Consider the following 1,153,433-nt stretch of genomic DNA (forward strand, 5'->3'; position numbering starts at 1 on the left):
ATTAGGGAAAATTCTTCACTGATTTTTTTTTATTTGAATCTAGGATGGTCTACTGGTGACTTGATTCCTATGACTTAGCTGCATGAAGCCAGGTTAAACAATACAACTTTTCTCATATTGCAACTCAAAAGGTATGGAGAACTAACTAAAAAGGTTCCACTTGTACAATGAGTAAAATTAGTCAGATACACAACACTTCATAATAATATATATAGTCCTGCTATATATAACATATATAGCAGGCTCGTTAGAGTTCTTGTTACTCTAACGAGCCTTCCCACTTGCCGACAGGTCAGCTTGCTGGTTTTGGATCTTTTTTCACATTTTCCTGCCTCAAACCGGCCAGACAGGGGTAAACTCGAGCCTGGCTGTCATTCCCGGGGGTCCCTGAGACTCGGTCTTTCTCTTTAATTGTTTATTGCCTGCCTCAAACTGTGAGGCGAGAGGATCAGGTCTGGCTATGCTGTTCCTAGCTCCCACCCCAGTGGCCGGGACTTGGTCTTCACTCTTTTTTTTTGAGTGGCATCAGATACTTCTCCAATCATGGAAGTCTTCCTCTTTCTGTTTTAAGATATGTCACCAAGTTCTCAATGGCTCTCCATTCTTCTGAGCCGTGTAACGTAGGTCCAATCATGTTCTCTGGGACATATAACTAAGTATTTGTATTTACAGTTATTACAAAAAAGAAGATAGTTTCTAAAAAAAAGCTCCACCTCAGAGTAATAAATTCAGTAAAACGATTTACAGAGCTCAAATTTTCTTGATACATCAAATTAGATACGACCTGAAATATGCTTTATTTACTTTCCAAAACTACTGTATGCTAATCATAATTTCCTAAAGGTTGCCATAATTCAGTGTTGATGAGCATGGTTGTACCACTGAAGAAGGAAATTCCTAAATTTGTCAGCATATAACTTTGTTGTTCTTTGTAAGAAAATTGTCATTCAAATTTAATAATATTTTATATTTTTTGCTAAACTCTTTGTGGAACAAAAATTGATATTTGTACCTCATGCTTTCAGTTTAGAGAAATATGTGAAAAATAGTAAGAGATCTACTGTTTGTAATTTTTTTCTTGAAACTCAGTAAAAATTGTAAGTATGGAAAATCAATTGTAGACAATAAAATTTCCTTCAGAAAAGCTGGATGTCATGGCTCTAATATTAATATTGGGCGATAAACATAAAATTTTAAGAATAAAATTAAAAATTAAATTAAATTCTGTATTAACAACAGCTTTACATATTTTCTTAAAAGATGTTTGAAGTGAGTGCACTGAAGAGTAATGGTACCCATTTGTTCTTGGGTGATATATTGACTGGCAGTCACCTCACCTCAAGTAAAAGGTCAATTTCTTGTTGAATGTTCGCCTTCAGTTCATTCTTGAAAATTGTATAGTAAACGTTTGTACAAAAAATATTGGTCTCATTATATGACTATCAGAAAGAGCATACCGTACACAAACTTTCTCATCATAAAATGGATGTTCCAGCCTCTGATTTCAGTCAACCAGTATCTGGTGTTGAGGAATTTAACATGCTCCGATAAATGAATCATGTCTCGTATGATATAAAATACAGCATTGGGTGTATCCATCAATACTGTTTTTGAGAAGCCAGTGTCTATGATTAAGATCTTTAAAAATTAAATCGTTAAGAAAATAATGGAAAAATATATAAAATAAAAATTGTTGTGATAACTTATAGATATTTTTGGGTCGGCAGAAATTCTTCTTTGAATATCAGCTATGACCTCTGGTGTCCTAACAGAAGGTTGCCTATTTCGTGATATGCTTGAAACAGACTCCATTGTACGCCATATTTTAATCAAACAGTGTATGCTACTCTTTCCTGGAATACTTGCATTTGGAAAATTCTATGCAAATATTTGATGTGCTTCTTAAAAGGATTCAGATTGACAACAGTTTACAAATGTTCAAGCAAAAAAAGAGAGTAATAAAATACATAACCCATACTGGCAGACTCAAATAACTGCAGTTCAAGCTTCCCCGGTTTAATGTTAATGTATATACAACTTCCTGAACTAAATCACTGAATGATATACACCATCGTAGAATTTCTTTAAAGAAAATTTTATGTTCAATAACCTTGCTCTAAACCATTTTTATGGAACATTCAGAGGTGTAGATCTTAAATTGTTTTTCCTCATTTAAACCAGAGCATTGTAATAGTAGTAAGTCTTTCAGTATTATCCACAGTTCTCTAAATCTTAAACTCCCAAAAACATATTAAAATATTTATAAAAGCACTCGAGGTCATAGTGACCCTCCTTCCTTTTTCCTGTTTAGCCTCCGTTAACTACCGTTTAGATAATACTTCAGAGGATGATATGTATGAGTGTAAATGAAGTGTAGTTTTGTACATTCTCAGTTCGACTATTTCTGAGATGTGTGGTTAATTGAAATCCAACCACCAAAGAACACTGGTATCCATGATCTAGTATTCAAATCCGTGTAAAAATAAAGTGGCTTTATTAGGACTTGAACGCTGGAACTCTCGACTTCCAAATCAGCTGATTTGGAATGACGCATTCACCACTAGACCAACTCAGTGGGTTAAGGTCATAGTGACCCAAAGGCCCCAAAAGTATCCTTTTTAACTTATTTCCTTTTTATTTCTCTCTTACTCCACTGAGTATTTCCATAGAGATAACTGTTTCAAAATGGATTTTATTTTATTTACAAATTAATTAGTTTTAAAATTATATATAGATGTTTACAACCTTAATTCTGTGAAGTAAAATAAATTATTTTGCTGTATTTAAAATCTATTTATAGGTGATGAAACTACTGTTTTGGTGTCGTAGAAAAATGTATTTAAAATGTAAATTATGAATTATGTATAATTTAAATAAGTTTATTATTTCCTTACACTATTCATTATGTTCAAATTTTAGTTGTTCATTAATTTTATCAGCAAACAGAATTTGTTGAAATAGCAGTTTACTACTTCATTAAATTTCATTGTTTATCAATAATGAAACTTAAATTGTGTGAAAATACTCAATGGAGAATATAAAAAGAAGAATAACATAAAAAAGGTAGAGAAATAATTTTTACAAGTATAATTTTCTTGAGGTCTATTAAGTAGAAGGGAGCAGAATTAGATAAATTTATTTAAAAAAAACTACATTATAAACATAAATCTTTACAGTATTACATTACATAGCAAATAATTAACATACATAAAAATATTGAAAAGTATTTATTTTTCAATAAAATATATATTAAAAATATAAAAATAGAGGATTAAATTAATATCACCGACACATAAAACACAAGATTTTAACTACAAATAATGTGATGGGAAACATTTTTTATTGTAAAATTAATTAAAAATTATTATGGTAACAAAATTTGATGATGTAAAATAAGACTGGAATGGTTTAGAGTATAAAATGATCAGTGTCTTTTCTGACAATACATAATAATATACACAGTAATTCACAAGATGGATTTTAAAAATTTATGAATAACTGGAAAATCAAATAAGTACACTATTACACTAATTTCATGGCAAATCCAATACAGTGATAGTAGATAATTAATTTTATAAATAATTACTTGTATAGATTAATAATCTAATTTATTAGAGTGTATACTTTTATGATAAAAGAATCTTCACACCAAATCATATACATACAATGTGCGCTGTTTATAAAAAATTTCATCTTGAACATGTGTTTATAAAGAAATGCTCATCACCATCATGAATTAAGAAATAATATAAATATATTAATACTACTATATAATTAACTTAGTTTCTGTAAATTGATCAATTTATGAAAATCTATAGAAAAAGATTAAGCGGTCAATGTAGAAATCTCCATGGTACTTTACTTAATTAATGCTTTATAAATAATTTAAACACTTTATTTATTACTTAAATAAATTATTTAAGTAATAAATAAAATTCAATTTCAACATATAAACAAAAATAAAATTATACAGTTCAAATAAATTATGCAATAAGTCATTGGTGGGTGATTTGGGTGTTTTAAAATAGTAGATCACCCACCAAGCAAACTCATTTCAGGAAATTAAATAAGAGAAGTTTCCATAGGAGGAAGTTACTTCCTTGATAATAATATTCAATTTAAAAAAAAAATAAAGTGAATCACCTCAATTAAGTAGAATTAATAGTGCAAGTATACTATTAGTAAGATATAAATTACTATTATTACTATTTAGTAAGATATAAAAAAATATTCTTCTTAAGTTGTTAAAAAAATGTCTACACCTTTCTAAACAACAGAATACTATGTGAAGCATGTATTGAACTTATCTTATTACAAAGTACTATCAGAAACAAACTTTACCTATCATAAAAAATGTGGATTCTTTTATGGATGTTACATGGGAGAATAATAACACGTCGATGAAGATTCGAAAGTGCCAATCTACTTCTGAGAACGCTTACTAAATATATATATATAGTATATATAATACTATATACTATATATATATATATAATATATATGCTATATATATATAAATATATAAATTCTCCAAAAATATATATATTTTAAATTATATCCAAAAAAATTACAATGAAATTGTAAACCGCACGGCTTACAATTTTTGTTTAAAACAAAAATTTCTGTAATAAACCGTTTTAACAAAATGATACTGATATCAAAAAAGGTAAGACACTACATTTCTATTATTAAAATTTGTTATCAATTTAGAATTTTTAAATAAAATCTATGATTTACTAGTTTACAATTTTTTAAACAAATTTCTAAAATAACAGATTTTGATAATGGAAATGTATGGTGTCTTACCTTTTTTGATATCAGTATGATTTTGTTAAAAACAGTTTTATTTATATTACAGAAATTTTTGTTTTTTGAGTAGAAAAAATGATATCTGGGAGACTCTTACCGCACGGTTTACAAATCCATTGTAATTTTTTTGGATATCACTGTGTTTTGTAATTCTTTTATTTTTTTTATGAATTACTGATTCTAATGGATTTATTATTACAATTTATTGCCTTTCTAGAACAAACAAATATTATATATTTTGTGAATTTTACGGCCAATTTTTTTTGTTGATAGTAATATCATTCACTTCATACCATATTTTTCCGTTTTTAATAAAACTAGTAGTATAATAACCTTCATGAATTGAAGATCTGTGATGTAATATTGTGCTTATTACTCTAAGTGTAACCCTCGATTTTTATCATATCTCTGGACACACTTTTTATAATATTACTAAATGAACTTTTTTTTTAAATTTCTCCTTCAATTAGTTCAAGTATTTCTAATTCTAATTCTAATAGTACAGTAATGAAAATTATGGCATTTCGTTAGTTTTTTATTATTGCTTAATGTGCAATTAATACAATGAATTCTTTTTAGAATCATACTCATAACTTATCATGCATTTATTTATTTAATTAAAAATTTTAAAACATTAATCTTTTATTTTAAGAATTTAAACTCTTATTCAGTTAATTAAAAATTAAATTTTTCTATTCTGCAAAACAGACTGCAAAGAAATGCTACAAATTGTAGCTGAGGAAAAACGTACATCACATTTTGACAATGAAAACGGAGAATTCTCTATTTGTTGACATGAATATAAGTAGTATGTGAAGTTGTTCTTATGACAAATAAAATACACATTAACTTTGTAATTAATTTTCAATAAATAAGTTAATTTTGCATCATATTCTGCTTAAAACTGTTAAGATTATAAATTACTTCACAGTCACTACATTTAATACATTAAATAAAATTTTTAATAAACTAAATATAATACATCAAACACTTTTATAACCCAGATAAAATTAGATGACTCTCTTTTGTCCCATTATTTTAAATATCTCATAAAGCTAAATTTTTGTATAGATTCACTTGTTTCTTTAATAAAAAAAGTTTGACAAATCATCATCTTAATGATAAAATTTTTATACAAACACATAACCAGTACAACAGTGATCCTTATAAATTTTCTTCCTTATGACACGTCATTTCAGTGCTGGACAGTGAACATTCTAAAAGATACCTTTTTTCATGTTCTATTAGTTACTAATAATCTGATTTATTTTTCTAAAAATAAAAAAAAAATGCAGTGAGATTGCCCAAAAATGAATATTGATATGACAATTAAAATGTACTGATTCTATAATGATTGAACAGAAGCAGATTGTATAAGTCAATAATAATCATAAAATTATATCAATGTTTGTAGAATTCGTTCAGTAATTTGAATTCTAATCTTCAAATACTTTAGTTAATAATAATTTGGCTAAAATATTGTAACATTAAGGAATAATATAATATAGTAAAAATCAGTTTAAAAATCTAATTTACTGCCACTGATGGGGCAGCTAAAGTAACAAACAAAATAAATTATAGATTATGTTTTTCTCTCAGAAAAGTCATTCATGTAGCATATATCTGAACTATTGTTGAAATACTTACATATATACATCTAGTCATAATATTCATAGATATACTTGTACTTAAAGATGTTGCATTTATATTGAGGGATTACAGTACCCTGTCAAAATAGCCCAAGACTAAATGTACAACCCAGATAAGTACTGGTAGGGGTTGGAACGATAACTAGAAATAAAAAAAAAAAAATTACCTGATACTAACTTATAAGGAAAATAGATATGAGAAACTCTCATAAAAAAAGGAAGTTGAAATTTACACCTAACCTACACTCACTAACCTTAACTAATTAACAATAAAAAAACAAATTTTTCCGGGCTGTTTTTGAATAGGCTATTTTGGTCTTGGGCTATTTTAGTATAGGTTATTTTGTTGGGGCTGTTTTGGCCTTGGGCTATTTTACAATAGGCTACTTTGACAGGTCATAAGGGAATAGGGGTTTCTGACAAGCATATTAGCCATTACATTAAAGTGTTGTTTGGTCATTAGACAGGAAACAGGCCCCAGAAGGCCAACAAGTTGCATTTACCGATTATATCACACAGAGGATTCACTGGCATTCTTAGCAAGGATCTTCATACACAATATCTAACTTGGGGAGATCAAGGATAAGGAAAAGGATGAATGATAAGAAAGGTCAACTTACCTGTAGAGAAATTGCACCATGATAAACTATCCCAACCACATGGATAGGTGAAGGTTGTCATTACACAGAAGATGACCATTTTGACAACAATCCTTAGGAGATTGTGAATATTTAACTCAGAATGAGAGCAACATTACTGGTTATGGATTTTGTAAATGCAAACTTCAATAAAAATAAAGATTGCTTTTCCTCCTAAAATTAAAGAGAGCTAATAGATACAGGTTAAAAAAAATTTCCTCGCTCATCACCATAATTCATTTTTTTCAGTATCCAACTTGACCATAAACCATTCAACAAGGCTTCTTGCTGGAGGTATAATTTTAAGACATCGCAAATTCTTTTCTAAAATATAACGTGGTCTGGGGAGCAATCTGATCTGAACAAATAATTATCATAACAAAAATTCAGCTTTATAAGGAACCCTTTCATAGAAGAGTCTAATTTTATATTTATTAAGGTTGTTAATGAAAAATAAGTTAGAAATAACTTATTTTTATTTAAAAAATAAAAATATTTTTTTTACATTAATAAAATTATAACTTCTTTTTCCTGTTTAGCCTCCGGTAATTACCGTTTAGATAATTCTTCAGAGGATGAATGAGGATGATGTGTATGAGTGTAAATGAAGTGTTAGTCTTGTACATTCTCAGTTCGACCATTCCTGAGATGTGTGGTTAATTGAAACCCAACCACCAAAGAACACCGGTATCCACGATCTAGTATTCAAATCCATGTAAAAATATCTGGCTTTACTAGGACTTGAACGCTGTAACTTTCGACTTCCAAATCAGCTGATTTGGGAAGACGCGTTAACCACTAGACCAACCCGGTGGGTTAATAAAATTATAACTACTAATAAATTAGTTTACAATGTACATTAATCAGTATAAAATAAATTATACAGTACACAGACAGAACTATTTAATTAAAAATGTTTACATAAATTTAAAATACTGTTTATTAATTGATAAGAATAAGAAATTATGGTACTTGTTTGTTATCACACTGTCACATTTTTTACTCTTTTGATGCAACTTCTTTGTCAAAAAACAATGTGTTAAACATATTATTACAATGTATTAAACAAAAAATATGTCTGTTAGCGAGAGTGGGTTATTTGTTTGCTTAGATTATGTTAAAATAATCTAAACTGTTTTGTAATATTTTATTTTTCATTAAAAAACATAGGTTTTCCAACTTAAATAAACATTATTATTCATTTTCTCAAGAAATCTTAAGTAGTTGCATAAAAAAAATGTGGTGGTGTGATAACAAAATAGTATATATTATTATTATTATTATTATGCTTTTACGGCCAACATGGGACCACTTAAGTCAATTTTAGTTGGATCTTTTCTGAGAAAAGCGTGCTATTTTACTCTTCCGAGCTGCCCAGTATTTCTTCATCCGTTCAGATCTTGCTTTCTTTTCTTCATCTGTAAACACCCTCTTCGTTGTATTTTGTCGTTTGTCTGTCTTTTGTTTAAATCTAAATCACCTCTCTGGATCACATCCAGAGTTGTAACTCGGGAATTTATTCCCACCCAAGGCTGACTTGCCTTTGAAAGTCAAAATAATATATATACATATATATATATATATATATAAAGTTCACAGGCGTATTTCTCTCATTAAAATAATGAAAAATGTTAATATAAACATAGATCTAAAAATGCTTTATTAGTGAGTTACAGCTAGTGAAACAATTTGCCCCAATTCTGCTTCTCTGCTGAAATGAAGCCCTACTGAAATTCTAGGAAGTTAAATTAAGGGGTGAATTTTGAGATTTCTTATGGTTTTTGACCTGAAAAAATTAAAAAAAAAAAAACAGGCCCCAGGACTGTATTACCATTATTTTGTACAATATAGTGTAATAAACAAAAAAATTAAGTTGAAATACAGTTTTTTAAGCTTTAGTGTAAAATAACTTTGTTAAATGTCAAAAAAAATTAACAATTTTTGGTTAAATTGATGAAGAATTTAATTCTGTGAAAATTGATGTAAATAAGTCAATTAAAAAAAAAAAAGAATAGTGTAAGGAAATAATGTATTCTTTAACACAGAACAATATGTATGTACTAGTATGGAAAATACTGAATTATAATTTACATTACAATCTACTATTGAGCAAAATTGCAAAAACAAACTAACCAAATAAAATATCATAAGTTATTCTTATATTAAATCAATGATTCAAAATGTTCGTCATTAACCTGAAAACATATTTCAGCATGAGTTATTGATTAGATAGCATTTCCTGGCATTCTTGGGTTGTTTTTGATTTCTTCAATGGATTTCTTCAATTCTTTGTAAAAGTTCATTTGAATTTTCTGATTTTTGTGCATATACTAATGCTTTAATATATCCCCATAAAAAGAACTTGCAGGAGATTCATATCAGGTGATCTAGCTGGCCATAACTGAGATCCACCTCTACCAATCCAGCGGTTAGGAAATTGTTATTCAATTACTGAACAATAGGACTATCAAAATGGGCTGGAATGCCATTGTGTTTGAAATACATATCAGTTCTTGTACTAAGTGGAACATCCTCTTGTACTGATACCTCATTTTAAAGAAAGTTAAGGTAACCGTGTTCTGTGAGTCTACTGTTGAAAACACACTAGACATTTAATGAAAAATTATGCTGGGGAAATTAGTTTCAATGGTTTCATGAGAACTGTCATGTTTCCAAAAATCTTTGTTTCATGTATTGTTTATCCCGTCTCACGTAAATGTCACTTCATCAATAAATAATAATAGCGATGGAAGCAAGTTATTTTGTAATAATCATTGACAATAATTCAGTTGCAGATTGTAATCACCTTCTTCAAGATATTGAACTGGTTGAAGATGATATGGATAGATACCTTCATTATGTAATGTCTGCTATATACATTGCATGACATCACCAAATGTGCAGATAATCTAAGAGTACTAGTTGTTGGACTTTGCTATCATGTGTATTTGTTTCCTGTTCAGATGTTACATTAAATGTTCTACTTTCTCTTAGGTGCCAGTGAATATCTGCAAATACTTGCCAGTTAGGAATGTTTCGTTTGAGAAATCTGCAACAATATTATTCAATGGCTTGTGCAGCATTGGCATTACAAAAACCATAGATTAAATGAATGATTGTAAACTTATATGGGATTTCTCTTTTACAGAACAAATCACTTACTAATTATTATAAGCTTTTAAAAATCAGTGAAAATGGACTACTTAAATACACATACATCACAAATTAAATAAAATTTTATACTGAAAATTAACTTCTCAGTAACAAACACAGCACACTGAAGCACGAATCTGAATCGTAACAAAACAATGTTTCAAAATTCTATTTGTAGAAATTTGCTCTCTGGAAGATCAAAACTGACTATTAATATGAGGTCTGTAAATAAAGTAGAGACTAGATTTTTGGCAGCCAAAGTGGCAACACTGTAAAGTTACTAGTACACATATGGTTATATGAACAGCTGATTAATATTAAGTATTAATATTTTTAGTCTATTATTGACACGTGAGATGTAATAAACCTTTCATGAAATTAGTTTTTATTGTGTGTTACAAAAATGAGTGATACTAATCACGAGCAACTTTGTGCAATCAAGTTTTATATTAAACTCTATGAGAATGCTACTTCAACTTTTTCAAAATTGAAAAGGGGATATGGAGATGACGCTCTGTCATGAGCCCAAGTTTTTAAATGGTTTAAAGCATTTTCAGATGGCTGGGAATTGGTTGCAGACAATTCATGCTCTGGAAGACAGTTAACGTCAAAAAGTGACAACAATATTGAGTGAATCAGAGACTTGATATGGTACGACTGGTGATTAACTGTTAGAATAATTGCAGAACAATAGATTTGGAACCATACCACAGGCTGACTGGAGAAAAGAGGAACATTCCTGTAGTTCCTCAACCATTTTATTTACCTAACTTTGAGTCCCTGTGACTCTCTCCTGCTCAAGACTTTTAAAAAATGCCTCAAAGAACAAAATTTTGGAAAGTATAAAACATTAAAAAAATGTAACAGACCATCTGAAGGATATTCCGGTTTGTGAGTTCCAACACTGCTATGAAGAGTGGGAAAATCATTTGTAGCATTGCATTGCTTCCCAAGGGAACTGTTTTGAAGGTGATGGAATCCATGTATATATGGATTGTAAATAAAAAGTTTTTCTGAACCAGTCTCACTACCTTATTTACAGACCTCGTATTGTACATTACAGCACCAGCAGTGGAAAATTAATTTAGTGGATTAATTAATTAATAAGAAATAACATGATATTGCAGGCAGACAATTACATATTAGAGTAATTTTTCTGTTATTGTTTCACATGAAAGTACAGCTAAATTGCTGTTGTGGGATGTTGGTAGATAATTTACATCAATCAATTTTCTCAGAATTAAATTCTCTATCAATTTAATCAATAAGTTTTATTTGTTTATTTATAACGTAACAAAGTCATTTTAACAAAGCTAAAAATGTATTTTTCAACTAAATTTTTTTGTTTATTACACTCTTTCATAAAAAAATAATGGTGGTACAGCTGTGGGACCAATTTTTAAAACTTTTTCGGATCAAAAACCATAGGAAATCACTAAATTTGCCATCAATTTACCTTTCCAGAATTTAGTAAAGCTTCATTTAAGCAGAGGAGAAAAAAATTGTGGCGAAATCTTTCACTAGCTGTAACTCGCTAATGAGCATTTTCAGACCCATATTTATAAAAACTTTTTTCATTATTTTCATGAGAGAAATATGCTTACGAAGTTTAGCAAAATCCTTCCGGGACACCTGTATGTATATATATATAAAAATATATATATATATATATGTAGTGTTTCTAAAATGGTGGGTTGGCTTATACTTTTTCGGGATTCTATTTTAAACAAAAAATATCCTTAGAAAAATGGCAATTTTGTGTCTATTTTCATGTCCTTCACTTTACGTTCAAATCGATTAAATATTGTTTTTATTTATTATTAATTCTATTATTGTAAATTAGTATCAAATTAAGTAATAATTTTCTAACAATAAAATTTAACATTAAACAATAATAATAATAACAATGCGATGAAATTAATTTTGATACTAATTTACAATACTAGAATTTACATTAATTCGATTAGTTTTTATTTATTGATAATTCTAGGGAGGACATGAAAACAGACACAACATTACATCAATTTTCTGCCATAACTCGGCTATTTGCTAAAAAATAAAATACTATTTTGTTCAAAATAAAAGGCTTAATTTTTGCAAACATACATTTTGATAAAATTAATATTTATAGAGATATAACAGATTGAAAAATAAACATGCTGCCATTTTGTAATTTGGAATTGTATTTGTCCTGATTTTTTGTTAATTTTAAAACTTTATTATCAAGACAGTTACCAAATATTAATGTGATTCCTCCATCCTAACTTGAGATATACATTTTTATAAAAATAACAAAATGGACAGGGGGAAAACGAAGGAGAAATTGCCATTTTTCCTAAGAATATTGTTATTTTAGTTGTACAAGTAGAATGCGAAAAAGAATGGTCAGTCCACCATCTTAGAAACACTTAAGAATTTCATATCTTTAAAAACAAAAAGATTAATTACTTTAATTATAAAGTAAAGTAATTTTAAAATACTAAATAATTGTAAATTTTCATAATTATTATAACAATTTATTATTTAACACAACAATTTAAACCCAATACTTGTTAATTTGTATTAAATAAATATTTCATAACAAAATTAATAATTTACACTAAAACTAAAAAAAAGATTCAAAATCACATTTCAAAATAAATTTATGCCATCCAGAAAGAATAGGGTGTTTATCAAAAATGTTCCCGTATGATCCAGAATAACAAAGTAAAGTGCATACCTTAAAATATGATTTCCTCAATACTTGGAATGTCTCAAGTATTACAATTATGAAAATTAACATTTGTTAACTTGCAGTTGAAACCATATTAAATAAATCACTTCTCTAGAACATTAAAGTTAAGCAATGCTATACTGAGTTTCACTGTATTTAGTTGGGATTTAGTAGTAGCTAGTGATTTAGTAATCACAGCCCCCAAGAAGAAGATTTATTGGTGGACCGCTGAAGTCAAGGAAGTAAGGGCAGACGTGCAACGGGCACGTCGCCATCTACAGGGCGCTGGATAGAAATGACGTAGAAGAGCTGACCCAACAGCTCCGAGAATCTAGGAAAAAGCCGAGGCGAGAGATTTGGAGAGCGAAGAGTGAGTCGTGGAAGCGTCTCCTTGACCAGCTGCAAGAAGATCCTTGGGGACAAGCGTATAAGCTAGTCACCAAAAAGCTGGGAAGGAGACTGCCAGTCATCCCAGGAGAGGAAATCAATGGAATAGTGGAATCACTCTTCCCCAGACTACCGGCCGTCGAGTGGCAGACGACGCTAATAGGAGAGCCAAGGCGAATCTCGCTTCAGGAGCTGCAGGGAGTAGCGGCAGCGCTCAACCCCAAGAAAAGTCTGGGACGGGATAGAATTCCAGGGGAGGTGGCCAAGATGGTGGTGGGGGGATTCCCGTGGACGGTGCTGGACTGTTTTAACCAGGCCTTCATGCGGGGTGCTTTCCCATCATGCTGGAAGAAGGCACGCTTGGTACTTCTACCCAAGCCGGGGAGGAATCCAGACCAGCCAGGATCTTTCCGTCCAGTGTGCTTACTCAGTACACTGGCCACGATGTATGAACGTGTCGTGGAAAGGCGGCTCTTGGCAGAGGTACAGGAGCAAGGGGGGCTCTCCCCTCGTCAATTAGGATTCCGGAAGGGCATGTCAGCGGTCCATGCAATTCGTGAGGTGATGTACTCTGTCGACACAGCAGCAAATGGTACGCGGCAGACAAGAGCGATTCCGACCTTGATACTGTTGGATGTCCGGAACGCCTTCAACAGCCTGCCATGGGAGGTCATCGGGCAGGCATTGAGGGCGAAAGGAGTCTCTGGACAATTTCAAGCGATCATTAGTAACTACTTAAGTGACAGGGAAGTGTGCACGTTCACGGATACTGGCAAATGGGTGTTTCAGATTCGAGCGGGGGTCTGTGCTGGGCCCTCTCTTGTGGAACATAACATTTGATGGAGTTCTTTGCCAGGCTTATCCGGAGGGGGTTGAAGTCTTTGGATTCGCCGACGACGTGGCCTTACTGATCAAAGGAAGGGATGAGAGGCAGGTGGAGGCCAAGGGAAACATTGCCTTGGCAATAGTGCACCATTGAATGGTGACTCACAGTCTGCAAATAGCACCAGAAAAGTCGGAGGCGCTGGTGCTTGCAGGTCGATGCCAGCTAAGGGAGATGCGCTTCACCATCGATGGTGCAGAGATAAGCCAAGTCTCGAGGGCCAAATACCTTAGGGTCTGAATGGACAAGCGCCGTTCATTCGGACCTCATGTAGAGGAAGCAATAAAGAAGGCAGAACAACAGCTGAGGGCTATCTCGAGGCAGACGGCCTCGAACACAGTAGGGCCGAGAAACGTCGACGAGTCGTAGCTGCAATCGTGACATCAGTCCTATTGTATGCGGGCCCTGCATGGAAAAGGGCAGTAGCAGTTCAGAAGTACAGGAGGAAGCTGGAGGCCACTCATAGGAGGCTGCTTCTGCGGGTGAAATGTGCCTACAGGACGGTCCCTATGACGCTATCTGCGTCATTGCTGGAACGCCGTCAGTAGACCTATTGGTTGAGGAACGATGCTTGCGGTATGAAGGTGTAAACAAAGAGAATGCAAGGGCGCAGATCATGGCCATCTGGCAGCAACGGTGGGAGGCGAGCCAGGTAGGACGGTGGACTATGTGTCTGATTCTGGACGTGAGTGCTTGGGTGGGACGTAAGCATGGTGAAGTTGGATACTGCCTCACTCAACTACTTTCAGGCCATGGGAACTTTGATAGCTTCAAGAGGAGGAGAACGGCGGGTTGCAGGTACTGTGCGACAGCTGACACAGCCGAACACACCTGGTTCGACTGTGTCAGGTGGGAGAACGAGAGACGTCAGATTCCGGTGGCCTTAACACCAGATAACATCGTCAGACACATGCTCCAGAGTGAGATGGAGGGAGGCAGAGAGAGTGGCTCGTCCCATACTAACAGCGAAGAGGCAGGAGGAACCCCCTTGACGTGCACACGGCCCTCGATGTCAAAAGAGGCGTCGAAATGTGTTTTATTTTTATAGTTGTTAATGTACTTTGCTAGGTTAGGAATTTATGATTGTATTATGTGTCTTTGCTCATGTTGTTGTTGGATTATGCTGCCGGATATACAGATGGACATGGAGTGGGGGGATATTGTGTGCACGGTGCTCTACTGCTGACGCCGAGGAAGACATGGCGCAACAAGTAATGAGGGGTCATGGGAATGCGTGGGAGATCGAGGACAGATACAAGTCCATCTTGATGCATGTAGAGGCCAGGGAGGCAGCCTCTATGCCTAGGGTGTTCGGGCCTACTCATGTGCAAGAGTGTGTGGGTCGGAGCTCACCGATGATGGCATGGGGGACCCTCAAGGTGTGCATGGGGGGACGTGTAACTGTGAAGGGCAAATGAAATGTGTGTCTTGATCAGGTACAATAGGGACTGGAAGGGTGCTCTCCTGCGGAGAAAAATTCTGATCACTGGAAAAGGTGATTAGTATGTTTTCGAGGAGGCACGGGAAACCCCGATGGGATGTCCGAGTTCGGATGAGCTAGGGAGGGCAGACTGCGCTGCCATGAAACCCTGAGGCGACTAAGTTAAGCTTTTTAGCGTGGGCTGGTCATCTTGAGGGAGTTAAAAAAAAAAAAAAATAAATAATCACAGTAATGAAAGTATTAAAAACAAGAAGAAGAAATGTATCTGTACATAATCTGAACTTCATGAAGTTCGGGTCTAACTGTATTCTCTTATCAGCCCAGTCTATTAGTATACCCACAGTATTGACAACAATCTTCTTTGAGGAGCAATTTATTAATCTGATGTTGCTGAATGAACAGTAGCAGAAAAAACTATATTGGCTTATAACAGTATAGTTTTTAACTGGTATTTCTTTAATGCCTTTATTTTCTGGATGGTAATACTTTTTAATTAAATTAAAAAAAAAACTTTTAAGATTAAAATTATGAGGAAATTGTGCTTCCTAAGAATCTTTTCAGAAATAATATCTGAATAATTTCAGAAATAATAAAAGACTTTATCACACATAAGTGGAGTTACCAGTGGCATTTTAGTAAATGATTACCTATCCTTAAATGATCATCAAACTCATAACATGCATCTCAAAAATTTTCTTTTTATGTGTGATGTGTAACAAAATACCACAAAGAACTCTAATAATGAAGGAGCATGTACTTAGCTCTGAAAAGAGCTACTGGAAAACAATTTCAACATAATAATTATCACTTTTGTTATGCTGATCAAAAACATTACTACATTAACATTTTTGTATAGTTTATCTGATTATATGAAGTTTGAGGGCGAGTAAAAAATTATCTATACACTTTTATAACATATCTTGAAGGTTGCCATACTGTTTTCTATGCATGCATGCTTAGAGTTGGTACAAATACAATCATGTGTGCAAAATTTTATCCCTATCGCATCACTTGCCTTCTGGCTATTAAATTGTAAATATGTCTGCTACGATAGCAGTTTGCACCAACGAGGAACAATGAGCAGTGATTTGATTTCTCTAGTCGGAGGGTGTGAAAGGGGCTGAAATTCATCATAGACTTTTATCACAGTGATGATAAAAGATTTTATTTGGGACAGTGCTTTATCATTTAAGTGTTTTTTCATGGATCAAAAACTTTAAAAATGGCCAGACGAGTATGACTCACAAAGAGGAAGAAGGATGCTTGTAAACCTCCATCATAGATGATAACATTCAGCAAGCTTGAAAGATGGTTCTGGTGAATAGATGAGTTACCATTGATGAGGTAGCATTTTCTTTTAACATCAGTCATGATCCTGCCCATCAAATCATCCATGACGAGCTCGGCTTACGTAAAGTCTGTGCGCCATGGGTACCAAGATAGCTTACTGCAGATCACAAGCCCAAATATGTTGACATCTGCCAATACTTACACAATTCCTTTAACAAGGAAGGCGATATATTTTTTAGCAGAATAATCACTGATAGTGAAACATGGGTTCATCACTATGAGCCAGAACTGAAATACCAGGATATGGAGTTAGAAAACACCTGGGATCTCGGATGAAGAAAAAATTCAAGATTAAGCCACTGGTGGGAAAGGTTATGTTAACTGTTTTTTGGGATGCAAAAGACCCTATATGGAAGACAAATGAAAAAAAGGGTCTATGAAGAACAGTGCGAGTTACAGTGAAGAGTTGTAAAACGAGCTGAAGCCAGCAAGCTGCAATTCACAACAAATGCTGAGGTCTATTGTCGAACAAAGTGTTGTTGTTGCACGATAATGTCCATCTGCTTATGGCTTGCCACACCATTCAAATCATGAATAAGTTGAATTTTGAGATATTTGAACAATCGTCCCTATGGCCCAGATCTTGCTCCCTCAGAGTTTCATCACTTTAGGCTGCTCCAGGATGCTTTGCAAGGTCGTCAATTTTCCACAGACTTAAGTTGTGCAGGAAGAGGTGCAGAAGTGGCTTCGCAACTGACCGAAAACTTTCTACTTGAAAGGAATATGCAAACTTGGACCACTGGACTAAGTGCATTGTTAAGGGAGGTGACTGAAAAAAATGATGAAAATGTTGAACCTCTACCTTTGTGTAAATAAACTGTAGAAAGAAAAGTGTAAATAATTTTATACTTGCCCTTGTAATAATGTGCTACAGAAATTTCATAATTAATAAATTAATTTTACCCTGCGTGTTACATAAAATCTTGAAACAATTTTATAAATACACATTTGTGCTAAAAATAACAGCCATTAAAAAGCTATTTTCTATTAATCTTCTAAAAATACATCTAAAGTATACATATTCTGAATGCTTTAAATTGCTGTGCTTACAAATGCACACTGAACCCTGATTTTTTTCATACAGAACCACTGATAACATAAAAATATAGAATTAGATCTATACTATCTTACTGATAGTAAGATATATAAAATATAAAAAAAACTCTTTAGATTGTTTTTAAAAATTCTAAATGAAGATTCAGTACAATTACACTTCCTTAATTGGAGTATTTATAGTTTTCTATTAAAAATCCAATCCATTAATCACTGTTCTTGTTGTAAGACCTGTAGTGACTGCATCCATACACTGAGAGAGTAAAGATGTTTTATTCCTAAGAGGAACATAGTTTTATCCCCTTAAGGTTTATTTAATTAGGCAATTGCAGTAAAAAAATTATTTGTCTTTTAAGTACAAAGGAGCAGTTTCTAATAAAATGTTAATATTATGATAAGAAATAAAATAGAGACAAACAAATTCTATTAAATACAAGTAACAATAAAAATTTTTTATGATTGTATTAATCATGAAATTATCAATGATAACTGTCTTGACCCCTCCCACACCAAAAATAACTCACTTAGAAGACATTTTATTTACATTTTCTGATCAGAGGAAATAATTCACCACAGAAAGCCTTTTGTGTGGGAATACAAGACATAAAATTTATAGCTTGTAAAAATGCTTAACAACCTGTCCAAGATTTGAATCCAGAACATTCTGGATGAAAGACAGAGGAGATGCTATTACTCTAAAATGTAGGTTGCCAGAAATAAATATAGATACCAAATTCAAAGTACAGTATGCGTGGTATCAGGAATTTTATAATAGGTCAATTTTATTGGACATCTGTGAAAGAAATGCACTTAGTTTTTTTTAACAAATATTAAAAGGAATTGTAAAACAATTAATGATAATATTCATAATTAAAATTGCAATTAAAAATGTTTAGCTAACGTAAAAAAAATACAAAAATAATTATAAATTACTAATAGGTAAGTGATGTAATTGAAGTAATTGTAATTATATAATTATACAATACAGTTACTTCAAAATCATTTATATTTTGAGATATAGAAGTGTAGTATAGGTCTTCAGATAGCCGTGAAATACAGTCTACTAGAGGTTATCATATACTTTAATATGTGATTTTTTTAATACTACTTCTAGAAATAATTCATGATGAATAATCCATGAAAGAGCTCCTTCTTGAATGTTTAGACTGATTTTTAACAAAGTGTTCCAACACCTTTCTTTTCCAATATTCTCATTTTCTTGCTAGTTGAAGGTTAGTCTAATTTGCTAGTTTAATTTAATAGTATTTTTATTTATTGTTTATGGAAGATGCTTAAATAAAATAATCATGTCAATCACAGTTTGATGATCAATAATTTTCTACATAAAATCCAAATCAACTAAATTAGAACTTCAAATCAAATTTAATTTTTATACTTAAAATTTTAAATTAAAGTTTCTGGAATATTTTAAGAAAGACAGAACTTTTAAATCAATAAATAAAAACTTACTTAGAAATCAGTGACAATAATTTAAAAAAATTTCCTAACACACTGATGAAATGAAAAAAAAACGAATGGAATCACACATAGAGTAAAGATATACTAGAAGTACAGTAAAAAATGAATGCTATAAGCTCTCTAAAAAACATAAAAGAATTATTATTAACCTATACTACGTTTGGTTTTAACTATAAATAAATGTAATTTGAGAGAAAATTCAGCAAAAAAAAAAAAAAATCTACACTTAAAACATTCTATATCACACCTTACCTAAGTAGATAATTATTATAAAATCACAGACTATGATTTACAGTTCATCATGCTTATTGTGCAATCTATTATGACTACTATCTGATGCCGTTCTTCGGGATAATACATCATTGATAAATTCAACTATATTATTTAATGTATGACTAGGAAGTTCTTGTCCTTGACGTGTCGAGCCATGTGATGTATAAAACATAAGAGTTGGATATGCTCTAATTCCAGCTTGATGACATAAATTATAATGTACCTGACAATTTACTTTACCACTTCTTATGCTATCTTTCATTTTCTAAAACAAAATAAAAACAAATAAATGCATTCATGAAAAATACAATATATCGATATTTGGTTCCTAATTACTCTATTTAGTAAAATAAGGGAAAGATTGTAAATAAAGCACAACATAGCAATACTATAGAGTTGATGATGTAATCTCAGTGAATGGTTGCAGTTCAGGATTTGAGAAATCAGCATATGCATTTGTTACTCCCTACTGTACCCGATTTTAAATCAACTATTGTTAGAAATTACATCTACTAGTACCTCGAGCATTGTGACTGTTGAAGATTTGAAACTGACAGCTGAAAGAAATTCACAGTGCTTTGTGCAAAGTAAGTTGTGAACAAACAATAGACCACAGTTCTATCTACTATTTTCATGAAGATGCCTGTATTCTTGAAGGATATATTATGACTCAAAACCAAGATGACTGAAAACTTAAACCGAGCAGAGTAAAAAACCTATTTCCACATGAAGTAAGTGCAGCACAGTAATTTATTATTAAAAAATTGTGCAGAAAAATGTAAAAAAGCTGATCTGATAAGCTCATAGATGGAGCATTCACTTTTTATGAACAATGCATGCCTTTACTTTGGGATGGTTAACTGATCTGCCAAGAAAGAATGGGTAAGAATTTAAACGAATCTGCTCAAACATGTATGCTTTTCTTCCCTGGTAGAGCTTACTGAGGTAGTTACCTACCACATGTGAGAACTCTTCTGAAACATTGGCAAGTGGTTATTGAGAAGAAGCAAGTGAACTATATGGAAAAATTAAAAAATAAAATAAACATTTGGTAAAGAAGAAAAAAAAAATTAGTTGGCATAATTTATGAAACATTGCTTATACATGAGAATGTTATAAATTTCTATAAACCAATTTCACAAATTCAGTCACAATAAATTTTTCAATGACTTTTATACAAAGTGAAATATAAAGTATATGCTTAACTGAATACTAAAAATTAAATGTTACAGTTTATCATGATCTCATTTTCTCACTATCACACATAAAACAAAATTATTTAGTTGGGTATCTCATCATAATATACTGTAATCACTGTAATTTCTGGTTCCTAATACTGTAATATACTGTAATGTACAAAGAGCAATAATTCAGAAAAGTTATAGTTTTATGTGGATTAAATATGGCACAAACAGCAGACTAACAAAAAGAAGTTAGTTAGGAAGTGTTTTGAATCAATAAATTTTCTCATAATTTCATTCTGTTCTTTTTTAATACCAGGTGATCATTTGAAAAGTTACCATATTTATTATTCAACAGCTATCAGTCCAATCATATTTTTGTTTACAGGCATGTATACCATTCCTAGGGGGAACCTTCTTAACATTTTTTCAAAGGGATGTAATCCACCCTTTCTGCTACACCTACTGCAACTCAAAAAGCTTAATGGCAATGGTAATATTTAACATTGACAACCTGAAAAAAAAAATGAATTTTGGTGAAAAGAAAATTAAAATCCGCCCACCCCTTCGCTAGGTAGGTGCAAAAAAACATGGGGGTAGTACTTTTTTTAAATTTCAGTCCAACAAAAATAACTATAAAATTACATGATATTACTTTTTAAACCATTTGAAATAATCATAATCTGCGGATTACAATTGTGAAAATTATCTTTTAAATTAGCAACAAATAATTTCGCCCTTAAATGCTTTCTAGATTTTCAAGGGTTGAAAACTATTTTTTTTTTTAAATGAGGTGATGTAGCTTGTGACACCTCATTAGAAGGTCCTTTGAATGACAAGTAATTTGGTACAAATAAAATAATAATTGGTTCACTGATATTGAAGTTAAGATTAAAAATGTGTTTTTTTTAGGTTATGTTGGGCTACAGTATTACTGACCCAAAGCATTGGATCTAAAATAATCTGTTCTTGTTCAAGATACGGGTTCTAGGTTTCTCTAGCATTGAAAAAATGTACCAGTAAACACAGCATTATAACATCAGTGAAACGTATGAAAAACTGACCAGGATTTAATGAACTGCATCCAAATAAAAATGTTTCACACTTACATTGTAAAATCTGTAAAAATATTTCAAGAAATGGGATCTGTCATGAATAAAAAACGTGCAGGGCAAAAGTTTTTAAATGAATTAACTTTGGTTGAAATCTTGGGAAATGTAGTAGCAAATCCTCAGAGCTCAATTCGTAAAATATCCTGTGAAACTGGGGTTTCTTATGCCTCTGTTTTAACTTTGTTAAAATTGAATAAATTTTTCTGTATAAAATTCAACGGAATGAGGATGATACTGACAAAAGGATTGAATTCTGTGAAGAAATGATTCAATTAATAGATGCCAATCCAATGTTTATGAAAAATATTTGTTTTTCTGATGAATTCACCTTCTTTCTAAATGACTGTTAATAAACATAACTGCCGATATTGGGATGATGTAAATACTCATGTTTTCAATGCTGGAATTATACAGTATTTTGAAAAAATAAATGTGTGGGCAGGGATTTACAGTAATAACATATTCGGTTCAATATTTATAGATGGGAATTTGACAGAGGTGAAAAGTATTTACAGTTGCTGGGTAAAGTTATTCACCCACTAATAGTCCATGCCTTAGAAAATCAGTTAGATGACAATGGAAACATGTTATTTAACAAATTCATGCTTCACCTTCAGCAAGATGAAGCACCTGCTCGCTGTTCACTTCCAGTTCGACAATGGTTGGACCGAATGTTTCATGGGCATTGCATAGGTAGAAGAGAAACAGCTGAGTGACCGGCAAGATCTCCTGATCTTACACCACTGGACCTTTTTTAGTGGTTTCATTTAAAATCAATAATTTATAAAGAAATTTCTGCTAACATACAAGAGTAGAAAAATAAAATTGTAAGAGCATGCAAGGAAGTAAAAGATATAAACATGTAAGGATGTAAGAGACTTTAATGAAAGTAAAACGTGAATTTCAGCAAAGACTTTATTATTTTTTTACAGGAAAATGGGAATCATTTTGAACAAATAATTTAAAAATTGATATTTTTATTTCATTGAAGTAAAAATACTGTTTCATCTATTATTTCTTAAGGACTCTTATTGTTAAAAACCTTCACAAAAAAAGACCAAAAGAATGATTTAAGTTATATTTTTTGATTAACAACTATCCATTTATGAATTAGTTTTTATTTAATCATTAAGTTTATCTCGTAATCAATTTTTCAACATATTACCAGCAAAGTAGGTAACTTATTATTGGTTTTTCGTTTGTTTAACTGATGTTATAATGCTGTGTTTACTGGATGTTTTTTCAATGTTGGGGAAACCTAAAACCCATATTTTTAACATGAATGGACAATTTCAGACCTAATGCTTTGGGTCAGTAACACTATGTCCCAATGTAACCTAAAAAAAACACATTTTTAATCCTAACTTCAATACCAGTGAACCAACTTTTATTATATTTGTACCAAATTAATTGTTATTCAAAGGGCTTTCCAAGGAGGTATCACAAGCTACATCATCTCATTTAAAAAAAAAAAAGGTTTTAAACCATTGAAAATTTAGAAAACATTTTAGGCAAATTTTTTGGTTGGTAATTTAAAAAATAATTTTTACTATTTTAATCCACAGATTATGATTATTTCAAATGATTTAAGAAGTAATATCATGTAATTTTATAGTTATTTTTGTTGGACTGAAATTTAAAAAAAGTACTACTCCAAATGGATTTTTGCACCTACAGAGTGAAGAGGCGGGTTGATTTTAATTTTCTTTTCACCAAAATTCATTAGTTTTTTCAGGTTGTCAATTAATGTAATTAAATGTTACCATTGCCATTTAATATTTTTGAGTTGGAGTAGGTGTAGTAGAGAGGGTGGGTTCCACACCTTTGAAATTAATTTTAAAAGGGTTCCCCCTGAGAATGGTATACATCCCTATAAACAGAAATACGATGGGACTGATAGCTATTGAATAATAAATGTGGTAATTTTTTAAATGATACCTGGTACATTAAAATAAAATAAATATAAAATATATTGCCTGAAGATGGAAAAAAATATTCATTATTCAGGAAATTAAGGCAATACTAAGAACAACATGATTTATAATTATTTCTAAAGATCCAGACAATTTGGGCAGTAATACAATAACTTCCAAATTGTAAAAAAATATTATAAATATGAAATTTTATTTAGAAACACATTAAGAAATTTTTATTTCTTACTGCATTATATTCAACAGATCAATTTATTAAATTTGCGGTATGATTTCCTAATAATAGAACAGAAGAAAAAACTAGTCTGTAAAAACTATCATACAAAATTAAAGGACATGTTGATCATTTATAGAAAGTACGATAAATGTAGACGGATCCAATTCTAGCATGCTAATCCCTTCCATCTCCTTTGATGTACTCCTTTAGGGTTTTACAGCACAATTGGTACATTGTTGTTACATATTACATGACAATTTATTTACTAACAGCATTTGGTCACATAGTTTATAAATAAACACTTGTGAACAGCCAAACGAATTTAAATATTGTTAATTAATATAAAATAAAAATTATTCTACTTAAAAAAGCAGTATTTTAATTTAATACAAGAAAGAAAAATATCATAAAATTAGAATATGAAATAAAGCATATATACTTAAAAAACTTACTATGGCTGTTTATATATTGTTGAAAGATGAAACACTTGTTGGTTCAATAATTTTTATTTTTTTTCATAAATTCTTTTTCAAAGATTTAACCTAACTTAATTTCAAAACATTTTTTAAGAACTACAATGAAAAAATTACAACACCATGTTTTACAATTCGTTTTTATTGTAAACATTTTATGATAAAATCTTTTTATCACTTTTTAGAATCATTGACACAATCTTTCAATCTTCTCTTGTAACTCATTTTAAATATTTTCAAATAATTTACTGACATCCTTAAAAGCATTATTGTCTTTGCTACCTCTCCCTTTATTTTGATATGAATTAGCGATACGGTTAGTAGGAGTTAGCCAAACTATTTAACATCCCATTTGTGCTCCAGTTTTGTCCAGTTTGACTGATAATCAATCCTGTTGTAGCTTTTAAATACAGAATATTTCTAAATTAGTTATACAAAAGTAACCTTTAATAAAGAAAAAAGTAAATAACTTGGAAAATTATTTGATACATCACTGAATACATTATACTTATTTTTCATTACTGTTTATCACTGTTATTTCATTACTGCCTAACACTGTTATTTCCTGACGTTCTCACTAGGTAACATGTGCAAATGAGATACTCCATCAATCATCATGGAGATGTATACTGGTGTAGAGCATTCTCAGTGTTGTTTATGGTTTCATGAATCCCAATCGGCTATTACCTTTCATAATTAAACATCACAAAAGATATTCTGTTACTGCATGGTACAGACCTATTTGTAAATGAAACTTGAAGATACTCAGTATTCACTTTATATCAAAAATTTTTGTAAGTTATCTACTTTTTCATTATTAAAGGTTACTTTTATAAAACTAATTTAGAAAATACCCAAAATAGATTTGACTTTTGACAGGTGGACAAAAAATAATTAACAGGAAACTTGAAGATATTTAGAATCCTAGCAGTGTTTCCCATCTAAATGAATCCCCATCATTCATTTCATTATCAAAAAACCAATTTTATATAGTTTCATTCTCTGAGTTTATTCCCCACAGTACTTGCATTAAACCAGCATCAACCTTTCACTATTTGCAACCTAATTTGCAATCATAATTTTCATTGCACCCCTCTTTAACAATAATAATATATATAATAATAATGTAATTTGAGTATTCTGATGCTAAAGCTACTCAAGGACCTTAATTACAAACCTTATAAATTACTAAGAATAAGTAAATTTATTGATAATTGGCAACACCGATCCACTGCATTGACAAAACCAGAATCAATGCCTCTCTATTGCTCTTTGTTTTATGTCCACCATATTGGACATTCTCGTGGCTTCGCGAGAAGTTCTGATTTGTCTTGAACATTCTAGAACAACTGCATGACTATCTGCGCAAACATGTATAAATGCTGCACCTCATTCAATTCCAGCTAGTCTCAGTCGAGTCGATCTTTTTATCGCTATCGAATCTATTGTGAATGTGTATGTTGTAATTTGCATGTTAATTTTTTAAGTGGGAATAAGCAAGCATTACATGATAGTGAAGCATTAACAAGTGCTTAGATGGATGCGGTTGCAAAAATAAAATCAAGAAAATATTCTGAAGAATACTTAAATTTTGGGTTTACCAGTACTGTAGTAAATGAAGAAGAAAGGCATCTGTGTGTCATTTGCTCAAAAATTTTGGCAGCAGACAGCATGAAACCTAATTAAACAACATTTGGAAATGCTTTATAGTGAGTATATTAAAAAACCCTGAGAATTCTTGATATTAAAATTAAAACATATGAAAAGCAAACATTTTGAAAAAAAACTTTGTGAATGAAAAAGCTTTACTTCACTCTTACAAATCTCTTGCATCCTGAGTTCAATATTTCAGGCATTAGGCTAATGGTGTTGAATGATCCAGGAAATTTCTGTGAATAATTGTGGAAAATATTACACAAAGAAATACAAAAATTATTTCCTTTTGAGTCTTACACACTTTTGACATCTGTAACATTAATCAGGGAATGGACAATTCATTTTCTGAAAATGACTGCAGCAGTTGATACCGAATTAATCTGAGTGAGGATAACAAACCTGTTGATTACTGACATCGTCCTCTATTCACATTCTTTTTTATATATCTTACTATTATATCTTTTATATTATTATATACTTTTATATCTTACTGTTGTAAGAATTAATATTTTTTATTAATCCAGACCAAGTGCAGACCTATCAAGTCTGGATTATTGGTTTTCTACTTTAAGTTATAATTTTATTATAAGTTATACTTACAAAAGCAACAGTTGAGAAATCCGGCTGAAACACAACACAGTGCCCACAAGATGGCGAGTAAAAGTTGACTAACCAGTTATGATTAAAGTTTTGCATTACTTCCTTAGAAAATATATCAGGAGTTAATTCCTCAGCATATTCAGGTAGATGTTGAAATAACCATCTTCTTAATAATGAAGCATCGTATTTCACTCCATAATTGTATTCACTGGAATAATATTAACCAAATAAGTTACACAATTTAATAGGTATACTTGCAATTTATAATTCTAATTATAAAATCAACAGTCGACATAGAGACATCATTCCAAATAATAAGTTAATAATCCCTCAAACATTAGTACAATTTTTTAACCAAAAATTAGTTCACTTTAAAAAAATATTTCAATATTTAATTTCTTACAGAAAACTAAACCAATTATTTAAAAGTTATTTAAATAAATAATGTTTTTCTTGAGGAGGTATATACTACTCATAAATTATGTAGAAAGTTTGTAGTTGACACCAAGCACCTACAGTTAACTTCAAAATTACTGAGTACAAGATACACTCTATTTCTATTAACAAAAGACTTAAAGGATAAAATTGTACAGAAAGCTGTGGCAGATGTTGACCTACTGCAACTTTCTTACAACTGACATCCAAGCTTTCTAGAGGAACATACCTCTATAGAAAAAAAATGGGTTAGTCAGAAATTAAAATATCAAATACCCCTGATGTAAATCATAAGCATTATTATTTTTTTTAAAGCAAAAATTTTCCAATTTTGCATTTTTGTGGTTTTTTTCAGTTTAGTTTACATTAATTTTATGTTAAAAGTTTTACACAGATTTATTAATTTCTTTCTATTTTTATTTGTCTTTATATGGGTTGGATGTTCACCTACTATAACTTTATCTTCATCCTTTTCCTATTTGAGGACTGAAATTTCTTACCAAATTTTAACGTGTTTTTCAAGTTCTTTATCTAAATTTTTTCAATATTGTTCAACTTTTTTATATTATTTTCATTTGTAGGAGCATGAAAATTATTAATATCATACTACTGACTTTTATATTTAATTGATAAGATACACAATTTGTTATTTGTATTTTTGAAGTTTACAATGTTATTTTTAAAATTTTTATTGATTAGAAAGGTTGTATTTAATACTTATAGATTAGAAGGAGCTGAGCATTCAATAGTTTCTGTAGATTTTCCTTCTAAGATTTTGTAGTTTTGATGTATAAAATTATCTTCGTCATTAGTTTTTGAATTGTGCCAGTTTTAATTTTAATTTATTTAAAAGTTTAGTAAATTACATCAGTTTATCTACTACGTTGGTTAACTAATTTACATTGAAAGTTTTAATAAAATATGTTCTTTTAAAGTCTATTTTTAAATCAGGATCCAAGTTTCCAGGGTTCTCTGATAAATTCATTATCTTTTCCTTATCGGACCTTGCAGAATCTGAAATGGTCAGTTGCACAACTTCGTGCAATGAACTAGTACTGCCTGTAATTAATTATAATTAATTAAGTACTTAATTTAATATTTAATTAAGTAATTAATTTTTCAAACAAGACTTCTTTATCTTTACTATGATTTTTAATTTTTTTTTGGATTTCTTTCCTGATTTCCAACGAAAAGAGAATTATTTTAAGTTGTAGAATTTTTCTGAATTAGTTCATCAAAAGAATTTTCCAATTATCTGGCAGAACCAAGGGGAGGCAATTCTCATCTTTTAGTCCTTGCAAAATTAAAATTTCTGGCAAAAGACTTTTCAGAATGGAGAATTTGCTGCTAAGTAGTATTATTATTTTTTTAAGATATGTATTAAAAGAAGAAAAATATTTTACAAATGAATGATCTATATGAAACTAATCTCTAATTAACAATTATATTATTTGTAAAGTAAAAATATATTGCATAATATTAACTAGTTAATTAATAATTATATTAAATAATAACAACCAGTTATAGAGTATACACATACATGTAAGAATCAGTGCCTCTACTTCCAGCTGGATAAAGATGTAAAACAGGAAAATGATGTAATCCTTGACAAACTTCAACTTCTTTTACACAGTTTACTTCACCAATGAATACATTTGGAAAATCAGTAACCAACTGTAGGTAACAAACAAAATTATTATTAAATATAAAAGTATTATAGATTTTTAAAAAAACATAGTAACTGTTCAATAAACCTAGTAAGGAAATCTTAACTGCATATTATACTAAAAATATTTTTAAATAATCACGCGCGCACCTGAGATTTAAAAAAAACCTCAAATGGAATTTTTCTGCTTGCAAAAAAATTAACTTTTATTTATAAAAAAGGAAAGAAATAGTTTCTTATAATAAAAAATTAATTAGTGTTTATTGTAGGCATAAATTGGAATATACTATACTCAAACTGCTTCAGATACTGCCTTAAAAAAAAATTTGCAATGCAAAATATTTTGGATGTACAGATTTTAAAACTGAAGGCTTATTACACAACAAACATGTTCCCTGTCAGTTTTGCATCAACTTCTGTAACATATATCTGGATCTTACTCTAAAAAACTATTTATTTAATTTTCATGAAATAAAAATTATAATGTTTTTTCTTTCTTTAATTACTATTACATACAATAAAAGTTTTATTTACAATCAAATGATTTCAATATCTGTACTTTAAGCATTAAACTCATACTGGATGCATACATTTACATATGGGAAGATATTTTAAAGCAATATCTGTTAGTTACAACCGCAACAAACTTATGCAATTTCAATTTTCAAATGCATTTACAATTTAGTAATGATATCTACATCATTAATATTATATAATACTAATATTACTCTAATAAAAACTGAATGAATTCCTGAAATGAAACAATTGTCAGACTGTGAAACGACTGTGATACTGTGTTTACACAAGTAATCTACTAACCTGAGCAACTTTTTTCATTTCAGTATGAAGATGGTGATGGTTAGGTGTAGTAAATGCAATAAACCAATATGTATCGAATTTCTTTTCACGAACTACTTTTTCAAACATTTCAGTATCAAGTATTTGCACTGTTAAAAAAAGGAAACAGGTACCTTTAGAGAAGAAAATTTTACAACAAATTCTTGTAAATAAGCAAGGAATAAAAATAAAACAATATTGTGTGTTATATATGATCATTTAATACATAATCTAAATGATCTTATTTCATTTACAAAAATACATTTCACTACAAAGAATCTCTCTGGTTTACAGAGGAGAATCATAAAGGTAGAATGTGTCTAACAAAAGTAATGTCATACGTAACTAATAATCAATATATTTTTTGCCATCAGTCATTTCATTATTTTGATACAAAAACTCCTTCCTATACCAATCTTTCAGCCAGAATATTTTAATCCTACATTTTCATTCTATTATCTATTACTTTTTTTGCTTCTTTATTGGCCATAAATTACTGTCATATACTACAACTTCTATTAATCATTCCACGTGTTTCTTTGAAATTGCAAAATGTACGTTTTATATCAGATTTCTTTTATGCAAAAAGCTAATATATTCTGTAAAAATAATATATTCTGGCCTGTGTCAGTCTGCTTTTGATGTGTTCTTTATTTTATTCACCTTTTTCAATTTAAATACCTAAATAAACATTTCTAAAACTTCAGGTGTATTATGATCTTCTACCTCAATATTTAACTCCTAATTGCCCTCATTAAATTATAGCGCAGGTACTATGTTCTCTGAAATGGTAAAATAATGCTTCTATTGAAATTTTTCATTCTCCAACCCCAAAAATGTTTATATAGTGTATACATTGTACCTACTTCCTAGTTCTGTATGAATACCAACTATTTTAGCTCTGCTAAATTTAGATCATATTATGTATGTATACCACCTTAGAACCATTATAAATTTTTCTTCTGTGTACAATCCTTCTAGTTATCCCTAGTAACTATTTTCTCTATCTCTCTTTTCCATAAAAACATCAAGCTGCCTGGACTTTGATTCTGGAAATCATGAGAAAATTGATTAGGTAGCTAGGGAGGCAAAGAGAAGCAGATATATAATAAATGCAACTGTAATAATTAGTTGGTCAGTCTAAGCAATAACTCCTAAAAAGTGAAAGCAGATCTTTCAGTAATTGCCAAATTGCAAGTAATTAATAAGGTCAGAACAAAAGCTTAAAGCCAACAATGGTTTGAGTACTACATGGCTGAAAGAAATGGAAAATGATAGTTAAATATTCTAAATATATGTAAACTGCATTTTTATTTTTCCTTCACGTAATCAATATTTACAGCAGAAAATTAATGGGTAGTTTTAATTTAACAAATAAGTACTAAAACAAGCAGACATAACTTAATATTGTTATAACTTTTTAAGTAAAACTTAATTTTTTTTTAAGTATAAGGTAACCATTTAACCATAACAAATAAGTGACAGAACTAACAAATAAACACTTACACTGTGGATTAACAAATTCCATTAAGAAATCAGAGATGCTACTGGCAAGATGTTTACCATGAAATCGTTGTACTGGACGAGTTAAATTATATAAAACTGTTGTTGGATATGCCTGAACATTATGCTGTTGACACAATTCTGCATAAATAGTACAATCAACGGTCCCAAATCTAACAGATTCATCAAACATCCTACTAGCTTTTCTCAACTCTGGAAGCAAACGTAGACATGGTGGGCACCACGGAGCATAGAAATCAATAAACCATGCGCTTCCGCCGCCTGTAAGTGTAAATAAAATTTCAAAATAAATTTTATGAATAGTAGTATTTCTTAGCAAAATATTTTAAAGTAAAAATATTATGTAGTATATGAATAATATCAATTGAGTTTTACATTTTCAGTATGGTAAGAACCATAATCAATGTTAGCTACAATTTTATAAAAAGTACCAGTGCTAGACACTTAACAAAAAGACTACTGTTTTCTGTAGTACAAAAAAAATTCTGATACAATCTTATATTCCTGAATGCTTCTAGATATAATTTTATATTCACTGAATATAAATTGTAGTCGATTAGAATTTAAATTTTACTAAATGAAGCTAAATTTGTGTCAACTGCAAAATTAGATCACAAAAGATTTTAATCAACAATCAGATTTTATAACAAACACTATTTCAAGGTATTTCATTTCAAAACGTTACTTTATTTAACTTAATCTATTTTTGTAATCTATATTACATTTTCTAGTAGTAAATATTTTAAATAAGTAAAATTAGCATTAATGTAAAACTAAAATATATTTTTCCATTACTTTTTCTGAATGTATTCTTTGTTCATTTCCTACTTCCAAATCTACAACTCCAGTTATGAAATATGTGTTATACTAATTTAAAACATACATCTTAAATTTTAATAAAGAGTAAGTATTGTATTTTAAATTAATATTATTAATTTAAAACAAAATCATGAAATATATTAGATAAAACCATCAATCAGAAACACAGTACTTTACCTCTTTATTTGAGGAACAAATAATCAGAGTTAAACAATCCCTTTTGGCACGCTAGAAGGTGGAGAGATAGATTTCACCAGTGGTAAGTAGGGGATAAAAAAGATTTCCACCTTAAAGTTAAGAAAAACTTCAAATTTACTCAATATTACAATGGTTGCATGTGAAAAAAGTTTCACATGTTTAGCATACTACAAGCCCCATCTTCTTACAATTCCAGCAACATTTTGGTCATCCCTTGCCGTAAGGGTTGTTTATATCAAAAATTGTTTCAGACAAAAGCTTTAGGTAATGTTTAGAGGACTAACAACTACTTTAAACCGATTCGATACTGTGCCTATTAAGGGAGGTATGATTCTTTTTTGTATTCAAAACCCCATTTTTTCACCCCTGGGCCAATGGTTGGTGATATAAAGCAATTTACTTCGATAAGTTTTAGGTTCTTATCCGAAGAATAGTAGGAACTTTAAACTAATTCGATATTTTACTTAATAAAAAAGTTATAGCGATTTTTTTTTCCGAAATAGCCCCCATTTCCACTCCGATGGTCTGATTTTGGCTATTAACGAACTCGACCGAGATTTTGGGATGAGTTATTTTTAAAGAACAATTTGGAAGTGATTGGTGCAAAATTACGGCAGTTATCATGACCACAAGAAAGTGAAATATATATATATATATATATATATATATATAAAAGTATATAAACTTAGAGCTGACAGTGGTTTTGGGGTCTGGGGGATGTGAAATGCAAATACTGTCAAAATTTTTCAGGAGTCGACTCATGGTACCCATTACAATAGGTAGCTTTCTTATGAAATCTACCTAAAATCAAATATAATGATCAAAAATTTATTTATGATTAAACTGCATAAATAAACTCACTTTCTATGTTCATGTGCATGAGTGTGTGACTCTTAACATGCATACATGTACAGCAAGAACATGTATTAAGCTGCAACTTAAATAAATGTGAATAGGGATTCATTATTTATTTTGAATTGTTAACATCTAAACAAAATATAATTTTTGTAATTTTATAATAAATTAACCTCACATTACCTCAATTAAAAAAAGAAAAACTAGGAAAAATATTTTTGAAAAAGTCTTTAACCTAAAATAATTGTAAAGTGTTTTATAGAATCTGTTAAAATCATTGCTAATGTTGATAAGAAGTATAAACAATTTTTATCAATAATTTTAAAGAGGTCTACATCTAATAAGTTCTTATCAACAACAATATAAAATGAATCTGTATTTTATGTTAAAAAGGTTTTATTCAAAACATACAGTATTCCACACATTAATCATAGACACAAATTTCATATTATTTAAATAAATTTTATTTCTATGAGTCTAATGTTATCTTAGTTTAGCAACTCAGTGCATTTATTTTAAATATCAATTGTTAATCAGTAAAAAACATTATACTATTCAATAATATTAAAATCAATAAATGTACTTCCAACTCCTAAAAATCCAATAAAATTTTGTAGTAAGTGACAGTAGAATTTACCTACAATAAAAAGTTTGCCTTCTGGCAAACTTCTAACTTATCTCAATATTATCTATAAACTTACTACAATTTTGTCTTTCACCTTCAACCAACACATGAAAGTAAACTACATCAGTGAAAAACGAAAATTTAACTAAAACTTATGCAGTTACTAATTATAAATATAAAAATTTATATAACATTTGTATAACAGAGTGTTTTTATATAATACAGTAATTTAATACCATCTTGTCCAGTGACTAAAGTAGGAAATTCTTTATTTGATAAAGTGCGAAAATTTGTAGCAGCAGCACTCTCTTTGGCAAATTTAGCAATACTCTGCGCTGTACTCTGTCCATGATAAAATTCATGACCTCCTCCTTTCTTGAATACAGAAAATGATGGGTAACGATTAACAGATACCTGTGCGCATATTTCTGTGTAACGACCACAATTAACTCTTCCTGCATAAAATAATTTATTATTAAAAATATTGTTTCATATAACACACACACACACACACACTAATCTATTTATTATATTATACTCATATGTCATAGACAAAAACATGTATATATATTCTTTGTAATGCAGACATTAGCACCAGAAGAGTTACCAGACCAAAATAAGAATTTATGGGAAAATGTAATGGTGTGGATGATGGAAATTATTACGCTTCAACAGTTAAGGGATGAGACAGGTACTGGTTCTGCAGGGGATATAAATATTGCCAGGTCCAATGGGAACTATCAGTAGTTCTGTGAGGCCATGTTTGGTGTAGTCGTGACAAGGAGTGATAGCAGTAAGTAGTTTTGCAAGCCCAAGTTTGACGTGGTTGCAGTGATGGTAATATTGGTAAGTGTGTGGTAGCAATGAGTGAAGAGTACATCACAAGCATTCCATTGTGGACAGTGGGTGAGTGTAGGAAGTTGTTCGGAGAGTCATTGATAAACAGTACTGGAAGTGACAGCATTATATTCATTCATAAAGTGTAAGGTAGTTCTATTGTAAACAATAAAACCTGTAATTTTTGCAGAGAATTGAATTGAATGAACTTTATTGTGATAGTGGTGATGATGAGTCACCACACTAAAAATGTTTGTTTATTCTAAACAAACGTTTGCGAGATAAACAACCTTAAGAACGAGATAAAGGCCATTTTCTTCTGTCAGTAAAGTCGAGAGTAGCTGAAGCTCTGCAGGAGAGCATAAGATGAGTTTATTTAATTTGTAATAATCCATTAGATTAGATATAACAAATAGTGGTAATTAAATTTGGGAATTAACTGTTTCACATTTAAAATGATTTCTAGTGTTATCTTGTTACTGCAATATTATTCTAGACTGTATTCTGGTTTTTATAATCTGTCATTAAACAAATCTTGTCCTTTCCAACTGAATTACTATTTTGCATATCATATATTTATTATTATTATTATTATTCATTTTGATTTTGTCTTCAAGGTAATAAATTGTATTTATAAGACATTTTTAGTTTGTTAGTCTCTCAATATCCTGGTCAAACCATGAACTTGGAACAATATTTTTAAACTAAAATGTAACATTATTATGCAGGCAAATTTGCTGCTAATATTCCTAATATTATTTCATGGCTAGTGTAACAGAAAAAGCCAACCTAGATAAGTAATTAAGAGCAAAACAGTAATTAAGAGTAAATTAAGAGCAACAGATATGAAAATTTTTGTGGAGTATTTATAAAGATATTATGTGTATAAAAATTTAGTTTTTGGTTGACTTCTTCCAGCTGAAACAGGTTAATGGAAATCCTTTTTCACTCTTATGTATTTGATGCATCCAGTTTCTTACAATTTAAATATTTCTGTGAACAATTTTGTGATTAAAAAATTGATAGCTGATTTATAAGAAACTGAATTTGATAAAAAATAAATGCTTAACTTTTTAAATAAATGGTATGCATATTTTGCATTTAAGCTTGTTATTTGTAGTGCAATTATTTTTAGAAAGTAAAAATAAAAGTATATTTTATATGTAGAAATGTAAACTAAATTGTGTTATTGATTATTACATTTTTCAATACACAAACAGTTAAACAAAAGCAATTATGCCATTTTTATCTTTTTCTGGATTATTATTAAATCATAATAAGAGAAATTTATTTAGAGCAACAAGGCATTTGAACTGTCAAAAATATATTATTATTCTTTTAAACATGAATTCATTTAATATAATGGCGATGGCAGCAACAAAATTCCACTACCTGTCTAGGTTAACAAAAATTAAACTTAGCAAATTGATAAACTAAACTAATATTTAAAAAAAAAATTTAAGAAAACTTCAAGAGAAATATACAGAACATTTAAATGCTGTAAAGGGCAACATTAAAAATATAATCTATTTAAAAAAAGTTCAAAGGCAATGTAATAATGTTGTTATAAGTAAAGGACTGCAGCAAGAAGTATCAGCATTTATGTTGGTTTAATAGGGTTAAAGGGATTTTTAGCGCATAAGTAAAAACTTATTCATATAGAAAATTGCAAAGTAAAGTAAATTATACTGAAACACTGAAGACATACCTACACGCATTTCTGGAAGCATGGCTGGTAATTTTTTAACATCTAAATCTAATTCAGTTGCAATTCCAATATAAAAATACACCAACCATGGTACAATATCAGAATTAGTTTCTAATTCTAATAACATATCCTGAAACAAACAAACAATTGATGATACAGATTTGCAAAAGTTATACAATTAAAATTATTTATTAAATATAACATAAATAAGCAATAATACAAAACCACAGAAATGTAACAAAATATACATACAAAATTAATATATATTACAATGAAATAAAATAATTAAATATTTTTACCTTAAATCCATCATTATCAAGCTGTATTAAATCTGGTAAGTAATCAAGAATTTCCTTTAATACATCTTGTGGATTATAATGACTACTCCGAATGCTACGTGCTGACCAAGAATTACCATTTGATGCTTTTTGCCAATAAACTATACTAGATTTAATTCCATCAGTCATCAATGAACAAGATGATAACAGATGACAGTTTACTACAGCAACACCAACTAATCCAGACTAGAAACCAAATAATAAAAAAAAATTATCCAATATTGAAGTTAACAAATAAATATAAAAGATTACACAATGATGCAAATAAAATATATACTTTTACATTTCAGCTAGCCTTAGCTTATGCAGATCTTTACATTGTTTGTCAGCAATCTTTTCCTTTTTTTTATTGACATAGGTTTCTAACTAAGTTTACATTTCTTGTGAAAGGCATTTTTCCCATAGCAATGGCATTTTTAGAATATTTTTGATTTTCTAAAATAAAAACGTTTTAGAAATAACAAACCTGACTAAAAGTTTATTGTTAACACTTTAATAACTATTCCAGAAAAAAATATTTATTGTTTGTAACTATTTTCATGTATAAAATAGTTACAGAATTTAATAACATATATTTGTAGCTAAGAAACCTAATTTCAAGGAGATATTTTTATGTGATATTTAATGAGATAATTCTGCAGAATATAGCATTCTTAAGCAGATAATCACAGTATATAAGTATAACAAGAGATAATTCACAGGTATGAATGTCAGATTCTTGTGACTAATATTCTTTGCATGTCTTGTTCTAATGTCAAATTCTACTTTTTAGTAATATAAATTAATTACAGAGGCACACAAAAACAATTATATTATTCAAACACATTATCCCCAAACAGTTGTAATTCAAGCAAAAAGAATACATTTTACTTTCCTGCCTAGCGCTACAGCACAGCTATAGCTTTAGGAAGGGAAAGTATTGTAATCATTCCAATTCGGGCATATGCAGTTTTCAATAGATCTTGACATTTGACATCTAAGGAACCCAAAAAAAAAAATGGAAATTTTCTGGATATTCATATGTACATGTATGTGTTCGGTCTTGCACTCCTTAAATCCCCAAAACTACTGGACCAATGTTCACCAAACTTGGTCATATTACTTCTACATATGAGGCATTGATGTCATTAAATTTTCAATTTAACCTTCTCCCATCACAATGATCCGCACTTGATTAGCGCTCTGCGAAAATATGTTGGTATCTGATTGCCTCCCTTCATAGTCTTGGGCTACTCTCTTGTGAAAAAATTTCAAAAAATTACAGTATATTAAAGAGATTTAACAGATTCTGACAAAAAAAATGTTACGATTGGATATTTTTTATGCCTGTAACAAAAAAAAAATTGAAACAGTACAAAAATTACGATAATTTAATTGCAGAATTTGTTTTGTGCATTTCTATCGCGTTTTTTATTTTTTTTTTTTTTCTTTGTGTTTATGAAACATAGTTTGCTGATTTTAAAAATAATACTTTCAGGCAAATCGGTTGAAAATTGGGCAAAATATGATGAAAAACCCGTGTCATAAATCACAGATTGATTAGTAACATATGTTAGTATAAGTGAAAGTAGATTCAGAAAAGTATGTTTTATAAAAACCACTGAAAAAGGTATTCAGATTGACAGAAAACAATTTTTACTGTATACTGTTATTCATTACGAATTGTTATGTATTACATGTTTACAGATATCATTTGTCAGAAAAGATATTTATAGACCTCAAGTAAAAGTGATGTATTTATGACCACTAATTCCTTTTTTTTTTGTGTGTACCGCATATTATAATTTATTATGCGTTTCAATACATTGATATGTTGCTAACATAACCTGTAGCTAAATGGGTATACTGCCTGAATAGTTTCCCCTCTCACGGCAAGGAGTGCTAGTGTAACACTGACGTTCAGCTGTTGTAGCCATCTGCTATGTTGTGATGTCACAGATGAGTGGTAGAATTAAATAAATCAATATTTAAAGTGGTCACTAGTACTGCCACACCCATGTGAATGAAATACGGTATATGCATGCTTTAATCAGAATCATTGAATTAAATAAACAAAAATATATTTAAATAAAATGATATTTTTAATTAAGTTTGTGTATGTGTGTATAAGCTGTACAACTGTGTTGTCAGCTTTTTTTTTAAGCAAAAGAACTGTATTCTGGTTTATTGTTTGTGTAATGATCAGGTAAATTGTTCACCATACTGACATAATGGTTTGGATTCTAATCAGAATCGAATTTAAAGGAAAAAAAGATTATGAATTCATAGATAAAATGCTATGAAAAAAATGTAAACTCTTAGTTTAATTTATTTTAATTTTAATAGTTAAAAATCAAATGGTAACTTCTAATAATATTTAACAAAACAGTTCTATTGATCACAAAGTTAAAAAATGCTGGTAATATTCTTCATGTGGTTGATAGTTATAGTAATAATAAATACCAGTTAGCATAAATGGTCAACATTAACATTTTACTAATGACCATAATAATTGATATTGCTTATAATAAAAAAAAATAATAACATAAAAAGAAAGTCAATGAATGCGGTGAAGCATACAGTGCTACCATCTAAAGAGAAAAAATTAATTAATTTTACAAAAAGATTGAAATTTAGCCCAACTCATAAAATACTACCAATTCTGTAAATTCAATTTGCTGCATTTTCAAAATTAGAAGGAAAAGATATGTATTGAAACCGTAAGACAAGTTACACTTAAGAGCATATTATTATATTACAAGATAAGATGTATGTGCTAATCTGATAAACTCCACATGTGAAACAAATAGATTTATTTCAGCACAGTGACTATTGCCAGAAAAAAAGGTATTTTATGTACCTTATATTAAGATATTTATATACCTTATTACGGTATTAGTATACCTTACCTTTAATGATTCAAAGTTTATTATTGAATTTTGATGCAATAATCAATTGATTTTCATAAAGATATAAATTTTTAAGTGATTGATATAATTAATAATAGATAATTAATAGATAATAGATAATAATTATTAATTAATTATTAATAGATAATAGATAATTAATAATAGATTTCCTAGATTAATTATGTTTTTTATGCTTTATGTATATTACGTCTTTCAGATCATAATTATCAAATAGCAATATCAACATTCATTAATGAAAAATATGTATGAAAAAAAATATTACTTTTATTCTTTCACAATAGGGATCAATAAAATTCAAATTTTGAGAAACTTGTTGTCAGAAGCATACTGGGAAAGTAAAAACAAAATTAGCTTTGATAAAAATTTGAAAATTTTATTTTATTTTATGACCTTTAAATGGATTTCTTTCTAGCTTCCCTTTTAGTAAAAATGAAACAGCTTTAACATAAAATTAAAAATGCATGGATTACAAATTTAATTGTAATACCTAGCTCTAAACTAAGAAATCTCTGTGAAATGTTTAAATATAATTTCTCTGATAGATTCCAGAATTATTTGAAAAATTACAAATGAATCTGTGCTTAAATTATCTGTACTGCTAAAAGATTATGTTATAATATAATTAATATCTAATTCAAATAATAAATGTAAAAAAAATGTGGACAGTTATCAAAAGTGAAAATGAATTTGTAAATAAATCCGGTCAGATAACTTTAAAATCAATACGAAAGAACTCTATTTCCATTATCTCATCCCCTATTCAGGTAGAAGAGGAATTTAATCATTTCTTTTCCATTATTTCAAACAACAATAATACTGATCCATTTCAAATAAAGCCATTCACCTTGAATAGTTTTGTTGATGAGTCAGTGTATTTATTTTTTGATGATACTCGGAAAGTTAAAACTTGTATTTTAAACATCTAAGACCTTTGAAAAAGTCATAGATGCTATTGCTATCCCCTTCACAAATTTATTTAATGAATCTTTCAACAACAGAGTATTTCCTAGTTGCCTTAAGACTTCTGTTGTTATTTCATAAGACTGTTGTGTTCTCATAAGACAGGTTCGGCACTTAATTAAAAAAATTATAAGCCAATTTTTTTATTGTCCATATTTTCTAAAGTATTTTTTTAAATACTTAAATTTAATATTAATTTTTTTAAATTATGAAAAATTGACTAAACTTTTCTTGAAAATCATACCTTATTTCAAGGTTTTAAAAAAATTGTATACTGATACTAGTTTTTAGAAAATATTTTTAATTCTGTACATGACAAAAAGATTCTGTTTTTAGTTTTTTGATCTTGGTAAAGTGTTTGATTTAGTTCCACGATTTTTAATGATAAAAAAACTTAGTAGCTACAGTATCAGAGGAGCTGCTTACAATTGGTTAGTCATACCTTATGATGCAAACCTTAGTCATACCTTATGCAAACAAAAAGTTGAAATTTCATTTCCTGATAAGAATTACATGTAAAATTTAGGTCCTCTCTTCAAGATATAGAACATAAAGTGCTGCAAGAAAGTGTTCTTGGTCCCTTGCTTTTTTTATGGTTTATTGCCTGGTTTACCTGCCTCAAAATCTTGAGCCATTCATTGTAACCCTTTTTGCAAATGATATCACTCACTGTATCTATATTTGAAGATAATTATTTAAAAAGAAATTGAAATTATATGATAGCAGCTCGAAGAACTATTCAATAGATAGTTATAACTATCTAATTTTAAATGTGGATAAAACCTATGCATTGGGCTTCTCAGGTAGAAATAACATTGCTGACTGCATAGGTAAAATTCCTATTATTGATAACAATATACTTATGTTGCCTGTGTTTTATTATATAACAAATTCTCACGGGATGAACAAACTGTTTTCATTTGTAATAAAATCAACCTATACTGTTTTGCTCTGAAACATCTAAGCCTGTTATCACTATAAAATATTCCTTTTGCCTATATAAATTCCCATCTAAAGTATAATTTCATTTCTTGCTGCTCTCTCAAAAAGTCAGACCAAATTTTTAAGATGCAAAATTGGGCTGTCAGATCATTATCTGGGTCCATAATTATGATATGTTTAGACATGTGTTTAGAAAATTAAATATCTTAACTTCTCTTTGACTATATTTATGAAGGTGTAATCTCTGCTAAAAAGAATGTTAAGTTATTCTTTAAAAAATAATAATATCCGCTTTTACCATACCAAACAACAGAACTGTTTTTATATAACTCAAGACAATACTTAAGCTTACAAGACAAATTTACCTTATTATGCTACTGTTGGCTTTATAATAAACTGCCAAATAATTTGAAAAACTTCACAGCAATTTACAAGGAAAGTTTGGAAAGTAACATCTGTTGTTGCGTAGCACTAGTGGTAGTGTTAATGGCACCACCACTGACACATATATTCTCTTTGAATATATTATATATTCACTGAATCATTGCGCTTCCAGATGTGTCAATATGAGCCTGTACTCTAGCCCTTTGTTTGTTATAACCTAAAAACATGAGCGCTGCAATAGAAAATCCCAGAAAATGTGAAGTGCCTGTTGTCATAGGATTTCTTTGGGACAAAATGTTTTGGCAGCAAACATCCATGTTCTCACAGTGTTCAGAAATTCCAGTGGAACATTTTTGATTATCCCCCTTATTGGACTTTGTGCCAAGTGATTTTCATCTCGCATGAAGAAATGGCTTACGTTGCAGCAGTTCAATGATGACGACGAACTTCAAAATGCTATGAAAGGTTGGTTAGGTACCCATTACCTAACCTGTATTTTATGAAGAAGGTATTTGTAAATTAGTGAATAGCTATGACAAATGCTTGATTTAAATGGCAACTTGTTGATAAAGAGTTAAAAGCTGTATTTTTAAGTTGTACTTAATAAAATATTATTATCTATGCAGGTTTTTTATTTATATTCAAACAGAGGTTACTTTTTTAACTGCCTTCACACTTAAAATAAAAAATAAAAAATTTTCTTTTATGGAAACAATATTATTCTGCTAATGAATTTTTAAATAATATTAATTAAAAACAAAACAAAAAACTTGTGATTATATCATGTATTTTTATGTTCTGATAGAATAAAGATTTATTTATTATTTATTGCCATCTGTGTACACCTATTAGGAAGGTAGACTGAGTGAATCATTACATAAAATTCCTTGTGTCTAGGAATTCATTCAAAATTGATATTATTGTTGTTTCCAAGTACTAAGAAGATAAATGCAGGCATGTCTGAAATTATTAGAAAAATTTGAATATACTGATACTGCTTGTGGTAATAACTCAGATACAATGACTTGATACAACAGTTAACAATGACTTGTTGATGCAAACACACAAGAAGACGTACAGTCAGGGCAAAAAGAGATTTATAGTGTAATATTTATATATATATATATCAATCAGATTCATTGATGAAAATTTTACATGTAAAATACTACAATTCTAATATTAGGATAAAAATAAAATGGATAATGAAATGTTACATCATGCCATTTTTTTTCTAAATTTTATCTTTAGTTATGTTACACATGTATTTTAGTAAGAAAAATGAAACTGATGAAATGAAAAATAAATAAAATGCAGAGTTAACATGTAAATCCCTAAAAAACACAAAAAAGCAGCAGAATACTTAAATTAAAAAAGTAGTTAAATTTTAGTTTTTTCTATTTTAATAATACAAATTTGTTTTCTTAATGTGAAACATATTGTAGATGTAATATAATGTAAGTATACAATTATACAAAGATTTATGTACACGTAATAATATATTAAACTGACCAAAATAGCAGCCAATTTGGTACGGTCATCTCCAAAAGGACAAGATGGTAAATCATTACTTTGGCATAACATTAGGACCCATGATTTATGCTCTTCACTTTTCATTAAGATATCCCAATCAGATGATGACTCAACATTTGTTATGTTGACTTTGACATTGTCCATAATGTAACGAAATAGTATCTTCTTAATTCTATCGGCTGAAAATCTTTCACCCTGTTAAAATAATTAATTTTATTACTTCAAATTATTACTAATACACTGAATTTAACAGAAACCGTAACAGTTAATTTAATAAACCACTTATACAAATTATACAACTTTTCAAAAAAGTATGATTAAAAAATATAGACGCTACACTAAAGCAGAATTTCTTTAATCTTTATTTATAAAAGATTAGGGATTCAATTTCACTTCTATTTTTAATCTTTTAAAGTATACATCAATTTATTTTCACAATTTTTAGATAAAATACAATTTGTAGAACAGATAGTTTTCATGTACATCATGCAATAATAAAAAACATAAAAGTAAAAAAATATACATTCTTACAACAACAAAAAAATCAGTGGGAATTTTGCAACACACAATAAAGTTGATATAAAATTTCCAGCTAAGATTTTTCCATGCTACTCATTTTTTCAGTAATTCTAAAAGAAGACTCTGATCACACTGCTACCTGGCATATCTATAAACCTGTAGATCTGTAAGAAAGCTATATATAAATCAGTCAATTAGTTTCATAGAATGAGCCACTACTAAGTTACAATGATATTAACACAGGAATAAAATGCTAAACTATTTATTTACTTACCTTAGGATACAGTACAAGTGATGGATAAGCACGGATATTTTGCTGTCTACATAAATTCCACTCATCTTCACAATTTACAGCACCAAACATAATAACTCCTTGCAGTTCTCTAGCAAGTGCACGCCATGTAGGAGCCAACTCATGACAATGTGAACATAGTGGTGAATAAAAATTTACAAACCATTGTCTACTACCAGAATCTAAAATATTAGCTTCTGAAATATCATAAAAAGGAACCATAAACATTAAAAACAGAGAAAAGTATACTAAATTAGATTTTAAAATAAAACTAGCAAAGTATTACATGACTTTTTGACTAGTCCTGTCAAAAAGTAATATTGTAAAATTGTAAAAATTCTACAAATTTGTTAAAAAGTATTATTGTAAAATCATTAAAAAAAAAAGTTAAAATAAAAAATCTTATAAATCTGTAAAAAAAAAAAAATAAATAAATAAAATAAAGAGTAAAACAAAGTTGTAAAAAAATAAAAAAAGTAAACATTTTTACTAAGTTATAAAATAAAATAACCTTAAAAAGTCATTATATGTTCTTGCACAATTCTGCCATATTAAAAGGACTCTTTAATGATGTTGACATTCACCAAAATTAGTAGAAAAACTAAATGAGTTTTCAAAAATTTGGTAGCCCAAGTATCAAGGAGGCTTTTTTTGATAATTAAGATAATTTCCAGAATAATTCTAAGCAAAAAAATTCCCAAATTTTGAATAAATGTCTTGATTTTAGGGGCTTAGTTACTCTGAGTGGAAAATTTAAGAAAAGTTATTTATGTAGTGATCACTAACAAAAGATTTTTTTTTTAAGAGAATTGTTTAAACTAAAATAATTTAAAAAATAGAGTGTAACTTTTAAGAAAGTAATGAAAAAAGTTACTTCTCTCTTTTGCATTTTGGACCTGGAATATAATATAGGTGCCAAAGCCACTTAATTTTAATATCCCTTTAAGGAATGAAGAATAATACAGAATTTTCTTTTAATAATAAAAATTTAAAAAAAGTAGTTTAAGAACCAGATAACAAAACAAAATATATGCAAGGTTATAATTTAGAAGTGGGGAAAAGATTTTAAGAAAGATTTTTTTTTAAATATTCATATATATATATATTTTTATATAACCATAAAAAATATTATTAACAAATTTGCCTAAGTAAAGTTTTTTCTAACTCTAACACACCCCTTCAATAAAGGCTAAAATACGTACAAAAACTTTTCAAAAATGTTTTCTACATTTTAGAACCAAAGGTATACAATTTTTAAAAAAATGTAGATATTTCTTCATAGCTCTCTCTACGTATGAAGTATAAACTTACAAAAGATTTCTGAAATATATTTAAACTGAAGGGAGATATAGCAAAAAACAAAAAAAAAACAAACTTCAATTTTAAAAAGTAGTTTTTAGAAAAACCTTTTTTTGATTTATTTATATATGCATTGTAGGTAACAAAGTTGCTTTAATAAAGTTTTCTCTAAAATACCTCTGAAGAAAATTGAAATTGTTTTTTTTCACAATATCCCTGACTCCCAAAATGAATTTAAAAAAATTAATACTATCAGGCTCCTGGAATAGACAGAATACCTGTAGAATTACAGCGCAGTGCAGGTGAGGAAGCGATTGATAGATTATACAAACTGGTGTGTAATATTTATGAAAACGGGGAATTTCCGTCAGACTTCAAAAAAAGTGTTATAGTCATGATACTAAAGAAAGCAGGGGCAGATAAATGTGAAGAATACAGAACAATTAGTTTAACTAGTCACGCATCAAAAATCTTAACTAGAATTCTATACAGAAGAATTGAGAGGAGAGTGGAAGAAGTGTTAGGAGAAGACCAATTTGGTTTCAGGAAAAGTATAGGGACAAGGGAAGCATTTTTAGGCCTCAGATTAATAGTAGAAGGAAGATTAAAGAAAAACAAACCAACATACTTGGCGTTTATAGACCTAGGAAAGGCATTCGATAACGTAGACTGGAATAAAATGTTCAGCATTTTAAAAAAATTAGGGTTCAAATACAGAGATAGAAGAACAATTGCTAACATGTACAGGAACCAAACAGCAACAGTAATAATTGAAGAACATAAGAAAGAAGCCGTAATAAGAAAGGGAGTCCGACAAGGATGTTCCCTATCTCTGTTACTTTTTAATCTTTACATGGAACTAGGAGTTAATGATGTTAAAGAACAATTTAGTTTCAGAGTAACAGTACAAGGTGAAAAGATAAAGATGCTACGATTTGCTGATGATATAGTAATTCTAGCCGAGAGTAAAAAGGATTTAGAAGACACAATGAACGGCATAGATGAAGTCCTACGCAAGAACTATCGCATGAAAATAAACAAGAACAAAACAAAAGTAATGAAATGTAGTAGAAATAACAAAGATGGACCGCTGAATGTGAAAACAGGAGGAGAAAAGATTTCGGAGGTAGAAGAATTTTGTTATTTGGGAAGTAGAATTACTAAAGATGGACGAAGCAGGAGCGATATAAAATGCCGAATAGCACAAGTGAAACGAGCCTTCAGTAAGAAATATAATTTGCTTACATCTTTGCTTACAAATTAATTTAAATGTCAGGAAATATTTTTGAAAGTATATGTTTGGAGTGTCGCTTTATATGGAAGTGAAACTTGGACAATCGGAGTATCTGGGAAGAAAAGATTAGAAGCTTTTGAAATGTGGTGCTATAGGAGAATGTTAAAAATCAGATGGGTGGATAAAGTGACAAATGAAGAGGTATTGCGGCAAATAGATGAAGAAAGAAGCATTTGGAAAAATATAGTTAAAAGAAGAGACAGACTTATAGGCCACATACTAAGGCATCCTGGAATAGTCGCTTTAATATTGGAAGGACAGGTAGAAGGAAAAAATTGTGTAGGCCGGCCACGTTTGGAATATGTAAAACAAATTGTTAGGGATGTAGGATGTAGAGGGTATACTGAAATGAAACGACTAGCACTAGAAAGGGAATCTTGGAGAGCTGCATCAAACCAGTCAAATGACTGAAGACAAAAAAAAAAAAAAAAAAAAAAATACAATCAATGCCTCATATATAAAAAATTTGAGCAAAATTTGAAGAACATCAATTTGGTCAATTCAAGATACAGGCCAAAAGCAATGTAACACACATACATTGTTGTCAAAATGTTGTCATACATATGTTGTCAAAATCTAGATGATCTTTGGTCTAGATGATTTGCAAAAAAACTTGATACACCATTTTTGACATGATCAACATACTTCCCCTTTAATATAGCTATTACTCTACCAATATTTCTGGGAAGGTAAAAAATCCTCAAATGATGTCAGGATAGACATCTGCTAACAGATCAGGTGGGTCTCCTTGACAGAATAAGTTTAAAATGAAACAATAAGTATTTTCTGATAATTTAATTAATAAAATTACTTAAGTACGTATGGTTTCATAATTACAGTCATAGGGTGGCTATTGGATAGCATTATGTTGTTGGGATTTAATTAATAACAAGACATCCTGACTTGATCTTGGGATATAACAAGTGAAAAAAACTACAACTAGATACAATAACATTTTTAAAAAATTTCGGGTTAAATGTCAATTACTTCTTGGAAAATATTCATCAAACATTGAATGAGAATATACTAGTTTTCAACCAACAATATATAGGGCTGGAATTCTAAATTCAAAATACAGGAAGTCAAAATAGTTTGCCTTTTAAACAGCTTTGACAAGAATTGACAGAAAAAATTACATGCAGCTCCCATATTCAGGAATGTTTATACCAAACATATAGATGTGGTTCTGGATGATTCTGCTTGAACTAAAACTCAAGACCGACAATGGTCCAGAAAATTTATATGTTTGACTAGTACCATTGTTACACTGGAGCAACCTTCCAATGGAATGGTTGTCCCCAGATCAGTCTAATGAGACTGATATTTAGGATGTGAATTTTGATTTCGAAGATTAATTCCCAAGTAGATATGAATAACCAAAAAGTACCTGGAGAGTGGTGAATGATTTAAAGTCAAAATTTATCATGAGTAGAAGTGATTTAGAGTAGAAGAGTAGATTGTGAAGTGGGGATACTGATGATGAGAGGTGTGACTGTGGAGAAATCTGTAAGCTAATACTTAGGTGTTTATCTGAGTATTAGCTCTACTATTAAAAGATAGAAAATGCATGCATGCAGAAACTGAAAACATGAATATTGACAAGAAGAATATTGTGCTGAATTTTGAAAAAGTAGAAAAAAAATTATGTTACTAATTAAAAACTTAAATAATAATTGAAGACAATGATGAAAACATCAACCATTTTTAATTGAAAAAATTAATTTTCTTCAACTGATTTAGTGGATTTTTATTATAATTTTTCAATAGATTCCCATAAAATTAACTCAATAAAATTAATACCTTATTAACTTAATAAAGAACTGTCTCTTGATAATGACAATTCTGAATTAAAATTAAATACAAATTTTAATTGAAAACAAATAAAACTTGCGGATATGTTATCTGTTTTACAAGGGAAGTTTGTGTCACTTTTTTAAACCTAGAACTAGGTGGTAAGTAATTTAACATATCTGGAGTTGGTTAACTAGATACACAGAACAGGAGATACAAACAGTATGGGAACAGCGATAACAGAATGCATAAAGTTGATAATAAGGATAAGAGGAATAATAAACATATTGATAGTATTAAAAAAATAGAAATAAAGGAATCATCAAACCAATCAAAATATCACAATATTACTTAAAAATGAGTATTGAATCTTGTCTTATTTATCAATCTACTTTCAGTTTTATAGAAGCGTAATAATATTATTCCATTATTAATATGTGATAGAATGCAACCATTTTCAAGGAACCTATCAGAATATGAATACCAAAATGCAAATGCATTTAAATCTTGATATCAGTATATGAGAAAGGGCCAACCTGATTTGGAAATTTAACTCCTCACTCTAAACACATACAAAAAAAAAAGGTTTTAAGTATAACTTTGCTTTTTGGTTTACTTATAAAGTTCATAAGAAGTTCTGGAGCCACTTATTTCACTTTCATATAAAATAAAAATTATAATCTATGTATACATAAAAAATTACTTATATTTGGTCTCTAGAAACAATAAGCTGATCTTCAATAGTTACTTAATGATAGATGAATTTTACAGTATATAAGAAATGCCAAGCCTGACTAGATTTCAACTCAGAACCTTCAAGATAAAAGAGAGAGATACTTTAGCTACTTTGCTAAAGAGGCTGGCAATTATATACAAGTATTTCATTTTTATTCTTCTAATTTTACGTGGTATCAATTGCTATGACCTACTAACAAATTCCATCAGTATGCAGATACACGCGTAAGGAAACTTCATCATTTTTAACGTTGGTAATCTCTGGAAATACATTCATCAAATGTGGGTTTGACTGTAGAGATTACATGTATAATACATCCTTTCATCATTGTAAGATGGTAATTCCTGACATATTTCAGATATTTTAGAACCATTAGGATATAAGGGAAAATTGTTTACTATCCGGTTAAAGAATAATTGAATTTAAGCAGTAACAATAATTTCCATTTTTCTTCATAAAACATCTTCTAAAGCTGACATAATGCAATTTTAAAATAAAAAACTAGTTTTAAAAACAAAGGACAATAAGAATGACTAATTAATTACCTTTGTAGGTGATAACTAGTTACTACTACGTATACAGTTTGAAAAAAAAACTTGCAATTCATTATATGAGATTAAAAATTTAAAACAATTAACAGTGTTAATAACCTGTGAATTATGATTTAAAATTACATGTATAATAAAGTAAGAACTTACTGGCAAAATAACATCTATCATTTGATGTTCACATTTTATGACGTATGAAAAAAAATATGCCTGCACAATGTAATATTTTATAGACCATAGAAAAGATATTATCTTTAGAATATTATAGTAAAGATTACCATAATAAAGCAGTAATCATAGGTCAATTTTAAAATAAACAACCTTATAGTTCAATAACAAACTTTTTGAGTGCTAAACCAAAATTCTTGAGCTTAATATTCCGCAGATTTAAGAATTATTCTAGAAGCTGTTAAAATACTTTTTGATTATTACCCCAAAAATCTGGTTCAATTCTATAGATCACGAATGCTTAAATACAACAATACTTATAAATTTGTTTTAAATTCTTGATTACTAAATTACTATAATCCTCAACATGCTGTACCACCATTACAAAAAATTGATAATTTATTTTTCCAATATAAATCCTTTAGAATTGTGCTTAGCTCAGAGATTAATATTTACTACTGGAACATTTGAAATCAACATATTTAATGTGGGTTGTTTCAAAATATTTTATTAACTTTTTATTAATTGTTAATATTAAAAATGTATGATGACATCAAATATTTTTTTTAAGTTGTCAGATACTTTGTGTTTTATCTTTATTAAATTCAGCCTAGACTGCATTGGTTTCACTGCTGCTAGAGTGAGAAGAGAGTTTTATTATAGTCTCATTCACGAAAAACTGTGTAACCTGAGTGTTTTCCCTATTTTACACATTATTTATATTGAGAATAGAGAGCAGTTTATAAGATTTTATACAGAGGTGATAAATAAGTAAGAAATTCATGCTCACTATTATTCTCTTTTTCTTGTTGAAGTGCTTTTGTACTGTAAATAATTTGTCAGCTACAATATCAATTTTTGAAATAAAAGATGTTAAATGTTATTTCATTAAAATATTAGAAAAAAGTTTGAGTACATTATATGTTCATGGTAATAAATCAAACATGAATAAAACAGTTGTACTATTTGTCTATGTTTTTAAGATCATAATTTTTGTTAAAAATCATAAGTTACTTGTATTAAAACTCACTTTGCCCTCCTTTCTATCACAATCTCATATTCTTAACAAGAATTGGTAGTATTAATCATGACCCACCCACTCAGAAGTCAATAGTGTGCCTAACCATACCAGGAATATGCTGATATGGTACTCATTTTGGGTAAGTCTAATGGTAATGCTACAGCAGTAAATGTAAACGTTTTCTGAATCACAGGATTTCAGATCCCAAAACAATTAGCTAGACTTTTCCCAATCTTCGGATAACAGGTTCACTACCTAATATTCCTACCAGCTGTGAATGATCTGTCTAACATGACATTGTTATTGATGAAACTATTATTGATGCAGGTCAGAGCAGTCCAAGACTTTCTAAGCGGATCGGAGTTTTGCATTCAGTGGTTTGGAGAACACTTAAACAAAACAAGTTTTATCCTTATCATAAACAGCCAGTTCAACATTTACAACCACCAAGATGGTCTGCAACTGGTGGAATACAAATCGACAACTCTACGTGCATGTTTTGCTTTCCGATGAAAATGTCACTCAAGATGTTGTAAACGACTTATGCAATGAGCATACATGAGCAGAAATAAATTCTCATGAAATGGTGGAAGACAATTTTCAACATCGATTTAGTATCAATGTATGGTGTGGCCTTCTTCACAATCAGCTGTTTGGACCATTTATATTACCTGGGTGCTCAAATGCTGAGGTCTACTTGCTCTTTCTTCAAGAACTGCTGCAGCTGTTTGAAGATGTTCCTCTACCACTGAGACACAAAGTATACTTCTAGCTCGACGGTGTGCCTCCCTACTTCTCTTGTGCTGTTTCTACTTAATTAAATCATCATTGAAGTTTCACGTTTGACTGTTTGGAGGACCGTTAAACAAAACAAGTTTTATCTTTATCATAATAAGCCAGTTCAACATTTATATCCAGGAGATAGTCTACTTCATTTAGAGTTCTGCAACTGGTGGAATATAAATCGACAACTCTACAAGTATGTTTTGTTTTCCTACTAGGGAAATATCACTGAAGACTTATGCAATGAGAATATGAAGTAAATCCTCATGAAACTGCTGTTTCCACTCAATTAAATCATCATTGTCCTGAGGAATGATCGGTCATGGAAGTCCACATTCCTGGCCACCAAGATCACTTGATCTAACAACTTTAGATTTTCCCGTCTGGTGATTGATGAAAAATATTGTATACAAAACAAAAATACATTTTTGTGAGGAATTAATTGTCTGTATTAGGGATGCGGCTGAGCAACTTAAGGGCAGCGAGAAAGAACTAAAAAGAGCAACAAAAGCAGTACAGGAGCACGCCAAGAAATGTGTTGAAAATGGCAGGCTCATTTTTGAACATTTACTATTAAGTGTGTATAATGCACTTTGATCTAATGTACTGTTTCTAAATAAAATTAGAATTTTTCAAACTTTTCTTTGCTTTATTCAACTTAACTTGCACCATTTTGTTCAGAATTAAATTCTATAAAAGTTTTAAGTGTTTATCCATATAACAAAGTTATTGTATGTCAAATATAAAATAAGGGGTTTTTACCCAATTTATTGGTTTTCAGCCCTGATTTCTTAAAAACGACTGCATATACGGTTCTGGGACGTATTTTATTCAATTTTGCAGGTCAAAAACCATAAGAGATCACTAATTTTGCCCTTCAATTAATGTCCTAAGAATTTCAGTACAACCTCATTTTACCAGGTTAGCTGAAATCCAAGCAAAATCTTTTACTAGCCATAACTTACAAACTAAGCATTTTAGGACATACATTTATACAAAACTTTTCCATTACTTTTACAAGTAGAATAGGTTATTAAAGTTTCGGAAGAACTTTGCGATACACTTGTATATATATTTTTTATGCCATATATTATACACCCGTGTATCAAACAATATTATTAACAAATAAATATTTAAATCCACCAGATACAACTCAATAAAAGTTAAGGACACTCACCTATCTGTCTGTAGCACTTTCAGAGCTTTAACTCTAACATCAACAGACCAATTTTTATGAAATATACATAATTATAAATAAAATATACAATTAAAAATATAGTTAATGTTTTTGTTTTAAAACAGCTTCGGTTAAAATTGTAAAATTGTTAGTAAGTATATACAAATACTACTGTCATATTTAAAACGTCCTGTATCCACCAAAGGTAAAGATTAGTATTTATCAAAGTATTCAATTGTTATGTCAGGTCTACCAATTTAATCAATTTATCAAATGCAATCTTTTTATTGATAACATTTATTTATTTTTATACTTATAATATAATGCTTCTCTAATATATCACTTTCTTTATTATTATTGCTTGTATCTAAAATTTCTAAATAAATATTGGTATCAGTAATTTTATGCTTATTTTTATTACATGTTCCATAAAATATGAAAATTTAATATTACCTTTCAAACATTATAGAATATCTAATAAAAAAATAAACATAAAATTATTGGCATCAATAATAATTTAGAAATTTTAGACAAGTAATAGTAATAAAGAAATTGATATATTAGAAAAATATTATATTAATTAATATAGACTAATTAATAAACAAATTAAATTTGAAAATCAACTAATTAAATTTAATTGGTAATTAAATTGAAAGTTTTAAGTATGACAATAGTAGATACATACAAACAATTTTAAAATTAACTATAGGTTTTTAAAAATGTAACTATATAATTATGTGTATTTTATAAAAATTAGTCTGCTGATATGTAGTTAAAGCTCTGAAAATGTTATAGACAGATAGGTGAGTTTTCTTACCTTTTATTGAACTGTATCTGATGGATTTAACTATTTAATTCTTAATTATATATATATATATATATATATATATATATATATATATATATATATATATATACATATACAAACTCATGATAGCTTATATAGAAATTGGTACTTCATCAGTAACTTCATGAGTAATATATATGTATAAAAAAATTAAATATTAGTTTTAAAAATATGTAGGAGAAATTTATCATCAGTTACTCAGATCTCAGGCTTTTAAAGTAGCAGGTCAGTTTCCTTCCCGTTCAGAAATGGGCATTATCGTTATGACTAATATAATGAAACATAATGTAAATTGCTACTACTGGGCAGATTACAATATATATTCAAAATTAATAAAACTCCAAGATTGATTTTCTATTTTAAGTTCCACCACATAATTAGTTAGTATTTCATTTGTACCAATAATTCTATTAAAAGAAGACATCAAAATTAAAAAAAAAAAACAAACACAATACATTTTACTGCCATAAAAAGTTGACTCACCAAAATCAGCTTTATTTAATGTTACTATTTCTGGATCATCATCATAAATTCCAAAATGATCTTTGTAATATGTGTAACTGTGATATTGCGCATTATTCCTAGCTCCAATCTTTTCTTCACCATACAAGTCATACGTTTTTCTCAATGCTGGGTCTTTCAACACTTCATAAGCTTGAGTCAATTTAATAAACACAGAATGTGCATCTGGATCATCCTACAAATTGATGAGAAAAAGAACTTAATATTTATTGATATTTATATATCTTTATTATCAAATGAAATATTGTAGAGCTAATGAAGATATACTAATCTGATCTATTAATGTGATGAATTGAATAAGGCTTTAATAATATTCTATTCTACTTAATAATAGTGCTCAGAAAATGTAATGAACCACAAAATGTAATATGTAAACTCTGTTATACAACTGTTGTAACATAAACCTACACAATTCTCTCATTAAATAAATTATAATTACATAGCTTTCTGGAAAATTAATTTTTTTCTTGTAAATTAGTTTTTTGATGTCCAGGATGAAATGTAATAACAGGTATGAAAAAAATGTTTATAACTGATTTTGGAAAAACAAAGTTTCATTATCCTTTTGAAAATTAATTTTATAACTAATGCACAGATTGTTCATAATGGGTCCATAGATTGTAACTGTTTGCTTTCTTGTTCAAAGAAGGTATCTTGTGTTCAGAAACCATTAAGGCCCTGAAACCATGGAGAAAACAAATTAAACATTTGAATTCCATTGATTCTATGAACTGATACCACAATTAATATGGAAAAATTATGAGGCCCTGACAATAACTATAGTCATTGCCATAGAGTAGAACAAAAAGGTGAAGTTACAGATCTATGTCGAATCAACTATAGCAGCAACAGGCTGGTAAAATGTGGAAATGAGAGAAACACAATTAGCAGATGCAGATGGAAGACTGTGTGTACTGCAACTTGTTTTCTCCCGAACCGTAAAATAGAGTAGGTTCTGGAATAAACTCACGCAGAATGTTGTGAGGTCATTTAAGCATTGTAAAACTCTTGAAGAGGTGTGACATTACTACTGCCTTTAATTATGTAATGCTGAGAATTGGAATGAGCTGTGTGACAAGTGTGTGACTAATAGTGGAACTAGACCAAGACCTTATGTACCAATGCAAGATGGGAGCACCATCTGAGTGCATCAGCAATAATAATGTAGGACCTTTTCCAGCTATCAGCAAGAGGAAATAAATATCTGCTAATAACCATAGATTATTTCACTAAATGGTCAGAAGTTTCCTCTCTACCGAACCAAGAAGCATCATCAGTAGCGAAGCTTGAAATTCAAATTCTTCTGAGTGGGACAAATTCTTCTGCCGTTTCAGTATTGGGTTACACAGAGAAATACAGTGACCAAGGATGGAATCTTATTTTTTGCAAGAGGTCTACATTAAAACTATAGAGGATAAAACTATACATTAAAATTGTAGATGACCAACGAAAGGTCACCTCAGTTAATCAGACATTAGAACAAGAAACTAATGTTCTTTCTAATGATTTACAGTGTAATGGCATTTGTGCATGAAATCACCTGCAGCATAATATCTGCCAAGATGATATTTGGAAGACAGTTAAGGCTCCCATATGATTTGCTCTTCAGATCACCACAAGGGAAACAGCAACTTATGATATAATAGACAGTGGAACTGGTTAGTCAATCTACAAAAATCCATTACTGTGATCATCAACAGTTGAAGATGGCCAGAGATTCCATGAAAGCAAGATATGACCTACAGGCAAATTTGGCTGGGTTTCAAGGAGATAGAGTGTGGCTCTACCATCCAAGGTAGACAGTCAAAAAATGTCCAAAACTTCAAACCAATTAGTAAAGCTCCTGGACTGCATTAAACAGGAACAGTGATGACCTCCAGTAAAGGCCATCAGGGCTAGGTATGGAGTGGATGTGTGGTGACCAGAATTGCCACATGGCAGGGTTTTCCCCTTCAGGGTCAGGATGTTGTAATCTACAGAATTCAAATCAGTCCAAGAAGAAATAAGATCATAATCCATCTGGATAGTCTCCTGTCTTATCAGGGAATGTTCAGGATGAACAGCCTTATGGAGGGAGCGGTGCAATGGGTAGAGAAGCTTTATTATTACTAAATATACACTATTACTTTTTAACTGTCTCAAAGGCTGTTTAAATGGTACTCCTCCAGTTTTATTAACATGTTTGCATACCTTCTTTATTTGTATATTTAAAATTTTATTTTTGCAATTCCAATTTGATATTTAGGAGAAGGAAAAAATCAGAGTGGACCACTAATGAATAACAGGAGTGAGAAATAACTGCAATTGGGAACAAAAAAAAAACAAGATGGGTGTGAACCAAGTTGGTGTGTTATGTTGGATTCTGTAATTGTTGTATCACTTGCCCTGATATTTCCTTCCACCTTAGATCATCTTAAAGTAAATGAAAGAAATTTTAGAAACTATCATCCCATTACCTTCAAAGGTTGCCTCTTAAAACATTGGTAAAATTTTCAGATATTGATTAAATTCAAAGACAACTCAAATGTTCACAGTTATTAACTTATGATGTAAAATATAACTAATTTCCATTTTAAGTATATAAGCAATGATTGTGATAAAGAAAAGTATAAAATAAAAATAACATGTATTACAGATTAATAAGAAGATGTTTTTATTAATCAACATTTAACAAAAAAATAAGAATAAATTAACTTAAAGACTGTAAAAAAATAATATAATGAAAATGAAGTTTCCACCAATTACATCAGTAGATTAAAAATGTTATCTTTAATATAACTAGTTAACTATCATTAGTGTAACAGAAGGAATATGTATATTTGGTGTAACAAGTAATAATAACAAGTTTTTAAATTAATCTTTATCTCATTTTCATTATGACAGAACTATGAACCATCAACCATATTGATTTCATGAAATCAGTTTAGAAATACATAATGTATATTCAATAGAGAAATTAATGACGACCAATATACAGCTCATTAAAAATCGAATAAAAGTGATAAAATATTAATTACATACTGGATTTTTATCTGGATGAAGATTAACAGCAAGTTTTTTGAATGCTTTTCTTATTTCTTTAGTATCAGCATCACGAGAAACACTAAGTAATTCATAATAATCTTTATCTTTTCCAGCTGTTAAACTTATGCATAACAATACTAATAATTTAGTCAGTATCCTGAAAAAACAAAAATTAAAAGAAAAATGAATAAATTACCATCAGAGATTTAATACATATAAATAAAAAACTATGTAAAACAGTAAATAAATTGGAAAACAAGAATGTACTCAAAAATGGTTTACAAAAATTGACTAATAATCTAAATAGGCTACTCAGAGTTGCCTTTCTCCTAAACAGGAGAATAATACTGTAGACATATCATCTACTTTATTATTCACAATACACTCTGATCTAGAGGTGTAAAGTGAAGTATTTACAAAATTCAAAGATTTGAATAAATACACTGATTGAATTCAGACTACCTAGATTTTAATATTTTCTTTCTTATCTTGGTTTAAATTATTAAAAAAAATATTTTAACATGATTACATTCAATAACCATTTACAAAATTATTACTTAAAATCTAAAACCAGTCGCAAAACCATTGAATTTAATTTAATGAATACCTCATGCATAAAAAAAACTCAGGAAGTTTACAGAGAAATCAGAACATGTGGTAGACAGTATACTAGACAAACACCAGATTGGTTTTAGAAGGGAGTATGCAAAAGTCATTCTGGCCTGAGAACTAATTTTAGAAGGTGGCTTAAGAACAAAACCACCTACAGAATGTTTGTAGTTCTGGAGAAGGCATTTTACAATGTAAAATAGAATGTATGTTCAAAATTTTAAGTAAAATCAAACTGATGTGGGGAAAAGAAGAGTTCTCACGTAAATCAGGTGCATGACATCAGTAATAAGTAATGAATCAGTACTGATACAGGTAATCTGTCCATGAATCAGGTAGCACTAATAAGAATAGAAAATGAAAAAAGACAAGTTCTGATTGATTCAGAAAAGGATAAGTGACTCAGAAAAGCAACAATCTGTACCTACTGCTTTTCAGATTATGTGTAGAAGAAGCAATATAAAATTAAACAACAAATTAAAAAGCTGAATAACCAGCCAAGGACGGAAAATACAGGTGCTAAAATTCATTAATGACATTCTTTTGTAAGAAACAAAAAATGTGATACTAAAGAAATATTGCATGGAAAAAATTTATATAAGAGAAATTACATCTGAAAATAAATACAAATAAAACAAAAATAATGAAATATATCAGAAGTTGCAAAATTGATTATTTATTAGTATATAACAAAACTACAAAGAATGCGAGTAAGGTAGATATTACAAGCAGAAATGTACAAATATGGAGAGGTTAGATGTTTTTAGAGGTTGTAAGGTCTAGAAATTATAAAATTTTTATTTTAATAAAGAACATAACATGAATGGCAGTGAAATGTAAGCAATTGGAACCATTGCAGTAAAATAAATATAAACTTTTTAAAATGCGATTTGCAGGAGGATGTTAAAAATTAAGTGGGTTGATAAACTACAAATTGAAGAAGTATTCAGGCAAACAGAGGAGAACAATTAATGGCAGAATCTTGTAGAGATGAATTAGGTTAGTGTATAATATGTTATTACATCCAGTTTTAATTAAGTTAGTTAATTTGGAATTAGAGGAAGTAAACTACCAAGACACAAGGATCAGAATATATAGATAACTGATGATCCAGTAAACGTAATGATTCATTGAATGATTCATTTTTGATGTCCTGTCAATGATTCATTTTTTACTTTATCCAGATTTTAAAGGAATATCTTTAAGATTGCATGATTACAGGATTTTGCTGCAACCTTTTGTCTGAAAAGTAGTAACATTTTTGCAACAAAAAGGTTAAAATACATTAAATAAAACTTAATAATGGTAAAAATGGTTTCTCTTAATTTCAATACAAAGTCAGATATCAAAAACATAGTACCAAAGTTAATGTTACTTAGTGTAAATGTGGTACCTGTACTGGGCCAACTTAAAAAAAAGATATCAGCTGTACCTATTTAGAATGTATTAGTAATTAACTAAACTATGAGTACAAGGTTAAACCAACTTACTGACTTTATTAAATAAGTATTACTATCTTGTCTATATTAAAAATGATTATATTTGAGAATCACCCTGTTTCAATAACCAAAGTTATTCTTCATTTTCTAACAATTATTTAACAGGCATAGGAATATTGCTTTTCTGTGTTTTTTTAATCATTTTCTTGTTTTAAATGTTACTACAAAACAACAATCAATCTGTAACTGTTACAAAGGATTAGCGTATAAATGATCATTTGGTAAGCAAATATTTTCGTTTTAGAAAATTTTTTCTTTTTTGGCAATTTTTTCCTTTCAGAAAAATGTACTTTCTAAAATGGTATCAAAAAAAAATTAATTACTTCTAGATTGTACAATACCTAAAAAGAAACATTATCATACCTCGTTTTTTTTTAATTTTAAACAGAAAGAAATTAAAATAAATTACATTCAGGACATTGATCAATAATATAAATATTTTTATTAAGATTATAGAATCAAGTTAATTTTTTTTGTAACATTCTACTAGTGTTACAAAAAAAATAAATTTAAAATAATGTATTAATGGCATATATAAAAAAATATATATCATTTTCTATTTCATACAATTTAATTAAAAAATCTAGTACACACATACACAGTAATAAATATTTAAATTAAAAAAAAAATAAACAAATTACTATAAAATAAGCTCAATGAGGACTTTATTAAGGTAAATAATACTTGACAGAAAGAATGGGATTAAAATTATTAAAAGCATGCTTAGTGCGTTTGACAGAGAGGAAGACAACAAATCAATAAATGTAATTTACTAAATAACACTGTCCTGGTATAAATTTGTAATTTACTAAATTACAATGGTTGGTATTGTATAATGTCAGTTCGCTCCGTATTCCATAGTAATCACAATATATATATAATTTTATATTTTCATTAACAAATGAATTATATAGTAGTGTGTCATTGCTTTTTTCAGTGGCATGAAGTGCTGTGATTATTATTAGTTTATCGTAAATGTATATTTTATATGCTGAAATTGCATCCAGCATTATTTAAGTTATCATTCATAATCTATGAATGATTACTGACTTATTAATTGTAGCTAAACCCAATGGCATTCTTCTAAGTTCTACTACTCTTTACCATCATGTAGTAAAGGATAAAATGAAACATTTTGTTCAGAACTGTATGTATCAACATAAGAATTTTCTTATTTTTCATTATTTACAAGTATATATATATATTGCTCTGTCCACGATATTACATTTGTTCTTCAACACAAAGAAAGACAGTAATAAAAATATGATAAATTTGGTGATGCTGTTGTCTTTGCTGAAATTAAAAAAATGATTTAAAAGTAATCTTAATGGTATGCATTCATTAATAAGAGAGAAAATTGATTTGAAAATAAAAAAGGGTAAAACAAATTTAATGAAATGTGAAAAGACAGAAGGTAATAATACGAAGTTACACATTAGAACTGTGTAAGAGAACATTATTTATTTATAAATAAATAATGTTTAAGTGCTTAATCTAATTAAGTTAAACTATATCCAAATTGGTACTTGTCGGTTTGTGACCCACCTAATTTATTAGGTTGGTTATCTGGACACCAACTATTTTTCATTATCTTTTTCACTGGCTTTTTTTGTTAAAAACTGCCATTTCAAACTTATACAACCCTAAAACCCTTGATTTTTAAAATTATTTAACACTAAGTAGATGAAGTTAGTGAGAGAAGCAAGTGTTAGGTTATTTTGATATGGTATGAAGTTCAGTACATGGAATCATTAGTTACAACATAACCTAGCGCTCACTTCACTTGGTAACTTTGTCCAATTAATATTAAATATAAAAAATAATATACAGTACTTCGGAGAAATAATAATAAGCTTTCAAACTTTTTGGTCTTTCATTTTTTTAACAGTGCCCAGATTAAAAAATAATTCAGTTAGGATGCAAACTGACAAATACCTTCAAATTACTACCTTGTGTAAAAATAAATAATAATAATTAGTAAAAAATAATAACTTAAAATATTTTAATATAGCAAAATATAGAAAAAGGTATTATTTAAAAACATACATGTATATATAAATATATATATGTCAACATATACTTCTACTGTCACTTCTTTATATTTCTGATGAAAAGAGAGAGAAGGAGAGGTGTGGGTGTGTTTTGTTTTTCTTTGTGATATATTCGGCAAATATCTCAATACAATACAATAAAACAAATAACAGAGTAATATAATTTTGAGAAAACTAAATACTTCTTGTTTATTAAAGTAGATCAATTTCACTGCTATATGGTAGTCATGGACCATTCACTTGATAGTAGAATTTATGGGAATAATTAATAGTGGCACTACATATACAACAAAGTAATGTGTTATTTAGACATTAAAATTACAGAACAGAATTTTAAAAAATGTTACATTTTAATATCCGAGTCTACTCTTTACAGAATAAAAAACAGACACAAAGACAGAAGAGTAAAGAATTTACTCTTTTAGTATCTGAACCACAACAGCATTCTGTCATACATGTTATACTATTTACAGTTTGTATTGGTATAATTTAGTAAATTTTTATAGTGACATGGTCTTCAATGGTTAGGGGTTTGTAATAAATATCCTAGTAGTTTTTACCAGAAGAGAGAGGGCTAAATAAAGCTAGAGAAATTAAAACCACATAAAATAATTATACTATTTATATAAGTATAAATAATTTACATTTCATATAAATAATAATTTATAAATCTAAACCTTTTCTTCAAGTGATGACAACACTTTGAACTTGACAAACGTTCATCTTATTCCTTCACTTTTCTGAAAATGCTGTAGTAGTTTCTCTTTGATATCAATGTTATGACACATATACCATTTTCAACATATTGGTATAATATATAATTATGCTCTGATCTAATCAGTTACAACTGCCAGCCCATACAACATTTGTTACAACTGCCAGCCCATGCTAGTTAAACATATCTATTAAATGACAATATAAAAAAAGTTTATGATAATATTTAAATACATTAAATAAGTTTTAATGTTCTTCTGTATAAGATAAAATTTAAAAAGAGAAATTTATCTTAAATACAGTAGTACATGTAAATAAGTTGTATAAGTTCTTGTAACGTAAAACAATAGTATCCGCAAAAATAATTAAATGAACAAATTAATTTTCACGTTGAATAACATCCGGCATATTATTAACTTGGCTTAAAAAATTAAAAATATTTAATTTTAATTTTACAAATATTTTAAATCATTAACACATAAACAAAAATATATTATAATTTCCGCAACAAATTAAATAAACTTATCAGTGCTAAATATGAAAACAAAAATTCTTATTTTGTGTTCATTCATAATAAAAGATTACTTACATCTTAAAATAATAAACCTCATGAAGATTGCAAAACAATAACAATTTGGAACACCAAAAAGCTTGGCCACGTCAGTTATAACATTATTAAACACCCACACATAAATTCGGCTCTCTAAATAAATATTTTATCTATTAGAAGAAAAAAGGACGAAGGACAGTATATCCTAACATAACCTCAACGCCCCACACGGAAGATAAATGCGGACTCCTACACCCCGACAGACGTTGCTAGCCTATAGCATTTGTTCTGTCATGAAACGGTATCGAGCTATCGATACTCTGTCAGTTGTATTCGATAAACTTAAGTAGCTGAATTACTATTATACGTGGTGCAAAAAACACTATTAAAATTTTTTGAGCAGAGAATCTGTTGTTTGCTATTTGTTATGCTGTAACAAGTTTTAAAACAGTTTTATTTAAAATTTAGAATATACCACAGTTTAATAGTTTGAGACATTAAAGCTACTGCAGTTTTAGTTTGCAACATTCTTGCTATGAATTAACTGATTATGTAACATACATTTTGAATGTCTTCCTCCGCTGAGTTGAAGTAACGTGTATATTTCACTATTTCTCTCTAGATTATTAATCTATTGCTTTACTTTATATATCATAGTCTTTCTTTTGACTGTGATATTCATACATGAGGTAACTGAGGTAAATAAGCACAGGTAATGGTGCCTCTTGAATACCAATCAGATTTACTTTCTCTGAGAGTAACGATGTTTACTAAACTGCTTGTCCCTGCATAGAACAAAGTGCAATGACACTTATAGAACTAAATATCACTTAAATTTCAGTGGACTTGTCATGTTGATATGTAACCATAATCAACACAGTGAAATGGTAATGGAAACCATTTCAGACCTTATTTTTCTATAATGGAAATGCTTGTTATTTTTTAAAATGGCGAATACATAATTTATTGAACTGGGGTAAAAAAGAAAAAAAAAATCAACTTCCAAAAAATACAAGGTTAATTTCATATACTGTATTTGAAAATAAGACACCCTCAATTGTAAGACCCTCCAAGTTTGGCGTGCAAATTTTAGAAAAAAAATTTCAAAATGTTAGATCCGTTAGTTTGACAGACTGCAATTCCTAGAAAAACAGTTCTTTAGGAATTTCTTTGTTACTGTACATACAGTTATTTGTTGGCCAAGGACAAATTTTACCCTTTCAGGTTTTTGTGAAACAATGCTATGGTATTTGATGGAGTGGGAAGGGGTGGTGAGACGTCGACTTTCACACAGTAGCAACTTCAATCCTACTACCTGCTTTCTTTTTACTAGTAAAAGAAGACCTTTGGTTAGAACACTAGCAACTTTATAAAAATGAGTTTCTCTTGTATTTTGTTTGTGTTACTGAAAAATGAATTCACAGAAAAGTTTCATTGTGGGGTTTAGGTTAGATGTTTTGGAATTCACTGTAAAAAAATGGTGTAGGAGCAGCAGGTCGAGAGTATTTGGTATAACCAAACATAATTCATTACTGGAGAAATTGGAGAGATAAACTTAAAGCCATGAAAAAAGGAACTCAATCTTTTCGTGGTCCCGCAGTGGATGATACAGTGACTGAGTGGGTGGAAAAGAAGAGAAGAGAGTGCTGTGTAGTGACCTGTGAAATGAAAGGGTGCTAAGTAGCAAAACACCATGTACATGCAAGTGACTTTAAAGCCAGTCATGGGTGGGGGGCGGTTAATTAATGAGAAGAAAGGGATTCACTTTGAGGCGCAGACAACTTTTTTGTGCCAACAACTACCAGCAGAATATACTGAGAAAGTTTTGGAGTTTCAATGATATGTTCTACATGAAAGAGGAAAAATCATTACCTCATATCTCAGATTGGAAACGCTGATGAAATACCTGTCTTTTTTTAAATGCTGCGGAACACAACTGTAAAGAAAGTGGGCAAATCCAGTGTACTGGTGAAAACAGCTGAAGCAGAAAAAATGAGATGCACGGTTACGTTAGTCATTTGTGCAGATGGAAAAAAATTACCTCCTTATGTCATTTTAAACAAAAACTCTGCAGAAGGGAAAACTACCAAGAGGTTTATATGTTTGGGTGTAAGATAAGGGGTGGATGGATGCGAAACTAATGTGTAACTGGCTAGAAGTCCTTTGGAATCGCTGCCATGGAGCAATGTTAAAAAAACGAGAACTTCTCGTTTTAGATAGCTTCTGCGGCCATCTTGAAGATTCTGTGAAGAATCAAATCAATGAAATACACACAGATGCTGCAGTTATTCCAGGAGGCCTCACTTCTGTGCTGTAATCCTTGAAGTGAGCATTAATAAGCTGTTCAAGGACAATATTAAGAAGTTTTACACTAAATGGATGGCAGTTGGAGATCACACATTCACAAAGAGTGGACAAATGTTGAAATCTTCAATAGAGCTTCATGGCAAGTGGATTGTCAAAGCCTGGGAGGAAATTACTCTGAAAATGATAATCAAGAATTTCAAAAAGACTGGCATCTCCTGCGCATTGGATGGAAAGAAGATCACCTCATATATGAGGATTCTGACACACAACTAAGAGAGAGACTGACATCGGCGATGGTGACAATGAGGATGATGATGAAAGTGGAAATGACTCTGAGTAAACAACTGTGTTCGAGGTAATTAAAACACAATATCACACTTTTTGCATTGTTGTTAAAATAACGGCAGTTGGTTTGAAATATAAATTTGTAAATCATTCATTTCTGTTTTCAAACAAACCAGTACCTGTGAACCTGAACAAAGTCACAACCCTAATGTCAAATAGCACACATCCTCAAATAACAAGACTTTTTTATCTATATATCTTACAATAGTTAGTATTTCAAAAAACTAACTAAATTCATAGTTCGGTAATACAGTTATCTTTGTTTTCATTTTCCAAAATACCTGTTTATAACACCCTCCTGAATAAAAGACCTCCCCAAATTTTGAAGTATAATTGTGTTAAAAAAGGGAGGTCTTATTTTCGAGTAAATATGGTAATATTGGATTTATATCATAAAATGTACCAGGAAATTATACAGGTAATAACATTATTACAGGTAATAGTATTTTTTCCAGTACTTACATGAATATGAAACATAGAAATTGAATCAAAATCAAAACTGAACTATTGATAATAAATATAACATTTAATTTTAAAGAATTTTGAAATCCTCTCTTGTGAATAATTTTAGAATCACTGGTGATTTCCTTTTTACTTCCTTGTATAAAGTAAAGGAAGTATTGTGATCACAAAAAATTTTGATTTTCAAATTTCAACGGACATATCCATTTTGACCAACCCTGAATCCATTTTGTCTAGTTTCAGCATGACGTCTGTACATATATACAGAAAAATCAAAAAAATAAAAAGTCCAAAATCCAACTTTTTTTGGATTTTGGACTTTTTCTTAATTGTAGTAATAATCCCCCTCATTGAGAACTTTTCAACGATATATCATAAGTGGTACTTATTTTCATTGGTTCCAGAGTTGTAGCTAAATAAAATTTTAATTAAAATATTTGGATCTTACAAGGGGAAGGCACATCATTTCGAATCTGACATCATATCCTTTTTTTTTAAATTAAATAAGAAATTTTTTAATAAATTATTAACTTTTGATTGTAAAAAACTATTACAATAAATAATAACTCGATAACAATAAAAAAAAAAAAAAAAAATGAAAAATATCAGAAATTAATGAAATAAAATTTTATGTACTTTTCATTTAAAAAAAATGTGTATATGTAATTTAATAGGCGTACAAGGAAGTCATGTGGTGTTCACATCAGACTTTTTCTGTGAAAAATATTGTGTTCTATTGTAAGAGGACTGTAACAGAAGAGATGATTGGTTCCTTCCAGTATTAAGTTCCAAACTGAATTATTCAAATATGGATTGTAACTTACAATGTTTTTCACTAAAGTAGCACTACAGTTAGGAAATGATGTGAACAAAATGAAAATATTTATTTTACAAAAATAAAAGCCATACAAAAGAAAAATGCTTGTTAGACATCTTTTGCAAATGTCGTTTCTTTTATTTTTATGGCAGTAAAACAATATAATGTGATATAATTTGCAATAATAAATAAAAACCTGAATTCACAATCAATAAAACAAATTGATGTTTAGTGCTTTTAATTTATGGAACCAATCACATACCATATAAAAAATGATCTCGTAAGATTGCATAACTTTCCTGGCTTTGTCCTTGACAGATTTTTATTTCAAAAACACCAGAGGGTTTTTCAGTAGTAATGACTTTATTATGATATATTTAGAGTAGAATTGAGAAAAAGAACAAAGTAAGAACAAAATTCAGTTTGATTTGACCTCTTTGATCAAATGATATTAATTATATGTGTACACACACACAAAAATATATACAGAAAAATTCATGAAGTTCTTCTAGGACTTTCATAATCTATTCTACTTGTGAAAATAATGGAAAAAGTCCATAGAAACATATGTCCTAATATGCCTCATTTGCTTGTTTTGGCAAGTGAAAGATTTCGCTAGGATTTCAGCTACTCCGGGGAAATGAGGTCGTACTGAAATTTTAAGATATTAATTAAGAGGCAGAATTAGTGATTACTTATGATTTTTATGACCTGAAAATCGAATAAAATAGGTCCCAGAACCGTATCTGCAGTATTTTTTTTTAGAAATCTGGGGTGAAAACCAATAAATTAGGGTAAAAACCCTGTTTTTAATGTTTGAAGTTCAATAATATTGTTAAATGGGTAATAAACATATAAAACGTTTAAACAAAACTTAAATTGAATAAAACAAAGAAACATGTTCATTCTGTAAGGTACATTATGTATATCGGGTACTGTGAACTGTGCTGTCGTTAGCTAAGGTTTTGAGTCAATTTTAGTCTGAACGTGATCGGTTTGCCATTGAAGTAATGGCATACTTACATTAAAGGGATACGCTGATATGGTATTCATTTTGGTTGTTTCTAATGGTAATGATACAGTAGAATATGAAATACGTTTTCCGAATTGCGGGATTCCAGATCCCAAAACAATTTTCGCGACTTTTAGCAGTCTTAGGGAAACAGATTCACTATCCAGTATTTGTACCAGCTACGAACGATCTGTTCAACACGACGCTGTTATTGATGAAATTATTATCGATGCAGACCAGGTCAGCAAATGACGTCTTTCAAAGCGGATCGGAGTTTCGCATTCGATTGTTTTGACACTTAAACTAAACAGGTGTTATCCTTTTCCTTACCATAATATGCTAGTTCAATGTTTACATCCAGGAGACGGTCCGTTTCGCTTGGAGTTCTGAAACAGGTGGAATATAAATATTCTACAAGTATGTTTTGTTTTCCAACTTGGAAAATATCACTCGAGATGTCAACGATTTACGATAATACATGGGCAGTAGTAAATCCTCATCAAACGGTGGAAGGCAATTTTCAACACCGATTTAGCGTCAATGTATGATTTAGGCTTTCTTCATGATCAGCTGTTTGAACCGATCATATTATTTTTTTTTAACCTCCGGGTCTACCGTTAGGTATTGCTTCAGAGGATGAGATGAACGATTTGTAGCGTGTGTGAAAATATCATGTCTGACCGGGATTCGAACCCGGGACCTCCGGATGAAAGGCCGAGACGCTACCACTCGCGCCGCGGAGGCCGGAAAAATCATGGAAAAATCACTTAAATGCCTACTTGTACTGTCTTCAAGAAGAATTGCCGAAGCAGCTTGAAGATATTACTCTAGTACCGAGACACAAAGTATACTTCCAGCACGATGGCGCGCCTCCCCACTTTCATTGTGCCGTTTCAACTCAGTTAAATAATTATTTCCTTGAGAAATGAATCGGTCGCGGAGGTCTACATTCCTGGCCACCAAGATCGCGTGATCTAACACCTTTAGATTTTTGCGTCTGAGGATGGATAAAAAATATTGGATACAAAAGGAAAGTACATTCTAGTGAGGAATTAATTGTCCGCATTATGAATGCAGTTGAGCAACTTAAGGACAGCCCTGAACTAAAAGAGCAACAAAAGTAGTACAGAGCGTGCTAAGAAACGTGTTGAAGTTGGCGGGCTCACTTTTGAACATTTATTATAAACTGATACGTATCATGCACTTTGGTCTAATGTACTGTTCATAAATAAAATTCAAACTTTTCTAAGTTCTCTTTGTTTTATTCAACTTATCTTAAACGATTTTGCTCAAAATGAAATTCTTTACAAGTTTTGTTTAAAAATTTTATCTGTTTATTATCCATTTAACAAAGTTATTGTACGTCAAACATAAAAAAAAGAGTTTTCTACCTCAATTTATTGGTTTTCACCCTAGATTTTTCAAAAAACTATTGTATATTCGGTTCTGGGATCTATTTTATTCGATTTTTAAGGTTAAAAACCATAAGAAATCACTAATTATGTCTCTTAATTAACGTCCTAAAAGTTTCAGTGAGACCTCATTTCACCGGGGTAGCTGAAAGTCGAGCGAAATCTTTTACAAGCCGTAACTTGCAAATGAAGCATTTTAGTACATATATTTATAAAACTGAAAAGTTCATTTACCATTTATATATATGTATATATGAAGTAAATTTTTTCCGTTATTTACACGAATGGAATAGGTTATGAAATTGTCAGAAAAACTTCGCGTGTGTGTGTGTGTGTGTGTTGTGTATATATATATATATATATATATATATATATATATATATACATATATAAATATATATATATATATATATATATATATATATATATATACATATATAAATGTTAAGTTCGTTTATGTACGGCTTCAAAAACTCAAAATGTTCTGCACCGATTGAGCTCAAATTTTAGCACGATATATAACCCGCATCAAAGATTGTTTTCATCTAGTTTTAATAAATCTATCTATCTATTTTTAATTTGGAAATGTAAACAAAGGAAAACCAATCAGATCAATGCAAGATGGCCGCTGTCAAACACAACGACCAAATTTCTTTGAATTATATTTAACAGCTAAAAAATCTGTATTTTATTAAAAAAAAAAAACACGATAAAAAAAATTTTAGCACGATATATAACCCGCATCAAAGATTGTTTTCATCTATTTTTAATAAATCTATCTATCTATTTTTAATTTGTACAGTTTTTTATTAAATAAGAGGCTAATAAATCAGATGGAAATGTAAACAAAGGAAAACCAATCAGATCAATGCAAGATAGCCGGTGTCAAACACAACGACCAATCACAAAGAGCCCGTATGGCCGTTGCCAATGTAAACAAAATCACAACTGATTAAGTAACAAATTTCTTTGAATTATATTTAACAGCTAAAACATCTGTATATTATTAAAAAAAACAAAAAAAAAACACCAAAACAAAAAGAAAAGCCACCAAGAAGGACAACCGCAGTTGGTGATGATATGAATGATTTATAGCGTATGAAAATGCCATGCCTGACCGGGATTCGAACTCGGAACCACCGGATTAAAGTCCGAGACGTTACCACTCGCGCCACGGAGGCCGGCAAACATATTCGTTAGGAGCCGAATAAAAACACCACTTACCAATATGGCGTTGTGTCAAACCAATTTTATACGGACTATAATTACTTTTAATACGCGAAACTCTTTGCAATGATTGAACATTAACTTAAACCTCTTCAAAAATTATTCCTTTTGAACTAAGTCACATTTTGATATCATAGTTTTTCTATAACACGGCTGGAATTCTTTTCGTTTAATGATAAGAAGCGTTGTCGAAGACAATAACCGAATTCTCTTCCAAAGGACATAATACACCGCTAAACTATTTCTAAATAATTCAAATTCGTGTAATTTTTTTACGAATCTCGCGTTTTAATCAAAATCTCACCTTTTTCTCAATTGACCTGCGGGGTTTTGTTTTCTTTGGAGACCGTAATTCATTAGTAGATTCATTCTCGAGAATAACGTTGTACACTGAAGCAGCACAACTTCTACTTACGTTAGCAGTTTATTAACATCTGAAATCAACGCCGTTTGATTATTCTGTAATTTGTAAGCATTTAAAATGTGTTTTTTCGCACGACTTAAGGGCTTTTTTTCGCAGCCCACAAATCTTTATATATAAAAATGTTAAGTTCGTTTGTGTACGCTTCAAAAGCTCAAAATGTTCTGCACCGATTGAGCTCAAATTTTAGCACGATATATAACCCGCATCAAAGATTTGTTTTTATCTATTTTTCGCATCAGTCACATACCCGCGACCGCGAGAAAACAGTTTTTTTTTAACGGTCAGTTGTGTACCAGTGACCGCGCCATCTGCCGGAAGCAAGGGTAACACTCGCCATACTAGCTAACGACAACCACAGTCATATGTGAAACAATACCTGTTCCCCCAATTACATTGTTTATTAACAAAAAAAAAAAAATGTATCCACTTGCATCTGATTCAGATTATTATACAATCTGAATTAAATATTCACTTTAATCGAGGTACTTTTGTGTGATCGTGTCGTGATTAAGCTGCGCCTTTCACCAAGCTCTGAATTTATTAGAAAACGACCAACAGTGGGATTTATGTATTAATGACGTGCAACACTGCACATCCAAACCAGATTCGCGCATTATTCGCAATTATATTGACCGCTTGCTTCCCTTCATCTCCCACAGAGTTATGGGAAAGATATCGATCGCATATGGCTGAGGATATTTTGCATAGAGTACGCCTAGAAAATACCAATATGACCATGGAATTTACAGAAGGCATTTACAACGAAGCATTGATAAATATTGAAGACAAGTCTTAGCTATTGCAAATAAAGTTCTTAGTCAATTGGGAATGCCAGCACCCACCCGAGCTGCGATTGCTTCATTTGATGTACATTTACGCCGTGAACAGAGTTACAAAATTGGTGATCTTCAGTCATATGTCCAATCAAACATTACCAAATTAACGCGTGAACAGAAAGGCATTTATGATCGCATAATGCAAATGATAAATGAAGGAGTTGGGGGGACCTTCTTCTTGGATGCGCCAGGAGGAACTGGAAAAACATTCCTCATTAGATTGATTCTAGCAACGGTTCGATCAAAAAATGACAATTATCCTGTTGCGGAATATTAATCAGCCAAAACTCTGCAACGGCACGCGACTTGCAGTTAAGAAATTGATGAATAACGTAGTGGAAGCAACGATTTTAACGGGGCCTTTCAAAGGTGAAGTTGTCCTCATTCCTCGAATACCCATAATCCCAACCGATACACCATTTTAATTTAAAAGATTGCAATTCCCAATTAGATTGGCATTTGCAAACAAAATCAATAAAGCTGAAGGTCAATCTTTAGAATTGTGTGGTTTAGATTTAGATGCGGATTGCTTCTCACATGGGCAACTGTAGGTTGCGTGTTCCCGAGTCGGCAAACCAGATAGCCTTTATATCTACGCAGAGAGTGGATAAACAAAAAATATTGTATATCCACAAGTATTGGAAAATTAAACTTCTATGAAACGTATGTTTTGTTTTGTTTCTCATTTCTCATCCATGCAACCAGAATGTGTCACAGCGAAGCGTGGCGGGTAGAGCTAGTATATATATATAAGTTTCGGACTGATTTTTGTCTCCATCAGACAAATTACCATCATGATATACGAGGTGTAATAAAGCAATGAGACTGATTTTTCTTTGCAAGATGTGGCAACCCAGCAGCTTGCGTAGGCACACCATCTTTGACCTTGGTCTATAAGCTACTTCTAGTCCAAGCGGCACATTGATGCAACTGCTCAGTCGTGAGTTGTGCTGTAATAAGTGAACACGTGTTTGTGTCTCTCGTCACAGAAATAAAACCGCAAAATATTGCGCAAAGGTATGCCATTTCTTTTTGCGTTAAATCGGGTGAAAACGCGACGAAAACTTATGGTAAGCTTCAGAAGGCTTTTGGAGAGGAGGTTATGTCAAGAGCTCAAGTTTTTCGATGGCATAAAATTTTTAGTGAAGGCAGAACGAATGTTGAAGATGAAGACCGCAGTGGACGACCATCAACCTCACGGACAGATGTCAACTTGACCAGGGTGCGTGAAATCGTACGATCTGATTGAAGATTATCCGTGAAAATGATGCAGAAGAACTCAACATCAATCGAGAAACGGTTCGTCTAATATTAACTGAAGATCTTGGTATGAGAAAGGTTTGTGCAAAAATGGTCCCCAAAAATCTCACAAAACAGCGAGAAACACGGAAAAATGTGGCAGCCGATCTGTTAGAGCAAACGGAAATCAATCCAGATTTGTTGAGCCGTGTTATCACTGGTGATGAAGGTTGGTTTTTTCAATACGATCCAGAGACAAAACGCCAAAGTTCGCAATGGTGCTCAAAGAGATCACCCAGACCAAAAAAAGCTGGCATGTCAAAGTCAAAAGTGAAATGCATGCTTGTGTGCTTTTTCGACTCCAAGGGAATTGTTCATAAAGAGTGGGTGCCTCCTGGACAAACAGTTAACCAATATTTCTACAAACAAATTTTAGAAAGACTTTGTAAACGAGTTCTTCGTGTCCGTGCCAACATTGCTGATAATTGGATTCTGCATCACGATAATGCGCCATTCCATACTGCTCTGTCAGTACAGCAATTTTTAACCTCAAAACAAATTTCAGTACTACCACAGCCACCTTATTCACCAGATATCGCTCCGTGCGACTTTTTTCTATTTCCAAGTCAAAATGGCGGTCAAGGGACATCATTTTTAAACAACACAAGATGTCCAAAAAGCTGTGACGAGGGTCTTGGAGGATATTACAGAAGATGAGTTCCAGAAATGTTACCATCAATGGCAGAAGCGCTGAAATAAGTGTGTGCAATCAGAGGAGAACTACTTTGAAGTTGACAACACTAAACATGACTAAAACGGTAAACAACATTTTTTTTTCACATCAGTCTCATTACTTTATTGCCGCACCTCGTACATACTTTTTTTTAATGAATTTGAATTTTTATAAGCCTTCGTGAAAAAAATTGCAAAAAATTTGGTCAACTCTTTGTAAATAATTATGCAGATCTATGCACTATGAATATTGAAACTGGTAGTTGAATATTTTTAAATGCTATTTAAAAATAAATTTCTAATCAATATTATTTACTTTTCAGAATTCTCAGAAAAAATTATATTTTTAAAGTTGTGTGTGTTACAAAACTGAGTGGCCAGATAATTCTACTCTACCTTCTTCAAGTGATTTTATGTGACTGATTCAATTGTGTGCTACTCTTACTTAGTGATATTTTTCTTCCCCTGTAACAGAATAACATAGATTTTCATTAAGTAGACACAAAATTATTTATTTCAATTATATATATGACAATGGGTAAATGAAGATTGAAAAAATAAAATTAAGTTGTGCTCCTTTTTTTTCAAACTAATAACTTAAAATTATTTAAAACTCAAGTAACTAACAAAAAAATAGTGCCTGAAGAGAGAAATTCAAAAATGTATTATAGGATAGGGTGAAGAATATTATGATAAAAATTAGAATTATCAAAATATTAGGGAAAATAATTCAAATTATTTTGGAATCATTTAATAAATTAATAAAAAAAAATTCTACGAAGAGGAATTTAAACTAAATCAATGGAAATTTTTCAAAGAAGTAGTCTGAAATTGGTCTAATAAAAAGCAGAAGAAAAATGAACAAAGATTACTAATTAATCGGTTAATATTTAAAATTTAAAAAATAAAAAAAATAATGAATTTTCATAAATAAAGTTTGGATCTTGTTATAAATGGTATTGGTTTATACAAATTTGGAAAAAAAATCATCAGAAATGATGTGGATGAATTTGTGTTATAAAAAGATAAATTGATAAAACTTTTGTAAAAGAATTTTTGTAAATTCAATATGAATTTTTTGTAATTGAATTTTTTAATCTTAATGGCATTCATTCTTCTTTTTCTTCTTCATATATTTTGGTGAAAACATTTGTTTTCAAAAGTGCCATAGTTCCAATGAGAGTTTTGGTGGTAAAAAAAGTGAAATGTAAATTTAAATTGCAGTACGTAGTATAAAAAATTATTGAACTTATAAAAACACTAACAAATGTAATAGTAAAGGTTTTGTTGCTTGGCAACAAACAATTGTAAAAAAAATATGTGATTTTTTTTAATGCTTATAAGGATTTTAAGATTTACTTCATTTTAATGTTTGTTCTTTGTTTGCAGAAGTTTTATTTAAAAGTTCACGTAAACAAAAACATTTTGAAGGGTTTTTAAGGTATTATTTATTATTGTTATAAATTTTATTTTTAGTTAATGATTACTGCTATTTTATTCTTATTTTTATAATAATAAATAAAATAATTCAGATACATGTGAATAAGCAATAAAGTGAAAATGTGTAATCTATATGTGTGAATTTTTATTAAGATTATTATGATCTTAGATTAATGTAAATTTTAATTTTCTTTGCATAATTCTTTGAAGGTAAGCAAATTCAGAAGTAAAAAAATTATTATTGTACACACACACACACACACACACACACACACACACACACACACACACACACACACACACACACACACACACACACACATGTTGTTTTCTATTTCTAATTTTATTGTAGTTTGTTACTGGTTGTTGATTTCAAATATTAAACTAGTCTTTGCATTTCAGTAAGGTTTGATATTTTATATTGAGCTTACTGCTACTAAAATTATTTTTTTATATGTATAATACATATTGTAACAAGACCCATATAACAGACCTTTCAATTAAGAAGAAAGTAGTAGAAAATATAATAATTTGAGAATCCAGAAAGGGGATAAAAAGGAGCCTTTTTAGTATAGGTAACAGCTCCGTTTAACAAACGACTTTTATAATATTGTCCACTGACACACCTAAATAGATGTTCGTTCCGTGAGTTACCGGACCAAGGTTAGGCATGCATGGGAACGAAAGGAGTCGTTCGATCCTTCTCACCCTCCGAGTTGGGTCCGGACCGGACCCATTACCGGATCATTAAGATGAGGTTACTAGTAATTCCGGTACACGAAAACAAGAAATTTTTCGGTGAGTTAATATAATACTATAAGTGAAAGAGACAATGCACTAAATTTAATGAATAAACTGTTGGGGTAGTTTAATTTGTGTATAGCAAAGATATTTGCGTTAAAGAATTTTATACTTGTCTTATTTATTGTTGTTAATACAAGATTAGTGATTAACAGTGTTAAGACTAGCGGTTATACTAATGTCTTGTCAGTGCGACTGGATTCTGGTTTTCATTATTTATCTATCTGTGAATAAATTTGACGATTACTTTAAATTCTGTTTTGTATGTAATCTGTTTTTTATTATTATTACTATTGTTGTTGTTGTGATTACTACGATCATTATTTGTTTATTATTGTCATTATTTTAATTATTGAGTTGTTCCTAATGATCTGGCGTTACTTCCGATTAAATGGTGATTTATTGTGGTTATTTTGTAGTTTAGTGATGAATTTATGCGTTGTTGAGTACGGTAAGGGTTTGTTATTGTTTTTTTTTTATTATTTGAATCTTATTTGGGTTTAATTTTAAAATTAATGTTATTGTTTTGCTGGTTTGGATCAGCTGTTATTTGTTTACATTTTGTTTTTTACAATTTTTTTGTTTACGTTTGTACATTACGATATTTGACGGTGGCCATCATGCCTGTCAATACCGACAAATGTGTTGAATGCGGCCAAATTTTTTACGGACGGAAGAAGTGTCTTACTTGTGCGTGCGATAGATATTGCCATCTTAGTTGTTTCGGGTGAATTATTTATTCTGAAAAAAAGGGCTTTCAATGTCCGGAATATCTAAAAATGGAAGAGACGAGGAATGATGATGATAATCCTGTTAAGGCTGTTTTGAGTATTGACAAGACAAGTGTTTTGTCGTTCTCACGAAGTACAGTCTCTTCATATTTCCGAGATATACCATTAATGGAGATCCAGTTGCGAGAGTTGAGGAAATTGGGAATCTTTGCATACTATTTGACCAAAAAGCTTCTATAGTCAGGCATGTTGAGGAGATAGTCAGCAAGGCAAACGGAATCTTGGTCTCGTTCGATGGTTGGCGAGGAATTTTAGAGATGTATTATTCACCTGTCTCGCTCTGTATAAGTCGCCGGTATGTTGTCATCTGGAGTACCTTAGGGTAGTATGGAACCGGGACAGGGATTTTACATCTGCAATGATCAAGGATATCCAAGGGAAATTTATCTCATAGGTCCTGCGCAAATCCCATTTTCTTGTCGATTTTACATCTGATGAATTTCGTAAATGACTTTGCCTTCCTTTCTTAAGTACAAATGGAAATTTTCTGATTTGTTGCACTTTAATTGCTTGTTGCGTGGTCAATTTGATAACTGATCTGGCATGGCGCTACGCGTGCGTTGTATGAGAATAAGAAATTTCAAACCTTTTAAGACTGAGTGAAAATCTGATTTGTCTCCAAATGCAAGGTGTACGGATGTTGCTAATGACTATAATAGGAGGATTGACTTATTTGTGTCAAATGGAAAATTATTCGTTAGAAGCCTCAGGGAACTATTTGCATGAATTGACAGTTTTGTATTGATTTGTTTTGTTTTGTGCTGAAAGTTGCATGTGGGTGAAGGAGGTGCAACATAAAAATAAAAATTCTTAGGTTATTACTTAATAATCATTCTAATCATAACTAGTTGATTTAATTTTTATGGGTTTACAATTATTCAAACATAATTTTTGTGATATTTCATTGTAATTTGTAATTATTGTTATTTTTAACGTGTATTATTATTGAAATTGTATTCTGGGTTTTGTATATTTTGAATTGTAAAAATGTAAATTGTTAACTGTATAATTGTTGTAAAATTGAGCTATATATACATATTTTTCTGAACTTTTGTGTGATATACGAAAGCTTTATGTAGTTCTATTGTACAAACAAAATAAATAAAATAAAATGAAAAAAATTGTTATTATTGTTGTTGCTACTGTCATTATCATTATAATTATTGATTTGTCTGTTTTACTTATGTTTTTTGGGAAACATTATTTTAAAAACTCAAAACATTAAATTTTTTTAAGAACTAATTCTGAAATTAACAAAAACTCTAAAATAATTTTTAACAATATTTTCTAATATATTTTTTAAGTTTTTCTTTAAGTCGCCTTTAACAAATAATTTTACAGACTGTCAGTGTTTTATTTCTGAAAAACCTTAAACCTTGATTGAATTAAAACATTAAATAGTAAAGATAATAAACAGTACACTCAGACTACCTGAATGTATTTAAGGATTATCACCTTGTATTCATGAACATAAGAGATTAATGTTTTTAATGAAAAATTCCATACTCATTGTAATTATTATTCACAAATTATGGATGAACATATGCATTATACTAGATTTTAATATTTCTTTGTATATATATATATATACAAAGAATTTACACACTATGTATTGGAAAATTTTCTGTTGCTTATAAAGGAAAGGGTGATAAAAGACCACGTGAAAACAGCTAAATGTAGGAGTGCTATTAATCCTACTCCTTAAGCAAACATAAACATTTTTTTAAAGTCAAAGATGGGAATAACAATAACAGTGATCTGGAGTGTGCTGCTAAAGAAGCTACATTTTCATACTACACTGCTAGACATGGAACTCATTTTCAAAACCTAAACTGGTTAAAAATTTATATCACCTAAAATTTTCATCTGCTAGAACCAAAACCGAGGCAGTTATTAACGTTATTTCACCATTTATATTTGATGTGTTGCATTCTTTGGAAAACATTAATTATGTAACAGATAGCTTAAACAGAAGTGAAGTAAAACTTGTTCCGATTGTTATAAGATATTTCAGTTTGGAGAGGGAATTCAAGTTAAACTTTTAAATTTCTATGAAGTGTCAGGTGAAACTGAAACTTGAAGAGAAGTTGGTTTGTTATACTGCTAATAACACTAACAGTAATTTTGGTCGTCTGTAGAGAAGGGAATGAAAATGTGTTGAGAAAAGTTCAAAGTGATTTAGATAGATCTATTCTAGGAATTGGTAGTTCAGCCCACATTGTGTACAATTCAGTACACAGCATGTGATTCTCCACCCCTGGTCATAGAAGTTATTGTTATAAAAATTTATAAATATTTTCACATATATACAGTAAGAACAACAAAACCTAATAGTTTTGTTACAGATTACAAAAAAGTATTATCTCATAGCAGCACAAGGTTCCTTAGTTTGTTACCTGCAGTAAAAAGAATTCTTTTTTTGATTTTGGGCCATCAAAAATGGCCCAAAATCTACTTCTTATCTTGTGACAAATACCCTAAATAATTATTTGATTTTTTTTGAAAATCTAGAAGTGAACTATTTTCAGAAATTTGTATGGTACTCTACAGTTATTTAATAATGTAGTCCTGAAATTGGAAGTTAATTTTATCACAGCAACAGAAGCATTTCAGACATATTCTGAATTAATTTGTCAGCTTCAGGAAAGAAAAACCCATAAATTTATACCAACTTCTGCCAAAGAATTGCAATTCACTCTAAAAGAAAATAATGGTGTACATGAACAAAACCTTTTCTCAAACATAGACAATTTTTATAATTCTAGTATCCAAGAGTTGTGAAGAACCAGTTTTAATAAAGTTAGTAAGTTTTAGTGGATAAATTTACGAATTGAAATTGCCTGGTCTAATTTAGAAGAGGTGAACAGTAGTAGAACAAATTAATAAAATTTTAATAGATTCCATAGATATTGATAACCTATTTGATGAATGTACATTGTTGAACCAGGTAATTAAAAACCAAAGGGTAAGTTGTGGTTCAAGTTCTGAAAAAGTACCAGATACTACTGAAGAGAAGTGGAAAGCAATTTTTAAGCTGTTTTAAAAGACATTTTCAGTTATGGGGAACAAAGGTCTGCAGAAAGGGATACTTTCAGTATCTACTGTTAAACATCTGCTAAATGTTAAAATTAATTCAGAACTTTCTTATTGTGAATTTTAAGATGTAATTAAAACAAACAAACAAACAAACCATTTCTGAAAAAAGTAATGTCTAGTGAAAATACAACTGAATAAATAAAGTTTAATGGTTCAGTAAACTGTTAAGACTTTTAAATAATTTAAAAAATATGTCCTGGATTGAACCCAAAAAATATGGTAAGCATATATATATATATATATATACATGTATGCAAGTATATCAGAGGCCTAGTTATGAAGGAACCTCAGGCAAGTATCTACATACAGAATGTGATTTTAATTGGATTTTGTAATACCGATTGTAATTAGTGAGGCAACATTTGGTTTGCTTGGCATTTCTCCTGCCACCACACCCCATTCGGTTGCCCTAAAGCATAAGACCGAATGAATATCTGTGGCACAAATTTTACCTACTGAGCCTCGAAACACTTTAGCGACCAGTGTCGTAACTAGCTCCTAGAGCTAACCTAAAAGTTGAGTGGAATAAGCATGGCACCATACACCACTCACTTGCGTATCCCACCGCCCACTTGTCATATATCACTAAAATGGGTAGGCGCAGCCTGTCTACTACTAAAACATATATGACTATCAATAATTAAATTTATCCCGTGAAAGACAGCAATTTGCTGCCACGCCTAGGCCGCTGAATGCCAGCAAGTACCTGTCCACCATTAAAGCACTAGGAGTCTTAATCTAGATGGTAGCCAGTCATATCTCTTGATTAGCTTTCTACAGCAGCGCGGTAGGAGTCTTTTCCCTGAGGTAAATTACTGATGTTGTTTGAACAAAGCAACCGCATCAAGGAACTCCACACGGTCCGACAATGCAGCTCTCATCACATTGACTCGCTACTTGTGAGTGGCCAATTTTCCCCAAGAACTATAAGTTACAGGGTGGCCTGAGTTATGGCCCCCCCAAGAGCTGGGCAGTCGAAGATCATGTGTTCGTTCGACTGGACCTCCCTGCAGATGCACAGTTCATCAGCTGCCAGGGGGAATTGTAACAAATATTGGTTTAAATTTACATGGTTGGAGAGCACTCGGGTTCCCCTTGACCTAAAACTAAGGAGAGACATACCATCCCTCAGATCCTGTATAAACCTATACAAGGACCTTCCCTTAGTCGTCGCGTGCCATTCTTGCTACTATGCTTCCATCACGAGGCTATGAAGCCTCCTTTGCAGGCGGGGGAGATGGGCAGCAGTTCGAAATCTAGAACCAGTGCATTGAGATCACTGTTCCGCTTCGGTACAGGCCCGCCTCGAAACCGCACCCCAAATATATTGGCCTCCCTGCCTCTTCGAAATTTCACATGGCCACCTGAACTTTTACTACTAAATTTTTTGGGAGAGCCTTTCCCAATACAGTGATAGCCTTGTAAGAGATTGTTTAAAAACACCAGTGCGTAAAATGTTTTGGTGTTTTTAAAACACCAGTGTTCTGCGCTGGGCACTCCTTAAATTTTGAATAAGTAATCGATTTTTTCCAACCTACGTGCCCAAACGGATGCCGCGTAAGAGGTCATACTTTCGAAGACACCTCGGTACACCATGTACAAATGAGGGCCTGACAGCCCGTAATTCCTTCGAGCAATCCTTCTAAGCTTGTGCATCACAGAGAAGGCGTCCGCCGCTACTTGCCTAATGTGTTTGCTAAACAGCAACTTCTCATCAAACAAAACAGCTAGGTACTTATGAACTCTAATTCGGCTGATTATACAGCCTTTATACTTAATACGGGGGGTTACGACCATATGATAATTTGTCTGTACCCTTGAGAAGCAAACTTCGTCTTGGGCACAGAAATCTTTAAATTTTGAATGTCCATCCAGCCCACTGCGGTTGACAAAGCCGCCTGTGGTCGGTCTTCTAGTTGCGGTCGTGAATTACCATGAACTAACAGGAGACAGTCATCAGCGAAAGACTGGGCCGTGACCCCTTCCGGGAATGTCAGTCCCAAAAATCCGTCGAATACAAAGTTCCACAGCTGTTTTGCCTAAACCTGACAGCCACGCAGATTGACTGACAGCCACTGATCATTGTCAGTCCCAACGACGTGAACGTAGGCATGCTGTACTTGTTGAAGCAATATTTGCTATTGGTAGCAGTAAACACAAGTTTTACAGCACGGGTCCAGAGGCCGAGAAATGATCTGAGGGGAAATTTATTTATCTGAGGCAACATTTATCGTTATTTTCAATAATAAGCCATAAATATGTCTATTTGTATTAAAAATACAATTAATTGTATCCAAGGAATTGTCCGAGCGAGCATTCATGGTTGGTATAAAACAGGTTAACATATGAATTTCACATGTGATCTGGTGATGCTCCAATCGTGCCTCCAATAGAACTTCTACATATGGTATTCATCATATTTTTTTTTAATCATTTGGACATGCAGTTCAAATTTAAACTAACTCCAGAATTCCTGGTAATTGCCATCAAAGTCTCTGATGAGTAGTTCTGATGGTAGAATTTTACACTTCCACGTAGAAAGATTTTTAAGATTTTTAAAGATTTTTTTTTTAGAAAAAATTTTTAAACCAAAAATATTTTCTGTTTTAAATTTTATATATTTTTTATTATCGTGAGAAAATTAAATTTCTCAATTAAAATAATGGAATAATAATTTTTTATACCACTTTCATTATGGTTAGAATTGTTTTAATGAACCCTAATAATAGTTTTTTTATGTATTTAATTACTACTTTTTGCAACATGTATTTTATATTTCTTTGTAATAAACTTTTGAAACCATTTTTATTATGTTTTACACTGTCAAACATATATTAAAAAGAATTTATAAATTTATTGAAATAAATCAATTGTTGATTTTATTTCAATATCAATATGCGAATCATATGGTATTTAATAAGTGCTAATAAGAACTTTGTAATCTAATAAACATAACTTCTGTTTAAATAGTAATGTCTGTTTGATGCCCCATGGGTGTTTTGTGGAGAACTAACTTCATTCTGAGGGTACATTACAACTGATCCCAGGTTGTCTTAGGATCCTTAGGGATTATAAGGCATATCATAATGAATAAGTATCATATTTCATGAATGCCCATTGAATGATCTATGCATATTTTATTCTGTTGGTATATCTGTTGGATGTCACATAGATTGGAAATTCTTGTATTCTACAGATGTACTCATATAATATTATGGGACTTTAAAGAGAACATCCCAGGCTAACCTACTTGCTCTGGTAGAACGTCCAATGGCTATACCAATGATTCACTCATACTGTATACTTGTTTCTGGCTAATTTGTTTGTTCAGGTCATTGGTATGTTTTACACTGAGGATAGTAGAGAACTACTGTAAAAAAAAACTGTTTTAAACCTGCTTCCTAAGAACTAGATTACTCTTCTTAAAAAACAGCTGAAGCACTGGATTCTATCCATCCCTAGAAAAAGAAAGCCAGCTCTGCCAATGCTTAGCTTAAATTATGCTAAGATGAAATTTAAGAAACAGGCTCTACTGCTTACAAAAAAAGTAGTTTGAAACTCATCAGTAAATATCATCAGGTACTGAAATTATGTTATTTTTTCAGACTTGTAACAGTAAAATGTGGCCTCTCAATTACCTTACAAATCGACCACCAGTACATGATCCTTGTGCTACAAACATATGTGAAGATATAAAACGCAATCAGGGTAAGAATAATTAGAAATATATATATATTTTACGTTATTAATTTTTTTTTTTTTGCCTATTTTATATATAGATCATTTATTTTTCTATTAATAAACTAAAAATATGTGTAGAAAACAGGATGAAACAATTTGACAATTGGCAAGACTTAATTTTTCAAAATTTATCAGTTTAAGCAGTAACAAATGAAAAACAAATAATTAATTGTTTCTTAATGTCTAAGGATCACCTTTTAAGTTATAAGATGGTCACTGATTGAAAAGTCCAGTGTGTTTGATTTTCAGCATTTGAGCAACCTTTGATTCTTACAATACTTATCGAGCTACTAGACTGTTTTATTTTTTCATGATTGTTTTTTAGAAGAATGATTTTTTAAAATAATATTTTACCAATAATTGTTTTTTAAATAAAGAATAAAGGATAAAGCACTTTGTTGGAGTACTTAGGGTATTAAAGAATTATAAGCAAGAATAAAAGATAGGAAACAGAATAAATAAAATTACATAAGAAATAAGATAGAATGCTTAATATGTTTTTTTTTAAACTAGTTACCACTTTTTATTTATTAGTAATCACCATAAAAGAGAATAGTATTGCAGCAAAACATACTTCTTCCACAAAACACTATTACTTCTGATTCAGTAGCTTGTATATTTTCTGTGGCTTCTGGAGATTTCACAATGCTTTACTGGTATATTACAGATGATGTTTTATATCAATCTAAAATAAAATAACATATTTTTCAGGCCTTCTCAATTTGTTAAGGCATGGAATTTTTAAATTTATTAAACAGAAATTTCTAAATAAAATCCTTTGAATGATAAAAAAAAGAAGGCTACAATTATTATTTATTACCTTACCTGCATTTTGTCTTCAATGGTTCATAGGCCTATAGTTTTTAAATTTACATATATACCTTTTCTGTGCTTTCACATTTCACTTCTAAGTAAATTAGTTTATTATGAAGTTATTTTATTAAATGTATATAACAATATGAAAAAATATTTTATGATTTTGAAAAAATATTTTATGATTTTTAAAAAAATCATGAAGTTTCTGATATTTGCTAAATTTCTAGAAATATACTCTTAATAAAATTTTTTATGATCTGGTTTCTCAGTAGTGTTGCAGATGAAAAGTAGTTAGAAATCCAGTCAGTGTTTGCACATATAGTATATTTAGTGTATTATATATGTTGCGTTTATTCATTTAATATATTCTGTCAAATATAGAGTTTATATGCTATATGCTATAATATCAATTAGGACTGGAGAAAAAACAAATTATATTATAAATCTTCGCAGTACTAAAATATTATCAATTCAGTTTTATCACTTTTATTTTGAAGGATTAACATAGTTATGACTATTAACATATTTATAAGTTAGGGAATGAAGTGGGTTGAAGGATTCTGAACTTACATCAACACTTGTTGATGCTGTGATATGTTAAAAAAGCTGGATAAATAGGTGTCAGATTAAAGACTTCAATAGATCAGCTTATTTGTCAAACTTATAGTCAGCTTATTTGTCAGTCTTATATTCAAGCCATACACTAAGTAACAAGGGATTGTGTGAGAGAAAATCTTTTCTAGAAATGCTAGCAAACTAATGAATCTGAATTATAAGAATTTACCCCCAAGTCTTTAGTGCCTTTCTTCTGTTTGATCTAATTTCTGCAATGAAGAATCTTTCATCTCTTTTTTTGTATTTGTTAATTTCTTAAACAATTAATAAGCATTTTAAATTTAATGTATTTTGTCAATAAAATCTTGATGTTAAAACTTTGAATATGAAATAAAATACTAATAAAACTTACTAATTGTAGTTTATTATATTAATTTTAATGTCAAATTGCAAGTCATAATAATTAAAATTTAAATATTTTTTTACAGCAAATCGTGCTCTGTGTAAAGCATGCGCTGGATCAAATGTTCAAGGTCATAAACAGATAGGAAATAGAGGTAAATTATGATAAATTTATAAAAATTTACAAATATAAAAAACTTAAAAGTAAATAGTTAAGAAATTTTTTTGTGTCAAAAATTAACTGAAATAAAAAATAATCCTGATTTATATTTTCATAGTTAATTATTTTAATTATTGTTATAGTAATAATAATTAACTGAATATGTTTTTTTTATCTGAAATTTATTCTCTTTATACTAACCACCATTTAGTGTGAGGTTAAAGCAAACTTACTACTATTTTTACACAATGAGCAAAACCATTATTTAGTGAATTGTAAAGATGAGTTTCTCAATAATGGTAACAGTTTATATGATTCTGTTTATTCTAATTTAAATCTTAATATGTTTTATTGTATGAGTGAATGAATGGTGTCTCATGTTCAGCAACTATAATCAATTTAATTTATTGACTTGAGAAAGTTACATTTTTCAATTACAAACATTTTGGATAACTATGCTTAAATTGAGAAATATTGCTCGAGACTTCTTATTGATGTAATACCTGATTTTCTACAAAAGCCACTAAAAAATAAATTATCATAGTCTGTCTAAAGATATTTTGTATCTTGCTTTACAAAATACATAAAATTAAGACAAAAATATTAATACTTATGAGTACTTTAAAGAAAATTTAACTTTTAATGATATTAAAGGCAATCATTTTAACATGTAGATAAAAATTTTACAATTTTTTTTTAAATTTTTTTGTTTGAGGTTACTTTTCATATTAAAGAAAAAAAAATGATTCAACTTTGTTCAAAAACTGCAAAAATATTTACAAACATTCTAAAATTTTTTGCAGCTTATCAAATAAAGTCTGTCTTTTGTTACAGTTGGATGCGGTCCAGGTACTAATCATTCGACTAATTACAGGTAGTATAAAGATTAATTAAAATAAGATGAATGGTATAGTATTGAATCATATAATCTTAGTATTATTTTTTGAAGTAGTATTCTTTGAATTTTAGTGCTCAAGAAAGTATAATTTTTGATATTAAATACAATCATCTAAACCTATATAGATAGAAATTCTATTTGAAGATTTTTTTTTAAATTTTGTGTTTGAGATTGCTTCTTGATATTAAAGAAAAACAGTTGTTCAACTTTATTCAAAAACTACAAAAATATTTAAAAATTATTCTACAAAATTTTTAAGATAATTAACTTTTTTCCTCATAGAAAACAGGATGAAGACCAAAAGTAAATGTAACAGTAAAGTATAGTACAAATGACAATATATGTACGTAATTGAATTCAGTTAACAAAAATTTAGCTTATTTAGATTGCAATTAACCAGTTTTTCAGTTTAATTTAACATCAGTTCATGTTTAATTAAAATGTGATGAAAAACTTTACACACCTACAACAATTTATAACCACACCCATACACCTACACCAATTGATAACCATACCCACACACCTACACCAATCGATATAACACCTTCGTGTTCATTAATTTTAGATGATTTTTAAAACCCATGTTGCTTCTTGAACTTTAGCTAATGGCGACATGCTGCTCCAAAACACAATAACCCGTTTAGAATTGTGGTGTAAAATGACTGAATTCATGTTTTCCTCGGAGGAAATAAAATGTACTTGCTTTTCCTTGATGGAACATGTAGACAAATTTTTTACATGATGAACCATTTGAACCATGCATGCGGGTTAGATTTTTAGAATTGGTTTGACCAACGATTAACGTTGTAGTCAGCAAATGTGCTGAAGGTAAAATACCTTCAGCATATTTAAAGGAACTGAATGTAAATAGTGTCAAACTACTAGATGTGATGAGAGCTTATCTAATATTCATTGGGGAGCTAGTAAAGTATGCATATAGGCCTTCTACTGAATTTTGGTCAGGAACGACCCCAAGATCTACTGGTCTGCTGCATCTGAGCTCATTGCCTTTTCTTACCTCTCAATATACAATTACCTCCAGTTCCAATTGTTACTCAATGTTATTATACCCCCCTTGGCATCTTCTTTGGTAAATTATTGCTGTAGTCATTGTCGGTATCATAAAAAGTACACGAATCCGGTTATGTTACAAGAAAAATGTTATAAAATTGTAAATATCGTGAATCTGATGCTATTGCTTATACAGACTGCTCTAAACAAATTCTTCTGTTGGTAGTATTTTTGCGGTTGGCAATAATACAATGTTATTCTTTTCAGCATCGCCATTGTTTTTGTGTCAGAGTTGTATGCTGTTAATGAGGCCTTAAATATACTTAGCCCAAGGTCTTGATGGCCCGGCCGAATTGTTGATGGCTGAAAAATTCAGCCGGGCCATCAAGACTGGCTGCGATAGGCCTACGGCACCGTCGGCCAATAGACAAACCCTTAGGTAGTGGCCAGTCCGCTGATCGGGTAGTGTCTGGAGCCGTCATGACCGCTGCTTCTGGGGAGCCGTCCGTTAAACACAGGCGGAAACCCGGGAAAAAGTGGTGGTACTCTGACCTTAGGGTGCTGCGCCACTAGGGTTAGGTCCACTAGGAGAAGATACCAGTGTCGCCCCCTAACGGAGATTATCGTTGATGACGTGCGCGCTGAGCGTCTGCTATCTACCGGCGCGCCCGTAATGAGTATGGTCATGCCATCAAGGAAGCCAGACTCAAGTTATGGCAAGACTCCATGCGCGAGTTGTAGCGCAGCCCCTGGCAGCGCGCTAAATCATGTTACCGGCCAAAGTCATTGCACGTGCTGTCCAGTGTTCAATGCGGGTTTAGTGTAGTGACCATACTTTTAAATCTGTGGCAACTTACCAAGCGTTCCTAGAAACTCTGTTTCCAGATGCTCCGGAAGGTGAAGCAGAGGTCGGCGTTAGGGCGGGGGTTACGCCCTTCCCTGACGCATAGGCTGTGGATCCCGTAGATATAGACCGAGTGGTTTCTTGAATGGCACTGAAAAAGGCACCGGGGATTGACAACATTACCCGGATATATTCTACCATCTGCTGCCTGTCATAAGAGAGCCGCTTGGCAGGCTGTTTACGGGGTTCCATAGCTGGAGCTGCTTCCCGACTTGTTGGAAAGTGGCTTTGGTCAGGGTGCTCTTAAAAACAGGAAAGGATCCTAGTGAGGTCGGCAGTTATGTGCTTATCAGTCTCTTGCCGGTAATCGGCAAGTTGCTTGAAAGACTGGTTGTGGAACTGCTCTGGGAAAGCATTGAGGTGAACTGTTTTCTAAATCGAGGCCAGTATGGCTTCACGAAAGGGGTTGGTACCTAGGATTGCATCTTAAATGCGCCTACTGTAAATATGTTTTGGCAATTTTTATAGACACAGAGGCCCCATTTCCTTCCTTGTATTGGAGTTCTGTCCTCTATGAGTTGGAGTTGGAAAGCCGCAATGTTTCCGTAGCCCTGCAGGCCGTAGTACGTTACTATTTGTTTAATCGTACGGCTCTGTTTAAAGATGCGCACCTAGTTGTGGAAAAATCCATCACTAGGGAAAGCCCGCAGGGGACCGGTTTCGGTCCCTTGCTGTGGAACCTGGTATTTGACGGATTTCTGGAATTGACGTTACCAGAAGGGGTTACGGTGCAGGCTTTCGCCGATGACTGTCTCCTTTTAGTTCGTGGTAATTCACGACCGCAGCTGGAAGATCGAGCACAATCGGCCTTGTCAACCGCCAAGGGCTGGATGGCCATTCAAAATTTAAAGATTTCTGTGCGCAAGACGAAGTTTATGCTTCTCAAGGGTGCAGACAAATTATCGTACAGTCGGAATCCCCACGTTAAGTATAAAGGCTGTGTAAATAGCCGAGTGAGAGTTCATAAGTACCTAGGTGTCTTTTTTGATGAGAAGTTGCTGTTTCGCAACCACATTAGGCAAATAGCGGCGGACGCCGCCTCAGTGATGCAGAAACTTAGGAGGATTGATGAGCTATGCGTCTGCGGGGAGGTCCAGTCAAATGAACACCTGTTTGACTGCCCAGCTCTTGAGGGGGCCTGAGACCGAGCCACCCTGGAACGTATGGGTAAAGGTGGGTGGTGCGAAGTGCGACGCGATTGTAAGACTGCGTTTAGTAAAACGTGTAAAGTGATGTCACAAGCATTCCAGATGGACAGGGGTGAATACAAGAAGTTGTTAGGTGAGTTACTGGTAGGCAATTAGTGAAAGTGATAAAGTATTAAATACATTCTTAAATTGTTAGGGTAGTTATACGGTAAACAGGAAAGTTATTTACAGTTAATGGAGTTGTATAAACCTTTTAACTGGTCTAATCTTATCTTGTTATTAATGGAATACTCGTTATAAAAGTAGTTAATTTTAGCGGCCATTATAATATTTCAGTCAACTAGACGAAATTATGGTTTTTATGATTTAACTTCCTTTAAATAAATTCTGTCCTTACTTGAAATTCTATTTTGTATGTTATTTACTATTATTATTATTATTTTTGTCGTTGTTCTATTACTGATTATTATTGCTACTGATTTATCGTATTTATATAAACACTTTTAATTGTTCATTTCAATAAACTGATCGAGCCGCGAACACGCGACAATACTTATAAAACTTACTGAGTAATTGTAGTTACTATATTAATTTTAATATCAAATACAACTCATAATAATTAAAAATTGAAATATTTTATTACAGCAAACCGAAAAGGTTTTGCAGGGTGTAAATCATGCGCTGGATCAAATGTTCGCAGTAAACCAGTTGTTCAAGGTCATAAACAGATGGGAAATCGAGGTAAATTCCCATTTCCAGGGAATATCGAGGAAACTCGAGGTAAATGTATAAAAATGTGCAAATATAATAAACTCAAAAATAAATATTTACGAATTTTTTTTTGAACAAGAAAGAGCCTGTCATAAAATTAACCAAATAAAAAAAATCCCAATTGTTAAACAAAAACAGAACAATAACTATTATTATATTATTTTTTATTATTGTTGTTATTATTTTATTATTGTCATTATTATTACTTATTTGTCTTATTTTTTTATATTTTTAAACTAATACATCGTATTTATATAGACATTTTTAAATGTCTAAATAAATCTTAAAATCCTGATGAAGCCGACAATAATAACAATAATTAATTATGAATTTAATTAACTTATAACTATAATTACAACTATTTAGTGAATTGTAAAGATGAGTTTCTCAACAATGGTAACAGTGTAACAGTTTATATGATTCTGTTTATTCTAATTTAAATTTTAATATGTTTATTGTCATGAGTGTATTAATGGGTCTCATGTTCAGCATAATGGTGAGAAAGTCACATTTTTCGTTTTTTAAAAACATTTTGGATACCAACTGTGCTCAAGTTAAAAAATATTGCTCGAGACTTATTGATGTAATACCTGGTTTTTACTACAAAAGCCACTAAAAAACAATTATATCTTCTACACTAATATTACAAAGAGGAAAGATTTGTTTGTTGGTTTGTATTAAATAGGCTCCGAAACTACTGGACCGATTTGAAAAATTCTTTTTCCATTAGAAGCCGACATTATCCCTTATGAACATAGGCTACTTTTTACCGCGTTATTTAAGCAACATATTTTAATTTTTCTATCTTTGGAATTCAGTAACTAGCAACTGTCCGTCGTCGTCGTGTCTCTCTTGACGCTCGCGTCCCCATCACCGCCTGCCGCTGCTCCATCGCCCCGCCCACACCCCGCTCGCGCACGGCTAGCTAGGCAGCAGCATGTGACCTAAGCGTCACTGCGGGAGGGGAGTCAATGTCACAAAATAAAGTGCCGCGCGGCTCATTCGCGCGGTCGGCTTCCTACGCAGCGGTTGTGTGCGATATCGAATATTTTTCCTTGGAAATATTTTGCATTTTTTATAATTTTTTAATCACCACTTCATATACAGGCTAATTGCTGTTCAACATGTAAGCAAATAATTTAGTATTAGTTGATGTAGTATTGAGTTTTTTTTATCATTTCAAAATGCCCAAAAGATTAAGATCTCAACTTTCTAGAAATAGTTTACAGGCTAGGGCAATAAAAATAATTTCAAGGGTATTTCATTTAAAGATGAAAAAATTCATAAAATTATTCACAAAAGATGAAATATTCGGCAAAGTGAAATGTTACATGACAAGTGTGGAGTGGCAGAAGCGGGGTTTACCTCACTGTCATTTGCTGTTTTGGCTAGAAAGAAAAATCCAGCCAGACGAAATTAATAGTGTCATAGTTGCGGAACTGCCCAACCAACAAAACGACCCGATATTGTACGATATCGTAACTAAAAATATGGTGCACGGTCCATGCGGAGAGCATAACTTAACAGCACCATGTATGAAAAACTGTATCGCACAAAAAAGTACCCTCGACGTTTCGTCAGCGATACCCAAACCGGAGAGGACGGATATCCAGTTTATTGTCGTCGTGACGCCGAAAATGGAGGCCAGAGCGCTACGCTAAATATCAGAGGAAGTACTTTCTATATAGATAATAGGTGGATTGTCCCTTATTCTCCATTATTGTGAAGGATGTTTAATGCGCACATAAATATCGAGTACTGCCACTCAGTTCAAGCCATCAAATACATTTGTAAATATATCAATGAAGGATCTGACCAAGCTACTTTTAGCGTCAAAAACCCAAACGATGAAGTGGAAAACTATGTAAATGGCCGGTACATAAGTACATCCGAAGCTGTTTGGCGAATTTTAGAATTTCCCATTCACGAGCGACATCCTACAGTCTTGCAGTTAGCCGTCCACTTAGAAAACGGCCAAAGGGTGTATTTTACCGCAGAAACGGCTGAACAAGTAGCCCAAAACCCTGAACGACTGCAACAAATATCTTATTTTTTTAAATGGGTACACCAACCGTGCGAAGCCGGGGCGGGCAGCTATATTCAATAAATTAAGTGATTCCGACGCGGACGAAGTCGCGGGTTTCAGCTATGTATCATACAGTCGTTAATTTTTGCGAATCAATTTTCACAATGAAGTACTATTTGTAATGAGTGAATAAATCCCACGCGGACGAAGTCGCGGGCCACGGCTAGTGTTTCATAAAATACATGAAATTAAGAAACATTTTTTTTTGTCTTCAGTCATTTGACTGGTTTGATGCAGCTCTCCAACATTCCCTATCTAGTGCTAGTCGTTTCATTCGGTATAGCCCCTACATCCTACATCTCTAACAATTTGTTTTACATATTCCAAACGTTGCCTGCCTGCAAAAGTTTTTCCTTCTACCTGTCCCTCCAATATTAAAGCGACTATTCCAGGATACCTTAATATGTGGCCTATAAGTCTTACCTCTTCTTCTAACTATATTTTTCCAAATGCTTCTTTCTTCATATATTTGCTGCAACACCTCTTTATTTGTCACTTTATCCACCCTTACAGCACCACATTTCAAAAGCTTCTAATCTTTTCTTCTCAGGTACTCCATTCGTCCAAATTTCACTTCCATATAAAGCTACGCTCCAAACATATACTTTCTTACTTTTCCTGATGTTTAATTTAATTTTTGATGTAAACAAATTATATTTCTGATTGAAGGCTCGTTTCGCCTGTTCTATTCGGCATTTTATATCGCTCCTGCTTCGTCCATCTTTAGTAATTCTACTTCCCAAATAACAAAATTCTTCTACTCCATAATCTTTTCTCTTCCAATTTTTATATTCAGTGATCCATCTTCGTTATTTCTACTACATTTCATTACTTTCGTTTTATTCTTGTTTATTTTCATGCGGTAGTTCTTGCGTAGGCTTCATTCATGCGATTCATTGTTCCTTCTAAATTCTTTTTACTTTCAGCTAGAATTACTATATCATTAGCAAATCGAAGCATCTTTATCTTTGCACGTTGTGCTGTTACTCCGGATCTAAATTATTCTTTAACATCATTAACTGCTAGTTCTATGTAAAGATTAAAAAGTAACAGAGATAGGGAACATCCTTGTCAGACTCCCTTTCTTATTACGGCTTCTTTCTTATGTTCCTCAATTATTACTGTTGCTGTTTGGTTCCTGTAAATGTTAGCAATTGTTCTTCTATCTCTGTATTTGAACCCTAATTTTTTAAAAATGCTGAACATTTTATTCCAGTCTTAAGTTATCGAATGCCTTTTCTAGGTCTATAAACACCAAGTATGTTGATTTGTTTTTCTTTAATCTTCCTTCTACTATTAATCTGAGCTCTAAATTGCTTCCCTTGTCCCTATACTTTTCCTGAACCAAATTGGTCTTCTCCTGACACCTCTTCCACTCTCCTCCCAATTCTTCTGTACAGAATTCTAGTTAAGATTTTTTACGCATGGTTGTTAAAGCTAATTGTTCTGTATTTTTCACATTTTTCTGCTTCTGCTTTTTTTTGGTATCATGACAATAACACTCTTTTTGAAGTCTGACAGAACTTCCCCATTTTCATAAACATTACACACCAGTTTGTATAATCTATCAGTCACTTCCTCACCTGCACTGCGCAGTAATTCTACAGGTTTCCGTCTATTCCAGCAGCCTTTCTGCCATTCAAATCTTTTAATGCTCTCTTTAATTCAGATCTCAGTTTCATCCTCTTCTTCCTCTATAACACCATTTTCTAATTCATTTCCTCCGTATAACTCTTCAATATATTCTACCAATCTATTGACTTTGCCTTTCGTATTACATATCGGTGTTCCATCTTTGTTTAACACATTATTAGATTTTAATTTATGTACCCCAAAATTTTCCTTAACTTTCCTGTATGGTCCATCTATTTTACCAATGTTCATTTCTCGTTCCACTTCTGAACACTTTAGGTAATCTACTCTTCTTTCGCTAGTTTGCTCTCCTGTTTATAGTATTTCTTAATTGCGATAGTTCCTTTTACTTTCTTCATCACTAGCATTCTTTTATTTTCTACGTTCATCCATCAGCTGCAATATATCGTCTGAAATCCAAGGTTTTCTACCAGTTCTCTTTGTTCCGCCTAAGTTTCCTTTGCTGATAAGAATTTCCTTTTTTACGAGTACATTCTCCCATTCTTCTTCTACATTTTCTACCTTATCTTTTTTACTCAAACCTCTTGCGATGTCCTCCTAAAAAATCTTCTTTACCTCCTCTTCCTCAAGCTTCTCTAAATTCCACCGATTCATCTGACACCTTTTCTTCAGGCTTTTAAATCCCAATCTATATTTCATTATCACCAAATTATGGTCGCTATCAATGTCTGCTCCAGGGTAAGTTTTGCAGTCAATGAGTTGATTTCTAAATCTTTGCTTAACCATGATATATATCTGATACCTTGCAGTATCTCCTGGCTTTTACCAAGTGTATATGCTTCTATTATGATTTTTAAATTGGGTGTTGGCAATTACTAAATTATACTTCGTGCAAAACTCTATAAGTCGGCCACCTCTTTCATTCCTTTTGCCCAGCCTGTATTCACCAATTATATTTCCTTACTTGCCTTCTCCAATGCTTGCATTCCAATCTCAAACTATTATTAAATTTTCATCTCCTTTTATGTGTTTAGTTGCTACACACTCTACCTCATCATCATTATGGGCGCTTGTAGGCATATAGATATGTTAACAATCATTGTCGATTTAGGTTTCGATTTTATCCTTATTACAATGGATTCTACCACTATGTATTTTGACATACTCTACTCTCTTCCCTGTCTTCTTGTTCATTACGAAACCTGCTCCTGCTGGCCCATTATTTGAAGCTGAATTAATTATTAAAAAATCATCTGACCAAAAGTCGTTTTCCTCTTTCCATCGAACCTTGATAATTCCTACTACATCTACGTTTATCCTATCCATTTCCCTCTTTACATTTTTTTTACCTACCAACCTTTTTTAGATTTCTAACATTCCACGCTCCGACTCGTAGAATGTTATTTTTTAATTTTCTGGTGATCCCTTCCTTAGTAGTCCCCACCCAGAGATCTGAACAGGGGACTAATTTACCTCCGGAATATTTTACCAAGGAAGACGCCTTCCTCACTTTTATATAAAAATGCAGAGAACTACATTTTATTTGAAAAAAGCAGCTGTAGTTTTCCATTGCTTTCAGCTGCGCAGTACTCAGAGGATTGAGTGATGTTGATATGGCCTGATTAAGTCGTCCTGACCTATGCCCTTAACAACTACTGAAAGAGCTGCTGCCCTCTTTCAGGAATCATTCCTTAGTCTGGCTCTCAATGATACCTCTCCGATATAGTTGCACCTTCGGTCCAACTATTCTGTACTGAGCACCTAAGCCCCCTCACCAATGGCAAGATCTCATGATTCATACAGGAAGAAGAAAAAAATACTAATATTATGAATTTTCTACAAAGTAAATACCAAATGGAGGTGTCAGAAAACCTAAAAGTATTATTTTATAAATGAGTACTTTCAAAAAAATTTTTCTTTTAATGATATTAAAGGCAATCATCTTAAAGTGTAGATAAAGATCCTATTTGACAATTTTTTTCATTTTGTGTTTGAAATAGATTCACAACATTAAAGAAAAAAATCAACTTTGTTCAAAAACCGAAAAAATATTTACAAAATTTCTATTATTTTTTTGTACCTAATCAATTAAAATCTGTCTTTTATTACAGCTGGATGCAAGGTGTGCAGACCTGGAAATTTACGTACTGATCATTCGACTCCTGGAAGTTCAGGTAATAATCATTCGAAAAAAAATGATTCAACTTTGTTCAAAAACTGAAATATATTTACAAAAATTCTATAATTTTTTTGAAGTTTATCAATTAAAATCTGTCTTTTATTACAGTTGGATGCAAGGGATGCAGACCTGGAAATTTACGTACTGATCATTCGACTCCTGGAAGTTCAGGTAATAATCATTAAAAAAAAAATAATTCAACTTTATTCTAGTTTTTGAAATAAATATATATGAAAAAAGAAAAAAAAAAATTTGTAAATATTTTTGCAGTTTTTCAAAAATATTTATATAACCTCTATAATTGTTTTGAAGCTTATGAATTAAAATCTGTCTTTTATTACAGTTGGATGCAAGGTGTGCAGACCTGGAAGTTCAGGTAGTAATTATTCGGCTACTGAAGCTTTAGGTAATAATCATTTGACTAAATACAGGTAGTATAAAGACTAATTAAAATCCAAAAAAAATTATAATGATATTGTAAACCGTACGGTAAGAGTCTCACAGATATCATTTCTGTACATCAAAAATTTCTGTAATATAAATAAAACTGTTTTTAACAAAATAACTGATATCAAAAAAGTTAAGAGACTGCATTTCTATTATCAAAATTTGTTATTCATTTAGAATTTTGTTTAAAAAAAATATATGTTAAATATATGTAATAGACAATAGATATACAATAACAGATAATAAACAATGTTTAAGCGTTTCCATATAATAAGCAAAAATTATTTGTTAGAAATCTCTTACTGTCCCGATTTCATTTATTAAACAACGTGAATAATCATAAGAATTGTGCTATTTTTGCAAATGTGATATGTATTACATAAAAATGAAATTGGGTTGGTAAGAATTTTGTAATAAATTTTTTTATTTGTTGCTTACTTTATGGAACGCTTAAACATTGTTTATTATCTATTATCTATTATATTTAACATGATTTTTTTTTTAAATTCTAAATTAATAACAGACTTTGATAACAGAAATGTAGTGTTTCACCTTTTTTCATATAGTATCATTTTGTTAAAAACAGTTTTATTTATATTACAAAAATGTTTGTTTTTTGAGCAGAAGAAATATCTATTTGTACGCTACCTAGTACTATCAAGTACTGCTACCTTTTTTTAACTCACCCTACCCTGGAGCCCTTGCAGGCCTCCCCATCGGGGTCTCCCTTGTATCATCAAAACGTTTTGATCTTCCGCTTCTGGAGGGCCCGAAAATTCCTCCGCAAGAGGGCTACCCTTCCCGTCCTACTTCTACACAAAGTCCGAGCCACGGATACACCCCCCTTCCAGCGCGGTCCCTAATGCTTCATTGAACGCCTCGACTTTATCCACTCTTGCGTGTCGTTAAAGCCAAGACGCCCTCAACAATAGGGCTGCACCTGGCTCCCCCCCACACATACACACACACACACACGCACGCACACACACGCACACACACACACACACACACACATACACACAGACATACACACACATACACACACACATACACACACATACACACACACATACACACACATACACACACACATACACACAACACACACACACACACACACACACACACACACACACACACACACACACACACAATAAAATATTTTATAACAATAAAAAGTAAGGTAACACAGTAACAAAAGGTAACATAGAAAAACTTGTGTTTTTCTATACAGTAATCCTATACTGTAGGCCATTCGCCAAATAATGAACCTTGTGAGTAACGTTGCCAATGTCGCCAGTCCTGTCATTCGGGACCCTATTCAGCATACTCCTCCATCTTGGTTTCCAGGATGCCTGTGACAATGCTAGACACCTTTTCCCATTGCAGTCGCCCTGTAGCATGTGTTCTATCGCGTTGTCCGGTGTCAGACACTCTAAGCCTGCCCATCTGTCACACTCAAAAAAAAGTATGTGCCGGGATGTCCAATGAGCTACAGTATACACAGTGTGGTGTGTCCCGTCGCTTATATTTGTAAAGATACGTGCCGAACTCCCCGTAACCCGAGAGGAATTGTGTAACACAGTACGTTACCTCTCCGTGCTTCCTTCGTAGCCACGAGGCGATGGGTGGTATCAGACGGCGGATCCATGCACCCTTATCAGAGTCATCCCAAATGCCACTCCTCTTCCAGTAGTCTGCGTGCATCTCCTCTAGGTGTTCCCTCCTGCATCCTAATGAGTTCTTCAGCACGAAGTTTAACCGGGGAATCCCCGCAATGACCTCGAGCGCTACTAGCCTAAATGTTTTCACAGTTGCGCTTCCACCACGTGATCTTATGCTAATAACACAAAAACACTAATACTAAACTTATACTTAAAATCTCGTCACCCGAACTCGTGTGATTGCCAAATACACTGAAAAGAACTAATCCACACACTTTTACCAATCAAAATCACAAAAAAATACCACTAAAATAGTTAAACATACAGGAGCACCTTACAACCCGACTGAGTAGTGCGGAAGTAGCGACTAAGTAGAAGAAATGATTTCTGCAAGACTCTAACCGTACGGTTTACAATTTCATTGTAATTTTTTTGGATATCACTGCGTTTTGTTAGATTATTCTTTAATTTTTTTTATGAATTACTGATTGTTATCTTATGGATTTATTATTAAAAGTTATTGTCTTTCTAGAGAAAATATACATTTTTTTTCAATTTCTCGGCCAATTTTTTTATGATAGTTAGATCATTTACTTCAAACCATATTTCTTCCTTTTTAATAAAACTGGTATAATGATCTTCTCGAATCGAAGATCCGTGATGTAATATTGCACTTGGTACTACTTGGTAAGTGTAACCCTCGATTTTTATCGTATCCGTGGACAAACTTTTTATATTATTATTGAATAATTTTTTTTTTATTTGTACATCAATTTGTTAAAATAGTTCTAGTTTTAGAATAAAAATTTTATCAATTGAATTTATTTCTGTTTTTTTTTCTGTTGGCGACATTTGCAAATCTTTGTCGCCACATTTGCAACACTTTCCTACTGTTCGTGATAGATTAGCAATTATAATCTCTTGTAAACTAATACTTTTAGTTTTGTTTTAATGAAGTGATGGGAATTAAAAAAACTGATTCATCTTCAGTACTTTCATTTACATACAAAGAGCATTTACTATTAAAACAAACTGTAGTATATATTTTTTTTAATTTTATTTTTTTCAAATACATTATCAAATTTTTGTACGCTACCTAGTACTATCAAGTACTGCTACCTAGCGGCGCGATTCGTAAACCCACCTTTTTGAGGAAAAAATTCGAGTCCCGTGGTTCATCAAACGGAAGAAAAAATGGTGTCTAACAAAATTCAAGGTATTTCTTGAAACTATTCTTTATTATAAATCTAATTGAACTGAAATATAATGTTTTAATGGTTGTTTTTTAATTTTTTCCCCATTTTCATTTTACTTTTAGGTTAGGTCATGTTTAGAACTGTAAACATAGTTTGTTAACTTAGATGTGCTGTCCAGTTTTGCGGACTCTTACGGCGAAGTTCTAACGAACTTCTTGATAAGATGATTAATATAGCATTAAGACAAATACAATTTTAAAAATAAATCGAGGTATCAGATAACCTAAAAATATTATTTTTTGAATTAGTACTCACGAAAATATAACTTTTTATGATATTAATACAGTCATGTTAACCTGTAGTTAAAAATTCTATTTGACATTTTTTATTTTGTGTTTTAGATTGCTTCTCAATATTAAAAAAAAAAAAATCGTTCAACTTTGAGAAGACAGATGTACATAAACGATTAATGAATTGAGTTAACATCAACTTATTTAGATAATAATTAACAGTTCATATTAATGTGAATAGCGATCAATAAGTTTATAACTAATAATTGCAGCCTATCAAATAAAATCTGTTTTTTATTACAGTTGCGTGCAAGGTGTGCTGTCCTGGAAGTTCAGGTATTGATCATTTGACTAAATACAGGTAGTATAAAACTAATTAAATTAAGAAGAATGACAGTAATGAATCAAATACAATTATAAAAATAACAACACTACTTATTTACCTTGTGGAATATGTAACTATTTAATAAAAAATTCATAAACATGTACAATCTCTTCTTAATACACAATTCCAAGCTTGTTTTTGTTGGAATCAGCTACATGAAAACTATCGTCATAAACAAAGTGAAATTATTTGATTTTCACATAAATACCCCCTTTTTTTTCTTCAATCCTTTTTTTAACACCCCCCCTTTTTTTAACACCGGTCCTCGCCGTTAAGCTTTAACACAATCACTTCAGGGTGTCGTGGCGGTCGTCTACCACCCTGTCTTGCCCTCTCCTAGGGCTTCTCATCGGGGTCCCACAAGCCTCAACAAAATGCAGTAGCCATCCTTTCTGGACGACCACTGCATCCTTCAACTAGTGGGCTGCCCTTTCCTTTTCCTACTCTAGGTTGCTGGACTAGCATTTCACGGGTCCAGCAAACCTCCGCGCCCCCCTCACACACCTGAGGGTCCCGAATGCAACATCGGAGCACCCCGACTAACCCTCATTCTTGCATATGAAGGAGCAGAGTGACCACTGCATCCACATAAATACCCCCTGCCCACACCCATGTCCACGCCCAAGCCCACACCCATGTCCACGCCCAAGCCCACACCCATACCAACACGCGCTGCACACATCAAAAGAAAGCGCTTCACACAATACACATAAAGCTTCGAGTCAAAAAGAACCTCTACATCCCTTATCTCCTGAACTCGCTCAATGCGAGAGTTGCTCATAAAATAAACATGACGAGATCAATTCCTCTTCCTCGTGAAAGTACCAAGCTTCGTTTAACGCTCTCTGAAGCAGCAGATGATCTGCAACCGAAGAAATCCTCCGATAAATCTTGATGTTATCAGTAAACATCAGAACAGAACAACCAACTCGCTTCACAATATTGTTAATAAAAGTTAAAAAGGAGTGGACCAAGGTTCGATTCTTGAGGAACACCAAAACGCACTCTGAAACAGCGGTCCGCAAGGTAAGAAGCGGTCCACTTAACCAACGAAGAGGGAAAAGTCATTTTTTTCCATTTTATTCAACAGAAGATTGTGGAACCTTGTCAAAAGCTTTCTGGAAGTCTAAGTATACTACATCTACCTGGCCCCTGGCCTTCTACTGCTGGTTTTCAAAAGGGTAAAAAGGTTCGAGTTAGTTGACCTACCCAATAAAAATCTATGCTGCTCCAACAACCTTAGGTTCGATCTATTATCGGAAGACCTCGCAAAGCAAAATTTCAAAAGCCTTCGGCAACACCTAACACAATACTGGAAATTCTCTTTTTTAGGTATGGGGTGCACCTAGCTTTCTTCCATGTCCTGGGAAAATACCCAATCCTCAAACTTAAGTTTAATAAGTCGTCCAGAACGGGAGACAAATATCAGATAATCCTCTTACAATAAACGGTGGTATGTCATCAATCCCAGCTGTCGACTTTCGTCCATTGAAACGATTAATGGCACTGGAGATATTATCAGCCAAAAAAACAGGAATGGCTGGCTCCATCACACTAACATCTGAGGCGATAAATTGACCAGCAACAGCAGGTTGACAAAGAAACTGGAAGTACTCACCAAAATTTCGATTGATAAACTGAGGATCGGTGCACACACGATCGTCCACCATCGCAGCCACAACATAATTCCCTATTGTTACGAACTTACAGAATATTTTACGTTGATACCTTAAATCACTTTCAACCAAAACGCCGTGCTTTTGCATTTTCCTGTCGCGTCTAACAACCGCTTTGATTTTGCTCTCAATCTTTTAAATTCATCATAATAGATGGAAAGACCACATCCAATATGGGTAACTCTGCAACTTTGGCCGCCTTTGAGGAATATTGTCTTGCATATACCTCTTTAAAATCTCATTCAGTCCATCAAAATCATCGTCAATATTACCGAAATTATTTATGCTAAACCTCTCCAAACTGGTAGCGAAGACACAACTAGTCCCCAGCAGGAAAATAAAAAGAGGACATAACTTCTTGCCTACAAAATAACATACCACCAACAAATAACAACAATTGAGGGCGAAATTTTTCCTTACATAGTTTCTCGATGATCATCGAGGATACGACATTGAAGATTCGTAACGACCAAGCTCAAAGTGTTAGAATCACATTGTCGAATTGACAACAATTATCTTATCGCCTCAAAACAATCCTCCATCTTGGTCCTAAGACCATGAACATTCTGGTTGTACAACTTAAGCCCCATTGGTTATAGATGAAGCACCATCCTCCAATGCCTTATTTGTATCTATTAAGAGGTCTTTTGCCGAACTATAGAACGGAGAGTTGAGCACTCGGTCGGGCCAAGAGCCTGGCGAGTTCACAATGGCAAAGTCAGCTTCATTTACCAACACGTAGAAAGAATTATAAGAAGGGTGCTTCGACCTAAGCTGCCTAACCTCAACCGAACCAAGACAAAGTCCCTCAACAATACTACCCACAACCTGATGTCACCGATTTTCAAAGCGGGAAACAAACAATGCCTTTTTCTTTGGGTCAAGATGGGTTTAGCGCCTCACTTTTACCAAAGATGACAGTTTTGGTTGTCTTCATAGGCGCTGATGTTTTCCGCCTTACTCCAATGGGCATGCCTTTCTGAACCCTCGATCTCTTACCAACAACTTTGCTCCAAGTCTCCTCATTGACAACTTTGGAGGAGGCATTCCAACCACGTAGGGGAAAGACACCACTTTGTGACGTTACTGGTCGCCGCACCACCCGTTTCATTCTAAGCCCCGAGAGGCTTTACCGGAGGTCATCTTTAGACCCTCTAACTGATTACATCTCACAGTCATCAGCCAGGCCTCGGTCGGAATGCCATCGATGTAAATACCTCGGCAGACATTTGCATTATTAAAATACATATCAAATTTCGCCTTCACGTAGGCTTCAAACGGACATCTTCATATCTAACCTAACATGATTCCTTCAAACTAACTGACCGAAACCGCGGAAGCGTGAACCCCCGCACCTAGAGTAAAGATTTGACAACACCGTACGTGACTGTGAATGCGTCAGAGAACGAACGAGTTTAAAGTTAAATCACTGCTACACTCACACCAATCAAAATTATGTCTTACGCAATATAGAAATTCAGACCTACACCCAAAGAAGTCGACCAGTTTAGGTCACCTAACAAGGGAATGCAATCTCATTCCGGTCCGCGCAGGCACCGGGAACAAACCCCGCACCCCCGCCCGGTCGCATCATGGATTAGGCAATCACCTGTGACAGAGGAACACTCTCATCTTCAACCAACTAGAAGACAACTTCCTGAGAAACACTCTCATCTTCAACCAACTAGAAGACAACTTCCTGAGAAACACTAACAACCTCAGGTTTTCCAACACGCCAACCTACTATAATAGAGGACCAAGGACTACTGGAAGCGCACGGACGAGAAGCTCCACTGAGATAAATTCATATACGGAGGCCTTGTGTCTTGCCATACTGCATATCATCTGACGCACCTCTGCCTCTGTGATCTCAGAAGATTGTAAACGGTATCGAAAACCGCGACTTTTCGTCTGACACGGCGGTGGTATGAAACCTCACCCACCACAGTGTCATCCAGGAGCAAATCATTCAGCAAAATATTAAGGACATGATCCTTATCAATTCCACACCCTTGGGGTTCGACAAAGCTGACAAGAGGACATCTTTGCGCTTATGACCAAGGGTCTGTATACAACACCCCAAAAATCTCTATTCCCTTGTTCCTGAACGATGGAATGCCAGGAATTACGCTTGGAGGACTTAATGCTATGAAAGTACCTAGCTCTCCTTCTGCGGTAATCCGCAGTTAGGGCCGCACGCCGATCGGGATCACCCTCTCGTTGCGCAGCTTTTCTGAGTTGATTCACAGACTGCTTCATTGCGGTGATTCCGAGATCACCAACCAGATATACGTTTCCGGTCAGTGCTTCTAGGATTGGCGGCTTCAGCCGCCGCCACCACCGCAGAAGTGAAAGTTTTTTGCCGGGACATCTAATGGCAGGTTGTCAAGGTCTCGAGAAAAAATCTTCAGTCTGGACTCCAACAAAGAGGAGAATTTCGGCCAGTCCGCCTTTCTATGCAGGAAGCGCCCCTGATAAACAAGAAAGTGTCCCTCATGGCCATCGCGCATCTCATCCTCTATTTAAAAAAGTATCAATCGATGATCGTTAGAACAGTCGTCGACCACAGACCAGTCCAGGATCCTGCAAGGGAATCCCCTACCAATGGTAATGTCAATATTTGTACCTGAAAAAGCCCTCTGTCCGTCAACCATACCGACGTAAGTGGCCAACTGTTATGCAACATTATAGACCTCAAAATTATGCTGCGCGATGAATTTTCAATTAAGTCACCGCCATTATCAGTGATCACCGCCATGATCAGTGATACCACTGTGCCAGAAAAGCAACTTCGCATTAACATCGGCACCAATAAGGATTGGACCGTTACCCACAATACGAAGGATCCTACCCCATCTCGCTAAATGTTCTTCAGTGGGATCCCTGTATTGGGAATATGAACTAACAACTGTAAAGTTCTGTCTGCGAATGGCAAGTTTGATCACAAAATGATGCGCGTCAGAAACCTTCCGTATAAAGACACTATCAAGCGACTTCTTGCACAGAATAGCAGATATACAGGTATGCCTTACACAAAACGTTTTCCAGCTGTGAAATCCTGGCACATCACCCCTAATTACTTATGGATGCTGCAAAAGGACAAAATCGAGGCTCCGTCTCTCTACAACCTTACCTAACTCAACTTGGAGTAAATTAAGTAACTTAATGCCTTGGCATTAAGTAACTTGGAGTAACTTAATGCCTTGGGCATTAAGTTGACCGAACCTAACCATCCAAGGAATTAAAGTACAGCTCAACGGCCCTTATGTAACAGCCACAGTCCCTATTAACAACTGAGTACGCATCATTATTATGCAATCTTTTACAGTTTGCTCATGGCGGAGACCAGAACCAACTTCAAGAGACCAGAACCAACTTCAAAAAATCCATGATATTTCTTGGTATCATGCCTACCCGTTTTAAAGACCAGCCTGCAGTCCCGCCGGAGGGTGGCTTTATCCAAATCATTGTTCTGCTTCCTAATGAGGGACAAGACATCTTCATCGGTAAGGCTACGGTCAATATCATAGACTGTAATGCGGGGGCCTATGCATTCTCTTCGGTCTACTTTACATTCAATTGCTTAACCGTAGTGGAATCTCTAATTGCCTGAATGGTCTTTTTATCATCTACTAAAACCTAATCCCTTACTGCTCTCTTTGTTGTTTCTGATTTTAAGACCCTTCGGGTCACCCCGAAAGGTAACCTGCAGGTCTTTCTTCAGCTGACTGCAGGACACAGTCAAACCCTCCGTTCTGTTGACAAACGCAACCTCAGGTTTCTTAGAGGACTAGCTGGTTTCATGTCTGCCCCTAACCACCTCAGCATACCTACACGGCTGCATCAGGGCCGGAGCCGGTTTCTGAACTGCAGTTACTCTCTTAGGCTTTGAGGCAAGATTTTCAAAACCCTCCACGATTTTGAAAAAATTCTAGACTAGGCAATAATTTCCTTTTGGTAGCTGCACTAGTATATTTGGGGTTTGCTAAATAGGAAAACAACCCATCTAATACCGCCAAAACATCATGGGCCAATGGAGCAGAGCTGCCAGGCCTATCCCCGACTTGTGAAAACTCTTCAATGATAGAGTTCATTACCTCTCGGGTGGTCACCCCTACATCCATTTCCGAATCATCGTTGTCTGAACCAATGTTTGAGGAAGTCGCAGGAAAACTTCCGACTACCTCCGCCGGCTAGGGTTTTTTCCTACCTCTCTAAAATTGGTCATGGTCGGAGATTCCCTGACTTAACAGTATACAGAATACTTAACAGTAAATGGAGATGAATCGTCTAAACAATAAAGCGCAAAACTGTTGTAACAGTTCTCAGACAGCAAGATTGTGAAACTGGGGAAGGTGCACACTCGACCACCAGCTCAAAAGTAGCACTGAAAAAGACTTTATATAACGCAAATACTCTGTTCTTGAAAAAAATCCAGTGTATTAGACAAATCATCAACAAAACCCATCCGACGCCCTCCAGATATTCCTCCTGAAGAACGTTATCTTATGACAGGTTCCACAGAATAGGCCCTAAAACGGAGTTTTGTGGCACTCAATACTCCATTATCATCTCCACTAATCGCCCCTCTGCATGCCCCACAACAACTCTACCTACACAGTAATCCTTCAGGACTCTTAACAGATAAAGGTAATATCTATCCTGACCAGCTCATCAATAATGCATCCAAACGGCAGTGCATTGAATGCATATTTTTACATCCAATAGCACCATCGCTGGAATTGCCTTCTTCCTCCACGATCCTCTTACCGCTTCATCAACCAGGCTTGACAAGATTGATGACGTCTATCGTCGTAAGCCCCTTAGGGAAACCAAATTGGTGCTTGCTATAGCCTTCTTTCGCTTCTATCTCCTGAAGTAGCTACTCCGCAAGCATCCTTTCGAACAACTTACTAATACTTAATACAAGGGGCGGTGCCCCTTAGCTTCACTCGCTCCACCACCTTTCTCCAGGAGCACCACCTTCGCCTTCTTCCACTCAACCTTTCTTGCTACAGTACTATATTAAAGGCGGCAAGCATTTGGTCCGCATTTGGTGGTGGCAAGCCACCACCGCCTTATTCATTATTCCACCTAAACCAGGGCTTTTCTTGCATACAAGCCTCCGGGCCGCCCGATAAAGCTCCTCCATTTCAAATAACGGGATATCAGCCGTAGCTGCAGTCTCTTTTAAATTCACCCATTGGTGCCTGGGAAACAATTCATTTTTACACAAAAAATACATCCTCAGCCAGAACTGGTAACGCCTTACCAAATTTTACCGTAACAATTTTTTAAGCGTTACTCCATATATCACCTTCCAACTGGTTACACAACAATAACCATCTTTCCCTTTTACTTACATAAATTACATTCCCTTAGGTCTTCCTCCTCTCTGCTGCAGACGTTTACTCTCAAGAGCTTCCTCCCGCGATCCCCTTCTTCTGACCCGCTGAAGCCTCTTCCTAGCTTGCATACATCTTGCTCTTGCCTCCGCCATCGCCTCATTCTACCAGTACACCACTTTCTTATTTGGCCTTCTTGCTGCAAATGCCTCCTTTGAAGACCTAGCCATTACCTCTGTCAAGTATCTCGGCGAAATCACCGACAAGTGGCCCAGATACTCTTTAATCTTCACCATAAAATTCTCTACCCCTCTCTCTACGCTTACTCTTCTCTCAACTACCACATCCACTACAGCTCTGTCCCCGACCTCAAACATGACCGTTTGATGGTCACTAAGAGATTCCTCTTCTTCTACTATCCAACTTTTAGTCCACCGTGCCAATCCCGGTGAGACGAACGTAACGTCAATAAACGAAATCCCGTTATGCCTCACCAAGGAGAGCACCTTACCATCGTTCAGGAAGACCAGCCTCAGCCCCGCCATAAACTTCTCTCCACAATCCTGCCCATACGATCAGTCACCTGGCTTCTAGAGGCACAAGACTGAGGAGCCAGTCTCATGCCCCTCACTTCCACAATTATAACATAATGACGACCTATCGACCTATATGGTCCATTACATCTCGCCGCCAAGTGCCCTACTTCCTGGTACTTGAAACATTTAGGCCCCTCCGTCCGCAGCACCACCTTGCACTTTACCCAACTGATTCAGATCCTCTTCTGCTCTGCTAACACACCCGCTGCACCACTGGGATTACCACGGTAGCAATTCTGGTACTTCCAAAAGCCGGGCGAAGTGAGTTCACCTTCACTTTCCCCTCAACAACCATATTACCCAGAACTTCATTAATGGCACTTAACAGCTCCGCTTCGGACACCTCCTCCTCCAGATTCTTCATAATGTGAAGCCCCGTTTCCTGGATCCACTAGAAATAGTCACCCCAGTGAGATTCTCTTTCATCCTCTTCTGAACCGCACCAACCTTACTTTTCGAGACACTCACCTTCATTTCAGGGGCCTCCCTACCGCCCCTTCTTTATTTTCTCAATCTCGTCTCTAGTTAGAGGAAGTAAAATAAGAATTGGTTAACTGGCATTTCTGCCGCCACCACCCCATTCGGTCGCCCTAGATCATATGACCAAATGTCCGTGCCAAAAACGGCTACTGTGCCTCAAAAACAGTTTAGCAACCAATAATCTAATAGCTCCTAGTGAGCTTACCTAACAGCGTGAGCGGACTAAGCGTAGTGCCATACACCACCTGCTTACGTGTCCCAAACCGCTCACTTGTCATACAATAAAACTAAACCGGGGAGGTGCATCCCTTGTTATTATATTAAAAAGACAGTAATTTCCTATCACGCCTGGGTCGCTGAATGCCAACTTTATCTGGCTGGGGGCCAGCAATTATCTCTGGATTAGCTTCCCACAGCAGCACGGTAGGATTCATTATACTTTACTTTTAACTAATCTACCGATGTCGGTTGAAGAACGCAACCTCATCAAGGAATTCCCACAGGGTCCGACAATGCGGCTCTCGCCACATTGACTCGTCGTTTATGAGCGGCCAATTTTCCCCTTGACCTCTAAGTTCCAGGGTAGCCCGGTCTCTGGCCCCCAGAGCAGGGTAGTCTAACATCATATGCTCATTTGACTGGACCTCCCGCAGACGCACAACTCATCAGCTGCAAGGTGGAACCGAAAAAAATATTTTGTTTTAAATTTACATGGATGGAGAGCACTCGGGCTCCAGTTGCCCTTGAAAACGAAGGAGAGGCAATACCATCCCCCCCAGATCCTCTATAAATCTATACAAGTCCCTTCCCTTAGTCGTGGCGTGCCATTCTTGCTGCCATGCTTCCATCGCGAGGCTCTAAAGTCTCTTCCGAAGGCGGGAGATGGGCAACTGTTCGAAATTTAGAACCGGTGCATTAAGATCACCGTTCCGCTCTGGTACTGGCCCGGCTCGAAACCGCATCCCAAATACCTCGGCCTCACTGCCTCTTTACAATTAACACATGGCCGCTCGAACTTTCACCACTAAATCGATTGGGAGAGCCTTTCCCAATACAGTAGTAGCCTCGTAGGAGGTTGTTTTAAAAGCACCTGTACATACAATTAAGGCTCTGCACTCGGAACTCCTTAAATTTTGAATAAGTGATCGATTTCTATCCAACCTATGCACCCAATCGGACGCCGCGTAAGAGGTCATACTTTCGAAGACACCAAGTACAAATGACGGCCCGGCAGTCCGTAATTCTTTCGAGCAATCCTCCTAAGCTTGTGCATCACAGAGACGGCGTCCGCCGCTACTTGCCTAATGTGGTTGCCAAACAGCAATTTCTCATCAAACAAAACACCTAGGTACTTATGAACTCGAACTCGACTGATTACACAGACTTTATACTTAATACGGGCGTTACGACTGTATGATAATTTGTTTGTACCCTTGAGAAGCATAAACTTTATCTAGCTGGGGGCCAGCCATTATCTCTGGATTAGCTTCCCACAGCAGCACGGTAGGATTCATTATACTTTACTCTTAACTAATCTACCGATGTCGGTTGAAGAACCCAACGTGTCTTGGGCACAGAAATCTTTAAATTTTGAATGTCCATCCAGCCCTTTGCGGATGACAAAGCCACCTGCGCTCGGTCTTCTAGTTGCAGTCGTGAATTACCACGAACTAACAGGAGACAGTCATCAGCGAAAGGCTGGGCCGTGACCCCTTCGTGGAATGTCAGTCCCAAAAATTCGTCGAATACCAGGTTCCACAGAAAGGGACCGAGAACGGAGCCCTGCGAGCTTCCCCTGTTGACGGATTTTTCCACAAATAGATGCGCATCTCTAAACAGAGCCGTGCGATCTGACAAAAAAGTCATGCATTACGGCCTTCAGGGCTACGGGAACATTGCGGCCTTTCAACTCATAAGAGGACAGTACTCCAACACAAGGAAGGAAATGCTGCCGCTGTCAATAAAAATTGCCAAAACATATTTACAGTCAGCGCTTTCCACCTTGGCAAGAGCATTTAAGATGCTATCCTTGGTGCCAACCCCTTTCATGAAGCCATTCTGGCCTCTAATTAGAAATGAGTTCATATCGATCCTTTCCCAGACCCGTTCCACAAACAGTCTTTCAAGCAACTTGCCGATTACCGACAAGAGACTGATGAGCACATAACTGCCGACCTCACTAGGATTCTTTCCTGATTTTAAGAGCACCCTCACCAAAGCCACCTTCCAACAAGTCGAAAAGCAACCCCAGTTTAGGCACCCCGAGAACAGTCTGCTAAGCGGCTCTCTTATGGCAGGCAGCAGATGATAGAAAATATCCGGGTCAAGTTGGTCAATTCTCGGTGCTTTTCTCAGTGCAATTAGAGAAACCACTCGGTCTATATCTACGGGTTCCAAAGCCCGTACGCCTGGGAATGGTGTCTCACCCGCCCTAACGCCGACTTCTGCTTCACCCTCCGGAGCATCTGGAAACAGATTATCCAGGAATGACTGGTAAGTAGCCACTGATATTAAAGTGTGGTCAAGACCACCAAACCCGCATCGAACACTGGACAGCACGTGCATAGCTTTGGCCGGTAACATGACTTCGCGAGCTACCAGGGATTGCGCTGCAATTCACGCATGGAGTCTTGCCAAAACTTGAGTTTGGCTTCCTTGATGGCATGAACGTACTCATTACGCACGCGTTGGTAGATCTGCAGACCCTCAGCGCGCATGTGTGTGCGTAAGGGGGCGACGCTGGTATCTTTTCCTAGCGGACCTAGCGTACCTAGCGTATGCGCGCAGCACGCTAAGGTCAGAAGACCACCACTTTTTCCCGGGTTTCCGCCTGCGTTTAACAGACGGCTTCCCGGAAGCAGTGCTCATGACGGCTCCAGGGACTCTCCGATCAGCGGACTGGCCACTACCTAAGGGTCCGTCCATTGACCGAGGCCGCCGTATGCCCTATCGCAGCCAGTCTGGATGGCCCGGCCGAATTGTTCAGCCATCAATTCCACCTCCTCCCTGTGCTTCATGCGCCATTCAAACTCGAACTAAGAGTTAACAGAACAAAAATATAAGAGCGAGAGATAGATAGAGAGAGAGAGAGAGAGAGAGAAAATATCAGAGAGGGATTATAAGGAGGGTACTCTCCTTCTACTACTTTAATATACCAACCACACTATTAATATAAAATAATACTAAATAAAACTAATGTTAACTTAATATTAATCAGTGCTATCAGGAGTAGATAAAGTTCGTTCCACAACTACCAGTACGAGTCACTCAATAGTGATCCTTATTGTATCTAGCAAAAAGGCTCATACAGTAAAACACTTGGTAAAAAGTAATCTACACACCAAACTCATGAACTGTAAAACTTCCAACATAAAATAACCACCAACAAGTACCAATCGTCTGTCCGATAAATAAACCCGAAAACCAAACAAATCAAACCATTCCAAAATCCAAATTTATCTTCATGCAATAATCAATCTTAATTTATCTTCTGCAACTAACAATAAAGCTCAATAAATCAAACCTCAATAAAAAATTAATCCATATCCCAAAATCATAAAAAATAAAACACATCCAATAACTAATAGCCACCAACAATTCTCAGTCGTCCGTATCCAATAAAAAGCCAAAAAACCTCCGAAAAATACACAAAATCACAGATCAACGAGACGCAGGTCTAATCCTTACGAATATACCAACACAACTAACAACCTCCTGAGAAACACCCTCTGCAACCACTGGAGGATCCCTGGGCACAACAAGAAAAGTCTCTTTTCAGCCCCGCCGCATCGTAGGCTTCCTTGACGGCATTGACCACATCCAACCTCACTAGCAGAAAGAGACAATGAGACAGATTCAGTCAGGCGCTGAACCTCATATCTAAGGGCAACATTCCCCTCTTGAACAGCGACCCCCTCCAGTCTCAGGGCACCGACCTCAGCAATCAGTGAGTCTGCAAATCTGGATAATCTTAGTTGAAGGAGCTCATCAACGCCACTCAAACTTAGATATCGCCCCTACTAACCTCAATAATGCTATCAGCAACCTTGCCGTCACCATCACCATCAAACACTTCGTAGTCATCAGAACTCTCGTAGTTAATCGTTTGAGAACCACTAATAGAATTATTTTCGTTCACAGCAGTTCTTGACGAGCAATCCTGACGAGCATTTATAGACCCTATATCCTGATAAAACCTAACATCATTGTTACTCAGAATCGTAGATGACAATAAATATTTAAACGTAGTGCTTCTCATTACAATGTCTACACTTAGATTACTTTGCCTGCCAAAAAATGGCTGACAAAAGCGGCAAATATCCTTACTGGATGGCATACTGAAAGGGCCACTCGTCGTGCATTTAATAGAAGATGATAATAAAAAAGAAATAAAATTTAATTAGAAAAATGCCTAATACGTATTAGTCCTAAAAGCAACCAAAGGTAAGATAAGCAAACAAAGTTTACGAGTCTAAGGTTAATAAATGCAATCAGAAAAGTAAAAAAAAAAAAAATTAATAAACTAAAATAAGTTAAACTATGTTAATTAAGGTCAAGTAGATAAAATGTAAAGTAAACTGAACAAAGGAGCCCACAGATCGGCCTACGCCGGGCTCAAGATACAGGGGATCACAAGAAGTGCTTCACGAACTATACTTTGATGGAAAAAAGAGCAATTAGGGAACCTAGAAGGCAGTGTTCCTGTTTAACCGCTAGAAGCCTAAAAAGCAGTGCCCACATAGAAATTTGGTACACGGACCACTAACTCTTCACACGTTAAGTGTGGAGAAGGCCCTCGGTTGCCACGAGGGCCTTATCCTAATATATATTCTAGTACTTTCGGAGTCACTACTTCATCAGGGACTTCATAGAAAATGTAATTCAAAACTCCTACACGCAACTTCTCCATATATAATTATATTTTAAATTAAAATTGTTACGTTCACAATAGTCGAGCGACAAAAAATTAAAAATAATTTATACGTCAGTAAGGATGTAACGTCATGTCCGTAAGAAATGTGATAGTTAATTTGTTGTTTTAATTGTTTTACTCATGAATGTGATGCATGTAAAACAACTGGGGTTTAGGAAATACTACGTGTGCTGCTTTATCTGAGGGTATTGATCTTGATTATATAGCCAGTCTATGAGGTTAATGGAACATAATGTTATTAATTTTATTTATCCTTATCAAGTGATTCCAAATATTATGATATTTGACTGCATTTCATTGTGCTTGGCATGCATAAGCACTGGTATGCAATACTATATTTGACATGAGAAGGTTCATTATAGAGTACAGAATGCTGATAATAGCTTTTTAACATAAGTAATACTAATCCTGTTTATATTTTTAAATATTCTAGTACACATTTTTACTTAATTGTAGATTGCAATGGAGAACTTCTTTCAACATGGACGCATTGCGAGGAGAGGATTGTTCCATGTTTAATAAAAGAATCATCCTCAGGAAATGTTCCTCAGAATTTTCTTCCTCCACGTAAGAATTATAATTTGTATTTTTTTTAAAGTTACAACTGAAACAAAATACTGATATATATATCTAAAGTCTAATATGTTCTACGTACAAAAGTTATAAAAAGTATTTAGCCTAATTATCATATTCTGAGTTAAAAGTGAACCTCTTTTGATTACAATAATGCTTTAATATTAATTTTTTATTGTTTTATTTGAGATACAAAATGAGACTGAAAATATTGAAACGCATATTAATAAAAATAAAACAATGTTTATTAGTTCTTTGCTGTATAATTTTGATTTGGTAGATGTATACAGAATTAAGTTTAGTGTTAATTTTATTAAATTCATTACGATAAATATCATTTGGTTCTGCTGACGTGGATTCCTTGGAAACTTTCAAAATGAAAGAATGAAATATATTTTTTGTTGAAAACAATATTTTACAGTTAGATTGTTTTAAAAAATTTTTATCTGTGCTGGTTTTTATTTATTTTTTAATGTTAGGTAAAACACTATACTTATTGCTCATTTCAAATTTATCAAAATTTTACCGCAAGTTGACTGATTTACTACAACTTGACTATCATATACTGGGTTAGTAGTGTAGAATGTAAATATTTAATTTTATTTTTATCAACTACTGATAAACTTGTAGCTTCATATCATAAGCTACTATATTAGCGTATTGGGATTTAATAAATTCCAATTTATTCCTCAATGGCTTTAATTGTTGGCTATTGATTAGTATAGTATAGTTTGTGGTATTTCTTCGGTGCACAGTCTGGCCCAAAGAAATCCTGACAAAGTTTGGAATGAACAACCCAATTACTCCTGAGAGCTTATCAGATGCTATCAGTGAAGAATGTCGACGTAGTGGGACATCGAATGGTCCTCGTAGACAACTAGTATATTGGTGGTTCAGTGACATTGTGAGAAATCGGACTGCTGCGTTTGCGGCCAGGAGGAAATTTCAGAGCTAATAGACGAACTGGTCCGATAGTTGAGAGACTCCTTCAGGATTACCGGCTATAAAGGAGGCCAAGGCGAAGGCCTAGCTTAAATTGCTGGTTGATCTCGATGTCAATCCCGGGGGCATATAAAATTGTTATGAGCCGGTTTGGGAAACCAGTCGCTCCCCTAAGTAGAGATGATGCGCTCCATACAATCTCGGAGATTTTTCCAGTCGTTGAGTCCCCTTGGAGACTTTCGTGTGGCTCCTTCTCATCGATTTACCATTGATGAGATGCATGGAGCCGCTTTGCGACTTCAGCCAGATAAAGCCCGGGCCCGGACTTGGTCCCGGGGTTCATTATTAAGATGCTTGTCTCAAGGCATCCTTGTGTAGTCCTTGATGCGTTAAATCATGCGCTACAAGCTTGCTGCTTCCCTGTATAGTGGAGAGAGTCGCTACTGGTTATAAATTCCTAAGAAAGTCGTAACGGATGACGACAGTGTTGCCTATCGTCCTATTTCGCTGTTGAATACAATTGGCAAGCTAATGGAACGCCTAATTATTTACAGACTTTGGAAGGAGGTTAAGGAATCGGGTGCCCTCTCCCCTAATCAGTATGGTTTTGTTAGGGGGGGGGGGGGAGTCGACTGCGGATGCTATACGGCGTGTCCTTGACTAGGCGAAAGATCGGGCAGTGGGCACCTGGCGTCGACGGAGGATATCGTTACTGGTCCTCCTAGATGTCAGGAATGCCTTGGAAGCATTCCATGGCCAGTGATCATGGCTTCATTACGTGCACGCGGTGTCAGTGGACATATATTGAATATTGTCACCTGCTATTTGCACGAGAGGAAGGTGACGACTCAGACTGAGGGTGGAGTGATCTCCTTAGACATGCTTGGGGGGGTTCCGCAGGGGGTCGGTTTTGAGCACGCCCTTGTGGAACCTTGCCTTTGACGGGCTGTTGCGTTTCGAATTTGATAAAGATGTTGAACTGATTGGCTATGCCGACAACCTGGCTCTTCTAGTCACCGGCTACACTGCAGCAGAGGTTTGATATATTTCCCGAACCCCTTTTTAAAAGTGGTCATGTGGGATGTCAAAATGTGCAGAATTGATCGCCCATGAAGAATCTGAGTCCAAACAATTTTTTGGATTAACTGGTGAAATGTGGGAGCCAAAAAATCCCCCCAGATCTTTCAGAATCCAATTGGGTGGATCGCCTCACATAAAGTGGTCGTATTGGGTATCAAATTTATTGGAATTTCCTCTCATGAAGAAGCAGAGCATCAAACCTCAACTGGGTTAATTGGAGTGACGTGTATGTTAAAAAACTGCACAGAAAGTGGGGTATTAAATTGGGTTGTTTAAAATATAATATAAAATAAAAATTCTGACTGGTGGCCTGACCAGCCATACTGCTGGTAGGGGGGAAGGGCTGTTAGAGTAGAAAGGATACCCCTTACGCTGTTCTATGCTTAACTGCAGGTCCGGCGTAGGGGTGTAAGGGAAAAATAAACTTATAATAAAAATATGAAAGTAGCTGAATCCATGTTTCTTGTTTTATCATCAGTAAAAATATGATTTTTTGTGTAATCAAAAATTTCAATGTGTATAAGAAATTGATGTATCATTAACATTTGTTTTTAATTTTTACAGCTGGTGTAGAAGATCAATTAAGTGTTATAGGATTATTATGGGCGGTGAGGAATGAATTAGCTAACTTCCAAGCTTCCAGAGGAGTAACAATGGAACAATATGGATTTTTTGATTTATTACTGGATATAATATATAAAATAACATCATCAATAGTTGCTGTTTGTCATCTTAGCCAGATGTGCCTTAAACATATTTTTCATGTATTTTTAGAATTCATCTGCATTTCATTGTATGTTGTTCGATTCATAATAGATAGCATATTAAGTATACACATGGCGGCAGATACAGCAGATACATTGAATACAACAGATACATCAAATATATCAAGAATAAAAAAATTAACACCGGTTAGTATTAATGCATCATTTAAAAAAAAATACAACATAAATCTGACATAAAGGTGTATGTATGTATATATATATATATATATATATATATATATATATATATGTGCACTCTAGATATATTAACATGGTTTGAATATTCTCCGTATGTAATTCTTATATTCTGTAAAATGAGTAATTCTCTACAGAAACTGCATCTTCAAAAATAATATGTAGCAGCCACAGGTTCTTTAGTATTGTCTCTTCACCAGTGTTAATTCTTTTCTTTAGCATTTTGCTTATTCATATTTATTTATTTTTAGATGAGTTAAATTAATTTAGTTAAGTAAATTAAATTCTGTTTGTTCTCTTTTGAAGCCATGAGACAAGAAATTAAGTTACTTTTATAAAAATAAAAACAGGAGGAAGATATTGGCAAAAAGTGAAATGTGTGGTTCGATTACAGTTGCCAAATAGACGAAATTTGTAGTATCAATTTATTTCCATATTTGTGGGTATTACTTTACTTTATTTCCATATTTGTGGGTATTACTTTACTTTATTTCCATATTTATGATATACCATTTCCTTCACTTTTTACTTTCCCGTCTAGTGCTATAGCAGAGCTATAGTTTGAAGAATGGAAAGTATTGTAAACAGTCCAATTTGGGCATATGCAGTTTTCACCAGATCTTGAAGTTTTGACACTTTTTTCATGCACAGAGCAAGAAAAACAAGAATCACACACATACGCCACAAGCACACCAAACAATTGCAACAGATCAACAAACACCCATCATACACATCAAGCACACAACTTCAAGTCACAGCATCAAGTCACTACTTACCGGAGGGCACCATCAAGTACACATGCAGATTGCCCTCAGCCTCATCGCACCCAGGCGAACCCCACATGGATGGGAAAACCCCCAAGTGCTCAGCAGAGGGCCTGTCTGCCCCCGTACCCTCTGACGCCTCGTTCTCTCCCAGGCCCTATGTTCTTCCATGACCTTGTTTATAAATCCAGATATCGCCTTCCAGTTACTCTCCAATTCCAGCAGTAGCATAGCCTGGACCTCCTCAGGCATTAACATACTCTTTATGGGTGTTACTTAGCAATTCCACTCTCACATCCTCAAATCTGGGGCAGGAGAAAAACACATGCAAAGGAGTCTCCTCGTCACAAACTGGGCAAGAATCAGAGTAGTCCAATCTAAATCTAAATAGTAGGATCTGAATCCCCCATGGTCTGCCAGGAACTGAGTCAAACAGTAATCAAATGAGCCATGGGGTTGATCACACCTTCTCCTGATATCTCTCACCAAATGGTGCGTCCACCGTCCCTTATCATCATCATCACCACCACATCGTCGCAGCCATGAATTCATAAGTTCATCTATCAGCATTTCAGTCTGCCTCTTCCTTTCAGCAGGTAGTATCGGCTCTAATTTCCGCAACCTTCTCCGGCGTTCTATTGCAAGATCAATTGGGAGGAGTCCAGCCAGCACCTCTGCCGCAGCTTTGGAGACGGTTTGGTACGCAGACACCACTCGGAGGCAGCAACTCCTGTGCAGCGCCTTTATCACGCCCTATATAAAGCGTACCTAGTGACTCCACCCTTCACCTCTGCGCCATATAAAAGTGTGGAGTAGGTCATTCCTACTAGTTGTTTCCTCTGCAATCTAGGGCCATGGCGATTAGGTAATGGTCCAGCCACCAGCTTCAGTACATTGTCTGCCTTTTCACTAGCCTCACGTGCGTGAACACCGAACCGTAGCTGGGTGTCTATCCAGACGTCCAGGTACTTTATTGCAGGCTTAGAAGCAATTATTTGGTCCTCCAAATTTTTGACATCTAAGAGACCCAAAAAACTGGTTGGAAATTTTCCAGAGGTTCATATGTGTGTGCGCACGCGCATGTGTGTTCGGTGTCGCACTCTAAATCACCTTATATTTCCAGAACTGTGGAACCTATTTTGATAAAACTTGGTCAGATTACTTCTATATACAGGGCATTGATGCCATTGAATTTATAAAGGTTAAGGGGGTGAGGCTGTAGAGCAAAGTCACTCTCTATCTCCAGATTTTGTCTAATTAAGGTCTTATTTTTCTTAAACACATTTGTTAAAAATCAGAAATATTTGCAAAATCGCACCTCCACCCCAAAAGATGCTCTAAACTAGTGGCTAAGTAGGTATACTGCGTTAGTAGTCCCCCCTGTCATTACAAAGAGTGGTAGTGTAACACTGACATGACATGCTAAATTAAGTTGTGTATGTATGCATGTGCAAGCTGCGTGACGGGACAGTCGTTCAACTGTGTTAGCTTTTTTCCATTTCTTTTTTCCCAAATTAAGAATACACTTTTTAAGATAAACAATACAATATCATTTACAATATACAACAGAGTTACAAATTAGACCTAGCTTATGAATTATATAAATACTTTGACCTGCAATAGTCTGCACCCGTAGTGGACCCATAGCTTTTAATTGAACTACAACAGAGCTACAAGAGTAACTATAATTTTCTAATTTAAAACTGTGATGTAATAATTTATGATGAAATAATAATTTTTGTGGTTAAGTAATAGTTTGGAAAATAAGTACTCCTTGAGGACAAGAGTCCTGTTTTAGGAGTTACGATCAATTTATGAGTAAAACATTGAAGATTATTAAAGATATATAAATAAGGACAGAAGTGGCCGAGTAGAATTTTAACAATTACTATACAGTATAGTATAGTATTAAAGAGAGGGGAAAATCATTCATTTTGTCTTTAGAGCGATTCACAAAAGCCATAATCTTTATGCTTCCCCAGAATAACTTGCCAGTTTTTGTTACAACTAAATCAAAAAAGAACTCAACATTCTCATAATGAATGAGACAGTGCTCAAGAGAAACTCTCAACGGATTTAAACCTAGGCTATCTTCACACAATGTGGCAAAAAATTATATAAACCTTTGGTGCCGTATAAGTAAAAAATCTTCAGAAACACTGTTTCCGGGTTCTAGGAAGTACAAAATTACCCTTGCTTCCCATATCTCGGTCAATTAGTCTATAGTTAAGAGCCTTATCTCCACTCCAAAGAAAGAATTGTTTAATTACCTTAAACAAGTATAAATGCCTCAAAGGGCCAAGTTTTAAGATTCTAGCTGGTATTTTACATATTATAAGTTTAAGATATTTCTGGCCTATCACTATGAGTTGGATTTTATTAAAATACGCACTACCCCAATACTCAAGTCTATATCTTAAACGAAATTCAACCAAAGCCAAGTAAAGTATTTTTAGAACAGCAGTCAGGAAAAATCCCGAAGATAATAAAACTTTCTCACATAACATAACATTTAATTCTTTAGACTAAAATATGTTTTTCCCATGAAAGATTACAATCGATAATTACCCACAGATATTTCATACTATCGACTTGATAAATATTATAGCAACTACACTCAGCTATTCTAGAACAAGTGAGACTAACATGTTGAAGAATCTGTATACCGTGGTTTTGAAATCTTTTCATTTTATCTCGACCTCAAAGGATAATGAAGGATGAGGTCATGAGATATTCATAGTTCATTTTGTTGGATCTTTTGTCAAAACCATTCAGCATATCAAGATTTTGGAGTGTCAGCATTAGTTATATCATCCCTCAACTGTTTATTCAGTGATCTGACAGTCTAGCGCTTTGGGTGACCAAGACAGTGCTCCTGAAAGATTTGCTGGTGCATAAATATGTCAAACTAATCAAGAAGCTAGCATCAAATGGCCTTGCCTTTAGTGATGAAGATGAACTTTTTAGTTCTACTAATAATGGAAACTACATGATCTGCCTAATTTAACTCTTTTTGATTGAATTGAAAGGTCTGTTTTAACTTCTCTACAAGATGGTGGTGAGAAAAACTAAAGACCTGTTCTTGAAACTGAGTTTGATGTTGAATAAATAAAAGATAAGGCTAAAAGATCAAGAAAACAAAAGAAGTTCTTTGATGAATCTTGAACCCGGAGAGGACGAGGAAGAAGAAAACATAAACCATATTTTTCAAGAAAGCTTTGGTATGATCCTTAATAAGCTTCTTTCAGACTTGAACAAAAGAATCACAGTCTATATTGAGTTTCTCAGCAGATTCTACTTCTTAACAAATCTATGCAGCTTGAACGCCGAGGAAATTACTAGAACAATGTCTTCTTTGCAGAAAATTTATGCAACTGACGTTGAAGAATCTTCATTCGTTGAGTATCTTCATTTAAAAGGACTTTTAACTCAAGATAAATTAGGCTGTGCCATTGCTTAAGAAATGTCACTAATGCATCTTAACAGATTTTTAATACTGAAAAATCCTCAGGACCTGTAGCCTTACATAAGTACTTGCCTTAGTGTACTTATGTACACCAGCAACAAACTGTGCAGCTGAAAGATTATTTTCCACAATATTAAGAATAAAAAAATTATTTGAGATCTACTCCTCAGAAGAGATTGGTTAGCTTTTTTAGCAATAGAAAAAAATTTGGCTATAGAGACTTGATTTTCATGATGTTAATGATTTTGCTCAAATCAAAGCAAGATGTAAGTGATTTTGATGTAAATTTTTTAAAATTTCACATATGTAAAGTTAGCCTTATAGGTAATAATAACCTGTATATTATACTTGAAAATTGTTATCTGTGAATACCTTTTTCACCATGATCTGAAAGGTCAATTTTCACCTTTGTAATTATGGTAGTAAGTATAAAATGTTAATATAGTAGTATCAATATACACAGTAGGATGCATCTGAGTATAACTTTTCTGTTGTTTTAAAATTTTGAAAGAAAGTGATTAAACTTTTATGATTTATGAAGGCAACTTAGTAGGATAGTTTGGAATAGTGTTAGTAAAACATTGGATCAGCAGCAGAATAGCCGATAGGTAGGGATGGGATAGGTCAGGGGGGCATAGGGGCGGCAATTTAGCCTGGGCCCATGAGTGCAAAACATGTAAATCTAGCTCTGGGTAAAATAATACAGAGACTGGTATCTCATTTAGTTGTTTCTGTTCTTATTTGTCTTTTTTTTGTAATTTTAATTGCTCTATCGTTGGTTTTGTTTGAAATATCAAGGAAATAGCGAGAACAATTTGTTTTACATTATAATCAAAATAGAATTATTTAAATATTTTTTTTAATATTCAGTAATTTGTTTTATTGTTTTAGCTAATAATTTTTGCAATAGAAGTACTTGGAATTTTAATAGTATTGGAATACACAATTGGTAAAATTGTTGTTCCTATGTGGATGATACTGTCAAAAATGATAAGAATAATGCTGTAAATTTTTCAGTAATTAATAAAATTTTCTGACATGATTAATATCATGAGTAAATGGATGCAGTGTTGGAATACAGGAGGTAATGAAATGCAATATGATAAAAATAAATTTTTGCTTGGTTTGTTTTGTAATAACTCAAACAAGTTCAGTTTATATTTTAATATTATCCGCGTATTGTGTTTTCTGCATACACAAGACCCATTTTTCATATACTATACATCTTCTAATTCCTTTTAAATGTTTTTTTAAAATTTTTTTATTGTTTTGTATTCTAATTTTTAACATTCTTTTAAAATCAAACTAGATAATTGTTTCAGCATTACATATAAGAAATTATGCATATCTAGTTGTTTTTTTTTTTACTTGAATTGCATAAAACTGTACTTGCCTTTTTATTGTTATTTATTATGTATCATTAATTTTTTTATCTTTATATGTTCACAAATGCATTCTTTACAATTGTTCAGCCTTATAAATTTGTAAACCCACCAAAAAAAAATATAAATCTTTTGAGCATTTATGGTCAAATCTATACATATTGGAAAAGATCTTTTATAACTACCACAATTAAAAAAATATTATAATTTAGACAATGTAGTCTTTGTTCACAATTCTAATTAGTAAAATTTACATGTAGAATGCCAATTAATATCATGAGTAAATGGATGCAGTGTTGGAATACAGGAGGTAATGAAATGCAATATGATAAAAATAAATTTTTGCTTGGTTTGTTTTGTAATAACTCAAACAAGTTCAGTTTATATTTTAATATTATCCGCGTATTGTGTTTTCTGCATACACAAGACCCATTTTTCATATACTATACATCTTCTAATTCCTTTTAAATGTTTTTTTTAAATTTTTTTATTGTTTTGTATTCTAATTTTTAACATTCTTTTAAAATCAAACTAGATAATTGTTTCAGCATTACATATAAGAAATTATGCATATCTAGTTGTTTTTTTTTTTACTTGAATTGCATAAAACTGTACTTGCCTTTTTATTGTTATTTATTATGTATCATTTATTTTTTTATCTTTATATGTTCACAAATGCATTCTTTACAATTCTTCAGCCTTATAAATTTGTAAACCCACCAAAAAAAAAATATAAATCTTTTGAGCATTTATGGTCAAATCTATACATATTGGAAAAGATCTTTTATAACTACCACAATTAAAAAAATATTATAATTTAGACAATGTAGTCTTTGTTCACAATTCTAATTAGTAAAATTTACATGTAGAATGCCAATTAAATGGAGCATTCCTATTAGTGCAAAAATTTCTGATCTTTTTGTTCTCACTCTCTCTTTCTAACATGATTTCATAATTTCATTTGAGTTATTACAATTTAGTTGAATGTATGAATTCCCGTAGCTATACCTACAGGTTTTTTAATTTTGATTTTCATTAAATTTTTATATATATTTTAATTTTAATATAGATGTACTCAGAAATGTTGATTAGGAGACCTAGCTGGCCCAATTTAAGACCACTCATGGTATAATCAGAGTGTTCTGCAAATTACTTTTACCATTTGAACAAGCACTTCTTGAACAGGCTATAATGATTTACTATTTTTAATATTCATAGTAGCATGAAAATGTATATGATACCATAAACAATGATAGAAAAATATTAAGTAATAAATTTCTGAAAAAACAAATTTCAATTGAATAAAGAGAAAAAAATATTTTATATTATTTGGCAAATTGGGGATATAGAATATCCCAGGTTATGAGACATTTTTTATTTTACTATAAAGTAAAACAAAATACTTACTAATTAGCTTACATTGTACTAATGGGTTAACAAATTGTTGCTAGGAAGAGAGCAAGAGTGAAGAATAGTGCATCCTCATCAAACCTGCTCAAGGTTTGTCAGCATTAAAAATATGGAAATTCAGCACTTGCTTACATTTTACCAAATATTATTTTTAAAAAAGCATTTATTTCAAGAAAATGTCAAACCTGTGAATTTTCCCAGATGCAATCCTTATAACTTATAACAATTTTGAAATCTTTGGCTGGGATCAAACATTTTGGGTTATGAATGCAAAAATCAAATCACTTCTCAATTTTTACGTAAAAGGGGAATAAAGACAAGAAGGCACCTTGAATATCAATGGTGAAAGGGCTGTGAGAAGTTGAATCACTGAGAAAAGTTGAGGCAGAAAGCTGTAATAGGTTGGCTTTGAAAACAGTCCTTTGGTCTGTGAGCTTGTAGAAGTGACAATAGTAATGTCTGGGCCAGTGAAGAAGTCTAATGCTAATGTTTGGGTAATTCTTAGAAGAAGCTTATGATCTGGTGGCTGGAGTTGAAAGCCTGGCCAGGGCATAAAGCTGTTGTGAGTTATCTAGGGTCCTCTATCTTGAGTGTTCTATCTGGTATGTTGTCTAGGTCTCTACATTGATAAAAGATTACATTGCATCTACTAGACTACAATAACGGAAGACTAGTGATTGATTGTGTTGGTGCCATCATTGGTCAAAATAACAAACATCAGACCGATTACATTGAAAAACATAATTTTTGTTTCCTAACATGCGATATAAATGATTAAAACCTGTTTTTTTTTATGTTGAAAATGAATATGAACCCAGAATATTTTTATCACCCACCATTTTTGAAAAATTTTTAAATCAATTTTTTTCATTTTTCAATGTATAGTTAGCATTTTAAGCTCTTATATTATATTTTGTTAGCTCATTTTTTATTGTTTAACTTTGTTAACATAATTTTTAAGCTATAAGTAAATAATTCTAGACAAAGAATTAAATCATTATGACATCATATCTAATACTGAAGATTGAGCCTTCATGGACAAGATTAATTATGTCTGTGCAAGTCAAAACATGTAGCTGAAAACACAGCTGTACTGTTTGTATGAGGATTATTTTTTTTCAAGGTCCGATCGGTCGCGAAAAAATCTGATGAACCTTTGCGCATATGTGTAGCGCAGCGTCTCTAGTCTTCAATCATCCCGCGTCACTTGTTTAGTTCTGAACACGCAGCTAGCACGTAAACATGTCTACAATAATAGCATCTCCCGCTAAGTGTGAAGTGCATGCAGTAATTCGATTTCTTCAGACTGAGGGGGTGTAATGCAGCTGAAATTCATCGACGAATAAGTAATGTGTATGGTGAAACTTCAATGAGTGACAGCAAAGTGTGACAATGGTGCAGGAACTTTAAAGCAAGACGTACAGATGTTCATGATGCAGGCAGTCACGCAAGGAAGTGAATGTCAACCGATGATCTCGTTGAGCGAGTGGATGAGGCAATTTGAGAAAATCGTCTGTTCACAATCTCTGTATTGAGTGATTCGCTTCCTGAATTTTCAAGGTCAGCTCTCTACACCATTGTGAGTGAGAGACTTCAGTACCGCAAACTGAGTGCGAGATGGGTTCCCAAGATACTGTCCGACCATCACAAAACAATGAGAATGGACGCCTCCCTCAGCGCTGCTACAATGAAGGAGAAGATTTTTTGAACAAAATTGTCACAGGGGACGAGACATGGGTCCATTTCGAAACAAAAAAAACAAAAGAACAATCCAAACAGTGGATGCATTCTCATTCTCCCAGTAAACCAAAGAAGTTCAAGCGAACCTTCTCCAGCAGAAAGTGTATGGATACTGTGTTCTGGGACCGGAATGGAGTTCTCTTGAAGGAATTCATAGAACACGGCACGACCATCACTGCAGCCTCATACTGCAAGACTCTTCAACGTCTACGAAGGGCAATTCAGAATAAGCGAAGAGGAATGTTGCTATCAGGCATTGTCTTTCTCCATGACAATGCTTGACCGCACACTGCAGCTGTAACAAAGAAGCTCCTGCAGCGTTTTTGTTGGGAAGTGTTTGATCACCCACCATACAGCCCGGACTTGGCTCCATCCGATTTTCAACTCTTTGCTCACATGAAAAGCTGGCTAGGAGGACAACATTTTGGCACAGATATCGAGCTGCAGTCCAGCATAGAAACATGGCTGAAAACACAGGTGGCTCCGTTCTATGACGAGGGTATTGGAAAGTTGGTACTACGCTATGACAAATGTCTAAATCGGAGTGGCGACTATGTAGAGAAATAGCGTAACTATATAAGTACTTGTTATAAATAAAAAATTTTTTATTTTCACTGTGGTTTTAATTTTGTAACCGATTGGACATTGAAAAAAAATAACCCTTGTATAAAGCACTGGATTTAGGAATGAATTAATTTTGTTCAGTCTTATTGCTGTTTTAAGTCTGTTAACAGTGCAGTGTCATAATGCCTCAAAATTTTGTAAATGATCTGGATGTCTTTTTTTGTGTATGTGGTGAGTTTACTGTAAAATCAAATAGAAAACACATTACATGTTTAATTAGCTTTCAGTGTAAAATTTGTGATCAGGATAAGATGTGGGCTTTTCATATAGAATGCACAATTATTCTGTATATTTAAGAGGATGGTTGAAAGGTACACGAAAGGCTTTCCCATTTGGTGTACCTATGGTTTGGTGTGAACCAAAGGATCATGTAACCGATTGTTACTTTTGTTTAACAAGTGTGTCTAGAATTTCTAAAAAATCTAAACATACTGTAAAATAACCTTCATTGTAATCTGCAATCAGGCCTTTACATCACAGTGAAATTATTCCAGTTCCTGAGCAACCTGTGAATGTATGTTTTGAAAGCAGTGTTGAAGAATCAGGCAGTACTGAAGAAGACAACAATGATTTTGATTTTGAATTATCTTCCAATAAATCACATCTTATATCACAAGGTGATTTAAATGAATTGGTTAGGGATTTCAATTTATCAAAAAATCAAGCTGAACTGTTAGGATCAAGACGCAAGGTTGGAATTTACTTTAAAAAAATACAACAATTTTGGGCTTTCGAAGCCAACAAAAAGAACTTTCTCAGTACTTTATTGATGAAAATAATGTGGTTTATTGCACAAATATTGATGAGCTTATGTTGCACTTAGGACAAGTTCAAACCTGAGGACTGGCGCCTTTTCATAGATTCATTCAAGTATAGTTTAAAAGTGGTTCTAATACACAATGGTATTAAATATCCTTTGATACCTTTAATATGGTAATTAATATCCTTTGGTATTAATTAGGAAGAGACATATGATGTGATGAAAGACAGTCTTGAAAAAATAAATTATAAAAAACATAGCAGGAACATATGTGATGATTTGAAAGTTACAACTATTTTGTTAGGTATGCAGTTAAGCCATAAGTACATGCATTTTTTTGTGAATGGGGCAACCGAGCTAGGGATAAACAGTATGTTACCAAAGAGTGGAAGAAATGAGGCAATTAACTCCAAAAGGGAAAAATATTATTCATGAGCCCTTAGTTGAACCCAAAAAAGTATTTTTACCCCCTCTCTATATCAAGCTAGGACTAATGAATAATTCTGTAAAAGTAGTGAAGAAGTATAGTCCCGGATTTTTGTACATCAGGCAGAAATTTTCGAATGTAAGTGAAGAAAAATTAAAGAAGGAATATTTGTTGGTCCTCAAATAAGAGAGTTGGTCAAAAATTATATATTTAACTCAATGTTAAATAATGTAGAAAGTGCAGCTTGGGCTTCATTTAAAGACATTTGCAAAAATTCTCTTGGCAAATAAAAATCTGGCAATTACCTTGATATTGTTAATTAACTTCTTATTACATCCCATGTCTTTGAAAATACATTTCCTTCACTCATATCAGGATTTTTTCCTGAACAACCTTGTAGACATAAGTGACGAACATGGTGAACATTTCCACCAAGACATTTCAGTGATAAAAAGCCACTATAAAGGGAAACGGAATACTAACATGCTAGTCAATTACTGTTGGACATTAATTTGGGATGCACCTGAGGTTATTTATAAAATAAAAGCATCAGCAAAAGCATTCTAACACAGGTATGGCCATGCAAAATTATAAATTTTATAGATTTTAACTATATTTTCCCTTAATTTTTTTTTAAGCGTAATTTATTTAAAATTAAGGGTGATAGAAAAATTGTATTTACAGATCTGTAATGTATGCAAAAAAGCAATTCAAGAAATGGTATCACACTTTGAGAAACATTAAAAGGGGTTTTTTTTTATCTATCAGTGTTATTATAATATGATGATCCCTAAACACCATTCATCAAAATAACATCTCAATTGGCTGCTTTGTGTACTCGATTGGTAACAGTAAAATAAGAAATAAATTAACAATTAATATAATCCACCTTACTAGCATGTTGATACATTCTAGATCTTTCGGCTTTCTTGGAAGCCATCATCAGGAGTTAAAATTAATCCATTAATTTTAATTCCTGATGATCGCTTCCAAGTAAGCTGAAAGATCTACAGAACATATCAACGTGCTGGTAAGGTGGTTTATATTAATTGTTAATTTATTTATTTAACATATCAGCGGTACCATGTTTGAGAAATTAGTAATTTAATAGTTTGACAACAGTGGCATAACTGACTGATCTCTAAAATCTAGAAATTCTCTAAAATCTTAAGAAATTCTCTCTTTTTCTTTTGTATACTTTGTAAAAGTAAAAAGGATAAAAGGAATTAAAAATTAAACATTGTTTACACATAAAATTATATTGCATCTAAAAAGTCTGCAACAGTAATTTACAATAAAAAATAAAATGTACATAAAAGCATTCATTCACATGTATTTATGTATTATCAATAATTAAATACATTAATTCTATGAAGTAAAAACTTTTTTCTTTTAATTATTGTAATAGTACATGAAAAAATATATAACAACAAAAAATATTAACACACTGCATACCCGCTCATCTCATGTCAACTCTTTCTTATTGTTAGATAATAATATAATACTTACAATTAGTGTTAATATACATGTGTAGTTTATATATATATATATATATAATTTTTATGATTATTACGAATTGTGATATAAAAACTAACAACAATTCAACATGAGATCGTTACATTATTATTATTTATTGCAAATTGTTCATTATAAATTATGTCATTTAATTATCAAAAAACATAATTCACTATTAATCAACAGTAATCAATACTATTAAATTCAAGAAATTAATTTCTTTAAAAAAAAAATAAATACAGATACATTTCATACATACATTTAAAAAAGCATGCAATTATTTTAAAATTCTGTAGTATAAAAAGTTTTGATTTATTTAATTTTAGAAATATTAAGAAAAAAAACATGTTTACTGTAAAACATATATTTACAGGTCTTTACTGAAGTAAAGTTGATTATAAAAATAACTGAAGCCATAACAGATGGAATGGGAAGTAAAAAGAAAGACGTATGGTATGTGTTATATACCTTTATAATAAAACATTACAGTAAAACTCAGATAATTTTAAGTTAATGAGCTAAATGTTGTTTTATCTAAATTAAGTGGCTGTCTGTGTTATCTGGATACAATGAACCTTATGTGGAAGTGTCAAGTTTTTCCTTTTCTACGTGACAAAATTTCAGAATACATTACTGCACTTTCTTTTGTTTCTCATTTTTATAGGTCTTGTGTGTGTAGAAATATGCTAAGTATCCAACTGGCATAAGTAAACAAGTCCAGAAGTTTTTATGTTTAACAGTTCTCAATTGTTGTGTACTTAACTACTGTTTCCTAATTTCACTTAAGGACATTTCATTATGACAGCCTATCAGCCACTGTTCCTCATGCATGATATATGACAATTTTTTTAAAAACCTAGTTAATTCTATATAAATATTTTTAAAATAAACGTGTTGTACTCCAACATAAATAAGTAGGAATCAACAAGTTTGGATTAAAATCCTGTTTATTTTCAATTTCATCTAAATAAATGGCAACTGGCAAACTAATAAAAAATAAAGTTTGTTAATTCTAAAAATCAAGGAAATAATGAAGTCGGCAGTTGAAAAAGTGTTAATCAAAAGCCCTGAATTACATTTTACACTGGCACTTTATGCAAAGTTGCATGATTACACCTTTTTTTTGTAATTTTTTTTTCAGCTCGAAAAGATAATTATGGCAATTTTACAGCTATAAAATAATATAAGATACTTTTTTAAGACCTGCTCAATAAATATTTTATAAAGATTTAACTTTATTGTTATAAATAATCATATTATTTTTCATTAATAATATATATATATGTATATATTTATTAAAATACAAATATATACAAACTGTTAACAGTTTGAGTCTTAAGTGATCTCTACTTTTACAAATGAATTTTTTTAACTTAACTGTTTATTTTGTTCCTGTTTTTTTTGTTCATATATAATTTGTTCTACCTGTTTTGAATTTTAGGTACATTGGTTCCCATTTATTTTAAACATTAAATAAATAAATAAATAAATAGATGATCTTAAATGTAGTAAGAAAAGTCAGTTATAAATATCACCTGATGGTTGCTACGATGAAGGTTTAAAGAAAAAAATATCATGAAATTAATTTGGAACTAATTAATATTAAATTACAATGAAGAGTGCAATTTTTTATTTCATTTTTGCACAATATACTGCAATCATCTTTATTTTTATTCAGTGGTTGAATATTTCAGTTGTAAGTCCTTAGAAAAAATAATAATAAAATATTTTTCTACTAAAGCATTAACACCTACTTGTAATATCTTTTTTTATTTCACTTGTTTAAATTGACTATTAACTATCATTTATGTATTTGCAAAATGTTTATGAAGGACTGCTGTAATTATTACCTTTAAAATAAAACTGCAACTTTGAAAAAATAATTTATTACTACTTAAAAGAAGAGCGCTGCTAAATTACACCAGCTCAAATTTGAAAAATTATCACTAAATAGAAAGAATTGTTTAATTAGATAATTTGAAGAATCATAATTTTAAGTTCATCATCATTTAAGAACCAATGCACTATTTCTATTGCCTATTTACAACTAAATAATCGTTTGATTAATATTGCTGTAAATGTATAGTTTCATATTACTGTTTCTTAATCATATTCATGTATAATTTTTAGATGTGAAAATTTCTCCATTTAATGTGATTATATGATAAGTTACTTAGAAATAATTTATTTTGCTAGCTGTTAAAATAATTGTAATTTTTAACCTAAATAAGTATAAAGTAGTAATTTCTAGTTTACTACAGGACTGTAGTTGGATTGTTTCATGGTACATTTATCATTTAAAGTAATTTATTTTAAAAACAGTGCTAAAGTAATTAGTAAAAGACAAACTATCTTCAATCAGAGTATGATTTTATAACTGAAACAGAAAAAACAAAACTTACGGTAATTGAAAAAAAAACTGAGTTTTGATTACTGAAAACTCATATTCTATAACGATAACATTTTTTAACGTTCAATAACATTTTTATTGAACGTACAATATTTTGAACACAATAATATTTTTTACCTTATAATAAAAATATTAACACTCATTTTCAGTTTTGATAACTATCAAATAGATATTTCTAATATGGGTAGTAATTTGTAAGTAGATATTTTTTTGAAATTTGTTTCATAAAATTTTCTTTTTATTTTCTTATTATTTAATTGTTATGAAAAGTATAATTTATGATGAAATAGATAACTTATATTTCAGAAAAAATGTATATTGAATATTCCACTGAACAGGGTTATTAGTAATTCCTTATAGCTTATACCTTAAATAAAACTGATATTAAAATAAAATATTTATACCGTTAATATGAACACAGAAATGCATGTAAATAAATTATGCTAAATTAATAAATATATATTTTTTCTTTTTAACACAAAAAACGCATCATAAACCAATCAAAATAACTCATTTAGAGGAAAAAAAAGATTGTTACCTGGACTTTTATGTAAATGGTAACGTACTGATTTGGGGGGGGTTGAAAAGGGATGAAAAATGGTATTATTGTGATTTCTAGTGAAAGTTGACATCACAAAAATTTGTGGTTTTTAAGACACAGAAAGGTATACTTTCACCAAGTTTTGTCAAAATTAAATTATTTTTGTGGAAATGAAAAATAAAAAATAAAAAAAAGAAGAGTTCGCATTTATCTCGAAAATTTTGAGGTTTGTTAAAAAGTGACCTCTACAAAAGTTGTAGATTTTTGCATGATCTACAACTTTTGTATTGGAAAATTTTTTTCATCCCCCCAACCCCCCAAATCCTCCCTTCACATACTGCTCATGCGTTTATTTTTTTACGTTTATTATAAGCCCCTTTACCATTTTCATTGATAAAAGTCCAGATAACAATTTTTTTTCTCTAAGTGTAATATGGTTGGACTATCAATCACTACTGCATTTTATTTATAAAACTGAAGTGTTCAGAAAATAATTATATAAAGTATTATGTTTAATTACATAAAATAAAATTATACAATTATTTATTAAAATTTCATTAATAATAGAGTGCATGATCTTTTCCTAATGTTAACCATTCATTTATAACTTATGCTGCCAGCTGACTAGCATATAGATAGCTTTTCTTTAATTTAAAAAAATACAAACAACTAAAAACTAATTTCTATTATAATATAATATTTGAGCATTTTCATTCTCAGCATTCATTCTTATCATTAATATTATTTTAATAATATAAATGAACATAACAATAAAAAAATACTGCAGCTCATTATGTTTTGTTTATATAATTCGATTCATTAAAGAAAACTAGAAGTAATAATAATAATAATAAGAGAAACATAAAAAACAACCAATGGCACTAAAATTTTCTGAAAATTATTATTATTATTATTACATCTTCAAAATGTATAATTATACTTAGGTATTATAATAATTATAAAATGAAGTAAAAAAAATAACATAATATGTACAAATTATAAAAAAATAAATTGATTACATAATATTTAGAGAAGTATTAATATAATACACTTAATGCCAAATATTTAATTATCTAGCATTAAAGTTATATCAAACATTTATAAATATATACATTAACAAAACAATCTTAAATATAAAAACAAAAATAATATATATACATTATTTATTTATCAATGTTTTTTATTTAAATTTTCCTGTTTTTAAATTACTAAATTTATAAATAAATTTTAAAAGATTTAAATTAATATTCATAATTTTACATAATTATTATACTTAGTTGATGTAAAATAAAAATTTTTATTACTATTTAATAGAAACATATCTAAAAATTAAAATAAACAAATTCATGCTAATACATTTATAAGTTATCTTTAATCATACTTAATTACTCCACTTAGTTCATGATTGCAAAATAAATGTGTACATTTTAGTAGGAGGCCTGCTCTAACTTCAACTGTTACTATTTTTCCTCAAATTTTTATCTTATACTTTACAATAATATCCTCAAATTTTTATCTTATACTTTACAATAATATCCTCAAATTTGTATCTTATATTTTACAATAATATCAGGACTACAATATTTACATAAAAAAATTATTGAGATTTTTTTTGTAATATAAAATTGGTTCTTTTGTATTATATCAATCCCTCTTGAATTTCTTTTTTATTCAACACATTTTATTAACTTATTCATTTTTCTCTATATCAAGATACACCTTTTTAAAATAAAAAGTTGTAGCATTGTTTTATTAATCTTTTTTTCATTGAATACTGTGGGCAGTATGGTGCATTTTCAAAGGATATACTAAAGATCTTTTCTGCAATAAAAATACTAACTTTGTAACAAAAGAAAAATTTAAAACAAAAAGTAATTAACCAAAATTGAAGAGGTCCCTATCTAGGAAATTTGTAGGATGCTCTATGTTCTACAAAGCTATGATCATGATTTGATTAAGTAGGTAGTTTGACATTTTGGGAATATGGATATTTGCTCATTGGAAAGCCATTTGCTTTTGTTAGTAGTCATTTTGGTAGTCATTTGTTAGAGCTTACAAAACTGATATGATTGGGAGTGTACAATGAGCCTTTGGATAGAGAAGAATTTCCATAATCAATCTAAGAATTAGAGAACGTGGAGTGTACTTGTGTTTCGTGATTTTTATTTTATCAGAAGATTTTGATTGGCAAAAACCACTTCTTACTGAAGATACTGTTATATTATGATCCCCATAGTATTCAGAATTAATTAGACTTTAGACTGAAGATGTAAATAAAATTTATTGTTTATGTTTATTTAAAAAAAAAAAGTTGGATCATGGTAATGCAAAAGAACTAGTAAACATTGAACGGCAATAAAATGTGTAATTTTTTAGTTAATTCTTTGCTTTTTTTTCAGCAGCTGATTGGTAAAACTAACCCAATTCTATTAATTATTTAAAGATTTCTACTTTTTTTTATGCAATAAGATAAAATTATAACTGATAAAAATATTAAGCCTCGGTCAGGGATTGAAACCGGTCATCAAAATAAAACAATGATTTAATTAAAATGCGCAAGCATAATTATATTTCACTGTAACTAAATGCTTTTCAAGTCAAACAGTATACATAACAGAGATAAGTAGTCAAGGGTAGATCTCTAACCATCATGAACAAGTTTAGAACTTGTGAATAAATCTGATTCTGAAAGTAGCTGATAGGATGGTTTCACATTATGCTTTAATGGGTAGATGCAAAATGATATAAGTTATGGAGCAATACATAAAAAAATAATAGTTACTCTAAATGAGTAGCAAAATAAAAGTAGGAAAGGATAATAAGATAGTCTATCAATTTAAATAAATTTGATTATTTAAATAATTAATTATCTATCCTACTTATTATTTTACAATTAGGTAACCATTAGGTAATTAGTAAGTATATGTGTTCAAAAATATAAATTACTTTGGAATTTACATGTCAAAAGCAGAAAAAAATATGCTACTTTATTTTATAACAACAAAAAGTAAATTAATAATTATATAAACATTTTAGTGATACACAAATAATGAAAGTACAATGCTTAATAAATTAAAAAGCATTAGCTAGATGACTTAAAAACAAACAACAAAACATCAAGAAGAAAACATTAAACATGTTATAAATTTACTTAGATGAAAAAATTTTACATGTAAGAAACATGAAATTATTTGAGCAGAGGCAATTATTATGAGATATGCACTTTAATTACATAAAAAAGCCTTGAAAGGCCAGAAAAAAATTATACACATTAGAATGTAGCTTCATACTCCATTCTAAAAACTACACATAAGAGATAATATTATTGTTAGAGAATAAGATGTAAGATTTATAGGAAAATAATCTAACATAACATTTTTTTTTTTTTAATATAACTTACAGAAGCTTATTAACCATAAGTGCGTACATACTTCAACACAAAAGTACATGCTTTCTAAGGACATCATGTATGTACACAAATAATCATATCTTCATGCTTGCATGTACATCACATTCTTTCATACCTACATACATACATACTTATACACTCATATTTGCACACAAATTGCATACATTCGATAACTGCATATAAAACACATACAATAATATAATATTTACATGGAGAACAGTTTTTTAAAATTTCTTGAAATTTTCCACAGTCTAAATAAATTGGGATATATCTTCATAGATGATAATTCTATCACTAGATTTCATAACCATTTAATAATTCTGTATGAAAACAGATTCGGAATCTTTTTTCTGAAGTCTTTTTCTATAATTTTTTAATAATTTTAGTTACATAAATTTACTCAATAAAAATGAGTAAATATAATAGTGATAAAAAATGCAATGGCATAAATGATTTCGGTGGAATTTTATTTTATTAAATATTTCATTTTGTACCTTAACTTATACAGTGGCACATTGATGCCACTAGAAACCTCTAGTAAAGAGGGTTACAAAATAATAATTGTTTAATAAGTCCTTTTTTTTTATTCACACTATTATTTCACGTATAATTCTACGACTCCGTGAATTAGGAGTTGAATATCCCGATTCAAGACTCTCATCAAATGATATAGATAAATGTTGTTGTGGTTTCAAATTTTCTTCACTCTCAAGCATTAACTGATGTTCTAGGTATGGATCAGGAAGACCACTAACATCACGATATGGTGATTCTGGAAAAAAGAAGTAATGAGATAGTAAATAAAAAACAAGAACTTGAGTATTCAGTATAAGTAACTTAATTATAAATAACAAATATCGGTTACTTTGCTTTATCATGTTCATACAGATAATATCATGCTAAATAATAGCATATGTTTTATTTATATTCTGTCTAAAAATATTCTTTGTGATTTATATATAGTTTAACATTCTATTATTATTTATAACTTATATATTGTTTGAAGGATTAAGAACAGCATACAGTTTATTGTACATTTCTCTTTGATTTGATTTCTCTATACTTTGTAAAATGTCTGATCTGTGAAAGAAAATAGAAATATCATGAAAAATTACTTTAGTATCTTTATTACAACATACAAATTATATTTTAATAAATAATTTTGGCAAATAAGTGAACTTTTGTAATGTATGAAAAATGCCATGACTAACTGGGATTCAAACCTGGGACCTTTGGATGAAAGGCCAATATGCTACCACTCCACCAAGGAGATACAATTTTTTTCTTTAAAAAATTTGTTTTAATTCAAAATAAATGGATATTATATAATAATAAAATATTAGTAAATTTTATATAAACCCTAAACAAGATATCTTGATTCATATAAGAAAAATAAATAAGCAGCTAAGATGCAAGTGAAACATTTTTGAAATCCAATTTCAGATGTTCCTTTATGATTATATAGTTAATAACACCACCAATAGATAATATTATACTACTCTCATAAAATAATAGAAAGTTAATCATTTATTAATTTTTCTTTTTACATAATTAAATGTATTTAGATAATTTTTTTACTAATATAAAAGAATAAAGAATAGAATGATATCCACAAATAAACTAACCTATATGGTGTTCCCTTCTCCTTGATTTATCTGGAGTGTAATCTTGACGTGAAGGATTGTTACTATTGCGACTATAATCAGGTGATGCAGATGGCACTAGATGTGGGTATGGTGCATAATCATCTACTGCACCATAACCTCCATGAGTCAATGGATCATATCCACCTGTAAAGTTAAAAAAATACACAGTTAAGATATATTAATAAACTTATTAGTAATATTGGATGAAATTTTACTTGAAAAATATAACTTAAAAACAGTAAAATATTTTAAAATTCTGACTAATAGTAATTGCAAAAGATGGCTAATTATTATTTTTTTATAAGCACAATCAAATAAATTGTCACCTTACAGAAAATATGACAATTACTGGAAAGTGTAATTTATATAAAAAATATTATAAAAATATCTTGCCAAAAGAAAAAAAAAAATGTTATAGTATAAAGTAAGGGAATAGGGAAAGAAAAAAAAGTTTAATAAAGAAAGTAGGTTTGTAAATCCTGGTATTGTAGGAGAATACTGAGTTTTTTAAATTTTAATGGCCAGCCTGATGGTTAGTTAGTGGTTGGCCATCTTAACATATATTGTTTCATATTTTTGTAGGATGTGTATAGTTAAAATAATAAAAATCTCTTTTCTAAATTATGATTTATTCTTTATTGCCTTCCTTATTTCTATTTAGTGCTCTTTTTAGATCATACTTTTAGTCTGTAATTTTCCATGCTTGTGGATCCGACATTAACTAAAACCTTAAGTTATGACATTTATAGACAATAAATTGTAATCAAGTTGTACCTAATCACAAACCGTAAACTTCATTAAATTTGACTAAATAAAATCATATACTTATAAAAAGCTGTGAATTCAGATGTTACTGTAATCAGGATATGAATATGGAATTTGTCTATTTAGGGTGCTAGATAACTACAAAGTGAGCAAAATGAAGAAAAATGTGATTGACCATAATATGCAATGAAGTACTACCAATCAAATTGTATACTTTAATATGATATAAAATTATTAATTTATTTAAATTTCGCTTCAAAATAAATAAAGTAATTTAAAAAAAATGTAAAATACCATAATGATTATTTCTATCCGTTATGTGATGATGAGCATTTGCTGAATTGGCATTATTGTTAGCAGCAGCCATTTTCATCTGCCATAGTGAGTCTTGCGAATTTACAGAACCTCCATTATTTGAATTTGAGTAACTGTTCTCCATGTAACCCATATTTACCCCTAAAAAAAAATTAAATTTAGGTAAGAAATTGTATCAAATTCTATATTTATTTGATATGATATAAAATTAATATATAAAATAATTGTAATTTTATATTATAAAATAATTATATTTTATAAATATAATTTAAATTTATAAATAAAAATGAAATGTAAAGCTGTGTATCTTAAAATCATAAAATATATTATTTTATAAGCTCAATTTTATATAACAAGCAGAAGGCAAAGTCTGCTACCCTACAAATGATGTGATCGTTTTGCTACTAAAGAGTGCCAATGTAGTGTCACAGTTGGAGACAGTGTGGCAATTAACACAAACTCCATGGTACTTAACTAGGGAAAAGTGGTTAAAGATAAGGAAAGTGAGAGGTTATAAGAAGAGGTTAATAACCCAAAGAAGGATTTCTTTGGAAAATCATAGTAGATTACATCTTGTCCAGGATAAAAAAAATGAGGATGGAATTTATTTATGGGAGCCAGTACTGAAAAACAATCAAATATCTTTTGTTTCTTTAAATTTTTAACTTCATTTTATGTACAGTTTTCTATTTCTATTTAAATTTAAATATGATACATTATTTTTATTGTTTTGAATGATACTTAGTATATAATAGCAAGATCTTAGATGTTGAATGTACAATTGTTATTTGTAATAGAGATAATTAAAAAAAATACATTAAATATAAAATAATTTCCAAAATGTTTAATACACAATAAAAATAAACAATGAAGTCTCAGTAGCTCATAAAAAACATTATTTTACTAGTCTTGTATAAAATTAACTATTGTTGATAAATAGTGACTGCAACATACACTGATATATTCTAATAATTTCTAGATGTTTTAAAACTTTTTAGGGTGATGGTAATAATCAAAGTAACAGTATGATACCTTTCTTGCAATAGTATATAATTATGTAGTCAAAATTAACCAGTCATATATGTTTTAATTTTGATCAAAGAGAAACAGCTATTAATTAATTGTAATGCTACATAAATCATTCTGATTTATTTTACATTACTCTTATTTTACATTAAAAAATTAAAGACAATATGTTTAGAAATTATTATTCTAAGTTAATACAACATGCAAGACGAACACAACATTAACATGCAGTTCTCATATACGTATTTAGTTAATTAAGAAATGAAGATTAAAACTTTAGGAAGAAAATGTGAATAAAAAGAAACAAACTCATAAAATATCTTATCTTTGGAAAAATATATAAAATAACCCATTTTATTATTGTGGATTCCTTTTAATTTGATATACAGTCTCTCATTGTAATGAACTGTAATGGTGGTTACATTAAAAATTGTAAATCTTTATTTTAGAAAAGTATAATGTTAATTGATTTTAAATTTTAATAAGGGATTATAAAAACATATTTTACAAAAATTAAGTGTAAATGAGAATATAAAAGATTGTAATTGTGATTCTAAATAAAGAGAATATTATTTAATTATAAGTCATCTAAATCAATGAAAACTAAACAGTATTTATTTTGCATCATTTATGGATCAAAACTGAGACTGATAAGAGACATCTATTATTTTCTTAACTTCGTTATGGACAAAATTCATAAGGAAATAAAGAAGAAAATGAAAGGCTGAGAAACCACTACTGATGACAGTTACTTTGGGAGAAAAAGAAAAAGTAATTCAAAATCATGTTAAAGAAATAGAAAAATGAGGGAAGAAATTAAGCACAGAAGAAATAAAATTATGAAATGAAATAAGTAAACTTATTATGGAATGAACAATGGTAGAAGTGGTATTTGGAAATACAAGAAGAAATAATTCAGTGTTTTAAAAATAGTGTAGAGTGTAGGAAATCTGAGAATCAGAAGATTATTAATGAATTCATTTGCTATAGCAGATTATATAGTTACAAGTTTAAATATGAGAAAAGGAAGAGCAACTGAAGCTTAAACAGGAAAAATCCTTTTTTAAAATGGTATTCCAATTCATGGATCAAGTTGTTGGGTGACTATAACAAGAGAAGGCGATGTAAAATAAAAGATTATGAGAAATGAAAAATAAAGACAACTGAGATAAAAGTTTCTGAGAAGCACTGTTAGGAATACAGAGAATGGATGTAATAAAATATACAATAAGAGAAGATCTAAGATGTAGGGCAAAAAGGGGAGAGTAGATCAGGAAAAGATATAATGATGTGTTCACTTACAACGTAAAATGAAAACTGCTGAAATAAGGAAATTATTAAAGATGATGTATTCCTAGTGAGCAGCCAAAAATAATATATATATTATGAAGACTTCCAAAACAGAACGGAGAATGGTTTTTAAGATTGATGAGAATATTAGAATATAGTGGAGGTTTGTGATATACAGTTCAACCCTATAACAATTGGATAAAGGGAAAGGATAATGATTCACTGAAGTTTGCTCATTTAAATTTTAAACCATATTTAACAAGAATTAAAATTCATCTTAAAGAAAAAGATAATCAAAGAAAAAACATAAAATAACAATCACACATTGCAAAGCACATGACAACACATATATAGCAAAAACAATGCCATACCTCATAACATCTTACCTTCAGCACGTTGTATGCTGGCTGTGAATTCAAATTTAATTGTTAGACTGCTTATATTAATTTAATTAGCAAGTAAGTAAAATATAATCAGTTGTTTAAAATATCATCAGAAATTTAACTACAAATGTAAAGCCTACTGTATTTTTAAAATTACAAAAATTATTTGCTTTTAACAAGTAATTGCTATATTTTACATCTAATACTTCATAAGAAATCAAAATTAATTTTCATAATTGTAGAAATAAAAATATAAGCTATTTTATGATATGGAAAAGGAGAAAAGTTACTTACATTCTCCACCATTTGGATGCTGACCAGTGTTTTGAGGATTTCCATGATACCCATATCCATTTTGACCTGCATAAACTGGATTTTTAGCTGGATCATCTAATGCAAGATCTAATGAATGTTCAAGAGCTTTGTTTTCCATTCCGGTTGATGGATAATATGGTGGTGGAGCTTGCTGTACAATGCTGGGATGAACACTGTAAAAGAAAACAAAATATGTTCATTAAAAATAGTAAATAAATTCTATATTTGAAAAATAATTCAATTTATATTTTTAAATTGTAACAAATAAATAGTATTTTACAAGAATATTAACATAAATTACACTATAACTACAATGGATCCCTCGGTTTTCTTTAATTTGGTTATTAGTGATTTACTGTGGTCAAAAAATATTATATGGAAAATTACAAAAATAAATAATATATAAGTTTCAATTGTACATAAATCATTCTGAGATACATAATGAAACCTTCCATTCTGAACACACGGAGTACACAACATATTCTTATTAGTGATGAGTGTAATTCTTAACAGTTAGTAATTGCTCAGTCTCTAAGCCAATCTGATCGTATTATTCAACGCAATAGTGCTCACGAATTTGTTTTTATAATGAAAAATGAAATTCAAGTTACACGCAACAGGGACATTATTATTTGTTATTATAATTAATTGGTATAGGTTGCTAAACCTTAATTGTTATGAAACTAAAGGGTTTCCAAAAAGAACACAAGATTGATTATTTTAGTTGAGATAGGATAAAATTTTACAAACTTCTAACAGAAGAAGTCACATGTTGTCAATCACAAGACTTGGCAATAAGTTCTGATCTCCATTGTAAGGGATGAGGTAGCAGGAAATTTTCTTGCTACAAATCGATTATTTTGAATGCAGTGTGACAGATTTCCTGACCTCCTGAAACCACATGTTTTTCAAATATATACAATCCAACTGAGACTAGAAAACCTCTGTTATTATGCTGCAGTAACATTCACTACTCAGTTAGTGAATTTCAGGTTCATTTTCAAAAAAGTCTGGCCTAATCATTAGGCCAACACAAAATTCCCCAAGTATGGCACATATAAATCACTTCTAAGTAAGGCACTTCTCATAAATCATTTAGTGGTTCTCTATACCCTGAATCTGCCCTATGACATACCTGTTCATTTGAAAATGAGCCTTATTAATAAAGATGATTTTGTTTGAAAAATCGTCATCTACTTCTTAATTTTCAAACATCCAATTAACAAATTTTTGGTGCTTCAAATGTTCAGATGGCTGGAGTTCTTATGTAATTGAATTACGTAGTTGTTCAATGCAAATCTTTAAGAAATTTACTGAATTACTGTGATTGATGGTTAATTTTCAAGAAAATGATTTGCATGGATGATTTAATGTGTGTAATAAAATCTTATTTTTCCAGTTTATGAATCAGCATCTGAAATGCTGACTGATTAGATGCATTTTATTAACTAAAAATTCCATTTATGAATGTATTTATGAACTGTCTCCGAGTATCATTCTCCACGCATGTAATAAGCTTTCACTATAATATATTGTTCTTTTGTGTAGGTCTCCGAGTATCATTTTCCACGCATGTAATAAGCTTTCACTATAATATATTGTTCTTTTGTGTAGGGCCCTACAGCAACTGAACATTCCACAAATAGATGACAAATAAGGAAGTTGCAATTCTGCTAACAAACCAACAATTGTGTACATTTGAAATCTAGCATTTTATCAGGGCATCCCATATTATTAGTTTTTATTTGCATACAGCACATTTATAATTTGTACAGCTTTTAAAAATAACAACTTTGTTGATAATGATATAAGTTTTTTTGTTTGCAAATAGCCATAACCGTATTGTAAGCAACGTGTATCATAAGTAGCTCCCAAAAACAACACAGCTATTTAGAAAATAATAGTATCCCATGCTAGCAATAGTAGGGAAATTGATGTGTGAAATGGTTTCCTAATATAATCTTATCTAAGCTGAAAATAATGCTGCACATAAGCATGCCAAGCCACTGAAATGCAGTCAGTATTCAGCCTTTCAAGCAATAACACACTCTGCTCATTATAGGTACATGTTGTGTAGTGAACATTATTACTCTCAGACAAAACAAATCTGATTTGGCCTCTTGTATGTCCTATGGATGCATTACAAAATGGAGATATGTATAGATAACTAATTAATGTACTTCTCTATGTTGTATAACAATGCATTGTGCATTGTGTCTTAATTTAATAGGGGATTAATGTTTACAAGAGATCATAATTAAAAGTTTTGTTTTTTTATGACAACTTTTTATAAAAGAATTTAACATTTTTATTATTTATTTTATTCTTTTAGTGGGCATGAATTTTATGATTAAAATTTATTTTTAACTATAATTATGAAGTTATTGTCATAGTACTATTATAACAATTTGAAAATTAAATATAGAGTCTTTTATTATTATTTTAATATTTGTAACAAAAAAATTGAGGTACTTTTATCCTTCTATTAAAAAAACTATCTTTTACAAAATGTTTTATAAAAAAACACATGTGAGGATCTTCTGTAAACTGATATATAAGATTTACTTATATTATTTAAAATAATGATTAGATATATATACAGAAAAAGTGAAGTTTTCTTATTGTACTGTGTTTGTATTGAGTTGTGTTTTCTTCATTTTTTTCAGAACTCATAATCCTAAGTAAAGTAAATAAAAATAAGATATACTTACGTTGATGTTTCCATTTCATAATCTTTTCCACCAGCCTTTTTCCCTTGCACTCTTCGACAACGACAATAAACAAACAATAATCCAATAAAAAGAACAAATACGACGCAAGAAACAATGATTGCAACAAGTGTAGGTGTAGCTAAAGCAGAAGCTTCTTTGATTTTTGATGGACCTACTGAGAAAAAAATAAGTATTAATAAAACAATAAAAATAGACAGATATACGTAGATAGAAGAAATATATAGATAGCTTAGTTGATTACTTACAAAATAAAACTAGTAAATAGAGTAAGTAAAAACATATTCAGTTTTTTTTAGAATGTTTCTTATAAAAAAATTTCTTTTGTCCAAAATATCTTCCAACTTTCAGTAAAATTAATCTAATTAATATGGTGCAGAACAATATTATATTCAATTCCACCTTGAGAGTACTGAAAGTAAAACTTCAAAAGTTTTATTTTCTGAAATAGTATGCTTCAACTTAATTTTAACTTCTTTATTGTCTAAAATTTGACAGAATACAAGAAAAAAGTAACTTATTTTCTGTTTTTAAAAAGTAATCTTTCACTAACATTTTTATTTAATAATTATTTTCAAGTCTGTTTTCAAGTCTGTCAGTGATAATCATTTATGAAAATATGAATTATAGTACACCCTAAATTCATGAACCAACTGGCATCCTTGATATACATGTACTAAGTAAGCCTAATTAATTACATTTTATTAGAAGTCAAACAAAGTTAAAGTTATTTTCATTATACTTTTACAAAAAAATTTCTATGTTTTAAACTTAAAATAATATAACTTATTTTTACAGAATTTTATTTTTGATAGAAGATAACAATTTTAAATTTCATAGAAACACAATTTTCTTACTTTCAGCCTCAGTGTAATCGCCACATGTTTCATGATTTGTTTGAAGGCAAAGCTTAACTCTTACACGAATATTATCAGCAGTATGGCCAATAACAAGCTGGCTGTCCTCTTCAGGTTCTAATGATCGTCCAGTACTTTTAACAGCATGACGTCTTGGTACAAGTGAGAGTATTGTTGCTTCACGTCTTGTTGAACCACTACCTGAAGGAGCTAAAGGTAATGATTCGACTAGTCTCCAGTTTGGATCAGGTAAATGACTAGTGGCAGCTTCTACAATACCAACCTATGAATAAAAGCAAATTATTATTAGTGAAGTAATTATTATTTAAAAACTTTGTTGTGAAAACTAGTTTTATTTTAGTATATGTGATGTGTATTAAATATATATAACTCATGTCAAGTAGTTCATGGCTGCTTCCTATTTAACTTTTATGATATCCGTACTAGGATAGCAATATGACATAATATTTGAAATTCTCATTATTTTTTGTATTAGTAATATTTAAAGATATGTGTATTTAAAATAACTGTTTTTATTTAATAAAAATCTATACTGCATCTGTAAACATACCAACTGAAGACATGTAGCTCCAATGTTGATGGAAAGAGCATGTGATTCTGGATCAAATGTTACACGTTGTGGTGCTGGTATTCTATCAACCTTAGTAATTGCAGTTATTACTTCAGAGTCATCACTAGGGCCTTTGGTGTTATATGCTTTCAGCTGTAAAAAAAATAAATAAAATATAATTTATTTTATTGATTAAATCAAAATAAATAAAAGAACCTAATATTTATTTCACATTAGTTATATATAAGTTATCAGAAAATTGTAAAAAAACAGGATGTAATTTAATTTAATACACATTTTGAATTGGATGAAGTTAAGTTACTTGCAGGAGTTATAAGAGGTAATATATAAATAATAAAGATTCAACTTAACCAACAATAGTGAATGTTAAATTATTCTAGCACTTTTGATTTTATTCGTCCATAAACGAATTTTAACAGTTGACTGTCAACAATTAAAAGTAGTAGTCATATGTTAAAAATAAAAACATTTTTGTTCATAAGAAATTCTCAATTGATAACAATTGATTGATAACAGTTGAGAATCTCTTATGGAAAAGATGTTTTTATTTAATGTATGACTTTATTTACTTTTAATACTTGTCAATAAACTGTTATGAATATACAAATTTTTATCATGTATTTATTTCATTTTAATTTCTATTCTACTATTTAATTGCACAACTGTAAATTTTATAATTAATCAATTATTTCTGATGGTAGATGAGTAAAATCTGAAAGTACTAGAATAATTTAACATTCACTATTGTTGTTTAGTTGAACCTTTATTATTTATATAGTTTATATAAAATATCAATGATGCCATGCTAAGAAAATTTAACCAGAGGTATTATTTTTTGTTTCAACAAAAAGTAATTAATAATATTTAAATTCATTATATTTATATACTCTACAGTATATTTAAAAAAAGAAATTAAATAAAGATGATAAACAGAATAATCATAAAAGTATTGCTTTTAGCTATTTTTCATGAAGATGAAAAACAAATAAACAAAAAAAAAAAAATATCAAAAAAAATGTCAAAAAGAAAAACATAATAGCTAAAAGAAATAGACAACTCTTTAGTTATTTTTTTTAAATGGAATGAAACATAACATGAAATTTCATCATACATGAACACATTAAAAAAAAATACTCTTTTTTAAGGAAGATAAAGTTCTATATCAATTATTTATTAACTTAAACTTTTTTTTTTATTTGTTAAGGGTTTCTTAGGGTTTTTTGGTGTGCAGTTATACAGTATTTACTATTATACATTACACCTCTATAGCTTTCAATGAGTATAGATAACGTTCATTCTAGTTTATTGAGTGAAGAATAATGAAAGAAACTGATATCAATTTAGGGGGTTAAAATGTTTGATTTACGCTCATTGTTGCAGAAACTAAAGAAACAAAATCATAAACGTAGTTTTGGAAAAACACACATTACACATGTTTGATTTAATGTTTTACCAAAGCTACAATTATATAATGAATGTATATGGTTACTCACAAAAAAAATAACATTTAAGGAACTTTCACAATTACATTACACTGCAATGCCAAAAATGTGTAGGAAATGTAAACATTTAAAAAAACTTAACGACTTAGTTAGATAGTCCTGTAGCTCAGTTAGTAGAAAAACATCTGATACACTGAAGAACATTCAGTTAATTTTATGACTTGGTTTGGCATATTTTTCAGATCTCATACCAACAGAAAAAAATCTGTACAAAACCTCATTCATCAAAAGCTTATGTAGGTCTCTTAAAAAAAAAAAAGTCTTACCAAAATGCCAATATAAAGAATTTTCTTTATTACTACTCTTTTATGAATATAAAAATAATAATTATATAAGAAAATATAATAATGTGTATAAGAAACAACCAAAAATGTCTAATAAACCAAAAATGAAGGATCTCAACTTAACCTTTGGATTACAAAATATGCGAACAAATTTACATTGCTAGCATTTCTGTGAAACAATCGAACAAAGTTTGTTATTCTAGTATGAAATCAGAAAGAAAAACAATCAGTTACCTTAAATTCATAGCTCTGATGCTGTTCAAGAGATGTAATATTGCAAGGATTACTTTTCTGACAATCAACTTCATGCCAAATGTCAGCAGGTCCAGATTTCCTTCTAGCATAGCAATCGCTATCAACATCATCATCATTTGCTCTAAGTACTTTTCTGAAAGATGCAAAATATTTAGTGTCCTGTAAACCACCATCAAATCCAGGAGTCCATTGTAATGTTACATAACTATGACCGACATCTATTGGTGTAAGTGTTTCAGGACGTTCAGGTGCTCCTTTAGGTTGTAATGTAATTGATGTTTTAACACTTCCTAATGTATTAGCTACTTTACAGTTATAATCACCGTAATCTGCTTTATCTATGTTAGCGATCTGTAATACACTTGTATATATATCACCCCCACTTTCATTTATGGTAGTATTGATCTCATAATGGCCATCACTTCCAGATAATAATTGTGCAACATTAGTACTATAACTCCATTGAAATTCTGGCCGAGGATATGCTTGCACTTTACATATAACTTCAGCAGTTTCTCCTTTATCATAAGCCACTTTGTTATACTGATGTAAAATTATTGGTTCATCTGTAAAAATAATAACATTGAATTAATAAATAAGTTAATAGAAATTTAATTTAGTACATGTTGAACAGACATAAGAAATAAAACTAGTGGTAGAAGTAGATAAAATAGAAAATGGAGACCAATAAAAAACAGAAGGATGCAGAATAACTTAAAAAAATAATAATCTAATATCCCATGAAGAGATCAAGCAGCAATTAAATAAGTCTATAAAAATAAAATTTGAACCATTTAATTAGTGTAAATATAGTCACTTTTTATTCAGAAATTAACTTTTGAAAATTAAGACACAGGTTATACAGAGTGATAAGTTTAAAAGTAGGCTGTTATTTAATAAAATTAATTTTATTCATATTTATTACATTTACGCTGACTTTATACCAACTAATCTACAGTAAATGCTGAAAGTGGTTACCATTTTGTTCCAGACACTTATCCACACATTTAACCATTGAAATAGATACATTTCTTAACATCCAGGCGTAATTGTTTTTATTGTAGCAATAATGTTTATCTTAAGTTCTTCTAGGGTCTGAGGATTATTCTGACAAACCTTTTCCTTTGGAAAACTCCATAGATTGAGCAATATGGCTGGTTGTATTATTCTGTTGTAACCAACAGTACCTCTTCTCCTCTTCTAATAGCACGATAAACTGCATAACAATCTCTTTGTAGCATTCAGAATTTATAGTTAAATAAAGAATTATTGATCCATCTACTCGCTTGACACAACACACCACACACCTAATTTTTGCACATGAAGAGGTGACTACAAAAATATGTGGATGGATTATCTGCATAGTATACATGACAGTTTTGGCTGTTTATATATTCATTAAGGTGAAACCAAGCCTCATCAGAAAAAAAAAAACACGTATCTAAAATTGATATGTTACCACGGATAAAGTTTTTGAACCACTGCTAATAATAATTGCTTTTTTGGTAATCAGCTTCATGGAGTTCATGGAAAATTTGAATACAATATGGGTAAAACTTTAAAATTTTGCTGACCACTGTATGAGTCAACTGTACAAAATATTCACTTCTTGTCTTAACTTCCTAAGAAATTTGTGTAGGGATGCAACCATTCTCTGTTTAATTGTATTCATTACCTCTTGTGTTAAAATTGTCCACTTCTTGATTTGTGTTTTGTTACAAACAGAATCTGTCCCGAAAGAATCTTTCATGAAAGTTTTTATCAATTTCTCAATACCTTTTTTTGTTGGTGCTACCTTGTTGGATTTTTCAGTTAATTCATTCACTCATTGAATATAAGAACGCGTGGTGAATACTGTTCGACAATGAACACTCTTTCTTCTATTGATAAATGCATATTGGCCCAACACTGTTCAAATAATTAGATGTAACACCGATAGATGTAATCAGCTACTGAGACAGTTACAATCCAGTCTAATGGTCTTTCCCTTACATACCAACTGTAATACACTAAACTTCCCTCATTCAAATGAATTATTCATGCTATATTAAATTCTGATGTAAACGTTCACAAAGAAAGTAGAAGTGTATTTTTAAATTGATCACTCTGTATTTTAACCTTAAAAAAATAATAAGCATTTAGAATGTAAGTTATTTAAATTTGAAAAAAATGAAGTGATGTATAAAAGCATTGTAAGTTTATAACATATATCTTCATACCTGATTGCTTCCATAGTTTAATTTAATAGATTTATACTAGAGAGTTGGAAAATATGAAACAATATACCCAACTATGGTTATCAGTAGTTGGAGACAAGTTAACATGCTTCTTTATGGTATGTATATTCTAAAATCAATGCTTGAGTTTGGTTGTTTATTCTAATCTCACTGATTTTCAATTTTTTTTTTTAATTTTATTTAATGTTATAAAGTGGGATACCATATTAATCCTAAGTCAGCTACAAACTACGTTGCTTTACAGTGATTTTAACCTATTAAAAAATTGTTTAAATCTATTTAGTGAAATTTATCATAGCTGGACCTACGTAAATTGTCTGTAACATTCATATTTGTTGTTAATGTGATCAGTAAGCTGTAGTTCTGTTTTATCATGAATATCCTAATACAGCATAAATTCATTAGATAATAGAATTTTTCAAACGTACAATAAAAATTTTAAATTATCAGTCGTCAAACTGTACTAAAGTAATGCATTATGTTAATTACACTATTCTGTAAGTCATAACTGTTTGATCAATAACTTTCATCAATAATTTATTTTTAATTATAAGATTCTAATTTGGGTAACTTATGTCTTGTGTTAGGAGGAAATATGGAAACATTATTATTGTATCAACTTAATAAAATTCAAGAACTGGAATGAAAAATGGATAGATATGTGATTTTTATAAGTGAACGTTTCTGAGGGGTCTGATGCAGCTTTATTTGATTCATACCCACATATGTCCAGGCTTATGAAGTGATAAGTGCTCAGCCAACAAATGATTGTAAACATATATTTTGCTCCATTTTCAATTTTTAAATATATCCTAAGAAATTTATTGTATTATTAATCATGATGCTACACAAAATGGCTTAGAAATGTAGCATTTAATCTATGCTCTACTTCAATAAACAAAGAAACAGATAAATTACTAGTTTAACACTGATGATGTATTCAGCTAATAATAAATTAGTCTATTTTATCAATAAAAATAAAGTGCAGTTTTATTTGAAAATATTATACTTACGTTCAATTCTGAGGTGCATAGTAGTCTCTACCTTTTTGACTTCATTTTCAAAAGCACAAGCATAAACACCACGATCACTAGGGTTTAAATGTGTTCCATCTCGTCTATCTCTTCCAGAGAATCTCAATATACTTTGCACTGTATACACTGAATTACGTCCTGAAAATATAGAAGAGAATGAATGAGTGAGGAGAATAAATGAGTAAAGAAACACAACAGTGTTTTTCAAAAAAAAAATTGGCAGATTGTTAACAATAATTGTTATTAAACAAAAAAGTAACTTTTTCAATCAAACAAACTTAATGTAAAAGAAATTTTAAACCATATATAATAAATTAGATTACATAATTCACATTCAAAGAGAGGTTATTATTATGTATAAAAGTATTCTTGGCTATTTATAATTGTAAAACAAACTAGATATTGCGGGTAAAGTAAACTGACTAGAAATCTGAACTGCAGGTTTGGACAAGGAAGCAAATTGTCTCTAATATTGAATAATAGGTTTAATTTACACATGATGGATTTTTCAAATTACATATTATACAATAAAAATTAGGGCATGTATTTTCTGTCTAATCCATTTTCTAATATATTTTGATAATGAGGACATGACAAAAAGTCTCTCCATAAATTTCAAAGAAATGAAAAGAAATATAATTAAACTGCTTCATTCAAGATATCTAAAGTGATAAAATTCTACAGAACTTTTCCAGTAAGAAAAAAAAATTTTTGCTTGATGAAAAGTAATAAAACAAGCATATTTTTTTACTTAGTGGGTTGTGATGAATCTAATGTGGAAAAAGTAGATATTTTTATTAAAATATTTAAACTTTAGTAAGTTTAAATGTTGTAATCAATTACTTTTCATGGAATAAAGTAAGTAGGGAGACAATTAGGATCTCATTTTTTATAAGAGGAAGAGCTTTTTTTAGTTTTATGGAAAAGAATAAGATATACGTTCATTGACAAGAGCATATAAAGGAAAATTTACTAAAAATAACCAACATCATAACAACATCCAACATCCTAACCAACATCAGTAGCTAGATGCAACAAACTGTATAGGAAATGAGTGAAGAATTGTGAAAAACTGAATATGTAATTTTTTAATTACAAGATGTACTGGTGTACAAAATAATGGTTTCATCCCACTGGAAGAATTTGCCCAAAATGAATTCCTAGATTATATAAAGAATGTAAATATGCAGGAAGACAGTGACTGCTATGTCCACTGAAAAGTTATAAGGGGTGCTTTTCAAGATACAGTGTAATAGGTTTGTGTCTTGCACTTATTGTAAAGAAGAAGAAGGGAAGGAATAAATCTCATACATTAAAAAATTGTGATATTACCTTCAGATTCATCTGTTGAAATTTCATATAACTTAGGGGAAACATCTTTTCCATCTTTTAACCAACGGATAGAAGGTTTTGGTTTACCTTGAGCTTTACACATGGCACTGAACTCTGAATCACCAATGCTATAAAAATTAAAAAATAAACAATTATTATAGATTAACACAACAGATTCACTAAAATGCTACGTGTATATTTTACAATTAGGTACTTATTTCTATTGTTAATAGTATCATTATGAAAAATTGTAATCTTTTATTTAGACATACAAGTCAGAGTTACTTTCTCTGATATCAGTGTATACAATGCAGCCAGTCTTTGCGATTAATAGAATGAAGATATTGTTTTTATTATTCATCTCCTGAATTTTTTAGGATTTGACATGCTGATGTGGGACAGTATTTTTGGCTCAGTGAAGAAAACAATGTGACACTACTACATGCCTCATTCTTCATTGTAAAGGCTTACAATGAATGTGTGTTATCTTGAGAGTGGCTATGAGAGTTCTGGAAGAGAAATTATCTCATGTTCAGTTTGCCTACATCATTTTTGGTTAAAATTGTTCAGTTCTATGTTATTTACTACATATTTCTTATGATATATTTTTGTACTGTCTTGTTTTCTTCTTTCTGACAGCTGTATTTCTAGTTAGCCTAAATACAGCTGATGTTAATATATACATTTATTAATATTATTGCACTGTTCACACTCTCCTTCATAACTTGACAGAAACACGTTCATCTTATCTTATTTATTATAAAATACTACACAACAATGTAAAGAATATAATAATATAATATAACTAAATATGAAAAAGTAAACAAAGAAACATTAAATAATCATTTGAACAAGTGAATCAGTGCATTTTATTTAACGTAATGTAATTCTGTGGATTACAGTATTTAGAATAGTGGGAATGATCGTGAGCACTGTTCGACTCACATTTTCTGTGAACAATGATATCTAACATTCGTAGCACATATCTGTGTAAATATAATAAAATATTTTTTTGTTATGTACATAAAGTACAATGTAAGAATATAAGTCTATTTCTAAATAATCAGAAGTATACTGAATAGAAATTAAAAGAATGATCTAAAAATCATTGCTGTATATAAAGGAATGCATTAGCGAAACGAAAAAATCAACTTGTGTTCAATTCAAATATCAACTAAAAAATAATTTATTCTATTTTAACATTTTTAATAATATTTATACAATGAAATTTATGTGGATTAAGGAATTCAGATGCTTGTCTATTTCTTACTTTACACTTACACACATTTAAAACTTATATACAAATTGATTGTAATATTCAAATATACTAAGCGTGTTTTAACTATGCACTGGTTAGATATTAAAGAATTGAAAAGATTGAGGTACATGAGTAATGTAAATGTATTAGCACTATTAAATGAGATATTTAGTTATTTCATATAAATAAATATATATGAAAAGAAATTTCAATTGACGTATTTAGTTACTGGACATTATAAGCTAACTAAGCATTACATTTTGTAACACTGAAGATTTACAGAATATTAACCTTAATCCAAGAAAAATTCCCTCAAAATTTCTTAAGTTCAGTTATATAAAGAATAAGTTTAAACATGGTTTTGGCCTTCAGAATTTTATCATATTTTAACTTTTGAAAATGGTTTCTCAAATTATTTCTGGTGATGTGGTACTGTCATGTTGTAAGTGTTCCTAAACAATTATTTGAATGCAATACATCACTAATTGGATCAGTTTTATAATCATGGTTAAATCTATAATAAAATTTCTGCAAATTTATTAAATACTAATTTTTTATCTATCCTAAATGGCAGAACTATTAAAATCATTAATCACTAATAACTTCTTTCAGCAAATAATTGAAACTGGATCTAGTGATTTTAACTTTGGTAATCTACAGGAAAAAAGTTAAGTTATGTGTTTTTTAAAAATGTGGGTATGATCACTGTCATTTCATTTATAATTCATTTATTTTAATTTCTTCCAGTTGTTGTGGAACAAAGTCATTATAAGAAACTACCTTATCCAAGGTGATAAAAATATGTAATAATAAAACTATGATATTAATATAATCATATAACTTAATTACCGTCTGGTAACATGAGGTTGCAACTTTGAAACAATTCTTGGGGGCTGATGTACTGTTAGTACCACAGTAGCAATATCACCATGTCCCATCTCGTTAATTGCTTGACAATGATATTTTCCTTCACTACCGAGATGAGCTGATGGGATATTATATTTAGGTCCATTAACTTGGGCTGGAACTTGTGAAGATGGATTTATTTCTTCTAAATCTTTCCACCACCTATACTGTGGTACTGGCCAACCAGGAGGTGATGCAGAACATGTTAGAGTAACCCCAGAACCTTCAGTTGCTATAGGTCGATCCGGTGTTATTTGAGCTTGACCTGGTTTATGTCGTACAAGTAATGTAATCGACGCATTACCAACTCTGTTTACTCTTTGTCTTGATACAGAGGACAGATTTAATATGTTTACTGCTCTACAAGTATATGTTCCTGCAGAATCAGCTGAAACTCTATGTAATTTTAATGTATCTCCTTGCTGTCTGAAATCTGGACGACCTTCTCTAGTCCATTCAACTGTTATTGGGGGAGGATTGGCTGATACATTACATTTTATCATCACTGTTTCCCCTTCCTCTGCTTCTCTTTGTTTAGCAACTCCTGGTCCTGTTTCAACTGTCACCTGGTCAAAACCACATTGAAAATTAATCAATCTTATTTTAATCTAATATATTACAAACTAAATAATATCTATATTATTCTATAATTTTTATTAAAATTAAAATACGATTATATGGATGTATTTAAAGATGAGTATATTGCACATATCAGTATATCTAAAGTGATCTTATTTATATTAATTATGGTCTAGACAAAAATTGGCTCATCTCAACTAGTAAATTATATAACAAAAATGACAATTGAATCACGTTAAAAATTTCTAATTTCTTTTAAAGAAACTATCTTATTAAATCCTCTGATCTCTGTAGCGGAGTGGTACCATCTCTGCCTTTCATATGGAGATCCCAGGTTTTAATCCTGATCAGGGATGGTATTTATATGCTACAAAATTTCCATTTCATACTCCAATGGCACAAACTTTGAGCTTATTTGGTGAATTAATCATTAAACAAAAATCACTATAAAAAATTTGAAAATAAAGTAAGCTTATTTATTTAAAAAATTACCTTCTAGCAGCAAAATATATTAATTTACAAAAATTAATAAAAACATTTTTTCATTTTGTGCTAGTTCTTTTTTTGTTATCTCTGTTGGTAAGTTTGTAGATAGTACTTTTTTATTTTATTGATTGAAATAGTAAACATCTACATCTACAATTTAAAAATTTTATTCTTAATTAAATTATTGTAAAAATAAAGTTTTTAAGATTCAAAGATCTCTGTGAAAGTACTCAGCAGAGGTATCACAAAGAAAGAAAAACAAAATGAGAAAAATATTTTAATTAATTTTTCTATTTACATTCTTTCTGTATTATACATAAACCAGCTTCCTTTAAAGTTGAATCGCTGCATGTAACAGAAAGGGTCAGATTAATTAAGAATAAGGGTCAGATTAATTTGGGAAAGTTGTACAAAGGAATCTCTCCCTTTCTGCACAATCTGTCCCAATCTTCCTAACAGTTATAAGCCATCTAAAGCACTTGACATACAAGAGGTTCCAATCAGAGTCTTTGAGAGTAGTGAAGTTCATTAGATAGCTAGCCCCTATGATAAACAGAGTGAAAATATCACTTGTAGGCTAAACAATACCAACAATTTGGTAAGCTTAGCTAACTCATATGCAACTGTATATTTGGCCCAATAAAGAAGTTAAAGGAAACCCACTTTAATCCTCATTTTCTTCACTACTTGTGTTTTTATTTTATGTATTGTAAAAACATGTGTCAACAAGATTACAGTATTTTGGTAGAATTTTTTCAGGTAACTTTAATCCTTGTAAGTTAAAAATATTTGGTATGTATCATAATAAAATAACAAATTTTACTGAGCATCATCTTTGAAGTTAATGATTTTGCTTTCTACTCTAGCACAGGATAGAAGTTAGAAAAGAAATATCCAAAAAATAGTTAGGAAAAAATACAGGAACTTTGAAACAGAAAAGCATAAAAGAAAACAAAAATTAAATATTTAACGTAAATAAATTAAACTTAAATAAATTAAATTATTGAATGATTTTAACTAAAAGCATATTACAGCTTTGTGCTTCGCAACTGTTGGTACATCTTAAATTTCATTTAAGCATGATTAAATTCAGTTTTAAGACCATTATTTATTACGAAATGTTTGAAGTACTAAAATAATAATGTTACTTTCTTTACCATAAGTACAAATATTATTTTAAAGTAACTAACGCTCAAAAATAAAACTTACATGTGGAGGATATTGAACGTCAAGCAATATTTCAGCTTCACCAGTTTGACCAAGACCATTATCAGCAGTGCATGTATATTTTCCTGCATCTTGTAATGTAACTTTGTGCAGTGTGTGAGTAAATGCTAATGCAATAAGTCTTCCATTTCTTGCCCATCTAACATTACTAACTCTTGGCTTTGAATCAACATTACACTGTAAAGTTGCTGTTCCATCTCTTTCAACTCTTAATGGATTTTCAGGTCCGATTTCAACTCTTGGAAAATCTAAAATGAAAAAATAAAAAAGATGCAAAAACAGTTTATATAAATTTTATATGTAATAAATATCGGATAAATTACACTGATAGACAAAAAAAAAAATTAATGTTTCTCTAAGTGTGATACTATTTCTTGAATTGCTGTTTTTGCGTACATTACAGATTTGTAAATACAATTTTTCTTATCGCCCTTAGTTTTAAGTAAATTTCACTTAAAAAAAAAATGAAGGGAAAATATAGTAAAATTTATAATTTTGCATGGCCATACCTGTGTTAGAAGGATTTCGCTGATGCTTTTTTTTATAAATAGCCTCAGGAACATCCCAAATTAATTCCCAACAGTAATCGGCTAGCATTTTAGTATTCCATTTCCCTTTGTAGCGGCTTTCCATCACTGAAATGTCTTGGTGGAAACGTTCACCATGTTCATCACTTACATTTCCGAGGTTGTCCGGGAAAAATTCAGATGTGAGTAGAGGAGATGTATTTTCAAAGACATATTACACCCCATAGCTCTGTATGAAGTAAGAAGTTACTTAACAGTATCATGGTAATTGTCGGATTTTTGTTTGCCAAGAAAAGTTTTGCAAATGTCTTTAAATGAAGCCCAAGCTGCACTTTCTACATTATTTAACATTGGGTTAAATACATCATCTTTGACCAACTCTCTTATTTGAGGATCAACAAATATTCTTTTAATTTTTCCTTCACTTACATTCAGAAATTTCTGCCTGATGTACAAAATTCTGGGACAATCCTTCATTTCTTTTACAAAATTTTTCATTAGTCCTAGCTTGATATGGAGAGGGGTAAAAATATTTTTCCCATTTGGAGTTAGTTGTCTCATTTCTTCTACTATTTGGTAACATAATGTTTATCCCTAGCCTGGCTGTCCCACTCACAAAGAAAACACATGTAGTTAGTATGACCAACTGCATACCTAACGAAATAACAGTAACTTTCAAATCACCACATATGTTCCAGCTATGTTTTTTATAATTTATTTTTTCAAGAACGTATTTCATCACATCATATGTCTCTTTCTAATTAATACCATAAGCGACTGGTATTGAAGGATATTTGTTACCATTGTGTAGTAGAACCGATTTTAAACTATACTTGGATGAATCTTTCAAAAGACACCATTCGTCAGGTTTATGAAGTTGTCCTATGTGCAACATCAGCTCATCAGTATTTGTGCAATAAACCAAATTATTTTCATCAATAAAGTACTGAGAAAGTTCTTTTTGTCAGCTTCGAAAGCCAAAATTTTTGTATTTTTTTAAAGTAAATTCCAACCTTGCGTCTTGATCCTAACAGTTCAGCTTGATTTTTTGATAAATTTAAATCCCTAACCAATTCATTTAAATCACCTTGTGATATAAGATGTGGTTTATTGGAAGATAATTCAAAATCAAAATCATTGTTGTCTTCTTCAGTACTGCCTGATTCTTCAACACTGCTTTCGAAACATACATTCACAGGTGGCTCCTTCCATGTACCTTTCAGCCATCCTCTTAAAAGTAAACAGAACAATTGTGCATACTATATGAGGAGCCTATGTCTTATCCTGATCACCAATTTTACACTGAAAGTACAAAATGATATGCTTTTCTAATTAAAGGTGTAATGTGTTTTCTATTTGATTTTACAGTAAACTCACCACATACATAACAAAAGACATCCAGACCATTTACACAATTTTGAGGCATTATGACACTGCACTGTTAACAAACTTAAGACAACAATAAGACTGAACAAAATTAATTCATTCCTAAATCCAGTGCTTAATACAAACAACACAACTATGTTTTCAGCTACATGTTTTGACCTGCACAGATATGATTAATCTTGTCCATGAAGGCTCACTCTTCAGTATTAGATAACTTGTCATATTATGACAAGTTTCACCAAATATGTCATAATATGACTATGATATGATTTAATTATTTATCTAGTATTGTTTATTTATAGGTTACAAATTATGTTAACAAAGTTAAACAATAAAAATTGAGCTAACAAAATACAATATAAGAGCTTAAAATGCTAACTATATGTTGAAAAATGAAAAAAATTCTTCAATTAAAATTTAAAAGTTTTTCAAAAATTGGGGGGTGAGAAAGATTCTGAGTTCATATTCGTTTTCATGCTATTAATATATACATTACAATTTGATTAACTCTACATGTATTTTCTAAATAAAACTAAATACAGAAATACCCCATTTATAACATTTATAAACTACATATAAATCATGACAGTCAAGTCCTAAATGTTTAGGAGTAAATGAGAATTAAAAAAAAAATTTATAATTTAAAAAACAATAAAATATATGATGACTGATTAGTCAACGTCCAGCAAAAACGACTAAATATAAATTGGTGAAAATTTTTATTCATGTTCTTCTTATGGTGTTAGTGCACAGTAAGAAAGGATTTCTTGAAATTTCAAATTTAAAGGGTTAAAATGGAGTAACCATGAAATTGACTATTTTTTTAATTTCTCAGTAAAAATCTAATGTGGACACCACATGACTTCCTTGTACGCCTATTAAATTACATGTACACATTTTTTTCTGCACTTCATTTAAACTTATTTCATTTGAAAGTGAGATATGATCCTACAATTCTTTAATAAAGAGGACAGTTACACAATTGAATTGTGATGAACACCACATACATCACATTTTTTGTTCTGTCCATATCAGCATTTTAAATTAGTTTATGTATTAATTTTGTTTCACATCGGTCAAAGAAGTTATGTGGTGTAAATGAGAACGTGTTGGATCTGTAACCATGCGTGCATTGGTTCGAATCAGACTTCATATACATATATTTTTTTTAACTTTTTTTCTTAATTTAAATATATTGATTTATTAATAATTATTAACCTCTAATTGTAAAAATTTTTGAATTAAAATGAAAAGTACATAAAATTTTATTTCACTAATAATTTCTGATTTTTTTCATATTTTTTTAATGTTATTATTGAATTATTATTTATTAAATTTTTTTTACAATCAGAGGTTAATAATTATTAATAAATTAATATATTTAAATTTAAAAAAAGGAGGTGAAGCCAGATCTGAACCAATGTGCCTTCCTCTTGTAAGATCTAAATATTTCATTAATTAAAATTTTATTTGGAACCAATTTTAATTTATTTTATATTTTTACCAATTTAAATTTAATTTTAATTTTTACCAATTTTATATTTTTATTTGGAACCAATTAAAATTTTATTTTAGCTCTGGAACCAATGAAAATAAGTACCACTTATGATATATTGCTAGAAAGCTCTCAAGGAGGGCTTAATACTGCAGTCAAAAAAAGTAGAAAATCCAAATTTATTTAGAAGTCTGACTGTAGAAGTCTGTTTGGCCCAGTCGATTGCAATCAAAATGAGAGGTGCACAACTAGATGTTACAACAGTCCTAAATCCAAAATTTCAAAATCCTATGGCTAATCGTTTTTGAGTTATGCAAGATACATATGTAAATACAGACGTCATGATAAAACTAATCAAAATTGATTCAGGAACAGTTAAAATGCATATTTCTGCTGAAATCTGAAATTTTTTGGGATTACAATACTTGTTTTACTTTGTTCAAGGAAATAAAAATGAAGATATCAACTTGATTTTTGGTGTTACCTTCATGTGAATATTTATGTCAATTTTTAGATTTTTGAAATTTGACCTTGAAAGGGGTGAAGAAATATAAAAAAATTTGAACAATGGTTGCAAATTTTCCCCAACTCCCACTATATAAATGAAATATTCCCTAGATCTATTCACTATATGGATAGGCTTGCAAATACTTTTCAGATAAATATCTAAAAACACTTTTAAGGTTTTTTGATTTTTAATATTTTAAGCTGTAAAAAAAAGATTATTTTATATATATATATAAAATAATAATAAATAATATATATATATATTTTAGTAAAAATTTAAAACACTGGATATACTAAAATCAACAAGAAGAGCATTTCAAATAACAACTTTACAAAATACACATGTTCTTTGATAAAGCATTGAATTACTTTCATAACCAGTGTCAACAACAAACAAGAGGGTGATCAATGGCTGACAACTGTCAAGGTTGATGCAGGGTATTTTATTACAAAAAGAATTTGTCAAACAGGTAATACAGAAAGTAAGTTTTAATTAAATGCTATTTTATTTAATACTACATTGTTTTATTATTTTTACGTCATATCTTTTCTATCTTTTGCACCAATTGTAATAAACATGTATCAGATTATTGTTTCATTTATTTGTTAATGTGAAGGACTACATAACAATCTAAATTAAAATCAAGTGGGAGATGATAAAATGTTTGAAAAGTGTATTTCAAATACATTCACATATTATACAAGATTTTCGTAACATTATATACGAAAAGTATTTACAAAAGTTAAAATAATATATGTGTCAATTATTAAAAGTAATTATAAAATAATTAAAATAAATTTGAAGCACATTTAAATTAATAAATATAAAAACTGATATGATTTAACTGAGCTACTGAAAAATTTTTTCAACGTAGGGAAAACATAACAATAGAGAATACATGTTGTAATTAAAATAATATAATCTGATTTTACAACTTTAAACAATTTTTTGTAACTTCATTAGTAAGACATTCTTTGTCATAAAAGGAAATAAGTTTTCTTTTTAGATGACTTCTTATTAAACTTTCTTAATTATCAAACAAATAAAAGTAAATACTTAATTACTTTCCTAAGACACAGAATGAAAATGTTACAAAAACTGTTCAATTCAAAAATAACAAAATAAGATTAAATAAAAGTAAGAAAACTTACAATGAACATTAAGTGTGACAGTTGCTTCCAACTTAGTACCAGCTGGCATAGCTCTATTCCAAACAGTACAACGGTATACAGCACCATCATCATTTTTGGACAGTTTCAGTGTTAAAACAGATGTTGCACCCATCTCTGTTGTAGTCCGTACAGCCGAGTCAATGGGGTCTCTAACACCTTCTCTGTACCATCTGTAATGACAAAATTTTATTATTATACTATACTTATATTTTTTATTTTTTTTAGACTTAGAATATTAAAATATTAAATGTAACAGATAGTAACACATATATTCATAAACACATACACAAGGGATGTACAATTATTATATAATTGTTCTAGTGCAATCCTGAATACATGTACACTAAATATTACATTGTGTTTATTATATGCAAACATCTCATTTGAATAACTAATACTTACTGTCTAAAATAATGTCAGCAAAAGTTTTGTCAGACAAGATATTCCTTTTCAAGTTTTAAACAGCAGTGATGTCAAATGATTTTCATGAACTACATTAACCTAAGCCATTGTAATGAAATTTTGTTTGAATAATGAACTTGGGAATAAGAAAATTTATTTACCAAGTTTATAATTAGCATATTCTAAAAAGGATAAAATTAAATAAATAGAAAACTAACAGTTTTTAAGATGATGATAGAGATTCTGCAGGATGCTGTATTCATAAGGAGCTATGGAAGTAATATTGAAAATAAATTTAGAAAATAAAATCAATAATGATGAAGAAACATGAAGTTGTAATTATAACGATAGATTTTTAAATACATAAACTTCCTTTAAATATTTCGGAAGTATTATGATAAATGAACAGTAATATAAAAGAGGAAATACTGACTTTACTAAATACACACATACAGAAATATTGTGATAAGAATGCTTACTTCAAGGATGTCATTGAAATACAAGATTCACATATATAAGCCAGTCATCAGACTAGCAAAAGTTTTATATATGGAGTCAAAGATCTTAGCAAAACACTAAGCAAGAAAATGTACAAACTCGTACAATTTCAAAACAATTTAAGTAGTTCAATAAATTGTAGTGGGTAGCATAGGAAAAAATATTGAGATTCAAGGGTTTTTTAATGAGGTAGATATACTAACAATAATGAAAAGCTGGACTGAGTGGGTATATGCTGAGAAGGAAAGTAGTTTTATAAAGAACATGTTTGTGTGTGAGGAAAGCGAGGAGAGAGAGAGGTTTTGGGAAGACCTAAACAGATGAGAGGATGTTGTGAGAGAGGATTTGCAGTTTTTCAGAGGAGATGAGCATATTGTAGTGGACAGACAAGAACAGAGTAGACTAAAAAGTAAGGCAATGAACCAAATTTGATTTACATGGCTAGCAATATAAGAAAGTTTGTATATTATTATAGCATAATTCATCTCTTTAGAATAAATATAAAAAAAAATTGATGTGAACACCACATGACTTCATTGTACACCTATTAAATTACATATATACATTTTAAAAAAATGAGAGAACATAAAATTTTATTTCATTAATAATTTCTTAATTTTTTCATATTTTTTTTATTGTTATTATTGAATTATTATTTATTGTAATTTTTTTTTACAATCAGAGGTTAATAATTATTAATAAATTAATGTATTTAAATTTAAAAAAAGGAGGTGAGGTCACATCTGAACCAATGTGCCTTCCCCTTGTAAAATCCAAATATTTCATTAATTAGAATTTTATCTGGCTATAACTCTGGAACCAATGAAAATAAGTATCACTTATTATATATCGTTAAAAAGCTCTCAATGAGGGCTTATTATTGCAAGAAACCGGCCAAAATCCAAATTTTTTGAATTTTGGGCTTTTTTGGACACTTTTGGTCCAATCAAAAGGGGAGGTGCACCACTAGATGTTGCAACAGTCCTAAATCCAAGATTTCAACATCCTATGGCAATTTGTTTTTGAGAATGTGAGATACATACGAAGAGATGTCATGACATGCCCAAGAGATGTCATGACGAGATGTCATTCCGAAACTAGTCAAAATGGATTCAGGGGTGGTCAAAATCGATATTTCCATTGAAACTGAAATCTGAGATTATTTACGATCACAATATTTCCTTTACTTCATACAGGGAGGTAAAAATTGCATTGGAAGGTTTGTATTTATTTCTATTATTCACAAAGAACTTAAAAAAATGTACTCGTATATTTTTTTTTGCTGGAAAACAAATATTTTTTAAAATATCATTTCACATTCTGTAATTAAAAATAAAAGATATACTAGCATCACTGGTTTTTCATTAAATAAAGTAATTCAACTCAAGTAAAGATGAACGCAGAATTTAAATGAATGCACTGATTGTGTAAGAAATTTAAACAAAATACAAATAATTTAAAACTATATTTTAAATGAATGATTAAGAACTTTCTAATTAATTTGTATGAGTGTATATATTAAAAAGAAAGAGAGCGTGAAAGGAAAGGATATACATACAAAAGTTGCATATCTGCACTTTTTTTGTTTCTTAACAACCAGCTTGAAATGAATGAATTTTTAAACCACTTAAAAAGGAAATACTACTTACTAAGAAGTAATAATTCATTTTCTTATTCTTTCATTAAAATAAATTTTTAAGACAAAATTATAATGAAATTAGTTATGCCTTTTTTTCAATAATTAGTTAAAATTTTCAGTAATAAAGTGCACAAATCTTTTGTACTCTCAAGTTCCATTTGAAAGTTTTAATTGCACTGTTGATGAGTTGAATCATTCTAAAGGGAAATCTTTGTCATTATCAAGAAGAAAGAGAGAAAGAAAGTTGGGGAGGAAGGAGAAAACACAAAGGGAAAAGATATATAAATATATAATATACGAGTATCTGTCTTTGAGTTCCTTATCATTCAACAGAAATATCTTGAACTCATTCTTACTTCAGTCATTTTATTTTTGATTTTCAAGATAATGCTGGTTTTAATAACTAAATTAGGAATGGTAATTCAAAGTGAAATTAAATTATTAAGTGAAATATAAGTTACATTAAGTGAAATTAAAAAAGTATACATTCAACTAATCAGTTTATAAGATGATGAATCTATTTTTGAATAATTAAAGTTTGAAAGCTTTTTAACAAATAATAATAAAAAATTACCTTTAGACCTTTTTCCTGGCTGATTAGTTATTATTTTTCAGTGCTTGGTGTATTGAAGTAAGCACTCTGGTTTACATATTGCATAAATCTCCGTACAGAATTATTCAGTTTAAAGTGAGGGAAGAAACTGTTTATCCTACCTCATAACTCAAGAACTAGTTCATTTACATCAGTACAGGCTATGCTTTGTAGTGATGCTACCACTGGTAAAACTGTCAAACCAGCCTCTAAGCATGATTTCTTAAACATAACAGTATATACTTACTTTACTTTATTGAGATTATGAGCCCTGAATATCATTTGCTGTCCTCATAATATACCTCCATCTGTTCCTGTTTTGAACTTCCTTCTTCCAGGAATGGAATCATTTATTCATCTTGTTCTTGGTTTTCTAATTGATTGCCGTCTTGCTGGTAATCCTTGACTTGAAGATTTGCATATCCAAACTGTGTTTACAATATCTGGTTACTTCATCGATTGAAAAATTTATTCTTTTTTTTACATAGTTTTTCTATATCTTGTTTGGCATCCTTCATCTTCATGCTCATATCATAGAATGGAGCATACTACTGCACTGTGCAACTCAATTTTTGTCCTACCTGACAATGCTTTTTATTTAAATGAATTAACTAATACATAAACATATTAAACAGTTTAAGTCAATAAAGACTAAGTTAATGAACAGGTGGCTTTTTTGGATAGTAAAGTAAAGCTTAAGGAGAATAATAATAATAATAATATATATATAATTAAATTGTAATAAATATATATTCTTGATTAAAAAACAAATTTACTTGGATCAACTGCTTTGATCATTATCTTTTAGTAATTGTCAATCATCATTAAGCAAAGACTCATAAAATAAATTTATTAACTATGATTCCTAAGGTTAGGATTTAATCCTTACTTCACATTCAACAATTTTCCAGATAAGTAAATTAGAGATTGTACATTCAAGGTTAAAAATCAGAGGTTTAAACAGTTGCTATATTATTTTGTATAGATTAATAATATTTATAACAACATTTAAATATTATTTTAGATTGTAAAGAAACATATGATCCAAACGAGGGAAATTTTCGTAACATAAACTTGCCCTTAAAAGTATCTATGAATTAAAAAAATTCTTAAAAATATCTAGATGCAATTTTTATGTAATGTCAATCTCTATAACAATGGAATAGGGAAATTAGGAAACCTGAAAAGAAAAGAATAGATCTTAAAACATGGTTTATAAATAGAAGAATATGTAATGAGGTTTAAAAATGAATTACAAAAGGAAAAACTTTTATGGAGCTTTTAAAACGGAAAATTAATTTGATGAGTCATGTAAGACATTCAGGTTCAAATTTATTTTGAAAATAAAAATATAAGGGTAAACAAAGATTAGAAAATATAAAGAAAATAACTCAATTGTTTGATGTGGTAAATATTTTGGGATTGAAAGATGTTCAGAAAAGAAGAAAACTGAGAACAATATCCAACCAGTCAAACAGCAGATGAAAAAAACATTAATAAAAAATTAAATGATGGTAGGGTAAGGATAACTTGTAGTGGAAATCTAGCATTTTAATCTGAGTTGTTGAAGAAGTTAAAAACTGTTAAAGAAAATGGTTAAAATAAAAAAAATAATCAAAGATTCCCTGTGCCATTCACATAGAAAGCCATATCATCTTTACAGATTACAAACATAAAGGAAATTTGATTTAGAGTTTCATCAATGTTGTTGCTCTTTGTCTATTGTCAGATATGAAATGAGGTAGGTGAATCAATCTGTTGTTAGCAGCCATTCTTCAATTCATGAGGCAAATGGAATTTTAGATTGATTATTTAACTGCATTTAATTAAAATGTTGCAGTATGAGTAAATAGGAATCTATTTTTGAAAAAAATGTAAATACATTTTCTACTGTTTGATCTGTTTTAACTAAATAACTTTAATAAATATGAAGTAATAGACTGAAAATAATAGTAATGTTATCTTATGTGTGATAACCATTTAAGATTGTATTGTGTGCAATTACAACTTACAACAGTGGTTTACCCTAGTTCTGAGGTCATAAAATGAAAACGTGGAACAGCCATTTACAATATAATATTATAAAATAAACCTTACACATACATGTGAATATATATACATATATACATACAAGCAAGTGTGTACATGCAAGGGTACTTCTTACCTATCAAAACAATTAGTGAATTTAATGTTAGGCTAAGTTATTCAATTAATATTTTCTTAAATTTTACGTGATATAAGAAAGAAAAATAAAATAAAAATAAAAATTAACATAAGTATTGCAAAATATTATTCATAAAAGTTTGTGGGAATATTAGTAAACATAAGGAGATTTCCCTAGAGATAAATACATAACAAAGTTTTTTCTTTTCTTTTACTTTTTTAAATTTAAAATATCATAATGAAACTTATTCATTAAAAAAATATTTTTTTGTTTTGTCTTGATTGTTACATTTAGACTGCATTCAACTTTTGTAAATTAAAAATCTCATTCAAATTATAACAGTAACTACATCTATACAGCAATCTCTCAAGACTAATTTTAATTTTAATTAAAATGAAAAACAATCTGGATTAAAAAAACAAATTAAAATTAATAGTTTGGAAAAATAAATTATTATTATTATTATTTGAGTTTTAACTTTTCTATTTATAAAGTAACAATTTATAATCACAATTAAACTTTGATTATTTCAATTTTTATTGAATGTAATTTGTATAATTGTTATATAAAGCAGAATATAAAAAAAAGTACTAATTAAACTTTTTATATAAAAGAGGTGGCTTTTTATATAAAAGAGAGTTAGTCGGTGGTTAACTGATATGACAGAGTCACTGCAGGTCTCACTTCATATTCAAGTAGGTTTACATTTATTTTGGTGTTAATCCCAATTTGTTAAGCTCAAAAATAAACAATATTGAAATGAAGGTAATGAAATGGAAAAAGTAAGATAATTAAATAATAAGATATGGTAACACAACACACAACTGAAGCAGGAGAATTTTGTAATTTAGGTTGTAAAATAAATTACAAGGATGGACAATGGAGATATCAAAAGCAGATTGTCAAAAGGTAAAGGAGAATGTTGAAAATTAAATGGGTCAATGAAACTCAAAATGAAGAGATCTTAAAATGAATAGGAGAGGAGAGAACTTTACGCTTGTAAAGAGACAAACTACCTTGTTGATTCACATACAGACATCCAGCCTTAATTAATCTGGTGATAGAGAAACATGTAAAAGATACTTGTCCCTCTATTACCAGAGGGACATTTAGATGATAAAAACTTCATAATAAGACAAAGGTAGGAATAAATAAAATAGATAATCTATAATGTGAGATGTTAAGGTTAAAACATTAACAGAGAAGAGAAAGGAATAAAGAATAGCATCATACCAGTCTACTGACTGATGACTAGAAAAAAAAACAAAATGTTAATAAAATATACTGAACAAGTTCACCTGCTATACTGTTTTTATGGAATATATCTGTTAGAAAAAATATAAAATAACCTTATTTTCCTATTGACTGAGCCAGAAAGAAGGTAATAATAATATATTTTTAGATATACTTCAAAACTGAAGTTTGTTACTTATAGAATTTAATTGTAGATCCAAAAATAACTAATAAAACAAACATACACAAAGAAATAAAATTTTCCTATAGAAACTAGAAAAGATTGTGAAACAATAAATGTTGCATTAAATAAATAAGTAAAATTTTATTCAGATCATTATAAAATTGTTAGATTGTATACATCATATACTCATAGTAATGGTTAGGTATGCTATTAATGGTTAAAATAGGCCTTCTATTTGCCAGAGGTAAAAATCAGAACTTTGTAAAAAAACAATATACAATTAATTATATAAAAAATAGAATAAGAATAGAAAAAAAAGAATTAAATAGAAAATAGAAGTAATTAAAATCCATATCAAAAGGCTGCACACAAATAATAAATATATGAAATAATAGTAAAGCAGATACAAAAGGTACAGAAAGGTAACAATTTTCAAGTTTGTTAAAGAAAATTATTTGACTGTACATTGTCATTACTAGTTAAAAATTTAGGTTATTTTATATAGTATATAAAGAGTTTTATTGGCTCTATAAAAAATATTAATTAATTTTAAATAATGATATGATTTTTTAAAGTATTTTATTGCTATGTAGACATGTTTTTTTAAATTAAAACTAAGATCCATTGTTGTGTAAGAAAGTACTATGGTGAGTAAAAATAGAAAATTGATAAAGGTAAAATTTGAAAAGGTGGATATTTTTATTATTATTTTAGAGTGAGATTTTTTTTATTGAGTAATTCAAAAATAAATATAAATTATTAGTCAGAATTTCTAATTTGTTAAATATCAGTCAGCATAATTAAAATTTTACAGGCGATAAACAATGATAGGAGATGACATCATTGTATCTTAATGCTCATACTGACTTCTGCATAATAAATATTTAATTATGGTAATAAGCTTACCTATAATTTTATTAAGACATTTCAAACTGAAACAATAAGATGTGATTTTGTTGCAGAGAAATTAGTTTAACCACCTGAATAATTATATCATTGAAGTTCAGTTTTTTCATTGAAAATTAGTTTTATCATCTAATAAGGCAGCTAAGAAATTTCACATTATGGACAGTAGAGATACTATTATTATTTATAAAATAGAATGGCATTCACACAATTTGCATTCTTATCTACACCTGAGATGTCTTATGTCTACATATGACCTACATTACTGTAGGTTTTGATTTAACTTACTGCTTGAAAAGAAAGATGAATATATGGGGATAAATTTATCCCTGGAACTTTCCTCAAATTTCAATAAGTAAAGTGATAAAAGAATCATCCAGATTGGTTCACTGGTTCTTCAATTTTAAGCTTACATATACACAAATGAACAAAACATGGATGTCTTATTTATATTGTGTGTATATATATAGACTTTTCTGTAATCTTTGTACATTTTCTAACAAATTATTCAGTTATTAAAAGATACATAGGGTTAATTAATTGAGCAGAATGAAAAAGAAACTATGGTTACAGATTATGTAATTTTACCTGATGACAGGATCTGGGCTACCACCAGCCGAAGAACAAGCAAGTTCAAGTGGTTTACCCTCAGTAGCTGTAGGGTTAGATGAAGGAGATACTTTAGGTTGTCCTGGTGGTGTCAAAACGGTAACAATAAACGCTTGTGAATGAAGATCTCTACCACTACCACCAGCTTTAAGACGGCATTCAAATTGACCATTGTCTCTTTCATAACTAGCATTTGAAATTAAAAGATCATATCGTCCTTGATCCGGTCTGAAATCCAACCTGCAACAAATATCAATATCAATATTAATAAATAAAAAAATAAAGTTATAAGTAATATCATAACGAATCACTATAATATTCAGATAAGTACAAATTTAATAAAATGTTCAAATGTTTAAGTGAAAAAAAATTATGTATACATTTTTTATAAGACAGTATTTCTCTTATATCTATTATTATTAAAAAAAAGCAAAATAAGTGATTCATACTTTTATATTATACTCATAGAATAATAAAAAAAAGGTAGCGACTACAACTAGCGCTCGCGTCGAGAAGAAGTGAAAACAGGAATAACATAGACAGGTAAAAATAATAAGGTAAATGGGCTATCCAATAAATTATTCAGGGTTACTTAACTTAGTAAGAGATGGAGAGAATAAAATCTTTTAGCTAAAGAATTGCATTACAAATTATAAATCGGATAATTTATAATTATTTTTTTTTTTCTGTACATATTGTACAGAAAAAAAGGGATAATAAAAATTAACATAAAACAGAAAGGGATGGAAAAGTATCTTAAACTAATCAAATTATAAAAAAAAAAAATAAAAATAAATTTTATTACAATAGTCGTGGTACATCTTTTCCGACGAATTTGTAGATTAATAAATTGTTTCTCTAAACAATGAAAAATAACTATTATATCCAGTAAATAAAAACGGGGTTAAACATTTTACGCCAATGCAGATATGTTCAGTAATTCTAGCAAGAAAATATTAGTCATCACATTGCCATAAGCAACAGTCTACAATAGCAATTATATGGTTTATGTTATTACGAAATCGATACAATATTCTACTTTTCTCTCCAATAGTAGTTTTAAAAGACTTTTTCTCTCATATCAATCCATACTACCAAAACAATTATTTTAAATTATAGTATTATCACATTTTCTTATTCAGGTTATTAAAACGAACATAAAATTAATATATATATAAAACTCTTAAATAGGGATTAGTTGAAAAGTTGTTAATATGGTGCGGGGAGGAACCGTTGTTAAAAAAAAACTCAAGTCGGGCAAGCGCAATTAGAAAAAAATAGTTTTTTCTATCGGTTTCACATGTTCATTAAGCCGTGTTAGGTTAAAAAGCAGTAAAAAAATAATTTTTCTTTAGGTTTTACTTAGGTTATGTATTTAAAGAAAATTACTGTTATGAAATGAAAACACAGTTTATCATAAAACTGTTTGGGAAAGAAAACCTTTGTATTTAAATAAAAACTTTTTGGATACTTTGCCTTTAATATGAGTAAGTTTAACAGATGAATCGAATTACTACGATTCAAAGTTATCGGAAAAGATATGTAGTACCATAAATATATTTTTTTATAAGTACAGTATTTAAAAGTTAAATTATGAGACGAAAAAATGTCTGTAAATCATAACATGTTATTATAAAAAAACCAAAAAAATGCAGTAAAAAATAATAAATGTTATAAAACGCACAATAAATACAATAAATAACATTAAAAAAATATATGTAGTAATATCAAAAGGAAGTACCAGTTGTTTCAACAGATAAATGTGATTTTCATTGAAATCTTTTTTTGTTTGTTTTCCGACATAAAATTTGAGAAGCACCAATTATAACGGAAATGTAAAGCAGTAAATTCATTATTTTAGTATATATGTTAACAAAAAACATTTGTTTTTGTAGACGGATGCGTTTGTTTCCTACAGATTATATACAGAATAGTGAGAGTAATGATAAAAAATTTTTTTTTAATTTCCGATAGGAAATTATACAAAAGATGTCTTTAGGTAAATATGCAATTTTCTTATAAAATTTTAATCAATAGTAAATTACAAAACAAATATTACTAAATACGTTATTATATTTCATAATATTATTACTGACAAATCATTTCTGACGTATATTACAAAATTTTCATACTAATGTTTAAGCAATCGTAAAAAATTTGTTTTACAAAAATTTTAATTTAAAGAAAACATGCAGTGTACTTGATTTAGTTAATACAAATCTATGAAAAAACTATTAGATTTTATTAAAACAGGTAAATTAAGATAAAAGACTATATTTTGCCCCATTTTCTGTATTACACTGTAATAAAAACAGTGTAAATACTATACCCTAATTTTGTAAAATAATTTTTCATTTTTTATTCTTAAATCGTAATAAAAAAATTACAAAACTACTGCAATTGTACCACATTAATATCTGTCACAATTGAATATGTTTGAGAACAAATTTCTGAAGAATAATTTGTCGGTTATAAATGTACATTGCATAAAGTTTTAGCTTTTAGAAAAAATTAATTTCCATTGAATAGTGCATTTTTATCTACATTTTTAGAATTAAAAAAAAAACAAAATGTCAATTTTTGTATCTCAAAAACAAATGATAACTTTAACGTCATCTTAAATGTAGAATCTGATTTGTATAAAATCTTAGTAAAAAATAGGTAAACTGAACATAATTAGTTTGATATAATGTTTTGTTTTATAAGGTAACTTTTTTAAAAATATTGACTCATTTATCAATTCTTTTTAATAATTTTATATCTGTCTCACTAGAAAAGCTACGTATTTTCTTTACTGCAATTTGCAGCTATAATATAATTAATTACACACACACACACACACACACACACACACACACACACACACACACACACACACACACACACACACACACACACACACACACACACACACACACACACACACACACACACACACACACACACACACACACACACACACACACACACACACACACACACACACACACACACACACACACACACACACACACACACACACACACACACACACACACACACACACACACACACACACACACACACACACACACACACACACAGGATGAACTGATCCAGTTTATTGGATAACTAATGTATTGTGCACATAGTAAATTATTGTATTTTGTACTTTTATGAAATTTAAAATTGTAGCGAAACGTTGTGCATAAACATAAATGTTTATGCTGGCTTTATGTTTTAACTGGTTACTGGGTACCTTATAAAAAAGTAATATTAAAGTAAAAATTGCCTGTGTAGCTCAATTACAGTTAATTATGAAAAATACATTTTATAAACCATTAAAAAATCAAGCCTTCTGATATTCAAACCCAAAACCTGTAGGACGTATTTGTACATACAGAATAGATAGACGGAGAAAGAGAGAGGGAGGGAGGGAGGGAGAGAGAGAGAGAGAGAGAGAGGGAGAGAGAGAGAGAGAGAGAGAGAGAGAGAGAGAGAGAGAGAGAGAGAGAGAGAGAGGGATTGAGAGTGTGTGTGTGAGAGAGAGAGAGTGTGTGTGTGAGAGAGAGAGAGATGTAATGGTGGGAGGAAGAAAAATAATTATTTATCAATTATCAATTAACTGAAAATATTGATTGGTTACTATTTTTTTTTTTTTGTAAACTTCCATGCCACATAACTTCCTAAAGGAATAGAAAGATAAGTAGTCACATAAAAAATTAAAAATGAAAAAGAAATAGTGTGGTTCACTCCTCATTTAATGATTTTGTAAAATCATTAAATGAGGTCCTAGAGTGTCTTATCGCTACTTAAATAAATATTAAAACGAAAAAATGTGGAAAGAGAAATAGGAGGATGACGATGAGGAGGGAGTGTATATAACACTTTAGCTGTAATTATTCAATACAGAATTTAATATTAAATGCTAAAACCGAAATAATACTTCTCCAATGATACAGCTGTTACAAATATGTGATATAAATTATACCGTTGGGTTTTATAATTTATACAATAACAGATAATCAAAATGAAGATAAAAATAAAAAATGGTAGTAACGTGACAAGAATATACCAAGTCTTAGTAGAATAAAAAATATTTTATTATAATTTATAGCTATAATAATTTATATCGAATTACAAGCATTAAAATAACTTTATTTCAAAAGAGTTACGTTTGATAATGATTTAATCTAGCATAATTATGAATTTCAAATTTGTTGCTAAAATATAATCAAATTAAACAAAAAGAATATTTAAAATAAATAAAAGATGAATTTCAAAGCAAGAGCAGCCGCGTCCCTTGTTCGTGACGTGTAATTGAGGTGTAGTCTTGTACACATTCTTCCTTTATTAGCTCGTCATAACTAAATCACATGTTGACGCGTTTCGGATATATTCCATTTTCAAAACTCATGTACAATTGAGTTGATGTATACAAATGAATTGTTGCATATACACTTGTAATATTTTTTAGTAGATGCAGTAAATAATATATAGAGGAAATGAAAAATAATATAATTGAAGAAAATAAAAGAAAATATGCAAGAATGAAGAAAAAATTACATCAAAGAGTCGTTAATATTGCCAATTTAAACTTCGACAAAGAAGAGACAGTTGAACAAAGGATTAAAATAAAATATATAAAAACTGTAACATTGCGGAAATGTAGAACAAAAATATTAAATATGTAGAAAACGCAATAGAAATGATACCTACACATTATTACGATCTTAGCAGAAAAATGTATATTTTAATAATAGCAACTATTTCTGTTACGATGCGAACCCAAAATGCCTCAACTTCGAAATCAGCTGATTTATGACGGCGTGTTTTTTTCACTAGACCAACCCGGCGGGTTAGGGCAAATAATAAAATTATTAGAGGTAATGTTTCAGGACTATTTAGAGGTAAACCGTTTCAGGACTGAAAGGATACTGTTTTAAACTATCTATACCAATATTTATTATAACTATAATGGATTAAAAATACCTGAGTTACTATTCAGAACTGATTTCTCTGAGAATAATGATATTTTTTATACAATCAATTCTTGTAGTCAGTAGTCAATAAATATTAAGGGTCACAAGCAAAAGTGAATCTGAAGATGACCAACGATTCGTTGGGCTTGACATGCTGATGTTGAACAATATATCCGATGCGATATCCAGATGCGAACCCAAAATGCCTCAACTTCGAAATCAGCTGATTTATGACGGCGTGTTTTTTTCACTAGACCAACCCGGCGGGTTAGGGCAAATAATAAAATTATTAGAGGTAATGTTTCAGGACTATTTAGAGGTAAACCGTTTCAGGACTGAAAGGATACTGTTTTAAACTATCTATACCAATATTTATTATAACTATAATGGATTAAAAATACCTGAGTTACTATTCAGAACTGATTTCTCTGAGAATAATGATATTTTTTATACAATCAATTCTTGTAGTCAGTAGTCAATAAATATTAAGGGTCACAAGCAAAAGTGAACCTGAAGATGACCAACGATTCGTTGGGCTTGACATGCTGATGTTGAACAATATATCCAGATGAGCTATAAAAGGGATGGGGAAATCATTTCACTTTTCATCTACCCTAGTATGTATGGTATGGGATGCTTATTATTTCACAGACTGCAATGTCATTTTCGAGCGTAATGAGTCGTGCTAGTCAGCGTGTACGATTACAGCAATTTAAAGATGGGATAAAGGGGGTACAGAAACAAAGAAGGTCCCTTCTGTACTTTAACAAAGAATTTAAAAAACTGTGTTTGAAGAGAAAAAAATACGTAAGTCTACATATATGAATATATCAAACCCAAAAATGTTAGTTTTCGTGTCCAGAGCGCATTAGATTTGATTCTTCCAATCGGTTACGTAAACAGTCGTGTCGTTGCTTGATATCAGGTCGATGTGGTTGCATGATTGAGTAATCATAGGGTATACCAGGTTCGAAGTCCTGCATCAATTCGAAACGGCATCTTGTGTCTCCTTTAATATACCCCTACTTAATTATATTTGTTTTGGATATCACAAAAAAATGTTAAGATATTTAATGAAAACTTTGAAAATATAGTTAAGTAAATGAAAGAAAACTGTTCTGCAGGTGAACAAAACGAAAATATATCGTGCAAGAATATTTGATAATCACACAATGAATTTCAGTTATGTTTTACCCTAATCGTTGTTCTACCTCTGAAAAGTCGATAGAAAATAACATAAAATTCTTTTTCTGAGAATATGTAAAAGGAATGAGGATAAAGATGGGGATAAATGACTGCGCTATTATTTGTTGAGCCATCCCTAGGAAGGTGATGATGGCACGGAAGTATATCCTTTAAGGACATTCTGATCTGTTCACATAATTGATCCATAATGTAGATTATTAAACGGTCACAGAATTTTTACACAAAATTAAATTATAAATATTATAAGGTTTGTACATTAATAATAAAATTCTTAAATAATAAAATATTCTTAAATAATTGCCTTTTAAATTTTAAAATACATTAATTTCGATAAAGTGTTAAGTAGGATATAAGCCTCAACCCACCGGGTTGGTCTGGTGGTGAATGCGTCTTCCCAAATCAGTATGATTTGGAAGTCGAGAGTTCCAGCGTTCAAGTCCTAGTAAAGTCATTTTAATAGTGGATACAGGTGTTCTTTGGTGGCTGGGTTTCAATTAACCACACATCTCAGGAATATTCGAACTGATACTGTTCAAGACTACACTTCATTTACACTCATACATATCATCCTCTGAAGCATTATCTGAACGGTAATTATCGGAGACTAAACAGGAAAAAGAAAGAAAGAAAATGATATAAGCCTAATTTATAATTCAAAACTTGCTTAAATCCTAACATTTAAAATCGAACATTTCTACAAGTACTGTTAAATGGCTTCAAGTTTAAAGATCTAGATTTTTTTCATTATCTCATTTTTCCCATTACTTACAAGTAGAAGCTATAATATGAGTATGAGGTCATAAAAATAGGAAAATGAACTGAAATACAATGGTAAAGCCGATGATTGAGTTAAACATAATTATATATTTAACTGACCACTAAACCTGGGAAAAAATAATTAAAATTTTTTAAATACCATTTTTTCTTAAACGGGGGAGCAATGTGTGAGAAAAATTAATAGTGTGGTTTTTAATTAAAATTTAATGTCAGTAATTAATACGCGTATTTAAATATAAAATTTATAACATTTAATATCAGTCTATAACTAAATTAATAACAGTTCTTTCCCCTAAAAATATATATATATTTGTAATCCCGATCAGAATATAATTTATTGAGGCATAATATTTCAAAAACTGTGACAGAATAAAAGAAATGAGTAAATATTTATAAAAAAATCATAAACGTGGCGGTAAATATATTATTAAAAATGTCTTCGTATATATTGTATACAGTGGAATTTAACGGTAATTACAGTTGGAAAAAAGTAGGTATTTACTTTTCTGTTTTGTCAGAAGATGGATACTATATTACACGCGGTAAATAGGCTTTAGAGGATACCGAGGGGAAGGGGAAAAAACGAAAAAATTGTAGGATGGTCGAGTTCAGAAGAAGAAGACAAAGAAGGGCAAAAAGGGCGAAGTTTGTCGCCGCGATATTGCTATGATTAATGATGGCTACCCTAGAAAGAAAAAGAGTTTTTCTTTACAACCGCTTCTTCATCCTTCTGACTGTATTTTTTTTTTATTCTTATTTTTCTACTTTTAAAATATAGAAACATGAGGGCGAACATCTTACGATGCGGTAAAATAAAATATGTACTATAATGTCACACTACAGTCTCTAATGTTAATATAAGTGTCTTACAAATTGTTACATACACACGTCGAAAAAAAAAATATAACTACGTATATCTCTTTAAATGAAGTCACATTTTATCATCTAATATAATATTAACACAATTGTTACTTCCTACACGTAATTAATGTATATTACGATAAAAGGTAGATTTAATTAGGCTTAAATAGATTTTTTAAATTGTAAAATAATATTTTATTCTAGAATTTTAATTTAAATTAAAAAAAAAATGGTGGTAGAAAAAATAATAGTTGTGAATAATACAACAAGGGTTGAGCTGAAAAATATTTTTTTAAATTTGTTTATACAACCTCCTTTATGAATTTACATTTAAAATCCTTCGGCTAATTTCCTCTGTGATTATTTCTAAATTTTGATCGATAAATTAAAACTTGAATGAAACGGTTTCAACAATAAAAAATGTGTAAGATTTTTATTTCAAGTAGGCAGTACATAACACAAGATGGTGTTAAAATTAAAATACTTCGAAAAATTAAATTTATTTTGAATTATAAAAATAAATCGAAAAGATTATGTTCAGAAACTAATTAAACAATTTTTTACTTAAAAACGTAGTAGCAATTTCTATTGTTAAAAATTGTAATCGGTAGGCACTGACGAAGTAAAAGGAAAAAAACTAAAAAAAACAAAACCATGCTGAACAATTTGGAAAACCATGCTGAAAATATTCCTTTTTGTGATTATGTCAGTAGTATTTTGTTTAACTGAAATTTATCATAATTCCTTTTCATTTATGAATGATCGAAGTACTGTATTGGTTTAGATTTTAAATAAATTAAAAAAAAATTAAGTTTATCTTTATTTTCAATTTAAACTTTATAATCTTTTAGCATAATTATTTATTTAATCTAATTATATACGGATTTCCTTATTACTTCCTTGTACGAAGTAAAGGAAGTAGTATTGTGATCACGAAAAATTTCGTTTTTCAGATGTCCATTTTGACCATCCCTGAATTCATTTTGACTAGTTTCTGCGTGACGTCTACGTACTACGTATGTATTTCGCGTAATTCAAAAACATTTTCTTATTTTAATTTAAATATATTGATTTATTAATAATTATTAACCTCTGATTGTAAAAAAAATCTACAATACATAATAATTCAATAATAATAAAAAAAAAGAAAAAATATCAGAAGTTATTAATGAAATAAAATTTTATCTTCTTCTCATTTAAAAAAATTGTGTATATGTAATTTAACAGTTGGACAAGGAAATCATGTGGTGCCCACATCAGATTTTATTTATATTAAAATTTATATAAAAAATACTTTCTAAAAAAAAAGAAGAGATTAATAACAAAATACAAATTTTGTTTAAATGTAGTTATCAGAACAGAGATTTTTTAGTTAATAAACTAATAATTTAGCTTCATATTAACCAGTTACAATTTGAAAACCTTTTTTTGTTAATTTAACTAAAATTTAAATTTTTTTACTATTACACCAATGATATTCACATTGGTCTGTTTTTTGTGGTATTTAAATATTTTTTGGCCATTAATAATACAGCTGGCAAAATGTTTTTAATTCAGAAAATAAAATTTATTAAAATTTAGTGATAAACCTGCTTAGGGATGAAAATACTCATAAAAGAGAAATAATTTTAAAATAGGTAGGCATAAATTAAAAAAGTAACGCAAAAAATTTCTTATTCAGTCAAAAGAGTCGATATTATTAATAATCAAAGTTTTGTTGTCATACGACAAAAATATAAATTCTTTTTGTGTACAATCAAATACCAAATCAAACTTACCCATCTTTTTTAAAAAGTTACCAGAAGTTTCAAAATATTTGTGGGAAGCAAACACAAGCCTTTTTTGTAGATATGCTATATGGTGAAATTTCCGAATCTTGATCATCGAGAGAAAATAAATACGTCAGTAAACTTTTTACATTTTATTTAATCATATAATTTCGTAGTTTAGTTGTGTCGTCTTAGTAAAAATTAGTAAGAATTGTGGGTTAAAATATAAAGAATAAATCAGCTGATTTCTACTTTAAATTTCGCTTCCAGGAAAAATATAATTTACATATAAATAAATGGTTTTGGCTTGTCGATATGTATTTTTCAGGATTTCCTCTACAAATATAAAGATAATATATATAGTACAAAGGTTTTTTATAAAAAGGGTACATTAAATTTTTTGCTTTATGCTACCTCTACCGTTATTTCTTATAGCTATAATTCATGTAAAGCACCTGACGTACAAGAGACAAAAGTCAAGGTTGCTTATTCTGTAACTAATGATGCTCATTATACAACCAGTCTTAATCAGCAGAGTGAAGGTATTATTACATCAGAGTTGAAATCTTCCTCATTGAAATGGGTTTGGAATGGGTCACTGAAGAAGATAATGGAAAAATATTACCCGTATAAATTTTCTTAGAAAACCTGCTATGGGATGTTTTTTTTTTATTGAGAATCGCTATGCCAGTTTTGGAAGTGATTTGCATCTCGTATGAGATGGTTTTGTAATCTTTTTGATTATGACACTTAATATACACTTAGTGGGGTAAGTGAAGAGTGTTGGGTCACTGAAAGTCGGGAAAGTGTAAGAAACCATTTTATATCTCACTTTTTCTAGTTGGAATGATTATATAACTAAAAAAGTGATCTGTTTATCGTTTAAGTGATTATATCCAAAAAAAATCTACTAATCCAAAAAAAAAGTAATTATATCATATTCAAAAATAAATTGTTTAAGGTAGGTATATTACGTACATTTTATCTTTGTCATTCTAGATCTCGTATTTTTACGTGGATAAGTTTTTATAACATTTTTCAAATAACATATTTTAAGTTTTAAATCTGTATAACAAAAAATAAAAAATAAAAAAAAATAAATTAAAAAAAAAAATGAAGATTTTTATAAAAAAGAATAGAAAAAAACCTGAAATATATTAGTAGTAAGTAATATTTTTAAACAGAAAAGAAGTGAAAATAATATGACTGAACAAACTGAGAAAAAAAATCTAAACTATAATCAGTAACAAAAAGAAATAACTAAATGAAGTGAAACGAAAAAAAAAGATCTGAAAGTTTCCTATTGGTCAATTCTTTTTTATTAGAGTTTTGATGTTACTTAAGAGCATTGATATGAGCATTTTCTTTCATTTTTCTTCATTTTCTTCCATTCTTTATTTTTACTTCCTTGTACAAAGTAAAGAGAGTATTGTGACACCGCAAAAAATCTCGAAAAAATTTAATGGAAATATCTACTTTGACCAACCCTGAATCCATTTTGACAAGTTTCAGCGTGACGTCTGTACGTACGTATGCATCTCGCATACCTCAAAAACGAATAGCCGTAGGATGTTGAAATCTTGGATTTAGGTGGATTTAGGACTGTTGTAACATCTTCTTGTGCATCTTTTTTCGATTGTACCAAAAGTGTCCAAAAAGCCAAAAAAAAAAAAAAATTAGATTTTGGACTTTTTCTTAACTGCAGATATTAGCCCTAATTGAGAGCTTTTCAACGATATATCATAAGTGGCACTTATTTTAATTGGTTCCAGAATTATAGACAAAATTTTAATTAATGAAATATTTGGATTTTAGAAGGGGAAGGCACATCGGTTCGAATCCGACTTCATCTCCTTTTTTTAACTGTTTTTTTTTAATTTAAATATATTGATTTGTTAATAATTATTAACCTCTAATTGTAAAAAAAAATACAATAAATAATAAGTCAATAATAACAATAAAAGAAAAAATAAATATGAAAAAATATCAAAGTTATTAATGAAATAAATTTTATGTACTTTTCATTTTAACAAAATGTGTGCATGCGATTTAATAGGCGAACAAGTAAGTCAATGGAAGTCAAAGAAGGATGTGCTATCCACATAAGATTTTTTATATATAAAGTTTATTTTATTTCAACACGATTATGGTTTACCGATATGAGACGAAAAGGCTTACTTAGATTTTAAGTTTTGCAAAGTACAAGAAGTTGTTATAGGTAAATTTACATTATATTAAAATTCGATTTGTAGTGAATTTACACTATACAAAATCACAAAATCGATAAGTTATCGATACATTGAGATTACAGTGTATGAAACAAATTTTATACATACATACATATATATTGTAGCTATAATTTATTTAAAATAGGTTTCTTATTTATTTATAATTGAAACCATAAGTAAACGAATGAAGAAGCCCAGAGATACTACACCTCGTGAAATATCGACCTCAATACTTCTTTTCATAACAAGTAGTTACCAACATAAGCGTAATAACAGAACACATAGAAACAATCACAATGGAAAAAAAAATAAATAAAAGATTACGATAATCTTTAATTAATAAAATAATTAAAGGAGTTTAAAAAAGTGATGCAAAAAGTAAACTCAACACAAACAATAGACATTAGAACGATTCATCATCTAATAATATCAGTCGAGAGCACGATTGACTCACCACAGTAGTTCTCAGTATATCAATAATCCTCAAATAATTCCAGTCGGCGGCTGAATTCTCACTCGTAGCAGATACATAAAAGTAATGTAAGAAATATGAGAATGTAAATCAGATATAACAAACTAAATTATCTGCAATAATAGATATTTTAGCCGTGAAAGGTGAAATCCGTCGCTAGCAGTATAACCCAAGTCCAACACGAGTCACCTCTTTAGACGTCTAATAACCCTCCTGCTGTTCAACAGAATTACCGTTAGGCGGTTTACATGTTCATTTAATTTATTTGTGTATTTCGCACTTATAGGTTGAATTTTCTCACGAAGTACGAATGTACGAATGTACGGTTAGATATTCTCTAGATCATATTGTTTCTTGCAAATCATAGCGCTTCTGGTTAGGTTCTCAGCATTTTGTTTTGGAACTACTGGTTCATCTCAACGTTGCTGTTACGCGACTATGCCATAGATCCAAATTGGTTTTATGAATTATATTGAATTACAAATTACAATAAAAGTAGATATTAATATTAATGATATAGGAAAAAAGAACAGGAGAGCTGAGAGAATAAATAATCGTAGAAAAATAAAAGTATAACATATAATTTAATCATTTGTTTAATTAAAATTTATAATTTAATTTAAAGTATAATTTAAAGATTCCTTTAAAAATAAAAATGAAAAGAAATTATTATTATTAATTAATAATTAATATTCTACATGTAAATAGAATATTTCTTTATTAGTAATTAGGTAATTCATTTAATAAATGGAAATACTGTTGTAATTTATTCTTTTCACAATGATAAACATAATTTAACAATAAAAACAAATTATAATGACTAACTTATAATTAAAAAATATACCTTTTAAGTTTTCATAATTGGAAATAAGCAATAAAAGTAATAAGCGATAACTAACTTCACAGAATGAAAATAAATCTAAAAAAATGCTTTCAAACAAAAAAAAAGCTTCATTACCGATTAATTTATTCAAATTGCTGTTGAAGAATATACAAATGATAAAATGTAAAAGGAGGTAAAGGCTGTTGACTTTTTGAATTCGGTATGGAAAAATATGAATTATCGATTGCTTAAGTAAAGTAAAGTAAAGTAAAGTAAAGGAGGGTAAAGTAAAAAGGAAAAAAAAAGCTGAATGAATCCTTTATGAATATCATTAATTTTAGTTTCCATATTAATATTTTAAGATCAGTTACTACGTGGTTTAGTAACTATTAACTTAAAATTTTTAAATTTACTTTTTATCCTTTTTTTTTTTTATTTAGACTTACATGAAAATATTTTTTTTTCGTATAAAAAAGTATAACAGTGTCAATCAAATGGAATAAAATATTAATATCCTATTGCATAAATAAGCGTAGAAAATAGCCTAAAAATACATCTATATTCTCCACGCTATCTCGATTCTTTACAAATAGATAAGAGTATATACATAATAAAATATTAATTACATATATTAATAAAAATAAACGAAAAAACCAAATAATGTCTATAGTAAATTAAAAAAAAAAAAAAATTCATTTAAAATGTATGTGAATACCATCATAAAAAACGAAGCAAACGTTTGTAAGAAATATGAAAGCAGAAAAACTTAAGTTTTGAAAATAAAAAAATATTAATGCAGACAAGCTACATAAAAGGACTTCTACTATGCGTGAATTTCTGGAACATCGGGAATATATTTCATACATTTTATGCAAGATATATTCATTAAAACATGTTAAACGAATTTTTCAAATCAATTTTGAAATCTATCTTTTATGTGTAACAAAATTAATATTAAATTTTCTTGAGGTTTTGCTTGAAAATATTTTCTGTATCATAATATAAATTTTAACATAAAAAAAATTGAACAGTAAACAATATTGATTATAAAAAAATTGAAATTTAAAATTGTAAATTATAAATTGCAAGAAATTTACAACGAGCTTATTAGAGAAAGTTTCTCAAGAAGCTAACAATTTAAATTTATAACTTGCTTTTGAGCGATAATAAAAATACTTTTCTACAAATGTTATGTTACTCCACTGAACAAATATTGAGAAATCGAGGTATATTTGAAAAATTATGTAACTTTTTATTAAAATAACAATTAAGGTAATATTTCGATAATATTTTTAATTAATAAATTTTTGAGAATACTTCACTAAATTAAAAAGATGGGGAGTTATTAATATTTTTTATTAAGGTGTTTAAATTTTGATATATATTTTCAAATAATTAAATGGCGTATTTTTTATTTTCACTTCCTAAAGAGGGAGTTTTATCTTACAGTCATATTATATATTTATTAAAAGGAAATTCTCAAAAATGAAGCATGTCGTACAACTGTGACTAAAATGAAAAAAAATTCTCATGACGTAATATATCCATTTCATCTAAAAACGAGTGTACTAGATAGAGAATGCAATATGAACTGCTTCTTTTTTGGTCTGTGTAATTCAAATGAATGCACTTTATAACGAGAAAAAACGGAATGGGAAAAAGTGAAAGAGAAACTGAAATAACAAAGAAGACTGAAATAACAAAAAAAAAAGAGCTTAAAATAACTATGATGAGGTGTGTTTCAAGTATCATTTAACACATAGAATATTCATGAAGTTAAAAAATAAATAAATGAAATAGTTTAATTACTACTACAAGAGGTTACCATTAATAGAGTAATTTATTAAAATAATAATGACAATTTAGATTAATTAATTAAAAAAAAAAATGAATTCAAATACAAAATTAATAAATAAATAATAAACACTTAGTAACAATTATAATATTAATTATAATAAAACAATCTTGCCAATTAAATGTATTATTGAACCAAAGGGTGTGACGATAAGATGGAGAGGTCAACTGCACTTTATAGAAGCAAGTACTAAACAGGATAATAAGAGGAAATCTAGGATAACGCCTGACTGCCCTTAATAAACTACTTAGTAAAGATGAATGTACATTATAATTTTCTAGCTTAATGAAGTTATCTTTAAGATAACAAATTTTAGCCGAATAAGCCGGATTAGAATTTACAATCTGGGGATTAAAAAATAATGATCTGTACCAGTAATACAAAATGTAGAAAGTACAGTATCACAAAAACTAGCTGGATAAAGAGATAAGTTAAATTAACAACATACATGTTAATATTAATTGGTGAACTGAAGGGCTATTTAGATAAATTTTTGAAAAATTAATAATTACGTTTAAAATTAGTACAAAGTTATAATAATACCATGTTAAAAAAAGAAAAATAATTAAAAATGATAAAAACTTTATAAATACAACTATAATATCCAAAACCTCATAAAATTTAAAAGAAAATAAGGGAGATTTTTAATTTAGTAATTTGAAATTTAGTCAGCTCTAAAATTTAAAACTGTCACAATGAAATTATTATTACTGACTTTTGCATATCCAGTAACATAATTTGAGGGTTGCTCCCATAAATTAGATTCGATTTTATTACGAACAGAAGGCCGTTTTTAATCTAATAAACATTTTAGCCACTAGTTTGATTATTTTTGGACTCCGGATATAATACAAGAACTTTGGGCAGTTTCATAGGTACTTCATCAATGCCATTTCAAAAAGAATGGCTACTCTACCGGGTACTAAAAAAATTACAGCATGATTTTATAGAAGGAACCAAAGCAACGGCAGTCCCAATTCATATTTCATTCATTCAGGGAAGAAGTAATAAAAGATAAGGGAAAGAAAAGGAAAACACGATAAACATTTTTATTAGAAACAAACTGCATCTGATTGAGATAGATTTGAGCTGCTGCATTAATATTACTTATTTTAACAGTTATTTTCTGCTTATGAAAGAAAGGACATTTTTCGATATCCTAGAAAATTAAAAATTATCGTAAATATTATGGTTGATGCAAAATCGACAAGAAAACATGAAATTCTCATAGAAATTATTTAGGCGCTGATTAATAATAATTATTGAGCAACAGTGGTTACCCGCGCCTTTGTACACGTATTTGACATGTAACTTGGGGCTTCTCGACGCTCGTTTGAGCTTTAACTTCGGTAGCTGCGGATGCAGATTCTGAACGCTGCATGAAGTTCAGCATGCAATTTTTTATCCTAACACTGATTAAATGAGAACGAAAATGACGTGGAAAACGGGTGAGAAGGAGATAGCAGATGAAATGGTGACTCACAATGGGGTAAAAAACAGAACAGTTATTCACCAGTTTTCAAGTTTGATTGTTAATAACTTCGGAACTAAGAAAGCTATCAGAGCCGGGAAAATTGCATTTTGTAGCAACAAATTTTATATACTTTCAAAAAATTACCTTCACTTTGTTCGATCTCCTCAACGTTTTCGAGATATTCGCAAAAGATCACAAAACTGCGCGTTATAATACTGCTTAAGGGGTGGAAACGAGGGTAGAGGTGGTTTTTCAAAAATTAAATGTAGGTAACAATCTTTTTTTTGTTTCAAACTGTTAATGTGTAAAATTTCATCACGGTCGGAATAAAACTATAGATCTGTGTAAAAGACAAACAAACATTCTTCTTTATATATAAATAGATTATAAAAGCCTTCGGGTTAAAATAATGTTGTCTGTAATTAATCAAAGTTTTAGGTTTAAATTCCGGCCAGATTTGGTATTTACATCGTGCTAAAAAAAACTTTCATTTCTTATTCCCATCAACTAGCTTAAAGCTTATATTGAAATAGTATATTTCATATTATATTTATTTTAATATTTTAGAAATATTATATTATATTTATTATTATATATATTTATTAATTTATTTTATTATTATATTTTTAGAAATATTACTAATTAAATATTTCTTTTCGTTCCAATTGATTTAAATTTCAGTAAAATAATAATTTTATACAATTAACCACTTAAATAGGAAAGGTCTTAATTTATATTTATTCAGAATAAATATAAGAGCTACTTAAATCGGATGCTAAGGTCATTAGCTAATCTTCTTGATTCTATATTGAATCAAAGATTCTATGCTTTCTTTAGCTTCATGCACGCACGACCTCACACAAAAATACAAGCATAGACAGTTAGGCAGATAAATAGATAGACTTCGAGTGAAAGATATATATAAATATATATAGAGACAGAGAGAGAGATTACTGTGTTTTTCAACGAGTTTGTTAAAAATTATACACATTAAAATAATGAAAATAAATGAATGAAGATTCGATTATTTATTTAGTTGAGTAAATCAAAAACTAATTATAATAACACGTTAGATATTCAAAAGTTACATAATAAACAAATAAATATTTAATACTGAAATACGAGTAGTATACAATACTTATCCATAACTTTAACTATTATAATAATAGTAATAATAATTTATAACAGGGTAGAACAGAAATGACAATATAATTAGAAAGAGCAATAACGTTTCACATCTTGCATTTATAATAACATCAAGAGGGGAGCGTAAAATTTTGATGTTTCTGATATAAATAATAGTAATAACAAAATAATAATAACAGAAACAAAAAGATGTTACTGGTGTAATTTTGAGTTGAATTAGTTATAAACTAGTTGGTCGTTTTATATAAAGTTTGTCACAGCAACAGATGTGTAGATGTTAATTTAGTAAAATGTCACCCGGTTTATAGGTTAGTTGTAATGCCAAAGTAATATTCAGCGAATAGTTAGACGTTAGCGACGGACACGTTCATACGTGTGTAAAGACAATTCTTGTTATGAAATTTGTTTAACTATATACGGCTGAAATGTATCGTACCTGTGTACGGTATATATATTTTGCATTAGACATATAAACCGTCACAGTAGATTTCAAAGTGCTCTCATGGGGTAGATAGTTGAGTCTGCAGTTTGAAAATGCACTAATATTAATAGCTGGCAATGACGGGCTTGGAACGGTAGGTGTTACAGTCTAGGATAGTTGAAAGTAAGAGATGGGTAGCTAGGTAAAGCTGATTTAATGTAAAGCTTCCTCGCTAAATACACTGAGTGCAGAAGGACGCAAGATGTCATCACCACAAATTAATCCTTACCTAGCAGGCAACAACGCCCATCCAGGCTTCTAGTACTATAATGCCGAGTCTGTACAATGAATTAGCAATTCTATCCTCTAGCTACAAAACGGAGACTCTACAGTACATAAATTTCTAACTCCAATAATCTTTTACCCATTAGTTAATTATAATTCTCTAAACTTTAATACACACAAGCGCAGAGAGAGAGAGAGAGAGAGAGAGAGAGAGAGAGAGAGAGAGAGAGAGAGAGAGAGAGAGAGAGAGAGAGAGAGAGAGAGAGAGAGAGGTGTGTGTTTTGTTTTTATTTGTAATATATTCAGCTAATATTTCCGATTAAAATACGTTTAATAAAAACAATACAAAATTACTATTAAAAAATCGTTTCGATGTTTAAGCAATCTTTGGTTAGATTAATGATACTTAAAAAAAATTAAAAACAAGCGAAAAAATGTTTTGTATCCTACCCAACTATAAATGTAATTATGCAATATATATATAAAGAGAGAGAGAGAGAGAGAGAGAGAGAGAGAGAGAGAGAGAGAGAGAGAGAGAGAGAGGAGAGAGAGAGAGATAGAGAGAGAGAGTGAGAAATGTATAAAAGCTACTTTATAAACACTCAGGATTATAACTTAAATGAGATCATTACGCTGTACGATTGGAATAAAGTAATTTAACGAAAGATGTATTATTTCACATAAAAAGACATGTTTACAGTCTTCATCAGAAATAGAAGAGCAAATTGCTGTTTACAGGATACTGTTTTTTTTTTAACCAATGATTAATTAAAAAATTGGGTATATTTATTTTGCAATCTTCGTGTTACTTTAGAATAACTGTACCGATTTTTATGAGGTATAGTTACTTAACGATTCGTTGATAAATATATTTATGCAACAAAGAGATTAGGAATATAAAAATGAGTAAATATTTCATACAATAAAAGCCGTTTTATTAATTTCTTTTCCTGCATATTTATTGATCTACTTCAGTAGTATTTTACAAAAAAACTTTACACGAATTTTTGTTTAATTTTATTTTAATGAATTTTTGTCACTAATATAGTTGACAAAAATTAATTATAAATATGAACTCATTTAAGTTAAACTTTTCCGAAGAAAGTAACTTAATTTTATTAGAAAATGATCAAAAACACGTACAAATTTAGCAAAGTCCTTAAATAATGTACAGTTAACAACACATAAAACAAAAATTAGTAGTGACTGACTAACTCCTGAAGTTCAGTAGAATTAGTGGTTGCGTGTTACAAAGACGAAATCAAATGTTAAAGGTGCAAAAGTTAGAGTTTAGCGAGTTAAGTAGGTCGCACATTAGTAAAGGAAAAGTTATTCAAGTGTTTACTGCTAAGAGAGTATAACTCACAAGAAAAGGATAAAGTGAATGGTGGGGGGAAAGAAAGTCAGAGAGGAGGATAGGTCTTGGGAGGGAAAGGTGTAATAGTAGTACAATATTATGACGATTGCTATCAAAATAAGGTACAAGAGCGCAGAGCTATTATACTTATGGTAGGCTACCTTAAATTTAAACAGGAGGACGAAATTAAAATCTCACAATACATATTACAGAAAAATAATTAATATACTGAGTTTTTATAAAACGTTTGTTTTTTTTTTAGCGATGATAAAGATTAGATAATATAAAAGCATTACAACGGAATAGAAATAGAAAGAAATTTAATTTTTTTTTTTAAACTTATGCCGCATTATACACAATGGTATAAGTTGTTTTATACATAAATCCTATTTGAATTAATTTGAAATAAAAAAAATATATGAACATTGAGAAATAAACATTTTTTTTATTAACTAAATTAAAACATAAAATTTATAAAGATTAAATCTTTAAAAAATAATGCGCTTTTTGTAACTGAATAATGTAATTCATATTTATATAGAGTATAATAAATTTCTCAACCCACGTCTAAAAAAAGAAAAAGATTTTCAGTTTGATTGTGTGGTCATTTATTATATATTACTGTAACAAAATGCAGCTTGAAGAAGAATGAAAAAACAAAATTAATAATAATTTTGATTTATACCACCTTACATTAAGAAGTTGTCATAATGTAGTATTAATATGTTGTATGCAAATAGGTTTAGTGTAATACGTAACAAAATGACCTAAATACTTACAATTTTCAAGCAGAACACAAATCTATAAAACTATTCACAGTTGAATAATTTATTATCTAAATCCTTAAATATTTAAATCATCTTTAAAAATTTTTCCAACATCTAAAATGTTAACGGAAGTAAAAATCAATAATTTCATGATAAATAACAAATAAATTTTACGGTTTTATCTTTATTTTCATCTTTCAGTTTCTGTATTTTTGCAGTTCTGGATAATAAAAAAATACTTGCAAGTTATTCTTTTATACCTTTTCTGTATTCTGTATAGGTAACTTAAGCAGTAAGAAAACACTGTATGGATATGGTTAACCAATTAAAAATCAGTGCACCAACTTTCATGAAAATTATATATATATATATATATATATATGTACACTAATATATCCGTCGCGGCTTTACCAGCGCTATATAATTGTATTGTGCTACATACTTGTTTCCCGTCGCAATCACTTTTTTCCAATTAATCGGAGGCAGTTGCAAGCAGTCGAGTCGCACATAAAATATAGTGGCAGTGGTTGTGTTGGTTATGAAGCGTGTACCTCTTAAAAAATCAAAATTAAAAAAAGAACTTGCAAATTGTTTTTAAATATGCATCTGAAGAATATTCGCAAGCTCAAATCTAGTGAATTTTAATACAATCAGGAATTGGACAAATTTGCAATCATTGTTCAAAATGTTTTACCTTTTCACCTTTCTAAGTCAAATTTCAAAATACCTATAAATTACTTTTTAGATATTCCCATGAAGATTACACACACCAAAAATGGAAGTTTATATATTCATTTGTAGCCGAGAAATAAAAGAATAACCGAATTTAAAAAAAAAATTAATTTTAACTCTTTAAACTCGGGATTTCAAAAAATCCTTTCTTAGTGTTCACTTACACTGTAAGAAGAACGTGGACACAAACTTTTATCAATTTATCATCTGTAATTTATGCTGGACGTTTATTATGAATCTCTCAAAACATGTTCTTTGTATGTATATCTCAAAGAATATGCTTAAACGTCTTGAAATTTGTCAGGTTGGATATACAAATGAAACTGTTTGGACAGTAAATTTTATCTGATTACTTAACCATAATAAAATTTGAAAAAATAAAAACTAAAATTTAATCATAAAAAAAATTCTTAAAAACAAAACAAAGGTATGTTAAATCAAGAAAAACAAATCTTACTTTGTTATAAATCAACATAACTAAATATTGTTTGAGAAAGAATTAAAATTTTTATAAAATTAAACAAATTCTGAATTATTAATAAATATATTATTAAAAAATTGTTCTCAATCATGTGTACTCAATTAATAAGTATCTTTCAAAACGGTACATGATAAAGAAATTACTGTAATTTCATCATTTTTTTTTAATAAAGAAATGTAAGATTGTTGATTGGATAGAATCGTGCAATTACGTTCATAAGACTTTATTTTTTGTATATGAAAATTGTCCTTCAATTCTAATAATTTACAAAAACTACCTAAAATGTGAAAATAGCTTCTAGTTATTTTTATATCTCTAATCTTTATCTCTAACTTCATGTATGTATATATGTGACAAATTAAAAAAAAAAAAAAAAAAATATAGAAACATTTATATTAGGCTCCTTATAAAGATATTATGGTGATACATTATGTATTATACAAATTATTTAGGTAGGAAAACATCAATGTCAGATACGAGTATAAATCAATATAGAAATTTACTAGTATATCAATTAATTAGTTACAGGTAATAATCTATGCAAGGCTTTTCAATAATTTATTTTTGTTAAAAAAAAACTATTTTTAGTAGAAAATATGTAATTTATTTTTATTTAGACATAAGTGTGTGTATTATATTGTAGAAATATAAAATCCGATCGACTTGGAAATTTCTACTATTTTAGTTTGGAAAATAAACTGTTTTAACCTAAAATAAAAGTACGTAAATGTAAAAAAATCTCTGTTTCAATCTCTCTCTCTCTCTTTTTCTTAGACATAAATATAAAGCATTTTTAATCGGCTGCTGAATCCACGCAATTTTAAAGTTCAATTAAAAAATGGTGGTAAATAGAATATACCACCCAAAACATCGTCATGTTACTATTTTTTTAAACAACAATTTTATTTATCTATTTTACACTGAAGAAGTGAAACTCTTCTAAATTAATAACTAGTTAAAATTTACTTTAGTATGGGAATACTAAAGTATTGAATAAATGGGTTTTATTTGATAAAACCCATTTATTTGATCGGATAAAAATGGGGTTTCCTTATTTAAAATAGTTGAAAAAAAATTGGTAACTTTGTTATAAGAAATCTACAAAAAATAAGCAGATAATATAAAAAGTTTACTATCGTATTATTTGAATAATTAAAAAATGTAGAGCAATTAGAAAATAGTAATATTACTCTGTAATGTAATCGTTATTTATTAATACAATACACCTTAGGAAGGTTGGGAAGGAACAATATTTTGTAATGTTAAATCTACGCCTTTTCATACCTCTTGAAGGTTTTAAAAACTGTCAAAATTAATTAATTTGTAATGATCAATCCAACCTTTTAGTTTATAAAATAAAAATTTAAAAAGAACAAGAGTAGTAAAAATTTTAATTGGCTACAAACGAATCATTAATTTGTTTCAACAGAAATATAATATAATGTTTGAAAAAAGAATAAAGAAAGTTATGAAAGAAGTTATTCATTATTATACGGTAAATTTCTCATATAAAAAATTAATCGATTTTTATAGGAAGTAAAAGGTATATTAATACTAGCGTAGCTGTTATAAAATTAAAAAACATATTAAAATTTTAGCGATACCATTATATTCTTTCTCAGAATAGAGATGATAATAATGGTGAAATACGGAATATATAAAAAAGTATATTAAAAAAACTGTATCGATAAATTATGAATTAAAATCATTACAACTATATTACGGATGAGTTAAAATAATTAAATAAATGGCAGATTCATAGAGTACGATTGATGTAGCTATTTCATCAGGCAAAGGAATCTTTTTATGTTAATCTCTCTCTTTTTCCTGTTTAGCCTCAGGTAATTAATTATCTTTCAGATAATACTTCAGAGGATGAATGAGGATGATTTGTTTGAGTGTAGTCTTGTACAGTCTCAGTTCGACCATTCCTTAGGTGTGTAGTTAATTGAAACCCAACTACTAAAGAACACCGGTATCCACGATCTAGTATTCAAATCCATGTAAAAATGACTGACTAGAAAGATGAATGATTGGCTCGAACTCTCAAGTTCCAAATCAGCTGATTTGGGAAGAAGAGTTCACCATTAGACCAACCCGGTGGGGTTTTTATGTTATTCTAAGTAAAAAATATCTTATCATGTTTATTTATTTATTGAACAGAAAAATAAAATTAATATATATAAAATTAAACATATAAATAATAAAATTCGGTGACGTCAAAATGAACATAATATAACAAAATTAAAAAAAAAAGATTGTTTTCAATACAAACTGAAATAATAAATTACATTTAATTGAATATACAGACGATATATATATTTTCATTGATTTAGAAAGAAAACGTATGAAATATGTTCAATAATCATTAGGAAATTTAATTCAAAATAAACAAATAAAATACAAATAAAAATGTCGTTGGCACTTTGAAAAGTAAAACTTAATAAGGGTCGGTCTATCGCGACAGAATTATACCTAAAGTAAGTTGGCTGTTAAACAAAACCCGTCCAACATCTCTTCGCATTCTGCAAAGATATTTGGTACGTTTCCAACACAAATTTCCTGGTAAGCTTATCTCTCTCTTTTAGCTAATAGACCGCCTAATAGAACTGCTTTTCTGCTTAACCATATTTCAATGTATTTTTATAAGGCCTCATAAAGAAACTTAATATTCTAATCTTGTTTAAGTCAGATACTACAGGGCACTTTTTAAACTTATTTACATCGATTTTTTCCAGATTAAACGTACTAAATGCAATCAGAAAATAATTATCAAATTTAAAAATATTACAGAACAATTTTCTTAATACAAATTAATAAATACTAAGTCGTTTCTTGGAACAAAAATTTAGGGAATATAGGGGACGCAATCTTTTTATAAATAAATGGTGAGAAGATTAGTGACTTATTGAAAAAATGGAATACATTTTTAACATATTTATGTAATAACTATTATTATCAAAAGTGAAAAAAAAATCAGGACGTCATTTGAATAAAATTCTATATATTGAATATTTTCGACTTTGAATTCACTGAATAGAAAGTTTGTATCAAACACAGAATTAAAAGAAGATTGCTTAGCACCTGAGTGCAGATTAAAATAAATAGTTTATTAAATTTTAAGGTCTGTAAAATTATGTAAAAATATAAATACTCGCAAATCCTATATACCTAACTTGATACTCTTAAAATTGTTTAAATCTTTATTGTTTTGTAGATTCCATAACAGTAAATTGTAGGCAACTTAACGTGAGACACAAATCATACCATTAAATGTTACAAAAATAAACAGCATTTCGTATCAGGCAAAATATGAAAGGAAAGTTGAAGTAATTTCCCGTTATTTTTTTCACTTAATAGAATCAGTATGCCAAGCTCATCGAAAATTATATTTAGATTTACTAATCAGACCTTAACTCAGTTCGTCATAAGTATTAGTTGATCAGAGAACATCATTACTTTAAGAGAAAGCATCTCAATTCCCTCCGAGGGAGAAGAACACCCGTCTTGTGACGTGTTCGTTTGTCACACCACTCCCTCCGTTGTTAGCCATTATTGGCTTAATCAGAGGATATTTTCTAGCCCTCGAACTGATTAAAATTCCACAGTATTCAGCCGGCCTCGGTGAGATGCCACTGATGCGAATGCCTCGAAAGACATTCCCATCAGTAATTCAGCCCCCTCCTAACCTTCTTCGAAGGCATCGGGCACCTGATCGAACATCGGAAGGCATGGAAGGGCTACCACGTAGCCCTCTGTAATTACTCTGCTCTACCAAACTCGCGGAAGCACGAAGACCCCGTGCCTAACTTGGCTAACACCTAAAACGTTCTGCCACCTAAATGTGCTACTACAGAGCCAGTCATTCAGTAAACCTTAATGGGCTTAATATGCAAATGCATATGCATTTGCATATTAAGCCCATTAAGGTTTATGGGCTTAATATGCAAATGCATATGCATTTGCATATTAAGCCCATTCTCACTGGTTATTGCATATTTTCCTTAAAATCTAGTGATGAAGCAAATTTTTTGGCTATATTTACAATAGCTTTCGGTAGGGCAACTTGTTAATAAATGAAATCTTACGTTGTAGTCGGCCAAAGCTATTAGCTGCACAGCTCTTAGAGCGCACTTAGCAGCCGCGGAACAGTACTTCTGACTGTTTATGTTTACAAAAGTAACATAATGTTAAATAATTGTTAATTATCTAATCTATCGATATGTTATTCAACTCAATCGCAGTATAGAAATACTGCGATCGTTAAAGTTTTTTTTAAATTTTAATTACTAGCTTCGCTATTGCTATATTTGAATATATATATATATATATAGATTAAATGAACACAGTTGAATGTTTGATAAAATGAACATTACGGAACTTTACAAAATTTAACTTTTTCCTTTTTCCCTCTTCTTTTTTTCCCATTTTCATTTTTACCATATTCCCTTTCTCCAATTTTCTTCTTTACCTTTTCCGTTTTCCCTTTTCCTCCCCCTTTACATTACCTTCCCCCATTTACCTTTTCTTTATTTCCCTTATCCCCTTCCCCTTTTTCTTTGTTTCCTTTTCCCCGTTTTCCTCTTTTTTAATTTTCTGCTTCTTTCCTTTTTACCTTCTTCCATATTCGTTTTTGAATCGGTCCAGTAGTTTTTTAGTCTATAGCGGACACATATCGGAAACACTGAAATGGAATCTAAAATATTTAGTATAACGTGTGTTGCTTTTACGTCCAATAGATAGCGCTGTTTTAAAAAAAAAAAATGTTTTTATCTGTCACAGGTGTGACATCTTAGGTATATAAATGTAGGTATACAAAAGCACGCGCGTATTCGATTGCAACGTTGTGTCAAACTTTCAAAGTAATCGGTGAAGAACTTTCGGAGATTTAAGATTTCGAACAAACGAACATTTACATTTTTATTTATATTGATTATTTCATATTCAACAATAATTGTTCTGTAAACAAATGTTTACTACTTATTTTTATTACTTATACAAATAAAAATAAAAATTAACTATTAAAAACAAATTACATTACCTTTAACACTTTCAATATGAAGTAGACAAAATGACTGCTACAAAGATAAATACTGGTTTTGTCATATGTGATAAAGGGTTAAGGGATCCAGACATAACAATTAAGTTTTTGTAATATGACAAGAAACACACACTCGAGTGTCGGTTGCTGCATCAACCAATAGAGATTCTGCTTTATATGAGGGCGTCGTACACATTGAATCTTAGATAAATTCTACGTTATAATGGTTTGCAGGCAAGCACTTATAAAGGTTTTTACAACCCACTTATACAGTTTGTCATACGCAAGATTTTACTTCTATTTAATGACCCACTTTAAATGTTAATTGTATTAAAGTATATAAATCAAAACAAAATTTGCATGTATGTAAATAAAGAGATAAAAAAAGTTTAGGATTTTTTTTGTAAAAATCCAAACAAAAAATTAGGTTTCGTTTTCATTTGTCTAACTCGATTGATATACCAAAAACGTTTTAACTAAGAAAAGGTAGTGAAATTATATCAATTTTACGGCAACTTGTTTTTATATTTGTTTGGATTATTTAAAAAAATATCGCTATTAATAAAAATAAGCCTGTTGTATTTAGAATTTTAAATCAATATTTGAATGGAAACAACAGAGTTTATTTTAAACACGAAATAACATTAAATCAAACATCACAAAATTTCCCGAATCTGTAGTTCCTGGAAAATATTGTTTTTTTCCTTACGTAACTTTTAATCTATTTATTTTTTTAAACTGAACATGAATATGATTATTTATTTTTGAACTGAACTGAACATTGGAAAAAAATGGAATTAACTATAAAGAATAATCCTAATTAGATTAACTTTGAGAGGCTGACATAATAATTCTTTAACACTATGCAAGCACAAATTTGTAATTTCGATTTATTTCAACTGTTATTTTATAAACAAATTTTTAAATAATTATTTTAGGGTTAAAAGAACTACAACAACTATAAAATCTATTTAAGCCTAAACCTTTGAGCTTGTATGATTAAAATTTTCGATTAAGCTTTTTTCTGGGACTCTGATTAACAACAGGTAGACAGGTTCTTAGTAAAGCTGGTGTAGACTGAAGTTTATTTTCTAGGATGAGTTATTAGCTCATAACAACCTAGCTATATTGCAGTTGGAAATACGATTGAAATAAATAGTCAAAAAAACTTCCTGAAATCATAGAAATGAAAGATATCCTCTGTTTCTAATTTTTACTTTCATTTGAAATATATATACTTAAAATAAGCATCTAGCAAAAAATTGGTATATGGTAGGCCTTTAATATTATGGTTACAATAACATCATTACTACTATATTATACCCATGGCCTATTATTACCATTATTAATATAAAAAAAAAATAAATAAATGTAATTACTTGTAATTGGTGTCTAATGGAGTCTGTTCTATCGCTACGTTGTCGTGATTCCTTTTGTTCGTTCGTAACCAATAATATGTAGGTTCTTGTGATGCAAGTTGAGGTGAAAATCTACATTCTAATGTTACGTCCTCACCTTCTCTTGTATCCTTCATATCTTGAGCATAACAACCTATTACAAAAAAAAAAAAAAAATAAATATATATAAATAAATAAAAATAAAAATTATTGTAGAGACCAAGTATTGATTTTAAATTAATAAAAACTTAAATTCTCCTATTCCTAATAATATTGTTTACAAATAATTTCTTAAGTTGTTTTTATACACATTTATAAAATTATAAATGAAAAAACTTGTAGCCAATACAGCGAAAACTATCGGATAGCTTATTGGATGAATTTAAGTTATATTAATACGTGGTACAGCAGTCTACCAATCTCTATGTGATAAACATCCCCCACTACATGCTGATCAAACAACCAATTGGAAATTGTAGAATGAAGTTGGAGAGAGAATGCCTTCGTAATTTCACATTCTTTTGTTTTTATAAACTCTAAATTAAGAAGTATTGATAAAAGTGATACCATCCCTATGTTGCTAATAATAATCTTAAGTTTTAAAATAAGTTTTTGATATTTTCGACTTAAGATGTTACCATAGATTATAAAAAGTATGTATTTATAAAAGTGTTTGGTTGGTATATAATAGGAAAAATGTTAAGAATAAAAAAAAAACAAATCAAATTGTTTTAAACAGAAACTTTCAATAATTTACCAAAATAAACATAGGCTCAGTACATAAAAATGTTATCAATTTAAGGAAATATAAAATATTAATCTATAAACTAAAATTAGCGGAGAAATTAATTATTAAATTAAAATTTCAGTAATTTAATCCTTATAAAATAAAGAAAATGAAACAAAGTTTTTGGAGAAATTGACAAAGTAAACTCACTTAAAAAGGGGAAACTTGTTGACGCTAGCGTAACGGACTTTATCTTTCATGTAAGTATGAGGGTATGAAAAAGGAGAAAGGAAGAGAGATTCAAAAAACCGTGACATCAACTTTCTTAGTATAAATGAAAAATGAAATATAATTCTTGATATATATTTATTTTCTAACATTTCCAATTTTATTATGGTAATTATTTGTAATAATAATCAACTATTTTAATTGGTTTATAATATACATTATTTTCATATTTAAATATATGCTTTTTATTAATAATCATACTATTACAATAGAAAAAATGTAAGAGGTGAAACAAATTTTCATTAACTTTTGATAAAAGTTAAACACGCAGAATGATCTCAACAAGCCACTTGCAAAAGTCTTATAAACTAAAATCTCCATGACGAGAAACTGACAAAAGTTTCTCTCAGATTAAATACAACACCTGCGCTGCATAAAGCATTATAAGGTATACGATAAAAATAATTAAGTATTCCACTGTTTTCATCTTTATATCTCGGCTTAGGCTGACAAACGGAGATATTTGAAGGACTATGAAAAACAATATTAATTTCAAAAATTATTCAACAGAGTTCATTATTGAAAAGATTATGATTGTCTTTTATTTTGAAATTTTATTTTAAGGTTTTTCTGTACCAGATTAAAAAAACTGAAATGCTGAAATTACTGTAGTCGTAAGGTTACGATGAATATATATATAAAGAGACAGCAATGTCTTTTCGTTCTGTATTATAAGGTTTAGTAATTTAGTACTGAAGTTTATATAAAATTTCATTATGAAAACGTAACACCTCAAATTATTCTCAAAATTTAACAAAAACTCGTCGAAATTAATATAAGAAAGTTATATAATTAATATTAACAAGACTTAGTATCTAGTAGGTATATATTTATCTCATGAAATTTTCTCACAAATTTATTAAGAAAAAATACTATTTTGTATAAAATGTTCACATATTAGGACATTTTTTCAAACATTCTAAGTAACAAGTCTATACGATGAAAACGATTCAAGGAAATCAGTAGTCAAAATAATCAGGCTACTTCTCCAGTATTATATTTCCTTAAACTATTAATTACAGTTCGATAAAAAGGAAATAAATGTTGTTGCAGAATTAAATGAAATGAAATAAAAAAAATAAAAAAATAAATAAATAACTTTTAAAGACTTCAATAATTTTTTAAATAAATAAAATTTTAAGCGTTATTATCTGTTCATTAATTAATAAGAAAATACATTAATCAGCATTAGAATGAAGTGGAACTACAACACCTTCGGTAGTAATAAATTGCATTTATTAATCATGCCTTTATCCATTGCCAAATCTCAGCTTAAACCTGAAAATCCTTCCTTTCAACTTGATGGCTCCGCAATACCAGTAGATTTTTATTTAGGGAATGACAATATTAATAATGACAAGTATATAGAAAATAATCTATTAAAGATTTTTATAGTCAAAAAAAAGTTAAAATTCAATAATTATTTGATAAAATCGGCGATAAAATACAGATTATATTACAATTAGTCAACTAATAGCAGTAATAATAAAATAATAAAAAAGGACTTTTAAATAGCTTCTTATAAATTATTAAGTAATCATTAGAGTAAGTAATCTTTAGATATTCAATTCCATTTCTATACATTAATTTTTTTTTTCTTTAGCCTCCGGTAACTACCGTTTAGATAATTCTTCAGAGGATGAATGAGGATGATATGTATGAGTGTAAATGAAGTGTAGTCTTGTACATTCTCAGTTCGACTATTCCTGAGATGTGTGGTTAATTGAAACCCTACCACCAAAGAACACCGGTATCCACGATCTAGTATTCAAATCCGTGTAAAAATAACTGGCTTTACTAGGACTTGAACGCTGTAACTCTCGACTTCCAAATCAGCTGATTTGGGAAGACGCGTTAACCACTAGACCAACCCGATGGAATACATTATTAATTACATATAATCATCACTAATAAATTTTACAATGAAAGTAACAGGAAACATAACATAAAATTGTTTCCAGTATGTAGGGGAGAGGTAGAATTTCGGTTATTATTATTTTGCAATGTACGTAGTCGCCTAATAATATACATTACAGCTCGATATACCGCGGATACGGATATAACCTGTCCCCCAAAAAATATCTGAATATCTGAAAAAAATATCGTATCTTCCGCACTAAGCTTGTTTCTATGTAAGTAAAAAACCCACCGGGTTGGTCTAGCGGTGAACGCGTCTTTTCAAATCACTGTTTCTATGTAAGTACACATTATACTGCTATGACTTTTTCTATTACACTATTATTTCTTGATTTTTTGCCTATTTTTTTAATTGATCCCCTTTGTGATTTAAAATTTGCTTCTCGAAATAACGCGAATATCACGTAAGTTCCCCGATAACCGCGTTATAGCGGGGTTACACTGTATTAATAAAAAAAAGAGTTATTTTTAAAGTTTCAAACAGCATTCTTATAGAAGTTCTTTATAAAATCTTATCAGTATTTTGAAATTTATAATCGGACAAACGAATGTTGAAACATTAAATCCGAATAATGGTAAAGTTATTTGAACAGATATAGGGTTGTTTCATAATAAGCAATCTCTGATACCTATTGGTGAATATTTCAGAATAATATTATGTAAAACGAGTTTTACTTGCGACCTTTTCCATTATGATTGCAGTCGATAATATTATAAACCGTTAATTTTCTAAAAGTTACAACAATAGTTCGGTTTGTTCAATCAACATCATTTGAATAAGAGTTTATTCAGTTGGATAGATTTATTGAAATCATTATATATTTTATTAAAAGATAACATACGATATTTGAAGATAATAATTAAAATTTTAAATTCTGATTAAAAAAAGAATAAATACTATAAAGATTAATATTCAGTGACAAAGAGGAACGATTCGGTGACTGAATAGAAAATAATTAATAACGTTTAGTCTTATGAATAACGTAATTGATTTTTGTTTTATAAATATAATCAAAATGATTAATTCAAAAAAATATAGATAACTCATAATGATTCATTTTCTTTTTAGCATATTAACTATAAAGATTATCAAAGAAGCGTTGATTATTTTTCTTAATTATTATTTCTTTTAATATAAATTAATAATATTACACGGAAGCGTACAGTAGATTTTCTTTAAAAACAAAATACAGGAACTAATATTAATAAAAAAAAAAAAAAAACTAATTTGGAAGTCAAGAAACCAACTAAATACTTGATTAAAACACGGCCAGTTTTTTTTGTTTTTTTTAAAGAAAGTCCATCCCTAAAAAAAACATACAAAAAATCATAACTTATTCTAAAAGAGAAGCAGATAGATAGAAACGAAGAGATTTCATTCCTCTTATTTACTCTTTCATTTTCTTCACACCCTTTGAGAAGAAAAAAAAGGAAGCACAAAGAAATTTATTAATAATTCTTTTTTGAGCGGAAGAAAGTAAGAAAACTAAAAAAAAAAACGAATATAAAAAAGCGAGAATTCGTTTATTGAATATTCACGATTTAATAAACCTCAGATTTGTAGCAATATTCTTTTATCTTAACAATATTACATTTAATATTATTAATATGTTAGTACTTTTAAATGTATAATTTCATTAATTAAAATATAAAAAATAGATTATTATTATTATCTTTGTTTAATAAATTTTTTGTTTCAATGAACTTAAATGTAATAAAATTTAGTGTTTTTTCTAAAAATTTATTAATGCAAAAGTCCATGTATATTTGTTGATTTATCGTTTTGTATCTGTAAGAATAAAAATTTACAGTTGATGTCAGAAGTTCATTTCTATGATGAAATGATAAAATATGTTAAAAATTTTAAAAGAAAAACATGATCACATTCTAAACGGATGAAATTTACTATTAAAACTTTTGATGCTAGTGTCGTTATGAAAGATATCTCTGTTTTGAACTGGGCAGGGTTTAGAACTGGGTATATTTGACAATATCCTACCCAAATCTGTATGTTGTGATCTACTTGTTTAAATGATTAGAATATTTGAGATCATTTGTAATATTGATTAATTTACCTTTTTTTGTGCTTTTTTGCTAGTATGAAACTATATATATATATATAGTATGATACTATATATATATATATATATATATATACTTTTCTATCTGTTGCTTTGGTTTCTCCTCTGCAACGTTTTGTCCAATCACTACAGTTTAGCTTATATATGTTTAATTATATTATGTATGTTTAATTTAGTCTATAACTAAGAAAAAATCTTCTGAAAGTATATCTTAATGCATTCAGAAACTTTCTGGCTTTTTAAATTTGTTAAAATAAAATTAAAATTATTTCTAGAATATTGGATTTTAAATATACTTAACTTTTTTAAAACCGATTTTATGTATATCCTAATGGTTAAATGAATTATTTTAAAACAATGCATAAAATATTAGAATATAATCTACAGAGTATAGGTAATGTTTAAATTAAAAAATATAACATTTTTTAAATGTGAACTTCTTTAAAATTTTTTTTATTTTAAATTGTAAGTTAAATGTTTTGTAAAAAAGATTGAAATCTTTAGATCTTCAAAACCGGTTATCAATGAAAAGCCTTGTAAAACTTTCCGAACAAATTCTTACTGTTCTCTAAATTATTAATTCATTTCTAACAAAATTATTATCTCTAACTTCTACATACGCCAAGTTAATATAATTTATATAGCATATATATATATTCCTTTCAATTATTAAAAATTAAATTTTTCCGCCTTTTTCGGGTCTTACATTTAATTTAAAAAAATTGATATTTTTTGCATTTTAGTAAACCTTACATTAGTGGATTTGAACCAACTTATAATCGTTATTTGGGTAATGATTACTACAACCATGTTTAATTTTAGCGCCCATTTTGAGGTTAACCCGACGGCCGATCGCGGCCATTCGTGTATTTTTATACTCCTCTAACGATGTTTGATCCAAATCAGAAATCAAAATCAAAATCCGAGAGAAAAATGTTTACACACATACAAATTGAATTCAATAACGAATTGTTCGTTCGTTGATAAAATTTCTTTAGTTCAGTTTAACTATACTATTTTTTTTTTGTCCAGTAGAGGATGATAATAACTAGTTAAGGATTTTAAGCGAAGGTCGGGTATACAGCTGAGGATAAAAAAAAGTGTAGAAGATAGCGTCTACAACTAGGTTGTCAGAGACTTCAATTAGACAAGGATTGACTGGAAGAAATAAAAAATAAGTGTGAAGACCGCTCACTGAAGATTGAACATATCATTATACCAGCGGCCATTTTGGTTTGCTTGCATAGAATATAATACGGGGTACATAAGTGTACAACCGACATATACACAACCTATACATTCCTACATATAATAACAGCTTTATAACTCCTCTCACGCATTATACTCTTTAACTATAATATTCTTTGTTTTTTATTTTTATTTTTACATCTTTTCTAATTTCGTGTTTTCAAAATTACAAACTAACAACACGTGTCTATCGAAAACATTTACTACTAGAGGCAGAAACGAAAACTAAAACAAATCAAAACTTAACGATTTTTAATGTAACTTGAAAATCGTGAAGGATAAACTAATATTTTTACAGTTTACAAAACAGCAAATATAAACTGGAAAAAAAAACATAACTATTATTGATAAATGGTTTTGATAATCATAAAACGTAATCAAAAATTAAATAATTTCAAAAATATAACAAGAGAAGATATTTACGTTAATCGAATATCGTGAATTAGTTTGAAATAACTAATCCGCAGAAATATAAACTGATAAAAATCATTAAAAAAATGTATAATTTACTATAGGTAAAAGGTTTCAAATCGAGTTTGTATAAAATTATTAGAGATATTCCAAGCGTTATAATAAAACGTAAGAATAAGAAAAACCTTAAAACGGAGTAAAACAAGATAAAACTATTGGATAAATTGGTGATACAGTTGAAACTAAAAATAAATTAAGAAAAATAGTGAACGGTGTGAAATCATTTATAGGAGAGTAAGCAGAGGTAATATAAAATGTAATAGACAGTAAGATAATGTTAAAATAGAAGAACATAATACAGGGTCAATAAAAGAAAAGCGGAGTTGAAACCATGAATTAAATAAAAACAAAAATACTTACAGTTATATTGTTATATTCATAAAATTCTCCATCTCAAGTATTACTGTTACATAATCAATAAATTTCAATATCCGAGCTCCTTGTCGCTCGGTAAATGTCCAATCGATTTTCAGTTTTTGTTATAACGATGTGACGTATCTTATGGTTATGTAGCGATTCTGTTATGGTTGTAAAAGCTTCCATAATTCTTTTTAGTAATACAGGTTGCGAAATTTAAACAATGCCTCCTCAGAAAAAAAAATCAAAAGAAGTAGGTGCGGACTTTTAGAAGCCAGGGTTAGAGGGCTTTCTCGGCCTATATATCTGTCTGAAAATTTTTATTCAAAATCTGGCTAACGATTCGATTAAAGTGTTTGACAGAAATAAATTCGATGTTAAATTTCTGAGTTCATCTAGTAATAGTTATTTAACATATCAAGATAAAAATTCTCATTAATAGTCTTTACAGCAAAAAAAAATAAGCTAAATTACAGGATTTTTCATTAAACCACACCAAAAATTAACTTTAGATACTCCTTTTGCTTTCTTAAATAGTATATGTTGTTTTCATATCCTCAGATTTGTGAATCGCGTCTATTCACATATCAATTAAGATGAAAAATAGCTTCATACGAAAAATTACATAGTTTAAAAATGATTTGTTTTTACTAATTTTGTCAATAATTTCAACAGCAAACTAAAAACGTTTTTATGAATCAGATGGTCTTATTTATTTCTTGCAATAGTTGAATTAAGTTCAACCTTTTATATAAAACTTTATGAACGAAGTGTTTTTTGAATTTGTAACACGAGCCTTCAACGAGAGATGGATTTATTAGAACTTCTAATATTCAGATCGACTAATTCGTTTCGTTCAACACCTTTTTTTTTTGATACTGATGGCCTTCCAGGTGATTTCTATTTGAGAGCAAATAATTTCTTTGAACCGACTAGACTAGCGTCATATATTATTCTTATATGCTGACTTTTTTCATACGTACATTGAAATGCAAATTGGACTAAAATTATTGACTTCGGTTGGGCAGGCCACGAAACAATTTTGCATTTTTTGAACAGAAAATATAGTAAACAAAAAACATATCTCAGCAACAATATAGAGCTAATTCAGAGAGAAATGACTAAACAAACGTTTCCGTTGGAGGCTTTTAGTGTGACTATTAGAAAAGTCTTTAATAAAAGATATGCCCTGGCATAACTGTAATTAAAAACATCAAAATAATATTTAACACTAATGAAATATATAATTAAAACAGGTTAAAACAAAGAAAATATGCCCTGGCATAACTGTAATTAAAAACATCAAAATAATATTTAACACTAATGAAACATATAATTAAAACAGGTTAAAACAAAGAAAAGGGAAGAAGAAATCTTTATACATAGAAGAAATTACTTTTCATAAGAAACGAAAAAAAATTGGTGTAAAGTGTTGTGCTACACTTGCCGGGGAAAATGGATAAGACGACAAAAAAAGTAAAAAATTAGAAACTTTTCAAAGGAATATAATAAAAGAATTTTTAAAATTTGGCGAGTAGATAAAGTTTGAAATTATGAGATTTTAAGAGAACTGGAAGGAAAAAATCTGTAAAAAATACTTGAAGAAACTAATATTAGAAGATTATACTGTATATTAAGATGTTCAGGATTAGTTGTTTATTTATTAACAAAAGTGTAAAATTAAAAACTGTAAATTGAGATAAATGTTAGAGTTAATCCATAAAAAAAGATCAACACAAAACATAAAGTATTAAGAATTATGTCATATGAAAAATAAATGAAGGGAAAAGATGTATTAACAGTTACTTAATAGAAATAAGCAAAATGTTTTAATCAGTATGTAAATATATCTTATATTTTCTAATTTATTAATATAAAAAAATCTGATGTGGACATCACATGACTTCCTTGTACGCCTATTAAATTACTTATACACATCTTTTTAAAATTAGAAGTCCATAAAATTTTATTTCATTAATAACTTCTGATATTTTTTCATATTTTTATTTTTGTTGTTATTATTGAATTATTATTTGTAAAACTTTTTTAAAACCAGAGGTTAATTATTATTAATAAATCAATATATTTAAATTAAAAAAAAAAGCTTGGAAATAGTCGGATTTGAACCGATGTCACTTTCCTTTGTATTATCCAAATATTTCATTAATTAAAATTTAAATTGGCTATAACTCTGGAACCAATGAAAATAAGTACAAATTATGACATATCGTTGAAAAGCTCTTAATAAGGGTTTATTACTGCAGTTAAGAAAAAGTCCAAAATCAATTTTTTTTGGATTTTGGGCTTTTTTGGACACTTTTGGTTCAGTCGATTGCAATCAAAAGGGGAGGTGCATAACTAGATCCAAAATTTTCTAAATTTCAACATCCAAAATTCAACCAAAATTCTAAATCCAAAATTTCAACATCCTACGGTTATATTTTACTTTTCCAATTTTTCTGAAAGTGGTTTTAAAAAAAGGAAGAACGATTATATATTTTTTCTTTTGTTGCAAATTAATCGAAAGCGAAAAATATTACGATGGACACAAAAAAATTACACGGAAATATAGATTTTTTTTTTTAAACCAAACAGATCTGTATAACAGCTTATTTGTTATTTTTTATAACAGTTTATAACCACAACTTAAGAAAACTTTAACCACGTAAGTATTTTTAATGATTATTTAAAAGTAACTGTACTATTTATTTGTCTAAACTTATTGTCCGAGTAAGGGATTTTATTTTATTAGGTCAGCTAATTCTTGTTTTTGTATAAAAGAAACTAACAGTAAGGGGGAAAACTGACTATTTCATCTTATTCAGTGAAATTATAAAATATTTTATAAATTTAAATAACCATGAAAAGTATAAAGAAAAAAATTTAGATAAATTACAAATTAAGTGTTTAAATACGATAAACCACAAAACAGATAGTAAAAAATAAGAAAAACGTGTATAAAACATTAAAATTTTTTTTTAGGAAAAAAAATTACGAACAGGAATAATTAAAATCTTTTCAAAAAGATAAAATTCAATTAATAAATAAATTTTAATTTATTTTTCTCAAAAAGAAATAAAAGAGAAATTCTCTCTGATAGCACTTCATTGTACTTTTTTTACTCTTATAAAATAATTCAAAATAAATATGATTAAAACTTGTATACTATGTTTTTTAAATGAATATGACATTTTTATAATTCCTTTCAAAAGAATCATAAGGACTGTTTTATAAAGAAATCTCAAATTATTTTTGCCAGTGTATTTTTAATACAGTCTAGATTTAATTAAATTTGATTCGTTATTAATGAAACTTAATAAAACTCTAAAATTATCATCTTTATTGATTATTTATTATGTCTATATTCCCATCTAAAGTATGAAATTTTCTCTTAGGATTCCCTCAAACAGTTAGACGAGTTTTAAAGTTACAAAAATGGGATGTCAGATCATTGTTTAGCATCCATAAATATAGAACGTGTAACCATATTTAATAATTAATTTAATTTATTCATTACATTTATGAACGTGCAACCTTTATTAAAAATAATAGTTACTTATTTTTTTAAAGTAATAATATCCACCTCTATAAAACCAGACAACAAAACTGTTTTCTGAACAGTGTTTATAATTCTTTTTACAGAATTGTGTTTAACTCAAATCAAGACTTCGGCTAAGACGAGAATGGGCCTTATTTCCTTTGCCTTTTGTTTAATAAATCAGAGAATCATTGAAAAAGTTTTGTCACAAAATCATTTACTATAAAATATTTTTTTTTACACTAATAATATTACTTTGCCGACGAAGTTTTAAATAATACTGGTTAAAAAAATACTGAATTTTCTTCTTCATTTAACTTCTTTTTTTCAATTTTCCTAATGTGTTCGTTGCAATCTGTTCAACTAGTGAACAATAAGCAACTCCCTTCACGGCAAAATGAGATGATATGTATGACATGTAAATGAGGTGCAGTCTTGTATAGACTAAGACTGATCATTCCTGAGACATGTGGTTAATTGAACCCCAACTATCAAAGTATACTGGTATCTACTATCTAGTATTCAAATCCGAATCCATTTAACGTGTACGTAAAAGTGTGCTAAGTAATTTTCATTAATGCCCTCTTAATTTTATTTATTTTAAATTCATATGTGAGAATATAAAATAAATCACAATTAAGAAGGAATTTATTTTAATATTATTTCACGTATTTATTTATATATTTAATTATTAATATGGACTTTCAAACTATTTTTATTTTTTATCGTATAATTTTTTTATGATTAATTTAGCTTGTATCTTGAGAATATGAAATTGAAAATTTGCAACGTAAAAAATGGAATCCGGGATTTCTGGATGAAACACCAAGATGCTACGCTCTGCCATGGAGATCGATAAATTTAATACTTCTGCGATCAAGGTTTTATCACTTTTCCCTTAATCCATTAGGAAATCCTGGATTTTTCCTTGTTTTTATCCATGGAGTAACAAATTTATACGTATTTAATGTGATCTATATAAAGTATAATTTCGTATAAATCAGAATAAAATATTTATTTATTAATTTTCCGCAAGTATAGGAATATTTCCAGTAGAGAAACTAGTAGTTTATTAGTTTATTATTTTAAGGTTAATATAACACAATTCAGTAAACATTAACATAATGGTAATAACAGTAAATAAAGATTTATATATATATATATATATATATATATATACAGTAATCATATATAACTAGTATACATATACATAGTATTTGCGACTAACGGACAAGACACACAAAATTAAAGAATTAATTAAAAATCACATAAATTAAATTATTCCGTATTTTTTTAATACAATACATGAATAAACTGGGAGTAAGAAAGAAATTAGAGTAATAAATAGATGTGTAAGTTATCATGAATACATTTGAAGTAAAATGAAGTAGAACACTTTTAAATTAGTATCTTTTACCATAAAGGTTAACCAGAGGTCAAAATTAACACTTTACCACAGCGTTATTTCTTCTGAGCGCGAATGTATTAATGCAAATATTTCTACTTAATATTCTATGTTTAAAATGCATAATTTTGATACATTATGCAGATTATAAAAATGCAAATTATATTTAAGCAAAATAACTATTTCGTTTAAGTAATGTAAGTTACATATACCTGTATAGAAGGTATTTAAGATGGACCCTACGTAAAATCTTTTTTAAAAAAGATATAAACAAATAATTTTAATTGAATTTTAATTCTAAAAACTAAAAACATTGTGGTACTGTAAATAAATTAAAATCGAATTTAATAATTTGTGTTGTATAAATATGAATATGTAAAAATCACCAACTCTATTAATTTTTTAAGAATTATTTAAGATAAATGCAGAAAAAAATAACCTATTTAAATGACAAGTCTATTTTTAAACAATTAACGAAGAAAATGTTGAAATTAAGGAAAGTGATTATAATTTTAAATATGAAATGATACCTAAGATAATCCCTATCTAAATCTTTTTTTAAACTAAATTTCTTCATAGCATTTCAACAGATTCATTTTTTAATATTTTAAATATGAAATTTATATTTAACGTAATTTTTTTGAGAAGAAATTCAAGCACATCAGTTGCACGTTAATCTTTAAGAAGATATATTGTAATAAATATATATTCGTCGCAAAACTCATTGCTTTATAAACTTTGACGAAATGGATTTATAATAATATGATATTTTTAACTTACTGACTCTTATTTTTAAAATAAAATAAACAATAAACTGGGAATAAGAAAGAAAATTTCCTTTCAGAAATGTCAGATTTCCTTCCTTACAATCTATTTTTTAGTCGTCATAAAAAAAATTGTTAAAAATAATAATATTATTCTACCTTAAGAACAACAAGCATTCTATGCCTGTTATAGAAAGAAAGAAATGCTATCACTGAACTGAATATACAGCAGCCCATTAGCCGTATTTACACTATAATCACATTATATTCAACAATACAATTCGTGAAAATTTGCTTTGATTTTCATTATGAATATGTAATTTATGTTATTATCTTATAAGAAACTAAATTTGACTGATTCCTTTTATTCTGATATACTTTAAATTCCTCAAGATATAAGAATGAGAAAGATAATGTAAAACAACAAAATTGTACTTCTTTCTGTCTGGAAACGCTATTGTTTTTATTAAGCAGGAAAATATTATTACATCGTTATTTTATAAAAAACTAATTACGGGGTATATAAAATAAAGAACTGAGAAGTATATTGAAATACAAAATAAAAATTAGTAATTTTACACTATAATAAATATTTTAAAATATAAATTTAACAAAATAATAAAATATATTGAAATATATTAAAGTAACAATTTAAAATAAATTGAACCATACAACGTACGAGTAAAGCATAATTTAAAATAGAGACCCGTGATGTTTTAAAAGATAAGAGAAATGATAAAGATGCAAGAAGAACGAGTAGAACGAAAACAGAATGTTTATGACAAGAAATGATCGACAAGTTCCGTACTGAACAACCACGGCTACAAAATTGATTGAATAATAAATTCGATCGATTTTATCCAGCTTTAAAATTGACATGTAATTTTTTAAGTATATAATTCAGATTCAATTTCTTTATTATTTTTTTTTTACTGATGAACTAATTCACCACAGAAGCTTATAAAAAAGCTTTTACGTGAGAATATGATGATGGAAATTTTTAGCGTAAAAATGCCACGACTGACCGGGATTTGAACCCGGAACCTCCAGATAAAAGGCCGAATCGCTACCACTTCGTTACAGAGATCGGCATTTCTTTATCTTAATTAAATTTTTTTCGAAAAAATTCTAATAATGTTAAAAAATATGTCATAATACTCGAGGATAATTTATAACCTCAAAAATGGTATGAATAAAATAGATTTGTAAAATAAAATTTCTTCAATACTAAATAATTAAAGTTAGATAAGTGGCGAGATAGTAATCGAGTTCTTTTCTTTAAAAAAAAAGTAATCCTTATAAATTTTGAAAAAAATTAATTATTATGCATCTTAATTTTATCAACAATTAACAATATTTAACAATATATTTTTTCAAACAATTAACAATAATTCAACAGAATATCTATTAAATATATAGAATATGATCAATGATTTAATAAAATATCTATTCAGTAAAGAAAATCGGATATTTGTTGCATTGATATTTATTGATGTATTACTCAATATTTATCAATTAATAAATCTTTTAAATTTATCCATTTTAAAAATTAACATTTTAATAATTACAAGCAAATCTTTCAATTTAAAAATAAAATCCTATTTATAACAACTATTATGCATGAAGCTTAGTTTTAAAAAAATAATAGATAGTTTCATTTTTATTTAATAAAATAAAATCTAAAAAAGAGGAATAAGTTAATACTCAATTAAGACGACCTAGTTTATTCTAAAAAAAAAAAAAACATATGAATTCATTCATTCATTTTTTTAACTTTTTGTTTGTGTTTAACCTCCAGGTCCACCGTTAAGGATTGCTCCAGAGGATGAGATGAATGATTTGTAGCGAGTGTGAAAATGCCATTTTCATACCGGGACTCGAACCCGGGATCTCCGGATGAAAGGCCGAGATGCTACTACTTGCGCCACGAATTTTTTTAACTTGGGTTAAATTATAAAAACTTGGGTTAACCGTTTTAGAATGATTTATTAAAATTAAACTTTGACTAACTATATATTAAAGATTTAATGAAAATAACAATTAAATTGCTTTAAGGGTAAAATTACAAAATAAATTTTCAATTGATTTCAATCTTATATTCATATACGATTGGTATAACAGGAGGATGATGAGAATTTGTTAGGTTAATAAAGGTCAAAATTATTCAGTTAAAGACAAATAGGAGATGAAAAAAAATTTGGCAGAATTTTGTAAATAGACGAACTAGATTGGTGTGCCAGCATATAGAAGATAAAAGACGAACAGCATGAAAAATTCTAAAATTCATAAATTAAGTACCTATTGGAGATGTAGAATACGGAAGTTAAAAATTAGTACTGAACAGAAAGGAATAGAGAATAGTATCAAAGAAGAAAAAAGATAAATAAAACTTCTTATAGCGTAATTCATCTAGGTAAATATTTGGTATATTTTCAATAATTTAAAATTAAATAGGTATTATTATTTTTTTGACAACATGAAAATTATAAAGAGTATATTAATATAGATTAATTTTTTTATTAATATAATATACATTTTTAGAAATTAATTTTCAAATGCAGGTACATCTCTGTTTATTCCAGAAATAACTACAGAAGGAGAGGAATGTTGAATATATTAATATACTATAATAAATAAAGTTGCAAAACCGAAAAGATATTTTATTAATAAATACAACATTCGATATCGTATAACAAAACCCTCTCCTACAAAATGTAATTTCATCATTTCAGAATTTAATGAAATTAATTCATAAACCAAAAACGAATAAATACAACACATGTGCATTCATATACACAAATGTCACAGATTGTGTCGTATCATTATTTCTACCTTCAAAGGTTTATATCTGAGATTAATTTTCTGCTATACAAATCGAGTATTTAAAGGAAATATATTGAATAATTTCTACCACTAAATTTTAATTATCTGCTAACACTTTTCGGTGGGATTAAATTGGAGGGGATTTGTTAAATTATGATAAACGATATGAGTCTTACGAGACCGTTAATGATATTAAAATTTTAAAGGGGTACGGAAAAAAGGGGGGAAGATTATATATAATATATTAACTCCAAAAGGATGGAATAATCTAGGGGAAGGAGGAAGTAGGATATACGGGGTGTAAATTATTGATAACGTCCGATTTGGGGTTGAATATTATGGTTTTATATATATAGTACATACACAATATAGAATAAGGGCGGTCTGCAGTGTTGTCAAGGGACTAAGGGGGGTTGTTTGGTGAAGGAAACTATATTGTACTAATGGTAAGAATAAAGATTATAAAAGTAAATACTCGATAAGACATTTCAAATCCTTGCCGTATTTTTAAAGGAAATATAACTAAAAAAAAGAAATAAAAAGTATTCAATTTTTTGATTACTCAACCAAAAATAAAAACACCTTGTAGATAAAATACATTTTATAACACCGGTTTAATCTTTGTTTATGTTTAAGTTTAAATATTTTATTATCGTCGCCATTAAAAGAATTTATTGATCTTTACAACAGCAAAGAGAATTAGTAATAAAAAAATTAAAATAATAACGTAGTCTGAATAATTTCCTAGTTTTGTTTATTATTATTTTTTTTTATACGTATAAACACGTTTATAAAGACTTGAAATTACTGTTTATTTATAAACCCAACTTTGTACATTTACTGACAAATTATTTACATTAAATATTGAAAAAATTGATATGGACACCATATGACTTCCTTGTACGATTATTAAATTACATATACACATTTAAAAAAAAATTAAAAGTACGTAAAATTTTATTTCACTAATAATTTCTGATATTTTTTCATATATATATATATATATATATATATATATATATATATATATATATATAAATATATATATATTTTTTTTTTGTTATTGAATTATTATTCATCTTAAAGTTTTTTTTAAAAATCAAAGGTTAATAATTATTAATAAATCAACATATTTGAATTAAAATTAAAAAAAGGAGATGAAGTAGGATTCGAATCGATCTGCTTTCCCCTTATAAGATCCAAATATTTCATTAATTAAAATTTAATTTGGCTATAACTCTGGAACCAATGAAAATAAGTACCACTCATGATATATCGTTGAAAGGTTCTCAATATTGGGCTTAATATTGCAGTTAAGAAAATCCAAAATCTTTTTGATTTTGAGCTTTTTTGAACATTTTTTGTTCAGTCGATTGTAGTCAAAAGGGGAAGTGAACAACTAGATGTTACAACAGTCCTCAATCCAAAATTTCAACATCCTACGGCTAATCGTTTTTGTTTTATGCGAGATACATAGGTACGTACGTCCATACATACATACGTACAGACGTCACGCCGAAACTAGTAAAAATAGATTTAGGGATGATCAAAATGAATATTTCCGTTGAAATCTGAAAATCAAAATTTTTCGCGATCACAATACTTCCTTTACTTCGTTCATACAAGGAAGTAACAATAAGTAATTATGAAATTAACCAACAAAAAATAAATAAATAAATACATAAATCAAACCAAAAAAATTAAGAATTTTATATTATAAAATGTAATTTAGATTTTGTTAAATGAAAAACTTCGAAGAAAGATCTTAACTTTCTGATTTTAATTAATTAGTAGGGAATATTTTTCCATTTTACAAGTAATTATATAGTAAAAATTTTAAAATAAATATAAAATAATATTTTTACATCAATATAAACGAATCGATAGGAAAAAACCTTAATTTGATAATGTATATCTGATAATGTATATACCTAGGCGGTCGTGGCAGTTATAAAATATTCTTCCTCAACCGTTTAAAGATAGAAAAAAATTTTTTTTCATAAGAAAGTAAAACAATTAGTGTAGTGTTGTGCTACAGCCAGAAAGAATGGAAAAGAAAACCAAACAGACGAATAATAAAAGTTCTTTAAAAGGAATCTATTGAAAAAAAATATTTTAATTTTAGTGAATAGATAAAATTTGAAATGAAGAGGTTTTAAGAGGAACTGGAAGGAAAAACCCTATAAAAAGTACTTACTTTAAGAAACTTAAGTTAGAAGATTAAACTGTATATTAAAATGTTTAGGATCTTTGTGATGTTTTAGGAGAATTTATTGATAAGAGAGAAAAAGTCTTAACTGCGGAATAAAATATGAATAAAATATAAACATGAATAAAAACTTCAAATGTTATTGAATTTTGTAAAAGTTTTATTTCATTACTTTGTGTAGTATTTATATATAAACAAAAGGTATCAACAGCTGAATGTATTTACTAAACTAAGTAAACATCCACTGGTCGAAAGAGATGAATCAAATACAGAAATACTAAAAAATCTACATTATAGACAAGAGGTATATTTATAATCGTTATTAATATGTAGCAGTACGAGTATTTGTCAAATAAATGCCTTTTTATTTAAAGAACATTTTTTACACATATTTTGATTTTATTTTATTTTTTAATGAATATATTGGAATCTGTTCAATTAGTGAACAATAAGGAATCCCCCCCCCCCCAGGGCCAGTGAAATGAGAATGATATGTATGAATTGTAAATAAGGTGTAATCTTGTATAGCCTCAGGCCGATATTTTTGAATTTTGTGTCCAAAATACACAGTTATCCACTGTATAGTAATTCAAATCCGTATGAAAGCAAGTGTTACCAGATGTAAACCTCAGAACCTTCGACTTCGAAACTCAGCTGTTACACAACTAGTTTTGTAACGATGAATTTACTACTAGACAACACTAGCCCGGTGGGCTAGTGTTGTATGTTTTTAACGTATAACAAAGAAAATCTCATTTCGGTTAAAAAAAATTAATATACTTTATTTATTTATAAAATTAAATAGAATTAGATTACAATCTGTGTAATTTAAAGGTATACAATCAACTTGAAATAAAATTTATGTTGAATACATTCTAAAAATAAACACCGTAAATTTTTTAAAACAAAGCAGTTTAATACTGAAACGTCAATATTGCTGTCATTATGTACGACGCTTGTTATCAGATCTGATGAAAATTAAATGAAATATGCAAAATAAAGTATTTTTAGTCTTTCATTCTCTTAATTCATATTATAGTAACGTCAAAACAATACATACGGCATATACCAGATATGTTAATATAAAATTTATTTAACGTAAAACAAAATCTACGAAATAGAATTCACATGAACATATCGCGTCCTATAAATAAATCATATAATGTCAATCCGTCCGTTCTGGTAAAAATCTTCGTTCTTCACTACAAATTTTCTGAGTTTATATATATACTCGGCTTATTAAGTATAAATATATTTTTTATTACAACTATAAAAGAAAAACAAAAATTTTATTTAATTTGTAAGTAGATAAAGAATTTAATAGAATAAACAGGGATATGATAATTGCTATCTGATATCTACAGCAATGTTGTTAATTGAAAATTCTCTAGGGATTAAAAAATTTATTGACAGATTAGGTATTATGTAGATTAATAATAGTTTTAAAGTAACATCTGGTGAATATATTAAAAAAAAAAAAATTGTTACACTAAATGATAAAGCCTTATTAATAGTCTAATTTATACGTATCAAACGAAATTGTTTTTATACGTAAAAATTTTAACGCAATTTTGAAAGTGTTTATTATGTTTCAATTTATAATATACCAGTGACTTAAAAAGTACTTCATAACTTTAAAAGCATATAAAAAAATCCCTTTCGGCACGCCGGAAGGCGGAGCCGGAATTTCACCGGTGCTAAGTAGGGGATAAAAAAGATTTCCATCTTAAAGTTAAGAAAAACTTCAAATTTAATCAATACGACAAGGTTGCACGTGAAAAAAGTTTCACATGTTTAGCATATAAGCCCCATCTTCTTACAAATCCAGCATTTTGGTCATTCATTGCCGTAAGGGTTGGTCATATCAAAAATTGTTTCGGATAGTTTTAGGTAATGTTTAGAGGACTAAGGACCACTTTAAACTGATTCGAAACTGTGCCTATTAAGGGAGGTATTCTTTGTCTTCAAAACTCAATTTTTTCCACCTCCTGGGCCAGTGATTGGTGATATCAAAAAACTTTACTTAAATAGTTTTAGGCACTTAACTAAAGAACAGAAGGAACTTTAAACGAATTCGATATTTTACTTAATAACAAAGTTATAGCGATATTTTGTTTTTTTTCGAAAAAGTCCCCATTTCCACCCCCATGGTCCGATTTTTCCTACTAATGAGCTCGACCGAGATTTTGGGTCGTTATACTTAATGTATCAATTTGAAAGAGACTGGCACAAAATTACGGCAGTTATCGTGTCCACAAGAAGGTGAAATATATATATATAAACATATATATAAACTTTTGAGCTGATGGTGGTTTTGGGGTCTAGGAGATGTGAAACGTGAAGATATGTCGAAATTTGCCGGAAGTCAAATCGTGGTACCTATTACAATAGGTAACTTTCTTATGAAATCTATTTAATTTACTCAGAAACTTACAGATTCGGCTGACGTCTCATTTCATAGAAAAACACATCAAATTTTAACTCACGTAGTTCATTAGTACCGAATTCGGCTACCAGCGCTGTTAAAAATGGATACATTTACTGGTGCGGAACGGGCACGCTGAGTTTTTTGGTTTCACGATTTGCAGTCAGCAACTACAGTTTAACGTATTTTTTTTGTAGAGAGTACGGTAGAGAGCCTACAATTTAGAGAGTATAGTAGTAGGCATACTCTTGGCACCAAACCTTCGTTGAGATAAGTTGTTCTTTTTCCAGACAGAACGGACTGTTCTTCTCCAGGAGCCAGTTATTTTTACACGGATTTACACGGAATACCGGTGTTCTTTGGTGGTTGGGTTTCAATTAACCACACATCTCAGGAATGGTCGAACTGAGAATGTACAAGACTACACTCATACACATCATCCTCATTCATCCTCACGTATTATCTGAACGGTAGTTACCGGAGGCTAAACAGGAAAAAAGAAAGAAAGTAGCCTTAAATTGAGTCGACATTATTTAAAGTTACTTCTAATGGTAATCCTTGCCGTATATATTATAAATATATATATAGTGTAAACTAAAAAAATTTAACCTTAAAAATTAGCGTGAAAGAAGACGCAGATAAAATATAATCTTAGATATTCACAATTTATCATTATTATAATCATACTATCTGCACTGAAGCAAATCCAATGCATCATGTTCGTTCCATTTTCTCAACTTCAAATTAAATTTTTAAGATTCTGATAGCTCCCATTTCTTTTAGATCATCTATAATTTTTACTTTTTTCCGGCTTCTTTTTTTTGTTTTCTAATTCTTCTAATGTTGTTTTAATCAATCCTTTTCTTCTTATGATGTGTCCCACGCTTTCCTAACATTCTCCCGGATTACAACGCAATTCATTGGAAATTGAAATCTTTAAATATTTAATGAAATTAAATCAACATCAACAACGAGTAATTAAACTAATCAAATACATATACAAATGTAATAAACCGAAAAATTGATAAGATACTAAAGATAACTATAAAAAATTAAACTACCTTAATTTGTTTAGAGTTAATAATATCGTAATTAAAAAAATATGAATATATTTAATAGATAATGGTAATACGTAAATAAGTAGAATAGAAATAGGTATTTTTTAATTATGTACATCAGCGGTCTTGGGAGTAATATTCACAACCTGAATTTGTACATTAATTTGAGGAAAGAACTGGTCTTGAATCGCACCTCGTTTGTCTGTCGTGATTCCTGCAGCCGCCTACATTCATCTTTCATCAAATTTATCCGTCTAAGTTTTATCGAAGTATATTTAATACATATTACAGATTTTCCAATTACTCAGGTTTTGTATTTGCCAATATGCTATATATAATAATAATTAATACATATCATATTTTAACTACAACAGATTTAAACTGTGTAAATATATAACTCCATGAAAAACATCAAACAGGTCGATGTAATGAATTTTTATCTATCTTACTTTTTGATAAAATCTGCAAAAGTAAGTCTCATTCATTCAACTTGTAGGAATTTCAATGCATATTGTGTACTGCAAACTTCAAAATATTTTATTGTGCTATAGCAGCTAATTTAGCTTCAAATTAATTGAAATTATAATATGAAAAATAATATTCAAATTGAAACCAACAGTTTATAAATAATTAATAAATTAACTGAAGCAGATAATCCCATAGTTTAATATAATTATTATATAAAATAGAGTAGTCATTGTAATTAATATCATGTACTAAGTCTAATTGTGCAACGTTTTGCATTAAGCGTTTATCTCCTCCCTCTTCACCGTCTCATCCTTCTGCTCATAGCGTATAGTACTGTATTTATTGAATTGCGATTAGCTATGCACATTGTATTTGCGTATCCCTTCCCCAAAATAGACTCCATATATTCATTAACTATAGAGCACAATGAGCAGCATTTCGGATGTAAAGCGACTGGATGGGAGGTTGCCGGCTGTTCAGAATACTGTACCACCTGCTTCCATACTCAAAAACCATTTAGCACTCTTGTACTCAGTATATACTAACACTCAGAAACATCTTCATATCCCTTTTCTATTTTATAAACACATACACTCTTCTTTGTTTTTCAACCGGCACTTTTACTAACATTATAAAACAATGTAGTCTATATATGTAATACGTGAATGTTTTTTTTATATTCATTTTAACGTTTGTAATCGTTTTCATTAAAAACTGTCGTATGTTATGTACATTTTTTTATCATGTAGTATTTTCTTCATAGATAAAACTTAACAATTAAAAAAACATTGATCAATATAATTTACTTTATGCTACAAAAAAGTAAAAAATATGCACATTTTTCTTTAAATAAAATTTTTAAAAATATATACATAAATTTAACTTCGTTTACTTTCTTTTTTACTTTCTTGTACAAAGTAAAGGAAGTATTGTGTTTACGAAAAATTTTGGTTTTCAGATTTTAACGGAAATATCCATTTTGACCATCTCTAAATTCATTTTGACTAGTTTCGGCGTACGTACGTGTACATCTCGTCTAATCATAACTCAAAAACGATTAGCCGTAGGATGTTGAAATCTTGGATTAAGGACTGTTGTAACATCTAGTTGTGCACTTCCCCTTTTAATTGCAATTGACTGCACCTTAAGTGCCCCAAAAAGCCCAAAATCCAAAAAAATGGATTTTGAACTTTTTCTTAACTATAGTAATAAGTGTGCCCTCATTGAGAGATTTTCAACAATATACCAAAAGTGGTACTTATTTTCATTGGTTCCATAGGCAAATGAGATTTTAACTAATGAATATTTGGATCTTAGAAGGAGAAGGCACATCGGTTCGAATCAGACTTCATCTCCTTTTTTTAATTTTTTTTTTTTTAAATTTAAATATATTAATTTAATAATTATTAACCTGGTTGTGAAAACTTTTTTACGATAAATATAATTCAATAATAACAATAAAAAAATGTCAGAAGTTATTAATGAAATACAGTTTTATGTAATTTTCATTTTTTTTTGTGTTTTCTTTTAAACCTGTCTAAATAATCCTCTGGTAGCAGAACCGAACCACAAGAAGGTCTCTAGAGGCTTGCTTCGCTGTATTGGATGTCATAACTGGCAAGGGAATTGTGACAGTGAGGTTAAATCCTTTTACCCTTGTGAATGGATTTCACCAAACTGCGATGATACGGAATTTGACGAGTTCTTGTTGGATCTGGAAGCGGTAATCAGAGAAGCGGGGAGGCCGGTGGTCCTCTTTGGTGATTATAATGTAGAATGTGTTGAGTTGGGGGGGAACAGGTCGACCCGTCGATATTTTGAACTGACTGCTCTTCTTGGAGTTCTAAATTTTTCAGTTATAAACACGCCGAGAGTACGGACTTTTATTGGACGCGGAGAAGGATCTACAACAGACATCACTGCGGTAACGGAAGGCCTGCTCTCGAGAGTGATTTCATGGAACATATTGGACGAGGAACTGATGAGTAATCGCTTGGCGATTCGATACTGCATTGAACTGGAGAGTCCAGTAATTCAGGCCAAGGGTGGTAAATGGAAACCGTTACGTAACAGACACAATCTTTTGCCAATGCCGTGATTGAGAGAGTGGAAGGAATGCAGGACTGGACTTCAGAAGTCTTCCTACAAATTCTTTGAGAAGAAAATAAAAAACTAAAACCGAGGAACGGTGGGGATAAAAGTAAAATCCACCGGTAATGAAATTGCGGAACTACGAGTTGTGACTCTTGCGGCGAGTAGAAAAATGCAAAGAGCAAGACGGAACCGACCGACGGAGGTGGCAGAAGCTGAGCTCGCGTACAAGACCGCACGTGGAAATCTTTAGTGCCACGATCAAACAAGCAAAAAGAAGAGCCGGGGAAGAAGCAGTAGGAGACATAAATAATGACCCGTGGGGCCGGGCCTATCGGGTCATACTAAGGAAGTTTGGCTCGCCGCCGCCCACATTACCCGTAGATCAAGCTCAAAAAGCAATTACAGAATTATTTCAAACCACGGAAGTGCCCCGCGACATTGTCACAACACTGGAAGAGAGAAGGTTCAGTAAAGAAGAATACAAAGCAGTTGTTAGAATACATACAAAGAAGAGCCCGGGTCTAGACGGGGTCTCGGGCACCCTATTAAAGGCGTTAGCAAAATCATATCCTACGCTTCTATTGGAGGCAATCAACAAGGCGTTGACTGCTGGGAGTTTTCTTACAACATGCAAAGTGGGTAAATCGCTGTTGATCCCAAAACAGGTGAATGCACGCCACCAACAATCATACATAACAATTGCATACACTGCAATTTGGGTTCACCAAGGAAAAATCCACGGTGTATTCCCTCACCAAGGAAGTGAGGTTAATAGAAACAAGTAGAGCGGGCACCCGGAGGACCATCTATTTACAATTATTATTTAATTTTTTAACCTTTTTTCACCCTTTTCAAAAAATCTAGGAAAAGGTAAAATTCGAAAAGTCTATAAATCGGTTTTTCAATATTTACATGAAAATTACACGTACCGATTGAATCAAGTTGAAGAATCAACGTATCTTGAAGAATCAAGTTGATATCTTTATCTGCTACCGAGAAATTAAAAAAAAAAAAAAAAATAGTAAATTTCATTGTTACTCTAGTTTAACCCTTTTAAACTCGAAATTTCAGAAAATTATTCCTTAATGAGGACTTACTCCTTAAGAAAAATAAGTATACAAATTTTCATCAATTTATCTTCAGTAGGCTTTGGTGGCCGTTGATGAACCAGTTAGTCAGTCAGGCAGGACAAGTCAAGTTCTTTGTTGGTACAGATATATATATATATATATATATATATATATATATATATATACTCTAATCAGTCGATATACACATTTAGATCGACCTTATTTTAAATATAAATTAGAAAAAAAATAATATTTATGTACCTAAACAAGGAAAAAAATTATGTTTACGACTGATTGCTTGTTCAAAAATAAACAAATTAAGGTAGTATTGCATACCTTATTTTCCATACAGATTTTAATTCGACGATTCCAATAGTTCTTTTGTTTGAGAAAAAAGTTTTTTTTTCTGATGAAGAGAAATAAAAATAAAAGAACTAACATAAAGAGAGGTGAAAAGTTTTTGATATATATTATTTTATTTTCCGTTGTTTATTATTTTATTAATGAACTCATACGAAAGTATATATATATATATATATATATAAAAGTTTGTGTGTGTGTGTGTTTGTTTTGTTTTAATTTTTATAACTTAATTAATGATGACTAGTTTAAAATAACTTATATGATAAATACGTTAAAATTTAATAATAAACTTATGTTTTATATTACTATAAAATACAATCTTGTTTTTCTTTTTGCTAATCTTTGTTTTTCTTTTTCTTTTTGTATATATTATAATATAGTTAATATAACACATTTTAAATGAAATAATAAATTATGAAACGAAAGACTTTAATTTTTTTTCTTTTAAAATGTAAATTTAAAGAGAATTAACGGGGGAAAACTCCAGAAAAAAAGAAAGAGTTTGAAATGGGAAAAAGAATTTCATGGTAGCATGATCTTTAACAATAGACCGGATTGAATGTAATATCTTTGTTATTAAAGAATTAAAATAAATAAGGATAATAATATTCTAATTTTTCAAAGGAACTTTTTGAATTAAATAAATTATTATATTCTACATTTAAAAGTATTAATTTTTATTATTACTGTTATAACTTATTTTTAAAAAATAAATTATTTTAACGTAAAACAAAATTATACAAATTACGAATAAATAAAAACCCTAGAATTATTTTACATTATAATTACTGCTGTTTATTCACTAAATGTTATTACACCTTATTATAGAGATGTTTATTGATAATTTCCCCTAATATATAGTCAATTATTTAACTTCGATATTTCAATTTCATTTCGTTATAATTAAAGTTTATGAAGTATGTAAATTATATTTTTTCACTTCATGTATTAAAAAATTCCAGTTACCAATTAAAAGTCTATTAAGACTTTCCCAAACGAACGTGGGAAATTTTTAGTTATTTTCAATTATTAAAAAGTTAGTTTTTCCGCCATTTTGAAATTTTTACTTGATTTCAAAAATTAATATTTATATGTTTTATACATTTTAGTAAACCTTATATTAGTATGTTTGAACCAACTTTATAGCTTACTATCGTTATTGATTAATAATTAATACAAGATTTTAATTTTGGCGCCCATTTTGAGCTGAACCCGACGGCCGATCGAGGTCATACGTACATTTTTTAAATCCTCTAACGATGCATAATCCGAATTCAAAATAAAAATCCAAAATAAAAAGTATTCACACACATACACACATTCACACTGAATTCAATAACGAACTGTTTATTCGTTGAAAATTATCATAATTCTTCATATTTCAATTTATAAAAAGAATGTAATCAAATTATCTTCATCGACCTTAATTAGTAGTTAAAATGAAATCTGTTAAAGAGAAATTGTGTTAAATAAACAAAATAAAATAAAGGAAACATATCGTATGATAAAAATAAGAAACGATTAAGGAAATACTTAAGCTGTTAAAGTGAAAAATTCTTTGTAAAAAAACAAATAATCAAAAATTCAAAAAAGTAATCAAAATTTATATAGAAACAAAATATATGATACCACAATAATATCGTTGCATATAAAATTAAAATTATTTATGAAGTTTAATTAAATATGTAAAACGTAATGAATTATAACAATTTTACTCGTAAGTATAATTACTACAGGAAGTTAAATATATTTAGTATAATTATTATTATTATAAACTTAATACTCTTCCTGTAAAATTCTCTTACGGTAAAATTAAAAGGAAAATTGTTCTGGAAAATTATAGTATGTATTCGTACATGTTTGTGTCAATAATATCCATCTACGATGCGAACAAAAGAGGTAAGGGAGAAATATGCGTAAGTAATCCTGTTTAAAGGATCTAAAAGAGTTGTACAACGAGTACAATACGAATCCTTTTAAGCTTTAAATCGTGTTTTCTTAAGCTTAAGATAATCGATGTTTACAGCGTACTGTAGGCCTATTACCGAACTAAGCTGATTTCCGAAACGTTAAGCTACGGCAGCAGAAGAACATCACCGAAAGATAGGATTATCTAAGCAAGTTTTCCACGCGGTCCTGCTGTGAACAAGCGACCATCCGTAGCGATTTCCTGCTGCTATTGCACCGAAGGGTGGTAACGTGTGATAAATTTTGGATCGGCCAAAAGGGGTGGTTATCAGTGGTGTGGAAACAACGATGCTACCGAAACCCGGAAACTGTATCGTTTTTACATGAAAGATTATCTGCTTTATTGGGCGTGATCTTCTGATAAAGAGCGTAAACGCGCTTTTAGTTGCTAAATCATTACCCCAGGTACGCGTATTTATCGTTCTCCTTCATAAATCACAAATAAGTGGAAGGGATCGTTAAAAAAAACAACGCTAGTACACGTATCTATGTGATAAAGTTTTAAATGACGTATTAAAAGATATAAAACTATATTTATAGATGTGGTATAAACATACGCTGAGAGGCTTACGGAAGAAATGTAACACTGATAATAAGAAAAATATTTACCTTATAAATAGTCCTTTTAATAATATTAGACAATGATACAAAATAAAATTTCCCGTTTATTTCAGTTTATTTCCCTTTTTATATTTCAATATCATTCCTTTTCTTAGGGAAACAGAATGTCTATATAATGAATTTTATTATCTATTTTAATTAAATATTGTCGATTGTGATATACATTACTACTTAAAAAAATGAGACAAGTACATAACTTGCGGTAAATATTTAATTGCGGTGCCTCACCCCGAAATCACAAAAAAAACTTACTAAATTCATTCAAAATTAATATTTATTCATTTAATGATGTATTTTGGGTGTCAGAAAATAAAATATTAGTAAATATATCACATAGTGATACAAATAAAAAAAAGAAGAAAACTCAACAAAAACGCAACAGAATTACTAAAAACATCATTAAAAAACTAAAAACGAACAACAAAACGAAAAAGTAACAGAACTATTAACGAAAACTGCAATAATAACCACGAATACTCGGAGCAAGAAAAACGCAACCGCAATCAAGTGCTGAACCTAACCTAATTAATTATGTATTATTTAAGTAATCTATTATTTCAGTAATGATTACTGTTGTTTAGTCAAGGGTAGCGAGCGAAGTGAGCGTAAGTTAAATTTGGTTAGATTTATTATTTATTTTCATGTTTATCTTTAAATATAATGTTTCACTATGATATAAGTATTTTTTTCGATTTTTACTGTGTTATCACTATGTAAATTTTTACTATTTTCTTTTTTCCGACACTCAAAATACATAATTAAATGAATAAACATTAATTTTTAACGAATTTGATGTTTTTGTGATTTCGGGCTGAGGCACTAAATAATTACCTAACTTTCTTCCTATAAATATTAATAAAACTGTTATTTAATATATATATATATATATATATTTTATTTTTTTTACTTAAGCTACGTCATTTCCTTTAAAACACAATTTTACAAATACATTGTAATATATTTTCACCAACCAGGGTATTTCATTATTTTCTTTTTTTTTTTTACTATTTCTTTAGTAATAAAACTAAAGAAATATTTTATATGAAATAAATTTAATATCTAAATGCATAAAATTATACATCTTTTTATAACTTAATTATTATTTTTTTTATAAAGCATCATTATTTAATTATTACGAAATTTAAAAGTTTGTTGATTTAATAACACTAATCCGGTGATTATATGTAAATTATATTTTATTTAAAAAGTAAGTAATTGTGGGGAAAAATTTAATACGACAGAAACAGAAGTTTATTTAAATTAAAAAACTTATTTAAAAAAAAAAAAATTTATAATAACTTTCTGATTATTTAGCTTAATAACATTTACATGGTAAATGCAATTATATTTTAACAGCTATTTTTTCTTTCATACAAGAAAAAATTGTTAGTAATTATTAAAAATTCAACTTAATGAGATCTGTCATTAACAAATAATACTTTAACATATTATTTTATTTTATATTTAAATTCTATAATTAAAAATTTTAAAAATATTGTAAAAGTTCTATGAAATTTAAATTGAAAGGAATGGTAACATTAAGGGATGTAATATTTTATAATTTATATTATTTTAATGCTAAATATAAAAACATTGGATGTCAGTCAAAATGTCACTATAATAAATAGATTAATAATTAAAAATATTTATACCAAAAACAAAGATTTAATTTTTCTCGTTTATAGATAAATTAAAATCATTGTCTATAGAATTGGTGCATAAAATAATTCAACTCTAGTTATGGGTGAACTGATGATTCTAATGACTGTCCTGCTTAAATTGGGTATATTAGTGGGGAGACAAGAAACAGATTTCTTTAGCTTTTGTTAGACGAGTAAATATAGTAAAGGTTGTAGAGTGTCTTGGGCTACGGATATTTTCTTGGTAACAGAGAAGGTGATATATTTGTTATAGAAAGCAAACGAGTGAAAATCATGCGTTACTGAAAATATTATCTTGTAATTGACTGATTGATAATGACATCAGTTAGAAGCTCCCACATTTGTTAAGGGAAAACAGCTTGTCATATAGTGCATGAATTGATATCACAAAACCCTGTTATCGATGACTTTATTTGTGATCATATCTAGTCGGTAGAAATATACTCGTACGATATCACTACTGGTGATCATGTTATACTGTATTGGATAAAATATTATCAACTCCGAGTGTATCCGTAAGTTATCCAAACAGCATATTACTATTTCTCATCTACTACCGTTCCATCTCTAGCTTTGTGGGATTTGCACTAGGAAAACGTTGATGATCAGGGAAATATTTATGAAACATTCTTATACAATTTTATTTAGTATAATACACGAAAGCAGGGCAAGCGCCCTCACTAAAAACACTCTTTTTTTTTACTCCGTACTACTTTTTCTTGATGTAAGATATTTTACACATTAAACCTTATTCAAGATTGTATATATCACGTAGAACTTAAATACAGATGATATCCCTTGTACCTCGTACACATAAGAGTGAATTTCGTATAAAGTTTTTATCTTTATTTATAAAATTCCACATTTGATTCTTATAGTTTTATTTTAATGTTTAGACACTCAAATTCAGAGACCAAAAACAGATAAAACCTACCTACTATAAATCGCTAATATTATATCAATCTAACAATTTTTTTTTAAAATTAAAAATATACCATTTTATGAGTCTAAATTTAAAATTTAAATTTGGAAATCAATTTAAATTTTGATATTATCAGTTTTCATAAAAGTAACTAAGTAGGGGAAGAAAATGTATATACTCGTATGTATATATATATATTTTTTAAAGAAATAGGGTATTTTTTACAGTTATTTTAAGGCAGTCGTAATCGGTAAGGGGGTCATAAAAATCGTTTTTGAAATTTCTTCCCAGTTTATTTTTTAATATTTTCTGAGTAATTTGATATAAGATTCATAACTATATGTTAAAAAATAATTTTTTATGATTTTTAAAAAAAATTCCTGTTTTTACACAAAAACTTTCTTCCAATGTCTATTCTTCAAACTACAAAGATTGAAAAAAATTATCTGATGAAGACTTAGTGAAAAAAAGTTTCCATAAACATGCAGAACTTCAACAAGTCTTTCAACCCCATAATTTGGAATCGGTTGCCAATTAATATTTTTGTGGGAGAGGAAACACTTGAGTTTGGAGTACAAGATGCAGTGTCAACATTTAATAATGGAAACATTAGCAAGTGTGAAGTTCTGCAGCATCGTGGAATCAATTCGGTTCTTAATACCGTAAAAATTTTAAACAGGATTGACGCGGAACGGGCAACCGAGGCGGAAAAAACTGTTCAAGAAATGGGAATAAAAAGGCAAGACAGACAAGCAGAAATAAAAAGCTAAAGCCAAAAGATGAGGAAGCTAAGTTTGATGACCAAGATTATGAAACTGGGCAATTTTAAAACAGGTAACTTAAAAAAATTCGTTATGTCATTTTTAAATCCCGTTTTCCAAAAATCATATTTTTCTATAATTATGACCCATTATCTTAATAATCACTGAAGATAACAACTTGAATTTTTTTTTCGTTATTCTATATGTATATATCTTTCAATACATCTAGAATTATGAAAATATTTGAACAATTATTCATTAAAAAAATTAAAAATTCCTAAAAAATTGGAAAAAATGCATTATTGTTATTATTATAATTAATTTATATTTCATTGGGAAATGGTTTATAGTTGTAATTCTAGATGCATCTAATCAACTTAGAATACCAAGTACCCAGAAAAAAATTTGAAACCTGTAGCATTAATAGTTTCTGAGATAATGGGTCTTTAATATAGCTAAAATTAACATAGCAAAGGATAGGCGGTTACAACTGCCCTTAAAAAAAATAGAGATGGCCGAATATAATTAAAAACAAATTATAACTATTTTTAGACAAAAAATAATATTATTGTATAAGTTTTATAAATTTAAAAATCAAGGTCGATTCTATTATCTGTTAAAAACGAAAATGAATTTATAAATTGAAATAGATTATACTTCAAGTTAGTAAGTACATTTTCCACGCAACCTCCAACCATGAATTTCTTTATGTGTTTTATTCTGTATTATACAATATTATATTACAATATATATTACCTCAGTGTATTCATAATTATATTTTGAATATCACAAAGTAAAAAATGATTAAAACCAATTTAAAGGAAAAAAAAATTGTTATAGTGAAATAAATTTTCTCTATAATCTGTCAACAACTTGAATGTGTAAAAAACGATTTATCATTAAAATATTTCTACAGCAAAATATACAGCTATATTAATCTTTATATAATCATTACTATTATAATTTTTATTCAAAATAAAATTAAATACATATAAATGTAGTTTAAAGGTTATTCAATAAAACAATTAGCTAATAGTGACTAATTAAAGTAAGATTGAAACCGCAACAATTGTTTTCAGTAGCACGATTACGTATTTACTTTCCTTGGATTGAATCTACAACAACAAATTTAACTAAAACAACAAACTGTTTCCTACTGTTTCAAATTACTTTTAATTAATATAAAATGAGATAAACAAAATAAATTTCCAACTGTACATTAAAATGTAAAATAATCGATTCAAAGTGAAGGTGACGAGTGGTGTTAATTGTGGCAGATAGCTTAATAAAAGAAATCAATATATACAGAGAGAAAAAAACTTTCCCTTCCACCAAGTTCTAACTGTATGCATAAAAATAATATAAATTGAATCAGATTTAGAGCATAATTTAATATAAAAAATCTTTTTTATCCGATCAAGCCAAAGAAATAAAAGAAAAAAGGAAGAAAGATAGTAAAGAACAACGGTTGGATTGAAAAAGGGATAACATTTAATATTAATTTAATACTCCTACCCCCTGACTGGTAGCTTAACCCGTCAAGGGGCTTGGCATGTTTCTTGCTAAGCTGAGAATTAAGAATTCCTTTCTGTAATTAGACTCCATTCCATTTTATTCTGTTTCTGTTACTTTCCTGTTTTATTCCTTCCAAGAAAAGAAAACTTCGCCGTCTATCTACAAATTCTCCCTTCATTTTAACCAAACAACCAAGCAACCAACCAACTACCTTATCGCTATTTTTATATTACTTTCAATAGAATAGTCGAAAACATTCAAATTATCTCTAATTTATTAGCTCTTACAAAAGAATTTTTATTAATTTTTCTTAATCAAAATTCGTAGTAGTTTTGATTAATTAAATATATAAAAACCAATCTTCGTTAATCAAATATTATCCTCAGTAACACCCAAGTTTTTAAAATATTTTAATTAAAATAACAAACCTAAACCAATTTGCAAAAGCAAAGACGTTTTTAACAAAATTTCAAACCAAGATTCTAAAGAATATCTAATACGATTTAAAATGATGCTTAGTGAGTCGAGCGTTCCAAATATATAAGTAAAAAAGCAGGATACTTTTATTGTACTACATAGAATAGGAACAACTACGCTTATAACTGCACGTGCTGTAATTATTTTACAGTTTAACGCCAAGAGTTAATTATTAGATGCATAGCGTAAGGAGTAAGAAATTACTCATTAAAGGCATTAAAATCATCGTCGAAATAACCGAAACACTTATTTAAATCTCTATTTAAAATTCCTTTTGTAAATATGTAATAATGTACTTAAGATTTGAAAGATGCTCTATACATATTCTTAGGAAATAATCCATCTCTACCTTTTATCAAAGAAGTTCTACACATTATTTTCGGAGTTCCTTTCTCAGGAAATCCGTTAGTTTATATAATATAATATATATTATCATGATGTATACATGAATAAAAATTACAACTAGCTGTCAGACTTTACTGGAAGAAATTAAAAAAAAAACCTTTTATAAGTTATTTAGATTAAAATAAAACTGAGTATGAATTTTTTAAAATTATTTATGAAATTTTCCTCAAAAACAGACAATAAACTTCGATTTCTATTATTTTAATAGTCATAAGAAAATATTATGTATTTTTAAAGCAATTAACAACTTCTTTTCTAAGATTTTTAAAAAAAACCTCTTTCAAGAGAATAAAATACATAAAATATATACATTTCAGTGTAAAAGTAAATTACTACAATTTCAAAAATTAAGGAATATTGATAAGAAACTGATTTAAAAAGTTTGAAACTCGCAATTGATTTAACTTAATAACAAATTCATACCATAATAACCCTTATTGAAAAAATGAAATAATATTATTATAAAAAACTTTTGCGAAAGATTACACTGTTACAGATACACTACAGATTTATATAAAAAAAAACGTTACGTACAGTTTATTTAACAAGGTTCTGGATTACCTGTCACGAAAATCTTATTTTTTTAAATTGAACATTTTAGAGAAATTAAAAAAAAAAACACTTTTTTTTTAAATCGCTTAACCTATAACAAAAGAAAGTAAAATTTCAAAATATGTCTAAACTAAAATCTAAAAAAAAAAATTGAAAATAATTATCGTCAACAAGTGATAATTGAATGTAAAAAAAACTAATAAAAACCATACTATAATTTTATACGCCACACAGCGGATAATTAAATAAAGAAAAAATAAAATTTAATAATAAGCTTATAATAACATAAACTATAGAACAATTTTTTTTTTAAATTTATTATTATTGTCACAGTAGAAATTTTATTAATAATTTACTTAATAATATACTACTATTAAAAAAAAATTGTTTTATTATAACAAAGAGACAGCGGTTTTAGCTATTATTTTTATGTCTTATAATCTGGGAATGTGATAAAGGACTATAGAAAGAAGTAAACATCACACCATATGGTCTAATGTTACCAGAAGATTGATGGAAGGAAGAGCCAAGCAATTGAAAAGGATAGGTCATTCCGTTATCCTGCGCGGTTACGCGGTTTCAGAATTCCTTACTTTTCATTTTATAGATTCCCCGCTGGTTTCTGTCCTTTTGCTAGATAAAGATTTTCTTCTTTTTTCTTATAAAATGTCGGTTTTGTTACAAAATTCTTTTCCGATTTGTTATAGCTGTATTTACCGGATTAATAGCCATATAATTTACTTCATTCTCGGATATAAATTCTTCTTCACAGTTTTTATTTATATATTTATTCTTTTTTTTTGTACCAATTGATGACTGCGCTTATAATAATTCTGTGACGAACTGTCAAATTGAATAACTTCTTTAAAACATAGACAGCATATATATATATATATATATATATATATATATATATATATATATACACATTTGTGAAAGCAAGAAATATACCGTATTATATTGAAGACATATTGTAGTTATACGCTATTATCTTTAATACTAGACGTGAAATATTTTTAAAAATATTTTTGGTATGGTTCTTTTCAGTAATCTAGTTTTATTATCTAGTTTTCGAAAAAAAGAATAATACAGTTATCAATATGTATTTTTTAGGATGGGGATAATTTACGATAAAGTTTTATTGTAAAATTATCATTATATATTAAAAAACTTAAAAAATTTGAAAAATCTGTATTTATTAAATTTTTTTCTGGTCCCCCACTCCCAAAATCACCTTACAAGAAATGTTTAAATTTTTTTACGTTTACTACGTTAAATGGAAGAAACTAAAAAAAATTCCACTGAATAATGTACAACCAATAAAAAGTTACCTAATATTTTTCTTTTGGTATTGTGGGGAGGTGAATTATGATGAAATTTTATTTAATATTATTATTAAAAGAATAAATAACAAAAAAAGTTTTAAAAAGTTCACGTTATTTTTAAACTTTTATCGGTTTTCCTATCCCCAATACTGCTCAAAGTATTGGGTCATTAGCAGCAACCTATTAAGCCCAGCAAGAAACGAAAATAAATTCGGGTAAAAATTACGCAATTAATAAAATTTCGATTTTTGGGGAAGGGGAAAATTTTGGGGCAAAATGTATGAAAAAATATCAAGATTTGTATGCACGCATTTACTAAGCTTATTTATAAAGCGGGTTTTGTTTGCAAAATTTTGAAGAACTTGATCCCTAAGAGATTATCTAATCCATCCTCTGGACATATTGATCCTAAAAATTTAATTACAAATTACCCTATATACATGATGAGTCTCTGCCAAATTTCATCGAAATCGGTTTATCTAGTTAAAATTTATTAAGCTTCAAACACTTCAACACACGTACATACGAAAAAAGATTGATTTTTTTCGAATATTACCCCGACATTATTTTTTGATTTTTAGGATCTCTGGGTTATGAAACATCGAGAAATATAAAAAAAAACCATACCCCATTATTTGATTGATTACTATACTTTCCTTCTTATAGCATAGCTCTAGGCTGTGATGCCAGGATAGTAAAAACAAAAAAAAACATTTATGCATTTAAAATAAAACGTGTGAACATGTTACGTAAGTTAATATTAAGTTAATAATAATAATTTGTTAATTTACGTGTAGGTACAACTGAGAACAATTTAAATAATAAATGCAGTAACCTTTTTACAGTATAATATTATTCCCACAATATATTTATTTTATTAAGATAATATTTATTATGGATTACGAACCCCCATCGATTTTATTGATATCGTTTATGAACATCAAAAGAATTCGTATAATGTCGAACTACTTTAAACAATTTATAGTCAAAATCGTTATTATTTAACAAAAAATGGTTTTTCACCGCGCGCGCACACACACACACACACACACACACACACACACACACACACACACACACACACACACACACACACACACACACACACACACACACACACACACACACACACACACAATGGTATACATATTTTAAAATTAAAGATAAATTTGAAATTAAAAAAAACAATGATAGTATGTTAACAACCATAGTAGGACTAATTAAAAAAAAATAAATAAATAAAATTTGTATTAAACTATGGCTATGAAACTTCAAGAATGAATTTATAAAAATTTTAATTTAAAAAAAATTTGCGATAGGAGTTCGTTACCAACTGATAAAAAAAATTCTTGGCAATATTTATTCCAAAAAATATTTAAATCTTGAAAACGGTAACTGTTATTGCTTCCTTTGAAAATCTTTTACCTTATTCCTAGAATTAGATTTTAGCAAGCGATTTCGGTAATTAAAAATTAAGAAAAATAAAGTTTGATATAATGGAATAACTTTCGCGGAATTATTATTTTTTAAATTTTAACTAAGGTTTTCCTTCCGGTTAGTAGATAAGAACTGAACTACATGAAAGAATGCCAGGCAATCGAGCTTGTAAGCGTATAATATATATATATATATATATATATATATATAACGAAAGAAATATTCCGAAGTACTGATATAAAAGGAAGTAAGCTGTAAAATAAGGATGATTTTGAGAAATAAGATAAGAGTTACGAAAAAGAAAAAGCAGAAGAATAAAATCGGTACATAGTAAAACAGAGAGATAATATTATGGAAGATAAATTTGATGATATAAAAGAGAAGATACATTCGTTACAGGACGTATGGGACTTGTTTTTTGACCTCACCTATCATATTATCATTGACGATGCATCTTCCTCAATGTTTCATTACTGCTTAAGGCGGAGAAATCAGTTTTTTTCCCTTTATTTCATTCTATGGATTCACTTGTACGTTGGCCTGACCCAGACCTAGTCAGACAGTCGGAGCCAATCAATACGATGTGTGGAAAGACGGTAGAGATGAAAGAAAAAAAAGAATCTAAGCTATCTCATTTCACTCATATCCGATTTATTTATAAAAAATTACATTGATAAAACGTTTAGTACTCTAATGTAAAATTATGATTAAGTTTTAAAAAACGCTTATGCAAATTGCTTTATAATACTATAATTTAGTTTTTCTTTCCTGGAATCATAGTTCTAGAGTTATGCTGTCAAAAGGAAAATATGGTAATTAGTCAAAAAATGGGATATGGTTTTTTTTTTTTGCATTTCTTGACGTTTCATAACACAGGGACTCCCCGCCCAAAAAAAAAAAAAAAAAAAACGCGAGGGTAATGCTCGTACGTACTGTGGATGTGTATAAAAACACACACACACACACACACATAAATATATATATAAACATTCACGTAATTTTAATAACATTTTCTGTGAGAAGAAAAGTTTACAGAAGGACGGTATACACGGTATATTAAGTAGATTGAAGAAAGAATAAGATTTGATTAAAGAATAATTGCCACATCTTTTATAATAATTATGAATTATGATAAAATATTTCAAAACTTTCAGTTTTAAGGATAGGATTTATAAAAACATTCAAAATTAATCTAAGTTTGCATCACATCTAAAAAAAAAATATATATATATTTTAATTGATAATCAAAATAATGCAGTCAGTTTTGAAACTGGCATTTGGAAACAGTTAAAAAGAAATTCCTTCAAAATTCTTTCTTCTAGGAATTATTTAAAATGAGATATTATTCTATTTCTATTTGAAAATTATGAGAAAAATCTCTCACTTTCTTAGAAATTACAATTTCATACCAATTTTATCCTTGAAGAGTAATAATATAATAAAATAATTTTATTATATCCTTGATATTTAATTAATTATAATGATATACCAAAACTACAATAATCTTTCCTTATTGAGTCATTTACCAGCCTTCTGCGTCAAAAATATCTACTACTAACATCAGAGAAAAAAAAAATTTATTATTTTCATTGTTATTAAAAAGAAAAATTTTCCAAAATCCAAATTGTTTCAATAATAAAAAAAAAATCTTAATATTTTTCACTGGAAAAATGGTTTGGTTTTAAAATTCTAATATATTTTGTAAAATCGATCATATCTCATATTCTAGAAGATCAATATTAGGAATATATTTTTGCCTCTTAAAAGAATGCCTGGAACAAATATTAGGGTTTTACAAAAAAAAAACAAATCAAAAAAAAATCAGCCATTTCAGGTAATTTTTTGTTTTACTTTTTTATATATTGTTATTTATAATCAACTATTTTGAAAAAAAAATACTTCCGGTTTTTAGAATTTTACACTTCTCATGTTTTATTTTAATAAGATAAAACGATAAGCAAATATTTCAATATAAGCGAAACGTTTAATGTTTGTTAAACTTATAGATGAACGAAATGATCCTTATTTGAATTGAATTGATTCTAACAGTCGGTAAAAAATTGCTTACTACATGACGATATGTATCAAAAAAATAATAAAGACACAATAAATTTAAAAGCATTTGCAGAATTTTAAAATATAAAAGCTTTTTTAGTTTTCATTTTTATTTGTTTTTCATCTCTTTTTAATAATTTTTCTCTTTCTTTGTCTCAACTTTCAAAAACCATTTAAATTGTAATAATAACCATTCAATTATGTTAAATTAAAAACAATGAATCTGTCAGTTGAAGCTTTAATACCCATAATTCAAAGATATATGTATGTATAATTTAACGTTTGCTGACGAAAAAAATATATTGTAATAATAGTCATGTTAAGTAGAGTAAAGAATAAAAACTAACAAACAATTGGTAATATAATCCTTGTTTTCAAGGCCGTCTATGTTAGCGTGACTCTACAGGACGCAGGATGCGTTAAGCTATGACCGACCACATTCAGACGAGCGTGGATAAGTGTATATATTACGGTATACACGTACTGTCCATAATACATAAAAATATTCGTGTTCACTTTCTTTTTATTCAAATAAAAATTAATTAAAAGGAAATATTTTTCAATCTGAAGATGAAAGTAACTGCGTAAAAAGAAAACAAAAGAAATAAAAAATTATGGAAAGATCAAATAAAGTGAATCGTATTACTTGTCAGTAAACATGGTACATGTCAAAAGGATTTTAAAATAACAAAATCGTACTTAAAGGTTTACGACGAACCATTTCAAAGAACACTGTAATTTAATGTTGATTAAACTATCTTTACATTCTTCCTTATATATATATATATATATATATATATATATATATATATATATATAATTTTGTTTCTGTACATATGTTTTGTTAGTAGAAAAGAAAAACAACTTTGAAAAAAAAATCCTATTAACATTTAATAGCTTGAGTAGGGGATGTTTAACTATTGCGCAGGAGAAAATTAGATGGAAGGGAAAAAGTATCTAAAAAAATCGAAATTAGATTGCTTATTATAAAAAAAAAAAAAAAATACTCTATTTCACTATAAATGAATTCATACTGAAAGTGACAAAATTTCTACACCGTAATTATATAATTTGATTTTCGAAGTCGACCTTCTTTACACGGTAAACGAATTCCAAACAATCGTTAATTTCATTTTAGAAGGAAAAGCAGAGGTAAAATCTATATGCAAAGATAAAAAGAGATTGTTACTTTTCAATTTTTTTTAATATAAAACCGAATAACAAAGGAAGATTTTTTCTTTTATTGTTTACTGAAAAAGTATAAAATATAGATTGATTAAAGTTTCAACCCATGATTTTGGTTTAAATAAAGATTAGTGATTAAAAATAATTTATCTATCATTTCATCTACGTAAAAGTTCTATGTAAAAGTTTCTATTATATAAAATAAATTAGATGTAATTAGACTTAATTAGTTTTTATATAATTTCACATAAAAAAAAATATTTTATTAACTGGTAATTGTTTTGTCATATCATTCATATCTTCTTCGAGAATAAAAAATATTTCATTCATTTTATGATATTTTAAATTGTTTGTTTTACCGTTACCTTAGCAACATAAGTAATTTTTAAAATAATTTTTGTTTTTATAGTCCATAATCATCTTTATGATTTTTACTGTACGATATTCTTTTTATTTGATTTTTTCCTTTTATATTATTAGTATATTAAACTAAAAATTAAAAAAATTTCCTTCTTTATAAACAGTACAAAATATTATTCGTAAAATTAGTTATATTTAAGAATAAAAATTTAATGTATAAAAACGCTATATTTATTGTTATACTTATTAAGTTAAAATTTTCTCTTGATGAATTAATTTACCAGAGAAACTTGTACGTGAGAATATGAAAATAAAATTTTGTAGCGTATGAAAAATGCCATGCCTGACCGGGATTCAAACCCAGGACCTTCGGATGAAAGGCCGAGATATTACCATTCCGCCACGGAGATAGGCTAAGTTGATTATTTTGTGTAATAAAATTTATGAATATTGGATAACATAACCTAATGGTTTTAGGTGACGTGATGTGAGACACAAGTTACTTCAGAAAATGACCTATCCAGTCTTTTTTCTTTCTTTTTTCCTGTTTAGCCTCCGGTAACTACCGTTTATATAATTCAGTTTACCTATCCAGTCTAAGAATAACAAACATGCCAATCTTATTAGGTAAAGCGGAGGATTGACATAGCTTCTCATTATCTTAATTTATCAAGTAAGCTGAAAGCAATGTTTCATATCAGTACTCTAAGCTCTTTGAAATACAGATAATATTTACTACTTCAAATAATAATTTCAATTTTTTCATAACAGGGATGGAACAATAACCTTCATTACTCTCAGGAAAAGCGACCCGACCTTTAAAAACCGGTTCTTCAAATTTTTTATGCAAGTCACAGCCGTAAGAATGACCATGAGAGTTACAAAAAATAACAAATAATTGTACCCATTTCTGTTGAAAACGTGTTTACACTTCAGTAGGGGAAATAATGAATGAATGTTAAACTCCATAACCATAACGGTTGTAGGCGGCCTGTCCTTAAGTCTAAAGTAAATCCCCAAAAATGACATAGAAATCCTTAAAAATAATTATCATCCCATGTCATGATTACTACGGAAACGTGAAGAGTCAAGTGGTTTCTCACTGCCTTCTTTACTGAGCCGAGTATATTGTTGCACATCGATACGCCAAGCCCATCGATAAAATGCTGGTAATAGTTTTAGCCCTACAAGTGACACCTTCATTCTGTTTACTAAAAAGTCTGGTTTTATAATGTACATTACTCTCAGGATAAGGAACTCTGGCTGGTGGTGCCTCTTGTTCACAGATGCTTTATGTGCGTCACATCCTAATAAAAAATTGGGAAAGATAATGTAAAATAACATATTAATGTATCCTTTTTTGCAATGCATAATAAAAGTACTCTTAATTCAACTCAGCAATGGTAAGGGGAAATAATCATAAAATAAAAAAGATTTTTATAGTTAAAAATACTGATTGAAACAGAAAGACTGATAATCTGTAATATAATCATGACGTAAGTCCTACTTTCTTCATTAATAATTCATTTTTCGTTTGTTCGCTTTCAGCTCTTAACAAATAAGATGTAGTTTTTTGCGTAAATATTACAGAATAATACAGACTGCTTTCATTCTTTCTAATAATCCTTGTTATTACAATATCATACGTGTGCAAGTGAAGTTATAAATTTCTATGATGTATATCATGTATTCGCAATTATCATTAATTCCGCCCAATTTAATTTTATTCAAATAATAAAAAATGATCACTAGAAATGAAATTACTGAGCTAAAATAGATGTGGGTGAATACGTGGGCGTGATGAGTACGTTTTTGCTAACTAGTCCGAATAGAGTATTAGGAATTTTTAAAAAAAATAGTAAAAAGAAATGCTGTAGGCTATTAAAATAAGTAACAAAGATATATTTTAACTGTATACTACTGTATACTGTATACTGTATACTGTATACTACTGTAAAACTACTGTTCTATTATAATTTCTGTGTAGTTTTACTTGTTTATTGTTGTTATTACTATTATTATAAAATATTATTATTACAGCTAATTCGTAATTATAAATTTTTTATTAACAGTGTACTGAATATTGAAATATTACCGCTGAATGTAATGAATTCTACCCTTTAGCAATACTAGAATAAAAAACAACATGAATATGAAAAAAATTTGTTCAGTAAAAAGGAGAAAAACAGTAGTAATTATAATAAAAGCAAAAATCTAATTAGTAAACGTATGATTTATCTTGTTAAAAAAAATCATTTCAATTTTTGAATTCTATTACATTATTACATTTAGATGCAAAATAATTTTCAAATTTAACTAAAAATAACTTCAGAAAGAAGGAAAATAAAAATAATAAAAACATCGATTTTTATTATTTTACTAGCATCCCGTTGCGGCTTCGCCCGCGCTATATGGTTACTTTGGTTTCCCGTCGCGGTCAATTTTTGTTATTTTATTTTTTTTATTCAAATAACCGGAGGCAAGTACAGTCAGTCGCATTGCATATACAGCCCTAACAGTGACAATGGTTGTGATAGTTGAGCCACCACACCCTTTAAAATATCGAAATTAAACAAACATGAAAATGATTTTCAAATATTTATCTGAAGAGTATTTGCAAACCCAAATCTAATGAATATCTCGTTTAATATATTTCAGAAATGGGGAAGATTTGCATTCATTGTTCAATATTTTTATTTAACTTTCTTCATCTTTTTCACGGTCGAACATAGAAAAACCTAGAAATTAGTTTTTAGATATTCACATAAAAATTACACACACCATAAATCAAGTTGATATCTTCATCTGTAACCGAGAGATTAGAAAACAAGTAAATTTCACTGTTACTCCATCTTAACTCTTTAAACTCGGAATTTCAAAAAAAATTGCTTCTTGGTAAATATTCCCAGGACAAATAATAAAAAATTGTGAAACTCTCAGCAAAATCGGTTATGTAGCTTTTCAATTATTAGGGTACACAAAACGAAGATTGTCTTTTATTTATATAGATAAAACATTATCCAAAATTTTGTTTTAATTTTATTTTTTAAAATTTGAATGTTTTGAAGAATCGGATCAAAAATAATTTTTTTTTAAATATTTTATTTTACTTAAGGGTGAAAATCCATTTACCGAAGTTTGGCTTTATATGCATTTATAGGGGCAGAAAACGAAAAAAAATGTTTTAAAGCTCATGACATAGTAGTATATTTATAGTCTGCCATTAACTAAGGATAACAAGGATAACATTTAAGATGGTAACTGTATGAATAACATAAGTTTTTCAAGCTATTTTCAGAAGTCAAACTGAATAAAAAAATAATAAAGTTCAAAGAAAGAGTAGTTTATTCAGTTCAAAAAAAAAAATCACTTGATGTATTTTAAGTCACATGACATCTAAAAACTACATGATAAAATCGATTCCTCTCAAATGGATATATTTTGATATCCAGTTGTGAGCAATATGTATTCTATATAAATTGTTTTTAACTATTACTTCCTTGTACAAAGTAATGGAAGTATTGTGATCGAGAAAAATTTAGGTTTCCAGATTTCAACGAAAATACCAATTTTAACCACCCCTGAATCCATTTTGACTAGGTTCGGCTTGACGTCTGTACGTACGTATCTCGCATAACTCAAAAATGATTAGCCGTAGGATGTTGAAATTTTGGATTTAGAACCGCTACATCTGCAACATCTAGTTTTACACCTCCCCTTCTGATTGCAATCGACTGGACCAAAAGTACCCAAAATCCAAAATTTGGATTTTGGACTTTTTCTGAACTGCAGTAATAAGCCCTAATTGAGAGATTTTCAACGATATATCATAAGTGTTACTTATTTTCATTGGTTCCAGAGTTATAGCCAAATGAAATTTTAATTAATAAAATATCTGGATCTTACAAAAGGGGAGGCACATCGACGATTCGAATTCGTCTTCATCTCCTGTTTTTAACTTTTATTTTTTTTTAATTTAACTATATTGATTTATTAATAATTAACTTCTGATTGTAAAAAAAAATGTACGATAAATAATAATTCAATAATAATAATAAAAAAAATTTATGAAAAAAATATAAGGAGTTATTAACGAAATAAAATTTTATGTACTTTTCATTTTAAAAAAATATGTATATGTAATTTAATAGGCGTACAAGGAAGTCATGTGGTATCCACATCAGATTTTGTATAATTGTTATAGCAATTCAAAAAAACCGTCTCTTTCTTGCTTGTGCCCGCGCGTGTTTTATGTAATTGTTTGAGAATAATTTACGAATGGCTGATAAATGTCTCAATATCGCTTCTTTCAATCTAATAAAAAAGCTATTTTTATAACAAAATTAGTTGAGAAACTAACACACGAAAAATTTTCCACTCAAAAATTTCTAAATAAATGATAAGTTTGTAAAAAGATACTTCAAATCTGTTAGGATATTTTTTCCTTAAAATTTTAAATTCTGTAAATATTTTCCGATCTCTGTGGCGGAGTTTTAGTGTCTCGGCCTTTCATCCGGAGGTCCCGGGTTCGAATCCCGGTCAGGAATGGAATATTAGATATACTACAAAATTTCATTTCCATATCCCACGCACAAGCTTCAAGCTTTTTTGGCAAATATATTTTTTCTATCCTCAAAATGTTTCCAATAAAAATCAAGAAAAAGTAATTATCTAAAATTTAGTCGAGCGTATTATGCTTACATAGTTACAGTGGTTTTTGCAATTAGAGAGCAGTAACAATGCGTATTATAAATTCACTATGAAAATTTTTTTTTTGAATGTTATTATTGAGTGCAGTCAAATATGGTAGGATGCGATATTAACTATTTCCAAATTGATTAAAAGTAGCGTGGTGGAATAAGTAAAATTTTTTGTTAATACAAATTTAAAACAACACATCAAAAAATTTAAGTACTAATCTTTCTTTTCAGAGAGAAAAAATACATATTTTTTTACTTTTGTTTTAGGCTAGTACAATTAACGATTTCTTTATATGACAAAAAAAAACAAATAAATAAATAATTTAGCGTATACGCTATGTTTTCCTATCGCTATAAAACCAAAAATTAAAGCTTACATCATAAAATATCATCAAAAACGGGCCGCCAAAAATAAATAAAGCATTTTGTGATATGGAAGGGACTCTTATTTCATACATAAATGAACTTTTTAGTTCAACAGTATTTCATACGGCGAATATTTGTCGGTCTAAATAACTGTAATAAACTGTGTTTATTTACTCAAAACATACATACAAGAGTAAACGCGTAAACAAGCAAGAACACGCGAGAAGCATGTAGAAACACAGAGAAATAAAAACTACATACACAAACAGAGTAATCTCTTAACATTACATTTACTCGAACAGAATAAATACTGTACAGAAATACCATTACGGCTCTAAACTTTTGGGTTAATTAGTAAAACGACTCTTGTAAAAATAATCTAAATTAATTACAAAAGTTTAGTGTTTATCTTATAATAAGAACGAAAAGAAAAAGAAAAGTGCACTGATGCATTTTCTTTTTCATTAATATCGGTAAAGACCTCTGCATTTAAAGCATAACAAATAATACTAAATAACTTTTCATAATATAGAAAAAAATTGTATTACAGTGATATACATTTATATATTACAACGTATTTTAAGTGAAGTTAGAATAAAAAATTCGAGAGTTCCAACGTTCAAATCTTAGTAAAGGCAGTTACTTTTGTACGGATTTGGATACTACATTGTGGATACTGGTGTTTTTTGGTGGTTGGATGTCAATAATTAACCACACATCTCAGAAATGGTCAACCTGAGACTGTACAAAACTACATTTCACTTACACTCATACATATCATCCTCATTCATCTACTGAAAGATGAACGAGGACTTATCTGACGGTGATTTCCGGAGGCTAAACAGGAAAAAAAGAATAAAAAATTAGAAAAACTATCTTATCTACAGACCAATTCGAAAAAATAAATTCGATCGTTTTACTAGAAAATAATTAAACAGTTTTTTATTTAGTAAAAATCCAAATCCATAATTAAATTTAGATCCGGTTAAAATTAAAGCTTTTTAAGGCTGTGAAACCGGAAAAAAATATCTGAGGAACAATAAAAGGTACCAGCCCATAGATAAAATACGTAACTGTTAGTTACTTTTTCAAAGAAAAATAATTTTCATTATACAATCAATCTTTGTACTGAATTAATAAAGGTAAGGGGCTTGTGGAACTAAATATTAACTAATTTTTTATGAAAATATCATGTTAATATGTAAAATACTTATTCAAGACAAAACAGTAGGAAATCACATCACTTATATTTTCTGTCATAAGAAGTTTGATGCCATGAAAAAAGCTATTTCATTTTTGGGAGTGAATTTTTTCATATTAGATGACTATAGTTTTTAATGTTATTAAACTTAATGTGTTCATTATTTAATTAACTACTTGTTTATATTCTAATAAAGTATTTTTATATCTATTAAAACACATTTTCCAGATAAAAATGTTATATAATTATTGTTACGTTAATACAATTATGCGACCAACCGTGACGCTGAATTAGGTATGATTGCCGCAGTAAGAGCATATCAAATATTTAGGAATATACTTAAATCAACGTCTAACAAAAAATAAACACATAAAATTAATACAACAACTCGAACTGACGGTGAGAAATATGTATTGGTTTATTAAGAAACGGTCTCAGATCTCAAATGAATCTAAAGATAATCTAGAAAGGTTGTATACAAATCAATCTTGAAAACTTTCTACACATATGGAATTCACATTTTTGGTACAACGTTAAACTCAAATGTTGAAATTTTAAAGTCTTTACGAAATAATGTACTTAAGAACAATTTTAATGATCCCATGGTGCATTAAAAATTCATTTGTGTAGTAATATTCGGCGTAATACTCTGGAGCGAAATATTAAACCATTAACTAAAAAAATACGAACAATCATTCGAATCATTTGATTCTAAAACCTTTGGTCAGTAGTGGCCACGTATTAACAAAACTAAAGTGGTACAATGTGCTTGAGTTACCTGATTTTAACAAATTTAGCTTTTAAGTCTATTAATTTGAAGAAATCATTACGTTACTGGTCAGTAAATCAGAGATTATTTCATTTTGGCAAATGTAATTTTTTTATATTTTACCAGTCACTTATTTTATATTAAGAAGAAATTGTAATTTTCGTTTAATTACATAATTAAAAAAAGAAAAGATTATTGGTACATGTTACATAAAAAATATGACTTACATCAAAATTTAAAACCTCGAAAAAATTCCTTTAATTACGTATGCATATAACTTTCACAACATTCCGACTTTTTCACTTTTCAAACATTTAAATATATAAGTACAACACTAAATATTATAATAAAAAGTGTTTAACTAAAATAAAACCTAACCTGTACATGTTAAGTTTTTCTGTACTTTAATATAGAAATTTAAATATTTATCAGGTCATTTTTAATATTAGTAAAATTAAATTAAAATAACTACTGACAAAACAAATTTTAATTTTAATTTTACTTTAAATAATGTAAATACAACCGAATTTAAAATTAACTGAACTTCATAAAAGTACAAACAATAATTTATTTATTAGATTGAATTTGTTCACTAATTAGTAATTATTTAATATCATTAAAATAATAAACATTAATATAATAATATAACAGAATAAAAGACAATTAATAATTTACCTAATTTATTTTAAAATTATAATGTGAAATAATATTTAATATTTCAAAACATTAATTAATATGATTTCTATATTAATATTAAAAATACGTTACATAAACAAATATTAAATTCCTATATCTGACTATTTTTACTAATTAATTTTACATTAGTATATCAAAATAATGGAATGGATTACGAAATATCTGCAAAAACTTTTAATATTATTTATTTTATTTTTTTTGAGGTTTTTAGGGGCATCGACTACTTTGGTCATTAGCCCCATCAAACTTCAAAAAAAAAAGAAAAAAAAAGGTTCGATTATTCACATTCTTATGAATCAAAAATGCTCAAAAATTTACGTTCTTCTAACTTCGAATCCAGAATATTACTTTCTAGGCTTTCCTTTCGGCCATCCTTTCTTGCGTTTCTCCATTCTTCTGACGGCCTCAACCTCTGATGACAGCATATCTGAGACCTCAGACATGGCATCGTCTTCCTCTCTTTCGGATGCCAGTGACGTTCTGCGGCTGACGTCAGATTATTATTATTATTATTCACCATTAATGGAGTGAGTTACAGTAATGAAATCGTTAAAAATATAAGTTTAAAAAATACATTAATTAGAAAAAACAAAAAAAACATCACTTTAGTCTTTACAGGAAATTTCTAGTGTGCCCACAAATGTACCAAGTTGGTAACGATTAGTGGTTCTATTTTAATTTATAGATACTGGTATAAGATATATAGATAAGGTATATATATATATATATATATATATATATATTACAGAAGATTTTTTGCTTGTTTACAAATGATGACAAGTAAAGGAACTTATTTTTATACCAATTTTAATAAGATTTGAAGTGAATTATTATTATTACATCAGAGATTTTAAATTACGACATTAAGAAGTTATTCCAACCCCCAAACAATATTTCTAAACTACCAGTGACTGTTAATTTCTATAACTGAAATATTTTTTTTTTTTTTTTTAATGGTTTTATTAAATTACTTGAAGGTACTTAATGTGCGCGTATGTGGAAAACTTTACTACTAAATTTAACAAAAAATATAGTCATATCAACATTTTATGGAAATTATAAGAAACGTTGTTTTAAAAAATAAATTAAACATTAAAAAAGTAACTATTTTTTAATAATTTTAAGAAAGTTGCTTACTGTTGTTTAAATTATTCGCATATGTATATTATATTTTAAAATAATAAACATAGTAAAAGTTTACAAAAATTATAATAACCCTATTAGAGAGATTAAAATTGTGAAAAATAGAGTCAAGACTGTGGAAAAAATTAGCATTTACATTTGATTTGGAGAAACTTTTTTTTTGACAACCTACAGGTTTCTACAGAATTTCATTTTTGATAAACCTAAGGTGGTTTTATTTTCATTTATAAATGCTAGTTATATAATTAAATATATATTTCAGACTTTTCTTACAAATTCTGTATTACAGACTCTATATTACAGATTCCTTTCTTGTTTATAAATGACTGACAAAAAAATAGAATTAATTATTCATTTGTAAATTTATAAATTAAGTTTTTTTTAATTAAATGTTTTATTTTTTTACTTGATTTTAAAATGAATATATACATATGCAGCTAATATTGATTTTGTCTTTTCAGTATATTTAATCGACCGTATTTCTTTCTAGTACATATTATATTGTATTCAGATATAATCCTAATCTCACGACCGAAGGAAGGGAAAGCGCTAACAGAATCTGTTACCAATCAGCACAAGGAGAATCAGATATGTCTCTGTTATAGTATTAAATAAGCTGACTGACTCAGCAGTTTTAATCCGCACCGTGTCAGACCGCACGCTTTAGTCGCGTGTCCGACGTACTATTTAAACCAAATGTTCGGTACACGTGCACGCCTGAGTATCCTTAAAAAAAGGCTTAACTAAACGCCCCCAAGACTATACTTCTAGCAATGTATACTAGTTTAGAATTTAAACTGTCCGTGAATCACGACTTCAATATCACGACTTGGTGTTTTGATTTACAAATCATTCAATATTAATAAAAGTTTGTTTTGTTAGTTTTATTTCTAAATTAATTTTCTAATTAAAATTAAAAAAAAAAAAATAATACAGTTTAGTAATTACTAAATAAGTTATGTAAAATCTGAAATTTTAATCTTCTTTTAAAATTATTTTTAACTGAAGAGGAAATTAGCCATGATTATAAAAAAATAAAGATGAATGCTATTCTTAAATAACTCCATCTCTTAGAATCTATGCTTTTTAATGGTAAATAAAATATAGAAACTTTTAAAGATTAAAACCTGTTAATTAAATTCGAGAAAAAGTTAGAGATATATGAAACACGTTTTAATGAAACAGATAACCGTAGTAAACCTGAATGAATCGACAGCTTAACTTTTATAAAAAGCTTAAGTTGTTGCACATTACACAGTTATTGTATAAAAAAGATAATTTATTCAGTAATTCAAATAATGAAATTCAATGATTCCGTACGATGTACATTCCTCCTACGCTCAGATTCACAGTAAATTATTACCTTTGTATGCGCAAATTGACATAATGTTTTATTATCTGCACATGACAATTTCTAAATATCACACCTATAAAATACTTCCTACTTTTAACTTTCTCATTAAGACAATTTAACTAAAATGAGATTTTATTAATTATAGGAATTATAAATCCATAAACAGTTGAAAAATTATATTTCAAACGTAAAATTACAATAATGAGGTAAGTAGTGAATGATAAAAAAATATGAATCCCCAACAGATAATAGAAATCGAGACCTTTTTAATACGAATCGGTTTCTTTGACAAGTCTCATACAAACAATCTGATAAAAAAATCCCACAAATACTAAATTTATTGTAGATTTAATCTAAGGATAATTTCTAAGGATTAATAATTCTGATTTATGAACAAGAAATGCAATATTAAGTTATTAATAAAAATGATAAGACGAAACTAAACGAAAAGTTAGTTAATCTACCAAGTTTTAATAATATGATATGGTACTGCTGTTGTATTACTTGGATAATATTTTTTATTATTACCTTAATTAACAATTTTCATTTACCTTAGCCGGTAATACAGTAATTTATAACAGTAATCCATTTATTATTACAGTACAATAATTTATTTAATAAAGACAATAAAAAACAGCCTTTTAATTTAATCCTTACTTATTTCACAGAAAAGAGTAATAAAATGTATATTTCTCTAAATTTTATAGAACAACTAAATAACGTAGTGCATTATATTAGTCAGTACATTTGTAGTAATATGGATATAAAACAATAAACTTTTTACTGCCTGTAAAATATATAGACACGCCAAATCTGCATTACATAAAGGCAAGAAAAGTTATAAAGACATACATATGTGTGTGTGAGCGTGCGCGTGCGTGTTTTTTTAGAGATTAATTTAAAATTAAATTGAAAAAAATCTTTACAATATCTTGTAAATTATTTGATGCAAACGTATGGAATTCTTACATAAAACAATAAATGTTAGCTTTGCATCTTAATTAATTTGCACATAATCATAATTTAAAATAACTAAAACAGGATTATAAGTAAACAGGATTATAGATGAATAGAATGTGAAAAAGAAAGGTAGAAGATGTGTTAGATGAACATCAGAAAGTAATATGGGAAAATATTTAAGGATTTTAAGAAAAAAAATTAAAATATACAAAAAAGTGAATCAGTTGCTATTAAAAAATTAAAGAAACCGTTAAAAAACGTTAAAAAATTGAAATTGCAGTACAAAAATGTGTGAGATAGAATGCAAATCTCTATTTATTGCTTCTTAATATGTAACAGAAGAAGCGGTAGTTACAGTATTAGTAATCTTTATGGAATGCAATTTATGTGGAAGAAATAACAAATTGACTAAAACAAAATTTGAGAATTAAGAAACAATCAAGGGAGAAAAATGTTAAATATTAGGACTCGTTGACAATATTATTAAAATTAGATAAAATAATAAATCTATTCCTCAGATAGAGATTTAATATTAAAGTTAAAAAAAAAAAAACAAAATGAAATGCAACAGAAAGAAGGGTAGTGAAGACTTAAAAGTTAATTTTGAAAGAGATATATATTTACAGAATTTTGTTGTTTAGGTAATAAATTTACAAAAGATAGAAAAAATGAAAAACAATATCGTAAAGCCGACCTTCAAAAGGCAGGAAAGTATATTGTAGAAAAAATCTAATGAATAAAACGCAGATGTAAGAATTAAAAAAAAAAGTAATATTCGTTTGTATCAGCGAAAGATAATGCAGTAGGGAAGTCAGAAAACAAAGAATAATTCTTTGAAATATAATGTTACAAGAGAATTGTGAAAATTATTTATAGGTGGATTAGTAAGATTAGGAATTGAAAAGATTTTTCAATGAATTAAACAAACATGTTTGTTCAAAATTTTCTAAAATGAAGGATAAGACTGATGAGCGTTAATGCATTCAGGGCTGATGAGTTTAGTGTAGAAGAAAGTGTAGATGATATAAGAAGCAAAGGAAGATAAAGAGAAAGCATAGAATATTTTTCGAAATATATATATAAACAAAACAAATAATTGAGGATTTAGGATGTAGAACGTACTTTTGAAGCTAAACATATACCCGGATGTACGAAAAATAACTCTGCTGTTTTAGATCAAACTTACTGTATTATACTTAGAATTACAAATGTATGTGTTTTGTTACATGAAAAGTAAAACTCTAAAACTCTTTACCTCTTACTATAAGTCAACAGGAGCACCGATTATATATACATAAAAATCTATTTGGTTTAGAAAAGGCGTCAAACGATAATCCACTTCATTCTTGACTCTGGCGAGCATGTTTAAAGGAATCGCTTCTACGGTTACTGTTATTCTTTAGTGCAGATGGTCAAGTGAATGGATTTTTTCTTGGTATCTTTTAAAAAGCCCCAAAAGAAGGGAAATCCATGCGGCATCGAATCGGGGTTTCCTGGTGGCCAAGCCATCGGAACGTCTCTCTCTATCCAACTTTCTGGGAACCTGTCGTTGAGAGCAGTCTGCACGTCTTCATGAAGAAGTGGAGAGCTTCAATCTTTTGGAACATTAGATCCTCCATAATTTCAATCTGCGGAAGCAAAAAGTTCTCTAACAAGTCCGGATACACTAACCGTAATACTTTGCTCATGGAAAAAAAATTGCCCTCAGCTTTTATTATGCATGATATCACACCAGACATTTATTTTTGGATAGTTGCGGACGAAATCCTCAGATTAGTATGGATTTTCTGAGCCCCGTACTCGACAATTATGGTGATTTATGACTTTATGTACATCAAAATAAAACGTGCTGCAGGTTGTTTCCATCAGCAGAAATGAAGACTAACATGATCTTTACAAATTGAACTCTTTGTGGCTTATCGTTAGGTTTAATTTCGTGGAGTAGCTGCAGTATATAACCATTGAGTTTCAATCGCTTGCGAAGGCAACATCCGGGACAGTTCTTTTACGGAGAGCCTTTCGACAATGCACTTATGGGAATAGTGCTTTTGGAATGTTCAGTTGATGATTAACAATATGACCTGAACGTTTAAGACTATTGGAAAGAGAATCGATTTCTTTTTGTGATACTATCACTTGTTTTAGGCCCTTTTGGGGTTAGTGCTTTCAAAACGCTTCCGGTTTCCAAAAACTACGCAAACTATGCTTTCGTCACTCGTAGAATTTCTGTGATAGACTTGCGTATAATTTCTTCCTACGAAGTCACTGATTTTGGTTCTACCAGTACACGCACTATGTTTTCTCTTATGACGACGCCATTGTACTGAAGCTCTGTCTCATAGCAGTTTGACCAGTGCAGCAGTCTAACGTTAGACTGTTACACAGGTCAAGGTCAAGCTGTTTGTTATCTGTCAGAAAATGTATACATTACATAGAAATCTATATTAAAAATAGACATTTTAATCTATTAAATATATATATATATATATATATATATACTCAGATGGTGATATACAGATTAAATGAACATAATTGAAAGTTTGATAAAACATTTACAAAATAACATTACGCAATTTCCCAAAATTTAACCTTTCCCTTTTCCCCTTCTACCCTTTCTCCCTTTCTCCCTTTTCTCGTTTTCATTTTTCTATATTCTCTTTTCCTTTCCCCCATTTCCTTTCCACCTTCACCTTTCCACCCTCATTTCCCTTTCCCCTGCCTATTCCCCTTTCCGTTTTTTTTCACCTTTCCCATTCCATTTCCTTTTCCCGTTTTCCCCTTTTTCTTTTTTCTATTTTCCCCGTCTTCCCTTTTACCTTTTTTGATTTTTTCCTATTTTCCTCTTCCGATTTTTCCTTTCTCCCTTTTTCCCCCGGCGTAAATCGCTCCAGTAGTTTTTTAGTATATAGCAGACACACATATCGGAAGCATTGAAATGGAATCGTAAAATATTTAGTATAGTGTGTGTTACTTTTACGTCCAACAGATAGCGCTGTTTTTAAAAAAAAGAATTTTTTTACCTGTTACAAGTGTGACATCTAAGGTATATAAATAGTAGGTACATAAAAACAAGCACGTATTTGAATGCAACGTTGTCTCAAAATTTCAAAGCAATCGGTGAAGAACTTTCGGAGATTTAAGATTTTTAACAAATGAACATTTACATTTTTATTTACGAGTACATATTTGTTTGCCAGAAAGAGAGCAGAAACAATGAAAGTACTAAAGTTTAATTTGTATGGTTGGGTTTCGATTTGCCAACGATCTTAACGAGATGATAAAAACTGCACATTAATGGTTGATTATTTAAAAAAATAATACATAAAATTAAAAAAATTATTAACGAAAAGTAGTTGAAAGTATTAACGGTAGAATTATAAAATTACAGAATTAATATTAAAATTAAAGCAAAAGGTTAGTTAGGTTAATTATTAATTTAAACTAGGTAACGTTTTATTTTTTACTTTCCGCCATATTCTGTATAGGCAATGTTGAATAGTACTGAAAACATGAGTTATATAAAGCAATCGTTAATTTACATTTCATTATTATTTAATTTACATTCCGTCTGTCTCTCTCTGCACGCGTGTACGTGTGTGATTTGTATGTGTGTGTTATACAGAGAGAAAGGAGAAAGTGTATCAAATAAATAAGAAAACTAATTAAGAAAAATAATTTTTAATACTTACAATTTACACTGAAAATGAAAAACAAATTGTATTTTCAATGTTTATTGTTATTACTATTCGTTTCCTTTTGTTTAATGTAACTGTCAAGAAGCTTATGATTTTAATTACAAAAACAAAAAAAACTATATGTATAACATAAAGAATAAGTTAATCTCGTTAAAATGTTTCATTTCTGAAAATTTTATGTAGCTAACAAGTAGTATTAAAAACAAGATGTAAAAAAAAGGTTCACTGAGGACGTTATTAATGGACGACAGGGTGCTTACAGATGATGATTTTAATAACAACCCCTTTTTCTATTCTGTAGTCTACAGAATCCCTAACAAAAGTATGCAATTTTTTTAGTCCAAGCATAACAGTAAGCTAAAGCGAGGAAAGGGTTAAGAGCCCCATACGATTTTATTAGATGTAATTACCGGGCCATAAATATTGATACGTCCGTTTAAAAGGGCGCACTTTAATTAGCGGTATGAATAATGCGAATAGAACAGCGGGCTGGGAACATTACATCTTTAAAACGAACTTTTCCCACCCGCTTTATCATCCCTTATTTTAAACATTCCTCCTCTGTTCTATGTAACCTACCAAAGACTTTTAACTCGACTAACTTTATAGGTACAACGATCTTGATGAATTTCATAACACACACGTAAATATAATTAACATATTTAAATATGCATAAACTTCCCTTTTGGCGATTGAACCTTGTTGGATAATGTTTAAGAAAGCGTGATGGAAGTAAACTAATCATTTTATTTAGTAATTTTTTTTAGGTAAACGGTTAATCACTTGAAGGTAATTTACGGTAATTATAGAGAAAGGAACTGACCAAATATCGTAATTATTGGTCGAGAACACCGCTATGGAATTATTTAAACTTTATTAATGAGTTAATAATGTTATTGAAAAGGTCAAACCAACCTTTTAGGAAATGATTATATGCTTAATAAATACGTACATACATGTGAATCAATGTACAGAAAATAAAATTAAAAGATTAAAAAATGTTTTTTTTTTGATACTACAGTTGGTGCATAATTTAAGAATTATATGAAAATTATATGCTTATTAAATATGATAAATATACTGAGTGATTCACGAAGAATATAACAAATTTTCAAACATGTTCTGCTGGTTAAAGTAAAGAAGAAAATTCGTATAAACATAGATTCGTAAACGCTTCTTTAGCGAGTGTCAGCTGGCAAATGATTTCGCCCTGATTTCACCCTTCGGTAAAATTCATCCAGACTATAATTCTTGGGGCCTAAATTAAGGGATAAATTAAGTGGTTTTTCATGTAATTTAGTGGAAATTTGATCTGAAAATTGAAGAAAAATATATGTTCCAGAACTTTTATTTTTAGTAATTTTCCAGAAATCTGGAATAAAAGACAAAAGATTGGGTCGAAAAACACACTATGTTTGGCGTAGAATAACTTAGTTAAATGGGTAATAAATACGTAAACGTTTTAAACAAAACGTAAGGATTTAATTCTGAGTAAAATGGTATGAATGAAGTCCAAAACAAAATAAGTTTAAAACAAACAACGAAGTCCATAGAATATATAATACAGTGTTATATATATATATATATATATATATATGTGTGTGTGTGTGTGTGTGTGTGTGTGTGTGTGTGTGGGTGTGTGTGTGTGTGTGTGTGTATGTGTGTGTGTGTGTGTGTGTGTGGGTGTGTGTGGGTGTGTGTGTGTGTGTGTGTGGGTGTGTGTGTGATAGTGTACATGTCTGAATCTTCTAGTAACAATTAATTAGTCTGATTTTAACATTTTGTTTCGTTTTTGAGGAAAGTGAGTAAGAATAAAACAACGTCATTAATATGATATCATCGATAAATATTTCAAACATGGAAACATGTTGTGTAAAGCTTAAACTCGAATGAAACAATTTTTTTCAGTGTTTTTTTTATTTTTTAATTACCTGCATGTCATAAAAGTAATTGAGAAAAAAATATAACCAATTAAAAAATACACTTATTAATAGAATTTTATGACCTTATTAATTATGAATTATTAATAATTAACATATAAAAAAATTACTTTCTAAAAATTTAGAGAAATTTGCTTGCAGATGCTATAAAAATATCCGCAAGACGTATCTACGTAATGTAAAACGATTAATTAAAATCACAAGTCCTTTTTTTAAATTATTCAAATTTGAAATTTCTCATAACAGTTACGTCATACATAATAGGAGCTTATTTAGCAGGTTAGTTCGTTCATTATTTTTTATGTAATTCCACAAAAAATAATTCAGTTTATTTAATAGAAGTGAGGAGGTTACATGTGTGTATATCTGGTACAGTACAGTTTTAATATTGTATTATATAATCTTAGGAAAATAACTTTTAAAAAACAGAACTGTCTTCAGAAAAGTCACTTCATTATCCGGTTACCTGCTTCAGGGTATCCCAGAATCGGCTGTTAATAATATAACTTCATCTTTGCCTTTGATGAAACCACTGAAAAGCCCTACTAAAAAGTAAAACAAAAACTCCTTTTCAACTATTTTTTTTAATTTCGACGTTTTAAGTCGATGAAAAAATAAAGACCAATAACTTATAAAGGCTTAATTTGATGTTGAATTCAAAAGGAACCAAATTTCGTTTTGGTTCAAATGAAATAAGTATTATTTTTTAGTGAATTTTACGGAATTATATTGTTTTTAATGTTATTCTATTATAAATTTTTTTAGTTGTAATCTTATCTAGACCGAAGAAGGAAAATGTAAAAAATTGTAGATCTGTCTGTATAAAAAGTCATTTCTAAGAAATAGAAAATATAAGAAATATATGTCTTGATTATTAGAAGTTTAATCTCTCTGAAGCACGGAAATACGAGTTATATTTAATTTTATGCAAGTATATTTGTATTAATTATAATATTAAATCGATCTTTTACGTTTTACGGAATGTAAATTTAAATTTTCATATAAATATTTTTTTTTTTTTAATTTTTCTTAAATATAATAAGCTGAATACCTAAAACACAATCAAAGTGGCGGTCTCAAACCGAAAAATAGACCATTTTGATATATGAACATACAATAAATTTTATTTTTGTTGTTTTCTTATTGCAAAGGGTTTTAAGAGATACTTTAAAAATCTTTCGAAAGTAATATGGAAAGAAATGAACGCCTTTTTGATTAGGCTTGTCATATTCCAAGGAAGTTTTAACAATCTTTTTTTCAATGCCCTTTAAAATAATGTGACACAACCCAACCCTTTTCATTTAACATTTTTGGTCACTTGGGGTATGGATGATTTCATACCGAAAAATGTTCTGTGTAGAAGCATTTTCAAAATTTCATCTTGATTGAAACTTCCTACAAAAATGTATAATGAACTAAAATTATTTTTCAAATCAAAGGATCTACCCCATGGATGGAGCAGTGGAGTGTGAAGTATTAGGATGAAATAGTACAGGGATATTAGTTTTTTTACAAAGGAATATCGGTATATAAAGGATGAAGATATCTAGTATTTCGTGCGACTTCCTTTAATATCCCGATTATAAATACAGACAATTAATAAGATTAACTGAGGAATAAATTGTTAAATTTAAAATATAAAAAGATTACCTCGATAATCCAAATAAAATTATTTACCACAAAAAAAATTTAAATCAAGTTTTTGCATACACATATTTGAAGAGATGAGAATTTCCAATAATATTTGTAGATATAACTTATTCATTCATACTTTAATTTTTTTTTTAAATCCATTATTTTTCTTAAGTCTACGTAAGCTGCTAAAGCCACTGATCTAGGCAGAGTGAGTCTATAATTTTCTACCATCACAGTATTTACGTAGTTTCGTAAAGGAAATGGAAGTATTTCTCCTAGGTAAATGAAAATAAGTCCCTATGCAGGTTTGTTGTCTGAATTAATATTCCTTGGTATAGAACTGTCTATTTACTTTTTATTTTTGCGTACAACGCGGTAACACCATCGGCTACTTTTTAAAATAATACACCATTGAGGGAGCACTTAAGAATAAACGATCCTAGAACAAATATACACGTGTATGAAAATAAACCATTTAATTTGAGTGTCTTAAACACTGGCCTTTCTTTATAAGATAAAGAGGTGAGTATATTTATATAAAAAAGAAAAGGTTATATTAAATTTTATAGCGTACTCGATAAAAATAAAATACAAAACACGTAAATAATACACGTATAAAAGTTACTGATGTATTTCTTAAAGTTACCTGTACAGAATTACTGATTTATGTAAAAATTCACTACTGCTTGCATTATTACGGATAAGTATTGAACATTCAATAATTTTTTTAATGTTCAAAGGAAAAGAATTAAGATAATGTTTATTTATTTAATATTAATGGAACTAATAGATAAATATTCGTAAAATTATACTTTTTTTTTAATTTGATGTTTAATTTTCAAATTAAGCTACATATAAAGAATAGAATTTAAAAAAAAAATAAAAAACTGTAATGTATACAAATAATGTTTGAAAATAATACCATTCTAAAATGAGTTTAAGTATTTGTAGTGAAAATTTCATTCAGATCGGTTCAGCAAATCGTGATAAAGTACAAACAGTTTTCACTACCTTTATTTTTCCCTCGGGAACTTTGCAACTTACCAGGATAAAAAGAGCCTATCTATTAATCCGGGATCTGGAATATATGTATGCGAAATTTTATTCAGAGTCGTTTAGCCGTTCTAGCGTGATTGAGTAACAAACAAACACATTTTCACATTTATTTATTTATAATGATAGGCTATATTTTTTTTTTGAACGTTCTTTTGTATTTTATTTTGCATAGGAAAGGTAATTTATTAAAGGAAAAAAGTTATCCATTACACAAAATGGAACATTGGATATCTAATAGAGATCGATATATTCCGTAAAAAAAAAAAAATAAAAAATAAATTAAAGCACTCTAATGGTCAAGATTCCGTACTTTAACTATATTATTTATTTTATTCTCCTAATGTATGTGTTGCAATCTGTTCAACTAGTGAACAATAAGAAACCACCTCCTACGGCCCAATGAAATGAGGATGATATGTAAATGAGGTGTAGACTTGTACAGACTCAGGCCGATCATTCCGGAGATGTGTGGTTAATTGAACCCCTACCAACAAAGTACTCTGTTTTCCTCTGTCTAGTTTTCAAATTCGTATAAAAACAACTAATTTTTACTAGGATTTAAACCTCAATATCTCTGACTTCGACAATCAACTGTTATATAACTGATTTGCGACGACAAGTTAACCACTGTATCAGCCCGATGAATAATTATTTGAAAATAATTTATTTTTTTGTCTATCTGTTATTATTTACAATCGGTACCTCGTAGGGGTTTTTTAATCAAAGGACTTCACTTCATATTAAATTTATATGTAGCTATTTCCTTAAACCTTCTGAACAATGAGTGATAGAACCTTTCAAATATAGTATTAATTTTTCAATTCGAAAACCCATTAAAATATTTTAAAATATACTTATCCATAAGTTTGTAAATTCTTTCGCAGACAAATCTAAAGCACTAAAAGTAAAATTTCCTCGCTAATAATTAGTAATAAAATCCAGTTCCTTTCGTTTTCAAAGTTTATAATATCTATTGTAATTTGTACGGTCGGACAACATTTTATTATTAAGTGAACGGGGGAAAAAATTTAAATCGATAAAAAAGTTATTTTCAAAAATTTAGGTATTAACTTGATTTGTTGGTTTTATTTTTTAAAGAAATTTAATTTTTAATGTATTTAATGAAATCCTGAAAAAGTTTTATTGAAATATATTAAAACACAGCTATAATTATATATAAGTATTCATTAACACAAAAATAAATTTAGAATCATGAGTTAAATTATTGCATGAGACTTCATTTGCACGGTCAGCAATTATTAATAGTATAATTCATAAATTAAATAATCAATTAATTATTAAAAACAGCTAAACAATAAATATTAATAACATTTATATCGATATTAATTCTGTAAATTGAGTGCCATTTACATATCATTTTGATACACAGACAATAAAACTGACAATTAATGATAATATATTGGTATAATTAACACGGGAAGGATTACTCTTAACTTCTATTCCGATTTCAAAATGGGTGTAACAAAACAATTATTGTTTAATATACGAGACGGCTTAAATAATTCAGAATTATGAGAAAGGGATTAAGGTAATCTTATAGTAGAGAGATAATCTAATAAACCAATAATTAAGAGAAACTAATTTAGAATGAATTCAATATACACATGTATAGGTGCATGTATAAATGTACACGAGGGGGCGCACGAATAAGCGTTTTCTGTTTTATGCACACCATCCATCCGTATGATTTATTCTGAAGCTTGTAAATTCACTGACGGCAGCACACTATGAACAACTTTTCAATCTGATCTACTATAATAGTGTCTACATGTTATGTCTCCATTATTTAAATGACATGAACATATCTTCGCATGCATGCTCATGCGTTTATGTGGAACAATAATTTCTCTCCAGTACAATTCAAAATTCAATTTTAACTTTTTAAATATGTATAAATAAATGCATATTTTATCACGTTTGTATATCTAAAATCTTAATCCGTACGTAGAAACGTACGAAATTATGATTAAAATAAAACATTGAAAAATTAAATTATAATTATATGAAAAGTATGAAAATTTTTACATAAAATTGATAGATATTGTAATAAAAAAATACATATATATTTATAGTATAAGTGATTAAACGTCAGAATTTATTGAATATAAAAATAGAAGTGGAATATTTATGGGATTAATCGATTACGCTGGTAATTAAATTCCATTTCACTATAGTATTTAAATATCATTGAATAATACCAACAAAGATACGATAAAAATGAATAAAAGTGTAATTCTAGGAATCTAATCTGTTTTACAGTTTAATGATTATTAACGACCTGACGGTGAGTTACAAATCATTTCCAAAACGACATAACCATTTTTAAGAATAACAAGAACCATGCAAGGACCATGCAATACGAGACAAAAATAAGAGTGCAATAGTTTTCCGTGGTATTTTTCAATGAGTTTAATATACTACTACGTATTAGCATAATAACCATTCAAATGCTGGTGGTATCCTATCCAACTAGTGAAATTTTCACTCTGTTCACAGAGGGGCAGCTGAATAAAATACATTATTGATTTTTCAGTTGCTTGTATCTTAGAATTTTTCCTGGAATACATAGTATAAAGTACATATTAATACAACCCTTACTGTATTAAAAAATAATAATTAAGAAATTGAATATTTTACGATGGTAACTTAAAATTGAATCAATTATAAATTTAATACATGGTTTGTTTTAATATTAATCTTTACGTTCATTATCACGGAAATGAAAATAATTTAATTCAACACTTCAACATCTTGAAGCAGACAGTTGAACATTTGCTAATATATCAGAAAAATATAGAACAATATAATAAACATAATTTCGCCGACCTCCGTGGCCGAGTAATAACATTTCAGGTTTTCATCCAGGAGGTCTCGGATTCGAATTCCAGTACATGAATGGCTTTTGTCATATGTATCAAAATCTCTATTTCATATTCCATATTTTAAAATTTCAAACTTACTATTGGTCATTAAAGAAAAAAAAATATGCTCTCAAAGATGACATACTTGAAATTTATCATTGGCAGTTCTTCCTTTAAATTTTTCAATAATTTTTTTTTAAATCGTGTATTTTATCATAAATATAAATTTTAAAAATGAATAAATAAACCGATGAATCACGTCGTTTTAAAGCCAGGTTCAATCCTTTTTTGTACGGAATACAGTAATAAATTAATCAAAAATTACTGAAAGATTAGTGATTACTAATGATACATAAAAGTTATGTATGATACATAAAAGTTATGTATCATTAGTAATCATCGTTTGGTATTAAATAAATACAAATTTAACCAAAACGTCTTAAAAATGAACAAAAGGTAAAAGTTTAATTTAATTTTATAACATAATTTCATCTAGAAAGAAAATTCTCACTGAATTAAAAAAAAGAAGAAATTTTTTAATTAGTAAAAAAAAAAACAAAAAAAAACTAGATTTATAAGTCAATATAATATTTCTGAAACAAATCTAAAAGATAAAATAAATGAAATGATTCAATATTTATATAGAAAAAAGGGAAAATACATTAAATATTAAAAAAAAAAAAACTTAAAAATAAAACTATTTAGGTGGAGGTAATGTTTTTATCCCAGTATATTGCTTGATATCTCAGTCACGTACTGATATTTTTTGTCTTTTAAAAGAATTTTTCCCACATTTCCGGACTTACTAGAATGAAATTTTCTAAGATTTTACGACCCAATACTCTTCTTGAATTTAGAATCAACAAAAATATAAAGTGTAAAGAAGAGTGATCCATTAATTTATTAGTCATAATCTTGGTTGCAGTTAAGTAAATTTAGTTCTTATGATAATTAGCTTTGTTACATTGTAATAAATATTCTCCAAAAAAAACCGAATATGGATACAACATGCCTTCCTTATACGCCTATTAAATTACATAAACACATTTTTTGCTGCACTTCATTTAAACTTATTTCATTTGAAAGTGAGATACGATCCTCCAGTTTTAATAAAGTGGACAGTTACACAATTGCATTATGATGGAATTGCAAATTGCATTAGTTATTTGGTGTAAGTGAGAAGGTGTCGGATTCGTAACCACGGGCACATCAGTTCGAATCCGATTTCATATACATACATTTTTTTAACTTTTTTTTAATTTAAATATATTGATTTATTAATAATCCTCTGAAAAAAGTTTTGAATTAAAATGAAAAGTACAAAAAATTTTATTTCATTAATAACTTCAGTTTTAAAATTTTTTTTATTGTATTGAATTATTATTAACCGTAAACTTTTTTTTACAATCAGAGGTTAATAATTATTAATAAATCAATGTACTTAAATTAAAAAAAAAGTTAAAAAAAATATATGTGTATGAATTCGGGACTCGAACCGATGTACCTTCCCCTTGTGAGATCCAAATATTTCATTAATTAAAATTTCATTTGGCTATAACTCTGGAACCAATGAAAACAAGTACCATTTCTGATATATGGTTGAAAAGTCCTCAATGAGAGCTTATTACTGCAATTATGAAAAAGTCCAAAATCCAAATATTGTTTTTTGATTTTGGGCTTTTTTGATCACTTTTGGTTCAGTCGATTGCAATCATAAGGGGAGGTGCACAACTAGGCGTTACAACCAGTTGTAAATCCAAAATCTCAACATCCTACGGCTAATCGTTTTTGAGTTATGCGAGATACGTACGTACAGACGTCACGTCGAAACTAGTAATCAAAATGTATTCAGGAATGGTCAAAATGGATATTTCCGTTGAAATCTGAAAACCGAGTTTTTTCGCAATCACAATATTTCATTTACTTCGTACAAGGAAGTAAGAAAAAGATTAAAAATACGAAAACTCCTGCGGTTGGTTAAGTAATTACTATTATGCGTGTATTTCATCTATAAAAAAAAAAAAAAATACAGAAATATAAGTTAGTCCGAAATGACCAGACAATACGTAGGATTCCGTTACTGTGCCAATTTTAGAAATAACTGAAAAACTTCATTAAAAATAAAATAAAAATATTATATATATATGTTATCTATTTCTAACATTAATATACTGTAAATTTTATTTCATCATTACTAACTAATGATAAAAAAAGAAGAAAGAAATAGTAAAAGATTGAATAATAAAAATAATTTCTACGTGTAGTTCAATAATCAGCCGGTAGATGGAGAATGCATGATGAAGAAAGTTATTCTGACCTGTCTGTAGATGAGGCCATGGGCAATGGCAAGGTACGCGCCTACCTGGACTCCAGGATGTCAAGGTAAGAAGATGAAAATGATTAAAACAACTTCTCTCCCTGTTGTTACCGCCGCCATCTTGAGGTCGTGGAACTCACAACATGTCCACCTCGTCTTCTTCTATAGAGTCAAGACTACCTTAGCTTATTCCACCGCTGTAGCCTGCCTATTAATAGGAAGAATAAAACTTGACCCTTGTGCGTTTCTTGATTCTTTATACTTATATTTTACGAACAACAGAACGCATTTACTCGAAAAAATTATACAAAATGAACAACTATTTCACAAATATGGTATTAACGGTTAAGGAAATAATAATTTACCTAACGTTTATTAATAATAAACGATATAACGTAACTAAAAACTGTAAAATAATAGTTAAGATATAAATTAGGTAATAAATGTACGTAAATTATAATCGTTTATTTTAAAGATATGTTTTATTCACTATTGACCGATTTCTGATAGTAATTATTAATTATTGTACACGAATTCCATAATATTACAACAGTATTATTTAACTGTTTCGTAATTTTACGTCATCTGCATACATGTATTTGTTCATCTTTTAGCAAAAATGAGTAAGAATCAAACATTAAAAATTTTTAAATATGATATAAATGTGTAACAATTCGATTCATATACAGGTATAAAAACGAGAATAAGGTTTTTATAGCCTAAAATAATACGCGAGGTATCGAGAAAAAAGTTACAAAATAATACTAAATCTTGAAAGATTAAAAATTAATAACTAAAAATGTAGAAAAAATGAAATAAAGAAACAATAAAACAGACTTCAGAAAAAAAATTACGATTAAAAATCAAGCTTACACTGGAATACTAAAAATGAAAAAAAATAATCTTATCTTTACAAAATAAATAAAAAAGATATAATAAATATAAAAATGGAGTACCGTATGTTACATTTAAATGGTCAGTATTTAAAAAGTAAATAGGTAAATAAATAAATAAAAAAATTTCCATGTAACCTCTATTTACGTTTCAACATGTGAGAACAGAGAAACGTTGAAGGTTAAATATTAAATATAACCAAGGAAAACGAAATAAAAGAAAATATCGAAGTGAAATGGGGGTAGGAGGTTGAGAGAAAGAGAAAGAGAGATCGAGAAAGAAAGAAAGAGCGAATCAAATAGTTAGAAATAAAAAAGAAACCGATATAGAAAAAAGGAGAAAAGTAAAACGAACTGGGTATGAGAAAACTTCGTCGTTGAGTTTGTTGAGCAATAAAATAAACTCTTTAAAGCGTTTTTGCGGAAAAAAGTCGTCGAATTGCAAAAGTCTTTTGCATTAAAGCTCCTTAAAAATTAAAGGTTTCGTAATAACAATAAGAATACTATAAAAATTGAAAAAAATATATAATGGAAAAAAAGAACGATGGGTAAACTTTATATTTTACAAAAACAAAGATTAAGATATAAAAATAATACTAATTTGTTTCAAAAAGTGTAAAAAATGTTTAAATTCATTTCCAATAGGAAAATAAACAGATGGATAAAAACCATTGATTACTTGTATCAAACTTCTGTTAAAGAAAAAGTAAATATTCGAAATAAAAGATAGACTACCATAATATAATAAACAAAACATTTTAAGCTATAACTACTTTTATTCATAATAGTATGAATTAGATATGAATATGAATTAGGGAATAAGTTTATAATTTTTTTTTACTGGTTTTTCTATTCTAATTCCTGTTATCTATCGTTGCCAAAGCTACATTAAATACTATATTATCTTAAACTTAAGCGTGCATAATTTTTCTGATTGAATCTGTAACTATCATAAAAACATCGCTAGTTATTTTTTTTTTTTAATATCGATCGAAAATCTGTTTGTACACGAAAACTTATTTCGTTACAAACAGATTTTCTTAAAAATTAGTAGTCAGCGTTTCCTTCTTCTTAATATATGATGTGCTAACGTACGTTGAAATACTAAAAATTAAAAATAATCAACTCATCTTTATAAAATAAATAAAGATATAAAATTGGAGTCCGGTATGTCCCATTTAAATGATCAATACGTTGGCGTTCCATATAGTTCGATTAGTTTTGAGATCGGTTAGTGCTGGAAAATATAGGCAGAGAAATATTTATAGTTATGTATTAAATGTATACGCGCATAAATTTTTCAACTATCTGTGTTGATCCTCCAAAAAGATTTTCCTCTTTATTAATCAACATATCTCGATATTTTGTGTCTTTTACTATTAATGATGTAACCAAAATAGCAGGTTTTCCGCTTTTGTACATACGTAGAACAAAGTTTTTGCATTTTATTAAAAAAAAAATTTTAATTTTAACTTTAAGGTTTAAGTTTTTGTTACCCCACATAAACTTTTCGTTCATATTAATAATTAAAAAAAAAAAAAAAATTAAATATTAGTTTTACGCATGAAAAAACTAACATCAATATTGGTTATTTAACAAAAGGACAGTTTAATGTAATAAAATCTAATAACACCAGTTTTTATAATCGATAAATATTACATTCGCAGTTTCTGAAATAGTCTATCATAAAAACGGAATTACGAGTATAATGTGTAATTTAATTTTAGACTTCAATATTTTATAATATTTTTTTTATTTTCTCTACACTATATAAGAAGACTGAATACATACATGAATTTTATTGTAAATATTTTTTTTTGCAATTGGCTTTATTAACATAACTGTTCAAGTGAACGCTTCAGTACTTTTATGCTACTTTTATTTCGGAAATAATGTGATTTAAAAAAAAAATTGATTGTTACTCCTAAAATTACGTCTCGTACGAAAATTGAGATGATCTTTTTATCTTACGATAACAAAATTTCAATGTTAGTATTTATTTCGTTTATTTAAATGCGTCATTTTAAAGCGTTAAAATTATAGTCTTGTAGAAATAACTCTCCAATTTTCCACCGCTGCTGTGGAGCGCGCTAATAGTACACGGCGTGGTGTTATTATACCATTTTGTAGCAGATGTCTTGCCATTTCATTTACAATCATGGCATGATTGTAAATGAAATGGTGATGAGCATCGCGTTTTTGTTCTTGAAATTTATTTTAAAAATGGTGATTCTATTAACACGCAGGGATTATTTAGTTCACACTTTCGGCTAGGTCGACACGTCGTGATACCCAGTAAGAAGACAATTAACTTATGGGTGTCCAATTTTAGAGCTACCGGTTTATATTTGGAGAAGAAACCACCAGGTTGGGCACGAAGCGTTCGTACACCCAAAAATATTAAAGTTACGAGACAAACAGTTACACAGTCTTCACGTCGCTCAGCTCTTAAACACGTTGCTGCGTTAAAAATTTCTGATCGGACTGTAAGGAGAATTTTACACGCCGATTTACAGTTTCATCCTTAAAAAATGATGCTCGTGCAGCATCTAAATGAATGTCACTGGATTACTCGTATTGCTTCTTGCCAGGCTCTTCTGGAAAACATTCCAGTGAACTCGACTGTGTTGTCAAGTGACGAAGCCCAATTTTATTTATCGGATTGTGTAAATAAACAAAACTCTCGATATTGGACAATAATCCCCTATAACTTAATGAGTGCTCTCTGCACTCTGGACGTGTTACAGTTTGATGCGCGGTTGCTGAATTTGGAAAAAGAGGGCCATACTTTTTTTTGTGGAAGAGACGTAATCAGTTACAGTAACTTCCGAACGTTATGTAAAAATATTACGCGACTTTTTGCTACCATGATTTAATGAACTTGAAAATCAAGTAGAAAATTTATGGTTTCAACAAGATGGGCTACTGCTCACGCAGCAAGAAATTAATGAATATCCTCAGAGAAATGCTTCCCGCTGTCTTATTTCACAACAAGGAGACATCCTATGGCCTGCATGGTCACCCGATCTTGCAAAATGTGATTTTTTTTCTTTGAAAAAAGGCTGAAAAAAGGATTTAAAGGCTGAAATCTTTAAACAGAAGCCAAGAACCCTCGATCATTTAAAGGCCGCTAGCCATCAACAAATCACTGCAATATCATTGGGAATGACAAGAAAATTAACGCAAAATTTCAGGAAGAGGTTAAAGACCTGTATAAATAGTAAATATCGGAATATGAACCACATAATTTTAAAAAAATTAATAAAAGGTATGTGAAAATTAATGGCAAAAACTGTTCTTTCAAATTATATTTAATTTTTTTTTTAATAATCTTGCTGAAATGTCTATTTTATTAACATTTCAAATCGGGGAGTTATTTCTGCGGAACCCAGTTGAAATGAGTGTCTAACAAAATATATTTTTTTTAATATAACTGAATTTACATAACGGTATACAATAACACAAGAATTATACAGAATGTAAATTATTTTCATTTTGGTAAAAAATAAAGAAAGCTTTACATATAAAACTCCGATACATAAAAATGTCAAGTATTAACCTGTAGAAATATCTACACTAATACCCACCACTAAAAAATAATACTATCAACTAGATAAACCACACAGTATAGTGAAGTCATACCATGTGGTTACAAATTTTATACGTACCATATCGTGTGGTATTTAAAATTAAAATATTGTATTGAAAATCGTTATATTGAATCATAAAAAATAAATGGAGTAATCCATTTATTTAATATTGCAATATTAATTTTCTTTATAGAAACATTAAATACATTTTTAATATGGAAAAATATATAAAACTAATAATTACATAAAAGAGGCATTAAAAAAAATATATAAGTTTCGAATGATTGAAGACTATAAAACAATAAGAATTTGACAAAATTTATTAGTTAAAATAATAAATTTTAAAAACTGATAGTAGTTCCATTGTTGTTCTATGGAATTACATAAGCTAAAAAGAAGGGAATTAACCGAATTCGCGTAGTAAAATGGGATTGATTAAACGTTGCTCTCCTTTGGATATTATTTCTAAAGAAATAGAAGAATAGATTTAGATATATAATCGATCATTTAACAGGCATAATAATGAACATGGATAAAAATGTGAAAAACTTCTGTAATAAGTACCTGGAAATCTCTGGCTAAAAATCACCACTATAAATCTGAAGAACTTGATTAACCAGAATGGAAAATATTGCCATGTGAGATCAGAACAAATCTTATCGAAAAAGAACAAGAAGAAAAATATAAATTTAATAATGGATCTGGGCTGGATTTCAATGTGTTTTCACTGTCAGGCTAAATTTTTCAATACATCAAATTAAATATTTTACACAAAGTAGAAATAATGAAATTATTTCTATTATGAAAAGACCGAGTCCTCGCCGGGACTCGGTCTTTTTCGCTCGAGGGTGTGAGAGTCCTCGTGTCTCATCACTACCGCCCACTCGTGAAAGCACGTGCATACGGCAGCTCCACAGAGGGCTGTCCCTCATCTCCGACCCCCCCCCCCCCGATCCTTCTCCTGAAGAACCCTCGCCACGAACCCTGCAATGGTACCAAAAACTCTTGGGGCTTCGCAACATGATGGCGACGATGTTCTCCACGCTGAGGGGTCCGGTAATCGCCGAGCAAGCTAGGCGGTAATCATCCCACTGCGGGCACCAGAACATCACGTGTTCTGGGTGTCCGGGTTGCCGCAGTAAGGGCAGTAGGGGTCATTCGCCCTCCTCCTACCACAAAGGTAGGCGCGGAAGACCCCATGACCGGTCAGGAATTGTGTGAGCCAGTAGTTCAACTCACCAAACCTCCGACTAGCACACGGCTTTCTATCCACCTGCGCCCACGGCTTTATATCCACCTGCCCTTGGTGGACGCATCCCACCTAGCTTGCCAATTTTGGAACTGAGGCGCATGTATGTTCCGTTTGGAAAATCCCTGGTGGCTCAACACTCGAGCCTCTGCAAGCTGCTGAAGAGGTGGCTGCCTCGTGATCACCAGCACCGCCTCTGTCGAAACCGAGGCGTATGCTAATGCCACCAAAATGAAGATTTTGGAATAATTTCAATTTCTATAAAAAAATAAAAATAAAATACGATTTCTGTATATGCTTTCTGATATATTGCAATTTACGATTATCTCTTTTTCTTTTTCGTGTTTAGCCTCCGGTAACTACCGTTTAGATAATTCTTCAGAGGATGAATGAGGATGATATATGTATGAGTGTAAATGAAGTGTATAGTCGTCTTGTACATTCTCAGTTCGACCGTTCCTGAGATGTGTGGTTAATTGAAACCCAACCACCAAAGAACACCGGTATCCACGATCTAGTATTCAAATCCGTGTAAAAATAACTGGCTTTACTAGGACTTGAACGCTGTAACTCTCGACTTCCAAATCAGCTGATTTGGGAAGACGCGTTAACCACTAGACCAACCCGGTGGGTTAATTTACGATTATCTAGAATACAATTAAGGATATTCGGAGACTAAAATTTCTGAATCTTCATTTTCTACTCGTTTATCTGTTTGTAAAGATAACAATGAAATGGACGAAAGGATTTCAAAGAAACTTTATGAAACTGCTTTTTTTAAACCCTAAAAGTAATTAAATCTTATAGTATGAGTTGTTGAGAGGTTAGCTAAAATAGTTGAAAATTTCACTCTATAACTACACCGTTTTTTTTTCTATAATACCTGTACCAAACGTTAATTTTACCGGAAAATAAAACTTATTTCAACGAGTTAAATTAACATTTATTAAACTTATTAACAAAGTTAAAAAATGTTAATTTCATAACTTTAAAACTGATTTAAAATGTAAGGGAAAATTATATTAAACATTTTTAATAAAATGGACAATGAAGTATTAAAGACAAAATTCTATTATAAATTCTATAAAAAGTTGGAAATTAGGTCAGTAGATAAAGTTCTAAATGAAGACGTTTTTAAGAGGGATTATAAAATACAGAGAAACCTATTAGTTAATTTTGTAGTAAGAGATGTTATAAGGGTTACAACTTAAAGGAACGTTAATAATAATAAGTAAAGCAAAAAATTAAGGATGCGAGATGTAGAAAATATATCGAGATAAAAAAATTTAGTGTCAGTGTAAAACTACAAACGAACTAAGAAGTATAACTAACTATTCTTAAGGAAGATGACTCAAAGGAGATTAAGAAAAAAGAAAAACTTGTGTAACTGATTGTATTGAACAGAGAGAATATGATCTCTAATGTTCGTCAAAGAACATCTTGAACTGAAAATTTTTTTCTTAATTAAATAAAAATTAATATAAGAAAGGAAACACAGAAATATAAAGAAAGAAAAAAAATTGTTCGACTTTATCCAATCTAAGTCATAATAATAAAAAAAGTTACGTAATAGCTAATTACTTTGTTCTTTGACAAAACCCATAAAAGATTTATTCAATCTCAAAGAAAGTTAACATTTGGCATACACTTGTGTCTAATCCAAAAAGATAAGAAAAAAGACAGAAATTGTTTGATTGTGAACACAATAAGGGATTTTTATAAAATTTTAAATATATTAAAATTGAGATTACTTCAACTGAAAGTTTCAGAAGGTTGAAATTCTACTTTAAAAACAAACGAGTATTTAACCTTTTAAAAATTAAGGGATCAAAAACACTCGAGTAATTTAATCTTTTAAAAATTAAGGGATCAACCCTAAAAAGCAAATAAAAAAGAAATCAGAAAAATTTGTTGAAAAACCTAACCTGTATTTATTTCAGTAAATAATTTAATTTTTTATAATTTTTTTTTTTATAAAAAATATTTCCAGAAACCCTATATTATTGATTTGTAATTAAAAAACCAAATAAATACAATTTTTATTAAGATTTAAAAAATTTACTTACACCTACTTTATACGAGAAATAAAAAACAGTTAGCAGATAAATTAATTTTAAAAAAATCATCTGTTTTTACGTAAAAATCTTAAGATTTTTACTTTCCTGGGATCATAATTGTAGAGCTATGCTGCCAGAAGGAAAGTATGGTAATTATTAAAAAAATGGGGTATGGTTGTTTTTAAATTTCTTGACGTTTCATAATTCAGACCCCTAAAAAAAAGTGGGGGGTAAAGTTTTGGGTATGATGTTGGAGAGTTTGAAACTTAATAATCTTTGACTGGATAAATCGATTTTGTACAGAGACTCGTGTATATGGGACATTTTGTGGTAAAACTTTGGGATAGATAATTTTTGAGGTAAATTTTCTCAAAATTTTGCAAACATAACCAAATTTAACATTAAGCTCAGTACATGTTACAAAACTTTATGAATTGTTGTTTTCGGAATGTTGTTTCTCGAGGCTTAGATGAGAGATAGATTTGTTAGGACTTCTGATTGTAGATTGGCTAATTCGTTCAACAGTTTCGTCTGATACTCGTGGTCTGCCAGTTGATTTTTCTTTGAGGAAAGTGAAACAAATTTGTTGTAATATTTTTTTTATGGTTGAAATTAACTAATATATTTTTTCCTTTTCCCCCCTTTTTTCAATTGTGAAAAACTGATATAAACGAATAAAAAATGGTTGCTTTTTTATATTTGAACATAAACAAGGAGAGAATGGGAAAGTAACGAACAATCTTAAATTAAAGTTGAATTTAAAGAAGCTTTATATATTCATGATATACAACATTGTTTTAATATAACTTAACTCTCTTAGGTATTATAAAGTTACCATTAGATCTAATCTTAAAAACGTAAACTCAGTAGTGAGAAATGGGCGGTAAGCTGGTAATATTTCTTACCGGTTAACATTGCGGTTGAATATACGTAATTACATAGATTAAGACGGTTGTGTACTAGTAATAGTTATATAAGTATAACTAAACGTATGTATCGTGCTAAGTGAAGACATTGATTTGTTAAACGGTCTTACTACAGTTACACAAGCGTTGTGTTGTAGAAATAGCAGGCATATAACAACCAAAACGTTAAACAGCAGTGTAACGTTATCTTTTAGTACTTCTGACCTGGACAAATCTTCTAGTTGCGTGTTATATCGAAAGTTTTATCGCCTGAAAATACGTTCAGTTCGTTGGAGAGCAACAGCTCTTTAAAAATTTATTCCTTAGCGATCACAATCGCTATTATCAAAATTAGGTAAGATAAACCGATAATTTATCAGCTACGTTAGTGTCGATGACTGAAAAATCAAGATGATATTTTAATTGTTGTTAGAAAACTATACGATATTGATATCTAGTAATTTAAAGTAAGAGTGTTACACCGCAGTTTAAGCAAAATTCCAACTTATAAACGTCGTTAACGGTAATGTTACGAACAGTTTACTTAAAGTTAAAAGGAAACTATTACGCTTCATTAACAGAAGTAACCTAGAATTAAAGCAGAGATTACTACGTTTCTACAAAAGTTTACTATTCGATTAAAAAAGCATTACTTCTTACAATTAAACAATCAATTAAACTTTTAGATATTTTCTTTATAAGTAACAATATCATATCAACAAAAGCAAACTCAAATATTCCATACAGAATACAATAAACAAGTAAATTTCTAAATATGTATAAATAAGCTTCTAGATCATTTTAATAAATCTTATGAAAACAGCTGATTAAAAGGTCGGAAGAACATGTTTCTCTGTGCAGTATATTATTGTCTAAAGGAATCAACTTATTAAATTATTATTTCTAATAGTTTATAAAGTTATCAAATATTATAATTAAATAAGTTTATTCAAAAAAGTATAACTGGAAAAATAACTTAATTTAATTTAATTCTTAAACTAACAGCTTGTATACAACAATTAGTGTTTTGTTATTCATTTATTTTCAATACTTTTTTAGCAAAAAGATAAACGAAAAATAGGAAACACAAAAAATTGTAATGACAGATTTTTCATTATATTGCTTTACTAAGTAGGGACAAGTAGCATATAAGCATTGTTTTCTGTAGAAATGGTCACATTAGTTGATTGTTTTACACTGCCTTTTTTTTATCTATGAATTATGTGAAACACTTGAGATTCAAAAGCACCTGAATCTTATTAGGTATGACCAACCCACCGGGTTTGTATAATCACTCGTCATCGCAAATCAGCTGATTTCGAAGTCGAGAGTTCTAAGGTTCAAATCTTAGTAAAGGGAAGTAATTTTTACACGGATTTGAATACTAGATCATGGATACCGATATTCTTTGGTGGTTTTTTTTTGTTTACCTCCGGGTACACAGTTAAGTATTGTTTCAGAGGATGAGGTGAATGATTTGTAGCGTGTGTGAAAATACCATGCCTGACCGGGATTCGAACCCGGGACCTCCGGGTGAAAAGCCGGAGGTCTTTGGTGGTTGGTTTCAATTAACCACACATCCCAGGAATGGTCGACCTGAGACTGTACAAGACTACACTTCATTTACATTCATACATATCATCCTCACTCATCCTCTGAAGTAATACCTTAAGGTGGTTCCGGAGGCTAAACAGAAAAAGAAAAAAGATATGGCATGTTGATATAAGAAAAGGTTTATTAAAGGCAACATGGTGATACTATTTGACTTCAATACTCACTATGACGACTAAAATTGGCATAGGATGAATATTATTCTTGAGAAAATCTATACCATTTTTTTGGGTATGACTGGTATCTGATTTCAGGTCACCTAGAACTGTTATGTTGTGGTATTTAATATATATTTTATGTGTTAAGGATGAATAAAAAAGATATTTGGTAAGAGAATATATTGGAATAGAGATTATTACTACAAGATAAAATGGACAAAGAACTAAACATCCTTCAGATCTTCATCCGAAGGATAAAGAAGAAACAATAATTAATATATATGAAGTTTATTTATTTATTCTTTTTAAATATAATATTTATTTTTCATCATTTTATCATGTTGGTCATAGATAAAAGGTTTGATCTTTCTTATTCCGAAAAATACTCACAACTTTTTTTTCTATTATATCAATATGAAAATAATGATGTAGATTATTATAAACAAAGTTCAAAAGAATTTTTAAGTTGAGGAAATATAATGAAAAATAAAACGCGTGATTAGTATTTATTACCTTAATCATCGTAAGTATTAACAAGTACGCAGTTCAAAGTTAGTAGAAGAAATAAATAATACACTAAATGAAAAACCTAATAAACAAACAGCATATTAAATTGAATATCTTTTGTTTTATCAAATTCAAAGCATGATTTATACAATCTGCAACGTTTTTTTTATTTAAATAAAATATATTTCATTCTCATTTTTAGTTAATAATTTATCTCGTAACTATCGATTTTTATAGTCAGAAATTATGGTCAACCTACTTATGTAATTTCCGGTTATTAAATAGAGAACGTAAGTTTGTTTCCCACTATGGACAGAAAATATGACCTTGTTTTCAGGAATAAAAAGTTATACCAAGTATATAATTTCCATGTATCAGGTATGTTATAAATAAATATATTGCAAACATTAATTAGCCGTGCATTAAACAATTTTATTACACATAAATTGTGATGACAGAAAGTGTTAAAAAAGGAAGAAGAAACTTACAGAGAGAGAGAGAGAGAGAACTACAATAAAATTTGATAAAAATCTGGATTTTTCATTAAACAAAAAGAAAATTATAAATAAATAATACTATCAACATTTCATGCCCCGGTTAAATGAATCACGATTAAAAACAAAAATAAATAAAATTTTCACTTTCAAAAAAAAGGATAACTCTGCAAAAAGTAATAACAACCATTGTTCTAATTGTACTACTTTAATTTCATCACGGAAAATAGTAACAATAAACTCAGTTCATCCCAGTCAACGTTCTATTATTACCCGAGTATAACAAACAGTTAATAAGTTCGGCGTGTTTACTTTAATCCTCATCTCGTGACCACCGACATTTAATAATCCGGTAGCAAAGCAACTTCAGTAAAGTGGGTCGGGGAGGGAGACTGTAGAGCAAAAGAGAAGGGTGGTCTTGTCCCCCCTCATATCCCCCCTCAATCACTGGATAACAACAGACAGTGTTGTACTATACTGATAACATAAGAGAACAAAACGCACGACATACAATCTGTTCATGTTATTTTACCTACTGTAATATATTGTTAAGTAACCAACGATGAAATGAATTTATTTTTAATTCTCTTTTTTGTTTCATGTTTTTTTTTTTGCTCCGGTGTTAAATTATGATTATAATAGACATAACATCAATAATAAATTGTATTCATTAAAATTATGAAGTGGTTGATAAAATATAAAATTTGCAAGTTAAATAACGGCATTTTAATGTTCATACTGACCTAAATAATTAAATGTTTTTAAATTATTAAAACTAAAATTCTATGAAAAATACATAGGAAAAACGAGTAAAATTTAGACCAAAACTAAATTAAAAAAAAAGAAGAAAAAACATCTTTAAACGGGACAATGTATCCTTTTTTCACAAACAAAAAGAGCATTAAAATAATTTATTATTATTTCATAATTATTACTTTTAATCAGACTCTTGATGAAACAAATAATTTTTATTATTTTAATATTTTTTAATAAACTAAAATATATATATATATATATATATGTATGTATGAACATCTATACGCCCCGGGGGTGTTACCCAAACTAAAGGGAATGATTCAGAAGATCAAAATAAACAAAAAAAAATTTATCTGGAACACAAATAACCTACGCTTCAGTTTTCTCTTTGTGGCACTTTGTCTCTTTACAATAAAAATACTGTATCTAAGAACGAATTTTTATTTCAATGAAATTTGTTATACATGTACCCCCAAAACATCTAACATAAAAATATATCTGAAATTCCTAATTAGCGGTCATTTAAATCATTAATATCTTTATAAATATTACTTTTATAGAATTATGTTTTATTTGATAAAGCATTAAATCAATTTTATTATGAACAGAATGACACCTTATTTGTTTAATTTTGTGATTAACAGCTGAGATATAGCTGAAAATTTTATAATGGCTCGCAAAAATTATGCAGTCGATAATTTTGCACCTATTTTCATTTCCTTCACATTTGAATAAAAAGTAATTAATAATAATTTATATTGTTATTAAGTGATATTATTCATTCGTAATAAAAGAAAATGAATCCAATTCAAACTTTAATTTTGATGAATCTTTTAAACAAGAAATATATAACATAATTATGTGATTTAATTTTGACAAGATGTAATAAGTAATAATAAAAAACTGTAATCTAAGATGTAGTTGATATATATATATATATATATATAATAAACGTTAGAAGCTTCATTTTTTGCTATTATGTTCGCTAGCAGATAAGTTGCCATGGATTTTGATTGATAAAAACATATTTGTGATAGCATTTTGTTTACGCTGATTTATCAGTATTTTGACTGATTATAATTACTTATTTATACATATTAACTGTCGATTTGTTAGGAAAACAAAAAAAGTAATTTATTTAAAATAACAGAAAAAACTCACTGGATAAGACATGTGTGGCTGGCATGTTATTAATAATAGCTTTTAAAACTACGAAGTAGTAGTTTTGACAGATTTCGTTTTTGAACAATTTGACGTTGTTAAAAAAGTAAAATGGTATTATTATTTTAAAAACTTCTTATTCTTATTCATATTTTGTAAAAAGATAGAATAAGAAAAATGGAAAAAAACTTTTATGACAAAGAAAAGTTGAAGGACAAATAGTTGTACATAATGAAGGAAAAACGGAGAATTCTTTTCTTTTTATTTAAAACAGAAATTCATAAACTTTTTACGACCCAAAACAGATAAAATGTAATAAAGACTAATAATATCCGAGTAAACATCAGATTTATTTATTTTTTAATGAATCAGCATATATAGAAAACAATGTGAATAAAAATCAGTCATAAGTACTCCGCACGCAAATTTACATCTATAATCCGTTCTAAAAACAATTGTAATATTATAATTTTAACAAGATTTGACATGTACAGAAATTAATAGAGAATAAGCAAACAAAAAAAAAAAAATCCAATTAGAAAATCTGCTATAATTTTACATTTTTTATTAATCTAAAGCCTTTCACTATTACATTGTTTTTAAATATAGTTAAGAAAATTACTATCATAATTTCTACTTTTAAATTAAAAATATTTATCATTAAGAAGAATTTTAAATAATTTGAACTGTTGCGTTATATTACAAAAGATACCGTTAAAAAACAAATGAGTTTTTAACTCGAGTGGATAACAAACAATAATAGTTCACAATTAAATAGATTTAAAGACTTTCCGTTTACAAAAATCATAATCAAAGGTTTAAACAAAAAATTTATGTCAATTCTTGAAAAAAGATGTCCAAGTCAAAATGAATTACCTTTATATTATAAATGGGGGTTTCATAATATCGATATTACTTTGTATTAATTTTTCGTTATGTACCTAAATTTTCTTCAAAGCATGTAGTTAAAAAAATATAACTACGAATGAAAGATATAATAATATACTACTTTTTTTTATAAACTTTGTTACGTTAAGTTTAATCAATAAAAAACAAATTATAATTTTTATCCCTTTACTTAATATAAAATAAAAATACACCACAAAAATAACTGAAATATAATCTATAAAAATCAGGTCGCACGTGTAAGTACATTATAAAGGAATATTCGTTGTCATTATTTCAAAAGACGTAAACACCCTAAATGTAGGATTATTTTTAAATTTATTTTCAGTATTTTTACCTAAGATCTGTAATTAATTGTAAAATTTTCATTATGTGTTTAAATAAACCGAAAAAGTTTTAAAAATTTAAAAAAAAGGTATTTTATATTTTATGTTGCCCCATCACCAACATCATCTTCCAAGAAAGCTTTTTTTGATTTTCCTACGTTTTGGATGAAATTAAAAAAATTCCATTAAAAAATTTACAACCAATAAAACCTTACCTAAGATTTATTTTATAATATATTTTAGTATTTTTCTTTAAATACCCTAAAATGTTTAAATAAACCCAAAAACTTTTGAAAAATTCAAAGAATAGATATTTTTAAACTTTGATCGGCTCCCTCATCCCCAACAGTGCCCCCAAAGTACTTTTTTTATCGTTTGCAATACTTAATACCATGCCCAGGAAGACATTAAAAAAATTAGGTTACAAAATATCTTGTAAATAAAAATATAGCTTTCTTAAATTATTGGAGAGAGGAGAAATTTGGAGCAATTTTTTTAAAATGGTAAGAAAAGCATGCACGCATTTACTGAGTTTAATTGTTTTTATTTATTTGTATTTATAAAATTCTGAGAAAATTGACCCCCAAAAAAGCTCCCTGGAAATATTGATCCTAAAATTTACCATCCGGACCCCGTAAGGGAAGATACCCTTATGTGACGGTTACGGTCATCACGCCATCCCCTCCATACTTAGCCCTTATGGGCTTTACCGAAGGTCATCTTCAATACCTCGTTTATAACATCTTCCAGTCTTAACCTCAGCCAGGATGCTATCGATTTGAATGCCACAGGCAACATTCACATCGGTGTACTACTAACTAAGAACTCTAATGAACAAAACACATCTCAAGTCTTAAACAAGACTGAAAAACTAACAAGTGGAGGAACTGAAACTATCTACTCGGATAGATTAATTGAGTTCGACAAACAACAGACATAATATAGCAATAAATAACATAACATATCACTAATGAAACAAGAACATAAAATAACAATAAAATAAATCAAAAGAGTAAGGTAACTAACACAAAAATAGCAATAACTAACAATCAACAAACTAAACTCAACAGAAACATAACAAAACAAACAAGACAAACTTGGAAAACCCCAGGCGGACCCCTAAATCCTTTCGGCAGTTTTTTCTTTTGCCAACTAAATGATAAAATTTTCTTCTATCATCCATCCCGTCTGTCTCACTTAGTTGATACGGAGATCAAGTGCCGACCCGATAATTCAGCCGACAAACGGTCTCTGTGCGGATCAATTCGTACTTTGAACGCTGATAAAAGACGCATCGTCCAACTGTCCGCTCTGCGGACACATGCTCGGGTCCGCCAGGCCAAACTTCTGAAGTCTGGATCGAAAAGCGCCATGGCCAGAAAGAAACTGCGTCACATATTTATTAGGGTGTACCCAAGAGGCGTCCCGCAGACCTACAACATTTGGGATAAGAATATGCGTGAAACAAATTGCCCCGTATAAACGAGTCTCTATACAAAATTTCATTAAAATCGGTTTATCCAGTCAAAAATTATTAACTTTCAAACACGCCAACGAACGTATATTAAGTACGAAAATTAACTCCACTTTTCTTTGTTTTTTGGGTCCCTGGATCATGTAATGTCGAGAAATGCAAAAACCCGTACCCCATTTATTGACTGATTCCCATATTTTCCTTCTTGCAGCGTAGCTCTAGAGCTATGATGTCAGGAAAGTAAAAACTAGTACTATACTTTTCTTCTTAGTCATGAAAAACTATTTTAAATTCACTTTTTTTAATCTCTTGCTTATGATAAGTAACTTGAAAGCTGGCTTGACATAGATATTTTTATAAAATGGTAAACAAAGCCTACGACTCTTGATACGAATTATTATTAATTAATAGTAAGTTGCTGGTCTCCGTGGTACGAGTGATAGCGTCTCAGCCTTTCATCCGGAGATCCCGGGTTCGAATCCCGGTCAGGCATGGCATTTTCACACACGCTACAAATCATTCATCTCATCCTCTGAAGCAATACCTAACGGTGGTCTCGGAGATTAAAAAAAAAAAGAAAAAAGTAATAGTCAGTTACTTTCCCATTACAAAATTATTATCCGGACAAATATGCAGTTTTAACTAATGTTTAATTAATTTTAAAATAACCAAGATATTCTTAATGTAAAATAATAAAACTAAATTAAAAAAAAAGTATTTCTAAACTTAAATCCTAAAAATAGTTTTTAATTAATTCTATTTTTGATGAAAATGTGCAATTAAATAATATTAATGAAAAGGAATATTTGACGACAAATTTATTAACTTTTTTTTTATGTTAAACAAAAACTTTAAATGAGACGTAAGGTATTGTTTTATTTGGAAATGTCTTTTGTTTACATTATTGACAAAAGTTTTTAGTAATACGTACGTCAATCATATTTTGTTTTTTCTTTTTTTTAAAGGGAAAAAAACAGAGTTAGTGTAGGTGTATGTGTGAAGAAAATACGTCATACTTGTTTACAGAGTACATCTGAAATAATAGACTAAATCATTTTTTTTTATATACTTAGGAATGAAAGAAAAGCAATGAAACGGTTCAGTAAATAATAACTTAATAAAACATACAAAACCTATTTCGCGTGACTTGTTTGAACTCTTTACATAAGTTTCGCTAAAATAAATCTTATTTTATTCGTAATTCAGACAAACTGTTGAAATTTTTTTGTCTTATGAAAAGTGCATAAATTATATTCGACAATTGTTTGGATTTAATGAATTAGAACAAATGAATAATTTTAAAGAAATATGAAAATTAAAAAAAAATAAATAAAAGGTAGGTAGAGCATAAGTAGAAGAAAATATTACGAAAGAATACAAAAAAAAAGTACAAGATAAGTGTAAACTTATATTAAATCGAATTTTAGTGGTGGAATAACATCAAAGACAGTCCATCCACGTTTAAAGAACTTATTCTGTTATTACAAATCGTAGACTGAAATGTTTGTTTTTTTAATTAATTTATTCTTATAATACAAACTGAATTTTTTTTCTCAATAACAATTATAATAACAATCGGCTCTCCTGCGGAGCCATAAGTAAGTTTCCTGACAAAAGCACGTGATAAGAAGGTCCTTAAGGAACCCCCAAAATAAATAATACATAATAAACAATTGCAAGGAAACTTAAAATCAAATATGAAATTTCAAGCTCAGTCATAAATCACAAACCATTAATTTCAGCACTATATTAATCCACAAAACAACATTAAAAACAAATAAAAAAGAAAAAGAAAGAGAAGTAATAAAAAATTAGATACGACACCAATAAACTTGACGGTGTTAGATTCCAAACTCTTACGCAGACCCTAAGTCGAGTACATGGGCTCGTTTCAACCGGCGGACGTCTCTGCTGTTATCGAGTAGATTAATTGCAAAGTGGTTTACATGATTCTCAAGCCTCTGTAGGTATTTGACATTGCACTGTTGTGCAATTTCACGAACCGATGGGAGCTCCAGATAATCCTGAAGCTCATCATTCCGCGTGAACCACGGAGCTTCGGCAATTACCCTCGCTACTTTGTTGTATAATTTTCATATATTTTAATATATTTTTCATATATTTTAATCGTTGTATAATTTTCGCATTACTAGTACTAGCCGTTCCCCACAATTCCACACCGTACGTTCAGATTGGGTGCAGGATAGCCTTGTAAATTAAGATCTTGTTGGATAACGTGAGGCCTGAGTTCCTCCGTAGCAGGCAAAGAAGTTCCCTGTACCTTGCGTTTAGCTGTTTCCTCTTCATCCTCACGTGTCACTTCCAGGTCAAACGCCGATCCAGGTAAAGTCCCAGATACCGCACAGTCTCCCTTAGCGGGATCAAAACACCATCCAAGTACACACCGGGACAGTCACCTCTCCGCATGGCAAATGTGACGTGCCTCGACTTACCTTGATCCTCCACTTTTTCTGCCACACGCACACACGATCCAGCGCCATCTGGAGGGTCTGCGAGGCTAGGCCAGGGTTTTCGTTAACGACCAGGATAGGACAAACTGAATTTAGACTAAAAACTGTAGTCAACAGGATTTGAACGACTGATTGAGTCACCGAAGCAGATTGCGAAGATGAAGAGAACTGTCAAGCTTAATCGGCATTTGAACCCAAAACCTTTCATATGAAGGAGAGAGGCGATAACACCATCACTAAAGTCGGCTAGGTTAACTTTATTATAAATATGAATTTATATTTGTTTTCAAACAAATAAAAAAAATAAATTAGGATAGCAGATTACACCGTACAGAATTTACATTAAGATAATCAATAAAAAATGAAGTTCATAAACAAAAAAGTCATTTAATGAATGAAAATTCACGTAAAATTTGAATAAAAATCATCTAATACTAATAGTAACATTAAAATAACGATAACAAACAATAGTATTAAAAGTGATAAATAACAATGAACTAAAAGCAGAGAAATATTTTAAAGATATTAATAATTAAAGAGTGCAAAAAGTAAGAAAGAAGACAAGAGTACGTATAAGATTTTGAAATAAAATTTTAGATTAAATACCATTTAAAACTATGTTCTCATATATCACAGAAAAAAGTACTTAAGAGAAAAGGATAAAAAGTAGACCTTTCTTACTCGCAACGTGTATGAGAGATTTTAACATTAACGTGAAATATTGTTTAATTTCAACAAAACGTTTTGAGTCAGGACCATTAATAATGAATATAGCATCAGTTTAAAAGAAATAGAAAATTTATGTAATTTTCTTTATTTAAAAAATTAAAAATATATTAAATTAACTTATTAAATAGGATAGATTTAATTATGAGATTAAAAAAGAAAGAAAAAGAATTTATTAATAATTATGATAATACATCAAAAAGTCATAACCAACATTAAATTTAGAAGTAATAAAATGAATAATACTTGACAAATTCACTCTGTTTTATTTAAATACGAAAATTTTTTAAATAATAATAACTTTGAGTATGAATCTATATAACTTTTGATTGTTGGCTACTTTAGTAATGTACATGTATGCTTTATTTGGTAACGGATCGGTCATTTAGTTGTAAATTCATGATCGATGATTTTTAATATTGCATAATAATTATCTGGAAGCAATAAAACATCAAAGGGGAATTGAACTCAAAACATTTCATATAAAAAGAAGAAATACATCCACTCCAAATACTCATATTCTACGACGAAGGTCTCACTGGCCTTTGTGATGGCTGGTATTATTGTAACTATACTTACCATATTGTACATAAGTACATAGCAAAACGATTTACTTTTCATTATATAATCAGATTTTATCATTCTTTCGTTTATCTTAAGTTTCATGTAATTAAAATTTTTTAGAGGAAAAAATTATTTTATTATTAAGAGAAAAAGAAACAGACATTATCCCAACTTTAATTTCGATACATCATTAAGCGTTTTAAATTTATTTCATACTTAAAAGCCCTTTTGAGTACATGAATTTTCAAAATTAAATCAGTCTCGTAAGGTAAATTCCAAGAAACGTGACGAAACATGTATACATAATACATAGGATATATTGTATACGTTCTTGATGAAGAAACATTAATCTTAAAATAAGATATAATTTTTTTTACGTCAAAATAAAAGCCAATATCTTTTTTCTTTGCTTACAATGATAGCGGATTATATCATTGATTTCAGAACCATTTCTACAAGAAAGTATATAGGCCATCCCACAAAGGCAATTTCAGTTAGCACTGTTTTTTTTCTCACAAGTCTGTTTTCGACAGGTCCCCCCAATTCTTGTAAAAGTCGATGGTCGACTATGATTGATTAAAAATTGTGAGCCAGGTGCGTTGGTCTTTTCAATTTGTGGGTTACAATTTATGGATAGGTTTGTGACATTTAGAAAAAAAAAACCAACCTCTTGAATAGAAAGACGGCCCTCCCGTAGCTACGGTACAAACATCTATATGCTTTACTACACCATATATCGTAGAAAAGTTTAAAAATCTTATACAATAGTCACCAAATAGTATTACAAAAAATCATTCTAATCCGATCAATCATAGTTTTTTTTTTCAAAACTTAAATGTTACAAAAATTCTTCTAAATTGATCAAATTTCTTTGTTTATTCAGTTTAGATTTTTAGTGATTGAAGGGCGAAGAAAAAATGAATGGAACTTTGCAGCTTCATTCATTAAAGAAAACAATTATAAATTACATTTGATCACAAATAGACGTAATAAAAAAAAACTTAATTTTTTTCAAAAAAATAAAATTATATAATTTTTAGTAATTTCTGTAATACTGACACGAAAACAAGTATAAATAAGAGATTAAAAAAAAGGACGTTAATTATTTCATTAATTTTTTTATGTCGTTTTTACAATTCAATAAGTTATTTTAAATGGCTAATTTAACAAAACAATGATTACGTAATTTTACTTAAAAAAGTATTAAGTTAAATAAAATTGTAATTAACCTTGAATGTAACTTAATAGTATAATTTATTTACAGGAGATATAAAATAAGTTTTTTATAAATACAATTGAGAATAAATTACTAAAATAAAACTTTATAAAATTAAAAACAATAATAAATGTTTTTTAATGAATATAATATTCTATTACGAAAATTATAGAATAATTGAAGGGAATAGAAATAAAATTGTGTATATATATATATACGCGCGCGCGCACACACACACACACAAAATAAATAAAATATAATTAATGAACTAGCGAGTATTGAATATGATGTTTGAATTAAGGAAAATTTTACATTTAATCTGAATTATTAAAATTTATATTTAGAACAAATATATTCAAATTATGGTACCAAAGAGATTATTTTCAGCAGTCTCTAATAACACCTGAATATTTCATTATAAATCAGTGAAAGAGATAATAAGCATACCTCTCATACCTCAATATCATCATAACAATCAATCAATATCATAATATATATATTTAAAGCGTTTTAAATCTATTTCTAATAACTTACAAGCCTTTTGAGTACATGTACTTACATAATTAAATTAGTTTTTGGTAAGGTAAATTCCAAGAAACGTGACGAAACATGTATACATATGATATATATTGTATACATTCTTAACGAAGAAACATTAATTTTAAATACTCACACAAACACACACACACACACACACACACACACACACACACAAAACATATATGTGTATATATATATAAATACCATAATGCATATCAATCCATAATAACTCTCCATAATTTTAACATTTCAAACTATGTTTGCAATTAACTCATACTGTTTGCTATTGAAAAGGGTGTTAATAACTAAAAGTCAGTATTCTTAACTACTGTTCGGTTGTTTTCCGCTACCTTCATATCGGTAAGAATGAAATGAATAACTCTGAAAATAAGTCAATATAAATTGCTACAGATATAGTGCAAGAGAAGAGAAAAAGATGTATTAAAACAGCGTTCTAAGGATGAGTGAGTAGACAATGCGAAAAACGCTGAAAAGATGTAAAAATAATTTACTATGTAATAGGTAGGAGGTACAAGATGTTCAAAAGTTTAGGTCAGGAATAGAGAATAATACAATGTTAAGGGATCTGTTTGAGGGCAAATAAACATATGATGATGATGATGACGATGACAATTCTAAAAGGAGATCTTAGATGTCCAAGGAAACGAACGATCGTACAGTCGAAGAGGTCCTTTGACTTAACTTGTTTTTGTATTGATGATGCCAACCAAATCATAACTATGTAGTAGGATAAAAAAAATTAATTTTATACGGAATTTGTAAAAATGAATCTTTCGTCTAGATAATTTTTATTTTCGTCATTGACCGTACTAACATAAATATGATAAATCACCAAAAAAATTTGACACACTTAAGTAGGTCTTTATAAGCTTTCAATTTCTTTGCCAACCAACTTAAATTATAAGCATCAGAAATGAAAATTTAGATTATTATTATTCTTACTAAGGATCGGGAATCACTTAAACTGTATTGACTTCTTTAATTATTTATTAATATTAAACGTGTACGACTGATTACAATAAATCATTTGCACAGCATAAAATTGATTCCTGAAAAAATTATGTATAATAATTACGGGAATTTTTATGAACACCTCTAAACGAAGGAAAGTACTTCTTTTTTCCCCTAAAATTCACCTTTTCAGCATCCTGTGATGTCGGAAATATTTTATTTAAAGGTATAAATTTAAATGAATAATATCTTGTCCTAGAGAGAATCCAACTTTTTATTTATTTCTCTAAAATACCCTATTAGTAATGGATTCAATAAAGTATTCTATAAAACTGTATAAAACAAAAATATGACGTTAGAATATAAACATAAAAGATTGTAGAACAGGCATGGCCAACGGTTTTTGCCTCCGGGTCGAATTGGAAAGAAAACTTTTTTCACGGGCCGAAATAAATATTAAAATTAAAAAATATTTAATAAAAAAACCATTCATTTAAGTAAACAAAATTTTATTATGGAATTTTATTATACTTTTAATTAAATTCATTAAATAAAAAGTTTGTTCATAAATATAAGTTGAGCTGAAGATTACAAAATATTTCTTGGCAAGTTTTTTAAATTTCCGTATTTTCCATTATTCAATTGCTTATAAAAAAAGGTACTATTGAAAAGTTTTTCGCGGGCCGGATCCCGCCCGCGGGCTGTATGTTGGCCATACTGTAGTAGTAGATAGAAAATAAAACTGGGATTATTTCCTAATATCATATCTTTACAAATATTAACGTACGAACAAATTTTGTGGTAATCTAGCACAATACAATTTGACGTGACAAATTGACAAATACAAAATGACATTGCGACAATTTAGATATTGGTGTTATTAAAATAATTCTAATTATTTTTAATCTGAGCTAATCCTTTATAATCTACATATTTTTATATATTTTATGCAGAATTAGTTGCACTGGCATGAACTACTTATATAAATGTACTAATTTAGAAAAAGTAGAACATAAGATAAATGAAAATAAACAACAATACTTGCCCGCAACCAAAGAGATTAATATGAAATTGCCAGGAATATATATGTAGTTCATTTTCCTACCTGTAACATAAAAACAAAATACAATGTTACAAGAATTACATTAAAAAAAAGTAAAACTAAATTACTTTTTTTGTGTAAATTTTTGTTGTTAAAAAGTAGAAGAAAATAATTTAAAAAAAAATGGTTTATTAGTTTATTAATTTTTAAAATAAAACAAATAACTTTAATTAATTACAGTTTTCATCATTATTTAAAATTAGTTCATAAATAGAAATGCTAAGTAAAGCAGATGAATATACGTAAAATATATACAAAAGATGTTTTCCTTTTATTTTTAAGTTATATTACATAGTCCATTACAAAGAAAGTCATAAAGTAGAAATGTACAGCTAGAAAAAAAAAACAACTTTCTAAAATTTTAATATTGTTTGTTTCTACAGCACTCTAACAGATGAAGTTTTCTTTATTGTTTTAACAAATGTGCTGAAAATTTTCTATGATTAAAATATTATATAGGCTTTTTATACATTAAAACATAAAAACTGAAACACAAAGATAAAAAATGTAGCATTTCATTTCATTTAGATTTTTAAAAAAAACCAAAAAAAACCGATTATATATAACAATAATTAATTGCACTTTTTAATAACAATGATATGGGCTAAAAATGTTTCTAACTGACTGCCAATATTTCTTAGGCTAATTTTGACAAAATACCTAAATTTCTTTATTATTTTTTAACTAGGTATTTAATATTTAGAAATACTGCAATATATTTACAGTATTTGGTTAAGATTTACCGGTAAAAACTTACCTAGCAGAAGACGGATAAAGAAAAACATATTTACTTTAATAAAAATAGGGGAAAAATTATGCAACAATTTAAATATATCATTAGTATACAAATAAGAATAAAAAGATGAATTTTTATGGATTAATTATGAAATTCTACACAATGAAGTATACACAGTGATTCACCAAGATTGTACCAAACTTTGGAAGAAAGTTCATATAAACGTAGATTTGGAAACGTTTCGGTAGCGACTGTTGTCTGGCGGAAGATTTCTCCCTGATTTCTGCGCCTTGGGAAAAATTAAGCCAGACTATAATTCTTCGGAGCAAACTAAGGGTAAATTTAGTGGTTTTGTATAAAATCTGATCTAAAAAATTGAAAAACAAAAAATTGGTCTAAAATCTGTACATTTAGTAGTTTTCTAAAAGTCTGTGGTAGAAGACAAAAAATTGAGGTAGAAAAACACACTACTTTATGTTTGGCGTAAAATAACTCGTTAAATGGGTAATACACACATAAAGGTTTTTAATAAAATTTGTAGAAAATTTGATTTTGTGTAAAGTTTTATGAATAAAGCTTACAAAAGTATGAATTTCGAAGATTATTAAAATCAAAATATATCAAAATGTGGAGAATTTTAACTAGATATTAATTTTTAATATTACAAAACTAAAGAATTATATATTTTACAAAAATAAAAAATAAAAACAAATAATAGTAGCAACTTACAAATAATTAAATAAACTGCTGAAAATGTCCTCCGCCACAGTGGATAGAGAGAGTACTTTGCCAGAACTTTAGTCGGTACGAATAAGTTTTGTTTAAAACTTTTGTGTGTTTAGTATGTGGAGTATAGTACTAGGACCGGGACAGTTATGACCGTTTTTAAATTTTAACTGATTTTTTAAACTTTTGACTTTAAATGTATTAATATTAAATCCTGATGATGACTTCCAAGTAAGCCGAAAGATCTAGAGTACATATCAACGGGCTAGTATGGTGGATTATATTAATTTATTCATTTAACACATCAGGGATACCATGTTTGAGAAATTAATTTCATGCGATTGTTACCTATTGTGTTGTTTTACTCCAAATATAAAATATGTTTTACGACCCCAATCGTCTCCTCCAATTATGTTGTGTTTTTTACTCCAAATTTCTCAAAGAATATTTTAAAAAACAAACAGATTTTGGACATATTTTTTCGATTTTTCAGGTCAGATTTTATATAAAACCAATGAATTTATCCCGTAATTTGGGTTCCAAGGATTGTAGTGGGGTTAATTTTACCGAAGGCGCAGAAATCAGGAAGTAACCATTCGCTAACTGATACTCGCTAACGAAGCGTTTCCGAACTTACATTTATATGAACTTTCTTCTTTATTTTCACAAGTAGAACATGTCCTGAAAGTTTGTTACATTCTTCGTGAATCACTCTGTATAAATATATATATAAAAGAAAAACTGTAGAAGTAAAAAATTGTGGGAGAAAACACATCAGGTCAATAAGATCTCTCAATTTTAACAGATTACTGTGTAAAAAAAAACAAAACGATACGGTCAGAAAACAGCAAGATATTTTTGATTCAATAAGATCATTTTTTCTTTTTAACTTTGTTACTAACAATTTACTAAAGTTATTATTTTGAAACGCTTCATAATTAAAACGGGTTATGGATGGGACAGACAGAAAGACAGACAACTCGAGACAAGAATGAAATGAACTCAACTACACTGGAATCCTGGAGTGTAGCCACAGCATGATACCAAATCGGGATCACAGTTAAAATAAAATGGTGTAGCGGTGAAACTAATGCAATTATTTCTTTCACAATAGGAATACAATAAGTATTATACAGGAAAACAATCTAGTTATTATAGGTCTAATATATAAAATAAATATATAAATAAGCAAATAAATAAAGTAATCCGATTTAATACTACTAAACCACACCTCATTCTTTACAAAAACCTTTCTCTCAATTTAGATCAAACCAATAAATGTAACACTTAAGAAGCAAAAGTATTAGAAGGTATAATAAAATAATAATAATAAAAAGCGAACTCTCCCTTTAAACCTTTCACTTTTCACAGAAACGTGCAATAGTAATTTACTGCTTATATTCTGAATGAAAAATGGACATTAAGAGTTATATAAAATACAATTTTTATTACATCAAAATAAAAAGAATTATAAAAAATATATATAGAGTACTAATTAAAAAATTACAATTAATTCGAAAAAAACACTAATATTAAAATTTTAACTTAAGAAATCCATTACATAAATATATAAAGATAATATGTACCAGTTGCTCTATAACATTTCTGATGAGTTTAAAGCCAAATAAATCCCTTTATAATATAATAAAAACTAGCCGAAATATTTTTTTATTATACAACATAAAGCAGTTTTCTATTAACTTAGGCAATATTATTTCATTACTGAAATTAATCTTATAAAGATTTATTAATTTTTAACCTTCTTTCTTTTTCTGTTTAGCCTCCGGAACGACCGTAAGGTATTAATTCAGAGGATGAACGAGGATATATATGAGTGGAAGTAAAGTGTAGTCTTGCACGTCTCAGGTCGACCATTTATGAGATGTGTGGTTAACTGAAACCCAACCACCAAAGAACACCGGTATCCACGATCTAGTATCCAAATCCGTATAAAAAATTAATTTTTAACCTAAATCAGATTTACATTTCTAGAAATTTCTAAAAACAAAATTCTTGGTAAATAATAGCGTCACATTAATCCAGCCACATTTGGGAGATTATCAAAATACCATGATGATTTTTCAATAACTGATAATTTTCAAAAAATATCTATTTCAATGAGGAATTGTTATTTTTAAAATTGGGGGAAAATTTACAAATTTTTATTTCCATTAGCGTTATAGGCCTAAATTATTAAGAAATAATAATAAATATACAAAATTAAAAAATATATATTTATTAGAGGAAGGAAAAAACATATTTAACGTATTTATAAATAATGATGTAATTTATTATATATAAGTGCAGGTGATAAACAATAAATTTTACAAGATGACTATTCAGCGCCTTTTTTTACAGTAGTTTAAAAAATGATAATTATAAAGGCTAAATTACAATGTAATTGTTACAGTATTAAATCCTAATTTGGCGGTTGAAATTGACGAACAATTAAATATGTATTTTATCAATAATTTTAAGATGTAAAAATAAGAAGTAAACATATTATCATAAATTAAATATCTAAAAAAAACATCTCATCAGTGATAAAACAAAACAAAAACGCAAAATTTACTAAAAAAGAGAAAAGCAAGCTACAATTTAAAAAAGAATGTAGTAAGAATCTAATTTCGCTCATAAGGGTTTTACTTCCTTGTACGAAATAAAGGAAGTATTGTGATCGCGAAAAATTTCGGTTTTCAGATTTCAACGAAAATATCCATTCGGACTAGTTTCGGCATGACATCTGTACGTACGTATGTACCTCGCGTAACTCAAAAACAAATAACCATAGGATGTTGAAATTTTGGATTTAGGACTGTTGTAACATCTAGTTGTGCACCTCCCCTTTTGATTGCAATTGACTGGACCAAAAGTGCCCAAAAAAGCCCAAACTCCACAAGCCCAAAATTTGGCTTGTGGACTTTTTTTTTAACTGCAGTAATAAGCCCTCGTTGTGAGCTTTTCAAAGATATGTCATAAGTGGTACTTAGTTTTCATTGGTTCCAGAGTTATAGCCAAATAAGATTTTAATTAATGAAATATCTGGATCTTACAAGGGGAAAGCATATCGGTTTGAATCCGACTTCATATAATATACTTTTTTTAACCTTTTTTTTTTTTTTTAATTTAAATATATTGATTTATTAATAATTATTAACTTCTGATGGTAAAAAAAGTTTTATGATAAATAATAATTCAATAATAACAATAAAAAAAGATATGAAAAAATCAGAAGTTATTAATGAAATAAAATTTTATGTACTTTTCATTTCAAAAAAGTACAAGGAAGTCATATGGTGTCCACATCAGTTTTTTAATTAAGTAACGGTAGAAGAGGAAATATCTCAAATAATTTAAGATATATAAGTGGTAAATATGTTAAGGTTAAATATTAGCTTAAAGCAGAATGTATTAAACTTTTGTCAAATGTATAAAACAAACACAGTTCAAGGTTATATGTTTCCATTATTTTATGTTATCAATATTAGAAATAACAAAAAAAAATTATTTAAATATTTTTAGATGGAAAATTCAATGTTAAATTTTAATTCTATTTTATTATTTGAGATATTAAATAAGTTATTTTATTAGCTATTATTTCTTTTTCAATATTCGAGTAAATGTGCTCGCTCACGTACGAGTACAAAAATAAATTCTGGATGGGTATTTTATCCAGAATTTGAAACGGCTATAAATATTTTTTATGATATAAACTATTTTTTCTACTGTGGAAAAAATCAATAATATATCTTGTAGGCTAGAAGGCAATTTTCTAGTACAAGTACATACAGTTTATTATTTATGAATAATGTGACCAAACTGTATTACACTGGAAAATTTCATACTTGAAATTACCATACTTTAAAATTTATATATCTATGTAACTCAGGATATCAAGAATAAATAAACTATATTTTCCGAACAACGTTTACTATTAACTTTCGTTTTTGATGATAGATTACATAAAACCTAATAATAAGTAACATAGTTCTTAATATACTATTGATAACCGAAGAATATTTATAACCTACATAGTCGCACTATATCTTTGCTTATGAGTTTGAAGTTATATTACTTCCTTTATAATGTTAGTAAAAAATGAAGGATCATAGACTTGCTATAATTATATTTTTTTTTACACTACTATGATATTTATTTCATACTAGCAGACCCGGCAGTGCTTTGCTATTGCAAGATTTGAGATTATGAACACAATTGAAAGTTCATTTCAATTTAGGGGAAAGAAAACATTAATAAAATGAACATTACGGAACTTCACAAAATTTAAACTTTCCCTTTTACCCTTTTTCTCCTTCTCCTCGTCCCTTTTCACCATTTCCTTTTCCAATTTTCATTTTTTACTATATTTCCTTTCCTTTTCCACCACTTTCTAATATTCCTCCCCCTTTCCCTTTCCTTCGCATATTTCTCTTTCCTTTGTTTTCCTTTAACCCTTCCTCTTTCTCCTCTTTACCCTTTTCTTTTTTCTCCTTTCTATTTCATTTTCCCGTGTTTCCTTTCCCCATTTTCCCCTTTTTCTTTTTTAAATTTTCCCCTTCTTCCCTTTTAAATTTTTCGATTTTTCTCTCTTTCCCTATTCCGATTTTTTCCTTTTCCCCGCGCGTAAATCGGTCCATTAGTTTTTCATTCTATAGCGGACACACATATCGGAAACATAGAAATGGAATAGTAAAATATTTAGTATAGCATGTGTTGGTTTTACGTTCAACAGATAGCGCTGTTTTTTTAAAAAAAAGATGTTTTTACCTGTCAAAGGTGTGACATCTTAGGTATATAAATAGTATGTATATAAAAACACGCGCGTATTCGAATACAATGTTTTGTCAAAATTTCAAAGGAATCGGTGAAGAACTTTCGGAGATTTAAAATTTTGAACAAACGAACATTTACATATTTATTTATATAGATTTAATCTAATTAGAATTTTGCCCGTAAAAAATACGTATAAAAATTTTTTAAAAATAACTGTCTAATAAGTAATTTTTTTCATATTTTATAGTCAATTTGGGCAATATCAATCAACTATATTTTAATTTTTGACAATTTTCCAAGTTAAAATTGTTTCAGTTAGTAATGGTTATTTTTAAAAATTGAGAAACTTTAGTTGTTTGTTTTAATAAGCTGAAAAGAAAATTAAGGTATTAATGAAAAAAAAAAAAAAAATTTACTTAGCGGGTACATGAAGAGGTATTTGTTAATTTAAATGTAACTAAATATTTTATCTCAGAGCAGGTGAAGTAAAATAACTGTTGCAAAAAAATGAATATCCGATGCAACGTTTTAACGAGCAATGGTCCACAACAGCATCTACGAGTATAAAGTCAAATTTTTATAGAGTACAGTGATAAATAAAAGAATTTTTCCTCTCCAAAGCATATTCAATTTTTTAAAACAACTTTTTACTTTCAAATACGACTTAATTCTTGTTGAATTAATGATTAAATTTAAATAATTAATATATATACATTTTCATCTTATCATAAGTATCGTAATTTATTTAATTTTTAAAAAACAATCATTTCAAGAAATGTTTTTAGAATTTATTTTGTACGTTTCAGACGAGCGTAATATCGTGCTAAACACTAATTAAAAGAATATTTTTGTTTTTTATTTTTTGAATTTCTGGTAAAAAATGTAAATAATAAAATGCATTAAATAGTGATTGGAAATTAAAATAAGAGCACTTACATTTTTGAAAAATTAAACCAAAAATTATCAACTATTAAAAAAAATACGACAGGCTGTTTATTTAATTAAATTTCCTTAATAGTAAAATAAATCATAAAGGAATTTGAATTTCATAACTAAAAATAATTGGTTATTTGGATGTTTTTTGTGAATGATATCGTTTAAATGTATGAATTATACGTTATATGTATTTCTGTATACATTTAAATGACATTGAAATCAATTTAAATAACTAAGATTATTTGGATTGGATATAAAATAATTTTTAAAAAAATCATAAAATGACCACGCACAAAACGCATAGTATTCTACGAAAATCGTTATTTCTACATTAATGTATATATATATATATATATATATATATATTATACTTATTACATATATATATATATTATGTAATAAGTATAAGACAAATATTAGGGTAATACAAAACAAACTTAAACGAAAACTTAAAAATTTATAACAGAAGAAAAAAGGGAAAAATTATAACTACTAAGTTTTATTCAATATTTTTACTTTCCCGTCTAGCACTACAGCAGAGCTATAAATTTAGAAAGGAAAAAAATTGTAATCGGTCCAATTTGGACATATGCGATCATGAAATTTTGACACCTAAGTAACCCAAAAACCGGATGGAATTTTTCCGGATGTTCGTATGTACGTGTGTGTTCGGTCTTGCACTCCTTATATCTTCAGAACTACTGGACCGATTTTGTCCCAAACTTGGTCAGATTTCCATATATGGGGCATTGATGCCATTAAAATTTCAACTTAAAAGGTTAAGGATGGGGTTAAGGATAGGGTGAGGCTGTACAGCAAGATCACCCTCAGCGTCTCGAAATTTCGTCTAATTAAGGTTTTATTTTTCGTAAGTAATTTGTTAATAATTAAAAAATAATATTTTCAAAAAACAATTTTTGCAATCGCACCACCACCCCAAAAAATTATCTAAAGAGACTAGCGGCTAAGTGGTTACAGTGCGACAATAGATCCCCTCTCATCACAAGGAGCGCTAGTGTAGCACTGACATACAGCTGTTGTAGTTTTTTTTTTGATTACTGTTAGATATTGCTTCAGAGGATGAAATGAATGAAATTTTTGTAGCGTGTAAAAATGCCATGCTTGACCAGGATTCGAACCCGGCACCTCCGGATAAAAGGCCGAGACGCTACCAACCGCGCCACGGAGGCCGGCTGTAGTAGTCGTCTTCTTCTTTCTCTTTCCTGTTTAACCTCCGGGAATTACCGTTAAGATATTATTTCAGAGGATGAATGAGAATGATATGTATGAGTGTAAATGAACTGTAGTCTTGTACAGCCTCAGTTCGACCATTCCTTAGATGTGTGGTTAATTGAAACCCAACCACCAAAGAACATCGGTATCCACGATCTAGTATTTAAATCCGTATAAAAGTAACTGCCTTTACTAGTAGCGTCTGCTATGTTTTAACATCACAGGTGAGTGGAAGAATTAAATAAATGAATAATATTTAAAGTGTTACAAAGTATTTAAAGTGGCCGCTAGTACCGCCACACTAGCGTGAATGCAGTATGCGCACGCGCTTTAGTTAGAATCATTGAATTAAATAAACAAAAAAAAAAATTATATTTAAATAAAATAAAAATATTTTAAATTAAGTTGTGTGTGTAAGCCTTGCTTCAGAAAAAAACCGCGTGACGGGAAAGTCCTACAACTGCGTTGTCATCTTTTTATTAAAGAAAAAATAATACAATTAAAATTACATTTTGGACATAATGATTATTTTTTGTATCATGAGAAAATATTAATGTATATTTCATTATGATTTATAAATTTGTAATTTTATATACTTAAATTTATGAATGGTAATAAATTAAAAAAAAAAAACAAAAAAAAACATGTATTTGAAAATAAAAAAAACTTGTTTACAGATTTCTATAAAAAATGTAATTTAAAACACATTTCCATTATCTTATTACAAACTAAATAACTATTATATGAAAAATTTAACCAAAAGTCAATCATAAAATAGAGGCCAGATTTACAGGAATCTGATGACGTCAAAAAGAATCTGACCCGAGACCTCTTGGCCCACTTATAAACTGTATAAGATTGTATGAACACGGGAGAATCTCATCACGTTATCTGACCTCCGGAAACGCTAAACTTCCTACAAGGAAATAACATATACAGGTTTACTTGTTCACACAGTGAAGGAGTCCTAAATTAATAATATAAATATTTATGCAAGTATAATATAAGTAGAGGAGTTTATAATTTAACTCAATTTGTAATTTAATATGTAATTTTGTGTGCCCGTATGGTTTTTCTTTTGAAAATTGTTTTAATTATAATTTTAAAAAAATCATAAAAATATTTGTATATCATAAAGCAGAACTCTAATTAATGAGAGCATCAAGCGTGAATAATACAAATTAGTGGAAAAAAATTATAAAAAGAAGAACGAACTGATAAAAATAAAACTTTTGCGTTACATTTTATTTGCCATCAAACATTCATGGAGATACAATTTTCAAACGAAAATATTTCCGTTCACCATTTTCTTTCTGTAGAATTTCGGAGAATCATAAGAAACTATCAGTTTCTTACTACTTATAAAGTTATTTTAACATATTTATTTTTATATTTTTAAGTTTTTTATGGTTTACAGTTTGTTCCTAGCTTCGTAACTCCAGTTATTATAATATCATTCAAGATATAATAAAATAATTTGCAGAGGATAATTTTTCCTTTAGAAATTCCACTTTATATATCAAAATAAACCTATTTATTTTATTTTCTGTATATATTTACGACATGTTCTATAATAGAACAATTATCCTGAAATTGTGTCTTGAAACGGTATTAGTAAAATTAAATATAGAAATACATAAAATACCACTTATTCATTACTATGTTTCTCGAATCCATACGGAACAGGAAATTGACGTTGAATGGGAAAAGGTTCTATTTAAATCTTAAGCAACTCTTACAAATCTTATTGAAAAATTTGACCAACAAGTCTAAAAATAGAGGCTGTGAATTGATTTAGATGTTATACAGCTAGTATATTTCTGAATTTCGATATTTTTTTTATTAGAACCTAACAATAGAGTGGTGACTATGAAGTAATAACAAAAAAATGCTAATATTGATTTCTAGAGACTACCTAACTAACTAACTCACTGTGTCACTGACGAATAATTGAACTGACAAACTATCTGAATTATCATCCCATTCCATAAAGAGCCAGGAAGTAGAATTTCTGTAATTTGATTTATTTCATTTACTATTCAACTGAAAAAATATTAAAACTGAATCAAAAAACATTGAAAATATTTAACTACTAACAAAATAATATTTATTTATTTTTTTAAATTTTTTGAGCTGATTGAATGCTAAAATTCGGAATAGTTTTTATTTAGATACAACTACATTTATAAAAAAATTACTATGAACCGTAAAAATTAATAAAAAGATTTTAACAAAGTATCTTTACATTTAAAGCAAAATAAAAATGTTTATGGAATAATAAAGTAGCTTCTAGATCTTTACAAAGACCTAAAAAATATAAAATTTTAAAAAAACCCAATTAAAAAAAATAAGTAAAGAATTAAAAATAATAAAATTAAAAAATTTAAGCGTTTTTGACATTTATGGCTAAAAATCTTCGGGGAACATAACAAATAATTCTGTGAAAGAACCAAGTCGATAGCTGTAATAGGTACCAAGAAAATCGTGACCATACATCGCACAGGTGAAACCCATAACTCCCCTTGTTTTGCTTCGCTACGGTCAAGAGTTAAAAAAAAAATTAAATTACTTCAGTCATCCATTCGGTTGAAATACTAACACTTATTCAACACAGTTTATAAGGAAGTTTTAGAATTTTACAGATTTAAAAGTTACAGCTCTCCTGTTTTTTTATACTATATTTTTAACGAAGGAGATTAATTAGATAATATTTTATACATTTAACAGATTTTCCTAATACTCTTCAATAAAAAAAAACCAAAAAAAAAACGCATAATAATTTTATATAACAAAAAGATAAATATAACTTCAACAATAAAACTGATTATATAAATTAGGAGATTAATGTAATAATTACTTTGAATTTCATATTACATTGATTTTGTAATTATATCGGAATGAGAATACAAACGATAATGCACAGTGACATGAGACCAATTATATTTTAGTATAAATCTCACGATTTGATGAAAATTACCTTTCGAAAATTTCCAGTTAAATCGTTGAACATTATTTCCAGCCGTATACTCACTTTAATTACGTTAAACGTCAAGTGACAAATGATTTCAAACACAATTATTATTTTCCATTTTAAAAATATTGTTTTACTTTTTACATTATGCTGGTTATATAACGTTTTACCAATAAATAATAAAAAAATTCAATAATAAAGGTTATTAAATTTTTATTTTAGAACAAAAAGAGAAATCAAAAGTGGAAAGTAGAGAGATTCTATCGGAATATTTTACTATGATTCAACGGTTTTACAATATTACATAATTATAACATCAGTACAAATGAAATATAATTTTAATTAAATTTGGTTCAAACTGGTACACAATAAATTAGCGTAAACTAATCTTACTGTCGTAAAATAAATTCAATACTTGAGTACTATTCTATTCTATTCAGATTAGAACATTCTTTAACAAGGACATTAGCAGTATATGCAAGATGAGATTGAAATTAATGTAGATGCAAACCGTATTTAAGTGTGGGTAACATTAAATAACCTTAATATCGAGATTCTAGAGTGATTTTAAACAAAACTTTTCGAAAACATATTTATAGAATTTCGTAGCGTAATATTAAAAAATACACTCATAAATATTTTAAAGTAAATACATTAAAAAAATAAGATAGTAAAATAAGTATTTGTAGGTATCAAGCCTACGCCCAAATCAGCATCAAATTTCCCCGTGATAATATTTGCATCTTTTATCAAACGAAGAGACATAAAGAAATTAATTTTTTGGAATTATTTTTTAGATTTAGTGATTAAATTCTTGTAATTTTTACAATTATTTTATTAATTTGTTTTAAAAATTATTTTATTTAGTGAATAGCCGGTCAGGATTCGCTTTCTCAACCGTCTAGCCAGGGGACTCTGTCCCTACACTCCCGATGCGTTCGTTATCCTCATGGTTGTGAGAATATTAAATATTTTACAGATATTAATTAAAGAAAAAAGAATCTTTCATTATATTTCTGTTGCCATGGCAACAGAAATATAATGAAGTAAAAAGATTATTTTTTGTTTGTTAATTAATATCTTAAATCCCAAGGGGTCTAGGGACTCGATCTATGACTTGAATGCATCTCTGGGATAACAGGAATGTACCCTGAAAAATTGAAAGCAATCGGTCGAATGGTTCTTGCGTGATACTGTTGCAAAAAAAAATCCACAATGATGCAGACAGATCCACAAACTTTCGCATTTATATTTAAGATTTAAGACGGCTTCAGAGATAGAAATAATTGAAAACCATTTTATATGCAGTAGTACATTAACTGTAATTATTTATTTGATTAATTTGTAAATGAAGTACAGGTTGTGGTGGCCTAATTTATATAAAAAAATTAAAAGATAAATTAAACATTTTTTAATTTATAAATTAAAAATACAATATACTAACAATATTTAAACCATGATATTTAAAATAAAAATCTATTTCATTTAATATTTACCACTCAAATAAATATATCATTAAAAGTTATTGATAAAAGAGATAAATAGATACAACATTCCAGATATAAATAAGAACACTTTTGCTTATAAAAATATAACAAATTGAAAATAATTTTGTATAAGTCGTACTTTCAGTATAAAAAAAAATCGATTGCTTTTTTATTTTATTTATATTAAATTAAATTACCTTGTACAATAATTTTTCCGGAAAAAATTTGCGTTTTTATTGGTTTTTAAAGAAAAAATACATCAAGTTATAAAAATTAAATTATCCATAAATATTTTATCATATTTTCATAGTAAAACGAATAATGTACATATACATTAATCATAAGGATTCAATTAAAAATTCAGTCTCATAATTATTATCTATGACAATAATAATAATAATTATTATTATTATTATTATATATTATTAATGGTTAATTATTATTAACCAATAATAATTGGTTATTATTGGTCTGCGACTTGATTATGTAACTAGGCTTACTGATTGTGGTGAAGCAACGCAATCGCAGGAAATTAATTATGTGATTATAGCAAAATGTATTAACTTTGGTAGTTCATTTTTTTTTATGTGCTAATCTTTCGAAGTTAAATAAAACCTCATTTCAACACTTTTCCAGAATAGTGGATATGGTGAGAGCATTAAAATCACTACGGCTACTCTATTTTCTCATTATTCCACTGATATAGATAACAATAATCTTTACTTTGTTTTCTTCTGCTGTTATTGTAAAAGGAGAGGTGCTCTCTTGCTATTTGGATACAAGTGTATAATACTTTCTTCCTTGATACGGAAAAAGTAGAACGTTTACCAGATAATTAAAAAACACAATAAATTGTAAAAGTAATAAATAAATTTAGAAAAATCTAATAAATAACTGTTACAAATTAAAACTTTCCGGAAATGGTTTGATTTAAACAAAAATTCTTAACAATTTTAAGCCGATACAACAAAAAAAACCTTCGTTTAATTAGTTTAAACGGAACCGTTCAAATGATCTCAATCCCGATGTAATTCCTGAACAGTGTGTAATACTGGAAGCTAGCAATATCCTTCCTTTCACTACAATCTGGTCTCCCTCCCTCATAGCTTTTTCATCCCATCCATAAATCATCAAATTAACTAACTCTTTCTACCCCTAAATCAACTCTTTCTCAACAATTCTCTTTCGACTAAAACGAACCTTTACCCTCTTTCAAAACTTTAAAATGATTAAATCTGCGATTGCTTTTGAATTTTGATGTAACTTTATGAAATAATTTTCAATCAACTTTAACACCATGAAAGGAAAAATGTATTATTTAACTAAAAGTAAAAAATTAAATAAAATTTTAAAAGAAAAAAAATATTACACCCTTTATAAAATTTATTATTTCATATATTTATTCATTTTTTCTTTGATTTTTAACAATTATTAAATAATTTTTTTGATTAAATAATTACTCATTTCGTTTTACAAACGTGATTGTAATATGCTGTATAATATCACAAGCATTACATTAATTACTGAAATTTTCATAAATTTAATAGAATTTTTAATTTTTTTGGAGGAATAAATTAAAAAATATGATCTATGCGGACTATATATATGGATATGCGGTATTTATATGGTCTCAGATCAGAGTTGGAAGAAGGAAAATACATTTTATAAGGTCTGCCTATATATGACGTGGTATTTTTAAGAAATGAAGTACAACAAATTCAACATATTTCAAAAATTGTTGTTTTATGACTAGAATAAAGAATTTTTTTTTGTTATTGCTTTATTTACAATCAGTTTTCTGAACAATGCAACTATAAATAAATTGTATAATGTAATAATGACGTTAAAGGGAGGAGGCATCCAATGATACCTTTTCGGACAATATAAAGGTTTAAACACAGTAAGTACAATAAATACTTATTTTTTTATAATTATAACGACACTGCTACTTTACAATCTATTCAGTAAGATAATCGAACAATAAGTAAATAAGATCTATTTGAACTAACATTAGTCACAGACCCAGCGGCTGGTAACAACGATAACAACGAAATGAAAGAAATGAAAATAGAAGAGCACTCTGTACAGCCAGACCATAAAGTCACGTCACCTGATTGAAACGATAAGGCAAACCAAGAATACTGTTCCTCAGAAATCATGAAAAATCACTGATAGTGTTATCCAATAAACTGACCGCCAAATAATTCGGGTGCCGATCCAAACGATTTTGATAACGTAGGCTGACCATAGAAATTTCCTGCCAAATGGTTCGGAAATTAAGATCACTATACATGAGGCTATTACTTATGTATCAGGATATGTTTAGCATTTTTCACAGTGTTTTTGTCTGGTTCGTTCAAGTATGTCAATACTGGAACTGCATGCCGTACCCCACAATTCAAGTCGGTAAGTGCAAACAGGCTTCAAAACCGATTTATAAATCAATAATTTACTTTCTACTGAAAGCCGAGATCTATGTCCTATCTACCTGTACATGTTTTTAAACTTGAGATCCAACTGTTTCCGTTTAGATTTGATATGTTTCATCCAAGTAAGTCGTCGGTCAAGATGAAAATCCAAATATTTACAGTCCTCAGATCTCAGAATCAGGAATCGGAAGATAGAAACAGGACAGTGTTAACGTGACGTACTTTGATTTTGTTTCGTTTACTTTTATTTTCCATCATGCAAGCCACGATTCGAGGAGAGTGATATAATGTTGAATAAAACGAGACGCAGTAGCCGGATTCTCGTGAACAGCAAGAATTGCAGTATCGTCAGCAAACGTAGCAACTGTGGTATCTGCCGTAATTGACAAGTCAGCCGTAAACAGAACATACAAGATGGGTCCAGAAGTATAACGAATAAAAATATAACCGATCGTAACAAAAACAAACAGTTTGTAAATTAACTGTTAAAAATAAAAAAAAGTTAAATGGTAACATAACTTAACATAGGTACTGAGAAGAATAAAATTAAATGGTTAAAAAACAGAACAAGCAATTAAGTATAAAAAAGTAAACTGTCACAAGTCATACAAGAGAAAAAAGCAGACATATAACAAATTAACACTGGTCATATATAAGAAACAAAGGCAAAACCACGAAAGTTAAACAATTCATAAACAATAAAAACAGAAAAATTTTTATTACTAAATTAAAGTAATTCATAATTAGTATCAACAAAATTTCGGTAATAAAAGGATGATATTCAACGCACGATTTTAACAGAAAATTGAAAATATGAAATTGAAATAAAAATTAGAAAAGCAATTGGCAACGAATCGTATAATAATTTAATAAAACGAAACTGTTATGTAGTTAGCTGTAGTCAGATTTGAAGAAGCGTTTGTAAAACGTTAAAATTGGGAGTGTAATTCTACACTGTATGTGAAATATAGATATTAATAAAATGGAAAACCCAGATGGATAAATGGGTAACGAGAGCATACAATTAGTTAGCAGACAGACATAAGGGAAGAAAAATGTAGAAGTACTTACCAGAATGGACGAAAATAAAAGTTTAATCAAAAAATTTCAGATAGGAAGCTAATTGGTTAATAATTATCATGAGAGGAGAAAGATTATTAAAACAGTGCTCGAAGGCGCAAAAAAAGAGAGAAAATACGGTTAAAAAATTATAGATGATCTAAAGGAAACTGCATGCTATAAATACTCAGACGTTTAACTGAAAACGGAAGAGAACGGAGACGAACATAGTACAAGGTATCTGCCTCAAGGCAGATAACCAAGTGATGAGACTTAAATTTGATTATTCGTTCATTAAAAAAAAAAAAAAAAAAAAAAAAAAAAAAAAATATTACTACTAGTTGTGATTTAATAACAGAATTCCTCATAAAAAAGCAGTAGAACATATCAATGTTATTTATTATTCTTTTTTATAAACACTAGCAGATGCGTTTATACCTAACCAGGTGGTTAATAAAATAGTTTTAATTAATTACATAGACTGAATGTAACTTCGTACAATTTTACGAGAATAGATTATAAACAGTAAAGTAATCGGAAACATTTTTTTAAAATTTTAAAAAGGTAAAAATAATATAGAAATAAACATAAATAAGTAAAAAAAATTGTACAACAACTACTTGTATTTTTAGAAGCGTGCAAAGGAATACATTTTGTCATGAAACGTGCAAACACACACATTCATACGAATTAGGTTAGACGTTTATAAGCATATAGCATGTTTGTAAGCCTATTTTCTACCTTATATCAACCATTCTAAATCTAATACAATTTTTAAAAAAACAAAATAAAACTTTAACTAACTTTTATTATTGTAAATATAGTAAATAATATAAGTATTCAATATTTTTATTAAAAATAATTAAAAAAAATTACAATAATATTTATTACTAAATAAATTTATGTTGAACGTTTTCAACGTTACAACGTGCTGGTAAGGTGGATTATATTAATTGTTAATTTATTTATTTAACATATCAGCAGTACCATGTTTGAGAAATTAACATTTATTACATTATAGAATGTATTACAATATAATAATAATAATAATACTAATTCCATAACAATTCTTACTGTTATTAACTAGCTTCCGGTTGATGTTGAAATCATGATATATTTAAAATAAAGTAAAGACGTTAATAATGAAAGATGAAATTATAAGATAACAAAACATTTCTGATAACTGAATTGTAACAAGGATAGGTGAATATTTAGCAAACTGTCCAACCAGTTATGTTTCTATTACACGACTGCCCAAAAAGGAGTGTAATGAATTTAGGGTGTATTTTTGTATGTAAGTATGTATGCTTGTTCCACTGTAGCAGCTCAACGGCCAAACCGATTAGATGTGTGACCCTGCGAGTGTCCTACCGTTTTCGAGTGTTACCGATTTTAGAGAGTGTTACCGTGAGTGTCACAAACTATAAAAACATGTATATGTACGATTATATACATATAAATATATATGTAATAGTGAAAAATTTCCGGTTGAAGCATAAGCTTTAATGAATTGAATTGATGAACTGTGAACTCTGAGTTAAAACCTCTATCACTGTCAGCTGCGTTTGAACTGAATGATTCGAGTCAATCCAATGAATAATATTACAAAAATAATAGAATTAAATTATGTTAAATAAAATAATATTAAATAAATTAAAAAAATTTCTGTTTAATTATAATTAAATTATAATTAAACCCTTCCCGTGGGGGACTGCGTGTGAAGCTAGAGTGATGGTGGTGATGTGAGCACCTCGTGCGAGATAGAACTATCATCACCATTAACTGGTAAGAAACGGGGTTGCCCCTCGGGCGCTATTTTGGAAAGTGCAATGGGGTGCTCTTAAAATATCTCTGCAAACAATCGTCCGATTTTCAAAATTCAAACGGGGTATGTTAGTAGGTTGAAGGGTAACTTTTGCATCCATCAGGTATACTCTCGATCTAACAAATCGGGGTATTTGGAAATGTTATAACTTCGTAATCAATTTTCCAATTTTAAAATTTCTAACGGGATATTTGTTAGTATAATACACAATCACGAAGGAACTAAGCCAGAACAAAAAGAGCAACATTTGTCAACAATGTTTTTTCGGCAGTCGTGTTTTTAATTTTTAATATTTATTTCTTGTTACACGACTGTCCAAAAAGGAGTGTAATGTATTTAGGGTGTATGTTTGTTCTTCCGTATCAACTCAACGACTGAACCGGTTTATTGAACCGTTTACTGAACCGCGTTGGAATTCTTACGTAACCGGGAGTGTCATAGGTTACATAAATATGTATATATCTTTAAAAAATTTAAACATTAGAAAAAAAATTATACTACATACAGAATTATCACCCGCATGCGGTTTAATTATTCTATATTAGTAATAATCCTATATTAAAGAGAATGTTTGTCATCCGCACGCCTAACGCGCTTAATGTGCCCTCATCTGAAAATCAAATGCGAATTTCAAAAACCGTGCGCAGAAGTTTCCGATTTCGACCACTAGGTGACGAACTATATTTTTTCTTATTAGTTTTTTTTGGCAGTGTTTTTTAAATTTTAATAGATTTAAAACTTTTTAAAAGCTTAAATAAAAAATAATATACGAATAAAAAGTAAATTAGATGAGCTTTTATGTATCTAGAGTTCGTACTAGGATTACATAAATATGAAATAATATAGTTATTGAATATGAAAGATATATGGAATTTCCCGATTAATCTCTTTGGAACAAGTTAATTTTATTTTAATGTATTCAAAACTAAACGCAGAGAATTATAATTCTATATGACAATAAGACATTCATATATTACGGCTGTTTATAACAGACCTTTCTAAACAGTTGGAATTTTTGTACTATTACACAAAAATAGTAGTCTAATTTAATAGAAGTGGCTATTATTATTTATTCGTTTTTTACGTGTAAAAATGGGGAGAAAAAAATGGTAATAATTAATGCTACTAATTATTAGAAAATATTATTTTATTCATAGTAATATATATTTATAAATTAAACAGATATAATCAGGAGCGGAGAGATGTGTTAAAGAATAGATTACATTTACAAAACGTTACGTGTAATCTGGATTGAACTACGAGTACGGATTTGTAGACGAATAAAGTTATAAAAAAGTTATTAATCTTCATTACTCAACACGGAACCTAAATAGCTACATTGCTGTCAAAGGGAAATTTCTTTCCCAATTTCCCATCTTTTTTATTAGGATCATTCTACAGATCAGAATTTAAAAATAAATGAAAATAACAAATGCATAAGAAATCATTTTTGTTCAATAATTTTTCTTCATTAAAACAGAAGCTCAAATTGCTTTGCTGATAAAAAAACAAAACGAAAAGAATTTCCTTTATAAAAACTTAATTTAAAAACTCATACAGCTTTTTTAAGTATTGTTTTATGTTATTCAGGACATCGTAATTAGAAAAACAGAAAAGTCATTAAGACAAAAAAAATTCTTGAAATACGGTGATACAAACTGGAAACAGAACGATGGAATTCATCCACTTAGAAAACATTTTAAATTAAGAAATTATAATTTATGACGAATCTTGAAAGAGAAAAACTTATCAGTAAAATTTCCCAAAACAATACAAATTATTCGTAAGAGCATAGTAAAACTACTAATATTACTTAAGTAATTAAAACTGAAAAAAAGTAAAAAAGAAAGACAAAAAACTTTAGAATATTATAAAGAGGGTAATTGAGGATTTAGGATATTTTAATTACATTTATTAAAAAAAATAATAATAATAATAAAACAGGAAAGAATTTTGAATTATTCCAAACCATTCCGATGAATTACGGGGAAAAAAGAAAATGTCAGTTTAATTTCATCTAATGACCGGGCAATAAAAAAAATGTATTTTACTCATACATAGTAATACGTAATTATAGATTATACAGATCAAATCAGAAGCGGATAGGTGTTTTACATTACACATAAAAAAAGTACTACACCAAGATTTGTTTGAAAGGAATTCGGAGGAAAAACTTAATCATAAAAGCGTCACAAAATAAAAAAAATAAATTATAAAAAAAATAGAATAAAATCATTACTCTAAAATAAATAAAAAAATTATATGAGATAATAGTAAAACAAATATGTAAAGAATAAAATTAAATCAGAATAAAATCAAATAATAATTTTTAACTACTGTATGTTATAGAAATTGAGTTCTAATTACATGCACGCATTAAAAGAGATTGTAGAAAGTTAAAATTTAATTTTTTAATTAACATTATTTATAAACCCGTTGATAAAATAATATATTGGTTTTTGTCAGAGTAAACATTTTAATTTAATTATAGATAAATTACAGGAAAGATCTTTTAAATGGGTTAATTATTTATTAAAAATGGCTATTTATAGTAGACTTTTCTATACAGTCGGAAGTTTTACAACGCGAAAATAGTCGTCTAATTTAACAGAAGTGTCATTATTTATTTGTTTTTTTCCTACTATGATTTTTTTTCCCAGCAATGTAGTAAAAACCTGTAGATACAAATGTATGAAAAAGTTAGAATTATTAATTTACAAAATATCGTTCTACATAAATTCACGAGCGTTAAACAATGATCTGACTGCCCATTTTTATATCCTAAACGGAACATAACGCAAGAATGTCGGAGGGTGCAATACTCTCCTGCATACTGCAGAAGAGTACGGACTTACATCCTTTGCTACTGGATTTTTTCTATTGAAATGGCAGGTAATAAACAGAAAACTGACTGGTATTTTTTGATTATGTGAATTTTGGGACTGTGTTCCGATCCGAACAAGTTTTCAAACCTGACGGAACGATTTGCTTAAAAGCTTTTCTTCCCGTGATGCGCTCCCTCCGTCCAGAGTGGGTACAAATCCTTGTAATTAAGGGCCACCCTCCTTTGGGTGGGTTTTGAAGGCGATTTTAGGCCTGGACCTACGGGTCACTTTACTGCAACTAGCTTACATCGAATGCCGGTTGATTGGGCTGACCTAGGATGGTACATGCTAAGTTTAGTCTAGTTAATGATACTGGGCAAGAAAAGGGTTAGGGATAATGAAAGTGATGTTATAGAAAATTTGTTCCTGCCATTTTTATAATAGAATAAAATTAAGACAAAAACCAGAAACAACAATGAAAATGTTCATAATAAAAAACGAAATTTAACACAAACCACAAAAATTTCAAGACAAAAGGGTACGAAGAACATTTTATTACAAATAAATACTTATATTGTTTAATTTCCTTTTCAAGCAACAAATGTCATTTAATACCATTTAAACATTAAAATGACAGACCATCTGTGACGTATTTAATTGTTTCATTTCTATACATACAATTCAATACGGTGATATGAAAACAATACAAACTTCATACAGTAAAATTAGAAAAAAAAATGTAACCACCATGATAATTCTCTATTTATCCCTTTAAATGGTATTGAAGATAGACGTATCCAAAAAGTTGTTGCATGAGAATGCGGTTAACAATCAACAAACAACATATTGAGCTCGTTTTCAAGAGACAGGTGCGGTCCGTCTAGTTGTCTTTAAGTCTTTTCGTCTTGACCCTGATGGAAGAACTTCTATAAGCAACAGCTGCTGAACCGTTCGTTCACTAACCCCCCTCCAGTTATTCTCCACATCATCAAATCTCCCATCCAACAGACTATCGACTGAGAAAGCCTATTATATATAAAATTATACATACACCTGTCGACCGGAATATTTTTGTTTTTTTTATGAGATTGAAAATAGCGGGTGATAAAAATTTTATTCCTTTATTTAATGTAAAAAATCTGTTCTTTAATGTATAATAATAAATAAATTCCCTTATTAGTTTATAAGACATTTTTTTTTTTGGTATTAAAATATCATGTAAAATAATATTATTTATCAGGTAATTCTGTAAAACAGGTGAACCAATGAAGAATTAGAAAACTTACAAGTTTAAAAAAAATATTCTTAGCTGCTAATTACATCATTAAAAATATATCAATTCTAGAATTATATATTTATCGAATATTTTTTTTTTTGCAGTAATCATATTTTAAAAAGATATATAGTTTTTTATTTAAAAAAAAAAAAATGTTTAATGTAAAAAATAGGATAGTTTTACCAGTCAGATTTATTTAAAGTTAATCCATTAGGCATAAACATCATTACAATTAAAATTACGTATGTATACTCGTAATTACAAAACATTAATTTATCTTCAATAAAATCTGAATATTCATCACACATTCTGAGATTTTTTACATGTAAACTGATAAAAAATTATTTTTTTAAAAAATGAAAAAGTTATCGAACGTCAGTTACTGAAAAATATCAGACCAAAATACGTAATCTAATTAAAAATTATTAAAAATAATGTGTGAAGACGTGTAACGGCGAACAAAACTTTAAACAAAAATAATGTTTTTCTAAATAACTATTTGTTTTTTGTGTTTTTGTTTTTACCTTCCTGGGTTTATAGCTTTACAGCTATGCTGCGAAAAATATTATAATTATTAAAGAAATATAGCACCGGCTTATTTGCATTTCTCGTCATTTCATGACTCAGGGATCCCAAAAAACGAAGGGGGTAATATTCGTACGTACGTGTATGCACTTATGTTCGTGTTGGATTTATTCGAAGCTTAATTAGTTATGATAGGATAATCCATTTTTGATGAAATTTAGTTCAGAGACTCTTGTATACGGGAAAATTTATTGGTAAAATTTTGGGGTCAATATCTCCAGGGGATGGGGTAATTAGCTTTTTGGAGTCAATTTTCTCACAATTTTGCAAACATAAACCGACTTTGTATGAAGCTCAGTACATGTGTGCATGCTTATCTTACTATTTTTTTTAAATTGGCCGAAAATTCCCCCCAAAATCAAAAAATGCTATCTTTTTATTTATTGGATATATTTTAACCAAATTTTTTTAATGACTTCTTAGGCATAGTAGTAGTGCAAGCGACCTAAGAAAAAGTACTTTGGCGGGTAATATTGGGAGTGGGTGAGCATATCAAATTTCAAAAATATCGATTATTGAATTTTTTGTAACTTCTTTTGCCTCATTATCATGTACCATTACTTTATCATTAGATAAGAATAAATTACCAATGCCAGAAGAGTTTACAATTTCTTATTATTTTTTTTTTAAATGATGGGTTTTCTTCATCAGTCAACATGACGCGTAATTTTTTTTATTGTTTAAATTTTTTTGCCGCTTGTTAATCTACAAGCGGATAAAATTTACCGGAACCATGAGTAACTTTAAATACAAAACAAAGACATGCAAAGAGGGGGTTTCATTGAAATCCCTCAAAGAAATGCATATGTATATACATCTCATACAGTACATAAATACATAATAAGCATAAATAAATACATGCAAAGACGGGTCGAAAGAATTTTGATATAGTTTAGAACATAAAAAAAAGAAGACACCAGAAAATAGTCGTATGAATCTCACAAATAACTAATTAAGCAAAGAAACAGTGAAAAAAATCAAAGAACTAAGATAAGTAAATGGTGAAACGAAATGAAGAATTTTGACGATGCACCACATCCTAGGGTAGCTCATCCCAAATCTCGGAGAACTTGCAAATCTAATACATGCAGTCGCTATAGGCGCCTAACGTTCTCGCTGTTATCCAGGGGGTTAATCATGAGCCAGTTCACATGTTTATTCAGTCTTATTTTGTACCTTGCAATCCTGGGTGTGGATGCTGATCCTTCGTAGCTTCTGATCTACAAAATAAATAGGATCTACTTAACGAGTGGCTAGCTAGATAGAAGTTGAAAGTTAATCCGGGTAAGTATACGCATGTTACGTTTACAATGAGGAGAGGTAACTGCTCGCGACTTCAACTTATGCCGTTTTCATCTCGCATTCTAATACCGTGCGGTAGCTAGAACTGCGTCTGGATTGCCGTGTGGCATGGTGGAGTCATGTCAGGAAGAAAAGGACGCAGATTAACATTAACTTCAGTGAAATATACTGGTTGCTTGGCAGGGGGTCGTAACTATCATTATCTAACAAGCAATTGCTGTACTCAGCGGTCCTGAAACCGATTTGAACCTACGGAATCCAACTGTGGGGTACGACAAGCGAGAGTGACATCGAAATTGTACAGAGATTCAAGAACAAACTATTGAAAAATGTAACAGAACATAAAAAATACTGAAATATACGATTAACTGGGAATACCAACCGTTCGAGAGGAGATAAGGGGATTCGGTACAAGATACAAAACATCGTTTAGATAACAAAAATATTTATTTTTATTACTGTTTTTGAATGGGTTCTTTTCTACAAATTTTAAATCATTCAAGCAATTAAGTTTTGATCTCAGTTTGTTTGATCGTCACACGCTGATGTAAATAAAGCAAATATATCTTTTATCTGATTTTTAATCCGAAAGGGTAGTCTGTATTCGTTATGGACATAAGAGTTATGGACAATACAGAGTTGCGGGGGCAATCATGTATTTTTTAATTAAATGCAATGACAGAGATTTAATAAATTTATTTACCTGACCGATCAAGGTAAGCGATAGGTTAAGAAAATTTTCATGTACAAACATAAAAATCTTATAAAATAATCTGAATTATATTTAACATGTCAAGCAATTGATAATTTACTTTACAAAAGTATTACATCTAAAAGGTTGTAAACTATAACTAATTTACTTAGTTTATTTGTGTAACTAAATATATAGTTGCCATGGTGACAGATTACGGAGAAGATTCTGACCAACTAAAAAAAAAAAACAGAATTTTATTATGATCCGTATCACTAACACGAATAAATAAATTGAATTTCTGCGACCGACGAGATTTTATTAAAGCAAAGATTAATTGCAGTTTACATTTTTATGCTAGAATTTACACCAAATATATTTATAATTAAAAGTATTACTTGTGAACGTAATGCAAATAGTGATAAAAAACAAGTGTGTAAAATTATTTCTTAAGTTAGAATTCAGAAAAAAAATTATTTGGATTAAAGTACATGCTTAACTTAATAATCATTTAATAAAGAAAAAACTGTATAAAATATCTACATTAATTTAAATATCCATCGAAAATTCATATTAGAAGCGTATAAAGAAAAGTATTTATTTCTATAAATACAAAAACTAGAACTTTCTAACAAGCTTAGGGATATTTTCTTTTACACAAAATATTGTTACTTTTTCTATGTAATACAAGAAGATTTTATTAAATACAATTCTTATGTAAATTGACATTTTTAATTAATTTATTACCATTATTAGTTTTTTAATACATTTTTATGAAAATCTTAGACAAAAACAAAATAGATACATAATTATAACTTTAAAATAATGCACTACGATTAATTTACCGACCAACAAGTAGATTTTTTAATATATAAACCTACAAAAGTATACGCATAGTGGCGCAATCAAGCGGTCAGGTCGTGAAGTTACGGAAGTAGCAGGTGGACCGGAAGCAGAGTCCAGGTGCCTGTACTTGGATTTCTGATTGCAATTAGCATGTCCATTATTCCAACGGTCTCGTCCCATTCTACCGCACACCTCATCGAAACAGACTTGCATAGAAAAGCTTCCGTTCGACTTAACGGCTATGTAAAACTATTATATATTACAAGAAAAAGTAAAAGAAAAAAGTTGTTTATAATACGTGAATAGACGCTTTGTATATTTACAAGGATAAACAATAATTTAATTGAACTCTTCTCTAGAAATTGACTGAACAAAAAATGTTGTCTTCATCCCGTATACGTATTTTTTCCTACATAAATAAGAAAAATATTTTCATATCAATCAATAACCAAATTATGAACAAAACAAAAATAAACGTGACAGTCAAACAATAGTGTTATAAAATAACAGAAATAAGTATTTTATTTTAAAGATATAAAAAATAAAACAAAATGCAAGCACTTTTATGTACAATAATCATGACACCAAAAACAAAACAAATGATATGTTAAGCACATACTATCTAATTATTTTACAAAATTCTGTAGTCGTGAAGTATGTTTACTAATTTTTTTTTAATTTAAATTAAAAATTTTATACTGTAAGAAAAGTAATATATGTTCATTTTTTTATTTAGATGTAATAAACAAGGAAAACTGAGGAAGTTCCATTAATAAGAAAGAAAAAATAAAAGTTTTCTGCTTTTTTAAAGTAATACATTACAATGACCTAGATTAACATTAAATTCTTCGCCCCTTTAGCTAATAAATAAAAACGTACAGACGGAAAAACGTAATAAAACACACATTATATATATATGTGTGTGTGTTGTGACATCATTCACATGAAGTATTTTGATCATATCGGAACTTGAATAAGAAAGAAAAAAATAATTTAAAAAACGTTTTATTAAACTGGTTTATTTCTAGTGGTATGTTAAGAACTGAATCTTACTTGGTCCACCTTACAAGTGCTTTTCTTATATATGAGGTGTTGAACTTTTATATGGTTTAATGAGGGGTTTTGTCGGAGACCTTTCTTCGCGTGATTATCATGAACATAAATTTACTTATGGTCTCCTGCGAGGTACCGATTTTAAGCGTTAACAGAGAAAAAAAAATTAAACTTAAACCAAAACTAAAAATAGCAGTTTAGTATATATGAAATCAGTGTAAGATAATAATGAGTTGGTATAAAAATAAAGTAAACTGGCCGCCAAGTTTGGAGTGGCGACGATTACTACCCAACCTAAAAACATGTTTCTTACTGTTAATAATCTTCATTACCAAATAACTATTCTATTTTTAACAAATGACTGCAACAATTTTGAAATGAAATACAGTCGACTAATTCTGTGTTGTAAATTGTAAAATGTAATAACGGATGAGAAAATAGTATCTATTATTAATTACAAAGTAAATATTGATATAGATGGTTATTAGTCTAACTTTAAATTACTTACTGGAAAATTAATTATCCCTTTTTATTTCTCAGCTAGAACGCTCTCTTCGCTGTCATCACTATCTACAGCTAATTATTACTGTCACTACATAAAGAGACAATGAAAGATTCTGTCAAAGAATCTATTAATGATTCTTGGCTCCAATAGTCACCTTCGATTTTTTTAACATTTTCACAGTAAAGTTTCCAGTGTTCGTCGCTCATCGAATTCATTTTATCTTCACACAGTTTCTGCATTTCTGACATCTTAAAGGGTTGTGTTGTGGCTAGCAACACGTCATTTGCCTCTGACCATACCGTCTCGATTGAATTTAAATCAGGATGGTAAGGTGGAAATCGCAGTTCTTGATACCCACTTCTTTCCTTCTTTCCAATAATTCGAATTGGTATTGTTTTCTGTAACTTTAGTTCAACTTAATCAGTTGATGATTCTCCTTAACGAAAGGGCAGAATCACGGAACTGAACTTTATATACATGGAAAAAGCAAAAAAGAAACAAAAATAAACTAAAGTAATTGTTTCGTATTTAAAACATGATCACTTTTTTAATACTGTAAACACAGAAAAATACATTGTTTTGTAAACAACAGTTGCATCATATTTATGCTACTAAGAGATGACTAATCATAGTGAGCCAGTTTTCAGAGAACAATAATGTAGCAGTGACGTGCGGGCTGATCATCCAAGCTCGTCGTTCCGTGGCGGCTACTGTATATAAGTATATTAAAAAGTATTTCTTAAGATTATTATGAAAAATACATTAAATTCTTCGTATCGAAGAATAACGTTTCTTTCTTTAGAACAAAGAATAATAATATGAGATAACAAAGATTAAATAAATTCATAAAAATAAAACCAGCATTCAATAATATTGTTTTATCGATAAAATATTGAAAGAAACAGAAGAAAAATTACATAATATTGAAAAACCTTATTACAATATGTTTGAAAACTGCATGACGTCTGGCCAGTAGATTATTGCGTGGTGGTAATATGGCATAAAATGTTTATTAAAAATTTTCTAAGCAATGTACAATAAAAATAATTTTCACAAATAATAAATATAATAACTTAAATATTAAGAAAAAAGAAACAACATTTTTAACGCAATTATACAAAACGATTAATTAAATACTACTCCAACAGAAAAATTATACAACAGCTAAATATATGGATCAACTAAAGCTTATGTGATTGACGTAATCAATATTTTCAATCAAAACCCCTAAAACCTGTTAGAATGGATGTATTCTGACCTTACTTAACGTTTATAAATACGCAATAAGTTATTAAAAGTTTACAGTCACAATTTGACATTGACATTATAATAATCAATTCATTAATAAGATATGTATACAGTTACAGTAACGAAATGTTACTAGTAAATTTCATAAAAATTTAAAAGAAAGCAAATGAGATAACTATTTAAAAAAATATATACAAATTTTTAATTCCTGTCTATAAATTAAAAAAAAAATCGTCCTACATCAAATAACAGATATATACAGTGGAATGAATTCTTTGGTTTGATTAAGTTGGCAACATCTTTGTCTACTTATTACAACTGATATTAAAAAAAGAATATAAAACTCTGAAGTAAGAAGCTACCTAAAATTTTGACTGATATAACTTTTGTTTTTATGTTATGTTTTCTTTTTAACTGATCTCAAGTGGAATGTCTTATCCAAAGTTAAGAATCTCAAAGTTAAAAGAGAAATTCGGTAGTTAAAATCATTTAATGACGTTTAGAAAGTTTAGAGTAAATGATACATCTGTTTGTTGAACACGCTGAAAAAAGTTTTTATTTTTACTTATTACATATATAGTAGCCTTGTAGTAATAACAGAAAAAAGTAAATTCAGTCTCCCGATCAAACGATTAATTTAATTTTTTTTCTATAATAGGTTAAATCTTTATCGTAATATTTATTCGCAAATTATTTAATCGATAATTGTAATATAAAATTTAACTATTCCAGCAGTAGCATAGCGCTGTTATGAAGAGAAATCAAGATATCTGTTTTTGTAAATAATAGAGCTATAGATTATTAATGAGCATAAAAAAGTTTGTTACTGATTTAATGATTTTTTGTGTTTAATTATTAAAATTCTGGTTGACCCAGTTATAAATTATAAAATCATAACTGTCATACAGACTACATCCAAAACTTTTATTTTTCATATAATTAACTTTTTTCTTTTTCTCCATCAAGTTTTAGGTATCATGTCCTCCATATTTTTAAACTGGTCAATCCACATCATTGTTTGGAGGTTTGGAAACCTCCTTCTTCATAAAGGTTTATAATTACATAATCTATTAATGACACTTACTGGATTCATACTTTGGATGTGAAAATATTTTCTTTGATACTCTTTTACATCACTGTTCAGATAGTGTTAAATTCTTCATGATTATCGATATTACACTATCCATCTTAACGATAATATGCTGCTATCGATCTAAGAAACCTTATTTCTGAATTCTACAATCACTCCTGGTGAAGATTTGCTAAGTCCACTTTTCACTTTCAAATAAGCAAGCAGAGACCTACATAATTGATAAACCTTAAAAATAATTTTATTCGTGTTTCTTTCCAGGCTACTTAATTATTTCTCTCGCATGATTAAACCTCTCAAAGTTTATTACTTACATCTATTTTCCCATAAAATGGAATATTTTTGCATAAAACATAAGATAATATATTTACTTAATACATTAGCTGTTCGAAATATCTTTGGGTTTACAAGTCTCATTCTTTTAAAACCCATCATTTCAAATTCTCTTAAGAAATTTTGATATTATAAATTCTAGTTAAGAGAAAATTTAAAAGTTACAATGCATTTTCTTTATTCAAAACCAGAAAACAGGTAAACTCATTAAATTTTTTTAATTTGTTTCTTGTTTTTTTGAGTAAATCAAGAGGACTTGAGTAAATTGAATTCTAGGACAAAATTGTCATTGTTTCGATAAACACTTGTTTTGATGATATAAAAATAGTCGTGTTTTAAAAGCTCAATCAAGTAATGATCTGAGTGCGTATTCCAAGTGAAGTTAGATATGGAAAGAGTTTTCGCGGGGAAACCTTCAGTGTTAGATAAAGGAGCGGAGTTTGCGCTTTTGTAAATCGGTTAATTTGATAGTTCAGGATTATAAGTTATGGTAGGTGGTCGCAGTTGGAAGAAACCATACGAAAGGGATAACAATTTTGCAAATACACTGACGGAAATGTCTGTCAAGTAATTTGCATCGATAGCATCCTGACAGAGGACAAACTGATGACTGTGATGTGTTATCAGGTTTAGAGGGTCTAAAAGGCGACCCCTGGTAAAGCCAATAAGGGCTAGAAACGGAGGGGTTAGTGTGGTGAACGGGATCATCAAAAGGCGAGTGTCTTTCCTTATGGGGGGGGGGGTGTCAGATGCCGAAAAAAGGGTTAAAAAAACTGCTTATTATTCATTCCTTTGGAATTTCATAGATTTTAATTAAGATCTCAAATTATATGTAAACAGTAAAATTTAATTAAAATTATTAATACGTTTAACACTTTTCACAGTTAAAAAATACACTAAGAAAAAAAACAAACATAAAATTCATTTACCACGAATTAACGATTAATCAAATAAATTTTTATTTTTTATTTATTTGAATTTTCAAAAAGTGTACATTATTTATTCATTCTTGAAAATGGATGTGGATAGCGCTTTATAAAAAATACATATCTACGCTGCCAACGTTCGTAAACAAATACGATGATTGTTAAAATACAACACACGATGCATTTATCAACGGAACCCCTGTCAATAATAAATCATGGACAATAAATTACCAACTTTATTATTTGTTTTTATCTTATAAAAATGTTAACGGGACAGTAAATACCATTAATTTTTCAGTAAATAATAATATTAATTATTGAAGTATGATATCTAGTGATGAATCAATTACATCTGAAAAATATTAATTTGTAACGAAATTTTAGCAAATACTTTCTTTCCTTCTCTTTTCTGTAGAAATAAATTCAAATTTTTTTCCATTAATATTCAACATTAAATAACGATACGGTTAAATGATTTTTAGATTAATATCTTTTCTTAATTTATATCAATAGGTAAAATAATTCTTCGGTCTTTCATCTGCAAGTCCCGGGTTCGAATCCTCCGGTCAGAAATGACATTTTTCATTCGCTACAAAATTCAATTTCTATATCTCACGGACAAGCTTCAAGCTTATGTAGCGATATCATAAAAAAAAAAAAAAATTAACTTCATCAATCGTAATAGAAAAAAGAAAAGAAAAATATTCTTACTTGAGATATTTTCTAAATTTTCTCCTTAAAACAAAATGTGTAGTACTAAACGCAGATGAATGATGATGTCCTTCATTTATTTTTTTTGTCGTACGTACCTGTAATAAAAGAAAAATAAATTACATTTTCAGTTATTCAAAGGATTATTATATACATAATAGAAAAAAAAATTAATGATGTTTTTATGGAATGGTTTATAATTTATTGAGCAATTATATACTTCCAGAAAGAGTACTAAAATAAACTCGAATAGTGATTAAATTTTATTAATATATATTTCTTTTAATGAAATTTGTTTAAACAGCATTTTTATTATACTTAACAAAACGATTTACTATTAAACTTTCTAATGAAATATAATTACGTACTTAAAAATTTAAATACTACATTTCCATAAAAAAGTACAATAATTACAACACAAATTATGATGAAAAACATTTAAACTATTACTATTAAAGTAAAATAGTTACAACTTTTTAACTGACTGAAATTACTTTAAAAAAGATTAATAAATTATTTAAATCATTCAAAGAATAACGGAAAACTAACAAAAATTACAGGCAATTTTTACATTTAAAATTAAACCAACATATTCAGGCTAGTTATCAACTTCTTCATACGTAAATAAAAAAGTAAATATTATAATAAATTCCATATAGCGTGACGATTCTTTTGACTATTTTTATTAAAATCGAAGCAAGTTTTCTGAATATATATAATATAATTGGCTCCAGTTGTTTTAAGATATTATTATATAATCTTTATATGACGTTATATTAGACATTTTTTTTTACTATTATAATAATTTAATTCGTACAACGGAATAGTTATTTAAGCCTTGGTAAATCAAACACTGAACACAAAACACTTATGTACACATAACGTTAACATATACAAACAATAAATTATAACAAGTTAACACCTACACACAAATAATAATAAATGTATATTCTAATAATACAATACACTAAAATAATATTTATATAAAGATGTACAATGTAGTACTACATTAAAATAAGAAAGAGCAGATATAAAAAAGATAAAACTTTTTGCTTTTATTAAATACAACTCCTAAAAAGGAATTATCTGGTTTTCAAAAATAGTAAAGTTGTAATAATATTAAAAGACTTGATAAAGTGACTAAGAAAAGTTTTTGAAATAACTTTCTTTCGGCTAGTAAAATTTTCTCTCTTCATTCTACGAAAATGAAATGCATCTGCTGGAATTTTGTTCTATAAATAGTTATTCTGTAATTACACTATATACATATATAAATAACAATTTCAGGGATATTAGCTGAAATATTTATGAAGAGACGTGATTATGGAATAAATAAGAAACTTAATGAAAAATATTAAATAATTTTGGCATTAGATAGTTAACGATATCATAATAACATACAAAGAAACATTTTCCCTTTGATGCAGTCGAAAATTTGCCATCATTGTTCGATTTTTTACGTTCCTTCACCTGTTTCAAGGTCGAATTTCGAAAAAAATATTGAAATTAATTTTTAGATAATCAAATGTACACACATCAAAAATCAAGATGATATCTTTACTTGTTACCAAGAAATTAAAAAAAAAACAAATTTCAAGGTTATTCCATTTTAACTCTTTAAACTTGGAATTCAAGAATCCTTTGTTAGTGTACATTTCTGCCGTAAGTAAAACGTGTTTACAGATTTTCATCAATTTATCTTAACTAGTTTTTGCAGGTCATTGATCATGAATCGCTCACTACATGTTTATATATATATATATATATATATATATATATATATATATATATATATATATATATACGTAGAAAATTACTTTAAAAATAAAGACAATAATATGATGTACATTTTTTGAGCTTGATATAAAAATATTATTATTATTACATATTTACTTTCAAGTAAATGTAATTAGATATAAATACATTTGTATTTATATCTAATTACATTTGTATGGTCTACTGAGAAAACAAATAACATACAACAAAAAAATACATTACCTTTCTCCTGGGATGAAAAATTAAAAAAGAAGTAAAAATTTACTGTGTATATCAACTAAACGGAAAAATAACTTTTTATACAGTTTCTATTTTCATTTTTAATGAAGGATTTAAAAAAAATATAAATTCCCAGCAGAATGTAAACCTCTTCTAGCAGACAAATTTTGCTTATTATTAATTTATATCAATAAAATAACACTTTTGAAAAATATAAATATGTAAATACGAATTATTATCTGGAGAAAAATATCTCATTTATAAAAAGAAAAAACAACACTTTTTTTGTGTAAATTAGACAATGACGAGATGTCAATTAACTAGATCGTGGATACCGGTGTTTTTTGGTGGTTGGGTTTTAATTAACCACACATCTCAGAAACGGTCGATCTGACTCTGTTCAAGACTACTCTTCACTTACACTCATAAAATATCATCCTCATTCATCCTCTGACGCGATACCTGACGGTAATTCCTGGAGGCTAAACAAAAAAAAAAAAGGAAGGAAGGATATCAATTAACAATCCTTTTCGAATAAAAATTTACAATATAGGAATTTTTAAAAAAAACTCTTGCAAATTGAGAACTAACAAACGAAATGTAAAAAGGAAATAATAAATAAATTAAATAAATTAGTATTATCACAATACTATAATGTAATTTATAAATAAACATAATATTTTACTGTATAAAGATCAAAATACTTATGTCGACTAAATTTTACCCACCAAGACACTACTTTTAAATCACATTTAAACATTTTTTATACTATAAATTTCAGAGTGGAAATATTTGTATATAAAATATAATACACACGCTGAATACGTATATAAAAATACAACTTATTTCTGTTTGGAAAGAATCAATCCATCTATTGTTAAAAAAAAATCCATCATAACATCATTTACATATGCCAGTACGATTTAAATCCGTCAACTCCAGCAAGCAAGGAACGGTTTAGAATAACATGACAATAATATATATATATATATATATATATATATATATATATATATATATATATATATTATATATATATATATATACGTACAAACATTTGAATCGAAATCACTTACAATAAATCCAGGTATCGGCATAATATGCTCGTTATAACACAGGGTTGTTTTTTTTTTTTTAGAATACACAATGAGCACCATTCTTTATCATTGTCAACTGGAAATGTAATCAGTTATTTTATCCTTTATCCTAATTATTGTTCCATTTAGTTTTACTTAAAAAATAATAAATTATTCCGAGCTGTTTTAATCAATATTTTATTTATTTAATTTTTAATCAAGATTTGTGTTATGTTGGTTTTGCGTAATATATTCATTTAAAATGAATTTAGAAATATAACAATGGGAATTTTTTTTTTGCTCAATAACAATTATAATTACAATCGGCTCGCCTGTGGAGCCATAAGTAAGTTTCCTGACAAAAGCACGTGATAAGAAGGTCCTTAAGGAACCCCCAAAATAAATAATACAAAATAAACAGTTGCAAACAAACTTAAAGTCAAGTGTGAAATCTCAAGCTCAGTCATAACAATGGGAATAAACAAATTATTATACAATTTTTTTTTAATATTCTCTCTTGTATAATGTGAGCTAAAACCATTTAAATTTTAGGTAAAAATTATAACAGTCGATTGGAAGTCGTTTAATATGAAAAAAACTTAAGTAGGTTATATTCAAATAGAAGACTGTTAAAATAAAGAGGAACTGATAATTGTAAAAGAAAATCTAATTATCAGATATGGTAATTTAAATTATCAAATTATACCATTATAATTATTCTAGTACAAATTGTTCATTAGCGTAAGTTGTAGAATTTACAAGTAGTATAATTTAACGTATTTACAATGACTCGATGCATGTTACAGTAAACAACCTCTACTGATTGAAAAATAAGATGTTAATGTAAAATTAAACTAAACAAATACATAACTGTTCAATAATGTATTTTGTTAGAAAATCATTATTATTATTATTTTACGTTTATAAATTTAATTTGTATTAAACACAGATTGTCTAATTTAGACGCATCACTGTTTTGTAAACCAATAGAATGATCCAATATGTAATAGATTTGTAGTACTAAAAAGTCTTCGTATAGTATTTCAAGTTATATAGCATATTATTTATTTTATAATAAGCTGCAACCATCTTTTTACCATTATTATAATAATGTAATCTACTAAAATAAATATTATAAAATATATAAACATTTAAACAAGAAATTATTTTTTAATTTCCTATTTAAAGGTAATGACTTTTATTTCATCTTAATGACAGATTATAAAAAAAAAAAAAACTAAAAACCTTAAACACAAACTCTAGTTACATAATTATAACAATCAGTATATCAAATTATAAATTACCAAAATGTTAAACTACAACAACAATGGTGTAATTTGTTGAAAGTAATATTTATAATTAATTCATGAGACAGTGTAATCCTAAAAAAAAAAATTAACAGTGTAATATAATTTTCAAGCACGACCACGTGGTAATATATAACTTTGTAATTACAAAATAATTTTTTTTGAAAATAGTTTATTAAAAAGAGAAAAAAGAAACAATTCGTTACGGGTAATTTTATTAAAGTATACTACATCAATATGACATTTGTCTAACCAATCAGTTGATAAAAAATTTATTCAAAAAACAGCGAAAAAAATTCAAGATAGGATAACAAAAATTAAAATCTATAATTACAGATAAATTTCGGGTGCTAATAGTCATGTTTTATATAATAAAAATATTTATTTATAATAAAATAAAATATAAAATAATTAACTTACAAATCACTGTAAAAATAAATTCTTTCGGTAGTTATTAAATATACACAAAAACATTGAAAACTAGAAAATATTTGTATTGAAAAAAAATTAAAAAAAACAACTGTGGGATTCGAAAGAAAAAGACTAGTCAACAAAACAGCCTACACAATTATACTCTCTCTCTGAGCCAATATAGGGAGAGACTGAACAAGGCGTGGGGCGGTCAGTCTACTGGGAGAGATTATTCGATGTAGACCATATAAAATTATAAACATAATACATTTTTTTCTTTTCTTTTTTTTTTTTTGATAAAAAGCGCTATAAAATTTTGTAAATAGTAATAAACGGTTTTGAAACATATATATCCTTTTTTTTGTAAAGTTGGATTGATGGCGTACTGAATTACCCTCTCTCCTTTCCGCACACGTTCATTTGCTGTTGCTTTGGAAGAGGCGGAGCAATCAGTAGGGTGAGTTAAAACTCACCGTATCTTTGATAAGCTGGTAAATATAGTGAATATACGAAACTTAAATTCATTCGCCAACGCCTTATAAAAGGCTGAGCAATCAGTAACGTTTGACGTATAATTTTGTTAACTAAATATTAAAATGAATAATGTAAATTTATTTTTTATATTTCACGTTAGTAAAATATTTATTATGAATGTAAAAATCATGGAGAGAAGGCAATTCAAGTACAATGCCAAGTAGTTAATATTTTATACAGAATAAGTTACAATTAAGCTGACTGATTTGATTGACTGATTCAAATCTAATGAAAAAAAGTCGGATGTGGACACCACATGACTTCCTTGTACGCCTATTGAAGTACATATACACATTTAAAAAAAATGAAAAGTACATAAAATTTTATCTCATTAATAACTTCTGATATTTTTTCATATTTTTTTCTTTATAGGTATTACTGAATTATATTATTTAGCGTAAAAGTTTTTTTTTACAATCAGAGGTTAATAATTATTAATAAATCAATATACGAGTATTTATTTTTTAAAAAAAGTTAAAGAAAAGGAGATGAAGTCTGGTTCAAACCGATGTGCCTTGCCCTTCTAAGTCCAAATATTTCATTAATTAAAATTTTATGTCTATAACTCTGAAACCAATGAAAATAAGTAACACTTATGATACATCATTGAAAAGCTCTAAATTAGAGCTTATTATTGCAGTTAAGAAAAAGACCAAAATTTAAATTTTTCGAATTTTGGACTTCTTTGGACACTTTTGGCAGTCGATTGCAATCAAAAGGGGAAGTGTAAAACGAGATGTTACAATAGTGCTAAATTCAAAATTTCAACAACCTACGGTTAATCGTTTTGAGTTATGCGAGATACATACATTCATACGTACGTACAGATGTGACGCCGAAACTAGTCAAAATGGATTCAGGGATGATCAAAATGCATATTTCCGTTGAAATTTGAAAACCGAAATTTTTCGATATCATAATACTTCCTTTACTTCGTACAAGCAAGTAAAAAAGAACATAATTTTAATCAAGAACATCTTTTACAACAGAATTAGTTTTTACGTTCCATGGAATTATCTACTATTTCAGACATCCTCACTCTATTTTACCGCTTTTGCTATTACACTGTATTTGTCTAAAACCTTTTTATGCAACCATTGATGCCATTTTTAATGATTTATTTACATATTTTAGAGAAAAAGCTAAAAACACTGGTCGAATGAATAACTAAGAGCGGTGATCTGAGCATGCGCATTTATTATTAAACGCCCAAATATTCCTCTACGAATGTAACAGTCACAATGTTCAGTACATTCCTTGTTATATAAAAATAAGACTATAAACACATAAGAAGCATGTTTCTACATACAGATGTTTATTAATAGGTTTGATACAATACAATTTTAGTACACTTTTTAGTGATATAAATTATAGACATTATTCTACCATCAATCGTTTAAATGCATTGGAAATATCATAACAGAATATTTTCAAATAGAAATTTTTGATTTAAATTAAAAAATTTATTATTTATTTATTTAATCTATACCAACAAACTTTTAATTTATTACTAGAGCATAATTTATATTTTAATTCAAAGTCGTTATATTTATTTAATGATTAATAAAATATTTAAAAAAATGTTTACGTATAATTTAATGATCATATTTATGATATATATAATTGATACTACATACAACTGCATTCTTTTAACTATCATGATCCTTTGTGTGTAGACTATATATGCATGAGTAGATTACAGTTATATAACTACAACGTATACACACTTGAAATAATGTAGCTTTAAAATGTACAATTTTCATTATCATTATTACCAAAACAAACAATAAAGTTTGCGGTAGTTTTATCTGGATAATTATTCGATGTACTTTCATATATTTAATGTCAATAGAGAAACCTCTTCAATATAAAATTTGATAAAATACAAAAAAAACTATTTTCTATTTAAAAGCGGTAGTATTCTGATTGCATTACTAATCTGTTTAGCGTTCTCCATTCATTAATCGAGTTGTATTTTACTTTTAATTAGGTAGTTTAAAAAAATTCAAATACTGTAAAGTTATTTTGAAACTACAAACAAGATATCAACGAAAACAAAAATTAAAAAAAAAAGTTATAATCAGTTTTTCCCCAAAAAATCACAACAGTTAAATTTTTAAAAGTATTTTATTGTTATTATTTTTGTTTTGAAGAAACTTCTTCAATAAATTTTCGCATTTTTTTTTTTGTAATTATGAAGAGGCATGGTAAAATGTAGCCGGGTGTTTTGATGTATTTAAAAAAATTCCACTGAACGAATATAATCTCTACGGGCTGTTACTAAAGTGATCCATAAAACCTATAGAAGTGGAAGAAAAATATAAAAGACGTCGGACAGCTGTTACAAAATTCCTATTTTATTATTAATTTCATGATGCTGGGCGGTTGATTTTTATATTGAATATCTCAAGTTACCGAGATGGATGGACAACAGGACCGGGCAAACATATGAGGAACAGATTTTACCTGGTTTTATTTTCCGACAAAAGATCGGCAGGTCGGTTGTTTTTTATTCAAAAGTTCTTCAACAAGACTGTTCAAATGATATTATTGTTATTGGAAATCATTGAAGCGTATTTCGTACATTAGACCTTGGGGGACTTCTGGTGGTCTTTTATACTTTTATTTAGTATATATTTTTTTTAACCAATTTCTAAGCTTGCATTTTCTTTCTCATCTGCTCAGTACAAAGAGTTTCCCCTATATATTTTAACTGTTGTATACCACAAAGGTGTTCCCGAACCCCTAACGTGTCTTCAATGATGTTCTAATACCGTTTAGAATGTGAACGATCATCTACTGCATAATTCAAAGAGTACTTTGACATTCTACTATGACGTACGTATATATATATATATATATATATATATATATATATAGTACGTGATGCTTAGACCTTTTATCGATGGATTTATCTTTTATTCTTTTCTTTCTTTTTCTTCCTTATTTTCCTGTTTACTACTCTCCGACCCTTCCTTACCCATAAAACTTGATGAAATGCAATCTGGTTAAGTATGTACAAATATTAGTTCAACCACTTTTAAGACTGTTTGCACAATCCGTAAAATATTGTCGTAATTTTGTTTTTATTATAAACGTTCTACGTCAATTAAATTAAATGATTTAATAACGGATAAACTATCTACATCGATACATAATAAAAATTTCCTCTTTATAGTATACAAATTCTAATGCGAATAGTTTTTAAAGTTATTATTATTAGGTGTTAAATTCTTATTTTATTGATTTTAACATACCAAGGATAATTCTTTTAAAAATATGCTGGTTTATTTATTTTTAAGTTAACGACTAAAAATATCTGATGTGGACATTTTTTTAAAATAAAAAGTACATAAAATTTAATTTCACTAATAATTCTGGTTTTTTCATATTCTTTTTTTATTGTTATTATTGAATTATTTATTGTAATTTTTTTTTTACAATCTGACGTTAATAATTATTAATAAATCAATATATTTCAATTTTAAAAAAAAAAGTTAAAAAAAAGGAAATGAAGTCGGATTCGAACCGATGTTCTTCTCCTTGTAAGTTCCAAATATTTTATTAATTGAAATTTTATTTGCCTATAACTTTGGAACCAATGATAACAAATATCACTTATGATATATCGGCGAAAAGCTGTCAATTAGGGCTTATTACTGCAGTTATGAAAAAGTCCAAAATCTGAATTTTTTGGATGTTGGGCTATTATGGACATTCACATTCACAAGTAGATGTTACAACAGTCCTAAATCCAAAACGTCAATATTCTACGGCTAATCAGTTCTGAGTTATCCAAGATACGTACGTACGTACAGACGTCACGCCGAAACTAGTCAAAACGGATATTTCCGTTGAAATCTGAAAACCGAAATTTTCAGCGATTACAATACTTCCTTTTACCGTACAAGGAAGTAAAAATGTATAAATTAATTTATTTAGAATATTTTGTGTATTTATATACAACAAAATATAAGAAGACATTTATTTTATTTTTGCTGAATTCATTTATTTACTATCAGCTTCCATACTAAAACTATAATTATGTTGTATGACAGACTATCACTTGAAATCGGATCATCCAAAGATAATCCTCAATGAGTACAAAAAAAAATTAATATGAAGTAATACCGATAAATACTATTAATTATGAAATAACTGATAAAACTTTAAATAGAATATTTTTATTTTAAATATTTTTTAAATAATTGACAATTAAAATATCTTCACACCATTAATCAAGTCGGGTATGTAAATCGAATAGAAATACAGAAAATATTAACTTTAAATAACACAGCAATAAATGGAACATTAACATTAAGATAACCATAGGTAATAATAAACGGATTTTATCAATAATTGAAATTATAAAATGATAAAGTTATTATTTTTGTTATTGAGGTAAAAAATGTGAACAATAGGAAAGCTCTATTAATGAAAAAAGAGAAGCATTTCACGTATTTTATTACAAGAAAATGTTGAAAAATATTTATGTATATAGAGTTCAAAGAGAAACTTAAAATAAAATAAAGGAAAAAAGTGAAAAAAAAGGTTAAATTCAAACTGCATACCAAAAAAAATTATATTTTATTTTATTAAAAAAATTTACTTCTTATTACTTTTATTTGTTAACTTTGTTAGTAATTCCATTTAGATGTAGTATCAAAGCAGTGGTTACAACAGATGGTAATAGCAGTAGAATATTTATTTTATTTAAAAGACAAAAAAACTAAAAAACATATGTTCTAATGGAGAGATCTCTGTAAAAAAAACTTCTACTGTTAAAATTTGTTGAAATTTTCGTTTAAATTAAACGTGTAAAAATATATATAATAGAAATATATACGTTAAATTAATATATCATCACTATGAGTTAATATTTAATAATTATTAAACGAATTAATAATTAATTAAAAACAATTTTAAGGACAATGGAACATTTTACGTAATAGTCTAAATAGAGTATTAATAAATCAAAAACTTTTGCATAAATAAACAGGAAACAATAACCTTTGTTATTTAATATCATGTACAATGAAAATACAAATGAATGACATTCGTTCAAAAATGATATAAAAATAACTACCTGTAAAAATAATTTTTGGCTATATGTTTATAGTTTACGTAAGCACGATGCTTTGTTATGATTGCACGGACATTATTTTGTGAATTAAAACAATAAAATAATTGAAACTACTCATTCATGGTTATTCTGATCTCATTATCCCAGCGCCCATTGTGCTTAAATATCCCAAATTTCGAAAACATGTTTGATGTAACATTTTTACAGCAAAACTTGGATACATTTATTTGAATAAATAATTAATTACTTGATTAAATTACTACAGTCATTTAATATTTTTTAATTAATATGAAAAACGTCAATAAGATTTAAAAATTTGGGTGGTTGAATTTTCATGAGCAATTATAGTGTTGACCCTAAACTTTATAGAAAAACAGAATGTTTTTATCAATTTACAAAAGCAATTATACTGTTTAGCCAGCACGAGAATAGAGTTGCGGAATGAGACATGCGGAGGGAAGTAGCATTCCCTTCGTCAATCTATCTCACACGCGCGTGTGTCACGTCTGTCTCTCTCCCGGACACGATAGTTGCTCGCCGCTACTGCATTTTTTACAGTTCTGTTCTCGTTGTGGGCGAACAGTAGGTCCGAACACGATTACTGTATAATGTATTAGTCATGCAGTCATTGACACTATTACGAAAAGCTTTAGTTGTTTAAATAATCTCTTTTCTTTTTCCTGTTTAGCCTCCGGTAATTAATTTTCAGATAATATGTATGAGTGTACAAGAAGTGTAGGTCTTGTACAGTCTCAGTTCGACCATTCCTGAGATGTGTGGTTAATTGAAATCCAACGACCAAAGAACACCGGTATCCACGATCTAGTATTCAAATCCGTGTAAAAATAACTGACATTAATAGGATTTGAACGCTGGTTGGTACTCTCGACTTCCAAATCAGCTGATTTGGGAAGACGCGTTCACCACTAGACCAACTCGGTGGGTTTGTTCAATTAATTTAGAAATAGTTTCAAACTTTACACGTTCACCAAATTTAAATTTACCAAATGATTTTGTAAGGAAAATAACAAAGAGTATATCGTAATATAATATCCAGCTCAAATAATTGATACCATTGAGAATATTTTTTTTTAAATGTCACAAATTAACTGATTTCTAAAGAAAGAGAAAACTTTACAGACTGTAAAACGTAATAGCAGATTATATTTAATAATTTTAATACAATTCCTTATTATTTAATTCGAATAACAGATAATAATAAATTTAGTTAATCTATAAATGACAAATTAATTTATAAATTATAGTGATTATTAAATCAATAAACTTGTATATTAATTATCTGTAATTATAATTATGAAAATTTCTGTAGTAGAGTGTTAAATCTCTAACTTTCATCCGGAAGTTTTGGGTTCGAATCCCAGTCGTTATTATTATGGTTTACCGAAACTTTAATAAGAGAATGCATTAGGTTTTTCAAAAAAAAATATATATATTTATATATAAACATAGATAAACTCAAAATATAAATCTACATAGTATATGAAAAATTTGATATGAAGTTTTACATAAACCTCAGGTTAATGTAATATTTCTTTAAGTTTGAAAAATTGAAGATCATACTTTTTCTATTTCTTTTTAGGAACAATTACAATTACTTTTATGTGGATTAGAATATATATATATATATATATATATATATATATATTACCAATATAATTCCCTGTCTGGGAACAGTTAAAGGAACTAAATCGGAAATTTAAAATAGATCAGCCTGAATCTGAAATAGTAACTGCTAAATAATAACAATTGGTTAAAATTAATGTAAAACAATATATATATACACCCTATATATGGGTCATATTGTAAATACATTTATAGTTTCATAAAAAGAGATTATAATGTTAAGACATAACATCAAAAAAATCAGCCTGCAAAATGCTGCTGTGGTGTTTATATTAAAATAAGTTCTACGAAAAACACAAAAAGAAGTTAATTACATAGGACTTGTTTCTTATATGGGCAATAAAAGAAATAGCATAAACTTAAAACACGATTTCAATAAAATTTAAAAGTTTTATTTTATGAGTCGGTTAAAAGAAAAAAAAAACATTAAAAATATATCTGAAACATTGCCAGATCATAAAGAAAAGAAAAACATATTATATTCGATGTATAATTACACACACACACACAAAAAAAAAAAAACTATACGAATGCGTTATAGAAAGAGAGAGTGAACCGATGACCTCTTCAACCCACCAATAATAATCAAACGTAAGGTTAAAAGGTGAAGAGAGAAGGGAATTTAAATGTAGGGTAACATAATCTACACTTGGTTGATATAATATTCGTACATAGAGTGTGGGTTTAAGAACTCCACCCTATAATGACAAGAAAGCAAGAAAAACAGTAACAACGAAGGCGCAAACCGTGTTTCTTGTGACTTCACTTAAATGAGCTAACTACAGAACAAAGAACTGTATACAGAGAAAATAAAATAGCGGTAATGTGCTACCGTTTGTTTCTGTTTGACAACGCCCTTACTTCCTCTTCGTATAGTTTGTATATATTATACTAATTTCCTTTCACTCCTACACATGAACAGCAAAATAAACTTCTAATGATATACGTAAGTAAAGAGCTATGTATATATTTTTTTTTAAATTCTAAAAAAAATATTAAAAGTTAAGGATTATATCACTTTATAAAGAGATAAGCCTGTTCGGTTAAATCTTTAATTTAAAATAAACAGAAAATTCATCGACTAAAATTAATAAATAAATTGTAATATGCAGCCAACCATTTTTTTGAAGTTTAATTCTCTATCATTTAACTTTCAATATTCAACTTACAATATAACTTTCATCTAACTTTCAATATTCTCTATTTTTAACTTTCATATATAATAAATAATATATGAAAGTTTGTGGATCTGTCTGTTTGTATACAACAGCATCACGCGAGAACCAATCGACTGATTGCTTTAAAATTTTATGGATATGTTCGTGTTATTCCAGGGAAGGTTTTAAACCATAGACCGAGTTCCTAGCTCCCTTGGGGATAAAGATAATAAAGATATTCATTAAAGAAACAAAAATTAATCCTTTTTCTTGATTATATCTCTGTCACCAGGCAACAAAATATAATGAAGTAAAATGACTAATTATTTTTTCTTTATTGAATATCTATAAAATATTTAATATTCTCATAACCATGATGATGACGAACGCATCGGAAGTCCAGGAAGCGGAGCCTTCTAGTCGGGCAAGCGAAGCGAGCCCTGACTGGCTGTTATATAGATATATTTATATAGTAATATAAAATTTACACATTTTTTTTTAGCATGGAAATCAAGCTGCTTTGTTGATTTTCTTCCCGGTGATATTCTCTAAATGAAAAGTGAAGAACTGAACTCTTGGATATCAACTGGTTTAGAAACCGAAATGCTGTCCACTACATAAAAAAAAAAAACCATAAAAAACAAAAACCAATTCCAATTAAATATATATAAATTAGTACATATTAATATATATATATATACATATATATATAGATATATTTTATTATACTGTATGAGTATAATACATATTTTATTTATTTATTGTTTATTTTATGGTTTTTGTTTTTTTATTTATTTATTTTTATTCTTTTTTGGCTGTTGCTTTTTTATTTTATTACTTTTTTAAATATTTTTTTTTTTACTTTAATTTTTTTTGTTTTTAAGTTTTGAGTTTTTAAAAGAAGTTTGATCTTTGTTTTTAAATTTAGCTTTAAGTTTACAATGCATCTAAATTATTGTTAGTTATTTTGTATTTAATGATTTTTTTTGAGGGGGTTTGCCACCCATCTCATAGCCTAATGAGATGAGAATGACACGTAAGAGATAACACGTAAATGAGGCGTATATACTCAAGCCGACCTTTTTTTAACTTTTTTTTAACTTTGAACACCGACTTTTTTTAACAGATTAATTTCATTGAACCGTTTATAGTCAATCCTTTTGAAAACTACTACTCGGAGAAACACTAATTACTCGGTAACAAATCTAATTTTCTGAGAAGAAAAAATGCTTACAGAAGGTTCATCTCTTTTGTTTATTATTTAGGCTACTTTAGCGAGTTATTGTTACATATTTACATGTATGTATGATATGTAGGTGTTATAAACATAATAATTGCAGGTGACCTGACAAGAGACAAAACCACTACCAAGAATAAAAAGCATCCATTATCAAGCTCAATAACTGAGGAAAGGTATCTCAACTTTTTTTTTTACTTTATCAGCACGCGTAGCCCTCTAAATTTAGGCGATATTGAGGACAAGTGATATCTTTACTTTGTTCACCTTGGAACTGGCTAACACAATTTCTCTCAGCAAAAGAAACTCTGAATAGTGCTACATACCTCTTTATATTCGTTTCGGCATAAAAAAATATTTAAAATACTGGTATAATAAATAATTAAATAAAATATGTGTAAGCTGCAACAAAAATTTTTTTTTTCCTGATGTGGATGTTGCAATCTTTCAACAAGTGTATAACAAGCAACCCTCCTCACGACCCAGTGAAATGAGGATGATATATACGAGATAACATGTAAATGAGGTGTAGTCTTTTACAGACTGAGGCAGACTGAGGCCATTCCTGAGATGTGTGGTAATTGAACCCATACACCAAAGTACACCGTATCCATTGTCTAACATTCAAATCCGTGTAAAAATAACTACTTATTAGGATTTGAACCTCAGAAACTCTTTGCGATTTCGAAAATCAGCTGTTAAACAAGCGATTTACGTCGACGAGTTTACCAGTAGATTAACCAGGTGGGCTTAAAAAATAAATACATGGGGAGGGAAAAATAGAAATAAAATTAAAGAAAAAATAATTTTACTATGAAATCAAAAAGAAAAAAATTTAATGAAGCGAAGTTTTTTTAAAAATTTACTATAAAATAATCTGAGGATTTTCGTGGACTCTGAATTCAATACAATCTCCGAGGTTAGAGATGAGTTATCGGATGTGGGAACATTGGTGGTTTATGCTAAGCAGCTGCCGTTTGCACGTGCTTGCACGAGTGGGCGGTAGCGATGAGGCACCTCTCACGCACCTCCAAGGAAAGGAGGGAACTCTCGCACCTCCAAGCGATAAAGACCGAGTCCCGGCGGGGATGCCCCACTCAGGGTGTCCCCGTTAGAGGCACTGACATAAAGACCGAGTCCCAGCTCCCGGAGTGGGGACCCAGGGACGGCATAGCCAAGCCTGGTGGATCCTACTCTGGGGATTTTAGGCGGGCGCAAAGTGAGATCCGAACGGCGGGCCGTTAGAGTAAAGGATACACTCCTGGGGAGGAGTACACTCCTTAACTGCAGGATCCGGTCCGGGATAGAAGAAAAAAAATGCTAAGCAGGAGGGGAAATTACCATGGTCGCATAAGGAAACGTTGTGCAGATTATTAAAAGCGAGGTATGAAGATATCTAAAGCGTAGTACATTTGTAAAAGGGAGGGGAAGAGAGAAAGATTGAGATATATGAGTTAAGATGGACTGACGTTCACTATGGCATCTTTACTTATAAGAAACCTTTCCTCGTGCGACAACAGGATGGATTTTATGTTTTAATTTTGAGTGCTGTTAGCCATTTTAAAACATTGTTAAAAAAATAGTACCGACAAAAGAGGGAGGATAAAAAGAAGGCAGCTATTCTAATAAAGTAATAGTATAAAAGTCTTAATTACTTATCAAATAAATTCTTGAAAGATTAGCTTACCGTTTTTTTTTTTTTTATAACCAACGCAGGCAGAAGATTAAATTTATTTGTTTTTAAATGCGCCATCAGTCATTTAAAAAAAGAAAAGAAATTATTTATTAACAACAAATTAAATGAAAGGTTGGTGAAGAAAACAGTCGAACAGGTTACAATGTACTCGCACTTCAGCAAGAAAACAGGATGGGTACCCGCATGAAAGACAACACCGTGAGACAAGATCATATTATGCCGATGTCAAACCCAACTCGACTGTCCTAACACTGATGCTCCTATTTTAAACCCCGCAGGTCCCGTATTTATGTGGGAACCGTAAATCCTATAAGCCGCTTTACTCTTAACACCGACCAAGAAATGTTGTCTTTGAATATGGATTTATCCTCGAAGTGAAATATTGCTAAACCGATATAACTTTAGTTCCTGATGATTATAATAATGCTTTGGCCTATACAATTGAGTGAACAGTTTTTGCATTAAATGATATCGGTACCAAAAAAAAAGAGATAAAAGATTACATTTCCTGTATTTCTGCCCTGAAAAAAATTTAATAATAATAATAATAATTAAAAAAAAACAATTTTCTGAAAATAATTTTTTTTTCTGTTTATTATTAGGTATGGGGTTTATGCAAATAATGCATATACAATGTTGTTGCATTACGTTTCTATACGCGATTAAAAATTTACTTTGATTCATTTACTATGCAAAATTAATCGTCTAAAAGAAAATTGAAATATTCATAGATAACGTTTTCATTTTAAATACATTTATTATTCATAAAACCACACTAACTCTTCTTTCATTAAACGTTCAAAAATATTATAAATAAAAAGATGTATAAATTTTTCCAGCATCTTTAATTTAAATGTAAACAGAATTTTTACTTATATTTTACATATTTATTCCAAAGCTTCATAATACAAATTTGAGTGAATTAAATTATTTGTAGGTTAAGTCTCGAGCCGGCCTCCGTGGCGCGAGTGGTAGCGTCTCGGCCTTTCATCCGGAGGTCCCGGGTTCGAATCCTGGTCAGGCATGACTTTTTCATACGCTACAGAAATTGTGATTCACCTTATCCTCTGAAGAAATACGCTGGTCCCAGAGGTTAAAAAAAAAAAAGGTTAAGTCTCGAACAAAAAAAAAAAAAATGCATAGAAAATAAATGTGTATATATATATATACATAGAAGAAAAATTAGAATAGAAGAATTATAAAGAAGAAGAAAAATAATTATAGAAGAGAGAATTAATTATATAGTAGATACGTATCATTTTTATTTTAAATTGCTGTTGTCAAAACTTCATATTGTATTAATATGAAACACTTCTGCTTGATCAAAGTTTTATGATGGAAACCGATATTATTAAGGAACTTTTAAATGTAAGAAAAATAAATATCTTTTAGTAATTTTGTTAAAAATTTGTTCTTAATTTTTTGAAATTATGACAAGTACACTACTGATTTAAAAAAACAAGTATATTTTTGAATTTAATTTATTTAAAGAATCAATTTAGATTTTAAGTTGATTGTTAATAAACTATATTCGGATATGTATTTTAAGAAATTAATGAATTAAACATTTTTTATTAAAGGATAAAATGAAAGGTAACTCTGATTTATGACGGATTTCTTCTAATTTCTACCAGATCAATAGAAAGGAACTGAATGATGGTGTTTCTTTTTTTTGTTTTGTTTTACAATCATAACACCATAAATATTTGATACTTCCTTATATCAAAGAATGAAGAGAAGAAAAAAGTACATTACTTTTTCTTTTACAACTTATTTTTTTATATGTAACATAATTTATTGCACATATACAAAACAGTAAGTAAATTTTCGATAATATATCTTCTTACGATGATTTACTATGTATAAATATAAATATATATACTATAAAACATGTGTAATCTGTTCTTTACATTTAATCGTAAGTGGACCCACACTAAAAACTATAAATTCGAAAAAATATTTGTAATACCTGTTTGTTAAAATAACACAAAGAGGATATCCAAGTGACTGCAGAAGTTATCTATACATTTAAAAGCTTAATATACCTTTAATACAAAATTTCGAAAACAAAACTTTATAATTTTTAATAAAACATATTTTTAACGTTTTCAGGAAAATTTCGTGTTCCTTTTTAAATCATTTACTCAGGAGTAGCTTAGTTCAGTGAAAACGAAAACCTTTGATAAATTTTTAAAAGAACAGAAAACAGGAATGACTTTTTAAAAATATTAAAAAAGTTAAGGAAATAGTCTTTTTAGTTAATTTAGATAGAAAAAAGTTATAAACTAGAAAAATTTATTAACTTAAAAATTTTATTTCCATAAAATATATATGAAGTATAAATACTAATATTTTAACCGTATAATCTATATTTATTTGAAAAAGTGATATAGAATAATATAAAGTTTATTCATTTATCTATCTATTACATAAGGGACGGAGATGGCAGTTTGGAATTATGACAGGATGAATACGAATAGAAATAAAAGAGACAAATGAAGGAAGGACAGACGACGATGATGATATTCATGCTAACACAAAACCAGGTTTTACCATTAATCTTTAATAGGCTAGAAGATTAAACGATGTTACAGTTCAAGAGGCAGTTGACAATGCAATCATGGGGGTCGGTCAACCTTCAAATGAAACAGGGGAAAAGAGAGAATATAAATGATAGAATAACCAGAGAGACAGAGAATGAGAAAGATAGAAAACATACGGTGTACGGGAGTAAAAAGGCATAAGAGATAATAATATAAAAGGGGTTGAATGAAAACAACGTAAAGAGAAAATATCAGTTTATCAGTCGTTATTGGTTGACATATGTCAAACAATACGGCATATATTGCTTGTTATCCCACATAAGCTCATTAAATACACCCCTTGTTACGATATTGGTATGCTAATTAAATTGTTTTTGGTAATACAAAGGTATTTATTTGTAGAAGGAGTTGAAGATTGAAATGTTTACCACATTCCAAACTTTAACAAAAAACAATAATATAAAATTCTGTATATGCAAAGTTATAAAGGGTTATTTCCATACACACATACACACACACACACATATATATATATATATATATATATATATATATATATATATTGATATTCTAGATATACATACACGGGTATATTGAGCTTTTATAAAACGTGTAAAAGTAAATGTGTATAAATTATTGTACGATTGTTTTTATAGATATTTTTAATAAATAAAATATATATTAAAATAGAGACAAATAAAGAATTGAACTCAATCTATTAACTCCTTCTCGATAGGTTGCTCTTCGATTCTTAATAAATATTAAAAATCACTGGGAGAATATTAATAACAGTAGGAATATATTTAGCTAAGTACGCTGAGACGTTACCTTTTACGATAAGGTTACCTTTTTATATGTATTAGCGATATTTCAGACTGAAGTTTAATATTACTGAACAAATCAAACCTTAATTACCCAGACGAAACGGTATCTAAAGAAATACAATTTCATAAAGAGTAGTACAGTCGCTTTCATTCAACGAATACGATTAGATTTCGTCTAATCGTTATTATGTGTCATTAACTATCAAAATTAATATAATAAATAAAATCTTTATTTTCAATGTAAAATCAATTTATTGTTTTACTGAAATATTATTTATTTAATTTAACATTGTTGATACACTTTTTCCCATTATTATAAAATAATAATAATAATAATAATAATAATAATAATAATAATAATAATAACAACAGCTTTATATTATAGATCTTATAATAAATATCAACGAGTACATATAAAAAAAGTAAAATTGTGTTAATACTTAAATTTCATAAAACATTTGGGCAATAAATAATTACAATGGAAATAACGGAATAACAAAAAAGAAATCATGTTTAAAAATTTTCTTACGGTTTACGTACAAGAGGTGTTTTGTAAAGTAAGATCAGATTCAAATAAATAAGTATAGTTCACCAAATTGCCGGTTTACTGATTAATTTCACCATCTAATACTTCGACGTATTGTATATACAATTTATACGTATAGTGAAATAATATGACAAACGTAACCGTAAAAAATCACAATCGTGAGTCACATACTGTCGTAAGTTGTATATTATTTTACGATAAATCAGCGCGCATAAGAAGTTGTAGTTGTATCGTAGGAATTGTTTGTATTTAAAGCAACAAACTACAAGCAGACTGTAGTCATATTTCTTTTAACAGGTCGTAGTGTCTTCCGCAAAATCTTCCGCGTTATAGAACTTGCGGAAGGTCTGAAGGAGAAGAGGGCGAAAAGTGAAAACGCTCTTTATAACAAAATGACCGAGTAGTATCCCGTAAAGCAGTTTATTTTCATGTATATTCACGTTTTAAGGTACTTTTAAAAATAACCTAATAAAAGATTTTTTATTTAAAAAACAAAACGAAAAATTATTTTATAGAATAGACTTAAAAAAAAATTATAGTTGTCAATTAAAAAAAAAAAAAAAATCAATAAATTTTTAAGTTTTTTCAAAGTAAATCTCAATTTTTCAAATATAATTCACGTCAGCGGCAAATGATTCGAACAGAAAATACAATCATTTTAAAAGTTAATGAAAACAAACGTCAGCCAAACGAGATTTCATATGCATATATATTATACGAAGTCAATGTTTTGTTTTTTCCTTAAAATTAAAATAAATAATGGACATGACAAAGTTTTATTAAAATTAGGCTAAATTTGTAGGTGTTAAATTAATAAAATGAACAGAGTACCAAAATGTCAGTAAATTGGGTAGAACAGTATCCTCATTTTGTTCGGTCAATATAACGGCTAAATGCAGAAACAAATATTATTGAACTTGTATAAATAAACCGACACGTTTACAAACAACAATAATAAATTGTATTCTGTTAAAACAAACTACAATTGCAATACGAAATTTGGACGTCATAAATAAATAGTAGAACATTACAAAGGCTACTGTTACACATAATTATTCGTTTGTTAGTGAAATAGGGGAGGTAAATTGCAAAATGAGATTGAGTATATATATTTCTATACACACATATTTCTTTTTGTTTTAACCAATAAACAAGAACAATAATAAACAACGAGTGTAACTTCTAAAAGGTGAAGCCACTACGCACTATATTCTATACATACTGAATTCCAGTACAATAACGAGAGGGGGGTTTGTTTTGGTTAAAACTAGAGTTATATGGAATGGGGTTAGCTCGATTACCTGGGGAAATTAGTTTTCCAGCAGCTCCCGAAAACAAGTTGGATGTACAATTCATAGCATAGCCGACCCCTTTATTTAAGTACAGACAAGGCTACTCTTACAGTTATGCGCGTTATAAAATCTAATGTATAGATAAAATTATTTCGTTTTATCATAGAATACTAAAAACAATATAATATGCTCGTATAAAAGATAATAATCAAAATGAATTTTGTAGCGCAGAAAATTTATTTAATTATTTAATATTATGAGAAATAAACTGGTGCGTTCTTTATCTGAATTCAACTATTAATATATAGTGCGATCATTTTATTGCGCATGAGATTATACAGTATAATTCCACTATGGATAACCGGTAATGTTTTACAGTAAGTGTTGGAAATGTCCACTATTCTTCTGAAAGCAGGTCCGAACCCTTCGCATCATATTTTTTGACACCCTTCTTAGGACAACAGTGCTAATGAAATTCATATGTTACTCTTAGTTACCCAATGTCAGTGTGCTCAAGACGTATGATGCACCCGATAATATGATATCATTGCATATTTAATCACCAAACAAATTTTGTAAAAAAGTGTTCTATAATAACGGAAAACTAATTTAAAAATAACAATTTTAACTTTATACTTGAATTTAAGTGTTATTATCGTACCGTTTGCTTTAGTCATTTAATAGTAATTAAGGCAAATAATAGCAGTAGTAATAATACCAAAAAAACTGGCCGTTATTATCCACTTTTTTCTCAAGAAAATATCTCAAAGCATACTAATTTCATCAGAATATTTAAATGAACTGGTATTTATACCGTAATTAGTTCATTTGTAGAAAGATTCCTGTAAATGTAACTTAAGTTTGTATGTGTGTGCGCGCGAGTGCGCAGGTGTATTGTAGACTTGTCTATACTTTAATCAATTTTTTCCGTACTTTAATTTTTGATGTAGGGCTATATCTTGTTTGTATTGGGCTAATTCAGACATAGATGAAATTATACTACTGAGAAGAGGATGATAAATCCTAAGCATTTAATTGCATTTTTTTTTATAAGCAGGTAAAAACTTTCAAGAATGCAGCATTTGAAGTTTAGCTAAGATTACATGATATTTTTTGTCATCACCTGGATTTCTTTACGGTTATACTGCTCTTAAAGTAAACGTGATACAGACTGCAAACGGTGTCAAAGTGGAGAGAAGGAAACTTTTCTAGCGAACTGTGTGGTGAATTTAAATCAAGGTTGTAAAAAGTTAAAATAATTCTTTTTTTTTCTTTTGGTGAATTTAAAACTGCAAATTATTCAAACATGTATAAGTAGAAAATACTTGGTGGATAGTGTAAAACGGAAGTAAAAACACATACAGGAAGAAAAATAAATAAAAAACAAAAAGAAGAATAAAAGAAAAATAAGATGCTACAAAGATTATTACGAAAAGTATTGGTAATGCAACTTAATTATGAAAAACAAACAAGATATATACATTTAAACATTTTTATATAAATTTTAATACATATATTTCTTTTAACAGGTGATTGTGTAAATATGAATTTGTATAAAAAATATTTCTAAAAAAGGTATCCGATTATATGAAGCACATTATGAAAAAGGAAATCTTTTTCAATAATTATGTGAAAATTATAAATTTGTGAGAATTTTTTTGTAGGAATCCAATTCCAAAATTTTGTGTTAAATGGAATAATATTATTTTCCATTGAGTTTATGAAAATAGCTTGCAGCTGCTAAAATATGTAATGCTACGTATACTAAATAAATCATTTATTAAAATTTTATGAACAGGTTTTTTTTAGGAAGGGGTTGAGAAATTCGGTTTTGAAATCTTCAAAATAATAATTGAAGTTACCGTTTATAAAAATTAGATTTTTCCATCGGCTAAGTATTGTTTTAGTTACACCTCATAAACGCGAGAAGAATTAAAAAATAATTAATAATTTTCTTTATAATCCGACAGAATAAAAACAGATATTTAGATCGATTCTTTAACAGATTTCTGTTTCATTAATAAATCAGTAGTAAATTCATTAAAACGCGTTGTTTCAATCATAAATTAATTTTAATTACTCGTAGACTAGACTACTGTTACAAATGTGTTGATAAATGTATCTCTTTAAAGTTCAATATGCCTTCAGCGTACATAGCGACAATCTGTGAAGGAAATGTGAGGGGGGAAAACCGCCAGAAGCAATAATCGCTAGCTATGCCCACATACCAAACGATGAAATGAAATCAACGTTATACTAGCTGCAGTGTTTACATTAGTTCCAAGGCCTCTGGCGTCAACGTACGCGTTTGAAATTTATTATTAGTTATTACTTGCTCCACATACAGAGAACCTTCTAATTTTCCTGACAAAATAAAAGCTTAAATCGATTATGTTAAAAATAATAATTTTTATTCAAAACAGATCAATAAAGATTTTTTTAAAAAAATTAATGTTAACATAAAAACTAATATAAATAAAATAAAGAATAAAAAAGAAAAGATTTGATTATTTTATGTAGTGTTTGAGAACATTTGCTTATGTAAATATGTGTACCTTGTAAATCCATAGCCAGGTTACAAATTCAGCTAAACAAAAAAATACAGAGGAAAGAACAAACTCCATTATTCTTTTTAGAACTAATAAATAAAGTTTGTTAAACAAAGTTACTTATTTTAAATATAATAAAGATTTAAAAATAGTTCATCAGGCTTAACACTGGTTTTGAATCTTAACAATATTACCATTGATTTTTATTAAAAAAGTTTAAAACAGGACAGGAAAGATGTACTGGCCAAATTTTATTGGTAATAGTAAATTTTGTTTATTTTCACGATTAAAACGAATATAATGAATGATTTTTCATCGAAAAAATATCACAGAAGAGTAATTACGGTATTACAATGGAAAATAATGGAAATTTTATAAGTTTTAGCTTCATTCACAACGCCGCCCATGTTAAAATAAATGACAGAAAAAAAAACAGTTTTTATAAATTTTTAAAGTTGTTTGATGACAAATTAAGTACTTTTCATCCAATTCAAATAATAAACTTCAATCAGGATCTAGCTGAATAGTATATTTTCGGATGAATTGGTCCACTCGGTATATAATTCAAGAAGTAACACTCTTTCTTTAGAATCCTACTTCTCGGATGATTCTTTTAATTTTATAATTTCTGGAAGGAAATAAATCTTATTTCAACATATGCCCTTAAACTGGATAACTGCACAAAATCGTTAATTCGCGATGTATTTTGTAAAACACCCAAGAAGAAAAAAAACAAAAACTCATATCTACCAAAGGTTTATAGATAGGATGTACGGTCACAACTTGTACAGCTTCCTTTGTAGTAGCTTGTTAAAGATATCCTTTTTTTAGGGTTATTTTTCTCATAAGATTCCTATATTGAGAAATCAACTTTTTTATCATCTACCCCTTTTTCATATTATTTGATTCTTTCCTAGTTTGGATTCTGTGAATTTAGGTCAATACTTGGTCCATGTCGAGATATGGAAATCTTGTTATGATTTGTCTGGAGGGATTCTATTTTCTATTTGATGGCTACACAATAAGCATAACAACTGAAATAATCCCTGGTGAAGTAGAATTTTCAATTCTTTGTAAAGTAGAATTTATAATTTATTTTCCTCAGATACACTAAAAATGCTGTGATTTATTTTATCTAAATCAAAACTGTGTTAAATATTTTTAAAAAATGAAATAAAATAAAGTTTTATTTACTTATAAGTTATGCCCCAATTTATTTTTCCTTTACAAATTTCAAATTGATTTCTAGCAGTAATGTTTGTAATGTTATTAACCTTGCCTTTTACGCATTATTGTTGGGTTATAATGTTTCATTAAATTACTTTATACGTTGACAAAATTTGATAGAAACAAAACGTAATACACGATAACAATTATAAATTTACAAGCTTAATGGTGTTTTATAAAACTTAAACTTATTAGAATTATATTAAAAAATTATAAATTTTAATGGAAAAAAATAGGTTATATCTTAATAGTATAGTTGAAATAAAAATGGAAAAAACTATTAAATTCTACAACATCGATTCCATTAGTATTAATACTTTAATGTAACGTTGCTTTAGTATCAGTTCAGTCGGTGGAAAAAAGGAAGAATAACAAAACCTGAAGAAAAAAAAACAATTGATAAAATGAAAGTATCCTTCCATATTACACTTACGTACGCTGAATAAGATCGATTGCCAATTTAAGAATAAACCAAGTATATTCAATACCGGTTCAATATTTGTATATATCCAATACATAATATCAATACCTTTCAATTTCATACCTTTTTCCAACTTTCTTTATACAAGAGTAAAGTAAAGAAAATAAAAGAAAGAAAGAGGGAAAATTGAAATGAATAATGACAGATTTAGAATAAATGGATAAGAGAGAAACAACGAAAAATATAAATTTTTATTCAATACATAAATACATAAATTCACCGTAAATACCTGCGAAACTAAATAAAAAAACGAATAATATTAATAATATTTATTTATTGTAATTTTATACATATAACGATCATTATTAATAACTTATTTATATTACCAATTTATAAAAATAATTGTTCAACTTAATACGGTAAATTAAGTTTCAATCCTGTCGAACATAAGTTTTGAAAAATTGATTTTCTGTTTAAAACAGTAATTCAGTAAATAGAATTAGGCATATAATTCAATAAATTATAATATTTCATAAGAACACAGACAAAAAATTTAATAATAGAACCCTTTAATGAAAACCATCTATCTTAATTCCAATTAAAATTCAATAAGCTTTTTAAAAATTGATTTTTATCGTACAAACTTCCTTAATGCATTGAGGTATGGAATGCAATGCATTGTTTTAAAACAGAAGGGTACAAAACGCTTTTTGTTCTAAACTACCGTTCCATGTTTTCCTTATTGTTGCACTGCATATAAAGCATCTAAGTAATGTGAAGCACTACTCGAATTGTTTTCTCTAAAATAACAGTCATTTGTCGAGTCAAGTCGTACGGTGTCGTTTGTAGGGTTTAATATTATCTTCATTTCGATGAGCGTGGCGTGCTCATCCACTGTATATTTGGTTCAATGAAGAAGGAAATAAAAAAGTCAATTTATTATTTACATAATTTCACCAGATGCTTATTATTCTTGAGAATGGCTACACATTTAGTTATCTAGAGAGAGTGATTGGTGTTTCTTGTTAGGTCAGATATAACTAACGTACAGACGTACGGTAATTAGAAATAATATAACAGAATACAGACTTGTTAATTATTTATATTTCTTTAAAATTAAAATAAAAATATATAAATAAATAAAAAAAAGCTGACAACAAACTTGTAATACTTTCCTGGCATTTGTTACTTATTATTATATAGTGAAAAATAATACGCGAAAATAAACCAAGAAACGTTTGAAAAATTTCCAAAAAAACGATATTTTTAAACTTTGATACGCTTCCCGACCCTCAATATTAATCCGAAAAATACTTTTTTTTTGGATCGTTTGCATTACTGCTATACCTAGGAAGACAAAAAGAAATCGGTTAAAAATGAGCAATAAATAAAAAGATGATTTTTTGGGGGGAAAAGTTTTGATTTTTAAGGAGGGAAAAATTTTGGGGTAAATCTTTTTCAAAAATGGTAAGGTAACCATCACGCATATACTAAACTTAATATAATATGTAGGATTATATTGCAAAATTTTAAGAAAATTTACCCTCAGGAGATATTGTCCACATAACTTTACCAACAAATTTGCTCATATTTATTCACAAGTCTCTATACAAATTTTCTTAAAAATGGGTTTATTCAGTCATTAGTTACTAAGCATCAATTACGCCAACACACGTACGTACGAACATTACTCATCACTTATTTTTGTTTTTGGGGTCCCTGGGTCTTGAAATGTAGAAAAAAACCATATCAAATTTTTTGACTGATTAATATACTTTCCTTCTTTCAGCATAGCTGTAGAACTATAACGCCAGGAAAATAAAATAACCCTAAATCAAGAAATATTTATTTTATTTTTATTTTAATTGTTGACACAAATAATCTATCCCTGGAAACAATGAATAATGTATTGAATGTCTATAAATAACTTGAACAAGTGAAAGACTAACAACAATTAACTCCTCTAAATTACTATTTTCTGAGTGGTACCTTATAATCGTGCCTTATTTATGATAATGATAATGCTTTTTTTTGTAGCGTTGTAAAAAGAACCTCCGAATGAAAGGCAACAATGAACTTCCGGATGAAAGACTACCACTCCATAACGAAGACCGGTAAATATTTAATTTAAAAAAAAAAATCACAATATTTGTGCAACAAAATATACATTCACTCTTTCCATTACTTAATACAGCCAGCCTATAAAAATCTTTTTCGTTTAAAATATTAGGGAAACGTAATAAAAATTAAATCGTAAAAATAATAAAAAAATTAATTCATTTTTTAATCCATATTACAATTTCGCTCATTCACGTTACAATGCTTATCGGGAAGAAGTCTGCCTTATTATTTCATTGTTAAGCAACACGAATCTAACGATTATATTTGATAAGACATGAATCACATATGCCTATTGGAAGACATGTAACCATTGTTAAGAATAACAAGATCTTATGACAGATTTATCAGGAAAAATGTAAGTAAAATATTTTCCCGTTGCCTTTTTCACTGAGCCGTAAACCAACATGCTATAATTACCGAAATGGTGCGGATATACAATCCTAAAAATGATACCACATCTTCAGTATGTTCACCAATCATCACGGGGATTAGTCGTAAACTGAAAATTATTATTCCCAGACAGAGTAAGTTTGGCTGATGTCTCTTGTACTTTAAGAGTTTTAAAGCGACTTTATTACGTAAGAAAGACGATTACAAATGGTGCAAAAGATTAATGAATGTTTACTAAGCATAAACATAATGTATAATAAGTATAATTCAATCTAGTACAAAGGTTTCCATCATCAGGCCGATTCATTGTGATTGTCAAGATATTTAAAACTACGTAAATTAATTAGTTTAATTAATGAAAAAAAGAAGATAATTAACTTTGTCTAATTATAGTAATTCTGTGTGACCTCTACAGTAGTTTAATTCGAATTTAAGCGACCGGAGACTACGCTAACAATAACTGAGCGCTAACTACAACGTACTTATTACCAAATTTTATATGTTAAATAATAATTAGTTTATTCCTAGAATTTACCTTTTACCTAATCATAGATTAAGTCGTGATTCAATCATAAATATATTTTACTTAAAAGATAATTCAAGGATTCGTTGATGTTCAGACTAATTCAAAGAAAATATAATTGTTATTTTCTTTTTACACGACTGCCCAAAAAGGAGTGTAATGTATATATATGTTTGTTTGTTCCACTGTGGCAGCTCAACGGCTGAACTGATTTAGATACATGACACGAGTTGAAATCCTTATATATATGTAGTCGTGAAGATTTGCGGTTGAAGAACAAACTTTAATGAATTGAATTAATGAACTGTAAACTATGAGCCCCTTTCACTGTATCAGCTGGGTTTAAACTGAATGATCGAATCAATCGAATGAATAATATTACAAAAATAATAAAATTAAATTTACATTAAATAAAAAATAAAGTAATATTAAATAAATTTAAAAAAAATTCTGTTTAATTTTAACAGGCTTTCTGTGGGGACTGCATGTGAGGCTAGAATGGTGAGGTAATGCTCGCACGAGATGCTCGTGCGAGGCTAGACCAATCATCACCATCAACTGATAACAAACGGGGTGCCCTTGGGGCACTGTTGGGACATGCAATGGGCTGCTCTAATAATATCTTTGCAACCAATTTTCCGGTTTTCTAAATTCAAACGAGGTATTTACTAGTATAATACAAAGTCACCATGGAACAAACAAGAACAAAGAGAACAGTGTTTCTTAGCAATGCTTTTTTCGTCGTGTTTTTAGGTAGATTTCATAAGAAAGCTACCTATTATAATGGCTACCATGATTCGACTTCCGGAAAATTTCGACATATTTTTGCATTTCACATCCCCCACACATCAAAACCACCGTCAGCTCAAAAGTATATATATATATATATATATATATATATATATATATATATATTCACTTTCTTGTTGACAGCATAACTGTCATAAATTTGCGGTCGTAATAAGATATTACGAACCAAAAATCTCGATTGATTTTGTTAATGGGCAAAATCGGACCATGAGGGTGGAAATGGAGATGGCTTTTCCGAAAAAACAAAATATCACTATAACTTTCTTATTAAGTAAAATATCGAATTCGTTTAAAGTTCTTACTATTCTTTGGATAAGGGCCTAAAACTTATCAAAATAAAGTTTTTTGATATCACTAACCATTGACCCAGGGGGTGGAAAAAATGGGGTTTCGAAGACAATAAAGGTTATACCTCTCTTAATAGACAGTGTATCGAATCTGTTTAAAGTGGTCGTTAGTCCTCTAAACATTATCTAAAACTTTTGTTTGAAACAACTTTTGATATGACCAACCCTTACCGCAAGGGATGACCAAAATATTGCTGGAATTGTAAGAAGATAAACATATGATAAACATGTCATATGATAAACAAGTGTCATATGATAAACAATGTAACAAGTTACATTTTCACATGTAAAATGTGTCGTATTGAGTAAATTTGAAGTTTTTCTTAATTTTAAGGCGGAAATCTTTTTTATCCCCTACTTACACCGGTGAAATCTACCTCCGCCTTCCGCGTGCCGATACGGATTTTTAATTTTTAATATATATCTCTTGTTTTCTTACAAAACAATCATTAAATAATATTTCCATTATTCTCAGTTTGTTGTAAAAGTCAATTATTTAATTTTTCCAGAAAGAATTAATAATTAATAAATATATAACTGGAAACACGAACAGATATAAACAAGAGACTAATTAAGTAATTCCATGAAAATTTTATAAATATTTTTCTTCTTTAAAATAATGAAGTAATTAATTATAGAATATTTAGAATATACTTCTTTTATCGATCGCTATACTTACGTTATAATAATAATAATAATAAAAAAACCTTAATATTTTTCTACGTAGCATGTGTAAGAAGCATACTTAAAATCAGTACTTAACTAGAAGTAATCAACATAATTTAAATTTATTTACCCATTCTTTTCTTGGTATATTCTGTATTTCTCCTTTCTTTAACTAGTTGTTTAATAAAGCCATTCGTTTAATACACCAACTCGTTTAATGATAGTTAATTTATGCTGATCTCACAACATGAATAAAGTATTCGCCATTCCCTTTTTATTATTCTTTATAAGAAGTTTTCTTCCTAATCTTTTTTTCCCTTATTTCCTCATACAACATTCATGTAAACTAGGAAGAAGAAAATTTTCTTTCTAAATTCTCTCACAGGAAGTCAGTTTTAAAAATAAAATTATATTTCAATTATTACCACGTATAAAATACACGAAAGATCTAACTAAAGTTTAAAATAAACATTTAGTAAACTTTTAATAAAAGAAAAGGTTTTTAGTAAATGAAATTGTTAAAAATTCAATACATCCTCAATGTAATATAGAAACAAATAAATGTATTTAATAAAAGTATCTCATGATAATTAAAACTTCTAAAAATAACAAAAATCTATATATATTTTTTTAAGATGACCGTTTATCAAAATAATTAAAAAAGGGTTGTTTATTAGATTATATCAGGAAGTAATTAAAATATACGTTTAGAATGTTCTAGTACGTTCCCCACAGGTTTTAATACGAGTTAAGTTTAAAAGAAATGAAAAAAAATAAAAAAATAGAAAAACATTTTTTTTTGTTTTTTAAACATTTTTAAATGAATGAAACAGGATCAGTTTAAAAAACATATTAGAAAATAAAATAATATCAGCTAGAATTTTTTGTTTTTTTGTTATTATGAAGCGAAAGTTAATAAGTATAAAATTCCATTAGTAAGATTTAATACAACGTATACACCCATGTACCATGCGCACGATTTTGTCCGGATTGATAGTTGGAAATATAATCTGCGCATGGATTTTAAGGTTTCAATTAGGATGATGTAATCATTAACCTTATATATATATAAATATATATATACAATCTTGTATGGATATATATATATATAAAATTAATCCATACAAAATTGTAACACAAATTGTTTTATTATATATATAATATATATAATTAACGTAAATACCTAATATATTCTTTTAAAAAATATTTACAGTAGAGACTTATTTACTGAGATTATGTAAACAAAAAATATTTCAATATTCTATGTTGATTTTATTAAAATATACAAAAAATACCGATATTTCTTTAATGTTTTTCTATTTTCTAATCATCGGTAGTTGTCTTATATGGGTGTGCGTGCTACTTGGGAATACAGAGTAATTGTTGATGAGTAATGACAGTGCCAGCAGCAGTCAATCGTTTTTAACTTGTTTATTAAACTGTGATTAATATTTAGAAATTATAATTATTGCCCCGACTGATGATAGTTAAGTAAAAAAAGTATATAGATTATACTTCTATCAAGAATAGAGTAATGTATGCTCTGTTATTATCATATACCGTAAAACCTGATGTATATAAATACTGTACAAGTCTATAAATAAAAAAGAAAGAAAAAAAAAAGATTAAATGTGAAGAGTAATGTTTAAATCTGATGAAAAGAGAACTTTTTTTTATATATATATTCACCCCAATATTTTTAAAAATATACTTCAATGATAATTTTTGAACTTTAACCATTTTGTAATTCATCTCTTCTACATTATTTTTTATTTATCACAACTTTCAGTTAAGTTAAAGTTAAATAATATTCCTTCACCGTAAATTAAATAGGAATCAAATTTTCTTCAATTTTGGGGATTATTTTTAACTTAATTAACAAAAACTTACAGAAGAATCCGTTAACAAAATTCGAAAATAAATAACTGTTAAAATAATTAAAAGAATAAATTAATAAAAAATTATAAAAGATATTAATATAAGATTTATAAAAGACTACAAATATAAACTGAATAAACGAAAAAAGTAGATACAGAAAAAAACAAATAAAAAAATGTATGATAAATTTATTGAGGCAAATGAATATAGATAACATCTTTATTCCACGTATATATAACCTTTGGAATGCTAAAACGAGATAAAACAGATTTTTCTCTTGAGAGAGCCTAAAGGAAAAGGTCTACCCGTATCTCTATCTCAGTTATACGTAAGTCTCTCTTTTCTTTAAAATACATATATTTTCTTTCTTCGTTACAGTTACATTGGTGCCCTATGCTAGTGTGTTCTAAGTTGTGTATGCATGCGCGCTCGAATACATAGAGCGTTAGAAAAGTGGCCCACTGGGGCAAATTCAGCTATGTTTCGCAGTGTGGAGACATATTACGGTGTTGTACTATCAAAAAATGAAATACATTTACTCTTAAAATAAAATATACTCTACTTTGTTCAAGACTGTTCTATATCTAAAGCTAACTCAATAAATTATACAAGCTTGTTTGCAAAGAAATGAATTTATGAGCGATCACATACACACAATGTATGTACGTTTGAATCTATAAATATATATATATATATATATATATATATATATATATATATATATATTGTACGTAGAGAAGGAGAGGGTAAGAGAGAATGAAAAAGAGGGAAAGTTGTTTATATACGATAAATAGGACGGCCTGCATATTTTTATAACATATTGTATATAACAATAATTCTACTATACTTTACTGCACTACATTGTATTGCATAGAAGAGCCGGACTCATCCGATAAGCAACCGAGTGTTTCGTTATGATTTATTTTTACAGCCAAAATTTAGGAAACAATAATTTCCAGACAGACTATAGGGAATTCAGCTTCCATCTAATTTCACAAATACAGTGATCAAGTAACTGAAAGATATCCTCATATTATAAACGTCGATCCAATGGTCGTCTACCTAGAATCCTCAGAAAACTTCCAGGAAAAAATGGGTAAAGGTAAATAAATTAATAATGATGATAAAGGGACGATCAACTCATTGAACGAGATCTTGTTGAGAGCTCTGAAACGAATGCCTGCTCTTCAGGAGCAGGCATTCATACCGCCTATAATCCCTCAGAAGATCGGTGAATGTTCACTTAATAAGAAATTATTATATTACTGATAAATGATTGCCGGTAGATCAATTTGAATACATGTTCTAAAAAATCAAATATATGAGGTTTTAAAGAGATGTGAGGTACACTTCTTTAAGAAAAACTCTCCTCCAACCAAATTATATGGTTTTTTATTCATCCCAACAGTAGAATAAACTAGTTGTTTTGCACTAATAATTTTGGTAAAGACAGCGTATATAACGGCAATGTTCCATAACAGAAAGGGATACATTCAATTTTTAATTTTGTCCTTTGTCACAGTCTTTCTTATGTGTATGATACACCTAAAATACCAGATATACGTGTAGACAATCCCTGTAATAAATAAAGCGATGTCAATTGTTGAAATAAATTTTAGAGATTTGGTTTGCTAATATAAAACATTATATTTGGCCGAGTGAAGAAAATAAATCACATTATTTTCCACTTTTTCTAATGAGCTCAGTTGTGGAAACTTGACCCTCGTAGAAGACACCCGCTTTGTGACAACCCCCGTTGCCACACTATCCCCTCCGTATTAAGCCCTAATAGGCTTTACCGGAGGTCATCTTTTAGACCCTCTAAATTTGATAACACAACGCATTCATCAGTTTGGCCTCTGTCAGGATGCCACCGTTGCAAATGCCTCGGTAGACATTTTCATCAGTATGTTGTGTAAATACACAACCTATTATCACTTTCGTATGGCCGCTTCCAACCACGACCGCCCATCAAAACTTACAACCCTTAACTATCAAATTAACTGATTCGCGGAAGCGTGACCTCCGCGTCTTCCTTTAACATCGACGAAAGTTTCACAGAAAATCTCTTCCTGTATCTAACTTCAATTAGACTGTGCACTCAGATAATTACTTGATTGAGTCTTTAAACACCGAGAATACTATTCTTATACCAACAAACCGAGTGTTGATCGCGACAATGACAATTTTATCTTATAATTCAATTTACTCAAAGTCCTCTCAATTCACTTAAGAATCAAGAAACTGATTCATAAATCTGTTGTGGAATACTTTCGATTCTTGAGAATGGCTACGACGCATTCGTGAAGACTGGTAACACATATTACTTCGGCTGCAACCGTTACTTTTGTGGCAACCTAACGTATATAGATCTATTACAAAAAAAAATTGCAGAAATATTGTTTAAAGTTTACTTACAAAATTCATGTCTCCACTTTTAAATATACATGAGTATAACTGCAAACATATATTTACAAAATTACACGCTCCCGTTCAATAAAAACAGTTTTTTTTTCTCAGGTAGTCATGAATATTAACAAAAATGCACAATCCTGTAAACGAGGAGGAAAGTGAAAATTTATTTCGCAAGATATTTAATTAAAATTTAATACTATAATAGATAAATTAAACAATTCGTTATAAACGGAAGGATTTTGAGGTTAATTTGATGGCAAAACTGATTTGTAAATTATATAATACATCTAGTGTACAGCTTGTTAAACTCATACAATCTAACGATCAAATATGATGTACACAAATATTAACCGAATGATGTAAGAGGAGAAGAGGGGACAAAAGTTAACAATGGAAATATGTGATGTGTTGTTAATCATTACGGTTATACGACCGTTATTATTTGATCCTAATATTAATATTGAATAAATATCAAAAATTAAATTCTCATTGTATTACAATGTAGTAAATGTAAATTTCCTAATTATTATCCAAAAATCTTTAGTATGATATGTACCACGCTCAATTTATCCAGACATTAATAATTATATTAAATTCCAACAAAATAATAAAAATTGTAATTAAAATTATTATAACTATTATCATTATCATTTAAATTTATAAATTCTATGAAGGAAAAATGAAACCAGGAGAGCTAAATTTTCAATGAAATATTATTTTAACAAGTATCAAATTCAAATCATAAATTAATATGATTAAAAATAATTTAAAATTTACTTAAAAGTAAAGATTTTATAGAACTTTCTCAACATTTTCATAACTTTTAAAACAACTGAAATTCTTCTCCCTCATTGATGAAAGTCATTGTTATTTTTAACGTTGAATTCTAACGTTGATTTTTAATAAAAAAACAAGTTTTTGATTAATTATTTAAACTAATTAGATGTTATAAAAATTCAATCCGAGAGTACTTTTTTTAAATATAAATAGACGGATAAATTTATTTAAAGGTAAATGGAGGTTGGAGCTATCTGAAGAAAGGGATTATCTATTTCTTTTGTCTCAGAATTTGTTTCTTTACAATGAGTTCTGAATAAGGTACCATAAGTAAATCGTATTAGAAAAAACACATGATAACGGGTTTAAAACAACCTCAATAAAACGTACATATACATAAAGATATAAATAAAGTACACACACACACACACACACACACACACACACACACACACACACACACACACACTCGCATTGAATAAGTCCACATTAGTAGAATAGCTTACAAAGGTATAATGAAAAATAAACAAAATTTGTAACATAATTAAACAATAGACAAAGATAAATAGTAACAGAAAAATCTCATGGAGCTAAATGGAAAGAGGGTAGGCACCTCATCAAGGCATAGAAAGATGTTCACCACATAACTGATATCGAACCAGCTTAAGAGAAACTCAAATTCCCCCAAGTCTAGCACACGTAGGCGTTTCAGACGCCGGACAACCTCGCTGTAGTGTACGAGATTAAATGCTAGAAAGTTCACTTGATTAACCTCTATATATACTTTGTACCGAACCGTTTCACTTCGCGAACATAAAGTAATTCTAGATAATCGTGAATTTCTTCGTTCTCTGCAAACCACGGTGCCTCTGCAATGGATCTCGTCAATTTATTTTGGAAACACTGTACAATCTCAACGTTACTATTGATCGCCGTATCTCATAGTTCTATGCCATACGTCTAAATCGGTTTTAGAATCACCTTGTATATTAAAAGTTGTTAGCGGCAAATGTGAATTCCTGCTTAAAAACTAATAAAGCTTCTGTTTATTTTAACTCTCACTATTAACTGTTTCACTATTAACTCACGAGGTATGTCAAACGACGATCAAGGTGGAACCTATTAAGAGATTAACTATTAAAAAAAAAAAAAAACAAACTATTTACGCGGTAAGGGTTTAAACGACACCTCTTCTGATGTTTAGTAAATAATAAATGTGTCTAATCTGAAACTTGGTAATTTTAAATATTAAGTATTTATATAACTGAAATTTTGAGTGGGTATTTTAAAATTTTTATAAAAACACTTAGGGATCGCATAAATATCATTCCTTTTTTGCTTGTTTTCCATATTTCCTTAATTTTCTTAGAGTTCACAGTTTTTCTTATTCTGCTCATTTTCTTCCTTCATTTACATCATTTCCATTGTAAATTATTTATCTAAACTGTTCTCCTTTTTTATTCTTAGATTTTGAAGTTCTCCTTTTCATCCGCTTAATGTATCCTGTTTGGCTTCTTAGTTTTCCAAGTTTTAAAAAGTAAATTTATTTAGTATTTTTGGATTCATTCGGATCATGTGCCCGAAGAATTTTAATCTTCTTTTTTCTAATTGAACCTTCCAAATATTTCGTTCGGTTTTATAAATTTCCTTGTTTTATTTCAATCTGTATCTATCGTCTATTTTGCCGGGACTGCAGATAAATTCTCTTTAGGATTTTATTTTCAATTTTTAGAAGATTTTCTAGGCGAATTAGAATTGATGTTTTCAATTCGGTATAAGATCATCGGTTTGATTACAGTATTGTAAAGGTTAAAAGTTATGTTAATAGTTAGTTATTAAGTACAATTCTAATCAAACAGTGTGTAAGACACAAATGCATATGTACAATCCATAAAAAATAATGGAACTCTGAAATTGAATTTTAGCATTATCCTTTACGAGAAAAATTTCATTAGTAAGGATATATTTCCTTAATAGCAAGTAGAAAACAAATTAAGTTTTAAATGTTGAAACAAAAATAATTCATTGTTAAAATAATATCCATTTTTTATTTTTTATTTTTAATAGAAATTAATATTAAATTTATGTTTTTAATCATAAATCATTTATTAACATTATTTGTTTTTCATCATTCATACATTTTTTGAACCTTTTTTTAAGGTTACCTTCAAATTCACTTATTTACTTTTTAACTTACCTGCAGTAGTATGTTTTACAAATTATAACCTTTCAATTAAATTTCCATAGAAATTTGACCTAATAAATAATAAAAAAAAAAACCAGATTTAACTAAGATATATCTTAGTAATAATTTATTTTATTAGTTAATTTCAAAAAAAAATAAACGTTAACGATTTAATTACAGAGAACTAAGCGTAAACACTCGTATTATATTACATGATTAAAGAACCTATTAGCAAAAATAGTAAAACCTATTAATCAATAAGAAAGCTTCTGCTTCATGACTGATTGCTGAATTTACTTAACACGGTCTCTTTTCTACAGCAAATAAGACAATATGTAGTTGATGAAATTCAAATAACTTACTAATCTTAGTAACATTATTAATACATTTTTTTGTAATTATCAAAATCTTATTAATACAAAACTAAACTTTTAACTTTTAAACCAAACTTAACTTTTAACTAAACTTTTAACTTTTTTAAACTTTTAAAGACTAAACCAATAATAATTTACAAAATTCTAAGTGTTAATATAAAATTTATTAATTAAAAATATTTTGTGTCTTAACGTATCAAATTTTGATGTTTTCAATTTCAATTTTTGTTTATCTTAATTAAAGAAGGAAAAAGTAATTATTACATAAAAAAAAAAAACAATTATTGATTTATTACTGTTTTACTTTAATACTCTAATATAAGCAATATACAAGTAAAAAGGCAATGTACCTTTAAGTTGTCATGCCAACTTCAAAAGATAAAGCTGCTTTTGTTCTGACGATACGTAATTTGCAAGACCAGTTTTATAAAAAAAAAAAAAAAATAAACTAATGAAATAAAAGCTTATGTTATGTAATTAATTAACAGAAACGAATAAACTTATTTAAGTATGAACTTTTCTAAATTAGTATTTTTTTTGTTGTTGAATACTTTAACTTCGTTATTTACGGATAGCGGTATTACAAATATTACTATACGCCGGGGAAAAAAATAAAGTTAAAAATTCGAGTGTAGTAATTCAGAGGTAATCTATATTTGGCGAGAATAATAACCGTTCAGGATTAAAGCTTACCAGCTTCGATTCAGTTATAAAGCAGTCAACATATAACATGCACTAATCCTCTTCTGACATTTTGTCGAATGAATTGCTCAGCCCACTTGATTGCTTTGTAATTCCCGCCCAGGCTTGGTTTAGCTTCTAGAAGCGCAACGTCACGTTTGTCACAAATAAACTGCCTTCTATTGCCCTGAAGTATGAACGAGAAAAGTTTAATTATTTGCGATGAAGTTACTCTATTTAAATTCATAGTGACAAGAGACGTAATTTTACAACAAAACTCTTCTTCTTCGCGCTAGTTTACGAATATTCATCTGTTTTAATCATCAAAATATATCTAGAATAAAACAAAAGTTATCACTTATTCAGAAACAAAGAACAGATATGTAACTTCCTTCATAGTAGGAGAAAAAGTAATAAAAATCTCTAAAATAAAATCTCTGCATTTAATAAGAAGTTTTTTAATTTAGTTATCAAAATAATTTATTTATTAAAGCAAATTTAATTAAATAAAACTTCTAAAACTCCAAGTAAAAATAAAATTAACTCTTAACGCGTAGAATAATATAAAAAAAAATACAACGAAGAGTATTGAGATATATTGTGAAGCATGCTTGCTGAATAGTTTTTCGGGTGAAATTGACTAATAACTTGTGAATTTCTTTTCGAGTGGAGGTGCAGAAATTTTATACTTCCATAATCATCCTGTTTACGTCCAAATTGTGAAGTATTTTTACTCTATAAACTTCTTTTCTTTAAAAAAAAAAAAAAAATATATATATTTCTTATATAATGATAAAATAATTTGAACATTACCATTTATATCACATTTTAAAAATTGGTATCGTATTTTCAAGTTAAAATATTAATTAACAGATTGTTTAATTTATAAGGCATTAATATTTGTAGATAAACGTATTCACTATCTGACCGCATACATTACACAAAAATCCAATGAGCTCAAGAAAGAAATAAGTAAATCAATTTCTAATCAAAAAAATAAAATCAATAAACGAATAAAAGCATAATGAAGAAATACCAGTTAATCACTCTGCGAAAATTTTACTCGGTTTAGATTTCATTATACGTGATTATGTTAAATGTTTTTGCCAATTGTAACTAAATATCGTTCATGAATTTAGCGTACTAACACAACTAAAACTTTTACAACTAAAGCTTCAAAATCCTGAACATTTTTAGCTATTTCTTGAGTTATGATTTTTTTAACACAGATCTAACCCCAATGTTTTTTTTTATCCCCAAAAGACGAACATAATATTAGATAAATCGTTCGTATCAAGAAGTATAAATCGTTCGAACGAATGAATAGCTCGTGTGCTGCGCGCAGTCGCCCGACGCACCACCATTGATCTGCTTTGCGCCAATAGCAGCTAAAATAAAAATGTAAGCATACATAACATACAAAAAAACCCACGCAATATCCTTTTTTTATGGAGAGTGATTTCTATCATAAACTAATATATAACTTTTTTTATAAGTTATAAAAATATTACTAATTATATATATATATTTTTTTTAATGGATATCTAGTTTTATTTTTAAGTAAAATGTTTTTAAATGAGAGTTTTCTTATTTTCCAATGTATTCTTTTTTAAATAAAATCTGGAATTTTCAGCAATTACTTATACTAACGAGAAAAATTTACAATTTCATTTTGTTAAGAAAGACTTTAATATGACTTATGAAAGTATAAAGGTTTAATAACTTAAATTATATTCTTTTTTGCAACAATGAATGCGATGAGCAAGAGTAATACTGAAAATTATTATTATTAAATTACTGTTATTATGGTTAAAAGTTAAATATAATCAAACAGACCAACGAATAAAATGTGAAAATTTCCTTACAACATAAGAAAATATGTAGGTGATAGGTAATATGTTAGTTGTCACATACTGTCATCTCCATACATTCTTTAGTCGTTCTTACTATATTTTACACAATTTTATTTAACATTATAGTATATTTTCCAACAAGCCAAGTTGTGTAATAAGCTATTTAATATATTTTGCTATTAAGATGGTCTTTTATTATAATTTATAACAAAAAGTACAGTTCCGAGCTAAGACGTAGGAAAAACTATCCAGGATAAACAATACATACAAAAACATATACTGTCATTTCGGCGATGAAAATATTACAACTTATTGTTCTTTCTTATTAATTTTTTATGTTAATACAATATACATTATAGAAGGGTGATCCCTTCTATAGTTACATCATCTTAGTTCCCTTCATCTTAGTTACATCAAATATTTGTTCAATTACAAAGATCTGAGTGAGGGTAAATTATAATAAAGCGTAGAAATAAGGTATTTAAAAATTAAATTCTTCATAACTTTACGAAAAAGTATACGGATTTTGGAAGAATCAATGTGTCCTGGATATTAATACACCAATTATTACTGCTATCAAAAAATATACGCACAAAAGGAATTCTTTTGTAAAACATTAGTACAAGGTAGCAAAACGAAACTTCTAACGATAAGATTAGGAAACAAACGAGGTGTAAAACGGTGTTCCAAGAAATATATGGGCGGGAATAATCTGATCTTTAATCGTCAGAAATACGCAATATATAGAAAGATCATGACTAAATACAAAAAAAAGGATTTTATGCTTTCAAAGAAGTCATTTGCTTCGTAGAACTTTTAATGTCATACGGTTACGAAATAAAATGAAATTTCAACCATTAAAATTACAGTAGGTCAGGAATTCATTGAAAATAGAAACTAAATATTACGAAATTATTTTATTAGAAAAATAATAAAAAAATGAAATTTTTTTCTTATATAAAATAAAACAAATAACATGGAAGTATTTAGTAAATGAGTAATATTTACTCGTGTTTAAACGAGTACAAACGTACTCGTAATTTAGTTCATAATACGAAGTTAACATTATATTATATAAAAAAAGAAGAATGTAGATTACCTTGAATAGCGCCGACTACGTATTTATTTTTTAACGTCAACGCCTTCCTGATTTCTTAGAACTTTTCTGCTCGGGAGAAACCATTGTTAAAGGTAGTCAAATAAATGTTTCGTTTAAAAAACAAAACTTCGTGATTTTTGTAACCGTATAATCTTTTTAAACTGATCTTATTCATTAAATTATGGCGTGGGATGTATAGTAATAATTAATTCATTCGCAGTAAGACTGAAAGGAAATGAGATCTATGTAGGTGTAGTAATCATTTTAAAAAGTACCTTGAATTTCATAATTATAATTGCGTTAAATAACAGGAAAGAGGTTTTAATAGTTTACATATTTTATCATGACGAATTTCTTAACGTTCATTTTTGTTAACTAAAATTATAAAAAAAGATGACACAATTAATTACTTCATGTTTTTAGTAGGATTTTATTTTACAACAAAATTAAAATTTATGTCTTTATGTGATTTTATATATGTAATAAAACCAACTACTGATTTGTTTTCAATTGATAAAAAAGAAGAAGTTATGAGTTGTTTTATGAATCACCTATAAAGGCAGTGTACATTTACGTTAATTACACACCAAATTGATAGGGCTTTAGTTATGTTTACAATATTTTCAGTCACCATTATTGTTTATTTAATACTATTATTAAAATATTTAGAATAAATATATAAATTATCAGTGCAAATGTCGTTAAATAATTATAAATATATAAGTATATTTAACCCTCACCCACATACACACACAACTAATTAATGTACAGAATAATTTTGTTTATAAATTTTAATCATATTTTTTTATTAGATGATTTTTTTTCTGTTTCATTTTTCGTGTTTCAATTATTTTTAATCGGCTATAATCGTCAGGAAGTATTATTATTAATTATTTTCACAAAATTTATATACTTTATTAAATAAATAATTAAGTATACATGTGTAGATTAAAAACAAAAATAGTCTCTGCAATAGTAACATCTCAAGTCATCAATGTATACTGAAATAACAATTAATAAAACAAAAACCTTGGGTAAATTGAATAACTCAGTTTTTAGATCGAATTGGCAAAGTACTTAAAAATCTACAAAAATGTAAATTTTATTAATTGTTGTTTTAATATTTTGACGATCTATACGTAACTGTTATATTATATGTACGGCAAAACTGACGCCGTACCCCTATTTATACACTACTCGTGTGTGTGTGTGTGTGTATATATATATATATATATATATATATATATAATAATAATCAAAGATAAACAAGTAATCTTACCTAAATAATTTATCATAATATCCAAACATATTTTGTTATTTATACTCGAATAATAAGCATTAAAAATTATTTCAGTTATTGACGTAAAACAATTAAACAGAAAGTTGAAAATTTATTACAAATTAACTTTAAAAGCAAAAAAAAAACATTCTGTTGATGTTGTAAGCGTCGAATATATATTTTGAATATTAAATTTTAAATCGTGCATTTTGTTAAACACGTATAAAATAGGTAAAATAAATTACTCTTTTAAATAAAAACAGACATTTTAATTAAAAATGTATTATATATGTATCCTTTTCAATTACAATAAAGCAATAGCAAATATTTCATTAAAAATTATTTATTCACAGTAAACAGATTTATTTAATCAAGCGGTCATTTAATAATATACGAAATAATAGAGAATTTAATTAAAGTAGTTCAAAGAATATTTTGAATTTCGTCGAAATAGTAACAAATAAAATTTAATATTTAAAAAACTGTATAAAAGAATTATCTTCGAAAAGAGTAAAAAAAAAAAAAATACACAAAGTAGCCAAAATTAAGTATCTTGGCGAGTTAATAACATCAACTGTACTCGAAAAAGAAGCAATTAAAAGTAGGATTCTTAAAATGGAAACAGCTTACAATGTGACAGCGGATGTTTACAATTAGAAATTCTTAAGCTATAACGATTAACTATGACAATAAAAAACAATAATTTACCCAGAAGCCTTATATGCAGTGGAATGCTTAAGAAAGTTTAGGAAAGTAAGAAATATTTCAAAAGAAGGAAGATTTTTGGACCCAAAAGAATAGATGAAGGTTACAGGCTAATATAACAAAGAAATTTACCAAAAAATAAAAAATTGGAAATAAGAATGAGGTTTTTTTGATCATATTTATAGAAACAGTGACAATAGACTTCAAAAAGATAATTTAACTTTTGCAAAGTAGAAAAATAAAAATTGGGTGGCACCGAGAAATAAACCAAGACCTAGAAAAACGAAATAAAAATTAGAAAAAAATAATAACAGATAAAATATAGTTTCGAAAAACAATTGAGGATTTCAAACTAGATGAAAAGGAAAATCTAAAGAACAGCTTCAAAAAATTTACAGAGGAGCAAACACAAACACTCTCGGAAAGAACTATGAAGTACTGAGAACAACAGAATGAAAATGAAAAGAAGAAAGGAAATGCAACGAGATCTAAAACGGTCTTATCTAAAGAAGAAGAAGAAAAAGTAATATCATTATTTATTTTAAATCAAATCGTATAATTAAAACGTTGGGTCATATTAATTATTAATTAGTCACCTATCACTTATTTATTAACTTTTACGAACAAGTGGGTGTAAATAAACTTTTGATAGATTTTTCGTAAATAAGCTCATTACAGTATTTTTAATGATTTGCTTATTAATTTCTTTATTTGCACAAAAATCTTTGATAAATTATTACGAATTAACTACAAAGTAAAACAAAAAAAAAATCATTCAGTGGCTTTTTGCTTTAAAAGCAAAAAAACTTATTCCCTTTGAGTAAACTGTCCGTCCCAGAAGGAAAGGAACAGAGGAAGTAATACATTAGCAGTATAATGTATAATTAAATGTAAAATTTCAAAATGAATTTGTACTTCACAAAAATGTAACGTAAAAAAAATAAATAATCTATGTCAGTATTTTATTTATTAATTTTTTACATGATTTAAAGTGAGACTTTATCAAGTTATTGAAAAATGATCTCGAGGATAATTATAGATGAACAAACTATATAAAAAATATTTTTTATTAGCAGGATTATTGTATATATATATATTCAAGAAATCTAGAAGGTCGACAGAGAAAGAGGAAAAAAACTTCAATACTATTCAACAGTGGTATGAATTACAAACAAATTATTTAAAAACTAAGTAAATATACTCAAATGATACACCATCTTTATTTATCCCAAGCAACAAGTGTGAGTAAGAAGGTTGCTCAATCTGTATTCATAAATACTGATATATTTATGAAACTTTTCGTAGAAAACAATGATCAGACCACTGAAATGAATTAAAATATCAGCTAAACCTTCCTGGAAACGACAAATGAGCCAGAGATTGTTGTAAGTTGAACAACCCATGATAATTATGTTAACGTCCTATGTAGGAAACAACCTAACTTCTTCTTTAATGAGAGAAAGCCTTTAAAAAAAATGAAATCGGTTAAAAAATATTAAAAAAAGCAGAATTAATGGAATAACAAACTAATCAGTTTTATACGAGAAAAAAAAGAGTAAAAGTTAAATAAATAAAAACTGAACAAACTATCTAAAAATATGCATCGATGTAATTCTACAAAACAAAAAGCAAAACCTAAAAATATCTCTTTTATATAAACAAAATTTACGTACTGTATAATAAAACAAATAAATAAATCCTAAAGTAAATAATATATAATTGATTTTAAACACAAAAGGTAAAAAAACCTTGGAATTTAAAAAAATAAAATATTGTATTAAATCTTTTAAATAAATAAAACAATCAAAAATAAATAGAGTTTTCAGTGGTAATACTTTGATTTAACAGTAGATGAAGTTAAATAAATAAATTCAAAACCTCATTTGTAATGGATATTCCATTTATTATAGAGTTATTAAATAGATGAATAATGGAATTTAATCATTTTTAGAATTCAAAATCAAATAATAATTTAATACAAATACAAAAATAAATATGATACTGTTATAAATAAATAATCAACTATTAACAAACAGGAACAATAAAAACATATCAATCATGATAGGAATTATATATAGTTGTCATACTGGAATATATTTTCATAAATGAAAGCTGTTTTGCATTAAGATTAAATAATGGTATTTTGTCTATTTTACGAAAATATAGACGTGAAAACTGAGATTAATATAAATCGTTAAAAATTAAATATAAAATATCACGTTAATATTTCAAAATTCCTTAAAACTTTTATCTATATTCTACAAACAAAATCTGTTTGTTTATAGATATAGCATAATGTTCTGGTGATATAATACTAACAATTTGTATCAATAATAAAATTTTAATTTTGCATTTTTAATGGATTTTCTGTTTTAATTATTAAAAGGTAATGAGAAAATTTTCGTTTTTTCATCACTCTGATAATCTACCGTTTTCATCAAAACATCATAAACCTATTTACGTATTTTGTTTTCATATATTTTTAATTGCCAGTTTAAACTGTGTATACACGAAGTAAACAATAATAAAACAATAAATACTGTTAATTTTTCAATTTAAAAACGACTGTATGTATCAATTATTTATTGTTCATAATATTTTATCTTGTAGTTTTGTAGAATACAGGAATAAAAATGATTAAAAACGTATAACCACAATCATTCAATCTAAATTGAAATTATGTTTGACAAATGATAGACGGGATTATCTGCATACGTATTTATTAATGGTAGTATAAAATACAAGTATTCCAGATTATTGAAAAATAGGTGTGAACTCCACGGTTGATTTTTCGATTTATCTGTTTGATTATTACAAAATATAGTAGTAATAAGTATAAATGAAAAGTAATTATATATGAAGGTAGCATTCATATAAAAGCTAGGTTCTTTTAAAAAATTAATTAAAAATAACAAAAAAATGTGTTTGAAAATTGACAAACCTAAGAAACTTCGTAAATTGTTGTATAAATAAAGGAGAAATAATATCAGTTATTTAAAAAAAAAAAATCTTGATTGAATTATAAAGACTTGGCTTGTAGCGAAGTGAAATTTATCATGATTTCATTATGAAAAATAATTATATATATATATATATATACAATTTGTTTTGTATAAAAAAAAGTTGGGGTAGTACAAGTTGAGATAAACATTTCATGTGCGTAATATATATTCATAATGACATAAATGGCTTCAATGAGACAACTGCACTCAAGAGAAACTCCAATGGGAAATTAAATTCAGTTTTTCTTTTCTTTTTTTAATATTTTCAGCAGATATCTCTTTATTTTAGTGACGTTTAACTCGTTTTGGTGAGTTACTTAAAATTTAATGGAAAACATACAATTTTTTATAATTTTAATATTATCAACAAATTTTAGAAGAGATAGGAGTAAGAATAAAATTGCTACTGATATTTTTATTAGATTTATTATAACATCATTGAAAAAATAGCATGATTATTCAAGAAAATATTTGCTATGCTATATTGTATTTTTGGCCAGTTTCGCTTTAAAATATATATATATATACACTCGCATATATTTTGAAAACGCAAGATCCAATTCTATAGTCAAATTTCTCGCATGAATGACATTAGACTCACAAGACGTACCTAACGTACTTCAACAATCATATTAATGGATCGATGATATCCATTAATATATGTAAGAAAATATCATAGATGAAGAAACGCAAGATCGGAACACATTTACAGACAAAATAAAAAATCTCAGTGGGTTTCAAGAACTAACAAAACAAGTCAACAGCAACCTAGCGTGATCTGAGGAAAGCAAACATCTCTATTCATAAAAAAAAGAAGAACTACTGAAGTAAAAAGATTAAAAATCATACGTAAAGTTGTTCATGCTATCCACAGATGGCCTAAATCGTGAAAAAAATGTATGTATAAAATATTTAATATACGAGGGTTTCCAGAAAGTAACTTACGTTTTGAAATAAAAAATCAACCAAATAAAAAAAATAATTTTTTTTATATACATTTGAAAGAGACAATCTTAAAATATTTGTCTACATAGTCGCCATTTAAATTGAGGCACTTATCATAACGATGCACAAGCTTTACAATTCCTTCTTTGTACAAAACTGCTACCTTAGATCTTTTGCACCCATCAAGACAAAGCATCTTGTCTTGACTGACTGATTCATCAACGCCCAGCCAAAACTACAGAAGATAAATTGATGAAAAGTTGTATACATATTCATCTTACGGTGTAAGTGCATACTAAGACAGGAATTTTTTGAAATTCCAAGTTTAAATAATTAAAATAAAGTAACAATTTCATTGTTACTTTATACTTCTACTTTATATTTCTGGAATTAAAATAAAGTAACAATGAATTGTTACTTTATTTTAATTCCTTGATAACAAATGAAATGACAAAATGAAGAATCAATAAAATTTTTGGTGTAATTTTCATGTGAATATATAAATATCAATTTATAGATTTTTTAGATTTTTATAGAAAGGGGCGAAGCAAGATAAAAAAATTTGAATAATGATTTCAAATTTTCCCCGTTTCCGACTATAGTAACGAGATATTGACTAGATTTGGGCTTGGAAATACTCATCAGATAAATAAATACCTAAAAACTATTTTCGGGTTTTTGAATTTTGATTTTTTAAGGGGTGCGACGGTGTACGGCGCGGCCGCTCAACCAACACAACCACCGTTAACATATGTACGACGGGACTGGCTACACTTGCCTTCGGTTACTGACTAAAAGAAATAGTATAAAAGTGATGAAAAAATTAAAACAAGAAGAGAAACGAAATACGGTTACCTTCTAGTGGTGTTTGTCGGGTAACGCTAAGAACTGAACAACACTATTACCCGTACTTCTTACGGGTAACGTTATAACTATTTTTAAGATGGTGGGCGACTATTTTGAAACCCATATTCTTAGATCACTTAAAAGTTCCGGTTCCTGTACTGATCAAATTGTTGCTCTGAAAAAATTACAATATACTGCTAGCTTTTATAAATTGAACAACCTTTAATTTTTATTTATCATTATTATTCTTACAAACATAAGTCTATTTAACACAGTCGGGTCCAAAGGGCAAAACCCTCAGGCAAAACAGAAAGATCGAGAGAAGCTAGCTATGATCGGCAAAACATCTCCTGACCGTGACGGGAAACGCAAGTTATCATGTAGCGCGGGCGAAGTCGTGACGGGGATGTTTGTATATTTTAAAACGAAAAAAAAGTGGTTCATATAATCCGAATAAAAAGTTTAGCACCCCAAAATTAATAAAAATAAATTTTATTATTTTTTAACAAAAATATAAAAATTCTGAGATTACTGTTAACTTTCCAAGAAATATAATTTGTTTATATATAGAATATTTGCAATATCAACGACATATCGGAATTTCCATGGTTTATTAGCTGGCATATTTAGTCAAAGCAAAATATAAAATAATTTGTAAAAATTATTTCTTCCACTTACTATTTTTAAAATATTCAATGAATTTTATAAAAAAATTAACATAAAATAAGGAAATCTTGAAATCCATTCATTTTTTTAATGAGATTACGCGCTCAACTGTTATGGTCATTAGCCCTAACGAAAAATTGTAGTGTATGAAAAATTTCATACCGGGATTCGAACCCGGGACCTCCGGATGAAAGGCCGAGATGATACCACTCCGCCACAGAGATCGGTGAAATTCATTACAATTGAGCCATTAAGCAAATGTGAATAATACGTATATGTTGTTAATTTTTATATGAAAAGACTTTAAGTGTTTATGTTTCCCGGTGGGGGGATTCCTTAGGGTTACCGCATTAGAGGCATGGCGTATAATTAAAAGACCGGGTGTCCCGGCTACCTGGGCGGAACTTTAGTTCCCGACGAGGTAGTTTGAGGCGATGGAACATCCTGGAGATGAGTAAATGCTTAATTGCGATTCCAGGTTGGAAGGGGATAAATCAATGATTTACTCAAAAAAAAAGAAAAAAGTATTTATATTTGTAAACATAAAGTTTAAGTGTTTATAAATGCACAGAAACAAATTTATTATTAAACAAGTGGTGGTTTCTTTTTGTGTTCACATAGGAAAGGGAAATTTAATTTATACAGGTTACATGATGTATTACCTTGTATTAAATGTTTAATAATTTTCTATAACAAACTTTAAATAATAACAATATACCGCAAAGTTCTTATAAAGTGGTTTAAAAAGAGAAAAATTCACAGACTTGTAAGCCAAGTCAAAGTTAATGCTGCTTTCACAGCATATACTGAGCCATTTTAGTACTTTGTAAGACATACACACCTTTCTCTTACGGTTTCTCTTTCTCATTTCATCTTATTCTTACCACATAATGTCTATTTCATTCCACGTCAGGTGAACGAATTTAATTTCCGTTTTTGGTCTTCTTTTTCCTCTAACTTGTATGAAAGGAAGTCAAACGTAATAAACATCTCGAGGGCGTCTTCAGAGTCAGTCTATTAACGCGATTGTTTCAAAACAATATAGTTTAATTTACACCTCGTAACACATCAGACTTGTCTTATTCTTTATATTTATTATTTTTCATAAACAATTAAATAAATTGAATTGTCGTTGAAATATTGTCAACAACTATTATTTATTTACTTTTTTCTCTATAGTTCTAATATCAATTTCCTAATTAATAGAAAAGATAAAAATTTAATAACAATTATTGTTTACCAAGTAAGTTTTCAATATTTCTCTTATCCTAGATAATATCATATATTATATTAATTTATAATATTTCATCAAGAGTGCAAAAAAAAATCCAATAATTTTAAGCAGCGTATTTCAGTTTAGCTTGAGCTATAATATAAGTTTATTAAAATTATGTAATAAAACGAACTTAAAATTTTTTTTTTAAATATGAGTAGGCTTACAAAAAAAAGAAAATTATAGGAAGAGTATTTATCAATAAGTCGTCCAAGAAATATAAAAGGCGATATATTATGACTTCATAAAACTGAGAAAAGAAATGGAGAGAAATGTTTACCAGATACCATAATCTAACGTATTCTGAAAAGTATGTTTGTTTTTTACCTTAATATTTAAAAATAATTTTATTCAATTATTAAATGAAAATACTTTAAATATCGGCCTAAAATATCATTATATTAAGAAAATCTAATACTAATAAATAATGAGGAAAAAAAAATTAAAACGTTTTTAAATCATCTATGTAATTCTTCATTTAAAAAATCTTCCACTTAATTCATTCGAATAAAGGTTATAACCAGACAATTAGAAAAAAAAATGCTTTAATAAAATGATCAACTAATCACGGATATCTGTCAATTTGATATGGAGTAAGACTTGAAAATATGTAAAAGAATAACATACAAATCAAATTGAAAAATTCTTCCATTTTTGAAGACGTTTTACAAACACTTCTTCAATTTTCACTTCATTTAAACCTAAAATAATCTTATATTTAAAATATGTATTAATAAAATATTCTTTAATTCTATCAATTATTTTTTTAATCCTGATGGAAAAAGCTCAGATTTAAAATTTATACATAAATATTAGTAAAGGATTTAAATTACAGCAATTAGTAATAAATATTAAATTGTCAAATTTCGATTTACAGTTTACAAAAGTGTATAATACATCAATTAAAAAAGAGATTCTGTAAATTTTTTTTAAAAATATAGAGAAATATATAATAATAATAAACATTTTAAATAATGTGTTACCTTCCTAGAACTTCGTTTCGAAATTGTTAAAAGTCCATTGCTTTAATTGTACGTATTTTTTCTAACACAAGTTTAAAACCAAACAATAAAATTAGAAAATTTAAAATCACACATATATGGAATGTTTAGATAAAAATATTTTAAAACTTTCAGTAAATTTTTTAACGAAAGTCATTTAGTTTCTTAGTATGAAGTATATCATTATATAAATATTTCCATTTTTTTTGGATTCCACAGAAAAAAAACAAGAAGCAAGGATTACTTGTGTTTCTTTCTACTTAACTATATCATCAGCCTTAAAAGTTTTCAAAAAAAAACTTTTAATTATTTCCTTATATTACAAGTAACAATTTTACAACAAAATTTTGCAAGTTAGAGCAGGTAAAACTGAACATTTTATTTGGAAGTTGTTTAAAAGGCTTTTTAAAACCAGTTTACCACTAAAAAAATTAATATAATATAAGTTCATAACTTTTACTTACCTTGCATCATCACTCTAGAGATATGCTGCGAGAAGGAAAGTATGATAATCAGTCAAAAATGGGGCATGGGCTGATTTTACTTCTTTGTACGAAGTAAAGGAAGTATCGTGATCGCGAAAAATTTCGGTTTTCAGATTTCAACGGAAATATTCTTTTTGACCATCCCTGAATCCATTTTGACTAGTTTCAGCGTGACGTCTGTACGTACGTATGTATGTATGAATGTACGTAAGTACGTACCTCGCATAATTAAAAAACGATTAGCCGTAGGATATTGAAATTTTGGATTTAGGATTGTAACATCCAGTTGTACACCTCCCTTTTTGATTGCAATAGACTGAACCAAAAGTGTCCAAAAAAGTCCAAAATCCAAAAGAAATTTAGAATTTGGATTTTTACTTAACTGCAGTAATGAGCCCTCATTGAGAACTTTTCAAAGATATATCATAAGTGGTACTTATTTTCATTGATTCCACAGTTATAGCCAAATTAAATTTTAATTAATGAAATATTTGGATCTTACAAGGGGAGGGCACATAGGAACGAATCAAACTTTATCTCTTTTTTTTAACTTCTCTTTTTAATTTAAATATATTGATTTACTAATAATTATTAACTTCTGATAGTAAAAAATGTTTTACGATAAATAATATTCAATAATAATAATAATAATAAATTAAATTTCAGAAGGTTATTAATAAAATTCAATTTTATGTACTTTTCATTTTAAAAAAATGTTTATATGTAATTTATAGGCGTACAAGGAAGTTATGCAGTGCCCACATCAGATTTTTTCATTTCTTGACATTTCATGACTCAGGACCTCAAAAAACAAAAAAAAAGTGGGTAATATTGCTATAACTATATGTAACGTGTGTCGGCGTTTTTAAAGCTTAATAACTTTTGACTGGATAAACCAATTTTGGTGGAATATTTTTACAGCGAGTCGTGTATATGGGGAAATTTTTTGGTAAACTTTTGGGATCAATAACTCGAAGGGGTGAGATAGAGAAGTTTTGCAAAATGTTTTCAAACTTTTGCAAACACAGTCCTACTTTATATTAAGCTCATTACATGATATGCTAGTCTTACTATTTTTAACAAAAATTTTCCCCAAAATCCCCTTTTCTCAAAAATTTAAAAAAACAATTTTTTTTCATTATACTGCATAATTTTTAACCGAATTTGTTTAACGTTTTCCTAGGCATAGTAGTAGTAGTAGCAGCAGCAGTAGTAGTAGTAGTAGTAGACCAAACACAAATTCTTTGGGGGCATTACTGAGGGTGGAAGAGCTGATCAAACTTTAACAACGTTGATTTTTTGTATTTAAATTTTTTTCTGTTTATTTTCACGTATGTTTATTTTTCCACTAAAAATAAATAATCAGTCAATGCCATGAAAGTACAATAACTTTGTTGTCACCTTATTTTAATAAAAAAAATCTATATCGTACATTTTGTTTTGAATCGTTTCAAAGAAAATAAAGATTTAAAACTGATAATTTATTTTCAAGATTAAACCACTGCTGTCTGATTTACCAAGAACCTCCTTCGTTGTTATATTTCTTAATCATTAAAAAAAAAAAAATTAATTAAATTTTAACACATTTGTATGAAAGAAAATTGATTAGCTAAAATATAAATTCTACCGTAAGACACATTTGTAGTTAATGCAATATCATATTTTTATGTACAAAAAGCAAATTTATAAATAGAAATAATAAAATAAACGGAAACTCATCACGATAATTGGAATTATCTTTTTAATTTAGATTTAAATTAGCGCCGATACAATACGAGCTGGAAAACAATGAAAATGTTATTATAATTTCGAGACTGTAGTTAATTAAATAGGTCATCTCTATAGTTTAGCTGGTGGAGCAACCGATTGGTATATAAAAGATGGTCTCTAATTCCATTCATTGGATTGATGTTTTTTCGTCATTTATATCATAATTAAGCAAGGGAATGTGTTTGTTGGAATCTTTTATCTAACTTAAATTAATTAGTTATAAATACTGTAATCAGATTTTATTATTGTAAAACTACTATATATTAAGGATGTTAATAAGCGTGTAAAGAAAATATAATCTTCTTTACTCAGAAAACAAAAACATACTGACGTAAAACAATTATACAACAATATCTTTATAAGCTGATGTTTTATAATTACTTAATATTATGAACGATTTTTTCATAAAAATAAATAAAACACAAAAACATGTAATTGAATGAACAAGAAAGAATAATATAAATTATTATTAACAATAAACAGGAGTAGAAAGCTAAGAGGTTGATTTCTCAAGGCTGAAAGTGTCATGTAAAACATTTACTTATTCCTGTTACAAGTGGACTAATAATTACATTCTTTTGATAACCATGATCCATTTTATTTATAATCGTTAAACATTTACTTTTGAGTTACTACCGTTTATTTTTTTCTAAACTTACAAAACGTTTTATAACTTAACAATTTTGTTTATATTTAATGTATCAATTTAAAAACAAAAACTACGTTTAATTATGTCGTTCGTACATTAAAACACAAAATGACATGAAAAAAAAACAAACTGCTCCTTTATAAATTATAACAATAGGACTTGCTTGCAAATCCTATTGTTATAATTTATAATGGCCATATTGGACCACATTAGTCATCCATATTTCAATTCTTCATGAATTTATGTACTTTATAAAAGTATGTAGTTTATAAAACAAAAAAAAAAACCAACGAAAATAAAAACCGTATAAGACTTCACTTAGAAACAGAATTTTTAATTTTTAAAAAGAAACTATTTAATATGAATGTAACTTATTAAAGAAATTGAAGATTTATTTATTATTTCAGCTTTTTTTTTAATATAAAAAACGGTTACTGAAATAAAGTAATAGAAAATACTAAAAAAAAAAAATTTACAAAAAATAAAAATAAAAATGTATGCGCTTTTTTAAATCTCATCAATAAGTATAACGGATACATAAAAGTTAATTAAATTAATGTTAATAATAAAAAATGTTAGTATAAATTAATAATAATAAAATAAAACAACAAATATTCACTTTTGACTTGGACTATCTAAAGCAGATTTTTAGTTAATATTTTATTTATTGATTTTTTTCTCGTATGAAAGAAAATTATAAACAATCTTTTTATTTTGTTTCTATTTATTATTTTTATTATTACTACTTTTACTTAGGTCCTATACTTATTTTTACGTTTTTTCTATACATATTTAGTTTTACAAATTCGAAGTGGTGATTTGATTTTAATAATAATTGTTTAACAATCAAAATACTGGTTTTCTTTTAATATTATTAGTCTATAAAAGTTTTTTGAGCGTTTTCTATATCCGATTTTACTTCTTTTTAAACATTATTATTTAAACTTATCCTTTAAATTCTATTTTTCAGGATTAATAAAAGAATGTTATTGGTAGTTCTTTATTATTAGAAAAAGGGAAAAATTAATACATTTTCTTAGATTTAAAGGGACATGAATTGGAATACAATGTAAGGAAAAACAATTTTTAGAATTTTAAATATTTAAAATGACAAGTAAGGAAAATTAAATTTATTACATTCTATCCCAAGTTTAACCTGTGTTTGTTTGTTCGAGAACCGGTTCAAAATTAGTAAATAAAAAAACCCACATGGTATTGTACTGCTTTTCAAACATAAAGACTAAAGTTATAATTTAAGAAAATATTAAGTATACATCTAAAAATAACTATGCTTTCTTTATTATAAAAATACAATTTTTGTTTCATACTAGTAAGGAATAATAAGTTTAGATTGATTTGAAAAAAGGATTGTAAAATTTCAAAAATATTATATATATTTAGGTAATCTCCTAAAGATAATTTTCGCTATATAAAATATACAACGGTTAGAAATCATTTTTGTCTTGTTTCATAACGAATATTTTACTATTCAATAGATATATAATCAAAACAATTAGTTAAAATCGACTGCAGCGTAGGGTTTATCTCTAATGAAATCGTGTTTGTTTTGGTAAATCTACTTCTCACGTTGTTTGTTTTATAAATAAAAATATTTTTTCAGTTTCCATAAAAACCAGACAATATCATTATTTCCATGAATTGAAAATGATTTTTTTTTTAGTTTATTTTTAATTCGTTTTATTAAATCTAATTTGTTAGTTATAATACAGTTAAAAAAAATGTAATAAATATTCTAACGACATTATTTTTTATCCTCTATTGTTTATCAGACTTGTTTGAAATTGTGAAAAGTAGTAATTGAAATATACCTCTGATGCGTTAAACAATATTGAATCCATTATTCTTTTTATTTGCAATATTTGATTTTAACAAAATTACTGAAGAAAAACTACAACTATTTAGGGCAACACCATCCTCAGATGTTACAAATAGAAAACCTTCCTCAGGTTTTATTAAATCAGTAAACCTTCTTCAGGGTTTCTGTTTGTAACACCTGAGGGAGGTACTGAAGCAGCTGTTGCGTTTAGTATTTTTTTTTTGTAATAATTTTGTGTAAATCAATTTAAAACATTCGTTGCAGATAAGGTAGCATCTCGGTATTTTGTGCGGAGTTCCCGGATTCGAATTCAGGGGCAGGTGTACCAAAAAAAAACAACAACAAATTTGTTTATTTTCTTTTATTAATATGGATTTTCATCAAGTAAAAGCTTTATTCATCGATTATTTAAAGACATTTTCTCTGGTGAAAATTTGAATCCATTATTCTCTTCTTCAAAGAATAATGGATACAAGTTTTCACCAGAGAAAATTTGCTGTGTACATTTCTGTAGGAACACAAACTCCTCATCGTAGTCCTATTTTTGGCCATCTATAACCATCCTTCTTAGAGCAAAGATATGTATACTTTTTCGGTGTATTGTTTTAGATAAATCCCTTACTTGGGGACTACATATATAGCATTGTAATAGCAGTGTTAGATGTAATAAAGCCCTAAACATTATTAAAAGTTTATCGAAAAAGTTTGTAATTGGGGCTCAGAAAAATAGACATTACTGTGATTACATAAAACACTGGTTCAACCAAAGCTCGATTATGGATGTATTGCATATTCAGCGGCTGGAAATTCGCATCTAAGATAATTAGACGACATATATAACAACGAAATCAGATATGCCATAGGGGGTTTCTGTACAAGCCCGGTGATTAGCTTAATGTCAGAATCCAGCATACTGCTACCATACTGCAAAAGAAGTACCACAGTAAATAAGAGAATACAACAAATATATAGACCTTTTCTACCCACATAAACTATAAAACGCCTAATAACAATCCTTTGGCTACACTATATAAACACCGTGCTATATATTCCAGACCAGCCGGAAATACGGTATCGTGAGTTAGCAACAAAACACGTAATTGCTTTGCCGAATACATTAAAAATTTCTACGATAGAAATACCTCCATGGTTTTTATTATCTGTAAGTACAAAATTAGATCTCTCTTACGGAAATTAAAAGAGAAACCCATTAGCGGTTATCAAACAGGAATTTTCGCCAATCATCAATAGCTATGAGGGATAAATAAAAATTTGTGCTGATGGTTCTACAACTGAATACGATGTTGGATGCTCTGTATTCATAAATGGTGAAGCTCATTCGTGGAAACTACCAGATATGGCCAATATTTACACGGTAGAATCATTGCTATACAGCAAGTTCTTCGCTACATAGAACATATCTGAGAGAGAATGCTTATATATTCCGACTTTTTAAGTGCATTGACTGATATTCGGTATAAAAAAATTAAAGATATCCTTATCATCATAAACATCCTGTCCATTCTGAATGTATTAAACCGAATGGGACACGAATGTGTAATTATATGAACTCGAGGGCATGTTAGTATCTCAGGAAATAAAAGCGCAGACGAAACTGCCAGAATAGCAACAATCTTTGACAATATGGACATAATCTCTCCTATTCCTGTGGCAGACGTTAAAAAATCATTTAACTAACACTCTCAGAAACACATGAAGAAATGAATAGAGAAGACTAAGCAGGGAACTGAATGCGATTAAAATAACTCCAAATAAATGGAAGAGTGAAGCAAAATTTATTCATCGGAAAAAAATGCGTGACCAGACTCAAAATCGGTCACACAAGAATAACAAATTCATATTTCATAAACAGTTTTGAAAGATCAATGTGAGATGTATGTGATAAACAAATTACTACTGTTAACCATCTACTGGATGAATTTACAATATATGAAAATCTCAGAAAGAGGTACGGACTAAGAAATAAAGCTGCTGATTTAGATAATGGCAAAAAAAAAAAACAGTTGCTCACCTACATGTCAACGGATTTCTAACGCATTTATAGTAAGCCTTCGATGAAGACAATACGTGTTATGCTTGACTAAGAATTTTCTATGTGAAAGCACTTTACGCCCAACATAGAGTTCTAAAATTTACATATTATTGTCCAATATTTTTTATATAGCTTATTTTACTGTGTATTAAACCTGTGTGTTTAATGTTTTATATGCATTTTTAAGTTTATGTAAATATCATGGTCCTTCACACCCTTAGTGCTAAATGTGAAGTTTTATTCAAATGTTTCATGTAAGTTTATTTTTATGTTTTATTAAAGTGTAAGGATACTAGAAACCCTTACTTACATCTGACGATATTTTTGGTGATTTTATTCTTTTTTTTGTAGAATGTGAGCTAATGATCTGGAAGTCAATGCCCACATAACGAAAAAAAAAACACCATGTACAAATAATATTTATCTAAATTTTTAATCCTATTACGAGTAATTAAATCAAGTTTACAAAAAATTAAAAAAAAAATGTTCTGTGATTATAAAACAATTATACATATAATTAATAAATAAAAAATAAATATGTAACGAAATGTTAGGTTGCATTCAATGTTCAATGTGTAGCATAAATATTATTGGTACGGTAAATTATTTTCAAGGCTAAAAAACTAAAAATAAAAATTAATGGTCATTTAGTCACGTGTTATATTTCTGGTTATTCCAGTACTACGGCTTTACTCACGCATTATAAAAACACGTTTAATTAATATTGCAACAAGAATACAGTAATGGAGAAATGCAGTGGAAATCTATTTCAATTTATGTTTCTAGCTACCTGTTTCAAAGTTAAAAATTTTAGTGTCTGTCTGTAATTAGTTTAACATTTATAATACTCATTAAACTTTATGTTTCTAATCTACTACTTTTTTTCGTTGTAAAAACTAAAAATCATTAAAAAAGGTAGTAGTAATTACAGTAATATTTTATTATTCATAACAATTCAGACCGAAAACATAACCTGCTTCAATTTAAATACAAAGAAAAAAAATCTAATTTAACACGTATTAAAACGTATATATTCGTTTAGTTTTATGTGTGTTCGTGTTAGGTTATGTTAGTTGCCAGTTCGGCTGCTGCTATTGGTGCAGAGCGGATCACGTGATTAATGCAGAGCGTACCGCGTGATGCGCCGGGTGGCTGCGCAAAAACGACTCTCTCCCGCAAAATAAAAAAGTAGACTTTTACTGCTAATTATTAAATAAATCCCTTTTTTATTAGTGAAATAGTATACACTTGGCCACCACGAGGCGTGTGCTAAAAAAATCGGGATTTTCCGCTAGTGATCGGTACACAAGCGGAATTCCGAAATTTACCGGAATTACTGCTTACTGATAACTATTATTATGAACTGACTTATTATGGTCCTCAGGAACCCTTTACATGTGCTTATCATGAAACGATTTACTTATGGTTCCACTTAAGGAGGCGAATGGGTTATGAAAAAAAAAATTAAACTTTTTACAAAGGAAAACAAAATTGCAGTCTGGAATACATCTACGCATAAATTAACTCTATAGCTTTATATAAAAAACCTTTAGTCTATAATATATTTAATTTGTCATCTGGTGCAAGTAGTATGCAAAAGGTAAATCGTAGCGTAAAAACATAAAAAAAATTAAACAATTAGAAGAATGACACTTTCTTTACTTCGATAAAAAAAGAAGTAATCGCTTAAAAAAAACTTTTTAGAATACGAGTATACTTAGTCAAAGTTTACTTTGTATACATAATTCGAAGCTAAACATTTTAGGACTAAAAACAAACGATATGTTCAGTATAAAGCACCCTTCATTACTGTATTAACTAAGGTCGTCACTAACTTAGTTCAACAAAACTGGTTAAACTTGGTACTGTGTTGGATAGTATACTAAACACAAAAACTATAACTTAATCGGGGCAAAAACTTATAACTACGAAGTTTTTTTTATTGCCTCTAAGAATATTTTTTTTAACAGCATTGAATGATAAATTGAAGAAGGCCAAAGCAAAAAAAAAAAGAAACAAATCATAAAATCTTTCCAGAAATAAGAAATGAAAAAAAAAATTGTTCTTAGGAAATACTTAACAATTACAAATAAACTAGAAACTAAATGAATAAAGAGAATTTTAGGATCCGGTAAAAATGTTAAAAGAATGTTGAAACTAATCTTGCGAAATATGTATGATTCATTGAATGTTATGAACCTAATATGATTTTCAAAATATGATGAAAGTTTTCACGTAAGAAACAATTGCACAAAGTAAACGTCGTAGTCCTAGAAACATAAGATAATAGAAGATTCCATTCCCCGTCCGTGCTAATCTTTACACGTTTAATTAATTGATTTTATTTGCTTTTGTTGATAAACCATTGATTAGATATGGGATTTAACTGTGGTGTTTGGAGGCGTCGGTTGCACTTAAATCAGAGTTTGGAGATTAAACGCATGAATAGGATATTGTAACTAAAACTCCCGGTCTTCCCCAAATCCGCGGTATATATTGCGGGATGAAATCAGGTACGATGTGTTAATTATGATTACAAGATGTATATTGAAAATAGGGTATCTATATTGAAATCAATTAAATATCTCATATAGATATTGTAATCATAGTTAAGTATTTTAGCTCCCCGTCCAAGACCACGCTGGTCGCACGGTTTTACCTGAATATAGCCGGTTTCTACTGTGTTATCTGAGAAGGATAACAGTTAGATTGTAGGTACTCTAAGAGAATAGAAAAAAAATGAATCCTAAAACGGTAAATTTTACCTCATTTTGCTAATTTTACAAATGTTTAAACAGTTATTATAATTTTAGAGATTTTAAAATAATTTTAAGAGTTGAAATAAGTTAAAATTATGATAAATCTAATTTTACAAGAAAATTTGTAGAAACAAAATGTTTTGTTTTTACTTGTTTCTACAAATTATCATTTTTTTATTAACTTCCCAATGAAATAATGAGTTTTTCATGTAGTGTGGTCATCCTGTTACATCATATTAAATGATGTTAATCTATCATTTTTATTTCTTGTTTGAAATAGAAATCTGCTAATTTATGTACTAAATAGTATATTATTGAAGATTCCAAGTCAGGTAATTACTTAAAAATAATTAAGCATTCATTAAAATACAGTAATTAATAATACGTAAAATTAGTAATAGCTGTAAAACATGTATAAACATACTTGAAAAAGAAAAATGTTATACTTAAAAATGTGTAATTAAGGATCTTTTGTAGAAATTAAATTTACTTAAATATACATGTGTTATGAACAAGAAACCATTCAAAGAGAATTAATGAAATTTCTATTTATTATTCTAGAAAGTTACGCTTAGTATACAGTTAAATGTAAAACTTTTTCCAATAATATTGGTAAAAACAAGTCCGATGAATGTAGGGCATAGTGACTGAGTTGAAACAAGTTATACGTTATATGGTGTTATCAAGTACAGCTATCTCAAAGGAATATTGAAACAACAAACATTATCCTTATAAATCTCAATAATAGTTTACAATTCTAACACATTGAGACCGTTATATCTTATCGATTTAGTAAACCATTTACAAGTTGTCAATCTATCTATTTAATCTTCTCGAAAATTGAGATTATAAACTGCAATGAAATCATTTAATAATAACGGATAAGATACATGTTTGCAAATATAATAAGAGTAGAAAGATAAACAACATCTAAATTTATAACGATTATAATGAGCTAAAACGTTTGACGACAAATCGAGAAAAACAAAATCATTAGAATCTGATCGTTAAGATCTAAAGGATTTGTAATATTTTACGAGTATGTAGTAACACATACATAGCTGTACGTAGTCATAGCCATACGTAGCCGTATGTAGTTACGGCTACTATACCGTAATTTTTAAGACATCGGAATATAATTCAGAAGAAATTATTATGATGACTTAAAAACTTAATACAAAAGGGAAAATAAATTGAAAACAGAGCAATATTCTGTTACTATAGAAAGCTGAAATTTGATAGAAATAATACCCTTGTTCCAAAACGAATGAAATATTCGTAATTCTTCAATATTACGAATTTTTTCCAGTATTCAAATTTTTTATTACTGACACGTACAAATGTATGATTTCTATTAGTATACACATAACTAATTCCTAAAATAAAATATGGAGGCATATACTTGATGAAGTATCTAAGTAAGCAAGTAAATACTGGAAAAACGAGGGTTTAAACGAAAGTAAACTCTATTAACTCAAAATAAATCAGTTGTCTTACTTAAACAAATTTTCCTTTATTTATTTATTTTTTTAAATCGAGAGCAAATATTTGGTTAAATAATAATAAATTCTGGTAAGCTAGTTTTCTTGTTTTTAAAAGATAATTAATGTTTAATTTAAATGGATCAAATATTTTATATATATATGCGATTATATATATATATATATATATATATATATATATATATATATATAATTGTGCGATTAGTAGGAAGGTACATAATTCTCCCGATATCCTTGCGTTCCATTCTAATAATAATAATAACAGAGAGCCTGTATTTATAGTAGTCTACTAATGCCTATATATATATATATATATATAAAATATATTTTATGTAGTAACTTTCTAGAATAATAAATAGAAATTTCATTAATTCTCTTTGAATGATTTCTCGTTCATAATACATTTATATTTAAGTAAATCTAATTTCTAAAAAATTACCCTTACGTTTTTATTTTTCATATATGTTTATACATGTTTTACAATATAATATATATATATATATCTTTTTTATCTGTTATTACTACCCAAGGGAATTGTTTTAACAATATATCACAATAATTAATACATGTATATTAAATAATCAATGTATATGTAAACAGTCAGTGGATACGACTGGTTATTTTCACAATCAAAACAAAAATGATGTGTTGGAATGGAGCAAGTGGTTAACACTAAAGGGGTTTCGATACTGTTCCAGGCTACCACCTTGTTTTTGAATACTATTTAATGATATACGAATTAAATTAATGATATTGTCCTGATTTCAGGAGAGTTTCTGAATATTGTAAGAATAAAGAAATCAATCAATCGAAAAACGAATCATTCAGCACGAATATATATATTTGTAGAAAAATATTATTTGGTTTACTGATAGGAAAAACTATTGATATGTGTGTATGTATGTATGTATATATATATTTTTCTTTTCTTGATAAATTCGATAATAACTTTGTTATTAATTAATATTAAAAAAATAATATATTTAATAACTATTAAATAACTAAATTAATATATGCAATAACTATTAAATATCATACTGATAAGAAGGTAACTTATCTTATTATTCAATAAAACAATGTAGAAAATTTTGAAGAAATTTATAATTTTTTAAAAAATCCTACGGGTAATAAGATATTAATAGAAGTATGAGAAAAAGTAGGGAAGGAAAATGAAAAGAAAAAGGTAAGAAAGAGTACTCGAGAGTTATAGATGAAGTAATAAAAAGAATAGAGAAAAATTACTACTAGTTAAAAGAGGAAATGAAAATATTACAAGAAAAGTAGAGTAATATAGAACGTTAGTAGAAGTAGACAGAAATAAGTAAATAAGTGGTTTTAATAAGACAGGTCAAATGTTATGGCAATTTCGTCTTATTATTATAATTTATCTACTAATAGAGTAAAACCACCGAAGTAACTATCTCTTGTGTGACAGTAGTGCCACCACATTTACAGAAGTTTCTCATCTAATGAACCAACTAACAAACTAGCGGGTGAATATGTATAGATAAGAGTGAAAACCACTACTTTAGTTTCTTACTTAGAAATATTTAGGTTATTAAAACGAACTAAATAATTTCTTTAGATTATATAAAACTTAATAAAACTGCAAGTTAAAACAAAGAAGATTTAGTAAAAATTAAGCTGAATAATAATGATAATCGAAAAAATTAATAAATATTGTTAATTTATAAAAAAAATTAAACATTTAAAAACAAACCTTAAAATTTATCGTATGAAAAAGAATCGATTTATATAAATTTTTATTAAATTCATTTTTATCTATTAAGCTGTTACTCGAAGTTTTACCGGGATCAATCTATTAACTGGAAGCTAACCTTTAGTCGAAAGTCAGAAAATATTTTCCTATGAAAGTCGTCTAAAAATACAAATAATTTTACTTCCTTGTACGAAGTAAAGGAAGTATTGTGATCGCAAAAGATTTCGGTTTTTAGATTTCAACGGAAATATCCATTTTGACCATCCCTGAATCCATTTTTACTAGTTTCGGCGTGACATCTGTACGTACGTATGTATCTCGCATAACTGAAAAGTATAAGTTATAATATAAAGTATGGAACTTTTAAAATTATAAAGTTGAACTACTACATTTTCATCAAGCACTAAAAACAGTTACACAAAATCGTTGTATTTCCTTCAAAAATTAAAAAAAAAAATAATAACAGACCTAGAATTTCGATAGCATCCGAAAAACACATAAAATTAAATAGAGATTATTTTAAGATTAAAAATTTAGAGAAAAACAACGAAAAAATTAATTGAACGAACAACACCACGAAATAACGAAAAAAAAATACCTGTTAGGAGTATGTAACTTGAATTCAATCAAAAATAAAAACCTTTTTATTTGTAATACAAATATTTTGAAATGTTTAAAACTTAGGCTGTTTTATTTGTTAGCTTTTAATTACTCACAGATTAAAAATAAGAACTTCGGCGATTATAAATTTAAAAAAAATTCTAAAAAATACTAAATGAAGGGGAAAAAAATTAAAAACGATTTCACATTCATACATACAATCTATTTTCAAGATTTTAATATTTCGGCTTTAATTTGTGAAATTAAAAATATCATTTTATTCTTAAACCCTTACAGTCTTATAATTGAGATATAGATATTAAGTATAATTATAAATCGAAAAAACTAGTTTGAAATTACTGACAAAGTGACATATGTAATTTTTTTTTTTTAAATCAAATCTTTTATGAAATCTTTTAGAACCTGCTTATTAATTTTAATAATTAACTTATTAATTTGTAATGATTTTATATTTTTCTATTAAAATTTGCCATATGCAGAGTTTACTAATATTACTAGGGTTTAAAAAAAAATAAAATTTGTATGAAAGTGTATGTGTGTTTATAAATAAATGTTCACACTGGTAATTTATATGAATAAGTAAAATAAATAAAAATCCAGTTTTTTTAACCCAATTTAAATAAATAAATAATGTTTAAAAATTCATATATACTCGTATTTGTATACAACAGTAATTGATTAACTTAAAGTTTTTAATAATATTTACATTATATATATCTCTGATAAATTTATTTTAATTTAAAAAAGTTATTTCTCGAACCACTAATAAAATACACTTTAATGAAATCTTTACGAACAACATCAAATATACTTTAAAAAAAGCATTAAAAAAATTACAAACATTTTTATGAAAAAATTCTAGATGCCGCACCAGAATAATTCTGATTTTGTATTTATAAAACTTAGAAATTACTGTTGTATTGTAAGTTAAAATTTATTGGCAGAGTTTTTATTGAGATTGAACTGTGGTTTAATATTACATTAATAAGTTTAATCGTAATAAATGTTAAACGTCTTTTTAACTGAACAATTATACAAAGAGTTACTGTAGAGTTGCACAGAAGGCAAAATGTCAAGTAAGTTATAATATATAGTTATCCAATCAATTTTTTATTTAGATTACCAATAAATAGGTCAGGTGTGTAAGTACCTAAAAGGGTTTTATGATTTTTTTAAAAATTTTCCTTTCATGTATTTATTCTTTTAAAATTAATGACTCACAAATATTTCACAAAATGCTGCGACGATGGATTGATGAATATTACAAGCTCTTACATCTTAATTATGGCACGGACAGTCCTTGTAACAATAAGTGATTTAATTTTATTAATACTTTAATTGTAAAAAAGTAGTAGTAATAAAAATAAATTATTACAAACTAAATTTTTTTTTACCTTTGTCAAAAAAAAAATTTTTAATACTTTTATTTATAGTCGCATCAACAATTAAAGTCATTAGCTACTTATTAGTGTAATGTAACTGTACTGGAAAATTTGTAGTTTTGAACAAACTCAGGTCGACTACTCGTGAGGTTAATTCAAACCCAACCACCAAAGAATACACGATCTAGTATTCAAATTTGAATAAAAGTAATTTACCTTTATTAGGATTTGAATCTGAGAACTTCGATTTCGAAATCAGCTGATTTACGACGACGAGTATACCACTAGGCCAAAATATTTTTTATTTTTACATTAATATTTACTATAATGAAAAAGTAATGTGAAAGATTAATTATTAGACGTTGCAACAACGGATAAATAATAAAAATTTTCAAATTTATGAAGACAAATATAAATTACCATAATAAAAATGGTTTTGGATATCATATAATTCACACAATGGGTATATGTGTGTGGGTGTGTGTGTGTGTGTGTTTGTATTCGTACAAGCGCAGATGCAGCGTATGTGGAATAAGATATCAATATTAAAAAACTTTATTCGTTCTATTTTTCTAAAAATGTATTCATGTCCTAAACAAACATACGATTTAATTTGCATGACTTCATTATTTTTAAATAATAAGTTTGAATTAATAATACGTAAGGTTTTATTTGCTTAGAATAGAACAAATAAAAAGAATGAGGAAAAATGAAAAAAAAAACAAAAAAAAATGAAATGGATGACCAGGGCTGCCAACTTTTTCTGGTGCTACGATTCAAGGTAGTGTAATATTAAACGGCAGTTTTCTATGAATGGAAACTTTTTTTGCGGTTAACTTCAACAATCATCAACTTATTTAAACTTTATTTAATATAAGTTACAATGTGTATAAAGATTTCTGTGCAACAGTATTAAACTTTCTTTTTTTAAATATACGAGATAATGTAATCCAAAGAATGGTGAATAGTGTTGAGAGAGAAATAATATTTTAGAATAAATTGGAATAAACGTTTTTTTAAAATGTAATTATAAATAATGTGTGTTGAGGATAAAGATAATTTTTTTTTTAAGAAATACGAATATTTAGGGTAAATAAAAAATTAAACCTGAAAAACAGAACAATCCCAAAAATTATTAAACAAAGTAAACGAAAGTTGAACACGCACACACGGGCGCGCGCGTTCGCACGCGAACAAACACAAATTTAAACATTTTTACACGCATATTTCGTGGTTTTCGTCATCAGAGCACTACCATGTCACGCGTGAATTATGTGAGAAGAAAGTTTTCTGTGCGAAAATTTTTAGGTATTTCTTGATATTATGTAAGCTTATTTACAAATATAATGATAATTGCTAAATTCAAAGGAATTATAAAAGAAAAAAACGTACAATATTTTTATTAATTACATAATAATTTAATGTAATTAATACAACTGTTATAAACTAAGGAAAAAGTAAAATTTTCATCATTTAAAGGAACCTAAAAACTGGTAATTCTAATTTAGCTTATTAACGTATTTTGTTTTTACAATTTTGGGAAAATTCAGTTTTATTTCATTTGAAATGCCATATGAAAAAATCTCAGTAAAGTTAAAAAATAAATAATCTTAAAGATAAAAATATAATGTAATCTATTAGGTGTTACTGTTTTTCATACAACAGGCAAAATCAAATTTTCAAAAATATAACTTATTATATTTTACAACACAATAATAATTTCAATTGAAATATAACGCCGTGTAAAATATTAAATTATTTCATTTTATAATATTAAAGGAGAAAGACGATTCAAATATTACGTACATATTTACATTTTCAATTGTTTGTTGGAATTTAATTATATTACGCTACATTTAATTTGATTTTACTATAATTCATGGACTTTAATTTAAAATAAAACACTCAACTCATAAAAAAATATTTTAAATAATTATAATAAAAAGAAAATAATGGTTTAAAAATTACAACATAGAAAAAATACACACCAAGAAAATATACTATAAAAGTAATAAATAGCAACAAAAATAAAATGCTATATAGAAAAAACTGCACGAAGATTATTCGATTTTAGATACAAAAAATTTAAAGTAATTTTTTTACAAATTAACTTTAACAAAACCCCTAATTGATGTATAAAATTATAAACCGTAATTTTTCTTGTAAGAAAACAGCACCTAATATATGTAAACAGCACTAAAAATAAAAAACTTAGAAAATAACTTCTAAAATTGTTAATATTAATAAATAAGAAAATAGCTGTTTAAGAAAAAAAAAATGTAATTTATTCTTCAAAAGTTTTTGAATGAAAAATATAATATTAATAAACAATAATATATAAAATAAATGAACGAATAAAATAATAGCAGAATTAATTTGCATGGTTTATAGCAAAAAGAAGATTTATACGAATGTTCAACTGGATAAATTTTTATATAATTTTAGCAACTTATTTCTTTACTGGATAATTATTTAAGGACACTAATGTAAATTATTTGAGATACAAAAATAGAAAAAAAAAAAACTTGGAGATCGACTAAGATAACTGTAATGAACATGGCAGTTAGCAGTTTATTTCTTTCGACTTAAAAAAATAAAAGGAAACCAGACATAAAACAGAGCGTTATTTTGTGTAAATGAGAAAAAGGACTGGATTTCAAAAATAAAACTATGAAGGAAGAAGTATAAAAAGAAGAAGGGAAAAAGGATGAATTGTGAACAAACCTAATGTCTCTTTAATTTGAGCTGACTTACGCACATGCACGTAAATTTACCCGTACCTCACTTACTGAACCATTCTTCAACCGATGTTCTCTCAACGTGTAAGTTAGAGCATGCGTAAAGACATCAACGACAGATCATTACTGTACATGTATGATTAACTAAACTTATACCGTTGCACGTTTAATGACGTATGATATTAATATCCAGTATTAAAAATGAGAACGCACTATACTACGCGTAATGCTAGGCTACTAAAGAAAAACAGTTTTACTCGATAAAAATTCAGTTCTACGTTGAAGAAAATGTACGATAATAAAAAAAAATATTTTTTGTATTTGTATGAATATACTGCGTTTTGTATGAAGCGATACTAATGCGCTTTAAAATTCATTATATTTTTAAATTTTTTCCTAAAAAAATTATTAAAAAAAGCAGCTTAAACTGTTTTTCCTACTTTATAAAAACATATAATTAATATAATTTATATTATTCAATGATTCAAAACGAATATATAAAAATAAAGTGAAAAACACGCACTCGTTTAAAGAAAAATATGTAATTCTTTTCATAACATTTTCTATGTATTCCAAAACGCAGGTATAGTCATTGTACATACAGCAGGTAAATTTTTTTTACCTATCAGTAAAGTCTAAGAAAATTTTAAATAAAAAAAAAATTTTCTCGTAAATTATGTTAACATTTTTCAAAGAAACAATTAAATCGAAATAGGCTATTAAAAATTTACAACCATCACTATAAAAATGAGTAATATAAATAATAATTTAATTGTAACTTTAGAAAAAATCTACAAATTTGGATATTTTTTTAATATTGATAGGAAAATTGTTCAATGTAGAAGATGAAATATAAATATTTTATTCTACAATGAAGCAACGTTATCAAATATATATCTAGAATTATATCATTGTCAATCACAAAAAATTCCTGTTGCCACAACGCAACAGGAAAGCACTTCACTCTATTAAAAGTTCCTAGCAAAACCGGCTTATAATATATCATATTTTCTCGCAAAAATCACAAATATTATTATTAATTAATTTTTAAACAATATTTTAAAAAAAATATTCAAAAATAAAATATCCAGTCAAATAAATATCATTTCTTCACTAATTATCTACATTTTACTTTCATTATAAACCTGTGTAAAATCGTTTCCTCGCATAAATCACGCACCTACATTTAGATAAAAAAATATTACGAGAGTAAATAAGTTAATTATTTTTTTCGAGAGCAGTTAAGGTATTCTTCGAAGTGATTTTATTTAGTATCAGCTAATATTAACATGAGGGCAAGTTATTAGTAATTCAAAGCGAGCTCAAGCAATGTTAGAACCAAGGTAACAGATTAGCACTAATCTTATATCGTATATATAGCCTTATCAATAAAGAATATGTACATTTGTTTTATCTATTCAAGAACAGTGTTGAAAACTACTTATTAATAACTCCCAAAAAATGTGAAAATTTCCTTCATGAATAAGATATATTTTAAATGCTTAATTTTACGCATTATTCAAAACCTAAATATGAAAAAAAAAAATCATTAATAAAAAATAATAATTTTTTTATTAAAAATAAAAACAAAGCCTGATTACTTTTAAGTTTAATATTAAAGAAAGTTATTATTTTATTTTATTATTATTTTTTTATATTAACACATATGTTATCGAACGTCAATAATCTACCCTTACGTTACCTCAAAATCTTTTAAGGTTATGATACCAACATAGGTTGTTGTGTTTTGTCAATGAAAATAATAATAAAAAAACCTTGTAAAAGGAATACCGTTTAAAGGTAAATAAATAAAAAACCAGTAAATTTATTAGAATCAATTTAAGGAAAATCATTTGCCTTTCTTTAATCATTTGAAAAAATCTGAAGGTAAAATAACCCCAAATAAAGGGTGTCTAAGAGTTTTAAATCGGAGAAAAATCTAAGTAAGGTCAATTAAACATGAAAAAACTTTTAAGAAATTGAGTTTTATTAAGGATAAAACAGATCGAAACCTGTCAGAAAAATACTGATTTTAAACCAGAACCAAAATTATTTTAAAACTGTAGAAAATGTGTAGCTGAAATTATGATAGTATGAAAACAAATATTCTTAAACAACAGAAGTTAAAAATAATTAAATCTAACAACAAATCGATTCAATTTTATAATAATGAAGTATATTTTAATCTGTTAATATAAAATTTACATGCATGTATATATTCAAAATATTTATTGTGGATAGGAGAGGAATTCCAGTGTATCTTATTATTAAGATGTAATTTTATTACATTATTATCAATGCAAACAATTAAATAACGGTAAGTTAATAGTTAATAATTAAATAATTTTTATTTTTTTTTTAACTTCATGGTTTATTTTAATTTTAGTATGCATTAATAAAAAGAAATAAAAATACAGAATGGGGTAAATCTATTCCTAAAATATATTCTGATATATACATAGCTCTATTTGGGCTATGTTTATAGAAACGCTTTTCATTTTATCATACGTACTAAGTGAGAGAGTGATTGTAATGCGAATACTGCATAACCTATGCATAGCAGTGGGTTACTCGCACGCAATTTCATTCTCACACAAATACACACACACATACTTACTCACATTCTGTCTCTCTTACACAGTATAAAAGTATAAAGAAGGATATGGATTGTAAAATAGAATGATAGAACCCGTCAGGCGTTTCAAACATTTCTCGTTACATATAAACACAAGAGGCTTATTTCATATTCATGGGATTGAGAAAATAAGATCATATTTGATTTGATTTATTCATAAAAATTTGCTTGCATTTGGGTAGCCGGACAAGGTACGAAACAAACAATTTTCAAAGATAAAGGGAGTAAATTACTACACAAAGGAAGGGGGGAACACGTATAAATTACGTACATCTTCATAAATGTTAATGAAATAATCAACCCTCTATAAAAGAGTGTAGTGACCCTGGAAAACGAGCTGAATTAATTTGGTAGTATCCTCCAGCATCAGATCTAATTGTACTTTCTCTTTTCTACAGATACAGAACCACATTTTTAACGTATTTTTTTATTTTACTTTGTTATAATTTCGTTCAAACGGATGTAATAAAGAAAAATAAACGAAAGTATAGTGGAGATCTTAATGTTTCATTAAACAATTTGCATTTCTATAGACTAACAACAGAAAAAAAATACAATAGGTTCAAAATATCATACTATGTTAGATAACGATTTATACGTTTTTTAGTAAATAATAAATGCAAAATATTGCTACCTCGTGTATTTAATTCCCTAATAAAAATATTATTATCTCAAATAGGTATACGTAAATGTATTTTTTTTAAATATTAAAAAATTAATTAACAATACGACAAATAAACAAAAACTAACAAGTCATTGACCAAAGTTTAATATGAAGTAAACAGTTTCTGAGGTCTAATTAAATGACAAACACCGCCTCATGAATATTTGTAACGAATTCATTATGTAGAAAAAAGGAGTATTTTTTATTCTCAATTATAAAAATCAAATATACATTTTTTGGTCTTTCTAATAATAATTAATTTCACTTACGATGCAAAAAAGAAAGCACTTAAGAATAAACGTTATCAAAACGTTGGAAAAAAGTAGTATTTAAGGTAATAGATTCATTTAAATAAATTTTCCATGTAGGAAACTACTAGTATGTTCACGTAATATATAAGACTACTATTGTGGATTGGTGATTGCAAGAGAATATGTAGATACTTAAGTATCATAACTGTAACGGTTGTAGGTAACCTGACATCAGTCATAAACCACTCTCAAAAATTATATAGTATTATTTAAGAATATCAAGCACTAGGTTTGAAAGTAAAGTGGTTCCACTGTCATCTTCAATGAACCAAAGATACGGTTGGGCATGCAAAGCCTACCGTAATGTATTATGAGATATTGTGCTGGCTAATCGTTTTCTTACAAAGTATAGCGACCGTCGTAATGAAGTACAAGAAATATTTATTTAGACACATTTTTAAAATTGTAAATTAATCTGTTTCATGATAATTATTTTATTCCTGTATAAATTTTATTATTCAGATTATGAGAACGAACATACTAATTTTAGAAGTAGTCTGTGAAATATTTAGTGGCCAAATTATTGCTTGAAAAGTAACCTAAATTTGGGAAATATAACTGATTCAAAAGAGACTTTTTTAGATTTTCTTTGGGTGTTCAAACGAAAGTAAAGTTGAGTTGGATTAAAATATCATAAAAATAAAGTAAATTTTGCTCTTTATTTATTTTTTGCTCTTTAGTTTGCTCATTTTCACAGAAAAATTGAAGTAAAGTAATAAAATAAAATTGGCTAGGTTAATAGCAAAAGGAATAAAAAATAAAATAAGAAGAATTTTTGTATGTTTTATTCATTTTATGAAGCTAATTATTAAATAACCCTCATCGTTTAAGATGTAACTCAATTACTACAATCGTATAACACAATAAAAGCGATTATACCATACTTTATAAGAATATCGCACAACTTAAACAGAACCAATACTATACCATTGTTTGAATAAACAGCTGGATTTTTCACTTTATAGTAGTAATATTATTTGAGCCTTTAATTATTGTCTAATCTGCATTAAAAAACCATAATAAAATATCATCAAAAAATAAAAGATTTTCTTAGGTGTTTGATAATTATTGTAATATTAATCCTGTTTAATGTACGTAATCTTTTAATTAACTTACAGCAGCATTACGTACACGCTTTCGCTCAAATTACTCACTCCGGAAATTAAGGCTAAAGAATCTTAAGAGATCTTAAGAGAATCTTAAGAGAGCTTTAATTTCCTAATATCCAATTAAAACAGTATATATTAATCCAAGGTTGTATAAATAGGAATACGTACGTAATTTCCCAACTTCTCTTTCAGGTAGAATATATTAAAAATAATGTTATACCTTGTTAATACATTATTATATCAAAAATTAAGCAAGAAATTACAAAATCTTATAAAAAAAATCCCTTTCGGGACGCCGGAAGGCGGAGGTAGATTTCACCGGTGCTAAGTAGAGGATAAAAACGATTTCCACCTTAAAGTTAAGAAAAACTACAAATTTACTCAATATGACAATGGTTGCATGTGAAAATAGTTTCACATGTTTAGCATACGACAAGCACCATCTTCTTACAATTCCAGAAACATTTTGGTCATCCCTTGCCGTAAGGGTTGGTCATATCAATAATTGTTTCAGACAAAAGTTTTAGGTAATTTTTGAGGACTAGTGACCACTTTAAACCGATTTGGTATCTATTAAGGGAGGTATGATTTTTGTTGTCTTTGAAACCCCATTTTTTCCACCACCTGGACCAATGGTTGGTGATATCAGAAACTTCCTTTGAAAAGTTTTAGGTCCTTATCCAAAGAATAGCAGGACTCATAAACTAATTCGATATTTTACTTAATAAGAAAGTTATAGCGATATTTTGTTTTTTTAAAAAAGCCTCCCATTTCCACTCCCATGGTCCGACTTTGCCCATTTACGAATTCAACCGAGATTTTTGGTCGTAAAATTTTATCTATAAATTTTAAAGTGATTGGCAGAAAATTACGGCAGTTATTCTGTCCACAACAAAGTGAAATATATATATATATAAACTTTTGGTGACGGTGGTTTTCAGGTCTGGGGGATGTGAAACGCGAAGATATGCCAACATTTTCCGGAAGGCGAATCATGGTATCCATTACAATAGCCATTACCATTTTTTAGGTAGCTTTCTTATGAAAGCTACCTAAAAAATTACTTTCCATTAAATTACTGTTTATCAAAATTAAAATATACTGGAAAGTGAAGTAATATTGATAAGCCAGAAACCTCCGTAATCGCAAAGTAACTCTTTATTTCAAAAATAGGATACTCTTATGACATTTACATCCATATACCTACGTAAACAATTAAAAGTCCTTATTACCGTAAAACAGAAGGAATTATAAGCTTATTAATAACATCGGTGGAATATTCTTTTATACTGATGGACCAAATAAAATAAAAAGCTCTTCGTTTAAACAAAAAATAGTTTAAGAAAATTATTTGTTTAAGAATGAAAACGTTTTTTTTCAAAAAACTTTACAAGGTAATTTTTGGACATTTTACAAAAAATATAGAGAAAGGGTCATCGTTTTGAAAGTCAATTTTATTCTTTTTACGTTCTTGTAAGATGTAAAGGAAGTATTGTGATCGCGAAAAATTTCGATTTTCAGATTTCAACGAAATATCCATTTTTACCATCTCTGAATCCATTTTGACCAGTTTCGGCGAGTCGTCTGTACATACGTATGTAAGTATGTGTATCTCGCATAACTCGAAAACGATTAGCCGTATGATGTTTAAATTTTAGATTAAGGACTGTTGTAACATCTATTTGCGCGCCTCCCATTTTGATTGCTATCAACAAGACCAAAAGTGTCCAAAAAAGGCCCAAAATCCAAACATATTTGAATTTTGGACTTTTTATTAACTGCAGTAATAAGCCCTCATTGAGAGCTTTTCAACGATGCATCATACATAAGTGGTACTTATTTTCACTGATTCCAGAGTTATAGCCAAATAAAATTTTAATTAATGAAATATTTGGATCTTACAAGGGGAGACACATCGGTTCAAATCCGACTTCATCTCTTTTTTTTTTTAATTCAAATATACTGATTCATTAATAATTATTAACCTCTCATTGTAAAAAGAGCTTTACGATAAATAATAATTCAAGAACAAAAAACAAATGAAAAAATATTAAAGTTACTAATGAAATAAAATGTTAAGTATTCTTCATTTAAAAAAAAAATGTGTTAATGAAATTTAATAGGCGTACACGAAAGTCATGTGGTGCCCACGTCATATTTTTTTTGGTTTTTAATTACTACTACGGAAATTGTTCAACAATTTGCTTTTTTTCAATTGTAATGCCAACATTTACATCTCCTTCATTGCTCACTAATATGAAGGCTTTCTTTTTCATTTGTACATAATCATATCAGAGATTCTTTGTACATAATTTTACTTTAATAATTTTTTAACATCTTTTTGAAAAGTGTCATCAAGAGAAAGTGAGGAATAAAGTGGTTTCCTGTTGTATATTTCATTGAGCTGAATGAACCGGAATAAGAAGCCCAAAAAATGGGCTTATTATTCCGTAATAATAAGCCCATTTTATTATTATTTAGTAATAACAAGTTTAATGTTTGATAAGTGACATCTTCACTCTTTTCATCACAGGCTGTATAAAAAGGATAAAGAATATTGACCCTCAATATTCTTAGAAAAAACAAGATTGTGAGTATTGTACCACACACAAATCAAATGATATACCATGTATAATTTATATCTTCTGATTTACCATTTTAAAACTCCTCTAAAAAGGAATTTTACATTTACTTGATTTAGATAAGTAGAAAAGAATACGATTTATTATTCCAAAAAAAATATAATGTTTAACTGAGAAAATAATCAAAGTTTATCACAGCAATAGGATCAGAAACTTATCTCCTTAACGAAATATTTACGCCAAACACGATATAACTATCAATATTTATGGCCCGGAGAATAAATTCAAAAAGTTTATAAATTTGAGTATTCTGTTGCGTGTGATACAGTTACTCTAGATAAATGTAATAATTACTTTAATCGCTTGATATATAAATATATAAATCCGAAGTTAAACAATATTTATTTATATAAGATATTATTTAAAAATTTTTAAACAATACTTACAATATTTCCTCAAGAAAGAAGAATTAGGTGTCATTAGAAAAATATTTAACGTGTAAGTATTATAGGACAAAATTAATACCGTTAAGAGCAACCATTTTTATTACTTGTATTATATAGTTTTTCTGCATGTTTGCAGTTAACATTATTTGATTAATTATTATCGTTAATTTATCTGTTTGAGTTCGTTTATTCATTTATTCATGAAAATAAAGTTATTGTGGAGAATAAATAAGGTTAAACAAAACGTTTTGTGAAGGTAACAATAAAACAAACGATTGCAAGTTATTTTTTTCCGCAATAGTGAAATACAAATTTGTGTTTACAAAATTTATGTTTTGAGATTTTATTAATTTACATTAAAAAACAGTATATTATTATTATTAAATAATTTTTGGTATTATTAATTCAATGAGAAATGTAACGAGTTATAACAAAGTTTTCTTGATAAAAGAATTTATTTTCTATAATTTTTAACTTACTTTTTTATATATATTGTTGAATTACGATTAATGAAACATCTACTTTTTAACTTAACAGTCGAAATTATTACTAAATGATTACTACTAAACTAACAGAATACTTTAAAAATCGTAATTGTATAAATCTTCAGGGTTTTTAGGAGTAGAGCAATAAAAACTACCACAAAACATTTTTATCGAAAAAAGTTGAAAAAATAAACGAAAATTGTACTTTATTCTCATAAAAGAAAAAATAAAACATAAAAAGTACATAAACATACAGCACGTAGTTTCAAAACCGTAAATTTTTAAAATAAAAAAGAAAAAGAAGAAATAACATATACCACTACCTAATCAACCTTAATTGACAACTATTCATGGTTGAGTATGATAAAAAGAAGTAAATAAAATCTTCAGACTAAAACATGATACAACATTTTGTTTCAAATATATATTTCGTCCACGTAGGATAGTCTACTATATTTTCATTTGTATAAAATATATTTTTGTTTGTAGCGAAGTGAAAATAAAATTATTTTTTGTTGTAATAACATATATTTATTTTATAGCTTTATGTCACTATTTGGATTTAAAAAAGCTATTCAAATATTAATAGTATCTCAAAATGTAACGTAAAAACCGCATATGTGGACGACCAGATCTCATCCCCATAGAGCAACTATTTATGTTAAAAAAATAAAATAAAATATGACCACTAGTTGTTTGCAGGATATCATAAAATATAAAAGCAAAATTACTTACCTATTTGAAACAAAAAAAAACTTTCTTTTTTATTTGTTGTAAGAAAAAGTAACAATATTACATGCTATTTTATTACGAAAAAAGAAGAAATTCATGAATATGTATAAATAAATAATCATTGCACTCATGTGACACAACATGAATAGATTAGCGTCTGAGTGTTTTGTTTTGTAATGTGTAAAACTCCTCAAAAAATGCAATACTTTCATATAATAAAAGAGAGTAAAGCTTTCTACTGTACAAAATAAACATTCGATTAAAGTAATTTTACTGAAGACTGGAGGACAATAGTATAAAATTACACTAAACAGTCATTCACTTTTACTAAATCACCGGCCTGCGTATGAATGCATATATACTTTTAAAACGATATTCTCAATGTCATGTCAATTACCTAACCGTGAAAATTATTACAGAAGAAAAACTACTATTCATACAGTTTTCACCAAAATGTATTTAAAAAAAAGTCATATTTAAAAAAATATATACATAAAGAAACCTAAAATAAAAAAAAACTCTTCACAGTTCTGCGCAAGAGGACCAAATTTTCGTTAATTTAATTTGATTTTAATATTTTTTTTTTTTAAATTTAGTTTAATATTTATTGTAAAGAGCAGATAAAGAATCGCCAAGTTCCAACTTGCAGCATCATAATGAACCACGATTCGAACTTGCCTCGCTCAAATTTTTTTGACCTTAAATTAAGCGTAACTGAAGAACGACTCATCAAATTTTTACGTGCATAACTTCACATAGACTACTACAGCATATCTAAATTTCAATGAAATTGATCAATTAGTTTTTGAGATTTTGAACCATAAAATCAGTTATACATAAGCGTAAATAAATAAATTTATACAAGGAAACTACAATTTAAGTGATTGGCATTTTTATAGTCCTCATACTTCAAAACGTAAAGAAAATTCATTTTCACCCCCCCCCCCCTACTACAAACAAGGTACCCAAAGTAATACGTACTTTTCTTTGAAAAGTCTGTATAAACTTAGGTTCATTAACACCGAAACAAAGCCGTTAAAGGGTTATTAGAAATAATATAAAATAAAAAAATAAAGTAAATGATGTTTTTCAAAGTTTAATACAATTTAATATTTTATTTAATACTAAAACTAGTTAAATGGTATGCTACTATTATTTTTATTTTAAATATTTTACCATTTTTTTATAATTATTATTACAAAGTTTTAATTTAATATTTTTAAAAAGAATGATACATTTTTAATTTTTTACATGCTTCTTGTATTATGTAACAAAGATCACACGATTTAATAATAGACCCAGTTTAAGACTATTTATCTAAAAAAGTGGAAAAGAGAATAACCATTTAATAATAGTAATAATAATAAATTTAAAAAAATAAACATAAATGAAAATGTTGTGTCATACTGCTGTTTCGTATTGTAAACGTTTATTTATTTTAAAATAGACAAAAAAAAAACGCTCAAAATATTTACTTACTGTTAAATTAAAAAGAACACACAAAAGTAGTTTAAAAATAAAGTATTAATTTAAAGACTAGATAAGCATTTAGATTACTAAACAACTCATAAATATGGATGACAAATATAAATACGAATGCAAAAATCATTGATAGATAAATAAACGTATTAAAATAAAAAATGAAAGTAATATGAAATACTTTTTTGCTTTTTATATTCTTAATATATATACACGTTGCTATCTCTTTAACTATTGAACAATAATGGAACCCGCCCTCCCCTTCACTAGGGACTAATGAGATGATATGTATGACGTGTAAATGAGGTATAGTTTTGTACAGACTCGCCCGACCATTACTGATATTTGTAGTTAATTGAACTCAAACTATCAAAGTACACCGGTGTCCACTGTTTAGGATTCAAATCCATATAAAAGCAACTACATTTATTACGATTTGAATCTCAGAACCTTCGACTTCAGAATCAGCTAGCTATTAAACAAGTGATTTTGCGACGACGGTTTACCACTAGACTAGCCTCTTGGGTTACAAAAAAAAAAAATTTCTTTTAGTTAATTACGAGTTATAGTTATTATCTTCTTTTATTTTTTTATAAACAGAGATAAAAATACTTTTTTTAATATAATTATTAACTAAAAAAAAAATAATTTTTTGTTTTGATAATTATTTTTGATTGTTTTTTTTCATTGTAGATTTTATTTCAATGTACATTTATCAAAACAATCATTTAATATTTTTTCTTTCTGTACAATAAAAATTAATTTTCATAATGGAAAGAATAAAAAATGACATAAACGATTAAAGTTAAAGTAATCACATTTTATTTTACGGATTAAATTTGATGAAAATTCAAAATGGTAAATTAATTCAAGTTTATATAGATTTTATAATTTATCGTTATGGTAACTGCTAAATCGAATTTAATAAACTTTTTCCAGTTACCATTATCATATTTTGAGTACTATTTAAAATAATTTGAATACATTTACCCACGTGTACGTGGGAACGGAAAATATTGTGAAGTAGAGATGTAAAACCCAAACGTATAACATATTTTTTATTTTTTTAGTGGTGGTTAATGAAAGTTAAACCATATTAAGAAGATTATTAACAAATGTATAAAAGCAGGAGATAATCTCCTGTTAAAAACGGAAACTACACGTAGTATTGATTTACTTATATTTGGTAATGTTAAAAAAACTGGTTCAGTAAATGTTCCTTTCGATCTGTGATTTATCTTTGCTAAATTTATTTTTTTACAGGAGGATACTAATCATATAATATTGTAGTCGTTTTACAGAGAAATAGTTTACTATACTTCATTACTAATTATCCTTTTAATCTTCATTCATTTATGTCTTATTCATTAAATTACATTACGTTAGGATAAAATCATATATTTTTAAACTTCACCATGTAAAGCTACTTTACATTTCACGACTTCAATTTTTATAATTTACCACTTTCTTTTAAATGATTATAATAACTTCTATTCTTTCTGCTACCATATAATAGAGGTATACAAAAAAAAATTGTTGATTTTAAACCTGTTTAATATCTATTAATTTTGACTTACAGTAATGAATCACAAATAAAATGAAATAGTTTTTCAATATGATGAAAGGTGTTCCTTCGTCTCTCCTATCAGTTGGAAGCGTAACGAAAGGTGCACTTCTACGTCAACTGATAGGAGAGATTCATTTCATACATTAACCAGCATGTCTGGAGTAATGAAAGCAACAGCTACGTCAACCCTGTGCCTCAAATCGTGTAATCACTAACAGCGGAGATATATAAAAAAATTCCTTTATAAAACCCCGAAGGAAAAAATCACATGGAATCAGATTGGGTTACCTTGGAAGCCACTGCAAACATGCTCTTTCATCGACTCCATGTCGAACATTCTAGTGGTTGGTGAAAATATTATCAACCAGTCCCGCACAGAGTTATGCCAATGAAAAGGAGCCTCATCTTGTTGACAAATGAAATTCTCTGGTCCATCTTGCAGTTGAGGAAAGAGCCATGTACGCATTATATAAAAATAAGTATCACCCGTTATGTCTCAGAGAAAGAAAACGGTCCGTAAATTTCCCGTCTGGAATCGCAAAGAAAAATTTAATTTTAAGGTGTCCCTTTCATACTGTAAGGTCAGAATCTTCTGACCTTCAGATACGGTCATTAAGTCGTATTAACTTGTGATTTTAAATGTTGAAAAGATACATCTGTAAAAGGTATGGACGCTCATTACGTAAGTGTTTCCTTAAAACATTACATACTGTCATAAACGGCATTACTAATTCGTGGCTGGCCTCCCAAACAGATTTTTTAGGATAATAGGCCGGAAAGATTGTCTAACACGTTCAAAATTTTCTCAGACACTCTCAGGCATCCAGTATTATTCCCCTTACACAGACATGTGATCGTTTCAAACTGATTATGCCTTCGACGAATGTTATTGTAACTCGAAGGATATCAATTTAATTTTTTACGGAACGCACATATTCACATTTAGCAAACTGTAAAACATAGAAGGCTTTCTGTTCAGCAGTCGCTATCTTTGCTAGTGGTGCTGTCAAGAGGAATGATAAGAAATCTATCTACGGCCATGCGCTCAGCTAAAACTGTCCACTTCAATCTGATTCTAGCCTTAAATCAACACTGAACACCTCACCCCAGAGAAATTACAATAAATTAAAACCCCGATATTCTCTTTTGTACAACCGGTATGGCCACATAAATTTTAAAATTTGAGTTTTAAAAAAATTTATAAAGATTTTTTAACTTTTCTACTATTTAACTTACGCGAATTTTTATTTTAACCATGACTTTAAAAAGCCGTTAAATATAATTGAAGAGAGTTGAAAGTTAATGATATATTAACCAAAATTTAAAAAACCATAAATTTCTAATTTTCAATAAGTGTATCGAAAAAACAATAAATGTTTGATATATGGTGTTATTTATACATAAGGGAATTCTGGAAATATCGAAATGTTGACTACCGGATACGGCTATAAATTTTACATGAGGTCATACGGCCTCCCATAACCTGTCGTGTAAGAAGATGTATGATTTAATCTATTAATTTGCTTACGTAATAAATGAATCTCATCTTCCGTTATAGATTACGAAATGATAGCATAATATATATTTATATATATTAATAATAATAATATTAATATATATATATATATATATATATATATATATATATATATATATATATATTTTAAGAAAAACTTTTCAAATGCATCTAAAAAACTATTAACTAACTATATTTGCCAAATAATAAAACCATTTTTGTGCCCTAAGATATTTTCTTATTTAGTTCCGTACATGCACGCGCGCGCACGCACATTGTACAATTTTCTTAGATTACTGAAAAAATAAAAATATGTATATATATTGGTAATTGCAATATTGTAAAAATAATAATAAAATTATGAAATTCAGAAAATAAAATTTTAATAAATTAACGTAATGGGTAGTCATATACATTCTGAAGGTGTAATTTTTAAGAAAAAGGTAGGATTAAAATATAAATTTATACAAAGTTATTATGAATAAATTTAAAATGATTAGTAAAAGTACTTTTGCGTGATGTAGAAGATGTTAAATAAAATAAATAATTATTAATTTGTGTTTCATTAATAATAATAATGTAAAATCTGTTATTAACTAACAAAACATTATTATTATTATTACAATCATAAACATTATATTAAATCAAAATAGAGATTTCCCATGCCCGGAAACTGTTTAAATATCTGCAGTATGTTGATTTAATTTAACGTACACTGATACCTGTAAGTTATAAACGTACTGATTACAGTTCTATCGCATATTATGACATACATTTATATTAAATAATTAACATCATTTCTAAAATTTGTGTAATAATTCCCTTTTAGTACAAAATTCATATAACTCAGGGAAATTATAAATTTTCAAAGGAAACTTAATATGCTGATTAACCAACCGATAAATTAATAAACATACGATATATTGCTCATATTGATAAGCGTACAATAGTTGTTAAATAAGAAGCAACGAGTAGTTGCTATAATAAAAAATAGGTTAATATTAAGTTTAAATAAAAGATTTAAAACATTTATCTATCAATTAATCCAACGTAACCATAATTGGTTAAGTTATCAAAGATTAAAACAGAATAGTCTTTCTTTAAAACGAATTATAAATAAAGCAATTAAAAAAAAAATTAAACTATATATAATGTAGCAAAAATTAGATTGGTTAACCAGACGGACAGAATGGATAACACAGAAAAAAAAATTATTAATACAATTTTATAGGCTACTAAGTACAAACGAAACAAAATAAAATTTTATACAACCACAAAATATTCATTAACTCAGAACTTACAAAGTTCATAATAATTAAAATTTCATATCAGAAATCTTTATTAATTTTTAACACAGTGATGATAAAAAACCATTGGGATCAATAATACATTGTTGAAAGAATTTTTTTAAACAATTTAACATTTATAGCATCTGTTTCCGCTTTTATTATTTTTTTTCTAATAATGATTTTCAATTAAAAATGAATAAATAAATATTTATACAGATTACTTACAAAATAAATCAGCATCAGTGGAACATACCTGAAAAAATAACAATAAGATTATTTAAAATAGGAAAAATTCAAATATGATAAATTATAATAATTATAACAGATTATATTATTACTTCCTTGTAAGAAATAAAGAAAGTATTATGATCGACAAAAATTTTGATTTTCAGATTTAAAAAAAAATATCCATTTTGACCATCCCTGAATCCGTTTTGACTAGTTTCGGCGTGACGTCAGTACGTACGTACGTATATATCTCGCATAACTAAAAAACTATTAGCCACAGGATGTTGAAATTTTGGATTTAGTACTGTTATAACATCTAGTTGTTCACTTCCCCTTTTGATTGTAATAGAGTAGACCAAAAGTGTCAAAAAAAGCCCAAAATTTAAAAATTTGAATTTTGGACTTTTTCTTAACTGCAGTAATAAGCCCTCATTGAGAGCTTTTCAACGATCTATCATAAGTGGTACTTATTTTCATTGGTTCCAGAGTTATAGCCAAATAGAAGTTTAATTAATGAAATATTTGGATATTACTATCCAAATATTTCATTAATTAAACTTCATTAAGGAAGTAAGTCGGATTAGAACCGATGTACCATCCTCTTGTATGGCACATCGGTTCTAATCCGACTTTATCTCTTTTTTTTAACTTGTTTTTAGTTTAAATATATTGATTTATTAATAATTATTAACTTCTGATCATAAAATAATTTTACGATAAATAATAATTCAATATCAATTTAAAAAAAAATCAGCAGTTATTAACGAAATAAAATTTTATGTATTTTTCATTAAAAAAAAATGATTATATGTAATTTAATAGGCGTACAAGGAAGTCATGTGGTGTCCAAAACAGATTTTTTCCTAATTAAATTTCTAACTTGAATAATTTGAGATATATATAAAATATTCACAACGGTTGTTCTTATAAATATTACTGATCGAAAAAAGTTGTCATTTTACGTTTTAACACTATTCCATTAGTGTAATTAGTATTGTTGACTGCATTATCGGGATTCTAGATTTCATTCTTAGTAAGGAAGAATCTAAATAAATATATAACATTCTCTTTTATGTACAATAGTTCTGTTCTTAACAATAAATGAGCTCCCAATTAATTGTACAGTCTGATTTGATAATTGTAATGATCTGATTTCTCAGTACAGATGTGAGGAGGTTTAAAAAAGTATTTACTTAATAACAAATTCAATAATAGTAATTAGAAATAACGCATTTATTATTTATAGTTTGGTTGATTTATAAATGTTTTAATATAAAATTGTAATAATCTTTTTTTATATTAGTTAATCCTCCTATATTATAAAATGGTAAAAAAATACTATTGGTAATGGTAATGTTAAGGAAACACGATAATTGCAATAACAAAAGACTTAATTGATATACTGGAACGAACAATATCTTAAAATATTCGGATAATTAAGTCACACTTAATAAGCCACAACCAAAACTTTTCCTCAACATGGCCAGGGGGCGCAACCCATTAGTTTTAACATAAAATTGTAATAATTTTATTTTAAGTTATTTAATTAAATTATTTATTCACTTAAGTAACTACAGTTATTAAACCAGCCACGATTACCGTTGGTGACAAGTGACTGTTTTGTGGATGAAAACATTAAGTCTGACACTGATTCGAACTCAAAAACTTCCGATAAAAGGTAAAAACGCTACCAGTCCGCCACAGAAGTCGGTAGAGCGCTTAATATTTATATTAAACTTTAATCATAAGTTTAATTTAGTCATACAATTTCATATTAATGGACAATTTCAGTTTTAAAATCGAGATATTATTCAACAAGATACTAACGTAAAATAAGTAATTTTAATGTTGAGTTCCTTGGTATGATTTTACTTTTTTTATATCGACTTTTCGAAGAAAAATACGCTATTACTTTCTGTCGCCAGATGTGATTGGTAAAGTGGGGGCGAATTAATATTTGTTTACGTTTTGAGGTATGAGATGTACAAAAAAGAATAATTCGACTAAACTGTGATTTCCTTATACGTATATTTATTTAAGCCTATGTATAAAATTTTGTGGCTCAAACATCTCCAAAACTACTCAACCAATATTATTGAAATTTAGCTATTCTCTAGTAGTCTATCTTTAGTGTGCTTGTGAAAATTTGATGAAGATTGGATGAGTTATTCAGTTAACCTCAATTTAAGGTCTACAACAGACGTCATAACCTCAATTTGAGGTTATATTGACTGTGAAGTTGTGTATTTTTCATTCGGGGTTATGCAGTATGTCAAAGGGTAAGTAGTAAGTGGTAAGTTATACCTGATGCTTGTGTAGCCTGTGTAGGGTCTACTATTTATCGAATGTACGAGTATGTAGTGCGTTGTACTCTGAAAACCTGTGCATTTCTGACTGCAAAATAGTAAGCCGTCGGAAATGAAAAGTTGAACTTCTTGCGTAAGATTTTTTTTATCGTTTAGTATATCATTAAATCCACGCTGAAGTTTCTTAAAACACTAAAATAAATTTAGCTTGGTAACACTTAAGCTAAATATTTTACGGTTTAAGCGATAGTGTCCTTGTGTTTTTTTTTTAACAAAACCATGATGAGAAATCGAAAGATATATGTTGTAAAAATATCTTTTTATTTTAATGTAACTTTGTAATTAAGTTTCCCTAATTTCAGGCTATGGATTACAACAACGCAGTAAGCGGGAATAATAAAATATGTATGTCACTAGTTACAGAGTTAATAAGAACCCTTCCTTTTTCATTAGGAGACAAATAGCCAGTTTCGTTAACAATGACAATAAATAATAAAAATAAATGCTGAAAAATAAATTAATCCTGAATAAAGAATAAATTATAAATCTGTTTCACAAAATTACCCGATAAATTACTTTGGTAACTAACAATAAAATACACCATAATGAATCCTGATTCAATATTAAAAACGCTATATTAATTTTAAGATTAATATCTAATAAATCTTAAAATAATCTAATAAGTAAAAATAATTAAAATATTTTACACTAAGATCCAAAGAGTAAGAGAACAAGACATACTTTTATTTGAACAGCTTTACAGCAAAATGTAGCGGGGAATCTTTAAATCAGTGTTATCATACTAAGTTTCCAATTATCCCGTTAATAAAAAGACCATAATTTTAAAATCCCACACATCAATAAAATTTTCGCTTCCCATAGAAAAAGATTTGGAGAGATTTCCCGATGTTAATAAACATGTTTTATTGGAGGAGATAAAAAATATCTTAAATATTAATTATTTCTCACTTTATAAAATCCCAAATACACATTCAGTAAACGACCGATATTAGGGATGACCGAGATATATACTAATCGCAATGAATACGAAATATATACTAAAATTTTGGTTTATTTTTATTTCGAATAACCATCAATTCAATGCATGGGACAAGGAAAGAAGGAGATGGGAGATCTGTGTATCTCCTTAAATAAAAATATATAATTTAATTCTTTTTATGTTTTACCAGCTACTGCTGGATTATTTTTATTTTATTGTTTGGCGTTACAACCACAGGCATGGTATACATGAAGTAATTTAACAAGGAGGGTAAGATAGATGATAAATCTTAGTCGAATAAATTCCAAACCCTTGTAGAGAAACAAACTCAAGATTATTATCTTCTAGAATCTTTCTTTTTTAACTTCCGGGACCACCGTTAGGCATTACTTCAGAGGATGAGATAAACGACAATTTTTGTAGAGTGTGAAAACGCCATGCCTGTCCGGGATTCGAACTCGGGATCTCCGGATGAAAGGCCGGGGCGCTACCACTCGCATCAAGGAGGCCGGCATATTCTAGAATCTAGAAGCCAGCTTGTAAACTACTATACCATCTGTCCGAAAAGATTAAGAAAAATTCATTCCGTAATTTCTTAACTATAAAATGCCTAATCGCCTCGCAACTGAAATTGGTCTGAAAAAATCTTCCTCTCTGATATTGTGATAATGCTTTCATGTTTTCTGGATACAAGCGTAGTGAGTAAACATTATAACCAAGTGTTTTAATGAATATATTTTCTATAATTTACAAATATATAAATGAAACAGGAAATAGAATTACATCAAAATAATACGTATTTTATTAATTTCAAAGAGACTGCATAATAAGAATAATGAGAATTAAGAATATATATATATATATATATATATAAAATATTATGTAATAATATGTTATATCAAATTTAGAATAAACCCACTAAATAGAATGTTATATTAAATGACAAAGCAGTTAGTTATATTCATAACGTAAACTTTAAGGTAAATATAATCCGATTTACAAATAATAGAAAAATAATGAAAACATTTATTTGGGTTAAGAAGTAAAGATAGGAATAAAACAGTTTATTTAATCATTTAATACTAAAATAACACACACACACACACACACACACACACACACACACACACACACACACACACACACACACACACACACACACACACACACACACACATATATATATATATATGTATAAAATAAGAAACTATGTTGATATGTATTATCAGTAATTCTCATATTGTAAGTCTTTACAAAACAGTATATATTTTATTCATAATTAATTATTTACACTGAAAGATCTAACATAACATTAGAACGAAAACATCGTATTTTCTTAAATCAACACAGCTTTAAAAGATTTAATTTTGAACTCTCATGACCTTACCTAAACTTTTATTAATTAACAGAAATAATTACTAAAGAATATTTCTGAAAAAATTTACTTGAAAGATAAATTTAATATCCTGCAGTACTGTTATCGATAAACAAGATTGTGATACAGATAAAAATATACATAATTTATAATATAAAATGGATAAAGTATATTGCTAATAGTGTATGAGGAGTGCCTAAGATGATAATTAAAAGTGAATATAGGAATTATTCTCTACATATGAACGAAAAGAATAGCCAGTATATATAAAATACAATGCAAATAATAGCATTTTAATTATGTAATAAATGATAATTTACAGTTATAAATACTAACTTGCTACAAAATATAAGAGTATCTGTGCAGGCATATGTAATATTATTTCGCCTGCAAAGATATTTGATATTCGATATACAATGTTGTAAAGTTTCAACTTGATATTCATTTTTTTAAATAATACAAGCGAAAAAAATTAAAATTAAAAGTCAATACTATTTTTTTAAATACCAAAATTGTTATACCGTTTTCTTTAAACGGAAATTTGAAAGAAAAAAAGATTTGATGTTGCAGGTTGTATTAAACTTATGTACACACGCACACACATATAAATATATATTTAGTTTATACTATTCTGTGTATTTGGCGATCTACCTGATTCAAGCTGACAGTGAAAATAATATAAAATAGGAGGCTGGTTAGACTTCTCTCAGGACTTTATTGTAAAAACCAGTCAGGTACAAAATATCAGGTATTGTATTTTGTACATTACCCTTCTACAGACGTCAGTTGTATGTACGTACAATATTGGAACCTTGAACATATTGAATCAAAGTGAAAGGTAAGTCGGATAGATAGTAATACGAGATGTAATTGTGTACCGCTGTTCAGTATACGTGACCTAAATGAATTGCATTTTTATCTTAATATTAAAAAAATATTTTTATTACTGTTATTATTAAAATCATTCGAAAGAATTACGGCTTGAAAAATTTGTATGTATAATTCTTAAAACTGTTCAATAATAATTGAAGCGAATTATCTGATAGAAACATTTTAATATTATTTTAACTATTAATGACGTAATGACATTGAAATAAACCGCTAGTTTTTTCAATTATATTCTTTAACCGTTATTTTACAGTAATTATTCCCCATTAAAAAAAAAAAAAAACATACACAATAATTAAAATGAGATGGATACCTTTTTCTTTTACAGTTATCTTTTCCAAAAGGAAAAAACACAATTCATATATACAGTAATAAAAAATAAATAAAAAAATAATAAACAGCTTTATGCAGTTATGTAAAAAGATTTTTTTAAATCTCTTTTAATTAATTTCCTATTTTTTTATGTTTTATTAAAGAAACAAGTCAATAAAAAAACTGGTCCAAACAAAAAATGCAGTATATAAATTTATATTTTTTCATAATTAAATAAAAAATAAAATAAAATTTATAATACGTAAAAACTTAAAACATAATAAAAAATTTTAATATAAGTCGTTTAATATAATTTTAGAAGAATTTTTTTTTATGAAAAAGAAATAAGTTCAAAAAATAAAGAAAAAAAATGAAAAGGTTTGTTTATATAAAAATATTTTAATTTACTATTGTAATTATTAAAAACAAAATCTGATGTGGACACCAGATGGACTTCCTTGTACACTTATTAAATTATATATACACATTTTTTTTAAAATGAAAAATATATAAAATTATATTTCATTAATAACTTCTAATAGTTTTTAATTTTTTTTTTATTGTTATTATTGAATTATTATTTATCGTAGAAATGTTTTTACAATCAGAGGTTAATAATTATTAATAAATCAATATATTTAACTTAAAAAAATTCTGATTTGAACCGATGTGCCTCCCTTTGTAAGATCCAAATATATCATTAATTAAAATTTTATTTAGCTATAACTCTGGGACCAGTGAAAATAAGTACCACTTATGATAAATCGTTGAAAAACTCTCAACGAGGGCTTATTACTGCAGTTAAGAAAAAGTCCAAAATCCAAAGTTTTGGATTTTGAACTTTTTTGGACATTTTTGTTCTAGTTAGTTGCAATCAGATGGGAAGTTGCACAACTAGATCTTTAACAGTTCTAAATCTAAAATTTCAACATCATACGGCTAATCGTTTTTGAGTTATGCGAAATACTTACGTACGTACAGACGTCACACCGAAACTAACCAAAATGGATTTAGGGATGGTTACAATGGATATTTTTGTTGAAATCTGAAAACCGAAATTTTTCGCGATCACAATACTTTCTTTACTTCGTACAAGGAAGTAAAAAATCATCAAATATAGTTTAATATCGTTGATTGCCGTTTAATTTGGAGCGGTCATGTAAGGGAGAAAAGGAAATTGCTTGACATTAAGTTTAAAAAGATCAACTAGGTATTTAAGGGATAAGGGATCTCAACTTTCTTTATCCAACAAAAATCTGCTTTACAAGGCTTTTTTTGAAGCTGGTATGGACTTATGGAATTGAACTCTGGGGCAACATCAGGGACAGCAATTTAGAGATTATTCAATGATTCCAGAATAAAATACCTCGAACATAACCCAAGCGAGGTTCGCGAGGAATACTGAGATCCATAATTATACAGGTATTCCATACGTTCGAGAAGAAGTCGAACTCCTAATTTCGAGATATATATCCAGGCTGGAGAAGCATGTCAATCATCTAGCTTTGAATTTACTTGACAATAGTCAAGTAAAGGACAATAGTCAATAGTGACATTACTTAACAACTACTTGACAATAGTCACGTTAGGATGCTGAAAAGCTTACATGTGCTTGATCTGATTGATGGACCGTTATGATGATTCGGTTTGTTGGAGGTAACACTTCTTGTAATTATTTTTGTTTTATTTTCGGTTATTCAAAATTTTGAACGATTAATTTTATTATTTATCTATGGTTATTTTAAAGTTAATGTTTAATTTCTTGCTGTTCTATTTAAAGTTAATGTTTTATTTATTTACGTACTCGACTTGATTAATGGTCTGAAGATATTTAACTATATTCAAAGACACTATCAATATTATCTTATTTTATAGTTGCTAGTATTTATTCATAGTATTTATCTTGCATTTGTTCATGTTAATTGTTTTTTTTATTTGTTGAGGATTATCATTAGATGATCCTATTTCAAGGATTTTGGTTTATCATTGAATTTTTTTAATAACCATCTTGGTCAACAACAATTTGTCAAAAAATTTCTATGAGAAGAAACTAAGTGGTCTGTTTAGTGCAGAAAAAAATTAAATATAAATATAAAATATAAGAGTATTGATAGTTTACGTGATAAAATTTACGTACATATCTACAAAAATACTGTCATTATTTATTTATTATTTTTTTTTTTTTTTACTTCAATGTGAAAAAGAAATATTAAAAAAAACGAACAAGAATACATTGTAATGATCATTACACCAATTTTCGTTGAAATAAGGTTAAATTATTACAATTTTTTCAAGATTACGTCATTAAACAAGTGTTTTAAATCTTATATCTATAGTTCTTAAAGATTTTATAATTTTCAAGGGATAAGATGATTTAATTGAAAAGAAATCTAAGCTTAATATCTTAAGATTGTTACAAATAGAGTAATTCAAAGTTTAATCCGCCAGGAAATAAGATGAATGACTGTAGAGACAATTGTTTCCAAGTTCGGTGAGAAAAAAGTAAACGGAAAGAGCAGAGTAAAGGAGGTAACAATAATTAATAATATTTTTTCTTAAAAAAGTTTAGTATCTAATCGGTGATATAATAAATCCGTAAATATATATATGTATAAAACCATTTTTCTAGTTATTTTTCAGGCTGAGCATCTTTTATATGATAGGCATATTTCTATGCCTTGATGAGGAGCCTAGCCTCTTTCCAATTACCCCCATGAGCTTGTTATGTTACTATCTGATTTTCTTTTATTTATTGTTTAATGATATAATTCTTTTTCGTTTGTTTTTCATTAGACCTTTGTGAAATCTTGTACCTATTTGGTCTTATTCAGTGCAAAATATGAGAACTTTATATATGTAGGTATATACTTTATTTATATCTTTTACGTTTTATTGAGAGTATTCGTTGGAAACCCCTCATCATGTGCTTTTTGTAACACCATTTACTTGTAAACCGATTGTAAAAAAAAACTGTGGGACAAAAAACTTTCAGGCTATACAGTAAAACAGCACATTTCTTACACAAAGTTCTCAGCTCTTTACGATATAATGCCAATTTGTCATTTGTCATTTAAAAGAATTGGTGTTATATCTTCTTATATGATATTTCTGCAAACTGGGTTTTCAATATTTCCTTATTTTATAAGATTAAATAAACAAAAAATGATACGTAATACACATTGTCCAAAATTCTAGAGGATCTTTATTTTAATCAATTAATCCATGTAATGGCAAATATATCATCATTACCGTGATGTACCAGTATTAAATCTGTCAATCACTTTCAGTTCATCAATCATTTTATTTTGGGTTTATAAAGCTTTTTCTTCGATTAGGTCCATATTCTAAAGCGATCTTTGGTTCAACTACTTTTAAAAGAATAAGCTTTTGCTCCAGAACTAAGACAATAGTAACTGTTAATAGTTGATGCTAATATTATCAACATAAATAATACAAAGGGATTTTTTTCCTTTAAAACCCGTTATTTACTTTTTTTCGTAATGTGCAAATTACTTATATACTCTTTGAGTAATTTATTACTATCATCATCGAATTAATACTTACGTTTAATTAAAATAATATTTTTTGGTCAGATAATGTCACAAAACATTAAAGTTATCGAAATAAACTCACAGATATAAAAAGTCAGATAAAAATGTTATAGATCCTTAAGTTTTTAAATATCTTCGACATAAACCACTGTATCATCCCGCGGATCATGCACTCCCAATGATCCTCCACGCCCTTAAAGATCAGCGAGGTGCAGACAATGTAGCCTTCTCGTTCGTCTTTCTTCTTTACCATTGTCAAGTAAATTCAGCGCCTTATCGTTCTAACGAACCATGGAGCCTCCGATACTTTCCTGAACACCTTGTTTTAAACTGTTGGATGATTTCAACGTTGTTGTTACAAGTAGTCCTCCATACTTGTGCACCGTATCTCCATACTGGTTTCGGGAAAACCTAATAAAGCAACAATTTATTCGTCAAGTTCTTATTCGAGTAAGCTCTTTCCAACGTCAGATCAATCTTTTTAATGAAATTCAATTAATCCACTTACTGAACTCTAACAAATAAATTAAATAAAGTGTGATATTAATGAAGGAACCACGGTTGCAAGAAGTCCTTCATTAGTTTAAAATAAATTAATGTGAAGTACAATAAAAATTGTAAAAAAATTGAAGGCTATATATATATTGTATATGTGAATATTGTTATTCTAAACATGTCTATTAATAATATTTAAAAACAATTTTTTTTTTTATTCTAGATGTTATAAAAAAATTATTTATATTCATATATAAAAGTATTCTGGATTAAACTTCGATAAAATTGCAATTTCGCAATAAATTAAAAATATTAACATTTAAGTAAAAAGTCTTCGTCACATTTATTTTAGGAAGTTATTTTTATCTTTAACTTTTAAAATAATGATTTATAAATAATTTAAAGGATAAATAATTTTAAATTTAATTAGTTAGAGATAAATGTTGAATTTTAAATATGTATAAATAAACAATTGAATTAATACATAATAAATTACTTTATAAAATATTCAAATCATGTATAGATTTATTTTTTCTTTTTGGCATAGATCACGTATAACACGTAATTGTAACAAATGACTATTATACAATAATTTCGTGTTCGTGTATGTGATTTTTATTGTTATTATTAATTAAACATGACAGTCACGTCTTTATTGTGTAAATAACAATAGATTTCATTAAACGCCATGAAATTAAGTTGATAATATTAGCTTTATTATAAATTTAATACGATCAAAATTCTAGATAACAAGCAATTATGCATTAATATCGTATTCAATGATTTTGCAAGAGAGGATGAACAACATATGAATATTACATGCTTAATATTATATAATGCATGTCATTAAAACTATAATTATATTATAGAATATGTTTAAACATGTGCGCGCGCTATTAAAACTCAATAGACATACATAATTATCTATGTATTAAACCAGTAAAATCTAGCTAATCTAGAATGTATTGTTATCATATAGAGAAACAGTATAGATTATTTATCTAGCTGGTCTATTTGTCTAAACTGTTGGAGGGTGAAGATTTCATGAGAGAGTGAGAGAGATCGAGAGAGAGTTCACCCGCACTCAGACTATCAATACCTTAAGTAGCTTATGGACCAAAACAGTAATCGTTTACTCATATTAGAATTTTTTTCAAGCAATGTAAATCTGCCTAGACTGTTTATAAATAAATTGATTCCATACACATAACCGGATCCTAGCAACATGTTACATTTGACAAAGTTATCTGGAATTTTGATGAAGTAATTAATGAAATTGTTAATTAAGAACAAACTAATAGAAAACAAAAATGTAATAGTTTTACATAAGAAAACTCTTACAAAATATTTTTATTTATTTAACCAAAATACGGATAAAGTAATATTACATATGATTTTATAACTAATATTATTGCAAACAGATAACAATAATTCTTTAAAGGGTAACTTTTAACAAATTTTTGGTGAAATTTATTTGTTTAAAATTTCAAAATCGTAACGGTTGTAGGCAACCTACCATCAATTAGAAGTCACTTCTGTTAACAGCATAGACACTCTCAAGAATAATCAGCGTTTCATGCCAGTCACCACATAACAGGAGAGTTATTACTCTCCTTACTTATTTTAGTATGACTGGCATATGTAAGGAGAATTATTACTTTCCTTACTTAAAGTATATTTACTTTCCCGTTCGAGTCATTGAAGAGTAATGATCACCAAAGTCTATTTCATAGACTTGATTTTTACAAGTCCACTGAAATGCTCGTGATATTCAGTTATGCATGTAACAATTATCACTGTACGGCGAATGGAAGTGTACTGAAAACCATTACTCTCAGAAAAAGCAACTACTTTGTTGCTTATTATAGTATCTTAGCCTATTTACTGGTATGGTAATGTGTTATATTATTTTGTTATAAGAAGATCGGTTGAAATTGTGTAATGTAACATACCTAATCTCTTACGAAACAGAACTCTGAAGTGGAGCTATAATAATTATCAAATAAATAGTAACACATATTAATTATATTAAAAGTATTAACTGATTTAAAAATTATAAAATGAAGTCATGTAATAATATTGTTTGCTTACTTTTACATAAATTGTAAGTTATTCAATTTCAAAGAAAAAAGTAACGTAAGCTAAAACTGGGGTCTTTTATTTCACTTCTTGTTGAATTTTCAAAATCAGGAAAATGTTACAAAATTTATTTAACTGATTTTACAACAGATTTAAAAAAAATAACAATAGTTTTTTAATAATTTTTTCCGTTCCAATTTTCTTGATCCTTGGATCGCCAAAATCTAAAAGGGCAATCCTCTGGTTTTAATTAAATGAAGGGAAACCTTTCAGATTGAAGGTGTAGGAAAAGTTTCTCGTAAGATAAAAATGGATGTATGTAAAATTACTGATTCGTAATACTAAAATTATGATTTGTAATATTTAAAACTTAATTAATTCATATTTCTAGTCCTATTGATTATACGAAGTTAAGGACATCGGCAGCTTTTTGTCATACAGTGCAATAAAAGTAAAAAAATTGAAACATTGTATTCCATAAGTTTTTGTTATAATAATCTTTTTATAAAAACATTTCTATACAAATTTCTTTAAAATCAAATCAAAAACTTTCCTTTCCAATTTCTGGCTTAAATCATCAGTTCTGATCATACAGTCGGATCTAAACGGTAAATAAGGAATAAAATCAAATTGGTTGTATATTTAACACATGCTAGGTTATTCAGTTGTATAAGGTATGAAAACAAGGAATCAATGTATTTATATACACATAGGAATTAAAACGGATAAAAGCTGAAATATGTGTTGTAATTTTACAGCGATGGCAGCAAGGCAACTCTGTATTTATTCGCTTTTTGGGTGTAATTTCCAAATTATACATTATTAAGAAAACAATAATAAAAAATTGACTCTTCTAACAAAAAATAAATTATTAAAATAAGCTAATAATCAGCTGAATAATTAAAGTAATGCTGATTTATCAGCGATAGGATTATCAGACATAAACCCGTTAATAGAAGTTCTAAAGGATATACAAGAACATCACCGATTTAAATTACACAAGTGTATTATTATTTTCCCGTAATATCACTATTTATTTTTAATAAGGAAGCAATTAAATAATAAAAATTAAGTTTTTTTTGGATTTTAGATAATAAGGAAAAAATGTGTAGAAAAATTCTGCATTTTTTCAAAGGACCATAGTATAAAGTAATTCAAAAAATAAAACTTAAAGTTTATAATAATAAAAAAAAAATTGTGTAATTCGCGAATAATCGGTTAAATAATCATTTTCACTGAAAGAAAAATGTATCACATTTAAATTAAATAATTTTATAACATTTAACGGAAGAACAAATTTCTGCGGTTTAAACAAGAATAAAAAAAAATAAAATAAATTCACCAGTTACAAAGTAAAACCAAACAAATATTTTAAATGGGAATTATTACAGTTATATAAAAAAATAGATTTAATAAAACATGTTGACTTTTAAAATTTTAAATAATATGCAATAATAAATAATATTGTATTAAACATGATTTTTATTATTATTCATAAAGTAATTCATTATGGAACAACCTATTCAACAGTACAATGGATACGTATAGCAGAATATGTAGACAGAATTTTATAATGCATTCATGGTGAGTGTAGACCTTAGAGGATTCATAGACCGGCCGTTTAACGGGAAATAAAAAATGATTGGTACTGGTGATGGTCGTCAAATGTAAGAAACCGCTGGGTTGGATGTTAAGAGGTTATGACCAGATGATACATTCGGTCACGACCAATATCAGAGACTGCGCGCACGCGCAAACACACACTCACACACAAATGTATACGTGCGTAAAGGAAAAATAGAATAAAAATGGTAGTAATAGTAATAGTAGAAGTAGTATTGAGTGTATAATAGTTACCCTATTACATATATATATATATATATATATATGACTACCTAAAGAAAAAACCTATATATATATACACGTATAATGTATATGCAGCAACTCGTCCGTCCCTGCAATGAATGTGAAATATCATCTCATATCTTCGTCGTACTGTTCGACTCAAATTTCATCATCCATGTCTAGTTAAAAAAACCTTGACAAATCTGATCATATTATTAAAATTTCATAAAAAAATCTCATTTTAGTAAATTATTTCTATTTAGGAGAACAAAAATAAAGATAACGTCGCTATATCCTTACATCGATTTTTTTTTTATAGATTGTTAAATTTTTATCATCTATTCATTCAGTCAGTTATAAACTATTAACTAATTATCGGGCAAATAAATATTTAATCTAAGTATTAACTATTTTAAGTTAAAAAATTTCAGTCAAGCTTTAACAAGTTAATGTAAAAATATATATTAAAACTGGATCAGTCGTCTTTTAATAAATCCATACAAAAAATTCATAAAAGAAATTTACAATTTAGTATTGAATACTGAAAAAATGAAAAAGACAAAAATTTAATTTTATTTTAAATATAAATAATTAAAGTTTCATAAATTCAGATGTAATTATTTTAGATTTTAGAATAATTAAGACTGCATACAGAAAAAAAAACTAAATAAAATTATCTAACCTAGGTGGATAGGAAAAACTTTAATAGGTAAAACTTCAGCTTCTATTAAGATTTTTGACGCTAATAAAAAAGGTGACAACGTAGTTCTAGGACTTTTCCGTCACGCGGCTTTTTTCTGATGCACGGTTTACACACATATACACATACAACTTACTTAAAAATATTTATTATTTTATTTAAATATAATATTTTGTGTTTATTTAATTCAACGATTCAACTAAAGCGGGTGCGCATACCGTATTTCATTCGCGCGGTTGTGGCGGTACTAGTGGCCGCTTTAAATACTTTTTTACACTTTAAATATTATTTATTTATCTAATTCTACCACTTCCCTGGGCATATACAGAAGTAATCTGACCAAATTTGGTTAAAATCGGTCCAGTAGTTCTAGAGATGTAAGGTGATTTAGAGAGCAACATTGAACATACACACGTACATACGAACATCTGGAAAATTTCCAACTGGTTTTTGGGTTTTATTGGATTCTTTAGGTGTCAAAACGTCAAAATCCGGTGAAAACTACATATGCCCGGTTACAATACTTTTCCTTTTAAAGATAGCTTCTCTGCTGTAGCGCTAGAAGGAAAAGTAATAAAATACATTTTTAAAATATAATAAATAAAGAGCTCTTAATAATAAATTCACCGAACAGAACATCTGTTTCTATACGCAAATTTCCATGTTTCATCTGAACTCAAATTCCCGTTCTCTAATTCACGAATGTTACTGATTTATATCAATAAACGTGTTGCTATTAGGAGGAAAACTATGTCAGAAATTTTGAAACAGTATAGTAAACAAATTTCACTGAAGATTTAAAAAAAAACTGAAAATACTTTATAATTTATAAAGTACACACACACACACACACAGAAAGAGTTTTTGCTAGGAAGGTACTAACCGGTTTGAATGTTTTATTATGAAAAAGTAAAGAAAATTAAAGATAAATACACCTAAGAAGTAAGGAAACCAACACAACATATAACGGCACAAAGATACAAATAAACCAGTCTCACATTGATGTTCAAGAACCAAACAAGAATCAAGCAACTAGTAAAGCACACACACATATATACTTTCATATATAAATGAAACACATGCAAACATATACACACATTAACAAAGGTGTTACAGGTTATTCACCTCTTTTATAAGTGAACCTTTCACATACGTGTATAAAAGAAAAACATAAACACAAGCTAATTATCCATGAGTGTTCATATATCATTTACTGTAAAGAAGTGTACTTCAAACTTCATAAAAAAAAATTATAAAAATAAAAGACTAAATGTAAAAAAAAATACAAAGGTAAAAATGTTTTTCAGAAAAAAATTAGGATTCTTAAGGTAAATATGGTAGTTCAGTCACGCATTAAATAAACCTCCAAAAGAATTGAGGTTTCTTTTTCAAATTTAATTACAATTTATCAAACCTAGTCATTTAAAAAAAAACAGAACTCCATGGTTTTTTTTATATTTAATGAATTTAATAGACCGTATAATATATTTAACAGATCTTGTTCTGCTACCTAGATTATAATTTTTTATTTTTTATTTTAGAAGAAAAACAGAGATAACTGAATTCATTTGAAATTAATTCATGAATAATAAAAATTACGACATATGTTTCTTGTGAAATAAATATAAAAAACTACTTTTAAAAATAAAAAATTCATTAAAAAATTTCAATGAATAGAAATGACAAATAATTACCTTTCTAACGGTATATGTATAAACCACATAATAAACCTTTTATTCTGAAAAATTACTCGTTTTGCAAAAAGAAAAAAATTATTTGGTTTTTTTTTATTACTAAATTTACACTTCCCTCTAAAAGTACTCCATTTCTCCATAATAATATAGCACATAGAGAATTCTAAAATAAAATAAATATTAATTAGAAATATTCTGAGAATTGAAAATTCATCATATTCATGTCAAACCACAATAGTTGACAGCTTTCTATGTAAAAAATATAAAAAAGTAAATTATTTTTTCTCTGTAGTAAATTCACACACACACACACACACACACACACACACACACACACAAACACACACACACACACACACACACACACACACACACACACACACAGAGAGAGAGAGAGAGAGAGAGAGAGAGAGAGAGAGAGAGAGAGAGAGAGAGAGAGAGAGAGAGAGAGAGAGAGAGAGAGAGAGAGAGAGAGAGTGAGAGGGGGGAGGCAGAGAGCGAGAGAGAAAGATTTCTTTATTTGTAAAATAATTAAATTATTTTATAAATTATACTACATTACGGGTAGATTTCCAACTTTACCGAAGTAATGTAACTAGCAATGTATACTAGTAATGTAACTAGTAATGTATTCTAGCAATGTATACAGTACTTATTGGTACTGTAATACAATATTCATTGGTAGAAGAAATTAAATTCAAAGAGACAAAAGAAACAAATATTCACCTAATGAGGTTAAATTAATTTGACATTTAAATAATAAAAAGTTTATTAAATATGAAACTGTCTATTAAAAATGGAGAGGATATTTAAAAATTGCGTAATGCTTTGAAGGTGCGAAGGGGTTTGACGAAGTACTAAGGTTTATCAGGCAATGAACAAGAGAGATCAGAAAGCATATCACAAGGTGGCTGTGCATACATTTTTACTTCCTTGTACGAAGTAAAAGAATACTTGCTTTACTTCGTACAAGGAAGTATTGTAAGCGCGAAAAATTTCGGTTTTTAGATTTCAACGGAAATATCCATTTTGACCATCCCTGAATCCATTTTATCTAGTTACGATGTGACGTCTGTACGTACGTATCTCGCATAACTTAAAAAACGATTAGCTGTAGAATGTTGAAATTTTGGATTTAGAACTGTTGTAACATCTAGTTGCGCACCTCCCATTTTGATTAAAATAAACTGGACCAAAAGTGCCCAAAAACCAAACAAAATTTGGATTTTGGACATTTTCTTAACTGCAGTAATCAGCCCTCATTGAGAGATTTTCAACAATATATCGTAAGAGGTAAATTTTCATTGGTTCTAGAGTTCTAGCTAAATAAATTTTAATTGAAGATAAATAAATTAGCAATATTTGGATCGTACAAGGGGAAGGAACATCGATTCGAATCCGACTTCATTTCCTTTCTTTTTTTTTAGCTTTTTACTTCCTTGTACGAAGTAAAGGAAGTGTTGTGATAGCGAAACATTTCGGTTTTCAGATTTTAACGGAAATATCCATTTTGACCATTCCTGAATCCATTTTGACTTGTTTCGGCATGACGTCTGTACGTACGTTGTGCGATGTATCTCGCATAACTCAAAAACAATTAGTCGTAGGAAGTTGAAATTTTGGATTTAGCACTACTGTAACTTCTAGTTAGGCACCTTCCTTTTTGATTGCAATGGAAATTAAAATTAATATTTTAATTAATGAAATAATTCATTTTTGAAGGGAAAGGCACATCGGCTCGAATCAGACTTCATCTCCTGTTTTTTTTTTAACTTTTCTTTTTTATTTAAATATATTGATTTAATAATTATTAACAGTTTAATATAATATAATAATAATAATAATATTAATAGCATGTACTTTAAAAGGCATGCACCAGCATGTGCCAAGCTTAATACAAAGTGGGGTTATGTTTTCAAAATTATGAGAAAGTTGACCCTAAAAAAACTCTACTCTCCAGCATACCCTCCTTATTGACCCCCAAACGTTTGCTAACAATTAACCCCATATACACGAGTCTCTGCCCAAACTCCATCAAAATCGGTTTATCCAGTAAAAATTATTAAGCTTCAAGCACGCCAACACAAGTACGTACGTACGAATGTTATCCCCACTTTTTTCGGAGGATCTCTGGGTCATGTAACGTAGAATAATGTAAAAAATCTATACCCCATTTTTTGAAGATTATCATACCTTCCTTCTTGCAGCATATCTAGAGCTATGCTACGATGTTAAGAATGTAAAAGGTTAATGCTGATACAAATATACATTTACTTAACTTTGTAGTCAACGGTAAATAAGGGAAAATATAATTTACATCTCGGTTAATCACTTTTACCTTCTTTTGTTAGTAAAATCGAGATATTTATTAAACTTAAATAATTAGAAAATTACTACTAAGATGGTAAAAAATTGTGATCTTGACAAAATCATTCCGGCAATAAAACTGATTCTTCCTTGGTGTCAAAATTGAAAGTAAAACCTAAATTTGCTAATTTTTCCGTGTTCATAAAACATATACATTATAAATTCGATTTATCACCCGGGTCAGATGTTTAGTAGCATTATTTTCCAGAGACAGAGAATCAAGGTACAATATAAGTAAAAAAAAAAACTTTTAAAAAAATTATTCAGAAAGTTTCAGAATGATTCACAAAGAATGTACTTTCAGGACATGTTCTACTGGCGAAAATATAAAAGTTCATACAAACATAGGTTCGGAAAAGCGAGTGTCGGCTGAAGAAAGATTTCCACTTAATTTCTTCACCTTCGGTAAAATTAAACCAGACTGTATTCTTAGAACTCAAATTAAGGGATAAATTTAATGGTTTTATATGAAATCTGACCTAAAAACATTGAAAAAAGTAGGGCCCAGAATTGTGTTTTTAAGTTTTCGAGTAATCTTGGGTAAAATACAAACGGGGTCGAAAAACACACTATTTTATGTTTGGTGTAAAATAACTTTTTTAAATGAGTAATATACATATAAAGTTTTAAACAAAACTTAAGAGAATTTAAATATACATAGTTATCGCATTTGTATTGAGAACTTTATGAAACATGTAAGTGCTAAGCCATGTGTCATATAACCTTTAACAACATAAATTTTATCGGTATTTAAACTCGTAACTTTTGAATTATCATGATAATATTTCAGTAACGAATTCATTTAATTACAAAACTCTTATTTATTACAAATTAAATAATAAAACTTTTTATATATCAATAAACTTGTTTACTGATATATAAACATATATATATAAGTTCATTTAATATATGAATAAATGAAACAGTATTTGCGCTAGACTAATAAAAATAACTCGCATAAATCAAAAAAATTAAAAGGGCATCTCGGTTTTACTTGAGCAATATATATCGTATTTATTTGTAAATAAATTTATTATAGTATATTATTTTTATATAATAAAAACATAGGTTCGGAAAAGCGAGTGTCGGCTGAAGAAAGATTTCCACTTAATTTCTTCACCTTCGGTAAAATTACAGCAACCAGCACATTATTTGAAAAAAAAAATGCAAGCTGGTATAAAACACTATCACTGACTACCGCTTCCTTAAAAGAAACGCCCACAACATAATAAGCAGATTATGCAAGTAAGGTATGTCTTACTTACTTACCTATACCTATACTAAGGTATAAACTAAAAACCAAATCAGCATGATCTGGTTCAACGTTGTGCGGTGAGTTCACTGGAGTAAACTTCTGTTGCTGCTGCTGCTGTATTGAATTGCTGCGTGGGTGGGTGTGGTTGTTTCACGAGCGCGAAACAAATTTCCAATTTCGCTTTCTAACCTCTGGCTATAGTTAATACACTTACTTATTATTTCTTATACAGCTTATATTAAATTATATACCTAGAAAAAAAAACTGTGCTTTGAACTATAACTGTCCTTGTTATTTTATCTATTGTTTTATTTCATTCGGTCTAATGCAGCTGGCATTTAGAATGTCCTTAATATTATACCATTAATAACAGGAAAATATTACAGTAAATATAATTTTACGGATATTAATCAATTAATTTTATACTGTTACATTAATATTTCGAAATCATAAGACGGTAAAAGATTTTAAATAAAAATAAGAGTGTAATTATATAGTATTTAATTCATTTCAAATTATTTCACTTTCACCATATATGATTTCAGTTATTAACTTTTAAAATAAAATATTACGTTGAATGTAAAATTCTTTAAAAAATAATGCGAAAGAAAATAAATTAGATAATGAGTCGATAACAAAATTTTATTACGTATTAGTTTTTGATTATACTGACATTTATTTGGTGAATTTTATGGATAAAATTAACTTATAAGTTTTACCTTAAAAGTTTTTAAAAGCAAAGCATAAGTGTAGTAAAGAAAAATCTTGTTTTACTTTGTAGGATAACTTTTTAAAGGGACAAAATAAAAATAAATACAAACTCTGACAAGGTAATTTCCACCAATGGGAAAAATAGTTGGAGTACATTCGATTACTCTAATAAACTTTAATTATAACTCAGCTAAAATTATAAAGGTGAAATAGAAAAAGAGAACTCTGATAAACGATTTGTAAAAAGGAAACTCCAAATAACAGTTTAAAAACAAATAAAACTTTAAGATCAAATGCGCATTACGGCATATATACGGTTATCATCGTAGGCTCGGATCGATTAATAAAGGTAATTATAAAAAAAAAAAAAAACTTAAATAAAAGATAAAGTTGACATACAAAAATTCACGCATATGTATATAGTTTTTCCTTATGTGCACGTTGCAATTGTTCAACTAATGAAAAATAAGCAAAATCCCCCCCCCCCCGGCCAATGAGATGAGGATGATATATTTAACAAATAAATGAGGTATAGCCTTGTACAAATTTAGGCCGACCATTCCTGAAACGTGCAGTTAATTAAAACATCAAAGTACACCGTTATCCATTGTCTAGTATTTAAATTTGTATAAAAGAACTAACTTTTACTAGTATTTGGACCTCAAAACCTTTGACTACGAAAATTAGCAGATAAACTGATTTGGGACGACGAGTTAACCAATACACTGTCCGGTGGGCTTAAAGGAAAAAATATATATATATATTTACCTTAAATTCTAATATCCTTAAATCCTTCCTTAAATATTAATATATATTTTTAATTCTTTATTTCTCAATATTTTCTTTCATATATCTTTTATTTATAATGTTATATATGTAGATAAATGTAAATGAAATAATAAAAATAATAAAAAATAAAAAATTATATCAAAATTATAAAATTTGATAATTTTTTATTCATATAAAATGCATTTATGTAACTATAAATTCATATAATTAATATATGTGTTTGGTTATATATGTACTGTGCATACTCATATATGAACTCATATATTTACTTCATGTATGTACTGTGTTATTTCCGGGAATGCAAAAATTTTAGGTTTTATTCATTTATAATTTTTTTTTTAAACGGTTTTTATCATTTGTTATTTATAAATTGAATTAAAGACGAAATAATATTTTCCATAATTTTAATTTCAGCAGGTCACAATAAAAATTTAAAAAGCATTAATTTATAAAATATTGTAATATTTGTATTTAAGGTAATTTTTATCATTAGCGATCAGACTTGTCCAGTTTCAATACAACCATTTCCAACAAAATAGTTTATTCTAATGAGCGAGTTTTATAATAACTCGGTCAGTCAGAAGTAATTATATATTTCATTGGATTTGAACTAAGCTCTTGTTTTCATCATAAAACAGCTATTCATTCAAAGTATAAGCGAGTAACTTTTTTTTTCTAATAGTTTTCTTTTCTTAATTTTTAAAAATAAATATTGTTGTTGATCGTTTAATAATGATCTCTTACTGCTATTTACGTCAGTAAAGTTTGTATTAAAAGAAACAGGAAATACTACAAGAAAATAGATTTAAAAAAATATATATTTGCTTTTTTTGTCAGCAAAAGAGAAGAATAAACAAAGAGGACTGAATGGTAATAAATGTAAAGTGCACCTTGTAAAATACATCAGATAATAACGTAAACAAGAGGCCAGTTACAGATTTTATACAAAAACCAATCTCGATAGTAGTAGGTCAGATTAAGTGTAATGATCCACCGAAAATCAGTCTATCGAGACACAGGATAACGGATTCTGTCAGGTAATCGATTTTACTTCGTAGTTTCTTCAGATGGAAATGTGAACCAATTTTCGTAATATTTATTTAAGTAAAAACCAAAAAAAAATATGTAAAAATACAATTTACTTAGGTTTTGAGTTAAAATGAATTAAGATATCTACTAAGTCAATAAGAAATGAAGAGATTTTAAAACAAATATCGGAAAAGAGAAATTCGTTAAAGATTTTTATGAAAATAATTATATCGGTTGGTAATATAATAATGCATTAATGGTAAACAAAATTATATCTAGTTAGGACATTTTACAAAGTATGTTGCAGTTAACTTATAAATATAAATAATATTAGCTCAAAATTAATAAAACTAATAACTCGGATTTATTAAAAAAAATTAAAACGGAGTTCAAGAAATATTTTCTTTTAATAGTTCGAAATAACTTTTAGTAAAAAAACAATATATATTATTGTAAAATTATTTCAATCATAAAAATATTAATTTGATTTTATCAAAATTTGAAGAACTTAAATGCTCAAAACCATTTTTCCACTGAATTGCAACAAAATAACAAGTTACGGCTGATTTAGGTTAGCGCTATTCGTGGCACATGAGTTCCAGGTCAATTATTTTTGTCTAGAGGTTCTACACCATTAACTGATGAGAAGTTTTAGTTTTATGTAGCAGTAATTAAATTTTTAGTACAGTATAATTATTTTAAAACCATAATTATTTTAAAATTACAAAAAATCAATAATAATTTATTTATAATAATTAAATAAATATATACATAAATAATTTATCAATAATAATAATAATTTATTTATTTATCAATAATAATTTAACTGTATATTTAAAATATATATTTATTAGGGGGATGCGCTCCCGGTCGCTTCGAGACCAGCATTTTAGCATTCTTCTTACCATGTTATAATATATGTAGAACCAATGTTTGTTCGTATGTCAACTCAGAGTTGAGGAAAAATTTTGGGCAAGACCTCGTTAGGTGTAACTTGATTATCTAAGTGTTTTAACTCGTTGGCCGTCCCAGAAGATAAATTAGACCTCGATTTATAGAAATTTTCTTGTTTTCATCATTTTTCGTACCATTTTATAATAGAGGGAGGATATATTTTAAATAATATATAAAAAAAATTAAGTTTTATATTATTAAAGTTAAAAGAGAAACAAGCGCAAGAAGTGTAAATATGTATTATCAAAAGCTGTTCCGTGAATAATACATACATTTCAACAAAAAAAAAAAAAACCAACATCATCATCACTATGCATGAATAGTAGTAAATGTGTACGTGTTTGTATGTACTTGCGCGAACAAGAAATGTTAATAAAAGAATTTTATTTTAAGACGACAGTAAAGTTTCCTACAGTAAAAAAGCGCGAGTGTTAATTCGCACCTCGATAGGTAAAATCTTTTTATAGCCTATTCACAGGAAATGTCTCCTCCTTTCACGCTGATGATAGCAAAGAAAACAAGAGTGCAGTAGAAAGAGTTCTGTCATAGAACTTTCGACCAAGGAAATTTTTCTGTAAAAGCTCTTTTCTTATGTAGGAAAAAAAACAAAAACTTTAAAAGGAAAAATCGCAACAGAGGGTGTACCTTACGACATAGTGCATTTAAAATTTAATTTTTGGATGAATTTTTAAAGCAAGTTATAAATTACCGCTCCTAAATTTCTTATGTAAACTCTTAAAATATAAAATTACTTCATTTTTATTAATAAAGTAATTTAAACGCAAAATAATAATAATAATAATAATAATAATAACGTTACATAAACGTTATAAAATTACTAATTTTATAATTAGAAAATAATCTAGTTTTTTTAACAAAGAGTTCATGAGAATAAATTTGAAAAAAATAAAAATAGCCTTATTACTGTTTTTTTACAGGTTTCTGATTAAGGATATTAAAAAAATGTAAATTTAATTCATAAGTAAGTTACTAGAATCAAGTTTAATTTATTACTCTATATGATATTTAATAAATAAACTTAAAATGTTTATTAAATAAACCTTTCTTTTCTAAAAACATCTTGGGGAACTGAAAGTTAATTTAGAGATACTCCTAAAATCAATGTTAAAACAATTAATATCAGGAATACGTTCTTTATATTCGATAATCTAACGATTAAATAAGCCAATTAGAAAAATAAAATTTTATTTATTAGCAAATGTTTTCCAGTTTAAATCAGGTGATACACCATAAAAGCAGTATAGTATTAGATAGTTTTAAATATCCATTATTAAAACTTCTCCGATAAGAAATTTTATTCTATTTAAATAAATACTTTCAAATTTTCTAGCAGATTTCGTCACGTTTATACTATTATTTCATTATGAAAACCAAAATTAAGTAATATTCTGTATGATAAGGGACTAGATGGGAAACGAGTTCATCAAAATCAGAAACAGGTAGTCTCTTTTCTGCATTAGCTCAGAAAAAGTATCCGGCCGTAAAAATATCACAAAATCCCTCCTGCCTAAGCTTAGGTAAACCAAAAAAGGGTGAAAACGATATATGTTTATATACATTCAAATCTATAGACAGCGTCTCTATTTACAATGCAACTGCTAAATAAATCTAAGAAAAATTAAAATTCCCTTTCATCAAATTTTGCAATTTTGACGAAATATTTTAATTGCTTAAAAATTCTGTAATAATTCTACTACAGGTATCACATTTAAAAAAAAAAAAAAGAAGAAAATATATGAGATTAAAACAAGTTGCTTTAATTCATAATTATAAATAATATAATCTACGAAAAAAATTTCAAAACAAATTGAAATAAATTGTATGATTACGTAAAAAAAAGAGATAAAAATGGTGTACAAAATATTATAAAGAAAGGTAAAGTAATTGGATGATTCATGAAATGAGGTGGAAAATGTAATAAAGTAGGTAGCTAAGGGTAACAAAGAAGGGTATGAGAGAGTAGATAAATAATATAACTTTTAAAGCTTTTAGAGGGAAACAAAAGACAATAAAAATGTTACGTAATTTTTAACTGTTAAATGATACAAATAGATTAAAAATTAAAAAATAAAATTATTTATTTATTTATTATTGTTAATTTCTAATAGAAGACAGAAATAGATGTGTATGTGCATGTAAAAAGTAGTAATAATTTATTTAAAATTTATCTGCCTATTAGCATGCTACAAGCCAATTAGAGTTCGGTAATTGTTCTCAGACTAATTATATCCAAGGCAGTACCGTTAATTAGATTCTAACTAACGAAGTAAATCAGTAACAACAAATTTACGGCGTATGAATATAATGTAAACAATATCTAGATGATTACAAAGCAGATATGCGAATATAAACTTAGAATTCTGTTAAAGAAATAATGAATATACAAATATACAAAAATAAATTAAAAAAAAAAAGAAACTAAACAAAATCGTGAAAAATTTCTATTTTTAAAAGTAGATAAATGGTAATAATAAATAACTTGTAAAAATTACTCTTGATTAATACAATTTTTTAAATATAATAAAATCAACCACTGACCAATTGAAGGGTTAGTTGAGTAAATAAAAAATGAAGTACGTTTATAATTAAAATCATTTAACAGTAGCCTAATGGAAATTTTAATCAAAACCAAATACATTTGTTTTGAAATATTTATACTTTTATGTTTTATTTGTAAATATATGGATCCTGTTTAATAGTTTAAATTAGTTAATAAATAAGAAATGAATGCAATTCATCATAAAAACACTGGATAACGTAATACAAAATTTAAAAGACATGTAAATAAATGAGGTATTGTAAAATGTTCCAGGACGCTTTTTATGAAATTATATTTTTTTATTTTTTTGACAATTATATGTAATATTATAATACGTATTACACACATAGTAATACAAAATACAACAAAAAAATTGTCTCCCTATTGTATGGAGCCTGAGTGAAAATTGCATTGTTTTTCAGAGAAAGAGAACTTTAGATTTTTTACATATTTTATTAAGATTATATATACCAGTAATTATTATGGTTGTATCCCAAGTAAAGAATATAAAGTACAAATAGATTTAATTAGAGTTTATTACTCTGAAAGTAATGATGGTAAATATACAACCAGATCAATTCGTCAGTAATATTGATATGAAAAATGTCACGTAAAATTCATTATTATACGTCGCATAATCATAAAGAAAATATCTATTCAGCTCGGTGAAGAAGGAAAAAGGAAACCATTTTAAGAATGAAATATTTTTATTTTATTGTAACATAGGTATTTAAAAATTTTAATTGGTTTAATGTTTTTTCGAGTTAAATTTATCCGACCATATTAAAGGGCTTTCATTTTTAGTTGGAAGTCTTAGTTTTGGTGGTGTAGATTAACTTGTGAACTAACTCTAGGTTTTAGGTTTGGATTGCCAAAAAAGGTAATTATTTTTTTGTTTGCCAACAGGTTATTTTATGTAGTAAAAATTGGATACTCGTTTTGTAATATACAGAAGTATTGGTTTTTATTTTTATAATTAACTTTTATTATGGTTGCGTAATAATCAGTTAATCATTTATTTCTTTATAATTTTTGAATTTATTGTTATTATTCTATTTCTTTTTACATACTAATTCCTCAACATCTACTGATGAAGTTTTTTTTTCTTCTTCTCCCCGGGTCGGATCCTGCAGTTAAGTATTACACAGCCCAGGGGAGTGTCCTTTACTCTAACGGGCCTCCATGTCTTGGCCCGCCGGTCGGATCTCACTTTGCGCCCGCCTCAAACTCCAGAGTAGGATCCACCAGGCCCGGCTATGCCGTCCCTGGGTCCCCATTCCGGAAGCCGGGACTCGGTCTTTATGCCAATGACTCTAACGGGGACACCCCGAATAGAGCATCCCCGCCGGGACTCGATCTTTTTCGCTCGGGGGTGCGAGAGTCCCCGTGCCTCATCGCTACCGCCCACCTGTGTAAGCACGTGCGAACGGCAGCTCTGCAGAGGGCTGTCCCTCATCCCCGAGCCTCCCGATCCTTCTCCTGAAGAACCCTCTCCACGAACCCTGCAATGGTATCAAAACTCTTGGGGCTCCGCAACATGGTGGCGATGATGTTCTTCACGCTGAGCGGTCCGGTAATCGCCGAGCAAGCTAGGCGGTAATCATTCCACTGCGGGCACCAGAACACCACGTGTTCTGGGGTATCCCGGTTGCCGCAGTAAGGGCAGTGGTGATGAGGATTACTTAACAACTTTATCAAGAATAAAGAGAATAACAAATTTATCACACTACATATAAAAAAGTAATACATAAATCAGTGATTGTATACTTAATAAATTCTAAAGATTTGATTTAATTTTACAGAAAAAAATTATTAATTTTTAGAATTACTACAAGAAAATTATGAATTTAATATTAAGTTCTCTGTCAGTAATGTTTAAATTACAGAACTTAGTTCTTTCGTAAAATGAAATGTACTATCAAAAAAGGTACATAAATGGCTATAACATGTTTAAAATAAGATAAAATGTAGTAAACGAGTTAATAAACTAATAATGGAATAAAAGAATAATTTAAACAAACAAATAAGTACAGTATTTATAATTTAAACGTAAAATAATACGAGTATTTTCAATTCTTTAATAAATAAGACAGAATAAAATCCATTTAAAGTACATGAAATATAAATTTAAGTTAATTCACTAATATAACAAACAACGACCATTTATAAGATAACTTTTCCATTACTTTACGTTGCATTTACATTTATAAGGTTTATTTGTATTTTGTAGTATATTTTATATAGACAACCGTTTACAAAGTGCTCTTTAAAATAAAACTTGAATTGGTAAAAATCCACTTCCATAATCGGTAATTTCAAATTCTCGTTAAAAATATTCTTTGTACGAATATACGTAATATCTTCTCGAATATGAATTATCTATGGTAGATATGAATGTATGGAAGGGAAACCTACCCATATATAAAATATTGTATATATATATATATGTGTGTGTGTGTGTGTGTTTAAAAGCGGAGATCAAAGTTGTTCTACTTCCTGGAAATGGTTAAAAAAATATATATTGGAAAAACACTAATATTTTAAAAACGTTTAAAAAAATCTATATTTTTAAACTTTGATCGGCTTCCCCACCACCAAAATATTGCATCCAACATATTTTTTTTTGGCCAATTGCACTACTACTATGCTTAGGAAGGTATAAAAAAATTCGGTTAAAAATGCAATAAATAAAAAGGTAGATTTTTTAAAGTTTAGGGGAAGAGGAGAATTTTGGGGCAATTTGTTTTTTAAACAAGATAAGTATGTACGAATGTACTAAGCTAAATATAAAGTGGAGTTATGTTTGCAAAATTTTGAAAAAATTGATTAAAAAACTACCCATCACCTGAAGATACCAGACCTTTACCAACAAATTTCCTCATATACACGAGCTCTGTAAAAAATTTTATCAAAATTGGTTAATTCAGCTAAACGATAATAATTGAAATATAATATAACAATAATTAAAAAATTATTGTTACGCCCTCTCATTTGATGTACGAGTTTTGATATGAGTTATATTATTGCTCTTGTTAATTTAATTCTTACATATAAGCGAGTAATAGTTGTAATAAAAGAAAAATAATAACTTGCGACTGGTTGTGATAACAAGAAATATGTGTGTGTTATAGAATATTATTTTAATATCATTAAAACCCAAGTACTACTGATCAATTAAAATAGGAAACAAATATCCGAGGTAAAAACTCTCCCAAATACAAAAAAAATTATTTGTATTGTGAAATAAAAAATAAAAAAAAAGAAGTGAATTCAATGAAAGTAACTTGAATTAACTTGTTTTTATACTCAGGTAGGACTCTTGGGAGAGGGTGAGTAAAATGTTTTTTCCCTCTGGAAAAATGAAATAAAACAAATCGTACACTATTACAAACCATTAAAGCGACAAATTAAATATAAATTACTGTTTTTTAATGTGTGATATTAAAAATTGATGTAAAAAAATTCATATTTCAAAAAATAGAAATTAAAACAATGTTTATAATTTTCCCTGAGTATAATTATTCAGCTGAAAAATCAGCGGGAAAAAGAAATTAAAAACTGAAATTCGTTTCTTCCTAACAATAGATTAAAAAATAAAAAAAGGAGTGTTTTTTCACGGTTAACAGTAAATTTTTAATTTATGATATATTCTTATATATATTATATTGCAGTATGTAAAAAAATTAAAATTTAATAACATTGGTGCCTTTTTTGAGGTGCAACAATTTTAATAAGTTTTTAAATCAATTTGTACGAAATATGGTTATTTGATTTATCCATACAATTACAATAGAACAAAACGAGATTATTATTAAAACTGTAATGAAAAGAAAAAAATATAAACAAAAATAAGAAAAATTTGTTTTTCAAAACCTTTTGGGGAAACGATTTTGTTGATAAAAGTTGTTCAATAAAATTTTATTTAAACTAAATTAAAATTGTGTAGATTTAATTCTTAAACTATATCATGGCGAGGGTACTTCAGGAGAACGATCGGGGACGAAAAACAGTCCTCTGCGAAGCTGTCGGTCACACGTGCTTGCATGAGTGTGTGATAGCGATGAGGCACGGGGACTCTCGCATCCCCGAGCGAAAAAGATCGAGTCCCGGCGGGGATGCCCCACTCGGGGTGTTCCCGTTAGAGGCACTGGCATGAAGACCGAGTCCCGGCTCCCGGAATGGGGACCCAGAGACGGCATAGCCGGGCCGGGCCTGGTGGATCCTCCTCTGGAGGTTTGAGGCAGGCACAAAGTGAGATCCGACCGGCGGGCCGAGACGTGGAGGCCCGTTAGAGTAAAGGACACTTCCCTGGGCTGTGTAATACTTAACTGCATGATCCGGCCCTGGGAAGAAGAAGAAAAAGAGCGAAAATAAAAGCTATTTTGCACAGATCGAAAATTTTAAACGTCTGTTACTACCATCGGTTAATAGCCCTAGTAACTTTATTTTTGAGATGGGTATCTAAATCAAACATATATTTTATTATTTTAATGCCGAATAGCACAAGCGAAACGAGCCTTCAGTAAGAAATATAATTTGTTTACATAAAAAATTAATTTAAATGTCAGGAAAAGATTTTTGAAAGTATATGTTTCGAGTGTCGCTTTATATCGAAGTGAAACTTGGACAATTTGAGTATCTGAGAAGAAAAGATTAGAAGCTTTTGAAATGTGGTGCTATAGGAGAATGTTAAAAATCAGATGGGTGGATAAAGTGACAAATGAAGAGGTATTGCGGCAAATAGATGAAGAAAGAAGCATTTGGAAAAATATAGTTAAAAGAAGAGACAGACTTATAGGCCACCTACTAAGGCATCCTGGAATAGTCGCTTTAATATTGGAAGGACAGTTAGAAGGAAAAAATTATGTAGGCAGGCCACGTTAGGAATATGTAAAACAAATTGTTAGGGATGTAGGATGTAGAGGGTATACTGAAATGAAACGACTAGCACTAGATAGGGAATCTTGGAGAGCTGCATCAAACCAGTCAAATGACTGAAGACAAAAAAAAAATTATAGGTAGTTTAAAAAAGTTTTTTTTTTTAATTTAATAAATGTCCAAGAATTTTCAAAACTCGTATTTAAAAAAGAAATTGTAAGGCTATATCTGATCTGAATTTAAGAAGTAAAATCTATTCATAAGAACCTGGACTATAGAGAGATAAAATAAACTCGAACTAAAGAATTTAGAATTTTAAAAAGATCTTTGGTTTTTACATTCCATTGAACTGGATTACACTAATTTAGGTCAAGGAAATTTTTAATTTAAACTTTTTATATTAATAGTAAATACGCCTTTTGGCTAAAGTTGATGATAAAATAAATTATAATTAAACATAAATATAGCTAAGTTTTTTAATATGGTCTACTGAACAGTAAATTTGTATTAACATAAAATAAATAATTTTTTTTTTACTGTAAATGTATGTAAAGAGTATGCAACTACTCAAATACAAATATAATCATAGAAAGAAAAAAAAAACGGATGGAAATACTGGAAAATTATTACTCGTCAATAAACAGTTTGAAGAGTGCCAAAGGGCCGAGTAATTGAATATCTCTGATGACGCAGTACATTAAATCTACGGTTTTCCTTGGAAATACTTACGTAGTTCATACTAGCTAGAAAGCAACGCTTGCCTTCTCCACACAACATAATACTAATATAGCTACTGCTTCCACTGCTTAATGAATTATTCGATACTTGACGTTCAGCGCTGTTCACCAGTGAGAAACGGGTAACGGAGAAAAACTATCTGAATTATTCATCGACTCATTCTTCCTTAATGACATGGAATGAAAATTTTAAATCTCTCTAATTTTACTTGCGGTACTCCATCAGTATTCTAACATAGAACTTCTTTTAACCTAAGTAAATAACTATCATGCATCTATTCTATCTATCTAAGAATAATCAGGTGAAGACGACCTCAATTCTTCATTACTTAAATTGATCTAAATATGCATGATACAGACTATAATATATACCAATAAATTCTTCAAATAACTTAAAAATAATTCATATCAATCATGCAAGTGACAATCGTTTCAATTTTCCATGTTACAAAGATATAAGAATATCTATCATAAAATGTTAATTTTTTATACTTTAGTCCTAAATTCATCTAATTTTAAATTAATGAAATCACGCAAGCCAAGTATAGTACAATTACTATTAAAGCACAAAGTATATAAATAACGGAAGGGTTTTTGAACCTTCAAATAAATCACATACTAAAACTCGTTATTTAAATAACGAGGTCTATAATCTCTATACTGTAATGAATATTTCAGTATAGAGAGAATATATTAAATTATTTAAGTCACATATAATAATTTATAATTACGAAACTGATTATATTAAAATTCCATAGAATTCTAATATGGATCGACTGTAAAAATATGTAATCATAAACATGAATATGTAATCATTTGCTTAGAAATATGCGTACAAAAGTTTTGAATAAGAGCTTATTCTGCTTATGTATTCAACATATTACCAATAATGTTTTTAAATAAAAATTGGGTACAATTTAATTTAAACAGACCATTTTCTTTCCGTTTAAACAAATTTCTTTTCTTTGCTAGTCTACAATATAATAAATGCACTAATATGCATTTCGAGCAAACCGTTTTATCATTTAATAACTAAAATGCGACAATTATAAGAAATTGAAACTATATCAAAGATATATGAATAAGTTAATGAATACCTCAAACCAATAATCTTATTCAGTATTAAATTTCCTAACGTCCAATAAAAAAAATGTCTACACTTTTTTTACTATATGCTCTTCATGGTACATAGTCTAGATATGGACGATATCATCAACACTTATCATTCACTTATTTGTTTCTGGATGAAACGGGCCGTATTACGAATTCGTATTACTACTTAAAGCCCGAAGATTATTTGGGTAAACGTAAGCTGTATCTTAAGACGAATAATTCGCTGATAAGTATATTATATCATAATGTAGCTGCCCTGAGGCAAGTCCTTTGCACTATGTCTGTTTCCATTCTCTTCTTATCCCTTTCAGTTTCAGAATAAACCTATCGGAATTTGATTGCTTCGATTTCGTTTTAGAACAACGGCCATTTTTTAATTTTCGGTCTGTCCTCTAATTACCCACTACTGAATCCTTGTAGGTTGTTTTAATTAATTCTTCTTCTCTAATGGTATATCCCAATCGATTAGCTTTCCTACAATGATTAAACTTTTGTTCTTAATTGCTATCCTGATTACAGCTTACTTTTATCTCCGTTCATTTACTTTTCTTCAGGCTCATATTTCAAATACCTCTAATCTTTATTTTTCTCCTTTTTCTAATGTCCGTGTATCAAATGGATATGGAAGTACTATCCAAATGTTGATACTTCACATGATACTTCTTCAAGTCTTCAATTTAGTATATAATAATTGTTTCTATTAAATAATTACTCAGCTTCACTTCATTTCTATTTTTATAATTTTTTGTTAATATATATTTAAATACCTACATTGATTTACTTATATATTTCTCTTTTCTTTCGAAAAGAAATTTATTGGCATATCGTTTCTTTCCCTTATACATTTTTTTGACTCTGTATCTTATCAAAATTCCAAGAGACATGTTTCAAGATATATTTCCTCCAGATAGCGTAATATAAAAAAAGAAAAAAGTATTTACACCTAACTGCTAATTACTACAAAATAATTGCATGAATAATATTGTATGAATAATATATATTAGTTTAATACTCTATACATATTTTTTTAATACTCTATCTAGACTAGAAGAAACATATTAAGAGTGAAAAAAATTGTAAGAAAAAGAAACTATAAGCCAATGAAAAAAGAAATATTCATGAAAGAAGGAAGAAATATATAAGTAAACCAATATATAACCAGTAACCAGTGTATATATATATATATATATATATAAATATATATATATATATTCAGGTTGTTATTGATGGACCGTGATTATAAGTATGTTTACTATTAAAAATAATTAATGAACTGAAGAACATTATCTAGATAAATATATTCCAGAATAGAACAATCATAAATCACAAAACAAATGAATTGTGTAGTATGTGCGCGTGCGTGGGCGAGGGCAGGCAAGTGTGATTATTTGGAGATGATGAAGAAGGAGGTAGTATAAATAAAGAGTGAGAGGGTGTGAGATGAAAAAAAACGAGCGAGACATTTGATGACACTATGCAGTATTGTATGTATTGGATTGAGTAGTGGCTGTTTCGATTGATGGGACACTGCCAATATTGTTAACCAAAGCACTGCGATATAAAATAGTGTGCTGTAGTACAGTTCTATGCAACAGATTCCCATCAGCCTTTTTAAAGTATGTACATGACAAAAGAGGTTCTAAATCCAATTTTAACTTTGACAAAACGAATGCAGTTGCTTCTGTTCGCTATGTATATACGAACAAATAGTTATATGTATATGTTCTCTAACCGAAAAAAAAAAACATTTCTATTTTATTGATAAAAGTACAATGTTCATAGAAAAATGATTTTTAAATCAAAACATACTAATACACACGTACGTACACCTTTTTCCTCTCACACTCAAACACATACGTCCAGTTCTTTTATCTTTGTACTTTTTAATGTTTGTGATTTTATACGAATTAAGTGTATACGGCTGTTTGTATTTAGCTTTACATTTCATGAATGATATTACTTAAAATTTTGGTTCAAGAGCATACTACATCTGTAATGGATTGAACTTTTATGAAAAATTTACTCCTTCATATTCAGAACATAAAAAAAAAATAATCCTGCCCAACAGCAAACTCATTACAATTGAGAGGTTATATATTTTTTAACTGGTAACATTTTTAACTTTAGCGTGTTGAAATTCCTTTTTTAAATTATTTTGTTTCTAAACGTGGCTGTATCCAATCGAATGAGAATATTATTCAACTTAAAGTTTTAAATAATACCTTTAAAAAAATGAAAATTGTTTTCATAGTAACTGAAATATTGTATTTTGAAACGTGTATTTTTTTTATTTTTTATTTTAATGAGTCAATCCAAAAATAATATTTCATTATTTATTTTATTTTTAAAATAATAGTACTTTAAATAATTAAGAGTAAAAATAGTCTGTAACTTTATCATAAGGGTTATTAAATTTTGAGCGTATATTAATTTCTGCAAAACTTCATCAGAACCGTTGTCAGTTTTTTCAACTACAAGAATTTTTATTCATGAAAAGTGAATTAATTCATCTTCTTTTTCCACAAAAAAAAATACAAAAAGTATTTTAAATTACCTACTAATGTTCATTTGAATATGTATTTTAAAGTATGAAAAAATCATGAGAGATTAAAGCGTTTCCTGTAGCTTGTTATAGAGATATGGCATCATTAAAATAAACATACATATATATATATATATATAGTTAAAGAAAGGGTGATAGGAGAAAGTGGAGGAGAACAGGAGTCCGCATAGCGATTTAATATTAATTTCTAGAGGTGGTAATTATTCTTTTTATTGCCGTATGCGATACTAAAAATACCCAATAAAATTTATCATTGTCCGAGTTCAATTGTTACTCCCGCTTGTTGTAGCCCACAGTTGGATTCCATAGGTCCAAATTAGTTTTAAGACCGCTGAGTACAGTATCTGCTAATTAGATAATGGTAGTTGCAACCTACCCGCACGTCTAGCAATCAGTTCATCTCTCTGAAGTTAATGTTAAGCTGTGTCCTTTTCTCCCTTGCACGAAAATTCCAGAAGTAACTATTGAAAAATATAACGAAGCGCCGTGGTTTGTTTTTGTTTTTTATTATTGAATTACTATTTATTGTAAAATATTTTTACAATCAGAGGTTAATTAATAAATCAAGATATTTAAATTAAAAAAAAAAAAAATATATATATATATATGTATATGAAGTCGGATTCCAATCGATGTGCTTTCCCCTTGTAAGATCAAATATTACATTAATTAAAATTTTATTTGGCTTTAATTCTGGAACCAATGAAAATAAGTAAGTACCACTTATGATATATTGTTGAAAAGCTCTCAGTGAGGGCTTATTACTGCAGTTAGGAAAAAGTCCAAAATCCAAATTATATTTATTTGGATATTCAACGGCTAATCGTTTTTGAATTATGCGAGATACATACGTACGTACAAACGTCACGCCGAAACTAGTCAAAATGGATTCAAAGATGGTCAGAATGAATATTTGCGTTGAAATCTGAAAACCGACATTTTTCCCGATTACAAGACTTCCTTTACTTTGTACAAGGAAGTAAAAATTATTTGTCGATGATTGAACGAAAAAATCTTTGGAATTCTATTATTATTAATAATAACTGGAGAAAAAATTAATTTATTTATAATGCTATTTTTAAAAATAATTTTAGAAAGACTTGATATGAATATTAATAATAAAAATAAATAATAGATATAGAAATCGCTTATCTCCGTCCAGTTGTTACCGCAAGGTAAAATAACCTAATATTACATAAAAAAGTTCGCGTGCGAATAACGCACACAAACTCACAAGCAATTTCATTTTACTTTCTTTATTTATTCTTTTATAATATGAAGGAATATACAACATTTGTTTCTTTTATAACGAAAAAGTTTCTTGTATCTGTCATAATATTGGTTGGTTTTACATCACGATATACCTATTATTTTTAAAGATAAAACGTTAGAAAAAAAACAACAGAAAGTTCCATTTAATTCACAATATCATATATCGTAACACCCACTTTGTTATAAGTTAGCATATAAATCAAATAAATGTATTTTAGATTCGAGTAAGAATTATTAAAAAATCGTTTAGGACCGAGTAAGATTATTAAGGAATTAAGGGTAAAAATATTAAAATAAGAAAACTTTAGATTAAAATCTAAGAGTTAAACATTTCCGTTCTTAACAAGCCGATCTAACTCAATAAAAATTCTGAATTGGAAGTATATCACAAAATAATACTTTCCTAAAATACTCGATACAGATTCTGAATTGTGGGAATATATCACAAAATAGTAATTTCCTAAAATACTGCCTATAAGTGGAGAAAAAATTATTTTTTTATTTTTTTTAAACAAATTAATTTTGTTTTAGTAAAAAAATTATAATAAAATTTTTGTTTTGTTTTATAATAATGTTTTTATTTGTTATTACTAAAATAAGGAGAAATATTATATTTATGAAATTAAACCAAAAAATAAAAATGTGAACACTTATTTTGGACTTTTTTAAAAAATTGGTTAGTTAATCTTATTTACGGAAGAACACTTCTTCCTTACTGTAAAGAGGAAAAATAAGATGTATGGAGTTATAACTAAAATAGAAACGTGACCTACCATTCGGAAGGTTCTGACTTGAAGTGGTACTTTTTAAGAAAAACCCTGCGGTAACAAAATTTTAGCTTTTAAAACTTTAAAAAATAAAAAAAATATGTTTTATATCACATGATTCAATAGTTTGTTAATCTTTCTAATAAAAATATTTAAATAATTGACCACACAAGAAAGAAATGTACGAACTCGAACAATTCGGCAAAGGATTTCTAATATAATAAATTGTTTTCAAATTTTGGTTATTAATAATAGTTCTCAACGGTTAAAACTTTACATTTCAGTATATATTACACAAAAATTTCCAGATAATTGTTTTCAAAAACGTATAGCAAAACCTAAGGAATTTCGATATAATTAAAAATATAACACATTGAAAATTATTTATAATAGATGTTATTAATTTATAAAAAAATATTCAGATTATCTGCTGTATAAACTGAACTCTATGAAGGTCTATTTTCCTTTAAAACCGTTAAATTTTTTTCTTTTTTGAATAATTTATTTCATATAATTCAGTTTATTTTTCTGGATAAAAAGTAAAACGTATTATTTAAATAATATCATATCAGAATATAATATTTTGAACCGAACCAATGAGTTGAAACATCACGTTTAATTAACCAATAAATAATATTATTATTTTATTATTCATTTTCTCTATATATGAAATAAATAATAATAATATATGATTGAAAGTTGAAATGTATATTTAAATATATTGCTTTATATTAATATATAATACTTTACTAAATGGCAACAGCGATAATAATATTCAATTCATTGTTGTACGGGTGGCTGGATCTCCCCCACCCTACAATAGGGCAGCAACTTTTTGTTCTACATCTGGCACGAATGAACGAACGAACCAACTACTATTATTATATTTCTTGTGTTGAATATAGTACGCCGCCCGCCGCCACCAGACTGCACTGTTCTCGTTTTTATAATAGTAACGGTCGTCTAGTCGAGTTGCAGCTGAAAAGACAACGAATAGAAGGGACCACGCCCTGACAGCTTTCACCTTGGGTCACGACGTCGACAATAAAAACAACAACAACGGGAGGTAAACCTAATGTAATGCAAGTCAAGGCAGCCCTTCTGGGCCACTGGGTAATCTAGAAGTAACCGACTATCGTACTACCTTAGGATTACTTGTAAAGAAAATTCGTATGATGGAAATTGTTGTATATTATTTAAGCTTATTGAAGATAGCACAGAATCATGATTGCAGAGCTGTTTTTTCTTTTCATTACTCGGTAACCGTAAAATAAGTATCGAACAAAGAAAATAAACTAATTTTAGAAAAATAACAAAATTTGAAATATCTCCAGTAAAAAAAAAAAAAAAAAACAAATCTATGGAGAATTAACATTGACTACTGCAATTTTTTTCAAACTACATAAAAAAAAAAACAACTATAATCTCATCGTTTAAATTTAGTAGCAAAATATTTTTCTTTACAGAAACCAGAAAAATCTATACTAAAATGATAGACATTTTCAGTTTATTCTTTTATAATATTCTTTGTTTTATTTTGAACCGAACTTGTAATATACTTTCAATCTGTTTTGTGTTATCGTTTATAAAATTTAATGCAAAAAAATATTTTTTTTTTATAATCACGCGAAAGCAATAATGTTAAATATTTAAAATCCTATTGAGAAAAGTGGTCGGCAAATAAGAGTACAGTACTTGAATTATATGTTTAATTCTACGCGAAAACCGAGTTTGAAAAAGCTGAAAATAATGTTATTGAATTTTCCTGGCATTTTTATAAAAACTAAAATTTTAAATTTCTCCAAAAAGAAATTTATAAATATTAAACAATTAAGAAATCACTCATTTTTTTGCCCAAGTATCTATTTATTTTCTTATAAAATAAGAATTTTACAATTATTTGTTAAACCTGTAAAAAATTAGTATAGATTCAATATAATATAATATTCTTTCTTAAATTATCTTAAAAACTAATTAGAAAACGGCTTAAAATAGAAATAATTGAAAGGCATATTTGAAAATTATTTTAATTTTTTTTAATCTAATTTAGAGGAAAATAAAACAATTTTAAATATAAATATATTAAACATTTATAAAAAATATCAGGATTTTGTGATTTTTTTATGTAACTTAGATTTTTGCATGATAGTTTATTTTATATTATTTCAATAATGTTAATTTTTCCGTTAAAAAAACTTACGCACAAGTAAAACTTTCATAAGCCCAACTAACTTGGGGATTTAGAACTTCTTAATATATCTCCATTCTCTCGTTAATTTGTTAAATTTAATAAAAATCAGCGTTTCATGTACAAAATATTAAATAAAATTTATAATTAAAATTATTTAATTCGTTAAACTATTTTTGAATAATAAAGAATTTATATAAATTTCTATATACAAAGAAAAGTAGTAGAAATACATCAAATCAAACCGTGCGTGCAAATTTTAATAAATAATAAAAACTCATCTCTTGCACTCTCCCAAAAAAAATATACAAAAGCTCTAGCGCTTTCGGCTATTACACCTTCCTCAGGAGCTTCATTTAAACAGAAATTTTAAACTAAATATTGAACGATTTTATAAATTAGGTTAGGTCTAAATAACAATATTTCATCAAAAATTTATAAAGTAGAAAATTACATTTTTCTATTCAAATCAATACTGAGGATGGGAAAACAGCCGAAAGTTTTTGAAAAAATTTATTGTATTCATAATTTATTGGCAAGATATGAAACCAATTTTTAATTTTTTTTTGTGTTAATTTTATTAGTACTTTTATCTTGGCTGTACTCGATAAACTAAAAATTATTTAGTTTATTACGAACTAATTTCATCTTGTTATTGGTATCAATCCTTTGAAAGGTAAATGTACTTTGAAAGCTGTTTTATAGTATTTCCTGGTTATGATTAAAGTTATGAATATAAAATCGGAAAATAGAAAGTGTAAAACAAAGTACATTAACGAAAATAAAGTTGGTTCGGTAAATTTATCTTTTGTGGTTTTACCAAAATTTCAAAAACAATTAAAAATGGAAAATTAATATATCGATTACGTTTTTTATATAATAGTAATAAATTTGTTGGAAATAGTTATCCTGCAACGGTTTGGTAAAAAATATTTTTTTGAAATTGAATACTGATTTAATTGTTACGGTCAAACTTTTTTTTTTATTATATTTTATTCGAAGTAAAATCTAGGTCACATACAATAAATAATTTTTAAAGTAAAGCTATGATTTTAAGTCACATTAGTACAGAATTATCGAAATAGAAAAATTTTTTTTGAAAAAAAAAGTTAAAATACCAAGAAATCAGGTAAGGTATAATTTTTTTTTGTTTAACCTCCGGGTCCACCGTTAGGTATTGCTTCAGAGGATGAGATGAATGATTTGTAGCGTGTATGAAAATGTCACGCCTAAACGGGATTCGAACCAGAAACCTCCGGATGAAAGGCCGAGAATTCACTCGCGCCACGAATTCCGGAAGGTTATATGTTACTTAAATGAAATCATAACTTTATAAAACATTATTCTAAAACCATAATTTCTAAAAATCCTTCTTCTTATATATTTCTAGAAAAAAAATAATTTTTTAACCATTATTTAACATCTAAAAATCTTTAGATAATCAAAATATACTAACTCCGTCAAACTTTGTGAATATATTTGCCTAATAAATATTTAAAAATAGAATTTAGAAATGATTGCCAGGCCGATCTCAACGGACAACGAAAATGATATTATTCGAAACCATTTACTTTACTTTTGTATAGTATTACGTAACAAATTATATTACAATCTATAATAAAATCGTTAAGAAATGTAAAATAAAATTTCTGATGCCTAGAAAACATGAATCGTGACTTGATTTTGTTTATAAACAAAACCTTAACTGAAATTTTATCCTATTTTTATATTAAAACACCATTTTAAATTATTTAAGTTACGTAATGCGATTTTAAGAGATTTAATATTTACCAAAAAAGAATCATTAAAATTGAATGTATTATATAATATTAGTTTTCCGATGGAAATCTGGATAAATGTCATATGCTTCTAAAAATTACAATATGAATTAGCAGCGAGGTTTTTCTGTAGATAAGCATAAATAAACTGTTCTATTATGAACTATTTTATTTTATGAATAAAATAAACATATTGCAGCATATTTAATAGTTAGTGGATTTTTTTTTAATGAATATACGGTACAGCTTGGCATTCCTTGTGTTTCTAAAATAACAATCTCTGTATTTGAGTGGATATGAGATGGATGAATATTTCTGACTTAACGGAACAAGTTCATAACTGTGGAAAAGGATCCCATATTGCATTATGATAAAATTAGAAGATGGTCATTCATTCTCACTATTCCACATACTTCAACTACCATCCTAGCATAAATACCATGGACATTTCACCACTTAAGGATTTGCTAAGGATAATATTTCTATTTGCACAATAAACATAATTATTAGTGCGATGCATGTATAGCAAATAGAACTTAACTTTTGAAAAAAGGAAGAATTGGAGAGCAAAACATATCAAAGTTTTATCCTATTCTACTTCCAGTATTAACTAGAATGTAAGGCATTACATAATACAACATAACAAAGAGTTCTTTCATTAAAGCAAAATATTATTATTATTATAACGGTTTTTAAAGGTAGATTAATTTTAAAAAAATTGTAGAAGATGTTAAGCGATATTTTTTTTTAAGTTATAAACGTAAAGAATTTTTTAAAAATATTTTCAAATAATTGGTAGGAAAATTTAAATTATATAATATAATAAAAATTGATAAAATAATAACATATTATGTACATCAGACAAAAATAAATCTTTTTTTTTAATTCTTAAAGTTCTGAATGTAAGATATGATACGCAAAATATATGTAAAGTGTAAACTCATTAAATACAAATCATATTGAAACACATCATATGTAGTACAGTAGCTATGATGGGGTTACGTGAACGTGAAATGAACGTGATCCGAATATACATTACATAAATGTAGAGCAAATATTAAAGGAATATTCTTGTTGAGACGATACTAACTTGCAATATACGAAAAATTACGACATGGTAATGGTGTAATAATTTTAAATTGTGTTTCACGACAATTACTTTTTTAATAAAAGAAAATTTAAAACTTAATATAAAATGAAAAATAAACTAACTGTAATTTTTAAGTTATTTTTGTAAATAAATAAAAATATCTCTTACCTTACTACGTGGATTCTATTTTTATTTACTATTTTATAACGTAGAATTTTTGAAGTGATCCTTACAAAAACATGAAGGATTTTTTTACACAATACCAAAAGTGTAAAAGATGAATCAACCCACCTCATTACTTCTTACTTTTATAATGATTTTAAATTTCTTCCATTAATAAGGTTTGATATTTCAAATTCATATTTCACTCTTTATTATGTCTATGATGAGTGTAAATTACTTGAGGTTCAAAAAGTACCAATCAAAAATATTTTTTCTTAAACTGCATTTTAACATTCTTCTCATTAAAGAAGGTATTAGAAAATCATTACACTCCTCACATCCCAGAGTAAGTCTGCATAATATAAATTATATTTTTCTCAATTTTTGAAATGTATTCTCTCTGAAAAAGGATCGATAAAGTAGAGGATTCATTGCGTACAAGATCAATTAATGAATTTTATTTTACCAAATTATCTCGTAATACACTATTAAACGACAGGAAATAACAATATAAAGAATATTTTAATTAAACAATCCTGTTTAATAAATTGCATTAACCAGGATTTTTAATTAATTGGGGAGTCAATGGAATATTTTTTTAAAGATATTCAACAATGAATAATTGTTTGAATGAAATCTATTGAACAAATATCCCAACAGAAAAATATTTTTCATTTATAAGATGTGTAAACTAATTTAACGTAAAATTGAAGGAATAAAGAGTAAAAAACTGCTAATTTTTTTAAGCAGCCCACCGGGCTGGTCAGTGGTAAATTTTTCGTCGAAAATCAGTAAACAACTAATTTTCGAAATCGATGGTTCAAAGTTTAGTAAAAGTTAGTTGTTTTTATATGGATTTGAATATTATATAGTGGATACCGGTTCATTTTGGTGGTTGTGGTTCAATTAACCACACGTCTCAGGAATGGTCGGCCTTAGTCTGTACAAGGCCACATCTCATTTTACATAACATAAATATCATTCTCATCACATTGGGCTACGAGGGGAGGTTGCTTATTTTTTACTAGTTTGCAAGAACAGATTATTAGAACTGTTTTTTAGAACAGATTGCAACGTTCACATAGGAATGATAAAAAAATATACACATATATATAAGTACCGAGGGTAATTGCCGAAGCTCCGTGGTTTACGAGGAATGATGAGATTCAGGATTATCTGGAGCTCCCATCGGTTCGTGAGATTGTACGACAGCGCAATGTCAAATACCTGCAGAGGCTTGAGAATCATGTAAACCACTTTACAATTAATCTACTCGATAACAGCAGAGACGTCCGACGGCTGAAACGAGTCGATGTACTCGACTTAGGGCCTACGTAACAGTTTGGAATCTAACACCGCCAAGTTTAGTGGTGTCGTATCTAATTTCTTGTTACTTCTCTTTTTTTTCTTTGTTGTTATTGTTTGTTTTGTGGATTATATGGTGCTGAAATTAATGGTTTGTGATTTATGACTGAGCTTGAAATTTCATATTTGACTTTAAGTTTGCTTGCAACTGTTTATTGTGTATTATTTATTTTGGGGGTTCATTAAGGACCTTCTTATCACGTGCTTTTATCAGGAAACTTACTTATGGCTCCGCAGGAAAGCCGATTGTAATTATAATTGTTATTGAGCACAAAAAAACAAAAAACATATATGTACATTTTGTTCAAATAAAATTACTTTCATTGATTTAAAAAAAAAGCAAAATTGCTAAGAATGAATTAAATCCAAATATAAGTTTAGTAAATGATGAAACGTAGTTTCGTTTCTCCTTACGTAAATATTCAAACCATATAAAAACTGCATAAATGGCAAGTTCCATTTCATGATAAAGGAGTGTGCTATAATATTTTTTTTGCTATTATGTATATATAAATATATATTTTTTTTTACGAAAAAGTGATTATTTAAATGAAAATTATCTCAAAACATTGTATTCATCAACTATTTGTTAATTTTTAAATAAAAAACTGATATATTGAAACAATAAAGATGATTTAATACAATACTACATTTATTTTCATATTTTATACATCAAAGCCGCCCAGTTGATAACTGGAGCGGATCGCTTTTAAACGAATCAGTTGGCAAAATAAAGAATTTAACTGTTTTATATATGCACTTAAAGTTAAGCATCATGATGTAAGTATCTTTTCGAAATTTCTATTATAATAAATACCAAATAATGACGGGAAGACATGCGAAGGTAAATAAGAATTTTATTGTACTTAAAGAAATAACCATATAACGTAGTCAAGAAAAACTAAAATATAATAATAATAATACCCGACAAATATATATAAAGAAATGGGGACAAATCATTTTAGTCGATCATAGTAATCTATTATTTTCAACACACACACACACACACACACACACACACACACACACACACACTCATATATATATATATATATACGCCCACTCAACCCCCTATAAATAAATCTGAGGTCTAAAATCGTACTACGTTCACTTGTTCATAAATTAACTAATAAAAAAAAGGTAATAAATTTTAATACTTCCTGATAAATAAATATTTTAATCTTCTTGAAATTTACAAATTTTTAAGGTATGTTATAATTTTCTCGAAATAGATGGGTTACCACAATGATGATTTAAATTAAAATCTTAATAATATTAGTTAATACTTGTTTCATGTACAGAATATCCGATACAATATTATTTTGTCATTACGTGCAGGTAACTGAATGTGTCATGTTCATGAACTAATAATAAACCTCTAGCCTTCATACATCGCAAATTCTCCAGGTGAATATGTATTATTAATTATGAACAGGCAACAAAGCGTTGTTTAGAAATAGAATAGTACTGGTAAAATTTAATTCGAACAACATTCTTCAAATATTATTGCTTATATTAAAAATTATTTTCAAATAACAACTGATATACAGACAATATTGGCAACATAAGTTTACTCCAGATAAAAAACTTTATTTTAATAATGTTTCTAATTATAATTTTATATTGTTTTTAAAGTGTAGACTAATAAATAATCCACTGAACAAAGATATATCTGGAATCATTAACATATAATACATAGGTTATTGATTTCTATATTGATATATATATATATATATATATATATATATACACATCATACTAGCATCCTCATCGCGGCTTTACCCGCGTTGTATGATTACTTATCTGATGTACTTACTGTATTACTACGCGGTCAGGGGATATTTAACAGTTCAGGGCTCACATTACTCGTCCTTCCCGTCTGCTACCGAGAGGGTTTTGCCAACTTAAACCCCGCTGTGTTCATTAAACGCATGCTTATGACGAACAATAATGATAAATAAAAATTAAAGATTGTTCAATTAATAACAAATATCAGTGTATTGTAATTTCTTCAGAGCAACAGGTCAGTACAGGACCCGAAATTGTGAGTGATCTAAGAATTTTGGTTTCAAAATAGTCGACCTCCATTTTAAAAATATTAGTTGACTGGTTACCCGTACTTGATAGGGTAAAAATATTTTTTTCTTAGCGTTACCCGACAAACACCTTAAGAGTTGGTCGTACTTCGTTTCTCATCTTTTTTTAATTTTTTAATTACTCTTATTTTATGTTTTTACTTCCTTGTATGAAGTAAAGGAAGTATTGTAATCGTAGAAAATTTTGGTTTTCAGATTTCCACGAAAATACCCATTTGGACCATCCCTGAATCCATTTTGATTAGTTTCGGCGTGACGTCTGAACGTATGTATCTCGCATAACTCAAAAACGATTAGCCGCAGAATGTTGAGATTTTGAATCTAGGACTATTGTAACATCTAGTTGAGCGTCTCTTCTTTTGATTGCAATCAACTCGGCCAAAAATGTGTGTACAGTCACACCTCTAAATAAATCGGGGTTTCAATAAAAAAAAATTAGATTTTTAAGTTTTTCTTAACTGCAATAATAAGCCCATCGCTGGGGGCTTTTAACGATACATTATAAGTCGTACTTATTTTCATTGGTTCCAGAATTATATCCAAATTAAAACTTTAGTTAATGAAATATTTGGTTCTTACAAGGGGAAGACACATCGGTTCAAATCAGACTTCATATAAATATTTTTTTTAAATTTAAATATATTGATTTATTAATAATATTAATCTCTGATTTGAAAAAGATTTTTAACAATAAATAATAATTAAGTAATAATACAAAAAAATATCAGAAGTTATTAGAGAAATAAAATTTTATGTACTTTTCATTTTAATTCAAAAAAGTTTCCAGAGGTTAATAATTATTAATAAATAAAGATATTTAAATTAAAGAAAAAGTTAAAAAAAATATATGAATATATATGAAGTCGGATTCAAACCGATGTGTACACGGTCACGGATCCGACATGTTCTTACTTATACCACATATCTACTTCAGCGACTTGATACAAAATTAATATATAAACTAATATAAAATGCTAAGGAAACGTTTAGGGCCATTTTTCTTGAGTATAATTGAATATTGCGTGTTAGTATTTTGTGATGAAGACACGTAAACAGTGTACTATTCACCCACGCAATATGGTTCAAATCGGTGTCCCGAAGCCCGTGCCTTCCCTTTGTTAGCTACAGTAATATGGATCTTAGATGTCTTATACTGATTTAACTTTTTATAGAAAAAGGTCACTGTAGTTATTTTCTTTCAGAGTTAGAAATAATTTGCTAAGCCTTTATCCATACTATAAAATACTTGGTCTATACTTCGGTTTCTTTTAAAACCGAAGTATAGCGAGTTGTGTGACCTACTAAAAATTTACAAACTATAGTAACAAGTGTTATAAATTCAGAATAAATAAACAAAGACAAAAATCCTACAACACCATACTCATTTTAAGCCCAGTAAAAACATATTAAAAATGTAAACTAAAAATATTGTAACCTTCTCCTGTTTAGTTTTTGTTTTCACTTTGTTGATGGTTCATCATAATAATTTTAAAAAATACAGTATTAGATAGATACAAGACTTATATTTATTTAAGAATAATAAAGGCACTTTTAATCTATCCTAATATATCAGGTAAGAATGTTGAATTAATAATTGTTTAAATATTTGATGTAAATAAAAACTAATATTTTAGCAATTGTAATTGTCCACTTTATTAAAGAACTGGAAGATCGTACCTCACTTTCAAATGAAATAAGTTTAAATAAAGTGCAACAAAAAATGTGTTTATGTAATTTAATAGGCGTACAAGGAAGAAATGTGGTGACCACATCAGATTTTTTAGTCAAGTAATAAGAGGAAAGTGCAGCCAGCCGTGACACATATACAGTAACAGTGGCTGTGTTGGTTAAGCCGTCGTCGCGCCTTCCACCGTAGCATCCCTTAAAAAATCGAAATTCAAAAAAACTTGAAAATAATTTTTACATATTTACCTGTAGAGTATTTGCAAATCCCATTTTAGTAAATATCTTGTTAATTTAGTCAGAAATGAGAAAAATTTGCTATCATTGTTCAAATATTTTACCTTTATCCGTTTCATGGTTTTTTTCGAAAAATCTAAAAATGGGTTTTTAAATATTTACATGAAAATTACACCCACCAAAAAATCAAGTTGATATCTCCATTTGCTACAGAGAAATTAAAAAAAAAAAAGTTAAATTTAATTGTTACTCCAGTTAATCCTTTAAACTCGGAATTTCATAAAATCTTTTCGTATGTATACAAGAACTTTAAAACTAGATTAATAAAATAAATAGCTAAATAGAAGATTTAAAAGCCCATCTATCACTAAAATACAGGATTTCATAAAATATATTAACCGTCATTTATTCGACCCGATCGTAATCTTTTTTTAAATTTTAAGGTTTAATTGTAAAACAAACGAACAAACAATTCGACTAACGATAAAGTTGACAAATAAACGTTTTTATACTTTATTTAATGGAAAAGGGGAAATAAATTATTGCTATCGGCAGGATGTAATCCGTAGTTTACGAAATGTAGTAATTTAACCAGTATATACAAGAAAATAAATTAAAAAAATGAATGTGTATGCGATTTCTATTTAAAATAAAGAAGATTAAAAGAATTTGTTTAAAATATAATATTTAACAGTCTAATTAAACAGTAATGGAATAAAAACTTAAAAATAAAAAATAATAGTAATATATTTTTTTTAATAAACTTGTTGTTTTAAACATATTACAAAGGAATTTCTAATAATAACATAAATAAAAATATATGAAAAAGATAAATTAAATTAAAAAAATACAAGTATTCTAAACTACAATGCTGGAAAAAAAAGAAAAAGAAAACCAAAAAACCCTTCATTCCACAAAAAAATTTAATATTTTGCAGATATTTTTGTAAGAATAGCTTTAATTTATTTTAAAATATATACTAAAAGAATATTCAAGTAAAATTTATATAGATACTGTACAACCGTTCCGCTTCTGGATAGTAATTTTTTCACTTCAAAGTAAGATTAAATTTTATTCTTTAAATTAAAAAGAAAAATTTAATTAGAAAAATAATATTTATTATTTCTCTTTTTATTAAAAAATCTAAAAGAAAATATTAAATTAACGGATATGAATTTTTCTTTGTAAAAAAAAAAAAATGTCTAATTACTTTTGCAGGAATTGATTTAAACAGGAAATCTATCAGGAGTTCCCCAAAGTTCTGTTTCAGGTTCTATATTTGATATACACTGCAGACCTTCCCAGTGCAGAAGATGTTACAATTGTAAGCTTTCCAAACAACAAAGCGATTTTAACTGTAGATGTTTAACCCTCACCTTGCCACGGGCAAACTGCAAGCTGCATTCGACCTTATCAATAAAGGAGAACATAGATGGAGGGCGAAAATCAATTCTGACAAATCGAGTCATATGATATTACGATGAGGAGAAGTAATTGCCCTCCGGTTCAACTGGACAATACCTTCATCGATGCGGTTACAGTATGGTATCTAGAGTTACATCTAGTTCGTCGACTGACCTGGAAGGATCACGTCCGAGAGAAGAGTAGACAGCAAAATGCTAAACTTGCATGAATGTATACATTCATTTGTCCTTGACGAACAAATTGCTGCCGTATAGGTTTTTTTTAACCAAAATGGAGTTATAGTGTACAAGAACGGAGGGCTATTTGTAATTGTAACTTGAAATCATCTAACGGTTTTAAAACAAGGTGCTCAGGATGGTATCAGGGGCTCCTTGGTTCACTAGGACGATGAAGTGACGGGTATTTTGGGGTGCCACAAGTTCGTGAGCTGATACGGAGAACTAGTACGGACTGCATATCTAAGCTGGACAAGCAAACGAATCATCTGGCGCTAAATCTACTTGACAATGGAGACAAAGTAAGACGATTAAGGAGACTATATGTACTGCACTTCGCTGATCTCTTAGAGCATGGATGATCGTTGGAGTGCATGATCCGTGGGGATGATGCAGTGGTTATTACGTCAAAGCTAGTTTAAACTTTAAGAAAAAATTTATACTTGAGTTTGACATATGTTGAAGCTGGGGACGACACCGAGTCGGCGTCTAATTCTCTACAGAGAATTCGGTGTCTTCATTGTTTTGTGACTTGGTTTTATCTGCCTTTAATTGATGTTATATTTGTGAGTTTACTTGGATGATTTTGAAGTTTTGTGACTATATTATTTTCATGACTTTATTATTTGTTACCTGTTATCTTTGTTTTTGTTAATTATTGCTTCGTTTGTGTTATGAGAGGTGATGCATATTATTAATTATTGCATATTATTTGAGAGAACTATCTTTGGATGGTTTTCTGACACGTTACTCTTAGCCAACGACTTTTACTTATGGTCGCAATCCTTTTCTGTCCAATAGTAAAAATAAATTGTTTAAAAAATAATTGCTATAAATTCTTGTCATTGTCAATATTGATTGGCTATAAAGATTCAACATGAATTAGGTAATTTCATAATTATCTATTTAGATACGTTATTTATAATACTTTCTGAAAATTAAAATAATTACAAAAAATGGATAAACATAAATTAAAAACTAAATTACTAATATTTATCATAGTTACTACAAGAATTATGAAAAAAAATACTAAAATTAATAAAAGAAAGGTAATATAAAAATTTGATACTTTCAATCAACTTTCGAAATCTTTCGATCTAGTAATTAACCCTTGTGTTTTTTCCATTAAATATAAAAATGAATAAAACAATTTAAAAACAAATGATTAAAATAAACTTAGAATATATAATAGGAGTTGCTTGTAAAACAAGTGTATACATTTAGTTTTTAAATTCTAAAATGTTCATTTTTTTTTCATTTCCCACACGCGTTTTTTTTTAAATTCAACTTCTTATTTGTCATTAGAAAATCAATATCAATTTCCTTATAGAATTGTAATTTTCTGGAACAATTACGAAGCTCAACTAAAATTTTTTACTTTAGAATTTTAGAAAACCAATTTTCTACACGAGTCACACGTAGAAAAAGACTTAAATATTTGTATCAGAATATATAAATATCATTACATGTACTGGTTGGTTTGCTTAAATAAATACACAATTATTATTGAGATTACATTTCCTATATAACAACCTGATACCCTTGTCTCAGCAGGACATTTCCATGACACAGAATAGATAATTGAACCGATACAAATGAAGTAAATCGGTGTTTCAAATAATCAAATCCAGTACTTGATGTAGGAAATAGATAGAAACAGGGATATGACGCAGTGATAAGCATGTGTAATGTATTATACAAAACCTTTCAGGAGGTCTGGTGTACTTCGAAATGTAAAGTAAACTAACTACAATAAAACGGTAAAATCTTTACTTTTTCAAAAAAATGCTTTTCTTATGTTCAGTAGCCTATAACGGATTACTAATGCAATTTAGTATCAAATACAGTTTTTGATTTCGTTTTTCGAGGTAAGTAAATAACTAAGTTCTACAACACATCCAATTTTCAGCTCTCTACTTTGAATCCTTCCCGAGATACCTAATACGTAAATTTTAAATATTTTATAAGTCTATTATTATTGTAATTAGTTTAAATTAGCAAATTTAGCGAAACTTTGTGGGTTTTTATTGTTTATTTTGTCTATCGATATTAGATTGTCAAAAGTTAAAAAAGCCTTAGAAAAGAAAAAAAGGCCTTAAAAAGAGAAGTAACCTTTTTTCTTATTTAAAGTCTGGTAAAAGAACAGCAGTATCTCGGTCCTCTGATACAGGGGCAGAGCGTGGTTCTCGGTTAGCTGCTGACCGAGAGCGCTACGTCCAGACTCGAACTGTAGCTTCGCCTACAGCAGGAGCGTATCAGAGCTTCTACGTCAATAACTAGGAAAAAATTGGATAAAAGAGGGTTTTTCAGGATTTAATAGTTATTTATCACTACTATTCTCACAACCATGAGGATAACGAACACAGCGACAGTCGAGGAGATGGAGCCCCCTGACTAGACGGGAAGTAGCTTCGCTCGCCCTTCCCATCTAATGTCTATATAAGATAAAGATAAAAATAATATAATATAAGATCATAAAAATGAAACTATATTCCAGAAAGAAAATAAATATAGAATGTATATATAATATTTTATGACAGACCATAAAAAAAGAATTATTTATAAAGTGAACATAAAGTTAAAAAATAAAAACATTGTTTTAAGCTAATTTTATTGAATGAATATAAATTTAATTTATAGGTTTTATAAATGGTTTTTTTTTGTTCTTATCTTCGAAATTAAATAAAAAAATTATGTTACTTGTTTTTTTAAAGGTATAACTTATGAAGATTAATACAGATGGATGGATATTTATATGGTGTAAGCAAAATGTTATAAATACATATTTTTTATAATCCCAACTATTTTAAGTTCAAATCAATTTCACTATTTTATAAATGCTTTTTTCTTCATATTTTAGGATATAAATAATAAATTATAGACTAATAAAAGGAAAAATATATATATTAATTATCTTATATCAATCTAAGATAAGTCTTGCTCAACTGTTCCTCTGTCTCTTAAAAGACAATAACGAATAAGCTTCAAGATATGCAAAAGAAATATATGAATAAATAAATGGGAGTACATTTATTGTATAATTAAAAATAAATTTATAATTGGCAATATATTTGGTTAATGATTTAAAATATATATACGTTATTTAATTTAAAATATCGATAAAAAAAATATTCAAATTAGGCAAAGAAATAAATAAAAACCCTAAAAGTTTAACTCAGAGGGAAGAAATGAAGAGATAAAATTAATGGTTTGAATACGCGTAGGTAATTTAGATGGTAAAAGCTAAGCTATCTTATACGTTGTTAGTTTTTAAAAAACTTAAAAAGACAATTTAACATTACTGCTGTTGCGAAATAAGCCATTTTACGTTGTAGTAGGAAAATATTTATTTCATGAGAAAGCAGATAAAGGAGAAAAACAACTGCTTGAATTATACATAAATAAATTATAAAGGTACATCAGAGTCACATTTTACTTAAATAGAAGATTTATATTATTTACTGTGCAGTGTGCACTTTAAAATAAACAAACTATTCCGTATATTTCTTTAAAAACTAAACCTTTACATCTGGGCGAATAGCCATATTCTAAACTCTTCTCTTAGTAATCATGAAGTAGATATTTTAAATACCACCGGATTCTACCGCTGTTAAAACGCTACCATTTGTGTACTAAATAGGTGGAATTGTATACGTATTTTGCAAGTAGCAATAGGTAGGATGCGGTTTTGCTATATATTTCAGAAAACTCCGAGTAAATCACTCCAAACTCCATTCTGTTTCTATAGAATTTATACGAAAGATATGTATGTATGTATGTGTCCGTATATATGTATTCATATATATATATATATATATATATATGTACACACACACACACACACACAAATACATATATATATATATATATATATACACATAATACAAGTATAAATGAAACTAAAACATTATGAAAAGAATAAAAATACAACTAAAATTTCTGAAATATTTCTAATGAACTACATACCACTGATTATCTTTTAAATTTTAAAGACCATAATAAGTTTTTAATTTATAAAAATTCCTAAAAATATAGTTGCACTAGATACAAGATGGTATTGTAGAAAAAGAATGCTAATTTAATCAAATTAGTACTGAACATTTACTTAATTACATATACATTCTTTTTTTTTCTGTTTGGCCTTCGGAACCACCGTAAGTTACCATTTCAGAGGCTGAATGAGGAAAATATGTATGAATGTAAATGAAGTGTAATCTTGTACAGTCTCAGTTAGACCATTCTTGAGATGTGTGGTTAAATGAGACCCAACCACCAAAGAACAAAGGTATCCACAATCTAGTACTCAAATCTGTATAAAAGTACGTTTACTAGGATTTGAACCTTAGAACTCTCGACTTCGAAATCAGCTGATTTACGATAGCGAGTTCACCAATTGACTAACCCGGTAGGTATTACTTAATTATATTGTATTAATAATGTTGTTTATGTAAAACTGACTAATGTTTTTTAAACGAAATAATTATTTTATTTTAAAATAAGAAGATTAAGGTAGCATAGAAAATAAAACAGATTAAGATAAACACGAAAAATATAAAATTAGTTAAACAGCTAATAGATTTATTAACGAGAATATATTACGGGAAAATTAATAAACTACTAACAAAATTAATGTCGGGTTGTTATTAACAAATCAATCGAACGCAAAATGACTATATTTCACTTTTGTAGAAAAAAATCAGAACCACTATTTTCCTGACTTTTTAAAAGAAAACGACGAATGATTTTGATTTTTACTTTCCTGGTATCATAGCTCTAGAGTATGCTGCAAGAAGGAAAATATAGGGAATCAGTCAAAAAATGGGAAATGAGATTTTTTTTTCATTTCTCGACGTTTCATAAATTCATGAACCAGGAATCATAAAAAAACAAAAGCAAAAAAATAGTGTTAATGTAACCCCATCCTCGTACGTACGTATGCTTAGCCGAACAGTTATAACAAAGCGCTTGCGGAGTGGAGCAAATTTACGGCTGTAAGTAGAGGAAAAAGCACCTTACTAGAACGACTCTGTTATACATGTATTGGCGTGTTTTCAGCTTAATATATTTTGACTAAAAAAAAAAAAATCGATTTTGACAACATTTTCTAAAGAGACTCGCGTATATGTGGGAATTTGATGGTAATACTTTGGAGTCAATATTTCCAGAGGGTGAGTAGATAATTTTTTAGGGTCAATTTTCCAAACGTAACCCCACTTTATATTAAGTTCAGTGTATAAGTAAATTCTTATCTTACCATTTAAAAAAAAATCCCTAAAATTCTTCCTCTTCCCCAGAAATAAAAAACTATCTTTTTATTTATTGCATATTTTTTAACCGATTTTTTTTTGTCTTCCTAAGCATGGTAGTAGCATAAATGACCCCCAAAAAATACTTTGAGCCCATATAAGGAGTGAAAGAGCCAATCAAAGTTAAAAAAATATCGGTTTTTTAATTTAAAAAAAAATTTTTATTTATTTTCATGTATCATTATTTTTGTCACTGTATAAGGATAAGCAAACAATGCCAGAAAAGGATTGCAAATCTGTCAGCTTTTTTTCATAATATTTTTGTTATTATGAGAAATTTTGATGTGGTACAGTTCCTTTTAATAGTTATTTTCTGTTGTATTATACTTCTTCGAATGTAAAAATTAAATCAATTGTCATCTCTTATCTTTTAAATAGTCTTATCTTTACTAGTTTTTATTGAGGTTTTTTTAATATAGAATATAACATATTTATGTACAAATTTTTAATATCTGCAAATATTTTTTCTCAAAATAATATTAAAAAATAATTATTTCTTTACACCTCTTAAAAATTTTAATTTCAAAATTAAATCAGACATAAGGTTTTGTAAATTAAATTTAAAAAATATTTCTGTATTCTGTCAGAAAATTTTTATTTTGTGTATTTTACACTTTTGTAAGAAACTTTGAGAATATTAGTAGATAGAAAATAATTTTTCTGTTTAAAGTACTTTATTAGAATTATTTAAATAATTTTTTCGTCGGTCTAACGTTCTAGAAATAAATCTTGGAAAGACTTCATATTGATTCACTATCAAGTTTAATTAATAATTTTGAGTCCTTTAAAATAAATTCTGTTCAAAAGAATTACTATACACATTAAAGAACATATTGCTGAAAGAACATTCAAATATGGAAATTCTGTGGAGTATTCAACGAAACTACTTATTGTTTTGAAAATTGACAGTTTTTAAGAAAGTATTTTGTTATTGATCTCAAAATTATTAAGCACGACCAAGCTGTTGGGCTAAAGAAAAAAAAAAAAAAAAAAAAAAAAAAAAAAAAAAAAAAAAAATTGGATGTGTATTGACTGCAGTACTAAGAATAAATCACCCACCAGAGATAGGGTGTTCATACGGTCTGATCACGTCAGAGAACTGTTTACTTCATTTTTAACACTAACCCACCTTTCGGTACACAAGCGTCCTCAAATACTATGGATCAAGGAGAAAAAATATTATACCTTATATAAAAAAAGAAAGAAAATTTCATAAAATATCTGCAGTAGAGAATTTATTATAAAAACCTTCCTGCAAAATTCACGTTTTTCTTCGTTCTTTTTATCAATGTAGTATACCTTCGTAATACTTGGTTATGCTTAATAATGAGACAGAAATATTTTAAATAGAATATAAAGTTTTAAACAGCTGCCACTGAAAGATACATTTTCTAGCAGAAAATTTAATTACTATAGTAACAAAGTGAACAACCTTTAATTAATTAAGATAGCAGAGATTTACTTTTAATTTAAATTAACATTTTAAATATTTGCAGGTTTCTAGGAAAAGAAATATTATATTTATTTTTTTAAATATATTTTATCAATTTCATTTCTAGGCAAACACTTATCATTTCATTACTTCTATTATGTCTAGAATACTATTACATTTAGATAATTCAGCTAAATCTATATCATTAAAGATCGACAATGGAATAAAAAATTTAACATTTACCTAATATTTCAACAAAAACATATATTATTGTTATAAGTACAACATGTTATATTCGTAATGAAATTCTTTACATACCTACTTTTGAACTGATTAAAAATAATTTTAAAAATATATCCTGTATAATGCCTAAATTATTACATAATTTTAGTTTCAAACTACGATTGCACGCTTATAGTTTATTATTAGATTAAATCTTTTTTTTATTTCAAATCAAATTTACAGTCTGTTTCGTAGATTAGAAACCATAAGTAAATTTTATGAAGATAATCAAGTAATAAAGGAGTTTCCCTTGAAACACCTTAATTACATTCTAGACATCAACAGTAAATCAAAGGTAGCATAAACATTGATAAAGTCCAGCCAGTAATGAACTATAAATCAGTGTCCAGTACTACGAATAAAACTACAACACAGAAAGAATAATAGAATATAGAAACAAATAGTATTAGATACTATTGCTTAAAATGATCATAAATCCTTTAATGACGTACAACTTAAGAAGAGAGGCCTCGTCCTGAGTATTACTATTAGGTTCCAACATTCAATACATGAACCCGCTTTAGTCGCTTCACATAAAATTTAAATGAAATCTTACATTAGATTAAATTTAAATGAAATAATTAATATTGAAATAATTTTTTTCGTTTTACCTTTACGTAATTTGATTTTCACGGAAGTCTTATATAGAATTTTTTTTCAAATCAGACATTTATGACATGCTTACCTGAAAAAAAAAAATACTCATTAGAAAATTAATTATTTAAATGGTAATATTATTCATACGATTTTAAAATCAATCTACTTAAGACAGTTTAAAACTGTTTAACTAAAAATAAAATAAATAAATATATATATAAGTGATTGTATTTCAGTAAAATAAGCCTTGATATAGCCAATTTTAAGCAGAAAATTAACAATGCTGATCTTCAATTTAATGCAGCATTAATATTACTGATTTAACAGTTACATACAATGAAGAAATAATCACCATAGTTCAAACAAGACTATCGTAGTATTGCAAATCCAATACTGTGATAACATATGAAATTTGTTATCAAGTACATATTGTAAGTACAAGGTGATTAGAAGCCGGCCTTCGTGGCGTGAGTGGTAGCGTCTCGGTCTTTCATCCAGAGGTTTCGGGTTTGAGACCATTCTAAACAATATATGTATAACTAGAGTCATGCAAGAGCTATAATAATAAAATTAAAAAATTTCATGTTTCCAGATTACTAAATGGAAAGATTTATGGAATAGTATTTGAGGCCGGAAAAGGAAGTACATAAAAATCAATTTGGTATTCGGGAAAAGCGTGTGAATATAAAAATAAATGTTAATCCTTTTATTAATTTTTGGAGTCAGATGAATTAAAACAAAGCCACAAAAATGACCTTGTTTTTGAAACAAACTTTTTGTAATATACAGAAAGATCAGCTGTTTATAATTTGTTAAAGTAACAAATAAGAGTAAAAAAAAATCCCTTGCCGGAAGGGGGAGGTAGATTTCACCGGTGCTAATTAGGGGACAATAAGTTTTCTACTATAAACTTAATTTGAAGAAAACTTCAAATTTACTCAATACGACAATGGTTGCATGTGAAAAAACGTTCACATATTTAGCATATGACAAGCCCCATCTTCTTCAACCCACCGGGTTGGTCTAGTTGTGAACGCGTCTTCCCAAATCAGCTGATTTGAAAGTCGAGATTTCTAGTCCTAGTGAAGTCAGTTATTTTTACACGGATTTGAATACTAGATCGTGGATACCGGTGTTCTTTGGTGGTTGGGTTTCAATTAACCGCACATCTCAGGAATGGTCGAACTGAGACTGAACAAGACTACACTTCATTTACACTCATACATATCATCCTCTGAAGTATTATCTGAAAGGTAATTACCGGAGGTTAAACAGGAAAAAGAAAAAGAAAAGCCCCATCTTCTTACAATTCCATAAATATTTTGGTCATCCCTTGCCGTAAGAGTTGGTTACAACAACAATTGTTACAGAAAAACGTTTTAGGTAATGTTTAGAGGACTAACGATCACTTTAAACCGATTCGATACTGTGCCTATTAAGGGAGGTATGATTTTTTTTGTCTTCGAAATACCATTTTTTCAACCCCCTGAGCCAATGGTTGGTGATATAAAACTTATATAAGTTTTAAGCTCTTATCCAAACAATAGTAGGAACTATAAACAAATTTAATAATTTACTTAATAAGAATGTTATAGCGATATTTTGTTTTTTCTCGAAAAAACTCTCATTTCCACCCCTATGGTCTGATTTTAGCCATTAACGAACACGATCGAGATTTTGGGACGAATTATTTTTAAGGACCAATTTGAAAATGACTGGCGCAAAATTACGGCAGTTATCGTGTTCACAAGCAAGTGAAATATATATATATAAACTTTTGAAGTGACGATGGTTTTGGGGTCTAGGGTATGTAAATCGTGAAGATATATCGAAATTTTCCGGAAGTCGAATCATGGTACTCATTACAATATGTAGCTTTCTTATGAAATCTAACTAAAATGAATGATACGCTTTAATACAAATAGTAGTAGAGAAGTTTGCAACCTATATGTCGGTTGATTTTTAATCTGTACTTATCAGTACGCAACAGTACAGGAAAAAATTGAAATTTTCAGAATGATTCGTGATTTGTTATTTAGGCTAAATATACTCGCTGAAATGAATTAAAGTAATAAATTTTATGGATTCATTACTAAGCTTAAAATTCAATCCAAAAATAGAAATAATAAAAAACAAAAATAGTGAAATGTAAAAGAATGGTCGAGGATGAGTAATTAAAGTGGTATTCTATACAGAAACACGGTAGATATGATTTTCCTAATCTACTTAATACCTAAACCAAATTAAAATAAGTATATCCTCGAAGTATAGTGGATAATATTATTTTTAATCTACTTATAACCAGACAGAAAATCAGATATGCGTAATTAAACACTGCATTCACACTAATTATATTAAAATTATAATTTGCATACACACGTCCCTTCCCACATACACGTATACAAATCAAACAAAAGTTAATTTCACTACTTTTCAATTTCTTTGCATATGTTCATCAACATTTTTTCTGTAATCATTACTTCATCAGATAAGTATATTAAAAATTAATAAAATATATAATTTTTTTAATACAGGAAGAAAATATCTGCCTCCTATCAAGACAATTAATGAAACTGATTATCCACTAGTAATATTTAATGTGCTTTTTAATACTAGGACAAATGATTTGATTTTATATTAAAATATATTCTAAATTTAAAATCAATTATTTTTGTAATTTAATTTATTAATTTGGTCCAGTACATGGTAAAATTCTAGTTATTCATTTATAATATTTTATACTATATGTAATTTTTAAAGAATATTATATTTAAATTTATTATTATTATTATACTATACATCATATCTACAATTTTAGAAAAGGCGTAATCGTATTTCTTAATATACCGTTACAACAACTAGCCGTCAAGGCTCGTTTCGCTTGCCCTTCCCGTCTAGCCAAAGGATTCTGCCCTCTGGATCCTCTATGCTCATTAGACTTATGCTTATAAGAACAACAATAATAATAATAATAATAACAATAATATTAATAATAATAAATTATAATTAAAACCTGTTCAAATTGTAAAATATATCACTTTAATATGTAACTTTTTTCCGAGCACAGTTTGGTCAGTACAGGTCCCGAAATTGTGAGTGATCTGAAGAATGGGTGTTTCAGAATAGTTGGCCACCATCTTAAAAATTCTAGTTATAGTTGGTTACCCATCGTGCATCGTACGGGTAGAAATGTGTTTTGCCCGGTTCTAAGCATTACTCGTCAAACACCATTAGGAGGTACCGTACTTCGTTTCTCATTTATTTTTTTATTTTATAATTTTTCTTTATTTTATGTGTTTTATTAAAATCACCGGAGGGTACAGCCAATCGCTTCACACATACCATACAGTAAAAGTGGCAGTGACTGTCTTGGTTGAGTCATCGCATTCCTTAAAAAATCGAAATTTAAAAAGCAAAACCCGAAAATGGTTTTTAGATATTTATCTGAAGAGTATTTGCAAAACCTAATCTACTGAATATCTCGCTTAAAATAGTCGGAAATGGAGAAAATTTGTAATCGTAGTACAAATATTTCTACACTTTTTCCCTACTTTCAAGGTCGAATTTAGACAAATTTAGAAATTGTGTTTTAGATATTCACAACATAAAGAATACATATGCAAAAAAAATCAGTTGATATTTTCATTTGTGACAGAGAAATTAAAAAAGTAATAAAATCTAATGTTATTTCATTTAAACTATTAAAGTAGAATATTCAAAAATTTCATTCTTAGTGTACCGACAATCTAAGAAAAACATATATACAAGTTTTCATTCATTTATCTTCAGTAGTTTTTGCTTGCCGTTGATTATAAGTCAATCAGGACATCTTGTTTTAAATATATAGTTTATATTTTTGCTTACCATACAAATAAATAATTTTCTTAACTTTATTTTAAAACTTCTATTGGTGATATAAACAAAATTACACTTTTCGTTTACATTATCTTATTTAGTAAACTTTTTCTTTGTTATAAATACTTCTACTGGATTTATTTTTATTAATGTAACAACCAAAAAATTATATATAACTAAAAATTATAATGAAAGAAGGTAGAAGGAAAAAATTGTGTAGGCAGGCCACGTTTGGAATACGTAAAACAAATTGTTAGGGATGTAGGATGTATACCGAAATGAAACGACTAGCACTAGATAGAAATCTTGGAGAGCTGCATCAAACCAGTCAAATGACTGAAGACCAAAAAAAAAAAAAAAAATGAAAGTAAAATAAACAAAATTTGACAATGATAACTGGATAATAATTATAAATTTAATTTAATAATTTTGTCGAAAGTGACATTCGACTAAATGTTGTGATAGCGTCTCAGTCTTTCATTCGGAGATCCCGGATTTGAATCCGGGTCAGAATGACGTTTTTCATACGCAACAAATTTCCACTTTTATATTCCCAGATACAAGCTTCTTTATAAGCTTCTGAGATGAATTAATTTGGTAGTAAAAAAAAAAAACAAAAAATACATAATATTTCAATAAACAACCAATCATTACTTTAAATAACCATAAAAAAAACTTGATAATAAGCAGTTTCATTAAATGAAAGGAGGAAAAAAGATGTTCCCTTCATATACTTAAAGGTTTTTAATGAAGTTTTAATGTACTCATCAGATGAAGATGCGATCGTTTTGGAAGCACCCAAGAGAACTCATAAAGAACAAAAAATCAATATGGCGAGTATATCTGATTAAAATAATAATTTTAATGTTATTCTACTATTAAGGGATATTTTATCTGAGATTTTGCGTTTTACTGTATATAAATACGTAAATTATCAGTCTGAAAAGGTTAGATATAATCTCACAAACATACAATGTCGGATAGTGATTAACGGTCAATTACCGGACAAATTAAAAAAAAAAAAATAGTAATAAATAAATTAATAATAATAAATAAGTAAATAGTAGTAACATGGACTAAGAATAGTCAGAAAAAAAATATCCCAGTATGTTAAAGTAAAAATAATTTACAACAAAACTAAATACACAAATTATTTTTTTCTGAATGAATTTAGTTAAAGAAATATTTGTATAGTGAACATTTTTTCTATCAGGTACTACTATTATTCTTTATTAAAAAAAATAATAAATAAATAGATAAAAATTTATACGTAAGATTAACGAGGAGATCATAATAATCTACACAAAAGATTAGCGTACACTTAAAAACCAGTAGAAATATATCGGAGTAGATAAATGATGAAAATATATTTAGATTACAAACAGTCTAACTCCAAATATAAAATTTTATATAAATTTATAAAATGAGGTTAGAAACTCACTTATAATTCCATTACATAAATTAAATTTTTATATCGCATAAATAAAAAGCTTAGTGTTATGAAAGTTGAAAAATCAATATAAATCAATAATCATCAATTTACATTCTAAGTACACAAACATGCTTTTAAAATTACCTGTTTACAAAAATGCCAATAACAATTTTCATTATATAACATTTCGTTATACAAGACAAGTTATTATATTTTTCTGTAGTAACATATAATTATTTTATTTACACATATTCATTGACCTCATATATTAATAATAATAAAATAAAAAATCAATATAATACTAATTTAATGTAATTTTCCGGTATTGTTAAAAAAATTATTTGTCAGTTTAGTATATTAAATGGCTTGAATGCAACACTTATGGTTGATTAATATCTGATACCACATACATGCAAAATTTAATATTATTCTTATTTTAACTTTATTTGTTTCAGTGTAATGATATATTTTTTTATAATGTCATGTTAAAAAAATAAACAAAAAATTAATATCAACGATACATTATTATGTGTTATAAGTCACACGGTTGAAATTATAATTATGAAGCTCACAAAAAGTTACACTAATGTCATTGGTTGTTTATTCTTATGGAGTGGGGGGAAAAAATACAGGAACATAATAATGAAATTATTATAACTGTATTTATATTCTTAGAGAATTACGTTTATTTACGTTTACTAATTTGAATGGAAGAACATTTTAACAAAGGAGAATTCAGTGGAATTTTTAAAATTCCAATTAAAAATGTATAACCAATAAAAGTTAAGATTTCTTTGGGGTGGGAGGTGAATTATGATGAAGTTCCATTGTAAAATTATTATTAAAAGTTAAATAAACAAAAAAAAGTTTTAAAAGATTCAAAAAATCGATATTTTTAAACTTTAATTGGCATCTACCCACCCGTAATATTTCCCCCAAAGTAATCTTTTTGGATCATTTTTGGAACTATTACTACGCCTAGGAAGACAAAAAAATTATAAAATAAATAAAAATAGCTTTTTTCGATTTTTTTGGGAAGGGGGAATTTTCAGACAATTTTCTTCTAATGGTAAGATTAGCATGCACGCATGTGCATGCTTATGTTAAGTGCTTACATAAGTTAATATAAAGTGGGGCTATGTTCGCAAAATTTTCAGAAAACTGACTTCAAAAAAATATCTATCCCACCCTCTGAAGAATTTGACCCCAAAATCTTACCAACAAATTGCCTCATACACAGGAGTGTACAAAATTTTAAATTGTAATTTCCACCAACAACATCTGTCCGTACTTTGACTAAATACGATGTATGTGCCTCCCGATACCGGTGGATTAAAATCAGTCCAGCATCGACAATTATAGCGGTTTACAATGCCGTTAAAAAAAAAGTGGCCTATAACTAAAAATTATGTTGTTTAATAAATTAAAATCTGCACAAATATTGTTTATCGTAATTTCGCAGAACTCAAGTCTTCGATCGTAGTCATCTTCAATAAGTTCGTAACCGAACAAACTTTGAAGGGTTTGAAATTTTCATTTTTCACGTTCGAATCGCTGAACTTTGACTAATGTTATGTTCTCGTGCTGCAATTCGAGTCGAGGAATGAGGATTCTCATAAATTCTTACATATTCTCTACGATTTTTTATTATTTGTTGCAGATTTAGGCCTCCCTGATTCTCCCCTATTATAAATGATTCCTGTTTCTTCAAATCGAATGACAGTTTTTGATATTGTACCTTTTCAAATAGGTTTGCGATTATTAAATGTTGCATTAAACAATTCACGAACTTTTTTATACGACCTAACTCTATCACCAAACCCCCATCATCATTAAAAGTGTGATCTTCTTCTCTTTACTAAGTGACATGTTGATAGCAATGTTAGCAGGTAGCACAGAAAAAGTTAATTCGCTAAAAAACAATTACAAAATGGTAAGAAAGATGTAAACAACAAAAGTGGCTTACAAATGCGGTAAAGATAGAAAAAATCGATTAGCCAACCGATCACAATTAATTCTCATAAGAAACTAACAATGTAGAAATGAAATACTAAATGGAATGTTACACAAGAATGAGGGAAGCTTTATTTTTTCAACAATGATAAGAAACCATCAATGATCAGCTGCTAAGCATGATTATGTGACAATATTTTTATTAATTTACTAATTAAATTGGAAAAAATAACTTTTTAAAATTTAAATTTATGTTTTAAAATAAATATTAATTAAATTCAGTTTAATTGCTTTTTATTTAATTTTATTATTTGAACTTACTAAATTTAATAATTTTAACAATCCAAAATTTATCCCGCCACCACTTTGGATACAGATATCGTAACAAATTTCTATTTATACCTTTTTCTTGGCTTACAGAGACCTTTAAAATGATGTATCAGACAAAGGGCGTTACTGAGTAAAATATTTAAGTTACATACAACTTCTGGGCCACTCTCTAGATTAGGTTGAAATTTTATTTCTCGTCATAAGGTAAAATAGTTGACCTATACCTTATCCTGAATGTTACAGGATTCTATCTGAAACGGTTTTAAAGTTCTTGAGGGGTTTCCGTACTTTTGACTTTGTATATTCAAGATAGAAGTCATTAAAACACAAGTTAGAGAACAGGAATTAATCTGTACCTAGTGATCATACTAAAATATTTCGGAATAAAATATTTTTCTTTCAATACCTCTTTCTATACCAACCAAATTAGAATTTACAAACACTACGGACGATAAAAGATTACTATAATATGCAACATATGGTTATTATAAAATTATATTTATAGAATTGTTATACATGTATTTATATTTAAACAAAAAATAAATACGCTAACCACTAAGTATAGATAATATACAATTTCACTTCTTTTCTTTTATAAAATACACAAACAATCTTTTACATATCTGACAGATTTAGTAGTTAACATTGTTAAGTGAATGTAAACTCTTAAACGTCAGAATTTAAAAGACTATCAATGAACCTGTCAGTCAATTAATACAATTTTTGTTTTGTTCTATGTTAGTATTATTTCAATCAGCTTGTTTAACTGTTAAATCTACTTTCATGAATGAAAAGGAATAAACTGAAAGCGTAAAAAATGTTAAAAAACACTTATAAACGGTATACGAGTAGGAAAAAATCTATTTATTAAAAGCACTGTTTATCATTATTTCATAAACGACACTACTTTTATAAACCAAAACCGGATGTATATGTTTTAAAATAAAAAGAAACGAAGATAGAAAACTTTACAATTAAAAGTTTCCATTAAATTACATCACAACGTTATAATATGGAAAATAAGAATGCGGAATAATAAAATGAAATTTTGAGCGTAATGGATTCAAATAAAAGGTAAATTTACACATAAATTTTATTTAAAACGGTATTGCATAATACAATTTTATATTAAAAAGAATTTTAAGTGAAATAAGAAAGTTTTAATTAAATTGATATGAAACTATGCGAATTAGTTCTTTCTTAAGACATCATCAATAGAATTGAATCTCAACTACATCAGTAAACTTACCACATAAAAAGTTAAATAAAAACACTAGTTCACAAACATGCTCGTAAGTATAGTACGTACTTGTGTAAGCAGGATACAAACTAATAAAATTAAATAAAGTAAAGAAAGTTCTCAAGAACTGTCATTTATTTCAAAAGTTTTGAATTTTTTTTTTACTTAACTTTTTCAATTTTTTTTTTAATCATTTTACCTGACTATAACGGATACAGTAGGATTTCGGATGGTAGTTTATTCGTTATACGTATGTATTTGAATTAGTTTGTACCTTTGTTGCTCTAAAACAGCTGCACCGATTCTCATTAAAAAAAAATCAAACAATTTGACTTAATGGAATATAAATAGAATAATTTAATTAATACGAATAATAGAATGATGATTTGAAGAAAACAAAATTTGTTAAAATATACAAATAAATAAGTAAATATACAATTTTGTTTGCTTAAAATATTATTTTAACAAAGAAAATTTATGCTAATTCCATATTTCACTAGAGAATATATATATTTTTTAAATATGATAAAAAGTACTTAAAAAAAAATACGTATTATAAATCATAAATAAGAAAAATAATTCGAATAGATAATTTTAACTACTATGTAGTCCTTAAAACTGAAGGAGTATAAATTTTTCAAAGATTGTTTTTTTTTTTAAATAATGTAAAAAAAAGTACTTATTATAAAAAAGACGTTATAAGTTAATAAGTGCGATTTGAATATTGGTTTCAAAACAATCAAAACTTTTATTACTGTAAAAACAGTGAATTCCACCGTAACGAACGTCTCGGGTGATTTACAGGGGACCGAAAATGGTTAGTTAGGTCCCTTTGAATATTATTGAACGCTTATTATAGTGGTTTGTAACGGTGCTAAATCGGTACATTGAGAACAGGTTTTATTATTTAAAAGGTCTGTTTTATTTTATTCAACGTTATATTTTATCACAGAAATAACTTTCTTCTATTTTAAAGGGAAATATTTAATTGTTCTTATCGAATAATTGTCAATTACTATAAGAATAACAATTATTACAGCATTTGTACTAAAAAAGTAATCAAATAATATATGAACAAAAGACAAATAATAAAAACAATCTGAACAATAAATCCAGCAATCATCTTAATTATTTAATTGCAAAAATAGAAAAAGCTCGTTAATTTTAAATTATATTATTTTTTAAGTTTTTCATTATTTTTAGAGTTTTATTATAAATTAAATAATTTAAAGTTAATAGCAAATAATTACTTCTTATGATTTATTTTTATAATAGTACAAAATTGGTGTGTAAGTTTTGGTAATCTTCAAGTTTTGTTTTTTATACACTTGTGCAGTTTGTATTTAAATTTTAACATTTTTATTTTAAAAGAAAAGAAGTAAAGAAATGACAAATATTAATTTGATTCTTATTTAAGATGTTTTTATTACATAAAATTATTGATAATTTAAATTATTTCAGATTGTCATGTAATGTTGCATAAGAGTATTTCATAAAATACATGTATTTCTTATAGTTTGTGTAATAAGAACGAACATCCCCCTCCACTCTTTGCTTAATAAGAGATATTTTGCCATTTTAATAATTTTTTGCTTTGTTTATTTGATGATTAATTACTTTCCACATAAAGTCAAGACGAATGCATAAGAATTCAAATTTTGTAACGAATGAAAAATGTCATGTCTGACCAGAACCCGGGATTTTCCGTTTGAAAGGCTTGAACGCTATAACTTCGCAATAGATAAAGATAGAGTTTTAAATTAATGCTTACTGTAATTTAATTTAAATTTAGTTATAACCTGTAGAATATTAATGTAACAAAGTATTATTATTATTTTAGTTACCTGGAATCAAAAATCTAAAGCTATGCTGCAATACCAAAAGTATGGTAATCAGTAAAAAAATGAGGTATGGAAGGTTTTTCTCGACTTTTCATGACCCAGGAACCCCAAAAAATAAAAAAGTGTGGGGGGTAATATTTGTACATATGTATATACACGTGTTGGCGTATATGACTGGATTAACCGATTTTGATGAAATTTTGTGTAGAGACTTGTGTATATTGTGCAGTTTGTTGGTAAACTTTTGAGGTCAATATCTCCGGGATGGGGTAAATAATATTTTGGAGACAATTTTCTCAGAATTTTTCAAACAATACTCCACTTTATATTATGTTCAGTACATTGGCACAATGCTTATCTTACCATTTTTAAAAATAAAAAGTTTTAAAAAATTCATATTTTTAGGTTTTAACTTTTTTATGTTTCCCCTTACATATCCCAGCTTAGCATAGATATGTTAAGGGTAATTGCCCTTAACATATCTTTTTTGGGTCAACTGCCTAGGAAGACATAAAAAAAATATTTAGTAATTAAAAAGATAGCTTTCTTCAATTTTTGGGGATAGTGGGAATTTTGGGGCAGTTTTTAAAATAAAATTGTAAGATAGCAACACGTACGTATGTATTGAGAGCTTAACATAATGTGGGGTTATGTTTGCAACATTTTGAGAAACTTGACTTCAAATACTATTTACTCCACCCTTGGATATATTAACCCCCTCCCGCTAGAATTTTACCAACAAATTGCCCAATTTCGCGAGTCTCTGTACAAAATTTCTTCAAAATCGGTTTATACAATCAAAATTTATTAAGTTTCAAACAAGCCAATACACGTAAATAGGTAGCAAAATTACCCCGCAAGTTTTTTTTTTTGTTTTTTGGGGGTTCCTGGGTTATCAAGGTCGTTAAATACAAAAATCCCATTTCAATTTTTTACTTATTACCTTACTTTCATTTCTACAGCATAGCTCTAGCGCTACGATGCCAAGAAAGTAAAAATATAATTTTTTTGACTACGCAGTGGGTAAGATGATTCTACTGGCAATGATTATTTAACAATCGAAATGGTCGTTTATGTTACGATTTTAAATAGTTTTTTTAGAATAATTTTCATTTAAAAAATTATTTTAATAGCGATTTAGAACAGTTGTAAATTTGTACTAATTGTCTATTTACTATTTTTTATTTCCTTACCAGAATAAATAAAAAAAAGTAGTTAAGAAGTATATTAAGAAAATCACGGACGAAATTGCAAATGTGATACAAGAAATACTTACAAGAATGACCTTCTTTAACCGCCTTACTAACTAAGGAAGTGTAATAACCATTATATAGCCTCAGGCGTATTATTTACTGACATCCTGTTTCTATTCCTTCTACACTGTGAACTCATTCGGTAATTACTGTCTTTAACTACCATCTGGCTAAATTATTTCTTAAGTCGAAACAAAATATTCACTACTCATTTCTGAATGATGACTCATTTATTATTGTGACTCATTAAGAGTGTATTTACACTACATTATGTATTTTGTTTGATATATTTTAATAAAAAAAAAAGAAATGCAGAATCAGTCACAAAATTGTTATTATTAAATATATATATATATTTTTTAGGAAAAAAAATCAGAAGTCAGTTTTCTAACATCAATTAATTAATCATCGACAAAAACATAACAGAACTCAGTAATAATTTTACTTATAAATCTATAAATTTTACTTCCCACTATAAAAAAAATTGTTGGACATAAAATTAATCTTTTTTTACACATTTGAGAATTTTCCTTTCAGGAACCGTATAAACAAACAAAAAGAGAGATTCAGTAAATGTACCATTTTGTTAAATATAAATATTTGTATTTGAAGAGAAATTACATTTTGAAAACGACATTATGATTTTTAAATTAAAATAAATCTGAATTAAAGCTTTTTAAGATAAATCTTTATTTGTTGTTTGTGTTTTCAGAAAGTCCCTTCATAATATTTTTTAATAAATAAAATTCTTTGCAAAAATTGTTTAATTAAATAAATATCAGTATTTTTATATCTGTTCTAGTTTTGTTTTGTTGCTTGTGTCAACGGATAATATTATTTTCTAGTCGTTTTCTCATTAAAGTTTATAGAAAAATGAAGTTCCTGAGAATCAGACATTTAAAAAAAAAAAATTATTTTGCGGATATCCTTAAATTTGGATTAAAAAATGTTTCATTTGATTTTCTTCCCAAAAAATAAAACTCATATTAAATGTTAATTCTTCATAGGTCAATTTTCTTTTAGATTCATCTTTCAGTTGACTGGTTTGATATTATTCTACTTTCCATTCCATTCTGTGCTAATCTTTTTAACACATAATATTATTACGTCCTTAATTATCTGCTTTTTTATATACTAGTCTTCATTATCTTACTGTATAGTTTTTATCCTCTTCATGTTCTTCTATCACCAGTTTAATCAAAACTGGTTGTCTTAACATATGGTTCACCAATCTAATTCTCTTTACAAGATTTTGTCATAAATTTTTTTTACCCTCCAACGCTTCTTAAGACCTTTTACATTATGATGTTTCTGTTACTATTCATTTTATAAAATTCTTGGGTTTATCCTTTACGCGCGCCCTCTAAACTTAATTTGAGGCCCAAAATCTCTCGCTTGCACCTATATTCTTTTTGAAACCGAACTAGCTTTTCAGGAAAGCTTTCCCATCAACTCTATTATGTTAATTCAACATCAAATTTAAATTCTATTAAGCAAATAATTCTTATAAAAATTTCATAAAATAATTTATAAAGATAATAAAATTCTAATTAAAGATAAACATGGCAATAAAAATTCATAGAAGTTTAGTTAATTAAAAAAAAAGGAAATACATCTGGCTTACTCGTGTGTTAATATAAAACGAAATAATGAACATACTAACTCAAATATTTATTTAAAACATAAATAAAGATATATGTAAAATATGAATCTTTATCACACTTCTCCAACCATTGTTTAAAATTTCTATTCTAAAAAAATATTGTTGATTTAAGAAAAAAAAAGCTTATGACACGTTTTTCATCTGACAGGTCTGTTTCGCTACAATACGATTCACTGTACGTACAACAAACGCTCACAGAAATTCTCTTTAGGAAGTCAACGTGTCTCGCTGTTTCAATTTGCAGGTTTTTAATCTGATTTGCTCTGCACGTGTAACTCAACACTAGCGAGACGTTTTTAACAAGAAAGCAAGCAATGTATACAAAGGGCAGTCATAAGAGAAGTAACACATTTTATTTAGCAAAAATAACGGTAGTACAAAGAAACAGATTTAACACCTATTATCTAAGTAAAATTCTACATGTAATTCATTTAGTAATTACTTCTTTTATTCGTTAAAAATTGTGCAACGATTTAAATAAGAAATTTAATTACACATAATTCAGGGTAACAATTAAGATAAAAGAAAAAACAATTATATATTTGTGTAAAATTAACGTAAATGTTACTCAGATTAAGGTAAAGATAACAGAAATAATTAGCAAACGTCATTGAAAGTAGAGTATTACATATAGAAATTTATTTAATATAATGCAACTATTCAATAAGAATATTACTCTTCCATTTATGACGTGATCTATTCGCGTGTTCTAAATGCTAACATAACATTGATCATATAACACTAAAAAAATCCAGATCTTAAAATTTGACTGAATATGTATGTAATTCCTAAAGAATTGACCATCATTTTTGGGTTCACAGAAAATTTATGGTTAAGCGTGTTTTTATTTTAAAATGCCGTCAAAATATTGAAAAAAAAAAAAAATAAAAAAATTAGTTTCTTTCTGATGTTTATTTAAAATAACGGTAGAGATGAACCAAATAATATTTTTAGATCAGATAGAGTGTATATCAAAACTATGAGACTATCATTTGCACAATTTTCTCTAAAGTTGTTAAGAAAATATGTCAATAAATATAACAGCACTTTTCTTTATCAAATAAAAATATTTATCTTACAAAATAGAAAAAAGTACACTATCATACGTAATCAATGGAAGAAAAATACATTACAACGCAAAAGCCATTCATTGTATAACAAAACGCCGATTTATCATATGGTTTATCCCTTAAACCGATTATCTCGAAAACTGGAGGCTTGACTTGACTTTGATAAATTAAAAAGTATGAATAACATTCTTAATTTTATTTTTTTGCGAACAAACAAAAACTATTTTTCACTTAATATAAATTTGTTAAAGATCCAAATTTTCATAACACAGAATAAAGATTTATAAACTAAAACTTTAATAAATAAGAGATATAATAAGATTCAATAATAATATAATAAAACATAACCTTGTTAACAATTGGAATTGTTAAGAAATTGAATGTGTGAGCGCGTACGCGCGTGCCTACGAAGCCGCATTTGATTACATAGATAGAAAAGTTTAATACTTGGTTTATAGAGATTGAAGAAGAAAAATGAATAAATAGATTAAAAAATAAATATCACACCGTTGAAAACAGTTTTTTATGTAAATTAACTTGATCTCTGTTAACTTTTTTTTTCTAAAACATGTTTTAATTATTTAGAAATATTTTTATATGTGTGTGTGTGTGTGTGCGCGCGCGCGCGCGCGCGTATATGGTCGTGGGGTGTATACATTATAAATTAATTAGGATAACAATTAAGACGCTTGGATTTATTGTTGTCACTTGTCTATGTTTGTTATTTATTGTTCCTATTTCTTTATTGTTTATTTTTGTTCTTTATGATTTTTGTTGTTTTATAAAATACTACATGATAGTGTGACTGTAGTCGCTAATGACTATAATTGTATGGACTATAACAAAAAAAAAAAGACGCTTTTATCGACTAGTACAAATGTATGACTTATAACTCGACGATCGATTATTATATTTATGGAAATTTTGTTTTATTTTAATTTTAATCTACATAAAATTAATATGTAGAGGGAATACTTATACGTATACAAGTTTATCAGATGTTACTGAATACGGAAAAATAACTTCCGAAAGCACTAGAACATAAAAATTAATTATACTGGTTGGTAAGCGGAATTATAATTTATACATTTTTATATTACAAATGTTCTCAATACCTTGTTTTTACAAAACAAAAATTTAATTACTCTATAATTTTATTAACTGCATCCTATAATTAATTTTTAATTAAAAAAATACCATATTTTTTACTCTAAAAAATAGTCACTGAAGTTCCCATATCTAAAATTAATACGTTAGATAAAAAATAAAAAATCTTAGGTGGGCTAAATAAAAACAAATTTTCCTGCAAAAAAAGTATTGTACAGAATGAAAAAACATATAGAGAATATTAAATACATACATGTAATTAAAAAAATGCTTTATATTAGTTTTAATAATTATTTTACGGATTAAACAACAGCTAAAAATATAGCTGAAAAACAGATCAAATAATTTTACAGTATGAAACACACGTTTATAACAGAATAAAAGGGTTTTCTTCATATTTATTTGTCGGAACGTGGCTTTCATTTCATTTATAGTACCGAATTCCTAGTTTTATACTTTACCAATTTACTATGCGTTTATTACAGAGGTTCGTTTACGGTGTAAAGTAATTTTGATTAATTAACGTAGAATTTAATCTGGATTGTTTAATTGGAACAGCCAATTACGACAGTTTACTACGTTACACCATTCATGCATACAAACCACTATTGCATCATGTTATTGGTAAATAAAAGCGACTTCTACACATTCTTAGGGCTTTACCTTATGAGTATACAGTTGTAAATATAAACTCGTTTTTTGTTTAATTTTCCCAACTTATTTTGGGCCTACACATAAAGGATATGACTAGATATTTACGAACGGATGTGTTACCTGACGATAAATTGCTTGGGAATCTTAAAGACCTATGAATACTCATAGTTATTTACTAATGATTTCTAGTAACCCCAGTGTTCATTTTGATCCTAGTATACTAACTAGGTTAGAGATTTATTTAAAAATTGTCACGCATTTCCTTTAATATCACAAATATTTTCTCCTTTTTTATGATAGATATTACTTTTTACTTTTTTAAATAGGTTCCAAGAATTTTTTTTTTTTATTTTAGAAATTTTATTGAATATATTGTTGCAAATAATAAAAGATACATTTTTTGATTTAGCGTTTTTTATTAAAAAAAGGAGATAAATATTGAAAAGTTTTACACAGTTCTGAAAGAAGAAGACGACTATGAATACTTATACACAAAAAAACAATAAGTGTTTACTGCACATATAAAAGATAGAAAATGGATTATAAAAAACTGTGAAGTGTATAAAAGTATCAAATGTATCATGCATAATGCTGGATAAGAAGTATTTCTTTTATAAAAAACTTTTATTTGTTGTCATTTTTTAAACGTAAAATTTAATATTTTTTTTATTATTTTATTCCATTACTGTTGGAAAATAAACAAATAAACTTAAATGAATAATCATCAATAATATATATATATATATATATATATATATATATATATATATATATATATATATATATACACGAAGAATCGACTTGAAGCAAAATCTGGGGAAAAATCCAAATAATTCTTAATTCATTAATAAAATATATTATTTCTATTGTTTCATTCAATATATTTTTTTTTACCCCCCATGTCCATTATTAAACTTTGGCTATCATATCTGATCTATTACTACAGCTGACCGATATAAAGAACTGATTGGCCAGGAAAACAACTGCTTTAAATTATTTAACTATGAAATTTTCTTTCGATCTGAATCTCTGCTTCCATGATTTTATTTTAAAGTATGAGGCATAGAAGCCGATGATTTACTGGATTTCTCACATGTGCGAAGTATTCCAATTAAATCCTTTTAACAATCATAACATCCTCCTGAGTATCCAACCGTTTGAATTCGTCCTGACTGCGAACCTTATCTTTCCATCTGATCTTAAATAATCGTCTTTAGACGTCAATTCTTTTCAACGATTGTTTATGATAAATCCCAATAAATAACAGAGAAGATACAGAACTTACTTAATTCTTCTCTTTCTCAACCTTAAACTGTAGCTGCATAGGATCTTCCTCATTCGCAGAAAAGCAGATCTAGCTTTTTATATTCTCTTTTTTATTTTTCAGAGTGATACTAATCGTTATCTGAAGAGTATTACAAATATATATTAGTTGATATTCGTTGAAGAAGAATATAACTAATAAAATGGTAAAATTAATGATTTTATGTCTAGGCTACTTACTTTCTTGTCTTGTCTATCTTGTCTTTTTAAAATTCAATTGTAATCCATAGCAACCACACACAGCTTTTATTCAGTTTAATAGCAAATGAAATCCTTCTAATTTATCAAAAACCAATATTGTGTTATCCGTCTATCATAAACTACCGACAACAATAACGTTATTTTGTTCTTATTCTTTCTGACACACTATCCAAAGCTCTATAAATACTTTTCCGAAAAGAAATGCAAGTTAAAATAGAATCCTGTTGAACGCGAGTAAATATGTTATAATATTTTTCTATAAATCCTGAAACATTTTTATAAACTTGTACTCAAAAACGTATATATAAGTATAAAAGTTAATAATAAATTACAGTTTCTTTCTTTCATTAAGAAGTATTTGATTAAAAATTAACATTAAAACAAACGAGATTTTTGAGATTACAATCTATTTCAAAATATATTATAAAAAGCGTATATTTTCATAATAATAATTAAATAAAATTCGATTAAATAATTTCAAAGTAAATGTTTTTGCGGGAAAACAACTAAATATATATGAATATGTGTTTTTTTATTTTTAAATTTGGATTATTATTCTAATTTTTCCAGACTTGTTGGGTACTTGGAAGAAATTATTACAGAGTTACGTATGAAGTATAGGTTTGTATGCAAGTGAGTTGTTAGGTAATACGGGCAGAAGAAAAGAGAAGGCTTTTATCAGTCCTTTGAAATATGGTGTTATAGAACAATGTAAAGTGAACTAATGTGGAAGCACGATAAAGAATGGGGAAAAAGAGATTAAAGTAAAAGTTAAACAATAAGGATAAGTGAATTAATTTGACTTGATGACGTAATAATATAGTAAAACTAATATTGAAAGGTTATGTTCAAAACAGGATACTATAACCAAATCTCGTTTAAAATATTTACAACAATTTATGAGGTGTTAAAGCTGTATGGAACTGAAGGTAAGATTATTAGAAAAACCTAATTGGAGAGCTGCTTTCAACCACTCTTCAGATTGAGTACTACAGAAAAAGATTATATTAATTTATTATTAAAAGGAAGTAAATTAAATTATAAGTTGTTAGTATATAAATTACCTTAAACTAATTCAACCATTTTACTAAAAATAAAAACAATAAAAAATTCTGTCCCAGTAAATGGGCCAGAAGAGCGGATTTCAGGTTTTTAGTTAATCTTGAAAACGTACCCTGAAACCAAGTTTTTGCCTCTAACACCGGTTCTTGCGTACTGATTCGCTTGAAAATCAAAAGGGTCTGTTTCCAGTATGTTTACATAACCCTATCAAGTTTCATCGAAATCGGTTCAGATTTGCGTCGATAGAGTGGATGAAGAAATGTTATATATACATTAGTATATAAACATGATCGGGCGCAGCAGCTATTTCCAGTTTTTTGGATAATTGGCTAAAAATGAATATACGATATAATAGGAGAAATAAATATTCATTGAGCCTATACTAAACAGGCTTCAATTGAGTAACTTATTAAAGAAAACATCAATTGTTTATACATTTATCTGGATACACATTAATAATTAACATATATATTATGTGTTTATTAAACATAGAGAGGATATACGATAAACAAGTGGTTATAAACTATAGAGGGAGAAGCTTGCTGTGGTGGTAGAAAATGATGAATGGAAAACAGTTTCAAATGAGAAAGCTCTGAAAGAGAGATCTAAATAAGGTCATGCGACGATTAGTTATTTTTATATACGGATACGTTTACGTTAAACATTTAAAAAATAACTTATAATATGTGTCAACAATAACAACATATCCTATAAAACGTATAAAGCTATAAATATATATTTTTTCATATAAATATAACTTAAAGTTACGTAAATAATTTATTATGAAGCAATCTACTGAGAATCAACAACTTACAAACTTAGACGGCGGAAATTGGTAGTAGTAAACAGTTGACCTTAATTATAGAAGGATATCCTTGTACATTAACGAACATGTCTCTCATCTCGTACGTAAAGTAGTAATAATACAAATAATAAAACATTATGGGTGGTCTTTGAACCGTGTAACTCTTGTTTACTTGTCTATCTATTTACTGCAATGTATTTTTAATATTTCTACATCAAAAATAGATTTTTATAAACTTAAGCTAATGATCAATAATATATATATATATATATATATATATATATATAAACTTACGATGAATCAGTCAATCATTCTATTGAAGTACATAATAAAAAAGTATTTTTAATTTTTTCACATTGAAAAAGAAAACACACATTGTGATAAATATTTAAGCAAGTAATTTAGTAAACTTATAGATCTTTTAAAGTTAAATCTACGAGCATTAGTTCTTCTTCTTATATTATATAATACTTTCAAAAAACGTTGGCTTCCATAACTGAACTTCTCATTCTATTACCTTTTGTACGAAATTATTGGATTGACATACTCGTAATATCAAACCATTCTTTCAAATTGTGGAACCTTAACGTATTCCACCTTACATAGCACTTCCCTTAATTTCTTTTATTACCTACAATATTACTAAAATATTCAGGTTTCTGCATCTTAATAAAAATAAAATCTAGTCAAAATTTATTTTTAACCTTACTCACTACGCTTTTAAAAAAATGTATTCCAAACCGGTACTGTTCATCAAGTAGATCAATTTCAATGATTATGTTTTTAAGAAATTTCTTCTGATCATTCTACTGTAATTTCTAATTAGACAACGTAAAACGATTTTTTTTTTTAAATAGTCATATTTTAATATTTAAATGTTTAGATATTTAGAATGTATAAATGTTTGCAGTCATTAATGCTTAATATTGTAGTTTATAATATATAATTTGATATTTCAAGAAATCTCTTGCAAAATTCAAGAGAATTATTTGGAAAACTTAAATAAATATAATATATATTTCGTATTCCAGAGAGTCTTAAATTTTTGTAGCTACGGATTTCGTCACTGTCTCATCGTTTCTAGGCGACACAGCAATCCTAGCTGATGATGATGATCCGAATCGAACATTTGCTAAACTACAATTAGAATTAGACGAGATCGGCTCGTTGCTGACGTAATGGAAAATGAAGATGAATCAGAACAAATCGAGTCGTGCAACGTTTACGACGAGAAAGACTGGTAGTTCACGGATCTACATGAACGCTGTCTACATGCCTCACACGAATCGCATACGATATCTTGGCCTACACTTGGATCGTAGCCTGACATGGAAGAGTCACGTGGTAGAAAAGAGGAAACAGCTTCATCAAGGTAGGGAACTGAAGAGGTTGTTGGCTAAAATCTCAGATGTCGTTATCTAATAAACTCTCGATCTACAGAGTTATCCTTTAACCTATCTGGAGCTATGGGTACGATGAATAACATCAACATTGAGATAAGTCAAAGATTTCAAAATAGATTGGTGAGGACCATAACAGAGGCGATCTGATTTGTTAGGGGTAGAGAAATTCGTGAGTACCCAGGATTACCTTCTGTATACGAAGAGATCCAAAATTTAACTTGCGGTACAAGCAGAGATTAGATAAACATGTAAATTATCTGGCAGGAAATCTATTGGACAACAGCGATGACATCAGGCGACTAAATCGTTTTCATTTGCTGGACCTGGAAGATGTAACCAGAGGGGTGACCTGAAGAAGAAACCTAGGATTGGGAACACAGGATGACTATGTCACTGTGTAGTGAACGTCACTTTGATAGACTAAGAATTACAGCTATTTCTATTTAACGACAAATATTTGTTTTATCTACATGTTGTTTTCATACATTGGTTGGTATTGATGACATTTTTTTCTTCCTGTGACTAGAGCTATGTTGAGTGTTGAACTTTATTTGGACTACTTATTCAAGTGCTTTCTCTATATAAGATGAACGTTTGTTTGCTTTAATGAGGTGTTTCGACGGGGACCCTCTGATGATGTGATTATCATGAATCAAATTTACTTACGGTACCCTATGTGATACAGAATGCAAATGCTGACAGTTATAAAAAAAGAGAGATTCAAATTATTTTAAAATAAGTTTTATATATATTTTTTTAATGAAATTCTGTTTTGTTAATATAACATTTTAATATAACTGAGGGAATGTGTCTCAATTATGATTGCAGATGTGTATGTGTTTAGATATAAAACAGAAAACCAATACTACGCGATTGGTTAAATATTATTCATTAGACAGCAGAATGACTGTTAAACTGATATAATTTAACAGTTTACTTTAATAATAACATCGTTTGTAAAAGCATACAATAATATTTATTTTTAACTAAGCATTATCTAAACAAAAAAGATTCTCTAAATTACAAAATACTATTAAAATACACATTAAAAAGATTAATATAGATTGCTATAAGAATTCTTTCCTCAATGTTGTCGGAAAAAATATCAGGTATAGATTAAAAATCTACACTTCGAATACGAATTTTACTAAACAAAACTACAAGACTTTATTTATTTTTTCTTATATAATAAACAAATAAATGTATACAAAGAAGTAGAAAAAACAATTGATTTATATAAGGCTGTATCTCAAGACACAATGACCACAGTCCTAAAGACGTTAAAGCCTACATACGACACTGTTTTTCATTCTCTGTTCTTTCTTTTTCCCTCTACGCCTTCTCGCTTTCTCATCGTTGTATCTCTCTCACTCATAACTTCAGTTCTTTGTTGAATTAATGCACGACGTGAAGAAAACAATAAATTGTACATCATTCTATAAATTGTTGACAAAATGGAGAAATAAAATAGTAAATTACAAGATCGAGATTATCATATATAATATGTTATATTTGTAACATAAAGATGAAAAATGACTACAAAATTTATAAACAAACGTTTATGCAATATATTTTTTATTTTGGGATAGAGGAAAAACCCTTTGGTTTTATCATTGATCAGACTAGGAAATACTGTTTCCTATGAGTCATAGTTAAATCTGACGGATGTATTATTTTTAATTAATGTAGGAGAAGCAAATATGAAACTAGAAATTTTGAATTATTGTATAAAAATATCAGCGAATCCAAAAAACCAAAATTTTTTAAAATGAATAGTATTTTGTAATCTATACAATACAAATTTAAAATCCCAAATCGCTTCATAACCTATATTTTTTATTAAAAATACTAAAAACTAAACATTAGGATTAAAATAAAAATAGGTTAAAAAAATGGAATTTCACAAAATGAATGATGTAATTTTTTTCACTGGTAAAAAGATTTTTCGATTAACATTTATTCAGTTTATTGCGCAATCATATTATATAATAATACTATAAAAATAACTTGTAATAAGAAAATTAAAATTTTTAAAACGCCCTTCCTAAATAGGATTATTCCTGTTTTTATGTTGCTCATATATATATATATATATATATATATATATATATATATATAACATAGAGCTGTTAATTTTTATTTTTGTCATTAAAAAAGCAATAATGATAGTTCAATTTCTATTTGCTTGTTAATTTTATTTATGTAAAAAAGTAATTTGGTTCCGATCAAAAACAAAGAAACGCTTAAGGCTATAATAAAACCTGTTTCTATTAGATACGTATACTTCCGGACTTTAATGAATAGTTAACGAGAAATATATTTATTAATTTTATTTTTGCTGGTGACATAGCGATCCTTGCTGTTGATAAAACCCCTCAACTGGCTTCGGGGAAGTTTCAATCGACGTTAGAGCTGATCGTTAAATGACTAATAAAGTAGAGAATAAAAACAAATCACAATAAATCGAAAAGTGTGACGTTTGCGTTAAGGAGGGGTGACTAAACGGGTCAATCTAGACAGCGTGTTCATCCCGCATTCTAATCGATTAAGGTACCTCGAGTTTTGTCGTCTATACTATTATATTACCTTGATCGTCGCTTGACTTGGAAGAACCATATGAAAGAGAAAAGAAAACAGCTAAACAACAAGTTTTAAGGAGCTTTATTGGTTACTTAGTAGGAAGAATCCATATTTGTCACTATCAAACAAACCTTTAAAATACATTCTAAAACACATTTGGATGTATCTACGAGTTACGACGAGTAAGAACAATATTAGGATTATCCAACAGTTCCAGAATAAGTTGGCGAGAATTGTTTCATAAGCGCCGTAGTTTGTATGCACCGAAGAAATTCATAAATATCTGGAATTTCCTTGTCTCCGCAAAAAAATCAAAATGTTCGTTTCACATTACAAACAGTGGGTGGGTAATCATGTGAATTATCTAGCACTGAATGTCCTAGACGACAATGAGGATGTCCAGCGACTCAAACGGCTTCACGTGCTGGACCTGGGGAATCTGAGTGAATCTTAGGCTGGGACGACATCCCTTAAGTGAACATTTTTTATACCTTGACGAAGAGCCTAAATTCCTTTTATAAGATAATTATGTTGCTGTTTTGTTTTAATTTTCTTTGTCTTGCAATATTATTTGATTTTTTTTAATTTTACAGAGTTTTATACTTTTATGGAGTGAATTTGTATAAGTGCATTTATACAAATAAACTATTGTCTTATGTATGAATTTTTCATTGAGGGGATTCATTGGAAATCTGTCATCAAGTGCTTATTGTAATTTTATTTACTTATAGTTCCTTAGAACCAATTTTAAATAAACCAATTGTGATACAAAAAAAAAGTTTTATTTTTACGTAAAAGAGCATAATGTTGAAGAGGGACCATAAGATCCTGATAAGACCGTACAGATTTTTATTTTTTACATTTTATTTTTTTTAGGTAATTTTTTCTGGAAACAAATTTTTTCATTATAAAGCCAATTGTAATACTTATTCTAGTACAAATAAAAAATTGTTATTTCGAGTTTAAAACGATACAGATATAATAACTAATGTATTTTTAGTTATCATTAATTAGTAATTATTAATATAAAATTGCTAATTTCTTTATATTGCATGTAAGCACACTGAAACCAGGTAATACAGAAATTGAGTATATATATATATATATATATATATATATATATAAACGTACTCAATTTATCTATTACCGAGTTTTAGTTTTATATATATACAGGGTGTCCCATATAAAACGCAACCCAACCTTATATTGAAGGTATTGAAATAATAAAAAGGCATGTGTAAATGTAAATGTAATTTTTATTATTGCCATCCATTACCTTACATTTAGAGTAAATGTTGGAAACCTTACATTTAGAGTAAATGTTGGAAGTGGCCGCCATCTTCTTGCAACTTTTTTCAAAGTTTGTGGCTGGATATTTAATACAGCTTGTTCAATATAGACTTACAATTGTTCAAGTGTTGGTCGTTTGTTGCTGTAGGCTTTTTCTTTGAGGTAACCTCATAGAAAAAAATCCGCCGCAGTCAAATCTGAAGATCTTGGTGGCCACAAGCCTCGACCGATAACACGATTACCAAAGAATTCCTCGACGAAATCAGAAGTTGAACCTGCGTAGTGCGATGTCGCACCGTCATGTTGTAGCCGGCAGTGTCTATCTTCCTCTTCAAAGAGTGGGATGAACTGAAATAAAATATCCTGATAACGTTCTGCATTAATGGTGTACTCGAAAAAAAATTGAACCGATTATTTTCTTCCGCGATATCGCGCACCACACGCCAACTTCTGCGGGTATAATTGTTTTTCGTGATAAACGTGGGGATTTTCAGCACTCCAAATTCTACTGTTTTGGCTGTTTACGTAGCCATCCAAATGAAACCGTGAAAAATATGTGAAAAATAACGAATCCATAACATTAATTCCCTCACTCAGAAATCGACGGAACCGTTGACAATATTGTAGCCGTTTTCTTTGTCGGGCTCAAGAAGTCGATGAACCGTTTGAATGCGATAAGGTCGTAATTGTAATTGTTTGGTCGCCCGATGAACAGTTGATTTAGACAAATTAATTTCAGCAGACAAACGTCTGATCGATTTATTTGGCGAGGCGAGTGATCGGTCTTTGATTTCAGTGACTGTATCTGTATTCAACCCTGACGCAGATCTTTTGTGTTCCTTCTTATTAACAGAACCGGTCTCTCTAAATTTTGAAATTAACCTTAATACTAATGTTTTGTTAGGAGCCGGTTTATCTGGGTACTTATGGCGAAACAAATCTTGCACTGCAACCACTGATTTCGTACTGGAGTACGACTCAACAATGAAAACACGTTCATCTAGCGAAAACGCCATCTTGTCTCTAGCAATACACTGAACGTTATGATTGCATTGTTGTTACTATCGGTAGTGTTCTACTGCGTCGCCGCGATGTTCAGATGTTGGACGAGTCCATTTCAGTAACGAGTAGGTGAGTAAGCTTGACTTTTGACATTTCATGGATGAGTGATTAATGGGTTGCGTTTTATATGGGACATATATATATATATATATATATATATAGGCCTATATGTAAAATTTGTGACTTGAAAATCTCCAAAGCTATTAATTTCATTGAAATTTAAATATACTATATTAGTGTATCAAACGTTGTGCATGCGAACATTTGATAAAGATTGATTGAATCGTTCGTGAATTATGCTTAATTTAACGTCGACAACAGACATCATAACCTCAATTTGAGGTATTACTTTCGGTCGCATGCTGGGATTGGGGATGAAATTAATTTTTTTTTTACGTTTTGAGGTATGAGGATTCTAAAAATACGATACATGTTAAAATGTTGTCGCTCGAAAATCTCAAAAACTTCAAAAATATCAATTTCATTGAAATTTAGATATGCTGTAATAGTATATCGGAAATTATAAATGTGAAAATTTTATGAAGATTGGTTGAGCTGTTAAGTTACGCGCAATTTAAGGTAATATCAATTTGAGGTTATGTTGAATTTGCATTTGTGTATTTTTTATAAGCAGTTATACACTAAGTCTCAGTGGTGAATTAGTTTAAATTTGATGTTTGTGTGAATGGAATACTCGTTATTTTTAATTTCATCACATTACGGTTATTTAATTCTCTAATAAACAGAAAATATATTTTAATAATAAAAAAAACCTCTTTACTTTTTTTAATTAATTTACGTTTAGTATATTGCTTGTTCAAAAATGTATACAAAATAATCATTAAAAAAATATTATACAAAAAAAAAAAAAAACAAAAAGTACGTCTTCTTGCGCAAAAAAATTCAGAATTTTAATGATAAAAAGATTCTCTAAAAAAAATTACCTCTTATTAAATTTTACTTATTTATTTGAAGCCAATATTATACCGTAAAAGAATCTTCAGTTAGTAATAGATCCATGAAAAGGAAACTTCATTAAAAGAAAGCTAATAAATAAATTAAAATACTTCATATTTATGCATCTCATGCAGTAAGTACATGTTCTGATTTATAACAAATTAAAAAAACATTTTTAATAAAAATTCTTTTTGATTTTTTTTTTATATCAATATGTATTTTATACTTGTTTAATAAATATTAATTTTATATACTAATAATTTTTTTCTTTCACTTAATATTTTATAATTTTTAATACTATTACTTTAGGTAATGAATGTTATCTTTCAAATAGAGAAGAAAACATTCCGCCAATGTGATCGGAAAAATAATTCATGTTATTGCCACGGAGACCTCAGAAAAAAATTATCGACGTTGAATACAAAACGAGTTACAACAAACTATTTATTATTTATTTTAAATAAACTTTTACTTTAGCACTCTGCTATGTATTTGTCTTCTAAAATATGCTTTTATCTTCTAAAAGGTAATTACACGATCTGCTAGACATGAATTTGATAGTTTAGAAGGTTAACTCTTTTATTCTAAACATATTTGAAAATTATGAATATAAATTATGAATAATATAGAAACACAAAAAACTATTTATTAAATGAACAGATACGATACACTCAAATACCCTTCTGGATAATATACCTAATTTTATCCATGCTGTGTGATTAATTAAAAACAAACCAGAAGCATTAATATCAGTTGACTAGTGTAAAAACAGCAGCACAAATCAATGAATATAGTCGCAAAGACATCTGAAAACGTATTGAAATGGGTTTTTTAAAATGTTTTATTATATAACAAAATGTTTTATTATATAATTGTGATTCGGTTTGTAGTTAACAAAGTTGTCATCGTCGACCGTCACGTGCAAAGGAAAGAGAATATTTTATTTTATTTTTTATAAAACCATCACGTCATTGAAACATGATTTAATGTATTCATATTGTCCATAATTAGGGAAATCCTAATCCTAATTAGTCCTGATTAGGGAAATTATAACCGGAAGAATGTTTCTCCTTACGAAGATTAAAGGAAAACTAAATAAACGCCTTTAGTCTTTAACACTGATTTATAATTTCTGATGTGGGTAATAATACCGCAAATAACAAAAGTTTTATGTTCAATAATGTTTTTAAATTCTATTGTAAATAATAACTAATTATTTTTTAACGTTAGATTACCAATATTTTACTGTAATTTACATCCTCATAAAAACATAGAATGGATTTTTTTTTTATTTGATTGGTTATTCTTTCTGACTAATTTTAAATTATATATATATATATATATATATATATAAAATAAAAATCTGATGTGGACACCATATGACTTCCTTGTACGTCTATTAAAAATTGCATATGCACATTTTTCAAAGTACGTAAAATGTTATTTCACTAATAACTTCTGATTTTCTTTCATATATATATATATATGTGTGTGTTTTTTTTTATTGTTATTATTCAAAAAGTATTTATTGTAAACATTTTTTTACAATCAGAGATTAATAATTATTAATAAATCAATATATTTAAATTTAAAAAAAGGAAGAAAATGTTGCAAACCAAAAAAAAATATAAATAAATAAACAGGAAGAAAACGTTGCGAATAAAGAAGGAATAAAAACATTAAGAATAAATGATAAATATAAAGAGGATGAAAACGTTAAGATCAAGGAAAGAATTAAAAGATTAAGAGGGAATGATGAATATAAAGAAAGAGTAAATTTGAAAACTGGAGAATATGTACACAAATGTAACTCAGAAGAATTATATCAAACCAAAGTGCGATTGAATTCGCAACAAAAAACAAACTAAATGACGATCAACTCCGACAATATCAGAGGAGTAATGAACTAAAAGATAAGAATATTTTGCAATTTATTAAAGCTCGGGGATGTATGCTTCAGTGTATATGTTGTTCTTGTAAGGGTCTATTTTTCAGTCACTCTGTAGTTAACTATATTGTAGATAAAATTAAACAAAAATTCCAAAAAAATTAAATAAAATTAAAATAGGAAATTCAAAAATAATACAATTCTAAATTATAATTTTCAATTAATATTAAATAATCAGATGTTTCAGCAAATCTATTACATATACACATACGTAATTCTATTAAATTACACATTTTTAAAAGTACATAAAATTTTATTTCACTAATAATTTTTTTCTTTTTTTATTACCGTTGAATTATTATTTACTGAAAAAAAATTTTTTTTACAATCACGGGTTAATAATTATAAAATCAATATATTTAAATTAAAAAAAAAGAAAAGTTAAAAAACAAAAGGAGATGAAGTCTGATTCGAACCGATGTGCTTCCCTTTAAGATCCAATTATTTCACTAATTAAAATTTTAATTTTAATTTCGATTGTAATCAAAAAAGGGAGGTGCATAACTAAATGTTACAACAGAACTAAATCCAAAATGTCGACATCCTACGGGTAATTATTTTTGAGTTATGCGAGATACGTTCATACGTACATACGTACGTACGTACAGATGTCACGCCGAAACTAGTCAAAATAGACTTAGGGACGGTCAAAATACATATTTCAATTGAAATCTGAAAACCGAAATGTTTTGTGATCACAATGCTTCCTTTACTTCGTACAAAGAAGAAAAAAAGTTTTCTTTTATAAAATAAATATTTTCTCTATAATAATTATGTATTTCATGTTTATAAAATTAAAAAATCAGGAAAGTAAAACCCGTAAATTAAAACCATTTATTTTAGGCACTATTTTTAAAAAATGTACTTTGCGATCATTTTTTCGTGTACATCATGATACTATAAATCTACTATGGACAATAGAACGGAGATACTCGCATTTGATTTGATTCGTGGAATGTAATTATGCATAACTGGTAATTTCTTACAGCAAGTATTGAATTGTCCACCATTTTCATGAAGGCAGGTCCAAATCTTTCGCACCATATTTTTTTGATACACTTTGTAGGATATCAGAGCTAATGAATTTCATCTCTGCAGTAAAGGCTTAATTCAGGTATTTTAGACTACTTGGGTTTGCTCGATATACGTCCTTTCAAAAAACCCCAGAGAAAGAAGTCTGATGACGATAAGCCAGGAGACGAGTGGCCACAGACTTTTTAAAATAATGCGATCACCAAATATTTCTTCAAAAAACTGCATGATGTTTTTGGATGTATGGCACGTTGCCCAGTCTTGTTGCAGGTAACAATAGCGTTCATCAGGCTGGAGAAGAGCTATAAATTGCATAATAATATCCTTTGAATGTCGAACTGTCAATGGTTTTGTAAATAAAAAAATCGGGCACACTATTCATCATCGAAAAATTGCACACCGAACCTTCTGTGAGTGCAGCCGCGATTCATGTAAGATGTATAGATTTTGTGTTGACCATTATCTGTTGTTCTGTTTTTTTTTATGTAACCGCTAAGTTCAATATACGCCTCATCACTAAATAAAACAAAAAAACACATTATCCAGTATGCTCATCCCATTACTTTCACCTGGTTGATAAATCACTGGCAGTCTTTTTAACAATGTCTGGGGTTTTCAGTTCCTATATGCAAGGTATTCGGTGTGCACGTAAACCTAATTTCTTTGTGGCTTTCTGTGTTCTCCCGTGCGATATTACTGTCTGCGATGATAATTTACCCAAACCTTTTCTTGGAGATTGTTCAAGTAATGCATATAGTGCGCGATAAATTAATAGCACTGTATGTGGAATCTTGCTTATAAAAGATAACAAAGGACTGAATAAAATAAAACAATACTAATTCAGTACATACTATGGTAATTATTAAATATTTTACAATCAGTTGTACCAATAAAATTAATTTTTAGTTTCTAAACTGAAACTATTCATTGAGGATCTTTTTAATGCTACCTATTAAAGTTTAATGGTAATTTTTAAATATAAAACCTGAGACCTGTGACTTAGAAATTGTTTACTGCCAGAAATAATAACACAATTTCTTAGTGACCCAGTATGTTCTTACTCGTAAATATTCAAAAAGGTCCTGGAATATTTGAAATTAATTTATTTAAATATGCTTTTTTTTTATTTTTAGGTTTGGTTTGTCTCAAGCTTTAATTGAAGAACTATATGGCTATAAGAGATCAACTTGAAAAAGTATATGTAATGATTTCGTTTAGAGAAAAGAAGAAATGATAAAATTTGTAATATTTAAGAATATTTTATTACGTATTTGTTTTTATGAACAAACATATAATGTGATATAATTCTGCTAAAAATATACATAAGTAGATCATACTTAAACTTTTACGGTAAAATTTGTTTAAATAATTCATTTAAAACTCAAGTAAAAGCATTTAACAATTCTATCGTATTTGAATTCTCAAATTTACTACAAAGTATTTTGAAGCGATGCAGAATACTGTGTGGGATTCAAATGGAAGGTAGAAATATTACTTTAATGTTAGTATTTATATTCATAAATTCAAAATACAAGGATTGTAGATGAAAATGTTTAATGTAAAACTACATCCAAACACAATACATAAGACTTTTATGTTTAAATTTAAGTTATAAGAGTTTAAATTTTAATTGAATTTAAAACATAGTATTAGTATTTTGTTAATTAAAGTATATAACAGTAAAAAGTTCTTGATTTTGATATTTAAGAATTTATTACATTACAATTTTAGTTAAACACAATCTTCATAAATATCTTTATTACTTTATTTAAATATATTAACATATTTTACAGTAGGTTAACCAATTCCATTATATTCAGGTAAACCGTGGAATAGATTGACTCGTTAAAAGCATTCTAGAAGAATATAATGAAAATAGATATGGCGTTAGCTTAGAAAATTATATTAAGTAAAAAACATTAAGTCACTCTAATCAAGATCAAAAGTTATTACTAAGTAATGGGACCTATTAGACATGATTACATAATTTTTCAAAATTTAAAAATCAGATTTTGGTAAAATTATGATACAAATTTTTTCTTAACATATTGTACTTCTACGATCTGTTTTAACAAAATTATTATTTTTTAATACTCATCTATTAATGAATAAAATGATTAATTTTTTATTGAAAATTCTGTTTTTCAAAACGGAAATTTTCAAAACACATTTTATATGATATTGATATTTTTTTTTACAGATTGATTATTGTGTATAATATTGCTAAATTATTCTAATAAAATGGTTCATTTTTTAACCACATAAAATTATTTTAAGATGTTTCAATCAGTTCGAAAAATTCGGGCTTTACATAAAATGGTCTTGATAAAATATTCTATATAATTATTTAAATAATAAAGATTATATTATAAAATCCATCTATGCTCGTTTTATTTTTTATTATGTATTTTTCAGGGCTTGACCCTTGTAGTTCAATACAGTTTATGATTTAGTGACTAATCTACAAGTGGTGATTTTTTTATAAGTGGTAACTGGCGCTGTTACCGTTGGATTTAAAAAGTTTTAAGTACCATTAACCGTAAGAAGCATACTTTTAATAGAGCTACACCACAAATGTTTTATAATCTTAAAACAAAGCACTTGAAATAAAGTAAAATATAAATGAGAAATATATATATATATATATATATATATATATATATATCTTGGTAAGAGGTTATAAAAGAGGCAGCAGTAAGCAGTTAAAATACAAAAAAACATGAAATACACATTAAAATCTCTTTCAGTCATAAAATCTTTTTATTTAGCAATAAACTTAACATTAATTGTTAAAAGTAATTTTTTTATTTATTATTTTAAACTGAAGCCGTAACCAGTTTTATTCAATTTCAAGTGCATCCTTAGAAATAACATACCCGTTTTATAAGTAGGATATCTTGTAAGACTGAATATTGAATATTTGATGCTGTGGTCAATTATGTCCTGTATATATTAAAAGTACTACTTTATATTAAACCAACAACAACACAAAAGAGATAATTTTAAACAATGTAAACCATATTTAAAAATCTTTAAATAAAATAACTTAATTTTTAAGTTAAAATTTTACAAAATTAAATATCTATATTAATTTATTCGGTAATATTTTTTGAATAAAAAGATTATATATATCAAAGAAATGATAATTTTCAATTATCAAAACAGTAAATACATAGAAAGAGCTGTACTAAATAATTAGTGAAATACTGGCAGATTGGGACAGGAAAAAGCGCTCAAAATATATTTAAAAAAATATTTTTAACCTAAAACTAAATGGAAGTTTTAATATTTAAACAGCGATTATCAATAGAGACTTTATAATAAGTATAAAGAATTAATTAAAAAACAGTAATGATACAAATAATAAATTTGCCAATAAACAAATATTAGTAAGTTTTTGCAAATTTTGTAAACATTACAAAACTATATTTTCATATGAATATTTTGCATCATTGTTTGATAAATCATACAGTTTATGATCTTTTCTACATAATTTTTATTAATAAATTTATTCTTAGTATTATTATTATTTTCTTTTCATTACTAGTTTTGTATTTATATTGTTATCTATGTAAAAAAAAAAAAGAAAAAAGATACCTACTTATGAAGATGTTTACTTGCTTGACAATTGAAGCGGCTATAGTTTTTAGATTTTAAATATTTTTTACCAATTCCTTGTTCTTCAATCAAAACACTACATATAACTAATAAATGAAATTATAATTATATGATTATAAAGCTGTAATTCTCACCACCAACGAAATTTATATTTTTTGTTAAATATAACATCATTAATCGATTAATCGAAGTAAGCATTGTTTTTGTAAATATTCGGTCGAATTATAAAGAAATTTAACATAATATAATGTTATTTGTCTTACGTTTGTCTTAACTGTTATTTTATGAATTCTCACAGGGTCATAACAGAACTAGTAGTATATTATATTAAATTTCTTTATATAAATTGAAAAAAAAACTAATTTTACATCAAGGAGAAAATTTAAAAAACTGAATACTGTAATTTTATAAAAGAAGAAGCGCGAGTAGGAGAAGTTGAACTGCCATGTGGAAGAACCACTAATCAGGAGGGGAATGATTATTATAAAAAAAAATAATAAATAATAGGTTAATATAAAAAAAGTCATGCATCAGCATAATTATTATAAATATAATTATGTCATTTTATCTGTCAACGTTGAGGTGTAATAAGATTAAGTGATCATAAAAAGTAAAACATCTCTTATGCCCCGTGTTGTACAATATGATTATCTTGCCAGAAAAAAAGTAAACACTATGAGAGTAAAATATTTTTTTTCTTAATATATAAATAATATCAGTTTTATTTTAAATGTTCAGCGAATTTTAATATATTTTATAAATAATAAAAATAAAAATTTCTCAAATGGTGTCAGTATAAATTATACGTAATTTACAATTGCATTGTCAACATACGATAAATTTAAATATGACGACCTTAATATAAAAAAAAAACCTACGCGGAAATCTCATTACAACATCGTTTATCCTTCATATTATACCAGACACAGGCAGATACAAAGATAAAATGAATGATTTTATAATTATATACATTTCTTGTAGGCGTTATAATAATGTAACACACTTTCTATGTTAGTACCATTTTTCTTAAAATCTGGTTTAAAACAAGACTGAAATTACCCACCGGGTTGGTCTAGTGGTAAACTCGTCGTCTTAAATCAGTTGATTTCGAAGTCGAAGTTCTCAGGTTCAAATCGTTATAAAGGTAAACTTTAAAAGAATTTTTATCTCTGGATTTGAATACTAAATCATGAATACCGGAGTTCTTTAGTAGTTGGTGTTCTTTGGTAGTCAATTAACTTATACATCTCAAGAGTAGTTGACCTGAGTTTGTTCAAGACCACAAATTAACCGGTACAGTTACACTACACTGAAGTCGCTAATGACTTTAATTGTTGATGCGTCTGTAAATAAAAGTATTAAAAGACTGAAATTTATAATATATTTTGAAACTCTTACGGAGAATTATCTAAATATGACTACATATTTACATTCATCACTAATTAAAAACTACTTTAATGGGGAAAAATAATTCCAATCAATTGAACTACATTACTTAAATCTCTTCTTTTTATTATAATTTCTAAATAAAAAAAAAATATTATATCGAAATTTTTTTTCGGTTTTCAATTAAAGGTTCAGTAGATGTATTTGATTATTATATACGGAATTAAGTTCTCAAAAATTTGTATCAATTTTTAAAATAGTTTATGAGTATAGAAATAATGATGTTATTTAGTTTATCAATAATAACGTATGAACACAAGAGATTATTAAACAAACAAATTAACAGTTAAAATATAAATATATATTTTTAACAAAATACGAGTATGAGAAACAGCTCTTGCGCAGAACGTTACGCAAGAACACCGACGTTTTGTCAATTTAATTTACTTTTAATTTTTTGTTAATGTTTTTTTAATTTGGTTTAATATTGCTAACAATAGATAACGCAGATAAAGGAACGTCAACCTTCCAACTTGCAGAATCGAAACGAACCACCCTTCAAACTTACCCCGCTCAAACTTTCAACCTTACATTGAGCGTAACTCAAGAACGACTCAACCAATATTCATAAAATTTTCAAATACACAACTTCAGATACCTCAGTACAGAATATCTAAATTTCAGTGAAATTGATCTAGTAGTTTTTGAGATTTTCAAGACATAAAATTTTATACACACTTATAGATATATATATATGTATATATATATATATATAGAGCCCTATTTTCGTACTCCTCATACTCGAACGTAAAAAAATTCATGTTAACCCCCCACTCTTATCATGAAACCATTACTTAGTAATACCGCACTTTTCTTTCAAAAGTTGATAAAAAATCTATAAGAGAATTTTTAAATTTTAACATTAATTTTAAACTTTGAAAATCAAAATCTTTTAATTTATTATACATTTACAATCAAATTTATGGTTATATTTTTTCGTTTGATTTTATGAGGCAAAAATATTTTTCATAAACAAAATTTTTTTAACGAAATAGAGATGATTTTAAACTAAGAATTTAATTTAAAAAAAAATTAACATACTTTTTGTTGCTGCATTCATTTCTTAACAGCTGAATGTCTATAAAATTTAACTCTTTTCATAAAAATAAGACTAATTTTATTTTGTATTTATTGTTGTTACTTGTCTATGTTTATTCTTTATTGTTCCCTTTTCTTTATTGTTTATTTCTGTTGTTTTATATAACACTACATAATAGTGTTACTGTAGTCGCTGATGACTATAATTGTTGATGATACGGTAAATAAAATCAAAAAGACTAATTTTTGTCCTGAGTAAAGGATAAATTACAACAAACAGAAGATTATAATTTTGCTATACGTCAATTATTGTTATTAGATCCTTTGAAATAGATTGTAAAATTAAGAGCCGTAGTATAACTGTTGGAGGCGTGCTAAACTGTTATCCTGATACGAGTCTTAGGATAGAAGAAAGCCAAATGTTAAAAGATTCTTGGCTTATTAAAATAACTCATTCCGTCTTTCATTTTAAGGTACTTCAAATCGGGTGATGGAATGTAAAACACCATATACGGATTATCACTTTTTAAGTTTTAAATATGGAAAAAAGGAAAATTCGTAATAAAAAAAAGTTTGAGCATTCAGCTGCAGTTTAAGGTTATTAGGAGTTTTTTTTAACTACTTTTGTTCTTACTGTGTTTTTATAACTGTTTTATTTTTCTATAAAATTTAAAAGGCGTAAATAAGGTTGTATAAAGAGCCACTATAATACGTTTTATTTTGTATTGAAATTTTAATTAGATGTTCATTACTATTTTACAGCTCATAGAGCTCATCTTCTTTTATATAACGGTACTGCTTTGTTTTATTGGTAGATTTTTATTTTTTTAAGTTTTATTTCATACATCCACGAAATTATTAATTAATCAATAATTTTAGAATGAAAATATAAATGAAGGCGTTATTATTATTTTCTTTAATTAAATTCTTTTTCTTACATATATATATATTTTTTTAAAAATAAAATAATATTCTTTTTAAATAAAATAATAATAATATCATTTTAGTCATTCTGAATATATGAATTGTTTAATATTTTAATTCTGATAAATAATTCTTATTAATTAAAAAGTTTTTTTAAAAGTATTTTTATTTATAGTTGCATTAACAATTAAAGTCATTAGCAAATCATCAACATCTGTGCGAATGTACCGGTAAACGTGTAGTCTTATAAAAACTCAGGCCGACCATTCCTGAGATGTGTAGTTACTTGAAAAACCAAACCACACCAAACAACACCGGTATCCACAATTTAGTATTAAAATTCGGATAAAAGCAACGACCTTTATTATGGTCACAACCTTAGAACTGTCGACTTCGAAATCAGCTGGTTTACGACGACGAATTTAATCATTAGACCAACCAAAATACTCGTACATTTATTTATTAATTATAAATTTTTAAATAAATTAATAATAAAATACGTACATACAAATAAATTAATAATAATTTTAATTGAATTATTCAATTATTCAAAATAATTATACTCAAAATATAACTTTCGAAGAAAATATTTTTAAAAAAATCTCTTCAAAGTCGTCCACATTTTACAATATTAAACATTAAATTTACATAACTAAAAGTGTTTCTTTTTACAAATTACTATAGATAAGATTTATTTTAAAATCCACAACAGTTTATAACCAATAAGAAATCTACTTTCATTCATTTTTTCCCTGATTTCTTTCTTTTAATATTCCTTTCTCTCCTACACTTTCTTCACAAAACACTTTTTTATTTTTTATACAGTTCTTTTTTAAAATAAAATTTCAATATATATATAAATTATATAGAAGAATATATATAAATAAGATAAGAATAAGAAATAGATAAGATTATATATATATATATATATACTTAATTAAAAATAAAGGATAACGAAATTATATTAATTCAAAAATTTTATATTTATTCAATTCTAATTTCCAAATTATATATATTAGTTTATAGGAGGCAACAATTGTTTTTATTTGAATATAAAAATTAGAAATAAACCTCAATTAAAAGATCAGACTTTAAAAAAAACCTAATATTTTTTTTAAAGTATATTTTTATTTTATTACCTTACTAAAATTGTGCCCTACCATATGATACATTTTTTATCATCGAAAAGAAAATATTATATAAAAAAGTAAAAAAAAATTCCATCTTTAATGCAAAATTAATATTATTTTTAGTAAATCCTATCTTGTGTTAATTTCAGTTTGAATAGTTTTAGAGAAGAAGAAAACCTTTCTCGCCTTCATAAAGAAAAAAGCGAATTAACGCTTCTTCATGTACCATGATGGATTCGAAAACCCCGTTTTATAATTTTCAAGTAGCGATTTATCAAATTATAATTTGTTTTTAACGTAACTTGGCGTTACGATGAAACTTCAAACTGCAATCAAGAATTAGCAAATTTAAGCAACTATGTAGCAAAAATTATCAAATTATTAAAATGTTTAAAGTAGAGAAATTTAAGGAAGAAGTAAATGTTAATTTTCTGTTGACATTAATTTTATATTCAATGGGGAGAACCACATATATACGACCGGATAACTTCATTGATTATTAACGAGATTAATTAAAAACCTCGATGTAATCATGGGTTTTAGCGACCTCATCTGTGGTTATTATTTATGAAAGATCTTTACAAATATTTTCGTGTGCCTTTTCCATCTTTGCATGATAACTTATGTAATATAGTATTTTTCTTCATTTTTTTATTATTTATACAGATTTAGTTATTTTCAAAGGAAGAGAAAATTTTATCTTCAAGTTTATAAATAGGAAACACTGAATCTATTAAATTAAAAATTTCCCGGATATTAGAAAGCGTTTTTGCAAGGATTAAAAAACATATAGCAAAGGAATTAGATTATTTGTTACTAATACGTTTTTTTAATACTCTGTGTACAATACTCTCCGTATGTTAAATAAAATAAAATTTTACATACAACAAAATGAAAATTTATAAAATATATGTTAGCATAATAAATAAATAAAAAAAAACACTTTTTTAATTTTAGTGAAATCTTTAACTTTTTATTAAAAAATAAATAAGTCGTATAACTCAGCAAACTCAACTTAGTTAATATAAAAATATAGGAATTTTTTTTAGCTTTATCCGGTATAAAATACATTGAATTTTTAAAATGTATCCTTGTAGTTACCATAATATATTCATAAAAACGATGCAGACGTAGAAACAGTAAAATATATTTATTTTTAAAGTAGACAGAGTTCTATGAATTCATACATATACATACAACTCTCTGTCTATATACCCGTATTTTATCTTGCCTACATTTTGAAACATATTGCATAGTACTATAATATTCTGTATAAAATAATATACACCTGGTAATAATGTGTGGGAATATTCACAGATGTGAATAAAAAATAGGAAAATTTTTTAAATAAAATTTCTTAAAAACGTACGTTTCTTGGCTGCACGTAGAAAAATTCTCTCTGTTCAAGAATGAGATTAAATAAATAATAACATATTTTAAAAGAAATCTTTCGAAAGATATTTTCATCACCATTGAAAAAAAAATTTATGTACATAAGAATAAAATTGTTAAGTAAAAAAAATGAAAAATACTTTTACAGTATTATAGAAAATAAATTTCTAACAGCAGAGTATGAATTTGAATAGAAATTACGCTGACATAATAAACAACGTAATTGTACAAATAATAAAAAAACCTTTCTGCATTACGCTGTATGTTTTATTAAATTTCCTTCGTGAAAACATAAAATAAAAAAATTCGTATCAGAGAAAATAAAATTTAATAATCCTTCTACCAAAAAGCCCTAAAGAAAATAAAAAATGTCAACTGTTAAATTTCGACTTTTTAATGTAGTCACCAAATTGAAAGCGACTTACTATTTCAAGTCGAAGTTCTCAGGTTCAAATCCTATTAGAAATTAAATACTAGATCGTGAATACCGGTGTTCTTTGGTGGTTGGGTTTTAATTAACCACACGTCTCAGGAGTAGTCGACCAGAGATTGTCCAAGACTACAAATTTACCGGTACAGTTACATTACACTGGAAGTCGCTAATGTCTTTAATTGTTAATGCGACTATAAATAAAATTAAAAAAAAAAACCTACTATTAATTAATTTTAAATCAAATTAAAAAAATTCTGAACTCTTTACAATTAGATTACACTGAACTTTAATTTTTTTTTTTTTGATGTTCATTTAGTTTTTTTATTAGCCTACAAACAACAATTCACGATGAAGAATAGTTGTTCATAAGAAAGAAAAAAAAACGAAAAATCAATTTCAATAAAATTAAGAATGAATAAATAACGTAAAGAGACTGTTTCCGAGCATGAGGTAAGACTGTATGGAACGAGTAAAAACGAATTATTTTTTAACTTTTTCAACTATTATTCTCAATTTCGAATACAGTAAGACATCAGGTTACATACAACTATGGTAAGTTAACACCTCGTAAAATTAAAACTAAAATACAGTTTTAGAAACATGATTAATATTAGTAAAACTTTGATTTAAAAATTGATATGTCTTATCTTTTTTTTTTCAAACTGCTGTTTATGAAATGAGAAAACACTGCATTAATTTCCCTTAGTGCAAACGGACAAAGGAGTACTCATCTTAAATTAATTTTTAAACACAACAAACAGCCAAAAACGAAAAGGTACTTCAAATCAACAGTTTCCAAATTATAATTTTCAATTAATATTAAAGAATCAGATGTTTCACCAAATCTAATATGGACACTATATGACTTATATGTACGCCTGTTAAATTACATACACACATTTTTAAAAGTACATAAAATTTTATTTCATATATAACTTCTGGTAATTTTTTTGTAAATTATTGTACAAATTTTTTTACAATCACCGGTTAATAATTAATTATTAAATCAATATATTTAAATTAAAAAAAGAAAGTTAAAAAAAAAATATAGAAAACATTTTTTTTCTCAATAACAATTGCGGAGCCATAAGTAAGTTTCCTGATAAAAGCAGTTGGTCCTTAAGGAACCCCCAAAATAAATAATACACAATAAACAATTGTAAGCAAACTTAAAGTCAAATATGAAATTTTAAGCTCAGTCATAAATCACAAACCAACAATTTCAGCACCATTAAATATAGTCCACAAAACAAACAATAATAACAAATAAAAAAGAAAAAGAAAGAGAAGTAATAAGAAATTAGATACGACACCACTAAACTTGACGGTGTTAGATTCCAAACTGTTACGCAGATCCAAGTCGAGTACATGGGTTCGTTTCAACCGTCGGACGTCACTGCTGTTATCGAGTAGATTAATTGCAAAGTGGTTTACATGATTCTCAAGCCTCTGCAGGTATTGACATTGCGTTGTCGTGCAATCTCACGAACCGATGGGAGCTCCAGATAATCCTGAATTTCATCATTCCGCGTGAACGACGGAGCTTCGGCAATTATCCTCGCTACTTTGTTCTGAAATCGTTGTATAATTTCCACATTACTAGTAATAGACGTTCCCCACAATTCCACGCCGTACGTCCAGATAGGGCGCAGGATAGTCTTGTAAATTATGATCTTGTTTGATAACGTGAGGCCTGAGTTCCTCCGTAGCAGCCAATGAAGTTCCTTGTACCTTGCGTTTAGCTGTTTCCTCTTCATCCTCGCGTGACACTTCCAGGTCAAACGCCGATCCAGGTGAAGTCCCAGATACCGCACAGTCTCCGTTTGCGGGATCAAAACACCATCGAAGTACACACCGGGACAGTCACCTCTCCGCATGGCAAATGTGACGTGCCTCGACAAAAAAAGTTAAAAAAAAAAACAAAAGGAGATGAAGTCTGATTCGAACCTATGTGCTCTCCCTTTATGATCCAAATAGTTCATTAATTAAAATTTTAATTTTAATTAATGAAATATCGAAATTAATCGAAATTAAAATTTTAATTTTAATTTCGATTGCCATCAAAAAGGGAGGTGCATAACTAGATATTACAACACTGTTAAACCCAAAATTGCAACATTTTACGACTAATCGTTTTTGAGTTATGCGAGATACATATATGTATGTACAGACGTCAAGCCAAAACTAGCCAAAATTGATATTTCCGTTGAAATATGAAGACCGAAATTTTTCGCGATCACAATACTTCCTTACTTCGTACAGGGAAGTAAAAATAGAAGGAAGTATCGAACAAGAGGAAAAATATTTAAATAATTTTTTTCCAAATAAATATAATCATATCGAGTTCTAAATAAACAATGATGACATTATTGGTTTAAAATAAATGTAAATTTAATCTTCATATAAAAAAATTGGATCTGAATATATAACAACTTTCTTTTTATAATAACCTTTAGTATACGACTTTCCGGATATTTTACAAAATAAAATGGTCATGTAAAAAAAAAGAAAAGAAATTTAAAAAATATCTCAGTACCTTTTCACTATAAAATATTAATTTTAGCGGTTTATTTCAGACCAGAGTGGAAAAAAAGTTACATTAGTAATAAAATTATATATATCAACTTTTAAATATTTCATGTAATAAATTTAATTTGATCAAATATCAAGTTTACTCAAAAATATGACAAAAAATAATTAATTAATTGCAAAAAAATTATTATTGATTTATCAAATTACTTTTATTTTTACAATGTAGTTTAAGGAAGAAAGAAAAATGATAAAAACTTCTTTTATGGCCGGTAAAGCTTAAATCGAAGATAATTAAAGAGGAATTGCGAAACAAAAGAAGTTAGTAGAAAAATCTTCCTGTAAAAAAATATTAACAAAGCCGACTTTCTTGAAGTCCAAATAATAAAACTGATTAATTATAGGAAACAATCGTCAAGAATTATAATAAATATTACCGACAGAAACATAACTGTTTCTAGAAATCAAACTATGGGTTTACTTTTTCAATTAGTTTTAAAATCTATTCGTTTTGAACTAAACCAATGAATTTTCAACATTCTACTGCAGAAACATTTCAAAAGCTTTTATTCTTAACATTTCTCGTTTCTCAGTCGTACTAACCTTACTGTCACAAAGCACAATGTTCCATACAAATAAGGTATTGCTAAACATTTTCAAACACATGTATCTATTTAAAAAAAAAAATTTCATATGAAAAATATTTTTATCTATTGTATTAATAGCACGTTATAACATATTTTTAATATCTTCCTTCTAGCACATATCCTTTGTACTTTTGTTACATAATAATAATGTTCTTTTATATCTTTGATATATTATGTTTCCTGATTTTAATACTTCATATCTTGTATACTACGTTTTCATATTGCGTATTCTATACATTTTTTTTATTTCCTTATTTAACATAAATATGAATATAAGCACAATACCACTTACTTATATATTAAATATTTTTAATTAATTCATATGCTGAAAATATTTTACTAAGTAATTTTTAATCAATAATTTTTTATTTGTTTTAAATCATGTAAAACATTTGTTAATATTTAGAGATGAATTTTATTATTTGAGACAAAGTAAAAAATTAGATTTTTTTTATCTAACGCATAAAAAAATTTTATAAAGACAAACAAAGAGTATATTAATTTAAAAAAGAAATGAGATGGCTATTTTTTTTAAACTTTATTCCACGAATCAAAGCATTAAAATAATTTAAAAATCCTTTTACAGTTAAAAAAAATCTAAAAAGAGTGAAGTTTCCATCAAAAAAGAAGAAAAATAAGAGAAAGAGTGTGTGTGAGAAAGAGATAAAGCAATGACGTTAAAATCATCTATTATTTCCATACACAAAAGTTTTCTTCTCACATTCTAGTTGCTTTTAAATTGTATTGACGTGTGATCCTATATATATAAATATATGAATGAATATACGAGTAAAATCATTCCGTTAATATGAAGGAAGCAAATAAAGCGTACTGAATACGAAAGCACGATAAGCACTACTACAGAGAAAGATATAAAAGGGTTTTTAAAGAGAATGAGTTATAGCATAGGAGAAACCAACTTATAAGAACCCCTATCTATTCATCTTATTTTACAGCAAACAATACTCAATTACCGCAGTAAAGTAAATAATCATCATTTCAGAAATCAAGCAAAAACACAATTTACCTTCTATTTACTCAATTATTTACTTTATTCAAATCTTACATTTTATTCATTAAAATGTAAATACGCCCTGTAAGCGTATATTAAAGAGAAATTTACTTAAAATAGAGTTTTTTATTTAAAAAAATATTTTTATAATATTTTAACAAAAAATTGTTTAAATTATACAAACGCAAAAATGACAATTACACGAAAAAGAGAATAACGATTAATTTTAAAGCGATAAGAAATATGTAGATGTAGAGAGAGCAACAAAGAAGAAATTCTACTTTATTCCTATTCATGTAGCTTTTGATAACTTCAATTAAGATGATGTAAATACATTAATGAATTTCAAGATTACATTTACTTTAATCTTAAATAATACAAGAAAAGCGAATTAAATATGACGAATAAGATTACTAATCGTTTTCTGATGAAGTACAAAAATCACTATATATATATATATATATACAGTGATTTTTATTTCTTATTAATAATTCATATATATATATATATATATATATATATATATATATGAAGTTTTCTTTTATCAAAAAAGCTGGCAGTAAAGTTGTTCAGTGGCATTGGTTATTTATTTTTATATATAAGGAAAAAAATGACACATGAAAAAAATTTTAGAATTAAAAAAAATCAATATTATTTTACTTCTATTCTACTCTCCCACCCCAAAATCATCTACCACTCTTTTATGGCATAGACTTAGATCTATGATGCCAGGAAAATAAAAACAGAATTCCACGTGGAAAAAAACGAAATAACTCTGTATTACAATTTTCATTTTATTTATAATTATTTATTTATTTATTTATTCATACGAGTGTTTCCTTCATAAGACACATTAAAGAAGTGTTTTTATTTGATGCAAAAGATATTATCATTGTATGAAAATGTGAATGTTAGCGAAAAATATTTCAGTTACTGAATGCATATTAATTAATAATGTACCATTTAAATAAAGATTTTTATCATTGAAACGTTAAGAATATATATCTTCGATATTATCAACTAAAAATATATTTTTAAAGTACATGAAATTGTTAAATTAACAATTTTTCGCCAGGTTTTTTCTTTTGTAGTAGTCCACGTAATGACCTTAAATATATATTATAATATGGCTTGTTTATTTCCCTATTCAATCTGCATTCCTACCAATCGTGATAACAATTGTTTCTGGATGTATCTTTCTCCTATTAGATGGACAAGTAAAGAAACTATAAAGGATTCCCCTAATTAGGTGTATTAAATCTAAAACTCCTAATATCTCTTTGCATTGAAAATGGAATGGAACAATTTATAAGGATATATTTAAATAAATTGTAAATTTAATAAAAAACTAAATACGTTTCAACAAAATATTATCTATCATAAAAAAATTTAAATCAGCTCTTTGATAAAACTAAAAAAAAACAACCTTTGGTTGATTTATAAAAATTCAATTTTAATACTAGGTCTTAATAAAATATTGTTGACTCTACTACACGTAAAGGAATTTAAAGTTAAGTTATGACCTACGTACTCAAGAAATACATCATTATAAATCATAGAAAATAACTGGGTATAAAATAATGAACAAAAAGATGGAATTGATATTAAAAAGGTAAAAAAAAAAATCAAGATAATATTATTAATAAACTATATAAAAATAATGCAATAATGTCATTAAAAAGTAATATAAGAATTATAACATGAAAGAATTTAATTTAAACTGTAGACATATTTATAAAGAAAATGAAAGTAATAATGATAAGTTACGATTACGATGAGATTATAAATGTTTTTATGTTAAGTAAAATTATTTTTTAATTTTAATTTTTCAACAAAAGCTGTTATTAAAAATAACCATTATTTAATTTTACTAACTATTAAGTTTTAAAAATTCAACACTTAACAGATAAGAAGTTTAAGTACAAAGTCGATCTGATAGTTGTTTTTAAATGGACACGCGACTTTGTTACTTAAATAATGTCATGATAAGAGAAAAATGCTTACCATAAATAAGAAAACAAATTTTAAGATTAAAAGGGTTGTCATAATACATCGTTAAATACCTACTCGAACTTAGAAATTACACACACATATATATATATATATACATACAAAATTAAATAATGTAGAATCGCGAATTCAGTTTCAAGAGGCGGGGAAATCGACGGAGTAAAAATTTTGAATAAAATTAAACAATTTTTGGGATGTGGAAGAGTAAAAAAATCTATTAAAAAAAATAACAACATATAATTTATATTAGTAATGAAAAAAATAATTTTAAATAAAATGTGTAATTTTAATACAAAATTTGATTTCAATTAGAATAATAAAAAAAAATTGTTTAGCCTTGTTATATGGAATATTTAAGTTTTTACGAACAGTTAAAAAATAAATATAATTACATTATTAAAATTACTTACATTCAGTAATAGAAGAAATAAAATTAATAACTGCACTATTTGAACACCCACCTGCAACAGAATAAAATAATAATAAATTTATAAACATTAGAAAGTTTTCTTTTTTACTTTTTTTATATTAAATACTGTACTAGACATAAGAAAAAAAAAATTGGAAAAATTTATATGTTTTTATTTGGTCTACTTATATTTAAATTTCTAAAAAAAATCACATATCGTAAATATAGTGGTAGATTTAAAAAACAAAATTATTCACATTTTAAAATCATCCTGTATAATCGGACCATTGTTTATTTTATTATTTAATGAAAACAATTATTTTAAATAGTGTAATGGAAAATTACACTATTTAAGAAGAGTTATATGGAGGAAATGAATTAGGAAATGGTGTTATAGAGGAAGAAGAGGAAGTTGAAGAGGATGAAATGGGAGAAACAATACTGAGATCTGAATAAGAGAGCATTAAAAGATTTAAATGGCAGAAAGGCTCTTGGAATAGACGGAATACCTGTAGAATTAATGCGCAGTGCAGGTGAGGAAGCGATTGATAGATTATACAAACTGGTGTGTAATATTTATGAAAAAGGGGAATTTCCGTCAGACTTCAAAAAAAATGTTATAGTCATGATACCAAAGAAAGCAGGGGCAGATAAATGTGAAGAATACAGAACAATTAGTTTAACTAGTCATGCATAAAAAATCTTAACTAGAATTCTATACAGAAGAATTGAGAGGAGAGTGGAAGAAGTGTTAGGAGAAGACAAATTTGGTTTCAGGAAAAGTATAGGGGAAAGGGAAGCAATTTTAGGCCTCAGATTAATAGTAGCAAAAAGATTAAAGAAAAACAAACCAACATACTTGGCGTTTACAGACCTAGAAAAGACATTCGATAACGTAGACTGGAATAAAATGTTCAGCATTTAAAACAAATTAAGGTTCAAATACAGAGATAGAAGAACAATTGCTAACATGTACAGGAACCAAACACCAACAGTAACAATTGAAGAACATAAGAAAGAAGCCGTAATAAGAAAGGGAGTCCGACAAGGATGTTCCCTATCTCCGTTACTTTTTAATCTTTACATGGAACTAGCAGTTAATGGTGTTAAAGAACAATTTAGATTTGGAGTAACAGTACAAGGTGAAAAGATAAAGATGCTACGATTTGCTGATGATATAGTAATTCTAGCCGAGAGTAAAAAGGATTTAGAATAAACAATGAACGGCATAGATGAAGTCCTACGCAAGAACTATCGCATGAAAATAAACAAGAACAAAACAAACATAATGAAATGTAGTAGAAATAACAAAGATGGACCACTGAATGTGAAAATAGGAGGAGAAAAGATTATGGAGGTAGAAGAATTTTGTTATTTGGGAAGTAGAATTACTAAAGATGGGTGAAGCAGGAGCGATATAAAATGCCGAATAGCACAAGCTAAACGAGCCTTCAGTAAGAAATATAATTTGTTTACATCAAAAATTAATTTAAATGTCAGGAAAAGATTTTTGAAAGTGTATGTTTGGAGTGTCGCTTTATATGGAAGTGAAACTTGGACAATCGGAGTATCTGAGAAGAAAAGATTAGAAGCTTTTGAAATGTGGTGCTATAGGAGAATGTTAAAAATCAGATGGGTGGATAAAGTGACAAATGAAGAGGTATTGCGACAAATAGATGAAGAAAGAAGCATTTGGAAAAATATAGTTAAAAGAAGAGACAGACTTATAGGCCACATACTAAGGCATCCTGGAATAATCGCTTTAATATTGGAAGGACAGGTAGAAGGAAAAAATTGTGTAGGCAGGCCACGTTTGGAATATGTAAAACAAATTGTTAGGGATGTAGGATGTAGAGGGTATACTGAAATGAAACGACTAGCAGTAGATAGGGAATCTTGGAGAGCTGCATCAAACCAGTCAAATGACTGCAGACAAAAAAAAAAGGGAAAATTACACACGTAGATCGTCTTGTAAAATTTTAAGTATGGAGAGTACTAATATTATGATAAATGCATACTAAGAAAAACGGAAAAAAGTAGAGCTAAAGACATTTGAAATATTAATTTGCACAAAATTAAATGGACGGATAAGATAAAAAAAATGATCTAATACTAAGAAAAATTTATGAGAATAGAATATTGATCCAAACAGCTCAGAATAGGAAAACCAACTGGCTATGACGTATACAAGGATTGATTAAAACCGTGCTCAAAAGATCAGTAGAAAGTACAAAGAATAAGTACGTAAAGACTAAAAGTTATAGATGCAAAAAAAAAAAAATTGAAATACCAGGGATATAAAAAATTGTCTTTAAAAAAAATGGAGATTGACATCGAGTAACATACCTGTCATCTCAAGGAAAATTTCTTTAAATTTTACTGCTTTTGTAACATACTCTTCACGAGAATTTTAAAACTTAGATTGCTTATAAAACTTTTAACTGACAATTTTATGTCTTCAATCTTTCATGTAATAATTAAAAAAATTAATAGATAATTTTTCCTACAGATTTGTAAATTTATTTTACTTATTACAGTATTTAACATTTTCATACATGTTGTTATTATATCATTTTGAATTAAATTAGAAAAAAAAAATATTTTTTATTTTTTGGAACAACTTACTAAGGTATGTTAGTAATGATACTAAGACATTTTTATGAAGATGTAAAATATATATATATATATATATTAACAAACAAATCACTAGTATTATCACAAATTTTAGGAATAAAATTTATGACGTAGAAGAAAATTTTAGTAGTAAAAAAAAGTTATAATAGTACGCACATGTAATTCCTCAAGGTTTCCGCAGAGTAAGGTGCAGTAAAGTAAAAATGTTAACTATTTTAGGCGCAGCTGTTTATTTTTCAATTTAAGTCATCAGCAGTTCTTACGTTACGCTACAGTTTTATTGAAATGTTTCCGAACTCATTCAGTTGTATTATTAGATTTTTTTTTATGTATATAAGGATAGTAGGTTGTTAAATGGCTTTTATTTCTGCAATGGAGCTGAATGATGGTTAAAGCTAATTTTAAAATATATTTAAAAAAAATAAAATAACAAATTTTACCAAGATTTTTAATACTGTTTATATGAAAAAAAAGCTGTAAAAAAAATTGTTATACTTTCCTGGTATTTGTTATTTATTCTTATATAGTGCAAAAATGACACGTAAAAAAAAGTTGAAAAAATTCAACTTTTTTTTTTACTCTCGTCACCAAAATCACCTCCCAAGAAAATCGTTTACTTTGTATGTGTTTACTATATTAAATGGAAAGAACTAAAAACAAATTCCATTGAAAAATGTACAACTAATAAAAAGTTACATAATATATTTTTATTTGCTGAGGAGGGGTAAATTATGATGAAATTTTACTATAGTGTTATTAAAACATTAAATAAACCAAACATTTTTTTTAAAATTCCAATCATTTATATATTTTAACTTTGATCGGCTTCCCTACCATCAATTTTGTCCCCAAAGTATTTCATGGCTATATTTTTTGCACAACTTTTTTTTTTTTGGAAAACGTTTTCGAGTTATCATCGCCCGGAATAAACAGGTTTTACAGAAAAAATAAATAAACTAGAAACAGTCTAAAAAATGTAACAAAAGACTTACAACTAATATCACAGTTAAAAGTTTTCTTAAAATATATTTAAAGTTAATCACAGCTGTAAACATAGAATTAAAATAAGCATAATATGAAAAAAAAAAATATATATATAAAATTTAACTAAAAATAAACAGAATTTTACAAAGTCCGAGAGGGGTGTAAAGGGCCACTTCTAGGATAACAGAAAGACTAAGAACTGACATAACTACGGTAAAAACTGAAATATTAAAAATGAAGTAAAACTAAAAACTGTCACTAAAAAAAATTACAGCTAGTATCAAAGTCGGAATCTTAAAAATACGATAAAATTACTTAAAAGAAACGTAAAAAAAGCTATTTAAAATTTGTATAAACATAGAATTTATAATCTGAGAGATGTGTGAAGGTCCCTTCTCGGATAACAGAATAAAACACCAACACCAAAACATAAAAATTAAAGCAAAAGCAAACAAACTTTTCCAGTACAAAAAATAGACGAAAAAATATCAAATTTTACGTATAAGACCAACACGACGCAAAAATAGAAACATCCGGTCTAAAACTTTATTATCATTGCCCAAGATTTGACGGATATTTCTGGGTAATTTAGATTTACGACGCAAGGCTGCATAATTTATGCAATCCACCTTTTTAGGAAAACAGAAAAAACTGTCAAGAAATATGCAATAAATAAAAAAGATACCTTTTCCAATTTTTACTTAAGGGATAGAATTTGGGAGCAAAACTATTTTTAAAATGGTTAAGATAAGCACGTACGAATGTAATGAGCTCAGAATAAAGTGGGTTTGATTATGTTTCCAACATCTTGAGAAAATTCACCCCAAAAAGTTATTTATCCCACCACTTGGAGATATTTGTCTCCAAAATTATACCGACAATTTGGCCACTTACACGAATCTTTGTACAAAATCTCATCAAAATCGGTTTATCGAGTCATAAGTTATTAAGCTCCAAATACGCCAACAAACGGACAAATGTACATGCGAACATTATCTCCACTCTTTTTTTTTGGAATACCTGGATCATGAACATCGAGAAATGCAAAAAAACCCATAACCCTTTTTGATTGATTACCATACTTTCCTTGTTGCAACATAGCTCTAGAACTATTATTCCAGGAATATAAAATATTTCTTAACAAAATAGTATAAATAAGACTATTATGAACATATATCATTAATTATGAAGATATTTAGAATACGATTTTTCAAAAATATTACTTTTGAACATCCTATGTTATAATCTGAACTTACTATAAATTTGCTTTAACTTAAAGTAGACATAGCAAAAAAATAAAATAAAATTAATATATTTTATCACACTGAATTATTGCACGTTAGATGGAAATAAATTTAAAATATAAAATTAAAACATTACAAAATATATGTAAAGGCTAATTGTGTAAAAAAAAAAACTTTAAATAAGAACATGTTGAAATTTGTTACATTTGTCGAGAAAAAAAATAATACAGAAAGGTAGGACGATAATTTATACGTAGACTATATGTATATGTCAAGCGACTGATGTAATGAAATATTACAAATTACACCAGATATAACTTAACACGAGCTGAATACTGAATTATAGAATGAAATATACAAACACAGACAGTACTGGAATTGGTATATGATAAATATTTGATTAAAAGTGTTAAAAATGTGTTACTTATTAGGGGTTATTTTTTAACGATTAAAAACAAATTAAATAATAATATAAAGTAACTAATCTAAATATCCAAATAAAATAAATATAATTACGTAATTTTTAATTAAACAAAATGATTGTTTTATAACAAAATTATATAACACGTATAACCCTTTTTCATTTTAGAAAGTAAAAAAAAAAAAAAAAAAAAATACAAATTCTCTTTTTAAAAAACAAAATATTTTTGTTTAATTCTGGCTACAATTTTAATACATAGATATAAAAGTTTCTCAAATTCGTTATCTTAACTCCATTTATTGAATAAAACAAATATTGATTATAACTGCAAAATATATTTTTACACCTTTTCCGCTGTTCGATTCATCGGCAATCGTTAACGATTAAAAATCGATTCTAGTCCAATATGCAATGTACAATGATTCCACTAGATGGCTGTTGAGAGAGAAATCTCAATTGCTGCGCATGTCAGCACGTTGAGTACTGTCTGAAAGCTCATTTCGTGGAGCGAATGTGTAATTAAACACACATTACGTCAACAGAATATTCACTTAAAATTTAATCGTAACGCTTTAGTTCAACATCAACGATTACATTAACCAATCACACTGTTAACTATATTTAAAAACTTAAAAAAATGTTAAATTGTATTATTTATGCACGTAGTTATAGTCTAAAAACCGAAGAAGGTAGTTCGTAGCATCTGCAGCGAATCATTAGGTAGACTTAAAGGTAGCTTATACACGTTTTTTCTTTAATTAAATCCCACTGTATTTATGTATTTGAGTTTTGTCTTTCCTTTTGATAAGTGTATTGATTTCTGTTAATTATGAACTAACTGTATTTTTATTTCATACTAGCAGACCCGGCAATGCTTCGCTATTGCTAGATTTGACTACATAAATAGATTAAATGAACACAATTGAAAGTTTGATAAAACATTAACAAAATAAACATTACGGAACTTCACAAAATTTAACCTTTCCTTTTCCCCCTTTCCGTTTTCCCATTTTAATTTTTACTATATTCTATTTCCCTTTCATCCACTCACCCCTTCACACATTTCTTCCCTTTACACCCATTTCCATTTCCTTCCCCCATTTTCCTTTTCCCCTTTCCACTTTTATTTTTCTATTTTCCCCTTTCCATTTCCTTTTCCCCGTTTTTCTTTTTCCATCTTCCCCTTCTTACCTTTTATCTTTTTCGATTTTTCCTTTTCTCTCTTTTCCCCCCACATAAATCGGCCATTTTGTAGTCTACAGAGGACACACATATCGGAAACACTGAAATGGAATCGTAAAATATTTAGTATAGCGTGTGCTACTTTTACGTCCAATAGATAGCGGTATTTTTCAAAAAGAGCATGTTTTTACCTGTCGAAGGTTTTTTAGTAATTAAAAACTTATTTTTTTGTACTTAATATTATATTTGTTAATTAGGAATATACTATATTTTGCTAATTAAAAACGTCTTGTTGCTTTTATAAAAGTTATTTTTTCTAGTTATTTATGAACTCTTCCTTTACTTTTATAATTGTAATTATTATTTTATAGTTATGAAGTTATCTTAATAAGAATTTAATTATGAAATGTTGTAGTAGACCTCTGATGGAGGTGAGATCAGAAACATCTCTTTATGTATATATAAATGTTAAATATGAGCAAAACATAATTTCTATCGAAAAAATTAACAGTTAATTACGATCATGTTACATCTATTCTCATTTCCAATACCAAGCCCCCAAGACTTTGCAACTTTTGAAGTTAAGTGAGTTTAGGAGAGCTATCTTCATAACCCTCAATATTATGTCTTACAATAACATTACAATAATTACGTTAATATATTTACATTACAATAATCGTTTTTTTTAGTCAATGTTTATTTACAATCGGATCTATTTACCGGAACCATAAGTAAATTTGAATACAAAAAAAAAAAAAATGACAGGCATATTGGGGTTTCCATTGAAATCCCTCAAAGAACTGTATATGTAAGCATACTAAACATAAATAAGTATATACAAAGATGAGTCCAAAGAATGATAATCAAAATCCAAAGTTCAAAATATAAAACCAAAGAAAACACTAAAAATAGTCTTATCAATGATATAAAAAAATAACTAATCAAAGAAATAGTGAAATAAATCAAAAAGGACCAACAAAAGTAATTGGCGAATCAAAATGAAGAATTTTGACGTTGTACAACACCCTAGGGTAGCTGATTCACCTCAAATTTCGAAGAACTTACAGATCTAATACATGCAGTCGCTTTAGGCGCCTGACCTCCTCGCTTTTATCCATCGCGGTTAACGGCGAGCCAGTTCACATGTTTGTTTAATCCCATTTTGTATCATGCTCTGAATCGCCGTATCTCCTATCGAACTGTCAGGAATTCCAGATAACCGTGTATTTCAGTATATTTCGCAAACCACGGCGTTTCTATTGAATTTCTCAATAATTATTTCTGTACGACTTCGATATCACTCTTGCTTGTCGTACCCCACAGTTGGATTTCTAGGTCCAAATCGATTTTAGAACAGCTGTGTACAGCAGTTGCTTGTTAGATAATGATAGTTGCGATCCCCTATCTAGCAACAAGTTCATCTACCTGAAGTGTTCATGGAGATTTAATGGTTGTTAAGCAGTCATATCTATTACAAATGAATTATTTATAAAAATATAATTTGTAAAATGATTATATTTAATAATAACTTTTAAGATAAATTTTTCTTGTCACATATTTTTAATTATTATTTATCATTATAATACATTTTATAATTCTGCCTGATGACTATTCAACGTGCAAACACAATTACTGCACGTAAGAGTAGGAATACGATAAATGCGTAGGAAGTTGACTGCGTGGGCCCTAAAAGGTTAACTGAACACACTGAAAGCTGGTTCTTGGCGACTTAACTCAAGTAGATTTCTGTAAAAAAAACCTAAATAAAAAAATATCCTACATAAAACAACGGTTTTCTTGAATAATATTTTATGGATTGTTTTCTAGAAATTATTTTATTTGTTTTATAAATAAAACAATTTTTTTTTGTATAAATATAAAAAACCTCTGGAAAACATCTTGATTGCAAAGTTCTAAATAAATTTCTACGACTTAACAACTTTACCTCCTTCCTGTTTGATTCTGACCAATTTAGGACCATGTTCCAACATTCCTTCACTCCTTTCTTCTTTACTGTTTTCTTTCTTCTCAGAATCTCTTCATTCTCTCCGTACGTTGTTGTTTGAGTTTTTCTGACCATTTCATTTTTGTATCTTCTTTCCTAATCTTTTGTTTCTGGTAATCTTCTAAAATCATAATTTTTTGTTTTAAAGTGTCTCAATTTTAAATATATTTTTCTATTTTAACATTTTAAACCTTTTTTAATTTATTTAATCCATTTTATTTCTGTTTTCCTATTATAGAAAAAATAAAAAAATTCCTTAGTTCACATTTTTATTTTTTTATTATTTTTTTGTTTACCTCCTTGTCCACAGTTAAGTATTATTTCAAAGGATGAGATGAATGATATGTAGCGTTTGTGAAAATGCCATGCCTGACCGGGATTCCAACCCCGGACCTCCGGGTAAAAGGCCGAGACGCTACCACTCGCGCCACGGAGGTTGGCTCCTTAGTTTACTTGTTTTTAGTCATTCTGACGTAAAAACGCTTTTACATTTTAAAACCATTTTTATTTTTATCACATTATTTTTTTACTTTAAAATACAAAATTGATTGTACAAATTATATTTTTTATAGTTTAACCATGTTTAGTAACTAAAATAATATTTATGCAAAAACACATTTACATCCGAAAAGTCATTAATAATAATATTACCGTAATAAACCAAAATCATTTTACTGTAATCATGAATTTAAAAAGCAAGCAAAAGAGTTCTTGAACTTTCCAAAAATTTGCATAGCTATTAAAATTTAACGCCTTTTCAATGATAAAAGTTTAAAATTATTTCTACTTTTATAAAAAGATAACAATAAAAAAGTTAAACGTTCATATGTTAAACGAGTAAAACTTTATAAATTCAATTCTGTGCTTAGTTATTTTATTTTTTTTTCTAAAATGTCATAAAATTTAGTTAACAGTTTTTTACACCAACAGAAAAATTATAGAATAAATTAAAGGTTTATTTCCTAACCTCGTAATAAGATCTGAAAATTATCGTTAGCTTCATAACGCTTCATTGAGAGAAGGTAAGCAAAAATTTTAACTTAATATGTTGAAAGTATGTGACGTTAGAAAAATTATTATACATTAATTTTGTGGTGGGATGCATTTCGTTTAAAATATTTTAATCTATTGTTTTTTTGGCTTGATGATTTTGCCACATAAGCTTGAATCTTGGGCCTGAGATATGGAAATGGAATTTTAGATGTGAAAAATGCCATGCCTGAGGAGGATTCGAGCCCAGGACCTCCGGATGAGGCCTGCTACCACTCCGACACAGAGATCGGCGTTGGTATTTAAATTTGATTTGCTAAAATCTAATATAAGTAATATTTTATTTTCATTAATCGAAGCCTTTTCGTGACGTAAAAACTATATAATTAGTATTTTCCAACCCATTTATGTGAATTCTTTTTTTTTAATTAATAAAATTAACATTTCAAGAATGCTCTTCAATACCTCTGGGAAAGTACTAAAATAACCTGTAATTTTGTACAATACATTACAAGTGATGTAATAATAACATTTACCTAATATAAAAATGCGAAAGTTTGTATCGGATTCTGTCTATCAGTTTGCGACAGCATCATGCAAGATATATTTTCAGGATATATTCCTATTATTCCAGGGAAGGCTTTAAGCCATAGATTGAGGTCCTAGCCCCCTTAGGGGTGAAGTTGTGAACTTTTTCTCGTCAAAGATCTGTGTACTTTAGTTACTATACTTACTAATATACTGTACTTTTTAATTTAGCTTCTTTTTCAGGTATTTTTAAAGTCTGTATACTTTAAATGTTATTTATCAGCATTATTCTCACAACCAGAATGAAAGGAAAAGAATGCAGCGGGATCCAAGGGTACGGAACCGTAACCATCTAGTATTATATAAAAGTTGAATAAGATTACACAGATTCATATTTTGTGAAATTAAATTACTAATAAAGCAACCAAATAAACAATTGTATTATTACAATGTCAAAACATCTAGTGAAAGTTTTGGAAAATTTTTTATAATTCATTGGTGTTATTTAACTACTTTCACGAAAAATTTTTTTTCAAGAATTGTTAAGCTAGTAACAATTCTTGAGACAGACGAAATTGTTTTATTTACGATCTTTACACAATTTTTCTTTAATCTCTAGCGGAAAAGCAGTTTTTTAAGACATTCATCCTTACAATCTTTTTTTTTGTTTTTCTTGATCCTTTCTTTTTCATCTTTAGTCATATAAGTGTAGTTTTAATCCTACAAGATCCTTGCAAAGATCTGTAAAGAAAATACATCCTTGGTGTGATCTCTGGTACGGGTTGACTACTCTGGATCGAATCCTATCCGGGGGGTGGGTGGGAGTTAGGCACTAAACAATAAGCCTAATGGACTGAGGTGCTTATCGGATAAAGCCGTTCTTCATAAAATAAAAGATACAAAATACATTGTTAAAATGACAACCGATACGTACTGCTTGTCGGAAAAATACGGTAAAATATTTCTCATAGAAAATTTTTAAGTGAATGATTTTGAATAAAAGGAACAATCTTATAATAAATGTAAAAATCATAAATACGTTTATTGTAATAATTTTTTTCTACATTCTACATTATTTTTACATTAATTAAATAAATATCACAAGTTATCTGGATTACAAATAAATGGAGTATTTGAATATTCATGATTAAATTTAAATCTTGCACTTAAATATAATTTAATGAATATAACCAATAAATAAGCGTATACGTATAACAACATATGCATTTAAATAAATAAGATGAAATAAATAAATAAACGAGAAATGAAAAAAAGATTGTAGCTTAACATATCCCTTATAAGAAAATAAACAGGATGTAGTAAAAAAAAAAAAGCTGCATAATATGGCAAAGTTAGGGAAAACAATATTTTTAGTAAATTTTTAATTGGATAAAAACTAACAAATATAAAGGCAGTCTCTTCATTATTTATTATACCCATTTTTTTCTTTTAATATTCAACAATTCTCTGATTTATTTAGTTAAATAATCAGAAAACAAAGGATTTTTTTCTTTATTAGAAGTATTATTTTATTTGTTCTTCGGTTATTTTATTTTATCTTTATTCATTACTCATTAAATATTATATATATTTAACTTCTCTTATATATATGTATATATATATATATTTTTTTTTGTAAATAAAAAAGAGTATTTTTATTTTATACATTTTAAAAAAAAACATTATTTACTTATTAAATAAAATATTTCTAGTTTTAAATTCAATATTTATTTTTCGAAATATAAATATCATACTTAAAACATCATGAAAAAGATTGAATAACCTTTTATTAAACAAAAAATAAAAAAAAAAGATTACAAGTTAATCTACCCATTAAGAACAGGATGTTGTTTTTGAAGATATTCATTTATTCATGATTCATTTAAAAAAATAAAAAATAAATAAAAAAAAAACGCTTAAATATTAATATTACTTCTCAAAAAGTACACAAGCGTGCGCGCAAAACTAATCCCTCTCGTGTTTTTGCTAACTGCTTAGACTAAGCTATACGGATTCTCAGTACATCACAAACTCACGTTACTGTTCCAATGTTGAATAATTATAAAATTACTTTCTAAATTATCAAATAATAATAATAAAACGAATTCTATTGATATTTACTATATTGTTTATTTATAATTATTTACAGTTACATAGCTAAATTAGAATCAATCATATATTCTCTGAAGTGATACTGACATGCATCATTATTATGAGTATAAATTACAAAAGAAAAAAAAAATTATTTAAATGAGGAAAGATTTACGTTTTTAACTAGGTATAATTTAGAAGTATATTTTTCGGTTTCATTAAAGTTATGTGAATTTCTGCAAAGGGAATTTACCAGGAAATATATTAATGTAATATAAAAGATAAAAACTACATAAAATAAAATATCTTAAATAGGTTTTGAAAAATTTAAATATTTTTTTTTCATTTCTGTTCAATGAATGGCATCATCGAATAAGGTTTAATTGTTAGATCCAATAAACAAAATGGTTGTATAAATCTGGACATAATTCACAAATGGCTCCTATAACGGAAGAGCTATTTCCAAGAGTTAAAACCATCCCAACTCAGATTTTTTTTCTAGAAGAAAGTGAGTAACGGTGTGGTTTCCCGTTTTTATAGAATTATTTTATACCGTTTTCGTGTCAGCATGACAAGCCTACCGATGCGTGGATTATTTACCGGCATCTTCATACGGTTCAATACAGAAACTTTGCTGTGTAGTGTACATGATTATTCTCAGAGAACCATCTTAATAGTTGGTCCTGAAGTAAAAGGAGCAGCAGATTGCTATCGCCTATAATACTTCAGGTTCTTTACACATATCTTAGTTATAAGATAGACTTGGACAGATAGTGTGGAGACAAAAACTAATATTTCCATTATGCTGTGATCCATTGCGTTATATTCAGTGCCTTAACTTAATTGAGAATACGTATAGTAGAAAACGGGATTTTCATATATAAAGAATAAAATTTTATTTTAAATAATAATTTATGTACTCGGTAATCGATGGAAAGTTTTTACAAATCCATGTGAATGTGATAATTGTATCGGTGGTTCAATTTGAGCAATCTGTTTTATCTCAGAGATTGGAGTCATTTAAAAAGAAAAAGAATAATATGGTACGGGTACGAATCAATTATCAATTTGGAATATAATTTTAGGCATTACAAACTGCAAAAGAGAATTTTTTTTCTAGAAAGTAAAACGTTAGGGGAAATAATATAGAAATTTAAACCGCTTAAATTAGTAATGCGGGCAGGATTCAGGAAAATTTATTCCTCCCCGAATCGTGAATCTCTTTATTTTGTAAGCTAATGTGCATTTAATCTAGGTTATGCACTTAGTAATAGGTAAAATTAACCGATTTGTGAAACGGGACGCAATAGTGGCGGGAGTTTCATTTCTCCCTTCGAAAACGCAGAGCCTGGACAGTGTCCCTTGCAGCTGTATCTATCTATTAATCGGGAGTGTTTAGGGGTTTATTTTAATGGTTTCTTTTAGTTTCATGGACGGATTTTTTTTTGTATAGCGATTTGTGAAAGAGATTCAATTGAATCATATAGTTAAGGCTTAGAGCTAACTAAACCAAATATATTTTTATGTTAATATACTTCAATTTTTACAGCATGATGAAGATGAAAAACCCATTATTATTATTTCTGTTTCATTCTATTTATTATGTCTCAAGATAAATGTTTCATAACATAGAACTCCTGTTTCATTGTCATACCTAAGTTAACGTTACACGCGGAAATTTAAGTTAGAATTGGTACTACAATATCCATTATGCACAACCTCTCAAACTGACGTCATTCTGCATCTTAGACAAAGCAGATAGCTAAATAAAATGTCGCCAACATTACTGCAATAATTTTAATCAGATTAACTGTTAACAACAAAAAAGAGCTATAAAAAAATCAAAATTTTGTTTATGGTTTCATTTTTACACTTAATTATTTAATTTAATTTTTATAATTTCAATATTGGGAAAAAATGAAATTAGTAATATTTTTATTCAGTTTTAATTAAGGTCTAGCGATAAATTTTTTTCCAGAAAAAATAATTTAGTTGTCAACTGTTCTGATTTTCAGCACACATGTAAAATTCCCTTTTTCGGGTGGTGAAATGCAAACAAAAACAATGATAATAATCTTGCTTAGTATTTTAAAAATAACATTGGTTCGTTTTAAAGTAGTATTTATAACATATAAATCTCAATGAAGGCCCGTAATAATTAATTAAAAGTAAGTTTTTAACCAATGGAAAACTAAATAAGTATATCTATAAATTAATTAATCATGTAAAAATCATTAATGCGTTTCTTAATTTCAAGAAAGAAAAATATTTTTCGGTTAAGAACACACCCTATAATGATATGAGTATGATCTGTATAGTATTAATTTCTCAAACATGGTACCATTGTATGTTAAATAAATAAATAATATAATCCACCTTACCAGTACGTTGATACGTGTTCTAAAATTAAAAGTAGTTAAAATTAATGCATTAATTTTAACTGCTGATGATGTCTTCCAAGTAAGCCAAAAGATCTAGAGAACGAATCAACATGCTGGTAGGGTGGATTATATTAATTAATTAATTTATCTGTACAGTAGTTTCGAAACCGAAGTAATATATTTCTTTCTATATAGATTATTTTATATATGGTTTATTGTAATTATTTAATCAATAATTAATTTTAACAATTTTTTAATTATTAATATATTTCTCGTAAATGATTACACATGATGTAAGAAGTTTCATTGTTCATATTTATTAAGACAAGATTAATATGACAAACTCACTGATCGGCAAATTTTACATAAAAGGATAATTAAAAATCAATTTCAGAGGAGTAGAATGATAAAATTCATAAGTTAATTATGAGGGAAGGAGACTTAAAAAAATTAGCCATTACATTTTAAGTATATCACTAATTAAATTATAAAGGATATTAATATATATTAAACTTTTATAGTTATTATATAAAATTCTGCCAGCTCATTTTTGCGTAGTGACAAAACCACTTTATATTACATCATTGATATAAATGAACAGGTAAGAACAAACTTTAATTAATGTCACCTTGTCTATTTAAAATGTTATGTTATACTGCTAGAGGAAAATAAAATAGGTTAATGAGTAATATCAACATAAAAGAAACGATTTATAATAGAATGCTTATTATTTCAACCGTTTTGTAAAATGATTAATAAAATATTAATATAAAAATAATTACGTCACTAATGAACATAAATTATCCTGTATTTTAGTATAAAAATAGTGTTAAATACATATCTATTTCTATATATTTATTTTTAGTATTTTATTTTAAAAAGTACAATTTAAAATAAGAAATAAAAATAAGAAATAAATAAAATGACCGCCTTTATAACATGGAGGTATCGTGGTTCCCTGATAAACCGAAGATAGGTCCCGTGGTTTGACTGCAAGCTAGCGATCTGGAAAATTTATAACGAGACAACTCCGAAGCATTCAATAATTTAACCTTAGAATTTTATAAATTACAAAAAAAGTTAAGCTTTAAACTCTTTTATCTATACAAATTTTTTATTATAAAATTTGTTTAAATAAAGAGTTTATTTTAAACAAAATATCAGTTAATTACTGAAATAACAGTATTAATCCTTTTTAAATGGGTTATACTGTAAGCAATTTGAGTATCTTCATTATATGCATGTTATTAGTATTAAGCGCCTTTGTTATTAATGAGGTAACATATACCGTAAGACAATAGATTCACAAAGTAACATGGTGCTACATTAGTTAAAATACTTGAATAAGATATAATAAATCTGAAATTAAATAATAAATATTATGAAATATTTACAAATGTTAAGGATTTTATTTTCGAATTAAAAAAAAAAAACATACACTCAAACATACACAAAAAAAACATAAGTAACATATTTTTTAAGGAACAGATGATTTAAAAAGTTTCTCTTTAATCCGTTACATAATTTATGATAATTATAGTTAACATTCTTTATATGAAATTAAAGAAAAATGCTGATGTTTGTTAAAATGAATTGTGCTGAAAGCAGTTATTACGCGGTCAAATAATTCAATAAAATTGATTTTATAATTGTTTTTATTTAAGAAAAAAAGACTACATATTGTGTCACGAATTAGCGATTTTTTTCTGTTATTGATAAATAACTAGATAGTATATATATATATATATATATATATATATATATATATATATATATATGAAGTATAGAGAGATAGAGAGAGGGTGTGAGAAAGAGAGAAGAGTTGGTAAACTAAACTAATATTTAATTAACATTTTCCGATTTATTCAGTTGTTTTATTTATTTTTTTATTTTTTATTATATGAATCAGTATTTGATTTTAGTGAATAAAATTAGACCTAAAGCTTAATCCTTATATGAAAAATAATTAAATATAATTAATTTTATATAGCGAACAGTTTCAATATTGTATTCCTTTTTTTGAACATTTTAGAATGTTTTTCGTTATTTCATTTAAAAAGAACTATCTATCAAATTTTAATTTTGTATGACATCGAGAAATGTCTTTTCTTAAACGGATAGAAGACAGAAGAATTTCCAGTTTCTGTATTGACTTTTAAAGTGAATATTTACGAGAAACTTCACTGATAAATTTCTTCAGCTTATAATAGACTGAAACAAATTATACATAGAAGAAAAAACTATTTAGGATAATAAACACATCTGAAGTATTCTTATAACTTTTAAACAAACATCAATTTACAATTATTTTTTTAACATTAGGGTTAAAAGGTAATGTTAAATTTCTAAAATTTACAAACAAAAAATAAATACAAATAAATGTTTTTCTTGTTTGGACTGAAATGGTTATTAATAATCTCTCAGTAAAAAAAAACTTTATTAAATAAATACCGGAAATGCTATTATTATTATATTATTAAACAATACGACACAATAACACTTGATTAAAGTAAATTATTTTTTATTTATTTTCGTGGGAAGGTATAAAATGATGTCGATTTCAGTTACTGTACTTTTTTTCTATGCAAGTGGGATGCATTTTTGCAGTGCATAATATTTAGATGCCTGATTTGGATTCGAATACCTCTTAATTCCATTAATACAGTGACGATCAGTGGCGAGACTTTTAATGGAAACAATAATCTGTAAAACATTTAAATGTATTTTTTTTTATAATAAAATTATCAGTAGAACGAAAACAATACATCTATGACGAATTAAAAAAGTTTTCTTTTTTGTTCATATTCTTTGTCTTTTTAATAAAAAAAAGTAAATAATTTCTTTTAATTTAATCTATTTAAAAAAAAAGAAGAAAATAACAGTAAGAAATAAATATAATTGAAACATCTTTTGAATATTTGTGAATTCTAACTGCATGAATAGCTCACAACAAATAAAACCTTGACATAAATCAATCCGTTATGCTTGCTATGAAATATAAAACGATTAATACCACCTTTTTTTTCTTTTATTTCGATACTAAAAAAAAAAACTTTATCGATTAGGTTATCAAAATATACAGAAAACTGACATGTTTATTCTCACAGTATTGTAATACAATATATATATGTATACCCTTTAAGTTGATATACAATGTAAGTTGGAAGCTCTTACAAAATAAAAACATTTCTTGTAATACGTGAAACTAATAACAAAATACTTATTTTTATTATTATACGGATATTTGAAGAATTAATACTTAAAAATAATTTTAAAACCACAAAAAAATACACACACAGTAATATTAAAAATATCGAAACGGCTTCATATTCAAAAACTGAGGGATACTTGAAGGTAGATACTAGTCCGGAACTACATAGTTACAAAATTTCTACTTCATGGTATTTGACATTTTTGTCCGCCATCTTGGATCCACCACATTTTGAAACCAGACTATTTTTTTCTAAATAGAAAGGTGGACAAAAATATACATGATTTTAATGCAAAATTCCACGAGAAAAAACAATGGGAAAACCTTTTCTCAATAAATGACTTAGTTTTTGAGTTATGTGCAACAAAATTTCCAAAAACGGAAAAATCGCGGCAAAACGCTCGGTATCACAACAATTTTATTTAGCATTAATTTTGTTATTTTTTTAACTTTTTTGTTTCGTCTTAACTTCATTACATTTTTTAATTACAAACTTTATACCGTTAATTTTTGAATTAATGGCCCAAACACTGAAATTGACAACAGATTTGAACCACTACAATTTAATTCTCTAATACGAATTACTTTAAAAACGATTAAATAATGTACTTGTATGTTGACATAAGAAGCCAAAATGAGTAGTTGAATCTTATAAAGTAGTACAATTTGCATTGTTATAAACTACAGCTGATTTACTTCTGCACAATTGTAATATATTTTTTATTTTTCAAAATTTTTAACACTTCTTGTAAAATTTGTTTACAGCTCTTGCAAAATTTATTGTATTGAGTAGTTTAGCACTGAAAAGATTTAAATGAATTTTAAAATCAAATATAGTGATAATAAAAGTAAATAATATCAGTTGACCTGTCGTGTCTGGGAAGAACGATGGAGGATGGGAGAAAAAGGAGCCTGAACGAGGAGATTATTACCAAACTTGGTAGTATGGAATAAGAGGAAACATGGTGACATGAGTTATCATCTTACACAATTGATGGATCATGGCAATTTTGAATCATATTTGTATGGTATTGGCAGACGGAAGTCATCCGATATATGTACTGTGATGACCGAGACACAGTAGAGCACACGCTATTTCACTATCCGGAGTGGGAAGAGCACCGCGGTCGTGCTGGCATTAGTGGCCTAGAGCCGGGAGATTTGACGGCATTATGCTAAATTCGGAAGACAACTGGAGAGTGGTTGAGGAATTCGCTAGGGCGAATTCCTCAACCGCTTCGGGCTAACGAAGCAGATGAAAGGAGGGGGGGGGGGTTTCTATTGAAATAGGTGGAATCATGACCGTCAGGTATGTGAACGGCTGGTGGGGCCGCTGAGTGTAGAGAACATTGAAAGATGCTGAGAGCGAGAGTTGGTACAAGCAGATCTTGCAACACGTAATAGGGGTGATTCAGCAGAAAGATCGGGAAGCGAGATGGTGAGGTACCCCTCACCATCTGAGAGTTACCACTCTCTGAGGAGCCTCATTCGTCTGGGCTTGCCCGGATGGGAGGCGGTGAAAAAGCAGGGGGACTCCTGACCCATCAAACTAAAAAAATTGAGTACCGGCGGGGGTGCCCCCGTTAGAGACCAGACATCAAAGGACCGAGTCCCGGGTATTGGGTTGTGGCGGCTGGGAACGGAATAGCTGAGCCTGGCGCTGCTCCTTCCCAGTGGTTAGAGGCGATGGCACCTCCCAGGGCTGTGTTTATGCTTAAATCCGGGTCCGGGCATGGGAGGCAGGGAAGAAAAAAGAAATCAGTTGACCTACCCATTTAATTTGTAATAGTGCTGCAAATTATTAGTTATTGTCTCTTAATATTTGTGTTATTTATTATTGTGAAAGCTGTTATTCTTAGTGTTTGGACCATTAAATTCAATACTAACTGTTTAAAATCTGTTATTGGATGTAACTCTGAAAATAATTCGAAATAAATAAGTTTCTAAGGGACGTGTTTTACCCGGTTTAATTATTACCGCGATTTTTATGTTTTTGTAACTTTGATTTCTTACAAATTAAAAACAAAGGCATTTATCGAGGAAGGGTTTTTCGCCGTAATTTTTCTCGTAAAACTTTAAATTAAAATTATGTATCATATGCCTACATTATAATTTTTGAAAAAAGTTTTATTTAATATGGTGGACAAAAAATTTCAACACACCATGAAGCAGTAACTCTGTAGTTATCTGCACTTGTTTCTACCTCCTAGTATCCCTCAGTTTTAAAATATGAAGCCGTTTCCATAATTTAATATTACCATGTATATAAATTAAGGTTACCAGTTGATTAGGCTGTAAATTAAGTTTTTATAAAACCAAAATCATTAATTTTTAAAATATACATAGCGTTAATAGATTGCTATTGATTTAAAAAAAAAAAAAATATATATATATATAATAACCACCGTAAGAATAAAAGCTTATCCAAAGCTTTTCAATGTTTTCTGTCGAGATTAAAAATCTATATTCAAAAATGAAACTTATGGTAGCTTAGTTAATGGAGCATGATACTCTGACAAAACTTTCCCCGCCAGCTTTTTTCTTTAAAACCGAAGTCATTGTCTCTTTCTAAGCAATATTGATTTTTTTTTAAACAATTAAAATGAATTCACAATTTATGATAAAGTTAAATAATAAAACTTACTGGATATTACATAAAAAGTTTCTGATATTAAAATTTACGTAGAAAAAAAATCTATAATAATTAATATTTGATTGCATATTATAAATTTCCTGTTTTTATTAAACAATACATACCTGATCATGTACGAATGTTTTTTTCTTTTTTCAACGTACTAAAATATAACATGAAGAAAAAATTTGTTCGTAATTATAAAATATATGTAAACAAGTATTTTGAAATCAACAAGTTTATCTATCAATTAAAACATAAAGAAAAAAAAATAAGAGGTAGTTTACATAAAATAACTTTATTTTTAAATGTTATTTACATTTTTTTTAACTTGTTAATAAATTTTTAATTCTCAATGATTTTTTTTAAATCGGATGAAGCTACATTATTTTAGGGGAAAAATATAACGCAGTTTGAACAATTAGAACAAACATTTGTTTGATTAAAAAAAAATTATAATTTTATTATATCTTTTTCATTTTGTAATCCTTCAACATAGAATAATACCAAGATATTTTGATTATTATTTGATAAACAGCAAGCAATCTTCAATTTTTATTTTTACTAAATTTGACATTAAGTGAGTGATCTTAACTTTACATAATTTGTTTAGTCAAACAAATAAAGTTCAATAAAAACTCATGTAATAACAAAATTAACAATAATAACTAGTATCAATAAATAAATTTCCTTTTTTTCAAATTATAGTAATTTCTAAATTGTCCGTCTAGCTACATTTAATTTATCAGGAAACATATTTTTGTAATATTTTTATTAAATTCCATGAGAAATATAATATATTGCAAAATATCATAAAAAAAAATTAAACTATATTAATTGATAAAATTAAAAAAAAAGAAATGAAGATATTGTAAAATACATACATACGTACAATTAATTATTTTTTGAAATCAGTGAACTCCACGCCACCACATAACAAATAAATAAAAAAATTATAAAAAAGAAACAACAATAACCTAGTATAATCAATTTCAAAAAATAATAAATTAATAGAAAGAAGAAGAAGAAAGGAAAGGATGTGAAAGTTGCTTGCGAAAGCAAGTTCCGTCAAATTTCTGCTTTATGTAGTATAATATTAATAAAGTATTAATAATTAGACCACAATGGAGGATTGAATAATATGCTACTGAAAATTCAAATGGCAGAATACAACAGTTGAAATAGACTAGTTATGAGCAGCTGTATTATACAATTAGTCATATTACAATAAAATAATAATAATAGTAAAATTATACTGAACTACAAAGGTTTCTTAACAATTTTAAAATGTAAAATAGAATTTAGTTGAATAATACAATGCAGCCAGTGATGTTTAATAAAATTTTTTATGAAGCAAGTATTTCAAATAATGTTACTATATTAATTTTAACAATGAAAATTAAAAAAAAAATCGTTTATAATCTATGTATGATAACAAATATTTTGTATAATGGTATTCTGAATTTCCCGCCATTAACCTACAACTTTTAACCTTTTATTAATTATAAAACTGAACCATATTATTACAATAAACTATATTTACTATTTTATTGTATAATAAGTAATGTTACATTTAATATAATTCAATTTCTAAGATCACTTTTCAATGAAAAGTCTACAATATTTTTCCGAACGAACATTATTATTCTTATTATTATTATTACTGTTCTCTCAATTATTAATTAATTTCTAATAAAGTTATTATCTCTAACTTCTACTTCTTATACATACTCTAATATAATTAAGTTATTTAGTGTTTTCGCGGTTTTATTACATTTTCTTTTTCATATATTAAAAAGTTAGTTTTTCCACCATTTTGCGATCTTAACCTCTTTTACAAAACTCATATATAATGCAGTTTAGTAAACTTTATATTAGAGTGTTTGAACCAACTTGACAACCTGCAACGATACTGCGTTATGATTATAAAAATATTTTAATTTTTACAGTCATTTTGAAGTGAACCCGACGGCCGATCGCTGCGATTCGTGAATATTTGTGATCCTCTAAGAATGCTTATTCCGAATCCGAAATTAGAATCACATCCGAGACAAAACGTATTTATATACTTTTCGTCTCGGAAAGTGAAAACATACTTGCATATTGAATTCAATAATGAATTGTTCTTCGTTGAATATATAAAACATTAAACAAATTTACATTATAAAAAAATAAACGCAAATATGAACAAAATGCAAAACATATATTTATTAATCGATTAAATACGAGTAAATAAACATTTTTCAATATTGGATTGTTAAATTAAAAAAAAAATTCTTTTTATTTCCCAATTTAATATTTATATTCTTACAAAGTTATAGGAATATAAATGGTTACAGAAAGAATACAATAAATAAATTACAAATTCTTGAGCAGTTCGTAAAAAGATCGAATGTTTTTTTATTTTGAATAATTTTTGCAAAGGAATATACAAAACAAATTAAATGGCAGAACTAAAAGATGTATAATTCCTTTTTTATTTAATATTAAAATATATTTTCTGTTTATAAGAAAATAAAATTATTATAATCATAATTTAACGAAATATTTAAAAGTAACGACACCAAGCCCTACACACAAGCATCAAGTTTAAATTCATCAAGCCCAGGAACTTCCTGCATAAGGATGTATGAAAATTACACCAATACAAAGTCAACATAATATCAAATTGAAGTTTTGTTATCGATTTTAAATTGAGCGTAACTGTAGAAGAACTTGACCAATCTTCATCATATTTTCACATGCACAACTTCAGATAATCTACTAGAGTATATCTAAATTTCAATGAAACTGATTTAGTAGTTTTTGAAATGTTCGACCTACAAAATTATATACATAGTTCTATATATATAAAGAAAGTACATTTTAAGTGAATGGTATTTGCGAATTCCTCATACGTCAAAATATAAAGAAAATTAAATTTCACACCTTTATCCGACCGCGCAGCTGAAAGTTACATCGTACTTATCTTCAAAAATTCGTTAAAATTAATAAATATTTATTATTATCTATCATGAGGTAGAAAACAAGATTATGCTTTAAACCATTTACAGATATTTTACTTAAAATTACATGGCCATATAAGTTATTAAAAATGAATATATAAGGAAATAAATGAGAAAGAAAGGAATAATAAAAATTAAAGCTCTATAAAAAAAAAAGAAATAATAAATATTGTCTAATGCAAGTATTATTTTTTTGTCAGTTACGGTAATACGTTTTATTTTTATTAAATCTTCCTTTCTGTTTATTTAGTTTGTGATTAATATTATTTGATGATAATTAATGATGTGATTAATTTCTAATGATTGTGATTAATTTTTTTTGATTGTGATTAATTTCTAATGATGATGATTAATAAAATCTTTTGGATTTTAAGTAAAATTTCTGTTAATGATTTGATTTTTTACTATAATCTTGTTTTCCAGTTTATTTAAATAACCGCCTAACAGAGGCTTTTTTTACGTTATTAATTACAATAATAAAATTAAAATTTTGTTAAATATTAACGATCTTGCAAATATGTTAGCTGTATATTAGTAATACATTAGCGAATATGTTTAAAATAACTATTTTTAAGTGCATATAATCATATTTAAAAGAAATATTTTTTTCCATTTTAAACTCTGTAGTATAAAATATGTTATGATTACGACCTTTTCATGAATTTATCTAGTGAAAAATGGCCGACCGTAAAAGAATCTTTTCGATGAACAAACAAAACGCGTCTCCAGTATATAACTCATCTTGCGATTGGTTGAGCACGAGGTGACCATATCTAAAGAAGTAACTTTTTGTACGTTGTTCAACAAACAAATTGTCTATTCCCCTTTGTCCAGGTGAACAAAATGGGTGGGCAATTTATTTTTTTAGTTAAAGAAACAAACAATCTCCTTATTATAGATCGTTCTTCTTTTTTCTTCACATCTACAGGAAGATAATCTGTTTTATTTATACGTATCGAAAAAGTGGTTCTAAAATTGTTACTAATTTAATAGTTGTATGTATATATTTTTTTTTCTTAAATTTTACGGACGATGCTCTTTAAACCGACAACAAAAACTTTTGTATTTTTAATTTTTCGATATAAAAGCGTTAATACATTAAACCAATTTATCTCTAATTGATAATTTAACATATCTTTCTTTGGTGAACTGTAATACAAAAGGTGAAAGCTATAATAACGCAACCAATCTTGAAAGTAAAGATATGCAAATTAACCTCAACATTTCTCAACAAACTTTTGAAATAACCGTATATAAATAAGTAAGCGTAACATATCTCATTTTATATTATAAAAAATTCATTTAATATACACATATATATATATAATAATCAAAAAAATTACTGCTCTACTACTAGATTTACTTCTTTAAAGAATGTAACAATATTAATAATGATTAAATTAATCATGAAGCATAACAATTCATAATTATCATTTATTCGACGTAAATTTATTATAGAACAAATTTTTAATAATTTTCTTTATATTGTTAAATTTATAAAAATGTTATTACAAATATTCGTTAAGCTCCAGTTCATTCGGTAATCAAACCAAATAATAAAATTAAAAAAAAATAGCTTTGTATTTTATTTATTTATTTTTTAAGAAATTGATCTAAGTGCATGTATTCTACCCATATTATTTAAAAATTAACTCTAAATTTGCTCGAGAGATGGATTAGCCTCTATTATTATAATTGGCTGCAGTCATTTCTACAAGCATTATCGAATCATTAAATAATAGTTATTAATATAATTTTATTATTTATCAGTTAACAGCATTCTTATCTTTTCGAGAAAGAGTATGTTGTCACCGGGTAGTTCAGTAAAAAAATTTAGTGAAGTTCATTTTATTCGTATTATAGTGTGATCTATAAAAAAAAATTAATATGCAAAAACTCATCAACCCACTTCAAGTATACTCTGCTAATGATTATAGGTTACAAATAATCTAAATCTGATAATATACTTCAAATTTAAGATATTTATTCATAGTCTTTGTTGCAAGATATATATATATATATATATATATATATATATCACTAAACAAATTGTATTTCTATTTCACATCTACTGGTTTCATTAAAATTCGAATATAACAAGAAGGTGGCATTTGTTTGGATATCAAGCCATTTCAGCTTTCATAGAAATGAACAGGTTGATGAAGCGGCTAAGCAAGCCTCGTTAAATGCACTCCGAGTGGACTTGGTGGGTCAGAATTACTTCATAAAACCGCAATAAACTAAATACTCAGTGGATAAAACTTTTATTATTAAGTTCACTTACGGGCTTACATGGAATTAAGTAAATGTTTTTTGAAGAACCGTTCGTTCCCCGCCACAGAAGAAACCAAGTCAACCTAACGCAACTGAAATTGTACATACTAAATGATAACTCTTACCCGTCTACCTGGCTCCCCACTAAGTTACTGTAATGAACTATAAACCATCTCCTCCTGGTTGTACAAAATTCGAAGCTAGTCGTCGGCAATAAATGTTCAGCCAAAATATGAAGATGCTTAGTCGATAGGGCTACATTAAGACGAAGCTATATTTTTTATATGATAATAGGATGATGAACTTAATTTAACAAATTTTAATATGCAGAACGGTTATTGTGAATTATTGCTTAAATATTGGTGATGTTCAATTAATAATTTAATGTTTAATGTTTAACATATGTTTAACTGTTAGGTCTTAAAGTTACCTGTACATAATTTCCTGTAATTCGAAATCGCTAATGATTTTAATTGTTGATGCGACTATAAATAACAAAATGAAAAAAAAATTACTTTTTTTTAATAAAAAAGGTGATATATTTAAATTAAAATTCATCGTATGTTGTGTACGTAAGATAAGATAAAGTAATAAATATAGAACCTCATTATTTATTGTTTTGTATTTATTTTTAAATTAATTAAAAAATGGAATAACTAATGTTCTGGCTGTTGTTTGCATTTTAATTTACACGGTACTTAAAAGTAAATCCTATTATGTACGTTTGCATTAATACTGCTGTGTAAAAATAGAATTTAATTTGACTGTTATTTAAAACACAATTAAAATAAAATGGTATAAAAAAAAAGAACAAAAAAAGCTGTTTGATATTTTTAAATTGTTTTGATTACTGAAATAAGAAAAAAAATTAAAGATGTTTTGTTATTAAGTTTCACGAAAAAATTACATCCAATATTTAGTAATATTAATTAAATTATAATAAGAAAGATAAAATTCAATTTATTATTTATTGGTTGGAACAGATATTAGTAGGTAATAGCTGGTAAATAAATAAATCAAATGTTAGTATAACTAATTGACCATTGATCTTAAAATTTATAATTTATGTAACGAATACTACGTCATATTTCATTTTTGAACTGGTTAACTTAAGTAATGTAAAATATGAATCTAACAACGAATGGTAAATATTATGAATATTTATAAACTAATAATAAAATTAACTGCTTCTAAAATTGTTGAAATGAAGTAACAACTCACTATATTCTGTTTCTTCTACTAATATTCAACGTTACTTTAATTAAATTTGCATAAATAATTTTAGTTCATAAAACTTTATATACAGTTTTCTTAAAAGAACTTATGCAGTAAAAATAAAAGAAAAGTGTTAGAAAAAATATAATAAAAACTAAAATACCGCATTTTATACAACACATAACTTACTTTATTCCCTGTAGTGATGAGACGAGATCAAATGAACATTTTTAACTTTAACTAATTTACTTAAAAAAAAAAACTAATATTTTTTCAGAATTATTTCTTTATTATAATTATAAGTTCCTAGTCACAATTAAAATAACTGGAAATACGACTTAAGTTTTACCGATTTTAATTAATTTCTAATTTCTCCCTTGACTTGACATGATATATTCATCTAAGCTACGCAGTTTATCTGACTTATTTCTACTCAAATATCACACTTTCACTCAATTCATCAAAAAAACAGGTTAATATAATGAATATTCATTATTATCAGACAAAATAATTCGATTGATACAACTACTTCTGTTTTATAAGAATTAAAGCAATAAAAAAATCTGGATAAAATAATGTAAAGAATAAATTTATTTATCCTTGTTTATCATGAAGTAATCGTATATTTACTGTTGTAAAGCAATTTAAATAAATCGAATAAACGATTTCTTGCCAAGAACTTTAAAGCCGGTTAACAATTTATTCGTACTGTTAGAATTCTAACCTTGATAAATGCACTTAACCAAATGAAAAAAAAAACACCGTAAAAATATTGTTCTGTTAAATTGGTTCACTCATACACAAGTGATTTAATACAATTAAAGGATCCATAAAAATATTAAAATGTGTCAGAGATAGACTATAGAGTTTATGATATTTATTCAGTTCTATCGAAAAAAATTAAAATCAATTTAAAGTCTCAAATCGAAGTATTCTACAATAATAAACATATATAATAGCTATATAAATAACGTAATAATTAAATATTAATTTTTTTATTTTATCAAACAAACAGATTTATAAATGAATAGAATATGTTATTTTCATAGATATTAATTAATTATTTACAATAAAAGATACACATAATTGAATAGTTATTACATAAATTCAAATATTTTTTTCCTGGGTTAAAAATTGGCTTAAAAACTCATTTTAATAGGAATAGTTAAAATTCTTAGCTGAAATTAAAATCAGTTCGTGGAAAGTCTAATTATAAGGATGTTTTTAAAATTTCGGAAGTTTGATTTTTTTAAGTAAAAACTATTTTATAAGCAGAACAAAACATGAATTAATATGATATAAATTTCGAAATATTTTTATATTTTCTATACCATCTTCGTTCAATAAATATAGATAATTATTTTATCTTTAAAAAGTTGATAATTTTACAATAATTTCATATTGTGTTACTAAGAAAATTGAATGATGAAAAATCTAAATGAACTACATTTTTTATAATCTATTCAGAATCGTTGAAAATTTTCTAAATGTTAAAAAAAAAGTTTCTTTATTAGAACATTACAGATCTCTTAAAAAAACTCCACATCTTTTATATTATATAATAACATCATTGAGAAACTGGCATATTAATTTTTAATGTCATTTTAACGTGATATGAATGTATGTTTTATTTTTTATTTTTCAGTAGAGGTATAATGTAATTAAAGGATTAATATGGTAATTGAACTGATACTGAATTTTGCCCATCCTTTAAAAAAAAAAATTACACCTAATATTATTAAAGTTTCTGTATATCAACGTATACTTATATATATATATATATATATATATATATATATATATAAATGGATCTATAATTTAATTGGTTTAAAAATTTTTTTGGACCATAATAATGATATTTTCTTGTGAATAAATAATTTATAAAGTATTAAGAAATAATATTTATGTACAGGTCGATTGAATTGCTAAAAGAACTGATTTAAGCAGGCAAACATATTACTAAAAGGTAAATTCTTGTCCAGACTAGTTAAATACAATAGTTTCTGAGTAATATTAAAAATAGTTTACAAAAAAAAAAGCATAAGACAGTGTAAACACATATTAGTAACTATTTGATTCAAAATGTTCTTATAATTAAATATTTCAATAAAGAAATGTTTATTTTAAATTTGGGAAATGATTCTTGATGATTTATTTACTTATCCTTTACCTAGCTGTTCGGACTTAGGATTCTTTAATTTTTAAATACTCTTTATATATTTATATTTTGTTATTATCGTTTAAATGTTGGAGCTTTAATGAATTTAATAGGATTTTTAAATTTAAATATCTTCGGTCGGATTCATTCGGATATTTACAGTACACTCGGCTCCTTTTAGATGCACTCGACTCCTGACAGTTCACACAGCTCCTTCGAACGTAAAATATAAACACAATACTTTTTTATAATCAACACAATTGAGTTAATGTATTATTATCTTATGTATTAGAATATAGGTATCCTATATGCCTGTAATCGTTCGGTTTTCAAAACCTTTTCAATATAAAAAAACTTAAATAAAATAAGGAAAAAAATATTTATTTCTTTTTAAAAAGTGGTTCTCTAGTCGCATCACTATGAATTTGTCCGTACACCAGAGTTCACTATTCGATAATGGAGGTTTCGAACTACATACTTTGAATGAAATGAATAATTAACCCATTAATCAATAACTAGTTTTAGATAAAATAAAAAAGACCTAATGGAATTAAAAATGAAAATAGTATTAAAGTACACTTTTTACGCTAAAATACAACTAGAAATAAAAGGGTAGTTAAGCTAGAAGAGGTTTAGTTTTAGTTATGGTGGTCAATAGATGCGTGCAGTTAATTAGCTTCTGTTTGCTCAACCGATTACAGATAAGGGTTCCGCTGAACTCTTATCACTTTTCACTATTTATAGGCGAACAAGGTAAGCAAAGCGACTGAGGTTTTCAACGGGCGTAACAAAACATCATGCGAGACCGCGTGTGTATTTTATACTTTTATGTATGTGTGTACGTATATATCAAATCTGGTAGCTTATCGTGATTACAAAAGACCTTAATAATAGCTGTAATAAAAAAAAAACCTTTACGTAACTGGACACGGATTTACAGGATTTTGTTGTAATACGGTTAACCGGAAGTCGTATTAACTGTTCACGGTATTATCCTTTAAAATTAACTTACGATAATATCGGTAATATATTTTTAAAGGTTTTGAGTAAATTACCTTTTCCTTTTTTATTAGTAAAGCAAAATATTATTAGGAAACTGCAATAAAGCATTACTATCGTAATCTATGTTTACTATACTACATAATAAATTTAATGGATACTGAATTATGGTGGAAGTAATAAAACATATAAATTATTAAGCTATTTAATTTCTGTTTTTTAATAAAGTATATGCATATACATCAACCATTTATATTAATTATACAGCAATTACTTTATTATTTTTCCAGTAATTATTTTTAAAACTAACAGATATGAAAAAAAAAGATTTATTATTTTTTAATTTTAATTTTAATCTGAATACAGAAATATAAAATAATATTTACTGCTATTTTAAAGTGACAAATTGAATTTTATTCCCTAAACATTATTAAAATTTATCTAACCATTATTTAAATTTTAATTTGAACAATATACAAGAACAATAAAATAATAACATCTACGTCCGTGCAATAACATTACGCACACGTCTCAGCGGCAACGACAAAGAACTGGTACTTTCATTTGTCGGCTAATGAGGCAATGTTGCTTATGAGTTCCCTGTAACGTGATTAGCGGTCTCGAGCTGTCCAAGCTGACAGTGGTTGTGCTTTTCAGTTTCGCTGTTTACAGCGGGGTTGGGAGGCATGACCGTGATCTGTTTTGTCGACGCTGGGCAGCGTGCAGACGGGGAGTGCTCATCCCTCTTCCGGTTGTGGAGCCGGATTGAAGGAGAGATACTGTGCGTTTAGCTCTGCCAAAGTCCTGTGTCGCACACTGTGAGTCAGTCACTTCGGCCCCCGGCAGGGATTGTCCCATTGGTAAAGGTATTGTAGTCCTTACTGGTATATGCGAGCCCTGGGATGTCGGTATCGTAGGTCAGCCAGTATTTGGCGCCCAGGCCCGGGTTAAATCTGCAGGTGGTACCCAACTGTCTCCCCGCCCGCACTTTGTGACGTCATGACTGACGAATCCTAACACATAGAAAGTTCAACGTTTTGTGTGGCAGAGGGTCACATAAAAATCCTCGTCTTGGAGAGCCTTTGGCTTCGAAAGCAAAGCGAAGAAAGAGTATAGAAGTTACGAAGGTAGAGAAGACGGATCGAACCAAGTTTCAATCGAAGATTGGTGAAGTGATTCCAAAATGTTTGGTGATCAAAAGAAAAGAAAGGAATTTCTTGAAAATCAGTCCTTTCATGATAGCTCGAGGCATCACGGGAGCTGCTGGAGGATCTCCAAAAGAAACTAGGGAGACTGCTACTTGGCTGTTCATTGAAACCGTCAACGATGTACAATTGTCACGGCTACTCTAAGCCAAGTAGATCGGAGGCTTGGACATAGAGGTTACACCCCATAGTACCCAGAATTCCTCAAAGGATTTACTCGTGTGCAGAGATTTGTTAAATTGTACAGACGAGAAAGTCGTAGAGGAACTTCATGAGGAAGGAGTTGTTGCGTTTCGTCGACACGGCTCAACGGAGAAGTTTTACACTCTGCGTCACGCGTGTTAACCTATAATAGGCCGAAATGTCCAAACCTTGGATTCTACATATTGGACGTACACGTCCGCTTATCCCGACTGCTTTCGCTAGTTTGGATACCAGTTTTTCGGTCACACAGCGGCACGTTGCGCGAGGAAGCAGATCTGTATGTGGTAACTCATTACATCCTGATGACCTGTACAGGGATACACCTGTCTGTGTTAACTGTCATGGGCACCACTCTGCAAGATCTAGGAATTGTCCGTTCTACAAACAAGAAGTAGCTATACAAGAGATCAAGACTACACAGAAAGTGAGCTATTTTGAAGCCAGGAAAGCTGCACTTCACAGAACGCCAACGATTGCATCATACGCATAGTTTTCTGCCACTCATGCAGCACCTGTAGATTCCTTTAAACCAGAGAACATGTTCTCTGAATTCGAACCAGTATTAGCTAAAATGGTCGAACGTATCATCAATAACAAATTGAAAAGTCGTCCATCAAGAAAAAACATATTTAAATCGACGCAGAAGAAATAGATGATGCCAAAGCTATGGTTCTGTGAACCCACCAATGAGTCTTTAACCAGTCGCAAAAACAAAGTACAAATAGTGTAGTTGTATATAGTACAAATAAAGAAAAACTCCCATCCGGTGGACAGCAAAGAAGGAGATTAAACTACTACAAAAAGAAGACTTTGAAATCAAATAATGGAGAGCCTCAGATACCTTGGAATTCGATATCGAGGCCTTCAGGAAGATGTAAAAAAGAAGAAAGGATGGTCTAAAGATAAACCTAGGAGATAGAATTTAAGAAGAGATCGTTGTCATGTGCTTTTGAAGAATTTTAATAAAACGATGTGTTTTTAAATTTTTGTATGACATGAAGTATTTTTTTTACAATTTTGAACACCTTTTGAAGTATTTTGACTGTTTTATAATTGGCAAGGACTGTTTACACCCTTGTCATCTTCTGTTTCTTTGGGGTTTCAATACCCAAGTCTTATTTTAGATGATCTGATTTGAAAATACTAGTTTTCTGTCTATGATGCTAGTGTATTTTATCACAGAGGGTAAAAAATAATTTTGTTCTTTTTTTTATTTGGAAAGGGGTTAATGACTATAATAGTCGAGGCCCCTAAAATTAAAAAAAAAGGAAAAAACAAAAAAAAATAGATATTTAAATATTTATGCCCATTTTTATTATCGCGTTATATGGTAACTTGCGTTTCCCATCGCGATCAAGGGATGTTTAGCCGGTCAGTGGTTTTGTTCTATGGACCCTTCTATGTTCATTCAACTCATGCTTGTGAGAATAATAATGATGAATAAAAATTAAAGTCTGTTTTATTTATAAAAACTATCAGTATATCGTAATTTCTTTAAAGGAACAGTTTGGTCAGTACAAGACTCAACATTCTAGAATGATCTGAAGAATGCGGATTTCAAATTAGTCGCAGCCTCACTCATAAAAATAGTAGTTTTAGTTAACCAGCTTTATACTTACACAAACGATAATTCTTTTTACTTTTTACCTGAAGGAAGGATGGGTAACTAACCTTCGTAAAGGCAAAAAGTACTTTACCCGGTTCTTAACGTTACTTGACAAATACCACTAGGAGGTGACCGTACTTCGTTTCTCATTTTGTAAAAACCTATTTTATTTCATGTGTTTTAGTTAAGTTATCGGAGGCAGGTGCAGCCAGTCGCGTCGCACGTACAGTAATTCCGGTAGTGCCTGTGTTGATTGAGCCGCCGCGCCGTAAACCGTCACACCCCTTAACAAATTGAAATTTAAAAATCCCAAAAATGATTTTTTAACATTTATCTGAGAAGTATTTTCAAGACCAAATGGAGTGATTATCTCGTTTGGTATAGTCGAAATTGGGGAAAATTTGCAATCGTAGTTCAAATTTTTCTACTTTTTTCACCACTTTCATCGTCGAATTTCGAAAAATCTAGAAATTGGTTTTTAGGTATTCACATGAAGAATAAACACACAAAAATCAAGTTGATATTTTCATTTCTCACAGAGAAATTAAAAACAAAATAATAAAGTACATTGATACTCCATTTTAACCCTTTAAACTAGGAATTTCAAAAAATCCTTTCTTACTGTAGCGTTACAACGTAAGAATAACGTGTATACAAATTTTCATCAATTTATCTTTAGTAGTTTTTGCTGGGAATTGATTATGAATATATTAAGTCATGTTATTTTATAATATACGAGTAAGTAGATAATTAAAATGTAACATATTTCATGAGTTAGTTGTAAAGCTGGTGATTTTAAATACTGAATATTTTACAAAGTGGAGAATTAATTATAATGATGAAATTCCTTGTTTTAAATTTTAATTATACGATAATGAAGAATATGAAATAATTCTTTAAAAGAGCTTTTTTGCTAACATTTTTGAGGTTTTATTATAAATAAAATATTCGGAAACAAGAAAAAAAACATAAAAATATAAAAAGATATTTACACTGCAAAATATTATTTTATTAATATGTGTTATATAACTTTGAAAGAAGATCGACATGGATGAAAAATATATATAAAACCAAAATACTAAAACTATATCAGACGTTTTGTATAGTTTGGTTATAATTTCTAGAATTCCTTAGAAAATAAAATTTCATTACATAAAATATAATATTAAAACCAATCTGGATACGCGTATAATAATATTAGGGAACAATTGCCATATCTAGCTTTGAAATATTTCAATATTTTCAGAATAAAAATGTATATAAGTGGTTGATACTATGTCATGAATGAAAAATTATAAACTGAATTTAGAATACTGGTTATAAAAGATGAAATTGTCTTAACAAGTGAAAATACCTAAAAAAAAATTTAAAGTAAATTAAAATACATTACTGCTAATTTTCCAAGATGGCAGCCTGTATATGTACACTTTAAAATTAACGAAAATAATCGATTATTCTACAAATTTATTTAAAATTATATAGTCATAATCGATCTACATGAATGTATGCGTCAATCGATTTAACTGAATTCAAAATAATGTTGAAAAGCTTAAAAACTAGTGGTTTGTGTTCGTGTTAAAATATTTTTTAACATTAAAAACCTAATAAAATAGTAGCACTGAAGTACAGAGTAAAAAAAATTAAATTTAAAACCATTTAATTATTTAGAAAAGTATATAAAAACATCATATTTTATAAATACGGAATTAAACGAAATAAAAAAAAAAAAAATATTTAAATTTTATTGCCTAATCTTTTCAAATAAATTGTTTTTCGTTAGTACAAACTTTTATGCTCAAATTTTTACACAAAATAGTGTGAATAAATTGAATAATTTTTTTTTTGTATTTTATAATGCATATACTCGTATAAAAATAAAAATAATACTAAATTTAACAAATAACGATAAGGTAAAGATTTTAATATATACACAACAAAATTTAGCAGTTTATAAAAGTTAGATTCCTTCTTATTTTTATTAAAAAATATTAAAATGATAACATTCGTAAAAAATATTTGAACAAATAAAAAAGGTTAGCTGATTAAAGTTTATGTCCTAGCGAAAAAAGTCTATAAACTTACTTATTTTCTTTTATTTAAACAAAAGTAATGCAAAGTGCTTACGATTGATTAGTAAAACGAAAAAAACAAATTGTAAACATTTGAAGCCATTTTAAGATACTTTGAACTAAAGTAATTATTATAACTTTAAAATGTAATTACGAGTACTTAAATGACTTTATATTTTGTTTTTAGATAATTTTGTTTTAATGTAAACATTCCTGGGAATAATAGAAAATTTCCATGAAATCTATAATGAAAATACCAGATAGTAATAATGACTAAATAAAAGGACACAAATAACTGTTTCTATCATTATTCTCATTAACAAATAAAAATAAAATAATCGTTCATTTTCTATGAAAAAGTCTCATTCTATTTAAAAAAAAAAATTTATATATAGAATGGATAAATAAATATATATATATACATAAGTATATTGTTTAAATATATATATTTAAACAATTATTATGTTTCTAGAGTTAGGAGATTCCAGAAAAACCTGACTATACGAACTTGTACAATAGCAATAAAAATTTGATTTGAAGCTAGAAGGGTAACGATTAAACTGAGGAAGAGATTTCCCAATTGATTGTTATGGAATGTCTAGCCATACGAATCTGAATTGTAGTTGGTAGAAAAGAAGAAAAAAATATTTATGAATTGAATAAATAGTAGTTCTGAACTCCAGTTATAGGGAAGAATGAAGAAGAACAAAATCAAAAGGAGAGAAACAAAATTTGATGAAGATGTTACGGAAGAAAAAAGAAAAATATCTTGGTTGTAATATATACTACGTAGAAATTGTTTTAGGAGAAGGATCTTAGGGGGGGTGGACTGGAAGGAAGGAGAGAAAAGGGGAGAAAAAGGTTTTGGATGCTTATAGATGTTAGAAAGGAAAAAAAGCTACACGAAGATTAAGGAAGTCGCTCATGGCCGAGAATTTGGGGAGCAGTCAGTTGAAATCAGTTGAAGTACAAATTCAATAAAGAAGAAGAAAAAATAAATATTTTGATATTGAAAAACATAATTTAAACTAGTGAAAAGGAACAATTAAAGAATATTGTTTCAGAAATGATTGCCAACCGAATGGATAAAAAAAAATTAAATTGTCTAAATTTGTGTTCAACTAAAAAGATCAGTTATTTAAAAAAGTATAATACACACACACACACACACACACACACAGACATATATATATATATGTTACATTTGTAGGCTACTGACCTATAAATATAGTAAATATCATTTTCCTTGACTTCTATAGCATTTTGTATATAAAAGGAGTTGCGTAGTCATTTCAAACTAACTTGCACCGTTAATTCAACGAAATGTCATTTTCAATGAATAAATTAATAATGGAAAATCATAGTATGACTATTCAGTATTAAACCAGCGCATAAAGTAATAATAGTACCCAAAATAATAGCTGAATTGTAATAGAATTTTATTGTTAATCCAATGGTGGAAAAAGAGAGCAAAGTTAGCGCACTTAGCGGCCGGAAATGGAAGTTCCAGCTCCGATTCTCTACCGCAATGATTCACTTTACTCACATTCAGTGCAAAGTATAGAGGAAATGTAGCTAAGGAGAGAGGGAAAGAGAAAGAAAGAACTATCGATAAAGACAGAAAGAGAGAAAGATTGTTGTATGTCGTAGTAGGCGACGGTGATAGTACATTACAGTGATGCCAGTGACTCATGACGCATAACCACCAACGCTTTACCTCCTTCCTTTTTATACAGTCTAAGTACTGCATTACTACGGGTATATGTCCACCGACCGTTTCGGTGGGCTAGCAACCTAGGAGTTAACGATGCGAACGGAACTCGAGTCGTCGCCTTATAACTGAAAAATAAATATGACCAACCAACTATGATATAGTCACGTATGAACAATGATAATATTATATATAAAACGATTTCATTATGTTAATATTGAACCAGAAGCTACTATACTACAATAAATTTGTTAAGCACACGCTTGGTCTCCCGCTTTGTTTAAATAATCTAACAGATATGAAAAATTCTATTAATAACTAACTCTTCATATAATATTTTAATATGTTAAATTTTCTATTTAAGTTAGTTCAACTTTTAAAATAATTAAAACACACACACATACCCGCACGTACGCAAGGAGACCAAACGCGATTACATAAACCAAAAGTAAAATAAATATCGAATACTAAAACAAAATACACACGAAGCAATCATGGATTAAAAATTTATTTTTTTAAACTTTTAAGGAGAGTAAAAGTAATTGTTAATTCTTTTTTTTGCTAAATTTCACATTTTCCTTAATTAATTAGAAAGACAAAATTTTGAAGAACGTGGACTTACAAAAACATATCAATGAAACAAAATAATAGACTGGAAAAAAGCAAACCTAAACATTAAATGATAGCATTGATATAATGTTGATATCCATTAGAGAGATATTTATAACGAAATGAATAATAAAAAAAGACATAAGAAACTGAAAGTTAGTATAAACCAAAGAGTTTTATTCTTATTAGTAATTACATAGTATATTAAAATGGCTTTCTATTAGTGTAATATGATCTAATCGATTAATTTATCTAATAGCCATCCTGAACGTTAACTTATCCATTTACTTAGCCATGTTTGGTGTTTCATAACTTAGATGAGGTACCTTTGGTGGTAGAGCCAAATTCGATTACCGAAAATTTATTTATTATTTAACGTAATGTAAACCATTACACGAATTATATGGCATAAGGAACACGTTTTATGATTTAAAGATTCTCTGATTATTGTACTTGAAAAAATTATTTATTTTTTAAACATTCAAGAAATAAAAACACGATTTTTAACAAGATTTAATCTTTCATTTTTAAATTCTTTTTAACGACTATATTTAAAAAAATGATAATATAAAGTAATAACAATAATATAATTGAACATTTCTGTATTTTTTTGAAAAAAAGATGAAATCTTAATTAAATCAGTTATATTAAAAGGTAGTTAAAATAAATTATTAATGAACAATTACACACGTATTACAATTATAAAGAAACGAGTTAAAAAAATAAAAAATAAGAGAGGTCCGTCCATACTCTATTTTTTTACAAATACAAAAGAATATAAGAAAAAAAGAATGATGAAAGTTATGGGCTTTTGTGTAGAAATTGAAATATATATATTTAAAAAGAAAAGCTATTTAACAAAAGTAAATACCGTGAAAATATTTTTTGTTTTAAATGGTTGTTCTATTGTATTTAAATAAAGAAAAAACAAACAAAAAAGTAAAGAAGCAATCTTTTAAAACTGCTCTGTAATCTTTGAAAAAATTCCAAGAAATAAAAAAGAAAAAAAAATTATAGTATTTTTATTAATCTATAAGTGGAATTAATTTGCAACAGTTATTGGAAAGTTTTAACTATTTTAATGAAATTTACGAATACAAGTTATTAAATCATTTATTTATATAATATAGTTTGTTTCTTTAGCATACAAACACATACAGAAAGCATGCATGTGTGTATTTAGCATATACAGAAAAGAAATCAATGCAAAAACTACTTGCAATTAGTTGAGTTTTAAGTTAAATTATTCAAATAATAACAGTAAAAACTTCGGATGTTGTATTCTAATCTCCAATATTTTCTGTTAATTTATACAATCTATCTTCACTAAATTTTTACAAAAATTAATTTTAGATTTATGTACAATGAAAAAAGAAAAATGTATATATTAAAAATGTATTTAGAAAACATAATACTTTATCTACGTAGTAATATCGGCTAATTTTAACTAATCTTTATGTTACCTTACAAGCTTATCAAAACATACTAATTCTAATATTTGAAATAGCTTCTGACCTAGACAGGACAGAAAATAGCCTTTTTTTTTTCATTATACATAGATCTAAATTCATTTTTATATTTTACTGTTTTAAAGTATTATTGAAAAAAATCATCATTCAAAATAGCTGTTTTATTATTCAATGAAAAAGTATACTGTAGCAGACAATAAGTACACATTAATATTGTGAAGTTCTATATTAATATTATAAATATATTTATATTATATTATTAATATACTATATTAATATATTATATTGTGTAGTAAGACCGCGGCTGATCATTACAGAAGAAAATTTCTGTAAATTGATCATACAATTGCGAAGTATTTAAATATAATTTTTATTTATAAAAAAAAGAAAAAACATGACTTTATCCGCACTATGATGTTAAGCTTTCCATTAATATTTTCAAAACTTAATATTTACATTAATTACTTCCTTATAAGAAGTAAAGGAAGTATTGTAATCCCGAAAAATTTCGGTTTTGTTATTTCAACGGAAATATCTATTTTGACCATTTCCGAATCCATTTTGTCTAATTTCGGCGTGATGTCTGTATGTATCTCGCATAACTGAAAAAAGATTAGCGGTAGGATGTTGAAATTTTGGATGAAGGACTGTTGTAACATCTACTTGTGCACCTCCCCTTTTGATTGCAATCGACTGAACCAAAAGTGTCACGAAAAAGCCCAAAATCCAAAAGGTTTGGATTTTCGTAACTGCAGTAATAAGCCCTAATTGAGAGCTTTTCAAGATAAATCATAAGTTGTACTTAGTTTCATTGGTTCCAAAGTTATAGCCAAATAAAATCTAAATTAATGAAAAAATTTGGATCTTACAAAGGGAATCTTACATCGGTTCGAATCCGACTTCATTTCCTTTTTTTAACATGTTTTTTTTAATTTAAATATATTGATTTGTTAGTAATTATTAACCTGTTATTGGAAAAAAATCATAAGTTATTAGTAAAATAAAATTTTATGTTCTTTTCATTTTAATTCAAAACTTTTTACAGAAGTTAAGAAATTAATAAATCAATATCTTTAAATTAGAAAAAAAAAAACGTTAAAAAATATATATATGAAGTCGGATTCAAACCGACGTGTTCATGATCACGGATCCGACACGTTCTCACTTACACTAGATAACTACTTCAGCAACATGAAACAGAATATATAAACTAATATAAAATGCTGATACGGTCACCGCAAAAAAAAATGTGATGCATGTGGTATCCACCACAATGCAATTGTGAAACTATCCACTTAATTAAAGAATTTTTTTCATTTAAAAAAAAAACCTGAAATATTGATAACTTAAAAAAGTAATAAAAAATCCCAAAATATTAACTTCCATAAAGTCTATTTAATTTATTGAAATAATGAATTGATTTTAAAAAAATCTTTTAAGCAATAAATTGCATTTATAAACAAAAAAATTATTCGGTTATTAAATAAATTAATTTGTTTTTTTTTAAAAGTAATTATGAGTTTTTAAGCTTGAAAGACTCATCTGAAAAGGTGTTACAGGATAAATAATAAAATCGTATTATAAAAATTCATACATTACTAAAGATAATATTAAAATAAAACCATACTCATATGAAATAAAAAATTAGATTACGAGTACAGTATCTAAGTTCGTTTTAAAAGATTTTAATTTTCAACCTTACCGACCCATTCAAATTTTCAACAATTCCTTTAATACCACGTTTAAAATCTTCTGTTCTTTGTCAATCAGGATTTATTTTTTAAAGAATACAAATATTTTAAAGCTTACTTTTTATACCCAGCATTTTATTTTAAACTACAAGCAACCATTTTTTGTATGAGATCTGCTTCTTTAAGTCTTAATTATTTTTCTTTTTTAATTTTTTTTATATATTTTGTATTTTTGTCATATAAAATACTTAACCTTTGTAATGTTTTAATTTCTTATACTAATTAATTACTTAACTAATTTTAATATCACCTGACCTCTTAGATTTACATTCTTATTCATTTAGAACTAAAATATTTTTCCTCACAATAAGTGCATGAAGTTATTTCTTTAAACTAATTTTTAGTTTAATTTAAAAAAAAATAATAATAAATAAATAATAATATAAACTTTTTTTCTTTTTCCTTAGATTTTAACAAGTTTCTTAAATTGTATGTATTTCAATACTTGATTTCTTTTTCAAGGAGTAAAATACATACAAGATCAAAAGCAGCGGAAATACACTACATTCTTTCCCCACTCCATACTGCCGTCTGCAACTCGTTTTCTTCGACTTGCATCTCCTACAGTGACTGATTCTCAGAAAGATGGTAAATAACTTTTAGTTTTCTATATTTAAACTTTGTTCGATTTGAAATATATTTACTTACTTAGGTAAATCTAAATTTATTTATTTAAAACTACTTTTTTACTTCCTTGTACAAAGTAAGTATTATAATAGCGAAAAATTATGGTTTTCAGATTTCAACGGAAATATCAATTTTGACCATCCCTGAATCCATTTTGACTAGTTTCGGCGTGACGTCTGTACATACGTATGTATCTCGCATAACTCGAGAAAGATTAGCCGTAGGATGTTGAAATTTCAAATTTAGGACTGTTGTAACATCTAGTTGTACAACTCTTTTTTAGATTACAATCGACGTGACCACAATCCAAAAAATTTGAATTTTGGACTATTTCTTAACTACGGTAATAAGCCCTCATTGAGAGTGTTTCAGCGATATATCATAAGTGGTACTTATTTTCATTGGTTCCAGAGTTGTAGTCAAATAAAATTTTTATTAATGAAATATTTGGATCTTACAAGGGGCACATCGATTCGAATCCGACTTAATTTCTATTTTAAAAAAAAATTCCTTTTTAATTTAAATATATTGATTTATTATTAATAAATTTAAATATTTATTATAAATTATTTAACAATTTTTTGTAATAAATAATAATTCAATAACAATAAAAAAAATTTTAAAAATCAGAAGTTATTAGTGAAATAAAATTTTATGTACTTTTCTTTTTAAACAACTGTGTGTATGTAATTTAATAGGCGTACAAGGAAGTCATGAGGAATCCACATCAATTTTTTGTTGTTGTAAATTTAAGTCTTATGATTTAAACTGGTTACATATTGAGAAAATTATTATTGAAAGAATGATACAGGGGATGATGAAAAATAAAACAGAAAATGAACAAGATATGTGGAAATTAAAAAACCCGAAAACAAGAAGGTACATTCTATATGTCTGAAGATTGATAGAAAGGGAGAGAATTATATATTGATAGATTTTGCGAGTGTGTATATATATATATATACACATACGCGTGCGGGCGTGTGTGTATGTGTGTGAACGCGTGCGTCGCATTTGAGTGTCTAAAATAAAGGAAGTATTTTCATAATTAAAAAAAAAAAACAAACAAAAAACACAATGTGAAATTTTTTCTAAAGCCTTTCGTAACAATTTTAATTTCTCTAAAACTTTTTTCAAGGAATCCTGCTTCAATTCCTATTACGAAACCCTTGTTAACATGTAATTATCTTCAGTTTCAGTGTTCCTGTATTTTTTTTATTTACTTTTCCTAATTATCTTAGTAATTAATAATTTATAAACATTTCATATAATGTAATGTATATATATAAAAGGGAAAAGTATGATGATCTCAGAAATGGGGTGTCGGGTTTTTTGTAATCTACGTTTTAGGGTCTAACTAGTTCATCTAGATAATAAAAAAAACATATGTATGTATGTACATGCGTAAGTATTCATGTCGCCCTGTTTTTTCCTAATAACTCAGGATTGATCAAACCAATTTTTTTAAGAATTAGTTCAAATATTTCTATATATTGATCATTGATTCATATTTTTTTCAAAATTATTCAATTTCTTCAGAAGAATTTTAAGAAGCTTCTATACAGCAAATTTGTTACTTACAACACATATGTATATATATATATATAAATTAATATCCACCACTTAAAATTGAAATATATGGTTTTTGTTATTTTACCCTATTCCCCTTCGTTTAAATATTTGTCAAGCATTTTTTGAAAGTAAAAACTGCATACATCGAGAAATGCGTACAATTTTTAAAATTAGATTCCCCGAGAAAAAAGAAAATTTTCTACTTTTCTTTTTCTTACTTTAGCCTTTAATAAAGGGAAAACTTTACTTAAGTAAATTTGTTAAGCTTAACCTATATATGAATATTTTTAGAAAACGTTTTCTTAAAAATTTACCCCTCACCCTAAAAATGATATATCCTGTGTTTTTTTTTTTGTTTTTTGGCTCTAAATTTTTTAATTTTTATTGTTTTGGCCTGGAAATCAAGCAGTTAATTTCCAGCTTTCATACATATACATCCTCTCATATTTTTGTTATGAAAATTGAAATTAACATTAAAAAATATACTAGAAAACAATAATTTTTTTTTAACAGCATTAGGTTATATTAATCTGAAAATAGTTCGTGGTTAATTATTTATTAATTACAGCCCAATCACTTCTACTGATTTAGCATTAGGCTTAACGAATGGTAATTAGGAATCCAAAATGGATCAGTATTATTCCAAATGTTGAACAAACGATCTAATCATTAGCAATCGGTAATAACTGGTATTCGTTATAATTATTAATAACAGAACGCGGATAAATAATTTGATTACTAAAAAGTTACTACAAATAATAAAAATTCGGTTATTTATATAAATAATAAAAGTAATAAAGTATATTTGATGACACATTTGTTGATAGAAAACTAATTGTTTGGCACAATATTATCCTAACTTCAATTAAAATGATAAAACAAGTCATTATATTCTGAGAAAATAATTTTAAATAGTGAATAATAATTACAGTTATACATTAGTTAATATAATTTAAAGTAATTTTATTATTAAAGAAAAAAAATATGGAAATGATGGGGGAAAAAGTAAGTTATTTTTTAATTACGTCTTTACCTCTTGAAATGCAAACTATTCTGGTATATAATTCCGCAAAAACATTTCATAAAAAAGTGTTTTCTCTATAAATACAAGGTTTTGGATCATAATTAGTCGTTTTTTCAAAATTATTATAATTTTATTTAATTGCAAAAATACATCTTCACATCACTGTTAGAAAATAAAATGGCATAAGCTGAAAAAAAAAAAAAAAATGGAAAATATATTTAAAATAGGAAATTTTTGATAATTATTTATACTGTTTCACTTATTTAATAATAGCTAAATATTTTTTCACATAAAAAAGAGTAGCGCATGAGTTTGTTTGATAAATGTGCTCACATTTCTATTTTAGCTATTGGCGTAGAGCGGACCACATGATGCGCCGGGCAGCTGCGCGCAGCGCACGGACGATTCATTTCATACTTCTCGAACGATTTATATTTCATTATACGAACAAATTATATAAAATTATATTTGTGTTTTGGAGATAAAAAAGGAAAACATTGGGGTTAGAGCTGTGTTAAAAAATCACAACTTAAGAAACAGCTAAAAATGCTTAGGATTTTGATGCTTTTCATTGTAAACGATTTTGTTGTTGTTAGTACACTAAATTCATGAACGTTATTTAGTTACAGTTGGAAAAAACATTTAACAAAATCATGTGTAATGAAACATAAACCATGTAACAATTTCGCGGCGGGTCATAGGTCCGCCTTTTATCTAGCATACTCGTATAATATACATGTTTATTTCCACGAATTTGAACTATAAAACAATAGATGCCTCCGCCCAAGAGTACCATATGATTAAATTCATTACGCAGTATTATAAAAATGTACGTAGTTCATTATATAGAACTATGATATTATAAAAACAATAATAATTATTTCAAACATATATTTACTATAAAAAATATTGTAACTACAATTTTACATACTGAACACCTAAACACACATTTGCTTTAAGCAAACATAATGGTTCAATATTAATATATTAATTACATTTACATAGCTTACAGTTTTGTGACTAATCCGTTAATTTTAAAAAAGTAAAAAAAAAAGTAAAAACGATTTAAAATAAAATAAATAATAATAAGATGAAGAAAAGAAAGAAGAAAAAATTATACATACTAATATTATAATAATATGTTAAACTGGTTATGTACATTAATACACAACATATTAATACTATTAATAAAATATATTTTACGTATGTAATGTAAAATAATAGATAACAGCTTATTTTAAGTTCATATAGTCAATCCATTTTAAGTTATTCACATTTAAACTTCGCATAAAGCATTGAAAATAATGTAATTCAAATCTATATAAATGCAACGTTTTATCATAATTTTTAATAGTGTAAGTATTAAATTTGTGTAATATTTTTCATAGTTTACACCTACAAATATTTCAAATACTGTTAAGTCTTTTTTTATCACGAGTTTAAAATAATAACTAAAGAATTTGAACTAAAAAGAATCTAATTCTCTTCGTTATGGGCAAGAGAGTTATGTTGGTAATGTTAATCGAAGTAAAAGAGAATTTAAAAATATTGTGATTGTGAAATATATTTAACATTTTTATAAAGAATAATATACATCATACTGATATCATATGAAAAAATAAACTTAATGTAAATTATGAGTCAAGTGGTAATTTTTTAATATATTGTTTTCACTTATATTAATCACTAACTGAAGTCAATATTATTATTATATGTAATTAGATGAATACTGAGAAAAAACATCATGGAACTTGATATATATTTTATATATATATATAAAATTGTGAGGAAACTTAATCTTACGGAAAGATACAGGAAGGTTATGAAAGTAATACGCAAAAGGTGAGATACACTTTCTGGACGATTTGCTCCTTATATCTAAAAAAACCTCCTGTATAAAAGAAAAATCTAATATCGTAAATAAATAATTCATACTATAACTTTTATAAAAAAAATACCACTTTTAATATTTCAAAACAAAATCACTTTTTCGAAGTACTAAGAGATTATAAACTAGATTAGAAAATTTAATTTATATTATTTTTAATTTTGTGAAAAACCAGACATCTCCTAAAATTAAAAATAAGATAAAATTACGCATTAATTCATTGTTCAAATTCGGCTTAAAGAAAAATGTAAAAAAGATAGGGTAGAAGCCAGTCACGGAAAAATAAACTAACAAAAACAAAATATAGCAAAAAATGTATAAATAAAATTGCCTAATTTAGAATAGATAAACAGTAATGTACGAAAATACCTAAGCAAGGTTTACGTATAAACCTACATATGGAAAAATTGTTTATAGATTTTATATATATATATATATATATATATATATATATATGTTTTTTTTGTTTTTTTAAATAAAAAAATAAATATAGTACGTCTTTTTCAGTTACTTAGTTGACTTTAAGCTGAATTATTATTAAATGATTTATTTAGTTCAGTTTTTACCAAACTTATACGGTATGAGTAAGCATGTACATCAATAGAATAAAGCAAATTCATTAGTAATACGGAAAATAAAATTCAAACAAGCATTTAAAATACTCTTCGAAATACGAATACGTAATTAGCTACAAATTAGTATGTAGTTAGCTATAAATAAATCTGGAAATTTATTTAGATAAATTTCCAGATGTTTCAAACTGATACCAATTACCAAAACTTTATACCTACAAGCAACATTAGAGACGAAAGAATTGTAAATTTATAAGCACGAAGGATCACAAGTTTAGAAAGTGAATCATGTTACTTTTATTTAACTTTATAAGTTGTTTTTATCACAAATTACAAACATTCTTGCCGTCAATTTTACGTTAAGAAAGAAACCTGATACATTGTAATTTTACTTTTCAACACTTTTCCTAGTGAAACAGCTTTAAGGGTGAATAAATTTAAATCGACTTAAAGTTTATAATAGATTATTGTGATTTAGTGGAATATAGGTCAGTAAATAAGATGAAATTGTCTAGATAATAATAGCATAATTGGAGTGGGTCGGATTCAAAAGAGAACGGGTCTAAGGTAAGATAGGCTATTGCGAGTTAAGGACATTGAGTGAACGAGTAACTCGCAGATAAATCTCTTTAAGACCGTGATAAAATCAATCTAATTTAATAAAAGCCTCCACACTTTACCACGCACTTTCTCTTTCTACATCCCATAGATAGTGTAGGTAAAGTCCCTAAACGAAGTCCCAACTGTGATTGTGAATCGTACTCAAGAATTTAAAACACACGACATCTGTAAAATATTGCTTCCAATCTGGCCACGTTACTAGGTTGACTGCTTGTGGTTTACTATCCCCTTACAATCATTGCTTTTTAAATGAACTCTTAGATGGGTTACGATAGGAACCTTTAAAATACTTCAGAGACATACTCTTTTTTAATCTTGTGTTACGCCTCTTTTAAATTGAACTTCCATCACTTTATCAGTGAAACTGAAGGACTTATTAAAAAAAAAAACGAATATATCAGTTAAAAGGTCATTCATAAAACATAAAATATACAACTCATTTTTAAAGATATTTCAGTTCGAATTACAATGAGGTCTGCCCTTTTTCACACAATACAAAATAAATTTTTTATTATTTAAAAAAACACACTTACGTATATATATATATATACACACACTAGCCGGTCAGGGTTCCTCCTCTGGACCCCGTCGCATTCGTTATCCTCATGGTTGTGAGGATATTAAGTAGTACTTTAATAGTCATTAAATAAAAAAAAAAATTAATCTTTTACTTCATTATACTTCTGTTGCTTTGGTGACAGAAATATAATAATGAAGTAGGTTTTTAGCGTCACTACATGTAATGTCAATATAAGAAATCTACCTTTTCCAAACTAATTTTTTATTAATCAAAAAATATTTCGAAGATGAAATATATAATAAAAATCCGTAAGTTAAAAAAAGGAAAACTGGAAAAGAGGTAAGAACATTTTCAATATTACGAAACGTGAAGTACGAAAAAATAAAAATTTTATTAAAGGGAAAATTTAGTTCCTTGTACACATCTGAATATAAAATTGTTACATTTGTCAATCAACTTCCATCGGCGTGATCGCCTATATTTTTTTAAATCCCCAGTTATTTGCCATTCATTGCAAAATTCAGCTAACATTAAAAAACTGTAATTCGGCATGCTTGTTTCTAAAGCGAATAAATTTACAAAAAATAAAAAAAAATAAAGAAAATTTACTGAAATAAAAAAATTATATATTGATCTTTCCGAGCTTTGAATTATTACGTATTCTGCCCTTTTAAATCTCTTCACTAAATCTAAAACCTTGTGTCTTAAGTCTTAATAAAAACCAAACCAAATAATTTAGTTATATAGAAAATTAACTGTTAGGAAATTTTAGTGATTATTAATTATTTCTTTATCAGTCTAATGATTGTTGGATAGAAAAAAAATGTTCTTTGATATCCGTGGAAATGTATTTTATAATGCGATTCAGCTTTTAATATAAAAATGTGAAAATAAATTTTAATGCTATTTTAGCTTCCTGAATAAAAGAATGTTAGTTTTTTGACGAATATATAATGCTGGTAGACAGAATAATAGCTTACATAACCGATAAACAATTAACACATCCGTTAGTGTAAACAATTCTTTTTTTAAACAATATATAACAGTAATTGAATAAGCTTAAAACAACAACCCGTATATCATTTCAGTTACACATTTAAAATATAACACATCAAAGGTGTCTTTTAACACATAACAACATTATGTTTGAATTCTATGATAACATACGCATTGTAAACAAACAATTTATTAAAAAAATTATTTTACAAAATATAGATGGACTGCAGTAGCTGATAAGAATTTAAAAAAATATATTATATAAAACTATGAACAATGTAATTATACGAGTATAAATAGAAAGTAAAAAAAAAATAACGGAATTGTTTTTTTATCTTTTACCTGCTATTTTTTAAAGGTCTTTTTACAAAGATAGTATGAGAGTGTTACTTCGTGAATTAACTGTAAAAAATTTGATTAGAATTTTATTCAATTAAAATAAAAAAAATCGGTATTCCTTATTTCTATTTATATAAGATCTCTCTGCAAATAAAAAAAAATTATATTGCTTCCTTCAATGATAAATTTTCAATTGCAAAAAAAAAAAATTAAAACTAAACTTATAAATAAAATTTTAATTTTGTATCTCAGTTTCATTTCGTATTTATTTATTTATTTTTTTAAATATAATAAAATTATCACATTTAAAAAAAGGGCTGTGTAAAGGATTGAAATAAAGATAGGTCATAGGTATAATAAACAATATTTTTCAATCAATATAATAGATATACTCCTCGGTAAAATTCCTCACATTCTACATTTAACAATAAAACACATTCTAAAGGTGTCCAGTCCAGATTTTATTGATCTTAGATATTAAACTAAAAAAAAAAATCTCTTTCAACAACTTTACAATCAGTAAGAGCCAAAACAAAAAAACAAATAGATTTAAATATTGAAAATTTTTATTATTAATGTCTACGTTTTATATATAATCTGCAATCTTATTGTATAATCTGTTTAACTAGTGGACAGTAGCCACCCAAACCTCCTCTGATGAGAATAGAATGATGAGCGTGAATTGTAGGCTAAAGGAACTGTAGTCTTCTAAAGACTCAGGCAACTATTCCTAACATGTGTAGTTAATTATACCCCAACTATTAACGTACACCGGCATCCAGGGTATAATATTTTAATCCGTATTAACGTAACTAACTTTTATTAAGATTTGAACCTCAGAACCCAGAGTCTTCGACTTCGAAAATCAGCTATTAAGCAAATAATTTGTGACGACGAGTTTACCGCTAGACCAACGAGGTGGCTATACAATTACATTTAACAAGGACAAAAAATCTATTGTGGGCACCACATAACTTCCTTGTACGCCTGTTTAGTTATATTTAAAAAAAATGAAAAGTACATAAAATTTTATTCCATTAATAACTTCTGATATTTTGCATATTTTTTTAATTGTTATTATTGCATTAGTATTTATCGTAAAACGTTTTTTACAATGTTAATAATTATTAATAAATCAATATAATTAAATTAAAAAAAAAAAGTTTGATTCGAACCGATGTGCCTTCCACTTCTAAGATCCAAATATTTAATAATTAAAATTTCATTTGGCTTTAACTCTAGAACCGATGAAAATAAGTACCACTTACGATATATCGTTAACAAGCTCTCGATAAGAACTTATTACTGCAGTTAAAAAAAAGTCCAAAATCCAATTTTTTTTCGATTTTGGGATTTTTTGGACACTTGGTTCAGTCGATTGAAATAAAAAAGGGAGGTGAACAAATAAATGTTACAACAGTCCAAAATCCAAAATTTCAATATCTTACGGCTAATCATTTTTGAGTTATCCGAGATATATACGTACACATGTTACACCGAAACTAGTCAAAATGGATTTAGAGATGGTCAAAATGGATATTTCTGTTGAAATCTGAAAACTGACATTTTTCGCCATCACAATACTTCCTTTACTTCGTACAAGGAAGTAATAAAAATTAATCTTCTTATTTAAATGTAAGCTGTTTAATAAATAGGCCTAACAATAAAATTGTATGGTAGGTTTTCATTTTATTTTTTCTTAAATTCTTTAAAAAAAAGAAATTGGATAATTTTCAAATAGCCTAGAAACTTGAAATTTGAAAAAAAACTAATACAATAATAAGTTTTCTATAAGAGACTTTTCAAACACTATTTAAAATCAAGTAAATTTGAAGTCTATTTTGAAATTTTTCTAACATTTTAGTTTATTTTCAAAAAGACAAATAAACATGTTTGAAACTTACTGAAAGAATTAGGAAATAGAATGATTAAAACTGATAGCTTACGTACTAGTAAATGAATGGTAAATTTGCTTTGTAACAGAGCATTATCCAAATTGTAAAATTAGTCAATAATTTAAATAAAATAATTTGTTTATTGGAAAAACAACTTCACCTATGCGTACAAAGTAAACGAAAAATTTTTGAATGTGTGTGTGTGTTTTATATATTATTTAACTTTTTTTTAATCAGCCGTATTAACATAATTTATTAATTAAAGGTAGGAAGTTTGTAAGTTTGTAATTTTTGTAGTTTTGTGTAGTAAATAACTATAGTAAAAACTTTATTAACGTCAAGGAAAAAAAACAGAAAAAATATTACTATATTATTACATTATAAATAAACAGTTATAATTCACATGATTCAATGAGATTCGAACAGATAATGAAAAAAAAGAAATAAAACTAATAATAATAATAAAATAAAATCTTTGAGAAATAATCAACAGAGAATTGTGGATAAGAATGAATCAAATTGGTCGTGGGATATTTAGGTAGCGTAGTAATATAAGATTTTAAACACGGTTAACGGTAAACATGTTTGAGCTTTATGACTATGGGAACTGGGACTCCTCAAACGCATTGTCTTTAGCACACTTAACAATATGTTCAGTAGTAAAATAATAATAATCAGACAGTATAAGCAAAATCACAAATGGATAGCAAAAGGTAACGATAAATGAGTTACACATAATTCATTTTTCCGCTTGGTTAACGAATTTCTTTCTAGGTTTTATATTTTTAATTTTTTTTTTTTGTGAATGAAATGGGAAAATAACAGCATCTTTTACATAAGTTTTGACTTTTTCAAGCAATGTTTTCATTGTTTAATCTCATCTAAACTAAAGAACTAACTGTAATATCTAAATAAAATCAATTGTTTATTACTTACACAGATTACTTGACACGACATAACACTCACCTTAATACAATTTTACACTTATTCATTAATTAAGGATAATAAACATCTCTTCCAAGAGTTACTGTTAAAAGTTAGTGAGCCAGCACACTTTTGGGTATCAGCTCTCATTGCAATGCATCATAACGTGCTCATCGATATTCAATCCTGCGTAACACCTTCATTCTGTTTATCACATCAAATTACATATCTGTTTCCCCATCAGATATGAATAATCTAATAATTTAATGAACATCAATACTTTCAGAAAAAGTAATTTGACGTATGTCAAATATTTTATTTACGTCATAGACAAAAAAAATGGGAAAAATAGCGTAAAGCAACAAATTAAAATATCATAATCAATAGAAAACGATTACGCATCGATTCAACCAAGTATATGAACTAAAGAAGTCATCAATTTTTAAGTTTTACAGAAAAAATATTCTATTTAATTTTATCCTACAGTGAATTAGATTACATTAAAAAGAAAGAAAAAAAAAAACAAGTTACAATCTGATTTTTTTTGTATATTTTCCCTTTTAGTAATCAAAATACGTTCTACGTAAATTATCATTTCTTTAGATTACTTATTTGATTTCACTGTATCCAACCAATTTAAAACCAGATCAAGTTTCTATGATTTTCCGAAAATAAATAGAAGTATACAACTTAAGTCTTTAGCTGTTTAAATATTTATAAAACAAATTCAGAATAAAATAACAAAAGATAAAAGTAAAAAAGAAACAGTAACGTTGTACTAATTGATTTTTTGACGAAAAAGCTTATTTTTTTAATTATACGAATGAAGAGATAAAGTTTTAAGTTACAAATTAAAAAAAAGGAATAAAATAAAAATATCGTTCAAAGTTTACAAAAAACAAACTTCTTTAAAAATAAGATATTGGCGTTAGAAAAAGATTTTAGTGACAGAAAAGTAAGTTAAAATTGTTTAATACCTAGATATTTGTAATATGTATAATTACAGTTAATATATTTTTATTAACTACCTTATTGTTTTTTGGTATTAAAAAAAAAAAAAATTATTTTAGATATAAAAGTACTACTTACATAATGTGGCCGATTTAAAGTCGAGTCCACTTTTTAAATACACGTACCTGAAATAAAAAAAATAAAAATAAAAAATCAGATTTAAATTTTAATTACAATTAAATCTGAAATAATAATTTAAAAAAAAAATAACAAAAAAATGGAAATTAATTTTTAAGTAGATTGTGAAATAAACAAAAACCTCTTTTTTTTATTAAACTGCAATTTTACATTATTTCCTAACATTTATGTAAGTGATTTTTTTTTTACACACACACATATATATATATATTTTTTTTTATTTATATATATAAATAAAAATGTAAATGTTTAAAATCTTAAATTTCCGAAAGTTCTTCACCGATTGCTTTGAAATTTTGACACAACGTTGCATTCGAATACGCGTGTTTTTTTATATACCTACTATATATAAATATATATACCTAAGATGTCACACCTGTGACAGGTAAAAACATGCTTTTTTTGAGAAACCTCGCTATCTGTAGGATGTAAAAGCAACACACGCTATACAAAATATTTTAATTCCATTTCAATGTTACCGATATGTGTTTCAGCTATAGATCAAAAAAATACTGGACCGATTTACCGCGGGGAAAAAGTGGGAAAGAAAAGGGAAATAGGAAAAAATCGGAAAATATAAAAGGGAAGAAGGTAAAGAGTCAAGTAGGGGAAAATGGTAAATAGGAAAAACAGGGAAAAGGATAGACGGGAAAAGGAAATGGAAATGGGGGAAATAGGAAGGGGTAAATACAAATGGGGAACAAAAAGGAAAGGGGGAAATGGTGACATTGAAAGGGGGGAAATATGGGAAAGGGAAGGGAATATGATAAAAATTAAATGGGAGAAAGAAAATGGAGAAAGGGTGAAAGGGAAAATTTAAATTTTGTGAAGTTCCGTGATGTTCATTTTTTTAATGTTTTATCAAACTTTCAATTGTGTTAATTTAACCTATATATGTACTCATATCTAGCAATAGCGAAGCATTGCCGAGTCTGCTAGTATGTCAATTACTCTTATATATCAATATCTGCTTATATATAAATTTTTTCATTTTTATATATATATATATATTTTTTATTTTATATAATTTGAAACGTTTAAGATTTTATTTAATAGATTTTATATTTTTCGATTTCATACGTTGATGTACGGGCAATATCTTTAAATATGTTTGAAATTTCACTTAATTTAAAAAGACATTTTAATGGATGTAGTGGTTGCAGGTACATTTTATGTATTTGATAATATATATGTGGTCTGATCCACCTATTGTTCAGTGCAATCACTGCACTTTAATTATGTAATTAATTTATGTATGAAAGTAATCATAAATTGAATAATTAAGTGACGAAATTATTGGTAATAAAATACAACTTCCATTAAACGCAACCAATTTTTATTCTCTTTTTTATTTAAATTTTACTTATAAGCCAAATTAAAAATCATTTAACATTTTTGTCTTCAAAAATAATGCGTACACGATTTATTTCGTACTGTACCTTAAAAAAATTTCAACTTCATTCAGAAAAATAAGATAATCGTTTATACGTACTTTTCAACTATGGTCGGATTTCAATATGTTTTATTTTTACTTAATAAAATATGCAAATCAAATAGGCCTTTTCCAGTAAATATTAAATGCAAAATTTACTTAATGCATCAGCTGATACGACCCTTCAGTTCATGGCATGGAATTCTATAACGCAAAACTAACTAACCCCATTCCAAGTACGATATTAATTAACGATCCCTACAGAATACTTTGAAGTTTTTTTTTTAAACTAAGTGGTGCCACATATGAGATATATATATAACTTGTAAATTTCTGAAAAAAAATAAAAATACATTTAAAGAACTTTGTAAAAAAAATTAACGGTATGAAGTACGTTTTGCTTATATTATTTTTCTTATTTTATATATATATATATATATATATATATATATACACTTAAACCTTAATTTATTTATTTATTTATATTTATTCTTTACATTCGAAATATATTTTAACTCATAACATCAAAGTAAGAAAAATTAGAATCCAACTATCTCCATCTTAGATTATTAAAACCTCTTTCACAGACTACCATCTATTTATATTGCACCAGTTCATATTTCTTGTTTACTTACGGCACTCAACTCAACTCAAGGTAAGCTTTTGAAGTAGTGATTTAAAAATGTTTATAGCACACTCATATATTCAGTCATTCGAATGTATTTCACGCATCTTCTTATTTATCCCTTCCACACATATTTTCTCTCTCTCTCTCTTACGAGTAAGTGTATATATTTTAACGAATACGTAGATACATTACTTAAATACAGTGGAAGAAAAAAAGAGAGAAAGTAATATAAGATTCAACTAAAATCGATTCTCTCAACCCCTTTTCCTGTTATACCACTCACTGCTGAAAATTTCCAATACAGTACGACCAACCTGTTATGATTTATATATTACCTTACAATATTTGGCTTAACAAAATAATAACAGTCTCAGTTATACAGCTGTATCTAATGTCCGATGGTTGACAACTACAAAACAAAGTTTTCACAATTTACAACATTGTTTTGACGTAAAATATGTTATACGTTACAATGTCTGTTACAATGTAGTTTAATGTGATAATGTAAAAAAATATATATATATATATCATAAACAGATAATTAAAAAAAAAAAAAAAAAAAAAGATTTACTTAAACGTACGATATTTTATAACGTAATTGTTAAACCGTAGATAAAATTAATAGTAGAATATAATAAATTTTAAAAAACATAAATAATAAGAAAAAAAAGAAAAAAATTAATAATTTTTCAATTTCATACTTTTCAAATTAGCGTCTGCACACATCAGCGTTGAACACAAGAAATGTAAAACACACTTATAAAGGTGCAAAATTTGTTATCTGAATTCGATTTTAATTTCTTTTAATATTTATTTTACTAATATTTACGACACAATAGGCTTACAATGACCGCTACCTGTAAGAGAAAATCATTAATATATTTTTTTTCTTTTTTGATCATTTTTGCAATCGCTTAAAATATAATGTGGACCGAGTTTCCTCAAACGTTTGAGTTTTTAACAAAAACGTTTGAGGAAACTTGGTCCACATTAAATTTAAAACATAAGGAGCAACAAAAACTGTCAGAAAACATTGATAAAGTTCAAACTGACAACACACAGGATTTACGGCTTCACTACTATAAAATTTAAGTTGCTCAGGAATTAAAAAATCCTGATTTGGTCAAGAAATGTTACAGCGTTTGGATAAACTTACTCCACCATCCACATATCTCGGATGAAGCTCATTTTCACCTGAATTGCTACGTAAATAAGTAGAATTAGTTTATATTGGAGCGCTGAAAACTCACTTCAGTTTCATGAGAAACCATCATTGCATATTCCAAAAGTCACAGTATGGTGTACATTTTTGTCAGGCATTATTGGACCGTACTTTTTTCAAGGCAATCAAGGAGATGCTACAAACTTTGTAAGTATGGTCATAACATTTTTGAAACAAGAATTAGATTGCTTTCCACAAATTATGTCGTATTACTCAGCTTAAATAGAACTCTTTCCAAACCGTATCATATTAAAAAATGGGGACATTGTTTGACGGATAGATCTCCTGATTTGTCTTCATGCTACTTTTTCCTTTGGAGTTTTTTTAAGGAAAAGGTCTATGTCGAGCGACGGCTAACGATAAAAATTCAAGAAGAGTTGTACCTATTACATAGGCAGTGGAAATTTTCGATAAAGACTACAAGAGTTCGTAGATAGTAATGGCGTCTGTTGCTCACCTATGAGACATTATTTTTCAAATATAAAACGTCATGTCTTAGTTTACAGAAAATTGCGGAAACATTCACGTTAAAATAAAAACATATTTAAATACAAATTTTTAAATGATATACTCTGAATATATATAATTTCAGAAAATTGATTTTGTAAACAAGTGGTGAAATTGTATATTTGTTTATTTAGATTATTATTTAACAAAGTTAGTAAATTTATAAATTTGTTATTTTTGAATTTTAGGAAAAGAAAAGGTGAGTAACAATAGAAATAAAAAAGTCAGAAGTAGCAAAGAACAGGAAATTCTTGAGAAAAAATTTTGATATGTATTATCAATTCCAGAAAAATAAATTAGTTTCAAGATTTAATAAGAAAAAAAGAATATTTATTGTCAAAGTTTAATATATAATTTAGTAAAACATTTAATTACGTCATAAAGGAATTATGATATAAAAGTACAAAAACTGGAAGAAAATAGATCATATTTGTTTATAATGCGAAAGGAGTACATGTTTATTTGAAGATGAAGAGAAAAACGCTGGATAGATTAACGTCATATAACAACATTGATAACAACAGTTGTAAAAGACCAATACGTTAATAGAAAATGATGGGTTAACTAAAACAAAATGCATTCATTCTATAAGTTTAGATATGACAGTTAAATATAAATCAAGTGACCTACTACAATATTCATTTTATATTATTATTTCCTTGTAAATATAATATTGTCAAGTATTCCAAAACCCCGTTTACAAAGAAAGGATTTTAGGATTTAATTTATAAAAAGTTTTTTCTTATACGGTTTTTTCTTAAAATGCTGAAAAAAGCTTATAATGCTTTTAAAAGAAAACGGAAAACCCAAAAGAATTCGTAAAAGTGTAATCCTTCTTTGTTAAATGAAAAGGGGAAGTATGTAATCTGTAGAGGATATTCAACAATTTAAAGAAAGAAAATACTAAAAACTCAAATGTTCTTTACCAAAAGTTAAGAAAGAGAATTTTCGCAATAAAACTTAAAAATATTATTTTAAAAGTGACATAATTCTCAAATAAAATTAACACGTTAATTTAATCGTATTTATTTTTAATACTTCTCTTTTACTTTATTTGTTATATAAATATTTTTTTTTTGGTACTGCTAATTTATGAATGCATAATTATTACAGCCTTGTAATCTTATAAGATGATAAAAAGACAAAAAAAAATTTTAACGTATTAAATTATTATATTACAAGTACCCTTCATTTTTACACGACTGTTCAAAAGGAGTGTAATGTATTTAGGGTGTATCTCTGCAAGTATGTATGTTTGTGCCACCGTGGCAGGTCAACAACTGAACTGATTTAAATGTATGACAGCGGGTTGCAATTCTTACGTTACCGAGAGTGTTCTAGGCTATATAAGTATATATATATATGTTTATAAATATTTAAGACAAAATTATATGATTTTTTACGGGCAGTATGTTCGATAATATAAGCATGATCGGTGAAAATACCGTATACAAAATTTAGTAAATTATAAAAAAACTGTTTAACGTTTGTCACCAGCACGCCTAACTCGCTCAGAATACGCTCATTTTAAAATCAAATGCGAATTTCATAAACCGTGCCCAGAGGTTTCCGGTCTCGATGGCTAGTTGCAGCTATAAGCTACAGACTTGACCACGAAAATATTTGTAATGAGCTCTCCGTTCGAGGTCTGGAATACTAAGTATTCCCGAATAGGAAAAAAGTTACATATTTTGTGAAATAATAGCTTTTTATCGAGGAAATCGAAAAAAGCTCGCCGGATGGAGGATAGTAAGAAAAAGTAGTCTACGTGCTCGCGAATTGAGCTATTAACAATTGTTAGAAAACGTCTATATGTTTATAGGATAAACGTTTATACGTTTGTATATAGGGTAAACTGTATACAAATACTAAATACAAAATTGTAATCCGCACGCTCTTTAATTATTTTATAATGAGCAGCAATGTTTGTCAACAATGTTTTTTTGGTAATTTTTTTTTTGGCTGTCCTGTTTTTTAATATTTATCTCCGTTTTAAAATTATCTTTATTTGTAAAATATAATAAATGAATAATTAACTAATAATTAAAAATTAATTATTACTTCAAAAAAATCGATCTTATCATTCCTGAAATTAATTTTGAAAAAAAAGCTACGATAAAATATGTAATGGTTCATTATTTTAGTGATTTGCTTGAATATTCTGACATTCGTTTAATGAAAAAGAAAAAACCACAGACTGGAAACCACAATCACCCAAATACTTTCCAATATTACATTACAGTAACATAGCGTAAAATGTGTCGCAAAAAAAAAATCCTTACAGAAACTCCGTAATTAATGAAATATTTATTTCACCATTTTCCACAGATAATAGGAAAAAACACAATATATTTGTATAAACAATTTTAAAAAAAACACTGTAAACAGAAATTTTACAATAAAAATTTATAACGCAAAAAAAGTACAAACTCTAACCGTGTATTGTTTCATTCTATAGAATGCGAAAGAAATCTGTAATTGGTAAATCTGTTAAAATTTAACTATTGGAAATAAACAATACGCCCGTAGATGCTTTACTGTTTGAACAAAACTTCTATAATAATAATAAAATTCAGTTCAGTCAAATACTCAAACTTATTCTTTAAAAATTGCAACAAAACTGGTCCAAAATATATGCCGACGAGCAACAAAAATATCCCCATTTTACTAGCTAATTAAAAAAAATATTGATAACTACATCTCATCTTTACATGAGGTGTAAAGCTGCTGTTTATGACAGATCAATTAATTCAGTCATCGTAACTAACTTTACGGTTAAGGTACTTCAAGAATCATTCAAATGCATAGATGTTTGTCTCAAACTTCTATATCCTACTCAACGCTTAAACACATACTATGTTAGATATCTATTGATATATATTACAAAAGAAAGGAAAAATGCTTTCATTATGTATGAATAAAACTGTATTTGAATTCTATTACTAAAAATAAATATGACTTCGATTATCAATCAATTTTTAAGCCAAATCGTAATAAATCGTAGCCATGATCATCGCTTATATTAAACCTAGAAAGACTCTTCCTTTCATTAAAACAAATATTACTCTTAAGATACTGAACAAAATAAACTATAAATCTTTTAATAACTAAATACATAAATTTCTTTCTGTCGTAATCAGTTGAACGAATCGCATACTAATTTCGGAATTTTCAGAATATCTGATACAGCTGTATGTAGGTAATACCTGCAAGCATTTATTAATGTTATTCGTGAAATTACAATTATCGTAATTATGACGAACAGCAAATTTTGGCCACTAAATAAAAATACAGGAAAATTATACGAGGTGTGTGAGAAAAGTAATAAGATTGGTAACACTGCGAGCGATCTGGCAACGCTGTATCTACCGGTCTGTGCTAGACCGGTTTGTTCATCCCTTCCACATGCTCAGTACGAGTTTCAACTCCGTTCAGCCAACACATTATTTTTGACAGCGTCATCAGTGAAGTTGTGTGTTACGAAAATGGAGCATCGGAATTCAGAGCAACGTTGTGCAATCAAGTTTTGTGTTAAACTTGGGGAATCCGCGAATGTGATCTTTGAAAAGTTGAGACAGGCCTATGGGGAACACTGCTATCAAGAGCACAAGTTTTCTGCTGGCACAAACCATTTTTGGAAGGCCGAGAATACGTTGAAGGTCAACCTCGCTCAGGGAGACCTTCAATTTCAAAATCTGAAACGTTGAGCGTGTGAGGGTTCTTTTGAGATCAGAGCGTCGTTTAACAATAAGGATGATGAGTGAACAGTTAAATTTAAACACTTTCACCGTACATCAAATTTTGACAGACGATTTGGACATGCGAAAGGTTTGTGCGAAGTTGGTGCCGAAAAACTCACAACGGAACAGGACAATCGAAGAAACGTGTGCGTTGATCTTGGGAGGATTGACAATGACCAAGAATTCTTCAATCGTGTGATCACAGGTGATGAATCCTGGACATTTGAGTATGATCCTGAAAGAAAGCGGCAAAGCGAAGAGTGGCTGGCACACTCCGTCATCTCCTCGACCGAAAAAATGTCGAATGAGCATATCAAAGATGAAAACCATGCTGATTTGCTTTGTTGAAAGTAGGGGTATCGTGCAAAAAGAATTAGTTACTTCAAGACAAACTGTTAACCAAGTGTTTTATAAAAATATCCTTTAAAGGCTCAGGAAAAGAGTGATTCGCGTGAGACCAGACAGTGCAAACAAATGGATGCTTCATCATGACAATGCTCCGTGTCACACGGTCATTTCCATAAGGGAATTTTTGACCTCAAAACGCATTCCTACGGTTCCTCATCCTCCCTATTTACCTGATTTGAGTCCTTGTGACTTTTTCTTTTTTGCGAAATTGAAACATGTTTTAAAAGGACGTCATTTTGGAACTCTGGAGAACAATCAAAAGACTGTAACCGACCAGTTAAAAGCCCTACCAGTTGAAACCTTCCAGCGCCGCTACTAGGAGTGGGAACAACGGCTCTGCAGGTGTATAGCTATAGTATAGTATAAAAAAAAATAAAACAGTAAAAATTTATATTACAAGCTTCCTTTAAACCATTTTATTTTAGTATTTAAATATTTATGATTATAATTTTAATCTACCGGATAAAAAAATGGTAAATTTAAAATTATGAAATTACTCCTTTTAGTCCCCCTTAAAAAAAATCGAGATATTTTTAATATAGTCTTAAAAAATTTTCTTAGTAAAGAAAAATAATATGCTTTGAAAGGTCAATATTTTATAATATAAAAGCCCGTTTAAACAAAAAATATGTTATGATTTATTTACTTGTCATAAAATTTAAAGAATATTTTCATATTTTTATTACCATATGGCTACTAGATGATTTTTTATATCATATTTTTACAAAAATAAATATCAACCATACAAAGTAAAATACTGAAAAAGCAAGTTCAGATTATGTAAAAATTTAACTAAAAATTTGTTGAAAAGAAAAAAGTAATTTAAAAAAGCAATGAATATAAAAATGTAAATATTGTGAAAAATATTTACAGAGATAGATAGGTCTTCGTACTTATACGAAAACAACTATAAGCATAGACGTACCGTACATAAATCCATTAAAAAATACACGTAAAAATTTTACATTACCATTTTTATTAAACCTAAAATAAAGCATACATAAGTGCCGCTTACTTTTTACTGTCACTATATAAACCTTTTTACTTATGTTAATACTACTTTTTTTAAAGTTCACTGTTTTCCTGTTATTAGTGCGGAGTAATTATTCGAAATAAAACTAAATCGTAACATTTTTTGTAGTATATCTTCCCAAAAAATTGTATTTTAAATTTCTTCAATCTACATATCTACCTAGGAAATACAGGATGAATAGAAAATAAAATTGGGGTTTTAAAGTTTTTTAATATTTCTTAACTTTGAACTACAGCAATGAATCACAAATCTACATATCATTTGGAAAGTACATTACTGTAAAGGGTTATAAGTTTTATTAATCAGCTGAGTGACCAGTCAGCAAATGACGATATAAAACAATTGAGGAGATGGCATTATATATATATATATTATGTCCACAATATATAGAGCTTTTAAATAATAAACTGATTTTTTTTTAAATTGCTGAACAATTTTTAAAAACATCTCCTCTCTTAAATTATATGTTTGTTTGAATGGATTAGGAATTAAGTTACAAAAAAGAATAAATAGATACTGTTTCCTTTTTTGTAAAATTATACTACATTAAAGCAGACACTAATTGTACAGTTTGGCAGTTCATCTAAACCAATTTCAGACCGAAAATTACTGTCGTAGTATCTTTAATTTAATGCTAACACCAAAATTATACCATACTTACAATTCTTTATTCCATTTATCCACCCTAATCTCAATTCCAATTAGTATGTTTTAAAAAAAAATTCCTATGCTTCTAATTACCACAAACAAACAAATAAAAAATTAAAAAGAGTATTAACCGTGTTTTTCTTTTCACGATCGGGAAACATTAAAACGAATTTAATTTAAGCAATTAAAACAAATTAATTAAGTATAATTTAACCCACTGGGTTGGTGGCTAGTGGTAAACTCGTCGCTGATTTCGATGTCGAAGTTCTCAGGTTAAATTTTTTATTCAAACCTTTAAATTCGAATAAACGACCTGAGTTTGTTGAAGACTACAAATTTACCGGTTCAGTTATATTATACTGATGTCGCTAATGGCTTTAATTGTGATGGGACTATAAAAAAAAAGGTATGTATATCAGTTAATTAAATTAAAATATAGATCGTATAAAATTATTATTAATACTAATTCAAGAAATCGTATTTCCAGATATTCAATCACTAACATCAGCAGTAAATTGTTAATTTAAACAACTTTTGTGCTTTTATTATTTTTTTTTAAGCAATTATTATCCAAATTTATTATTTGAAATCTGGTATTGGCTATATTAAGATGCCTTAAAGAATAACATACGCTTTTAACATTAAGATTTTATATCTGAATTATAAAATTAAATGTAATTTTAAAGAAATTAATTATTAATTCTTATAACACGGTTTTAAGAATTATAATTACGGTTCGATGAAATCCATGAAAAATTTAATAAATAATATTCAGAAATAAATAAATTACAAACCAGTAATGTTTTTATATGTTTGTAAATCAATCCGTTAATAGTAAAGAATTTATTAACAATTATTAAAAAGAAAACTCATCAGGGTTAATGATAAATTACTGAATAACAAACTTTTCCTTCAATAATTTAGTAAAATGCAAATTAGTTTTAAGGTATTTCAGTATCATCGTTAATATTATCAACAGTCATAGAGTCAACGTCCAAGGGCGTTAGATAACTAATCCAACACTATTTCCGTTTTAAACTTCTCTGTCCGACACCTTGCATTTTAACTCTATTGGTTAGTAGGTCTGAAGTTCCATTCCTAACCAACTTTACATTCGTAAATTATTCATACGTTCACGACCAACATCGAGTTAATGTAAATACAGTCAAGTAACAGTATCAATGTTACGAATATTATACAATTAATAATATATATTTAACAGTTAATTTGAAATACAGAACAGTATTATAATTATAACAATATTTAAGGGTAAGCCAGAACCAATCATATGTAAGTAAATTAACTATTTAATTTAAAGCAAAAAATGAAGAAAGAAAATTAACTAATTATTATTAGTTACTATAGAAAATTACCAAAGAGTACTCCAGAAAAGTTACCATTAAAGTCGATTATATCTAAATTATATTGATGGATAAAAAACCTATTCTTATAAAGAAAGAAGAAATAATATATAAAAAACAAAGAGGAATATTGTGTATATAAGTGTATATATATATATATATATATATATATATATATATATATATATATATATTCAAATAACTGTATTCTAAACCAAAATTAATTAAAATGTTACGAAATTCGAGAGAACTGCTTTTAAGAATATCAGTAATTAATCTACGAAAAATTTATCTGAATAATATGTAAAACCGTTTTCCATTTAATAAAGGCCGATTACAAATACGTTTCCAGATTGATACGAATTAAATATCAATGAAAATTTAAATATTTATTATAAAAAATTGTTCTGACAACCATGCAAATATACATATTCTACTTAAAAGATAATCTTTCACATGTAAATACGCATAGTTATCAAATAATATAACATTATAAACACAACTTTAGACTAGTAGTGAACTGGTCTAGCGGTAAAATGGTCTTCATAAATTACTTGTTTAACAGTTGATTTTCAAGTCGAAGATTCTGAGGTTTGAATCCTAATAAAAGTTAGTTACTGTTATAGGAATTTTAATACTAGACGGTGGTTATCGATGTACTTTATTGGTTTGAGGGTCAATCCAAATACACAAGAAAACACACAAAAATTCAAAACACATCTCAGGAATGGTCAACTTGAGAATGTTTAAGACTACACTTCATTTACATATCATCCTCATCTCACTCGATAATGGATTGGGGTTACTTATTGTTCACTAGTTGGACAAATTGCAGCATACACATTAGGAATAAAAAAATAAAAATATTATAAATCAATGACAATTTCTGTACGGAAATTCGGTTAACATACTAAGCCACCTGTCAATGTTAATATTTTTATAACACTTTTCTTTAAGTTTTCCTTTAAATAATAAACATTTTTATATCGAAAGAAGAAAACTTTGTATCTTAAAGTATTCATATTAAATTTGACACTGATCTTAAATAAAAGTTCTTATAAAAAATTCAAACCATGTGATTAGGTAATAAAATGTTCAGGCTTTTTAACAATTAATAGAATGAATATTAGAAAAATATTATTTTTTACAACAGCAATAAAATTTATTAAATGATTTTTTGTAATTAAATGAAATGTCAGTTATAAATTATTAATGTTATTAATTTAGGTAGCAAACTTTCAAACAAAGTAGTCGTTATTTTATGCTATTAAATCGGAAATATTGAAGCAAATTTTATAGCGTACCCTTCAATAATTTTATACGTAAGAAAAATAAAAATAAAACTGGTACGACAAGTAGTCTTCATATAGCTTTATGTGTGTGTGTGTATATATATTTTATATATGTAAGTGCAATAAAATATTTTTACCGAAGCAGAATCACAATTATTATTATTGATCCAATTCACTGGTTCACCAGAAATACTTCGTTTATTTTATAACACCGTAATATAATAAATGTATTCGGAGTCAATTCCAAATTGCTATAGTAATAAAATCTGACATAACGGGAATTAATTAAATAAATAAATTTACTATTTACTTGGGATGTGCAGGAATAACTGAATAAAAATTAACAAAAAATTAATAAAAATAAAATGAAAAATTCATGTAATATATATCACATATATAAGAATATTATGTATATAAACAGTTATTAAAAAAATATATAGAGTGATTCAGAAGAAAGAAAAATAATTTAGGAACCGATTCTCGAGCTTGAATAAAAAAATCTGATGTGGACATCAAATGATTTCCTTGTACTCTGATTAAATTACATATACACATTTTATTAAAATGAAAAGTACACAAATTTTATTTTATTAATAACTTTTGACATTTTTTCATATCTTTTTTTTTATTGTTATTATTAAATTACTTTTTATAGTAAACATATTTTTACAATCAAATGATAATAACTATTAATAAATCAATATATTTAAATTAAAATAAAAAAAAAAAAAAAGTTAAAAAAAGAGATAAAGTCTGATTCAAACCGATGTGCCTTCCCGTTTTAAGATCCAAACATTTCATTAATTAAAATTTTATTTGACTATAAGTTTGCAACCAATGAAAATAAGTACCACTTATGATATATCGTTGAAAATCTCTAAAAGAGAGCTTATTACTACTGCAATGAAGAAAAATTCTAAAAACCAATTTTTTTTTATTTTGGGCTTTTTTGGTTCAGTCGATTGCAATCAAAAGAGGAGATGCACAACTAGATGTTACCACAGTCATAAATCCAAAATTTTAACATCCACAGCTAATCGTTTTCGAGTTATGCGAGATATATACGTACGTACAGACGTCACGCCGAAACTAGTCAAAATAGAGTCAGGGATGGTTAAAATGGAGATTTTCCGTTGAAATCTGAAAACCGAAATTTTTCGCGATCACAACACTTCCTTTACTTCGTACAAGGAAGTAAAAAAGGATCGTAGAAACAAATGTCTGAAAACGATTTGTTATTGAATTTCGGCTAGCGAAAACGTTCGCCCGGATTTCAGTCTCACCAGTGAAATAAAGTCATATTGAAATTAGAGGCGTTACACAAGTAGTAAATTTGATGGATTCTTATGTTTTTGACCTGAAAAATTTAATAAAATAATTCTCAAACCTTAGTTTTCATGATATCGAAAAATTTGGTGACAGAAAACATGTTTTTTTAGGTTTTAAGTACAATAAATTTGTTAAATGAATAATATTGAATAATTATCAAGGTTATCAAGCCCTGTAAAGAATTAAATTTTTCAAAAACTGACGTAATAAAGTCTATGAAAAAATTAATCAACTTTTGTTATCAAAAACAAATTTAACAGAAAAATGTTTTGAACATCTAAAAATTAAAAACAGCTGTTTGTAGTACAATAAATTTAGACCTTTGAAAAGTTAAAATACTTTTAATTTACTTTAAAAAAGTAGTATGATTTGTACGGTATTAATTTACAATAAATGTTTAAAAACTCCAGCACTGAAATCGATACATTTCTAAACTCGTTTCCTTACATTTTCTTTCGCCAACCCAATGATATCTTCGAGTTCCTTGATGAGGGCAACAGCACTGAGAGTGCAAGCAATCAGTTCATTACGGTCACCTCGCTTTTCATCCATTCCCATAAACAGGAATCTTAGGGATAAGGTCCGATTCGAGGTGGCTAATTTGCCGGTCTTCTACATCCAATCCATTTACCAGTAAAGTTTTCATCTAAAAATTTCTTATTTCATTCATGAAATGAGTTGGTGTTCTATTATGCTGATAATACATTTCAATTTGTTTTGACAATGAGAAGTTTTCAAACTATGTAAGAAATTCGTTGATTAAAAATTCCAGAGAATTTCTCCCCGTGGCGTTGTTCTACTATGAAAGAGCTTATTAATTGGTTGTCTATTACGTCACACCAAGAATTCACCGAAAATCGTTGTTAAAAATTTAAATTCAACTACAGCATGAAGATTTTCTTCAGATCACCGATGTGAATTCCTTGTGTTGTTTATGCCATTACGGGTAAAAGTCCGAAAATAGTATGAACCAAATTTTATGTTGGATATCATGGAAACTACGGGAAATACAATTCTGGGCCTTGTTTTTCTATATTCTTCAGGTCAACAGACATAAGAAACCATCAAGTTTCCTTCTTATATAACGTCTTAAAAATTTTAGTATGACTTCATTTCACTGGAGGAATTGAAATCAGGCCGAAATGTTTTGCTAGCCGTAACTCGATAACAAAACGTTTTCAGATATATGTTTGTATGGAGGTTTTTTCTTATTTCAAGCACTAAAATCAGTTCCCAAATTATTTCACTCTGAATCACTCTGTAAATAAAACTTTTATTAATGACAATGAAATTCTAGAAAAAAAACGATTTTCAAAAAAGATATTCGGTACAAAATAGGATATCATAATAAGAATATTAAGTAATCTAATTTTGCAAAACATTATTTCAATTTTTTTTTGCTTCCTTAAAGACGTATGAAACTTATTATTGAAACGATTTGGAACCAATTTCCAAACTCAGGCCCTTTTAAAATAATACAGTCAAAATATTGTTATAGTTAAACCGTTATTACTTTCTAAAAGTAAAAAAAGAAACAAAAAAGGAGAAAAAAAATATAGTGATCAATTAAGAATATAAATTAGTTATATAAAAGTCTATTACTTTATTATTACGCCTTTATGAAATGCTCAAGAATCATCTATAAATATGAACACTATAAAATTTCTTATAATGTTTTCTTAGTGTCCGTGACAAATTTTATAATTTTAAAGCAGGAGTTACTTCATTTAGTAAAGATATTTTTATTTATTCCTTTTTTAAAGTTACTATTTAAAACAATAATTTAGCTTTAATCCAAATTACAACTGCTAATGAGAAATGAATTTCCAGAACGTGTGAAAAATGTCAAGCTTGTCAATTAGATAAAAACTAAAAGTTACTATCCTCTGCACGGAGAACGTTTATTAAAATTAAAACAAAAACTTATATATATTTGCTATTTGTATGTTTTATTAAACTTTTAAAAGAGAATATACGGTCCTATTAATCCAGGATGGAACCTGTAGGTTAAGATATAATGAAAAAAATAGAAACTATATGATAAAAAAGAAATATCAAATCCAAGAGAATTGGGTTGTTGGGCCAATTTGAGACGGTAGAAATGCTGATATACAACCGTATATTTGTCTCGCTGAAGAAAGTGACTAGGAAATAAAACCAAATCACTCGCCTAAAAATCATGACACGGGATTTTGCTACTATTACGCATTGATGTGAAATTTTTCGGTGTAGATGTCGTTTAACCTACATTTACTTATTCATCTTAACAAAATGTACATACAAATTAGTTTTTTTAATTACTAAATTAAAAATATTTAACCATTTCTGACATTTTTAAAAATAGTTGATAATTGCAAAATTATTGATTAAAAGCCATCCAAGCTAGGGCAAAAAGGAGAAAAAATCAGTCATTAAGCTGTTAATAGGAGATATATTTAGAATTTTTTTAGCAATTTAAACAAGTATAACGTCGAATAAGATGAAAAAGTAGTCAAAAAACTCTCACCTTTGTTTAATTTGTGAAAAAAGTTTAAATTTCGTACCTTAACAAAAACTGATTGTACAACTTTTAATTGTTACCTGCGCGGTTTTTTCTATTATCAAGACATTATTTTACTTTAAACGCATCATTTAGGATGTAAAACGAAATCTTTCTTAGAAAATCGCAGTTTTTCTACTCTTAAACAATTTATACATTCACATTTATAAAAACAGGATATTAATAAAGATTTCGTTTAACATACTACGTAACTAATACATAATAATAAATATTTTATTATTATTATTATACACCAGCCTGAACACTTCTAGATCCTACAGCGCACTTTTACATATAATATTCGATAATGTTTTAGTAATTCTTAGTATGACAAACAAGTTTCCCTTCTGTTGATAATGTATAGACATTCTACGGCAACGTAACAATGAGATTCTGTGCTGTATTGACAAAGAGGGGAAGTGTTACTCATGCATACACTATGACCTTCAGTTTCTAGTTACATAGCGTCAGTTGTAGCCTAATATCATGTTAAAAATAAATAACCAATACCGTAGGTCACACACTAAATTATTACCTTACATATTTACAGTGCGTTATGTAATATGAAACATTTAATATTATAAAAATGAAAATATAATTATTAATTATAATGTTGTGATATTTTAAATTACAAATTACGTCGTAATCGTTTTAAGTAAATAGATTCGGTGCTACAACTTATTTAAAGAAAAAATAGGGTAATTTTATTCATATTCTTTAAATAAATACGAATAAAAGGTTGGATAAATTGAATAAATACTTTTTTATTTCAAAATATATAACAAATTTTGCAATTTTTCTTTTATTTTTGCAATTGTACTTACATGATAAATTCTAAAGAAAAAGCAAGAAAGAAATACACAAGAGAAATAACATTGGAATAAAAATTATTCTCTCTTAGAGTTAAGGGAATTTTTACAAGTTAACATATATAATGGAATGAATTGTTTATTCCCATGAGAAATGACGAGATTCCTCCTCGGTTCACTTTCCTGTACCTCTACCACAATAAGAGTATCCTTAGGGATACTGATTTTCCCTGTAAACAACCAGAAGAATCTCTAAATGTAACACAGGATTTTCTAAATGTATATATTACAATTTTACCAGTAAATATGCAGTTATTAAAAAAATAAATAAATAAACGAGAAATTAAATTACCAATAAAAAAAATACAAGAAAACCATTGATATCTAGTTCTAAAAGTAATGTTACTCAAATATTTAATTAATATCATTTATAAATCAATATTTTCTCAATATTTATAAATATTAATATCAATATTTGTAAATCAATATTAATTAATTGCTTTACTTTAGCTGTTCCAGGCTGTCTTATACTTCTGATGCGTGTAAAACAACTGAAATATAAAATCCACGTATATTTGCTTCCTCTGTAAGTAATAACGTTCAGAATACATCAGACCAATAATCTCGAAAAGAGCGAAGGTATCGTTAAAGAGGGTTTAATATCACCTCTATTATAATGAGCTTGGCAAGTTTAAATACAACCGTATTTTTGATTCAGTGAAGAAAATAACAAATCACTTCACCCGTAGTAACGCTGACCTTGTTATTTTTGAAAATGCTATATCTTATTTTGGGAATAATTTATCACTTGGGTCAGGACATGTTACGACCATTGCGGTTAGTTACAGTCGTGGTAGTCATAAATACGAGTAGAAATCAATGAAACCAATCTCCGTGGCAGAGTAATGACGTGTTAATTTTTCATCCTGAAAATAAAAATTCCAGTCAGGCTTGGATCATTTTTCATACAGTATAATATTTTAATCCCACGCATAAGATTTGAGTTTATGTAGTAATTTAATAAAAAAAAAAAAAAAAAACTAAGCCAATCATAAGTAGCCCTTGTCGATTTTTTTGTCCTATATAGGTTACAAAAAAATCCCTTTCGGCGCGCCGGAAGGCGGAAGTAGATTTCACCGGTGCTAAGTAGGGGATAAAAAAGATTTCCACCTTAAACTTAAGAAAAACTTCAAATTTACTCAATACGGCAATGGTTGCATTTAAAAAAAAAGTTTCACATGTTTAGCATACGACAAGCCCATTTTCTTACAATTCCATAAACATTTTGGTCATCCCTTGCCGTTAGGGTTGATCATATCAAAAATTATTACAGTCAAAAGTTTTAGGTAATATTTAGAGGATTAACGACCACTATAAACCGATTCAATACTGTGGCTATCAAGGGAGGTATGATTTTTTTTGTCTTCGAAACTTTATTTTTTCCAGCCCCGGGCCAATGGTTGGTAATATCAAAAAACTTTACTTATATAAGTTTTAGGTCCTTATCCAAACAAAAGTAAGAAATTTAAACGAATTCGATATTTTACTTAATAAGAAAATTATAGCAATATTTTATTTTTTCGAAAAAACATTCACCACCCCCATGGTCCGAGATTTTGCCAATTAACGAACTCGACCAAGATTTTGGATCATTATATTTTATGTATCAATTTTAAAGTGATTGGAATTTGGTGATTGAAATATATATATATAAACTTTTGAACTGACGTTGGTTTGTGGTCTGGAGGATGTGAAACGCGAAGATATGTCTAAATTTTCCGGAATGTCGAATCATGGTACGCATTACAATAGGTAGCTTTCTTATGAAATCTACCTAAACTAGTAATAACTAAAAATGTTGATATATCAATTGTCTAATATATATATAAAAGGAAAAAAGCGATTCTTTGTACATTATCGAAGAAGCAGTTTTTTTCAGTTAAAATCATGGTCAGGCTGGGAATTTTTCACACGATACATGCTGTGTATTCTGGAGACAATATTTTAAGTTTCCTGTGTTAAATTATCATTAAAACATTCTTTACAATTAAGCAGTATGAAAAGCAAGTAAGCTATATTTTAAGTTCTCATTTACAAATATTAAAATTGTGGGTCCACTTCTATAGATATCAGAGGAATATCTGATATATATCCTGATGTGTACAGTAATATCTGGTGCATAGACTGGTGTCTGTCCGCCAATCATCTGTATATATCGACTAAAAATAACGGACTCAGTCAACACCTCTTATAATAGCACACTTTATCAACATGTGTTAGACTTACATTCCTTTTGTCTCTTTGCCGGTCTTTCCAGGATGGCTTTTTGCTCTTTTCCTCTGCATATGTCTTTATATCTGTTTATGGTATTTTAAACAGACAATAAAATTTCACTAACTTTTATTATTATATAAATATTATTTATGTTTATATCGTTAGATTTATTATTTGGTTCAATATTCTATAACAGACAATAAGATTTATTTGGTAATTCGTTTTAGATATTTGAATTTCTATAGCTTTTACACGACTCAAATAGATCTATGAAATACATTTAAATTTCACCAGAAAATCTAAAAAAAATTTGTAAGTTGTGTTGGTTATAAAATGTAATACTATTTTACGTAATATTGAGACTAAATTTATTTCCGTTATAAAAAATAACATTTTGAAATAAGAAATCATAATGTAATGAATATAAAAAGCAATTATGGGAACTTGGAAAATAATGGGAAGCTCTTTTAAAAGTTTGCGTATCTTTTTAAATTAATTTATTTTTTTCATAATTTAGAACCTGTAAGTGTATGGGTAAATTTTCCTGTTTTGGACTAAAGTATTGAGTTAGAATTTATTTTCAGTTTAATCATTTAATTTTCTACAAACGGATCAAGGCGTTATAATAATTAGTCTTGCCCTAGAATAGAAGAAAAGGATAGAACTGTATGGTTTGTTTGATGAAAACATATGTGTCATTTTGCTATTTAAGTGGTTAACAGTAACGAGTAATGTAACAATACTGCAATGATACAAAGCCATAACAGTTCTCATCAATTTTAGTACAATAGAAATAATGGTGCATTTCCAAAATATAATGAATTTAACCGAATTAATAAATAAACTGATTATATGTTATTATATAAATGTAATAAAATGATCGATGATATTTATTACTTGCAATTCTTCAAAGAATGAAAAAATTCATAATTACTATTTTTTTTTTTAAATATAAATAAAATTATATTTTTCTTACAAATAAATGTATTTAATCAGTTGTTCATCTACTTACGATTCAATTCTCGAAAATGTACACCTAAACTTAATTTTAATTTCGTATAAAAAGCTAAGAAATATCTTAGCTACGAATTAAATTAATTATCTTAATTATGAATTATTAATACTTATTAAAACCTTTAAAGTTTAAAATTAAATGAAAAAAGCCAATATAAAATTGAAATTTATCTCTCATTATGGTAATCTAATATTTAAAATAACTTTCCAAGCCAGTTAACCTATTTTCAATATTCAAAGATCAATAATAGATATTCTTATGTAATAACTGTAATTAAATTATCGGATTTTTAAACAAAAACATATATTTAAAAAAAAAGACTGAAAAATTAAAAAACAAAAAATAACATTTTTTAAATAAAATTACGACGCATTTCATGGACAGGTAATTGGAAGTTAAATTAATTTTAAAACTAGTATTAAATTATAATTACTTTAAGCAAGAATAAATCGACAGTTAACGGTAAATTAAAGCTTGTTAGAGTAAGTAATAATTGAAGTATTTCATATAGGTTATTTATGAAAATAAAATTCCTTCAAGGTATGAAATTTATTGGAAGTTATTAGTAAGAAATTAATAAACATTACAATATTAAATATTGCCGACTGTTAAAAGGTTATTTGATACGTTTTGCACGATTTAAATTAAAAAATTAGGAAAAATACGTCTTTTAAAAATAAATAATGTAGAACTTTAAATATATTATTATTTTTTTTTTTTTTTACTTTTAAGACCATAATAACTTTAGACCATAACTTTAGTTCATTTTTTTGGCAAGTTCTTTCTTTTCTTGCTGATTTGTTGTTTTCAGCTTTTCTTTTTTGCCAGTAATTTCCAAGGGTTTCAGATCTTCTTGCCCTTTCTTGTTCAGAGTACACCAGGCTTATTGTTTTCTTGGGTTGTGACAGGACTCTTGCTTCTTCATTTTTTAATTTCTCATAGTTTCCGGTTTTCGTTTTTAGGTTTTCATGGGTTTTGTCTAATTCCTCCATGTCTTTCTGTAATTCGTATAACCAGTTCGGTCTGCTTTTCTTGTTCCAAAAAAGTTCGATTATCTGTCTGATAAGTCTGGTCTCTTCCATTCTAAAAATATGTCCTAGAAAGGAAATTCTCTTTTTTCTAAATTTATTAGTTACCGGGATGATGGTTTTGTAAATCTCTTCGTTTGAAATAATTCTCCAAATCCCGTATTTTTTAATGTTTTTCCCGATGCATCGTCGTAGAATCTGTCTTTCAATCCTTTCCAGTTTGTAGGTAAACCTTGTCTGGTACGGTCCAAATATGGTTTCGTATCCGTAAAGTATTTCTGGTCGGATAACTGAGTTATAATGTCTTATTTTTGTGTTTATGGACATGCATTTTTTGTTATAGATGTTTTGTGTTTTTATTGTGGCTTTGATGAGTTTATTTATTCTTTCATTCCAGTTTGGATTTTCTTGGAGGTTGTGTGTGATGTTTTCCCTTAAATATTTAAAGTTTTCTACTAGTTCTACGTCATTACTGTTTATTTTTACTTTGCTTATGCATAGTGGTTCTCACGATAATTTTGGTTTTTTCGTATGAAATTTTTAGACCAATTTTTCCTGCAATCTCTTCCAGTGTTGACAGTCGGTATCTAGCCTCTTCTATATTTTTGGCTAGTAGGGCTAAATCGTCTGCAAAGCCTAGACAATTTACTGAGATATCTTTTCTTATTTTAACGTTATCTTTATTTATTTTTTTCCAATCCCGTATTATAAATTCAAGGGCACAGTTGAATAAAAGCGGTGACAGTCCATCTCCTTGTCTCAGTCCTGTTTTGATATTATTATTTTATATTATTCTATTGTAGATTTTATATATTTAATTTACATAATTCAATCGCTTTATGCTCTGGTGTTAATTAATAGTACAGTAAATAATCATATCTATAGATATGATTCATTTTTTTTATTATTATTAATTTCTTTTATAGCTACTAATAATAATTGAAATGCAAATTTAAAGTTGTTTTATCGTCTTTGAGGTTATCTCAACATCGGTTTCGCTTTCAGATATATCATCCATATCGAACGTTAAACTATCCTTGATTAGTTTTCGGCGAGAATGCTTCCTGGGGTCCCTCTCCGAAGACACCAACGCTTCACACTTCCTGTGAGATAAGAAATTAGGATCGCTGGAAATCTCGTTTTTATCGTCTTGAACAGCAAGATAGCTGATCCATGATCGCACTCATCAGTGTAGGCTAAAGGTCAACCCGCACAATCGTTTAAAAGATGACTTATTAGGAGTAAAAAAATAATTCTACGTATTCTACGTATTAAGGGTATTCCACAATACCCTTCTCCAAGTTATCTTTTATCTTCTTAAAATACACTGTTATCTACTCACAAAACCACAAAAATCACAGAACATTATACAAACTCAACTTCTAACACAAACAGCTGTTCTTTTGAAGAACATGAAACTAAATAATAAAATTAATAAATGAGTGAATGAGTAAATGAATAAAAGAACAAATAAAATTATTTTTTCTTTTTTCAAAGGAAAATTAATATTATATTCCTTCAGCCTAAGTCTAAAATAAATAAATAAATGAAATTCAAAAGATTAATATTATGCATGAATATTCGTTGTAGAAATATTATTTATTTATTAAATCCCGCGTAATTTTTTCTTTTTTTTAATTAAAAGTAACACAATTATTGTAACAAACAATAAAAAAGACTGCAATAAAAATATATTAAAGTTGTTCAGCTGGAATACAAAAGTACTTAATTGAAACTAAATGAAAAATTAAACAAAGGTTATATAATTATTTATTCATATTGATTTATAACATTATTAATCAGAGCTCCTTTTTAAAAGCACAATGAATGTATAATCAATTCGCGTATAACTCTAGGTAATTCCAGAAAGTGTGAGAAATTAAAATGAATTAAAAGCAACTAGTTAATGAAATCGATTTAATTTTACAGGTATACAATTGATATATAAATATCATTTATATTCTAATTATTTTTAAAAAAATACGCAAATAAATAAATAAAAAGGGAGGTGTACAAAATATATTTGGTGTGTACATGAATATGTATACAGTAGGATGAGAATGTTACGACTAAACATAGAATTCTCCCTTCCAGCCGAAATGTTGAACATCATTACAGAAATATTTACAATTTACACTTAGCTTCTGGTATGTATATATATATATATAAAATTTAACATTCTATATATAAACATACAAACGCTGCCATACTTCATTACCACCAACAATTCTGCTCATTAAGTAGGTGTTATAATAGAGAAAGGAGGCAACGAGGGTTTATTTACACGAAGTGCCCCTCTGTATTTAACTAACCTTTATTCATTGCATGTAGGCATACTATTCAACCTCCTTTTCAACAAATCATATTAAGGCAATTCGTCGAATCCCATACAAATTCACGTTGTCCTTTTCGAATTCTAGTAAATTATAAAGGATAAAAAATATGAGTAAATATATTTTACTAAAATAAAAAATCGGTAAAAATAAATAGATAAAGATTATTATTGGAATAATAAATTATTTTAAAAGCAATTCCGTTTTTTTAACAGTAATGATATTTTTGTTAATTTGGTTAAAAAAATGAAGGTTCACTTATGGAAATGCTAAAAATAAAACTGCGCTCTGGATCCTGATGTATTCGGCTTTAGGAAGAAATCAACGAAAACAACATTTCTATTTTGTCTTAATAAAATCAGAATGAAATGCTTGTCAATCTTAAAAAATTACTGCATTATTAACACAACTGATTTACATCTCACATTTTTTCACCAAGAAATATTTAGTTATAATATAATAATAGGTAGTCTAAAAAGTAGTGAGCTTTTTGTGCGCGAGATAGCGTTTGCGTCCCAAATCTCAACGTATATGAGTCGCATTAGACAGGTTGATCTTCATATGATAGCTGGCAGTTGAAGCTAGTAGAAGAGAAAAAAGTGTTCGGATTCTTATACTCAGAGGTAAAGTATTGTGTCGGTAAGATGAGTGAACTTAATTCAAAATTGCGTTACATTTTACAATTTTATTTCGATAAAGGGACAAATACTGCGCAGGTCCGTGAAGAAAGTTTCACTGTTTATGGGAAAGATATATTAGCAAAAGCAACAGCCAAAAGATGATTCAGTCGCTTTTGTTATCAAAATTTCGATGTCCAAGATGATCCTCGCAGTGAGCAACCAATCACAGAAAAAGTGAATGATATTATGGCAAACGTCGACGAAGACTGGTATATAAGCAGTCATGATATCGTCAATGACCGAAACAACCATCACCAAACAGTGTTAAACCATTTGGAGAAAGCTGGCAATAAAAAGAAGCTCGACGTTTGGGTGCAACATGCTCTGACTCGGAAAAATTTACTCGATCGAATTTCTATCTGCGAATCTCTATTAAAACGTAACGAAATCGAGCCATTTTTGAAACAGTTGATCAGAAGTGATGAAAAGTGGATAACTTACAGCAGCGGTCGAAGCGGGGAGAAGCTCCATAATCTGAGGCAAAGATTATTATTATACTTCCTGGCTGCCGCCAGGCAGTACAATAGGCTCAGACCTGTACTGTCACCGGTTAGCGGGGTTGCAACTAGGAATTCAGAAAAAACGGCTGAGTCGGTTAACAGAAAGGTCATATATCACGCTGACAATGCCAGACCGCATATATTTTTAATGCATTGTCAACAATTGAGGAAATTTTACTGGGTGGTTTTAACCATCCATCGTATAACCTGGATCTGGCACTGTCAGACTATCATTTGTTTCGATCTCTGCAAAACTCCCTGAATGGTGTTAAGTTAGTTTCAAAAGAGGCCTCTGAAAAACACTCGTTACAATTTTTTGACCAGAAACCACAGAAGTTCTGTAGCGAAGGGATTATGGTGTTGCAGGAAAAGTGGCAGATCATAAAAAAAAAAAAAATGGTGCGTATGTACTCTCATAATGTTATTTTTCAATAACAATAAATGTATGGTCAATTTTGTCTTCCAAAGACTCAATATATTTTAGACAACCTGAATAGTAAGTAACAAACGCATTTTTTTCGACATTGATAAATCTCACTTGGTGCTAAACTAAAAAAATGATTAAAGAAACAACTCAGTTGGAGAATGAAAGTATATAAATATTAACAAAATAAATAATAGAGTAACATGGGAAAATCATAAAATAAGAAAGTTAAACATTTTTTTATGATTATGATAAGATTATTCTATTGTAAATAACTTTATAACAAAAGAAATTTATTGTTATCAAATATAATTAAATTATATAATTTGAAAGAAAATTAATATATATTGGAATTTATAGATTAGTTATTTAGTGAATAAGGATAATAAGGTAAGTACAATGACGACCTGGATATACTAAATCCGAAGCATACAATAAAATAATAGAAGAAAAAATTAAACAAAAAAATGATAAATTTTATTACAAATCAAATTAATATTTCAGTTTTAATCTTTGAGTAATAAGAACAAGAGCGGTGTAGTCATTGATTAAGATACCACGTGGAGTTGAAAATGTTTTAATTTACTTCAAAAACTTTCGTTTTGTTAAATTTCGGTTGTCATAAAAATGAAAATTTTTTGAAATTGTATAATGACTAGTACAGTAAAAATTATATACGATAATATTTAGTTTCCTTTAAGCTTAACAGATTAGTCAAAATAAGCAATTAAAAACAAAAATATGTCTTATTTTTAAAATATGCATAAGTTAAATCAACTAATTAAATTTAACGAGGAAATGACCTGCAGGTCAAATAAGATCTTTTTTAATTTAATTTATTCTTCTTAATTTTTAAGCACAATGAAGGAAAAAAAGTCATTCATATATCAACCTACAACCTCTAATTATAGAAAGCTGTATTTCAAGTTAATGTAAATTTTTAAGGATCAAGTTTTACCATACTGATGTAAAAACCTACAAACTCGGGGAAATTCAAATCACCTCTAAATATGAAAATTTTATTTTCATAAAAGTAAAAAAAAAAAACAAAATGTTTATAAATTTTGTGAAACAAGAAATATGTTACACCGTATTTATATATATATATATATATATATATATATATTTTATTTTATATATATATATATATATATATACAACAGATTAATAACTCGTACAATGAGAGAGTCTGGTACGTTATAGTCTACAAGAGTTGAAACAAAGCACTTAAACCTTGTCGCTAACTCCGACATTCAAGGTCAGACACTTAAATTAACATGTTATATTACGTACTCCATTGTCTTTGTTTTAATACCTACAACCACTAAACTAAATAATGCATATAACATTGATCGAAAACTATCTGTATTTTTGAACCGTTAAATTAAAAATGGCTGTTTAATGTAATGTAATATTAAACTTAAACAAAATTAGACGGAATGATTACATACGGGAAGAGTACAAATTTATCGGGAGAATATTTATAAAAGAAGTAAATAATTTGTTATAATTTGACGACTGTCTGAGTACTAAGGATGATATATATAAAAGTTTAATTTAGAAAAATTAAGTGCTTGCTTGTTTATCTGGGTATTAGAGCAAGAATACATTAATTTTTAATGACATTTTACGAAACTAATTTAACGGTGGTTGAAATTAAAGGAAATTAATTTTCTTAAAAATATGATTTGAAAAAGTTACGATAAAAATAACATACTTTTATTTATCTGTAAGAAAAATTTTGAAATATCAAACGACAGCTATCACCCCAACAATCCGATTTTTATTTATTCACTAGTCTCATTTTAATGAAAAACTGCAGGAGGAAAATAAAGGTAAATATAATTTTAAGCAAGATTTGTAAGCATAAGTAACTGTAATTTTTATTGAGGATTCTCTTATGGTAAGAACTGGTACTCGGTGAAATTTCAGGTAATAATAAACTTAAACAGAATACGTTTTTTTTCATCTACGTAATGAATCATTTTGATAGTGTATTTTATTTTAATTTTAGATGGAATGGAACGATATTATATGTATACAGGTTTAATGTGTACATTATATGGGACATCTATGGGTTAAAATAACAAGAAAAATTTAATGCGGATTTTTTCTAAGTGATCAAAAATGCTATTAAGAATTGCATTTCGTTCAGGGCAATCAGGGATAATTTTTTATTTTATTTTTTAAGAAAATACTGTTATAATACGATTAATTTCTTCTCTTAAACTTCCATCGTAATTTAATTTTAGAAATTTCAATTTTTATTTACAAAAATATCTTAGGTATACGGGATATATATTACCTTATTTATATAAGGTAAATTGAGAAGTGATCCACAAAAAGAGTTACATAAGATTTTTTGAAAATTGGACAGAAGCAGATTTCCTATACATTTCTTTAATAATTCAAAAAGGGGGAAGTGCAGAATACTAATAATAACAGGAACATTTTTGTATGAGAATTTATATTGAAAATATAACGTTGGGTTTGAACAACCATACTCAAATACTTCATGGGGGCTGTACAAAATCTTTTCCATATTCCTTAAAACAGGAAAACAAAAACACAAAAAATTGTTAATAGATATCAAAATTCTTTTCGTTTACCACACTCTATTTCTTTGTACAGAAAGAGAGAGAGAGAGAGAGAGAGAGAGAGAGAGAGAGAGAGAGAGAGAGAGAGTGAGTGAGATAAATAGATAGAGAGAGTGAGAGAGACAATTAAAGCGAGAGAGTGAGATAAATAGATAGAGGGAGTGAGAGAGACAATTAAAGCGAGAAAATGAAACAGAAAGGAAAACTGCTTTTTTATAAAAAATTTTCTTAGAGTAAGTTAAAAGTAAGTAAAATTTTTGAACATAGAAAAAGCTAATTAAAAACATTGTTTTTCTGAGGCTAAAAGATACATGTAAAAGGAACATAATAGGGCTTTTATGTTTATGCAGAATTAAATCTAATTGTTTAAAACAATTAAAGAGGTAAAGATAAATCAGGCTAATTATACCAGAAAAATGTTCAAAAGGAACTTATAACACAATACACAGTAAATAACACAGTAAGATTATATATATATATATTTCTTGAAAATTAACAAACCATTATATTTTATAAAGGTCGTTTTTTTGTTTGATAAATTAACAACAATAAAAATCCTTTACACGTAACAAAAAGGAGTGAAAGTAAGCTTTAATCCTTTATAGAAATGAACAACCATAAATATATTTTCTGTTCTTATTAAAAGAAAATATATAGGCTTGAAACTGTGACTTTTAAGAAGTAATGCCTGTAATTACCTTTGTCATGGGTTAAATATATGTCCAATAACGTAACAATTCTCCCCTTTTGGTTTATTTCAGAAAATATATTTACGGACGTAAATAAAACCAAAGGGCATTACGTTAAAAGTATAATGTGTTGAACACATATATATATACACACACACATATACGTACATAGTAGTAGCACTAGCAAAAGCCTATAAGTTCAACGACACACTACGCGCGAAAATAAAACAAGAGGCTACTTCGAAAAGCGGGTCATAAACTAACAAGATTATTTCTCCTTAGGGAAGAAATGAAGCGAAAGAAGGAGAAGAGCGGGGTTCAAAATGTTATTTCTGAATGTAAATGAGCAAAGAATTACGTTACTATATGCAATGAAGAGCCTTCAGATATACACAGATGAGAATATTTTTTTCTCTCTTTTTAAATAAAGGTAAAGTTTAAAAAACGTTTAGGAGTTTTTATAAAGGAGATTCCCACTGTCATGTAATAAACTGCCTACCTAAAGTCCTTTAAGATAAAAGTAACCCCCGAAAAAATATATATATAGTTCCATACATATACATAGCTGCATTATAGCTTACTATACATATATACATTCACGTACAAGAATGACTGAACAAAAATATGAATAAAAAGTCTTTTTGTATAATTTAAAAATTATTTACACCAATCTAGTAAAAAGTAATGTTAAAAAAACAATAACAAAAATTGTATTTAATTAAAAACCTAATAATTTAAAATATATTATCTTAATAAATCAAATTTATTAATAGTAATTATTAGCTGTCGTTCAAAGCTTAGACAACAGGGACGTGGTGTATCGGGCAAATGTTTTTATAGAGAGAATTCACTTACAAAAATCTAAACAAAAGTTTTAAAGCATTATCTTTAATCAGAAGTTAAGTTAATAGCTGTCTAGATGTTGCTTATCTATCTGGATTTTATTAGAAATAAAAATGTAATTTTATTTTTACAAAAAAATCTACAAAAAAAAATTCTATTAAAAATAAAAATATTTTCTTTACGGAATTAGACAATAATAATAATAATAATAACAAAAAAAATATATAAATATTGAATTTGGTTCACAAGACCTCATTTTGAGGATAAAATTATAATTTAAATAAAAAAACAGAAGTCATAAAGAAAAAAAAAGCATTTTAAAACTTCGATAATAGAAATGAAAAACGCATTAAGCGTAAATTTCAACTTTTTCTACTGTTTGAAAACGCACTAATAAAAATAAAAAATAAATAAAAGAGGTGGATTATGAAATACAGAAGCGTACAGTTATTTTTTATTTACAAATATTTACTTTCAACTCAAATGCCTAATATGTAATAAAAATCGCATACAGCCTTGTACTGCACTAACGAAAAAACTCTTCTAAGTTCCATTACGGTTTTCAACATTTTACTTTAGTCTCTTTTCAGTAAAACATGTGCTGAAAATAAATTTATTTCAGGATGCAGGAACAGGACAAATTTATGTAAAACTACAAATAATCAGAATTTTAATTATTTTCTATGTATAGGCTAAATAAAATGTTATAAGGTGTGTGTTATGTTAAAGTATACCAACAATTCACGTAAAAATCTAATTAATATTAATTTAAATTCTCTTAATTGATATTTTAAAAAAAAATCAATAAAAATTCTAAAAAACTCAATTTTTAAAACAAATCACCTAATTTTTCCTTTAAGTACAGACAAATTTAAAGTTGACGACTATCTTTCAAGTAAACTTTATTTCAATAAAAATGATTATTCAAGAAAAAAATAACAAGTAAATATTTGAAATCAATAAGGGCGATATAAAATATACTTATTCAAGAAAATTATTAGGCAGCGTCTCGAATTACATAAGAAGCAGTTGGGAATTATAGTAGCATCTGTACTAATCTATATTAAGTGACCGTTACAATATTCTTATATTTTTATTATTTGCAGCTTGTTTTAAAATAATCTTTTCTTTTCAAGTGTCTCTTCGTCCCCATAATAATAATAATAATAATAATAATAAACGGTTACGTTTATTAATTTATTCAGTTAGAGACATAATATTTTTTAAAAATAAATATTCATTAACAAATGAAATAGATTTTGTTAAAAAATGTCTTAGATAAGGGAAAATTAATGCTTAGTCCAAAAAAAAGATCAAATTATGTGTACTAATCAAAATATTCATACAAACAATAAAACCAAAAACCATCTCCAAAAAATTTAGTAAAAATATAGAAATATTTTGAAAATTCAACAATGATCATTCATCAGGAAGTGGTTAAGGGAATACGGTAGTAAAAAATAAATAAATAAATTTAAAATAATTAATAAATCATAAGAAATATTAAAATGAGCAAATATTACAAAGTTTAAAAATAGAGCAAATATTATACATGCATATTACTTAACGTAATGCAAATATTATATTATACTAAATAATATAAAATAGGCATACGGCAATAGTCCCATCAACCAGCTGTTGATCGAATATAGCCTAGAAACAGATACAGAATAAGTTTCTTAAAAACGGGATTTTAAAAAAAATGTCAATATTATAAATACGAATTAGATATTTGGAACTTATTTATCAATAATGATGGGAAAACTTCATTTTTAAATAATAATAAAGAAGTCTAATAGACTTTAAGAGTTTTAAATGCATTAAAAGTGTCTTTGTGAAAGGTTTCCATCATAATAACATTAAATTGTTATTGTCTTCCTTAAATTCTGTTCATCGGAAGTAATAATGGTGATTTGATTGGTTTAATGTTTACACTACTTCTATCTTTTTCAAGATAAATTTTTATCTTATCCTACCTTAAACAAGGAGCGTGGATTATGTCATGGTGAGCAAACTGAGTTAGAGATTTCAAGGGTTTAGATGTTTTAAGCTTGCTTTCTGGTTTCAATTGAGATTACCTAACACGACAATGGTTGTTTATATTCTTTATTTCTACTCTACAAAAACATTTATAAAAACAAGTTTTTCAACAATTCGTTAGCTTTATTTACATTTTAATTATGTTTTTTCACCATTTATTTATTTTTTAACTATTTCTCTAATATCGCTTGTACAACTTTTGCAATGGGAATCTTTTATATTATAATTAAATTTTTATAAACCGGTTTTGTTTAACAATTTATTTCAATAAGCATTTAGCATCTCTATTGTATAAATTAGTTTTATTAATCGTACAACAATAGAGTATTTATCACCATTACACAACACAAAATCATAATATTAAACAAGGACGACTAAAGAAACAAGAGATAAATATTAAAAATTAAAAAATAGGACGGCCGAAAAAACATTGCTGACCAACATTGTCGTATTTGTTCTGTTTTGGTTCCAACGTGATTTTGTATTACATTTGCAAATACCTCGTTTGAAATTTGAAAATCGGAAGATTGGTTGCGAAGATGTAACATTTCCGAATAACCGTGATCTGTTAGATCGAGTGTACCTGATGCATGCAAAAATTAGCCTTCAACCTACTAACAAATACCCTGTTTGAATTTTGGAAATCGGACGATTGTTTGCAGAAATATTGTAAGAGCAAAACAATATTGAAAGAGTAAAACGTTGTTTTAGGAGGTAGAATGTATAAATACCTCCTAAAAAAACGTTCCAGGAGCACCCTGTTTGATGCCAGTTGGTGATGATGATTGATCTAGCCTCGCACGAGGCGATCGCATCACCTCACCACTCTAGCCTAACACGCAGTCCCCAAGGGAAGCCGATTATCAATAAACATAACTTTTTATAAAACAAGAATATTTTATTTAATATTATTTTATTTTACTTAACATAAATCTGTTTCTATTACTTTTGTAATAATAATTATTCGATTGATTTGAATCATTCAGTTCAAACCTAGCTCATACAGCGATAGAGGCTCATAGTTCACAATTCATTAAAGTTTGGGCTTCAACCGGAAAATCTCCACTGCCACATATATACAAATGTGGGTGTGTGTGTACATATTTATATAGCATATGAGACTCCCGGTAACGTAAGGATTCCAACGAGAGATCATACATTTAAATCGGTTCAGCCAATGAGATGCTACGGTGGAACAAGCATAAATCCTTTTTGGGCAAACTTGTAAAGAAAAAAAAAAAATATTAGCTACAAAAATTGAAATTCTATAATTTATAATAAAATTAAATTTGAATACATCAAAATACAATTAATTTGAGAAAATTATTTTAATCTATTTTAAAAATTTCCAAAATAGCCTCACTACAACGTCTTATTTTCCTACAGGCACGAAATACAGTTTTTTTTATTATCAATAAGGAAACACTCAGCCGAAATTAAAAAAAAAGAATCCCACGAAAGTAAATTGGTTTTATTTATTTTAATTCTTGTACCGCGAAGTTTTTTTATTAAAATTAATACAGAGTGAGTTATAAATAGCAAGTAATAATTGATTTCGTAAGATGAGAAAAGCAACTCTCACTTGATATTTAATTACAGATTATTTAATATAATTTCTACGCGTAAATTATTTTTATTTATATTTTATTTTGTATTATTTGTATGGACATTATTATTTAATATTTAGCAATAAAATTGTGGCGGAGGGATGACCTCTGGTGGTGCACTGGGTAGCTGCACACGGCTATCTCCACGACTCTCTCCCGCTGCAAGCAGTTGTCAATTAATTTTCAGATTATTTAATTTAATTTCTCAGCATAGATTACTTTTGTTTATATTTTATATTTGTTTTTTTTATTTATTTATTAATTTTATTAATAAAAGAAAGGTATTATTAGTTAATATTTAGCAGTAAAAAGGATTTTTTATTTAGCGGGAGAGAGTCGTTAGCGGGCATCCTACCAGCGCATCACGTGGTCCTCTCTGCGCCAATAGCAGCAACTGGATTGGCAACCGACAACCTCACACGAATACAGTCAAGCCAACTCTCTATTATTAAAATGGCTAGCGTTAAACGTTATAGTATTTCTATTAAAAACAATTAAATTCTGTATATATTTACTCCTTAGCCTATTTTAAATATAACCCTAACTGTTCACAAAAAAAAAAAATTCTCTACACAGTAATATTTCTTTTCTTAAAATATTTATGTAAAACACTAAATATTCTCACAAACATAAGGATACGAACGCGTCAAGTGTCCAGGGGGCAGACCCTCCCTTGCTAGACGGTCGGGCAAGCGTAGCGAGCCCTAACCGGCTATTAATAAAGAAGTAAGATGAAGCAATACCAACAAATAAAAGCAAGAATAAACAAAATGTTGCATGATCGAACATACTACTCGTCAAAAAATCATAAGATATTTTCTTAAATATTTATAAACAATAACAGTAATAATAATTATAAAATAAATTAATAAATTTTTCGACCGTAATTTATTCAATCACTATCATAGCAAATTTAAAAATACAACTATTTTCGATACAAATAAATCGATACTGCAAATATATATTATCGATTTAGAATCGTATATATAATTTTTTGTGGCTTATTAGTTACAATTAAACATATATATTTATACAGCCTATGACACTCCCCGTAACGTAAGGATTCCAACGCGGGGTCATACATCTAAATCGATTCGGTCGTTGAGCTGCTACGGTACAACAAACATAATACACCCTAAAAACATTACACTACTTTTTGGGCAATCGTGTAAATATGGACAAAATATCAAATACAGACAATATAATTTTTCGTTAAAATTATCTTCCATTTTTAGTATCTGGAAAAACTTTACAATTGCATGACTAGAGGAACTTAGTCCACCTAATTTTAAAGGCATTACCAAAATCAGTTTTTTTGGAGATGAGTGATGAAACCAAAAACCATACATAAAGTACTAATAAAAACCGCTAAGTAATTGAGAATTCGGAAAAATTCATGAAATTTTAGGGTATGAGCTATTATGAAATATTTTTTATCGTAAATTATTCAGTATATTATTATTTGATGAAAAATTCATGTTTAAATTGTTTTTAATTCAAATTCAGTTATCTTCAAGAAATAGCATCACCTCAACCAATTTTTTTTTTTAATTTTAGAGTATAGATTTTCCTAATACAATCAAATTTAATAATTTTCAGTTAAAATAATTGTGACATATAAAGAAAAATCAGATTTTCTGCGAATGATACATATAAATACAAATTTTTATATAACCTTGACTTTTCAAGAACGAAAAAAAACAAGGGAGAGAACAGTATCCTATAGTGGGTCATAGTTTTTCAGATTTATGTACTACTGTATTATCCAGAACATTAAAAATGGAAAATTCACATATTTTATTGTTTAATTATCGATAGAATGCATTAAAATTTCGTATAAAATAAAACAGTATATAAAATATAACTTATATATGTATTTTTTCAATTTTTTTTAAACGTAAAATCAGTATTTATGGTGACAGTAGTTTAAAAATAATAAAATAAAAATAGGGTATGAAAACGTAAAAATGATTCAAATACTTACAAATTAATGGTATAGCATAGACACAATACACGGTGAGTCAGAAGGAAAATACCACAAGACTAATTTTTCAATGTGTTTTGTATAGGGATGAGAAGAAACCGGCGTAGAGGGTTGTATGTGGTTAGAAAAAAGGAAAGGGAGACGGCAGGGAAAAGACCAGTAGGGTGATAGTTCATTAGCTTCAATGGTGGAACAAAGCAGAAACACAGAAGCGGCACAAACCAGACGATCCCCACAACGAACACTGCCATAAATTTTCACCACGCCCGAATTTCACTCCGCCTGTACTTGCAATCCCAAAAGAAAACCAAAAAAAAAAAACTAGAGGAAGCAATGCAATCTCCCTAAACGGATCCAGTGTTTTTTTGCCTTCATTACTAGATTTAGAGCTAATAGTCAGTTTAAAAAAAATTCACGCTTTATAAACTATAAACTCATTATTTAACGAAAAGCTAAATAATTGCTATTAAAACAAGTTTTATCTCCAATTAATTTAAAAAAATAATATATTACCAGTAATAATAACGTAAACAAAATTAAATAATGAGGTTTAAAAAAAAGGTGTTATTTACTGAAGAATAAAAAGAAATGATCAAAATTATTCATATGGGTAACTAAGTAGTGTAGTTGAGGAGGTAGAAGCAGTAAACCAATTTATACTCCAACGGATCTTATGTTTGAATTTTTATTACTTTTCCGAATTTTAATAAATAGTGAAATATCTCCTAGGTATTTCACTATTATACTCCTTGATATTTATTCCTAGATATTTTACTCCTTGTTATTGTGCGATACTTACTTCATATTATTTAATTTCTATTATGCTAACCACTTGAGACGATTTAAATTTTTAAACTTTAACAACCGATTTCATTTAAAGATCAGCTATATAAATATATACCCTTATGAATGACTAAATATTTGGTTTGTTTGTATTTTTTTTAATAAGAAGAGATATATTTTAAGTTTATATTAATTTTTTTATATCATTTTTCATTTATATTTCGATGGACTAGGCATGCAAGAGAATATATAAAAAAAATATGTATTAGCAATATGAAGTAAAAATCCTATATTCAACATTTTCTCGAAAACCTGGCATAAAATCTATTTAATTTTTAAAATGGAATTAGTTTTCAGTCGTGATTATCTCGTGTGAGGAAATTGATTAACAGCTGCATTATTTAAAATAATCTTTTTAAATAAAAATATTATTTTACTATTTTAGAGGAGACTTACTGAAAAGTTTAACGTTCGATTCTAAACGTCATTTAGTTCCAGAGTTTGTTCTTTTATAGAAAACGTTTTTTCGTGTAAAACCTTAATTACTAGAAAAAATTACTTTTTTAATACAGCATATATTGGTTGATCAGTTATATACTGCTCTTATCTCCGAGCGAATTGCATTGAGAATGGGTCGACTTTCTCGAAACGCTTTGCGTTTCCCTGAAAATGTTGTTAATAGTATCATATTATTATTACCTCAATGGTTGACAGTTCTTCCAAACCACAAACCTACTTTTATTATTCTTGATAATTCTTTCTAATTTTTGGTTCTATGGGTGAGGTCGGATCCTATAGCCAGATTTTTTTATCCTATCCGTTTTCAGAAAAATAAATCTAATGAATTAAGTGCTTATAGGGTGAAGCCAGTTCCCCCTAATTTCGTATTAAATATAAATACCAGTAACAAATCGTATATATTTATTTATATAAAAATGAATGTTTGTTTGTTTGTTTGTGTTTGGTGGGTTGTTGTGCGCACGCCCGCTAATGTTTCTAAATTTGTTTGGACCTGCTAGGTTACGCTGGGATCGAGATATTTCGAAAAAAAATTATATATGATTGGACTGGGCTTTATGTATTCAAAATATGTGTTACTTACATGGAAAGAAACATTTATGGAAAAAATAGATCCCCCCCTAAATGGCACTAGGGTTGAGATATTTGGAAAAATTGCATTTATCGTCCGATTTGGCTCATATTCAGGATATATATTAGTTACGTGAAAATAAATATTTTTGCGAAAAATGGGAAAAGGGAAAAAGGAAAAAAGGAAGATGCGAAAAAAGAAAGATGGGAAGAAGGGAAAAAGGGAAAGTAAAATTGTTCTGTGAACGTTCAGATTTTTAACTTTTATCAAACTTTCATTTATGTTCATTTAATGTATATATATATATATATATCTAGATAATATAGATAGTATTTACATTTTATAAACTGTAACACCTTTTTAAAGCTACTACATTTTAAAGTTAAAACTAAAATTGATTTCGTCATCAAATTAAAAAAGTTACGAAAATTCACAATTTATTAAAATATATATATATTTATAAAACTGAAAATAATTGATGATTTAAGTTATTACATTTAATTTATAGAAAAATTATTCAATTTTCATTGTAATTCATATTATACAGGCAATATATGTATATATATATAAAGCTTACACAATAACTAATATAGAGTTACAGAGCAGCTATACAACATGAACTTCTCTTAAGACCTCAGTTATGTTGACGACATTAGGTACGTTCTACATAATATCCCTTTATATATATATATATATATATATATATATATATATATATATATATACATATATGCCTATACGCTATATATTAAAGTCCATGAAAACAAGATACAATAAACAAGGAATGAAACCGACCAAACATATGAATTGTTCTGCCAAACTGTTACTATCAGAATTGTATCAAAGTTTATAGCTAACAGCTTTCCTTACTCGGGTTATTATACAGAGCAGTCGTACCCTATCTATAGCAGGTGTACCGTATCACTATGTATATATATAGATACTAAACATGAGATTTGCTAGAAACCACGCTTTTCACTTTAAGGTGTATATAACTTACAGTTAGTTACTGTTTATATAGTGTTTTACCTTAAAAATACCCTAAGGGGCTATATACAAGTAAATACGTGTTATAGTAATACAAGTCCATTTAACAAAATTAAAAAGCTTTAAAAAAATATAATCTTTTAGTATTAATATAAATGTGACGTAAATGGGGTAGTATAAGTTATAAAAAAAAGATTATTCAAAGTTGCATATACATCAGCAGAGTTCTTAAATATAGGGTATACTTACCTTTATATGAATATAAAAATTATCTTTAGTGCATGAATCAATTAAGTCCGATCGTTGAGCTCAAAGGTGGTCGATTAGTTAAAAATTATTCAAATGACGTATATAATAACCAGATACATTCTAAGGTATAATAAAGTTAAAAATAATAAGAGCTGTAACTTTCTGAAAATTTCATTATAAAAATACAGTTATAAAAAACATTACTAGGAAGTTAAATTTTTGTCAGGAATATTTAACAATTAAAAATATAATTAATAATTTAAATAAAAGTAACATAAAATAAAAACTCAAAAATAATAATAATTTTTATTAAAATAAAATAAATATCTTTCATATTTAAACCTTTTTTTGTACCATTATAGAATTTTTAAACTAGTATAAAAGAATATAAAAAAAACGTTAAATGAGTCAAGGTTGTACCAATATATATATATTTTTATTTTAAAAGCGTGACTTGGATTTTTAGACATTTTATCTTTTCCTTTCCATCATTAAAAGAACACTTTCATTTTATATATATATACATTTTTTATCACTGAATGAAAAAAAGGAAGAAAAAAGAAAAAGGTCTGAAATGTGACACAGCATTACAAAATGAATATATATGGAAAAGTTTTATATTTCAATCTAATGGAAAAATCTTTTTTTTAATGCTTTGCAACGTAATGTATACATACATATTCTATTTTTGCGCGTGCGTGTGTGTAAAGGGTATAAAAATTACGTTTCTAAAAAAAATCTTCAACTTTTAAGATAATCTACACATATAATTTGTACAAACGTTACTGAAGATGAACAACAAATTAAAAAAAATACTAAACAAATAAATAATCTTATTTAAACAATTCAGGACAAAAGGAATTATTACAATTATGTATACTCGTATCAGCAGTATAAAAACAAAAGGAATTTCAAGAATTCTTTATACATATATATATCCCATCTATACGATATAATACATGCAAAAATAGATTTTCAATACTATAATGAAAATTGATAAAAATATTTTTCACTGAGCGTAAAGAATATATATCAGAAAAGGATTTTAAAAAGACCCGATGACTTAAACCTAAAATATACGGGGGATTTTACTGTAGAAGTTAAAGGAAACCAATGACATTCAGCTCGTTTCTATTCAATCAGAATAAACCTGGATGTACTGGTAAGGAAGATGAGTTATTATCATTAAGAAGTATGCTATTTTTAAATGATATAATGATATAAAACATCAGCGAATGTAACTGAGAAAAAAGGTAGCGGATTGGAGAGAAGTACAAATGTTAGTAGAGAAAAATAAGGTTTTATTTTGTAGTTAAGAGAAAAAACGTTTTTTATAAAACTATATGGTAAAAAAATAATACGCATTTAAGTTAATTAATAAATTTAACGGCAGAAAATATATTTAATTCTCTTACACTTGAATTTAGAGAAAAATTTAAAAGCTGAAATAAGCGTAAAATACAATGTAATTGGATGAATCGAATAAAGATAATTAATGTAAGATAAGAAAGATGATAGGAAAGATATATGTAAAAATATGGTAATGCCAGCCGTGATAGCTCTGAGACTTATGAACTTACAGAAGACGCTTGCAAAGAAATAAGACTTGGGAAATTATAGAAGAAAATTGAGGTGATAAGGTATATAAGGATGGTAAGAGTGATGAATCGTATAATGGAATAAACAAAATAAGAAATATTCTTCATTGAACTATAGAAAGACTACTTTATTTATCAGAGATTACATAGGCGAAGGCGGTTTAGACATTTTGAGCCAAAAATAACAGTGTGTTGGAAACAAAATTTGAAAGAGGAAAATGGTAGGAAGAGAGAGAAAGAGTGAAGAATATTCAAGTTTTTGTGGAAATTTAAGATAGCAGAGGACCTACACGAGAATTTACAGAGATCAGGAACCCAATTACACAGGAATAGCGGAAAAAATTAATAGGAAAGACAAAGAAGTAAATAAGTATAAGAAATATGTATAAAGAAAAATTATAATGCATTCAAAATTATTTCATCTGGAACATAATCAAAATTTTAGAATTGCATGTAATCTAGTGAATTAATATATCAAATTAAATGGTTGACATTTTTTTATACTTGAAACATAAACAAATCGTAAAAAAATATTACATCAAAATAATATAACAAAAAAATATTGTTTATTGAACATGAAAAAGAATAAAAAAGAATAGAAAATATAAAGGCAAAGACAAGATATGATGAGGTGTATAAGGCATCAAAGGTTTTATTCAAGTGTCTGAAGAATACGAACGAATGAGCAACCCTTGAACCGTAAGTCGTTAGTGTGCGTTTAACTCTGATAACATCATCAAAACAAAACTCTCATGTTATCATGATCAAGGTGGTCATTGCGCTTAAAGTATGTATATATATATATAACTTACATATAAAAGAATTCACCACTGACTCCTCCTTTCTAGATATTTAAAAAGTTTCTTTCAAAGTCATTAACTGGAAAGAAATTTTCGTTTGTGAGATTTCCGTTCATTAAATAACGTTACAGGAAAATAAGGGTACGAAAAAGTATAAAAACGTAGAAATAAAAAAAAAATCGTGTTAAAATGAAATTAAGCATTATCAAACAACCACTTGACATGAAAAGAATAAAAGAAAAGAACTTATTAAATGCGCACTAATGGAAATTCATTTACAGTTTAATTAAAATTCATTCGTAAAATGTTTAATAATACCAGAATGATTTTTATTTTAATTCATATCAGAAATGTAAAGAGTAATTCAATAACCAAAAGTATATCTCTCCACTTTTTATTCTATTGGAGGAAACTTGGTAGACGTAAAATCAGAAAGATAAAATTTTGTCTGTTATTATTGATAATTATAAATACATACTTCTAAAATTAGAAGAGTAAAGAGTTCTAATTAATTAGAAATAAGAAATTTTAATAAAGTAAAAGTTAACCAAATAAAAAAATATATAAAATTTAGTCGAAAATGAAACCTGTAATAAAATAATGATTTTTTTACCAAGTAGTTTTAAGATTACACAAAAGACATTTCCAATGTTTTTAATAAACAAAACATCATTATTACTACTAACTCTAGCGTTTAAAAATGTTTGGTATTTATCTTATTATTCTTAATTATTACATATATTATATATTTATTATTCTTTGTATATATCTTATTATTGAATAAAATTTTAATTTTCCAACTGGCTGTAATTTTTCATTGCATTGCCTAGATCATTTATTATTTTTCAACACTCAACGCAACATTGAAGCAAATCTACAATGCAGTATTTTAATGTTGTGGTTCATTGATTTTTATTATCCGTTAAATGTAACACGTTCGATTGCATTTATTTAATTTATATTACCAAGTTAATTATAAAATTACGAAATATGTAATTCTTCAAGAAAAAAAAACTGCATTAAGATTTTGGATACACAATACAAATGATAGCAGGGGATAAGAAAGTCTGGTGCGTTCTAAACATAAAAATTCATATCAAACAGAATATTTCAGTATGACATTCATATAGCTTATCGTTCTTTTTGAATAAATTTCTCTCTCGAATTAATTTATTTTTTGGCTAGATGATATTACCACATACACACCAAACACACGTACCATACATACGTATGAAAATTGCCTCCATATTTTTTGGGGGTTCCTGGGTCAAGAAACGACTAAAAATGGAAAAAAAAACATTCCCCATTTCTTGACTGATTACCATACTTCTTGCCGTATAGCTTTAGAGTTATGATGCCAAGAAAGTAAAAATAGTATCACATAATTTCCATTTTAACCACCCCGAAAAACAATTAACCTAATAGATTTTACGTATGAAAATAGTGTAATATTTAATAAACAATTTTAAATGACTGAATTCACAAAACAAAATGTTAACTAGATTTAAATGTAGTATTGTACTGCAGCTAATTTATGGTAAATACTTACCAACGGAAAACTGTAAATTTTAACATTAATTATTTTCATTTGTCATCATTGATATCATGGCTAGTGAACAGTTTTTTCTTACTTTTTATCACGTTCTATTTGAGGGATTTTTATACTACAGTAGGATAGGTACTCACTAAATAATATTTATTCTATTTAGTAGAAGATTTTAATCTAGGACAAGAAGGATTATAGTATATTCACATCTACTGATTAAATTAATACCTAATTAATAATATGTTATTTAAACATCACATTATGTAGAAAAAAATCATTTAATATCTAGTACAACATTCCAAGTACATTTCGATGAAATTATTCTGAGCATTTATAGTAAAGTTAAAAATATCTGTTTCTATTTAAAAAACTGAAAAAAAATTTTTGTATAGGTCACATAAAAAGTATTCAGCAAGCAATTGTTAAAAGTTATAAATGTTTACCGTAAAATTTATTTGCAAATATAAATTAAAAGCAAGATGTGTTTCTAAAGATATTAAAAAAATACGATACGAGTTACGTGAGTTGGATTAAAAGAAAAAATGAAGACGAACTGTGAAGGGAGACTGAAGGTGTATCTTACAAAGTATGAAAAAAAAGTACACGTGAAAGAAAGACTAAGAATCAAGAACTGTAGCAACAAAAAAGAATAAAAAAAAATGTTGATAGAAGAGTTAGATAAAAGAAACGTTAAATTTGGTGGACACATTCGCCTACTTCTCTGACACAACCAATTTTTATAAAACGTTTTTATAGGAAAAGAAGTGTTAAGAAAAACAGTAAATGAGAACTGCTGTTGACAAAATTCAATACGGCACTATAAAATATCTCAATGGTTTCACTATACGAGTATTTAAAAAATAAATGAAAAAGAAACTAAGTATAAGACGTATTTCACCGATCTTTTATTACATCAACAATAATAGGAAGTTTATTTTTCATATTTTTAAAACTACATCTATATACCAAAGCTAAATGCAACTTTATTGGGATACGATCACTTATACATTTCTTAAACGTTCAATCAATGAAGAAAGCGCATTTAAAAAAAAATAAAACATAAAAAAGACAGAAATAAGACTGGAAACAATCACGGATAAGCTGAACGGAAAGAAGCCCTTAAAATACATAAGAAAAGGTTTCATAGAAGAAAGCAGTTGCACTTAGAATGTATCACACCATTATTTTTCACATAAACAAAACATCATTCTGTTAACAGAATACAATGAAATATACAAAAAAAAACATCAACAGTATTTATTTAAACAATTACATAAACTTGTTTAATTATTTAAAATTAAACTGTAAAGAGAGTACACAATAAACTGCACTGTTAAGAATACAGTGTACTGTAAGATACATACTACTATAAATTTTTTTTATCGTTGAAATATTGTATAAAAAAAAAAACAGGAAACAAGTCTTATTGGTTAAAAAATGAATTCTACAGATACTAGAAGTATTTTTAATATTCTGTTCCTTATTTGCGGTATTACAATAAAACTTTACAATGTAAAAAACCAATTGAAATACAATAAATTTATTTAAAGGAACTTCAGACTAACGAACGTTTCTCTGTTTTACAACTAATAACTGAAAAAAACTTTTTTCTTAATTAATAATAAAAAAAAATCTGACACAAAAGTTGTAATACTTTCCCGGCAATGCTATTTGTTCTTATATAGTGGAAAAATGTTACATGAAAAAAGTTACCTTAGATTTTTTTTTGAGATTGGCAGAATTTATAATGAAGTAAAATTGCAAAATTATCATTATAAGTTAAAACACACCACAAACAGTTATAAAATTAAAAAAAAAAATATCGGTACTTTCTCCATTCCTCCAGCTCTAAAATCATTTTCCAAGAAATCCTTTTGATTTTTCTAAATTTACTATGTAAAAATGCAAGTAACTAAAAAAATACCACTGAAAACTACAATCGATAAAAAAAGTTACTTAGATTTTTTTTTTAGGTGTGGAGTGATTATTTGAAATTCTACTGTAATATCATTTTTAAAAGTTTATTATTTAAATTTTTTAAAATATTAAAAGCTTAAACCAAATAAAATTAATAAAATCTATGTTTTTAAACTTTGAACTGCTCCCTCTTCCACAATATTGTCTCCAAAGGATTTTTGAGTTGCTAGCACAACTACTACGCCTAGGAAGATATTTAAAAAAAATCGTTTAAATAATATGCAATAAATAAAAAGATTGCTTTTCCGATTTTTGGCAAATAGGAAATTTTGGGGCAAAATTAAAAAAAAAAAATTGTAAGATAAGCATGAACGCATGTATTATCTTAATATAAAGTAGGGTTATATTTGAAAAAAAAATTGAGAAAATTGACACCCAAAACCTCCCCTAGAAATATATATTTTTGGAGCAAAAATTTCGATCCCAAAATTTTTGCTCCACATATACGAATTTCTGTATAAAATTTCATCAAAATCGGTTTATCCAGTCAAAAGTTATTAAGAACATGCCAACACATACGTACTAACAACATTATCCTTCCCTTTTTATGTATTTTTTGGGGTTCCTAGGTCATAAAATTTTGAGTTAATTACCATACTTTCCTTCTTGCACCATAGCTCTAGGACTATGATGTCAGGAAAGTAAAAATATATGTATTTTTGTTTTAATTAATAAAAAATAAATAAAACTGAACCACTCTACCATCAAAATTAGAATTTACAAAAAAAAATAAATAAATAAATAAAATAAAAATTGTGACTGTATTTAGTATTTACTAAATACATTTCCTAGATTTTTAACGTCATAATTTTCGAGATAATTTTTTTTCCATATAATTTTTTCTTTAAACAAAAGTCGTGCATATGAATGAAAATCACCTTTTTTTGCTTACAAAATAATTCCGCTTTATTATGCCGCAAAATAAATGATCCTAAATTATGTTATGCATTGTATCAATGCATAACTAGTGTTTGGATAAATCAGTCTATTGTAAAATAATTTTATCTATTAAATACTATATTAAGTAAAAAACTTGCCTGATGAAAATTAATCATCTTTGGTATATTTGTTTTGCATGAGTTATTTATATGCAATGTAAATTACAGTAAATTTAATTTACATTACTTTTTGCTATTATAAATTTATATATTGTATGATATATATTTTATAATAATAATTATTACTATAAATTTTAAAATTGGTTATTAAATGATAACCTGTTTTGTCAAGTAGAATTTCATTCAACAACATTAATTTTAAATTTTAGTTTTTAAATATTAATTTTAAAAAACACAGAAATATAATAAGATTTTTAATAGAAAATATCAAATTAATTTCTGTGGTATTACAAGTCCAAAATTTCATGTAATTATTAGGGTGTTTTTTTATTATTACTATTTGTAATGTTAGCTATAACGCAATAACTTCTGAGATCTATTTTAATTTTCATTATAATTGTTTTAAATATATGCTGTAATCTCTAAACAGAATTACTTTAAAATTTCCAAAACTTTTGTACACCGTAAAAAAAGTTCGATTTTTTGATGTTTTAGAAGTTATGTGTGGAAAATAGTGAAAAATAAAATAAAATATTGGTATTATTATTATTATAAAACACAAGTGACACCATTTAGGGTAGATCAGGCTAAGCGTTTGTAGCTTTGAATATAAGCCTAAAAACCAAGCAATTTTTTTTAAGTGTACGTAAATTTTATTTAAAACATGATGTGCCAAAAAATTGTTTTATTAAAACTGTACATGATGAGATAATGATGATAAAAAATGTGTAAATAATCGGTTAATTTGAAATAATTTTAAATTAAATGAAAATTTATTCTGATTAACGTTCATATAAAAATATTACATAACGTGAAACGTATCTTACATTATGAACTATTAAAAAATATATCCCCATAAGAATTTTTATAATAATATTTTTCAAAGAAAAAAAAAATCATAAACAAACGTTGTATGATTTCGCTGTTTTTAAGAAAAAAAAGAGAAGAATGAATGCTCGTAATTCTTTGTTAACTTTTAAGTTGCTAAACAAACATATACGTCGGTACTTACAAGAAGAAAACTTTTAGGTTTACCTCCGTACTCTAAAATTTCTTGTAACATTAGAAGTCTACGTTTATTTAAATTTAGTACAAGCTAATGGATCTTATGAAGTATTATAGTACGTAATTTCTGTTTAAGCTTGATGATTAGAATATAATTCTCCGTTTAACATAAATTTGAAAATAGATGTTTTGCGTTATTAAAGACAGTTATATTTATATGAATCAGGAAAGTTTAGAATGGCTCTTAATCAAACTAATTTTTGACCAAAAGGAGGCTACTTCATATTTTTTACCTAATATTTTATTGTTACCAACTAATAAAGGATACGATATTTATTACAGTCGATTCGACTGTACTGAATACCACATACTATATAACTGGGAAAATGTATAAAACCATCAGGTGAAGTATTAATAAAAAATAACTCTTTTTGTCCCGTTCGTTAGTAGTTAAATTACATAATTAAAGCTACACCAAAAAATTTCAATGAATTAGAGTTCAATCTTTGATTCATTGAATAACTTAACGTATTCACTTAATAAGAACGCTGTTACTAGATTTTTTTATAATTTTTATTGGAAAACATTTTCGCTTTTAATTAAAAAAATATCGGACAATATGTTTCAATGTAGGGTCAAATAGAAAGCTAATGCATACTAAATCGAGATATCTTGTTTTGGGTGGGAGACCGGGATAATTTTCCAACTAAATCGTATGAGCGTAACATAAATAAGACCACATGTTGTACAGGTGTATTATTGTTTGTTTGTTGAACAGAACTATCCAAATGTACATATTTAGTTTTCATTTATTTCACGTCTATTAATATCTCGTTTTTATAATTAAAGACTGGTTATTGTAACATATATATATATATATATTTCAGTCATATTACATGTTTATATTTCAATTGATATTTATTAAATGAATAAATCAAACACTATCCATTATAATATAAACTTAAAATTGGTTGATTAAAAGTGATAAAATCGTAAGATATAGCACTTTATAAAGAAAGATTTAAAAGCATTTAAAAATTAATTTAGCTATTGACGTAAAACCAGGCTGACTAAAGCTTAAACTAGCATAGCTTAGAAATTTCAGTTTGAAGCGATCCGTAATATACAGGACCCTCCTTTCACAACCTAATTTAATTATGTAATGTAAAAAAAGATCAATTATCTATTAACAAAAAAACCTTATTATTGACAAAAATTTGAAATAAGCGCGTACAAAAAAAAAAACAAACAAAAAATAATACATTAAGGTTTAAACAAAAATTTAAAGTCAGTGGGAGTTTACATAAATTAAAAAAAAAAATAGATTCTTTCAAAAATCAAGATACTAAAAATTAATTATAAAAAAATGTTACTATTTCAGTGGCTTATACTATATCAAAATCTTCTAAAATTACATAGAAATTGTTTAATATAAACAAAATTCAAATAAATTAAATCATACAAAAAAAATTGGAAGTTAATAGTGGAAATAAATATTTTCCTATTTAGCTACATCAGTGTGTAGCTAAAATCATGTTAAATTAATTATGAATTCTATGACCTATATAAAGAATAAAAAGTAGTAGTTATTCTATCAATTGTGGTACAGTGATAGCATCTTAGATTTTCATTCTGAAAGAGTTGAGTTCGAATCCCAGTTAAGTTTGGCATTTCTTACATTATAAAAATTCATTTCTCAATTTATCATAAAAAAAAGAAATTGTAATATTGGCCAATCAGTCTGTTTTTGTTAAGAATACGCTAATAAATAATTAGTTTTATTCAAGTTATAAACATGAAAATAATACAAAGCAATGAAGTAATTTAATATAATAATTTTAATTACGTATATGTAACCCGTTTTATTCATCCTATGTAAACATGTTCACCCTGTTTACTACACAATGAATGACTGTGATGTTAATGAATGTTTTCAATGTTACACACCAAAGTACACCGATATCCACTGACTAGTATTCAAATAGGTTAAAAAAGTAACTGATTTGCGACGACGAGTTAACCACTAGACTAGCCCGGTGGGGCCACTGTTATATGTAATTTTAAATAAGGGAATACCACTTGTGGAAAAATTATTAAAAAATAAATAAAATGATAAAGGGTAAGGTTAATAATGATAATTATTATTATTGTTATACCATTTCATATCACGAAAGATCAATCATTCAATTAGTGACAGTTCGTAGGAGTATACAGTGTATTTTATAAGCAACTCCCGACAACACAATTTACATTCAGTGGCTTGACAAAGAGATTCATTGATCTGAAATTTTCGAAACAACGAACAGGACAACTTTTCTGTACTCAACATTGGCAGTGCAACGATATATTCAATTCAAAATCAAACCATATTCATGAGGGAATATATATACGTATAAATACACACACGAGGGAATATATATACATTAGTACGCATTGTACTAATGTGTATATACACATTAGTACAATGCGTAGTAAAATGCATCGCTGAAAAATAAAAAGTAATACTTAAAATAAATAATTCTTTATCAATGTTTTCAGTACGCTTTTAGTCTTTAAAAACAACAATAATGCTTATTAGTAAATTTTTTAAAAAATTATGTATTAATTTTGGTAATTTTTAAGTTCTATTTTTTTATAAGTTATAAGTAAATTTTTTATATTTAAAAACAATTTTTTTTTTATTAATAATTTTAATTTATTTTGATCCAGTAAATGTTTTTTAGTAACTGAAATTTAAGTTTTAATTTAATTGTTTCTGGTTGATTAGAGTATTTTATTTTAATGTTTTTAATATTTACGTGATTAATTTCATTAAAGTATTTTAATTACAATACTATATAATTAATTAACTGCATATTCTTATATGATTTTATTTGCAGAGAAAAATAAATTCTTGAAAAACACGTATTATTTTAAGAAAAAGCACAGCGTTACATTACCGTTGTCACCACATGAATTCAATCAATATGAAATAAATAATTTGTTAGGTTATGTTCAATGTAAAACACTTAACATAAGTTTATGAAGAAAAAAAATGTGACTGACTCGTGGGAGTAAAAATAAATTACCAATAATGGAAGAAAAAAGTATGGAAGGTACCTCAAACTTAAGATGTTTTAGTCGAAAAGATATGTTTACATGTTTTATGTAACTTATTTAGAATTGCTGCCTCTTAACAGAAAATATACAACGTTTTTAAGTGCATATAATATTTAAAAAAACTTGCGCAGTTCTGCATAAGAAGAACAAATTTTCGTTAATTTTTTGGCTTTAATATTTTAGTAATAATTTTTTTAATTTGGTAACAATAGATATCGCAAATAAAGAAACCTCAATGAACCAAGAAACCTCAACTTGCAGCATCATAATTAACCACGCTTCTAACTTGCCCCGCTCAAACTTTTTCGACCTTAAATTGAGCGTAACTTAAGAACGAGTCAACCAATTTATATCAAATTTCACGTACACAACTTCAAATAGATTAAATATGTACTACAGTATATATAAATTTCATTGAAACTAATTTAATAGTTTTGGAAATTTTGAGGCACAAAATTTAAATCTTAAATTGAGCGTAACTAAAGAACGACTCAACCAATCTTTATTACATTTTTACCTACAGAACTTTAACTACACTACTAGAGCATATCTAAATTGCAATAAAATTGATCTAATAATTTTAAAGATTTTCGAGCCACAAAATTTTATTCATAAGGCTACACACACACACACACACACACACACACACACACACACACACACACACACACACACACACACACACGAAAACCCCAATTTAAATGAATGGAACGAATATTTTTTTCAGAAATTACTCAATTTCTTGGTTTAAAAAAATGAAATTTCAATAAAGAAGATGGGATAGACAAATGAAAATTATATTTAAATAAATATTTCTAAAAATTAACGTTGCGCAACTTTTCTGGAATTTACATATACATTAAAAGTTATCTCTCAAGTTGAAATATTTCACCCGTAAGGGTGTGAAGTTTACTTTCTTTATTCATTCAATTACTTAGAAAAAAATATGTCTCAATTAGTTTAGCAAATCAGGAACTTGTTCTTATAACTTATATTTTTTAAATTCAATCCAAGGTAATATATACAAAATTCAAATGATATTGTTTTATTTATATATAAATAAATGAAATCCAAACTTACCAACAATTCGTCCGAGTCTCTTTTATAGTACTTTCGGTCATTCGACCATCCTCAGGAAAAGTTATTCTTCAATTTATATCATTAAAATTAACTTATGTAAAAAGTGAATTTAAAATCACAAAAACTGATCGTCATAGTATAAAGTAAGTAATGATATTGTTTTAGATCATTTTAACAAAATTTTATTTAAAAAAATTAACAATTATTCCTAATAAAAGTGATAAATTGGGAAAGCAAGGCGCATGTGTGTTTCATTATGATAATGGCATTTCTATGGGAAAAAGTAAGAAAATTTTTTAAGCTAATAATTTGAAAATATAAAAAAAATGTACTGAACTCCTGTATTTATTAATGAAGGTATTAAATACAAGGCTTCGTAATTTGAATTAGACACAATACATCAGCGACATAACACCTCATGTAGAAGAAAACACAGAAGTAGATTTGAGTGGAAAATTTATAAAACTTTTTTGTAGGACTTAAATGACATTATTATGTCAAAAGCACTATCATTACTGGGTTCTATAACTTGTCCAATCTATGGACCACATGTGGCCAACACAATCAGTACGCACGCGATGTCTTTTTTCAAATAGAAAATAAACACAGGTAGATAAACGAACGAACGTAAAAAAACGTTAATCATTAATAAACAAACAATAATAGCGTTATAACAACAAAAATAAAAAAAATATAAATTTATCCAATACAAATAAAAATTGATAGGATATTACTTTTTTTGTGTATTGCTTTATTTACAATCAGTTTCCTGAACAATGAAATTATAAGTATATTGTACAGCGTAATAATTACGTAAAAGGGACGTCCAGTGATACCTTTGAAGGCAATATACCTTTGGACACAGTATAATACAGTAAAAAAATATAACGAGTAAAAATAAACTTAGCGTAACAAAATACAAACAATTCGAAAATTAACTGTTAACAAAAATAATGGTTAAATGGTATTATAACTTAACATAGGTATTGAGGACAATAAAATTAAATGGTTTACAAAACAGAACAAGCAATTGATATATAAAAAAATAAATAAAAAATAAAAAAGACACTTATATTTATAATGGTATAATTTTTTAATAAATTAATATTATGTAGAAATTATCAGAATTAAATCCGCTTTGAAATGTAACATCCCCTTAGTATTTTTATACCATAATTTTTTTAAAACATTATTAAAATGAATGTTTTTTTCAGCCACACAGATTTAAATGAATTTAGATCAATACAGTATTAATATTAATACTGACTGTACTTAAAAATGTTTGCTTTTTAAAACCGAGTGACTTTTCTGAACACAGGTTAAAATTGAAAAATAATATTGAATATGAAGAATTTTTTCACCTAAACGCGCTCATTGGATTAACACAAATGAGCATGTGTTATATGCTAGTATATAACATATATGCTCATTTGTGTTGAAGTATATTGTATTATACTTTTTAAAAAATTACGTGATTTTTCCTTTTCTTTTAAACAACCCAAAATAATCGCCTAAATATATAAAAATAATACATATTATTAAAATAAACATATATACAGAAATTTTATAATAAAAATCTTTTAATTTTTAGAGCCTGGGAATTTAAAAAAATTGTCAGGTATAAAAATTTGGAGAAGTAATTTTAACCCATAACGATACTCTTACTTTATTTGAAAAAAAAATTCCAGTTCGCATTAAAGGTATAGTTATATCGTCAAAATAAAATAATTATTTATATTTTTTTAAAATTAAATAACTAATAATTGAATTATTAATTTTACAATAATAATTAATAAATACCAATTAAAATAAAATGTGATGAAATAAACATAGTCTAAATAATAAAAAAAAATAGTTACGTACAACGGCATACTCGAATAATAAAAGTCCAAAGAGATTGAAATACTTTTTAAAAACGCCCAACCCTTGTCTTTCTCTAATCTCTTTGTAGGGACCACAACCCAACTGCCTATTCTCATCCTAGAATGAACAATTTGATCGGTTCGTTTACCAAATTACCTCTCTTTTTTTATATACGTTCTCTACGATACATAAAACTGTGTAGTAAGTTCTATTGAATGGTCATTTTACTGCATATACGAATAAAAGAACCCTCCTAGTATATAGGCTATTTATTTTAACGAAATTAGATATAAAGCAAATTATTTATTTAATAGTAATGTGTTAAAAATGTAATACTTAGAGCGATTTGATAAGATCATAGAACCGACTTTTTATGTTCTGAACAATAAAATAAATTCTGTAAAGTGAGAAGAAAGAAATAGACAGAGAAACGTGATTGAATGAGAGAGAAAAAACAAATCGTTATTGGATGAAAGCAAACAATTCAAATTTTTAATATCGTCATATTAAAATAATTTTAAAATTTAAAAAAAATTGAATAACTAATAATCAATAACACACCTATAATATCATCAAAGTGTGTAATCCTAACTATATAAATCCCAGATAAATTATGTGTATTTCACTATGAAATTATCTCATTATTTTATAGAATTTTTAGTTTTGATAATAAAAAAAAAAAATTAAATTTAAAGGTTTAAATAATTATGAATTATAAACTTTCTGTGATATAAAAGAATTAAATTTTAACTTATAACATATAACAATTATGAAATAAAATATAAGATAATTTACGTCATTACCTTTGTTATTTAGAATTACGTAAACATTATAAACAAAGAATAATTAACTCCCACTTTAAAAATGAAAGATAATGTCATTTAGATGTAAAAAACAGAATGGTTTGTTTTAACTGTAATAGATTTTAGATTTAAAGTGTAGTATTTACCTCGTTGAATAATAAAATTATAATATATAATTTAATAATAATCGAAATATAACGTATATACTAATAATAAAGATTTCTGGCATTATGCCATTTTTCTTTATGCGAAAATAAAAAAAATTATTTTATTTCAACGTATAATTTTTATTACTCGACATGAAATCGATGCCAGATTTCAACCAAATAGATTGGTAGTTGAAATAAAATAATTACGGTTAATTAAAGATATAAACCATTTCATGGCAAACATTTTTTATTGTTAAATATGTTTCTTAATAATTAAAATTAAATATATAAAATTATTTAAAAATAATTGCTACTTACATATAAAATAAGCAATCAACATAAAATTAGTTGCATACCTGAAAAATACAAAAAAAAAAAACACTTTAGTAATTGTAAAATATTTATATGTAGTAAAATAAAGAAAAAAGGTCAAAGACATAAAATCTTGTTTTCCGGTATTGTAGCTGCAGAAAATATATAAATGTAATGCTTTTATATGGACTTAGATTACAACGTAAAATTACACATTTTAAATGTAATTTATCGATCTATGTGGCGGAGCGTTAGCATTTTTGCCATTAATCCAGACCTTCTAGGTTCGTATTACTTTCAGCTATGACATGGTTTTTTTCACAAGATAAAAAACATGTTTCATTATCTTATTAGCTGCCAGCCAGAATAAAACGGAATATAGAAGAGGTAGTGTTGAGTTTTCTTTTCTTCAAGTCAATCATAGTTATTCAATACTTTTATTCAATGTTCTGAGAGAATTGCGTCCAAAAAATAAAACTATAATTTAATTGTATTAATTTTAAAGAATTTCAAAGCTATATCTCAAAATAATAACCATTAACAAATGGCAGAACCATAAACAAACCTTGGGAGATTCTGGATTTCAATCTCGGTTAGATTTGGAATTTTTTTTATGCATATCAAAAATCATCTCTATAAGTAAAGAAATGCAATAGAATTTTAGAATAAATTTCGAATATAGTAATAAGAATAACATTATGACTTTATATTGTGATTATCGTAGTAGGTAAAGACATTGTTTTTTGTAGTATTTATTGATATAAGATATTTGTTGAAATATCTCAATAAAAATATAATCTCTTGAAATTAATTAATTCATAATTTAAGAACAAGACATTTTTTGAAAAAATAGATGTAAAAGTATATTTCAGAATTTGTTCCACAAAAAAAAAAAAAACAAAAATAGATGATAAATTGTATTTATAACTTAGCTATATTTAGGTTTAATGGTACTATTAGACTGTAATAAAACTCCTTTGACGTTGTCAATCAGTAAAATGCATAAATAAAATTTTTATTTCATTACTTACAGCAATCAATCAAATCTTTACGTACACTTACGAGCATATTATTAAATAAAATCATCTGAAAAATTCATATATATAAAAAAAAATAAATCCATAAATTATATACAAATTCTTTGACAATAACGAATAAAACATACATAAAAAACATAATAATTTTATAATACAAAATTAAAGAGATAGATTAATACTAAAATAATTATTATTACTGAATCTACATTTCGGATATTAAACAGCAATATCCGAAATGTAGAACTGAAAGTGTCATTTTAATATTTTCCTAATCATATTAACAATTTATAATGTTCGATATGGGATATGATCATCGATTGGGATATATTATATTATGTAATAAATTTTGTTCGTTACATGTAATGGTTACATTTTATACGTGGCAATATTCCACCACACATCATTAAATATTGAAATTTCACCATTAATGGGCAATAATAATTCTTCATTGGTACAGTATATATCGTATACTGTACAACTTTAGAACACGAAAGCAATAACAATAAAAAACGAAAATTATTCTTAAAAAATAAGTTTTTATAACATAGATAAAGATAAAAAAAAAATTGCGGATTAAAATGTTAATTAAATTTTGTCAGTTATAAAAACTAAATGATCCACTTTTCTCATTTAAAATGAATTAATTTCACAATTACTAAGAGAAATTGTACAAAGTTAATTAAAATAATTATAATACTAATTATTTAGTTCGCTGCATGGAAAATCAATTAAATTACAAAAATTAATTGCTTATTAAAAGGCTGCTAATTATTAAAAAAAACAAAATTACTAATTCTGTGTGTATGACACTGGTCTACATTGGTTGTAGAAAAGAGGATATTTGTATTTATATGTTAAATAAGGTATGCAGGATACACATCGTTTACTTAAATTCGAATGTATCCAGAAGACTATCTACAACTTCTGTATACAAGAATAACATTAGATACATATAAATATATATATATATATATATATATATAAAGGGAGAGAGGGGGGGGCGAGAAAGAGACAAAGAACATTTCAAAGGAATCATTATTTTAATAAGACTCAAAAAGATATAAAGTCTTGTCCAAAAATAAAGGAAAGTATTAATTAGAGCGGGAATCAGCAGCAATTCGAACCCGCGACTCCTACTCGCAAAGACGAGTCCTAACCCGCCGAAACGCTAACTACACAGTCTCGTAGGTCGGTTAAAAGAAAACGCAAAAAAAAAGAAGTTAAATCGAGTCATATGATATTTACGATGAGAAGGGATGATTGTCTTCGAGTCCCCTTAATGGCTTCTACATCTCTCACACGGGTCGGGTACGGTACCTTGGCCTACACTTGGATCGTCGTCTGACATGGAAGGGCCACGTGGTAGAAAACAGGAAACAGCTTAATATTAAGTACAGGGAACTAAACTGGTTGCTGGCCAAAATCTCATCGTTATCTGATAAATTTGTGTATCTGCAGAGTTATTCTTAAACCTATCTGGACTTATGGGATTCAGATGTGGGATAAGAAGAGTAACAGCAATATTGAAATAATTTAATGATTCGAAAAGAAATGGTAAGGACCATAACAAAGGTGCCGTGTTTGTAACGGGTAAAGAAATTAATGAATACCTAGAATTACTTTCTGCTTACGAAGAGATCCAGAAATTTAGCACACTCTACAAACAGAGGTTAGACTATGAATTATTATAATATGGTCCCATATGAGGTACCGATTTCAAATGCTAACAGATGGACAAGAAAAAGTTAATTATTAATTTCTCAAAAAATATGCATATAATTTTAGTTAAATTCTATTATTTACTATTCAACAAATGATTTTTATCATATCCATTACCGTTTTAAAAATATTCGTCGTAGAGAAAAATTTTTATAGAATGAAAAATATAAAAAAAAGTAATTAGTAAATTTGTATATTTAAGGAGAACAAGATTACTAGGAACTTCGAGTTGCGCCTAAATACATAGTTACGACACGATTTTATAATTCAGAATAATTCTACAAAATTTAAACAGGACTTGTTTACCATACTAAAAAAATTAATTTATGGATTAAAAAATGACCTAAAGAAATTCCAAAACTGCAAAACGCAATCTATGGTTTCAGTTCTTTTAGCCGTTACTTTATCGTTTGAAAATATCAGATATATCTTTAAAAAACAAATTATTTTTGATAAATTGCAATACTAAAGGTTTGAATTAGGGAATTTTTGATTTCAAGGAATCACGATTTTTGAATCTTCCATTAAATAATTATTTATTTCTTACCCATAAATTTGGGTTAGATCCAATCAAAGATTCAAATTTTCGCTGTGTATGTCATCGTTCAAGTCTTATGTTTCATGCAGACAGAAAAAAACAATAAACTGAAATTATACTTGAAACCAATAATTTATTCTTATTACAAAAAAAACAAAAAGCATCGAATAATAGATGAACCAAAACGGTATATACCGACTGATTTACTGATTACAAAATAACTGTTTATTAAATCTTCTCTTTAATACAGCCCACTTACGTTTTTATATTTAAATCTAAAAATATAAACACAATACGCAATCAAATACTACGAAATCATCCAAATGTATCACTGACATGCAGTTATGCAATTAAATTCCAATCAAAAACTAATCTACATACAATCAATGAAACCAAAACAAAACTGCTATGAAAATATTTCCCCATTTTTTACCCAAATTCAACTTAAAAAAAAATCTTTATATTAAAAAAAAATTTGTCGCTGAAATTTTTCGGAAAATGACAAATATTTTAAATAAAACCATTTATAGAAGTGGGAAACCGAAAATATCAATCTTTTCATTATTGGGAAGGGTTCACGTCGGTATTACATACAGTCTTAAAACGAGTAATAATTCAACTGAATTATCTATATAAACTCTATCAATTATCTATATAAAAGAAAGGAATTATTTATAACGATATAGATAACAAAACCAAACTTTTGCAACTGTATATATATATATATATATATATATATATATTTATATACACATAGAGTTTTATATATATATAAACACATAGAGATTCTCTAAAGAATTAATAAACACGAGCACATTAAAAAAAAACAAACAAACAAATTTTAATTTCTTTTTAATGAAGTTCTAAATTTTAATGGACTACAACGCGCCAAAAAGGGTTAATATCTCATTTTTTTAACCAAAATTAAATATACATTCAAAAAATAAAAAAACATAGCAATGTTTCTCCTTATAATGGAAATGTTTCAACATTTTTAGAATTTATTTATATCACCGTAGTTATATCTCTATACCGCTTTGCAACATGAAACTGAAATTCAAATTTTAATTATTCCAAGTTGAGGTTTCGTAAATTTTTATATATATTTGTTGTATTTAATTAATATTAAAAGCTTAACTATGAAAGATGACTCATTTACTTATAAAAATTAGAATTCAATTCTAAGTAATTATCTGGTAAGTTATAATTGTTATAAATTTGTTTTTTTTTAAATTACAAAAAAAATATTAAAAACTTAAATTACATTTTTTTTTTTTAAATTAATAAACCAAAAACTTTGTTTAAAAAATTACTTCTTTAAGTTTACTAATTTTATATTAATTTATTTTTATTTTAATCTAATTTAGTAGGTTTACAGCAAAATAGTTTTGAATCCAGTTCTACAATCTAATTAAATTAAAGAAATCTGAAATTGGTCATTTGTAAGTTTTTTGCAATTTATTTTTACAATCGGTCACCGAAAGGGTTGAGCTATAAGTAAATTTTTTGCGATTAGTAGTCTAGTTTCAAAATTTAAAATTATTTTATTTTAATATTTTATTATTTTTCAAAAAGTTTACAACTTTCTTTTTATCACACAGAAACTATTTAAATTTGTATTCATAACTAGTCATTTATTTGAAAGAGAATATACGAACTCAAATAACAATAATTTTAAAACTACCAAGTAATGATTTGAGTTTGATTATGTATATATATATATATATTCACTAATTGTATGCATTTTTATATTTTTAATTATCATTATCAATTTTATAGATGCAAAATTTATTTTACTTTTTTTTTTAAATATAATTTATTTATAAAATGCAGAGCATGAAATTCTTTTCTGCTATATTAATTATTAAATTGGATCAGTTCATAAAAACTAATTCCTTTGAAAAATTATTATTTTTCAATTAATTTAAAGTGTTCGATCACTAGTCATATAAATTTTATATAGAGATGAAAGAATTAAATAAAGAATATACATATATATCATTTTTCCTATTAAGTTAAAATACATATTTTATTTATTTTTTATAAATTTTATTATTAGATTTTATTTTAAATTAAACTTGTGTAACTTTTGAATTTAATTAAATTATAATTAATGGTCATATTTGTTATTAATAAATAGAGTAAAAATCTCTGTTATTGTTCTATTAATTAAACCGGTTTTTTATTAAAATATTGAGGTTGTATAATGATTTTTTTTTTTTTACTATTTTATAATGTAGCTTTTCATGTTTGATTATAAACTTTTAGTAGCGTAGAATTGCTTTAAAATTAAAATTTTTATTTCAGAACCAACAAAATCCAAACGAAAAATAATTTTTGAAAGTAATATTACATAAAAATAAATAAATGCTGTGTTTTTTTGTAATTTAATTAAGATATGTAATTAAGAGCTAATAAAAAAAATTCGCTTCTCTATCATCAGTATTTTGCTTTTATGAAAAAAAAATGTATATAACAGATGTAACTGATTTTGAAATGAGATTTTTCATACTGATATAAAATCATCAAACTTTTATTAAATAAAAAAATTAAAGAAAAAGATGGTTAAATATTAAATGTTACGTATATATATTTATCAGATATATCCTATATTTTAAAATATTTTAATATTATTTAAAAAACCATAATTATGTGTAGATTTTAATTGGATATGAAAAAAGAAAAAAAAAATTATTTTTTGTCAATTAAAAAAAATGTTATATTTTTAAAATTATAAAAAGTAATTTAATTTTTAATTCAAAGAAACATTTTAATTTATTTAAAATACCATTGAAAATAAACAATTAAACATTTATTTGTATTTGTACGTAAAAATAAACAATTTAATAAATATCAGTGAATAACATCAGATAATAAGAACGTGTAATTCAGAAAATCACATTGAAAAAATTAAAAAGAGAGTGTTTTTTTTAAACGTAACTCTATTATATCCACTGAAATAAGCACAGTACTTCTCTGGAGAGTTTATCAAAAGATACAAAAACATGTTTTATTTTTATTTGTGTAAATGAAAAATGTTTTACATCAGAACAACTGTAGTAATTCCAACTGATTAGATAATAATAGTTTAGTATTAACGTCTATGTTTGTAACACGATTTCAAAGTTTTAAAATTTTTTCCATGTTTTTTTATTTATTTCTGACTTTAAAAGTTGAAATCAAGGACTTTAGAAAAGTTTAAAATTGTAATTAAATTTGTTAAATACTTTATTTTATCAATTTACTTTTTATCTTAAAATTTATTCTGAGCCAACATTTATCTACAATCCATTTTAATTTAAAAAAAGTTATTTTGCAGATTTTCTCATGAATGGTAAAATACACTGAATTTATAAATTTATTTAAGGGTACATTTCCTAATATTATGAAATATTAGGAATATTTGTTTAATATTTTAAAAGATGTTTATTTTGTTAAAATTTACCACCGACTTTATATAAGATACATCCTTTATGTACTATTTTGATAATTATAAGGATTGAAATAATTTATAATTTTAAATAAACCGAAAAAATAAACCAATAATGGATGGTTTTTCAAAGATGGTTACATACAGAGTGTTCCACGAAAAAAGGTTGAAACTTTCAGGACATATTCTGCTGGTGAAAATATGAAAAATGTTCACATAATTATAAGTCTGAAAACGCTTTATTTAGTTCTTCAGAATTATCAGAATTTATTTAAATTATAGACATATTTCACTGTTTGGTTTTTTATATAATATCAATGCTGAGCATTTCTTCACATACTATTTTGGTAAATAGTCACATTTGATACAAGCATACACTAGCCAATCAGGGTGCTCTGCCTCCTGGAGCCTTCTGTATTCATTAAACTCTGATGAAAATAATAATGATGAATAAAAATTAAAGCCTGTTTAATCTATAAAAACAATCGGTGTATTGTAATTTCTTCAGAAAAACAGTTTGGTCAGTACAGGTCCCGAAACTTTGAATGATTTGAAGAATGGGTTTCAAAATAGTCGGTCTCAATCTTAAAAATAGTAGTTACAGCTGGTTACCCAAAGACGGGGAAAAAAATTGTTCCCGGTTCTTAGCGTTACACGACAATCACTACTAAGAGGTGATTGAGGTGATTATGTATGTGCAGCTAGTCACGTTGCAATGCAGTAACAATGGGTGTGTTGACTGAGCCACTGCGCGTACACTGTCGAACCCCTTAAAATATCTAAATTCAAAGAACCTGAAAATGGGTTTTACATATTTATCTGAAAATATTTACAAGTCCAAATCTACTAAATATCTCGTCTAGCACAGTCGGAAATTGTGAAAATTTACAATTTTTGTTCAAAATATTTTTACCTTGCTTCATCCCGTTCAAGATAAATTTCGAAAAATCTAGAAATTGGTTTTTAGATACTCATATGAGTATTACACACCCCAAAAATAAAGCAGATTTCATTTGTTACGGAGAAATTAAAAAAAAATAGTAAAATTCAGTGTTACTTCATTTTCACCCTTTAAATTCAGAATTTTAAAAACTTCTTTCTTAGTGTGCATTTCTATCACGATTAGAATAACGTGAATAGTTTTCATCAATTTATCTTCAGTAATTTTTCGTGGGCGTTTATTATAAATTAGTCATATGTTGCCTTATAGGTACAGATAAGATACATATTGTTTTATAGTAGAAATAAGTACACTACCCATGCATTTTAAGTTAAAAAACTCGATTCATATCTTAACTAGATTCTTATTTTATTTCCCAATTATCTTTAGTTAAACCATACAAATTCATTTCATTATTGGAAATTTTCTTTAAAAACTGAAGGCAAACCAAACAAAAGAGTTCTGTTTTGATTCAACTGAAGTTGAGCAGTGAAAAAAAAAACATAGAAATATGCCTTTCTAACCGAACAACTTTAATCATTTTTTCATATTATTTGATATAAGTTAACCAGCTATAAAATATATATAAAAATCTGTTGTGCAACTAGTGGAATAAGCGATAGTAATTTATTCCACGCTGTATCAATAGCTTGTATAATTGTCTTTTAATTTATATTAAACTTTATTCTATATTTCTAATTATTTTTACTTTCTTGTGCCAAGTAAAGTAAGTATTGTGATCGTGAAAAATTTCGGTTTTTAGATTTCAAAGGAAATATTCATCCATTTTGACCATCCCTGAATCCATTTTCACGGGGTTTGGCGTGACGTCTGTACGTATGTACCCTTTTTATTGCAACCGACTCCACCAAAGTGTCCAAAAAAGCCCAAAATCTAAAAAAAAATTGGATTTTTGATTTTTTTCTTAACAGTAATAAGCCCTCATTCAGAGCTTCTAAACGATGTATTTTAAGTGATATTATTTTCATTGGTTACACAGTTATATAGGCAAATGAAATTTTAATTAATGAAATATTTGGATCTTACAAAGGGAAGGCACATCGGTTCGAATTTGAGTTCATCTCCTTTTTTTAATTTTTTTTTTAATTCAAATATATTGATTTATTAATAATAATTATTACCATCTGATTGTAAAAAAAATCTTTACAATAAATAGTAATTCAATAATAATATTTTTTTTCTTTTAAATCAGAAGTTATTAATGAAATAAATTTTATGTACTTTTAATTAAAAAAAAAAAATATATATATGTATATAAAACGTGTATATGTTCATATTATAATTGATATAAGTTAACCAATTATAGAATATATATATAAAAATCAAAGTAAAGTAACTAGGCGTACACGGAAGTCATGTGATGTCCACATCACATATTTTGTCTAAAGAATTAAAATCGAGTTTTTCAGCATCATTTCCTAATATTTGTGATCACAATAAATATTCTGCTTGCTACAAGAGTTCTTTCTAATGCTAGAGTATAATTTTTGAGGTGTTTCGCTGGGAACTTCTTATGGCTTGATTGTGTGTGATCAAAAGAAAAATTCTTTACTTTTAATCCATTTTTAATTTGTACTTAAGGATTAAAATATTATCCATGTATTTTTAAGGAAGAATGAGTAAATGAAATGTTAAAATATTATAATAAATTAGCCTGGATGTCGGTGAATTTCAAAACAACTTAATATTAAACCTTTTTCCAGGGTTAAAATTAATTTAATCAAAATAAATATTTAAAAAAAATCGATGGCTGTTTACAAATTTATAAAAGTTTGAAATAATTAATAGTTAAAACTGTCAGGTAAGTCCTTATTTATTTAAATATATAATATATAAAAATAAGTTTTGTTACGTGCAACTTTTGTTGAAATTAATAAAACTCAAAATTTTTACATGAGTTCTTATAAATTTCTGTTTTTATGTAAAACACTATTTTGAGGTAAATAAGATTATTTAAAATGATATTTCTCATTCTATATTATTCAAAACGTTTAATAAAATTAAAACAAGAAAAAGTAAAATTTTCATGTACTCCAAAACTTCTACTAAAACACTACCTCTTCGTGTGATTTAAAAAATGATACAAATTAATTCTCTATCGACACCGGAGATTTGAAACCAAATAACTGGTCACACGCACACACACACACACACACACACACACACACACACACACACACACACACACACACACACACACACACACACACATATATATATATATACACAGAGAGAGAGAGAGAGAAAGAGAGATTTTTTTGTTGTATTTTTGGAAATTTAAAAGCCAAGAATCATAATACGTAGTTCACACATATTATCTTAATACTTGCTATTATATTTCATATATTACACATATCATATCATATTTAGCTGATACAAATTATGAATTATTTTAATTTAGTAACATGAATTCTTTTGTTTTATTGTTTATGAATTGTTTAAGTTTCATGGTTTTTACTATTTTCTTATATGTGACCAGTATTAACTTTTTACATGTTTTCTTTTTATTATAATGTATGATGACTCAGTTTCTTGTTATGTTTTGTTAACCATTTAATTTTATTGTTCTCAGTACCTATATTGAGTTATATTACTTTTTAACTTATTTTGTTTTTGTTCTAAACAGTTAATTTTCGAATTGTGTGTACTTTGTTACGCTTATTTTCATTCACTATACTTTATATTGTCTTAGAAGGTATCACTGGATGCCTGTCTTTCACGTCATTATTACGCTGTAATATAGTTTCATTGTTCAGGAAACTGACTTAAATCAATAAATAAAAATGTGCAAGCGATATATGTTCATTATAGCTTATTAAAAAAAAACCTGCTGCATTTGTATTTGAACATTATTTGATCATAAAATGATATAAAATATCGGATGCAGATTTGAGCTGGTTACATTTCGTTGACTGTAAATGGTAACTAGAATTGTCTTTTGTTTTATATTTACTCTTTCGAGAATTCAATCGCATTTTACAGATGAAACGTTTGCTTTCTTTAAGACTGAAGAACAAACTTCCTAGACTTTTCTGTTAGATTGTATTTTCTTAGATTTTTCTACTGTTAAAAAAAAGAAAAAAAAAACTGAAACAGAAACAAAGGAGAAATCAAAAAGAATTCCCTTTGGTTTGATTGATAAAATTTCATCTGCCTTTGTAGATGAATTGGTGTTTATAGTACAATTGCTGTTTATATAAACAGCATATAGAAGAGGAGACCGATTTCTTCAGTTGATCCACTTTAATTTCTTTCCACGACGTAAAGTAACTAGAAAGGAAATATGTTCAAAAAAAATAAAGATTAAACAGAAAAGACTTACTCTTTTTTGTGAGTTGTATTTAGAAGGTGTAATTGCGAGTTTGAGCCGAATATAATTCCTTCCATTTTTTCAAAAAGCTCTCAGTAAAAAAAAAAGAAAAAGAAAAACATAAAGTAAAAAGAAATGGTGTTACAGCTTTAAAATAAAATAAAAGAGGGTTCTTTCTCAGTTATATATTTTACTGCTATTCTGAAAGACAACTGTTGTACCAGGCAGACGGCCAACACATACAAAAAAAACACATGAAATACGCATACACAGACATACACACTCATATAAAAACGCTTCTATACTTTCTATGGATTCGTAATTACTTCAAGCCAGGATTTAGTAACGTTACACCTGATATAATGGTGTTTTAAATCCAGCATACTAGCAATCAACTTTCAGATGATACCGAATGAAATATTATTACTCATTATATAGAAGTAATACGTTCTTTAAGCTTAAATTGTAATAAAAAAAAAAAGAATAAATTATTTTCCAAAAAATATTTTACTTGTTTTATATTATTTTTTTTTTTTTTATGGTTACATTTTCATTTAACATACTTAAAACAATTCATACTAGTTTTTCCTATTTACTATCTTTTTACCTTAAAGTTTTGTGCTTTACCACTAAATAAACTTTTAGTTGCGTGTGGAAAATTTCTGTACGGAAATTTTCAATCTCTGTTACATTCATCATTAAATTTTTTAAATTCTTCTCCGGTAACAACAAGCCTACGCTCAATTAAAATTACACAGTTGTTTTTTTTTGTGGATGATTCATTTTAATTTTTTATCACGTAAAAAATGACAAGACTGACCGGAATTCAAACTTAGAAGCATCCAGATGAAAGCCAGGAACACTATCATCTGCTACAGAATTTGCCAAAAATAAAAAAATCTTATTTTTACTTCCTTGTACAAAGTAAAGGATGTATTGTGATCGCGAAAAATTTCGGTTTGCAGATTTCAATGGAAACATTCATTTTTACCATCCCTGAATCCATTTTGATTAGATTCGGTGTGACGTCTGTACATACGTACGTATGTATCACGCATAATTCAAAAACGATTACCCGTAGGATGTTGAAATTTTGGATTTAGGACTGTTTTAATATCTAGTTGTGCACCTCCCTTTTTGATTGCAATCGACTGAACCAAAAGTGTCCATAAAAGCTGAAAATTAAAAAAAAAAAATAGGATTTTGAACGTTTTCTTAATTGCAGTACCATTAAGAACTGTTCAACGATATATCGTAAGTGGTACTTATTTTTATTGGTTCCAGAGTTATAGCCAAATGAAAATTTAATTAATGAAATATTTTAATATTAAAAGGGGAAGGCACATCGGTTCGAATCAGACTTTATTTCCTTTTTTTTAATTTATTTCCTTTTTTTAAATATATTGATTTATTAATAATTATTAACCTTTAATATAAAAAAAAATAAATACGATATAATAAATCAATAAAAACAATAAAATAAAAAGTATGAAAAAAATATCAGAAGTTATTAATGAAATAAAATTTTATGTAATTTTCATTTAAAAAAAAAAAAAAAGTGTATATGTAATTTAATAGGCGTACAAGGAAGTCATGTAGTGCTCAAATCGATTTAAAAAAAATAAATTCTAACGTTTTTGTTAGTCTATTAAACATAAAATTAAATACATGAAGTATGAAGTATATTTGAGGTATAAGTATAGTACATGAAGTATATTTTGTATGATTATTTTTAGCTTTTCTAGCCTGCAGTAATAATTTTAGATTGATTTAAATTGTTAGCTAACACAAACAAATAAAATTATGAACTGAGAGAACGTTTTAATTAGTGATACTGTTATATCACCCTAAACATATCAGTAAATGTAATGTTAATATAAGCACGTCTATTATACTGTGTCTATTAAGGGAAGTATGATTTTTTGTCTTCGAGACCTCATTTTTTCCACCCCCTAGGCTAATGGCTAATGATATCAAAAACCTTTACTTAAATAACTTTTAGGCTCTTATCCAAATAATAGTAGGAACTCTAAACGAATTCGATATTTTACTTAATAAGAAAGTTACAGCGATATTTCGTTTTTTTTTTCGAAAAAGCCCTCCCATTTCCACTCCCATGGTCCGATTTTGGCCGTTAACGAACTCAAGCGAGATTTTAGGTGGTTATATTTTTTATATATCAATTTGATAGTGATTGGCGCAAGATTACAGCAGTTATCGTGTCCACAAGAAAGTGATATATATATATATATATGTATATATAAATGTGTATATAAACTTTTGAACTGTCGGTGGTTTTGGTGAGTGGGGGTGTGAAACACAAAGGTATGTCAAAATTTTCCATATATATTTAATACCATAATTCTATCTTAATTCTTAAACTTATGTAATGATAAACAGATTTTGATTATCAGGGTGCAATTAAATAAACTAGAAGATAAGTAACAAGTAAAGAACTGTACAAAATTCTGAAAAGAGGAGAAGAGAACTCCGGAGAGAGAGATGATTAATAGAGTTGGAAAATCCGGATGGAAATCTTCCGGATGTTCGTATGTACGTGAGTTTGATCGGTGACGCACCGTAATCACCTTCTTCAGAAATACCGACTTTGATCAAACTTGTTTAGATTACTTTTCTAAACATTGATGCCATTAAATTTTCAACTTAAAAGGCCAAGGAGGTGAGGCAGTAGAGCAAAGTCACCCTCAGTAACTCGAGATTTCGCCTAATTAAGGTTTATTTTTCTTAGGTACATTTGTTAATTGAAAAATAATTATAGTTCCAAAAAAAATTTGTAAAATCGCACCCCAACCCAAAAAATGCTCTAAAACTAAGATAAGTGGGTATACGGTATCATTCGTACCCCCTCTCACCACAATGAGTGCTAGTGTAGAACTAACGTACAACTGCTGTAGTTTTCTGCTATATTGTGACGTCACAGGCGACCGGTAGAATTAAAAAATTAATTATATTTAAAGAGTGAAAAAGGTATTTCACCGCTAGTACCGCTACATCCGTGCAAATGAATACCGTATGCACCCCCTCTTTAGTTAGAATCATTGAATTAAATAAACAAAAAATATATTTAAATAAAATGATAAATATTTTAAATTACGTATGACTGTATGTGTATGTAAGCCGTGCATCAGAAAGAAAGTGGCGTGACAAGAAAGTTCTAAAATTTTGTCATATTTTTTTGCTGTTATATCCTAACAAAGATATGTATTTGTAGATTAATAATGTAATTAAGTTATTTATGTATTTCTTTTAGTTTAAAGTAACAGCCATAAAATTAATATTTAGTTTATTACTAAGCTGTTGTTTAAATTTTTTTATGAACGTCTTTATAAAAAACGATAAACTATAAACAATTTTTTATTTCCAATTAAAGGCTATTTAAGTGTATTAAACCTAAAACATATTTACTCATAAATCTCTGTATTTCTTATTTAACATTCTTGTTATAATTACGGTTATATTTAACTTAATACTAACAAACTCCAAAGGAAACACATGGCCGGTGTGTTTGTTTCTAATTTAGATAACAGACCACTACTGTTTAAATGGTTCTACCGAACAGGATATTATACCAAAGCAGATTATCAGATGGCCTGCTGATGGTGCTATTTTGCCTTGCTGTTTGATTCTTTAATGTTTTAGATAACCATTCGGCTATTTCTGTACTTAAAATTTTTATTTTCCTTCTCCCTTTACTTTACAATGTTTATTTATACAATACACATGTTATTTAATAGAACGTTTGTGATTTTCAATGGTCAACGTTTCATCATAAACTTAGAACTTTTACCTCATTCTATTTGTAAATAGAACTTTTTCTTGAATACGTCTTTCATTATTTTTGTTTGTACAGTCTTTTTATTTTAATTTCTGTTCAACATCACTGTTAATTCTATTATTAGAAAAATGTTTTCTTATTCCAATTTCTTTAATCTTAGCAAGACAGCTTTTGTGTTTTATTATTATTTCTTTACGGTCAAAGTACTCTCGTAATAACAAATTTACAGACTTTTCATTTTATGTTCCGAAAAATTATTTAGAACTACCATAATATAAACATAAAAAACTAAATAATTACGTAATCAATTATAATATAATTATTAATAAACTAAATAAGATAATGTCAGATTTCTACTAAATTTATATGAATCGTAACATTTCAAATAATAAAATTGATAATATAAAAAAAACCAGATAGATTGACAGTAAATTTATGGTTGATGGTAACCATTCATTTTTTTATATAAATGGCAAATTAGGTTTTACATCAGGAAGAACAAACCACGGAAGATTTCTTTTGTGTAATTAATGAAAGAGTTTGAGACAAAAGGAATATATATACTATGACAAATTAAATATAATTTTTTTATTTGCATTAATTTATGGGTTTATTCGTGTTGTCGTTCATTGGTTTTTAAACGAAAAATCATTTGAATAGAAGAATTAAAAAACATAAAAAATAAAATATACGTTATTTGTGGAATTTCTTAAAGTTTAAAACTAATGCAAGTTTGATTTATTGTTATACTCATTTATTTATATAAATAGGTTGATTTTTATCTATTTTAATCGTTCCCCTAGTTTTAAAAGATAATTATGAAAAGAAATATACTCCACTTGTGTTACGTATGTATATATAAATATTCAGAATTAAATTTTCTACACGTTTTGTTTAAATATTTTAAGTGTTTATTACCCATCTAACAAAGTCAGATATAAAATACAGGATTTTTTTATCCAGATTTATTGGTTTTCACCCCAGATTTTTCAAAAACTATTTCAGGTACGGTTATGGGACCTATTTTATTCAATTTTCCCGGTCAAAAACCATAAGAAATCACTAATTCTGCCCTTTAACGTCCTTAAAATTTCAGTACATCATTTCACCGGGGTAGCTGAAATCCGAGCGAAATCTTTCACTAGCCGGATGAAAGAATGTTATCAAAATTCCGGGAGAACTTTGTCATACACTCTGTATATAAAAAGTTTCGAATCGTTTATTGGTAAGTTAAGTACAAAACAATTTAAGTTGTAAATAAAGATAATTATAAATAAAGTTGTAATTAAAAGTTAATAAAGGTAATGTACTCAACGTACATTATTGTGGACCAATAATTAAAATTATTGTACATTTTAAATGTATCCATAAATAAAAATAAAAATCATGAATTAATATATTATTAATAATAATTAATCATGAAAAATATATTTAAAATTTTATTTATTCATACATTTAATAAATACAATTTTAAATATATTTTTCACTAGATTCTATTTTCATGAAAACCAAAAGACTTAAAATTAATTAGTTTAAAAAAATGTCAACACGAAATAACAAGTGGATAATTAAAGAAGAAATTGCTGAAAGAATTATTTTTATCAAATAATATTTTATTATTTCTTAAAATATTTCCTATAACTTAATAAATTGATTTTAGTTTTGATGACTTTTAGTTTTTAGTTGACTTTTCCTACATCGTTACATTTTTCTATTTTTATGTTTGCCAATTTTTATAACCGCATAAAAATAAAAATAGTGTGTGTATTATATATTATTTTACAACAATATTATTATAGTCTTTGTATTAAACGTTTTCATAAAACAAGATTGTTTTAGAACTGTCAATCACGCATCTAATATCAGTTTTCATGATAGAAACATTCATGCATGACAGTCGTTTCATCTTCAATAACAATTTTCAATTTTATCAAACTGTTAAAATCATATCAAACTATTGGTTTTCAAAATACTTTGTTTTATAAATAAATGAAAAAAACACTTAAATTATTATTGTTAGGTATAGTAACAAAATCGGTTGTTTCAATTGATATAATATTGTAAAATCACTGTAATGCATATTTTATTTTTATGGCTGATTAAATCATAAATTGAAATTACAACATAGCACGATTCAGTTCGTTTTTGTTACTAATTTTATATGTACAAGATTATATAGTTTAGCAAATTGAATTCTAGCAGCAGAATATAATCTTTTATAACAATTTTTTTCCACTAATTATTGCTTTATTTTTTTCTTTTCTTCTATATTTATACTTTTGCCGAGAGATCTTAACTTTATCAAAAGGTAAATGTAGAGATTTGCATTATAAGATTAAATGTGGAAGAGAAATATATTTATTATTTCAATCATTGACATAAAATATTCTATTCTACTGCTATTATAATCTTCTGTACATTTTGAAACTATGTAAAACAAATTCTGCAAGTAGTAGAAATGATAAACATCAATCATAAACATTTAAGGGCATATACATAAATATAACGAATAGAACTCTAATTACGTTGATCACATCAACGTAAAATATGCATTGTATATGCATATACAACGTAAAATATGCGTGTGTTAAATATGCATTTTAGAGTAAAAATAAAACTTTAAAACCTTACAAATAAATAACATCAAATATAAATCCTTTAATTTTAAAATAATACGTGTAAAAAAAACACAAAAACAAAAAAAAACACGAATAAGTAAAATTTGAACATGTAAACTGGATTACGGAAATAGTACATTAATTTAAATTATTAAAGTTTAGATGGTTCTAAGTAAAATAGTTTAATTAATAGTAATTTTAATAACAGTTTATTAATTATAGTACTAAAAAAAGTAAAAACAAAATATCCATTTAATATCAAAGAGTTGGTAAAGATACCTCAAGTAGTGAGGAGAAAATAACTGGAAAAATTAAAATATACAGACTGTTTCATTGTAATGACCCCAGGCGATTTTCTCGTAAACTATGCATAATGCAGAAAAATGACCAAAACCAAGGTTACTCAGATTGGAGAGTGACCTCATTATGACCTTAGATTTAACCTTTATCTTGATCTTGCCATGACTTTTCAAATGGAATGACCTGTTGTTGACCACGCCAATGAAAAGAGCAGAAATTTTACATTGAAATGAAACACATATGATCTTGGACCTTTTTTTTGAAGGTCATACGGCTAACCATCAGAGATAATGTTATACTGGTAATAACGGTATATGAGTTACACGTTTTTGAAGGTCATAAAATATTCCTGGAATATTTATATTCCAGGCCATTTATCTCAAAAACTATGGGAAAAATGACTACACTATCGTTTAACATTATTTTTGATGGTGAATCGTATGACCTTCAAAAAAGGTCCAAGGTCATATATGTGACCACATATTCCAAAGTGAATTCCTTATAAAGTACCTCATTGTTATTGGACAATATATTATGTAACATGTTACAAATGATTTACTTCGTAAAGGCTTATATGAGAAAATAAAAGAAAAATGGAAAATTAGCCTTACTTTTTATCACTAATTCTCCTACACTAGAGACAATGGTCCAGATTGAAGGGGAAAAAATATTTTTCATTAAGGTAAGATACAATGAGTAACTCAATTCACTTTTTACACTTTATTCTAACTAAATTAACGTTTCATGAATTCTTCATACAAAATTATTTTTATATATTATAATTTTGTTCTATGTAATCATTAGTATTAATTTACTTCTAATAATTTAATGTTAATTTTTACATTATTACTGGTTATACTTATTTTAATAGAATTTTTTATAGTTTATGCATTTTTATATTTTTTTTTTAATTTCATACATTTTGAAAATAAATTTGTTGTTGGAAGCAATAGTGTTGTCCAATCTTCTTCCAAATCGATTTCTTTGCTCATGGTTTGTTTTAGTTTCTTCAAGTCATTACCTGAATTGCTTTAATTATTTTCAAGTTGCAAATTTCTTCACAACTACTATCAGTTTTTTTCGTTAGGCTGTAGTATATTTGTTTACCTCATATTTTTTTTTTTAAAGGTAAAACTAAAATAAAATGAAATTTAACTTATAAACATAATTCAATAATATATTAATCCTTTTCTAAAAGTTTGCCTGTTTAAAGTACTAAATTTGAAAGTACTTAGTAATTATTTGCCTTTAATCTGATCAATAACCACAGATGTGTTTTTATAGTTAAGTTTTCCCTTTATTAATATTTGAATATAAAAAGTTTTAAATCAGCAACAAAACTAAAACATCATCTACATGAATTTAAAAGAAATAAATAATACAAAAATCGTAAAAAATTAACACTTTTACAGTTTAATATCCACTTAACTTATTAATTGGGAAATAATAATTCAAGGTTGAAATGAGAAAAAATTTGGTCAAGATATTACCGTATCAACTGGTCCAAGTTGTGTAGTTGTAGTGTACCCTTTATGTAACCGAACAGCCCATTTTTCATGTCAAAGGACCAGTGGGCATTTGCCAAAACGCAAGTGGACTAGTCCGCCCATAAAATGTACGACAAAATTTATGTATATTCAATACAACGATAATAAATTTAAAAAAAACTTTTTTCATTTTAGTTAAATGTAACCGAATTTTTCTTATGTTGGTAAGAGTTTATAATAATTTTCTAAAAAGATACTTAAAAAAAAGCTTAATTCATTCTTTAATTCTAATGTTTGATTATTTATGATACCTTGATTAGGAAAAATTACAAATATATTATATATATTAACCTGTTAGATAAGATTTGATGTTCACACAAAATCCTTTAAGCAAAGCGTTAAGAGCTTTATTTGAATTTTCATAGGTTTTGGCTGCCGATGTCTATGATATTTAGCTAAGTGATTAAAGTTCTAGAAACTACATCAACCCTCAGTTTCCATAGCACGCAGGACATGGAGCAATTGCAATTCTTGAGAATAGCTTTAGGGAGAGACTTGTATTTCAAATCATACCAAATATTAAATCGCTTAAATCATGTTACGTCAAGTAAAAAGTTTAATAAAATATATATACCTTAGTTTATAATATTAGAAATAATTATGTATCTATGCTAAATTATTGAAACTGGAATAATATTTCATTTGAAACAAATTTATCTAAAAGAAAATTCGAAAAATCAAAATTTCTTGAATGAAGGGATAAATTACTTCGGGCGAATAATCATTCCGTATATAAAATAAGATAAAAAAACTGATGTGAGCACCGGATGACTTCCTTGTACGCCTATTAAATTACATATATATATTTTTTCTGCATTTCATTTAAACTTGTTTCATTTGAAAGTGAGATACGATCCTCCATTTCTTTAATAAAGTGGACAGTTACACAGAAAAATGACCCTAAAAATTACCTTAGAATTCTATATTAGGTTATACGTTAATTTTGTTTCATGTCCCTCAAGTACTGTACAAATATGGTGAAGTGAGAACGTGTCAAATCCCTAACCATATACAAATCGATTCGAATTCGACTTCATATACATATATTTTTTTTCAACTTTTTTAAAATTTAAATCTATTGATTTATTTTATTAACCTCTGATTGTAAAAATTTTGGAATTAAAATGAAAAGTACATAAAATTTTATTTCACTAATAACTTCTGATATTTTTTCATATTTTTTTCTATTGTTAATATTGAATTATTATTTATTTAATTTTTTTTACAATCAGAGGTTAATAATTATTAATAAATCAATATATTTAAATTAAAAAAAAGTTAAAAAAAGGAGATGAAATCTAATTCCAACCGATGTGCCTTTATAAATATTTGTAAGATACAAATATTTCTTTCATTAAAATTTTATTTGGCTATAACTCTGGAACCAATGACAATAAGTACCAATTATGATATATTGTTGAAAAGCTCTCAACGAGGGCTTATTACTGCAGTTAAGAAAAGCCCAAATTCCATGTGTTTCAAAATTGAAACCCCACTTTATTTAGAGATCTGACTGTATACACATTTTTGGCCCAGTCGATTACAATCAAAAGGGAGAGGTGTACAACTAACTGCATGTATGTTACAATGTTACAAATGTTACAAATTTCAACATTCTTCGACTAATGGTTTTTGAGTTAAAAGTTACATACGTACGTATGTACAGACGTTACGCTGAAACTAATTAAAATGAATTTAAACTAATTATAATGAATTTTGACCATCTCTGAATACAAGAGAAGGTCAAAATGGATATTCCCGTCGAATCTGAAAACCAAAATTTTTTGTGATTACAATGCTTCCTTTACTTCGAACAAGGAAGTAAAAATTAAGAAAAAGTGGAGGAAGATATTTCAGAGAAGGAAGTATTACAGAAAATAAAATTTCATACATATTTTTAATAGTTACCATTGAACGTAACTTTAATACAGATCTATCTATTAAATCTTTTCCGATTCGTGATTTACAGAACTTAAAAAATATATATCAAGTGGATGTGTGCTGGAGTAATTACCAATTCAGAGAGGCGAGTTTTTATCTCTCATTCTCTCTCTACCTTTCCCTTTGAACCTCTCTCTTTTTCAAGTTGCGTGAATCGACAGAAGTCATGTCCTTTTATCCCATATATATGGGCACGCACTATTCTTATACGTTTACGTCGTTAAATATGCCATTTTTAAACTTCGACCCTGCCTAGAGAGCTCCCGATGTTTCAATCGAAATTCCAAAAGACATACTCCCTAATTTTTGATGGAGAACTCAAATCAGGTCTCTAAACCTAGAATTCTAAACTGACACAAACTAAATCGGTAGATTACTCAGCACGCGCAACACAAACAAACAAACACACACACACACACACACATATATATATATATATATATATAGTATATCGTAATATCTAACAATATATAAATAATGTTACAATATGTTTATTATGTGCAGAATATACATTTTCCTGAAGTCCAATTAAGAAACCTATTACGTTTTAATAAATATATCAGTTATTCTTAAGAGTTACAAGAGTAATTATTTATTAAAAGTTGGGAGAATTATTATATTAAATCCTTCAAGTTGAACAGAATAAGATTTTCATTAAATAATATACCTGTTTATAATTAAGGTAAGCTTATTTAAATAATTTAATCATTTTAATAACGTTGTTGAGGTAATTTATAACGCTTGTCGTCTTCGTTGGAGTCAGAATCGTTGTGTTTATATTAAATAATGCGCGTGTTTTAATTAGGTGATGAGGTACCGGAGTAGACCTATTTTGTCAGAGATGGAAGAAGTAATTGTAAAAGTAACGAACTGGTAGTGGTAGTGTTGTGGTTTTGGCGTCAACATTTAGTTAGTTAAATATGGTAAAATTGAAAGGAAGTAAGTAAGGGGATGAGTTATAAAAGAGTGTAGAGGCGGTTATGGTTGATGGTTGTCTGAGAAGGACGGGTTGGACGAGATGGAAGAAAGTACTAGGTGAGGTAAAAGCTAGTTGATAGCGATAATCATAGTGAAGCTTTACCGTCAAAACCGTCCTGTAATCTCAGGATACTCGCACGCACACACCGCCACTTAAACGCACACAAAATACGTAGAATGAAAGAGGGAGATGAAAATAACAACGGTAGCAACATAACGTCAAATGCTTTCCTTTAAACAAGCTTAAATTAATTTTCCTTCTACATGATATAAAATCTACTGGTACTAAACATTTTGCTTAAATTTATTTTGTATATCACTGCTTTCAAGTGCTTAAAATCATTCAAGATTAAATAAAATATACTCGTTTAAATATATTCGTAAAATAAACTATAAAAAAACACATAAATTCGATTACAAAAACGAACTATAAAAAGTAGGTGCTATAATAAATCATTCATCGAATTTCAAATTTCGATCTTTTAAAGTAAGCGCCAAATTAAAAAAAACTTGCGCTGTTCTGCGCAGGAACCAATTTCTTTTAAATTTAATTTTGATTTAATATTTTAATAATCTTTTAATTTGGTTTAATTTTGTCAACAATAGATACGGCAGGTAAAGAAACATCAATGTTCCAACTTGTAGCATCATAATAAACCACGCTTCTAACCTGCTCCTCTCAAATCTCTTCAGAATTAAATTGAGCATAACTGAAGAATGAATCAACCAATTTTCATTAAATTTTCACATACACAATTTCAGATGCACTACTAAAGCATATCAAAATTACAGTGAAATTGATCCAGTAGTTTTGAAGATGTTTGAGCCACAGAATTTTATACATAGAGGTTGACTCACGTAGTGTTATCAGCGATTTTCCGAGCTCATTCTATTAGTGAAAATGAAAAAAAGTTTATATAAAGATGACTCCCGAAACGCTCCGTTAGCGAGTTGCGGCTAGCAAAAGATTTCTCCCAGATTCCTGAACAATGTTGAAATAAAACCATACTGAAATTCTATAAATCGAAATTAAGGGGTAAACCTGATGGTTTCTTATGGCTTTTTACCTGAAACATTGAATAAAAAAGGTTTTAGAACCATATCTCCAGTAGTTACCATAATATCTGACGCAATAGAGAAAAACTTGTCTAAAAACACGATTTTTACGTTTTTAATACAAAAACTTTGTCAGATGATTTATAAATGAGTAAAATTTAATAAAAACCTGTAGAGAATTTACTCTGAGAAAAATTATATAAAACAAATACCAGTTCAAGAAATTTGATATACGTTTACATGTTTTTTTATAAAATAATATATTAATGACATATATTTACTTGTATATACCAATTTGATATGCACATAAATATAAAAGGAAACACCATTTTAAGTGAATGGTATTTTCATACTTCTCATATCACAAAACGTAAAGAAAATTCATTTCCACTCCCCACTCCCATCATGCGACCGAAAGTAATACCGTGTTTTTCTTCGATAAGTCGGTAAAAACGAAATATTAAGAAATACTTACAAATATTTAATGTGGGACTCAATTTAAAAGTTGAATTTAAAAAAAAATTATGAATATTATTTCTTGTTGTAAGTAAGAAAAAAACATGAAAACGAGCATGCGACTGTATGTATCAAATACTGTCTATCATCAGTCAATTCTGTTTGAAACGTGAAAATACGTGTTATTCTCTCACCTCAAGTTATTAACATTTAAAAAAAGCTTTTGTGTAAAAATACTTTAAATATCAAAAGATATATCACTTCGCAATGTCAATTTAATACTGAGTATTGATGACAAAGAAAAAATATCTTTACTTAATCATCTACATGACAATTTACTCATATTCCGTTAAAAAAACCTTCCATTTAAGATTTAAATAAGTATTACGGAAAAAATATATAGAATTCAAACTGGAAACCATTTTAATAAAAGAAGTAATAAAAACATTTTATAAAATCTGCTTTAATAATGACAAGTTATTTCTTCCGCTAAATATAAAATCCTAAAGCCAAGAAAAAATTAAGTTCCTGGATGTCAGTCAACAACCCTATATGTCAAGCTTTTGATAAAGTTTGGCAAGTAGGGTTTCTCTGTAAACTGAAAAAGGTTTTACCGCATGTTTTCTACATAGTACTAAAATCTTACCTAGAATACAAATATTTTCAAGTTAAACATGAAGAGGCTTTAAAGGATTTGTTTCTTATACAATAAGGGGTACCTCAAGAAAGCGTTTCTCGGACCAATCTTATATGTTCTGTTTACGGCCGACTTGACCATTACGGCAGATACCACAGTCACAACGTTTGCTGACGATACTGTAATTCTTGCTGTCCACGAAAATCCAACAACTGCATCTCATTATATTCAAGATTATACCGCTCTCCTCGAATCCTGGCTTACAAGTTGGAAAATAAAAATAAACGAAACAAAGTCGAAGCACGCCAAGTTCACTCTTCGAAACGAACACTGTCCAACTGTTTTTATCTTTAATATTTCAATTCCAAGTTCTCAAGACTGTAAATATTTAGGTTCTCATCTTGATCGACGACTTACCTGGGCAAAACATATCAATTCTAAGCGGATACAGTTGGATCTCAAATTTTAAAACATGTTCTGGCTCACAGGACATAGATCTCGGCTTTCATTAGAAAATAAATTGATTTATATATCCATTTTGAAGCCTATTTGGACATACAGATTTTAATTGTGGGATACAGCAAGCAATTCCAATATTGACATACTTGAACGCTACCAGACAAAAACACTGCGAAAAATTCTAAACATACCCTGGTACATAGGCGATAACCTAATATACAATGATTTTAAATTGCAAACCAATCGACAGAAAATCTCTCTGGCCAGCCTACGACATCAAAATCGTTTGGATTGGCTGCCAAATTAAATGGCAGTCAATTTATTGGATAACGTGATTTTTCAAGATTGCTGAAAAACAATATTTTTGTTTGATTTCTCGTTTCCATTAGGTGACTTTATAGTCCGGCCTTGCGGAGTGCTCTTCTATTTAATTTCTTTTATTTCGTTATTATTAAGTCACAAACCACTGGGTCTGTGGACACTTAATGTTGGTCCAAATAGATCTTATTTACTTACTGTTCAATTCTCTTATTGAACAGATTGTAAAGTTACTATGACGTACAATAAAAAAAAACTATATATATATATATATATATATATATATATAAAATCAGAACACAATTTCATTATTTAAATTACAATATACTACTAATTATCAAGTGTTTTAGCGTTTCATAAACTTCCTTAAAAGAAATAATCGTAATAACTACGATTATCATAGAGCATGACTCATTCATTATTGATGTGTAGATGACCGTTTCAAGCTATTGTTTGCGCACGTTTCCAGCACATTGATTACGATTTTATTGTCAATAGAACCGATGTTCGCAAGACGTGCGTAACCGTCTACAGCATAACCAGTAATTCTTAAAAAAAAGCAGAACAAAATCTTTACTATTATTTAAAATAAACTACATTTCCACATATATTTCCACATTATAATAAATTAGCGTAATTTAAAAAATTGAAATTATTCAATTTTAAGTTTGTTTTTTGTTTAATAATATTTTATTAGATTATAAGAATTAAAAACTATCTGCAGTCAAAATTTTTAAGTAATTGGAAAAATATAAAAATCGTTATTAATTATAGTCTGTACATATCGTTAATTGTTACTTTAGATCATCGAACATATAAAAGTGAAATAGTATTAAGGTCATCCCGAAGTAGCTGGTAGGCGTGGTTTGTTGAAAATTTATACACGGATTTTATTCTATATTTACATAAGAACTAATATGTATAATAATATTTTGCATAATTAAATATATATATATATATATATATATATATATGATACGATATGATATTAATTTCTATTGTAATAACAGAATAATTATTTTTTATTTTCCAGATTTTATCAACAACCTGCCGAGCCAAAAGATAAACCTGTTAGGTCGATTATAAATTAGTTAAGATCTGCTTTTTAATTTCTACATTAATCTACTTACAATTTATTACGCTTTATCTTATTTTACATTATCATGTCATTAGTTCTGATTTATAAGAATACAACCGTGTGATTATATATTATTATTTTTCTAATGCAATTTCCAAAAGGTTTAAACAACAGTAAGTGAATATTATGCTATAACACTGCACTAACAGGTGATAATTTAAGTAGCCAAACAATTTTTTTGCAACGCAAAACTAAACTGACTTCACATTCGTATTTTATAAACTTTCCTGGTTACAAATTACAATTACAACAGAGTTGAAATTCACAAAAGGGTAGCTTGTTACATGGAGTACTAAAATTGCTCTTCCGTAAGTTGGATAGTTGTAGTGTTATCTGAGTTTGTTCAACTTCAAGTGGTCCCTAATAGTAGAATGGTTAAACATAACAAATTTTTAATCTATTTATTTAATTAACACTACAAATTTCCTCTTAGAATAGATCTTAATCATGTAAAATAAAAGATAAGGACCTTAATTGAGTTATGAGCATATTAAAAAAAAAATCAAAGCCATCTATATAACAGATTTTCTTATATTGAGATCAATTCCTAAATAAATTTTAAGCTGTAATTATTAATAAACTTTATGCCTTGTCTGTTGTGGTTAGTTTAGTAACAATTAAATATATTCTGGCGTTTCATAGCTTCCCGTTCTTAAATATAGCAAACTTACTATTTAATTCCAGCAGAGTATATATTTTATTTTTACAAGCATTATCAAAATCATATTTAAAAATATAATATACATACAGTGTATAATTTATGTTCTAAGAGAAAGGTAACCTAATTTGTTACCAAATTTTTTAGTAAAAAAAATATTTAACACATTAAATCATATGGAATAAAATGATATAGTTTTTTGATAATCATAAACCAATTTAAAATTCCTGTAGTTTCTCTTACAAAGATATTCCTCCGTGAAAATGCCAAAAAATATTTTCTGTAAAAACTGTTTCAATATTTACTTCCTTGTATGAAGTAAACGAAATATTATGATGCGAAAAATTTCGATTTTCAGATTTCAACGGACACATCCATTTTGACTAGTTTTGGCATGAAGTCTGTTCGTACGTATGTAAATATCTCGCATAATTCAACAGTAGGATGTCGAAATTTTGGATTTAGTACTGTTATAACATCCAATTGTGCTTCTCCCCTTTTGATTGCAATCGACTGAACCAAAAGTGTCCAAAAAGCCCAAAATCCAAAAAACCTGGATTTTTGACTCAGGACTTTGGATTTTTGAACTGCAGTAATAAGCCTTCATTAAGAGCTTTTAACGATATAACATAAGTTCTTATTTTCATTGGTTCCAGAGTTATAGCCAAATAAAATTTTTATTAATGAAATATTTGGATCTTACAAGGGGAAGGCTGATCGGTCCGAATTAGACTTTTACTCCTTTTTTTTTTAACTTTTTTTTTAATTTAAATATAATGATTTATTAATAATGATTAACCTCTGACTAATAAAAGATATAACAATAAAAAAAAAATAATAATAAAAATACGATAAATAATAATTTCATAATAACAATAAAAATAAATATGAAAAAATATCAGAAGTTAATAATGAAATAAAATTTTATGTACTTTTCATTTAAAAAAAAAAGTTTATATGTAATTAATAACGCATACAAGGAAAAACTTAAACCAGACACTTAAACACACCGGTGATTGATAAACTTCAAAATAATATTATAGAAAATAAATTTAAAAATTTAATAAAAAAAAAAACAAAATAAATTTCATCTTCTTTTTTTTCATTCTGCCTAGAAGCTAACTTTGAACATTTTAAAAATAAAGATAAAAGAAGAGAAGGTTTATTTTATAAAACTTCATTTTTATATAGGTTTATATCAAAAAACTTTATTTTTAGTATTTAAGAATTAATATCGTTTAAGAGTTTATACATTTCTTTTTTGGATTTATAAAAAAATAATTAAATCTATTATTCATACATAATTGGTGTTCTATATAGTTAGTTCAATACATTTTAAAATATAAAACCTAAGATTTAAGTCTACATAAATATAATGGAAATTTAGTTAATTACAAAATTAAATAATTAATTGTGCTGTATTTCATATTTTAGTTGAGTATGAAAGTGGTAATAAATTAAAATAAAAAAAAAATTAAATATTGTAGAATATTAAAAAAAAAATGATAATGGCCAACTTAAAGTATATTGAATTGCAACTCACTTTCATAAAGTTTTGATATTAATTTACCTGGTTGAATTTGTTATCGCCTAAGTTAAACATAATGTAGTAACTTTTAAAAGCATTTTTATAAAAGCAAATTTGTATAAAAAGTTTTAAATGCCAGTGGCCTTAAAAAAAAAATAGACGAAATCCAACTTCTTTTTGTTGTGATAACATAATAATAATAATGATAATAATATTATTATTATTATCTTTATTATTATCATTATTATTATCCTTTTTCTTTATGTTTTTATTATTACTTTTTTAAATATTCTGTCTTTCTATAAGACATATTATATGTGGTATTTTTATTGTTTATATATTTATATGTTCGTACATATACGTTTTAATTAACTTAACTACTTAAGTTAAACTTTCAAAAACTGCTTATACACTTACTGAAATAAAAATTATTTATTTAATTTTATTGCATTTAAACTCATTAAGTCAAATTATATCTGTACTTGTATGTCTGTACCTGCAAAAAGCAACTTGTCCTGACTGATCAACACCAAGCAAAAGCTACTGAACATAAATTGATGAAAATTTACGCACATACATGTTCTTTTTAAGAACATCAGTGTACGTGCACACTGAGAAAAAAGTTTTTGAAATTCCGAGTTTAAAGTGTTAAAATGAGGTAAATGAAATTTATTGTTTTTTTTTATTTCTCGGTAACAAATGAAAACATTAACTTGATATTTGGTGTGTGTAATCTTCATGTGAATATCTACAACCAAATTTCAAGATTTTTTGAACTTCAACGTTGAAAAGGGATGGAGAATGGTAAAAACCTTTCGAACAATGATTGCAAATTTTCCCCAATTTTCCGACTATATTAAACAAGATATATTGTACATTCGATTTGGACTTGCAAAATACTCTTTAGATAAATATCTAAAAACCATTTTTGAATTTTTAAAATTTTTATATTTTAAGGATAAGAAACAAATGTTATTATTTTTTTTTTTATTTACATTTTTGCCGTTTTATTCTACCGGTATTAAATCAATCTATATCAAATTTTGGTAACATTGTGATGGTAATTTATGACTGTAATTCTAATTATATATTTCGCGAGCGAAGTCGTGATGGAAAATATAAAAACCGACTAGTAAGTTCTGTATTAACCAAACTGTTGATCTGAAGAAATTACAATACATTCATAGTTTTTATTTGTTGAACAGAGTTTAATTTCTATTTATTATTATTATTTTCATAAGCGTGAGTTTAATGAACACAGAGGGATCCGGGGAGCTGAGCCTCTGGCTAGATGGGAAGGGCCAACGAAGTGAGCCCTGACCGGCTAAACAATCCCTGACCTTGACGGGAAACGGAAGTAACCATATAGCACGGGTGATGCCGTGTCGGGGATGCTAGTATTATATAATTCTCTTATTATTAATTACCTCGAACTCTGGAGTTCTTTCAAGGTTTTTGCCAGTTATTTTAGATATATAGATGGAAGATGTTTATTTATTTTTTTTGTTTACTACATATCTGTACATATAATAATTTTATAATTTAATTAAGAATAAACAGTTGTAAAAAAATGATTTATTTTGAGACCATTTTATATTTTATTTTAATCCATTACATACACATTTTACGGCAGAATTCGAATTATTTTGTCTCTTTCAGCCAGTTACATCCATAGTCAACATGGACGTATGTGTTTAAAAAAACTATTCGTTGAGATTATTATTTTTAATTGGAGTCCATGAAACCAATATTTATTTATTAACAAAAGAAAGAGTAATTAAAAAAAGAGTAAGCGTATTTCTATATCATGACAGTTATCATTGAAAATTGTAAGGTAAAAGAGAAAATTATATAGCCTCGGGTAAATTTGTATATATAAATTCTGTAATTTGATTTTCTTTTATAGGGAGATTTGTTTCCCAGTATGTATGTATATATAGATATAGGTAGAGAAACAGAAATAAACTAATATAACGTAATCAAATTACATGTTGTGGTATTTGGAGACATCTAACAATTACATACATAAACAGTAAAACTAAACTAATTATTCCCAATAAAAAAAAAAAAAAAAAAAAAAAAAAAAAAACACTCAAAACAAAGTACAGGAATGCATATTTTTTAATACTTTATTTGGTTTTTAAATTTATTTACGTTTAATCTGACAGAACAACTGAACTGTGATGCTTTATAAATTAGTGTAAATATGATTGTCACTTCTTAAACTAGATGTCTGTTGACCTCTTGATAAACTGTCCCTATTTCCCTGGAGACATAAACCCATTTTGTTCGAATATGTAGGGATAAAGTAATATTTCATATATACGAAGGGATGAAGATTACCGTGTTTCATCGTAAATAATTGATTTTTTCTTAATTGATTTTTATTTTATTTGGTGGATCATTTTATATGGTTTAATTCTATTTCGTTTAAGCTTGTTTATGTTATTGATTTTGCTTTAATTGGTATATCTGCTATACAATACTAATTTTAACGAATGTTTGGTTTATTTTAGTTTTGTTAATCATAAATTATTTATAATAAAGGGTATTTATTTCTATTTATTACATTTTCAGAGAATAAATTACGGTGTAATGAAAGATTTTACCTTCTGTCAGTCTGTTTCGTACAAATTTGGAACTCTGTCACATGGATATCTCTATACTGTTATAGCATTGATTGAAAACAATGACTGACATTTCACATTAATATCAGCTACCAAAAACGTTTAGCCAACAAACATATTAGCCACACAAATTCGTTACGCATGTTATAATGTAATTAATTAATTTCTAACAGTTTTGAAAACTCTCATAGCGAGATTATTGTAAATCAGTTTAAAACTCTTTAATTGTTGCTGAAACATCATTTTGGTTATGGACCGTTAAGATAATACCTTTAATACAGAATGAAATACAATTTTTATTTCATGAGATTCTAATCATTTGATTTTTTATATATATTTATAATTATGAAAGTAAAATATACACGCGTATATTTTTTTACAAATTTTTTATTATGTAGTATTACAACTGCTATTGTATTTGTTTCTTTATTTATATATATTTTCTTATTAAAATTTATTAATACTATATAGATTAATACGATGAATTTACAATTGATGACTAGTATGAAATTTTTACTAATTTTGGAAAGTAACTCAGTATTTTTTCTAACGTATCTGTATTCTGTATTAAATAATGAAATTTTAAAGTAGACTAATACATTTTAAAAGTATTGATAGATACTGGTTCTAACTAACGTTATCACGCAAATGAAAAAGTAATAAATTAATCAGTAAACTTGTACATTTTTAAGGGAAGTACGACAAACGGAGTTTAGACATAAATACGAATGAAACGAAGTATTTGGTGGTTGGAGGACAAGGGAAGAACCTATATGTAGAAAAAGAAATTACTCGGTGTGTAAATGAATTTAAATATCTGGGGATCAGGTTAACATAGATGAAAAAATGTTATTTTAAATAAAGTTTAAACGTTAAAATTTATTATTCAGCAACTGCAATCTGGTTTCTGCAACTTAAGTATATCTAGAAAAACGAATAAACGAATAATAGTTGTTTTTATGTGCATCATTTATTTGAGAGTGGAGTTAAGCAAGGTGCGGAGGTGAAGGATATGATGTTTTGAAAGATATGCTGTCAGGGTGCTTTGATTGTGTAAATAACCAAAAGATTACGGAAAAATGGGAAAAAACTCATTTTTAGAGTACGTCATTGAAATCAAACGACTTACATGGTATGAGTGCATGAAGCAATACAGAGGATTGCTTCATCACTTATAATTAAATGATGAGAATGATTTTTATAACGGCAAATTGAGATTAGGATGCAGTAAGTGAGTGGAATAGTTGTAAATGATTGCTGGATAAGTAAGAAATCAGTTTAAAATAAAACTAAATTACAAATACATGATTTTTATTACGTACTAGCAGATCCGGCAATGCTTCGCTATTGCTAGATTTGAGTATATATATATATATATATATATATATAGATTAAATGAAAACAATTAAAAGTTAAAATTTTGATAAAACATTAACAAAATGAACATTACGCAACTTCACAAAATTTAACCTTACCTTTTTCCCTTTCTCCCTCTTCCCCATTTTCGTTTTCCCATTGGTACCATATTCCCTTCCTCATTCCCATCCCCTTTTCCCGTGCCTTCCCGGTTTCTCTTTACTTTATTTCCCTTTCCCCTTTTCATTTTTCTCCTTTTCCCCTTTTTCATTTTTTCCATTTTCTCCTTCTTCCCATTTACTTTTTTCGATTTTTCCCTTTTCCGATATTTCCCTCTTTCCATTTTCCTCGCGCGTAAATCGCTCCAGTAGTATTTCAGTCCATAGCGGACACACATATCGGAAACATTGAAATGGAATCGTAAAATACTTAGTATAGCGTGTGTTGCTTTTACTTCCAGCATATAGCGTTGTTTTTCAAAGATTATATTTTTAGCTTATTTGACATCTTAGAATATACTAGTAGGTACATAAAAACACGGGCTTATTCGAATGCAACGCTGTGTCAATACTTCAAAGCAATCGGTGAAGAACTTGTCGGAGATTTAATATTCTGTACAAACGAACATTTACATTTTTATTTATATAGGCTAGTTAACCTATTAACATTTTTTATTGACTTACAAAATAAAATAAAATATCAGAATAAAATGAATTTTGGGATTCAATAACAAATTTTATTGTTTAAATCAACTAATGAAATAATTTATATATAAATATCAACTTTATTTTACCAAAATTTAAATCTATATAAGTAAACAATTCTAAATAATTAAATGGAAACACAGATGCACCTTTTTTCAACGAATAACGCAACAGTACATAAGAAAACACTAAAATAACATACATGTAACCTAGTTCAAACATGATGTTTTAAATAATAAAATAGAATATGAATTTAATGGACGAATAAAATAATCATTAATCATTTGATATAATTCTTTAGAAAGCCGTTGAAGCACTAAATGTTTCTTCTAATATAGCATACAATGCGCCTGAGCTGGCACATGCATAAACCACCATGTGTACCATCATCTCTTAACAGTATACATAATTTCAACGCCATACTAACATATGAAAATTTTCAGTAAGAACAATAATGACGGTGATGAAAGACAAGTGAGGTCTTTGTCATATTTATCATAAATTATAAAACACATAATTCTTCACAATAAAAGGAGGTAATGATAATAATAACAGCAATAAAATAATTTAATCGTTAAAACAGATTTTTAGTTATAAAAATATTATTTCATAAACAATAATTTTAATTTTGCACGGTAAAGCTAAAATGTATCAAACGGTTTTTTTTTTAAAAATAAAATTATGATTTTGATAGAAGATAAGAAAAAATTATATCATAATCTACAGATACATATAACTGAAAACTATGAACTATCCATAGTATCTAACTACGATAGATTCTAGGGTAGATGTTCAATAAAAACCTTTATACAAGTAAACATAAGTTTTTATTTACAATCAATCTGATCTAAAAGTTTCTTAGAATCGGCGTATTATACTAAGTTCAATTATCAATACTAAATAGGAACCTTTTTGTCCTGAAATGTTTTCGTTTACGTAAAATATGAACTGCTGAACCTTATCTTTAAATTTCAAATTTTATTTTTTTTTAAATGTTATAATCTTAACAGTTGTAAATGATCTAAATCATAAGCCTCTTTGAAATGAAGTCACTGATCCCAAAATTAACAAATCACCCTACGCCAAGGGAGGAATGAAGTGATTTTCAATAATATTTATATTAAATATTTTTTACATTCAACATTATTATAAGATAAAATTTTGGGGTAAAAAACATACTATTATATATTTGGTGTAACTTTGTTAAATGGAAAATAACCACGTAAATTTTAAACAACCATATAGAAAATTTGATTCCGAATAAAATGGTATGAAATAAGTCTACAGAAACTAAATATAAACGTAAGAATTTTGAAGTTTATATTTTTAAGTATTAAACGAAACAAAATTGTCATTCAATATTTACCCCAGATTTCTCAAAAACTTTAAAAAATACAATTCTGGGACCTATTTATTTTTCTTCTATTTTTTAGGTCAGATTTCATTTAAAACCATAAATTTTACCTTTATTTGGGCCTCCAAGAATTACAATCTGGCTTAGTTTCATCGAAAAACCTGATATTAGAGCAAAATATTTTGCCAGCCGACATCGCTTACGAAGCGCTTCGAATCAATATTTACATGAACTTTCTTCTTTATTTTCACTAGTATCATATAAAATATTTTGAAATTTGTTTTAATTTACTATTATTATCAATAATTTTTATTACATTTAGTGGAAGAAATAAAAACAAGCAATAAATTATCAGCTTGACATGGTGCACAAGCGTACTGCCGGGTTAATTGTCTGAAATAATTCGATTGTTTGTCAATAGATTTTTTCAAATAAGGTGTCATTTGTCCAAAATAAAATGCTTAAAAAATTTATAAAGTAAAAATTTTATCAAACAGATAATTACAAAGATATTGAAGATTAAAAAATTAAGTTGGTTGCCATTTTGAAATTTTTTAAGGTGACGTTTACAAATTTTTTTATTTTGTATAAGCCACTAGTCTTTAATTTGCCAAATTTAATTAAAGTAGGTTTACTTGTTCCTGATAATTTTTTTTGTTGAAAATCACAAAATGGCGTCCAGAAGGAAAAACAAACAAAATAGAACTTAAATGTCGATAAGAATATTTTTGGTCATTTTGGTGTCCTGAATCAGTTCCTGAAATTCGGCGAATACATGCCGGAACATTTTGTATATAAATTATTCATCATACTGATCGTTTTAGGTTATTATCTTTTAAGTTTTTTATTCTTTGTTGTTAATCCTCTTTAATTGTTTTTGTTTGTTTAACCTCTGGGACCACCTTTAGCTTCAGAGGATGAGATGAATAATTTTTAGTGTGTGTGAAAATGCCATGCCTGACCGGGATTCGAACCCAGGACCTCCGAATGAAAGGCCGAGACGCTACCAGTCGCGCCACGGAGGCCGGAAAATCCTCTTTAATTGGATTGTTCATTTTGAAAAAGATCTATTTAATTTTAAAATCACCTAATGGTAAATGATGAAACCTTTAAAAAAAAATTATATTAAATTTTAAAAATATTGTAAATTAATGTCTACCTTAATCTTCCAAATTATTTTAATTCCTATATTTCTTTTAATTACAAAGTCAATTGTAACTGACTTTTTTTCAATACAGTATAATGTACATATTTTGAAAATTTTTGATAAAGAAAATTATTTCTATGTATTTAATATTAACTTTTAAAACAGTTTTTATTTTTTTGATTATAGAAGTTTTGAATTATTTTTTAAATAAAAAATTAGTAAACATTTTTATATAGTAAATTCATTAAATATGACCTTAGATTAAAAGTGATTGTATTAATGGATATCCACTACTGTTTTTCCACTGTTTTTCCTTTAACCTTGATAAGCTTATAAATTTGAATTACTCATCAGACCATGGTTCGTTACTCATCTTATTTAATTTAATTTTTTTCATCGAGAAATCATTATTACTACTTATAAATATTTTTAAAAAACCTTAAAACATCATATCATGAAATAATTATAAACGAATGTAATTTACATTATAAAAAGAAACGTAAAATTAAATATATAATTCAGTTAAGAAATGTTCGTTGTTTTATTGATTAAAATAGAAACAAATTAACAAATGTTTAACAACAGCAACAATAACAATTGAAGAACATAAGAAAGAAGCCCTAATAAGAAAGGGAGTCCGACAAGGATGTTCCCTATCGCCGTTACTTTTTAATCTTTACATGGAACTAGCAGTTAATGATGTTAAAGAACAATTTAGATTCGGAGTAACAGTACAAGGTGAAAAGATAAAGATGCTACGATTTGCTGATTATATAGTAATTCTAGCCGAGAGTAAAAAGGATTTAGAAGAAACAATGAACGGCATAGATGAAGTCCTACGCAAAAACTATCGCATGAAAATAAACAAGAACAAAACAAAAGTAATGAACTGTAGTAGAAATAACAAAGATGGACCACTGAATGTGAAAATAGGAGGAGAAAAGATTATGGAGGTAGAAGAATTTTGTTATTTGGGAAGTAAAATTACTAAAGATGGACGAAGCAGGAGCGATATAAAATGCCGAATAGCACAAGCTAAACGAGCCTTCAGTAAGAAATATAATTTGTTTACATCAAAAATGAATTTAAATGTCAGGAAAAGATTTTTGAAAGTGTATGTTTGGAGTGTCGCTTTATATGGAAGTGAAACTTGGACAATCAGAGTATCTGAGAAGAAAAGATTAGAAGCTTTTGAAATGTGGTGCTATAGGAGAATGTTAAAAATCAGATGGGTGGATAAAGTGACAAATGAAGAGGTATTGCGGCAAATAGATGAAGAAAGTAGCATTTGGAAAAATATAGTTAAAAGAAGAAACAGACTTATAGGCCACATACTAAGGCATCCTGGAATAGTCGCTTTAATATTGGAAGGACAGGTAGAAGGGAAAAATTGTGTAGGCAGGCCACGTTTGGAGTATATAAAACAAATTGTTGGGGATGTAGGATGTAGAGGGTATACTGAAATGAAACGACTAGCACTAGATAGGGAATCTTGGAGAGCTGCATCAAACCAGTCAAATGACTGAAGACAAAAAAAAAAAAAAAACAAATGTTTCTTAAATTTTACGTAAATTATTATTTACCCTGTTTTATTGAGGTTTACATCGTGTTCCTGAATGTAAATGCATTTTCAGTAAATATTATTCAGATTTGAAACTATTTATACATATATATATATATATATATATATATATATATATATATATATGTTTTTTTTTTTATAAAATTATAAGGTAGTTTATAACAAAAGAATCCTTGACGTGTCACCTCTTTGTCTCCAAAGACTTATACGTAAAGGATTTACGCCATAAATATTACTTTCTGATGCCGTTTACTTAAACCAAAGTACGATACAATGTTAAAATTTTGCATGATGTAAACAGACTGAACCACAAAATAATAGATTACTTACCAGTTACAATAAATCATATACTATTTTAATTTGATTCCGGTTATCTATTAGTTATCGATGTATGAATAAATTATTTTAGTCACAATAATACAGTACTGTGATTTTATATACATATGAAACCATATTAAAATGCTAATCAAGAGTTTTTAAAGACATTTCCTGAGATTACAGTATAACAAAAGCACTAAACTATATAATCACTTGTAGTCAGGATATGAATCACTATGGTTATCAGGGCTTACAACCATACAACCAGTTATAATCAGAAAATAAATCTACATGTATATATATAATATATAATTAATATATATATGTAATAATATATATATATTATATATATGTATATATACATAATTAATTTTGGACTGAAAACGTATAAACGATTAGGATTTAAAAAATAAAATCTATGAGAACATAATTTCCCCAGTATTGCTGCTATACGATCAGAAAAGAAGTCTAATTTAAGATCGCCGTTAAGATCTCCGGAGAGAATTTGATTCTGTAGTATAGTTGTGAAAATAATGGATGGTCACAACGGAGTCGTCAATAAAGCCGGTAACCTAGTTTAGGGAGGTGGAACGGTACAGTATAAGGTTACGATTACTTACGTAAAGGGAAACGGTAGAAAGATTGGGTTAATATCTTGTAATAATATCTACGAGAGGCAGACATTTACGTAAAAATAATTTCAATAATTCAAATAACGAAGTATTTTTAAATAATACCTTACCTGTAACAGAATGTAATATTTTTAACGGTACAAGGTAGTTTGGATTAGGGACCTTTTTTTCTTAGATCTAATGATAATAAGCGAAAAGGAGTGTTACAAATTATAAAGTTTAGAATTCATAATATTTATCTTAAAAAATATACTCTAGTTGACCACAAAGTTACTTGCAACTACATAATTATGTGCGACTATTCAATTAATACAAATTTAATAAAATTAATGTTATAACATTAGAACTGTTATCTATAGTATAATCATGAAATTATAAAATAACATAGTATAATTAATAAAAAAAATATATTTTTTACTCAATAATAAGATATTAGAATAAAATTTATTATTTTTCTCAATTATTTTGAATTGTATCATTTAATTTCTATCTATACAAAAATACAGATCTACATATAATAATATATTTTAGAGAAAGAAACATTTTTTTAATATTACAATAAATGAAAATAAGAAAACGACTTAACCTAGTAGTGGGAGGCAAACTTTGTTACTGCGTATTATATGAAAGTGAGGACATCAAAATAACGTAAAAAAAATTATTAATTAATAATCGAATATATATGAATAATATACTTTTTAGATTATTTAATTTTTATTAAACATAGCTACAATATTACAAAGAAATATGTAACATCTAAAATATTATTAAATTAAATCTGAGAGCAACAATAAAAGACATTTGATAATTATTCATAAATATACCACGTAATATACAAGAAAAAATCACAATATAAAATCTGAGAGTATCAAAAAAGACTTTCCTTGATAGTAAGGTAAGTTTTACAACAAATCCATACACACTATGCAACTGAACAAAGCCGTGTAACATATTGACTGTTATTTTATTAACCACAGGTTCCAAAAAGATGAAGAAGCTTCATCTTTTTGCACACTTCAATCAACCTTTCAAATAAATGCAAAAAACCAATAAGTAAACAGAAAAAACAAAAAAAAAATTGTATTTATATGTTTTAAAAAAAAACGTTCAAAACTTATGTAGATGATAATTATATCATCAACATAAGTTTTATATATATATAATATATATATATATATATATATATTTATACATAATACATCATGTATAATAATTTATACATAATACATTGATATATATATTAATATATCTATTACTTTGGCATTGAAACACACAAGAATATAAAAATAATACTTTTCTATTAATAATAATAATAATAATAATAATAATATATATATATATATATATATATATACATGTATAATGTATTCAATCATAAGATGTGGCCTTTTCACCTTAAGAAAGAATAAGAGGGGAGACCAGTTAATGCAGCAGGAGTCAGTATAACTACATATATTTATATATACATATAAGAAGTATGCAGAGAAACCGGTTGTGACCGAAGTGGCCTGAATTCGAACTCCGTATGTAGCGGTTAACCAACCCTAGGGCTAAACTTCACCCAACAACAATAGCGCTAAATTATTAAAATAATCCCTTCTTCTTTAAGTTAAGAATTTAAAATTTTAACAATAATCCTTTAAAACTTCAAATTTCTTCCCTTGTAATTTTTTTTTTAAACCATAAATATAGTGAGACAACCTTTAATTGATATAAAATGAATTTTAGTGGGTATTCAACGGAAAATGTATAAGAAATAAGAGATTAATTATTCTAAAAATATATTATAATAAAATTAATAGGAAAAATTAAAAATATGATAATAATAATCTAATAATTGGTATTAAAAAATCTGATAAAATTTAACAACAAGTAAATAAATCAATTCAAATATAGATTATTTGAATTTATATAAATGAAATATATATAAAGTGATTCAAGAAGAGTATAAAAAAATTTCAGAACATGTTATAATGGTAAAAAAAAAATAAAAATTTCGTGTAAACATAGGTTCGGAAACGTTTCGTTTGTGAATGTTAGCTGACGAAAGATTTTGACTTGATTTTTGCGCCTTCCGTAAAATAGACTGTAATTCTTGGGAATTAAATTACGGAGTAAATTTAGTGTTAATATAATAAACCTGACCTGAAAATAATAAGTTACAGAACTGTATTCACAGTAGTTTCCAGACATTTATTTAATTAAATTTAACTTGTTAAATGGGTAATAAACTCGAAAAAATTTTAAACCAAACTTTGAGAGAATTTGATTTTAAGAAATATAGGATGAAAAAGTACGAAGAACTTGAATAATAAGTAAAAATTTCGATGTCTATTAAAAACATAACATATCAAGATGTGGCAGATTTTTACGTATTTAAAAAAGTAACATAACAAAATTTTCAGTATTAAAAAAAAAGAATTAAATATTTTAGAATAATAAAAAATACAAAAACAATAAAATCAACTTACAAAGAATTAAATAAACTGCTAAAAATATTACTCCTCACAGTGGATGTAGTACTCTGTCTGAAGAAAAAAATGTTTTTGATGGCTTTTCCTATTTCGGCAGGAATGAATAATGGGTCTTATCTTATCCGCGAATAATGCCAAATTTTTCCTTGTGGTCTGCCGATGACTAATCTTTCCAATAAAATATTAGCTAACTTAATGCTCTTTTTTTGTTACGGCCCGGAAGGTCCAATTAGTCATTTATATTTAGTCTTTCTTATCTTCCAATACTCTTTCATATTCCTGGAAAAATCCCTTTTCCGTTCCTCTGTCCAAACCGTCCCCGTTCTCTTTTTAGGCTTTTCTGCAAATTTAACACCGGGCAAGTTGTTATAATTTCCAGATCCTGTTCTGAGATCTTGCAGTGCAATGCCTGCTTTTTGATGTCTTGAAGCACCTCAGTGAGCCAGACTGGTTGCGTTTTTAGCTTTAGAAATCTTTCCAAGAGTTGTTTACTTTTCCTTGATTCCTCCAAACGCAAGAGGTGGGCAAAGAATTTTATTCTCTTCTTTCTTATTTAATGCTCTTTATTATATATAGTAATTTACAATACACAGCAAGGAATTAATAACATTCCTTAAATCCAACTAGATTTAACTTGTTTACATATTGCCTAATTTACTCTTCACAGTATGGTATTAGCGAAAAATGCTAATAATACTATGGTACAGTAATAACCTCATGTATAATGATTTTAACTTGCGAACCGTTCGACAGGAAATCTTTCTGGTCAGCCTACGCTATCAAAATCGTTTGGATCGGCATCCGAATTATTTGGCGGTCAATTTATTGAATAACACGATCAGTGATTTTTCAAGATCGCTAAGGAACAATATTCTTGGTTTGCCTTATCGTTTCAAATAGGTGACTTTGTGGTCTGGCTGTACGGAGTGCTTTTACATTTCGTTTCTTTCGTTTCGTTAAGTTACCAGCCGCTAGGTCTGTGACTACTTAATGTTAGTTCAAATAGATCTTATTTACTTATTGTTCAAATATCTTGCTGAAAAGATTGTAAAGTTTCTGTGTCGTTATAATAATGAAAAAATATGGTATTAACGATTTAATTTAGATAACAAAACGTTTGAGTGTTTTTATAAGTAAAAAATACAAGGAAAATATACTAAATTTCTAAACTAAATTTTTCCGAACCGACAGATCACAGCTCTGTCACAGCTGCAGGAGGCCAGGACACCGCTGTACAATATGTACAGCGCCTGCGGCGTGCGCGATATGTGGCATGGGGGGGGGCCACCGAACTGGGGTGCGTCTGACAGTCTGACAGCCACGATCTCTGACAGTCGTCACGAGAGTGTGGGGAGGAGCGAGGGAGTAGCGGACAGCTTCCTGCGGAGCCACCGTGGTTACATGGTTGGGTGGGGGTGATGAGGCACGAGGACTCCAACACCCCCGCGCAGAAAAAGACCGTCCCGGTGGGGCTGCCCCTTCCGGGGTATCCTCGTTAGAGTAATTGGCGTAATGACCGAGTCCCGGCTTCTGGGGTGAGGCCCAGAAACGACATAGTCGGGCCTGATTACCCTACTCTGGGAGTTCACTACTCGGAGGGGGGAACACTCATGTGCCTTCCCAAAAGATCCAAATATTTCATTAAATAAATTTTTATTTGGCTATTATTCTGGAACCAATGAAAATAAATTCCACTTATGACATATCGTTGAAAAGCTCTTAATGAGAGTTTATTACTGCAGTTAAGGAAAAGCGTTTTTGAAAATTTTGGTTCAGTCGATTGCAATCAATTACATAGTTTTAACATCCTACGGCTAATCGTTTTTGAATTTTGCGAGATACATACATAGGTATGTACATAAATACATACGTACGTTCGGAAGTCATGCCAAAACTAGTCAAAATGGAATCAGGGATGGTCAAAATGGATATTTTCGTTGAAATCTGGAAACAAAATTTTTCGCGATCACAATACTCCTTTACGTTATACAAGGAAGTAAAAATGAGCTAAATAAAATTATGCGAAGAGAAATAGTATATTTTAAGTTTAATTAAATTTACAACACTCCTTTAAAAAAAATTCGTCTGGATTAAATGCTACTCTAATTTTTATGTATTATTTTTTAATGTTGTGTAACTTGTCCTAAGCACTATAACTACGTAACATACGACTTTAAAGCTATGTAATGAAAAAAAAATTAAGGGGTAAGATCAAAAATAGAATTTTAGTAATGTAAGTAGGAGTACTAATCTTGAAATTGCAAGAATGAAAGACATTTCAAGTGTTCGTATTAAGTACTTTCTCGGATAAACTTTCTATACAGACTTTCTCAGAAATGAATCTGTAGGTCAGATCGTTTTATATCATAACATAAAATTAATCTCTCTCTTTCTTCTATTTCAATCTTATAACAATATGAATAGTTAAAAGAAAGAAGAATTTTACAAATTAAGATAAAATTCAATTAACATTCTTTTTTAAGAGCAATAACTATTAAGATCATTAATAAATTTATATATATTGGCTTACGTTATAAATATTCCAGATCTGGAATAATTAATTCCAGGTTTGGAATGGACATTCAACAGAACAAATACACTACAGTTTCTGGAAACGAAGCGGTCATCTTTAGTTATGTTATATTAATTTATCTCATGTAAAGATGAACAATATGTATGCAAGAAGAATAATCAAGCGTCATGAGAATCCAAATTTATTTATATTTTATAAATTTATAAATAAATAATTAATTAAAATTTTAATTAATTTATAAGTTTATGTTTTTATTAAATAAATAGTTTATTGCGGTCTCAATACGAATCATGAACCGCGGTATAAATGCATATCTGTTCATGATTATTTGATAGTTGTATGTAGAAATGGTATAACAATCATAAAAGTAATGGTGAATTTGTAAAATTATTTAATGAGAAATTTATAAATGTTATGAAGAAATAATATTATTTAATTGAATGTGATTTTTTGTTAAATGTAACAATCTGATCTGTAAAATACTGATTAAATATAAAACAAAGCAAAAGCCTCTATTTTTTTAATATTAAAAAAAAATTATAGGCTTTGGCTTTGTGTTATATTTAATCAGTATTCTATAAACAAAAAAAAAAAAAATATATATATATGTATATACATAGGACTTAAAACGAAATATATAGATATTTCTAAGAAGTAAAGTATCTAAAACAAAGACGGTATAACAATAGGATGATAAAAAATTCAGAGAAAAGAAATAGAAGCTTTTGAAGAGTGGATTTATATGAAAATTTTTTAAATTATATGACTTTGTTGAGAATGAAATGCAAGTTTTCACATAAATTAAAGAAGAGAGATGTCTGAGGTAGAACCTTATAAAAAAGAAGGAAAATTTGTGAGCGTAAATCACCCGAGGTTAGTAAATTTGGATATCGAAGGAAATGTAGTTGATAAAAGTAGTAATGGAAGGCAAATATTAGAATATATTAATCAGATAAAATTAAAGATGTTAGGACATTGGAAGGCTATAAAACTGTTCCATAGTAAAAGAATAAAAAGTGTAACTATAAAAAAAAATTCATCAATTCTCTCATACTGTAACAGTCACTATCACACCCACTCTCTCTCTCTCTCTCTCTCACTCCCTCTAATATTTTTGTTGGTGTATAGATTCATAAATATTCAAGACAGGTTACCTATAAAACGACAACTTAATGAATAGTAAATGATTCAGGTCAGATGTACACCGGTGCAAATATGTGATGATGCATATGACCACATCCATAATATGAATTCATCTTTAGCATTTGTGGAATAATTGACCCAATTTGTGTAGTATGATAGTAAGCTAAATTATCCCGTAGGTAAAGCTGATCACGAATTAGTTAGTTCTACTAAATATTTCCTCAAATAGAGCAACGAGCATTATTAAAATATAAACAGAAAATTTATGTAAATACAGGATGCAGATGGAAAAATGTACGGAAAAATCCCTCTTAAGACCACACATATTCTAAATCTTTTTGTTTGTTTTAATGGCTATATTTTTTCTTCACTTATTCTAGTAAAACTAATAATACATTATATATAATGTATATTAATAATAAAGTCAATATAGCAAATAATATACACATGTAATTAAAGAAATCATTAAAACTTGCCTGTGTAAATCCGATAATCAAATAACTGACCTGAAAAAAATTCTAAATGAACGTAATTAAATTTAAATATAAATTCTGAGTAAACAATAAATATATCATACAAATGTAAATAATGAAATCAAAGCATTGACGATTACAAAAAGAGATATATATATATATACGCAGAATTAAATGTGAAACCATACAATTTAAAAATAAAAGTAAATATCATAACTGAAATATAGTGAAATAGTATTAATTATTATATTGTTTATCTGTAGCGTAATGTTGCAGTATATTATAATCAAAATAACTCAGTCCTGGCTGTATCAGACGTTTTGTAATAAATAATTTACATAAATAACTCAAAATTAAACAGCTATTTTATATATAAATCTATATACTATAAATAATATTTATATAAATAAAAATGTAAATGATCGTTTGTTCAAAATCTTAAATCTCCAGAATCTCCTTCACCGATTGCTTTGAAATTTAGACACAACGTTGCAATCGAATACACGCGTGTTTTAATATAGCTACTATTTATATACCTAAGGATGTCACACCTGCGACAGATAAAAACATTTTATTGAAAAACAGCGCTATCTGTTGGACGTAAAAGCAACACACGCTATACTAAATATTTTACGATTCCACTTCAATGTTTCCGATATGAGTGTCCGCTATAGACTAAAAAACTACTATACCGATTTACGCGCGAGAAAAAAGAGACAAGGAAAAAAATCAACAAAGGGAAAGAGGGAAAAATCGGAAAAGGGAAAAAATCGAAAAAGGTAAAAGAGGTGAAGGTAAAAAGGAAGGAAAGGGAAAACGGGGAAAAGAAAAAACGGGACAAGGAAATGAAAAGGGGAAAGGAGAAAAAGAAAAGAGAAAGGGGATAATGGAAACAAGAGAAAAAGAACAAGTTACTCGTCCATAACAATATTTTTTTTTTACTGATGAGTTAAATTCACCAAAGCAGCTTACAAAGAAGCTTTTAAATGGAAACTTGTAGCGTATGAAAATTGCCATGCCCGACGGGAATTCGATTCGGGATCTCAGATTGAAGGCCGGGACGCTACCACTCCGCCACGGAGAATAATGTTATTTTCAAATTTAATTACTTAATTAAAATACTAGTAAATAACTTAAAATTCCGAGGTAACGTTTAGGCTACTAATGTTCGGTAACAATATTCTCTATCTTAAACTTCAACTTTCTTCACTGACAAAGGAATGTAATATAATTAACAACTCTCTCTCTCTCTCTCTACATATATATATATATTGTAACTGTATATATATATATATATATATGTACAGTTGAATATATATCCAATACTGTGTGGATGAAAATCCACAAAGTACTATAACATTGTTGGCAAATTTACATAGAGAATTTCATCCTATTTATTTTTATTTTTAATAAATTTGACGTCATATTTTATATATGCAGTTCTTAATTTTAAAATTTTTAATTTCTATAAATTATATTTTAAAAAAGTTTTAATTTATTTTAATTTTTAAGATAAAAAAATTATATTTACCTTGATAAATTTGAATGTATTTAAGTGTAGTACATGATTTAATATAAACAGTTTAAAATAAATTGCAACTGAAGATATGGGTTTCCACGAAAACGTTTTTGTAAAGATATGAAAAAATAAGGTGTCATCTTATTTAATGTGTATTTCTGTACTTGGGTGGTTCAATATATATATATATATAAAAAATATATATAAAAAAATATATATAAAAAATTAATTAAAAAAGTATAAAATTTTCTACCAAATATCTACCATATATCTTGGTAGAAAATTTTATACTTTTTTAATTAATTTTTTATATATATTTTTTTTCAGTAAGTAAAGATCGAGAAAATTTTATAGTTGCTACCAAAAATTCGATAAAATAAGATGATACAGTTTGCGTTACAATCGTCTAACTCTGAATTACGATTAGGTAGTCTGCCCTCTTGATATATGTGACAGCCACATCTACATTTCTTATCCACATTAAAACAGATGGTGAAGCACTTTAAGTATACTCAAAACCACAAACTAACTTTTTTATCAGGCAATCCTATATTATGCAATCCAGACTAAGTTAGCAAAAGTCACAACTTAGATTAGTGTCTTTCAAATTTATATTATTCAAAAGTACTTACAAGTCACCAAGAATTGACATTTTAAGTCAGATATACGTGTTATAAAACTAATTTTATAATACAAACAAATTAAAAAAAAATTTAAAAAAAGAACAATATGAGAAAATACAAGTAATTAATAAATGGACATTTAATATAATGACGAAAATTATTTTAAGAAAATTAATGAAATGTGTTTTATCTTTTGTTAAATTAAGTACACATCAATTCTAAAAATAGCTAAATTAATTTCATGGCTAAGTTAATTATCCATACATATTATTATTACTATTATTATACATACATATATTAATTTTGTACTGTACTTAATTACTATAAGTTTAGAAAATCAAGAACAAAGTCAATCGTTTTCCTCAGACTAAACAATAGTTAATTAATTATCGCTTATAATTTCCTGCTGGTATATTAATTATTTGGAATATTTACTAGTTATTACAATAACTAACGTAAACCATCGTAATAATAGTTATAATTTATGTATCTAAGAACAAATAACGGAATTCTTAAAAGTTCGTGAATAACAAAATCTATATTCTCTTATAAAAAATATAATACTTCCAAAAGAATACGTTGAGAAAAAATAACTAATTACAAGCGTAGCTTTAAAAAAAATTGGATGAATTTTATTCAAGAACAAAAAAAAAATAAAAACTGTTATTTTAATTACTATTTAAAAAATTAAAATCAATATGTTTTTCGTAAGATAAATTTTTTTGTTAAAATATTTATAATCTGTTCCTTGAAATAATTACCTGATTTGTTGAATGTCCATAAATTGACTTCAAGGAAAAATAAAGACCAATAGAAACGCAACGCCTTCTACATTCCATTTATTCTGGCTTACACCCTGTAACGGCTGCTGATAAATAATAATAAAATATATTTTTTGTATTTTTCTTTTGAAAAAATTTCTTATATAACCGGGATTCATACCAGAAACTATGACTAACCGGCAGAGACATTACCAATCCATTGCTACGAAGATCGGCATAAATTAAATAAAACTTTATACTTCCCTGAAAAATATTTGAAATAAGGATAAAATTCCAAATGTTCAAAAGAAGTTTAATAATAAATCTTTTTTGATGTATCCCCGTAGTTGCTAATGTCAATAAGATGAAATACATAATGATGATAAAACATTCAACTTATCTAATTTGAAAAATTATTTATAGTAATTCATGGACTATATATTTAACGATAACTTCAGAATTAAAAAAAAAAATGTATTAAATTCATCACTCATCAAGTGAGAGGAAGTAGAACATCTGATTGAGAGAAAGATAAATTAGAAACAGAATAGATTTTAAATAATAATTTAAAGTTATAAAATAAAATATATACCAATTAATCTAAATAACATGACATTATATACAAGATAACAGAAAAATAAATAAACAAAAATTTAAGAAGCTTTAAAATTTGATAAATTTATAGTTCATACAATAAAGAGATTAAACTATAAAATATACATATATATATATTTAATTCAATAAAAAAAATCCCGTCAAAATATAAAAAAGACATTTGATATTGTTTTTTTTTTAATGAAAAATAGCCAATAAATCAGTATAAAATAGCAAGTTCGATACATATTTTTTACCAATTTATTATCTGTCAAAAAATAATCTGATGGAAATGAGAGTTAAAATACATAAATAACATACTAGATTTACCTAGATTTGGGTTACAACATTGTGATTAATATAAGTGTCATTTATAACAGTGTTATTTAATCATTTTTAAATAAAATTAAAAAAAATAAAATAAAAAATTATAAACTTACCAAACATTGAATGTACGTACGAGTAATAAATGTGAATAATAGAAAAAAAATTACAGTGATTACATTTTACAGCATTTATTTCTTACCTTTTACTCTTTTTTTTAAATTTTTTTATCAAGGAAAATTCTAAATAGGAAATAATATAATATCATTCTACGACATCGTGAAATTATTATTCTTGTTTGTTAATGATATATAAGTGATTTTACGATAAATCCTGATGTATTATTATTTTTTTAGAAATGGATAACAGTACATTCGTTACATTTCCTAATTTTCTTCAAAAATACATTTTTACGTTAAAAAAATATAACAATAAATGTAGTACAGACTTAATTTTATGATTTGAAGTCAAGTGTTCTTTACGGATTGTAAATTATTTATTATGCTTTTATTTACTTTTACTCCTTCGGTTTTCGTATATTTTTCTCTTCTATTCAATAATTAAAAAAAAAAGAAAAAAAAAACAGAATATGAACAAAAAACAATAATTAGTCATAAATAATTAATAATCGTATTATTTTTTTAAGAGCTATCACAGGAAAATTATGATTTTATTATTAATAGTGTCCCGAAATGTCGTAGGTGTGAGACAACTAAGGGAACGTCACAGATTAAAGGGAACAACTTTATTTAAACAGGACAGCGTAATTCATTATGTAGTTCCGGATAATATCAGTTATATATAACTAACGGCCTTCAGAGTATGTTGATAATTAAAATCTAACAACAAATAATGGCCGGAAGGCAGAAAAGCTGATAGCAATGTTATTAGTACAGTTTGCTCTCGATGTAAAATTCTTCACGATACTCAAAGGTTCACTATGTGCTACTCCTACACATTAATATAGAATTTTTATAACGATAATAAATTGTTAGAAACTTCTAGTTTAAGCTTATTAATTAAGTTAATTTGTACAAATCTGTGCACCACGATGGTGGTGCACAGATTGAAAACTAGATAAAAATATTTGCTTAATTGTATATATTTCAATGTAATGTCATATAATAAATCTTAGATAGCAATTAATAAAAGAATTTAAGTTAAGAGTTATGTAGGTAAGAAAGCCGTACAATTACCCTTTTAGAAAAATACTCATTATTAGTCATGTTCAAAATTATTAAGTACTTAGCAGACTAGAATAGATGACTAAATTGATGGTATATAATGCAATTTCCTGAGTCATATATACTACTCCATATCAGAGAATTAAATGCACTGGAATACAAGTAATATCCAACTCTGCAAGTGACAACTGACTTTGCTCATCAGAGAGACTGGCTGTTAATTGAACAACACTACTCACAGAAAAATCAATTTGATTGATATATCATATATATAATAAAGTATATAACAGAACTGAAATAACTTCATAGAATGGAAGTACTTCTTTTAAGATACGTTAAAAAGACGGAGAGATAAAGCTGAAAATTAAAACGAAATCGGTTAAAAGTAAGAAGCTTGTAATTAAAAAAAAATTGTTTACAGGTGCATATGTATTTAAATTCGTAAGAAAATTTAGAAATTTTGTTGGACAAAAGTGAGAAATAAAAGATGAAACCGTTAATGAATTGCATGCCAAAAGTTAATTAATAATAAAAGAATTCATTGGTAAAAAATAATAATTGTCAACTGATGAATAAAATGATTTACAAAAATGAAAATAAAAAAATTAGACCACTGACAAACCATTAAGTGAATATTGTACGCAGAATTAAAATGAAATTATAACAATAATTGCTTAAGTCAAATGCAACGTAAAACGAAATTAGCTTGGAGTCATATAACTGGTTTTTGTAGTGGTTCTAAAAAGCTGAAGTATATGTGGTTTATAATATATATATATATATATATATATATATATACACACACACACACACACAAACACAATTAGAGTAAAGGTCTGGAAATGTTATTTCAGTGGCAGTTAACGGAGAATAAGGAACAATTTGTGTTTTGTTGTGGTATAGTCTTGGTATATAGGAGATGCAACGTCTGTTACCTTGTGAACTGGACGCAGGATATTCCAGTCCAAACTACCCTTTATGCTTGCTTTTAAACCAAGCAAATTAAATTGTAACATTTGTAACTCAGCCCATTATAGTAACACAACTTACAATCTCCCCACAAGCACGTAAAAAAAGAAACTAATAGAACTATAAACTCGTTGCTACAGAAATAACGGAAATATTTTATTTGTTTTTCAATTATATACGAGTATCTTTAACTTTTACAAACATAGATTATTGTATTGTGTACTGAATCTCTATTTACTAGTATAAAATAAAAATAGGTAATATATGATTAAAAAGTAAATTGAATAAGACACCTGCTTACAATTATTTCTTTATTAATCGATCTCTTTTGAAAATAATTAAGTTTTTTAACAATATTTCACAAAATAACACATTCTAAGTAAACTTATGTAATTTATTTATTTTTATATCAGTTAATGAGAAACAAAAATGTATTTTTTTCATTTTCTTCCACGAAAGCGAAAAATATAATTATTATTTTCTTTTGTAGGAATCAATATAGTTCATGAAATTAATATTAAATAGAATTTCTGTTAACGAAAATATAATTTGCGCTTAAAATAAAAAATAAAAATTCAACAATAAATCTTCTCTTGTTTACTTAGACAACACAATTCATATTCGAAATAATATAAAATTATATTTAGTAGATGTAAATCATACAATTTACACGAAACTTTCAATATACAGCTCAACTGGTATGTAAAATTAAAAAAAAGAAGAAAACCCAAAGACGGAACCAAAAAAATCTTGATTAACTTACATCAGGTATTAAAAATATATATTTTTATTATGATTATAATGTTTTTAAACATTATATTATGTATTATGTTACGTCTGTTTGATAACATTTTTCTTTTACATGAAAATAAGTTACAAGAAATATTATACCAGTACAACATCGATAGATTGTCAGACAAATATTGTAGTTTAAAATAAGATAGAATACGTCAAAGTAAAAAAATCTAAATGAAAGGAAGATAAAGATAAATATTATTATCGAACATAATAATTCAAAATGTTAAAGTATTTTATAAATTAGGAAAAGTATTACATAAATATGAAAGAAAGAAGAAATATATCATTAGTAGAATAAAAATTATCCTAGGCAGAATTCACGAAAAAATGAAGGCAGCAAGATCAGTAATAGATGTATAACAATTTTTATAATATCTATTACGCTTTATGGAATGAAATATAGAAAAAAAATGAGATGTACAGATATTTTTAATCACACATAACTACAGAATTTTGAAAATTATATGCGTTCATAATATTTTAACTAAGCACATTTTAGCAAGTATTGGAGATACTATGTTAAGATATTTTATTTTTCCTTTCTGCGGGAATAAGTCCAGGAACTACATAAAATTATCAGATATTCTATTCTTTTTTTCCTATGATAAGAAATTAATCTTGTAGGGTAAAAACTTTCAAGCCTGACCACGAATCCAATTCAGAGTTTATTAAGGGATGATTATGCAACAACTAAATATATGTGATAAAAAATACAATTGAAATGAAGACTAGAATAGAAAGTACGTAGAAAAAGAAAATTTGATTTTCTACATTGCAGATAAAATATTTATGTTGAAATAAAACAAAGCGTCTTGTCAAACGACCAATAAAAAAACCAAGTAACTCTCAAAATAGAACCTACAGTAGAGAAAACTATAAAAGCGTAATGAAATAAAAAAATTATTGAATATAGGCTAAAATAAATATGAAGAAAGAATGAAAATAAAATAGGACGGACAAACAATAGAATTCGTGCTTAATTTTTTTATAATGACATTTTATATTTATACTGTTACCGAAGTTAGAAACAAATTATACAGTATTTTTATTTTCGCACCGACAATCTAAGAATACTGAATTCGTATTCAGTATTCACTCGCACGCATATATAATTTATATTATTATTTGCCTGTATATAATTATCTTACCAAATACAATGAGATTTAACTTATGATAATAAAAACATTTAATTGACATTTACTTTAGTCATTTTTCAACAAATTTTGAATATTAAATTATCTATTGATCGTTTACCTTTTCCTATGTGTACAACTACCTTACACAACAATTATTCAACTGAAAATAGAAAATTGTGTTTTTTTAATGTATGATAGTTCATTTCCACAAGATTTTCGTAATAAAATGCAACACTAATTAGTAATCAATTTTAAATTCTACATTAATTTAAGGTCAAATATTATATACTTAAAATAATTAATTAACAAATTATAAATAATTGAAATATATAGGGAAATATAAAATATTTTATATTACGTAAATATTTTATTTATGACTTCACCTCAGATATTAAAGAACTTTCAAGAAAAGAAATATTTAATTGACATAAATATTTGTGGAATACAACTAACAGACACCTTTATTTTAATTTGCTTTTACTCGCTCACTATCAGCATTAATTCAGGTCATAATTTAAATATGTACATCAACACCGATCTATAGTTAGACTTTCAAATCTGAAATTACAATTAAATATAATTTTTTTTTAAACCCTCTAGTCAAAAAATGACTCACGAGCCCTATTAAGCAAAATTCTACATGCATACAATGTAATAATGAAATTATTCAACTACATCTATGTAGAAATATAAAAATAAAACAGGTTATAAAATAACTATATTTAAAATAAAATGAATTAGCAGGATTTAGTAGGGTTAGGCCACAATATTCGTCACATAATTTCGATAACAGGAAAATCCAAACAGTTCTACTTGAGCAGTCAACCTTAGTTGGAACAGACCATTCATTCAGTTAGTTTTTATGCAGTTCGTTGTTTTATTTTACTATTCTTTTTTTTAAACTAGTATTTATTTTGTAAAAAAGTAGATCCCTTAATTCAGTGATAATTTACTTCTGCATTAAATTAATGGTAAATCAGTTAAAAAATTCTCAAAAAACTGATGTTTTTAGTCAGTTACAAGTTTATTTAAAACATCTGGCTAAAAGTACATTAATTACTAACAGTATTACATACAAAATGTTATCGAGTGATATATAAATCCTTATAGGAAAGAAAAAAATCCCTTTCGGCACGCCGGAAGGCGGAGGTAGATTTCACCGGTGCTAAGTAGGGGATAAAAATTATTTCCACTTTAAAGTTAAGAAAAAATTCAAATGTATTCAATACAACAATGGTTGCATGTAAAAAATAGTTTCACATGTTTAGCAATACAAGCCCATCTTCTTACAATTCCAGCAACATTTTCGTCATCCCTTTCGATAAGGGCTGGTCACATAAAAATTGTTTCAGACAAAACTTTTAGGTAATGTTTAGAGAACTAACGACCATATGATACCCATTATAACAGGTAGATTTCTTATGGAGTCTACCGAATAAACTGCAAAACTTTGAGACACTAAAAAAAAATATATTTTTAGTCAGAACATATTACTGCTACTTAAAACCTCAATTTTATTTCCAATACATGAAAGCATCTTTCATTTGTAATAAAGAAAACAAATTCTGAAGGAAGGTATATTTTGTATCGCTACTAAACTTGAAGTTTATTATCGGTACAAAATATACAGTTTGATTATTATATACAGTATGATGTATCGCAGTTTACAGATTATCGATGTAATTTATCTGCGAGTTCTATTTCTTATTTTAATAAAACTTACAGTAATTATCTGGCAAATTTAAAAATTAGCTTTTTTATCACCAAACTTAAATGATTGGAAACCTGTTTGTATATTCCAGTACACAGTAGTTATATCTCATTACCTTAATGCATGAAAATCAGTACTGTATTTATCGATATGAAACAGCAAAATGTAAATCATTAAAAAGGAAAAAAAAAAAATTACAGAAATGGTCTACTGAGCAAGTATAGAAATTTACTTGACAGATTGTTAAAGATGTTATTAGATTATGACAACAAAGGTTACCCATTGACCTGTTCCAGTAATCACTGAACTATTTTGGCACCTGTATTAAGAAAATAACAAAACCACAAGAAAAGAATATTTTTAAATAAACTACTGAGAAATGTGAATTGTGGTTTTCCAGATATTATTTCAGTTATGAAACGAATGAAATAGAATTGATATATAAATGAATGAAATTTGGGAAATCAAGCATTAATAAGAGCAAATTAAATATTACTTAATTATGATTTAAAACTTAAGAGATATACTTAAATTTAAACAATATTTGGCCAGATCTAAATTTTGTTCTTTTCGTCCTTATATATATATATATGTTCTCTACTTTACGATTACTTAATTTTATTAGAGAAAACTCCAAAGAAAACAAATTCAGAGATTTTCTTACATAGTTGAGTCAGGCCTACTCGAAGCAAAAATTTGATGTATTTTGTATTAAAAATAAAAAGAATTAACTAACAGGAAATCAAAATAGGGTAATAACTCTTGTTATGGAAAAAATGGATACAAAAATAGGTAATTAAATCATCTTCTGGTGCCAGTAAAATATCAAACGTCCAGAGCGATATTTAATAGATTAAAAAATCTTAAATTTTGTACATACTTTTTTAATCACTTAACTTAATTAATACAAAAATAAAATATAAATAATAATTTGTTATTAAATAATCAAAAATTTACATTTTTCGAATCGGACGGTTGAATTATTTCCGCGTAAAACAGCATAAATTTGGGTTATATAAAAGCCCCTTATAATTTCGTAATTATGTTTAGTACTTTAATTATCCATTTAAAAGACCTTTTCATTAATTTACTCAATAAAAATAATAGATTTTCTTTGAGAAAACAAATATTACTCTCTTAATAATTTTTTTTTTCAATATCCAAATATATTGTTAATCCTCATTTGAAAATAATACGCAGAATTTATATTTTACTCCAAAAATCTCAATCAACACTAACTAAATTTTTATTTAATTTTATACTAAATTAATTTATTTATTATCCTCATTTTACTACTAATTTATAAATATTTTTGTACAAAAATGAAAATTATTGAAAATATTACTTTACTCCAAATTAATGGTGACGCATTTCCTCTTTCTTATCAGTGGGTATAGCACATCTAAACATTCTTATATGGTCTACTGTATATACCGTATGATTATATTTAACGATCGTAACAAACGATAATTCTTCCATAAGATATTCATTGCACGAATGAGCTGACTATATTTATAAATTGAAAAATTAAGGCATCCAATTATATATTACTCACTTTTCTATTGTCCCTAAATCTGCATCTTATTATTTCTTATTGTTTAACATCTTTTGATACTCGTAGGAATGATAGGATGTGAGCCTTAGGGTAATGGTTGTATTTAGTATATTAAAAAATTAAATGTCTAAAATTAGAATTCGTATTGCTGCTGCTACTGCTTCACGTACCATACTTTTTATTTTTCTTAATTTCTTAAAATTTTGGCCAAATATTAAATCATTATTAGAGGAAAATTTTGTTATATTCGTTAAAAGAAGCATGAGATCATTTTTAATAACAAATCACTGTGAAGAAAAAAAATTAAAATGATTACTATGATTCAATAAATTAGTAATTTTAACTTTTGTATTAATATTTTTAAATTAAATGTTTATTTTTAATTTAATGAAAACACCGAAGAAATATGAAATTATACACATAAAACATATTTTTTACTTATTAAATAAGTCATACTACTGGTTACCACAAATAAAATATATAATATAATTAACTAAGGCATCCTGGAATAGTCGCTTTAATATTGGAAGAACAGGTAGAAGGAAAAAATTGTATAGGCAGGCCACGTTTGGAATATGTAAAACAAATTGTTAGGGATGTAGGATGTAGAGGGTATACTGAAATGAAACGATTAGCTCTAGATAAGGAATCTTGGAGAGCTGCATCAAACCAGTCAAATGACTGAAGACAAAAAAATATAATTATATAAATATATAATATATTTACACGACCTAACAAAGACTTTTACAAAAAGTTGGTACAGAAAGAATAATATGATTTTCTGTCTATCTTTCGTCTGTTTAGTTTCAATAAAAATCCGGTTTTTAAAAGTTTTTATTTTTTTTTTATTGGCTGTATTCATATTAATTTTTCAAAATTAAATTCTCTACAAATTTCAATACTAAATAATCTTCCGCATTTATCGTAATTTAAAAAAAAAACCTATTGTACTACAAAACCTAAAAAAAAATCTGTTTTTCGATACAGAATTTGTGTTTTACGTCAAAAATCTTAAAAACTACTAATTACAGATCTGGGACCTATTTTATCCTATTTGTCAGCTGAAATTACATACGAAAGAACCGACTTTACTCCTTAATTTGAGTCTCAAAAATATAGTAGGGCATTTTTTATTAGAAGGGATGAAATTCGGGCGAAATATTTCTCTGGCCGTAACTGGAAAATTAAGAGTTTCCAGACATATGTTTATATGAGCTTTTTTCAATATTTTCTCTAGTAAAACAAGTCCTGAAAGTTTCTCCGTTTCTTCGTGAAACACTCTGAATAAATCTATAGGGTAAATACAAAATAAAAATACTATCAGTAAGAAATTAATATATTACTGTTATGAAATTATAGTAGAATAAAAACTTAATTTTAGGTCGCGTCGTTTCAGTTTTCTTTTCTCAAAAAAAAATATTTAAAGATAAAATATAATAATCATGACTATCAAAAACCTGAAATTAAGATTACTGTAATTCAACAATTATTTTTAAAAACATATATTTAAGCTCACACACCACACACACACACACACACACACACACACACACATACACACCATACAAGAATAAACACACAAAGTACGAGTTAAATAAAAAAAACCGTAAGAGAAATAATAAAAGTTACATCAGTAATTTTTATGATTTATTACAAGATAAAAAAAATAGGAAGAACTTAACAAAAGGAAGTCGGAAATGAGTAAGAAATGAAAAGATGATTAACAAAGAAAAAGTCTGACATAAGTGTATCCATCCTATAATAATAATTATAACAATGAGAAAAAATTAAAATTAAAATACAATAGGTGTACATTACGTTATAAAGATTTACCCGTAAATGAAAACCGATTTTAATATTACAAAATTATATAAATGAATCAAAAGATATTTTATAAGTGAAAATATATTATCTACGATATAAAACATAACATTAGCATGAAGATTTACTTTTATGGTCAATACGTGGTATATAAAATACAACAGAGTTGCGTAATTTATGTGATGTATACAAAATATATCATAAAGAAAAAGAGTATACATGTTTATATATTTCTATTCATTTGTTAAGTTTTTTTTTTACATAAAGATGTATAATATTTTTAAATTACTTAAAAAAAGCATGCTGAACAAAACTAATTGAATTACTAATAAAATAAAACTATTAACTTATATGCAAAGCAAATGAAGAAAAGCGTTAACTTCCATTGGAAAATCTATACAAATTGGAAACAAAACAACGTGTAATACTCATTTACTCCTTTATCAGTCTAACCACCTTTAATCTAGGAATTTAAAAATTCAATACGTTTAAGTGCAAAACACTAAATATTTTATTTAAAAATGTTTGTCAGTTTAAAAATAGGCTAAATTTAACAAAACTACAAGTAGACTAATGACAAAAATTGAATTAGTATTGTTGACGTTTACTTACATAAAACTGGTGTAAAAATATTGAATTATTTACCTGTAACAAAAAAAGAGTACATAAAAATTTTATACAACTAATGTATTTAAAATCAATATGATAAATATTTAACAGATTTAAATCTATTGAGAACTAAATGATACATTTTAAAAATCAATAAAATTAACATTTAAAAAAAAAATTATTTAAAGCATTTAAAACATTTTTTAAAACATTAAAAAAATTAAAAAGACGTTTTTTTAAATATTAAAAAAAACCGTAGCTAAACTCAGACATTACCCGTTAGTGGTATTATATGGAAGTGAAAAGTTACGCTATACCGACCTGGAACCGTGAAATAAAATACACATGAATACTGAGAACATAAAGAATAAATATATAAAAAAAGCTATAAAAAAAAAAGAGACTGATTCCTGGACCATGTGATCAGAATGGACGAACTAAATAAACAAATATTCATTAAGTTCTGGAACAAAAGAAAAACCATAGGTATCTACAACAAATGAAAAGAGAATTACAGAACCCAGATATCCAAGAACAGGAAATAAAAGATAAAAAGCTATTCAGACAAAAATATATCAAGTTGAGTCTGAAAAGGTAAGGAAGGAAAAGAATCACACATCAAAATGAAATGGTCAGAAGAGAGAAAGCTCAAACATGCGAAAAGAAGAAAGAATATTGGGAAAAAAGAAAAATAAACCAGAAGAAATGATATTTGCGAGGTCCATAAATGGCCTAACCACAAAAAAAAACTTTTTAACACAAAAACGAAAACAAATTTAGGTATAAGGAAGAATTTCTTAGAAAATACTTTTATAGAATATAGCATTTTATACCCATGAATTATAAAAAAAAATTAAAGTATTTAAAAGGTAGTCTTGCGGGAGAAGTTAAAAAAAAGCACCATTTTATAAAGAAAAAATTAAGTATTGGCAATATATTGTAGTTAGGTTTAAGTCTTGACCATATAAAGACACTTAATGCAGAATTACAGAAGAAAGGGATTTGCGGTAAGAACAGAGAAAAAAGAAAGATGGAGATGGATAAGTTAAAAAATCCAGGATTAGTTAATTTAGTTATAAAAGGAAGCGTAGAGAGCTAAAGTAAAGGAAGACAAAGAATATAATATTTATCATATTGGAGGAAATACATTTATAGAAGCTGATAAGGTTAAAAGATTTTTTTGCAAAATAGAAGAATAGGAAGATTAAAACATAAAAAAAGTTAAAAAAAAAAAAAGAAGGGTTTTAGGGAAGGAAAACAGAGATAATTTAAATATCACAGCGTTTTATTTCTGTTTGTTTGTAAGCCTGACTAAGATCTATTAATAGTTTTTAATAAAACTTTGAAGCATTGTTTCAAAAGCTTCAAAAGAAATAAGTTTAATGAATGAGAAAATTATTCAAGAAGTTAATACCAAATTTATAAAAGTTGACCTAAACCAATAATTTCATTTTTTCTAAAACCTCCAATTACATTTAACTAAGAAAAAAAAAGGATTTAACTAAGAAAAGTTAAAACTTGTTCTAACAAACAGTTTTATATATATATATATATATATATATATATATATATATATACATATATATATATATAAAGTTGACAATAGACAAACAGATAATTTTTTTTTAGTTTCATACAAAATTTATTTACAATTGGTTACATTTATATAAATAAACCTTGAGTAAATTCGATCACATTCGCAATTACACGATAAGAAGTTCCCAGAAAAATTTCTCAAAACTTATACTATTACAAAGAACTTTTGTGGCAAATAGCACGAATACTGTAATTATGAACAAAATTTAACATCTAACAGTAGAACAAGAAAAAGCAGAATAAAAGAAATCACAAATAGCAAGAAAAACTATGAAGCAATGAGAAAAAAGAAACGAATATGCAATAAATTTGAAAATAAATATCGAAGAGATGAGAATTTACATTTAAGACACTATAGAGTCACTAAGGTCCAAAACGTGTAGTTTTAATATTCTAATGTCATCCCCGTTGTCAAAGAGGTTCAAAACTAAGTAATTCACGTGGTTGTTTGTATTTTGAATTGAAATGTTGTATTTCCTCCCGAAGGTATCGTAAACCTAAAAATTCGTGTATTTTTTTTGCAAACCAAGGTACCTCTGTTATACACTTCGCTAATTTATTTTGAAACCGCAGAAAGATTTCGACATTGAACTTGTTCGCAGTACCCCAAAATTGGGGTATTTCAGAAGCTTATAAGGTAAACTTATTAGATAGTATAATATAATTCCAAAATGAGGGGATTTATAATAAAAATAAGACAAAATATAATTAAAATAAAACTATTTTAAAATTAATCATTATTATAAAAAAAGGTAAGAAGTGATGAAAAGATTACAGTATATAGAATAAAATTTAATAACAAGGAAGAATATTATCAAACATAAAAAATCTAGGATAACATAACAAGGATACTAAATTCTATTTCAATTTCATCTTTTTAAAACCGCATTTAAAATTATTAATGTGATTAGTCTATTTGTGATAATACTTTTCATGAAGCTACATTAAGGCACATAAGTGAATAGAACATTTCTTTACATACGTGAAGATAAGCAAAGGAAAATCATATAAATAGTTATATTTTATTTCTTTTTTATTAGTTCACTTTTAAATTCTTATTCAGAAACTCCAATCTGAATTCCACGCGTATGATATTACATTTACAAGAACATATACATTTTCTTGCTAAGCAAATGATGCCTCAAGCAAAGAAAAAAAACTAGTAGTTAAATAAAATGTAATGTACACGTTATTCCATTAACTTATCTCATCACATATGTACATATGTAAATGCCCGCATGCCTACGCATGCGTAATAAGTTCATTCACCCAAACTAATTTAAATTTACTACTGAATTCGGAAAAATAATGGCATTAAGAAACAACTATGGTAAAATGCATCGTCAAAATATAATGAAAATAATTGAAGTTAAATTATTATATAACAATAACTGATAAATAAATTATAATTAATATAAATAAAATCAGATAGTTAAAAATAATTTGTCTATGTACATCATCTAAAATGAACTCGGTTACTACTGGTCAAATGATCTGTTGTTTGGGGTGCGATAGATATGTTTTAATGATCTACGTTTTAATGAAAAAGTTCCATTCAGTTGGAGGTAACGCAATTTCTATTTTATTTAAAAATCCTAAAAAAAATGGAGGATAGCTATTTCATTTTTGAAGAATGACCACATTTTCTCGAACCATACTTTTAAATTCAACCAACCTAATATTTTTCATGGATAAGATGCCGATTCCAACCTGTTCAAAAATGCTGCGATGGATTGTAGAAGATATGATGGATGTTCATGACCCGAGTGTATACTTGAGTTATTCATTGCCGTGGGTAATGAATAACTCAAGTATACACTTGAGTTTTGGATTATTTTGTATTTTGGATCCTCGTGAGTAAATAAATATACTTTTTTCATTTATTTTCGTTATATTAGTTCTCATTCTTGATTCTTTTGATTTAAATCGATTTTGAATAGGGAGAACAATCAAAGAATTAGATATTTTCTTCCTTGAATCCTGTTTCACGTTTTCATCGTAGCTTATTTCCTTCAGGACAAAAATATTTTAATCCTTCTTTTTATTTTTTTTTCGTATCTCTCTGTAATACCTTTACAATATTCATAAAATAGTTAGTCTTTTCCTGTTTAGCCTCCGGTAACTACCGTTTAGGTAATACTTCAGAGGATGAATGAGGATGATATTTGTATTAGTGTGAATGAAGTCTTGTACATTCTCAGTTCGACCATACCTGAGATGTGTGGTTAATTGAAACCCAACCACCAAACAACACCGGTATGCACGATCTAGTATTCAAATCCGTGTAAAAATAACTAGCTTTACTAGGACTTGAACGCTGGAATTCTCGACTTCCAAATCACCTGATTTGGGAAGACGCGTTCACCACTAGACCAACCCGGTGGGTTAATGTTCATAAACTAACTCCTTACATAGTGTTCTTTCCATCCGACAATGTTTTCTCATTCCAAAAATCACATTTTTAAATCTTCTATCGATTATTTTAATTATAGAATTGTAACTCCGTAAATAAAGCCGATCTAAAATTTTAAACTAACGTTAATCAACCATAATTTAAAAACGGGAGATATTACTCAAAATAAGGTATATAAATTATTTAACAATAAATTAAACGTCAAAACGGCAAATACAGTCTGACTTAAACTGGTCAAATTAAATTCTTAATTATTTAATAAATGTATATATATATATATATTTATATATATGCGCGCGCGTTTGTTTGTGTGTGATTATACATATAATTAATACTATTTCAATAACTGATTTAAAATAATTGGGCATAGATTTATTTTGAAATTAAGAAATGGAAAAAATAAACCAGTTAAACAACTGTGAAAAGAAATAAACAGATTTCTTTTCGAGTAATTATTTTATATAATACAACTTTTTTAGAAATTTTATTAAAATTTCCTGTTATTATTTACCCGCCTTAAGGTAAGTAAAAAATACATTTAGTAAAGGAAACTAAAAAAAAATATATATATATATATATAAACGTATTTGTAGATGTATTAAAAATTTTATTTCAAAATATTAACGAATAAAAATTCTCTTGTGAGATATATTATCATAATTAAATAAATTCAATGACTACCTTACATTGATAAATTCTGATGAAACGGAAACAGAATATACAGTTAGGAATGCTGATAGTGATAAACTTTAATAGAAATAGGTTTAAGCTTTAATAAGGCTGGAAGAACAATTAACGTCAAGTCTTAATGTGCAGGAAAATCGGTTTAATCCCTTAGGATCCTCATCTCTGTGATCCCGCAAGAACTGCGGTATTAAAAGGGAAAGAGTAAGCGTAGCCCCGCGGTGCTTGAAGAACGCTTTACTAAGGAGGGGTTACATTATTTCCTCACGGATGCACACAGCATGTGCGCTTAGCATCTACCCCCTCCTTACTACCTTCTGTACGATGTTTCTAACGTTCATTTTTACATACCGTTGACTTCATGAGAACGTTGAAGAACAGAACATACAGCCTCAAAGGGTATTTTTATTCGTTTAACACGGAAAGCTTTTTTTTTAACGTTACAGATTTCAGATTAACATTTTAAAGAAAATTATTTTATGTTAATAAAACCTAAATAATTATGTAATTAATAATTACCTTTTTTTTTATTAGAAATTATATAGCGTTGGTTTAATGCAATCTTTGAGTCGCTAATGACTTTAATTTGTGATGTAACTATAAATATAATTATTGAAAATGATTTTTTATATCCATAATATTTTAAAGTATTAAAAATGTTATAAATAATTATTAGTTTATTACGTCTATATTCTCCTTAAGCTGTACTTTAGATTGTAATTAAATTCAAGTAATACAAAATCTAATTCCACTTTACTATACAATATTATGTTGTAGCTAATTTTAAATATCTTACAAATAATAAAATCTCTTGAAAAAAAAATTTATCAAGTAGTTTCTCAATTAACAAATTTTTAGATTAAGCTGCATTATAATCAAAAATTAATTTATAATAAAGAGAGTTAAATTATTAAATGTTTTAAAAAAATTAGTTAACAATATAATAATTGTAATTATTTTGTGTTAAACGTTATAAATACATGAAAAAAAATAATAAATCAGTAATGTTAATATTTCCAATATTAAAAAACTAAAATTATCTCACAAAAGATTTACTCGAAATTCTAAAATTATAAAAAAAATTTTAATTTTATTAATGAGAGTTAAACTGATTGATTACTGATAAATAAAAAAAAAAAAAAAACAGAATTAAATTTCTAGCAAATTCAAATTTAATAACTTCAGAGAAAATTCAACTTAAAAAAGTAACTAAAAAATAATTTTCAATTCTTTCAGTTAATATATTATAAACAGTATTTTTAAAATAATTAATTAAAAGAAAAGGATGCTTTTAAATCCTTCACTGATGGGGAAAAATATACGACAAAAATGTTTCGCAAAGGTTATTAACACGCCAAAGAAAAAGTTAAATAAATGAAGGATAAATAAAAATAAAATTTCTATTTTATATATAATAATATTTTTTATTACTATTATTATAAAAATACATTAGAATAAATATTGTAAGTAATGTATATTATCTTAAAATAACTATATTTATTTTATGTTAAGATTAAAATAAATAAAAATATCAATTAAATTTTAAAATGAATTAATTTATAAGCATATACAAATCTACAATTATAATTAAATGAAATATTTTAAATTAAAGCGTAGACAATTTAATTTCAATGAAACTGAAATGTTGTATCCTACTTGAGGTATTAACAACACTTGAAAATTGTAATTAGAATTTGCGACCATTTACTTCGCTATGTAAAATATAATATTAATTCATCCTTAAAAGAATTCATTATGCATTCATTTTAATATTTGTTTCTAGTATGGTGAAGGTATTTAAATTAAATACATACAATTTAAAATGAAAGGAAATTTCAACCCTTTTGAAATGTTTTCAACGTTACACAACTACTAAATTACATTAGAATTTACTTTTATCTGTTTAACAATACTTAATTGGATTATATTATAAATCTAAAGAAGATTTTATAGAATAGATTAATAAATAACCTTTTAAACTACGACTTTAACTAACTTTTTATTTAGAGTTTTGTTTTTACTTAAGTATTTTGCTTTATTTAATTTTTGGATTACGTATAGAATAGAAAAGAAAAACTAACTGAAATAAAAGCAACATATCGTATACGCCTCTAAAGAATTTTATTTTAAACAAACTTTTGGGTCAAAAAGTATTTTTGTTAAATATGCAGCAAAAACATTAAAAAGAAATTAATATAATTTTTAATTAAATGGCATATTTTGTTTCCTTTACATAACAGGTAGTTTTCAATTATTTTTTATTACTGTAAAATCTTTCAATTAGAATCTTTTATAAATTTTTAAATTTCTGAATTCAAAATGGGGAAAAAATAAAAACAGAAACTTTTTATTTTGGAGAAAAAAACTAATATTTAGCGTATTATGGGGAATTCTGGTTTCGTTACATATGTGTAATCTTTTACCTAAAAATTATAACATTTAATAAATAGTAAAGCGGTAGTATACTAAAAATTATTTTTTTTTATCTGATAAGATTTATTTTTTTGGAGGACATGCGTCCGTATCCAGGAAATCGAAAGGTCTATATATAAATTAAAAACACGAAATTAATGTTAAATCTTTAATTTATTTAATGATAAATGAATACGTTTTCAATCCATGAATTCTCCACATTCATTCTCCACATTCGTTTTCATTCTCCACATTTCTGCTAGCAGTTTGTATAGAGAAACCCAGGAGTAATTAAGATTTATTGGTAACATTTTCTTTTCCTTTAGCACATAAATGGAAATTAACCTAAAACTATCCTAAAAACGTATAAGCAATGAAATTTTTTTGAAAGTATGAATTACATATTAAAACTGCTAACTGGATGCTTACTGTAAAATCTTTTACCGGTATCCACGATCTAGTACTCAAATCCGAATAAAACTTTTATGACAACTGCCTTTACTAGGCAGTTGTCATAAAAACCTGACATTTTTTAGCATGCATGAATGTAAAATGCAAGTATACCATTCATCGTGAATCTTTCTATATTTTAGATTATAGACTCATACAATTATTTAACAAACTTGTTAGTATAAATTAAATTATTAATTTATTTTAAAAAGCTGTGAAATTTTCTTATAGATAATTAAATAACTAGGCCGAATTTCAATGACTATAAATATCTCAATACATATTACAGGTGTAAAATATTGAAATTTTAAAATGATTTCAATAAAATAATTGAAGGAGAAATAATGAGATTGTAATAACTACTGCATAATGAAATACAAAAAAGAAAGAAAAAAACAAATTCTGATTAAGATATTAAGTTTTTGTCGCTCCAGGAAAAGAACTACAAAGTAATAATCCATCGCGTTGGAAAACTAATGGGATTACGTATATCAACCGGAAGAGACTAATACATTTTCTGAAATAAAATAATCAAAAAAAACTAAAAACACAAAGACTCATTTGAAAATTAAAACCGATAAACAGAACCTTTATGATTCTTTTACAATAACAAAAATAGTGCAAATAATTTCTTTTAAAAATGATTGAAGCATGTACAATAAACTCTCTAATCCTTTACGTTTTGTATAAATGCTTAAATAGATTTCTGTAGTTTTTAATTTTTATTAAGATGAATCATAAATATAAATGAATTTATTTTATTTCTATAAGTACGTAATTCTAATTGACTTGCTTTAAAACATTCTCTACATTAACCTTTAACTGTTATCTCTTTTGTACTGATATTTTATAATAGAGGAAACATTTATATTATTTAAATCTATTATATTTTTATTTTTCACCTTATAATTTCAATTGATAAATTTTATATCGCATAAAAAGTATTTTCTATCAATAAATCTCATTTATCCTCAATTTATATTTTCTTATCACTACCTTAGGCGTTTCACTGAATTTATAAGATATATAAAATTAATAGCATTAAAACTGTAAGCGTTAAAAAAAAAGTATTGCATTTTGTCAAGCCTGTTTAACTTAAACGGTAAGATTAACGGGAAGAATTAATTCAACTGATAACGTCTATCAGTTCAGAGTTTATTAAAAATAAATAAATAAAAAAAAACAAATTTTCGTTGTTGTTGTTGTAAGTTGTTTGTTGTTGAAGACTTCGTTGTTGTTGATGTTGTTCGTAAATTTAGAGATAATAACGATGTCATAAAGGTATCGCGTTGATTTCCAAATAAACTTGTAATATTTTAGTAAATAATAATTTTAGTCAAGTAAAATTTAATTAAACATTCCGAAATAACTATAAAATAATAAGCATATTACATAAATAATTAAACATTCATGTAAATTAGAGCTAAATGGTAAATCTGTGAATGTTTCATATACTAGGTATTAAATACGATAATAATTATATTTATTATATAATAATAATAATAATAATATAAAATGTTAATTCAAAATACCGTAAAATACTCATTTATCATTAATTTGCTGATGTAACATTACTGTATTTGTCAGTGAAGTAATGTAGAAGACACACATAAAAAAATGATGCAGTCGTAAGTTATTTATTTTACTTTAAATGATGTACAAATATATTGTTTACATACAGTTTAAGTGACGTACTATTTAATGGATAGATGAAGCCGTTACTTGATGAAAATCCATCATAACAAAAAAAACAACATTTTGATTATTTATTTATTTTTTTTGGGGTTTTTTTTTAATATGCTGTTTAATATAAATTGTAATAATATAATATAATGGTGTAAATATAAAATTCCAATTTTAGAGAAGGAAATGATGCGGAAATTAGTTTTTCGTTAGGTGATACTATTATATTTCAAATATTTGGTATATTACTGATACAGTTTATTAATATCAATTCGGTCGATTAAATTAGTAATCAAAACAGATTTATTTCAATTGTAGATTTAAAAAAAAAAAATATTTTTTGTATGAAATTAAAATCATTTAAATGCAATAAAAATTTTAATAAACGAAATACGTAAAACAATAAGAACTTTTAAAATATAAATATTCTCTAAATATTTATAAATAATTCCAGGAACTTAGGATTGCGAATGGATAAATTGCACTTGCCAAGTAACCGGTTAATGCACGTATCTGTAATAAGTATTGATAAGGAGAACCTGTTGTGCAATTCTTAGAAAAACTGCAGATAAATTCATTCGCAATTGTAAAAAAAAAATTAGATCAGATGAAATTCCGAGAAAATATTAATCCATTTTTAGATTTATTAGTAAATGCAAGAAATTTTAAACTGGTTTATCATATTTCCGTTTAATGATTTTTATACTAGATACGGTCCATCTGGATAAAAATTTCTTATTTATTTAACAGAAAATAAAATAAAATCCAAAATTAATTACTGCAAAAAAATAAAAAATCGATATTTTTAAACTTTGATCGGCTGGCGCACTCACAATATTGTTCCCAAAGTATTTTTTATGAGTTGATAGCACTGCTAATATACCGAAAAAGACATAAAAAAAAAATCGATTAAAAAATGCAATAAATAAAAACTTTTTAGATTTTTGGGGAAGGAGGAATAAGAATTAAAAAAAAAATGGTAAGATAAGCGTGCACGCATGTATTGAGCTCAATATAAAGTGGGACTATGTAAGCAAAACTTGAGAAGATTGAACCCCATACCCCACCACATCCTGGAGATATTAACCCCAAAATTTAACCAACAAATTGCCTCATATATTCGAATCTCTCTACAAAATTTCTTCAAAATTCGATTATCCAGTTAAATGCTATCAAGCTTAAAACACGTCAACGCACGCACGTACGTGTATACATTACCCCCCACTTTTTTTTGTTTTTTATGGTCCCTGGATCAATGCAAAATACCCAAAACCCATCTTTTGATTAATTACTATTCTTCCCTTCTTGTAGCATAGCTACAAGAAGGGAATTCGGATCCAGCTATGCTGGATCCGAATTTAAATTATTTAATTTTTAAATCAGCTATATATAAGATATTACTGATATAATTCTGTTGATGGGGTTAAATTAATGGTAATAATTTTGCATAGGTTCAATAAAAAATACCATAATATCTATTACGTGTTTAAATCTTACAGATCATCTTCAGTATACAAGTAATGGTTAAAATATTACTGTTATAGGCTGCGACATACCAGAATTAGTAGTGGAAAAATAGAATTTTCAGTAAAATTCTTCGTGAATATTTTTTATGGATCTCTATTTAGTTACGTACACTTAGGGTTATGATACAACAAAAAAAGTGAAAATGGGTTAGAGACGTAATTTAAAAAAAAAAATAGAAAAAAATAATTGAAATCGATTATTCTGCTTATAACAACAAATAAGTACGTTCAATTTTACTGATGAAAAATACAATTTACTCGCGCAACAGGATGTTGGACAAAAATAAAATAAGGGATATAGAGATAAAAGAGTGGATAAGTCTTATGTAACTACCTCAACTCGAACAAAGATGAAAACTTGTTTAAATTGCCACAAGAAAAACCTAAACGTAAAATAAATTGAAAAAAAATTAATAAAATAGAAAAAATAGGTTACGATGAAACAGCTAAAGTAAAATATGATAATGTTTTATTTCTTTAAACAAAAATAGGAATTCTTAAACGTATTTTGACTAAATTGTATTAACACTTAAAAATTATTTCTTTCAATATGAACCCAAATAATAAGATTCAGGTACTCGCAGAGTAAAAATCTAGTGAATGCCAAATTAAAATAAATAATTTAAAAAAAAAATTATTTTTTTAATATATCTTTAACATTGTAAAATAAAATTATTGGTTTCGATTTAAATTTCCAAAATAAAATTAACAGAGAATTAATAGAAGCAAAATGGGCAGGTTTAATAAATTGAATTCATTAAATATATGTAGACATAAATACAATATGTATATGTTGTAAATGAACGATCTCAAACTGTATCATGAAACGTCAGTTCTATTGTAAATCATGTTAACAATAGAAGCTAAAAACAGTAAACCGCTACAAATAACAATATCGTATTATAAAATTAATAAAAGAATCAATTTACAAAAGATATGAACAGTAAAACGAAATCGCTGCGTTGATGCAAGTATTCAAATACAATTTATCTATCAACCCATCAGTATTATATAAAACAATGAGTGGTGTTGTATATTTTGTGTTCATTCTGTTTTCAACATTAAGCTTACACAAATGCTAGATGGATGGATTGATGAATAATAAACTACTCCCCCTATATGTGTTGCGAGCACATACGCTAGCACACATATAACATTAATAAATTTGATAGTCTTAATGAGATGAACCAACCAAGCTATTGTTTTATTTTACAAATCCTAATATGTTAATACTTGTAACGGAATATTAAAGTTACCATTTATGAAAATATATTTAAACAAAAGATAAACATTAAAAATTTTAAAAAATACGACTGCCAAAAAAACATTGCTGACAAAGATTGCTCTTTAATATAGGATAATTAAAGAGAGTGCGGGTGCAATATTATATAAAATTATGTTTTTTTAAAATTTATTTAAACATCTAAATCGGTTCAGCCGTTGAGCTGCTACTGTGGAACAATTATAAATACATTAAACGTCTTTTTGGGCAGAGGGGGTAATAAAAATAAACGTTACGTATTTTTCATGAAAACCAAAAAAAAAAACAATAATAATTGTACACATCTACCCAGAATAATTATGAAGAACAAACAAGTTACACAAGTTTTTCTTTCTTACAGGCATTCCTCAGGATACAGTTATTATTCAGCGATGTGAAATTTAATATTATGTTTACATTTTATGTTACATTCGTAGTGCCCGTTAGTCTAAACAAAGTGGAGATCATTAAAGTTACCATCTCATATAGTCTACACAGGCAGCCGACTACAACAGAAAATGTAGGAAGTGATATTAAATTTCACATCGCTGATTAACTTATCGTATTTTGAACAAATACCTGTAAAAAAGAAAGAAAAACTTCTTTAACTCTTTTTTGTACGTTTTTCATCATAATTACTCTAGCTAGATGTGTACAATTGATAGTCGGGTTTTTGTGTTTAATAATTATTTTATTTAGTGCTATTTTGTTAATTCAAAGTACTAGTCATTTAAATACGTTTACTGGAATAAATTTATTTTTTTAGAAATACTGTGTTGTATAAATAGAGATTCGAATAACGCAACGCATGATAATGAAAACGTGGGTAACGTATGTATGTGCAGAGTTAAAAATGTTATAAAAATAAATCAAGTTAACTGCAGTAATAATTTATTTCTAACAGAGGAAAAGAAAGCACAATGATTGAAATGTTAAGTAAAAAAATGTACAAAACTTGAAAAATACAGCTGCTACAAAAGAGCTGATTCTGGTTGTATCATGTGACCGGATGTTGGCAATTGGACGTATCAATGGACCAATGAAAGAATTTTAATTTTAACGTTTTTTTGTACTTTCAACACTTTTTCACTATCCATTTCGTCTTTAAACTGTTTGATCCACACCTAGGGGGTAATCCGTATCCAATAATACCACATTTATGGGGGTTTGTACTGATGGCGTCTTATAAATAGTACACAACCGTTGTCTTTCCTCAGCATATTGTGAATAAAGATCTTATTTCTCAATAAATAGGTACAGAACGAAAACAAATAAAATGATACAAAAAAAGCTAAGTTTTTTGATAATTTCTTTTCGAAAAATAACAATAACTGATAATTATTATTATAAATAATCACCATTTCGTTAAATAACAAAAAAATATCATAAAGATTCGAACATTTTTCGCTACTACAAACCGTATTAAAATAATTTATCTTGCTGGAATAAAAAATTACTTACTGTTGTACGTTATAAAAAAATCAAGCAGAATTTATTCGTAAATTCAGATTTAATTGTTTATCTATCTTTAGTGTTCATTTATCACTACTTCACGTATGACCATACATAAATATTAAAACAAAGCTAAAGATAAAGCACGTGCAGTGATTAATGTTTAAGTATGTAAAAGAAATATGGATATATAACTTGCATAAGAATTATTCTTAACCAACAAAATTAATACCCAGATGAATACAACACAAACACACACACACACACACACCGAGAGAGAGAGAGAGAGAGAGAGAGCGAGAGAGAGAGGGAGTGAGTGAGAGAGCCCTCTACGAAATAATCTGCAGTAAATCTATTACAATTTTATAATTTCACTAAATATTAAACAGGAATTTAAAATATATTTTTCTAAATATAAAGAAAAATCCGAAAAATTAGTTAAACGTAAAAATATTTAAAATCTAATAGTAACAATTGCTGAACAGGTAATGTATGAATGAAAACCAGCAGACTGGTTTCTATAAAAGTTTGTTCTCTTGTTCCCCAAGTTTAATCCCTAGTAAAGTGTCTAAACAATTTTATCTTTCCATTTTATTCATTTTCAACACCCAATAATGTTAGACTCCATATATAAATTCATATATAAAAATCGTATCCAGGAATATTGAAAAAAAAAGAGTAAGCTTTAATTACGGGGTGATGAGAGAAGGGAAAACGATAGAGAGAGAAGGAAAATATTATAATTACGCAATATCGCAATTAACTTTCGTAAAATTTATATTTGTTAAATTGATTATATTTTTACGGAAATTTAAACATTTTATTTTTTCTAATATATAAACTTTATCTGATAATAAAGTATTTAATACTTTAAACGTTATAGAAATATATACGTATACATGTATTGTGTAGGAAGAAGACAAAACCACAATACAGTAGTTCTCAAAGTAGGCGACAACATCTGCTGTTCCTCTATCGTCATATGGTAAGCTACGATAAACAGAGGAAAAAATCTATTGTTCTAGTAAAGGTTCGGACAAGTTACAAGGATTACAATTAAATCTTTTAACATTTAACCAATTCATTCTCTTATTGAAATTATTAGAAAGTATACCAGAAATAAAATTTATAGAGGTAACAAAAACTATTTAAATTACGTCTTATTGTTACAAACTAGTTTATTCAATTTTATTGATATTGTAGAATTAAATATAGATTTTCTATAAAATAATATGTGAAATAAAATATTTTAAAATTAAAAAAATTAATAACATAAAATTGTGAATAATATATAAATGAATACAGTTAAAACGAACAATTACGAGTTTTTAATAATGCTATTTTTTATATTAATATTTAACTTCATTATTATGTTAGAATTTTGTATCAAATAAGGAAATATTTATACAGAAAAAAATATTAATGGCTTAGTTCAAAAAGATTATTAATGGCTTAATAGCTTAGATCAAATTTGTAGTAATTATTATTATTGTATGTGTGCGCGCGCGCGTGTGTGTAATAAGATTTCTAAAGAAATATTCAAGCTCTGCATTCTGTAAAATATGTATTCCGTTATAAAAATCTTTTTTTCAATAAAATTTTATAAACATACAATATTATATATAATTTTTATTAAGGTAAGAGTTTACTGTTACATCTTCGTAAAAAAGCGAATTTAAGTCCATATCAAATTTCTTGGAGTTTAAAATATGTTGACAAGGGAAAATACTATTTAAATCTAATTTATGATGTAGAGAAAATATATATTTTTATTATTTCCCTTCATTTTTGAAAAATAAACAGAAAGAATACAGACTTATTTAAAAAGGTTTATAGAAGAATTTTAGAGGACTAATCAGATTTTACAACTGATTGAAAATAACAGTGATGTATAAAACCAGTAACACGATTTTATGAATTCAAGAAAATCAGTTCTCTTTCAGTACGTGGGACAATCACCGTATATTAGGAAATGTATGTTGAGAACATTAGTCATAAAGAGGATAATAAAGATATAATATTATCATCCACTTTTATCAGAAGCAAGAATATTAAATTTTGAAGTTATTTTCCTGTTTTGGAAATGATGATTGTTATTAAGGCAGTAGAATTACTGTCATTAGAGGAAAAGAGATACCAGAAATAAAGGGAAATAAAGGAGAAAAATAAAAATATAGAGAGAGATAAAGAACATTACTAAATTATTATTTCCAACTATAATCACTTGTTCTGTATATACAAAATACCTGTAGGTTCCAACTGCATTAAATTACAACTACTTCTATTTATTATTAAAATTCCATGGATTTTTTTCTTTTATTATGTTAAATAAATTTTTACTGAGGATTAAGATTTAATAATTTTAATTTCGATATTAAGATATTCTATCCTAAAAGTAGGCTTTAAGCGCAGGTTTAATTTTAAGCATCAAGCTAAACGTTTCTAGGACAATATCTCTATTTACACATCAAAATTCAAATTATAAAATAAAACAGGGTATTAAAATATAATTAGAAATAACTGCACCTTGAATTCAATTAGAGTGTTAAAATATCACAGAACAGTTGATTACTATGAGATAATACACAATAGCTAATAAGTATTAATTTATTAATAACCTAACCTAATGCATAAATGACATATTCGTTTACTATTTAAATATTTTATAGTTTAATTGTATGCGATTTACTTTAAAATTAAATTAGAAAATCTACATATTTAAAACAAAATTGTAAAAATTAAATTCAGATTTCTATGATTGTAAACTAAAGAGGTTAATTCGAGGCAACATGATTTCAGTGAAATGAATTAAAAATATACCTAGAAGAATTAAAGATCATCTCAAATAACGCTAATTATTTACAGAATCGAAGTAATATAAAAAAATTAATAAATGGTGTAGGAATTACAAATTAAGCATTTAAAGACCGATTACAACTACCGGTAATTTTTTTTTATTACAACGACAAAGCAACTTTACAATGTGTTCAGCATAGATAATTGAACAGTAAGTAAATAAGATCTATATTTGAACTAACATTAAGTAGTCACAGACCCAGCGGCTGGTGACTGAATGATAACAACGAAATGAAATAGAAGAGCACTCCATACAGCCAGACCAGAAAGTCACCTAATTGAAACTGTAAGGCAAGCCATGAATATTCTTCCTTTGCAATCTTGAAATATTACTAATTGTGTTATCAATAAATTAACCGCCAAATAATTCGGGTGCCGATCCAAACGATTGTGATACTGAAGGCTGACCCGAGAGATTTCCTGCCTAATGCTTTGCAACTTAAGATCATTATACATGAGGCTGTTGCTTATGTACCGTGGTATGTTAGTACTTTTCGCAATTTTTTTGTCTGGTAGTGTTCAAGTATGTCAATACTCTAAAGTTGCACGCTGTACTCCCACAATTCAAGCCAGTAAGTCCAAACAGGCTTCAAAACTGATTTATAAATCAATAATTTACTTTGTGCTAATAAGCCGAGATCTATGTCCTATCAGCCAATACACGCTTTTAAACTTGAGATCCAACTCTTTCGCTTAGATTTGATAGGTTTCGATATTTAAGTTGAAAATTGTTTCCGCAAAGTAACTTTTTTATTTTCCCAGAAGTAATAGCATAGTACACACACGTACTAATATAAGAGGAAAATCTATCAACCGTACCAAAAAAATCAACTTTCCAATTTTTTACTGTTTTGGAGAAAGATGACCGTGAAAAAAAGTTGGTTTTGTGCATATGAGATTGTGTGTTGTCGTCTATTTGAGTTAATAATTCGGGAATAACAAGATGAAAAAATCTTAAAATTTGGCATAGATTCTACTATAATATGGGGAATTAGTGCCACCAAAATTTGAAGATTTGGAGTATGGATTTAAAGGGGATGAGAAGATAAAAAATGGGCAATAAAAAATCAGCCCGGCTGTTGTTCCTCAATCACTCAGATTAAAAATAATGGATTAAATAAAATTTTTCTCTAATTCCAGATGGTTTGTTTTTCATTCATACTTGGTAATATGTATAAGGTATGTTATTTTGTTTGTTCGTCTGAATGGACGTATGTGTGTGTGAGTTGGGTTCTTTACTAAGATTAGTAGCACAATGGACACACACAAATATATATATATATATATAATATATATAGAGAGAGAGAGAGAGAGAGAGAGAGAGAGAGAGAGAGAGAGAGAGAGAGAGAAATTTTCTTATTATAACCGTGTACTTAAAGATGTTTTGAAATTTTACACACATACATACTAACACACCAGCCATCGACAATATATAAAATTTCAAATATATACAAGTGTACGATTATAGGAAGAGAATGTCACAAACACTACTTAAATAAATAATGAATAATCACTATAATAATTTTACTAGCTGCAATAATAAAAACTATAAATAACTTTCATTACGTGCATTACATAAAAAAAGAATATAAGCGACAGTACGTTAAGAATCTGCTGCTCGTTAGCGAGTACACTCAAAGTTGTTATCCATCCACCTTCCTTTTCATAAGACTTCTATACCTATTTTATACAGATATTCCAGAGGCACAGAAAAAAAATTTATTTACCTTAAATCTATATGAATGGAAACATGTTTAAAAATAAATATTATAAGGTAAAAGAAGGTTAATGAACAGCCATTGTAAACTTAGTTAACAAAACAAAACGTTATCAGAGTTAAAAGAAATTAAATATCTACTTATAACGTAGAACTTAAAACGATAAACATAACGTTAAAGAAAGGTTAGAATATTCAAAAAGGTTATTCAGAAGCGTATATAAAATTATAAAAATACGCGTAAGAGTGAGGAGATAAAAGATTGATGAACATTAAATATCTTTCAACAATTTACTGTTAATGTTATTCAAGTATTTTAATAAATGAGCAACGTTTAAATTTGGAGGTATGTTTAACTAATAATAAGAAAAAAAGTTAAAACGATTTTAAATTTAGTATAGAGTAAGCAGTAAATACAATTCAAGAATTTGAATACCGTGCATTTCAATTTTAATGCGATAGTTATTTCATGAAATGACTAGCAGCAAGCTAGCAAGAAATTTCGCCGGTTTAACAATAATTTACATGAATATAACAACAGAAAACCATTTGAAACAATAGTGCACCTCCTTTCTATTAAAATAATAATCCACGTTCAGGAATATTCTCAAGAAACCACAATAATTTATTTTATAAAGCGATGTTATTTACTTCAATTATAATAAGATCATTATTGCTAGAGGTTCAGAGTCAATTAAACAATTAACAATTAGTAATTGATGTATTTCAATAATATTATTAATGATTGCAACGTTTGCTTAAATACTAAACGTAATAGTAGATTAATTTTAAATAAAAGTAAATTCATCCATCCTGCACTTTGCCCTGCAATCGATACGTATTCTGTAATATATCATAACTTCTACGCAAAGGTATTACGAGAAAGGTAACAAAGAAGAGGACGTTGCTCTTTTAGAAAGATTTAATAAGAAAGCTATGGTAATGGGTACCATGATTCAACTTCCGGAAAATTTCGACATATCTTCGCGTTTCACATACCCCAGACCCGAAACCACAGTCAGCTCAAAAGCTTATACATATATTTCACTTTCTTGTGGACACGATAACTGCCGTAATTATGCGCCAGTCACTTTCAAATTGTACCTTAAACATAACTCGACCCAAATTCTTGATCGAGTTTGTTAACGACCAAAATCGGACTATGGGGGTGGAAATGGGAGGGCGTCTTCGAAAAAAAACAGAATATTGCTACAACTTTCTTATTAAGTAAAATATCGAATTCGTTTAAATTTTCAACTATTCTTAAACCTAAAACTTCTTTAGGTAAATTTTTTTGATGTCACCAACCATTGGCCCAGGCGGTGAAAAAAATGGGGTTTCGAAAACAAGCAAAATCATACCTTCCTTAATAGGCACAATATTGAACCGGTTTAATGTGGTAGTTATTTCTCTAAACATTACCTGAAACGTTTGTCTGAAATAATTTTTGATATTACCAACCCTTACGTCACAGGATGACTAAAATGTTGCTGGAATTGTCAAAAGATGGGGCTTATCGTATGCTAAACATGTGAAACCTTTTTTCACATGCAACCATTGTCGTATTGAGTAAATTTGAAGTTTTTATGAACTAAAAGGTACAAATCTTTTTTATCCCCTACTTAGCACCGGTGAAATCTACCTCCGCCTTCCAGTTACCCAATACGGATTTTTTTTACTGAATAATTTAAGGGAAGAAAACTTATATGCTACTAATATCAAAGTGGAAATATTTATTGGAATGTGTAAGTAATTAATCACTATGTAACAATAAAAACATTTCATTAAAACAGCTAATTAAGTAAGGGTATGAAGATTATTGCTCCTTCTCTGATGCGGCAGGATAGAATTTATATTCGTAGAAAATGGTATTCTTTAATATCTACTGTAATTCAGGCCATTCCAGACAGCTGGAATAAGAAAACAAGGAAGCAGAATTTACAGAACCTAGAATTCCTTATGTTTTCTTTATTTACAGTTTACTAGTCAGGCACCAAAGCATAAGTCACCACATGCAACTCCCTCCAGGAAAGAAGTGCAATGGACCATTTACAAAACCAGGGCTTCGTTAGGCACATTCCTGTTAGACCGAAAGGCACTCAGAAAGGTCTTAAGTGGAGGGAATTACGTGGGAGAAAGATGCAAATAACCTTGCTAATCTACCAAGGAATAACCAGTGTCAAATTCTTTTCTAACCACGATTTATAAGTATCAAACTTCCTTCATCTTAAACTGAAAATAAATAAATAACCTTCATTAAAAAAAATACCCGCCTGATAAAGAGAAAGCCCAACAGCAAGGGACTGATATCCAGGTTTTCGATTGAATTTATGGGCAAAATATCCTCCGACATACTTGGGTTCTGTTCCATTTAATATCTACAATGAAATTGTGGCTATCATACTTTAATTAACAAATAACGTGGTATGTGTATTAATTCTAAATAAGGGAAAACAAGATATGTTAATTACGATGAATAATTACGAAGAGGATATCTTTCAGTTATATTTTGAGATTTTTAATCTATATTCTTGGAATTCCACTGGTATAATGATGTTACTTAGCTTGAATCATTGACTAATAACTTTTCTTCAATTATTTATAAACTAATTGAGTTATTAATTCTTCAGGCAGGGCTAATACTCAATTTTAAATTAGTGACGAGTGAATCAATGAAAAATGTCATCGGCAGGAAAGGTTTTTTTTTCTGTTATGCAATACGACCCCGCTATAAGACAGCTTTCCTGAGACAACTTTTATACAGGCTAACCGCATTATTTTGAAGATAAACTGATAAAGAAAAAAAACCGATTGAATTATTATTGTAACACAATTAAAATATTACGAATATTATAGTAAAACTGAAAACATTTTAGGATAAAATAAAACGTAGAAAAATAAAAATGCAGTACTGAGTATGTAATGCACAGTGCATACGTTTTGTAGCTTAATTTCATTTTCACGCTGCTTTTTTTTGAAACTGTAAATTACTTAATTTTTTAATTCTTTTAAGCAATTTCCTTTGTAGTCTAACTTAAAATAGAGTACTGTAGTAAATAATTTGAATTCGAAATACTGTAAAGTAATGAAAAAAAATTCCGTATTTGATCATATTACTCTATTAACACAACACATCTGAATGTATATAAGTTAACATTTAATTATTTGAAAAGGTAAAGTTATTTTTTTCCTTATAGTTCAAATTTTTTTTTTACAGCTAACTTCAAAGAGCTAAATGTGTTACGGTATTTGTAGATTCTGATCAGTTTATATTATAAAATACGTTTTACGTAGTTAAAATGGGTTTCAATAAACGTACTAAAACAGGATTTTTTTTATATCAGATAAGATTTCTTTTTTTGGGGGACATCCTTCCTCTAGCTGTAACCGTATCCACGTTATAACGAGCTCATACTATAATTCTATTGTAATAATTGAACATTATAAAAAATAAGTAGTTTTTTTGTCTGATTATGCTTCTATGTAGAAAAAAACAAAATATGAGAAATAGTTATTCTTATTTTTTTAAATAAATTTCCCTACCAGTCTTAAGGAAGTAACGCACACAGTTGCGTTCATAATTTTGTTATAATAAGTAGACAATCTATATTAAGGGTGGTTGAGGTATGATTGAATCTGTCTTACCGAAGAAATTTCCTCCTCTTTGGTAAAAAGAGTATCTATCATACCAGAACATTTTTTTTTTTTTTTTTAATAATTTCTTAGTTTATTTACAATCGGTTATATTTATAAAACAATCCGTTGAGTAAATTGGATCACGCAGTAAATTAGAACACTTCAGCTGTTAAAATTATCAAAGTTTTATTATTATTATTATTATTTAAGGTGTGTTTGCGTGTTTATCTATTACAACATTTTTTTTTATTGAAAGGTTAGTCATTAGTTCCCTCCAAACATAGAATATACCAATCATAATTAACTTCAGAGATCTGCGGGAAATTATTAATTAAGATCAGCTTAACTATCGAATTTTAAAATTAATTCAAATTCTTATATTTCCTATCCAAAGTTGTTTTTATATGAACTAGTTTTAATCCGTTCTTTAAAATATGGATAAAATCCTAACTACAAAATTATTCCTTATTTACATCACACAGAAAATTTTTGATACACATTTAATGTACATTTAAAAGCACGTTACAAACATATGGAAATGAAGTAATATACGATATTCCACTTATAATCCATGAATATGCATAAGCGTAACGTATTTATATTGTATGATCATAATGTGCAAAATAATATTATATACCAAATTCACAAATCACAATATTCTCCCGTAAAGAAATATTAATATCTACAATATTGCGGTAAATTTCCCTCCTGAAGTAAATTAAACTATCTATATACTCGTGTTAGAATGACATTTAAGTAAAATCCTACGTAAATGTGATATTTGTTATTACAATAATTAAAAACAGCCTTCAATTTATATATTAAAATTGTAGGTAATGAAATAGTAGAACGATATAACAAAGAAATTATAATTACAGATGTACTCTTGAACATTATATATTTTTACCACTGTTAGTGAAACAAATTGAATAATAAATTAAATAATAAACAAATTGAAAGCCTTGATATGTTAATTAATAACGATCTAATTATATATATATATATTATGTGTCTAAAGTGAATATATTAATATTATTTTCACAAAAGCTTCTTTAAATAATTATTTATCATAATGTAAAATATTAGCCGACATTATTAGTTAATTTAACTCATATTGTTTTGATGTATGACTGTAATTTCCATTTCATTATGTATTTACTAATTTAAAAAAAACATGGATGTTGATGTTAAAAAAACATCATAAAATTACAACGGAATGTATATATATATATATATATATATATATATATATATACAAGCAGACCCGACAATGCTTTGCTACTGCTAGATTTGAGTGTATATATATTAAATGAACTCAATTGAAAGTTTTATACAAAATTAACAAAATGAACATCAGAGAACTGCACAAACTTTAACCTTTCCATCTTCTCCTTTCTCCATTTCCCTCTTTCCTGTTTACCTTTCCCCTTTCCCCATTTTAATTTTCCCGTTTCATTTACCACATTCCTTTCCGTTTCCCCCGTTTTTCGTTTTCTTCCCTTTTACTTTCCCCATTTCTCTTTCCCGTATTTCCCTTTCACTCTTCCTCTGACCCCCTTTTATTTTTTTATAGTTTCCCCTTTTCATTTCCTTTTCCTCGTTTTTTTCTTTTTCCATTTTCCCCTTCTTCCTTTTCCAATTTTTACCTTTCTCCCTTTTTCCCCCGCGCGTAAATCGGTCCAGTAGTTTTTTAGACTATACCGGACACACATATCGAAAACATTGAAATGGAATCGTAAAATATTTAGTATAGCGTGTGTTGTTTTTTGGTTCAACAAATAGCGCTGTTTTTTAAAAGAAAATCTGTTTTTACCTGTCACAAATGTGACATCTTAGGTATAAAAAAAACACGCGCGTATTCGAATGCGATGTTGTGTCAAAATTTCAAAGTAATCGTTGAAGAACTTTAAGATTTAAGATTAAAGATTTAAGATTTAAGATTTAAGATTTAAGATTTTGAACAAACGAACATTTACAGTTTCTTTATAATGTTATAAAACAAAAATAAACTCTAACTGCCTTTTAACTGTAGCATCTATCATTGATACTCTTATGATTATTTCTTTTTAAATATTTAAAAAAAAGTGTGGTATATACCACACTTTTACCTAGCCTACATATACATTTCTAAATCTTACTTAATGACTTTCGTTTCATAAATACAATTGTTTAAAATTTCAACTAGAAAATATTTATTATCATTCATATCTGTTTTTCCGGTTTTTTGTAATTCAATTTTTATTTTAAATGTTACTTTAAAATAAAAATTACAAAATCCATGTTCGTAAATTATAAAAAATCCTGACATCCTACGAAGCAACAATATTCTGCTTAAAATTAAAAAAAAAAAACAATTATTTGAAATTTGATTAAAATTATTTATTTACCCAAGTTTAGCCTTTAAATTATTTCCTAAAATGATTCTTTAGATCTTTATTGCTGTACAGATTTGAATTCCGATCAGACTTAGACTATTTCATACTCGACATTTTCTCAAGTACAAACTTTATCGTATATGGTATATTAAAAATTATATTTTAAAAATATTACTGCGAAGATGAGAACCCTATATTAAAAAAAAGAGAAAAAAAAAATGTTTCTTACGAAATTTGTTCCATGTTTACTTTCTTTAAATTTTTACTAATGTAACGTATAGATGAAATTTATAAGTATCTATAATTTTTTTAGCATTTTGAACGTCTAATTAAAATAAAATCACTTTTGAGATAATACAGGATAAAATTTATGCTTGATTTTAAAAGTTTATTAATTTTTATATATATTTTTTTATTTTTTATTCTTGTTCACAAATAGGAAAGCTATGTAAAATAATTATTTAAATAAATTAAAAAAAAACATGACTACGCTCCAAAACCGCAAAAAATTACTTAAAATATAAACCTAGATGACAATTGCAGTTGTAATCAATCAACATTAGTAGACACTAAAAAGTAAAATTAAAATATTAATTAAAAACTAAGCAGTACTTCCGAAACATTACAAAACGCTAATTTTTTACTTTGATTTCACAAAAAAATACATAAATAAACAGTTGTTAATGAGGCAATCCCAACAGATAGCATAAATTTAATTTAAAAATATCTAATCATTAAAATTTGGAATGGTCCTGGCAGAGATTGTTTAGAATAACAGATATTTGTAATATTTTACTTTTATTTTTTAAATTCTATTTTCTATTTTCGCAAGTATTGTTCAGTTGCTAAATAATTTTTTCGCCCGTAGTGGTCTACTGTTGATGGTTGTTGAGCAATCAAAATCGCAATTAAAGTTTAGATTTTTAGTAAATTTTTTGTAAACGGCTTTTGGAGCGTAATATTGTTTTCTAATTTATTTTATTATATTTTTTTATGACTTATAAAATAAATAAACAAAATTAAAAAATGTATGTATGTATGTGTGTGTGTGAGTGTGTGTGTGTGTGTACACATTACGAATAATTTATTAAATATTATTTATTTATTTTGAAATAATTTATTAAAAATAAAAATTCATCAACACGGTAGTATGTAAAAGGTCACCCTTTGGGCACAACAGTTACAATGAAGCATTAAAATCCTCGAAAAAAAAAAGCAAAAAATAAGTTTTTGCCTTAAAACTTATAACTAGTTATCCTACATGAATTACATGTAATTCATAAAAAGATATAATAAAAAAAGAAGATAAATTAAAACAATAATATCTTTCTTCTATTGTTAAATAAAAATTGAAAGCATTTTTTATTAGGATTCAATGCCACTAGTAGTAATTCATTACAGATTCGTCGAAGCAATAAATTGGCGGTTAAGTACCTACCATTCCACTGAACTGCTGCAGTCAAATTCAGACCTCACAAATACAAGCAGGCGCACTATTCAGCAGGACCAATACGACCTGAATCAGCAACTGCAAATATTCTACCAGTATTTATTAGAGAACTAACAAATAAATAAATAGTTTTGTTAATTTTTTTTATGTAATAGTATTTATAAAAAAAATACTACAACTAATATTTATTTTCTTGAAAAATATATTTCCTTCAGTATGTAAAAGAACTTTTTCTACATAAAAATTCAATGTAACATATAAAACCATATAAACGTATAAATTCAATATATTTTAAAATCCTAGTAAAGGTTTGCTTGCATAGCTGATAAATGATGATGCAAATAAACTTAATAACGTTTTAATGTACTTTATTTTAACACGTAATTATATTATTATAGATGAAATTAAATGATAATTAGCTTTGGAAGAGAGTAATCATACAGACTATTTCAGTAAATCATAAGTTCAGCTTTTCTTTGTAGAAAAAACAGTTAAGTAGAAATGTTTTAAAAGAAATATTTGAAGATTACTCTTTCTTTATATATGGATTTGACAGATATTAAATCTCTTTAAGATAAATTTATCTACAAAGATGTTTTGTCACGCATAATAACAATAACTGTCACCTTTCAACAACTGCATAAGATGTGTGAAATATGTGATTAAATTATTGTAGAACATATTTCAATTTTGTTTAATACATGCCATTTTAGGGTTGCACATAAAAAAAACTTTTCCAATTAAAAATAACAACTAGGTAATCATGTGAATTATCTAGCGCTGTATCTCCTAGACAACAGTGAGAATTTCCGTGACTCAAAGGCCTTTATGGCTGGACCTGGGAGTCTGAGTGACTCTTGGGCTGGGACGATACCCGTTAAGTGATGAGCATTTTCTCTATACCTTGATGAAGAGCATAATTTCCTTTCATAAGCTAACTATGTTAATGCTTTATTTTTTTTCCTTTGTCTTGCAATATTATTTGATTTCTTTGTTTTTGTTAGTATTACGGACTTATGTACTTTTTATGGAGTGAATCGGCGCACGTGCATTTATTCAAACGAAATATTGTCTTATGTTTGCATATTTGTTTCATTGAGGGGATTCATTGGAAACCCCTCATCATAAGCTTATTGTAATTCTATTTACTTACGGTTACTTCTCGGAACTGTTAGTAAATAAACGAATTGGGAACGATTATGAAAAAAAAAACAGGTTTAAGTAAATATTTTCACGTAAAACATAATCAAATATTACTTAAATTAATGATGTTGCTCTCACTTTTTTATTTTATAAAAATTTAATTATCTACGACAAATATTTTATTCGGAATAACAAAATGACCGTCTTATAAAAGTAATTTAATATTTTCCATAATGAAAACAAATAAACTACCTCATTAGTTTACCATACTTCATTTAGAAGTATAGTACATACTTCTAAATCATATTTCATACATTGTAAATACATTTAGAAGTATAACTGTACAATTTCCAAACATTCCTTACAAATACTTATGGAATTAATTCGTTTTAAAAAGTAATTCTGAAAAGAAATAAAATAAATATAGAAAGGGTAAGGATTAATAGAAACACTTTAAATTTTTTTTTAAATTTAAAGAATTTCTAAAATGTTTAACAAATATTTGATTACTAGTTTTTTTATTATAATATTAAAAATTTGCTGAAAAAAAATTAACCAAATAAAGAAAAAATATTTATGTAGAAAAATATTGACAATAGGAGAGTATAAAAGAGTAACAATTAACTTGAAGACGTGAAAATTAGGTTAATAGGTGCTGAGAAAATAAAATTTATTGATATTGCCACACAATGAAAAGCTAAAAAGCGTTAAAAAACAGGAAAAAATTCGTGAAAGTGGCCAAGTGACCAGAGAATATTAGAGGTTGAGCCACTTAAGATTTCTAACTAGACAGGATTAGATAATAGTTCTACATAGTATATAAACTGGAGAAGAGACATTATGAAGAAAAAGCGCAACATAGCAGTGACCTCAAGAGGAATCTAGATCAAAGGATGTACAAAAATACGATAATAGTGGTGAATAACTAAGTTGACCTTAACCCCCCCCCCTAACACACACACACACACACACACACACACACACACACACACACACACACACACACACACACACACACACACAGAGAGAGAGAGAGAGAGAGTGAGAGAGAGAGAGAGAGAAAGCTAGTCAAACAAACAAACACACACACAGTGCCTACGATTTATTATTATTTCTAATGGTTATTAAACAAAAGGCTCATCACCTACACTAATGTCACTAGAGATAACAGACAACAAACATACGCGCGCGCGCACTCACACAAACATAAACACAACAAAGCAATAAAACTGTTTCATTGATTACGTTTGGGATAATTTCGTAGTTATATCCATCAATTACACTACGACTGACAAATCTATAAATTATAAATGAGAATAAAGATTAATTAATTATATTAAAACAGTTTCCGTATCAAACTTTTTTTATTATTGGTATAAAACATCGTACTAATAACAGTAATCGTCTATTTTATATTAAAATACATTTTACATAAAATACAACATCTGTCTGAAGTTCAAATATAACTGAACGAACTGACGTAGTCTACTCGCTTATATTTTTAAAAAATTGACATTTTTTAGCGTAAATTAAAAAGATATAGATATGTTATATGCAGTAATCAGGAAAAAATTACATCATTTTATTAAAATATTATTTTTGCTATACGGAAGCAACATATTCATAATTTACATGTGTACAAAATATCATTTATAAATAAATGGTTTTCTATGATCGAAAATTAATTTATTATTAAACTTAACATCTAATAATTAATGAAACTTTTTATTTATTTGAGTGTTTTTGATATAAGAGATTAGTTAAAACCTAGAAATAATATGAATGGTTATGCGCAATATTAAAAAATATAGACAAGAGAGAAAAAAAAAAAAAAAAACAATGTTAATAAGCATAAAATTAAAATTTTTAACAAGACCTTTACGAAAAAAAACCAAAAAAGTTGTGGAATTTTTTTAAGATATCTGAATAAATATTATTTTTATTTCACTTTGATCATGAACAATAAAGATATTAACATGGGCTAAGTGATAACGCAAATATGAATACTCTTTATATCGTCGAAAAAACATCGATTTCCTGAACAGAGTTGACATCATTAAACGTTGGAGTGGTTATTGGGCATATCCTTAGTCGGTGAATTGATTCGTAAAAAAAGTAAACTACGCGTTTGAATAAAAAAACTTGTTAACAAGAATAATAATACTTTCCGATAAAGCTGGATAATTTCTTTACTTAATAATTTAATAAGAGAAATAGAGAGTGGCACGCTCACGGCTAGTTTTCAGTCTAATTATACAATGAACATTATATAATCAAACAAATCTGGGTATGATGGATTAAACGAATAAGAACGAAGAACGAAAGTAAAAAAAATAAATAAATGCTCTCTGAATCACCTCTATAAATATGGTTTTAAGAAGCTAAACTGATGTTTCATATAAGAGTATATACAAGTTGAGATCTTATAAAACAATGATATAGAATTATCATACAACACATACACACACACACACACACACACACACACACACACACACACACACACACATATATATATATATATATATATATATATATATATATACAAACACACAATAACGTTTTATTAAATATGAAAAATAATTGTTTATAATGTTAGCATCACAAAATGTAAATTAGTAGATGTTAATAAAATTTAATTAGGTTTCAATTTTTTTATTTAAAAATATTAACCTATATAAATAAAAATGTAAATGTTCGTTAGTTCAAAATCTTAAATCTCTGAAAGTTCTTCACCAATTGCTTTGAAATTTTTTTATCAAACTTTCAATTGTATTCATTTAATTTATATATATATATATATATATATATATATATATATATATATGTATACATACACACTGAAATCTAGCTATAGCGAAACATGGCCGGGTCTGCAGTTAAAAATAAATCTGAACTTGTCTTAAATTCAATAATTAAAACACATATTTAAGGATGATTTTATTGACTATAATTCCACTTAAATTAAATAATCAAATCTTAGAAGAAAAATACAAATAGGAAAAAAATCCTTTTCCAGAAGGAAAAAAGAGTATCTTTTGATGCCATGAAAACTACAGATTTTGCAAAAATACTTACCATTATCCGGATTGAATTAAAAATAGAACAAATATAGAGTTTGTTTTTTCCTAGGGGGATTCGAAAATCAATGATTATCAAAACTAAGAATTAAGAATTTTAAAATCGAATTTATTTCTTGTTATAAAAGTTAAATATTCTTATGTATTTACATTTTTTATAGATTATAACCAAGTAAGTTACCATACGTAAAGAGAAAATACACTGAAATTGAGAAAATCAAAATGATTTGCAAAATAAATATAGAATGAAAAATTATGTAACAAAATAATCTACTATTTAATGTATCTTACACAGAACTTACATATTTTTATTATAATCTTAACTTATTATTTTTTTAAATTAATTTTAATGTAATCTTTTTAAAGGAGGAACAAATTACTCCTGATCATCAATTCGGTTTCCGCGGTGGTCACTCCACCACTGAACAGAAATACAGGGCAACTGCTTTGTCACCAACTGCTTGGAGAAGAAAAAATTATACAAACTAAAAAAAAAAAAAATCTAACTTATCCTTTTAATCTAATGTGCGTACTTACTTGGACGGATGATTCTCTCAGATTAAATACAAGGAGGACATATCTGATTTTTTTTGTACTTCATCGGGTGTTACTCAGGGCTCAGTATTCGGGCCTATTCTCTACTCCATTTTCACTGCGGACCTTCCAGTTCCAGACAAGACCTTTGCATCATTTGCCGAGGACAAGGCAATTTTGTCTGTTGATAATGATCAAACTGAAGCCCAGACTAAGTTACAATCTGGGTTAGACCATCTAGCCGAGTGATAGAAGAAATGGCTAATAAAGGTCAATCAAGTTACATCGACTCGCATAACATTCACGATGAGAAGAGGTGGCTGCCCAAGAATCCATTTCAAGAATCCTCCAGATGAAAATTAAATCCCACCAGCTGAAAGTGTACGGTATTTAGAAATTCACATAGATAATCGTCTAATATGAAAGTTTACATTAAGGAAAAAAGGAATTTGCGAGATGCATTACACAGACACCATGGTTCATACAAAAAAAAAAAAACGAAATTCACGAATACTTAGGGTTACCGGTTTGGGAGGAAGTCGATCGATTTGCAATGAAGTACAAACTAAGACTTAAATGACCTCTTAAACTAACTAACTATTAACATGTTACACAATGGGGATTAAATATAAGGCGATTAAAGAGGGTACATAAATTGGGCCTAGGAACCAAATAGTGATACTCAAGGTGAGGTCTCTCTTCTTAAGTTATTTATCATCAAAATATTCATATCTATGATCATTTATGTTTCTTATATTATTTGTTGCTATGACACTATTTTCTTTTTTTTATATGTTGAATTATTCGTAGTACTGGACATTATTATGAATTCTAGTTCGTTACTGGCTGGACTATGCAATGCCTATGCAACCTTTGATTTACTATTGATGTCTAGAATGTATTTAGTTACAGTGTTCCATGGGAAACTCCTTTATAACTTGATTATTGCCATAAAATTTACTTATGTTTTTTATCGTCAAAACCGACTGTAAATGTAATTTGAGATAAAAAAAGTTATTTTTAAAAAAATTATGTAATCTATAATGGTATGTTTTTAACCGATAATTTTTTTTGATTTGAATATCCCGTTTTAACAGATAATTTAAACAGTAGCATGTTGTTGAGTTTTATTAATACTTTTCTCTTTGTTATAGCAAAAGAAATAGTTATATAAAATATGCAGAATTTGTTTAAATTGTTTTATTCGTATTATTCCTTTCTCCCATTCATTTTACATGAGATGATTAAATACATAAATGCAGAAAAGTTGTATAAAAGTTTTATTAGCCTATTTTTATTTTACGGATATAAAAATTATCGGGAAATAAAAACGTAGTAATTAAGATTCAGCATTGGGTTAATAATAAAATAAAATCTGGACTAATACAATTAATTTATTTACAAAACCGATTTTGAATAATATATATATAATAATTTCAAAGCATTAAAAAAAAAAAAACAAAGTTTCACTGAAAGGCCATATAATGAATAACAAAACAGGATGTTTCAAGCATGGATAAAATAAGCTTTATGAATATTTATAGTGGTTATTAATACAAAGCTTAAATTTTCTATGAAAATTTACTAAAAAATATATTTTATACTCTCAACTTCAACTCGTGACAGACATAATTAAGAAAGAAAGGCTCTAATCACTGTGTATATATATATATATATATATATATATATATTCCTAAAGCTTATAATTTTCCTGAAGCTCTTCTTCCGGTTAGTCTATACGTAATTATTTTCTTAATGTAATCAAAGTAAAGCAACAAATTTTTTCCTTTAGTTATCGGAAAGCTTTCAAAAATCTATTAGAAACGGCTACAGGCATTACTTTAGACAAAGTTTACACAACTACGCTTTGCATTTAAAAACGGCAAATGTACAAATAAAACAGAAATTACGGAATTATGCAATGGATAAAATTATATTATTATATGAAAATCAGTGAAAGAGCTATCGAACTGAATCAATCAGAACCGAAAATCATTTAGACATCAGAGAGTTCAGTTTTCTCAAAAGTAAACAATAAACTTCTTGACTGTTTCGATAACTAATCATCTTGAGAAGTATGTAAACAATAAAGTTTAAATTATATGTTATACAAATAATTTTAACGACAATTAAAAATTATTTAAAATAAGGTAAAAATTAGACATGTTCAAGAAACAACATTTTTTTTTTAAAGTAAGAGTTATTCATTATATCATTACTTCCTTATTCCTAAGTTTTAATCTCTTAACAAATTTTATAGATCTAAATTCAATAATTATTAATTAAATGTAACTTATATCTAATTTCTATCATCTCTTATAGTTTTTACTCAACACATTTCCGCCTATTTTCATCTAACCCTTGGATGTTAACAAGAAAAAACGATCCATTAACCTTGTTTTCCTTTTTTTTAATTTGGATTCTGTCCAATAAATCCTATCCAAAGAGTTATCTGTACCCTATTCAATAAATCCTATCTGTCCAATAGTTTTTCAATATAAATAAATCACGTAAATACTTCTAAATTTCAAACATTATTAATATCAGTTATTTTCCAAATATAATTCAAAAGCCTTAATTTTTTTCTTTTGTTTTGGGGGTGGGGAGGGAATTTATCAATTAATTTATAAACTAATATCCAACTTGAATTTGGAAATTTGTGAAATGTATACACATACACACACTCATTCAAATATAAAGAGAAATATGAACGGTAACGGCCACATAATGAAAATACCGGCTGGTGAAATGTTTAATAACTCTTGTGGCACTGATTCATATTACAGTACTTAAATAAATACTTACAAATGGATGTTTGATATATAATATATATTTGATATTACATCGTTGAACATTTTTTGAAACTATAAAATAAATGCATTTGTACTGTACGTGATATAAATGTGTAAAGAACAACTGAATAATAAGTATATGAATTATAAATGAAAACTATCAGCTCGTGACTGAATTAAATCTTATTTATTTATATATAAAAAAAAAAAAAAAAAACTAAAAAGAAGAAGAAAAACGAGATGGCATAGTAATTGTAAATATAAACACGTGAGATTGACCACCGGTAATATTTTAAGTTCTATTTGTATCTTTATGGTAAAATATTTTTGTTTTATTGAAAACCAACAAAGTTTATGAATTCCTTTTATTCAATATTTTTATGTAAAAGTATTTATTTCTAATTTTATGATACGTAGTTAAATAGATATAAACAAAATAACAAATTGATTAATTTTATACTTTTGGAGCATTTAATGAAATTGAACGGTGGGACTGTTTTTTTTTTTATTCTTGAAAAATGAAAATTCTTTTATTTTTATTTTGCTCCCGTACTCAGGGTAAAATTAATTTTTAAGAAGTAATCTTTATCAATATATTAAATTAAAAAAAAAAATTGGAAAAAGGAGATGGTGTTTAGGCCGAAGTAGAATTTCACACCTTCATTGGAGCACTTAAAAATGTTCCTTGCAACAGATAAAGTTTTTTTATCAAAATCACAAATTACCAATAATGTTTACTTAACATTCACCACTCTCTCTCCAAAAAAAAAAGCTATATATTTTTCTATGTTTAGCTATATCTTGCTTCAGAAAATTAATTAATGGCATCTTTTTTTTTTCTAAATAATTGGCCTTCATATCAATTTAAAATTTTTTTGCTCATCTCACTCGAATTGTCTGTGGTAACAAAAGTATTTTAAAAATTTATTTTAAATTTAAATACATCTTGCCAGTTACCCATTGAAATTAAAATGGAAAATCTTAATTTTTTGATATTGTTTGTATGTGTGTGTGTGCTTGCGCGCACGATATTTAAAAAAATATTTATATTTTTTAAAGGTGGAAATAAATGTAGTGCCTAAATTTTGAGACTGTTGACTGAACACGTTCATGACATATTTAATTTTTTTTAAATTATTTAAAAAAATACATTACGTTACATAAGATTGGTTAATTTATTAATACAAAACTCCATCTTCTTCTAATAGCGTTATAATCCCATCTTCTTCTAATAGAATTATAATCTTTTTATAACCATTATTATGGGTTTAATAAAACAATTTATGATCAATGATGATTCAAGACGATGTGCATGATATTTATAAGGTAACATTTAGATTGCATTTGTAACCTTTATGAGCAATTTTGCTTAAAGAAAGTTATTTAATATGTAATTATTATTATTATTATTATTATTATTTAAGCAGAACTGATGATTATTAAAGGTTAAATTGCATAAGAAAATGTCAGTACAATATTAATACACGATATAGGTTAAATGTATCTTATTTAAAATTTTTCACACTTGGAATTATACTATTGTATCGTGATTCTGTAATCAAAGAAAATTGAAAAATCCTGTAAACTAATTTAATTATACAATAAGTTAAAAAAAATTCAATAAAAAATGTGTATTTTTGTTGAATTATATATGAGAAATATTGTTACAATTACGAAATAAAACGCTCATTTATTTTTCTTTCTTTTACAGTAATCCAGTCGATTTCTATCTATATGTAAATAAGTATATAATGTGACAATAAAACATTCAAAAAATTAAAAATAAATGGAAAACTTACATTAGTTTGGTACACTTAACTGTTATTTTAAAATGTCACAATGTATAAATTACTACATTTAAAAAAAGAAAGAATGTTACACAAAAACATTAAAGAAATGAATTCAACGTTAACAACCTGCAGGAAGGATTTGTTACTTACTTATTCCTTCTCTTTTTGACTCATTAAAAATACTTTTCATTTGAATAAATTAAATAAAATAAGAAAATAAAAACTGTAAAAGAAGTTTTTAATTAAAATAAGTTAAAAAAACAAATTACAACAAAAAAGAAATGTAATGACATAATTTAACTCAGTCAATTCCCACTAAATCATCAATAAGCACTTTTAGAACTTATCAAAATTTTAATATTTAGAATAAAAAATAAAACCGAGGATATTCTTTTTTAATTAATGAACAAAAAGATGCATTGAAAGAACGGGATGTAACCATTTTTAATACCCTTTAATTTCATCAAAGCCACTCAATGATATATCTTCTAAAGAAAAAATATATATTCATACCTTCTCATCACTTGTTCAGGGAAAGTAATAATTTTTTTTCTATGAAAGAGCAGGCAAAAACAGCTATGTTAATTAGCCCAGTGGAAATTGGTAGCGTATGAAAAGATGTCATACCTGACCGGGATTCAAACCCAGGAACTCCGCATGAATTTCCGAGCCGCTAACTATTCAGCCACGGAGATCGGCAGTAGAAATATTACATTAAAAATAATCATTTTCAAAAAAAACAAAAAAAAAACTGAAATTTTCAGATAAAATTCTAAAATTATTTTTAGATAATCATAAATTTAAAAAAATGTTAATTATCAGTTTTTTATTTAGTTTTTCTCATATTATAAATTGTAACATTTAATAGAAAATATTATTTCATGCACAGATGGAAGCAGGCACATACATACACACACACGCGTGGGTGCGCACGCTCAAAATTTAAATATACTTAACTTAAACTTAATCTTAATAGATCTATAGATTTAAAAATAAAATGAATAATTTAAAGTTTATTTAGAGTTTTACATATCAGTAATCATAAAAATATAAAATTAAAAATCTGGGCTAATGACCTTAGAAGTCGATGCCCACCACATATCTCAAATAAAATAAATCCTAAGATCGTTTTTTAGAGTAAATTTCTAAAAAAAATAAACAGATTAAATAGAAAAAGAATTATATATAATTATAACAACAATTATAAAAAAGTTGAACCCAGAGCCTCAGAGATCGCTTTGCTCGCCATTCTCTGATCAGGGCTTTGCCTCCCGGATTATTCCATACCCTCATGGGGATGAGAATAATACTGATAAATAACAATTTAGGTAATCAGGCTTTATAGACCTGAACTAAATTACAAAAGACATAGTAATAACTTTCTTCTTTTTTTCCCTCTACTCCTCTAGGTCAGTCCGGACTGTTGGGTATAACTCCACCCAGAGGAGTGTTTGGTTACTCTAGTGAGCCTTCCCAACCGGCTGTATATCCGGCATGGTAGATCGGCTCGCCGGTCAGCTCTTTTGAGGAGTCTTTACTGTGCCCTTTCTTGACGCCGTGTCCGGACATATCTGCCCAAAACACAGCGCCGGGTCTTTTCTCTTTTACTGTGCCTACCATCCCCTGGAGTCCCCAGAGGATCATAGGCACTGGCACACCTGGACATGCCAGCCCTCACCTCTGGGGCAGTCCTCCCGTTCCTATACTATTAGCCCCGGCGCTGCTCCTCTTGATTTTTACTTCTGATTATCTCCTTGGCATATGTGCTAGAATAGCAGTAACTATGGTAACCAAAGTACACAGACTTTTGACGAGAAAAACTACAAAACCTATTTCAGTTGCCATGGTGATAGAAATATAATGTTGAATTAAGTGGATTAACTTATTTCTTTGATGAATTTTTAAAAAAAATATATTTCACCCGCAAGGGAACTACAGACTCGACCTATGGCTTAAAACTTTCCCTGGGATAACAAAAAATATCCAGAAATTTTAAAGGGATCGGTCGGTTGTTTCTCGCGTGATACTGATACAAACAAACAACCAAACTTTCGCAGTTTTATATAAGATTTAAGAATAAATTAATTTTAAAAAGAAGCCTTAAAACAAAAAATAAATTAAAACCGAGTACAAATGACCGAGTTAGTTTATACGTATATCTAAATCAACTAGCGAGTAAAACCGAACTTGACAGAGCAACATTACAATCTTTTAAGCTTTCCCTTTTTTATAAATGTCAGATAAAATAGGTTTTCTTGTTTTTTCATCGTACAAATAAATTTTAACATTTAAATAAAATATACTCTAATAATCGAGTTAAAAAATTCTTTAGATTTACGTTCTTTTCTACTTTCAATATGTGATATTTGTATTTTATTTTAAAATAAATAACAAGATACAGAAAAATATTTATAAATTAATACCATTCTGTTTTAATAGAAACACCTTCTAATTAATATGAATGCATGGAGTACAGGAGCATAATACGTAGATAGAACATTGTGTAAATTTACATACTCGTACATATATTTACAATTATGTACATTGTATTTACATACATTTACATTTACATATATAAGCAGGATATTAAGGGTGCAGAAACCGAGGTACCGAAGTACATCCCTAAAGATTCAGGTAATTAGAAACTTTCATATTAATTGTTATAAATTTAACATTTTTCTTTTAATATTTATTAAACTTTTAACTAATTACTGTTAGTTTTAATTATTATATCTTAAAAATATATATATATAGTAAATTAAGTAATTTAATGGATTTTTAAAAGCAACAAATTATCTATAATTAGAAAATTACACTATTTATTATTTTAAAATACGCAGATTTTAATTACTTTTGGGAGTAAAATTTACAACATTTTTCTTCTATAAATAAATTTTTAATGTAAATATTTGAAATATTTTTGCCTTAGATTGAATTGCTAATTAAAACGTTATACTTCACATCTCTATGCTAATTATTCTGATGATTTACCCGTCAGGAATATTACATTAAATCGATTAAAACTTTAGTCGATTAAATCGACTAAAATTTTGTTAATACAAAAAGAGCAAATTATGATATACTTTTAAGGATTCAAAAAAAAAAAATAATAAAATTTATTCAAAAAATCTACTCTTTATGAATGGTTAATGAACTCCAAAAAATTATTTAAAATTTTTTCTTTTTTATTAATATTATTTATTTATTTTACTAATAAAGAATTACAAATTTATCGAAATTTAGTAATTAACAAAAAGTGATAATCAAAAAATTAATCACAATAAGTCTTTTGTTCATTTGTTGTTAGTTTTTTGGTAATTTTTAACTAAGTTTTTTTTTAATCAATTTTTAGCCAATAATGAAATAATTACTATTAAATTTTTACCCAATAGCGGTAACATATTCTACTTCAAAAATAATTTATAAAATATATCAATAAATATAAAACTATCTACGAATTCAAATTGTGAATATGTTTAATCTCTAATTTTCTTAGAGTCAAAGAGAGAGAAACATGAAACGTTCTAAGAAAATGGCCAGGAAAATGGTAGGCACTTTGGTAGAAAATAATGGTTAATAAAAACAAATTGAGTGCAATTGATTTATCAACGGGTTAAGAGCTATTTGTCATTTTTAACACGGCTAGTAGGATATATTAAATTTATTCTCTGCAACGAACATTACGTCCGATATTCTATTAGTAAAAACGTAGTTTTAATTTATAGATCATATTCACTGAAATTAAAATAGGGGTAAAACTTAAACAGTACTGAAAGAGCAAAAACATATTTTTTTAATACTAATTGTTGTGAGTTTTATAAAAAATAAATTTGAATTTAACATTATGCACCATGATAATTGTAATTATATAATTAATAATAAGAAAAATACACTTTAAAATTATTTAATTTATGCATTAGAAAGAACTTTATGATTTTACACTGACCTTCTATTCGGCATTTCATGATGTAGCTTTGACATGAACAGAATAGGCATAAGTACACTCGTTAAGTCATAAAAAAGATTACTCGGTAAAAAGTAAAGAAAAATAAGCGAGTTCTACAGGGAAATAAAATTTAACAGGATCCCGCTTTCAGAAATAATAACCAAAAAAAATTATTTTATTTTCCTTAGTAAAGCTAGGCGGTGATTAAAAGAAATAAAATATTTTATCTTCGTCACATTTTGAACACAATTATGGATGTTGTCGGTTGATTCTTTCTTCTCTACTACATAATAATATACTGCGTCACAAGAGCTATTTTTTTTTCGTTTTGCCTAACATTTCATCATTAGGTGGATCGCCGTAGTTGCTCGGCAACTACGGCGCTTCACGATGGAGCTGTTCATACTGCGGTAGCACTGTATATAAGTTTTCAATACTTCATTCAGCACTACTTCAGAGCATCGTTCTTTTAGAAGTAAAATACGCATTGCTTGACCAACATCTTATCTTAGAATTACTGGATTTTTGTTTGTTTTTTTGAATTTGTCATTTACACGACTAATTTAATGGTATATTCCAATCCTATTTCTTTTACACTATTCTTTAGATCTCAACATATTTATTTTATCAACTGTTCTCAATTATTTGTTTTTATATGTAACCTAATATTTCTTCATTGCCAGATTTTTACCTTCTATAATTTCTTATCTTTGACCAGTTGTTTATATGTCCATACATCAATAAAATAAATAAACCCGTATGTATTAATATACTTACGAAACCTAGTTTGTCTCTTTAAAAAATATTATAAAAGTCTTTTCCCTTTGCTGTTAGTCTCAACATTTCTTCTTTTCGCTTTTTAACGAGGCATCTAATATTCAACATCTTTAATTATTAACATCAAATTCCAAAGATCTTTTTCTGTTTTTACTATTTCCGTGTTTAATAACCAAAAAAAGGATAATTCCAGATAAATATTATCAAGAAATGTAATACTTACATCTATACTGATGCTAGAAGTCTTTTTTTTTACAGAATTTTCAAAGAAAAATACAATATTACGTTCGGTTGCTTGGTGGGAGTTGCATTAAAAATAAATTTTCTTTACGTTCTGAGGTATGAGTTGTAAGAAATACTATTTACTTAGATTGGACCTTTCTTAGATATATATATATATATATATATATATATATATATATATATATATATATTTATTTATAGGCCTGTGAATAAAATTTTGTAGCTCAAAAATCTTCTAAACTACTGCATCAATTTAATTGAAATTTAGTTATGCTGCAGTAGTGAATTTGAAGTTGTGCATGTAACAATTTGGTAAAGATTAATCGAGTCGTTCTTGAATTACGCTCAATTTAAGGTCGAAAAAATTTGAGCAGGAGCAAGTTAGAAACGTGGTTCGTTATGATGCTACAAGTTGAATCATTGACGTTTCTTTATCAGCGTTATCTATTGTTAACAATATATTTTGAGATATTCAGGTAGCATTGCCTATACTTTGAGTGTATGATAACTGAGTATTTGGTTTCTATCCAAGGGTTATATTGACTGTCTAGTGGTGTATTTTTAATACCGTTTATGCAGTGAGTCATAGTGGGGAGGAAATTGAAACTTAACGCTTATGTGTCGAAAGATCGGTCTTTCGACACATAAGATGCAGAACTGTGCAAGAATTTTTTTATTGTAAACTCTGGATCAGCTAGATTTTAAGTTTACCTTACTTTGTTTACCTATAATAATTTTATTAACTAAATAAGAAAATATTCGTATTTCAATTTAATGTGTACGTTGCTGGGTAGTATGCTCATAATAGTTGTTATGATACTTGATATCATTGCAAATAATTCTTAAAATTTACAAACCATTCATTTAAGAATGATAAGTATATCATGCCAGTCTTACATAGGACGGTAAGGAATAGTTAATTTTCCATTGGCTTCTTAATTGAACCAAATAAAGTGTCACGTAATAATTTGTTAAGCTCACTGATGAACAGGTGATACTGATCTCTAAAGTAAATCACTCTGTACATCAAAGGTAGTGATTGAATAATGAACATCATTATTCTCAGAGAAAGCAACTACTGATTAATGTTATTTATATATTATAAAATATCTAATGTACCGCAACAAATTAATATAGCCTTTTCTGTTGTAAAACTATGTATTATAAATACGGTTATCACTCACTACAGGAATGTGTTTCTTTGTCTTAATAATTATCCCTCATTATCAATATTTATTTCTATAAATTTATATTAATATTTATTTTCATATTAAATCTCTCTTTAAGTAATATAAACCTATCTGTTAGAATTTTTCTAATTTTTTTCCTTTTCACGTAGAAATCAACACTAATTTATTTTTAATGCCTTACAAATTAAAAACAAATATATACATATTAAACTGGATCTATTTATAAAAGTTATATTTATAAATACCGCTGATTAGATGATAAGGTACATGTATAAAGGGATCTATTAATATTACTTATCAAACTAGAAAATATTATACACCGATGCACAACATACCTACTTGGGGTGTCTGACGTAACGTTTGCCTTTCTAATAGTAAAGAAGGGAGAATGGTGTGCCACAAAAGTACGTCATAGGTAACAAGATTTCAGTCATCAGTGCTGCAATTGACCCCCTCTCTGTGAAAAACTGAGCTTTTAAAACTTTGATTATTCATTATTTTAAATAACTACCCGTGGCAGTGTTGTTGTTATTTAATACAAGAATTTTGCCGGCCTCCGTGGCGCGAGTGGTAGTGTCTTAGACTTTCATCCGGAGGTCCCGGGTTCGAATCCCGGTTAGGCATGGCATTTTTACACGCTACTAGTCATTTATCTCACCTCTGAAGTAATACCTAACGGTGGTCCCGGAGGTTAAAAAAAAAATATGAGAGTTTGAATTATTTAAAGAATGATAAAGTATGGATGACAGAACATATAATATTACAATGCAATGAGCAGTTTAATTACATATGAGCAGATTATGGGTCCAACTAACGGCTGCATTCAATTCGGCAACCGCATCTGCATCTCTCCGGGAATGACTATGTATTACAACCCCCTCTTTAGAAGGATAAACCCCGTATATATATATATATATATATATATCGACGCTCCATTCGTTTACGTATAGTTATAACGTATATAAGAACATCAATTCTAAACATCTCCCACCTAGTCCCTTTACGTAGATCAAGTACATCACATATAAATACGAGTGCAAGCCATGTGCGTTAATTAAGGACGTGCGTGCTGCTGACAATTACGTCACTAGCTTCATTGTAATGACGTGTTTGTTTAGTAATACTATAAATAAAATGTAATTCCTAATCTGTACTACTAAACTGCTCTCTTGGGATTTATAGAGCGCATCAGACTTGACGGCATCGCAGCACCCTCATACCACTTAATTTGTGTACCTTATTTAGCCGTTATTCTGCTGTTAATAACTCTCTTTATTATTGTTATTATTATTATTGTACATTATTTTACCCTTTGTTTATTTATTATTAAAATGATTTTAGAAGGTTGATTTAATGTTAATTATATTATATATAGCTGCATCATAATTATTAATGACATATTGTGTACACAAATATAATGTTATTTATTATTATATATTAATATTATTTTGTATGATGACGTAATTATATATTTTAGTAACATAATTTATGATAATATTTTGTAAAATGTAAATAAATAAACCATGTTTACTTAATATATATATATATATATATATATATATATATATATATATATATATTATTTATTTAATATATTCATTTTATTTTAAAATGGTATTCAGCAGAATAAATCACTAAATCCTAAAATTTATCAAAATTCACAAAATAATCAAGAATTTAAAAAGTATTAGAAATAAGTAAATAAAAAGGAGCTGAAAAAATCAAATAAAGTCATTTATCTTAATTTAAAAAAATATATATTTAAAATATTTTCCACGAAATCATAAATGTAAAGGGAAAAGAATTATTTTAAATTAAAAAATTAAAGTATATTATCAATAAATAATTTTTAATTCATTTACACTTAAAACAAAAATGTAAGTGAAATGAAAATAGTAGCAGTGATAAAATGTAATAAGATTAAAAACTGAAATATGAGTAATTATCTTTTTTATAAAGTGTACATTTTGTTATTTTTGCACTCATTTCTTCCAATTTTATTGTAGGCAATACGACTGAATTTTGGTAAGATTTTTACTATCGTATGAAGTTGATTATCTTAATATACGACGGGAGAAAATATAATATATAGTATTATATTTATATATATATATAATTATAATATTTTTATGAGAAAAAAAGAAAAACTTAAACCGGTATTCAGACGCAAAATTTCCATAAAAGAGAAACCTGTTAAAATGCGTAAACACAGAATAATTTTTTTTAAATTTAAAAGGAAATGCAGAGATCCTGGAAATAAAGTATTAAGATTTCAAAGAAATAGTAAGTTAATTAAAACAATGATTTTGCTAACACTTAAAATTGTAAATAAATTTTTATTCAAGACGGAGATGTTACTTATTCACATTGTAAAAAAAACTATTTAAATAGTTTTAATAGTATCTTAAGTAGGAATTTAATATCGCTACTGCCATTTTGTATTAATAAAAGGTGAATTATGCACGCAAATAAATTAAAATATTTTGATAATTTCTCATATAAAAACATAAGAAAAACTAAATAAACTACGACAGTTTTCGGAATTAAAACCAAAAATTAAATTTTAAGTTTAAAGTAGTATAAGTAATTTTTTGTTTTCTTTAACACGAATTAAATCTTATTATAAATATAAAATAAAACATATAATAATAAAATATTATAAATAATATAAATGGCGTACTGTAACGAAACCTTTTTGATTAAAAATGTGTCTATTTTACGGGCCAGTAGCCCGCAGCAAAAAAAAACGCAGCAAATGTACGAAAAACAATTTTCTCATAGATTAGATAATAAATATAGCACTGAATTAAAAAAAAAATAAAAAAATAAATATATAAAAATTTTCCATGTGTTTTTATAAACTTTTTTTTTAAAAACTAGCAGACCCGGCAATGCTTCGCTATTGCTAGTATTGAGTATATATATATATATAGATTAAATGAACACAACCAAAAGTTTGATAAAACATTAAAAAAATGAACATTACGGAACATTAAACCTTTCTCTTTTTCTATTTTCCACTTTTCCTTTTCCTTATCCTTCTTAGTACCATTTTCCTTTTCCATTTTCCACTTTTCCTTTTCCTTATCCTTCTTAGTACCATTTTCCTTTTCTCATTTTCACCATATTCCCTTTCCCCATTTATCTTTCCCTTACTTCTATTTCCCCCTTCCTCGTTCCTTTTTATTTTTCTCATTTCCCCGTACCATTTTCTTTTCCTGTTTTCCCCTTTTTTATTTTTTTTATTTTCCCCTTCTTCCCTTTTACCTTTATTGGTGTTTCTTTATTTCCCTTTTCCGATTTTTCCTTTTTACCCGAGCGTAAATCGGTCCAGTAGTTTTTCCGTCTATAGCGGACACACATATCGGAAACATTGAAATGGAATCGTAAAATATTTAGTATAGCATGTGTTGTTTTTATGTCCAACAGATAACGCTGTTTTTAAAAAAAAAGTATGTTTTTACCTGTCACAGGTGTGACATCTTAGTTATATTAATAGTAGGTATATAAAAACACGTGAGTATTCGAATGCAAAGTTGTGTCAAAATTATAAAGCAATCGGTGAAGAACTTTCTGAGATTTAAGATTTTGAACAAACGAATTTTTATTTATATAGATTAACATGATTGTATAAAACAGTCATTCATGAGAAATGCAAAGATGAAAAATATTTATAAAAACAAGACAAAAAACTTAAAGAAACCTACTATCGAGTGTGAGATAAGGTTCTTTAGAATGCAGGAATGCACATTATTTTTTCTTAAATTTTCTAAAATCATTTTAACTAAAAATGTTTTGATAGCAAAAAGCGATTAGGTTACGTTTATTTGTTTAATTAGACTAACATACATATATATAGTAGCAACAAAATCTTTTTGTGTGTCTGTGTGTGTAGGTGCATATATATGTGTGTATACACACATATATACACACACACCTATATACATATATGTGTATATATATATATATATATATACACGTTACACACACACACACACACACACACACACACACACACACACACACTGAAAATTATCCACAGGAACTTACTCAAAAAATAAAAAAAAGTCATCGAAAATGTGCAGGTAAAAAGTGGACTTGATTCATAAAACAAAAACAGAAAAAAACGAACCGGTTGGGATAAGAATCTCCTCAGTTTTTGTAAGACCGTTACAAATGCAAATTTTCTTAGCATGCCGTAAAAAAATAACTTTTTTGGTTTCATAATTAATTTTTTCATTAGTGTTTCAGAATAAAATATTTTTTAAATTCGTATTCAAACAGGATTTTATTAAAAAATAAAAATAAATTTTTTTTTATGTAATTAATAAAAATATCAATCAGCTTAAAACAACTTTGATAGTAATGTTATTAATAATCCCTTCCGTGGCTTAAAACTTGTTTATTTTTTTAATGAATGAAATAAAGCGGTAAACTGAATTTTATTAACATCAATTTCCAAGTAATTCAAATAGATACACACGCACACAGAGCATATCTTATTCTATATTGGGAGATAATGTGTGAAATCATTAAAATAATTTATTATCCAAAGTCTATCATTTGAAAAAGAAGTCCACTGAAGAGAAATTCTTTAAATTTTCTTTTCCGGTGACGGAAGCGGACTAAGGTCAATACAGTATAATGATCTATATAGTACTAGGAATCTGATTGGTTGGTTTGAAAATGCATCTTAGAATTTAGGATACACAAACAAAATTTAAAGAACTTCGAAAATTATATTTATTAATGGAACAGTTTTGAATGTTTTATGAAAGGCGATAGTAAGGCGATGAAAAGGCGATAGAGTAAGGACACAAGTTTTGTAAATTTGTATATATATATATATATATATATACAATAAGGAACATTTAAAAAAATCTAATAAGAAAAATCAAGTGTTGAAAGAAAGTGACAATAAAAATTACGATTCAAGATGGAAGTAGCTTTTTAAAGTTGGAGAACTAACACAGCCAAGTATCAGTGCTTAGTTGCAAGATTAAACGTATTTCAGTCGTGTACAGTTTAGTTTTATTACAAAGCAATTTTATTGCTACAGCACGAAAAGAGAATAGAATGAGAAAGGGTTGATGTGTTGGAAGAGAGGGCTTTTGAATGAAGAGGAGTAAAGCTGCTGGATTGAGAACAGGTTGAAGGAAATGCCACCAGCTCAGTACGGTTTTTACCGTACCCTTTGTTTATTGTCTGGGAGTATATTTCGCTTTACCAAGCTAAGGAAAGGAAACTCCTTTTACCGTGCAGTCAAAACGCCTTCGGGAAACCGAAATGAGTTGGCTTCTGTTGAAAGAACAACATCGATGGAAAAGCAAAAAGAAGGAAATAGAGAGGAGTAACTGGAGAGGAAGGGAACACCATACGTCTCCCAACTCTGAAATAGCCCGATGTGTATATACGTATCTTTTACTCTTTATAGCGACTGTAATCTGTATTTAAGAAAGAAAAGTGCTGTAACCAGTAAGTCCCTTCCCCTTTTTTCTAAGATTATAAACTTTAATGCTATTATTATATTATACTCTATACTTCAGTAGCTTTCTAATCTAAAATGGCATTAGCACTTTTATTACACCTGATTTTACAACCAGAAATGATAACCAACTTTTTCTTTTTTTTTTTTTAAACAGAATATCAAAAGAATTTCTAATGGAAAGATTCAGGTTCTATTTCTTAGTAATATATATTTTTAATACAATAAATAATCTGTACATTTATGCACTCGCCCTGTACATCATTGTAATAATAATAAATAAATCTAGTTATGTGATGTATCAACTATTTTTTTACGATGCATTCATAAAGAATGCAGTAGATCTCACTGTAGAAATATCACAAAGATGATAGTAAATGTTTTTAAGAAAATAGTGTGGAAATGTAATAAAAACACTTTTGGAAGGCTAACTCAAAAGAATCATAAAATATTTTTTTAAAAATAAAATAAGAATTAATGATTTTTTTCAATAACCAGTACATTTACAATCGGCTCCGTAAGTGGAGTCATAATTAAGTCGCTTGAAAAGAAGCACACGATAAGGGATTCTTAAGGAATTCCCAAGTTAAGCGAGTCATAATAATAGTTATAAGTAATCTTAAAGTCCAATATTAAATCTTTAAAAAAATATTTCACCAATTCTTCATAGTCCACAAAAACCAAGCATTAATAAATAAAAAATATAAAAAAAACAATACTACTAGATTTGGCGTTGTCAAATATCCAACTGTCATGCAGTAGCCCCTAAGTCGAACACATGAAGACGTTTCAACCTTCGTACTACCCTGCTGTTATCGAGCAGATTGATAGCAAAGTGGTTGACGTGTTTTTCATGTATTTAACACTGTGCTGCCGCACAACCTCACGAACCATTGGAAGCTCTAGGTATTAGTGAATTTCATCATTCGCGTGAACCATGGTGCCTCTGCAATTGGCCTCGTTACCTTGTTTTGGAAGCGTTGTATGACTTCTATGTTACTATTACTTGCTGTTACAAATACTTGTGATATTTATTACAAATATATTTTTTTTATTAATCTTTGTTTTCTTTTATGCAATGAAGGACTGTTAAAAAGTGTATGAATAAACTACACAATTTCATAACATATTACAAATTATTTCCAATAACGTTGATTTTTCCTACTTTTAGTCATACAAAGTTGAATTTACGGATATTACGAAGTAAAACTTACTCGTATCATCTAATTTGCGGTTTTTTAATTTTTATTAAAAAAAATAAAAAAATGAAGGTAAGTTTAGTTTAATATTCAGAGAACGTAAAATTCTATCGTTTATGACAAACAGAAAACGATAAACGAAGACTAGATACAAATAAATTAACTACAACACAGTTTCCAAAGTAAAACACTTCAGAAACTGTTAACAGCTGTAAGTAAAGTTGTACAGAATTTAGATGAAAACAGACTTAACCAGAAGAGAAGTTTTATGAAGTATGTTTTTCAAACGAAAATTAACTTCATATTACATGAAGGATCAGGGTAATTTTTAGAAAAGAAAAACAACGTTTCGTCTTTTTAAATTTAATTTTAATATGTATTTTTTGAAATTTAAAAAACTAAATTTATCTGTATAGTTTAAATAATCTTTTTTTCTATTTAACAATTCACTTTTTTCGTATAAAGAAAAAATTAATTGTGTTAATGATTTTAGGTAAAACTGTGGAATTACAGGAAAAGCTTCCAATTACGTTAATCAGATGTGATTTATTGGTTTTTATTTAGTTAAAACCGGAAGAGAATTTTTTGTACAGAATAAATTAAAGATTTTTTCGTGTATTTTATTTTATTATTGGATTTTCAGATTTTTATATTATTTTTTTTTTACGTATTGATCGATTTTTACGAAAATCAATAAAGTTTTAGGAATTATAAAATACGTATATTTCTTAAAATGAAAATTTTTCTTGACAATGAACTACAAAAAAAAAAAAAACAAAAAAAATAACAACATTAAATATTGAAAGAAATAAAACCATGGAAAAAATTACTTTACGTGAAAATGTAATGTAAGAGTAGGCTTCGTTTTTAAAGAGCACTTATATCAATTCAACAAAAGCTCCACTTCTTCCACCAGTACTCTAAAGTCCTTTATTTCAAACGATACATTCCTTTTTACATGAGGGAATCGAAATTAAAAAAAAAAGTACTGCAGTACCCTTAAATACGTAACAAAAACATAATAAAATTCCAATCATAATCAAGAATATTTCTAGTTTTATAATATTAATGGGATAACCCAAAAGTAAATTTTTATGATTAGTTATATAATTTGTGCAATATCGCTGCCGATGAGTTTTCTAAACTTATTAACTGTTATGTAAAGTAAAAAGTTTAGGTTATTTTACTCCTGAATAAATTTTATATCACTATTCATATTGATCTTCAAAATACTGAAAAAAGTATGAAAGAATTACCTTTAAATGATTAATTCTTAACATAATCAAATTTACGTTAGTATAAAAGACGCAAAGAAATTCTAAAAATGTACATTATTAACTGATTAATCATTTTAATGTAATTTTTAAACAGTTGATTCATAAAAATGAATAATTTAAATGAAATTGATTTTTATAGGTTAACAGAAACATGATCGGGGAAATAACTGAAAACTACTAGATTTTTTACTGTTATTTTGAAGCCAGTTATTACGTTTCAAATTAATCTGTAAAGATAAAATATTTTTTCCTTATTATATTAATTCTAACTTTATGTTTTTCCCCATTTTGTGTAAATTTACTATAATACTGTGGGTTCATCTAAAATCAGATATATATTTTTAAAATTTATTTTAAAAATACTTTAGCAAAGGGTTAAATTTATGCTAATTAAAAAAAAAACTTTTTACTTTTTAACAATCACTTAGAACTTCTTTATTATTATCTTTCTTTGTAAGTTCATTTGGGTATTAATATTAATCTTTACCACTTGGAATAGATAAAATTTTAAGCTTTATGCAAATGTCATGAAAATAAGTAAAAATCATTTCCAGCTTTTATAATTTATTACTTCTTATAATAATACTGATATAAAATAATAATAATCACAAAATTATAAATTAAAAAGTAGAACTTTGAGAAAAGAGAATTAGAATAAAACTCCAGACGTTTTTAAACATGTATATTCATTTAATTTTTATGAAATTTTCAGAGCGGTTTTAAAGAAAATTATTGTTAACGTTGTTATAAATTAAAAATATTGTTCCAAATCTGTAATTATTACATCTGTAAACGTATAAAAAAAAATATAACTTAAATTCATCATCTGCATTTTTTATAATAACCGAACGAAAATCAGAATTCTTGAAAAATATGATTGTGCAATCATCTGGCTACGAACGTTTGTGCACAGAAAACGATAACTTTTGTTACAAAACGTATACATTTTGTACATAATGAACCGGGTAGTTAACAGCATATGGGTATAAATGGTAACATTACTTAAACGGAACAGAATGAATACTAAACGGTTTTATACGATTAACACGATATAAAAATAAATGATTAAGTACAACTAATCACCTGAGTAAATTCAGATTACATGAATACTATCCCCGTTTTCATATAATCAAGCGGTCGCATAAGACAATAATAAATATATTAAAACCTTAAAATTAAATTATTTATAGCGCAAATGTATTGATATAAATAAATTTATATCATTAAAACTTACGAGGTAAAACAGCATTTGACATTGTGCGACGTGGAACATATATATACTACATTAATTTAGTTGCTTGCTTAATATATGTCAGGAAGTAAGATTGTGATATTACGTTATAATATATTGAAGATAATTCTATTAAATTGAAACGTGAATAGAGAGGAAGAAGTGACTGACGTAACAGAAGTTAAAGATATATAGGTTTATACATAGTTTCAGGACTGTCTTATCAAAATAATTGATGACGTAATGGGATCACAGAATATCTAACTACTTTGTTCATCCCCTCCTATTAAATTACGTACTACCCACACCTAAGGTATATTTCGCTCAATGTCTTACAGAACTTCATAACTAAAGATTCCTTTACGCTACTTACCTTTTAGATAATAATGAAACGTACAAAATATATATCGTTCGTTGTATGTATTTGAATGTTTAGATGCGTGTAACATTTTGTTTTATTTCCACCGCTTTGTTTGTAAATAAATTGATTTATCTGTTAAAGAAATGTTTCGAAAAATTTAAAGTTTGATATACCTTTGATACAAAAATTAAAATACTTTCGTTACAAATTAACGTAGCAATTCTTTTAATCATTCTAATAATATCAACTTTTAATCAATTAAATTTGGCCAGGTTAAGAATTTTATTAAATTTACAGTTATAGGTTTATTAAAGTAAAAGAAATACTATTTTTAATTAACTAAATTTTTGGTTTGAAATAAGTTTTAATGTATAAATTATCAATTTTTGCAAAGTAGGCAACATTTACAAAAATAAACTAAAAATGTGTGTTTAATCGGTCTCTCATTGATTGTAAGTATAATACTATTTTACTCATAGTAACGTGATATTCCAGATCAACTTGTCTGCCATTTACAAATAAGAAAAAGATTAACGGTAGACTGCTCATATTCTATTAATTTTAACAGAAATAGTCCTCGATAAAGTAACTGATTTCTGGGTAGGAAAATATAATTACTCCATCAAAACGATTTAAAATTTTCTTTCAGAACATAAAAATCGGAATTGGGTAAAATTTCTTTCTTACATCATTTTTATATACTATGTTTTTGGTTTTTCTTCTATATTATAACCATTAAATTTAAAAGGAAAACAAAATGACCGTTTTATTTTTGGTTATATAAATTAAATAACATTCTCATCTTGGCCTAATTTAATTGATAAAATTTGATATTTTTAGAATGGTTAAAAAAGAACTACATTAATTTGTAACGAGTGTAGTTTAATGTAATTTTCTATTAAAGATTTCCAAGTTGAAATTTAACGAAACTTTCTTTATTTAAATGAAAGAATTCGAAAAAAAAAGAACTCGAAAGAATTCGCAAAATGTTTTTTGCGAACGAAGAGGTGGAGATAAAAAATATTACAAGTATGTAGTAACCATTCAAATACATCCAACGAACAATCTCTATTTTGCATGATTTATTTATAATCTGAAAGGCAGGAAGAATAAAGGAGTCCTTAATTATCAAGTTTTGTAAGTAATTGTGTGGAAATACGAGTATGCCTTAGATAACACAGATCCAGACGTCTACTTTCGAGTGGAATTTATTTTATGAAAAAAACTTTGTCAATCAATTTCTTCAGAAAAATTACAGCTTCCTAAATTTTCAGTAATTATAATTTTTTCCTAAATCTTTTGATTGGTTAATAATTAAATTACATTTATATAATGTTTTACTCAGATATACTGATTTAATTATTTTATTGCGTTCAAAGATCAGTAACAGAGCTAGTCTAATAAGTGTTCCCATTTCGTTCTCAATTTATGGTAGGTTATTATTTACAACTGTCAGTAAAAGCAATTTTCTTCGTACCCAGTAACATGATGTTGGGAAGAAAATGCTATTTGATAGTTCAGTATTGTTAATAAACCTGGTTTAAATTTCTTCGGAGTATTATACACAAGTCTACATTTTTTTAAAATGTAATTATATATATATAATAAAGTACATTTTTTAACAAGACTATACGTGTACATACGATATTTATAAGACGTAAATTTTTCTTCTTACTGCGAAATATATTTCCTTTAATCATTTATCCTTGCTACAATATTAAAAGTTAAAAATATTAAATCATATATTTGTTCTAATCAAATTTATTCACATTTATAAATCATTTCGAATAAATTAAATAATTTTTTATAGGTTCATTAACGAAATTAAATTTTTAATAGCAAAAGATTTTAAAAAATAAAAATTTTTAAAAGTATAATTAAAGAAATCGACTGGAAATAACCGTTTAAATTTTACGGCTAAAATGAACGGTATAAACATGGCAACAAGCCAGAAATTTCATAACAAAAATTATGTTCTTAAAATAAAATTTTCACAAATAGAAAGGAAATAATGTAAAACAGGCTATCATCCATTTAAGAAAACATTTTATAGCCAATAAGAAAGAATTTACGCTCATGTTGTTTGAACGTGCCGTGGCAATGTTTTAGAGCACGTCTCGCGGTCGCAAATCTTGTGGGTAGCAAAAACAATACCCACGTGTGACTGTGGCTGCAATTGCTTAACAACAATAACTTAACATTCTCGTAACAAGTCTATATTTGAGACACATACATAAAAAGAAAAAAAAAACATTTTTTTCCCAGTCATACGTAAAATTCACTTACATGTGTTGATTTGTAAAATTTTTTAATTATCCACTTTAAATTAATATCGCAACAAGTATTTTTAAAAAAAATAGAAAACGTATATTGTTTTTGTTTACAGCCTCAAATTATTTCCAGAACTAATTTTTGAATAAAAAAGTAACAAAATTCTTAATAAAAAGATATTAAATTGATTATTTGCAATAATAAAACCTTAGTATTTTTTTAAATTGGTGCAGAAAATTAAATTGATGATCAATTATATGTTTTATTGTTTACTTCATTTCCTACTGATAATAAATTGTGTTAGCTTCATTTTAACGCTTTTATAGAATTTTCTATTACCGTTTTTCTTTTAAATTCTAATTTTGGACAACTTTTTTATTAACTAAATCTGAACAAAGTGTATAAACAAAGCCATTTATTCCCCCTAACCGATCTGAGTGAAATATCTCAAGTTTAATTTTGGTAATTGTCTTAATTATAATTATTATCTACCAAGATACGTAAAACTTTACATACTTGAATAAGTTGGTATATTTCTGGATTTGTATGTAGATCCTCAAATCTAAAAGTTCACCCCTTGTCCAGAAATCCTTGCTAAAATCAATTTGCATATATCATAGCCAAATATGTTATTTAAAACCGATACAAGTAGTTAATGCAACCTTTTGTACAAAAAATGTAACACAGTACTAAAACTAGGTATTTTATATGTCAACGAAAATGTTGTCATACGTAGGCTACCTAAATACGATAAATCTCATTTTATCTCCGGTTGGAATACTTTAATCCGAGAGTAAAAACAGGATAACCCAATAACTTACGAGTAAAATAAAATTAATTTAAATTATAACTCTAATCCAGTAAAATTAAAAATAAGTTTATTTTACAACGTATGTAACTTGTTGCAAAAGCAACTATAAGTAATAAAAGATGAAAAAAACTTCAAATTTAAATTTAGAAGCTAGTTTTCAAAACCAGTAGGAAAATCATGATATTAAATTAGAATAATTTTTTTTTTGTCTTCAGTCATTTGACTGGTTTGATGCAGCTCTCCAAGATTCCCTATCTATTGCTAGTCGTTTCATTTCAATTAAAAGTAGTAAAATTCTATTAACATTAAAATTCATTAACCTTTGTGTATTACTTCTAAATACAGTCATTGGATTATAAATTAATCCATAAAGACTTAATGAGTTTTTATAGAAAAATTTCTAATTGATTAGGAATTTTAAATTTGTTTTATTCTAGTTTCAAATAGTAGCACAGAAAAAATGGACATATTAATGAAGATCATTTTAGATATTTATTATCATCAGTTCAATAAAACTGCTTAACGTTATTTCATATAATTAATGAATTTCTGGTTTATCAAAAATGTTACCAGACTAGTAATTAATATCATATATCACTGCATCTAACATTTAAGTAAGGAAGAATTTAAACTAAACACCTTAAGGAATTGAAGGCTCAAAACGTTAAAAGGATTTTAATGACATGAAGTAATCGGTATCAAATTAAACTAGTAGTTCTCAGACAAGTACACATCGCCCATTTTGAACTTCATTTAAAAAATTAAGCTCAACAAGAAATTGAATTGAGAAAGTAAAAATAAATGAAAGGTCTAAATTTTCCCAACTTAATCTATTTGTGGCAAAGATGTAGCCAGGACCTGCGTAATAGTAACATCATATGTAGTGTTTTATAGAGGTTAGACATTATTAATTGATGACTCTTGAGAAGGTAAATCCATTATATTCCATTTTTTTTTACGAAGTAAAGGAGGTATTATAATCGCGAAAAATTTCGATTTTCAGATTTCAACGGAAATATCCATTTTGACCATCCCTGAATCCATTTTGACTAGTTTTGGCGTGATGTCTGTACGTTCGTATGTATCTCGCATAACTCAAAAATGAATAGCCGTATTATATTGAAATTTTGGATTTAGGAGTGTCATAACAACTAATTGTACACATCCCATTTTGATTGCAATCGACTGAACCAAAAGTGTCCAAAAAGCCCAAAATCCAAAAAAAATTGAATCTTGAACTTTTTCTTAATTTCAGTAATAAGCCCTCATTGAGAGCTTTTCAACAATATATCATAAGTGGTACTTATTGTCATTGGTTCCAGAGTTATAGCGAGATGAAATTCTAATTAATGAAATATTTAGATCTTATAAAGGGAAGGCACATAGGTTCGAATCAGACATCATCTCCCTTTTTTAAATTTAAATACATTGATTTATTAATAATTACCCGTGATAGTAAAAATTTTTTACAATAAATAATAATTCAATAAAAACAATAAAAAAAATGAAATGTATCATAAGTTATTACGAAATAAAATTTTATGTACTTTTCATTTAAAAAAAAAAAAAATGTGTGTATGTAATTTAATTCACGTACAAGGAGGTCATGTAGTGTCCATATCAGATTTTTTATAAAGTGTCCAAAGGAAAAAATGAATGTATCGAAAACCGACAATAAATTTAAGTACTTAACAATGTATTAAAAGTCACAATAACGCTCAATAAAATAAGACGACAGTATCAACAGACAAAAGTAAGCCTAAAAAATAATTTTAAATGTTAAGAGTAAAATGTGTTACATATAGCCGCAGAAAGAATGGTGTATGATGTCAGAAGTAGAAGGGAATATTACAGTTTTATTGTAGTTTGATCTGCGCAGAGGGGCTTGGCGACGGAAACCTCCCTCCAACTATCATTCCATTATTCTGTATTATTATAAAAGATAACATCAATCATTTTGAAACGTAAATATTGTATGCATAATTATTATGCATTTGCCGTGCCAAATAGGATAGAAATTATGCAAGTGTATAAGTGTAAAACGCAAGTGTAATTCTATAAAGTTATTAGTAATATCATTAGCTATAAAACAAGATGTTCTGATTGACTCATAATCAACGCCCAGAAAAAACTGTTGAAGATAAATTGATGAAATTTTTAGACATGTTCCTTTTTGAGTGCATTACAAGTTCATACTAAGAAAGGAGTTTTTGAAATTCCGGGTATAAAGAGTTAAAATGGGCTAACGTTAGATTTTACTTTCTTTCTTTTTCCGGTAACAAATGAAGATATGAACTTGATTTTGGGTGTGTGTGTAATCTTCATTTGAATATGTAAAAAACAATTTCTAGATTTTTCGAAATTCGACCTTGAAAGGAATGAAAAAAGATAAAAAAAATTTTAAACAATGATGCAAGTTTTCCTTCCCATTTACGACAATACTAAAGGAGATATTCAGTAGACTTGGGCTTAAAAATACTCATCAAATAAATATCTAAAAATAATATCCCGGTTTTATTGAATTTTTATTTTTTAAGGGAAGCGTAAGTATATGGTGAGGCGGTTCAACCAACACAGCCACTGCCTCTGTTACTGTATGTGCGGCGCGACTGGCGGCTGCACTTGGCTCCGGATAATTGAATAAAAAACATAAAAAAATAAAATAAAAAAAGATGAGAAAAGAAGTACGGTCACCTCCTATTGGTGTTTATCGGGCAACTCTAAAAACCGGGCAAAGTACAAGTTTTATCTGTGCTTAATAGCATAGCTTGGTCATCAGCTATACTATTACTTTGATGGAAGCCTATTATATGGAAACCTCATTTTTCAGGCCACTCAAAGTCTGAATGTCCTGTATTGATTAAATTGTTGCTCTGCGGAAATTACAATACATCCATAGTTTTTATAAATTGAACTTGATTTAAGTTTTCTTTATTTTTATTTTTTTTCTCATAAGCATGAGTTTTAATAACAAAGGGGGTCCAAGGAACAGATCCCCTGGCTAGCTATTTAATATAAATGTAAATGATTAAACTATTACATGTAAATTTTGTCAATACTTACGGTTTTCTATTACTTTTTCAAAAATTACCTGTAAAAAAAAAAAATTATTTTTCAATAATAGTTTCGTAATAATATAAGTAGAAATAATAAAAAATAATATCAGATAAAATTTCTAAAATTTTAAGTTTCAAATTCTAACAATTTTTAAATTAATTTTGCATCCTTCGATTTTTTAATTTGTGACCGGTTTTTGGTTTGTGACCAATTTTCTGATTCATATACAAAGAAAATTTTCATATCCACTGTTTACATAAATATTAGAATGAATATTTCATAAAAATAACACATATATTTTGAAATTTAGACTAGTGAAATTCAATAGTATTTCTAAATAATATTGTTATGAGTTTTTTAATTAAGTTTGAAATTTTTTTATGGAAATTTTTTTTATAAAAGTTGTAAATTGATTGGAATTTATTATCATATTCTTAAATATATATTATCAATTACTAGAACTAATTTATACTTTTCTTTTTTGTTTTTTATTATTTGTTAAAACAAAAAACCTAAATTTGTGTAAAATATGAACGAACAGAATTTAACATCCTATTTATTAAAAAATTAATTAATTCTATTTTACTAAGATATAACTATTGTGATATTCATATCAAACATACAAAATTGAAAGACGTTGAAAACTTAATGCCTTTCTGAGAAAAGGAAGATCATTTAAATATTTACTTGTAATTACTTAACTATTTTCATTTATTTTTTTAGGTTAAACGGTATAACGGTAAATAAGGAAAGTTTATTGCATTATTCACGTACAGAAGAAAAAAAAATTTTAATTTATGAAATATAATGATTATATGTACAATGAAATCTGATATGTCAATACACACAGGCTTTATACGAGTATATTAAAATATATAATCCAGTGTATCGAAAAAATGTCATAAGAACTTTTATTAATATTTCTAGACAAAGGTAAAGAAAAGATTTTAATGAAAAAATGAATAGAATCATGCGAAAAATTCAGATTTTAGATTAATTACTACAATACCATTACCTGAAATGTAATAAAATTAATAATTTTTGTCATAAACAAAATTGTAAACGCCGACCTCCGTGGCCGACTAGATAGCATCACGGCATTTTGCACGGAGGTCCCGGGTTTGAATCCCGGTCAGCATGGCATCTTTTCATACGCTACCAATTTCCATCGGGCTAATGACTACAGCTGTTGATTCCCGCTCTTTCATAAAAAATAAAGGTTTAACTTGCTTGAATAAGTTAATTATATAAAGAAAATTTGTAAATTATGAAGAGCAAATAAACATAACTTAACTTACCCTAATTATACATTAATATAGGAATCATACGTTGAGAAATTTTTAAGACTACATGATAAATAATAAATAACTGCAATAAAGAAATAAAAGTCGAGAAATATTGGAAAATGTCCAAAACCCCGACCTGGATAACCGAAATTAAACAAGATATGCAAGAACTAGAAATCACAATAGAAGATTTACGAAACAAAACTGACAATATAAAAATATTAAAAGAAGCAAACTCCAGATTTAAAATTAAAGTAAAGAAAACAACATCTTGCTTTTTTGAGTTCAGAAGAACTCAAAATCGATCTGGCAGAATGAAGTATTGGGAAGCAATAAATAAGAAAAAGAAAAGACGAACGAGAGTTGACTAAAGTGACCCACTGTGACCTCAAAATCGTCAAAAAAAATAAAATAAAAGTTATAATAGTACAATTTGATGTATATGCTCATTAATTCAAATTTAAAATGACATTAATAAATAGCTTGATGATAAACACGAAGGTTATTTTTTCAAGGTCCGGTCGGTTGCGAAATAAAAACCCGCGCAATAATCGGATGAAACTTTGCGCATATATGTTGCGCAGCGTCTCTAGTATGGCCTTCAATCACGCCGCGTCAATTTGTTTAGTTCTGAACACGCAGCTAGCACGTAAACATGTCTACAACAATAGCATCTCCAGCCAAGTGTGATGTGCGTGCGGTAATTCTATTTCTTCAGGCTATCGGGTGTAATGCAGTTGAAATTCATCGACGAATAATTACTGTCTACGGTGAAACTTCAATGAGTGACAACAAAGTGCGACAATGGTGCAGGAACTTTAAACCAGGACGTGCAGATTTTCATGATGCAGGCGGTCAGGGAAGGAAGCGAGTGTCAACCGATGATCTCGTTGAGCGAGTGGATGAGGCAATTCGAAAAAATCGTCGGTTCACAATTTCTGTATTGAGTGATTCGTTTCCTGAAATTTCAAGGTCAGCTCTCTACACCATTGTGAGTGAGAGACTTCAGTACCGCAAACTGTGTGCGACATGGGTTCCCAAGATGTTGTTCGACCATCACAGACTATGAATGAGACACATTCAGAACAATGAGAATGGACGCCTACGTAACGTTTCTACAGCGCTATCACAATGAAGGAGAATATTTTTTTGAACAAAATTGTCACAGTGGACGAGACACGGGTCCATTTTGAAACTGAAGAAACAAAAAACAATCCAAACAGTGGATGCATTCTCATTCTCCCAGTAAACCAAAGAAGTTCAAGCGAACCTTCTCAAACAGAAAGTGTATGGCTACTGTGTTCTGGGACCGGAATTTAGTTCTCTTGGTGGAATTCACGGAACGTGGCACAACCATCACTGCAGCCTCATACTGCATGACTCTTCAACATCTACGAAGGGCAATTCAGAATAAGCGGAGAGGAATGTTGTCATCAGGCATTGTCTTTCTCCATGACAATGCTCGGCCGCACACTGCAGCTGTAACAAAGAAGCTCCTACATCGTTTTCGTTGGGAATGTTTGATCATCCACCATACAGCCCAGACTTGGCTCCATCCGATTTTCACCTCTCTGCTCACATGAAACGCTGGCTAGGAGGACAACATTTTGGCACAGACATCGAGCTGCAGACCTGCGTAGAAAAACAGGCGGCTCCGTTCTATGACGAGGGTATTGAAAAGTTGGTACCACGCTACGACAAATGTCTAAATCGGAGTGGCAACTATGTAGAGAAATAGCGTAACTATGTAAGTACTTGTTACAAATAAAAAATTTTTTATTTTCACTGTGGTTTTAATTTCGTGACCGATCGGACCTTGAAAAAAATAACCCTCGTACATTAAAAAAATATAAACAGCTGCTGTATTCTATCAGAAATAGACAACAAATCTTTAAGTAATGACTCTATTTGCGATAGACAAGTCATTTTTTAATCTTATTATATATAAGTTTTAATTTTATTAATTCGGAAGGGTTGGTAATATTAAAGGGTACCTTTCGAAATCGTTAAGATGACAAGAATATGCGTTTACATTCAGTTATAGAAATACACTCACTAATATACCACTCATTTATTTTGTATACGTAAATTCAAATTTTATTAACACAATTTTTATTTTGTATCCTATTAATATATAAAATTAATATACCTAATAATTATATATTCATATATATTAATTATATATTCCTATATATTAATATTCCTAATAATTGCAGATATAATTATAAATAAATAGATATTAAGAACGGTTACCTTAATAGCATCTAAATATACTTTTTTTCTTTCTATTTCAAAGTGGTTACATGGACAAATTATAAAAGTAGTGTTTTTCTGTGTATGCACAAGCGCACGCACGCATCCTCAACAGAAATATGATTTTATGATGAAAAAATTGTTACCGATATTAAAAAAGAAGTTGATCTATGATAAAAAAATGAGGTAAAAATAAAAGAAGTTACACTGGCAGACGTTATAACAAAATTCAATTTCCTCTAAAAAGTTATTGTGAAAAAGCAACAGATAATAATGGAGTAGGGGGATATGATTTTCCAGTTTACAAAGGTAACAGCAAATTTAAAAATTCTTATTATAAAATAAAGTATTTTTCTTCTTTTCTATATTCTATTAATATAATTATCAAACTGGTACTAGATTTTATTTATTAATTAGCACAACTTATATTTCGTTAAAATATAATTAAATTAAACTTCATACACTTCTCAACAATTTTATATCGCTTTTAGGTAGATTTCATAAAAAAACTACCTATTGTAATGGGAACCATGATTCGTCTTCCGGAAAATTTCGACATATCTTCCCGTTTTACATCTCCCAGACCGTTTATATATGAATTTATGAATATGAATTTATGCATATACATTTCACTTTCTTGTGGACTCGATAACTGCCGTAATTTTGCACCATTTAGTTTCGAATTGATACATAAAATACAACCCAAAATTTCGGTCCAGTCTGTTAATGGGCAAAATCGGACCATAGGGGTGAAAACGCGGAAGCTTTATCGAAAAAAATAAGGTGTTGCTATAACTTTCTTAACTAAAATATCGAATTCTTTGGATAAGAGCCTAAAACCTGTATGAATAAAGTTTTTTGATATCACCAACCATTGGCCCAGGGGATAGAAAAATAGGGTTTCGAAGACAAAAAAATCATACCTCTCTAAATAGGCACAGTACTGAATCGGTTTAAAGTGAATGTTAGTCCTCTAAATATTACCTAAAACTTTTGTCTGAAACAATTTTTGATATGACCAAACTTTACGGTGAGGGTTGACTAAAATGTTGCTGAAATTGTAAAAATATGCGGTTTCTTATATGCTAAATGTGAAATTTTTTAGTATTTAAAGTTTAAGTTTATTTCTTAACTTTAAAGAGGAAATCTGTTTTATCCCTACTTAGCACCGGTGAAATCTATCTCCGCCTTCTGGCGTGCCGAAAGGGAATTTTTGTATTTAATGGTAATTTTTCTTTGAGAAAAAAAATTTATTTACCTTTTATATTGAATTTTGAGGGAAAAATTGTTTTCAAGCCACCATTTATTGGTCAATTACTGCACGGCGCCAACCCAAGCTAAACTTCTAAATTCCTGATCATTTTTATTTCCACGTAGATGGTTAATGATTTTTACTCTTTCCCGACTAAGTAATAAGTTTTACTCTTTTTACTCCTTTTTTCATCTAATTATCCCTCTGGAAATTTTTAATCCGCTCCTCCTACGCTAACATTTCAATCGCCTGCAGCATTTCTTTCTCTTTTTTAGTACTGTTTATATTACGTTTAGTAAATAATATGAGTATTTTTAAAAAAATTAACGAAGCCTTTATCCAAAAACAACATTTTTTCAGTACAGTTATTTTTGTTTATAATCAGTTCCAATTAACCGGAACCCTAAGTACATTTATTAAAAAAATAGTATATAAATGATAAACAAAGAGAGCTTACCACTGAAATCTTTCAAACAGTCATATATCCATACATATGTATACAATACACGTAAATATATAACAAAAGTAAACAATTACATACAATTATGAACTTTAAAGAACATTGACCAAGTCCGGAATAGCAAAAAAGATACCAAGAATTAGTCCTATCAGTCACTCAAAAAATCACAAGAAACAAAGAGAACTAAGAAACATTAAAAAAATAATAGAAGAAACAGAAGATAATGACGAAAACATTTTGATGACGCATGACATCCTATACTGATTCACCTCAAATATTGAAGAATCTCACAGATCTAATATTTGCAGTTACATTAGGCGCCTATCGTTTTCGCTATTATCCAAAAGGTTAACTGCAAACCAGTTTACATGTCGGTTCAGTCTTTGTTTTTTTGGTATCGATCGCCGTATCTCTTCTCGAACGATTGGCAATCATGTATCTCAGTACTTTTTGCAAACCACAGCGCTTTTGATATATTTTTCAATAATTTCTTCTGAAATCACTGTACGAAATCAATATCACTCTCGCTTATTTTACCCCAACAATTTTAAAATAATTAAATAATAACCTTACTATAAATTATTAATTAGATTTTTGGTCGAATATTGCTTTTCCGTTACATCATATTATAAAGAAAATAACATTTATTTAAAAAAAAAATAAGCAAGATTGATTTTTGCTAGCCTTTTTTTTAAGACTTTTCACAAGAAATATATTTTTCTTAAACCTCAGGTGAATGTCTGCGATTACCTTCGAGTACATTTAGATAATACCCTTATCCCTGATATGAGCACAGTTAGGTACCAAAATCGTCGTTTAACGTGGAGGTATCACGTAAAAGAAAAAATAACCAATTCAATATAATATGCGGTTACACTGGCTGCTGGGTTGGAATTCTGATTTTTTTTGTAAAATAAGTTATTTATTTATAAGATATTCCTAAACCAATTTGGACTTTCAGTATACAACTATGGAGAACAAGTTGTGTCAACAACATTAAGGTGACCTAACGATTTTAAAACAAAATGCTGAGGGTTATAACGAGGCGCTGTAGTTCACAACGAACTACAGCTGCAGCTGTGTGGTTCACAACGAACTCTCTGAATGAGATTCAAGACTACAGATCTCCTATACACAGGAGGAAATTCGGAGATTGGGCAGTAATTTCACATCTAGGCTCAATACACATGATAACCATTTAAGTGTAAATCTGCTGGATAACAGTGGGGACGTTAGACGGCTGAAAAGGCTTCGTGTGATGGACTTCAGTAATTTGTGACAAAATTCAAGGTAAACTGTCCTTGGAACACAAATCACATATCATAACTATCTCCATGTTGTATACGAAATTATTATTTTTTTAGTTGTACAGTGTTGCGCAGCGTTATGCTTCAGTATGCCTATTAGCATTGCTCTGTTAATTTAATGACACTGTTACTCTTCAAACATTCTAAGAGTCCGATACTGATTGTCAGGAGTTAGTAGTCATTAATCAGGAGTTGATATGATTATCAGGAGTTAGTAGTCATTATTATATTATTTATTGACTCATTTATTATTACTGTTTTATTCACTTAACATCTTCTTAAATTTAGTTATCTGTTATTCTTGTTTATCGTTTTATTGTTACTTTTGTTACTACTCTCGCTTGTTTTGTTGTTATAATTTCATGAAGTGCTGTTTTAGAGATTTGATAGGTATTATAATATTTGTAACCGATGAGGGTCGTGTTGAATGATCTTCATTCTTGTCATATCTTCTCATTCGATCTACTTACGGTTTCAAAATGTATTTAGGGGGTACCAATGGTAAACAACATTAAATAAAGCTGATTAGAAAAAAAAGATGGATATCTTAAACAACTGATGATGGAAATGGTGCTTTATGATGCAATTTTCTTTTATTCTGTGATGTATTCTCCAGAAATTACGAAATTTGATTTTACAATCTGCTAGTCAAACTTATGATCTATATCTAAATTAAAGTTTATATAACTATATAGCTTTTTTTTGAAAATTCCAATTCTTTATAAACATATTAACCGCTGAATTGATGTAATATTATAAATTAAATAAACATCAAAACACATTTATGGAATCGATTTATTAAATTTTCCAAAAAATATTTTCGTATACTACTCGCATCATCAGTTGGTGATGTTATAATTATACAGAAATGATAGTCATTATTTACAATTGATATTATGGTTATCATTTCTCATATAACCATAATATCACCAATTGATGCGAGTAGTTTGCGAAAGTACTTTTTGAAATCTAATAAATCGATCGCATAACTGTGTTTTGGTGTTCATTTAATTTATAATATATTATAGAATTGTGTTAATCGTAATAATCAACAAAATTTTAGGAATATTCAAAATTCAAAATGTTGTTGACGCTTAAGGTTAAAACGTATACTGTAAACTGGCGGGTTGTTTAATTAATTGTTTAATCTGTCTATAATAGCAATCACGGTGATGATGTTAGCGGTTGAAGTCATTCATTCTTGACATGAAGGTGTAAAAACTGACACTGTAGCAAATAGCAAATGCTACAAGAGACTTCCTTGACGGGAATTTAATTAAAGTTTCACTAATCGAGCCTAAATTACATGCATTAAGTTTAGTCACACAAACACAGCGCAAGCGCATCCCTTTTTATGTAATGTTTTTTTTTTATTTTAATTGGCAGGAGCCGTGTACAAATCGCATCTATCAATTTTTTCACCCGTCTTTAATGAATAAAAAATATATTAAGTTAAAAAACATTTTAACCGTAACTTTTTTAAAAGTAAATTTTCGTTTTTGTTTTCGAATTCATCGCTATAAAATTAAATTAATAGGACAGTGTACAAAATTGAAAGTAATCTAATCGCATTGACTTCTGTTACGTAATTTCCTGCTTTATGATGCAGAAACAAAGCGGAATTTGACTTTCTGTAATTTAAAAATCTCATCCGGTCTATAAAGAATTTAAGTTCTTTTAGAAATTATATTGGTATAATTTAGAAATCTTCGTATCATAAATTAGTCAAATACGGGATAAAATTATTTATTATTTTTTTAAATTTATCATTTGGTAATATTTTTCTGATTGATATAAAAAAAAAAAAAAAAACAGTATAACTTTTTTGTACCGTTTCACAGAAAAAAAGTAAAGTATATAGTTATGAAAGAGTTTAATTATAAAATTAAACTAATGGAAAATTGATTAAAAATAGGGCAAATTTGTTTTTATTCAATGCAATATGTATGAATCTGGACAATTATTTATAATATTATTTGTAAGGGATTATACCCGAAACCAGGCCGTGGACAACATTTTTGTCTCCGGGCCGAATTAGAAAGAAAACTTTTTTCACGGCCCGAACGAAATTTTAAAATTAAAAAATGTTAAATACAAAAACGACTCATTTAAGTAATCAAAATTTTATTATGGAATTTGTTGTACTTTTATTGAGATTCATTAAAGAAAAAGTTTGTTCACAAATATAAGTTGAGCTGAAGGTTACTAAATATTCTTGACAAGTTTTTTTAAATTTCCGTATTTTCTGTTATTCAATTGCTTATAAAAAAGCTAATATTAAACAATTTTTCGCGAGCCGTATGCTGACCATGTCTACCATAAGCATTACATAACAAAATTTTGAACAGATTTTAAATACTCGTAATAATAATCACTTTTTCCTTTTAATTAAATCTTTTCAATGCTGCCACTCATCCGTAGATTCTGCCGTCTCATCCCACAAGTGTGTCTAAAACTATTAAGTTCAAGACATATAATAGGGGAAAACGAAGCAAGCAGAGCGGTCGAATACCTTTGTAAGATGCACAATTTCGAAGTATCCAAAATTTAAACATAGTAAATAAAAATGAAACATCAACCAAAGAACGCATAACGTGTAACAAAGAATCATGAATCGTAGAAATACGGCGTAAAACCTAAAACGACGTTTAATAATGATAATAATAATAAGAAGAAGGAGAACAAGGTGCTCAGTAAAGATGACAAGAAAATATACTGGCTATTCATCTAATCATTTAAGATAAGGTTATAGAAAAAATACTGTATATAAATATATATATATATATATATATTTGATTTATATATATAAATCAAATATAGTTTTACTCAATTATACCAAAAGAGGAGGACGACGTTTTATGTTAACTTGTATCACCATCAACCTAACAAATCTGCTGCGATATTCAGGAAACGTATTCAGACGATCAAACTTTATTATGTAATTTATTCTGGGTAAAGAATTTCTTCTTTTTTTCAGAAAATCTGAAAAAGGGAACGATCATTATACAAGAGCAAACAAACAACATTATTTTAAACATATCAAATAAAAATGCCTGAATTATATATTTGATTTTAATTTAAATAACAGTAATAATAATAGTAAATATATCCATACTATTATATAAAGAAGAAAAGGATTTTTGTTTGTTAGAAAGAAACAAAAAACTACTCGATTAATCGTAACCAAATTTTTACCCAAGTTTCTTGGCATAACTGAGGAGGTTTATAAATACATTTAATCTCAAAGAACCAACATATCGATTGCTTTCAAATTTTCAGGATACATTCGTTTGTACCATGGAAGGTTTTAAGCCACAGAACGAGGCCTTACTGCCTTAAAGGTTAAAATATTAAAAATATTCATTATTTCTTCACCCTCCAAGGAAGATGAAGTTGTAAATTAAAGATATTCATTAAGGAAAAAATATTCATTTTTTTACTTAATTATCATATTTCTTCCTCCATGGCAAAGAAATAATTTATGAAGTTTCCGTTGTGAAAGGTGTGTGTACTTTAGTTAACAAACCTACTATATTATTCTGTCTTTTGTAATTTATTTTCTTTTACACATTTCTTTAAAGACGGAATACTTTAATTTTTATTTATCAGTATTATTCTTACATTCATGAGGATAACTAACAGTGCGGGGGGGGGGGGGAATCCAGGGGGCAGAGCCCTTTGGGTAGACGGAAATGACGGTCGAAGCCTGCTCTGCGGATGTCCAAATCGCTATCCCCCTGCAACACGGGAATGGCGAGCTCTGCGGGCATGGGGTAAGCCTCTTGGCCCCGGGAGACCTCAAGGAGCCCCTTAGTTTACTCCGCGATTTGTCTTGGCCCTGAGGGTCTAGGTTCTGGCTAGACGGGCCGGCTAGTATATGTATAAAACTTATAGTAAACAGTTTCGTAACAGTTTACTTAATAAAAAAATTAAATTTGTATAAATTCTACAAATATATAAATAATTATTATTTAACAATCATTAAAATATCAACAAAACTCGATATAAACCTAAATAATGACCCTCGTAATCAATAAATAATTAATATAAACAGGTAATTGAAATTTAGTATTGAAAATGTATTAGAGAAATATTTTGAAATTGCTAATGAAGATAAAGAGTACTTTAATGAAGATGAAGAGTACTGCATATAATTATTTAATATACTACTCCTGTATATAAATGAAATAATGATGTAAAAAATAAAACTTTTAGTAATTATAAATAAGATTTCAACTTTCTTCTACAATCTTTAAGTCACGTGGATTAAAAATAGGGAGAAAATAAATGAGCAATTAGGTAAAAATAAATAAAATTATCAGAAATATTTTACATCGCTAATGCCATTGTATAATAAAACTGAAAACAATTTAATTCATTAAAATTAAATGAAAGTTATAATAAAGAGGGAAGTTGAAAGGGTTTGTAAGTTGAATGTTAGACATGAAATGAGAATATAGAAATAGTAGTGAAGAGATGCGTTCGTTGTCAGTCACACAATAAGGTAAATAAATGGAAAGGGGTTAAGAGAGGTAAGTGGGGAAAAAGGGGGAAAGAGATAGGAAGGAAGAGAAAGAGGGTAAACTAAACGATAGCCAACAGGTGAGGGAGGTTTGCATCTCTATGCGGGAAATGTTTTCCTTTTAAATAGCATAACGTCACGCCAACCGCAAAATACACTAACACCTACACACCGTTTCATATAATAGTACACACGACACTATACAACATTACATTTCTGACATCAATCAAAAACCTTCATTAATCATTCACCACTGTCTTTAAACTGTCATATAGATATCGTATAACAGCATACAGTTACACTCAAGGCAAAAGAGAGACAGAGAAAAAATAGAAAAATTATCTTTTATATAAAACCATTATTAATAATCAAGGATAATATTTTTGTAATAATATGGTATATTACTATAATTACTGTTATTATTATTATTATTATCTTCATAAACATTCTACAGAAACATTTATCCTGACATTCGTATTAAAAAATTCCCCAACACCTCAATTTTTTGATCTATTTTTTAAAAATTCTAAAAAAATAAAGTTTCAAAAGTAACCAGAAAAAAACACAAACACTGATAATTAACAATTGTTACTACTAATTTTATTTATCCTTATAACATTTGTCTACTAATTATCAACATTTAGTTTCACTAAGAAAACAATTTTTTTTCGTCTTCTGCTTCTTCTTTTGTACAAAACGTTTTTTACTACTAATCAACATTTATCACCGTTATCATTTTTACTACTGACTTTATTTATCTTTACATACCTCTAAGCGTCAAAAGTTAAGTAGCATACAATAATAAATACATGTTCATAAAATTATAGTTTACAATATCTACCAGTGCGACAGAGATTATTTTGGAATTTATTCTATTCAAAGTTATCATTTATAATATTTCAGATAATTTTGAAGTACTTGAGTTGTGTGTTTTTTTTGTTTTTTTTTTTTTTTTGTAGCGACTGGGATATTACAGAGAAAAATATAAAAAAATTTTAATTTTGAGGTAAAGCAGAAAACAAATATTAAGGACAAGAAATAGACCAATTAAAATTATATATTAAAAATAAATCACAATAATTACGATGGAAGCAAAATGTTTTCTCTCTTAAGTGATAATATGAGATATATTCTTTTCTTAGAAAAGAGATAATATCCAGGCAATAGAAATTAATTTTATTTTTTTTGTCAGAAAGTATAACTGGAATAAACAAAAGAATACCAGAATCGTAAAATTTTACCTTTTAGTTCACCGAATGATTCATTATAATCAAAAGACTAAGAAAAGATCGCAAGTCAACAAAAAAAAAAATATATTATTAATCTTTTAACGTCTTATCTTTCAGGTAAACGTTATTATTTTTTTATTTAGCACATAATTAAGCAATTATGTAAAAATATTCCTTCATTAAAAACAATAAAATATTTTAACGCATTATTAATTTGTAAAGAATTTTATATTTCTTAAGACTCTCTTATTTGATAATAGCTTTTTATGAAAAAAATAAGAAGAAAACAATTTCATGAAAAAATCAAAAAGTTTTCCTTTTCCTTTAAGCATCTAAGTGAACGATTACCAAAGTCTTTAGCTTTGTGGAACATCAAAAATGATAATAATAGTCCTTTCTACCGCGAACAAAGGACAAACTGGTTTTTTGAAAAGGCTGGAACAAGAAGAAGCAGAAAACGAAAAGTAAAGTAATGTTCTTTGTGAAACTAATATAAAGTTAAAAATTTAATTTTATTTATAATTCATGTATTAAATAACGAAGAAAAATTATTAAAAAATCAACTTAAGTACTATAAAAACAAGTTCTACTATTTTTTAATACAATACCCATATACCTCTTTCTAATAAAAACAAAGAATCTTATTTTACTATAAATAATTTCAGAATACCAAACAAAGAAATAAAAATATTTAAAAAATTTAGAATGAGAGTGGAACTGATTTTTAGAAGATAAACACAGGAGTAATAATTTATTTCTCGTAAAATAAATAACTACTATAACAATTGTCGATTTATAAAATAACTAACACTTTACACTACATTGTACATTAACATTTTTTTTTCTGCTGAGGGGGAAATCCTATTTACATTAAACTAACTGAATTCTAAGTTGGCGTATTTCAAATCTTTTTACTTTATATATAAAACAGAAAACTAAATAATCCATAAGCTAAATAAATGTGATTTATCTGTGCTAAATTTAATTTATAAGTGCTAAATTAAATGTGACATTTTTCTCCTTACTTTTTTATATTAATAATTTCTGCAAACGTATTTATTAATACGTTTGCAGAAAATGTATTTTTTTAGTCAGTTAGGAGAAAAGATCCTAATTAATTAATTGTTTTTTTTTTAATTTATGGGTAAATAAAAAAAAAACAAACTCTAAACGGCGTTTGTTCGTTAAGAAAAAACGGCTAAAGCGATTGTTCCGAAACTTACAGAATTATTTTTGCCAACCCTTATGGGAAACCTTGGTAATGATTTTACATCATATACGAACAAAAACGTGAAATTTCTCTTTACAAAGGAATTTTTTTGGCGTTTTTTGGATTAATATGTTATTTTAACAAAGAAATCATTAAAAAACAAAATTAAAATAAAAACTTTTCGTTATATTTTTTAACACACTTTGTACAAAATAACGCCTGGTTGTTAGTAGTATATTTATTTGTATTTATAACGGGAGGAAGAATTTTCGTAAATTGTTTTAAAGAAAAAAAGTTTTTTAGATTAAATTTTTAAATAACTTTTTTGTGCATTGTTCTCTTACAAGATAAATATTTCTAAAAATTTTAAATAAAAAGGTTTAAAATAGATGAAACAAAGCAGATATTTTATTTTATTGAGCTGCCGTTGCGTTTTAATGAATGATTTAAGAAATTAATAACAATAGAGTCAGTTTTCGTAAAATAAAATATTTTTAAGAATTAAAAAAAAATTCCAACACTTATTGACGAAATAATAATCGTATTTAACCCATAAGATTAAATAAGTAAATAAAGTTGAATCATCTATAGTGGAAATAATTTCTTCAACTATACATTTGCTTTTTTTACTCCCGGTTTCTCTTCTAATAAGAGAAGAATTAATTTCGGATACAGATTGAGGATTGAGTAATTCCGTAAGTAACACGTGATAAATAAGACCAACTCAAAGAAATTAAGATTTAGGGCTTATCGCGATCCGTCAGTATTTTATAAACACAACAGTACATTTATAATAAAGTTAAATAAATTTAAAAAAAATTCATAAAACCAATAAGGTTTAATGGTATGAAACCATAAAACCATATGGTTGAATTTATGATGCCAAAATAAATAAATAAAAATAAAATTTTTTAATAAGGTGAATTTAAAACTGCATCTTCTTTATAGTATAAAAGACACTGATACTGGCTGTTATACAATCTATTATTCCTACGGTAAATGATGTGATATTAACAACGTATGACTGACGTTGTTCAGTAAAATATTGTTAAACATACTATCACCTATAATATTAAAAGGTGTTTTACAATAGTAGAAGCATCCTCACATTTATAAATACCGTTATCAATTCAATTCCTTTGAAAAAATAAAAACATTCCAATATAAATTTAATAAAAAAGAAAAAGTTGACAACAAAGTTGTTATACTTACTTGACAATAGTTATTTATTCTTATATGATAAATAAAAATGATAAACGAAACAAGTTAAAAAAATTCAAAAAATCGAATTGTTTAAACTTTGATCGCTTCCCCCCACCACTAATATTGCACTAAATAAATGCAATAAGTATTGCACTAAGTATTTTTTGGGTCATTTGCACTGCTACTCCTAGGAAGACAAAAAATTTCGGTTAAATGTATGCACTAAATAAAAAGATAGCTTTTTTTTGGAGAGAAAGAGAATATGGGGGCACATTTTTCTTTTAAATGATAAGATAAAAATGTACGCATGTACTAAACTTAATATAGAGTAGGGTTATGTTTGGGAAATTTTAAACCATACAAATTATCTACGCCAACCCATAGAGATATTGAAACAAACAAAAAAAAAATTGTCGAATATATATTATTAATCTCTGTGCCAAATTTCATAAAAATCGGTTTAACCAGTCAAAAGTTATTAAAGTTTCAATCACGCTAATACAAATACGTACTTACAAACATTACCCAAATTTTTTTATTCTTTTGAGGTTTCTGAGTAATGAAATGTCGAGAGATATAAAAAACAGCATATACCATTTTTGCAGCTTCCCTTTTCTTTCTTGCAGCATACATGTAGAGCTATGATGCCAGGCAAGAAAAAATAACGCTGTAAAAAAACGTCAAATTTAAATACAAAAAAATATATTTTTATATTTAAATTTGTATACCAAATACCTAAATAATAAATTAAAAAAAATTACATATGTAAATATTTAATTATACATGTAGTATTATTTAAACTTTGGATTTATTTAGGTTTAGATATGTTTTCACTCTTTGTTTCGTTGTATTAATTTATTTAGTTTAAAAGGCTAAGGGAATAACAGTACTTACTAAAGGGTAAGAATAAACTACTAAGTTTAGTTAACAGAATATATTTCATTATGTTTCAAACTTTAAGACAAAGATTTGTTGTTGTTAATAACAATGTAACAGTGAAAACGTTGTTGAGATAAGAGAAGGAGATTTAAAGAGAGAAAGAAGAATTAACGAAGAAGCTATTCTTAAGAAGATAAAGAAGACATCTTCTGAGATAAATAATGATCTAACAGAATTTTGGAAATAATAGTGTCTGTATCATTCACATCGTTGCACAGATAATAGGGGTGTCCTACTTTTTGTAATAGGTAAACAATTTATTTCTTCTTTTTTAATGATAAAAATCTACACTAGAAATATTTGTTCATTGCAATGAAAGTAAAAAAAAATAAAAAAGATGTTTAATTTGTAATAGCAAAACAAAAAGATAATAATTGTTATTGTCATGCCTAATTGAATTACCGCACTATGATTAAATTGTAATAATCTTTTTCATATAAACTTCATCAAACAATTAAAACTATTGCGTGGGTTTGGACGTCCATAATACCAATCCTAATCTATCCTTCTGAACCTACAGATTTCCTTTCCTAAATAAAGATTAAAATAACATTTACTAGAGCTACTGATCAGAAGTCAAAACAACAACGAGAAATCTTCGTGGAATTAGCAAACACAACACAATTAAACATTTCAACAGACGGGAAACATTACCTCAATTAACCAACCAAATTAGTAGTACAATGTTTATTGTTCTGTGAGATAAAAGAAATTAAAATCGATGGTTAAACAAAAGAATTCTATATTAAATTGTTATCAAATGGTTTTAATAAATAAATTAAAACATAATTAATCCAGAACTAAAAAAAAAAAATGAATAAATAATAATAAAACTTTCATAAAATTTGAATAATGTGATGAAGTATAAAATATAATAGGTAATAAATTTTTTTACACGGATGGATGGCAAAAAAGAAAGAAGGTAATAAAGGACAGACGCAAGATGAAAAATTATAAAAGATATGAATGTTGTAAAAGAAAAATGGTTGAGAAAAAAAGATCCTCTAAAAGCACATGTCATGTATAAAACGTGCGTATATATAGAGCGCAGCATGTTCTTACACTACGCGCATATTCATAAGCAAAAATATACAACTTATACATGAGTAGAAAGTTTACTAAAGCATTTCCGTAAAAAATAACTAAAAATATGAAACGGATGTTATTCACATACATTTATACATAAGTAAATATATCGTTTACAAAAGACATTAATATATTTCTCCAAAAATTTTGTTTACTAATAATATATAAAAATTAGCGTTTTAATTGAACTAAAACTTTTATTTCCAAAATATGTAACTTTTTAAACGTTTTCCGAATAAAATCATATTTCTACAATATTATTTAAATTTTTAGTATTGACATTAGAATAATTTCTCCTAATATAATCAAAAGTTTTAAGAAAATTTATTTTGTTAGAACGAAACAAAAATCCTTTTCATACGTAGAAAATTAAGATATAGAATTCCATACCTAAAATATTGTTAAACATTTACCTACAACTCTGGCATATTTAATTCAGTGCCATCATAAAAATTAAATTTGCATTAAGTAATTTTAAATTATAATATATAATTAATTATTAAATTTGACAAAAATAAAGAAAATAAAAACATTATACATAATTATTATCTGGCTTTGTCCAGCATAAAGCTAGAGTAAGTAGATTCCCTACTGAACTATGGCAATGTTCCTAATGTACCGTTTGAAAACCAAAAAAAGGGGGAAATTAACATTTTGCTTTACGCTACTGCGCGCGTAAAGCACAATGTACACATGTCGCATGTAAAGGATCTGCAATAAAGTTTTATTAATTAAGACCTTTTATAAAAGTAATAACGTTTAATAAATAACTGCTAATCTTTCTAGTGAATGATGTGAAAATATCACTTAATATCAATTGAATTTTTGAGGCTTACCGTGGTCGTATGCAGTAATATATTTGGCTCAATGAAAAAAAAATCGCATTGGAAAAAAAATCCATTATTACGCATCGTTTTTACTTCCTTGCACGAAGTAAAGGAAATATTGTGATCGTGAATAATTTCGGTGTTCATATTTTAACGGATCTATCCATTTTAACCATCCCTGAATCCATTTTGACTAGTTTCGGCGTAACGTCTGTACGTATGTAACTCGGATAACTCAAAAACGATTAGTCGTAGGATGTTGAAATTTTGGATTTAGGACCGTTGTAACCTCTGGTTGTGCACCTTCCCTTTTGATTGCAATCGACTGAACCAAAAGTATCCAAAAAGACTTTTTCTTAACTGTAGTAATCAGCCCTCATTTAGAGCTTATCAACGATATATCACAAGTGGTACTTATATTCATAAGTTCCAGAGTTATTGCCAATTACAAATTTAATTAATGAAATATTTGGATCTTACAAAGAAAAGCACATAGGTTCATTACAAACTTCATCTCCTTTTTTTAATTTAAATATATTGATTTATTAATAATTAAATAATAATAACAATAAAAATAAAATATGAAAAAATAACAGAAGTTATAATGAAATAAAATTTTATGTACTTTTCAATTTAAAAAAATGTATATATGAAATTTAATAGGCGTACATGGAAGTTATGTGGTATCCACATCAAATTTTTTACTTCCCGGTCTAGCGCTATGGCGTTACAAGAGAAAACATTGAAATTCGTCTAATTTGGGCATATGCGGTTTTTTCTAGATTTTGAGGAACACCTAAGTAACCCAAAAAACCGGATGGAAATTTTCGGGATGTTCGTATATATGTACGTGTGGGAACTACTGGAGGGATTTTGACCAGATTACTTCTATATATGGGTCATTGATGCCATTAAATTTTCAACATAAATGGTCAAGGGGCGAGGCTGCACAGCAAGGCAGCCTCGCTGCCGAAGGTATCTCGATATTTCACCTAATTAAGGGCTTATTTTTCTTAGACAATTAACAATAAAAAAATAATATTTGCAAAAAAAACTTGCAATATGGCACCCCACCCCAACAAATTATCTAAATAAACTAGCCGCTAAGCGGGTATACTGCATCAATAGTACCTCGTGTCACCACAAGAAGTGCTAATGTAGCACTAACGTACAGTTGCTGTAGTTGCCTGCTGTGTTGTGATGTCACAGGTAAGTGGTAGAATTAAATAAATGAATAAAGTGTAAAAAAGCATTTAAAGTGGCCGCTAGTTCCACCACACACGCACGAATGAAATACGGTATGAACGCGCGCTTTAGTTAGAATCATTGAGTTAAATAAACAAAAAATATTATATTTAAATAAAATGATAAATATTTTTAATTAAGTTGTGCGTGTAAACCGCGTGACGGGAAAGTCCGACAATTGTGTTGTTAGCTTTTATAAATAAGGTTGGCATTAAATATTTTTGTTATTATGAAAATGGTTATACTGTTTTTAGTTTTAATGAAAACTGCATATTATGATATGATATTATGAACATAAGAGCATGTTATGATGTTACTTATGATTCATGTTTGTTCATCTACATCCTTTATGGTAATGATATACATATTTTTAGATAAACGAAGATGTGTAGAAGAAAAAAAAGTAATCTTTAATTTTATTAATTATATATTAATATAATGTAACCGTAATTTAATCGATCATAAGTAGGTACATAAACAATTTAATTTAACAGTCACCCTGTAACCACTAAAAATCAATTTGTGAACGACAAATTTATAAAATTTTGCGTGGTATCGTTAATCATCATAAATTCATGTAAAGTGTAAGAGAAATTCAAACTATTTCGTTTGAAATAATTAAATTTTCATTAAAACCAATCACATCATGACTAGAATACTTCATTCAACAGTATCGTAAATTAATTAATTTTTTCAAAACATGATAATATAGTGTAACGATTTGTTAATTACGTAAATTTTGATAATAAATTAATTTAGGGATACAATACAGATTAAAAATGATTTAAAAAAATAATATTTAATATTAAAAAATAAAAAAATAAGTAGACATTATAGCTTGATGAAAAATGTTAGTATTAGTATTATTCTAAAGTATATGTATATTTAAAAGAATTCATTAATGCTAAAAAAAAAATTATAAAAGCAATTTAATTTTTCTATCTTAAAAGGATAGAAAAGGTTTCAAAGCAATTTCCAATATGTATCTTAGTAAAACTCACTCCATACTTCCACTTTGTTTAGGATTTTATAGTAAAATGTAATGCGGTTGGCACAAATCACTACTAACGTTCTGCGTAGAATGGATACGATGTAAGGCAGTTTAAAAACACTGGCTGCTTATATACACTGATATTAAAAAAAATTAATGCATTCAATCTGACTAATACATCTTATTTACTTATTGTTGTGTGAAAGATTGTAAAGTTGCTGTCTATAAAAAAAAATAAATAAAAAATAAAGGTGACTAATACTGTACCCATTATCTATGTTTGAAGAATGCTACTAGATTTTACTTATAGTATTTTTTTGTTAAAGTAGTTCGAAATATTAGACACTACATAACAATCAACACGTTTAGAAGTTGAACGATACGTTTACAGAGATGTACAAGTTATAATGACGCTCAATCCTATCATAACTCTCCCTTCCTAGTTTTTGTGCAACCTAACAGCAATCCCTCCGTATTACATTAACTATATATGCATACAAAGGAAAATAGACCAACCGCCATTTTGCTTACGACATCGTTATCTACAGATCAGTTTCCTGTCTTTTAGATTATAAATATTCAGATGTGATTTTTTTACCTAAATGTTTTTATAACTCTGGAACTCATTGAAATGATATGATTTTATAAATGAACCTGTAATGTTACTATTCTTATGCTATTTAAAAATAAAATATCTGCCGGTAAATTTTAATAATTCCAGTAAAATATCAATTTTTCAAATTAGGACAGAAAAAAATTCGAATTTTAAATTTTTCCGAGATTTTGAGTACTCATTATTAAAATAACAGAATGTTAATAAATGAATTTTTCGTTCAATGTAGATACAATAAAGGAACGCAATATAGTTAAACATGATTAAAAAAAAATGTAACATTAAACAGGAAAAAATATATGTTGCTGTATATAAGCTTAATGTGGTTTAGAAATATATGCTTAATATGGTAAAGAAATTTAACAAATACTGTATAGGACACTTCCGAAAATTATTTAAAAAACAAATTAAAACTATACATTTAAATAGGCTATCAAAAAATTATTCTTTCTATTAATATATTTTTAATTTTTACCGCAGTTCATAATTTCTTATTTTAATAAAAGCAATGAAATTGGATGAAATATTCAGGTTGATGCTAGTTAATTGGTGTAAATGAAATCTCTAATCCGGTAAAAGCTTAGGCATGTTTAAGTCCGTCGTAAATGTCACATGTCTCTTTCATTAAACGGAATCGTTCTTTTGCATAAATTTATTTGAAAGATTTGAAAAAAGGTAATCCTTGTCTAAAAATAAAAATCCTTTCGCATCAATATATTTTTCTTTTTTTTTACTATTATTTCAAATTTAACTTATTATAATCTTTAATTACGTAGTTTATCGAAAACGATAAATTACCTCATTTAATATTTAAACCTTCATTAATGTATTCTCACAGTCGTTTTTTACTTAGAAAACATAATCAAATGATTGGGTTTTGGAAGTAAAAAACAACGTTTTTTTTTTCTACGGATTTGTAAATTAATCATATGAAAAATGCTGAAAACAAAGTTGTAGGATTTTCCCGTCACGCGATTTGCTCTACTAGCGCTCCTTGCGGTGACAGTGAGGACTATTGACGCATTATACCCACTTAGCCATTAGTTTAGAGCATTATTTAGGGATGCAATTTTGAAGATCTTTTTTGCAAATATTTTTATTTTCTAATTTTTAACAAATGAGCTTAAGAAAAATGAAACTTTAATTAGGCGAAATCTCGAGATTCTAAGGGTGTTCTTGCTCTACTTACTTCCTTACTTCCTTGATCTTTTAAGTTAAAAGTTTAATAGCATAAATGCCCCATATACAGAAATAAACAGACTAAGTTTGTTGAAAATCGGTCCAATAGTTCTGAAGATGTAAGGTGTAAGATACAGAACCCACAACCACGCGCGCGCGCTTATATACGAAGATCCCGGAAAATTTCCATCCGGTTTTTTTGGTTCCATAAGTATCAAAACGTCAAGATCTGGTGAAAACTGCATATGCTCAAACTGGACCGATTACAATACTTTCCCTTCTATAGCTATAGCTCTGCTGAAGCACTAGATAGGTAAAGTAACTATTAAATATGGTCATAATTGTTTAAAATAAAATAACTATTACAAATTTTCATGCGTTTCATAAACGAAACGTAAGTTATTGGGTTTTATTTTATTAAATCCAGAAATATGTAAGAATTATTACCACAAGATTATATCAGAACCATTCAAATTTTGACGGCTTGAATGCTATACTGTGTTTTCAAAATTCCATTTCGCACGCAAAAATAACAATTTAACAATCTTATCTCTAGTATGGTTAAATATTATTTACTTATGAATAATTCTCTAAATTAGGAAATTTCATAAAAATACAACTTTTTTAAGTGAAAAAAATCGATATTCTCATTGTATTTTGTTTAACGATCATATTTTGTGTTATGAATTAAGAAACAAAAATAGCACCGTGAGTATAATTAAAATTTCCATATTCATTTAGTATAGTTAATTTTTGCTTAAGACTTTCATTTTGAAGAATTTTTACAATACTGAATTAGGTCTAAAAATATTTTTTTTTTTTTAATTTTCAAAGAAAAGTACAGTATTACTCTCGGTTTCATAGTACGGAACGGAACGCCAGAATGGCGGAAGTTTCAATATTTCTCCCTACAAATTGGTTTCACGGTAGTAGGGGATGAAAATGATTTTTCGTTACGTTTTGAGATATGAGAAGTACAAAAATACCATTCACATAAAATCGGATTTTCTTATACCTATATATAAGGAAATTTATTTTATTTTTATACGTAGAAGGCTTACATATAAAATTTTGCGGCTCAAAAATCTCCAAAACTACAAGATTAACTTCATTGAAATTTAGATATGCTGCAGTAATGTATCTAAAGTACTGTAAGTAAAAATTGGATAAAAATTAGTCGAATGGTCCTTGAGTTACGCTCAATTTAAGGTCGAAAAAGTTTGGTGAGGCAAGTTAGAAATGTTTGTTCTGATGCTACAAGTTGGAACGTTGATGTTTTTTTATCTGCGTTATCTATGGTTAGTAATTTCAGATAGCGTTGCCTACTTTGAGTGTCACGATGACTGGGTATGTGTTTTTTATCTAAAGGTTATTACTCTCTAGTAATGGCTGTACTGTTTAATTTGAAAATACAAATGCAAATTTGATGAAGATTGCGTGAGTCGTTCTAGAGTTAGGTTTCCTTAATTAAAAACTCAGATTTTGTAGCTCGAAAACCTCCAAAACTATCAGATCAATTTTAATAAAATTTAGATGTGCTGTAGCAGTGTATCTGCATTTGTGCTAGTGAAAATTTGTAGAAAAAATTGAGCGGTGCAAGTTAAAAGCGCGGTTTGTTATGATGCTGCAAATTCAAAGTTGACGTTTCTGTTTCATTTTCTGCGAATCTATTGTCACAGATATTAAACTAAATTAAAAAAAAAAAACATATATTTAAACCAAATTACATTAAAGAAAAGTCGGTCTTCTTGCGCATTTCAGCGCAAGTTGTTTTTTAAATCTAGAAACAATCTTACACAATATTTTAGCGCCCCATATTTTCCCTAGTAAAATTTAGATATTGTAAGTTAATAAAAATATTTCCATTGCACTCATGATATAATAAAGAAAAAAATTATTTAAAATTATCAATTGAAAACCCTGATGCACAATAATTCTAAAAAAAAAAAGAAACGAATATACTATTCTACATAAGAATAATAGATAATTAATGTTCTATAACCAGTAACTAGGTAGGTGGTCCATAGTCCTTTTACACTATAGATTCACTATTTCTATTAATGGACAATAGTAAAGTAATTTAATTATTACTATCCTTATACATTAGTGGTTAGAATATAAATAATTTGCGGTTGAAATCGCCAAACTACATCTATAAAAATTTCCAAGATATATTTTAAAAAAAGACTTAGTGAAGCTATGTTAGTAAACCTTCTAACTGCCATGTATGCAATTTATAAACCGTTATTTTTTATTTTTAAAGTATATTATAAGAAAATAAAACCGGTGCAACGCTAAAATGAATAATTTTTCAAAATTTGTAATAATGATTAATTTACAGCCACACAGTAGGAAGGGTTTCAAAATAAGCTTTGAAATTAGTACAAAAAAAATGTATAAACAATTTTTCTTGAGATTTAATATTTTATTAGACTTAGGATTAAGTAATAAACTGAAAATAACCGATTTATGAAAATAACTGATTTAATGGTAAAACCAAGTTTCTTGAAATTATCAAGAATATTTAAAAATAATCAAATTTACAAGGTAGTTTACCATGTACAAAAATAATATTTTAATTACGTTTTATTTGAGAAGAAAAATATAGCCGATAAAAATATGTATGATAAACAATGTTTAAAACAGTTTCTATAAAACCAGTACTCATGCTATTGGGATTACAAGAAAAAAGAAAGTAAGATGTTCGCTATTTAAAACAAAATTATAAGATATTTTCCTTCTTTTTTTACAAACCTTCTTTAAATTAAAATTCTTATATATTCCTAATTTTCTTTTTGGTTACTATAATCTGTCCAAGGATGTAAGCGAAATATCCGTATTCTACGGATATTTCGCTTGAAAATTAAATAGGTTGGCTATATTTGGATTGAAGTATACAGCAACAATTTTTAAAAAATGTTAGACCCCCCCCACATCAATCCCAACGTAGTTTCACGTAGATATAGACCAAATCGACCAGAGCCGAAAACCAAGCGTAAGAAGGGAGTCGAAGAAGTGGCAAATGTTAACCAAAGTTAAACATTAATTTTATATAGTATATCATATATGCTGAAGTTTTGTTTATTAAAAGTAACTGCAAAAGTAGTGATAATGATTCTCATAAATGTTATTTAAATTAGAATTAAAAGTTTTCAAGATTTTCAAAAATTTATTATTATAATAGTTTAATTTCTTCCTTCTTAACAACCACCACTTTACGCATTAGGGTTTCAATCGCTACTTCGATAATTTGACTTAACAGTTAATTGAAAATATAGAAAAACTTTACATCATAATTCAAATCACATTATAAATCATCTCCATAATGCTACGAAGAACAGCACAATCTTTTCCATTTAATTTTATTCCTGGCATAGTAAAACTATTGTTTTGCAAAAAAAAAATGTATGCAACAATTGATTTAAACTATCTCTTCCTGAACTTCTTACAGCTGTGGTGTATAAAGCCTTTAAGATACCCTAGATATAAGTCAAAGTTACTTTGTCTGAAAATACTGATATTAACTACAAAAATACTTCCCGCGGCCGACAGACAAAGGTGTTACTTGTAAGAGCTGAATGTCACAAGTTTAAGTGAGTCTGTCATGTTGTCGATGTAAACCTAGCATGAGACTTGTTATTCTTGATAATCTATATAAATAAAAATGTAAATGTTCGTTTGTTCTAAATCATAAATCTTCGAAACTTCATCATCGATTGCTTTGAAATTTTGTTAAAACGTTGCATTCGAATACGCGCGTGTTTTTATATACCTAAGATGTCACGCCTGACAGGTAAAAACATGATTTTTTTAAAAACAGCGCTATCTGTTGGATGTAAAAGCAATACACGCTATACTAAATATTTTACGGTTCCATTTCAATGTTTCCGATATATGTGTGTCCATTATAAACTAAAAAACTACTGGACTTATTTATGCGCGGGGGAAAAGGGAGAAAGGAAAAAAATTAGAAAAGGGAAAGAGGGAAAAATCGGAAAGGGGAAAACTGAAAAAGTAAAAATTGGGAAAATGTAAAAAGAAAAAGGGGGAAGGAAATGAAAAGGGTGAATGATAAAAATAAAGGGGAAGGGGATAGATGGAAAGGGGAAATGGATAAAAGGAATATATTCAAATGGAAATGGGAAATGAAAGAGGGAAAGGATAAAAGGGAAAGGTTAAATTTTGTGAAGTTCCGTAACGTTCATTTTGTTAATGTTTTATCAAACTTTCTATTGTGTTCATTTAATATACATATATACTCAAATCTAACAATAGCGAAGCAATGCCGGGTCTGCTTGTTTCTGTATAATTTTCAGGAGTGATTTGTCAGATCGACTTCAAACGTTACATTATTATACTTAACTAAGTATTCTTGAAATAATTAAATATTAACTCAAAATTCATTTAGAAACAAAATATAAATCAAAATGTTGGTTGATTCGTTTAAAATTGTTGTTCTTAATTTCAGATATAGAAATGTAACAACACATAACAATAATTTGTCCCAGACCCTTCACGGTATAAATATCTAAAAAACTGATTCAAAATTGTCAACTAAATATATAACATTAAAGTGTTAAGAGTTGGGGAAATGAACAAATTTAAACTTTCAGCTAGCTTAATCAGTTTTGCAGACAGTCTAATTCTGACAGAAACATGTTGAATTTTAACGTGAAAACTAAAGCAGTTCTAGTGAAGAAAAAGCAAATTAGATATCATTCATTCAGTAGACTAGGAATATATAGTACAGTTTTGTATGACGACTACAGTACAACACGCTGTCACGCTTCAGAAATGCAATTTATTAGTAGGCATACCATACTTTAAGAGGGAAAGACAAAAGAGTTGGTTATGGTTGAAAGTTGACTTTATTTTTAATAAAGAAAATCAATTATATTATTTTATTAAATTTAATATACGACTAAAAATAAAAATTCAAGCTATAAATATTATGAGAATAGGGATGATTATTTTTTATCTCTTATACTGTTTTTTTCGAGGGAGAGGGTCATCATTAGTCCTCTCTCATGTGTTTAACATATATACTTATTTATGGTTTCATCAAGAGAAAACGATTGTAAACTTTTGTTCTATAACAAAAAAAAAAAAAAATTTATTTAATTTAACAAAAACATTTTTATTGTTTTTACTGCATCAATTTACAATGAAAATAATAAATACTTTACAATCTAACAAAACAGATTTTATACAACAGCACATAACAATAATGTTCAAATCAACAGAGAAAAGAACGAATAATTTTCCGGTTTGATTTCCTGATTACTATTACGAAATAATTTTATTAAATAAATGCTGATGAGCTTATATATGATGTTTCGTTCAATAAAACTTCCTGCTCAACAATCAGTACATCAAATATTAAAATAATAAAAAATAATCAATTTAACTAACGAGTTAATTTAAAATTAATTACTAATCTATATCAATTTAATTAAATGTAAAATATCATCGAATTTAAATAATTAAATGAATATAGTAAAGAGGTATATAGTTAAGAGGTATAGTTAATAGGTTAAGAGGTGTTAAGAGGTCTTTTTTCTGTAAGAAAAAAGATAATATTTACAAAATGCACAAAGAAGTAGTCTTCTTAACCTCGTACTAAAGATTCGTTTGCAAAATTTTGATTAAAATCTTGTAAAGTTTAGTATTTATTATCCGTCTTAACCAAATAAGCTTAGAAAAAATTAAACTAAAAAAGAAATTACTTTTTCAGAGTTTTTCGTATCTTTTTTCCAAAATTTTAAATCGTTGTTTTCCCTTAAAATATAATGTGAGTAAAATAATCTGTATAAAATTAGTTACCGACTTTACTACGGATTGGTAACATCACTGGCTTTCACCCGGAGGTTCCGGTTCTGAATTCCGATCTGACATCGCATTTTTCACACTATGCAAAACTTTAATTATTAATTTTAACTATTTTTTGGCTTTAGCCTCTTGCGTTACTATAAGTTCAAATAAATACGTAATTAAATAAAATATAATATATTTTTTATAAGGTAACTTATTAAAACAATGAGGCATTATTGTATTGCATAATTAAATTTTTTAAGAAAATATTCTTATAACAAATTTTACTTTTGTTTGACATTACATTTAAAAGGTGTGTACAAGTGGATTGATATAGAATAAAATGTATATAAATTAAAATGTAAATGTTCGTTTGTTCAAAATCTTAAATCTCCCGAAAGTTCTTCACCGATTGCTTTGAAATTTTTACATAACGTTGCATTCGAATACGCGCGTGTTTTTAAATACCTACTATTTATAAAACAGAAATGTCACACCTATGAGAGGTAAAAACATGTTGTTTTTTTTAAAAACAGCGCTATCTATTGGATATAAAATCAAAACATGCTATACTAAATATTTTACGATTCCACTTCAATGTTTCCGATATATCTGTCGCTATTGACTAAAAAACTACTGGACCGGTTTACGCACGGGGAAAAATCGGAAAAGTGAAAAATTGAAAAAGGTGAAAGGGAAGTAGGTAAAAGGGGAAAATAAGTAAGAAGGGGAAAATAGAAAAAAGGGATAACGAGGAAAAGGAAATGGAAAGGGACAGGGAGAAAAAAATAAAGGGGGAAATGTAAATAAATTAAAGAGGAATGGAGGAATGAACGGAAAGGGGGAAATGGTATCTGTCAAAAATGAAAATGGGAAAAAGGAAAGAGGGGAAAGTACAAAAGGGGAAATAGGAAAGGTTAAATTTTGGGAAGTTCTGTAATGTTCATCTTGTTCACGTTTTATAAAACTTTTAATTGTGTTCATTTAATCTATATATATATACTCAAATATAGCAACTGAGAAGCATTGCCGGGTTTGGTAGTTTGTATAATATAAATGCAGAAGAAACATCAGTTTTTTTTTTTTACAGCAAATTATTTACTGTTAAATTTTTATTTATTACTATTATTTACAAAAAAATTACTCTGTAAATAGATAACTACTTTTTGGCATTGATACAGCAGATACCATAAAATAACCAAGCTTAAATACATATTACAATTACGAATAATAATGCTATCATTTACGTAATCATAAGTACAACTGATTAGTAGATGACGTAGGCAACTATTAACTGGACTAATTACAATGTAGGAGAGGATTATCAGCTTGCCAAGTTTGCTTACACAACTGAACAAGACACAAACACCAAATTGGTGAAAGGAGCAATTGGAGCTATCTTGCTCAACTACAAATTGCCAAATTGATCATATAGTATGAGATATATTGGATTTGCATACCCTGACGTAACAATGAAATAATACATATTTGCATGCTTGCGAATTATTTAATCTAAAATTAAATAACACATACACATACACACTTAACATAACAACCAGAGCGCACTCATTAATATTATAACTATAGAAATTTTAAAGATATTGCAAAAGAATGAAGTATTTGTAGAATTAAAGAGTTAATCCTATTTTCAAAAATTTTTAAAGACTTTTCAAGTTTGGAAAAATATTTTGTCTGTGAATTAGATTTTAGCAAGTCGTTTCAGAAAAACATAATAATAATTATTATTAACAGAATAAAACAAACAAATCGCTAAAACTGCTCATGAAAATTAAGTTTATTAGTTAATTTAATTATATTACAATAATATCTCGTTACAATAAATTAAAGAAAAAAGATACGAGTAATTGTTGATATTTTCAGTTATGTAAATGCATATATATGGCTTATTACATAGAATTGATAATAAAAATTATAGAAAAGAAAAAACAGGATTTCTGAAATGTAATATCTCACGAATATATTCAATATTAGTGGGTTGATAAAAAAGCTGTATGAAGAGAGATTTGAAGACAAATTGTAGAATAGAGAAGTCTGAAAGAATGTTATAAAAATTAGATCAACCATATATTAAGTCACAGAAATTTAATTAGTTTGGAAAGACGTAACAAGGTGAAAAAGTTGTATAAAAAATTTCTACCAAATAGTATATGAAATAAATAATAAAGAATTTAATCTGATAAATAGATAAATCAGTACAGAAAGAGAGTTCTTAAATCCTTCAAATTAATGATTAATAAGCCTAAATAGTAGTTACTGCTTTGGTGATGGCCAATTTTAGATATATTTCGTAAGAAAGCAACCTATTGCAACGGGTACCATGATTCAACTTCCGGAAAATTTCGACGTATCTTTGCGTTTCACATCCCCCCCACCCCTGAAAAATATATATATTTCACTTTCTTGAGGACAGAATAACTGCCGTAATCTTGCGCCAATTACTTTCAAATTTAAACATAAAATATAACGACCCAAAATCTCGGTTGAGTTTGTTAATGGGCAAAATCGGACCATGGGGATGGAAATGCGGGGGGCTTTTTCGAAAAAAAAGTATCGCTATAACTTTCTGATATGTCGAATTTTTTTAAAGTTCTTACTATTCTTCGGATAAAGGCCTAAAACTTATTTAAATAAAGTTTTTTGATATCACCAATCACTGGCCCAGGGGATGGAAGATATGGGGTTCGAAGACAAAAAAATCATACATCCCTTAATAGACACAGTATCGAATCGGTTTAAAGTGGTCGTTAGTCCTCTAAACATTGCCTAAAACTTTGTCTGAAACAATTTTTGATATGACCAACCCTTACAGTATGGGATGACCAAAATATTTATGGAATTGTAAGAAGATGGGCTTGTATGCTAAACATGTGAAACTTTTATTAACATGAAACCATTGTCGTATTGAGTAAATTTGAAGTTTTTCTTAACTTTAGTTTAGTTTAGTTAAGTTTTTCTTAACTAACTCTAAATTTAAAGTTTTTCTAACTCTTTTCTTAACTTCTTAACTTTTCTTAACTAAGGTGAAAATATTTTTTATCCCTTACTAAGCACCGGTGAAGTCTACCTCCGCTTTCCGGTGTGCCGAAAGGGATTTTTTCTATTAATTTTGTTTTTGGACTAATCCTTTAATATCAAATATTATTAGTACATCTTATCTATTATTTATTCTACTTACTTTTTAAATTAACTTCTAAGTTTTAATTTCTCTAAATGTTTAATCCATCATATCTAAATGTTTTATACTCAAGAATGCACTCGTAAAGTTTCTAGTGCTGTAACGTTTGATTTTGTATAACAGAAGACACAAAAAATTTGGTCCACAGCCACAGGAGGCTGCCTATATGACAGTGTTATGAAAAATGTATATTCATTTCGATGTTTACATTGACAAGAAACAAAAGCTATCTTTTCACGTCAAATAAATAAATTTATTTTCGTAAATTAGATGTTTTGCTATTTATTTTGTCGCTGTTTGCTTACATATATATATATATATAAACAAAACCCGTTTTTATGCGGTCCGATTTTTGTAATTTAGGTTATTTTTTTATGGGTTATAAATTTTATGTGAAAGGACAATTTTTTATTTCACTCGAAAACCAATACGAAATGGGGTTTCGGCACCAGTGCACCCCTATTATAATCCAGCACCAAATTGAAGACTAAACTTCACAATAAAATTGTGAATAAGTTCATTTTGAACGATGTTTTTTTATTACAATTTTCTTCAATTTTTTAAAGTTGCATATAATTAATATCTTTATAAATAATTTTCAAAGTAATTTCAATATTACACTGTAAAAGTTTCAAGCTTACAATTTATTGTAATCAAGACGAACAATACATTAATGTAAGATTCATTTTATTTATAATTTAATAGTTTGTGATAAGAAAAGTGATTGATATTATTTCAAATCATCTTTTGTTGCAATAATATAATTAATAATTCTAACTGTGATGAAGTAATCTCCATGAAAATGAATGTGTTGTTTATGAGAAGTCAACTTTATATGGGAAATTCCAAATGGTTTCCAACTAAGCGGAATAAACCATGAGTATAACATATTAAAAGTATCTCGGAATGTAAAGTTCTTAGGAAAATTAAACTATAATATATTACACTAAATCTAAAATCATTTTTAATGTGGAAAAAAAGAAGTAATAATAATAACAATACATTATTTTAATCGTTTATATGTTATTAATTCCTTAGATGATATAATTATTTGGTTTTAAAAGAAGTAATCGATCAATAATAAACCAGTGAACATGAAATAATTATAAATTTAATAACACTATATGGTTTATACAAACATCGTTAATTATTAACAGATTATAATTATAAAATAAATGTAAAACTACAAACAAATAAAGAAAAACAAAACTGTAGCTGTTTTTATCAAATTTACATTTTCTTTGTTTTGTTTAATTAATAATGTTAAATATTACTCGTGGAAGAATATTTAAACGAATTAATTTCATAATGGATCATGTATATCTTGATTTTATCAAATAAAATAATAAAGCATTATAGAAAAAAGAACTTATTTTTATAAGAAAAAAAAAATACGTATCTTAAAATAAGAATGAATGATATATATATTTTTTATTTCTTAGCTAATTTATTTACTATATAAGGAAATATTCTGTAAGTAGGTGCACATATATTTCTTGAGTTATTTATATGTATATATATATATATTTTTTTTTTCTTTAAGAATCATTTTCTTTAAAGTTGTTTGTAAAATTGACCAACAAGTAAATGGAATATTAAAGAAGCCGGTGACGTGGATGGTTGAACGTCCTGCAGTCAGCCGAGTCGAAGAGCCAACCGATGTATAAAACTGGTTCTTCTTTCTACTGGAAGGTAAGAACCGGTTTCAGGGCTGCGGGCAATTTACCTCCTTCCATAATAATATTTCCTCCCCGTTTCTTTCTCCACCTTTTATTTCTACCTACCTATCTACGTCTACATTATCATCTCTTGTTTATAGATTATTATTTTTATTCTACGCCGACCCGCAGCATGCAAATTAATTACACGTACTAATCACAGTACAGCAACAACTTTCAAGTTCAAAAAATGAAAAAAAGAAGAATTTTATTCTTACTAAACAAAAAGTTTTTTCTTAGACCAGAGGTTATACCATCTTGTCTTTTACCTGTCAGAGATACCTGGAAAAATATAGAAAAGTAATATACAGGTAGAAATATTACCGTTGTAAGCCTTTCTTTTCTCTAAATGTACTGAGTTCTATTTTGTATATTCTTTAAGGTATTTAAGAAAAGGATAAGTTCCGTCAGACTTCAAAAAGACTTTTATTGTCAGGATACCAAAGAAAGTAGGAGAAGATAAATGTCAAGAATACAGAACAGTTAGCTTACCTACTCAAGCTTCAAAAATTTTAACTAGAATTCTGTACAGAAGAATTGAGAGGAGAGTGGAAGAAGCGTTAGGTGAAGACCAATTTGGTTTCAGGAAAAGTATAGGGACAATGGCAACAATTTTAGCGCTTAGATTAATAGTAGAAGGAAGATTAAAGAAAAACAAACCAACTCAAATGGAATTTATAGACTAGACATCTGATAACGTCGACTAGAATAAAATGTTCAGAATTGTAAAACATTTAGAGTTCAAGTATAGAGATAGAAGAACAATTGGTAACATTTACAAGAACCAAACTGTAACAATAACGATCGAAGAAAATAAGAAAGAAGCGGTAATAATAAAGGGAGTCCGACAAGATATTCCCTATCCCCATTACCATTTAATCTTTACATAGAACTAGCAATTAATGATGTTAAAGAACAATTTAGATCCGGAGTAACAGTGGGAGGTGAAAAGATAAAGATGCTACGATTTGCTAATGATATAGTAATTCTAGCCGATAGTAAAAAAGGTTTAGAAGAAATAACAAACGGCATGGATGAAATCCTACGATAGAACTATCGCATGAAAATAAACAAGAACAAAACGAAAGTAATGAAGTGTAGTAGAAATAATGTAGATGGACCATTGAATATAAAAATAAGAAGAAAAAAGATTATGGAGATAGAAGAATTTTGTTATTTGGGAAGTAGAATTACTAAAGATGGACGAAGCAGGAGCGATATAAAATGCCGAATAGCACAAGTGAAACGAGCCTTCAGTAAGAAATATAATTTGTTTACATCAAAAATTTAATTTAAACGTCAGGAAAAGATTTTTGAAAATACATGTTTGGAGCGTAAGTGAAACTTGGACGATCGAAGTACCTGAGAAGAAAAGATTAGAAGCTATAAAAGATGTTGTGCTATAGGAGAATGCTAAAAATCAGACGGGTTGATACAGATCACAAAGCATCCTGGAATAGTCGCTTTGATATTGGAGGGATAAGTATATGGGAAAAATTATGCAGGCAGGCAACGTTTGGAATGTGGAAATTGTTAGGGATGTAGGATTTAATTGCTATCTACCAGCATTTACATCGTAAAATTATTTTCCTATTATAGTTAACGCAATTCTGGTGCTCATTTTCGAATTCAAAGATTCTGAGTTTCAAATGCTAATAAAAGTTAGTTATTTTTTTATTGATATGAATACTAGACAGTGGATATCAATGTACCTTGGCGTATGGGATCCCATTAACCACTTATCTCAGGAATGGTCAGCCTGAATCTATAGAAATCTAACCTCAGTTATATGTCAAAAATATCATCCTCATCTCATTGCGCCTTGAGACGGGAGGCTTAATATTCACTAGTTGAACAAATTTCAAAATATTTATTAGGAAAATAAATAAAATAATATTTATACTTAACTACCGATTGAAATAAATTATTTAAAAAAACTGTGTTTTAACCACAACAGAACTGGAAAAGAAAAAAATAATAATTTAAAAAAAATTGAAAACAAAACATTTTCAGATGATATCAGCAGCATTCTGATTATTAAAATATGAAGAAAAAACGTAAAGGAAAAGATTATTAACGAAACGAGAGAAGAATTTCTTTAAAAAGATAATCCAAACCTCTCTCAGATTCTCTATACAGTTCGTTAATTTTGAATGATTATTCGTTCATAATGCAATTTTTTTTAAACGGACTTTAAGAAAAAATGTTTTTTCTTTGTAATAGAAGAAGATTGGGCTAGAATTATAATAAGACTAGCATCTAGGCAATTTACACTGAAAATACTTCATTTAATTTTAATATTTACACTACCTTTGTGAAATTTGTTTTATGAAAAGTAGAAGATTACTTTGGAATAATAAAAATGTTTCATGATTTTTTTATCCAATTAAAAAAATTGCTGGTATAGATGCATTCTTATATTTATCTATATTAACTACACGGATCATCACTCTCTTTCTAGCGGTGAAATAGATTATTCATAAGTCAACATCCGTAACATGGCTTACCTATAATGGAAGAATATACAGGTAACAGATAAAAGGATAATCAAAATTTAAAGGTTTTTTTTAAATGTATTCTTGTCTGCCTACATAAAAAGCTGAAATAATTTTTTTTTTATTTTGAAATTTCTTTACTTAAAATAATTTACTAAGAGAAAAATAATAATCAAATAATTTTTATAGCAATTATGAAAATCCTAGTTTATTTTATGTAATTGTTTAACATTATACATATTTTTTAAATTAAATTGTTTGCTTAACACACTATTCAATAGACAATATAATACAAAAGTGGCAAACACCTATGAAATAAATTTTTTAGTCCTTAAAGTTAACAAATCAATAAATCAAATTAATTCTTAAGATATCAGATTCAATCTTGTAAGATTTAACAATTCTTCAAAAACTACACAGAATTTTAGAATACCTTTGATGTTAGACAAATTTAATCTTTGTAATTAGGCTTTTAAAGAATGTTGCGTAATTCAAAATAATTTACATCTATACATGAATTTATATAATGGCATACGAATTCGGTAAAATAGTAATTAATCTGTAAATGTAAAACAATTTATATTGTTTACCAACATTAATTATAAACGTTTACAACATCGTACTAAAACATAAATTAAACGATAGGATGTGACGGTCGATTAGATTAGTGCAATAAAGTTAGGCCAGTATTTAACAGTATTATATTCATTTTGCTCAATGAATTCGTTGGCCAGAAATGTTTCGACTCTGCCGGATAGGATGAAAATCTTAAGCCGCTCTTGCCCGTCGGTGTACTAATCAGCTAAAGCACTGATTAAGGGATTTCGTGGTTGAAAGCTGCAACCGCTTTCTCCGTCGACCTTATAGCCTCTCTACCCGATTTTACTACTTGACTTCTCTACATTTAACTAACCAATCCTGCGTAAGTATTCCTTTCTCTTATTTTAAACCAACAGGGATCACTTCAGTACAATAGAGAATAGCCTACAGCTGTAATACTCCCTACCAAAACTCTTATTCAATTCCGTTTTAGTGCTCTAGATTCGTTCAATTCGTTAGCTCTTTAAAACCTCCAGAATAGACTTAGATCTACTCGTACATAAACGGCTCTCGGGTTGGCACCCATTGTTTTGCTTTTCATTGTTTGTCTACAACGGCATCTTTCAGTCATTTGGCACAACGCCTAATTCCTGCAACTTATACTAACCCTGCAACAATCTTCTCTTGTGTTAAACTTCTCGTTAAACAATTTTGAAAATGTAATATACTTAACGAAAATTAGCAAGAATTTAAAACAAATAACTTCAATAAAAAGGAGATAATATGATATTTATACACAAATAAATTGAAGTTATTCCAAATAAATGAAAGAAAAATAAATATTGGCTATAAACATATAAAGGTAAATTAGTACCGGTAAATCTTATATGGTGATAAATAAGCCGATTATAAAATTTAGAAGCAGTTTAAAATTTATTATTTTCATAAGTAGTTTTTGACAGAATATTGCCTTAATTCATTTTTTTAATGATATTTATATTCATTAAAAACTGAAATAAACTAATTCAGTTTGAATGTGCTTTTTTTCTAGAATCACAAAATAACAGCTAAATTGATAGTATTGGAACATTAGAATAAACTTATATTAAATTTGATTGTAATTATATATCTTAGTTTAACAAGATCTTATCATTTACTAACAAAAATAATTACGTCTTATTTTCTCAGAATAAAAAACTTTACTTAAAAGAAAATAATAATAATAAAATACAAATTAAAGCCTATTAAGTAACAAACCTATATAAGTACAGTTTAAAAATTATGAACTAGAAATCCAAGGTTGTTTCAACAAAAATATAAATTTTTGGTTGTGAATTATTCGTCAAGGATACACCATATAAAAATATTTTAAATGAGGAAAAATACATGAGAATAGTTTTTGTTGAATTTTTTTTTTAATTTCTAGATGGTACATTTCCCCTGGGTTACTGAAACTGTTTTGTGATTGCAACCCTCAAAATGAAGTTTAAAAAAAAGCTGACAACACAATTGCAGGAATTTCCGTCACGCAGCTTTTTTCTGATGCTCGGCTTATACACATATGCACACACAACTTAATTAAAAATATTTATCACTTTATTTAAACATAATATTTTTTGATTATTTAATTCAATTATTCTAACTAAAGCGCGCGAGCGCATACCGTACATCATTCGCGCGAATGTGGGGAATATTTTAAATACTTTTTTCTTTTTACAACCCACTGGGTTGGTCTAGCGATGACGCGTCTTTCCAAATCAGCTGATTTGGAAGTAGAGAGTTTCAGCGTTCAATTCCTAGTAAAAAGGCAGTTACTTTTATACGGATTTGAATACTACATCTTGGATACCGGTGTTCTTTGGTGGTTGGGTTTCAATTAATCACACATCTCAGGAAAGGTCGACCTGAGACATACATATCATCCTCATTAATTCTCTGAAGTAATACCTGAACGGTAATTCCCGGAGGCTAAACAGGAATAAAACTTTTTTACACTTTAAATATTATTAATTTATTTAATTCTATTGCTCACCTGTGACTTTCCAACATAGCAGACCACTACAGCAGATGTACGTCAGTTCTACATTAGTGCTCGTTGTGGTACTATTGAATCAGTATTTCCAATTAGCCACTAGTTTATTTAAAGCATTGTTTTAGGGTGGGGGTGGGATTTTGCAAAAATAATTTTTTTAAATCATTTCTTAGGCTCATTTGTTAAAATAAGCCTAAGAAAAATTAGACCTTAATTAGGCGAAATCTCAAGATACTGAGGTTAACCTTGCTGTACAGTCTCACCCTAGCTTTGTCCCCTTAACCTTTTAAGTTGAAAATTTATTGGCATCAATGCCTTATATATAGAAGTTATCTGACCAGGTTAGGTAAAAATCTAACAATTCTAGAGATATAATGAGTACAAGACTGGACATACCCAGGTACATACGAACATACTGAAAATTTCATCCAGTTTTTTTTGGGGGTTCCTTAGGTGTCAAAACGTCAAGATCCGGTGAAAACCGCATATGCCTAAATTGGAATGATATCAATACTTTTTCTTCTAAAGCTATAGTGCTAGACGGGAAAGTAACATCAAAAAAAAGAAAAAAATTAATTTCCTTAAAAATCCGTTTTAGGAATCAAACTTTACCAATATTTTTTGAAAACTTTCAAGGTGTAAAAAATAATATTAACAGGATTTTAAACAACATTAATAGGATCTTTTTTAAAATCCCGTTTCTATTATACATGTGTAAATTAAATAATTCCATAAAAGCTAGCTAAATTACCGATAACAAAAAACAATAGGATTGAAATGTAAACAACTGAAAGCTACACAATTATAAGATAATAATAAACTAACAATAAATATCTTAGTATTAAATCTCAAACATGGCTTTCAGCAAAGAAATTTCACAATGCATTTTGCTATCCGTTGGAAAAGATTTATATTATGTCAATTAAATGTTGAACAATATTTCCTAAAAAAAAACCAATTTGCCGATCTCAAAATTAATTACTGTAAAGATTTTACCACATTAATTAATGAAAAATCTAATTTTTTACTTTTTATATGGAAAAAACTAAGTTAAAAAATATTTATTTAAACAATTTTTAATTTTAAAAAACGAGCATTTAATACTACCTCACGTAAATTTAAAACCCTTTATGATCTGGAATAGGTATTTATAGTATTTCAGAGTTGAAAAAGTTTGAAAAACATCTAATATAATTATTTTTCTGGAATTCGGGTTTTAGGTACTTTTTGAACACTCTAAAACCTAAGAGAAAACAAGATAAAATATAAAAAAATTATACGCTGTGTACTAAATTAATATATATATATATTTTTTTTAAGTGTAGGACAAAAAATATATACCAATTAGCAATAGATTTTTTTAAAGGAAAAAACGTTAACCGTACGAAAAAATAACGGGATTAAAATATAAATTTATGGAAACAATACGCAGTCTATATTTTAATAAAAAATGAAAAAATACACCAGTTGTAAAATTTAGTATATGCAGGATATTTTAATAAATAAAAAAAAACAAACAAAAAAAGAACCCGTATAGCTAGGATGTAAATTTATTTTACACGTAAAATACTAAATGATGGATCTGATTTGTTTTTAACGTTTTAATTATAATTCAACTTGTTTGAATCAGTATAAATTCCCGTTTTCCGTAATACATGCACTCATTCGATTACAATTTAATTAATTTATATATATATATATATAATTAATTGTTGCAATAAAAATAAAGGTGATAATATTTATTTATTTGTGGGATTTTTATAAATTTTCATTTTTTTATATAATATTTATTTCATGTATAATTGATGATATGATTAAAAAAATACATATTCATATTTCCTAAATTACTTTTAATAACGAAGTTATTATTAAAAGTATAAAATTTTACTAGTTCAGCAAATTTGATTAATACGAGTATATTGAATTTTTTATTTATTTCCCTAATATGTATGTTGCAATCTGTTCAACTAGTGAACGATAAATTACGGCCCAATGAGTTGAGGATAATATGTAAGACATGTAAATGAGGTGTAGTATTGTACAGACTCGGCCGACCACTCCTAAAACGTATGGTTAATTGAGCCTCAACTACCAAATTACACCGGTATTCACTATTTGATATTAAAATCCGAATAAAACTAACAAATTTTTAAAAGGTTTTGAAAATTTGGGCTTAATAAAGAAGATAAATAAAATTAAAAATTTTAATTAAGCTTATTTATGCTTAAAATTATGATTATTATAATAATGAAAACAATACTACAATGGAATAAATAAATTCCTTCTTATAAAATATCTTTGAATTTAGAATTTATAAGTTTAAACAAAGAAAAAGATAAAATTCCTTAGAATAAGAGAATGAATTGATGTTTTTTATTCCTTTACTTTATAATACAAATATTAAAAAAAAGTCTTAACCATTACTTCATTAATATTTTATAGAAAAAATTAAATAATTTAGAAATAAGAAAAATAAATAATTTTTGATTCCATATTTACGATGCTATAAGAAACACAAATAAATATCGAAAGAAAAAATAAGATGATTACTTGAAATCAAACTAAATTTAATTAAATTTTAATAAACACAATATTAACTTAAAAATTTCGGTCTTGAAATTAAAATCTTTTCATTTAATTACAATCCAACGGATATAAAAAAATTACTGTATGAAATAACATTTTGGAATTTTTTATAAGAATGAAAAGTATATTTTATCTGATTTTATTATGTCTAGAATACATAAATAATTCATCTCTAACACTATTTAACGAACTGAAGCAACGTAAGGATTTCAAAGATAACGATTATACTGAATCATAATTTTTTCATGAAAGTTTCTTCGTTATTTTACTTTGCTCTGCATATAAACATACATACGAATATATATACAGAGTATTACGAAGTTCTCCCGGGACTTTCATAACGTAGCCTACGTTATGAAAAACGTTGTGAAAATAATGGAAAATGTTCAATAAACATATGTCTTAAAATACATAGTTTGCTAGTTCCGGCTGATGAAAGATTTCATTCGGATTTCAGCTACCCGGTGAAATGAGGTCTTAGTGAAATTTTTAGGAAGTTAATTAAGGAACTGACTTAGTGATTTTTTATGACTTTTGACATGAAAATTGAATAAAATAGCTCCTAGAACCGTATTTGCTGCAGTTATTAAAAAATCTGGGGTAAAAAACAATAAATTGGGATAAAAAACCGATTTTTCATTTTTGAAACCCCGTTAAATGGGTAATAATCACGTATAAACTTAAAAAAAAACCTTTAGGGAATTTAATTTTTAACAAAATGGTGTAAGATAAGTTGAATAAAACAAAGAAAAGTTAAAGAAGAAAAACCCAATTCTTCTTTCAAAAAATGATAAAAGTAAAATATAAAATGACTCACCAAAAATATGATATTGAATTCGTAAAATCCATTTACTTCTAAATATAAAAAATTTCTAATAAATAATAATTCTTTTCACATTGTAAAATGGTAAGAAAACACGAAAATTACAATAATTAAAGATCTAATTGATCTACTGGGATGGACAATAACTTAAATTATGTTACACGTAATGAGAGCTCATCGAAAATATTTACTCAGATTTCAGCAAACATTGCTTCTTCCTACGTTATAACATTAAAAAAAGGTTATAATGCTATAATGCGCAATATTAAGATTTTAATATTATATTTGGTAATCGTTAAAATTTAAAATTCTTTAACTTCAATTAAGATTATTTTCACAATAAAATATTTATAACACACATAAGTCTGATCAATATAAAATGATTGAAAAGACAACATCCAGTGGGTTGATCATTACTTGACCTAATAAAACAAATTATTAATTTTATCAATATTGTATAAATCACTTTAAAAAAAATAAAATTAAAAAGCATATTTAATTAAAGTGGCATGACATTTAAAACTTTTTATCAATTAAAAATAAAAATGTTTAAAGGTAGAAGTAAAAAATAAAAAAAAAATGATAATAACATTTTTATATACATTTCAACAATGTTTTATTTTAAACAATAAAAAGAAAAGCGGTTAAAAATATGTGAAATTTTATCCACTATTTGAATAAAAAAGACAAAACAAAAGTTTATAGAAATATTTTGATTCTCCGTAAATGAAACTTTGTCGCTGTTTCGAAAATGAATAATTCTGTATTAAAACCAATAAGTTCAAATATTATTAATTTTACATATATTTGATATAGCTATGAGCATTGGTATTTTTTCTTCATTTCTCTTATTTTATGTATTTATTAATTAACAGAAAAAAAATGTATGTTAAGTATTTTTCTTTTAATTCAACTTTGGCCTCTCTGGCCCACATAAAATAACATTTCATAACCTCATTTATTTTTTTCCAATATTCTTTCACTTTCTTACTGTGCAATTCCTTTTATTGCAGGAGTCCTTTTACTGGAGTCCATACTCCAGTTGTTTTCCTTTTCTCTCTCTCTTGGAAACCCTTAAAATATTTAACATTATTTTTAAATTTCTCTCTATCTTTTATTAGAGCTTTTATAATTTTCATTTCCTCCACATGCTTTCTGAAGTTTTTAAACCGGTTGTTATTTGCCTTTACGTTGTTACTAAAATGTTTAAATATTGTCTTTGTTCAACAACTAATATAATTATAATCGACTCCCCAAGTAGAGCCGAAAGTCTCCTGACAAAAAAAGTACGTGATACCTAAAGAACTCCCAAAATAAGCAATTCACAAAAATAGTTACAACTAATCTTAAAGTCCAGTATAGAATCTCAAGTCCAGCCTTAAATCTTAAAAATATTTATCTTGACACCTCATAGTCCACAGAAACCAAACATTAATAATAAAGAATAAAAATAAAAAAACAAAGAAAAATAAAAACATACTACTAGATTTGGCGTTGTCAAATTTCAAATTGTCATGCAGTAGTCACTAGTCGAGTACGCGAAGGTGTTTCAACCGTCCGGACGTCCCTGCTGTTATCGAGTAGATTAATTGCAAAGTGGTTGACGTGATTTTCAAGGTTTTGCTGGTATTTATAACTGTGCTGCCGTGCAACCTCACGAACCGACGGGAGCTCTAGATAACCGTGAATTTCATCGTTCGCGTGAACCATGGTGCTTCAGCAATTGCTCTCGTTACTTTAGTTTGGAAGCGTTCTATAATTTCTATGTTACTAGAACTAGCTGTTCCCCACGATTCTTTTTGTTAGTATATTATTGTTCATGCGGTCCGTAAAACATTATTCGTCTCTTTCGAATGGTATCGGTTAGTCTTTTCACGTGTAGAAAACATTCTTGATTATTTCTTTTTTTACATTCATTTTCTCTCTTCATAGGACTTAAATTTTCCTTAAAATTTTCTGCTTCTAATTCTCTCTTCCTGATCGATGCTAAATAATGAGATACGTACAGAACTTCTGGTTTTATTACAGTATTGTAATGCCTGATTTTATCATTGATTGGTATTGATCTTTTGTCATTTGGTAAGCTCTCTCCATTTTAATCACGTTTATTCTGTTTGTTTCTTTGTCTACACCATTGGGCTATACAATTTTCCCAAAATATCTAAATTTCTTAAATAATTTAAGCTACCAAATTTTGTGTTCAATTTTACTGATACTTATGTCCTTCAATCTTCAAAAAATATCTTCTAATTTCAATCTTCTCAAACAATATCTGCAAACCAGTTTTTTTCCAAAATTTCCTTTATCAGATTGATTTGTTCTATTGCGTCATCGGTGTTTTCTGAAACTACATCCAAATCGTTCGCAAAAGCTAATTCATAAAGTTATACGTTAATATAATCAATAAAATTTAATGTTTTTTTAATCAAGTATTTTTTTATAACCAATTCTTATTTTATTCAAACCTTTCCTTTTTATCTGTTTTCTTCGTTCATGGAATAGCTTTTCTAATTAAAAGTAGTTTTACATAAGAAAAAAGAACGATTATGAAGTAAAAAAATAAAAGTAATAAGTTTTACTATTTTAATCTTTTGTAACCTTTATAATCCAAAAATATATATATTAGTTGTATTAACTTATATGTTTAAGGGTTTTTTTACTTAATTAAATTCTTTAAGGTTATTTAAATTTTATATTAAATATTGGCTAATAAAATTTTCTAACTTTTGATTAAATTATTTTTCTAAAACTGTTTAACATATGGGATAAACTACTTTTCTATGATATAATCATTATTAATAAAATAAAATGCTACGTTTATATTACTAAATATAAACAAACTACAGAAATTATTTCATTCTAAGCTTAAAAAGAAAGAGTTAAGATAATCAACACCGAAACTCTGTTTAAAAACAGTCTTTTTTATTAAGGATTATTTTTATTAATTTTACTAAGAAGTTAATTACATTTTCCAAGAAACATAAAACAGCGTAGTTAAATTTTTAATAATGTATTTAAACCATTTATAAAATATATCTGGATTAAAGAAAATAGGTTAAATAATGGGAAATTTTTTTACGGCTAATTTTAGCTAAAAAAGTTTTATTAAATAAAAAAGTGTAAAATAATAATCCAGCATTACGATTAATACATTAATTTACAACGGTAAACTAAAATTATTTTTGAAAATTGAGATTAAAAAATATAAATAAATTAAAAATACGTATATTTAAACGAGCTTAGAATATTATTTTTAATGTTATTAACTCGTAATTTGTATAGCCACATTTACTGAATGTAGTCTAATCTAAATACGTTCATTAATAACGTAATTATTAATCTATTATTTAGAACCTTCGATTATAAAATTAATTGGCGACGCGATGGTTTTAATAATTTAGCCAGTGAAGAATAAATCAATTAGAGATTGAAGAAAAATAGAATTCTGTGTATTTTGTTATTAAGTGTTAATAATTTATTTCAATTTTTTTCAGTAAAAAGATTTAATTTTTACCAATTACTATTTTAAAAAGAACAGCGTACTTGTCCTTTTTGTTATAAGTAAAAATTTAACACGAAATTAAAAACTTCTTTTCATTTTTATACACCCAATATTTTTTTTTTGTTTGTTACATTTCCAACCATGACTCGAGAATCAAAAACATATCGATAAAAACATTTAAACGTTAATCTGTTTTGATTACTAATTAAGCGTATTTTTTTCAGTCAAGTAAAAAAATTGGTTTCATAAGAAAGATAAAACATAGTAAACTTAAGTCCTACTGACGTTTTTTCAAATACAAAAATTAAAAATCTCTAAAATAAAGATTTGTTAAAAAAAAAAATAATAATAATTTAATCATAAAACTTGAAATAGAATTAATTCTAAATATTTTCTTTGAATTTTATTATTCACTTGCAATTAGTTACAAGTTATAGTATGTTTTTTAATTAGCTGTAAAATAAAATTTAAAGTAAGTTATTAAACGTTTAAAATCTAATTTTAAAAGTTTTGTTTTATTATTTAAAATTTTGATTCATCCATATTTTGTTATTTTTTGGATGAAACTATATCAGATCATATAAAAATCATATCATAATAAAATTTTATATATATAATATAAATTTTTATATAATATAAAACAAAATTTATTCAATTGCCGATCAGCAAAAAGATTCTTTTTTTAATATATTTTGAAGCATTTAATTTAATTAAGGTAAATTTACATTTTGTAATCTAATGGGAAGAAGAAGTATAACAGTGTTATTTGTATTGTTTTGCTTTGAATAAAATTAAATGACTTGGAAATTAAAATAGAAAATTACATAATTATAACAATCACCAATTTTCTTCTTTTTGAGTTTTGAAAGTACATTTTTGTTTTTAGTATATGAAAAATTCCAAATCCGATCAGTATTTGAAAGAAAAACTTTTCGGATGAATCACATCATTATTTTAAATGAACATGAAATTATACAATAGTGACGAAATTACGTACCGTAGGAAACAATAAAAGTATTTAAAAAAAAGTTAATGATATGATGTTTTATAAATAGGAACAGATTAGTTAAAAACAACGGTTATTATTTCGCACCCTTGTTTTATATTCCACAAAAATTCACTCTAATTAGTAAAAAAACAAAATTAAAGCCTAATAATGCTGAACAACAATATTCATTAAATACATACCTAATATAAGTAAAAATCAAGAAGTTGATACTCACAAGAAGCCATTAAATGTAAAGCCTGAAGGTGAATAAAAATTGTAATGAATGAAGATAGAAAAATAAACATAATCAGTAACCTGTACTTCATAACTTTAATCAATAATTTTATTAAAGTAAAGCACATACACTCTCTTTGCTACTTTCTACTTATTTATAATTAAAATATACTAGCGTCCCTAAAACTTATAGTTTTTAATTACATATTTTTCATCAAAATGAAAATCAAAATATACATTTCATTTAAAAGTAATTAATTTTTTTTCTTTACAAACGATAGCGGAAGAAATAAAAGTTGTGCTGTACAATATATATGTGTGTGTGTGTGTGTGTTTATATATTCACTGTATAACACAACAATCTATTAAACAAAAAAACAATTACATAAACAATTACTCTCTTTCTGTTGTTATTCTATCCTTAGGGGCATATCTTTTTATTTAGTAACAAACGTATATATTTATTAATTTGTAATAATCGAAAGTGTATTCTTTTTGATTCTGTAATTTTTTGGTGAGACGTTTCGGTAAATTTTTTTATATTAATTTCACCGACTGGTAATGGTTATGTTTGGTAAAATATGACAGAAATCGTTAATAATGAAAAAAAAAATTCTATTGTAATAAAAAAGGATGAACGTCAAAAATATCTTAATATGACAAGCAAAAGAGTAAAGATAGAATATATTTATAGAACCGTCAACGCAACAGAAAACAATTACTGTGAAAGGTTTCTCATCATGTACTCTAACTGTAAACTAATGTATCATTTTGAAGGGGTATTTTTTAAAAAAACATTTTCAATATTATACAGTGTAAATGTAAGGATTTTTAACGCGTTATTATTTTCGGCGAAACCTAGTGGATCACGTGTATATAATTTACATATATAATGCTGAAAATTCAAGTCCTTCAGATAATTTAGTTTCCTTACAATTTGTCATTTTATATAAGCAGTTTTCTAGATTTTTAAAATATATTTGAACTCCTACATATATACATCCTCCTACATATTACTCCTCTATTAAACAATATAGATATACAATAAAATCTTTTTATTATAATAATCTTCCTTTTTATAACAGTGCTATTTATTTTTCAAAATAAATTGATAATATTAAAACATTTCAATTGTTAAATTTAATTATTTAAACAAAAACCTATCCAAAAATAAAACTTGGGATAACAGAAAAATAATTAATAAAGTTAAGTAGGCTACAATTTTAATTATTCGGTAATTGCTGAGAAAATAAAATTATGATTTGATAAAAAAGTGTAGATGGAAATTAAAAAAAAAAATAATTTATAAATGTAACGGAAAAATGAGTTCTATCAAATCCATATCTATATAACAGCCATTGCAAATGTCCGTTAGAAAAACGATTAATGGAATTTCCAACCATTAGTAACATCCGCATAAAAATAATTTTTACTTTTTTATAATTAATAAATAATAAAGGTGCCTTTATAATTACTGTTTAACAAAGCCCTGAATTATTTAAAAAAAAAAATTATATATTATTATTAATTTTCCCAAGATTTGTATGGGATTAAAATGCTGGGATTTGGCGGAATGTATTACTTACTATTAAAAAATTAATAAATAAAAATGTATAACGATTTTTTAATGATCTCCTGTAAATAAAACTAATTATAATTTTTTGTTAACTTTAGTTTATTCTGAAGATAGTCTACTGAATGAAAATCTGTTTGATCGGAGAATATGTATAAAGCGTAAACAGCCCAGGTATCGATTTATACATCTATTTATTGAAATTATTTATTTAGAAAAAAATATAAATAAATATAGTACATAAAATTTACGTAGGCCTTTTATGCGTGTTCGCGTATGTCAACATTCTTACACACAGTCATATACAAATGACGTATTTTAAGTTTACAAATTTTAAAATATGTATATTTAGAAGATAGAAAAGTTTAATTGTAACTACGTAATTTAGAACGAATAAAAATTAAAAAAATTTTATTTAATAAATCTAATATTGAGAAATAATTGCAAGAAAAAATTGTGTATTTTAAAAATCGTATTTATCCTTTTTAATATTCTTAAAAATAAATTAGAAAATATGCGTAATTTTTTAATAAGTTTTTATTTGAATTAAAACGCGATAAATATTATTAATATAAGTACTATATTAATAATATTAAAATTAATTTATAATTAATATTTATCGGGATAAATATTTGAAATGAAAACTATTTGAATTTTTTGTTTAAATACTAATAAAAGTAGCAAAATATATCAAATACTTTACTTTTATCCACGAATAAACTTCTTAATAAACTAACATGTTTCAGAAAGGAAGCAATGCAATCAACTGAATTACAACTCGAAAGCAATTTATGCATAACGGTTTGTTGTATGTATAAAGTAAAGCCTATTTACTAATATGAATAGACTATTTATTCATTGGATTACCTGAATAAAAGATGGCGATGAAAACGGGTAAAATTTTGAAATCCATTTTGATGAAGAAAGTAGAAAAAAATGGAGCCAAAAAATCCAAATACGTCCTGGTAAATTTTATCTACAACTTAGGTCCACAACATGTTCACTGCACTCAGTTCACAGAACACTACACATAAAAAACATAACAATGAATAAAACAAAACGTATTCCAATTTAACAATCAGGCCGTGAGTTTTTCATAATTTGTTTGTTGAAAGTTATTCCCAAACGTATAAAGTAACAGAAAACTAGATTTGAAAAAAGTTCCCACTGTTGACTGTTGACAAGATCGCACGCGACTATAAGAAAGTACCGAAAATTTTCATGAAAAAACAAAACGAAATTTTATTTTGAAAAAAAAAAAACAAGTCGTTGAACTGTTATTTATCACTTTTTAAACAAGTTTTATATACTGCAATTAATTTTTTAGGTAAATATTTCGCACAAAAACAAATCCTTAACTCCAGGTGTCGCGCGCGATCACATGGACAACGGATAAACAGCATCCAACAATCATCAACAGAGCCTGAGCGTCAACTGTGAGCGCCCCACCATACCACCGCACGCATTTCCCTACTCTAAAACAAAATTTCCCTTTTTAATAATTATTTCCCATGAGACTATAATTTGTTAGAAATTAAGAATAGATAAAATTATAGTATCATTTTACTTTATTTTTGGATATCTGATACAAAATTTCTAAAATAATAATAAAAAGAAAAAACTAAAGGCAAATATTTTACATGGTACAACAAATTTCACTAAAGAAGTCTATTTTTATATTTATGAGCTATAAAAATAAAACCTTTCTGTAAGATTGAATTATTATATTAGAATATGTTTTCTATTCTCAGTCAGTTATGAATTTAAATGTTACTATCCTATAATGTTTGTATATATATATATATATATTACCATTAAAGAAAAAAATTGTATTTTAAGAATTATATTTTACGAACGCCTTGATGGAAAAAACTGCATTTTATAAATATTATACTTTAATATTTTCTGCGATAATTTTTAATGTTTTAATTTAGCTGAAAAAACTTAAAAACTGTAGCAATAAACGACAAAGCACCCATAACGAGTGCGATGTGTTTGTCTAATTTTTCTGCAGCAAAATGGACGCCAAACGAAAAAAAAAAGAAATAAGAATTTAAGTATATTTAAGAAGCAAGATTTTATCTTTTAATTATTTTCTGATGGTAGGTTTCAATTTGGCGGAAATTTAATTTAAAAAAAAAAAATATTTCGCACTTAGTAAAGGTTGGACTTTATTTTTTGTACTGAACAATGACCTTTAACCGTGTTCTTTTATTATAGTTTTATAATCTCACTTTACAACGATTGTTAAAAAATAATTATAAAAAAAAGACTTTCAATTAAAATTGCTAGCAAATTCCACTGTGTTAGAGAATATTACAGTCACTTCTCTCTGTTTAAGAGTACAGTGACTGTACTCTTACCTAAAAGATAGGTGAGATTTCCTTTCGTTTTAGAGAAAATTCTTTTTTCCTTCATACTTAACTGAAGTTATGAGATTATACCTTAAGACCAGTAATGCTACGGTAGAAACTGTACCGTAAAAATTTGAGATGCTAAAGCACATATGGTTTAAGTTGCGCCATATTGAAAGTTAGTGTCAGAAAATTTTTAAAAATATTTAAATAAATTTCTGTTCAGAAATATAAATAAAGATTTAATTTTTATACAATATTTTAATGAATTTATGGAACGTTGAAATTGTGCTATCGCAGTAACAGGCCAAATACGATTTAGCCTACTTTTCTATGTATTTTTCCTCAATTCCTTCTATTCTTAACAAATTAATTAAAATTTTCAAGAAAAATTTAGAAAACAACGAGGTTTAATGTGTATAAAATTCATATTCTTTTCTTTGAAGAAGTTGTTAAGATATAACATTTCAGGCAAGTTTTTCTTTCGTGACGAACAGTATAGAGGAATAGTGAGCCACAGGAAACGGTATATAACTCACTGTCGCGACACGCATACAAATTATCATTTGAATTCTTATTGTAAAAAGGAAAAAAATAAAATAAAATCTATAAAAAAAGTGGTACACTCTAGGGTAGATACACAGTTGCTTACAATAGAATATTGTAACATATAAAATAGAATATATTGTGTGACTCTGTTCACCCAAAATTAGTTTTATTTATTTTTTGTAATTTAACGTTTTTAGAAATTTCCACTTTTGTGATTATTAGTAAGTGGCCAAAAAAATCAGTTATCTTTAGTAGACTTTTTTCCTGTTTAGCCTCCGGGAATCACCGTCAGGTATTACTTCAGAGGATGATACGTATGAGTGTAAGTGAAGTATAGTCTTGTACAGTCTCAGGTCAACCATTTCTGAGATGTGTGGTTAATTAAAACCCAACCACCAAAGAACACCGGTATCCACAATCTAGTCTTCAATATAGTAACTGTAGTATAAAAGTAACTGCCTTTACTGTAATTTGAACTTTGGAACTGTCGACTGCCCAAAAATTTTTACACGTATACTAAAATGTTTCACCTAAGTAGGGGTCTTGTTTAGGGGTTATGAGATAACGAAATAAATAATATATATATATATATTTATTTATTTATTTCGTTAAGAACCACCAAACTTAAACTACGCTCGCTTCGCTCGCTAAGCTTGACTAGCGAGCGTAGGTTAAGTTTGGTTTTAGATTTATTTATTTGCTGATCTCATAACCGAACATATTTATTGGATATTTATACTGGTGGTCGTATAACCCATGAAACCTAACAAATTTAATAATGAAGTCAAATTGTATAAATTTACAGAAAAGTAACTGGAAAGGATCATTCTTAGTTTTCCCTTCATTGTAAAGAATGTTACTAAGTTTTAAATTTAATAACGGCAATATAAAGCGATTAAATTAGATGATCACAATTAGATTACGTTATTGTTATTATTTTATTTTCTATAACTGGGATTGATGTGAAGTAAAATTAAACAGCTTAGAATTTTTTTTACTGTTACAACCGTTAATTATTTAAAAAATAAGGAAGGATATAAAAAAAACGAACGTTGTTAAATAAATTATAATTAATGAATATTAAAACTCATCGGGTATTATACAAAGTTACTCCCAATTATGATATTACTGGACAAATATGTTTTTATGAAGTGTAAGTCCTATTTATAATTATTAATCTTTATAAAGGTTTTTAAATCCTCTTGAGTAGAATGCAAACTGAATATTATTATAGGTAAATTTAAAGGTGCAATATATTAGTTTAGAGTTCAAATTTATTATTCATTAAATAGAATTGATTACATCCGGTGACGAATGTAAATTAAGAACTAAAAAAAATTTATAACAATTCTGGTTCTACATACCAACCCAGCACAGACAGTTTTATATTTACTTACCTTTTTTATCTATTTATTTATTATTTAAAGATTATATAGTTGTATTATATAATTTTACTATTCTTGAAACGACAAACAATGTTGACCGGTAAAATGGTAATTCAAAGCTAAATACTTCTGGATTTAGACCTGGATCTTGCAACACTATAAAATTATTGATCAGTATTACTGAAGAGTCCAACAGGTAATGGTCAAATTCTTTAAGGTCAAAATTGCTTTCGGATTAAAACTGTTTAATAATAATAATAATAAACAACAACATATTTTTTTTGTCTTCAGTTATTTGACTGACTTGATGCAGCTCTCCAAGATTCCCTATCTAGCGCTAGTAGTATCATTTCGGTATACCCCCTACATCCTACTTCCCTAACAATTTGTTTTACATACTCCAACGTTGCCTGCCTACACAATTTTTTCCTTCTACCTGTCCCTCCAATATTAAAGCGACTATTCCAGGAATAGTCGACTTTTCTTATATATATATCCTGGAATATAATATGTGTATATAAACAAGTATATATAAAAAAGAACATGACCTGACTGAATGATTCATCAACACCCAGCAAAAATTACTAATGATAAATTGATGAAAATTCCGATACGTGTTCTTTCAGTGTAAGTGCACACTAAAAAAGCATTTTTTTGAAATTCTGAGTTTAAAGGGGTTAACAAAGAAATTTACTAGTTTTTTTTTATGGTAACAAATGAAGATATCAACTTGATTTTTGGTGTGTGAAATTTCATGTAAATATCTAAAAACTAATTTCTAGATTTTTCAAAATTCGACATTAAAAGATGTGAAGAAAGGTAAAAGAATTCGAAAAATGCTTGCAGATTTCCCCCAATTTGCAACTGTACTAAACGAGGTATTCACTAGACTGAGGCTTGCAAATGCTTTTCAGATAAATATTAAAAAACCATTTTCGAGATTTTTTGAATTTAGATTTTTTAAGAGGTGGACGGTGTACGGTGCAGCAACACATCCACTGTTGATGTACGAACGACGTGACTGGCTGCTACTGCCTCAAGTTATTTGACTAAAAACATAAAATAAAACACTAAAAAAAAGAAGAGGAACGAAGTAAGCTTCCTAGTGGTGTTTGTCGGGTAACGATTAGAATCGAGCAAAATACATTTTTACCCGTACAGATGGGTAATCAGTTATAATAAATATTTTAAGTTTAATGAACACAGTGGGGTCCAAGGGCAGAGCACTCTGGCTACACGAGAAGGGCGAGCTGTGATCGGCTAAATATTCCCTGACCGCAAAGGGAAACACAAGTTATCCTATAGCGCGGGCTAAGCCACGGCAGGGATACTAATATAAATATAAATTATTTTTCCTACGATATCGTCATGCGAATCTGGTTGAATGATTTATATAATTCAGTTTGTGAGTAAGAAATTTTCATAACGAAGCTTCAATCTCATCTCAAGTTACATTTTTGTAATATGGAGAAAACAAAGCCTATACTAAAACAAATAGCAGAAATAAGCTGGTTTAAGCAAATCTGTTAACAAATAATAATTAATATGGTCCTTACGTTTATTCTAGGTGAAGATACCTGGAAGGAATTTGTGGTACTGTTTTAGGTGAAGTTGTGTCTTGTTTTGCGGTCTCTGTGGATAGATTGTCCTTTTATTAGCATCCACTTCCTTCCTCTTTTCCTTGATGTTGCCCTCCCTGTAAAGGCAGCATCGTCTTAAATTTTCTGTAAATTTTGTTGGTCGTTCATTAATTACGTGTTCAAAAAGGGAGAAATGTTTTGATTTACTACGTTTTTCTTCGTACTTGTGTGTTTTTTATTAATTACTGGCATACCCGGCAATACTTCGGTATTGCTAGATTTGAGAATATATATTTATATATATATATATGTAGATTAAATCCACACAATTGAAAGTTTGGCAAAACATTAACAAAATGAACATTACGAAACTTCACAAAATTAATCTTTCCCTTTCTCCCTTTTCCCTTTTACCCATTCCCTTTTTCGTCATTTCCCCATTCCCTTTTCCATTTCCCCCTTTCTTCCCCTTCTCATTTTATTCCTAGTTTCTCTTTCCCTTATTTTCCTTTTCTTTTATCTTCTTTCCACTTTCCATTTTCTTTCCGTTTTTCTCTTTTTTCTTTCTTCCCTTTTTACCTCTTCGATTTTTCCCTTTCTCCCTTTTTCTCCGCGCGTAAGTCAGTCCAGTAGTTTTTTAGTCTACAGCGGACACACATATCGGAGGAAACATTGAAATGAAATCGTAAAATATTTAGTATAGCGTGTGTTGCTTTTACGTCCAACAGATAGCTTTTTTTCATTTAAATGATAGTTTTTCAAAAAAAGTCGCGTATTCAAATGCAACGTTGTGTAAAAATTTCAAAGCAATCGGTGAAGAAGTTTCGAAGATTTCAGATTTTGAACAAATGAACATTTATATTTTTATTTATATAGATTAAGATTCAAACTCATGAAGAAGATATAGAAACCTGGAACAAATAGTGAACAATTCTACCTGTTCAGGGACTATTTCAAATCCAATGGCTAGATATAAGCCCAATCTGATGCTGAGATGCTTATATGGTGATGCTTAACTACCTGTATCTTAGTTAAAACAAATACTCTACAATCTCAAGAAGATCTAAAAAATCGTTTTTATTATAAGTTTTTTTTTAAATTTAAAAGTAGTGTAATAATAATAACAATAATAATAAGTATTTATTAGTCACGTAATAGTAGACCTCAGGTGTACACGATAACAGCAATTTCCAAGTTTTAAAATTTATTTTCTATTTTAGTTTCTTTTAGTATCAATAATATTGCCATATTGTCTTAAGACCTAAAACATTTTTCAGTTATAACGACGATATGAAACAATTATTTAATACATTATTTAATATTACTTTAATTATGAATTATTCAGATTCCTGATGTACAAGTACGAATTATCATCAAAAACATATATAAACATTATTTTTAAATATTTTATTTGTTTATTAATTTTTATTTATTTTTTTAAATTCATTTTTTTAAAAAGTTCTATCATTTCTTGAAAAGTTTGAAAAGTTTTACTTCAAAAAAAATAACTGGATTCCATTTAATTTTATTTATTATAATAATTTATTATTCCTTAAATGTTAAAAATGATTAATAACGTAATATTGTGTTACGTCACAAAATTCATTTTAAAAGCCAAAACCACCAATACTTAATCTCCTAAAGATAAATTTAATAAACTCAAAAATTCCAAACTGTCAATTTCTATGAGTTTACTATAATTAAAATACCTTCTGTAAAACAAACGAAATATTTTCTATCATGAATAGAGTCAATGTATATTATTTCAGAATGGTACTGCAATATTTTTCTTTAGACATATATATATATATATATATATATATATATATATATATATATACCCCAGCACTTTGCGTAACTGTGATAAATGTAAATCTTCGAAAGTAACGGAGATGTGAATCATCTACGAAATATTATATTCACAACTAGTCTTTATAGTGAATAACGTGAAGGTGTTTTTTAAGTATGAATTTTGGTGCACTTGGCTTATGAGGAAGTTAATGGGATACCACTATTTCTCTTCCTACTATCCTTAGGTTGCCTGTTATAAGGTGTTCATTATTTGAATATTCTATTTTTAAAAGTAATGTGGTATAACAAGACCGCCGACAAGCGATCTGGGTTGTGTCACGAAAAACAATATATCAGCGTTACGTATAATGTAATTATTTTATTACAAAATGTTAGATATAAAGAAATCCATTTTACTTTTTCGTAGATAAAATTAATTTTTCTATTATTTTTATTTTCATTATGAATTAATTAAAAGGGGTTTTTTTTTTTAATTTGAACAAGAAAAAAGTGATAAATCCCATCAGCTTTTATACTCTACGATTCGTGACTACATTTCCATTTAGAATTCACATAATAAAATTAAAAAAAATAGATTCATAAAAAAAATTATCATATCTGAGTATTTTACTTCACTTTTAATCTCGTTACAATATTATTTCTACCTTTTTATTATTACATTTGATTAAAATACTTTACGTAACGCCTTTCTTTTTCCCTTAATTCAGAAATATTAAATAAAATTTTCATATCATCCTCAGTTTTAAACTTAGGCCGTTTTAATTATTAAACTTAGGATACAAATTTATTTATAAATTGATTAGCTTTGTAATTTTTAAAAAAAATATTTTTTCTACAATTACTATTTTGAAAAAATTAGTTGTAGTACAAAGCTTTACTGATCAATAAACATAATGAATCAGAAATGTATTGCATGATACATTGTGAAATATTCAAAGAACTACGCTTTTATAAACGGAGTAACTTAAAAGAGTTCGTTTTATTTACAAATGGACTTGTATTGGAATGATGCTTATTTCGCAGCGGAATTACTTGGTCATAAATACAAAACGAAGGCATGTTAACTATTTATTGATTCATCAATAGTTAGACTGGTAGCTTTATTTTGCTTCTCCATACTCCAAATAGATTTCCATTCGTGGAATTAAATTATACCACTAAGATAAAACAGAATTATGAGACTATGAAACTTCTGTTGGATAATATTAACTATCATGAATACGAATAGAATGTTTATGGCGACTTGAAAGTGATATTTACTGTATGTGTTTTTTACCAGGTTCACGAAGTATTAATGTTTTCTTTGTCAATGAAATAATAGAAATAGAAAAAGTCATTATACATAGAAAGAGAGATTAAACGGAATATTACTGACCCTATGAAAGAAAAATATTGTCAATAAAATTTTTATTGATTTAAAACAATGTGTACTTACCAACTCTCCATAAAAAGCTTGGTCTTAAAAAAAATTGGTGAAAACAATAGAATAAAAAGAGCTTGTATCAGTGATGTAGTGAACAAAGAGGAGAGGTTTGTAGTACCCAAATAAGATATACAGCAGATAAGCAAACCTACATGTAATACGTAAACCTACATGAAAGTTTTCTCACAATTTCTTAAGGAATCTTAAGCCAAATATCTACGAAGAATTAATGGACGCTTTTTTAAAATTTTATCAAGGATATTGAAGATATTTTTCAAACTTACTTCCTGGAATCACATTTGGATTTCTTCCAGTTAAATCTAGCAGCTACCAGCAATAGAACACAAGATCCATTAGGACATTTTGGGTGTGGTTAAAGATATATTAGAGCAATAGAGTCCTTGGATGCTTTCTTAATAATGCTGGATCCTAAATACGGTTGTTCGTTTGTTCATTTTTTAGAAAAAAATGTGAAAAATTAATTAGTACTATTTGTGACACAAACAGATTGACACACTTTAGGTAGATTTCATAAGAAAGCTACCTATTGTAATGGGTACCATGATTTGACTTCCGGAAATTTCAGCATATCTTCGCGTTTAACAACCCCCAGAACCCAAAACCACCGACAGCACAAAAGTTTATATATACAATTTTATATATATATTTCACTTTCTTGTGGACACGATTACTGCCGTAATTTTGCGTCAATCACTTTCAAATTGTGCCTTAAACATAACTCGATCCAAAATCTCGATCCAGTTTGTTAACGACCAAATCGGACCATACGGGTGGAAAAGGAAGGGCTTTTTCGAAAAAAAATATCGCTATAACATTCTTATTAAGTAAAATATCGAATTCGTTTAAAGTTCCTACTATTTTTTGGATAAGGGCCTAAAACTTATTTAAATAAAGTTTTTTTGATATCACCAATCACTGGCCCAGGGGATGGAAGAAATGGGGTTCGAAGACAAAAAAAATCATACATCCCTTAATAGACACAGTATCGAATCGGTTTAAAGTGGTCGTTAGTCCTCTAAACATTACCTAAAACTTCTGTCTGTAACAATTTTTGATATGACCAACCCTTACAGTAAGGGATGACGAAAATATTTTTTTGGAATTTTAAGAAGATGGGCTTGTCGTATGCTAAACATGTGAAATTTTTATTAACATGAAACCATTGTCGTATTGAGTAAATTTGAAGTTTTTCTTAACTTTAAGGTGAAAATATTTTTCACCTTAATCTAGTGGGTTCACCTTAATCGACATCTAGTGGGTTACATGTATATAATATTAAATTATATTTTGCTGTTTGTAGCAGTAAGTACAGTTCAAGGGTTTACACAGATTTAAAACACACATGAAAATTAGAATTTGTTACTTATAATTCAAATTTATATAAAATGCTGAAAATTCAGGTCCTTTAGGTAATTAAAAGTCTTCTTACAATTATTTAAGCACTTTTCTAGATCTTAAGGTATCTTGTGTTTCATTCTTACTTTTTGATAGTATGGACAGTCAGCAATAATAATGTGTTTTACTGATAGATAATCCTGGCAATATTTACACAGATTTCGCACCTTTTCAATATGAGATGTAGGTGGCTGAAGTTAGCGTGTCCTATTCTCAATCGAGTTATGGACTTATGTTATGGGAAATGAGCATGCAGGATTTTCTTCATAACTACTTTTACGTATTTGATGGAGGTTTTGAGGTCTGATCTGCTGTCATTTTTCGTTCCAACTATTGATTACTTTTTTTTTATAGTTCTTGAGATTCTTTAAGCGTCGGCAAAATATTTAATTGCACAGAGTGTTTGTGAGATTCAGAAGTTTATTTAGCCAATTTGTCTTCGGTTTAATGCCTAAGTCGGATAGCATTCAGCTGAATTTTATGTCTGCAGAAGGTCTTTTGGCTTTGATTAGCTTGTAAATTACGTTTATTTTTTGGATTGTAGCCTTGTCCATTAATTTATTTTCTATTACTGGGCTATGGGGATCTGTGAATATTATTACTTTTTCTATATCGGCTTCGTCAATGAGTTCCAAATACTTGTAGAATGCCAAAACCTTCACTGTTGAGGATAGAAACATCATCTGGGATTTTAAATGAAAGTATAATTTCTTGCAAAACTGCAGTGCAGCCTGTGTCTGTGTTTGGATTACGAAGCATCTGTGTTTACACGTACATCTGCGAAATTGTCAACTAGTAGTCTATATATATCATCGTGTAATCTGTAGGCATGCTTAAAAAGGCCTGTATTGTCATTAAGTATTTCTGGTGTTTATTGAAGCCCCTTGGCTTCATTTAACACCAGAAATTTGTTTCGCGTAATATGCTTCAGATTGGCTAGTTCTGAACGCTGGAATCGTCAGCCTTGCTGTAGAATTGCATATTGTTTCTAATATTTGCAGAAACCTAGATTTCTCTGAGTTATAAACTAATGAGCTCTAGTCTAGTTTAGATTGTACAAGGGCATGGTATGCTTTAATTATAATTTATTGCTCTGCTCCCCAGTTCTTCGAAGTTAATGTTTTCAAGATATTGAGTCTGTTACGACCGTCAATTTTTAGGTATTGCAGATGATCTTTCCATGATAATTTGCTGTCTAGCGTTAAACCTAGGATTTTAATTTTATTAGTAACAAATTTTCTTTCTTCAGACATTTCTGTTGTAGTCTACATTTAATAATGTTAAGAAACACTTTTCTTTTTATAAAAAAATCTAGTTGTAAGTTTTTATTGAAAAAACACATAACAAGAGAACATAATGAGGAAAAAGTACAGGATTAACGTACTTGAATTTTGCAGTGTTAATCGAACCCAGAAAATTTCGATCTAGATACTACACGTTAACCAGTAATTATCCATTGGGCAGAAAACTTTAGCTCTATGTTGATCCTTACCGGACAATTTTGTTTTTGCTTAGGATAATCTCTTTTTAATTTCAAAATCAATGTCTGATACTCGACGATTCATTTTCTGTAAAAATCTTTAATCTGCTTCCATATACAACATACTTCAACATTTTATTTCATAATTAACAAAATTCATTCACAACAGCTATGCTTTGTTCTTATTTTTTAAACAGCTTTTAATTATTATAATAATTAGATTACTATTATTGCTATAATCTAATAATAGAAAAAAATAATTGATAGAAAATAAAAATATGCATATCTAATAAGAACTCATTATATAAATTAATTATTAATTATCATTTTTGAAATATGCATGTATATAAATGGTTTTTACAAGCTATCTTAAATTTCAGTATATTGTTGTTAAGAGTTTTAAATTCACTGTATATTCTTCCATGTTTTTGCTACTGGCGATTTATTATTCCGAATGTATGTACATTTATTTACCACAATGCAAAAATATCAATATTACGAAACATATATTTAGTATTTACATTAACGTTTCATTTGATTTACATGTAAATTGTACTATGAATAATTTCAGTACTTAGTAATTTTACGTTGCAACAGTATTTTGAAATAATTATTTCCCCTTATACTACTCACGGGAAAATTATAATCCAAATAAACAGTTTGCATGACATTAATTTACAGTAGAATTAGTAACAATATATAACACAGTAAATATTTTTTTAACAATGTAGTTTACAAACAGATCAATACAGCTAAGAGGTGGAAATCTGAAAATTAGGGAATAAAACCGGAAATATAAAAAAAAAAAAAACATGAGTTAAATTAAATGAAAGTTAACATCAAGGATGATCACCGTAAAATAATATACAACTTACGAAATAGAATAAAAAAAATTACCTACCAAACATATTTTATGTACAAAAAATAAAACATAAACTAACATAAACAAAATATTCATGATTAATAACATTCAATTATTCATAGATTAGATTTAAAGTAAGTTAGTAGAATTTTTTCGTTTAATTTTTATTATCGTAAAAAAATCTTCAAAACTGATTAAATGCCAGTTAACATGAACCAAGTTTTGGATTCGAATCCCAGTTAGGCATGGCATTTTCACACGCTACAAAGATTTTCATTTCATTTCATCATCTAAAGCAATACCTAACGGTGGTCTCAGAGGTTAAAAAAAAAGTGTTTTTAAATATAACCAACATTTTTTAATATAGGTTTGTAGTACGAGCCATTCAAATACTAATTATCAGCTGTTTTTACAAATAAGGTTTGTTTACATTTTGCTCCTGAATCCTGAATTAAAAAAAAAAGTGTTTTGAGATTAGGTTTAGCGTTTAACTCAACAGGTTATCGTATCACATAACTATTGTTTATTTATTTAACTTTTCTATTTCTCTTTTCCAAATATACTCGTATTTTGGATTAACCTATAACCTAAGAAGGAGGTTGAAAATCCTCTTCAGAGAATTTGGAGGTTGAAAGTCCTTTTCAACTGGATCAGCTTCCAGCAGTTACAATTGAAAAGATGAGGCGACACAAGTGGCCACTATCAAATGCCATCTTGAAAGCGTTGATCCTTAGTTCCCTCAAAAAGCATCCAAGAAAGCAGACCCGTTGTAAACTTATAAGAGACAATTTTGTAGTTGATGTGGGTGATGCCTCCACCACTCACTGTGGGTGCTCTCACCACAGACACGCAGACAGCTTCTATACCATGGCAGATGATGCTAGTTTTGCGTCCCACGAAACTATCACATTCTCCCGTTGCTGCCACTGATTTCCTATTATCAAATTGTTTTCAAGACCTCATGATGGAGGATGGTAACATCAATGCCTACCAAAAGAACGTAATTAAGCCCCCGCCGATAGTTCTACCACAAAACATTCATAATGCTTTAATTTCTCCACCAATAAATTTTTACGCAATTTCGACAAATACAGAAATGAGAAAGAGAGTGAGAGAGAGAGAGGATTCAACAACATGAGACTACATGTCACACGGTAAGAGTAACAATCGGCCTTTTGAGAAATTTCTTTGGTGAGAGAGTAATATCGATTGGCTTGTGGCCAGCCAGACCACCTGGTCTTTTTCCAGCATATTTTTTTCTCTGAGGATATTAAAAAGTTGTATATTCAAAAAAATACCACTGAAGAACTGAAATCCAACATAACTCAAGAATTAAGAGAAATTGAAAGAGATACTCTTCGAAAAGGTTGCACGGAATATGAAAAAGAGGGCAATGGCTTGCTTTGATGAAAATGGTTGAAACTTTCAACATTTTCTATAAAAAATTTGATCTCAATATTGTTTTGCACAAATAATTGTAATATTTGTAATTAATCGCATTAAATATATCACATAATTTTTCATTAAATTGGGTTGCGTTTTAAAACAAACGCCCGGTATAACAACATACGGGTTATTCAGCCAGATTTCTTTATTTAATTTGATTAATAAACATTTTCTTTACACATTATTTTTGAACAACAGTATTTACTTACATGCATTAGATGTCAACACGATCACGATGCAATTAATCAATTTTATTGTTATTTACACTACATTTTATTTTGTTATATCGTTTATTATGATTTAAGAGGGGTGTTAAAATACGAGAATATGTTCTTTATTGTAGTACTTTACACTAGTGTAAATGGTATAGACGTATAAATGCGTGCCATATGGGTTAAATAATCTACAAAAGACTCCACTACAAAACAGAATATGTTGCTGATGCCTCTTACACTGATGGGATGACGTCGGTCGTTTGATGAATGACTATTGAAAAAACCCTTCCTTCATTAATTATTTCAACTCGACAATTCTACTTACGTCTTTATTCTTTTTTTTTTATGCATTCATGCCTATTAAAGACAGATCTTACAGTGATATATTTTTGTTATGAGAGACAGTTATAAAAAATTATTTATTTTATTAGGGAGTATTAATCAATACATTTCAAATTTTTTACTGATTACCAACTTTTGTGTTCGAAATAAACTTTCCTATATTTATTAACCGGTATTTAAATTAATCTCACCAATAAAATACAACTGCAATAATTAATAACAGAATAAAATAGCTAAGTTATTTAATATTCTCGGGAACTATTTTTTTCTGAATACTAGTAGAGTGAATTCTAAAAAGCTTCATATTAGTGTTTTAATTTTTATTAGCTTTAATTATTGTCCACCAAAACAGATTTTTTTTTAATTAAAAGGTAAATAACAATTACTGAAAAGAATCTAAAAATTCTTTAAATATATTATATCTATCCTTAAAACAAATCAACACTTAAATTAATCTGAAAATAGAAATATAGTTCTGGGTACATTAATTGACAGGACACCGAGATACTTTAAAGATTTCAGGTAATATTCAGAATCATCACGAATCAACCTTGTGCATAACAAGTACCATTGAAATAAGCACTCACAATAAAATAAAAAAATTACATATTTCAGCATCATAAACAAATAAATCTAGAGAAAAAATGCTGAAGTATCAATTCTTGACAAATGCGAAACATTAAGTAAGTAGTGCCGGCCTCGTTGATGCGGATAGTAGTGTCTCGACCTTTCATCTGGATGTCCCGGGTTCGAGTACCGGTCAGGCATGGCATTTTCACACACCCTATAAATCATTCATCTCATTCTAACGGGACCTAACGGGGTCCCGGAGGTTAAAAAAAAACTAAGTACGTAGTAATTTATTACTTTTTTTTTATCTCTTCCCCCGGCTCGGATCAACGTGAAGCATAAACACAGCCCGGCAGAGTGTCCATTACTCTAACGAGCCTACGTACCTACCGGCTGTAAGTCCGGCTTGACAGGCAGGCCTGCCGGTAGGATTGCCCTGCTTCTAACCACCAGGTCCGACAAAGACGTGTCCAGCGACCACACCCTGGGAGCCGGGACTTGGTCTTTCAAACGCCTGTCTCTAAGAAGCGCGATCCACAGATCGAACCTGCTGGGACTCGGGTCTTATCAGCTCCCCGTGGGACAGCAGACTCCCCGTGTTTCATCATCGACGGCCATGCACCCAAGCGTGGACAGACGCCGACTTCACAAGGGGCTGTCCAGCACCCCATTGATACCCCACCATTCACGGCACTGAAATAAACTGGAACGCCCCCCCGTAGGAGAAACTGAAAAGACAGACACTGGGCAAAAATTACCTTCCACAAAGTCTGTAAACACCTGTACTGCAACTCACTCGCGAGCAGCTCACTCATCTGTCCGGTGATCGGTCTTCCCACAAATAACGCATAACTGCAGGTTCCCACAAGTGGTCCACTGATGACCCGGTTGCCCGCAATTATATAACAACGCTGAGCGATCAGTCCCGAGACAGTTCTAGGGCATGTGGCCCCAACCCCACCAGCATAATATTTGTCATCAGGATCTCTCGTGGAAGCGCAACAATTCATCCAGCCAACCTTAACCGGGTGTTCAATCAGTTTCCTCGCAACACCGTACCTAGTCAGAACGGTGGCGTTCTGCGTTACCCCATACGCTGAACGGACCGAAGATTCCCGAAACTCGGCCGACTCGTCAACCACTCGGCGTATGGCCTCAATAATCTCCACCTCAGTTGTGGTACATTCTCTATCACGTAGGTGAACCACCGACCTGCGACCACCCCTCGTCTTCATGTCGACATGCAGGTCCTTAGCTTTATCCTGAAGAACCGCCTTCAGCGCCCTCAACCCAAATATACAAATCTCCTGCAGGCCCCTGTTTCACCGACACAACATTACCTTGTTCCTTTGTCGCAATTGTCTCTGTAACTGCCTTGAGTAACTCAGCGTAAGAGCGCCCAGTTGCCTTAACTACAACAGTACCGCTGTCAACAACCACCGGAGTGGAATGCCGTGAATGGACCAGTTTCCCGTGCTTTTCACCAAAGACCTGGGGCAAAACAATCCAAACCAGGAATCCCATTCGTCCAAAAACAAACAACACTATTCGTTCCAGGCATGAGCCAATCCGGCCTCCTGGCAGGAAAAACAGCGGATGTGGGGTCTTGTGGTATATCCGTTACAGGGACGCTAGAAACCCAAGCGTGGCTTGGGAATTCTTCGAGGAATCATAAAACAAACAAAACCGTCGATCTTTAGAAGGACCGGCGCTCTCCCTTGAATGCGGGAGGTGTCCTCCAACACATTCCCCGGCTGGAGCACAGATCGTCACGACACATAATCCTGAGGATGAGGCTCCGATAAGTCTATAAAACGTGCATGTCACCTTTTTCCGCTGGAGTCTGCGTAGACACCGCCGCGTTAACACCTCCACCTACGTGGCCACATCATCCGTATCAGGCGCAGCATCATCCCAAACATCCTTAAATTTTTCGACATCCAAAGCGGAATCACACAATTCGGCCGAACACCACTTAATCTGTAAATCGGTATTAGGATTCCGACGAACCTCAGATTGTAATTCATCAATGAAACAAAGCAATCTTTCCATGACACATCGAAAGTGTACTCGGCAAGTGAAGGTCTGTTCCTCCTCCTCTTCTTCATCCTCCTCCAATCTCCCCCTTCAATCATGGATCTGCTTTTGAGCCGACACGCCGTGTCCACGACACTCACTGTAGGCGGCATGCGGTGTAGGCGGCACCAGCTCGTAACTTCTTCGAGTCCTCTTTCCCCGTGGGAGAGTCATTCAACCGCCGTTTTGACGAAGACTCTTCAACTGGTTATCCTTTAACATTACTCAATCTGGGGTCCACTAGAGATGTCTGCGGCAAGGGAGGAAATTCCCTCCTCAAATCATCCATACTGCAGTCTTCAACCTCCGATAAACTATCGACTGCGATCACCACTCCGCACCTGCTAGACCCGTCCTTATAACATACTGTTATAATATAATTGTAATAGACCTCTATCTTAGAATTATATTATAATATATTTACCGGTTAGGCCAATTCTGCATTCTGATTGACTAGGCAAATGTAGATTTCTGATTGATGCCTATTCTGTCCGTGTTAACGCTAATTTTAATTAGGCGTCATAATGTAATGCGCTATAGGTCAATATAACATCATTCTGTCTAATCCATAGATTAAATAGTTCTAAACTTGATTTTTATTGCAATTAATTATAATTTTCATAGTACATAATGTAAAATTCAATTTAATTTTTGTAAACTATTATTTGTATAATAAAAAAAATGTTACGGCTCTTTTCAGTACTGATTAATCTTTAGCCGTCCATTTTAATTTCATTGTATACGAACTATAAATTAAAAACAAGTTTTTACTAACAGAAAATCAGACATAATGTTCATTGCAGAGAATAAATTTTATATATCATACTAGTCGTGTTAGAAATGACAAATAGCAAGCTTTTAACCCGTTGAAAAATCAATTGCATTCATAACGTTTTTATTAACCACCATTTTCTCCTAAACTGCCTACCATTTTCCTAGTCGTTATGTTTTTATAGTTTTTGTTTCTTTTAGAATGCTTTCTCCAACTGAACCTAAGAAAAAATAGGTACAACTAATATTCACAATTTGACTTCTTAGCTAGTTTCATATTTCTTGATATATTTTATAAATTATTTTTGAAATAAAAATATGTTACCACTATTGGGTAATAATCTAATAAGAATTATTTCATTATTAGCTAAAAATTAAAAAAAAAAAAACAAATTAGTCACCAAAAATTTACAAAAATAAATGCCCAAAAAATAATTGCGATTATTTTTTCGATTATTTATTACTTATGATTAATTATTTAATTTCGATAAATTTATTATACATTAGTAAAAAAAAAATATATGATAAAACAAAATGACAATTAACAATTCATAAAGAGTTGATTTTATGAATAAATATTACCTTTAAATAATTCTTTATTTTTTGTTTTGTTAAATTAAATCATAATTTGCTCTTTTTGTATTAACAAAATTTTATTTTTAAACGGTTTAAAGTAATATTTGTTCCGACGGGGAAAAAGATTAGAAGAATTAGCATAGAGATATGTGAGGAATAACGTTTTAATTAGTAATTCACAACGGGTGGGTTTATTTATTTTTATTTTTGAATCTATAAGTCTTACATATTTAATTTTTTTTTTGTAAATCTTATTTACAATCGGTTTTCTCAATTGAAACCATAAGTAAATCATATTATACACTATGAAATGAAAGAGGATCATTCAAAGATATTCCTCAAGATTAAACAAAAAATAAATATGACAGTAGATAATATATAAAAATTTTTAAGTATGGCACAGTGATAAAATACAACTAAAATATATCAATAACATAACATATACAAAAATAACAACTGCGACTTCTTACATAACAAAAATGACTAACTTTACACTATGACTACCAGTTGTGATTTTAACATTTTATAAATTTACATTCTACATAATTTAATTTTAATAATCTGAAATTGTAGAATAATTTTTCCTGAGGATGGTCGAATGACCGAAAGTGCTAGAAAAGAGAACGCAGACGAATTGTTGGTAAGGTTGAAGTCCATTTATTTACGTATGTAAATAATACATAAATAACTGATAATAAATTGACTTATGATACATAAGTAGTTTTGCAAACAGTCCAGTTAGTGAATAAGACAAATAAGGAATAATAATTAACAGTAAAACATATTAACTATACTCATTCCGAGAATCATTTTTCCTCACTGTTAGGATCCATAACGCACCTCAAACCCCTCAAATAGTTATCCAACAGGCAGCAGCATCTTTGACTATTCCTCAAAGAATATAACCATCGATAAGGCCGATTAGTCATGTTCGGTTAGAGAAATTAAACGCAAACAAAAATAAACAAAAGATACTAAATAAATACAATAGTTAAATGAAGCCAACCACAGACAACAGGACGACAATAGTTAAACAAAAAGAAGTTAAAAAAAGAAAAAAATTCAAAACACCAATATGATAAATAATAAGCATTCATTCAGACTAGCCTCGCCAATAACGTGAAGCTGTCCAAAATAGGCATATCATCTGTACCATATATATCTATCATCTAGGTCCAAGACGTGGAGCTTTCTAAGTCATCTGATACCCCCGCCGTTGTCCAGTAAATTTAAAGGAAGATGATTAATATGCGAATTCAATCGGGATATATATTTTGAGCTCAAATGCCCGATCTTCTCACCGACAAACAGGATACCTAAAAGCCGGTTAATCTCTTATACCTCACAAACCACGTTGGCTGCGGTATGTTCCTTATTTACCTTGATCTACAACCGCTGAATGACATCGACGTTGCTGTTACTAGTAGTGCCTCATAGTTAAATTCCATAAGTTAAACTGGCTATAAACATTATAACACTAAATAATTATAAAAATTAAAAAAATATAATAATTAAATTTTTTGTTTTATATTCTACCAGAACGATATTAAAAAAAAAGAACAACAAAGAACAAAACTATAGTCTATATTATAATCTGCAGCTGACTTAAAACAATCAAAAGATCTAAAACATTGTTACTTGAAGCCAAAATTGGAATATTGTACTATAGTTAATAATAAATTATATTTCAGTAAGTATGGCCAACATTTTCATATTATTAAACCAAAAGTTCAAACTTATATAATAATGGAAAATTTTGTATTGAACACAAGTTTGCTTCAAGTAGAATTATCAATTTACTGAAGTTTATATTATCAGTTTTACACAAAGTTTAAATTGTTTGAAGATGAGAGAGACAGTAAAGGAGAGTTAAGGTAAATTATAAGACTATCTTAATTATCAAATGTAACAATATAATAACTGTACAAATTGAAATTAAGTTACGGTTTGATTAGATTGTAAATTAAACTTAACAGACAAAAACGAAGGTTAAATAACATAAATTTCGTATTAGAAATTTTGATAAGCGTAAATGAACTTATGTTATCGTAAATCAGCAATCTCAGTAAGTTCATACAAATTGCTATGCTGCAGTGAATTCTTACAAAACGTTAACAGTTTGAAATATGCAAATGATTGTTAATAATATCCTACATGTTTGTCTGTACTAAAACAAAATGTACCATGGTTTTCTTCATATTTTTTTTAAAAAGTGGACTGACCATTATTGATAGACTTGTGAAGCTCTTACGTATATAAAATTAATTGACCAGAAGCACACTAGGACAACATGCATATACTGTATACATGATGCAGTATATTTTGTTCTCTTGTAGTGGTAAGATATTTTTACCATGCTAATAAGTTTGGACGTACCAAAATAAAATGAAAAAAAGAAATATATTCATCTCTATTCTCAGTTACTTCAATTTTTGTCTACAATTAATATATTTTTTTATTTATATATCCCACTTACAATTACTGATGGATGATAATGAATTTTGTAGGGTGCGAAAAATGCCATGTTTAGAACACGCGACCTCCGAATGAAAGACCCAGACATTACCACTCCGCCGCAGAGATCAGATGTATTGAAAAAATCTATTTCTTATAAACTTTATAATTAATTCTTTTAAAAAACCTGAGTCATTCATTGAAAAAAAATTGTGGTTTCTTTTGAACTGGAGAAAATAATGCCGCCAAATTTTAAAATAAATTATAGGTAGTATGGATGTCAAATCACACATTTTACAAAACTGTTTCATTCAATTATTATAAAATAATATTCAACCTAACAAGTAAGCTAACACATGCGATTCTGACTAAAAATTTGTATATTCATAGTACCTAACTACATATCATTTATATATAGAGGATATGTATTTATGGGCAAATTTATGTTACTAATAAAGGTGGTAAATAGGCTGGAATCATTTATATTTAAATACAAAAACCATACTAAATTTTAAAACCTTAATAATAATATAATTTTTAAACAAATCTTAATAATAGAAAAATAAAAAAAACCTAATATTCTAAGCAATTATCCAGTTAAGTTTATAGTATAGCCAGTTAAGGCTCGCTTCGCTCGCCCAACGGTTCGTTATACTCATGGTTGTGAGAAGATTAAATATTTTACAAATATTCTTCAAATTCAAAAAAAGATAGTTATTTTTTTACTCTTGCCATGGTGACAGAAATATATTGGCGTAAAAGAATTAATTTTTGTTTCTTTAATGAATATCTTTAATTCACAACCTCACCATCAAGTTGACTAGGGCTTCTATCTATGACTTAAAATCTTCCCTGGGATAACGCGAATGCATCCTGAAAATTTGAAAGCAATCGGTCGGTTGATTCTCGCATGATGCTGTTACAAACATATAAACTTTCGCATTTATATTTAAGATTAAAAATAATAATAATAACAATAATAATATAGAAAATCCTCTTCCAGCTTCGCTCGCAAAATTCATAATCAGAATTAAGAGTACAAACATAAATTACCATCATAATGTTGTTAAATCTCATAAAGATTGATTAAATAGCGGTAGTATACTTGTAAAACGTCAAAAGTAAAACCCAATTTATTTCTTTAACACTGAAAATTCTGATTAAAAAAAACAAAAATAGTTTTTATTATTCATTTGAAGAGTATTTGCAAGCAAAATTGAGCGAATATATCGTTTAGTATAGTCAGAAATGGGAAAATTTGCATTATTCTTGAAAGCCCATCGGGTTGGTCCAGTGATTAAATCGTCGATGCAAATCTTTAGTTTAACAGCTGATTTTTAAATTCGAAGGTAGTGAGGTTTGAATCCAAGTAAAAGCTAGTTGTTTTTAAGCCTCAGAAATAATCGATCTGAGTCTGTAAAAGATTACTCCTCATTACACATTATACATATTCTCAACTCACTGGATCGTGAGTGGCTGCTTATTATCCAGTAGTTGAACAAATTGCAAGTACAAATTATAAAAAAAACTCTTTATAATTTTTTTACCTTTCTTCTCCCCTTTCAAGGTCAAATTTCGAAAAAATCTTGAATTGTTTTTTAGATAGTCATATGAAGATTACAAATACCAAAAATCAAGTTGATATCTTCATTTGTTACCGAGAAATTAAAAAAATAGTAAAATTTAATGTAACCCAATTTAATCCTTTAAACTCGGAATTTCAAAAAACAATTCTTAGTATCCACTTAAACCGTATGAAGAATGTGGGTACAAATTTTCATCAATTTATCTTCTGTGGTTTTTGCTGGGCGTTGATTATCAGTCACTCAAGACATGTTGTTTTATATATATATTGGAGGATCTTATATATATACGATTATTATCTTATATATATTGGAGGATTTCATATATAGATATAGAAAATTCTAAAAAATATTTTTTTTTGTTAAAAATGTGTTTTAAGAAAATAACTCAATCTTTTCTTCCAAGAGAACCGTTTGATATATTATTTAATTAAAATAACACCCAAATAGCTTTAATTTGAATAATAAAAATTTGTTGTACTGCGGTTGAAACAGTGATAATGAAGAATATGACAGTAATACTGAATTGCACTAACTACGAGAACAATACAGTAGGCGAGACGTTTGTTGCCATAACACAAATACCTTATTCATCTAAAGTTACGTTCAACTGTTTTTTTTTCCAATATAAATTCTGTTATTACTTAAAAACATTTGAAAAGATGATATTTTCATTAATGTCATTTCTGTCTCTGAATTAAACGTTTATAGAGTAACGTCGAGCAGTATTGACTTTGAAAGAAAGTTCAGAAGATTTTATTATCTAATCAAATAATGCAATTATTCTAGGTAAGTAAAAAAATATCTGTAAGTTGATTACGGTATGAATAATAAATAGTTAATGTACACATTACATTATAACATGATTATTTACTACTGAATGAGACGTGATTAAGTGGCTGGTGAAAAACAGATAACATTTTAAAAATGAATATGACTTTTAAATTTCTTTTTTTCAGTCTACCGATTTTTCATGGAATATATAAAACGTACGAAACTGAAGTAGGTCAGCGTAAAAATGACCGCAATTTATCTTTGAAGTGAAACAGTTCTGAATATTTTTATAGCTGGAATTTGCAAGAATAGATTTTTAACAAATTTAGTTAAGATATATATGTTAATATAACAATATATAAAATATTGTAAAATATTTATTTGTATATTTTATATAAAAATAAATAAAAAAATAATAAAAAAATCAGATTCATATAATTTTTAAAAATAATAAAATATGCTGTTTTTAATGAAAAACATAAGATTTTTAATCACTTAGAAAATGGATAATAACTTTATGGAAAACCAATTAGAAAGATATAAAATTAAAAAGAAAGAAATTAACACTAGATACGCTAATAGACATATTCCATCAGATTTTATCAATTTGTAAATATATATATATTTTCCCTTTGAGGCTGAGGCGATGTATATATTTTGTTGCTTGATTACTGAAGGATCAATCTATATTATACCATAACAAAATATTATGCCATATGTAAAAGTCTTACAGCTGTAATAATACGAGTAGAAAGCACCTGAGGTGCAAGAGGCACCAATCAGAGTTGTTTCCTTCTAGCGTAATAATATTTTCTATACAGTTGGTCCACCCTATAATGAACAGAATGGACTGACACTCATAAGGCTGAATATCAAATGAATTTAGGTGGCATTTGCATCCTGATAAACAAAATTATAATCAATGAAGATGACAATGAAAAACCACTTTCTTCGTTATTTTTCCTTAATAATCCTAGTATGGTAAGTTTATAAATTTTACACAATTATGCTGCTTTCAGGAGTGACGTCAGATAAACCATAACAATTACCATTATGGCTACCTGTTATACATGTATTAACTTTTGGGTGTGAATAAATTTATTATAATCACCTATTTTAGGGCTAATAAAGGTTAATTTACAGTAGAATGGACTTTCAATGAGTAAAACACGTAAGATATACTGTATAAATATTAGAAATTAACACAAATATATGAGTAAAGAAAAAATCTTGGAAATTTGACTAATAAATAAAAATGTATATAAAAAAAAAAAATTATTAATAAATTTTGTATAAATATGTATAATAAATAAATAAACAAACCATAAATATAGGTAGACGTGTTTATACTTGAACCTAAAATTTTTACACGTCTCTGTTGTCTAACAGTTTTAATTGAAAAATCCTAATTTACTTTTTATATCGATAAATAATAAATGAACGAGATTGTTGTAATATTTCAATTTTCAAAATAATATAACCTTTGTTTGTCCCTTTTCATTTATCAAATCTGTATTTTGATTTTAAAAAAATAACTTTAACTTTTTAATAAATTTCCTTTTTAATAAACGGCTATGATAATTTTACAAAATTACAAAAAAAATAAATATTTAATCGATTTGGGGTGGAATTATAAAAAATAATCCGTAAAGAATTGCAAAACTTTACGGCACTATGGTTTATATTCAACAACCTTTAACGAATGTGAAAATCAAACAATATTTAGCACTATAAAGATAAATAAGTTTTTAAATAAAATAAATGAAAATATAATCTATTAGAATCACAATTTAAAAAAAAATATTTCCAATTTTTGAACATTTTGAGATTTATGCAGAATGACGCTTCTTTAATGATTAAAATGTTCACTAAAATGATGAAAAAATTAAAATCGAAATTTAAGAAATTATTTTATGTTCTTTCTAAATTTAGAAGCTTCCCCGTAAGGAGAGGAGTATTAGCTTATTTTAGTGGCCTTATTGCTTAACAAAGTACGTCTCGTTAGTTACTTTATTATTTAATGAAATACGTTTTTTGAATTAAAATATTTGAAATTGCGAAAAGATTTTTTTTCATTTTGGAGCTCCCATCTCAAGGAGAAGCATTTAGGTAAAATAACCTAATTTTTAAAGAAAATAATCCATAAGTGGTGATGAAAAATTTAAAACATTAAAATTGTTTAAAGAAATTCTAAACAGTAAGTGTTATCAAAAAAATTATGTATTTCCAATTTAAATGCAATGCGTAACTTAGAAATAATATATAAAAAAGATACCTTTTTTTACTACAGACAGGAGTGGGATGGGGAAAACATTTATAGTGATTTTAAGAGCTATTGATTTAGAAAATAAAAATGTAAATGCTTTCCATTAATTCGTTATCTGAAGTAAGATAAAGCTAAAAAAAAGAAGGGGTAATATTTACCCCCTTTTGTGGAAGGGGGTAAATATTAAAATTGATTATCAATTATTGATAATCACATTTATCAAATTGTTTTGATAATTTGTGATTTTGAAAAAAACCACTTTTGTAAGAAAAGTTTTTAGCAGTAAAAAGTGCTGTAGTAAAAATTTGAAATTTTAATACGGTCAAAAGACGCATATCCCGTTTTCCAAATTTTGCAAAAATTTAATACATTCTTTTCCCTGAAAGTGTAATCTTTGACCAAGTTTGAAAAAATCGGTTAACAGGGCTGGAGAGTTATAATACCAAATACAGGCCAACATACATACGTGCATATGTTCAAACGTCTGTCAGATTATTTTCAGAAATTATTTACAATCTATTTTTTTTTTTAAAAAGATTTTGTTTTAAATGTCACCTTAAGTCACAAATATAAAAAAAAAATTTCCATGCTTTTTCAGATATTTTTTTACTCATCTATATACTTTCCCCATATATCCTTATAACCGGGGAAGTAAAAATCAAACGTAAATTTATTTTTTTGATATTTATTTTTTATTTCATTTTTAATTTTTAAATATACAAAATCTGCGTGGGTACTTAGAAGAAATTTTCTAAGATTGTTATAAGATTGTATTAAGAACGATTAAGAGGGTGGTTAAGCTGCTTAATCAGGTTATATTTACAATCGTAGTTTGGAATTTTGCATTATTGTATCAGACGTAGACCTACGAACAGAGCCTCCCCATTAAACCACAAAAATACTACACACAGTAGCTAAATGAAACCTTACATTCTTAACACAAATTGAATGGACGTCTACAAAAAAACAATTGAATAGGAAAGAACCTAGAAGAAAAATGTAGGTAACGTGGTAAAATCCGATCTACCCGTAGAGAAACCGAAAAAAAGTTTTTTTTTCGGTTTTTCTGGGTTTCATGAAACCCAAAAAAGCCTCTCAGTGGGCATGCAGGGTTATAATTTATCAAAAATTTCCTCTAGTATACCATCATCGATAAGGCCGATTAGTCATGTTCGGTTAGAAAAATTAAATACAATAAAAAAACGAACAAAATGTACTAAATAAACACAATAGTTAAATGAAGCCAACCACAAATAAACGAAAGACAATAAATTAAACAAAAAGAAGAAGTTAGAAAAAAAAAAGATTCGTATGTCGGTGCATGGGAGCTCTGAAAGCTTCGGTGAGTAGGAGCCTGGAGTCAGTGCAGAGACTGCGCATCCGCTCTCTGCCAGGAGATATGCCGGTTCTACCGGAGTACCGGATCGGACCTCCAAGGTTAGTAGCCCTGGAGTGGGGGTGTACCCCGGCGGCTAGCCTTTCTACAGAAGGGATCCACTGTTCATGAATATTGAACAATCAAACGTGGCAGAGGGTGCACGTGAACACCCTCGTTTAGAAACCTCCGATTCGCCGCAAGCGAAGAGGAAAAAAGTAAAGAATCTGATAGGATAAAGAAAGATGCTGATAAAATCAGTAAAGAATTAAAGAAAAGTCTATTTGGCTATAGCGCACTTAAGCCAAGATTTTTAATTATTACAAGGGAGAATGGAAACTTTCAAAAAGTTAGTCCATTCCTTATCGCAAGAGAAGTTACAAATTGTGCTGGTGGTCCTGTCAAGGAAATTCGTAAAACTTTTAATGGATTGCATGTCGAAACCATCAACGACATGCAAAGCCAGAAAGTTTTGGCGTTGAAGAAGATCGGTGAATTTGCGGTTTCTGTCCAACCGCATAGCACACTGAACTCATCCAGAGGAGTTGTTGTTTGTCGCGATCTTCTTAATTGTACAGAAGAAGAAATTGTACAAGAAATGTCCAGTCAGGGAGTAACTCAATGTCGCAGACTTACTATGAGAAGAAATGGTGAGATTCTTCCTTCGGCCTCGCATGTTTTGACATTTAATAGGCCGAATCTTCCTGAAAAGGTACGAGCTGGCATCCATCGGCTTGATGTACGAGCTTTCATCCCGCAGCCGATGAGATGTTTTAAGTGTCAACGATTCGGACACACAGCAGTAAGATGTGAAGCGCAGGAAATTTTTATATGTGGAGAGAAAACACATGAGGGTTACTCATGTAAAGACCCTCCAACCTGCGTTAACTGTAAAGGGCATCACAATTGTCGTTCAAGAAACTGCCCTACATATAAATTAGAAACAGCAATTCAGGAAGTTAAAACGCTTCAGAAGGTAAGCTATCCTGAAACAAAGAAGATTGTTAATAAGCGTACACCACGACCATCGACTTCTTATGCAGAAGCAGCGGCTGCCCCTTCCACATCTAAAATTAATGTGGAGCAGTTGCTTAACACGATGGCACCAAGTCTTGCGACTGATGATTGAAAGAATCATTGATTCAAAGATTGAGTCGACTCATCAGAGAAAACAAAGTAAAGATGAGAAGGCTCATCCCCGGACTGACGCCGTTGACATGAGAGACACACCAGCGCCGTTTAAAAAACCAGCTAAATCTGCGATTGTAAAGTCACCAACTTGTGTAAGAATTAAAAATCTTGATTTATCTGACAAAGAGAAACAGATCGCTCCGTCGTGTAGTCACAAATCTAAAGAAATTGTGACAAGAAAACCTGAATCTGCGGAAATGGAGGTGCAAGTTATTATAGAAAAAGCACCAGGCGCAGATGAAATAAAACCTGTACCAATAGAGCCTCCCAAAGCGCAAAGACCAGCTTCGGTGAGAGCATCTATTTCAGCCGGACCCAGTACTGAAGTAGAGATAGAGTCCGGCTCATCCGCCGCGGAGACATCATCGCACATTAATTTAGATTCTTTAGCAAAGATGCTAACAGCGCCGGCGAAAGTTTCATCAACTGACGTCAGCCGAAGAACGTCACTGGCATCCGAAATAGAGGAAGACGATGCCATGTCTGAGGCCTCAGATACGCTGTCATCAGAGGTTGAGGCCGTCAGAAGAATGGAGAAACGTAAAAAAGGATGGCCGAAAGGAAAGCCTAGAAAGTAATTTTATTGGATCAGAAGTTATAAGAAAAGTAAAATTTTGATCATTTTTTTTGACACATGAAAATGTGAAATTTTTATTTTTTTTTTGAAGTGGGATGGGGCTAATGACCAAAGTAGTCGATGCCCCTAAAAACCACAAAAAAAAAGAAAAGATTCCATAACACCAATAGGATAAATAATAAGCAATCATTCAGATTAGCCTCGCTAATAACGTAAAACTGTCCAAAATAGACATATCGTCTCAACCATAAATATCTAATATAATATCATCTAGGTCCAATATAATAAAAATATTAATATAATTATTCATAAAATTTTCTTTATAACTTTTTTATATAAGTATTAATATAATTTGTATAATAAATTTGAAAATTTCTCAGGAAATCGGAATACCTTCACCAAGGGGGTGAATAATAGATTACTAATCTTACAATCTTGTATAAATCAGTTTAACTACAAAACTATTACAAAATGTATTCCAATAGATATCAAAAAGCAAAAGAAAATTCTTCCTAATTACTAGAAATATGCAGCTAAAAATATTCGATTGAATTGCTCGCATATAAAATGTTAAGTTCTCACTTAGAGTTGTTAATATTGTTTTTTAAGATGTAACGTTGGATTGAAATACCGAAATTACGTATCAGATTTTGATCTGTAGGAAAGAAGTGAGTTTTTAGTATAGATTTCTTTAAATTAAAGATGAAAATATAAATAGAATATCATGTAAGAAATTCCTGTAGTGAATACAATGGGTTGTTTTTTATATAAAATGATTTATTAATCAGTCGCTTTACACTATCAATCGCAGTCTTCTTCATGTCTGTGACACATTAAAGTATGTAAAAGTAATTATTGTCGCTTTCACTGAGAGTCCTTGGAGTAAACTGAGTAAAAACTCTTATAGGGATGTCATCTGCATTTCAATGGGCTTGCCTCACTAACCTAAAAAAAAAAGACTGACACGGGATACTTACTATTCTAGAGAATGAATGGTTATGGCATTTTTGAGACTGACTACCTAGTGTCAGGTCGCTTACAACTATTACCTATATAACACCGTACTTGTAAAAAAAAAGGAATAAATGTCCAACATCATACGGAACTTGCAGTTAGAGAGAGGTAGTGGGTGTTTAAAAAAAATGGAATTTTATCTTTACTTAATTAAAGGATGTTCTCAACTTTAATTAAGAAAATTATTAAATACAAATTCTAATAAAACTCAAAGATAACGCTTAAATAAATTATCTCATATTTAAATTTTAATATGATTTTAAATTTTCATCTTAAGGTACGTTGAGGCCTTCTACCTTAGCTGAAAAGTTTTACAATTCACTTCGCATGTCTACCTAAATTATTTACAACTTATCATTTGTTATAGTTTAAATATTAAAACTTATTTTATTTAAAAAAGGTATACCAACCTAATCTAGTCAATTAGAGGTCATCAATGATCATTTGTTTTATGTTAATCAGTGAATTTTTCACATTTCACTAAATTATTTATAACTTAATTAATAATTATTTAACTACAACCAAAATTTAGTTATAAAATTAAATTTCATAATTAAATATGAAGTTTTTTACAAAACATATTTTTACTCCGCTAAAAATTAACTTTAATTTGTTCGTGTACCTCTATGTGAAAATGTTGAAAAGATAATAACGTTTATTATACTACGTTTTAATTAATCATTTTTCATTACAATCAGATTTAAATACCGAGAAATAATAGCTAAAAACATTTGATGTGTAAACCGATAGTCAGTTACTTTTAAAGGTAATTATTTTTATATGAATTAAGAAAAAGAAGATTAATTTTAAAATAATTTCCTAAAAAAGAAAACGAAAATAATTAGTCTATTGCCATAATGACAAAAATAGATAATAAATTTAGTTCTAGAAGGAAATGTAGAATAAAACAGTAAATCAGGAAAAGCATTCCATTACGTAAGTAGTTAATACAGAAATGTAATACATGGTAAGTATTTTTGAATTAAAAGATTATCACAGAATCGAAGTAATGGAGAAAATTTTAACAAACTTGTAAAAAAAACAAAAAAATGCAATATTTTCGTAATACTTTTTTGGCAATGGTCAGTGAAAAAATAATTATACATTAAAAAGTAACAAAATTTTTTTTGGGATGGGGGTAATCAAAGATGAAGGTTTTATTGTAAAATTATCATTATTGTTTAAATAGACAAAAAAAGTTCAAAAAATAGGAATTTTCAAATTTTTTGTGCCTCCCCACGACCAAAATCACTTTCCAAGAAATAATGTTCGATTTTTCTACGTTTACTCCGTTAAATAAAAATAAAAAAAATACAAAAATTTTATAAGCAATAAAAAGTTATGTAAGAATTATTTTTTGGATTTGTTGGTAAATAATGAAATTTTATTGTAATGCTAGCAGATCCAATTTTATTGTAATGCTAGCAAGTGTTTCGCTATTGCTAGATTTGAGCATATATATATATATATATTAAATGATCGCGATTGAAAATTTGATAAAGCATTAAAAAAATTAACATTACGGAACTTACGGAAATTTAACCTTTCACTTAATCTCTTTTTCCTATTTCCTATTTCCCATTTTCTCTTTTACTTTTTCCTTAACCTCTCTTTCCCCATTTTTCCTTTTTCCTCGCGCGTAAATCGGTCCAGTAGTTTTTGTTAGTCTATAGCGGATACACATACAAAGATTGCCTTTTATATTTTATATATATATATATATATATATATATATATATATATATAATAGAAGAAGAAAGTCTGTTTGTTTCTGTTTCGTAAATATCTCGACACCGGCGTCACCTAGCGGGTATAGTTTTTGCAAAAATCTTTCTTTTCACGTAACTAATATATATTCTGAATATCAGCCAAATCGGACCATAAATGCAAGTTTTCCAAATATCTCAATCCCAGCGCTATCTAGCGAGTCCATTTTTTGCAGAGGTATTTCTTTCCATGTAAATAATACCTTTTCTATATATGAGCCAAATCGGACCATAGATACAATTTTTCGAAATATCTCGATCCCAGCACCACCTAGCGGGTCCAAACTAATTTAGAAATCTATGCGGGCGTGCGCACAACTCAACAAAGTTTCATGACAATCGGATAAATGGTATAGGAACGCATACGGGATAAACAAACATTAACATTCATTTTCATATATATAAGATTGTTATTAAAAATTTACATAAACCAAAAAAAAAGTTTAAAATTAAAAATCAATAGTTTTAAAATTTTATCAGCATCCCCATCCTCAATATTGCCCTCTAAAATAATGTTTTGGGGTTAATTGTACTACTACTACGCCTATAAAGACAAAACAATTCGGTTAAAAACATATAATAAACAACAAGATAAATTTTTCGATTTTTGGGGAAGGGGTTATTTTGAGAAAAAATAACAAAAAAATATAATACATGTACTGAACTTAATATGAAGTGACGTTATGTCTGAAAAACATTAAGAAAATTGAGCACAAAATTTTATCAACAAATTGTCGGTATACCCAAGATTTTGTACAAAATTTCATCAAAATCGGTTTATCCAATCAAATGTTATTAAGTTTCAAACCACCAATACCCGTACATACATACGTACGTACGAACATTATCTCCCTCACTTTTGTTTTTGCGGTTCTGGGTCATGAAACATGGAGAATTTTAAAAACCCCATACTCCATTTTTTGACTGATTACCATACATTTTTTCTTGCAACATAGCCCTACAGCTATGCTGCAGCCAGGCAAGTAAAACTTATTCAAAACAGTGTTTAATTCTTTTTTCTAATTAAAACTTTCATTAAAAAAAAAAAATAATATCAAAAGTGAAAAAGGCTTAAAGGATTATACTATAATCTATTCCATTCAATAACGAAAAATAATGACTCTAGCTTACAGCTAAAATTAATCTTAATTAACATTTAATAATTACATGCTGTCGTGAGAATAACAAAAGAATGTAAACATTTATAGTAAATTTTATGCTAATTAAAAATATAACTCGGAGAAAAATATTAGTTTTTTAACAAAAAAATAGAAGAGATCTATATTTTTATTAAACAAATTACGAATATACAACAACTGGAACTATAATACATTAGATCATTATCATAATATTACATACATCTACTGAAATACAAAAACTAAAGAAAAAAATTTTGTAGGTGTTTGGAATCGAAAATAGAAGTAGTAGAATAAATCTAAAAACCAATGGAATACGTGACATAAATTGTACTAAAGAAAAACAAACTTTTTTCTAGGAGTTAATCCGATAGAAAGAAAGCAAAATCATGTTACAATGGAACTTGATAAAAACCTTTTATTCTTACTATTTTAATATTAATAGTGTATAATGCACTGAATATTTGATAAACCTAATAATATAAAATATTATGTAAAATAAAGAATTCATTAGGAAGTCTATTAATGTCTGAATATATTAAATTACTAAAAAAAAAAACGACTTCGTTTTATTCAACATTTTATCTTATAAAATAATTTATTTTATATTTAAGAATTTATTTCCGATCATACTTTTCTGGTTTCCGTGGAAGCATGCTAGATATAAAAATGGATTTGAGGTTTCACGAAAAATAAATCAAATAAATTTGTAAATTTTATTTAAATATTTATGAATCTACTCAAAAAGTTTCGAGACTCAGATTACTCTAATCTAATCATAATTCCAGATTGGGCGTTTTGCAAAACCGTTCGAATAAAAAACAAAATCCCAAAATAAATTGAAAAATAGAGCAATCTTTTTCAAGTAATACAAAATCGAAGATCGTAGTATATTAGATAGGTTTCCGGAAACTCAGTATCGAAAAAATATCTAACCAAAAAACCCACAGAATATTATAGGTGAAATATAGAATAAGAACACATTAAACAAAGCATATAATACTTAAAGGAATGCTGCAAGGTCTTATCCAGACAATGGGATAATCCCATTACTTATTTATAATCCTTACGTATTTTACCAGATGAGAGTAGTGCAACAAATTAAAATTAATTATTGATAAAATAATTTAGCCTGATTAAGATCGAAAAATTTATTTATTTTTTTAATTAGCTGTTTTAGGATTGTTAACTAACTCATGCTCTAGACAAGAAAAAATACTGTTCAGCAGTTTTCATGGATATTAGTCAAGCTTTTGATAAAGTTTAGCACGTAGGGTTGCTGTATAAACTGAAAAAGGTTTTACCGCATGTTTTCTATGTACTGCTAAAATCTTACCTAGAATACAGAAATTTTCAAGTTAAACACGAAAATGTTTTAACGGATTTGTTCCTTATGCAATCAGGGGTACCTCAAGGAAGTGTTCTAGGACCCATCTTGTATGTTCTGTTTACGGCCGACTTACGGCGGATACCACAGTTGCAACGTCTGCTGACGATACTGCAATTCTTGCTGTTTACGAAAATCCAACAATTGCATCTCATTATATTCAGGATTATATCACTCTCCTCAAACCCTGGCTTACAAGTTAGAAAATAAAAATAAACAAAGTCAAGGCACGTCACGTTCATCCTTCGAGAGGAACAATATTCACCTGTTTCTATATTCAATATTCCAATTCCACGTTCTCAAGACTTCTAGGTTTTCATCTTGACCGATAAATTACCTGGGCAAAACATATGAAATCTAAGCGGATAAAGTTGGACCTCAAGTTTAAAAACATGTACTGGATAATAGGACATAGATCTCGGCTTTCAGTTGAAAATAAATTATTAATTTATTAATCCATTTTGAAGTCTATTTGGACTTTCGGGCTTGAATAATTGGGCAAGCAACTCCAATATTGACATATTTGAACACTACCAGACAAAAAACACCGCGAAAAATGCTAAACATACCTTGGTACATAAGCAATTACCTCATATATAATGATTTTAAATTGCGAACCGTTCTACAGGATATTTCTCTGCCCAGCCTACGATATCAAAATCATTTGGATTGGCACCCAAATTATATGGCAGTCAATTTATTAGTTAACACAGTGATTTTTCAACATTGATGAGAATCTATTCTTGTATGATTTGTCGTTTCAAGGTGACTTTCTAGTCCGGCCTTACGGGGTACTCTTCTATTTCATTTCTTTTATTTCGTTAAGTCACAAACCTGTGACTTAAGGTCTGTGGCTAATGCTGGTCCAAAAACATCTTATTTACTTATTGTTCAATTCTTTTGTTGAACAGATTGTAAAGTTCTTATGACGTTACAATAAAAAAAAACGGCTATTTTAAATTATATATACTAAAATTTTTGTTCACGTTTAGTTATAAATAGTATATTAAAAAAAAATCATAGAAAACTGTTGTAAGATAAATGGGAACATCGCCTATGGTATATTGTTGAAAATAGAATGGGAAACAAAGACGTAAGAAATACCGGAAAGATTTGTATCGTTTATTAGTGACATGCATGGTGTAACTTCAGCGACTTTTTTCTATAATGTTCTAAAAGTTGAGGATTAGTCATCACTAATGCATACGATGGTTTCCCATATGGTTTCCCATACCATCGTATGGGAAAGTAAATGCGTAAGCGAATTCGTAGAGAAAAAAACTATAGTTTACTATTATTTAAATGTAGGGGTTTTCAAATCATAAATAGCGGGGATTTATTTTAAATTGTTGAAAAAATCAGAAGAAATAATATTGATATTGAAATTAATTAACAATAAAATATACATTTACAAATGCATATTAAGCTGGAAATCATTTGATCGAGAGTTAACTGGGCACTCCTTCGTGATTTCCTTCCCGAAATGTTTCAATTTTTTTCTGAACGATGTATACGGAATTCCCCCCCAAATTTTTTTTATATTTTTTTAACGACATATATTTGTAATATTGTAAAATATTCATTAAAAATGAATTATTTTAATGATTAAATAAAATTTTTTTGGAGAATCTAGAGGAGTACAATTAAAAATTCATACAATGTATTTTTAAGTATACCAGTTATTATAAATCATAATTAAAATTACTGTTTATAAACACAACAGCACTTAATTTACTGAACGATAATTATACTACAGGATGAAACTCAATAATGCGTTGAAGTATCAAAGTGAACATTATTTATCCTTATGTCGGTGACGAAATAGAAATTCATATAAATAAGAATTAATCATCATTAAAGATTGAATCATTTTATATATAACTTGTATATTTAACGTTAATTAAATCAGGTTAGCGTGCATAGGTTATATTTGGCGCGAGTGGTAGCCTTTCGGGCTTTCATCCGGAGATCCCGGGTTTGAATCTCGGTCAGGCATGGCATTTTCACACGCTACGGAAATTTTCATTCCTCTCATCCTCTGAAATAATATCTAACGATGGTCCCGATGGTTTAAAAAAAAATTTATGGAGGAGAAATTCAGAAAGAGTAATGTAAACTATTAACAGGTGTGAAGTAGATATGGATGATAATATGATATGCGTGATAATACTTATGGAAATAAGTGTATTAGGTTTCAGTTACGGTTAACATTGTTTCAAAGTGTTGGAAAAAAAAAATTAAGCTATCAGAGTTTTGCGGCTAAAGAAAAGTACAGATATAGTAGGAGTGACATACTGCTGGAATCAGCCGGTAGCGAGTGATTGTTGACAAAATACCAGCCCAATTATGTTTTTGAAATGATTTATAGAACTACCATTCCTTCTAATTGTAATTATAAATTTTTCCATAGGTAAAGATTTCATTAAAATCGAGTCGATGATTATTAATTAGTAATTTAGTAACAAGCCGATAGGAGCAAAACAAAAGAAAGACAAACAGATTCTAATAATTATAAAAATCATTATTTTAAATAAGATTGTAAGGAATATTCTGTAACGATAACATTTAACACGTAATAATGCAGATCAATCTTCAGTAAAATAGGTACAGTATTTAAAATGTAATTATCTACACAATTAACTCGCTTAGAGAGAACATTTTCATGTTTATACTAAGAATAACTACAACTACATTTAAAGAGCAATAAGAAAAAATATTTAACTTTATTGCAAATGTTCTAGTGAACAATTAAATAAACTAATAACGTTTATTTATGTTATACAATTATAATAATAATTAATACAAAAAACCAAACGATTTAATTACCTTAATAGAAGAAACAAGACAAATTTAACGTAAAATATAACGAAATTGTTTTAAAAAATAGGTTACGCTGTAAGTAAATATTCACTTCTCATTAGAATGTAACAAACAAATCAACACTGCACCGAGTAGATGATAAAGGCTACAAGATTAGTCTTGCTAACTGCTAGTGCACTCACTCACCTGCAGAGGCTAGTTATCAACTGCGCGCGCATTGTACAATACATACGTTGTGGGCAATTAGTCAGATGTAATCGGTTAGTGTAAGCAGTGAGTAAATCTATTATTTTCATTTAAATCGTGTTTAATGTATATTTTTAATTTTCTGTATATTTTATCTATATAGTTTATTTTCATCAACAGAAAAGGATTCGGTATGTTTATATTGCTTTAATTTTAATATTTTAGTAATCAGTCATGAATATATTTATTTTGTTTATTAATGTTATTTTTTAAATCTTTAGATTTCTAAAATTAAATTTAATATTATTTTCATTTAATATTTTTACCGTTGTTAATTTAGATTTTAATGTTTACTCCCAACCGTATTGTTGATTATATTATATTTTATATTCTGAAAAGCAAGTGTGTATTGTGTTAGTTTATAAAATGTGTACTTTATGCTTTTACTTTATATTCTAAATATTGTACAATCAATTATATGATTTATATATGATATATATATAGGATAATTATTAAATTAATTTAAAATAATATATTTTTTTTATGAATTTATGTCGAAAAATTTATATGAAATTAGAATTAATATTTCATATATTTTTTAGTTAGAAAGTTTGTCTTTTATAAAATATATTTTTAAAAATCGTTAATCTCTACTGGTTGAGTTATTCTTTGTACATATGTTTCAAGATCAGTAAATAACTGGTTCATAACAACGAAAAAATTTAAATGTAATTCTATTATATTTTCTTATCTTTTCCTTATTAACATGCAATTTCATTTCATTATTGCACATTAAAAAAGAAACAAAAAAGCTGTTGAAAAATGAAAGTTTATCCTTTTTTAATAGTTCTTAATTCTACTTCCACGTCCGAGTGAAATGCGGATAAATATGAATATTTTTACTAATATTACAAACTCTCATATTTTTTAATTTCCTGGTATCATAGCTGTAGAGGATACTGTAATCATTTAAAAAATGGATTTTTTTATTTCTCCGTGTTTCATAACCCAGGGATTATAAAAAACAAAAAAAAAGTGGAGGGTTGGCCTGGTGACGCTTAATAACGTTTGACTGGATAAAACGATTTTAATGAAATTTTGTACATAATAATAACAAATTTCAAGTATACTCTCATCTAATTCTCATGTATATAGGACAATTTTGTTAGTATAGTTTTGGGATCAATATCTCCCGGGGGTGGGGATTTTTTTTGGGGATCAATTTTCTCAAAATTTTGCAAATATAATCCCCACTTATATTATCTTGATACATGGGTGTATGTTTTACAATTTTTTTTTCCTCAAAATTCCCCCTTCCCCAAAAATCAAAAAAGCTATCTTTTTATTTATTGTATATTTATTAACCGAATTTTTAAAATGTAGAACTACACATAGTAATAGTGCAAGCCACAAAAAAAATCCTTTGGTGGTGAAGAAGCCGACCAAAGTTTAATATATAATTTAAAAAAATAAAAAAAAAACAAATTTGTGTGTTTGTCCCGTATGCATTCCTATACCATTCATCCGATTGCGATGGAAATTTGGTGAGTTGTGCGCATGCACGCGAAGGTTTCTGAATTAATTTGGACCGCTAGGTGGCGCCGGGGTTGAGATATTTCGAAAAATTGTATTTATGGGTCCATATTCAGAATATGTTACTTACATGGAAAAAAAATCCGGAAAAAATGGACCCGCTAGATTGCGCTCGGGTTGAGTTATTTGGAAAAATTGCATTTATGATCCGATTTGGCTCAAATTCAGAATATATATTAGTTACGTGAAAAGAAAATTTTTGGAAAAACTGTATCCGCTAGGTGGCGTCGGTATCGAGATATCTACGAAACGAGCAAACATATGTAAAAACAGACTTATCTTCTGATATAAAAGGCAGTGTTCGTATGTGTGTTCGTTATAGACTAAAAAACTACTGAACCGATATACGCGCGTGAAAAAGAGAGTAAGGAAAAAAGGGAAAAAGAGAAAAATGGAAAAAGGAAAAAATAAAGGACTTACGCATTAACGCCACCGCAGCTACAGCTTTATTTAAAAACAAAGTAGTCAATCGGATTTCGGTGGAAAATGAGCAGTCTTTTTATTAATTTTAATAAATGGTTATTTATATTTATTTATTTTATAAAAATAACTTTACCAAACTTTACCTACGCCTGCTTTGCTCGCTAACCTTGACTAATTAACACCGTAATTTTTTGAGTATTTATTTAATAAATTCAGTAATTATTGCAATTATTTATTATTTAAATAATCAAAACACTCCTGTTAATTAGTTAAGGTTAGCGAGCGTAGGTTAAGTTTGGTTAAATTATATTTATAAATATAAATAACCATTTATTAAAATTAATAAATGGTTATTTATTTTTTTATATACTTTTTTGAATCTATGTTAAACTCTATATCGGCCCATTTTCCACCGAAATCCGAATGACTGTTTTGTTTTTAAATAAAACTGTAGCTGCGGTGGCGTTAATACGTAAGTACCAAATTAAAGACGGAAAAAGAAAAAAGGGAGAAAGAAAATAGGGAAAGGGTGGAAATGGTGGGTGAGGGGAAAAGGAGAAATGGCGAAAGGGGGAAAGGGGAAAAGCTTGAAAAGGCATAAAGTGAAAAGTTAAATTTTGTGAATTCCTTAATATTCCATTTTTTTAATGTTTTATCAAACTTTCAGTTGTCCTTATTTATATAATCTATATATATCTACTCAAATCTAGGAATAGCGAAGCATTGCCGTGTCTGCACAAGTATGTATATAAAAATTAATGTTTGTTTTTTCTCCTGTATTAGTTTATATACCATTCATTCGATTGCAATAAAACTTTAGTGAATTGTGCGCACGCCCGTGATTGTATCAGAATTAGTTTGGGCTGCGTTAGTTTTTATCGCAAACGGTGAGATATTTCGGAAAATTGCGATTATGTTCCGATTTGGCTCATATTCAGTTTATATGTATTATTTACGTTAAAATAAATATTTTGTAAAAAATGGACCCGCTAGTTGGCGTTGGGTGTCGAGATATGTCGAAAAATTGTATTTATGGTCAGATATGGCTCATATTCAGAACATATATTTGTTATGTGAAAAGAAGTATTTTTGCAAAAAATGTAAAAAGAGAAAGGAAAATAGGGAGGAATAAAGGGGAAAAGCGAACACAAGAAGGGAAAAAGGGTTGAAGGGAAAATGGGAAAGGGTAAATTTTTTGAAGTTTCGTAATGTTCAGTTTTTAATGTTTTACAAACTTTCATTTATGTTCATTTAATCTATATATTATATACATATGTATACTCAAATCTAGCAATGGTGAAGTATTGACGGGTCAGCTAGTATTACTATAAAATTTTATTATTATTCACCCCCATCTCAAAAAACAAATCGTAGGTAACTTCTTATTTATTGGTTGTACATTTTTTAGTGGAAACCTTTTAATTTCTTACATTTAACATAATAAATATAGAAAAAACAAATCTAGGAAGGTGATTTTCGGTATGAGAGAGCAGAAAAAAATAAAAAATACCAATTTTTAATAATTTTTAAACTTTTTTTTATTTATTTAAACATATGATAATTTTACAATAAAACTTCATCATAAATTACCCTTCCTGGCCAAAAAAAGAAATCGTAGGTAATTCTTTTCATGTATAATATACTTTTCCACTATCAGAATAAATAACTAATAATAACAGGGAAATATTAAAACTTTGAGGTCAGCTTTTTTAATCTTACTTGACTTAACTTTCGAGAGAAATGAGGGTAAAAAAACATTCTAAAAATACGGAAAATTTTATAAACAACTTCTTTTCTATCTTTTTCATTTTTATTCCCCAATTTTAAAGTTTTTCACTAACCGTTTTCCAGTCATCAAATATTTCCCAAGCAATATTTATTTCATGCAAAAATGGTTATTTTTGAAAATTAAAAAGAAAAAAATTATATTTCTTGTTGATAAACTAAATAAAATTATGTGTATAATTATGAAAAACAACCATTATTATGTAAAGGACGTATTGATAAAAATATGATATTTTACATTAATGTTAGCGATGTACAGCAACAATGTACGATCTCGCATGAAATTTATAAACCGTGGTGGGGCGTTGGATTATGAACAGCAATTTACAACGGCAGCTGTGGCTTTACATGACCGTTATTATACTTCCCCCCCCGCACCAGTTAATACAACTGTTGTATAATATAAATAATATAATTGTTGTGTAATATTCGTATAATATAATTGAGGTATTATATGAATTAATTTTAAATTCATTTTCATTTCTGTAGTATAATTGGTTCTTTTCCACAATTGTATACATTTTCTTATTTATTCTGTTAAAAACTAACTTACCGGAACTGCTAAGGCTAGTTAGTATGAGTGGTAGGATCTGAACCTTAATCCGGATAGTCCGCTTTCGAGTTCCGGTCTTGTTTGCCATTTTTCATTAAAATTTTTATAAAATATTAAAATATAAGGACCAAAACGATTTCAATTTTTAAATATACCATTCCTGAGTGGAATAACAATTACTTGTTAGTAATAAACATTTTGATCGAAAAACATCCAAACTGAGCGAGAGTAATGAGAAAAAATTATAGTTATAGGCAATTAATACGGCATATTATACTTTTTCATGTGCTTAACGTAGGCATAAATTCGGGTTAATAAAAAAAGTAGTTAAAAACGGGTGTTTTTTTTTAAATGTTTCTTCAGTTTGTGAAATCAGTTACAGTAACAAAAAGGCTTAGGTTGACAAAAATAATTACTGGGAGAATAAAGACAGTCAGCCTATCCTGTTTTTATTGGTACTTTGAAGTCCCAATAATCGGCAGTTATATAATAACTGCCGATTAATCAGTAAGCGTCATAATAATCGGCAGTAATATTACGTAGCTAGTGCAGTTATCTTTTTCTTTCTTTTCTAATCATCCTCTGATGTCAGTGTGCTAAATTCAGACTAACAGGATATTTTATCACAACCTACAGAATTTATCCTGAACTTATATTTAATATAAATTACCTGTTACTGGAAGAGAAAGTACATCTTCTAGGATGTTAAATCATTTTTTAATTAAAAAAAACTTTTAAAAGTTTCGCGTCGTCACAATTTTTAATTTCATAATGTTTATAAATATTGACCCTACGCTCAGTAACAATTTGGAACCCTCTTCCCCACGGGCCCTCGTCAATCTGCTCGCACAGCTTCCTCCAGCACTGTTTCTTAGCCCGCTTTTGCACTGCACGAGGGCCGCTTTCGCCGCCAGATACTCTTGGTTACCTTCCTTATTTGCGGAGTTTCTAGCTCTGGCACGCTGGCAGGCCCTCCTCCTGACCCAGGACCGTTTGCGTAGCTCTTCCAACTCCGAGCTCCACCAGTAAACGTGTTTCCGTCGCGGTCGCATGTATGTCAGCCGAGAGAGTCTACATTCATCAGCCACAACCTCCATCAGCACCTTCGGGGAATTGACTCCGACAAGACGCCATCCAATCCTCTGTGAGAACACTACACAACCCGTCCTGTGGCCAACCCCGGAGTTCAACCCCGGAGGGTCAATTGGGTGCCTTGCCCGAGGATCAAATCTGATCATCAAATGATCCGAAAGGCTCTCCTTCTGCAGTACCCTCCAGTTGCAGTACTCAGCGGTGTTCCTCGGTGACAAATGCCACATCAATAGCTGAACGCGACTCCCTCCGCATAAACATGTCTCCATCTCCGTTAATACAACTTAGACCAACTGCGTTCTTCCGCTCACTAAGGTGAAGTCCTCGTATCGTCGTTGTTGTGCCGGAAATTCGGAAGACTTTGTGATAAATTCCTCTGCTACTAGCACACGTCAACTTCGGCACCTGACGACCTCCTCCCGCAAACTGTCCAAACCAATCCCGGTGTTGGTAGAGTGGTAGCAGCTGAACACCACCAAGCTAGCGAGGTAAGCCCAAAAAAAGCCGCTTCCATCTCCACAGCCGACAACTGGTACACCGGTTGAGGGGTGACCAACGGCAACCTTGGATGTCCGGTCCACCATCCACCGAGGTCCCCCACCACTGCTTCGTTGGGTTCTGATATCATAACTATATCCACTGCCTCTCTCTGGGCCACCTATCAGCAAAGATCCATAGCCCGTCTACTTCGGTTGGAGTTAAACTGCAGGAACCTCATTCTGTGGTCGAACGCCCCTAAGCTCGGTGGCCCTCCGTACCACATGCATGCATTCTTTTGCTCCTTCGCAACGCTCCTGTTTGTGTCCCACCCGACCAAAATTGAAACACAGATTCGTTCTATCCGGACCCAAGCACTGCAAAGCAACGTGTCCCGCTCTCTAACATCTGAAACATCTGTCCTCAACTTCTCTGATATAGGTGCGGCAGTGGACACACCCTATCTAAATTCGTTCGTCCGTCAACCTCTTCGCCGCACGTTGGCTTGTGATAACTGTAGAGTTTTTAGTTTGGTCATACGCCGGGCTTACCGACGTGATACTAAAAACCTCTGCATCTTCTACTACTTTTGCCACTGCAGACTATATTTCTTGGTTCCCTGCCGACTAGTCAAAACACACAGAATTCCCTATATCTTGGCGGCTCGCCACAGGATCTTTGAGTTCTCTTCCACAACGTCACACATTGACCAACATCAGCCTGTATTGTCGAAAAGGTTTTCCACTCTCATCAGCTTGTTCATCACTTCGGTCGGCCGGTTCAAAGACGCTGCCTCTATTAAGTCATCATCGCACACCGACCGTGTCAAAATGTCCTTCATATCCTGTTCCCTCCTTGAGATCTGCGTGGCTACCTGCAGTTGACTCGAAAACCGTGCCACACAAACACTGCAGGGCGGTCTGAAAGTTGCCAACCCAGCCGAAGTGATCTTCTCCACCTTCCTCGTCAGTTTGCTTTAAGTCCCCGAGCAGGCCTTAATCTCTCGTCTAATGTTGTTGGGCTCCCCCACCAGGGATTTCAGTTTCTTTACCTATTCCTTGAAGGACTGTGCTAAAGTCACCTGTACATGCCTCCTGGTGGATTTCACCGCGTTGCGGATGGACGTTGTCGACATCACTGCCAGCGGGCGAATTCTCTATTGATTCTCCTTTCGAAGAGGACTTACACCGCCCCCACGGGATCTCTTCTTTGACCCTGTCTTCTGCAGCGATCTAGGCTGCTGTCGCTTAAGTTTTAGTTTTGGGGTCGTTCCCACCTCACCTTCTTCCATATCTACTTCACATACGGTCGTCTGACAGCCGTCACCATCCGTGGAACTGCCCAATTCTAAGTCTGCAGTGCCAGATGGCAGCCGACGGCAACTCCCTGATTGTTTCCCTGGAGGTTTTGCTACCGTAGTCTAATTGCCTCAGATCCACCATCCTAGTAATTTCAGCACGAACCGGTGTGGTGGAACCCGAACTACGGCCCTCCGACTGAGGTAAACAAATGCCCCGCATCTGTTTCCCAGTCTCACCGGCTCCTGTTGGAAAATCGTGGGTTAATTCACTCCTGTCCAGCCCACACTAATAGAGACGAATGATGATCCTGTTCTGTAATCAGATTCAGAATTAGCCGTTGAAGATTACTGACGGCTCTCTTTGTCGTCAGCTAATTGTCGTGGGTTAATTCTTCACCATACTCATGTCTAATAACAGAGGACAAATGGTGTAGTCTCTCTTTGAAGTGGCTATGTTTCGATATAAATATAAATTTGGCCAACTGTTCCAAAGTTGGCCAAATTTTTAGCCACAGTTGGCCTAAACTGTGGTGTTTAGTATTGTCGTACCACTGTACTTTACCTCTAACCTTTCCACAAAACTCTAATCTTAAGTCTAACCTTAACACTTACTTCTCTTCACAGAACGGGTTGGAATCTGAACAGGTCACCATAACTCAAAAAAATTGTTTGCTAATTGACTAGAGCACTTTGACGTGGCACGGGTCACCCGTTGTCCAAATTACTTGAGCAATTAATTTAGTAATCTGAGCAGATTACCAAATTCATTTATATGGTCATAATTCAAATTTGATTAAAACTGTTTCGGTTAATTTATTGATTCTCGGATAAATAGATAAAAATAAAAGATATAAAAATACCTAATGCACCAATAGCTTATTAATTTTGTTTGTTTGTGTAATGTTTCACGATAAAAAAAAATTTGTCCTGAATAATATACTAAGTTTATGTAAAAATTTTATGTGATTAATTTTTTACATTATTAAAATCCTAATAGAGTATTGAGTACTTTACCATCGTCAATCTTGGTTATCAATTCCATACTAAAATACTAAAAATATTTGAGCTTATTTTATTGAAAATAAAGTTTATAATACTTGAAATAAGTGTATAGTATTGGAAAACAAAGTAATACGAACAAATATTATTCGATTTTTATAAAATAAGATGTAAACCTGTTAATATATGTCTTCATATTTTTATCAAATCATGAGATTAAACATTTTTTTTTCTTTTTAATTAATTGTAAAGGATTAAAATTTTTATTTATTAATTAATTATTGGTCAGCCGATATATATACCTGTACTTATAAAGCAACTGTCCTGAGTGACTGACTTGATTCATCAACGCCTAGTAAAACCTACTGAAGATAAATTGATGAAAAACTGCATACATGTTCTTCTTACGGTGTAAGTGCTACTAAGAAAGGATTCGTTGAAATTCCAAGTTTTAAGGATTGAAATGGATTTTGAAACCTGTCTATCGTTTTTATTTTTTCGGTAACAAATCAAGATATCAACTTGATTTTTGGTTTTGTACCCATTTTGCATAGTTAAATCCAATGTTTCTTTCCGTATTGTCGCTATTTCGGCTCGAATGTTGTTTATAGTTCTTATTGTGACTTATTGACATAAATCTTTTGTTTTTAATAGCCTTAAAGAAAGAAATCAGAAGTGGTCAAATTCGGTGATCTTAGAGGATAATGAAAATCCAAAGTTCTCGAAATTATTCGAGTTCAAAATTTTGACCTAAGGAACTGCATTTTGGTTCTGCTGATGTAAACCGTGGTGGCTCCATGTTGCTGGAATTAGGCCTTTTGGACGTCGTCTTTATGATTCGGAATGAAAACTTTCTCAAGCATTTTCCGATATCTATCACTATTCAATGACACAGAAACATTATTTTCTTAAAAAAAAATACGGCCCTATGATTCTGTGTTGAGAAAATAACACACCATACCGTAACTTTTTGTGGCTGTAAAGAACGTTCAACTGTAACTTTTGGATTGGAACCACAAAAATGAACATTTTGTTAATTGATATAGCCACTATTACATTTTTAATATATAGACATTTTGTTAATTGATAAGGTGGAGGTGGGCTTCATCACTCATCCACAAAAGGCAAAAAGGGATGGTCATCACTGGTACTGATAAATTGCCGGCAGTGTTTTAGACGTAATGCGTAATCGATCGAGTCCATATTATAGGCTAATTGGATTTTATAAGGAAACATTTTTAAATCATTGTGCAATATTCTACGCAATGATTTTTGACTAGTGTCTAGTTGAGTGAAACGTTTTCTTGTTAACATTGTGACATCTTCCGATATACTGTTCCTTACAGACTCAATATTTTTATTATTTCTGGAAGATCCTTGGGCTTTCTGATCTGGCATCTCCATTGATCCAGTCTGTTTAAATTTCAAAACCATTGAGCATATAACTGTGCCAGGAGATGATTTTCTAGTTTTGTAAAACTTTGTAAATTTGAATTGCGTTTCAGTAACACACCTTTGACTTTCCAAGTAAAATATCACTATTTTAATTTTTTTTTGAGAACGTATTTTTCCATAATGCGTCTTGTTTATATTTAAGTTTAATCTGCAAGAAAAAAGTAAAAACTTTAATAGTAAAAATATTTAAAAAACGTTTTTCATAGGAAGAGATTTTTGGTCCACCAATGTAAAGTCTATCTAGAAATCGATCAGTGTTGTCGATTTAAAGTTTGTAGGATTTTTGATCTGAACTAGTTAGTTTTTGTATATAGGTATAGTTTACTAAAAACAGGTAGACTCTGATCAACCCACCGGGTTGGTCTAGTGGTGAACGCGTCTTCCCAAATCAGCTGATTTGGAAGTCGAGAGTTCCAGCGTTCAAGTCCTAGTAAAGCCACATATTTTTACACGGATTTGAATACTAGATCGTGGATACCGGTGTTCTTTGGTGGTTGGGTTTCAATTAACCACACATCTCAGGAATGGTCGAAATGAGAATGTACAAGACTACACTTCACTTACACTCATACATATGATCCTCTGAAGAATTATCTTAACGGTAGTTACCGGAGGCTAAATAGGAAAAAAAGAGGTAGACTCTGATCAGGATGGGCAGGACTTTGTACAAGATGGGCAGAAATAATGCAAGTCGCTGTCACGATTGCGGCGGCCTGGATACAGCAGAGCATGTGGTGTTCTTTTGCCTTAGATGGTGCGACGTAAGAGTAGCGCTAGAGGAACAGAGTGAGGAGGGGCCAACAACATAATAGACTTAATACTCAGCTAATGCGACAAATGTGTTTCGACTACGATCGCAACAATGATAGGAGAGAAGGACAATAAGGAGAGGCGATGACAGGCTGAGGCGATGCGGATCGATAGACATGAAGTTGGATGAAGAGTGATCAAGAGGGGCCAGCTTCTGGTGGTGGGAGGGGGGTCTCCTCGGAGTCGTCGCTTTTCGATCGCCCCCTGGCCAGTCATCTAGATTCGGATAGTAGAGTACCCAAGTGATCATGCAGGGGCTGAGTACATACCATATGGTTTAGATCTGGCCTCTGCATGATAAAAGGGGGAGGTTTTTTAGCGGGTGAGAGCCCCACACTGCCGTCAGTGTGAGCCTGACGGCGGCTGGCAGAGCTTTTTCCTCCCCCTACGGAAAACAAAAAAAAGTACTGATTCAAAATAACTTTGTTTACGTATTTCAGTTTACGCGATTGAAGATTATTAGTTTTTACAGGGTCATGTAAAAATAATCATGTTTATATGTATTCTTCTAATACATTAAAGAATAAAAAAAGTTGACGATTTACAATTCTTTTTCTCTTTTTGTGTTATTTAAATAAAATTTACATCTCAAATTCTTCTTCATAAAAATTAGTAAATATTTCTTTATTTTTATGAATAAAAATATAGAAAGACAGAAAACGTACTTAAAAATTATTTATTTTCATAAAGTATTTATAAAAATAAAGAACACTACTAAAAGTTAGTATTAAAATAATTTAGAAACGAACGAAATTCTAAAAATCGGTTAATTATATAAAGATATTCACTAAAATATTTAAACAAATGATTGATTTCTTATTTATTATTATTTTTTTATGTTTATTTAATTTCTTATATACAATATTTTCCTAATATCTATCTACTAATGTGAATTTTTCACATCTCCGAAAAAGAATCTGTTTTTCGTTTACATTAAATAAGTACTCTACTGACAAATGTAGTAATGCACTGTTTCTAAATAAAATTCGAATTTTTGTAACGTTTCTTTGTACAATTCAGATTAAACTTTGTTCAAAATTAAATTTTCTAAAATTTTTATATTAACAGCTTTACGTGTTTATTACGCATTTAAAAAAGTTATTGTACATCAAACATAAAAAAACACGCACGTCAAACATAAAAAAACACGGTTTTATATCCCAATTTATTGGTTTTCCCCCTTATTTTTCAAAATATGCTGCAGATACGGTTCTAGGAACTATTTTATTGAATTTTTCAAATCAGAATTCATAAGAAATCACTAATTTTACCCCTTAATTAACGTTGTAAAAATTTTAGGACAACCTAATTTCATCGGGATAGCTAAATCCGAGCAAAATTTTTCACTAGCCGTAACTAAACCTAACCATATTAGGACGTATGTTTATTTGAAGATTTCCATTTTCACACGTTCAATAGGTTATGAAAGTCATGGGAGAACTTCCTGATACACTCTGTATATATAAATATATATGTATTGCACACACACATGCGCGCGCGCAAGCACACACACACACACACACACACACACACACACACACAAGTATACAGAATTGTAAACCCAAGTATACCTGTTGCATTTCTAAAAACTACCAATTTTAATTTTTTAATGTCAACATTACAAGAAAAACAAGAGTAATACTTTTATGGGTTCTATGGCTACTTGTTTCCTTTATGATTTTTGTGTTCTAAAATAAATTTATTTTCGGGAAATTTGTGTATTATGAAAACCAATTTCATATTTGTTGAAAATATTTTCAAGTCATATATAAAATCGAAAATATTTTTCATATATATATCACAGCACTGGTATCAACATGTTAAACTTAAAATTTTTCATATATATGAAAAAATTTATGTATTATATTATATAAATATATATATTTATATATGAAAATAAAAAAAAATATATATTTTATTTTCTTATGTATAATATTTTTTTACAATATCTATGATGATGATTGTAGTATAAAAATCGAAATAGCAATTTATTTTTTTGGTTTTAGTAAATATCTGTTAATAGTTTCTGAGCTTTCTTTTTGTTTCTAATTAAAACAAATAAAATTCTGTTTATTCGATAAGTAGAATGGAAGTTTTTTATAAACGGAACACTTAATATATTAAAATAAAATATTTACTTTATATGTAGGTTTTTAAAGTCGCCTATAAAAAAATTAATATTATACGATTTTATTTTTACGTATAAATTTATTTCATCATATTATCGGAAAAACACTGAAATCAATCTATTCTTATAACTTTAAATTGTTATTTTTAGTGCTTTTGTCAATAGGTTGACATTGACGAAGGTTAAGGGTAGGATATTTTCAAAGCTTATTTTACGTTATAATATTTTTTCAGGTGGCAGGCATACGAATTGATATTTTTCCTTTTCATTTTATTTACCTGAGATGTTGCCAGTTGTTTCTGTATCTATACACCTGCCAGTAGTAGCTATACAATTAATTTTATCAATAGAAAGCTTATTTAGAGTTCAAAGTTTTTTTCTAAATTCATTTATTAGTAATTTTTTCTCCAGGTTTTTAGGTCCTCTCGATTTATAAATTAAAAATGTATTATTTACAATAAAAATACTTAATTTCATATTTTATTAACCTTCTTAGTTAAAATTTTTAACATTTTTTACTAACTTCCATTATTATGTTACTTTGTGGTTAGTGACTAAGGAAATTTTAAAACTAGATACACAAGATTATATTATTTACTAGGGATAAACTATTATCCTGTTTTCCATTCTGATCGAAAAAGATATAAATTACTTTTAATTGTGATGTAATTATACTCATTCAAAAAATATACGACCACAACGTTTTTAAATCTATTTTTTAACAGATTTTTGAAGGAGCGTATTTCAATTCGACAGGTATGTTTTTTTTGTATGAATGTTAAGCTTAACTCACGATCAATGGACCGGTTTTGATATTACTTCTTTTATTCTGTAAAGGAAGTTCATCTGAATGCCCATTATTTTTTTTTACAGATAAATTAAGTTTTATTTTAAAATAAAAAAAATTTACTTTGTCCAATAAATAACATGAATTTAGGATAACTTTAATTTTTCCCGTTATTATTTCTTAGTATTCATTTATTATAGATTAATCGAGTAATTTGATATCACTAATATTCAAAGTATTTTTGAGAAAGTATTTAAGAAAATTAGTTAGAAATTTTAGGCGAAATTAATATACTATTGTCATTCTTCTTAGAGCCTTAGCTAACGCTCGGTAGCAGCTTTGTTTTTCGTTTTTCTTTACTCTTTTTCTTATCTTTACTACAGCTTTTTCATATTTATAGGGCTTATTTTTTTTAAATTTAATGTGGACACCACATGACTTTCTTGTACGCCTATTAAATTACATATATACATTTTTTTTTGTATAAGTACATAAAATTCTATTTCATTAATTACTTCTGATATTTTCTCATGTTTTTTTAATTTTTATTATTATTGAATTATTATTTATCCTAATTTTTTTCTTACAATCAGATGTTAATAATTATTAATAAATTAATATATTTCAATTAAAAAAAATTAAGTTATTTACTTATTTTATTTAGCGTATGGCACCAAAACACAACACCAATTACAGTCAAAATTACAAACAAAGATTTAACAAACTAATATATGCTGCTGATTCTGGAGTCGCCATCAGCAAATCTTCAGGATTCCCTTCATGAGCTGTCCTAGGGCAAACTTCTGTAATGTGTTTAACAATTTGATTTTCACCACACTTACAAAGGAGCGTGGCAAGTCAAAATCCGGCGGCCTTTGAGTAATACATGGGATTTGGTTATTCTGCTTTGTGGTCCATTCTTGACACAGGCGTCGGTTAGATTAAATCCGTCCTCTGTGGCATCAATTGATGTTTTGATAGGTGGCTTTCTAAATCGAAGGCGACCACGATTGGCATCCTCAATATCCTCATGTATTGGTAGGTTTCGATTGTCCATAATCTTCTTGTACACTCTTACAAGAGCGTTCATACGGCGCAGGTTTGGGGGAGGTATGTGGCTCAATACCGGGAGCCATTCCATCTTTAAATTAAGGTTTTGATCAGAGTATTATTAAGATCAGAGTTTAAGTATAATTTTAAAGAGTAGTAAGGACCAAAAATATTATTTTTCATAGTTAATTTCAAATGTGGCCCACAATATATCCCATGTCTTTTTCCGAAAAATTTGTTTTGTGAAAAATTAATCCACTACAGAAGCTTTGAAACGCTTGTACCTGCGAATATGGAAACGGAATTTTGTATCATATGGCAAATGCCATGGATTACCGGTATACTAACCCGGGAGCCTCAAATGAAAGGTCGAGTTTTATTTGAAAAGTTGTATTTTTTACTATTTTAATGGTAGAAAATTTGAGAGTTAGAAAGAGCAAATAGGTATAAAAAACATTCAATGACATCGATTTAGTTATTGGAAGATATTGTTTGAGTAGTCGAAACCAAATGTTTTTACATCAAAATATGTCATAATCCTAAAAATCTGAAATCTATAATCTTAAAAAGATATTCATAAAAGAAACAAAAATTAATTCTTTTACTCCATTATATTTCTGTCACCATGGCAACAGAAATTCATTTATCTTTAATGTATAGCTGTAAAATATTTAATATTCACACTACTATAATTACTACTATTCTGTTTTCGTAATTTAGTTTTTTTCAACTTCTCTTTTACTTTTTTGTACATAACGTATTCTTTCATTATTCATTTTTATTTTTCTTCCTTTCGTGTAGTTTTTTTCAATATATTTCATTATGCTCTCGTATAAAAGATCAAATTTAGGATGATCATCAAGTGCCGCTAAGCGTAGCCGCGGCATTGAGTTTATGGGCATTGAGTTAATTAGGTTTCATGGTGGTTCTATCACAACCATGAGGATAAAGAACGTGTCGGTTGGTGTTCAGTGGGTGGAGCTCCTTGCCTAGACCGTCTTTTTGGCAACCGAACAAGTCCTGACCGGCTAGTGTGTATATATAAATATATATATATGTGTATACATTTAGCTTTCATGGTGGTTTTATCACAACCATGAGGATAAAGAACGTGTCGGGTGATGTCCAGTGGGTGGGGATCCTTACCTAGACCGTCTTTTTGGCAAGCGAACAAGATCTGCCGGCTAGTGTGTGTGTGTGTGTGTGTGTGTGTATATATATATATATATATATATATACATTTAGGTTTCATGGTGGTTTTATCACAACCATGGGGATAAAGAACGTGTCGGGTGGAGCTCCTTCGCTAGACCGTCTTTTCGGCAAGCGAACAAGCCCTGACCGGCTAGTGTATATATATATACACACACGAGTATATTTTACAATCCTAACTACACTTATAGCATTTCTAAAAACCAAAATTTTAATTATTTTATTGGCGACATCACAAGAAAACAAGAGAATAACTCTTTTTATTGATTCTTTAGCATGTTGTTTCCTTTATGATTTTTTTGTTTTAATATAAAATCCTTTCGGAAAATTTATGTATTATGAAAATTAATTTCATATTTATTAAAAATATTTTCTACTAGCACACCCGGCAATGTTCCTGTTTCTACATATGATTATATATATAGATTAAATGAACACAATTGAAAGTTTGATAAAACAATAACATAACGAACATTACGGAACTTCAAAAAATTTAAGCTTTCCCTTTCACCCTTTTCATTTCCCCCTTTACCCTTCATTTCCCTTTCCTCCCTCATTTCACCCTATCCCCTTATCCACTTTTTACTTTCTTCCTTTTTACCTTTTTCTATTTTTCCCTTTTCTGATTTTTCCCTCTTTTCCTTTTCCAATTTTTCCCTTTCTCCCTTTTTCCCCGCGCGTAAATCGGTCCAGTAGTTTTTTAGTCTATAGCGGACACATATAAAGGAAACATTGAAATGGAATCGTAAAATATTTAGTATAACATGTGTTGCTGTTACGTCCAACAGTAAGTGCTGTTTTTAAAAAAAAACATGTTTTTACCTGTCACAGGTGTGACATCTTAGGTATATAAAACACGCGCATATTCGAATGCAACGTTGTGTCAAAATTTCAAAGCAATCGGCGAAGAACTTTCGGAGATTTAAGATTTTGAACAATCAAACATTTACATTTTTATTTATATAGGTTCATATACATGTTAAAATCGAAAACTTTTTTTCATGAAATATAGCACAGCATTGATATAAACATGTTAAACTTAAAATTAAGTCTTTTGGAAAATATATCCTGTCATCCAATAATGGCACTACTTTGTCATTTTATCTATATATGAAATTTCTTTAACAATTTTCTGGGCAGCAACCTGTTAAATTGGTTCTGATATAAGCAAATCAACCTCATGACACTACGGAATGAATTTAATAACGTCCAAGTTTACCTTTCATTTTATCTCTTTCAAATCTTTTACACCAGATTACAAATTTTTATTTATTTTTTATTAGAAAATTAAGTAAGTTCATATTAAGTTATTTTTATTTTTCGAAATAAATTACTTCATTACTTTTACTATAATTAATTACAATACACATCAAATATAAAAAAATACACTCAAAATGTATATATAAAAAAATTGTTTAAAGAAAAAACTATTCAAAAAAATTCTGATCAAAACTATATATAACACTGATTATTAATCACTTAATGATCAAAACAAAGAGTACGAATTGGACAAAACCGTAATGAAAAAACAGGATCACATATTTATTTTATTACGAAATAATAAAGCCTATACTATAAAAAATGGCTGATGAATAACTTGCAGGAATGTATTTGTTGAATACTTTAGTGTACAACGTTTTTAGTAAAAATATTGTATAAGTTATAAGCTTGTGAAATACAAAAATGGAAAAATGAATATCAGATTACTTTGTTACCCAGGTAATGCTTACGGTTAACGGTACTTCTTGGGATTTTGTATTTACAATGCAACATTTATAAACATAAGAATTTTCAGTATTTCTACCTAGGTAAATAATGTACCTGTCCAAAAATGACCTTTTTAGAACTCCAACGTCTAGGTTATAAAGTCATCCAACTCTCAAACTCACGTTAACCTATAAAGTTGATAAAAATTTAACATTGTTTTAATACAAAGCTATTAGGAGGTATAATTTCTCAATGTTTCGGGTTAATTAAACAAAATATACCTCTGAAATAAATGCATAAAACTGGTAATTCTTATGGTATTATCTCTTGTTCAATTTCCTTCAAAAAAATATTTTTTTGTAAGTTGTTAAAAAAAAACAAGTATGGTGAAACAGTCAATAATTTTAAACGAAATTAATTATAAAAATAAAAACACCTCAATTTTTACAGATTCCATGTACTTAGCGATTTTTTTTTTAAAGGATTTCCTTCTGGAAAAGAAAATAATATCATTTCCAGTGGTATAATTTTTTTATAAACGAAAAATAAAATTTTTATCAAGTCCATTTTTGGTTGAACTTACTTGAAAATGGTGAGGAATTAAGACAGGCGATTGAGGAGTTTACATATACTGGACCTCGCTGATCTTTGAAGACATGGATGATCATTAGAGTGCGCTGACCCTTGATTACACAATAGTTATTTTGTAAAATAGAATTTACATTTTTGGAATCTATACTGTTTTTGTCTTTATCTGATTAAACTTTCTGATTTTACTTGGATGGCTTTAATATTTTGTGATTTTATTATTTGTTATCTTTTATTTTTTTTAACTAGCTGGCTCGTTGTCTGATGGGAGGTGATGCATGTTATTAATATTGCATTTGAAGTGGATTATCTTTAGATGGTTTCCTGACACGTTACTTCTAGCTATATAATTTTACTTACGGTCGCAATCATTTTGGCGACCGATTGTAAAAAAATAAATTGCTCAACCATCATAAATACCTTTTAATTTAGTATATCCATAATATTGCTTCAATCCCTCATCCGAGTCTAAAAAATTTGGAAAATAATAGCTATAAGCAAATGTTACTGAACTAAATTTTTATTACTGTCATTTAAATAATTTATGAGATTAAATTAAAAATATTCACCAGCAAAACCTATTTCAAAAATTTTAAATACAAAATTTTAATATTTTTTAAATACATGGACCTAAAACATTGAAGAGATAAAAATTTCTAAGAAAGGTTTGATTTATTTTTACCGGTAGCAATATTCTCCTTTCTTATGTAAATAGTATAATATTGAAATTATTAGAAAAATTTTGTGAACAAGGGAATAAAATTATAAACACACGAAAATAGAAAGCTATTTTATTCAAATAATATTGTATCCGTAGAATACATAAAATATTAATATTTATGAGTTTAAAAAATATATTTGACATTGATTCTGGTATCACGTTACATAAAAGAATGGTAATAACCGCTGTTTTTATTTATTTATGTTTTAGTTACTATTTTTTTATTTGTAAAAATAATCATTAGTCTCGATTAAGTGCTGTGCAATAAATTCGTGCAGCAAACTCTCAGCAGCTCAGAAGGCTATATAAATCTCTCTACCAGATGGTAATCTCAGTATAGAGCTACTGCACGGAAACCATCTGTGGCTCGGTATACCGGTTACGGAAAGAAGAGTGCAGTAGTAAATGAGAGGGGGGGGATATAGAAAGAAGTTCGTTGGTTGTAACAAACATTGCCCGAAGCAAGAAGCACGACCCGAACAAGAACGGGCGCCACGCCGAGCTTATGTTAAGACACCGCTGACGATTGCAGGTTTGCTTGGTTGTTAACCGGTAGGGAAATTATATTGAAAGAGGGAGAAAATAACTGACGCCGGAATCAACAAGCAGGTGTGGCGGCAGGTTAAACCAGTTTAGAAACTCTTGTCTTCAACCGTTGTGTCGGCACTCCAACTTTTATCGACAGCACATGTGTTTTAAAATAAGTTTTAACAAAAAAAAAAAAAAAAAAACACCTCTAAAGAAAAAAATAAGTTCAACAAAAACGTTAATTAGTAACGAAGTTATTTAAAACAGATTTTATAAAAAAAAAAAATTAATTGGTATTTTAAAATACATAAAAAATAGTCTATTTCCTAAGTAAAATAAACATATGCTGATGATTACAGCTAGGTTTATGACTTTTATTTATGTAATTATAGACCTATATAGTGTTTTTTTAGGTAGATTTCATAAGAAAGGTTCCTATTGTAATGGGTACCATGATTCGACTTCTGAAAAATTTTGACATATCCTCGCGTTTCATATCCCAGAGACCTCAAAACCACCGTCAGCTCAAAAGTTTATATATATATATATATATATATATATATATATATATATATATTTATATCTATATAAATTTCACTTTCTTGTATAGTATTTCACTTTCTTGTGGACACGATAACTGTCGTGATTTTGCGCCATTCACTTTCAAATTATTTCTTAAAAGTGACTCGTCCCAAAATCTCGGTCGGGTTTGTTAATGGCCAAAATCGGACCATCGGGTGGAAATGGGGTGGCTTTATCGAAAAAAAAAAACAAAGTATCGCTATAACTTTCTTATTAAATAAAATATCGAATTCGCTTAAAGTTCTTACTATTCTTTGAATAAGGACCTAAAACTTATCTAATTTTTTATTTCACCAGCCATTGGCTCAGGGGGTTGAAAAAATGGGGTTTCGAAGACAAAAAAGAATTATACCTCCCTTAATAGGTTAAATATAGAAATCGGTTTAAAGAAGTTGTTAGTCCTCTAAACATTATCTAAAACTTTTGTCTAAAACAATTGTAAGAAGATGGGGCTTGTCGTACGCTAAACATGTGAAACTTTTTCACATATAACCATTGTCGTATTCAGTAAATTTGAAGTTTTTGTTAACTTTAAGGTGGAAATCTTTTTTATTCCCTACTTGGCACCGGTGAAATCTACCTCCGCCTTCTGGCGTGCTGAAAAGGATTTTTTTTTATTGGCTGAGGTTTACGAGAAACTGAATTGCAAACAGAATTTATTCATTTCATTTTTATGTAAAAATAAAAGTTTAAATAAATTAAAAATCTTTAAAAAATTTTAAAAATTAAGTTTTCTTAAGGAATTTTATATAAAACTCGTTTAATTTATATATAATAAAATAAAAAGCTGAAAACAAAGGTGTAACACTTACCTGGCATTGTTTAAATATCCTTATATAGTGGAAAACGATTATAAATGAAAAAGTTAGCAGTGATTTTTATTTTACAGTGGGGGTAATTTATGATGTTTTTATTACATCTTTATAAGTTTAAATAAATCAAGAAACGTTTAAGAAATTCATAAGGTATTTTTTTCTGCTCCACCCACCTCCAGAATTACCTTGCAAGTTTATTCTTTGATTTTTTTTCTTTTAATATGTTAAATGAAGGAAACTAAAAAAAATTCACTAAAAAAAATGTACAAACAATAAAGTTACCTAAGATTTCTTATGTGGATGAGAGTGAATTATGAAGAAATTTTATTGTAATTTTATCTCTTAAATGTTTTTTACTAAACCAACATTTTAAAAAATCCAAAAAAAATTTTAAAATCGAGCCAAAGTTTCAGTATTGCCCCAGCAATATTGAAAGTTTTTTTCTTTGGTCATTCGTACTACAACTATGCCTAGGAAGACAAAATAATTGGTTAAAAAATTTTGCAGCAAAAAAAATAAACTTTTTGTCGATTTTTGAACAAGGGGTAATTTTGGTGAAATTATTTTTCTAAAGGACGCATGCATGTACTGAATATAATATAAGATGGGGTTACATTACGCAATTTTGATAAAATTGTCCCAAAAAACCCCTCCATCTGATATACATATTGACCCCAATTACTAACAAAATATCCCATATACACAAGCCAGTACAAATTTTTATCAAAATCGGTTTTTCAAGTCAATATCTATTAAGCTGCGAATACGCCAACACGTACGTACGTACGTACGAACTTTAAACCCCACTTTGTATGTTATTTTAGGGTTTCTGGGTCATGAAACGTCGGGAAATGCAAAATACCATACCCCATGTTATTGACTAATTACCACAATTTCCTTCATGCATCGTAGCTCTACAGATGTGTCAGGAAAGTAAAAATTGTACAGTTAAATCTAAACGTTAGTATCCGATTTCTTTAATTTGGGATCACTATTATAAATAAGTATCTTTGAAATGAACTACCAAACTTTTATAAAGTATATGAAAAATTAAATGGTTCAATTTTATGTGTAGCGATTTACTTCAAAACATTTCCAGATTATTCGAAAAATAATTAGGTAAATCCGTAAAACGAGCCTTTCTTTTTAAAGCCTATTGTTTGTTTTTTTTTATTTTTGGTTTTAGAGCTCTGGCGATTCTGATGGCTAATAACTTAAGAGACTCATAACCACATTTTGCTAATATATTTCAGTACTCGTAGTTTTTCCAGTGAATTTTTATATGCCCTATAAAAAAAAATTGAAAATTTGATGTGGCTATATTAAAAGAGGTAGACCAAAACTATTATTACTATTTGTATCATACAGAAAATTGATATTAAAGAAACATTTTTAACTTCTATTTAATGTAAGAATAAGATTGGTAAAGGATTTTAAGATAAAATAAAATAAATTAGAGCCCTTAAAAATTACATTTAAAATAATTTCCAATACAATTTTATTTTAAGTATTATTATTATTTCGGCCACGACCTTTGGAACTCCGTCTATGATAGCTGTTGAGGCTGAAGATGCCTGAAGAATCAGTCTTGGTTGGGTATGCTGATGATATTACGCTACTTGTCGCAGACTGCGACGTGGAGCGCGCCCACCTGAGGTTGAGCAGAGTCACGTACAGAGTCAGTGCCTGGCTTGGGTTATTTCGACCATGGGTTATCTCTAGCCCTTATTCCAACCCCGTAGGGGAAGAAACCCGCCTAGTGACGTTCCGATCGCTCCCGCCCGGTCCAAGCCCTGTTGGGTTTTAAAGGGAGTCGTCTATCGCCCTCTGACTTTTTATACATCTCATTGTAACAAGTCTGGCCTCGTTGGAATGTCACCGATGTAAATGCCGATGTAGACATATACATCGGTGATTTATTAACTCAGCTTTTGCCTTCGCTGTAAGCCTCGTCTGGAAATATCTCTAGTCCTTAGCAAAACCGAGAAAGTGGTTCGAACGAACCACGATCTCGGTTATGAACGTATTGACAACTTCCTTTCCCTGATGGTCGGGGTCAAGGTTATCGAGACCAAGCCGGCTGCAAAGTACCTCGTATGATTATTGACCGGAAACTCAGCTTTGCTGGGCAGCTTCGGAGAGCCGCCGAAAAACCTGCGAGAGCCATAACTACTCTCAGCTGGCTGATAGCGAATGTTGGTGAACCGAAGGCCAGCAGACGGCGATTACTGATAACCACGGTGCATTCCTTCCTGTTGTACGGGGCGGAAGTGTGAGCCCAGGGCACTAAAAGTCGAAAGAATACGGACACGGCCGGAAGTAATGAGTAAAAAGGTTCCGGGTCGAGTCCTGGTAGAAAGGGGAGTTATTTTCTTCGGTAGTTTACTGATGGTGATTGGATAATATCATCCATCAGTGGGAGCCCGACATTCCGTGCGTAAATGAATTTCCATCTCCCTGCGCAAACAAAAAAAAAAAAAAAATTATTATTATTAAACAACTTAGTAGGTCGTTAAAATGAAAATAGAAATAAGATAACATTTTGTTAGGACTTAATACTATATAAACAGGATAGTGTGAAAAGAAAAACACGAATGTAAAAAAGCGTAAAATATTAAATTTTTTTTATACAAGAGAGAAATGTGCAGAAAAAATATTATTTTTACATTTCACCGTGTTGTTTCATAGTGGAATAAAAGCGTTAAAGAGTAACAAAATGTTTATATTAACATCTCTTTTATTCATTTAATTACAAAAAAAAAGATAAAAATCTATTTCTAAAGATTCAATAATTTGCTTAGTTTACTCAGAGGTTATTAATGTTGTTAAATAAAAAAGTAAAAGTAAAAATTTAATGAAATAAGTTTTTTTTTAGTACATCAGTTATCGTATTTTATAATATAACAGATGAAAAACAAGTTCTATTTTATTTTGTTTTGAGTTTGAATGCCATAGGATATACACGTAATGTAGTTGTTACATCAAACTTTTGAAGTGAATAAAGAAAATAAAATCCTTTGATTGTACTATGCGTGCCTTTGAGTGTATATTTACTGTATGTAAATACCTTAATTACTTGAATTTTTACTTATGATCTGGTTTAATTACTGAACTGAAACTGTATTCACGTTATCTCCAAAGATTAATTCTTTTAATACGTATGCAATGAATTAAAGGTTTTTGCTGGTATTATTCACTGGAATGTCAGAATAGTATCTGATCGCGATGTTATTCATTAAATTAATATGACACATACCTTTCGTTTATTTAAAAAAAAATCTTTTGTGGACATCACATGACCAAATTTTTCTACAATGAAAATACACAAAATTTTATTTCATTAATAACTTCTGATATTTTTCATATTTTTTTATTTTATTGTTATTGTTGAATTATAATGTTTATTGATTGTAATTTTTTTTTCATTTAGATGTTAATAAATATTATTAATAAATTAATGTATTTAAATTAAAAAAAAAAGTTAAGAAAAGTAAAAAGTAGACGCAGTCGGATTCGAACCGATGTGCCTTCCCATAAGATCCAAATATTTCATTAATTAAAATTTTATTTGTCTATAACTCTGGAACCAATGAAAATAAGTACCACTTGTGATATATCATTAAAAAACTCTCAGTGAGTGCTTATTATTACAGTTAAGAAAAAGTCCAAAATACAATTTTTTTGGATTTTCGTTTTTTTGGAGACTTTTGGTTCAGTCGATTGCAATCAAAAGGGAAGGTGCACAACTGGGTGTTATAACAGTCATAAATCCAAAATTTCAAATTCTATGGCTAATCGTTTTTGAGTTATGTGAGATACATACGCATATATACATATATACGTACGTACAAATGTCATGCCGAAACTAGCCAAAATGGATTCAGCGATGTTCAAAATGGATATTTCCGTTGAAATTAGAAAACCGAATACTTTGGTGATCACAATATATCCTTTATTTCTTACAAGGAAGTAAAAAACGTAAAATTTTACATAGTTTTGTTGTAAAAATAGAGAATAGTTTTATACTCATAATTTAATGCAATTCATAGTCTTTTTATGTTCTGTGTTATATTACCTCATATTTTCTGTATCTAAATTTTTCAATCAACTAATCGATGTAATCTTTTATTAGTGTTCACCCAATAGAAAAAGGTTCCACTAAGAAATGGAGAAGCTTTCAGGACATGTACTACTGATGAAAATAAGCAAAAAAGTTCATATAAATATAGGCTATGAAACGCTTTGTTTTTGAGTTACATCTAGCGAAAGATTTCACCCAAATTTTAGTTCTTCTAATAAAAAGAAGCCCTATTGTAATTTTTGAAACCCAAATTAAGGAGTAGAGTTGGGAAGTAGGATAAAACTGGTCCCAAAAGTGTAGCTCCAGTAGTTTTTAACTACTGGTCATAAAACACAGAATTCGGTGTTGTAAAACATTTTTTTTTTGGTTTGTAGTACAACAGTGACAATATGACTAAATAAATGCGGAAGATTTGGAAAAAACTTGTAGAGAATTTAATTTTGAGAAAACTAAGGTAAATACAGCCAATAAAAGTAAATAAAACCTTTTACAAATCGGTATCTTTATTGAAGTAAAACAGACGAATAATAGACAGAAAATAGTATTATTCTTTCTGTACCTAATAAACATTCTTACGTATACCAGGATTTACGAACATTTCCAACGTGTTCGTTTTCTGTTGAACGCCAAGGAAATTCTTGTGTTAATGATGAAAATAGTGTGATTTGCTTATTAGGGCAGCCCAGTTATTAGTAAAGGCGAGTTACATGCCACAGTGGTTTGTCAAAAAACCAAATGTGGCGCATCCTACTGCAAGAAAATTTTTACCCTTCCGCCTGCAGAAGGTTCAAATTTTGTTGCCAGCAAGTTTAACCTCCACCGGTTAAACCTGTGTTATTTGGCTTCTAGACAACACTGAAAAGATAAAATAAATTTTATTTACTGATGAAGACACTTTTATGAGAAACGGAGTCTTCAGTTCTAAAAATAGTCATTTAGGGAGCGAAGACAATCCACATGGTACTGTGGAAACTAATTTTCAACATAGATTTCACATTAATGTTTGGTGTGGCATTATTTATAACAAAATTCTGAGACCATTTGTTTTTAATGAAAGCCTTACAAGAGATACATCACCCATTTCTTAAAAAATAATTTTTTGGAGGATGTACCTTTACAAACTAGATTACAAATTATTTTCCACCAGTATGGTGCAACGCCACATTTTAGTTTATTTTTTAGAAATTACTTGAATGCTAGTTTCTTAAACTGGATTGGATGAGTGGGCCAATCGATTCGCCACCACGATCACGTGACTATGCCACTAGATTACTTCATTTGGGGCCATATGAAAACCAACAAAAAGTCTTTTTGTTGGTGTATTATGCCAATAAAAAATTAATACTAAAGAAGAGTTACTCATTAAAATACGAAATTATATTGAATTTATACGAAACGATCCTGAGATGATACGGAAAGCCACGGTAAATATTGTATGTCGTGCAGAGTGCTGCGTAGATTGTACAAGGAAATTTCGAACAATTACTGTAACTGAGAATTATTATTCTGTTGCCATTTATAATTTCATGTATTTTATTATTTTTTTTTGCTAAATTAGGAATAATATTTATTAGACACGAAAAGAAAATACGATTTTCTGTCTGTTTTACTTCAATAAAAAAACAATTTTTAAAAGGTTTTATTTACTTTTTATTATTAGAAGGACTGAAATGGGCGAAATCTTTCGCTAGCTGTAACTCGAAAACAAAGCATTTCCAGACCTACGTTTATATTAACTTTTTTGATTACTTTATAGAACATGTCTTGATAGTTTCTCCCATTCTTCGTGGGCTACTCTGTTTATATCATGTTATTAAATTAAAATAACCGTTGATGCTTAAAACTCAATTTAATTCTAAAATTTTCTCTTTTCCCTTTACACTGTTTAATTTATTATTTTTTCTGTACATGCGATCTGTACTAGAGACTTAATTCAAAATGTTTTCATATCGATTTTCAAAGTTATTACTATTTTTGTTTTGAAATTTTTACTATCCATTTTTCATTGTCGTAAAACGAATTTATGTTCCATGTACTTAATTTAATTTCTTGACACGATGTTAAGTATTAGCCAGTTTATTGTCTTCATGAGAACTCCTCTGATTTGTTCAAATTTTTTTTTATATCTTCATTCTTTATTACATCTTTTGTAATAAAATTTTAATAACGAAATACTAAATGGAATATGTTAAGAGAATTTATAAATGGAAAGAAAACAGGAAATTAAAATTTTTTTCTAGTATTTATTACATAATTAAGAGAAATTAAGAATTTGAGATATTTTCTATATTATTATTTTTCATTCTTAGTTCTAGAGCTATGACATGGGTTACATGTAATTATATAGTTGTGTTGGCGTATTTGAAGCTTAATAACGTTTGATTGAATAAAATGATTTTGATGAGATTTGGCATAGAGAATATTGGGTAAAAGTTTGAGGTCAATATTTCCAGGGGGGAGTAGGTAGTTTCTTTGTGGTCAATTTGTTCAAAATTTTGAAAAGATGACCCCACTTTAAATTAAGCTCAGTACATACGTACATGTTTATCTTACTATTTAAAAAAAAAAATTCCCCTAAATTTTCCTCTTTCCAAATATCGATTTTATTAAATTATTATTATTATTATTGTTATTGTTATCAAATATTATTTGATTTTTAATTTTTTTAAACTTTTTTCATGTATTATTATTTTTCCATTATATATAAGAATAAATAAACAATGCCAGGAAAGTGTAACAACTATGTTGACAAATTTTTTAGATTTAAATTTTAAAAAGACAAGATATAGTGCTGGATTTGGTATCGTATTTCGTTCAATTTTATTCAAACGGCTGATAGAAATGAAGAAAATTATTAATTATAGTAAGCTTATTATTTAAAAAAAAAAAAAAAATATATATATATATATATATATATATATATATAAAATCTCAAAAGCCGATTACACTTGTAATGCAAAAAATTATTTTTTTTTTATGAATTGAAAGTAATACTATTACTAATAATTATCGTGAGGTCATTCAGTAACCTTATTTATCGAAGAGTAGTGATTGAAGGACGTTGCTATAGTTATAACCAATAACAGCAGAACTAATTACCTAGGCTAGTCTACCAACAGAATCTAGTGTTCAACTGAGATTAACGTAATTTATTTTCATAAAAAAAATAATTTAAAAAAAATATAACGTCACATGAATGATTATGGTGTACTAATAATCAATATACTCTAATATGAACTATTTGCCATTTTTAATCTTGAGAACTAAATATTGTCAAAATATTGCGTTGCCCAAACTACTTTGTACATGGTCAAGGATAAAATATCTGAATAAATTCGTTTACTATTTTCACTTTTGAAAATAGTAAAACAGGAATTTTTTTTAAATTTAATTTTTTAATTTAAGTACTTTACTACTGTGTATTTTTTTACAGTTTACGTTTTTTGTGTAATGTTTTTTATAATTTTATTAAATAATTTTGACCAGGTAATTTCTGAATTAATTTTCTTATTTAAATGTAAAGTTTAAGCTACGTGTCACTTGTCATATATTATGTTGAATTTATTTTTATCTAACTGTCTTAAAATATAAATATGCATTTGTCTATAATAAAGCGAGGTTTTATATGCACTGTCAAGATCAAAAATATCAATTCTATGTACTCAAATATGTTAACTCGAGTAGATTGATTGACATATAACAAAACAAAATCCTTTTTAATTTTTCTAAATCAAATTTAAAATGAATTTATTTTATCTATATGTTAAAATTATGAAAACAAAAACGAGTAAAAAACGCTATTTAATTCAAATATAAAAGCGTACTTTCCTATGCAAATAATTTGATATGTTTGACTGTTTTTATATGCTTATACTGAGTAGTTTTTGTATAAATGTTATTATTTATTCAACTACCTGTTTTTTTCTTTTTATTTATAAAGTTGCATTACTTATTTGATTGGTTCAATTTGTAATTGATAACAGTTAAAACTTTTATAAACTTTACTTCCTGGTTTAAAACTTGTATAGAATAATTTTCTTTAAATCTGATTGACTTTTGAGTTTTATTATTTTCATCTTCTTCATTGAAGTTAACCTTACTTCAGTTGCAGTTTACATTATTTTAACATTTCAACTTTTCTTTAAGGAATGAATAAATAAAATACATTAATTGGATCATTAATTTTGTTAAAGTAACCCGTAGACTAATTTTGAGATAAAAAATTAAATTTTTGCAATGTATTTTTATCTTTTATGTAATTTAAATTGCGGCTAGGGATTTTATAGACCAGGCATTTGAACATGGTTGATAAAAGGTCATTAAAATTAACTGTTTCATTTAAGAAAAATCAAGAGAAACATTTTGTTGGTTTTTTTTTTTAAATATATTGAGAAAAAATTCAGTGTTTCGTTGTTGATTATAGTTCCAAAAATTATAATTTTTTATTTGTGTTATATTTTATTTGTCGTTATATTTGAGTCTGAAAAGTTATAATTCACGTTTTCTTGGATTATTAATTAAGTATAATAAAAAATGTTTAAATATTATTTTGTACAAGTAACATAATTTTTTTAATAGAGACTGTTTTATTTTAATCGCAAAATATGAACGTTAGCTTTGAATTGTGTACGATGATCATATCTTCATGGTGGTTCAATACGTGAGTTGAAAGTTTGCCCCTCGCCAACTGCTGTGTCTAGTGTACTAGTCATTGTATTGTACTAGTCTGTTGTGTTTGCACTTTATATACAAATGTGTCATGTTATTAGTAATCTGATGATGACATGTGATTAGATAGTACAACAAAACCCCTGTATGTATGTACCTACGTACGCATTTATCTCGCATAACTCAAAAATGATTAGCCGTAGGATGTTGAATTTTGGATGTAGGACTGTTGTAACATTTAGTTGTGTACCTCATCTTTTGATTGCAATCGACTGAACCAAAAGTGTTCAAAATAACCCACAATAAAAAAAAAATTAATTTTTGGCTCCTTCTTAACTGCAATCATAAGCCCTCATTAAGAGCTTTACGACGATATATCATAAGTGGTACTTATTTTCATTGGTTTTAGAGTTATAGGCAAATGAAATTTTAATTAATGAATTAAATGGATCTTAGAAGGGGAAGGCACATCGGTTGCCTTCAATTGAATTTCAATCAGACTTCATCTCCTTTTTTTTTAATTTAAATATATTGAGTTATTAATAATCATTAACCTCTGATTGTAAAAAAATTAAAATAAATAATAGTTCAATAATAACAATAAAAAGAATATTTATGCAAAAATCAGAGGTTATTAATGAAATAAAACTGTTATTTTTCATTTAGAAAAAATGTGAATATGTAATTTAATAGGCGTACAGGAAATCATGCGGTGCCCCCATCACGGTTTTTGAAAATACGTTTAATAGTGATCGTTACTGTGCTGTTTTAACAAACGTCATTAGTCAGGTAACAGAACTGGAAATCAATCACGGTTGGTTTCAACAAGATGGCACCACAGGGCACACAGATAACAGGTCAATGACGTTTTCACGAAATGTCTTTGGTGAACGAATCATTTCGAGGGATTTGTGGCCTGGACGATAGTTTGATCTGACTCCCCCAGATTACTTTGTATTGTGGAGGGGCAACGAAACAAGCAGTGTATCGCAACAGACGACGAACGATTGACAAACTGCAATACATGCAACTAAAAACTGCGTATGTACGAGACATTCCAGTTCATCAACTGCTTAAAGTGTATGAAAACAAATTCAAACGCGTGCAGTATTGTATTGATGTTGGAGAAGGTCATTTTCACAGCACGTTTTATAAACTATTCCAATTATTGTAACATCTGTTTCCATTAAATACTGAAATAAAAATACAAAGTAACAATTCGGAAAGTTTCGTCTTTACACTTCCATAATTCCAGTGCACAGCAACTTTCAGAACGCACTATGAAAAACCGAAGAATAAGCTACCAAAACTTTTAAATTTCTTTGAATCATAAAATATAATAACAACCAAATAAAAGATAAAAATAAAAATATAACCATAATTAAATAAATAAAAAAACCCAAACGATAAATTATTATAATTATTGATCCTGATATTCATGTTTTATTTTTTATTTTTATATGATCTTTCCCAATGTACATATTCCTCAATCTGAATGTTAGAAAATTAGGATAAAATATATGGATGCTCCGTTTGCTTGGATATTTCGGATTATTCATTTGTAGTTTACTTGGTTTTAGATAATTTTTTTTTTGTCTTCAGTCACTTGACTGGTTTGATGCAGCTTTCCAAGATTCCCTATCTAGTGATAGTCGTTTCATTTCGGTATACTCTGTACATCCTACATCCCTAACAATTTGTTTTACATATTTCAAACGTGTCTACCTGTCCAATTTTTCCGTTTATCTGTCCCTCCAATATTAAAGCTACTATTCCAGGATGCTTTAATGTGTGGCCCTATAAGTCTGTCAAATCCTTCTTTCTTCATAAATTTGCCGCAACATCTCTTCATTTGTCACTTCATCTACCCATCTGATTTTTAACATTCTCCTATAACACCACATTTCCAGGTACTCCTATTCTGTATCACTGAGCACTCAAGCCCCCTCACCAACGGCAAGGTCTCATGATTCATAGATGGAGGGTTTTAGTTATATTATTTTATTATATTTTTCAAAAATTTCTGTATTTTTCATTATTTTTAAGTTTTCTAATTTGATTCTTTCTTAAATTTTAACTTAACAGTAAATTTAATTATTTCTTTATGACTTCAACTGATATTGCTTTAAACTTATTAACTTATTTCTATTTAATAAATAATTGCAATAAAAATTAAGGTGATTGCTGAGATCGTTGTTCAGATTTTTCTGTTATTTGATTTTCTGTTAGTATATTATTTGGCAATTGATTTTTTTCTATAAATGTTATGATAATTGCTATGTTGTAAGAAATGTGTGTGGAATTTATCAGTTTGATCTACTTCACAATAAGGTCCATCTTTGTGTTTGAGTTTGACTATTCCAGAAAAATCATTTTTTTTTTTTTTTTTTTACTGGGGTTTTTTTTTAAAGTACAGAGTGTCCCATATAAAACGCAACCCATCTATCACTCATCCATGAAATTTCAAAAGTCAAGCTTACTCCCCTACTCGTTACTGAAATGGACTCGTCCAACATCTGAACATCGCGGCGACGCAGTAGAACACTACCGATAGTAACAACAATGCAATCATAACGTTCTGTGTATTGCTAGAGACAAGATGGTGTTTTCGCTAGATGAACGTGTTTTCATTGTTGAGTCGTACTTCAGTACGAAATCAGTGGTTGCAGTGCAAGATTTGTTTCGCTATAAGTACCCAGATAAACCGGCTCCTAACAAAACATCAGTATTAAGGTTAGTTGCAAAATTTAGAGAGACTGGTTCTGTTAATAACAAGGAACACAAAAGATCTGCGTCAGTGTTGAATGCAGATACAGTCACTGAAATCAAAGACCGATTACTGGCCTCGCCAAATAAATCGATCAGACGTTTGTCTACTGAAATTAATTTGTCTAAATCAACTGTTCATCGGGCGACCAAACGATTGCAATTACGGCCTTATCGCATTCAAACAGTTCATCGACTTCTTGAGCCCGACAAAGAAAAACGGCTACAATATTGTCAATGGTTCCGTCGATTTCTGCGTGAGGGAATTAATGTTATGGATTCGTTATTTTTCACAGATGAAGCACGGTTTCATTTGGATGGCTACGTAAAAAGCCAAAATAGTAGAATTTGGAGTGCTGAAAATCCCACCTTTATCGCGAAAAACAATTACACCCGCAGAAGTTGAGCGTGTGGTGCTCGATATCGCGGAAGAAAATAATAGGTCCTATTTTTTTCGAGTACACCATTAATGCAGAACGATATCAGGATATTTTATTTCAGTTCATTGCACTCTTGGAAGAGGAAGACAGACGCTGCTGGCTACAACATGACGGTGTGACATCGCACTACGCAGGTTCAACTTCTGCTTTCGTCGAGGAATTCTCTGGTAATCGTGTTATCGGTCGAGGTTTGTGGCCACCAAGATCTCTAGATTCGACTGCGGCGGATTTTTTTCTATGGGGTTACCTCAAAGAAAAAGTCTACAGCAACAAACCACGAACACTTGAACAATTTAAAATCAATATTGAACAAGCTGTATTAAATATCCAGCTACAAACTTTGAAAAAAGTTGCAAGAAACGCTGTAAAAAGAATTGAAGCTTGTATTCAAGAAGATGGCGGCCACTTCCAACATTTACTCTAAATGTAAGGTAATGGATGGTAATAATAAACATTACATTTACAAATGTAAATACAATATAAGTCATGTGTAAATACATGCCTTTTTATTATTTCAATACCTACCAATATAAGGTTGGGTTGCGTTTTATATGGGACACTCTGTATATTTTTATACTAAATATTTAATTTAAGATATTATTTAATTAAATATTTAATAAAATACTTAATTAGATTTCTGGTATTTCATGTCAACATTTTTACTACTGAGCTGTGTAATATAATCAAGTTATGTATTCTTTACGTTGTAGTGCAGAATTATGGTGTAAGGGTATTTGAAAATTGGTTTAATTTTTTTTTTTAATTAATATAATTCAATAAAAATAATATTCATACCGATCCATTAGTTTTTTATTTTTTATTTATCTAATCATGTAGAATTAATTTTTATATTCAAATATATATCTACGATATTTTTAATTTTGTTATGGGTCAGGAAATAGAAGAAAAAGAATTATTTTATAAGGAAACATTTAATGTGTTGTATATGATTAAAATCTGGAGAATTTTATCTTTACTACTTAATTTTGTATTTGGGTCTCGAAAATGATCCAGGATAAACATCGTAGTGAATATTTCTGCTAACCATTACTAGAACAATACAAAGTTATGCAGTATTTTAAGTCGATTCTGTAAAAAGTTTTAGCAAGTTTTTCTAATTTTTAGAAGTTAAATCAGTATATTTGAAAAAAAATTATATACTTTAAAAGTATTTAATCTTAAGTTTACTGTTTTTATGTACATTTCTGCATCTCTTAGTGAGATTATACATCTTTGTATGTTTTTCTTAAAATACATCACAGGGAGGAACCGTATGTTTATTTCTGATCAAATAACTTTACTAAAGGGAACGTGCCGTCTGTTGGAAACAGTTATTTTTGTTTGCTTATTTATTTCAGTTTTGTTAATTTAGGTTCTATCTTCTAATACATACATCTTTTACGATGTTACACATTATACGAGTAAAATAATATCTTAGATGGTTGAATAGATTATGCTCACTTTGTATTTACATTCTTAAACGACTATTGTAAAGTATTGTGATGAAAAAATTATTGAGCCTAATTTTAAGTAATACGTTTTACTCCACCATCATTACCATAAAATAGTTGCAACCCTTTGTCAGATCTCTTGCAACTTTTACTTTTCAATTTCTCTATCTCTTGCTAAATTTTCAGGTTCCTGTTCACTCTTTTTCTTTTTAATCATCTATAATTTTTTTACTCTTTCCTACCTTTTCTTCTTCATCCTTTTATTTCTCCTTCAAATATGATACTTTTTCTAAATTTTGATTTAATTGAAAATTATATTTATGTATGTATTATTCAACATAGTTGAATTCATTGTTATTAGCTGTACAGTAATATCTTATTTAAAGAGCGTTTTAAAAAACGTTTCTAATTACATTCATTATCTTACAGAAGCATATTTAGATTCATTAATTTTAATAAAGGTAAATAAAACTTACTGTTTCAGTAATACCCTTAATAATCTCTAAATGTAAACAATTTGAAGGTAAGAGAGTTTAAAAATAAATAATTATTCTTTTCATGATATGAAAATTTGAGTATAGTTTTATTTTTTATTCTCTAAACATTTCTTTTTGCAATTTCATTTCAATCCTGATTTTTTTTCAAAGTATAGAAGAAAAGTTAAAAAAAATTTCTTTTTTGACCCTTTATAAACATAATTCCGTGAAAATTCCTAAAGCATTACCTATTAATCGCTCAAAAACCTAATATTATTATGTTTTTTTATTTTCCTCTCTCGTTTTAGGAATTTTTAGATAAATAGTTTCTCTTATAACTGATATTTTCCGTTTTTAAAGTAATGTAAATTTCAATCAGGAATGATTTCTTAAAAAAATAAACTTGTGTAAATGTATTTAAACCCTGTATGAAAAAATGAAGCTTAGAGAATTCTAAATGAAACTTAGTGAATTTAATTTATAAGTTTGTGTAGTTGATTGTAATCTATAACCCTATAGAATAATAAAGATAATATTTTAAGAAAAATATGTCTTGTTATTATATTTTATTCTATCCAATCAAGAGAAAAATAAACTTAAATTAATAACATTTAAGTTAATATTCATAATTTATAAATAATTATTCATACTTTATAAACCATCAGTTATGAAAAATTAATTATATTTCAACATACAGGACATCATGTTTGAAAAAAAATATTATATGCTTGTTTGTGTGTGTGTGTGCGTGAAAAAAAGCTTTTATTTTAATTTCTGTAAAAACATAAATATAAAAATTTATGTAGCGTATTTAACAATTTTAAATATCAAACAATACTTTTTGACAGTTAAAAATCTTTTTGTAAGGGTTTTTCATCATAAAATAATTTAACTGTTATCCCTTTCGTAAAATTTTATTAAGGTGGAGGGAATTTTCTTTAATTAGTGTTAAGTTCAAACTGTCTTTATCTTTCTCCAGTTAAGTTTTATTCATCCAGCCTAAAAATTATTCCCAAATCAGCTGATTTGAAGTCGAGAATTCCAGCATTCAAGTCTTAGTAAAAACAGTTATTTTATACGGATTTGAATACTAGATCGTAGATACCGGTATTCTTTGGTGGTTGGGTTTCAATTAATCAAACATCTCAGGAATGGTCTAACTGAGACTGTACAAGACTACACTTCATTTACATTCACACATATCATCCTCATTCATTTTCTGAAGTAATACCTGAACGGCAATTCCCGTAGGCTAAACAGATCAAAGAGAACCTATAAATGAGGCGATAGTAAGTCATAATAAATTTACGATTCTATCGGGGTTACCTAAAACGACAACAGATTTTTTGTGTTTTTCAATTTTGTTTTTTATTTTAAAATTTTGGTTAAAAATACTTGATACTATATTCCATTTTTTCATTAATATTTTAATGTATATTTTTCCGCAGTGTCTACTGTTGGTGATTATTTAATTGAAATATTTCAGTTAGATTTAGATGTCAAATTTTTGTAATTGGTTTTGTGAGCGTAATTTTGTTTTCCAACTTATTTCAGTAACGCTTCATTGTGTTATTATTGTCAATAATAAATGTAAGATTTTTTATTTTTTTAACTTCTCGATTCTCGGCGGAAAATTCTTTGCCATCAAAAATCTTTCAACGGTATGATAAAAAAAAACTTTTATTTAGAGAGTTGTATGTACTCTAATGCTTTTCTATTTTCAGTTATTATTAATTTGACTTTTTTACGACAATTAACACAAAATTAAAATTACAAAAGAATTTTATGTTCTTAAAACTTAGTTAATTTAAAGAAATCAAAACATATTTTTGTAAATTTAAACAGATTATTCACTTTCACTGTACATCCATAAATACAAACACAGACATTTATTTATTTGTAAACTTTTTTTTTATATTTATGTTGTTGTGTCAATCAAATAAATTTATTTCATAAAAAATATAAATCGCCGATCTCTGTGTCGAAGTGGTAGCTTCTCAGCCTTTCGTCCGGAGATCCTGGGTTCGAATCTCGTTTTTGTATGGTATTTTTCATACGCTACAAAATTTTTCCTTTTCCATATCCAGCGGACGCAAGCTTCAAGCTTCATGTGGCGAAATCATCAAACAAAGAAAAAAAAATGGTATAATTTTACCTTTTTCTTTAATAAATTTTATTCCTCTTAAAACCAGTTTTAATTAAATATTATGAACTGTTTAATGAGATTATTTGATTATTTTTATATGAAATAATAAAAAAAGATGGTATAACAATATGAGAAGTATCCTATTGTTTGTAAAAAAACATCTTTCTAAATTTGATTTAATAAAATATAAAAAATATTTTTATTTTGTATAATTTGTATGCATTATAATTCTTTAATTGTTTTTGTTTATTTTATTGGAATTATTAATTTAAAAAAAATTAGAAACAATTACGGTATAAGAAAAATAAAATAAAGTGTAAAAAGAGATGGAAAAAAGAATTTTATAATTCGTTTTAAATAATAGATTATAAGAGAAAACTAATAATAATAAAACTATTTCAATAATATTTTATAAGTATAGCTGCCGTTATAAATTTAAATTTAATTATTAGATAATTATTATTATTTTAAATAAATATCAGTTTATTGCTTTATGGCAGAACTATTATAGAGGTTTTCATAGAAGAGATTGTATATAAGTTATTTTTGTGCTGCTTGTTTTACTTTATTTGGTGGTTTAGATTTAGCACTGTAGAAAGTTTCGTACTATGTACTCAGTCCATTGCAGTTTAACTTCGAAGTTGTAAATTACGTAAAACTATTCCTAGCTTTTAAGTGTTTTGAGACAAATTCATGTGTTTGTGATCTAAAATAGGCACTATATAATTAGTGTAAAAGATAAAGGTATTAAAGATAAAGATAGGTAGATGTTAAAGGTATAAAGGTATTAAAAATCTAGTAAACCTCCATCTTTTTTTTTTCATATAGCTTTAGTTTTTAAAAATTCTTCTGATAATTACAAAAAAAAATTAATTTTTTTTAGACAAAATTAAACAATTTTATATTTAAGTTAAAATTAATTCATAATGCTTCAATTTCACCTCGTGTAATATGGTTAAACAACCTAATCATTCATTAGAAAATGGTACTCTGGGGATCAGTGCGGCTTGAACTTTGTCCAACAAAATTTAACTCCCCTTCCTAAAGAAGGTCAAATAGTGGCCTGTAGAGCTGTCCATTCGGTTACAAATTATTTTAACTAGTCTGTAAAAGACTTACATGCAGAATTATAAACTTTAGTCACTGTCCTTTAATAATGACGCATAAACCGATCTAATTTTTGTAATAATAATGATGTAAATATATAGCATTTTGTACACTACCTACAATATGTAAGCGAAAGTTTTTCTCACATTTTAATTATTTCTTATCCTATGAAAATTCTAAATTCTAAATCATTAAATAACTTTCTCAACCATTATTGTATAGAAGACAACAAAGTTTGGTTACCAATTTTTTTAATTTCTTGACTTTTTGATGCTTCCTTAGGTTTGTAAGAGCGATGTCTATGTCTGATGTTGGCGTGGTCTGCACCCGTGTGTATGGTTGTGTGGTGTATGTGTTTGAGGAGGTTTCATGTGCTTGTTAGGAGTGTTTGTGCTTGGTTGAAACTGTGTTCGATATACTTTTGTGTTTTTTGATGCGCGTGATGGTATGGATTTGATGTTTCCTTGTGGTGACCAATTGTATGTATGGGCGTTAATTCCCCCTGAATTAATGTTCTACTAGCTGTTCCAGGGGGGAGGGCTGCCAGGGGTAGAGGTTTAATCGGTAGTGCGGATACATACGCACTTAATAACATCCTGCGCAACCTGTTAGCGAGTCCGACACTGCTTAGGCGACCGTAAATGGTGTTCCTCCACCTCTTTAAAAAAAACGGTCTGAAAGTGCATAAAAAGAGCTAAGGTAATCGGAGGAAATTTTTTTGTATGCCTGCTGATCTTTAAGTTTTTTATTATCTTCAGTACACGTGAACATATAATCAAGAAATGTATAATAGTCACTTTGAGTGTGCGCGCGCGTGTGTGTAAGGAACATTGATACTAATAATTTTTTTACAAAAATTGAAATAGAGGTGTTTATATAACACTTACGTAATATTTCGAGTAGGAGAAATTCGGTGAAAAAACTTTAAAAAAAATTCAAAATCATATGAAATGCTAATATACTTTTTCTAGATCTAAGTTTAGGCTTAACGTCGGCTTTTCATTTCAAGACAATGAAGTCTACAAAATCATTTACAGTCTATTTAAAGAGAAATTTTTTATACTTAAAATTTACTTCCGTTTGCTATGTGATTGTTCGAGTATAGAATTCTTTGTTACCTCCTTGTACGAAGTAAAGGAAGTATTGTGATAGCGAAAAATTTCGGTTTTCAGATTTCAACGGAAATATCCATTTTGACCATTTCTGTGTCCATTTTTACCGGTTTCGGAATGCCGTCTGTACGTTCATATGTAAGTACGTATCTCGCATAACTCAAAAACGAATAGCCATAGAACGTTGACATTTTTGGTTTAGGACTGTTGTAACATCTAGTTGTGCAACTCCCCTTTTGATTGCAATCGACTTGGATTGGATTTTGGATTTTTTCTTAACTACGGGTATAAGCCCTCTTTGAGAGCTTTTCGGCGATGTATCATTAGTGGTACTGATTTTCATTGGTTTCAGAGTTATAACCAAATAAAATTTTAATTAATTAAATATTTAGATCTTCCGGGAAGGCACATCGGTTCGAATCAGACTTCAGCTCCTTTTTTTAACTTTTTTTTTAATTTAAATATATTGATTTATTGATAATTATTAACTTCTCATTGTAAAAAAAAATTACGATGAATAATAATTCAATAATAACAAAGAGAAAAAGAATATGAAAAAAATATCAAAAGTTATTAATGAAATAAAATTTTATGTACTTTTCATTCTAAAAAAATGTGTATATGTATTTTAATAGGCGTACAAGGAAGTCATGTGGTGTCCACATCACATTTTTAGACACAAAAATTCACATTACTTCTTGTCGTGCAAAGATAACTTTCATAATTTTTCTTTGATAATTGATCCGTCATTATATAGTTATTGCGAGAAAAGTCGACAAAATAATTCTTTTACAAAAATTTTAAGTAAATTAGTTATTTATGGCCGCATATATCATCCGTTCTCCAACTAGGGTACGTAGAGCTCCTTATTGTTGTTCGTAGACACAACAATATAAAACAAAAACCATTATAATATAAAAAATGCAAAAAAATTGTGTTGTATATATTATACTATAAAATTATTATTGCAACAGATATCTATTATTATTATTTATTTATTTATTATTATTAATACACTGGATCAGCAGTTCTCATACCTTTTCACATGTATTACAATACAAAAGTATTTTATCATGCGTTTTTTGTTCGAAAATAGTCGGAGATAAAATGCATAAATAAAATTGTGTCATCTTTTACAGTCAGAACTAAAAAGCAGTTGAAGCAACTTTCTTTGTAAGCCTTTTAGCAAAGCTTAAAAATACTAAGTTCATACAATCGGTGAATAGCTGTTTTTACCTGCTGCAAAATATGTTGTACTTATATTTTTAGGCAAATTCTTAGCTAAACAGCAAGATACCACTGTCAAACGGTGTCGCGCATTGCAGAATTGAAAGCATGACAATAAAGGTTAAAGAGAATTTTATAGCTCGAATCAATAATAGTGATTATTTTGCCAGAAAACTCGATGAGAGCATAACTTTAAGAAACGAGGCTCAACTAAAGATTTATGTGCGATATGCACAAAGTGAGATAGAATAATGTTATCATTTTTGATTGAACTATACACACTTATAATTTAAAACCCAACTTTATTACTTTTATTATTTCTTTTTAGTTAAATGTGTATGAAATAATGCCATTTATCTCACGTTTATTTCCGTTCATTCATTCACCCCGAGTAACAGTTTGGTATGCAATACCCATTCGTAATTTTATCGGTCCCTACTTTGTTTTGAAGAGGAGCGTGTAGCGTTAACAGTGAATTCCAATCGTTACATGCACATGATAAATACCTTTTTTTCTGTTAAAACTACAGATGATGAACTTGAAACAAGATGTGTGGTTCTAAAAAGATGGGAATACAGCTCACTCCACCAGATATTCCATGAATATCCAATGGGGATTGCTTCTGGATCATTTGATTTCCAGATTTGGAATTGTGTCTTGGCCTCCGCGATCTCCCGATCTGAGTATGTACGACTCCTTTCTGTGAAATTATTTAAAGGATCGAGTTTATGTTAACAAACCCCGTTAACTAAGCAAACTAAAGACAGCTGTTCGTAGAGTGGTGCAGCAGATCATTCAGAAGACACTGAAACACGTATGAGGAAGCTTCACTTCTCGACTTGAAAATTGTATTATGGAAGATGGACATCGTCTTCCAGATGTGATTTTTTCTACATAATATAAGTGGCATTCCTTCGTGAGAAGGAAATTTATTTCTACGGTTTGAATAGATGTGGACCTATTTAAAACATAGAAATAAATTTTGGTGTATAATTATATGTGTAATGTTAACTCAGAATTGAGTACACTCCCCTGTGTCACCCTATAATTTAAAGTAAAATTAAATAAGATTATTTATTTTGTGATGAGTTATCAACGTGAATTACCGCTGATGAAATATTTAAAAAAAAACAGTATGACTTTTTTCATACTGGTTACCATTCCTGGAACTCTAACTAACAAAAAACAGAATTTTTAGTAGAACTATCTTGACATGTGGGTTTGGCTGAAGGTTAAAAATGAATATTCATCGCTGATTAGAAAATAATTTTTATTTTTAATTCCATTTTCAATTACGTATCTTTGTGAAACAGGACTTTCCGCTATAGTGACAAAAAAACTAATTTAATAAACTGAACCTTGACCCAAATTTTCGCTTAAAATTAAATTTAACTGAACTAGATATATTTTCGCTTGTTTCAAGAATACATCATTCTTCTCACTGCATTTTTAGTCTTTAAGGGTATTTTAATTAATGTAAGAAATGTAAGGGAATGTATAACGTAATATTTTTTTGTAGAGTAAGTAAATGCTTTTGTAAAATAGGGGTAAAAAATTTCTAATAATTAAAAAATTGCAATACATGATTTATTTTTATAAAAAAAAAGCTTTCGGTAAAGATTGTAATCTTTTATTGCTTAACCAATATATATAACTATTGCTGTACTAATGACTTTCACACAGTTAATCGTTCAGTGTTACGCTACTGATCTGCAATTCATATGAATGGTACGTATAAAAAGTTTGAAAACCGCTGGTATACATAATACAAGTTAGCTTCAAAAAGAATCGACAATTTTAGTTTGGAACAATCATTACGACCAGAAAGTGATTTTTTCATCAACTGCTTAGCGTTTAAATTGTCACAATATGTCCGGCGTTGTGACCATGTTCCTCTTCAACAATAATTTAACTGCGATTGAATTTGTTAAAATTAAATTAAATTTCTAAATTCAAATTTAGCACATAGAAATTAAGATTTAAACGTTACTGATTTAAAATATACCAACTCCTAATAAATATATTAATTTTTTCTTTTAATCGGTCATCAAAAGTATTGCGACCGTAAGTAATCTTTTTGGCTAAGAGTAATGTGTCAGGATGCTACCCAAAGATAGCCCACCTCAAATATAATATTAATAATGTGCATAACCTCCCATGAAACAAACGAAGCAATTAGTTAACAAAAACAAAAGTAACAAAAAACAAATAATAAAGTTACAAAACATTAGTCAGTTAAGCACAGTCACAAATATTAAACTCAGATAAAAACAGTAGAATCACAAAACAATAAAGACACCGAATTCCCAACAGAAATCAGACTACTGACTCAGAATCAACACCACCTTCAACATATGTAAAATTCCAGTATAAGTTCTTAAAGTTTAAACTGCCTTTTACTTAATCACTGTGTCATTCCACTGGTCATGCACTCCAATTATCATTCATATCCTCAAAGATCAGTGAGGCCCAGTATATGTAACCTCCTCAATCGTCTTACTTTCTCAATATTATAAAGTAGTTTCAGCGCCAAATGATTTATATAACTTGCTTGTCCAGCTTAGATGTGTAAACCCTACCATATCCTCCGTATCTCCTTACGAACACGTGACCCGTGCACCTCGTCGTTCCTAGCGAAAAATGGAGCCCCTGATACCAATCTAGCACCTAAGTTTAAAACCGTTGGATAATTTCAACTTACTATTACAACTAGTCTCCCATATTTGTGCACCACACCTCCATATTGATTTCAGGCAAACCTTATGCAGCAAAAAATTATTCGTCAAGGACAAATGCGACTCTGTTCTATGCTTAAATTTGACAAAAAATCAACATATTAAACGGAAAATAGAGTAGAATTTTGTTGTCAACTGCATTATTAAATGGCATTACTTATAAAATGGGAGAAATTAAATAACTCCACCGATGAAGGTACTGTGAAACTATCTAAGAAAAATTTTCTAAATAAACGATTTTCTCGTGATTTGAAAACAAATGAATATTCATTTTTTAAATATTTTTTTATTTTTTATATTACCTTCACATTTAGATCGAGTATTAAAAGGAACTTTATTATTATTTTTTTTTAACAATTATGGTTTTTAAATATTTAAAATAATTTGCGCTATTATTTTTTATTAATTTTATTTATTAAATTGCATTGTATTTGAAAAAAAAATTAACATAAAACATACGTAAATGTGGTACGGGAATGAATACTGACATACTTAAACAGCTAGATGTCTTGAACCTTATGACCTGTCTATACTGCAGGCACTCACTATAGGCTATTCATATACCGTTCTTTGCTCTCTTGTGAAGCGTGCGCCTGAAACACGTTTTATTTTATTTCAAGATCGTGAGTGTCTCTATGTTTGTCACTGATATAACAGTGAGTAAAATAAAGTTAGATGGATTGGTTTGTTTGGCTATAAAATAAACACTTCTGTTGAAAATTGAACCCGATTTTTAAATTTATTTATAGATACGTGAATGAGTTGTTGGTTTTGATCATGATTTTTCGTGACAGATTATTATAATGTTATATACGATGATTTTGTGAATGTTAAACTAATCTTGGGGGGGGTTATATTATTAATTTTTAATGCACGTTTTTATTCAAAATCAAAGTTTTGTTGTATGTATCACGTTTTATTTCCGTTATGTTAATGCTGAATTTTTTTATAAATATTGCATAAATATGTGCTTATTTTAAAGTAACTTTTAATTTTAATACTTTTGAGTTTCAAAAGATAATCGACACAATGAAGAAGTTTCAAATTGTTTTTTTATCGTAAAAAAAATAAGCGATTTTCAACCTGTCTTTGTTTGTGTGCTTGCAGTAACTTTTTTAAAAAAAATGTGAGAATACATCATTGACTAATTGGTAGCAATAGTACATTAAAATAAAAACCCATTAGAAAAGAAGAAAATTTTCATTTGACCCTATATTTTATGATATATATTATAAAAAAAATAGGGGCTTTTAATATATATATATACAAAAAAAACTTTTAGGAAACGTTTTCTAATAAAAATTAAGAAGAAAGTTTCTATAAACAGCTTTGGAAACTCTTCTTTAGCTAGTGTTGGCTGGCGAAAGAGTTCCTCCTGTTTTTGATGCCTTCAGTAAAATTGAACCAGTTTGTAATTTTTGCGACCCAAATTAAAAGTGTATATTTAGTGGTTTTATTTGGAATCTGACTTTAAAAATACAAAAATAAAATAAGTTCCATAACTATTTTTTTATTCGTTTTAAAAAAATCTGGAGTAAAAGATAAAACAATTTTCAAAAAGAAACACAATACTATGTTTTTCTTTGGGATAAAATAAATTTTTTAAGTGCATAATAAACTCATTAAAGTTTCTACAAAACTTTCAGAAACAAAATACAAAGGTAAAAACTTTAAAGTTTATCAAAAATTAAAGATATAAAATGTGGCAAATTTTAAATAAATATATAAAGAATTTATTTTACAGATTATGTTCGTCTTGTGTTCTTGTGGATTTGAAAAAGATTTTAATTTCTTTAGCAACTAACATTGATATAGAATTGTTGTTGCGTAATGATATTTTTTATAATACACTCTTATTAAAAAAATCTTTACACGAAAATTAAATGTTTTTTTTTTTAAACTTGCTTTACCTTCCATTTATTGCTAAGAAAAAATAATTATTCTTGAATTATAAAGAGTGTTGTATTATGTTAGGTAAGTGTGATTACATCATATATCCGCATGCTTTTCATATTTTTATTATCTTTTCGTACTTTTCAAGACATTTTCTTTTAATTGAGCATATTTTGTAGATTTATCTACATTAAAAAATAAAACTAAAAAGTTTTATTTGTTTTTATTAACCCAAATAACTTCACGCCAAAATGTAAATCTAGTAAAATTTCAAATCTTTTTATAAATTCCGACCATATTAAAATGTGGTAGAAAAACCTCGTATCATATCTTATAAAAACAAATTCATTAATATCTTATTGAGCGATGCATGTTATCATGATTTATGATATTTTGGAAAATTTTTTTGAAAAGATATGATTCGTTCTAGGAAATTTAATATGATACGACTGAAGAATGCCATCGCAGAGTTGTAATCATTTATGTTGTGAAAGAATAACCTTTTATTAAAAAATTTAATTTTTAAAAAACATTACTAAAACGCGATGTAGATCCTATCAATTTAATTATTAAACAAACGTTTTCATAATGCATTTTCACTAAAAAAAAATAATCAAATATTAATGACGTTATCCAGGTTCCCGATTCCGAACGACTATTAGCTGGGTAGCATTATCTCACGTACGTCACATTTCTGAGTGACAATCAATTAAAATCCAAATGGTCGTTGAAATTTATAATAGTCTACCGTATGCTTCATATATTTTGGATTAGTTGTTTTGTTTTTGAATATAACTTTCTGATATAAACGTCTACAAGGTATTTGCGGAGTTATAATTTTATCTATATTGGTATAAATCTTTTACTTTTTTCTACCAGTAATAAAAAGAAATTTTATTAAATTCACTGTTCTATTGGAATTATTTTCTTAACAAAAAAAAAAAAAAAAATTAAAAATTCAAGTAGATGTCGTTTGTCGATTCCCAAGACCGGAGATTTCTGAAAAGCGTTATTTTTTATAGGACAACCCATATTTTAGACAAAACTAAAAAAGCCTAAACGTCTAAATTAAAGAAGTTTAAAAAAGTTACTTTAATAAACCCTCTCAAATAACAAAAAATATAATAAATTTTTAAGTCTTCTGAACTGTTTAATTGAACAACTTTATGGTTAGTAAGCTGTTAGTAGTTATCGGCTTTAATTAAGCGCCGACTTTAAGAAAATAAACAAATTTAAAGAGGAATTGAGACACAACAACTATTATGAGATTTAGAAAATTGGAAAACATTACCCAGAAAAATTTTAATGATTTTACATTTTCCAAAATATTTTAACTTTCAATCTATCGATTCGAAACTTTTTTATTTTTTGTGGTGGTTTCGAATAATATTCAGTCTTTAGCAGGAAGTATATTAGTATCATCTTAAAGTAGTTACTTATTTAGATACTTCAAAATACTGACATTAAAGAGTTAACTACATTTTACGATATCTTATAGAAAAAATTTAGAATAGGGATGAAATTTTGGGAACGTTTTCCAATTCGGTTTATTAAATCGATTTACATTTGTATTATTTTCATTTTAATGTGATCGCAGATAATTTATTATACTAATTAGCATATAAATTAAATAAGGATTAGAGTAAAAAAAAGTTAAGTCTATCTTTTTAATTAGTTAAATTTTACTAAAATTTAAGGAACATCTTTGCCAACTTTCCATTTTTTAGTATCTTACTTCTCTATTTACCCCGCATTTATTTTGTTAAAAACAGGAGTTACTTGGTAGATTTTTCCGGTCAAATTTCTATTTAACATAAACGTCCAAGATTAAGTCTGCTAAATATGTTTTAAACGGTAACACGTGTTTTCCATGTCGATTTCATCTTCAATGTTTAAAAAAAACAAAAAGATGTTATTCAAATGATTTTTTTTTTAATTATTGCTAATTTCTCTTTAAAAATGAGTTTATCTGTTGACAAGGATTTGGAACTTTTCATTTATTTCTCATAAAATATATAAAACTGCAGTTACTGGATGTAGTGGCCTCTTGTGAGTAATAGATAGTAGTTAATTGTTAACCGTAGTAAGAATAAAACTCGTATAAATGATTTTTCTGTGACATTTAACAAGAGAAAAGAAATCTGAAAATGTCAAACAAACTGATCAATAAAGTATAAATTACTTAAAAACTGTATTTAAGAAGTATAACATTTATTTTAGACAAGTTACTATAGTGTTAGTATATTTAGTAATTGTAGAAAATAACTTCCGTTTTCTTACATTAGATAAGAATTATTAGCTATCTTAAAGGTACTTAAAAAATAATTTTTTTTCTTTTAATTACATTCCAACATCAGAAAAACTTAAATTAAAACTAAAACACACTGCTAGCACAAGCAAAATAAGTTACATGGGATTGCTGAAAGTATTTTTTTTTTATTGTAACCACTTGATAGGGTAGATAAGTACGAATGCAGATTAATATATAAAATACTCATTATGATCTTTTGTACGATAACATATCGTAATATGGTTTTTGTGATAATATGGGTTTATAAAAGATTGACTAGTAATTGGTTGATTAACATAGTAATACTGTAATAAGTACTTCAAATGGAGTAAAAAAAAGGAAAGAGATTTTGTTACTGATAGGTTCTTATCTCCCTTGTTGTAAGCCTTGGATTTAAATACGAGTTTTTTTATAGCCAATATATGAGGGAGAAGCAAATCACCCCTGTTAAGATTTGCTATTCGCTATTAGACACCATCGGGTAGTAAACAAATACTGTGGCTGGGTTTAGATCCAAGATATAATACAAATTTTTTTGTAATACCTTAAACATATTTTTTTTATTGTTGTCTCCGTATTTTCCCCTTCACCATTTTGATACTTTATTGAGGGGTGACAGCAGATATCATTTTATTTGTACTAATTTGCGTATAGAATACTGTCATAGGAAATGTAATTTGTAATAAAGTAACAAGAAATTTATTTTGAAAACGATTAAGTTGTTCCTAGCTTGTATGATCTTCGTAAGATAGCGCGCGCACACGTACACACACACACAAACACATCTAAACTGGTTTAAAAATGAGATTCACTGTAATTATTCATAATTATTGTTGCCTCCATCTAAAAAAAAATAGATGAAATTTTTCAATTTTCCTAAACGGCCTCAATGATTTCAAAAATCTATTCATTTTGTTGGAAGGAAAAAATAAAAAAGTATTCTGTATAGTTCTGAGACCCTCAGAAATGCGTACAATAATCTGAAAGTATCAGTTGTATATCTGAAATCTGTTTACACAGCTATTTAGTTGAAAACTATAATTGTTATTTCCAGTTTTAGGGCAGTTACATTCATTAATTGCCGACCTTTTTCATTTTAAAATATATACATAATTATAATATTAAACGGAAATATACATTTTTTGATTTGAGAAATTCATCTTTGTAATATTTGCAATATTGTACAGAGATGCAGTATTGTTTTATCAGTTTAATTTATAATTCACAAATGTACATGTATGTCATTTTTTTTTACAATAATAAATTACTGTTTTAATTAGAAATTAAATTTAATGATTAGAGTAATCATGTACTAAAACTAAAATACCAAGCAAAGCGCACGTAAAATACAATAAAATTGAAAAAGACAAATAAATACGGTAGTTCTTGGACTATAGAGTAGTAAGTGTAACAAATCTAATAAGTGAGTAAATGAGGAGAAACTAATTAAACAAACTGAATTGGACAAAGGGTTTAATTGAAATTAATTATTTTAAAAAAGCTAAGTAAAAAAATTATAATATATATGTTGTAAAAAATCAAAATTAGGTAATGGTTGTCACGTATTGAAAAAAAAACATGGAACATTTATTAATAAAATTTTGCAGGAAATAAATTAACGCACGTGGTTTCTTCACTGCCAGATTTTTCCAGAAAGCGTCCCTCTCACCATGTAAAAATTATAGCAGCTATTGAAGTTATGAAGCATATCTTCTCTAGTTTTCCGATTATAATAATTTGCTTATCCTATTGATATTTAGAGGAATTATACTGTAAGTTACTGCTTCAAAAAATTGTAAATAACTTGTAACTATTATTTTTCTATTTTGAAATTTACTATTTTTTTACGAAGATAGGAAATAAAAAAACAATTAATCAAGATTTTCGAACTAATGAAGTTCGAATTACCGTGATTTGATTATGTTATCGATACTACCATAAAACACCTTTTTTGTTCTATTTTATCGGCGTTACTTTAACATAAGCACAATGTAAATTACAATATTTTAATGATGTATTTTTTACATGATTTTTTTTCAATAAATCAGTCACTTTATATTAGTTGAGTAGTATCACTGCTAAGTTTAAAGCTTACCATAGCTTATAAATAAAAGCTTATATCATAATTATTGTAAAAAATGTGAGTTGAATCTTATATAGTCGTATACATAAATTTCTTGATGCACGCAATTTATTTCATATTTAAAATTTAATAAGTTTCCTGATTCCATTACATTTTATAACTAGATTTACGAAAGATGTAGATGCTCAAAAAAACAAACTAAAATTTGACTAATTTAGTACCTAATAAATAATCTTTTCATTGTCAAAAAATAAACTAAAATTTATTAAGATTATTAATTTTAGGAAGAACATCTAGTCTTAAAAATCGTACGAACTCTCTCCCATCTAAGATTAAAATATTCGGGGAAATGAAGGTAAAGAAAAACTAACTTAACTTATTTAGTTAGTCAACTAAATAAATGATTAGAATCAACATCAAACTAAATGATTAGAATGTTGGAAACATTATTATTGTCTAATTATCAAATATTTGAAATTTTCATTTGGAATTTCTTTTGTAAGTTATTTATAGAAAAAGTTTTTTTTTGTCATTAGTCATTCAATTGGATTAATGATGTTATCCATTCCAATCTGTTTTTTGTTAATCTTTTAATCTCAAAATATTTACATCCTGTAATGTCTGCTTCATATAATGGAATGTATTCTCTTAGTATTTTTCATTCTCTATAAAAGTTTTTATTTTACATTATCTATTTGATCTACCTAGAATAATATTATTTTTGTATAATCGTCTTTCCTTTAATTCGTGTTAAAAGCTTTTCACTTTTTATGCTATAAATCTATGTAATTTCTGCAGTTTTTTTTCTAACATCACTCCTTAAAATGTTCTATTATTAACATCTATATTCGTATCACCATTAACAACTGCATTTAATGCAGATATTAAAAAAAGCTTTCTGTTATTAATTCCTAGATACACATTATTTTCTGCAGATTTATTTTCTACAAGAGTGTCCTCCTTGCTTGTGCTGGTGTATTTCTTTGTCCTTGTTCTTTGTGATTTTATTGTTTATAGTATATGAAATTGTTTCACTTCTGGTTATTTATATATTCCTTACTTTTAACTTAGCATCACTTTCGTTTCTCTCATATTTCATTCGTTTAGTTTATTTTCAAACAGAATTTTTCTCTGAGAATTGAATCTAATTATTTATCTTTCTTCAAACGCTGCCAGAAGAACGATGTCGCGTCTACGTATCTATTCTATTCTTATCTTTGTTAAGTATTAATGCTTTACTAACAACAAAACTTTTAAATTTTATTCGATAAAGGTCAATGATTAGGGCCATTGAATAATAATTATTGTTCTTCTAAAGTAATTTTTTAATCATAAATAATTTATTTTACTGCATTATTCATAAGTTTTTGCACATATATTTTAAAATTTATAGGTATTATAAAAGTATAGATAGTCAAATATTGCAATTTATATAAACCTAACTTGCATTTCGTGCAGTATGAAATTTTCGTGACAAGGATTTACATGTTTAAACAGTTCAAGTTGCACGATTATTAATATTAAAACGTATGGAGTAAACTTCTCATTACAAACCACTTTGTTAAATGTTAAATAGTTTTCACACTCGGTTTTAAAACTTTAAAAATATTATCTTCTCAGAGTTCTATGAATTGAATTAATATTCAGGATGAAATTTTATTCCTTTAAACAACTTCGTGATTTCTTATGAATTGTTTCTTTCCCTCCTCTTAATTAATGTTTTATTCAATAAATTTTTTTACAAAAAATTATTAACTTTCATATACATGTAACAAGCGTACCTCATTAAAAACCTAAGGAAAAAGTTAAAGATAATTATAATTAATAAGCAAATAAAAAGTTGTTATTAAACATGTATCATGTTGTACTTAAATAAGATTCTGCGCAAGGAAAAATGTTAGTTTTTAATTCTTTAAGAAACGTTTTTAAGATAATTATTTCACCGAATCGTTGAAAACCTTTTTTTTTAAGGAATAGAGTATGAACATTTCTAGTATGTCAGAAAAATGCCAGGATTGAACTGCAATTTCAATCTATGACATTCTAGAAAGCTTATACGTTGCTAATACGACCCGAAGGTAGACTAAATGTTATATTTCCATCATAATATAAACCAAAAACATATTGTTTTTCAAAACTATTAGTATTTATTGACAAAAGAAAACAAATTTAAACAACGGATTATTATTCTTATTTACCAATATTTTCGATTGGTCTTCCAGTCTCATTCTCAAAGATACTGTGGTAGTTACTTTGATTATGGTTTCAGCTCAAATTTTTACCGATTTAAAAAACTGAAAATACTATTCTCATACCAACAAAACAAGTGTTGATTGCAACAACGACAATTTTGTCCTACAATTCAATTTACTCAAATCCTCTTGATTTACTCAAAAATCAATAAACAAATTCTGATTTAATAAGCTTGTAATCTCTCTCTCCCTCTCTTTTGTCCGCTTTCGGAAGCGAGGTCAATTCCTATACCGCAGCTCCATCACAGCGTTCTTTACACATCCGTCTCAGCGAATATCTCAGCTAACCGGGGCTCGATGCCAAAACGCCTACCTTGAAGAAGTAAGCACCCAGGCGGGTCCCTAGCTACGCGGGTTGCTATTCTACCTATACATCCATAACAGATTAGACCCCCTTAACCATCCTTCGTATGGCTAAGAATCTCAAGAAGCCAGCAACTACGTTCCATTCTCTTTCGGTTTTCCAATTAACTTTCAGATCAAAATCAGACACCACGCCAGGTCTCTAACTACTTTGGTACGTTCGGTTTCGTACCTGGAGCAAATATATAAGAAATTGTGCACATCATCAATGGCCCTACACTTCGGACGCAATACTGAATTAATCAAACCAAATTTAGCCAGCCTATCTCGAAAAATCACCATGTCCAGAAAGAAATTGCGTAACGTCCAAAAAGAAGCTGTACCGATTGGGGAAAATCCACCTAACATCAGAAAAAATACTGTGCACGAAACGGTCATCGGACGATTCAGTCCACCTGACCTGCTTTGTTGTCTATTTCTTTTATGTACCCAGAGGTAAGTTGGCTTACCTTCTTAGCACATAACATAATTATGTTATGTGCTTGGTAATTGAGCTTCATACGAGAAATAGCAAGGACCGCCTCTCGAGAGACAGTCCAGTATCCACCAATCACAGATAACACGCTGAGCCCTCAAAAAATATTCCTGTAATATTTGTACTTCATTCGATGAACTCAGACAAGCGCAAAAAACACAGACAGACACAAGATATAGCATTATAGCTTTGCGTACGCCCTTATGTAGAATACGCGTGGTTCTGAAATTAAGGCCTCAATCGAGGTAAACTGCTCTCCGAACACCGAAGAAAGCATTACAAGCCTTTTTGGTAGCATATTGAAAGTGCTCCTTGAATTAAATATTCTCATCAAAGATAACACCTAAATATTTCTGCAGCACGAAATACCTACTTTGATGAATTGTCATTGATACATGTGGTCGCTGTGTATCAGCCGGTCTGTCCTTGAGCAACATCATCGTTTTCTCTGGGCTAAACACCATTTTATGTTGCAAACTCCACAACTGGATTATCTTGAAAGTCTGAGCTGCACTGAATTCGATCTCATTCCTCGAATCTCTTTAATCCAGCAAAAGCCCATCATCCGCATACACGATAACACATACACTGGAAAGAACAAAAGAACATATTTCTTACGCTTATTCCTAGGACTCTATACACAACACCCCAAGAATCCTTATTTCCTTTCTCTCAAACAAATGAACGCCAAGTATTCCTTTTTAATGTTCTAATCATATAAAAATATTCATACCTCCGCCTTCGATAGTCATCTGCCAAAACTCCCCGCCGTTCAGAATCACTCACCCGCTGAGCAGCTTTTCTGAGACAGTTCACGGACTATCAGCAAAGAATATTCTAGTCCATCTATCCATCTAGAGATAATTCCCTCTCAACCTAAACTACGGGGAACTGGATTCTCAGCAGCATTGATGAAGACCAGAGAAAATAATTCTGCTAAGTTTTCCAATTGAATATCATTCAGAATTCGGTGTTTGACACGGGGTCTATCAGAGAGAATATTAACAAATTTAGGCCAGTCCGCCGCCTTCCTGTGCAGGAAGCGCTCCAATTAAACAGGGACATTACATTTATAAGCAGCATCTTGTAGCTCACTAACTAACTCAAAGATAATTAATCAATGATCACTAGAACAATCATCAATAACAGACCAAGCATCAAGTCTACAAGAAATATTTCTACCAACAGTAACATCAATATTAATTCCACCAATCTCCTTCAATCTACTATTCCAGAATATGTTAATAACTCACGAAAAAGATTAATAACTTCTTATTCATACTGCAAAACAAAGCCTTTAACTATTTCACCACTATCATCTGTGACTCACCTATGCCAAAGCAGGGACTTGGCAATTCCATCAACACCTAGCACTATAAATATCAACCAGACCAAGAATTTTATCCCACTTTTCTAAAAGCTATTCAGTGGGATCTCTATTTTGAAAATGCGAACTAATAACCCATAAATCAAGACCATTAGTAATAAGTTTAACAGCGACATGAAGAGTATCAAAACGACACAGTCCTCCTACATAGAACTGCGTACATACTGTTATTTCCAGCATAAAATTTTTGCCAACAATTAAAATTTGGCTGATCGTCCTCTACCATATATGGATGTTACAGAAGAATTATATCGAGGGACCTCCTTTCATCAATTTAATTTCTTAGAATTTCGTGAATGTTTCTTTTATTGGAAATGTTTAAAACAGATTTATGCAATTTAAAATTCATATATAAATATATTGACATTTACTACGAATAGAGCTATGTTTGGTGTAGATCTCAAAAACATTTTTTCAACTTTTATACGAATACATTTTAATAAAAAATAATAAAATCATAATAATAAATAATAAACTGTATAATTTGTTTTTAATAAATTTTATTTGTGAACTTAATATTGCTAATATTACTTTTCTTTTGTTTTAAAGTAAGCATAATAACTATTTGTAAGATTCCTACCTATAGGATGTAACTTTACGCGATATTACTCAATTCTGGTAAGTTTATTTGTGACAAAAATACAACTAAGTATTCTTGTAAAGAATTTGTCTTTACAAAAGTTTTTATTTCAGTTAGAAGTTATGTCCTAACTTTGTTACAAAAGTAGTTCTCACAAAAAAAAAAAAAACAAAAAAAAAACATAATATCAATTTTATCAAACCAGACAACACAACTGTTTCTCTGTAACACAGCAAAATACTTCGGTATAGGAGAAGTGGCATAATTACGTTGCCATTTCTTTAAAAGATAACAGATCCATTTCAAAACTTCCCAACAATTTATTTTAGATAAAAGGTTTATTTTATAGAACCATTTATAATATATATGTCAATATATATTAATTACACTAATAAAAAAAAATGAATTTTATGAACCTTTGTCTAACATGAGCAAATATGTGCTCGAATTATTTCTATTACCATAGAAAATGTTATTATTATGTTTATTTAATAACTTCTTATATTTCGTTAATATTATTTAATATTCATATTAATTTTTATTATTAATATAGGTTTATAAAAAACTTCTGTGGTGTATATATATAAATAATAATTACGAGTTTCTAACGCCGCTCTGATCTCGATTTTATCATGTTTTCGCTTGATCAGAAACGCTGAAAAGGTCCCTTTATTAGTTTTCAGAGAAGCAACGCGATTCATTTCTGACTGATTTATGATTAATATTATGAACAGAAAAGAATATTATCTGTACTTACTTTATTTTATATATATCAACTAAGATTAAAGTTTTCCTATTATGAACCAAACCATAATAATGCAAAAAAAAATATTTTCCATGAAAACACTTTTTTTATTTTAAATTAATTATTTGACTTATTTTTCGGAGTAGTCGATTTTATTTTGAGGAACTCTAGGTTTCAATCTTGGTGAGACACGGCACACTAAAGGATCATTTATTATCTTAAGACCATAATAACCGTAACCTACTTTTTTCTTTTCGTTTTTTTCTGTTAGCCTCCGGAACCACCGTAAGGTATTACTTCAGAAAATGAATGAGGATAGTACAAGAGTTGTCCCGAAAGTAAGTGTAGTGATTTTCCTGCGAACGAACAGGTAATGTAAAAGTCCTTGATATATACCAGCGCGTAAGTATCGGTTCAGTCGTGCGCTATTGCTGTTCGTGTTTTATAACCTCGTTACGTTTGCGATGGAGGAAAATATTGAAAAACGTTACGCTATCAAATTTTACGTGAAACTTAATAAGTCTGTCACAGCTTATGCTTTTTAACTAAAGCTTATGAAGGTGCCACTCTATCGAAAACTACGGTTTTTCAGTGGTAAAAAGCTTTCAAAGAGGTTCGAGAAAATGTTGAAGACGACCATCGTTGTGGAAAATGAAAACAGTGATTATTGTTTTTTAGACAGCTGTGGCATTGTGAACAAAGAATTTGTACTTCCAGGACTGACAGTTAATAGCGCATTTTACAAAGATTCTTGTAAAACAGATTTCGAAAACAGATCCAGCGTGTCCGAACGGATATTACAAATGATTTGGGTGCTGCACCACGATAACGCGCCAGATCACACTTTGCTTTGAATTCGAGAATCTCTGGCGAAGAAAAACATTCCCCGACTTCCACAGCCTCTCTACAGCTCAGATTTAGCTCCTCTTAATTTTTTCCTCTTCACTAAGTTGAAATTAAGTTAAAGGGTCGTCATTTCGGGACGATAGAAAACATAAAAAACAGTAACTGATGAGCTACACCTACTTAAGGAAAATGGCTTCCGGTACTGTTGTGAACAGAAGAAGAAAGGTTGGAACCGCTGTGTAACTTCCCACGGGTCATACTTCAAAGGAGATAACTCGTAATTTCAGGCAAGTCCAGTAGAGAATTAAATAAAAAGTCAGTATACTAACTTTTGGACAAACCTCGCATGGATCTAGTCACGGAGCTCAGGAGGGAAACGAACCCGAACCCTTTTTTTCCGACGGGCCGGGCTACGTGTATGAGGTAGACATGGAGGAGGAGGATAACCGGATACAAGTACGCCTGTTTGTCAGAGTGGGGATTGCCTGAATGCCGATGTGGATGAATTCCAAGAAAGCTTCCTGAGTCGGACGAAACAAGTTAAGGTGCTGAGGTCTTTGGTGACGAACTGCACGAATACAAAGAAGGAGATCAAGACCTGTTCTAGTACCATAGAGAGGTTCCTCAAAGATGTCATGATGGCTGGTGGTCCTCGTCGACCTGCGTGTCTGTCTTTTGCTTGTCAGGTCTGCGGCACGGAGCCTTCGATTCAGGTGAATGCGGCAACATAGACTCAGTTACAGGGTCTGCGCAACATCATGGAGCAAACACTGACGGATGAAGAGATAGTCAGCGTTGCCATCACGAATTAGCCGGCGGAACTTAGGAAGCGTGTTGAACACTTAACTGACAAGTCCACAATTATTATATAAGATGTCGTTTTAGTGACCTCTCGGCTACACAAACCGTGGCAGCCCGGCTGAAGTGAGGCTGAGGATGTAGTTGAGGACAGGTCCACCCTACTCTGGCGGGATGAGGAACCTGCTGTAAACAGGAGTATGCAGTAAAAGAAACACAGGTGTCGGGTTCACCACTAGATCATAATAATCATAAATAATCATAATAATGGGTGGGTCATAATAATTGCAACAGAACGTCAATATCTAACTTCCTTCAGTCTTGGGTAAATAAATAATTTTATATAAAAAAATTTGAAAGTCTGTTATAAACTTTTGAAAAAGTTTTTTTTTTGTATATGTTTAAAACATAGAAAAAGTTTTTAAATTGAACAAATAAAAGTATTAAAATGTAATTAAAATCGGTGAAAATGTTTTGAGAATTAGATTTTAAAATTTAGAGATATAATTAAGAAATAAACTGATTACTGTAGTAATAAAAATTAACTTCTTACAAGCAATCGATGATTTTCCTCATTAAGTTTGTAATAAATTTGAAAAGCACAAATAAATTTAAAGTAAAATTTTGAACAGTTATTTGAGAAATTTTGTTTTAAAATTAATTGCGTTTAAAATGTAAAATTTGTATATATATATTTAAATAATCAGTTTTGTAAAAAAAAAATAACTTAATTTTTATCTATACTTTTTTTATTTTTTCGAATTCAGCAAACCGTATCAGCGAATTATGTCGGAATTCTTTAAGATTTATCAAAGTATTAAAATCCCAAAATCAAAATATACTAAATTTATTTTTACATTTATAACCAAAAGAAAATCACAAAAAATGGTAAAGCGCTTAAACATTAATTTATCACCTACAATATGTCTTCTTGTCTGTGCTTAAAAAAAGCACTAAATCCGTACATTACACGCTTCTATATTCTTAGTTAACCCATACTTACCAGTTACTAAGGAACTTGGTAAAACCTTTCTTTGGTGAGTATGAATTTTGAGATTGTAGATGTGTATTATTTGGGGTCTATTTTGATACATATTTTTACAAAGCACATCTCAAAATTCCTCTTGACACTTGGTGAGATATCTTATGTGTTAAGAGGACATTAGGAGGATTAATTCTGTTATACTTTTAAAATTATTAGATGCTATGTGTAAAATAACGCGGTGATAGATTTAAGAGTAAAATTTAAGAAAAAGTATACTGGAAAGTGATTTTGAGATTGCTAAAAGTATATGTCATAAAAAAAGTATAAAGAAAAGGGTTCAGTGGAATAGTTTTGAAAAACCACACCAATCGAGTGGCATTAAAATTATGTAACTTCTGCTGTTTCAGTCAAATTAAATTTATACTTTATTAATTTTATTTACTGGTTGAGATTCTGCAAATCAGAATAGTTTGTAAATTTATTAGAAGAGTTTACTTCCAATATACGTTCGTTTTTCCATTTTCTTATTTTTGACATTGAAACAGCAATAGTAATCTTCATATTACTAGCATTGGTATAAGACAAAATTTTACTAACTACAAAACCCTTTTATATTAGACTGGTAATTATATTATCTATTGCGTCGATACAGTCTGATTCCTATACTTTTCACTATCTGTAAATACTACATAAAATGCGATTCTTACACATTATGTTTTCATTCAATACAGTAAGGTATTTTAATTTTATTTACGAAAGCATTATGATTTTGTGTAGCGTGCTTATATTTCTGACGTAGCTAAGAAAGAAAAACATACTGATAATATATCTCGCATACATAACTCTTTCTTCCTTATTTATTACCTAACTAGTTCGCAAACTAAACTATTTATTATAATCTTTGTAGGCGCTATAATTTATCACAACTATTACCAAACTATAACTATGCCGTTTAATATCCCAAATATTATACTAACACTCTATCTAAATGTACACTATTACTATTACTACTGCAAGTAATTTGTTCTAAAATACATATTAATTCAACTATTCTTTTAATAAAAATGTAGCTGTAGGCCTTAAAATGTTTACTTAAATTTGTGTTTGAAGTTAAAAAAGAAAGTTATAAATTTTTTTGACGTAAAAACAGAGGTTGTTCATAATGAAAAGTTAAAATTTACGTAATAAGAAAAATAAATAAAATTAATTAACAGTTAGCTAAATTTATTTCTTAATTTTTTTCATAATCTCATAAGTAAAATGTACAATTTAAACAAAAATTACAGTTATTTTTAATTAGTCAATTCAAAATTCAAAGTAAAAATTTTTTCTATAGGAAAAAATAGTATTTTTTATATACTTTTAACACTAATGTTACTTAAGCCGTTAGTACTTCTTTTGAAGATAAATTCTTATTTGAAATCGTTTAATTGGTATCAATAAATAATTATATTTATTGTCTGTTATAAGGTTTTTATTTGTTTACTGTAAATATCTTTATAATTAATTTTCATTAATAAAAATTACTTTATCAATTAAGGGTTTGTTATTTTACCCACAGATCATAGACTATATTAAAATATTATAAAAAGTGTTATAGATAATCCATAAATTATAATAAGGCAATTTATGTACTGCAATTTTGTAATATTTAAATCATTCTATTTTTGGGTGATATATAAGTGTAGATATTAAAATTATCTGTTCTTTTCGTAACGCTTTACACTAATATAAAAAAAATCAAATAGATAAAGAAATAATATAAAAATTTTTTCAGTATATTAACATCGTTTTAAAAAAAAATTAAGCTGAGATTTATTATAAATTCATAATTTTATATCTTACTATGTAAATGAATTCTAAAGGATAATTTTCGATCACATAAATACTATTTATTTACAATTAAGAAAAATGTCTTTCTTTGGTTTTAAGTATAAAAAATAAATGAATAATTTTATATTTAATAATGGTTAAGCATGATAATACATCGTTTGAAAATAATATATGTAGAACTTAAGTGATTTTTATTGTATTTCAGAATCCTCCCTCCTTTGTGTAGCTCATATGACCACATATTGGTCTTATTTATATTATATTGATTCAGCGTCGATAGACAGCCGTAACTATTACTTTTATAATAAATACATTCCTTCAATAGTTAGATAACTAGAGTAAGATTGTTGTTAATTAAAACCCAACAATAATCGTAACTGGAAAAAAGTTTCTAGTGGCCGATTTCATTGCAATATAACTGGCTTCGAATATTAATCTTTTCGCACGGTAAAGTAAGCGATAACCGTCTTGTACCATAAAAACGTCACTACGTAGAACATTTCTCCGTTGTTCACCTATAATTTTAAATAATTATTTCTTGTTAGTTATGATCTTTTTTTATTATTTTATGCTAGAATATCTCTTTTATCACAATGATATTTTACAATATTATCATGGAGAGGAAAGAAAAGATGTAGTCTCGCTAGTGGGGATTAATTATCTTTTTAACTGAGGATTAGTTTATTAGTGTTATTATTTATTTTATTATTCAATAATAGCGATAATAAAACAAACATACAGTATTTATTTCCCATAATTTAAAAATAAATACTTAAATAAAATTTAATTGAATTCAGTTTTATTAGGCGACTTCATAAACGTAGCGTAGTATAAATTTAAAGAGGGAATATAACGTGTACTAGAAAGGGTGTTTTATGTAAGTGGCTTACTTTCATGTAATGCCATCATGTATTTAATACTTTAAAGAAATAAATTAAATAAACTTCTTTTATAACATAAGTTCACTGTTAAATTCTATTTCTGGTATTACGTTAGTCGACAAAAAGTTAGTCGGCAAAAACCAATTCTTCTTTCTTATATATATATATATATATTATTTCTTCTTAAAGTAAAATACATACAATAGGAAAGTAATTATTGTAAATGGTCTTATATTTTAAAGTAAATATATATTTCTTTTAACTAAGTAAATTTAAAACTTATTGTAAATGTTTTACAACAGAACTGCACTACCATTTAATCTTTAAGGAAGATGAAATAATATTCCTTAATTTTATGATTAGTTCGAAATATTAAATTATATCAATCTTACAATTGATAATTTTAATAAAAATAAATTATAAATAACCGAATTTAAAATCTTTTTTTTTTAGAAAAAACAGCAAGAAGTTAGTTTTGATGTTTTTCATATATTTAAACATGAAAAACTATCATATTGTATTACACATGACGTGCATTAAAGTGAATTTTTTCCATACTTTGTATAAAGAAAGAAAATATAATTAACAATGAGAAGAAATTTATAACAATTCCTCTTGACCAATAAATCTATAAAAATATTTGTCTATTGCAAATATATGTTGCATATTTTCTTTTTTTTTGCTGGTACAAACATAAAACATTTTGACTGACCCATAGAAGACTGGGAGGGGTTATACGTAACATTGTTAAATATTTATATGTTTGTTAAATATTATTGTCACTGGGGATAAACTTTACATACAAAGTATTAGTGAACCAATAAATGAAAAAAAAGAAACTACGATAACTAAAAAACTACGATAATACCTATAAAACGAGTAATTTTAGCAGTGATTTAAAAAGTAAGAACAGTAGATGTTATTTAGGTAAACCCAGTAGAAAGAGTAAGTAAATTGTGGATTTTAAACCGCCTAAACCACGTAAAACTTCAGTTAAGATTGCCCATCTAAATCGGTCTGTTTCATTAACGTCTGTTAAGACTTTACTTTATTTATTTAACTTAGAAGATATTCTTTTTACGGATCAATAAATAATCTATAAAAAAATTGTCTATTGCAAATATAAATTATATATATATATATATTTTTTTTGCAGGGTACAAACATAAAATATTTTGACTGATGGGATGAGGTAGGAGGAATCAAATGTAAAATTGTTATATTTTTTCTGAATAAAATATTTCAGATTCAGTTATTTATAATTTATTTTTATCAAAATGATCAATTACAAGATTATGTAATTCAAATAAATAAAAAAATTAAGGAATATTATTTCATCTTCTTTAAAGATTAAATAAATAATTAAAGGACCATAAGAAGCCAATTCAATAAATTTTAAAGAGATAGGCTGAACGGTTATTAAAATAAATTTTACCTCCAAAACCGAGAATTCGCCCTTAGTTTTTTTATTGAATTTTCAGCTGTAATGAACGGATATACCGGATTTTCATCATTCCTTCTTTTTAATTAGAAGTAGAAATTCTTCCGGTAGTTCCGTAGTTTGTTTCTTTCAGATCGTAAAACATTTTCAAACGAAGAATTACATAATTACGTAAATTAATCTAACACATTTTTAATTTTTTTACTTCCTTGTACGAAGTAAAGGCAGTATTGAAATTGCGAAAAATTTCGGTTTTCAGATTTCAACGGAAATATCTAATTTGACCATGACCATGAATTCCCTGAATTCATTTTGGCGTGACATCTATACGTACGTATGTATGTATGTATGTACGTATGTATCTCGCATAACCCAAAAACGATTAGTCGTAGGATGTTGAAATTTTGGATTTAGGACTGTTGTAACATCTAGTTGTGCACCTCTCCTTTTGATGGCAATCGACTGAACCAAAAGTGTCCCAAAAAAACCAAAATCCAAAAACGTTCGAATTTTGGACTTTTTCATAACTGCAGTAATAAACTGTCATTGAGAGCTTTTTAACGATATATCATAAGTGGTACTTATTTTCATTGGTTCCAGAGTTATAACCAAATAAATCTTTAATTATTGCAATTTTTGGTCTTAAGGGGAAGGCATATCGGTTCGAATCAAACTTCATCTCCTTTTTTTAACTTTTTTTTTCATTTAAATGTAATTATTTATTAATAATTATTAACCTCTGATTGTAAAATGAAATACAATAAATAATAATTCAATAATTACAATAAAAAAAAAGTGAAAAATATCAGACGTTATTAATGAAATAAAATGTACTTTTCATTTTAAAAAGTGTGTATATGTAATTTAATAGGCGTACAAGGAAGTCATGTGGTGTCCACATCAGAGTTTTTATTTTACGAGTATTTCAAGTCTTTTACCAATTTTATTGTTATCATAAATGTCATTGTAATATATACTGTAAAGTCATCTCGATGTTCAAAATATTGTAATATATATGATAATTAAAAACAATTGTTTATATATATATATATATATATATGTATATGTATACGTATAATACTCTGGAATTCCAAACAGCTTTATCTCAAGCTCACTAGTAATTACTTAACGTAATTTTATCACGGATCAAACTTCTAATAAGTTTTGTGAATAACTATTTTTTCATATCAGTGACATTTTTTTTATACACTTCTTAAAATTAAAATTGAACTAATCTTTCCATTTAAATAAAACTAATTTAATAGAACTAAATTAAAAAAAAAAAAAAACTGCTGTAAAAGACATAACTTATTGATATAGATACAGTTTATTGAGATGTTTGTAGTTGTTTTTTTTTTTTAATTTGACAATGATTTCAAAAAATTACAATGTAGTAAAGAATCGTGTCCAAATGTTTGCGTGTTAATAGTTTGTCGCCCCAAGTATAACAGTATTTGTCATACAGGAAAATTGCCTCAAAAAACTGGTAAACGTGAGAAAACGTTTATTCACCAATTTTATTGTTTCATTGCGAACAGTATCATCCACTTTGAATGAATAAACAATTTTCATCTAAACAGTTTTGAGTTGACCATTTCCAACTAGATGTGAATTATTTTAAAATTACAAATGATAATACAAAAGATAATTATTTGGTACAACAAGTTTTAGGGTTTATGCCGGTAACTGAAAGAAGACTATACACCTTTTTTATCAAACTTGCATTATCTTATGTAAAATAATCTCTTTGCGTTCCTTTCAAATTTTATTAAGTAAACACGACAAAAATTAACTTTATTTCGACGAGAAAGAACGAAGGGATATCATAATTTTTAATTAAATCTGCCGCATTAGTGATCATACTTGTCACCCTTTAAATTATTTATAAATTCTTTCCAAAAAATAAGTTAAACCTAAGTTTAATATGAGAACATTAGACACGAATAACTGAACTCAGAACATCTTTTATTTAGCTTACGGATTGGGCAACTGAACTATTTTCACAAAACAGAGCGCAAACCTAGAATTTACCATAAAATAGATTCTAATTAATAATTACGTCCGTTGCAATTTTTTAACAAATTATCGACTTTTCAAAATAATATCCCTTCTACTTTAGTTGAAATAACAAAAAACTAATTTATTTTATAAAACGTACTCCCTTGAGAGTTTAGAAATAGACTAATTAAATAAAAGCATCCTTGAATTTTCTGTATCTTTAATGTATAAAATTAATTTGTTGCATTAAATTTCGATTAACGCCTTAAAAATTATAGCTTTTAATGTACTATTTTTATTTATTTATCATATTTATTTTAAAGAGAATTAATATTTTTTAATAATTATTGAATTTCATCATTTTTATTTCGTTTTATTAATTTTGTAATGGTAATATAAATTAGAGTTTACTGACAGTTTTTCCATGATCATTCCAGGAAAGTGTGGGAGTAGTTATTTTCTTATATGGGAAATAATATAAAAATTTCTAATAGTAATCTGATCTACCGGCTTCCGTGGCGCGAGTTGTATTGTCTCGACCTTCATCCGGAGGTCCCGGGTTCGAATTCCGGTCAGGCATGGCATTCCCACACGCTACAAAATTGCCATTTCATCTCATCCACTGAAGCAATAGCTAACGGTGGTCCCGTAACCTAAAAAAAAAATTATGAATAATCAATTTATTTATACAAAATAGAAAATCCTACTATTTTTTTTCTTAATGAAATAGATATTTTCAATAAACCCGGGGGACGTACCAAAAGACATATAGAATTAGTTATCTGGATAATTTTTAATTTTTTACAACTACGTATAATATTTATTTTTAAAATTGGATGGCTTGTTTCGAAACGCAATAAATTCCTCTTTTTTTTTAAATATACAGTTTATTAATTTAAAAAAAAAAAATGTATACGATTAAGAAATATTGTATATTATTTTATTCGAAAAAATAAAAATTATGACGCCGTTAAATTCTTTTTAATTGTATTTTTATGCCGTGTATATAATTTATTATTTTATTTCTAACGCATTTTTTCGTGAATGATTCAATTGTGTATATACACATATATAAAAACGGCCTTGGTGCTTCTATAAGTATACAATAAAATGTATACGTTATACAACTATCTTATCAAGTTGTTATTTTGTTGGTTTTGAGATATGTAATAAAAATTACATGGTGTATCTATCATTAGATTGTTTCTATTTCTTTTTCTCAGCAATTTATATCCACCAACATGACTACTCTACCTTCCTTCCTTTTTTATTCTTTACACATGTCTAAAAACCAAGTGTACAACAAAACAACGATTTTTTAATTACAGTAACCAGTCCAACCTGAAAGTCATTCATTTTAACTAGAGTTACGCTGTATTTACAGACAAAAGCTTCTGTGAAATTTATATTAAAACGTAGAAAAATATCATTAAAAAATAAAACTGTTGATTGTAAAAAATCTCATAATAAACTTTAACAAAAAAAAAAAGAGTGGATACTGTTTTTTTTTCTCTTTTTATATATATATTTATCTATAAAAATGAAATGTTTATTAAAATACTGTTCCGTTTTGATGGCAGAGCAATGTTCAATAATTATTACAACGGATGTTACATTTTTAATAATACAGTACTTCATATAACTTTAATTTTCCGCGATATTCTTGTTATAAAAAAATCTTTGTGAAGTTAAAAAAAAAATATATAAAAAAAAATTATAAAATAATGATATATAAATTCATAAAAATAACACACACACATATATATATATATATATATATATATATATATATATATATATACAAAGGTGTATTGGATGCCTTAACCTAACACAAGAGAATTACTCATAATCCCAAACATAACAACATTTCATGCTAAGCTTACATAGGAAAACCTACTTATGATTTTATGAGACGTCGTCCTCTGAAATAGTGATAATCATGTAAACCTTATAAGCAAATTCTGTTCTGTTATTATATCTTGAACTTCTTACATGTTGTAAATTTTTACTCTGTGAATAATCAATAATATTACATGTCTCTCAGATCCTTTTCATAACACTCAGCCATAAAAAAGCTATGAATATAGTTTAAAATAAAAATAATTATGTTCTCAATTCTGTGAGAAACAATGCGTTATATGTATGATTACGTTTTCATTATTCAGAGAAAGAGAATCTTAGATAAAATTGTTTATTTTCTACACCAAACCTAAATTGTATAAAATAAACCAATATTTTGGATATGTAATAGAAAAAACTGTTTTATGTTTTTATTCCTATTTAAGCAGTAACTATTGGAACCAATAAAAAATGTTTGGTTTTTCCAAACCGCAAATTTGCAAATTTCAATTGATTTTTACGTTTTGGGATCTCATGAAAATACTGATTAAAAAAATATTGCTTGTGATGAGTTTTTGTTATATTTGACCGATAAACTACTGGAGTGATTTTAAGGTAATATGTCATTTTCTGATTACGAGACAATCCCTTCAAACTGAATTATGTTTAGTTATACCATTAACAAAAATATTCATTTCCAGATAATAAGAAAGATGAGCAAAATCGAGTGTTTTATAAAAAAAAAAGCTTACACATTTTCGTAAAATTTGTAAAACTTTTAGAAAAAAAAAAAAAATAGTTACTGAATTTTTATCCAGTGAAATACGAGTATACTACACAAGTAGAACAACTATGCCATTGTAAACATAAGTACAAGATAAAATGAACCAATTTTCTGTTACTTACTTCACTATCTGAGTATAATGTTACGTAATACAGCTGTAGTACATAGTTAATCCCTTCGATATGTAAGTGATATTCTGCTATAAGAATAATACCATCATTCGTTGGAATATCTTAAGTTCTTTATACACATTGAAACTATTTTGATATTGGATTAGGTAGATTAGAGACAAATTAGAATATCCTTTCTGCTATTAAAATAAACTTAGGTTCTTATATTTGAAAAATTGTTATTGTTACTATCTTTTCCCCCAGGAACCTTCATATCACGATTTAGTAACTAGCACTCAAACGAGAAAATTGCCATCTTATAAGGGAGCGATTATTCATCAGTTTAACCAAAAAACTACCATTCCGTTTACCACTCATAGTAGCATTTCTACCGAAGCTATAAAATTCATCAGCCATTACTTTCAATAATTGTAACTGGATGTGGTACTTATAACTACTTAAAGAACAAATTATTATTGTCTTAAAATAATTATAAGACAACTACAAGCCATGGCTATAAATGATTTTTTTTAAAAATCACAAATTATCATAATTATTGTTGTTGTATCGCATTTAAATAATTTCTCAACAAGTAGAGAGGAAATATGCATAATGCATTGTTTTTAGAGAGAAAGAAATACTCAAATTAGTTACTTTATATTATTTATCACAGTGTTTCTTATGAATATTATGAATGTAAAATATATGAGGCGGAAGTTAGAGTTACTTTCATTAAGAGAAATGATATTCATTATAAAAAAATTCCTGTGGTTAACAGAATGAAAGTGTCTCTTGTACACGTGCTATCATCTGCATTTAAGTCTTGGAATGATAGTACTGTATAATAAGTTTGATAAAGAAAGCAACATAAATCAACTTCATTTAAATTTTTCTAACCATTAATTCTTTCTTAGCTTTTTCATCGTAGCTTGGTATGAGATGCTTATTATTTTTATCATTTTACAATTTATGTCATTTTTGGTGTGATGAATTCTTTCTCATGTCACGTCGATTACAACTGTAATAAGTTTTCCACCCGACAAATAAATATATTTAAGTAGACAACCTCTCTAATGGTACTAGAGAATCTAGGAAATTCTTTTAAGGTCCGAGATTCGGTGAAGGGAAAATCCTGATTTTAATTCCCCGTGGTACCGATTGTGCATATTAACAGCTGTTTCAAATGGCTAATGAATAAAGGGACCAAGTTACTTCCGGTGCAAGTAGTTTCCGCATTACAAGTACCAAAGGTTTCCTCAAAGAATGAATGAGAGTGATGGGAACAGGAAATTCTGCTGCTCTAGGAGCAGGGGAGAAACTGCCGCCAAAAGCGGAACAATTTCTTAAGGAAGTCAACGGTATTACAAAATAGACTCTAATGATAAACAGCTGTATTAAATATCCTAGTGACAAATCCTTATATTACGCTATGATGCTCGCCAATTATGTTCCGGAAATCAGTAGTTTCTCATTCAGATCTCCGAGAGAAGCCAAATAAGAAGACCGATTGCGTTTAGAAGCTTCGAATGTCTAGACTTTGCTACAGAATGGAAAGTTAGAGGATCTCAAGAGGCAAATGAAGATAAATAAAATGGATATATTGGGACTAACTGAAGTAAGGGGTTAAGAACAGGTGAAGGGAAGAATGGGGAATTTACTATATTCTATTTCGAAAGAAAGAAAGGAAGGAAGAAGTGGAATCGAAATAATTTTGATGAATAAAATAGCAAAACGGGTACAGAAAGTTTGTTATATAAATATGATAGATTAATATCGTTAAAGATTGGGATGCTATTAAAAGTTTTAGTTATGGTATAAGTAAATACTCCAACATGGAGTTATGAAGAAGAAGAAGTTGTTGAAGAGATGTTTGAGAGTACTGTAGATATAATAAAATCAGAAAAGGATTGCTGTAAGGGACTGCTGATGGGAATCTGAAATCCTGTGGTCGGAGAAAGTGAAGAAGGAAGTATGGTAAGACAATTTGGCTTAGAGGTAATGAATAGAAGGGGGAACAGATTAGTAGAGTTTTGCCAAATGAAAAAATTATTTTAAACCTACACTTGATTAAATAACCACAACATACATGGGTACCCCCTGAAAACAAATCACATTAGATATATCACATCTTAGTAGAAAAAAGCTACAGGAATGCTGTCAAATGCCCGTGGGTAACCAGCTGTAGTATGTGCTACTTATGATGTGATTCAGAATATCTTAAAAAAAATAGAGAAAGTGAAGGTAGTTAAGAAATGGCACTTAGAAAAGTTGAAGAAATTAGATGAAATAACTATTGAGGAGAACTAGTTAGTTAAGGCAATTAAAGAAAGCAAAAAGGAAAATGTGAACAAATCTGGATGAAAATAAAAAACCCGAAAGTAAAAAAAAAAAAATATGAAGAAATAGAAGAGAAATACAGCCAAGAAAGCAGGGGTAACAACAAAAATGCAAGTAAATGGAAGAGAGAAGGTGGTATAAGAATAAAATAGGAGAAAATATTAGAGAATTGTATCGAAAATGTAACATAAGTTAAGGAGGGAAACTTGAAAAACTAGGGAAAGATGGTTGAAGGAAGAATGGTTTGATACTGAAAATCTAGAAAAGAAAGGGCAGTACGATATGATGTATAGGAAGGTCGCATTACCCAAAATAAATTAAAATGGGTTGGTGAAATGAGATTCAGATAAATTGAAGTTATGGATGAGAAAATGCTACATGAGGCAAATTCTCTTCTCTTTTGTTAGTTGATTCTCTTTTTGTTAGGTGAACAAAAAATAGGTAAAGGCAAAAAAAGCCTTTAGAAGGATTTACTATGTAGTAATAGTCTGGACTTAGATTTAAGGAAGAGTCAGCCAAATGCTATGAATCGAGTGTCTTGTTGTTGAGTGAAGCATGGAGGATGAGGAAGAGGAAGTGGGACTTTATTGAGGCGTTTAAGATTTGGATATGGAGAAGGATGAAAAAAATAAGATGGTCAGATAAAGTGAGGAATGAGAAAATAATGAACAAGATTGAAAAAGAAAGAGCACTCTTGGAGAAAGTACAAAAAAGAAAAGGGAATTGGTTCAGACATTTGGTTACAGGAACTGGAATCTTGATAACTGGATTGGATGAGATAGCAGAAGGAAAAAGGAAGAGCAGAAGAAGAATGAAGAAGTAAATAGATGGTGAAGTTTGGAAACTACAAAGCGACGAAGAAGAAGGTTTGGAATAAAAATGGATGGAAATAGTGACGAAATATGGAATCTGCCGTCAGGCGGAACACCATATGATGATGAAGTAGACGGTAGAAGCAAGAAAAAGTACTGATTTTGAGGTGAATTAAAAAAATGTCAAAGAAAGTGTTGGAAAACTTTAGAGTTAAATAACGAATTATTGATGGAATATGAACTGGACAGCAATGAGGAAAAGAAATTTCTTATGCGCTGTGAGCTACTGATTCTTCTGCGCATCGTTTCTTTACTGAACTCACAGTTTGTAGTGATGACTTGGTGTGAGTGATATAATAAAGGATAACTGATAAATAGTTTTATTTTTATTAATTCAAATAAATCTGAAATATTTTGTAATTTATCAATATTGTATTATAATATTTAAAATTATGAATGAAAGTTTTTTAAATCACTTAATTTTTGTAAATTTAATTATCCGTACAACTGGATTAATGCATTTATATAACTTCGCGATTAAAACATCTAATAATTAATTATTTTATTAATCTATATATATATATATATATATATATATATTTACTTTTATACATATGCTTCCTTTTATATATATATATTTTTACTTTTATCTTCTGTTTCTAATAGGTTTTTACTTTTATTTAAAATACAGGATTATTTAATTTTTGTATTTAAGTAAGCATGTGAAGATTTACCGTAACGAGACCCGATGAACAAAAAGTAACTCTGATAGCTTTTGATCAAAATGCTATAACATATTTCTGAATTAAATAATCCAGTCTTTGTAATATTATAGTAAGGTTCCATTACATTTTCATAATTCGATTTTTTACGCTATAAAATACGGTACAGAAAATTATTTTGGTTTTTATAATCAGATCTAATTATTTTGTGACAATAAAATATTGTTTGTAAAGGTCTTTCCATTGTAACAGCATAATTATTTTAAATGTTGAGCAATTAAATGTAATTTAAGTGTATTTTTAACTCAATTACAACCTAGGGAAAAAGGTTGCCTTGTAACTTTTTCTTTTTTTTTTCGGAAAATTAGGGGAGTGTCTTTTAATTACATGAAATTAAGTGTACCGTGCAAAGAATAGGAGTTAGACGTATGTGTGTGTTTTTAGTTACGATACGTAAAACTCTCTCTCTCTCTTCCTTGGACTTCTCTCACATACAATCTTTTTTTCACCCTTTTTATCTTTTGTTCTCATTTTGTATTTTCTATATAAAAAAACGGGTGTTGAAGATACGGTATACAAAGAAGTGGATATTTTCTATCAAGGGGATACATTTAAGATCCAATAAATCAGAGCTTTTTCCTTTCTTTATCTTTTCTTTATTCTTATATCCTGTTTCTTCTTTAGCTAAAGATTTCTTATCTAAGTAAAAAATATAAATAATGATTATATTTTTAAAATTTGTTTTTCTATCTACCAGTATTTTAAAAATATAACACTGTATACTTTTTATTATAAAAATATTATTATCACAATAAAAGATTTTATAAAATTAAAGCTATCTCTCTCTAACAGAACTTTCTTCCTCTCCTATGTGGGAGTTATGTTTACATAGGGGAGGGAAAAAAGTAATAATTTTGTAATTTTGTCCTTAGCATGGATATAGAAGACTTCCAGCTAAATCCCACAATTCATCATCAGTGAAGAAGGGAAAAGGATAAGGTAAAATAATAGATATTGAGTAAGGAACAAAAAGGACAAAGAAAATACAACCAAATTGACGCAAAAGAGTTCTTCAAGGTCTCTCTAAACAGTGAGAATCTATCTATCTTTCTCACAATTCATCGTGAGATGGAATTAAGAGTAACATATTACTGCGCCGGATTAAGCGTAGCATATTACTTTACTGACTAATTCGTTTAATGTTTAGAAAATAACTTGTCATCTACCGAAACTTTCTTATTTTGGCACCGTAAACAACATCCGTTGTTCACTTAATAAATGAAGACATGTAACTGATAACATCATATGTTGCAATGCCAGAATGTTTTGTTAATTAGAAATAAATAGAATGGTGGCTAGAAATTCAGTATCGGAGAGTTGCTTACATTAAAAAATATCTGATTCGGCTGGAATTCGATCTTATCGCAACGAAAGTTTATCATTTCGATACCTAACATATTATCGATCAATAATTTTGCGTTGATTACCATAAATGTATGATCAAACAACTTGATTTTCACCCCAAAAAACGTCAACTAAGAACAACATTTTTTGGAATGATGAACTAATTCATTAATTCACCATAGAAACTTTTGAAACTTATACCTGGGAATATGGAAATGGAATTTTTTAGCGTATAAAAACTCCTACCACTGACCAGGATTCAAACCTAGGACCCTAAGATGAAAGACCGGGGATTTTAACAGACACTTTAGTAAACATTTGTCAGTCATCAGAACTGAGAGTTGTTATGAAATATTCATTTAACAATTTAATGTTCAGCAAAAACTGCTACTAAAAGGCACTGGTTACATCGATATTACGTTATGGTGTCTTAAGTCATTGTAAAAGTAATACTAAGTTAAATGTTAAAAACGTTTTTAAACATGAAATTTAAAAAGAGGGCACAAGTAGGGTTGTCATTTTGGACTTTGTACAATCTGATCAGTTTGTCTGCTAATTGGGTTTCTCTGTATAACAAGTTAAGATGTTTTTAGATTATAAAGAAAAAAAAAATTATCGAAATCTTTATATTTTATCTTTATTTATTTATTTTTTATAAAAAGCTTCACGTATATTAATATCGTGAAGGTAACTTACACTATATCTTTTTTTTCAGCTGTGGGTATCCCTGCTCCTGGATATCCCGGACGTGTTTATCTTTCCCTCAAAAACATCCCAATCATAAACCTCTTACAAGTTCATATCTTGTACTATTTCCTCCTTGATTGAAGTTCTTTGTGGTTATCGTAATCATCCTTTTATTGTCGTTTATTTTTTTAATTCTCATATTTATGTATATGTATAAAAAAGACAATTCTTAAATTATTATTTTTTTTTAGAATTCGAAAATAAACAATTTTAAATTACAAACTTTTATGGAAAGTTACCGTTTTTTTATTGGAAGTAACACAGTTGATAGATTATTAACGATGTAAAAAAATTAGTAAAGAAGCCCTTACAAACAGATTACCTTTATTTAAATTAGTTAACAGCAGGTTTAATGCAGTATTAGGCCTTAAAATATGTTCTTAATTCCTTTAAAAGAAAAATATATGGATTTGTTATCTTATTTCTTGCGAAACCATAATGAGTAATATAGCTCTTTTAATTACAAGCATGACATTTTTTAAACGTGTTAATGAACACGTTTTGTAGTTAACATGTTAACTCAAAGTATAGAAATCATCTAGATAACATTTTACTACGATCTTGGAAAATAATGGTTATTAATAAAAATAAAAATAAAAATAAATAAATACTGTTTACTGTAACAGAAAATATACATACATAATTCGATGAAAGTGTTTAGCACTTAAATTTCATTTTTTATTTATTTTACAGGATCTAAATAAAGCCTCCATTTTGAATTATACAGTGACTTAATAGTTTTATTGTAAGAAAGAATTTTTTTAAAAAGCGGTTAATAAATCTTTCAGAACAGTAAAAATATGTATCAGGTCAATGTGCAATATTAATATGCCTTGTCAGTATTTTGAAGTATAGAGTATAATACAACTGTACTTCTAACGATACAAAAATATATCGCTACACGAGTAACCTAAAAAGCTTATTATTTGTGATTGCTTTATATAACAGGCCTGTGCTTGATGTTTAGAGATTTTACTCAACATGTTTTTTCTTGGTGTTTTTTAATAAATGTAATAAATTTCATATCGGTAGCCTGTATACTAATATTCTAATAATAGAACAGAATAATAAAATCACATATGTATCTCCTCAGTTACAAAAGTAACTGAGGAGATACATATGCATTTATGTGTCAATTAATGTTTAGATTTTACGGTCAAAAAGATTACATAATAAAAAAAACTAATTAATACCTTAAAGTATTATAATCTTGTAGCAATAAAATAAATTTATAACAATAAAGACATAAAACGTCATGATAAAAGAATATTTATATTTTAGGTGCCAATAAGGCGTTATGATTTGAACAAAATCGTCAAACATTGTAGTTTCGCTTAACTTGGTTGTAAAGAATCAATACATCACGCAGATCTTCACCCATAATTTAATTTCGTTATAAAGTCAAAAAAAAAATACAATTAGATGCTTATATTAATTAAAAATGTATTTAAATTACACGATTAAATTTTTGCTGCTTTACTTAATAAATGACTTTTTTCATGGTGAATCCTTATTACATCTATTTTTCAAGAAATTATAAATTTAATTTAAAGTATTAAAAATGCTTGAAAGTTTTAAAGTGTATTAAACATACTTTATTTTTAAAAATGTTTTACGGAAGAACTAGAGTGTAACTTGTTATATTAAGTATAAGTCTAATTGACATTTATTGTATAATTTATTAAGAGCTAGTTATAAATAAAAGGAAATTTTACAGCATCTTTTATTATCAGTAAATTATTTTTTATTTAATTAATGTGTTTAACTACATTAGTTTTAATATAATAATAAAAAGAAGTTTAAAATTGTTTAAAATTAAAAGTATTTTTATGCAGTTATGAAATGATTTTTCTGCATTAAAATTTCACAATTTTTTTCTTTAACGAATTAAAAAAAATACTGAAAAATACAAATTTTTCCATGATTTAAGATTAAATGAAGAAAATAGCAGTCTGTGTCAAATTATCATTAAAAAAATGTTTTTGATTATAAAGTAATGAGAGGTATTTATTTTGCCGCAGTGCTTAATTTACAATCGATTTCAATTTACCGGAACCATAACTAAATTTTAATAGAAACAAAAATTACATTCAGAGAGAGGTTTCCATTGAAATTCCTCAAAGAACTGTATATGTATACATATTTGAAAATGTACACAAATCTTATACAGTACACATAAATATATATTAAATAAAAATAATTGTATATAAAGATGAGTCCAAAGAACATTGATCAAAGTCCAAAGTTCGGCATATAAAAAGCAAAGAAAACATCCAAAAACAGTTTTATAAATCACTAGGGTAGCTAATTCACATTAAATATCAGAGAACTTACAGGTCTTATATATGCTTTAAGTGCTTAATGTCCTCGCTGTTATTCAGGAGGTTAACCACGAGCCAGTTCTCGTGCTTGTTCAGTTTCATTTTGTATCTTTTACTGAATCATCATACCTCCTCTCTAAAGGTTTGGCATTTTAGTGTTCTTAGCAACCACGGCGCTTCCGTTCATTTCTCAATAGTTTGTTCTGAAATCACAGGACGAATTGCTTGTTGTACCCCGTAGTTGGATTTCATAGTTCCAAAACAGTTTCAGAACTGTTGAGTACAGCAATTGTTTGTTATATAATGATAGTTGCGACCCTCTGCCTAGCAATCAGTACACTTCCCTGAATTTAATATTAATCTGCATTCATTTCTCTCTAATATGACTCCCAGATGGCGATTTAGATGCAATCCAAGGAATCGCAGGATGTTAGCATGTGGGACGATAACGCCATTAATTTGAACTAGCTGGCAGTTACACCTCCTCATCGCAAACGTAAGATGTGTAGACTTAGCCGGATTATCTTCTATTTTGCTAACCGTTAGATCCAGTGCAATTTGTGTTTTAGCAGAAGCTACGATACGGTCAGCATACGCAGCCAGGATTGCCGTCTATCCGTAAACGATGCAACTGTAATTTCTATGGAGTCGGGAGGTCCGCAGTGAAGACCGACCGTAGAACAAGCTCCAGAACTGAGCCGTAATGAACACTCGTCTCAGTATCAAAGAATATAGACACCTCTTGATTGTACTTCATCTGGGAAAAATATTCGTCCAGGTAGCTCTTTACGATCAACAAGTAATACGGTTCAGGAAGACGTTTTTCTTTTAAGGCTAGGAACCTTATCAACGACCTGTTAGACATAAAAAAAAAAAACAGCCGAGTAGTACATTTTCTCTTCTAGGCACTTACTGATAACGTTGACAATCCTTTATGTTTTTTCGATTATTAAGTGACCACGTCTGAAGCCTGATAATGGTCAGGAATAACACACCCTTTCTCCAAAATCAGCCATAGCCTCAGAAAAAGTAGTCTTTCAAATATCTTTGACAGAATAGGAAACAGGATTATACGCCTGTTTGAAGCTAATCATAGGTCGGCTTACCCGATCAAGGTTATTGATTTTTTTTTAAGAAGGATGTTTAAAGAATAAATACATTAAAGGAAGACAAAGATAAAAATTCATACAAAAAATAAATGAGGAGGCAAAGAAGTTATTTTATTTAATATTTTAATTTGACTAGTTTGATGCAAATGTATATTTAATTTTTTCTGTAAACATCTCTTAACAGCATATTTCTTACATTCTACACTCTTATTTTAGCCAATAAATACCCTAATCTTTCGGGTTAGTTTAAATCGTATTCTGTAAAGCAGAAATAAAATAAGAAATTCCTTAAATCTGTTCGAAGAACGTTTTCGGAGGTATTAATATATTCAGTTCAAAGGTATTGTGCTACACATAAATTAAATTTTTTTTTTTTTTTTAGTTAACATAGATGTTATTGTTTAGTCTAAACGTAGTATGTGTAATGGAGTGATGGTCAATTGAAATTATTTGCTAAAAATTATACAGCATAATTAAACTTTTAAATATTTATTAATTTATGGAGGATGTCTTTTTGTAAATTAATCAGTTTTTCAAAGGGAATTAATCAGTTTCATTTAAAACGGATATTGGTTTTATAATTACAATAAACTTTTTTTTTCTTTGTTTACTCCGTCCCAAGCACTGAACCCGCAATTAAGCATAAATAAAGCTCTGGGGGGTGCAATCGCCTCCAACTACCTCGGCAGAACTCAAAGTCCCACCCTGTCTTTTGATTAGTCGCCATGCCTCAAATGAGGAGACCCCGAAGGGATCCCCCCACCAGGAATACGGTCTTATTTATCCCCCCAATTGCTCCGCCAGAAGTCTCAGCCCACTCATCGATGACGAAACGTCGGAGCGTCCCAGCCCTCCTGGACGAGGCTATCTCGCACCGGAGCCACCATAATTCTATGCTCCACAGCGAGTACACCTCACTTCCGGTGAACATTTCTGCAACCTCGGCCCTTCAAAGCATGGCCAGAGGTTTTGCAGGAAGTGCAGCGGGCTTCTTTCTGGCAATTCAGCTTGACGTGGTCAACTTCCCCGCAGTTAAAACATTGGCTGGTCCTGTCAGGACCACTACACAGCTTCGCCCGGTACCCCGTTTCCCAACAACGGAAGCATCGCTATTCCAGCAATCACCGCATTACTCTGCAGGCCACCCATCCAATCCGCACCCGGCTGTCATGAAACAATCTATCCGCCAGGATGGGTGGCAAAGCTAGCGTCACTACCTGAATGGCCCCGTAGCAATTAATTTAAATTGAGAAAAAATATCTCCGGAGAAATAATTAAAAAAATATTTTGAAGAGATATTACACACGTTAACAGTAGACTCTTCTTTGAACAGTTTAAAGTAAAAAAAAAAATACTTATATCTAATCTTAAATTTCTGATATCTGATCTTGAATTTATTTTATACACCTATATCTATAAATATTGTGATAAAACATATTTCTAGTTAAATTTCTAATGAATAAAAAAATATAACAGTTGTCAATATATACCTTTGCTTTTAAAACTAAATTTAATAACAAAAATCATTTATTTTACACAAAATTATTCCCAATTTTCTTCTCCAATTGGCCTAAAAACCTATTTTCGTAACCTGTCAACTTATTTATTTCTGAATAATTTTTCTTCCACTACTTTTAAAAATACTTCATTTTTTTCCTGTTTTTCTATTATTAGTTTTTTTATTGCTATTAAGTTATATAAATACTCTACAATATCTTTCTCATCAGTAAACAAATGTTTTCATCCAAATTTTTAAATGAAAAATCAGGTTTACTGCAGTCTAATTTGATGTTTTTTCTCGTATCTTAATGTTATCTTATCACATGACATGATATCTTCCTTCTTACATTTCATTACTTTTTTAAAATTACTAACAAATTAAATTTCTCGTTCGGTAATAAATCCGTGATATTAATTTTCCGGTGAATACAGTTAGAGCTAGGTTTATGAATACGTTGTGAATACAGCTAGGTTTATTAAAATTATGGTGATCATGTCAAAAGAGGAATATAGGAATCTTTTGTAAATCTTTACGTTTTAGGGTTAGTTAGCTAATCTTCTAAACCGAAAAAACATATACGTTGTTGTTATATGTTGTTTCGCACTGCTATTTGCCTTAAATCACAGGATTGGCCAAACTAGTTTTCTTCAGATTTATCTCAATCCTTTCTATATATGAGGCATAGATCATATTAGATCATATTAGATCATATTAGATTAGAATTCGTTAACGGGATGGGGATATATCGCGAAAAAGATAATTTCAATTCCGTCAGAGGCATTTTAGATAAATGGTATTAAAACAAATTTGTTACCTACAATGCTTATATAATTAATCAAAAAACATTTCTCAAAAATAAATTCCTTTTAAAATTGAAACATATGTTTTTTTTTTGCTGTATCTCCCTTCTATTTAAATGTTTATCAAAAGTTTTTTTGAAATTTTATACTGCATATATAGAGTTATCAAGAAATGTCTACAATTTTTCTTAAATTATAAACCCCGGACCTACATTCAGAAATTATTTTTTTTAAATCTCCTTTTTCTTGTTTTTGCCTTTATTGAAGTGGGCGTTAGATTTAGAGAAAACTGTACATAAGCAAATTGTAAAGCTTAAACTATATATGAATATTTTTAGAAAACGTTTTCCCCTTCCTCCAAAAACTACATGTTCTGTTTTTGGTTTTTAACTCTTTTAATTTTTATTATTAAAAGAATTTATTTTCATCGTTTAAAGGACTATTAAAATTAAAGTAGCTTTAGAACATATATTATATTCCGGAACCAAAATGGGAAGAAACATTTTTTTTTATTATTTCACAAATGTTAATCAGTATCCGAAAAGTCATGTACTACTTTGTCAGCTCTTTTTTACTTTCTATAATCTATTCTTAATTTCAGCAAAAATAAAAATAACATCGGCAAATCTAAAGTTTTTATGAATAATTATTGAAAAAGTACGGATATTTTTGCACAGATCAACAGGTTCAATTTCAACTTGTTGATCTGTTTTTACTTCGAATGAATAATATTATATTCTTTTTTTTGTTGATTAACTGTAATTCAAGTAATACATTTTAAGGAATTTATTAGTATAAATGCCCATTAATTAAGTGCACCTATATGAATGGTATAACGATCAGCGAATAAATATTTAATATAAGTGTCATTAACTGGTATTTTCATTTTTTAAAACACACAGAGAAAAATTTTAAAAATAAAAATATAATTATATATATATATATATATATATATATATATATATATATACCTGTTAGGGTTCAATTAACGACACCTCTCAGGAATGGTCGGCCTGAGTCTGTACAACACTACATTTCATTTACATGTCATACACATCATCATCATCTCATTGGGCCATAGGGGGTTACCTATTTTTCACTAGGTAAACAGTTTGCAACGTCACGTTAGAAAAAAAATATATATATATATTAACAATGAAGAGATATTCCCGGAATCTGTAGTAGACCTAATCAATAAATTAATTTTTATTTTATCACTAAAATATTGTGTTAGAACAAATATTTAAATATCCAGTAATAAAAAGTATGAAAAGTTTCAGAGATTTTAAGTTAATTAAGCAAGAATGAAATTGCTCATTATTTTAGTTCAGTTTTCAGTTTGTTTTAAAAAGCTTTAACACCAGTCTGAATAATTGATATTTCTTCAGTAATGAGAATGAACAAGTGGCAATGATTAAATTCGAACGAAAGTTGGTTACTATTAAAAAAGAAAAAAGACGAGAAATAAACGTCAATAATAGGAAGAGAGAGTGCTACTATTTATTTCGTTCGTTAAATATTTATTTTCTGTTATAGCACGGGTTAAGGGGTAAAAAAGGGTTAAAATAAATCAGGGATTCTACAAAGAAGAGGGTGGATTATCGTTTGGTATTGATTGATGCAGTCAGTGAACTGTTAGGAAAGGGGTGTTGTGGTCGGTATGGTAAGGGATGGAAAGGGTTGCTACATGGGGAAGTAATACTAATGACTTTAACCCGGTCGACCATCCGTTACGTGAGATGCTGTAGGCTGATGGCACACGGTTTTGAACATTTGACTCGATCGCTATCATGTATTTATTTTTATAGCCTGCTATTACTGGTGATTAATTGCTGAATATCTCGTTATATTTTACACAAGATTATCAAAATGTAAATTATATCACATAAATCTTTATAAGTCTTCTTTTATATCGGCTTATTTATGTTACAAAACGGTACATAAGGAAGTGATGTGGCATACTTCAGCATATTTAATCGCCAAATTGGTCGTATAACATTTTTACGTAAAGATCTTAAGGATTGTAGGATATTTTTTAATTATCATTCATCCCTTTTATTTACTTTTATGTTTTCTCACAATGATTTGGTGACTATAATTTGGTAAACTTATTAAGTAAGATGAACTTCTTACAAAACGTTTTACGTATTACATCCTGGTTGAGCTTTTACCGACTATCATACAGTATTTAGATGTTATCCATTGCTTGTATATTCTTATGTCTTGCTTATACTTCCAAGAAAATAAAAAAATTGTTTTGTTAGAATCAAATATTTTTATTTTTAATTGAAATGTTGGAAAATATAAATAAATGCCTTTACCTAAATTTTTTTAAATTAAAGGTAACTTTAATTTTGATTCCTACTAATTTTTTTTTTTTGAAAGAAAACATTTTATATTTGTTATAATTGCAGGTAGGAATAATTTTTAATTTCTTTTTCTTTAAAGAAAAATTTCATAAATATTTCTTGTTTTTGAGTTTTTGTTGTAAGTTTTTTATCATTTTTTTCTTCCCTACTACAAAATTTAAGTGTTATAAGCGACCGGTTGGAGTTTTTTTTTACGTTGGAGGAGGGAAAGCTCTGCCAGACACCACCCGACCACACAGAACCGGTTGGAGCTAATCGTATTTGTTTAACATGCTTTCAAGCAAATTAAAAATAATTCTCAGTATTGTTTTGTTATACCAGTACGTCTTTGTAATCGATAAACCAGTTAATGAAAGCAATTTTTTTTTCATGTTACTTGTAACAATAATTTTAATCAAGTTATTTAAGTGCTTTCTCTGAGTGGTAACATTTTTTTTGTGATAAAAATGGTACATTGTATTTTTTGCTTTACACTAATTTGTTTGTAGTTGGAATAGTTTTGATGCATATAAAGCGTTGAGGTACAGCGCAACGTTTAGAGGAGTACTATTAGTTAAACAACGTTTTCATTGGTTAACAGCGTGAACCAATGAAAATGTAAGCCAATGACAACTGTAGGGCTGAATATTACAAGAATTTCAGTGTACTTGACGTCCTAGTATGCAAAAGTATTTTGAATGTAGTGAATTAGGTAACAGGAAACAACTTCGCTTCTCATTTGCTTCTGTTTTCTGCTTATTTTTGTGATTGTATGGGATTATATTTCATATTACTTGGACTATTTATGAGTATTTATATGTATGTTAAGAATCACATATTGTGTTTAAAGTGAAGTTATATTGTAAATAATACCAATAAATTTTTTTTGTAAATATGTGAACGGAATATTTTTTTTTACCGTTTGATAAATTCAACCTATTACGTTGAATTAGGCTATTTTTTTAAATATCGTAAAAAACAACAGAATGAATTTTATCGAAGAATGAAAGATATTATTTTCCTAAATGTAATGCACTTGTAAAAATTTACTGATCTCAAATTCTTTCAATTTCGAATTCATTCCATCAGGTATTTAAAAAGAATAAAAAATAATAATTATAAAAAAAAAATAAAGTATATGAAACTCACACATTTGTTATGAATTTAAAAAAAATATATTTAACGGGAATTCAAATAAAAACATTTCAATAAAACATTGATTAGTAATGTATATTTTGGTTATTATTAATTTTTTCTTTCTTTTTCGGATTAGTAATTAAGTATATAAAAATTCAAAAACATTCTTTATGAAGTACTTTTTAATTTGTATATGGACTGCAAATCTTGTAAAAACCTTTCTTCGTAATTTAATAATGTTTTAACAACAAATAAAATTTTAATAAGAGAAATAATAACCAAGAATTGAAATTAATAATTCTTTTCCACAAAAAAATACAAATTTTGTGCCCCTTATTATTTTTGCATCAGCTCTTTAAGTTTTTTAAAAAATAATTTTTTTTTTTGTTTTTATCATTAAAAATTTGAACGATTATCATTTTTAACTATAAATGGTAGTTAGTAAAAAAATCTGGATTTTACAAAATTAAAAAAAGTATTATTTATTTTAATCATTATTTTCGATTTTATTATTTATTTAAAACTTAATGGATTAAACATTATACTAATCATACCTATATTAATTTTGGTAAATTTATGTTGTGATTTAGTGTACAATTAGCCCCATTGGAAATCTCTTGTATTAATGCTTGCATACATTTTAGGTCTAAAGGCAGAGAACTACACGCTTTTAGACAAAACATTCTAATTACTATACACATATTGAGTGGTATGTATGTAAACTCGGATGTTGCTTCCTTTGACCCATGGGAAATCCCTTATTCCCTTACAGGTGGCAAATAACCTAGGGAGGTTAATATTCAACTAATATGTATTTAGTACTGTATTGTATTAACAATACATGAGTCGTATTAATAAATTTTTATTTATGTAAAATATAAATTTTTAAATATTTAAATCAACGGTCATTTTTTTATTATTAAAAAAAAATTAATTTAACTGAGGTAAAAAATTAACATTGACCAAAAGTTTCCCTCGTACAGATAATTAAAGAAAACTTGTATAATATATCTTAATATAATAAATAGCCTAAAGAAATTTAGTTAAAAGCTATTTTTAAATGTTCACAAAAGAAGGTTTTTCGAACTTTTCTTTCACAGGTTTGAAAAATTAAATTTTACTGAGGTAGTTTGTTGAGTTAAAAATATTGATACTTTTCTTTAACAGTTTAAGGTCATGCTTCAGCTGTCCAGAGATTCCTGATTAATAAATACACAATTTATTAATCATATAACGCCATAACCCATTAAATTATCAAAACGATTTCCTCAAATAAAAAGGATTTTAACATGATTCTATTTATTACACAATATATAATATATATATATATATATATTCAGGGATTCAAAAGGAAAGGAAAATAATCCGGAAACTGATCCTAGAGCTTGAAATAGGGGAAAATATTCATACAAATATATGTCCGAAAACGCTTTTTTACCGAGTTACGGGTAGCAAAACATTTCTCGCGCATTTCAGTTCTCCCAGTGAATTTTCAGTATATTAGGGATAAACTTATGGTTTTTCACCTGAAAGTCGAATGAAATAGGTCCGAGAACTGTATTTCCCTTAGTTTTTATGATATCCAATGTAAAACAGAAAGATTTGGTGACGAAAATAATTTTTTCAAAAATTATTAATTTTTTAAAAATTAATGTGTACATTTTATTATCAAAACATGTATAGAATTTTAATTTGAGAAAATTGATTTTAATAAATTATATGAAAAACAAAGTAAAATCAGCTTTTTTTAATAACAAAGTTAACGAAAGAATCAGTAAAAAAAAAAAACGTTTTTAGCACAATAAACTTAGACCATTAAAAATAAAAGTAGTTTTAATTTACTTTTAAAAAATATTCAGGTGGTTTTTACTCTAATAATTTATTAAACGACTGCCCAGAAAGAAGAATAATGTATTTAAGGTGTATATATGTATGTATGTTTGTTCCACCGTAGCAGCTCAATGGCTGAACCGATTTAAAATTATGACTGCAATGAAATCCTTACGTTATCGGGAGTGTCATAGGCTATATAAATATGTATATATATATATATATGTTTAAATAAATTTAAAAAATTTGAAAAACTATGCAATATACAAAAATTGTCACTGGCATGCTCATTTATAATCCTATATTAAGAGTAATGTTTATTTTGCATTCGTGGTTTTTTAATTTTTCATATTTTTCTCTTGTTTTATTATGGTTAATATGAGTCTCTATTGAGAGACTCATATAACTCTCATTTGTAGGAGTTGTAGCTTATCCCTCATATTGATGAGGGATAAGCTACAATTCCACTTAACAGGACATTTGGTTCACCGGAATACTCTTACTTAATTCTAGTGACATCGCAAGTTTATAAAAATCATAAGATTAAGCTTAAGATTCACGGATACCATCCGGTAAAAAAGTTAAAAATCTTTGAAAAAAGTATTTATAGTAAAATAGAATATTATTTTTCATGGATAAGAACTATTTACTATTATAAATAGCCGGCCAGGGCTCACTTCGCTCGCTCGACGATCTAGCCAGTGGCTCTGCCTCCTGGACTCTCGATACGTTCGTTAGGGTTAAATGTTATTCTCACAAACATGAGAATAACATCTAACAATAATAATAACTCTCTCGTCCTCTTGTAGAAAAGACCGTAGTCTTGGCGAGAATGCTCTTCTGGGTGTTCTCGTTTGAGGCAAACAAGGCATAAAGACCGAATCCTGGCTCCTAGGGTGGGGGAACAGGAACAATATAGTCGGGCCTGGTAACCATAGTCTGGGAATTAGAGACAGGCATTATTAGTTAAGATTCAGGCGGCTTGTTAGAGTAAAAGAACACTCTCCCTGAATGTGTTATGATTCATTGTGAAATCCGATTCGGGTGAGAGAAGAAAAAAACATATGAAACACATTTTACTGATATTGTTATCTGTAATAATTTTTTTTTGATTTAAAGGATCGCAAAATATATTTAATAAAATGTTTTATTAGAATTTCGTCGTGATGAACTTATTGTAGTGATTTTTTTGCTACAGTTCCATTTATCGATCCGCAACTTATGGAACCAGAAGTGCATCTCAATAGACATTTTCAAGGACAATTCTTAAATTTTTTTAAAAGATCTATCTAAAAATAGCGCTTGCGCAGTAAATTTTCGCTGTTTACGGCTTTAATATTGGATGTAGAAAGATTATAAAAAATTCATAAGAAATCGAGATTTATCATTGTCCTGAATTTCATTTTTATATGATGTTTCATTTAAAGGTTATTTAAAAAAACAGAAATTTAAAAAAAATTTGACAACTAATAACTTCAAATAACGATCGACAACATAAGATTTTTATTTGGCATATCGAAAAATTGTTAAAAATTCTGATGTGGACACCACGTGACTTCCTTATATGTCTACTAAATTACATATACACATTTTTTTTTTTTTAAGTTAAAAGTACATAAAATTTTATTTCGTTAATAACTTCTTATATTTTTTCATATTTTTTTCTCTATTGTTATTACTGTATTATTATTTATAATAAACCTTTTTCTTAAATCAGAGATTAATAATTATTAATAAATCAATATATTTAAATTAAAAAAAAAGTTAAAAAAAGGAGATGAAGTCTGATTCGAACCTATGTGCCTTATAAGATCAAAATATTTTACTAATAAAAATTTTATTTGGCTATAACTCTGGAACCAATGAAAATAAATATCACTTATGATATATCGTTGAAAAGTTCTCAATGAGAGTTTATTACTGTAGTTAAGAAAAAGTCCATAATTAAAAAGAAATTGAATTTTGGGCTTTTTTGGGCACTTTTGGCAAATACGCTGTTTGAATTTTTAAAATTGATCATACTGTCTCGTAGCTATAACTGAATTTTGAAATAAGATAATGACGGGATAACCGGACAACCGGATAATCGAGAGTATAAAAGAAAAACATAAAATCCACCCTTGCAATAAATGAAAACTTCTTGCTGAATTAGATTTTTTATATACCTACTGGGTCCTTAATCTTGGATTTCAAAGAAAATCAACTCTCTCTCTCTCTCTCTCTCTCTCTCTCTCTCTATATATATATATATATATATATATATATATATATATATATATATATATATATTATTATAATTTATTTATTTATTATTAATATATAATATAATATAAAATATAATAATATTAATTGTAATATATTATTATAATTACAAGAAGTATACACCTGACCACGTTGTCTACTTTTTGGTAATAGTTCATTATTTATGAAGAAAAACAATCACATAAAAAAAATATGTTATTATCTATTTTGCATATATATCGATTAAAAATAAGTATATATTACAAGTATAAATAATAACAAATACAAGTAATAAATATATGATAATATAACAAGTATACACCTGACCACCACGAGACATGTACTAACGAATCGGGATTTTCCGCTAGTGATCGGTATTTTCCGGTCCTGTTATCTGAGAACATTATTATTTGTTGTACGGAATGACATCACTCGGACTATTGGTGTTTTATGTGCTAAGCAGGGTGGACGGACACAGATAGACAGACTGACATACAATTACCCTTTAGTAGGGTAGGATTATATAACTGCAGTCTGTAACAGTGAGATAGATTATTTCTGCCCAGAAAATGATCTCTGTATGACCTAGAAACAACAGTCCAAGATTTGCTGATAATTATATATAAACACAAAATTTGTACTGGAAAACCAATCTAATTTAAAAAAAAAATAAAAATATTAAAAAGAAAACATTAATCTTGCGACAACCTTACTTTTTCATACGATTTTAATAACCCTTGGTAAGAACAACGTAATACCACTCTGAATTTTATCTCACCATTTATGTTTCCCACTGGATACTATCTTGGTTAATGAAAAGAACGAAACGTAATCCAATGCAGATTAATTATCTAATAATATATATATATATTTTTAACCATTTCTATGATCTCGCTGGGATAACGTTTTACAGAATTCAGTGGAGGAGTGGTAGCATCTTACTTTTTCAGTTGGAAGGCCACGAGTTTGAATCTATATATGGTTTAGTATATTTCATACACTAAAGAATTTCCGAACCAGATTTCCACGTACAAGATTTGAAATTATGTTGTAAATTTCTTTTTCTTTATTAATGGAACTGTCTATTGATAGATATCAAGAAATAGCATTCTCCATATTGATGGTCTGTTCTGAACTTTTTTTAAAATTTTGTATCCTTGTCTCCCTTCAAATCATTCCAACATTCCTATCCTCCTTCTTCCCCTTCACCTCATACCTGCAACCTTTCCTTATAACTTCCTACTTTTTGAATGCATTCGAGTTTTAGAATGTGACCTACCCAATTAGTTTTTCTTCTTTGTATTGCCTTAATCATACTGTTACTGTCATTTATATTTGTCAAGAGCTGATTATTAGTATCTCACCAGTTGATTGATAGTAAGCATTTTTCTCCATTGCCACATTACAAAACTTTCAGATATCGAGTTTCTCTTTTCTTTATTGATCATGGTTTCTGCATCATATAATATCGCACTCCAAACAAAACATCTTGGAAATCGCTTTCTCAGATCGTAGGTAAATTTTTTGATGTAAGCAGATTTCTAAGCTTGCCAAATGTCATTTTAATTTAAATTAAGATGGAGGAAGATAATATTCCAGAAGTTTAGAATTCTATCAGATAACAAAATTCAAGGAGTAAAATTAAAAAGGATCGACGAGAATGTACAGATCAAAAGAGATGTGTACCAACAAGAAGAGTCTTCATCCAAGAAGAAAAGTTTGTTATTACCAAAGTACCTAAGATTTTTTTAAAAACTTTAGAAATATATTTGTGTTAAATGTAGCACTTAATGGTGATGAAAATGGACAATAGGTAAAGCAGAAAGAAAAAGAATAAAGGCATTTGAAATGTCCTGTTACAAAAGGATGTTGACAATTAGGTGGGATTATAAAATATGAAGCAAAAGTCCTTCAGTTGAGAATAGAAAAGGAGTGAAATCTCTGTAATTATTTTTTAAAGAGACGGAACTAAGTTATTGGATCATACATTAAAGACAATCAGGTTTAATTATTCGGAGATAAAGAGATGTGTAGAAGGTAAAAACTACAGAGTAAAACAAAAGTGGAATTTAAAAAAAAATATAACTAAGGACGAAAGATTTCATAATTATGCTTAGTATAATTAAACACGATCACAGAACAAAAAGGAATAGAGTTGTTATTTAATGACCACGTTAAACCAATCAAATTAGGACGATTTAAAACAAATTTCTTTCTTCAAAACATTTGCTTTATTAAGGCAATCTTTATTATAATAAAATATATTTTTCAAGGTGCTTTAATTAATTATATACGTAGAATACAATTGTTTCAAGCTTAATATTTTTTTCCTTCAATTTAAATAAAATTTTTTAAAAATGGCTTTATATTTGTACATAATACCGAGTTATAAAATAGTTAAGAAACTCGTTTCTGAAATACATCTTTCTGTAATACATTATTTAATATTTCATTACTTAATAATCTACAACAAAAATCAAAATTGTTTTGTATTTATTCGAATAAAGCGATATTAGGTTATTTTTTAAATAGAATTGAAGTGTCCGTTTGATAAAATAAAAGATACGTTTAGAATGAGTATCAGTTCATTAATGAACTAAGGACATTAAAATACAAAAGGGAATATTAAAAAAAGTCCTTGAGTAAATTGACATCAGCTTTGTTGACAACTTAAAGTTACACGATAACGTTCAAACATAATACAAAGCAAGTACATAATATATCAACGTATTCATTGTTAATAGCAAGTTTGCGTGCTCGGTTGAACGCAAGTTTTTTTTTTTTTTTTAAAGACATGTAGTGTTGTAATAGATAACAGATTTAATTGTCAAAAAGAATTTATAATTTTTTTTACATTTATTAACTGCCATTGAGATTTTTTCGTTTTGATTAAAATAATATGAATAAATAATTTAGTGATTTATATTCATCAATATAATTTTTTTTTTCATCGCTTCAATGAAATAAAAAATGTTTAAATAACCTTTAAAAATACTTTTTTTCGTTGTACAGAGAACTTTAATAACACAGTATATACCTAGGTTTTTCCCTGACTTTTTTTTTTTTTTTATTGTATTACCTCAAAACTCAGTTACAATTTTATAGCTGACCTAGTCTCTGACCGAACATTATTAAAACAGAAAGAAAAACAAACAAAAGGAAACAAGAACAAAAGATTTCTGTACCGTCGTTTGAACTCAACGGCTGAAATACAATGGTAACGACGAACCACTGTTGTAACTCAGAACTAATTCCCTTTTAGCTGAATCTGAAGGAGAGTGTTTAAGCATCATAGAACAATTATAATAACAACCGGTCGATGATAAAATTAACAGACCAATGTAAATTTTACTCCAAAAAAAGTTAACCGAAGTATGATTTACTTATATTTGGGAATTTTTTTACATGTATTTTCTAACACTTGTTTTCTTTACTTTTATTTTTTTAATTTTCTTTACCTTTTTTTTTTTATTACATTTATGCTAAAAAAAAAATTCCTTTTTTAAACTTGAAAATATGCAAGACCCACTTATGAAACAGCTCTAGGTGAATCAAAGGCACGAAAAAATGATTAAAAAATCCTTTAAGATGATAAAAGATTTTAGAAGGAAAAGAAACAGAAGCAGTAAAGATGGTAAAAGGAGTTAAACAGGGATGCTGCATGTCACCAATCCTTTTTAACATTTATGGGGACCAACCAACTGAAGAAGCTTTGAAAGAGCTAGAAGATTATTATTATATGATAGCAGGAGAGAAAACTAAAGACAATTAAAATAAAGAGAGATGACCAAGTAGTAATAGCTACAAATGAAGAGAAACTACAATAAATGATGGATAGAATAAGCAAGACACCAGAAAAATACGTAATGAAAATAAACGCTGATAAATCCAAAGTAATGAGAATATGTACAACAAAGATTGCTATTGAGGAGATTAATTTAGAGAATAAATACCGCTTTAAACCGATTCGATATTGTGCCTATTAAGGGAGGTATGATTTTTTTTGTCTTCGAAACCCCATTTTTCCAACCCTTGGCCAACGGCTGGTGACAAAAAAAAACTTTAGAACGTAGGAACTTCAAACGAATTTGATATTTTACTTAATAAGAAAGTTATAGCAATATTTTGTATTGACGTAGTGAATTAAAGATATTCATTAAGGAAAAAATAGACTAATTCTTTTACTTCATTATTATCTTTCTGCCACCATAGTAAAGAAATAAGTTACGAGTTTTTTGTCGTCAAAGGTGTGTGTGGTAACTTCAGTTACCATAGTTACTATTATTTTATCTTTGTAATTTATTTTCTTTTTCAGGTTTCTATAAAGCCTGACTACTATAATTATTAATTATCAATATTATTCTCACAACCATGAGGATAACGTACTGTGTGGAGGTCCAGTGGGTTAGAGTCCTCTGGGGAAGCGGGAATGGCGACCGAAGCAAACTCTGCGGGTGTCCAGGAAAATTGGAAAACTGCGCCGGTCCCTCTGGAAAATTGGGAATGGCGAGCGAAGCAAGGTTTGCCCCGGGAGGCCCCAAGAAACCCCTAAGTTGGCTCCGGGATTCGTGTGGTGTGACTTGAGCCCCGAGGTTTCAGGTTCTGGCTAGACGGGTCGGCTAGTAAATATGTATATGTATATTATTATATACACTACATTATTTATATATATTATATAAAGTTATGCTAGTAAATTGGTAAAAATTTGTTTCATTTTCCTTTATTTGAACATTTTATACAAAAGTGAAGAAAAATTTTATTACTTTATTGTAGCAAACACTTATGTTTTCTTTGCTACGAAAAACAACGCCACTGATTAGTGGCGTTTTTGTGTATGATTATACACAAAAAATGTAAAACCATAAATATACATTTTTTTTTTCTAATTTGCCCATCTGAATAGTAAAACAGTTCACCTGATTTTGTGAACTAAAATACCAAAATCATTCAGTCAAAAAGATCCAGTCAATTTTCTAAATATCATATCCAGAACTGCTGTAACTAACTGAACGTAATATATTTAGTGATTCAAAATAACACTACCACATGAAAAATTACGATTTAAAATTCAACAGGATCTCGGGTTTATCCTACGGCTCATAAAGTAACAAATTTGTTGAAATGATACAATGCCTAAGTTTATGTAATATGTGCAACATTATGAAGAGCATGTATATTGAATTTCAGAAATTGTATTATGATAGAAAAGTTGAAAGAGTCAGCTTACAAGATACTATGTATATATATATATTTTATTTTTTTTTGCTGTGGATTATATATTGCTTCAGACAGAAAGACTATAAAAGTGTAGCAGTTTCAAAATTTTGCCTAAAAAATTTTGTCTGTTTATTACGAATCAATCATCCTAGATACGCCACTAATCTGAAGAAAATATCAAAAGACTAGAAAGATTAGTATAAGAATAGATATATGTAGTAATAAGTGTGAGTGATTAAGTTCATTGATTAAATAATGCAGCTTATGATTATTTAAGGAAAGAAAATGTGGAATGCTGCATTCTGAATGGTTGAAAATCCAAGATAGCAGTGATGTGAAATTCTCAACCATACATTATACTGCTTGTGACGTACGCTTCATGAAAAGCGTTCGTTCCCTGTAAAAAATATATGTTATTATTGTATACAGTATATATATATATATATATATATGTAATAAACCTGCAAAGATACGAATTGTGTTTGGTAGCCGGCCTCCATGGCGCGAATGGTAGCATCTCCTCCTTTTACCCGTAGGTCCTGGGTTTGAATCCCGGTCAGGCATGGCATTTTTTATATGCTACAAATTTCCACTAGAGCTAAATGATCATAGCAGTCGATGCTCGCAAATCTCATTAAAAAAAAGAAAAAGAAAGAATTTGGTACTTCTATTATTTAAACTTTCTATTATTTTTATATTCCTTATTAAAAAAAAATAATAATAAATCATATCCAAGATTGTAATACTAGAGACAAAACAGAATTTTTTTTGTTTAAATACCTCTGACTAATATCTACAAAATGGTAGCCGATAGTATAAAGTAATATGATCTAAAATAGATTATTTTATTATCAAAATATTCGGGCATTTATTATCTGCGGATGCAAAATTATTACAGATAATATTCACCCTATGCAATAACAAACTTATTGAAATATAGTCAAAATTATTATTTTAAAAATTAAATTTTAAAAGTTTTCCTCTAAAAGTTATTTAAAAAATTTTATTTTTAAATATTTTTGATGAAGTTACCAGTAGGTGATAAAAAATCTGTAAAAAATAATTTAAACCAATTATAAATTAAACAAAAAATAATAGTCTACAGATAAACATAAAAATAGGGATATTTAATTTCTGAAATATAAAAATTTTATGAAGAGCTTTTTCTATTGTATACATGTTTTGAAACTTAGCAATCTTAAACTTAAGAACACATAAAAGAATTTTTTTGAAAATGGTTAATATAAAAAAAACGAAAAGAAAAACTAGTTTCAGATGACCGTGAAAATAGCTTGAGTTGTAGATAGATATATTTATTGTTAATTTATGTGTCTGTGTGAATTTATTTCATAATTTACGTTTGTCTTTAATGGAGTTTAGAGTATGAACCTGAAATTATATAAATAAAAATCCTCAAGTTATACTTTTTCAAATGACAACCAGTAATGATGAATGTTGAATAATTTGTTGCTAATATGAAAAAAATTATTATATTCTACAAAATAGTAAAACTAAATAAATTTTTTATCAACATAACACGAATAATTTTTGAGAAATTTTATTTTACAATGATGGACGTAATACATTTGTATTCTTATTGTAGTACAATTTATTTGTTCTAAAAATAATATTTTGACATTATTGTATTATATACACTAATATAGAATATTTGAGAATATTTGTAAAAATATATTGTGTTTATAAAAACACACTATATTTTTTTTTTCTGTAGACGCGTAGTTTTATAAATTTTATCATTTTATTTGTTCAATTCTATCAGTTTAAACAGAAGATGAATTTATTTTCTAATGTTACGACGTAATTTAAAAAATAATGCAATAATAGCATTAGAATTGAGGGATATTATACTGAATAAATTAATATAGGTAAATTTGATTTAACATTTATATTAACCACAAATAATAGAATTAATGGATGGATCGTACATCTATCAATGAATATTTAAAATTCATATAGAGAAATGAAATGAAAAAGGAATTAAATTCTTTATAACTGTAAAATAAACATTCAATAATCTAGTAAATTTTCAAAATTATGTTTGTTTGAATTATCCCATTTCAGTTAAACTGATCGTGTAGTGACTCAATACGTGTAATCAGTTCATGTTCTCTTACATGTTTCGTTTAGTATCCAAAATATATATAATCAAATGAATGAAATTATATTAAGAAAAACAGAAATACACTCTACAATAATGATATTATTTTGTAGAAATCAATTTACCGATTAAACGAGAAAATATTATATGAAACTCAGAACTATTACTTAAGTGGCTAATTTTTTATTCTTTATTCTTTTATTTCTTTCACTTTTACAAAATTAATAATTAATGGAGTAATCCTAATACTAATTATAATATTTTTAACTTAATCATACTTAATTTAACATTGTTTTATAATACAATTTAATATTTATTACTTAATTATACTTAATTTATATGATTTATAATCGGAAGTGGGTTTTGTAAAAGATGAAAGATTAGGTGTCCACAAGGGTCTTGCCCGTTTTGTGGCACCATCCCTTTTCTATTAATCTTTTTAGTTAGTGTAAGGGGACAGAAGTAAACAGTTTTATCTTATATAGGAGAATTAGTTTTGATTCAATTCATGATTTACTCTGGTGGAATATATTTTTTAAATATATTCAGTTTCAGTGACCATTATAAATAGAAATATATAATGGTAATAAATAAAAGGAAAATACTAAATATTACATTATAGTGTTATATACGAGGTATGTAAATAAAGTAATGAGATCCAATTATAAATGGACTCTATCACCTTCGAAGTAATTCCCTTGGGAAGCCACGCAACGCTTCAAACGGTTTTCCCACTGCTTCATAGCAATACTGGAACTAAGAAACTGGAATATCTTTCAGATGGTCGGTTACATTTTTTAAAAATGTTTTCTACTGTTCCAAAATGATATACTTCCAAAATGGGAACAGGAAAAGTCACAGGGACTCAAGTCAGGTAAATAAGGTGATTGAGGAACTACAGGAATGTTTTTCTTTGCCAAAAACTCATTAATTGAGACTACAGTGTGACAAGGTGCATTGTCATGATACAGTATCCAGTTGTCTTTGATGGCTGGTCTCACGCGAGCAACTCTTTTCTGCATACTTTCAAGAATTTCTCGGTAAACATATTGACTTACAGTCTGTTCTGTAGGCAAAAACTTCTTATGGACAATGCCATTACTATCGAAGAAACAAATTTGTATGGTTTTGATTTTTCATTTGTTTATTTTTGCTTTTTTGGGATGTAGTGAGTTTGAAGTGTGTCATTCCTTGTTTTAGCGTTTTGTTTCTGGGTCATATTCAAATAATACTCGTATCCGAGATTCATCACAGTAATAACATTTTTTAGAAAATCAGGTTCACTTTCAATTCGCCCTAGAAGATTGCGGCATACTTTTACCCTGTTGTTTTTCTGTTCAATATTGAGCTTTTTAGGATCAATTTTTCACAAACCTTTTTCAAATCCAATTCGTTCATCAAAATTTGGTGGACTGTGGTATGGTTCAAATTCAGTTTTTCTGCAATCATTCTGACAGTTAATCGCCTGTCGTACCGTATCAAGTCTCTGATTCGCTTAATATTGTCGTAACTTTTTGACGTTAACGGTCTTCCAGAGCTTGAATCGTCCGCAAATGATTCCCGACCATCTGAAAATGCTTTAAACCACCTAAAAACTTGTGCTTGTTACAGATCGTTATCTCCATAGCCCTATTAAATTTTGAAAAAGTTTCAGTAACATTCTGACCCAGTTAAACACAAAATTTGATTGCACAACGTTGCTCATAATTATTATCATTCAATTTTGTAACGCACAACAACTCATTTCACGAAAAGTGTTTTTTACGTCTCACGTGGCAACAATAGACTAAAAGTATTAATATCTAATATAAATTAGCTGTTCATATGTTCATTAGTAACTTTATAATGTTGCCACTTTGGCTGCCAATAAAACTAGTCTCATTACTTTTTTACAGACTTCGTATAATGTAATAGGAATAATAATAGTAATAAATATATATATATATATATATATATATATATATATATATATATATATATATATATTGGGACGTACAATTTTCATAAAGCGTACGTTACAGTGACACCTTTATAGCGTATTGGATTATCAGAATACCGCATTCTAATCTGTATGATCATATATTATTTTCCGAAATGCCCCGCGGTACGTTTAAGCAAAAATCACAAAACGGATTAAAAAGGCTTGTAAAGTTCTCTTTATTTCGATTAAAATGACTTCGGTAGCCTAATATAAAAATTATTATTGTTTACATTTTAACTCTTCTTTTACTATGTATTTAAATTTATCTATTTATTCTGGCATGAAGTGCTTAAGAAATGTGTCCTAATTACATTATACAGCAGTCTTTTTAAGTAATCAGCTACATTACTATTGATTATGCATGTACATGCGTTAGCACATGATAGAGTGTTTGCATAATTTATGTGTGCTAATATATAACCATCACGTTTACAAAGTGTTAAGATGTAGGTTAAGTGAAATTTAATTTTTTAACTTCTTTGTTTTAAGAAAAATGATTTTTTTTAAATTCTCAACAATAATTCTTGTAGAGGTTTTGTAATATTATCGAGAAAGAAGAAGAATTAAAAGTAATCCAATATTCTAAGCTTTAAAATTATGATTATGATAGTTTGTATTTATGTTATTAACTTATAAAAAAGAGTAATTTTGGATGAAATCATGTATTATCTCAATTTATGAATTTTTTCTGTGAGAAAACTAATTCTATTGTTGTTATTATTTTATTAATTTCGTTTTTGTCCTTGAAAACTGGAAATATTTTGAGAATAACTATATGTATTATTGTTTTGAAGTAAAACGTGTAAAACCATGAGAAACTTTTTATTCGATAATGCCATCTTTTAATCTACATCTTATCCTCATTTAAACGTAATTTTCGTTTTACAATTACAAAAAAATAAATTTGAATTTTAGAAGAAATACGAGCATAAATCTAAACACGAAAACAATTCAAGAATGACAGTTTCGAAAATTCAGATTTTAAAATAAGTTTTATTTCAAATTAAAAAAAAAAATATTTTATTTATTGCGTTATTTTTCCGTTTAATATTCAGTTATAGATCAAAATCTATGTAAATAAAAATGTAAATGTTCGTTTGTTCAAAATCTTAAATCTCCGAAAGTTCTTCACCGATTGCTTTGAAATTTTGACACAGCATAGCATTCGAATACGCGCGTGTTTTTATATACATACTATTTATATAGCTAAGATGTCACACCTGTGACAGGTAAAGACATTCTTTATTGAAAAACAACGCTATCTGTTGGACTTAAAAGCATCACAAGCTATACTAAATATTTTACGATTCCATTTCAATGTTTCCGATTTGTGTATCTGATATACACTAAAAAAACTGCTGGTCAGATTTAAGCGCGGGGAAAAAAGAAGAAAGGGAAAAATCGGAAAAGGTAAAAATCAAAAAAGCTATAAGGGAAGAAGGTAAAAAAGAAAGAAGGGGAAAATGAAAAAAATAAAAAAGGGGAAAGAAGAAACGGGAAAAGGAAATGGAAAGGAGAAAAAATAAAAAGGGAAGAGATAGGGGGAAAGGAAATAAGGGTAAGAGAAATGGGGAATGAGAGGGAAAGGGAAAGGAAAAAGGTAAAATGGGGAAAAGGAATATGGTAAAAATGAAAAGGGGAAAAAGAAAAACAGTGAAAGGGGAATAGAGAAAAAGGGAAAGGTTAAATTTTGTGAAGTTCTATAATATTAATTTTGTTAATGTTTTATCAAACTTTAAATTGTGTTCATTTAATTTATCATATATGCACTATCTAGTAATAGCGAAGCATTGCCGGGTCTTCTAGTCTTAAATAAAAGATTCTTGTGATTATGTACATTTGAGATGGGGATTAACATCTAATCAACTATTCTTTGAAACTAAGTTCAATTTTTGTTACCACTTGTAGAAAAGTTTTAATTTTTTTTTTACCGACTTTTCGAAGAAAAGTACGGTGTTGCTTTTGGTTACATGGTTTGAGAGAGGGGGGTTGAAAATGAATTTTTTTACGTTTTGAAGTATAAGAAGTATAAAAGTACCATTTAATTAAATTGAGGTTTCCTTATATATATATATATATATATATATATATATATATATATATATTTAGATCTTAATGTAAAGTTTTGTGGCTCAAATATTTCCTAGACTACTCGATCAATTTCATTAAAATTTGCATATAATGTAGTAGTGTATTTGAGGTTGTACATGTTAAATATTTATGAAAATTGGTTGAGTTGTTCTTGACGCTTAATTTAAGGTCGAAAAAATTTGAGCCGGGCATGTTAGAAGCGTGATTCGTTGTGATACTGCAAGTTGGAAAGTTGACGTTTCTTTATCTTCGTTATCTATTGTTAGCATTATTACATCAAATTAAAAAAAAATATTGAAACAAAATTATATTAACGAAAAGTCGGTCTTGTATCGCAGAACTGCACAACATTTTTTTTTTTAACTAACAAAAACGGGTCTATTAAATGAAAGCATGGAACTTGAGATGATTTCTACAACTTATTCTTTTTAAAAAAGCAAAATCTAAACTTAAATTTATATATAAATAGAGTATCCAACAACTGGGATTATTGATTATCCAAGCGCTTTCGGATTATTCTTCCATCATCTGGGATTACTGATTAATTATGTATGAATTTTATAGTTCTGCATTATCAGTTTTTTATAAATGGGAATTAAAATTAAAATAAAATTTAAAATTATTAGGTTCATAACAGATGATTGTCAATAATTAAAATAAGTTATCGTTAAAAGAAAAACGTTTTGTCTATAAGATGTTACAATTGTTATGCCCAAACTTAAATGTTTAACTTAAAAAGTTATTATTTTATTTTTAATTTAAAATTTAAAAATTAATCGCGAACCGCATTTAGACATATAAAAATCAGAAAAACTGATCTCTTTTAAATTATTTAAAACTAATGTTTATCCTGTTTGATCAGTTCATCATGAGTATTGAAATTTATTCTAAAGTATGCATATATCTACGTCATCTTTTTTTTTTTATTGAAAAAAGGTTTAGCAGAACTAATGTTACTACATTCAACAAATTTTGTATGATAATTATTCTGATCTGATAAAAAGTTCATAACAGATATTCAAAACTGATTCCTGCTTAGCTTTTTACAATGTGTAAATCTTATTAATGACGAAGTCGTACTTCATGACTTCTTTTATGATAGTATAAATATTTTTTATTAAACAAATTTTGTATATCTGCCTAAAAATAACAGTAAGTAAATGCCTTAAATATTAAAAACTACTTACGTAAAACAGTTTTAAATAACTTTTGGAGTTTATGGTTTTTTTTTATCATAATTAAATACATGACATTTAGTGAGAAAATGGTAACGAACGCTTCCGGTTATTTTGAATTGTTGTGTGGCAGATACTAATAATAACCTTTAGCAGAGGGTTTGAAAAAATTGAGATTGAAAAAATAGTTATAAGAGTCTATAAGGATATGTAGTAATACACTTGCAAATAGTTGTGTAAAACTAAAATTTTTGCAAGTGTAAGTTATTATACTTGAAAAACCCTAAATTTTAGATCAGACATCATATGAGCTTAGCCTAATATTTTTGGCCATATGTATTTTTTTTTCTTAGTGTTCAGTATTTATATTATTAGAAAACTAAATAATTAAAATTAAAGAGAATACGAGAATACGTAGGCACATATTTAGGAATATTAATGCCTAACAAAAAAAAAAAAACATTTAAAGCGGTTATAAAAAAATCTTTGTTGTATGATCAAGGATGAAAATGTAGATGTAAATTGTTTTACGATTTCCGAGTAATTGCTTTTTCAACAGCTATAATTTTTTCATTAATAAATTCAGAGTTCCCCAATAGATTTTTATTTCATCATTTTATAAGAATGAACGGATATTACAATAACTAGAATAGTTTAAAAAAGTGTTGAAAAATTGTTGTTTTTATTTCGTCAATCGTGCGTGGTCTGTTGCGATACACTGCTTGTTTCGCTGCCTCTCACAAAAAGTAATCTGGGGGAGTTAGATCGGGTGATCATGCAGTCCACAAACCCTTCGAAATGATTCGTTCACCAAAAATATTTTTATAAAAAGGTCATTGACCCGTTAGATTTGTGCGCTGTTCCGCTATGTTGTTGAAACTAACCGTGATTGATTTCCACTTTTGTTAACTAACTAATGAAGTTTATTAAAACAGTACAACAACGAGCATTAATAATTGTATCTTCAAAAATTATAGATCCAAATGCTGATATACATAAGAGTATGTGCATATACTCGTATCACTCGTTCCTATTCAGAATGATTCATAAAAATTGTAACAAATTTTCAGTATAAGTCTACTAGGGAAAATAGAAAAAAGTTCCATATAAATATAGAAAATGCTTCGTTAGCAACGTTGGCTGACGAAAGAGTTCGGTAAAATTAAGACAGACTGTAATTCTTGAGACCTAATCTAAGGAAACAATTTAGTGGTTTTATATGAAATTTGACCTGAAACATTGACATGAAAATTTAACCTGAAAAGACAAAAATTGGGGTCAAAAAACGTAATATTTTATTTTTGGCGTAAAATAACTTTCTTAAACGTGTAATCAACGGATAAAGGTTTTAAACAATTCTTGTACAGAATCTGATTCTGAGTAAAATGGTTTGAATTAAGTCTACAGAAACTGAGTAAAAACGTAAGAATTTTAAAATTTATTAAAAACGATATTTTAACGTGACAGATTTTAACTACGTATTAAACGAAAAAAATTATCCATTTCAAAACAAAGGAATTAAATGTTTAAAATAATATTATATCAATACATAAATTAATCATTTTTGTTTTTTTACAATTTAAGCATCGTCATATTCAGTAATAACACTTGTGTTGTTTTTTGTTTAGTTAATTAAGGAAAATTAAATAAGTTTTGCACTATTTGTGTCAAGTTAAAAATGATGATAATCTAAAGGTAATAACTTTAAGAAATACCAATTATAAAATTGTACAAAAATGGGTTTATGTTCGATCTCGCAATTACTGTATATGTATTAACTAAATTAGTAATATCCTTATGTTAGTAAGTATACTGTAAGTAAGAATAAATCTGGTAACTGTTTAGTGTAATAAAATGTAACTGAATACATCAATATATAATGTTTTTTTAATTAAACGTAAATAACAACTGTTTATCGAAAGAAATAATTGGTTAATAATAATGCGTTAAACACACTTTCAAGCAAAAATACACACTAAAAATGTTTTATACACAATATCTATATTATTAAACAATTTATAACAATAATTTTCAAATTTGTTAATTAAAATGGTGTTATAAATTTATATATATAAAGTAATACTATGAAAACGAAATTCAGATCACGAGCTACGATTATATGCTCTGAAATTTTAAACTCTGATTAATTTAATCATATTTTTAATTTGATTCTGGAGTAATATTTATAGACGACCAATTTTAATTAAGTTATAGTAGTAATTAGTAATTACAAATTTATATTTTTTAATTAAGAAAAGAAGGTTGCGAAGAGGCGGAATAAGTTGTTGGATCTGCAGTGCGAGTCAAAAGTATAGAAACTTTCATCAACTTTAAAACCGTTCCAAATAGAATAGTGTAATTTTCAGGATAAAGTATCAGTCAACTATTTTACCTTTTGATTAGAAAGAGAATTTCCACCCCTTTCTTGGGGGTTGTCCCAGGGATTGTAACTCAAATATTTTAAATGGTAACACCTCGGTGTGATATATTATTTTAAATCTTTCTTTAATACAAAAAATGGTATAAATAAAAAGATGCTACGAATTCTGTACTCAAAATGACGGCGGGATAAAGTTTGGATTTTGGAGAAAATTACATTGATAATTTTCGGAACTGTTATCGCAAATAAATAAACTTATAAAAAGTTGACTAAATGGATATTATCGAATAAAATTATTAAAAAAATATTATTAACCATAACGTATGCTTATTTACTTGCATTTTATTTTAATAACCGTTCGAGATCTCCTCCTTCTTTTGTTTGACAGTATACCAATCGGTAGTAAAAGGATGATACTGCATTATTAAATAATTCCCTAGCGATACTTTGCGCTATTTCTCGAATTCTATTTTATAAATTATCCATATCTTGGGGCTTATAAGCAATACTTTTAAAACGGCCCCATGGAAAGTAATCCGATGGGAACAAGTCGGGTGATTTCGCTGGTTATTCTATTTATTTGACCCATTCGGCCAATCCATCTTCCAGAAAAAACTGGATTTAAAATTTTTCCGTGAGACCAATGGATTCGGAGCGTGATTCTGTAGGTGCAACTGTGATAAAGTAGATAATGTCAGTATTCATGGTTCCTTTATTAATTTTCGAAGAAATTCTAAGTTTAAATTCTCATTAAAGGATACGTACGAAATAAAAAAAGAATTGAGGAAAGGTGATATTCCATCAGTCAAATTTTTCATTGCAGAATTAGAATTCTACATTGCAGTTTATTCTTCATTGTCAATTTATGAGTTTAATTTTACAGGGAATAAGTATTAATCACCTCAGAGAATGGATGACTGAATAAATACCTTAAATTTGCTATGGTATGATATTAATTGTATGGTATTGATTGTTTAGAAGAAATTAGTGAAGTGATGAAAGAATTATTGGAGAAAACTTATTACAAACTTAATTATTGGGTCTTATGGCAAACTTACGAAAAACAAAAATTATGTACTTCAAAAGTGAAGCAGGAAACATTAAGTTTACGGGTAAATAAGTAAAAAATGTTGCATTTTTTGTCTATTGAGAGCCTAGAATTAAGAAAGGCAGCTATTAGAAGTCAATACAAGAATTTGGTTGCGATGGGCTGCATTTTACACATACAGGCGTATATTTAGATCAGATATAGAAGCAGCAAATAAAACAAGATTTTCAATACATTGTGCTGCCAATATGATTTACGGTTATGAAACTTGGATACTATCAAGGAAAAAAAAATAAGCGTAAGATCAATGGCCAGAAGGACGACTTGAATTTTCAATCTCCCTATAGAAAAACTAGAGATGGATTGAGGAAGAAACAAACTTAGAAGAGGTAGGTAAAATAATATTAGACGGAGAATGGAATTGGTTGGCCACATACCAAGATCTAAAGATGAAAAGTGGATGCGGAAAATAAAAAATTGGTATCCAAGGTGGTAGAAGAGGATAGAGGAAGACCAACATGGAGATGAAATGAAGATGGAGGAGTGACTTGGCAGAAAATAAGTCATAGGAAAGAATTGGGAGAATAAATGGAAAGTATATCAGTGAATGGATGTACGAGTATTAGGGTTAGATGATGTGTATGGGTTGGTCTAGTGGTGAACGCGTCTTCCCAAATCAGCTGATTTGGAAGTCGAGAGTTCCAGCGTTCAAGTCCTAGTAAAGCCAGTTATTTTTACGCGGACTTGAATACTAGATCGTGGATATCGGTGTTCTGTGGTGGTTGGGTTTCAATTAACCACACATCTCAGAAATGGTCGAACTGAGAATGTACAAGACTACACTTCATTTACACTCATACATATCATCCTCATTCATCCTCTGAAGTATTATCTGAACGGTAGTTACCAGACCCTAAACAGGAAAAAGAAAAGAAAAAGATGATGTGTATAGATGGTGTCAAAAACAATGACTATTGAATTGTTTTAACTCAATGACAGAGAAAGATTATTTTGATTAATTGTTTTACTATTAAACATGAACTCGTTAACCGTACACGGCTTTAGCCGAGTTGCTATGTATAATTTTGTTTATTCAATTTCTTTGTTAACTACTTCCTACCTTTCATAGCTTCATTTTTTTATCACTTGCTGACGCGTTTTGGAATCGCTCTATTGTCAATACTTATTGTACTTCAGCACAAAACTATAGTGATCTCAGCAGAAAAGATAACAGTAATTATTATCTTAACAACAACAATTCTGTTTATTTAATCTGGAAAATATTATTGGATAAGAACGATTAAACAATACATTGTTTATTTATTTTTGTTTCCAGAGAAAAATTAATAACATTATTTTACGAAAAATTAAATCCTTGATAAAATTATATTTTTTAGATGATCAAATTTCTCACCAAAGGTAACTTAAAGAACTTTAGTTGGACTTACGGTCACTTGTAGTAAAGTAGTATAATATGAAAATAATTTCGAATATAATTTAGAAATGATATGAGGAGGACATTAATCAGAAATACAAATTAATCTTTTTTTTCATTCAGTACACAAATCCAATAAGAATAAAGAATGCTGTCGTAAATGTACGTGGAATTAATTTATTTAATAATCAACTTGGCAGCATTTTGAAGGTCGTATAAGATTTGCCTGAAGATATTCAAGAAATGCGATTATAAGCGTATGTTGAATGTGCTTTGTTTTTAAATCTGTTATTTTCAGCTGCTCACTCTTTATAACACTATTCTTCAGCCACCTGTAATCAAGTATCATCGTTAATACATATAGAAACTTTTTTATCTTAATATCTAATTGGATACGCCCTTCATTCTTTAATTTAATCTATTCCTGTTCTGTAGTATTTTTAAAACTATCCGTATATTCAGTTATATTTTGCCTAATCAAAAAACCAGATTTGATTTTTAATTGTTTTAAAATTCCATATCAATAAATCGTAATATTTGGTTGTAGTAATATATAATATGCGTATTTACACCGACTGAGTTGAAATATTACTATTAATTTTATTGTTGAATACTTAGTATTCAATAAAGGGCTAAAAAATTTGTTTTTGTATGAAGTTGTTATAACTTCATATTTACTAACTAATTTATTAAAATTAATTAAAAATGATCACTTATTATTTTTTTTTTTTTTTATTTATAAAACATATCAATATTTATAAATAATTTTTATAAATAAATTTTTCAGTTATTAAAATAAATTGAGATATATTTCTGTTAGATAATGGATCCTATTATTTTCATAAAATACACTTATTTAAACATATTTCTTACTGTACGAGTAAATTATGAATTTTGATTAATATAAATTAATTATTTTTTTAAGCGAGTTATTATGTAAACATTTTACTTATTAATTAATTGAATTATTTTTAATTACCGCTATTACGTCATAATTTTTTTTATTCTCATTGGAAGTTGGAATAATAACGTGAAAATTTTATTTTAAAATTCACATTTATTGTATTTCTTTAACTTTAATTAAAATTTAGAAAGATTACTCTTCGCTTTTAATTGCTTAGAGCTGTAGAATAGTTAAAATTAGAAGTACAATGTAAGTAAAATTGTGAATTTTTATTTCTTTTTAGTAGAATAGTATTTAAATTATGTTTTTTGAGGCATTTATTCCTTCAATATCCGGCAGGAATCTTGGTAGTCATTGTCATGCACTCTGTACATCAAATAATGCAAGTAGATTCATTGATCAGTACATCAAAGAATACAGGTGTACTATTCATTTGAAAAAATTTCCATCTTTTTGAATCTTGTTGACGTTCACTTGTACAATTATTTGTTAATTTACATTAAAAATTTTACATATGTATCGCCCGTTTTCCATTAAGTACTTTCCCAGAGATCTCTGGTTCAGCTTCTTCAAAATAGTTGTATTTTTACGTTATTTAAAAAAATAAATAATAAAATAGAATTAAAAGAAGCAAGCGTATAAAAAGTCTACATATAAATGACAACTAAAACTTTCCTACAAAATGCTTACAAGGGTATTTAAAAGTATATAAATACAGTAAATACAAATTGAATTATGCTGATCTTTTAGGGAAAATAAACACATATTTTACAGCCTAGAAATAAATCAACTTTAGAAATCAGTGGTGATACATTTAAATGATCGTAAACGAAAAATAATTAAAAAAAACAAGGTGTATATAAAAAACATAATAGAAAAACAAGAATTATAGAAATCATAATAAAAAAGAAGAACGTAAATTTAATTATAGAAAAAGTAACATTTGAATTTGGATTCAGGAAAGGATATATTTATTTTAATAACTTAAAATTGATAATTAAAATTAACATTTAAATTTAGAATTAAGATAATTATCTATCTGCAGATTGTAATAACAAAATAGTTCATATTATTTCAATGACAAAGGTATGACTAAAATCTCTAAAATGAAAAAAAAAAATTATTATTTATTAATTTATTGTAATAAAATAAAATCCGTTCTGAAGAAACAGAGATCTCCGCAAAAGTATTAAGAGAAATAAACTAGGAAAGATCCGTAAATAATCCGTTATTTATTTGATAAAAAAATTAATAAATTTTTAATAAAAATTAAAAAATATAATTGAATTTAAAAAATTAATAAAATAAATAATATCTATTGTAGCTACATACTCTATAAACATAAAATAAAATCATTAATACTTTTAAATATAATAAAAAAAATTTATAATTTCGTGTTAAAATGTTGATTAATTTATAATAACAATAACTATGTTCATAAATAATACTTATAATAATATTTATAATATTATAATTAAAATAAAAATTCAAAAACAAAAGGCATTTCAAAAATCAATCTTATTTGAAATGTGAATCAGCTGTTCTTATTGCAAGTGAGTAATTGGTAATTTATGTAAAGGGACAAATTACAAATTAACCATTACTATTAATACGAGTAGTATTCTCATAACTATTCTGTATTCATAAGTGACGAGCATCATGATGCCTTTTGTACATACCTGTAAAATCTAATATCAATATAACGTAAAAAATACTTTTGAAAATTTTCAGAAACTTATCCCATTATTAAAACACTGTTTAAATGTTTAACACAGTTCAAATCTCTCCAATCTCAAGGGTGTCCTTAAAAGGTGAGGCCAAAATCTACGAAGTGATTCTACTTAACATACTGAAGAAAAAATTTCCATTAAACACAGGTCCGAAAAAGAAAATTTTTCTGTCTATCCACCGTTTTGTGCTTTTTAAGAAAAACGTTATTTTCAAGAACGGTTAGAGATTTTTTAATAGGAAAAAAATAACGATACTCTTCCTTGAAAAATTTCAAAATAGCTTTCGTTTCAAGTTTTCAATCCTAAATATCTTAGGAATTATTAGATTTATCAAATTGTGTTACATTATAAAAATTATGAAGCATGTTTTTTTGAACAAAACGACACCTTAGTCGTAAAAATCTGACGGCAAACAACACAGTTGTTGCAAAACGTAGGCCTCAACCGATATGGCACACATATTTTTTTTATTATCGTGACTCATTTGATAACTGAATCAAATTTTCTGATTAAAATTGTAAAAATTTCAATGACTATTTAATTATAATTACTGTAAGAGGATCTGAAATTTAGTTTGTTTTTTTGATGAGAATCACAACAAATGTTCAATGTGACCTCCATTCATTTAACAACAATCCATATGTTTCATTAGTGACTGACGTACACGCTCAAAAGTTCCTGGCTTCTCCCTGATTTTTTTTAAAAGGGCGAACAATTCTATCCTCCAACTGGCGAACATCGACAATTGGTGTTGAATAAACGAGAAACTTTACATGTTCTAATAGATAATAGTCTAATGGATTCAGATCTAGGAAGCGTGCAGGCAAACGAATGGGACCGCCCCGACCAACCACCTTCCTTGAAAACGATCAGTTAATTTTTCTCTGATGCCAATTGCAAAGTGGGCAGGCGCACCATTATGCATGAACCACATGTTTCTTGTGTTTGGCAAATAACGTCCTCTAGAAGGTCAGGTAGGTCATTTATTATGAATTCCAAATACGACTTACCTATCAATCTATGTGGGAAAAAGAAAGGCTCGATTAGCTTATCCATGTAGATTGCTCCCCAAACATTCAGAGAAAACCTGTGTTGACTTCCTGCTTGAAATACTGCGTGAGTGTTTTCCTTACACCAAACATGTCGGTTGTGGAAGTTGTTCATACTATCCTTAGTGAAAGACGCCTCGTCTGTAAAAAGAATGTTAGAAATCCACTCCGGGTTATGGGCACACTTGTTAATTAACCACCGACTGAATGCGATTCTTGATTGGTCACCTGGTAGAAGAGCTTGTACCTCTTGCAGATGGTACGGGTACAATAATTGCTAGTGTACTATACTTCATATTGTATTACGAGATATGTTTTTTTTTTTGATAGCAACTCTTCTGCTCGATAATTCTGGATCCTGTGCAAAGTTGTTCAAAACCCTTTCTTCTACCTGTGGCGTTGAAACTGTTTTAGGTCTACCACTACCAACTATGACGGCTTTAAAGCTCTCAGTTTCACTTAAACGTGCTTGAAGATGTGAGAATAATTTTCTACCTGGCTGACGGTGGTTTGGATATTTTTCTTGGTAAAGCCGTTTTGCCTTCCTCGCATTGCTATTAGCAAGACCGTATGTAAAGTGCATATCGGCGAGTTCATTATTTGTATAATTTTAATTCATTTTAAATGACAATTAACACGATAATGACAATTTTCAATTAAAAAAATAAAGATTTTCAAAATTCAGAGCACAGATATTACAATTCAATGAAAGTAACAAAGATGAAATTATTTTATTCAGCAAAAATGTAAGTAAAAAAAAAAAAAAACACCTGTTTCAGTTGCAATTATCACAGAGAACTTATTTATAGTCTTTTTTATTAATAAGATTTGTTTGAATATGTATTTTGCATATTTTTTTAAAATTACATTTTCAAAATTTGTTTGAGTTACCTATGTATTTGATTTTCACATTTTTTTATTACTGCGAATTAATTGTTCCTAGGCTAGCTCTTACAATAATTATTATTAAATACCCATAATGTTGAATTTTTAGTAATTTTAACCAGAAATTTTGATTTAGTTATCAAGTGAGTCACGATAAAAACTAAAAAAATCAAGATGTCCGCCATATCGGATGAGGTCTACATTTTGCAATTACTATGTTGTTTGTCGTCAGACTTTTACGACGAAGGTGTCGTTTTGTTCAAAAAAAAAACATTCTTCATAATTTTTATAATGAAACATAATTTGATAAATCGAATAATTCCTAAGATATTTAGGATTGAAAACTTGAAACGAACGCTGTTTTGAAATTTGCCGACGAAGAGTATTGTTTTTTTTCCTATTAAAAATTGTTGGTTTAAAATAAAGTACAAACTTTATTGAGTTATATCTAACCGTTCTAGAAAAATAACTTTTTTCTTAAAAAAACACCAAATGGCGGATAGTCTGAAATATATGCTTTTTGGGCCTATGTTCACTGCAAATTTATTCTTCAGTATGTTAACTAGAATCATTTCTTAGAATTGTTGGCCTCGCCTTTTAGGGACACCCGTATAAATCATATAAAAAAACGTATAAATAAATAAAACTTATTTTACTAAATTTAATGTTATATATATATATATATATCGAGACATATCTTTTATATCGATCGATGTGTATGTCAGTATCGACTTCCTTAGACAGTTATTATTTGACTAAATATTACCGAACTGATAACATGTAAACACTCCCGCGACAAATAATAATACAGTGTGAAATTTTCAGCGTAATATGTTATGTAGTTTTAGAGTTATTAGGAACACACAAATCAAAGATTGCCATTTATGTGTGTGTGTGTTTGTGTGTGTGTGTGTGTGTGTGTGTATATATATATATATATATCACTTAAAGTATGCAAGTGTGTATTAAAAACATGCAAAAGGTGGAAAGAAGAATTTGTGTGAGAAAAAAAATTAACATAAAACTAAGAATTGAATGTTAACTTAATACTTAGTTATTCGTTAATTTTTTTAAAATTCATATTAATTCTTATAAATGATATTTGAAAGTGTTAACTTTCAAATATGAATTATAAGAACATATTGCGTTTTAATACAAGAAAAAAATGTGTTCAGTTAAATTATTTACAAAAATAAAAACTACAAAAAGAAACAGGATATTTAAGATCCACTTGAAAAAAAAAAGATGATCAAAGGGTAAATAATGTATATATCCCTAAGGAAGTAAATGTTTCATACATTTACAAAATGTTAATGAATCATTATGGTTTGCAGATGATTAGTATTTTAGTAATAAAGGAGCAGAATTAAATTTTTTTGTTGAGTATTATCAATTCAACATAAGTTTTGGTCTTTGAAACCTTTCTCACAACAAATCTTGCGTTGTAGAATTGATAATGGTTATAAAAATTTAATTCTGCTTCTTTATTACTAAGATAGATTTTTATGAGGGTGAATTTTTTGTTTTAAATTTATTTATTATTTCAAGGAAACGATTTTTCGAAGTGTTTAAATTATATAATGTGAAATTTACATTATTCTACTAAATGATAAAAGACAATTGTTTAAAGATCATAAATCACAATTTTTTAGAAAATTTTTCAACTAATTTTATTTTAGTTTTTCCTAAGTATAAGTTTATTAATTTATACAACTAGTCCCTGATTTAATAAGACTGATTACCATTTTCATTTTGGTGAAGTTGGGAAAAAATACTTAATATATCTGAAGATGGAAACAGAAAATTACTTTATTTCTTACTTATCCACTAATTCTGGCATTTGATTCTTATTTTTATTGGGAATAGCTATGTTTTTGGTAGCGATTTGTGACTTATATCACAACACAAAATTATTTTTAAAACTTACCTAATTAACTACAGGGTTTTCAAATGAAATACGTTTGAAATTTTGGGCTTTAATTAATTTTCTAATAATAATCACAGTTTAAAAATTATTTTATTATTTTATGAACATCAGAGAAAATTTTAATTCAATTAGAATTTAATTAATTTTCAAATAGAATAAAAAATGGGGTAATACTAAGAAAAGTTTTGATGGATTTTAATTGAACTGTATTTATATATATATATATTCGAACTAATTTATTTATTAATTCAGTAAATGAACGTCCCCTACTGCCCTGCATTATTCGTAAGTTATGATTAAATTATATATTTGATTTAAAAGTTATAATATAGTATTGTCTTATGGCAAGTGGAATATAGCGTATTTAAATAATTTTCATACATAAATAAATTTTACAAATAACCTAATAGATATATAAAATTAAATAGGTAAGAAAAAAATGTTCAGTTAGTATGTTGTGTTTAGCGGTTACGCATATACTTCCGAATCAAACTTTCTGAATAATCTTTTTTCCTGGATAAAAAATTCTCTAACACAAACCCAAACTCTATTTCCTAAACCTATTTTCCTAAAAATGTTACTCCCATATAGGAAAAAAAAAATTCATCACTTTATAATATATGTTTCTTTATTCAGTAAAACCTTAACACTGATGTACGAATAAATTTTATGTATATAAAACTTTAAAAATTCGATTCGATATCATTAAAAGTAACTCAGGAAATGATAAAATATTTGAAATGTAGATTAGATTAAAAATTTGTTTGTAGGTGAAGAAACTTGACAAAAACGGGCAAAACTTTGACAAAATATAATTCGAAAGACATTTACCATAAAAAAATTATATTGAGAAATTTTATAAGGAAAATGAACGGGAACGAATTTCACAAATTTGTAAAACAAAAACATGGAAAGTAGATAGTCAAAAAGGGTAAAAATGTATTTGAATGCCTTTTTATATGAGAATGTTAAAATTTACGAAAATTACAGTTGCGAAATCTGATTTCGTTATGATTCTCCACAAACTGTCTCGGAACTCATTTTGAAGCGTATTTTACTGTACTTTAGTTATGAATAATTGACTAAAAAATACCTATACCGTTTCCAATTTTCAGCAGTTCTTTTTGTGGTAAGTTTTAACAGTTAAATATAAAATTCAAGAGCCAACGATGAAACATTAGTTGGTCTTCCTTTACGTTGGTTATTAGTTTTATATACTGAAAAGGCTATTTAAAATTTTTCAATCTATTTAAATAAATATTTACGATACTTATAATTTTAATAGAATTGCTTGCGCATTTGGAAGTAAATTTCGGATGTTTTACACACTTTGTAACCAGAAATCTTATCATTGAAAGTAGTTACTGAATTGAAGTCGTTAAAATAGTTGCCAATTTATGATGTCTTAAAAATTTCCTTACTTCTAAAAGTGATAGTTTTTAATTACTGGTCTCTTATTTGAATGGTTCTAGTAGATAAAAAAATGAAATTAAGATTGAACCACTGTTGAGATCACATTAAAAAGATTTTTTTTTTGTGTACAAGAACGAATTATAAAATATAAATATTTATTTTTAAAAAAAACGAAAAACAAAAATTTTAAATTATATAAAGTTTTTTTTTGGAATAAAAATTTATTTTAATTTCTAATAAGCATTACGTCTCATCTTATGAATTTTTTTACGATGATCTATGTCCTATAATTGAAGTGACAGAAAAATATTTACTGAAATAATTTTAAAGAAAAAACCATATAACAATTTTACGAAAAATAATATATTTACAAAAATTTGAATGAATTTCCTAATTCCAAATAATTCCTCCTTGAAGTATGATATTAGGGCCGCCGATGACCCTCCTGACCACAGTTTTGCATCCCCGTGGCATCCAAACGACATATGCCCCAGGCTACAACACCTGAAGCATTGGTCCTCAGGGTCACGCATACGGACCCGACAAGCAATCAGGTGCTCGGCTACCCCATATGTCGTAATGACAGTAACATTCTGCTTGCTGCCAAACGCCGGACGGAGTGAAGACACGCAAAAATCGGCGACAGGTCCAATCACCCTCCTTACAACCACCACCACTTCAGTTTCAGCCAACGTGTACTCAAGGTCGTGAATATGAATCACAACTCGCCGGCCATCCATCGACTGCATGTCCAACCGCAATTCCGCCGTGCCATCACAAATGACCGTTTTCAGTGCCGCAGCCGTGTCGGCATCCTGCACCCGTATGCGCAGTTCGGCCCCACTGCCCCGCCACAAAAACAGAATATCACCCACTTCCTAATTCTTCATAGACTACTTCACCTGCTTTACGAGATCAGCGTACGACCGGTCAGCAGACTGAACAACAACCGTACCATCATTCTCGGCTGGTGTGGAACGCGGGGGCGAGGGAAACCACAACTTGCCCTTCATCACAACTCCGTTGGGGAAGACACCCGCTTTGTGACGCTTCCGGTCGCCACCCCTTCCGTTCCTAGCCTTAAACTCGCCCTTCAGTTGGAGCTTACCTCCCCCAAACCATGACATCAGATCTCTCCCGGCTAAAAATGTACGAGACTATCCGTTCCAGTAACTTCCAACCAGGCGGAAGAAAGAAGATAGACACAACCGACTCATATCCAATGCTCTTCAATGCCCGAAGATCGTCGGAAGAGTCAGTTCCTTCCCATCTGCAGCATCATAGAAAAGGGTGAAATGCCGTGTAGATGACGCATCCTCCCCTTAGCCAAGACAACGAGAACAGTCCTACCTGATGTCCCCCACTAATGCTCGAGAGCAGATCCCGTGATTCTCATCTGGCATGGATACGAAGGGATCCACAAACCGGCAAGTATTCACCGTGGCTAACGACCCCTTCACCACCCTGGTCACCCGAGACATTATGGTATGCGGCCAGGAGCTGCCCACCGCCTCTATCAGCTCTGCTCATACAGGGACCGAGACAACACGTCTTTTAATTCTTGATCCCTTCGGGGGTCAAAGATTGCGTCAACTTCTCCGCCATCCTGCCTCCCTCGGAATCTCTCTGAAACTGAGGAACACAACGTCTGTGTAGACCTCTCTGCCATTTCCAGCAGCAGAAATCTACATTTTCTCCAGAAATCTTTGAGGACTTCAACCCGACGTGCATCAGCAATCAACTCTCCGGCACACTCCTTAATATCATCCGAAGACGGCCTCTGAGAGACTAGATCACGCAAATCCTCAACCTTAACTTACAATCTACCAGTGCGTCATGAAGCGCTTCCTTACGAGTGAAATTTTACGCTCCTCCTCGCTGCCGTACTCTTCCTCCATCCAGTCTTTCTAATCAGCCGATTGTGTGCCCTCCATGAGGATATCGAGCCTTTTTTCCGGCGCTCGCAATTTCTTTAAATCTTCCTCCTCAAAAGGAGCAAATTCAATCTCCGCTTTGTCGGAGGTTCCTCCAGCGGATGTCCCGCATCCTTACACAATTCAAAGTCCTCCCGCGACGCCCCGAACAAGGGTGGGATCTCCTTCTGATAATCCTCTTCGTGACCACTCTACCCTGAGCTGTCGGACCTACACTCAGAAATAACTACCTCACGCCAAGTTTCAAGTTTATCAAGTTATCAAGTTTGTTCGTATGTTTTATCTGGAGGCCTTCCTCCCATTTTTCCAATCGGGACTGAAGTGTTCACCATGAGAGTGCGGGATCACACCCCGCAACCCGACAGGATGAGACATTATATTGTAGAGTAATGAAAAATGCAGTAATACCCGAAAAGTCATTAGATAATCAGTAGATGACTGGGCACTTGGCTACCGTTACTATTTAGCCGCCGTTACTAACGTAAACAACTACGGAATGTAAAAAATAAATAATTACTATAAAACAAGACTATCCAAAACAAAATAAACTTCAAAACAGTAACGCAATACCAAACTCAAAAGAAAAATAAAACCCTGGAAGACCAAACCCCTGGAGCGTGACCTAATCACACAACAAAACCCGAATAGTCGAAGGCTATCTAACCTAACCTAAAATTACAAAGTAGCAGAAACAGAACAAAACCTAAAATGAACACTAAAACATAACACTCTAGAACACGTAACAATACACCTAACAGCACTACCAAAAACGGAAAACAAAAATAGCGATAAAATATTTCTAATAACCTATAGTATCAGAGCTGTCCAAAAACAATACGACCCCGACGGCAGTACGTAATAACATATATATTCAATTACCATTAGATATTAAGTAAAAGGTTATGTAGCTGGCAATTTAAATAATTTTTCACTGCAGTATTGTTTAATTCATAAATCATTTCATTAAAATGAAATTTTTAATTTCCTTAAAATCATTTCATTAACATATTTTATAAATTTATATACATTTCAAATGGACATTAACTTATTATGCAGTTTATTTATAACGTAGAGTGCACATTTATGTTTATAATTTATTCATATTAACGTCAAAAATGTTAATGCTGACTTTAACGTATATCAAAATAATGCCTGTGATTTCAGTATATAGAGGAAGGCACGTATCTGCTTGTACAGTATGACGTAACCTATATTTATGAAATATTTTTATAACACTGATTTGTAACGATAAAAATATAAGCTTGTCCTTTCTTTTCTAAATTAATTATTCTACATGACCTATTTCTGTTAAGGTGATATAAAGGTAAAAATGTAGGTGAGCTGAAATGAGACATCGGTAAATCCCAGAAATGGTGTAATCATTCTCAGGAATAGAAAAAAATTACCCTTGACAGGCTTAATAGGAAAAAAGAGAACTGCAGTAATTTCGTTTTGCCTTATTTACCTTGTCAATTATGAAATAAAATTGTACGTGAATAACAATCATTTATGTAAAGAAATGATTCAAAACGTTTTTTCTATTAACATAAATTAATTTTGAAAAGAAAATTATTTAATCCCTAGATTATTTTAAGTAAAGTCATTTTATGTGTGGTTTTCATTAACATAAATGACTTTTTAAAGAAACTAATTTAATATTTTGTTTCTGTTATATTTGAACGACATTATTTTTCTCTTTTTTAGTACTTATAATACTTTACACTTATTCAATAAAAGCATTTTTTTTAAAACCAATTCATTTTTTGTTTTAAGTATCTTAATCATAATTTCTTGTTACAAATAAATTATTCAATTAAAAAAATTATTTTATAACAAAAAATTTGTTATTAGTCCCAAAATAACTAAAATATATACACGGTTGTAATTTTGTATCAAATTAAATTATTAAATTAAATAATAATTTTTCAATAACGAAAATGAAAAAATTAATTAGAAAAGTTTTGGAGAGAAACAACCAAGATAAAAACGAAGAGATAAAAGAGCATCTAAACAACGCTAGAATAGATTAAAATATTTCTATCAGAAACAGTATTTTAGATCTAAAAAAGCAACGTAAATAGACTATAGTTTGTATCTCTCACAAGCAAGACTGTCAGAAACATCAAAACAGCAAGAAAGTACGAGATCTCGTAAATCGGATCGTCATTGTTTTTATTATTTACAAACTAATCAGAAACATCACAAAAACGAGAAAGTAGATTACAACATGTCCGTCTGTATCATTTAATGTCCGAGTAAAACCAACAAAAATATAAGAACAATACAAAGCTAGATTTTATAATTTTCAAATACGATTGAATTTTCTGTAAAATTCAGTTCATATAGACTTTTGAATACTAGATCGTGGATAACCGGTGTTCTTTGGTGGTTGGGTTTCAATTAACCACACATCTCAGGAATGGTCGAACTGAGAATGTACAAGACTAACACTTCATTTACACTCATACATATCATCCTCATTCATCCTCTGAAGAATTATCTAAACGGTAGTTACCGGAGGCTAAACAGGAAAAAGAAGCAGAAGTTCATATAGACTGTCTGGAGAATAACTTTTCAACAAAATTAAGAATTTATCAACCTCAGGTCGAGATTATATATGAAACTTAAACAGCTTACCTTCTTAGTATAACAGCATGAAACTTATAAACTGCATGAAACTTTTCCGGTGACATGGGGCCGACTAGAATGCTCACGGTCGAGAAATCAAGCAAATCAACATAGTAGCAGATGAAGCAAACAGCACTATTTTCTTTGCCTCTATCTCTCTAAGCCAACTTCCAATATATAGGTTTGAAATCATCTATCATTGAAATAACTAATTTTCTATTGCAAAAATTTATTAATTAAAAATATTTGTCATTACATTGTTATCCGCAATTAATTTGTAAGCCAGTTTTAAACTCCTAGCTTTTCAGGAAGTAGATTAAAAATCGATTGCATAGTTTTGACTATTTTGTCGTCGCCGATAGAAGGCAGACATGGAAAGCTGATTAAGATTTGTTTTGTAATAAATAATTGTAAAGGATTAACTATCTACATGTTAACTGGTTATGTAATTGTTAAAACATGTTTGTAACATATTTATAACAGGTGATAACATTAGCGTTTAGAATGTATTATTTCAAAATTTTTTAATTTAAAAAAAAGGTGTTTTTTACAACAAAGATGTACTTTCCTGGCACTGATTGTTTATTCTTATGTAGTGAAAAATAGTGGCTAAGATTACAAGAAAAAGGTTTAAAAAGTTATTTTTAAAGTAAGATTACGTTTTGGTGATAGTTGTGAATTATGATGAAATTTTATTGTAATATTATTATTAGAAGTGTAAAAAAATTTTAAAATTAAAAAAATCGATATTGTTAAACTTTGATCGGCTCTTTTCCCATATTCTTCCCGAGTATTTTGTTTGTTTCGATTACACTAATATTATGCTTAGGAAAAAAATCTGATAAAAATATTCAGTATATACAAAGATAGTAAGCTATATTCAGCTTAATATAAAATGGGGTTACTTTTGATTGATTTTGAGAAATTTTACCCCCAAACCCCCCTTGGACTTGACCCAAATTTTTTACCAAACAAATTGCTCTATATATACGAGCCTCTGTACAAAATTTAATTTAAATCGGTTAATTCACTCATAAGTTACTTAGCTTCAAACACGCCAACACACGTACGTACGAATATGCCCCCACGTATTTTTTTGGTTTATAGGGTGGCTGGTCATGAAAGGTCGAGAAATAAAAAATGGTATTTTATACTGATACCCCATTTTTTGACTAATGATTTAAGTACTTTATACTAATATAAATTTTCCTTCTTACAAGATAGCTCTGCAGCTATGATGCCACAGAAGTAAAATGGATTTAGATTGATTCTGCTAATGATGATAAAAAATCAACGTGAGAAAAATAATTATTTTATTTGTTTTTTTTTATTATTACAGTTTGTTTTTTTTGTGTACATTGATTATCAAAATATCCAAGCAAAGCTGCACATTCCCTGGCAATTCATTTTTTGCATTTTTTTCTTAATTCATTTTTATTCTATTTTAATTTGGTTTTAAAAAAGCTATCATATAACTATAATATAGTAAAAGCTATAATATAGTATAACTTCAAATTTTACCAGCCACCATTTTTAAAATAGATCATTTATATTAAGTTTCTTTTGGCTCAATTCTTTTTTCATTAAATGGGCTTTAAATGTGTGTGCCAACTGCCCTGTTTCTACAATTCAAAATTTGTGGTTCTCTTCTCTCCTACAGTCAAAAAAATCAGATGTGGACACCACATGACTTCCTTGTACGCCTATTAAATTACATACACACATTTTTAAAAGTACATAAAATTTTATTTCATTAAAAACTTCTGATATTTTTTCATATTTTTTTTAATTGTTAATATTGAATTAGTATTTATCGCAAAACCATTTTTTTTTACAATCAGAAAGTAATAATTTATATATATATAAATTATTAATAAATCAATATATTTAAATAAAAAAAGTCAAAAAAACAGAGATGAAGACGGATTTCAACTGATGTGCCTTTCCCTTGTAAGGTCCAAATTAATTTCATTAATTAAAATTTTATTTGGCTATAACTCTGGAACCAGTGAAAATAAGTACCACTTTTGATATACCATTGAAAAGTTCTCAATTATGGCTTAAACGATTAGAAAAAATTAAGAAAAAATCACAAAAGAAATCGCAATTAAGAAAAAATCGTACTTAAGAAAAAATCGAAAAAACATTTCTTTGGATTTTGAGCATTTTTGGACACTTTTGGTTCAGTCGATTGCAATCAAAAGGGAAGGTGCACAACTAGTTATAACAGATCTAAATCCAAAATTTCAACATCCTACGGCTAATCGTTTTTGAGTTGTGCGAGATATATACGCACAGATACATACTCTGTCTTACAAACTGACGTTACGCCGAAACTAGTCAAAATAGATTCAGGGATGATCAAAATGGGATATTTCCGTTGAAATCTGAAAACCGAAATTTTTCGCTGTCACAATACTTCCTTTACTTTGTACAAGGAAGTACAAGATCGGAGAGGTTCAGTACTGGATATGTTTATTTGTTTGGCCTTCAAAAACAATTTTTCATATTCGACTGTAAAATTTTAAGAGCTATGAAAAGGTTTTTGAGAAATTAATAATATATATAATATGTAAATAAGGTTCAGTTTTCTACAGACTCAGGCCGACCATTCCTGACACGTATGCTTAATTGAATCCCAACCAGCAAGTACACCGGTATCCACTGTCTAGTATTCAAATGCGTATAAAAGCAACTGACTCTTTACTAAAATTTGACGTTCAGAACCTTTGATTTCGAAAATCAGCAGTTAAGCAACTAATTTGCGATGACAAGTTAACCACTTGAACAGCCCGGTGGCTGTTATGTAAATTTGATTCATACATTTTTATTTTATTATTATGTTAATAAATTAGAGTTTTCTTTAATTTTTTCTTTGTTCAGTTACCACTTGATGCTACATATTATGCAAATTGCATTAAGTAATCACAGTAGTTATAAGTGAAAATTGTTCAATTGTTATATCAACGATTTATAAATCTGACATAAAAAATAAGTGCATTTAGAGAGTGCGAACGCAGCAAGTTTTTGAAAACTTTCTTTCTCTAGTTTTATACTCTTTTTGAATGCGATACGATCAAATGATAATGACTATAAAATCTAGTAAAAGATATTTTTTTCAAAGGTATCGAATCCTTTATAAAATTTATTTTAAAACGATCTGATGCGGGTACGATTCATGATACTGTTTTAACGTTTTGACCTATTTTTTTTCTTTTATGAACGGAATAAAAGAGTTTATTTTTATTATTTTAATGCATTACATTTACATGAAAATTGTTTTAAAATAATTTAAGAATGTGTTATTTGTACTTTAATAACCTGTATTTGTATAAAATTTTATTACTTTGTATAGTTGAAAGAACTTATTAAAAATTGTAAAATTAAAATTAAATTCAAAGAATTTCCAATTTTAAATAATTTCTTTTTAATATTCAAAACTTTAATTTAAATAATCTTAACTTAAAACAGAATATATATAAATTAGATTTATAACTATGAGAATTTTCACATTTTATTTAAGCTACTTTAATAATTCTAATAAGCTGGATTGTTTTGTTTAAATGCATGGAAGGAAGATTTGATGCTATCTGTTAAATATTTTACCTGTTGTTGAATTATAGATATGGTTAAATTGTTATATAATGACTATAATTTTCATTTCTGATTTGTAATAAATTGCAAAAGAATATTTATGATGTTTTATATTCTATATATATATATATATATATATATATATATATATGTGTGTGTTTGAGATTCGAGGGTATGGAATTAGGTAGCGATTACTAAGGAAAAAATAAAACATCATCATTCAACTGGCGATCCAAAGTTGTAAACATTTTATTAACACCACACAATTTTACAATCAAACAAAAAATATTAATAAACAATTCAAAATTACAATCCAATTTAGATTCATGTAAATGCAGTTTAATCGTTAAAAATAATATTAAAGAAAGCCCGTTACCAGTCAGTGACAAGAAGAGATAGTCAACAAAAAAAAAAAAAAATATATAAAAAAGATTAAAAAATAATAACACCATAAACAATTTAACAAAATTATAACTGAGCACTCTTTGCGATAAACAATATAAGAACCACAACTGAAAGGTAAAACCACGTTCTTTGAAAAAAATAATCCATGTAACCACGCCAATACAATAAATAAACATTAACAGTTCCAAGTCAGTTTTTACATTTTTCTAAAACAAAAACATCAGCTGATACCAGCCACTAAAAAGAAAGATTTAATAGGCCTTGATTTTCAAACCAAAAACTCAACTTATATATATATATATATATATATACAGAAATAATAAAAGTTAATTTCTCAAGCATGGTACCGCTGATATGTTAAAAGTATACTAGTAGCGAGTATACTTGTAGATCGGGACGTCATAACTGTTTTTAAATTTTAACTATGATTTGTAAACATTATGTATTAATTTTAACTCCTGATGATGGCTTTCAAGTAACCCGAAAGATATAGAGAACGTGTTAACGTGCTGGTAAGGTGGATTATATTAAATGTTAATTTATAATAAAAATTGTTGTATTTTATTAACCAGTCCTTCCGACAAGCCGGGATCTCCTGGTGTTCGTTTCCTCGTGGTTGTGAGAATAATAGTGATAAAGCCTGAAAACATTTTTCATTCAACACTTCCCTCGTTATTAACTTAGAAGCTCTGATACGCTTCTGCTTTAGACGAAGCTACAGTTCGATTCTGGGCGTAGCGCTCTCGTTTAGCAGCAAACCGAGTATTACGCACTTCAGCTGTTTCAGAGGATCAAGATAATCTCATTCTTTTAACATACTGAATAATTAAAAAGGTTAATTTTTTTTTTTGAAGGAATATTCTTTTAACTTTTGACAATCCAATACAGACAACTAAAATAAACAATTAAATCCCATAAAATTTAACCAAACATGCTTATTTAAGCTGAATACAGTAATAATAATAATAAACTACTAAATATTAAATATTTTACTGATTAGGTTAGGTGACTAGTAAATAGATCTGAATTCAGAGATCTTTTTCTGTTACCTGGTAAGATAGATATAATGAATTAAAAGAATTAATTTTTTTTTTAATGAATATCTTTAATATCTTAACCTATATTAGGAATATCGTGATAATTCTAGTTGGAGATTACCAAGACAATCTCTAAGGAATAAATCTGCAGTCTTATTAAAATCTGTCCATTACCTTTTGTCTGATATGCACACACGAACGACCCTAGTTATCTTGTTATATGTAAAGATATAATAATAATAATAATAATTATTGTACAAAATATATTTTTTTTTCAAAATTACATATAAATGATTTTACTAGTATTTATTCTCAACTTTAAAAAAAATTAATGATAAACTTGATGAGGTACAATTAAAATGAATTTAAAATGCTTTGAGAAGAGTAACATCAAACGTGATTGTATTGTTGAGTGGTGATAGTATTGAAAATAGTGTTCTGTATATATATAGTTTTCAGCACCATTTTTTTTTTTAATCGAATTTTCTATTAACGCAGACTGATAAATATGTAGCTATTCCTTGCTCAGCCACTATTATCCCATAAAAGTAATGAAAATCTATAATTAACTGAAATAAAAAAGAGCTAAGAAGTTGGTATAATTACAATCTTCGTTTTTAACTAGTATTTTTTAACCAACAAATTGTGTAATGTAGGTGATTTTTTTGTTCTCATATATAGACACCGCCAACTACTGTGATTAATTTTAAAGTTATAATATTGTGTATACAAGATGAATATAATTTTTTATTTATTTAACAGTAGAAACCAGTGTTATACTACTAATGTATAAAAAAGTTTAGAATTATAAAGCTAAAACTAAATCGTTAAATTACATTTGTGTACATCAAAAAATTTATTTTGTAAATTAACATGTCTTCTTATCTTTTTTTGTTACTTTTAAAGTTAAACTTATTCAAATCGAATGTATCGTTTAAAAATCGACGATTCTGTTTTACAATAAACAGAATTTGATAATTTTCATTAAAAACGCTGAAATTGACTGTAAAAAAAATTACGATTATACTTCGAAATTAATAAAATAAGTTTAAGCCATAAAAAGAAAATTGAAGAAAAATGAAGTTTTATTTGACACAAAACAGGTAATTATTTAATTTACAAATTATCTTTATATTAAAGGTCATATTTTTTAAATTTTCATACGATTATTTACCACACTGTTTGATTTTAGGAAGATATAGAATACTGGAAAATATAATTTCATCTGAAGGGCATCCAAATGTTACGATTAGAAAGATTCTAATTTAAAAAAGTAATAGAAAATAAACATTTATTCCTAAAATAAAATAATAAAAAATAAGTGTTTAATTACTTTTAAGTAGACAATAATATTATTTTCACTTTACGTAGCATAATACTTTGAATTACAAGAAAGAATCTGTTATACTTCAGTTTATATTTTCAGGTCAAGGTCATCCAACCAATAAATTTAAAATAAAATTAAAGATTTCTGTGTATTGAATCAATATTACATTGGTTATAATCATTATTTAAAAAACACCTGTCAATTATAAAATTCTAACCTTTTTTTTTGCGTTCATCGTTTTAGATGCGCTTAAATATTTCTCAAATATTTAGCTTAAAAATGAAATTATACTTTATTTTTATTGCGTACCAAATTTATTAACTTATATTCTTTACGTTGGTACATCAATATTATTTCATGCGTAAATTGATCCGTAATCACTTATTTTTTTGTTTATAATTTTGTATTCTGTACCGCTACCTTAACCAAAGTCTTTCAACCGATTTCGATGACCCTTCCATCCAAATGCTGCAAGAGTTCCGATTTTTACTTTCCCAGCAGTAGTGATACATGCTGCTACAGGGGCTAGCGCGACATAAGGGGAAAGTATAGGGGATAGGTCAAAATATCTAAATAATTGGTATTTTTCAAGTTTTGTGCCTTAGGGAAATATCGAAAAGAAATTTAAAAACGAAAGTAGAATTAAATATTTTTATAGAATTAAAAAAAATTTTATTCCAGTGCTCCCTAGTGTAAAAAATCTATTTTTATCAGGCGGATGTTTGTGCATATGTACGTACGTATGTATATTCTACATTAGGTCTTTATTCTGTCCCCCCCGTTGATAGATTTCTTTCTTTATAATTTTCTTTAAACTTGGTAGACAAATACTACTAGCTTTGGTGGGAAAATATATTAAATTTTTTCATAAACTGGAAAAAGGGATGGGGTATTTTCGTCGAAATAAAATTTTAAATCTTTACTGGGGCACTTTAAGAAAAAATATTTCTTACAAAAGTTGAAAATTTTTTTTTATCAAGAACATAAATTACCAAATTTTTTATTTAATATTCATCCGCCTCCCCCAAAAAATGATATTGCACATTTTTATTTTTTTTAACAACATATTTCTTTTAAAAAGGAATTTATTTATTTTACATCTATATTTTTTATATAAATAGGCCATAAAACCACTTCAATTGTCTGTAGAAACAAAAAACATTCTTTTAATTTTTAAAGATTATTTTTAAATTTAAATCCATCTCTCAAATTACCCATTGCACATAAAATGTAAAAATTTAATTTCTTGGTGGCCTTTACTATTTAGTATATCTTGAAAAACATTTTCACCTTCTTTCTACAAAATTATAAGTTGTTTACCTAGAATTACGGTTTTATCTTTGCATTTTTTGAACAATTTTCAAAAAAAAATTTGTTTGTATTTATTATTACCACTTAGGGATTATTTAAAAAATATTAATTGCATAACTTGATCGGCGTAGCCGGGAAGCTATCCAATTCATTGCCGGTTTTTTTATTCATGGATTAAAAACTCGACCGTTGTAATCATGATCTATATAATTAATAAATTATATTACAATTTGAAAACAGTATCTATTTATTCTTTTTTGTCGCGGAAATACCCCTGTTATTACGGATATATGATTCAGGAACTGGTAAATTATAGTTTTAATTAAAAAATATGTTTTTTTTAATATTAAATAAAAATTATAGAATTGATGTTTTGTTTTAATTGAGCTATTTCCTTCAAATTCATTAATGTGTATTCTTTTAATTAATAAATTTATAAATACGTACATCTTCCTCTAGTTACTATACTTTTATAAACTATAAGTGTTCAATGTAATCTTTATTAAGTTTAATATTAAGGATTGTTTTTTAGAATGATAAAATTTACTTCAGTTATATATTATTTTAATAATTGTACTATTATTTATAATCCTTCCTATATTACCTTGTAAGAAAAATACTTAAAACAAGACAATTTCAAAAACTCGTGACCTAATAGAACTACTGGGTCGGGCAATAGCTAAAAACACTTGGAGAATCAAGTCTCACCCAATGAATCCTCACCAAAATATTTCCTCAACTCTTAGTCGAGATATGAGTGAACAAGAGATATGAGTGTACGAGGTATGAGTTCTCCCTATATTATAACTTAGAAAAAAATACTGAATGCTGGCTACAAAATACCAAGGGGTGCGGCCACCCCCCCCCTCACGACAGTAAGTTTTATAATTATTTTGAAATTTACTTTTCAATTTATACGAATCTGAATAATATCCAAACAATTTTTGTTTTACAGTTTGGAGGAAATAGAGCCAACTGTCCACCATTTTGCTTCTATCAAATCATCACCTACTTATTCTATTGATTCGTAGTGTATAACTAATCATCAAGTGGTTTGGAGTTATAGGAAGACAATACACCACGCAAATACATTACTATCCTCCTGAACTGATCAGGTAAAACATTAATATTTATTATTTTTTAAAGTTTCTCTATTGTTTTAGGTTTTTTACATTTTATTATGTAGTTATTCCGTAACATTATTTGAGGTATTTTTTCTTAAATCATTATATTTCTACATTTAAGTGTTACCTTTCTCGTGTAATATACTATATAATATGTACCGACGTCACTGGATATGTGTTTTACAGTAGTTACTTCGTATAAAATAAAAAATATGATGCACAAATATACAGTAAGAGAAAACGAAATAAAAACCCATAAATGTAAAGTGCTGGTATTCTAACAGGTAGGTTTACTGGTAAATACTGAGCGACAATGTTTTTAGAACGTTGTATTTATCACAATATTTACTTCATCGACTTTAGTTACCCTCTTTCCTCTTCAAGTTTACATCTATTTTTAAATTAATTTATTATTGTAAATAATTGTTAATAAGAAAAGTTCTAAATAAAATATGAAAGTTTAGTTATATCTGAAATAACCCAAAAATTGCTGATTTTCTGGAGGTTTATCATTAACAAAAAAATTTAAAAACTTGCTTTTAAATAAATCTAAAAAATGGCTTACCCAGTAAATATAAATAGAAGATAATTTTGTTTTCAACAAAATAATATGTATATAGTTGTCTATTTTCGCAAGGCCACAAGAAAAAATCATGGGGCGCGGTTTCATATTCAGTATCTGCATAAATTCTTTAAATATGGCAAAAGTTTTGATGTAAAATGGAAATGATAACTTCAATACCCAATACTCGTATCTAGGAAATCTCTTTGGATGAACTAAAAAGTTAAGGTACAAAATATAATTGAGGTCGCGCCCCATACTTTTCATTGTGGTCTTACATAAATAGAGTACTTTATACATATTATTTTGTTGGAAACAAAATTATATTCTATATATGTTTACTGGGTAATCCATTTTTTTAGATTTGTTAAAAGTATGTTTTTAAAGATATTTTAGTAAGATGTTTAAATGTTTATGAGAGTAAATATAATACAGGAAATTTCGATATTCATACGAGGGTGTTCGAGGCGTTAAGTTGGTTGATCGACGACAGCGATACTCATCCCAAAAACCTTCTGCGCGTGTGTACTAGTCTCCACCTTCTGTGCATGTGTAGTACTCCTCTCCACCTTCTGCGCATGTGTGCTATCCGTTAACTGTTAACCGTGGAATGAAAGTGAGCTAAAGAAAAGCATATAAAAATATGAGGTAACATATTTTAATGCAACACCTTCGTTATATACATGGTTACAACAAAACTGGCATTGTTCTTAAATTATTAATTAAAATAAAATTAATAAAATCTACTAGATATAGTAAAATTTTAATTAAAAAATAGACTACACTTAAAAATTAAAACGATATACTTTTCAACTCATTTTTTTTTGTTTCGATTACTGTAATGGGTACCATGATTCGACTTCCGGAAAATTTCGACATATCTTTGCGTCTCACATCCCCTATACCCCAAAACCACTGTCAGTGGTATACTTTCTTGTGGACACGATAACTGCCGTAATTTTTCCCCAATCACTTTCAAATTGATACATAAAATATAACGACCCAAAATCTCGGTGAGTTCATTAATGTGCAAAATCGGATCTTGGGGGCTTTTTCGAAAAAAACAAAATATCGCAATAACATTCTTATTAAGTAAAATATCGAAGTCGTTTAAAGTTCCTACTATTATTTGATTGAGGCCCTAAAACGTATCTAAGCAAAGTTTTTTGATATCATCAACCATTGGCCCAGGGGATGGAAAGAATGGGGTTTCAAAGACAAAAAAATCATACCTCCCTCATTAGGCACAGTATTGAATCGGTTTAAAGTGGTCGTTATTCGTCTAAATATTACCTAAAACATTTGTCAGAAACAATTTTTGATTTGACCAAATTTTACGGCAAGGGATGACCAAAATGTTGCTGGAATTGTAAGAAGACGGGGCTTCTCATGTCATTTACTAAACATTTGAAACTTCTTTCAAATGCAACCATTGTCGTGTTGAGTATATTGAAGATTTTTTTAACTTTAAGATGGAAATCTTTTTTATTTCCTGATTAGAACCGATGAAATCTATCTACGCCTTCCGGCATACCGAAAGGGATTTTTAAAATTGCCAATTGTATTTTTCAAATCTACATAAACTTTTATCAAAATTTAATGAATTCACAATACATGAACAATAGGAGGACGTTGAAATTTAAAAATTGTTGATAAAATACGAAAAGAAGAAATATTAGCCTTCAAGCTAATACGAGTGAAGAGAAATCTGTTACATAACCTTGTAAAGAAACAAAGTAGGTTTATTTAGTCGTATATTAAGAAATCCAGGTCTAGTTAATTTGGTATAGAAGAAATATGTGTGCTGTGATACATGTTGAGGTTAAACACTTAGCATAGAACAGAAGGAAACAAAGAATATCATTAAACGATTCAAATAGTAACAAAAAAGATTTTTTATTCTTTTTTTGTTAATGCTAGAAATCAATATTCTATTAAAATTCTAATAATTTTTGACAATAGAACTAATTTTTCAGTAAACTATTCTTACTTATGTTACGTGTTCCAACTCCATTGTTGAGAACTGGCTCAGATTTTTTCAGATCATTTATTTCTTTAGATCCGTATTGGATTTTATTATTATTTAAAAATTTATCTATCTACAACATAAAGTAACTATTATACATTACTTTAGGTTTTATTCCATGTTTTTTACATAAAACTCTTTTATTATGTAACATTAGAAATAAATTTTGAATTATACTGCTCTTGAACTGTATGTAGAAGATAATGTTACAAACATCTACATGAAATTATGGTACACTTCCGTTTTATTGTATGATGTTATGGATAGTGTTGTTTAGAGGAAGAGGTGATAATTTTGAGCAGTATTTAAGTGAAGTATATAACTCCGAAGTGTAATCTCAGAGGATTGCTTTTGTTTATGAGCCTCAGTCTAAGGTCCACTACAAGACTCGTATTGCGTTGTAGGCAATATAATGTCTTGTACTCGGAGTAAAAAATATCATAACTACACTAAAATATATTATTACAACTTATTATTACATTTTCATATTATATTTTTTATCTACTTATGTAAATAATTTTTGACATTTATTTTTACCCTGTTAAAGTTTTATATATATATATATATATATATTTTTTTTTTTTTTTTTAATTATTTCTATCATGCCTGGATTTATTAATGAAATAAAATTGATTATCATATGTTATTGTAATAAAGCGTGTTTCAAATTGAGCGCAAAAAACTGACAGATTGTGGTGACGATGTTGAATTTTTTTTTAAATTTCGCAAACGTCATTTGTTTTCAGTAATTAATGGATAAATCATCATGGAACAAAGCTCAACAAAATTTATAATCGAAATAAGGAATCGGTTGCAGCTACTTTCCGATACTTATGATGTGCATAATCGCTAGACAAAATTCATCGTTTGGTTTGGAATTTATCGATTTCATATCGTTCACAAGAATTGGACGTTTCTTCAACAACAAAATGGCAAATTTTGTGCAAAGATCTTGGTTTAGACCGAAATAAGATTCAAATAACTCAAAAATTAATGCCACGGAACTATTCTTTGCGTCGACAGTTTGCTGATTAGACTCTAGAAAAGCTCAAAGTGGATCCAGATTTTCATAAAAAAATCATCTTTTCAGATGGGACTCATTTTTAGCTTGATGGCTTTGTAAACAAACAAAATTGTCATATTTGAGATAATTCCAATCTACACATGATTCAACAGCGACTATTATATGCAAAAAAAATCACTATTTGGGGTGGATTGTGGACTGGTGGCATCATTGGGCCATTTCTCTTTAGAAAATGAGCAAGGAGATGCTGTTATAGAAAATAGTGAACGCTATCGAACTGTGATTCGTGATTTTTTGTTCACAAATTTAGGAAATTTTGATTTGAATGAGATGTGGTTTTAACAGTATGGTGCCTCATGCCAGACAATTGTTTAAATAATTCAGTTATTGCATCAAAAGTTTGGTGATTCGATTATTTCACCAAGTGTTAATGTCAATTGGCCATCAAGATCGTGCGATTTCACTCCTACACAGTTTTTATTTTAAGTTTTTTACGTTATAGGGGTTATGTTAAGTCATAAGTCTATTGCAACGAACCACAATCGATTGTTTTGAAAGCAAATGTTGGGTGCTTTAATCGTGGATTTCAAACAAATTTGTGCAAAAGAGACACGATAAAGTTTTTTGATGGACTTTCCTATATCAATGAAACCATGAAGTACATATTAATGATATTTTTTTGGAAAATAATGTAATGTCTAAAGCCTCGAAATAAACAAATTAAAAAATGATATTACACATACTATTTGTTTTATTGCAATTTTACTTTTTGCTCTGAAAATCAAAGACTGTATATCATAAGTTTCTTTGTGTATATTAAAAAAAAGTCTTTTTCTACTTTTTTCAACATATAAAAACATTTTGTTAATATTATTAATAATAATTTTAAGTCATCCTTATGACTATAAAGCATGTAAATCAGCTGATGTAGAAGGAGATATTTATCAAACTTTCTTTCTCTAAAAGAGATTATGTTAACTATATTGTCATCCTCATGAATAGAGCCAAGTTTTAATTTTTAGGACTTTTTCGAGTAATTTTAATTTTAATCTACGAGTAATTAACAGAAAACTTTAAATAATCAAAAATATTTGACATATAGAAAATAGTGTCTATCTTTTACCATCATCTTCCTTTCCTCTTTACCCATTGTTCCCAATTTAGACGAATATTCTCATACCTGTTTCATATAAATTGGTACAGCTGTTCTAGTGGTACGAATTAGAAATAAACAGACGAACAAATAAATATACTGCAAGTATATTAAACATTATCTCAATTCCATGTTCATATAATAAAAGCAGAATAGTTGTCAACGTTGCTTTGTTCAGAATTTTGTAATCAAAGTGTTTTTACTATTTTACGGTTTACACACCTCAAAAGTTTGAATAATACAAAGAGTAATTTTTTTTTTTTTAATGTTAGCAACAGTTAACTTCTATTACATAGGCTGAACTATAAGAGCTAGAAAATGATAAAAATAGGTAAGATATTTTCCACTAAACGTATATCAATTTCCTTTTATATCCTAGAATAGATACCCCATATCAGGAAAACAATTTTACAATCAAGTTCCTTCCCCAGTAAATCATGAAGGAAATTCGTTAGTTTAAAATTGTATGAGACTTTTTTTAAGGTACAACTAAATAGTTATAAAGGTATAAATAGTATTATAATAATATTTATAATAATATTATAAATAGTATTTAAGGTATAAATAGTTATATGCATGGAATTCAAATGAATTCCATGGATATATTAAAGAGTAAACTAAATGTATATATTACCCTTAAATTAGAATAATAGATTTAATAATATATTAATCTTATACTAGGTAATGATTATTACAAGAGACAAAAGTGCGACAGTGCGCTTTATTTATATTTTTATGATAGATATCTAAAAAAACTTTCCTTAATTTGAAAAACTCTAAAATTATATGTGTAAAATCAACAAAACACTGCTTTTTTATTCCCTTAATCACCGTACATTAGTCTAGATTTTGGTACAGAATTGTATATACTTGGTTATTTCCGTGCATACGAAACATTGAACGATTCTAGTTGAATATAAGAGGAGTGTTCTCTCTTAACTATATATATAAGGATCAAGGGTTGGTTTGAGTAGAATAAGCTGCTTTGGTTCGGTTTGACCTAGTTTCAAGGGCATTGTACTAAGGACCTCTGGAGATTATAATATTCTCAGTTAAACAATAACAACAGCTTATTGTTACTATCGGCTTGACACTTCATTACCTTTTCATTAGGTCTACACCCGGGAGTTGATTACTATCAAACCGCGGTAACAGATCTGACAAGTAGTATTTGTTAATTATATTAATATCAGTTATTCGCTTCCATCAAAGGATTAATGCTACAAGTATATTATACATATCTCAATTCCGTATTCATGTGATAAAAGCAGAATAGTTTCAACAATTGCTTTGTACAGTATTTTGTAATCAAGATTTTTTTTTACTATTTCATGATTCACACACCTCAAAATTTTGAATAATACAAAGAATAGAGCAATTTTTTGAATGCTAGCAATAGTTAACTTCTTTTACACAGGTTACACTTTCAGAGCCGGAAAATCATGAAAATGTGTAAGATATTTTCCACTGAACATATGTCAGTTTCTTTTTGTATTCTAAACTAGATAGCCCATATTTTGGAAACAATTTTACAATAAAGTTACATTCTATGTAAAACATGAAGCAATTTCGAAGTGCTTATGAGACGGCATATTGATACAGAGCAGCTTAATAAAATTTACAACTTACTCAAATGAGTAATCTCAAAGCCAGCTCTATAAAGGATTTGTAATTGTTGTCTGGTTGTATTCTGACAACAGTTCCTCCACCGATCATATTATATATACCCAGGATATCAGTATCAGATTGCCATAATTTCTTATTTTGATAAGTAAATGTGAATTTTACTTCCGAATTTATAACTCTAAATAAAGTAAAATAACATTTATATTGAATTGATAAATATTAGATAGCCGTGTTGAATCAAATAAATAATTCGGTTTTACGTTCGCCTTGTGTAAAACCATCAGATTCGTTTGTTAGTTTCTCCAGCTGTACAACTTACTATAAACTTTGTCTTAAATATAATTTGTCTTCATGAACTTCGGTATGGAAGACGATCTGAAAAAGATCATGTGAATCTATTCCATTTCATCATGATTTTTTTAAAATCTACCTCATCCTATAATTAACGATTCCTGATAGAAAATTATCAATTTAAAAACTATCGATTTACGTCCAAAGAGAACATAAATCCTCTTTGAACGTAAATCCTCATTTATGATTTTGTTTTATCTTACTATGTTATTTTCCAGAATTTTCTTCGGATGTATTAGTTAATTCACAATTCTTTTATCTCCTAATAAAATGAAAAAAAAATCATATAGGAAATTCATTAAGGAAGTGTTTTAGCCCATTTTTGATATTTGAACTTAGCATTATAATTTTCTATTGTAAATTGGTTGATTATTGTAGTAAAAAAAAAAAATCACAGTGTAGATTTGAAATAACTTCGTAATAACATCGTTTGCTCCACCTGTTAAATAACAAAGGTGAGTTCTATGTACTTGTTGTACTAAAGGTTTTCATACAAACTTGAATAGGGTATACAATTATCAACTCCTTATAGATATCCACTTTCTGACCTTGCTTTTTATTTTAGATAATTCCACAACTTCTCTTAACCTCTCTTTTAACCACAACCGCTCTTTTTTTCGGATTAATCTCTTATAGGTTACGTGCTGAATTTGAGAGAAGACCCGATTGGGTCCGCTGGCAGTGCTACCTCCCACAAACTATAAAAATTCCAAGAAAGCAGTACTTCCAAGTAACTACATACTCGTAGTACGGCTTGAGTAAGCATACAGCCAAAACCCAGAATACCACTATATAGAAGGGACCAAAGATAAGTCAATCCGGATAACGAGACTGCATGTAGATATAGAGCAACTTAATAAAATTAACTCAAAAGAATTATTTCAAAGCCAGCTCTAACAAAAAGGATTTGTAATTGTTTTCTGACAACAATTCCTCCGTGGATCATATTATTTTTGCCTAGGATATCAGGATCAGATTACCAAGTAACGATTTACGTAGACCAGATTAACTAAATAAGCTTCTTATTTTGACAAGTACATATGTTTTTTACTTCCGAATTTAACTTTAAATAAAATGAATTTTACTCTTCGTTATTGAATGTAAATTCTATCACCCGTTCTTAGAATTATATGATATGTGAAGGTTTTTATCTGAATCGTGTAAATCATTCAGCCAGTCTCCGAACGTGGCTTAATTTGTATTAACCGAACAAAGCAAAAAACTAATTAAAATCAAATCTCTAGAAAATAAACCATGCTAGTTAAACAAAAAACTATAATTCTATAACACGCAAAAAAAAAAAATTGTAAACTTAAGGGTAGCGTACTGTCTTAAACGTTACCTAGTCAACGTTACTTGGTATCTAGAAATAAAACCAGGTAATATTTCACGAATAATAAATTAACTGTACTTGTTTATACATTATCTCTCAGTGCTTTTTAACATGCATAATACTTATCATTTGAAAATGTTTCTTAAATGTAAAATCCTGCAGATATGTCAGCATTTCAGTGGAAGCATTACTCCTAGTATCTTACAGACACGACCTGCACAACTTAATAAGTTGTTAAATTATTTTAAACATTTTTCCAAAAAATTAAAAAGCAGTTTAAAGTTAAAAAAAATATTATATTTTTTTATCCCCCTCCCATGAGCCGGATTCACAATTAAGTATAACTCATCCCAGGTTAGAGTATTGGAAGTGTCCAATACTCTAAAACGGGCCTCCCCGTCTACCGGCTTTACATCCGGTATGAGGGGTCAGCCTGACGGATCCAGCATGCTGTCACTTACACCACAGAACTGCGGATCAGCCCGATGGTCGGATCTTCTTGAAATGCCCTTTTCCTCAAATGAAGTATACTCAGAAAGAGTACTCCCCACCGGGACTGTGATCTTAACTCCCTCCTGAGAGTGTCAGGTCCTGATGTTATTCAGACTTCCTTCTTGAAGCCCCAGCTGTTCTGCGGAACCGACATACCAAGGTATGCCGCCCTCGCAGCTGGGGCTGTCCAACTTCGCTGTTTAAAAATCTCCCCTCCGCTCTGCAGTAATTTTAGCCCGTAAGACAGATTACGCATTGAAATATTATATTTATGGTATGCTTTTAGGACTTGGTGAAGATTTTTAAACATTTCTTCTGAAAACCTTGAAATATTTCATGCGTTAGATGAGATGGCCGTTGTATCATTAATATCCAAAAAGTTCAATATCACTTTATATATATATAAAACAGCTATCCAATTTCAGTAGGTAATATTACCTATTTCAATTTATGCACTACGTTTTATCTCTGCAAGAAGTTTTTCCAAGTACATTCCCTCAAATATATTACACCGTCTAACTATGGGATATTTTCACTATTTATTGGTAATATTTTCCTCCTAAAGTACAAACCATAAATGTAAACATCTATTTACTGATATTAATTTTCCCTTTGACAAAGTGATTGCATATAATTAAGCCGAATTGAATCGATTTGAAAGATCAATGACTTGAATCGTATTAATTATTAATTAATAATCAGTGATTTTAATATTACGAAAATTGATACTCAAATTCAAATTAAAATCATTTTAAAATAAAAATTAAAATCCATTTTTAATGATAAAAATACTTTTGCACTAAAGGAGTATTACAAATCATCATAATTCTAGATTTATGTTCCAAAACATTAGTAACACGATATTTACACATAAGAACAGAATTAAATATGCTGAAAAAAAAAACAACTAATAATTATAGTAAGAAAAATACTAGTTAATTTCTATTTTATGCAGGAAACGAAGATGTTAAATTCTGGTTTAAAGACTGATTAATTTGAAAAACACACCTACTTTGCTGTTTGAAGCAAACTGTCAGCTTTTTAATCCATTTAGGATAATTTTTTGCAATTGTCTATAATCTTTAATCTGTAATAGAATGACCTTTCTCTAATTCAGAGTAGGTTTCTGATAGAAACATGTTTTCTTTCTTTGCATAGTAGGTTTTCAGAAAAGTAAGCAAACGTTTTTTAAAAATTTTGAGGTGAATGCTACTGATTGACCTACAAGATCTAGATTGCTTTTTCCTACCTTAAGGGATTGTTAAAACTTCCGTAATAGTTAGATTTTAAAACGATATTAAAAAAAACTGGTTAGAAATACCAATTTTTTTGTTGAAAATTATTTTATAATTTTTCCTGTCATATCCTGGAAGTTTTTGGTTGAGTTATTTTTTTAATAGTTTGTTAACGTATCCTATAAAAAAATTATGTAATATGCAATCATAATTTAAAATATTTTGTAATTTAATTTGTAAAATCCCAATTTCTGATTCAATATTTCTCAGATACTTTGTGAAAACTTCTGGCTTTTCGTTAACAATTATATGTATAATAAAGAGTAACATACGTTGAACAGTTATAAATATATTTTATGTTAGCTTACTTCTTTGCTACATGAAATCTATTCCATTATTCATTCTTTATACTAACATTTATTTCAATCTTATGCAATATCAAATTGAATTTCCTTTCTAACAGTAAATTCATGCATTAATCATTTCTTGTAACATAATTATTAAAAATTTTCATTTTCATTCCTTAAAATATTATTCTGTTCTCAAATTATTTCTTCTACTTATTTATTGCTTCTTCTATAGGCTATTCACAATATGTCATTACTTTTTTGTGGCATTTTACCAGCCTTTAAACATTTAATTTAGTTAGATTTAAAAATAGCTTATAACCTTAGAAAATGTATTCTATGTTTAATAACTGACATGTATCGCATCACAAAATTCAACAAGTGTAAATATATATATATACACATATTATGTAGTATGTCAGAATTGAAATGTACAGGTCTACCAGTAGTTCACATAAACTCTTCACATATAATAATAATAATATATTGTCAAGAAAGGTTAAAGTTAGTTTTGTCCATACTAAGGTCAGTATTAACATATGATGAGTTCACATGACATTTCTCTCTGTTATTTATTGTGTGACAGTTGTTTCGTCATTAGAGTAATCTAGAATTATCTCCTGACTTCAACTTCTATATATACATCCAGGGATCTCTACTCTATAGAAATACGTATATACAAACAACATTGATACACGATACGGGAAACGGTTGTATAATTATAAATAACTTGCAGACGTACGTCACACAGTTAATCAAAATATTATGTAATGACGAACAAAAGCAACAGCTTGTATACATAGGATTATTACTGTTATTAGCATAAATATGACACATGAGTGATGAATACAGTATGTTTACGTTAAACTAAATTAACAAAATAGTCTAGTAAGGTTAAACTGCGTTACGTACATAAATATATATTCCTAAATAAATGTCATAATACTAACACAAAATTAAATTAAAATTTCTTAATTTAATAGTAAAATAATTAATGTAATAATATAAAATAGGAAGATAAATCAAAGGAAAAGATTTACTGTCTAATCATGTTGAAAATGGTTCATTCCTCGTAATACAAAATACATGCTATTTCTGTTGCAACCGTTAATGTAGAAAGATTAAAAGGTACTAGCTCTAGTAAAGTCAGTTATTTTTACACGGATTTGAATACTAGATCGTGGATGCCGGTGTTCTTTGGTGGTTGGGTTTCAATTAACCACACATCTCAGGAATGGTCAAACTGAGAATGTACAAGACTACACTTCATTTACACTCTTCATATCATCCTCATTCATCCTCTGAAGAATTATCTAAACGGTAGTTACCGGAGGCTAAACAGGAAAAAGAAAGCTCTAGTTCGGAGCGTAAGTATATTTTAGGAGTTGCGCATGTTCTTTCTCGTTACTGTTGCCGAGCCGACTATAAACATTTCTTGATCTCACTTTATTTACAAAAAAAAAAAAAAAAATTAATTGTTATAAAAGGGATAAGGTGTATTATATTTAAAAAAAATTAATTCATATAATGACGAAAGGAAATTTAGGAATTTTAAGTCGAATCTATTAAACAAATATTTGAATATGTATTGTGTAAAACATAATAAAATTTTATAGTTTATAACAACATTTCCCAACTTTTCTGATGTCGTAGACCTTCTGTAGCGATTGTTACTTCTCTGTGGACTCCTATTAAATCAAAAATGATTTTTTAAATATATTTTCCATAATCATAAAAATGAAATGAAGTGATAAATTACGGTTTTGTAACCTAAATGTATCACTTATGAAAATGTAATACTGTAATAAATGGGGATACTCGGAAAAATACGATCATACTAGTTGGGCCTAATATAATGATTTCAACACTTACCTAATGAGATGGCTGATGCTGTTTTACAGACGTCAACTTCCATATATCTGGAACAAAATTTGTTAATTTAAGACTTAGATCTGGCTCCATGTTAAGTCTCTTCCAGTATTTGATTTTAATATGTACGAGGTGAGAAAATGTTGTTTCGCGCAGTTATGTAGTGGCAAATGAGAACGGATTCCTTACAGCCTTTTATGGAAATTTCACGATAATAAACCTTAGATTGAAACCAAAACTCCAGTAACGGTAACGAAGGAAACAGTATTTTCAGTGTCGAATCACAACAGCTCGATAAGTTGTTCTTCTTCGACAGAACAAAATTCAGACTTTGATTTTAGAAAGGTAGTTTTTTATCTTTGGTTTTAGTAGGTAGATATGATCATTTTTTCAGAAAAAATTAAGAAGCCTAATATGAAAAATTAAGAACCTAATATGTTCATCATATATTAAGCAACAATAGAAATTAGTTGTTTATTGAAATCAATGAGATCACTCAGTGTTTGAAAAGAATCGTATTTTCCTTTCTCCAAACGGTTGCAGCTCAAGTATAATTTCTTGATTGTTGCCTGTATCTTGTCTTGCACAGGAAACACAGTTGCAGTTGTATCTTAAAGGCTCGATTGAAGAGTACACAAGATACTAAAAATCCCCCAAAATAAGCAAGAAATATCTGTGCTTGTCCTTACTTCATCACGAAGCTCATACAACCAGTGTCAGAACCTTATGTCAAGACTATCAATGAATTTTTGAGTGCAACAATAAGTATTCGTAATCACATCTCATTTAATTACAAAGACCAGAAAATAAATAAATGGCTGGTAAGAGAACGGACCTTAATAAAATTGACAATTTTTACAGTCTCGCCTAGAACGGGTTTCATTTTGGGGACATATGGCGTATAGCTAGTTCTTCACGGTATATACAACAATGTGTTCATTTCACAAAAGGTGCGACTTTCTGAATACTTGTGTTCAAATCTTTATTTCTACCATTACCTTAGCACAATCTGTGCCTTAAACCTACAATTTTTTCCCACAGAAATCTATTTATAGTTATGACAACATAATTTTTCATTGAGAACGTAGAAAAGGGCTTTAGTAGTTGTATGAAGGGGTTTTTTTGTTTTTTTTTTTTAGTTAAACACCCCCAATGCAACCGGTCCTCGCCGTTAAGCAAAACACAGTCACTTCGGAGTGCCGTGGCAGCAGTCTCTGTTCAACCTACATAGCCCCCTTCTGGGGCTTTCCCATCGGAGTCTCCTCAGCTTCATCAAGACACACCAACTTCCTCTTCCGGGTAGCCGATATGCCCCTCCGCTGAGGAGCTATTCTTCCCGTCCCTACACTACCAGCTGCAGATGCGCATTTCACACATCCTTCGCTTCGTGACCCACTCATACTTTGAGGGTTCTAAACGTTTCTCTAAACTAATCTAAACGTTTCGCTACCATAAATCGGTACCTTCTTTGGTAAAATATTTTAAAATTTAATTCTAATTACTAAATTTATATGTGCTAGCAATAGATTTGTTTTATGACATCTCCCCTGATTATTTAATTATATGAATGCAATAGAGTCTTAATTTAGTATAGGCTACTTCTTGCTTTTGAAAAAGAAATGTCAGGGATAAATTACGTTAGATTTATCATTTTAAACTTACTATTTAAAACTTGGTCATGATAGTATATTCATTCAATATGCCCTTGTTCCAAAATATTCTTTACGAATAGTTCCAAACTATTCACTTCACGGATTACGATACAAATTAAAATCATATCCTACCTTATATCATAATCATAAATTTTATAAAATTTCAGTATTTTTCTTAATAAATTTGTGACGACTGCCTTGGAAAAAAACTGATAACTTCTTTTTGTGTATGATATTTATTCTTCTTTGTTGGGATCAAATAATTTTTTGCATACGTTGATAATTTGGCGATCCTAGGTGGTGGCAGCTGTGAACAAGAACTCCAGGTTCGAGGCAATTTGGCTCTCTCTCAAATTACCGGTTGGCTGACGGATCAGGGTCTCCAATTGTCTCCACAGAAAAGCGGATATATCACTATAGCCGGTAGGCGAGTGCTTGGTCAGATAGTCCTGCGTATTGGAGAGCCAACTCCACGAAAACTTAACCTTCGATACTTAGGTGTAATTACTGATAGATTATGCCGGTTCAGTGACCATGTACTTGCAGTCTGTGAGCGGGCTGAGAGACCACTTTAGCCCTGAAACGCCTTGTCTCGTCTCAAGTGGCGCCTCGTGCAACTAAAACGAGGGTCATTATGTCAACCACAACGTCTATCATGCTGAATGCTGCTCCGGTTTGGTGTACCACTCTACAAATTAACAGAACTCTGGCTAGGCTTCAGAGCCTAGATCCTTGATTGTTGCTTGGGATCATTTCAGCCTATCAGACAGTCTCCTACGATGCTGCCTGTGGTGCTAACAGGCGTTAAACCTATTGAGCTTCTGATCAAGGAGAGGACAGAAAGATATGCCAGGACGTCAGCGAATTTGGCACGTGATGATTTATACCATCTGGCAAGAACGGTGGCAGGCCAGCAAACAGGTTGTCTGGACGAGCAGGCTGTCTTGGTACCGAACCTGCGAGTATGGTGCTCGAGAAAGTGTGGTGACCTTAATTTCTATACCACACAGATGTTCACGGGGCATGGCAACTTCGGTGGTTACGTCCACCGTATAGGCAGACACAAGTCCCCTACTTGAATGTAGTGTACAGAACGCGACTCCGTTAAATATACGCTGTTGAAGTGCCCTGAGTGGGAAAAACAGCTCGGCTCGTGCCGGGATCGCTAACCTGACACTAGCGACTCTCCTGTCATACATAGCAATTATTCCACCTCGTTGGCCTGTGTTCAGCAGATACCTTAAAAGAAAAATAAAACTAAAAAATCTGGCAACAAAGTTGTTAAACTTTCCTGGTATTGGTATATATATTTTATATCAATATATATATATATTATTAAACTTTGATCGGCTTCCCCAAACCTAATTCTGCTCACAAAGTTTTTATTTTTAGGCCACTAACATATTATTATCCTTAGGCATACATAAAAAATCGGTTAAAAAATATGCCATAAATATAAAGGTAGCTTCTTTCAATTTTTTGGGAAAATTTGGGGTAAACGTTTTTTAAGTGATAAGATAAGCATTTAATCAAGTAATGAGCTAAATGAGCTGGTTATTATGCAAAATTTTGAGAAAATTGACCTCATAAAACTATTTACCCCACCAGCTGGAGATATTGACCCCAAATGTTTACTAAAAAATTACTTTTTTTACACGAGTCTGTGTGCCGAATTTCATCAAAATCGTTTTATCAGTAAAAGGTTATTAAGCTACAAATATGCTAACACATGGATATACGAACGTTACTACCAACTCTTTTTTTTCGATCATAACACGTTAAGAAATGGAAAAACCCAACTCCATTTTTTTCACTGATTACCATGCTTTCCTTCTTGCAGCATAGCTCTAGACTCTAGAACTGTGCTGCCAAAAAAGTAAAAATGAAGGATATAAAGTTTAAAAAAGCATAAATTCTATAAGCAATCAATCTTGTACACAACGGCTAACATATTCCGATATTGAGTCGATTAAAAATAATCCATATACCATAACAGCTTATTTAAATAACCATTCATTACCAATTTAACTAATTTGAACACCACTGTATTAAATTCTTTAAATAAGTGTAGTTATAAAGAAAAAAAAAAAAAAATGTTTACTGTATCTTTGATGAAAGAAATAGAGATAGTTATTTTCACTATCTCATAGCCCAGGGGTAGCAGCTACTTTGTCTTTCATCCAGAAGAATTCAAATCATGGTCAGTTTTAACAATTTTAAAAAACTAAAAATATTGCATATAACATTTCCGAGCATAAACTTTAAACTTGTATAAAGTCAAACTCTTCCTCTTCCCCAAAGATCGAAAAAGGTTTTCTTTTTATTTATTGCATATTTTAAAACCAATTATTTTTATGTCTTCCTTGGTATAGCAGTAGTGGTGCAAGTAACCCCCTCCCAAATAAATACTTTGAGGGCAATATGGGGGGGGGGAGAAGCTGATCAAAATTAAAAAAATAACGATAATTTTGAATCTTTTAAAACATTTTTTGATCTATTTAAGCTTTTAATATTATTAAAAGTTTAAATAATAATAAACTTTTAATAATAATATACAAAAAGTTTCATTATAATTCACCCCTCTAAAAAAAAAGAAATCTTAGGTAACATTTTTTTATTGATTATACATTGTTCAGTGGAAGTTTTTCTAGTTTTTTCATTTAACATATTAAAAGTAGAAAAGTCGAAAAAGTATATTGGAACATGATTTTGGAGGAGCGGGAGCAGAAAAAGATAAATAATACCGATTTCTTGAATTTTTTTGTTGGATAATGATAATTTAATATGATTTTATAATAATTATAATGATAATGATAATTTACAAACATAATTATAATTTTATAATGATAATTTTATAACAGATAATAACTTCATTATAAATTACCCCCCACCGAAGAAAATAAATTTTAGGTAATTTTTTCCACTATATAAGAATAAATAATCAATGTCACGAAAGAATTACAACTTTGTTGTCAGCTTTATAAGCAACAGCATAATTTTATTTTACGTATAAGTAGTGTTTTCAAATTAAAAAAAAAACTACTTCTGTTATTTTAACTATTGTTATATTTATGGTAATTACGTACAGGCCTTTGTTATGAATTTAAAATAAAAGAAGAAAATTTTTTCTGCACACAATGTACGTTGCAAATATGAATTACTGTTATTATAAATATATTCGATTGCATGTGTAATGCACATACTGCAATTATGATTCACTTCTTTCAAGAAAACGTACAATCCTTTTGTATTCGATTATTTCCATTTTCGATTATACCTATGAAAAAATATAAAATATACGACTATATTTTTTACAGTGATTCCGTTTCATAAAAAAATTTCCATTAAAATATTCTAACTTTTTTATAAGGCTTGCCTTTCTGCACGCACTGGAGTATTATATTTGTTTAGAATAATTGTAGCTAATCCTAAAAATTAAAAAACAAATCTTGATTAATGATCGATCTGCAGGATGATTCAGGAGAAAAGAAAAATAATTTGGGAACTGATTCTAGAGGTTGAATGAGGAAAAAAATTCATGCAAACATACGTTGTTCGAAAACGCATTGTTATTGAGTTACCGCTAGCGGAAAAAATTTGTATGGATTCAGATCCTGAGGTGAAATCAGGTCATACAGAAATTTTTAAGGAGTTATATAAGGAATAAACTTAATGGTTATATTTTTGTCGCCAAAAATCGAATAAAATAGATCCCAAAACTGTATCTCCCTTAGTTTTCATGATATTCAACATAAAACAGAAACATTCGCATTCGGTTACGAAAAACAGGTTTTTTTTTAATCTCTGGGACCAACGTTACGCATTAACTTCAGAGGATGAGATGAATAAAACTTTTGTAGCGTGCGAAAATACCATGTCTGACCGGGATTCGAACCCGGGACCTCCGGATGAAAGACTGAGATGCTAACACTGGCGCCACGGTGGCGGGCGCGGTGTTTTTAGATTTTAAGTAGAATAACTTTGTTAAATGATAATAATGCGCAAATTTTATTATTAAAACTTGTAGTAAATTTAACTCTGGTAAAATTGAATGTAATAAAGTCTGTGAAAAACAAAAAAAAGATTTATTCTTAAATCTAAAAATTATATTAAAAAAAAAAATAATTTATTATTAAAACCAAAGCAGAAGAAAACTTAACAGGGAAATGTTAGGAATTTGTAAAAATTAAAAACTGATGTAATTAATAGGCTTTCTCATACTAGAACAACGTGTCACGGAGAGCAATTATCTACAATTTTTAAATACTGAATCTTTTACTGCTTGAAAATTTCTCATTGGCGAAATGAAATGTACTATCAAGTTGATGGAGCATAAACGCATTTCACGAAGTTAAATTAAGACAGCTCTTGAAAAAATTACTGGTAAATAGATTGGACGTAGAGGGCCGGTAAATCGGCCACCTAGATTATCAGATCCTTAACCCTTAGAATTCTCTTTAGGGGGTGGATGAATTAGAGGTATACAAGCAAAAGGCAGGCACACCTTATGAACTGATCGTTTGCATTCTCAATGTTGTTGCCCTCATCAATGCTGCTGCCCTAATTTTGTCTTTTGCGAAGATATCATTAGGTTGGGGACAGAAAATGTAAGGAAACAAGTTGAAAAGTGCATCAACGTCAGTGATGCGATTTTCGAACTTTTATTATAAGTTAATATAGTTTAAATCACAGTGAATATTTAAAAAAAAGTAAATTAAATTTTTTTAAATCTAAATTTACTGTAATAAAAACAGTTATAAATTTCAAATAATTTACATGTACGTATAAACATACGTACAAACATTACCTCCCACTTTTTTTGGGGTCCCTGGATCATGAAAATTTGGGAAAATAAAAAATCCTGTTCCCCATTTTTTTAACTGATTACCATATTATTATTCTTACAGCATAGATCTAGAGCTAAAATTAAGTAAAATTGAACAAAATAGAAAATAATAATAAACAAAGAAATCATAAATAATATTATTTAATTATAAAAAGATTATTAAAAAAATGAAAAATTCACCTTACAAGCAAATTAAGTGTTACTAGATCTTTTGGTTTATTTCAAAACCATCATCAGGAGAAAGATATAATAATAAGTTAAAAAATTAAAATAATATCAAAAGTTAAAATACTTAAGGTGAGTATACTGTTAGAATGCATAGTCATGACTACGTAAGTATTTGAACCTTTGGTATTATTTTAATTTTTTAACTTATAATATTTTGAACTCCTGATGATGGTTTTGAAATAAAAGGAAAGATCTTGAATCACACTTAATTTGCTTGTAAGGGGATTTTTCATTTTTTTTAGTAATTTTTATAATTTATTAAATATATCAGCGGTAACCAAGTTTGAGAAATTGAATATTAACTAATAAATAGTACTACAAAACATACTTTTTTAGCGGGAATAAGAAAAAAATTTCAAAAAATAATTCATTCAAATAATCATTCTAGGCAATTCAAATGTAAAATATAAATTCAATTTTAAAATATATAAACCTATTAAACATACAATACAGACTCTTCGCTTCAACTTAATGCCTCTTTTATAGATTAGGTAGATAAAACTTATATCAAGAAAGATAAGTTCAATCAAAAAATATCTTCTCCGCCTTGAACAAAATTAAAAAAGTGGGATATCAATTTAATATTATTATGATTGAAAATTTCAAATAAAAGGATTTTTAATGAATTTAAAATTCAAAGCTAATTGGAAGAAGCTTTGAAAATTCAACAATGAATTTTTTGTTACTTCCTTCCACGAAGTAAAAAAAGTATTGTGATCGGTTTCCAGATTTCAACGGAATTATCAATTTTGAGCATTCCTGAATTCATTTTGACCAGTTTCGGCGTGACGTATGTACGTACGTATGTATCTCGCAAAACTCAATAATGATTAGCTAGGATGTTGAAATTTTGGATTTAGGACTGTTATAACATTAGTTGTGCACTTCCCCTTTTGATTCTAATCGATTGAACCAAAAGTGTCCAAAAAATTCCAAAATCCAAAAATGCTTGGATTTTGAACTTTTTTTAACTGCAGTAATAAGGTTTCATTGACAGATTTTCAACAATATATTATAATTCTTATTTTCATTGGTTCCAGAGTTATAGCCAAATAACGATTTAATTAATGACATATTTGGATCTTACAAGGGGAAGGTACATCGGTTCGAATCAAACTTCATCTATTTTTTTTTTTAATTTACATATATTGATTTATTAATATCTCATTATAAAAAAAAATATGCTGAATAATGAAATAAAATTTTATGTAACAGGCATGTAAGGAAGTCATGTGTTGCCCAAATCAAATTTTTTTTCTATTGTTAAAATAAGTTTCCCAAATATCCAATTCCTTATTAGGTATATATTTTTAAGCCACCCTTTTCTGATCAAGTGGATTTATTTGGTATTTTTTACTTATGAACCAAATATTCCTTTATTAATTTTTCAATAATTCTTTCAATTTGTTCTATCCGAACTAAATTGCAATTCGTCATCTTTACTGATCAATTTATAATTGATTTCCCGATGTTTCGATACATTTAATCTTTAAGTGTTACAGAAAATTGAAGCTAATTTTTTAGATATAGTTATAATAATAATCTTAATATAGTAATTTTCAAAAAAATATTGTTACTTTTATATGGAGGCAGTTTATCCATCCTTTCTCCGATCCTTCTTGTTTATTACTCGGAAGTAAGATTGTTTGGCTGTATTTGCTAAATATTTTTCTACCTTTTTTTAGTACGGTCTTGACAGCAGAAAAAAAATTAATCAGCGAACTAGTAAAATTTTATGCTATTTTATGTTGTATAGAATGAAAAGAATTGCTGGCTCTTTATAAGAGTGTGAATTTTTCTATAATATATTACAAGTGATTTTATTCTTTTTACGAACGACTTTTAAATCAAAAAATTTGTACCATTATTTTACATTCAGTTTCGTAACTAAATTTAATGTTTTGTTACTTTAGTTTAATTCTTTTAATATTAAAATTACCAAAAAAGGAAAATTTTTTATGTATGTATGTATATATATATATATATATATATATATATATATATATCAATCAAAATTATGGAAAATGTTCAAATTCTATTTTTGATTTAAATTTCTAGGTTATTCATGAACTGTTAAATCCAGACTAGGGAGTACGCGTTGTTATTCCGACTGTTTGTTTATAAAAATAATTATTAGATTAAAAGTTTATTTTTTCATTCATAAATATTCCTTCAGTGTACAAGAATCAGTAGATTAGGTGATCAACTAATTCTTAAAAATCTGGATTGTTTCCTGGTTGAAAATGAAAGGATTAAATGCAATCATATCAGGATTATGAAATAATTTTACCATTGAGGATCTCTTTCAGTAATTAAACTATTAATTAAATCGAAATTATCTTTAATTAAAAAAAAAAAAATGGTTGCTCTAATTTCCTACGTAGTAAATTCGAAAATACTTGATCGGATTTGATTACATCATACGTGTAATTTTGGCTAGCAATGTAATTTCGGTGTTACTGGATCAAAAATAATTAGGCTGCTTCCTTCTTCGGAATCCAATAAATATTGCAATTAATTATAATTTGTTTAACTTCTCGAATGAAATCAGGTGAAAGGTTATTATTATTTAACGTAGGATTTCCTCTCAATCATATTGTTAACCTTATTTTTATTATCACTTTAATCCAAAATTATTCAACGTGGATTCGTTTTATCCAGCTTATAAAAGTGGAATTACGAAGTATTTGACGGAAATTAATTAATCTGACTAATGTTCGGTCATGCTTTAATGAATATTTTCCTAAATAAAACCAGTAAAAATTCATAACATTTATAAACTTTTAATAAAATTTAGTTGGTTAATTTATTTTTTCATATTCAGCTTCTTTTTTATTTTAAAAGACTTGTTTTTAGATAAGTCATACAAAAATTGTGATTATTATAGGTATGCAATTATCTAATTAGCTTAATTAATATAATTTAATATTCAATTGCTTATGATTATTAACGTAGAGAATACCTTTTAGTTTTATTTCGATCTAAAAGAATATTTAAGAATTACCAATATTTCCTTTTCTTTTCCCCTTTTTTGTTCAAGTGTTTGAACGTAGCCCTATGGAAAGGACTTATGGTCCCACATTTAAGACATACTGTACCTCAACTTGTTTTTATAAACCTCCTGATCAAATATACAAACCACCAAAAATATTGTTCTGACGTTTACCCTTATTCTACCTTTTCTTGTCTTACTTATCTAATTCTTTTCCTAAATAATATATATATATATATATATGTCTGTTTTTTTTTTCATTTATATTTAATAAGTACATCTTTTTTCCATATGGTAGGTTTGAAAAATGAATAATACCTACTTGCTTCTAAATGTAATAGAATTTAAATTATTAATTAAGAAATGCAATGATAAATTAAAGAAAAATTCAGAAGAAGCATTTGAAATTTTACAAGACAAGGCCTTTCATTTCAAAATCAGTATCGTTTATATTTGACTGATTAGTTACAATTATACATTAATTATTATTAATTTATAAAATATTTATTATTAAAAACACTAATGAAAAAGTAATATTTTTTACAGAACTAGACCTAGAATTAAGTACAATAATAAATTTTATGATTAACGTTTTTAATGTAATTGAAGAAAATGTTGTACCCTGACAAGATTTTCATTCGTACAAATTTTATAGGCTATGTGTTTTTAATCTATATATTTAAATAAAGTAGTATAGCAGTAATATTCAAATGCTTTTATTTCCATTCAAATAGAGTGGTTCATTATTTGTAAAATAAATGTTTTTACAACTGAATTGCTTTTTCAAGAATTGTGGAAAAACTGTCGTAGACAGATGTATGAATGAATATGTGTATAAAGTAAAGAAAAGGAAAAGAAAAAAAGGGTAAAAGTATAGTCAATGGTTATAACAAAAAATAAAAAAAGAGGTAAAATGGAGAGAAGAAAACATGTTAAATAGATTAGTCAAAGTGTTACATTTTCAGGAAGTTCGTAATTCAATGGTGAACCCATTCCAAAGCCATTTCCATTCAGAAGCCGACTGTGTTGTCACCCCGACCAATTTCTCTGATAACTTTTTGATTCGAATCGTTGTAATGTTAACACTTATCAATGTTTATTCGTTTAGCGCATTAATGCATTTACATTTAGGGTACATTTATAGGCCCGTTCTTACAAAATATACTTTCCCCACGAGTTAGTTTTACCTTTTCAAAATTGTACGTAATTTACTTTACATTGGAAAGACAGTGTTTTCCAGGTTTATTCAACTTTGTGTTACTGCCTGCTGCTATGTTCTCTTCTATGCCTTGGGATTTGACTTGCTAACAAATTATTCCGGTACTACGTCGAGACAGAGAATCGGTTCGAGAGAGTTAGAATGTGTAAGAGACAGAGAGAGGTAGAAGGAGCAAGTAAAAGAGATAGAGGAACCGAAGAGAGTAAGGAAATGACACGAGGAAGTGTATTTGCCTTCCGACCGACCTAGTACATAAATTTTATTCAGAAATTTATGAAGATAAAAAAATTACGTTAAAATCTCTCTCACAGTTTTTTTCCACATGTTCTTTCCTTAGAAGAGAAAACGGTTGTAATAAAATAATCATAATAATAATAATTTAAGAAATAGAATTTCATTCCTAATGTAATAATTGTTCAATAAAAATTAGATTTTGTTTAGTTCTTAGAATCAAATTAGATTTTAGAATCATATTTAGCATTTCCACTAAGGGTTAATTTTGTTAGTAAAATATCGATTTGAAGTGTTTTCACCACAATTTATGAGTTTTATTTTTTTTTTAATATTTATTTTAAAGTACAAAAAAAATGAACTAAAAACGGGGAAATATACTGAAATTCTTTTCATTAAATAATTAAAGTTCCAAAATTTTATTTTATCACTGAAATTTCTAATTCAGACGTCTGTGGTAAACTACCTTGTACGTATTTTATTTTATTCGCGTTAAACCATTAAGTCCTTTAAGTTTATTAACATTAAGTTATTGAGTTTGGTTGAGTCCTCGGCCCATATCCAGAGTCATTATCCTAAGGCATGAAGACGAGATTTCCAATGATACCTGTAACTGTAGAATCAATACAGGAAACCCAAATAAAATCTGATAATTTTAATTTCGTTCAGTGATTTTTATTAATTAAAGTCCTAATTACAGAACTTAAAAAAAAAAAAAATTCTGCAGAAAGAAACTAGAATCCAAAAATATTCCTCATACTTCAAGGGTTGATTTATGAAATTACAGTAAATTTGGAATGTTTCTTTTCCGTTTATATTTACCTCTCATCACGTATATTTTTCCATGAGCATATTCAATAACTCTCTGTAAGTCCTCCACGTAAAGACAAAAAAAAAACAAAAACAAAGAAAAACAATTATCTGTCCACCCTAACTAACGTTCGAATTTTCTAAAACCTAACAAATGGTCTGCGATCAGCTATTTGGTGAATAATTTCTAAGAAATAGATGGAAGAGAAAAGTAAAACTACCAATTACAGCAATTTCCCTTTCTTTCCGCAACTCCAACTAATTGTGACCCTAACAATTATTACATCGTACCTGGCTACATTAACTTTGATCTTTGTAAATGTAATCTCATGAGAAAGCCTTCAGTTAAATTCAGCTTTAAATAATAATTTTCAATATTTTCATAAATTACCAATAATTCAGTTGTAAGACCTTACAGATCATTTTATAAAATTATATTGACTGCAGATGTAATAAAAAATTTTTTCTTAGGTCTTCAGTATAGGCGTAACACAAAGCAACATAATTCGTAATGATCTGTATTACCCTCCTTTATTAAAGTAAATTTACATTATACATTACTGTACCCAAAACCCAAAATTTATTAGCTGTATTAATTTTTTAATTTATTTTAATTAATTCCTGGAATTTTAAAAAGTTTTTTTATTTTTTTTGCATCTTCATTATTTATTTTTTTGTTAGTTTTTTCTTGCATATTAGTGTTAAAAAAATCAAACGAGAAAGTAGTATTATTGCTATCAAATATTAATATATGAAATTATATTCAAACGCAAAAAATCTCTTCCCAAAAATAAAGCCCAAAGCTAGTTTAGGAATAAAAAATATAGTAGTTTAATTTTGATATAGTAATTTGTTTATAGTTTAGTCAAGTTTTTATGTTGGGCATAGCTCGTTAAAGTTCATATAGTTTGAAGCTTAAATAGAGAAAATATAACTAAAGTTTCGCTAAATAGTAAATGAAATAAATTGGAAAACAAGAAAGGGTTACCGCTCAAAAAAGGTTTACATAAATTTTACTCAAAATCTAAAAATAGATGTCATTTTCACCGTTAAATCATCAGTAGTTTAGAGAAAATAATTAAGTAAATAAATTAAAAAAGAAATAAAAATTAAAAAAATAAATAATTGATAAAGAGTATCTCCGAAACATAAAATGAGTACTATTAGCAGTTTTTGTAGAATGGAATAATTACCTGTTGAAATAGAATATAAATAACTGTTGTCGTTTTAGGCCATTCCAAAAGAAAGGATAAATTTAGCTTAAAAAAAGGAAACTGAATCTCCAATTCAAATCGCCATCCACGATTTAATGCACCTCTCTTATTGAGGTTGAATAGATAACCTTTAACTCAAGAAGTATACACTTAAACCAAATCAAAGAGATATCCCAACCCGTAAACAAAATAAAAAAAAATTAAGGGTTACTATAAGAAAAACCGTTTTTTTTTAATACTTTTAACAAATATTGTTTTATAAACATAAAATTTAAAAAATAAAATAGATATTGGTTCCCCTTTGTTCAACAATAAATTTTCTGTTCCGTTTTTGATAAATTTTCCTAAGTATTTAATTCTTATTTATTAAGAACTTATAATTTTCCCGGCTATGATTGCTATATTGTTATTATTAAGGGAAATTTTACAATCGGTCTAAAATTTCCACGTCAGAGATTTAGAAATGTTGACGTTTCGATACCTTTTAAGTTCAAAACCGTGAAAGTGTAAAAGAAATAGTATTGCCCTGTATTTTGATTAGTATCGCAGGACTGGATCGACATAAATTCTTCGAAAATGGCTCAAAATGTTTATGTAAGGAACATTGGTGGCATTAAATAAAAAAATAAAATAAAAAAAGGGTGATAGGATAGGTAGCCAATCAGAATAGTGGTCAGATATTCAAAATTATTTCTACAAAAATTTCAAATTTCTACGCTAAAATTATACGTGAAAATAGGCATAAAATTGCCAGACTGCATAATTTCTAATCTGCATTCTTACAGATTAGCGAGTGAGGTGATAGGTACGCTATTTCATGTTTTTAGTTTTCTTCTACTATTAATAAACAAATTCTATATTAAACCACAAGATTTAATTAAATGCTTCCTTATGAGGAAAATATAGGAGTAATTAATTTCTACATTGTTACATTCGTTATCAGATAGTGAAACTATTAGGAAAACTCTGTAAAATGTATTTTTTATATCGTTTACTATTTGTATTTCATTATTTATTTCTCGGTTTTAAGTAAAAATAACAGTCATTAATATTTAAAAATGCAGTGATGTATTTGAAATAAATTTATGTCACGGAAGAAGCAAGGAAACGCATATAAACTTTTGTCGGTTTTTTACTTCCTTGTGTGACGTAAAGGAAGTATTGTGACTGCGAAAAATTTCAGTTTTCAGATTTCCAAGGAAATATCCATATTTTGACCATCCCTGAGTCCATTTTGACTAGTTTCGGCATAACGTCTGTACGTACGTATCTCGCATAACTCAAAAACGATTAGCTGTAGGATGTATAAATTTTGGATTTAGAGCTGTTGTAACATCTACTTGTGGACCTTCCGTTTAGATTGCAAACAACTAAACCAAAAGTGTCCAATTTGCCAAAAAAAGGCAAAAATAAAAATGTATTCTGGGCTGTTTCTTAACTGCAGTAATAAGCCGTCATTTAGAACTTTTCGACGATATATCATAAGTGGTACTTATTTTCCTTGGTTACAGAGTTATAACCAAATTAATGAAATATTTGAATCTTAGAAGGGAAAGGCACATCGGTTCGAATCAGAATTCATCTCCTTTTTTTGACTTTTTTTTATTTAAATATATTGATTTATTAATAATTATTAACCTCTGATTGTAAAAAAAAAGTTACGATAAGTAATAATTCAATAATAACAATAAAAAAATATCAGAAGTTATAATAATGAAATAAAATTTTATGTACTTTCATTAAAAAAAAAAACGTGTTTATGTAATTTAGTAGGCGTACAAGGAAGTCTTATGATGTACACATCAGATTTTCTCAAAAAAATTTCGTTTATAATAAACCAGTTTTGAGATAAGTATGTAGAAAACTTTTGGCTATACAATTTTCTCTGGTTTTCTATATTTATATTAAGGCAAATGTCCCTTTATCTTAGTTTAAAACTTATTTTTAATTCGCTTTACTATCCTATATTAAATGAAATTATTGTTTTTAAAAATCGATTTCTAAACGTCCGTCCTTTCTGAGATTACCGATAAAAACTTTTTATATACGGAAAACGGTATGCGTACTGATAGAGTTATGTTGTCAATAATTTTTTTCATGCTATCAAACATAAAATTGCAAATTTAATGCGTTGATTTACAGAGCAAACCGAGAGTCCCTTGAACAAGATGCTTATCGCAGAGATACTTATTGCAATGAATTTTATTAAAGGTAGAGCTGATTTCAATGATTTTTACTAGAAAGATCATTGGCAGCCTAAAAGTTTATTACATGCAGGAAAGTAGCCTTTCTTTAGGTTAATAGAGAAGGAAGATCGGAAAAAGCTTAGACAAAAATTGGACATTATAGACATCTAAGAACCTCTGTTCTCGGATTAAATTTAAAGTTTAGATAAAAATATACTTCGACTATGAGGTAGATTAATAAAAATATAGAATGACAAGTGCTGACAAAAAATCTGAGAAAAAAAATCAAACAGATAGAAAGAATGGAAAATTGCATCAAACCAGTCAAAAGACTAATAATAAATATTTTGCGCAGTTCTACGGAAGAAGACTGACTTTTGGTAATTTAATCTGGTTTTTAATATTTTTGTAATCTGATTTAATATTGCTAACAATAAATACCGTAAATAAAGAAACGTCATCTTTCCTTTCTTTTTCCTATTTAGCCTCCGGTAATTACCTTTCAGATAATACTTCAGAGGATGAATGAGGATGATATGTATAAGTGTAAATGAAGTGTAGTCTTGTACAGTCTCAGTTCGACCATTCCTGCGATGTATGGTTAACTGAAACTCAACCACCAAAGAACACCGGTATTCACAATCTAGTATTCAAATCCGTGTAAAAATAACAGACTAGACTACTAGGACTTGAACGCTGGAACTCTCGACTTCCAAATCAGCTGATTTGGGAAGACGCTTTAAGCACTAGACCAACCCGATGGGTAACGTCAGAGTTCCAATTTGCACCATCATAACGAACCGAACTTCTAACTTTCTCCTCTCAGATTTTCTCGACTTTAAATTGAGCGTAATTCAAGAACTACTCAATCAATCTTCATCAAATTTTCACATGTGCAACGTCAAATACACTATAACAGCATATCTAACTTTCAATAAAATTTATAAAACAGTTTTGGAAATTTTCAGGCCAGAAAATGTTATACATAGGCCTATAAATACATAAGAAAACCCCAATGTAAGTAAATGGTATTTTCGTACTCCTTATGACAGAAAATTCATTTTCACACCCCACTCCCCCATCCGACCGAAAGTAATACTTTACTTTTCTTCAAAAAATCGGTAAAAACAAGATTAAATTTTGGTACGTAATATTATTGAACGTAAGGCTAGTATGTTAAGTAATTATTAAATATAATAGTACATTTTAACTTTATTTTCCGATTTTATTTCTACATTTTTCTAACAATTAAACGCGTATTATTATTTAAAGCTTCTTTTCCATTGCTTTGTACTGCAAATCCTAGGAGAATTTTCATGCTTGTGATTCAAAGTAAACATGCATATATTTATATTTGCATAATTATTTCGTTTGTGCATTTATAGTGAATGCAGTCATAAGAACATTATTGTGTTATTATAATAGTTATAAAAATAATAGAGATAATAACAATAATAATATGTATACTTAACTAGTAGTGCAAAATTGCTAGAGAGAGAGAGAGAGAGAGTGAGAGTGAGAGAGAGACAGCGAGAGTATGAGTGAGGGTGTTTTCATGAATCTTTCTGGTTGACATGCAAAGAGTTGGCCACAAAGAATATAAAGAAGGTAGGTTAATAATGCATATGGCGGGTCCCCCTGCGGTCGAACGTGACTGTCTTTCTTTCTTCCTCTACCATCGCCCGAAACATCACACCACCCGATTTCCCTCCTTCTTTTTATTCGTAAAAGAAATCAGATTTCGTCTTTATCAAACCCCGGGTACTGTCTGAAACTGTCCATTCACTTCTGGCACCACTTCTATTTACTCGATTTCTTTTTCTCGTTTTTACCTTTTCTTTATTCAGTATTTATTCAGCATCTGAATTTCCAATTCTTTCCTTTTAAGATGTTAAGTATTAAACTGAATTTTACTGTTTAAATTTAACTAAATTAGATTTAAATAGATTAGGAGATTAGGTAAAGAATAATCTTTTGCCTACGTTATGTTTATATAATCATCAATCTGAAAATAGAAATCACAAAAATAGACGTAATAAGGAAAAAGTAATTATAACATGGTTAAAAATTAAGCTGATCGATTTTTTAACAAAGCCTATCATCGATAAAGTGGCGTGCTAAGCCACAGGTTTTATGTAGGTTATAGCATAGAAGGTTTCACAGCTACACTATTTCATTATCAAAGATAAATATGAAATACTTCTCGCTCTACCTCTTGCAAAATAACAGCGAATCACCTTCTGTACACGGAAAGAGAAGAGAGAGGGGAGACCAGTAATTGTTGAATCTGTATTATAAAAAGATATATAGTCACTAAATAAAACTTAATATATTAGGTGTCTTTCAATATATATTTTAATATAAAATATATATTATATGTTTTATAATATTAAATATGTATATACCACATTTATATTTCTTGTAATACATTACAAGACCGATACTTTTCTATGAAGTGCACTACTATTACAAAATTAATTTTTTAACATATGCTAACTAGATTACTTAATTCTGTCTATGGAGCCGGTCTACGGATCAACATAGGTGGTCACTTTGGCCGAGCCACCTCTTCTTGCAGAGAAACTACTATCCGACGGGCGCATCCGCATTGGCTGGTTGGCCTGCCGAGTGACTTGACGTGCCTCAGATGACCTTTGCTTTCGGTGTTAGGGTACAAGGCCTAGGGCCAAGTTTTTTCTTGGCCCAGACCGAAGCGGTCATTGTTTTGCCTGCGGTATGGCCGGCCACGTGAGAAGGGACTGCAAACAGGAGCCTCGCTGTCTGTCATGTAGATCACACGGACATGCATCCAAGGTGGAGGATGTAAGGTGGCCCTCTCGCACCAGCGCCATGAATATGTGCACAACTAGGTTATGGCATCGCAAGGAATAGCCTCATCCGGGAGGGGTGGGAGGCTCCGGCGTCTCATGTTCGATGATCGGGTGGGGATTATTTTGCAGAGCCGTTGGTAGGAAAGTAAGACCTTACTCCCGGTGGGGGATTCCTTTGGCGTTCTTCGTTAGAGGCGAGACGTTAAGACCGGGGTTCCGGTGAGGGAACCCTTTGGGATCCTCTCATCTGAAGCATGGCGGGCAAGGAAGATTGAGTCCCGGCTGCCTGGGCGAGGCTTTGTCCCCTTCCGAGGTAGTTTCAGGCGATGGCATCCCTTGGAGTTGAGCTTATGCTTAATCGCAAATCTGAGTCTAAGGAGCCGGGAAACGACGGAGAAACACTACTTTCATTACTGGCAGAATCAAACGAGTAGAATCTCAGATAGATGTGAATTTTCTTTTAGTTTACTCACTCAGCTCATTTGTTACGCAAGTTTTAAGTTATTCTTTATTTTTTTTCATCTAATGTAAAAGTTATCTATCAAATCAAAAATTATGTCTGGAGAATAAAGTACTATCTCTTATATCCTCCCAAAAAAAATTAGAATAGATAAATTAATAATAAAGGTAATTTTATATTACCTATAAATTTCAGAAAAAAAGAATGTAAAATTGTATTGATTAATTTATAATTATTCATCATTGCTATTTCTTTTCCATTCTAATCTAATAAAGAATGATAGTAAATATTTAATTCATTAATTTTTTTTTATGGAAATGAAAAAATATTGTTTCTAATAAACTTATTTTATGATCAATTACAAAGAAGCTAATTTTTCTTACGTATAATGAGTCCGCTTTAATATAATCTCCTTATTTTTATATTTTGCTCTACGTATTCTACGTTACGGTTATTATCTTTAGAGATTATTTTTTGGATAAATTCATACATTTTAGCTGAAATTTGTTATGGAATGATAGAGCTTAAAAAGTCTTTTATAATATTTACAAACTAATAAAGATACGAAATTCCAACCATTATGTATGAATATATCAATCTCCGAGGCGGAATGGTAGCGTCTGGGCCTTTCATCCGTTCATCCGAAGGTTTCCGATTCGAATCCCGGTCAGGCATTGTATTTTTCACACGCTACAAAATATATTTATCTATCATTCATCTAGTATCTGAAAGACGGCGTAAGTCTGTTGTTACTAAGTAAATAAATAAATAAATATGGTTGTAGAATTAATTAAAAAAATATTTCCATACCATTTTTATTTTTAACTTTTTATTGTATGTATATTTTAAACATATTTTACTCGCTTTAAAACATTCTGATATTATGAATTACATTTATTGCATACTATAGTACATTATTATTTATTGATACTTTTATTTAATGTGACGTAAGTTACTTGTTGCCATTTACTGCTATCGAATAACAGTAATAAAATATAAAATAATTTTTTATTTTACATAATTCAGTCATTTTTATATTTTTTATTATTTTTTATAGAACTTTAGAGTTTTCCGTTATGAAATGTAATAACTTTTATGATTGTCGGTAGTGGTCGGGAGAAGTATATTTTATTTATGATGGCTTTTAAAGGGATATTATTGTTGTGTTGCTATAAGTATATATAATTAGGTTTTCTTTTATAGAGATAATAATTCGTAAAACAATGTTTTTAATAATTTTTTATTTTTTTATTTAGTAAAGTTTTTCGAAACTTTAATAAATTTCTTTATTGAATTAAATTCATTATATAAAAAAATCTTAATTACAATCATGTTTTAATATTTTATGAGGATTATTCATGACATCTTATTCAATAACTTAAATTTAAGCTTCTAGTTAATGTCATGACTATATAGCAGATTAAATGAGATTTAGTAGTTATATGAAAGAGAAATTCAATAGTACAGTGACAATTGCCATGTTCTTTGTTTTATTAAATTAAAGTAACAATAATAGTATTTTTATAAAAAAAGAGATACTCTGCAAAGAGATATACTTTAAAAGCTTTTTAGAAATACAGATCGCTTGGCTGAGTGGTGGTTTGAGCATGCCCAGTTGATACTACATACCCGCAAGCCCCTGCCACTAGCAATTTTCAGTACAATCCGTCTAGTATATCAAATCGAGTATAAAGAACATAAGGCAATAAGACACAAATAAAACAATATACACATTTTGTTACCAGGTAATGCGATATAATAAAAACTAAATACTATTTTTTTTTTTTTTTTTTAATACTGTAGTAACAACAGCGTTCGATTTGTTTGATTAAATTCCGAAGGATAAATAGTAGCAGTGTCTTTTAATATAGACATTTTTACTCTAAGCTTGGAAATGTTTTCTTAATGTTTTAATTATTTAATTATTGTTAAAAAATAGGTTTTATTATACAGTTTATTATTTACATTCTAATATATAAAAGCTAACCTTTAGGGTTGGTCTAGTGGTGAACGCTTCTTCCCAAATCAGCTGATTTGGAAATCGAGAGTTCCACCGTTCAAGTCCTAGTAAAGGCAGTTACTTTTATACGAATTTGAATAATAGATCGTGAATACCGGTGTTCTTTGGTGGTTGGGTTTCAATTAACCACACATCTTAGGAATAGTCGAACTGAAGCTGTACGAGACTACACTTCATTTACACTCGTACATATCATTCTCATTCATCCTCTGCAGTAACGGTAACGGCAATTTCCGGATGCTAAACAGGAAAAAAAATATAACAGTTACAAGAATTATTTACTGTGTAAAAATTCCATCGGAAAATATTTTCATATTCATACAGTATTGACTTATTTGATATTTACTTAACTTGAGAATTTGGTATTTGTTAATTGGGCTAGGTACGCAATATATATGTATGTATGTGTGTATTAAAATAATAAAAATTATTATCGTTAATGTTAAGTAAACCTTAATATACTTGCAGTATATTGGAATACATATTTGTTTATAAAAATTGTTGTATTTCATTACAAAATCTTTGTTAAAACATAGAAATAAGTTTTTTTCTATTTAAATAGGTACTTTAGTTGCATCGTTACAAGATTATTTCTGTTAGATTTGTTTTATACATCAGCGTTCTAACATTCTCCATTCGGTAACCGAGCTGTATGTTGCGGTCCAACATTAGCGGTGTGGAGATAGCACTATTTTTAATGGTGCTTGTTCTAAGTGGTTAGGAAACCGTTAAAGGCACACTTTACCCTATTACCCACACACTTTTCAGTTGACAGTTCTACTGCGGAAATAAAGTACATAATTAATTTAACTACAATAAAGTTTTTCTATCCAATTATAGTCATGTACCATAAAATATAGAACAAAATAAAATTTAAAAATATAAGTAAAGCTAACATTCTTTTACCAAAATTAAAAAAAAAATTATCGAGTCTTTTTACCAAAGCGGAAACATTTCATAAATTGCTATCATAGTAGTAAAAAATAAATCTTAGTTATATTCACTGTTTTGGAGTTCAAATCAAGGCAATATTCTGCAAAATTTCATCGAACGGATCCCTACTGATGTTACATTGTGGTTACGTGAATTCGCAGAAATAAGAGTAGCGTAGATCTCGATGTAACGTACCACTCTCTTTGTGATTCCATGTTTTCGCTGATGCCCATAATCTCTCTACTATGTAGCGAGCAATTAACAGTTTGATGTGTAAAATTCTAACCTTGTAGATTAGATGTATAATCGTAACGCCAAAAATCAGAAATTTTGTTCGTCCCAGATCTAATATACTTCTTTATAGCACCTAGTAATGTGTAATTCGTTAAATCGGGGACGGCATGTACGACATATTCTTTTGTTTCTTTGCAAATTCCTGCAAACACCCACTACTGAGGGTAAACAGTTCCTAAAGTGTATTTTCGCTTTGAAAAAAAATTCGTCTATTCCCTCATTTGAGTCGTTCTCAGCTATTATTACTGGGAACGAAGTAACAGTCAAAACACCTTATGCTACATATAGATAGGCACACACACACACACACACACACACACACACACACACACACACACACACACACACACACTTCCCTTACAAAATTTTTCTAATCAATTACCACGGCATTACCCACACAAAATTGTTCGTTACAAAAAAAAATTGGTATATCAAATAAACAACTTCCAGATTTAGTTCACTGGATTGCAGTCAATATCACTCCTTAAACGAGAAGAGTTACGAAAACGCCTTTGCACAACGCCATTTATCTTCCCCGTCCCTTAACGAAAGAGACATTTCATGACACTGTACGCAAAACCTAGGATTATGTAAAATCCCTTTGGCTTATAAAAAACGAACATGTTATTATCTGACACCTTAAGGATTAGGTCAATCAAATCCACGGCGGATAAAAAATAACAAATAGTGTCAAGTACACCAAATACACGCAAGTACAATATTGAAATAATTGACTGCACCGACTAGTACATATCCAGCAATATAATTATGACAGGTTGGAATATAATTATTTCAACGGTAGATAAGATAAACATTGTCAGACTCCGTGGCGCGAGCGGTAGCGTCTCGCCTTTCATCGGGAGGTCCCGGGTTCGAATCCCGGTCAAGCTTGGCATTTTCACACGCTACTTGTCATCTCATCCTCTGAAGTAATACCTTATGGTGGTTCCGGAGGTTAAGAAAAAAGATAAGATAAGCATTAGCAATTTTATACTGTATATTATTTCTTAATCTGTAAGTAATTTACATAACGATATTAGTAATTTGGAAAATTAAAATTAAGTAATATGTCCGCTTTCGAAATAAGCTCCAAATTATCATCATTTGAAGGAAAGAAGAATACTGCGCTATAGTAAAAACACAAATGAAATGTACAAGAATACATTACGAAAAATCTTACATCAATAAACGTAATAAGTTAGGAATATTCAAATTAAACTATAATGATATGGTAAACATTACGTTGTACAGAGACCATTAAAACTCTTATAACTATCAAAATAATCAACTTTTGCCAATAAAAAAAAAAAATAAAACACACAATGCACACATAAAATATATTAACTGACACATGCAAGTTTTACAAATGTAAAAGCCAAAAACTCAATATTTGAGCAATGTAAAATTTCAAAAATAATTATTTTATAGAACTACAAAACAAACGAATAACATAAAGGTGAAGTGTATGATTTTACTTCATGGCAAACAAGTTTCAAAAATCATTTTAAGAATCATTGTATTATCAGTGTCACGTTCAAAATGAATTAATTACATTCTAGTTTTGAAAAAAAATTTATGAAAACTTATTTAGTAATTTGGAAAACGAGTAAGTTTTAAACTTATTGAATAAAAGTTTAAATAATATGGTGATATACAGATTGTAATACAATATTATAAATCATAAAATTATTGTGACAATTATTATAGATAGTGATAATTATAGGCTATTAAATAGAATAAATTAATCTGAACTGTCAATCTCTTAACAAATAATGTTTATGATTCATGTACAATTATAATGAACTAACTTTCATATTATCTGTAGATTACTAAATATTCCAATCTACAATTGGTTAACTGGTTATTGACAAAGCATATTAACCTGCATTTATTTATTTTAATTAAATTCAGAGATCTACAGAAAAAAATAATCTTAGCTTGAAGTATTTTCCTGGACCATTTACTTTGGAAAATATATGCTCTTATTTTATTCCATTCTCTTACATAATTAAAATATATTTAATTATATAGAAATTTAATTTATAGTGGTAAACTCCATTGCAAGAGTTTTTGATGAAAACATTTTTCTTAAAATTTTAAGTTGTGCTTGTTTTTTAATCGTTTTTTGTTCCTTAGGATACATAAAAAAAAGAAAAGTATAACAGTAGATATTTTTTCAACTTCTAAAATATTATTTGAAATTCAGATGGCCTGCTGTCTTTTGTTATAAGAATTTTTTACATCTCAGGAATATTTAATTCGATAAGATCAATATTCACAGTAAATATACTGTGTCACACAACACTTGTGTTTTAATTAAATTATTTTAGTCACGTTTATTTATTTTTTTTAATACCAATACTTACTGTATTGAGCTTTTAAAGAAAGCATAGAATACTGAAAAACTTGTTACACGAATCATCAAAACTGTTTTACGTCGAATCATTTTGTGACAGTCTTTTATCGTTTGTAAATCAAAACCATAAAATTTAATCTGCTGGATACCTTAAAAGACGTATTACTTGGAGAACCAATCAAGGCATATTATTCGGTTACAAATGAAAATTACTATTTCTGACTATGATTTTATGGATAGTTTGTTCTACTGACACGTCCATTTTAGCCAAGCTAAGTTTTAGTTTATCTATAGTTGAAGAATTTTTTCAATGATTGTCAATCTTTCTCGGGATATATCACTTAATTATGTACTTTCTTGTACAGAATTTGAGAATAATTAATTAGCATAAATTAAATTTAAGAAATCAATACTGTTGAAATTTATCTTGTAAACTCGTGTTGATCTATCTACTTCACCTGGGAAGGTGTTCTTGAATATTAATTTTGTACTATAAAAATTCGGTTGTTACATTTCTTTGACGACATTCGATCTTCGATAGTATTTCAAATTAATTCAAAAATAATTAGGGATATAAGTGTACACAAGAATCCTATGCACCTACTAGAATAAGATTTGGAAGAATGAAAACTTCTTTTAATACTACTTAAAAAGAAATTTTAAGTATCGAATATTTTTCTTAGAAAGTGGAATAGCAACGAGGAAAATAAAGAAGGTTAGTTTATTACAATAACTACACGTGAAGTCTGAAAAATAAACTGAATAAGAAATTGAAAGAGAAAGTACATTAATATAATAAATACAAATAGTAAAAATACTTGGAGATTGTAGTTAAAGATAATTTAAATAAACGGATTTCCTTAAACCTGTTATTTACGATATTTTAATGAACCTTTATGTAATTATTACAGATATTTTATTATTGGAGAAAAAATTACACGTATAAAATGCACAAATATTTAAATATAAAACTCCAATATGAACTCTGAAGTTCTATTTTTTCTACAGTTAAGAATGCCAGAGTTCATTACAAGTTTATGTATTTTTATCAATTTAAAATTGTTCCTCCCATACGTGTATAACCGGCTTGCATATTACCTGCTCTCTACCTCTACCACCCGTTTTATATCAGTGGATGAAAAAAAAAACAACAAAACTTAGACAAAAATCGTTTTCTTTTAGGGGAGCTCTTTCGTAATACTACGTGTAATTTTATTCTACAATCCTCACGTCTCTGTAATCCTAATTCAATTCTTTTATTTCCATTTATGTAAATTGCGTAACTTTTGCTTCCTGTTGTAGTCCAAAAATTGAACAAATAAATGTAGTAAAGGAGACAGCGGCTGCTGTTTCATCCAACATGAGCTCTGGTTTTTGTCATCAGATCTTGTACATGTTTCTCCCATCTGGATTTAGAACAATAAATTATTTCCTGGTTACAGTATTTCTTATTTAATTTGTTCATTAGTCTCTGCTTTAAAATTGAAATCAAGAAAATATGACATTTATTTTAACAGTTCAGTGGGTTTCTTGTTAATTAATAAACAATTATTTATTGATAGGTATATTCTTATAAGGTAAAAATTTCCTTTTTTTATTTTTTATGTTTTTTTCATCAATAATGGTATCTAAGCTTTTCTTTAATTGCTGTATTATTCTTTTTTATTTTTATTAAATCATACAATGTATTTTAAAAACGAGATGAATGAAACAAAAAATTGACCAGAATTACAAGTTTTAAATCTGATAATAATATTTTTTGTTATATATATATTTCTCTTTTATAACCTCCAGAACCACCTTTAGGTGTTGCTTCAGAGGATGAGATGAATGACAAGTAGCGTGTGAAAATGCCATGCCTGACCGGGAATTGAACCTGGACCTCCGGATGAAAGGCTGAGACGCTACCACTTGCTCCACGAAGGCTGGCCTATATTATATATATTTCCTGGTTTACACCAAACACCTTATTATACGTATTTAAAGTGTTAAATTTACTTAGTATATTTAATTTTTATAACTTAATCATTTATTTAAAAAAAAAAGTTAAAGGAAACTGTAATTTCCGATATCTAAATTAATGTAATATTTATTTTTTGTCGTTTCATTCTAATTATATTTTTATTTTTTTCATAAAAATGGTTGTGAAATTTTATAAAATTATGTGCAAAGGCATTTAAAACAAATAAAAAAAGGTAGTTTTAATAGTTTCTTTTTCTAGTAAAAAAATTGTGAGAAAAATTTTTTTTCATTTATAGATAACGATCATTTGATTATTTAAGGAAATATTAAAAAATACCGTAATTTTTGAATAAAATATTAAGATTATAACAAAGGAGAAATTCAATTATGTATTAATGTTACAAAATTATGATAAAACATTTATAAAACACTTAAATAAATTATTTAATATAAAAAAAATAAATCGTATGGTTTTTTGAGACATGATTTTTAGTTGGATAAACCTTTTACAAGAAATTATAGACAACAGAAATTAATTAAGTAAAATATATAACTTTTTTTCTATTTATTATGAAAATCCGTTGAATAAATTTTGAAAAATATGACAGATTTTGTGAACATTGAATCTGGTGCTTTTTTTATTCGTAATACTAATGAATATTAAAACTCATACATTAAACAACTTTTTTGACTCTAAATTTAACGAAAACTTTTTGAATATAGCGCATTAGGCAATCTCAAAGTAAATCCTACCAAAATATTTGCCAAAAGCTTTGACATATAAAATTAATTGAAGACAGCAACGCTCATGTAAGTCATAATATACGATGTAGACGCCCTGAAGAGTTTAGTTTATGTATTTCATCCATATTTTGTGTTTACACAAATTATTTTAATCTTAAATTATGGTTTATTACTATATTATACACTGTCATTAATTCTGCTTAGAATGGGTCCCTTTGTATCGATAGCGTTTTGAGAGGATTACATTTCAGTAACCTATAGGTAATAATATTATAATTAACATTTACAAGAAATAGTGAAATTCTATATTCGATTGTAATTCTCTGTAACACATTTATCTATTATGATTACTATTGTTTTGTCATATTAATTTAACTAACTGGAGGTATTAATATATTCAGCAAAATTCAGTTCATGCTTAAATTTTGTGTATCATATTTAGAAATATCGGTATACAACGTTTGCAACGCTGCAGTGGTTTAGAACGCTATTAATAGAAAACAAAGGCTCTATTACGAACTTTTTTTTGTAGTTATCACACATATTCTAGCTCTTTTTTACCCGATTATATAAGTTAATTTACTAAATAATTCCTGTAACTGGAAAAGAATAGTTTATATAATTCATGGACATAGTATCACAGATGATTAGACGATACTTTTACGATGTTATTACTCTTAATTTATATACTAAAATGTTAATAGACGAGTACATTTATCGGCTTTATGAAAGTGAAATAAAATATAATTACATTTATGAGTAATTACATTTTAAGTAATTTTTTTTTTTTTTTATAAGTCAACATGTGAATTATTTTAATATATTTACAAATATATTATTATTTTTTACTATGTCAAACTGTTCTATTTTATCGTCTAATCTTTCGTTTTACAGAATGGAAGATGACATAGTCAGTGTACGTTAACATAAAATTTCAAGAAAAAGAGTTATTCTAAAAAATGTTCAACCTAACGTGCGCATGCACACAACAGCCAAAAATCACGCCACTGGAAGTGTGAAGCGCGCACAGTTCCATACAAAGATTTTTGTATCTTTTTTCATAAACGGGGGATGGCTACTGACATTAAGCTTAAGGATTATATATTGTATACGTATAAAGAAAAAAGGTCTCATTATACTAAATTTTATCGATAATATCAAGTGGAAATATGGTGCTGCAATTCCACAGTGCCTATAGGCGAGCCAGCACTGCATTTTACATAATAGGAAACTAATTGATTAATTTGTTCTTCTAAATTCATAAAGTTTTATAATTTAGAATTATTAATTTTAAATAAAAAAATAAATCTAGATAATAATAGATATTTTATCTTCCAAAAAATTCTGCTAGTATCTTACTACCACTTAGTTTTAACTCTATATCATAGAACGAATACGTTTATAGCTTGAGTAGGCATTCGTGCTTAATGTTGTCCGCAGGCAGATGAAATGATATATTAATGATAATTACCATGATAAATTCTATGGGAGGTGTACTCAACTCGTTGTTGGAGCTTGTTGCTAAGTAACGAAGTGGTTTAGGTTTCTCTTAGTTGTACCATGCACCCTTGAACTCTATATTCAACTTTTTACCTTTAAGGTATCGTTAAAATGTATGACCGTTATTGCGATTAAGATGTACCGTCATGTTTTTTTTTTGTCAATTAAATTTAACAATAAAATATGAGGTAATGAGCAATCAGTTGTTTAGCTTTATATTAGTAATACAAATGATTGTATGTATATAATAATCTTTTTTTACTAAAGTATATTAAATCTAATTCAGTGGAAATACAAATTTATATTCAATTTTTTTTTTCTTATTTTCTTCGTTTCCCTTTCTTTTAGAATTAATCATCCCTTTGCTGAGAAAAAGAAAAAGTCCATCAATGATCTTCAAATTTTCAGGAATTGCATAAAATTGATTACATCTTATTGCTAATTACAAAGTTGGACATAATTTTAGTCGTTATAACATTTTTTATTTAAAAAACAAAGTAATAATAAATTTCTAAAATCTATTTTTTTTTTTTTGGGTATTAAAATTGTATATAAATTGTAACAAAGTGAACTCTGCTGAGGTACTGCATCCCAAAATTTGGTTACAAAATGTTTTTTAAAGTACGAAAAATAACATTATGTCTGACTATTTGATCAAAAAAGTTTTTTTAAAAAAAAAAAACATTAAACAATTAACTCCTTTCGTTTAATGTAATATAATATTTCAACCTTCATAACGTATAAATTAGAAGAAATAAAATAAAAAGTTGACAAGATGTATTTTATGAATATTTATAAAGTTAAATAAATATTTAACAAATTTCTTTTATACACGAACCTCAAAATCACAAGGAATTAAGAAAAAAAGGCAAAGAAAATATCGGTGAGGAACGTTTGGTCGTAGATATATACTGTATCAGTTAGGAATTAAGTAACTTCAATTTTGAAAGAGAATTCTATAACTTTCAAAGCGAAGTAATTTTATTAAAGCGGGTAGTATTATAAACATCGTATTCTTAGAAAATATTGTGAAGTTTTAATTAAAATCCTTTGTCTGTAAAATGATATTTACATGCAGTTATGTTGTACCCTAAATTTATCTTATATTAAATTATTCCAACAGCGAATGAGAACCATGTAAATAGAAGAGAGAAATTGATAGTATTAAAATTTAAGTGATACGGCTAGTCATATAACATAGGAATGCAAGTATTTAATCCCAATCCTTTCTCAATTTTGATTTTTCATAATAAAGTTTTCAGTTTATTTAATGTGTTGAAGCCTTCCTGTATTGCAGGTTGATAGCTTAAGCCCTGCTGGATCCGTGATATTTTAACGGTTACTCAAATTGTTCGCCACCGTTCATTTATTGACTTCTAATTAATAACATATTCTGGACTGATGATTCATGTACAGAAAGTTAAAGGTTCAACATTTCATTAACTAGGTTTCTAAAGGCCTTGAATCAAGAATATCGTAGTAGATATCTGGAGAATTCTGGAACATTATACCAAAAAAAAATCAGTAAAATTAATATATCATCTTTTTCTTCGTGCTCTGCCTCTAACTTTCACAATGGGGTAACCAGGCCTGACTATGTCGTTCCTGGGCCCCACTCCGGAAGCTGGCCCTCGGTCTTTATGCCATTACCTCAAACGGGGGTATCTCGGATGGAGGCGTCCCCGCCGGGACTCGGTCTTCTTAGCGTGAAGGTTAAGGAATCCCCGTGTCTCATCACTACCACTTCTGTTCGACCGTGCAAGCACGGACGAACAGAAGCTCCGCAGGGTGCTGTCCCTCATCCCCTTGCCACCCGATCCTTCTCCTGCAGGACCCCTGCCATTCACATTAACTGTAGGACTTAATAAAAGTCCTACAGATTAAGGACTTTAATGTAGGACTTTAGCTAAATCTAAATTATAGCTAATTTAGATTTAGCTGAAAAAATATATTTTAAATATTAAATTAATTATTAAATTTTTTTCAGAATAATATTCAATAAAAACCCATGAACATACTTTTTAATTTTTTGTGATTGATTGTTTATTTCATGCAAAAAAATTGTTATTTTTATAGTTTGACGTAAAATTATGAAATGATTTATAATTGTTTATATCATCAAGAACACTTTCATTTTTGAATTAGAAGTTAGGAGATGATAATCCATTCTTAAATCTAAGATTCCATTTAAATTTTATAAAATTACGAAATTTTGTATTATATTTACGGGAGAGTTACATGGTGTAAATAATGTTGAGCCATATCAAAAAGGTGAAAGTGTAAAATTGAAATATAGTTTATTAAAAATTGTGTGTTCAAATTATTTTATTTGTAAGTCACATTTGCCATGCGGAGAGGTGACTGTCCCGGTGTGTACTTCGATGGTGTTTTGATCCCGCAAACGGAGACTGTGCAATATCTGGGACTTCACCTGGATCGGCGTTTGACCTGGAAGGGTCACATGAGGATGAAGAGTAAACAGCTAAACGCAAGGTACAGGGAACCTTATTGGCTGCTACAGAGGAACTCAGGCCTCACGTTATCAAACAAGATCTTAATTTACAAGACTATCCTGCGCCCAATCTGGACGTACGGTGTGGAATTGTGGGGAACGTTAGTACTAGTAATGTAGAAATTATACAAAGATTTCAGAACAAAGTAGCGAGGGTAATTGCCACCATTCTGCGTGGTTCACGCACAATGATGAGATTCACGATTATCTGGAGCTCCCATCGGTTTGTGAGATTGCACAACAGCGCAATGTTAAATACCCGCAGAGGCTTGAGAATCATGTAAATCACTTTGCAATTAATCTACTCGATAACAGCAGAGACGTCCGACGGAGGAAACGAGCCCATGTACTCGACTTAGGGTCTGCGTAACGCTTTGGAATCTAACACAGTCAAGTTTAGTGGTGTCGTATCTAATCTCTTGTTACCTCTGTTTCTTTTTCTTTTTTATTTGTTATTAAAGTTTGTTTTGTGGACTATATGGCGCTGAAATTAATGGTTTATGATTTATGACTGTGCTTGAAATTTCATATTTGACTTTAAGTTTGCTTGCAATTATTTATTGTGTATTATTTATTTTGGGGGTTCCTTAAGGACCTTCTTATCACGTGCTTTAGTCAGGAAACTTACTTATCGGCTCTGCAGGAGAGCCGATTGTAATTATAATTGTTAATGCGCAAAAAAAATATTTTATGTAATTTAATTTTGTTAATCAATTCATTGCGGAATGATAACGTTTTATTTTTTATACTAAAGGTCCCGGGTTCGAATCTTGGCTTGGCATTTCTTTATACATTACAATTTTTCATTCAATATTACCAAGCACAACTTTCACGCTTTTTACAATGAAGTAAATTATCAGCCAGAGCAAAAAAATAAAAATAAAAACCACAGATTCATTTCAGGTATATTTATATATGTTTTAAAGCTTCTTAATCCGCATTACAGGATTAAATTTAAACTAGCTTTTATTATTTTAACTTACGTAATAAATAGCTAAATTAATAAGCGGACTGTGCCAGGAGAACTCGATTTTAATTAATCTCTATTCAAATATTAGTAAAGTTCATTAATATTTTTAATCCTTCAAAATTTTTAGTAAAGTTAAAATGATAAAAATTGAGAAACGGTCTACGTAGTGTAATCTATGTTAGCAATTCTATTCTATGAATCACATTATAGAGTAACTCGGACCAGGTTCGATCCGCAACCTCATGACATGAAACGGGATACGTGAAAGCTATATAATGAAGTACAATCATTGATCATTACATACACGCAAAAGTAGTAGAAATTAAATATCATTACATTACGATCAGTTGTTTTATAACACATTAGAAAGTAATATAAAAAAAAAAATTATGCATTTCAATATATAAAATTTTACTGTTTTTATATTAAATGAAAGTCATAACGTCATTGGAGCAGAAAGTATAGATTAAAGTTTATAGTTCCGTAAAATGTAAAAATTAGAATTTTGTTTCAAGATAATATGAATGGAGGTTTTATGTAAGTAATGAAAAATAGTTATTTTTACTGTACTTTGTTGTATTTTATTATTATTCTTTTACATTAATCAAACGACTTTTTCATGTCAAATTCATTAGAAAATTTATTTATTACGAAGTTATGTAATTCTTATTTAGCACATTATACGCTTAGAAAAATAAAACTTTTAAAAGAGATAGTTTATAACAGATAAATCTTTGTCAACATATTACAATAATTAATTGTGTATTAGTAACTAGAAGATAATACCTCTTTACATTTTAATTTTTCAAATACAGAATGATTCACGAAGAATGAAGAAACTTTCAAGACATGTTCTACTGGTGAAAATAAAAAAAAAATTCATATAAACATAGGTTTGGAAACTCTATTTGTTAGCAAGTGTAGGCTGGCTAAAGATTTCTGCGTATTCAAAAAAAATAAGAACTTTAATTCTTGGGAGCAAACTATAGGATAAATTTGGTGGTTTTATGTAAAATCTGACTTATGAAAATGAAGAATGTAGGTTCCAAAGCTGTATATGTAGTAATTTTTAAGTAATCCGGGGTCAAATACAAAATAACGGGGTCGAAAATGATGGTGTAAAATAACTTCTATTAATTATAATTTTTTTTTTTAATAACTTGGATATTCTTAAGTTTGTATTTAATTTCTTATACTTTTTTAATCAGAATTAAATTTTCTTAAAATTTTATGTATATATCATTCATTTAACAAGATTATTTTACGCCAAACATAAAATAGCGTGTTTTTCGACCCCTATTTTTTATCTTTTATCCAGATTTCTCAAAAAGTATTAAAAGTAAAATTATGGGTTCTATTTTTTTTTCTTTTTTAATTTTCAGGTCATATTTTATATAAAACCACTAAATTTACTATTTCTTTTGGATCCGACTGATCCAAAAATTACAGTCTGACTTAATTCAAGACGCAGAAATAAGGGATTATCTTTCCCCAACACTTGTCACTTTTCGAAGCGTTTCCTAACTTATATCTATGTGAAGTTTTTCTTTATTTTCACAACTAAAATGTGTCCTGCAAATTTCTTAACATTCTCGTGAATCACTTTGTATAATATTTATATTTTAATACATTCTGAAAAAGATCTCTAGCAAATTTTCTTCAGATCATTATGACGAAGATTTTTTCTCAGATCTCTGCAAAAATGACTAAGGTAGAAAAAATATACAATAATAATATATTATAGAGAAAAATATTATTTCTTAAAATAAGTAAAGGAAACCCCGAAATATTGATTTTCTTAATTTTAAAATCACTTAATTTTTAAACATTTTTTCGTTATTCAAATGGAGTAGAAAATTTGGCCATTTTTCATAAAAATACTAGCTGACCTAGCAGTGCTTCGCTATTGCTAGATTTGAGTATATATACAGATTAATTGGACATAATTGAAAGTTTGATAAAACACTAAAAAACTGAACATTACGGAACTTCACAAAATTTAACCTATCACATTCTCCCTTTTCCCCTATTTCCTATTTCCCTTTTTCCATTTTCCCCATTTCGCTTTCCTCTTTATCTTGCACGTAAATCGGTGTAGTAATTTTTTAGTCTATAGTGGATGCACATACGAATATTGCCTTTTTATATGTAGAAGAATGTCTGTTTGTATATTTGTTTCGTAAATATCTCGAAAACAGCGCAACCTAGCGGTTATAGTTTTTGCAAAAATTTTTCTTTTCACGTAACTAATATATATTCTGAATACTAACCAAATCGGTACATAAATACAATTTTTCTAGATATCTCAACCCCAGCGCCATCTAGAAGGTCCATTTTTGGTAAACATATTTCTTTTCACGCAACTAATATGTATCCTGAATATGAGCCAAATCAGGCCATAAATACATTTTTTCAAAATATCTGGATCCCAGTGCCAGGTAGCGAATCCAAACTAATTCATAAACCTTCGCGGGCATATGTAGAACAACTTCACCGCAATCGGATGAATTGTATAGGAACGTATATGGGGACAAATATCCATTTTTATATGTATATATAAGATTTTGAAATTGATAGTAATGTAACACAGTGGGAGAAAAAATTGGTGTAATAGAAATATTTTTATGGAAAACGTAGCCGTCTTAACCGTTTTCAAAATAACTCAACCCATGTTTTTAAATACAACAATTATCAATTTCGTTTTAGTTAAAACCGCAAAAATATTTTCCTAGAAGCCTTTAAAATAAATAAAATAAAAAAGTAAAATTCCATTTAGTTGTTGTATCTTAATAATACTGATGTACTGTATGTGAGCATTTATCTTTTTAATTTTCATCATCAGGAAGTTCATGAATTTCATAATCTTATAAGATAGGTGGTTCAAAATAAACTTACGTTTTATTAAAAAATAATACAAAATATAAATGTATATGTGATGATAAAATCATCTACAAAATAATTTAATTTGGGATAATAATTCTTATTTTATGTTCACGTGCAAGTTTGTATTTTGCAGTTACTTTAAAAAATTTTTTAAACGCCTGTAGTGTAATTAACATTCTTGAAAATAAAATTCTTATTTATATATGTTAGTGTTTTTCGTGTGTACGTACAGATACACATTTTTGAGTTTTAGTAGTTTGAGGAAATTATTAAGTAAAATTTATTATCCGCTAGTGTTTTTTTAGGTTATATTCAAACAAATAAGCCATTTTTAATTATTTGAACAACTTTTCTTTACACTTTCTCATATTTCTTTACATAATTCTATGAAACTTTCTTGATTAAACGAACTTTAATGTGTGTGTATCTACGCAAGAACAATCGGTAAATGACAATTTTTTTAATCTTCTTTCGTAAAGGGAGACTTCCATTTCGTGTAATCAATGTACATAGAGCTGTAATTTTTTTACGAAAACGGCCAATTTGATTTAATAGTGAGACTTACATTAAAAGAACTCTGTATTTTTTAAATATTGATTGAATATTGCCTGATTTTAAAATGTAAATTAACTCTGGAAATTCTAACGTCGAAAAAGCTATGGAAAGATGTTTATGTTAAAAATAAATGATACTATTAAGCTAACAATATAGGCACTACTTCAATGTTTAAATTGACGTCATATTGGCTAAACAAAAATTCTGTGTGCTTTGAATTGTTGATGTTTAAGTGCAGTAAAATTTTCGTAAATAATATTCATCATTGTTAGAAAAATATTTTAGCATAAACCGTTTACTTTTTACAATCTTTATTGAAGTAACCTACCGGGGTAGTCTAGTGGTGAATGGGTCTTCCCAAATCAGCTGATTTGGAAGTCGAGAGTTCCAGCGTTTAAGTCATAGTAAAGGTAGTTAGTTACTTTTATACGGATTTGAATTTTAGATCGTGGATATCGGTGTTCTTTGGTGGTTCGGTTTCAATTAACCACACATCTCACGAATGGTCGAACTGAGACTGTATAAGACTACACTTCATTTACACTCATACATATCATCCTCATTCATCCTCTGAAGTAATACCTAATCGGTAATTCCAGGCTAAACTGAAAAAAGAAAAAAGAAATTTATTGAGGTTGTGTAAAACTTGTTGTTCTATGAATGGTTATATGTAAGTATATACTTTTTTAAGATTTACTTTGTGATTTATTTTATTAAGTTATCAAGAATGTTTATATTGCTATTCACCATTTTAATTAATAAATATGATTGGTCCGATGTATTCATTTGTTTGATATATTAAAAGATTGAGCCTTAAGATTAGTTAAAATTTTGTGAACTCCAATGGGTCAGAAACATTCATTAGCTTAAATATTGAGATTTCCTATTGCTGAAATATATTCATTCATCACTAGGAAAAAAGTATACAGTATTCTGATATTATTGTAATCAATTTCTGTAGGAAGCGATTGAGTAGGAAGTGTTATCTATGTTATACATATATATAATATAATATAATTAACTATTAAAAAAATAATAATTAGTTATAAATAACTAATTATATATATATTACTAGCGGACCCGACAGACGTTGTCCTGACGCGGCATTATTCTGTAATAAATGCACACACACAAATATAAGTAACTTAATTAAGTTAAAATTAGCAGGAATGTGTTCTAAATTTCATTAAAATGACTATTATTAGTATGATATTATCAGTTTGTGATTGTTGTATTATTGTAATGGGTTTATTGATTTATTATGTGTAGTATGGTTAATATTTATTTTCACTAAATATTGAGATGTCTGATGAAAATTGAATTAAAAAATCGAAACGTCGTAAAATGAATAATTATGAGTAATTAATAAATTTTCATCCACATTACTGCTAATTTTCACTTAAGATCATTCTAAAAAAGAACCTCCTACATTTTTTTTTTCAATTTAATAATTTTGAAGTTTCATAACTATGTGATAGCATAATTAATTCATTAATAAAAAAATTAAAGCACTGTAAAAAAAAAACGTAGTTCAAATTTTAGTAGAAATTTTTATCATTTTTCTCATTCTTTATTTTAACATCTCTTTTACCAAAGTTTAGATAATTGTAAATTAAAAACAATTTTAGAAAAATGTTTATAAAATTAACCAGCTACAAAAATGATAACTTCAATTTTTTAAATATAGTTTAAACTATATTATAAGTAACTTATATTTTAATTTTATAAATGTTATAATTTATTTTACAAACTTAAATTTTTATTTTCAAAGAGCCGTTCAATACTTCATAAGTTGCATAGAATCAAATGAGAACTGACAATTTAAATTTGTAGGTTAAGTTGATTGTTATTGAATGCACATGTATACATCATTAAAATTCATGAAAAATCATGTAAAATACTCACTTCAATACTGCATCATACAAATTTGTACAATGTACATGTTTTAATTAAACTTTAAAACGTTATTTCAATAAATAATAATATAATATAATATTCTCAATAAGCGCGCAATTCTAGCAGACTCGGCAATGCTTTGATATTGCTAGATCTGAGTATACATACAGATTAAATGACAACAATTGAAAGTTTCATAAAACCTTAAAAAACTGAACATTAGCAATTTAAAAAAATTTAACCTTTCACTTTATAAAAGTCAGAATGTAAATAAATCCAAATGGCAAAACAACAGCACTATCTATCGGATTTAATTCACACCACTCTCTAATCACGGTATTCGGTGGAAAATAATTTTTTAACGAAAAGTGTTGTGGCTGTAAAATCATTACAATTAATACTGAACATTAAGAAACTTACAAAACATTACGGAACCTTATAAAATTTCACCTTTAACTTTATAAACTCAGAATGTAAATAAATCCAATTGTCAGAACAGCACTACCTATCGGATTTAATTCAAACTATTCTCTAAATACGAATTTTAATGTAAGAACAACACTAAGCTACGACGCAAGTAATTGATATGCGAAAAAGGAACAAAATAAAATTATTTCTAAAATCCGATCGCAGCACCAACTACCGGGTTTGACTGATAAACCAAAAATTAAAAAAAAAAACTTCTAAAACGCGATCGCAGCTCTGCCTACCAGACCCACACACTGCCTACCGGACCCAATTGTGAACCTTAACCATCCCAAGATAAACAACACATAATAAATTAAAAAAACATTTTCACTTCAATACTGTACCTTACAAATTTGCACAATGTATATATTTTAATTGCACTTTAAAACGTTATTTCAATAAATAATAATATAATATTTTTCAATACGCGCACAATTCTAAACGCGATCGCAGAGCTGCCTACTTGTTACTTAATCAGTAGTGATTTTGTTTACATTGGCAACGGCCATACGGGCTCTTTGTGATTGGTCGTTATGTTTGACAACGGCCATCTTGCATTGATCTGATTGGTTTTCCTTTGTTTAAATTTCCATCTGATTTATTAGCCTCTTATTTATTAAAAAACTGTTTTCTCGCGATTTTTTGTAACACAATAATAACACAAAATTACGAAATATTTTTTCTCAATTTGATCGCAGCACCAACTGTCGGGACAAATTAAAATTAAAATAGAATTTTATTGAATATTCGATACTGCGATGGTAGTGCAGTCTGCCGGATCCAATGTAAAACATTCCAAAATCAACAACTACTTATAAATAAAAAAATAATTAAAAAAACATTTTCCAGTGGACCAAATTGTGAATCTAAATCATTCTCGTACCCCCTTGAACACACACACAAAATTTCATCAAAATCAGTCCAGCCGTTTAGGAGGAGTTCACTTTCATACACACGCACACAAGACATATATATATATATATATATATATATATATATATATATATATATATATATATATATATATATATAATAACATATATTATATGTTTATATAATATATTTTTGATATGCGCATCTATATCTGTTTCTGCGGGCGCGTGTGTGTGTGTGAGAGAGCACCGCTAATTCTGGATTTTTTTTACGTTTCTTATTATCCTTTTGTATAAGCTACATTCAGTAGGAAACTAATCCGAAATTCCTTTTGGTTCGATAGTTGTATTTATTTCAGTATCAGTTGATAATATAGATTTCGACGTATAATTAATTACTTCAAGGATTTTTCTCCAACTATCGTAAGAAAACATGATGTAATAACTTTATTTAAAAGAGAAATGGGAGTTTACAAAATCATAATCTCATTCATATCTGTCGTCTCTTCAGTTGAAATATGAATTTTTTTATAATCATGTTATCTTCTGTTATGAGAATATAATGTGGCTGACTTTTCATCACAAACCTTTTTTCTAAAAATTTATTTATAAAAAAATATTTTTATGTTTTAAACTATGTATTCAGGAATTGAAATATTAAATCGAAATAAAAATTAATCGAATTCCTGTGGAGATGTTGCAAGAGTGACGAATTAACTATAAAATTGAGTATATAGCAAAATGGTTATCCGAATGATTTATTTTTATGAAATTGAATATTGTAAACATAATTAATTGCTTTTTATAAAAAAATATGTTAAAATTAACTACTTAATTTTATACTAAAAAATACATTAATATATTTTTCAGTATGTTTTTAAAATTATCAAATTCATTGAACCATTGTTATTAATATCAGGATAAACAAAAAGTCAACCATATTTTAAATTTTAATTAAACTAAGATTTTTTTGTTTTTACTACGTTTAATTTTTTATATCAATTAAAATTAAGTATGTACTTTCATTAGTTAATTTTTTACATAAATTTCCAAATTAAAGAAAAGAAAACCAAATGCAAAAACAGTTGCGCGGTAGGGACCCTCCACCCCTCCTTGCTTATTCGTACCTATTCAATATCGTTATGGTCCTAATAATTCTAATTTTTTTTTTTTTTTTACTAAGATTACTTAGTAAAAGTAAACTTAGTAAACTTATTACTTAGTAAACTTCATTTAGTTTATAAATACCTCTTGATATTGTAGTTCTTCCCGATGCTTTAAATTTGTGATTTTTTCTTCTTCATTTCTTGATGTAATTAAAGTTTAACTTTTTCACTTTATTTGATTCAAGAACTGTTTTCTTACGGAGTTTCTTTAGGTTCAGTTTCTTTTAGTACACTAAAGCTTTTCACAGTTTCTCTCTAGAAGTCTATCTTCACTAGTAAAGTAGATTTATCTACTTGTAAGCTTCGTTAGCTTGAATCTTGATAAGTTCATGTCTGGAGCAAATTGAAAAGATATACTCCTTCTGGAAGTCTCAATAGAATTTATTTTTAGATATTGAACTGTTGTTCTTTTACTGATTAAATATTATAAAGAAATTTTTGTTTGTTAAATAATAATTTCTGCATAATAAACATCCAATATTTAATATATGCCATATTAATTGTGTTTTACTATCAACTGACGAGCTTTTGTAAGTAACCTTAACATATTTTTTTGGGTCATCTGTCATTTAAGCTGGTTTAAAGTTATGCTAGTTCCTCTTTTTTTCTGTACTAACCTTTAAATCATAAAAAATACACTACATAAGACACTAAGATATCTAATTTACACATATTCCAGTCTTTTTCTTTCTCTGTTGTCTTTACCTATACGAAGACTAGCCACAAAGAAACAAAACTTTATTTTAACAAAATTTTATTTGGTAATTAACATATTATTCTGGTTAATTTCCTTCAAAATGTTGTTTTACACTATTAATTCACTTTCACTAGTTTAATGTTTTTAAGTTTCCGAAATATCTTTGTTTTCTTTGTTTTATAGGCATTGGTCTTGTTACAAATTTCTTAATCTCTTCTTTTTTTTCTTCAGTTATTTGACTGGTTAGATACAGCTCTCCAAGATTCCCTATCTAGTGCTAGCCATTTCATTTCAGTATACCCATACATCCTACATCCCTAACAATTCGTTTTACATATTCCAAACTTTGCCTGCCTGCACAATTTTTTCCTTCTACCTGACCCCCCTAATATTAAAGCGACTATTCCAGGATGACTTAATATGTGGCCTATAAGTCTGTCTCTTCTTTTAACTATATTTTCCAAATGCTTCTTTCTTCAACGATTTGCCGCAACACCACTTAATTTGTCACTTTATCCACCCATCTGATTTTTAACATTCTCCTATAGCACCACATTTCAAAAGCTTCTAATCTTTTCTTCTCAGGTTCTCCGATCGTTTAAGTTTCACTTCCATGTAATGCGACGCTCCAAACATATACTTTCAAAAATCTTTTCCTGACATTAATTTTTGATGTAAACAAATTATATTTCTGACTGAAAGCTCGTTTCGACTGTGCCATTCGGCATTTTATAACCCTCGTGCTTCGTCCATCTTTAGTAATTCCACTTCCCAAATAACAAAGTTCTTCTACCTTCATAATCCTTTCTCTTCCTATTTTCACATTCAGTGTTCATCATTATTTCTACGACATTTCATTACTTTCATTTTGTTCATGATTTTTTTCACGCGGTAGTTCTTGCGTAGGACTTCATCCATGTCGTTCGTTGTTTCTTCTAAATGCTTTTTACTCTCAGCTAGAATTACTATATCTTCAGCAAATCGTAGCATCTTTATCTTTTCACCTTGTACTGTTACTCCGGATCTAAATTATTCTTTTCATCATTAACTTCTTGTTCTATATAAAAATTAAAAAGTAACAGGGTTAGGGAACATCCTTGTCGGACTACCTTTCTTATTACGGGTTCTTTCTTATGTTCTTCAATTATTACTGTTGCTGTTTGGTTCCTGTAAATTTTAGCAATCGTTCTTCTATCTCTTTTTAATCTTCGTTCTACTATTAATCTGGGGCCTAAAAGTGCTTCTCTTATCCCAAAACATTTCTAAAACCAAATTGGTCTTCTCGTAACATTTCCACTCTCCTCTCAATTCTTTTGTACAGAATTCTAATTAAGATTTTAGATGCATGACCAGTTAAGCTTATTGTTTTGTATTCTTCACATTTATCTGTTCCTGCTTTCTTTGGTAACATGACTATAACACTATTTTTGAAGTCTGACGGAATTTTCCCTTTTTCATAAATATTACACACCAGTTTGTATAATATACCAATCGCTTCCTCACCTGCCCTGTGCAGTAATTCTACAGGTATTCCGTCTATTCCAGGAACCTTTCTGCCATTTGAGTCTTTTAATGCTCTCTTTAATCTCTAGTATTGTTTTTAATATGGTAGCCTTTCAATGTTGATTTTAGTTTAAAAAGAAACCTGCAGAAGCAAATTTTGTAGTGTAGAGAAATTGAGCATAACAGTTCTAGCGTATTTTGCCGAAACACTCATAACATGAACAGGTAAAACATCCATTAATTGGTGCTCCTTCCTATGGTCATTTCATTCTCAAATCTATTGAAATCCCTGTGTTATTGTTAAAGTAAGATTATTTGTTGTCTGTAGGACAATACTTTGCTCGAGGTGATGATCTACGCACCTGTGATGGTACATCAATTGTAGGTCAATGACTGTTACTGTAAGCCACATCTCATCAACTAAAATGACATTTTTTAAAAAGTTTTTATTGTCATTCCTTTTATCCAATATATGCAAATAACAACATTATGTCTATGTTTTTTGGTTAGCAGCTGTGGTATAAATTTCCTCTTACGTGATACATGTTCAGTACTAGATTATCAAGTAAATAGATTTTTACTTCTGACATTTCTCAGGCAGTTAGCCACAAATTTTCCAGTCAATAGCGTTATGTTTTTAATCAATTGAAATATAGACATGAATGCTGTACGAACGCACTCACGTTCGTTCGTATTTGATATTTATCGTGCTTCCACCCCGATGTAGCAACACATTTCCATTCTGCACGTCAACTGAACTTTCCAAACGAGTAAGACTAATCATTCATTATACATTGAGAATATCAGATTATTAAATATCTACATTACAAAATTCATATCGTATATATTCCTGGTTGTCACATGAATTGTTAGATAACAATTGAGCTATAGAGTGAAATCTCGAATATTTACTTTCCTAGACAGTAATAAATATTTTCGCTTGGTTATTTAGTAGTCGCATGTAATTAACTGTTTGTGCTAGTGAATTGTTTAATAAAAAAATAGCGTGTTCGAAGTGTATTGAAGATGACCTCCAGTACAGCCTACAAGGGCTAGGTACGGAGGAGGTGGCGTGGTGACCTAAATTGTCACATGGAGGGTGTCTTCTCTTTTGGGATCAGGATGTACCTACCTATGAATAACATAGGAAGGCCTAAACATTTCATTGTATGACTGTATGAACATAATACTAACAGGTGTCATTTACTCGTAATGTATTTATTTCATTGTTGCTATGCAAAAATATTTTCAAATTGTATGAAAATAAGTTTTTTATAGATGTTCAGATTCTGAATAAAAGATACAATTTTTTTGTGATTAAGAATAACAGGAAACGAAATAAACATAGATAAACGAACAACATTTATGTAATAATAAAAGAAAAAAAACAATTATAAATGAATTTCCTAATGAGTAAAGGCATGATACTTAATGCATTAATTTAATAGAAAGAGGGTATTTTAATGCTTTATATATTATGTTTATATTATGTTTCTGAAACTTTGAAAGCTGTTGAGATGCATGTAGTATTAATCAGAATTGTTTTCTCTGAGAATGAATATGTCATTTAGAGAGTTAACTGTCACCTGAATTTCGGTGGTCTTAGGGTATCTTAATGTGCAGAGGTATTTGACTCGGTGAATAAGACACGAGTAACCTCTACTTCTTTAATTCCCTAGTAAAGGTTGTACGGAATCCAATTGCTTTTTGAGAATGGTGATTTATTTTTGAAGTAAGCTTACATATTATGTCACAGACGTTTCTAAGGTATTTATTACAATATATTATTATTTATAGTATTTGAGAACATTAAAAAAATAATAATGCAAATATATATGAAAAAATTTAGGTAACTGAAAGAAAATGTTTTCAGGAATATAAAAACTTTAAATTCCTCTTCACTATTACTTATTTAGTATGGTCACGTCAAAGTTTCATTATGGAAAATGTTTATGTAGAACCATATGAAATGGATTTTTGGATAAAGTGAATTTTTTATCGTTTTCCAGCTATATTTCCAATATGCTAAGTGTTATTACTTGTGTTTCCTGTACTAGTTCTTTCAATTTTCCTTTTCGCAAAAGAACGAGTCAATGACACGTTTATACATACATACGCTTACTAAACACACTCCTTCATTGGTTTTCTCAGTTACATTTGGATTGAAATAAAGAATTTTTTACAAAAGACTTCCATTAATTCTTTAGTTTTAGATACATTTATATGAAAACAGACACTTTCTGTAAAATCGAGGAAACTACTTTTTTTGAAAATGAATATTAGTCACCAAATAATAAATTTATATTAAATTCCTATTTACAATTATAAATTTTAAATGAGTATTCGCTGTGATAATATATTGTCACAGATACCAAAAGTGTTATTTTATAATTATATTTTATATTTATATTTATATTTTATAATTAACATTAATAGTTAATATTAATTGTCTACATTATAGTGTTATAGTGTCTACAAGCAGTCAAAAACATCTGATCGTGATAATTATTTTATCCTTGACCTCCGGTATTGTCGGATAAGCGATAAAAATTTAAATGTCTATTTTTTGATAGGTTTTCAAAGTTCGTGAACAGAAAAAAAGAGTGTAATTAAGTTTTTTTTTGGCAATAAACGCGTACAGTGAACTCTGCTCTTGCTAAGTACGAAGCTAAAAAGTATTCCCGTGGGCTAAGAAGAAGAGATAGAAAAGAAAATGAATACGTCGACATAATTAAGTGAAACTGCTTTTTCTTCTACAACTAAGTCATAAATAGAGATCAAACAGCTAAAAAGTTAACTTAAGATCTCTTCTAAATTATCATAATGTTTCTTGTATCTTACAGGTGGTACTATATAAGTATGTATGCAACTATTTAAATTAAATTTGAAAAGCGATATTGTAAATGTTGAATTCGTACTTTCAAACTCTTTATTCATCCCTATCGGAAACATTTTTATTTGGTAACGGTCATGAAAATTCCGTATTTTAATTGGTCGAAACTTACTGATTTGTGAGTGGATATCTGGATATATGTGTATATGTTTACGCCTGGTAAAAAAAAGTTTTTTAATTGGTAGGGATATATTCGTAGAAAAAAGTAAGCTACTATTTTTTTGACATAATTTGAATACGTATAAATTTCATGTATTTAAATTAATGAATGAAGTTTCATGTCCTATTACTTAAAAGAAGGAAAGTAGAAATTATTTTCCACAAACGTATACAACTATTTTAAAAAGAAATAAAAAAGTTAATTACTTTTTTATATATGAAATTTTGATCAACCGATTTTCTAGCAAAACTGCAAAAAAACTACTGTTGTAAAGATTAAGATTTTTACACGTTCAAAGGAATAGAAAAATTCTCTCTTGAGTCTTTAATACAAAGAAAAAGTGATTAAAAGGCACAAGTATGAGACTTTCTATGGTACAGCAATTTACTTGCGATGGTAATCCGTTTTGAATTTAAAGACATAAAAATTTTCATCCGTAAAAAATAGTTAATAAATTAATTAATTTCCAGAATTTCAAAGAAATGTTAATAATTGATTTTATTTCCAATGGAGACAATCAAAATTTTAGTTGCCACGGATAAATCCAACCCCACGTCCGTGCAATAACATCTACACACACGTCCGGGGGCGGGTACTATGGTACGTCGGTACCATAGTACATCGGTTCTTTCCCTTATGTCAACCAACGGGGAAATGGATCTTGCGTAGGAGCTCCATGAGGAGAAGTACGGGATTGGCGGTCCCGAGCTGTTTGCGGTTGTGCTTCTCGGTTTTGCTGTTAGCAGCGGCTGCGGGAGGCATAACCAGGATCCGTTGTTCCGACGCTTGCTGGGCAAAGTGCGGATGGGGAAGGCTCATTCCTCTTCTGGCTTATGGAGCCGGGTTAAGGGTGGGTTACTGTTATTTTGCTTTGCCGAAACCTTGCGCCGTCAAGCGTGAATCAAGTCACTTCGGCTCTTGGCAGGGATTGTCCCACGAGTAAGGGTATCGGAGTCCTTACTGCTACATACGAGCTCTGGGATGTTGGTATCGTTGGTTAGGCAGTGCCTGACTCCCCTACCCGGGTTAAATTTGTGGGTGTTGTCTAACTGGGGGAGCCCAGGCAAGATCAATGTTCCTGGTGTACGCCCAACCATCTCTCCGCCCGCACCTTATGACATCATGAGTGGCGTAAACATAGGTTTACAGACAAGTTAACATCCACGACTTCCGTGCCAGAGGGTCCACATAAAAACCCTCGTCCTAAAGAGCCTTTATCTTCGCAGGTGAAGAGAAAGAAGAGTGTAGAATTTAGTGATAAAGAAAAGGTTGTAGATCAGGAAAGGAAGAAGGAAACTTGTAAGTTTAGACCGAGGAATAGATACTGGTTCAGTACCAAATATTTAGTTACAAAGAAGAAAAACGGCGATTTTTCGAAAAGTAGCCCTTTCGTAATAGCTGTGGCTACACGGAAGCTGCTGGAGGACCTCTTAAAGAGAGGAGAAAAAACTGTGGGACTTTTTGTGGAAACTGTCATTTACTTTCAATCGTTGTGATTATTAAAAGCCGAGAAGATCGGATTCATGGACATTGAAGTAGTTCCCAATAGTACTTTGAACACCTCAAAGGGCGTCATCGTTTGCAGGGATTTTTTAAACTGCACAGATGAGGAAATTGCAGATGAACTTCAGAAGCAAGATGTTGTTGCGTGCCATTGCTTAAACATGTGAGTAACGGGGAATTTCTCCCCTCTGCATCACACGTGTTAACATCCAGTAAACCGAAGTGTCCGGAGAAGAAAAAGCTGGGTTTCACAGGTTGGATGTGCATCCGTTTATCCCAAAACCATTGCGTTGCTTTGGGTATCGGAGATTCGGACACACGGCGGCTCGTTGAAGAAGGAAGCAGATATGGGTATGTAGTAAACCATTACATCCAAATAACCCATCCAGGGATCCTCCTGTCTGTGTCAACTATCATGGAGACCATTCTGCAAGGTCTAGAAATTGTCCTGTTTATAAACAGGAAGTAGCTCCAAGAGATGAAGACAATCCAGAAAGTCAGCTACTTTGACGCAAGGAAAATTGTGCTTGCCAATACGCCAAGGATAGCATCATACGCACAAGTTGCAGCCGCTCCTACAGCTTCTTTAAAATCATAAGATGTGCTCTCAGAATTGGCACCAGCTTTGGCTAAGGTGGTCGAACGTATCATCGAGGATAAAATGAAGTGTCGAGCATCAAGATGAAAAAGTCCAAAGCCGTCGAAGAAGAGAGCAGAATTTTCCGTGAAAAAGAACTGCGGAAAGCCTAATTTGAGCCTTCAATTACAATGGTAAGCAATAAGAAGCAGTAACTGAAGGAAAGACTGAGCCAACTACATCAAAAGTAAAAGTGTAGGAAGAAAAAATCCTCAGCGAGGGATTCGCGAAACCAGGTATGAAAATACTGGAAGAGGAAAATTTTAAACAATCAACAATGGACCCTCCAAAAGCACGGAGAACGTTAACCGAGAGGGCGAGAACTTCGGCTGACCCACATGTTCTAACGGTGAGTATATCCACTGTCGACTATGATGTATTTCTGACTGCGCCAGTGAAGCCGGTGTCATCCTATGCCAGCAGCAAAAAATCCTCCGAGACTTACGGCGGAGGATCTGAAGATTCCATCTCCGAAGTCTCAGATATCTTAGATATCGACATCAAGGCCTTTAGAAAGATGGAAAAAAGAAGAAAAAATGAATAGCCGAAAGGGAAACCAAGACAACAGAATTAAAGAAGAGATGGATTGAATCTTTCCTTGAAGAATTTTATAATAAAAAATGTATTTTTAATTTTTCATTAACACGATCTTTTTGATATGTATTTTTGATATTTTATTATGTGTTTTGTGTGATGTTAAACGGCAAGGGCCCTTTAAACTCTTGTCATTTTGTGTTCAAAAGAATTTTCAATATGTGTTTTGATTTTTATCACAGTGAAATTTTGTTTGATAGTTTTGACCAAATTTCGTAAGAAATGGCTAGAAAGATTAAAAAATAACTAGGACCTTTACATCCTTGTCACGTTCTGTTTTCGGGGTTTCAATAACCATTGATAAGTCTATTTTTAGGTGCTCTTTTTGACAAGTCTAGTCCTTGATTATGTCACTTGTGTTCTTTTTAGGGGAGGAAAAAGATGTCTTTCTATTTTTTCGTTTTTTTCTGTGGAAGGGGCTAATGACCATAGCAGTCGATGTCCCTAAAACTTAAAAAAAAAAAAATAATCAATTTGAATTTTACTCGAGTTAGTATCACAGTGACTACAAATGATTGAGGAATAATTGAAAGTATTGTACACGATAAACTCCTTTATCTGTTCTGCAGTTCGTCAAGAATAATTTATACCCGATTTACTTACAGGGATTTAACAGAAAAATTAAAAATTCCAGACAAAACGCCATGATAATTAACTTTTGTAATTAGAACCCATAAATCAAAATCCATATATATTATGACCTACAATAAACGCGAAAAATAACATTATCCAGTTTATAACTATCTAAGAGCATCCCAACCCCGTAGGGGAAGACACCCGCCTATTGACGTTCCGGTCGCCACACCTTCCCCATTCCTTGCCGTTTTGGGCTTTAACGGGAGAACTATCTAAGAGCGGCAGATTCAAAGCATTGCGATCTTTATATATTAATTTTTTCTTCATCCTACCCCCGGGCCGGATCCACACAAAGCTAAGCACAGCCTAAGGGGTAGGCTGTGCTTAAACGGGCCTCCCCGTCTGCCGGCCTTAAGTCTAGTCCGACAGGTCAGCTCACCAAATAGATCTTTTCATTGCCTGCCTCTAACCCCTATGGTGGGGTATCCAAGCCCGAATATGTCGTTCCTGGACCCCACCCCAGAAACCGGGACTCAGTCTTGACGCCAATGCCTTAGTGAGAGCACTCAAACCGGGTCTCGGTCTTTTTCGCGAAGAGATGAGGGAGTCCCAGTGCCTCATCATTGCCACCCATCCGTGCAAGCACAGAAGAACGGCAGCTCCGCAGGGGGCTGTCCCTCAACCCCTCGCCGCCCATCCTACATGGCTTTGTGCTGGAGTATCCGTGTTACAGTCAGTTACTGCACAAAATCTCTCTGACCCTGATCACATACAGTCTATGATTGTATCAACTGTAAGGGGCCCAGTTACCAACTCACAGCAGCCAACGTCCGGCAGTCGAACACGACGTGTTCCGGTGTATCCTTATCTCTGCAAGAAAGGCAAAAAGGGTCGTCAGCTCTTCTCCTGGCATGTAAGTATGCCCAAAAAACGCCATGGATAGTTAAAAATTGGATCAATCTGTATATGACCTCACTAAAGCTGTGGTTGACCCAAGGCTCGATCTGCCAGATCAGACGATGTGTGTCCATCGTCCCGTTTTTTCTTTATTTTTTTCTTTTTTTGTGAAGTAAAGTTTACAATCAAACTGCAAAGCTCTGAAATGGTTTTGGGTCCTCTTTGATTCTCCCCAGGAGCTAAAAAATTGTGAAAATTTGAATTACATCACAAGTGATAAAAACATTAATATTTAATAAAATTAATTATTAAAATCTGTACAAATAAATTAAAATTTAAAGAATTGTTTCTTATAACACGACATATTTTTATTAGTATTTTACGGTTTAATGCATAAAACATTTATGAATGAATAAAACACAAAAACAAATGCATTTATGCAGTATTTTATCTCAATTTATATTTCAAAACAATCGAAACTGTAGAAACAAAGCATACACGGTTTTAATTTCTTTTGAAATACCAAACGGCTCACTGCTTTTTTCCACCGTTTACGGAATAATTTATTTTTTTACTTATTCAAAATTAATTTTATAAAAATTTCAAAAGGACATAAGACATACCGTTTTAAATTATTTTTTCTAGGGAATTTTAATTTTTTTAAAACCAAACTTATTTTAAAAATACGCGGGTATATTTTTAAAATCTGTTTTAAAATCTGTTTTTTTTCCTCATAATTTTATTTTTTATGTGTTTGGGTGTACGATATTTTTCCTGTAGGTATAATATTCTTACTCTGTGATAGTGGTAAGAAAGATTAATTAAATTGTAATAGAAATATACATAATTAAGTATATACAGTAAACTAAATAAAAGTAAATTGTATAAAATTATATTCGTAACATACTGTCGATTTACTTTTTAGATTGTTTTTAATAAGACAAGTTTTCGTAATAGTACTAGGTACGAGACGATACCCGAGTTAAAAATAATTTTCTTCTGGTAAAAACAAAAAAATATTGATGCGTTTAAGGTAGAAGTATGAGAGTGGATGTATAAAAGAATCATATAACTTCGATGACCCGAGAAGAGTAAAAGAAAGAGGAAGGGACGATATATATATTTGTGAAAAAGTGAGAGGGAAATAGAAAAAGAGGCAAGCACAAGCTTTTTTACCGTAGCCAGAAATTGAGAAGAACTCGTAGATAGAGTTACGTGCGGATTTCATATGCCAATCCGGTGTAGCTAATAGCTTTGCTGCCATTTCAATATCCTACCTCATATCTATTGACATGTATTCTCTTTTCAAATAGAATTTTGTGAAGATCACTTTTTTCTACTGTAAATGTAATAATTTTTTCTCCGTTTCATTTATAAGCTCTTCTCAATTCAAGAATTGAAAAAAATAAAATTGAAAAATTATGATCTTAGTATTCCGCTACGATTTCTTTCAACAACTCTACGCTATTTGAGTGTGAGTTATCAGTAAATTTAACTGAATCAATAAAATAAAAAATCATTTATTGAATTAAACGTTTTAAAAATCCGATCCATAGAATAATTTATCAGTAATTAAATTTTATTCAGTCTTAATATTGCAATTTTTATAATAGTTTTGTTACAACGTGCTAATTTATTTAAACGAAAACAGTTAAAAGTTATATTATAAATATAGGATTGAACAATGAAACAGACAATTTTAAAAATGTAATAATCTTTGCACTTATACGAGGTGTGTGAGAAAAGTAACGGGATTGGCAACACTGCGAGCGATCTGGTAACGCTGTGTTTACCGGTAGGTGCTAGACCGGTTTTTTCATCCCTTCCACATGCTCACTACGAGTTTCAACTCGTTCAGCCAACAGGGATTATTTTTGACAGCGCCATCAGTGAAGTTGTGCGTTCCGAAAATGGAGCATCGGAATTTAGAGCAACGTTTTGCAATCAAGTTTTGTGTTAAACTTTGGGAATCCGCGAGTGTGACCTTTGGAAAGTTGAAACAAGCCTATGGGGAACATTGCTTATCAAAAGCACAAGTTTTCCGCTGGCACAATTCATTTTTGGAAGGCCGAGAACAATTTGAAGCTCAACCTCGCTCAGGGAGACCTTCAATTTCAAAATCTGACGAAAACGTTGAGCGTGTGAGGGTTCTAATGGGAGCAGACCGTCGTTTAACAATAAGGATGATGAGTGAACAGTTGAATTTAAACACTTTCACCGTACAATTTTGGCAGACGATTTGGACATGCGAAAGGTTTGTGTGAAATCGTTGCCGACAAACCTCAGAAGGACAATCGAATAAACGTGTGCGTTGATCTTCTTGAGAGGATTGACAATAGCCAAGAATTCTTCAATTGTGTGATCACAGGTGATGATCCTGGATATTTGAGTACGATCCAGAAACAAAGCGGCAAAGCGAAGAGTGGCACTTCCGTCATCTCCTCGACCGCAAAAATGTCGAATGAGCAAATAATCAAAGATCAAAACCATGCTGATTTGCTTTTTTGACCGTAGGGGTATCGTGAATAAAGAATTTGTTCCTCCAGAACAAACTGTCATCCAAGTGTTTAACAAAGGTGTCCTTGAAAGGCTCAGGAAAATAGTGATTCACGTGATGACAATGTGTTCATCATGACAATGTCCCATGTCACAACGGCCATTTCCATTAGGGAATTTTTGACCTCAAAACGCATTCCTTCCGTTCCTCAACCCCAACTCCTATTTACCTGATTTGAGTCCTTGTGACTTTTTCCTTTTCCCGAAATTTAAACATGTCTTAAAAGGACGTCATTTTGAAACTCTGGAGAACATTCATGGAGAAGCCTTCTAGCGCTGCTAGCAGGAATGGGAACAACGACTCCGCCGGTGTATAGCTGCCCAAGGGAACTACTTTGAAGGGGAATAATATTGTTGTTTGAAAAAAATAAAAACTTTGGTAAGTAAAAAGTCAGTCTCATTACTTTTCTCACACACTTCCTATATTAAAAAAAAATGTTTTTTTTTACAGTACGAAGTTTATTAAAGAACATAATTTAACTTTACCTTAAAACATTGCAAATTTTGATCGTCCATCCTGAAGGTGGTCACCATTCCATAACATGATATAATATTTTCAAACGTTTCTCAACATGGAAGTCGATAACCCTACATTGGTCGTGATGATATGAAAGGGAGTTCGTAAAATTAGCCTAAAAAAATTTTACATGTAAACAATAATAAATTATTTTTTGAAAAAAATCATTTCTTATAAACAGTTTGTATGTACACATGTACCGAAAATAGATTAATGAGACGGTTGCATTTCTTTTTCATTTAAAAGTTTTTAGCGCATCCGTAGACAAACACCCTTTTCAAATGGGTAAGACGTGGGGAAAGGGATTAATATTTTTAATGCTTCTGTGATTAAATTTCCATATTCATTTTGACGAGCAAGTCAAAACGTATCTAAATCTTCAGATGTGGATTTTAGTTGTACATTTTATCGGGAGAGATTTCGATGAGCTGGTCATGAATCTTAACTGGTAACTTAGCTCCTGCAACAACGTTTTCACTAAATGGGTTCAGTATTCATCTCTTCGAGAAATCATTTTTATCTTCCGGGAAATACTCTGCCATGTAAATTTTTAGCTCACGCAAATGCATCTTAACTGTAATGAATGATGTCATTTTGTTCCAAATTTTCTCAGTATAATCTGAAGTGAGTGGAAACATATCAAAAGTTTTGCTTTGAAGCCGAATAATCCAGATATTAGTTTCTTAATGAAAACATCAACTAAAATAAAATAAAATTTAATAATACAATTTTTTATATCACTAATAAAATAGAATAAAGTAAAATAAAATTAAGAAAGTTTTTTTTATCACGTCCTTGCAAATTCACATTCAAGTCGTTTAATTGCGAAAATACATCAGCTAAGTAAGCAATATATACTCATTATTCTATAACAAAATTGAAAATGGCGATAGTTTATCCTGGAAAATATTATAATTTATTTTGCAATTCCAATAACCGGATTATCTCTTTCCTCCAGAATAATCTCCGTACTTATACGCGGAAAAGAAAATATTTTTTCTTTTCGCCCATTTCATGGTACAGTTTAGTAAAACAGGCTATTCTGTAATGGTCGACTTTTAATAAATTTAGCCATTTTTACAGCTTTACAAAGAATTATTTTACAAGGAATTTTCTAGAATATTTTTTGTAGCAAGAGATGAAGCTTCTATGAAGGAAGTAGTGCGTCCATTACGCCTCGTCTTATACCAAGGGGTATAAGACGATTTTCTATTTTGTTCAGTCCACTATTATATTTTTAATCCATTGTTGTTTCCTATTATCGCCTTTGTACCATACCATCAATATATACTGCAACACATTTCTTCCAATTTATGTTATAATTTTTAGTATCTTCATAAAAACATCAAAAAGACATTGTCCTGTTGCATGACCAGGTATTGATTTCCAAAACAACATATTTTCTTCGATTGAAAAATCGTATTCCCTATCCCACAAAACATAAGAAATGAGAAATCTTTCCATACCTGTCGATTCATAAAATTGAAAACTAAAGAGTTCAATTGAACTCACTTCGTGAATTATCTTATCGCAAACGTCATCATCCATGACATCGATTCGCCTTGATATTGTATCATTAGAAAGAGGAATTTTTTTTGCTTCTTCCACACCTATTAAAACACTGACCATATCAATTTCAGCAGGCAGTATGAGATTTTATCCGATTGCATAGGATTTGGACATATTAGTTATTCTTAATGCTACGATATAAGATGCTTCAAGTGTAATTTTATCAGTACGACTTGATTTACAAATAAAGAATTTTTGATTCTCAAAGTATGTAATTTTCTTTCAAAAAATTCCAAGGGAATTTATGATCAGGATGTTTACTTTCCAAGTGTCAAGTTAATTTTGATGGCTTCATCCTTTCATCGGGAAGGACTTGAAAACAAACAGCGCACTGTGTCTTTTCATCCAATGAGGTAAAACCATAATTTAACTGTCATCGTACAATCTTGTATTTTACCAATCGATTCACTGGATGTAGTTGGGTCACTTTTTCACAAATTATTTTATTTTGCATAAGAGTCTAATTGAAAAAAAAAAAATTACAACGTTTGACCGCACACTAAAAATCGAAACCTCATTTATTATTATTTTCAATGAAAATACGCTTTAAAAGCTTAATTAAAGGCATCAGACGCACCCTTTGCGTATGAAACTAAACTAACGTTCTGCAATCCCTTACGCTCTTTTATACTTCTCAGAGCACAACGTGTTCAAACGTATCATATGCATCATCGAACATGACGCTCTCATAGCGAATATTATGCAAGCAGACCAAATTACAAGGAGCACGTACGCATCATATTGGAACTTGTAAATTACTCATGTTTGTACACTTCACACATACATGTTCATACCAGTCGCCGCTATTAACGCAGCTAAATAATTTTAACTAGGTTTCATTAGTCCATCGGGTTGGTCTAGTGGTTAACGCGTCTTTCCAAATCAGTTAATTTGGAAGTCGAGAGTTCCAGTGTTCAAGTCCTAGTAAAGGCAGTTACTTTTATACGGATTTGAACACAAGATCGTGTTCTTTGTATACTATCGGTTTCTTTGGTGATTGGGTTTTAATTAACCACACATCTCAGGAATAGTCGAACTAAGACTGTACAAGACTACACTTCATTTACACTCATACACATCCTCATTCATCTAAAGTAATACTGAACGGTAATTCCCGGAGGCTAAACAGGAAAAAAGGTTTCATTAGATTGGTGTTAGGGGGTTGCAAAAATTCATTATATATATATATATATATATTTTTTTTTATTTTTGGGGATTGTGGAGTTAAACAGGTTGAGAATCACTGACCTAATATATCTACAAAAGTTGTAGTGACTTTATGACGAATCTTATCTTCAATATATCTAGTTCAGCATTTTAAGTACGACGAGCTTTTCAATATTTTGTATCGATCACTCACTCAGTACCTTACATTTCAATTAATGAATATGAATATGATATGCTTAAAATGGATTAAATTATAAAAATGTTTTAATATTTTTACGATAATTTTGTTTTTAAAGGATTTTTTTTATTTCTATCTGGTAGATTCAACATATCATAATTTACATCTCCACCTGTAATTTATAACGTCCTATCTTATAAATCTTGAACGAAGCACAATAAATTTTAGCGTATTATTTTGTTTAACATAAGAGAATCTAACTTAGAGGTTTTTCTGTTATGGAAAAATTTCCTCTACCGATTAAAGAAGATTATATACTGTAATTTTTGAGAATAGAAAACGGTAAATTATTTGCTTTTTGGTTAACAATCCCAGTCATTATCGTGACTGCGATTTGAGTAAACAAATTACATATAAACGGTACTAATTAGTTTGCTTTATATACATTTTAATTTCCCTTTCCCACATTTGAATTTGTCCGTACACATAGTTCTCACTATTTTGTTTATTAATTTCCAAAGAGTATTTTAATTCTAACGGTCCATAAGACACGACGATGACTGAGATGCTTGCTAATATTTCTTTATTTATTTATGATAATAAAGAACATATGAAAATTACGTAACCCTATGAACTGAAAATTATATATTTTAAATGTTTGACAACAACTTCTAAAATAAAAAAAAAATTATTAAACAAAAACATTATTGCCGGTCCAAACCCCGTTGTAATTATGGTCCACTCGTACCTTCCTTTGGAGTTCATTTGAATTTTTTCTTTTTTCCTTCGAGTTTAAAGGAAGATGGTATAGAGGTAGAATAAAACTAGATACCGATTGTTGATGACAATTTTTTGTCACCAAAAAATGAAATTTTCGGAAAATATACATACGTGTTTATATTTTCTAATGTATTTTGATTAATATCTTTAGATTGGCTCACCATAAATTCTTCAATAATGGCTCAAAGAATTTATATACGTGGAGCATTGATGGCATTAAGTTTTGAGAAAAATTCAAAAAGGTAAAGGCGTACTTTTCATCATTTTTTTTTATAATGGTCATAGAAAATCCTTTCCTGAAAAGAATTATTCATTAATTTCAATAAAATATTTATTTTTATTTTTCTAACACATGTTTTATTGATTTGTAGTTATATACTGAAATTTTTTACATGATTTCATTTTGGTGCATATTTTGATGCTTTCTATTTTCACTGTACATGATAATTTATCTTATATTTCCCACTTAATTTTATCTTATACATATATATATGTGTATATATAAACAAATAGAAACGCTTAGTACTGATAAAAAAAATAGCTATACGTTTATTAAGTTTTTAAATACAAATAATGAGTAAACATTGAGTAATAGGAAAAATAAACGAAATACAAACTTAAAAACACATAAATAAGTAAACATAAACTAATAGCCAAAGCAAAACAAAAAAAATCAACGTGTACAAAATACTATGAAATAAGTTTTATTTACATTTATAAATTTTCTTAAAATGTATAAGTAATTTTTTTTACAAGTAAAATAAATATAACTCACGATAATAAAACTCTAAGATAGAAGCAAGAATTTCTTTTTAATAAAAAAACTTACTTTATTCCGATGGTAGAGAGAATTTATAATTAAATAGCATAAGGACACAGACATCTAACATCCTTTTAGTATTTTACAGTTTCCAAAACTTTGAAACTTTTTTCAGAATAAGATCGTTGAATATTTATATTTTCTCAAATAATTTGTCAAAGGTATTCTATGCCCTTTAGATTTTCTTGTTTTGGTCTTTCTTGCAATAAACCTCTTATTTTACTTTGTATAAAAGGGAGTTGAAAAAGACTTGGGGGATGCCCATTCCAAGTCGGGAATTTAAGGGTATATAAGACATTATAAGCTAATCTTTGGCCTTGAAACTAGATTAATTGCAATGAGATGGTATTATTGTTATTATGATTTTACAGTTTTATATATATATATATATATATATATATTTATAATATATATATATATATATTTATAATATATATATATATATTACTTTTTATAATCTGTTCGCAGCGATTTGTACTAGCTGGTTTTTTAATATTTTTTTTTTTACTATTCTTTTGTTCGTATATATAACTTTTTTTTAAATTACTTTATTGATGATGATTTTATAATAATAGAAGTGTGTATGTATCTTTATTTATCTTTATTAAGTGTGTATGTATATTTATATTTATCTCTGAAATATAAATTTATATTTCTCTAAAAAGAAGAATAGCATATTATAATAATGTACGCATTCAGATTTTTAAATAATCGTCTCATTATTTCGTACTAAGGAATTATTATATAAAAATAATCATAAATAAATTTTAAAACAATCAATCAATAAAAATAATGAATAAATAAATATTATTAAAGTAAAAATATTTATAAGTAAAATATTTAAAAATATTTTATTATTAAGATATTCAACAATGAAGTTTCTGCGCTACTATTGATAAGTAAATTTCCAAACTACCTAATTCTTATTTATTAGGAATATTTTATAATTTTTTTTTTGTTTTTAATAAAATAACTTCGGGAATAGTTTTCCAGAAATACTTGATTTCTTTGCCGGTCTACATTTACACTCAGCCAATTGCACCTTTATTCAGTTAATGATAATAGAGTAAAATTTAAATAATTTAATGGTAAAAATAATGATTTATTTCAATTATTACGTATTTTAGTTTGTCTTGCGTACAGTAAATTTCAGTTATTTTCTTTACAAATAGATTTATAATTGCCTACTCTTTTGACGGCTTAAAATAATTTAACATTATTGTAAATTTAATACATATTTAAACAATACTTTTTGTGTGTAATGGATTTATATTGTGTTTTATAATAAAACAAGCTATTTGTAAACATAAATAATTGGACTTTGTATCACTGTATGTTTTCATTGAAAAATGTTGTTTCTCATTAATCTGAATATTGATTTTTTGATTGTAAATATTATTTACATTAAATATTGTTTTACATTGTATGTTTTCAAATGGAATAACATCTTCCCATTTAACTAATACTATATTCTAAACTACTAGACTAAATTGTTAGGTCTACAATCATGATTAGCTGATTTTACAAGGAAAATAAAATTGGTGTATGATTTATAAAATATCTTCATATCCGTATATGGTTTTACTATAAATCGAGAAATATTAATTAAAAAATAATATTCAAAGATATTCGTACGTTTATTGTATATTAAAAAATTATAATTTGTATTGGTTTAAATATTGCAATGACTCGGTGAGTAAATATTCCGTTTTTAATAGAAAAAGTTGGGTTTATACACAAAAAAAGACGACAATTGAAAATAAAGGTCGAATTTGTTTCGACGGGTTTAATCGAAGGGTTCAAAGATTAAGAATTATTCAGATGGAAGTCAATTTAAAAGTTCAACAAAAAAAGGAAATTAAAAAAGAAATACGAATTATTTATCAGTTAATTAAGTCACTGAAGGAAAAATTGATTTTTCACTGGTTTTGAACTAGAAAATTTCATTTCTCATTGAAGTCTATTTAAAGGGGTTCTATGGAACCTTATCGATTTGAATAAATTAATAACAACAGTTACTACTTATATACTCACTCTTAACCCACTCTGTACACAGATTCTGCATTGAAACGATATTTTAATTATGGATATTTGCATAAAATAAGGGAAGGACAAAAAGAAGAGTTTATTATAAGAAAGAACTATTTTTTATTTGCTATAAAAAATTTTTAAAGATATAAAATTGATCAACTGAACCGAACACCTATTCAGTAATTTTTATCAATTTTCATAAATTTGTTTTGATATAAGGTTCATAAGTTTAAAATTTTAAATATTTTGATATTTTTGAGATGTTTACCGGTTTTTGCACCGATTAGGTGTGATTATGAAAAAAAAGTTGAAAATGTACCGTTAAAATTAAGCAGTGGAAATTTATATTAAATAAATAATGAATATGTAGATTATTTGTAGGATATATTATTGTTTACACATTCTTTATGAATTTAGTTATTTCTTATAAAAAAGCGAACGATGAACAGGAAAAATAAAAATTATTTTCATCTGTTGTTTGCTATCAATATTTCAACTTTTAATATTTCAAGCATAATTTTTCATATTCAGCTGTGGTAGAACGTTTTGTTTAGGACATCTGTGAGAAATATTTGTGAGGGATTTTTGTACATTGGAAGCTTTTATACGGGCTGAATGTTAGAGTAGAAAGAAACATCACGGATGTATTATTAATAAATGCGTGGTCTAAAGCCCCCTTGGTGAGGTCATACTAAACAGTAGCTTTGTCCCATGTGGCAGGATGATCTCTAACTCAAATTCATCATCAACATTTTTGAGGGATATCATACCATCACTCTATGTACGTTTTTTTTCGTATTTTATAAAATAATTTATTGTTTTCATAACCTAAAATAATTTTTGCACAAGAAAAACTGAAAATGAATTCAGTCTGATTTAAAATACAGTGAGTTAAGTACAAATTCTCTCCGTATGCTTACTTTATGTATTTGAATATTTTTCGGAGTGTACTTCAGTATAAATACATATAAACAATCCACCATAATACATACATTATTTTTAATTAAAAGCAACAAGACTAATTTTTAAAAAAAATTGATTCAGTTGTTAATATTTCCATGCATACTTCAAAAAAGGGTGATTATTGATAGCGGGCAATCGGGAAATTGCAGGGCAGCATTACCAAAATCACATATAAAATAATTCTGTTTGGATAGTAAGTAAATTGTAATTTTGTATCAAAACATTTACTAGCAATCTGGATTTTTATTTAGATTTGACAAAATATATATTTAAAAAAAATATATATATTTCTGCAACCAGTTTTTCGACTATTGCGATGTCTGTGTGTGTGTTTAGACAAACGCAATTACTGCTATCGGTTTTCCAGGCCTGACATATTTGCAGATGTTGTGTATTAAAAGTGTAAATTTACCGGTAAACATATAATATTGAACATACTCAGGTCGACCACTCCTGATTCGTGTTGTTAATTGAAATCCAACCACCAAAGAATACCAGTATTCACATTCTAACATTCAAATCCAAATAAAAGCAACTGCCTTTACAAGAACTTGAACCTTAGAACTCTCGACTTCGAAAATTAGCTGGTTTTGCGGTGACTTATTTAACCATATATATATATATATATATATATATATATATATATAAATTTAGCGATGTATTTAAAATAATGGTCCATATTTATTTCACCAATAAAAACTGCTTGTATGTTATTTTAAAAAGGAAGCACAAACACGTATTTCTTCAAGTATTCTATACGCAACTCATCTATTTACATGGAGTCTAAAGTAATAACCATTCAACTAGCTGTATCTACAATCTATCAATAAAAAGTATGCATTGGAGGAAGTCATTTCAACATCAAAGAAGCAGTTCTTCATATACTCTACGTAAAGTTAATTTTTTTATCTGGATTTGGAAAGAATTACTAGCGTTCCGAAAATAATATGAATTACAATGCGTGCGTTTAGTATATTGTAGTTTAATAAAGTGCTTTTGCTAGAGGTTGATGAAAAATACTCATTACACTTTCTTCTTCAAAAAAAAAAAAAAAAAAATAGAAAACCTATCTTCTGTATAAAGAACATTACACAAGACATTCTTGAACCAATCCTTAGCAGTTGGTTTAAAAATAACTCTGTACTCTGATGCCTTCAACAGTTGTAATTAATAGTCACTTTAATAAATCTATAAAATAAATTTTTAAAGAAATTCAACGTATAATAATAAAAATTACTAAGGGGTACTTTTTTGACAAACATTTATTTTTTCTATTATATACTTTATACTTCATATACTTTATACTACTATAGTTCCCTAGACTGCTAAATATTCTGGACTGATGAGAGGGTTTATTCTCATTTTCTCAACTAATTAACTTACGATTTAGTATATGTCAGCTAAATTTTACACTCTTAAAAATAAAAATAAATAAATAAAAAATAATTTGTTTCTACTGTATTTCAAATTCTGTTTTTATAGGGATATTTATTGAATAATAATGCAACATACATAACTATAATAAACGGGAAAGTTGACATTCATCATTATGTTTATATTTAACTAAGTTTGATTCTAAATATTTTAGTACAAAACTTTTATAAGTATTTTTATCTCATAATAAATAATTAAAAATTATATTTTATTAGTAATAAAAGACTGGTTATGTTATATGAGAAAATAATTGTTAAAATATCACTCAGACTCCAGGAGAGACAATCTTTTTGTTTTCCTTTGACCTTTTAATGAAGTGAATCTGTTCAAGTGCATTTATATAAATGAACTATTGTCTTACGTATTTATATATTACCTTATGTTTATATCATAGAACTAGCAGTTAATGATGTTAAAGAACAATTTAGATCCGGAGTAACAGTACAAGGTGAAAAGATAAAGGTGCTACGATTTGCTGATGATAAAGTAATTCTAGCTGAGAGTAAAAACGATTAGAAGAAACAATAAACAGCATGGATGAAGTCCTACTCAAGAAATAACGCATGAAAATAAACAAGAACAAAACGAAAGTAATAAAATGTAGTAGAAATAACGAAGATGGACCACTAAATGTCAAACTAGGAAGAGAAAAGATTGTGGAGGTAGAAGAATTTTGTTATTTGAGAAGTAGAATTATCGATGCAGGAGCGATATAAAATGCCGAATAGCACAGGCAAAACAAGGCTTCAGTCAGAAATATAATTTGTTTACATAAAAACTAATTTAAAAGTTAGGAAAAGATTTTTGAAAGTATATATTTGGAGCGTAGCTTTATATGGAAGTGAAACTTGGACGATTGGAGTACTCAGAAGTAAAGATTAGAAGCTTTTGAAATGTGGTGCTACAGGAGAATGTTAAAAATGAGATGGGTGGATAAAGTGAAAAATGTAGAGTTGTTGCGGCAAATTGATGAAGAAAGAAGCATTTGGAAAAATATAGTTAAAAGAAGAGACAGATTTATTGGCCACATATAAAGGCATCCTGGAATAATCGCTTTAATATTGGAGGGACATGTAGAAGGAAAACATTGTGCAGCCAGGCAATGTTTGGAATATGTAATACAAATTGTTAGGGATGTAGGATGTAGAGGGTATACTGAATTGAAACGACTAGCACTAGATAGGGAATTTTGGAGAGATGCATCAAACCAGTCAAATGACTGAAGACAAAAATAAATATTTATATCATATTTGAACTATTGTCTTACTGTTATATAAGTATGTTTTATTGAAGGGATTCATTGGAAATCCTTCATCAAGCGGTTATTGAAATTCTATTTACTTATGTTTCCTTCTAGGAATCGATTGTAAATAATCGAATTGTGATACAAAAAAAAAAAAAAATAATTGAAATAAGTAATAGTTGAAAGCTAACTCCTAGATAATAATAATAATAAAAGAGAAAACGGTAATATATTAATAACTAGAACTTAGGTTTTGTAGTTGTCATTACAGGTGTATTTTGATTACATTTTTAATTGGATAGAACTTCGATTAAAGTTGTGTTTTCTTACCTTTATTATTATATCAAATGTAACATGTCGATATTCATTAATTTATTTACCTTTATATTTCTTTTTTCACAATAATTTATAAAACTGTTTTCTATTTTAATTAGGAATATCTTCTTTTAAAAAATACTATGATCTTTAATTTTTGGAAATTGTAGTATCTTTAATTCTTTATAGACTTTAATGATTGTACATAATTTTTATTCTGTTGTAAAAATACAAAATTTTGCAGCTCGGAGTTTTAAATATTGAAAAAATATAACTTTAAAAAAGGTTATAGAGAAAGGGGACTGTATGCAACAGAGTAATATTTATGACATTTCCGTAACTTACACTTAAATGTAAAATAAAGAAATTATTATTAAGAAATATTTGCAGATTTATAAAAATGTAAAAAGAAAATATATATTCTAAACATTAATATTAATTTTAAATATAAAAGGAATTTATTCTACAGAAATTATTTTACATACAGAAGAAATAAATTGAAAAGAAAGATTCCTTCTTTACATAATCAGATTTAAATATATTTATTAATTGAAAAATTTAAACGTTTAAAGTAAAATAAGTAGCGACCCAAAATGTAAATGATTAATAATAAGATAAACAAAAATTGATAAAATAAAAAGAAACACTGGAGATTTTATATTAAAGTGGAATAGGGAGAAGAGTATATAGGGGAAATAAAATACAATGTTTTCTTTGTAAAGTGAAACAAAGCAAAACATTTGTCTTTGAAGTAGTTTTTATTATTAAAATTATTAGAAATTGAAAAAGAATGTAACAGAAAGAAAACTGTAAAACTTTTTTTAACTTATTTACTTTAAAAAAGAAGAAAAGTATATAAATAAATAATAACTTTTATATTCTATTGAAACATACAACTGAAATTAAAATTTATTTATTTATTTAACAGTAATAATTGTTATGCTTATATTACATTATAATATTTCCTATAGTTCTGCTACGACTGGATTGGCATTATTAATGTAAATCACTAAATCACAGTAAAATTACTATCTTTTTTAAAAAAAAAAAAAAAAACATGTGGAATGTAATTTTTTTTATGTAATGAACAGGTGAGCAACATAAAACCGAACCCATAATGAAACCGCTACTCAACACTATTTATGATAGGTTCTCACACAACTAATGCGGCTAGTGGATGTATATGTTACTACTGAATATTGCTGCCGTTTGTCAGGTGGTAACGTGTCAGTGCAGTAGGCTATACGTTTTGTTGCATTGCAGTGTTGTGAGTGCAGTTGAGTTTGTGTAAAATGCCTTATTCAATCTAGGAAATGATACCTATATTTTATTATACCTATATTACATATATTTTTATATACATTATATTTTATTATACCAATATTACAGGAGAAGATAAATGAGACCAATATGTGTTGTGGATCGTTTGAAGAATCACGTTAAGTATTCGTAGAAAAATTTCCGAATGTCTGTATCACAGCGAAGAGTAGCGTACACGATTTAGTTAAAAACTGACGTAAAACAGGTTCGATTTCAAATGCAAAACGAAATAGGCAACCTTTGGTTAGGACTCTACCAGCCATTGCCGATATTTAAAGGAGAATTACTGCCACTCCAAAAAAATCACTGCACAAGTTATCCCAACAATCTGATGTTAAATACGCATCTTGTAAAATTCTTCATGAATTAAAACTGAAACCATATCGCGTTACAACTATGCAACTACTGAAGAAGACAGATAAACCGAAACGACTTGATTATTGCAACTGGCTTCTCGATAACATTGTCGGTGAACAGATAGAGTTGTCTTCTTGCGATTTTTTCGTTTGGGCCTACTTAAAGTAAAGAATTTATGTATCTCATACCAATAATGTTAATCAACTGAAGATGAACATTCAACGAGAATTCAACGCAATTGACAACAAAGTTTTGCGTCAGACACTCTCAATATGATCAATCGAGTATAAAAGTGCATAGATGTTGAGGGATTTTGAACATCGTTTGTAACATTAAGGTAAATAGATGCAACATTTAAATTATATTTTTTCTATTTTTTCTGTATCATTCATAAAATTTCATTCGAACATAACCTATCGATTCTGCAGCGGTTACGTTTTGGGTTCGGTTTTATGTTGCTCACTCTGTGTTTACTAAATCATCAATGCCCAAGTAAAATACTTTTATTATTTTCATTACAAGGCCACTTACAAGTACCACTTTATTATAGAAGCTTGATACATTTTTTTATCGTTAGAATTTTTCTTTTTTTTAATTATTTGCATATTATATAATACAAGTATATGTATTTGTTTTAATACATTACTATTACAAGCAAGTAAATTACAACAATTTATCTTGTAATCTATTTTCATGTACATAGAATAAAATTACGCAAAATGTAGTGTATATGAAAATGTATATTCAAAGCCATCAGGGTCTCTCATCTTTTAAGAGCACGGATTGTAATGTCCCCCGGTTCCCATACTATTTATAGTCTTTCTTCTCATTATATACAGTCTACAATTATATTTAAATTAAAATTTATTCTACTTATAAAACATTATATACTATACAACGATTCACAGGAATTTTCCTTCACCACTTTTCACATCACGAAAGTCACGAAGTATTTTGAACAGTAACTATTATCCAAGGTATCAACTTATGTTGAGGGATGATTCCATCTAAGTAGTGAGTTTTATACTATTCCTTTAGAAATGAGGGTTATTTAGTAGTACTTTATCCTTAGTTCCAGCACCGATATAGTGTTCCTTTTTCAGGTGCACCGTTAATTTCAAGATAAAATAAATAAATAACTGAAAAATCCATCTTAAAAACATCCAAACTTCTACAAATGTTGAAAGATCTCGTCCTATAGCATCGAATGAACATTTGAAACGAAGAAATTATTATCTTGTACTGTAAACATTGATAATGTTGAAATTAATGTACCTTGTCAAAGGTTTTTAATTATCATACATATTAGGAAATGCAAATAGAAAAAAATCACAAATTCTGGTCAATGAAGCCATAAGGATATTAAAGGATTCGTAAATTAATACAAAAAATGAAGCTAAGAATTAGGCTCCATTTTAACAGTATACTGTCCATCAATTAACACACCAAGCAGCAGAGGTTCAAGTGTTGGTCCACTGGGGAGTTCCCAAGGGGGATATACATGCGGCCCTGTTCCGAGATTGGCAAGCTAGGTGGGATGCGTTCACCAAGGGCAGGTGGACGCACCGCCTTATTGCGGATATAAAGCCCAATCGAAGGTTTGGTGAGCTGAACTCCTGGCTCACGCAATTCCTGACCAGCCATGTGGTCCTCCGGGCCTACCTGTGTAGTAAAAGGAGGGCGGATGACCTCTACTTACTGCGGCGACTCGGATACCCCAGACCACTTGGTGTTCTGGTGCCCCCAGTAGGATAAATACCGTCTAGCTTGCTTGGCGATTACCCGACTGCTCAGCGTGGAGAATATCATCACCACCATGTTGCAGAGCCCCAAGTTTTGATACCATTGCAGGGTTCGTGGCGAGGGTCTTCAGGAGAAGGATCGGGGGGCTCGAGGATAAGGGACAGCCCACTGCGGAGCAGCCGTTCCTACGTGCTTGCATGATTGGGCGGTAGCGATGAGGCACGTGGACACTCGCACCCCCGAGCGAAAAAGATCCGAGTACCGGCGGGGATGCCCTATGCCCTACTCGGGGTGTCCCCGTTAGAGGCGTTGGCATAAAGACCGAGTACCAGCTTCCGAAGTGGGGACCCAGGAACGGCATAGCCGGGCCTGGTGAATCCTACTCTGGGGGTTTGAGGCAAGCGCAAAGTGAGATGCGACCGGCGAGGCGAGACATGGAGGCCCGTTAGAGAAAAGGACACTTCCCTGGGCTGCGTAATACTTAACTGCTGGATCTGGCTCGGAGGAGAAGAAAAAACACACCAACCAACCTTTAAATACATTATTCGCTTTTTCCTATGTCAACTTCTTAACAACTGCATTGACCTTATTACAACGTGTGATAAAGTTAACAATATGTGATGAAAGCAAAAAAAAATGTGTTAACACATTTTAAAAATAATTGGATATAAATAATAATCATAATACAATTTTTATTAATTCTAATTTATAGTTTAATTTTAAAAAATGAAATATTATTATTCAAACTAAGATAACATCAAAACAAATATGAATGAAAAGGTATCAAATTCTTGCTAAGAAGGAAAAATATAATTCAGAACCAAATATGTACGACATTTTAATGGTTTTATACAAAGATAAAAAATAACCCAAACACATAAAAACATAAAACGTTTGCAATGAACAATGGTTAAGTTCCCAACATGTGGAATTATATAGCAATTTGTATTAAGAATATCATACATCCAATTTATATGTATGTTTACAATATCAGTTTAAATTATTATTACTTTTAGCGTAATTTGGAAACTACAAATTACAGAAAAAAAAATCTCCTATCAATTTTTAAAATTTTATTTTTCTCTCAAAAAAATATCGAGATCATCTTTCATCTCTCGACAGGCTTTTAACCATTATGAATCTAAAATCATAAATCGGGCAATGTTTTCCCCATATCAGTTTTGGATTGTACTTTATCGATTAACCATTTATCATCAAAATATTTATTCACTTCTTTCAATGGAAAAAAATATTGATCGTCAAGATAAAATCACTTAATATACGAGTCGTTGACAGAAAACGGAAGGGAGTGGAACAAGTTTTTGTGTTCCTTGAAGTGACATTATGAAGGGTGGCTTTATAAAACTTTCCCTATGTTCACAGGTAAAGGATTAGAAACAATTCTTTTTTCAGACAATAATTGTCAGAACTAATGAATTATTTATTAATTATAATTACCTGACATTTCTCTAAGAAAAATCAGTTATAAGGGTTAAAATTCTTCTGCAGTACATAGATGTATAAATGCATCCCCTTAAGATCACCCTTAGTTTTTTTTCTATTCATAGTTCATTTTTATTATGCAAATAAAACTCAAACAACGCTTCTGTTTCACACAGAATTCAGTATAGATTTAGTTTAGCATAATGTTAATAAATTTTAAGTCTTTGAGTACATTGAAATTGTATGTTGTGTGCTCGCTTCTGTATACAAAGTTAATGAATTTCTCACCTAATATCCAATATGGAAATATTCTATAATATTGTTGCCCTTAGCAGTGTGGCCAAAACAATATACATTGTGAATTGAATATCAGATCAGAGAGCACTTGATCTTATACTTATAATAAAGGCATACAAAAATTGCAATCATAATTATAAAATGAGTATTTCCATATAGATTACATATGTTTAATTATAAAATGCACATTATTAAAAAAGATTAACCGTTGTAAAGTCATAATTTTGTTAATTTCTCCAATTAATATCACGAATTTTTATTTGGAAAGATTTTGAAAAATTGAGAATATGAACTTACAACTATTATCCGATAAGGCGCACAAATATCTGATTTTCCATCGAGTGTCTTTCTTTCTAATTCTTGAGCTCTAAAAGGATTAGCTTAAGTTTTAGTCGGTGACGATAATGAACCTTATTTCTTGGCATGTGAACGTAAAAAATATCTTCAACTTGAAAGCTAAGCTTCTTTAATTCTGGCCTTCATCTTACCATTCTCTCCAGAAAGAGTGATTGAAGAATTAGTGAGAAATAGTTCTCATTTTATCATTGGAAGTTCTTTAAAAAGGTTCATAAATTTTCAGATACCTTGTGAGTTTTTGTATATTTAATGGTAATTATAAAAATAAAATATATATAATCTGTAATAATAGTACATTTAAATACCATATTTTTAATACTACTTACCGGTAAATTTATTTTTTCCGTAAAATTATAATATTTTTATTAAAAAAAAAAGGTTCCTAAATACATCTAAAAGATAAGAAATATTTTTTTATGGTTCACTTAAAGCAATAAACACTGAATATAAAAGAATAATGCTCAATATATTGGAGCAGTAAAATAAACCCTAACTAGTTATTTTTATTTTTTTCCCACCCTACCGCCTGGGCCGGATCTACAATAAAGCAAAACACAGCCCAGGGTGTGGTCTACTCAAACGGTTTGAGTAGACCAACCGTTTGTATACTCAAACGGTTTGTCTACGGTTAATAGACAACCGGATTGTCTACCTAACTAGTTTTAGGTTACATTAATAATACATACCATGAAATTTTTGATATAAATTTTGTGTTAAGTAATAAAAATAATGTAAAGAAGGTAGTCAAATTATAAAATTTCATAAATATTACGAAATTATTACATAAATAAAAATTAATAAATTAATTATAAGTTGCTCAACGCATATCTACATTTTATAATTAAAAATGTAGATATAGATTTAAGTTTAAATACTGAAAATATTTTCTACTATTTTATAATTATTTTATTCAAAATCATAGTTAATTGTTGCTTAATTGAAAAATTAATTACTTTTTTTATTTTATCCTAATTTTGCACGATTTTTTTAACTTATATATTTGGTTTAAACATTATTAATAATACTTAATTCGTTATTAACAATAAAACAAAATTAATTAGTATTAAATTGTTTGAGTGATATTTTTATGAACTATGGTTCTGAAATATTTAAATTATTACTATTGGGGATTCTCATGTCTAATATTATAATGGGTCTATTCATATTAAATTAATGAAAGTGACGATGATGATATTATTAATTATTTTAACATCAGTTAATTAATAATAATACATTTCAGTTTAGTTATAAGCACTGCATAAATTAATTGATAATATTATGTAATATTAATTAACTAATCAATTAATACAGTTGAGAATAAATAATTTTATTTTAAATTAATTTAAAAATTGTACATCTATTTAGAGAATTTATAGATTCACAACTAGTGAGTATGTTAACATTTCATATATGATTAGTTTGAAATGAAGGATATGGTTTCAGAATATCGTACTTTATCTCGAAGAATATATATTATTGTCGCGATGTGTTTAAAGTTGTAATGAAATTATTTATTGCAAGCATCACCTGTCAGCTTCTTGCCCGCCCTATATACTACAGAACTTAAAAAATTGGAAATAGTGTTTTTAATAATTATAATAGTGTTTTTATTAATTTGGGCTGTTGCTGTTAGAGTTGATGCTATTCAGAACTTTACCGGGTAAAATAAAATGTTTTGATAAAGACTAGTTCACACAATCAAACTTGTAAAAAATCCATAAGATACGTAGTAGTACAAGTAACAAGGCAAAGTAGTTCTTCAAATACATTGCTTCAAATACAGCTAAGTCCAAAATTTTCATCATTCTATCTATTGGCATTGGCATGTTTACATATTTTAATCATGTTACTTATTAAATTTGTTAAATTTAGATATTCAATTTCAGGGTGATAATAAAAAGCTGATTTGAGACCTAACATATTTCTCGAAGGTTGAACACAATTTTGAGCCGAGCATATATGTTGCTCTTCAGGTTTCTAAAAACTCACTGACAGATTCACTTTGTCTACGATCATAAATTCTACAAGCCTTAGAAGTTCTTCTTTCTATCTGTGACTCCATCGATCTAGACATTATGAAAATATTAATACCAAATTGAAAGTCGAATCTATGTCAATTATGTGTACGGCTTACCCTGATGGAACCACTTTGCTCAATAAATAAAAATCTACTGAGTGCTACATTGCTCGAATGAGGATGTGTTTCACATTTTCACCGGATTAGACTTTAAATTTATTAAAACACATAATAAATTTCTGAAGAAGTTGAACTATCGATATAGACAATGATAATGATTTAGTCAAAGAAGTTTTAGGTTGTTTCTTCATACTTTTTTATTTATTTATGATATATATAGTAGTGAAATTGGTGATGTCTGAACTAAGTTAAACATTCCGCGGTCACAAGAAAGCTAGTTAAAAATTTCATAATCTTTGGTTCAGTTGTTTTGGTATTACTCGGAACAAACAAAAAAGAAAAGTCTCTTTATTAGTAGTGAGATCTATAAATAAGCCCAATAAATAAATAAACTTTAAAAATAAGCTTTAATAAACTTTTAAATAAGCTTTATAAATAAACTTAGATAATCTCTGTATCATCGTCGGTTTAAATGCCTTATTTGAATGTCTGGTGGATTTTGGATTAGATAAATTACCAAGTAATTGTGATTGTCGGATTCGTTAATGAGTCTCTAATGGTCTATATGATTGTTGCAAACTGTTATACGATATGTGTGAGTTTATGCATATGTTATAAACAATTTTTTTATTAAAATCATCGTATAAATGAAATACTGATGCTCACGTATCTGACTCGTTCAATAAAACTATATATTTTTTACTAATTTTAAGATTACAGTTAAATGGTTGTGATAGAAACCGATGCAGCTGTTTGTATGTCTAATAAAGTGTTAGGCGTTCAGTAGCAATATATTTGTTCCTTGCTAGTAGAGTTCTCGATATATAAACTTAAGTCACGTACAAAATCCTATTGCGGTAAAGGATAGTTTTATAAGACAAAAGGTTAGATAAATTTTCTTCTTGGTATAAATTTAAGGTGCTTTATTTTGAATCGATTATGTTTTAACTTTCAATGTAACATATTTCTCGTCTAAACTTCGATATTTTTTTATGTTATTAAATTGTAAAAAAAATAAGTAATTTTTTTTTAAAGTACCTGACCAGAAGGAAGGTTTTTAATTTTATTTTCTTATTTCCTATTATATTAAGAGAACGTTTTTTTCATTTGTTTGCGATAACCGTGAAAACTATTGAAACAATCATTACGAAATTTTAACTGTAGCTTTCTAATAAATAAAAAAGAAAGTTATAAAAATACCCTAGTATTTCTTTTACTAAATTTAATGTCGTCTATATCAATTTTAATTATCTACATCGATCTTTTTCTATATAAAAATATCGATTTCTTCAGAAAGTTATTATGTATTCTATATTAGAATTTAACGTCATTGTCTAATACGGCGGTGACCCGTGAGAACTCATCTTCGCGCGAGCAGTGTAGCAGTCTGTAGATTTTTATATCCTGAACTAAAACGTCTCATCAGTTTAAGCCATACTAATAATCGGCATAGATTTAACTTTCAGTTTGGTATTAATATTTTCATAACGCCTACCTCGGCGAGGTCACAGACTGGAACAACTTCTAGGAGTACTAGAATTTATGATCCTAGTATAGGATCATAATCAAGTCACAGAATAGGATTAAACCTTCGAGTAATATGTCAGGTTTCAAATCGACTTTTGATTATCAATTTGAATTTGTAAAAGTTCAAACAAGTAACATGATTATAATCTGTAACCACTGCAGTGCAAAAAAATGAAATAATGAAACGCTTAGACTTTGCTGATTTCTATTTGATTTTTGGAACACATGCTTTATTTAAACATTTTATTTTATCCGGTAAGTTGTGAATAGCAATAACTATCAGAGTACCAGGCTACATTTAACTACAAAAAATGTTTTGCAATTTCTAAAGTTCTATAGACATATAAAGCAAGCGAACCCTCGACGGAAAATGCTAGTATTATTCGTAAACCCCACTATGTACTTTTACATTGAAACAAACCATGTCCAATCATAACTCCAATTATTTTTCCTAAGAGTTGAAATATCTGAATAGAATTTTAGCTTCACTCCATGTTTAAGAGGTAAATACTGCAGAGATATGAAGTGGTTGAAGCGAATTTATCACAGTAATACTGCTTCTTTGCATTTCGTGAGTTTGGTATGGAGAAAACAAATAGTGTAGCCGGGCCTGGCATTTCCCTCGTCTGACGACTAGAGGCAAAGGCACCTCCTGCAACCGTGTTCATGCTTAATTGGGGGTCTGGTTCTGGGAGCCAGGGGAAAAAATTATGTAGGATGGAACCCTTTATGAGTGAAGCCGATTCTTCATTGGCACATATCATGGATCATTAGCCTTTAATAGCCAGATATTAAAAATTTATTCATTTGGATAAAATTTGTTTCTAATTTTATATAGTATTACATAAAATTCCTGATCTATAATAAATTCATGTATTTTTTATTTATCCTGCGCTATTCAATTAACAATTAAAATTACTACACAAAATTGGTGTCTCATTTGACATTGTAAAAAATACTCTAATTTTGAATGTCGTAGTCATTCGTGTCATATTTGAAAAATTGACTAAGATAGAAACATTCTTCCGTATTGGATTTTTAATTTTTTATGTTTATTATTAAAATTACGCTTTTGATGAAGGTAAACTATGGAAAACACGTTAAGGTATTTCTTCTATACGTGTAGCAATTTAATATATTTTTAAATGTAATTTGAAATAATATTTATTTTTTCATACAAAAAAAATATAACGCATCGTATTTTAACGAGAGATAAAATGGATAACAAATAAAAAAATGCCAAATCATTTCAGAAATCGAACCCAAACCTAGGAGATAATACATATAGTAAAAATAATTTCAGGATACATTATAAGGTTTTTTGTTTAGCAACGAAAATAAAATTAATTTTATACATAGGGTATTTAATAAAGAAATGTCTCTTTATATTCATGATAGATACCCAATGTTTTTAGAGGAGAAAATTCATTGTGGCTCTTGAAGTGCTTACGATGAACTTAATGTTATTTTTGATGAGTAGGTGAATTTTATTAAAAACTGATTTTTTTTTTAGCCACTTTGTTAATTAATTAGGTCGTTACTTTAAGAATCACCCGACCCTTATTTTATGCCACATAACCTTTTAGTACAAAGTCATGTAGAATATACTTCTGGGTCGAGATATAGATTATACGACTGAAATAACTGAGAGTATAAAACAGATATTATATTCATGGGTATAGAAGAATCCTCAGATCAGTTAAAGAATAATTGTATATAATGACTTGAAATTATCGATCTTTCGAAAACGGTGATTTATTTTTTTAGATGATCTTGTCTGGTGAAAGAATTCTTTAATATTGTTTTCGGTTAGTGCACCTAGGGATGATATTAGAAGTTATAAGTTTAATTCTGATTTTATAAGAAATAATGCACCACGAAGCTAGATTTCTCAGATAGCGAACGTTATATTTGTAAATATTGATCCGTTTTATAAATCGCCGTACTTTAAAAATAGGCTTCGTAAGCTATTCATTTTTGAATAATTAATGAGTATAGATTACGGTTTGCCTTATTTCGATTACTTCGAGAAGAATTTTTTAAAAAGTTCATTTCTAGAATTCTTTTCTCCGCTATATTTTAATGATTATTCTTTTGTAACCTGGTTTTATCACCTTTTTGTCGTTTCAAACAGTTTTCTTCTATAGTACACAGTATATTTTCTGTCACTTTTGGGATGATATAATGGTTAAAAGGGATACTGGAAGACAGTAAAAGATATAAAGCTAATTTAAAAGAAAATATAATCAAAATTCATTAATTAATATTCAAAATCTTCATTATAATAAATTTATAGTAGTTAGTTCAAATTAAATAAATTCAAAAACGTTATTGAAGAAGTTTCTAATTGAATAAAATTAATTATGAAATATTTTTAGAGTTTATAATAATTAGAATATAAAAAAAGTTAAGTCATTGTTTTTCTTATTCTCATAAAGAATTTATATAATTACTTCTATGCCTACCATCATCATCATTATTTTTTTTTAATGAACATAATTAAATCGCACAAACTCTTTCATTAGAATTTAAATGAAATAATGAACCATTATTATGCTCTAAAATATTATTTGTTAACACAAAAAGCAAATAATTGTGATTAAAATACTTAATTATGATAATGAAATATAAACAAAGTACTGTATTGTATGTTTTTGTGTAGAATTTTATTTTCCTTATAAACTTTGTTTTATCAAGTCTTTCATCTTTAAGTGCACATTAAAATACGTGAAGACAGTAAAGTTATCTTACTCATTACTTTTTGCATGAGTAATTATTTCTATTTGCAATAAATTGTTTAAAATGTTCATAACACATACGACCGTAAGCTTTGTTTTATATACTTATGCAATTCATGTACCCAAAAACTGTATGTTTATACATATTTTATGTAGCCGTATATTTTATACATTTTAGTTCCCCAGCTGATATATATCAAAGGGAAAAATTCCCGAGTAAAAGCAAAAAAAAAAAAAAAAACACTCATAACAACAAATATTGGTTTGGGAATTCTGTATTTGTGCAACTGTCATCAGTTTGGCTTTATATAAATATATATATATATATATATATATATATATATATATATATATATATATATTAAGAAAACTCATTTTATAACTGTGAAATTGGGTATGGTAGCTTTACGAAAACTATTTCAATTAATTTTTTGAAATGATTTAGTGATAAGAGAAACAAATTTTGTTAATGCCTTAACACTACACACACTCCTACAATAAACGTATCTCCTATCCACCAATAGCGATTAGAAGGACCTGGATAGCAGATCATGATGGGAAAGTAAACTTTACAGCTCAGCAGAACTGTTTAGAAAAAACTTGATGTGATGACTGTACAATCGTGAAGAGGGTTGGACCTGGACTTCATGAAAATTTTACACATTCTTGTTTTTATTGACGTATCGAAAATAAATACCTTTGCAAGTAACACTGCAAAAAAGTGGGGGAAAAAATCACCGCAGTTATACAAATTCTGAAAATTAATTTTTCTATATATACATATACAAATTTTTTTTTCAACATACCGATCTGAATGTTTTTAAATTATTTTATTTTTAAATGAGTCTGGGATAAAATTATTTTTTTTTATCTTAATGAATAAAAAATTTTTATTAGCGATGGACGAATACTATTTATAAAATATGCTTATAATTAGAATACTAAGAAAAATTGAGATTTCTAACATAGCTCTTTCACATTTTAATTAGAATATCTCAAATATCTAAACCATACATGCAGCGTTGTTTTTTACATAGTGAATTTTAAATTAAACTGAGAAGCGCATGTCATCCTCTCAAAGCTCTAAAATGTATTCTCAAATACTGGGAAAAATACTACATGTCCTTACTTAAAGGAAGGAACAACTACCATATTTAATTACCTCGGCGTCAAGAATTATTCCGGATGACTGGTTTAATATGGAACAAACGTAGTAGGTTTAATTCAGAACTTCAAAATTCTTATTTAATAAAAGTCATCGAAAGACATAATAAATTTACAGTGTTAGTTGATTATTTTAATTAAGACAAACGGTTAAATATTTAGTAAAATCTATTTATTTATTTAAATGCACTTGTTTAGATACAATTTTATGCAATACGGTAATACACATATAAATAAACACCTAAAAATATAAATGAATAAATTATTTCTAATAACTTTGAAGAAAAAAAAATTTGAAGAGGAAAATAGAGAAAAATCGAAAAATATATAAGGGAAGAAGGGGAAAAGGGGGAAAAGGAAAACGGAGGGAAATAGAAAGGGAAAAGAGAAAAATAAAAGAGGAAGGGGAAATGGAAATGGAAAGGGCGAAGAGGAAGGGGATTAAATAAATTTAATTAAAATTAAATAAAATAATATTAAATTAAATTTAAAATAAATAAATAATTAAATTAAAATGGAATTAAAAACTTAGAGTATGTAAAGCAAATAACTGAAGATGTCAGATGAAAAAAAAATTGGTTAAGATTAAAAGCGTAGGTAAAGCATGGAAATTCATTACATCTGTCAAATAAGTAATATTAATACATTGTGTGCGCGCGCAGAGCGACAGAATGAGTGTGTGAGTCCCCAAAAGAATGCTGTTAAATTTTACAGCTGTATTTCTCTGTTTAAAATAATGAAAAAAGTTTATAATAAACATGTGTCCGGAAAAGACTTTGTTTTTAAATTAGTAATAACAAAGAATTTTTCAATGATTTTTGCTTAGCGGAAAAATGAACCTATACGGAAATTCTTCGAAACCAGCTGGAATCAAAAACCGGAAAAGAAGGGAGATAGGGGAAAAATCGATAAAGGTAAAAGGGAAGAGAGTAAAAAGGGAAAAAGGAAAAATGGAAAAAAAAAGGGTAAACGGGAAAGGAAATGGAAAGGGAAAAGATAAAAAAGAAAAGAGGAAAGAGGAAGGAGAAATGGAAATGGGGAAAGTGAAGTAAGGGAAAGAGAAACGAGAAAGAAAGGGAAACAGGAGAAAACGGGAAGGGAGAGCGAAGCGAGCCATGACCCTCTGATCGTGAGGGGAAGCGCAAGTAACCATAGCGCATAGAGGCATAGAGGTCGTAAAGTCTTAATCGCTGGAGACTTTAACGCCAAAAGTCCCGAATTTGCGGGAACTGTAAACAGTCTAAGAGGGCGTCACCTGAGTGAGTATGTTAATACACTAGGGCTGACTTGTATAAACGGTGAAGATATGACGTTCCGTAGACGAATGTCGTGTTCGGCAATAGATTTAGCCTTTACAACGAGTACTGATATTAACGACTTCTTTGATTGGAGGATTATTAATAGAGTTTATCGGACCTTCTATTTATAGCATTTGAGTCCCGATCCAGGGAAATTCGTGTAATGTCGGGAAGGCTGATCGTCTCTAAAAAAGGATGCTTACGGTTTAGGGACAGAATAATCCTAAGACTTGCTGGCGATATGTCCCCCGAAGACTTTGTGGAACAAGTTCAAGAGGAATGCGGAAAAGCGGGGGTCTTAGTTTATCCCCGGAGGCAGCAACATGCTTACTGGTGGTCGCCTGATTTGGAACAACTACGGAAGGCAGCATGGAAAGCAAGAAGAGCCTACCAAAGATCGGGTAAGCAGAATGCTAGATTAAGGGAAGCTGCGCGTGAGGTATACGTAGAAGCAAGGAATGCATATAATGCATCAATTAAAAGGGCTAAAGCCAGTTGCTGGAAGCGACTGTGTCAAGATATAGATGCTGATCCATGGGGCAGGGGTTTTAAAATTGTTACCAACAAGTTAGGGAAGAGATTACCTGCCTTAACAGACGATAAGATCCATCGTGTTGTTAAGGAATTATTTCCTCAGCAAGCGGATCCTATTCGGGAAGAGATTGTGGATAATAGCTTTGAACTTCTTGACGCTAGTGAGCTATTAATGGCGGTGAAAAGACTGAAGCTACATAAGGGACTCGGGCCAGATGGCATTCCAGCCGAGATAATCAGAATATTAGCAGAGAGGATGCCTGCAGAGCTTCTTAATATCATGAATAAGATCCTGAGAGATGGTTGTATTCCAATGCAATGGAAAGAGTCCAGGTTGGCCCTTATCAAGAAACCGGGGACCGATGACTTACAAGTAGCATATAGACCTACATGCATGATTAATAACATCTGCAAACTCCTAGAGAGATTGTTGGAATTGCGGCTGAAAAATGCGATTGTAGAACATGGTGGCCTTTCTAACGCACAATTTGGTTTCCGTAAGGGGCGTTCTACGGTGGGTGCTGTTAAGACAGTTATGCGTCTGGTGGACAAAGCGGCATCGGGTACTTGGCGCACCAGGAAGATACCAATTGTGATATTGCTTGATGTGAGCAATCCTTTTAATTCGCTGAAATGGGATGCGATCCTACAAGCGTTGAGAGATAAGGATATTCCTGGATACCTAAGAAGAATTATCCAGAATTACCTGCAGGATAGGTTTGTTGTTTGTCACCAGGGTAGATCCTGCTTCCGCTTCAAAGTGACGTGTGGAGTGCCTCAAGGCTCTATCTTGGGGCCACTCCTTTAGAATCTGGTCTATGACGGAATTCTCGGGCTGAGTTATCCTCTGGGTGTTTTCCCAGTGGCTTTTGCTGACGACCTGGCCTTGGTTGTTACTGGAAAAACTGAAGCAGAGGTATCGGAGAAGGCAAACGCAGCGATACGAATGGCAGAAGTCTGGATGTCTACTAAAGGCTTAAAACTTTCGCATCGTAAAACAAAATACGTAGTCATGACAGGTCGTAGGAGAATATCTGACATCCTAATTCGAGTAGGGGGTAATCTTGTCCAGCAACAGACTTCAGCCAAATATTTAGGGATCTGGCTTGACAAGAGGAGGAGTTTTACGGCACACGTGAATTAAATACGTAAACGAGCTGAATGCATGGTCAAAAATCTTAGCAGATTACTCGGTAATATGACAGGATCCAGAACTGCGAAGCGTAAGATTTACGCTCACGTAGTTAATTCCATCTTACTTTACGGTATACAAGTCTGGGAAAGAGCTCTGCGTGCCGACAAGAACAGAAGAGCCCTTGAAGGAATTCAACGGCGCATGGGCTTAAGAGTGATATGCGCATATTCTTCAGTCTCCACCGAGGCAGTACTCGTAATTGCAGGAGTTCCTCCGCTTAAACAACTGGCGGAGATGCGAGTGAGTATAGCATGTGGACAACCTTCTAAAGAAGCATATGAAGAGATGCTGCGTAATTGGCAACATCGTTGGGATGTAGCCAAGACGGGACGATGGACACATCGTTTGATACCTTTGATCCGACCATGGATAGAAAGGAAGTTCGGGGACATAAATTACTGGATAACGCAAATTTTTACAGGGCATGGGTCGTTCAGGTCCTATTTATGTGCGAGACTAAGGGTAGATAACAACAACTGTCCTTACTGTGGGGCTTATGATTCCCCTGAACATGTAGTATTTGAATTTAACCGTTGGACTGAAAGCAGGCAATCCTGTGTAAGACGTATAGGGCCATTATATACGGAGAATGTGGTGGATAAAATGCTACTTAACGAGGATAACTTTAATGTGATCTCGTCGTTTATAACCGCAGTTATAAAGAAGAAAGATGAGGAAGCTCGTCAAGAAGAAACCGCTCGCTGATGACGGCTTGTCGTAGGTGGAATTTCCACCTACGAAATAAAAGAGCTAACCGGTGAACTGACCTGCCGTGCCGGACATACAGCCGGTGGGCGGGGAGGCGAGCTAGAGTAAAGGACACTCCTCTGGCGCGAGTCAAACTTGATTGTAGATCCGTTCCAGAGGAGTAGGTGGGAATATAAAAAAAAAAAAAAAAAAAAAAAAAAAAAAAAAAAAACCCATAGCGCGCGGGCGAAGCCGCGATGGGAATGCTAGATTTGTAATAAATTTTTTGTTTATCTTTGTTGGACTTTTATATTGAACTAATTTAATTCATTCATAAAATGGATTGGTCTAACAAATATTGTTCAATTTTCTTATCTTCCTTTTTTTGTTTTCCTTAATTTAAGTTTTGGGCGAAAATTCATTGTTTATCGTATATTCCTTAAGTATTTTTCATAAAAATTTGTATTTACCGTTTTATCAGGATTTAATGAAAATCTAAATATAATATTGTTGATTAAATATTTTTATTTATAAAAAATAAGTTTCCTATTAAAAAAGCATTGCGACTTCGCCCACATCTATGATGTGGGCGAAGTCGCGACGGGATACGCTAGTTTATATATATTTTATGTACCGTTATGATCAAAGGTACATATGAGAAAATTGTGCACCTTCAAATCAACATTTCTTTCCATATAATAATGTAAATAAATAACATAATTATCATTATTTATAGTTATGGCTAACATTAAATTCTTCAAACAAATAACAACCTCATTAGCACAGAACGGAATAAATCAATTTTTCTTGAAATCATATTTCCAATTTTTCTTTTAAAAATAATTGATGCATAAAGATATTGTTACGTTATTTTAATACAGAGTAATAACAAAGATCAATTAAATATTAATGCGATTGAAAGAAGCCAGAAAAAAACGTTGTAATATCATTGTATAAATAGATCAGACATGTATGTCAGTGACAGTAATATTAACAGTTTTCTTATTGTAGAAAACGTTATATTAAAAATACCTTAAATCAATATTACTGACAATAAATTGATGTCTTTTTAAAGGGGAAAAATACAAAAAAAAGAAAAGAAAAATCATTTCCATCAAACATTCTTTATCATAATGTAGAAAAACATTTTATGTTAGTTTTATTTGATTAATGCTGAATGTAAAGGTAGATATAATTATCGTAATTACGGTGTTCCATTATTATGTAATATCATTAATTTATCATACAGCTGTCGACATGGTATTTCAATTATAGACTACCCATTCTTCATTATCGTAATTATAAAATCAATAATTATTACCATTTTCAATCTACAACGAAAATTGTTTGAATGGAAAAACAATCTTGTCTCCTAATCTGATCAATATTGTCTCCTAATACTACTATTAAAGTACAGCTGTACAACCAGTCCGTCAAGTGATTAAGATAAAGCATCATTTCAGTTTTTCCCCCGGGTATAGTTTTTATTGTGTCCAGCAGAATAGCTAAAAGCGGAAAGTACACCGAACAGCCGGAAAATATAGATTTGAATAGCAGGATTTTTGCAAATATCGTTTCAAAGTCCCCTCTATTTTTATTAATATATCTGAACTGGCTCGACATAGATTTGTTGAAGAGGCTCAGATTTGAGAATTTATGGCATTAATTTTGGACAAAATTAAAAAAGGGAGAAAATAGTTATTACCATTTTGAATTTTAGATTTTTCTGTTATGAATTTTAGTACAATGAAATTATTTACTAAGTAATGTAAAATTGCTTTTTTTAAAGTTAGATGAATTTACGATCGCTGGTACGCTTTATAAAACATTTTTTCTGTATAGTTTTCACCTCATATTTTAAAAACCTGTTGACTAAAAAATTGAAATTTGACATAAATAGTTGACGTTATATGCATCCCATCCAATTTTGGCTGATTTTCAACTCCATTGGACAATGGAGGATTAGATATATATATTTTGGATGATTCCAAATTGCTCGGGGGACGATTCTATAGCCAAGAATAAGAAAAAAGGTTTATACAAACATAAGTCAGAAAAAGGTTCGTTAGCTAGTTTCGACTTGCGAAACACTTAGACCTACTTTCTGATCTCTCTGTGAATTTAAACCGTACTAAAATTCTTGGGGTACAAATCGACGGATAAATTTGGTGCTTCCGTAAGACTTTAGTCTAAGAAATTGAATGAAAGTAGTCCAAGATCTCTTTCTCACTGAGGTTTTAAGAAAAACAAGGTAAAACACGAAAAGGATTTGTCGGAAATTACACATTTTTAGGTTTGGAATAAACTAACTTTGTTAATTTACCGATACACAAATAATTTTCAATTAACCTCTTTGAGAATTTAATTCTGAGAAAATTAATTTTGATGCAAATAATTTTTATTAAAATTAAACAAAAATTTGAGAAGTTCAACTTTAACGAGAGAGCTAGTTCAACTTTAATTACCAGCTGCAAAATCGGAAAAGTGATATGATTTTAAATGGAATATATAAATATTCTAGGTAAATTTGAATAATATCAGTTTGGTTAATCCAGAGATTTAAGGCCAAAAGCAGTGCAAATACACACAAACATACAACGCACATACATCTATCATAAGGACTGAGTAGATAGATATAGAATGTAATAATAGTTTTTAATAGAAATATTATGTTTAACGCTAGCCTTATTGATAACAGGTAATTGGCTGTAGAACGCCGTCTTCATTTAGTTTTGTGTGTGTTCGTGTGGGTTAGTGTTAGTTGAAAGTCCAACTGTTGCAGTTGGCAAGAGCGGACCACGCAATGCGCCGACCGAATGCGCGCCAACAATTCTCTCCCGCTAAATGAAGAATCTTTTTTTTTCTACTAAATATTAACTAATAATCCTTTTATTTTATTAATAAAAATAAAATAAATAATAATATGTAAATAAAAATACAAATATAAAATATAAATAAAAATAATCTAAGCTTAAAAATGAAATTAAGTAATCTATAAATTGACAACGGACTGCTTTCGGCGGGAAGGATTCGGCTGAGATAGAGCCGAGTAGAGTCACCATGCGCAGCCGGCCGGCGCAATAAAAACATGACCACGTACAACAGACAAACAAATTTGTTTATAAAAAATAATATCTACACACACACACACACACACACACACACACACACACACACACACACACACACACACACACACACACAGTATGTTACCTTATGTTCATATTTAATTAATCAGAATAAAATACCAAACACTATTGTAGTCAAGGTTATTTCTAAAACAAATGACCTACAGTCACTCGTATTGTTTAACTCCTAGTGTTTACTGTGATTATAATTTCTGGCCAAAATTGCCAAACAATACTATTTATATAATCCAAATGATCAATGTTCTGTAGACCTATAAAAAGATCTTCCTTATGTGGGATAACTAATCCAGTAAAATCATGTGAAGGATTGGGATATAAAGATCAAGTGACATCAAAAAATTATTTAATGCTTACAGAAAATTTGATGTTTTATTGAGAAACATAATATATAATTCTTTATATACGCAAAGCAGATTAAAATGCGGTTGATATAAATAATGCGAATATTATATTTTCGTACTTTTTTTCTGGGGGGGGGGGTGTCCGTTTGGGGGTATAGTTTTTTTTTTCTAGGTTTATGACATCATTATATATCTTTATTTTGATAACATCAAAGTAATTATAAGTAACTCCGTAATATTTTTATAGACCTGAATAAAGATATATTTTACAGGAAAATTGAAATTAGTTAGTTATTTAAATTGCTTCACCAGAATTCTTTACATAAAATCTCGATTTAACATTAATAAATTTTTCTTAGCTTAATAATTTTTTTCTTTTATAAAATGTCTATATATGGTAAAATTAATTATTTATTGATCAGACGCACTTTTATAAAGTTAATAAACAGTATTACTACTCATAAAAGTGTTTAATTTAAATAACTTAGTAGCATTTCTGGTTAACTTTACTCATTAAACTCATTAAACTAACTCATTAAACAGCGACTCGAAACAAAAAAAAACAGATATAGAGTTTTAACGGAAAATTTTGAATGTAATTCCTTTTACTTTTTATAAAATTTTTGGATTTACTGGAATTAGATTTGTATATATTACTTGAAACTTTTAACCCATTAGGTAGAACTTTTATCTCTGAACATTGAAAAAACGGAAAATTTCCTATAAAATTGTAAATACCGTTTTTTGTTCGTTAAAAATGTGTTACACAACTGTATTAGGAAGATATGTTTATTTAAAGTTATAAATTTGTTGAAATTTATGGGAGGAGTTGGAAATTAGTTAAGAATACATCTTATGAACTGAAAAATCTAATCAATTTTTTAAAAAAGCATTCTTGGGGTAGAATCTATTACAACCAAAGATTATGTTGTGATAACTGTTTCATAAGAGTTATCTAGATAGTAGTTATATAAATCCTTAAATAATGTTATTTATAATATATAAATGATACCATTAACAGTAGAAAAATCCAAAATAAAAGAAACTAATTTTAAATTCCCCTTTTCTTATTAGTTCCATCTACCCCTTTCTTGAATTTTGTGGACTCGTTCAATCGTGAATAAATCTATCTATAGATATATTTTTTCAACATATTTTTGGTTGTTGAACAATAACTATACCGATTGAACTGTAAATGCCATTACAATTGAAGCTAATAATCTCTTCTCCTTCTATGACTCCTGAGACCATGCCGATGATGAGGGGGCTTTAGTGATCAGTGATACAGAATAGCTGAACCGAAGGTGCAACCATATCGGAGTGGTATCTGTTTAGTGCCAGACTAAGGAATGATTCTTGAAAGAAGGAAGCAGCTCTTTCAGTAATTGTTAAGGGCGTAGGTCAGGAGGACTTAAACGGCCATATCAACATCACTCAATCTTCTGTGTACTGTGCAGTTGAAAGCAACGGAAAACTATAGCTGTTTTTTTCCAAGAAAATGTAACTCTCTGGATTTTTATGTAAGAAAGATGGAGGCGCCTTCTTTGGTAAAATATTCCGGAGGTAAACTAGTCCCTCCTTCGGATCTCTAGGTGGGGACTACTAAAGAAGAGGTCACCTGAAAATTAAAATGTAACATTTTACGAGTCGGAGCGTGGACTGTTATAAGTCGAAAAATGATTGGTGGGTTAGAAAATTTAAAGAGAGAAATGAATAGATTAAATGTAGATGTAGTAGGAATTAGCGAGATTTGGTGGGAAGAGGAAAACGACTTTTGGTCAGGTGATTTTAGAATAATTAACTCAGCTTCAAATAAAGAGCAGGCAGAAGTAGGTTTCGTGATGCATAAGAAGATAAGGAAGAGAGTAGAGTATTTCAAAATGCATATCAATAGAATCATTGTAATAAGGATAAAATCAAAACCTAAGCCGACAACGATTGTTAACGTCTATCTGTCTACAAGTACCCATGATGATGATGAGGTAGAGTGTGTATACGAAGAGATTGATGAAGCAATTAAACACGTAAAAGGAGATGAAAAATTAATAATATTTGGAGATTGGAATGCAAGCATTGGAAAAGGCAAGGAAGGAAATATAGTGGGTGAATACGGGCTGGGCAAAAGGAATGAAAGAGGGGACAGACTGATGTAGTTTTGCACGAAGTATAATTTAGTAATTGCCAACACCCAATTTAAAAATCATAACAGAAGAATATACACTTAGAAAAAGCCAGGCGATACTGCAAGGTATCAGATAGATTATATCATGGTTAAGCAAAGATTTAGAAATCAACTCGTTGACTGCAAAGCTTACCCTGGGGCAGACATTGATAGCGACCATAATTTGGTGATAATGAAATGTAGATTGGAGTTTAAAAGCCTGAAGAAAAGGTGTCAGATGAATCGGTGAAATTTAGAGAAGCTTGAGGAAGAGGAGGTAAAAGAAGATTTTTGAGGAGGACATCGCAAGAGGTCTGAGTAAAAAAGATAAGGTGGAAAATGTAGAAGAAGAATGGGAGAATGTTAAAAAGGAAATTCTTAAATCAGCAGAAGCGAACTTAGGCGGAACAAAGAGAACTGGTAGAAAACCTTGGGTTTCAGACGATATATTGCAGCTGATGGATGAACGTAGAAAATATAAGAATGCTAGTGATGAAGAAAGTAAAAGGAACTATCGACAATTAAGAAATGCTATAAACAGGAAGTGCAAACTAGCGAAAGAAGAGTGGATTAAAGAAAAGTGTTCAGAAGTGGAAAAAGAAATGAACATTGGTAAAATAGACGGAGCATACAGGAAAGTTAAGGAAAATTTTGGGGTACATAAATTAAAATCTAATAATGTGTTAAACAAAGATGGTACACCAATATATAATACGACAGGTAAAGTCGATAGATGGGTGGAATATATTGAAGAGTTATACGGAGGAAATGAATTAGAAAATGGTGTTATAGAGGAAGAAGAGGAAGTTGAGGAGGATGAAATGGGAGAAACAATACTGAGATCTGAATTTAAGAGAGCATTAAAAGATTTAAATGGCAGAAAGGCTCCTGGAATAGACGGAATACCTGTAGAATTACTGCGCAGTGCAGGTGAGGAAGCGATTGATAGATTATACAAACTGGTGTGTAATATTTATGAAAAAGGGGAATTTCCGCAAGACTTCAAAAAAGGTGTTATAGTAATGATACCAAAGAAAGCAGGGGCAGATAAATGTGAAGAATATAGAACAATTAGTTTAACTAGTCATGCATCAAAAATCTTAACTAGAATTCTGTATAGAAGAATTGAGAGAAGAGTGAAAGAAGTGTTAGGAGAAGACCAATTTGGTTTCAGAAAAAGTATAGGGATAAGGTAAGCAATTTTAGGCCTTAGATTAATAGTGCAAGGAAGATTAAAGAAACACAAACCAACATACTTGGCATTAATAAACCTAGAAAAGGCGTTCGATAACGTAGACTGGAATAAAATGTTTAGCATTTTTAAAAAAATTAGGGTTCAAGTACAAAGATGAAGTACAATTGCTAACATTTACAGAAACCAAACAACAGTAATAATTGAAGAACATAAGAAAGAAGCCGTAATAAAAAATGACAAAGATGTTCCCTATCCCTATGTAGGGGCTATACCGAAATGAAACAACGGGCACTAGATAGGAAATCTTGGATAGGGGCATTAAACCATTCAAACGACTGAAGACAAAAAAAAAAGAAATAAAAAATCTCTTCTATAATATCGAATCTGTTTTTTTTATGCATGTATTAGATCCCTGTCGCCGTTTCATACGCGCTGTGTGGTTATTTGCGTCACGGTCAATTAGTTTTATTGTTTTTTTTTTAGTCAAATAACCGGAGGCAGGTGCAGTCAGTCGAACTGAGCCTGTACAAGAGTACACTTCATTTACATTCATACATATCCTCCTCATTCATCCATCCCCTGAAGTAATACCTTCTTTTATTTTTTTGTTTAGCCCCCGGAACCTCCGTAAGGTATTACTTGAGGATGATATGTACTCTTGTACAGTCTCAGGTCAACCATTGCTGAGTCGTGTGGTTAATTGAAACCCAACCACCAAAAACATCGTAACCACCATCTTAGTAATACTTTACGGTAGTTTCGGAGGCTAAACAGAAAAAGAGAGGGGGATAAATTAAAAAAAATTAATTTTATGGTACATAACTAGAGGTCTTATGGCACTTAACTAGAGGTTTAATATAAATCAATTACAGAATTATTTCAACCTTGTAACGTTATGGTTATTAAAATAAAGATGAATTAGATTACATTTTAACTTTTTTAAGGGTGTATTGGAAATGTATAACGAGGCACTTCATTACAAATGTAATAATAATGCTTATATATAAAAAAAAATTTATATGTATATAATAACAATAATAATCCATAAAATATGTAAAATACTGCATAGTTTATGTAGGTTATAAAATACAGTATACTAAAATAGAAAATTATTTTGAAAATTTAAAATACTGATCGTTATATTTTATATAGAAAATATTAAAATTTGCTATTATATCATAAATCAGGCTGTAACATTTTGTATCTAATATAAATCAATCTTTCTATACGTATAATTCCTGTGTGAGTGAGGTTATTCAATACCCATAATAACAGTGCTTTATTATACTACTATTATAATATACTTTTACATTATGTTTTTTTTATTTTTATAATATATTACTGTTTTTGTAATAAATATGGGTATTAAAGATTATTGAAAATAAAGTTCAGCTTTAAAATTATATAAAACAAATTTTAATTGAAAAGTTTTACATCTATCATCAGTAAAACTGTGCATATGAATTACGTGTATAATACATGTAACATATCAACATACTTCTTTGGAATATATAAATGTATGTAAAACATATATATATATATATAGAACTAGCTATTTATGGAAAAGAATAGTTTATGTAATATACATATGTGTGTGTCTGTGTGTGTGTGTGTGTGTGTGTGTGTGTGTGTGTGTGTGTGTGTGTGTGTGTGTGTGTGTGTGTGTGTTTGAAACCAGCCTCTATTTTTATTATTTTGAACATAGGATACCATAATGTAAAACTTCGTTTCGTATTACACATCATGACGTATGTTTATGATAAACTGCAGATAAATTCAGATGAAATACTTTAAAACACTTAGTATACTAGAACTGTTAAAACAATTCATTTACTGTGATATATGAAGCATTTCAAAGCTCGACTTATAATGAATGTTTTTCATGAAGCATTGTCCTATTTACTGTCAGAAAATTCTACTTCCGGATTAATGTAGTTTCATAATAATAATTATTCAAATTCCTATAAAGCTATGATATACAAACCATTATTCTTTTTCACGGTAATCATATTATGTTATTTGGTTTATTCTATAGTTTTGTATCTGCTTATTGTTTTCAAAATATTGTGTATTCTTCTATTATTATATAGAATACACTTCTGGTTTATTCAGTATTTATTCATTATGAAATGTGGAATCGATCTACCTCATTTTAATTTATATCATACGATAAATATTATTGTAGGTTACTTGTGTATAAACAGGTATGAACGAATAATAAACTATAAAGTTTATGATAATATGTAACAATGGTTGTCGTAATAATAATACAAAAAATAATAAAAAGAAAAAACTGATAATAAATATCGTGCTTTTTTCGAATCTAATATCATCCTTACTGATAAAAATTAAAAATTTTGTTACCCTCTTGAAATTTACCGAGCTACACTCTACATTCCTAAATTGACTGATAAATAATAATAATAATAATTAATTTCTTTATATACTAGTAGGACCGAGACAGTCATGACTGTTTTTAAATTTTAAGTATGAGTTTTAAACTTTGATTTTAATGCATTAATTTTAACTCCTGATGATGGCTTCCAAGTAAGCTGAAAGATCTAGAGAACGTATCAACGTGCTGGTAAGGTAGATCATATTAATTGTTAATTTATTAATAATAATAATAATAATGCTCTGAGTAAGATAATATCCACGACCGGACATACCATCTGTGTCCCATGTCCAGGGCGGTAACAGTTTTACGTATAATACATGAGCTGGCTAACGGGGCTCCAAACATTTTTCCTTACAAATGTTATCATTCTTTTCCAATCTTCAGGTCATTACACGGATTAAATTTTTCGGCCACCTGCAGGCAATGTACATTTCAAAACGATCTTTTTCGTTTCGAAAAGCACTTATAACAACTTTACAGCTGGCGATGTGGTGGCCAGGGTTAATGTGTAATTAATTGCAGATGTAATAGAGACTCTTCCGTTGTCCACTTACCCCCGTCGATGGCAAACATATGGTAAGCGCGTTTGTATGTCGGCGCATCGGAGCCTGAAAGCTTCGTTAAGTAGAGACCTGGAGTCAGTGCATAGATTGCGCATCCGCTCTCTGCCAGGACATATGCCCGTTCCACCGGAGTACCGGACCGGACCTCCAGGGTTGGTAGCTTTGAAGTGTGGATATACCCGGTGGCTAGCCTTGCACCAGAGGAAGCCTTGCATATAAACCAAAGTTTATATCATTACATATAAACCTTACATGCAGAATCTTGAACTACCAAACGTTCTAGAGGATTCGCGTAAACACCCTAGACTAGAAACAGCTTCTGGTTAGAAAGACTGTTAAACAGAAAGCTTTGGAGCCCCCGAAAACACAGAGGACTCCAAAAGAGAGGGTGTACCATCTCAGCCGCCCCATTTCAGCGTGAAGTGCATCCAGTCTAGAATTGGATGCAATATTCTCCGCTCCACTTGAGCTGGGGTCATTCGTTACCGGCCGTAGAACATCTCTCCAACACCGACGGTGCGATCTCGGAGGAAGTAGATTCCATATCCAAGATAACAGATTCACGGTCTTCAGAGATAGTGACCGTAAGTAGAATGGAAAAAAGAACTAAAAAGGATAGCCTAAGGTTAAATCTGGACGACAAACAAAAGAGATAAATTATAAATCAAGAGGACTACTGATTTTTATGAATTTTTTACACTTTTATCATTTTTAAGTTTCTAATATATTAATTTTAAGGATGTTTTTAATAATTTCCAGTTCTTTTTATCAGAGTGTGAAAATTTTTGATCTATTTTGTTTCGAAAAAGGGCTAATGACTATAACAGTCGATAGCCGTAACCCTGAAAAGATTTTTCATTATTCTTCATTGTTATTTATTATTTTTATTATTATTAATAATAAAAATTAAAATATATTTAGTTGGGGAATAAATTTTAAGAGAAATTAAAAAAAAAGTATTAGATTTAGAAAGAATTCTACTTAAACAACTTTGATCAGTTTAAACCTATGTATGAATATTTTTAGAAAAATTTCTCTTAAAATTTATTCTCCACCTATAAAAATTATGTATTCTGTATTTTTTCTTTTTTTCTATAATTCTTTTAATTGTTTTTATTAATACCCAGGAAAGTCATGTACTATTTTACCAGCTTTTGTTTTCTTTAAATATGAGACAGTCGATTATATAACAATCATTATCTTATTTTATGATAACATACAGCAAATGAATAATAATAGTAAAATGAAATTAAATAAAAATAGACTTTTAGATGTTATATAAAAGTTTATTTATTTTAGTTAAATAATACTGATGGTAAATTTATAAATAAAATCTTATGTTTATTTTGAAGTTATATGTTACGTCACGCAACAATGACTAGAAAGCAATCGTGTGATAAAGTGATGTGCTGATGATTATTTTGATAGGGGTTAATAAAGCGTTGGTGGCGGAAGTAATGGAGTAAGAAAAAATAATAATAAAGAGGTAGAGTTTAAATTAAAAGAAAATGAGAGTTATAAACAGAATAAATGATAAAAAGAGAAGTACGCGTATAAATAGGGTGAAAGAGTATATCGTGATGAAACCACGTGATTCTCTCTTTCGGTCAATATGGTCACGATATTATTATATTATCAAAGTCGTGATATTGTTATTTCGCAGTTGAACATCTAATTTATTCGAACTATTTATTTTAATAATAATTTTACTAAAATAAACAACAATAATGAAACAAACAAAAATTAAAACAGATGTAATTTAAAGAATGAATATCTTTATTTTAATAAAACCAATAGTATGTAATACAAAATTAAGACTACAAAAAATTTGTCGTTAACAACATATTGGTTTTTCGATTTCATAATTTTACCCAATTCTTCATTTTGTAATACATATTGAATTTAGAAACAATATAGACCTTTGTTTGTTTTTATTATTTTGTATTTTATTACATAGTATCTCCTACGATTAAGTAGCCTACCTTATTACCTTAGAAATGTTTAATGTTTGACTTTGGTTTGTAATAAATCAATATTTTGTTTTGCAATATCGCTATTTTATGAAATATAAATAGCGATATACTACAAAATAACTGAAAAAGAAAGAAATATTAAGCTACTTTATGTATTTTTCGTCAGAAGAATCTTCTTGTGGTTAATTTATTTTTACGTAATACAATGAGAAGTACATTACAATCGTGGAATCACAAAAAATAGAACAACCATAAAATAAATCACACATTTAAAAACAATTCTTTTCGATTGTTCCTTGGTTGTTCTATTGATTGTTCATAAAAGATTACCCATTCGTGTAATTATTTTTTTCTTGAAATTATGGACATCGACTACTGTGGTCATTAGCTCTTGTCTCTAAAGAAAAAAAAGAAAAAGAAAATTAACTTTCTATACTACTGCTAACAAAACAAAAAACCAAATTGGCAACCTAGTCAGAAGACTAGAGACTTGTCGTAGCACAATAAAAAAACACGAAAGAACACAAGATGACAAGTATGTAAACATCTTTGGTCTGGTAAAAAACACACAGTCCATTTTTAAAGAAATGTTGTCAGATCTGTCAAAACAGGTGAAAAGTCATACAATTATTAAAAATCTGATATTTTCATTAAATTTGTCAAAAGCTCATAAAGCTATTTACATCATTATTTTTATCGCCTAGTTTTACCCTTAGTCTGTCCTTTATTTCTTCTTTTTTCCCGTCTTCCTGAAGACTCAAATTCCAACTGGTCTGAGGCCTCAGAAATGGAATCTTCTGAAATTTTGCAATAAATTGCGGAGGATTTTTTTCTATCGGCATCAGATGATACCGGATACGATGGTGCGGTGAGCAGTGCATCAGAGGCAAGGCTCGAAGTACTCCCCGCTAAAGTTTGTGGGCAGCTGAAATGCTTTCCCTCTCATTTAAAGGCCCCCGTAATTTTGGAGGCTCCTTTGTGAGTCGTTCAAAAGGCTCTTTTTCTAGTAACTTTATTATTGGCTTTTCAGTTCCCTGAATGGGCATTTTCTCAACTTGAGTTTTAACATGCCCTGCTTTTGGTTCGGTTTCTTCTGTATTTCAAACCCATTTTCGTTCTTCTTCCAACTGGTTAAAGACTTATTGCTAGGTTCTACAGAAATATTTTCTTTAGAAACATGTGCTTTCTTCGGCGTCGGTTTTGGGCTTATGGACGGTCGATTCTTCAATTTTTCGTTGATGATACGTTCGACCAGTGGTGGTGCCAGTTCAGAGACTACGTCCTCTGCTGCAGGAACTGCAGCAACCTGAACATAAGACGCAATCTTTGGTGTTCTGCGGAGCACAATTCTCTTAGCTTTAAAGAAGCTAACTTTCTGTATAAGTTTAACCTCTTTTACAGCTATTTCTTGCCTGTAGATAGGACAATTCCGAGATCTCGTAAATTGGTGCCCATTACAATTGACACGGGTCATCAGGGTGTAATGGGTCATATCGGATATCTATTTGTTTTCTCGTTTAACATGCGACTGTGTGTCCGAATCAATTACATCCTAAGCACCGGAAAGGTGTCGGGGATAAATTTGGTGTTGTACACCCAACCTGTTCAATCCAGCCTTATTTTCTCTGGACATTTTGGGTTATTGAGAAAGTTAAGACATGCATTGCAGACAATAGAACTTCTCCGTTGCATTGTGTATTTAATCGATGACCATCAACAACTCTTGTTCATGAAGCTCCACTACAATTTTCTCTTCTGTGCAGTTTAAAAAAATCCTTGTATAGGACTACACACTGTAAGGTATTCAGCGTAATATGGGATACAGCCACAATGCCCAAGATGCCAATCTTCTTAACTTTGTGTAGCAGCGATGACGGTAGGTGGTTGAGAGTTTCAGGAAACAGTCCAGTAACAATCATTCTTGTCTTTTACAACTCCTCCTACAGCTTCTGTGATTCCTCGAACTGTTATGAAAGGACTCATTTTTGAGAAACTTCCTTTTTTTCTCCTGATCACCAAGTATTTTGGAATCATTCTACTACTCTTCGGCCGAAACTTGGTTTGAGTCTTCTCTATGTTCGTAAACTTTTCACTATTTCTTCGCTTCGCTTGCTAAGACAAAGGTTTTTTTATGTAGATTCTCTGCTACAGAGAATGTGGAAGTAGTAATTTCCATACGTGAAGATTCACCTGTCAAGATGTCAGAGTTGCGGGTGGAGAGACATTTAGGTATGTTCCAGATCATTCACCCTTCCTGTGTTCCCTCAGGCAGCCGCCTCCTTCAGATTTAACCCAGAACCGGGAGTCAGTTACTGTCTGGTTTACTATTTCGAAATCTCAGAGTTCTCACGTAACAGTATATCTCTACCTATGTGACATTCCCTGACAAGTGCTGAAGTGACCGCCCACGCTGCAAAGAGCAAAACCGAGAAATACAACAGAATTTCCGAGCAACTTGCTCGGACATTCGAGATCGCCAATTCCATAGAGGAGCTCTTGAGCAAAACCATTGTCCCGTTGGTTGATAGAAGTGAAAGTATAAAGTACCATGTCGCTATCCCCCCCCCCCCCCGGAGACGTGTGCATAGATGTTATTGCATGGATGTAGGGTTGGGTTTTGTCTGGAGCTCGAGTAGTATTATATTTGATCAATATTAGACTTTTTTTATTAATGGATTATGCATTCCTATAAATATAAACGTAGAATATTGTTTGAAATTTTCGTCTCTTTCTAATGACAAAGGACAAAAATTTATGTACATCTTCGCAAATTTACTAATTTCCATTTTTATTTACTACATATATCACAAGAGTTTCTGACTATTACTCCTAGAATTATTAAAGTTTGTATATTAAAATTTAGAAATTTATTTTTCAATAATTATTTGAAAATTGCCACTGTTTCTAAAAAAAAAAGTCTAAAACCTACGATTTTTTTATAATAATAAACGTACTAAAATTTGTTAAAAAATCTATTGTTTAAATTTTTTTTTAATAGAAATGTAAAGAAGTAAATTACTTTAGAAGTAATTTAAACAAATTTAAACGTTTGTCGCGTTTGTGCAATTTCAAGAAATTGCACATGTAGCATTTTACATTCTTTTTCAACAAACTTATGAAAACCAGTTTAAAAAAACATCAGATTTGAAAATTTTAAATTAAGTATACGTATTATGAGGGTAGCAGATTTTTCTTACTTTATACCTTAGTTGGAATAAGATAAGGTGATTTTAGGATGGATGAATAACATGAATTTTATCTTAAAAGTTCATGTAAAATATGATAATAATTATAATAAGAATAATAATAATAATAATTATTATTAATATATATAATATATTAATATATTATTATTATTATCAATAATCAATAAAAAGGAGGTAGTTTGTGATTTGGGTATAAATTGTGATAAGTTACTTTTTCAAATCATGTTGACAAAATTATCGCCAATTGTAGAAAGGCACCTTGGGCTACTGCTTCGGATGGTAGTAACTTCCATTCAGCAAACAACATCTTCGATTATACCTCACCATTGCTCGACCGATATTTGAATACTGCTCGATGGCTTGGGATTATAAGAGGGATGACATTATAGATAAAAAATTGAAGGAATCTATAGAAGACTGAATATTTTGTAATATGTATTTTCATGGTCTCACTGAATATTTTTTGACCTATGATATGAATGCAGCCATTGGTGAATCATGATTCTTAAGGCAAGAAGATGGGAAGTTTTCTTATAAGGCAATGTCATTTTTTATACGGATGTCTAGAAATTGATATTTCGAGCCTTGCTCACGAGTCTAACAGAAGATTTAATATACTCGTATATCGTTATGTGCAGTACAGTCGGCACGAGATGTTTCGAGACACTTAATAAAGTCTACAACGAAGTTGACCCTTATTGTAATAGTATTGATGTCTTCAAGAAGAGAGTAGAATTTTTACTAGCTGATTTCGAATTTGATTGGATGATTAATTATAACGAAGGTATGAATTATAAAATGATGGCTTTGGGTGTCTTTTTTTTGATGATTTTTGTAGATCAGTATAAGTGAACTACGAGAAGAATTAAAATATGTTAAGGAATTATTATTATTTTTGCTATATTAGGACATTTTTGCTATTTATCGATGTATTGTAACTGTTCTACAGTCCCATAATCAATGAAATAAATTTATTATTATTATTTTTATTAAAACCTAAAATTCTTTAACTTTTTCCTACGTTAACTTTCTTTGTCGAGTAAATATTTTATTAGTGCTCCTCTCCCTAACTCTTTTGAGAATTAAATATATATTTTAAACAAAGATATTGTATAAAAGCATTTATTATAATAAAATTACGTAAGTATTTATTATGGAGGCAGAATTCTTTCACGTGCAAGCATAGGTTATTATTTGAATATTCCGCCTTCTTGTAATCCAATCCCCCTAAACTTTCACTTTTGGAACCATTGATTAAAAACATAGGTGTTCGTAAAAATAAAATAAAAACAAGCAGCTGTAACTTCTGATACATTATTTGATCTATTCATATTTATTAATTTCTTAGAACATTTTAAACTAAAAAGGAATAAAATGTTTGTAAACGGTTTTCTAAGGATTATATTTAATCAACAGTATACGCTTGTTGTACAAGGGTGCTGAATACTTTACGGAGTGAAAGCCAGAGAAATTAGGTGCTTCCCTACTATGTGTTCGATGTTGTTAGGGTAGTAAAACGTTATCCTTCTAACTAACCCTACAAATTAGATTTTCACCCCTTTTCATCTCTTTAGGAGTATACAAGGAAAATTTCAAGTCTTAATGGTAACTTTAGCCAGTGTTTTAGCGGAATATCACTGGTATATATCAAGTAACCACATTTTCTAAGATAGCAATGGTTATTTTCTAAAAGTTTTGGTAACGGAACCCGATCCTCTCTGTAACAGAAAAAAATCCATCTTTTAGAAACATAGTCTACTCACACGAACGTCATGATAAAATTTTGTAGCAAAACTATTACTAAAACAGTATATTTAATGCTACTAGTTTAATAAATTAATGAACATAAGAGAACTTAAAAGAAAATACACGATTCATTTTTATTTACATGATTTGTTTTTATTTATATTGAAGGAGACGAACAATATGATTAGAATAATTTAAGTCAGGCCAGTCTTGACATATTAATGAAAATACAAGCAAATGTATTTTGATAATTAACAAATTGTACGTACATAAAAAATCCTACGGAAATTTTTATACTTTTTTTTTGTCTTTACGCTAAGGTAGTCTTAAAACGTCGTAATTTGTAAAAACCTCTATACCGAAAAATTTGGATGATCATTCTGCTCTTCCTTTATAACTTTGCTCTGTAACAACATTGCTTATATATATTCAGTATATATTTTCACAAATAATCACAATTAAATTGTAACAATAGTTACATCTATCAAACCAGACAACAGAAATGTTTTCGTGTAATTCAGCAAAATAATTCTAGTAGGAGAAAGTGCATTATTGTCTTTCCGTTGCCTTTCTTTTTTAATAGATTACCTACCGCTTTAAAATCTTTCTATCAATTCATTTTAAATAAAATTAGAATATTTTTTTCATAGTAAGCTTATTACTCTTAACGATTACGTTTCAAATAATGCTAATTCAAATTATTAGTATAAATATTGAATTTATGTATTTTAAATAATTTTTCATTTATGTCTTTTAAAGTGTTATTTATTATGCTAGTTATTTTATTTATTTCATATTTTTTTAAGTTTTCTGTATTGTTATTTTATGAATAGTTAGATTTTTAACAATTAATATGCATTTTAACCACTTGTTTGTTTACTCATTGTCAGTGTCAAATTCTTTAAATGTATAAGGTTTTAAAGTAATTGGAAAACTGCATTCTATGATCTGATGGTAAGATGTAAATTACAATTTTTCTGTTTAATAAATCCTATAGAACAAAAAATCCACAATTGATTTCTATAATGAAATGAAAGGTGTTATTTTACTATAATACATATACTATAAATGTACTGCTACTACAATAGCCTTAACTGAATAACTGCAGTAGTAACTGTATATTAGTAATGAAATTACTATTATTTTTATTATTACATCATTATTTTTATGTGATTGAATTCCCCCGATTGAATTGATTTAGTTTGATCCGTCTTTAACTGACAAGGTAAATTAAGTCCCATTGTTTGATTCAGTTTAACCCAGTTTGACTTTCTATTAAACTACTCCTACTTACATGGTGCAGTTAATTGATCTACTACTTACTCCTGCATCATCAAATCTTTTCATTAATTACCAGAATTTAATTTATTACAATATCATATAATTTATTTTGATTATATTTTATTATTAAGGTAATGAAATTATTATTAAAATAGTGTTGTTATTAAAATAATAAAACTGATTCTTTTTTTCTAATATTTTTATTTAAAGTCGCATCAACAATTCAAGTCATTAGCGATTTATCAGTGTAATGTAAACTGTACCGGTAGTCTTGAACAAATTCAGGTCGACTACTCCTGAGACGTGTGGTTAATCGAAACCCAACCACCAAAGAAGAAAAGAGTCTGAAGGGGAAGAGGAGTAATTGGGTAAGACGGGGGATTGAAAAAGGTCATAGACCAGTGACGATGTGGTACCCCTTCGAGGGCCCTCCATTAGGGGTGAGTCAAGGAGAAGACCTAGCTCCGACCGTCCGGGTGGTGCTACTGGGAACTGCATGTCCGGGCCCAGCGTGCTCACTCGAATGGTTAGAGGCAACGGCAACTGTAAAGACCACAGAACCGGTGGGAGTCCCCTTCCGGGGGGAACCTGACTAGTGGTGAGGCATCCAGAAGATCTAGTACTGACTGCGTGGATGTTGCTGCTGGGAACGGCGTAGCCGGGCCCAGTATGGTCATTCGGGTGGTTAGTGGCAGTGGCACCCCCTCCCACCAGCATCGAGTTATGCTGGAAAAGCGGGTCTAGCCTTGAGTAGAGGAAAAACAAAAACCACCAAAGAACACCGGTATTCACGATTTAGTATTCAAATCCGAATAAAAGTACCTTTTTACCTTGAATAAAAGTAACCTTTTACCTTGAAACTTCGACTTCGAAAACAGCTGATTTAAGACGACGAGTGTACCACTAGATCAACCCGGTGGGTTGTACTCATTTTTGATTGGTCAGAGAATCTACGATGACACAGCTGTAACATCGCAAATATATAGTACAATGAAATATCACATTTATTATGTGTAATAATAATAATTATGCATTTAAAAAAAATAAAAATAATAAATATTCTACCCACTGGTTTCTTGTAATCAAATCCAAAAGAATTTTTTTCTTATTCTTGATACAGTTTTAATTAATTATACGTTCTTCAATAAGTTGTAAGTGTATTTACAGATTAGCGTCAGTCTCTTTACACGTAAATAATGACGTCTGCTATTCATTGAGATCTAATGAATTAGAGTGAATTTGTAAAACGGTAATTCTTGTAATTTTACATTTAACTGGATTTGATAGCTTTGTTTTTAGCATCATAGAGCTTGTACAATAACAGGTGGTTTATGTTTAGCATTTATAGCGTATTTCATTTGCACCTAAATGGACAGACAAAATTAGATATTTAATGCCGAAATTATTATGCTTTTATAATATGGGTTATATATTAGCATCGCATTGATGAATTTCTGTTTAAGCCTTACAGGCATAAACTACATAACAATTTCATTATATGAACGAGCAATATCATTAAATTTTATTTCTCGTTTTCAGTCGTTTTAGTGAATAAATAAAAAAGAGAGTTAATTTTTTTAGCGCCCATATATGATTTAGTCGATAAACATAAATTATATTTATTACAATGGTTTTGGTTGTAAAAATTTACGACTTTTTCTGTGAGTTACTTATTCGTACGTTTATAATAATCAAGGTCTGATATTATATATATGTAGTAAAAATTACAGTTGTTAATCAAAAATTACGATTCGATCGTTTTAGAGTGAGTGCTTACAGTTTTTTTATAGCAACTCTTACAACTTTTTTTTTAGCAATTTCAATTTAAATTAAGTTTTTTTAATGAAAAGCTTATGGATAATTCCTGTTTTCTTACAGTTAATATTTTTTCCCTTATAAACTATTATAAACTGATAGTTTTTGAAAAACCAAGAAAAATACGTAAGTTGAAGAAAATCGATATACAAACAGAAAAGCATATTTTATTATCGACTTCTTTAAATAATATTTTAGTTTATAATGTACACATTTCCTTACTATGGGTATGCACATATGTAAAGTGAGGAAATATGTATGTCATAGGGTTTATGACTTGCAAATTTCCTTTCCATACCTTTTCTTCAGATTTATGAGTCATTCACATACTTTTTACATCCTTTCTACATTTTGACTTTATGAATTTATTTATTATGCTTTCAATTTCATTTTATTTCTTTCTCTTGATCTCATAAGTAATTTTACAAAGATTTATCAATTTATCTATAGTCTTTAAATTTTATATAAACAAGCTAATCAATGTATTGAAATAAAATAGGTAAAAATTTCAACAATTTGAGTTAATTTAATGTTTATTCTTTCCAGAAATAAAGAATAATAGATTTTGATACAGGAGTGTTTAAAAAGGAACTCGTTGGGTCCAAAAAATCGGAATGAAATAATGGAAACAGTTAAAAGAATCCGGTTTTCATCTTTATGGCATTATATTTAAGATGAAAAACTTAATAATAATTTTTTTATCTTAAATATTCGCCGCGTTTGACATCACTGTATGACGACCTTCACTGAGTATCCGGTTGGCAATCTCACTCTCTTACTCAAACAACACCGTAGCAGAAAGCTCAATGCGTGATTTGGTTTATCGAAACAAGATCCGGTTATCACAGTTTGTAATTATCGACATGAATATGACCAATCCGTGCCTACGAATAAAACAATACTGCAGTGGTTTAATTAGTTTAAGGAAACAGGCAGTGTCTTACAGGGTAAGTCACTAGGCAGGCTGTCCGTATCTGAACAGAATGTGGAACGGATTCAACCATTTTGTACGCTTTCCCCGAAAAGGTCATTAGCAAGGCGTAGTTTAGAGTTATGATTACCTAAATTTACAGGGTACAAAGTGGTACGTAAAATATTTAGACTACGTGCATATAAGATACAACTTTTACAATCAAACCCAATGACAAAGTGAAAAGAGGGACTCTCTCACTCCCGAGCGAAAAAGGACCTAGTCCCGGCGGGGATGCCCTACTCGGGGTGTCCCCGTTAGAGGCACTGGCATAAAGACCGAGTCTCGGCTCTCGGAGTGGAGACCCAGGGACGGCATATTAGGACCTGGTGGAGCCTACTCTGGGGGTTAGAGGCGGGTGCAAAGTGAGTTCCGACCGGCGAGCCAAGACTTGGAGGCCTGTTAAAAGGACACTCCCCTGGGTTATGTAATACTTAACTGCAGGATCCGGCCGGGGGAGACGAAGAAAAATAAATAAAAACAATAAGAGCAGATTGCAGATAAAATTAAATAAAGTAATTTGATTTTAACATAAAAATTTTACATTCATTTCTTACAGTAACTGACTATGGAGAAAAATAAATTTTTATTGTCTGTCCAAAAAAAAAAAGAATTTCTACTCAGTTCTGTGCAAGAAGGCCAAATTTTCGTTGTTATATATTGTTTCCTTTTGAAAAAGTATCGACTCATTCTAATTAAAACTAAAAAAAACCTTTTATCCCCAAAAATATGTGTGTCAAAAACTCACTATAACAAAAAAATAAAATAAAAAATAAAAAAATAAAAATTTTATTACTTGGAACAATATGTAATGTGTTAGTCAAAGTTAATGAAACGTCAACGTTCCATCCAAATTGCAGCATCGTAATGAACCATGCTTCTAACTTGACTCACTCAAACTTTTTTAACTTTAAATTAAGGGTAACTGAAGAACAACTTAAACAATCTTCATCGAATTTTCACATGCACAACTTCAGATACACTACAGCATATCTGTATTTTAGAGAAATTTATTATGTAGTTTTGTAGATTTTCCAGATATAAAAGAAACCACAATTTAAGTAAATGGTATTTTCCTACTTCTCATAACTCAAAGCAAAAAGAAAATTCATTTTCTCTACCAATATGCGTCCCCCACTACCAACATGCGACCGAAAGTAATACCGTACGTTTCTTCTAAAAGTCGGTAAAAAGAAAAGTATTTATCCGTTTTTTTTCCTTATTTTAATGAAATATACATTTCATTTTACAAATTATGAATTTTGATCAATATATTTATTATAAACTTGTTCAATTATTAGAAAAAAATATAAAAGAGTTTTCATTTTAGTCCGTTATTTAGTTTTATAGCAGTACATGTACGTATGGATGGATGTATTCAAAAGAAGAAAGAAGTAAAATTTATAAATGAATCCAATATAATCGACCTATGTGTGTTCTTTTTCAAGGAAAACTTTTATTTTAAAGGACAACTATTGTATTATTAAAGCCATGTAAAATTTTTCATCTCATGAAAAAAAAGAAGCAGTATTTTACTGAACACGAAATTCTTTCTTTAAAATGTTTGAAAATGTTATTACTTTGTAAATTATCTGTTGTGTAAAAAAAAATTTAAAATAAAATAAATTTATTTGTGATTTAAAAAAAAAAATTCAGTTTAATTTTTATAAAATTAAAACAATAACGATATTATTCTACCCTGTGATACATTTATTTAAAAAAGATCCTATTATTTTAATTGATTTTTCTTCTTTGCTTATAAATAAGAATGAATTTTCAGTGAAAGGAGGAAAAAAAAAGATGTGATCAAACAAGAAATCAAGAGCATATAAATATAAGGAACTGTATTTCAGGTTAATTTTTTTCAAATTAACATAATTCAAATTTAGTTTTTGTCATCAGATTTCTCACCCAATTTTTTATTCACTTATTTATTAAACGGTAGATAAAAATTGCTTGCAACATTAAATTTGATTAAATATTTTTATTTACTCGTATTAATTCAGTAGGTATGTCAATACTTAAAAAAATTAATCATCAGTTAAACACAGAATGATCACGAAGTTCTCCCAGGACTTTCATAGTCTGTTTTATCCGTGAAAATAATGGAAAATTCATATAAACATATGTTCTAAAATGCTTCGTTTGCGAGTTGCAACTAGTTAAATATTTCGCTTGGATTTCAGCTACCCCGGAGAAATGAGGTTGTATAGGAATTTTTAGGACATTAATTAAGGGATAGAATTAGTAATTTCTTATGGTTTTTACCTGAAAAATCGAATAAAATTGATTGCAATAAAATTGGTCACAGTACCCGAATTTAAAAAAAATAAATAAATTTAAAAAAGATTTTTAACAGTAAATTATGTTTTCGAAAATTTTTCACATCACCAAAAAAGAATTTGGTTTTTGTTTACATTAAATAAGTAATTTTCTGATAAATATAGTAATATACTGTTTCTAAATAACATTCGAATTTTTCTAACTTTTTTTTATTCAACTTATCTTACACAATTTTGTTCAGCATTAAATTCTCTATATATTTTGTTTACAAATGTTATATGTTTATTACCCGTTTAATAAAGTTATTGTGCGTAAAAAAAAACAGGGTTTTTTACCCCAACTTATTGTTTCTACCCCAGATTTCTCAAAAACTAAAGCATTTCAGGACATATGTTTATTTGAACTTTTTCCATTATTTTTTATGAGTAGAATAGGTTATGAAAATCCCAGGAGAACTTCATGATACACTCTGTAGATGTATTTTGACTCAAATCTCATTAAAAATCAACAATATACTTAATACCGACGTCATTATAATTATTGTTATGAAGGTTTCATTCAACGTATAACCAGTTTCTAAGGTACTTCATGATACACTCTGTAGATGTATTTTGACTCAAATCTCATTAAAAATCAACAATATACTTAATACCGACGTCATTATAATTATTGTTATGAAGGTTTCATTCAACGTATAACCAGTTTCTAAGGTACTTTTCGATCTTCCGCTGTTTTTAACGATCGCTCGTGCTTCCCTTTTGTCCTAATACAATCTATTAATTGCAGTCTTTTCCGTCCTCTTCACTTCCATCCATTTTTAACGTCACCTAATTCCTGTAACAGTAAATGCTTCCCTTTTATCTTTCTCTCAAATTCCTTAATCTATTTTTAATAATTAATTGTATTTTCCTTCCTTCTTCGACATTATTGAGCCTTATTTTTCACTGTACATGTCCGTTTATTTATTTGATCCGATTTCTTTACTTATGATACGGGCTGTCTTTCTTTCTGGTTTTTTTTTTTGAAAATTCATGGCCGAGCTCCAAACAAAGTTCCAACATTCGTTTTTACAGAAATTTTAATGAGGTTTTATAAATATTTTATATTATTATGATTTTTACACTGGTAATATTATTTATATATATCGTTATACAATACTTGTTTAAAAAATTTCTTTATATCAGTTTTACTTCTTCAGGAAAAATCATTTATATAGATTTTCCAGGGGTAACAATAGAATTTCAGTATTTTATAAAAAATATTTTCTATAGTTAATGTTTTCATTTTAATCTTAAGAACAGATTAAAAGAGTATTCTTAATACTTTTATCCAATTTAAATTTAAAAAAAATTAATTTCCATAATCTTTGGAAAATTTTGTTAGTCGTAAAGAATTATATATATATATATATACAAACAATTATTTGCAAAATAACTATAACTGATAAAGACAAAAGCTACAATAAATAACATTTAAATACAAATAACATAAAAAAATACAATAAAATTCTGTTTTTAATTGAATGGAATACGCATTTCAATCAGAATTTTAAGGTTGAAGATATTTATAAAATTATACTCCAAGAAACTTTAACATTAATTTATTCAAAATCTTTAATTAAGAAAGTTCCAGCTGATATTATGTTGAAACCTCAGTATCAGTGTTTTTATTGCTCTTCATAGCTTTTTACAATTCTATTTTTTTTTTTTCATTAAAGAAAATTAAATTGTTTTTTTTTTATTAAATGTTATAAATTTATTTTTTTTTATTTTCAAAAATGATGCAAAGAACATTCAGTAAATGATTTTAAAATCAGAAAACACAATGTCAGAATATGGAATGGAAATAAATGTTAAGGAAACTAAAGTAATGAGGGTATGAGGCCAAATGTCAATAATTACATAAAAAAGGATGAACTGAAAAAGTAAAACGATATAGGTAATTAATTAGGTTCCATGTTAACAAAAAATTGCAAATTTGAATAAAAAGAAATTGTTATGGATAAGGAAACCTTTAAACGAGAAAGAAATAATTATTATCTAATAAGACAGAGTAACAAGTATCCTGTGAAGAAGTAAACGTGCATGCATGTAAGTAAAAAATGAATATTAAGAAAACAAGAAAAGGAATGGATGAAGAATTTGAAATTTAGACCGGGTGAAGACTACTTTGAGATCTCATTTGGAGGAATGTAAAACAGTATTCCCGGAGGGGGATTCCTTTGGGGGTTCCCCACTAGAACCAAGGCGTCAAGACCGAAGTCCCGGTGGGAAGTTCCCACCCGAAGTTCCCTTTTGAGAACTCCTCATTTGAGGCATCGCATGCAAGAATACCGATTCCCGGCTGTCTGGGCTGGGCCTTGTGTCCTTCCGAGGTAGTTTGAGGCGAAGGCATCCCCCGAAGCTGAGTTTATGCTAAATTGCGTGTCCGGCTCCGGAGGTTGGAAAAACTGCAGCTGTATAAAAAAAGTAAAAAAGAAAAACTGTACCAACTGTTTCTAAAAGTGAGTGACTGATTCTAAAAGTGGAAGAATCAGATATACATAATTCAGCAATGACTTTATATGCATTCAGATATAGTATCTCAGCAGCACTTAAAAGTAATTTTAAATGTTTTTAGGTTTCAGAATATAACCACAAAATATGAAACCTCTACACTCAGTTTTAACCTTTGATAGATTATTTTCCATAAAAAAAATTTTTCTTCACGGAATTTCATTTTATTTGTTAAAACTTTTATTTATAAAAAAATTTGTTAGGTATATCCATGATAATTAGGAAATACATGTTTATCATAGTTTACCCTTTTATCAGATTATTAAAAAAGGAGATCCATTTTTTTTTTAGTTACTTTAGCTACAAAGACAACAAGCTTTAGTTTTTTAGTTAAAAATTCTAGCTTCTACCCCAATTGTATCGCAAAGTGAGGAAGTGATGTCATGAAATCCATCTAAGTTTTATCCTTTTAGGGATGACCTAAAAGGAATTCAAAGATATGTTTTCATAGAATTTTGCAGTTTTAATCCGTGCCGAATTTCAATTTTCTATTAAGAAAATATTCCGAAGATTAGCAAATATTACTTAACCTTGTTTATACATATTAGAAGTAATTTAAGGGAAATCTCCAGATTAGGAGTAAATAATTTTTGATAATTTTAATGTTGCATCTCAAATGAAGCAATAACTAATTCTAGAAAGAGTTTTGCTCTTTTACGGGTGATTGTGGAAAATTCGTTTGTTAATGATGGTTTAATACCTAAGGAATCATCTCTGCTAAGTTTTAAGTTCCATTCTTATAGTATCGATAGGATTTCAGCCTTAAATCAAGTAAATTTTTGTTACTTTTCTAAATACTCCCCTAGGAATAATTACATTATATTGCATTTCACCATTCCTATTGATCGTTAAAAGGGAAAATTACTGATGAATGGATTAGTAGAGGTTTTTATCCATTTGTTTAATGGATAAATACACTCAAAAATTGAACAATTTTACATGTCTGTTTATTAATATGTTGACGTTAAAAATGGCTAACTTTCGATTAATTAATTTTTTTCTGGATGAATGTCAGAGACAACTTCTCTACAGAAGCTAGCGGATTAGCAGACTTTTATTAAACGTTTTTGTTTGTGTGTAATAATCGTTTCTGGCATTCTTTTTATAATGCGTATTACCATCAAATAATAAACATTTATGAGCATAAAAGAAAAGTTTATATTTAAAAAAAAATCCTACAAAACTTTTTCCGTGGTTTTTTTTACTAAAGGTAGTTACTCTTCTTCGTTATTTAGTTGCCTGTCATATAATTATTTGAATATTCAGGCAGCACGAAATATTTCGAAATTAATATTATTTTTTTAATGAAATTATAAGTAATTAGCATCCCCTTTGCGGCTTTGCCCGCATTTTATTGTTAATTCGTTTCCCGTCGTGGTCAATTTTTTTTTTAGTTTTACGTTTTTAATAAAATAGCCGGAGGCAGTTGCAGCCAGCCGCGTCGCACATTTAGTAATAGTAACAGTAGTGGCTGTGTTAGTTGAGCTGCCGCGCCGTACACCGTCAAACCATTTAAAAAATTGAAATTAAAAAAAACGAAAATGTTTTTTATATATCTACTGAAGAGTATTTGCAAGCTCAAATCTACTGAATATCTCTTTAGTACAATCGGAATTGGGGAAAAATTTGAAATAATTGTTCAAAATCGGTTTACCTTTCTTCACCCATATCAAAGTCGAATTTTGAAAAATCTAAAAATTCATTTTTAGATATTCGCAAGATAATTACACATACCAAAAATCAAGTTGATATCTTTATTTGTTATCGAGAAATTAAAAAAAAGTAGATTTCATTGTTACTCCATTTTAACACTTTCAAAAACTCCTTTCTTAGTTTGCACTGATACCGTAAGAAGACCTGTCTATACAAATTTTATTTAATTTTATTTCATTAGTTTTTACTGGGCGTTGATTATCAGTAAGTCAGGAGTATATATATATATATATATATAGTCTTTTTGTTTTAATTTAATTGTATTTGGGAAAACAATATGATGAATTTTAGAGTGCAGTATTATTCAACAAAGTAAAATACTAACCTTTTTTTTTTAAATAAAAAAATATTGAAATAAAACATATTTTTAAAACGTATTAAATTAAACCGTGAAGTTTTATTTATTTATACATTTTTTTTTGTAGTGCAGTGTTTGACTGAACTATGATATAGATATGTAATTTTATAAAACAGAATAACAACTCAGTATTTTTTTTTTTTTTAATAGTAAAATGTTGTATTTTATTAAATTCTGACGTATCAATTCATGAAAATATAGTAATGTACTCAGCTGATGCTAAATTTATCATGATATTTAGAAGAAAAATTATTTTAAATACAGCTGTAATTTATTACTTTCCTGACATCATAGCTTCAGAGCTATGCTGCAAGTGGAAAAGAAACTATGGTAATCATTCAAAGGGTAGGGTATGGGTTTTTTCATATCTAGACATTTCGTGACTTATAGGATTCCCAAAAAACAAAAAAAAGAGTGGGTAGTATCCGTATGTACATGTTTGAAGCTTAATAACTTTTGACTGGATAAACCAATTTTGATTAAATTTTCTACAGATACTTATTTATATGACGGTACAATTCTATGGTAAGATTTTGGGCTCAATATATCCAGGTAGTATTTTGGGTTAAATTTTCTCAAATATTTGCTAATATACCCTAATTTATATTTAGTTAAGGAAATGCGTGCACGCTTATATTTTTTTTTTAAATATTTCCCCAACATTCCTTCTAACCCAAAAATCGAAAAAGTTATATTTCTGTTTATTGGTATTTTTTAAGTCTTCCTAGGCGTAGTAATAATTCAGATAACAAAAAAAAAAAAAATACTTCGGGAAGAATATTAGGAGTGGAACAGCAGATCAGAGTTTTATTATCGATTTTTTTTTAAATTTTGAAACATTTTTTGGTTTATTTAAACTTTTAATAGTTTAAATAATAGAATTTTAATAATAATATTACAAATAAAACTTTTCATTAATTCAATTCCTCAACAAAAAAAAAAGAAATCTTAGATAATTTTATTGATTATACATTTATCACTGGAATTTTTTTCAATTTCTTTCATTTAACATAGTAAACGTAGAAAAACCAAAAAAAAAAATTATCGGAAGGTGAATTTGGAGGTGGGGAGCAGAAAAATTAAAAAATACCAATTTTTGAAATTTTGAGTTTTGATTTTGATTTTGAAGTTTTATTCTGCAATAAAACTTCATCATTAATTACTTTCGACCTCAAAAAAGAAATCTTAAGTAAATTTTTTCGTGAATGATTATTTTTTAAACATATATTAAAAAAAATAACCAATGCCAGGAAAGTATTACAACTTTGTAATACTTTCCTGGCTAACATTAAATTAAATTTTTGGTAATAACGATTATAAATGCTAATACATAAACAAAGAAATATTGAAATAGCCCGTATAAATGTTCATCAAACCGTTAAACCACTTAAAAAATAGAAATTAAAAAATAAAACGGAAAATGATTTTTAGATATTTATCGACGATATTTTAAGACGAAATCTACTGAATATCTCTTTTAGTATAGTCGGAAATAGGGAAAATTTGCAATGATTGTACAAAATTGTTTTACCTTTCTTCACCCCTTTCAAAGTCGGTTTCAGATACAACGGTTTACCTAAATGCCAATCACGTAAACTTTTTTCAAATATTTTTTATGATTTTTTTATATTTATGATTAAAAAAAAACCATGCTGTCGAACTCTCTTTAAAGATTTTTCTCGGCATTTTATATAATTTCTGTATCTGCAAATCGTCTGTTATCTTTTAGTTCGGAACATGCAGGCTAGCGTCAGAGAGAACATTTCCATCTGAGTATGCTGTTAACATGCAAACAGTCATGACTGTATACGTATTTTAACTTTTGATTTAATTATAATATTTTAACTCCTGATGATGGTTTGAAAAAAATCGAAAGATCTCGAGAACTTAACACTTATTTGCTGGTAAGATGGATATATCACTTATTAACTACTTTTAATTATTTTGTTTAAATATACCAGCGGAACCATGTTCAATAATTTATATCCATCTGAATCCGTAACTTAAAAATTAATGAACCTTAAACTGAAAAAACATTATCTACGTTATGTTTCTGTTTTTGGTTTATTTTTTTATTTTATTACGTTGAACAACAAAGTGAAAGTAATAGAGATAGTTCTATTGTATTGATCATCTTGTATTGTATTGTCGTATTAATCAGTTCTGTATTTCTACTTTCGTTGAATTTCCATTTTAAGCTATTTATAAAATGAATTTTGTTATGGAGCATTATCAATTCAGAATGTAGACGTAAGTGATAACTTAAAAAATGTTTGGTATTTAATAATAAAAGCATAAAAAAGAATCTTGTTTAGTAATTAAGAAACGAGGTTAAAGAAAACATGACAGATTTATGATGAAGTGTTAACAAAATAACTATAATTACTTATAACTGATTAATACACCGCATTTAACATTTCAAATAACACTGCGTTTCACCAACTTAGTTGAGTCATTTTAAGATTGTGTTAGCCTTTTCATGAATTCAGGTAAATATTTTTGTTATAATTTATGTATAATGGATAACATACATTGGTGTTCAATGGAAATAGAAAGAACTGAATATGATTACAGAACCTATTTTGTATGGATATGTTTTGCTGCATTTACAGGTTATAATTTTTATTTTTTTTGTCTTCAGTCATTTGACTGGTTTGATGCAGCTCTCCAAGATTCCCTATCTAGTGCTAGTCGTTTCATTTCAGTATACCCTCTACATCCTACATCCCCAACAATTGGTTTTACATACTCCAAACGTGGCCTGCCTACACAATTTTTCCCTTCTACCTGTCCTTCCAATATTAAAGCGACTATTCCAGGATGCCTTAGTATGTGGCCTATAAGTCTGTCTCTTCTTTTAAGTATATTTTTCCAAATGCTTCTTTCTTCATCTATTTTCCGCAATACCTCTTCATTTGTCACTTTATCCACCCATCTGATTTTTAACATTCTCCTATAGCACCACATTTCAAAAGCTTCTAATCTTTTCTTCTCAGATACTCCGATTGTCCAAGTTTCACTTCCATATAAAGCGACACTCCAAAAATACACTTTCAAAAATCTTTTCCTGACATTTAAATTAATTTTTGATGTAAACAAATTATATTTCTTACTGAAGGCTCGTTTAGCTTGTGCTATTCGGCATTTTATATCGCTCCTGCTTCGTCCATCTTTAGTAATTCAACTTCCCAAATAACAAAATTCTTCTACCTCCATAATCTTTTCTCCTCCTATTTTCACATTCAGTGGTCCATCTTTGTTATTTCTACTACATTTCATTACTTTTGTTATTTTCTTGTTTATTTTCATGCGGTAGTTCTTGCGTAGGACTTCATCTATGCCGTTCATTGTTTCTTCTAAATCCTTTTTACTCTCGGCTAGAATTACTATATCATCAGCAAATCGTAGCATCTTTATCTTTTCATCTTGTACTGTAACTCAGAATCTAAATTGTTCTTTAACATCATTAACTGCTAGTTCCATGTAAAGATTAAAAAGTAACGGAGATAGGGAACATCCTTGTAGGACTCCCTTTCTTATTAGGGCTTCTTTCTTATGTTCTTCAATTGTTATTGTTGCTGTTTGGTTCCTGTACATGTTAGCAATTGTTCTTCTATCTCTGTATTTGAACTCCAATTTTTTTAAAATGCTGAACATTTTATTCCAGTCTACGTTATCGAAAGCCTTTTCTAGGTCTATAAACGCCAAGTATGTTGGTTTGTTTTTCTTTAATCTTCCTTCTACTATTAATCTGAGGCCTAAAATTGCTTCCCTTGTCCCTATACTTTTCCTGAAACCAAATTGGTCTTCTCCTAACACTTCTTCCACTCTCCTCTCAATTCTTCTGTATAAAATTCTAGTTAAGATTTTTTATGCATGACTAGTTAAACTAATTGTTCTGTATTCTTCACATTTTTCTGCCCCTGCTTTCTTTGGTATCATAACTATAACACTTTTTTTGAAGTCTGATGGAAATTCCCCATTTTCATAAATATTACACACCAGTTTGTATAATCTATCAATCGCTTCCTCACCTGCACTGCGCAGTAATTCTACAGGTATTCCGTCTATTCCAGGAGCCTTTCTGCCATTTAAATCTTTTAATGCTCTCTTAAATTCAGATCTCAGTATTGTTTCTCCCATTTCATCCTCCTCAACTTCCTCTTCTTCCTCTATAACACCATTTTCTAATTCATTTCCTCCGTATAACTCTTCAATATATTCCACCCATCTATCGACTTTACCTTTCGTATTATATATTGGTGTACCATCATTGTTTAACACATTATTAGATTTTAATTTATGTACCCCAAAATTTTCCTTAACTTTCCTGTATGCTCCGTCTATTTTACCAATGTTCATTTCTCTTTACACTTCTGAACACTTTTCTTTAATCCATTCTTCTTTCACCAGTTTGCACTTCCTGTTTATAGCATTTCTTAATTTCCGATAGTTCCTTTTACTTTCTTCATCACTAGCATTCTTATATTTTCTACGTTCATCCATCAGCTGCAATATATCGTCTGAAACCCAAGGTTTTCTACCGGTTCTCTTTATTCCGCCTAAGTTTGCTTCTGCTGATTTAAGAATTTCCTTTTTAACATTCTCCCATTCTTCTTCTACATTTTCTACCTTATCTTTTTTACTCAGACCTCTTGCGATGTCCTCCTCAAAAATCTTCTTTACCTCCTCTTCATCAAGCTTCTCTAAATTCCACCGATTCATCTGACACCTTTTCTTCAGGTTTTTAAACCCCAATCTACATTTCATTATCACCAAATTATGGTCGCTATCAATGTCTGCTCCAGGGTAAGTTTTGCAGTCAACGAGTTGATTTCTAAATCTTTGCTTAACCATGATATAATCTATCTGATACCTTCCAGTATCGCCTGGCTTTTTCCAAGTGTATATTCTTCTATTATGATTTTTAAATTGGGTGTTGGCAATTACTAAATTATACTTCGTGCAAAATTCTATAAGTCGGTCCCCTCTTTCATTCCTTTTGCCCAGCCCGTATTCACCCACTATATTTCCTTCCTTGCCTTTTTCAATGCTTGCATTCCTATCTCTAACTATTATTAAATTTTCATCTCCTTTTACGTGTTTAATTGCTTCATCAATCTCTTCGTATACACACTCTACCTCATCATCATCATGGGCGCTTGTAGGCATATAGACGTTAACAATCGTTGTCGGTTTAGGTTTTATTTTATCCTTATTACAATGATTCTATCGCTATGCGTTTTGAAATACTCCACTCTCCTCCCTATCTTCTTGTTCATCACGAAACCTACTCCTGCCTGCCCATTATTTGACGCTGAGTTAATTACTCTAAAATCACCTGACCAAAAGTCGCCTTCCTCTTCCCACCGAACCTCACTAATTCCTACTATATCCACATTTGTCCTACCCATTTCCCTTTTTAAATTTTCTAGCCTACCAACCTTTTTCAAGCTTCTAATATTCCACGCTCCGACTCGTAGAATGTTTTTTTTTAATTTTCTGGTGACCCCTTCCTTAGTAGTCCCCACCCGGAGATCCGAACGGGGGACTATTTTACCTCCGGAATATTTTACCAAGGAAGGCGCCTCCATTATTGCTATGTGAAAATGCAGAGAGCCACATTTTCTTGGAAAAAAAGCAGCTGTAGTTTTCCATTGCTTTCAGCTGCGCAGTACTCAGAGGACTGAGTGATGTTGATACGGCCGTTTAAGTCGTCCTGACTCACGCCCCTAACAACTACTGAAAGAGCTGCTACCCTCTTTCAGGAATCATTCCTTAGTCTGGCTCTCAACAGATACCTCTCCGATATGGTTGCACCTTCGGTTCAGCTACTCTGTATCCCTGAGCACTCAAGCCCCCTCACCAACGGCAAGGTCTCATGATTCATAGAGGAGGACAGGTTATAATATACTTAATAAATATTTTTTCAGCGGAAACTTTTTAGAATATATCCATTATTAAAAATACATAATAAAATTAATTTTGTGAAACTATTCAAGATACGGTGTTAGCTACCTCAAAGATTATTTATCAGTTAGTTATAAGATTATTTTATGTAAGTTGTCATATATCTAAATGGCAAATAAAAAAATGGGCCTCTGTGGTTAGATGATAATTATAATAAAAAAAGAATAAGAATAGAATACACTAATTTACAAAAACTTCCCGGAATAATAAAACAACGATTATACAAATGTCAGTTACAATTTAATATTTTCCAACATAATTTAAAAAATAAAAAATAAAATTTAAAAGAGAAACAAATTTCAATCCATAACCCTTAGAAAAAATCTATACAACATAGCTTAACACCCATAATAATTAATTTTTAAACAACTTAATATAAAATAACGCTTAAGTTAAAGTTTAAGCTCGTTTCGCTCAATTGTAAGCAATAATAGGCTGTAAGACTAAGCTGGATTTGCAGTGTAATCAGATAATAGGATTTAAATGTAATGGACCGTGACTGGATTAATCCTACGCAAAATTTAAGTGAATGTATAAAAAATTAAGTTTGTATATTTATATTAACATGCTTTTATTGAGGTATATAATTGATAAGCTTATACTCTTTTTATCTGTGCAAACGTATATTAGATTATTTTCATTGGGCTTCGATGAAGTGAATTTATTTTAGTTTTTATTCTTATGATATTTATCACTATTACCTTTATTTTGTTAAAATAAAATTTTTTTTATTCTAAATTTAGATAATTAAGCGACTCTTATTTAGTGAACTATTCCAACTAAGAAATTATAATAAATTGAAAAAATAGATTACACCCTATTTGCCTTCAGTTTCTTTGTTATAGTTCATTCGATATTAAACGGTAGTGGAAGGTCACGCCCCTTCTGCATTTACCAATCTTACTTATTCCCCCTCCCAATAATTCTTACTTATAGAAAGCCGCGTAATATGATTTGTAATTATTTTATCTCTTTCGCTTTTAATCGTTGTTTCTTCTTACAGAATTTTAACCAATCACCACTCAAATTCTATGAAGCCTGGTCCAGATCCCATTTTTTTAAATCACGTACTTCAAGGGATATGAACATTTCTAAGATATGAGATATATATTTTTTAATGTAGTGATTAATTGCAGTCTGCATTTCAATTTGGTTATTTATTATGGTTATTTGGTTATGGTTATGGATACTAAACTTAGGTTAAAATATAATGCCGGCCTCCGTGGCGCGAGTGGTAGCGTCTCGTCCTTTCATCCGGATGTCCCGGGTTCGAATCCCGGTCAGGCATGGCATTTTTAAAATAGCTACAAATCATTCATCGCATCCTCTGAAGCAATACCTAACGGTGGTCTCGGAGGTTAAACAAGAAAAAAAAGGCTAAAATACAATGTTATTGTTTTGTTTTCAAGCAATTCCATTTTGATTTGTAAGAGAGTAAGTGATCACACGTTATTTGTTGAAAAATATAAAATCAATAAATACAACATACAGTCTGAAATGGTTTGCAGTATTTTAAACAACTTGTTTATTATTTGTTCATGTGTTTGTAGTTTAGTAGAATTACTTACTATTTACTAAATTCTTATCTATTATTTCAATATCATCATCATTTGATTTAATATCGTTATTTTACAAAAATTCATTAGATTGTAAACTCAATTTTAGATTATGATCGGGATTTCCGTGTTATGTTCTTTTTTTTGTAACAGTTTTAAGAAATATTTCTGTAAACACTAGATGTTAGCCTTAAGCGATCCAAGTGTTACGTATAATAGTGAAGTGCCAGGAACATTAATTACATAATAGTGATTCATAAAAACTTAAAAAAAAAACAGAAATCTTAAGAGTTCGTAAAAGAAAAACAAACTTTTGAAAGTTGATCTTTCAGAAGTTTGTTTTAAACTTTCAAATGAGGGACAAAATCCCGCATTGCGATAAAAGTGAAACTGATATTGATGAAAATTTACCAATCCTGATAAGTGAAGAAAAGTTTTAATTTTTTGGCTATGCAATATATTCATTAATGAAGTAGAATATTTTTTAGTATTTTTTAAAGTTATCTTTAATATTCTTAGTTATTTTTACAGTCAGGAGTGTATGTAATATACGAGTAACTTGAAACTGAACTAATTTAAATTAGGTAATATTATTTTTTCGTAAATAAAATGTTAAACATCGTTTTATGACAACAAAAATTACGGAAATTAAAATTACGTTTTTTTCATTAAAATTTTTCTTTTATATCGTAATTTTTATTGTAAAATTTTTAATAAATAAAACTTAAAAATTTTTTTTTTCCATTATTTAACCCCTTCCAATGAAGTGTTGTTAGGTAGATATCATAATAGCTACCTATTGTAATAGGTACCATGATTCGACTTCCGGATTATTTTGACATATCTTTGCATTTAACAACCTCCAGACCCCGAAACCATCGTAAGTTCAATATATATATATTTCTTTCTTGTGGACACGATAACTACCGTAATTTTGCGTCAAACACTTTCAAATTGATACGTAAAATATAACGACTCAAAATTTTGGTCGAGTTCATGAATGAGCAAAATCGGACCACGGGGGTGGAAATAGGGGGATTTTTCGAAAAAATAAATTGCTATAACTTTCTTATTTAGTAAAATATCGAATTCTGTTAAAGTGACCCAGGGGGTGGAAAAAATGGGGTTTCGAAAACAAAATATACTATCTCCCTTAATAGGCACAGTATCGAATTGGTTTAAAGTGGTCGTTAGCCACTAAAACATTATATAATTCTTTTGGAAACATTTTTTGATATGACCAACCCTTACGACAAGGAATGATGAAATTATTGCTGGAAATGTAAGAAGATGGGGCTTGTAGTATGCTAAACATGTGAAAATATTTTCACATGAAACCATTGTCGTATTGAGTAAATTTGAAGTTTTTCTTAACTTTAAGGTGGAAATTTTTTTTATCCCCTACTAACCAGTGAAATCTTCCTCCGCCTTCCGGCGTGCCGAAAGTGATTTAATTTTATTTATATTGAAATTAAATTTGTATACTTTTATTTTTATTTTATTAAATTTTAAGCTTATAACTCTGACTTGTAACTTATTACTCTGTTTGTCAGACGTTACTACTATAATATAAAATAGCGCAATAAATCTTATTCCTTAAAAAAAATAAATAAATAGAACAAGATTAATTGTCGTTAATGACTATAATTGTTGATGAGAATGTAAATAAAAGCATAAAAAAAAAGATTAACTACAGAAATAAGATTGTATTTGAGCGAAAGGAGTGAAAAACCATAGAAATTTAATGTAATATATGAAAAAACAAGTTTTAAATTTGTTCAAAATTAACAAACACGACTGTCAAAAAAAAAGTAAAAAAGTATTTTTCACCACCTAGAGGTCGAAATCGGAAATTTGTGGACACGGTTTTTTTAATTCGCTATTGATTTTTAAATAAACGCTTTCTGAGCATGTAGGCGTGAGGGTGACAAATATTACTAATATAGGATAATTAAATAGCGTGCGGATGACAATTTTGTATGTAGTATAATTTTTTTTAAATTTATTTAAATATATATATATATATATATAACCTTTGACATATGCGGTAATGTAAGAATTCCAACACGGGGTCATACATCTAAATCGGTTCAACCCTTTAGCTGCTACGGTGGAACAAACATACATATGTAAACCATAAATATATTACATTTCTTTTTTGGAAAGTCGTGTAAAATGATTTTTTTATTTTTAAATCGAAAATTAAAAAGCTAGTATTAATAGGAAGAATAATAAAATAAAATTATATTTATAAGTTTTAGAGATTATTTTTAATAATTATTATATGTATTATAATAAAACATTTTATAATGATTTATAAACGTTAAACATTTTTCACGTTGAAAATAAAAATACGTTTTGCAGTTTGTGGTGTTAAAAGGATTTGAGGAGCATTTAATATGAAAGAAGTGTCTTATGTATGAGTATAATCTTTATTCACCGACTCTTTTCAAAGAGATTATAACAACTAACACTACCAAGAAAAAAGCCATTACTGAATGATTTAAAATTTAATTTTCTTGAAGCAGCATTTAGATTTTTTCTTTAATAAATTTATAATTGGGTAAATTGTATATTAAATACTTATAGGTATTTATTAAATTAATATTCTTTTAAATTATTTAATTATATATTTACGATAAGATAAATTAACACATAAAAGTTTACTGTTTTAACAACCAAATTATTAACGGATTACGATTTAAATTTAAAAAGTTACTACCCGTGTTTAATTTTAATTATGGGAAATACTTTCTTCCTTTTAAAACGTTTTCGTTTATTATAAAAAAAAAAGAAAGTAAATATCTAGATAGTATGAAACCAAGTACAAATAAATACTTTAACTGAACAAGAAATTAAGAGAAAAACTCCACCCATATCAGCAAAAGGAAGAGGCTACTGCCGCTGCGTCTTTCCCTTTAGCAAAAATCCATGACAGTGAATCTAACCAATATAAATACGAACGGCTAGGAGAAGAGCTTAGGAGATGACGTCAGCACGAAACGCAATCAGTCCATCAAAATCCACCAATTAAAATGGTTTAAAGATAAGATTACACGTTTTTTGTGGATCGCTTACTGTTAAAGTTCAGTGAACTAAAAACAAACGACTGGGCATATCGGTAAAATATACATGTATTTTTCTTTGCTGTACATTATGTCATACATAATCATCGTTTTTATCATTCATTTTTATCCCCCACTCTCCTCACTTTTTCACAATTCTTCAGGTTCTCTGACATTTTGTTCCATCTTAATTTGGGAATGATTTTATAGAAGTTATTAATTTATAAAACTGCATTTACAAAATAAAATTAATAAAAACCATGTTTTTCTGGTCAACGATATATATTTTGATGATAAAATTTGTTCTTAATGAGGTCACGTGAAAAAATAGGCTTTAATAGTTTAATTTAATTTTAATTATTTTAAAGATTTTATTTTTCCCAACTTCTTTATATCAGGTGTTTTTAAATTCATTAGCCACGTTATAAAAATTTTAATTATATTATTTTTTAAGAGGTATTGGTTCTTTAGTTCACTGTAATTTGTCATCTAGATACGCAATAAACGAATTAATGGACTAATTAATAACGTCCTAATTAGTAGGTTACAATTTAACTTACTCGGAGTATTGACATTTAATTTTTATCATTTTACATGATGTCAAAATATTCCATATGTGTATCTAAATGTTTTAACAGACAATAAATACTATAATTATATGATTGGATTTGCGTTGAGATTAACAGCGATTATTGGGTTGATAATTATTAATTTGCAATAAACATTTTGATACGCTCATTAGTCGGTTCGAATAAATCTCTCTGAATGGTATTAAAATCATTATTATTAGGTAAATATGTTACTTATGAATGATGTTCAGAAGAGATTTTATTGGCATCAACGTGTATATTAAATTTTTACTCATTATTTTCATAAACAAAGAAATGTATGAATGTGTGAAATAAATGTTTATTTCATTCTGTGAATGTTAATAAAATTGACAGGTACACGAAGCTGTCAATAATTTTAAGGGGAGGTAGTCAAATGTAACATGTTAGAACAATCTGTATTAGAAAAGCCTAATAAAAATTCAGTCGTAATGACAAAAAATATATATATCTTAGAATTTTCAACAAAATCATTATTTTATCATTAACTTCTAAACTTCTTTTGAAATATCTTACATATATTCTTTGCGCCTAGATACGTTAACATATATGAAATATAAGTATCTTTCAGAAGAATATTTTTTAAGAACAAAATATCAATAATTACATAAATATATATTTTTTAATCTAAAAATATTAACATAACAGAACATTTTAAAAGGCTAAATATTAATTAAAAAAAAAAAAAAAACTTTAAATTTTTATTAGTAAAATACAAAATAGAAATATCTCTGCTGGTCTCAGAAAAATATGTATATACGTCATAAAGTATATAAAATCATATATTTTCACTGTTCCCCTAAGTTAATCTAGTCTATTAATCATGTTATTCGATAAATAAAGGAAATAAGATTAATATGAATTCGATAATAATTTGTTTTTAGTGAATTTTATATTGTTTTAACAGAAATCAGTAAAAACATTTCAGTGAGAGAAAAGCATATTCAATTTTATATCTTTTAATTTCTATCTGTCCTTTTCACTTTTACTATATTTTGAATGCTTCTGTTTGTTTTATTTCCATAAATTTCTTTTTCTTTCTAATTTTCTTATTTTTTACAAAGTTTGTCCTGTAATTTCAAAAAAAAAAACTGGCACAGTGTATTGTTAAAATAATTTTAATTTCCTGTAAAATTCTTTGATAATAACATTTTAAGAAAGATGAAACCTTGTCTCGCTCATTAGTCCGTTCGAATAAATTTTTCAGAATGGTATTATTATCATTACTAGTAGTAAAATACATCACTTATGAACAATATCTAGAACAAAATTTTATTTTTGTCATCGTATACATTAAAGTTTTGTGAAACGTATCTCCTTTAACTAAAACATATTATTATTTTTAAAAAAAAGTTATTTTAATCGTGTTTATTTATTACTTTTTATTATAGAGCATAGTTCAGCATTTAAAAAAAAATTAGGGTTCAAGTATAGAGATAGAAGAACAACTACTATATTTACCGGAACCAAACTGCAACAGTAATAATCAAAGAGCTTAAGAAAGAAGCAGTAATAAAAAAGGGAGTCGCACAAGAATGTCCCCTACCCGCGTTATTTTTTAATATTTACATAGAACTAGCAGTTCATGATATTAAAGAACAATTTAGATCCGGAGTAACAGTACAAGGTGAAAAGATAAAGTGGCTACGATTTTCTAATGATATAGTAATACTAGCTAAGAGTAAACAAAATTGAGAGTCAAACAATGACTGGCATGGATGAAGTCCTATGCAAGAACTACCACATAAAAATAAATAAGAACAAAACGAAAATAATGAAATGTAGTAGAAATAATGTCGATGGACCACTGAATATAAAAATAGGACGAGAAAAGACTGTGGAAGTAGAAATTTTTGTTATTTGGAAAGTAGAATTACTAGAGGTGGACGAAGCAGGAGCAATATAAAATGTCGAATAGCACAGGTTAAATGAGCTTTCAGTCAGAAATATTACTTGATTACATCAAAAATTAATATAAACACAGGTAAATATTTTTGAAAGTTTATGTTTAGAGCGTAGCTTTCTGTGGAAGTGAAACTTGGACGATCGGAGTATCTGAGAAGAAAAGGTTAGTAGCAATAGAAATATGGTTCTATAAGAGAATGTTAAAATCAGGTGGGTGAATAAAGTAACAAGTGAAGAGGTGTTGCGGTAAACTGATGAAGAAAGAAGTATTTGGTAAAATTTAGCTGAAAGAAGAGACAGATTTATAGGCCATATATTAAGGCATCCTGGAATAGTCGCTTTGATGTTGAAGGGGTCAGGTAGATGGGAAAAATTGCGCAGGCAGGTAACGTTTAAAATATGTAAAACAAATTATTAGGGATATAAATTAGTAGGGGGTATACCGAAATGAAACAACTAGTACTAGATAGGGTGTCTTGGAGAGGTGTCAATCCAGTCAAATTACTGAAGACAAAAAAAAAAAAAAAAATTGTAGGGTGTTTTGTAAAGAGCAATTCTTTATTATAAGGTTTTATTACTCCTTAAAAAATATTACTTCTAAAATAAAAAAATAAACTATTTGGAAGGCTTTTTTATTATTTACGAATTTACATAAACTATAAAACACTTTTAAGAACATTAATTTCGTTTTTTCCTATCAGTTTTCGTTTGAAATTTTATTTGTACAATATTAAAGTCAATTCATTTTTATTTCGTATATTTTTACCAAAGATAACAGACTGTGATTTATTTTTACTTTATTTTTAAAATGTATCTCCGTGATGGAGCGGTAGCGTCTCAGACTTTTATCTGGAGGTCCCGGGTTTGAATCTTGGTCAGGCATGACATTTTACATACGCAACAAAATTCTATTTCCATATCCCATACTCAAACTTCAAGTTATGTGGCGATATCAAGCAAAAAAATAAATTTTCAACCTTTATTACTGTAACATAAAAAAATGTCTAACAACGTAATAAATGGACAATATATTATGGAATGGATAATATATTATAACATGAATTATAACTTGTTGTTAATTCTTTGACACTAATGGTGTTATTTAACGAGCATATATTTTTAAACAGATAATAAAAGTGCAGTTATGTAATAAGTATTGTATCTGTCTGCGATTAATTTAAAGTTTAAAAATTTTAATGTGGATGGAGTAAACTCCAAGATGCTCTCGCCTCTTTCGTTTAAATAACCTATTAGCAAATATGAACGATGTTGTTCCATCAGTATATCTAAAACTGTTTGCAGGGATAATAAAAATGATTGCGTTTTAACTGTTATTAAACTAAATTAATTTAGATTTTATTCTCATTTATTTTCATAAACCCTTGATTTATTAATCATAAAAAAAATTCATGTCTTTTTTAATGTATGAGTCGTAGGCAAATTGAAAAATCAGGCTTATTGAACTGCGCTCGGCTAATTGGAATAGAAATGTAATATATTTGCATTATTGCTTATAATTAAAAAATTATCTAACCAAACTTACCTACGCTCGCTTCCTTCACTAATCTTGACTAACGAGCGAAGAGAGCGTAGGCTAAGTTTGGGTAGATTACATTTATAATTTGCAATTAGCGATGATTTTCCAATTAGCCGTGCACATTGCAATATGCCTGATTTTTCACTTTGCCCCCGACATATATAAGCAATATTATATATAATGTTAATACGTAAAACCCTGAAAACATTTATCATAAAATGTTTAGTGAAAAATATATATCTCTCAAAATTAAAAAAGAAGTACATTTATTCACAAATGTAACTTAAATCAGAAAATTTATATGTAAGCTAAGGATTGATTTTTTTGATTAACATAAAATATTGTTTAAATTAAAGAAAGCACTTTTTCTAACTTTAATTTTTTAAATCAATCATACTTCCAAAATATCTTTTCGGAAATATTATCCAATTCCTTCATCAGTGGTATTGTAGGGGTTCACTTATTATACTGTATTTGTACTTGTTTATTATATTTTGTAAATTTATAAATTTCATACTGATAAAACGATTTTAGTAACGTACATAAAAAATTAATGCGGTGTTTAATATTCGTAAATGTTTGTTCATTGTCTATGAGGTAATTTGAAAAGAATGAAATCATTGTTTCAGTGATTTTGTTGTTTTAGTCAGCGCATGAATGCGGATCCCATGGTACTACTTGGTAAAATCATTGCAGTTTAATTTGTGTAAATTATTTTATTTTTATTATTAAGCATTCAGCTTGTGAAATGTACCAAAAAGTAAAATTATGGTTTTGAAATGATAGTTCTTATGAACTACTGGTTGGATAAAACTGAGTTTTATTCACTATTGTTATTTCCTGCTTTATTTTTAAGAAGTGTAATTTATTTTTATACAAACCATTATGAGTTGCAAAAATCATATATTAAAATTATTTTGTTTTTCGTCTGTTTATTCGGTATGCAGTTTCAAAATTTCATAACTTTGTTGAGAGATAAAATAAAATAACTGTATAATTATATTTTTTAAATGATTTCTTAATGAATATTTTCAATATAGTGGGAGTCATTACAAAAAATAAATAAATAAATAAAGCTATTGCATCACTGATTAAAGCCTTATTCTGAACGATTTTTTTTAATAAAACAATTATAGCGATTACATTAGTCTTTCCCAACTTATGAGGCGCGCCCCCGTAGGGGGGGGGGGGGTGATAATACTACTAAATTGTCTTTCAATTTCGCCACTTGCCGTGAAATGTATGAAAATATTTTCTGCAGCAGTTGAGAGCCCTTCGGAAGTTTTTAAAATGAATCCCTAACCCACTCGTAACTTGATAGCAAGTAGTCGTCAGCAAGAAAATACATTTTAAAATTCTTTGCCAGCATGGCTAAATTATTTTCAATAGTTACAAAAATAACTTTCATGTTGTTCTTTAGTCCTGTAAGATTTAACACATTCATAAACATTTGCAAACTTTTCTAGGTTTTTTGCATTAAATTTTTGCTCCACAATTGGCGTTTTCTACAGAAAGCATTAACTTTATCACTCGTATCCAACATATGTATATTTGCTTCTTGTAGTCGAAGAGTCAAGGAATTTAACATCTCGAATATGTCGACAATTTGCTCAATTCCATCAAAAATAAATCATCTCGAAACCTCTCGGCTTCCGGTCGGTTTTCCTCTTCTAGAAAAATGGCGATTTCATCTGTTAATTCATAAAAACATTGCAAAAATTTTCTGTGTTAACCATCTTGCGTCGCAATAAAATAGTAACGGTGAATGTACTGCACCCAAGTTTTTAAAAAGTGCAGAAAAATTCGTGATTTTAGGAGTCTCATTTTTATGTAATTTACTACGATTACAACCGTCGTTAGCACAATATTCAGACCGGGACTCATTTCTTTGGAAGCCAGAGTTTCTCTGTGGGTCATGCAATGTGCCCACACACACTGTGTGTTTTTGTTTCACAAGTACTTGTGTATTTTGGAATATTTCCGACATTAAACAAACAACATGGGTGCGCATTCCGACTCAATTTTTTACTCTACGTTTGCCTCGCTTACAAAATCATTTAAGAGAGCAAATAATGCGAGCGCTGTAGCTTGGAGTTCTATTGGCTTGCAGAAAAGTAGTTCTACTGCTGACATACTATCACAAAATCCAACATAGGCAATGAAATGAGCATCTTTATTGATATCTGTTGCCTCATCAAGTTGAATTGAAAACAATTTGTCACGCAACTTCCCGAGAAGCTGATGGTATACATCTTCAGCTACATCACCAATTCGACGGGCAACAGTTTCATTTGGTAGAGGTATGGACTGCAAAATTTTCTCCAAACATAGTTTGTACAAGTTCAATTGCAGCATGCAAAATAGGCTCTTCATCGATGGTGTGTGGCTTTTTACATCTGGCTGTTTTGTATGAAAATTTGTAAGAGGCAAGTAAAGCTTTTTTATTCACAGTTTTTTTTTTTTTTTAAATGATGTTTGCTTTACATAGGATTTTAATTTTAATTCGAAGAATTCTCGGGCTTTGTTAACATACTCACTATGAAGCGTTTCAAAATGTCGTTTAAGTTTATTAAATTTCATTCTGTCTGCTGCCAATATTTTTGAGCAAATGACACACAGGGGCCTTTCTTCTTCATTTACTTCAGTACTGGTAAACACTAAATTTAAGTATTCTTGAGAATATTTTCTTGATTTTATTTTCAAAATCATGCTCGTCCGTGCACTTGATGCTTCACTATCGTCTAATGCTCTCTTCCGCCCGCTTAAAAATTTATCTACAATTCTATATACATCTACTGCCGTAAATATTTATTGCAATTAACACGCAAATTACAACATACACATTAATTATAGATTCAATAACGATAGAAGGATCGACTCGACTCAGACTGACTGGAATTAAATGAGGTGCAGCACTTATACAGTTTGCGCAGACGTTACAAAATTTCGAGACAAAATTTCGAAAATTCTCACGAAGCCGCAAGAATGTCCAATATGGTGGACGTAAGAAAGAGAGGCATAGATACTGGTTTTGTCAATGCAGCGGATTGGTGTTGCCAAATATCAATAAATTTCCTTATTCTTGGTAATTTCTAAGGTTGTAATTAAGGACGTAGTGTGTAATTAAGGACGTAGTGAAAAAAAAAGATGGTGAAAACAGTTTCTCGATAAATGTCTTCTATTTAGAGTTTTAGGTACCAAAGTTATAAAATCGGTAAACGCCCTGTATTTCGTGCTACCTTAAGAATTTATATTCAGTAATAAACTTTAAACGAGTCATGTTGGAATTCCAAACACTAATATTAATTTGCAACACTATTACAAATTAAATGGCTAGGAAAACTGATATTATTTACTTTAATTATCAAAATTTTTAATTTTAAGATATAATAATTAAGTACTTAATACTGCTTAATATTACTATCCTAAATTACTTAATACAATAAATTTTTTAAGCTTACCATTTTACAAGAAATATTCAAAATGTTTCCCCATCTCCAGAATTTCAATCCGCTAACTTTATTAAAGTATTCTATCCGGTATAAGTTGTTGTATCCTGAATTATTGTATCATGTTTGGTAGTACACAAGCAGTTTCTTCAATTATACATCGTTTTCAAGACGTAAATATTTACAGGTTTAGTTTTCTACGCTTTATATTACAGTAACCCTCAAAAAAATAATCTGGAAGAGACAGATCTGGAGACTTGGCAGGCCTATGGTTCCTCTACGGCCTATCCAATGATCTGGTAATATTTTATTTAAAATTTACTATACACTTAGATAACAATGAATTAAAAACACATCTCGCTGAAACCAAACTTTTCCTGGATATTTTGGTTTTGAAATCAGAATTTCGTTGTCCAAAATTTTCCGGGATATTTGGAAATATCGTATTGGCTAACATGATGCGATAAGCATCTCCTAATTCCCTCACTTCTTAAATATGAAGCCGTTACCATAATTTAATATCAATCTGTTTTTTTTTTGTCTTCAGTCATTTGACTGGTTTGACATTTAAATTAATTTTTGATGTAAACAAATTATATTTCTTACTGAAGGCTCGTTTAGCTTGTGCTATTCGGCATTTTATGTCGCTCCTGCTTCGTCCATCTTTAGTAATTCAACTTCCCAAATAACAAAATTCTTCTACCTCCATAATCTTTTCTCCTCCTATTTTCACATTCAGTGGTCCATCTTTGTTATTTCTACTACATTTCATTACTTTTGTTATTTTCTTGTTTATTTTCATGCGGTAGTTCTTGCGTAGGACTTCATCTATGCCGTTCATTACTTCTTCTAAATCCTTTTTACTCTCGGCTAGAATTACTATATCATCAGCAAATCGTAGCATCTTTATCTTTTCATCTTGTACTGTAACTCAGAATCTAAATTGTTCTTTAACATCATTAACTGCTAGTTCCATGTAAAAATTAAAAAGTAACGGGGATAGGGAACATCCTTGTAGGACTCCCTTTCTCATTACGGCTTCTTTCTTATGTTCTTCAATTGTTACTGTTGCTGTTGGTTTCCTGTACATGTTAGCAATTGTTCTTCTTTCTCTGTATTTGAACCCTAATTTTTTTTAAATGCTGAACATTTTATTCGAGTCTACGTTATCGAATGCCTTTCTAGGTCTATAAACGCCAAGTATGTTGGTTTGTTTTTCTTTAATCTTCCTTGCACTATTAATCTAAGGCCTAAAATTGCTTACCTTATCCCTATACTTTTTCTGAAACCAAATTGGTCTTCTCCTAACACTTCTTTCACTCTTCTCTCAATTCTTCTATACAGAATTCTAGTTAAGATTTTTGATGCATGACTAGTTAAACTAATTGTTCTATATTCTTCACATTTATCTGCCCCTGCTTTCTTTGGTATCATTACTATAACACCTTTTTTGAAGTCTTGCGGAAATTCCCCTTTTTCATAAATATTACACACCAGTTTGTATAATCTATCAATCGCTTCCTCACCTGCACTGCGCAGTAATTCTACAGGTATTCCGTCTATTCCAGGAGCCTTTCTGCCATTTAAATCTTTTAATGCTCTCTTAAATTCAGATCTCAGTATTGTTTCTCCCATTTCATCCTCCTCAACTTCCTCTTCTTCCTCTATAACACCATTTTCTAATTCATTTCCTCCGTATAACTCTTCAATATATTCCACCCATCTATCGACTTTACCTTTCGTATTATATATTGGTGTACCATCTTTGTTTAACACATTATTAGATTTTAATTTATGTACCCCAAAATTTTCCTTAACTTTCCTGTATGCTCCGTCTATTTTACCAATGTTCATTTCTTTTTCCACTTCTGAACACTTTTCTTTAATCCACTCTTCTTTCGCTAGTTTGCGCTTCATGTTTGTAGCATTTCTTAATTGTCGATAGTTGCTTTTACTTTCTTCATCACTAGCATTCTAATATTTTCTACGTTCATCCATCAGCTGCAATATATCGTCTGAAACCCAAGGTTTTCTACCAGTTCTCTTTATTCCGCCTAAGTTTGCTAAATTTTCATCTCCTTTTACGTGTTTAATTGCTTCATCAATCTCTTCGTATACACACTCTACCTCATCATCATCATGGGCGCTTGTAGGCATATAGACGTTAACAATCGTTGTCGGTTTAGGTTTTGATTTTATCCTCATTACAATCTGTATTATTATCAACTGTACTATTATCAATCTGTATATTCCTTTATTTGTATTTAAACATGAATCTTTCATGAAACTGTTAGATTTTAGTGTGAATGCATGTTAGTAACTTTTATAATTTTATCATTAGTTGAGGTTTTCATTTTTATTTCATATTTTATGGAACAAATATTCTAAACGTGTGAATGTGGGCACATAAAGCATGTTTTAAATATTTTATTCAGTTTGAGTTCATTGTAATTGTCGGCGATAATATATTAGTTAATCAATTATCAACATATTTATTTAACCTATATGTATATTACTTTAGTCTATACGTAGTCTTTAGTGTATATGTATTTATATATATGTATAGATTTCTTCAATTTAATAATTTTAGCTGTTCAAAATGATTGGTTACATAAGAAGACCCCTTTTATTTTTTCTGTCCATACAAAAAAACGGTGTGTTTGCTCTAATACTGTTTGAAACGGGTAAAAGATTTTCTCTTACAGTTGGTAATAAATTACTTTATAATGATTTCAGGTTTTATTTTTTATTGAAATTTATTTGATAAAAAGAATTTTAACCATCAGTTTAAACGTAAATCAAAATTTTACGTTGTAAAAAGATTTTATGGTACTTTTTATTAAAAAAAAAGCAGGTTTATTTAATTCATTATACGCTAATCATTTCTTAGGTCAGTTTATAAACCTTAAGTATAATAATAATAAAAATAATAATAATCATCATTATAATTACCTCATTAGAAGTAACGTCTGTAATCTTAATTTAGAATATGATTTTTATATTAAAGGTATATTAATACTAATCAGTTTTTTTGAAGTAGATAAAATATTAAAGATTATCAGTATACGCTACTGGAAATTAATAAAGAACCTTTGGTAGAGATTTTTTAATATTTTGTCCCTTATTTATCCAATTTTTTTTTTTATGATAATCCTTTTTAAATTGAGTTCAATATATTTTCATCATAATATTGCTTTCTTTTTATAGAAAAGAAGGAATTATCCGATGTACTTCACTTCCTTTCTTTAATTACAAGAATATAGGCCTAAAAATCTTTTACTTTATTATTACTACTACAAGATCTTTATTCATCCTTTTATTCCCTAGCCGAACAAAACAGAATACTTAATCAATTATATTTAATTTAAATTTTGAAAATTAATTTTTATAAATTATTAATTAATTAAGGAAACTCAAAACTTACATGAAAAAGAGTTTAGAATTTTATAACATATAAAAAAATATCTAGTCCAGACCGGGATTTGAACTCAAATTCTTTCGGACTGAAACACTACCCCATCACTAAGGCCGGTGAATTACAAGTACAAAATTTCCTACAACTTTCCTTTTATTAAGGAATCCTGTTAAGGTTCCTTTATTATTTAAATAATAAAAATAGTTAATTAAACTTGAAGAGATGTTTCACTTAAATTATTATAAATGTTCAAAGTGTATGATTTTAAACGATTTTCATAATTAAATTTATTTTATTAAATTATGTAGCTAATTTTTTTTTTAAAATTAATAAACAGATTAAATAAAATTTTTAAATATAATACATTATACTGCCCTGAAGAATTACACGTCCAGGGCGGTGACAGCTGTAGTAAACACAATATATATAATAGCTAATGGGGCTTCGAACATTTTTCTCGGAAATCTTATCATTCTTTGGACTTTCCATCTTTAGGTCACTACACGGACTAGACTTTTCGGCCACCCGGAAATCATGAACAATGGAAAACGATTTTGGAAATGGATTCATTTATACCTCCTTAATAACTGGTAATGTAGAGATTAAGGCCTAAGTGGTAACGGGTATAACAGAGACCCTTAATTTGTCCACATTCCCTCCGCGATGGCATGTTGTAATGTGGCCGTGCGTGTCCGTGCATGGGACCCCTGAAAGCTTTGTTGACACTGAAGAACCGAGCCGGAACTCCAGGGTTATTAGCCCTGTATTAGGGGTGTACCCCGGAGGCTAGCCTTACTACAGAAGGGATTAATTCATCATGCAATTTGAAAAATCTATACTGGCAGAGGGTGAACCCTCAATTCGTCACTCTAACACCTTCTTTAATAAAAAATAAAATAATACAATTTTAGGTTAGAGGTCTATAATTTAAAAATATTGTCAGCATTTCCTAAAAGTTGTTTATATGAAGAATAAACTATCAAAAAAATTTTAAAAATATTAAACCCAAAGGGAGATAGAAAAAAAACAAAAAATCATATATTTAATATTTAGAGGGGGTTGATTTTTGTAAAAAAAATATTTATATATGCTTTACAAGTAACAAATTCGCTTTAATAAAGTTTTCTCTAAAATAATAAATAACAAATTCCATAGTTGTAATCTGAAATATAAACATATGAAATTATAGTAAATTAAACAAGTGAAGTAACTAATAAATAGAATAAATATAAAACGATAAATACTATTTCAGAAGGAGTTAGTGAAATCCAGTCGATGCAGAAAATTCAAATTTTTTTTATAATACTTCTGAATTAGCATATTAAAAACTCATCAACAGAATAATACTGCTTCCGTAAAAGAAATTCTTTTAGTTTTATTCCTAATAAATTAATGGGAAGACCTTCCAAATGGGTCGGTAATTTACGTTAAAAAAGACAATGGAAGCATTATAAGGAAATTTTACTTACGCTAAAGTATTTTATTGATTTACACAAAAACAAATTAAAATGGTTTAATTTTTTCTCTAGTATATATTTCTACTTCATAAATTTAATAAAAACAAAATCTGAAAACACATGGATAATGGAAAATAAGCGTATTTTTTATTGTTAAATAAAAACTAAGAAAATCAACAAAAAATTTTAATTCAGAACAATATACAATTTTTAAAAAACCCTTGAATAATAATAGTTTAAGAAGACTAATAATTATTGTTGTTGTTTTTGCTGCTGCTGCCGCTGTTATTGTTGTTGTTGTTATTATTATTATTATTACGGATCAAGTTAGTTTCTTTTCCAATAATGTTTTTTTCCGCTGGTAGTATTAGTAGTAGTAGTAATAATTATAATAATAATAATAAAATTTTTATCGCCTCCACATCTTTCTTTTAGCCACCCAAAAACTAATACTGAAATAAAATTCTGGGAAATAAAAAACTGAAATGATCTATTCATGGAGAAAGTGCAACAATTTAAAACCTTAATTAGTTTTACAATATAATAATAAGAAATAACTGTATAAAACTCATAGAAAATTAATAAAATTAGTGCGATATACAATAAAAAATAAATATATAATAATAATAATGCCCCGAAAAAATCCAACCCCACGTTTCTACAAGTACATTTACGCAAATATCGTCGGCGGAAACAACAAAGAACTTCGGTACCTTTACTTACGTCGTCCAATGAGGCAATGGTTTTGCTCATGAGCTCCCTTATGGAATACGGGATTGATGATCCCAAGCCGGTTGTAGAGGATTTGTTTTGCCAAAGCTAGACGTAGTGCGGAGTGCTCATCCCTCCTCTCGGTTGAGAGCCGGCTTGTGGTGGGCTGATGCGAGCTTAACTCTGTCGAAATCTTGCCCCGCTCAGGGTAAGAGTGTCGTAGCTCTTACTGCTACATGCAAGCCCTGGAATATCGGTGTAGTAGATCAGGCAGTACCTGACTCCCCAGCCCGAGTTAAATTTTTAGGAGGTAGCTGACTGAGGGAACCCAGGCAGGATCAACGATCCGGGGAACGCCCAACCTCTCCGCTCGCACCTTGCGACAAATTTACCGACGACAACTGTTTTATGTAACAATCAACCTCTGTGGCAGAGGGTCCACATAAAAACCCTTGGAGAGTCTTTGGCTTCAAACCTGAAACGAAGGAAGAGTAACGAGTCTAGCGACAAAAAAATTGGATCGAACTAAATTTCAACCGATGAATTAAACAGCGATTCCGACGTATTTGGTTATTAGAAGTGATGGAGAATCACAGAAGCTGCAGGAGGACCGGTGAAGGAATATGTAGTTCTTCATATCGGTTATAAATAAGAATAATTTATCGACAGACTTTTCTGAACAAGATTCAGCAAAAAAGATCCTATATCTTCTCATAAAAAATATTATAATAATCAGAAACGTGAGGCGCAAGTTTAACAGATTTATTTTGGAATTATACCAGAACGGACCTTCACTTGCAGTTTCAGTTGCTGAATTCCAAAGTTATCAAAACATTTATTTCGTTCAAAAATCAAAAACTGTATTCTCTTTCGATGCATAATGAAGAGCATTTTAACCTTGTACTGAAATTATTAATCTATGTAAATAAACTGAATTGTTTGAAAGATTAAAAAGAAAAATATTTATAGTGTAATAAGGAATCAGGAAGAAGATTTTAAAATAATCTTGCTGAATTGATTGATTCTCCAGTAAATCAAACAATAAATAAAATATTTTGGCAGTTTTTATCACCTAAAAATAATAGAATTTAGACAAATTGATTAATTTTTAAAGGAAGAATACAATGAATACCATAACGTAAAACAATTTTCTCTATGGCTAGCTCCTCTTTTATAGAAAAAAAATATGCATCTTAGAGGTAAATATTTTACGTACCCGAATGTTATAATACACAGAGGGAAAATATTACTGTTGGCCAATAAATGAATCCCTCTCTCCATTCTTTTGTACTTCTCAACGTTTTGACGTCCCCTGACTCCAAAAATAATAAAATATTGATTACACTACTACACTCTATGTATTCATGTATGGTTGGTTTGTATTGGGTTTTATATTTTAGTAACGTTAAATTCACAGTAATGAAAATTTGAATATTAATTTGTATATTATAGTAGATTGCATTAAATTGTAAAAGCAAATCGCATAACTCACATTAATATTCATGACTATTTTTGTAATTTATAAAAAAATAATGCTAAAAGATAACTGTAAAATAAGGTCATAGCATAAAAACTTTAATAATACCATAATCTTTATTTTAATTACCCAAAATATTTAAACATAAAAAAAATCTTGTGTATTCTTTCCATTTATCGACAAGAAATTATTTATAATTCTTTTATGAAAAAGAAAATATAAAGTGGGAACAATTTTCAGTCCAGATCAAACAATAATATAAATTCCTTAGCCTTAAAAATTTGGTTTACTTATTACTTAAAAAACGTTTTTGTTTCTTTTCTCAATGAGTATTTAATTTTTTTATTTAATGGGATACGCGGGCATCAACTGCCATGATCATTTAGCTCGAATGAAAATTTGCAGCCTATAAAAAATGCCGTGCCTGATCAGGATTCGAACTACAGGACCTCCGAGTGGAAGGCGAAGACGCTACTCCACGCGCCACGGAGGCCGCCGTGGATTAGAATATTGTAGTTCTCACCTTATCACCAATGTAATTTTTTTTTTCTTTATTAATACGAATATGTTGTTGAAATATCCCAAAATATGATACTACGTTTTATGATACATTAGGACACAGTAACTTAACAAAGAATTAAATGTATTAATTTGTTTGTTTGTATTGTTTCAACACATTATTTAAAGAATTTTTCGTTATTAAATCAATTTTGATAAAATAAGTAAAGTAGTAAGGGTAATAATAATTTTTAAGATGCGGGCAAACGTATTATCACCTTTGAAAGCATTTTTGTGTTTTATTAATCACAAAGTGACCTATTATAAATCAAAACCTATAATTGTTTCCCTTAAAACTTCAGCCCTAATTATTAAAATTATTTTTTTTGTTCAAAATATTTTATCAATAATATTATTTTATCGAAGGTGTTCGAAAGGTTGTTCCTTCGCAGAATGTGGCCTGATTTGAAGCATAGCTTTATAATTCCTGACCATCGGTTCGGTTTCCGTTGTGGGTATTCCTGTATTGAGTAAACAAGAAGCTCATAAATGTTATCAGCAGAAAGAAACCTTGAAGAGAAAAAAAACATTCGGCAGCCTTCTTAAGCATCCAACAAGCTTTTGACAAGTACCTGGTCTTTTATACAAATTGAAGATGAGCCTTCCTCACTCTTATTACCTTACGTAATAAGCTACGTAGAGGACAGCTACGTAGAGGATAACAGCTACGTAGAGGACGTATCTCTCAAATAAAAATAACTAGGAATTGTCCATATTCTTCGAAATTAAGTCGGGAGTTCCTCACAGATCTATCTTGGGGCCCGTATTATTACTACATCTTTACTGCAGACCTTCCGACTACAGACGAGGTTATTGACGCTTCCTTTGCGGATGATACAGCTGTTCTGGCTGTTGATGGCAGCCAAAAAATATATCAGTTATCCTACAATTTGAGTGGGATTTAATAAACAGATGTTGAATTCATAAAGAATAAGCATTAATCCGAAAAAATCGAACCATGTAACATTCACGATGAGAAGAGGTCCCGCGGCCCACCCTGATGGCGTTGTAATTCCGCAATCTGGAAGTGTGAGATGCTTAGGTCTACAGTTCGATTGTTGACTAACATGGAAAGTTCATATAGGAGAGAAGAGAAGACAATTTGAGATAAAATTCAAGGAAATGCTCTGGTTGTTGGGCAGACGTTTTCGTTTGTCCTTGTTTAATAAGCTGCTGGTGTACTCAACAATTCTAAAACCTCTCTGAACCTATGAGATCAAACTATGGGGCATCGCGGACAGAAGCAATGTCAACATCTTACAGCGGTTTCACAGTAAAGTAGCTAGGTGTATAACTTGGTTTACAAGGAACGATAAGTTCCAGGATTATTTAGGATTAAGGTCCGTGCGGGAGAAGATATAACATCAGTTCAAAGCACAAACAACACCTTAATTTTCATACAATTTTGGTCATCCCATGTCATAACGGGATAATTTTTTTAATCAAAAATTGTTTCAGAAAAAAGTTTTAGGTAATGTTTAGAGGACTAACGACCACTTTTTTCCCACCACTCATTTTTTCGAACCCCCCCCCCCCGCCTCATCTATTTCCACCTCCATGGTCCGATTTTTAGAATATATTATCCACCATTTTGAAATTTCTATTCTTCCTTTTCATTGTGGCCATCCTATATCAAATTACTTTCCTAAAATCTAATCAAGAGTTGCATGCTTTTTATTTATGACAGTTATTATGATGACTCTAGATAAATATCATTACTTCCTACGACAGAAATTCTTTTATGTGTAACAAACAAGTATCTCTTCTGTCAATGAAGAAGTTAAATACTTTTGCTCTAATTTAAAACTGTGAGATTCAAATCCTAGAAAAGGTAAGTTAATTTAACTCAAATTTGAGTACTAGACAGCTGAAATCGTTATATTTTGGTAGCTGGGATTCAATTAACCATACGACTCAGGAATGAAGATTACACCTCATTTACATGTTATATATATATCATTCTCATCTCATTTGGCCATGTTTGTTTATTTACTATATATTAATAAGGTTCCTTATTCTTCACAAGTTAAACAGATTGCAAAGTATACATTAGGAATAAAAAAAAAAATTATGCAAAAATTGAATCTTATAAAATTCATTTAACAACTTTTATGGATATACTAAAGAAACTAAGATCAAAATACAGGCATCCAAATGACTTTTATTAACAATTTAGATATAATAAACAAATAATAAATGTATTTTTTTTCACGGTTTTTTTACATTTTAATTGTAGAAATTTTGTTATTATTTTGAAAAAACTTTCCGGTGAGTTGTCTATTCAGAACATTTTTCATTATAATAGATTTATTTATTGTACCGTATCCTTGTTATAATTCAAATAATATGTATTTTAAGTAAATCTAAATACGTTGTATACTTGTTTTTATACTTTATCTCTAAACTGAAATTTACCGTACATAAATTATTTTATAAAAATATATATTTTATTCGTCAGTAAGTTGGTTGAAAGTATAGCTTATCAAACATTAATTTAAAGAAAAAAAATTCTAAGAAATATATTTTGTTTGTTACAGAATAAAGAATATTAAGACTTTATTTACATAAATGAAAAAGCGCTTGCTCATTTTTCCCGTAATTTTCTCTCTACGCTATATTAGTTGAATGCTGTACTGTTTTGGGCCATTATAATGTCCATTTTTATTAAATATGAAAAATAAAACGCTACATAAAATATGAAGAATATTTTATTCCACAATTTAATATTTATTTTTCTCATTTAAGAAATAAATTTAAATTTCAATCTGGTAACCATTATGAAAAATCTGATGAGGACACCACATGACTTCCTTGTACGCCTATTAAGTTACATATACACTTTTTTTAAAATTAAAAATACATAAAATTTTATTTTATTATTAACTTTTGTTATTCTTTCCTATCTTTTTTCAATTTTATTATTGAATTATTATTTATTGTAAAACGTTTTTACAGTCAGAGGTTAATAATCTACATAAATAAAAATGTAAATGTTCGTTTCTTCAAAATCTTAAATGTCCGAAATTTTGACACAACGTTGCATTCGAATACGCAGGTGTTTTTATATGCTACTATTTATATATCTAAGATTTCACACCTGCGACAGGTAAAACCATGCTTTTTTTGAAAAACAGGGCTGTTTGCTGGTCGTTAAAAGCAACACAAGCTATACTAAATATTTTACGATTCCATTTCAGTGTTCCCGATATGTTTGTTCGTTATAGACTAAAAAGTACTGGATCCATTTACGCACGGGGAAAAAGGGAGAAAGGGAAAAATCGGAAAAGGGAAAAATCGAAAAAGAATAACGGGAAGAACGGGAAAATAGAAAAAAAGAATCTAAATACAATGCATGCATGCACGCATGCAAACTATCTAAATGAAACAAGTCGTATACTCGTACACATAAACATCAAGAAATATATGAAATTCTTATAAAAATGACAACGGACCAAAATTTCATTTTTTTGAGTATTCTGAATGATTCAAGAACGAAGCATAAGAACTCATAAAAACAACATTCTAAGCTAAAAAGTACAATTTTAATCACACATGCTCTTTATAGGCATCACAAAGAACAAAGATTCTTTAAACTCTAATCCAAATAGCAGTGTCACATCTAACAATATAACAGACGGCGTTCCCAGCTGCAAAAGTTTTTTATTTAAAACTCTTATCTTAAATACTGCTACAACCGAACTTATCTACATCATTTTAGCTTGTACATCAAGGATACCAACTTTCAAATTTATAATTTAATTTATTTTTAAATTATTATGTTATAAATTACTTATCAAATTTCTTCCTCTATATGAGTAGGAAGAAATTCCACTCGCATGAAAAGTTGACAAATTTTCATGAGAACTCTAGTTTTTTGTCACGCACGATCTGAACAGATGTTACTGTACATCTGAAATAGAAGATACAAAATTATACAGCCTATTTTAATTTTTTTTATTTCATACATTCAACTATAATGTATTAATTGTCTGATATTTTTGAGAATTTGTAATTTTTGTTGCGTTAAAAAATGTAGCAATGTAATTTAATGCTTATGTTTGTGTGTGTTTGTGTTAGGGGTGTGGGTGGGTGTATATATATATATATATGTATATATATATATATATATATATATATATATATATATATATATATATATATATATTAAGCACGTTTACATACATCAGAAGGAGACAGTTAAAGATTGATGACAGTCCACTCCATTACATTTACCTTACCCATACCCATCAACCACTCTTACTGTACTGTAGAACAAGCAACACCTCCCCCACCACTCCAAATCCTAACCATTTACCCTATTACAGCCGTCGTATTACGACACGTGGTAACTGGTCATCGGTCACTAGAGATTGCTGACGTTCTCAGAACTATCCCTTTCCCGTCCCTTATCAACTGATATGTGGTGTAACCGCACGTATCATGTATCATTCGCTGTAAACCTACGTATAACCTTGGTATATTTATAATATAAAATTATGTACATTATTAACTACCTATATCAATTATGCTATCTTAAAGTAGCTCTTTATTTTTCGTAAAATATATATTATTTTTAAAACAAACATTAATATCTTTGTAAAGTAAATATGAAAGAACATATAACGCCATTTTTCTTAGGAAGTTAATTAAACTTTCCAAAATCTGAACGAACATATATATTAATTTAAATCAAAATTCCAAGTAATAACTTACTTAATATAATATTTATTCATAAATCACCGTAACATAAAATTAAATAGTGAAGATAATCTAAACAAAGAATTAAAAAATTATTGCTTTTTAGGGTTTTTTGTTTTATTTTTATTAAAATATAAGTATGCCTAGAAATAAATGTTGCCCAACGTGAACTATCATTCTAAGTGTATACATAATAAGAACGCTATTAAAAGTAAGAAAGAGATCTAGATAAAAAAATTAGGCAATATAAATTACGCAATTAAGCGTAAGTTATATGTTGTTCTGGAATGCTGGAATATTTATAACTTTTTCCTTAATTTTTATGTATTTTTAATATTTGAATGACATAAGCAGTGATGAAGAAAAAAGTATATTTGTATCATCTATACAGGGTTAATAAATTTTTCGTTTGAAAAACCATTCTGGAAAAAATTTTGACTGAACCGCGAAAAAGACCTTATTCACTAATTAAATAATAATCATCAAAATCAGCCCATTTTGCGAAGTGTAGTTTTGCAAATCTTTACTTTTTAGAGTCCACCTAGTTTATTTAAATAAAAAAAAATCTTATGTATGTGCATACTATGTACGTACATATGTTGGACTGATTTTAGCCTTATGTCTAAGAATTGACCCAACAGATTTTTTTCAAATTGGCTCAAGTTTTTCTATATAAGGTCTTCATCATATTATTCTTTTTTCAAAATCAGATAAAGAAGTGGGAGATAAAAAAAAAACAAATATCGATTTTCTTCAGAAACATTTTAGAGAAACCTTTTTGAGCATATTTGTTAACCACAGTGCACGTATAAAAAGTCCAAAAAAATGTTATTTTTCAAAACATCAACCCCCACCTTTTAAAATTTAAATACATGTTTTTGTTCCTTTGCTCGATCTCGCTTCGGTTTAAATATTTCTGAAAACCTTTTTGAGAGGGTATACTTCATATAACTAACTATCAATAAATTAATTTTTCCCACATTTTGTCTACATTTTTTTTTTTTTTTTTAATTACAGACACAGGACCGACCTAAAACATAGAAATTTTATTTTCTACTTTGTTTTTTTATTTTAGTCTTTATTGAAGGGCAAGGTAAATTTAAGAGAAAACTTTGTTGAACTAAATTTGTTTCACGTAAGTATGAATAATTATAGAAACATTATTCGTTAAATTTATTCCCCAGTTCTAAAATATTTATGTTCTGTATTTTATTTTTTGGCTCTATTTCTATTAATAGTTATTATTTAAAAAATGTTTTTCTACTTTTGTTCATCATTTGAAGGGCTATAAAAATTAAACCAGCTTTGGCGTCTATATTATATACCTAACACAAAATGAGAAGCAATTTTTTTCATTATTTTCATAAAAATTGTACTTTTTTTCAATATTTTTTGAACAACTCTTTTAAATTAATCTTTTTTTTTGTTAGAGATCACTTTATATATTATTTTTTCCTAGATTTTCCCCACAGACTGAGGAAGCGGCAAAAAATTAAAAAAATTTTATTCGAAATATGAGAATTTTGATGCTTAAATCTTATTTTGGTACACGACTTGATCACTGTAGCCGAGAAAGTCATGTAATACGTTGCCAGATTTTTTTGGACTGGGGTAAAATAAATATAATTACACATTTTAAAATTATAAAAAAAGATGTAATGATGATTTTTTTGAATTAATATATTTCTTATAACCAGTTATTATATACATAACTACAATGATTTTATATATTTCTTTTTTATTATTCGTTTTTGTAACAATGTTACATTCTCGCCTCATTTAATAATAACAAAAAATAATGAAAAACCATTATTTTGAATCTAAAAATAGAAGGAATTAGAATTCTATTTATTTGTGAACAAAAAAAAATTATTCCTGAATCACAACTTCTATTAAAGAAAAAAAATTACATATCAATATAAAATATATGTGTAATACAAAAATATATATCATGTATCCAAAAATTTGTAGCCATAAACACAGTTTTCTCTTAGATAGTAATGATAATAATAGTAATATTATTTTGTTACCGTTATTTGAATTACACGACTTCCTTATTTTTTAGTGCATATTAAAATACTATTTCGTTCTCTGATTATAAGAAATAAACTATAGTCTTATAAAGAAGTAATATCATATAAAATATCAACATGTAATACTGGTATAGTAATAGTAGTATACTACTATGTATAATAGAAACACATATAGTGCACTTAGCTTACAAGGAAGTACAATTTATTTGATAATTACATCTCCTAGAATTTTTTTAGAATAAAAGAATATTTTGATACGTTCATTACTTAATGGCTTTTTTCATCATTCGTACCACAATATTTACCAAATAACAGTACAGAGAAGTAACATTTTCTCTTTTATACAACACAGCGTATTACTATTTCTATTTTAGGTAGAAGTTAATAATGATAATAAGAATTTGTTTTTTCGTATAACTAAAATTTCCGAACCCTAAAATTTAATAAGTTGTTTTATAAAATGTAAAAAATTAAGCCAAGAAATTTGGTTTTTTCTTTCATTTTGCAAGAAGTAACGTTCAAAATAACCACAGAAAAAAAAGGATTAAATTTTATTATTAATACTGTCAATGTTCAGCAAAATTGTAACCATCTTTCTTTTATTATTATAATTATATATTAAAAATATTTTATAACAATAAGTATTAATCAATAAAATTTTGTGAATTACAATGAGTAAGGAATTAATTTTTGAAAGAATGTTTAAAAAAAATTCATAAACATCATCCATTTTATTAGAATTTATTCTTATAATTTACCCTTCTGAACTGAATAGCAGTCCTAGATGGCTGTAATTTGAAGCATTTAGCATAGCAGTTAGATGTTGTAATTTGTAAGTAAAATTTATCATCTCCTTGTTATTGTACTGAATTTAAATTCGATTACAATATGAACTACGTTAGTTGTTTTTCAATGTATTATAATTCATCAGATTTAAATATATATTCATGGTTTCCAATGAAAATTTATGACAAACTCTGAAAGGTCACATAATAAGGAAATGTGAATACAATTTCAAGAAATACTTTATGATATAATCAATTAAATAATATTACGCAAACCTGAAAAAAATCATTATATGCGGTTCAAGCAGGATATTGAGAGATTAACGGATTAAAAATTTCTTACAAATACATTTGATTACTGTAAAAACATAGAAAATAAATAATAATGATAATAATAATAATAATGACAATAAAAAGACAAGATTTGTTTAATTACAGTTAAATTATAAAAACCAGGATACAGTCTGATTTACTAAAACTTTATAATGACCGCTAGAACCTAATATTGCATTAAGAACAAGAACATTAAAAATGTCTAAAGTTCATACAACTCAATTTCTGCAAATGTTATTACTTTTTCTGTTTAAAATAGAACTACCCTACACTTTCACTGCTGTTTATCAATAACTCACCGAACAACTTCTGCAATCACTTACTGTCCACAATGGAATGTTCGTGACGTACTCTTCACTTATTGTTTTCACACACCTACTGATATCGCTGTTACCGCAAGTCGAGTTTATGAACTTCTCTGCTATCACGGCTACGCCATACACGGCCTCGCAAAACTACTGACCCCCTCCGACAGTCCGTCGTAGTATTTATATTTCCTGGCCTGCAGAATAAGCACTCGCTTCCCTTTAACTTTTTTTTTTTTTGTCTTCAGTCATTTGAATGGTTTGATGCAGCTCTCCAAGGTTCCCTATCTAGTGCTAGTCATTTCATTTCAGTATACCCTCTACATCCTACATCCCTAACAAATTGTTTTTCATATTCCAAACGTGGCCTGCCTACACAATTTTTCCCTTCTACCTGTCCTTCCAATATTAAAGCGACTATTCCAGGATGCCTTAGTATGTGGCCTATAAGTCTGTCTCTTCTTTTAACTATATTTTTCCAAATGCCTCTTTCTTCATCTATTTGCCGCAATACCTCTTCATTTGTCACTTTATCCACCCATTTGATTTTTAACATTCTCCTATAGCACCACATTTCAAAAGCTTCTAATCTTTTCTTCTCAGATACTCCGATTGTCCAAGTTTCACTTCCATATAAAGCGACACTCCAAACATACACTTTCAAAAATCTTTTCCTGACATTTAAATTAATTTTTGATGTAAACAAATTATATTTCTTACTGAAGGCTCGTTTAGCTTGTGCTATTCGGCATTTTATATCGCTCCTGCTTCGTCCATTTTTAGAAATTCTACTTCCTAAATAACAAAATTCTTCTACCTCCATAATCTTTTCTCCTCTTATTTTCACATTCAGTGGTCCATCTTTGTTATTTCTACTACATTTCATTACTTTTGTTTTGTTCTTGTTTATTTTCATGCGATAGTTCTGGCGTAAGACTTCATCTATGCCGTTCATTGTTTCTTCTAAATCCTTTTTACTCTCGGCTAGAATTACTATATCATCAGCAAATCGTAGCATCTTTATCTTTTCACCTTGGACTGTTTAATCCGAATCTAAATTGTTCTTTAACATCATTAACTGCTAGTTCCATGTAAAGATTAAAAAGTAAGGGAGACAGGGAACACCCTTGTCGGACTCCCTTTCTTATTACGGCTTCTTTCGTATGTTCTTCAATTGTTACTGTTGCTGTTTGGTTCCTGTACATGTTAGCAATTGTTCTTCTATCTCTGTATTTGAACTCTAATTTTTTAAAAATGCTGAACATTTTATTCCAGTCTACGTTATCGAATGCCTTTTCTAGGTCTATAAACGCCAAGTATGTTGGTTTGTTTTTCTTTAATCTTCTTCATAACCGTGATATAATCTATCTGATACCTTGCAGTATCGCCTGGCTTTTTCCAAGTGTATATTCTTCTATTATGATTTTTAAATTGGGTGTTGGCAATTACTAAATTATACTTCGTGCAAAACTCTATAAGTCGGTCCCCTCTTTCATTCCTTTTGCCCAGCCCGTATTCACCCACTATATTTCCTTCCTTGCCTTTTTCAATGCTTGCATTCCAATCTCCAACTATTATTAAATTTTCATCTCCTTTTACGTGTTTAATTGCTTCATCAATCTCTTCGTATACACACTCTACCTCATCATCATCATGGGCGCTTGTAGGCATATAGACGTTAACAATCGTTGTCGGTTTAGGTTTTGATTTTATCCTTATTACAATGACTCTATCCCTTTTTAACTATTGAAGCGTAATAATTTTGTCACCTGTGCCCTTACGTTTTCCCGTGAATTCCTTTTCCGGTCCGGTAACCCTTCTCGTCAAACAACATATGCTGTTGATGCCATTGTTTGTATTACACTTATGACAGACAACATTACAATGTTAGTTTTGTCATAACAATGGTATGAAAAAACTAACAAAGTAAATGAAAGAATTATTTTTTTTAAAGCACATTAGAATAATTTAAGTGAATAAAACTGTATAGATCAGAAAGCGTTAAAAAGGGCACTTCATAATAGCAAAACAAAAAAACTTTCAAAATTTTTTTTTATAAAAAAAAAATTAATGTTAAAAATTTGGCAAAAAGAGAATACTTTTTTTATATAAAAATTGTTTATATCTACGCATCAAATAAACAAACGTTAATTTTGGTAAATTTTGTTTAGGTTTTTTTTGCTTTTTATTTTATTAAACTAATTTACAATTCTATTAAGAATACAAATAAAAGGGATGATGACAAAATACAATACAATTAACTAAATATATGAATTTTAAAATTTATAATACGCTGTTTTAATTCGTTGTTAAATCTACATTAGTTCATTTTATCAACAGTTCGTCTCTATAGTGTCATATCCTACGTGTCTTCCTCTTTTAACAAATGAGCAATCAGAATGGTGTGGAGATCATGCTGCATGAGAAAAAGTCCCATGGCTTTCAGGACTAGAAAACCAGATTGTTTATTGAAAAGAAGTGGTATAACGTTCAACTGCATATTCAGTTTCAAAAAATGATTTTAAAGGAAAGTTAAGTCCACTCAAATCAAAATAACTCATTTAAAGGGGAAAAAATTGTTACCTGGACTTTTATAAGTGGAAATGGTAAAGAGGATCATAATAAACGTAAAAACATAAATGTGTGAGCGGGGGGTGGTGGAGGGTTAACGTAATACTGTTGTGAACATTATCTTTTATCAATTCGATCTGTATTAAAGCTTTAGAGGAACATGAATGGATCCAAAAAAGAGTAAGCGATAAACAAGAATTATCTGAAGATAATTTATAAATAAAATAAACAGAAGAAAAAGTGTTAACATTCTGAGTAACAAAACACTACCGAATGTCAAGTCGTTTCGTCAGAGCAATCAGCCATTATGTTGGCTTAGAAGGAGAATTAAAAGCGTAACTGTGGAATTTAATTATATAAATTCCTGCGTTTTGGATTATTTAATCGAGCGCCCAATTGGAGATGTTTAGAATTGAAGTCACTCCTGCTAGGAATTTAGAACTAAAAGAACCAAACAAGGATGTAAAAATTTGAGAAAACATGAAAAACAAGGAGGGCATCGACAGGTGCTAACGTAAATGGAAAAGGAAAAGAAAAAAATCATTTTGAAACAGATATATTTAGGATTTAATATTAAGATTAATAATATTAGAGAATTAATATTATTATTTATAATAATTAATATATTTAAGAATTATTTATTATGAAATCTTAATCACACGTTGATCAAAATTCAGTAGATAACGAACGTATTGCTGATCTTCCATGAGCAGTGCCATCAGAATGATGTGTTTTTTTTAGATAAGAGCTTCCTCAATAAATTTGTCATTTAAACGAATTCAAGTTGCTCTTTATTATAGAGGACTCTATTTGTATTCCAATGAACCATCCTTAAGAAATGAGCTAAAGGTTATTTACAGTTCATTTTTTGTTGCAATGGCTTGTCTCAACCGAGGAAGTAATTACATAATTGGCATTATTATAATTTTAAATATCATTTAGGAAATTTGAAATAACGTGAAAAAGCGAGTTAACAGGAAGGAGATGAATGTTTCCTCAAACTTTTAAATCGAAAGAACGAATAGATGAATAGTTTGAAATGAGGTTGTTTAAAAAATTATTGCTATTAAATTAGTATTATTTATAATATTTTCTTCGTTAAACACAGCAATATATTCATTATTTTTGTTATTGTTGTTGGTGTATGTTTTTGGGGAAATTTTTGTTTTGTTGTACTACCATTTTCTATATTTATTTGGAAATGCAAAGTGGAGACGATCAACTGATTCGTTGCCGACGATGTCGGGAATTTGCTGAGTTATCGATGACTTTGAAGATTCTGATGTACTGACTAACCAAGATATTTTGCTAAGTTGAGATGAAGGCAAAAAGAACATGTTACAGGAAATTCCTTTGATTTCTTATAGTTTTTTAATCAAGTACTCCAATCAAAATAACTCATTTAGAGGGGGAAAAAATTGTTACTTGGACTTTTATAAGTGGAAATGGTAAAGGGGCTTAAAATAAACGTAAAAAAATAAGTGCGTGAGCGGAGATGGTGGACGGTTAATTTGCGGAGTGGAAAAGGGGTGAAAAATGGTATTATTGCGATTTCTGGCGAAAGTTGACGTCAAAAAAATTTGTGGTTATTTAAGACACAAAAACTTATACTTTCATTAAGTTTCATTAAAAATTAAATTATTTTTGGGGAATAAAAACTTAAACAAAAACGAAAAGAAAGATTTTTTGCGTTTTTCTCGGAAAATTTGAGATTATGTTAAAAAGGGACCTTAAAAAAAGTTGTAGGTTTTTATATTATCTACAACTTTTTTATTGCAAATTTTTTTTTCAAACCCCCAACCTCTCCACTACCGTCGCTCACGCATTTATTTAATTTTTCTACGTTTATAACCCCCTTTATCATTTCCACTTATGAAAGTCCAGGTAACAATTTTGTTTTCTCTAGTGTAATTTGGGTGTACTAAAGTGGTTGTCAGTGTATTTGACTCATTTAGGAGGATGATTGAAGTACGTCTTTACATGATTAAACTTCTGGCAACGAATTCATCGAACATCGGCTTCTTATCCCCTGACGTTTTTGTCTTCAACGTTTACAATTGAATATAGCAACCTAGAACGTTTTTATATAGCTTCACGGCAAGATATAGGATATAAATCAGTAAAAACTAGCGGAAGAGAATTTTTTTTAAACGGATTATTATACGTAATGTATTTAACATCAAAATCTAACTTTTTTAATTCTTCAGCGGTTACAAAGGGATGGCATAAAAAATGCAGGCCTTAAAGGAGGAATCTAAAAGGATTATCTTCAGATAATTAAAAGTAGTGAAAATTTTCTTTAACATATTTTAAAAAAGAAATAATTTTTGGCACAAATCAGAAGTTTTATCATACAGAGTAATAAAGGTCGACTGATGACTTACATTTAAAATTAACGCCTTTGGTAGTTGGAATTATCGCATTAATAGATTTTTGATAACTGTTTAGAATAGTAATACAAATTGGAAGTGGGGGCTTTTCTTTTGAATCAGCTGTTGGAACATGGATGGCACATCTTACAGAAGGATACTGAACTGATTGGATACTAGAATCGATTCTGACTTTCAAAGTTTTTTATCTGATATCTCAGCTGTAGGGTGAAGATGGTCGCTTTTTACTTCTGGCATTATAATTTTGTAGCATAACAATATCTGATATCAGATATTTTGATTTCTCACTTCAACAACGAGAATAAAAATGTAAAAAAAACAATAAAACAGTAGTTATTTTATACAGTTTTTAAGAATTTACTCAATTTACATGAGTCATAATAATACCACAAAAAAAATAATTAAGTTAATTTAAAAAAAAAATATAACGATGCAGAACTAGGCGCGCGCACACGTGTGCGGCACGGTTAATTCCAAACTAAAGTTATCATAAAAATAATTTTTTTTGCCGAATTTTCGAAGTACGGTATTACTTTCAGTCGCCGATAGGATTGGGAATTGAAATTGCATTTTCTTTACATTTTGAGGTATGAAGAGTACAAAAATACCATTCAATTAAAATGTAATTTCCATAATCCTATGTATATCATTTGTTGTTTAAAAATCTCCAAAACTTCTAAATCAATTTCATTTAGATATGGTGTAATATATCTATGATTAACATCTTTGAAATTGTGCTTGTGAAAATTTGCTGAAGATTGGTTGAGTTGTTTTTCAGTTACTCTCAGTTTAATATCAACCACAGACAACATTAACCTCAATTTGGAAGTTATGTTGACTTTCTCAATACACAGTAAAAAAATACACTAATGTATATGTTTCATACTCGCTTATACAGTAAGTCACAGTGATATGCAAGTTTAAAATTGATGCTTGTGTGTAGAGTCTATTCGTTAATCGAGCATATGCAGTGCGTTGTACTCGGAAAATCAGTGTGTTATTGACTGCGATATAATAAGGACATCACAAACAAAAAGTCGTTCTCTTACAGAACTGCGCAAGAGATTTTTATTAAAATTATTCGAAATGATTTTTACGTAATTGAAAGCAGATTTTTGATGTATGGCAAACATGTTATTTTAGGCAACACGTAAACAACTCTTACATTGACGCAATATTAAATTATACACAAATATTTTAATTTTGAAAGGAAACATCACGTGCAAAAATTTAACCAAATTTAATTGCTAGAAAACTACACTGTATTTCAGTATTTTTAGCTGTCACTTTTTAATGTATCAAGCAATAATTTGTTTACTAGTTGTCAAAGTATTTAATTACCATTGATTTTTTATTAACTTTGTTTTTAATTTGGTTAATTTTTTCTTTTTTTAATAAAAAATTTAAGGGAAAAGTTATCTTACATTTAAAAAGGTGCTTAACAAAGATGCTAAATTAAAAAACATATAATAATACTTTTTTTTAAATCCTAAGAACGTTTTAAAGAATCTGTTTTATTTTCACATTCATTGTAATGTAGCTTTATATGTATATATATTTTACGAAATTTTTAATTTTAACAAGCAAAGTAACTTATATTAATGATTACTAAAATATTTATGTAGATAAAGTCATAAAACTCAGCCAATTTATATGCATTTCCCAGGGGAGATATTTAATAAAAGTGGAATTAATGAGAGTTATAGGATTTTACATCTTTTGATTTTATTTTATGAAAACCGGTCTAATAATTCGTATATAAAATGCATGTATTTAATATTTCCTGGTAGGAAATTCGGTAATTTAAAAAATTCTTCAATATTAAAAGTACTTTTTGTTAGTATATCTTTTATAACATGTATTTTTTGATATGATAAAGTTACTAAAATTTTAACTGGAAATTTTAATATAAAATGTAAACAAGTTTTTACTCATCAAAATGAGTGAAATTAGAAAAAAGGAAGCGTTTTCTACATATTTGTAGAAAACAAATAGTTCATCATTAGTTCATTGACGTGTCAAATGATACGTCAATTTTTTCTAAATCAAGAAAAATTGTAGATTTTTCCTGTAAGACATATAAAAAAATTCGTGAACTGATGAAAGACCAATTTTAAAAACGTTCTCAAACATTTTACATGAATAATACCAAAATAAAATTGATTATTATAAATACAACATTCATTAGGAACAGGTTAGACGTTTTACACGCCAGTGGCGGAGTGGCCATTTATTTTAGCAATAAACTAAATTATATAGAAATGCAATTAAATATTGCTCAAAGCTGTGGCTTTAACTGTCACACTGAACTTTAGAAAATTGATTATTTGTAAAATTTACCTTCCTAATATTCGGGAAATTACATACATGGAATTAATTAGTATTGTTGAACAAAAACCCATACCATTTCTAATCGTGATTGATATTAATGCTTTTAGCTGCAATTTGGATTCCAAAAAACTGGACTTAGGGGAAAGTAACTTCTTCAAAATGTAGTACTGGTTTTTTAAACTGAAACAAACATACACATTTTAACAACTCGTACAAGGATTTTAGTACCGTCGATCTCCTTGTATGTAACACCTCAACAGCAACCTTTTTGAATAGGGTGTGTTACAGGAACTCTACTGTAGTTATCATTTCCCCATAAAAATAGCAATTACGTATCAAAAAGGGTCCAATAATTTGGAAAGAATAAACGCTAGATGGCTGTTACAGCAATCCGGCTGGGATAAATTTAAGAAAAACATTTCTGATGGGACTCATGTTATACATCACATATATATAATGGGAAACAGATAATGAAGGTTTTACAGTTATCAAGGATCTTATAAGACATGCTGCTGTAATTAGTATACCTAAAACATCCTATTTGTAAAAAACGAATCCTTTATTGGAACAAGGAGTGCGGGAAAGGGGTGCAGGCTTTCAAAACTAATAAATAAGTAATAAATAAAAATAAAATTGAGAAGAAGCCGCGTTTTTAAAATATAAAAAAGTTGTCCAAAGGCTAGAAGAGCTCATAAAGAAAGGAAAACGTCAATCATGGTACAATTTCCTTCCCTCACTTAATAACCATACATCCATGATTAAAGTGTAGAGAAAAATAAATAAAATCAAGGGTAACTTTAACATTAACTTTGTACGTAATTTATTCTATAATGATCGTATAATACACGACCTTTATGAGATGGCAAACATATTGGGGAATAAATTTTCAAAAAAAAATCAAGTGATTGGAACTATAAAGACACTTTTCTGGAGATTAAAAATAGTCCTGAATTTAGTTAGCATTTACTCTTAACAGAATACTGACTTTAATTAGTTGCTAAATGCCCCTGTAACTTTAAACGACTACAAGATATACTCCTAACATTAAAATCATCAAGCCCTGGGTTTGATAGTATCCCATATTCACAATTACCAAGAGGTCTCCAAAACCTTGTAAACTATTGTACACAAGTTTAACAAAAAGTATTGTTATCCCTGTTACAAAGCCTTACCATGATTTTACAACAACAGAGACTACCGTCTGATTTTTTTACATCCATTCTGTGAAAATTAATGGAGAAATAATAAACAATAGATTAAAATGGCATGTAGAAGAAAAAACAAAATGTGTAGTTTTTTCTCGGCTACGAAACCCTTCTATTCCGCAAGTTTTTCTGAACGGAGAGACTATTACTATTTCTACCTACGTCAAGTTTTTAGGTTTATTTTTTGATAGCCGACTTACTTGGGTCAAACATATAAAAGAATTAAAAACAAAATGTTCCAAACTTCTAGATGTGATGCGAGTCCTTACTAACACCAACTGGGGAGCCTATAGGTCATGTATGATACGTTTTTACTATTCCTTTGTTCGCTTCCGTTTAGATTATGGTTGTGTCGCTTACTCTTCAGCTCGTCAAACCGTGCTTAAAATGCTGGATAGTGTACATCATGCTTTCCTTCGGCTTGCCACAGGCGCGTTTAGATCAAGTCCTGTCGCAAGCTTACTTGTAGACTGTGGTGAACCATCACTTTGGGATAGACGAGACCTGCTTTTATTATCTTATTTTGCTCGTCTCAGAGGACAGCCAAATCACCCGGTTCTTGAGTCAGTCTTTAGAAATCCTAATCTAGGAAAGTATGAGAACCATCCACGTCGTACTGCACCTGTAGGTGTGTCCGTACCCGGCGTCTGCTGCAGCATATAAATGTTGACACACCGTCATTCTTTCCTACGTATCCTTGCTCATATCCTCCATGGAGAATAAACCTTATAAATTTTACTTTTGACCTTACGACATACAATAAACAATCACCACTACCTATTGTCTTCCAGCGATGGATCGAAACAAAACGATACCGTTGGCTGTGCATTTGTTGTCAATGAAAGAATTTATATGTTTGGTCTACCCGGTATTACGAGTGTGTTTACCGCTGAACTATTCGCTATAAATAAGGCTCTAAACATCATTAACCCTAAATATAGAAAAATTCTTATTTGCAGTGACTCGTGTAGTGCTCTCCAAGCCTTAAAAAACTTTTATTCCACACGTCCTATCGTCATTGAAATTTACAACGCAATCGCTGAATTTAATAATCGCAACACAGAAGTAAGTTTTTGCTGGGTCCCAAGCCACGTAGGGATTCCAGGTAATGAACATGCAGATTCCGCTGCCAAAGAAGCATGTAACCAGCCTCCTTTCACCACCCGAGTTGCTACTTCTGATTTTATTAATTATGTAAAACAATCACGAAGAGTAAAGTGGCAAGGTGACTGAACGGATACTGTAGATAATAAACTCCGGCAGATTAAAAATTCTGTGTCATGGGACTCCTCATGTAGAAAATCTCGGCGTGAGGAAGTAGTCCTCTGTCGGTTGCGGATAGGACACACCAGGGTCACACACGAGCACCTGATGACAAGAGAACAAGCACCCCTATGCACACAATGCAACTGCCGCATGATTGTGCACCACATACTCGTGGACTGCATATGTTATGTGGCGTTGCGTCGTAAGTTTAAATTACCCAGAAACATCCGTGATGTCTTGTGCAACGACAATGAAGTTTTAAACCGGATGTTTCTTTTTCTGCGTAGTGTAGGGTTAACCCAAAAAATTTAATATTGTCGGGTATATTTCTTATTCTAGAAAAGTTTTTAATAGATTTGATTTTGTTAACCGAGGAGGGAGCCTTTTACACTCCCTATCCGAATCTGTTAAATTTTATTTTTTATATAGTTTTTTTTATTTATTATTTTAGCTTTTATGTTTTAATGACTTTATGTTTTAATGAGGTCTATGATATTAGTTTTAAGTTTTATTTTTTTAACTTAATTTTAAGTTTTACTTAATTTCTTTATTTTAGTTTTAACCTAGTTCTAAGTTCTAAGTCCGAGAATGTGCCTTTTACACCCATCTCGGACTTTATTTAATTGTTTTGCTTTTATTTTTTTATTATTATTTTAAGTTTTAGTTTTACATACTAGTTTTAATTACCTTTATTTATTTATTTTTTCATAAAAAAAAAACCCCGGCGATGATAACGTACAGACGTTTTTCGCCCTCCACAAAAAAAAAATTTCTTTCAGTAACCTTAGATATTACAAAAGCCTGTGAAATTATTTGGAAAGAGAAAATAAATTAATTTTGCTATAAAATGGAATTAACGGAAACATATAAAACTTTGTTGAAAATATTCTAAGTAAACTAAAAATTCATGTTAAAGTAAATGGAGTACTTTTATACGTATTCGAGATAAAGAATGGAGTCCCTCAGGGGGTCCATTCTTAGTATAATGTTCTTTCTGTTTGCTATAGTAGATGTTGCTACAACTGATGTAATTAATCACCCAGTAAAAAAATGAAACTTTTTCAATGATCTTTCCATCACCTACTGGAGTAAGAAGATTAATATTACTAAGGAGACAGTACACACTTGTTTTAATGTTGGACGCTTCGCAGTGCGTTTATATAAATAGTAGCTAAATCAAAACTTATTATTTTAGAAGACAACAAAATGAAGGTAAGAAAGGTATCAAATTATATTTAGGTGAGGGTGACAGGAATAAAATACAAAATTTAAATCCTTGGTACGAGTTTTGATGAAAAATAGAATTGGTCGAGCTGTATTGAACAAACTAAGTCTGAATGTTTCAGGGGAGTTAACATCATCAAACTTATATCATCCTGTGACTGGGGTACGAGCAGATACATTATCCTCACCACATATGAAAGTATAATATTGTCGAAGTTAGATTAAGGATTAATATTGTACGATTCTGCGAAGGAATAGATTCATTAAACTTTGTACACAACGCTACATTCGATATCCAGCGGAGCATTTGCAACAAGTCCAATATCCAACGTACTAGTGAAATCCCAAGAACTTCCATATCGTATCGAAGGAGATATCAGATTATTAAATTTGCAGTCAGAAGATCGTGTCTTCCTAAATATTCAAAATGAGCAACTAGAACTGCGCACGCACATCCTTTGAAAAGAAGAAATCCTCGTCTCCACTTTTTAGTCAAAGACTGAATATTTACCTACAAATTTGTTCTAAGATTTCGTACAAGATTTACATACAAATTTGCTCCAGAAAGAAAATATTGTACCACTGCTTCGTACAACTGAAGACTGCTTTATTGCATCATGGCTTCGTACATCTCCAAAGATTGATTATTCGTTGATTACAACCATAAACAAAGTTTAAAGTCAAACTGCAGTCAGAAACTGATTTAACAGGATAACTCAGATGTACAAAAATGCCTAAATATTCAAGATGAGCAGCTAGAACTGCTCACGCACATCCTTTGAAAAGATGAAATCCTTGTCTCCACTGAATATTTACCTACAAATTTGTTCCAAGATTTCGTACAAGATTTACATACAAATTTGTTCCAAGATACAGACGTGTGTACAGACGGTTCTATCTCTGCTAAGGGTGTGAATGTTTCATTATATTCCTTGACCGAACTACTTTTTAAACTCACAATGCCTATTTCTCCATATTCTTTTGTGAAGTTTACGCTATGTATCCTGATTGAATGATTACTCAGACCCAAAATACAGAAAAATTCCTAATAATAACCGATCCTAAACGTGTGCTCCAAAGTTTGAACTGCAGAAACTAAGTGCCAATCATTGAAAACATTTATGACCTTTTCAAATATAAACAAGAAGGTGGTTTTTCTTTGGATTCCAAGCCATTTCTGCATTCACTGAATTGAACAGGCTGATGAAGCGGCTAAGAAAGCCTCGTTAAAAGCACTCCGAGTAGATTTGGTGGTTCAGGATGATTTCATAAAGCCGCAATAAACTAAATACTTCTTTGTTAAGTTAATCTTTTTTGTTAAGTTCACGGGCCTTCATGGATTTAGGGAAAATATCTTTGAAGAACCGTTCGTCCACCGCTACAGTCAAAATCATCCTGTCACAACGACAATTAAACACATTACATTTACCCATGTCCATCTGCTTCACTATCCTCAATATTACTGTGTGATGAGTAACGTACAATGGGCTGTAAACCAGCTGAAGTCGTTGGCCAATCGTTGACTAAATGTTATGTCAAAGTATAAGGAACATGCTTAGTGGAAAGGGCAACATCAAGATGATGTTACATTAATTATATGATAATAGAATGATAAATTTTATTTAACATATTTTAATATGCGTAATGGTTAATGTGAAATATTGCTTAAACAGTAATCATCTTCCAATGTTCAATTATTAGTTTAATGTTCAATGTATATTTTGATTGTAAATCTTAAATACAAATTTTCTGTTAAGCTAAGTCGCTAACCACCTTAATTATTGATCCGACTACAAATAAGAGAATGAAAAAGATAATAGAACATTTTTAATTTGTAGAAATCGTGACAACTAAAATTTTCTTCTTACCACAACATTACATTAAAATATTACATAAGAAAAACACTGTAAACAATAATATAAATCAATATCTATAAGGTAAAATTATATTTTTAAATAAATGCAATGAATTAAACACGTTAATTAACTTAAATTATCTTTAATTTGAAAATTCTTATGAACCAAATTTTTATAGAACTTTTTTTAGTTATTTCTTTCAATTTTTGCTCAGTGAAAATGAATAAATAAACAAATCTGAATATTTTGATCTTGATCAAATGGTACTCGAATAAGCCAAATTTCGAAAAATTTGTAATTTTTATTCAAAATGTATCCGTCCAAATGGTTTTTATGCTTTTTTTATTATTATTCCAGGGTATGTTGAGCGTGATTAACATTATAAATTAAAAATTTCTATGGTATTATTTACCTTTTTTTTTTTAATTACGCGGAGGACTGAAAAATTAGCAATTTTATATTTTCCGTAGAAAATTTAATTATTTTCAGTTGCATTATTAAAGAGTTTTATATTCATTTATAACGAAAAAAATTGTATTTCTTTACTATAGTCAGTTTCAAAAAGAGTAGCCTATTATTAATATTTTATCATTAAAATATTAAAGCCTATTCACAAAGTACAGTATTATTAAAAGTAATTTTAATTTCTTTATAAATATTATGAAACTGAATAAAAAATCTTATTAATTTAAATAAATAATAATAATAAAATAAAAATGTTATACTTTTGAATTTCTTATTTTTTAAGATTTACCCTATAAATGAATTGTAGTATTTATAGGCTTCTTTTAATATCCAGAATTTTGTTTTAGTAAGGTAAAATTAATTTTTTTTTAAATCATTATTTTATAAATATACTGTGCAGTAATAAAAAATATCTCAATTAACAATACATCAGTTATCTTTTGTAAAAAGAGCTAAACAAATTTAATATTAACTTAATATTAGAGAGCTATTTATTACATTAAACATGACAAAACTAAGTGCAGGCATTTCAATTCCAACTTGAAATGATATCATAATCAACTTGATGCACCGTAACATCCTGTTTAATATCCAGAATCTGTTTAATATACTTTCATGTCATTTTAATATTATCTTAAAGTGATTGAAATTTATTCTCATAGTACCTTAACTTAGTTTGTCTAATTAAATTATTCAATATGTTCCTTTAATTGTAATATTTATTTTTTAGTTCAATGTTAAATATTATTTTTAATAATGCTTTAAGCTTTTATCACATTTCCTTTGCATCCTATTAACTCTTTGTAATCCAGGGTTTAAGTGGTAAAATCGCCATTGTGTGGTGGTAAAAACCACCATCTAATATTGAACTAAAGAAGAAACATTGCAAAAGGAACAAATTGAATAATTTAATTAGAAAAACTGAAATAAGGTACTATGAAAATAAATTTCAATCAAATAAAGATAATAGTAAAATGACATGAAAGAATGTTAAAGAAGTTCTGGATATTAAACAGGATGTTACGGTCCCTCAAGTTGATTCAGTAACCTTAAACAGAGTTTTTGCTATCCTAGGTAAAATCCACGCCGATAAAATAAAAATGAATAAACACTTCCATGACTAGCAGTTATTTCCCAGTCCTATCAAAAATTCAGTACTGTCAGTCCTCTTTTTTCTTGCATCAAGAAATAGAAAATATAATTAGAAATATGAAAACAAAAGCGCTCAAGTTCTCTTTTGCTAGTTATTCCTAATCGAAATGTATTAAAATTATGTAATCCAATTGGTATAACAAGTGATATGTATACTTTAAATTAATATATTTATGTACTACCACTGTATAATATAATAGTATAATTTTGTCTAATAAAGTACATGTGTGCGCGCGCGCGTGTGTGTGACATCAATATATACTATTATTGATTGATTGATTCATTCATTAATTTAATTGGATAAAAGAGGGTAATGTAAAAATGTGAAAGGAAAAACCTTTAGTATTACTCTACTGTAGTCAGATATAATAGAGGAGTATACTAAAGATTAAAAGATTTGAGTTGATAATTGAGGAAATATGATTTATCAAGAATTTCGTGGTTAAACTGTTACAGAAAGTAACGGAGAACAATAATTTAATCAATGCACTGATAATTCATAAAAGTACTCAATCATTTTGTGTGTTTGGCCCCGCTTTCTAACGGTTAACAAGCGATAAATACTGAATAAATAATTATTTATAAAATTAAAGTTTATTAAATATTTATTAATATAAATTCCATAGCATAAATATTGAAACCTTTTTAAAACACTTTTAGTTTATTCAAAAAAGAGGGAACCTATTTTTTTGTTTCAAAGAGAAAAAATAAGTCAGTTTAATATAATAAATAAAAAAATCCCTTTCGGCACGCCGGAAGGCGGAGATAGATTTTACCATTGCTAAGTAGGGAATAAAAAAGCTTTCCACCTTAAAGTTAAGAAAAACTTCAAATTTAATCAATACGACAGTGGTTGCACGTGAAAAAATTTCACATGTTTAGCATACGACAAGCCCCATCTTCTTACAATTCCAGCCAAATTTTGGTCATCTTTTGTCGTAAGTTGGTCATATCAAAAATTGTTTTAGACAAAAGTTTTAAGTAATGTTTAGAGGACTAACGACAACTTTAAACCTTTTGAAAACTTTTGAATTCAATTTTTTTGGCGTCTATGGAAAACATAAAAAGTCATTGCGTAGCAGGTAAATCAACTAATTACATATATATATATATACGGCCTATTAGCTTGCTGCTTGTATTTTCAAATTTTTTGAGAAGTGATTAAAATCTATTTTCGAACAAAACTAACTGATACCAATTTGGCGTTCGAGCGGTTCATACTACTTTGAGCAGATTCATGGAGTTGTTCCTTATATTCAAATAACCTTAGAAGAAAAGAAATCCTACCTCTACTTACCTTACGATTTAAAAAAAAATAAATCTTAGTTTATATTATAAAAAAAATACTGATTTTTTTTTTTGCTTATACATATAAAATAATTTTTTAAACTGTATTACAATAGGTGCTAAAATTTATAGTAGAATAATTTATAAGAAAAGGCATAGCAGAATTTTATTTTAAAAATAATTTTTTATTTAAAATTATGTGTCTACTACAGTTTAACTTCAGGCTGTTCGCCCAATTTAAAAGAGATGCATGTAATATTTGAATAGATGCCAAAAAAGTTTAAACCTATTCATTGACTTGTAAGATTACTCTTCAGATTTTATGGGCAGTGATCGGTGGGTTAGTTGCCAGAAGTGAACAATATTTATTTATATTAAATTCTTCTTTTTCTTTATTTATTTTTTATTTAAAGAAAAAAAAAGATTTGAGCTCTAAACGGAACCCATAATTTTTTTTCTTTAAGGAAATATGAATTTAAATTTTTGCTATATCAGAACGGTTTTGAATTAATCGTTAATGGAAATCAATCGTTAAAAAAAGTTTTATAAATAACGTTTTATATGAAAGTTTGTAAATATAACACATAAATAAATCGACACATTTAATTATTTTTGTATTTCTAACAGAATAATTAATAGGAAAGTTAAATGTTATCGAGTTCCCAATTTCATTAAAATTATTTTCCTTTAATTATTACTATTTTTACGTTATTAAATATTTTTTTAATTTATTATTCCTAATGTGTACATAGCAATTCAACTACTGTAGAATAAGCAACCATAACTCAATGAGATAAGGATATGTAATACATATAAATGAGGTACAGACTCTTATACTGACTCAGACCGACAGTTTCTGAAATATGTTATTAATTGAAACCCAATCACCAAAGTTCTACACCAATATCCACTGTCTAATATTCAAATCCGTTTAATTAAATTTTACTAGAATTTGATCATCAAAACCCTAACTACTAAAATCAGTGTTAAACACACTTGTTTAACAGCTGATTCACTAATCACTATGATTCCCCAAATCACTATTAGCTGATAGCTAATAGTGATTAGCTAATAGTGGATTAGCTTTTAGCTGATTGTGCTAATCACTATTAGCACAATTAAACCTATTATAAGAATGCTCAAACCATGAATACATAAATTTAGTTAAATGGTAAATTGAAAGCGAAACTTAAAAATTAGATTGTAAAAACTTGTGAAATTTTTCAAAATTCCTTATTTTTTTTAGGCAATAATAGCAATGTAAAGTTTTTCAATTAGTTAATTCATAATAATTACAGTCACTGCAGTGCATTACTGAAATATTGCCATCTGAAGATTAAAATGTAAATTATTCACTATTTTGTAATAATTTCCCGGAAATTAAAAATTATTAAATAATTATATTTAATTCATTAAAAGGCTAAGTGTAGTAACAGAAATATATATTAATCAATTTTAATCTGTAGAGATAAAACAAAACGAAATTTTATTCATAATGTATTTTATTAATTACTTATATGTTAACTATAATTAAATTTGTTCGTAGTATTTAATATATGATTAAAAAAGCAACTATTAAATTTATATTTTTTTATATTAACAAGAAATTGTTTAATAAAACAAATTGTTCTAGTTACCTCTTTTCCTAATAGCTATTTTCTCTTGATAGTTAATTTGGCCTTTACTATTCTGGTCCACATGATAAAATAGATGGAGTTTGAACGAGGCAAGTGGTTTTGGTATATTCGGTTTTGGGTTGAAGGTAGATGGACGCTGTTGGTTGTTGGTGATTGAAGTAGCTTTTATGTATTCAGGTCTCGTACAAGGCATTGTAGTCAGACTGCGATTCACAGTCAATACAATGAGATCACACACACACACACACACACACACTCTTTTATTTGCACACTGTCTTTCTCCTTAAAATTTTTTCTCTCTTCTTTAGGCCTATCTTTCTCTATTCCCTTCTCCGTTTTTTTGTATAATAATGTAAAGAATCTATTGCATATTATTTATTAAAATTCATATTTCATTCAAAATTTCGTTCATTTTTCTTATTTCATTTTTAGATTTTCAAAAATTTTGAATTAAAACGATTAAATTTTATTGTTTACTCATTAACAATAAAATTTACTTTTAAACTTCGTATTAACCTTCATTTTATTTTTAAATTTTTTGTTTATCAAGTTATTTTATTTCTCCTAGTTTCTTTCAAAATAAAATAAATAAAATAGAGGAGAGAAAAATTCATTGTTTTGGGCATAGTTTTTTCGGAAATATACTTTAATGTATTTTTAACTATAAATTAACAAAATATTAACACCTCTCTTAGTTTAGTTTAATCTTTGCAAGTATTTGCTTTCATATGTTACAAACATAATGTTTATTTAATGAAATGTAAATTTGTTTTTTTTTAATGGAAATGAGTGGAAATTAAAAATTTTATATCGTATGAATCATTCATAAAATGAATTAATGTTGAAGGCAGTTAAAATACGAGTTATATAAAATTTATTACACGTAAACACAGCTGAGATTGGGCGAAAGCGAAAGCTCAGCGGAGCCCTTAGGGCATAAGAATCGTCTGAGTGGGGATAGAATAGAATGTTTTTATGAGCTATTACTGTTTACGTTTGAAATTAATGAATGATGAGACACGCGTCTCCCAAGGGTTTACATTCGAAGGGGGGTTTCTTTTTTACATAGAAGAAGGGGTTTAAGTAGAGGGAGAAAAAAGGGGTTTGAGGGGAGTTGGCAGCTGATGTCTGACGCCTGAATGAGTTATAGAGGAGTCATCGGTTGGGTCGAGTTTTCCCCCTCAATATCACAGATTCAACCCTCTCTTCTTCTGTTGCTGGTGCTACTTCTGTCGTACGCAAGAACATATCTTTCGGTTTCCAATAAAAAAAAGTTTCTTTCAAGATGGGAATATGCACTAAATTTCAATTTTTTTCTTTCTTTTAGTACAATTCAATTCCTTCTTTTCGTCACATGGGATAAAAATTTTTATATAATATATGTAAGGATCGTTTATAGCTAAATAAAGAAATATTATATTAATATGTTTAAATCAGTCCTATATTTTTACACAAATAAAGTTAATAATAAAAATCTTTGTTAAAACTTATACTTCCTTATCCACAGTAGAAGTATTGAAATTCAGTCAAAAGATTTTTGAACTGAAAAACATTATATGTTTTTTATATGCACATGTAAAAGTAATTAAATAATGTTTTATCATAATAAAATTGATTCTTTTAGTCTTTGCAAATGTAAATCGAGTTTTAATTTTCAGTTACTTATAAACTGATCAATAATGGACAAAAACGTTTTTAAATGTTGTGTTTTTTTTTTAGTTAATTGAATTTTGTGTGTTAATTGTGAGATTAATTTAAAAACAAGTTGAGAATAAAATACTAAAAGTAATTTTAAGTTTTATTTGGTGTATAAAAATTTTTAATTGTTATGAAGTGCTACTAAATTCGTTGTATACGGATTTAAAAAATAAAACAATGTTTTTTAATTGCAGCTAAAAAATACAAAAAAGTCAACAAAATTGTTAATATTCATTAGAAAATATGTATTTTGTAAAAACAAGTTTAGTGAGTTACCAGCTTCTTTCTGTACAAACTCGGATTTTATATTTATTTTTTATCCAAAATTTTATTATTAAAAGTTAATATATGTTTAAATTTGTTTAACGAGAATTTGTATTGTTCTATCAAAATAGTACGAAATTCACTACATGAATTGTTATTAATGCGCAGATCAATTATTATATAAAAAACAGAGTAATCGGGAAATGTAGTAGTAGTAGAACCAAATTTAAACTTATATTTTAACTGGATTTTTCCTCATTTCTAAAACAAAGTAAAATTGTTATCTGATTGTTTGGATACCACAAACTGAATCATACACTATATTACATAAATCCAAATTTTGATTTTATAGAAAGATTTATATAAAAATTAACTCTTGTGATCAAAACATTAAGTTAAATTTTAATAAGTTCATCCGATTTCGAAAATTGAGCTAAATAAATGTTTAATTTATAAAAATGTTAAATTAAAATTTGTTCCATACAATAAAAAGATTTGTGTTATTAGTCATAACCAGAAATATCAAAGGTGAGTTAAACCATTTATAAAACTAGAATAAAAAATTGCTTAAGGAAAATACAATTAATTTTTTTTTTAAAGTTAAAAAATATGCAAAGTTTTGTAAAAAATATTCTCTGAAAATATAAAACTGAAAAAATACTCTTCCTCAGATGAGCTAAAAAAGTGAAATAAACTAACTCATTCATGAAAATGAGATAGCCGCCACTCAAAACTAACTAACCCTCCATGACAGACGTGCTAAGGAAATGAAAAATTCAAGAATATTGCTGTTATCTATCTTCTTCATCGAGATAAATATATATCAGAAATCTTCACTCAGTTTAACATAGGAATTGTATAATCTGAACATCACAATTCTCCGAGAGCAATTCGGACTAGGTATAGATTCGTTATAACATATCAAATCGAAAACGGATAACATAAATCAACAAACTTATTTACACCCTTCTGTGAAAAAAATGCCCGTACATTGTTCAACTCAGTAAAAGAAAAGAATGGTATGCCTGGCACGGAATACTTGTTAGTCTTTGGAATTGCTGTGCCATTTTCATGATTGATTTTGGCTCATGTTACTTTGCTCTAAGAAGGAATACATGTATATGTATAGTATATAGTATGAATAGAGAGAGAGAAAGTGAGGGAGAGAAAGAGAGAGAATACTAAATATTAGTATATACCAGTATGTTAAATTTTTTTTTACCATTTCCTACTGCACGGTTTATTTATTATTTTAAATTAATTTTTAAATCTAAGCTTGAGCAGTAAACTGTCCACAAAATTTATAAATATCTTTCAAATGTGTTTGTGAAATAAAATAATTATTAAATAAATCACATTTTTTTAGTGTTCTGCAATAACGTGATATTTATTTCTTAACATTTAAAAAGATTTATTTAAGTACAAAATTTAATGTGCTAGATAAACATTATTGCTTAAAAATGAAATACTGCTTATGCGTGTAAAATTCAGCTGATTTTAGTAAAGGGTCATAAGGGGAAATAGGAAATTGAAATTTACTGAGTTCGATAGTGGTTAGTTGTATGTGTGTACGGGGTGGAGAGTTAGTTGAGGGAGGGGTTTGTTGCAAGGAATACGTAGAGTGGGAGTGTTACAGAAGGACGGGGGAAGTTATAGGTCTAGTGATTAAGGAGTCGATCGTGTTCTGTGCCCTACGATATAATGATAATCTAAATGTATGACCAACGACTGACTGGTCCCAACGGTTTGAGTTGATTTAGGTAGGGGTAAGTAGTGGGGTACAATTGTTGAAAAGGAGGGGTTTAAGGGGAATCGTCTGTGTTTGTCAGGAGTAATGTCTGACTGCTGCAGTCCCTTGTAATATATAGCAATATAGAATGCACACACCCTTCTGCAAACACATACATTTACACACGTGCTTAAGAACAACCATAAACAAGCGCACGCACGCTTTAGCACGTAGGTCAAACACTCACACATATGACAGTATTAACGGGCTGAAAAGATGTTACTTGAATTTTTACCGTTTATCATTTTATTATACATTTATGTCGATTATGGTTTGATCATTTCTACTTTAACAATTTATTAGGATTACGGGAAATATTGTTTTTATAACTAATCTAATTCAGTGGAAAATATTTATTTAAATAGCCCGTTAATTTTGTAAAAATCCAAAAACCAAACTCACCTAATGTAAAGTGATAATGCTTTTACATATTGTTATTTTTTTAAATTTCATAAAAATTAAAATTTAAGAATATAAAAAGTACTGTTTATATTAAAAAACATAATAAATTGAAGCTGCAATTAACTGGAATTAATAGAACGTTTGATTAGGAAGTAGGTATTCCTTCATGTTTTTTAAATACCAGTAATATATTAATTTTAATTTTAAAAAAATAGCCGGCTATGTAGCCGGTAAAATTATGCAATCCATTTTTAAAATGAATTCAGTACGATTCATTTAAAATCCAATTCAATCATGAAAGCTCTATTTATATCTTTATGATAAAATAATTCCTTTTTGTTGTAAAATAATAACCAAATTATGAATTATTTTTACAACGTACGAATTCGCTACAAAATATCAACCAAATATTTTCAATGAGCCAGTTATTTATTCGTCGATATAAAAAAAAAAAAAAAAAACATTTAAAGTAATAAATTTTAATGTCACTGATTTAGAAAAAAATATTTATTAAATATAAAATTATTGTTTGATTAGGCTATATTTATTTTTTTTTAATTTTTCAAGCCAAGGTGGTCAACAAAATAAAGCTATACCAAAATGTTCAATATTGGTATATTATTATCACAATTTATAAAAGTTTTTTTCCACTTTTTGAAAATCTGGAAGCTCATGGATCCAGAGGACGTTTGTACTGATTATAATATTCACTAAAATCGAAATTAAAAAAAAAATTTTCTGGTTTTTTTTTTAATAATTTGGGAGCTTTCTCGTCAGAGGAAAGGGTAAGTTATTTTAGTGATTTTATTGTTTAACGTTTTGGCCATTAAAATTTTGTTAATTGCGAAAGCATTTTTTTAATTTTATAAGTTCCCATTCTCAAGGTGAAACATTTGGATAAAATTAATTTTTAACAAAATAATCACTTTGTAATAATAAATTTAAAAAAAGATCTTTTAAAATTGTTATAGCCATAATTCTAAATAAAAAATGTTATAATTTTCTAGAAAGAGAGTGAAAAAAATAGTTTAATTATTTTTACTTGTACGACGTTGAGGAATTATTGTAATCGCGAAAAATTTCGGTTTTTTAGATTTCAACGGAATTATCCATTTTGACCATCCCTGAATTCATTTTGATTAGTTTTGACGTGACGTCTGTATGTATCTCGCATAACTCAAAATCGATTAACCGTAGAATGTTGAAATTTTGGATTTAGGACTGTTGGAACATCTAGTTGTGCACTTCCCCTTTTGCCTACAATCGACTGAAACAAAAGTGTCAAAAACACCCAAAATCCCCAAACATTCGGATTTTTGAATTTTTCTTAACTGCAGTAATAAGCCCTCATTGAGAGCTTTTCACGGCTGTTTCAGAGCTGTACAGGATTTGAAGCCTACCTACTATGCTGTGCGGGCCAACTTTGCGCTCGAAATGTTGCAGCATGATGACTTTCTTGATCACATTATGTTTGGTGACAAAGTCAACATTTCATCTTAATGGAAAAGTTTACACACATAATATACATCTGATGGGTCAGAAAATCAACAATAACAGTTGTAAGCGGAAGTAATTCCCGAAAATTAAATGTTTCCTCTTCATATATGCCAACGCAAAATTTACGGGCCTTCCTTTTTTTCTGAAGTAAGCATAAAAGAAGTTGCCTATTTGGATGTTGCCTCAACTGCAAGATTTATCGGACCGATTATTTTTTTTTGCGAATAAGATGATGATAAGGTGATCCTTACCACCATAACTCTGTATGGTATCGGTCAAATAACGTTTTCCCTGACCACTCTATCGGTTGGCATGGATCCGATGACAGAGCTTGTTTGCAATGGCCTGCTAGGTTACGGTTAGCCGATCCGACCACATCCATGTGGTCATGTGATTTTTCCCTTGGGTTAAAAGGATCTTGTGCATATGTCTTCGCTATTTACTAATCCACCTGATTTTAGATACAGGAAGCAGCTGTGGCTCACATTTCTCCAGATTGCTGCATAACGTACGGGACGAACTCTCACATAGGTTAGATATCTGCCTTATTGAACGGCTTAAAGGAAAAAACATAAGCATAATTTTTTCATTTTACTTGTGATTAATTTCTGTATGTATTAATTTTAAAACCTGATATTCTTTTTTGTACATTCTGTATTTTAAAGGCCTTGAATTTTATTTATATTATCTTCTGAAAATGCAAGTAAAAATTGTTTAACATTAATTGTTTATTAGCAAACGCAATAATTTATCTATAAACAAGCTAAAAAAATTACCGTTAAAATACGTTTAACATATTAGGTGAAATTATTTATGTATTAGGCATTATAAATGTGAACTGCTACATTAGAGTAAGCTCTAGACCTACGAGCCTATGTGGTCTCATATATGTAGAATGAAAAAAGATTGAAAAATTACGTAAACTAATGAAAATAAATATTATACCCGGGGTATTTTTACAACTGATTAATATGCATAACTTTTATTTAATTTTGTTTTCGTAAAAAAAATACAGAAATATTACAAATGTTAAAAGACTAATAAAAAAATAATGTCATGTACGAGTAAATATGACGTACCATTTTTCATTTCAACAAATAAAAAAATATTCACTTTCTTTATTAATTTTTTTTTTTTACTTGGTAAAATATACCTATAAATTTGTAACAAAAAAAGTAATTTTAAAATTTAAGAAGTAGCTCTAATATAAAAACAATGAGGGATTTTAAAATAAATGATTCAATAAACAATACGGATAAAAATTAATTTTCATGTACTTTAATATATTATTAAGAAAAATTTGTAAGCTTTAGATTGAATGTTTATAAAAATGAATCAAAAGAAAGAATTATGATTGCAGTACTATGTTACTAAAGTTCAAAATTTTAATACTTTAAAATTTAGAAAAATTGAATATTTTACACGATGCTATAAAGTTTGTTCATTCAAATTAGTTTTTCATATTTTATTTCAATTCTAATTTTAAAAAATGGTGACCTTTTATATCTAAAAGTAAGTAAATATTTAAAATTATTTAAAGTTTCAAGTAAACTTTTTTTTTAGGAGGGGAGGAACCTCATTTACGAGCGCCGAAGCAGTGTTGGACTCGCTAACCGGTTCCGCAAGATAGTAAAAACGGCGTTTGTATTCCTGCGCACTACCGACTAAACCTCCACCCCTGGCGACCCACACCTCCTGGGAATAGCTGATAAAACATTACTTCAGAAGGGAGTAAGCACCCACACACACATTCAAACAACAAAGCAAATTGCAAGGCACATTCACACACAAAAACAGATCGACATAACTAAAAAACCAGCACAAAGCCAGCAAACGCACTTGAACTAAACATACCAACACGTATAAAACACCCACGCACAGTCATACGCACACCAACAACTCTCACAACACTCAAACTTACATACGCATACTTACGTGTCATCAGCTTTAGCTCGGAAGTGGGGGAAGCCCCCGGGACCCCAGTCGGTGGAGTGACCGTGGCTTCATTGCATCCAGCCGACCCCCACAAGATCGAGGGACATTATTAACTTAGTTGTAGAAAATTAGAATAATTCTAAATATATAAAGTACCATGTCGTAAATCATTCATAATCAACGCCCAGAAAAAACAACTAAAGATAGATTAATATAAAAATAGAAAATTTGTATATACGTAAATGCACACAAAGAAAGGATTTTTTTAAATTCAAAGTTCAAAGGGTTAAAAAGGAGTAACAATGAAATTTGAGTAAAAAATTATAATATCACTTGATTTTTAGTGTATGTAATCATTTTGTAAATATATAAAAATCAATTTCTAATTTTTTTGTTTTAAATTTGACCTTGAAAGGGGTGAAGAAAGGAAAAAAGATTTCGAACAATGACTGCAAATATTCCCCATCTCCGACTGTACTAAACGCGATATTCACTAAATTGGGGCTTGCAAATACTGATCAAATAAATATCTATAAACCATTTTCGGGTTTTTTTTTAAATTCTGACATTTTAAGGGGTGCGACGGTGTACAGGGTCGCGGCTTAACCAACACAGTCACTAACTACCATTGTTACTGTATGTGTGACGCGACTGGAAACACCTGCCTCCGGTTACTTGACTAAAAATCATAAAATAAAAAAAAATTGACCGCATCGCGGATACTAGTATTAAATCTAAGGAAATACATCCAGGAAGAAAGATATATTGTATGATTTTTAACTGAATTACTACGCAGCAAAAGTAATGTATTTTTGTAAAATTATTATATAACAGGATACTATATATTATTAGAAAGTATTTACATAAAAAAAATATTGATTTTTGCTTTAGTTAAAAATTAGACTTCTGTGAGTTTTTATGTATATTTTATTTAAGTACGGATGTATGTATGACAAATATTTATTACTCAGCTACGTGTAATATTTCTGTTTTAAAATCAAATACGTTAAAAAACCAACAGCAATCAAATCATAAACCATTCAATGAATATTGAACACTTAACAAGCTAACATAAAATTGAAATATTTTTCCAATTTTTTTTTAATAATTTTTGTTATAACGGTGAATAACTAAAAATGTATTAATTATAATTACTATATAATTATGGTTTATGTAAATGAGTATTGTTGTAAATAATTTTTTTTAAATTAAGAATGTTGATTATCAGCAACGTAAAAAATAAGATGTAATAATGAAAAGAAAAATAATTTTGAAATTTGATTAATATTGTCAGCTATCTGACTTAGAATAAATTATAAAACTGATTTTTTCACATCATTTCGTTATACAAATTAATATCTTATTCTGCTCGATATATAATAATAAATTGTGTGTGTGCTTTAACTTAGCCGAAGAAAAAGAAGCTAAATAAATATCTACAAAGATAACAGATCCAAAGATAACAGATCACAAAGTCGATAATGAAAATTATTTAAGCTATGTTGCAGAGTATTCAATGTTTTTTTTATTTATTTAAAAAATTTTGCTTGATGATCATTCACTACAGAAGTTTACCGAGAAGCTTGTACATGGGTGTATGGAAATGGAATTTTTTGTAATTTATGAAAAATGCTATGCTTGTCCGGGATTCGAACCCGGAACTCCCGGATGAATTGCCGAGACCTTATTGCTCTGCCACGTAGATTGACAAATTTATTACAAAAATATAATAAATCAATATTTGATTTTTCTTTTTTTAAATATTATTTTAAAATTAATCGAATGAACAATATTACTCCTGTAGAAGAAGTATTTTAAAAGTGTTGGTGGAAAGATATTTAAATGAAACAGTAATTTATTATAAATGGCAATGGAAACAAAAGTCTACAATTTATGAAAAATTGTTTTCTGAGTTTCACTAAGACTGTTTATTATCGTGTTTATTATTGTCTGATTTGATAAATATATAATATTTGAAATAATATTTTTATTTTTTTGAAGTAAAAGACTTTTTTCGTACCACGGACTGTATTAAAGGAAATGTTGGAATGACTCGTGTAAATGCAAAATAAAAAATATAATTTTTATTTTATTATTGTTACATCTTTATATTTATTTTTAAGTTTTCATTTTGTATTTACATTTACTATGGCTAATTGCCCCATATCTACTGATAGTAATTGTTAAAAAATCAAATCTTGATTTAGATTTAATCTTGATTTAGATTAAAAAAAAAAAAATAAAAAATAATTTCGAGCGTTTTATATCTGTGATTATGATAAATTTTTCAAGCTGTTTCATTATTTCTAATGCCGTGATTGTATGTTACGTCTTGGTACCACACCTGAAAAACTGTTCACGAAGAAATAACTTAGTTAATTTTCGAATTATGTGTTTATTTTTATAAGCACTGATTTTTATCGATAGTGTATAATTGTTCTTCCCAGTTACTGAACACCGTATGTCGATGGGCGGTCAAAACAAGTGAAAATCTTGCGTGACTTTGTTTAACTTTCCTAATTTAAAAAATGTGTATGACAACTTCTAAATTTATTTTGTTTTATACTAAAACATTTATACTAACACAAACATATCTAAACAACCATACATGAAATTATTTTTATGTACTTAAGAGCTGATGTACTTAAATTCTTTTAATAAACTAACAATTTAAGTCAAAAAAAAAATGAAAACATAGTTATTATAACTATGCTCCTTACATTAGGTATTTATTCTTATATAGTGAAAAAATAATGATGCATGAAAAAAGTTTAAAAGATTCAAACATCTATATTTAATTCAATAATTCAAAAAATTCGGTTAAAAAAGTAATAAATAAAGCTTTTAACGGTTTTTGGGCAAGGAGAAGAATTTGGAAGCAATTTTTTTTAAATGGTAAAATAAGCATGTTAATGTACTGTGGGCTTAATACAAAGTGGAGTTATGTTTGTAAAATTTTGAGAAAATTTACCCCAAAAAACTACCCATCCCCAAGGAGATATGGACTCCAAACTTGAGAAATTTACCCATGTATACGAGCTTTTGTGCCAAATTTCATCAAAATCAGTAGAACCAGTCAAAAGTTATTAAGATTCAAACACGTACGTACGAACGTATCCCCACTTTTTTCTGTTTTTTGGCGCCCCTGGATTATGAATGTTCGAGAAATCCAAAATCCCAAATCCCATTGTTTCTGTCATCATAACTCTAAAGTAAAATGAGCTAAAAGTAAAAAAAAAAAAACAATGAGTCTTATAGAATGATATTTAAACTGATTTCTACTCTTAATACACGTAAAGTGTATTGACAATAATTCAGCCCCAAATTGTAACCTTTCTTCAAGGCATTGAACTGATTGAGGATGTTATGAATAGCCTTCAGAACATTTCCTTCATTGTGTATTGTCCATCATCTACTATTGCGTGGAATCCCCAAACGTGCAGATAATCTACTCGTACTGATAGTTGAACTTCGCTCTATCATCGTAAAATCTGCTCATTCAAATTTGTTTCCCGATCAGATGATACACTGAATGTTCCGCTTTCCCTTAGGCGCCGGTGAGTAACTGTAAATACCTGCCGGTTAAGAATGTTTCGAATGGGAAATCTCCGAAGATATATTTCCACAGCTCGTGTAACATTATTTTACACAAACCGTAGAGGAAATGAACGTCAACATATTCCTGATTTATAAACTGACACGGCATTTCTCTTTTCTACAGAACAAATCACTTACTAATTATTATCAGTAACTTTTAAAATAAGTGCAAATAAACTACTTAAATACAAATAAATCACAAATGTACACTTTGCAAATTAAATAAAATTTTAACTTCTCAGTAATAAATACAACACACTGAAGCAAATTACGAATCATAATACAACAATGTTTAAAAATTTTATTTGTAGAGCTTTGCTCTCTGGTAGATTAAACACAGACTACTAATATTGTACAGCATTACAGCACCACTAGTGGGTAATTAATGTATTAATAATTAAGAAATTGCATAATAATACTGCAGGCAGACAATTTCTCCTAGTTTTACATGAAAGTACAACTAAATTGCTGTTGTGGAATATTACTGGTAGATAATTTACATTCATTTTCTCAGAATTACATTTTTTATCAATTTAACCAATAAGTTTTATTTGTTTATTGACAATTTAATAAAGTAAATTTTCGTCAAAACTAAAAAAACTGTTTTTCAACTCTATTTTTTGTTTATTACATCCTTCTTCATAGAAAGTAATGGTGATACAGTTTTTGGATCATTTTTTTTTTTAATTTTTCAGGTCAAAAACCATAAGAAACCACTAAATTTGCCCCTTAATTAATTTTCCCAGAATTCCAGTATAGCTTCATTTCAGTGGATGAGCTAAAATGCAAAATCCTCCCGAGACACTCTGTGTATATATATATTTCATTCGTTCTTATATCGACCCTAGTATGAAACATATTTTGAATTGATTAGCATGACTAAAGTAAAATTATAAAAGTATAAAATGTCATGTTATTAAAACCATGTACTGTGAGATGAAAAGATGAAAGTGTTGAATAAGATTGTTTTAAGAATAATTAACATTAAGTAAAAATTTCATCAAAAAGAAAAAAAAAATTGCAAAAACTGAAAAGAAATCTCGAACACTTTGTAAAACAGAATCTTTCTTTTCTTATTTTGACGGTGGATGAAAACACAGAATTAAAGAAAACAATTTTTTATACAAATTAAATAAAATTGCTAAAATTATCAGTAAGATCATCTGTATGTACAAGATGAAGTAAATATTATGGTGAAAAGCTGAATCGGCCGCTGTCAACAACCAATAATGTGATTGCAAACCCGAGACGAGATAACTGGACTTAATTTGTTTGTTTTTCTTTCCATGAGCAAATGTTCGAATAAAAAGGCGAAAAAATAAAAATAAAATAATAATAGTAATAATACAGAAGAAATTTATAATATTAGTTACAGGAAATTATTTTTTTTTAAATATTAGAGTTAAGAAAAAGACTTCTTTAAATATTTATGAAATAAATTAAAATCTTACCAGAATTATTAATGTAATAAATGTTTTATTGTATTCGCGATCATGAAATCTTCTTTTCCATTTAACCGTAAGATATAAAATTAATTACACAAAAAACATAACACATATTATGCAAATAAAAATACGTAAAAAGAATTATGACAATACTGATATTTGGCTAATTAACATAACAAAGTAAAATTAAATTATAAATAAAAAATCGTAACAAAATTAAGAAAAGAGAACATGACATTTTTTCGTCCATTATCAAAAATCAAAATCAGTAGCGTTTTAAAATAATTAATATTCATATCTCAAAATTTCTAAGACAATCATTTAAACAGGGCCCCGTGAAATGATGTTCAGCTAATCTTAATGATAAATGTTCAATGATACATGGTAAAATATTCCAAAATTTACAAATATTACGATAAAATTATTTATTATGCAAGGAAGTTCTATGATAAAGAATAAAAAATTAAATCCCAAGTATTCCTTTACCGAATATTTAAACTAAAAACAGATTTTCCTGAAAGATAAGAGCGTAATCAATTCTTAAGGATCCTAACTAGTGTGATACACATGAATTTCATTGAATTTTAATGATTTAATCGTTTAATAATATGAATTAATCCGTGTTATTTGTTAATAAACCAGAGTACAAATAAAAAATGAACGATAAAGAATGAATATTATTTCTCCCAAAACTTATTCATTAACACAAAATTTGTTTGCCACAAACCATACACAAACGTAGTTTATATCACTCATATTTCGCCCTATTTTATCTCGTAAAAGTTAAATACATAATATAAATTAGTTACTATATCTGTAAGCAGAACATACTCATTTTTAAAAAATGAAGTTACTGACAGAAAATACAAACGGTTTCTTTTAATTATCACATCACCCATTTTACAGAGTGCTATAAGGGTTTTGAAACGGCTTCATATTAAACAACGATATGAGTAGACGATATTTATTTATTACTTCTTCCTCTGAACTACAGTTCAAATGAAACTTTTTTTTAAAATTCGGGTCCACCGTTACGTATTGCTTCAGGTGGTGCGATGAATGATTTGTAGCGTATGTGAAAATGCCATGCCTGACCGGGATTCGAACTCGGTATCTCCGGATGAAAGGTCGAGACGCTACCAGTCGCGCCACGGAGGCCAGCAGTTCAGATTAAACTTAGCCTAACTTTCCTTTTTTAAACAAGAAATGAGTTTTAATTTTGTAGCTTGTGGAAAAAATGTTGACCGGGATTCAAACTCAAACTTCATTACGAAGGTCCATGATATAAGAAGTATCACCTACTTCTTATATCAATGAATTCTCATACCATGAATATTTGTCATATTAAAGTTTTAATTTTTTTTTAAATTTGATTATTTTAAATCAGAAATTACCATTTCCAAAAATTGTGATAGAAAATAAACTGAAAAAGATAAGCTTTAGAGATTTTTTTTTAAATTCAAATTATTTTTGGTAACGTAATTTTATTTTTTTCTTCTAAATAAAAAAATATGCTTATTTTTTTTATATTATTTGAGTTATTAAATTCTTTTAATCTTATTAAAATTATTTTAATATTTTTTACTCAGTAAATCAGCAATAGTAGTTTAAACAATTAAGATTTTCGACGTTATTATAAAATAAAAATATATACTTCTGTAAATCAGCTGATACTGTATATTTGTTGAAATCCATTCAAATTAACTAAGTTTCAAGAATAAAAAGATTTATAAAAATGAAGTTTTAATTTCTAAATTATATAATAAAACAAATACTTGAAGCTCACTTTTCTACAATAAATATTCAAATTGATTTCCTTCTTCAATTTACCAAAGCGGAAGTGATATCATTTTAGAATTTTCTGTTTATTATCTTTTGTGGTATAAGATGAGTCACACTATCCAATCGTCTTTTTAAAATCTAGTAGCGTTCTGTTTGTTTGTGTAAAGTAATATTCCAGGTATCTAATTCTACATCTAATTTAATAAAACAAATTTTTTTATTTACCAAAAAATAAAAAGAAATTGCGATACGTTTGTTTATTGCCTCGGCAATTTTCCTACATTATGCTTAATAGGTGCTTATGACTTCATAATTCCCCTTCATTGTAATGGGTACCATGATTCGACTTCCAAAAAAGTTTCACATGTCTTCGCGTTTCACATCCCCCAAATCCCAAAACCACCGTTAGTTCAAAAGTTTATATAAACATTTATATATATATATTTCACTTTCTTGTGGACACGGAAACTGCCGCAGTTTTGTGCCAATCACTTTCAAATTGATACATAAAATATAATAACCCAAAATCTGGGTCGTGTTTGTTAATGGGCAAAATCGGACCATGGGGGTGGAAATGGGAGGGCTTTTTATAAAAACAAAATATTGTCATAATTTCTTATTAGGTAAAATATCAAATTCCTTTAAAAATCCTACTATTGTTTGTATAGGAGCCTAAAACTTATCAAACTAAAACTTTTTTATATCACCAATCGTTGGCCCACGGGGTAGAAAAAATAGGGGTTTGAAGACAAAAAAAATCGTACTTCCCTTAATAAGCACAATATCGAATCGGTTTTAAGTGTTTGTTAGTCCTCTAAATATTACCTAAAACCTTTTTCTGTAATAGTTTTTGATATGACCAACCCTTTCGGCAAGGGATGACCAAAATGTTGCTGGAATTGTAAGAAGATGGGGCTTGTCGTATGCTTAACATGTGAAAGTTTTTTCACATGCAACTATTGTCGTATTGAGTTTATTTGAAATTTTTCTTAACATTAAGGTGGAAATCTTTTTTATCCCCTACTTAGCATTGGTGAAATCTACTTCCGCCTTCCGGCGTGCTGAAAGGATTTTTTTTTTATTTAACTTTCCTTTTAAAAAAAGAATTTATAAAGAATGATAAAAACAGAAATACCGATTTTTCACATGCAACAGTGAAAATGTTCTTAACAATATTTGAAAAATGCAATGTAGATCACTAGATAAGAAACTTTTAAAAAGTTACCGTTATAAATATTTTATCTCGTTAATTGTTACTTTATATTGTAAAAAAAAAAAAAAACTATGATGATAGAATAATAATGATTTTTTAATGGATAGATAATTTCTTATTGCGCTATGTATAAGTATTATGAGAATTTAATTTTTTTAAATACACATTATTCACACAAAAAAAAAGAATACAAGGGAATTCATTTCCCATGACTTATATTTACCGAATCAAATTATGTTATGTTTTACTTTGCAGAAGTCGACAAATTCATTTAAATTGCTCTACAAAAAGTTTGGGAAAATTTGTTCCGGTTATCATGAAATATTTATAAAATGAATGAATTTAACTGTAGATATTTGCCTGGTTAATTCAATATACCTGATGATAAAATCGATTTCCAAACTAAAATTGTTGATGATTCTAAAATTCTTTTTACCCATAACCTTTTTGACATAGTTTACCAGTAGTATCTGACAACCGTTCTAAATTACAGTTTCAGGAGTCATTTCCAATACTAAAAAAAAGTAACTTTATAATAAGATTGAAATCATTTAAAAACAAAAACATTTTGCACACTATTTTACATGTATGTGGTATAGACGTGCGTACATATACATCCTTAAAAAAAAATCTGATAATTTTTGTTGTCAATTAAGAAGTCGATGTTACATAAGGGTGACGTCTCTATACAATAATTTTGAAATTTCTGCCGTAAAAATAAATCTATTTAAATTTTAAATTTACTTAACTGTTCGTAGATAGTAAAATATTTGCAAAAGTATAGTACTCTACGTAGAATAGTCATTAAAATTTCTCAAAATCATGCAAGAGTTTTTAAGAAATTATTTTTTAAATTATTATTATTATTTTTTTTACTAATAAGTTAATTCACCGCAGAAGCTTACAAAAGGAGGCTTGGAAATATGAATAGTATGAATGTGGAAGTTTTTATCATGAAAAATGGTATGCCTGACCGGGTTTCGAACTAGGTCTGGCATGCCTGGGTCTTCTGGATGACTGGCCGAGACGCAACTGCTCCACCACAGAGATCGGCAGATATTTATTTCTTTAGTAATACTTAAAATTTATAACTTTTTAGTGTATTTGAAAAAAAATATTTACAAAAAATAATTATTTAACAATGTAAAACCAACATAAAAACGTTATATATTAAAGAAATACATAATATATATATATATATATATATATATATACATTTTAAAGAAATATATATTATATTTATGAAAATTTATTCATATTTTTTTTTAAATTTCACTCTTTTGAAGTTGGCGCTAAGCTACCCTTTAATAAAATGTTCGAATTTTTTTAAATTGTTGCTTTTTAATTTAAGTATTAAAAAAAATTAATTTTTTATTTACTGTTGTATTTTTTAAAATCGGTCTTACAAACAAAAATCATTTTTATAAAACGTAAAAACAAGAAATTTGGGTCTTGTTAAAAGTACGAAAAGGAATACAAAGAAACAAGGGATAATATACTACTACTGAGCGTGAGTTGATAGTCTTGTGCATATACGAAAATATTCTACTTTTTTCAGTAAAGTTTTTTCAAATATTTTCTCATGAATGGTCGAGCTGAGACTGTACGTGACTACACTTTATTTTCATTTATACATATCATCCACATTCATCCTCTGATGTGGATGAATGTGGGTCCACCTTACGGTGGTTCCATAAACTAAACAGAAAAGAAAGAGCAATATTTTCTTTAGATTTCGCTTCAAAATAGATTAAATATGCAAATAAAATCGGAGTTTATGTCATCACGCTTACATAATCCAATCCAAAGCAATAAAGATGGTAAAAGATGAAAAAGTATCTTAAAAATATTTTGGTAGACAGTATAGTTTGTTAAAAATATCTCCCAATTAGATTACGTGAGAAGGAACCTATACGAAAACTTACTTTAGTACTATTATATAACTTTACAAAATGGAAACAGAATCATTGAAATCGGCCCAATTTATTATAAACAGAAAAAGACTTTAAAGGCCATTAAAAAAAAATTAAAACATATCGATCAAATTAAAAATTCCTTCCTTGAAATTAGTTAAAATAATACAATAAAACATCTCAGATTATTTGAAAGATAGATTTTTAGATTGGCTGTAAGTGGAAATGATGAACGGAGGGAAATATTTTACGCTTCATAAAGGGCCAAAAAATTCATCCGCTTGGGCACTTTGAAATAATTAGTATGCTAATAGTATAATTATTATGTTAATAGATTTAAACAAAGTTTTGTACATATGTTTCATTCATTGTGAAAAAGCCTTCGATTGGCTAAATGGGAAAAATTGGTTAAATGGGATAAACTGATAGAAATATGATCGCAATGACCGAGTCCCGGCGGGGATGCCCCACTCGGGGTGTCCCCGTTAGAGGCATTGGCATAAAGACCGAGTCCCGGCTCCCGGAGTGGGGCCCTAGGGACGGCATAGCCGGGCCTGGTGGATCCTTCTCTGGAGGTTTGAGGCGAGGGCAAAGTGAAATCAGACCGGCGGGCCGAGATTAAGGTCTGTTAGAGTAAAGGACACTCCCCTAGGCTGTGTAATACTTAACTGCAGGATCCCGCCCGCGGGAGAAGAAGAAGAAGAAGAAAATAGAAATACGAATATAAATATATGTTTTTATATATAAATTTCCGTAAAAATTTTCAAAATCTTGAGGGAAAATAGGATTGAATTGGTGAGAAGATCTATTAAAGAATAAAGGATAAAGGATACAGCTACGAATAGAAGAAGAAGAAACAAACAGTAAAGATGGTAAGAGGAATTCAGCAAGAATACTACATGTCACCAAACATTTTTAACATTTATAGAAACCAACTAATTAAAGAAGCAAGACTTAGAGGAGGGTGATTATGTGATAGTAGGGAGAGTAAAAATAGACAATTAAATATCCAGCTGTCCAGGTAGTAATGGCTACAACTGCAGAAAAACTACAAAAAATGTTGAACAGAATAAACAAGGTAGGAAATACGGAATGAGAATAAGCACTCATAAATCCAGAGTAATGATATCGAGAGAATACGAATAGGATGCAACAAAGATTACTATTGAGGCAAAACAATTGGAACAGGTTGGTAGTTTGAAATACCTTGGAAGAGCAATAAAGTTTGATGGAAGTTGCACAAAGGAAATTAGAAGCAGAAATGCTAATAGTAAAATATTTTTCAGTAAGGTTAGAAATTTGTTTAAAAAAAGTATACTTATTGATCTGACAAAGAAATTTGCAAGATGTTTTGTTTGGACTGTGATATTGTATGTCGCAGAAACATTATCAATAAAGAAAAGAGAAACTCAAAACTTCAAATGTTTTGAAATTTGTATAATTAAGACGATACTATAATATTAAGAGAAGTATAATTAAGAAGTATAATTAAGACAATACAAAGAAGAAAAGCTAATTGGGTAGTCCACATACTAAGACATGACTGTATTGAAAATGTAATAATTGAAGGAAATATTGTTGGAATGAGGGGAAAAGAAAGGAGGACAGGAATGTTAGCTGATTTAAAAGAAAGGCAAGATTACTATAATTTAAAAGAAAAAGCTCGCGACTGACAATCATGGAGAATGTAGAATTTCTTGATTCCTGACAATGGACAGTTCAATTAGGAGAGAGAAAGAATAGCAAAAATTATATTCAAGATGCGGTTGTACAGAAGGAGAAGGAAACTTCGACTCAAGAAACGATGGTTAGATGATGTTTAGAAGGATTTGATTGTGTTGTGAATACAGGGAAATGATGACAATAGAATAGTGTGGAAAGTTACCTGGAGGGCGCTAGAATTCATAAGGGGCTAAGTGCCAAATTAGTATTTTTTTTGAAGATTCAATAATTTACTCAAAACTGTTTTATATACAAATAACATACGTGTTAACATTTCAAAACTATACTAATCATTTTAAAGTTCAGTTTTGAAATTTTGTAAAATATTAATTGTGCATATCAATAGAAAACTAGAGATAAAACTAAAAAAGATTAAAATTTAAAAAAGGCGACTTCCGAAAAAAGCTGTTTAATAAGGGATAAAGAGCGTGCGGGTGACAGTTTTGTGTATAGTACAAATTCCATTCAATTTTTTTTAAATTTATTTAAACAAATATATATATATATATTTATATAATCTATGACACTCCTGATAACGTAAGGATTTCAATGCAGAGTCTTACAGCAAAATCGGTTCAGCCATTGAGATGCTGCGGTGGAAAAACATACATACATAGGTAATACACAATATAACATACAGAATAAATATATTACACTCCTTTTTAGGCTGTCGTGTGAAAATATCCAAGCGAAAGTATGTTTTTGCGGGTAAAATGAAAATTTTTCTTGAGGTAAATATATACTACCTTCCAATATAATGGTATTACGTAAATGTGATATTATAAATAAAGAAAAAGAAATGTTATTGAATATTGACATTTTGTCATTTTATTCAATATAAATGTCAAGTTATATAAAATTATATTTAGAGGATATTGAATATTTATAAATAAAACTTGTTCGAACAAAATTGTTGATCAGATATTATTTCTTTCTTTTCCATTATATGTAATTAATTAGTATTATTTATAATGATACAGTCCTAAGCATGTAATAAGAATTTTTGAATTTTGTTTCATGTAAATCCGTTTGGTATTTCGAAAGAAAGTTACAAAGTTTGTTATTTACGACTTCTTTGAATTGAAGAATTTGTTATTTGTAACAGTAGATGGGTTACATGTGATTTTTTTTTCAAGTTTATTTGCTGGTTACAGTAGTTTGTAATATTTTTCTATAGCTTTTTACGGAGTAATTATTTTAGTCGTATAATTACAATTATAACTCGGACGTTGTAAACAAAAAAATAACTTTTTTAAAATATACAATTAATAACTTATTTTGGGATATATTTACAAATTTATTTACTCGTTTTATACGGCCATAAATAGTGTTGGAGTGAAAGCTAGTCTAAAAGGGCGTTTTCCTTTTATTTCAGGAAAATAAAAGGAGTTTATTTCATATTTCAGGAAAATAAATTTTAGTGACCTAATAAAATTATCACGAAATTGTTGTTAACCTTTTGTTCTTAATTTTTTCATACATATGTATTTAAATATTTTTACATTCTATAAACCTAACTTCATATTGGTTTTATACTTTATTAGTTGATTTTTTATTCCAATATATTATACAGTAAACCCTAATACACTATCCAAATGAAAATCAAGTGAGAATACAAACTCGGAGGACAAGGATTCCTTTCCAAAAATAGACAACTACACTTAATTTATAAATGTCTAACTAAACATTAACTAAGTGCATTGAAGCAGAACAGAAAAAAAAATTGAAATCGGGACGGAAAACAGAAACACATGTCAGCTTAACAGCAATAACTGTGAAACGAAGCTGACAAAAATCATAACACGGTACAGCATAGCTTTCTGTATGATCTGCCAAGCCGGTTTACCAGTAGATGACAGCAGCAGATGACTAAGGTTAAAAAATAATACATATTTTTCCATTAGAAAGAGACTTGCCTCATCCACCATAGCTGTCTGTTTATGTTGTATCAATTTATTATTATTATTGTAGTTATATTATTTATGTTGTATTATGTATTTCTTTTTTTATTATTATCAAGACGCAGCTTTCTTTCGAAAGCTTTTTTTATGCGATAAAATTTATTTTTGATCTAACTAGATTTAAAATAAATCAAAAATATGAACTAAAATAACGTAATATATATATATATATATATATATAACAAGTTTTTTTAATACGGTGCCAAATTAAAGATCATATTATTTTTACTGGCTTTTTTCATTTAATGCCGTCTTCAAAATTAGAATATTAATGAAGAAACTGAGAAACAACTGCATTAATACAACGATTTTTTTTTTTTTACAGTTATGGATTAAAGGTAGATTGAAGAAGAAATGAAAATTCATTACTTATGTTAGTTTACGGATAAACTGAATAATATTTAATATACTCTATTTCTATTTCTTTAGTTTCAAGTGGTTTATATTTGTCACAATACTTACGTTCATTTTATATTTAATTTAATGTCTTTATTATATTAAAAAAAAATCAAAAAAATAATCAAACCAATTATTAAAACAAACAAAAAATATATTTACCACGAAATGTTTATTTCTTTAAAAATATATGAAATGTAACATAGCAGTAAGTAAAATGAATTTTAGTAACAAATCTATCACTTTTAAAGCAATTTTAAATTCAGAAAACCCGAGTTTATTATATGCGACAGTAAAAAATAGAAGAAATTGTTAGACTAACGAGAAGGTGGTTTGTATGTTGTTTTTTTTTTTTCATTAGACTTTTTATTAACTTGACAAAGCAGTAATTTGTATGCCATATACGTCCTGTCCAATCTTGCACCTGGACGGAAGAGAAAAGATAGAAAGAAAACATAATGACAATAGAAAAGACGTTACTTAGTTTCAAACTGACACACTCAGTGAGAATGTAGTAGATTGTTAAAACACACACACAGATACTGTCACATAAATCCACAAATAAGCAGTCACATGAATACATAAATAAAGAATATATATGTCTTCTTGGTATTTTACGTTACTTATCTAAAAAAATTATATAATCTACATATAATCTATCTATATAATTATATAAATCTATATAAAATTATATTCATTAACGAAAACTAAGGACTTTTCTTATAAAAAATAGATTTGGTGTTTATATAATCGAATTAATAATCATAAATGTATAAAAAACGAAAAAATATAATATTTTTAGCACGAATTTTCTTTTGTTATTACTTTTCTGGCCAGTGTTGCTGGAATAAGTTTTTTTTTAATGTTTACGTTGTAAGGTAATGTTCATCTAGACCAAAAATCATATTAAACTGCGTGCGCACATCTTTTAGCCTTATATCACAGGATTGACCAAACCGATTTTCTACCAGTTTTGCTCAAATACTTCTATATATGAACTATTGATCATACTGATTTTTTCAAAATTCGTTGAGGGGGTGGAGGGATATCACGAAAAAATCAATTTATATTTTCTTCAAGCATTTTAGAGAAAACGTTATTAAAGCATTTGAAGCAATTGTGTTAACTACAATATCTACAAATAATTTTTAAAAATTCAACCGAAAAAAAAAAAAAAAATTAAAAAAATCAACCCCACCTCTTAAAATAGAAATACATAGTTTTTGTTATTTTTTTCTATCACCCTTCGGTTAAAATTTTTCAAAAATTTTTTGAAAGTTTATAAACTTTACGTATAAAGCTATCAAGAAATGTTTACAACTTTTTTATGCTTAATTACATATGAATATTTAAAAAAAACGTTTTCTTAAAATTTATTCCTTACCTCTAAAAACTAAAAAACGTTTATCTTTGTACTTTTTTTTGCGGGGGGGGGCACTAACTCGTTTAATTTCTATTTTTCTATTAATAAGAAAGAGTTTTTGTATTTTTTTCGTCAATAGAGCTATTAAAATTAAACTAGCTTTGGCACCTGTATTACGATTATATTCCGGACTCAAAATGGAAAACAATTTTTTTTCGTTACTCTTTCACGAAAGTTATACTTATATTTTTAATATTTAAAAAAAATTGAAATTAATTTAATTTAAATTAAAGAAGTAGTCTTTTAATTTTTTTTTGTTAGGGATCACTTCTTTATAAATAGAGTGACTGGCGTAGTCGGGAAAGTTTTGGAATGAACTTTTTTAAAATCTTAGTATTAAACTTATAATTTCTATGAATAAAAAGAAAACATTATTAAAAACCAAAGTAGCCATTTTTTAGGTGATTACTATATTAAAATCAACTAGTTTTCCAGTTACTACCTAGTCTGGGTGTGTATAGATTAGCAACTGCAATCACCGCAACTGGCTAGCTAGGCCTCACATAGCTGTTAACGAAGTACAATGTAAGTGTAAATATGGTAAACATGTACTCTTAAACAGACTCAGGTGGACCACTCCTGAGACGTGTGGTTAATTGAAACCCAACTACTAGAGAGAACCGGTATCCACAGTCTCGCAATCTAATCCATAAAAAGCAACTGCTTTTCCAAGGACTACAACCTTAGAATTCTCATCTTCGAAAATCAGCTGTTTCTACAATGAAGAATTCAACCGCTAGACCAACCCGGTGAAAACCAAGCAGATCTATTAAAGAAAAAATTTCAAACTGCTTATAAAAATGTATCTTTAAATGCTATACATTTTTATATAATCTATTACATTTAAAACCATTGAAGGTGGAATACTTTTAACGTATAACTTTCTGTAATTTTCAGGTTTATTTTAAATAAATTTAAATTCTGAAGAATAAAACAGAGAAGAACAAGGATTGATACAGCACAAAACATTTTAATATTTTCCAGCAAGTAGGTTTATTAATTATAACTCTTCAAAAAAAGTTTTTTTTGTTTTTTAACTGCTACAATAGTCTGATGAAAAGCTCTCAGTTAGTTGTATGAGAGTAAAATAAAGAAAAGATATTAATAAAAAAATTAATTAACCTAAACGATTAAAGTATATTTTTTTAACAATTACTTTGATTTAATAATATTTAAGATTATATATTTTGAGAAAACGTGGTAAAATTACAATGAAATCATTCCAGACGTGATATTTTATTTTGTTTCTAAAGAAATGTTTGTCAGTACTATCTTAAAAGATTATTAAACTTTTTTCTTTCCTTTTTTTTTAGAAAATCTAACATAGGTATTATGTTACCATCTTAAGTCTATCTAGCTGTATTTCTCTCATTCATCTGTACCTTACTCTAACAATTTCCTACCTCTTCTGACTCTCCCTCACTATAAGAGCCAATATCAGGTTGTGAGGGTAGTAGCCGGGAGAGCAGTGCAAACACATTCTCTATGTTGAGAACCTCTCCATCACACGTTCCTTCCTACTTGATGCCACACCGTACGCTGCTCTTTCATTATTACAACATACAGTACTCTCTAACGTAGTCCTTGAGTGGAATATTGCGGATGGTTGATTCACACGTTCCTTTATATTTCTTTTCTATATATTTTTATCTTCAATCTTCATCTATTTGGATCAATCATTTTTACATCGATTCTGGTAGTATTATTATTATTTGTTTATTTATTAAGTAGCAATAACTGGCTTTTTTTCTTTTTTTTTCCTTCTCCCCCAAACCGGTTATCCATTTAAGTACACTTGGTCTAGGAGAGTGTCCTTATACTCTAAGGGGGCCTTCCCGCCCGGCTATAATTCCAGCACGGCAGAGGTCGGCCCCCCCGGTCGGATCTTTCATTACTTTTATTGCTTGCCTGCCTCCAATCCCCAGGTAGGTAGCCAGGTCCAGCAAAGCTGTCTCCAGCCCCGCCCCAGGGACCGGGTCTCGGTCTTTTAGTATGCCTACCTCAAACCCCGCAGCCGGGGAACCCGCCCCGGCTATGCCGTTACGGACGCCAACCACGAGGCCGGGTCTCGGTCTTGATATATTTACCCCACACACTAAATCAGAAACAAGAAGACGCTTCACTCATTTGACCAACAATACCAACAATAAAAGTCACCTAATACCTCTCCAGAAGAAAAAAAAAACAGAAGGCTCCTAATAGCCTCTTCGCCTAGCTTCCTCATCTTTTTCTCTTAAGACCAGACGTGCGAAGTCCTCAACTTTCCTCCAGTTGTCAGACGAAGTCAGCAAAAATCCCAGAAATACATCGGCATTGAGGCCCCGAATATCTGCAGATCTTCTGCGTTCAGTCCAATATGGGCAATAAAATAAAGTGTGCTCGGCCGTATCAACCGCCGGACAATACATACAAATGGAGGATCTTCTCCGGCTAAAACGAAAGAGATATTCCTCAAAACAGCCGTGCCCAGTAAGAATTTGAGTTGTATAATACCCAACCTCCCCATAAGCACGATCAAGCCACATATCCAAATTCGTAATCAGTTTTTTAGTCCATACAGATCCTTGTAGCTGTGTCCATCCTTCGCGCCACTTCTGTCTTGTGGTATTAATAGCCTCTTGCTTGCCAATCCCTTGAAACCTATACAACCGTTCCAAAACTTGTAACTCGATAGGTGGTACTGATGTAACCACGCACACAGTTTCATAGGCAACCGTATGATATCCACAAGCTACCCTCAGAAGAGCCCGCCTATGGAGGCTTTGAAGTCGTCTAACATTTCTCATTGTACCTAGTGCTCTACTCCATACCGGGGCAGCATACAATAAAACAGATGTCACAGCTGAAATAATAACGCGGCGTTTAGACGATCTTGGGGCATCTCGGCCAGCTAATAGCCTTATGAGGGCTTGTAGTAATCCTTCGACTCTCTCCCACCTATATACTATATGAGCACTAAAGCTCAAGGTTTTATCAATTATCACTCCCAGATATTTAGCCTGATTGACACGTTCAAGCCTATGTTCCCCTATCTTAAGTTCAAGATCTCACAGCCGTCTCCTTCCCGCCAGCATAATATATTGACTTTTATCTACTGAAAGTGTTAATCCTTTGTCGGTTAGCCAGTTATTTACGATCTCTAGAGTATCATTGCTCCTTTGTTCGAGGACATCTTCTGATCTCGCAGTGGTGAGTATCGCTAAATCATCAGCATGGGCCACTATTTCCGTCTCTTCAGGTAGCTGTAGTCGTAATACATCATCACATTAGCGATAACTGGCTAATGCCCAATATAGTTACTATAATAAAGAAAATTAAAATAACGTGTGGAAAACATGTCTGATCGTGATTTGAACTCGGAACTCCGTATGAAAGGTAGATACGCTACCACATCACCATGGAAATCTGAAGTAATCATAATTATGATAAAATGATATATTAAAAATATTTAGGAATTTAAACTTTCCATCGCAACACTATTTTACTTTAGTTGTTTTAGAACTATACTGCGTTTAATTTTTAAATTACAGTGTCGGGTTATGTGAAGTACAGTGTTTTCAGGTTGACCAAGACCGCGATTATCTCTTGGTCTAGTGCTGAACGCGTCTTCCCAAATCAACTGATTTGGAAGTCGAGAGTTCTAGCGTTCAAGTCCTAGTAAGTCAGTTATTTTTACACCGATTTGAATACTAGATTGTGGATCCTGGTGTTTTTAGGCGGTTGGGTTTCAGTTAACCACACATCTCAGGAATGGTCGAACTGAAACTGTATAAAACAGTTACACTTCATTTACACTCATACATATCATCCTCATTCATCCTCTGAAGTAATACCTGAACGGTAATTCCCAGAGGCTAAACAGGAAAAAGAAAAGATTAACCAACACAATTGTGCAGAGTTTTGTTCTTAGTTTCAAGCATTATTCGATCATTTGACCCGTTTATGTTTTTATATGTGTCATTCAATTTAATAATTGAAGAATTACGTAAAAATGAGGCAGTAATATAGTTTGTATTCATCAGTTAGTCGAATAATGCTTGCCCCTATGAACGAACCATTACGAAACTATATTGGTGAATCTGACAAGATATCGCAACACTGTAACTTAAAAATTAAACGCAGTGTAGTTCTGAAACGACCACAGTACAGTAGTGTTGCGCTGGAAACTAAAACATTCTATTTTTTTAATATATCATTTCATCATTATAATTATGAATGTGGGAGATTTTCATGGTGAAATGGTCTTTACCTTTCATTCTAAATTCCGGGTTTGAATCCCTACCAGACACGTTTATTTTTACACAATACAAGATTCATTTTCATCCTTTCCATTAACTATTATTATTATTATTATTATTATTATTATTAGGCGTCAGCTTGTTGTTTCTACTGTATAATTAAAAATGTAAATAATCATACTAACCTGTTGTGGTGTAAATATAATTGATCCAGATATGAGATACCATTTAAACTTAATTGATCAGTTGTTAATACCAACGTATGAAAGAATAAAAATTGTTAATGTGTTTTTGAAGGATGTCTTTAAAATTAATTTTTTTAAATTTTAGCATTTTTATGTAACTTGTTCTGTTTAAAGTCGTATCAATTTTCCACTCTAGTTGTGTGTTTTGTTTTTTAATTATAGTTGCTGAACTTATCAAATTTTTTTTAATTTTAATAGACGTTATTTAGATCAATTTTCTCAGAATTAAATTCTCTACAAAATTCACTAGAAATTGTTATTTGTTTATCGGTAAATTAACAAAGGTATTTTATCCCAAACCTACAAATGTGTATTTTCCAACAAAATGTTTCGTGTTTTACCCCATTTTCCTTAAAATGGAAGTAAGATAGAGATCTGAGACTTCTTTTATTCAATTTCTTAGATCAAAGACCATAGGAAAGCACCAAATTTATCCCTTGATTTGTATCCCAAGAACTTTATACAGTTTAATTTCACAAAGAGAGCAGAAAGCAGGGCTAAATGTTTTGCAAGCCGAAACACGGTAAAAAACCGTTTTCTGACCTATGTTTATGTGAACTTTTTTTATTTTGATTGTAGAATAATCTCCCGAGAGATTGTCCTGCAATTTGTAATCACTCTGTATAATTTACGATTATATTTTTCTAATCCGATTATTATTACAAAATTTATTATTGTTTTATTATATTTAATTTTATCTATTACCTTCACTTGTAAAATGTATTTATTTATTTAAGTAACAAATATTTAAACTGATTTCGTTTATTGAGAAAATACGAGTAAATAAATGGTTTGACATCTTTTTATTTTCATTTCGAAAAAATATTATGCGTACTATTTTTTAACTTTTTATCCTATGAGTAAGCTAATGTTCTAAACGTTAACCGTTAGTAATTTTCTAATGTATTATTTGTCCATTTTACTATTATTTACTTAATTAATTTTTTAAAATTTTTTTATTAAGAACCATGCAGCGTAGATTTTTCTAATCGATGTCTAGCGCTTATAATGCAGTTAGACAAGCGCTAAAATGAAAATATAATTATTATGAATTTAGCAACTATATTTTTAGGTTAAAACTAATTATAATCTGTTTTTTTTACGTGAAATCTTTGTTATCTGGTTTATGTGAGAAGTACTGCGATAAATTTTCCAAAAACTCCATTGGTTTCCTTTTGTCAGCAGTAAATTGTTTGCATATGGAACTAAAATGCGAGTTATATCTCCGCTAAACGTAAAATTTACGGTGAGAATGAATGTTCTGCAGGACGTTTGTAGTACAATTACTTCCATTTCTAAATTAGCTGACATTTGACATAACAATACATGAAAAATTCTCTCCTGGAGAAGAGAATTTTCTATACATTTCTTTGTTTTTAATTCATTGAACTTTTCATTTCTAAGTTAATTATGATATTATTAAAGAATTTGCTTACTATATTATGAATGTTTTGGAAATCCTTTGTATAAAATCACATTTAAAATTTTTTCTATTCATTAATTTTTTAATGACAGATACTTAAGATATGATACCTACAGAATATAAAATGAGAATGAATATTAAGAAAGTAAAAGTAAGGACTTTAAGTTGTAATTAGCTAATGATTGATTGTCTACACAAAAGAAGAAAGAATTAAGTAACAAAACAGTACAGATTCCATTTTAAACAAAGATTACAAAAGTGAAGAAAATATAAAAACATCCATTATCAATAGTGAAGGAAGCTTTTAATAGAAAAAAATAATTACCATGCAGTAAGATACAATTAGAGTTGAAGAAGCGGCTTGTAAACTGCTACGTTTGGAGTGTACTTCTATTGGATATTAAACGTAGATACTGAGAAAAAAAAAGGCTAAAGGTATTTAAATGAAGTCATAAAGAAGGCTGGAGAAAATTAAATGGACAGATAAAATTAAAAAGGAAGTATTAAGGAAAGGTAAGGGAATAGAAACTGAATCAGAATAGAAAAATAAGTTAGCTTGGGTATATCATAAACGAAGGATTGATTAAAACAGTATTAGAAAGATCAATAAAAGGTACAAAAAATATTTGCCTGAAAAGAGTAAAGATTTATACATAATTTAAAAGGAAATGGGATCCATGAGGATCTTAAAAGTTTAGCTGGAACGGGAAGAGAATGGAGATGAACTAGGGGTGCACTCGTAAATTTTCCAGTACGGTAACATTTGATTTTGTATAATAGCAGACCGCAAGAATATGGTCTACAGCCATAGGCAGCTGGCAGCATGATAATGTTATGAAAAATGCACATTTCTTTCGATGTAGAAACTTTTATTGCGATGAAGAAGCAAAACTTTTCTTTTTTCTATCAAATGTTTAACTTTTTCGATAATTTAACTTTTATGGCGACTTATTTTGTCGCCATTTACAGATAAATATGTTTATTATATATCTTTCATTAGTAAATATGATAACAATAAATACTTAATGATAAAGTAAAACATAGGCAGAGTTTAAGTTAAAACACATTTTATGTGAAAGGACAATTTTTTATTTCTCCCAAAAGCAGTACCGGAACGTCATTCCTTTATCAGAGCATTCTTGAAAACATATTCCAAGAATCGGTATCGAGGAAGATTTGATGATGATGATGATGTCAACCTTTTAAAAAAAATATGGAAAATATCTTTTAAATGTTTGATATTGACAAAGCATTTTTTATAGAAAAACTTTCTTTAATTTCTAACCTGTTAATATCTTACGTATATCATTCATATTGGATAATTTGCCTATTTATATTAAAAAATTCTTTAACTTCTAATATGTTCTCCTACATAACTATTCAACTCACACTACTATTTTTTAGACTTATTTATCGTCAAATTAAATAAAAATATAAATAAAAACCGTCAATAATCTGTGTACTTCTCTTTGTCATTGTTTTCCTAAATTTATTTTTCAAAATGTTTTCGACACTCATAATAAATATTAGATCTTATGAACCGATTTTACTATGATGTTATTTCTGATTTTTATTTCCTTTATTTTCTTGATAATTTTAGGCAAAAATTCCGATTTTTACCTCCTTGTAATAAAATAAAGGAAGTATTGTGATGGCAAAAAATTTCAGTTTTTAAGATTTCAAAATATCCATTTTGACCATCCTGAATCAATTATGACAAGTTTCGGCGTGACATCTGTACGTATGTATGTATGTACGTACGTAATTATGTATCTCACATAACTCTAAAACGGTTAGCTGTAGTATGTTGAAATTTTGGATTTAGGACTGTTGTAACATCTAGCTGTGCACCTCCTTTTTTGATTGCAATCGACTAAACAAAAGTATCCAAAAAAGCCCAAAATCAAAAACAATTTGGATTTTTTACTTTTTCTTAACTGCAGTAATAATCCCTCATTGAGAGTTTTTCAACGATATATCATAAGTGATACTTATTTTCATTGGTTCTAGAGTTATAGCCAAATTAAATTTTAATTAATGAAATATTTGGGTCTTAAAATGGAAAGGTACATCGGTTCGAATCGGACTTCATCTCCTTTTTTTAACTTTTTATTTATTTAAATATATTGATTTATTAATAATTACTAACCACTGATTGTAAAAAAGGTTTTACGATAAATAATAATCCAATGATAGCAATAAAAAAGAAAATGAAAAAATATCAGAAGTTATTAATGAAATAAAATTTTATGTACTTGTCACTTTAAAAAAGAATATGTGTATGTAATTTAATAGGCATTGAACGAAGTCATGTGATGTCTACATCAGATTTTTTTTTTTTATAAATTATATCCTTTAATATCATTTTATCAAAAACTAATATTTCTGTTTAAAAGAAATATTTAACTTCCTCACTTTAAAAAATTGATTTTTCAGAAATAATTGTTTATAATTTTGAACGTAATTTTATAATACTGATCATTTTTAAACACCCCAAAATATTAATTATTTTTTTTGTAATTAATATTATCGTAATAATTGTTTAATTGTCTTCTCAAGAAAATAGAATAAAACCAAATGTAAAAGGAAATTGTGCAAAAGATATTAAAGAAATTTCTTAAATAAAAATTAAAACAATATTATTTTTATAAAATATATATTTATAATTCGTATTATAATTAAGTAAGCTGCAATGAGTAAACTTATAATTAGTTTACAAGAAGAACTTTATTTTCAAAGTTTAAGATTACTTACGATGTGTTAAAAGTTATTACTGGTGTATTCGTGAAATGTTTCCTGCAAAATTTTGTTTTATTTAATAAGAGAACAGCTCCTACAAATCTTAGGTAGTTACATCATTCTGTACAAATGAGAGTTTACTTGAAACGAGACATGGAAATTAACTGTAATTTCTCTAAACTAGAAGTAATGCTCTGTGCTGGTGTCACATAAATTTGGAAGTCATGCACCCCAGATACGCATTTAGTTGTATTTCTAATGTAATTTTAAACAGCTTATTTAAATAGAATTAATTTTTAACGGTTATATATATGTATTTCATTTATTAATTTACGTAGATTTATTATAGCCCTGTTTATACTAAAGTAAAATCTCATTGATATACCAAAGTAAATAAAAATATATGGCCTCAATATAAGCTTTTATAAAATTTGTAATTTTTATTCGAATTAAAAAAATAATAAATTTACATAAAATTTGTTTTATAATCCACATTATGGTGAAAATATTAATAAAAAATATTTTACTCACTATTTTCATTTTAGAATTACATATTTTTAACTCTTTTTTTACTTCCTTGTACGAAGTAAAGAAAGTATTGTGATCACGAAATATTTCGGTTTTCAGATTGCAACGGAAATATCCATTTCGATCATCCCTGAATACATTTTGATTAGTTTCGGCGTATCGTCTGTTTGTACGTACGTATATATTTCGCATAAATAAAAAACATGATTAGCCGTAGTATGTTGAAATTTTGGATTTAGGACTGTTGTAGCAACTAGTTGTGCACCTTCCCTTTTGATTGCAATCGATTGAACCAAAAGTATCCAGACTAAAATTTAAAAAAAAATTGGATTTTGAACTTTTTCTTAACTGCAGCAATAAGCCCTCCTTGAGGGCTTTTCTACGATATATCATAACTGGTACTTATTTTCATTGGTTTAGAGTTAAGCCAAATGAAATTTTAATTAATGAAATATATGGATCTATATATGAAATATATGGGGAAAGCACATCGGTTCGAATTAGACTTAATCTCCTTTTTTATTTTTTTAAACATTTTTTTTTAAGTTAGATATATTGATTTATTAATAATTGTTAACCCTTGATTGTAAAAAAAGTATTGGAATAAATAATAATTCAATGATAAAAAAAAAATTAGTGAAAAAAATTTATGTTTTTTAAAAATGTGTAAATGTAATTTAAATAGGAATTTTTTTTTAATGCTTTTATTTAAAGTCGCATCAGCAATAACAGTTATTAGCGACTGAAGTAACACTATCATGTAGTGTTACATAAAACAACAAAAATAATCAATAATGAAACAGGAACAATAAAGAATAAACATGGACAAGTAACAACCACAAATACAAATTAAAATACATAAATCAGACAAAAACCACTAAATTGTATTCTTCATTCCACTGTAGGACAGGAACCGCAACAGACGTTTTATACCTTCTATCTGATTTAGTATAAATTTCATATCTGATCCCAGGTCGGATGGTTCCAAAAATTGGGCAATCAAAGAGCAGATGGTGCACGGACCATTTGACGTTGTAAGCCTTACAGATCTTCTGAAGAGAGCCAGATAGATGAGCGTGGGTAAGCCTGGTGTGTCCAATCCTCGGTTGAGTTAAGATGACTTGATCTCTTCCGTTGCTCGGGGAAAGAGGTTTCTCGAGCACATTCTCCCGGTTGTTATGTAACGCCATGGGAGGACTCAGCAGCCAGAATCTATTCCACTGAGCCCGTAATTTTACACTGACTGATCTCATGAAGTCTCTCTCACATGTCGATTGTACTCGGATGCCATTTACTGCAGCTCTCTTGGCAGCCTCATCGTCCCGTTCCTTCCTGAGGATGTCACAATGGCCAGGGACCCATACAGTACCACAGTCTTATTTATCCTTGAAAGGATATCATGAATAATCTTTTCTTTTTCCCCTGTTTAGCCTCCGGTAATTACCTGCCGATAATACTTCAGAGGGTGATGAGGATGATATGTATGAGTGTGAATGAAGTGTAGTCTCAAGTACAGTCTCAAGTTCGACCATTCCTGAGATGTGTGGTTAATTGAAACCCAACCACCAAAGAACAATGGTATCCACGATCTAGTATTTAAATCCCTGTAAAAGTAACTGTTTTAACTAGGACTTGAACGCTGCAACTATCATGAATAATCTGGACGATGGATTCAGAACGTCTGCAGCTCAAACTCTCAAATACGCTCCTAGAGTCGGTTATTACTAGGAATCTGTCATCACTACGGGTTTCGATAACTTTTAAGGTGGAGTAAATTGCATAGGCCTCGCAAAAGAACACAGAAGAACAGCTTATATAATATCTCGGTGTCAGGGAGTACAATAGAACAGCCACATCCAAATAGGCATTACAAATGTGTATGTATATGTATATATTTGGTGAAACATCTGATTATTTATTATTAATCGAAAATTATAATTTAAAATCGTGTTATTTTTTGATTTTCTAGTTTAATTATTGTATAAATTTATTTAATTATTTTGAAATTTCTGTTTAATTTTAACTACTATAAAGTTTACTTCAGAGTGACTAAAAAATAAACCCTTCCAAGAACAACATATACACTTAGGCATTACTGCCCGATCTGTAATAAATTCCAAAAGTTCTTCACTTTTAGTTCATTACTCCTCTGATATTGTCGGACAATATTCTCCCTAAGTCGTACAAGGAAGTAATGTAGTGTTCACATCACTTTTTTAATTCTATTTTTGTTTTGATATAAATAATTATTCCAATTTTAAATAAAATCCATTTAAAATATTCGCTAAAAATATGCAGAAACAATATTTAATTTTGGCGCCAACTTCAAAATTAAAAATCTAAAATCGGAAAGAATAATTTTTTAACTTTTTTTAAGTACTTTTGTAAATTCAGTTTTATATACAAGATATACGAGTATATATAAAATCTACTATTTACACTTTCATTAATATACATTTTTACTTAGAATAAACAACCAGGAATTATTTTTGTTCCAATGAATGAATGAATAAAGAGTTAAACGATTATTTTTTTTTTTTTGCTTCATACCGCCACATAAGCTTGAAGCAATATAGAAATGGGAATGATAGTGTGTGAAAAATGTCATCCCTGACTGGAATTGAAACCCGGGATTTCGGGATTAAAGACAAAGACGCCACCACTCTGCCACGGAGATCGGCATTCCATTAAAATATTAATTAATATTAAAAGTAATAAATATTTAACTAATGACAAAAAAGTTACTTATTGAAAGTTATTAGCTTTAATTCCTGTATTTTCTTCAGGAATTGAGTACTTTCAATTATAAGGGGATGTAAGATGTAGTGGTAATATCCCGGACATGTGGTGAGATCGGGAAAATAGGAAACGAGATCCTACAGAATTTAAGGGGAGAAAAACGGATGAGGGAGACCTGATTAAAGATGGATTGATGGGATGAGATTAATCTTTGGTGACAATTGGAAGGAAAAGGCACAGAAATAATCAAAATGAAGACATAGATTTTATCGATCCTTAAGGACTGTTATGAACAAACTAAAAACAAAATATTACGTTAGCAGCTTTGTATCTTTACCGATGAGTCTGATGTTAACAAATTTCATAATAAAAGTAAAAATATTGGATGATCATATTTTATTTTCCAGTTATTTTTCTGACAATTTATAAAGTTTTATTCCATTACTTCTTAACATTTCTTTTGAAAAAAATTCCTTTCGGCATGCCGGAAGGCGGAGGTAGATTTCACCGGTGCTAAGTACGGGATAAAAAAGATTTTTACCTTAAAGTTAAGAAAAACTTAAAATTTACTCAATACGACAATGGTTGCATGTGAACAAAAGTTTCTCATATTTAGCTTACGACAAGCCCCATCTTCTTACAATTCCAGCAATATTTTGATCATCTCTTTCCGTAAGGGTTAGTAATATCAAAAATCGTTTCAATCAAAAGTTTTAAATCTTTAGAGGACTAACGACCACTATACGCCGATTCTATTATGTGCCTATTAAAGAAAGTATGATTTTTTTACCTACGTAACCTCATTTTTTCGACCTCCTGGGCGAATGGTTGGTGATCAAAAAATTTTAATTAGATAGGTTTTAGGCCCTTATCCAAAATCTGAGAGGAACTTTAAAAGAATTTGATATTTTACTTTATAAGAAAGTTATACCAATATTTTTTCTTTTCGAAAAAGCTCCCCATTTCCAATCCCATGGTCCAATTTTGCCCATTAAAGAACTCGACCGAGATTTTGTTCTGTTATATTTTATGTATCAATTTGAAAGTTACTGTAGGAAAATTACAGCAGTTATCGTGTCCACAAGAAAGTGAAATATATATATATATGTTTGTGTACATGAATATATATATATATATATATAAATGTGTACATAAACTTTTGAACTGATGGTGGTTTTGGGTTCTGGGGGATGTGAAACGCGAAGATATTTCGAAATTTTCCGAAAGTCGAATCATGGTACCCATTACAATAGGTTGCTTTCTTATGAAATCTACCTAAAAGTGAACAGATATTATTAAAAAGTTCCTTTTTTAAGTATATTTTAACCTGCTCAACTTTCCAGCACCCTACTTTACAATAAAGTGGAACAAGCAAAAATAACATTTAACATAATATGCTGTATTATTTATTCAATAAGTAACATTTTCTTATTGTCTATACCCATTTTGTGAATTTTAAACAAACAGTATCTCAATTATTGGCCTTTTTTCAAGTATTACATATCTCATTTATGATTGTTAAATCTAAAAAATTATTCCAAGTGGGTTTTTATAATCTACATAATAAAACACGGATAAAAGAAAATTAACTTTATTATTTTGCGGGTGAATTGATTTTCTAGATAAATATTTCATTAATTATTTTGCACCATCGTGAACATTATTTAGTAATTCACTCAAGAAACTGATAGTCAAAGAGTACCTTTGTTTAGTTTTTAAGGTATTTGAAAAAAAAAACAATTCAATACTCAATTTTTTTTTTTTTGTCTTCAGTCATTTGACTGGTTTGATGCAGCTCTCCAAGATTCCCTATCTAGTGCTAGTCGTTTCATTTCAGTATACCCTCTACATCCTACATTCCCAAAAATTTGTTTTACATACTCCAAACGTGGCCTGCCTACACAATTTTTCCCTTCTACCTGTCCTTCCAATATTAAAGCGACTATTCCAGGATGCCTTAGTATGTGGCCTATAAGTCTGCCTCTTCTTTTAACTACATTTTTCCAAATGCTTCTTTCTTCATCTATTTGCCGCAATACCTCTTCATTTGTCACTTTATCCACCCATCTGATTTTTAACATTCTCCTATAGCACCACATTTCAAAAGCTTCTAATCTTTTCTTCTCATATACTCCGATCGTCCAAGTTTCACTTCCATATAAAGCGACACTCCAAACATACACTTTCAAAAATCTTTTCCTGACATTTAAATTAATTTTTGATGTAAACAAATTATATTTCTTACTGAAGGCTCGTTTAGCTTGTGCTATTCGGCATTTTATATCGCTCCTGCTTCATCCATCTTTAGTTATTTTACGTCCCAAATAACAAAATTCTTCTACCTCCATAATCTTTTCTCCTCCTATTTTCACATTCAGCGGTCCATCTTTGTTATTTGTACTACATTTCATTACTTTTGTTTTGTTCTTGTTTATTTTCATGCGATAGTTCTTGCGTAGGACTTCATCTATGCCGTTCATTGTTTCTCAAATACTCAAATAAGGTTACATAATTTAACAGAAAAGTGATCTGATTAAAAAAAAGAGCGATCTAAATTTTTTATCATTATTAAAATGTACTTTTAAGCTTAAAACTCATTGACAAACATGCAACATAAAAGACAACTTAAAAAGATTGATTTTGTTTTCTGAAAATTCGAAATGATCTCTGCCTACGGTAAATTTTGTTGTAGATTTTATATGGTTTTTAATTTTTTATTAAGTAAAACAAAAGTTTTTTATTATAGATCTTTATGACGTTTCGGTTTTAGGAATATTATGAAATATATTTTTAATAAAAATATATTGCATAAAATTTCATATTGACTTCTCAGATTATATTTTATGAAGTAATTTAGATAAGAAATAGGCTAATGATAGACAGTAAGAAATTTGGTAATAAAGTCGGAAATTTTAGTAAGTTTTATCGCTTTGTTTTCAAAAATTTTCTTAAAGACTTACCCTAATTTTAGTTAACAGTAGTAAAACTATGAGTTGTGAATGAAATGGTTAAAACCACGACGCATTTTACAGTAATACTATTTCTATCTAGATTTCAAAGTTTGCAGAAGTATTTAACTTCATTCTGAATATTTTACAGAAATTTTGTCGATTACATTGTCTGTTATTGCCTATTGCAGTAGATAATTTGAGAACAGAAATTAATTTAATTTTTAAAACTACATATAGTATCAAAATACTTTACTACATACTTTATTTAATTATATTAACTAATAATCGTTGTTTTATGAAAATATTATTCAGAAAATATACGTCGTTTCCTGTGGGTGTTGACTACAAACAATAATTCCGGCCTCCGTGGCGCGAATGGTAGCGTCTCAGCCTTTCATCCGGAGGTCCTGGGTTCGAATCCTGGTCAGGTATGGCATTTTTCATACGCTACTACAAAAAGTACATTTCATATTCCTACGCACAAGCGTAGGAATTTCTGCAGTGGGAATGTTTAATTTGTTCACCACTAAAGTTTATAAAGATTGCAGAGTTTCATAAAATGATATCTTTTAAATAGATTAAAAAAGAAATGTATCCAACCGCTTAGAATGGACAAAGCTTTTTTTCTTTTCTAGTGTGTACGTTACAATCAATCTATTTAACTAGTGAACAATAAGTAACTCTCCCCCGTATATAAAAAGTTTTTAATCTGCCCCTATTTAAAAGTTAACAAGGCACGAAATTCATAACATGTCGTCTTGCATTCAGCAGTTAAACACGAGATGACACGCTTGACTGCGAAGAGGTTTCATTTGACATCTTACCACCTCTACTCGTCGTGTCAACTTTTCTCCTTGAATTTTTTGGGGTGTAATTTTGGTTTGAATTAAAATATTTCAGTATTTGGTATTGGTTAAGTCTAAAATTATTTTGGGTTTTGTTTGTAATACCTTTCCTTAAAAATTGAATATTAATGTTAGAATTATTTTAAGCTAATATTTACTTATTTTAAACTGAAAATCATTTGTTAACATTCTCTTTGCCTCTTCAAGTGAATTCAGATTTTTGGTACGCATCATTGAACCTAACGGTTCCTGTAAACCTTTTAACGAGACTCTTAAATCTAACTTTCTAACATACTCTATTTGAATTTCTTCGTAAAAATTAAAAGGTTTTTCGTATTTTTTCTTGTTTCAACTCACCGGGTTAGTCTAGTGGTTAAACTCGTCACCGCAAAATCAGCTGATTTTCAACCTTGAGAGTTCTAAGGTTCGAGTCCTTGTAAAGGCAGTTGGATTTTATATGGATTTGAATGCTAGACTGTGGAAACGTGTTCTTAGTGGTTGGATTTCAATTAATCACATACCTCAGGAGTAATCGGCCTGAGTCTGTTTAAGACTTAGTATTTACCGATACATGTTATGTTACATCTCGATTCCCCCCCGAGAGGAGAAGATCCTGCCATCGTATCGTGTCCGGTCGCTGCACCACCCCTTGTAACATGTTATGTTACAGTAAAATCCTGTTGCAATCCATAGGTCACGTCTTTTTGAACTTTCTTTCTTTTTCCTGTTTAGCCTCCGGTAACTACCGTTTAGATAATTCTTCAGAGGATGAATGAGGATGATATGTATGAGTGTAGTCTTGTACGTTCTCAGTTCGACCGTTCCTGAAATGTGTGGTTAATTGAAACCCAACCACCAAAGAACACCGGTATCCACTATCCAGTTTTCAAATCCGTGTAAAAATAACTGACTTTACTAGGACTTGAACGCTGGAACTCTAGACTTCCAAATCAGCTGATTTGGGAAGACGCGTCAACCACTAGACCAACCCGGTGGGTCCATAGGTCACGTCTGTTTCATATCACATCATACTTAGAAATCTACCATGTGATGAAATGCAATGCAGCTGCATTCATTTTCAACTGTGAGAACAATTAGTCTCAGTCAAGCACTCATGGGGTAAAGTCTTGTATTATTAGTAGACTCGTTAGAGATTACATAGTCCTATTATATTAGAGTCATTTGCACGCGTAATTACATTACCAATTAATTGTAACAATAACATGTATAATAATTGTAACGAATTTAATTATATAAAGTTCATGGTTTTTAAAAACAGAACTCGCTTAGTTTTAAACTTAATTTACATTTATCCTTACACGTCAGACTGCGTACAGATGCCTTGACATCTTTGCAGAGTACTGTTGACATCATGTCACTGTGCTGTTACTGTAACCTGGTATAAATAAATAAAATAATTTCTGCCATTTCTAAATTTAATGTGAATCAATCAATCACGTGTTTGTCTATATAACCATTTGTTTAAGGTATTTGAAAAAAAAGAACAATTCAATACTCAAATAAGGTTACATAATTTAACAGAAAAGTGATCATTGATTAAAAAAAAAGAGGGTTCAATTTAACATCGGTCTATTTGTAACTATTTGAATTTACGACTAACTCCAAAGCTGGTGATTTATCTTAGACAAAATTGTTAAAAATAAATATTCATTCTGAAAATCATCAGGGTTATTGTCATCTGAACCCACTTTCATAAAAAAGAAAAGTTTCATAAAAGAAAGTGGGATGATCGTCCAATTTTCTTTTTAGAAAATATAAAAAAATAACTTATTAAAAAGTTCTTAGCAATAAAACCTTATCTAATATAAACTGCGTAATAAATTCATAATAAAATGGAATTAATACAAAAATTACTGAATGAATACATTCAATTAAATCGTTCACCTTTTAAGTGTGTATCATAGTTAATTATTTTATGAGAAAATTATAGGAAAAGCGTAAACACAGATTTATTCGTACAATGTATAAAAAAGATAATGTGTGTTTTTAAATTTCTTACCTTTATGTAAACATTTTTACTTAATAATAAACACAATCAGATTTATTTATTTCGTTTGAAATATTTTAGTAAGTTACTTTTTTAAAATATATATGCATATATATATACAGACACACACACACATACATACATACTATAATTACGAACTACGTTATGGGAAATCTTTATACGCCGATGATGTCTTCCCACTTCCCTGCGACAAACAGTGAAAGTATAGGAAGAGTTCTTCCGTTTAAAACTCATTCCCCTGCCTTCTTTTATCACGGTCTCGTAATTTATGAAGGACTCTTAGAACCCTGCAATCAGGGATTAGAATGCTGTAAAAGAGTTTCATTAGAAGCAGACTATGTATAATATATTACATTTTATGACTCTTTTACTCTCTCTCTCTCTCTTCTGAGAGTGTGTGTATATGAGTTTTGTGTGCTAATATCTTTTTGCGTAATGGTATATATCATGAGTATGTGTGTGTATTTCTCAACGGCGTTGTAGAGTGCTGAACGTTGTATTTGGTCAAGAGGAGGGATGCGTTGTCAGTCAGAAGGGTGTTTTGGCATTTATTCGAGTATTACATTACGCTTAATGGACCAGAGAAACTCAACGGTCCATATATAATTTATAATTGTTGATGAATTTCGAAAATGCTAAAATATAAAATGAATGATTATCGGAAAAATACTTATGATGTCAAAACTCACTTCGTAACTGATACGTTTAAATTTATAATACATTCTGTAAGATATTAGAATATAAAGGTTATTCACAGTTCAGTACACGGTTTTGGTTTTACATATACTTCTTTTAAATGCATTTATATATGTATATATTTTGCAACCAACTAGGCAAACAAAAAGTAGTTGATTTTTCCTACAAAATATCACAGAACACAACAAAGAAAATCACGTATCAGTTAATCAGAGAAAAAAACATATTATGTCAAAGAAAATTTCAACGGATGAAAATAAAATCTGAAAAAGTTTTAATAAAGAGAAATTTAAACGGAAATCAGCTTTATTTCAAATCGGGAATGGAACGCTTCCCTATAGTAAAAATTCTGATTTATTAACTAAGGATGTGTTTTAATAAAAAATTTCCAAAGATGATAATTAAAGCATAAAAATTTTCTACATCTTTCATTGAAAATTTTGAAATTTAAAATGACTTTTATCTCTTTACCACTTAAAGGAAGAGTTTCTTGTATTTTTCCCATTGAAGGTGCACATTTTTCTATTTATTAAAGAAAGAAAGTAAAATAAGTAGTAATAAGGTAGAGAAAGAAAGTAAAGTAATTAGAGAAACCAGGTAAAATTTGAAAAAAAAACATTTTTGTATTAATTGTATTTTTTTGGAATTTTAAGTATGAGTTCCTTCTGCTTAATATACAGTAACTATTATCCGGAGATAGACCGGATAATTCGCTTGGTTCTTTAAAAAAAATAAATAAATAAAATAACATCGTGTTACTAGGAATATGAAAATTATGGAAAAAATGTTACTTTACATTTAGCTACCTATTTTAACAGTGTAATTTTATTTTTCTGTTTTGTTCTATCTTTGTAAAAAAACTAATCTCAATTGAATTTGGAGTATTTGGTGTAAACGGATTAGAAAATTATTCAGATTTATCTACAGGCCTAGTAGTAAAGAACTATGATATTCCTCCCTCTGAAATATACTTTTATCTAATTTCTGTTTCGGAGACTCTATTTAAAGTTGTAATTGTGTTCATTGATAGAAATTGTTCCATGTTTCTAATATGAATGAAGAGACTGGAATACCTGGTCAGTTTTGTACACATTATGTTGTGTTAAAAAAATTAATAGTGTTGTTATATCATTATTAAACAAAAATAATTATTCGTAAAATTGGATTTTTTAGAATTATATATATATATATATATATCTTATTACCAAAATTAATTTAATAACATGAAATAGAACAATTTGACCCATTTCCTAGCAGATAATAATATTAGTTTTAATGTTTCTACTCTCAAATAAGATAGTTTTCCTGTATATTGAATATTAAAGGCTGATAAAGCTCATCTTTAAAATGTTGACTGAACACAAAAATTACGTAAGTCCATTATCCTTTTTAATATATTACAAGCGAAAAATAACTTCATTTCTTAAGAGATATTGCATAATTAATTTATGTTGAAATACTTTGAACGAAATTATAAATGTTAAATAAGTAAACAAAATCGTTATAAATTCTCAAAAGTATTAATAACAATAAAAGTCTATTAATCTTTTCGAAACTAACAACTCATTTCGCTGACGGATGGATATAATGTTTGTAAATCGAAACCGAAATTTTAAACATAACTACATAATTATAACCGGATATTTGATTTAAGATTTTTTATTTATTTATTTTTCTTTTAATTTCCCTTACTTACTTTAAATGTTTATTTCATTAAATCCTACAGTTCTCCACGACTTGAGATCAATAAATTGTTTTCATGTTCTGTTTGAAATACGAGTATTAATTTCCAGTTCCTATTTATTTGAATATTATAATGGAAATTGATAAGTGAAGTGTTGGACTGTTTACAAATTGGGTATATAAAGTTAATGAGAGGATTTTTTACAATAAAAAAAAAATAAAAAAAAATTTTTATTTTTTGAAGACTTTATCCTTATTGGAAAACCTCAAAATTGTGTCATTAATTTAAATATTTATTCGAGATCACTGTATCTGTTTTTTTCGCTAAGAAAATGGGGTAGTACTTTTTATTGCATTTCCAGAAAAGAGAGATCCTAATTAAATAATTTATAACTGTTTCCCTTTCTGTTTACTCCTGCCTCTATGTAAAATATTAATTATTTCTTTTTCTTTAGGCTTTTGACATCATGCATTTGATGTAGGCTCCCAAAATTTTTGTAATTTTATGTGTTTTACGTTTTCTGCATCTGTTACTTTCTTCCCACACCAGCACATCATTAATGCGTTTTTGTACAACTTTCTGGTATTCAGTTCATCTCCACACTATCACTTATTTGATCTAAGTATCGTTTTCATTTCCTTTAATTAGATACTATTTTATTACATTGCAAATATTCTTGCCTAATAATAATAAGTTTACACAAGTGTAATTTTATATTTTCTTGTCATAATAAAAAATATCAATTAGAAATGTATTCTGTTGAGTAATATTAGTAAAAATGTAATATTTATGTTTTTAATTTTGTAAAGAAAACACTTAAATATTTATTATATAAAGATATGGATGAAGTAAATGTACGTATATAAATTTGCGTTTAATATAAGTTTTATACTTTGGTCTGTTTTCACTCACATCTAAATATATATTACGTTTTTATATTCACCAGTTTACTGAATTATAAAAAAGATGTTTCTTATTTATAAAATGATTATTTTATTTATTATTATTATTTTATTGAAACTTATTTTTGTCTAACTTACATGTATAATACAAACGTTTATAGCCTATTTAAGACAATTTTCTTTTCTTTTTTTTATTTTAGTAACTTCCATTTTAATTTATTTAGGTGCATAACCTAACCACTCGTAAATTCATTAACTTTTTCCTTTTTATCAAATTATGTGTTTAGGTTCTAGTTTAAATTAATATATTTCTACACGGGAAAAACTCAAACCTAGTATTATCTTTCATTCACTTACAAAGATTTTTGTACTGTTACTTAACTATGGTATAGAGTTTGAATATTTAGATTATTAGTTTTTTTAATATATATATATATATTAATTGGATATGTATTACCACTATAAAACTTTTATCGTGTAAGACTAAGTTAAAAATTCTCTATTATTTATTTTTTTTAATATAAAATAAAGTATTTTTAATTGTTTACCGAATCGGTATTACAGAATTGTAACTTTTCTTTGTGAAACTTAGGCGGGCCTGTTTCTTTTCCAATCCTTTCTGGTAATTTTTTAATTTCAATACATTTGTTACACTCTGTCTTTAATTTTTTTTTCTTTCCCTCCGGCTTTTACCTTTTACATCTCTTTTTGTTACTAAATTAATTAAGCCTGAGTTTCTTGAAAAAATAACACTTCCGACTTAGTAAGAAATTACCCCAGGCTTCTTTTCTCCTCAATTAATTACCTTCTTTAAAAATTTTACCAGCTGCTCTAATTTTTAACATTTTTTTACAACATTGCTTTTTAAAAACCTCTATTCTTTCACTTAATAGCTTTTCCATTATCCATATATTTCTATCATAATGTATTACATACTGTACTAATAGTTTCAAAACGTTATTTCTAATTCCAGAAATTATGTTTGACAATAAAAATCTATTTTCTGGATGGTCCTTCCTTCTTTATTCTTGTCTGTCTTTAATATTCTCCATCCTTTGTAATTTTAATATGTAAGTTGAAAGTTTAAATTTTTGTGTATAATATGCTGTAAAATTTTATTATTTAATATTAATAAACTGCGGAATTAAATTAAATACAAGAAACCATTTACAAAAACTTTACTTAAAATACGTAATTTTATTACATATTATCGAAAGATGGCCTAGATTCGGAAGAAGATTTTTTTTAAATGTGTAAAAAAGTATATAACAAATAATAAAAGATATTAATTATTATTTAACTAATTAATTAGTACTTAAAACAAGTATTTTCAGCCGGGATTTTAAAAAAGAATAAAAAATAAATGTAATAACAAACAAAAATATTTTTTTTTTTCTATCTAAACCTAATAAACGAGAAAAATTTATTTAAAAATATCTAAACCAGTGATTCTCAAACTTTGTTACTTCACGACTCCAAAAAAAGGAAAAATCCGTCAACAACAACCCAGTGAAACCTAGTTAAAATTATTTAGCTGTGTTGATAGCGGTTATGAACGGGTATGAACAAGCATGTATGAAGTGTACAAACATCAACAATTTACAGTTTCCAACTTGATGTGTACGTGCTCCTTGTAATTTGGTCTGGTTGCTTAATATTCGCTGTGAGAGCGTCATGTTCGAACATGCATATGAGTCGTTTGTACACCTCGTGCTCTCAGCAGTATAAAATAAGAGTAAGGGATTGCAAAATATCAGTTTAGTTTCGAATGCGAAGCGTTCTTCTGGTGCCTTTATGAAGTATTTAAATACGTACTTTCGTTGAAAAAAAACTGAAGTTCCGGTTTTATTAAGGTGCGGTCAAACTATGTAATTGTTTCTTTTAAATTAGAATGTTATGAAAAACGTATAAATTTGTGAAAATCGAACTTAGCCTTTCTACATTCAGTGAAGCGATAGGTAAAAATACAATATTGTGCAATGACAAATATTTAAATTATGATTTTACCTCACTAGATGGAAAGCCACATTGCGTTGTTTGTTTTCATATCCTGTCCAAAGAAATCATGAAGCCATAATAAATATAAACATAGACACTAAACTAAACATTTGGATTATAAAAGCAAACCCTTGAACTTTTTCGAAAGAAAATTACATTCTTCGAAAAATCTACAAGCTTCTATTCGTAAATTAAGCCGTACTGATAAAAGTACAATTGAAGTATTTTATTTCATAGCATTAAGAGTAGCTATGATGTCCAAACCCCATACAATCGTTGAAAACCTTATACTGCCTGCTGAAATTGATACCGTCAGTGTTTTAATAGGCGTGGAAGCAGGAAAAAAAGTGAAAAAATTTCTTCTTTCTAACGACCCAGTACCAAGACGAATCGATGACATGGCTGCCGATCTTCGCGTTCACATAATTCAGCAAGTGACTTCAAGTGAAGTGTTTAGTATTTAATTTGATAAACCAGCAGTTGTGGCAAATATTTCTCAGTTCTTATGTTTTGAGAGACATGATTGCGATAGGGACAGACCAACTGAAGAAAATATATTGTTTTGCAAATTAATATCTGGTCATGCAACAGGACAGAAAACATAGACTGGTCGAAATGTATTGCAATATGTAGTAATGGTGTAAAAGCGATAACATAAAAGAACAGTGGATTTCTAAAAGATTGTCTTGTATGAAGGACGGAATGGACGCACTGCTCCTTCACAGACATACTCTTGCCACAAAAAGTACGCCGGAAAATCTCAAACAAATTCTTTGTAAAGTTGTAAAAATGGCTGATTTTATTAATAGTCGGCCATTACAGAAAAGGGTGTTTGCTAAAATATGCGATAAGGTGGGCGAAAAGAAATAAAATATTTTCCTTACTGAAGTCAGATGATTATCGCGGGGGAAAATGTTAACCCAGTTATCGG

At 28.5% G+C, this 1,153,433-nt stretch overlaps 2 protein-coding genes across 3 annotated transcripts; both read right to left on the bottom strand.

Annotated features, from left to right (window-relative positions):
* Positions 1-4,742: 4,742 nt before the first annotated feature.
* On the bottom strand, positions 4,743-63,253 carry LOC142326079 (dnaJ homolog subfamily C member 10-like). Its single transcript, XM_075368223.1, has 14 exons — positions 63,049-63,253; positions 57,584-57,743; positions 54,524-54,737; positions 44,359-44,573; positions 43,545-43,760; positions 36,802-37,026; positions 36,503-36,632; positions 34,194-34,412; positions 31,443-31,721; positions 29,919-30,046; positions 28,974-29,107; positions 26,999-27,206; positions 19,808-20,093; positions 4,743-7,270 (listed from the first exon to the last, which is right to left on the bottom strand). Coding segments are annotated over exons 1-13 (2,379 nt in total). The 5' UTR covers positions 63,051-63,253; the 3' UTR covers positions 4,743-7,270; positions 19,808-19,844.
* Positions 63,254-134,866: 71,613 nt separating this feature from the next.
* On the bottom strand, positions 134,867-775,448 carry ed (hemicentin protein echinoid). Of its 2 annotated transcripts, none has more exons than XM_075368225.1 (16): positions 774,909-775,448; positions 197,597-197,768; positions 169,541-169,801; positions 161,314-161,504; positions 156,229-156,494; positions 153,898-154,520; positions 151,791-151,918; positions 150,438-150,596; positions 147,167-147,753; positions 145,126-145,278; positions 144,555-144,837; positions 143,680-143,851; positions 140,948-141,141; positions 137,934-138,095; positions 136,854-137,018; positions 134,867-136,000 (listed from the first exon to the last, which is right to left on the bottom strand). In XM_075368225.1, the coding sequence occupies exons 1-16, from the start codon at positions 774,952-774,954 to the stop codon at positions 135,816-135,818; spliced, it is 3,747 nt and encodes a 1,248-aa protein (XP_075224340.1). In that variant the 5' UTR covers positions 774,955-775,448; the 3' UTR covers positions 134,867-135,815. The 2 variants fall into 2 exon arrangements, with proteins under 2 accessions (XP_075224340.1, XP_075224339.1); XM_075368224.1 differs by having other exon boundaries at positions 134,869-136,000; positions 143,680-143,854.
* Between the last annotated feature and the right edge of the window lie 377,985 nt (positions 775,449-1,153,433).

Source organism: Lycorma delicatula, chromosome 6 (assembly GCF_047948215.1).
Source record: "Lycorma delicatula isolate Av1 chromosome 6, ASM4794821v1, whole genome shotgun sequence".
NCBI lineage: Eukaryota > Metazoa > Arthropoda > Insecta > Hemiptera > Fulgoridae > Lycorma > Lycorma delicatula.

Coding starts and splice junctions, on each gene's coding strand:
- LOC142326079 (XM_075368223.1), bottom strand. Junction 44,574..54,523: donor ATTAAATAAAGCTGATTTTG/GTGAGTCAACTT, acceptor ATGATATTTCAG/AAGCTAATATTTTAGATTCT. Junction 30,047..31,442: donor GGAATTTGTTAATCCACAGT/GTAAGTGTTTAT, acceptor TTTTTTTAACAG/TGCAAATACTTGATACTGAA.
- ed (XM_075368224.1), bottom strand. CDS start 774,954: ATGGATTTCAAAATTTTACCCGTTTTCATCGCCATCTTTTATTCAG. Junction 145,279..147,166: donor ATCAGAGCTATGAATTTAAG/GTAACTGATTGT, acceptor TTTTTTTTACAG/CTGAAAGCATATAACACCAA. Junction 143,855..144,554: donor CGATTACACTGAGGCTGAAA/GTAAGAAAATTG, acceptor TTTTTTTCTCAG/TAGGTCCATCAAAAATCAAA.